Source organism: Aquarana catesbeiana, linkage group LG04, assembly GCF_042186555.1.
Source record: "Aquarana catesbeiana isolate 2022-GZ linkage group LG04, ASM4218655v1, whole genome shotgun sequence".
Taxonomy (NCBI): Eukaryota; Metazoa; Chordata; class Amphibia; order Anura; family Ranidae; genus Aquarana; species Aquarana catesbeiana.
Genome location: NC_133327.1, coordinates 484,757,890 through 485,766,019, shown reverse-complemented (window position 1 = coordinate 485,766,019; position 1,008,130 = coordinate 484,757,890). Strand labels below are relative to the sequence as shown.

At 45.3% G+C, this 1,008,130-nt stretch overlaps 2 protein-coding genes across 8 annotated transcripts in view; one reads left to right on the top strand and one right to left on the bottom strand.

The window, feature by feature from the left end:
* The window catches only part of THUMPD2 (THUMP domain 2 tRNA and snRNA guanosine methyltransferase), a 571,516-nt gene extending 459,111 nt beyond the window's left edge, over positions 1-112,405 (bottom strand). For 5 of the 6 annotated variants that reach the window (XM_073627643.1, XM_073627645.1, XM_073627647.1 and 2 more), the window contains exon 1: positions 112,164-112,405. The gene's annotated coding sequence lies outside the window, so the exon portion shown is untranslated. Of the gene's footprint in view, positions 1-92,624; positions 92,684-112,163 lie in introns of all 6 variants that reach the window. The other variant, XM_073627644.1, reaches the window with a different exon arrangement.
* A 159,591-nt stretch (positions 112,406-271,996) lies between these two features.
* NLRC4 (NLR family CARD domain containing 4) lies at positions 271,997-902,417 on the top strand. 2 transcript variants are annotated; one of them, XM_073627641.1, is made up of 9 exons: positions 271,997-272,182; positions 359,501-359,589; positions 468,977-469,237; positions 485,660-487,567; positions 498,379-498,471; positions 564,571-564,741; positions 701,607-701,699; positions 808,481-808,648; positions 900,263-902,417. In XM_073627641.1, coding segments are annotated over exons 2-9 (3,030 nt in total). In that variant the 5' UTR covers positions 271,997-272,182; positions 359,501-359,588; the 3' UTR covers positions 900,598-902,417. The 2 variants fall into 2 exon arrangements, with proteins under 2 accessions (XP_073483742.1, XP_073483743.1); XM_073627642.1 differs by lacking the exon at positions 564,571-564,741.
* The last annotated feature ends 105,713 nt before the right edge of the window (positions 902,418-1,008,130 follow it).

Sequence of the window (1,008,130 nt, the reverse complement as noted above, 5' to 3'; positions counted from 1 at the left end):
CCCCAGCAGTTTAGGGTTCCCAAAAACACAGTGTTAACAGGATCAGCCCAGATACCTGCTAGTACCTGTGTTTAGCCACTCCTCCCCAGCCCACCCAAGTGCAGCATCAATCGATCACTGTCACTTACAACACACATAACTGCAGCGTTCGCAGAGTCAGGCCTGATCCCTGCGAACGCCAACAGTTTTTTTGGTAGCGTTTGAATCAGTCGCCAACAGTCAGATCTTTTTTAACTGCGAGTCTCACTAGTGTACCAGTAAATTTAGAGACCAAAATGTCAAATCGAAGGTACACTAGTGAAGAGGCCTACATGTTTCTGAGCATGACAGTGAAGAGGAAGTCACTCATCTGTCAGATTCCGGCTTAGGATACGAACCTGTAGACAGCAGCGGCACCCTGACAGATAGCTCTGACGACGAAGTTGTGGTCCCTGCCAAGGTCAGGTGTACCAGACCCCGATCTTCTGCTGTCGTTGAGGTGCAAGAACCTGCAGATTCCTTGTATGGAGCAGAGAAGTACTAACACCGCTATTCCTTCTGGTGAACTGGCAAGCACCAGCGGCCTAGTACACCCTGGTCGTAGATCCAGCACTGCAGTACCACATGGTGACGCAGCGAGTCCCATAAGTGCAGTTCAAACTGGCGAGGTGGCAAGCACGAGTAGTGTCCCGCTGCCACCAAGAAGACAAACACAGGCCCATCGAGCCCATAGTGCCTTTCCTGCTGCATTCGCCAATCCTAATTGGGAACCCACCACTTCTGCAGCACCCGTACTTCCCCCATTCACTTGCCAACCCGACATTCAGGTGGAAACAGTTGATTTTACGTCACTTTGATTTTTATTTGCAGTTTTTCACCGAAGATCTCTATAGGTCTATTGTGGAGCAAAGCAATTTGTATGCTGGTCAATTCATCGCCGCTAATCCCCAGCTAACCCTTGCCAGAGAATGGAAACCAATTACGGTTTCCGAATTTAAGACCTTTCTGGGCCTATCCCTTCTCATGGGCGTAACTAAAAAGAGTGAGTTGTGGTCATATTGGTCCACTGACCCAATTCACCATACACCTGTGTTCTCTGCTTCCACGGCACAATACGAGCAGATCTTGCGGTATCGTGAAAATGTTGTGTCTGTAGAAAGCGCGGATATAGGCATGACACCTGCTATTTTTGTCCCTCCTGACCATCCTGGTCTTTGCATTGGTAAATATTTTGAACGCTGCCACTCACTAGTGGAGTTTTAGGGTACAGCACTGCACAGACTAGGACACACTTACACAGGGTCTCCAAAGATGCCATCGTATTTTGGGAGACCCGAACCTGGAACCAGTACAGTTACAACCACTACAACCGTTAGTTACAAAAAAAAAAAGTTGTTTTCTTTTGTTCTCTATTGTTCTGCTCTTTTTTACTGTATTCTACAATGCAATGTTTTGTTACTATGTATTATCATGTTTGCTTTTCAGGTATGCAATTCTTTTATACTTTACTGTGTTTTATTTTTAACCTTTTTTTTTTTTTTTTTTTTTTTTTTTTTTAGGTACGCCTCTTTCAGCTGCAGCACGGGTTTATCTTGACAGCAACAGCGTTTGCTCCCACGATATGTAAAGCTGTGACTCCAGCGCTGTTGGAGGTGATTTCACCAGCACAGTTTAAAAAAAAAAAAGAGCATATATGCCGAAGCATGGGGGCAGGGGTGGAGGAGCGATTTGCTCCTAACATTAGGGGCGGATGCCCCAATGCTTTGGCATATATTTTTTTAGGCACAGATTGTATTAAATAAAAATTTTTTACTTTTACTATATTTTATCGTATTTGCTTTGCAGGTGTATGTCTTACTGTTATACTGTAATGTTACTTTGTTTTATTGTTAACCATCATTTGCTTAGCAGGTACGCCATTCAGCTGCAGCACTGATTTATTTATCCTGACAGCAACAGCGTTTGCTCCCACGATACGCAAATCAGCGACTCCAGCGCTGAAGGAGTTGATTTCACCACCACATTTAAGAAAAATGGTGCATGTATGCCAATCATTAGAAGTGGGTGGATGAAGGGCGGTATTCTAATGGTGGGCATACCCACCGATCAGTCTTTTTTGTTCAGCCCACAGGCTGCATAAAAAAAAAAAGATCATTACAATGTATACCCAACAAGGACCAGCAAAGTACTGGTATGTTGCTGGACTTTTAGTGGTTATACCAGAATGATGCCTGCAGGTTTAGGTATCATCTTGGTATCATTCTTTTCAGCCAGCGGTCGGCTTTCATGTAAAAGCAATCCTAGTGGCTAATTAGCCTCTAGACTGGTTTTTTAAGCAGTGGGATGGAACATTTCCCCCCCCCCCTCAGTCTTCCATGGTTTTCTCAGGCTCTCCTCTCCCAACAGGGAATCCAAGAACGCAGCCGATGGTTCCGCCAGCTGACCATAGAGCTGATCAGAGACCAGAACGGCTCCAATCATTTCTATGGCATAAGAAACTGGAAGCTACAAGCATTTCATGACTTGGGTTTCGCCGGATATAAACAGCACCATTGGGAAATTGGCAAAACTTATCACACCGATCTTGGTGTGGTCAGATGCTTTGAGGAGATATCTAGGGTCTACTAGACCCCAATTTTTTTTTTTCGAAAAAAGGATTACCGGTCACTACCTATTGCTATCATATGGGATATTTACATTCCCTTGAGTTTAAAAAAAAAAATTGGCAAGGAACAGTTTAAAATTATAATAAAAAAGCAAAATAAATAATAAATTTTTTTTTTTTTAATTTTTTAAAAAAAGCACCCCGGTCCCCCGTGCTCATGCGCAAAAGGCGAACGCAGGCGTTGGTCTGGTGTCATATGTAAACAGCAATTGCAACATGCATGTGCCACTATCACCGCAAACGTCAGATCGAGGGCAGTAATTTGAGCAGTAGACCTCCTCTGTAAATCTAAAATGGTAACCTGTAAAGGCTTTTAAAAAAAATGTATGCAGTTTGTCGCCGCTGCACGTTTGTGCGCAATTTTGAAGCATGACGTGTTTGGTATCCATGTTCTCAGCATAAGATCATCTTTTTTATTTCATCAACCATTTGGGCAATATAGTGTGTTTTAGTGCATTAAATTTTTTTTTAAAAGGTGTGTTTTTCCAAACAAAAATTGCGTTTGAAAAGTCGCTGTGCAAACACTGTGTAAAAAAATTGCAACATCCACCATTTTAATCTGTAGTGCCTTTGCTTTAAAAAATATATATATAATGTTTGGGGGTTCAAAGTAATTTTCTTGCAAAAAAATTATATTTTTTCATGTAAACAAAAAGTGTCAGAAAGGGCTTTGTCTTCAAGTGGTTAGAAGAGTGGGTGATGTGTGACATAGGCTTCTAAATGTTGTGCATAAAATGCCAGGACAGTTCAACCCCCCCTAAATGACCCCTTTTTGCAAAGTAGACACCCCAAGCTATTTGCTGATAGGCATGTTGAGTCCATGGAATAGTTTATATTTTTCCACAAGTTGCGGGAAAATGAAAAAAAATTTTTTTTTTTTTTTTTTTGCACAAAGTTGTCACTAAATGATATATTGTTCAAACGTGGCATGGTTATATGTGGAATTACACCCCAAAATACATTCTGCTGCTTCGCCTGAGTACGGGGATACCACGTGAGACTTTTTGGGAGCCTAGCCGCGTACAGGACCCCTAAAACCAAGCACAGCCTTCAGGCTTTCTAAAGGCGTAAAATTGTGATTTTACTCCTCACTACCTATCACAGTTAGCACAACCCCCCCCCCCCCCCCCCCCCAAATGACCCCATGCCTCTCAGCAGATAGATTGGGGTGTCTACTTTCCAAAATGGGGTCATTTGGGGGGGGGGGGGTTGTGTTATCTGGGCATTTCATGGCCCTACGAAACTGTGATAGGCAGTGAGGAGTAAAATCACCATTTAACGCCCTTAGAAAGCCTGAAGGCGGTGATTGATTTTCGGGGTCCTGTACGCAGTTAGACTCAGGAGAAGCAGAATGTATTTTGGGGTGTAATTCCACATTTGCCCATGGCATGTTTGAGCAATATATCATTTAGTGACAACTTTGTGCAAAAAAAAAAAAAAGTCATTTTCCCGCAACTTGTGGCAAAATATAAAATATTCCATGGACTCAACATGCCTATCAACAAATAGCTTGGGGTGTCTAATTTCCAAAATGGGGTAATTTGGGGGGGTTTTGTGCTATCTTTCTTGGCATTTTATGGCCTTCAAAACTGTGATTGGTAGTGAGGAGCGAAATAAAAAAAATTACATCCTTAGAAGTCCTGAAGGCAGTGATTGGTTTTCGGGGTCCTGTACGCGGCTAGGCTCCCAAAAAAGTCTCACACATATGGTATCCCCGTACTCAGGAGAAGCAGCAGAACGTATTTTGGGGTGTCATTCCACATATAACCATGGCATGTGTGAGCAATATATAATTTAGTGACAACTTTGTGTAATTTTTTTTTTCGTCACAAGTGATTTTTCAATCACTTGTGACAAAAAAATAAAATATTCAATGGGCTCAACATGCCTCTCAGCAATTTCCTTGGGGTGTCTACTTTCCAAAATGGGGTCATTTGGGGGGGGGGGGGGTTGTACTGCCCTGCCATTTTAGCACCTCAAGAAATGAGATAGGTAGTCAAACTAAAAGTTGCATAAATTCCAGAAAATGTACTCTAGTTTGTAGACGCTATAACTTTTGCGCAAACCAATAAATATACGCTTATTGACATTTTTTTTACCAAAGACATATGGCTGAAAACATTTTGGTCTAAATGTATTATATAAAAAAAAAAAGTAATAAACTCAATTTTAGTAACAAAAAGTAGAAAATATAATTTTTCTTCAAAATTTTCGGTCTTTTTCCGTTTATATTGCAAAAGAATAAAAAATTACAGAGGCAATCAAATACCATCAAAAGAAAGCTATTTGTGGGAAAAAAGGATGCAAATTTCGTTTGGGTACAGCATTGCATGACTGCACAATTACCAGTTAAAGTGATGCAGTGCCAAATTGTAAAAAGTCCGCTGGTCAGGAAGGGGGTAAATTCTTCCGGGGCCAAAGTGGTTAAAAATCTCCACAGGCGACGCTTTAAAATCTTTTATAGGTTACATGTTTAGAGTTACAGAGGAGGTCTAGTGCTAGAATTGTTGCACACGCTCTAACGCACACGGCAACACCTCACATGTGTGGTTTGAACAGCGTTTATATATGTGGGACTTATGTGTGCGTTCGCTTCTGAGCCCGAGCTACCGGGGACAGGGGCATTTTAAATTATTTTATTTGAATTTTTTTTTTGTTTTTACACTTTACATTTTTTGGATCACTTTTATTCCTATTACAAGGAACATAAACATCCCTTGTAATAGGAATCGTTCTTGACAGGTCCTCTTTATGGAGAGATGCGGGGTCACAATAAGACTCCGCATCTCTCCTGCAGGCTGGAAGGCATGAGATCGGGAAAAAAAAAAAAATGCACGATCTCATGCTTACCAGCCGCAATCGCGGCTTTGATTACATCTGCGGCCCGGGCGTGACGTCATAACTGTCGCGCCTGGGCCTCCGACGATCAGGGATGACTGGTGGAAATCTCTATGGTCATCATCCAGCAGCGGTCGATTCTTTCTCCGGGTCCCCGATGGCACGGGAGAGCCTGGAGAGGCACCAGAAGGCGGTGCGGGGGGGGGGGGGGACACACACGTCCCCTTCCGTCGCCTGTAAAAACGTTCAAGAGGCAGAAGAGCCAATATGCTCATTCTTATGGTGCACAGAATCGTCAGCTGAAAACAAGGATATATGAATGATGCCTGTAGCTGCAGGCGTCATTCAGATATTCCCACTGAAAGTCAAAGACATCACATGACGTCTTAGAGCGGAAGTGGTTAACCACGGACCCTAAATACCTCTTTTCCCAAGATAAAATTTACAATTGCCTAAATGGTCTCCTTCCCAAATTTCCTTGCAATGTTAAAGAGCAATGTTAAAGAGCTTCTTTCTCACAAATCCCCTGGCCCAGATGGTCTGCCATATTTAGACCCTTCACACTGAGGCAATTTTCAGGCACTACAGTGCTAAAAATAGCACCTGTAAAGCGCCTGAAAAAAAGCCTCAGCTGCAAACCCAGTGTGAAAGCCCGAGTGCTTTCCAGTGTTAATTTCATCAACGGAAACGTTTGTCAAAGATTTTGTCAGCGGCATTTTTACAATGACTAAAACGGAGAGAAAAGTACAGCACATTTTCGTCCACTGACGAAAATTGGATCAGTTTTCGTTATCGGACAACAACGAGACAAAAATGGCAAGGAGGGACGTTTACCATCTTCTGTTTTTTTTTTTAAGGAGCTTCGCCTACTTACGCAATCCGCGCCAAGTGCCAGTGACGACTCGAGTCCGATACCATTGTGAGTGAGGTGAGAGGAGGACAGTCTGTGACAGAGAGCACTCCCTTCCCGAGTCCCGACTCCTCCTGACGCCGCGGCCGCGCCAGAGGCAGAGAGTGAGAGCAGACATCAGCAGAGCTAGTCTTCTTAGTACAGTACTTTGCACTGTGACTGCAGTACATAATTGTGGTACGTACACAACAGCCAGGCCTCAGGCATCCCCCCTCCTACCTATGCATTTTTTCTTCTAATGCCCTTTTCTTCTAATGCCTTTACCATAGAAATCAATAAAAAAGTATCAAAACACATGTCAATGAATGAATGTTTTATGCAGTTAACTAAATGCCCAGCAATTATTTTTAATGATTTGTTTTGTGAAAAGATTAGAACAAGCACATTTTTGCAAGTAAAGTGAGGGACACCATATCACATGCACAAAAATGCAGGCGTTTTCCCACAGCTACAAAGCCTGTCGTAGTGGTGACCAGCGTTCTTCCAGTATGGGAAAATGCTGGTGACCGCACTTATGCGCTAGTGTGAATTAGCCCTCACTGCCCTTAGACCACCTGCGCAACTGTGTGGAGGGCAGGCCTCCTCTGACAGGCAGTGGCACTGGCATCCAGGGTCAGGCCTTTTTGCAAATTCACTGTCGATTATTATAGGCCATCCCCTCAGAGTCAGACCACCATCCAGGCTCCAGACAAGCACCTTGTGTATTCTACTCACTGCATGCCATTTCCTAATTTCACAGGCCTACTCTACTCAGACCACCGTCGAGAGCAGTCCCACTCCCGAAACTGACTCCTGGCACCGGTGCCGCTCCCGCTGCCCAGAGGCAGAAGAGCACACAGACTGGCTGAGAGCAGACATCAGCAGACTAGTGCAGTACTTTGCACTGCAGTACAATAATTGTGGTACGTGCAACAGGCCTGAGGCCGGGCCTCCCCCCTCCCCTCACTGCCCTTAAGACGACCACCATCCGTGACCCTTCCAGAGCACACTGTGCAACAGTGCAAGTGCAACTGTGAGTGTGCAGGCATCCTCTGACAGGCAGTGGCACTGGCATCCAGGGCCAGGCCTTTTTGCAAATGCACTGTCGATTATTATAGGTCATCCCCTCAGACCAACATCCATGCTCCAGCACCTTGTGTACTGTACTCGCTACATGCCATTTATTTCCTAATTTCACAGGCCTACTCTACTCAGACCACCGTCGAGAGCACTGCAGCATACAGGCTTCCAGTTCCTCCCCACCGTACGTCCAAGACTCCAAAGTCCAAACTACACCGGAAATGTCGGCTTCTGTGATTGTCACTGGTAGAAAGAGAAGATCTATGGATGTATTTTACATTTGATGTTAAGGACAACAAGACTCTTTGCAAACCATGTGGAGCGACATTTGCTGGTAAAAATACAACAAACTTGAAGCGTTATTTGCGAACTCATCCTAAAGTTCATAAAAAGGTAACAAACACGTGACAATGTAAAAATAAATAAAATGAATAAGAAAATCTTTTTTTTTTTAAAGCGTCACCTATGGAGATTTTTAGGTACCGTTCTGTACTGTACTTTGTCGCCATTCCATTGACATGTTGGTTGGGAATCTATTTACTCAGCGTAACATCTTCACATTATACAAAAAAATTGGGCTAAGTTTACTGTTTAGTTTTTTTCAATTCATGAAAGTGTAATTTTTCCTTAAAAAAATGCATTTGAAAGACCTCACCGCTGCCCAAAAACAGTGTAACATACTATTGCAACGACCGCCATGTTATTCTCTAGATTCTCTGCTATAAAATATATATAATGTTTGGGGGTTCTAAGTAATTTTCCAGCAAAAAACACAGATTTTAACTTGCAAGCAAAAAACAAAACAAATGTCATAAATCAAAGGGTTATTCTTAACTAAAAGCTGTTTTGTTGTTTGTCTATGTTGTGCTCTTTAGTCACTGAATTTTAATGGGAGCAAGTAATTTGATTTCATAATATCCATCAGCTGCTGCTTTCCCCGAATTTAAGTATCTCACCAAAATATATGTAGAAGCATGTGGTCAGTGGTCACCGGAAGCACCTAAAGCCCTAAGGCCAACCCTGGCCTATACATATAGTATATTATAAAGAGACTATTTGGAGCTGACTAGAGAACGTAAAATCAGAATAACTTTATTTTTCCCCCCTAATTCAACCCCACAGATACAGAAAACCTCAAAATGATGGACCAAGTCAGTTCAGTGGCAGTACACAACCACAGCATTCTATTTGCACTGCTCTTTTAGGTGCTTCAAAATATAAAATTGACAAAAGGAACAACATACCAGGGAGGAGGCCATAGCAAGATGGATTGGGTGCATCGGATTACCAGTCAGAACGACTGAAAATGAGGACTTTGTTGGCATGATGGAGACAATAGATAGGAAGCTGACTGTTCCAAAGAAATCTAAAACAAGCAATCTGATTGACAAACAGTATGAAGATGAAAAACAAAAATTCAAAAAGAGTGGATGCTGCTCGAAGTCTATTTGCACTGATTTGTGGACCAAAAAAGGACTCAGCTTCATTCCTTGCCATAAGTGGATGCTACTTTTGTGTTGAACAACATAAACCTGAACACATATTGTTGGCCCTTGAACAAGTAGCCCACCCACACACTGCACATTCAATCAAATCATGTGTGGACAAATGCTTGCAAGAGTGGGACATACCAAAGAGGAAGATCCTTACAGTGATAACAGACAGCGGGAGCAATATGGCGGCAGCATTTAAACAAAGCACAGCAGCAGCAGAACCACCCAGCTCTAGACTCCTCCATGAGGAAGACTCCTCCATGACGGAAAGTGACTGAGGCTGAGACCAAAATTGATGGTCTGCGGTGAGTGAGCCATTTTTATTATTCTTTTACATGATGATATGGTTGACAGTTGACACGGTGACACTGACAACAGACAATCATCACAAAGAGATGATTGATATGGGGGCGCTATCTGCTCTACTCTATGGGGTGCACCTTTGTTATTTTTCCACTTTATTTGTAGTCATGTTGTGTACCTTCAAAAGTATTCCAAGATGTTAAGTGTTAAAATAATAGAATGAAACAGAAACCTTTTCTATATAATTTATGCTTATTGGGATGTGTGTGTTCCACTTGTTATGTACCAACAGATCAACATGGACCGGACACCATGTGTGGTGCATAACCTGCAACTTGTGGTCCACATGGTGCATGAGGGGGCAAGTGTGAAGAGAATACTGGATAAAGCAAGATCAATAGTTAACCTCTTCCGCAAGTCTTCAATTGCAACACAGAAGCTATTGGAGCATTGTGGCCTTATTCTTTTAAATGACTGCCTCACACACTGGTCAAGTACATTCAACATGATTGCAAGACTCCTCAAACTGAAAGAGTCAGTCTGCCAAATCGCAAACATGGGATGGGACGGCTTGCTCCCTAGTGAATGGCAAAAGCTTACATCATTGCATGACCTACTGCTGCCTTTTGCAGAACATACTAAAACCCTCCAGAGTGACACCATGTCCATGGCCCTGGCTGTTTCTGCCCTCTTTGATCTGCTCAGCCATCTTGAGGACTTTAAACAAAAAACACTAGCTACCAAGACCTTGCCACAATTGCACAGAGAATGAAAAGGAGTGTGAACCAGGTTTTGCTTCATTCTTAGATACAACTGACGAAATGTTCTCTCCACCTGCAGCAGCTGCTTGTTTTGTCAACCCTATTGTCTGTGAAACCCTTGTTGATGTGGCGGATGAGAATATTCAGGAACTGCTTAAAAAGGCAGAGGAGTATGCCGCAAGAAAATCCACTTTGCCACACACACACACAACTTGAGGAATTGTCTGAAGAAGATGATGTGGTAGAACTATCGCAGGAAGTGGAAGATGCACCGCCATTGGCATCTACATCTAAGCAGCCAGTCTTTCGGTTTCTTTCTAAATGCCACAGAAGACCCAGGCAGAGGATCTCCCCAAACAGCATAGAGCAGCAGATCATAAAATAGAAGGAAGAGCTTTTGCACCAAGTTGCCATCAGTGAGGAGGAGTACACCACAACAGAATTTTGGCTGTCAAAGAGTGACACTTTATCACCAGCTAAAACCTTTTGCATTAGACCTGCTGGCTATGCCAGCTTCTCAAGCCTTTGCAGTGAGGATATTCAGTGTTACAGGTGACCTCTCTAGAGGTTGGCGGAATAGAGCAAGGATCATATTGGCATGAAGTGCTTTCCTTAAAATGAATCGAAACAAATAGGAGTGTTTTATTATTCTCCAAGTATTTCTATTTCTAACATAAGAAGCATACCTAATACTTGTGGGTTGTACTTATTGCGAAAGGAAGAATCAATAGTTCAACCGTTTTAATTGTGTCAGTTAAATTCATAGGAAAAATGCACAGGCTGAGGATCAGGCTACAAATGCCATTAGTATGTGGATTCTGGAACAAAAAGTCAACCACCGCTTTTTATCATCTTGTTGACTGTCTGTCTTTCTTAGCATTGACAAATTTGACAATATAGGTAAATATTACACTAATGAAAAAGAAAAATAGATCAGTAATGGTAATGGACGGTCAAATAGGACAGCCTTTGAGCCTTACCTTGCGCCGGGGACCCGCCCCAGTAGTCTTTTAGTGTGATATTTACCTCTATTATTGTAATTGTGAATGCTGAGAGAGAGGAGTTGATAAAAAGTGGTGACTGTAAATCCACACACTAATGGCATTATTGTAGACTGTGCACTTTTTCTTTGAATGTGTCTGAGAATTATTACTGTTGAAATAATAAAATGACAGTAAACTTATTCTTATTGTAGGAATAAGCATTACCCTCAAGTATTGGTTTATGCTGTGCCTGTGCAGTCACTGCAGTCTGTGTGTGCTGTACTTGGCCATGTCCAATATTAATTTTGACAATGTCTGCGACTGCCAGTGCTGCTTCAGCGTTTAGCTCTTTTTGTGTCAGATGTATCTGGTATACATGATCTGACATTTTTGTCAGATCATTGTATCCGGTAAAGCATTGCATAAGTATCAAATGATTTTATTGACAAATGACAAGTACATTAAGTTTATGCAAAGAGTCAATATTTGCAGTGTTGAGTTGACCCTTCTTTTTCAAGACCTCTGCTGCAATTTGCCCTGGGCCTGACATTTGTGGCAATGTTGTCATTGTCAATCAACTTCTGTGCCAGCGCCACATCCTGATTCCTGACTGATCTCTGGCACCAGCCCGGCACTGCCCATTCTTGCATAATCAATGCTTGCAGCTTGTCAAAATTTGTGGGGTTTTTTTGGTTACCTCACCAACCTCTTGAGGTCAGATTGACCGTGACTGACCACCAGTCCACCACAAGTTCTCAAAGGGATTATGGTCTGGGTAGTTTCCTGGCCATGGACCCAAAATTTCAGTATTTTTGTTCCCACTTCCCCAAACCACTTACCTTAGTTATCACTTTTGCCTTATGGTAAGGAGCTCCATCATGCTGGAAAAGGCATTGTTGTTCATCACCAAACTGTTCTTAGATGGTTAGGAGAAGTTGTTCTCGGAGCCTGAGGATGTTTTTTACCATTTATTCATGGCTGTGTTCTTAGGCAAAATTGTAAGTGGGCCCACCACTCCCTTGACTGAGAAGCAGCCAACCGCACACATGAATGGTCAGGATGCTTTACTGTTGGCATGACAGTCCCGCAAAGTGTTCCTATATGGGGTTTTTTTGGTATTTTTTGTGAAAACAGCAATATTCTTGACAAAACGGTTTTACTTAAATAAAGACGTTCTATAACGACTAAATCTGTGTCTGTAGTGCATGTTCAAACCTAACCATTAAAAGCACCACATTTGATTTCACTCCAGCAGCAGTATATACTCGAGTATGAGTCAAGATTTTCAGCCCTTTTTTTTTGGGCTGAAAGTGCCCCCCTCGACTTATACTCGAGTCACTGCCGTCTGCCTACATGATCAGCGTGTCGTGCAGGCAAACGGCGGCCAGCGTGTGCTATTACTATTCGGCGGCCAATTACTGTTCAAAAGCCGCGCCTCCTCATCTGTGATAGGCAGAAAACTCCATTTCCCAGCAGTCAGTGTACAGCCTATCACGGACATCCCTGGTATGAGGATGAGAGAATGTCCGTGATCTGCTGACTGCTGGGAAATTGAGTTTTCTGCCTATCACGGACGAGGAGGAGGTGCGGCTTTGGAACAGTGAATGGCCGCCGAATAGTAATAGCACACGCTGATCGGTGCAGAGCGGCACATGGAGGCATGCACAGGACACAGGTAGGATGCCCACATACACAGGACACAGACACATGACACAGGTACAGGACATATACACATGCACATATACACAGGACACATGCAGATATACACATATACACAACACATGCACAGGACACAGGGAGATATACAGCTGCAGATGGGCATTGTTGACCCTCTTTTTCCACTTACAGTAGCTGCTGCATTTCTCACCCTCGTCTTATACTCGGGTCAATAAGTTTTTCCCATTTTTGTTGTGGTAAATTAGGGCCTCGACTTATACTCGGGACAACTTATACTCGAGTATATAAGGTAATGAGTTTGGAAATTGTAGAGAAATGCTTAAATAATGCATTACAATTTAACTACACCCATTAGATTTTAGACAACGAAAATGAGTTTTAGTCGACTAAAATGAACTGGAGATGTAGTCGACTAAATAAGACTAAAAACACTTGCAGAAGACTAAAATGGACTAAAACGCCATTTTAGTCCTAAGACTAAGGCTAAAACGAAATCAAAATTTGCTGCCAAAATTAACACTGGTGCTTTCACACCGGGGCGCTGCGCTGGCAGGGCGTCACAAAAAGTCCTTCCAGCAGCTTCTTTGAATCGGCGCTGCCCCATTGAAAACAATGGGGCGGCGCCACGATACTGCGGCAAAGCACCGCTGCAGCAGCGTTTTGCGGGCGGATTTAACCCCTTTTCGGCCGCTGGGGGGGGTTAAACCCGCCCCACTAGCAGCCGAATAGTGCCGCTAAAACGGTGGTAAAGCGGCACTAAAAATAGATCTGCTTTACCGTTGGCGCCCGGGGCGGCTCAGTGTGAAAGGGGTCTTACTACAAGCCTTTTTCTCCCCTCAATCTTAAGCCCCTATTTACTTGACGTATTTGCCTCATTGATGAAGGGAGCTGTCCCTCATCCTCCGTTTTTTACATGCTCATATCACAGTCCTTCCGAAACCTGGAAAACCTGTCCCCTCCCAGATAATGATAGACCCATAGCCCTACTCAACTCTGACTAAACTATTTACTAAAATTCTAGCCAATAAACTCACTCATATACTCCCTAGACTCATACATAAATATCAAGTAGGCTTTGTATCCTGCAGACATGTCGGTGACAACACCAGAAGTCCCCTGTCTCCCTTGCTCTTTATACTATGCATGGAACCCTCAACTGAAGCTATACGTACACATCCTGATATCCATGGTCTCTTTCTGCGACAGAGGGAGTACAAACTATCCTTCTTTGTGGACGACATCCTCTTGACATTGACTAACCCTCACACATCCCTCCCCAATCTCCATACTTTACTGACAACATTTGGTATGCTCTCTGGTTATAAGGTAAACACAGCCAAGACAGAAGCCCTGCCCATACACATTCCCACTCCACTTCAAGGCACACAGCAGGAAAATTTTCCTCATCACTGGTGTCCTATCATATATATATTTAAGGATACATCTGACTGCATCATATTCTACCCTTTACCAAGCCAACTACCCTTCTCTCTTTGCGGAGATTGGCTGTCTTTTACATCAATGGGAAGAATGTCCTCTTCTTTCTAATTGGTAGGATAAATGTTCAAGATGTCAATACTTCTGAAGCTTTTATACCTTTTTGAAACCTTACCAGTTAATGTCACAATGGTGCAGCTTAAAAACACATTCAAACATCCTTTCTTAAAATTTATTTGGCATGGCAAAGCTCACCGAATTGCTAGCACTGTAGCATTTGCCCCTCGCTCTCGTGGAGAGCTGGGTGCTCCAGGCATTATTTAATACTACTTTGCTACACACCTCAGAGCAGTCACCTCCTGGTCATCCTGTTTTGCCTCTAGTAGATGGTGAGAGTTAGAATTGAGTGTAACCCGTCCTGTGCACCCTTGTTCTATGCTTTGGTCTGATTTGAATTCTGATTCGTATATTGCCAAACTCCAAAGCCTATGCTTGGGACCAATGCGATTTACCCTATTTGGAAGAAATGTTCTCGAAGGTTCTCTTCTCCATGCCCACCCCTCTTGAATGTCCTTTTCAACCCAATATTACAGCTCATCTTACAGCCAAAATGTACCCTTGGTCACGAGCAGGTATTTTTCAGCTTTGTAACATGGTACAACCCTTTGTCCCGTAAATGACTCTCGTTCCAAGAACTCCAAAATAAATTTCAGATCCCTAAATGCCTTTTCTTCTCCCATCTTCCAATTAAGCACTTCTTTTTCCAAATAACTGTCTTTGACTTTGGAAAAGCCTACTGCATTTGAATGATTATGTGCTCGGGGCCCATGTCAACCAGGCCTCATTTTATCCATCTATAAAATCCTCCGCGAATCCACTACGCTTACAGATACTACTCATGCTTATATGCAGAAGATGGCCCAAATCATTCAGAAACCCCTTTCCCTCCCACAATGGCAGAAAATTTGTGACTCAATATGCTTCGCGATGAGTGGAGTAGAGAGACAGCTTGTAAAATGCTCTTATTTTGGTATAGTACCCCTGAGGTTCTTCATAAAGTTTGACCCCCTCAGTCCCCCAGATTTGTTGGAGATGCCTTAAGGGCGTGGGTACACATTATCACATTTTCTTGGATTGCCCCGGGATCCAACCTTTTTGGATTTCAGTGCAATCTCTCCTTCAGGATCGCTTAGAGTCAGGTTTTCCTCTACACCCAGTTCATTTTTTTTACTGGGTCTCCCAATTTTGGGCGTTTCCAAACATGCCAAGAGATTAGTTGCATTTATTTTGTTAGCTGCAAAAAGGGTAATACCCACATGCTGGTTATCCTCCAATCCTCCACATTCCCAATTGCTACAGACCACAGCTCACATACGCAGTATGGAACGTTTGACAAAAGGTATGGAGTCTAAGGGATAATTCCCGATTTAACTTAGAAGCAACTCCCCATACTCCTGATTAAATGCTTTCCTTATTGGATTACCTTTGTGTTTACCCATACACGTCAGCTGTTTTGACCAGAATCGTGTTATGTCCCGTCGCAAAAAATATTAAAAAATAATATTTTAAAGTTGAATATCATGAATAAATGTCATATGAGGTGGCTGTACTGCACTGGTGACCGTAAGGAAATGCAAAAAATTTTAATTTCTTAATTTTCCAAAAAAATAAACTTCAAAAAACTTGTCATGCCTCTTACCAAATACCGTGGACTGTCTTTTCAAAAATAGGTAATTTTTCAAAATGTTCTGTTTTTTTTTTTTTTTTGCTTATATAGCAATATAATAAAAACAAACAAGTGGCGATTCCCAACCTTCCGCTGTCGTTATACTGCGACAGTATGGCCCTCCTGCATGAATCGTGCGGTGGCTCACACAGGCACTGTTTTGGGTGGGCACGCACTCGCTCCCACTGAGGGAGCATGCCCACGCAGACTCGATCTCCGCTGGCGACCCGCGATTGCCTTGCACACAGGCAGAACGGGGGAACTGCCTATGTAAACAAGGCATTTCCCTGTTCTGCCTAGTGACATGACAGATCTACTGTTCCCAGTGATCGGGTCATGTCACTGGTAGCCCATCTCCCCCCTACAGTTAGAACACGCTGATGGAAGAGTTAACCCCTTGTTTGCCCCTAGTGTTAACCCCTTCTCTGCCAGTGACATTTATACAGTAATCAGTGGCTATTTATAGCACCGATAGCTGTATAAATGTCACTGGTCCAAAAAAAAAAAAAGGGTCAAAAGCGTCCGATCAGATAGCCGCCATTAGTAGTAAAAACATTTTTGCGCAAACCAATCTATATGCCTATTGCGATTTTTACCAAAAATATGTAAAAGAATATATATAAAAAAAAAGGCTTTTTTTTATATGCATTATAGCTAAAAGAAAAAAAAATGGATTTTCAAAATTGTCGATCATTGTTTTACAGCGCAAAAAATAAAAACCTCAGGAGGTGATCAAACACCATAAAAAGAAAGCTCTATTTGTGGGGGAAAAAGGACACACATTTTGTTTGGGTACAACGTCACACAACCGTGCAATTGTCAGTTAAAACGATGCAGTGCCGTATCACAAAAAAAAAAAAAAAAAAAAAGGAAAAACCATTTCATTTGCATATAGTGTTGCATGACTGAACAATTGCCAGTTAAGTAGCACAGTGCTGAACAGCAAAGAAAAAATTACCTGGTCGTGAAGAGGGTAAAACCTTCCAGAGGTCCAGGTGGTTGAAGTAGAATTCCTATCCAAACACTAGTCTTAAAAATGTCCCCTATCCCCTCATGCTTCCTATGTTGACTAATCTGTGCAAAAAAAAAAAAAGTATACTTGCCTACTATGGGTGACATCACTGCTCCTGGATTTCCAAGCTGTTGAGTGCCCTCTCCTCTCCCTTATAATCACCGCTCACCGGTGCAGGGGTTCATGTGACCAGAGCGGGCTGAAAAGTGTCAAGTATACTTTTTTTTTTTTTTTTAACACAGTTAGCATTGGTAGCAGAAGGGAGGACGGGACATTTTTAAACAGTTACTGATAGGCAGGAATTCCACTTTAAAGCTGACCTTCAGTAATTTTTTAAATCTTTCCATCTATTAAATCTTCTGCCCTTGTTTTAACTTGGTCTAGTAAAACATTTTTTTTTTGCCAGAGAGTTTGCCAGAAAGGGGGGGGGGGGGAGCGCTAATGAGAGGTGCAGAGGTGCAGGGGTGTGTGTGTGTGTGTGTGTGTGTGTGTGTGTGTGTAAATCCTGGAAGTGAACAGGCAGCAGCTTCAGCTGCTCAGTTAAAATGGCTGCAGCCAGACTCAGTGGAGGGAGATTCCTGCAGCATACTTGGCAAGTAGAGAATCACAGTAGGTATAAAAATATGCAAAGTGAATGGCAAAAGATGTTTTTTTTTTGTTTTTTTTTTCAATAAATGTTTATTAAAATTTTTCAGATATACATAAAGTCACAGTTATTGGGTATACATTGAAACAGAAGCTGTTAATACAATCAATAAGTCATACAATCAATAATCAATAAGTTCAAAATACAGCCAACTGAGCCTCTTACTAGGTCACTTCTGTATTAGTGATGTAGGTGAAGTTCCGACCCAGTAAAGTATTCCTATGGTAAAGTGGGAATACCCTAATTAACAAGTGTATAGACAAAGGATCACCAAGCATCTGTGTGTGAGGGAGAAGGGGTTGGTGTGGGGGTAGGGGTCCAATCGGGGTAAGGTTATGTACCGATCAAAGCCACCCTTACACCCATTCACCCCTAAAGGGTTCTAATTGTGAATGGGTGGGGGCCATGTATAGTAATGTGTGTGGTTTTAAACCTATTCAGTACCCATATGATTGAGAGGCAGCTCCGTAATAATATGTTATCTAGGAGGGGGGGGGGGGGGGGTAAGGAGAACAGAAACTGTTAGGGTGTGTGCTCCTGCCGGAACAGTGAAGGAGTTATGTTGGCATCAGGTCGAGAGGGTGTGGAGATCGCCTAAGTATGATCGGTGAGGATCAATTGGGTAAGAGGAAGGGTATGGACAGAGGGAGAGCACAATAAGCCAGACACTATGACGTCTCTGTGACAGATCAGTATCCATCATGGCTGAGAGGTTGGGTCACCGGGCAGAATGATCTGCGTCGAGGAAACTCTAAAGTGCAACCAGCAAGCCCATGTTGTATTAAATTTTGTCGGATTGTCTTTTGCTTGGTAAATTAGTTTTTCCATCTCGGCCGTTCTATCGACTCTTTTGAACCATTCAGCCACTGTGGGTGGTGTGGAACTCCTTCAGTGAACCGGGACACAGAGGTTGGCTGCATTGATAAGGTGTAGGGTAAGGGATTTTTTATAGGAGGAGAGGGGCATGGAGGTGTGATGGAGCATGTATTGGGCCGGAGTGAAGTCTGGGGCGTAAGAGGTAATTTGAGTGATAAGGCGGTGAATTTCCATCCAGTACGGTATGATAAGAGGACACTCTCACCAGATATGAATGAGGGTGCCAAGCGCCGCATTGCAACGCATTGCCCTTATGAATTTGGTTGTGTATACGTTCCCATTCAGTGGAGGTTAAGTCTATAGACCGTTCTGATTCCCAACGACGGATAAGCTTATCATCTTTAATTTTCCAAGTTGAAAATAAGAATGCGTAAACAGTAGAGATCACATGACGTTGGGGTTCTGAACTATCACATAGCAATGCAAAGGGTGTACACTCTCGGTACCATAGTGAGATGGATTTGGCGTCAGCAAAAAAGTGTCTTATTCGTAGGTACTTGTAAAAGGGGATGTTGTATTCTGTGAGTTTGGCTGCCATGGCTTGGTGGGGGAGGAGTTCACCATTTTGGAAGAAGTGGTGTGCCCTGATGGGGGCTGTGCATGATTCCCTGTGCAGATCTCTTAAGGCAAGGCCTGGCAGGAAGTCAGGATTACGGACCAAAGGGGGCATAGGGCCTGGGTGCGGTGTGTAATAGAGTGCTTTTCCGGCTAATTTAAGGTGGGACAATGTGGCTCCAATAAAAAAGGGATGTGTCACTAAATCTCTAGGGATGGAGTTGTGATTGATCCAGGGTAGATGTGACAGCGGGGTTTTAGAGAAAGAGTTCTCAAGTGTAATCCAGGCTTTATTGGAACAATGCAGATGCCAATGTACAATCCTAGTTAAATGACATGCCCAGTGGTATTTTTGAATGTCGGGGAGGCCAAGGCCCCCTAATAGCTTGGGGAGTACTAGCCTATCCCAGCTTAGTCGGGGGGGTCTTGGACACCCAGATAAAAGTCCTGCACATACGCTTTTATGATGTAAAAAAGGAGGTGGGTAGCTTTATGGGGATTGCCTGAAAAAGGTAAAGAAGTCTGGGCAGTACATTCATTTTTAATATGGCTGTCCTACCCAACCAGGAGAAGGACCCGAAATGCCATTTATTTAAATCAGCTTGTATGTTTTGAAGCGTGGGTTGGAAGTTTCTTATGTAGAGATCCTGTAATTTAGTAGGTATTTTGATGCCCAGGTATGTAATGTCCTGTGATTCCCATATAAAGGGGAAGTTCTGTTTGCATTGGGTGACCAGTGTGGCTGGTAGGGAGATGTTCAGTGCTTTCGATTTTGTAAAGTTAATTTGAAGGTTTGACAAGGTTTTGAATATTGAGAAATCTTTAAGAAGATTGGGGATAGTGACATAGGGTCCGTGAGGAAGAGTAAAACGTCATCCCCATAGGCTGCTAATTTATAGTGGTTATCACCAATGTTAATGCCTTTGACGTCCGGGTTGTTCCATAGTAAGGATGAATATGAGCAGGGATAGGGGGCATCCCTGACGGGTTCCGTTTGAGACAGAGAAGGCGTTCGACAGGCGGCCATTGATCCTAAGTTTAGCTGTAGGTGCAGAGTATAGCGCCAGGATCATTTGGAGTAGATGTAATGGGAAACCCATTACTCTTAAAGTCGCTTCCATATAGTCCCAGGCCACCCTGTCGAACGCCTTCTCCGCGTCCAAAGACAGGAAAAAACCTTGTGTGGATGTTTTGGAGAGCCAGTGATGGATATTTAGAGCCTTGATAGTATTGTCCCTGGCCTCCCTGCCAGGGACAAAACCTACTTGATCAAGGGAGATTAAATTTGGGTAGCAGAGGGAGAATGCGGTTTGCCAACACTTTGGCGTAGACCTTTAGGTCCACGTTCAGAAGTGATATCAGGCGGTAGTTAGAGACCAATGAGGGGTCTTTGCCTTGTTTGGGAATGAGAGTAATGTGTGCTTCAAGGATGTCCCTCATCGTATTAGAGGTTGGTGATAGATTATTGAAAGCTTTGGTGAGGTGGGGAATGAGAGTGTCTGGGAAGGATTTATAATAGCCAACTGTCAGGCCATCTGGGCCAGGGCTTATGCCCGGTTTCATTTGTTTTAATGCAGTTAAAAATTTCTTCTCCTGAGAGTGGGAGATCAAGGTCCGAGGATTCATCTAAAGAGAGGGGGGAGGGACAGTATTGTGCAAGGAAGTCTGTAATGGCTGTCATTCGGTCCGAGGTGGCTGCAGGGGGAGCATGGTGGGGAGGTTGTATAGTTTGGAGAAGTACTGAACAAAATGGTCAGAGATATCATCCGTAGTAACAAGGGCGTCGCCAGTCGGTGTTGTAATTTTGTGAATGGTATGGGCCGCTTTCTTAACTTGAAGCGCTCTGGCTAAAAGTTTACCCGACTTGTTGCCGCATTCGTAGAATAATTTTTGGGTCATGGCATAGTTACGTTTTAGTGTGTGGTTAAGTTCCTCTAGAAGTTCTTCTCTGGTCTGAGTTAGTTCCGTCAATGTGGAAGCTGCTAGCGATGCTTTGTGTGCTTGTTCAAGTGTTAGTATGCGGTCGGTCAGCTCATTAATTCATGCTTTTCTAAGTTTGTTTCTGTCACGGAACGCCCCACACTCCGCTTGAGTGCTTCCGTCATATACCGCTTCCTAAGTTCTGGAACACGAGTCCAATGGATCTGGCCATAGGAACTCCAAGAACTAGACAACACCAGTCTTGGAGTACATCAGAACTCCCTTTATTTTGAGATCTCACAGACCTTTATACAGCAGGGATGACTCAAAGCTAACCTAATTAACATGACCTAATTTACTACAAAATGTACCCAGACCAGATGACAGTCTTGTGGGCACCGAGCTTCACACATTAATACAATTAACAATACAAACAACAATCTCCCCCCTCCTCAGCCTAGACCATTCGTCTATTAGCCAGGGCTGGTGGCTAATGTGATCAGCTCTCTCAATTAACATAAACACATGTTGATAACACCAGCATAACACCAGCATCTCCTCACAGGATGTGTCCCAGCAGAATGAATCAGTCTTATCAGCAGGGGCTGCTGGAGGAATCCCCCCTCCCTCTTCAGGGACACAAATATACAGTAAGGAGTCCCCATACAATATATACATGACTGAGTCCGATTAATACAGTTCAGACTGGATTTCTCATTCACCTCAAATGCTAGGGCCCATAATCGGTGGGCAACAGGCTTGCACACAGTCCTCTCCAACAGCCTCCGCTCTGGCCATGTCCGTGACAGTTTCGTTGGGCTGCAAGGGAGATAAATTTCCCCCTTATGACGCATTTGTGTGCTGCCCAAACGGAGATGGGAGAGGTGTCTTCTGTTGTATTTTCTGCAAAGTAGTGGGTGAGGCACGTGGTAATTTGTTGTATATGGTCCAGGTCAGTCAGTAGATAATTATCAAGTCGCCATATGTGTTGGACGTATCATGGGTCGTCGAGAGGGTTAGAGTTATAAATATGGGGATGTGATCAGAAAGAACCATGGGTTCAATCGTAGGTTTTGAGGAGTGTGAGATTATTTTGGGATAAGAAAAAGTGGTCTATTCTGGAGTATTTGTTATGAGGTGCGGAAAAGAAGGTGAAGTCCTTAGTGTTGGGGTGTAATGTGCGCCAGGCATCGTGAAGTAACAGGTTGCTGAGTTGCAATTTAATAGCTCGTAGGGCTCTGTAGGTTAGGGAGGAAGCACTGTTGGATGTGTCAAGGGAGGGATTCAGAGCGACATTGAAGTCGCCTCCTACTATCAGAGTACCTGATTGGAAGCTGAGAAGTTGTTGGAAGGGGTCTCTAAAAAAGGCCACTTGTTGCAAGTTAGGGGCGTAAATGTTAGCTATTGTGACAGGCCTGTGCTGCAGAGTGCCTTTAATGAAAAGGAATCTCCCTTGGGAGTCTCTTTGGACTTCTGTCACCTGCAGGGGGCATTGTTTAGAAATTAAGATTGAGACTCCTTTGGATTTAGCCTCAGTGTTGGAAGCGTGGTACACCAGTGGGAATTGGTGATTATACAGTTTAGGGATGCTATCCGTCCTGAAGTGCGTTTCTTGTATAAGTGCTACATGTATTTTCGATCGTTCTAGGAAATAGAACAGTTTAGACCTTTTCTCTGGCATGTTAAGGCCTTGTATATTTATTGAGCAGAGTTTGAGTGTCTGTAGGTGCTTATGTAGATCAGGTGGTGAGACCCGGGGGTCTGTGTCATCCGCCATAGTACGAGTGAAGGGAGAGGGATGACCTAGGCGATCAGGATGTGGGTCTGTTCAGTGTATGGCAGGCTTAAAGTGTAATGTTGAGGTAGCTGGGGTCAAACTGATGAGGTTTGGGGGTGACTTGCTCCTCTACCTCTAAACTGTACAGTATCGGTAAAGTACAGTGCGGGCACGATGTGTGCACCCTAAGGGGTGTAACAGCACCCTGACTCACAACTGTGTGGGGGTTGGCAACCACCAAGCAGTGAAGGACTATTAGGTAAAGGAAAGAATGGTATAGTCTGCCACCACAGGGTCTTCAGCTGATAAAGGGAGGAGGTTTTGGAGAGCGTATTTTCGGGGGGGATATATAATAGGGCGAGGGGATACTCTCAAAGAAACGTGAGTGCTGGGATTTGGGTGCGTAAATGCATCATTTCAAAAATAGTATACAAGAACCATCATATAGAAATATTGGGAGTTCTGAAACCACCACCCAGTCCCCATACCAGAAGGCACCCAAAACGCCATTAAATACTATCACGGCTAAATGCGGGATTTGTAAAGGTGGGTGCCCTCTCATGGGTCAAGTGTTGGCCTCAGAACATGTGAGGTAATTAAACAGGACATTTATAGGGCCTAAAAACAGCACAAAAATCTCAAGAGGGATAGAACACTGTAACCGGAGAAACATGTAAATAAAGTAAATTGGTCAGCAAGCTGACCATGCAATCAGTGACAGACCTCCAACTAGAAAGTCTGAGTAATACTAAACTTGTAGACTATAATATTTACCATAGAGTGTGGAATATACCTCATACCTCGCCATGCAGTCTAACATGCCAGCAAGTGTGATTGGGTAAAGTTAAAGTTACAGGCCAGTAGATGGAGGTAGTGCACTCTGCCTTAGCCTTCAGGTAGGTGCCACATCAGTTCCCAGCACTGAGTGCCTGTACAGGGCATGTAGATGGAGGTAGTGCACTCTGCATAAGCCTTCAGGTAGGTGCCACATCAGTTCTCAGCAGCAAGTGCCTGTACGGGGCATGTAGATGGAGGTAGTGCACTCTGCATAAGCCTTCAGGTAGGTGTCACATCAGTTCCCAGCAGTGATTGTCTGTACGGGGCATGTAGATGGGAGGTAGTGCACTCTGCATAAGCCTTCAGGTAGGTGTCACATCAGTTCCCAGCAGCGAGTGCCTGTACGGGGCATGTAGATGGAGGGGGATAGTCCACATAGGCTCCTAAGTAAGTGCACGAGTCGTTGCAGCCAGCGATGAAGTGGAAGAGGAGACCGAGATGCGGCTTTGGAAGTCAGCCTTGAGTGTGATGCTCTGTGTGAGGCGTTGTCCAGGTAACAGTCGCAGTGTCCGGACGTTCTTGAGGCTTTTCCTTAGTGTCAAGGAGCTTGTGGGCGGAAGTGGCACTGTACAGAATTGCTGCCAGGTCAGGGTCGGTTACAAACCGCAGGGTGTTGTGGGTCATGTAGTTTTAGAATACTCCACTGGACATATGGGCGGTGTTCATTCCATAGGCAAGTGCTGCTGCTTTCTAGCTAAACTTGCATGTCCATGACAGGGACACAATCCGAACCCAGTACAAGATGCAAAACATCTATTGTGCTGAATATCTCTTGATGAAAGTCAGTCACATAAACATTGAATTAAAGGTTAACAGTGTGAGAGAACTTATTAAAGCCGAACGGGGAAAACCGAGATTGCACGGTAGCGTGTATCTGAGGCTGGCTAGCGGTCTCGGCGAGCTCTCCTGAGCCTCGGTGAGTTTGTGGGGCTGCCCTCTTGGTAGTGAGTGCGGGTACTGGTAAGGTGTCTGGGGGCGGATGGGGACCTTCGCCTACGGTACCTGGTATCTTGCGCCTCCATGGGTTCTTCTTGAGGTGATTCTTTGCTTATCACTGTGCGGCAAAACTCCACATACCAGTTAGGGACATCTACCAGGGGTATGCCCAGGGTTCCACAGAAGTGTGGGAGATTCTCTAGTACTCTCAGGAGAGCCGTGCGGCCCTGGGTGGTGGCAGAAAGGCAAAGAGGAATTTCCATTTATATTGAATACCTTTTTTGCGAAGGGCGTCCAGCAGAGGCTTCAGATCACGTTGGTGCTGTAAGGTGATTCCTGAGAGGTCCTCAGATTTGAAGTGCTCTCCCATCATGGAGAATTTGAGGCCTGCTTCTTGCTTGTCTGATAATTTCTTCCTTCAGTTTGAAGTCTATTATACAGCAAATGATGTTCCTCGGGGGATCCGTCTCCCTTCCCTTGGGACGTAAGGCCCGGTGGATCCTTTCCATGTCAATGGGCATATGAGGTGGTCTATTGAGCAGAACATCGAAGATTCCATTCACAGTGGGGGCTATTTGTTCTCCCTCAATGGCCTCTGGCAGTCCTCTGACTCTGAGATTATGGCGCCGGCCTCTGTTGTCGAGTTCTTCCAGATGGCGTTGCATATATCTCATTTGTAATGTGTGGGAGTCAATGCGATTCGCAGCTTTGTGGATAGTCGCATCATGGCATTCAGTCACACTTTCAACTGTGAGAACTCTGTCATTGAGCGCACGGATATCGAGCCTGAGCCCTGAAATGGCGGCAGATAAGGTTTCTTTGATATCCTCTGCGATGGTCCGCAGGTCCTGCATGTTTAAGGGCGGCTGTGGTGAGAGTTCAATGCCATTTCTAGCCCTGTGAGGGTTTGGAGATCCCGTGTGTGGCGGTTCTGTCAGGGCCACCTCAGAAGCCTGAGTGTGAGTGTCTGTGGCAGGAAGGCGCAGTGTTCCCTCTGCCGGTATGAAGCATTTCAGGAATATTATGACCCCGTCCCCTAATTGTTCGCGGGAGGGATGGGAGCAGGAGGCAGGAGAGTTCCATGATGCGGTCCCCATGATTTGGAGGTATTTAGGGGCAATTTTACCTCAGATTCCAGTCAGCTTTTCCCTGTGGTGGCAAGAGCTCAGGGATTAAGCTTCCATCTTCCTCAGCAAAAGATGTTTTTATTACAAATTATGTGATCAGTTTGCAGTTCCTCTTTAACCACTTCCCTACCCGCCCATAGTCATATGACGTCCGCAGATGGGATTTCTAATCCTGGGCGGGCATCATAAGACTTCCCGGCGGTATAGGGTTGGGGCCGCACACCGCGTCACCCTTTTGTTTATGGTACAAAAAAAAAAAAAAACGCAGGGGTGATCAAATACCACCAAAAGTAAAAAAGTAAGCTCTATTTGTGGGGGGGGGGGGGAGAGATATAAAAATTTCATTTGGGTCCAAAATGTTACAGCGCTCTGAAAGCTGAAAATGCCCGATATTGAGGTGGTTAAGGTTCTAAGGAAGCACAAGATGTTGCAAGGGTGGGCTGCTGATATGAGCAAAGGATGGATAAAGCCAAAACTTGCCACCATTAGGGTGCTAAGAGCTGGTTTCTAGCCAAGACCAGTTTATAGGAAGGCTAGAAAAAGAGGTACAGAATATTCTCTGGGATTAAAAAAAAAACTGCACTCACATCAGGTGAAATAAGACTTTAGGCACAATTAAAAAAATAAATAATAATAATAATAAATAATAATAATTCCTGGAAGTAGTTTTTTTTTGCTTTTAGCAAGGTAGGAATCACAGACTCAGAAACCACTCGAGCTTTAGGACCTGAGTTGCAACAGCCATACTGCTAAAGTAGACCTATACAAAAATGTATAAGAGCGCAACCATCGTGTCATTCAGAGTTTTAAAATATCAGAATATATATCTGTGTTGAATCTTTGAATTCATTCAAAAGAAGTATTCATAAACAAATTCAGTCCACAAAAAGACCAAATATCGGTGTACAATTTGTGACAAGTGATACGTGAATCAAGAAAGAAAAAAAAAAAAAAAAAAAGTGCTTCAGCAGCTCTCCCCAAATCAATACACCCTGCTTACCAGAAAGGTTGGATTTCACGTGTCAGCAGACAGAGATGTTCCACTCCTCTTGAGTTCTAGGCACTCCTAGAGGTTAGGATTCCAATTTATGTTGATAAATATTCCTTACGAATATTGGATTCAACACAAACACTCTCATATATGGAGGGCAACAGAAGAGAAAGACTTCGCGGTGCAGTAAATAACAGCATTTATTTAAAAAGATTCCACTGCACTTACATGAATGAGACGTTTAACAGCAAGAAGTATAATCCACACATCCGCAGCTTAGCCTGCAGGCTGGTACGTAGTAACGTCACACAAACCGGCTCCACCTTATGGTGGAGCCGGTTTGTGACATCAAAACCTTTCTGGTAAGCAGGGTGTATTGATTTGGGGAGAGCACCTGCTGAAGGCCCCCCCCCTTTTTTTTTGGATTCACGTATCAGTTGTCACAGATTGTACACAGATATTTGGACTTTGTGGACTGAATTTGTTTATTATATTATACTTCTTTTGATTGAATTCAAAGATTCAACACAGATATATTCCCAGAGATATTATGAATGAGGCGATGGTTGCACTCTTCTACATTTTTATATAGTTGAATTTGTTGGGTATTCAGGCTTATACAAGTAGCAGCACCTAAAAAGACACATCATTTTTGTTTTATAACAATTTTCTTGTTTTGTTCTTTGTTTTAAAATGTTTGTTTCTCACTTTAAGAATAATTCTTTGTTTGTTGCACTGAGGTAAGCGCAGAATATTTTCTAAAGTAGAACTATAGGCAATTTTTTTTATTTCTAATTTTGGATAGCGTAAGGGAGGGTTATAACACCTGTCAGTTTGTTTTCCTGTGTCCCATTGGAGAGATTTAACCGCTTCCATACTGGGCCAATTTCGGCATTCCTCTCCTACAATCAATTTTTTTTACTAAAAAATTACTCAGAACCCCCAAACACATAATTTTATTTTATTTTATTTTTTAGCAGAGACTCTAGGGAATAAAATGGCGGCCATTGCAATTTTTTATGTCACACTGTATTTGTGCAGCAATTTTTCAAACACTATTTTTTGGAAAAAACTTTCATGAATGAAAAAAAAATAAAAGTAAAAAGTTAAAAAAAAAAAAAAAAAAATGGAAAAAGTTTCCCCAGGGGGTTTAAGCAGCAAAACATTTAAATATTAATATAAGAATATGGAGTAGATCAGAAGTTCAAGATAGATTCAAATATGCAATAGGTTTATTATAAAATACAAACTCTGGTTCACGTTAACAAACAACATAAAACATCACTCATGGCAAAGAGGCCCCCAGGAGAACATAATTTGCCAATTGCATTTACAACATTAATATCCACAAAAATAAAAGAGTAAAAAGTTAGCCCAATTTTTTTGTATAATGTGAAAGATGAGGTTACACCAAGTAAATAGATACCAAACACGTCATGCTTTAAAATTGCGCTCACTCATGGAATGGTGCCAAAGTTCGGTACTTATAAATCTCCATAGGCTACGCTTTAAAATGTTTTATAGGTTACCAGTTTAGAGTTAGAGGAGGTCTTGCGCTAGAATGATTGCTCTGCTCACAGCCATGCGATCTGATTCCTGTTGGAATGTGCAGATCGCACTGCGATATGTGAACTGATTTGGGGGCATCATTAACTTGTGTTGCGTTTGTTACAATATGATTTTTTATATCAGACATAAGATACATGGGACTAACATTACACAATAGTGGTTGGCCATAGAGATACTGTCAGGTTCTGGCTTGATTAGACAATGGGTACGTTGTATTCAACTGACAGTTTTCAACAGACTATTGTCTCTATAGCTACAGTACACAAGTAAGAGATTTACTTGTTTGAGGTTCTTTCAGCTCTCAAACTGAAAGAATGACTGTTAAATTACTGTCAGGTGTTGGCTTGAATAGACAATGGGTACGTTTTCAACAGTCCATTGTTTCTACAGCTAAAGTAAACAGGTATGTTTTCTGTGGTTTGGTAACTAAAAGGGATGAGTAGAGGGGAACAATCACACCATCATGCTTTAATATCAGAAGCCATCCATGATAGAAGAAACATGCTCGATTCTCCAGAAGAATCATTGCAAATGGAGATCACGAACAAACAGTAACAGAAGATAAGTAACTTTTAACCACTTGACCACTGGGCACTTAAACCCCCTTAATAACCAGACCAATTTTGAGCTTGTGGTGCTCTCACATTTTGAATGACAATTACTCAGTCATGCAACATTGTATCTATATGAAATTTTTGTCCTTTTTTTCACACAAATAGACCTTTCTTTTGGTGGTATTTAATCACCGCTGGGTTCTTTATTTTTTGCGCTATAAAAGAAAAAAGACCGAAAAATCTGTAAAGAAAAATGCATTTTTCTTCATTTCTGTTATAAAATTTTGCAAATTAGTAATTTTTCTTCATATATTTTGGCCAAAATTTATACTGCTACATATCTTTGGTAAAAATAACCAAAATCGGTGGATATTATTTGGTCTTTGTGAAAGTTAGAGTGTCCAAAAGCTATGGAGCCAATATCTGAAAATTGATCCACCTGAAGTACCGACGGCCTATCTAATTTCTTGAGACCCTAACATGCCAGAAAAGTACAAATACCCCCCAAATGACCCCTTTTTGTAACGAAGACATTCCAAGGTATTTAGAAAGATGCATGGTGAGTTTTTTGAAGTTGTCGTTTTTCCCACAATTCTTTGCAAAATCAAGTTTAACTTTTTTTTTTTTCCCCCCACACAAAATTGTCATATTAGCAGGTTATTTCTCACACACCGCATATGCATACCACAAATTACACCCCAAAACACATTCTGCTATTACTCCCAAGTACGGCGATACCACATGCGTGAGACTTTTACACAGCGTGGCCACATACAGAGGCCCAACGTGCACGGAGCACCTTCAGGCATTCTGGAGCACCCAGGCCAATTCTGACATTTCTCTCCTACATGTAAAAATCATCATTTATTAGCTAGAAAATTAGTAAATAGATACCTAGATTATTTAAGACCCATGGTTTAAATAATGTTGATATCTATGCTAATTTCAACATTTAAACCATCTCCATAGTGACCAAGTACGCTTCCTGAAGACGTGTTTAACGAAACGTACGTCGAGGCGGTACTTGGTCACGCAATTACATAACATCCGGCTTTCGTGGTTCGTCTGTCTGTCGAGGGTGGAACGCACGCTGCTGCCGCGATCATCTGGGAACTTCTCCTACAGAGCAGTTTCCCTCCACTCAAAGATACGCTTCCTAGCCTCAGTGTTGGGCGATGGCACCTTGTATGTGAGTAGCCCTTTGGCTATGGTTTTGTTTTTATTAAGTTTTAATAAATGGTGTTACACTATATTTGGTTCCTCTCCATCTATTTTATATCCCGTGCGTATGACCCTGTGATGTGAGGATAAGAGTCTGGTCCAATGTTCTCCATTGCAGCAAGCAATATCTTGCTAAAGCCTATTTGACCTTTTTTTCATTAAATTGGTCAACTTCATCTGGTAAGCTGACACCTATTTCCATGAGCACATTGGTGTTTTTTCAGTGATGGTGAAGGGATTTTGCTGTTCACGCCTTGATATCAAGATTCACATCAGAATTTCATTTCAACTAATTTTTCACCTTTGATGGACTTTTTTTTTTACTATATTGCTTATTTGATTTATATACAATTTTTTCATGTTTTGGCATCACATATTATGTTATGGTTGCACAATTATTACTGAACACTATTATCCTTTATTGGCTTTAGTTTTAATGATTTTGTTCATCTATGTTTGATCCACATAGGCAGGCTGGTTACGATATACTTGAATGTATTATTTGTAGTCCACACTGAATGGAATTTTTTTTCCATCTTATTTTATTATTTTTTTATGCACTAGTAGTTTTTTTAATCATTCAGCGCTCCCCTTATCCCCTCCTTACATTCATGCATTGATGAAATTTATTCATCTTGTTTAGGGCGTAGCTGCTTTATTTAACACATATATTTATATATAATTTCTTGGCGCGGAATTGTTCATTATTAATTCACATTCCCTATGAGGACCCTCACCCCGGAACAGAGGGTTTTTAATTACCGGCTGGCCAGAGCCCGAAGAGTGGTGGAGAACACATTTGGAATCCTGGCCAGCCGGTTCCGCCTATTTCTGACACCTATCCATATGGCGGAGTATAAACTTAATCATATAATCCCGGCGTGCTGTATTCTCCATAACTTTTTACGCAAACATTCGGCCAACTATGCGGGCTCAGTTGGGCCTAAGGCCAGAATGATCCATGAAACAACACTGACGGCGCTTGAAAGTGGCCGTCCTGGCTTGCCCTCCCTAAGTGCCCGTGATGTCTGGTTACGATACCTGGAGTTCTTTGCGGGTAGGGGGGCCATCAATATGCCAGCAAATTTGTGAATTCTTTATCAAATAAAAAAGCAAAAAAAAAAAAGAAAATCTTTGTGGACATTTACTGCTTGTGTTTGTTTTAGCTGACCCTGACAGAAATGTGTTGAGTCCAGAAAATGGCATGATTGTGTAACCTTATACAAAGCACTGTTGGGTGTTATTTACTAAAGGCAAAGACACTTTTCACTACAAGTGCACTTGCAACTGCACTTGTAGTGCAAAGAGGATTTGCCCTTAAGAAATAACCCCCATTTTCACAGAAAACACCAATTACATCACCAACAAAGTGTTTTAGCATTGACAATAATCCACACATTCTTGCTTAACAATCTCTTTAATACCTGCACAATCACATGTGCATTTACAAAAGGTTTTTCTAACAAACCAACATGTTTGTTGTATAACAATTTTTGGGGTAGCATTATAAAACAGATAAATGTCCATTTAAGATAAAACAGGCATGTGTAAAACCAACAAGAAAGACACAAATCTTGAACTTACAAAGTTCACATTTGGTAGAACTTGAAGGCAATATCAGACATGAGTATTTAGGAACTGTGTTTGATATTGCGTTCAGATGGGGTGAAGTCACCCCAGGAAAAGCCAAATTTGGAAGATGCACACAAATTTCCCAATGTCAACATGTGCTAGCTGCCATCACGGGGGATCAAGGGACATGTTTTGGGGGAGAAACCCCTTCCTCTCAGCTACTTTATTATTGAGGAAGGGGTTGCAACCCCAAAAACGTCCATTGATCTCCCGTGATGGCAGATAGCACATGTTGACACACTGAGTGCATCCTCCAAATTAGGCTTTTCTACAAATCTTTCAAACATTTTGAACATTGGAGCACACCAAAAAAACAAAGATTGGGAGGTGTTTTAAACTCGCCCCAAAACATCAATGATGTTTTTTTTTTTTTGAATAACATCATTGATGTTTTTTCTTGAGGTTTTCCAATTCTAAATTACACCCCATGATCTCCCCGATCAGGATCTGGGCACTTTCTGATGTGAAAGGGTCTGGATCCACAACATCACGATCACCTAAAAAGAGAGAAACCCAAAAAAAGGTATCAAAAATATGCCGGCATACATCTCTTACCTGAGCCTGTGGTCGCAGACACTCACCTGTTGTGACAATTTCCACCACATCTTCTTCCTCCTCCTGCACTTCTTGGGTTGGGGGCATTTCCCCTTCTTCCAGAGGTGGGGGGGTCTCTGGTCTCCTCAGATGAGGTGTGTCCTCCGAGTCTTTTCTCCCCTATGTCAAACAAAAATGCTATACTTAGCACACAGTGATTTGATGGCAGAACTATAAATATAAAACATTGCTTGGAAGTGGGGTACAATTGTCTATTTTGGCAGAGTTCCAAAATGTAGCATTTTCAGTGTCCTTTGTCAAGCTTTAATACTTTACCTGTTTGGTACAAGCTTCACAGATGTAGTCCCCCCTATAGTATACACTGGAGCACCTGTGTGGCCCCCTAATAAAAATGGTGTTCTTGTGTCCCACACTAGTGCTCCAGTGTCCAGATGTGAAAACAGCTGCTGAGTGTCCTCTCCTTACACAGAATCTAGTTTGCATTTCATTCTAGTAACAAAGCCATCTACCCAACCAAAATAGTTTCTGACAAGTAGGGCGTAAAAATTGTGGCCAAATGCATATGGCCTAAACAATGGTGTTTTATAGGCCGAAAGAAAAATGTTTGATACGAACGAATAATGTACCCATGAACATGAAATTTGCCATTTAAAAATGCACACTTGTAAGAAAAGCACAGGGAGCAGCACGAACGTAAGAAACAAAGAATAGGAACACAGCACAACTACTTACTTTTTTGCAGCACTCTCTGGATCTTTCTGTACTGCTCATGTTCTCATAATTTCAGGTCCGACCACCGTTTCCTGAGCTGATCTTTCGATCGTCGTACCCCGACATGCCGGTGCAGACTCTTGACCACTTTCGCCATTATCTTGGCCTTTCTGACATTGGGGTTGGGGTAAGGTCCATACTTCCCCTCATAGTCGGCCCTCTTCAGGATGTCCACCATCTCCCCAAAGGACATATTTGAGGCCTTAAATCTCCTTCTGGATCGTGAGGTTTCAGGCTCCGGGCTTTCCTCCTCCTCGTTGCTGTAATTAGCACGCACCTGCTGTGTATCCGCCATGTGCTCTTCCCCCACTGCGCAGAACGAAAAGGGGCGGGGAATAGACTAGAAAGCACGTCAGGGACGGGCGGAGTTACACGCATGCGCAGTGTGTATAAAGTGTAACACTCGTGCATATTACGTACGATCTGTGAGCGGAGGAAGGAGCATCGAAAGCGCCGATCGTGATAACGAAGGTAAGATCTAAACTTGGGCCTATATTGCTTCGAAATTGAAGCCTATATTGTAACACGATTAGGAGAGTTTGGCCTGACCTTAGGGTTTGTCTTGTGTTGTGTCTTGCAGAGAAAATGGATGGGTTCAACGACCACAACTTCCTCCCCCTGTTCATAGACAAATACAGGGAGCTGCCCTGTCTGTGGCAGGTGAGACACCCCCATTACAACAATAAACAAAAGAGGCAGGCAGCGCTGGAGAAACTGCTGGAGTTAGTGAAGCCGGTGGTCCCCACAGCAACCATCCCCTAATTGGTGGCCTGAGGAGCACTTATCTTAGGGAGCGCAAGAAGGTCACAGATTCCCAGAGGTCTGGAGCTGCAGCAGATGACATTTATGTCCCCAGGCTGTGGTACTATGAGAGACTGCGATTTCTGTCAGACCACACTGAAGTCAGGGAATCCCTCTCCATCCTTCCTTCCACTCTTCCTTCCACCCCAGCTGAGGCTTCCGATGTCCAACCTGAGCCTTCCAGCCAGGAAGAAGTGGAGGAGCCCAGCTGGAGTCAGGTATAGCATTGTTCTACAGATTATAAATAAATAATGTTTATTAGATGTTATTATTATTGATCACTAATTGCTGATTGAAAAAAGTGTTTTACATATCAATAGACAGTAGTGGGCTAAAATAATTGGGACAAGAATGAAAAATTCTGGGCTCAGAAGGATAGTCTGTTATATTTGTTAACATTCAATTTGCAACAGTCAGGAGGTGAAAATTGTGTGTGATTGATGACTAAAAAACTAAAACTATGTCCCTTTTTCATACACAGGAAGACCTCAGCCAGGAGGAGGCTGTGGAATGTGGCAGTCAGGAGGAAGTGGGGATTAGTGGCAGCCAGGAGGAGGCGGGGCTAAGTGTCAGCCAAGAGAAGCCTGGGACCAGTCGCAGCCTGACTGAATCGCAGGTTCCTCCCTTCCGCCTTCCATATAAAAGAGCGAGGAAGGCGACTCCCATGCAGGATTCGGCGCTCAGGCTCATTCAGGAGGCTTCTGCGTCCCTCCGAGCCTCACCCACTCCTGAAGAGGCCTTTGCCTGCATGGCTGCCACCAAACTGCAGGGCATGCAGGAGGGTCAACGCCTCCTGTGTGAGCAACTTATTTATAAAGTCCTAACTAAGGGGGTGAGTGGGGAACTAACACCCAAGACCGACGTGATTGAGTTGGACCATTCTCCTCCTCCTGCTGCCACAACTCCACCAGAGCCACCGCGTGGAAGGAAGACCAGAGAGTGATGACCCTGGGTTCCGTCTGGTCTGACAAAAGCTGCAGTCTCTCGTATGACCACAGCCTGGGGACACAGATGTCATCTGCTGCTTACCGGATCTCTGGGACTTCTGGACCAGACTGCACTTCCTTAGATAAGGACTCCTCAGGCCACCAATTTTGCTAGAAAATAATTGATGTCTGCCCTGGGGGTCCAAGGCTTCACCCATTTCTGCAGTTTCTCCAGCGTTGCCTCCCTCTTTGTTTAGTTGTGAGCCCTTAATAAAAGTTATTTTTTGGAAAATTATACTCTATGTGTGTTTTCATCCAAAAAGGACAGTTTGTTGGTGACGATTCAGGTACATTTCTAACATAAAATGTGAAATTAACAAGGGACAACAACACCAAACAATCTCCTACAGATTAAAAATAGAACATCATATCAATGGTGTTGTGGTAACTTGACACAAAAAACACACACAAAAATTTTCAGGAGTACAAATAAAATTCCCAAAAACAAAAAATAAGCCTTGAAAAAAAAATACAAACCAAAAAAAATCAAATCGGCCTTAAAAACAAAAAAAAATAAATAAATAAATAACACCAAAATAATGTTGTCAGATGTGACAAATCAAAATATATTGAGGGAATCCCGATAAATAGTAAAGAAATAAGTTTGTGAGAAGTGTGTGTGAATATGAGCAGCAAAACTACTTAATTCTTGTCACATTATAAAGAAGAAGAGAGTGCACTGTATTAAACAATTTTTAACATTGCAGCGTGACGAAAGTGCTGTATCCATTGCGAACGCTAATTTTACCAGACCAAGCTGTTCCATGTCGGAATTTCTTCTGAGCATGCATGGCACTTTGTGCGTCGGAACAGACCACACACGGTCGGAATAGACGCGATCGGGCTCTGTTGTCGGAAAATTTTATATCCTGCTCTCAAACTTCATGCGTCGGAAAATCCGATGGAAAATGTCCGATGGAGCCCACACACGGTCGGAATTTCCGACAACACGCTCCGATCGGACATTTTCCATCGGAAAATCCGACCGTGTGTACGGGGCATAAGAAGTGCAAGCAGGGGCGCCAAGATCTTTTTTAAACATCTTGGGACAAGCCGAATGACAATGCAACAAAGTGTAAGGGGTCATCTGCCACTGCAAAGCATAGAAACCCCTGCTGAGGTGGGTAAAAGGAAACATGTAGACAGGCATCTTGGAAATCTACAATTGCCATGCGTTTCTTGTCTTGAGGCAATTACTGACCCTGCAGATTACTTTTGAATATAAAAAAAGGGATTGCCTGAGAGATTTGAGTTGGAGTCGAATCCCTTTAAAGAGTTACTAAACCCACAACAGTAAAATCTGTCTCATTTCCAGAATTTAGACCTTTTTCCCAGTTTTAGTGTTTCCCAGGAAATGTCCAGGCAAATCTGTTTTTTTCGCTGCCGCTGGACATGTCCATGGACATGTGGACTGTGCACTGTATGTTTTGTAGTGCTATATACAGACTTAACAAATAGGTTGAAAACCTCAGCTGTGTGTTTACATTAGAGGGTTGGCAGGTTACAAACATTCAGTACCTCTATTGTGAATTTTGCAGTTGAATTTCCTCACAAAGGTTATAGCTATGGAGGCATTCACTCGCAGGGCAAAGAAGCATGGATTGACTGTATGAGGACGTGGATGTGAAGTGTCCATTCAGGTTAATACTAAGTGGAACGGAGGACCCTCTGGTGGTGGATGTTGGAATAGCGGAACAGATTCCTGTACATCATCTTATGCGGATATTTCAAGTTATCAAGGTGAGGGTTCTGTGAGCTCATTATTGGGATTGTACACCTCTCGCCTTTCTGCTGGGTAGTTTATATAAACGCATTTTGAAGAAACTTCTTTTGGACATTTATTAAAAAATGCTGGATTAAGAGACAATCACCACATTGAACCTAATGCCCCTGGATTGTTACACCAGTTCATAGATTAACCACCTTTACACTACATTATCCCAATTTATTGGGCACCATTTTTATACTGTTTATTTATCCTACTAGGCACTTTTTGCACTTTATGTATTGCTGTAGCGTGGAATCATTATATGAGTTTACTGGCAGAGTATAGGCACTGAGCAGCGCTGTGGGCTGGATCTGTAGTGCCCACAGCGCTGCAAACGATCTCTCCTCTCACACTGTACCAATCGGTACAGAGAGGGGAGGGAGGAACTGGGTCATGACATGACGCCAGTTTGTTTACAAGTGATGCTCAGTCATTCGACAGAGCGATCGCATAGTAAACGGCCGCTATCAGCGGCCACGTACCGTGATGAGCCGAGTCCCCTGGACCCAGCGGTCACGGATGTTCCCGGGTGCGCACGATTCTGCAAGGATGTCCCATGGACGTCCACCCAGTATAAGCTGACCGCGCTGTAGCCGTCTTTCGGCTATGGCCCGGTCGGCATGTGGTTAAAAGCATAATGATTTATGCACAAGTGAAACAACAAGAGTCCATAGTCTTGTAATATATTAAAAAGTCCAAAGGACCATAAGGGATAGTGATAGGGGGTCCCACACTCAGGGCTCCCATCAGGCCGGAAAAGAAACCATGTTCTGGTACACTGAAAAAGACACAAGGGGAGAGGCGCCTCTGGGTGCAGATATTAAAAAGTGTTATTAAACTTTTTCTATTACAGGCAACTCACATTTGTGAAGTCATAAGCAGGCATTGGTTAAATCCCAGCATGTGGGTAATCAGTCCGTTCCTGCTTGATAGGCGCACTGTGCTCGATACAACACTGGTGGATGGCAAGTAGCCGGCCGCAGTGGAGAGTGCACAGAACGAGGCTTGAGGCGCAGTTGGTATACAGGCAAGGAGGGATGACATCACTGGGAAGCGACGCGTTTCCTGAGCGTACAGGCTGCGAGTGACGTGGCAGCCGCGCTCCTTCAAGCTGACCTGTGTTGAATATAATCGCAGCATCGATGCAGATGTTCACGATGCTGTGAGTCGGTCAAATCGATCTCTGATGACGTCATCCGTTGCGCCGTGCGGTGCTCTGCCTCTCCGGGAGAAAACAGAGGCAAAGCGAAAAGTCAGCTGATGAGCTGACAGCCAGTACAGTGTAGAGGCAGAGATGCTCGAGGAGACCAGACATCAGGAGAGGCTTCATTGGAGGCACCGGAGGGAGAAAAAAAAAAAACAAACACACTGAGCAGCATTGAGGAGGGAAAATCGACTGACACTGAGAGCTGGTGAGTGCCAGAGTCACTGATCCCATCCCTTCACTACCATCACCCCTCTGCCACTGACCCCTCCATCCCTCTCCCACTGAAGAATAATGTTTTTTCTAACTGCTTGAATTTTTGGATAACAAGTTTTTAACCATGTGCACTTACGCAGTAGTCGTGATGCATCGCATAAAAATCAAAATGTCTTCATCTGTTTAGGCCAATATGTATTTTGCTACATATTTCTGGCAAAAAAAAAAAAAAAAAAAAAAAAACACACAACACACCCAATAAGCATATATTGATTGGTTGGCACAAAAGCTAGAGCGTCTACAAACTAGGGAATTTTTTTTTTTTTTTTTTAGGGACAAGGAGATTGGAATGGTGTTCAGTATTACCCTTTCATTCTCTCCACATAGTTGGGGGTGCAATAGAGTTCACAATCATTAAATCTGCCTTTCAACATACAGTTTGGTACCACACCATGAAACCTGGAACTACTGAACATTTCTAATTATTTAAAAAAAATTGTTTTTTGCTGAAAGTTAAACAGGTACAAGTCGGCTCGGGTGCCCCCATAGCAAGCTGCTGGTCTATGGGGGCACTCATCAGTAGGGAGGGGCCAGGAGCACCGAAGAGGGACCCGAGAAGAGGAGAAACCAGGCTGCTCTGAAAATCCACTGCAGCAGAACAAGTATGTATAACACGTTTGTTGCTTTAAAAAAAAAAAATAAAATTAAAATAAGACTTTACAATCACGTTAAACCGCTTAAGGACCGCCGACTGCATACATACTGCGGCAGGGCGGCCCCAGTGCGCGAAACGACGTACCTGAACTTCGCTTCCTGCACGAGACACTCTGGACGCGCATGCCTGCTACACAGCAGGGGAGCCGATGCGTGGGTCCATCGGCAATGATATCCGCCGGCCACCCGCGATCGCTCCTCAGAGACAGAACAGGGATCTGCCAATGTAAACAAAGCAGATTCCTGTTCTGACAGGAGTACAGTGAGATTGTCTGTTCCTAGTGATTAGGAACGGCAAGCTCTATACTCCAAGTCAGTCCACCCCTCCCAGTTAGAAACACCTCCCTATTACACACTAGATCCCTTCCCTGCCAGTGTCATTTATATAGTGATCAGTGGATATTGTTAGCTCTGATCACTGTAATGTCACTCGTCCCAAAAAAATTGTCAAAAGTGTCCGATCTGTCCACCGCAATGTCCCAGTCCCGCTTATTAAGACACTGCCAAAGAAACACATTAGATGCAACTTCAGGTATGATTTGTAAATCGCATGTCTTATCTGAAGTCGTACTGGTATGACCGTGGGCTAAAAGAGAAGAGAGGATCCTCTAAGTGTAGCAATATGGTTACATTTAATGAAGCTACAACATTTAGCAACTCACATGATAAATAAGAAAAACACATCCAAACATGCAAGCATCCGGGTCAAAGCTGTCAACATAGACCGCGGTCCGTACTGCCTGGCTCTCACCGCTGTCAGTCTGCAATTGTGATCGGGAAGTCTACCCTACAGTAGAGCTATCTGAAAGCAAGGCTTGACACGCTTGTGGAGTGCAGTGTGGAAGGGAGGACATTAATTAGCGGTGGAGGACGGTCTATGTGGACAGCTTTACCCCGCATGGCTGCATACTAGAGCTGCACAATTGTTAAAAAAAAAAAAAACGTGCTCTCGATTCAACCCCCCCGACGATCTCTATTGCAGAGAGTTTGCAGATTCTTTCATATAACAAGTGGAGAGACTTCTCTGCTCACTCAGCTGTCAAAAGAAAACAACTGGGCAGTCTGCCACATTTTTAACATGAAACATTGTAACTTACTCCTCCTTCTTAAATCAAAGGGATAAACTTCTGTGTAAAGAAAAAATCCAGGCAGTCTGTCAAGTTTTTAACAAGTGTAAATGCAGGAAGTTTAACCACCTAAAGTCTAAATCTTTTTCTGACACTTAAGTTAAAGTCAATATTTTTTGCTAGAAAATTACTTGGAACCCCTAAAACATAAATTTTAGCAGAGACCCTAGGGATTAAAATGTCAATTGCTGCAATATTTTATGTCACACTGTATTTGCCCAGCGGTCTTTCAAAAGCAATTTTTTGGGAGGAAATACACTTCAATTAAAAAAAAAAAAAAAAAAAAAACACACACACCGTAAAGTTAGCCCAATTTTTTTTTGTTTTAATGTGAAAGATGTTACGAGAATCGTGATCCATCTAAGCAAAAAAAGAAACGGGATTCACATTTTAGCCAAAATCGAGCAGGTCTACTGTATACTTAAATGTGCCCGTTTTAATCAACCTGCGATTTGCTAAAATGTTGAACCTTCATTAAATGTAACCATATCGCTACACTTATAGATGTCTCTTCTCTTTTATACTCTGTAGCTCCTGCTGGATTCTGCTTTATGCCCCATTAACACTTTTTTGTGGTTGTGGAACGAATCAGCTGAGTTTCCATTTTTTTATGGGGAAATCCTCTGTGATATTAGTGCTTTGGATTACAAGCATATTTCTGGAACAAATTATGCTCGCAAAGGTTTTACTGTATATTTTTTTAAGGTCTTTTGTGAGGCGTATGGGCATTTTACAATTACACACAGTAAGTATACACAGTGCTTCACTTTTTCCACATTTTGTTATATTACAGCCTTATTCCAAATTGGAATAAATTCATTATTTTCCTCAAAATTTCCAACAAACAATAGCCCATTAATGACAACGTGAAAGAAGTTTGTTTGAAACCTTTAAAAAATGTATTGGAAAAAAAAAAAAAAAAAAAAGTACTTAAGTATTCACAGCCTTTGCCATGACACTCAAAATTGAGCTCAGGTGCACAACCAGAGCCTGGGCAACTTTGGTCACAGAGAAAGCAGGGGCAACTCCAGAGCAGACCTGCGGGGCAGCGACATGGTCGAGCTTCAGTACCTTCGCAAGGCACTATCGTGTCCTACCAAGACCAGGCATTTGGTCTCAAGGTGCTCCAGTCTCTACCCCCACCCTAGTAAGTATTGCTTGATACATCCTCTCGAATGCTGCCCTGGAAGACAATTTGAGAAAAGTTAGGTACCTGGTAACTTTTTTTTTTTCTTAGAAGTCTTCCAGGGCAGCACTAGTTCCCACCCTTAAACGATAAATACCAGGTACAATGGGGGAGCTTTAAGCTTACTGAGATTTCCTTCGGTGCTTTAATACAACTGAGGCACGCAGGTAAGACTGTGAAATTTATAATGGTGGACTAATGTGTTTCCTGTTTCGGGGGGGGGGGGGAGCCTATCTCTTGGATGCTGCCCTGGAAGACTTCTTAAAGAGTTACCAGGTACCTAACTTTGTCAGCGTCCTTCAGGTACCTTTTTGGCAAACTCCAGGTAGGCTGTCATGTGCCTTTTTTTTTTTTTTTTTTTTTTAATTAATTAATTTTTTTATTGAGTGGCCTCCATCTGGTCACTCTACCATACAGGCCTGCTTGGTTGAGTGCTACAGAGATGGTGGTTCTTTTGGAAGGATCTCCTCTCTCCAGAGAAAGGCAGGAGCTCTGTCAGAGTGACCATTTGGGTTCTTGGTCACCTCTCAGACTAAGGCCCCCCCCCCCCGATTGCTCAGTTTGGCCAGGTGGAACACTCTAAGAAGAGTTCTGGCGGTTCTAAGCTTCAATTTACAGATGGAGGCCGATGTGCTCTTTAGCTCTTTTTTAAAAAGAGCTGAGCAGATCTCTCAGGTAACCTTGCGACTCTTTGGCCACTATTTTGTCTATGCATTTTTGGCATAGGGGTTTTTGCCATTCAGGTGAAAACCGGTGGAGAGATTACAGACCACACAGATATAGACATACATTTTTTTTTTATTTCCACCTCCTGGAAGTGATGTCACCGGAAGTGCCCGCTCTGTTTTTCCCCCTAGTCTCCAGGAAAATGGCGGCCGACCGGAAGGGACTTTTTTTTCCTGCGTCGGCGCCATCTTGGTACACCCCGCAGAGCCTTCACGAGGAAATGAGCCGGCTCTGCTGGATGCAGTGGAACGCCGATCGCGGCGGTAACACGGCGGAGGCAATCGGGCAGGCGGTAGACAGAGTAAAAAACTGACACCTCCCCACACGGCACCATCTGTGGGATCCAGTGCAGCCTGGGGTCAGGGGCAAAACAGGTCACTAGCAATGCCAGATTGAAGCAGCAGCAGGTCCCTCGGGCATGTGGTATGTGGAAAAATGCCAGTGCATTTGTTTGATTGGGGGGATGATTGCAGACCCCACTGTAGGGATGAAATCTCAGGCAGAGCAAGTTTTTTGCTCAAATTTGCTGTTCCTGCTCACCCTCCCAAGGCCCGCTGGGCTGAATGGGATGCTGACAGGGGGTCTCCTGCAACTAGCACAGAGACAAGGTAAAATAATAAATGTTTCTTTGCAGCTCCTGTGGGTCCGGAGGAAACAAACTGAGGCACGCAGGTAAGACTGAAATTTATAATGGTGGACTGTGTTTTTTGTTTCAGGGAGGAGCCTATTGCTCGGATGCTGCCTTGGAAGACGAATCGAGAAAATAGGATTTTTATAACAGCTTACCTGTAAAATCCTTTTCTTGGAGTACATCAAGGGACACAGAGCCACAGTAATAATTGTATGGGTTATATAGGCCACCTTTAGGTGATGGACACTGGCGCACCCTAGACATGAAGTTTAACTCCTTATATAACCCCTGTCCTTACCAGGAGTACCTCAGTTTTGTAGCAAAGCAATACACATGTAACCAGAAAGAGGGGAGGGACCTCTGTGTCCCATGATGTACTCCAAGAAAAGGATTTTACAGGTAAGCTGTTATAAAAATCCTATTTTCTTTATCGTACATCACGGGACACAGAGCCATAGTAATTACTGTATGGGATGTCCCAGAGCAATGTCATCTGTAGGGAGGGAGACAAACAAAAACAAAAAAGGTAGGGTGCTATCAGACCTGAGGACCTATACTGCTGCTTGCAGCACGCTGCGCCTATAGGCGATATCCTCATGCCTTCTTACATCCACCTGATAGAATCTGGTGAATGTATGGACTGAAGACCAAGTTGCGGTCTTGCAGATTTGAGCCATGGAGGCTTGGTGATGCACTGCCCACAAAGCACTAACATCCCTGGTGGAGTGCTCTTTGAATTGAAAAAGGTGGAACTTTCCTCTTCAAACCATAAGCTTGAATAATTACTTGCCGAATACACTTAGAAATAGTAGATTTCGATGCTGCCTGTCCTTTTCTAGGACCTTCAGGCAACACAAACAAGACATCCATTTTCCGAATCTGAGCAGTCGCCTCCAAATAGATTTTGACTGCTCTCACTACATTCAGAGAATGTAGTGACTTTTCTTCATCAGAAGAACAGGGTTGAAATGAAATGAAGGTAGAACAATATCCTGGTTTAGATGAAAACCTGAAACCACCTTTGGCAGAAAACTAGGATGAGGACGCAAAACTGATCTATGCTTGTGAATAAAGAAAAATGGCTCTTTATAAGAAAGAGCAGCCAATTCTGATAACCTTCTTATAGAAGATATGGCTACCAGAAAAACTAGCTTCATTGTCAAAAAGGACCAAGGGAATGTCATATCGGCTTAAAAGACGGTTTCTGTAATGCCGACAGAACTAATTTCAAGTCCCAAGGGTTCAGGGGTGACCTAACCGGATGGAATATTGGAACCTGCAAAAGCAGGTCCGGACATGGTGGTAGGATCCATGGGTCCCCTACCGCCATCTTTACAATCTCTGCATACCAAGATCTTCTGGGCCACAAGCACCACTGACTTCCTTTCCTGGTTGATCCTGCGAAGAAGCCGTGGTGGCAGCAGAATAGGAGGGAATGCATAAATCAGTGAGAACCGATCCCACGTGGTCACCAATGCATCTGTTCCGCATGCGAGTGGATCCCTTGTTCTTGACACAAAGTTGTCGACTTTGCTGTTGAACCTGGACACAAAACAGATCTACATCAGGGATCACCCATCTTTGGCATATAGCCAGGAAGATGTCAGGGTGAAGGGACCATTCCCCCAGGAACAACTGCTGGCGACTCAAGTAGTCTGCCTGCTAATTCTCTATCCCTGGAATAAAGATTGCCAATATGCACGGCACATGCTTTTCTGCCTAGGCTGGGATATGGTTTACCTCTCCCTAGGGTGCATGACTTCTGGTGCCCCCTTGGTGATTGATATAAGCCACTGCTGTGGCATTGTCAGACTGAATTCTGGCAGAACAATTCCACAACCTGAATGTCCAGGCCCTTAGGGGTAGGCGCAGTGCCCGAATCTCTAGAATGTTGATGGACAAGGTCCTTTCGGTCCTGGACCATTTTCCAGGGACAGTCGCTTCTTCCAGGACTGCTCCCCAACCTGACAGGCTGGCATCTGCTGTAACCACCTTCCAGGCACCTGGTAAAAAGCATTTCCCCTTCTGCAGATTTTTGGATAGCATCCACCAATTGAGGCTCTGGCGCACCTTTGGCGACAGATGCATTGGAAAATCTAGCACTTGGACATTGCTGAAAAACAGTATCTGCTTGGAACAGGAGTCTCTAATGAAACTGAGCATAGGGAACCTCTTTGAACGAAGCCACCATCTTTCCCAACAACCTCATGCAAAGGCAAATAGAAGGACCCTTCTTTGCCCTGACCACTTGAACCAGCTCCTTTATGGTGCCGATCTTTGCCTGGGGTAAAAACACCCTCTTCTGGGCTGTCCTGTATGACCAGACCCAAGTACTCTAGTCTTCTTAATGTTTTCTCTAGGTTGAGAACCCAATCTAGGTATTCCAGGCAGTTCTATCAAGAGCAGGTCGTCTAGGTATGCTATAATTGTTATACCGCAAATCCTTAATCTGGCCAGAGTAATGGCCAGAAGTTTTGTAAACACCCAAGGTGCAATAGCTAGACCGAAAGACAAGGCTGCAAACTGAAAATGGAGTTTTTCTACTTCGATACGCAGAGATTTCTGGTAAGCGGGGAAAATAGGCACATGCAGGTATGCATCCTTGATGTTGATTGATGCCAGAAGTTCTCCTCTTTGTAGGATGGAGTCAACAGATCGGATTGATTCCATGCAATATAAGCGGACATTCAGGAATCGGTTAAATCCTTGAGATCTAGAATGGGTCTGACATCTCCATTTGGTTTTGGCACCGTGAAAAGGTTTGCATAAAACACCAACCCCTGCTCTTTCATGGGGACCACCATGATCACTTTTTGAGACAAAAGTCGGTCTAATGCTTGAGAGACTTCGTTTTACTCTGGATCTTTGGGGACATTTGACCGAGGAAACGAGGAGACTGGAATTCTCGTAACTCTAGTTTGTAACCTAGAGTTACTGTGGAGACCACCCATTTGTCTCAAAACTCTTCCTGCCAGACCCTTGAGAACTGGAGAAACCTTCCCCCCACCCGAGCGAGTGGGGGCACCCCTTCATAAACAGGCTTTAGCGTTCTGTCTTGCAGGTTTCCTCCCCAGGACTTCTTTTGTCCCTGGGGTTGACCCTGAGGTTTATCTCTTGAACCTGACGGTGGAGGCCGTCGAGAGTGCCTGGAGGCTGATGCCCCTGGCCCTGGAGAAGGATCTAGTTTAAATGGATGTTTACTCCTTTTCTTAACTGGCAAAAGGGTACTTTTTCCACTTGATATATTTGTCTAAATTATCCCCAAACAGCCTTTCACCGCGGAAAGGAAAACCAGCCAGGAGCTTTTTGCATGGCACTTCGGCTGACCAACTTTCCAACCATAAGATTCTACGCATATGCACCAACCCAAGCGTAAGGCGAGAGGTCTGAAGAATAGAATCTCTGATCGCGTCAATTGAAAAACACAAAGCCCCTGGCAGCTCTGCTAAATCCTGGGCCTGCTGCTCATGGAAAACCTTGAGCACCTGTTTCAAGTGGTCTCTCAAGGATTGACATACCCCAATTGCTGTCACTGCAGGTTGAGCTACTGAACCTGCCAAAAGAGAAAGTGTTTTTTTAACAGGAATGCTAATTTTTTTATCAGCTGGATCCCTAAGCATTTGTGCACTGTCAACCGGACAAGTCAAACTTTTATTCACAGAGGATATAGCAGCGTCAATTGCTGGTATACCCCACATCTTTGTAAATGTTTCCTCCATGTGATAAAGTGTAGAGAACTTTTTAGGAGGGAAAATATGCTTATCTGGGTGATCCCACTCAGAATACATAAGCTTTTCCATCAATGAATGAACAGGAAAGGCACGCAAAGCTTGAGGAGGCTTTAGTGAACCCAAATAAGAAGTGGGGTTTTCAGCCGACTCAGTTAAGGGTAGCTTAAATGTGGAGCAGACCATTTCAGTAAGAGATTGCACAAGAAATTTCTCAGAATGCGAAGCTGAAGAAGGTCCTTCCCCACTTGTTCCTTTGGAAGAGGAGTCATCAGCCTCTTCACGGTCCCCTGTGGGAGATTCACCTTCCCCCTCCCACTGTTCCTCTGTTTGAGGATTCTGGGTGGTAGAATAGGACCTAATGCGTTTTCTCCCACTCTGGGAAGATGCGAATTAAAGCCGCTAACCTTTCTTCCAATCCCATCATGGCTGAGGAGAAAACCTCCTCAGTAATATAGACAGGGACTGAAATGTTGGAAACAGTTGCAACCCCTGAAGAACCCGATGGCTCACTCTGACCAGCCTCTCCAGGCCTTTCGGGGGGCATGGTGTCACAGAGGCAGGACCAGGGTCCTCAGAGCCTGGGGGAGAGCCTTTTGAGCCCCTGTTTTTTGGGGTATTTGTACCTCCCCTTCTGCCAACCATAATGCTATGCAAAAATGCAGAGGTACGGCCAAAAAAATGCACACACTGCTAAGCAAATAGTCCAGCAAAGGCCGCTGCTATTAATGCTCAGGCTGATGCTAATTAAATGTGCCTTGAGAATGCCTGTGTCACCAACACCCACATGCCCCTGTTTGCTCTGTGTCCCTCAGTCAGCTGAATGCACCTGAAAAAAAAAGGTACACTTATAGCCTACACAGCCCCGCATTGTGGACGCTGAGGCACGTCAACACCGCGCTAAGCCCCGGCCCCTCCTTCCGACTACCCACCGTGCCCCTCCCCACTTTCTTTGAAAAGAGACTGTTTTCCCGCCGGATCGGCATGTGGGGGGATCCCGACCGGATCGGCATGTGGGGGGGAGAGTTAATAGAAGGGGTGGAAGCGGGATCGGTGCGGCATAGCACTGACTGTTCAGTGCGCCCTCTGCCTCCTAGAGAGAAGAGAAACTTCTGTCCAGGTGGGGGATGTTTAAAAAGAAACACCCCCTTCCAACATCTTACCTGAGGCTTGGGACTGGAGGAAGCCTGCAGCTTCTACTCACACAGAGAGAGAGACTGACAAGCATGGAACAGGTACGTGCTCTTGACAGAACCCGGTGGCGACTTTAGGCATGACAACATTTACTTAAAGGAGAAAAGAAAGGAATTTGCCTTTGTTAGCCGATAAAACACTGTCTGTTGATCCCATCCCCATATATATAGCAAGACCAATTTCCTCAGAAAAGTGGGACTTTGAATGGATCAGACAGAGAAAAGAAAAAGAATTGGATTTTTATTACATAAATAGACAACTCATGGTGAAAAACACAATACAAAAGCATTGGATAAAACCAAGACATATACATGAAAAACACAGAATTAAAAGACCAACTATGAACCAAAGCCCAGAAGCTTTTAGGACGACAGACCATCCAACGAGTTTCGAAAAACACACATGGTATTTATCTTCTTCAGGGACTAAACCAAGCTTATTATTTTCAAAGTTGTAAGTTGAATCTATAGTGACAAAATAAATATCACAAACATGTACACAATGACTGAAACAGTCATGCGAGACAACATGACCTACAACAGGTTTACATACAGTGATACTGACCGCTGCTAGAAGCGTTTCACCAACACAAATGTGATAATTCAGTTAGGAAAAGGGGGGGGGGGGGGGGAATCAGAGGAGTATATCCAACCGTCCTAAGCACCTGTAGATAAAACTGCCACACACCCAAGAAGGGGTAATGTTTACCCAAAGGATATGCTGCAGTGAGCAGGGAAAAATTTAAATCGCCAGGACTGTCTGAAAATTAATCAAAATGGAAAACAGATATGGAAAACGTATTATCCTAGTTATAGAACTAGGAAAGAACACTAAATGAGAGCAGTGAAAAGCATAAATCGCTAGGAGTTTGAGCATTTGTGTGCCAAAACAGATCCAAGAAAAATCAGCCATATTTAGGCATGATCTGACTGTCCATGTCCTAATTGTGTCTAGTAGTTGGACGGGACACAGTGGAGGAAAAAGGTATCACCTACACTGAAGGATCTGAAATGATCTGTAGATCAAAACAGAACAACATTCTATTTATAGTGACATTTGTTAGTGTTAAGCTGGATATAAAGACAGACTGCTTCTATACACAGCACCAAACGGCTGGCTGGGAGAGCAGAATGTAGATTGCAAAAATTAAAGTTACGTTTACCGGTAACGTCTTTTCCAGTAGTCTTTCAGGACAGCCACATTGAGAGACCTTGGCTCCTCCTCTTCCTGGGAAACACTGCGCCAGCCCCCATAAATTTTCACCTCCCCCTGCCAGCCTCAGTTTTTTCTAGAGCACCTCTGGTTAGCTGGGGAGACACAAGCACACATTAATAACATACTATCACATATTACTATTGTGCCCTTTTTTCTTTTAGCTCTTCCTCAAGACCCCCCAAAACCTCGGGTGGGTACTAGGGCTGTCCTGAAAGACTACTGGAAAAGACGTTACCGGTAAGCGTAACTTTAATTTTTCCTTCCCGTCTTTCAGGACAGCCACATTGAGAGGATAGACGAGCACTTACCAGTTAGGGTGGGACAACAGCTTGCAATACCTTTCGCCCAAAGGATTGCTCACTTGCTGAAACCAGATCCACTCTGTAGTGTTTCAGAAAAGTAGTGAAACTAGACCATACGGCTGCTTTGCAAATCTGCTCTGGCGTTGCTCCAGCTCTTTCCGCCTGTGAAGCCACCATAGCTCTGGTAGAGTGTGCTTTAATTCCCATGGGGGCCTCTCTACCCGCTAGCCTGTAGGCCTGACTAATAGCTATTCTGAGCCACCTGGCAATGGTGCGTTTAGACGCCTTCTGTCCCTTTCTTGCTCCACAAAAAGAAATAAAGAGAGAATCTGACTTTCTAAAATTCTTTGTCAGCTCCAAATAACGTAGGATACATCTCCTGACATCTAAAGTGTGAAACCTGAATTCCCTTTCACTTGAGGGATTATTACAAAAGGTTGGCAAAGTTACCTCTTGGCTTCTATGGTATTTTGAAGCCACCTTCGGTAGAAAAGCCGGGTCAGTCTTAAAAACGACTCTATCCGGAAATACAACACAAAAGGGGGGTCTAATTGAAAGAGCCTCTAACTCACTGACCCTCCTGGCTGTGGTTACAGCCACCAAAAAAACAGCTTTATATGTTAGGTCCTTTAGAGTACACTCCTCTAAAGGTTCGAACGGGGGTTCAGTCAAAACCTGCAAGACCAGGGAAAGGTCCCACTTAGGGAAGGAAGGACCCTGCACTGGTCTTTGTCTTGCCAGGGCTCTGAAAAACCTGACCACCCAAGCGTTGGTGGCCAGGGATTTTTCAAGATATGTGCTAAGTGCTGAAACCTGGCTCTTAAGGGTACTGATGGCTAACCCCTTAACAGCCCCGCACTGCAGAAACTCCAGGACTGCTATAGGGCTCTGCACCTTAAAGGAGTTTTCTAGGCACCAAGCCTTAAAACGCCCCCAAACCTTTTGGTAGATTTGGCGCGTCTCCTCTTTTTTACTATCAAGGAGGGTGGCTACCAGTTGATCTGAAAAGCCCTTGCTTCTTAGAATCTCTTCTTCAGAAGCCAAGCAACTAAGTTCCAGCGGGCTACCTGGGGACAGAGAACTGGGCCCTGCGACAGGAGATCCCTCCTGGACGGAAGGAGCCAGGGCGGTTCCGCCGCATACTGCCCGAGAATCGAGAACCAAGCTCTCTTGGGCCAGTACGGAGCCACTAAAATTAGTGTGGTGTTTTCTACCTGGAATTTTCTTAGAACTGCTGGCAGAAGCACCGGGGGTGGGAAGGCGTAGCAAACTCTGAAGTGCCAACTTTGTGTCAGAGCGTCTACTCCTAACGCGTTCTCCCATCTGCTGAGAGAAAAGTAGTATGGGGACTTTGTATTGCTTCCTGAGGCAAATAGGTCTACCTCTGGGAGGCCCCATCTCCCGACTAGGAGGTCGAACACCTCCTGATTGAGTACCCAGTCCGCCTCTCTCAGCTGTGTTCGGCTGAGAAAAATCGGCCACTACATTCTCCTTCCCCTTTAAGTACACTGCTGAAAGGGACAGAGCATTGGCCTCTGCCCAGCCCAGAACCTCTGTGGCTAGGCTTAACAGCATCCCGCTTCTCGTGCCACCTTGCTTGTTTATATAAGCAATGGCCGAAGAGTTGTCGGACCGTACCTGGATATGTTGTCCCAGTAGGTCTTCCCTGAAAGCTGTGAGTGCCAGTCCTACTGCTTTTAGTTCTTTCCAGTTGGAGGACCTTTTGAGCTCCTCTTCCTTCCATGTCCCCTGCGCCAACTGGGATCCCAGATGTGCCCCCCAGCCTCTGCCACTTGCATCTGTAGTAATCAATCACTCTGGAGACTGGAATGATCCACAGGCGCCCCTGAGACAGATTTATCTGCTTCCTCCACCACCAGAGGGACCTTTTGACCCGAGGAGGGATAGAAAGCAGCGTGTCTAAAGACTGCTGGCTGTGGTCCCACACCTTTAGAATCAGTGCCTGCAGGGGACGGAAGTGAAGGCCTGCCCACTGGACTGCCGGGATGGCAGAAGTCAGCAGGCCGAGGGTTGACATAGCCACCCGTATTGTTACCTGCTGACTGCTCTGAAGGCATGCTACTGCTTGATCTAGCTTCAGAATTTTTTCTGGTGGGAGAAAAACTCTTAGCCGAGTAGAATCCAGCAGGTATCCCAGATAGGAAATCTGTTGAGCTGGAATAAGGCTGGACTTTTCCAGATTTAGCAGCCATCCTAGCTCTTTCAGGGTTGTCTTTGTGAGTTCCAAATCCCTGATTAGTTGTTCTGAGGATGGTGCGAAGAGAAGAAGATCGTCTAGGTAGGCAATAATTGATACCCCCCTGATTCGCAAAAAGGCCATGGCCTCCGCCATGACTTTCGTAAATACTTGGGGTGACGAGGATAGGCCAAATGGCAGGGCCTGAAAATGTAGGTGAATAGTTTCGTCTTCCACCTTTACTGCCAGGCGTATGAATATTTGAAAGGCCTCCGCAATGGGGATGTGGAGGTAGGCGTCCTTCAAATCTAGCGACACCATGTAACAGTCCTGGGGAAGTAACGCCCTGACAGTGAATATTGATTCCATCCAGAATCTTTTGTAAACAATCACTTTGTTCAGAGGTTTCAGGTTTAGAATTAACCTGTAACTCCCCGAAGGCTTTCTCACCACGAAAACGTGTGAATAAAAGCCTGTCCCTTCTTCTTCCTTTGGAACTCTGCACACCACATTCTGATGTTCTAGTTCCCTTAATGCCCCTAGGAGGGCCTCTGCTTTTGCCAAACACTTGGGGAGAAGCGTTAAGCTTCGACGTGGAGGGGGCTTTGTAAATTCCAGACAATACCCCCTTCGTATGATCCCCAGTATAAATTGATTGGGGGAGATTACTTCCCATTGTGGAAGGAAGGCTCCCAATCTTCCCCCCACTGTGACCTCTGAGTCACTGGGTCTTATTGGGCTGTTCAGGAGGGCGAAAAATCGCCCCTCCTTTGCCCTTACCCCTTTGGCTCCAAGTCTTTTTCCCCTGCGACTTGGGAGGCCTACTCTTTTGTGGACGAAACCCTTTCCTGGGTTGATTTGGGGATTTTCGTTTAACTGGGAATGCTTTCTTTTTATCAGCGGTACGGTCTAATACTGTCTCTAGACCTGGGCCGAAGAGCAGATCACCGGTCAGCGGAATGCCACACAGCTTGACCTTTGATGCATTGTCGCCTGGACACGTTTTGAGCCAGAGAGCTCTTCTGGCTGAGTTGGCAAGTGCCGCAGTCCTGGCTGACATGCGCACTGACTCTGCCGAAGCATCCGCTATGTATGCTACGCCTCTCAGTATAGTTGGAAAGGACGCTAAAATAGTCTCCTTAGCCGTACCTGCCTCAATATGAGCCTGGATTTGTGTAAGCCAGTGTTCGAGGTTTCGGGCCACCACCGTGACTGCCATCTCTGGTTTCAGATTACCTAGAGTTGATTCCCAGGTCTTTTTTAACAGGGAATCTATTCTCTTGTCCATGGTATCTGTTAGAGCTCCCAGATCCTCGAAGGCCAGATCTGTGTGTCTGGACACCTGCGAGAATGCTGCGTCCAATCTGGGGTTTTTGTTCCAGACTGAGGCAGGATCGTCCGAAAAAGGGAATCTTCTTTTTAGGGCCCCAGAAAAGAAGGGTTTTCGTTTGGGATCCTGCCATTCTTTTTTGACCGTTTCTACTAGGACCTCATGAACAGGAAATACCTTTCTTTTCTGTTCTTTCAAGCCCCTATACATTTGGTCATGGAGAGATAGGGTCTTTTTATCCTCCTGGATACCCAGGGTAGTGTGGATAGCCCCTAAGAGGTCCTCTACCTCATCAAGGGACAACTTGTACCTTGAGGGCTTCCTGCACTCCCCCTCCCTACTCTCCTCCTCCGAGTCGTCCTGAGACCCGGAGGTAGCACTGTCAGGTTCCTCCCTTGCTTCCTCTCTGGAAGTGCCTGCCACTTCAGCTGAGGTGGCGGTCCCTGGTTGGGAAGATGCAGAGTCCTGTGCTAAACATGGGATTGTATTCTGCGATGCAGGTGAGGGTTTAAGGGGAACCTGTAACCCTTCAAACAGGGTCTTAAATGATTGGAAGGTTGAAGATAATTCCTTAACTGATGCTGCTAACCCTGACTCCTGTTCAGAAGTTCTTTCGTCAACAAGAGCATCTATACAGTTTTTACATAAGACCTTTTTCCAAGCCTCCCCCAGGGTGTCCCTACAGGAGGCACACTTTCTCTTAGAGCTATGTGGGGGCTTTTTCTCAGAAGCTTTCTGAAAAACATAGAAAGAAAAAAAAAAAAAAAAAAAAAAAAAAAAAAACACACCAAATACCAATCAATATCCCCACACTGACACAGCAATACAATCCTGGGGAGATTCAAGTCCCTCCTTTACAACTGAGGGACCTGGTCTCCCCCCCCTCTGCCCACCTAGAGGGGTTTCTTCCCCACCCCCCCATACAGGAACCCTAAGGGGGGGACGGAAAGCCTAGGAAAAGGGGGAACCCTTCCCCAGGGTACCCTTACCTTAGGCTGGCTGGAGCTGGCATCGCTGAGCGCCGTCTGAGCATCTGCTTCCGACACGCTGGTGGGCGGCCTGTGGAGTCTTTACACTGCCTGTGCAGTGAACAACTCCTCTCCAGCCTGTGCCCGGCCCTCTATCAGTGCCGCACGACCCGGAACCGGAAGCCGCGGGTCAAAGGACACACTTCCGCCCGCCCCCCCCCGCCGGAAATGACGTCACCCGCCGTCCGGCCCGCTCGGCTCCACTGCGGCCTGTACCCTGTACAGGGGGAACAGAGGTGTATCCTGCTAACAGCCCTGTGGCTGTGAAAGAGGGCCCCCCCAGACTTCCACCAGCGCTCGGTAAAGTGGAGGAGGCGGACGAGATATGGCCGGTATGTAGCCTGCCGCTGACCCAGAGACCCCTGTCTCTTTAGTTAGGGATTTTAGTAATATAGCCCCCAGTCTCCCTGACTGCTTAGGCCTGGTTCCAGACGCAGTGTCTCCCCACCCAGGGGAAACACAAACAACTGAGGCTGGCAGGGGGAGGTGAAAATTTATGGAGGCTGGCGCAGTGTTTCCCAGGAAGAGGAGGAGCCAAGGTCTCTCAATGTGGCTGTCCTGAAAGACGGGAAGGGAAAAAAGAGTTTACCCACCTTACTCCTGAGATTTGTTTGGCATGGCTCATATGGTCAGTCAAACGACAGAATGAGGTGTAGAAAGACCTGACTTTAAATAGGCGTCCGTGCAATTGCTGACAGCCTGTACCTGTACCAACCAGCCAGATCATTAATGACTGGCTGATGACATCTTGTGGCCAAAAAGAATAGCGGGAAAAGGGATTTACTGATTACTAAACAGATATGTGTGAAAACATCCTTAGCGCAATTAACCCTGCTCATGCAGCATCATGATCACAAAGGGCAAAGGAACAATGTTTATAGGCAGGAAAATAGCAGGTGCCTGATAAAGGACGGACATTCCCCTCCTGATTAAAACCAAAATAACACATTGCAGGAATCGATAGCAAATGTCAAGCGAGTCCTGCAACCCGTCATAAAAAAGAAAATAATAAAAAAAAAAAAATTGTTGATATATACAGGATTGTCACTAGTGACAATCCTGTATATATCAATGATTTTTTATTATTATTTCTTTTTTCCACACCCTTGGACCCGTATAGCACCACGCCAGGAAACGATATGGCTGAAAAAACCAAAGCACTGGATCCCAGGGTCCAGCTCTCTAAAAAGAAGCGTTACAGGCCAAATCTTCTTTCTTCCGACACAAGGCCCGAGTACCATTCAATTTTGCCTAAAAAGACACTTTGAATGGATCCGGCTGCATAGCTTGCCCTAGCAAGGATTACCCCAGCGGAGCTCAGCACAGCACATCTTTACTCGTGACCAACACCTTACACACTGGCGAAAAAACTGAGGTACTCCCGGTAAGGATATAGGGAGTTAAACTTCCTGTCTAGGGTGTGCCAGTGCCTATCACCTAAAAGGTGGCCCATACAGTTATTACTGTGGCTCTGTGTCCCGTGATGTACAATAAAAAAAATGAACTCTTTAGCCTGAATGGCAAGGGCCATGACTAGAGGAAACCAGGCACCGCTCATCACCTGGCCAATACCATCCCTACAGTGAAGCATGGTGGTGGCAGCATCATGCTGTGGGGAGGTTTTTCAGCGACAGGAACTGGGAGACTAGTCAGGATCTCAATCTACTGAGCTGGCAAAAACCACCTCTGGAGGGAGGCTATTCCACATCTCTTACTGTGAAGAAACCTTACTGTACTTACTGTTTATTTCCTCATTTCATTCTCTTAATATTTATCATTTTTATTTTCATGTACATTCCCCTTCCCCATTATGAACAGCATTATCTATAGAAGTTTAATAAGTATCCAAAAATTTAAACTAATCCTATTTAATATGCATGCCATGTGGCAACAATTATTATACATATTCAATAGTGCATACTTTAATGTACTAATCTTGCACTACTGATGTATAAAATTTATCTAATATTAACAATCCAATACTTCCTACGAATTTCTTTGCCTTTCCTATAATAAAAAAAAAATCTCCCTTTAACAATTATTATTTATTCATTTATTAATTTTTTGTCCTTAGTTTTAGCCTTTTTGGTCTTGGTCCCTTTTTTCCTTTATTGTATTCCTTGGGGTGTCTGCCGACTGCCCAGTCCCCTCACATTTCTCTCCTCATTGTGCCTGACCTGTCGCATTTCACTGTATCCCTTCTCCCCTCACCTACATATCTACACATTCATACACTCCCTCACCACACACGTCTCTTACTCATTTTCCCCTTCACCTCATTACCACCACATTTTAACTACATATTCTTATTTTCATTTTTCCTCCTTTATTTTTCCTCCTTTTTATTTAATTAATTTTTTAGAACAGAGCCCTTCAGAGATAGAGATAGAGATATATCTCTCTCTCATGCCCTTCTCTTCCCTGTGCTGCCTCTAGCTCTGCGTGCGGAAGATTGAGAGACACGCGCCCACTGATTGGGGTATGTCAGCTCCTCATGTGCGGTCTCCCTCCCCGCCCCCGGACCGCGTTGCAGCATGGGGATTGTAGTGTCTGGATCTTTGACTTCCGGGACACTTCGCGCATGCGCCGTGCGGCACAATTGGCAGCGGCTCTTGCGTGACGTCAGACGCCAATTACAAGGCACTCATCTGTGTATACAGTCGTATGCAAACGTTTAGGAACCCCTAACAATTTACATGATTGTCATTTATAAATATTTGGGTGTTTGGATCAGCAATTTCATTTTGATCTATCAGATAACTGAAGGACACAGTCATATCTCAGTAGTGAAATGAGGTTTATTGGATTAACAGAAAATGCGCAATATGCATCAAAATGAAGTTAGACAGGTGCATAAATTTGGGCACCCCAACAGAAAAATCACATCAATATTTAGTAGAGCCTCCTTTAGCAGCAACAACAGCCTCTAGATGCTTCCTATAGGCTGTAATGAGTGCCTGGATTCTGGATGAGTATATTTTGGACCATTCCTCCTTACAAAACATCTCCAGTTCAGTTAGGTTTGATGGTTGCCGAGCACGAACAGCCCACTTCAAATCACCCCACAGATGTTCAATGATATTCAGGTCTGGGGACTGGGATGGCCATTCCAGAACATTGTACTTGTTCCTCTGCATAAATGCAGAGTAGATTTTGAGCAGTGTTTTGGGTCGTTGTCTTGTTGCAATATCCAGCCCCGGCATAACTTCAACTTTGTGACGGATTCCTCAACATTATTCTCACGAATCTGCTGATACTGAGTGGAATTCATGCAAGCCTCAACTTTAACCAGATTCCCAGTACCAGCACTGGCCACACAGCCCCACAGCATGATGGAACCTCCACGAAATTTTACTGTGGGTAGCAAGTGTTTTTCTTGGAACGCTGTGTTCTTTTGCCGTCATGCATAACGCCCCTTGTTATGACCAAATAACTCAATCTTCGTTTCATCAGTCCACAGCACCTTATTCCAAAATGAAGCTGGCTTGTCCAAATGTGTGTTTGCATACCTCAAGCGACTCAGTTTGTGGCGTGTGTGCAGAAAAGGCTTCTTTCGCATCACGCTCCCTGATGCTTCTTTCGCATCATACAGCTTCTCCCTGTGCAAAGTGCGCTGAATTGTTGAAGGATGCACAGTAACATCATCTGCAGCAAGTTGGTGTTGTAAGTCTTTGGAGGTGGTCCTTGGGCTTTTTTTGACCAGTCTCACCATCCTTCGCCTTTGCCTCTCCAATATTTTATGTGGCCTGCCACTTCTGGCCTTAACCACTTCAGCCCTGGAAGGATTTACCCCCTTCCTGACTAGAGCACTTTTTGCGATTCAGCACTGCGTCGCTTTAACTGACAATTGCATGGTCGTGCGACGTGGCTCCGAAACAAAATTGACATCCTTTTTTTCCCACAAATAGAGCTCTCTTTTGGTGGTATTTGATCATCTCTGTGATTTTTATTTTTTGCGCTATAAAACAAAATAAGAGCGACCATTTTGAAAAAAAAAATGCATTATTTTTTACATTTTGCTATAAATATCCCCAAAAAATAATATATAAAAAAACATTTTTCCTCCTCAGTTTAGTCCGATACGTATTCTACATATTTTTGGTAAAAAAAAAAAAAAAAAAATTGCAATAAGCTTTTATTGATTTGTTTGCGCAAAAGTTATAGCGTTTACAAAATAGGGGATAGTTTTATGGCATTTTTATTAATTTTTTTTTTTACTAGTAATGGCAGCGATCAGCGATTTTTATTGTGACTGCGATGTTATGGCGGACATTTTTGACACATTTTTGGGACCATTGTCATTTATACAGCAATCAGTGATATAAAAAAGCATTGATTCCTGTATAAATGACACTGGCAGTGAAGGGGTTAACCACTAGGGGGCGGGGAGGGGTTAAATCAGTACTAGGGAGTGTTTTCTAACTGTAGGGGGAGGGGCTGTGTGTGTCACTACACTGATCTCTGCTCCGATGACAGGGAGCAGAGATCCAGTGACACTGACACTAGGCAGAACGGGGAGATGCTGTTTGCATCAGCATCTCCCCGTTCGTCCTCTCCGTGAGGCGATCGCGGGTATCCCCGCGGCGATCGAGTCCACGGGACCCGCAACCCAACTCACGGAGCTCGCGGCAGGCGCACGTGCACACGGCGGCAAATTCAAAGTAACGTACGGGTACGTTACTTTGCGCAGCTGTGCCATTCTGCCGACGTAAATGTACAGGAGCCGGTCGGGAACTGGTTAACAAGAACTGTGCCTGTGGTCTTCCATTTCCACAATGTTCTTCACAGTGGACACCGACAGCTTATATCTCTGTGATAACTTTTTGTAGCCTTCCCCTAAACCATAATGTAGAACAATCTTTGTTTTCAGGTCATTTGAGGAGTTGTTTTGAGGCTTCCATGTTGCCACACTTCAGAGGAGAGTCAAAGAGAACAACTTGCAATTGGCCACCTTAAATACCCTTTCTCATGATTGGATGCACCTGTCTATGAAGTTCAAGGCTTAATGATGATCTCACCAAACCAATTGTGTGTTCCAATTAATCAGTGCTAAGTAGTTACAGGTATTCAAATCAACAAAATGGCAAGGGTGCCCAAATTTATGCACCGGTCTAATTTTGTTTTGATGCTTATTGCACATTTTCTGTTAATCCAATAAACCTAATTTCACTACTGAAATATTACTGTCCTTCAGTTATTTGATAGATCAAAATGAAATTGCTGATCCAAACACCCAAATATTTATAAATGACATCATGATCATGGAAATTGTCAGGGGTTCCTAAACTTTTGCATACGACTGTATATACACAGGGCTTGTATACCATACTACACTCTCAGACAGTCCCAAGTTTAGCCATCCTGGAAATTTGCCATGTACAAGGTACAGCTCTATTTGTGACCTTCTCTTATCTTCTCTCTCATTTCTTATTTTCTGATATATTACCATAGCTTCTATCATTCCTTAGATTCTCATTAACCTATTTATACATTATACATTTCCTTACCTGGCTGCCGCCTGTGTTGGAAACTTTAACCCCCCCATATGTGAGGGGGGCAGGTGATCTGCAGCAGGCTTTGGTCACCTTTGTATATAAGGTGACCTAGTTAGCTCTACAATAATTTATATTATGAACTATGCCCTGTTCCTTGTCCCTTTCTCCTAATCCATATTGTTCGGTCCTTTACATTAACTCTCAATGATTTATTCTTTTACATTGCCAAATACCTTTCCTACATCCCCCAATAGATTTTGATCTGTAAACCTGGACACGTCTTGGCTCCTTTATATTCAGTGCCTTTACAAATGTAAGTTTTCTATTACCTACGGATACGTACCAAATTTTCCATACTAGTTTTGTGCCCATTTTCACCACTCTCTGCTTTTCGATAAAGAATCTGTTCTAGATCTCTAGATTGTATTCACCTCCTCCCACACTCCCCATTAACCCTCCCTGCTAACTTTTTTTCACTCTACTACTGCCCTCCCCTTTTCTCCCCCCTTGCCACCTGTCTCGTCCCCCCCCCCCCCCCCAAATTCCCTCCCCCCTTCTTCCCCTTCCCCACTATTTTCGGTAGAACTTACACTTCAATCCAATTATCAATTACACATTTTTTTAATTTTCTGGCTAGATTTCAGCTGTCAAGCCCATCTGGGCCTCTTTCGGCACGAAGTACACCACTCAGCAAGGTTTTTCCTTGTTTCCAATATTTGAATTTCAGGTACGAGATCTGCATACGAGTGAGCTCTTGTTGATGGGCCTAGCGGTCGACATTGCACCCCTTTGTATCTTTATGTTATTTTACTTTAATATTCTGTGTTACACTTCAAGTCAATGTAATGCTTGCACTTTGTTTTACGCAGTGTTACATCTATCCTGTTTTAAAAATGTCCCCTGATGAGCCCAGAGTGGCGAAACATGTCGGGACTATCACTCCAACGCTACTATTGAGCAATTTTATTTCATCATGTTTTAAACTTTTAGATGTATCCTTGAATATGTGTACTTAACTTATATCGGAATTTTCAAATATTTTTTGTATGCAACAATAAAAATTGTCAAAATTTCTACATGCTTATTGTTGAGCATTGTTTGACTTCCCCTTTTTTTGTTGGCACCCAGAAAGTCCCGCCAAATAATCCCCCCCTTTTTTGATAATTATATACAGGGATGTTGGTGCCTCTCATTTTGTCATTGCCACCCACCCATATTACTACTTACTGTACTAGATATTCTCCTGCGCATGAGCTGCCTGCACGCCGCCTACAGGGCGTGCGTGGCACGCTCTGTGATCACCGAGTCAATGAGACTCGGCTGATCACAGATTGGAGTAAGGAGCCGATCCCGGCCCCTTACCACGTGATCAGTTGTCAGCCAATGACAGTTGATCACGTGATGTAAACAGAAGACCAGTAATCGGCTTTTATTTTGTCCCTCACAGCGTGAAGGGGGAAAAAAAAAGCAGGTCGCCGGATTCTGACAAAAAGACATTGGTCCTGAACAGGGAGAGACACTGCTATGCAGTGCCCTCCAGTGCCACCTACAGGTGCCCATCTGTGCGGCCTCATCAGCGCACAAAGAAAGAAAAAAAAAATTATTTGTTTTCAAAACTTTATAACAAAACTATGAGGGCCAGTTCACATCATAGAAACGCAGTCCAGATGCACTCCAAATGCTTTTTTGCATGCGCGTTTTTGATGCAGTCCAGTGCATTTTTCCCCCCTTTTTTTTTCTCCTTAACCAAGAACATGGGTGTTCCAGTGCGTTTACGTGCATTCCAGTGCTTTCCCGTGAGTTTTTGATGCTTTTTACAGCATTCCAGTACAGTCCAGTGCAGGAAAAATGCAGCATGTTCTACTTTTTTTTTTCTGGAACTGCAAGGACTGGTGTGACCTATGCCATTGAAAACCATATAATCTACTTTCTATGCGTTTAAGCAGAAAAAAAAAAAAAAAAAAAAAAAAAAAAAAAGTTACTTACTGGTAAATGTTCTTTCCCGGAGTCTTTCAGGACAGCCACCTGAGAGACCTTGGCTCCTCTCCTCTGTAGGAGACACAGCGCCAGCCTTCTATAAAATTTCCTCCTCCCCTGCTGGCTCCTCAGTTCTTTAAAGAGCACCTCCAGTCCACTGGGGAGACACAAGAACACATGATACACATAATTAACTATGTCACATTTCCTGTAAGGAAATCTTCATGTCTTAATAAACATTTGGGTGGGTACACGGCTGTCCTGAAAGACTCCGGGAAAGAACGTTACCAGTAAGTAACTTAGTTTTTCCCCTAATTATCTTTCAGGACAGCCACCTGAGAGGATAAACGAGCACTTACCCCTAGGGCGGGACCACTGCTTGTAAGACCTTGCGTCCAAAGTTCTGATCTTTAGCCGACCAAAGATCCACTCTATAGCGTCTTACAAAAGGTGGCAAAGCTGGACCAGGGTGCCGCTTTACAAATCTGTTCCGGCGTTGCTCCAGCTCTCTGCCCGCAACGCTGCCATTGACCTTGTGGAGTGTGCCCTGATAACCTCTGGGATCTGCATGCCTCCTAACTTAAGCCTGTTCGATAGCTTCTCTTAAGCATCTGGTTATGGTGCGTTTTGAGGCCTTGTGCCCTTTCTTCGCTCCAGAACTTAAAATAAATAAGGAATCCGTCTTCCCAATAGTTTTTGTTACCTCTAAATAATGTAAGAAGCATCTCCTGATGTCTAAATTATGAAACTTTACCTCTTGTTCCTTGGAGGGATTCGAACAAAATGAAGGTAACACAAATACTTGGCCTCTGGAATTTCGAGGCCACTTTAGGCAGAAATCCCGGATTCATTTTAAAGATTATGCGATCCGGGAAAATCTGAAAAAAAAAAAAAAAAAAAAAAAAAAGGGGGGGGGGGGGGGGGGGGTGGTTCTGATTGAAGGGCCTCTATCTCACAGACCCTTTTGGCTGTAGTAATTGCTACCAAGAAGACTGCTTTAAGAGTCAGCATCTTCAGGCTGCAATTATCTAATGGTTCAAAGGGGTCTGCTGTCATAGTTTGCAGCACTAATGACAGATCCCACTTTGGAAAGACTGTACTGTGTATCGGTCTCTGTCTGCTCACAGATCTAAAGAGTCTGATTATCAACGGATTAGATGCTAATCTTTTTTCCTGGTAAACCAAAAGTGCTGACACTTGACTCTTTAATGTGTTAAGGCTTAGTCCTTTGTCTATACAGCTCTATAGAAACTCTAAGACTGCCACTGAGCTTTGTGTGTTGGTAGATGTTACGTGTCTCAACCTTCCTGCTTTTCAGCAGTGTATCTATTAAACGGCTTGAGAATCCTTTTGCTTCTAGCAGCTGCTCCTCAGATACCATGCGGCCAAGTTCCACCTTTCCACTTGGGGGCAGTGTACTGGGCCCTGGGAGAGTAGATCTTCCTGGATTGGTAATAACCAGAGGGGCTCTACCGCGAGTTCGAGCATAGAGAACCACAGTCTCCTGGGCCAGCAAGGTACTATGAGGATTAGTGTTGTATTCTCTGTACGTAATTTTCTTATTACTGCTGGTAGTAGTACTGGTGGGGGAAAGGCATAACATTTGTTGAATGTACACCTCTGTGCCAACGCATCTACCCCAGGCGCTCCATCCTCTTTTCAGGGAGAAGAACGCTCTGACTTTTCTGCTTTCTTTCAAGGCAAACAAGTCCACCTGAGGTATTCCCCATTTTTGAGTAATCTGCTCGAATACCTCCTGTTTTAGTACCCAATCGCCTTCTCATTTTTTTCCTGCTGAGGAAATCTGCCACTTTGTTTAAATCCCCTTTTAAGTGGACTGCTGACAATATGTTTTCCTCTCCCCAGTTCAAGATTTCCTCTGCTAAAGTCCACAGGGTTACGCTTCTTGTTCCCCCCCCGTTTGTTTATGTAGGCGATTACCAACGAATTGTCGGACCCGACCTGCAAATGATGTCCTCTCAACGCTTTCTGGAAGGTTTGAAGTGCAAACCATACTGCTTTGGATTGGATTGGTTGGATTTTTCCAAATTTATCAACCAACCTAGATTTTCTAAGCATGTCTGCGTGTAATTTAGATTTTCTAGTAATTTCCCAGGCGTTTCTGCAAAAAGGAAAAGGTCGTCCAAATAGGCAATGATGGATATGCCTTTGACTCGTAATGGTGCCAGAGCTTCGGCCAGAATCTTTGTAAAAATTCTGGGTGAGGTGAAAAGGCCAAAGGGTAGAGCTTGAAATTGAAGGTGCGGGGCGTGACCGGAAGCCGAGCAAGATGGAAGCCTGATCTCCCTGCTCTCTGAGCCCGCAGCGAGAAAGGCAATCTTGGGGGCGATCATCCGCAGTTTTATGGGCAAATCACGGACCACCCGCTCCTCCAAATACAGGGGATCATCGAATCCCCCTCCAGGTGCCTCCACAGACCTTCGCTCCTTCTTTACCCAGCCGGACGCATCACGGAACGAGGAGGCCAACATGGCGCCGGTCACTTCCGCGCCTCACCACCGGAGCTCCTCTCAGGCCACACAGCCCGCTCCGGACCGACTCCAACACTCGGGGGACCCCCCACTGGAGGAGGCGATCTCCCAGGAACGCATCCCTCACACCGAAGCGGTGAGTTCTTCTCCACACGCCGGCGTCCAGATGGAACAGACACATGGGCCGCCATTAGCCATGCTCCCTATCTCCGCCCCGCCATATACACAATGCTCAGTAGCATATCCAAGGCTGCTGCGAACGGCTTCTGACCCCCAGATCCAGAGCCAGGACCCCGCATCCCCGCTCTCCTCAGACCTCTCCCAGGACTATCCACCGTTACCTAGTCCTGCAGGCCCCCCTGCCAGAGCGCATCAGCTCCCTGAGGGAACACAAGATGGAGCCTGGGCCATCACGGTCACATCCCCTCCACCTAAAGCGCAGAGGTTATCTCGCTCCAGAGACTCCAGCACATCCAGACATCACCCATCCTCCATACCTTCATATGCACAGAAGGCAGGAGCCCTGACCTCACTTCCAACAGGGGCTAGCTCTACAAGTCCCCCCCAGCAGCGACGGGCTGAAACCTGGTCAGACCCATGGGACTCCCCAGCAACTGGAACACAATCAAACTGGGAGAAGGGAACCACATACCCCAATCCCACTCCACCTGGCAGATCACCGCCCAACCAGCATTATGGTACCACAAAGGATCCACCTCTACATCCTCAGTGGCAAGCATATTTACAAGCCATACCCACAAAAGAAGATTTCAGACAACTCATTGAAGACGTGAAATCCACCTGCCGCACGGAAATCCAAGTACTCCAAACGGGGCTCAAACACCTGGCAGACAGGATGGAAATGGCTGAAGAAGAGATACAAGAAACCAAACTGGCGGTCCATAGAACACAACTCCAGGGAGCAGACCACAGAGAAATGTTGAGAGATATGCAAAGACACGTGGAAGAACTGGACAATCGGGGACGCCGCAACAACATACGAGTGAGAGGCATCCCGGAGGCGGAGGGACCCGAGGACCTGCAAACAACCCTACAATCTGTCTTTAATAATTTAATTGGGGAACCGCCTAACAAACACATTGATATGGACAGAGCTCACAGAGCGCTTCGCCCTAAAGGCGCCACCGCTAAACCGAGAGATATTATTTGTAGAGTCAGCTCCTACCCCATCAAGGAAGAAATCATGAAGCGGGCACGCTTGGCGCGTAAAGTGACTTTTGATGATGTCCAGATACAACTGTACCCAGACCTCTCCTGGATCACCCTGCAAAAACGCAGACTTCTCCAGCCGCTACTACAGTTACTGCAGAAAGAGAACATCACCTACCGTTGGGGTTTCCCCTTCAGCCTCACGGCAAAACACCAGGGCAAATCCGCGGTAATGAGGTATCCAGAAGATCTGCGCACCTTTTGTAACATTCTTGAAATCCCGGCACCAAAGTTACCGGACTGGGACATTGTAGCAACCCCACCACCGCCGCCTACAATTTGGCAGAGAGTGCCTCCCTCCAACCGGTCCCGGGACTCCGACCCGCAATGCAAGCCCACCAAGCAAAAGAACCGCTGAGATGCAACTACTGTGACTCTTTATATCTGCAGGACCTGAGCACTTAGGCTCAATATATATACCCAGTTAGACTGCAGTTTACTTTAGTTTGTTTTAAGCAACTTCAGCTTAGGTCCCCCAAGATTGACCCCCCATGCTGAATTTCACTTTACCACCTAGGGCTTAACTCAGATGAGCTCCGGAGAGATAGGTATAAACTCCGTTCACTACCACCCCCCTCCTGATAGTTAGATAGATATCAGCGCAAGGTCGTAGACTATGTGCTGTAGAATAGTTGTTTTTGGCTGGCTACGGGCTCCCGGGTGCCCCTTCCCACTCCTCTTTCCTGGGGTGGGGGGGCTCAGGGGAATCCGTCCAGACCTGGGCCTGTTGGCCTATATAGGTTTATTAGGAATGTATGTTCTCCATGTTCCTTACACACTAACAGTGTTTTTCTCTCTTTCTGACTATCCTCCTTCCTTTTCTATCCAGCCATCACTAAACCTACCCAGCAATCACCGTGCAGGGTTATGGTCTCCTCCCGGAGAGTGCCTGCCCCGAGCCCCAGTCCTGAATGCTGGTGCATCAACATCAGGTGAGCGTCTACTCACACCACCGCACACATTACCATGGCTAAGATACTCTCACTAAATGTACATGGATTAAACTCCAATAAAAAAAAAGACATCTGGCACTGAGGGAATTCAGACAGTCAGGGGCTGATATTATTATGGTCCAGGAGACCCACTATGATAGGGGGGGCTCCTTTGCGTTCACCTCCAGGCACTACTCTCAGATCTATATGGCTTCGGGCACCCATAAAAAGGCAGGAGTGGCCATACTTATTAAGAGGGGGGCCCCCTTCGCCTGCGTGACCCAGCATTGCGACCCACATGGCCATTTCATAATCCTACAGGGACAATGGCAGTCACAGGACATTACCCTGTGCACTTTGTATGCCCCAAATGTCAAACAGCACAGTTTTCTGTCCGGGGTGTATGCCCGCCTCTTTAAAACAACACCTAAGGTTCTTGTAATAGGGGGCGACTTCAATCTTACCCACTCATCTTACACAGATCGCCAGACGGTGGGCCCCCAAACAACCTCGCCCAGAGTACTCAGAGACTCGAGACTATTCAGGCAAATCTCCAGACGATATGCGCTCTTTGACGCGTGGAGGGCTCTCCGTCCAGGCGATCGACAGTACACGTTCTTTTCAGCCCCTCATCGCACTCACTCCAGGATAGATTACTTTTTTGTTAATAACCACACTCTACAGCTCACCCGCAAGGCTCAAATTCTCCCGATTTCATGGTCTGACCATGCCCCTATCCTGCTCACCATAGACCTTGGCACTGCCTTCCGTAGGCCTTATAATTGGAAGCTTAATACCTTCCTCCTCCAACACCAGCCCTCACTGACAGAATTAAATTCCACTCTACAACTCTATTTCAAAGAGAATAACAACCAGGAGGTCTCATCTACCACGCTCTGGGAAGCCCATAAGGCGGTTCTCCGAGGTAAATGTATAGCGCTCTCCACAGCGCTAAAAAAAGACGCCCTAACTGCAAAAGTGAAAGCTGAAAAAGAACTTAGAGTATTGGAACACAAGCTCCAAACTAACCCCACAATACCTTTACTTAAAAAAATAACTAATCTTCGTATGACTCTTAGGGACCTGGCCTTAGGTCAGGTAGAGAGGGCCTTGACCAGACTAAAACAAATGTTTTATAAGGGTAATAAGGCCCACTCTCTTCTGGCCAACAAACTCAGTGAACGCACCCACATGCTATCCCAGAATCAGATTAAAAATAAAAAGGGTCAGCTGTTATCTCACCCAGTGGACATTGCCCGAACTTTTGCAGACTTCTACAAAGACCTGTACAACAGCCCCGACATACCCAGTAACCCTCCTTCTCCAGACCTGACTCAAAAGATACGACAATATTTGGAACAAAGTGGAATTCCACATCTCCAATCATCTGACCTGCTATCGCTTAATGCACAGATAACAGAAGAGGAATTAGAACTGACTGTCAAAAACCTACCATCCCATAAAGCCCCTGGCCCAGACGGTTTTCCCTATGAATATTATAAGGCATTTCTCCCTCAGCTGCTTCCCTATATGTATAAGCTGTTTAATACCTTCCTCCATGACACCCCTATCCCAGTAGACATGCAGAGATCCTTTATCACCCTAATTCCCAAACCAGACAAAGATCCATCCCTCTGCGCCAATTACAGACCCATTGCACTCCTGAACTCGGACCTGAAAATTTTCACCAAGCTTTTATCTAACCGCCTAAATATGATTCTTCCGTCACTAATCCACAAGGATCAGGTAGGGTTTGTCCCACTGCGGCAAGCAAGTGATAACACCAGAAGGGTGATTGACCTGGTGGACGTGGCGGACAGGGAGGGATCCACCTCCATGCTACTGAGCCTTGACGCCAAAAAAGGCTTTTGACCGTCTGGGGTGGCCCTTCCTGTTCGCTACACTGACCCACATGGGCTTCTGTGGACCCTTTATGCAAGCGATCAGGCATCTCTACTCCAACCCCTCCTCACAGGTCAGAACCCCCTTCGCACTCTCCACACCTTTCTCGGTGGCGAATGGCACCAGACAAGGGTGCCCACTGTCGCCCTTACTATTTGCACTGTGCGTGGAACCTTTGGCCGCCTCGATCCGGAACAATCTGGACATACGGGGGATAATGGTTAGGGATAGGGAATTTAAGATTTCCCCATTTGCCGATGACATTATCCTTACACTGACCCAACCTCATATCACCCTCCCGGTCCTACATAGGGAATTAGACAATTTTAGAGCTCTCTCAGGCTATAAAATCAATGCATTAAAATCAGAGGCCCTACCTTTACATATCCCTGAAGCCGAACTCGCACTTTTAAAAGCCAACTTCCATTACAACTGGAAAACAACCGCTCTAAAGTACCTGGGGACCTATATCACCCCAAAATATGACACCCTATACCAAGAAAACTTCCCTCCCCTCTTCCGCTCTATCAGAGCTTTACTGACACAGTGGAAAAAGCATCATATCTCCCTTTTAGGCCGTATAGCCTCTATTAAGATGACCATCCTCCCGAAGCTCCTATATCTTTTTCAAACCCTTCCTATCCCTATACCACTTAAACACTTGAAAAAGCTCCAGTCAGACCTACTCCAATTCGTCTGGAACTATAAAAGGCATAGGATACCGAAGACAGTAATGCTGGCGTCGCGCAGGGAGGGAGGACTAGCTTTCCCTGATATTATTAAATATTATCAGGCTGCGCAATTAAGAGCGATAGCCTCATGGTTCACTCAAAAATCATATAATAAATGGACCGAAATCGAAAAGCTTTGGCTAGCTCCAATACACCCGAACAACCTTCTATAGCGTGCGGAGGCGGAGGTGCCCCCCGGTCGGATGCTGGGCCCCATGTCATTGTTACGACGAACTTGGCGTACACTGGCCCGACCTCACAAATTGTCCTCAGAGAGATCACCACTGACCTCTTTTATCTGCAATCCTAAAGTGCCAGCTAGCCTTACACACCAGATGTCTTACCCTTGGTCCTCTAGAAACTTATTTCATTTCGGAAGTATAGTGGAACCTAGAACTCGTAAGTTATTATCTTTTTCAGAATTACAAGCAAAATACGATTTGCCAAAACAGGCATTCTACGGATATTTACAAATTAGGCACTACGCACTGACTATAACCTCGAACCTGCAGTGCTCTCCCCCATCCTCCTTTGAATCTATAATATTAGAGGGGAATGCGCAGAAAGGTGTCATTTCGGGAATTTATAAGATTCTAAATGCCATCTCCCTAGAGGAGCAGGGAAAACACTCATACATGCTTAAATGGGAGAAAATCCTTGAAGAAGAACTACCTCTAGCACAATGGCAGGCGATCTGGAACCAAACAGCAAAGAGTTCAATGTGCACCCTTTATAAGGAAAATGCATACAAAATTTTGTTCTGGTATATGACCCCAGATGTACTCCATGCAATTTTCCCCACTACCTCAGACCGGTGTTGGCGATGTCAGGGAGCAAGGGGCACCCTCATACATATCTACTGGGAGTGTCCACTGATTGTCCCCTTTTGGGATAAGGTCCAGCATCTATTGTCCCACCTTTTGGAACTGCAGGTTCGAGCTTCTCCAAAGTTCTTTTTACTAGGATTATCACCACTCAAGCTTCGCACACCATATAAGAAACTAGTAAGGCATATACTCACAGCAGCCAGATGTCTAGTAGCCCTAAACTGGAAACGCCGTTCCCCACCCTCTCCTGAAGATCTTTACTCCAGAATTAAAGATGTTGAACTGATGGAGAGAATGACGGCTAGAATGCAGGACAGACTGGAGGCACACAATGGGGTATGGGAGCTGTGGCATCTCCGGGAGGACCCACCATGACCAGGTACCAACCTTACTCAGATGGCCTACTTTATATTTCCCCCCCTCTCTCCCTCTTTCTCTCTTCCTTTCCTTCTACTCATTCTTCTACAATACAGTTATTAAAGATTTGAATTCTCATAGGCATTATTCTACATTAATGTAACTGAATTAACATTCTCTATTTACAAAAGGAATTGCTAGCAGTTAAACAATGAGATATCTTTGAAACTTAATATGATTTCAAAACCTCTATATCATAAGTATATGTTTGATTGTGGATAAGATATGTTGAATAATATTTACAACTTTCCATGCTCCTTTATTCTGTATCGCAACCAAGAATGATAACAATAATAAAACTGTTATTTGAAAAAAAAGAAATTGAAGGTGCACGATTTCTTTTTTGTTTCTATTGCTAACCTTAGAAATTTCTGACAATTCTAATGTATCGGGATGTGGAGGTATGCGTCTTTTAAGTCTAGGGAAACCATATAACAGTTTGGGGGCAATAGCACCTTCATTGAATAAATGGAATCCATTCTGAACCTTTTGTAAGTTATGGAAACATTTAGGGGTTTGAGGCTGGAGGATTGGTCTGACCTTCCCGGAGGTTTTTTGTACTCCGAATATGTGGGAGTAGAAACCCTGCCCTCTTTCTTCCTTTGGTACCTTGGCGATTACCCCTCGTTCTTTGAGCTCCTTTATGGATCTCATTAACCCTTTGGCCTTTTCCTTGTTTTTTGGAAGTTTGGTGGTGAAGAAACTTTTGGGGGTGATCTTGAGAACTCTAGATGCTACCCATCTTATTGTTCTCAAAATAAAATCGGTTGGAGGATATTCCTTCCCATTGTGGGAGGAAGGCCCCCAGTCTTCCTCCCACTGTGACTCCCTTGTCAGTTTGCTCAGGAGGAGGAAGGATATTAAAAATAAATTAATTAAATAAATAACTAGCTCCTTCCTTGCCTTTCCCTATGTGAACCCAAGGTTTTCTCTGGTTCTCCACCTTGGGTGTTATGAAGCGGGATCTTGTGTCCCTGCTTTGCCTCCTTTTATTCTGCTGTGGTTGACTCCAAATTGCCTTGCGTTTCAGTGGGAACACTTTCTTTCTGTCTGCTGTACGGTCCAGCACTTCATCAACCCTGGCCCGAACAGCAGGTCCCCTGTAAATGGAATCCCGCAGAGTTTGGCTTTGGATGCGCAGTCCCCCTGCTATGTCTTTAGCCATAGGGCCCTTCTTGTGGAGTTGGCTAGTGCAGAGGATCTGGCTGCCATCAGAGCCAGCTCTGCTGAAGAGTCTGCGATGTCTCGCAGGAGTGTGGGAAAAGAAGATAGAATCTGCGCTTTTGCAGTTTCTTCTTCAATGTGTGCCTGCATTTGGTCCAACCAGAACTCTACATTCCTAGCCACCACAGTGACCGCCATAGCTGGCTTTAAGCTGTCCATTGTTGAGTCCCATGACTTCTTTAATAAAGAGCTCATCCTTTTATCCATCGCCTCGGATAGGACCCCCATATCCTCAAACGCTAAATCCGTGTGCGAGAAAGCTGCATCTAACTTTGGAGTTTTGTTCCATACTGATGCTGGATCCTCTGAAGGGAAACCGTCTCTTTAAAGCTTTAGAAAAAAAAAAAAAAGGCTTATTTTTTTTAATTGCTTCTATGAAGACCTCATGAACAGGAAAATTCCGCTTTTCCTGTTCACCTAATCCCTCAAACATTTGATCATATAGGGATAGAGGTTTCTTTTCCATTTGTATATCTAGTGTGGTATAAATGGCCCCTAAAAGATGGTCAACCTCTTCCAATGAGAGTTTGTATCGGGATGGCTTTCCGGAATCCCCATCCAGAGCTTCACCCTCAGAATCTTGGGAGCCGGATGCTGCACTGTCAAGTTCATCTTCGGCCTCCTCTCTAGGGGCTACTGAAGGGCCTGCGCTAGTAGAGCGTATTGCTTGCGCCCTTGATAACGCTGTCTGTACTGGGGGAGGAGCAGTCTGAAGCTGCAGAATCTGAAACCTTTCAAAGAAGGTTTTAAAAGGATTCGAAAGTACTGGATAATTCTTTAACAGATGCCGCTAGTTAATTCTGCTCCGTGGAATGCTCTTGTACTAATACATTCTTTGCATAATGCTTTCCCCCAGGAGTCTCCAGGGGTAGTTTTACAAGATTTTCTGAAAAGACATAAAAGAAAACCCCACAAAATTAATACTTTATCACCCTCCCCTGCAAAACTGCAGAAGCGCAGCATCTTCATATGGGCTTGCCTCACCAGGGGCCCTATGAACCACCCTCTGACGCCGGAGGGTCCTTTACCTACCCCCCCATTCCACATTGCTAAGGGGGGGGGGGTGGGGGTAAGAGGAACCTAGGGTGGCCAGGGGAGTTCCACCCTAGGTTCCCCTTACCTTCACATGGCTGGAGCTGGTGTCTGCTGGAGCAGTTTGGCCTCTTCCCTCTGCGTCAGACATTGTGGTGTCACCTCCGGAGCCTCTGCTGTCTCTACAGCATGTACAGCTCCTCTCCAGCCCATGCCTGGCTCCTTTTCATAGTTTGCGGCCGGAACCGGAAGCCGTGAACCCGGAAGTGCATGCCCCTTCGACCGGACATGACGTCACCCGCCACAGGCCGTGCGGTCCTAATACCCAGCGTGGTTTGCACTGCTGCTACCACACGCTGCTGAGGGTATAAGATGGTTGGGCCTGCACCTCGTCTCACCTCGCTCAGTGCTGAGGAGCCCCCCAACCTCCACCTGCGCTCAGGGATGCGGGGGTGACAAAAGAACTTTTAACCAGGTTAGTGGCTGTGCTGAGCGCCATAGCTGGGGTCCGGAACTGCACATTAGATCTTCCTCTTGTTTGTCCAAGGAGTCTCTACTCCTCTTTTAGAACATGCTGCCTGAGCCCCATTCCTCTGGCTCTCCTGGCTTGGTTCCAGTGGTGTCTCCCCTCTGGAGGAAACACAAATAACTGAGGAGCCAGCAGGAGAGGAGGAAATTTATAGAAGGCTGGCGCGGTGTTTCCTACAGAGGGGAGGAGCCAAGGTCTCTCGTGGCTGTCCTGAAAGACGATTAGGGAAAAAAAAAAAAAAAAAAAACGCACTGGACTGAACTGGCCCTGAATCTACTACTTTTTTATTTTCAAAATGTTCGGCCTTTTCTCGTTTTTTTTTTTTGTTTTGTTTTTTTTGTTGTTTTTTTTTTAGCAAAAAATACAAAGACAGCAGTGAACAAATACCACCAAAAGAAAGTTCAATTTGTGTGAACAATGATAAAAATGTCATTTGGGTATAGTGTTGCATGACCACGCAATTGTCATTCAAAGTGTGAAAGCCCTGAATACACTTAATACCAATATCTTCGCATTTTAGGGTTTACCTTCGATGTGCTAATACCATTCCTACAAAAACATATTTGGGGGGCACACCCTAAAATGCGTTTAAATTCAAGATGGTGCTGCTATAAGACCAAACAGTACAAAACAGATTACAGCGCACACATTCAAGAATGACATTTCCTGCAAGGCTAGTTAAAAACACCTGAACATATATATTTTTTTTTTTTTTATAATAATAATAATAATAATAATAATAATAATAATAATAATAATAATAAATAATAATAATAAGGGTTTTTTTTTTTTAATATGTTCTGGTGTTTTTAACTAGCCTTGCAGGAAATGTCATTTTTGAGGGGTGCTCCAGCCCAAAAAAACCTGGTCAGGGTCTATTACAATATACAAAAACATATTTGGAGGGCACACCCTAAAATGCGTTTAAATTCAAGATGGTGCAGCTATAAGACCAACAAACAGTACATTTAAAATATCATTGGGGGTGATGGGAAAAAAAAAAAAAAAAAAAAGAGGGGGGGGGGGGGGGGGGGGGCGGCTGTCCAAAAACCGCTTATTTTCTGGGCCTTTTCTTATGGAAACAATAAAATAAAAACCGTCATATCCCAATACCATCTCAATCTAAGCATAAAAAGCTATACAAAATGAGGATCCATCAAAACTCAGTGATATAGTAGGATGTAGGTTTAAAAAACACATAAAAAAAAAAAAAAAAAAAACACGCCTGTCCAAACTTGATCAAAATAATAAAAGACATAGGGAGACATCTAGCGGACAGACTCAGCAGGTCGAGTGACTATACCCTTCTCTTTTTTTTTTTTTTTTTTTTTTTTAATTGTTTGATGGCTTCCTATAATGCTTTGGCTTTCCTCTTTTTATTACTTTTAATTTTCCTTATGTCCTCTTGTACCATATTCTTGAAAACATCAATGAATTTATTACTATAAGGCTTGGGGTTGAAAGTTGGCTTGTTTTTTAATCCACTATGTTCAAAGATAGTTTGTTCAACCTGGACTTCCTTTGATTTTGCCTCCAAGAAGAATTTTTTTATGTGCAGCTTCCTGGAAAATTTTTCTACATCAATCATGGTATCAAATGTATTCAAAACACATGGCTGGTGCAAATTTGAGACCCTCATGGAGAATAAATCAACTCATCCCCTGTGAAGGACTCCTCTGCCAAAATTGAATATGCCCGATTCGGTCTCTTTTCTTATCTGCCTCCTCTTATCTTGTGTCCTGTTTTTGTGAAATGGGATGAGTCACCTTGTACGGTTCCTTCCAATCCCCGAATGCTAATGTTGGTTTTCATATCGTTGCGGCGGAGGTCTAGGATACCCTCTGCCTCCATTTCCTCCCCTGAAGGGTCTACCCCTATAAGGTCTCTTGTGTGGGGTATCATTGTGTCTATAATAGGCAGGAGGAGGTGGGTCTCTATAAGCATCATCCCCAGAGTAGACATAATTGCCACCCTGTCCACTCGGTGGATAGTAGCCCTGCTGCCCATACCACCCGTTGACCATATCCCCCTGGTGAATTTTCCATTGATAGAAAAAAAAAATCTGTTATCTGTTGGAATCGCATACCGTGGTGGACCTGAATGTGGCTTTTTGTTGCCTCCCCCCCATGGGCCCAGCTTTCCCAGGGGTGTTTGGTCTGGGACCCTATAATTGGTTCTCAATCATGCTCAAATCTCTACCCCTGGGTGCTGCTTGTGGAATCTCTTCCTGCCCTCTCAGGGGACCATTATGTTTCAAAGAGGATTCCCTGGAAATGGGTTTAATCATGTCATCTATATATTTTCTGTCTTCCTTATAATCTTTTATATCCTTTTGGTGTTTTTTTCACATTTTTCTTTTTGATATCGTACTTAGCGAGTTGTTTTTCTAAAAGTGCAGATTTCTCCTTCTATTCCTGTGTTTCTATGTGCGGGGACAGATTTTCCTTCAATTGGGAGATCCTTGACTACAGCAAATTAAGGTTTTAAATTCCTCCTGCAGACAATGATCCCCATGAGACTTTTCTCGCATTTATTAAAAAATTCATACCATTCCTGCATCAGTTTGGCATCTTTCAAACCATCATTAGGGCCCGTATCCCATCTAAGACTTCTCGGGTGATATTTTCCTTTATATATAATTCAAGTGCAATTTCCCACCAGGATCTGATTTGTTTCTGTGTCATGCTTTCACTGAAAGCCTGGTCTAAGTTAACAATTTTCATTTTGTTCCCGAAAAATATCTGCTATATTTAAATGTCTGTTGCAAAAAAAAAAAAATTATCCATACCGATTATCACAAAATGTGCACAAAATACCAAACAGTTAATATAATAAATGGAAAATATTAATAAATGTGCAGACTGCCACCAAATTTGCTACAAGTAAAACAATGAATAATAAATAAATGGAACTGGCACCAATAATAAAACAAAGAAAAAAAAAAAAAAAAAAGGGTGAAGAGTAATGAAGATCGAATGCTGTGATATACATACACACACAGTGGGGACGGAAAGTATTCAGACCCCCTTAAAATTTTTTCACTCTGTTATATTGCAGCCATTTGCTAAAATCATTTAAGTTCATTTTGTTCCTCATTAATGTACACACAGCACCCCATATTGACAGAAAAACACAGAATTGTTGACATTTTTGCAGATTTATTAAAAAAGAAAAAACTGAAATATCACATGGTCCTAAGTATTCAGACCCTTTGCTCAGTATTTAGTAGAAGCACCCTTTTGATCTAATACAGCCATGAGTCTTTTTGGGAAAGATGCAACAAGATTTTCACACCTGGATTTGGGGATCCTCTGCTATTCCTCCTTGCAGATCCTCTCCAGTTCTGTCAGGTTGGATGGTAAACATTGGTGGACAGCCATTTTTAGGTCTCTCCAGAGATGCTCAATTGGGTTTAAGTCAAGGCTCTGGCTGGGCCATTCAAGAACAGTCACGGAGTTGTTGTGAAGCAACTCCTTCGTTATTTTAGCTGTGTGCTTAGGGTCATTGTCTTGTTGGAAGGTAAACCTTCAGCCCAGGGGGCGTGTCCAAGATGGCGACCGGAGCGGACGTGCAGTAAGATAGCTCCGCTGCCTTCCCGGTCAAAATCCTGCTTCCCTGCAGATTACTACCCCTGACTGCCCAAAATAAGCTGCAATCCCCAGCGGAGAACGCTGAGACCCTGGGGGGGAAGCTGAGTCGCATTCTGCGGACCCCACGGAGGACGCCTGAGACCCGTTGCGACCGCGCCTGCTACTAGGCCCGAAATCCCGCTCCCGGCCTGCAGTCCTCTATCCCTGCGAACGACGGACACAGATCGCTCGGGAGGAGGTGGCGATCCACAGTAGAGGAAGGTAGGACGTGGAGGGAGACACTGATACACAACCCACGGTCCCCACAGTGATCGCCTTGATCCCGCTGCTGCTCCACCTGACTCCCGTCTGTAGGCCTCAGACCCTGCTGTGTTGCGGCCTGCTCCCTGTGCGCGGCCCCCACAGGCTGAGGTAGCGGTGGAGGGAGGTATGACCAGGGGGAAGGGTGCTATATCAGCCCGCAAGTCCCAAAACAGTGCCCCAAGTACCCCCGCACGGACCCCACGCCCCACTAAGGGCTCCAAGATGGCGGCGCAGCATGAAGATGTAGAACAGGCCCCTCTGGAGAGAGAACAGGAGCAATCCAACTTTGAGGCACTTATGCAGGCTATTACTAACTGCCAGTCTACCCTCACAGGGAAAATTGAACAAATGCAGCTAGATATTAGTCTCATACGAAGAGACATGGACACATTCAGAACCCGCCTTACTGAGGCTGAACGCCGTGTGGGAGACACGGAAGATGTACTGCAAGACCATACGGTCTCACTTCGCACGCTACAGACAAAAATCAAGGCCCTTGAAACTCGTGCAGAGGATGCCGAAAATAGAAATAGAAGGAACAACCTTCGTATAGTGGGTCTCCCAGAGGGAACTGAGGGTGCTGAACCCACGTCATTCACGGAAAAACTCCTGCGTGAATTGCTGCCTCAGGCGCATTTTTCGGATGTCTTTGTGGTGGAGAGGGCGCATAGAATGCCTGCTACCCGGGGGCCCCCGGGAGCTCCTCCGCGCACATTCATTCTGAAACTACTGAACTTTAGAGATCGGGACCTTGTTCTCCGTGAATCTAGAAAGATCGAGCAATTGCGTTATGAAGGGGCTAAACTAATGATCTTCCCGGATTTTTCAATTGACACCCAAAAGCAGCGACGTTCATTTGACCAAGTAAAAATGAATCTACGCAACAAGAAAATAAAGTACAGCATGCTGTTCCCGGCGAGGCTGAGAGTCCAGGACGGAGAGAGGGTGCGATTCTTTACTTCCCCTGAAGAGGCATCGCAGTGGCTGGAAACCATTCAGAGACACTGACGACGAACTGCTTTAGTTACAAGCCTGCGAGGAGCAACGCAGTCAGAAAGAGGGAAAAGACAGAACATTTCTATTATTCACTCTCAACAAAGCAGCCCCCCCTGATTTTATCACCGAAAGGGGTTTGGGGGCGAGGAGAGTAACAGGTTCAAGATAAGTGCCCCCGGAGGACTATATGCGTCTCTCCGGGTGAAGTTGACTCCTTTATTCTGCAGGGAACATTTATCCTTTATCAGCAGGGGGAGGTTCGGTCCCCTTTTTGTTCATTACCCCAATTGGCAGTTGCCATGAAGGTTTTTGGGAATGAAGCACGCCGAGGTTTGGGGGGTGGTGCGGGGTGACGGATGGGGAGCACAAGCTTTTGCTCCAAGTTGGGACTTTTGACCCTTTTTTTTTTTCTTTTCCTTCTTTTTTCTTTTTTTGCTGCTACATGTACCTAATATACTGTGTTACTATATACTGTATTGAAGAACAGGGCTACTTGCATATGTGCTCACCAGAAGGCATGAGAGGTCTAATGTCTGGCTCTATGTATAAGGGATATATGTTACTTTTGATTTCATTTCTCCTCCTTAAATTTACAATGACCCTGACGAGGGCTGATTATCAACCCGGTGTTATATTTTTTACAGTGAACCAATGCCACCACTAACAGTACTGTCGTGGAATGTTAGAGGGCTAAATTCCAAAATCAAACGATCTCTGGTTTTTAACTTCCTGAAAAAGTATAACCCGCATATATGTCTGCTACAGGAAACGCACCTGGTGGGGGGCAGGACGCTGGCACTGCGGAAGCCGTGGGTCGGTGCATATTACCACTCGACATATTCCTCGTACTCCCGGGGTGTCAGTGTCCTGGTTCACAAGTCGGTGGGGTTTACACTGTTGGATCTCCATCTAGATCCAGATGGAAGATATATAGCTATACATGCAATGTGTGATAGAGTGGAGTTACTCATAGTGGGGATATATATCCCCCCCCCTGCCACGGTGGAGATCCTTAAGAAAATCACTCCGATATTGGCTCAGTACCCTTCAGCTGGGATAATCATAGCAGGGGACTTTAACATGACCCCAGACCCAGACCTGGATAGAATGGGTGTGGGGCCATCCGGGGTGACCCCCTTGACACTATGGGCTGACAATTACGGATTTACAGATGTCTGGAGGATGAGGCATCCGGGTGAGAGACAATACACATGCCACTCTGCGGCACATGCTTCCTTCTCTAGGATAGATCTGATATACTCCTCTGGTTCTCTCCTCCCCAGAATACTTGAGGTAGCCATTCTGCCTCGGGGTATTTCAGACCACGCTCCCCTCCTACTGAAATTGCAGACAGACTCCCCTGTTGCCAACGTCCTTTGGCGACTCTCGGGGCTCTGGATTGCGGATGAGAGGGTGGTCCCACTGGTGGAGGGCGAATTGGGAGTCTACTGGACGATCAATGAGGGTACAGTCTCTCCCCCTACGCTTTGGGATGCCTTTAAGGCCTACACAAGAGGACAATATCAGACGGCAATTGGGAGGGTTAGGAAAGATACCCGGTTAGCGTTAGAGGAAGCTGAGAAAAAAGTACTCCTTTTAGAAAAAGAATATGTGCACACGAGAAACGTATCAACATATGATGCTATGCAATCCTTACATAGAGAGATCTCTCTTTTGCGGATTGAGACCACTAGGAAACAGTTACTGGCTCAGTCGCAAAGGATCTTTGAACAGGGAGAGAAGACGGGTAGAATGCTAGCCTGGTTGGCCAAGGAACGTTCACCTTCCATACATATAGCCCATATCAGGGATGACGGGGACGTGGTCCACTCGGACCCCGGGGAAATAAATAGGCAATTTACACAATATTACCAACGGCTATACACCTCTAGGGTCTCCTTTACTGAGGAGGATCTGAGTGCATTCTTAGATCGGATCGATTTCCCCCAACTGACCACAGAGGCTAGAAACAAATTAGAGGAACCAATTACTCTTAAGGAGGTCCAGGTGGCAGTGACATCTCTCCAGTCGGCAAAAACCCCGGGCCCTGACGGCCTACCTGCAGAATTTTATAAGGCAAACAAGGACCTTCTCAACCCTATCTTTCATAAACTACTCCTCACAATGCTAAAAGAGGGCTCTCTCCCTCCCTCAATGTCGGAGGCGGTGATTGTAGTCATAGCTAAACCCAACAAAGACCCCACATTGTGCTCATCCTACCGTCCCATATCACTTTTAAATGTGGATGCCAAAATAAACTACCAAGATCCTAGCAAATAGACTTAACTCGGTTATTTTATCTATTATACATGGCGACCAGACAGGCTTTATGCAGGTTATACACTAATATCTCACACTCGGAGAGATCTCAGTCCCTGGGTGTAGTGGCCTCCTTAGATGCCGAGAAGGCCTTCGATTCAGTTGAATGGAGGTTCCTGTGGAGTGTGCTGCAGCGATTCAATTTTGGCCCCCGATTCATTTCATGGATAAAGTTGCTCTACACACACCCCACAGCTAGAGTCCGTACGAACGGGCTACTCTCTCCCCCGTTTTCTCTAGAGAGAGGGACCAGGCAGGGGTGCCCGCTATCCCCGGGCCTGTTTGCTCTAGCCATTGAGCCCTTAGCTATTTTGCTTAGAACGTCCCCGGAGGTTGGGGGTATAAAGGTTGGTCCGCTGACTGAGAGGCTTTCCCTGTATGCTGATGACGCGTTGCTGTACCTTCCAGATGCGTCGGCATCGCTGTCAGCAGCTCTCGAAATTATTAACCAATATGGATCCTTCTCGGGCATTCGGATCAACTGGTCTAAATCCACCATATTTTCGTTGTCTCCGACGCTGCCGGATGTCGACCCTTCAAGTCCTCTGGTGTTGGTCTCTAAGCTCAGATACTTGGGGATTGAGATTCAGAGAGACCCACACATGTACCTAACAGACAATATATATCCAATCCTTCACCAGCTTACTGCTCGCTGTCAGGCCTGGAAGTCCCTCCCGTTATCACCAGTAGGTAGGGTTAATCTGTTAAAGATGACGTTCCTCCCTAAATTCCTATATGTATTCCGCAATACCCCAGTCCCTATCCCCAAATCTTTTTTTGATAAACTGGAACAGGTTGTTAGCTCGTTTGTATGGGGGGGGATCTGCCCCCAGAGTGGCAAGGACCACCCTCCAGCTCCCCTTGACGTTGGGAGGCTTGGCGCTCCCTTGTTTTCGGAAGTACTACTGGGCGGCAGTAATAGTTACTGTCCGGTGGTGGTTCTCTCAGCCGAAATCTAACCCCTCACTTAATCTTGAAGCAGCAATAATGGGATCATACTCAGCTCTGAGTAACCTAGTCTTCAGAGGGGTCAAGACACATAAAGATATGACAACCCCGATGCGAACGACGGTCGTAGTATGGGAACAGATGTCCAAAAAGATTGCAGGGCCTGCTACTATCTCCCCTCACACACCGTTATGGGGCAACCCTAAATTAAAACATCTCCAAACAGTCCCAGAACCAGCCCTATGGGCGGGATATGGAATTAAAACAATACAGCAGGTGTGGTCTGGAGATGGAGTTATCCCATATGACACTCTTAAAACTGACTTCCAACTCCCCTCAAAAATGTTCTTTCGCTATCTACAACTGAGACATGCAGTGCGGGCCCAATATCCAGACGGTATTACTTTGCGGTCACATGGGGTAGAAAGGCTTCTTATTTCTAAACACTTAGACCGAACTTTGTCGTCCATATACAACCAAATTCTCACTGATGAACAGACTGGAGAGATGGGCCTGTATGATAAGTGGAGGGGAGACGTTCCGAACCTAGCGCCAGATGACTGGGAAGAGGGTCTGCAGCAATTTATTCCTCTTATGATCTCGGCAAGGGATAGATTCATACAGCTCAAGTTTATTCATAGAGTATATTACACGCCACAGAGACTAGCTAGAATATACCCGACACAAACGGACAGATGCCCGAAATGTACGGGGGAGATAGGTACGTTTATTCATGTAGTATGGGAGTGCCCGCTTATACAAAAATTCTGGACTGAGGTGGTTGAAGTGATTAATGCAGTAGGTAATCTAAATATTCAAAGAAATCCGATTATTCTGCTCCTCGGGGTATGTGACAATGTTATACCTAGTGTGCACAAAAGACTATTTGTATTTTATGCCTCATTCTATGCCAGGAAGGCTATTCTCCTCAGATGGAAACAACCCGACCCCCCCACGGTAACTCAATGGAGGGGTATAGTAGATTCTGTTCTACCACTCTATAAAGCCACATATATCAACCGTAAATGTCCCAAGAAATTCTCCAAGATCTGGGGAGCCTGGACCAGGCAGTGACAAGGTTCGGTAGCGACCAGCCCAATTAGAATATCCATCTATCTCTTGGTGCCCTCCCTCTCCCCCCCCCTCCTCCCCCTCCCTTCTTCCTCCCCCCCCCCCCCCCGCCTTCTCCTACCCCCTTGATCACAGACATATCAATACTTAATGAGGGAATGATTGACAAGTAGATAACATACTGATTATTTGCTGCTGGTTAAACTATTGCAGAAGAAAAAGTGGATAATTTGATATAACCGACACAATAACTCCTCCCTCCAGATAGGAGGAAGCACAAGCAATAATGACACAGTAAACTGTATGCTATGACCCTGCATTGTATCAGTAGGAACTATGTAATTATCTATAGAAATACAGCTGGAAATATGTAGCAACGCTATATTCTTTATGTTCTTTGTAAATATGTTTGTATGATGAATAATCTCCGGCTGGAGACAAATAAAAACTTTTCTGTTAAAAAAAAAAAAAAAACCTTCAGCCCAGTCTGAGGTCCTGAGCACTCTGGAGAAGGTTTTTGTCCAGGATATGCCTGTACTTGGCTGCATTCATCTTTCCCTCAATTGCAACCAGTCGTCCTGTCCCTGCAGCTGAAAAACACCCCCACAGCATGATGCTGCCACCACCATGCTTCACTGTTGGGACTGTATTGGACAGGTGATGAGCAGTGCCTGGTTTTCTCCACACATACCACTTAGAATTAAGGCCAAAAAGTTCTATCTTGGTCTCAGACCAGAGAATATTATTTCTTACCATCTTGGAGTCCTTCAGGTGTTTTTTTAGCAAACTCCATGCGGGCTTTCAAGTGTCTTGCACTGAGGAGAGGTTTCCGTCGGGCCAACTCTGCCATAAAGCCCCAACTAGTGGAGGGCTGCAGTGATGGTTGACCTTCTACAACTTTCTCCCATCTCCCGACTGCATCTCTGAAGCTCAGCCACAGTGATCTTTGGGTTCTTCTTCTTTACCTCTCTCACCAAGGCTCCTCTCCCCCGATAGCTCAGTTTGGCCGGATGGCCAGATCTAGGAAGGGTTCTGGTCGTCCCAAACATCTTCCATTTAAGGATTATGGAGGCCACTGTGCTCTTAGGAACCTTAAGTGCAGCAGAAATTTTTTTGTAACCTTAGCCAGATCTGTACCTTGCCACAATTCTGTCTGAGCTCTTTAGGCAGTTCCTTTGACCTCATGATTCTCATTTGCTCTGACATGCACTGTGAGCTGTAAGGTCTTATATAGACAGGTGTGTGGCTTTCCTAATCAAGTTCAATCAGTATAATCAAACACACCTGGACTCAAATGAAGGTGTAGAACCATCTCAAGGATGATCAGAAGAAATGAACAGCACCTGAGTTAAATATATGAGTGTCACAGCAAAGGGTCTGAATACTTAGGACCATGTGATATTTCAGTTTCTTTTTTAATAAATCTGCAAAAATGTCAACAATTCTGTGTATTTCTGTCAATATGGGGTGCTGTGTGTACAATAATGAGGGGAAAAAAAAAAATGAACTTAAGTGATTTTAGCACATGGCTGCAATATAACAAAGAGTGAAAAATTTAAGGGGGTCTGAATACTTTCCCTCCCAACTGTGATAGAGAAAAATTATACATACATACATATATTAGGGCTGCAACTAACGATTTTCCTAACTCTATTAGTTGGGCGATTCGTTTCGAATATTGTTTCGATTTATCGGTTAATAACCTAGTCTGCTAGGTCCCCATATGAAAGTGTTGAGAATACTGTCAAGCATTTAAGATTTTTAAAGGAATTAGTACCAGTGAATGCCAAAACATGTAGGAGGAACATTGGCAGCAGGATCATTTTAGTGAGGTTGATCCTTCCCATCACCCCCAGTGGGAGTCGTGCCCAAGATTGTGTACGAGATTTCAGATGAGTAAATAGCGGTTCAATGTTATTGTTGACGTATTCTAGGGGCTCTCTAGTGATCTGTACTCCTAGATATTGAATAGAGGACACCCTATGTAATGGGAGGGAAGCAGAATAGCATGTAGGTGGAGACAGGTCCACTCAGGGCAACTTAGACTAGTTCATGCACAGTCCTGAGTGTTTTCCAAATGCCTCTATGGCAGTGGTTCTCAACCTGGGGGTCGAATGATGATTTGCCAAGGGTCACCAAATCCTGGGGTGTTCCTGAAGCCCGCACCGCTCTTCCAACCTTTTTGCGGCTGCCCAGCAGGGATGTCCCTGGAGCCCACGGCCGCCCAGCAGGGATGTCCCTGGAGCCCACGGCCGCCCACTCAGCTTCTTCAAAGCCGCCCATTCAGTTCACAGCATGGCTGGGGGGCAGAGACTAGAGGTCAGCTGACTGGTGATGAATGTGAAGTGGGAGGGGCTGGAGGAGACCCTATCTCCTGATTTCAGCATATGTGTCACTGCTACGAGACGAGTTCTCGGATCAGCAGATGACCTTGATCAAGAGCACCTAAGTTGGCTGATCAGAACTCTTCCCCCCCCCCCCCCCCCCCAGCACTGCCACTCATCCCATTCTCCCCCCACCTCCCCCACCAAGGAGTAAGAGAAGGAATAAAAATAGAGAATACATGGAAGGGAGAGGAAAAGAGGGGGAGGAACAAAGAAAAAGGGCGAGAAAGAAGAAAGAACAGAAAGACGGATAGAGAGAGGGATGGGGAAAAAAAAAAACCCAAGAAATTAGGAGAGAGATAGAGATGATAGAGATAGAGATGATATAGAGATAGAGGAGAACTAAGAGAAAGAGTGGTACATCCTAAAATGTGCCATAAGGGGTTTTAACACTGTACAAGTGGAAGGGACTCAGGGAGAGCTAAATGTCTGTGGGTTAGGGGCGCAAATTACTTGTTTGCCTTGGGTGCTGACAACCCACGCTACGAAAATAATTTTACCATTAGGGGTCCCCACAACTTGTGAAATTTTATCAAGGGGCCACGACACTAGAAGGGCTGAAAATCACCGCTCTATGGTCTGGAGGGCAGTCCGTAAAGAAGGGCCAGTGTCCTCTAGGTAGAGGAGCATATCATCTGCGTAAAAGGCTCACCGTCTCCACTAGAGAGCCCAGTCGAAGACCATGGATATTTGAATTCAGAGTGAAATGGCAAGTGGTTCTGAGGCGAGGGCATACAGGAGTGGGGATAGTGGGCAGCCCTGTCGGGTTCCTCACCCCAGAGGGAAGAGGTCCAATGTCCGCCCGTTCACTGCCACACAGGCCTCTGGGGAGAAGTATAACAGCTTCACCCATTTGATAAAATTGGGGCTGAACCCAAAGCCCTACAAACACTCCCACAGGTATTCCAACTCCACAGAATGAAACGTCTTAGCGGCGTCTAGCGCATTTACTGCTCTGGTTCCCATCGTCTCATGGCTCGCTTGGAGATTCATGTGCAGTTGACGTAAATTCATGGCTGCATTTTTCCCAGGCAGGAATCCCGTCTGGTCAGGGTGAATAAGGGATAAAATGATTAGATTAAGGCAAGTGGCCAATACTTTTGCCAATATTTTTATGTCCCCCTGGAGTAGCGAGATTGGGCGGTAGGAATCCAGGTATTGGGGATTTTTACCTGGTTTGGGGAGCACGATGATCACCGCTTGACGGAGGGATTCAGATTCAAAAATATGGTTGTATAGCTTCAATAGTTCAGGGATTAGCACCTCTGAGTAGGTTGCGTTAAAATCTAATGGCAGGCTATCCTGGCCTGGGGCCTTAGCGGGTGCCAGGAATGCTATCGTCACTGCAATTTCCTCTGTGGTAAGGGGGGCCTCTAGTGCCTCGTTTCCACTGAGCGGATTGGTACGGTACGTTATTTTGGGTGTTTCCATTATGAAAGCGGCCCATACAACCGAACGCTACCACTCCATTCAGGGTCCTGCTTCAGATGTGGGGCCATAGAAAAAAAAATGGAATAGTTTGGTTAGGGCGGAGCTACGATACATTTCACTGATTGGCTGACAGAAAACCCTCTGCTGTGCTATGCTGAGGCATTTTTTCTAAACCCTGTATGGCCCCTTGTGGTCCCACTTGCAGTGGAAACGCTCTCAAGAACAGACCGGACCATTCTAGGCCATTCAAACTGTACCGACTCCGAGCCGCTCAGTGGAAACGAGGCATAGGTCTGCTATCTGAGTCTCGGATAGATGAGGGAAGGGTATGTTTTGCAGAAAGGCCTGGGTCTCCTGTGTGGTGGCGGTCACCTGGGAGGAGTATAGGTCAGAATGTAAGCTCTAACGAGCAGGGCCCACCGATTCCTCTTGTACCAAATTGTAACGCAACTGTAATGTCTGCCCTCATGTTGTAAAGCGCTGTGCAAACTGTTGGCGCTATATAAAACCTGAATAATAGTAATAAGAGCGGAACGCCGCAGCCACCGACAAAGGGTCCGTTATAAGTGTGTTCTGTGGATCCATCAAGGACACCACCACCAGTGGCCTAGCATCTTGGTGGGCCAAGTATGCCAAAAGCTTTCCCGCCCGCTCTCCCTGTTCGGACACCCGCTGCCTCGAGAAGTGCTTCTGTTTGACCTTTTCATAATGTAGTTGGTCGACTATGCGTTTTTTGAAGCTTAAGTGCCGATGCATGGGCCGGTGTGGGGTCTAACATAAATTTGTCTGTTGCTGACCACTAGTTTTTCTGAGGCCTGTTGAAGCAGTACTTTAGAGGAAGCTTTTAGCCTATTTATACGTCTAGATAAGGTGGAGCGGACATGCAGTTTAAATGCCTCCCAGACTAGGCCTATGGACACTGTGTCCCGGTTTGTAGCAAAATAGAACTGCCATTCCCTTTGTATATCATCTTGGTCATTTAGTGCAGACAGCCAAAAAAGGGTGAAGGCGCCTTGCTTGTGGAGCAAGAAAGCCCAACACGGAGCATGGTCAGATAGGGACCTGGTGTGGTAGCCTGAGTCCCCAAGCAAGAGGAGCAAGACATCCGAAACCAACATAAGATCTATGCAGGACATGGTAGAGTGTGTCGCTGAGAAGCATGAAAAGGCCTGAGTATTTGGGTGTTTATATCGCCACGTGTCTGTCAGGGAAAATTCAGTCAGTGTGCGCCCAAAGCGGGTGATGTTAGGGAGCTGGGCAGTCTGGCTCAGCTGTAATCTGTCCTCGGATGGATTCAAAACCATATTAAAGTTCCCAAGCCAAATGGCTGGGATTGTTGGGTGTTGTGCCATATACAGGAATCCCTCATTAACCAAAGTGGATTTGTACGGCGGAGGAATATAGTAGGCTATAATAAAGTATTGCGTACCATATAGAGTACAATGCAAAAAAAAATTTAAAGAACCTACCCTGAGGATCCGTTTGTACCGAAATAATTCCAAATTGAGTGGTTTTGGCAATTAGAATAGACACGCCACAGGAGCATGGAGTGTGGGTGGCGTGGTACGTCCACCCTATCCTATTGGCCGGTGACACGCGTCTCCACCAACACAATTATATCCGCCCGATAGGACTTGAGGCAGCCAAACACTGCAGTGCTTGAGCTTGTCCCGAATTCCACAGACATTCCAGGTTAGGAATTTTATACTAGCCATGCAATTTTGGGTTGGGTATTTTTAGAAGGGGTGGCGGATCAGTCCCCAGAGCCGGGTCACCTACATAATACGCTGTTGTGTGTAATCCATAATATCGTAGTTTCAAATTGTACCATATGTGCCTACATCTTACATAAAACTCATTACATTACAAATAATTAACCATATACATAACTTGCAGTTTCCCCTTTACCCCCACCCAGCCCTCAGCTGCCCCAACTTAGCTGGAGCATATTTCCCATAACCTGTGCGAAGCGGTCTTAAAGAGGAAGTAAACTCTCCCACTCTGATGCGGCTTTTCATTTAGTCCATTATAATAAGTAATTATCAAACTATAGCCATTGTAATCCAGCCCAAATCGCATATTACTTACTGTTTAAAGAAACTTTTAAAAAACTTGTTTCCAGGGGTTAGGCAGCGCCATCTTAAGTATTGTTTTCCGAGTCCACAGTTGAGTGTATTTCCGCCCTTACATTGAGCACTTCCTGTACTGTTAACCAAGCCTCCTTCTCAATCCAACGTTTCTATGGCAACCCTGTTTCACCGCTCATAGCTGACTTGTTTTATTTCATAGTATTTACTTGTGCCTATTATCTAGTGTTTGCCTGTGTCAGTCTTATCAGCTTCAGCTGATAAGGCTGCAGTAATCCTGTCCGATGCCCAAGTTTACACTGCATGTGATGTCACATGGTCACATGGGGTGTAGTATGAAGCTCTGAGTGATTATGCAGGCTCGTGGGATTTCAGAGTTGTGCCGTAGGAAGATCTGATAATAGACAGATAAGTACACAGAGTGTGCAGTAAATCAGGGGAGATCTGGGCATGCTCAGTGAAGTCATTCTAAAGAACAAAAAAAAAAAAGATAACAACACTAAGCAAGTAAGCAGATATCTACAAGCAGTGTTCATAAGGGCTCTTTCACACGGGGCGGATCAGTGATGATCCGCCCCGTGAACACCCGCTTGCTCAGCGGGGATCACTCCGCCGATCCCCGCTGAGCAGGAAAATGACAGGTCCGTCGCTGCACACTGTGCAGCGACGGACCTGTCAGAGCGCCGCTCTCCCCTATGGGGGAATCGGATGATGACGGACCGTGGAGTCCGTCGTCACCCGATCCGATAACGGATGGAAAAGTAGGGTTTTCCTCCATTACACTTTTCGGATTGGAGCAGGTCGGATGTCAGCGGACATGTCACCGCTGACATCCGATGCTCCATAGGGATACATGTATGTCCGTTTTTCATCCGAAAACGGAAGGATGAAAAATGGACATACGGATCCCCCATGTGAAAGAGCCCTTAGGGGTTTTTTTTTGCGGATTTACATGGGACAAAGTTGTCAGGGAGAGTTTACAACCACTTTAACAGTCTAACGAATAGGACAGACAGGTTTGCACTAACCATACTGTCACCCACTGAGGTCTATTTGGACAGTGTGGGTGACAGTCTATCTTCCTGAGGGGGTGAACAAACGCTGGTTGTGGACCTAGCAATAGGACTTGTGGCTTTTGTAGCTTACCAATATTTGTTGGTTAAGTATAAATGTCCATTCGCTCATTCACGGTGTATAGTAGTGGAATAAGAAAAAAAAAAAAATTTGAAAAATAGCAAACAAAAAAGGGGAAAAAAAAAATGATGAAGAAAAGGAGAAAAATGAACCCACCTTAGTTCAGTGTCTTCCTTATACTATTTATGTTAAGTATAACAGTACGGGTCTGAGTCATCGGTTGCTGATGCCATGTATTCGTGATGTCCATCCTGCTAAGAATGACAAATGGCTAACTGCGCAAGCAATAAACAGAAAAGGAGTAGGAAGGGGGACGTACAGGCCACTGTAAATGTGGGTACAGTATTTATGGCTGTTGCAGTCCGGGTATGGCCGTACTGTACACTATATATATTATGGGCATATATCCCATGCTATGGCTCTATGTGGGCAAGTTTCCGTTGTGAATCCGGGTATGTAAAGGCTTACCCACAGAGGATGACAGGTAGGGGTCATCAGGCGGGTCGATTTCTCTCCGCGTCCCGCTGATCTAGCCAGGCCGAGGCAAGCACCGGTTCTTCAAAAAAGTGTTCGATCGTCTCCCACAATGCGGAGGCGGGCCGGGAACAGCATGGCGTACTTTAGATGATGTGCTCTCAGGAGTCGTTTTACATCCATGAAGCGGGCTTGCGGTTTCTGGACCTCTGCCGAGAAGTCTGGGAATACCGATGCATAGCCAAATTGGAAAGGAATATTCCCCTTATCTCTGGTGAGGCAGAGGATGGCATCCCTGTCTCAATAGTTTAGAAGCTTCGCTATAAAGGTGCTTGGCGGTGCTCTCTCAGGAGGGCGGCGTGCAGGCATGCGATGGGCCCGATCCACCACAAATGTAGCCGAGAAGGCCTCCCTGCCATATGTTGTGATCAGGAGCTTCTCCAGGAAAGTGGCCGGGTCCGGGCTCTCGGAGCCCTCTGGTAATCCGATGAAGGGGAGGTTAGACCTACGGGCCCAGTTTTCGAGGTCATCGTGCTTTTGGGCCAGTTGCTCTATTTGGCGTTGCATGTCCTCGTGGGAATATTGAAGAGGGTACAGCGTGTCCTCCGCTCAGCTGATTCTGGTCTCAGTCTCTTTAACCCGGTCCCTGAGTTTGGTCAAATCTTGCCTTATTAAAGGAGATGTCCACCTTTATTTCCTCTATTTTAGTTGTGAGGGTGGACTGACACGTAGATATAGCCTCAAGAACCTTCGCTGTATCAGCCGCTGCATGCTCTGTAGGTGAAGCTGCAGGGTCACCATCTTGCTCCTCGTGGTCCCGCTCCTGTCTCCGATATCTATCCAGGGAGGAGGAGGCTGTATTGTTCCTCTTCGGTGGGGACAGGATGATTGTAATGTGGTAGTCGCTAGCCGTCTAGAGATTGAGCAAAAAAAGTAGCGGCGGGCACTCAGGATATCGGTTTCATGATTTACTGCGAAAGTGGAGCTCAGCTCACACACGTCCTATTCCATTGCCGTCCAGGCTACGCCCCACATTTTTGGTTATTTAATAGATTGGGATGCGGCACGCACTAACTGAATATGATCACCCTCACTCTTTTCTTATAAAAAAGACATACTGCATTTTTAAGCGCACCAGTTTCAAAGAGCCCTTAAAGTGTTACTAAACCCAGGACCCTGTATTCACTATAACTGGTCTTCCATGGTAACAGAACATGGAAATGCAATTATTTTAGTAAATATAAACTGCTAATTACCTTTTCTCAGCAGTATATAGCAGTCTTGTGACTTCTATCAGTGTCCATCCAAGCACTGGTTAAAGCTTGTAGGAGGAGTTTTCTGACTGTCCTGAGACTGTAGGACCCCTGATCCTCTGTCTGGACAGTGCTGATTGGCCATGTACTGATCACATGCACCCTCCCAAGAAAAGAAAAAAATGCTCTAGCAATACACACCAAACTGAGCATGTGCAGAGTGACTCCATTAGACTCTGTTATCAGGAAATGATTAGGTGCAAGGTACCTCCCAAAAATCACCTGCACATTTGGGACTCTATTTATAGTCTGCTCATTTTGAGATGGGTAGGGTAACGGGGAGGACATGTCCTTTGTAGCTGCGGGTGGATCATTACTGGGAACAAGCTGTCTAGGTAACTGCATCACTTTTATAAAATATAGATGTTTGTTTAAATGGGTTTTGATCGGTTCTCAAATAGTTTGATATACAGTACCAGCATTTATATAGAAACTCATGTATATTTTTACTTTTCTAGTCTCTTTTTGGGGTGTCTTCCTACTTTGGCAAATGTTAATACCAGACGGCATCTTCCTACTACATGGGTCCACATGCCCTCGGATCGTCCTTTTCGCTTTTTGTCCATCTGCCTGTGAGTGACGTCACCGTTGTACTTGGGTACGTTTCACCACCAGGTTTGGGTTTAACCCTGTAGGAGAAATTGGTTAATTTTCCTTTCCCTTTCTTCCCCACATATTGAGAATCTTTATGCGGTATCCGTTTGTCTTCCCTCCAGATTCCCTAATTATTAGATCTCAGTGCATATACCATTTTTGCTGTGTGTCTGGGTTTCCAAACTTCAGCGGACTTGTTGGGTGTTATTTGGGGATATATATCCTTTTTTACCTGGCCCCCCTTTCCTATTTTGACGAGCAAGACTGACCAGCCATTGAATGGATGGGATCTGCGGGAGAATATTCCATGGTGTCTTTCCTCTTTTTAGCTTTTGTGGATGCCTTAAATGTACTTGCAAAGTGATTATGCTGTAAGTAGAGCTATGTTTATACCACTCTGTATGACTATTCTAGCAATGTTTGTTAGGTCGGTTTGGCTGACTGCTTTGCATTTAAAATTTCATAGATACTTTACTCCCTGTGAAAATCCCTGATGAAGACAACAATTCATCTCTGAAACGTTGGGTTAAGGAAGTTGTATCATTTCTCTTTGCATCAATTTTGGACAATTTTTTGCATCCATGGTTATGCATTATATATGTGTATTGTTTTATTTAAGTTACTCCAATAAATATTTTCTATTTTTCTACTTTTTGTTCATGTGGTAGTGCCTTTAAAGTCCCACCCCTAGGGGGTTCCTCCCTTTCCATATCTTTCTGCTGCTCTGTTCTTCTATTAACAGCATGATAACTTCTGACAAGTTATCTGATACTGGAGATAAAAGCAGCTGTAAATTTGTGTTGGGGCCAGTGCTATAAATAGATTAGCAGAGAGCTGGTCTATTCACAGCACAGGGCTGCACTTTAAGTGTTTCTTAAATCACTGCTTCCAGTTAGATGAAAATGTTTAAACGTCTTTTTGCTTTGGTACATGCCACCACCATGTCATTCGTTTGACAATCACTTGCCAGTTAGCCTAGAAAATGGCCAGTTTGACATTCAGCTCCAATTGGCCTCAACTGGGTTTGGATTTAAACAGAACCAAGGTATGTTTTTTGGATCACTACTTGTCAGTTTTACTGGCATGCCATAAATGGATTTGTAAATGTGATAATATACCATGTATTTAAATCTCGGTGTATGAGGAGCCCACCAAACCTAGGTTGGACTTGATGGACTTGTGTCTTTTTTCAACCTCACCTACTTTGTAACTTGAATCCCCCCCAAGGTCTTAGCCCCAGTCACACTTAAAGAGTGTAACTCCACATTTGTTAAGAAAAAAAAAAAAAAAAAAAAAAAAAACATCCCCCCGGGTGATCAATGTACATTGTAAAGACTATAACCACCATTATTGCAGATTCCTACCTTTTGTTATTCTGAAAAAAAATCAGTTTGTTCCTCTGTGCCCATGAGAGAATGAATCTAATGGGAGTGGTTTCATAATTATCAGCTGTGGCACCTGCAGAGCACTAATGAGGAAATCTGCTTGGCCTACATCCCTTTAGGATGGGACACTTGTGCGTCTTGAGTCGTACAATTTTGCTGAGATTTTGACGCGACCTGAAGCAAGGCCTGCATAATCTTAAGGTCATAATCATAATCTTAAGGTCCATGGACTTCAAGTCACATCAAAATCAGACCAAAGTAGTGCAGGGACTATGTTGAAGTCGCTGCAACTTGAAGATGCAGACATGAATGGTATTCATTGGAAATCATGGGGTACTACTTGTCATGCGACTTTGCAGTCCCAAGTCGCAGGACAAGTCGCACAAGTGTGAAAGGGGCCTTAGATGTGTTCCTATTGGGAGTATCTCACCAAAAATTACATTTTTGTTCCAGGGGATGCCTGAAATCTGACTTGTGTCTTAGTGCAGACTTCCTGGAAAATCAGTGAGCCAAGCACACAAGCAGGAAATTATGTTTCTGGGGTGTATTCAGCACACATTCAGAACTCAAGGTAGCCATATTGCATTGCATTTTCAGAAAATTACAGCAGCTGCAGATTGAAAAGGAAAAATAGAGTTAGGTACCTGGTAACTCTTTTTCTAAGAAGTCTTCCAGGGCAGCATCAGAGATAGGCTCCTCCTCCCTGAAACAGGAAACACATTAGTCTACCATTATAAATTTCACAGTCTTACCTGCGTGCCTCAGTTGTATTAAAGCACCGAAGAAAATCTCAGTAAATCTTAAAAGTTCCCTCCGTTGTACCTGGTATTTGTCTTTTCAAGGGTGGAACTAGTGCTTCCCTGGAAGACTTCTTAGAAAAAGAGTTACCAGGTACCTATTTTCTCGAATCGTCTTCCAGGGCAGCATCAGATAGGTTGTATCAAGCAATACTTACTAGGGTGGGGATAGAGACTCTAGCCCCTTGCGACCAAGTGCCTGGTCTTGGTCAGACAGCTGGTATATGCGGTAGTGACTTGCGAAGGCACTGAAGCTCGATCATGTCGCTGCCCTGCAGATCTGCTCCAGAGTTGCCCCTGCTTTCTCTGCGACCGAGGTAGCCCAGGCTCTGGTTGTGTGTGCTCTGATCCAGCTTGGCGGAGTGAGGTTTTGTGCCTCATAGGTCGTCTGCATGGTCATTCTTATCCATCTGCTGATGGTATTCTTGGAAGCCTGTTTCCCTTTGTTGACTCCTGCATAAAAGGACAAAAAGGGAGGTTGTTCTTCACCAATCCTTCGTTCTTTCGAAGTATGTTTTCCATGTCGAGTTTGTTGTAAGTGTCTTTTTTGCTATCCATAGTTTTTGGAAGCAAAGCTATGACGATATTTTGGGTTCTATGGAATGTTGAGGGGACCTTGGATAGAAAGGCCGGGTCTGGAGAGAGAATTATTTTGTCTCAATGTATTAGGCAGTATGGTTCCATTATAGATAGCAAAAGAGAAAAAAAAAAAAAAAAAAAAAAAAAAAAAAAAAGTAGCTCCTGCGCACAGGTGGATCACCAAATATAGTACATGAACACAGGCCTTGCTGCCCTCAAGGATGGGGGTCCTAGAAGAAACCGAAACAAAAAGAAGACAACGGCGCACCAGCCTTGTGCATTAACTTTTACTATTTTTATTTAATAAATGTTTTAAAAGAAGTGACTCACAAGCGTTTGGTGGAGGAGGCACAACATAAAATCGCACCAGTAGACAATCTGTGATTTGGGATGAGCAAAACCTTCCAGGGGTCGTGGAGGAATGCACAGACGTTGCAATCCGCTAACGCGTTTCGAGGGGAGAGTCCCCTCTTCCTCAGAGCTATGCAGTGCAACCTCCCTCGGCGAACCTTACCTATAAATGCCTGCAAGCCAATAGGACAGGGGTGGGGTGTGGGGCTCCTCCCCCTCCCTCCTCAGTCCTCTAATCCGGCATGCCATATACGTATAAGGGCATATGTAGATACGTGCATACAGCATACATACACGTGCATGCATATACACACGTACATACACAAAGGACCAATAATAATCAATTGATAGATGAATTAATACGAAGTGAACTGCTGCGTACAGTGCATACAAGCTGAACGGCGACATGCGATGTCTAAGGAGCACCAAATATAAAATATATATTATATAAATCACAGTAAATGCTACCAGTCACACTGCCAGATGTACATCGCAGTAGACATTGCAAGTAATAGTGGATGAGAATCGCCACCTCAAAGACTCACTCAAAAACAATGTTACCACTCCCACTGCCAGATGTATACTGCAATAGACATTACAAATCATAGTGGATGAAAATCGCCACAAGACCTCACTCATCAAGACTCAGCATATGCACAGTGGGTGGACGTGTGTATGTACTTACACTGGCATTGTGGTTGTGGGTGCCTGTGGAGTGCCTACACATCCACTACACTGCAGGCCGGTAGCTGCAGCATGTCTATGGTTGAGAGGAACGCACGCCGATGCGCTTGCGTTCCAAGCTGCAGGGGGAAGAGGTGGAGTCTCTGTGCCACGCTGTAGGAGGGAGGCGGGGTTGACATCTCCCCCTCCGTATGACGCACAGTACATTGGCTGTGCGGGCGGCGTGGGGCAGCCTAGTGACGTGCAGCTAGGGGCGGGACTGGTACGCGGAGAGCCACCAGAGACATCCTGGCGTCTGACAGAGCGACCAACCGTCTCACAAACCATAAACCAGGCACAAATTGCCACCACACAATTCCAGTGTGCCAAGCAATGATAGAACAATAATTACACTGGCAATAAAAGTACAAATACCACTGAATGATGTGTGAACTATATAGTAATAAAGGAAATAGGGATGTTGAAGTCATTAGTAATGGCAGTGTGTGTGTGTGTTTTTTATCTGGTAATGCGGTTGGTGATACTACTACAGGGGCATAGCTTATAGAGGTGTAAAAAAAAAAAAAAAAAAAAATAATAGGGGAAAATATTATAAACGCTAGCAAAAAGAGTAGTAAAAATTGTTATAATAGATGATAGATCATCCAACCACCAGCGCGACCAGCACGCTGTACATGCAGTTTCTATACGCATATGGGTGCCCCCAGACTCGCATGCCACTATTCAACTACAAATCAGCTCCCTTGATAATGATGGTACTAGTAGTGAAATAAAATAAAATGCATTGAATGAAATGAATAAAAATACAAGTGAGGTTCACGCCGAGAGGGGTATGCACATGCAACAACCTATTGCGACTGCTATATCATACATAATATATAATAATGATACAAAACGGTAAATGTTACATCTTAAGTCGCTATATACAAAAAATGGTTGCATCAATGACTGTACAAACAAACAATATCTATACTAAACCACTAGACAATTGTCATAAATGGGGTCTCAAATAAAACACTATATTGGTATGAAATTATTAATGATCCACTGGTGATCAAAACAGAAAATTAGCTACATAAAATGATTCGGGAAGTGCACTGACAATGTCCTATATGTTAGGGACAGTGTAAATGCGTGCATGAATAAAAAACGTGAATAAGCGGAACCACGGGGGGGGGTGTTTGTTTTGGGAAGGGGGAAAGCAGATGCATATCCACCAAATTCTACATGGTCAAACAATTTTGTGGACCTCAGGATCCTCATTCAACCCCCCAGGGGTCATGCTACCTATGGTGAAAATCCAGTAGGCCTCACGTCTGCAGAGTCTCTGGTGTCTTCTACCTCTGTCGATATCACCCCTGATGGACTCGATCCCAAACACTTTCATACCCATGGGGTCTCCATGGTGAACATCTTGAAAGTGCCGAGGGACAGGATATTTAACTCGTGTGTTGATAATGTCACATTTGTGCTCGCCAATGCGCACTCTCAAGGGGCGAGAGGTGCGGCCAACATAGAGGCGCCCACATGGACAAATAATGCCATAAACTACATGGTCAGTGCCGCAGTTGATAAATTGCTTCAGATGGTGAGTTCTGCCATCTATACCAGTGACAGACTTTTTCCTGTGCCACATATACTGACAGGTGCCGCAGTGCCTGACGCTACACTTATAACTGCCTTTCTGATCGAAAATAGTCGACCAGACATTGATGGACTTATTTAAAGGTTTCTTCACCATGCTGGGGGCTATCAGGCTTCTTAGGTCACGAGGTTTTCTATAGACTATATTAGGTCCATCAGGAAGGTGTTTACTCAGAATAGGATCGTGTTTGAGGATACTCCAGTTCTTCCGTAAAATACTTTGTATCTCGAAAGCTCTGTTGGTATATTGGGTGGAGAACCGAGTCTGTATAGTGACCTCATCACTCGCAGGGGTAGACTGTGAATCATGTACCAAGGGCTCCTCATATGAATGGGCATATTTATTGCAGGCCGTGTCAATTAGGGTGAGATCGTATCCTTTATCAATAAATTTATTTCGGAGGATCTTACTCTGTTCTAGATAGTCGCTTATCGTTGTGCAGGTGCGCTTAAGGCGACAAAACTGACCATATGGGACGTTCTTGATCCATCTGGGATGATGGTTGCGCTCAGCATGTAAAAAAGAATTACCACTGCTCGGTTTAAAGTGTGTTTTAGAAATAATTTTCCCATCAAGGCCATTCCTGAGCTCCAGATCTAAAAAAACGAGATTGTCACTGCTGATGACATGCGTGAACTCGATCCCAAACGGATTGCTCCTACAGTGCTCAAGGAATTGTCCTAGCTCCTGGTCAGATCCATCCCAAATAATGAGGATATCGTCTATATATCTAGCGAAGAGGACCAGGTTCGCTCCAAAGGGGTTATTGTTCCCAATACCCCATGAAGATGTTAGCATAACTGGGAGCGAACCTGGCCCCCATCGTGGTACCCCTAATCTGCAAATAATGTTCCCCGAGGAAGGAGAAATGATTGTGTTTAAAGGGAAAATTCAACACAATCAAGTATAAACTTAGCCTGTACAGAGTTAAGACCACCTTCCTTGGACAAATAGTGATTCACTGCTCTAAGGCCATAGACATGATCAATCGACGTGTAGTGCGAGGCTACATCTAGGGAGAGCCACCTATATCTAGGCTGCCATACGTAGTGTGATAAGATATCCAACATATGGCTCGAGTCCCTCACGAAGGATGGAAGATTCGTAACTATTCGCTGCAAAAAATGATCAATGTAGCACCCTACATTGCTGGTGATGCTGTCAATACCCGCAATGATGGGTCTACCAGGGGGGTTCACTTCGCTTTTATGTACCTTCGGGATGTGGTAAAAATGTGGGGTTAGGGCATGTCTGTTGTAGAGAAACTGAAACTCATTTTTGGTTAAAACCATATTTAATACTGCCTGATCCAAAAGTGATTTTAGGTCTTTCGTATACTCTACAACAGGGTCACTTTTCAATTTAGTGTAAGTGTCTGTATCCCCCAATAACCTCATTGCTTCGGCTACATAGTCTTCCCTGTTTTGTATCACTAGACTCCCACCTTTATCGGCTTTCCTGATGATGACATCTTGATTCTGCCTGAGGCTAGTGATAGATAGCCCTAGGGGGTCAAGATGCTTATTGAACTTGTTCCCTTTTTTGTTAGCATGATGAAACCTCTTTTTAAAGGATTCAAAAACCACATCATAAAATGTCGAGATGTATTTCCCCTTAGCCCAATAGGGTAGAAGGAGGATTTGGGGGCGAAAGAGGTGTGAACTATCGCTGTATCACTAGGGGGTTCATAAGAAGAGGATGGTGTATCGCTATGTTCTGTCTCTATGTAGAGCTCCTCTAGAATATTCAGGGCAGAGTCATCGTCAAGGCTCTTGTCCGAGAGCGGGGTAGACGGTGGTTCCGCATTACTGATAATTCCTGAGGATTTACCAGTATCTTTTATTATGTAATACCGCTGCAAGGTAAGTTTACGCACATATTTGTTGAGATCAACAAATAGTTCAAAAAGATTGGGGACACTGGGAGGGGCATAGTTCAGACCTTTTCTAAGTAGATCCAGGTCCGTGTCCGTAAACACGGAACTGGATAAATTAAAGATCCTAATAGTTTCAAGAGTGTGATTTATACTCTGCCTCTTTTTGTGTCTCTTGCCACCTCTTCCGCCTCTTCTAGTTCCTCTTCCCTTTTCCTTGACTTCTTTGTCGACATAGTGCATGGCTGAGGGTTCAACTTCTCGTGCTCCGGAGGTTGCACTGCATAGCTCTGAGGAAGAGGGGACTCTCCCCTCGAAACGCGTTAGCGGATTGCAACGTCTGTGTGTTCCTCCGCGACCCCTGGAAGGTTTCGCTCATCCCAAATCGCAGATTGTCTACTGGTGCGATTTTATGTTGTGCCTCCTCCACCAAACGCTTGTGAGTCACTTCTTTTATTATTTTTATTTAATAAATGTTTTAAAAGTTAATGCACAAGGCTGGTGCGCCCTTGTCTTCTTTTTGTTTCGGTTCCATTATAGATAGTGCTTGGATTTCGCTCACTCTTCTGAGTGATACTAGGGCCACAAGAAGTACAGTCTTTAGGGTGAGGTTTTTGTCTGAGCTATCTTCCATCGGTTCAAATGGAGGGGAAAGAAATCCTCTAAGTACTGTGGGCATGTCCCAAGTTGGAGTTGTATTCATTTAGGCTGGTCTAGCTCTTTTGAGTGACATCAGGAATCGCTTTATCAGCGGGTCCTCTGCTAGTCTTGTGTCCATGAACGATGAGAGTGCTGCAACATGTACCTTCAGCGTACTTGGGGAAATATTTTTGTCTGCTCCATCTTGTAGAAAATCCAGGATTATTCCTCTTTTGGAATACGGTTTGTTTCTGTTCCAGGAGACAAACTTTTTCCTCACTTTGTCGTAGATTGCCCTAGTTACGGGCTTCCTGCTGTTTAGGATGGTATTGATCCCATTGTCTGACATACCTTTGTTCTGAAGTCTCACCCCTTCAGTACCCAGGCCGAAAGCTTTAGGATTCTGTGGTTCGGGTGGTTGACTGGGCCCTGTGATAGGAGATCTGGCCGGTCCGTCAGTGTCAGCTGAGGCTGGATGCTGAGGTTTTTCAAGTGGCTGAACCATGCCCTTTGTGGCCAGTGCGGTGCTATTAGTATCACCATTGCTCTCTCTGCCTTTTAATTTTTGAATCACCCTTGGTATTGTGACAGTTGGAGGGAAAGCATAGCATAGTTGCCATCCCCAGCTCTGGTTGAAGGCGTCTACTCCGCTGTTGCCATCTGTGGGGTCCAGAGAGAAGAATGTTGGTGATTTTGCATTCGCTTTGGAGGCGAATAGCTCTACCTCGGGTACTCCCCACTTTTGAGTGATTTGTGCGAAGGTCTCTTGGTTCAGAGACCACTCCGTCTGTTTTATGGTCTTCCAGGTCAGGAAGTTTGCCAGCGCATTGTCTGTTCCTTTCAGATAGATACCTGATATTGACTTTGTTTGATTCTGCCCATAGTAGGATTTTCTCAGTCAGCTTCATCAAGCTTCGGGACTTTGTCCCACCTTGCCTGTTTAGGTATACCACAGTCATGACATCGTCCGATTGTAACTTTACGTTTCTCCCCTGTATTGCTGGTTTGAACGCTTTTAATGCTTCCTCCACAGCTTTTAGCTCTCTAATGCTTGAGGAGGCTTGGGACCATTTGGAGGTCCATTTTCCCTGTGAGCAGAGGCCCTCCAAGTGTGCCCCCCAGCTTAGGGCATTGGCATCGATGGTGATCCCGATTGGCTCGGACTGGGCCCATTTGCGCCCTTCGATGTATCGAAGTAGATTGAGCCACCATTTTAGTGTTAGATTGACTGTGGTTGGAATAGGAATGGACATGTCTAGGGACTCGGCTGCCATCCCACTGGGACAGAATGTAGTTCTGTAGAGGTCTCATGTGAATCTGTGCCCAGGTGATAGCTGGAATAGAAGACGTCATTCGTCCTAGTACGGCCATACCTTGTCTGATTGTTATGGTTGGTCCTTATTAGGAAGGTTACTGCCTGTGTGATTTTTTCGTTCTTTTCTTCCGTTAGGAAGGTTTTCCTTAGTCTGGAGTCTAGTATATAGCCCAGATATACCACTCACTGGCTTGGGGTCATCTGTGACTTTTCTGCGTTTATTATCCATCCCCAGTTTTGCAGATAGGAGATACTTGTGCACAGGTTGTTCTCTAGGGCCTCTGCTGAGTCCGCAAGAAACAGTAAATCGTCTAAATATGGTATTATGCCAATACCTTGTTGTCTTAGACCTTTTAACGCTTCTGCCATTATCCTGGAGAAGATTTTTGGTGCAGAGGAGATGCCGAAAAGGAGAGCTGTGTATCGTGGGTGCAGCGTAGTTGCTGGCCCTTGTACTGCGAACCTCAGGAATTTCTGATGACCCTCCTTTATGAGGACATGTAGATAAGCATCCTGTAGGTCTATTGTCGCCATAAATGTCTCCCGTGGAAGGATGTTCCCTAGGTGTGTCACTCTCCAGAAGTTCTTGAAGCTGGGTTAGCCAGATTGATAAAGTCCGGGCTGTGCAGGTGGAAGCTATTGCCGGATTTCCACGGGGTCGCTTAAGGTACCCGCGTCGTCAAAGGCCAAGTCATTTGTGACTTTTGCCAGAGAAGCATCCACTTTGGGGCATTTAGCCCAGGTTTTGGTGTCTGTCTCTGCAAATGGGTCTGCGTTTGACTGTGGCTGGCATGAAGAGTTTTTTCTCTGGATCTTGGGTTTTCCTACTCTTTTTTAAAGATATCTTTAAGAGTTTGGTGGGGAATGTTCTAGGCTTCCTGGGTTGTAGCTCTTTATACATCTTGTCACGTATTGTGAGTTCTGCGGATTTATGTTCTTTAATACCTAGCGTGTCCGCTATGGCATTTAGAAGGCTATTCGTATCCTCTGACAGAAATAAAGTTGCCCTCTGAAACCGCATCTTCCTCGTCGGAGTCTGAGCAAAGTTCATTCTCCGATTCGGATTCATCTGAATCCTCTTCTTGTTCTGTCTGTTCCCTGTTACCTGAATGAACGCATATCCGGTGGTAGACAGGGTATTGGTCTCACTGACGCTAGATGGCGCTTCTAACTTTTTAATCGCCATGGTGCTCTGTATTAGTTTCTTGAAAGAGCTGAGCAGATCTTTCAGATACCCTTGCGATTCTTTGGCCACCATTTTGTCTATACATTTTTGATATAGGGGTTTTTTCCCCATTCTGGGGAAAACTGGTGGCTGCACGAAGCACATGTTTTGTTGCTTTCCCCTTCCCTTTCCTCAGGGGTCTTTGCCTGAAATCAAGTGCAAAAAAGGTCCCCGTGAGGTAGGCGGGTAAAGGCTGCCTGTAAGTAGGCAGTTTTACAGTAAGGTTAAGACAGGAGGTGACTCTGGAGTATTCTAACTTACCTTGGAGCTGTCCTGGCTTGCAGGAACTGCAGGGCAGGGTGGAGAAGCGTCAGACATGGTCAGCCACCAGGATCCTCTGCTTAGAGGGGCCTTTTTAACTGCTTCCTGCTTAAGCTCCGGCCCCGCCCCCAGCTGACCCTGTGCAGGTTGGTGGATATACCTGCACATGCCGCTGCAATTGGTATCCTCCTTTCTGGGTCCAATAGGGAGGGGGACTCTGCTGCAGTATGCATGTATATTGATATGTTTGCTATTATTAAAAATCCATTTTTTTTTTTTTTTTTTAATTTTAAAATTCTCGCCCCCGGAAGTGATGTAACCGTAGCCCATTTTGTATCCCTGGAAGCAGGCTCCAGGAAAATGGCCGCTAACCCGGAAGTGTCTCCGGAGCCATCTTGGTACACCCCACCGAGCCTCCATGAGGAGAGGCTTGTTCTGCGGTGTGTAGAGGACGCCGATCGCAGCGAAAGCACCGGCAATCAGGCGGGCGGACATTACAGGGGTAGGAGAGAAACAAAAAATAAGCCGTGAGGCACCTACCCGTCTGGCGCGGTAGCGGCTGTAATCAGGGGGTAAGGCATCCATGCACCCACACCACTGTACACTCTTCATGTCTGGGAGTATGTTGCCAGAGTTTGCACATGGAGTTCCCTGGTGAAAAAACTGCAGCAGGTCCCTTGAGCAGCGGCATGGCAATACTGCTCAAATATGCTGCCCCTGCTCGCCCTCCCAAGGCCCACCGGGCTGGATGGGATGCTGGCAGGGGGTCTCCTGCAACTAGCACAGAGACTGAAGTAAAATAACAAACGTTTCTTTTGCAGCTCCTGTGGGTCTGGAGGAAACACAAACAACTGAGGCACGCAGGTAAGACTGTGAAATTTATAATGGTGGACTAATGTGTTTCCTGTTTCAGGGAGGAGGAGCCTATCTCTCAGATGCTGCCCTGGAAGACGATTCGAGAAAGTTACATTTTAATAACATTCAATTACAATATGACTTGTGTGACAATTGTATATGCTATATTATTTTCTTTGTTATTTTTTTCTCTCCACGAAAGTGGAGTTAGCCTTTAAAAGCGTTTGTATACTGTTACTGTGGGACGTTTTTTTTTTTTCTACCCCTGCAAGGTAAAATCATAATGTGTCAGTATGCACCCCATACTAGCACATTATGTGAAACTTAATTTAAAACTAACCTGTTCCAGTGCTGCAATGTCAGCACTGCAGGGGCTTCCATCTTCACCCCTCTTGCTTCTGGTTTTGAGGGCTCCAGCCCTGCGACTGGCCAAAGCCGCCGTTCATGGCACAGGGCTCTGAAGAAATGGCACGGGTGGCCGTTCCTTCAGAGTGCATGCTACAGTGATGTCACTGGCTGCATGTAATGTAAATATCTCCTAAACAGTGCACATTTAGGAGATATTTACACTACTTATAGCTAAGCCTCATTATAGGCTTAGCTATAGGTAAGTCAGTAAAGGAAGTTTACTTCCTCTCTAACCACTTCCCACCCAAGGTACGTCCAGGGACGTCCTTGACTTTGTGGGGGTATATCTGAATGATGCCTGCAGCTACAGACATCATTCAGATATCATCTTTTAGTGCCGGCGATTGTCCAACACCATAAGAAAGATCATAGCTGCTGTTCCACCCTTTGATCATTCTTACGGGCAGCGAGAGGAGACGCCCCCACCCCTCCCGCCGCCCTCCAGTGCTTCTACCGACTCACCGATTCCATCGGTGAGTCGGAGACAGGATCCGCCGGCCCCGGATGGTGATCATAGAGATTTCCAGCGGACCAGATGGTCGCCGGAGTCTCTATGATCGTTCGGACATGATCGTTATGACATCACGCCCGGCCTCTGCATGCCAATGACGGCACCTCGGCTGGGAAGCTGTGATCTTTAAAAAAAAAAATAAATAAATAAAATATTATTTCAGGCTTCCCAGCCTAGAGGTGAGATGTGGGGTCTTATTGACCCCATATCTCACTGTAAAGAGGACCGATCATGCCACATTCCTATTACAAGGGATGTTTATATTCCTTGTAATAGGAAAAAAAAAGTGATCAAAAAAATTTTTTTTTTTTTAAAGTGTCAAACTAAAAAAAAAAAAAATTAAAGCACCCCTGTCCCTGTGTGCTCGCACGCAGAAGTGAACGCATACATAAGTCCCGCCCACATATGAAAACAGCCGCGAACATTAGTGCGAGAGCAATAATTCTAGACCTCCTCTGTAACTCAAAACATGTAACCAGTAAAAAATTTTAAAGCGTCACCTATGGGGATTTTTACGTACCGAAGTTTGGCGCCATTCCACAAGCGTGTGCAATTTTGAAGTGTGGCATGTTGGGTATCTATTTACTCGGTGTAACTTCAACTTTGACATTAAGCAAAAAAAATTTGAGCTAACTTTGTTTTGTTTTTTTCTTAAGCATAAAACTTTTTTTTTCCAAAAAAAAGCGTGTTCGAAAAATTTCTGCGCAAAGAGATAAAAAGTTGCAACGACTGCCATTGTATTCTCTAGGGTCTTTGCTAAAAAATTAAAGTTACGTACCGGTAACGTCTTTTCCAGTAGTCTTTCAGGACAGCCACCATGAGATAGTCTCCTCCTCTTCCTCTAGGAAACACTGCGCCAGCCCATAAATTCTTACTTCCCCCTGCCAGACCTCAGTATATTCCAAGATTACCACCGGTCAGCTGGGGAGACACAAGAACACATTAATAACATACTATTCCATATCATTATCATGCTGCGTTCTGGTCTTTTATAAGACACCCCAAAATTTCGGGTGGGTAACTAGGGCTGTCCTGAAAGACTACTGGAAAAGACGTTACCGGTACGTAACTTTAATTTTCCCCTTTCGTCTTTCAGGACAGCCACCATGAGAGGATGAACGAGCACTTACCAGTTAGGGTGGGACTACAGCTTGCAACACCTTTCGCCCAAAGGCTTGCTCACTAGCCGACACCAGGTCCACTCTGTAGTGCTTAACGAAAGTGGAATAACTGGACCATGTTGCAGCCCTGCATATCTGCTCTGGTGTCGCTCCAGCCTTCTCTGCCTGAGAAGCTGCCATAGCTCTAGTAGAGTGTGCCCTTATACCCATTGGGATTTCTTTCCCTACTAATGTATAGGCCTGGCCAATGGCTACTCTGAGCCATCTGGCAATAGTGCGTCGAGACGCTTTGCATCCTTTTCTGGCCCCAGAAAACAAAATAAATAAAGAGTCTGACTTTCTAAACCTCTTGGTCAGCTCTAGGTACTGAAGGATACATCTCCTTACGTCCAACGAATGAAATTTTAATTCCCTTTCCCCCGAGGGGTTGGGACAAAATGAGGGTAGAACTACCTCCTGACTTCTGTGAAAACCGGAAGCAACCTTAGGTAAAAATGCTGGATCAGTCTTGAAGATGATCCGATCTGGAAAAATAACGCAAAAAGGAGGTCTAACAGATAAGGCCTCAATCTCGCTGACTCTCCTGGCAGTTGTCACTGCTACCAAAAAAACTGTTTTTAACGTAAGATCCTTTAGTTGACATTCCTCTAAAGGTTCAAAGGGGGTTCCCGTCAGGCCCTGTAAAACTAAAGATAGGTCCCACTTGGGAAAGGGAGGGCCCTGGACCGGTCTTTGTCTAGACAGAGCCTTAAAGAATCTGACCACCCAAGGGTTGGTGGCCAGATGCTTTTCTAAATAAGCACTGAGTGCTGATACCTGACCTTTAAGGGTACTTATGGATAAACCCCTATCTGCCCCGCACTGAAGGAATTCCAACACCGTTGTGGGACTGTGTACCGCAAAGGAGCCTTCTGCACACCATTCATTGAAACGTACCCAGACCTTTTTATAAATCTGGCGTGTTTCCTTCTTCCTGCTGTTGAGGAGGGTGGAGATTAATTTCTCAGAAAAACCCCTAGCTCTTAGCATACCCTCCTCAGTAGCCAGGCCGCTAACTGCCATTGGTGAACCTGTGGACAGAGGACTGGGCCCTGTGAGAGGAGATCCTCTCGAGGTGGCAGGAATAAGGGAGGTTCGACCGCTAGTTGCTTGAGTACTGAGAACCAAGCCCTCTTTGGCCAATGTGGTGCTACTAGAATCAGGGACGTGTTTTCCATCTGGAACTTCCTGAGAACTGCCGGTAATAATGCTGGGGGCGGGAAGGCATAGCAGATTCTGAAATGCCAGTCCTGGATCAATGCGTCGACCCCTCGCGCTCCCTCCGCTCTGTTTAGGGAGAAAATACAAGGGGCTTTCGCGTTGCTTCTTGACGCGAACAGATCTACTTCTGGAGGACCCCATTTCTCTGAAATGAGATTGAAAACCTCCTGGTGGAGGATCCAATCGCCCTCTCTCAGTTTGGTTCGGCTGAGAAAATCTGCTATCACATTCTTTTCTCCTCTCAGGAAGACTGCTGAGAGTGAGAGAGTGTGAGTCTCGGCCCAGTTCAGAATGTCTGATGCTAAGGCCGACAGGACTCCGCTTCTCGTGCCGCCCTGTTTGTTTACATAGGCCACGGCGGACGAGTTGTCCGACCGCACCTGAACATGGTGGCCCCGTAGCTCCTCCTTGAAGAACCTGAGTGCTAGCCCGATTGCCCTCAGCCTTCTTAGTTCGTCGCCCTCCCAGGTGCCCTGTGCTAAAAGGGAACCCAGATGCGCCCCCCAACCCTTGCCGCTTGCGTCTGTGGTTACCACCTGAGAAACTAGGATGAACCACAGACGACCCTGCGACAAGTTTGAGACCCTCCTCCACCACCAGAGGGATCTCTTTACTTGGGGTGGAACCTGTACCAAGGTGTCCAGATCTTTCTGACTGTGATCCCACACCCTTAAGACAAAGGACTGCAAGGGACGAAAGTGCAGACCTGCCCATTGCACTGCTGGGAGGGTAGCGGTTAATAGTCCCAGGACCGACATCAGAACTCTTATGGAGACCTGACTGCTGCACTGGAGAACAGCCACTGCCCTGTCCAGTTTTTGTACTTTTTCTGCTGGAAGAAACACTCTCAGTAGCGTTGAGTCCAACAGATAGCCTAGGTACGTGATGCGCTGAGAGGGAATCAAACTGGATTTCTCCAAGTTCATTAGCCACCCTAGACCTGTAAGAACTCTCTTTGTTAGTTCTAGATCTCTGACTAACTGCAGTGGACACGGTGCAAACAGGAGCAGGTCGTCCAGGTATGCTATCACTGATATTCCCTGGAGTCGAAGAAAGGCCATCACCTCCGCCAAGACCTTGGTGAAAATGCGGGGCGAGGAGGATAGCCCGAAAGGCAGCGCCTGAAACTGTAGATGTACCGTTGTTCCACCTACATTTACCGCTAGCCGAAGAAACCTCTGCGAGGCTTCTGTAATAGGAACGTGTAGATACGCGTCCCTTAGATCCAGAGATACCATAAAGCAGTTGCGGGGCAACAGGGCTCTGACTGTGAAAATTGTTTCCATACGGAATCTCCTGTACGTCACTGACCTGTTCAGGGGCTTTAAATTCAGAATCAATCTGAATTTCCCTGTGGGTTTCTTCACTACGAAGATGTGTGAATAGAAACCCTCTCCCTCCTCGGTCTTTGGAACTCTGAGAACCACATTTTGATCTACCAGATCTCTTAATGCTTCCAACAGAGCCTCGGCTTTTGCCGTACACCTGGGTAGGTGCGTGACAAGAAATCTCCGTGGAGGAGGATTTGTGAATTCGATATGGTACCCCCTTCTTATAATCCCTAGGATAAAGCGATTGGGGGATATTGCTTCCCACTGTGGGAGGAAGGCCCCCAGTCTTCCCCCCACCCTGGTTGGGGAGTCATTGGTTTTTACGGGGCTGTTCAGGAGGGCGAAAAATCGCCCCTCCCCTGCCCTTCTTCTGACCCCAGAATTTCTTTTGCCCTTCCGGTTTTGGAATTTCTTTACGCTTTTGCGGACGAAACCCCTTCTTTGTCTGTGTAGGGGTTTTCCGCTTAACTGGGAAGGATTTCTTCCTGTCTGCTGTGCGGTCCAAGACGGTCTCTAACCCTGGGCCGAAGAGAAGGTCTCCCGTTAACGGTATGCCGCACAACTTGGCCTTAGAGGCGCTATCGCCCGGCCAAGTTTTTAGCCAGAGGGCTCTCCTGGCCGAATTGGCCAGAGCCGCTGATCTGGCCGACATACGGACTGATTCTGCCGAGGCATCAGCTATGTAGGCGATACCCCGCAGAATCGTAGGGAAAGAAGATAGAATGGTTTCTTTTGCCGTTCCAGCTTCAATATGCTCCTGAATCTTAGAGAGCCAGTGCTCCAGATTGCGAGCCACTACTGTGACAGCCAACTCAGGTTTTAAATTACCAATTGTTGAATCCCAAGTCTTTTTGAGAAGAGAGTCTATTCTCTTATCCATGACATCCACCAGGGCCCCCATGTCCTCAAAAGCCAGGTCTGTGTGTCTGGAAACCTGGGAGAAGGCAGCATCTAACTTGGGACTTTTATTCCAGATAGATGTAGGATCATCCGAGAATGGAAATCTCCTTTTTAAGGATCTAGAAAAAAAGGGTTTCCTTTCGGGATCCTGCCACTCCTTTTTAATAGTTTCAACCAGTACCTCATGTACTGGAAAAACTTTCTTCCTTTGTTCCCCTAAACCCTTGTACATTTGGTCATGAAGGGTCAGGGGTTTCCTGTCTTCCTGAATACCGAGGGTTGTATAAATAGCCCCTAAGAGGTCCTCTACCTCTTCCAGGGATAATTTATATCTGGAGGACTTTCTGGACTCCCCGTCCAGGTCCTCTCCCTCTGAACCATCCTGGGAATCGGAGGAGGAACTGTCTGGTTGTCTTTGTTCCACTCCGGAAGAGGCCCTGGAGCTTCCACTGCCCTAACTGAAGTTGCAGGTTGGGCAGGAGCAGAGCCCTGAGCCTGAGGCGAGGTTGTATCCTGGGGGACTGGACTAAAGGGAGGCTGAAACCTTTCAAATAAGGCTTTAAATGAAGAGAAGGTGGACGAAAACTCTTTAACCGAGGCTGCAAGTCCTGACTCCTGTTCAGAGTCCCTCTCCTTAACAAGGGAGTCTATGCACTCCCTACACAAGACCTTTGTCCATGTTTCCCCTAAAGTGTCCCTGCAAGAGGCACACCTCTTCTTAGAGCTATGTGCAGACCTAGACTTCTCTGTAGCTTTCTAAAATACATGAAAAGAAAAAAACATTTTGTCACTTTTTTTTTCCAAAAAAAAAACAAGGATACAACCCTGGGAGTGCACAAGACCCTCCTTAATATGTGGGGATCTGAGCCTCCCTCCCCTGACCACCCAGGGTGTCTGCCCCCCCATGACAGGAACTATACATGGAGGAACAATCCTAGATAAAGAGTACTCTTCCCCAGGGCACTCTTACCTTAGGAAGGCTGGAGGTAGTGTCCGTTGGCTGAGCATCTGCTTCCGACATGACTTGCAGGTGGTTGCTACTACCGAGTCCCACGCTGCCTGTGCGCGTCCCAGACTCGTCTCCAGCCTGTGCCTGGCTTCCCTATCAGCGCCGCGACCCGGAACCGGAAGTCGTGGGTCAAAGGCAAGCACTCGCCCTTCCGCCGGAAATGACGTCGCCCGTCGTCCGGCCCGCCTAGTTCCAAAAACAAGAAAAAAAAGAGAGCGGTCTGTATGGAATACAGGGAAGGTGAGCGCCTGCCTGCTGCAGCCCTGTAGCTGCGATAGGGAGTCCCCCCAACCTGAAGCCGCACTCGGCTAGGAAGTGGTGGCAACAGAACTAGGGGTAAGTCCCCCCTATGCCCTAGGAAACCCCTGCTCCCATTACAGGCTCCAAAAAATATAAACAGCCGCAGTCACCCTGACTGAATGGCCTGGCTCCTTGCACAGTGTCTCCCCACCGGAGGAAACACTAATACTGAGGTCTGGCAGGGGGAAGTAAGAATTTATGGGCTGGCGCAGTGTTTCCTAGAGGAAGAGGAGGAGACTATCTCATGGTGGCTGTCCTGAAAGACGAAAAATATATATATATATATATAATGTTTGGGGGTTCTATGTAATTTTCTAGCAAAAAAATGGATGAATTTTACATGTAGGAGAGAAATGTCAGAATTGGCCTGGATGGGAAGTGGTTAAAGAGGAAATAACCCTCCTACACTTTACAGCCAAAGAAGGCTGGCATCTTAGCCTCTGTTAGATCTGCAGTTTCCATGGTGCCACACGTGATGTAATGACACCAGTTATTGGACGGCTTGACATTTTGGTTGAGAGCACAAGCACCTGTGAATGTTAGCGTTTATGAAATCCCTTGAATACAACTGTTTTGAAAAAGTGATGGCGCTCGTTCATACCAGAATGCGGTGCAGGAAAACCACACTCCGTGTGCGCTTTCAGCTGCTCGTGTCAATATATTTCTAATGACACCCCAAATGAAGATCGCAAACAGTCCGTTTGCCTGCAACCGATCACATGGTGATGCAGCGATTTGGTGTAGTGTGCTTTTTGAAAAGTAGTGCATGTAGTGCAAGTAGTGCATGCACTACTTTGTGCAATCCAGTGCAATTTTACCTTATTCAAATAAACAGGTTGGAAAAATTGCACCACACAGTCGCACAGGAATGCAGACAATTCCTGTGTGAATCATGTGTGAACTGGTCCTTAAACCCCTTTCACACTGGGGCGGTTTGCAGGCGCGAATGCGCTAAAAATAGCGCCTGCAAACTGACCCGAAACAGCTGCTGCTGTGTCTCCAGTGTGAAAGCCCGGGGGGCTTTCACACTGGAGCGGTGCGCTAGCAGGACGGGAAAAAAAAAGTCCTGCTAGCAGCATCTTCGGAGCAGTGTATACACTGCTCCTGCCCATTGAAATCAATGGGGCAGCACGGCAATACCGCCGGCAAAGCGCCTTTGCAGTGGTTTTTAACCCTTTCTCGGCCGCTAGCGGGGGGTAAAACCACCCCGCTAGCGGCCGAATGCCGCCGATAAAATGACGGCAAAGCGCCGCTAATAATAGCGGCGCTTTACTGCCGACGCACCTCCCACCGGGACCTAAAGTTGAAAACAACAAACTGAAAATAGGCAAGCTCTTTATTGCAGAAGAGACATACAATAAAATATGCTTACCAGCCTGTTCGCAACCCCCTGTAGAATGTACACTGAGCCGCACATACGCATTTCAGTTTACATTCTGCCGTACTGCCTATATGTCAGGAGGACTGCACTCCTGCGCATGCACAGGAGTGACATCATCCCGTGTCAGCCATTTAAGATGGCCAAAGACTGGCACCCAGAAGAAGCTGAGAAGATGGTGCCATCAGCAAGGGACCTTGCAGGAGTCAGACTGTTAGAACCCTGGTAAGTGTTTTGGCATTTATTCAAGCACAACCTCTGCTTTCACTGTATGTTTCTGCATTCATGTTTGAACACGATTTCAATACTATTGTATACATTTTTAGTGAGTTTTTTAAATTTTTTTTTTAATTTCAAAATGTATTTTCATTACTATGTTGCACTGCATTTGCACACATTTATGCGTGCTTGCATTCATGGTGCGGGAAAAATGCAGCATGCTCTACTTTTTTTTTTTTTTAAACGCACTGCAATAGTGTGACCCAGGCTCATTCCTTCTGGGAAAAAAAAAAAAAAAAAAAAACGCACACACACAACACACACCTGACTACATCTAGTGTAAATGAGTCCTAAGGAGTTTTCCACGTGACGCCCATAACCCTATGCTCAAAAAAAGTACAGGATTTTTTTTTCCCCACATGCATTTTTTGATCCCATAGTACTAGTACCCGATTTCCCCAAAATAAGACCAAGCGTGATTTTCCAGGATGGTTGCAATATAAGCCCTACCCCAAAAATAAGCCCTAGTTAAAGTAGCTCAGAAGTCTTTAGCATTAAGTAATCCTGTAATACGCTCTGTTAAAAGATTATATAATGTGCGTGTTTTTGTAACATTGTAAAAAATACCTTATTTACAGCACTACTGAGAGCTCATGTGACCTCCGCTCCTCTCGATGTCAGCGGGGATCTCAGGCCCCCTCCCTCTGCAGTGCTTGGAGCAGGGAAGAAATGCTTCGGTAGGTCACGTGAGTGCCCAAGGTGCTGTAAATATGTTTTTTTTTGCTAAATAATGTTACAGAAACACACACATTATATAATACTGTAAGAGCGGATTACAAGATTCCTTAATGCTAAAGACTCCTGACTTGACAGGTAGGGAGGGAGAGATAGAAGGAACAGGCAAATGAGAGCAGTGTGTTCACTCTAATGTCAAAATATGAAAAAAAAAGTAGATTGTACATGAATAAATAAGACACCCTCTGAAAACAAGCCCCAGTGTGTATATTATTGCCAAAAATTAATATAAGACCTGGTGTTATTTTCGGGTGAAATACGGTAGCACCTGTACACAAACAATAAACTTGTTTTTAAATGTGAAGAACACCCTTCCTCCTATACAGCTGCTCTTCTCCTCTTTGCCCAGCCTAGGAAACAAACTCATGAAGTCTGATACACATACAAAAAAATGTATGTAATACCCTTATGGGCTCACTGAGACCTATCCTTGGTGCTGAGCCGCTTTTTGCTGTGCATCCACCTCAGAGCTGCACGCAGCAAGTCGACTACTGATGCGGATTGAGATGCAGCAGCTTGACATAAGGACAGGAGCGGGTACATAGGTCAGAACGCAGTTTTACAAAATTATTATTGCTATTCTCAAGCTAATATCCCAAGAATCACTTTGAAAAATCAGGTATACCTAACACGGAACTACAAGCTCATTTATGCACGGGCCATAACAGGATAGTCCGCCTACCAAAGGCTCTCGGGCCAGCATCAGAACTCGCCTGCCCGCACTCACCTCTACAGCCGACACTTTCCGAGTCACCTCATCCGCCACAAAGCGCTCCATGCCTCGGCCAGCAGTGCAGAAGAATCTCACACCTGCAGACTCCCCTGTCACGTGGGGCGCCTCAGATGTCATAACTACGACTACCTAGCAGCAAACTCTGCACGAGGTTCATAAACACAGCTAGCCGTAAGCTCTAGGCAAGAAGTACGTACAGACATACGTGACGTCACGGTCACATGGCTATACCAGTTGACCAGAAAACAGGCGGGGTTTCAAGCGGCTATAAGAGTAAAGTATGGTTTTGCGGAAGCTAAGAAATCCGATGCAGACATGGAAACCTTGATCGAGAAAGAAAACGTCTCTAAACGCTCCCACCTCGACGTCACAAATGAGTACTTACCTGCAGCCCACTGCAAATGTGTGAGCCTGCAATGGGGCCTCGTCTGTACTGTTCATCCCTTTAGACTTCCATGGACCTTTTTTTTGTGTGTGATAGTGCACTTATGATGCTAGATTAAAAACCTGTCATCTTAACGCATTCCAGAGTCCTGCTTACTGTGTGTAGGACACTCCCGAACTCTGCGTTCTGTATGTTGCACATTCCCAAACCGTGCGCTATATGCAGAACACTTCTGAGTTCTGTGCTCTATACGTAACTCACTTCTGAACCCTGCACTTTGTATGTAGAAAACTCCTGAAACCAGCATTGTGTATGTAGCATGCTCCTAAACTTTGCCCTATGTGCATAGAACATGCCTGAACCCTGAACTAGCGCATAGCGCACTTCTGAACTCTGCATTCACTATGTAGCACACTTGAACCCTGCACTCTGTATGTAGAACATCCCTGAACTCTGCACTTTGTACCACACTTCTGAACCCTGCGCACTGTGCATAGCGCATTTCTGTACATAGCAACCTCTTGGACTCTGCACTCTGTGTGCAGCAAACTCCTGAACCCTGAAATCTGTACATTGTGTGCTTCTAAACCCTGAAATCTGTGCATAGCACACTCCTGAACTCTGCACTCTGTATATAGCACACTTTTGAACTCTGTACATAGGACATCCCTGAACTTTGTAGTGCACTCCTGAACATTGCACTCTGTATGTAGCACACTGCTGAATCTTCAGTCTGTGTGTACTGAAGCCTGCATCCTATGCGTAGCACGCTCTTGCACCCTGCACTCTGTGCATACCACACTCCTGAACTCTGCACTCTGTAGCATGCTCCTGAACCTGCACTCTGTGCATAGGGCAATCCCGAACCCTGCACTCTGGTATTTAGATGTTACAGGTCAGGGGAGGGGGGATTTGCCTTTTTCTTAATATTTCAGTGTGTTGCCTGTTGAACATATAATAATAATAATAATATGTTTACAAATAATAAGCTTAATAAACAGCAATAGCTCTCGAAGTGTTGCTTTAACAATGACATTCTGTATGTGCAACATTGAATCAACCGCTTCCTGACCACCCGCCACAGTTATACTGCGGCAAGGTGGCAGGATGGCACGAATCGCTGTCATTGTACGTTGACTCATTTAAGTGATATAGGGGGTGCGCCCACAGGTCCTGCCGGCAACCCACGATTGCGGTGTACAGAGGCAGAACGGGGTTCTGCCTATGTAAACAAGGCAGATCCCGTTCTGACAGGGGACATGTCAGTGATCTTCTGTTCCCAGTGATCGGGAACAGCGATCTCTGTCCTGTCCCTGGCAGTCCATCCCCCCCTACAGTTAGAGCACGCTGAGGGAACACGGTTAACTCCTTGATCGCCCCTTGGTGTTAACCCCTTCCCTGCCAGTGTCATTTATACATTGATCGGTCCATTTTTATAGCACCAATCAATGTAATAATGTCACTGGTCCCCAAAATGTGTAATTTGGGGTCAGATTTGTCCGCCGCAATGTCGCAGTCCCACAAAAAATTGCTGATCACCACCATTACTATTAAAAACAATAAAAAAGTCCCTAAATATATCCCAGAGTTTGTAGACGCGATAACGTTTGCGCAAATCAATCAATATACGCCTATTGCGATTTTATTTATTTTTTAACAAAATTGTCAGTTAAAGCGATGCAATGCTGTATCGCAAAAAATGGCCTGGTCAGGAAGTGGGTAAATCCTTCCAGTCCTTAAGTGGTTAAAAGAGGATTAAATCAGAGAAAAGGGAATATAGGGATTATGGCGGTGCCAGGAAGAACACAATATGTTCCAATATTAAAATAAACAATTTTTATTAATACATAACAATTAATAGAATTACAAAAGCATGGTGTGCAAAAATGCTAAAATATATCTGTAGCGAGCTTCACGTCACTTGGCCTCATAGATGTAACGGCCAATGCAGTAGGTAGGTATTTTAGGTATCCGACATGTTTCGCCAGTATTGGCTTCTTCAGGGATAAGTTATTAATACCTAGAGTGCTACAGTAATTCTATGAAAGAAATATAACAATCAGTAAATATAGTCTGGCAAGTAATACAATGAATACAAGAAAAATATCAAAAATTCAAATATTCAAATATATATATATATATATGTTTGCGAGCTGTCAGTGTAGATTGACCTCCACCACCAATCAAAGAGCACCAAGGGGACATCCTCACATATGCACCATCGGGTGGCCTAGAAGCCTCCACCCCAGAACAACCACCCAGCCAGACATTCTACAGATGGGAATGAGGTACCTGCAAGTCACCAAGGGGGTGCCACACACTTCCAGGGCTAAACCTCCGGCAAAGATCACAATAGGTAGCTGCAGGGGGCAGTAGGAAGGACCTGGCCAAATGTGTATCTAAAGAGGTATAATTATTTGCAATGAGTTCATTATCATAATTTTTATATCTTTCTAAGGGGGTCATGTGACTCCCAATAGTTAATAGAGAGATTGTATGGGACTAACATAGTCTCCAATTGATATACTTACAAAAAAATACTCTTTAAGGTGAGTAACAGGACACCAGTGGATCCTTGGCTTAGAGAAGAACTCTAAGCAGCAACAGGGGAATGTATTTCTATAAATTAAATAGACAGACGGGAAAGAATTTATGTGCCATTTATAGGATTATCTGGGGGGAGGTGTAATTATAAGATGCACTTTAGTTAATCTGTGAGTAGATTACATCAACAAAAAACGGGCTAAGTTAACACTTACCGTTAAGTGGATGTTACACTGAGATGCTGGGCTAGACAGAGCCTACAGCCAGCGATAGCACTAAATGAGATAAGCCAGAGAGCAAAAGATAGTGTCAGCAAGAGGTAAATCTATTTATGCCCCAAACATTGAAGGTCCATAATGGTGCCTACCGGGTCAGATAACAATCAGTATGACGGTGTCCTGTAGCATCCCTGGCGTGTGTACTGGCCTGGGATGCCGGCGTTCTTATGCCCCCCACACACGTGCGGCGTCTGACGTCACCGCACGTGTGAGCGGACGAAAAAGGCCACAGCGCATGCGCCAACCGCAAATCCATCCAGGCCTACAAGGTCCAGAGGGCATTGCGGTGGTGTCCATAGTGATGTACACAACATCACAGACAAGACGCGGTACCAGACGCCGCATAAGGCAGAATGATACCTGGAAGGAGGCATTGATTTCCAGTGCGCCGTGGCTGGAGCGGGCAGAGGAAGATCCAAAGCCCTTGGGTGTCCATACAGCTAAATGTGTCCTTGACAGGGGGCTAGAAGCACCGGATCGGGTGCACATCCCCCACAGCGGAGTGCAGGGGCACAAAGACAATAGAGAAATCAGAAGGGGAGCTGGAGGGGGGGAGAGAGGGGGAAAGAGGGGAAAAAGAAGAACAAGAGGGGGGAAAAGCAGAGGGGGAAGAAAGGGAGGGTTGGGAAGGGAAGGAAGGGAATGGGGAGGAAAAAGGGGGAAAAGAGGAAGGGAAATTTGAAGGGAAAAGAAGAGAAAAATTTAGGCATCCGAAGGTACGGGGATGCCAACCGAGGCACACAAAGGGATGAGGTGAGGGTGGGTGAGAACAATCCAGGGATATATGTAAAACCCAAAAGAAACGCCTGCACACATGGCATGAAAATTGGGACAGAATACAGGAAGAAAGAGTAGAGAGGGGTTAAATCCCTGGGGTGTGCCCACACAAGTCACCCTGACAGCTCGCAAAAACAATACTTAGGTAATATTGCGAAAAGTTCATGGATTACAGATCAAACAATTAGGTCAAAGTATATTTTTACAGTAATGTACATGATAATAAAAGATATGTCTTGACTATACATATGCCGTATACAGTCATATATCCATGGTGAAAAATATTTTTTTCAAAAAAAGAAAGGGAGGGGGAAACTGTATCCTAGTCCAGCATGACTATCTCATGCGTAGGAAGGGCCAAAGGGAGGAGAGTGAAGAAACATAAACAAGATAATAAGAAATATGTATTAAAGTACAGTAGGACTTAAGAAAGGACTTTAATTGAAAGATCATGGTCCACTTCGAAGGGGGTTTTTTTATAAAAAGGGTTTAAAACTAATATTTTCATTGAGCCCAGGATATGTGGTAGCATCCAAAATGTGTATCCACTTAGTTTCCAATTGTAAAAGTTTCTGATCAATATCTCCACCCCTCACATGTGCAGGGATATGTTCCAATGCTGTAAATCCTACAACATGGGGATTAGAATCATGGTATTGTGCTATATGTCGATTGATAGAAGTAGAAGTCTTACCCTTCAGTAAGGGTTTGATATGGTCTCGAATCCTTACGCAAAATTGGCGTTTAGTTTTGCCTACATAGTAGCTGCCGCAAAGGCATGTAGCAAGATATACTACACCGATAGTTTGGCACGTGATCTTGTGTTTAATTTTGTATATTTGCCCATTGGGAAGCGGTTTCTCGCATGTATCATAAATGAACTCACATGTGTCACAATGGCCACAAGGGAATGTGCCATACACAGTTGAAAGGCACTCTAGTTTAGGTGCATGATGACTCGCCGTGACTTTATCCCGTAGGGATGGGGAACGACGATAAGTAATTTGAGGCTGAGACTGAATATATTTTTTGATGGTGTTGTCTGCTGTTAAGAGGGGCCAGAATTTACATAAAATGTCCCTTATTTTCTTATGATGTTGGGAATATTGGGTTATAACCCGGACCATTATCCCTATTTTTGGTGGAGAATATCAATTTTTTGCGGTCCAATTTTTTAACTTTGTTGAAGGCCTGCTTCAACAAGTTATGGCTGTACCCTCTTCTTTTTAATCTTTCATAAAGTTCATGTGAGGCCCTAAAAAAGTCTCCCTCATCAGTGCAGTTTCTTTTAATACGCAAATATTGGCTGTAAGGAATGCTATTAAGCAATGGTTTGGGGTGAGCGCTGTTAGCGTGTAAAATAGTGTTTCCTGACGTTTCTTTACGATACAGAGACGAAGAAAGGTTTCCTTCAGAATCCAATCGTATTTCCAGGTCAAGGAAGGTGATCCTTGTCTGGCTGCACTCCATTGTGAACTTGAGATTATACGGATTAACCGCCAGAGTGTCTACAAATCTTGAGAGATGTTCTTGAGTACCTGTCCAAAAGAAAATGATATCGTCTATATACCTGTGCCACGAGATCACGTGGCACAGGGAATCGACTAAATCGTAATTGGAAAATAGGTCCTTTTCCCACCCCCCCAGGTACAAATTGGCGTAGGATGGCGCACATTTAGTGCCCATGGCTACGCCTTGCACCTGGAGGAAGTGGGAAGTACCAAATACAAAGTGGTTATGTGTTAAGATGAAGTTCAAGAGATCAACAACAAATTGGTTGTATGCCTCAGAGCTGGGGCCTCTGTCTTGTAGCAGTTTAGAGATGACTTGAATACCAGTACCATGAGGTATAGTATTGTACAGACTTTCTACATCTAAAGCCACCATCCAGGTGTTTCTTGGAAGCTTTAGGTTCTCAAAAATACGGAGAAGATGTACTGTGTCCTGTACATAGGAGGGAAGGGCCTGAACATGTGGATTCAGGTACTTGTCCACTAAAGCACTCGCATTTTCTGTCAAACTTGAACATCCTGATATAATCGGACGCCCAGGGGGATTTTTTAAGGACTTGTGAAGTTTGGGCAAAGCATAGAACGTGGGTATTCTTCCATCTTTAACATTTAAGAATTTCCAGGTGTTAATATCTATGATTCCCTTCTGGTAGGCAGAGAAAATGAGTTCGTAGTATTCGCGAGCGTAATTTTCAATAAGTGTGCGTGAAATAGGTCTATACCAGTCAGGGTTGTCAAGGATGTTGCGGCACATGGTTTCATATGCCGCACCATCCATGACAACCACATTGCCACCCTTATCGGCAGGTTTTATGACCAGACCAGGGTGGTTTTGAAGAGATTTCAAGGCCTGCCTCTGGGCACCAGACAAATTAGAGGGGCATGGAGTGGCCCAGCTACATAGTAATTTTTGTGGTTAAAAGAGGAAGTAAAGTCTTCCTCTTTAATTGTACATACAGGTAAGCCTATAATAAGGCTTAAGTACTGTAAATATCTCCTAAACTTGCACCGTTTAGACGATACAGTTGTGTGAAAAACTGTTGGGCTTTCTTCCTGATTTTTCATTGTTTTGCACGTTTGTCACACATTAATGTTTCAGATCATCAAACACATTGAAATATTAGTCAAAGATAACACAAGTAAAAACAACATGCAGTTTTTAAAAGAAGGTTTTTATTAGTAAGGGAAAACAAAATTCAAACCTACATGGCCCTGTGTGAAAAAGTGTTTGCCCCCTAAACCTAATAACTGGTTGGGCCACCCTTAGCAGCAAGACCTGCATTCAAGCGTTTACGACAACTTGCAATGAGTCTGTTACAGCGCTGTGCATGAGATTTGGTCCACTCATCTTTGTAGAGTTGTTGTAATTCAGCCACATTGGAAGGTTTTCAAGCATGAACCGCCTTTTTAAGGTCATGCCACAGCATCTCAATAGGATTCAGGTCAGGACTTTGACTAGGCCACATTTTGTTTTTCTTCAGCCATTCAGAGGTGGACTTGCTGGTGTGTTTTGGATCATTGTCCTGCTGCAGAACCCAAGTTCGCTTCAGCTTGAGGTCACGAACAGATGGCCACACATTATCCTGCAGCATTTTTTGGTAGACCGCAGAACTCATGGTTCCATTTATCACAGCAAGTCTTCCAGGTCCTGAAGCAGCAAAACAGCCCTAGACCATCACACTACCACCACCATATTTTACAGTTGGTATGATGTTCTTTTTCTGAAATGCTGTTTTACTTTTACGCCAAATGTAATGGGACACACACCTTCCAAAAAGTTCAGCTTTCTCAACTCACCTTCCAGGACGACAACACATTAGAGATGATAGGCTCCTCCCTACAGAAAACACAATCAAATCACAGCTGACCAGAAGACTAAAAAGAGAGATGGATGGTACCCCTGTGAGCCAGGTTTAGGAATGCCGGTGGGGGCTGCACTTACCTGCTGCCTCAGAGCTTCTCACAGGTCACCTCCAAACGGCGTTTGTGCAGGTGGGCCAGGCGTATTCAATCCCCTGCTGTTGCACGCTGCTCAGGTCTCCTCCTGTTTTCCCCTGGTGCAGCGGGCTCCATTTTGCCAGAGTCCAAACGATCTAAGACACCACGGGGAGGACTTAACACGTTCCAAGTCTCACTCTCAGGCTAAAACTTCCTGTCACAGCGGGAAGAGGGTGAAACACACCCAGCTCGACCCAGGAAGTGGGTTTTAAGCGTAGAGGAGACTCCGGACCCACATGGCTGCGGAGACTGAAGCATTTCTGTCTCACAACAGGGCTCAGTGAGCTGCAAGGAGCTGAAAGCCTATCTGAGCGCACATCATGGACAAGGAGGATGGAAAGACAGTACAGGTGGCTGCAGGCAAGAGCAAGCCGGGGCCGGATAACTGCCGTTTTTACCTATATGGGGGGGTGACACCAGATTAGAACAATCCCTGGTAATCCCCCATGCTCTCACCTCTGGGGAGGGGGGCCTGCAGACATGATACAGGGGGCAGGAAGAGTGACTGTTGCTTATTCCTTCTTCTCTTGCAGGTTCCCCATGCGGCGCACAGGAAGTCTGACAAACCATCTTCCTCATCCACTAGCACTAGTTGCAGGGAACTATTGTCTAAATCCCAAACCAAGCCATTTTGTTATAGGTGTATTAACAAGCTGGCTAGGAAAGAGGCCTCAGGATTAATGAAAGATTTTCTCAAGTCTGTTCAAGAGGATATGTTGGCCACTATACAATCTTTCCGCACCTCTACACATGGACCCTGCCCTTTCCCAGGTAAAAAAAAAAGTCTGACCTCTCCTTTGAGGACTCTGGGAACATCCGGGATGCAATGGATCGCAAATTGGAGCGCCTACTTAAAAATTCCTGGATGGGCAATGCCTCGGTTATGGCCCCTGCATTAGCAGCAACCTGCATTGCCAGAAATGCAGACTTCTGGATAGAGAAGCTTAGTAAACACTTCTCCCAGGGTAATAAGTCTCAGGATATCCTTTCGGTGATAGGGAAGGTTGTAGCCTTCCTGGCTGACGTGGTGGTGGATTCCTTTAAAGCCTCTGCAAAAACAGGGGCACTGATTAACTCGTCCAGGAGGGCCATATGGGTGAAAGCCTGGGAAGGTGACCTTACCTCAAAGGCCAAACTGTGCGGGTTGCCCTTCAAAGGATCTTTGTTGTTTGGCCCAGGCCTTAATGATGTTCTGTCTAGGTCCTCAGAGAAAGGGAAGAAATTTCCTGTCAAACCCAAACGCGAAAAGTACAGAAATTTTTTTCAAGCCCCCACGCGACAATCAACAGAAACTTAAAAAAGAACCCAGCAGAAGGTGGGGTTATGGTAGAGGCAGGCAAAAGGGTCACTTGCTCTTTTCCTCTCCAGGCCAAAACAAAAAAGATCCCAAGTGACGCCGGAATCAGGGTAAGGGGCAGACTGTCTCATTTCATCCCCCAGTGGGAGGAAATTTCAGACAGTCTTTACCTCATCAGTCTGATCAGGGAAGGCTACCGCCTAGAGTTCTCATCAGAGCCCCCACCAATGATCACGTTAACGCATCGTCCCAAGGATGCATCAAAAAAGAAAGCCTTACTAGAAGGGATTCAGGAACTAGTGGAACAACAGGTGGTAGTTCCAGTTCCAAAAATTCAGCTTTACCAAGGCTTTTAGTCCCACATTTTTGTGGTACCCAAGCCTTCAGGAAAGTATCGCCTTATTATAAAATCTCAGGAACTTAAACAAATTCCTAGAATACGAGAGGTTTTCTATTGAGAGTATTTACTCAGTGCAAAAAAACCTACTGAAGGAAGTCTTCATGACCACCCTGGACCAAAGGGATGCCCGATTTACATGTCCCGATCTTCCCGGAACACCAGGCATTCATTCCTGAGATTTGCGGTGATAACCCAGGAAGGAGTTTCCCACTTGCAGTTTAAGGCACTTCCCTTTGGGCTAGCGGCAAGTCCAAGAATCCTTACGAAGATTCTAGCAGAGGCGGTTGCCCATCTCCACCTCCAGGGGATAGCAGTGATACCCTACCTGGACGACCTGCTCATCTTCGGTCCATCAGCCGCTCAAGTGGAAACAGATACCCAAAGGGTGAACTCTGTCCTGGAAAGACTGGGCTGGCTGGTAAACATGGAAAAATCCTCCATGGAACCAGCTTAGTTCCAGACCTTCTTGGGCTACCGGATGGACTCTCGGGCTCAAAAGCTCTTCCTACCAAGGGAAAAGCTGGAGAAAGTGGTCACAGCCATCAAAAGGCTGATTGGAGCCCCTGTGTGTTCCAGAAGGGAGATCCTCAGGGTCCTGGGTCTCATGTCCGCAGGATTCCAGCAGTAGTCTGGGCGCAACTGCACTCAAGGGATCTGCAATTGTTCCATCTTTGCACTTGGGACAAAAAGAACGAATCCCTAGATGAAAGTTTAATCATTACCCACCATCTAAAATCTTCTGTGGAGTGGTGGTCAGTCCCAGGCAATTTGGAAAAAGGCAGACCCTGGGAACAGTGGGATCCTCTAAAGGTCACCACAGACGCAAGTGCCCAGGGATGGGGAGCCCAGCTAGGAAAAAGCCAAAGCACAGGGTACCTGTGAGAAGGAGGTAGTCAGATCGTTTTCCAATTTCAGGGAACTCAGAGGGGTGGGCAAAGCCCTAAAAGCCTTCAAAAAAACAGTCACAGGGAAAGAAGTCCTGTTTGCTCAGACAACGCTACGGCTGTAGCCTATCTGAACCATCAGGGGGGAACCAGGTCCAAAACCCTTTTAGACCTGGGCCGAGTACAGGGTAGTCTCTTTGTCAACGGTCCACATAAAGGGCACAGACAACCAGGAAGCAGACTTCCTTAGTTGCCAACCTGGCAGACAGGGAGAATGGGAACAAAACCTGAAAGTATTTTGAGTGCTAGTTCAAAAATTTGGCTGCCAAGAGATAGACCTCTTTGCCAATCAAAAGAACAGAAAGGTAAAAAGTTATTTTCTCTCTCTCAGTAAAGATTTAGAAGTCTGGATGCTTTAGCACAAAACTGGAATTTCCAGTTGGCTTACGCCTTCCCCCCTCTGGCACTGATTCCGCGAGTGGCCCCATGGTGGCCAAGGAGGGTGTTGGAAGCTAACATGAATATCATATTTCTGGATGTTGTACACATATTTCTTTACTTCCAAGAGAAGCTAGACATGGAAAGAATGAAGGTTTTACACTCCCGGGAGGACAGGATGCTGCCACCCAGGTGGGAATGTAACCTGTTAAGCTTCTATTGCGCATGACAATGCTGGCTCTGATCTGTCTATGGGAATTTCCTAATTAGCTACTATACACCCAGGCTTCAAAGACAACTAAACTGACAGGGATGATGGATGAGGTGAGACACAGAAAAGCAAGGGCCCAGGTATTTGTGGAATTTGACATCGGTCGGATGATGGCATTCCATGGACTAACACTGCCCCCCAGAGGCCAGTTAGAGCAAGACGGTCCATATGATAGCCTGTTGAGGGAACGCCCCAGAGACACTGTGATTCGTCCAAAGGCAAAGTTGGGCAGGCAAAAGGGGGGGGGGGTCTGGATGAGGTATGTTTGTTAAAAGGAAATGCTTGCCAGAGAAACTTTCTCTTTAAGACCTGAGGACCAGCCTGAGAGGATGTGCTAAGTATCAATCTTGTATTGTGTTATGATTGTAGGCCTTGTAATATTGCAATTTCTTGTAGTACCTTTATGTTAGTTTTCCTAATTCTGCTGTTTTAGTACATTCCTATTTTATTGGGAAATAAATGTAACTTGTTTACTAAGCAGAGGTGTTTGTTATATCATTGTGCTTATCAGACTCATACAGATTAGCAACTATAGGGATTAGATAAATTAATACATGGGTGCAATAGTTATATAGGATATATTAGATTGTATAATATTGTACCAACTTCAGAGGGCTTGGTTTGCGACCTTGAAGGCACTATCAGTAGCGCCTCCCTGGAAGCTCCTGGACCTTCCGGACCTTCACTCGCAGGGTCCAGTGCTGCATCCCAGACGGGGATTTTTTTCATCTGATGGCCTGGTTAGTGAGCGCCAGATCCTCAAGGGCAAAGATTGCTCAGACAGAGTGATAGACACTCTCCTCTTGAGCAGGAAGATGGTGACGAGAAAAACTTACTGTAAGATATGGAAAGTTTTTTGTACTTGGTGTAAATGAAAACATATAGTTTCCACTTCTATTCCGGTAATCCTGGAATTCCTCCAGGATAGAGTAGAGAAGGGTATGGCTGTCAACACTCTTCGAGTACAAGTGGAAGCTCTTTCAGTTTTTCTTGACAAGAGAATAGCGAAGGAACCTTTAATTAAAAGATTTTTGGTGGCCAGGGATAGGGCTACCCCTGTAACGAAAGATAGGTTCCCAACTTGGGACCTAAACAAAGGTTCTAGAGACATTATCTAGACACCCTTTTGAACCTTTAGAAGAAGTTTAAAGGGGTTGTAAAGGTTGATCCTACCAGATAGAATCATCCTCAAACCAGATCCATTGTATCTGCCTAAGGTGTCATCAGCCTTCCATAGGACGCAGGTAATAACCCTAATATCCTTTTGAAATTTAAGAGAAGTGACCAGTCGCATAACCAAGTATCAATGGCATGCTTACATCCCGGGTTAATGTATAGAAAGAAAAAGGGGGACAAGTTGGACTTTAAATGAAGCATGTCAATTGAGAGTAAAAATGATGAATACATGTGAGTAGGTAAAATGATTTGGATTTAATTTAAAGTCAATAACCCCTAGGGGTAGTCCGTGATTTTGATGCATACAGTAACAATGAAGTAGTATAAATTCAAATATAATCAAAAAGATTGACATATTAATAATAACAATTATCAAGAAATCTGGAATGCGAACAAATCAATGGACATACATGAATGCAGTTCATAACAGAAATACATGAATTAAAATTACCAATCAAGATCAAAAAATCACATGAAATTAGTACAAACTCGATAGAAGAAAATTGATAATGTCAGGAATTAAAATTAAGCTTAATAGGGCATCCTTAGTTTGAGAACCGGATGGGTTTCTTGGCTTCTTGCCAGTCAACAGGGGTTGGATGCATATTTTTACTGAAGAAAAGCAAAAGAATATGATGAATATTGATACATGTGGAACCTCAGTTTAATAGAGAAAAGATATCAAAATTGTCCGCTTAATTGGAGAGGCTACTTACAAAATAGCCCAAAAATCAAGGAGAACTTCCAGCAATGGGATCTGTTAAGGTCTAAGATATAACTGTCTCAACCGGGGTTGAGGCAGGGTTCCGACCATCCTCCCAGCACATTGGAGGGCAGGCCAGGGGATACACAAGCCAACTGATTCCTATGCCCTCAAACACCGGTCAATGGGTTATGAATGTGCAAATCTGCGAAAAGGTAAAGAGAAATTATACATTAAGAAAAATTGTTGTATGTGTCAAAATAAGTGAATGATGATTTGAACATGTTGAATGAATAAATGACTGAAAAATGTGTGTACTAAATACATTGGGGGAAGTAAAATGAGTGGGAAATAATAAGGGGGAAATGGGAGTGAACTGAATGTATGTGATGCAGGTGAAAATGGGTTAAAAAAGGAAATACAACCTCAACCAATGGGAGGTATATAAAAATGTATGTGTGGTGCACTGGATAAATAAATAAAAAGAATAAAAATATGTGTACATAAAAAGAAAAAGAGACATGAATAAGACTCTATTACCCATGTGTTGAATGGTGGCTGCTAACGAAATGGTCCCTTCCTAGCAAGGCACAGTGGAGGAGTGAACCGTCTGTCTGTCGGTCCCAGCTGATGTACCCCGGCCCTGGGTGGGTCCCCGCCAGCGTCATGCGTGTCATCTTTGGCAGCCAAGAAACGAGGGAACAATCACAGCTGAGGATAACCTATACCTCAGTGGATGTCCGCCCATCTCAGCTGCAGGCGTCAGATGGAAATGAAATGAACAGAATTCCACCTTGCGGCGTCTATTGACGCCGCTCGAGGGGCCAGTTTAGGCATGACGCTGATGCGTTGAGATCGAACCCCAACATACCCCGAAATGAATGAGGGGAGGTGGGGAGGGAGCTGAGCGCATCGCAACCCCGGAAAAAGAGACCGAGACATACACTCTGTGTCTATGGACACAGAATGTATCAGACGGGAGCGCGCCCGCAAGGTAACCCCCTTGGGAGAGAGCTTCCCGAGGGGGTTAGCTATTGCGGGGAGGAGCCGCCGTGGGTCCCCAGAACAGGAGGATCGGGGCCACTCTGTGCAAAACGAGCTGCACAGTGGAGGTAAGTATGACATGTTTGGTATTTTTAAAAAATAAAAAAATTAACCTTTACAACCCCTTTAAGTTTTTGACCATAAAACTAGTCTTACTCCTAGCAATTACTACAGCTAGGATGGTAGGGGACTTACAGGGTCTTTCCATTAAAGAACCGTTTTGTTGATCCTACCAGATAGAATCATCCTCAAGCCAGAACCAAGGTGTCATCAGCCTTCCATAAGACGCAGGTAATAATCCTACAATCCTTTTGCAAGAACCCTAAGAATGAGGGGGAAAATACATTTCATTGTTTAGATGTCAGGAGATGCCTCCTTACTTATTTACAGAGGGTAAAAGAATTTAGGAGATCTAATCACCTTTTAACCCTCTTCTCTGGACCTGTAAAGGGACTTCAAGCCTCAAAATCTTCAGTCTCTAGGTTGAGAAGGCAAGCCATTACTATAGCATACGAAAGCTCAGGCATACCTGCACCAGCAAAGTTGAAAGCACACTCAACCTCCTGGGCTGAAAAAGCGGGAACCACCTGGGAGCAAATTTGTAGAGCGGCCACCTGGTCCAGCTAAGACACCTTCTTGAAGCACACCAAGTGGAGTTTCTTTCGCAGCTAGACCTAGCCTTCGGTTGAAAAGTGTTACAGGCAGTGGTCCCACCCTAAGGTAGGCCTGTGGATTACTTTATTATCCTCTCATGTGTTGCCGTCCTGGAAGGTGAGGTGAGAAAACCGAAGGTTACTTAGCGATAATGGTGTTTCTACGAAACCTTCCAGGACGGCAGGCCTACTTCATGCCCTGTCAAGGGTGCAGGAGAATGTACACACTAGGTGGTAAGTGCCTAAATGTTGGAATAACCCTTGTGAATCGGTTGGGAGAATTACTTTACAACAACTGAGGGACAGGGGATAAGGTGGGGCCTTATAAACAGCTGTGATTCGATTGTGTTTGCTGTAGGGAGGAGCCTATCATCTCTCATGTGTTGCCATACTGGAAGGTTTCGTAGAAACACCGTTACTGGTACGTAACCGTTGGTTTTTGTCTTGTCAGTCCACAGAGTATTTTCCCAAAAGTCTTGGGGATCATCAAGATGTTTTCTGGCCTGAGACAAGCTTTTATGTTCTTTTTGCTCAGCAGCGGTTTTCATCTTGGAACTCTGCCATGCAGGCCATTTTTGGCCAGTCTCTTTCTTATGGTGGAGTCATGAACACTGACCTGAACTGAGGCAAGTGAAACCTGCAATTCTTTGGATGTCGTTGTGGGGTCTATTTGTGACCTCTTGGATTAGTCGTCGCTGCACTCTTGGAGTAATTTTGATTGGGGAAGTTCACCACTGTTCCATGTGTTCGCCATTTGTGGATAATGGCTCCCACTGTGGTTCGCTGGAGTCCCAAAGCTTTAGAAACGGATTTATAACCTTTTCCAGACTGATAGATCTCAATTACTTTCTCATTTGTTCCTGAATTTCTTTGGATCTCGGCATGATGTGTAGCTTTTGAGGATCGTTTGGTCTACTTCAAACGATCTGGTCTACTTTACTTTGTCAGTCAGGTCTTATTTAAGTGATTTCTTGATTGCGAACAGGTGTGGCAGTAATCAGGCCTGGGTATGGCTAGAGAAATTGAACTCAGGTGTGATAAACCAGAGTTAAGTTATGTTTTAACAGGGGGGCAAACACTTTTTCACACAGGGCCATGTGTGTTTGGATTTTGTTTTCCCTTAATAATAAAAACCTTCCTTTTAAAAACTGCATGTTGTGTTTGCTTGTGTTATCTTTGACTAATATTTAAACTTGTTTGATGATCTGAAACATTAAAGTGTGACAAACGTGCAAAACAATGAAAAATCAGGAAGGGGGCCAACACTTTTTCACACAACTGTATTTACTGTATATGATGTCATCACCGCATGCACACTGAAGGAACTACCTGCTTGTGCCATTTCTTCAAGGCCCGTTCCGTGACCGGTGGCTCCCGTGCGCATGTGCGGGAGTGGAGCCCGCGAACCCGGAAGTAACTCCTGGAAATATGTCGGCCCTGTCAGCGGTGTGCCGGTGCTGATCCAGTGCATCGTTCTAAGGTAAGTATTTTATAATGAGCTAATATGCGATGCATATTAGCTCATTATGCCTTTGTCTTGCAGTTTTTTTTTTTTTTGTTTTTTTTTAGTTTTGGAGGTTTACAACCACTTTAAATACTGAATGCAGCAGAAAAGTGAGTAGAGGTGATTGACAGATTGGCTCACAAAGCCTTATGCCCCGTACACACAATTGGAAATTCCGCCAGCAAAAGTCCGATGTGAGCTTTTGGTCTGAAATTCCGACCGTGTGTATGCTCCATCGTACTTTTGCCAGCAAAAGATTGAGAGCAGGTTCTCTATTTTCCTGTCTAAAAAAGTTCCTTTCGGAAATTCCGTTCGTCTGTATGCAATTTCGACGCACAAAAAACCATGCATGCTCAGAATCAAGTATGAGACGGAAGCGCTCGGTCTGGTAAAACTAGCACATTCATCACACTGTAAATTTTTGGATCTTTTAATGCAGCGTATTCTTTTGTTCTTTATAATGCTAGAAGAATGAAGTTGTTTTGCTGCTGATACTCACACAGAGTTCTGACAAACTTATTTCTTTATTATTTCTTGTGATCTCCTTAATAATATTTTTAGTTTTTAAAGCCAGATCTCCATAATAATGTTTAGAATTATTTTTTTTTGTGATTTTTTCTTTTCCTTTTTTTATTTAACCGCTTGCCGACCGTCTGCCGCAGTTATACTGCGGCAGAATGGCACAGGCAGGCAAATCGCCATTGGATTCGATCAGGAACCGATCAATCCCCAGACCCAGGCCAATGATATCTGGCCTGGACCTGGCGATCGGTCCTGATGAATTAGATCCTTCCCCTGTCTGTGTAACTGTAAACACTGACAGGGGAAGTGATGTCATCTCTCCTCGTGTCGGTCTTTTCGTTCCAGACCGAGAGGAGAGAAGACATGTAAGTGCACCAACACTACACTGACACCAGGTCACCAAGGCACACAATTCACCCCCCGATCACCCCCCCCAATTAACCCCTTCACCACCTGTCACTGTGTCACCCAGTACAGCAATCAGATTTTTTTTTGATCGCTGTACCAGTGTCATTAGTGACACTAATCAGTGTTAGGTTTAGGGACCCCCCCTAACCCCCACCAATAAAGGTTTAACCTCTTAATTACCCCGTCACCTGTGATCACAGTATAAGTGTCACGGGTGACGCAGTTTAGCTAGCTTTTTATAGTGTCAGGACACCCGCCGTATTCTGCTCAATAAAGGTTTAACCACCTGATCACCCGGCGGGTGATCAAAGTTAGGTTTTAGCGTCAGATAGGGTCTGCGTCAGATCAGTGCCAGTGCCACTAACACCCACGCACACACCATACACCTCCCTTAGTAGTATACTGTCTGAACGGATCAATATCTGATCTGATCAGATCTATACTAGCGTCCCCAGCAGTTTAGGGTTCCCAAAAACGCAGTGTTAGCGGAACCAGCCCAGATACCTGCTAGCACCTGCATTTAGCCCCTCCGCCCAGCCCAGCCCACCCAAGTGCAGTATCAATCAATCACTGTCACTTAGAAAACACAACACACATAACTACAGCGTTTGCAGAATCAGGCCTGATCCCTGCGAACGCTAACAGTTTTTTTGGTAGCGTTTGAATCAGTCGCTAACAGCCGGGAGCTTTTTTACCTGTGAGTCTCACTAGTGTACCAGTAAATTTAGAGCTCAAAATGGCAAATCGAAGGTACAGTAGTGAAGAGGCCTACACATTTCTGAGCATGACAGATAGTGAAGAGGAAGTCATTCATCTGTCAGATTCAGGCTCAGAATACGATCATGTAGAGGACAGCGGCTCCATGACAGATAGCTCTGACGATGGAGTTGTGGTCCCTGCCAAGGTCAGGTGTTCCAGACCCCGATCTTCTTATGCTGTCGTTAAGATGCAAGAACCACAGGTCCCTTGTATGGAGCAGAGAGCCAGTACTAGCTCCACTATTCCTTCTGGTGAACTGGCAAGCACCAGTGGCCTAGTACATCCTGGTCATACATGCAGCACTGCAGTAACACTTGGTGACGTGGCGAGTCCCATAAGTCCAGTTCAAGCTGGCCAGGTGGCAAGCACGAGTAGTGTCCTGCAGCCACCAAGAAGACAAAGACAGGCCCATTGAGCCCATAGTGCCCTTCCTGCTGCATTCGCCAATCCTAATTGGGAACCCACCACTTCTGCAGCACCCGTACTTCCCCCATTCACTGGCCAACCCGGAATTCAGGTGGAAACAGTTGATTTTACGTCACTTGATTTTTATACGCTGTTTTTCACCAAAGATCTCTATAGATCTATTGTGGACCAAAGCAATTTATATGCTGGTCAATTCATCACCGCTAATCCCCAGCTGACCCTTGCCAGAGATTGGAGACCAATTACGGTCTCCGAATTTAAGACCTTCCTGGGCCTATCCCTCCTCATGGGCATAACTAAAAAGAGTGATTTGCGGTCATATTGGTCCACTGACCAATTCCCCATATGCCTATGTTCTCTGCCTCCATGAGCAGGACACGATATGAGCAGATCTTGCGGTTCATGCATTTCAACAACAATGAACTCTGGCTTCCTCGGGGTGACCCTGAATTTGATCGGCTCTACAAAATTCGGCCCCTCATAAACCACTTCAACCGACGTTTTGCAGCCCTGTTTACTTCCCATCAAGTTGTCTGCGTTGATGAGTTCCTGATTAAGTTTTCTGGCCGCTTGTCATTCAAACAGTATCTTCCCAGCAAGTGTACCAGATACGGGGTCAAGATGTATAAGCTCTGTGACAGGGCCACAGGCTATGAATGTAGTTTTATGGTTTACGAGAGAAGAGATAGTTCCGTAGAGCCGTAGAACTGCCCTGATTACATAGGGAGCGCTGGTAAGATTGTGTGGGACTTGGTGTCACCCTTATTCGGAAAGGGGTACACTTGTATGTGTACAATTATTACACAAGCGTGCCACTTATTTGATCATCAAATTGGCGCATGTGGCACCGTGCGATCTAATCGCCGGGGCTTACCCCAGCGGCTTTTAGATTCATGTCTTAGGCTAGGGACGAGAGCCTGCTTGAGATGTTGTAATTTGCTTGCTGTGAAGTGGAGGGATAACATGTTTTCGTTCTTTCCTCCCTTCACGCAGACACGACTGCCCAAATTACTACAGCGACGAATATAACCTCAATATGGGAGGGGATGACCTCAACGACCAGTTGTTGGCGCTGTACCTAATTGCCCGTAAGGCCAGACGTTGGTATAAAAAAGTGTCTGTATACTTATTTCAATTGGCTTTGCTGAACGTTCGTGTGCTATACAGAGCTTCAGGACGAACTGGATCCTTAAATTCCAGGAAGAGATCATCAGAGCCCTTCTGTTTCCAGGCGGTGCTCTGGCCCAATTTCCCAACGCAAATGCAGTAAGCTGGCTGCATGAGAGGCATTTTCTGCATGTCCTCTCTGGTGCCCCTACCCAGAAAACACCCCGAAGAAGATGTTGTGTCTGTAGAAAGCGCGGATTTAGGCGTGACACCCGCTTTTATTGTCCCTCCTGTCCTGACCAACCTGGTCTTTGCATTGGTGACTGTTTCGAACGCTATCACACACTAGTTGAGTATTAGCGTAGGGTACAGCACCACACAGTCATAGGCACACGTACACAGGTTCTTGGGGTCTTGAAAGATGTGATGGCCATCACATTTTGAGAGACCCTAATCTGCAACGTTCAGTTTATAGTTTTTTTTTACAGTTTTTATAAAAGTGGAAAAAAAAAACACACACACAAAAACACAAAAAAAATAAAAAAGCCAAAAATAGTTGTGGTTGTATTTTTCTTCTCTCTCTCTCTATTGTTCTCTCTCTTATGTTCGCGCTCTACTTTCGACTCTACTGTTCGCTCACTATTGTTCTATATCTATCGTTCTCTTTTGGTTTTATTTTTACTATGTTTTATTGTATTTGCTTTGCAGGTATGGTATGTTATATTGTAATGTTTGCTTTATTGTTAACCATCATTTGCTTAGCAGGTACGCAATTCAGCTGCAGCACAGATTTATTTATCTTGACAGCAACAGCTTTTGCTCCCAAGATAGATAAAGCTGTGACTCCAGCGCTGTAGGAGGAGATTTCACCACCACAGTTAAAAAAAAGAGCATATATGCCGAAGCATGGGGGCAGCAGGGGTGGAGGAGTGATTTGCTCCTAACTTTTGGGGTGGATGCCCCCATGCTTCGACATATATATATTTTAGGCACAGGTTGCATTAAAAATGGTTTTATTTTTTACTATTTTTTTTTGTATTTGCTTTGCAGGTATGGTATGTCTTACTGTTATACTGTAATGTTACTTTGTTTTATTGTTAACCATCATTTGCTTAACAGGTACGCCATTCAGTTGCAGCACGGAATTATTAATCTTAACAGCAACAGCGTTTGCTCCCACGATACATAAAGCCGTGACTCCAGCGCTGTAGGAGGTGATTTCACCACCACAGTAAAAACAAAATGGTGCATGTATGCCCATCATTAGAAGTGGGTGGATGAATATATGCCCAACAAGGACCAGTAATGTACTGGTATGTTGCTGAACTTTGAGTGGTTATACCAGAATGATGCCTGCGGGTTTAGGTATCATCTTGGTATCATTCTTTTCAGCCAGCGGTCTGCTTTCATTTAAAAGCAATCCTAGTGGCTAATTAGCCTCTAGACTGCTTTTACAAGCAGTGGGAGGGATTGTCACCCCCCACCATCTTCCATGGTTTTTTCTGGCTCTCCTGTCCCAACAGGGAACCTGAGAATGCAGCTGGTGGTTCCACCAGCTGACCATAGAGCTGATCAGAGACCAGAACAGCTCCAATCATCTCTATGGCCTAAGAAACCAGAAGCTACGAGCATTTCATGACTTGGATTTTGCCAGATGTAAACAGCGCCATTGGGAAATTGGGAAAGCATTTTATCACACCGATCTTGGTGTGGTCAGATGCTTTGAGGGCAGAGGAGAGATCTAGGGTCTAATAGACCCCAATTTTTTCAAAAAAGAGTACCTGTCACTACCTATTGCTATCATAGGGGATATTTACATTCCCTGAGATAACAATAAAAATTATTTTAAAAAAAGAAAGGAACAGTTTAAAAATAAGATAAAAAAGCAAAACAAATAATAAAAAAAAAAAAAAAAGCACCCCTGTCCCCCCCTGCTCTCGCGCAAAAGCGAATGCAAGCGTCGGTCTGGCGTTAAATGTAAACAGCAATTGCACCATACATGTGAGGTATCACCGTGAAGGTCAGATCAAGGGCTGTAATTATAGCAGTAGACCTTCTCTGTAAATCTAAAGTGGTAACCTGTAAAGGCTTTTAAAAATGTAAGTAGTTTGTTGCTGCTGCACATTTGTGTGCAATTTTAAAACATGTCGTGTTTGGTATCCTTGTACTCGGCCTAAGATCATCTTTTTTATTTTATCAAACATTTTGGCAATATAGAGTGTTTTAGTGCATAAAAATCTTAAAAAGTGTGCTTTTTCCCAAAAAAATGCATTTGAAAAATCATTGTGCAAATACTGTGTGAAAAAAAAAATGAAACACTACTCAGGAGAAGCAGCAGAATTTATTTTGGGGTGTAATTCTACATATGCCCATGGCATGTGTGAGCAATATATCATTTAGTGACAACTTTGTGCAAAAAAAAAAAGTTTGTCATTTTCCCGCAACTTGTGGCAAAATATAACATATTCCATGGACTCAACATGTCTCTCAGCAAATAGCTTGGGGTGTCTACTTTCCAAAATGGGGTCATTTGGCTGGGTTTTGTGCCATCTTGGCATTTTATGGCCTTCAAAACTGTGATGGGTAGTGAGGAGTGAAATAAAAAATTTACGCCCTTAGAAATCCAGAAGGAGGTGCTTGGATTTCGGGGCCCCGTACGCGGCTAAGCTCCCAAAAAGTCCCACACATGTGGTATCCCCATACTCAGGAGAAGCAGAAAAATGTATTTTGGGGTGCAATTCCACATATAACCATGGCATGTGTGAGCAATATATCATTTAGTGACAACTTTTTGTAAAAAAAATGTATTTATTTATTTTTTTGTCATTATTCAATCACTTGGGAAAAATTTTTTAATATTCAATGGGCTCAACATGCCTCTTAGCAATTTCCTTAGTAGGGTGTCTACTTTACAAAATGGGGTCATTTGGGGGGGTTTGTACTACACCCCAATTTTAGCACCTCAAGAAATGAGGCAGTCATAAACTAAAAGCTTTGTAAATTCCAGAAAATGTAATGTAATGTAGAAAATATCATTTTTTTCAAAATTTTCGGTCTTTTTCCGTTTATATCGCAAAAAATAAAAATTTAGTTTGGGTACAGCATTGCATGACTGCGCAATTACCAGTTAAAGCAGCGCAGTGCCAAATTGTAAAAAGTCATCCGGTCATTGAGCTGCCAAATGTTCCGGGGCTGAAGAGGTTAAATCAAGATCTCCTTTTTTTGATAATTTTAAAATTATTTTCTAGTGATCTCCATTTTTTTTTATTTTTTTGTGTGTCAAGTTACCACAACAATATTATTATCTTGTATTTTTTAACCTCAGGGAGGTTGGTGTCCCTTGTTAATTTGGCATTGTATTTTTGAAATGTACCTGCCTACTCACAAACAAACTGTCCTTATTTAATAAAAACACGTAGCCAAGTATTTGTTGAAAACAAAAGAAAGAGGGAAGGCAACGCTGGAGAAACTGCAGAAATTTGCGAAGCCTTTGTACCCCAGGGCAGACATCAACTATTTGAAAATGAAAATTGGTAGCCTGAGGAGTCCATACAATAGGGAGCACAATCTGGTCCTGGAATCCAAGAGATCAGGAACAGCAGCAGATGACATATATGTTCCCAGGCTGTGGTACTACAACAGCCTGCGTCTTCTGTCAGACCAGACTGAACCCAGGCCATCACTTTCTTGTCTTCCTTACACACTGCACTCTGTTGCTTTGTTTGTCGAGTTGTGGCAGGAGGTGTAAGCAGAGGAGGAGGATGGACGCACTCACAAAGGTGTGTATTTTCTGTCATTTGTCCACTAAACTCCTTATTTAGGGTCTGTAAAATTATGTTCTCACATAAGAGGCGTTGTCACTTCTCCATTTTCTGCATTTTCGCTGCTACTATGCAGCCATAGCACTCTTGAATGCTGGGGGGGTCTCTTAGGGTCGCATGAGCATCCCGAATGAGGGCAAGTGCTGCCTCCTCCATGTTCCTCCCCTTCCTGGGCCTTTTGGGTGGCCTTTTGGGTGGAAGGCGGAGGGGAGGGACCTGGGATTGGGTCAGTCCACTGGGCCCAGCCACCCCCTGGCTGCCACTTCCCCCTGCTACCTCCTGACTGACACATTCCAGACCCTCATCCTGGCTGAGGCTTTCCTGTGTATAAAAAAGGGACATAGTTTTAGTTTTTGCTTCATCAATCACACACAATTTTCAGCTCATGACTGTTGCAAATTGAATGTTAATAAATAGAAAAGACTATCATTCTGACCCCAGTATTTTTCATTCTTGTCCCAATCATTTTTGGCCACTACTGTCTATTGATATGTAAAACACTTTTTGTTCAATCATTAATTTCATATCAATAATAACATCTAGTTAGCATCATTAAATTTAGGACAAGAAATATGTAGAAAAATACTATACCTGCCTCAAGCTGGGCTCCTCTACTTCTTTCTGGCTGGAAGGCCAAGGTTGGTCCTCGGAAGCCTCCCCTGGGGTGGAAAGAAGTGTGGAAAGTGATAACCTCACTTCAGTCTGGTCTTCCAGAAAATGCATTTTGTTGTAGTACCACAGATGGGGTACATACACTCCTGACCTCTGGGATGCTAGGTTCTTATTAAGCTCCTTCTTGTATGTGCTCCTCAAGCTACCAATTTTCCTATCCAAAAGAATTGCTGTCTGCGTTGGGGACCTCCGTCTTCACAAATTCCAGCAGTTTCTCCAGCGCTGCCTTCCTAGCTGGTCTGTTATAGTATAAATTATGTTTGACTTTCCACAAACTGGGCAACTCCCTGTACCCATCTATAAACTGGCTCATAAAATCTGGCTTTTTGAATGGATGAATTAATTCTGCAAGAAAAAAACAAGAGAAAAACCCTAATGTCAGGCTAAACTCTCATAATCTTATCACAATATATGCCTCAATCTAGAGGAAATATAGGCCACTGATGCCCCAAGGTAAAATGTTACCTTTGTTCTCACAATCGGCACTTCCTCCACTCACAGATCACACATCCAACGCACGCACGTTAAGCTTTATATACACTGCGCATGCGTGAAAATCCGCACGCGTCACCTGCCCCTGACGTTCTTTTTAGAATACTCCCCGCCCCTTCTCTTTCGGCGCAGTGGGAGAGGACATGGCGGAGACACAGCAGGTGCGTAATTCCAGTAACGACGAGGAAATCCCGGTGCCCGAAACGTCCCGATCCCAGAGGAGATTTAAGGCCTCAAATATGACCTTTGTAGAGATGGTGGAGATGGTGAACATCTTGAAGAGGGCCGACTATGATGGGAAGTATGGACCTTATCTAAACCCAAATGTGGGAAAGGCCAAGATCATGTCTAAAGTTGTGAGACGTCTGCACAGGAATTTTGGGGTACGGCGATCCAAGGAGCAACTGAGGAATCACTGGTCAGACCTGAAATCGAAAGAGCAGCATCAGTACAGAAGGATCAAGAAACTGCATCTAAAAAGTAAGTAGTTGTCCTGTGTTCCTATTATTATTATTATTACTTGCATGCTGCTCCATGTGCTTTTCTGTACAGTTTAAAATGGCAACTTTCAGGCTTGTGGGCACAGTAATCAGTCGTAGTAAACATCATTTGTTCGCCCACTAATAATAAGATGTTTTTTGCAGATGCAGGTTAACTACATTTGATCATGCCAATTTGTATTAAAATAAGTTTAGTACATTGTTGTCTAGATGTGTTTGTAACTAGAATGAAATGCAAACTTGATTCAGTGTAATGTAAGGAGAGGACACTCAGCAGCTGTTTACACATCTGGACGCAGGAGCACTAGTGTGGGACACCAGAACAAACTTTTTAGGGTGTCCCACACAGGTGCTCCAGGGGATACTAGGGGTGTCTTCATGTGTGAATATTGTCCAAAAAAGGTAAGTATTCCAGCTTTATAAAGGGAAAAAAAATGACTTCAGCTTGGAACTCTGCCAAAACAGACAATTGTACCATACTTCGAAGCAATGTTTCATATTCCTATTTCTGGCACACTTCCAAGCAAAGTTTTATATTCCTATTTCTGGCCTCAAATATCTGTGTGCTAAGTATACCTTTTTTTTAATTCTCATAGGGGAGAAAGGACCCACCTACTAAAGAAGGGGAACTCAGCACAAAACCAGAGGATGTGGAGGAAGGAGAGGTGGTTGAAATAGTCACCACAACAGGTGAGTGTCTGAGACCACAGCTTCAGGTAATAGATGTATGCCTGCATATTTCTAATGCATGGTGTGTTTTTTGATTTTAGGTGATGTGCATTTGTGGAAGAAGATTCGCATTTCACAAGTGAAAGTGCACAAATGCTAATCCAGGACATAATGGTGTGTAGTCGGGATTTAGACATCATCAAGCAAAAAAACAATAATTTTGAACAAAAACTGAAGAACATGATTGATGTATTAGGGAGAATCTAAATAACAACAAAATGACACAATTTTATAATTTTTGGGAGAAATGTTCTAAAGTTTTAATACATTTTAAATGCCAAAATTTTGAAGATGCATCCCATGTGCTATCTGCCATCAGGGGATATCAATGTAAGCGTTTTGTGGGTTCCTCTTCCTCTTCCTCGCAACTCAAGTAGGTGAGAGGAAGGGGTTGCACTCCCAAAACACATCCTTTGATCCCCCATGATGGGAGCTAGCACATGTTGACATTAGGCATGGGATCAGGAGGTAAATTCCCATTTTGAATCCCAATTTTTGTGCATCTTCAAAATTTGGCTTTTACAGGGGTGACATCACCCCATCTGATGAAGACAATATCAACATAGTTTTGACTAACTAATGTCTGATATTGCCTTCGCTTTTTGTACGTTGAACTTTGTAAGTTCCAGAGTTGTGTATGTTATGGTTTGAAACATGCCTGTTATTGCAAAAAATATAAAACTAAAAATGTCAAACTTAATTAAACAAAGATGTATTTTTGGTGGAAAAATGTTTTACAACGCACATGTGAATGTGCACAGAGTAAAAGTTTTTATACTCAATAATGTGTGGCTTCTTCTTTCAATGCTCAATACCAGTTTTTGTATTAAGTTGGTGTTTACAGTGACAATAGGGGTTATTTAATAAAGCAAAATCCACTTGGCACTACAAGTGCACTAGGAGAACCTAGGAGACAGTGAAAAGAAACACAAGCGGTAAATCAAATTCAAGATGATTTCAGATTAGACTAATTTTTTATTTTATAAAAGAATCAAAAATTTGCTGGCATAGCAATGGCCCCCTACCCGTAAAATAGTCCAGATATTTTTGCCGCACATCACGGTTGCTTTGGGGGGCAAGCCAGGACGGCCAGCTTCCAGGGCCATCCCTGTATTTATGTCCTGAAGTGCGGCCTCAGGCCAAACTGAGGCCACATAATTTGGAGCATTTCTCCTTAAATAATTATGGAGAATACAGCACGCTAGTACTATATGATTCAGTTTATACTCCGCCATGTTTATTGCCATAAGGAATAGGCGGAACTGGCTGGTTATTATACCAAACGCATACTCCACCACACTTCTGGCTCTGGCCAGCCGGTAATTAAAAAACATCTTCTCCGGGGTGAGGGTCCTCTGGGGGAATGGCCTCATCAGATGTTCACCCAGACCAAATGCTTCATCTACGACAAACACAAATGAGAGTCCTTCCACGTTCTCTTCCGGAGGTGGCAATTCCAAGCCACCACTCTGGAGACGTTGGTAGAATTCGGACTGGGCAAAGACTCTACCATCCGACATCCGGCCATTCTTCCCCACGTCCACATAGAAAAACTCATATGTTACTGAGACCACCACCATCAATGCAATACTATGAAACCCCTTATAGTTAAAATAGTATGACCCCAAGTGGGGTGGTGGGACAATGTTAACATGTTTCCCATCGATTGCCCCTCCGCAGTTGGGAAAGTCCCAACGGTCGGCAAACTGGGAGGCCACAGTCCGCCATTCCTGTGGCGTTGAAGGAATATGTGGAGTCAAACCAGAAAAAAAAAATTACTACTTTTGCACATAACATTGCAAGCAGATTAGACACATACATTCTTGGCCAACATCAGTATAACATTTATTTGAAGGAGTATTTAAAGACAAAAAGATAGGTACACTTATCAGATTCCTCACCCCCTTTTATGGCCCATTGTAAAAATTTTAGGGGGTGGGGGGTTCTAGATGAGTTTGGGACCCAAAAAAAAGCCTCTGGCACTCTGCCTGAATTTAAGGACAACAATAACATTTGTACACATTTTAGGGGGTATTTAGGGTAAAGTACTATGGAGCTGACAAAATATATTGTTAAGTGTGTAGGCTAGGTGTGTATGGGCCCAGGTTAGCATGCTGGGGAGGTTAGTGAAGGCAAATATGCATGAAAGCATTAAAAGCTTACAGCATGCATGAGGACAAAGGGGACATTCACAGCATATTACATTCATGGTAATTAGGGAATAATGAAAGAAATACAATACATTAGCAAACATTAAATACATAGAATGTGATGTTAAGGGAGAAAACTTACCTTAATATAGTCCTTCTGCAGAACCTGTATGATGGCAGAACAGGTCTCTGGAATAATGATCCCCAGAGCCTGGGGGGAGATGCCTGTGCAGAACTTGAGGTCCTGCAGACTTCTCCCTGTCACCAAGTATCACAACGTGGCGACGAGCCTCTGCTCCGGAGTGATGGCTTGCGGCATGCAGGTGTCCTGCTTTGTAATATAAGGGGACAGCAAAGCCAACAGACGGTGAAAAACGGGGTCTGTCATCCGGAGAAAATTCCTGAAATCATCAGGATTATTCTCCTGAATCTCCTGCAACAAAGGCATATGAATGAATTGGTCACGCTGGAGCAACCAATTCTGAGTCCATGAACTCCTCCCCACCCTGTTCATACACTGGGCTTGGGTCAAAGCAAGAACCCAACACCAAGCTCCCACATAGCACAAACTCTATGACGACTACGTAACTGCAACATTGCTTCAAAACGGTCGGCTGGTCAGAACGAACTAACAGAAAGCACTGAAAAACAGAAAGGCCTGAGAAGAGCGAGCTGAAAATCAGAAACAAGCGGACAAGAACGCACTGAAAAACAAATACGTACTATAATAATACGCACTGAAACCCAGATGCGAACTGACTACACACACTGAAGAACAGATACAAACCCACAAGCACAAACTGAAGAACAGTAACGATCGGAAAAGCATGAGGCTGAAAAGTGTGAATCGTCTTTCACCAAACTTCTACTAACATGAGATAAACACGAGATTGGCAGAAGGAGCCCAAAGGGTGGCGCGCTTTGTATGGAATTTCCCTTTTCTAGTGCCGTCGTACGTGTTGTACGTCACTGCGTTCTTGACGATCGAAAGTTCTGAGCACTTTTGTGTGACCGTGTGTATGCAAGCCAAGCTTGAGTGGAATTCCGTCGGAAAAACCATCCAAGATTTTTCCGACAAAAATTCCAATCGTGTGTATGCGGCATAAGTATATCATCTTCCTCCTACACAGACAGTATTCAGCTAGCATTGCAGATGCACCCTTCTCTGCTAATCCTGCCATACTTCTTCAAACTGGCTATGCAAAGTCTGTGACATTATTACACTTAAAGCGGAAATAAACATTAAAATTATTGTAAACTTTTTTTTTTTAACGACTTGACCTCCAGGAGATTTTAACCTCTTCATGACCAGGGAAGTTTTTGCTATTTAGCACTGTGGTACTTTAACTTGTAATTGCAATGCTGTACCCAAACTAAATCTGTATATATTTTTTCACACAAATAAAGCTCTCTTTTGGTGGTTTGTAATCACCACTGGTTTTTGTATTTTTTGCGATCTAAACGAAAAAAGACAGAAAATTTTGAAAAAAAAAACCAATATTTTTTACTTTCTGCTCCAACACATATCCAATAAAAAAATGTAAAAATCTAATTTCTTCATACGTTTTGGCCAAAATGTATTCTGCTACATGTCTTTGATAAAAAAAAAAAATTACAATAAGTGTACATTGGTTTGCGTGAAAGTTATGCCGCGTACACACGAGCGGACTTTACGGGAGACTTGGTCCGGCGTACCGGATTTCGTCGGACAATTCGATCGTGTGTGGGCTCCAGCGGACTTTGTTTTCTCAAAAGTTTGACGGACTCCGACGGACTCTGCTTTCTAGCGGACAAACTGGTCGTCTGTGTGCTAGTCCGACGAACTCAAACTGACGCATGCTCTGAAGCAATTACAGGACGGAAGCGCTCGGTCTGGTAAAACTAGCCTTCGCATTGAAGCTAGCACATTCCTCTTCTGTGATCTTTTAATACAGCGCTTTTTTTTTCTTTATAATGCGAGAGGAATTACGTTGTTTTGCTGCTTTATATTCACAGAGTTCTCACAAACTACTTTCTTCATGATTTATCCTCATGCCATGACTAATATGATATTTTTAAAAAGCTAGATCTCCATTAATAAAGTATTAAATTAGATTTTGGACTCATCTTTCTTTTTTTTAGTTTTAAACACTATCTATTTTACAATGTGTGCTAAATTATACAAAATGTTTTTTTGTTTTTTGTTTTTTTTTAGTTTAAGGAATTTCAAGTTACCACAATAACCTTAATATTTTGTGTTGTTTTAATGAACCTTAATGAGGTTGGTGTCCCTTGTTAATTAGACATAGGGGGGTTTATTTTCCAAAGGCAAATACATTTTTCACTACAAGTGCAAATTGTACTTGGAATTGCACAGAAAGAGCATTTTGAAGTGCATTCGCTGTGGATCCGAGGGGCACATGCAAGGAACCACAAAAAAAAAAAAAACCTTTCTCTTGCACATGATTGTGTGATAAAATCAGCAGAGCCTCATTTCAGATCTTCCCCTCAGATTTACAGCGACTGCACTTCCAATAAGTGCACTTGCAGTGCAATTTCTAAAGTGCACTTTTCACTAGTACTTTGCACTTGATTTTCAAAATGATTTAGCCTTTTGGAAAAAGCACACATAGTCTTTTTGACCTGTAACTGCCTACTCCCAAACCAAATGTCGTTTTGGAATCAAAACACATAGTCAATAATGTAAGGTAAAAAAAAAAATCCATTTATTTTGGGAAAAAAAAAATGAGGAAGGCAACACTAGAGACACTTTTGGAATCTGTGAAGCCTCTCGTCCCCCAGGACACACATCAAGTTTTAGGACAAGAAAATTGGTATCTTGCAACTAGGGAGCACAGGGAGCACAGTCAAACCAGACAGAAGCCAGGCAATCACTTTTGACTCTTCCGTGGAGCCTTCCCTGCACGCTTCTCTGCAGCCTTCCCTCCATGCTTCTCTGCAGCCTTCCTTGGAGGCTGTGCCTCTGGTGGTGTACTTGGGGCAGGAGGAGGAGGAGGAGTGGCTTCATCTGCTAGATATGTTTTAGCAGTAAGCTCCCCTCTCAAGCCCTTCTGATAGGCCTTAAAAATCAGACCCTCACAGAGGAGGCGTTGCCCCTTTTCGAGTTCCAGCAATCTGCTGGCCATATATGTCCCATACGCCTCTTCTGCATTGGGTGGTGTGCTGATGATTTTGCTGGCTTCACGAATGAGGGCTAGTGATTCCTCCTCAGTTTGGGTCATTTTTCTGGGCCTTTTGGTGGTAATGCGGAGGGGAGGCACCTGACACTCCGTGCGGCTTCTACTGGGCCCAGCCACAGCCTCCTCCTCTCTCCCACTGGGCAAGGCCTCCTCCTCTCTCCCACTGGGCAAGGCCTCCTCGTGGCTGAGCTCATCCTGGGTAAAAAAAAGGGACATAGTTGTAATTTTGGGTTACGCAATCACACACAATTTTCAGCTCATGACTTGCAAATATAATTCAAAACAAATAGTAAAGGCTATCTATTTGACCCCACCATTATTTCAGCTCCTCACCAATATCTGAAGTACATAGGCGTGTGCACAGGGTGTGCCAGGTGTGCCTGGGCACACCCTAATCGCCTTGTGTGGTGCATATTCCCCCCTGTTTAGACCACTGATATTTCATCCAAAAAAAATTTTACAAAATAAAATAATTTAAAAAGAATAAAAATAAAACTACTGACACTGTCCACTGCCCTACTGACACCATCAGTACATATACACATGCATATGTATTTGAGCTTTGGGGTGCACACCCTAATGCAAGAGGCTGCGCACACCTATGCTGAAGTCTATTTTTGGCCACTACTGTCTAGTGATATGTCTAAATATTAATATTTGTGATGAAGTCATTTTTTCTGAAGCACTTACAAATTTGAGACGTTTACATCATTAATATTTACACAATCACAAATTCAACAAAAAAGGATACCTGGCTGAAGCTGGGCGCATCCACTTCATCAAGGATGAAAGGGCCCAGTTCTTCCTGGGACTCCTCAGCTTGGGTGGAGGTGGAGGGAAGGCTGGAGGGAAGGGTGGGGGGAAGGGTCGAAAGTGATTGCCTGTCTGGTCATCCAGAAATTGCATTTTTTGGTAGTACCACAGCTTGGGGACATAAACCTTGTCGTCTGCTGCTCCGGATCTCAGCGACTCCTGGATCTTATTGTGTTCCCGCTTGTACATATTGCGCAAGATACCAATTTTCTTGTCCACGCTTTCTTGAGGTCTGCCTGGGGGACTCGAGTCTTCACAAATTCCAAAAGTGTGCCCAGTGTTGCCTTCCTTACATCTCTATTGAAATATAATGGGTGTTTGACCTCCCACAGGTTTTTGTTTTCCTGATACAAATCAATGAATCTTGACAAAATATCAGCCTCCTTAAAGGGATTCATTTTTGCTGAAAGACAAGACACAAGATAAAAACTGTAATGCTAGTCAGAACTCCCAGGATTATTTTTGGCAGAATCTAGGAGACACATATACACACACACACACACACACACACAAAACACATTCACCAAACACACACACACACACTCCCATGTTTCATCTTACCCATAGTTGCCAACAGTCCCGATTTTCCCGGGACAATCCCGATTTTGGGACCCTCGTCCCGATTGGAGAGTGTCCCGAATCGGGATTTTCCATAAGGAAAATCGGGAATGTTGGGTTTTTTTTTTTTTTTTTTGGAGCAGCGGGCTCCAACAAAATGGCGGCCGGCGCCGCCACTCTATCTGCCTCTAGTGTTGAGTGGAGAGGGGAAGGGGGCTCGATCCGTGCAGCCAATGAAGCGGCTTCTTTGGCTGCACGGCCCCTCCCCTCTCCACTGAAGCGAGCAGAAGACACGGCGCCGGCGCCGTGTCTTCCTGAAAGTTCCCCAGCCCCGTACTGCGCAAGCGCTGCGCCTGCGCAGTACAGGGGGTCTGCCATTGCTGAGGGGAACTTTCTCGGCAGAACACCGGCCTCTCCTCCACTGAGCGGGGGCCGGGCTGCATTGAGGGGGGGAGGCTGCACTAACTGAGGGGGGCTGCACTGAGGGGGGCTGCAATAACTGAGGGGGGGGCTGCACTGAGGGGGGGAGGCTGCACTAACTGAGGGGGGCTGCACTGAGGGGGGCTGCACTAACTGAGGGGGGGCTGCACTGAGGGGGGGCTGCACTGAGGGGAGGCTGCACTGAGGGGGGCTGCACTAACTGAGGGGGGGCTGCACTAACTGAGGGGGGAGGCTGCACTAACTGGGGAGGCTGCACTGAGGGGGGGAGGCTGCACTAACTGAGGGGGGCTGCACTGAGGGGGGCTGCACTAACTGAAGGGGGGCTGCACTGAGGGGGGCTGCATTAACTGAGGGGGGGCTGCACTAACTGAGGGGGGCTGCACTGAGGGGGGCTGCACTAACTGAGGGGGGGCTGCACTGAGGGGGGGAGGCTGCACTAACTGAGGGGGGGCTGCACTGGCGGGGGCACCTGATGCAAGGACAGACTCTGGCGGGGGCACCTGATGCAAGGACAGACTCTGGCGGGGGCACCTGATGCAAGGACAGACTCTGGCGGGGGCACCTGATGCAAGGACAGACTCTGCCGGGGGCACCTGATGCAAGGACAGACTCTGCCGGGGGCACCTGATGCAAGGACAGACTCTGCTGGGGGCACCTGATGCAAGGACAGACTCTGCCGGGGGCACCTGATGCAAGGACAGACTCTGCCGGGGGCACCTGATGCAAGGACAGACTCTGCTGGTGGCAGGCGACGTGGCTAGTGACACGCTCAGGGATCCCACTGATTCGGCATTATGGTGAGTTGAATGATTTAATTTTATATTACAATGTAATAATAGAAATAATGCGCTTCAATCATCCTGACACCATAACAACCATGGTGCCAGGATGATTGAAGCGTTAACACCAGGTGTTTGGAGTAACTTTATCTGCTGATTGTTAAACTTTCTAGAATACACATATTTCTATTGTTGTGTAGGACCTGGGGCTGCTGTCCCGTCATTCCTCTCTCCCCCTCTCCCTCTCCCCCTTTCCCTCTCCCTCTCCATCCCTCATTCATCTCAGACTCTAACCACACCCTCTTGAGCCACGCCAATTTAAGCCACGTCCACTTTCATGCAAGCCACGCCCACTTTTCATGCAAGCCACACCCACTTTCCGCGTAAGCCACGCCCACTTTCCATGTAAGCCACGCCCATTTTTCGCCGCAGCGCGCTTCGCGCGCCGCAACTATTATTTTTTACTAGACCACACCTACAAATGAATGCCCCGCCTCCTAATTATTGATCAGCTCCGCCTACAGCCAAAAAAGTGTCCCACATATTTATTTTTCAATGTTGGCAACTATGCTTACCTTCGTTTCTGACGCTCGCTACTTCCGCACGGACATACGTAGGCCGTCGTAATAGCTTTATATACACTGCGCATGTGTCATGCTCCACCTGCGTCGCCCACCCCTGATGTTCTTTAGTACGATTTGTCCCCGCCCCTTCACTCTTCGTTGCGCAGTGGGAGTATATAGAGAAAGATGGCGGAGAGATTATCTGGAAGTAGCACAGAGGAAAGTCCGGAGCCACAACCATCCACATCCAGGAGGAGATATAAGGCCACCAACATGGCTTTTGAAGAGATGGTGGAGATGGTGTCCATATTGAGAAGGGAGGACTACGATGGGAAAAAAGGACCGTACACCCGACCCAATATGCGTAAAGACAAAATAATGGCCTCAGTTGTCACCGCTCTAGAAGCAAAATTTGGCACTAAACGGGCTAAAGATCAATTGAGGAAGCGGTGGTCTGACCTCAAAAGTAGGGAGCCTGAACAATATTGGCGAATAAAGAAGCTGCTTAAAAAAAGTAAGTACTTGTTGTGTGTTCCTATTGAGATACTTAACTTGCATGCTGATCCATATTTTTTTCGTTTATACAGCATCGTTCGTAAAGACCGTTCTTTGTAAAATACATATGATACTAAGAAAATGACGTATTTTTTTCGCCAAAAACGATGGTACAGGGTTGGACATACATTTAGGTCTTGAGAATTTGTCGTATTCCAAAAATGTGGTGATGTTGTGTAGATGTGTTTGAAAATATAATGCTTCTTCAAAAATGATTCAGTGTAATGTAAGGACAGGACATTGAAGCTGTTTCCACATCTGGACTCACGAGCACTAGTGTACTATGTGACCATAAAGAAATTTTTGAGGGATAATACACATAGGAGATCATTGAGGTGTCTGCATCTGTGAAACTTGCCTGAAAATGTGTATTGTTGAATTTTTGTTCAGAGGGAATTTTCATCCTGTCTTCTAAATTTTTGTGGTCAAAAAATGACAATTGTCCCCAACTCCTAACCAATGTTTCATATTATTTTTTTTAAAAAGAAATATCACTTCGTTTTAACTATACCTTTTGTTTAATTAACATAGGGGAGAAAAGACTCAGACAACAGTCCAAGGATCCCAGGACCCCCCTAAGTCACCAGCCTGAAGCTGAATATACCCCAAGCCCCAGCCCAAGACCACACCCACCCGACGAGCTGGAGAAAGGAGAGGTGGAGGAAGTGTGAAAGATTTCAACCCCACCAAGTGAGTGATTGACACCCCAGCTTAAGGTAATTTATTTAGGCGTGCATATTTTAACCCATTTTTTTATCCACACATTTTAGGTGAGGTTCTGGTTGTGGAAGGCCAAGCGGACGAGCCATTTAGCACAGACAGTGCACAAAGACTTATTGGCCAGATAATGGTGTGGAATGGCCAGATTGATCGAATGCGTGACCAAATTGACAGCATGAAACATTGGCTGGACACCATGCAACAGTAAATGAAGAACATGATTGATGTTTTGGGCAGAATATAGTAACGTTTTGCCTAAAAACATCAATCATGTTCTTCATTTCATTGTCAAGTTTGTTTTTTCGTAAATTTTGTAACGTTTAAAAAAAAAAAAAAAAATTTGCAGATGCACACAGTGTGCCATCATGTGCTATCTTCCATCAGGGGATATCGATGTACTTGTTTTGTGTTTGCAACCCCTACATCATAAAAATGTTTGTTTGTGAGAGGAACAAAGGGATTGCCCACACAAAACACGTACATTGCTTCCCCATGATGGGAGACAGCACATGTTGACTTGAACCTTTTTTATTACCCAATTTTGAGCATCTGCAAATTTTAGGCTTTACAAGGGTGACATCACCAGCACCGTTATTAACATGTTGAACTTTGTAAGTTCTTTTTTTTTTTGGGGTATGTTTTTAAAAACACGGTTGTTAATTGTAATTTTGTAAAGAAGGTCTATTTTTGTGGAAATATGCCTAAAATAACAAAAAAAAGAAAAGATTGTTTTTGAAAAAACAAAAAAACAAAAAAAAATAAACACGTTTCCAAAAAATGCACCTTTCAATGTGCACACAGTAAAATGTTTTTACTACTACAATGTGTGTGGCTCATTATTTATCAATAAGATGTTTTGATAATTTTTGTGTGGTTACAGTGACAAAGGGCCTTATTAACTAAAGGGAAATGCACTTGCCACTACAAGTGCACTAGGAGACAGACAAAACTAAATGCAAACAAGAATAAAAAGAAGATATTTTATCAAAAATGTTTTTCCTTTATTTTTGTAAGAAAATATAGCTCTTGTTGAATAGCAATGGCCCCCCGACCATTAAAATAATTAACATATTGGTCACACACTTGACGTGCGGTTTGGGTGGCCAAGCCAATACAGCCACTTTCCAGGCCTGTGAGTGTTTGTTCAACTACAAGTCCGGCCTCAGGCCCAACAGAGGTCATATATGTAGCAGAATGTCTTCTCAAATAATTATGGAGAATGCAGCAAGCCATTATCACATGATTTATTTTATAGTCCGCCAGATTTATGGCCGAGAGGAACAAACGGAACAGGCTGGCCAGAATCCCAAAGGCATGCTCCACAACTCTTCTTGCTCTGGCCAGCCGGTAATTAAATACCCTCCTCTCAGGGGTGAGTGTCCTTTGGGGGAATGGCCTCATCAAGTGCTCGCCGAGAGCAAACGCTTCATCAGCGATAAAAACTGAGGGGAGTCCATCCACCCCCTGTCAGCATAGCCAGCAGACGTTCAAAAACGGGATCCGTCCATCCGGAGATAATTCCTGAAATCCTCAGGATTATTCTCACGGATCTCACGGAGCAAAGGCATGTGCGAGAATTGGTCACGCTGGCGCAACCAATTCTTCATCCATGAACTCCTCCTCTCCCTGTTCATGGACTGGACTCGGGTCAAAGTATTAACCCCAACACCAAGTCCCCACGCAGCACGAACTCGAGAACGAGTACGTCCATGCGACATGGCTTCAAAACGGTCAGCTGGTCAAACAAACTTATCACAAACGCACTGAAGAACAGCAAGGCCTATGAAGAGCGACCTGAAAATCAGGAACGAGTGGACCAGAACGGCCTGCTAGGCAGGTTACGAACTGACCAACACGCACTGAAAAGCAGATACAAACCTCACAAGCACAAACTGAACCGCAGAAAACGATCGAAATAAGCAAAGTGAAAAGCGCGACTCTTCTCTAACCAAACTTCTACTAACACAAGATAAACATGAGATTAGCAGAAGGAGCCCAAAGGGTGCCGTAGTGGGGCTTGAACTTCCTTTTTCTAGTCCCGTCGTACGTGCTGTATGTCACCGCGTTCAGAACCATCGGACTTTTGGAGTGATCGTGTGTGTCCAAGTCCGTCTGTTTTTAAGTCCGGTGCACCTAGCGGACAAAGTCCGTCGAAAAGTCCGCCGGACAAAGTCTGCCGTAAAGTCCGCTCGTGTGTACGCGGCATTATAGTGTCTACAAACTATGGTATATATACTTTTTTTTTTTATTATACTACTAATGGCAACGTATAATGGCACTGCGATAGTGCAGCAGACAATCTGATGCTAACTGATGCTAGGGGAAACTGACTAACTGCCACTGACATCACCAGTGACATTAATACAGTGATCAGTGATAATATTATACACTGTCATTGTACCAATAACACTGGCTGGAAAGGTGTTAAATGTGTGCCGAGCTATGTGTAATGTGTGCTGCTTTTACTAATAGATCTTTAAGTTTCTCATCCCTAGGAAACAGATCGTTCTCTCTGTACAGAGCTCTGTATTGATTATTAACACAGAGCTTTGGGCTGTGATTGAACACAGTTGATCAGCGGGTCCCAGCCCTGAATCATTGTGGGGGAGGGGGGCACATGCACGCGCTCAGCACCTGGAAAGCAGGCAGCGACCTACGGGGATGACGCTTTGCCTGTGCAGACCACACATTTGCAGGAAATCATAATCATAACAGGATTTTATTGGTAGCAGCAGGAGGCAAAGGGTCCTACTGCCATTAATCTGCCCTGTGAGGACAGAGAGAGCCACTGCTCTCGGGCACAGTGCTGGATCGAGATCAGGCTCAAGTATAAGGGGCTTTTAGAAAAATAATGCAGAGTTAAACCAGACAGTTACAGCCATAACCAGAAACATACAGAACAATGTAACAGCACTAGTAAGCAGTACCTCTCCAAAAAGTATGGTGTACAGTTCCATCACAAAAGGTATGGAAATAGTGAGCAAACACGAGCACATATTGTATCAGTACATCAGTAACCAGTCTCTAGGAAAGAGCAATGTAAATTCATATGAAGCATAGGCAACCATGACCACAAATGACCTATCCCCAAGAAAGCTAGAGCACATATGGGGCCCAGATTGTGCATGGGGGAAAACATGTTAATCACAACCATTTAATCGGCTACCATGGACATATCATTTACCCAACCTCCCCAAACATTATGTAACACTACCCCTGCGGGGGCTGCAGGTAACTAGCTCCCCCATTCCCACACAGCAAGGCAACACACATTTTCCACTTGCATCTGGACACAAGAAATCATTCCCTGGGCTTGTTTTTGTTGTTTTTATTAGGGATAACAACCTGGATTGGGTAGAGGGCTTATAGGATGCCCAACTTGACTGAAACAGATGGGGACAACTTCCTTAGTACAAAGATCCTGGACTGTTCTCTTTCCTAAACACAATCAGTCTTTAACCACTTGACCATTGGGCACTTAAACCCCCTTAATAACCAGGCCAATTTTCAGCTTTCGGTGCTCTCACACTTTGAATGACAATTACTCAGTCATGCAACACTGTACCCAAATGAAATTTTTGTCCTTTTTCTCACACAAATAGAGCTTTCTTTTGGTGGTATTTAATCACCGTTGGGTTCTTTATTTTTTGTGCTATAAAAGAAAAAAGACCGAAAATTCTGTAAAAAAATGCATTTTTCTTCGTTTCTGTTATAAAATTTTGCAAATTAGTAATTTTTTCTTCATATATTTTGGGCAAAATTTATACCGCTACATATCTTTGGTAAAAATAACCCAAATCGGTGTATATTATTTGGTCTTTGTGAAAGTTATAGAGTCCACAAGCTATGGTGCCAATATCTGAAAATTGATTATACCTGAAGTACTGACGGTCTATCTCATTTTTTGAGACCCTAACATGCCAGAAAAGTACAAATACCCCCGAAATGACCCCTTTTTGGAAAGAAGACATTCCAAGGTATTTAGAAATATGCATGATGAGTTTTTTGAAGTTGTCATTTTTTCCCACAATTCTTTGCAAAATCAAGATTTTTTTTTTCTTTTTTTTTTCACAAAATTGTCATATTAGCAGGTTATTTCTCACACACAGCATATGCATACCACAAATTACACCCCAAAACACATTCTGCTATTACTCTCGAGTACATGTGTGAGACTTTTACACAGTGTGGCTACATACAGAGGCCCAACATGCGCGGAGCACCTTCAGGCGTTCTGGAGCACGCAGGCCAATTCTGACATTTCTCTCCTACATGTAAAAATCATAATTTATTTGCTAGAAAATTACATAGAACCTCAAAACATTATATATGTTTTTTTTAGCAAAGACCCTGGAGAATACAGTTGCGGTTGTTGCAACTTTTTATCTCGCACAGTATTTGCGCAGCAATTTTTCGAACACGTTTTTTTTTTTTTTTAAAACAGTTTTGTGCTTAAAAAAAAAACAAAACAGTAAAGTTAGCCCAATGTTTTTGCATAATGTGAAAGATGAAGTTATGCCGAGTAAATAGATACCTAACATGTCACCCTTCAAAATTGCACACCCTCGTGGAATGGCGCCAAACTTCGCTACTTAAAAATCCCCATAGGAGATGCTTTAAAATTTTTTACTGATTACATGTTGTGAGTTACAGAGGAGGTCTAGGGCCAAAATTATTGCTCTTGCTCTACTGATCACAGCGATACCTCACATGTGTGGTTTGAACACCATTTTCATATGTGGGCGGGACTTACGTATGCGTTTGCTTCTGCATGCTAGCACACGGGGACATGTGTTCATTTTACTTTATTTATTTTAGGTTGATGCTTTTTTCCAAAAAATAAATTTTTTGATCACTTTTATTCCTATTACAAAGAATGTAAACATCCCTTGTAATAGGAATATGGCATGACAGCTCCTCTTTACAATGAGATATGGGGTCAATAAGACCCCACATCTCACCTCTAGGCTGGGAAGCCTGAAATAAAAAAAAAATGATCCTGGCTTCGATCATAGCGGTGAGTCGGTAGAAGCACCTGAGGGCAGCGGGAAGGGGGGGGTCCCCTCTCACCTCCCGTAAGAACAATCAAGCAGTGGAACAGCTGCTATGATCATTCTCATGGTGTAGGGAATCGCCGGCTGAAAAAGTTGATATCTGAATGATGCCTGTAGCTGCACCCATCATTCAGATATCCCCGCACAAAGTCAAGGATGTCGTATGACGGCCAGCGGGCGAGAAGTGGTTAAAACACATTTTTTTTTTTTTAACACAAAGTTGTCCATTTATACAATATTTCTAACACATAGCATGTACATACCAAAAATTACACCCCAAAATAGATTCTCCTACTCCTCCTGAGTACGGCGATATTACATGTGTGAGACTTCCACAACCTGGCCACATACAGAGGCCGAGTATAGCAGAGCATGGCTGGGTATGGCTGAGAATGGGGGCAAGGTATTGTGAGAAATACTCCTGCGCTAGTGAGGCCGTTTGTTGTATGAAAAAGGGTAGTATTGTAGAAGGTGGGAGGACCGGAGAAGATGGTGAAGCATGTCCCGCTGCCTTAGCTGACCAGGGGTGGTCTGGAAGAGACTGATTAGTAGGAGGTGGATGGAAGGCACGTGATCAGACGCTCACATCAAAACAGGTTAGGTTTAATCGTGTATAAAAAATATATATACAGACATGAATTACATCATTCAAATACTACGTTGCATAAAAACAGGTGACAAAATAAGCACTAAAAAGTTAAAACTGGGGTATGCCCATGTTGAGGCAAGTAGTTAAAAGGCTGACGCGTTTTGAGGGTAACCTCTTCATCAGAGCCAGGAGAACAGGAGCACAGCCTGTACAGGCCGGTAGGCCGACATGTGTACATGGAATAGAGTGGCTAGTAGGAGAGTATGTCCTGTAGTGGATAATTAGTTGTTCTAAGTTCCATACCAGTCCCCGTCCAGGCATTCTCAGAGCACACTGTTATTATTTGACGTGGCTCTGCGATCAATGTAATCCTCCTATAGCAGAGAAAGGCAAAGTATGGCTTGGTATCACTGGGTATGGCAGAGTATGGCTGGGTATGGCAGAGTATGGCAGAGTATGGCAGGGTATAGCTGGGTATGGCTGGGTATGGCTGGGTATTGCAGAGTATTGCAGAGTATTGCAGAGTATTGCAGGGTATTGCAGGGTATTGCAGAGTATTGCAGGGTATTGCAGGGCATTGCAGAGTATTGCAGGGCATTGCAGAGTATTGCGGGGTATTGCAGAGTATTGTAGAGTATTGCGGGGTATTGCGGGGCATTGCAGAGTATTGCAGGGCATTGCAGAACATCGCAGAGTATTGCGGGACATTTCAGAGTATTGTGGGGCATTGCGGGGTATTGCAGAGTATTGCGGGGTATTGCAGGGTATTGCAGGGCATTGCAGAGTATTGCGGGGCATTGCAGAGTATTACAGGGTATTGCAGAGTATTGCAGAGTATTGCAGGGCATTGCAGAGTATTACAGAGTATTGCAGAGTATTGCAGGGTATTGTGGGGCATTGCAGAATATTGCAGGGTATTGCAGAGTATTGCGGGGTATTGCAAGGTATTGCGGGGCATTGCAGAGTATTGCACAGGGAATTGCAGAGTATTGCACAGGGAATTGCAGAGTATTGCAGAGTATTGCAGGGCTTTGCAGAGTATTGCGGGGCATTGCAGAGTATTGCACAGGGAATTGCAGAGTGTCACGGAACGCCCCACACTCCGCTTGAGTGCTTCTGTCATATACCGCTTCCTAAGTTCTGGAACACGAGTCCAATGGATCTGGCCATAGGAACCCCAAGAACTAGACAACACCAGTCTTGGAGTACATCAGAACTAACTTTTTATTTGAGATCTCACAGACCTTTATACAGCAGGGATGACTCAAAGCTAACCTAATTAACATGAGTTAATTTTTTTTTTTATCCAAGAAAAAGTTTTTATTGAAAAACAAGTACATACAGTCCAAGAAATCCACAATTAAATTGTACATAGTAGCCTAATCAGGCATGGTTCCATAGAAGAATCAGGCTCATACAAAAGTATAATGTACATCCCACTGTTAGAAAATAAGATAGGAATTGATATCACTGCCTCCTACTTATGGAAATTCCAACCCTCTATCTGCAACCATCCCGAGCCCAGAGCTCCAATCAGGGCTAATGCGGGGTGCATCATGCCTTCAGCCGTTATTAAGGCGCATTAATCTATCCATGACCAGGTCCTCCGGAGCTAACCCAGGAGTGCCTAGCCATGGTTTCCATAGTTTTTCAAATTTTCTTGAACATCCCCTGTGTTGGTATATAATTTTCTCCATTCTTAATATATGTCCTAGTGCGGTAATCCATTCCTTGACTGAGGGAGGCGTTTCAGATTTCCAGTGTACCATGATTAGCTTACGGGCCACAAAAAGGGCTCTAGTTAAAGCTTCCCTGACGTGGGGTTCCCACTCTAGTTCATCTAACACATTCAAAATACAGTGTCTAGGGTCCAGCGGAATTGAGACCCCAAACACTGCGTTCAGCGTGTCCACCACCCCCCTCCAGTACACATGCAATCTGGGACATCTCCATAGCATATGTATTAAATCTCCATGATCTCTCTTACATCTAGTACAGGATGGGGTGGAAAGAAGTCCCATATTATGTAGCCTATGGGGTGTATAATACGCTCTCAGAAGTGTATATAGTTGCGTTAGTCTTTGCGTTACATTCAGTGAACATATGGAAACTGACTGCAGGACCTCCTCCCATTGATCCTCATCTAAGGGTCCAACATCCAACTCCCATTTCCCCTTTACTGTCAAAGGATGCTTTAGAAGGTATTTGTGGAGCAAGGTGCTATAACTCTGGGAAATGAATCCTTTAGAGGTCTCCGCCCCTTTAAGCAAATCGACCAAAGGGTTCGAGCTGGTATGCCAATCAGAGGTTTTTGACTGTGCTTCAAATGCGTGTCTAAGTTGCATATAATAAAAAAGCATGGAGGACGGAAGACTATATAGGTCCCTTAAATTGTCAAATGAACGCAATTTACCCTCACTTATGATTTGCTTTAGGTAGAGAATGCCAAACCTCTTCCACCTTTCCGCATGTTGCAGTTTAGCAAGTTCTGGGTAGGATTCATTTCCCCATATAGGACTATACTCGTTGATACCTGTCGCCTCCTGAATGTACTTAGTTTTGTTCCATATTTTTTGTATGAGGGCATAAGTGGGGAAACATTTCTGAGGCTTGCTAAAGGCCGCGGCCTCTAAAGCCGTGGGAACGGATTTACCCCCTATCGTATGTAGCATTATATATTCTGAAGCGCTAGGGACCCTGGCCGTAGACTCCCCCTCCACGGCCATGGTGCCTATTAAATGTTGCATTTGCGATGACAAGTAATAAAGCCATGGATTTGGCAATGCAAGTCCACCTTCATCTTTAGGGCGTTGTAAGTTTTCTAGTTTTATCCTTGGTGGGCGGTTCTTCCAGATCAGTTCACGAAAAATGGCATTAATTATTCTGAATATCTTAAGTGGGATGACTACCGGTGAATTATGTAGTATGTATAGTAGTTGAGGCATTAGAATCATTTTAATTAGGTTCACTTTGCCTGCAACCGACATAGCCAAAGCATTCCAGGTTTTAACTCGTAGACGAAATCAAGCCAGTAGTGGGGAAATATTCAACTGACTATATTCCCTAATCTTAGGAGAAACCTGTATCCCCAAGTATCTGAAGGAAGCGGACACAGGGATTCCCCCAACTTTCTCTTCATTTAATAATCTTGCATCATCTATTGGCATTAGGGCTGACTTGGTCCAGTTTATTTTAAGGCCCGAAAAATCCCCAAAGCGAACCACTGTATCCATTGTGTTTTTTAGGGAGTGGTCAGTATCACCCAAAAGAATCATAGTATCATCCGCATAGAGCATCACCTTCTCCTGTCTGTCACCATAGCAGAAGCCGGTGATATCTCTGCAGTCTCTGATCCGTATTGCCAACGGCTCTATGGCTAGAGCAAACAGCAGGGGGGACAAAGGGCACCCCTGCCGTGTACCCCGCCCCAGAGCAAAGGGCATTGACATTCTACCCGCCTCTCTAATTATCGCCTGAGGGCAATGATATAATAAACGCACCCAAGAAATATATATCTCTCCAAAACCAAATCTCCTCATTACCTCCCATAGGTATGGCCATTCCACACTGTCAAAGGCTTTCATTGCGTCCAGAGACAGCAATGCCCTCTTACCTTTATTATCCGGTGGGGACTGCATGTTAAGATATAATCTCCTAAGGTTTATTGCTGTTGATTTGTTGGGCATAAATCCCGCCTGATCAGAGTGTATAATTGAGGCAACAGCCTTATTCAACCTGATAGCCAAAACCTTTGCCAATATTTTGATGTCTGACTGCAATAGGGATATCGGTCTATATGAGGCCGGGTCTACAGGGTCCTTGCCTGGTTTTAAAATTAATACAATGTGGGCTCTAGACATGGAGGGTGGTAGGGTATTATGCTTCCTAGCGGTAAGAAATACGTTTAAGAGCTTGGGGAGTAATATCTCAGAATAGGTTTTATAGATTTCCATAGGGATACCATCCCCCCCGGGGGCCTTACAGTTAGGGAATGCAGCCACCGCCTCCTGCATCTCATCAAGAGTCAGAGGGGCGTCTAATTCTTTCCTCTGGGAGTCCGTAAGCTGTGGAAATACAATGCCATCCAAGTAACTGGACAGCTCCTCGGAGCTATATCTGGAAGAGGAGCAATATAGCTGCTCATAGAACTCTGCCAACGTCTGGAGTACCTGATCTGGGGAGTGTACCAGACGCCCGTCAGCCCTCCTTATGGACCCGATTGCCGGAGATCTCTTATCAGAATTGGCTATTCTAGCTAAAAGGCGTCCGGTCGTTTCCCCTTCCTCAAAAAAGGCAGTCTTAGAAAAAAACCTCTTTTTGTCCGCCGAGGAGGTCAGCAGGTGCTCATAAGCTGATTGAGCCGACTGCCAAGCCTCCCTTGCGGAGTCAGTTGGGTCTTGGACATACTTTGCCCCAAGGGAGCAGGCATGGGATTCCAGTGTGTCCCGCAGCGCTTCAGAATATTTCTTAATCTTGGTAACCTCATTACTAAGTATTTTCTTAAGGTGTGTTTTGAAGCCCTCCCATTCTGCAAGGGCAGACAATGAGCCCGGTTGACATGAAAAGAACTTTTTTATGTTGCCTTCTAAGTTCTCAGGGGAGGTAAAAAGCTGAAGCCAAAAGGCATTAAATTTCCACGGTACCTTAGGGAGTGTGGATTGGTGGGATACAATAAGGTTTATCACCAAATAGGAGTGATCAGATACACACCGAGGTTTGTACGAAATGTCTAGCACCGAGGAGAGCATAGCCGGGTTACCCACTGCCAAATCTATTCTAGATAAGGAACCGTGTGATTTCGAAAAACAGGAGAACTGTTTAGCAGTGGGATTCCGGTGTCTCCACAAATCCAGCCATCCCAACTCCTGTAGCAATCTAGCCAGCGGAGTTAGCCTATAAGGAGCTGGGGTGCTCGGGCCCGGGTGTTTATCCAGGGCCGGAGCCAGCCAGCTGTTGAAATCGCCCACCAGCAGTAACGGGAGATCCGGCTTCCCCTCCAGAAATTCCAGGAGGAGCCGGAGTACCCGAGCATTAAACGGGGGAGGGATGTACACACAAGCCAGAATACATTTCAGGATACCAATGCGACAATGCAAAAATACAAATCTACCCTCCTGATCTATTTTGGACTCAAATTCCTGATAGTCCAGGGAGCTGTGTATCACTACACTCACCCCCCGAGAAAAGGAGGTGTGAGTGGAGTGGTACGACCACCCGATCCATCTATATCTCATACAACTTATAGAATCAGACGTTAAATGTGTTTCCTGCAAGCAAATAACCGCAGGATAAAACTTTTTCAGACATGAGAAAATCATAGTGCGTTTCAGGGGGGAGTTCATGCCTCTAACATTCCAGGAGATCACCGGTGAACCCGCCATGGCAAAAACACTGTTAGTTGTGAGGGAAGGTTAGAGGGTGGCTTGTCTGCACAGAGACCACCGAAATCCTGTTGGGAGAGATTGCAGTAGGCTTGAGTGAAATCAAAATAGCAGATGGTTAGTGGGAGTGAGATTCTTGGACTGCGGTAAGAAACAGGCTGTATAGAATAACATAGCACAATGGTGCCAACAAACAGCAGTGCAACTGCACTGAGGTATTTCCTTTTGTGATTTGGCGCTCTCACTCCTGTGAGAGAGCAGGCAAAAATAAACAAAGTAGGCATCCTGATGAGCCATGCCAACGGGGTAGGCCCATAGGGCCCAACACGGCCTAAGAACAGACCAACTAATACTTTAGACATCACAAGTCAAATAAAGGGGGTTTCACAGTTCAGTTCCTTTCACTGAAGAAATATGGGATGATTCCCGGCACTTGGGTAACTTTGAAGAGGTCAGGTGAGTTGGTAGATTATGGTAAAAAGGTGTAAAAACAAAGAAAAACCAAAAACGGCATGGTAGTGACTTTGTGGACCAAAAAAGACAGCAAAAAAGAGAGAGTGTGGCATCTCAATGTGTGGACAGCGCTCTTACCATCTGGAAATGTGTCCCGTTTAGTCATCTTCCACCTCAGCACGGTGACGACGCAGTGCTTGTTCATTATGGTCCAACCAGGCGGCAGCCTCTCTGGCAGAGTCGAAGAATTGTGCATGTCCTTCCGCAGTTACTCGGAGCTTCGCCGGGTATAGCATAGCGTATGGCAGTTGCAAAGCTCTTAGGCGCCTCTTCACATCGCTGAACTTAGCTCTATTTCTTTGCACCTCGGCCGAAAAGTCTGGATAGAAAGACACTCTTACGCCATTGAACTTCACTGTGGCCTGTTCTCTTGCGCAGCGTAGCACTGCCTCTCTGTCACGGTAGTGTAACAGTTTGGCCAACATTGATCTGGGGGGAGCACCCTGTGGGGGAGGTCACCCCGGTACTCTATGGGCCCTCTCCACTGTAAAGAATGGGGAAAAGGCTTCTTGGCCAAACAGTTCAACCAGCCAGCTTTCCACAAACGATGTGGGATCTCTACCCTCCGATTTCTCAGGGAGGCCGACTATACGAACATTGTTTCTGCGCAAACGATTTTCCGTGTCTTCTGCTCTGTTATACGTATCTTGGGCCATGCGGTAAGCTGCCTTTGCTTCTCGCGCCACCGGGGGTAACTGCTCCTCCAAATCGCTTACTCTGCTCTCAACTGCAGTTGCTCTCTCTCTAAGCTTCTGAAGGTCTTGTCTAAGTAGTGAGACCTCTTCCCTCAGGCCCCCAAACTGCTCCTTCATATCAGTGACTGTGGCCGTGCACACATTAACAGCCTTCAAAATATCAGCCAGGGTGGGCTGCTCCAGGGTCTCAATTATCTCATCTGATGGTGGGGGGGAGGGAGGATGACTAATGTCCTCATGGAGCTGCTCAGGCATGGTGTCTGTATCAAGGCCCCAGTCAGCTTGTGAAAAAAGATCTGCAGCTTCCCCGTTGCTTATAGTCCCCCCCGCTTCCTCCGGGATTTGTATTTTCTGTGTGTAGTATGTCATGTCTCTGTACTGCTCCTTACCCTGTCCTTTCAGCTGCTTCTTGCTGGTGTTATCCCTGGGCTTGTCCGTCGTTCGCGGCGTGCGCTGTGCTTTGGCTGCTGCAGCGGCGGCGCCATCTTGCAAGTCCGGTCCCGCCATCTCTAACGGGCCTCGGCGGGTCTTTGCTCTCGTGCAGAGGGCCGGTGGTGGGTCCGGATGATAGGGGGTCTCGGTAGCCAGCTGGGGGGCCGAAAAAATCAGGCTCAGGGGTGCCGGGAAAGGATCAATCTGAGGATCAGGCAGGAGCTGTGAGAAGTGCGTCCTCTCACATGCCGGTTTTGGCCACGCCCCAACATGAGTTAATTTACTACAAAATGTACCCAGACCAGATGACAGTCTTGTGGGCACCGAGCTTCACACATTAATATAAACACAATAGCTGGAGCTAATTACAATTAACAATACAAACAACAATCTCCCCCCTCCTCAGCCTAGACCATTCGTCTCCTAGCCAGTGCTGGTGGCTAATGTGATCAGCTCTCTCAATTAACATAAACACATGTTGATAACACCAGCATCTCCTCACAGGATGTGTCCCAACAGAATGAATCAGTCTTATCAGCAGGGGGCTGCTGGAGGAATCCCCCCACCCTCTTCAGGGACACAAATCTACAGTAAGGAGTCCCCATACAATATATACATATATACACGACTGAGTCCGATTAATACAGTTCAGACTGGATTTCTCATTCACCTCACAAAGAGTATTGTTCCATTGAAAATCCAGGGCCCATAATCAAAAGGCAACAGGCTTGCATACAGTCCTCTCCAACAGCCTCTGTTCTGGCTATGTCTGTCACATTTCTCCCCTTTCGGCAGGAGACTAACACAGGAGGAGACCCCAGACGGGTTGACTCCGAAGTTAGTCCATAGTTCCAGTCCTCTACTGCCTGTACCCACACAGTACCCCAAACAAATTATTCCAAACAGTGTATTACTCACCCAGCCATCCTCTGCCTCTCTCAGAGAACATATCTGCCGCTGGGGAGAGGCCCGGACTGGCCCTTCTCCCTGGAATCCTTTCTGCCGCTGGAGAGAAGACAGGGGGACTGGGCTCACTCCATCCTGCTGTTGGGGATCTGGGCCGACTGCCCAGCATCCCTGGGGTATACAGGTGGAGACTGAAGCCTCATCAACCGACACCAGATCAAGCTGCAGTTGTGAGGTGATGACTGCATTCTCTCCTTGGATCCTGATCTGCAGCTCGCGATAGACTGCCACCTCCTCACCTTGGGCCTCCACAATTGCTGCAGGTGTGGGGCAGAGGTCTTGGACCCTCTGTCCGGTTGCCAGCACTTCTGCTGGGGGTTTGCCAGGTGGTTCCTCCTCTACAGAAACGTCTATTAAATCCCCAGTCTCTGGAATTGGTAAAAGTGTGGGACAGAGGTCTTGGACCCTCTGTTCAGTTACCAGATCTTCAGCTGGAGAAGTTTGTTTTAACTCCATAGAGGCTGCTGGCAGAAAATCACATGTCCCTGTCAGTGTTGTGGGAGAAAGGCCGACTACCTCTTCTCTCAGGAAGGCTGAAGCCACTGTTGGTGCTGGGCAGAACACAGTGAACTTTGGCCCTGATAGCAGCTCTTCTGCTGGAGGCTCATCAGGTTGTTCTTCCTCAGCAGAAAAGTCTATCAAATCCCATGTCTCTGCAACTGATGTCCAGGGATAGAGGTTCACCATCTCCTGTCCATGGAACCCAGAAGATGCTATCATTTCTGGGCAGAGGTTAGCAGATCTCTGCCCTGTTGTCAGCACTTCAGGTTTGGGGACGGCAATCTCCGGATTTTCCACTGCCGATTCTCTGGCATGCTGCTGAACTTGTTCTAGCAGTTTCCTGTATGCCCTTTCCAGATGCTGTTCCTTCCTTAGCAAATGGTCCAGATCAGGTTTGAGCTCTGAGACCCCTGCAAGACCGAGCATAGACTCTCTATAGTCTCTCATGTCCTCAAGGTCAGGTTCCCCCTCATCGCCAAACATAAAAAGATCTGTAAGGTTCTCCCACAGCAATCCAGGGCCGCCAAAGTCATATCCCTCCGGAGAGCATTCTGTTGTCTCCCCTAAATATCCCTCCTCTGCGTGCCATTGCAGAGCCCGATAACGATTGTCCAGCTCTATCTCCTGCTGGACCAACCTGTCCAACTCAGTCACCCATTGCTCCTGGGGCTGCTCTCCCAGGAATGCCATCCGCAATGCCCGTTGGTCACTGGCCCGTTGCTCTTGGGTTGGAAAGCACTTGCCCTGTTTTATACCAGCGAGACGGAGGGCTGCAATCCAGAGCTCCACCCGAATCAGCTGCCTGAGCTCCAGGTATTCATCCTCAGACACAGTCCTGGTGTACGTTGAAAGGATGATCCGCAGCAGCCCCGGGAATTCTGATGCCAGGTCCATATCTCCGCTGGGGTGACTAAAGTCTGCTATGCTGATCTTGGATCCAGTTGGAGGTTTGGATGTCCCAGACTTCAGGAAGCTTTCCCGCTGCTTGCCACCAATGTCACGGAACGCCCCACACTCCGCTTGAGTGCTTCCGTCATATACCGCTTCCTAAGTTCTGGAACACGAGTCCAATGGATCTGGCCATAGGAACCCCAAGAACTAGACAACACCAGTCTTGGAGTACATCAGAACTAGCTTTTTATTTGAGATCTCACAGACCTTTTTACAGCAGGGATGACTCAAAGCTAACCTAATTAACATGAGTTAATTTACTACAAAATGTACCCAGACCAGATGACAGTCTTGTGGGCACCGAGCTTCACACATTAATATAAACACAATAGCTGGAGCTAATTACAATTAACAATACAAACAACAATCTCCCCCCTCCTCAGCCTAGACCATTCGTCTCCTAGCCAGTGCTGGTGGCTAATGTGATCAGCTCTCTCAATTAACATAAACACATGTTGATAACACCAGCATCTCCTCACAGGATGTGTCCCAACAGAATGAATCAGTCTTATCAGCAGGGGGCTGCTGGAGGAATCCCCCCTCCCTCTTCAGGGACACAAATCTACAGTAAGGAGTCCCCATACAATATATACATATATACACGACTGAGTCCGATTAATACAGTTCAGACTGGATTTCTCATTCACCTCACAAAGAGTATTGTTCCATTGAAAATCCAGGGCCCATAATCAAAAGGCAACAGGCTTGCATACAGTCCTCTCCAACAGCCTCTGTTCTGGCTATGTCTGTCACACAGAGTATTGCACAGGGAATTGCAGAGTATTGTACAGGGTATTGCAGAGTATTGCAGAATAGTGCTGGGTATTGCTGAGCATGGGGGGGATGGCTGAGCATGGAGGGATGGATGGATGGATGTGACTGCACATGTCACTGAGCAGCACTGTGGGCACTACACATCCAGCCCACAGCGCTGCTCCCATCTGATCCCTCCCCCTCTGTACCGATCGATACAGAGAGGGGAGAGAGGAACCGGCGTCATGACATGCCGCTGGTTTGTTTACATGTGATCGCTCCGTCATTTGACGGAGCGATCACATGGTAAACAGCCGCGATTAGCGCCCGTTTACCGTGATCCGTGATGCGCCGGGTCCTCTGGACCCAGCGGTCATGGATGTTCCCATGTGCGCGCCCCAGGGGGCGCGCGGGAGCGGTTTTCTGGAATCATGTCATAGTACGTGATCCCAGAGTTATCCAACCGCCCTGCAGCCGTCATTTGGCTATGGGCCGGTTGGCAACTGGTTAAGGATCAGTGGCAAAAGTCCGTTTCGGACTAGGAGCTCATGGTCTCCTTTGGGAAATAGCACAAAATGTTGCAAAACTGCATGCAGAAGCATCTCCTCTCCTCTGTAGAATTGCTCCCAGCTCCACTGCCTGCAGGTACTTCCAGCCCTCCTGGCTGCTTTTCTACCAGCCCACCTGGCTGCTCTTAAGATCTCCCAGGACAATGGATACAGGGTTAAGCACACAGAGCTGTCCTTTGAAAGCTTGCTACATGTGGCAGTCTCTCCCCTTGTGAATCCTTGGGTGTGCTGATGATGTACTCACTCCTTGCTCCCTGCTGCACTTAGGCAAGATTCCTTCTCAAACTGGACGCTGAAAGGATTCTTCCAAGCCAGCCCAAGCCCTGGCCTGGAGGCAGAGCCCCCCTAGACCCAGGGTTCCCCTCCTAGGCCACCGACAGCCTCCTCAATGCTCCACCTTCCACCCGATGGTCCCTGCTTTCCAGGCTCCACCATATTTAAGGGCTGACCTAGCTACCCTGCAAGGCCTTTTGCCTGGGGATTGGCCAGGTTTCCTCAGGTATGCAGATCTGGACCTCCTGCCTTCCGCCTACTAAGTTCCAGAAGCTTTTCCAAACTTCTACATCCAGGGGGAGGTACCAGAGACCTGCCCTGTAGAGCCATCCAGCCTGACCTGCAATAACCCAGCCTAATTACAGACTCACACAGTTATCATGAGTCATACCAAAATAAATTTACCTACACTAAATAGCACACTTGACTGTTTTTAATCCTTATGCTGCTAGCATTAAATAGATAGGAAAGGAGAGAGGAGGGGGAAAAAAGAGATAGAGAGAGAGGGTGGAGAAAAAGGGGGAGAGAGGAGAGAACGGGGGATAGAAAGAAAAGGGTGAAAGAAGAAAGAAAGATGCAGAAAATAAGAGGAGAGAGTGTGGGGGGAGAGGGAGACAGGGGAGAGCAGGAGAGGAGAAAGTTAGATGGCAAAAAAAATTGGTTGGTGTCAGGGCTGGGCTCAGCCCTTCCTTCTCAAAGCTGGCCGCTCAGCTGTCGGCTAATTGCCAGCTCCTATCTCTCCACAGTGAATCAAATGTTGATGATATCCTGCTCGTCAGTCCTGCCTACTTAAGCCATCCAGTCCAGATAATCTCTGCCTTCACCTTGGTCACATCTCTAGAGATGCTTTCCTGTGTTCCTGTTAAAGACTTGCTTGGCTGACATTCCTTCTGGCTCCAGATCCTGCTTGCTGTTCTACTACACTCACCTCTGGCTCCCTGACATTTTAGCTTATCTGACTATCCATTCCGGTTCCTGAACTCTGGCTATGTTTTGACTACGTTTATTCTGTGAACCTTTTTTATTATTATTAAAAAAATTTGATTTAACTGTACTTCTGTCTCAGTCTGATTAATGGTTTATGACAGGGGTAAACTCATGCGCCATAGGGGTGCTGAAATTAATTGCTGCATCGCGATTCGGGTGTCCCCGATGCGGCATCAATGTATGTGACCGTAGAAATCGATTGCCGATGACGTCATTGCCCCACCCCTCCCGGGAGATCGCTCCGAGCGTATCCCCTGTTGTCTACAATCCATGCCGCTCATGTGATTGCCCGGCCCGCCTCTCTCCTCTCACTTCCAGCTCTACTCTGACGTCTCTCCTGACGTCAGCGGAGAATTCTCAGCCCTGCTGACTGTCGCTATCAAATCAGAAAAGAGGCGGGTTGGGCTGAGAATTCCCTGCTGACGTCAGGAAAGACGTGACAGGAGAGCTGGAAGTGAGAGGAGAGAGGCGGCCCGGGCAGTCACATCGGGGGTGTCTATGCTCGTGGCAGACAGTCGTGATGAGAGGCAGAACAGGGACGTGTGTGTGTAAACACACAAATCCCTGTTCTGTGAGGAGAGACAGATCGTGTGTTCCTATTAGCTAGGAACCTCGATCTGTCATTTCCCCTAGTCAGTCCCCTACACTTAGAAACACACACTAGGGAACACAGTTAACCCCTTGATTTCCCCTAGTGTTAACACCTTCCCTGCCAGTGACATTTTTACAGTAATCAATGCATTTTTATAGCACTGATTGCTGTACAAATGCCAATGGTCCCAAAAATGTGTCAAAAGTGTCCAATATGTCTGCCATAATGTCGCAGTCACGATCAATATCGCAGATCGCCTCCATTACTAGTATAAAAATGCTATAAATCTATCCCCTATTTAGTAGACGCTATAACTTTTGTGCAAACCAATCAACATACACTTTTTGCAATTTTTTTCCTTTTTACCAAAAATATATAGAAGAATATATATCAGCCTAAATTGAGAAAAAATAGCTTTTTAAGAAAAAAAAATGGGGATATTTATTATAATAATATAAAAAATATAGCACAAAATATTGTGTTTTTTTCAAAATTGTTGCTCTTTTTTTGTTTATAGCGCAAAAAATAAAAACCGCAGAGATTATCAAATACCACCAAAAGAAAGCTCTTTTTGTGGGAAAAAGGACATCAATTTTGTTTGGGTGCAGCGCCGCATGACCGCGCAATTGTCAGTTAAAGTAACGCAGTGCCGTATCCAGGGCTGTCTTTAAGGCAGGGCAAAAGGGGCAGCTGCCCTGGGCCCCATCATTGTTGTGGGGCCCAAAGCAGTTGCCTCATACTTGCCAACTATTCCAGTTTAAATTCCCTTGTCCCTTGAAGTTTTACTCCCGTGCTGTGTCACGATATCTCAGGGTGAAGTTCTGTTACTAATGCTGCCCAGCTCTGCCCTATTGCCATTTACAGCTGAATCACAGCTGGATCACCTGCAGACCCTGTGTTTACCCGTAAATAGGGATGAGCTTCGTGTTCGAGTCGAACCCATGTTCGACTCGAACATCGGCTGTTCGATCGTTCGTCGAATTGCGAACGATATGGGCCGTTCGCGCCAAATTTGTGTGGCGCGTCACGGCCCATAATTCACTGCGGCATCGCAGTGCATTGCTTGCTGATGATTGGCCAAGCATGCACTATGACCCGCATGCTTGGCCAATCACAGCGCCGCCTTAACAGAGTGCCGTAATTGGCCAAAGCCAAGGAGGCTTTGGCCAATTATGGCTCAGGGGATTTAGTACACGCCCCACACTATATAAGGCCGCCTGCACGGCGGCCCTGTGCAGTGTTCCGGTGTGCTGAGAAATAGAGAGAGAGAGAGACAGTGTCATTTCATTTGAGTTAGCTAGATTAGGCAGGACAGTCAGTCAGTTATCTGCACTTAAAGTGTATTGTCTATATATATGCATCCCAGGTGTTGCATATATATATATATATATATATATATATATATATATATATATATATATATATATATATATACACTGTATTCAGTTTAGCTAGATCCGTTCCTGTTATCTTCTAGACTATTTACATTTAGTGCAGTGCGTCCTGCTCACAGTGTTCAGCTAGATCCGTTCCTGTTATCTTCTTACTGACAGGCAGGCTTGTCTTGTTACAGTATTTTGAAGAAAATTACTGGTGTTCTTTTGATCCTATTAGTACCACAGTCAGGCAGCTAGACTATTTACATTTAGTGCAGTGCATCCTGCTCACAGTGTTCAGCTAGATCCGTTCCTGTTATCTTCTTACTGACAGGCAGGCTTGTCTTGTTACAGTATTTTGAAGAAAATTACTGGTGTTCTTTTGATCCTATTAGTACCACAGTCAGGCAGCTAGACTATTTACATTTAGTGCAGTGCGTCCTGCTCACAGTGTTCAGCTAGATCCGTTCCTGTTCTCTTCTTACTGACAGGCAGGCTTGTCTTGTTACAGTATATAAAGCTACCTGAAGAAAATTACTGGTGTTCTTTTGATCCTATTAGTACCACAGTCAGGCAGCTAGACTATTTACAGTTAGTGCAGAGCGTCCTGCTCACAGTGTTCTGCTAAACCTACAAGTTAGTCGGGTGCGTCCTGCTCACAGTGTTCAGCTAGATCCGTTTCTGTTATCTTCTTACTGACAGGCAGGCTTGTCTTGTTACAGTAAATACAGCTACCTGAAGAAAATTGCTTGTATTCTTTTGATCCTATTAGTACCACAGTCAGGCAGCTAGACTATTTACAGTTAGTGCAGTGCGTCCTGCTCACAGTGTTCTGCTAAACCTACAAGTTAGTGGGGTGCGTCCTGCTCACAGTGTTCAGCTAAACCTACAAGTTAGTGGGGTGCGTCCACCTCACAGTGTTCAGCTAAACCTACAAGCTAGTGGGGTGCGTCCTGCTCACAGTGTTCAGCTAGATCCGTTTCTGTTATCTTCTTACTGACAGGCAGGCTTGTCTTGTTACAGTAAATACAGCTACCTGAAGAAAATTGCTGGTGTTCTTTTGATCCTATTAGTACCACAGTCAGGCAGCTAGACTATTTACAGTTAGTGCAGTGCGTCCTGCTCACAGTGTTCAGCTAAACCTACAAGTTAGTGGGGTGCGTCCACCTCACAGTGTTCAGCTAAACCTACAAGATAGTGGGGTGCGTCCTGCTCACAGTGTTCAGCTATATCCGTTTCTGTTATCTTCTTACTGACAGGCAGGCTTGTCTTGTTACAGTAAATACAGCTACCTGAAGAAAATTGCTGGTGTTCTTTTGATCCTATTAGTACCACAGTCAGGCAGCTAGACTATTTACAGTTAGTGCAGTGCGTCCTGCTCACAGTGTTCTGCTAAACCTACAAGTTAGTGGGGTGCGTCCTGCTCACAGTGTTCAGCTAAACCTACAAGTTAGTGGGGTGCGTCCACCTCACAGTGTTCAGCTAAACCTACAAGCTAGTGGGGTGCGTCCTGCTCACAGTGTTCAGCTAGATCCGTTTCTGTTATCTTCTTACTGACAGGCAGGCTTGTCTTGTTACAGTAAATACAGCTACCTGAAGAAAATTGCTTGTGTTCTTTTGATCCTATTAGTACCACAGTCAGGCAGCTAGACTATTTACAGTAAGTGCAGTGCGTCCTGCTCACAGTGTTCTGCTAAACCTACAAGTTAGTGGGGTGCGTCCTGCTCACACTGTTCAGCTAAACCTACAAGTTAGTGGGTTGCGTCCACCTCACAGTGTTCAGCTAAACCTACAAGTTAGTAGGGTGCGTCCTGCTCACAGTGTTCAGCTAGATCCGTTTCTGTTATCTTCTTACTGACAGGCAGGCTTGTCTTGTTACAGTAAATACAGCTACCTGAAGAAAATTGCTGGTGTTCTTTTGATCCTATTAGTACCACAGTCAGGCAGCTAGACTATTTACAGTTAGTGCAGTGCATCCTGCTCACAGTGTTCTGCTAAACCTACAAGTTAGTGGGGTGCGTCCTGCTCACAGTGTTCAGCTAAACCTACAAGTTAGTGGGGTGCGTCCACCTCACAGTGTTCAGCTAAACCTACAAGCTAGTGGGGTGCGTCCTGCTCAGTGTTCAGCTAGATCCGTTTCTGTTATTTTCTTACTGACAGGCAGGCTTGTCTTGTTACAGTAAATACAGCTACCTGAAGAAAATTGCTGGTGTTCTTTTGATCCTATTAGTACCACAGTCAGGCAGCTAGACTATTTACAGTTAGTGCAGTGCGTCCTGCTCACAGTGTTCAGCTAAACCTACAAGTTAGTGGGGTGCGTCCACCTCACAGTGTTCAGCTAAAGCTACCTGTAGAAGGTTGGTGGTGTTCTCATACTACAGGCAGGCAGTTGATTTTGCTAGCTGCAGTATCAGTACATATATATATATATATATATATATATATATATATATATATCCCAGCTTAGTGCAGCTACAGGCCGTTAGTATGTCTGGAAGGCCAAGAAGGAGAGGCAGACAGTCACAAGCCAATAAGAGAGGGCAAGCAGGCTCTGTGTCTAGTGCTGGTCGTGGAGACGGTGCATCCTCATCAGCACGTGGCCATGGGACACGCTTGGCCTTTTTTTCGGCAGCTGGCCATGTTGAGCCGCAACATGCGGAAGACTTGGTCAAGTGGATGACCAAGCCGTCCTCATCCTCCTCATCCTCTCTCACCCATGCCCAGGGTACTTTGTCTGGCAAAGCAGCGGCCTCTTCCCTCGGCTCAATGTCATCAGTGACTCCTTCCCTAGCCCCACCATATCCTCCTGAGGAGTCCCTCGAACTGTTTGACCACAGTGTTGGGTACATGCTCCAGGAGGATGCCCAGCGTTTGGAAGGCTCTGATGATGATACTGAGCTCGATGAAGGCAGTAACATGAGCACGGACAGAGGGGGTGCCCAAGAAGGACAGCAATCTGGCAGTCATGCTCCCCCTGCTGCAGCATACTGCCAGGTTTGCTCCAGTGATGAGGAGGGAGGGGATGATGAGGTCACTGACTCAACGTGGGTGCCTGATAGGAGAGAGGAGGAGGAGGAGGAGGCGGCACATCACCAACGAGGCAGGATGCCCTACAGGGGCCAGCCTAAGGGCAGCACATTGACTGCATCACACCCCAAAGCTCCACATGTGCAGGGCACTGCAGTCTCTGCGCGTTATTCAAAAAGTTCTTTGGTGTGGGCCTTTTTTGAGACGAGTGCATCAGATCGCACCGCTGCTATTTGCAACATATGTCTCAAGCGTATCTCGCATGGCCAAAACATCTCCCGCTTGGGTACCACATGCTTGACCAGACATATGTTGACCTGCCATGCAGTTCGTTGGCAAGCGTATCTAAAAGACCCACACCAAAGAACAAAGAGGACCTCTCCTTGCTCCTCATCAGCTGAGATTTCCAACCCCACTAGACCTTCAGTCCTCTCTGAGACCTGCACTGAGAGGAATGAAGGTGTAGAATTAGGTGTGTCACAGCCAAGTACTTGTGGGCAATCTGATTTTGGTACACCGAAGTCAGATTGTACCAGGCAAATTTCCCTGCCCCAGCTGCTGCACCGCCGAAAGAAGTTTGCTCCCAGCCATCCACATGCCCAGCGGTTGAATGCTAGCTTGGCAAAATTGCTAGCACTTCAACTGCTGCCTTTTCAGTTGGTAGACTCTGCCCCCTTCCGTGAGTTTGTGGAATGTGCGGTTCCTCAGTGGCAGGTACCCAAACACCACTTTTTCTCACGGAAGGCGATTCCGGCTCTCTACCAGCATGTGGAAGGCAATGTCCATGCCTCGCTGGACAGGGCGGTCAGCGGTAAGGTGCATATTACCGCTGACTCATGGTCCAGCAGGCATGGACAGGGACGTTACCTAAGTTTCACGGCGCATTGGGTGACTCTGCTGGCAGCTGGGAAGGATGCAGGACAAGGTGCAGTAGTATTGGAGGTTGTTCCGCCACCATGCCTCCAAAATGCTAATGATTGTGACACACCTCTCTCCTCCACCCCCTCCTCTTCTTCCTCCATGGCCTCTTCCTCGGAACCAGCGGTGCTCCGTAGTCGTTCAAGGGGCTACGCAAGTACGCAGGCCAAAAGATGCCATGCGGTGCTTTAGCTGGTGTGCTTGGGGGACAGGAGCCACACTGTGGCAGAGGTTCTGTCAGCTCTGCAGGGGCAGGTTCAGAGGTGGTTGACGCCACGCCAACTTAAGGCAGGAATGGTGGTTTGCGACAATGGCACCAACCTCCTCTCTGCTCTCCGACAGGGACAAATGACCCATGTGCCCTGTTTGGCTCACGTCCTTAACTTGGTGGTGCAGCGGTTCTTGGGCAGGTACCCGGGCTTACAGGATGTCCTGAGGCAGGCCAGGAAAGTCTGTGTGCATTTCCGCTGGTCATATAATGCCAGTGCTCGGCTGACGGACCTCCAAAAGGAGTTTAACCTGCCCAAGAACCGCCTAATCTGTGACATGCCCACCAGGTGGAACTCAACGTTGGCCATGCTGCAGCGGCTGCACACGCAGCAGAGGGCCATCAATGAGTACCTGTGCGACTATGGCTCCAGGACAGGGTCAGGGGAGCTTGTTTTTTTTTCCCCACGCCAGTGGGCCATGATCAGGGATGCATGCACTGTCCTGTCACCATTTGAGGAGGCCACGAGGATGGTGAGCAGTGACAGTGCATGCATCAGTGACACTGTCCCCCTTGTCCACCTGTTGGAGCACACGCTGCGTGGAATAATGGACAGGGCACTTGAGGCAGAACAGAGGCAGGAAGAGGAGGACTTCCTTAGCTCTCAAGGCCCCCTTTATCCAGACAGTGTTCCTGCGTGCCCGCCGATCACACAGGAAGAGGACGAGGAGGAGGAAGAGGAGGAAGATTGTGTCAGTATGGAGGTGGAGCCTGGCACTCAGCATCAGCAGCAGTCTTTAAGGGATCAGTCCCAAGAAACACATGGACTTGTACGTGGCTGGGAGGAGGTGGCTGCGGACCATGTCGTCCTTAGTGACCCAGAGGACTCCGGACCGAATGCCTCAGCAAACCTACGCTGCATGGCCTCCCTGATCCTGCAAAGCCTGCGTAAGGATCCTCGTATTCGTGGTATCAAGGAGAAGGACCAATACTGGCTGGCAACCCTCCTTGATCCACGTTACAAGAGTAAGGTTGCGGACCTTATCTTGCCATCGCAGAGGGAGCAGAGGATGAAACATCTTCGGGAGGCCTTGCAGAAAGGTCTGTGCAACGCGTTCCCAGAGACTGGGAGGTTACAAACTCCTGTTTCTGGACAACGTGTTGCTGAGGCTTCGGTCAGTCAAAGAAGGAGCGGTGGAGAAGGTGGCCGTCAGACCGATGCGTTCAGACAATTTTTTGGTCCGCAGCCCCAAGGTATGATCGGTTACAGCAACCATCGCCAGCGTCTGTTTTACATGGTGCAGGAAAACCTAGGGGCAAGATCAGACTTGGACACCTTTCCCACCGAAAATCCTCTGGGTTACTGGGTCTTGAGGATGGATCACTGGCCAGAGCTTGCACAGTATGCAATTGAGCTACTGACCTGTCCTGCATCCAGCGTTCTTTCGGAACGCACATTCAGTGCTGCTGGAGGCGTGGTAACCAATCACAGGGTGCGTCTGTCCACTGACTCGGTCGATCGACTGACCTTCATAAAAATGAATCAGTCTTGGATCACCACCAGCTACCAAGCACCTGATGCTGATGTAACCGAATAATTTTTTTTGAAATCTCAGATCCCTTCAAAGACTGCCTATGCTGATGCTGCGTGACTATCCCTGAGTAATTATCCTCTTCCTCCTCAATCATCACGCTGATAGCTTGTAAGAACATTTTTGGTTCTGGGCGCCACCACCAGTGCCTAAGGCACAATTTTTCAGGCCCTGTTTAACAGGGGCGTGTAATTACAATTTTTGATGTAATACTTTGCAGCAGGGCTGGTTCCTGCATTCCAACTAGAGTGTCTGTGAGGGGTTGCAGTGTTGTGGCACCAGCACCAGTGCCTAAGGCCCATTTTTTCTGCCCCTGTTTAACAGGGGCGTGTAATTACAATTTTTGATGCAATACTTTGCAACAGGGCTCGTTCCTGCGTTCCAACTAGAGTGTCTGTGAGGGGTTGCAGTGTTGTGGCACCAGCACCAGTGCCTAAGGCCCATTTTTTCTGCCCCTGTTTAACAGGGGCGTGTAATTACAATTTTTGATGCAATACTTTGCAACAGGGCTCGTTCCTGCGTTCCAACTAGAGTGTCTGTGAGGGGTTGCAGTGTTGTGGCACCAGCACCAGTGCCTAAGGCCCATTTTTTCTGCCCCTGTTTAGCAGGGGCGTGTAATTACAATTTTTGATGCAATACTTTGCAGCAGGGCTCGTTCCTGCGTTCCAACTAGAGTGTCTGTGAGGGGTTGCAGTGTTGTGGCACCAGCACCAGTGCCTAAGGCCCAATTTTTCAGCCCTTGTTTAACAGGGGTGTGTAATTACAATTTTTGATGCAATACTTTGCAGCAGGGCTCGTTCCTGCGTTCCAACTAGAGTGTCTGTGAGGGGTTGCAGTGTTGTGGCACCAGCACCAGTGCCTAAGGCCTAATTTTTCAGCTCCTGTTCAACAGGGGCATGTAATTACAATTCTTGATCTAATATTTCATCACAGGGCCCTGTGAAGGCTTACAGTGTTGTGGCCACAGCAACACCTAAGGCCCAAATTTCTGCTGAGTATATAGGGCAGGACCCTACTTTCAAACAACTAACTTACAAACGACTCCTACTTGCAAACGGAAGGAGACAACAGGAAGTGAGATGAAATCTACCCCTAGGAAGGGAAATTCTCTCCTGTAAGAGTTAATATGGGAAAAACTTTTCTCCTTTCCACTGATGCTTTCCAATCCATTGGGACAAAAAGTGAGGTGAAATCTTCTGAAGAGGAGGAAAGACAGCAAAACAAATGTCACAGGGGTGATAACCCTTCCCTATGTTTTCCAAAAAGCTTAAAAAAGATTTTTTGGCTGGAGCTAAACACGTTAAAAATGTACCCGTTCAAAATTACAAAGAGATTCTACTTAACAACAAACCTACAGTCCCTGTCTTGTTTGCACCGCCTGTATACTGCTGTTCAGAGTATATAGGGCCTGGTGGCCCCACACCTTTCCTTATTTTAATTTGGGTGTGGGGTTCCCCTTAATATCCATACAAGACCCAAAGGGCCTGGTAATGGACTGGGGGGTACCCATGCCGTTTGTCTCACTGATTTTCATCCATATTGCCAGGACCCGACATTACATTAAACCCGCAAGCAGTTTTAAATGAGATTTTTTCCTTTAAAAATGACATTTGGTGCAGGGACTGTTCTAAACACGGGAAACACGCGTCACTTTACAGGCATACTATAGACACCCCTCAGGTACGATATTTAAAGGAATATTTCACTTTTTTTTTTTTTTTTACTTTAAGCATCATTAAAATCACTGCTCCCGAAAAAACGGCCGTTTTTAAAAGTTTTTTTTGCATTGATACATGTCCCCTGGGGTAGGACCCGGGTCCCCAAACCCTTTTTAGGACAATACCATGCAAATTAGTTTTTAAAATGAGCACTTTTGATTTCGAACGTTCGAGTCCCATAGACGTCAATGGGGTTCTAACGTTCTTGCGAACTTTCGGTCCGTTCGCAGGTTCTGGTGCGAACCGAACCGGGGGTGTTCGGCTCATCCCTACCCGTAAATAACCTGCACTGATATGTAAATAGGGGCTGCATTAATATGTAAATAGCCACGGACCAGCGGCATTAATATGAAAATAGAGGCAGCATTCATATACATATCATGCCCCTCCAGTGTTGCCAACCCCCCAAAGTGAGGCAGAACGACAAAATTTACAAACGGCACCAATTTTTTACGGGCAAAAAAACCCATGAAATTTACTGGCAGATCTACATTCTATAGTGGCACTGCAAAAAATTACTTAAAATAACTGTTTTTAGTGCTAAACAGTGCAAATATCAATATTTGAACTATAAACACATAGCTGATGCTATTAGCAATGTGTTTAAGTTAAACAAAAGTCAAAAAACATATTTCTCAATTTACATGAAGGTTAGGTTACTATAACCCAGCCAACACAGTTTCCCCTTACATCAGAGTCTGCAGGATTCCCCCTTATAGTGCAAGGGAACCCTTATGTAAAGGGGATAGCTGCAGATCATGATGTAAGGGGGAACTCTGACGTGGAGGGGGCTCTGGTGAATCAAGGCCACCTTCCGCAAGGTAGGTAAGGGGGGGTTACTAATATAGGGGGGAACCTTAATATTAGTGCCCCCTTACGTTATTGTATTCACTCTCCTCCTTACATCAGTGACCCCCCCGACTGGCCTGGCGGCGCTGTCACTGACCTTCTCTCAGGTGCACCATGCAGGGCTCAGTCAGACAGTTCCAGCTTGGCGGCTCTGGTTTTATCCTATAGTCTTCTCTCCACAGTCCACACACGTCTGTCTCTTGCCGTATCCCCCATCCCGGTGGCGCTCCCACTCTTGACTCCTTTCTAGGCTCCCCCTCAGAGACTGCAGACATGATAAAAGACAAGAGATGGTCAGAGGCTGTGGACATGATACAGGAGGTGGACAGAGGCTGCGGACATGATACAGGAGGTTGACAGAGGCTGCGGACATGATACAGGAGGTGGACAAAGGCTGCAGACATGATACAGGAGGTGGATAGAGGCTGCAGACACAATACAGGAGGTGGACAGAGGCTGCGGACACGATACAGGAGGTAGACAGAGGCTGCGAACATACTGCAGGAGGTAGACAGAGGCTGCGAACATACTGCAGGAAGTAGACAGAGGCTGCAGACATACTGCAGGAGGTGGACAGAGGCTGCGGACATACTGCAGGAGGTAGACAGAGGCTGTGGACATACTGCAGGAGGTGGACAGAGGCTGCGGACATACTGCAGGAGGTGGACAGAGGCTGCGGACATACTGCAGGAGGTGGACAGAGGTTGCGGACATACTGCAAGAGGTGGACAGAAGCTGTCAATATAATAGTGTCCTCCTCACCCCCTCACAGTAGCCTCCTCCTCTGTACACCATCATATTACTGCTCCACATCATCAGTATGCTGTGTCCTCCTCCTGTGCCCCTTTCACCTCTCCACAGGTCAGGGCAGCACTGTGCACAGCACACTGATGATGTGGAGAAGTAATATGATGGTGGACACTGGACAGAGCACATCAGTCTCTGTCCCAGCCTCCCCTGCATGCCACGGCTTCACCCTCCGGGCTCCCAGCGATGTCCTTCTCTCACTCTGATATCCCCCCGCAGTTTTACTCTCATCCTCCTCACCCCTGCTCGGCTCCTCTGGACCTCTGCCTATGGCGAGTGCACTGCGCGAGTCACCGACCGCCAGTGTCCCGATCGTCTATTCGAAAATGGTGCCAATTTTTATGTTTTTTGGATAGCATAGGGAAGGGTTAACACCCCTGTAATGTTTGTTTTGCTGTCTGGGCCCCTGTTCAGAAGATTTCACTATACTTTCTTCCCCAATGACAATTGGATTTTCCCATGATAACTCTTACAGGAGTGAATTACCCTTCCTATGGGGGAGATTTACTCTCACTTCCTGTTGTCTCCCTCCGTTTGTAAGTAGGAGTTGTTTGTGAGTTAGATGTTTGTAACTAGGGGACCGCCTGTACATTGGTGGTCAGTGTAAATCCTCCTTTACATTGGTGGTCAGTGTAAATCCCCCTGGTCAGTGTAAATTCCTCTTTACATTGGTGGTCAGTGTAAATCCCCCTGGTCAGTGTAAATTCCTCTTTACATTGGTGGTCAGTGTAAATCCCCCTTTACATTGGTGGTCAGTGTAAATCCCCCCTAACATTGGTGGTCAGTGTAGAAGTGTCACCTTGTATTGGTGGTCAGTACAAATCTCCTCGACAATGGTTATCAGTGTAAATTCTTCCTTACACTGGCGGTTGGTGTAAATGCTCCTACTACATTGGTGTCAGTGTAGAAATCCCTCTTTATATTTAGGGGGTGGCGTAAAATCCACCGTTACAAGGTGGTCAATGCATATTCCTCCTCACATTGGTGGTCAGTGTAAATCCCCCCTCACATTGGTGGACAGTGTAGAATCCCCACTATACACTTGCCAAAAATTTCCAGCTTTGCTCTACATGATTCAGAATTTGCCACAGTGTACTGCCTCCTAACTAATCCCATCCCCCACCACTGCCACTGATCCCATCAACCCCCCAGCATTTCCACTGATCACACCCCCCCAGCATTGCTACCGATCCCAGGAGTCCTAGGATCCCTAGGAGTTTTCTCTGTATTGATGGGTCCCCTCACTTCCCCAGTCCATGGTGTGCAGGCAGTGAGGAGATGATGTGCTGTAACCTTTAGCAACCAGTCAGTGAGCAGTAATGATGTGCACTAACCTCTTGCAACCAATCATTGAGCGGTAAGGATATGCAGCAACCTCTAGCAACCAATCAGTGAGCAGTAATAATGTGCAGCAACCTCTAGCAACCAATTAATGAGTGGTAAGGATTTCCATTAACCTCTACCAACCAATCAGTCAGCAGTATTGATGTACAGTAATCTCTAACAACCAATCAACAAGCAGAAGTCATATGTTTTAACCTCTAGCAAATAATCAGTGAGACATAATGTGTGCTGTAACCTCTAGCAGCCATGCAGTGAGCGGTAATGATACATTGTAATCTCTGGCAACCAATCGCAATCACTTCCTGATCTGACTCAGTAAACCGATTTTGAGTCTAGCTGCTATTTATTATATGTCTCAGAGCACGTGGAGAGCAAAATTACATGGAAGGGGGGCCCAAGAAAATGTTTGCCCAGGGTCCAATTAACATTAAGGCTCCATGCACACTGGAGCTGATAAACTGCAGTTTATTGGCGTTTGGGCGCTTTATTTTTAAAAGCCCATAAAGTGGAGTAGTGGAGTTTATGGGCTTTTTTCTGAACACCAGAAATTTGCGTTCAAGAGCAGTACTGGAAACGCCAGACAACGGTAAAAGGTGTTAAACGAGGGTTAACATTGTAAAAAGAGCGTTAAGCCTCGTTTGGCGTTTCTGCCTCTATTCAAAATCAATGGTTCCTGATGGGAGCCCATTGATTTGAATAGAAGTTGCGGTGCGATTTGTGTGCTGAGGATGAAGGGGAACTCTTGCCAAAATGAAAAAAAATTGACGTGGGGTTCCCCCCTCAGACAATACCAAGCCCTTTGGTCTGGTATGGATTTTAAGGGGAACCCCCTACGCTGAAAAAAGGCGTGGGGTCCCCCCCAAATCCATACCAGACCCTTATCCGAGCACGCAGCCCGGCCGGTCAGGAATGAGGGTGAGGATGAGTGAGCGCCCCCCTCCTGAATCGTACCAGGCTGCATGCCCTCAGCATGGGGGAGGTGGGTGCTTTGGGGCAGGGGGGCGCCCTGCGGCCCCCCCACCTCAAAGCACCTTGTCCCCATGTTGATGGTTGTCGGGGTCTGCGGGCAGGGGGCTTATCGGAATCCGGGAGCCCCCTTTAATAAGGGGGCCCCCAGATCCGGGCCCCCCACCCTATGTGAATGAGTATGGGGTACATGGTACCCCTACCCATTCACCTAGGGAAAAAGTGTCAATAAAAAAGCACACTACACAGGTTTTTAAAGTAATTTATTAGACAGCTCTGGGGGTCTTCTTCCGACTTCGGGGGTCTCTCCGGCGTCTTCTCCCACTCTCCGGTTCTTCTGCTGGGCAACTCTGCTATCTTCTGCTCTTTTGCCGCTCTTTTGCTAGCGGTGGCCCGGACTTCAGCATTGTCTTCTCCCCTCTTCTCTCCTTCCGATGTTGACACGACGCTCTTTTCAGCTGTAATGCTCTCTGAGCGCTCTGCAATGGACTTATATAGGGGGTGACCCCGCCCCCTTATAACGTCACAGTCCCTTTGTATGCTGGGACTGTGAGGTCATAAGGGGGCGGGGTCACGGGTGACATTGACCATGCCCACTTATGACCTCACAGTCCCAGCATGCCCAGGGACTGTGACGTTATAAGGGGGTGGGGTCACCGCCTATATAAGTCCATTGCAGAGCGCTCAGAGAGCATTACAGCTGAAGAGAGCGTCGTATCAACATCGGAAGAAGAGAAGAGGGGAGAAGACGACGCTGAAATCCGGGCCACCACTAGCAAAAGAGCGGCAAAAGAGCAGAAGATAGTGGAGGAGCCCGGCAGAAGAACCGGAGAGCGGGAGAAGACGCTGGAGAGACCCCCGAAGTCGGAAGAGGACTACTGAAGTCTGAAGAAGACCCCCGGAGCTGTCTAATAAATTACTTTAAAAACCTGTCTAGTGTGTTTTTTTATTGACACTTTTTCCCTAGGTGAATGGGTAAGGGTACCATGTACCCCATACTCATTCACATAGTGCGGGGGGCCGGGATCTGGGGGCTCCCGAATTCCGATAAGCCCCCCACCCGCAGAGCCCGACAACCAACGGCCAGGGTTGTCGGGAAGAGGCCCTTGTCCTCATCAACATGGGGGCAAGGTGCTTTGGGGTGGGGGGGACGCAGGGCGCCCCCTGCCCCAAAGCACCCAACACCCATGTTGAGGGCATGCGGCTTGGTACGGTTCAGGGGGGGGGGGGCGCTCGCTCGTCCCCAACCCCATTCCTGACCGGCCGGGCTGCGTGCTCGAATAAGGGTCTGGTATGGATTTGGGGGGGGACCCCGCACCGTTTTTTCGGCATGGGGGTTCCCCTTAAAATCCATACCAGACCGAAGGGCTTGGTATTGTCTGAGGGGGGAACCACACGTCAATTTATTTTCATTGTGGCGGGGTTTCCCTTCATCCGTAGCACACAAGTCGCACTGAAAGTTGGATCATAATGATCCGACTTCTGGTGCGGCTTCTATTCAAATCGGGAATCCCATCGGGAACCATTGATTTTGAATAGAGGCAGAGAAACGCGATTAAAAGCTAGCACCGCTAAACGTGCATTGACGGCAATGCAAACCGCTGATAAAATCACATTTTTAAAGCAGCGTTTTCCTGCCAGCAATCCGACGTTCAGAACGGCCGTTTATGAGCTCCAGTGTGCATGGAGCCTAAAGCCCTGGCTGTATCGCAAAAAATGGCCTGGTCATTCAGCAGCCAAATCTTCGGGGGGTGAAGTGGTTAAGGGTGTGAGGTTATTTTTAATTCAAAGTGGAGTTCCAGTCAATTTTTTGTATATTAAAAGTCAGCAGCTACAAAAAGTGTATCTTCTGACTTTTAATAAAAAGACACTCACCTGTCGCACAATCCAGCGACGTGGCCACCCAAACCCTCCCTTCTCTCCCCCGCCTGTCCACAGTGCTGGCAATACTACTGTGGGCATCCGGCTGTGACAGCTTGCAGCTTCACAGCCGGGTGCACATGTCTCACTGCGCTGTCCTGAATGGCCGGGCAATCTTCTTGGACCTGAGATGTGTCCCAAAAGATTGCAGGGAGGAAAGGCCACCTAGGCGGCCCAAGCGGAAGTGGGAGTTCATCGGTAATCGTGATGCATCGCGGAATCGAAACGTTGACCAGATAATCGTAATCGAATCGAATCATGAGACCAGTGAAGATGCGCACCTCTAAAGTGCCAGGTATTAAATCCCGCATTTAAAACCATCTTACGTCACTCCCACCAACCAGCAGGCCATCCTATACTGCACAATGGTCCAGAGACCTTGAGATTGACCTGGAGGCCGAGGATTGGGAGGATAACTGGGCGACCACTAAATCCTCCTCCCAGGATGAGTCATGCCCCTGTTACTCCGGGGGAGATGGGAGAGTTCTCACCCCCCTCTACCCCCACTATGCGTAGCCCAGCTAAAACCAGGCAGCGCAGGGAGGGAGATGAGTTCTCCCCTGGGCTGCAGCATGCCACCACACAGCTCTCCTCACAGTGCACACACGCAGAGCCCTTGATGGACATGTTCCCAGCCACGGACCAGGCCATCTCAGAGAGCACCATGAAAAATATGCTTTTGTCCCTCAGAAGAACCCTCTTTAATGATTTCTCTGATATGTTTACTCCTTTAAACAATACTGTTCAAACTCACACTAATCAAATCCAGCACCTAGAATCTAAAGTGGCGGATCTTTATACTGCTCACAATGACCTTGTTGATGCATATACTGATCAGGAATCTGAGGTGCAGCGCCTTCAAAACAAATTAGCGGATTTAGAAGACCGCTCAAGGCGGAACAATATTAAGTTCAGAGGGATTCCTGAATCAATACCACCGAATGAACTTACCAATTTTGTTCAACGCCTCATGAAATCCCTCATACCATCTCTGACCGATATTGAGTTATGCATCGACAGGGCCCACCGCATACCCAAACCAAAATTTCTTCCTGACACTGCACCCAGAGATATCCTGGCGTGCATTCACTACTACCACGTGAAAGAATGAGTCATGGCAGCGGCCAAACAAAATCCAGCTGTCCCAGAGGACTTTACTGGTATCTCCCTCTATACTGATATATCACAACAGACCGCATTGAACAGGAAGAAGCTTAATCCACTCACAAAGATTTTACGCAACAATAGCAAAGTATATCGTTGGGGATTCCCCACAAAGTTACTTGTCACTTGGAATGGTAAACTATTCCCTATACACAGTATGGAAAAAGGCATACTACTCTTCAAACAATGGAAATTGCTCCCTCCAGATGCACAACCGCCTGTTCACAACCGCCTGTTCAACCCATCTCGGAATGTCTGGACACGGAGTGGACCTAATCCTTTCTCCATAATCAGCAATGAGCCTCTCCCTATCATTAATACCTTTTAGTAGTGTGAGACAGTACGACCAAACATTTAGTTTGTCCTCCTCTCCCAGTACCTAGTGCATCGCACTATTGGTCTACTTACACCCAAATTACCACAGCAGCCCAAGCTGCCCATTGTACCTGTGTTTAACAGGTGTTTTTTTACACATGTTGCTTTTGTTCCTTTTTTCCTGTTTTTTCTGTGTTTTCTCGCACCCTCTACCCACCTAGTCACCACCTATGATGCTTCCCCAACTACACATGGACATGGATTTCTGACTGCACTGCTTACGTGGATTGCTGATAATAAGGACTTGCTGCCTTGTGAGGCGACTGTGAACTACTCCACTACTGTTACCACAAGCAGATCTACTCTCCGGATTCCCAAGATTCGCACAGGAACTTTAATTGTCACCGTCAGTATAACAGTGTATCCTTGTACTGCATTGTCGCAGCAAGTAACCAACTACTGTCATGTCTCTGAAGTTTATGTCTATAAATGCAAAGGGACTCAATAGCCCCTTTAAGCGTGCTGCACTACTAAAGGAAGCCCGTTCCCTTAAAGCGAAATCATTTTTGCCCAAGAAACCCACTTTGCAGCCCACAAATGTCCTCAATTGAACTTCCAAAACTACTCCCACTTGTATACATCTAATAACCCCAAAAAAGCATGTAGAGTTTTCATCGCTATCAGGGATTCAGTTTTGTTCCGCCACACATCTGCACTATTCAAGACCCCCAAGGCAGGTATATAATTCTTATCTGCGAACTGAACCAAGCAACCTTTACGCTTGTCACCTGTACGCCCCTAATACTAAACAACGGAAATTCCTTGCCCCCTTGCTTGCCACTATCTCGGAAGTAGTCCAAGGTACCCTCATCATGGGTGGAGATTTCAACACTGTCTTAGACCCCTCTATGGACTCTACTACCCCCGGCCAGGAGACATATACTTTCTATCGTCCCCCTGCTCGAGAAATATGAACTGTATGACATATGGAGGTGTTTTCACGGCTCCGAAAAGGACTATACGTTCTTATCAGCTGCACATTCTTCTTATTCCCGCATTGACTTTTTCTTTACAGGTAAAAGATCCCTCCAAAATTTTCTGAGCTCGGACATTGGCACAATATCTTGGTCGGATCACACCCCGATTACTTTAGAATTTGATGACAAACTTTGTAACTCACCTCCTCCACTCTGGAGACTAAACACGTCCCTTTTGGAGAACAAGCTACTGTACCCAAACGATCGTGCAAGAACATCAGAATCTCTTTCACTACAATGACACTCCTGATGTCAATAGCTTCACATTGTGGAATACATACAAAGTATATATGAGAGGGGTATTGATTAAATTAGCTTCAATTGTTAGAAAACAGAGGACGAAGCAGATTGCAGACCTGCTCAATTCCATAACGTTAAAAGAATGAGATAACAAACTAAAACCAGACCCCCAGCTTACCCAAAACATTCTCCAGGACAGATAGCAGTTGAGGAATCTACTTCTTTACAAGCATGTAAACCATCTTAAATTCCTCAAAGCCAACTATTATGGTCTACACAGTAGGGCGGGGGCTTGGTTGGCTAGGAAAGTTAAAGCGAAACAGATCAAACAAAGAATAGCTGCCCTTACCCACCCACTTAATCACAACACCGATATTAATCCTAAAGATATAGCCAATACCTTTGCGGACTACTATCAGTCCCTATATGACCTTCGTAAAGATGTATCTACCCCTCAACCATCACCAGCGCTTATTAATGCATTTTTATGTAAAGTACAACTCCCTACCCATACTAGGGATCAACTTGACTCTATATCCCAACCATTTACAACACGAGAAATCTGTTTAGCCATCCAAAAACTACCCAACGTAAGTCTCCGGGTGATGATGGTTTCTCAAATGAGTACTACAAACACTTTTCCAAGGAAACTGCCCCATATCTACAATCAGTCTTCAATCTTGCTTCGTCCTCCGGAACCTTTCCACCTGAAATGTTGGGAGCAGTGATAGTGACATTACCAAAAGCTAACAAGGACCCTACTAACCCTGCCAACTATAGGCCCATATCCCTCCTCAACACAGATGTAAAATTGTTTGCCAAACTCTTAGCTACTAGACTACAGAAAATTCTACCGCACCTCATCCACCCAGATCAGGTGGGCTTTGTACCCGGATGTCAAGCCCCGGATGGCACTAGATGCCTTATTAACCTGATTTCACAGGCTGGATCCTCTCGAATGCCTTCTCTGCTTCTCTTCTTGGATGCGGAGAAGGCGTTCGAGAGGGTCCACTGGGAATACCTTAAGACAGTACTTAATACCTTAAGAATATCGGGATGGATACAAACAGCCATCTTATCCCTTTACTCCACTCCCTCGGCTATTGTACTTACTTCTGGAATTACCTCCAAACCGATACACATAACCAATGGGACAAGGCAAGGATGCCCCTTATCGCCAATAATCTTTACACTTCTCATGGAACCATTGGCAGAGAATATTAGATCCCACCATAATATCACAGGCCTCTCTATAGCTGTTAAAGTGCATAAAATAAGCCTATTCGCTGATGATGTCATGCTTATGCTCTCCAATCATAAAACATCCTTGACCGAGATACAGAAACTATTACACAAATTTAGTGCCGTGTCATACTATAAATTGAATGCCACCAAATTCCAAATACTAGGTATTTGTCCATGTCCCTGTTCCCATGTGAATGTGATCCTCCTTAACCAAAGAATTCCCCTTTATTTGGTCTCCTCACTCTTTACCTTTCTTGGGCACTCAACTGACCCAACACACCTCACAACTTTATAGATATAACTTTACGCCCTTTTTGGAATCTTTACCCCAACAACTGTCCCTCCTACACACCCAAGATCTGTCAACAGCAGGGAAAATAGCAGCACTAAAAATGATAATTCTCCCTAAACTCCTCTACTTATTCCGCACAATAATAATCCCCCTACCACACACCTTCCTTTCCTCAGTACAAACAATTTTCAACGAGGACATATGGAACCGCAAACCGCCTAGGTGTTCTCTTACCATTATGTTAAAACATAGAAAGCATGGCGGAATGGGAGCCCCTAATATAACAGCGTACTACAAAGCATGTGTCATAGATCAGCTTAAATATTGGTGGACTCCTTCCACACATAAATCGTGGTCACTCATGGAGGCCAGCAGTACCCAGCACAGAGACCTCAAGTCAACCCTCATTGCCATTAAATTAGGAGCCCCTGTACCTATCTCTTCTACTCCTACAGTACAGATATCCACTAGATTGTGGTCCGAGCTCCCTACTTCCATGATATCAGACATATGTGATCGACATATAGATCCCAACCCTGAACTTGCTTTACTACACCTAACAATACACAAATTCTCACCTAAGATACGAGTAGTGATTACACAACTTTTGGTAGCAGCAAAAATAACTATCACAAGGTTGTGGAACACAGTTGAATCTCCATCTCCCACTGATGTCATATTCACTCTAAACCACCAATGTGAGATGGAGAAACTGTTAGCAATCACAGATCTCAAGAGCAAACCATTTAGAACTAAATGGGACAGCTGGCTATCTAACCCAAGATGTACAGTCAAAGAATGATAAATTGCTCACCATGAACCTACAACATAGTCCATGCATTTATATATAGCTTTCATTCTTATATATAATGACTAACATAGGGTGAATCCCCCCCCTTCACCTACCAGCTTGCAAGGGCACCTTCCTACCCACATAAATACCCGGTGTATGCACTTGAGGACGTTTGTAGTGACAATATAACCAGGGGTAATTTGTTATTCTGACTCTGACTTTCACCAACCGGTGCATCTTGTTTCCTACACTTATTATATCTATCCCTATTCCTTTATGTTTCTTTCTTTCCTCTCTCCTCTTTTTGTTTGTCTCTACAACACATTACTAGATACATAAGAAGTGATAGCACAGACTGGTGGTGTGTTGTCTCCCCTCTCTAATGCCCCGTACACACGGTCGGACATTGATCGGACATTCCGACAACAAAATCCTAGGATTTTTTCTGACAGATGTTGGCTCAAACTTGTTTTGCGTACACACGCTCGCACAAAGTTGTCGGAATTTCCGATCGCCAAGAACGCGGTGACGTCAAGCACGTACGACGAGACTAGAAAAGGCCAGTTCAGAACCAAGCGTGGCACCCTTTGGGCTCCTTTTGCTAATCTCGTGTTAGTAAAAGTTTGGTGAGAGACGATTCACGCTTTTTCAGACTCGTGGTTTTCAGATCGTTTTCTGCCATTCAGTTTGTGCTTGTGGGTTTGTATCTGCTCTTCAGTGTGTGCAAGCAAGTTCCGCGTGACTTCAGTTAGTCATTGTGTTCTTGTTTGTTCGTTACTGTTTTTCAGGTCGCTCTTCACAGGCCTTGCTGTTCTTCAGTGCGTTCTGTTACTTCGTTCTGAGCAGCCGACCGTTTTCTAGCCATGTTGCGTATGCGTACTCCTCGTAGAGTTCGTGCTGTGCGGGGGCTTGGTGTTGGGGTCCTGACCTTGACACAAGTCCAGTCCATGAACAGGGTGGGGAGGAGTTCATGGACCAAGAATTGGTTGCTTCAGTGTGACCAGTTCTCTCATATGCCTTTGCTCCGTGAGATCCGTGAGAATAATCCTGATGATTTCAGGAACTTTCTCAGGATGACGGACCCCGTATTTCACCGTCTGTTGGCTTCGCTGACCCCCTATATCAGCAGGCAGGATACCTGCATGAGGCAAGCCATCACTCCGGAGCAGAGGCTCATCGCTACCCTGCGGTATTTGGCGACAGGGAGAAGTCTGCAGGACTTGAAGTTCTCGACAGGCATCTCCCCCCAGGCTCTGGGGATCATTATCCCAGAGACCTGTTCTGCCATCATCCAGGTCCTGCAGAAGGAGTATATGAAGGTAAGATTTTTATCCTTTAATATCACATTTTATTGTATTTAATGTTTGATAATATATTGTATTTCTTTCCTCATTCCCTAGTTACCATGATTGTAATATGCTGTGAATGTCACCTTTGTCCTCATGCATGCTGGATTTTTATGTAATTAATTTTTTAGGTCCTTCATACATATTTGCCTTCACTTACTTCCCCAGCATGCTCTACGGGCCCTATATTCACCGCATGTAGTCACTTAAAACAATGTATTTTATCAGCTCCATAGTAGTGCTTTACCCCAAACACCCCCTAAAATGTTTTTAAATGTTATTTTTGCTTTAAATTCAGGCAGAGTGGCAGAGGCTTTTTTTTGTGGTGTCCCCAAATCATTTTTAGTAATCCTCCCTCCCCCAACTGCTAAGTCAGCTGATCCCAATTCTCTATCTATCCTCAATCATCTATCTGATGACTTTGCCAAACCAATACACACTATACCCATCTCTTTTGTGCTCTGATTTATGGATTCCCCAAAGCATGTAGTGCAAGGGCCTGCCTGTATACTTTCAAATGGTACTGTTTGAATTTTTAAGATCCTATTATTATCTTGAGACAGGTAATAGCAGAATGTTCAAATATGCTCAAATGTGTACAGTGTGTATTTATATCTTTGTATTCGGACACTTCTTACCTGTCCAGTGGGCTGCCAATAGTGTAATTAAGGAGGGGCTGTTCCAAGTAATATCCTATATTTAGGCATTCATCTCTCAATGAAGTGAAGAGGGTTACCTGTCCAAGATTTCCACACCCCCCATAATGTTAGAAATGGCCCATGAGAGGGGGGGGGATATGATAGGTGTACCTTATACTTTGGTGTTGTTAAATTCCCCTTAATAAATGCTATCTGGAGGTTGCCCCAGAATGTTTGTGCCTAATCTGCTTGCCATGTTTCGGAGCAAAAATATTAATTTTTTTTTTCCTCAACAGTTTCCTTCCACGCCACAGGAATGGCAGACTGTGGCCTCCCACTTTGCCCAGCGGTGGGACTTTCCTAACTGCGGAGGGGCAATTGATGGGAAACATGTCCACATCATCCCACCACCCAACTCGGGGTCCTACTATTTCAACTATAAGGGGTTCAATAGTATTGTGATGTTGGCGGTGGTGTCGGCTAATTACGACTTCTTGTATGTGGACGTGGGGAAGAATGGCCAGATGTCCGATGGTGGAGTCATCGCCCAGACGGAGTTCTACAGGCGTCTCCAGAATGGCAGCTTGGACTTGCCAGCTCCAGAGGACAATGTGGAAGGACTCCCATTCGTGTTCGTTGCTGATGAAGCGTTTGCGCTGGGGGACCACCTTATGCGGCCATGCCCTATGAGGACCCTCACCCCGGAACAGAGGGTTTTTAATTACCGGCTGGCCAGAGCCCGAAGAGTGGTGGAGAACACATTTGGAATCCTGGCCATCTGGTTCCGCCTATTTCTGACACCTATCCATATGGCGGAGTATAAACTTAATCATATAATCATGGCGTGCTGTATTCTCCATAACTTTTCACAGAAACATTCGGCCAACTATGCTGGCTCAGTTGGGCCTGAGGCCGGAGTGATACCTGAAACAACAATGACGGCGCTTGAAAGCGGCCATCCTGGCTTGCCCTCCCTGAGTGCCCGTGATGTCCGGTTACGATACCTGGAGTTCTTTGGGGGTAGGGGGGCCATCAATATGCCTTCAAATTTGTGAAGCCTTTTTCAAATAAAAAAGCAAGAAAAAGAAATTCTTTGTGGACATTTACTGCTTGTGTTTGTTTTAGCTCACCCTGACAGAAATGTTTTGAGTCCAGAAAATGGCATGATTGTGTAACCTTATACAAAGCACTGTTGGGTGTTATTTACTAAAGGCAAAGACACTTTTCACTACAAGTGCACTTGCAACTGCACTGAAACTGCACTTGTAGTGCAAAGAGGATTTGCCCTTAGGAAATAACCCCCATTTTCATAGAAAACACCAATTACATCACCAACAAAGTGTTTTATTAGCATTGACACAATAATCCACACATTCTTGATTAACAATCTATTTAATACCTGCACAATCACATGTGCATTTCGCAAAGGTTTTTCTAACAAACACACATGTTTGTTGTTTTTCAATTTTTGGGGTAGCATTAGAAACCAGATAGAGGTCCATTTATTTAAGATAAAACAGGCATGTGTAAAACCAACAAGAAAGACACAAATCTTGAACTTACAAAGTTCACATTTGGTAGAACTTGAAGGCAATATCAGACATGACATGACATGACTGTGTTTGATATTGCGTTCAGATGGGGTGAAGTCACCCCAGGAAAAGGCAAATTTGGAAGATGCACACAAATTTAACAATGTCAACATGTGCGACCTGCCATCACGGGGGATCAAGGGACGTGTTTTGGGGAGAAACCCCTTCCTCTCAGCTACTTTATTATAGAGGAAGGGGTTGCAACCCCAAAACGTGTCCATTGATCTCCCGTGATGGCAGATAGCACATGTTGGCACACTGTGTGCATCCTACAAATTAGGCTTTCCTACAAATCTTGCAAACATTTTGAACATTGGAGCACACCAAAAAAACAAGGGATTGGGAGGGGTTTTAAACTCGCCCCAAAACATCAATGATGTTCTTATTTTTTTGGATAACATCATTGATGTTTTTCTTTAGGTTTTCCAATTGTAAATTACACCCCATGATCTCCCCGATCAGGATCTGGGCACTTTCTGATGTGAAAGGACCTGGATCCCCAACATCACGATCACCTAAAAAGAGATAAACCAAACAAAAACAGGTATCAAAAATATGCCGGCATCCATCTCTTACCTGAGCCTGTGGTCGCAGACACTCACCTGTTGTGGTGACTAGTTCCACCACGTCTTCTTCATCCTCCTGCACTTCTTGGTTTGGGGGAATTTCCCCTTCTTCCAGAGGTGTGGGGTCTCTGGTCTCCTCGGATGAGGGGTGTCCTCCGAGTCTTTTCTCCCCTATGTAAAACAAAAATGCTATACTTAGCACACAGTGATTTGATGGCAGAACTATAAATATGAAACATTGCTTGGAAGTGGGGTACAATTGTCTGTTTTGGCCGAGTGCAAAAATGTAGCGTTTTCAGTGTCCTTGGTAAAGCTTCAATACTTTACCTGTTTGGTACAAGCTTTACATATGGAGATCCTCCATAGGATACACTGGGGCACCTGTGTGGCCCCCTAATAAAAATGGTGTTCTGGTGTCCCACACTAGTGCTCCAGTGTCCAGATGTGAAAACAGCTGCTGAGTGTCCTCTCCTTACATAGAATCTAGTTTGCATTTCATTCTAGTAACAAAGACATCTACACAACCAAATTAGTTTCTGACAAGTAGGGCGTAAAAAATGTGGCCAAATGCATATGGCCTAAACAATGGTGTTTTAGAGGCCGAAAGAAAAATGTTTGATACGAACGAATAATGGGCCCATTAACATGAAAGTTGCCATTAAAAAATGTACACTTGTAAGAAAAGCACATGGAGCAGCACGAATGTAAGAAACATAAAGAATAGGAACACAGGACTACTTACTTTTTTGCAGCACTCTCCGGATCTTTCTGTACTGCTCATGTTCTCGTAATTTGAGGTGATCTTTTCGATCGTTGTACCCCGCAGACTTTTGACCACTTTAGCAATTATCTTGGCCTTTCTGACATTGGGGTTGGGGTAAGGTCCATACTTCCCGTCATAGTCGGCCTTCTTCAGGATGTCCACCATCTCCAACATCTCCCCAAAGGACATATTTGAGGCCTTAAATCTCCTTCTGGATCGGGACGTTTCCGGCTCCAGGCTTTTAATGTACGTTCTGTTAGCGGAGGAAGGAGCATCGAAAGCGCCGATAGTGATAACGAAGGTAAGATCTAAACTTGGGCCTATACTGCTTCCAAATAGAAGCCTAGATTTTAACAAGATTAGGAGAGTTTGGCCTGACCTTAGGGTTTGTCTTGTGTTGTGTCTTGCAGAGAAAATGGATGGCTTCAATGACCACAACTTCCTCCCCCTGTTCATAGACAAATACAGGGAGCTGCCCTGTCTGTGGCAGGTGAGACATCCCCATTACAATAATAAACAAAAGAGGCAGGCAGCGCTGGAGAAACTGCTGGAGTTGGTGAAGCCGGTGGTCCCCACAGCAACCATCCCCTATTTAAAAACCAAAATTGGTGGCCTGAGGAGCACTTATCTTAGGGAGCGCAAGAAGGTCACAGATTCCCAGAGGTCCGGAGCTGCAGCAGATGACGTTTATGTCCCCAGGCTGTTGTACTGTGAGAGACTGCGATTTCTGTCAGACCACACTGAAATCAGGGAATCCCTCTCCACTCTTCCTTCCACTCTTCCTTCCACCCCAGCTGAGGCTTCCGATGTCCAATCTGGGCCTTCCAGCCAGGAAGAAGTGGAGGAGCCCAGCTGGAGTCAGGTATAGCATTCTTCTACAGATTTCAGGACAATAAAGAAATGATGTTTACTAGATGTTAGTATTGATCACTAATTGCTGATTGAAAAAAGTGTTTTACCTATCAATAGACAGTAGTGGGCAAAAATAATTGGGACAAGAATGAAAAATGCTGGGCTCAGAATGCTAGTCTGTTATATTTGTGAACATTCAATTTGCAACAGTCAGAAGGTGAAAATTGTGTGTGATTGATGAATAAAATACTAAAACTATGTCCCTTTTTCATACACAGGAAGACCTCAGCCAGGAAGAGGTTGTGGAATGTGGCAGTCAGGAGGAGGCGGGGATTAGTGGCAGCCAGAAGGAGGCGGGGCTAAGTGTCAGCCAGGAGAAGCCTGGGACCAGTCGCAGCCTGACCGAATCGCAGGTTCCTCCCCTCCGCCTTCCATATAAAAGAGCGAGGAAGACGACTCCCATGCAGGATTCTGCGCTCTGGCTCATTCAGGAGGCTTCTGCATCCCTCCGAGCCTTACCCACTCCTGAAGAGGCCTTTGCCTGCATGGCTGCCACAAAACTGCAGGGCATGCAGGAGGATCAACGCAAGCTGTGTGAGGACCTGCTTTATAAAGTCCTAAGTAAGGGGGTGAGTGGGGAACTAACACCCAAGACCGATGTGATTGAGTTGGACCATCCTCCTCCTCCTCTTCCTCCTGCTGCCACAACTCCACCACCACAGCCACAGCGTGGAAGGAAGCGTGGAAAGAAGACCAGAGAGTGATTGCCCTGGGTTCAGTCTGGTCTGCCAAAAGCTGCAGTCTCTTATATGACCACAGCCTGGGGACATGTATGTCATCTGCTGCTTTCCGGATCTCTGGGACTTCTGGACCAGACTGCCCTTCCTTAGATAAGGACTCCTCAGGCCACCAATTTTGCGTGAAAATTATTGATATCTGCCCTGGGGGTCCAAGGCTTCACCTACTTCTGCTGTTCTCCAGCGTTGCCTCCCTCTTTGTTTAGTTGTGAGCCCTTAATAAAAGTTTTTTATTTGGGAAATTATACTCTCCTATGTGTGTTTTCATCCAAAAAGGACAGTTTGTTGGTGACGATTCAGGTACATTTCTAACATAAAATGTGAAATTAACAAGGGACAACAACACCAAACAATCTCCTACAGATTAAATAGAACAACATATTAATGGTGTTGTGGTAACTTGACCCAAAAAACACACACAAAAATTTTCACGAGTACAAAGAAAAATCCCAAAAAACAAAAATACGCCTTGAAAGAAATACAAACCCTAAAAAAGTTAATCGACCTTAAAAACCAAAAAAAAAAATAAAATAATGATGTCAGATGTGACAAATCAAAATATATCAAAATATATTGAGGGAATCCCGATAAATAGTAAAGAAATTAGTTTGTGAGAAGTGTGTGTGAATATGAGCAGCAAAACTACTTAATTCTTGTCCCATTATAAAGAAGAAGAAGAAGAAGAGAGTGCGCTGTATTAAACCATTTTTAACATTGCAGCGTGACGAAAGTGCTGTATCCATTGCGAACGCTCATTTTACCTGACCGAGCTGTTCCGTGTCGGAATTTCTTCTGAGCATGCGTGGCACTTTGTGCGTCGGAACAGGCCACACACGGTCGGAATTGACGCGATCGGATTTTGTTGTCGGAAAATTTTATCTCCTGCTCTCAAACTTTGTGTGTCGGAAAATCCGATGGAAAATGTCCGATGGAGCCCACACACGGTCGGAATTTCCAACAACACGCTCCGATCGGACATTTTCCATCGGAAAATCCGACCGTGTGTACGGGGCATAACACAGTTTGGTCCCATAGGGGTGTCTGAGAGGGAGTGGACAACACCGTTTACCTTGCATTTTAGCAATTTAAATTTTTCTATCGTTCACTCTATTGCTGCCGGGATCTGTCATTTGTATTCGAATGAATGTTTCAATGTACTCTGTAAACTGACTGGCAGATAATGTTCACATATGTTTTGTTTGTTTCTTTTTGTTTTTTTTGTTTGTTTCTATGAAAAATTCAATAAAAAACCATTGAAATAAAAAAAAAAAACAAAAAAACAAAAACAAACTACAAAGTCCTGATTAGATGTTAGTTGGTCCCTAAAAGGATCTCTAAATTTCTACCTGGCTACCACCCTGTATGCTTCCGGGCCTGTGGACAGGAGGGCACACATGCACATATTTGGTGGACGTGCCCTGTTGTTCAACAGTTTTGGACCAACATTTTTCACATGGCCTCAGCTTTAATCAATACCACATTGGATCCTGACCCATCTCTCGCGCTGCTGAACCATAATTGTACCAGAGCCCAGTTCCGACTCATACTACAGGTGATGATGGCAGCCAAACAAACTTTAGCACGAGCTTGGAAGTCCCCTAAAATTTATATTGTTGAAACCAGAAATCACCCAGGCCATGATCCATAGCAAAATTGAGGCTACTATCTAAGACAAAGTCTCTAAACACCTTAAATCTGGCAACCCTGGGTGGACCATTTCTTACCCCCGGGTTTCGATGAATCCCTTATGGAACCCTGAATCCCCATTTTCAGCATTTGTGCCTTTCGCGGAGCCGCCGGTCTCTCTTGCGGTTTTCTCTTTTTCTTTACCTCTTACTTCTTTTCTGCCCTTTCCTTACTTTTTCTTCTTTCTACCTACTTTGCACCACTGGTAGAGTAATACACCGGGACAATGTTCCTGTTTGTCTCCAGTTTTTTTTTCAATTTCTTTATTTTTATTTTAACAAAGGAAAATGAACAGCCTCTTCCTAAATTGACATACATCACCTGTATCCAACAACATATTATCAAATTCAATATCATTTAACCATAAAGTTAAATCTGGGGGGATATCAAAAAGAGGAAATATCTCCATCTAAATGCCACTTTCCAAATTGCTAGCCAAACCTGGTCAAGGGGGAACGCAACCCCTGATTCAGGACCTGGCACAGCAACTGCTCCCCCTAATGTTCCAGACATAACAGCTAATATTAGGCTATTCTCCTCCTTTCTTTTTCTACCCCCCACCTTAAAGGAAAAAAAAAAACCTAAACGAGTCCCCCCCAATTCCACCCCCCCCCCCAAAGGCTCCCCCTCCTCTCAATTTAAAGTATACTAAGAAACAAAAAGATTGTTTTCATATAGTTTTCTCATTTTTGTCAAGATGTCCAGACTAGATCTTCCATTCGGTTTACTTCCTCTACCTTCCTAAGCCACATTCCCACTGTGGGAGGCTGTGTCTGTTTCCAAGTAAGGGGGATACAGGCTTTGGCTGCATTCGATAAATGGCACAATATGGACTTCCCGTATGTTTTAGCTGGGATTTCGGATAGATGCAATAGGAAGAAGGCCGGGTCTTCCAGGATTTCAATATCACTAAATTTTTGCATGATCTCCCGGACCTCTTTCCAAAATTTCCTAATTCTAGGGCAGGACCAAAAAATATGTAGTAGGGTTCCCTGTTCCCTCTGACAGCACCAGCAACCATCCGGTATGTTCGGAAAGCATTTGTGAAGTATAACTGGGGTTCTGTACCAATGGGAAATGATCTTATAATTTGTTTCCTGCATTTTCGTACAAGTCGCCGTCTTAAATATGGAGTGTATTATGTTGGTACTTTGACCTTCCGAGAAGGTCCTACCCAAATCCAGTTCCCATTTTCGTAAAAAAAGCAACTGGTAATTCTCCGTTGGTTTGACCAATAATGCATACATCTTGGAGAGCGTATGCAAAAGTGGTCATTTTTACGTACAATACTTCCCAAATGGCAGCAGGCTGCGGTCCAAGGATTCAGTAGGACCCATAATATGTAAAAAATGTCTTAGTTGTACCGCCTGCCAAAAGTCTAAATGAAAGGGGCCATTTCTGTCCTAAACTGTAGGCCAACATCCTGCTCTTAAAAAATGTGAGGCCTGATATAATCCCCGCTTTATCAGTATGTCAAAGGATCCCTTCCGTAAACCTAAAATGAATTGTGGGTTCCCCAAAACAGGGACCACGGGTGAGTCCCTTGAGGATAGCTTACTCTTGGCAAAAAGATTATTGCATATGCGTAAAGTTGGTCCTATAGTTGGGTGTGACTTGGTCATGGATGGGAGATCCCTGAAGCACCATGGTGCCCTCAGCAGTAACTCCCTACTCCTTCGGCCCAGTTTGAGGTCCTGAGCACTCTGGAGAAGGTTTTCCTCCAGGATATCCCTGTACTTGGCTGCATTCATCTTTCCCTTGATTGCAACCAGTCATCCTGTCCCTGCAGCTGAAAAACACCCCCATACCATGATGCTGCCACCACCATGCTTCACTGTTGGGACTGTATTGGACAAGTGATGAGCAGTGCCTGGTTTTCTCCACACATACCGCTTAGAATTAAGGCCAAAAAGTTCTAACTTGGTCTCATCAGACCAAAGAATCTTATTTCTCACCATCTTAGAGTCCTTCATGTGTTTTTTAGCAAACTCCATGCGGGCTTTCATGTGTCTTGCACTGAGAAGAGGCTTCCGTCGGGCCACTCTGCCATAAAGCCCCGACTGGTGGAGGGCTGCAGTGATGGTTGACTTTCTACAACTTTCTCTCATCTCCTGACTGCATCTCTGGAGCTCAACCACAGTGATCTTTGGGTTCTTCTTTACCTCTCTCACCAAGGCTCTTCTTCCCCGATAGCTCAGTTTGGCCTGATGGCCAGCTCTAGGAAGGGTTCTGGTCGTCCCAAACATCTTCCATTTAAGGATTATGGAGGCCACTGTGCTCTTAGGAACCTTAAGTGCAGCAGAAATTTTTTGTAACCTTGGCCAGATCTATGCCTTGCCATAATTCTGTCTCTGAGCTCTTCAGGCAGTTCCTTTGAACGCATGATTCTCATTTTTTCTGACATGCACTGTGAGCTGTAAGGTCTTATATAGACAGGTGTGTGGCTTTCCTAATCAAGTCCAATCAGTGTAATCAAACACAGCTGGATTCAAATGAAGGTGTAGAACCATCTCAAGGATGATCAGAAGAAATGGACAGCACCTGAGTTAAATATATGAGTATCACAGCAAAGGGTCTAAATACCTAGGACCATGTGATATTTCAGTTTTTCTTTTTTAATAAATCTGCAAAAATGTCAACAATTCTGTGTTTTTCTGTCAATATGGGGTGCTGTGTGTACATTAATGAGGAAAAAAATGAACTTAAATGATTTTAGCAAATGGCTGCAATATAACAAAGAGTGAAAAATTTAAGGGGGTCTGAATACTTTCCGTCCCCACTGTATGTCCCCAGGCTGTGGTACTACAGACCAGATTGAACCCAGGTCATCACTTTCTTCTCTATGCTGCAGCCTTCCCTCCACGCTGCCCTGCAGCCTTCCCTGCACCCTTTCCTGCAGCCTTCCTTGAAGGCTGTGGCTCTGGTGGTGGACTTGTGGCAGGAGGAGGAGGAGGAGCTTGCTCATGTATGTGGCTGCTCTCAGTTAGCTGGCCCCTCAGCCCCTTCTGAAGGGCCTCAGCAACAATTTCCTCACAGAGGAAGTGTTGGCCCTTCTCCAATTCTAGCAACCTGGTGGCTATATAGCAGCCATAGGCCTCTCCAGCATCGGGGGGGCTCGTGAGGACATTCGTAGCAGTGATGCCTCCTCTGTCACCGTCCCCTTCCTGGGCCTTTTTTATGAAGGTGGAGGGGAGGCACCTGCGATTGGGTGAGACTCCTACTGGGCCCGGCCACCTCCTGGCTGACACTGGGCCCGCCCACCTCCTGGCTGTCACTAGGCCCGGCCTCCTCCTGCCTTCCACTTTCCAGAACTTCCTCCTGGCTGAGCTCATCCTGTGTATAAAAAAGGGACATAGTTTTATTTTTTGTTCATCAATCACACACAATTTTAATTTCATGACTTGCAAATTCAATGTTAATACATATAAAAGAGTATCATTCTGACCCCAGCATTTTTTCAAGCTGGTGACAAACATTTTTGGCCACTACTGTCAATTGATATGTATACATAATTTTTTGGATAAAATCCTTAATAGGTAATCAGTTATAACATCTAGTTAGCATCATTAATGTTAGGGCACTAAATATGTATAAAAATAATATACCTGGCTCAAGCTGGGCACATCCGCTTCTTCCAGGATGGAAGGCCCAAGTTGTTCCTCGTCAGCCTCTGCTGGGGTGGAGGGAAGGCTGCAGGGAAGGGTGGAGGGAAGGGTGGAGGGAAGGGTCGAAAGAGATTCCCTGGCTTTAGTCTGGTCGTCAAGAAAATGCAGTTTTTTGAAGTACCACAGCCTGGGTACATACACATCATCTGCTGATGCTCCTGATCTCAGGGAAGTCTGGATCTTCCTATCCTCCTTCCTATACATGTTCCTCAAGATCCCAATTTTACTTTCCAAAATCTCCATGGTTGCTTCTGGGATCAAAGTCTGCACAAATTCCAGAAGTGTCTCCAGCGTTGCCTTCCTTGCTTGTTTATTGTAATATAAACTGTGTTTGACCTCCCACAGATTCCTCAGCTCCCTGTACTTGTCAATAAATTTGCACATAAATCCAGGCTTCTTAAACTTATTATTCATTTTTTCTGTAAGACAATACACAAGACAAAAACACTAATGTTAGCCTAAACTCTCATAATCTAATCCCAATATAGGCCTCAATTTTTAAGCAGTATAGGCCACTGAATGTTTCAAAATAGTAAAAAAAAAAATTCCGTTCCATACAACACATGCGTGTTAGCTTTATATACACTGCTCATGCGTGAAACTCCACCTGCGTCGCCCACCCCTGACGTTCTTTTTCACGAATATTCCCCGTCCCTTCTCTACACACAGAACGTACGTACATACGGCACATGCATGTTAACTTTATATACACTGCGCCATGTGTGAAACTCCGCCTGCATCGCCCGCCCCTGACGTTCTTTTTCACAAATATTCCACGCCCCTTCTCTCTATGGTGTGCAGTAGGAGCAACATGGCGGAGACACAGTAGGTTTTTGGAAATTATTATTCCAGTAACGAGGAAAGCCCGGTGCCCAAAACATCCCGATCCGGGAAGAAGAGATTTAAGGCCTCCAATATGGCCTTTGAAGAGATGGTGGAGGTGGTGGACATCTTGCGGAGGAACGATTATGATGGGAAGCATGGACCGTACACCCTGCCGCATTTGCGCAAGGCCAAAATCATGTCAAAAGTTGTGAAGACTCTGCAGCATAATTTTGGGGTACACCGCTAAAAAGACCAATTAAGGCTGGTCCGACCTTAAACTGAGGGAGCCGGATCAGTACAGAAGAATAAAGAAAGTGCTTCAAAAAAGTAAGTACTTGTCGTGTGTTCCTATTCTGACTATTAACTTGCATGTTGCTCCATGTGCTTTTCTTTACTGTTGTACAGTGTTAAATGGCTACTTTCATGTTCGTGGACACAGTAATAGTTCATTGGAAACATCGTTCGTAGGAAACTTTGTATGAAAATATATACAGTGTATTTAGTTGATACAGGGTTTCAACAACATTTTAGTCTTGGTAATTTGTCTTATTAAAAGAAGTTTAGGACATTGTTGTCTAGATGTGTTTGAAACTAGAATGAATAGCAAACTTCATTCAGTGGAATGTAGGGAGAGGACACTCTGCAGCTGTATATACATCTGGACTCAGGAGCACTAGTGTGGGACACCAGAGTACATTTCTTAGGGTAACCCACACAGGTGCTCCAGTGGATACTTGGGGTGTCTCTATCTGTGAAACTTGGCCAAAAAAGGTAAGTATTCCAGCTTGGTTAAAAGGGTATTTTAATCATGTCTTCAACTTGGATCTCTGCCCAAACAGACAATTGTACACCACTACAAAGCAATGTTTCATATTCCTATTTCTGGACTCAAATATCTGTGTGCTAAGTATACCTTTTTGTTTCATTCTCATAGGGGAGAAAAGACTCAGACAGAGATCACCCCAGAATCTCCTCCATTCGAAACAGGGCGGTCAAGTTTCCTCTGCAAACGCTGCTTGTCTAACCGTTCCGTCCAGTTTTCCAATGCTTGCTGGCTCCTATTATCATCACGATTCCACTGAGAGAGCACCAGACTGTTGGATGCTTTGCTGACCATTCCGGACTTACCGAAGGATCCTTTGGATGTTCCTGACCGTTCCTGCCTTGATGTGCTTCTATGCTTGTTTGACCTGGTATCGCTGACATCCAGGTCCACTGGCTCTGGTAAGAGTACCCTTCTTTATTTTACTATTGACGTCATTTCTTCCAGATACACAATCAACCGTCCCTGGCCTCCGCATATGAATGACCCTTTGTTCGTGGCACATCTGCTGTTTGCCTTTTGGTACTGATATATTTGGGTCTCTGATGTAGCCCTTTTATATTTTTAATTTTTTGGGACTTATTTATGTTTAAATGTCATTATTTTTTGCTTTCTATGCACCCGTATAGGCTTTTTAGCACTGTTTATTTACACATGGTATTTGGCATTGTTTATATATATACATGGTTATCCATGGGTTTCTATAGCTCATTTATTTTGTTTATTTTTAGTGCTACATTTTCTACTTTCAGCAGTCAGAGGATACCAGGGACGCCCGACATCGCCAACCTGATTGGCAAATTAGCCCAAGCTCCCCCGAGCATCTTGAGGAAGGAGAGGTGGAGGAAGTGGCCGAGATGTGCACCCCACCAGGTGAGTGTCTGACACCCCAGCTTCAGGTAATCTATGTATGCCTGCATATTTCTAAATACATGTTTTTTCATCAATTTTAGGTGATGTGCTGGTTGTGGAAGGGGAAGCAGCCGAACCATTTTCAAGCAACACCGCACAAAGACTCATTGGCTAGATCATGGCCTGGAATGGGGAGAACGATGGAATGCGCAATCGCCTGGACATCATGCAGCAGGAAATGAAGAACATGATCGATGTTTTGGGGAGAATTTAATCCCTTTTTCCCTAAAATGAAATTGATCATGTTGTTTATTTCCTTTTTAGATGACCACATTCAGTGCTTTTAATTTTTTACAATTTTAAAAGCCAAATTTTGAAGATGCACACGGTGTGTCAACATGTGCTATCTGCCATCAGGGGATCCCAATGTACGCGTTTTGTGGGTGCAACCCCTTCCTTCCTTAAAAAAATACAAAAAAAACATATATATATATATATATATATATATATATATATATATATATATATATATATATATATATATGTGAATGTGCACAGATTAAAAATTTTACTAATCAACAGTGTGTGGCTTCTTTCAATGCTCAATACCAGTTTTGTAAGTAATTTGGTGTTTACAGTGACAGTGGGACTTATTTACTAAAGGAAAATACACTTGGCACTACAAGTGCACTAGGAGAACCTAGGAGACAGCCAAAAATAAAAGCAAGCAATAAATACATTTAGTGATTTTATCTTATCATTTTTTTTATTAGTAAAAATTAGACATTGTCTGGCATTGCAATGGCCCCCCTACCCGTAAAAAAATTAACATACTTATCCCTAACTTCATGGCCGCTTTGGGGGGCCAAGCCAGTACGGCCAGTATCCAGGCCCGTCAGAGGATTCTCTGGAATAAGTCCGGCCTCAGGCCCAAATGATAATTTCTTGAATTTTTTCTTTAAAAATTGTGCAGGATGCAGCAAGCTAGGACGATATGATTAAGTTTGTAGTCCGCCATGTATATTGCTGTCAGAAACAGCTATTATCCCGAAGGCATTCTCCACAACTCTTCTCGCTCTGGCCAGCCGGTAGTTAAAAACCCTCCTCTCTGGGGTGAGGGTCCTTTGGGGAAATGGCCTCATCAGGTGCTCGCCCAGACCAAAGGCTTCATCTGCAATGAAGACAAAGGGGAGTCCTTCCACGTTAGCCGCATCAGGTGGCAATCCCAGGCCACCACTCTGGAGATGCTGGTAGAACTCTATCTGGGCGAAGACTCCTCCATCCGACATCCGGCCATTCTTCCCACATCCACATACAGAAATTCATATTGTGCCGACACCACCGCCATTTACACGATACTATGAAACCCCTTATAATTAAAATAGTATGACCCCGAATGGGGTGGTGGCACCATGTGGACGTGCTTCCCATCTATAGCCCCTCCACAGTTGGGAAAGTCCCAACGGGTGGCAAAATGGGATGCCACAGTCTGCGATTCCTGTGGCTTTGAAGGAAACTGGGGAGTCAAACAAGAAAAAAAATATAAGTACTTTTGCACATAACATTGCAAGCACATTACACAAAAAACATTCTTGCCCAACATCAGTATAACATTTATTTTAAGTATTATTTAAAGACTGAAATATAAGGCCCACTTATCAGATTCCTCACCCCCTCTGATGGCCCATTGATAAAATTTAAGGGGGGAGGGGAATTATAAATTAATTTAAGGACACACAGACCATTTGGAAACATTTTAAGGTGGGGTTATGCATTAATTTAAGGACACACAGACCATTTGGAAACATTTTAAGGGGGTGTTTAGGGTAAAGCACTACAATGGGTCTGACAAAATACATTCTTAAGTGACTAGACTAGGTGGATATTGGCCCAGCATAGCATGCTGGGGAGTAGGGATGAGCTTCATGTTTGAGTCGAACGCATGTTTGACTCGAACATTGTGTGTTCGGTCGTTCGCCATTTTACGAACGTTATGGGCCATTCGCGCCAAATTCGAGTGGCGCGTCATGGCCCATAATTCACTGCGGCATCGCAGTGCATTGCTGGCTGATGATTGGCCAAGCATGCACTATGACCCGCATGCTTGGCCAATCACAGCGCCGTGTGTACAGAGAGCCGTAATTGGCCAAAGTCAGGGAGGCTTTGGCCAATTATGGCTCAGGGGGTTTAGTATATGCCCCAACTATATAAGGCCGCCTGCACGTCAGCCCTGTGTAGTGTGTTGCGGTGGAGAGAGATAGATAGACAGAGAGACAGTGTCATTTGATTTAAGTTAGATAGAGTAGGCAGGTCGAGTCAGTTAGCTGCACTTGCAGTGTATTGTGTATACATTTGCATCCCAGGTGTTGTATATATATATATATATATATATATATATATATATATATACACTGTATTCAGTTTAGCTAGATCTGTTCCTATTATTCTCTTCCTAATATACTGACAGGCAGGCAAGTGTTTTTACAGTATTTCCAGTTAGTGTACTGTGTACCCTGCACAGTTGCACCTACAGTATAGCTACCTGAAGCCAGGTGCTTGTGTGCTTCTTCTGATACTATTAATAGCACAGGCAGGCTCTTGAAGTATTTACAGTTAGTGTACTGTGTAACACTGCACAGTTGCACCTACAGTATAGCTACCTGAAGCCAGGTGCTTGTGTGCTTCTTCTGATACTATTAATAGCACAGGAAGGCTCTTGAAGTATTTTCAGTTAGTGTACTGTGTAACCCTGCACAGTTGCACCTACAGTATAGCTACCTGAAGCCAGGTGCTTGTGTGCTTCTTCTGATACTATTAATAGCACAGGCAGGCTCTTGAAGTATTTCCAGTTAGTGTATTGTGTACCCTGCACAGTTGCACCTACAGTATAGCTACCTGAAGCCAGTTGCTTGTGCGCTTCTTCTGATACTATTAACAGCACAGGCAGGCTCTTGAAGTATTTCCAGTTAGTGTACTGTTTAACCCTGAACAGTTGCACCTACAGTATAGCTATCTGAAGACAAGTGCAGGTGTTCTCATACTAATAATACTACAGGCAGGCAGTTGATTCTGCTAGCTGCAGTATAATCGGTATATATATTTACACATCCCAGTTTTGTGCAGCTACATCTCACTGCAGGCCAATAGTATGTCTGGAAGGCCAACAAGGAGAGGCAGACAGTCACAAGCAAATAAAAGAGGACAAGCAAGCAGGCTCTGTGTCTAGAGGCAACAGCGCTGGTCGTGGACACGGTGCATCCTCATCAGCACGTGGCCGTGGAACACGCTTGGCCTTTTTTTCGGCAGCTGGCCGTGTTGAGCCGCAACAGGCGGAAGACTTGGTCAAGTAGATGACCAAGCCGTCCTCATCCTCCTCATCCTCTCTCACCCAGGCTCAGGGTATTTTGTCTGGCAAAGCAGCTGCCAATGCGGCTTCTTCCCTTGGCTCAATGGCATCAGTCACTCCTTTCCTAGCCCCGCCATGTCCTCCTGAGGAGTCCTCTGAACTGTTTAACCACAGTGTTGGGTACATACTCAGCGTTTTGAAGGCTCCAATGATCATACTCAGCTAGAGGAAGGCAGTAACGTGAGCCCAGACAGAGGGGGTGCCCAAGAAGGACAGCAATCTGGCAGTCATGTTCCCCCTGCTGCAGCATACTGCCAGGTTTGCTCCAGTGATGAGGAGGGAGGGGATGATGAGGTCACTGACTCCATGTGGGTGCCTGGTAGGAGAGAGGAGGAGGAGGAGGCATCCAACGAGGCAGGATGCCCTCCAGGGGCCAGCTTAAGGGCAGCACACTGACTACATCACACCGCAGATCTCCGCATGTGCAGGGAGCTGCTGTCTCTGCGCATTATTCCAAAAGTTCTTTGGTGTGGGCCTTTTTTGAGACGAGTGCATCAGATCGCACCGCTGCTATTTGAAACATATGTCTAAGCGTATCTCGTGTGGTCAAAACATTTCCCGCTTTGGCACCACATGCTTGACCAGACATATGTTGACCTGCCATGCAGTTCGTTGGCAAGCGTACCTAAAAGACCCACACCAAAGAACAAAGAGGACCTCTTCTTGCTCATCATCAGCTGGGATCTCCAACCCCACTATACCTTCAGTCCTCTCTGAGACCTGCACTGAGAGGAATGAAGGTGTAGAATTAGGTGTGTCACAGCCAAGTACTTGCGGGCAATCTGCTATCGGTACACCGACGTCAGATTGTACCAAGCAAATTTCCCTGCCCCAGCTGCTGCACCGCAGAAAGAAGTTCGCTCCCAGCCATCCACATGCCCAGCGGTTGAATGCCAGCTTGGTAAAATAGCTAGCACTTCAACTTATACCTTTCAGTTGGTAGACTCTGCCCCCTTCCATGAGTTTGTGGAATATGCGGTTCCTCAGTGGCAGGTTCCCAAACGCCACTTTTTCTCACGGAAGGCGATTCCGGCTCTCTACTGGCATGTGGAAGGCAATGTCTTGGCCTCGCTGGACAGGGCGGTCAATGGTAAGGTGCATATTACCACTGACTCATGGTCCAGCAGACATGGACAGGGACGTTACCTAAGTTTCACAGCACATTGGGTGACTCTGCTGCCAGCTGGGAAGGATGCAGGACAAGGTGCAGTAGTGTTGGAGGTTGTTCCGCCACCACGCCTCCAAAATGCTACTACTGGTGATTCTGACACACCTCTCTCCTCCACCCCCTCCTCTTCTTCTTCCTCCATTGGCCTCTTCCTGTGCTTTGTCCTCGGAACCAGTGGTGCTCCTTAGGCGTTCAAGGGGCTACGCAAGTACGCAGGCCAAAAGATGCCATGCAGGCTTGAGCTGGTGTACTTGGGGGACAGGAGCAACACTGGGGCAGAGATTCTGTCAGCTCTGCAGGGGCAGGTTCAGAGATGGTTGACGCCATGCCAACTTAAGCCAGGAATGGTGGTTTGCGACAATGGCACCAACCTCCTCTCCACCCTCCTACAGGGACAACTGACCCATGTGCCCTATTTGCCTCACGTCCTTAACTTGGTGGTGCAGCAGTTCTTGGGCAGGTACCCGGGCTTACAGGATGTCCTGAGGCAGGCCAGGAAAGTCTATGTGCATTTCCGCTGGTCGTATAATACCAGTGCTCGGCTGGCTAACCTCCAAAAGGAATTTAACCTGCCCAAGAAACGCCTAATCTGTGACATGCCCACCAGGTGTTACTCAACGTTATCCATGCTGCAGCGGCTGCACACACAGCAGAAGGCCATCAATGAGTGCCTGTGCGACTATGGCACCAGGACAGGGTCAGGGGAGCTTGTTTTTTTTCCCCACGCCAGTGGGCCATGATCAGGGATGCATACACCACCTGTTGGAGCACACGCTACGTGGAATAATGGACAGAGCACTTGAGGTAGAACAGAGGCAGGAAGAGGAGGACTTCCTTAGCTCTCAAGGCCCCCTTTATCCAGATAGTGTTCCTGCGTGCCCGCTGATCACACAGGAAGAGGAGGAGGAGGAGGAGGATTGTGTCAGCATGGAGGTGGAGCCTGGCACTCAGCATCAGCAGCATTCTTTAAGGGATCATTTACAGTCCCAAGAAACCCATGGACTTGTACGTGGCTGGGAGGAGGTGGCTGCAGATCATGTCGGCCTTAGTGACCCAGAGGACTCCGGACCGAATGCCTCAGCAAACCTATGCTGCATGGCCTCCCTGATCCTGCAAAGCCTGCGTAAGGATCCTCGTATTCGTGGTATCAAGGAGAGGGGTCGTTACTGGCTGGCAACCCTCCTTGATCCACGTTACAAGGGTAAGGTTGCAGACCTTATTTTGCCATCGCAGAGGGAACAGAGGATGAAACATCTTCGGGAGGCCTTGCAGAAAGGTCTGTGCAACGCGTTCCCAGAGACTGGGAGGTTACAAACTCCTGTTCCTGGACAACGTGTTGCTGAGGCTTTGGTCAGTCAAGGAAGGAGCTGTGGAGAAGGTGGCCGTCTGACCGATGCATTCAGACAATTTTTTAGTCCGCAGCCCCAAGGTATGATCGGTTCCACCAACCATCGCCAGCATCTGTTTTGCATGGTGCAAATCCTCTGGTTTGCATTGCGAAAATCCTCTGGGTTAGTGGGTCTTGAGGATGGATCACTGGCCAGAGCTTGCACAGTATGCAATTGAGCTACTGGCCTGTCCTGCATCCAGTGTACTTTTGGAACGCACATTCAGTGCTGCTGGAGGCTTTTTAACCGATCACAGGGTGTGCCTGTCCACCGACTCGGTCGATCAGCTGACCTTCATAAAAATGAATCAGTCTTGGATCACCACCAGATATCAAGCACCTGATGCTAATATAACCGAATAATTTGTTTTGAAATGTCAGATTCCTTCAAGACTCCCTATGCTGATGCTGAGTGACTATCCTGTTATGCTGAGTGACTATCCTCTTCCTCCTCAATGATCATGCTGATAGCTTGTAAGAATATTTTTGGTTCTGGGTGCCGCCACCAGTGGCTAAGGCCCAATTTTTCTGCCCCTGTTTAACAGGGGTGTGTATTTACAATTTTTGATGCAATACTTTGCAGCAGGCTCATTCCTGCGCTCCAACTAGAGTATCTGTGAGGGGTTGCAGTGTTGTGGCACCTGCACCAGTGCCTAAGGCCCAATTTTTCAGCCCCTGTTTAACAGGGGCGTGCAATTACAATTTTTGATGCAATATTTTGCAGGAGGGCTAATTCGTGTGCTCCAACTAGAGTATCTGTGAGGGGTTGCAGTGTTATGGCACCAGTGCCTAAGGCCCAATTTTTCTGCCCCTGTTCAACAGGGACATGTAATTACATGTCTTGATCTAATATTTTACAGCAGGGCCCGTTTCTGCGCCCACCAAGAGTAACTGTGAGGACTTACAGTGTTGTGGCACCAGCACCAGCACCAGCACCAGCACCAAAGGCCAAATTTTTCTGCCCCTGTTCAACAGGTGCATGTAATTAGGAATCTTGATCTAATATTTCACAGCAGGGCCCGTTCCAGCGCCCACCAAGAGTAACTGTGAGGACTTACAGTGTTGTGGCACCAGCACCACCACCACCATCACCAAAGGCCCAATTTTTCTGACCCTGTTCAACAGGGGCATGTAATTACAATTCTTGATCTAATATTTCACAGCAGGGCCCTGTGATGGCTTACAATGTTGTGGCAACACCAACACCTAAGGCCCCAATTTCTGCAGAGTATATAGGGCAGGCCCCTACTTTCAAACATCCAACTTACAAATGACTCCTACTTGCAAACGGAAGGAGACAACAGGAAGTGAGATGAAATCTACCCCTAGGAAGGGAAATTCTCTCCTGTAAGAGTTAATATGGGAAAAGCGTTTCTCCTCTCCACTGATGCTTTATCACCAATCCTTGTTTCACTAAAAACCCCAAATTGTCAAAAACATTTGTCATTGGGACAGAAAGTGAGGTGAAATCTTCTGAAGAGGTGCACAGACAGCAAAACAAATGTCACAGGGGTGATAACCCTTCCCTATGTTTTCCAAAAAGCTTAAAATAGATTTTTTGGCTAGAGCTACACTTTAAAAATGTACCAGTTCAAAATTACAAACAGATTCTACTTAACAACAAACCTACAGTCCCTGTCTTTATACTGCTGTTCAGAGTATATAAGGCCTGGGGGCCCCACGCCTTTCCTTTTTTTAATTTGGGTGCGGGTTTCCCCTTAATATCCATACAAGACCCAAAGGGCCTGGTAATCGACTGGGGGCTGGGGGGTACCCATGCTGTTTGTCTCACTGATTTTCATCCATATTGCCAGGACCCGACATTACATTAAAGCCGCAAGCAGTTTTAAATGACTTTTATTCCTTTAAAAATGTCATTTTGTGCAGGGACTGTTCTAAGCACGGGAAACACAAGCCACTTTACAGGCATACTATAGACACCCCCCAGGTACGAAATTTAAAGGAATATTTCACCTTTTTTTCACTTTAAGCATCATTAAAATCATTGCTCCAGAAAAAACGGCTTTTAAAACTTTTTTTGCATTGATAAATGTCCCCTCGGGCAGGACCCGGGTCCCAAACCCTTTTTAGGACAATAACTTGCATATTAGCCTTTAAAATTAGCACTTATGATTTTGAACATGAGAGGACTTTTCGACCGGACTGGTCCGGCGGACAATCCGATCGTGTGTGGGCTTCATCGGACCTTCAGCGGACTTTTCCAGTTGAAAATCTGACGGACTTTAGATTTGAAACATGCTTCAAATCTTTCCGACGGACTCGAGTCAGGTAGAAAAATCTGCTCGTCTGTATGCTAGTCCGACGGACGAAAACCCACGCTAGGGCAGCTATTGGCTGCTGGCTATCAACTTCCTTATTTTAGTCCGGTCGTACATCATCACGTACGAATCCGTCGGACTTTGGTGTGATTGTGTGTAGGCAAGTCCGTTCGTTCAAAAGTCCGTCGGAAGTCCGTCAAAAGTCCGTCGAAAGTCCGTCAGAAAGTCCGTCGGACCAGTCCGGTCGAAAAGTCCGCCCGTATGTACGCGCCATCAGTTTCACATTCCTACAAAAATACAACAGCCGAGACGAGTAGGAGGGCCGCCGTGGTTGGTTTTAACATATTCATGTTACTACATACAAACAATGAGAAGACTAAAACATGAGACAAACATTTAGATACAAATGTGGGGGAGATATTTCATAGTTCCCAAAACAAAAAATAAAAAACAAAACAACCAGACGGAATGCTGCCTTCACTCTTTTAGCAATAGGAAAAAAAATACAATACGAAAAACACAAGAGCGGCTCCAAACCTTGCATGGACCTGGCACACAAAGTTCAAAAACAGGCATAAGAATTTTAATCACACAAGCGTGTACTACACATCCATAAACCCACTCATCATTACAGATTTCTGAAGCCACAGCCGATCTACTTCCAAGGTATTTTTATTCTGGGGTCTCGCACCTCCAGACATCAAAAGTACGTTCCAAAGGATTACACCTTACTGTACCATCTGACCATATATATGCCAATCTTTAAGGGGTTTAATGTCCGGAGCCCCAAACCCAGACCTCATATGCAGTGCAGCTATCTCACTGGTGTGGAGCCTTCCTCCACCGCATGGATGGCCAACATTACTCATGACGATTCGAAACGCTTTTTTTGGCGAACTCTGTGTCCAGAGAACCCTGCGTTTTACTTTCAGATCGGTTATTGTTTGCGCTTTATCACTATAATCGATCCCCGGAATCCTGATTATTGTACACGGCCTGACCGGTGCTGCTAGAGAACTACTCCTTCCGATTTATGCTAATACAAACGCGCTCTGGAATTCCGACTATTATACACGGCCCGACCAGTCTCACAATATACAGCCTTCTAAACGTGTTCGTCAGACAACTACAAAGCATGATGAAATCCTCCACTATTCAAAACAATATTAAGGCTTCTATCTGTACCTAGATGTTACGGCAATAACGTGGATGCCTCCCATTTACTCTCTACCCAAAACTGTATTACAGTATAAAACTTCGCAAAACAACTGGAATTAAATTTAAAAACCAAAGTGATTTCGTCCCTCCAAAGTCCCTTTGTCCACATGCTTGTTTCAAAAGACCTCAAGCCCCTCCCACCAACTCCCTGTTGATACATCACATGCTGTTGCATACCTCACATCCTGTAAAGCAGTGGTCATTAACCCTGTCCTCAGGGCCCACTAACAGGCCAGGTTCTATATATTACCTTGGGGAGCTGCAGACTAGAATACTGCAATCGCTGAGCAGCACATGTTATCACTTGTGATGTATTTCAGTTATCTTGCAAACCTGGCCTGTTAGTGGGCCCTGAAGACAGGGTTGATGACCACTGCTGTAAAGAACTTCCTGTTGTCTGCTCAGCTCTAAAAAACCATCTATAACTGGTTTATTTACATAGCAATGGACATGAAGAGGGAGGGGGAGGGGAAGCCTAGCTTCATCTTCCCTGAACGTCATATTATGGCTGTGAAGACATTAAAAAAAATCTATGGCTAATATCATATAGGAGACTTCAACAATTTTAAAAACCTTTTGTCCAGGAAAGGGTGGAATAAACCCCCCATATCACAAATGGGAGGGAATCTCCCTTGACTTCCATATCCCCTGGGCAGTCAGACCACTGAAACTCCTGCAAAATGATGACTCAACCTCACTAAACGCTGGAACCTGGCCCAAAAGCAGAGCAAATCCACCACAACCAAAACACAGCAGACATGGAATAGCAGTTGCAACAAACGAAAACCGGGCCACAGCCACATGGTGACTACAACAAAATGGCCGATGACAATCAGACCACATGGTGATGAAATCCATACTACAACGAAATGGCCGACGAAAGCCGGCCACATGGTAACTACAACAAAATGGTCGACATCAATCAGACCACATGGTGATGAAATACAGACTACAATGAAATGGCCGACGAAAGCCGGGCCACACAGTGACTACAACAAAGTGGCCAACATCAATAGGACCACATGGTGATAAAATTTGGACTACAGCAAAATGGCAGACGAAACCCGGGCCACGACCACATGGTATATAGCAAAATGGGCGTCGACAATCGGACCACATGGTGACATTAACACATGAAATGCAGTTGCTGATCCCGCCAAAACCAGCACAAACTGAGATTTCTTCACTAGAAAACCAAAGGCACCAAATGAACACTTATCCGTAGACAAACTCTTTAGGCTACATCAACTAGGGCCCATAGGAACAGGCTATCCAATTAAACAACACATCCCTAAATGCCAACGTTACATAAAACATAAAATAACACGGCTGAAACATACACTCTTGTTCCCAAAGAAAGATCAAATCATATCAGCTTCCACAGGAATAAGACATTGAGAAATACAAACAGCGACAGTTGCATGCATGATCCTTTTATCTCAAAACAAAAGAACTCATCCATGCTATTGCCTAGAACAGTGTTTCTCAACTCCAGTCCTCAAGGCGCCCCAACAGGTCATGTTTTCAGGCTCCCCATTATTTTGCACAGGTGATTTGATCAGTTTCACTGCCTTAGTAATTACCACAGCTGTTTCTTCTGAGGGAAATCCTGAAAACATGACCTGTTGGGGCGCCTTGAGGACTGGAGTTGAGAAACACTGGCCTAGAAACCTGAAACCATCCACAGGGCATAGCCCTTTCAAGAAACAACTCCTATTGTAAGTGCCTCCAGCAATGTATGGACGCCCTTCCCCCTCTCAGCCACATGGCCACTTGAATATGCAGCAGACATTTTCAAAAGCAACTTCAAACAATCTAAACAACCAAAGTTCACTAAACCATTTGTAGGTGAAAAATATTATTACATTTATGGGGACATGTCTCTTAAAACAATATACACAACTGGCTTGTGTGACAGGGGAGGGACTTCCAGCATAAGAGTAGGGATGAGCCGAACACCCCCCGGTTCGATTCGCACCAGAACCTGCGAACGGACCGAAAGTTTGTGCGAACTTTAGAACCCCATTAAAGTCTATGGGACTCGAACGTTCGAAATCAAAAGTGCTAATTTTAAAGGCTAATATGCAAGTTATTGTCCTAAAAAGGGTTTGGGGACCCGGGTCCTGCCCCAGGGGACATATCTCAATGCAAAAAAAGTTTCAAAAACGGACATGTTTTCGGGAGCAGAGATTTTAATGATGCTTAAAGTGAAAAAAAATATTCCTTTAACCACTTCAGCCCCGGAAGGATTTACCCCCTTCCTGACCAGAGCACTTTTTACAATTTGGCACTGCATTGATTTAACTGCTAATTGCGCGGTCATGCAATGCTGTACCCAAACAAAATTTGCGTCCTTTTTTTCCCACAAATAGAGCTTTCTTTTGATGGTATTTGATCACCTCTGTGGTTTTTATTTTTTGCGCTATAAATGGAAAAAGACCAAAAATTTTGAAAAAAAAAGATATTTTCTACTTTTTGTTATAAAAAAAATCCAATAAACTCAATTTTAGTCATACATTTAGGCCAAAATGTATTCGGCCACATGTCTTTGGTAAAAAAAATGTCAACAAGCATATATTTATTGGTTTGCGCAAAAGTTATAGCGTCTACAAACTAGGGTACATTTTTCTGGAATTATACATAATACACAGCATTTAGTTTATGACTGCCTATGTCATTTCTTGAGGTGCTAAAATGGCAGGGCAGTACATAACCCCTCCAAATGACCCTATTTTGGAAAGTAGACACCCCAAGGAAATTGCTGAGAGGCATGTTGAGCCTATTAAATATTACATTTTTTTGTCCCAAGTGATCGAATAATGATAAAATAAAAAATTACAAAAAGTTGTCACTAAATGATATATTGCTCGCGCCATGGTTATATGTGAAATTGCACCCCAAAATACATTTTGCTGCTTCTCTTGAGTCTGGGGATACCACATGTGTGGGACTTTTTGAGAGCCTAGCCGCGTACGGGGCCCCGAACACCAAGCACCGCCTTCAGGATTTCTAACGGTGTAAATTTTTGATTTCACTCCTCACTACCTATCACAGTTTTGAAGGCCATAAAATGCCAAGATAACACAACCCCCCCCCCCAAATGACCCCATTTTGAAAAGTAGACACCCCAAGCTATTTGCTGAGAGGCATAGTGAGTATTTTGCAGCTCTCATTTGTTTTTGAAAATGAAGAAAGACAAGAAAAATTTTTTTTTTTCTTTTTTCAATTTTCAAAACTGTGTGACAAAAAGTGAGGTCTGCAAAATACTCACTATACCTCTCAGGAAATAGCTTGGGGTGTCTTCTTTCCAAAATGGGGTCATTTGGGGGGGGGGGGGGTTGTGCCATCTGGGCATTCCATGGCCTCCGAAACTGTGATAGACAGTAAAGCGTGAAATCAAAAATTTACACCCTTAGAAAGCCTGAAGGCGGTGCTTGGTTTTCGGGGTCCCGTACGCGGCTAGGCTCCCAAAAAGCCTGACACATGTGGTATCCCGTACTCAGGAGAAGCAACAGAATGTATTTTGGGGTGTAATTTCACATATTCCCATGGCATGTTTGAGCAATATATCATTTAGTGACAACTTTGTGCAAAAAAAAAAAAAATTTGTCTTTTTCCTGCAACTTGTGTCACAATATAAAATATTCCATGGACTCGACATGCCTCTCAGCAAATAGCTTGGGGTTTCTACTTTTCAAAATGGGGTCATTTGCGGGGGGGGGTTTGAACTGTCCTGGCATTTTATGCACAACATTTAGAAGCTTATGTCACACATCACCCACTCTTCTAACCACTTGAAGACAAAGCCCTTTCTGACACTTTTTGTTTACATGAAAAAAATATTTTTTTTTTGCAAGAAAATTACTTTGAACCCCCAAACATTATATATTTTTTTAAAGCAAAGGCCCTACAGATTAAATTGGTGGGTGTTTCATATTTTTTTTCCACACAGTATTTGCGCAGCGATTTTTCAAACGCATTTTTTGGGGAAAAAACACACTTTTTTTAATTTTAATGCACTAAAACACACTATATTGCCCAAATGTTTGATGAAATAAAAAATACGATCTTAGGCCAAGTACATGGATACCAAACACGACATGCTTTAAAATTGCGCACAAACGTGCAGTGGCGACAAACTAAATACATTTTTAAAAGCCTTTAAAAGCCTTTACAGGTTACCACTTTAGATTTATAGAGGATGTCTACTGCTAAAATTACTGCCCTCGATCTAACCTTCGTGGTGATACCTAACATGCATGGTGCAATTGCTGTGAACATTTGAAGCCAGACCGACGCTTGCGTTCACCTTTGTGCGAGAGCAGGGGGGGACAAGGGTGCTTTTTTTTTTTTTTTCTTTATTATTTTTTTGCTTTTTTATCTTATTTTTAAACTGTTCCTTTCATTTTTTTTTAAAAATCATTTTTATTGTTATCTCAGGGAATGTAAATATCCCCTATGATAGCAATAGGTAGTGACAGGTACTCTTTTTTGAAAAAATTGGGGTCTATTAGACCCTAGATCTCTCCTCTGCCCTCAAAGCATCTGACCACACCAAGATCGGTGTGATAAAATGCTTTCCCAATTTCCCAATGGCGCTGTTTACACCTGGCGAAATCTGTCATGAAATGCTCATAGCTTCCAGTTTCTTAGGCCATAGAGATGATTGGAACCATTCTGGTCTCTGATCAGCTCTATGGTCAGCTGGCCGAATCACCGGCTGCATTCTCGGGTTCCCTGTTGGGACAGGAGAGCCAGAGAAAAACATGGAAGACGGTGGGGGGGGCACTCCCTCCCACTGCTGGTAAAAGCAGTCTAGAGGCTATTTAGCCACTAGGATTGCTTTTACATAAAAGCCAACTGCTGGCAGGCATAATTCTGGTATAACCACTCAAAGTCCAGCAACATACCAGTACGTTGCTGTTCCTTGTTGGGCATATATTGTAAACTTTTTTTCATGCAGCCTATGGGCTGCACGAAAAAAAGAGATTGATCGGTGGGTATGCCCACCATTAGAATAACTCTCTTCATCTACCCACTTCTAATGATGGGCATACATGCACCGTTTATATATGCCAAAGCATGGGGCCATCCACCCCAAAAGGTAGGAGCAAATTGCTCCCCTGCCCCTGCTGCCCCCATGCTTCGGCATATATGCTCTTTTTTTAACTGTGGTGGTAAAATCACCTTCTACAGCGCTGGAGTCACGGCTTTATGTATCGTGGGAGCAAAAGCTGTTGCTGTCAAGATAAATAAATCCGCGCTGCAACTGAATGGCGTACCTGCTAAGCAAATGATGGTTAACAATAAAACAAAGTAACATTACAGTATTACAGAAGTGCCCCGTACACACGGTCGGACATTGATCGGACATTCCGACAAGAAAATCCATGGATTTTTTCAGACGGATGTTGGCTCAAACTTGTTTTGCGTACACACGGTTGCACAAAGTTGTCGGAATTTCCGATCGCCAAGAACGTGGTGACGTACACCACGTACGACGAGACTAGAAAAGGCCGGTTCAGAACCAAGCGCGGCACCCTTTGGGCTCCTTTTGCTAATCTCGTGTTAGTAAAAGTTTGGTGAGAGACGATTCGCGCTTTTTCAGACTCGTGGTTTTCAGATCGTTTTCTGCTGTTCAGTTTGTGCTTGTGGGTTTGTATCTGCTCTTCAGTGCGTGCAGCGAGTTACGCGTGACTCTTGTCATTGTGTTCTTGTTCGTTTGTTACTGTTTTTCAGGTTGCTCTTCACAGGCCTTGCTGTTCTTCAGTGCATTCTGTTATTTCGTTCTGAGCAGCCGACCATGTTCTAGCCATGTTGCGTATACGTGACAATAAATATCTGAATGGTGACTTTATCCCTCCACCGCTCTTAGATGGCCCCTCACCTCAGATATTCGACCTGAAACAGGTCACACCGCTTATAGGATTGAATGGATAAATCTGTAAGATACTCCTTCACTTTCTTCAGCTCACAATGCTCAGTGTAGGCAGATGATGAATATAAAATAAGATAGAAAGCAGTCATTAGATGTGGTGGCTGCATTCATTTTTATTTCTTCATTACTTCATTTTCAGGAAGTATAGAAAACACCTGCTGATCCTGCCAATAATGCAGTGTCTTTGTCACTTCCTGTGAGCTGAGTGCCTCGAAAAAATGTCTTCCGCTGAGAGCTCACGCATGCCTGAGCATGCCCAGGCATGCGTGAGCTCTCAGCGGAAGACATTTTTTCGAGGCACTCAGCTCACAGGAAGTGACAAAGACACTGCATTATTGGCAGGATCAGCAGGTGTTTTCTATACTTCCTGAAAATGAAGTAATGAAGAAATAAAAATGAATGCAGCCACCACATCTAATGACTGCTTTCTATCTTATTTTATATTCATCATCTGCCTACACTGAGCATTGTGAGCTGAAGGAAGTGAAGGAGTATCTTACAGATTTATCCATTCAATCCTATAAGCGGTGTGACCTGTTTCAGGTCGAATATCTGAGGTGAGGGGCCATCTAAGAGCGGTGGAGGGATAAAGTCACCATTCAGATATTTATTGTCACCGGTGGTTCCTGCTCTTCTATACTGCTACCACACTACAATTTTATTAGTTGTCTATGAACTTTATTTGCGCAGCACTTTCTATTTATATACATGTCTTTGAGGTATTTTTTGAGTTGACCTTAGTGCCTGCTTGCATTTATATTGTTATATTAGTCAGCGCTGAATTTTATCACATTATCTCTATGTTGCGTATACGTACTCCTCGTAGAGTTCGTGCTGTGCGGGGGCTTGGTGTTGGGGTCCTTACCTTGACACAAGTCCAGTCCATGAACAGGGTGGGGAGGAGTTCATGAACTAAGAATTGGTTGCTCCAGCGTGACCAGTTCTGTCATATGCCTTTGCTCCGTGAGATCCGTGAGAATAATCCTGATGATTTCAGGAACTTTCTCCGGATGACGGACCCCGTATTTCACCGTTTGTTGGCTTTGCTGACCCCTTATATTAGCAGGAAGGATACCTGCATGAGGCAAGCCATCACTCCGGAGCAGAGGCTAGTCGCCACCCTGCGGTACTTGGCGACGGGGAAAAGCCTGCAGGACTTGAGGTTTTCGACAGGCATCTCCCCCCAGGCTCTGACCTGTTCTGCCATCATCCAGGTCCTGCAGAAGGAGTATATTAAGGTAAGATTTTTATCCTTTAACATCACATTTTATTGTATTTAATGTTTGATAATATATTGTATTTCTTTCCTCATTCCCTAATTACCATGATTGGAATATGCTGTGAATGTCCCCTTTGTTCTCATGCATGCTGGATTTTTATGTAATTTTTTTTTTCTCCTTCATGCATATTTGCCTTCACTTCCCCAGCATGGTCTCCTGGCCCTATATTCACCTCATGTAGTCACTTAACAATGTATTTTATCAGCTCCATAGTAGTGCTTTACCCCAAACACCCCCTAAAATGTTCTTAAATGTGATTTGTGCTTTAAATTCAGGCACAGTGCCAGAGGCTTTTTTTTGGGGTCCCCAAATCATTTGGAACCCTCCCTCCCCCCAACTGCTAAGTCAGCTGATACCAATTCTCTATCTATCCTCAATCATCTATTTGCTGACTTTGCCAAACCCATACACACTATACCCATCTCTTTAGTGGTCAGATGTATGGATGAATTCCCCAAAGCATGTAGTGCAAGGGCCTGCCTGTATACTTTCAAATGGTACTGTTCAAAGTTTTTGTATACTATTATTATCTTGATAGGTAATAGCAGAATTTCCAAATGTGCTCAAATGTGTACAGTGTGTAATTATATCTTTGTATTATGACACTTCTTACCTGTCCAGTGGGCTGTCAATAGTGTAACTAAGGAGAGGCTGGCCAAAGTAATACCCATTATTTAGGCATTCATCTCTCAATGAAGTGGAGAGGGTTACCTGTCCAAGAGCCCCCCCCCTAAAATGTTAGAAATGGCCCATGAGAGGAGGGGGGGATCTGATAGGTGTACCTTATACTTTGGTCTTTAAAAACCCCCTCAAATAAATGTTATCTTAATGTTGGCCAAGAATGTTTGTGTCTAATCTGCTTTCCCTGTTTATGTGCAAAATGACAAATTTTTTGTTGTTGTTTGACTCCACAGTTTCCTTCCACGCCACAGAAATGGCAGACTGTGGCCTCCCACTTTGCCCAGCAGTGGGACTTTCCTAACTGCGGAGGGGCAATTGATGGGAAACACGTCCACATCGTCCCACCACCCAACTCAGGGTCATACTATTTCAACTATAAGGGGTTCAATAGTATTGTGATGTTGGCGGTGGTGTCGGCTACTTACGAGTTCCTGTATGTGGACATGGGGAAGAATGGCCGGATGTCCGATGGTGGAGTCATCGCCCAGACGGAGTTCTACAGGCGTCTCCAGAATGGCAGCTTGGACTTGCCACCTCCAGAAGACAATGTGGAAGGACTCCCATTCGTCTTCATTGCGGATGAAGCGTTTGTGCTGGGGGACCATCTTATGCGGCCATTCCCGATGAGGACCCTCACCCCGGACCAGAGGGTTTTTAATTACCGGCTGGCCAGAGCCACAAGAGTGGTGGAGAACACGTTTGGAATCATGGCCAGCCGGTTCCGCCTATTTCTTACACCCATACACATGGCGGAGTACAAACTGAATCATATTATCCTGGCGTGCTGTGTTCTACACAACTTTTTATGGCAACATTCTCAGTTGGGCCTGAGACTGGAATTCAAACTGAACCAACCCTGACGGCGCTTGAAAGTGGCCGTCCTGGCTTGCCCCCCCTGAGTGCCCGTGATGTCCCTCTAAGTTACCTTGAAAACTTTGCGGGTAGGGGGGCTATCAATATGCCAGACAAATGTCTGAAACCTTTTTCAAATGAGAAAAAAAAATTTAACTACTAAAATCTTTGGTGACAGTTACTGCTTGTGTTTCTTTTAGCTGACCCTGCCAGAAATGTGGTGAGTCGTGAAAATGGCGTGATTGTGTAACATTACAAAGCATTGTTGGGTGTTATTTACTAAAGGCAAAGACACTTTGCACTTGAAACTACACTTGTAGTGCAAAGTGGATTTGCCCTTAGGAAATAACCCCCATTGTCACTGAAAACACCAATTAGAGCACAACAAAAGTTTTGGAGCGTTGAGACAATAATCCACACATTCTTGATTAACAATCTTTCTAATACCAGCACAATCACATGTGCATTTCGAAAAGGCTTTTAAAACAAACCAACATGTTTGTTGTATAACAATTTTTGGGGTCACATTAGAAAAAGTAGAAATGTCCATTTAAGATAAAACAGGCATGTTTAAAACCAACAAGAAAGACACAAATCTTGAACTTACAAAGTTCACATTTGGTAGAACTTGAAGGCAATATCAGACATGAGTATTTACAAACTGTGTTTGATATTGCGTTCAGATGGGGTGAAGTCACCCCTAGAAAAGCCAAATTTTGAAGATGCACACAAATTGCAGAATGCCAACATGTGCTAGCTGCCATCACGGGGGATCAAGGGACGTGTTTTTTGGGTGCAACCCCTTCCTCACAGCTACTTTATTATTGAGGAAGGGGTTGCACCCCCAAAACGCATACATTGATCTCCCATGATGGCAGATAGCATATGTTGACATGTTATGTTGTGTGCCTCTTCAAAATTTGGCTTTTCGCAAATATGTCAAAAAATTGTAAAAAGTTTTAGCTCACAAAAAGCGCAAAAAAAAAAAAAGGCATTTTGAGGGGTTTTAAACTCTCCCTAAAACATCAATGATGTTCTTCATTTTTTTTTTGAACATCATTGATGCTTTTCTGGATGTTTTCCAAGTCCCTATTACACCCCATGATCTCCCCGATCAAGATCTGTGCACTTTCAGAGGTGAAATGCCCTGGATCCACAACATCACGATCACCTAACAAGATAGAAACAAAAACACACCATGTATTATAAATCTGCCGGCATCCATCTCTTACCTGAGCCTGTGGTTGCAGACACTCAAATGTTGTGGTGACTAGTTCCACCACATCTCCTTCCTCCTCCTGTTGGCTTTGGTGGGTCTCCACTTCTTCATGAGGTGGGGGGTCTCTGGTCTCCTCGGATGAGGGGTGTCCTCCGAGTCTTTTCTCCCCTATGTAAAAAAAAATAGATATACTTAGCACACAGATATTTTATGGCAGAAATAGGAATATGAAACATTGCTTGGAAGTGGGGTACAATTGTCTGTTTTGGCAGAGTTCCAAGATGTAGAATTTTTATTGTTCTTTGTAAAGCTTCAAGACTTTACCTGTTTAGTACAAGCTTCACAGATGGAGTCACCCCTATAGGATACACTGGAGCACCTATGTGGGGCCCCTAATAAAAAGTGTGTTCTTGTGTCCCACACTAGTGCTCCAGCGTCCAGATGTGAAAACTGCTGAGTGTCCTCTCCTTACACAGAATCTAGTTAGCATTTCATTCTAGTTACAAACCCATCTACACAACCTAATTATTTTCATACAAGTAGGCCATAAAAAATGTTGGCAAATGCATATGGCCAAAACAATGGTGTTTTATATGAACTAATAATGTGCCCATGAACATGAAAGTTGCCATTTTAAACTGGATAACAGTTAAGAAAAGCACATGGAGCAGCACGAACGTAATAAACATAAAGAATAGGAACACAGCACAACTACTTACTTTTTTGCAGCACTCTCCGGATCTTTCTGTACTGCTCGTGCTCTCTTAATTTCAGGTCCGACCACCGCTTCCTGAGCTGATCTTTCGATCATCGTACCCCGAAATTCCGGTGCAGACTCTTGACCACTTTCCTCATGATCTTGGCCTTTCTGACATTGGGGTTGGGGTAAGGTCCATATTTCCCATCATAGTCGGCCTTCTTCAGGATGTCGACCATCTCCAACATCTCCCCAAAGGACATATTTGATGCCTTAAATCGTCTCCTTCTGGATCGGGATGTTTCTGGCTCCGGGCTTTCCTCCTCCTCCTCCTCGTTGCTGTAATTAGCACGCACCTGCTGTGTCTCCGCCATGTGCTCTTCCCTCACTGCGCCGAACGAGAAGGGGCAGGGAATAGAATAGAAAGAACGTCAGGGGCGGGCGGTGTTTCACACATGCGCAGTGTCTATGAAGCGTAACACGTGTGCGTAGTACGTACGATCTGTGAGCGGAGGAAGGAGTATCGGAGGCGCCGATCTTGATAATGACGGTAAGATCTAAACTTGGGCCTATACTGCTTCTAGATTGAGGCCTATATTGTACCAAGATTAGGAGAGTTTTGCCTGACATTAGGGTTTGTCTCGTGTTGTGTCTTGCAGATAAAATGGATGGCTTCATTGACCACAACTTCCTCCCCCTGTTCATAGACAAATACAGGGAGCTGCCCTGTCTGTGGCAGGTGAAACACCTGCATTATAATCATAAACAAAAGAGGCAGGCAGCGCTGGAGAAACTGCTGGAGTTGATGAAGCCGGAGGTCCCCACAGCAAACATCCCCTATTTAAAAGCCAAAATTGGTGGCCTGAGGAGCACTTATCTAAGGGAGCACAAGAAGGTCACGGATTCCCAGAGATCCGGAGCTGCAGCAGATGACATTTATGTCCCCAGGCTGTGGTACTATGAGAGACTGCGATTTCTGTCAGACCAGACTGGAGTCAGGGAATCTCTCTCAACCCTTCCTTCCACTCTTCCTTCCACCCCAGCTGAGGCTTCCGATGTCCAACCTGGGACTTCCAGCCAGGAAGAAGTGGAGGAGCCCAGCTTGAGCCAGGTATAGCACTCTTCTACAGATTTCTGGTCAATAAAGAAATGATGTTTACTAGATGTGATTATTGATCACTAATTGCTGATTTAATAAAGGCATTTACGTATCAATAGACAGTAGTGGGCAAAAATAATTGGGACAAGAATGACAAATGCTGGGCTCAGAATGATAGTCTTTTATATTTGTTAACATTCAATTTGCAACAGTCATGAGATGAAAATTGTGTGTGATTGATGAAGAAAAAACTAAAACTATGTCCCTTTTTCATACACAGGAAGACCTCAGCCAGGACGAGACTGTGGAATGTGGCAGCCAGGAGAAAGCTGTGGAATGTGGCAGCCAGGAGGAGGCGGGGGTTAGTGGCAGCCAGGAGGAGGCGGGGCTAAGTGGCAGCCAGGAGAAGCCTGGGACCAGTAGGAGCCTGACAGAATCGCAGGTCCCTCCCCTCCGCCTGCCAACCAAAAGACCCAGGAAGGGGAGTCACGTGCAGGATTCAGCACTCAAGCTCATTCAGGAGGCTTCTGCGTCCCTCAGAGCCACCCCCACTCCTGAAGAGGCCTTTGCCTGCATAGCTACCACCAAACTGCAGGACATGCAGGAGGGCCAATGCCAGCTGTGTGGGGACCTTCTTTATAAAGTCTTAACTAAGGGGGTGAGGGGCAAAATCACACCCAATACCCACGTGAGTGAGTTGGAACATCCTCCTCCTCCTGCCACAACTACACCACCACAGCCACAGCGTGGAAGGAAGCCTGGAAGGAAGACCAGAGAGTGATTGCCCTGGGTTCAGTCTGGTTTGGCAAAAGATGCAGGCTCTTGTATGACCATACCCTACGGACACAGATATCATCTGCTGCTTTCATGATCTCTGGGACTTCTGGACCAGACTGCACTCCCTTAGATATGGACTCCTCAGGCCACCAATTTTGCTGTAAAATAATTGATGTCTGCCCTGGGGGCCAAAGGCTTCACCAATTTCTGCTGTTTCTCCAGTGTTGCCTCCCTCTTTGGTTTTGAGCCCTTAATAAAGGTTTTTTGGTTTAAATTATACTTGCCTATGTGTGTTTTCCATCAAAAAGGACAGTTTGTTTGTGAGGAGGCAAGTACATTTCTAAAATACAATGTGAAATTAACAAGAGACACCAACACCAAGCAATCTCCTTGAGATTAAATAATACAAGATAATAATGGTGTTGTGGTAACGTGACACACAAAACACACACAAAAATATTCTGGATGTTAAATAACTAAAAAAAAAAAAAAAAAAAAACAAGATCAGCCTTGAAAAAAATACAAACCAAAAGAAAAAAAATCACATCAGGCTTGAAAACAAAAACAAAACAAAAAAATGATATAGATTTTTGGTCAGATGTGACAAATCATAATTTATTGAGGGAATCACGATAAATAAGAAAGAAAGAAGTTTGTGAGAACTCTGTGTGAATATCAGCAGCAAAACTACTTCATTCTTCCTGTATTATAAAGTAGAAGAGAGTGCGCTGAATTAAACAATTTTTTACATTGCAGCCTGACGAAAGTGCTCTATCTATTCCGAACGCTAATTTTACCAGACCGAGCTGTTCAGTCTTGGAATTTCTTCTGAGCATGCGTGGCACTTTGTGTGTCGGAATTGTCCACACACGGTCGGAATTGACGCGATCGGATTTTGTTGTCGGAAAATTTTATAGCCTGCTCTCAAACTTTGTGTGTCGGAAAATCCAATGGAAAAAGTCTGATGGAGCCCACACATGGTCAGAATTTCCGACAACACGCTCTGATCGCACATTTTCCATCGGAAAATATGACCGTGTGTACGGGGCATAAGACTTACCATACCTGCAAAGCAAATACAAAAAAAATAGTAAAAAATAAAACATTTTTTAATGTAACCTGTGCCTAAAATATATATATGCCGAAGCATGGGGGCATCCACCCGCAAAAGGTTGGAGCAAATCGCTCCTCCTCCCCTGCTGCCCCCATGCTTCGGCATATATGCTCTTTTTTTAAACTGTGGTGGTGAAATCACCTCCGACAGCGCTGGAGTCACGGCTTTATGTATCGTGGGAGCAAACGCTGTTGCTGTCAAGATAAATAAATCCGCTCTGCAGCTGAATGGCGTACCTGAAAACGAAAAAATGGTTAACAATAAAACACAGTAAACAGTAAAGTATAAAAAAATTGCAAAGCTATAAAGCAAACACTAGGGATGAGCTTCGTGTTCGAATCGAGCGCATGTTCGACTCGAACACTGCCTCTTCGATCGTTTGCTGAATTACGAATGATATGGGCCGTTCGCACCGAATTCGAGTGGCACGTCACGGCCCATAATTAATTGCGGCATCGCAGTGCATTGCTGGCTGATGATTGGCCAAGCATGCACTACGACCCGCATGCTTGGCCAATCACAGCGCCGTCTGAACAGAGAGCCATAATTGGCCAAAGCCAAGGAGGCTTTGGCCAATTATGGCTCAGGGGGTTTAGTACACGCCCCACACTATATAAGGCCACCTGCACGGCGGCCCTGCGTAGTGTGTATCGGCGTTCATAGATAGAGAGAGACAGACAGTGTCATTTGATTTAAGTTAGATAGAGTAGGCAGGTTGAGTCAGTTAGCTGCAGTTACAGTGTATTGTGTATATATATATATAATGTAAAAAATCAGATGTATAAAAATCCGCCCACTCATACACCCAAAAACGCTGCGCTGATGGCAAAGACCTAAATCTGAGCTGCTGCTTAAATAATAAGTATACAATGAAAAATTGATTCACCACAAACTCGCTCCCAGTGAACTCAAAATAGCAGCGCTAAAAGCAATCCCTAATCAAAAAGTGAGATGTAGTGAAGAGTGATATGCTGATGAATCAACCTGTGTAATGATTACATCACGTCCTCACCCTTCATCATTAATGTGCATACAATGATATGCTCAAAAAATCACAAAAGAATGGTGCATATAAACCAATTAAGTGAATAACATGTCTGTGCACATACAAATATAATGTGAAAATTATAACTAAGTGAGAGTCAATGTAAATTAACTCGCAAAGAATTGTATCTATAAAGTGTGTCCACAAACAATCCAAAAGTAAAATAGTCCAAAACAAAATCCGTGACGTGTTGTGGTGCAAATCTTCTACTTGAATGAATCTTTGCTGTGCTGTGTTACTTTTGAGCCTGCAGTGATTTTTAAGGATGTGAGTGCAATGGTGAAGGGGCTTTTGATTTTTAATAAATTTTATTACGTTATTGCACCATTGGATGATTTTTCTTTTTTCATGTGGAGAGAGCTCTTGGGCATCACTCTTTGGAGAGGTAAAGGTGTACAGGTTTACCACTGAAGATCAATCATATCCCCTGTGAGTGTGGGATAAAAGCTTGCTGGCCCTGACACGAGAGTGTGGGCGAAAGGAGCTGGTGAGTGTATTCGCCTAAGGGGAGTGGATTCACAGTCACAGAGGTGCGGTGGAAGATTCATTCAAGTAGAAGATTTGCACCACAACACGTCACGGATTTTGTTTTGGACTATTTTACTTTTGGATTGTTTGTGGACACACTTTATAGATACAATTCTTTGCGAGTTAATTTACATTGACTCTCACTTAGTTATAATTTTCACATTATATTTGTATGTGCACAGACATGTTATTCACTTAATTGGTTTATATGCACCATTCTTTTGTGATTTTTTGAGCATATCATTGTATGCACATTAATGATGAAGGGTGAGGACGTGATGTAATCATTACACAGGTTGATTCATCAGCATATCACTCTTCACTACATCTCACTTTTTGATTAGGGATTGCTTTTAGCGCTGCTATTTTGAGTTCACTGGGAGCGAGTTTGTGGTGAATCAATTTTTCATTGTATATATATATATGCATCCAAGGTGTTGTATATATATATATATATATATATATATATATATATATATATATATATATATATATATACTGTATTCAGTTTAGCTAGATCATGTTCTTCTCTTCCTAATATACTGACAGGCAGGCAGGTGTTTTTACAGTATTTCTAATTACTGTACTGTGTACCCTGCACAGTCTGACCTACAGTATAGCAACCTGCAGCCAGTTGCTTGTGTAGGCTCATTGAAGTATTTCCAGCTACTGTACTGTGTACCCTGCACAGTCTGACCTACAGTATAGCAACCTGCAGCCAGTTGCTTGTGTAGGCTCATTGAAGTATTTCCAACTACTTTACTGTGTACCCTGCACAGTCTGACCTACAGTATAGCAACCTGCAGCCAGTTGATTGTGTAGGCTCATTGAAGTATTTCCAGCTACTTTACTGTGTACCCTGCACAATCTGACCTACAGTATAGCAACCTGTAGCCAGGTGTTTGTGTAGGCTCATTGAAGTATTTCCAGCTACTTTACTGTGTACCCTGCACAGTCTGACCTACAGTATAGCAACATGCAGCCAGTTGCTTGTGTAGGCTCATTGAAGTATTTCCAACTACTTTACTGTGTACCCTGCACAGTCTGACCTACAGTATAGCAACCTGCAGCCAGTTGCTTGTGTAGGCTCATTGAAGTATTTCCAACTACTTTACTGTGTACCCTGCACAGTCTGACCTACAGTATAGCAACCTGCAGCCAGTTGATTGTGTAGGCTCATTGAAGTATTTCCAGCTACTTTACTGTGTACCCTGCACAATCTGACCTACAGTATAGCAACCAGCCAGGTGTTTGTGTAGGCTCATTGAAGTATTTCCAGCTACTTTACTGTGTACCCTGCACAGTCTGACCTACAGTATAGCAACATGCAGCCAGTTGCTTGTGTAGGCTCATTGAAGCATTTCCAGCTACTGTACTGTGTACCCTGCACAATCTGACCTACAGTATAGCAACCTGCAGCCAGGTGCTTGTGTAGGCTCATTGAAGTATTTCCAGCTACTTTACTGTGTACCCTGCACAGTCTGACCTACAGTATAGCAACCTGCAGCCAGTTGCTTGTGTAGGCTCATTGAAATATTTCCAGCTACTGTACTGTGTACCCTGCACAGTCTGACCTACAGTATAGCAACCTGTAGCCAGGTGCTTATGTAGGCACATCGAAGTATTTCCAGCTACTTTACTGTGTACCCTGCACAGTCTGACCTACAGTATAGCAACGTGCAGCCAGTTGCTTGTGTAGGCTCATTGAAATATTTCCAGCTACTGTACTGTGTACCCTGCACAGTCTGACCTACAGTATAGCAACCTGTAGCCAGTTGCTTGTGTAGGCTCATTGAAGCATTTCCAGCTACTGTACTGTGTACCCTGCACAGTCTGACCTACAGTATAGCAACCTGCAGCCAGGTGCTTGTGTTGGCTCATTGAAGTATTTCCAGCTACTTTACTGTGTACCCTGCACAGTCTGACCTACAGTATAGCAACCTGCAGCCAGTTGCTTATGTAGGCTCATTGAAATATTTCCAGCTACTGTACTGTGTACCCTGCACAGTCTGACCTACAGTATAGCAACCTGTAGCCAGGTGCTTGTGTAGGCTCATTGAAGTATTTCCAGCTACTCTACTGTGTACCCTGCACAGTCTGACCTACAGTATAGCAACCTGCAGCCAGGTGCTTGTGTTGGCTCACTGAAGTATTTCCAGCTACTTTACTGTGTACCCTGCACAGTCTGACCTACAGTATAGCAACCTGCAGCCAGTTGCTTGTGTAGGCTCATTGAAGTATTTCCAGCTACTGTACTGTGTACCCTGCACAGTCTGACCTACAGTATAGCAACCTGTAGCCATGTGCTTGTGTAGGCTCATTAAAGTATTTCCAGCTACTTTACTGTGTACCCTGCACAGTCTGACCTACAGTATAGCAACCTGCAGCCAGTTGCTTGTGTAGGCTCATTGAAGTATTTCCAGCTACTGTACTGTGTACCCTGCACAGTCTGACATACAGTATAGCAACCTGTAGCCAGGTGCTTGTGTAAGCTCATTGAAGTATTTCCAGCTACTTTACTGTGTACCCTGCACAGTCTGACCTACAGTATAGCAACCTGCAGCCAGTTGTTTGTGTAGGCTCATTGAAGTATTTCCAGCTACTGTACTGTGTACCCTGCACATTCTGACCTACAGTATAGCAACCTGCTGCCAGGTGCTTGTGTAGGCTCATTGAAGTATTTCCACTTACTGTACTGTGTACCGCACATAGTCTCACCTACAGGATAAGCTACCTGCAGCCAGGTGCTTGTGTAGGTTCTTGACGTATTTCCAGTTACTGTACTGTGTACCCTGCACAGTTGCACCTACATTATAGCTACCTGAAGACAAGTGCAGGTGTTATCATACTGTCATGGATCTGCCACCTAAGGGTTAACTTAGTCCAGGCTGATTTCAGTGACTGGCAACAGGCTGCCTTATTTAAACACCTCAGCAGCTCTGTGTCCTTGCTGTTTGATCTGCAGCTCTGTGTATATGTTTCCTGAAGATCTGATATCTGCTCCTGTTTGACCCGGCTTGTTTTGAGATTGTTCCTGTTATCCGCCTGCACCCTTTGCTTGTTTGACGATTCCTTCTGCCTGCTCCTCTTGTCCCTTTGTTGCCAGCCTGATTATCGACCCGGCCTGCCTGACGTTCCAAGACTCTCTTCCAGTCTGCTCACCTGCCTGCTGATCCATCCAGTCTGCTTACCTGTCTGCTGATCCATCCAGTTTGCTCACCTGTCTGCTGATCCATCCAGTCTGCTCACCTGTCTGCTGATCTATCCAGTTTGCTCACCTGTCTGCTGATCCATTAAGTTTGCTCACCTGTCTGCTGATCCATCCAGTCTGCTCACCTGTCTGCTGATCCATCCAGTCTGCTCACCTGTCTGCTGATCCATCCAGTCTGCTCACCTGTCTGCTGATCCATCCAGTTTGCTCACCTGTCAGCTGATCCACCCAGTCTGCTCACCTGTCTGCTGATCCATCCAGCCTGTTGGTCCTGTCTGCTGTGCCATCTGCTGTTGATCCTGCCAGGCACTCATACCATTCTGCACTCCCGTGCCACCTGTCTGCTCTACCAGGGGCCGCGAGTCAGATACGTAATGGAGGCCTTCCTCTGCACTATCGGGCTCATCAGTCAGGTACGTGAGAACTTGACAGTATCAAACAGCCATGTCTGAGCCCGAGCGAGGAACCTCCCTCATGGAAGAACTGTGCCGACACCTGGCGGGTTTGACACAAGCTGTTAAAGATCTACAAGAGGGATATACTAGGCTGGAAGAACGAGTTCAAATTCTGTCATCTCCCGCCAACCCTCAAAGCGCTACCTCAGCTGGTATCTCATCTGCACCTTCAGTAGTGATGTTACCACCAGAACCAAGGGTACCCACGCCCGAAAGATTTGCGGGTGAACGTAGCAAATACAGAGCCTTTGGTAATGCTTGTGAACTCTATTTTGCCCTACAACCCTGCACCTTTTCTCTGGAAGCAACTAAAGTGGGTTTCGTTATCTCCCTGTTGACCAGTGAACCCCAAGTCTGGGCACATCGCCTTCTGGAACAAAAGGCTGAATCGTTAAACAACCTTACCACATTCTTTGTCGCTATGTCACAACTTTACGAGGACCCCCAGCAGACTGCCACTGCTGAGGCCGCATTACATGTACTTCAGCAAGGCCGCAGAGTGGCAGAGGACTACGTGGCCGAGTTCAGGCGTTGGAGTTCTGATACCAATTGGAATGATGCGGCCCTTCGTTATCAATTTCGGATGGGTCTATCTGATCCTCTAAAGGATGAACTGGCACGAGTAGGGATACCCCAATTGACGAACTTATTATTTTGTCAATTCAGATTGACCGACGTCTAAGGGAACGTCCCCCCGAAAGATCCATAGGTCAATATCGGCCAACTTGGATGCTACCTAAAGTTCCCAGTTTCTCCAGCCAGACTCCTTCCGCTCCAGATTCCTCCGAGCCCATGCAGTTGGGTTTGCTTTGTCCCTCTCTCACCACGGAGGAGCAACAGCGCAGGCGAATCAATAACCTCTGTATGTACTGTGGGGGACCCGGGCATTATGTGAGGTCTTGTCCTGCAAAGATGCGTAAGTGCCTTTCAATCTCTTCAATGCATGTTCCTGTCTTACCTAACCAAGCCTCTCACTTTGCTTTCCCCATCCTGTTACAGCTTCCAGGAAAGAGTATCCAGGTATCTGTCATAATTGATTCCAAAGCCTGCAGCTGTTTCATAGACTTGATGTTTGCAGCCAAACACCTCATTCCACTTCAACCAAAGACCCGGAAACTAGCTGTACATCTTGCTGATGGCTCTGTCATTAAATCTGGTCCGGGTCACACAGGAGACTGTCCCTTTGCTGGCTATCATTGCTTCCCATCACCAAGAGTTTTTACGCCTGGATGCCATTTCATCACCTCTGTTCCCCATCATCTTAGGTATGCCCTGGCTGCAGGCCCATAATCCCCACATCAACTGGGCCACTGGAGAAATCAAATTTCCTTCAAGTTATTGCCAGCAACATTGCCTGCAAGAGGCCTCAGTCAACCCTTCACCCTTACTCTGCCTTGACACAGATCCTGAATTACGCCAATCAATCCCAGTGGCATACCACGATTTTCTGGACGTGTTCAGTAAGAAGGGAGCAGAGACCCTTCCTCCCCATAGATCCTACGACTGCCTTATTGAACTGTTACCAGGGGCTGAGGTCCCCTTTGGAAGGATTTTCCCTTTAACCAAGCTTGATTTGGGCACGCTGAAGGACTATATTGATGACAACCTTAAGAAAGGATTTATTCGCCCATCTACTTCTCCGGCTGGCGCAGGCATCTTCTTTGTTGAAAAGAAGGACCATTCACTACGCCCCTGCGTAGACTATCGAGAATTAAACAAGATTACTGTCAAAAACCATTACCCACTGCCTCTTGTGCCCGAACTGTTTCAGAGACTGGGAACCGCAGTCATCTTCACTAAACTGGATCTCCGGGGAGCATACAACCTAATCCGTATTCGAGAAGGAGATGAGTGGAAGACGGCTTTTCGTACCCGATTCGGGCACTTCGAATACCTAGTCATGCCTTTTGGGTTATGCAAAGCGCCAGCCACCTTTCAGTACTTTGTCAATGACATTTTTTCGTGACTATCTGGACTTGTACGTCATTGTTTACCTGGATGACATCCTGCTTTTCTCCTCCACAGTAGATAACCACTGTAGGCATGTCCAAAATGTGCTAACCCGACTCCGGCAGCATGGCCTCTACGCCAAACCGGAGAAGTGCGAATTTGAGCTTCAGTGTATCCAGTTCTTAGGCCTGATAATCTCTGTTGAAGGCATCAAGATGGACCCCCAGAAAGTCACCACCATCTTAGATTGGCTAGCTCCTGTGGACAAGAAGGGGGTTCAGCGCTTCATTGGGTTTGCCAACTTCTACCGGAAGTTTATTAGGGGGTTCTCTGCTATTATTGCCCCCATTATCGAACGAACTAAACTAGAAACCCAATTCCTCTGGTCTCCCAAAGCGTAATCGGCATTTGAAGCCCTCAAAAAACTGTTGACTTCAGCCTCCATCTTGAAGCACCCTGACCCTGCCTTACCATTTGTTCTTGAAGTTGATGCCTTGGAAGTTGCAGTAGGGGCTGTGCTGTCTCAACGGCAAGGAGCTAAAGCCCTACTTTACCCAGTTGCTTTCTTTTCCCGCAAATTATCTACAGCGGAAAGAAATTATGATGTGGGAGACCGTGAGCTTTTGACCATCAAGGCCGCATTAGAAGAATGGCGTTACTTACTTGAAGGTGCCGCACATCCCATTCTGGTCTATACGGACCACAAGAATTTAGAATATCTGAGAACAGCAAAGAGATTAAAACCATGGCAGGCAAGGTGGGCACTTTTTTTCTCTAGATTCTCATTCCATATAACGTACAGGCCAGGGTCGAAGAATACAAAACCAGATGCACTCTCACGTATGTTCAACGACTCTGAGAGTTCCACACTTCGACACCACCCTTCCCTCAGGAAACTTTCTCATACTACAGGAGAATCTGCTATCACGAATCAAACAGGCTTCTGCTGAGGTTGCTTCGTCAGTTGCCCAGTTGCTTTCTTTTCCCGCAAATTATCTACAGCGGAAAGAAATTATGATGTGGGAGACCGTGAGCTTTTGGCCATCAAGGCCGCATTAGAAGAATGGCGTTACTTACTTGAAGGTGCAGCACATCCCATTCTGGTCTATACGGACCACAAGAATTTAGAATATCTGAGAACAGCAAAGAGATTAAAACCATGGCAGGCAAGGTGGGCACTTTTTTTCTCTAGATTCTCATTCCATATAACGTACAGGCCAGGGTCAAAGAATACAAAACCAGATGCACTCTCACGTATGTTCAACGACTCTGAGAGGTCCACACTTCGACACCACTCTTCCCTCAGGAAACGTTCTCATACTACAGGAGAATCTGCTATCACGAATCAAACAGGCTTCTGCTGAGGTTGCTTCGTCTTCTGAAACCAGCTTACAGGCCTACTGTGGCATGAAGGTAAAATTGTTGTACCTAAGGACTTAAGGGTGGCAGTATTGGAGCTCTGTCATGACCACAAGCTGGCAGGGCACTTCGGTGCCCTGAAGACGGCCGAACTGGTACAACGCATGTTCTGGTGGCCTCAGGTGGCAGATGACTGTAAGAGTTATGTGGAGTCTTGTACTACTTGCTCCCGAAGCAAGAACAGCAAGGTAAAAGCCTGGGGTTTACTGAAGCCATTGCCCGTTCCAGAGAGACCCTGGAAAATGATCTCAATGGACTTCTTTGTGGAACTCCCTCCGGCAGAGGGTTTTTCTACCATCTTCGTGGTGGTGTTTTTTTTTGCCCATGAAAGGAACACCCTCGACTGTGGAAACTGCAAAAATATTCATCAAAGAAATTGTAAGGCTCCATGGAGTCCCAGCCAACATTGTGTCTGACCGGGGTGTCCAGTTCACCTCCAAGTTTTGGAAAGCTCTGTGTGGGTCCCTTGAGATCGAATTGGCCTTCTCCTCCGCATACCACCCTCAGACGAATGGGCAAATGGAAAGAACTAATCAGACCCTGGAGCAGTACCTCCGTTGCTTTTCTTTGTTCTCACAAGATGACTGGGTTGCTTTACTCCCCATTGCAGAGTTCGCTTATACTAACTCTTCCCATTCTGCCATCAAACAAACTCCATTTTTTGCTAATTACGGCTATCACCCGTCCTTCCTGTCTAGTACCATACCTGAATGCTCAATCCCTGCAGTCTCTGAAACGATAGATTTCTTCTCCAAAAACAACAAACTATTACAAGAGACCATGACCAAAACACAAGAGTACAATAAAAAGATCTTTGACAGGAAAAAACGAGGAGAACTAATTCTGGAACCAGGCAACCAGGTATGAACTTGAAAATGGCTTGCCCCTCAAGAAAATTGTGCCCTAAGTTTATGGGCCCCTTCCCTGTAAAGAGAAAGATCAATGATGTAGCTTATGAGCTGGAATTACCCGATTCACTTAAAGTTCACCCCGTTTTCCATGTGACTCTTTTGAAACCTGCTGTTCCGAATCCCTTCCCTGAACGAAGTACTAGTCCACCGGAGCCTGTAATAGTCAATGGAGAGGAGGAATTTGAGGTGGAGGCAATCTTGGATTGTAGAAGGAGGTACAATCAGGTTCAGTATCTAATTAAATGGAAGGGGTATGGGCCGGAAAATAACTCTTGGGAGCCTGAAAGCAATATTCATGCTAAAGAATTAATGCAATCCTTCAAGAGATCCCATGATGTGAAGTTGGCCCAATTGGGCATCCGGAGGCAGCCCTTTAGGAAGGGGCAATGTCATGGACCTGCCACCTAAGGGTTAACTTAGTCCAGGCTAATTTCAGTGATTGGCAACAGGCTGCCTTATTTAAACACCTCAGCAGCTCTGTGTCCTTGCTGTTTGATCTGCAGCTCTGTGTATGTGTTTCCTGAAGATCTGATATCTGCTCCTGTTTGACCCGGCTTGTTTTGAGATTGTTCCTGTTATCCGCCTGCACCCTTTGCTTGTTTGATGATTCCTTCTGCCTGCTCCTCTTGTACCTTTGTTGCTAGTCTGATTATCGACCCGGCCTGCCTGACGTTCCAAGACTCTCTTCCAGTCTGCTCACCTGCCTGCTGATCCATCCAGTCTGCTTACCTGTCTGCTGATCCATCCAGTTTGCTCACCTGTCTGCTGATCTATCCAGTCTGCTCACCTGTCTGCTGATCCATCCAGTCTGCTCACCTGTCTGCTGATCCATCCAGTCTGCTCACCTGTCTGCTGATCCATCCAGTTTGCTCACCTGTCTGCTGATCCATCCAGTCTGCTCACCTGTCTGCTGATCCATCCAGTCTGCTCACCTGTCTGCTGATCCATCCAGTCTGTTCATCTGTCTGCTGATCCATCCAGTTTGCTCACCTGTCTGCTGATCCACCCAGTCTGCTCACCTGTCTGCTGATCCATCCAGCCTGCTGGTCCTGTCTGCTGTGCCGGCCATCTGACCCATCTGCTGTTGATCCTGCAAGGCACTCATACCATTCTGCACTCCCGTGCCACCTGTCTGCTCTACCAGGGGCCGTGAGTCAGATACGTAAGGGAGGCCTTCCTTTGCAGGGCTTCCGGGCTCATCAGTCAGGTACGTGAGAACTTGACACATACTAATAATACTAGAGGCAGGCAGTTCATTCTGCTAGCTGCAGTATAATCGTTATATATATATATAGCAACAGTGCTGGTCGTGGACATGGTGCATCCTCATCAGCACGTGGCCGTGGGACATGCTTGGCCTTTTTTTCGGCAGCTGGCCGTGTTGAGCCGCAACATGCAGAAGACTTGGAGAAAACGATCACCGCTCCAGGAGCACTGAACAGACAAAGAGTAAATCAATCTTGGTATGGAGGTCATAGGTGCTGGGTAATGCTGATAGCGATGAAAATGAATGAATTCTGGACAGCCACACTCATATAAAGCCTTGTTTATTGGAAGATGCACATTACATTCAAAAGATCATAGCAGACCAAAAAGAGCTGACGTTTCGCACTAGCGTTAGTGCTTACTCATTTGAGTAAGCACTAATGCTAGTGCGAAACGTCAGTTCTTTTTTGTCTGCTATGATTTTTTTAATTTGATGTGCATCTTCCAATAAACAAGGCTTTATATGAGTGCGGCTGTCCAGAATTCGTTCATGTTCATGTCGAAGACTTGGTCGAGTGGATGACCAAGCCGTCCTCATCCTCCTCATCCTCTCTCACCCAGGCTCAAGGTACTTTGTCTGGCAAAGCAGCTGCCAACGCGGCCTCTTCCCTCGGCTCAATAGCATCAGTGACTCCTTCCCTAGCCCCACCATGTCCTCCTGAGGAGTCCCTCGAACTGTTTGACCACAGTGTTGGGTACATGCTCCAGGAGGATGCCCAGCATTTTGAAGGCTCTGATGATGATACTGAGCTAGATGAAGGCAGTAATGTGAGCACGGACAGAGGGGGTGCCAAAGAAGGACAGCAATCTGGCAGTCATGTTCCTCCTGCTGCAGCATACTGCCAGGTTTGCTCCAGTGATGAGGAGGGAGGGGGTGATGAGGTCACTAACTCAACGTGGGTGCCTGATAGGAGAGAGGAGGAGGAGGAGACACATCACCAACGAGGCAGGATGCCCTCCAGGGGCCAGCCTAAGGGCAGCACACTGACTGCATCACACCTCAGAGCTCTGCATGTGCAGGGCACTGCTGTCTGTGCGCGTTATTCCAAAAGTTCTTTAGTGTGGGCCTTTTTTGAGACGAGTGCATCAGATCGCACCGCTGCTATTAGCAACATATGTCTCAAGCGTATCTCGCGTGGCCAAAACATCTCCCGCTTGGGCACCACATGCTTGACCAGACATATGTTGACCTGCCATGCAGTTCGTTGGCAAGCGTAACTAAAAGACCCACACCAAAGAACAAAGAGGACCTCTCTTTGCTCCTCATCAGCTTGGATCTTCAACCCCACTATACCTTCAGTCCTCTCTGAGACCTGCACTGAGAGTAATGAAGGTGTAGAATTAGGTGTGTCACAGCCAAGTACTTGCGGGAAATCTGCTATCGGTACACCGACGTCAGATTGTACCAGGCAAATTTCCCTGCCCCAGCTGCTGCACCGCAGAAAGAAATTCACTCCCAGCCATCCACATGCCCAGCGGTTGAATGCCAGCTTGACAAAATTGCTAGCACTTCAACTTCTACCTTTTCAGTTGGTAGACTCTGCCCCTTCTGTGAGTTTGTGGAATGTGCGGTTCCTCAGTGGCAGGTTCCCAAACGCCACTTTTTCTCATGGAAGACGATTCCGGCTCTCTACCGGCATGTGGAAAGCAATGTCTTGGCCTCACTGGACAGGGCGGTCAATGGTAAGGTGCATATTACCGCTGACTCATGGTCCAGCAGGCGTGGACAGGGACGTTACCTAAGTTTCACGGCGCATTGGGTAACTCTGCTGGCAGCTGGGAAGGATGCAGGACAAGGTGCAGTAGTGTTGGAGGTTGTTCCACCACCACGCCTCCAAAATGCCACTACTGGTGGTGTCCTCTTCTTCTTCCTCCGTGGCCTCTTCCTGTGCTTTGTCCTTGGAACCAGTGGTGCTCCGTAGGTGTTCAAGGGGCTACGCAAGTACGTAGGCCAAAAGATGCCATGCGGTGCTTGAGCTGGTGTGCATGGGGGACAGGAGTCACACTGGGGCAGAGGTTCTGTCAGCTCTGCAGGGGCAGGTTCAGAGGCGGTTGACACCACGCCAACTTAAGACAGGAATGGTGGTTTGCGACAATGGCACCAACCTCCTCTCCGCCCTCCAACAGGGACAAATGACCCATGTGCTCTGTTTGGCTCACGTCCTTAACTTGGTGGTGCAGCAGTTCTTGGGCAGGTACCCGGGCTTACAGGATGTCCTGAGGCAGGCCAGGAAAGTCTATGTGCATTTCCGCCGGTCATATAATGCCAGTGCTCGGCTGGCAGACCTCCAAAAGGAATTTAACCTGCCCAAGGACCGCCTAATCTGTGACATGCCCACCAGGTGGAACTCAACGTTTTCCATGCTACAGCGGCTGCACATGCAGCAGAGGGCCATCAATGAGTACCTGTGCGACTATGGCACCAGGACAGGGTCAGGGGAGCTTGGTTTTTTTCCCCACGCCAGTGGGCCATGATCAGGGATGCATGCACTGTCCTGTCACCATTTTAGGAGGCCACGAGGATGATGAGCAGTGACAGTGCATGCATCAGTAACACTGTCCCCCTTGTCCACCTGTTGGAGCACACTCTGCATGGAATAATGGACAGGGCACTTGAGGCAGAACAGAGGCAGAAAGAGGAGGACTTCCTTAGCTCTCAAGGCCTCCTTTATCCAGACAGTGTTCCTGTGTGCCCTCTGATCACACAGGAAGAGGAGGAGGAGGATTGTGTAAGCATGGAGGTGGAGCCTGGCACTCAGCATCAGCAGCCGTCTTTAAGGGATCATTTACAGTCCCAAGAAACCCACCTGTACGTGGCTAGGAGGAGGTGGCTGCGGATCATGTCGTCCTTAGTGACCCAGAGGACTCCGGACCGAATGCCTCAGCAAACCTACGCTGCATGGCCTCCCTGATCCTGCAAAGCCTGCGGAAGGATCCTCGTATTCGTGGTATCAAGGAGAGGGATCAATAATGGCTGGCAACCCTCCTTGATCCACGTTACAAGGGTAAGGTTGCGGACCTTATCTTGCCGTCGCAGAGGGAGCAGAGGATGAAACATCTTTGGGAGGCCTTGCAGAAAGGTCTGTGCAATGCGTTCCCAGAGACTGGGAGGTTACAAACTCCTGTTCCTGGACAACGTGTTGCTGAGGCTTCGGTCAGTCAAAGAAGGAGCAGTGGAGAAGGTGGCCGTCTGACCGATGCGTTCAGACAATTTTTTAGTCCGCAGCCCCAAGGTATGATCAGTTCCAGCAACCATCGCCAGCGTCTGTTTTGCATGGTGCAGGAATACCTAGAGGCAAGATCTGACTTGGACACCTTTCTCACCGAAAATCCTCTGGGTTACTAGGTCTTGAGGATGGATCACTGGCCAGAGCTTGCACAGTATGCAATTGAGCTACTGGCCTGTCCTGCATCCAGCGTTCTTTCGGAACGCACATTCAGTGCTGCTGGAGGCTTTGTAACCGATCACAGGGTGCATCTGTCCATCGACTCGGTCGATCGACTGACCTTCATAAAAATGAATCAGTCTTGGATCACCACCAGCTACCAAGCACCTGATGCTGATGTAACTGAATAATTTTTTTTGAAATGTCAGATCTCTTCAAAGACTTCCTATGCTGATGCTGAGTGACTATCCTGTTATGCTGAGTAATTATCCTCTTCCTCCTCAATGATCATGCTGATAGCTTGTAAAAACATTTTTGGTTCTGGGCGCCGCCACCAGTGCCTAAGGCCCAATTTTTCAGCCCCTGTTTTACAGGGGCATGTAATTACAATTTTTGATGCAATTCTTTGCAGCAGGGCTAGTGCCTGCGCTCCAACTAGAGTATCTGTGAGGGGTTGCAGTGTTGTGGCACCAGCACCAATGCCCAAGGCCAAATTTTTCAGCCCCTGTTCAACAGGGACATGTAATTACAATTCTTGATCTAATATTTCACAGCAGGGCCCATTCCAGCGCCCACCAAGAGTAACTGTGAGGACTTACAGTGTTGTGGCACCAGCACCACCACCATCACCAAAGGCCCAATTTTTCTGCCCCTGTTCAACAGGGGCATGTAATTACAATTCTTGATCTAATATTTCACAGCAAGGCCCGTTCCAGCGCCCACCAAGAGTAACTGTGAGGACTTATGCCCCGTACACACGGTCGGATTTTCCGATGGAAAATGTCTGATCGGAGCGTGTTGTCGGAAATTCCGATCGTGTGTGGGCCCCATCGGACATTTTCCATCGGATTTTCCGACACACAAAGTTTGAGAGCAGGATATAAAATTTTCCGACAACAAAGTCCGTCAATTCCGACCGTGTGTGGCCTGTTCCGACGCACAAAGTGCCACGCATGTTCAGAAGAAATTCCGACACGGAACAGCTCGGTCTGGTAAACTTAGCGTTCGCAATGGATACAGCACTTTCGTCACGCTGCAATGTTAAAAATGGTTTAATACAGCGCACTCTCTTCTTCTTTATAATGTGACAAGAATTAAGTAGTTTTGCTGCTCATATTCACACACACTTCTCACAAACTTATTTCTTTACTATTTATCGGGATTCCCTCAATATATTTTGATTTGTCACATCTGACAACATTATTTTGGTGGTTTTTTTTTTTGGTTTTTAAGGCCGATTATTTTTTTTTGGGTTTGTATTTTTTGCCAGGCTTATTTTTTGTTTTTGGGATTTTTATTTGTACTCCAGAAAATTTTTGTGTGTGTTTTTTGTGTCAAGTTAACACAACACCATTGATATGTTGTTCTATTTAATCTGTAGGAGATTGTTTGGTGGTGTTGTCCCTTGTTAATTTCACATTTTATGTTAGAAATGTACCTGAATCGTCAACAACAAACTGTCCTTTTTGGATGAAAACACACACAGGAGAGTATAATTTTCCAAAAAATAACTTTTATTAAGGGCTCACAACTAAACAAAGAGGGAGGCAAAGCTGGAGAAACTGCAGAAATGGGTGCAGCCTTGGACCCCCAGGGCAGACATCAATTATTTAAAAGCAAAATTGGTGGCCTGAGGAGTCCTTATCCAAGGGAGTGCAGTCTGGTCCAGAAGTCCCAGAGATCCTGAAAGCAGCAGATGACATCTGTGTCCCCAGGCTGTGGTCATACGAGAGACTGCATCTTTTGTCAGACCAGACTGAACCCAGGACCATCACTCTCTGGTCTTTCTTCCACGCTTCCTTCCACGCGGTGGCTCTGGTGGTGGAGTTGCGGCAGCAGGAGGAGGAGGATGGTCCAACTCAATCACGTCGGTCTTGGGTGTTAGTTCCCCACTCACCCCCTTAGTTAGGACTTCATAAATAAGTTGCTCACACAGGAGGCGTTGACCCTCCTGCATGCCCTGCAGTTTGGTGGCAGCCATGCAGGCAAAGGCCTCTTCAGGAGTGGGTAAGGCTCGGAGGGACGCAGAAGCCTCCTGAATGAGCCTGAGCGCTGAATCCTGCATGGGAGTTGTCTTCCTCGCTCTTTTGTATGGAAGGCGGAGGGGAGGAACCTGCGATTCAGTCAGGCTGCAACTGGTCCCAGGCTTCTCTTGGCTGACACTTAGCCCCGCCTCCTCCTGGCTGCAACTAATCCCCGCCTCCTCCTGACTGCCACATTCCACAACCTCCTCCTGGCTGAGGTCTTCCTGTGTATGAAAAAGGGACATAGTTTTAGTTTTTTAGTCATCAATCACACACAATTTTCACCTCCTGACTGTTGCAAATTGACTGTTACCAAATATAACAGACTATCCTTCTGAGCCCAGGATTTTTCATTCTTGTCCCAATTTTTGGTGCCCACTACTGTCTATTGATATGTAAAACACTTTTTTCAATCAGCAATTAGTGATCAATAATAACATCTAGTAAACATCATTTATTTATTGACCAGAAATCTGTAGAAGAATGCTATACCTGACTCCAGCTGGGCTCCTCCACTTCTTCCTGGATGGAAGGCCCAGGTTGGACATCGGAAGCCTCAGCTGGGGTGGAAGGAAGAGTGGAAGGAAGAGTGGAGAGGGATTCCCTGACTTCAGTGTGGTCTGACAGAAATCGCAGTCTCTCATAGTACCACAGCCTGGGGACATAAATGTCTTCTGCTGCAGCTCCGGACATCTGGGAATCTGTGACCTTCTTGCGCTCCCTAAGATAAGTGCTCCTCAGGCCACCAATTTTGGTTTTTAAATAGGGGATGGTTGCTATGGGGACCACCGGCTTCACCAACTCCAGCAGTTTCTCCAGCGCTGCCTGCCTCTTTTGTTTATTATTGTAATGAGGGTGTCTCACCTGCCACAGATAGGGCAGCTCCCTGTATTTGTCAATGAACAGGGGGAGGAAATTGTGGTCGTTGAAGCCATCCATTTTCTCTGCAAGACACAACACAAGACAATCCCTAAGGTCAGGCCAAACTCTCCTAATCTTGTTACAATATAGGCTTCAATTTCGAAGCAGTATAGGCCCAAGTTTAGATCTTACCTTCATTATCACGATCGGCGCTTTCGCACTCCGCCCGCCCCTGACATTCTTTCTAGTCTATTCCCCGCCCCCTTTCGGCGCAGTGGGGGAAGAGCACATGGCGGATACACAGCAGGTGCGTGCTAATTATAGCAACGAGGAGGAGGAGGAGGAAAGCCCAGAGCCTGAAACGTCCCGATCCAGAAGGAGATTTAAGGCCTAAAATATGTCCTTTGGGGAGATGTTGGAGATGGTCGACATCCTGAAGAGGACCGACTATGAGGGGAAGTATGGACCTTACCCCAACCCCAATGTCCGAAAGGCCAAGATCATGGCAAAAGTGGTCAAGAGTCTGCACCGGCATTTCGGGGTACGACGATCGAAAGATCAGCTCAGGAAGCGGTGGTCGGACCTGAAATTACGAGAACATGAGCAGTACAGAAAGATCCAGAGAGTTCTGCAAAAAAGTAAGTAGTTGTCCTGTGTTCCGATTATTTATGTTTATTACGTTCGTGCTGCTCCATGTGCTTTTCTTACAAGTCTACATTTTTACATGGCAAATTTCATGTTCATGGGTACATTATTCGTTCGTATCAAACATTTTTCTTTCGGCCTATAAAACACCATTGTTTAGGCCATATGCATTTGGCCACAATTTTTACGCCCTACTTGTCAGAAACTATTTTGGTTGGGTAGATGGCTTTGTTACTAGAATGAAATGCAAACTAGATTCTGTGTAAGGAGAGGACACTCAGCAGCTGTTTTCACATCTGGACACTGGAGCACTAGTGTGGGACACAAGAACACCATTTTTATTAGGGGGGGCACACAGGTGCTCCAGTGTATACTATAGGGGGGTCTCCATCTGTGAAGCTTGTACAAAACAGGTAAAGTATTGAAGCTTGACAAAGGACACTGAAAATGCCACATTTTGGAACTCTGCCAAAATAGACAATTTTACCCCACTTCCAAGCAATGTTTTATAATTATAGTTCTGCCATCAAATATCTGTGTGCTAAGTATAGCATTTTTGTTTGACATAGGGGAGAAAAGACTCGGAGGACACCCCTCATCCGAGGAGAACACAGACCCCCCACCTCTGGAAGAAGGTGAAATCCCACCAACCCAAGAAGAGCAGGAGGAAGAAGATGTGGTGGAAATTGTCACCACAACAGGTGAGTGTCTGTGACCACAGACTCAGGTAAGAGATGGATGCCGGCATATTTTTGATACCTTTTTTTTGGGGTTTCTCTCTTTTTAGGTGATCATGATGTTGTGGATCCAGATCCTTTCACATCAGAAAGTGCCCAGATCCTGATCGGGGAGATCATGGGGTGTAATTTAGAATTGGAAAACCTCAATAAAAACATCAATGATGTGATTCAAAAAAATAAAAACATCATTGATGTTTTGGGGCAAGTTTAAAACCCCTCCCAATCCCTTTGTTTTTTTGTGTGCTCCAATGTTCAAAATGTTTGAAAGATTTGTCGAAAAGCCTAATTTGGAGGATGCACACAGTGTGCCAACATGTGCTATCTGCCATCACGGGAGATCAATGGATGCGTTTTGGGGTTGCAACCCCTTCCTCAATAATAAAGTAGCTGAGAGGAAGGGGTTTCTCCCCCAAAACACGTCCCTTGATCCCCCGTGATGGCAGCTAGCACATGTTGACATTGTTAAATTTGTGTGCATCTTCCAAATTTGGCTTTTCCTGGGGTGACTTCACCCCATCTGAACGCAATATCAAACACAGTTCCTAAATACTCATGTCTGATATTGCCTTCAAGTTCTACCAAATGTGAACTTTGTAAGTTCAAGATTTGTGGCTTTCTTGTTGGTTTTACACATGCCTGTTTTAGCTTAAATGGACATTTATCTGTTTGATAATGCTACCCCAGACATTGTTATACCACAAACAGGTTGTTTTGTTAGAAAAAACTTTTCTAAATGCACATGTGATTGTGCAGGTATTAAAGAGATTGTTAAACAAGAATGTGTGGATTATTGTGTCAACGCTAAAACACTTTGGTGGTGATGTAATTGCTGTTTTCTGTGAAAATGGGGGTTATTTCCTAAGGGCAAATCCTCTTTGCACTACAAGTGCAGTTTCACTGCACTTGTAGTGCAAAGTGTCTTTGCCTTTAGTAAATAACACCCAACAGTGCTTTGTATAAGGTTACACAATCACGCCATTTTCTGGACTCAACACATTTCTGTCACGGTCAGCTAAAACAAACACAAGCAGTAAATGTCCACAAAGATTTTCTTTTTTTTGATTTTTTATTTGATAAAGGCTTCACAAATTTGCTGGCATATTGATGGCCCCCCTACCCGCAAAGAACTCCAGGTATCGTAACCGGACATCACAGGCACTCAGGGAGGGCAAGCCAGGACGGCCACTTTCAAGCGCCGTCAGTGTTGCTTCATGGATCATTCCGGCCTCAGGCCCAACTGAGCCAGCATAGTTGGCGGAATGTTTGCGTAAAAAGTTATGGAGAATACAGCACGCCAGGATTATATGATTAAGTTTATACTCCGCCATATGGATGGGTGTCAGAAATAGGCGGAACCGGCTGGCCAGGATTCCAAATGTGTTCTCCACCACTCTTCGGGCTCTGGCCAGCCGGTAATTAAAAACCCTCTGTTCCGGGGTGAGGGTCCTCATAGGGAATGGCCGCATAAGATGGTCCCCCAGCGCAAACGCTTCATCAGCAACGAACACGAATGGGAGTCCTTCCACATTGTCCTCTGGAGCTGGCAAGTCCAATCTGCCATTCTGGAGATGCCTGTAGAACTCCGTCTGGGCGATGACTCCACCATCGGACATCCGGCCATTCTTCCCCACGTCCACATACAAGAAGTCGTAATTAGCCGACACCACCGCCAACATCACAATACTATTGAACCACTTATAGTTGAAATAGTACGACCCCGAGTTGGGTGGTGGGATGATGTGGACGTGTTTCCTATCAATTGCCCCTCCGCAGTTAGGAAAGTCCCACCGCTCGGCAAAGTGGGAGGCCACAGTCTGCCATTCCTGTGGCGTGGAAAGAAACTGTTGAGGAAAACAAAAATAAATTGATATTTTTGCACATAAACATGGCAAGCAGATTAGACACAAACATTCTTGGCCACCCTCCAGATAGCATTTATTAAGGGGAATTTAACAACACCAAAGTATAAGGTACACCTATCATATTCCCCCTCCCCCCCTCTCATGGGCCATTTCTAACATTATGGGGGGTGGGGAAATCTTGGACAGGTAACCCTCTCCACTTCATTGAGAGATGAATGCCTAAATACAGGGTATTACTTGGAACAGCCCCTCCTTAGTTACACTATTGGCAACCCACTGGACAGGTAAGAAGTGTCATAATACAAAGATATAAATACACACTGTACACATTTGAGCACATTTGGACATTCTGCTATTACCTGTCAAGATAATAATAGGATATAAAAAGTTTAAACAGTACCATTTGAAAGTTTACAGGCAGGCCCTTGCACTACATGCTTTGGGGAATTCATCCATAAATCTGACCACAAAAGAGATGGGTATAGTGTGTATGGGTTTGGCAAAGTCAGCAGATAGATGATTGAGGATAGATAGAGAATTGGGATCAGCTGACTTAGCAGTTGGGGGGAGGGAGTGTTACTAAAAATGATTTGAGGACATCACAAAAAAAAAGCCTCTGCCACTCTGCCTGAATTTAAAGCAAAAATCACATATAAAAACATTTTAGGGGGTGTTTGGGGTAAAGCACTACTATGGAGCTGACCAAATACATTGTTAAGTGACTACATGAGGTGAATATAGGGCAGGAGAGCATGCTGGGGAGGTTATTGAAGGCCAATCTGTATGAAGGACCTAAAAAATTAATTACATAAAAATCCAGCATGCATTAGGACAAAGGGGACATTCACAGCATATTACAATCATGGTAATTAGGGAATGAGGAAAGAAATACAATATATTATCAATCATTCAATACAATAAAATGTGATATTAAAGGATAAAAATCTTACCTTCATATACTCCTTCTGCAGGACCTGGATGATGGCAGAACAGGTCTCTGGGATAATGATACCCAGAGCCTGGGGGGAGATGTCTGTTGAGAACTTGAGGTCCTGCAGGCTTCTCCCCGTCGCCAAGTACCTTAGGGTAGCGACCGGCCTCTGCTCCGGAGTGATGGCTTGCCTCATGCAGGTATCCTGCCTGCTGATATAGGGGGTCAGCGAAGCCAACAAACGGTGAAATACAGGGTCCGTCATCCTGAAGTTCCTGAAATCGTCAGGATTATTCTCACTGATCTCACGGAGCAAAGGCATATGAGAGAACTGGTCACACTGAAGCAACCAATTCTTGGTCCATGAACTCCTCCCCACCCTGTTCATGGACTGGACTTGTGTCAAGGTCAGGACCCCAACACCAAGCCCCCGCACAGCACGAACTCTACGAGGAGTACGTATACGAAACATGGCTAGAAAACGGTCGGCTGCTCAGAACGAAATAACAGAATGCACTGAAGAACAGTGAAGAGCGACCTGAAAAACAGTAACGAACGAACAAGAACACAATGACTACTTAAAGTCACGCGGAGCTTGCTTGCACGCACTAAAGAGCAGATACAAACCCACAAGCACAAACTGAACCGCAGAAAACGATCTGAAAGCCACGAGTCTGAAAAAGCGCGAATCGTCTCTCACCAAACTTTTACTAACACGAGATTAGCAAAAGGAGCCCAAAGGGTGCCGCGCTTGGTTCTGAACTGGCCTTTTCTAGTCTCGTCGTACGTGCTTGACGTCACCGCGTTGTTGGCGATTGGAAATTCCGACAACTTTGTGAGACCGTGTGTACGCAAAACAAGTTTGAGCCAACATCCGTCTGAAAAAATCCTAGGATTTTGTTGTCGGAATGTCCGAACAAAGTCCGACCGCGTGTACGAGGCATTACCGTGTGGTGGCACCAGCACCACCACCATCACCCAAGTTATCTGCCCCTGTTCAACAGGGGCATGTAATTACAATTCTTGATCTAATATTTCAAAGCAGGGCCCTGTGACGGCTTACAGTGTTGTGGCAACACCAACACCTAAGGCCAAAATTTCTGCAGAGTACATAGGGCAGGACCCTACTTTTAAACATCCAACTTACAAACGACTCCTACTTGCAAACGGAAGGAGACAACAGAAAGTGAGATGAAATCTACCCCTAGGAACGGAAATTCTCTCCTGTAAGAGTTAATATGGGAAAAACTTTTCTCCTTTCCACTGATGTTTTATCACCAATCCTTGTTTCACTAAAACCCCCAAATTTTCAAAAAACATTTGTCATTGGGACAAAAAGTGAGGTGAAATCTTCTGAAGAGGAGCACAGACAGCAAAACAAATGTCACAGGGGTGATAACCCTTCCCTATGTTTTCCAAAAAGCTTAAAATAGATTTTTTGGCTGGAGCTAACCACGTTAAAAATGTACCAGTTCAAAATTACAAACAGATTCTACTTAAAAACAAACCTACAGTCCCTGTCTTGTTTGCACTGCCTGTATACTGCTGTTCAGAGTATATAGGGCCTGGTGGCCCCACACCTTTCCTTTTTTTTTAAATTTGGGTACGGGGTTCCCCTTAATATCCATACAAGACCCAAAGGGCCTGGTAATGGACTGGGGGTACCCATGCCGTTTGTCTCACTGATTTTCATCCATATTGCCAGGACCCGACGTTACATTAAAGCCGCAAGCAGTTTTAAATGACTTTTATTCCTTTAAAAATGTCATTTTGTGCAGGGACTGTTCTAAGCAAGGGAAACATGTGCCACTTTACAGGCATACTATAGACACCCCCCAGGTATGATATTTAACCACTTGCCGACCGCCTCACGCAGATATACTGCGGCAGAATGGCACGGGCAGGCAAAGTAACGTATGGGCACGTGATGTCATCTCTCCTCGGCTTGGTATTTTCTGTTCCAGTGCCGAGGAGAGAAGACATCGATGTGAGTGCACAACACACACACATACAGTAAAACACACCAGGCACACTTTACACCCCCATCACCCCCCGATCAGCCCCTAATCACCCCCCCCCCGTCACAGTGACACCAAGCAGTTTTTTTTTTTTCTGATTACTGCATTGGTGTCAGTTTGTGACAGTTAGTGTGGTAGGGCAGTTAGTGTTAGCCCCCTTTAGGTCTAGGGTACCCCCATAACCCCCGCTAATAAAGTTTTAACCCCTTGATCACCCCCCGTCGCCAGTGTCACTAAGCGTTCGTTTTTCTGATCGCTGTATTACTGTATTAGTGTCACTGGTGATGCTAGTTAGGGAGGTAAATATATAGGTTCGCCGTCAGCGTTTTATAGGGTCAGGGACCCCCATATACTACCTAATAAAGGTTTTAACCCCTTGATTGCCCCCTAGTTAACCCTTTCACCAGTAATCACCGTATAACTGTTACGGGTGACGCTGGTTAGTTAATTTTTTATAGTGTCAGGGCACCCGCCGTTTATTACCTAATAAAGGTTTAAGCCCCAATCGCCCGGCGGTGATATAACTCAGGCAGCGTCAGGTTAGCGCCAGTACCGCTAACACCCACGCACGCACCATACACCTCCCTTAGTGGTATAGTATCTGAACGGATCAATATCTGATCCGATCAGATCTATACTAGCGTCCCCAGCAGTTTAGGGTTCCCAAAAACACAGTGTTAGCGGGATCAGCCCAGATATCTGCTAGCACCTGCGTTTTGCCCCTGCCCGGCCCAGCCCAGCCCACCCAAGTGCAGTATCGATCGATCACTGTCACTTACAAAACACTAAACACACATAACTGCAGCGTTCACAGAGTCAGGCCTGATCCCTGCGATCGCTAACAGTTTTCTTGGTAGCGTTTTGGTGAACTGGCAAGCACCAGCCCCAGGCAGCGTCAGGTTAGTGCCAGTAGCGCTAACACCCACGCACGCACCGTACACCTCCCTTAGTGGTATAGTATCTGAACGGATCAATATCTGATCCGATCAGATCTATACTAGCGTCCCCAGCAGTTTAGGGTTCCCAAAAACACAGTGTTAGCGGGATCAGCCCAGATATCTGCTAGCACCTGCGTTTTGCCCCTCCGCCCAGCCCAGCCCAGCCCAGCCCAGCCCACCCAAGTGCAGTATCGATCGATCACTGTCACTTACAAAACACTAAACACACATAACTGCAGCATTCGCAGAGTCAGGCCTGATCCCTGCGATCGCTAACAGTTTTCTTGGTAGCGTTTTGGTGAACTGGCAAGCACCAGCCCCAGGCAGCGTCAGGTTAGTGCCAGTAGCGCTAACACCCACGCACGCACCGTACACCTCCCTTAGTGGTATAGTATCTGAACGGATTAATATCTGATCTGATCAGATCTATACTAGCGTCCCCAGCAGTTTAGGGTTCCCAAAAACGCAGTGTTAGCGGGATCAGCCCAGATACCTGCTAGCATCTGCGTTTTGCCCCTCCGCCCAGCCCAGCCCACCCAAGTGCAGTATCGATCAATCACTGTCACTTACAAAACACTGAACGCATAACTGCAGCGTTCGCAGAGTCAGGCCTGATCCCTTCGATCGCTAACAGTTTTTTTGGTAGTGTTTTGGTGAACTGGCAAGCACCAGTGGCCTAGTACACCCCGGTCATAGTCAAACCAGCACTGCAGTAACACTTGGTGACATGGCGAGTCCCATAAATGCAGTTCAAGCTGGTGAGGTGGTAAGCACAAGTAGTGTCCCGCTGCCACCAAGAAGAAGACAAACACAGGCCTATCGTGCCCATAATGCCCTTCCTGCTGCATTCGCCAATCCTAATTGGGAACCCACCACTTCTGCAGCACCCTTACTTCCCCCATTCACATCCCCAACCAAATGCAGTCGGCTGCATGAGAGGCATTTTCTTTATGTCCTCCTGAGTACCCCTACCCAACGAAAGCCCCCAAAAAAGATGTTGTGTCTGTAGAAAGCGCGGATATAGGCACGACACCCGCTATTATTGTCCCTCCTGTCCTGACAATCCTGGTCTTTGCATTGGTGAATGTTTTGAACGCTACCATACACTAGTTGAGTATTAGGGTACAGCATTGCACAGACTAGGCACACTTTCACAGGGTCTCCCAAGATGCCATTGCATTCTGAGAGACCCGAACTTGGAACCAGTTACAGTTATAAAAGTTACAGTTACAAAAAAAAGTGTAAAAAAAAAAAAAAAAAAACACAAAAAAATGTAAGATAAAAAAAAATAGTTGTCGTTTTATTGTTCTCTCTCTCTCTCTATTCTCTCTCTATTGTTCTGCTCTTTTTTTATTGTATTCTATTCTGCAATGTTTTATTGTTATTATGTTTTATCATGTTTGCTTTTCAGGTATGCAATTTTTTATACTTTACTGTTTACTGTGTTTTATTGTTAACCATTTTTTTGTCTTCAGGTTACGCCATTCAGCTGCAGCCCAGATTTATTTATCTTGATAGCAACAGCGTTTGCTCCCACGATATATAAAGCCGTGACTCCAGCGGAGGTGATATATGCCGAAGCATGGGGGCAGCAGGGGCGGAGGAGCGATTTGCTCCTAACTTTTGGGGCGGATGCCCCCATGCTTCGGCATATATAAATGGTGCATGTATGCCCATCATTAGAAGTGGGTGGATGAAGGGAGGTATTCTAATGGTGGACATACCCACCGATCAATCTCTTTTTTTTGTTCAGCCCACAGGCTGCATGAAAAAAAAAAGATTACAATATATGCCCAACAAGGACCAGCAACATACTGGTATGTTGCTGGATTTTGAGTGGTTATACCAGAATGATGCCTGCAAGTTTAGGTATCATCTTGGTATCATTCTTTTCAGACAGCGGTCGGCTTTCATGTAAAAGCAATCCTAGCGGCTAATTAGCCTCTAGACTGCTTTTACAAGGAGTGGGAGGGAATGCCCCCCACTGTCCTCCATGTTTTTCTCTGGCTCTCCTGTCCCAACAGGGAACCTGAGAATGCAGCCGGTGATTCAGCCAGCTGACCATAGAGCTGATCAGAGACCAGAGTGGCTCCAAACATCTCTATGGCCTAAGAAACTGGAAGCTACGAGCATTTCATGACTTAGATTTCGCCGGATGTAAACAGCGCCATTGGGAAATTGGGAAAGCATTTTATCACACCGATCTTGGTGTGGTCAGATGCTTTGAGGGCAGAGGAGAGATCTAGGGTCTAATAGACCCCAATTTTTTCAAAAAAGAGTACCTGTCACTACCTATTGCTATCATAGGGGATATTTGCATTCCCTGAGATAACAATAAAAATGATTAAAAAAAAATGAAAGGAACAGTTTAAAAATAAGATAAAAAGCAAAAAAAAAAAAAAGCAAAAAAAAAAGAAAAGCACCCCTGTCCCCCCAAGCGTCGGTCTGGCGTCAAAAGTAAACAGCAATGGCAGTAATTTTAGCAGTAGACCTCCTCTGTAAATTTCAAGTGGTAACCTGTATAGGCTTTTAAAAATGTATTTAGTTTGTCGCCACTGCACGTTTGTGCGCAATTTTAAAGCATGTCATGTTTAGTATCCATGTACTCGGCCTAAGATCATCTTTTTTATTTCGTCAAACATTTGGGCAATATAGTGTGTTTTAGTGCATTAAAATTTAAAAAAGTGTGTTTTTTCCCCAAAAAATGCATTTGAAAAATCGCTGTGCAAATACTGTTTGAAAAAAAAAAAAAAATGAAACACCCACCATTTTAATCTGTAGGGCATTGGCTTTAAAAAAATATATAATGTTTGGGTGTTCAAAGTAATTTTCTTGCAAAAAAAAATTTTCATGTAAACAAAAAGTGTCAGAAAGGGCTTTGTCTTCAAGTGGTTAGAAGAGTGGGTGATGTGTGACATAAGCTCCTAAATGTTGTGCATAAAATGCTGGGACAGTTCAAACCCCCCCAAATGACCCCATTTTGGAAAGTAGACACCCCAAGCTATTTGCTGAGAGGCATGTTGAGTCCATGGAATATTTTATATTGTGACACAAGTTGCGGGAAAAAGACAATTTTTTTTTTTTTTTGCACAAAGTTGTCACTAAATGATATATTGCTCAAACATGCCATGGGAATATGTGAAATTACACCCCAAAATACATTATGTTGCTTCTCCTGAGTACGGGGATACCACACGTGTGAGACTTTTTGGGAGCCTAGCCGCGTACGGGACCCCGAAAACCAAGCACCGCCTTCAGGCTTTCTAAGGGCGTACATTTTTGATTTCACTCCTCACTACCTATCACAGTTTCGGAGGCTATGGAATGCCCAGGTGGCACAACCCCCCCCCCCCCCAAATGACCCTATTTTGGAAAGTAGACACCCCAAGCTATTTGCTGAGAGGTATAGTGAGTATTTTGCAGACCTCACTTTTTGTCACAAAGTTTTGAAAATTGAAAAAAGAAAAAAAACGTTTTTTTTCTTGTCTTTCTTCATTTTCAAAAACAAATGAGAGCTGCAAAAAACTCACAAAACTGAGGTGTCTACTTTCCAAAATGGGGTCATTTGGGGGGGGGGGGGTGGTTGTGCTATCTTGGCATTTTATGGCCTTCAAAACTGTGATAGATAGTGAGGAGTGAAATAAAAAATTTACCCCCTTAGAAATCCTGAAGGTGGTGATTGATTTTCAGGGCCCCGTACGCAGCTAGGCTCCCAAAAAGTCCCACACATGTGGTATCCCCATACTCAGGAGAAGCAGCTAAATGTATTTTGGGGTGCAATTCCACATATGCCCATGGCCTGTGTGAGCAATATATAATTTAGTGACAACTTTGTAAAAAAAAAAATAAAAATTGTCACATTCCCGCAACTTGTGTCAAAATATAAAATATTCCATGGACTCAAAATGCCTCTCAGCAAATAGCTTGGGGTGTCTACTTTCCAAAATGGGGTCATTTGGGGGGGGGGTTATGCCATCTGGGCATTTTATGGCCTTCAAACCTGTGATAGGTAGTGAGGAGTGAAATAAAAAATTTACACCCTTAGAAATCCTGAAGGCGATGATTGGTTTTCGGGGCCCCGTACGCGGTAGGCTCCCAAAAAGTCCCACACATGTGGTATCCCTATACTCAGGAGAAGCAGCTAAATGTATTTTGGGGTGCAATTCCACATATGCCTATGGCCTGTGTGAGCAATATATCATTTAGTGACAACTTTTTGTAATTTTTTTTTTGTCATTATTCAATCACTTGGGACAAAAAAAATAATATTCAATGGGCTCAACATGCCTCTCAGCAATTTCCTTGGGGTGTCTACTTTCCAAAATGGGGTAATTTGGGGGGGGGGGTCGTACTGCCCTGCTATTTTAGCACCTCAAGAAATGACATAGGCAGTCATAAACTAAAAGCTGTGTAAATTCCAGAAAATGTACCCTAGTTTGTAGACGCTATAACTTTTGCGCAAACCAATAAATATATGCTTATTGACATTTTTTTTTTACCAAAGACATGTGGCCGAATACATTTTGGCCTAAATGTATGACTAAAGTTGAGTTTATTGGATTTTTTTTATAACAAAAAGTAGAAAATATCATTTTTTTCTAAATTTGCAGTCTTTTTCCGTTTATAGCACAAAAAATAAAAACCACAGAGGTGATCAAATACCATCAAAAGAAAGCTCTATTTGTGGGAAGAAAAGGACGCAAATTTCGTATGGGTACAGCATAGCATGACCGCACAATTAGCAGTTAAAGCGATGCAGTGCCAAATTGTAAAAAGTGCTCTGGTCAGGAAGGGGGTAAATCCTTCTGGGGCTGAAGTGGTTCAAGGAATATTTCACTTTTTTTTTTTTACTTTAAGCATCATTAAAATCACTGCTCCCGAAAAAACGGCCATTTTTAAAACTTTTTTTTGCATTGATATATGTCCCCTGGGGCAGGACCCGGGTCCCCAAACCCTTTTTAGGACAATACCATGCAAATTAGCCTTTAAAATTAGCACTTTTGATTTCAAACGTTCGAGTCCCATAGACGTCAATGGGGTTCTAACGTTCGTGCAAATTTTCGGTCCGTTCGCAGGTTCTGGTGCAAACCGAACCGGGGGGTGTTCGGCTCATCTCTAGCAAACATGATAAAACATAACAATAAAACATTGCAGAATAGAATACAGTAAAAAAGAGCAGAAGAATAGAGAGAGAACAATAAAACGACAACTATTTTTGTTTTTTTATTTTATATATTTTTTTGTGTTTTTTTTTTTTACACTTTTTTTGTAACTGTAACTTTTGTAACTGTAACCGGTTCCAGGTTCGGGTCTCTCAAAATGTGATGGCATCATGTGAGACCCTGTGAAAGTGTGCCTAGTCTGTGAAGTGCTGTACCCTACGCTAATACTCAACTATTGTATGGTAGCGTTCAAAACATTCACCAATGCAAAGACCAGGATTGTCAGGACAGGAGGGACAATAATAATGGGTGTCACACCTTTATCCGCACTTACTGCAGACACAACATCTTTTTTGGGGGGGGTTCGTTGGGTAGGGTTACTCGGGAGGACATAAAGAAAATGCCTCTCATGCAGCTGGCTTACTGCATTTGGTTGGGGAAGGTGAGGTGGAGCACCATCTGGAAACAGAAGGGCTCTGATGATCTCTTTCTGTATTTTAAGGAAGGATCCACTCCGTCCTGAAGCTCTGTTCAGCACATGAGCATTCAGCAAAGCCAATTGAAATAAATAAACAGACACGTTCTTGTATCAGCGTCTGGCCTTACGGGCAATTAGGTACGGCGCCAACAACTGGTCATTGAGGTCCACCCACCCCATATTTTGGTTACATTAGTGGACACAGAGGGGTTTCTCCACAACACCAGTCACCGTAGTAATTTGGACCGTTGTGTCTGCATGAAGGGAGGTAAGAACGAAAACATTCTTATTTTCCCTCCACTTCATAGCGAGCAAGTTATTACACTTGAAGCAGGCTCTCTCCCCCAGCCTAAGACGGGAATCTACAAGCCGCTGGGGAAAGCCCCGGTGATTAGATCACACGGTGCCACATGCTCCAATCTGCTGATAAAACAAGTGACTAAAAAGTGGCATGCTCATGTAATAATTGTCCACATATAAGTGGTACCCCTTTCCGAATAAGGGTGGCACCAAGTCCCACACAATCTTGCGAGCACTTCCTGTGTAGTCAGGGCAGTTTGTTGGCTCTACATGGCTATCTTTTCCCTTGTAAACCATAAAACTACATGTATAGCCTGTGGCCCTGTCACAAAGCTTATACATCTTGACCCCGTATCTGGCACGCTTGCTGGGAAGGTACTGTTTGAATGACAAGCGGCCAGAAAACGTAATCAGGGACTCATCAACGCAGACAACTCGATGGGGAGTAAACAAGTCTGCAAAACGTTGGTTGAAGTGGTTTACGAGGGGCCAAATTTTGTAGAGCCGATCGTATTCAGGGTCTCCACGAGGACGACAGAGTTCATTATCATTGAAGTGCATGAACCGCAAGATCTGCTCATATCGTGCCCTGGTCATGGAGGCAGAGAACAAGGGCATATAGCGAATTGGATCAGTGGACTAATATGACCGCAACTCACTCTTTTTAGTTATGCCCATGTTAAGGGAAAGGCCCAGAAAGAGCTTAAATTCGGAAACCATAATTGGTCTCCAATCTCTGGCAAGGGAGGACTGGGGAATAGTGGCGATGTGTTGACCAGCGTACATATTGCTTTGGTCCACAATAGATCTATAGAGATCTTCTGTGAAAAACAGCGAATAAAAATCAAGTGACGTAAAATCAACTGTTTCCACCTGAATGCCGGGTTGGCCAGTGAATGGGGGAAGTACGGGTGCTGCAGAAGTGGTGGGTTCCCAATTAGGATTGGCGAATGCAGCAGGAAGGGCACTATGGGCACGACGGGCCTGTGTTCGTCTTCTTGGTGGCAGCGGGACACTACTTGTGCTTGCCACCTCACCAGCTTGAACTGCACTTATGGGACTTGCCAGGTCACCACGTGATACTGCAGTGCTGGATTGACTATGACCAGGGTGTACTATAATAGCGGTGCTAGTACTGCTCTGCTCCATACGAGGGACCTGCGGTTCTTGCACATCAAAGACAGAAGAAGAAGCTTGGGGTCTGGTATGCCTGACCTTGGCAGGGACCACAACTCCCTGCCTGCCTGTGGTATTAATAGGATCAGAACAACAGCAATTGTTTTCAGGTAGCTTTAGGTGCACACTGTGCAGAGGACGCACTACACTAACTTGTAAATACTGCAGCTGCCTGTGGTACTAATAGGATCAGAAGAACACCACCAATTTTCTTCAGGTAGCTTTAGGTGCACACTGTGCAGAGGACGCACTACACTAACTGTAAATACTGCAGCTGCCTGCGGTACTAATAGGATCAGAAGAACACCAGCAATTTTCTTCAGGTAGCTTTAGGTGCACACTGTGCAGAGGAAGCACTACACTAACTTGTAAATACTGCAGCTGCCTGTGGTACTAATAGGATCAGAAGAACACCACCAATTTTCTTCAGGTAGCTTTAGGTGCACACTGTGCAGATGACGCACTACACTAACTGTAAATACTGCAGCTGCCTGCGGTACTAATAGGATCAGAAGAACACCAGCAATTTTCTTCAGGTAGCTTTAGGTGCACACTGTGCAGAGGATGCACTACACTAACTGTAAATACTGTAGCTAATAGGACTAATAGGATCAGAAGAACACCAGCAATTTTCTTCAGGTAGCTGTAAATACTGTAAAAACACCTGCCTGCCTGTCAGTAGGAAGAGAATAACAGGAACGCATCTAGCTAAACTGAATACAGTGTATATATATATATATATATATATATATATATATATATACACACACACACACACACACCACCTAGGATGCATATATATACACAATACAAGTGCAGCTAACTTAAGCCACCCTGGCTTTGGCCAAATACGCCTCTCTGTACAGACAGCGCTGTGATTGGCCAAGCATGCGCGTCATAGTGCATGCTTGGCCAATCATCAGCCAGCAATGCACTGCCATGCCACAGTGAATTATGGGCCGTGACGCACCACTCGAATTTGGAGCGAACGGCCCATAACGTTCGAAATACGAAGAACGGTTGAACATGCGATGTTCGAGTCGAACATGGGTTTGACTCGAACTCGAAGGTCATTCCTAATTAAGAGCCTCAGCTCTGTTCCTGTGAGCTATGTGAAGGGGGCATGTCTCTTCTCTCCAATCAACACTCAGACCTCTCCTCTATGAGCTCTGCAGAGCAGTGGCGGCCCGTCCATAGGGGGTGCCTGGGCGCTGCCCCCCCTCCAGGCAGCCACAAAAAAAGAAAAAAGTAAAAAAAAAGAAAAACATTTTTTTTTAATGCTGGCCCTTTAAAAAAAAAAAGAAAAAAAAAAAGGTCCTTAAGTGCACTGTGTTCGGACGCCGGACACAGTGCGACTCCGGACACAGTGCACTTATGGGAAGCGCCATGTCTATGCAATCACGAGATTGCAGATGTAGCGCTGCATTTGCGGGTGTTTAGCCCTGCCTTGCGGCATTTTCTGAAGCACCGAGTAGCTTCCGCCTGGCCATAGTAATACATAATAACAAAATAAGTGTAGCGATAATATGACAAAAATCAAATAACCATGTGCTATGTAGTATGAAGACCATTAGATTCCTCAAATCAGCACATTCAAAATGTACAGGGGGGACATAAAAAAGTATATCAAAAGATAAAAGTCCTCAAAGTCCTCAAAGAATGTATCATGCAAAATATTAGGATAATAGTCCTCAATATATGTGTGACTTCATATTAAAATGTGTCAATATGCAGAAAACATCTGGACTGAAAAAACACCACCACCAACAATAAAGAGACTTACTGGAATGTTTGAACCCAATAAAACCTACGTTCAATTGGGTCAAACAAGCTTGAGTCATAAACGGCTGATGGAGTTCCGTAGAAGGTGGAAGAAGATCCTAGGATGATCTGTGGAATGGTGTAAGCCTCGGGGGTGATATCCGCAGTGAATGGTGGTTACATTGGACAAGGAGAAACAAAAAAAGGCCACATAGTGTAATCCCATATAGAAAATGTGTACCAAATTTATTTAAAAAGAAGGAAATACACTCACATGAAAATGGATAAAAAACAGCGCTGTGCAAGTAAAATGGCGGCAGTGGGGTCCTACCCGATGCGTTTCATCTCCTTGGACATTGCTTCAACATATCTAACATGTAAGACATTGAATAATATATTAAATGACATTGGATAATATATTAAATGTCCGTGATCTACCGTGCAAACAGAACAAAAAGTGGAATATAAAGAGGAAAGTGCGAGTGCGCTGAAAGTAAGTGACGTGACGTCACTGGCATGCGTCCGAGGCATGCGTTCCAACAGACCGTGGTGCGCTGGTGTACGGATGGAATGACGTAATTCCTCCCAGCTTAGTGGGAGGCATCTCGAAGAGGCATACTACGCCGATGTGAAATAGCATCGTGCATCACCCCGGCAACAGAGTCACGTGTTCTAGGTGCCGGGATGACGTATGCAAGGCATCTTGACGAGTGAAGTCAATATAAACAAACGGGGAAAGTAAAAAACAAAAGAACATAACCTGGACAGACATAAAATGATTACAAAATGTGTGAAATAAATGGCCACGGATGGCGATGTAGATAAATTAAATGAGTCTTCCCACGCATGGGAGAAAAATATACGTGTGTCTGTGCCCACGAAAACATGTGAAAAACATGTGTGTAGTGGAAGGTAAAAAAGTGAAATTTAAAATATACCAAAATGTTCGAAAATTTTTTTTTTGAAATAATAACAACTTCACAAACTCCAATGTGTATATGTGAAGTGGACTCTCATGAGGATATCATGTGCCAACAATTATACACATAAAAAAGGGGAACTTCGACCCCATACTAGACATATCCACACATGACTGAACACGTGTGTAAAATAAGTCCATATTAATAGGATCACTAAAGTTCAAAACATGAAATTGAGAACCCATGTGACAACATGTGCAAAAACTTTATGTGTGAGGGTCATATTCACACGTAAAAAAAATTAAAATAAATAAAAAAATACACAATACAAAATGCATATGTACCTAAAAAAATATGTATTGAAATTAAATAATGGAGAAAGGAGAAAGAGGCATATTGGATCAGGACATCAGGCCTTATTAATGAAGGAATTGATGTCTAGCTCCACGTTCATGCCAGATGGAAAAAAAGTCCGGAGTTCATGAATCCAGAAGGTCTCTAAACAAGAGACCCCTCTGGTCATGGCACCACCTCTCCATGCAAGAACATATCTGTCTATCACCATAAACTGTGTACGCTTAATTACACGGTTGTAGTGCAGTTTGTAATGCCTGGGGACAGTGTGTTTAATGTCCCCACTCTTAATAAGAGCAATGTGCTCAGCCATTCTGACTGAGAAGGAGCGGATGGTACGGCCAACGTATTGTTTCCCACAATGGCAAGTGATTAAGTACACAACATGACTGGTAGTGCAGGTACAAAACTGTTTGATGGAATATTGTTTATGAGTCACAGAGGATGTAAACGAAACAGTTTTCCGTCCTATCCCAGAGTTGTGCTGACAAACAATACATTTTCTACATGAGTAGAAACCCTCCATCTCATGAAAGAGAGGCTGGCGTTTGGGGGGGTTTGATGATATTTGGAGCTATTTTACTTTGCAGAGTGGGAGCCCCTCTAAAGATGACTTTCGCTTGGTCCGGCAGAGCGGTATTTATGATCCGATCGGTTTTAAGGATGTCCCAATGTTTGGAAATGATGGCTCTGACCTGTTTATGCTGAATAGAAAATGAAGTCAGCATAGACCACTTGAAAGAATCCCCCTGTTCTGCTTTAGATTTCTCTTCTAGTAAAGACTCCCTGTTAGTGTTTAAAGCATGTTGAAATTCCTGGTCTACTAGGTGGGGATCATAATCTTTGTCCACAAACCTGGCTCTCAGTATGTTAGACTGTGCTCTAAAAGTGGCAATATCAGAGCAATTGCGACGTAGCCTAAGAAATTGGCTGCGTGGCACGGAGTCCAGCCACGATCGATGGTGGCAACTGTCCGTTGGAATGAAGCCATTGCGATCTGTTGGTTTAAAAGTGTGTCTGGAACTGAAAACGTCCATTACACATTTTGATTTCTAAGTCCAGAAAGTTGATCCTATCTTTACTGGCAACATAAGACAGAGATATACCCCTATCATTGTTATTCAGATATTGAAAGTACACTTCCAGTGATTCAGCACTACCCTTCCATAGGAGGAGGACGTCATCTATGTAACATGCCCACAGGACGAGGGAAGGGGTCCTGCGGGCATAGACGACATCCTCCTCCCACTTGGCCATGAAAAGGTTAGCGAGGCTAGGGGTGAATTTAGTGCCCATAGCCACGCCACGTAACTGAAGAAAGTACTGTTTGTTGAACCAAAAATAGCTGTGCTGGGTGGCAAATTGCAACAATTCAATAATAAAGGAACGTTGGAGGGGGGCGATGCTGGATTCTTTCTCAAGAAAATAATGGACAGCTTCAATACCTTTTTCTTGCGGTATGTAAGTATAGAGGGAGGCAACGTCCGCTGTGGCAATGATATAGTCACCCTGTAAATCCAAGCCTTCCAATAAATGGATAGTTGCTCCCGTGTCCTTCAGATAAGAGTGCATTTGTCTGACTAAAGGCTGAAGGAAAAAATCTATGTACCGGCCTATACGTGAGGTGACAGAATCTATCCCACTCACAATAGGCCGGCCCGGGGGGTTGTGTTGGATTTTTGTGGACTTTTGGCAGATAATAAATGGTGGGAACTCTAGGTGCCAAGGGCACCAAAAAATCTTTCTCCTTTTTATTCAAAATTTTTTGTTCGTATCCTCTCTCTATAATTTTAGACAATTGTCTCTTATATAGAGAGGTAGGACCATTGGGTAATTCCTTATACGTATTTGATTCATTGAGTATTCTGTGCATCTCTAACTCATAGTCCTTCTTGTCTAAAATAACTATCCCACCCCCTTTGTCAGCCGGGCAGATGACTAAGTCCCTCTGTTGACATAAGGACCTAAAACCCGCACTAGGTTTGGGATGGTGACGTATGCGCTTCTCTGGAAGTTCAGCTAGGTCTTTGAGAACAAGGTCTCTAAATATGCCAATAGCTGGTGCTATGGGAATGGGTGGATTAAATAATGAAGGGTTAGACAATCCAGAATGAATAGTTCTAGATGTTGCAGCGCTACCCCCATTTCTATAGGGATTGGAAATGAGGTAGCGCTGAATGTTCAATTTCCGTATGCACTTATGGACATCAATAAAGGTGCCAAATCTGTCTAATTTTTTGGGGGGCAAACTTGAGGCCCTTGTCCAAGACAGAACGTTCTTCTTTGGTAAATGCCTTGGTGCTTAAATTAAAACCACCTTGGCCTCTCAAGTTTTCCTTTTTCCTCCTCTGTATTTTCCTCCCTCCTCTTGTACCTCTCTTGGGTCTGAACCCCTTTTCCATAATCTTAGGTCCTCGTGAAAAACCTGACCATTATATTCATTGGCATTGGATTGATTATATCTCTGAGGAGATTGGTCATATACACCTCTGGGTTCAGGTCCATAATCAGTCCTATAGTCATTATCACGTATGTTTCTGAGGGGAGAAAACCTATTAGAAGTGGTTGGGGGGGGGGGGTCGGCCATAATGATGGGGGTTAGTGTGATATGTGTCAGCATGTTCCCTTTAGTAAGAAGGGGAAGCATCCCTATAATGATAATAGGAATCAGAGTGCTGTGTACCTCTACCACGTTGACCTCTCCCACCTCATTTGCCTTTGTTGTGTCCCCTACCTCTGTTGGTAATATGGAGAGTATGTGGACTGTAATGGCGTACTATCATATGTGAAGATGTTTCATTCCCTCTGACATCTCTGCTCCATCTGTTAGCTGGAGTGCCCATGGGTGGAACATCTGTATTTATCGTTCCAGACATAGGAACGGTTGGGAGACCCACCGGGAGAGAGGGGGTGGTGTTGGGTGCCGGATTGGAGGAAAAAAGTTTTTGCCAACCAAACACGGTTCCGTTTTTATAGTCACCCACATCTCTGGAGTACTTTTTTTGCTTTTTGTTTTTCTGATCTTTATGTTTCTTTTCAAGAAAATTCTGAAGATTGGAATAAAAAGCATTATATTCAGACGAGTTTTTGTAAGATAAAAGTTTATTTTGTAATGTCTTTAATCTCCCTGTCTAATATTGATCGTTTATTTTGTTTCTTGGTAATGAGGACGCTAAGGAGGCTAATCCCTGCGTCGTTAAAGTATTTAAACCAAGAATCTATCTCAGGGTCACCCTGTGGTGGGTAAACATCCCACCTGAGGCATCTGGGGGACCATACGGTCAGTAATGTACTGTTCAAGGAACGCCACATCCCATTGTAGATGGAGCTCAGAGGACATGACATTCTTGAGCCTCATGAACAAACCTCCTAATTCAGTGTTACCACCCGTGGCAATGAAAACTCCTTCAGTATTGACAGTACGAGAAGCTCTGTAATCAAAGATATCCATATTGCTGTGGAATCAACTGGGCTGCAGCAAAATATGGTCACTAAAATAGCAAACAGAGTATAACAACTAATTCTGTGCTACCCAAATAACAAGCAGCTAACACGGCCAGTAGGATATAAGCATAAACCAAATAACAAAATAAGTGTAGCGCTAATATGACAAAAATCAAATAACCATGTGTTATGTAGTATGAAGACCATTAGGTTCCTCAAATCAGCCACATCCAAAATGTACAGGGGGGACATAAAAGAGTATATCAAAAGATAATAAAAATCCTCAAAGTCCTCAAAGAATGTATCATGCAAAATATTAGGATAATAGTCCTCAATATATGCGTGACTTCATATTAAAACGTGTCAATATGCAGAAAACATTTGGACTGAAAAAACACTACCACCAACAATAAGGAGGCTTACAGGAATGTTTGAACCCAATAAAACCTACGTTCAATTGGGTCAAACAAGCTTGAGTCATGAGCTGCTTGTTATTTGGGTAGCGCAGAATTACTTGTTATACTCTGTTTGCTATTTTAGTGACCATATTTTGCTGCAGCCCAGTTGATTCCATAGCAATATGGATATCTTTGATTACAGAGCTTCTCGTACTGTCAATACTGAAGGAGTTTTCATTGCCACGGGTGGTGACACTAAATTAGGAGGTTTGTTCATGAGGCTCAAGAATGTTATGTCCTCTGAGCTCCATCTACAATGGGATGTGGCGTTCCTTGAAGCCTCAGGTGGGATGTTTACCCACCACAGGGTGACCCTGAGATAGATTCTTGGTTTAAATACTTTAGTGACGCAGGGATTAGCCTCCTTAGCGTCCTCATTACCAAGAAACAAAATAAACTATCAATATTAGACAGGGAGATTAAAGACATTAAAGATAAACTTTTATCTTACAAAAACTCGTCTGAATATAATGCTTTTTCTTCCAATCTTCAGAATTTTCTTGAAAAGGAAGATAAAGATCAGAAAAACAAAAAGCAAAAAAAGTACTCCAGAGATGTGGGTGACTATAAAAACGGAACCGTGTTTGGTTGGCAAAAACTTTTTTCCTCCAATCCGGCGCCCAACACCACCCCCTCTCTCCCGGTGGGTCTCCCAACCGTTCCTATGTCTGGAACGATAAATACAGATGTTCCACCCACGGGCACTCCAGCTAACAGATGGAGCAGAGATGTCAGAGGGAATGAAACATCTTCACAAATGAGAGTACGCCATTACAGTCCACATACTCCCCATATTACCATCAGAGGTAGGGGACACAACAAAGGCAAACGAGGTGGGAGAGGTCAACGTGGTAGAGGTACACAGCACTCTGATTCCTATTATCATTATAGGGATGCTTCCGCTTCTTACTATAGGGAACATGCTGACACATATCACACTAACCCCCATCATTATGGCCGACCCCCCACAACCACTTCTAATAGGTTTTCTCCCCTCAGAAACATACGTGATAAGTACTATAGGACTGATTATAGACCTGAACCCAGAGGTGTATATGACCAATCTCCTCAGAGATATAATCAATCCAATGCCAATGAATATAATGGTCAGGTTTTTCACGAGGACCTAAGATTATGGAAAAGGGGTCCAGACCCAAGAGAGGTACAAGAGGAGGGAGGAGAATACAGAGGAGGAAAAAGAAGGAGAAATAGAGAGGCCAAGGTGTTTTTAATTTAAGCACCAAGACATTTACCAAAGAAGAACTTTCTGTCTTGGACAAGGGCTTCAAATTTGCCCCCCCCCCCTCAAGAAATTAGACAGATTTGGCACCTTTATTGATGTCCATAAATACATACGGAAATTGAACATTCAGCGCTACCTCATTTCCAATCCCTATAGAAATGGGGGTAGCGCTGCAACATCTGGAACTATTCATTCTGGATTGTCTAACCCTTCATTATTTAATCCACCCGTTCCCATAGCACCAGCTATTGGCATATTTACAGACCTTTTTCTCAAAGACTTAGCTGAACTTCCAGAGAAGCGCATACGTCACCATCCCAAACCTAGTGCGGGTTTTAGGTCCTTATGTCAACAGAGGGACTTAGTCATCCGCCCGGCTGACAAAGGGGGTGGGATAGTTATTTTAGACAAGAAGGACTACTAGTTAGAGATGCACAGAATACTCAATGAACCAAATACGTATAAGGAATTACCCAATGGTCCTACCTCTCTATATAAGAGACAATGGTCTAAAATTATAGAGAGAGGATACGAACAAAAAATTTTGAATAAAAAGGAGAAAGATTTTTTGGTGCCCTTGGCACCTAGAGTTCCCACCATTTATTATCTGCCAAAAGTCCACAAAATTCAACACAACCCCCGGGCCGGCCTATCATGAGTGGGATAGATTCTGTCACCTCACATATAGGCCAGTACATAGGTTTTTTCCTTTAGCCTTTAGTCAGACAAATGGGCGCCCCTAGCCTCACGAACCTTTTCATGGCCAAGTGGGAGGAGGATGTCGTCTATGCCCGCAGGACCCCTTCCCTTGTCCTGTGGGCATGTTACATAGATGACATCCTCCTCCTATGGAAGGGGAGTGCTGAATCACTGGAAGTGTACTTTCAATATCTGAATAACATTGATAGGGGTATATCTCTGTCTTATGTTGCCAGTAAAGATAGGATTAACTTTCTGGACTTAGAAATCAAAATGTGTAATGGACGTTTTCAGTTCCAGATGCACTTTAAACCAACAGATCGCAATGGCTTCATTCCAATGGACAGTTGCCACCATCGATCTTGGCTTGATTCCGTGCCACAGAGCCAATTTCTTAGGCTACGTCGCAATTGCTCTGATATTGCCACTTTTAGAGCACAGTCTAACATACTGAGAGCCAGGTTTGTGGACAAAGATTATGATCCCTACCTAGTAGATCGGGAATTTCAACATGCTTTAAACACTAGAAGAAGAAATCTAAAGCTTTACTAGAAGAGAAATCTAAAGCAGAACAGGGGGATTCTTTCAAGTGGTCTATGCTGACTTCATTTTCCATTCAGCATAAACAGGTCAGAGCCATAATTTCCAAACATTGGGACATCCTTAAAACCGATCGGATCCTAAATACCGCTCTGCCGGACCAAGCGAAAGTCATCTTTAGAGGAGCTCCCACTCTGCAAAGTAAAATAGCTCCAAATATCATCAAACCCCCCAAACGCCAGCCTCTTTTTCATGAGATGGAGGGTTTCTGCTCATGTAGAAAATGTATTGTTTGTCAGCACAACTCTGGGTTAGGACAGAAAACTGTTTCGTTTACATCCTCTGTGACTCATAAACAATATTCCATCAAACAGTTTTGTACCTGCACTACCAGTCATGTTGTGTACTTAATCACTTGCCATTGTGGGAAACAATACGTTGGCCGTACCATCTGTTCCTTCTCAGTCAGAGTGGCTGAGCACATTGCTCTTATTTAGAGTGGGGACATTAAACACACTGTCCCCAGGCATTACAAACTGCACCACAACCGTGTAATTAAGGGTACACAGTTTATGGTGATAGACAGATATGTTCCTCCATGGAGAGGTGGTGCCATGACCAGAGGGGTCTCTCGTTTAGAGACCTTCTGGATTCATGAACTCCGGACTTTTTTTCTGTCTGGCATGAACGTGGAGCTAGACATCAATTCCTTCATTAATAAGGCCTGATCTCCTGATCTAATATGCCTATCTTTCTCCTTTCTCCATTATTTTATTTCAATACATATTTTTTTAGGTACATATGCATTTTGTATTCTGTATTTTTATATTTATTTTTATTTTTTACGTGTGAATATGACCCTCACACATAAAGTTTTTGCACATGTTGTCACATGGGTTCTCAATTTCATATTTTGAACTTTAGTGATCCTGTTAATATGGACTTATGTTACACACGTGTTCAGTCATGTTTTAATATGTCTAGTATGGGGTCGAAGTTCCCCTTTTTTATGTGTATAATTGTTGGCACATGATCCCCCCATGAGAGTCCACTTCACATATACACATTGGAGTTTGTGAAGTTGTTATTATTTAAATTTTTTTTTTTCATTTTGGTATATTTTAAATTTCACTTTTTTACCTTCCACCACACACATGTTTTCACATGTTTTCGTGGGCACAGACACACGTATATTTTTCTTCCATGCGTGGGAAGACTCATTTAATTTATCTACATCGCCATCTGTGGCCATTTATTTCACACGTTTTGTAATCATGTTATGTCTGTCCAGGTTATGTTCTTTTGTTTTTTACTTTCCCCGTTTGTTTATATTGACTTAACGTGTCAAGGTGCCTTGCATACGTCATCCCGGCACCTAGAACACGAGACTCTGTTGCCGGGGTGACGCACATTGCTATTTCACATCGGCGTAGTATGCCCCTTCGAGACGCCGCCCACTAAGCTGGGAGGAATTACGTCATTCCTTCCATACACCAGCGCACCACGGTCTGTTGGAACGCATGCCTCGGACGCATGCCAGTGACGTCACGTCACTTACTTTCAGCGCACTCGCACTTTCCTCTTTATATTCCACTTTTTGTTCTGTTTGCACGGTAGATCACGGACATTTAATATATTATTCAATGTCATTTAATATATTATTCAATGTCTTACATGTTGGATATGTTGATGCAATGCCTAACTGATCAAGGGACTTCCGGCCCCAAAACAAGGCGTGGAACGCACGCCGAGCGGCCATCTTGCCTAGATACCAGAAGTGGCATGGTTTACATGCCGAATCCAATGTGAGTTGACTCTCAAATTGGGGATTACATTTTTTATATAAATCCTGTTGGCTGCAGTGGGGGGACCCCCCCCAGACGATGTCCAAGGAGACGAAACGCGCTGTTTTTTATCCATTTTCATGTGAGTGTATTTTCTTCTTTTTAAATACATTTGGTACACATTTTCTTTACGGGATTACACTATGTGGCCTTTTTTTGTTTATCCTTGCCCAATGTAACCACCATTCACTGCGGATATCACCCCCAAGGCTTACACCATTCCACAGATCATCCTAGGATCTTCTTCCACCATCTACGGAACTCCATCAGCCGTTTATGACTCAAGCTTGTTTGACCCAATTGAACGTAGGTTTTATTGGGTTCAAACATTCCAGTAAGTCTCCTTATTGTTGGTGGTGGTGTTTTTTCAGTCCAGATGTTTTCTGCATATTGACGCATTTTAATATGAAATCACGCATATATTGAGGACTATTATCCTAATATTTTGCATGATACATTCTTTGAGGACTTTAAGGACTTTTATTATCTTTTGATATACTTTTTTATGTGCCCCTGTACATTTTGGATGTGCTGATTTGAGGAACCTAATGGTCTTCATACTACATAACACATGGTTATTTGATTTTTGTCATATTAGCGCTACACTTATTTTGTTATTTGGTTTATGCTTATATCCTACTGGTCATGTTAGCTGCTTGTTATTTGGGTAGCGCAGAATTACTTGTTATACATAGTAATACATACTACAGGCGCCGGGCGGAAGCTACTCGGCGCTGCAGATTTGACTGACATCTGACCTGAGTCAGATGTCACTTCCTGTTTCTTTCTCCCATTGCGCCCGAGAGGAAACAGGAAGTATGCTGCTCCATTGCTGCCAGTGTGAAGGAGACACCGCAGGAGAGGAGACAGCAAGGTAAGTACCGCTGTGCGGAGAACGGGACGGGGGGTTTGAAGTGACAGAGGCTGCATTTGGGGGGGCAGAGGCTGTATTTGGGGGGACAAAGGCTGCATTTGGGGTAACAGAGGCTGTATTTGGGGGGGAGAACAGAGGCTGTATTTGGGGGGGAGAACAGAGGCTGTATTTGAGGGGGACAGAGGCTGTATTTTGGGGGGGACAGAGGCTGCATTTGGGGGAACAGAGGCTGTATTTTGGGGGGGACAGAGGCTGCATTTGGGGGGACAGAGGCTGTATTTGGGGGGGGACAGAGGCTGTATTTTGGGTGGGGAAACAGAGGCTGTATTTGGGGGGGACAGGCTGCATTTGGGGGGACAGAGGCTGCATTTGGGGGGGACAGAGGCTGTATTTGGGGGGGACAAAGATTGCATTTGGGGGGGACAGAGGCTGCATTTGGGGGGGACAGAGGCTGCATTTGGGGGGGACAGATGCTGCATTTGGGAGAACTGAGGCTGCATTTGGGGGGGACAGAGGCTGTATTTGGGGGGACAGAGGCTGTATTGGGGGGCAGAGGCTGCATTTGGGGGGGACAGAGGCTGCATTTGGGGGAACAGAGGCTCTATTATTTCTAATAACAGAAATAATGCGCTTCAATCATCCTGACACCATAACGACCAGGGTGCCGGGATGATTGAAGTGCTAACACCAGGTGTTTGGAGTATCTTTATCTGCTGATTGTTAAAATTTCTAGAATACACATATTTCTATTGTTGTGTAGGATCTGGGCCTGCTGTCCCTCTCTCCTTCTCCTTCTCCCTCCATCCCTCATTCATCTCAGATGCTAACCACACCACCGTAGAGCCACGCCCACTATTTCGCTGAAACCATGCCCATTTTCACTAAGTGAGAGGGGTCAAAAAGGAAGGGCGGGGTCTGGCGCCCCCCCATCCTAAAACTTCACCAGCCGCTACTGCTGCAGAGTGTAATTTCAGCTATCCGCCCCATTTTTCTGATAGCTCAGACAAGCTTTATAGATTATTGGATTTGAATGGAAATAAATAAACAGGTACAACTTATGTAGGATGATTTGTTTAATCTCTGTGTATCACCTGAGGCTAGTCACGTCACTGGGTATATGTAAGGGTTTACAACTTCTTCAAATCTCTGATTGAAGTTTGCTATGTAGCTAACCAAAGAAAAGGTTAATGTTCTGTCCTCATTAGGTTGTGAACCTGTTGCTAGAAGCCTAGGGTCTTTTTTGCGCAACTGCTGATGATTGCTGGGAAATTGTTGGAAGATTTATTTTAAGTTAATAAATGTATGTATATACAGTATCTCACAAAAGTAAGTACAGCCCTCACATTTTTGTAAATATTTTATTATATCTTTTCATGTGACAACACTGAAGAAATGACACTTTGCTACAATGCAAAGAAGTGAGTGTACAGCTTGTATAACAGTGTAAATTTGCTGTCCCCTCAAAATAACTCAACACACAACCGTTAATGTCTAAACCTCTGGCAACAAAAGCGAGTACACCCCTAACTGAAAATGTCCAAACTGGGCCCAAAGTGTCAATATTTTGTGTGGTCACCATTTTTTTTCCAGCACTGCCTTAACCCTCTTGGGCATGGAGTTCACCAGAACTTCACAGGTTGCCACTGGAGTCCTCTACCACTCCTACATGACATCACGGTGCTGGTGGATGTTAGAGATCTTGCGCTCCTCCACCTTCCGTTTGAGGATGCCCCACAGATGCTCAATAGGGTTTAGGTCTGGGGACATGCTTGACCAGTCCATCACCTTTACTCTCAGCTTCTTTAGCAAGGCAGTGGTTGTCTTGGAGGTGTGTTTGGGGTCGTTATGTTGGAATACTGCCCTGCTGCACAGTCTCCGAAGGGAGAGGATCATGCTCTGCTTCAGTATGTCACAGTACATGTTGGTATTCATGGTTCCCTCGATGAACTGTAGCTCCCCAGTTCCGGCAGCACTCATGCAACCCCAGACCATGACACTCTCACCACCATGCTTGACTGTAGGCAAGACACACTTGTCTTTGTACTCATCACCTGGTTGCCGCCACACATGCTTGACACCATCTGAACCAAATAAGTCTATTTTGGTCTCATTAGGCCACAGGACATGGTTCCAGTAATCCTGGTCCTTAGCCTGCTTGTCTTCAGCAAACTGTTTGCGGGCTTTCTTGTGCATCATCTTTAGAAGAGGCTTCCTTCTGGCACGACAGCCATGCAAACCAATTTGATGCAGTGTGCAGCATATGGTCTGAGCACTGACAGGATGACCCCCCATCCCTTCAACCTCTGCAGCAATGCTGGCAGCCTCATATGTCTGTTTACCAAAGACAACCTCTGGATATGACACTGAGCACGTGCACTTAACTTCTTTGGTTGACCATGGTCTTGGCCACCGTGCTGCAGCTCAGTTTCAAGGTCTTGCAATCTTCTAGCCTAGGCCATCTTTATGTAGAGCATAAATGCTTTATTTTTTTTCAGACCCTTCAGAGAGTTCTTTGCCATGAGGTGCCATGTTGAACTTCCAGTGACCAGTATGAGAGAGTGAGAGAGCGATAACACCGAATTTAAAACCCTTGCTCACCATTCACACCGGAGACCTTGTAACGCTTACGAGTCACATGACACCGGGGAGGGAAAATGGCTAATTGGGCCCAATTTGGTCATTTTCACTTAGTGGTGTACTAATTTTTGTTGCCAGCTGTTTAGACATTAATGGCTGTGTGTTGAGTTATTTTGACGGGACAGCAAATTTACACTGTTATACAAGCTGTACACTCACTTCTTTACATTGTAGCAAAGTGTCATTTCTTCAGTGTTGTCACATGAAATGATATATAAAATATTTACAAAAATGTGAGGGGTGTGCTCACTTTTGTGAGATACTGTATATGAGTGAAAAAATCCTAAATGGGAGATCATTGAGTTATTTATCTACTTCCATTAAAGTCTATGGAGGAAATGAATATTTTTTGCCAGGAGAGATTGCAGAATTATGAGACTCAGAACAGAAAACAACATCATGAGATTTTGGTAGTGTGAAGGAGTTACTAAAAATTACCTTTGTGGTTCAACAATCAAGAATACAATCTAAATATAAATGTAGCGGGGACACATTTTTGATGCAACTTAATGTTAATGTTATATCTTATCCTCTGGCACCATCTAGCGGCCAAAGTACAAAAGGACTGGATCTTTAGTTTATTTTTACTGTTTAGGAGTTTGACATGGAAGTATTCTGTTTGTTTACATTTGGACATTAACCTAACCTACCCAGAATGCACAATAACTCCCACAAACCCCAGGGAGCAGAACTGCATTGTGGGAAGCCTATAAAAAGGCTGGGAGCGGCCATCTTAGTTCTCTTGTTCCTAGGACGCGTGACCTGCCAGCAGGGCTCTGTGGGTGTGTATGTCCCACAAAGTTGCGGTCTACCCTGTGCCGAGCGGAACAGCAGCCAGCGATCCTGCCTTACATCACAGTGTGCTGGAGCAGCAGTGTGATCGATCCAGAGACCCTTGAAGAGGTAACCGAGGACTTCCGGTCGTCTGTGAAGCAGTCTTTGATCTGGCCTTACATCACAGCGTGCTGGAGCAGCAGTGTGATCGCTCCAGAGACCCTTGAAGGAGGTAACTGAAGACTCCCTGGTCGTCTGTGAAGTGGTACAGCGTGGCCGCAGCGAACGAACGGAGATACCGTGGAGACAGAACCCTGCACTCTGGAGCGGAGTCTTCTGACATCACTGTCCTGGTTGGGTGAGAGGGCTGTTGCCCACAAGTTCCTTGATGCACTTTTATACACGGGTACACAAGACAGAGTTGCTGGGACCCATAGTCACAAGCAGACTCAAGAGGAATTAGTACTGGCATCAAAGTTAGTTAAGGTGCCATGACACCAGAGCCTGGTTTTCATCTTTTCAGCATACTTTGATAAGGAATCATTAACCCTTGGATTACAAAATTATCTTGTTGCTAGCAGAAGAAAAGAAGATAAAGAAGGACTGTTCAGTAACACATAAGGCCTTGGGTTATTTTACTATATCAGGGCGGTGTGATATTACAGGAGGGAGCTCCCTAGTGTTGTATTATACTTGATCAAGTTAGTCGTTCGATTTAGTACAGCCTTAAGCGCACAGGAAATAGGACAGTGCTTAGAGTGAGATACACTCACTCTGACGGTATCCTATTTACTTTGTTATACCTCTCATATATTACTTCAGACATTATATACCTGTATTGTACCTTTGTAAAGTTTAGTTGTCTGTCAGACTATGTTGGTCTGACAGTACAACCATTGTAGTTTAACCCTTCTAATACAACTACAGTAATTACGGTCAGGGCTTTTTTTCAGCGGGAATGCGGGGGAACACAGTTCTGGCACCTTCAGCACAGAATGTACGTAATGGCAAGGGGTGCTGGATGTTGTTACAGTGTCTATTGATGCTGGCTGCTGGGGTATCTATTGTTACTGGAGGTGCTATTTTTTTGCAGGGGTTTATTGTTGCTGGGGAGGTCTATTGTTGCTGCTGGGGGACCTATTGTGTCTGGAAGCAATCTATTTTTACAGGGGGGGTCTGTTGTTGCTGGCGGGGGATCTATTGTTGCTGGCGGGGATCAATTGTTGCTGGGGGGTCAGTTGTTGTTGGGGGGATTTACTGTTGAGGGAGCAGTCTATTGTAGCTGGCTGCTGGAGGGTCTACTGATGCTGCCTGTGGGGGGGGGGGAGATCTGCTGTTGCTGCCGGGGGTCTATTATTGCTGGAGGGGGTATTTTGTGCAGATGGTCCATTGTTGCTGGGGGGGGGGGAGGAAGGGGTCTATTGGTGGCTGCAGGGGATCTTTTTTTACTGCTCTTGTTATCATTAACAAATTCCATACAAATTACTTAGTACCACAAATGTTACTTGGTTCTGTATTTTCTAAAAGGGGCAATATTAGGAGGTGGAAAGGGGGTGGAACCAAGTAACGGTGCTCGAAGGTGGGTAGGAGCAGAGACAAGGGCTAACTCCGACAGGCAGAGTTCCTGCACCTATTCTCTGAGAAAAAAAGCCCTGAATATGGTTATTATTTAAGTACAACTGTGTGAGTCTTGTTTTCCTCTTCATCACCAGCCAAGAGGAGGGTAAGGTAACTACAGACAGGTATATAATATTGAGTATTGTGAACTTGCCTTTGTGATTTCGTTCTAACTGCACACTATTACACCACAGCTGTGTCAGGGGGACTGAGATATTCAGGGGGGACACAAAGCAGAGTACAAGCCCAAATAAATCAGCAGCTCCTACAGGGGTCAGTGCTACATAAATATAGTCTGTATTCATTTATTTTGCTAGTCTTGATTCTCTTCAATAGGCTTCAAGATTGTATTATTATTTTCTCTGTGGTTTTTATGCCCTGCTTTGTTATTACTGTTCATCTCATGCATGTGCCATTTTTTATATTTAGAAATGTAAAGTAAAAATAAACACAACTTTTACCTGCATATTGTTATGGATTAATATTGGTGGTGGTAACAGATATGCTTATGTCTGAATAATGAACGCAATACACATTAATAACAGTGTACATTTAAGGATTTTGTAGCTGTAATTTTGTGATAACTGCTGTGAAATCTGTCACTGCCGAGCATGTTTTTTTTAAAGCCATTGCACTGTTCTGGTTTGTCTGACACTTCCTTGTAAAGATTCAGAAAATGTTATAGGCTCTTACCGGCAGCTTACGTGACTTGTCCAGGAAGTAAAATATGTAGAAATGTACTTTCAGTTTTAGACTGGTAATGGTAAAAGCTCAATTCAATTAATTTTTTTTTACCAGAAAACAAGTGGATCGAAACTACAGCAAAAATGGATATTTTTGTCAACTTTGGCATGGGTTTAAAATAATTTGCCTTCTAATGTGATAGAAACTTTGTAAGGTAAGACATTTTATTTTGTAGATTGCTTAATCGGATACTGTAGCTAGTACAACCAGTTGGCAATTGAGCTGAACTTTAAAAGCTTTGGAAAAAAAATGGAATTAAACAGTTTAATTTCTGATTTCATAGTTAAATTGTTTTAATTGTGACTGGCAGTTAAAGCTGATCTGTAGCCGCCTTAAAGTTATATTTAACTCTATAACTGATTGCCAGTTATGTTGCCTTCTGCTGACCCCACTGAAAGTTTCCCTTGTAGATTCTTCACACTGCAGCTTCCCTGATCTACCACTCGGTAAACCGCTCGGTTTGTTGCCGGAACAAATTAGTAAATGAGCTGATTATGTAAGGGGAAAAAAAACGCGCTAGTTAAAAATGATATGATAAATAGAATACAATAAGTAAAAAAAAGAACAGCAACTCTCATGTGTGATATCAAAAAAAGATCAATGAGTATAAAAACAGAGCCGCGTTTAAACACTTAGGCCCCTTTCACACTGGGGCGGCGTCGGCGGTAAAGCGTTGTTAGCGGCGCTTTACCGCCAGTATTGGGTCGCTAGCGGGGCGGTTTTACCCCCTGCTAGCGGCCGAGAAAGGGTTAAAAACCACCGTAAAGCACCTCTTCAGAGGCGCTTTGCCGGTGGTATAACCGCACTGTCCCATTGATTTCAATGGGCAGGAGCGGTGTATACATCGCTCCTTCACCGCTCCAAAGATGCTGCTAGCGGGACTTTTTTTCCCGTCCTGCTAGCGCACCGCTCCAGTGTGAAAGCCCTTGGGGCTTTCACACTGGAGAGACAGCGGCGGCTGTTTCGGGTTGGCTTGCAGGCGCTATTATTAGCGCAATAGCGCCTGCAAACCGCCCCAGTGTGAAAGGAAAGCATACTATTCATACACATATCAGCATAATATTGATAAAAAAGTCCTCATTTAGCAGTAGATTTTCACAACAGAGGATGAGCATCCAATTAGACACAGTCTCGTGAGATAAAGAGAGGCAGGTGCAGGACTAAGTCCCGGAAAGTCCCGAAAGCGCAGGCGTTTTAAGCTGCTTGTACCGGTCGGTATATTTTTTTGTATATGTAAAGAAGACGCTCTTCCAATTTTAAACAATTTAACCACGTATAAATGTGTTGGATCTTACACTATGTGGAGCATCTTTTTTCCGAGTGGGATGTCCATGAGCCTATGAAAACGAGAGAATGTCTGCAGGATCTTGGTGTACCGAGCAGCCCAAAGACCCTGGTGGGGTTAAACAGGCACAGGATTTTTTTACCTCTTGCAGGTCAGATCTATTTGATAAGCAGACATCCTTTCTTGGGTGATGGTCACATGCAGTGTTGGTGTTATATGGGACTTGAAATAACTGGAATATCCTATGAACTGTGATTTAAGGATCTTAATGTGTGAGGTTTCTATTTTTGCACCATCCTTAGTCCTGCACCTGCCTCTCTTTATCTCACGAGACTGTGTCTAATTGGATGCTCATTCTTTGTTGTGAAAATCTACTGCTAAATGAGGACTTTTTATCAATATTATGCTTATATGTATATGAATAGTATGCTTTACTGAGTTTTTAAGCAGGGCTCTGTTTTTATACTAAATGAGCTGATTAACAATGTACCAGAGAGCAGCTACAGCAGGACTTTGATAAACTGCAGTTTCCATTTAGCATTCTACTGGTACTGCCTGTGTTATGTGCTGCATTTTCTCTGTCATTCATTATCACATAGATTGACTAACTGCAAAATTTCTTAATTAAAGTAATTGTAGACATTCCTTATATTTTTTTTGTTTTGTTTTTTTTTTACATAACAAACATGCCTGTACTTACCTGCTCATGTGGGCTCATTCCTGAGTCCTGCTGCTGCGTCCATTGACAGACAGTGGGACTTGGCCCCGCTCCCATGTCACAGCTTTTGATTGACAGCAGTGGGAGCCAATGGCTACTGCTGCTATCAATCTGTCAAATGGGAAGAGTGACAGCTGATGGAGCTGCTGTGCACATTGCTGGATCAGATCGGGCTCAGGTAAGAAAAGGGGGGGAGCTGCAGCACAGAAGGTTTGTCACGTAATGCATAGAATGCATTAAGGTGAAAAACCTTAAGGCTTTAAACCACTTTTACAAATTTAGTATTAGTGTCACAGTAATGTCAACCCAGTTACTGGTTTATTCAGAATCTATATGTGGTGATGTTAACTATTCAGCAATTACCACTGCCTGGGAACCCTATAAGAGGCAATAGTATCCTATCAAATATTTAAGTTATTCTAAAGACTAATTTTTTTTAATATTAATTTATACTGACCTGTTCTGTGCAATGATATTGCACAGAGCAGCCCCTTACTTTTTCTTTGGTGGTCCTCTGTCGGCACATGCCCACGCTCCTTCTTTCTGTGGATACCCCCATAGAAAACCTGTGCGTGCACACTCCCACGTCGGGCTTTGTGCATTCATAGACACACACACAGAAGGGCTTGACCATGCCCCCCGCTCCCTCCTCATAGGATTTGACTGAAAGCAACAGGAGCCTATGGCTCCCACTCCTCTCCAGTGAGACCAGAAAGTAAAGGGAGAAGAGCTGTAGTGGGCTTGATTGTGAGAGGAGGCAGGTAAGTGTTTAAGGATGGGGTGAGTATTAACCACTTGGGGACCGCCTACAGCAGATATACTGTGGCAGAGCGGCCCCCCTGTGCCAGATCACGTACATGTACGTGATCCACTTCCTCTTAGGTTGGGGGGCGCACATGCGCACTCCCCCTGCCTCAGCTGTGCTGCCATTCACTGCAGCACAAGCTGATCAGTGGGTCCTGGCCATAAGTCAAATTCACTCGCTGATCGGCTGAGTGAATGATAGAAGAGAGCTCTGTGTAAGTAAACAACACTAACAGTGGTAATGTGCTGTTTTTTTTCTCCCTGCAAAGCAAAACGTAAGGCACATCGCTTGGTAAAAACACAACATAGCAAACATAGTAAACATTGTAAGCACACAGTTAACCCTTTGATTGCCCCTAAATGTTAACCCCTTCCCAGCGATCGTCATTAGTACAGTGACAGTGCATATTTTTTGTACGGATTACTGTTTTAGTGTCACTGGTGATGTCCATGGCAGTTAATCAGATTGCCCGCTGCATTACAGTCCCACTACCACTGATCGCCGCCAATAGTAGTCTTTTTAGCAAAGACATTTAGCAGAATACATTTTGGCCTAAATTTATGACAAAATTTGCATATGTTTTATAGCAGAAAGTAAAAAATATTGTTTTTTTTTTTTTTTTTTTTCAAAATGTTTTGTCTTTTTTCTTTTATAGCGCAAAAAATAAAAAAACTCATTGGTGATCAAATACCACCAAAAGAAAGTTCTATTTGTGTGAAAAAAATGATATAAATTGAATTTGGGTAGAGCATTGCATGACCAGGCAATTGCCAGTTAAATTGCCAAATAGCAAAAAATGCCCTGGTCATGAAGGGGGTAAAAATCAGTATGCATATGCAATATGTAAAGCATACTGGTTATACTCACTGTGGAACCCTGCTCATTGTGTAAAAGGCTGTTTGATCCTATCTCCTCTGTTCCTCCCCTTCTTCCACAATCCCCAATCCATCTCCTGACAGTACAGAACCTTGGAGGCACTCTGCTCATGCTCAGTTTGGTGTGTATTGCTAGAGAGTTTTTTCTTCTAGGGAAGGTGCATATGATCAGCACTGTCCAGACAGAGGGTCGGGGGTCCTGCAGCCTCATAGGACAGTCAGAGTAGAATGAAAACTCCTCCCACAAGCTTTAACCAGACACTGATAGAAGTCATAAGACTGCTATATACTGCAGATGAGAAAAGGTATTTAGCAGTTTATATTTCCATGTTCTGTGTACTGAGGGAGCCCAAATACAGTGCATGCAGTGTCCTGGGTTTAGCAACATTTTAAGTGTTTAGACCCAAAAGCAAATATTTATTATTTGTCAACTTACCAGTTCTAAATCTGCTAGTACATCTAACACTCCCCTCCCTCCAGACTGGTAATGTTGCTGTCCAATGGTCCCCCTGTGCTCTAATTGTCATGGTTATGCAGTGATCTTTCTCTGTCAGCTTACCTTCTCCTCATGTGTTCAGACTAAGACGCCAGCCACTCACACCTGGCTGGTTTTATAACCTCTCCTCTAAGCATGGCCCCACCCCAGGCCCTATCAGGGAACCCTATATCAACCTGTGCACCGCAAGCCAGCAGTACTGATCAACCATTGTGTGTTAGCTTTCGTGTGTACTTGCTGTGTTTCCTACGTCTGATTCCAGCTACCGACTTTGGCCTGTTCTCGACTATTCCTGTCTGCTCGTGACCCTGAACCTTGGCATGACTATCCCTGTTTGCCTGTGACCCTGAACCTTGGCGTGGACTCTGTTGTCCTTGTCTGCTTGTGGCCCCGACCTTGGCTTATTCCCTTACCATCTCTATCCTCCTATTGCCTACTGTGGGTGTGAGCTGGGGGTCGCGACCTGGAGCCAGTTGCAGCCCAGTCCATCCTCACCACTAGAGGCTCTGGTGAACACCTACTGGCTCTTAGACTCCGCGCCCCAGGGAATCTTATGCTCTAACCCCGGTGGGATCCATGCTTGTGTTCCAGCGGCCCTGTCTTCTTTTCCACCCTGACTCCCATCCGCAGCAGTCAGCCGTAGGGTCCACTACCTTGCGGTGCACTCCTGATCCCAACGGTGTGCATCTGTCACCTAGCCTCAAGGTGACCTGACACTAATACAGGAGGTATGATACTGGCTAGATCAGCAGGTGAAAACAGAAAAAAAAAAGCCTTAAAAAAACGAATGTGGTAGTGTGCATGTGCCGGGGCTCTAAAGATGGCTGCTTGAGCCAGGAGCTCCTCACCACCCCAGCACAGCGGTGCCCACAGCACCTCACACAGTGTACCGGGAATGGCACTTCCAGCAGCCACAGCATCCCCAGACACCCGGGAACCCCCTCTTATGCCCGGATCGTCAGTTAGGAGAGACCTCTGGCCGCGATGATACACACGGCCGATCCAAGATGGCGGCCGCGGCGAAGCCTCATGCTTCCAGCTCTGAGGATCCCCAGGAACACAGGCAAATAATAGCCCCGGTGACTCTGAACTTCACCCCGATGGGCCATGTAAGTAACCAGCAGACCATGTCACTGTCTCCTGCCTCCACAGAGTCCCTGATAGGCCACACCATGGAGAACTATGTCTTCTCCCCTATGGGGCCTAATACAGCCAGCCACGCAGTCACCTCTCCTAATGACTACCAGGCCACAGCCTTTGCCTTCCCAGCAGCTGATCTATACCAGAAACTGTCAGAAGTCTTGGAAAGAGGCCTAGCTCAAACAGCTTCTAAGATCACAGGGGACTTAAATTCCGACTTCCAGAACCTGGGAGCCAGAATGGAAACAATTGAAAACAAGCTAGACAAAACTGTTGCAGCAACAAATCAAAACTCAGACCATATCCAGACAATACAGGAACAACTGGATGTTGCCCTATCCAGAATCAATGATTTAGAGAACAGATCCATGAGATACAATATCAGTTTCAGGGGTCTCCCTGAGTCCATCACTAACGTCCCTGCAGCGGTGCAGGATGTAATCAAGAACCTGATCCCAAATATCCCCCAGCACCTCCTGGAGCTGGACAGAGCCCACAGAACCCAAGGGCCCCCCAGAAAGGATGGCACACCGAGAGACATCATTGCCAAACCTCATTACTATGCAGTGAAGGAGGAAGTCATGAAACAATCACGGTTCATTTAGAGGGAGGAGCCGGATGTGGGTGGCTAATTGGGGCGGCTGCTGATCTCTGGATGCCGGACGTCTCCCCCTCCAGCTCCGGCGTGCGGCCGAGAGCAGCCTCGTCTCCTCTGTAGCCCGCCCGCCCCCCCACCCTGGAGCCTGGAGCCCTGGAGCCTGACGACCCGCGCCGCACCGTACCGCACCGTACCGCACCGTACCGCAAACCCCCTGCAGGAACTTGGACACGGACCCCCCGCAGCAACGGTGAAGCACCTCGGGCGTGCTCAGGCACGTCAGGAAGTGAAGGAGGAGGACGGTAGCTAAGCGACGATGAGTCACACTGAAGCGCTGCAGCGCTGAACGGAGCAGCTGGCACGCTACGGGAAGCCTCACGAAGGAAAGATCTGTGCCGTATGAGGGAAGGGGAAAGAAAGGAAAAAAAAAAGTGAAAAAAAGAAGCTGGGTAAGATCGGATAAAAACGGCTGAGGGGGTAAGTGTCTTACTTTGAATATAACATCCAGGATTTCCCTTCTCTGTAATGGACTAAGAATAATAGGTAAAAACCTGTGGAACGTTAACTTGCTTCACTTATGTTATGTTAGTACTATCTGCTCATGCACAAGATATATCTCTGAAGATAATCGGGACCGGGACTTAAATTAAAGCAGTAACTGATAGCAGTTAACAGGAGCAGGACTGGTAACAACGGAAAAGTACTCCCTCTGAGGGTTACCAACCCAGATGGTTTTCCCTTCTGTTCCCACCTGATCCCTCCTGTCTCTTTTTTTTTTTTTTCATTTTTTTTGTTTCGTTGTGCCGTCCTTTCCTCTTGAGGATTTAAAATTAAAGCAACTGTGTAGTGTGGATATAGGGCGTAGGAGTAAGTTCAGAAAAATCAGAGGGCTTCCGAAAACACCCGACCCAATGGGGCCGGGATCTAGGAAGAAAGGAACCCCTCGGCTGACCGCAAAGAGTACCGGAGAGGGTAGACCATACACCTTACAATACAATAAGAACTACACCGGCAAGGTATCCACACCTGTCCCACAGGACCCCTAGCGCGAACAGTATAATGAAGGGGAGGGGAGGGAAGGCGGCCACAGCCAATACGGCTAGTAGTAATAGAACAAGCGTAAGTCCGGGCGCTATAAGGAAATATATGGTCCAAGAGGGGAATAAAGGGAGCCCAGGGAAAGCAGGCGGGTCTAAATGCAAAACCCCCGAACCCCTATCGAAAATAAGCACGCGAAGACAACTAGCGGAGATGGACACTCACACCATGGGTACGGAGATAACAGAAGAGGCCTCAAGGGCCCCCCAGGAGGACAAACAACCAGAAACAAAAAGGGAGATGGCAGAAATGTTCGCAAGACTAGAAACATTAATTAAAAGTGAGATTGGAGCAATTCGACAAGACATGGGCCATACATTAAAAAGAGTGGAAGAGTTGGAAATAACAACGGACACTCAGGGAATGGAGATAAAAATCCTTAAACAGCAGATAGAAGAAATCCAGGAAGAACAAAGAAATTTACGGTACAAACTGGAAGACCAGGAGAACCGGAATAGGAGGAAGAACCTGCGGATAAGAGGTTTGCCTGAAATGGAAGGGGGGAAAGAGAACCTGCAAGAAATAATCGATCAAATCTTTGGAGATCGTTTAGGCCCAACTGACAAGAGACCAAAGATCAAGCTTGAGCGGGACCATAGGATAAGAAAGCCAGTGGAGATCAGGGGGGATGCCCCACGAGATGTAATTGTCCGATTTCATAATTTTCAAGATAAAGAAAGGATCAAATCAAGCATAAGAACAAACCAACAAGTGAAATATGGAGAGGTAAATCTACAGATCTTCCCAGATCTATCTGCAGAGACCCTGGCCAGGAGAAGAATCCTCAAGCCACTTCTTGCTCAACTCAGAGCAAATGATGTCCAATATTCATGGGGCTTCCCGGCTTGCTTGACAGGACACAAGGAGGGTTGCTCTGTGACACTAAGGTTCCCCGAAGAGACACAAAAATTTTGTCAACGCTTGGAAGTGCCACTGGTGGAAATTCCGGGATGGTGGGAAAAATCTGAAACTCAAGACAGTAGGGAGGGGACCCCTGCTTGGAAACCAATTACTAAAATGATGCGACCATAAATAAGAGTTATAAGATTGTATTATGACTATAGAAAGATAACTCTTGGTCCAAATAGTAAAGGGGAGGAAGAAGAAAGTGGGAAGGGAAGGGAAAAGGGAAGGGAGAAAAGGAGAAGAAGAAAAAAAGAGAGAAGAGGAATGTTGCGGGGGGGGGGGGGCTGAGGGGCGCGGGCCCAGGGCGGGGGCGGGGGGGGGAGTGGGGAGGAGGGGGGGGGGAGCCGGGCATCCGGGGGAAAGCGGGTGGATCCAAGGATGGTACCCTCGAGCTCAACCTCTAGGGGGAAAACCGAGGGGCCGGGAGGAGTCAGTAGGGCCACGGTTAAAAGGGCCAGGAGATGGTCCGCTACCCCAAAAGGGGGGAGGAGGGAGGGGGGAGGCGGGGGGGAGGGTAAAGGGGGGATAAGGGAGGGACAAGGGTCTGAGGGGGGTGGGGGAGGGTGAGACCGGTACGCTTGGCACTGTTCCCCGCTTCACAGAATTAGAAGAGAGGTTCAACCCACAAGGAGGTATAACAACGAGATGACTGGGATAAATTTAATCTCATATAACGTGAGGGGCATTAGCTCTCCCACGAAGTGTGCGAACATAATGGGAGAACTGAGGCTCCTCAATGCAGAGGTGGTCTTCTTGCAGGAGACACACTTTTACGTGGGCAAGAACCAAAGAATACTTTCGAGGGACTTTCCGAAGTGGGAATACGGGGACTCCCCAATTAAGAGCTCAAAAGGTATAGCAATAGGCTTCGCCAAAGACCCCAGATTTAGGGTAGACGAAAGAATGATTGACCCTGAGGGACGGTTCTTATTCCTCAGGGGCAATCTTAACGGGGTGGAATGCACGCTAGCAAACATCTACTGCCCAAACATTAACCCCGGAAGGTACCTCTTAGGTATTCTCTCAAAACTAGAAAGCTTCAAGAGTGGGAGGACCATCATCGCAGGAGATTTCAATATGTGCCTGGACCCAGGTAAAGATAGTACGTCATGTGCCCGTGGGACTGGAGGGATATGGATGAATAAACTTAAAAAAAAACTGCACCAATGTCAAATGTCAGATATTTGGAGGCTGCAACATCCGAACGAAAGAGACTATTCCTACTACTCCCACGTACACTCGACGTACTCTAGACTAGACTTTTTTTTAGTGGAACATAGGTATATAGATGAAGTAGAGGACACAAGAATTGGGTCAATAACATTTTCTGACCATGCCCCAGTAAGCCTTCGGTGGAAATTAGCTAAAGGGAATCCTTCCAATAGCTGGAAACTAAACGAGGATTTATTACATGATAGAGACATCGATCAGCGTATTAAGGAAGGAATAGAATTTTACTTTAAAACTAACTCGGTTGAGGAAACCTCAGAAGCTGTAGTATGGGAGGCCCACAAAGTATATATTAGAGGCATTTTAATAAAGGCGGGCTCAGAAAGGAAAAAAAAGGAGGCCAAGGAAAGATTAGCCCTACAGAAAAATATTCAGGAGCTGGAACAACAACATAAGCAAACAGGAGAAAAGGAGATAATGGTGGAATTACATAAGAAAGGAGAGGCCATGTGTGAGCTCATAGAAGTAGAGAACCGTAAGGTATATAACCGGGTTAAAAAGGAAAGATATATAGGAGGTAATAGACCCGGGAGGCTCCTGGCTAGGGTCCTAAGCAAAAAGAAAAACAATAACTACATCGATAAAATAAAAACCAAATCAGGCGAGATTGCCTATAAAGATAAAGACATTGCTAGGACCTTCCAGGAGTTCTACGGGGGGCTGTATGCCATAAATAAAAAGATAAGTACCGAAGAGAAGGAAGAAAAACAAGGGAAAATTAAAAAGTACCTAAAAGACAGCGGTCTAGCTAACCTCTCAGAAAGTGAACAAGCCACCTTAGAAGCCCCATATACGGAACTAGAAGTGAGGAAAGCGCTCAAAGGGATGCAACTGGGAAAAAGCCCAGGTCCGGATGGACTGACGGTGCTTTACTATAGAAAATATCAGGACTACCTAATACCAAAAATGTGCTTGTCACAGACCTAGCCAGAACAGAGGCTGTTGGAGAGGACTGTATGCAAGCCTGTTGCCATTTGATTATGGGCCCTGGATTTTCAATGGATTCATTCTGTTGGGACACATCCTGTGAGGAGATGCTGGTGTCATCAACCTATGTTTATGTTAATTGAATGAGCTAATGACATTGTCCTCTATACAATGTAGGAGACGGGACGACTGCTATAACTGTGTGAAGCTCGGTGACCACAAGTCTGGGCGAAAGGTCATGTCTCAGTCACCTAGGCTGTATAAAGGATTAGATAATTAACTCATGTTAATTAGGTTACGTTTGTATTGTTAGAGTAATCTTCTCCTGTGTATATAAGACTGTATTCTGGTTCTGAATAAAGTCAGTTCTTGGTAGCAACAAGCAAGTGTCGCCTTGTTTGTGCTCAGAGAGGTTGGGATATCTGTATACAGACTGGGAGGAAGTGGTATATGACGGAAGCACTCAAGCGGAGTGTGGGACGTTCCGTGACATTGGTGGCAAGCAGCGGGAAAGCTTCCTGCAGTCTGGGACATCCAAACTTCCATCTGGATCCAAGGTCCAGATAGCAGGAGAGGAGAGGTACAGATACCAGCCGCCATGGATGAGGAATTCAGAAGGAGGTTGCGAGAGATGCAGATACAGCACAAAGGACCAGTATCGGAGCAGGTCCTGCTGGGATGGTGTGATTCTATTCGCTGCAAACTCTGGAAGGAAGCGCTAGCCCGTGAGCAGCGACACCAGGGAAAAGTTCTCCCCTCCATCGAGGAAAGGTACTGGTCGCAGTACGGACTGCGGGTGCGGTTTTTGGGAGAAAAACCACACAAGAAGCAGACAGCTGAATTAAGCAGGCTGGTCTGGGCAGAGATAAAGCTGGATGAGAGCTACAGAGCCCTCCGGTGGCATGTATCCCAAGCATGTCCCTGGATAGCGGATGACAGCCCAACGGAAGGCTTAAGCTACGGCGGCTTGGGACTGTTGTTTGTGAAGCTGACAGGGGACCCTAACTTTGGGAGTGATTTGGAGCGGCGGGTGGACGAAATCATGGATTTCAGAGAAGGGCTACTGAACATTTCGGAAGTGCACTGGGCACAGGAAGATTTGGAGTTTCTGGCCGTTCAGGAATGGGAGCTAGAGATCGCCTACAGACGGCTGCTAGACATTGCTCAGTGCCAGGGCTGGGCTCCCTTTGCCTGGGACTATCAGGAAATACCAGCTGACAACCCTGAAATCCTGGCTGAAGAGTCGGCAATGTGGCAGAGCAATAGTGTGCTTTGCCAACCTGCCCCCACAGCTATGGAGGCGGAGGTCTTATGGCGGATGCAGCAAGTGCTGACTGACCTTGATGATCCTGTTTCTGCATGGGATGATCTTGGATGGAGGAATGTGCCTGTCCAGCAGCATGCCAGAGAATCTGCAGTGGAAAATCTGGAGATTGCCATCCCCAAAGCTGAAGTGCTGACAACAGGGCAGAGCTCTGCTAATCTCTGCCCAGCACTGATAACATCTTCTGGGTTCCATGGACAGGAGATGGTGAACCTCCATCCCCAGACACCAGTTGCAGAGACAGGGGATTTGATAGACTTTTCTGCTGAGGAAGAACCATCGGGTGAGCCCCCAGCAGAAGAGTTGGGATTAGGGCCAAACTTCATTGCGCTCTGCTCAGCACTGATGGCATCTTCTGAGTTCCACGGACAGGAGATGGTGAACCTCTATCCACAGACACCAGTTATAGAGGTAGGGGATTTAATAGACTTTTCTGCTGAGGAAGAACAACCTGATGAGCCTCCAGCAGAAGAGCTGCTATTGGGGCCAAACTTCACTGTGCTCTGCCCCGCACCAACAGCAGTATCTGTGGAGTTACAGGGAACTTCCCCAGTTGAAGCACCGGCAACCGGGCAGAGTGCTACCAACCTCTGGCCATCACCTGCAACAACTACAGAGTTCCAGGGAGGTGGGGCAGTCGGCCTCCCTCCCCAACAGGTAGCCAGAGCAGATGGTGTGGGGTTTCCAGCAGAAGGGCTGGCAACAGGGCCGAGGACTGCTGGACTCTGCCCTCAACTAACAGAGGATGGATTTCCTGTGAAGGTGGATGGGACTTCAGTCTCCACCTGTATACCCCAGGGATGCTGGGCAGTGGGCCCCGATCCCCAACAGCATGACAGAGTGAGCCCAGACACCCTGTCTTCTCTCCAGCGGCAGAAAGGATTCCAGGGAGAAGAGCCAGTCCAGGCCTCTCCCCAGCGGCAGATATGTTCTCTGAGAGAGGCAGAGGTTGGCTGGGTGAGTAATACTCTGTTTGGAACAATTTGTTCGGGGTACTGTGTGGGTACAGGCAGTAGAGGACTGGAACTATGGACTAACTTCGGAGTCAACCCGTCTGGGGTCTCCTCCTGTGTTAGTCTCCTGCCGAAAGGGGAGAAATGTCACAGACCTAGCCAGAACAGAGGCTGTTGGAGAGGACTGTATGCAAGCCTGTTGCCATTTGATTATGGGCCCTGGATTCATTCTGTTGGGACACATCCTGTGAGGAGATGCTGGTGTCATCAACCTGTGTTTATGTTAATTGAATGAGCTAATGACATTGTCCTCTATACAATGTAGGAGACGGGACGACTGCTATAACTGTGTGAAGCTCGGTGACCACAAGTCTGGGCGAAAGGTCATGTCTCAGTCACCTAGGCTGTATAAAGGATTAGATAATTAGCTCATGTTAATTAGGTTACGTTTGTATTGTTAGAGTAATCTTCTTCTGTGTATATAAGACTGTATTCTGGTTCTGAATAAAGTCAGTTCTTGGTAGCAACAAGCAAGTGTCGCCTTGTTTGTGCTCAGAGAGGTTGGGATATCTGTATACAGACTGGGAGGAAGTGGTATATGACGGAAGCACTCAAGCGGAGTGTGGGACGTTCCGTGACAGTGCTCTTATATGAATGACACTGGGGAAAAGGAGAAATGAGAAAGGAAGCTTTGGCAGCTATAATAGCTGTCATCCCAAAGGAAGGCAAGGATAATACATTATGTTCAAGCTACAGGCCGATTTCCCTCCTAAACGTAGATACGAAAATATATGCGAAAGTAATAGCGGATAGATTAAAACCCATAATAGGAAGGATAGTACACCCAGACCAGGTCGGGTTCGTGTCAGGCCGACAAGGCAGGGATAACAGCATCAAGACCCTCTTGGCGGTGCAACAGATGAAGAAAAGTGGAGTCCCAGGTCTACTCTTGTCAATAGACGCTGAAAAAGCGTTCGAAAGAGTGGACTGGGACTTCATGATGGGCACACTAGAGGAGATGGGTTTTGGGATTAAGATCCGCAGGAGAATAGGGGCATTATATTCCGGACCTACAGCAAGAGTAAGGATAAACGGAGTCCTGTCGGAGCCGTTCGATATGTATAATGGGACAAGACAGGGGTGTCCACTCTCCCCTGTCCTGTTCGTGTTGGCTCTAGAACCCCTATTAGAAAAGATCAGGCAGTGTCCGGATATCAGCGGGGTAACGATAGGCAGAGATCAATATAAAATAGCCGCATTTGCGGACGATATCCTTCTATATATAACGCGCCCAAGGATATCCCTCCCGAACATAATGTCAACCCTGCTAGAGTACGGAAAGCTTTCTAATTTCAAAATCAATCCAAATAAATCGGAAACATTAAGTTTTAATACTAGTAAAACCAGAGATCATTCATATTAGAAGCACTTCCCCTTCTTATGGGGGCAAAAAGAACTAAATTACTTAGGGATAAAGATCACAACCTCATATGAGATGCTTTTCCACGCTAACTTCGTACCACTTCTTAACGAGATAAAACAAGAGCTCAGGAGAGTTCACCTAGGACAACTATCTTGGGGAGGGAGAATAAATATATTTAAAATGGTTGTACTGCCAAGAATTACCTATAAAATGCAAATGTTGCCAGTGGCGCTCCCACAGGCCTACCTAAGAAAATTGCACTCAATCTTGCTAAGATTTATTTGGAGAGGGAAAACACCACGACTAAAATTTACACAATTGACAAAAGCAAAGGGTAAAGGGGGATGGGGAGCACCAGATGTTCGCAAATATTACAAAGCCATAGCTCTAGCTAGAGTAATTGATTGGGCAAAAGATAAAGCAGATAAACACTGGGTAAAAATGGAGAAGGAAATTAGCAATACTAAGTTGAATAAAATAATTTGGATTCCACCACATTTAAGGAAATTAAGTTCTGAAACACACGAGATCACCAAACACGCACTCAAAATATGGGATAATGTCCATAAAAGGGAGCACTGGGGACATAACTCCCCTTTAATGTCACTTAAGGATTCAGACTACTTCGCACCAGGGAAAGGGGAGTGGTTCGGGGGTGGCTGTTAGACGAGAACATACAGTTAAAAGACGTTATGCAACAGAATAAAATATGCACATATCAAGAGCTAAAGGAAAAAAAAAGCTTACTGGTGATAAATACTTGGCGGTATAGCCAATTGAGTCAGTTTATAAGATCCCTCCCACAACCAATCATATCAAAGGAGAACCTACGCCCACTAGAGAAAATGTGTGTGGATAAAGACAAGAAGGGGGGGTTCTCCCAGATATACAGATTACTGATAGGCCTGGGTAACACAGAAATCCCCTCGTTTATACGGAAGTGGGAGAAGGAGCTAGGGAGGGAGCTCACTGCCCCAGAGGGGTCATTGATCCTAAGCAGAGCAGCAGCCACGTCAGTTAACAGTAAAATCCTGGAGCTAAATTTCAGATGCCTAGCCAGGATGTACCTGACCCCAGACCGCCTGAACAAATTCCAAAACGGACCCCCACAACATTGTTGGAGGGGGTGTAAGGAAATAGGATCAATGACTCATATCTGGTGGCAATGCCCGACAATTAAAACATTTTGGAGCGATGTGAGGGTATTTATTAAAGACATAACAGGGACTAGTGTATCAGATGATCCCTGGGTTTGTCTTTTCCATATGAGTGAGATGTCCAACAAAGCCTACCAGAGAACGCTACTGCCGCATCTTATTGATGCAGCTAAAAGTTTGATACCCAAGTATTGGAGAAGGATAGAAAGACCTGCAATGAAGGATTGGTTGGATAAAATTAATGAAATACACACCCTAGAATACTTAAGGTGCAGTGAAGGGACGAAAATGGGTGCCTTTGAGACAAAATGGAGAAGGTGGGTAGAGTTTAAAGTGTCCCTGAGAGCAGCCGAGATATGGACATCTTAGGCAGGAAGACATAGAGATCCTGAGACTAACAGCAAAATGGACCTGGAGGCTGAAACAGAGACAGAATTGAAGATATCAAAAAGAGAGAGGGGGGAGCAGGGGGGGAAGTACGGTCTCGGGGGGGCTGGGGGGGAAAGGGGGGGGGATGGAGGGAAATGTATAAAGGTAAAATGTATTAATTAAACACCACGTAAATAAGTCTTGAAAAGTATAAAAATGTAACCAGCACTACCACGATGATGAGAAGCAGGAATGGGAAGAAGTTTGAAGTATTGACAACTGAAAAATGACTCCCAGACAAATAATCTTGCTGAGTGGTTAAAAGAAAAAAAAAAAGAAACAATCACGGTTCATGCCCCGGGTGCAGTGCCAGGATCCCCCAGATCAGATATTTGCAGATCTGTCCCCCTCCACAATGCAGCGCCGAAGTTAACTGAAACCTTTGCTCTCGGTTCTGACACAAAAGGACAATACCGACCCGTGATTGTCTGCCAACTAATTCAGGCTTCTCCTCGCTCACTACCCAGAGATGGGTTCCTGGTTCCCCTGTTCCCTCTGATTAGAGATGAAACTCTTAATTGTTCTAACTGTTCCCCATATAAATTAAATTAAATTTTTTTTTCAGTTTTCTCAGGCAATTTTTGCCTTTTTGGTCCCATTGGAGACCCAGACCTCGCCTGGGGAGTCAATACCGACCTCCCTGGAGGGCCCCTGTTCTCTCACCACAAGAAATTGAGATCCCCAGATGGGGTACTCCAGACTCTCTCCCTCCATGGAGACCTAAAGAAGCTTTTTAAAAAAAAATTTGTCTTTGCTCAGGACCCCACCCTGTTGTGGGAGGTTCCACATTACAAGCTCTGGGCCTCCTTGCTTCTTTGCTCCCTCAGGAGAGAGGGAGGGATGGATCGCTAAGTCAGACCTGGGTTCCATTTGTTGACCCTTTATTGATGTTCCCAGTTGCTGTTATATAGCACTTACTCAACATTACCAGGGGCAGACTCCATGTGCCTCCACCTTTCCCTCAGACTCCAGTAGGCCTCTGGGGGTTAGGCTGTCTGTTCCTCCATAGGACAGACCCTTACTGTTCTACCTGTGTAGAGGTTCTCGGAGGGTATCTCCCTCCCCGAGTCCAGCTCTCTTACTCTGGGAGATCTTTATCTCTCTACTCTGTCCCTTTCTGCCTACTGTTCCTTTCTTCTTCTTTACTTTCTCTACATGTGCCTAACTTCTACATCTATTGCAGCTCACGTTAATGCCCTTCAATGCGATGTGCTTCAAGAGGCCAGGCGACCCAACGGGAGATCCTCCCCATTGACTCTCTGACAGTAGATGCCAAAGGCTGAGTGACGGTAGAGACAGCAACATAGCTCATCCTGAACACCATGGCTGATCTTAAAATAGCCACCCACAATGTCCAGGGCCTAAACTCTCCCCTGAAACAGAAGACAGTTACAAATCCCTGAAACTAGACATCCTCATGATTCAGGAGACTCACTTTCCTATATGGTACAGTGCCAAATTCCTCCACTCCCACTTTCCCAATTTCTACTTGGCCAATGCCGAAAATGAAACCAGAGGGGTAGCGATCCTCATCTTCAAATTCTGTAAATTTGAGTGTCTTTCTGAATTTAAAGACCCAGAGGGAAGGTTTCTCCTGGTAAAGGGCATGATAGAGGGACACCTACACTCCCTTGTATCCTATTACTTCCCCAATAATGGACAAGAACAATTCTTCCAACTCCTCATGGACACCCTGAATCCTTTTTTGGAAGGCATGATCGTATTGGGTGGGAACTCAAGCATGGCATTTGACCAGGAGTTAGACAAATCCAAGCCTCCCGAGGCCCAACTGACCTGACCCACCAGAGCAAGCCTCAAAATTGCCAAGCCACTCCATGCTCGGGGACTAGCGGATGTCTGGCGAGAATTAAACCCCTCCAAGAGGTACTTCACTCACTACTCCCACCCACACAACACATACACCAGGATTGACCATATCCTGGTTCCCTCACCCTTCCTCCCTGCTGTTCTCAATTCTCAAATTAGAGATACAGCCCTGTCAGACCACTCTTTAGTAATCATGTCTATCTGATCTAGCATCCATATTGCTAAACAGGGGCACTGGAGACTGAAAGAATCCATTCTCTCTGACCCTGTCAGAGCCATAGAAATAAATAACTAATAACTAAATAACTAAATAACACTTCAAGCTCAACAACATGGAGGGAATCTCAGCAGAAACCCTGTGGGAGGCCCATATGGCCTCATCAGGGGCAAGATCATCCAGATAGCCACCCAAATCAAGAGAGAATGCAATGTTGACATTGAGCAGTTGGAGAGGACCTATGTGGCTCTGCGGGCTCAACACAAAAAAAAACCCTCTAGCACCTCAATAGCCAAAATAGACAAAGCCAGACTGGAACTCAATTTGGCCCTTTCAACAAAAGTAGAGAAATCCATACACTGGAGTGGCAATAAATTTTACACACAAAAACACAAGATAGGACCATTACTAGCTGCCAAATTAACCCTCCGATCAAGGGTCCATACCATGCCCAAGATTCGATCAAGTCAGACGGGAAGTCGACATTGTCTTGATACTGCAAACCAATTGAGACAGTGGACCAAAACAAGGTCTACTCCTCGCACTTGATCTGCAGAAAGCCTTTGACTCCGTGTCCTGGCCATACATCTTCTCCCTCTTGGAGCAATGGGGTTTCGGCCTGCACTTCACAGGGTTGATACATGACCTCTACTCCCAGCCTAAGGCTCAAATCTGTTTACAAGGTCACTACTCAACCCTGATAGACATAGCCAGAGGCACCACCACTTATCTTTGCAATGGCCATTGAAACCCTAGCCATAGCCATGCGCCAAAATCCCAACATTAAAGCACCAAAAATCACCAAAATCACAAATGCGGACTCTTTGCGGATGATGTACTCTTATTCCTGACCTCCCCCCTACTCTACCCAACTTTGGCAAAGGCCTAACAGACTTCTCCAAAATTTCAGGGCTCCAGGTTAATTACTCCAAATCGCAAGCCTTAAATGTCTCTCTCCCACCTTCCACAGTCTCCCTAATTCAAAAGTCCTTTACGTTTGAATGGAGTGTATCTTCAATCAGATACCTAGGAAATACCCTGACAGCACGCACAGACTCCCTCTATGCTAACAACTACCTGCCGTTATACCAAAAACTGAAAGAAGAACTTAAGAAATGGTCTAAATATGACTTCTGGCTCGGCAGAATAAATTCCATTAAAATGACTTTACTCCCAAGAATCCTTTACTTTTTCTGCACTCTCCCCATCCCCATAAGGAAGGACCACCTATGATTGTTTCAAAGTAAAATACTCACATTTTGTCTGGGGAAACTCAAGGTACAGAATCCCCCAACACACTTTGTACCTTCACAGGAAAAAGGGAGATCTCGGATTACCACACCTACACAAATACTACTTAGCAGCTAGACTAGCCCAACTCTCCACAATATACTCCAGACTGGAAAAATCAGATTTGGTCCGCATAGAAAGGCAGGCAGTTCCCAACTTTACCCTGGACTTCCTGCTCTGGTGCCCCCAGAAAAAAGACCTCCAAATTTATCCCCTACTTTATCCCACTCCTACGCCCTTTGGGACAACTTCCGAAACCTGCCAGCCAGTGTCAACAGGGCAACCTCTTGCCCACATATTCCACTACCCAGACTTTTCCCCTGGTCTAGACATTAAATCCTTCAAATGGTGGCTGGACAAAGGCCTGTACCGCGTAGGACATTTTTTCACCTCTAAGGGTCCCCTCACCCTTGGTCACTGCATTAGCAGAGTAGACCTCCCTGTCTCGGAAAAGTTTAATTTTGGGCAAATTTCACACTTCCTACACAAAATATGGACAGACAAACCTCTCCCGCCCAAATTTACAGCTTATGAACTCTGGTTTGGACAAGTCATGGGGCAAAGGGGAGGCATCTTGGTAATCTATGCGTCACTCATTCTCCTGACAGACAAATCCTCCTACATGACAACCTGAGAGGCTGACCTCTAACATGAGTGGGACCTGGAGACCTGGCAGGCAGCATGTGCCAAATGATTCAGGGGAATCCTAAACATCTCCCTGATGGAAGCCAACTTACAAGTCCACACAAGATGGTACCTAACCCCCACTAGACTTGCGTCCATTTACCCCTCAGCAGACCCTTGATGCTTCAGGGGCTGCCAACTCCTGGACTCGATTGCGCATATCTGGTGGGAGTGCCCCAGAATTAGATCATTCTGGAAGAAAGTTTTTAACCTGATTTCCAGGGTCACCAATTGCACGGTCCCCAAGTCCCCAGCAGTCGTCCTACTTAACACCCATATTCCACGAATCTCCAAGCCTAAACAAAAAATGATCCACTTTATTTTCCTAGGCGCAAAGCTCACTATTGCTAGGGCCTGGAAACAGCCCAAGATCTTCATTGCGGCAGCTCAACGCAAGATCTCTTGGATTATGTCCCAAGAAAAATTAGCTAGTATGCTCACGGACACATCCCAAAAATTTAAAATAGTCTGGGAACCTTGGGCCACATCTCAAGGAGTCTCACTTACTCCAGGGGTTCTCCCCAACCAACTAGAACCTACAAACTAAGGTTTGGCACATGCTCTGCTCCCTATTCTTTTCTTTCTCTCTTCTTATTCTCTCCCTTTCTCTACCTCATTAAAATAATATGTTTTTGGGGGATGTTCTATTCTGTTTTGACTAATACACTTTAAAAGCACTGAGAGCCTAGTAGCCTTCTTAGTTTCCCAATGGAGCTTCCTTGACATCAACTCCCCCCCCTGACTGTTCACTCGTTTGATGGTCTCGAGGTGGGGGCGTGGTGGTGGTGGTGGGGGTTCCCTCTTGGCACAGGTTGATCCATTAGGAATGCCCACTGCAGGGGTGCTCCCCTCCCTCACCTATTGCCTCGTCTCTCTGGACTCAAACTTATGGTCGACATGCCAGGGAAGTAACTCCATCGACTATCCTAACGCTATCGAAGAACTTTAAAAGACCTAACTGGGCCTGATTACTGATGGTTTTTACCACCTCATCCCCATTGCAATGTCAAATTACATGATGTATGTCATTTCAATATTTTGTGTTTTTCTTCTTAAATGAAAAATAAAAATCTTTTGAAAGTAAAAAAAACGAATGCAGCCACCACACCTAAAGACTGGTACGCTGCAGTATATATTATACTTTTGGTTTCGGGTTTCATCCAGTAAAATAAACTAATAACCTTTAGAACCACTTTAACTTTTGATTGCCTACTATATTGTAGAACAGGGGTCTCTAAACTAAATGCAAGGTCCACTGCCCCCTTCCCTCCCAGTCTCCAGCGCAGGTTCTCCCTGCTGAAGACCTCCCAGCTTTTGGAAATCATAAAGAGGGTTACCCATTAGTACACAGTATGTAGGTAAAACATGTGTCCCTGCCATAGCACCAGCGCCAGATACACAGACCATGAAAAACATTTTTTCTTTGTTGTTTTCCCTTTGATTTCCAAAATAACAAAAACAGTAATAAAGAGGTTGGATGAACAGTTTAGTGCAGCATATATATGGTAGTAAAATAGCACATTTCGTATAAGGATGTTCACTTCAGACTAAAAAAAACTGAGGCTGCACAGGGGACAGGGAGATTGAGTCCCAAAAAAGGGACAGCCCTGCCAAATGAGGGACAGTGGGGAGCTATGCTGCTGTACTGTCATCGTCCTGTTTGTTGGTTGTTTGGATCCCTGGCATCCTTGCAATCAATTACGTGCTTGCCCTAGCATTTACAGAAGGACAGAAATTTTTTCATATAGACCTGCACTTACTCTCAGCTCCTGCCCTGCTGCCACAGTCACATTCTTGACTCCTGGCTCTCATGCTGCAAGTGTAAGGTAGGGTTAAACTCTGATGGGAACCTGAAGGGGGCGTGGCTTGGCGATGGCGGTGTGAGGACGCACTCACTGGAGCTCTGCACAGGCTGAGGCCGGGAACCGCCTGACGGCCAACACAGGCAAGCTCCTCTTTACATGCCAGGGGACCGCAAGCACCCGCCGACCGCTGGGAATTCGAGGGGGCCCAAGATCACCCAGTATTTTCTTAGGCAACACGGCATGGTCTCTCCCGCGGCCACGGCCAAGATGGCGCCGCCGTGGGTCGCTCTGGCGAGTGCCGCCGCTACGAACAGTAAAAGCAAGAGAGGCTCACAGATGGAAGGTAAGACGGCCGGGGACCTGCACACTCCCGCGGACCGGCCGCTCTCCCCTATCCCTTCCCCAGCCATCCCTCACACAGACCCACAGCCGGCTTCACAAAGCATGGTGATGGGGGCAGGCAGCCACACTGAGAGGACCCTCCGGAACATTGTAGCATGCCTGCCTTCCAAACGAGACCTCCAAGCCATGGCTGCATCAAATGTTACTGCCCTCACAAGGAAGCTCCATGACCTGCGTCAGCAGGTTGACACTGTGGAGGAACGGGTGCAAGACCTGGAATCTTCTAAATCTGCAACGGATGCTCGCCTCACCACACTGGAACTGGAGCAGCAGAACTTCCTCCGCCATCTTGTTGAGGTCCAACTGCGACTAGATGACGGGGAAAATCGCAGCAGATGCAACAATCTGCGACTTTGCAGCATCCCAGAGGCCACCATGGACCCAGACCTACGCACCACGGTGACAGCTATCCTGAACCAAGTCATGGGCAAACCTCCCACATCAGAACTGGAGCTGGACAGGGTCCACAGATTGCCAGGCTTAAGGGCCCCTCCCTCCTCCTCCCGGAACAAAGTTCCCCCAGACCTGCCACGAAATATGCTTTGTCGGGTCCACTTTTTCACTATCAAAGAAGAGATCCTGCGCCTGGCATGGGCAAAGGGTCCCATTGACTTTGACGGTGCTATAATTCGGATCTACCCTGATGTCTCAAGACAAACTAGGACTCTGCAAGGTCTTATGCAGCCCCTCCTCGTAGTGATCCCTGCAGCATAGGCCATGTATCAGTGGGGACACCGACATTTGATTGTGCGAAAGCAAGGATCCGAGTTCTACCTTCGCTCACCAGATCAACTCTCTGACCTGTTCGGCTTCCTGGATCAACCGCCCATCAGTGTTCCTAACTGGCAAGATTTTTTACTTACCCATGAAGCTCTCGGTCCACCCCTGCCAAGACCACAACGGCTCCCAGTCAGGAGGCCCCTAGGTCCCACCCGACCTAATCTGAAGCGTGACATCTACCTCAAGAGCATGGTTGGTAAGACAATTTGTACTGTGTCCCTGCACTCTAGTTCGTAGTTAGTCGATAATTCGCTGTAACCAGGTCTATACCAACCCGACATTTCTAGACTTTCGGGGTACCACACTTTGGTGTCCGTGTTATGAAGCAGTGAAAAAAATTCACTGCTTCATTCTCCGGCATTCACAGTGGAGATCGTTCTCCTCTGTGTGCCAGTTTATGAAACTTTGTAGCGATCTACAAATGCTTCAAACAGTGAAGAACACCCCCTGATACTGGAATCTCGTGAGACTTTAGGAGATTACAGTACCAGAAATTCACAGAAACATGGAGATGTCCGTTTACTAAGCAGTGATAAATTATCACTGCTCAATACACAGACAGACGGCATGGTTAATGTTAATAAAATAAAGAGCCCCCCTACATTATATATATATATCTATATATATAGATATATATCTATATATATAGATATATATATAGATTTATATAAATATATCTATCTATATAGATCTATATCTATATATATATATATATATATCTATATATAGATATATATATATACGGTATATATATATATATATATAGATATATACGGTATATATATATATATATCTATATAGATATATAGATATATATATATATATATCTATATACACATATACATACAAATATTTTATATATATGTATATATATGTATACACATAAATATAAGAGGGGGACATGGTTACTGTCTTGGGGGGGTCTGAACGAGGCATAAGGAAGTTAATAATCTTCCTCCTTCCTCCTCCGATCCCCCCAGATTCCCTCTTCACTACCCGATTCTCCACCTCTGAGCTGGTGAATTGGGAGTGTGAATTCTGACACAGATCGCCAGTGAAGCGCTGAGATCGCAGCTTCATTAACTGGTTGTTTCTGTGTCAGTCAATGAGGATTCTTAGTGTGAGGAGATCATCGGTGGGAGAACATGTTCAAACACGTTCTCCCCGATTATCTCTGTTTCATAAACTGTTTATGGACTGTGGTCAGTGGCGATCCTCTGGATCACCACTGTTCACTGCTTCATAAATGCATACCTTTGCCCGGTGGCCCACTGTACAGTGTTTTAGCTAGTTGTCCCTACGGCTACACCTCCAGGACATTGGGTGAGGGTATAGATATCCAGGGGTCCTACCTTAGCTGAATCAGGCCATCTGGCTTCTATTAAACAGTTCCACCACTATTTGTTGGGTCTTCAATGCCTATTCGCTCTCCCTGATCCGTCATACTCTTTACCGGGATACAGGCGGGGAGACTGCTTTGCAGGTGATATGGGTTGCTGGACAGGCCTTGTAACGCGCCACCTCCACACTACCTGAGTTAGAACTGGCTGGCTACCTGCTGACACCACTGGGAAATACCTGGTGGGTACATGCACCCGATCCGCTCACAATCTTTCCTGCCCCTTCTCTTCCCCCCCATAAGGGACCTTACCGGTTTGCATTTCTATCTTGCCAGAGGGGGAGGCGAGGCCTGTCTGGTGACTGTGTCTTTATTGAAGTGGGGACAGCCCTGCTGATTGCTGGGTCAGCATCGGTACCCTTTTACGGGGTCCATACATGTCCACGTTAGGGTCCTCCATCTTGGTGACCCAGGATCTGGTACAAAGGTAGCACATAGTAGTGTTCCCCCTCACTGTTGCCCATTTGGGTACTGTGCCATTCTCACTGCCACCCCCGGGGCACCACCGCAGACTGGTCACGGTTGATGGCCATCTATTAGCGACACTGCTGCTCCCATGTCATGCTGTTATTGTGTTATATTGCTATTTTATTGTTGTATGATTTGCCTATTTACTCAGTTATAATGTGTTCCTTGTTGCTCTCTTCCTGTATACCTCCAAATATATTGTTTTTTTTTTTTTTGTTTAAACCTGAACCCTACTGCCCACTTTGGGCACCCTCCACCGCCTCTACCACCCCCAACTATGGCGGACTCCCACTCAATTACCTGTGTGCTGAGTTGGAGTCCTCAGTTTCCTGACATCTTAGATAGATCCCCCCTTACCACTCCTCCCCCGAACCCCCTCGTCCCCTCCTCCCATTCCCCCTTGTCTCAGATTTCTCTACTTTTTCTCACTTGTCCTCTCTCCTTTCCTGCCCTCTACTTACCTACTCCAATCTCAACCTCTCGCCCAGGTGCACTACTCCGGCAGGGGTGGAATCCCACACTGTATTGTGGTCACATTCTGGCTAGATGACACTATGGGTCTCCTCAAGATCACCTCCCTCAATGTACAGGGCTTAAACATGCCTGAAAAACGCTGTCAGCTTTTGACTGGGCTGTGGAAGGGCAAGACTGAAGTCACTTTCCTCCAGGAAACACACTTCCGCCGTGATCAAATCCCTAAGCTGACCAATGGGACATTCCCCACGGTGTATCACAGTGTCTCTCCCATCTCCAAATCCAAGGGGGTGAGCATTTTGTTGGCCAAGTTGGTCCCTTGGATCTTTGAAGCGCAGCAGACAGATGAGTTGGGTCGCTTCCTCATACTGAAGGGAAGGGTGTTTGAAAACAGGTCACTTTTGCCAACGTCTACTTTCCAAATGTGGATCACCCACAATTTCTGCAGAAGCTTCTCCCTGAAATCCTGGAGTTTACAGGGGGGCTCCTAATCTTTGGAGGTGATCTTAATTTTGCTATGGACCCCCTTTTTAATGTCTCACGGAGTTCTTCCCACCTCCCTTTCTCTCGTCTCAAGCGCTTAAGGCGGACCTGCACACTCTGCACCTGGTCGACCCCAGGAGGTTGTTGCACCCCCAGGACTGTGCCTATTCCTTCTTCTCTCCGGTGCACCAAACCTACTCGTGGTTAGACTATCTTCTGGTCCCGCATAAGGACCTCTCAAGAGTAGTGTCCACCAGCATTGATGTTATCTCTCTCTCAGACCATGCCCCGATTCATTTGACCCTCCAACTGGGTCCTGTTACCCAGACTCCTCCATCCTGGCGATTGAACGAGTCTCTGCTCGAATCGGCAGAGATATGTGCCAAGCTCCTGGCCACCATGCGTGAATACTTTGCCATCAACTAGGCCTCGGTCACCAATACCTTAGTGGTGTGGGAGGCCCACAAAACAGTGATCCAGGGTGCATTGATCAAAACAGGAGTCCGACTTCAGAGGGAAAGGTCTCGCCGCACAGAGGAACTTTTTGTCCAGATACACAAACTAGAATGCTCCCACAAGGCCAGCCTAGCACGCTTTACATACCAGGATCTCCTTAGGGTTTGTGAGGAGCTTTGTGTGCTCCTATTCCACAAAACAAAGCAATAACTAGCACGGGCCCACCGTACTATGTACGAATTCTCAAACCAGGCACGTTACTGGCTAGGGCGCGGGGAGGTCCACGCACAAGCACCTACATCTCCCACATCTTGGGCTCTTCAGGGCAGAAGCTCCATACGTCCTCTGACATGGCGACGGAGTTCAGATCCTTCTACGAGGGCCTATACAATTTAGATTGTTCCCCCACTCCGGACCCCCCTCTTGGTGGCGTGACGACTCCTCGGTCCTACCTCGCCTCTTCGGGCATGCTATCTCTCCCTCTCGCAGCTCGAGAGGAGCTGGAGGAGTCAATTACGGTTGCGGAACTGGGGGTGGCCCCTGGCCCAGATGGCTTCACCCCGAGCTATTACAAAGTCTTTTTTGAGACCCTATCTCAACTGCTGGTCTCGGCGCTGAACTCGATCACAGAAGGGGAGTCATTCCCGACTGACAAATTCCGAGCTTACATCTCTCTTATCCCGAAAGAAGGGAAGGATCCATTGCGCTGCAGGAACTATCGCCCAATAGCACTCTTGAATATGGATCTGAAAATATTTGCCAAAATTTTGGCAAATAGGCTACTCCCACACATCCCGAGTCTTGTCCACAGAGACCAAGCAGGTTTCGTGCCCCTTCGTGAACCACGAGACAATACCATCCGGGTGGGGAACTTAATCCATGCAGCCAGGTCCTTGAAACAGTCTCTTCTCTTGGTCCACGGATGCAGAGAAAGCCTTTGACCAGGTGAACTGGTCCTTCATGCGAGCCACTCTAGAACACGTTGGGTCTATGATCCTCCATGCTGAGTTGGATACTATCCTTCTATTCGAACCCCACCGTCGCAGTCAAGGTCAATGAAACAAGATCTGACTTCTTCAATATCCATAACGACACACAACAGGGCTGTCCCCTGTCCCCCTTAATTTTCATACTGGCCCTAGAGCCCTTCTTGTGCACGGTTAGAGCGGATTCTGCCATCTACGGCTTTCAGAAAGCTTCTGGGATGCACAAAGTGGACGCATTTGCGGATGACCTGATCTTTTTCCTAATGGACTCACTAACCTCCCTTCCGCAACTCTTTCAGTCCCTAATGGTTTACGGTGCCCTCTCTTTTTTCCAATTTAATATATCCAAATCGTCTGAGCTGAAGATCATGGGGGGGGGAACCTTATCACATCACTTCGCCCGGAGTTTCCCTTTCACTGGGCAACTGACTCGATTCGCTACCTGGGTGTCGATATCACCCCCGACCCCTCCACTCTTTATTTGGTGAACTTCTTACCCTTACTTACCTGCCTCAAAACAGATCTTCTGCATTGGCACTCGCTCACATTAACGTGGTTTGGTCGTTGCAATGCCTTCAAGATGATTATACTGCCCAGGGTGCTGTACATGTTGCAAGCTCTTCCCATTCGCCTTCCTCCAGTGTTCTTTAAACAGGTGAACTCAATGTTCAGAGATTTCATCTGGTCCTACCGCAAATCTCCTATTAGGTTGATTTTGCAAAGCATAGGGAAGGAGTTGGTCTCCCAGATGTGAAAGCCTATTACAGGGCTACACACCTCAACAGGTTGGTGGACTGGCATTGTCAGGTACACATTTAGACATACTTCAGTGTCAGTTCTGCCCTCTCCTATGGTACCAGTATTGGGCAACCCGGAATCCCCTCCAGGTCTTCAGAATCCCCACTTCCAGCGTTTAGTCACAAGTGTGAATCTCCGCTTATGCGACCTCGTGGGTGCCGATGACCGACTCACCCCCTTGGAAGGGGTATCTGCCACGGATCCCCCGCTGAACTTCTGGAGCGGTTTCCAGCTACGCAACTTTATGCGTGGGTGTCTACGGATGCAGGGCGCTTCTCGCCAACTTACAGAACTGGAAGAACTGTGTTGCCAGGGGAACCAGTCTGCCATGGCCTCTCAATAATATATGCATCTCTGATTCTGCCGGCGGATGGATATACCCCACCCTTCCTAACCAAATAGGAATCAGACTTGGGCACCCAGTTTACGGACTCTCAGAAAGAGAAAATCCTTCATTTCTCCCAGAAGTCCTCCATAGCCACAAGGATCCAGGAGACAGGTTACAAAATCTTGACCAGATGGTACAGAGTGCCTACCACTTTGCACCGCTTCCTCCCGCAGGTCCCAGTGTCTGTTGGCGCTGCAGAGATGCTGAAGGGACAATGCTGCATACCTTCTGGGATTGTCCCAAACTTGCATCCTTTTGCCGCAAAGTGATCTGCACAGTCAAGCACCTGACCAAGTGATGGGATACACCTTTCAAATATGATGCAAATCCTGGTTCATATCCTGCTTTCATATTGCCCCATCCCTGGGCTTGTTAGGCCCAGGGGAAGGACTTAACCCTGCTACACTACCTGGAAAGTTCCAAGCTACGTTACCTTATTCCACCGAATATTATATGTTGTATTACAGTCTATCTCACGGTTTCATTCATTGCAGCACATGTTCCTTGACCATCTACATAAATATATCTAAGACACCTTAGTGTGCACTAAGCCCTATCAATAAGTATACGCTGTTATGACCACATACTCTGTGCAACGCCGGGCCCATTGTTTTCGGACCCAGCCTCCGATTATTTACCTATTTGAGATACTGTAAATACTATTTTTCTTGATTGTTACGTGTAACTTTCTTTGGTATATAAAGGAATTATAAAAAAAAACTCTGATGGGACCCTGATGTAAAGGGGGACTCTGATAGAGACTCTGATGTAAAGGTGGACTCTGATGGGGATCTTGATGTAAGGGGGGACTCTGAGGACTCTAATGTGGATTCTAATGTAAGGGGGACTCTTATGGTGACCTTAATGTAATGGGGAATTCTGATGATGACTGTCACGTACCTGGTTGTTGAGCCTGACACGAAGAGGAAGGCCTCTCATACAGCCCTGGCACGGGGGCCACTGATAGTGGAACAGTAGCCGCAGGAGCACGGCAAGGTGTCTGTGATCAGTTCAGTAGTCTCAGGTGGTAGTAGCTGATAGGAAACAGGAACAGCAGACAGCACAAAGATGTAGCAGGCTGGACAGGCACGTGGCAGACAGACTGGTACAGAGCTTGGCTGGCTGCCTATGCAGGGCAGGCAATGGAGGCCAGATGACCGCGTACAGGTCTAAAGGAGCTGTAGCAGGCTGGATGAGTGGAATGCAGGCAAGCCGGTTCAGTAACAGACAGGCAGATCAGGCATAAACTGCAGGCAGAAGAGTAGTCAGGTCACAGGCCAGTGTCAGCAAAAGTGAGGCAGATCAGGCACAAACACTAAGCAGAATCAGAATCCCAGGACAAAGCCGAGGTCAGGGCAGGTAGCAGAAAAATATTGTCAGGAGCAGTGGCGGCCCATCCATAGGGGGCGCATGGACGCCGCCCCCCCTCCAGGCAGTCACAAAAAAAATGTCCAAAAAAAAAAATTTTTAAAACTGGCCCTTTAAAAAAAGAAAAAATACAAAAAAAGGTCCTGAAGTGCACTGTGTTCGGACGCCAGACACAGTGCGACGCCGGACACTTATGGGAACCACCATGTCTATGCAATCACGAGATTGCAGATGAGGCTCTTCATTTGCGGGCGTTTAGCCCGTCTTGCGGCGCTTTCCGAAGCGCTGAGTAGCTTGCGGCAGTTTAATTGACATCGGAGTTTGATGTCACTTCCTGTTTTCTCTCTCCCATTGTGCCCGAGAGAGAGGAAACAGGAAGTATGAGAGGAGCGGACCTCTCCATCACTGCTGGAAGGAGACACCGCTGGAGAGGACAACACACAGCAAGGTAAGTCACAGGGGTTTGATGTGACACAGACAGGCTGCTGCATTTGGTGGTGACACAGACGGCTGCATTTGGTGGTAACACAGGTTGCTGCATTTGGTGGGGACACAGGCTGCTGCATTTGGTGGGGACACAGGCTGCTGCATTTGGTGGGGACACAGGCTGCTGCATTTGGTGGGGACACAGGCTGCTGCATTTTGTGGAGACACAGGTTGCTGCATTTGGTGGGACACAGGCTTCTGCATTTGGTGGGACACAGGCTGCTGCATTTGGTAGGACACAGGCTGCATTTGGTGGGACACAGGCTGCATTTTGTGTGACACAGGCTGCATTTTATGTGATACAGGCTGCATGTAAGGAGGGACTCCGCTGGGTGCACCTGATGTAAGGACAGACTCCGCTGGGGACACCTGATGGCATCTGGTGGCAGGCGACGTGGCTAGTGACACGCTCAGGGCTCCCACTGATTCTGCATTATAGTGAGCTGAATTATTTCATTTTATATAACAATGTAATAATATAAATAATGCGATTCAATCATCCTGACAACATAACAACCATGGTGCCGGGATGATTGAAGTGCTAACACCAGGTGTTTGGAATATCTTTATCTGCTGATTGTTAAACTTTCTAGAATACACATATTTCTAATGTTGTGTAGGATCTGAGCCTGCTGTTCCTCCATCCCTCTCTCCCACTCCCTCCATCCCTAGTTCATCTCAGACGCTAACCACACCACCTTAGAGCCACGCCCACTATTTCACTGAAACCACGCCCATTTTCACTAAGTGGGAGGGGTTAAAAAGGAAGGGCTGGGTCTGGCACCCCCCCATCCTAAAAATTCACCACCTGCCACTGGTCAGGAGCAAGCCGGGTCAAGGATCAGGAATAAGCACACAGAACGCTGTAGACCAAACAGTAATTAGCCAGAGCATTAGCCCCATTTTAAATAGGACGTTTGGCGCCAGTCTTGGTGACAGGCATGTGCCTGGGAATGCACACATCTGCTCACATCTGGGAATCTGTGCGTGCACGTGTGCCTTCATCTGCTCATGTCTGTGCACATCCAGTTCCAGCCGGCGCATGTGCATACGTATGTGCCTGGGAACCCCATTTGTACAATAGGGAAGACTTCCCTCACAATTACCCTGATATAAGAGGGGATTCTGATGGAGACCCTGATGTCAGGCCTGATTCACACCTATGCATTTTTAGTGCTTTTTGCATTTTGCAGATTTGCACTACAGTCCATTTAACATGGTTTCCTATGGAACACGTTCTGTAGTGCAAATCTGCAAAAAGCACTAAAAATGCATAGGTGTGAATCAGGCCAAAGGGGGGATTCTGATATAAAGAGTCGAAATCGTGTGATGCTGATTACAATTTTTTTTTACTTTCACCCCCTTCCTGCCCAAGCAAAGTTGTCAGTGCTGTCACACTTTGAATGACAATTACTCAGTCATGCAACACCGTACCCAAATAAAATTTGTATCACTTTTTTGAGACAGATAGAGCTTTCTTTTGGTGGTATTTATTTACCACTGGGTTCTTTAGTTTTTGCTATATAAACCAAAAACCATATTGAAAGTTTTGAAAAAAAAGCTATTTAAACTGCATGGATCAGATCTTTTGTGCCTTTGCTTTGGTCAATATATCCGGACTCTCTCTGCTGTGTTTTCCTGTGAAAGACTTTTGCTTGGCTGACTTCCCTTCTGGTTCCGGATCCCGTTTGCTGTACCCGACTTCGCTGATCTCTGGACTCCTGTTTCTCTGGATTCTTCTGACTACCCGTCCTGCTTACCGAACTCTGGCTATGTTTTGACTATGTTTGCTCTGTTTATACCATTTTATTGAATAGTGTGATTTTTACTGCACTTCTGTCTGTCTGATTCATGGTTCCTGACAGTAGGCGAAGACTAGGAATTCAGAAGATGCAGGCAATGCACTTGTTGGTAATATTTTTTCCAGATTGGATGAGCAGGATCACTGCATGGATCAGTTTGCCATAGTGTTATGGATGCTCCTGAGTTGCACTGCTCACCTGGATCCACTGAAGCTGTTTCGGTTCAACCTGTGTTGCAGGCCATCCCTGCTGATGCTCCAGTCTCTGTGCAGGCACCCACCTCGAATATTACCTCTATAAGAGGTATGTCTGGTTGTGCTTTGCTTCCCCATCGATTTGGGGGCGATCCAGTTTAATGCAGAGAGTTGGAATATAACCAGATAACCAGGTTGGGATATACTTTGAGATGCTGCCCCAGGAGTTTTCCATGGAGAGAAGCAAAGTAGGCTTCATGATTTCTTTGCTTTCTGAGAGAACCTTGGCCTGGGCAGACCCTCTATGGGAGATGCAAAACACTGTTGTCCTGAGTTTGTGGCTTCATTTAAAAGGGTATTTGACGTTCCCGCACGCTCCACTTCTGCAGCCAAGAGCCTCATGTCCATCAGAGTACGAGAACTGTTGCCGATTACGCCATTGAATTCCGTACTCTGGCAGCAGAGGTTGCTTGCAACAATAAGGCCCCCACGGCTGCCTTTTCTCTTGGATACCATCAAAGATGAGATAGCAGCCCGAGACATACCCACTGAGTTTGGAGAGGTTGATCACGTTTGCCGTTCTTATTGACTCCAGACTCCGAGAGAGACCTTCCTTTAAGGAGCACTTGCGGAAGCCTCCTGTACGTTTTGCTCCAAGCTTTGCAGTCCCTCCCGCGCCTCACTCACCTCCCCATACCTTCTGGTACCGAGTCTGCCAGTGAGGTAGAACCCATGCAATTGGGCTTCACACATCTCTCTGCTGATGAAAGGGTCTTTAGGAGGAACAAGAGATTGTGCCCTTATTGTGTCCAGGCAGGTCACTTCCTAAAGTATTGTCCTACCCGTCCGGGAGAACGCTTGCACCTGAGGTCCTGTAGGGGACAGACCTTAGGTGGCATTGTTTCGTTCCCAGTTATCCAGAAGCATAAGCCCTTGGTTCCGGTGACCCTTTCTTGGTCTGAGTCATCCATCGAGATACAGGCTGTAATCGACATTGGGGCTGCAGGCCTGTTCATTGATGGTGCCTTTGTGTCTAAGCATTTGATTCTGCTGCAGCTTCGTGTTACTCCACTTGCCATTGAGGCTATTGATGGGCAGCCTGCCCATGTGACTCAAGAGACTGCTCCATTGACCTTGGGGCTCTTCACCATGAGATAATCCAATTCCAAGTAATTTCCTCACCTCATTTCCCAATGGTTATTGGTTATCCTTGGTTACAGAGGCACAACTCCTCTTTTGATTGGCTTCATGCTGAGGTTCTTTCCTGGTCACCAATATGCAGGAAGACATGTTTTCAGAAAGTGGCTAAGGTCTTGTGCACCTCTTTACTCCCCTCCCTGCCAGAGGAGTACCGCAAATTTAGTGATGTCTTTGACAAAGGTCAAGCTGGTAGTTTGCCTCCACACTGGTCATATGATTGCGCAATTGACCTTCAACCTGGTGCCACACCCCCTCGTGTCCTGGATTACCCTTTGTCTGTATCGGAGGACAAAGCCATGGAGTATGTTGCCGATGCACTTTCTCGAGGATTCATCCATAGATCCTCCTCCCCTGTTGGTGCTGGTTTTTTCTTTGTGAACAGAGTGGTGAACCGAGACCTTGTTTTTGTTATAGGGGTCTCAGTCGCTTCACAATTAAGAATGCTTATCCGATTCCATTGATTACGAAGTTATTTGACCGCCTCAAGGGAGCAAAGGTTTTCACAAACTTTGATTTGAGAGGGCTATACAATCTCGTGAGGATCAAGGAGGGCGATTAATGAAAAAAATTAATTTTAATGCCAGAACTGACCATTATAAATACCTTGTAAATTCTGTTTGGTCTTTGCAATGCTCCGGCAGTTTTCCAGAAATTTATCAACAATGTCCTCCAAAATTTGTTGCAGCTATGTGTGGTGGTTTATCTCGACAATATCCTCATATTTTCCAATTCCCTAGAGAGCCACCACATAGATGTTTGTTGTGTGCTTCAGAGGCTGAGAGATAATAACCTGTATTGTAAATTGGAGAAGTGTGAGTTTCATCGTTAACAGGTTAAATTCCTGGGTTATGTCATTTCCACTGCTGGTTTTTCTAAGGAACCCAGAGAAACTTTTGGCAGTTCTACAGTGACCCTGACCCGTGGGTTTACGTCCATTGCAATGTTTTCTTGGCTTTGCCAATTATTAATCGGAAGTTTATTTGTAACTTCTTGTCTCTGGTCAAACCCCTGACTGATATGACCAGAAAGGACGATAAGCCACAGGATTGGTTTCTAGATTCCATTAATGCCTTTGAGAGTCTGAAGGCTGCCTTTGTTTCTGCTCCTGTGTTGGTACATCCTGATCCTACTGTACCTTTCATCCTTGAGGTTGATGCATCTGAGACTGGAGTTGGTGCCCTGCTGTCTCAACGTCCTACCTCTGAGAGATCTATGCATCCTTGTGGCTACTTTTCCAAGAAATTGTCTCCTGCGGAATGCAATTATGAGATTGGGGACATAGTTGTTAGCGATCATTTTAGCCCTTAAAGAATGGAGGCATGAGGGGTGTTTCCAAGATGGCGCCGGGAGCAGAAGTGTTTTAGACGAGCTCCCATTTCCGGCCTATGAGCCTGTCTCTATCCTGGTGCAGATTGACTATTTACAGCCCACTCTTCTCTGGACTATCTGCGCTTGTGTGGGCGATGACCAAGGGAAAACGTGTCTGCCAGAAGAAGAGTACAGCGACCACTGTGAGTACCTTGCCCGTGCCGGAGCCTACCATCCAGCTCAGTGCACAGCATGGAGACCCAGACTGACTCCCTGCCTGACGGCACCAATCAGGCCGGCTCTGCAGCCTTTGACACCCTGATGCTGGCCATCACGACATGCCAGTCCACACTTACGGTAAAAATAGACCACGTACAAATCGAAACGGCCCTTATCCGTAGGGACATGGACAAATTTCGGGACTGGGTGACGCAGGTGGAGAGAGGGGTTGCTGAGACGGAGGACGTACAGAGGGACCACCATGTGGACTTACAGGCACTGAAACTCAAGGTCAAATACCTAGAGACCAGAGCAGAGGGCACTGAAAATCGGAACCGCTGCAAAAATTTGCGGGTCCTGGGCCTCCCTGAGGGCGCTGAGGGGTCCAATCCCATGACTTTCATGGAACAGTTGCTTCCAACCCTACTACCCAGAGCTAAATTCTCCCTGCACTTCTCTATTGAACGTGCCCACCGAATGTCAGCTACTAGAGGCCCCGCCATGCACTTTCATCTTAAAACTTCTGCACGGAACCGGGACATGGTGCTCCGTGCTGCACGCGTGCAGTCTTCCCGGACTATTCTGTGGAGACACAGTGCCAACGCAAGTTATTTGACCATATGCATGCCAAGCTGAGGCAGAAGGAGATCAAGTACAGCATGCTCTTTCCTGCCAAATTACGGGTCCAAGATGGCGAACGTGTACAGTTCTTTACCTCACCTAGAGAGCTGCCGTGTGGGCTGACACGATCCAAAAACGACGACCTACCCTGTGTGTTGTTATTGTTCCTTAGATTATCTGATTGCTTCTATAACCACAATGACCATTGTTTTTCATCCCTGTTGTTCTCTCCGGGAGACCTGGGAATCCCACTTCTTGCTATATTTCCTGGTCATAAACCCTCCCTGGCTATTGAACCTGGACTAGCATCCTGCAGACTTTGCCTGGGAACACTGCACACTATACAGTGACAAATCCCTGTCTCACACTGGGGTATCTCCTCCACTCCGTCGCCTGGGGACTCGCAGGGTCCCCGGACACCGCTGCTTTCCCTTTCCCCCCTAACAGATGAGGACTTTTCCTGGCGGGGGATGTGGCAGTCTGTGGGTCTATGTGGTGAGTCCCCCCGGGGCTCTGGGGTTTGGATGCCCTTATAGCCAGTGGGATCCTATGCCATCCTCTTGAGCCGTCACCTGCAATGTACCCGGGGACCCGGGTGTTTGCAGCTGCAGGTCACGGAGCGAGTCTCGTGGTTAATGTTTTAGTAACAACCAACAGTTCATTTAAGTTTGTGCCCCTGGGGATCCAGGTGATCTACACCACCAATCCTTGCCGGATTAGGTTATGTACAACAACGGTGTCATCGACGTTGATTTAACATCTTTTTTACATCCTTAGCCACACACGAGATGGGTGGAGACCCACTGCTGATGGCTCCTCCACATGCAGCTGAGAATCCACTCCCCACCTCTCTTGTGCAGATTGGCCAATCAGGCATGACGTTGACGGGGGACGAATGGGAGTATATAGTAGCCTTGGAGCAGCTGATGGTTCATTTGCTTGACTCAATCACAAGGAAGCACACACGGATCCCACACACAGGTTACCCTCTTCGCTGGGAGATCAGCCATCCTCTTTTGGTGTTTTCTTCCCTCTATTTGGTTTTATTTCACATACAACCCCTCATGTAGTCCCATTGTGGGAACATAGACATTTTGCCACATTATTATTATTTTTACACATTTAATTAATCCCTTTTTGACACATTTTTTCTAGGAACACTATGCACTTTTTGTGCACACATAGTCTATTGGATCATGCTGTGACCACTGTGTTGGGTTCCGGGCGCTGTTCTCCGTCCTTGGATGGTTCCCCCATATCAACCCCAAGGGAGATATCATGCCTGTTACCCCCGTCTTCCTTGGCGGATAACGGACCTGGCCTTGTGCTGTGTAGTAAGTATCCCAATCTACCTCCACCTTGTTGGGATATAATCCCTCTGTCCTCCCTTATTCTAAGGGCATTATCATTAATCCCTGTTTATTTCAATCCCAGTATATTACTTTACAACACCCCTGATGAATGGCTGTAATGCCAGGAAACACGTTGAGTGTCACTAGATGCCAACAGTTGTCTCTATTACATATGTCTTTCAATCGATTTATTATTCCATGTATATTTGCCATGTCTATTTTTCATCTGTATTGCATGCTATGAGCAGCATATTTAGTGTAAGTCTTGTGACTACCTATCTATTTGATATAAAATATCTGATATGTATTCTATATTGTAATAAATAAATCATGCACTGTAACTTCATTTCTATGTTGTTATTTTCTCCTGACATGGCGTTATCTCATTTAAAGTCCCACAAACTCTTCCTTTCTACCTGGCGAGCTGGTATTGTTTTGGGGATACAAACCATCCTCCTCCGTTGGGGGTTGGGTGGTGGGTAGAGTGGAGGGGATAGTTGGATGTGTTGGGCCACTTTTGCTGGCGCTAAGTTGAGTGTTTTAGTATATCTGACAGTACTCATTGATGTTTTTCTGCCTGATACTGCATGCTTCTCTGGATGTCTCTTCTGCTCTTTCCGGATCCAGGTGTCCAGCCTGTTGAGGCTTGATTTCCCTTTCCATTCTTCCTTGCTTCCAATGCGATATAATGTCTTCTCCTGGAACACAAGAGGCCTAAACTCTACAATTAACCGCTTGCCGACTGCCTCACGCAGATATACTGCGGCAGAAGGGCTTGTACAGGCAAAATCACGTACCTGTACGTTCCCCTTTAAGAGGCGGCCGGCGGCGCGCGCGCGCCCGCAGCAGGCTCCGTGAGTCGGGTCGCGGGTCTCGCGGACTTGATCGCCACGGGGATACCCACGATTGCCTCACAGGGAGGAAGAACAGGGAGATGCTAATGTAAACAAGCATCTCCCCGTTCTGCCTAGTGACAGCGTCACTGGATCTCTGCTCCCTGTCATCGGAGCAGAGATCAGTCACATGTCACACACAGCCATGCCCCTCACAGTTAGAAACACGCCCCTAGGACACACTTAACCCCTACACTGCCACCTAGTGGTTAACCCCTTCACTGCCAGTGTCATTTACACAGGAATCAGTGCATTTGTATAGCACTGATTGTTGTATAAATGACAATGGTCCCAAAAATGTGTCAAAAATGTCTGATGTGTTTGCCATAATGTCGCAGTCACAATAAAAATCGCTGATCGCCGCCATTTAAAAAAAAAAAAAAAATTAATAAAAATGCCATAAAACTATCCCCTATTTTGTAAACGCTATACCTTTTGCGCAAACCGATCAATAATTGCTTATTGCGATTTTTTTTTTTACCAAAAATATGTAGAAAAATACAATTGCGGCCTAAATTGAGGAAAAAAATTAGTTTTTTTATATATTTTTGGGGGATATTTATTATAGCAAAAAGTAAAAAAATAATGCGTTTTTTTCAAAATTGTCGCTTTTTTTTGTTTATAGCGCAAAAAATAAAAATCACAGGGGTGATCAAATACCACCAAAACAAAGCTCTATTTGTGGGAAAAAAAGGACGTCAATTTTGTTTGGGAGCCACGTCGCACGACCGCGCAATTGTCAGTTAAAACAACGCAGTGCCGAATCACAATAAGTGCTCTGGTCAGGAAGGTGGTAAATCCTTCCGGGGCTGCAGTGTTTAAGAGATCCCTGGTTATTAGTTATTAAAACGTATGGCCCTCATATCTGTGTGCTCCAGGAGACACACTTGACTGGCAGTAAGACCTTTAGCCTAAAGAAGCCTTAGGTGGGACACCACTACCATTCTACATACTCCAACTTTGCAAGGGGAGTAAGTGTACTGCTCCTCAAGACACTCCCTTTTAAACTCCTTGACCTGGCCCTGGAACTGGAGGGTAGATATGTGATAATCCATGCACTAATCCACTGTCTCCCATGGGTTATAGTGGGTCTTTACCTACCACCTGCTGCCTCCTTCCACGTGCTGAATCTGATCACAGCTAAGAGAGCAGAGTTCTCTACTGACAATGTGGTCCTACTGGGAGATTTCAATCTGGTCCCGGACTCGAGGTTGGACAGACTCATGGCTACTGGCACCACCTGCCAAGGTTTGGCAACTTGGGCTGACACGTATGGTTTGAGTGATATTTGGAGGTGGAAAAAACCCAAACTCGTGCCTTCACTTGTCACTCCACCTCGCACAGAACTTTTTCCCGCATCAACCTGGCCTATTCTGGGGGCTCTGTCCTACCCAGAGTTCGTGACATTGTAATTTTGCCCCGGGGTATTTCGAACCACGCTCTGCATTTTTTGACCCTGGACCTGTCTGTCGCCCCCTCGGACAGACTGGAGGCTCTCCGGGTTTTGGGTCTCGGATGCGGAGGTGGAGTTGAGATTTAAGCGAGAGATGGAGACGTATTGGAGGGTCAACGCTGGCTCGGCCTCTGCATCCTCTGTATGGGATGCTTTCAAGGCATACTCCAGGGGACAGTACCAGACCATCATAGCTGAGGTTTGAAAGGAGCGTAGAGCAGAACTTACCGGCCTAGAGGCAGAGGCTGCTAGACAGGAAGCTCTATATGTCAGATCCCAAGACCCCAATGTTATGCCCGCCTACAATCCCTGTCCAGAGAGATTCTCCTTTTAAGAACAACCTTGACGCAAAAGAAGTTACTCCATCAGACCCAACGAATATTTGAGCAGTGGGAAAAGACTGGGTGCCTGCTGGCCTGGCTCTCTAGGGAGCAGTTGGGCAGAATGGTGAACCGAGACCATTGTTCGGGTCCTTGCCCCGACGGTACTCTCCTCTCCACTCCGCCGGAGATTACCCAATGCTTTGCCTCCTACTACCAAACGCTTTATAGCTCCCGAGCTGGCTATGAACTCCACAAACTGACAGCTTATTTAGATATCACTAAGCTATAGATATCCCGGTTCTCACCTCGACTTATGCAGATAAACTCGATGCCCCTATTAAAGTAGAGGAGATTCAGACAGCACTAAAAATGATGCAGATGGGCAAGACCCCTGGCCCAGATGGCATACCGATTTAATTCTATAAGATGTACGCAGAAGACCTGACCCCTAAGCTCCAATCTTTACTGGCTAAATCCCTGGAAGTGGCAACACTTCCTGACACCATGCATTACGCAATGATAGTAGTCATTCCCAAACCAGGAAAAGACCCTACCCTATGCTCTTCTTATCGCCCTATCTCCCTCCTTGACGTAGATGTTAAAATACTTTCCAAGATCCCAGCTAACCGATTAAATACAGTCATTATGGCCTTAATACACCCTGACCAAACGTGCTTCACTCCAGGCCGAGGTACTGACATCAATATCCGCAGACTTCATACCCACATTGCTATAGCTGATCCTAATGACCCGGACGTGGTGGCCTCACTTGATGCCGAGAAGGCTTTCGTGGATCGTGTCAGCCCACACGGCAGCGTCTCTAGGTGAGGTAAAGAACTGTACACGTTCGCCATCTTGGACCCGTAATTTGGCAGGGAAGAGCATGCTGTACTTGATCTTCTTCTAATTTGGTGTACCGGGACTGTGGGGCTCACCCCTCTGTGACGGGCCCCATGAAAACCATGATCCAGGTGTGGCGACGCAGTCCTGAAACCGTCTTGTATCTCCCCGCATACCCTGTTATGGGGTAATCCTTTGCTTCCTCATGTATATAAAATCCCTGACCCTGCGGTGCAGGCTACGAGAGGAATTATTACCCTCAGACAGGTGAGAGGTGAAATTGCCTAATTTCAGGAGCTGCGAAGGACCCATCGCCTTCCGGGATCCTTTCAATTCAGATACTGGCAGCTGAGGCATGCCCATAGAGCCCAGTTCCCTACTCAGGTGATGCTCGAACCTGATTCATAGTTACATAGTAGGTGAGGTTGAAAAAAGACACAAGTCCATCAAGTCCAACCTGTTCGACTTGACTTGATTCGACTTGATTCGATTGAGCATCTCCTGATCTCTGGGGTTCTGGAGAAACCCTTGTCCTCCTTATACCTGTACTTGACAGTAGCACATCACGTTAAACTCACACGATCGCTGCACAGATGGAGAGTGGATATTCCCTCTCTGGGAGACGAGGAATGGGAAGACTGCAATACATCGTTTATTCCATCCATGATTGCGGCCAAAGACAGGATCATCCAGTTGAAGTTTCTGCACAGAGCATATTACACTCCGCAGAGTCTGTCTAGCATTTACCCCAGTCTTAGCCCACTGTGTACTAGATGCGCCCTTGAACTGAGTACCTTCTACCATATGGTCTGGTCCTGTCCCAAGCATCCGTCCATACTGGCGTGCAGTGGCAGACACTTTAGGGGATATCTGGGGGATAGACATACCTCTGGATCCCCTGATCTTGCTACTGAGCCATTTAGAAGACAATGAGGGGGACCGTTATGTCAAATTGTGCCTTACTTACTCCCTTTTTTATGCCAGAAGGGAAATCTTGCTAAGGTGGAAACTGAAGGACGCACCTTCCAAAGAATCATGGCAAAAGACGATCAATAGCATGTTACCACTCTACCAGATCACGTATGAGAGTAAAAATTGTCCGGGGAAATTTGATAAGGTTTGGTCGAATTGGATCGACGCCAGTGGATGATCCTCGGTAAACCTAACTCTCACCCCACCTTTGGGGCCCAGGGTTCAGACAGGTGTTTCCTGGTCCCCCCTCCCTCCCCTCCCCGAGGAGATCTCTGCTCATACCACTTTCTCTCCATGATCCCTAAACTCTGTCCCCCTGTCTACTTGCCCCCCCCCTGCTCACCTTCGGTATCATGCACCAGTTATCAATAGGTTAGGGAAGGAATACTTGCTCCTATCAGTTCCATACCCCTAACTGTAGTTCTTCAAATACAGTTGTAATAATATGTACTGTATGTTTACATTACTCTATATAAATATTTTGAAATTGAAAAAAAAAAATGAAGGCATCTCCTCAAAAGGTACCACTGGTTCTTATTCTGACTGACCATAAGAATCTCACATTCTTGTCTGAGGCTAAACGCCTCTCTCCCAGAAGGGCGCGATGGGCTCTTTTCTTGTCAAGTTTCAATTACATTGTCCCATTCTTACCCGGTACTAAGAATGTAAGGGCTGAAGCATTGTCACAACAGTTTTCCTCCGCTTCCAAGATGGAGTTGGATCCTGTTCCTGCGATTCCTCCCGATCGTATTCTGGCTATGGTTCTTAGCAGTCTCACTTCACCTCTTGCCGCTCAGATCCATTTTCCTCCTGAGAAACCTTGTGACTGCTGCTTTGTCCCTGAGAGAGTCTCCCCACTGTCGTGCTCCAGCCTTACCATTCTCCCAAGGCTGCTGGCCACCCAGGGAAGAATCAACCCATTTGGGCTATTTTCCAACAATTCTGGTTGCCTAGTCTATGCCTTCATAGCTGCTTGTTCCATGTGTACTCAAAGTAAAACACCAAGACACCTTCCAGTGGACCTCCTACAATCCATACCCAATGGAGAGAGGCCTTGGACCCACCTGTCTGTGGATTTCATTGTGGATTTACCCAACTCTCAGGGCATACAGTTATCCTTTATGGTGGTTGACCGGTTCTCTAAAATGTCTCATTGTATTCCTCCTAAGAAGTTGCCCTCATCCATAGAACTGGCTTCCATTTTTGCTCGGGAGATACTTTGCTTACATGGGCTACCCAAGGTTATCTCAGATAGGGGTAGCCAGTTTGTGTCCAGGTTTTGGTGAGCCTTTTGTGCACAGTTGGGAATTCAGCTTTCCTTCTCCTCTGCGTATAACCTGCAGTTTAATGGGGCCGCAGAACGAGCCAATCAGTCCTTGGAGCAGTTTTTACGTTGCTACATTTATGACCACCCTAACAACTGGTCAGACCTCTTACCCTGGGCAGAGTTTGCTCACAATAGTGCCATCAATACCGCTTCCATATTGTCTCCATTCATGGCGAATTATGGTTTTCAACCATCCATGTTGCCTGACTCATTTGTTCCTCAGAGCATTCCTGCATTGGAGCAGCATCTTCATGGTCTTCGTTCCACTTGGGTACAGCTCCAAGAGTCCTTGCAACGTGCCAATGATAGGTACAGACTCCATACTGACTGCAGACGCCTACCTGCGCCTTCCTATCAAGTTGGGAAAAGGGTTTGGCTGTCATTTCGCAACCTCCGACTCCATGTTTCCTCTTAAAAACTGGAACCACGGTTTATTGGGCCTTCCCGTATTTTCCGTAGGATCAACCCAGTGGCTTACGCTTTAGACCTTCCTTCTAACATGCGTATTTCAAATGTATTTCACGTCTCCTTATTAAAACCTTTTGTATGCAACCCCATTACCACCTCGGTACTACGTTCTCAACCTGTTCAGGTTGAGAACCATGAGATACAATCTATCATTGATTCCCGTAGGCGCATACAGTACCTGGTTCATTGGAAAGGGTATGGTCTGGAGGAATGCTCTTGGGTCTCATCCTCGGATGTACATGCTCCTGTCCTCCATCGTGCTTACCATAGACATTTTCCCCTCAAACCCGGTGGTCCTCCGAGGGGGAGGGATGATTGAGGAGGGGGTACTGTCGGGGCTAAGCTCAGTCCTTCCTTCTCAGAGCTCTGTGCTCAGCTGTCGGTTAATTGCCAGCACTCTTCATTCCACAATGACTCACCTGGTCTTCATTTCCTGCTCGTCAGCTAGCTCTCTTAGCTATTTAAACTGCATGGATCAGATCTTCTGTGCCTTCGCCTTTGTCAACATATCCGGACTCTCTCTGTTGTGTTTTCCTGTGAAAGACTTTTGCTTGGCTGACTTCCCTTCTGGTTCCTGATCCTGTTTGCTGTACCCGACTTCACTGATCTCTGGACTCCTGTTTCTCTGGCTTCTTCTGACTACCCGTCCTGGTTACCAAACTCTGGCTATGTTTTTAAAACGTTTGCTCTGTTTTAGACCATTTTACCATTTTATTAAATAGTGTGATTTTTTTTTTCTGCACTGCTGCTCAGTCTGAAAGTGTAGATGATTGCCTCACATCCAATACAAATATTGGCACCACATCCCTGAAGTATACAATATAAAGAACATATAGGGAACTGGGATTTTAAAGGTGCAGTAGGTGACACAAAATTTGTAAAAAATTCACATTTTATTTAGAAAAGTTGATAAAAACATATCTATAAAAAGGAGTTTACATTCAATGTAACAATACAATCTTTGATAGTGCAACTGAAGGAATTGTTTCTCAACATGTTTCACCACATGCCGTGGCTTCTTCAGGAGAGTAATATCTATCAGGCACTGAAGAGAATAATACAAAAATTACACAGTGAACAATAACAATATATAGAATAGTCAAAAAATCAATATGAGTACAAATCAAGAGTAATACCACATATCTGATCTGCCAATGCAATACTTCAGCCAAAGAGGGATTTATTTACCTGTATAAAGGTCTTTCAAGAAATTGAATAATAAATTGAATATAAACTCTAATGTTTGAACCGCTTAAATCAGGAAGCGAACCCAGCCAAAGGATCATCTGATGACCACAGAGAGTAAATAAGACCGCGTTTTTAACTGATGGAAGAGGTCCTAGAATGGGGATGGAGAAAGGAATAAAGGAATTTTCATTGTTGCCGGTTCACACCAGGGGCGGCACGACTTGCAGGTCGCCTCACACGACTGCCACGGCGACTTGCAAAACGACTTCTGTGTAGAAGTCTATGCAAGTCGCCCCAAGTCGCCCCCAAAGTAGTACAAGAACTTTTTTCTAAGTCGGAGCGACTTGCGTCGCTCCGATTAGAATGGTTCCATTGTACTGAACGGGACGCTACATGTCAGGCGACCTAGGACAAGTCGTCCTAGTGTGAACCGAGCCTGAATTCTTTGTTTTTTATCTTTTACTTTTTATTTTTATTAAGAAAAAAAAAGAAAAGAAAACAAAAGAAAAGAAAGGGTTGAGTACCTGTGATGAAGGTCTAATTTTAAACCACCAGTCCAAGCTACTTTTCTATATTGGTTAGTGTCTTCCCCCAAAGCAGAGCCCCAAGAGGGGAAAAGACAGCAAGGACACTAAAAAAACAAATACATTGAAATCAATCAAGGACCCTGAACCAAAGAAAGGGTCCCCCAATGACTGGCCTTATATTTCTTCATAATGACATTAAATACCTGGGTCAAATGGTGTATGAAGAAAATGACATCCTCCTCCTCTCAGGCTAGATCTGTATTGAACCACCACCAGAGTTCTTAAATACCCTCCCCCTCTCCAAATTTGGCGCCAAAAAATGGCGCCAAAGCCTAGCGGAGGGGCGGACGCTGCAGGGGCGTCTACCCATAGGCAGTAACACCGGAAGTGACACTTCTAGCTGAATCAGGAAGAGATATTTATCAATCAGATCAGTATAGTCAATGATGTAAGGCACACCAGAAGTGACACTAGTTGGGGCACCGGAAGTGATGAAACATCACCTCTGGGACTGTAAGCAGTGATGTAATTACATAGAGGCCAGAAAAGGCATAAAAAAAATTTATATGAAAATCCATTAATAAAGAAAGAAGTATAACCGGATGAGAAGGAAAAGTGACTGCAGCCATTTATGTGGACAAAGTCCAAATAAAGGTTAGGGGAAGATGCAATTGGCGCTAACCAGTGGAATTAAGCTTACCACTGTGATTGGCGCCCTGCGCGTGCGTATGGTCACCTAATCCTGGTGGGTGCTTCCTTAATGTGAAAAATAAAAAAATTTAGGACTCTTAGGGAGAAAAAAAAAATATCTTTTTCTCCCTTTCCTCTATTTCTGTTTATGTATTCAAAATTTGTCAAATGATGAAATCTATATAATTAAAAAGTAATCAAAAATCCCCATGGCCAGAAATAAAGTGAAAGCAGTTCAGATAGGGTGTACATAGGAGCCTAACAGAGGGTCCCAACACATATCAACTAACAGTGGAAAGCAAAGGTGACCACTCAAGGGAGCAACTGAAAAAATGACCAAACAAAATCCCTAGAGGAAAGGCTTGAAGCTAATAGATTCATTGAGCCCGTGAGATGAAGTGGCAGCCAAGGAGTGGATCCACCTCGTCTCCTTCTGTAAAAGAATCCTATCTACATCTCCCCCCTCTCCTGAGTAGGTATAAATTCCAGAGCAAAAAATTTAATTTTCGTTAGATCAAATGAATGGTATAAACCCATGTGTCGACTAATGGGTGTTTCCATCTTTTTCTTCTGGACGAGGGACACATGGTCTCTAATCCTGTGGAAAAGGGGTCTCTTAGTTTTCCCTATATAAAAGGCCTTGCAAGTGCACCTCATATAGTAGACTACTCCAGTGGATTGGCAGTTAGCAAATAAATTAGGTTGATACAGAGTTCCATCTGGAAGGGTTATCTCTTCTAAATCTAGAATGTAGCTGCAAAAATCGCACCTGCCACAGGGGGCAGTGCCTTTCCGAATATCTTTCCCGGATCTCTGTGTCAGGTGGCTATGGACCAATTGATCCTTTAAAGACCTGGACCTTCTATAAGTGATAGAAGGAATTGGTTTAACATACTTGGAGATTACTTTATCATTGGATAATAGAGGCCAATATTTCTTGATAATTTCATAGACTTTTTTATGTTGTTTAGAATATGTCGTTATCAGTCATACCTGCTGATCCGATTTTCGAGGTTTTGATGAATGAATTAATTCAGTTTGACTATGTAATTTGGCCCTATGGTATGCCTTTTTGAGAGTGGAGTGGCTGTAGCCCCTATCCAACAGGCGTAACTGCAGGGCCCATGCTTCCTTTTCAAAGTCCTGGTCACGACTGCAGTTCCTCCTTATTCATAGATATTGACTATAAGGGATGCTCGCCACCAGAGACTTAGGGTGCGAGCTGGCCGCGTGTAAGATGGTATTCCCTGCTGAGGACTTCCTAAACAGGGAGGAGCCAAGTGTGCCATCTGAATTGAGATAGATAGAAATATCCAAGAAATTGATCATATTTTGATCGTAAGTCATAGTGAATTTAAGCTTATATGAATTGACCTTGTGTTTATCCAAAAAAAGAAGGATTTCCTCCTTGGTACCAGTCCACACCACAAAAATGTTATTGATGAATCGACGCCAAATCAAAACATTGTCTAAAAATTTACAGAAAACATCTGAGGAAAAATCTCCCGCTCCCACCCCCCGGTACAGATTGGCGTATGATGGGGCACATTTTGTCCCCATCGCAACACCCTGCACCTGGGGGTAGTGGGAGCGGTCGAAGAGAAAAATGTTATTGGTTAGGATAAAGAGTAAGAGATCCAAGATGAAACGATTGTATGCAAAAGCACCGGGGCCCCTTTCCGATAAGAAACCCTCCACAACCCCAACCCCCGCTCGTGGGGGATGGAGTTGTAGAGGGCCTCCACATCAATCGCGACAAATAGAGACCCCGGTGGTACACAAATACCATGCAGGGATCTCAAGAGGTCAGCAGTATCCTGTATATAGGAGCTGAGCGAACCGACATGTGGCTGCAAGTAGTCGTCCACAAGTTTGCTAGCAGGCTTAGTCAAACACCCTTTGCCCAAGACTATCGGGCGGCCAGGGGGGGATTTTATATGCTTGTGGACTTTAGGCAAGGCGTATAGGGTAGGGGTTCTGGGAATTTCAACAATCAAGAAATCAAATGTCTTCCTGTCAATAAGGTCATTATGAAATGCCCGACTGACAAGAATTTTGAACTTCGTCTCTGCATATTTGACTTGAAATGAGGGAACGGGCCGATACCAACTGCGATTCCGCAAGAGATCAAGAACCATTTTCTTGTAAAAATTCCTATTCATAACTACTATGTTTCCCCCTTTATCCAAGGGTTTGATGACAATATGATCATTATGTTTCAAGGAAGATAAAGCTCTCCGAAAAGCAGGTTTCAGATTGGAGCGACCAGTAGATCACTTCCAATCCGTGGCCTGAATCTCTTTGGTAACTTGTTGGGTAAATGCCCAGATGCTTGGATTGCCCTGTAGGGCAGGAAAGGAAGTAGTAGATAAACACACCCCGCAGGACATCACCCGTTCCGGGCTCCGCTCACAAACCAAAAATGCACCTTCTTGTCTTTCTAATTCTTTTGGTGATGGTCATTCTAACTCTTCAGGTTCTGGATCACAATTGGGAACAATATGGCACCAATTTTTTCACTGGCACCAAATTTGGAAAAATACCAAAAAAGTTCCCAATGCACCCCCAACACTCAAGGGGACAGCCAACATGGTTTGCAAGTATCTTGGCTGTAATCTATCCTCCTGTACTCTAACAGAGGATCAGATCCAGGTTCTCAGCCTGGGCCTGACCTTTTGTCCTGACCAGGAGGTGCATACTTTTGAAACAATAAAAGATGTACATCTTTTCGCCAGAAAATTAATGTTCAAAGTTATATTTAACAAGGACCCCGGTTGCTCAGATGTCAATCCGGAGAGTCTTTGGATGAATAAAACCATTAATGAGGTAAAGGCATTACAGGATTTGATGGAATTATGGGAGGAAGGCAATCCATTTGATGACCCCCTGGAGGAGCCAACTGTAAATCCTTCTTCTGACCCCCCACCTGAGAGGATTTTTCCTCCACCTAATTTTTACAGACCAAAATCTACTTCCTTTCCTGCCCTACAGGGCAATCCAAGCATCTGAGCCTTTACCCAACAAGTTACCAAAGAGATTCAGGCCACGGATTAGAAGCGATCTACTGGTCGCTCCAATCTGAAACCTGCTTTTCGAGCTTTATCTTCCTTGAAACATAATGATCATATTGTCATCAAACCCTCAGATAAAGGGGGACATAGTAGTTATGAATAGGGATTTTTACAAGAAAATGGTTCTTGATCTCTTGCGGCATCGCAGTTGGCGTTCCCTCATTTCAAGTCAAATATGCAGAAACAAAGTTCAAAATTCTGGTCACCTTTGGTTTCCACTGTTAGTTGATATGTATTGGGACCCTCTGTTAGGCTCCTATGTACACCCTATCTGAACTTCTTTCACTTTATTTCTGGCCATGGGAATTTTTGATTACTTTTTAATTATATAGATTTCATCTATTGATATATTTTGAATACATAAACAGAAATAGAAGAAAGGGAGAAAAGGATATATTTTTTTTCTCCCTAAGAGTCCTAGATTTTTTACTTTTCACATGAAGGAAGAACCCACCAGGATTAGGTGACGCCCAGGGCGCCAATCCCAGTGGTAAGCTTATTTCCACTGGTTGGCGCCAATTGCGTCTTCCCCTAACCTTTATTTGGACTTTGTCCACATAAATGGCTGCAGTCACTTTTCCTTCTCATCCGGTTATACTTCTTTCTTTATTAATGGATTTTCATATATATTTTTTATGCCTTTTCTGGCCTCTATGGATATTTACATCACTGCTTACAGTCCCAGAGGTGATGTTTCATTACTTACGCAACCTAGTGTCACTTCTGGTGTGCCTTACACCATTGATTATACTGATCTGATTGTTATATATATCTCTTCCTGATTCAGCTAGAAGTGCCACATCCAGTGTTACTGCCTATGGGTAGACGCCCCTGCAGCGTCTGCCCTTCCCCTAGGCTTTGGCACCGTTTTTTGGCACCAAATTTGGAGAGGGGGGGGGGTATTTAAACACTCTGGTGGTGGTTCAATACAGATCCAGCCTTTTCTTTATACACCATTTGACCCAGGTATTTAATGTCATTCTGAGGAAATATTAGGCCAGTCATTGGGGGACCCTTTCTTTGGTTCAGGGTCCTTGATTGATTTCAATTTGTTTGTTTTTTTAGGGTCCTTGCTGTCTTTTCCCCTCTTGGGACTCTACTTTGGGGGAAGACACTAACCAATATAGAAAAGTAGCTTGGACTGGTGGTTTAAAATTAGACCTTCATCACAGGTACAAAACCCTTTTTTTTTCTTTTTTTTTTTTTTAATAAAAATAAAAAGTAAAAGATAAAAAACAAGAAATTAGGAAATTTAAAAATCAAAGATTGACAATGAAAATTCCTTTATTCCTTTCTCCATCCTCATTCTAGGACCTCTTCCATCAGTTAAAAACACAATCTTATTTACTCTCTGTGGTCATCAGATGATCCTTTGGCTGGGTTCGCTTCCTGATCTAAGCGGTTCAAACATTATATTCAATTTATTATTCAATTTCTTGAAAGACCTTTATACAGGTAAATAAATCCCTCTTTGGCTGAAGTATTGCATTGGCAGATCAGATATGTGGTATTGCTCTTGATTTGTACTCATATTGATTTTTTGCCTATTCTATATATTGTTATTGTTCATGGTGTAATTTTTGTATTATTCTCTTCAGTGCCTGATAGATATTACTCTCCTGAAGAAGCCACGGCATGTGGTGAAACATGTTGAGAAACAATTCCTTTGGTTGCACCATCAAAGATTGTATTGTTACATTGAATGTAAACTCCTTTTTTATAGATATGTTTTATCAACTTTTCTAAATAAAATGTGATTTTTTTACAAATTTTGTGTCACCTACTGCACCTTTAAAATCCCAGTTCCCTATATGTTCTTTATATTGCTGTCTCAGTCTGATTCATGATTCCGGACAGGTGCATCTTATGAAATTAGAATATCATCAAAAAGTTAAATTCAGTAATTCAATTCAAATAGTGAAAAACTCATATATTTTGTATAGATGCGTTACATACAGAGTGATACATTTCAAGCTTGTCTTTCTTTGATGTTGATTGCTTGCAGCTAGTAAAAAACCCAAAATTCAGTATCTCAGAAAATTTGAATATTACATAAGACCAATAAAGATTTTTAATAAAGAAATATTCCTTTACTGAAAAGTATGCACTCAATACTTGGTCAGGGCTCCTTTTGCATGAATTACTGCACCAATGTGGCGTGGCATGGAGGCGATCAGCCTGTGGCACTGCTGAGATGTTATGGAATCCCAGTTTTCTATGATAGCAGTGTTCAGCTTGTCTGCATTGTTGGGTCTGGTGTCTCATCTTGCTCTTGACAACACTCCACAGATTCTCTACGGATTTTAGGTCAGGCGAATTTGCTGGCCAATCAAGCACAGTGATACCATAATCATTAAACCAGGTATTGGTAGTTTTGGCAGTGTGGGTAGGTGCCAAGTCCTGCTGGAAAAAGAAATCAGCATCTCCATAAAGCTGGTCAGCAGAGGGAAGCATGAAGTGCTCTAGAATTTCCTGCTAGAGGGCTGCACTGACTTTGGACTTGATAAAACACAGTGGACCAACAATAGCAGATGACATGGCTCCCCAAATCATCACTGACTGTGGAAAATTTTGCATTACATTTGGAAATCAAGATCCCAGAGTCTGGAGGAAGATTGGAGAGGCACAAAATCCAAGTTGCATGAGGTCCAGTGTGAAGTTTCTACAGTCAGTGATGATTTGAGGAGCCATGTTATCTGCTGGTGGTCCACTGTGTTTTATCAAGTCCAAAGTCCACTAGCAGGAAATTCTAGAGCACTTCATGCTTTCCTCTGCTGACCAGATTTATGGAGATGCTGATTTCATTTTCAAGCAGGACTTGGCACCTGCCCACATTGCCAAAAGTAGCAATACCTGGTTTAATGATCATGGCAACACTGTGCTTGATTGGCCAGCAAATTCGCCTGACCTAAACCCCATAGAGAACCTATGGGGTATTGTCAACAGGAAGATGAGAGACACCAGACCCAACAATGAAGACGACCTAAAGGCCACTATCAAAGCAACCTGGGTTCCATAACACCTCAGCAGTGCCACAGGATAATTACTGCCATGCAGGGCCGGACTTTCCATTGGGTTTGATGGGGCTCAAGCCCATGGGCCCCAGCCAATAGGGGGCCCCGCCGGCCCCGCAAGCTGCCGAGAGCGGCCGAAAGCCGCAGAGAGCGGCCGAAAACCAGCTCTGTATCTCGGCGGCGCCATTTTTAAACTGAAAGGCTGCAATGACAAGACAACAATGACACTGGAGCAAGGCTACACTGACAAGTCTGCAAATGACACTGGGGCAAGGCTACACTGACACTGACAAGGCTGCAATGACACTGACAAGGCTGCAATGACACTGACAAGGCTGCAGATGGACACTGATGAGGCTGCATTGATGGGCATTTAAATGTAAGTTTTTTTCCTTAAACTTCCATCCTAAAAGTTTTTTTCCTTAAAATTCTCTCCTAAACTTGGGGTGCGTGTTATACACCGGCGCGTGTTATACGCCGATAAATATGGTAATCATTTTATACACTTTTATTGCTTTTATTAGTCGTGGACCCAGGACGAATACCAGTACAGTATCCCCCACTTACACGCTTATATATTATTTACTTTTGTGGGTAGCCATTTGGCTGTTTTGTCTTGTCCAATTAAATAGAATTTCTTTAATACTGCACTGAGTCTGGCGCACCTTGTCCTTTTCTATTTCTGTTTTAAAGAGCTATGCATATGTATAGAAGGTAGGGCCCGAAAGTGACTCAAGCCCAGGGGCCCCTACCACCCTAAGTCCTGCCCTGCTGCCATGCCACATTGATGCAGTAATTCATTCAAAAGGAGCCCCGTCCAAGTATTGAGTGCATACTATACTGTACATGAACATACTTTTCACTAAGCCAACATTTCTGTATTAAAATCCTTTTTTTTTATTGGTCTTATGTAATATTCTAATTATCTGAGATAAAGAATTTTGGGTTTTCACTAGTTGTAAGCCATAATCATTAAAATCAAAAGAAAGAAATGTTTGAAATATATCACTCTGTGTGTAACATATCTATATAAAATATAGGAGGAGTTTCACGTTTTGAATTTAATTATTTAAATAAATTAACTTTTTGATGATATTCTCATTTCATGAGATGCACCTGTATATTTGAAAACCAATCAATTTTGATGTACTGCCTGCCAGTTTTTTTGGATACCCATCATCTATGAGTGGCCGTTTCTGTGTTCTGACACAATTGGACACTTCATCACTTCACCATTTTTGGTTTTAGATGTTATGATTTGATATATAATATTACTTATCATCAAGTATAAGGACTTATGGACTTGATTTCACTTTTGTTATTATTATTCAATATTTACTTATTTACCTAGCGCTAAATTTTCTCACCTCACAAAGTTATTTCACACTGCAATGCCTTCCGAGTATTGAGATACCACACGTGTGAGACTTTCACAGCCTAGATGCATAGAGGGGCCCAAAATCCAAGGAACACCTTTGAGCTTTCAAGGAGCATACATTACACATCACAGTTTTGGAGGCCCTAGAGCACCAGGACAGCATAAACTCCCATAAAATGACTAAACTTTGAAAAGTTAACACCCCAAGTTTTTTTCCTAAGAGGCATGGTGAGTCTTTTTTGTCACAAGTTTTTGGAAAATGCAGAATGAAAATAAAACCAGTCCTGGACTGCCCACTGCACATATACTGCAGCAGGGCAGCCCAGCTGCGCAAAACAACGTACCTGTATGTTGTCCGCGCTCCCTGGTCTGGGGCACGTGCACGCGTCTCCGGTGACTCACTCCCGCTGTGATTGGACACAACGAGAGCCTATCAGTGGGGCCACCCACGATCGTTCTCGGGTATGACAGAACGGTGGTCTGCCTATGTATACAAGGCAGACTATTGTGTCACAGACAAAGAGAGAAATCTGTGATTCCTAATAATCAAGAACACAGATCTTCCTTTGTCCAGTGTCAGCATCCCCCACACAGTTAATAACTACACCCAGGGAACACATTAAACCCTTTGGTTACCCCTGATGTTATCCCTTTTCCTGCCAGTGTCATTTATACTGTGACAGTGCATTTTTTAGCACTGATCACTGAATTGGTGTCACTGGTCCCCAAAAAGTGGCACTTAGTGTACAATTTGTCTGCCGAAATGTCGCAGCCCTGCTAAAAATAACTTATCGCTGCCATTACTAGTAACGAAAGTCCCTAAATCTATCCCATAGTTTGTAGACACGATAACTTTTTTGGACAAACCAATCAATATACGCTAAATGTTTTTTTTTTTTTCAACCAAAAATATGTAGCAGAATACAAATTGGCCTAAACTGATGAAGAAATTAGATTTTTTACATATTTTTATTGGATATGTTTTATAGCAGAAAGCAAAAAAATATTGTTTTTTTTTTCAAAATTGTTGCCCTTTTTTTGTTTATAGTGCAAAAAATAAAAAAACGCAGATATGATCAAATACCACCAAAAGAAAGCTCTATTTGTGGGAAAAAAAAGACATACATTTTTTTTTTGGGTATAGCATCGCACCACCGCACAATTGTCAGTTAAAATAACTCAGTGCCGTATCGCAAAAAATGGCCTGATCATTAAGGGGGTAAGATATTTTTCACATACTGCATGAGCATACAGTAAAACTTTCGTTTGAGAGCATTTTGCAAGACAAGCAAAAATTTTTAATACATTTTGACGTGATAAACAAGCGATGTCTTTATATACAAGTAGAGAGAGGTGCCTCTAAGTGTAGCAATAAATGGATTTTAAAAACAGCTTACCTGTAAAATCCTTTTCTTGGAGTACATCACGGGACACAGAGCACCATAATAATGACTATGTTGGTTATACGCTTACCTTTAGGTGATTGGACACTGGCAACCAATAGTAAGACGGTTCCTCCCATATAACCCCTCCTATACCGGAAGTACCCCAGTTTTGTAGCAAGCAATGATGATCCCAGAAAGAGGGGAGGGACCTCTGTGTCCCGTGATGTACTCCAAGAAAAGGATTTTACAGGTATGCTGTTTTAAAAATCCGTTTTTCTTTATCGTACATCACGGGACACAGAGCACCATAATAATGACTATGTGGGATGTCCTAAAGCAATGCACCTGAGGGGGGGGGGGACACATTATCCCTAAGCCAAACGGGCCTGAGACTATAAAGCTGCCTGCAACACGCTGTGGCCAAAAACAGCCTCTTTTCGAGATCTCACATCCACCTGGTAAAACCTGGTGAATGTATGAACTGAAGACCAAGCGGCCGCTTTGCAAACCTGAGCCATAGACACCTGTTGGCGTACTGCCCATGATGCACTAATCCCTCTAGTGAAATGTGCTTTTAAATCCCAGGGTGGAACCCTGCGCTTTAATCCATAAGCCTGGATAATAGTCTGATGAATCCACCTGGATATAGTTGAACTTGTTGCCGGCTGTCCTTTTTTAGGACCTTCAGGCAAGACAAAAAAACAGAAGGGAGCTGACATTTCCAAGTAAACTTTTATCGCCCTCACCACATCCAGTGAGTGAAGCGACCTTTCCTCCCTAATCTTAGGGTTTGGAAAAAAGGAAGGTAAAATGATATCCTGATTCAAATGAAATTTGGAAACCACCTTCGGTAGAAATTCCGGACGAGGGCGCATGACCACTCTGTCCTGATGAAGAATCATAAAAGTTTCTTTGCAAGAAAGGGCGGCTAAGTCTGACACCCTTCTAGCCGATGTTATAGCCACCAAAAAAAACAATTTTCTGGTCAATAGGACAAAAGTAATATGCCTAATAGGTTCAAACGGTTGACTCTGTAAGGCTGACAGTACCAAATTTAGGTCCCAGGGACATAAAGGTGGTTTAACCAGCACCCTCAAGTGTGTTACATCCTTGACAAAGGTTCGCACCAAAGAATGGGATGCAATTGGTCTTTGGAAGAAGACCGATAAGGCCGAAATCTGTCCTTTAATTGTCCCTAAAGCGAGCTGCAAGTCTACTCCTGCTTGCAAAAAGGCGAGAACCCTTCCAATCGTATACCTACGAGGGTTCCATTTTCTTTCCTCACACCAAGAAATGTATTACTTCCAGACTCTATAATAGATAGCTCTAGAAACTAACTTTCTAGTGTTTATCAAAGTAGACAAGACTGAACCCATAATACCACAGTCTTTCAATATTGTGGTCTCAATAGCCAGGCCATCAAATTCAGCAACCGTAAAGAAGGATGGAATATGGGCCCTTGAGACAACAGGTCTGGACGGCAAGGAAGGACCAATAGGTCCCCTACTGCCAACTTCACAATCACCGAGTACCATGATCTCCTGGGCCACGCTGGGGCCACTAAGATCACTGGCTTTCGTTCCTCCTGTATTCTGCGTAGTAAGTGCGGCAGAATTTGGATCGGAGGGAAGGCATATATCAGAGAATACTGATCCCAAGGAACTACTAATGCATCTATCCCGACAGCAAGCGGATCCTTGGTCCTGGATACAAACCTGTCCAGCTTGGCATTGAATCTGGATGCCAGCAGATCCACATCTGGGGTCCCCCAGTATTGGCAGATCTATAGAAAAACCTCGGGGTGCAGGGACCATTCCCCTGGCAACAATTTCTGGCGACTTAGGAAATCCGCCTGCCAATTGTCCACCCCCGGAATAAACACTGCCGACAGAAATGGCACATGTTTTTCTGCCCAAGTCAATATATGATCTACCTCTCTTTGGGCTGCCCGACTCCTGGTACCTCCCTCGTGGTTGATATATGCCACTACCGTGGAGTTGTCGGACTGGACTCTGACAGGAAGACCCCGCAATCTGGATGTCCAGAATCGCAGAGCTAGACGAGCTGCCCGAATCTCCAATAGATTGATGGGCAGGGTCCTTTCTGTCTGGGACCATATTCCCTGAACAGACGCTTCCTCTAGGACTGCTCCCCAGCCAAGAAGACTGGCGTCCGTGGTTACGACTTTCCAGGCTATCGGTGGGAAAGATTTCCCTCTTTTCAAGTTGCTGGTTCTTAACCACCAAGAGATGTTCCATAGAACCTGTGGAGATAGAACCAAAGGCTGATCCAAGGTTCGAGCTGACTTGTCCCAGGCCTCTAGAATACTGTTCTGGAACACTCTGGAGTGGAACTGTGCATATGGCACTGCGCTGAAGGATGACACCATCTTGCCTAGTAACCTCATGCACAGCCGAATAGAAGGTGTTAGTTCTTTTTTCACCTTCTGTACAAGTTTCACTATGGAGGCGACCTTTAAGGGAGGAAGGAACACCTTTTCTTGGGCGGTGTCCAAGACCAGACCCAGATACACCAAGGCTTGGGTCGGACAAAGAGCTGACTTGTCCATGTTTAGCATCCAACCTAGGCATTGTAAAACCTGTACTGTTCTTGACACGTTTTGAACTAGTATGGGGTGAGAGCATTCCTTTAGAAGAAGATTGTCCAGATATCCTACTACGGAGACTTTCTGAGACCTTAAGGAAGCCAACACTGGGGCCAGAATCTTTGTGAAGACCCTGGGGGCTGTGGCCAGACCGAAAGGTAGTGCCACAAACTGGAAATGACTGCCCTCTACAGCGAAGCGTAAAAACCTTTGATGTGGACCGAAGATCGGCACATGAAGGTACGCATCCTTGATATCTATGGACGCTAAATAGTCTCCCTTCTTCAGGGATTTTATTATTGAATGAACCGACTCCATGCAGAAGGATCGGACGTCTACAAAGTAGTTGAGAGCCTTGAGGTCCAAAATGGGCCTTACTTCCCCATTTGGTTTTGGCACGGTGAATAGGTTTGAGTAAAACCCCTTGAATTTTTACTCGTGCGGAACCATTACAATTACCCCCTGCATCAGCAGATGGTGTAAAGATAGGAATAGGCATCTTCTTTTCTCTGGATCCGACGGAACCCTTGAGTACAGAAACCGATTTGGGGGATCTCACGGAACTCTATTCTGTAACCGTATTTTACAGTGGAAATGACCCATCTGTCTTGAACCAGTTCTTCCCAGGCCTGCCCAAACAGCCGAAGCCTGCCCCCCACCCGCGAGAGCGGGGACGCCCCTTCACCAGGTAGACTTGGAGCTGGGCTTGGGTGGCTTTTGGGTCCAGGGCTTCTACTGACCCTGGGGTCTTTTAAAGCCAGACGGCTGAGGCCATCGATACTGTTTAGGGGAAGAAGCACTAGGTCCTGGAGCATTAGGAATTTTATAAGAGGGTTGCTTCCCTTTCCTTTTAATAGGGAGTAGGGCACTCTTTCCTCCAGAGATCTTTTGGATATATTTATCCAGATCCTCGCCAAACAAGCGTTCTCCATGGAATGGAAAAGCTGCGAGTAGCTTGTACATGGCATCTCAGCAGACCAGTTCTTTAGCCACAAGACTCTGCGCATATGAATTGACAGTAACGCAAAACGAGACATCTGTTGGATTGAGTCTTTCAATGCATCTACTGCAAAACATAAGGCATGAGGAACCTCCGATAACTCCTCGGCAGATTCCTCCTGGCAAGGTATGTTCCTTACCAACCTTTTAAAGTGATCCACTGAAAAGGAGGCCTTTAATTTTAGAGGAGGGACTCTTACCCCTGTGCTTGCCTTGTTTCCTATACCTCATTTTCTGGAAGACATTGCTTACACATGAGGAAAATAAAAAGGAGTACTCCCCACAAACTATAACCAGCCTTTAACCTGTCACCACTGTGTCCAAGACCACCAGACTCACGTGCCCAACTATCGCTCTGTGTTGTCCACGCGCACGCCAGGAGCTCTATGCCTATAAAGTATTAGCTTGGGAGTGAGCGCGCGCATCAGCAACCGGCGCTACGCCCACCGCACAGCGCATGCACCGTCCTGACGCACACGGCGCATCAGCGAATTGCACAGCAGCGTCGCACGCGCACACCGACGGTGCACACACAGGGCGGCGCGCGTGCGGTGCGCATGCACATGCACACACTCGCGCACGCCAGTATTCAAAAAATGTGCGCCAAACCAGCCATCTGTAATCCCAGACACAGGTTCAAGGTTACCAGCAGTTTCGAAGGGAAATACATATATATATATATATATATATATAATCCCCAAGGGAGTACTCGGCATCCCAAGCAGCAGGGCCTGTCTTGCCAGGCCCAATCTTCCCCCATCACGGTGGGTAGCGCCTCTAAGGACCTTCAGGGACTGGGTCCCCCATATATTGGGGTCCACACCCCTGGACCTGTAAAGCACCCCTTCTGGCTTACCTTGGGCAAGATTGACCAGGAATAGCAACTTAACAAGGGTCCAGCGCCTATATAGGACACATTACAAGCAATACCTTGTTCTTGAACCGAGGTTCGGGGACCATCCACTTTAGCTTTGTTAAGCCATCCGAATGGATCTGATTATAATGTCCTCAGTGGGACATTTTTTGAAGAAATTTGAAGAGCTTCAACAGCCATGACCATCACTTTCAAGACACTGGCGAAAAAACTGAGGTACTTCCGGTATAGGAGGGGTTATATGGGAGGAACTGTCTTATTATTGATTGCCAGTGTCCAATCACCTAAAGGTAAGCGTATAACCCACATAGTCATTATTATGGTGCTCTCTGTCCCGTGATGTACGATAAAGAAATGGTTACATTTCATGGTTACATTTCTTCTCATCCCAGAACTGTTTCAACGATTCCGAACCGTCCAAATCTTTACTGAATTAGACCTAAGAGGCGCTTACAACCTAATTCAGATCTGTGCAGGGGACAAGTGGAAGACAGCCTTCAGGTCCAGGTTTGGACACTTTGAATACTCGGTGATGCCGTTTGGTCTGTGCAATGCCCCTGCCACGTTCCAACGCCTGGTAAACAATATTTTTCAAGAGTACCTTGACAACTTCGTAATTGTTTATCTAGACAATATCCTCATCTTTTCCACCACAGTAGAGCTGCAACGAATCTATGTGAAAAGAGTAAACACAATTCTCAGAGAACATGGACTTTATGTTAAAGAGGAAGAGAGGGTAAAAAAAAGGGGGGGGGGGTATGCCTATATATCAGGAATAATGTACAAGTGAATGAGAGAGATGACATCAATAAGGGAGCTAGAGAGGAGGTGGAATCCTTATGGGTAGAGCTGCAAAGGGATGAAGCTGAGGGGAAAATAATACTGGGAGTATGCTATAGGCCTCCTAACCTGAGGGAGGAGGGGGAGACAGACATCCCATCACAATTTGGATTAGCAGCAAGGATGGGAAGTGTTATCATAATGGGGGATTTTAATTATCCTGACATAGACTGGGCAGAGGACACTACGTATTCGTCTCAGGCTCGCCAGTTCCTAAATGTCCTTCAGGACAATTTCATGGGTCAGATGGTAGATGCACCAACTAGAAACAAAGTGTTACTAGATCTACTGATTACCAACAATACAGACCTGATCACAGATGTGGAAATATGGGGCAATTTAGGAAACAGCGATCACAGGTCAATTGGCATCAAATAGGAAACATAAGGGGAATACAAAGACTGAATTCCAAAAGAGCCAACTTCCTTAAACTACAAACCTTAGAGGATATAAATTGGAATAAAATCTTAGGAACAAAGAACACGGAGGAAAGATGGGTTTGCTTTAAGAGCATATTAAATAAGGGCATTAGCCAGTGCATCCCATTGGGAAATAAATTTAAAAGAGCGATCAAAAGTCCTGGATGGCTTAACTCCAATGTAAAAATGCATAAAAAAAAAAAAAAAAAAAAAAAAAAAAGAAGGCCTTTAAAAAATACAAGGCTGAGGAATCATCATCGGCATTCAGACTTTACAAAGAATGCAACAAGAGATGTAAGGGTGCAATTAGAGCGGCCAAGATAGAACACGAAAGACACATAGCAGAGGAGAGCAAAAAAAATCCCAATAAATTATTTAAGAATATAAACAGTAAAAAAGGGAGGACAGACCATATTGGCCCCATAAAGAATGAGGAAGGTAAACACCTGGTTACAAAGGACAGGGCGATGGTGAAGGTACTGAATTTATTCTTCTCCTCAGTCTTTACGAGGGAATCGGGGGGCTTCAGTAACCAAAACTGCAGCGTTTATCCTCATAACACATCACAGGAAGAACCCTCATGGCTAACAGAGGACAGAATTAGAAATAGACTTGAGAAACTTAACATTAATAAATCACCAGGTCCAGATGGCTTGCACCTGCGGGTACTTTAGGGAACTCAGTCAAGTTATTGCCAGACCATTGTTCCTAATTTTTTTCTGACAGTCTACTGACTGGAATGGCACCAGCTGATAGGAGAAAAGCCAATGTAGCACCAATATTTAAAAAAGGGCCAAAATACATCCCTGGGAATTACAGACCAGTTAGCCTTACATCAATAGTATGCAAGCTCTTGGAGGGGATGATAAGGGACTATATACAGGATTGTAGTATTGAAAACGGTATCATTAGCTGTAATCGGCATGGATTCATAAAGAATCGTTAGTGCCAAACCAATCTATTGACCTGCTATGAGGAGGTGAGCTGCCATCAGGGGCGGCGCCAGGTGGGTAATTGGGTGTGCTGAAGCTCCCCCAAAAAATCTTCAAGCACCCTCATAGCACTCCCAGTTTCCACAGAGGTATTACAGTCCAGTCACAGGATTTTAAACAAGTTATTTGGTACCTGCTGTGAATCCTGTCTGCAAGAGGCTAGGGACTCTTTTGTAAAGTGGAGGGATACAGCCGAATAAGCCGCTAATGATCAGTTAGACCCGGCAGGGGCTGGGTGGTGAGGAGCCTGCATCAGTGGCCGATTGATCCAGTGCTGGTCTTCTGCATTTGCCGCCAAAAGACGAATTTGGATGGAAGCTGCAGAGAGAGCCCAGCCCTGTGCAGTGCCATAGGAACCTGGAGGAAGCAGGTATTCTAAGGAGAGCGAGGAGGAGAGAAGCTGTGTTTCCTTATATGGTGGGGGAGGAGTGAGGGAGCAGAACGGAGCTGCAGAACTGCAGGGCTTACTGAGCCTGCCAGTGTCAGAGGACAAGAGGGGTGTGTGTGTGTCACATGGTGTGGTCCGAGGAGGAAGGCTTAGGAGGAGCGAGGCTGATCACTGCTGCAGGCATTGTTCTGTTTTAAATGTAGCTACTGAGCCTGAAAGGGAGGGGAGCTTTCCAGTCCTCTGATCTATAGCAGCATGCTGCATTACACTGATTGAGGGACATGCCTGATCTGGACTGAGCAGTGGACACTCTGAGGGAAATCCTATGATATCAGCCCTCTCATTGGGCTTAGAGACATGTACTGCAAAAATTAGAATGCCACGCAGAGTGCCTGTGCCTGCTACTTACAGTGCCCAAATGATGATCAGGTGTCCCCATAAGAGTGCACCATTGGACTATGGGGTCACTGTTGTGCTGTGGACACTGTGTATGTGCTGTGGGCACTATGTATGGGGTCACCCTTCTGCTGTGGGCACTGTGTATGGGGTCACCCTTCTGCTGTGGACACTATGTATGAGGTCACCCTCCTGATGTGGACACTGTGTATGGGGTCTCCGTCGTGCTGTGGGTACTGTGTATGGGGTCACGGTTGTGCTCTGGGCCCTCTAAAAGGGGTCACTCTCCTGCTCTGGGCCCTCTAAAAGTGGGCACTGTGTATGGGGTCACCGTTGTGCTGTGGGTACTGTGTATGGGGACACTGCTGTGCTGTGGACACTGTGTATGGGGTCACCATCGTGCTGTGGGCACTGTGTATGGGGGTCACCCTCCTGCTGTGGGCTCTGTGTATGGGGTCACCGTTGTGCTGTGGGTACTGTGTATGGGGTCACCCTCCTGCTGTGGGCACTGTGTAAGGGTTCACCCTCCTGCTGTGGGCACTGTGTATGGGGTCACCCTCCTGCTGTGGGCACTGTGTATGGGGTCACCTTTGTGCTGTGGTCACTGTGTATGGGGTCACCCTCCTGCTGTGGTCACTGTGTATGGGGTCACCCTCCTGCTGTGGGCACTGTGTATGGGGTCACCCTCCTGCTGTGGGCATTGTGTATGGGGTCACCTTTGTGCTGTGGACACTGTGTATGGGGTCACCCTCCTGCTGTGGACACTGTGTATGGGGTCACCCTCCTGCTGTGGGCACTGTGTATGGGGTCACCCTCCTGCTGTGGGCATTGTGTATGGGGTCACCTTTGTGCTGTGGACACTGTGTATGGGGTCACCCTCCTGCTGTGGACACTGTGTATGGGGTCACCTTCCTGCTGTGGACACTATGTATGGGGTCACCCTCCTGCTGTGGACACTGTGTATGGGGTCACCCTCCTGCTGTGGGCACTGTGTATGGGGTCACCCTCCTGCTGTGGACACTGTGTATGGGGTCACCCTCCTGCTGTGGGCACTGTGTACGGGGTCACCCTCCTGCTGTGGGCACTGTGTATGAGGTCACCCTCCTGCTGTGGGTACTGTGTATGGGGTCACCATTGTGCTGTGGACACTGTGTATGGGGTCACCCTCCTGCTGTGGGCACTGTGTATGGGGTCACCCTCCTGCTGTGGGCACTGTGTATGGGGTCACCCTCCTGCTGTGGGCACTGTGTGTGGGGTCACCGTTGTGCTGTGGACACTGTGTGTGGGGTCACCCTCCTGCTGTGGGCACGGTGTATGGGGTCACCCTCTTGCTGTAGGCACTGTGTATGGGGTCACTGTTGTGCTGTGGACACTGTGTATGGGGTCACCGTCGTGCTGTGGGCACTGTGTATGGGGTCACCCTCCTGCTGTGGGCACTGTGTATGGGGTCACCCTCCTGTTGTGGGCACTGTGTATGGGGTCACCACTGTACTCTGGACACTATGTATGGGGTCACCCTCCTACTGTGGGCACTGTGTATGGGGTCACCCTCCTGCTGTGGGCACTGTGTATGGGGTCACTGTTGTGCTGTGGACACTGTATGGGGTCACCCTCGTGCTGTGGACATTGTGTATGGGGGTCACCCTTCTGCTGTGGGCACTGTGTATGGGGTCACCCTTCTGCTGTGGGCACTGTGTATGGGGTCACCCTCCTGCTGTGGACACTATGTATGAGGTCACCCTCCTGATGTGGATACTGTGTATGGGGTCTCCGTCGTGCTGTGGGTACTGTGTATGGGGTCACGGTTGTGCTCTGGGCCCTCTAAAAGGGGTCACTCTCCTGCTCTGGGCCCTCTAAAAGTGGGCACTGTGTATGGGGTCACCGTCGTGCTGTGGGCACTGTGTATGGGGGTCACCCTCCTGCTGTGGGCTCTGTGTATGGGGTCACCGTTGTGCTGTGGTCACTGTGTATGGGGTCACCCTCCTGCTGTGGTCACTGTGTATGCGGTCACCCTCCTGCTTTGGGCACTGTGTATGGGGTCACCCTCCTGCTGTGGGCATTATGTATGGGGTCACCTTTGTGCTGTGGACACTGTGTATGGGGTCACCCTCCTGCTGTGGACACTGTGTATGGGGTCACCTTCCTGCTGTGGACACTGTGTATGGGGTCACCTTCCTGCTGTGGACACTGTGTATGGGGTCACCCTCCTGCTGTGGACACTGTGTATGGGGTCACCCTCCTGCTGTGGGCACTGTGTATGGGGTCACCCTCCTGCTGTGGGCATTGTGTATGGGGTCACCTTTGTGCTGTGGACACTGTGTATGGGGTCACCCTCCTGCTGTGGACACTGTGTATGGGGTCACCTTCCTGCTGTGGACACTGTGTATGGGGTCACCCTCCTGCTGTGGACACTGTGTATGAGGTCACCCTCCTGCTGTGGGCACTGTGTACGGGGTCACCCTCCTGCTGTGGGCACTGTGTACGGGGTCACCCTTCTGCTGTGGGCACTGTGTATGGGGTCACCGTTGTGCTGTGGGTACTGTGTATGGGGTCACCCTTCTGCTGTGGGCACTGTGTATGGGGTCACCCTCCTGCTGTGGGCACTGTGTGTGGGGTCACCGTTGTGCTGTGGACACTGTGTGTCGGGTCACCCTCCTGCTGTGGGCACTGTGTATGGGGCCACCCTCTTGCTGTGGGCACTGTGTATGGGGTCACTGTTGTGCTGTGGACACTGTGTATGGGGTCACCGTCGTGCTGTGGGCACTGTGTATGGGGTCACCCTTCTGCTGTGGGCACTGTGTATGGGGTCACCCTCCTGCTGTGGGCACTGTGTGTGGGGTCACCGTTGTGCTGTGGACACTGTGTGTGGGGTCACCCTCCTGCTGTGGGCACTGTGTATGGGGTCACCCTCTTGTTGTGGGCACTGTGTATGGGGTCACTGTTGTGCTGTGGACACTGTGTATGGGGTCACCGTCGTGCTGTGGGCACTGTGTATGGGGTCACCCTTCTGCTGTGGGCACTGTGTATGGGGTCAACCTCCTGCTGTGGGCACTGTGTACGGGGTCACCCTTCTGCTGTGGGCACTGTGTATAGGGTCACCGTTGTGCTGTGGGTACTGTGTATGGGGTCACCCTCCTGCTGTGGGCACTGTGTATGGGGTCACCCTTCTGCTGTGGGCACTGTGTATGGGGTCACCGTTGTGCTGTGGGTACTGTGTATGGGGTCATCCTCCTGCTGTGGGCACTGTGTATGGGGTCACCCTCCTGCTGTGGGCACTGTGTATGGGGTCACCCTCCTGCTGTGGGCACTGTGTGTGGGGTCACCGTTGTGCTGTGGACACTGTGTGTGGGGTCACCCTCCTGCTGTGGGCACTGTGTATGGGGTCACCCTCTTGCTGTGGGCACTGTGTATGGGGTCACTGTTGTGCTGTGGACACTGTGTATGGGGTCACCGTCGTGCTGTGGGCACTGTGTATGGGGTCACCCTTCTGCTGTGGGCACTGTGTATGGGGTCACCCTCCTGCTGTGGACACTGTGTATGGGGTCACCCTCCTGCTGTGGGCACTGTGTATGGGGTCACCCTCCTGCTGTGGGAATTGTGTATGGGGTCACCTTTGTGCTGTGGACACTGTGTATGGGGTCACCCTTCTGCTGTGGACACTGTGTATGGGGTCACCCTCCTGCTGTGGGCACTGTGTATGGGGTCACCCTCCTGCTGTGGGCATTGTGTATGGGGTCACCTTTGTGCTGTGGACACTGTGTATGGGGTCACCCTCCTGCTGTGGACACTGTGTATGGGGTCACCTTCCTGCTGTGGACACTGTGTATGGGGTCACCCTCCTGCTGTGGACACTGTGTATGGGGTCACCCTCCTGCTGTGGGCACTGTGTATGGGGTCACCCTCCTGCTGTGGACACTGTGTATGGGGTCACCCTCCTGCTGTGGGCACTGTGTACGGGGTCACCCTCCTGCTGTGGGCACTGTGTATGAGGTCACCCTCCTGCTGTGGGTACTGTGTATGGGGTCACCATTGTGCTGTGGACACTGTGTATGGGGTCACCCTCCTGCTGTGGGCACTGTGTATGGGGTCACCCTCCTGCTGTGGGCACTGTGTATGGGGTCACCCTCCTGCTGTGGGCACTGTGTGTGGGGTCACCGTTGTGCTGTGGACACTGTGTGTGGGGTCACCCTCCTGCTGTGGGCACTGTGTATGGGGTCACCCTCTTGCTGTAGGCACTGTGTATGGGGTCACTGTTGTGCTGTGGACACTGTGTATGGGGTCACCGTCGTGCTGTGGGCACTGTGTATGGGGTCACCCTCCTGCTGTGGGCACTGTGTATGGGGTCACGGCACTGTGTATGGGGTCACCACTGTACTCTGGACACTATGTATGGGGTCACCCTCCTACTGTGGGCACTGTGTATGGGGTCACCCTCCTGCTATGGGCACTGTGTGTGGGGTCACTGTTGTGCTGTGGGCACTGTGTATGGGGTCACCCTCCTGCTGTGGGCACTGTGTATGGGGTCACCCTCCTGCTGTGGGCACTGTGTATGGGGTCACTGTTGTGCTGTGGACACTGTATGGGGTCACCCTCGTGCTGTGGACATTGTGTATGGGGGTCACCCTTCTGCTGTGGGCACTGTGTATGGGGTCACCCTTCTGCTGTGGGCACTGTGTATGGGGTCACCCTCCTGCTGTGGACACTATGTATGAGGTCACCCTCCTGATGTGGATACTGTGTATGGGGTCTCCGTCGTGCTGTGGGTACTGTGTATGGGGTCACGGTTGTGCTCTGGGCCCTCTAAAAGGGGTCACTCTCCTGCTCTGGGCCCTCTAAAAGTGGGCACTGTGTATGGGTTCACCGTTGTGCTGTGGGTACTGTGTATGGGGACACTGCTGTGCTGTGGACACTGTGTATGGGGTCACCGTCGTGCTATGGGCACTGTGTATGGGGGTCACCCTCCTGCTGTGGGCTCTGTGTATGGGGTCATCGTTGTGCTGTGGTCACTGTGTATGGGGTCACCCTCCTGCTGTGGTCACTGTGTATGCGGTCACCCTCCTGCTTTGGGCACTGTGTATGGGGTCACCCTCCTGCTGTGGGCATTATGTATGGGGTCACCTTTGTGCTGTGGACACTGTGTATGGGGTCACCCTCCTGCTGTGGACACTGTGTATGGGGTCACCCTCCTGCTGTGGACACTGTGTATGGGGTCACCTTCCTGCTGTGGACACTGTGTATGGGGTCACCTTCCTGCTGTTGACACTGTGTATGGGGTCACCCTCCTGCTGTGGACACTGTGTATGGGGTCACCCTCCTGCTGTGGGCACTGTGTATGGGGTCACCCTCCTGCTGTGGGCATTGTGTATGGGGTCACCTTTGTGCTGTGGACACTGTGTATGGGGTCACCCTCCTGCTGTGGACACTGTGTATGGGGTCACCTTCCTGCTGTGGACACTGTGTATGGGGTCACCCTCCTGCTGTGGACACTGTGTATGAGGTCACCCTCCTGCTGTGGGCACTGTGTACGGGGTCACCCTCCTGCTGTGGGCACTGTGTACGGGGTCACCCTTCTGCTGTGGGCACTGTGTATGGGGTCACCGTTGTGCTGTGGGTACTGTGTATGGGGTCACCCTTCTGCTGTGGGCACTGTGTATGGGGTCACCCTCCTGCTGTGGGCACTGTGTGTGGGGTCACCGTTGTGCTGTGGACACTGTGTGTGGGGTCACCCTCCTGCTGTGGGCACTGTGTATGGGGTCACCCTCTTGCTGTGGGCACTGTGTATGGGGTCACTGTTGTGCTGTGGACACTGTGTATGGGGTCACCATCGTGCTGTGGGCACTGTGTATGGGGTCACCCTTCTGCTGTGGGCACTGTGTATGGGGTCACCCTCCTGCTGTGGGCACTGTGTGTGGGGTCACCGTTGTGCTGTGGACACTGTGTGTGGGGTCACCCTCCTGCTGTGGGCACTGTGTATGGGGTCACCCTCTTGTTGTGGGCACTGTGTATGGGGTCACTGTTGTGCTGTGGACACTGTGTATGGGGTCACCGTCGTGCTGTGGGCACTGTGTATGGGGTCACCCTTCTGCTGTGGGCACTGTGTATGGGGTCACCCTCCTGCTGTGGGCACTGTGTACGGGGTCACCCTTCTGCTGTGGGCACTGTGTATAGGGTCACCGTTGTGCTGTGGGTACTGTGTATGGGGTCATCCTCCTGCTGTGGGCACTGTGTATGGGGTCACCCTCCTGCTGTGGGCACTGTGTATGGGGTCACCGTTGTGCTGTGGGTACTGTGTATGGGGTCATCCTCCTGCTGTGGGCACTGTGTATGGGGTCACCCTCCTGCTGTGGGCACTGTGTATGGGGTCACCCTCCTGCTGTCGGCACTGTGTGTGGGGTCACCGTTGTGCTGTGGACACTGTGTGTGGGGTCACCCTCCTGCTGTGGGCACTGTGTATGGGGTCACCCTCTTGCTGTGGGCACTGTGTATGGGGTCACTGTTGTGCTGTGGACACTGTGTATGGGGTCACCGTCGTGCTGTGGGCACTGTGTATGGGGTCACCCTTCTGCTGTGGGCACTGTGTATGGGGTCACCCTCCTGCTGTGGACACTGTGTATGGGGTCACCCTCCTGCTGTGGGCACTGTGTATGGGGTCACCCTCCTGCTGTGGGAATTGTGTATGGGGTCACCTTTGTGCTGTGGACACTGTGTATGGGGTCACCCTCCTGCTGTGGACACTGTGTATGGGGTCACCTTCCTGTTGTGGACACTGTGTATGGGGTCACCCTCCTGCTGTGGACACTGTGTATGAGGTCACCCTCCTGCTGTGGGCACTGTGTACGGGGTCACCCTCCTGCTGTGGGCACGGTGTACGGGGTCACCCTCCTGCTGTGGGCACTGTGTATGGGGTCACCGTTGTGCTGTGGGTGCTGTGTATGGGGTCACCCTCCTGCTTTGGGCACTGTGTATGGGGTCACCCTCCTGCTGTGGGCACTGTGTATGGGGTCACCCTCCTGCTGTGGGCACTGTGTGTGGGATCACCGTTGTGCTGTGGACACTGTGTGTGGGGTCCCCCTCTTGCTGTGGGCACTGTGTATGGGGTCACCCTCCTGCTGTGGGCACTGTGTATGGGGTCACCCTCCTGCTGTGGGAATTGTGTATGGGGTCACCTTTGTGCTGTGGACACTGTGATTGGGGTCACCCTCCTGCTGTGGACACTGTGTATGGGGTCACCTTCCTGTTGTGGACACTGTGTATGGGGTCACCCTCCTGCTGTGGACACTGTGTATGAGGTCACCCTCCTGCTGTGGGCACTGTGTACGGGGTCACCCTCCTGCTGTGGGCACTGTGTACGGGGTCACCCTCCTGCTGTGGGCACTGTGTATGGGGTCACCGTTGTGCTCTGGGTGCTGTGTATTGGGTCACCCTCCTGCTGTGGGCACTGTGTATGGGGTCACCCTCCTGCTGTGGGCACTGTGTGTGGGGTCACCGTTGTGCTGTGGACACTGTGTGTGGGGTCCCCCTCTTGCTGTGGGCACTGTGTATGGGGTCACCCTCTTGCTGTGGGCACTGTGTATAGGGTCACTGTTGTGCTGTGGACACTGTGTATGGGGTCACTGTTGTGCTGTGGGCACTGTGTATGGGGTCACCCTTCTGCTGTGGGCACTGTGTATGGGGTCACCCTCCTGCTGTGGGCACTGTGTATGGGGTCACCATTGTGCTCTGGACACTATGTATGGGGTCACCCTCCTACTGTGGGCACTGTGTATGGGGTCACCCTCGTGCTATGGGCACTGTGTATGGGGTCACTGTTGTGCTGTGGGCACTGTGTATGGGGTCACCCTTCTGCTGTGGGCACTGTGTATGGGGTCACCCTCCTGCTTTGGGCACTGTGTATGGGGTCACTGTTGTGCTGTGGACACTGTATGGGGTCACCCTCGTGCTGTGGACATTGTGTATGGGGGTCACCCTTGTGCTGTGGGCACCGTGTATGGGGTCACCCTCCTGCTGTGAACACTGTGTATGAGGTCACCCTCCTGATGTGGACACTGTGTATGAGGTCACCCTCCTGATGTGGACACTGTGTATAGGGTCACCCTCCTGCTGTGGACACTGTATATGGGGTCTCCTTCGTGCTGTGGGTACTGTGTATGGGGTCACCGTTGTGCTCTGGGCCCTCTAAAAGGGGGCACTCTCCTGCTCTGGGCCCTCTAAAAGGGGGCACTCTCCTGCTCTGGGCCCTCTAAAAAGGGGAACTCTCTCTCTATGGGGTCACTATCTTTCTCTTTGCACTCTAAGGGCTCACGCCTAATCTTGGCACTCTAAGGGGTCACTCCTGCTCTGTACTGTATGCTGTGTACTGCTCACTGACCTCCACTGTATGCTGCTCACTGTTGTGCTGTGTGTTCAGGCTGGCCCTAACATGTACTAGGGGTTATCATTGCTGTCCCTTATACATGCTGGGGTTTATCGTCTCTGGTTGCATTTGGGCTTGTTTTACTCGCACAATCAATTATGTGTGCCCGAAGGTCCTATTTTATCTACACAATGGGAGAGACAATGAAAAAACACAAACTTTTTGGCCACACCCACTTTTGACCATGCCCACAAGAGGGCGATGCGTGCCGCATTAGCACCACCACTTATACTTTCAGCTCCCACACAGCACCCTCCAAAAAAAATGTTTGGACCCGCCCCTGGCTATCATCTAGATAAAGGAAGGCTCGTAGACGTGGTCTATCTGGATTTTGCAAAAGCATTTGACACAGTTCCCCATAACTCAATTACTGTACAAAGTAAGGTCCGTTGGCGTGGACCAGAGGGTGAGTATATGGATTGAAAACTGGCTACAAGGGCGAGTTAAGAGGGTGGTGATAAATGGGGAGTACTCGGAATGGTCAGGGGTGGGTAGTGGGGTCCCCCAGGGTTCTCTGCTGGGACCAATCCTATTTAATTTGTTCATAAATGACCTGGATGATGGGGTAAACAGTTCAATCTTTGTATTTGCTATATTGTCATGCATTAAAAAGGGGATTAACTTCAGAGATAAAACGATAATTCTCCTGCTCTACAAGACTCTGGTCCGGCCGCACCTGGAGTATGCTGTCCAGTTCTGGGCACCAGTCCTCAGGAAGGATGTACTGGAAATGGAGTGAGTACAAAGAAGGGCAACAAATCTAATAAAGGGTCTGGAGGATATTAGTTATGAGGAAAGGTTGCGAGCACTGAACTTATTCTCTCTGGAGAAGAGACGCTTAAGAGGGGATATCATTTTAATTTACAAATACCGTGCTGGTGACCCCACAATAGGGATAAAACTTTTTCGCAGAGCGGAGTTTAACAAGACACGTGGCCACTCATTAAAATTAGAAGAAAAGAGGTTTAACCTTAAACTGCGTAGAGGGTTCTTTACTGTAAGAGCGGCAAGGATGTGGAATTCCCTTCCACAGGCAGTGGTCTCAGCGGGGAGCATCGATAGTTTCAAAAAACTATTAGATAAGCACCTGAACGACCACAGGGATATACAATGTAATACTGACATATAATCACACACATTGGTTGGACTTGATGGACTTGTGTCTTTCTTCAACCTCACCTACTATGTAACTATGTAAGTGTCACATAATATGCTAGTATGCAATGCATACTAGCACATTATATCTTTACTTTGCAGGTAAGCAAAAAGGGGAAAAAAAAGGAAGAGTTTACTTCCTCTTTAAGTTGGGTTACAGTGCAACATTTTATTGGCTCAAAGACACACCCACTACAATGTTCTTGTTTGTCTTAGTTGCTTAATTTGATTTATACTCTTGCATTATCTGTAATGGCCGAGACGATCTTCAGATCCCCAATATCTACTGATATAATTTTCCATATCTCAGTGACTTGCCTTTGTGAGTGTATTTCCTAAACCTCAATAAAATTCTTTGAAATTAACATATTTAACATACTAATCATGGGCAAATTTTCAATTTTGACTGGAATTTCACTTTAAGAATCAGAACAACTGTTACACCTATGCAGGGGCTGTGACAACAGAAAACAAGAAATTGTATTTCAGGTCAAATATTACAAGTCAATGCAATTTCTCATGAGGCATACTCTATGGTGCTAAAAGGTATCAATCACATACCTGGTAGCAGAGCCTGATATGATGAAGAAGTCCTCTCTTACACCTTGGACTCAGGGCCCCTGATAGTGTAGACAGGAGGCGCAGGAATACAGAGTGGCACGAGTGCCTGTAAGTCTTGCTAGCAGGCTTGAATGGAGGAGAAGATTTGGATGCCGCACACCGGATGTAGTCAAAAAACTTCACTTTATTGAAAAAATGGGATCATCAAAATAACAAGACTGTCATGCAGAAAGTACAGGTAAGCTGACGCGTTTCGCACTCAGGACTGAGTGCTTACTCATAGCTATGAGTAAGCACTCAGTCCTGAGTGCGAAACGCTTCAGCTTACCTGTACTTTCTGCATGACAGTCTTGTTATTTTGATGATCCCATTTTTTCAATAAAGTGAAGTTTTTTGACTACATCCGGTGTGCGGCATCCAAATCTTCTCCTCCATTCAAGCCTGCCTTGTCTAGCATTCAGCCAGCACCTGGAGCTCTTCTGCTCTGAAACTCCTACTTACACCTGGGTCATTGTCAGCCTGAGCGGTGGAAACACTTTCTTTGCTTGTCTGCATCTAAGGATACAAGTCTTGCTAGCAGCAGGGTTGGTGTCCACGCTGGGCAGCTGAAGTAGTCAGAAGGGTCCATTAACCACTTGCCGCCTGGCCTATAGCAGAATGACGGCCGGGCGGTGGTTCCGTTATCCTGACTGGGCTTCATATGAAGTCCAGCAGGATAGCATGCCGCCGCGCACCCGTGGGGACGCGCATCGCGGCGATCTGTGGAGCAGTGTGTCAGTCTGACACACCGCTACACCGATCTTGGTAAAGAGCCTCCGGCGGAGGCTCTTTACCACGTGATCAGCCGTGTCCAATCATGGCTGATCACGATGTCAATAGGAAGAGCTGTTGGTCGTCTTTGTCTCACTCGCGTCTAACAGACGCGAGTAGAGGAGAGCCGATCGGCGGCTCTCCTGACAGGGGGGGTCTGTGCTGATTGTTTATTAGCGCAGCCCCCCCTCAGATGACCACACTGGACCACCAAGAACGCCACTAGGACCACCAGGGAAGGGGGCAACATGTGGATGGCCAGGTATGTACCCCATGGCCATCCACATGTGCCCAATGTGCCCAGTCTGTGCCCAATCTGTGCCAATCAGTGCCCACAAATGGGCACTGATTGGCACCATTATATTTCAGAGTTGCCCAGCAGTGCCACCAATCAGTGTCATCAGTGCCACCCATCAGTGTCCATCCATGCCACCTATCAGTGCCACCCATAAGTACCCAGTGCCACCCATAAGTACCCAATGCCACCTACGAGTGCCCATCAGTGCCGCCTATGAGTGCCCATTGGTGCCACCTATAAGTGCCTATCAGTGCCACCTATCAGTGCCACCTCATCAGTGCCACCTCATCGGTGCCCATCAGTGCCGCCATATCAGTGCCCGTCAGTGCAGCCATATCAGTGCCCATCAGTGCAGCCATATCAGTGCCCATCATTGAAGAAGAAAACATACTTATTTACAAAAATTTTTAACAGAAACAAAGAAAAACTTGTTTTTTTTCAAAATTTTCGGTCTTTTTTATTTGTTGCGCAAAAAATAAAAACCGCAGAGGTGATCAAATACCACCAAAAGAAAGCTCTATTTGTGGGAACAAAATTATAAAAAATTTGTTTGGGTACAGTGTAGCATGACCGCGCAATTGTCATTCACATTGCAACAGCGCTGAAAGCTGAAAATTGGCCTGGGCGGGAAGGTGTCTAAGTGCCTGGTATTGAAGTGGTTAAGCAAGCGAGCTGGTAGGCAGCTGGTAGGCAGCAGGCTGGCATGGGTGACAGTGGGCAGCTGAGATGATTGCTGGTAGCAGATAGTAGGTCAGCTGGAACAGCGGGGTGGTAGGCAGGTACCGATGACAGCAGGCAGAGTTGCAGGGTCAGGCAGGCCGGGTCATACACAGGCAGGATGGATCAGGTACAGAGCACAGGCAGGAGCCTGGTCAGAAAACAAGCCAGGTCTGGAACCAATCAGAGAAGCAGGAGCCAATGGAGCAGACAAAAGCAGAGGTTAGGGGTCAAGTCGAGGTCAGTGACGGCAGAGTTCAGGCGGTGGTCAAGACAAGCCAGGTCAACAACTGGACTGTGTATGGGGTCACCCTCCTGCTGTGGGAATTGTGTATGCGGTCACCTTTGTGCTGTGGACACTGTGTATGGGGTCACCTTCCTGTTGTGGACACTGTGTATGGGGTCACCCTCCTGCTGTGGACACTGTGTATGAGGTCACCCTCCTGCTGTGGGCACTGTGTACGGGGTCACCCTCCTGCTGTGGGCACTGTGTACGGGGTCACCCTCCTGCTGTGGGCACTGTGTATGGGGTCACCGTTGTGCTGTGGGTGCTGTGTATGGGGTCACCCTCCTGCTTTGGGCACTGTGTATGGGGTCACCCTCCTGCTGTGGGCACTGTGTATGGGGTCACCCTCCTGCTGTGGGCACTGTGTGTGGGGTCACCGTTGTGCTGTGGACACTGTGTGTGGGGTCACCCTCCTGCTGTGGGCACTGTGTATGGGGTCACCCTCTTGCTGTGGGCACTGTGTATGGGGTCACTGTTGTGCTGTGGACACTGTGTATGGGGTCACCGTTGTGCTGTGGGCACTGTGTATGGGGTCACTCTTCTGCTGTGGGCACTGTGTATGGAGTCACCCTCCTGCTGTGGGCACTGTGTATGGGGTCACCATTGTGCTCTGGACACTATGTATGGGGTCACCCTCCTACTGTGGGCACTGTGTATGGGGTCACCCTCCTGCTATGGGCACTGTGTATGGGGTCACTGTTGTGCTGTGGGCACTGTGAATGGGGTCACCCTCCTGCTGTGGGCACTGTGTATGGGGTCACCCTCCTGCTGTGGGCACTGTGTATGGGGTCACTGTTGTGCTGTGGACACTGTATGGGGTCACCCTCGTGCTGTGGACATTGTGTATGGGGGTCACCCTCGTGCTGTGGGCACCGTGTATGGGGTCACCCTCCTGCTGTGAACACTGTGTATGAGGTCACCCTCCTGATGTGGACACTGTGTATGAGGTCACCCTCCTGATGTGGACACTGTGTATGGGGTCACCCTCCTGCTGTGGACACTGTATATGGGATCTCCTTCGTGCTGTGGGTACTGTGTATGGGGTCACCGTTGTGCTCTGGGCCCTCTAAAAGGGGGCACTCTCCTGCTCTGGGCCCTCTAAAAGGGGGCACTCTCTTGCTCTGGGCCCTCTAAAAAGGGGAACTCTCTCTCTATGGGGTCACTATCTTTCTCTTTGCACTCTAAGGGCTCACTCCTAATCTTGGCACTCTAAGGGGTCACTCCTGCTCTGTACTGTATGCTGTGTACTGCTCACTGACCTCCACTGTATGCTGCTCACTGTTGTGCTGTGTGTTCAGGCTGGCCCTAACATGTACTAGGGGTTATCATTGCTGTCCCTTATACATGCTGGGGTTTATCGTCTCTGGTTGCATTTGGGCTTGTTTTACTCGCACAATCAATTATGTGTGCCCGAAGGTCCTATTTTATCTACACAATGGGAGAGACAATGAAAAAACATAAACTTTTTGGCCACACCCACTTTTGACCATGCCCACAAGAGGGCGATGCGTGCCGCATTAGCACCACCACTTATACTTTCAGCTCCCACACAGCACCCCCCAAAAAAAAATGTTTGGACCCGCCCCTGGCTATCATCTAGATAAAGGAAGGCTCGTAGACGTGGTCTATCTGGATTTTGCAAAAGCATTTGACACAGTTCCCCATAACTCAATTACTGTACAAAGTAAGGTCCGTTGGCGTGGACCAGAGGGTGAGTACATGGATTGAAAACTGGCTACAAGGGCGAGTTAAGAGGGTGGTGATAAATGGGGAGTACTCGGAATGGTCAGGGGTGGGTAGTGGGGTCCCCCAGGGTTCTCTGCTGGGACCAATCCTATTTAATTTGTTCATAAATGACCTGGATGATGGGGTAAACAGTTCAATCTCTGTATTTGCTATATTGTCATGCATTAAAAAGGGGATTAACTTCAGAGATAAAACGATAATTCTCCTGCTCTACAAGACTCTGGTCCGGCCGCACCTGGAGTATGCTGTCCAGTTCTGGGCACCAGTCCTCAGGAAGGATGTACTGGAAATGGAGTGAGTACAAAGAAGGGCAACAAATCTAATAAAGGGTCTGGAGGATATTAGTTATGAGGAAAGGTTGCGAGCACTGAACTTATTCTCTCTGGAGAAGAGACGCTTAAGAGGGGATATAATTTTAATTTACAAATACCGTGCTGGTGACCCCACAATAGGGATAAAACTTTTTCGCAGAGCGGAGTTTAACAAGACACGTGGCCACTCATTAAAATTAGAAGAAAAGAGGTTTAACCTTAAACTGCGTAGAGGGTTCTTTACTGTAAGAGCGGCAAGGATGTGGAATTCCCTTCCACAGGCAGTGGTCTCAGCGGGGAGCATCGATAGTTTCAAAAAACTATTAGATAAGCACCTGAACGACCACAGGGATATACAATGTAATACTGACATATAATCACACACATAGGTTGGACTTGATGGACTTGTGTCTTTCTTCAACCTCACCTACTATGTAACTATGTAAGTGTCACATAATATGCTAGTATGCAATGCATAGTAGCACATTATATCTTTACTTTGCAGGTAAGCAAAAAGGGGAAAAAAAAGGAAGAGTTTACTTCCTCTTTAAGTTGGGTTACAGTGCAACATTTTATTGGCTCAAAGACACACCCACTACAATGTTCTTGTTTGTCTTAGTTGCTTAATTTGATTTATACTCTTGCATTATCTGTAATGGCCGAGACGATCTTCAGATCCCCAATATCTACTGATATAATTTTCCATATCTCAGTGACTTGCCTTTGTGAGTGTATTTCCTAAACCTCAATAAAATTCTTTGAAATTAACATATTTAACATACTAATCATGGGCAAATTTTCAATTTTGACTGGAATTTCACTTTAAGAATCAGAACAACTGTTACACCTATGCAGGGGCTGTGACAACAGAAAACAAGAAATTGTATTTCAGGTCAAATATTACAAGTCAATGCAATTTCTCATGAGGCATACTCTATGGTGCTAAAAGGTATCAATCACATACCTGGTAGCAGAGCCTGATATGATGAAGAAGTCCTCTCTTACACCTTGGACTCAGGGCCCCTGATAGTGTAGACAGGAGGCGCAGGAATACAGAGTGGCACGAGTGCCTGTAAGTCTTGCTAGCAGCAGGGTTGGTGTCCACGCTGGGCAGCTGAAGTAGTCAGAAGGGTCCATTAACCACTTGCCGCCCGGCCTATAGCAGAATGACGGCTGGGCGGTGGTTCCGTTATCCTGACTGGGCTTCATATGAAGTCCAGCAGGATAGCATGCCGCCGCGCACCCGTGGGGACGCGCATCGCGGCGATCTGTGGAGCAGTGTGTCAGTCTGACACACCGCTACACCGATCTTGGTAAAGAGCCTCCGGCGGAGGCTCTTTACCATGTGATCAACCGTGTCCAATCATGGCTGATCACGATGTCAATAGGAAGAGCTGTTGGTCGTCTTTGTCTCACTCGCGTCTAACAGACGCGAGTAGAGGAGAGCCGATCGGCGGCTCTCCTGACAGGTGGGGTCTGTGCTGATTGTTTATTAGCGCAGCCCCCCCTCAGATGACCACACTGGACCACCAGGAACGCCACTAGGACCACCAGGGAAGGGGGCAACATGTGGATGGCCAAGTATGTACCCCATGGCCATCCACATGTGCCCAATGTGCCCAGTCTGTGCCCAATCTGTGCCAATCAGTGCCCACAAATGGGCACTGATTGGCACCATTATATTTCAAAGTTGCCCAGCAGTGCCACCAATCAGTGTCATCGGTGCCACCCATCAGTGTCCATCCATGCCACCTATCAGTGCCACCCATAAGTACCCAGTGCCACCCATAAGTACCCAATGCCACCTACGAGTGCCCATCAGTGCCGCCTATGAGTGCCCATTGGTGCCACCTATAAGTGCCTATCAGTGCCACCTATCAGTGCCACCTCATCGGTGCCCATCAGTGCCGCCATATCAGTGCCCGTCAGTGCAGCCATATCAGTGCCCATCAGTGCAGCCATATCAGTGCCCATCATTGAAGAAGAAAACATGCTTATTTACAAAAATTTTTAACAGAAACAAAGAAAAACTTGTTTTTTTTCAAAATTTTCGGTCTTTTTTATTTGTTGCGCAAAAAATAAAAACCGCAGAGGTGATCAAATACCACCAAAAGAAAGCTCTATTTGTGGGAACAAAATTATAAAAAATTTGTTTGGGTACAGTGTAGCATGACCGCGCAATTGTCATTCACATTGCAACAGCGCTGAAAGCTGAAAATTGGCCTGGGCGGGAAGGTGTCTAAGTGCCTGGTATTGAAGTGGTTAAGCAAGCGAGCTGGTAGGCAGCTGGTAGGCAGCAGGCTGGCATGGGTGACAGTGGGCAGCTGAGATGATTGCTGGTAGCAGATAGTAGGTCAGCTGGAACAGCGGGGTGGTAGGCAGGTACCGATGACAGCAGGCAGAGTTGCAGGGTCAGGCAGGCCGGGTCATACACAGGCAGGATGGATCAGGTACAGAGCACAGGCAGGAGCCTGGTCAGAAAACAAGCCAGGTCTGGAACCAATCAGAGAAGCAGGAGCCAATGGAGCAGACAAAAGCAGAGGTTAGGGGTCAAGTCGAGGTCAGTGACAGCAGAGTTCAGGGGGTGGTCAAGACAAGCCAGGTCAACAACTGGAATCAGGATACAGAATCACAGGAACACAGGATACACAGGAGGCTGAAGACAAAGCAGCAGTGATCCTGAGCACTGGCTGAGTTCAAATAGCCCGTTTGGTGCCAACATCTGTCACAGGTGCGCAAGAGCGCTGGCGTGCACGAGAATGGGCAAAGGAACATGTGTGTGTGTGCGGATGCGCATATGCATCAGCCAGTGCCTAGTTCTTGCAAGCACAAAAGGGGAACATGTTTTAGGCTGTGCACAGACGTCCGTCCAGAGGAGTCATCTTATCTATTAGTAAGCCTTTCCTTACAGTATCGATTATTGGCAAAAATGGAGTGTCTAAAAGGGGGGAAAAACTACAAGATAGATAGGGAGTAGTGCAAACGGGTGAGGAAATGAGGGCAAAGAGAGATGTGGGAGATGGAAGAGAATTCCCCCATGAACTCAGGTCTCAATCTGGGTGGAAGTTTAAAGGTAGGTTAGGCTTGCTGGGTTTAAGGAAGGTAGGGCATAATTGAGCCATTGGTTCCCATATCTGAAGGATTTTGGACTGGGAGTTGCTGAGGATAGTGGATAATTTTTCATTGATTAACATTGTTGAAAAGGAGGGTTTTTGGGACTTTAGATGAGGTAGGCAAGTGAGGCCAAAAGGATCAGTCACCATTCTATAAAATCATTTTATTGGTAAACAAAAACATAGCAATAACATAGTAACATAGTAACATGATAAATATCCGTATAAGTATATACAATCCGTATAAGTAAATATAAGTATGGATTAGAAGTCACATCATATGTACACGATGATTGAACATATTGAAGGAAATTCCAAGTTTTTGTGTACTTGCACAGGGTGACACTGTGGGTACACGGGTAGCAGTGTGTCAACATCCCAATAATGGACAAACGAAAACTAAAGACTAAAGGAGTGAAGACAGTTATTACATATAAATACATATAAAAATTCATAAGGTTGATATTCTATGCCCCACACATAACCTTTGACACCACTTAATACGATACATAAATGTAGTAGTGTATCCGAAAGGACCCGTGATAATGTCCAAATGAAGATGTAGAAAAGCAGGCCTGTGGGTCAGGATGTGGATCCGGGCATATATTCTTTTATTTGCTCGACATGTTGCGCGTAAAGGTACGCTTCCTCAGGAGCATAAAAGGTTCTATTAGATATATATGGAAGAACAACAGTGAATATACAGTTTATTGGCATATAAAAAACATTAATAATGCATAATTAACAAAGAATACAGATAATGCTCTAAAAAGGCCAGTTGGCTGCAAACATAACTCCCAGAAAGGAATTGGCCACCTGGAGGCAGAAAGCAAAGTCAGGCAGCTGGGACGCATAATGTAGCATAGTATAATGGTTATGGTACATAGGGTTTTTTTGTTAATATAACCTATTTTGAATCTAGTTAAACAAGTCCAGCAACGCCAAGATATATATAACAAATAGAGCAACTATGGTAAACCATAATATAAAATAGGTCTCGGTCATGATGAAAGAATCAATAATGTTTACAGAAGATAGTGGTAAATAGTATTGTTTATATTAGAAAACATTAGAGACCAATAAATTCCAAAAGGGTGCTCAAGAATGTTATTTATGTAGATGTAGACTAAACAGGGCTATGTAATAATCAAGAGTGGCTTGCGTTTAAAAAGGCTATTGTAATGCTAAATGCAGAAAACAACAATAAGTAGAGCAGAACACACAGCTTACCATGTAGTCATCAAACGCGGAAAAGGCGATGTGATGGAATGCTGGTAAGCAATATTGTCTAAGTATACCCAGAGACAGGTAAGTACTGGCAGAGCGCTGGAGAAGCACAGGTACTGGTAGTATAAACCAGTGTTCATATAATTATAAGGTCTGTTTGGATATTTGTAAGAAAAAATAGACTAGCGGCTCAAAGAGGTAAGCACCTATGATGAAAGCAAAAAAGTTTTATATTTAGTCTAAAGTAGGTAGCTTACTCCAAAAAAATGAAAGAAGTCATGAACTCACAATATATAGGAGAGTATAGTTGGTTAATTACCTCAAAAAGTTGTGGAGCCAGGCTGTATAAGAAAGGTTCATCTATTGATAGCCCATCAGCGTTTGCTGATAGCATCAGGCAAGCTGTGTGTAATATACACATCCCCACCGGAAGTTCGTCAAACCCAACCGGAAATGACGCACGCCGGCTCAACCGATGGCTACCACGCATGCGCCAAGTGACGCCGCTGATGCAGCGCCACTCAGCCAATACACTGGCAGCAGAGGTGGGGGCCAGGGAAAGCCGAACGGCACCCCGTGCCCCCATCAATCGCTGCACATATGGTCAAGAGAAGGAGACAGGATGTGAGGCGCTGTACGGTCGAACTGGCCGACCAAATGCCTCAGTGCCACCAGGTAGACCAGAACCAGGGAGGAAGGGCCATGGTAGAGCAGAGGACAAAATTAAAATTGAATAACATGGTGCATAATACATAAAATAAAGCAATTAGGCAAAAATTGATATAATAATTACTACAACAAAATATCTAATATGTTAGTACCCGCATAAATAGTCAGGGTTAGGGTTAGGCTACGAAACTTTTGGCTTGTTTTTTATTTAAAGAGACAGGATGGAGCTATTAGGTGAAGGGTCAATATTCTTCAAAAATATTATACCAGAGAAGCCAATTTGGCCATTGGCTCTTCCCAGGAGACACTATCCAGGACAGTCAGATATATAGAAAAGCTACCTATGTTGCACCTGGATAACACATTTCAAGCAACATGGGGCAGTTTAGGTGGGGTCGATTGTCGGACTCGATGATAGTCAGATGAATAGGGCATGGAGAGGAGGCGAGGCAGCAAGTGACAAAGGAACTACAGGACTTTATAGGACTGGGTTTCATTAAGCCCCGGTGCTCGAGTAGCGTTGAGTCGCTCTATCCAAAGAGTTTCCCTTTGCAAAATAAGCTTGTCCCATTCACCCCCTCTAGGGCTTTTTGGGACGACGGCCAGAACAACAAATGAGAGGAGGTGTCAAAGCGATGGCACAAATCCAGATGTCGGCTAATGGGAATAAGCATTTTCCCATTGCCCGAATAGTATAAATGATCGTTGATTCTCTGTCTCAGTTGTCTGGCCATCTTCCCTACATAAAAAGCCCCACATTTGCACACCATAAGGTATACCAACCCTTGTGTGCAGCAAGTGGTGGAGAATTTGGGGTAGTAGGTCTCGCCATTGTGGAGTAGGATTTTATGGCCAGGTAATACCCATGAGCAAAATGCGCAGGTACCACAGTGTGATGTCCCCAAAGGCAACTTAGATGTACATAGGTTGTGTGCTGTGTAGTGGCTAGTTACAAGTCTATCTCTGAGAGAGTTGGCACGTCTGAATACAATTTCCGGGCGTTCGCCAATGTATTTTCTAAGTATCGGGTCTTCCTGTAGAAGATGCAAGTGAGTATCCATTATCATCTTGATATCCTCGTGATGTGCTGAAAAGTTAGTAATCAGTTTACCTGTGCAGCCTTATTGTAGGCTCGACACAGCAGTGAACGGCTATATCCTCGTGCCAGTAAACGTGATTGTAATAAATTGGCTTGTTGCTGGAAATCTGATGCATATGTACAGTTTCGACGGAGCCTAATGTACTGAGCGTACGGTATGCTACGAATGAGTGCTGGAGGATGTGCGCTAGCTGAGCACAGCAGTGTGTTGCCAGCTGTTTTGCGAAAAATGTTTGTTGCTAATGTGTTATCCTTGTCCTTGTAGATAACAAGGTCAATGATGTTAGTCTTGTTGATGTCACAGCTATAAGTGAACTTTAGATTAAACTGGTTAGTATTTAAAGATTGAATGAAATCATCAAGGGATTGGCGAGTGTCTGTCCATACGATGAAGACGTCATTGACATAACGTCTCCAACATAAGATATGGTCAGTAAATTTTATCAAAGATTCACAAGTAAAAAGATGTCACTCCCACCCCCCCCCAGATACAGGTTGGCGTAGGGAGGGGCACAGCAAGTACCCATGGCTACCCCCTGTATCTGGAGGTAGTAGGAGCCCATAAAATCAAATCAGTTGTGGGTTAAAATAAACCTCAAGAGCTTCAAAATAAATTCATTATAGTTCCAGTGGTGGTGGTCCTCCTCGTAGAGGAAAGTACGGATCGTCACGACTCCCTGCTCGTGTGGAATGCTGGAGTAAAGTGCCTCCACATCCAAGGTCATGAGCAGGGAGTCGGGAGGAACGACCACCCCTTCAATCTGTTTAAGCAAGTCTAACGTATCTTTGGTATACGAAGGTAGAGCTGTAACATGTGGCATTAGGACAGAGTCCACAAGCCTGCTGGAATTTTCGGTGAGGCAACCGATACCCGAAATTATCGGTCTCCCAGTGGGCAACAAAGGGGTCTTATGCACCTTGGGGAGTGCATAGAACGTCCCCACCCTGGGAGACCGAACATTCAGGTAATCGTAAACATCTTTATCAATGAGGCCTTCAGAGTAATATTAAGAAGTCATTTTTGAAGGAGGAGGTGCGAAGTGAAGAAATGAGCTGATACCAATGAGGGTTAGATAGGATATTGTGGCACATGGTTTCATAAAGGTTCCTAGTCATCAAGACTAGGGTTGCCACCCTTATCCGCCGCCTTCAAAACCACATCAGGGTGGTTTTGTATTTTTAAGATGGTTTGTCGTTGTGTCAAAGTTAGGTTGCTTTTGTTGGGAATGATGTGCATTTGTTTGATGTCCCTGATAACATTTTGTAGAAAAACCCAGGCTTGAGGGTTAGTGGACAAGTTGGGAAATTGTTTAGATTTGGGCTTAAACTTATTGATAGGGGGTGAAAGTGTAGCACAGATGGTAGTGTTGGTGGTGTTGGTGTCATCATTCTCATCTAGCAAAAGCATCAAGTCACGGAGGGCTCTAAAGTCCTCCATTTTGAAATGCTTAATGCTTTCTGAGAAACGTTCTTCTTTAGCTCTCAGGCGTTCCTTGTCAAATATAAATTTGTATATCAGATTTCTAATGAACATGTAGACATCCTTGATCGTAGTTTACTGGCAAGAGGATATAGCCGCTCACTGCTGCGTCGAGGCTACAACAAGGCTGCATGCCAATCACGCAGTGATCTGCTATATAAAACCAAGACTCCCCTGAAAAACCCACAGTTAAATTGATTACTAACTTTTCATCACATCACGAGGATATCAGGATGATAATGGATTCTCATTGGCATCTTCTACAGGAAGACCCGATACTTAGAAAATACATTGGCGAACGCACGGAAATTGTATTCAGACGTGCCAACTCTCTGAGATAGACTTGTAACTAGCCACTACACAGCACACAACCTATGTACATCTAAGTTGCCTTTGGGGACATCACGCTGTGGTACCTGCGCATTTTGCCTATGGGTATTACCTGGCCATAAAATCCTACTCCCCAATGGCGAGACCTACTACCCCAAATTCTCTGCCACTTGCTGCACACAAGGGTTGGTATACCTTATGGTGTGCAAATGTGGGGCTTTTTATGTAGAGAAGATGGCCAGACAACAATTAACAATTAACCAACTATACTCTCATATATATTGTGAGTTCATGACTCCTTTCGTCTTTTGGAGTAAGCTACCTGCTTTAGACTAAATATAAAACTTTTTTGCTTTCATCATAGGTGCTTACTTCTTTGAGCCGCTAGTCTGTTTTTTCTTACAAATATCCAAACAGACCTTATACTTACATGAACACTGGTTTATACTACCAGTACCTGTGCTTCTCCAGCGCTCTGCCAGTACTTACCTGTCTCTGGGTATACTTAGACAAATTTGCTTACCAGCAATCTACTGCTCTACTTATTGTTGTTTTCTGCATTTACATGTAGCATTACAATAGCCTTTTTAAACGCAAGCCACCCTCGATTATTACATAGCCCTGTATAGTCTACATCTACATAAATAACATTCTTGAGCACACTTTTGGAATTTATTGGTCTCTAATGTTTTCTAATATATCCGATACTATTTACCATTATCTTCTGTAAACATTATTGATTCTTTCATCATGACCTAGACCTATTTTATATTATGGTTTACCATAGTTGCTCTATTTGTTATATATATCTTGGCGTTGCTGGACTTGTTTAGCTAGCTTCAAAATAGGTTATATTAACAAAAAAATCCTATGTATCATAACCATTATACTATGCTACATTATGCATCCCAGCTGCCTGACTTTGCTTCCTGCCTCCAGGTGGCCAATTCCTTCCTGTGAGGTTTGTTTGCAGCCAACTGGCCTGGCTAGAACATTATCTGTATTCTTTGTTAATTATGCATTATTAATGTTTTTTATATGCCGATAAACTGTATATTCACTGTTGTTCTTCCATATATATCTAATAGAACCTTTTATGCTCCCGAGGAAGCGTACCTTTACACGCAACATGTCCAGCAAATAAAAGAATATATGCCCGGATCCACATCCTGACCCACAGGCCTGCTTTTCTACATCTTCATTTGGACATTATCACGGGTCCTTTCCGATACACTTCTACATTTATGTATCGTATTAAGAGGTGTCAAAGGTTATGTGTGGGGTATAGAATATCAACCTTATGAATTTTTATATGTATTTATATGTAATAACTGTCTTCACTCAATTAATTTTACCCAATAGACCAATCTTATTATTTTTAGACAGTCTACTTGTGTGCCTTTAAAGTCCACTCCTTTAGTCTTTAGTGTTCGTGTGAAAGAGAACATAGTTGGTCGATTCTAGAATGTTTGTTTTAAATGAGCACTTAGCTACATTGGACCAGATCTTGTTCCAGTCCTCTAAATCAATGGGGGTCACCAGGTCGCCTGCCCAGCTTGCTACGTATGAGAGAGATTCTGGAAGACATGGATTGTTGAGCATGGTTAGATTATGGCAATCAGCCTGGGTGAGTCAAGGGTATGTAAACAAATGTGTTTAAATACTGTCTTGGTGCACGGGAATGCATACACTTTGTGTAGAGGTAGCAGCCAATGGGAAAGCTGTTGGTATTGTAACATGGGGACCATTAGCTCTAGTGGTAGATGCGTTTTCAGGCAATTCACAGCAGTCAGGAACTATGTTTGAGGGCATGGCAGCCCATTGTTTTTGGAAATGGCAACAACAAAGTAAAAGTCCAACATATAATGTTTGCCTCACAGGGTTCTCTTTCAGTGATATGCACAACTAAAAATACTAGCCCACCTGGCTCTCTCTTATGCCGCGTACATAAGAGGGGATTTTCCATCAGAAAAGACTTGGATGGTTTTTCCAGCGGAATTCCGCTCAAGCTTGCCTTGCATACACACGGTCACACAAAAGTTCTCTGAACTTTTGACCGTTAAGAACGCGGTGACGTACAACACTACGACGAGCCGAGAAAATGAAGTTCATTGCCTCCGAGCATGCATCGAATTGTTTCCGAGCATGCTTAGGAATTTTGCACGACGGAATTTGTACAGACGATTGCATTTTCGGATAGGAACTTTTCCCGACGGAAAAATAGAGAACATGCCCTCAATCTTTTGCTGGCTGGAATTCCGCCAGCAAAAGACAGATAGAGCATACACACGGTCGCATTTTCCAACAAAAAGCTCTCATCTGAGTTTTGCTGGCGGAATTTCTGATCGTGTGTACGTGGCATAAAGCAGTATCTCTGCTCTTTATGCTAGTCCTCAGAACATAGTTTATTCCAAGCCAAAAGCTTCACTTTGGCCTTAGTCCTTAGGCCGTTACCTGTCTCTTGCAGACACACACATCCTCTTGCTGCCACCTGCAGCCTCTAAAACCTGGAGCCCTTCTGTCTCCCTTGGATGGAGCCGTCTCCAGCTGGGAGCCATGAGGTATTCCTATACCTTCATTACAAGGGCTGTGCTCCCCTGAGCACACACCCTGCTGGTTCTGCACAAAACCTGGACACAGGGTTGGAGATTCCGTCCCACCCAAGACACTATGGTATCTCCAAACTACAGAGCCCCATGCAGGAATACCAAAACCCAGAGAAAGCTGCAAAAGCAGTTTTCTCCAGTCCACATCTATGCTCTGCAGTCCTGCACTGAGCCAATGTGCACACCCTGTGTCCCCCAAACAACCAACTTCACAGTGACAGAATCTCATACTGTCACAGTATCTATAGTGTTCAGGATCTAGAGCTTCAATTTATTTTGGTGAGTGCTGTTGAATACTTTTTGAGTAACTTGCACAAAAATCCTAATTTGTGATATGTACAAAATGAAGTAAAGTAAAGATCTGTATAACGGCACACCTCCCACATTACACTTTAGTAAAAACTGTTTAAAGTGGATGTAAACCCAATGTCATCCTTTCTAAACTACTGCCATAGAGGTTATCTATAAGGATATACATGAATCCTGCATGTATCTTTACCCTCTGTCTGTTATTAGACCCAGAAAACTGCAGATTCTGTGGGTGGGTCTGTTGTCTGGAGCACGGTGGGTGGAGTCGTGATGTCAGTAGACTCCCTGGCCACCTCTACACTACCCTTGTCAATATGCATTTTCTTCTGTGTATTTCTAACACTGAACTTCTGCTATGATCTCTAAACATCCGGTGAAAAGACAGGAAAGTAACCACATGACTTCAGCATGCCAAATCATGCTGAGGTATGGAACAGCCAATCCTTGCAGAGCTGCTAAAGAAAGGAGTGGGAGGTTTTTAAAAAATACAGGCTAGTGCACGAGATATGTAAATCATCTGTCACTCACAGCAAGGGGGAGTATTTGACAAAGTTTTTCTCAGTTTGTCATGATTTATCTCACTGAACAATAAAGGAGGATTGCTCAGAGATGGATTAACTCTGTATGGCAAGACTGGGCTCAAATGATAGGAAATCTTATACTCTACAGTATGATATAAAAAATAAATTAAAAAAATTTCGGGTTTACATCCACTTTAATCGTATTCTTCAAAGGAAACATCCAATGGAGTCACAGATGGCCTTTGACCTCTACACCGAAAAATTTAAAAAGCATAGTTTTGTTTTACTGTTGCTTTTTCACGTGTTTATTGTATTTTTATTTTTCATTTATATCTACTCAAAATAGCAAGTCTATAGATATTGCAACAGCACATATCATGATGTGAAACTACTTTGTATATTTTACAGAGATATTCATTTCTTCGTTTCAACAACAAAAATCTACAGAAGTGGAAATTTCAACTTAATTTACTACAAGCAAGTTTTAATTAATACAAGTAAGTATTCGATAGTAGTTTATTTCTAAAGCATAGCATAAAATTTATGCTAACGTAAAAGTTATTACTAGAAAAACTACAGAAATATTTAATATTTATCTGTCAAAACATCTGTATTATTATGTGTGTATTATAACTGGACAGACAGAAAAATGTCACAACTTGGCCTATGCTTTATTCAGTCTGGATTTATAATTGTTCAGTACTTTTATGAAGTATAAAATATATAGTGTTGCTAAACTCACTCCGTGTGTCAGGTCTTCATCCAAGCCGCTGATGATGTCTTACTAGCTGGCAAACCAAATATGGTACCTAATCCTAGAACAGGAGCATTTTCTAATAGGCAGGTAGTCAATGCAGGCAGATGCAAAGTATAAAATACAGCCCAAATTAGATCCAAAAAAGCAATTAAAGCAGATGAACACAATTATTTATCAGATGCAGGCTGAATAGTTTGACCTTGATTTAACCACTTGCCGACTGCTGCACGAACATTTCGTCGACAGAATGACACGGACAGGCAAATGGGCGTACAGGTACGTCCCTTTAAATTTGCCGCAGTGTGGTTGCGAGCTCCTTGAGTGTGATCGCTGGTCCCGTGGACTCGATGTCCGCGGAGATACCCACGATCATCTCACGGAGAGGAAGAACGGGGAAATGCTGATGTACACAAGCATTTCCCCATTCTTCCTAGTGACAGGACACTGATCACAGCTCCCTGTGATCAGGAGCGGTGATTAGTGTCATAACACACGTAGCCCATCCCCCCTACAGTTAGAAAACATCCCTAGGACACACTTAACCCCTGCAGCGCCTCCTCCTGGTTAACCCCTTCACTGCCAGTCACATTTACACAGTAATCAATGCATTTTTAATCGCACTGATCGCTGTATAAATGTGAATGGTCCCAAAATAGCGCCAAAAGTGTCCAATCTGTCCGCCATGTCGCAGTTACGATAAAAAAATCGCTGATTGCCGCCATTACTAGTAAAAAAAAAAAAAATATTAATAAAAATGCCATAAGACAATCCCCTATTTTGTAGACACTATAAAAATTTTTTTATATATTTTTGGAGATATTTAATATAGCAAAAATTAAAAAATTATGCTTTTTTTTCAAAATTGTTGCTCTTTTTTGGTTTATAGCGCAAAAAATAAAAACCGCAGAGGTGATCAAATACCACCAAAAGAAAGCTCTATTTGTGGGGAAAAAAGGATGTCAATTTTGTTTGGGAGTCACGGCGCACGACCAAATGTTCCAGGGCTTAAGTGGTTTAACACTTAAGTGCGGAGCTACAGCATAAGCATGTTGCAGCCTTAACAAATCAGCAGATAACACCTGCTGGTTAAACAAAATAAAAATTACTAATGTAAGGGCTGCCCTAATTGAATACAAAGGTTAAATATTGAAACCCTGATAAACAAAAATCATTTATAGCCAGAATTTTGTGTGTGGGGATAGAGTCTGGGACTTTACATTTACTTTCTTAGTTATAATAAATGTAAGTAACTGAATCCTACAAATTTAACAATTTTATTTAAGGTATTACAAATTCTTAAAAAGGGTTGTTTTAAAAACATATCCACAAATCAGTCATCCAGGATGATGTTTGTCCTGGCCTTGGGATCTAATTTAGTCGGCCAACGCATTTCACAGGAAACCCTGCTTCATCGGGGCCTCAGATCCTGTTAAATAGTACTGCAATAATATACAAAGAATATAAATAGGTTTATAATTTAATATTTAAATTTTTATGCAAAAAAATGCATGATAGAAATTTAGTCACCTGTGAGAAGGTACATGAAATGTTGGTTGGCCTGTGGGGAATCATACTAAACACTTAAAGGAGTAACCAGGGGAAAGAGGGGGAAAGAGAAGGGAAGAAACGAAGGGGGAGAGAGAGGGGGAAGGTTGGTGGTGGGGTAGTTGGGGGGAGGGAAAAGGGAAAGGAGAGATTGAGGAAAGAAGGGATAAAGGGAAGGAAAAGGAGGGGAAGAGGAAAGCAGGAGGGGGTACAGAAAAACAGAGAAGGAAACAAGGAGGGGAAAGGTAAGAAGAAGAAAATGAATTGGTCTGGGAGGGAAGAAAGAAGGGGGGGGGGGAATGGAATGGGGGTGGAGGGGGTGGATGGATACTGGGATCTACTTATCTAAAACTCCTACACGAAAGGACTAAGTAGCCAGGTATCTCAGGAGTAAAAGAAGGGAGGAGAAAGTGAAGGGACAAGGAACCCAAGGGAGGGGCAGATAGTATTGCTCCAAACAAATTTCTTAGTGCTAAATGAAGGATAAAGATTACATAGTTAGTCAGGTTGAAAAAAAGACAAGTCCATCTAGTTCAACCAATAAAAATAAAATCATACAATCCCATATACACAATCCTATACCCACAGTTTATGCAGAGGAAGGCAAAAAAACCCTAGCAAAGTAGATCAGATATCTAAGAGTGCAGTGTTAATGGATACATAAAGAATTAGGTGATATAAATTGATTAAAGTGGAGGGCCACCCTGAAAAAAAATTCACCAAAAATGCTAAAAAAAAAAAAAAAAAAAAACATTTGAAAAAAAAAAAAATTTTTAAACTTACCTGAACCCTTGTTGCTAGGCAGTCTTCCTAATCTGCCTGTTCCTATTCCGCGGCATCTTCTGCTCCTAGCTGAGCGGCCTCATTGCCTTCTGGGAACTGTGTGTTCCCAGAAAACCACAGGGCCATTCACAGATCGCCGCTCGCGCGTGCGCAGTAGGAAACTGGCAGTGAAGCCGCAAGGCTCCACTGCCTGTTTCCCTTACCTAGGATGGCGGTGTCGGGACCCGAGAGCTGAGGGATGGGTCGGCCTCGGGCAGCCGACATTGCAGGCACCCAGAACAGGTAAGTTTACTTATTTAACTGGTTCAATACAGGGCATTTTCACCCCCTTCCTTCCCAGACCAATATTTAGTTTTCAGCGCTGTCTCACTTTAAACGACAATTGCGCGGTCGTGTGACGTTGTACCTAAACAAAATTGACGTCCTTTTTTTCCCACAAATAGAGCTTTCTTTTGGTGGTATTTGATCACCTCTGCGGTTTTTATTTTTTGCGCTATAAACAAAAGAAGAGCGACAATTTTGAAAAAAACACAATATTTTTTACTTTTTTAAATATCCCAATTTAAAAAAAACAAAAAACAAATTTTTTCCTCAGTTTCAGCCGATACATATTCTTCTACATATTTTTGGTAAAAAAAATTGCAATAAGCGTATATTGATTGGTTTGCGCAAAAGTTATAGCGTCTACAAAATACAGGATAGATTTATGGCATTTAAAAAAAAAAAATATTTATTTATTTTTTTTACTAGTAATAGCGGCGATCGCGATTTTTTTTCATGACTGTGACATTATGGCAGACACATCGGACACTTTTGACACATTTTTGGGACCATTCACATTTATACAGCGATCAATGCTATAAAATTGCATTGATTACTGTGTAAATCCGACAGGCAATGAAGGGGTTAACCACTAGGGGGACACAAGGGGTTAAATGTGTTTCCTAGGGAATGCTTCTAACTGTAGGGGGCGGGGATGTACAAGGGGAGGAGACCGATCAGTGTTCCGCTGTACTGGGAACACAGATCGCTCTCCTCTCACCTGACAGGACGTGGATCTGTGTGTTTACACACACAGATCCACGGTCCGGCCCGGTTAACGGGCAATCGCGGGTACCCGGCGGACATCGCGGCCGCCGGGCACACGCACCGGGTCCCGAGCAACGCGGCGGGCATGCGCGCGCGCCCCCTAGACGGCCAGGAACCCGAGGCCGTCATATGATGTCCACCCAGGATGGGAGATCCCATCTGTGGACGTCATATGTCTATACGCGGGTATTGAAGTGGTTAAAGTCAGCAGCTATGGTGTTTGTAGCTGCTGACTTTAAAATTTTTTTTTAGCTGGCCGGAATCCCGCTTTAAGTGAAGATATACAGAACATATGAAGTGGAGGATCCCTGCACCACCAAATTACCTGTATCTTGTGTAGCGCTGGTATTTTTGCCTTCTAATGCCATGTAATGCTGAACAATGGACAATGCTATAAATTGGTATTTGGCTCCCTCTAGTGGTACAAATGTGAAAGAGATTTTGTTTATATTTTGTTTGAAGAGCATAAGGAACTTACAGGAAGTGACTTAATTGTTTATCTTGTAAAACGACTCACCTACCCAGAATGCTCAGTCACCTACCCATGAACACTGAGTGACTGAACTGCATGCTGGGTAGGATATAAAAGGCCCAGCGCGGCCATTTTCTGTCTCTTGTTCCTGGGACGCATGGCCTGCCTGCAGGGCTCTGTGGGTGTGTGTGTCCCACAGAGCCGCGGCCTGTTTGGTGCGGAACGGGCTTGAAGCTATTGGAGAAGTTTACACCACAGCGTGCTGGAGCAGCAGTGTGGTCGGATGGGGAAGGATCCAGAGATACCTGACGGAGGTATCTGAGGACTCCCAGTTATAGTTACATAGTTAGTCAGGTTGAAAAAAGACACAAGTCCATCCAGTTCAACCTTAAAAACAATAAATAAATAAAATAAAAAATATCGTACAATCCAATATACCCAATTTTATACCCTCAGTTGATCCAGAGGAAGGCAAAAAACCCCAGCAGAGCATGCTCCAATTTGCTACAGCAGGGGAAAAAATTCCTTCCTGATCCCCCAAGAGGCAATCGGATTTTCCCTGGATCAACTTTACCTATAAATGTTAGTACCCAGTTATATTATGTACATTTAGGAAAGTATCCAGGCCTTTCTTAAAGCAATCTACTGAGCTGGCCAGAACCACCTCTGGCGGGAGTCTATTCCACATTTTCACAGCTCTTACTGTGAAGAAACCTTTGCGTATTTGGTGATGAAATCTCTTTTCTTCTAGACATAAAGAGTGCCCCCGTGTCCTCTGGGTTGACCGTAAAGAGAATAACTTAACACCAAGTTCACTATATGGACCCCTTATATATTTGAACATGTTGATCATATCCCCCCTTATTCTCCTCTTCTCAAGAGTGAATAAATTCAGTTCCTCTAATCTTTCCTCATAGCTGAGCTCCTCCATGCCTCTTATCAGTTTGGTTGCCCTTCTCTGCACTTTCTCCAGTTCCCCGATATCCTTTTTGAGAACTGGTGCCCAAAACTGAACTGCATATTCCAGATGAGGTCTTACTAATGATTTGAACAGGGGCAAAATTATATCTCTCTCTCTAGAGTCCATACCTCTCTCAATACAAGAAAGGACTTTGCTCGCTTTGGAAACCGCAGCTTGGCATTGCATGCTATTATTGAGCTTATGATCTACCAAAACCCCCAGATCCTTCTCCACCACGGATTCCCCCAGTTGTACTCCCCCTAGCATGTATGATGCATGCATATTCTTAGCCCCCAAGTGCATAACTTTACATTTCTCAACATTAAACCTCATCTGCCACATAGTCGCCCAATTAGACAGTGCACTGAGGTCGGCTTGTAAATTGGAGACATCTTGTAAGGACATTATTCCACTGCATACCTTGGTGTCATCTGCAAAGACAGAAATTTTACTTTCGATCCCAGACCCTATATCATTTATAAAGATATTAAAAAGTAAGGCACTGAACCTTGGGGTACACCACTGATAACCTTAGACCATTCAGAGTAAGAATCATTAACCACTACTCTCTGAATTCTGTCCTTTAGCCAGTTTTCTATCCATTTACAAACTGATATTTCCAAGCCTGTAGACTTTACCTTACACATGAGCCGCGTGTGGGGAACTGTGTCGAACACTTTTGCAAAATCCAAGTATACCACATCCATTGCCACCCCTCTGTCCAAGGTTTTACTTACCTCTTCATAAAAAGAAATCAGGTTTGTCTGACAACTTCTGTCTTTTATGAATCCATGCTGTCTGTTGCCATCATCTTGTGGAAAGGAGCAGCGTGACGGCGTGGCCGCAGCAAATAGACTGAGATCTTGTGGGGCAGAGGCATCCAACTTTCCAGTCCTGGTGTGGTGAGAGGGCAGAAGCCCAGAAGTTATTTATCGCACTTAATACACTTAGACTCATATCACAGTGTTGCTGAGACCTGCAGTTCTGCAGAGGGGTCTCATTCAAATAGACTGAGTTTAAGCAGGCCTCAAGCCTATACTTCACTAAGAGCTAACACTGTGGCGGTTCACAGATAACTATACCAGAGGCAGTTATAAGTGCGTGCACCGTAGGAACTGTTCTAAATCATCAGCTTATATTACTTCTTTGCTTGATAACCCCTTGGATTACAAACACTGCAATATAAGAGCTAGCAGAAGACAGAAGGCAGAGGATCAGAGACTATATCTTTCCACTGGGAGGCCTTGTGTTCGGTTACAGTGGCAAAGGACTGCCTCATACCTCAGGGGGAGCTCTTGAGAAAGTGTAGTGTGCTGTGTTTGACAACCTTGCATTAGTGTGCTTATTACGGCCGTGCTGGAAGGTGCCCAGTGTCAAGGCATTACTAAGTATAAAATTGACGCGCTTTAAATAAATAGTGCAAAATATGCTGCTGCGACTAAGCTTAAATCCAGGAATAAAAAATGCATACATGTGAATAAAATAGATAAATAATTATGGTGCTAATACATGTGTTAAAATTGCCAAAATAAATCTTCAAATTGGTGATGTGATGGTGAATATAAATAAAATAATAATGACACTCTGAGTACAATGTCCAGGCAGAGATAAATAGTGGGGGAAAGTAAAAATAATTAAACAGTTCCTTCCCTTAATCCAGATTGATTGACTCACTGGGTTAGATCGTTTGTATCAGGATATTTAGTTTTTCTTGCATCCCACTTTAGCCATAATACTGCTGGTGATTCGGCTCCCAGGATAAAGGTTTTATGCAAAGCAAGCAAAGAAAAAATAGATCATTGTGCAGTGAACTTACTAGATAGTACATAAGCAAAACAGGGACAAGAGATACACTCACAAACTCCCGGTCTATTAGAAGCATTCAAATATGCAGATTGCAGTCAGCCGCTGTGGACGAGGTTTCCCATAGAGAAACAGCTGCTGTTAACCTTCAGGTGTATTGCAGCATTGAACGTCCTAAGCTCCTCCCACGCGTTGCATCACTGACACGTGACTTTTTCAAGGATCCTTGAAAAATTAAGGGAAGGAACTGTTTAATTATTTTTACTTTCCCCCACTATTTATCTCTGCCTGGACATTGTACTCAGAGTGTCATTATTATTTTATTTATATTCACCGTCACATCACCAATTTGAAGATTTATTTTGACAATTTTAACACATGTATTAGCACCATAATTATTTATCTATTTTATTCACATGTATGCATTTTTTATTCCTGGATTTAAGCTTAGTCGCAGCAGCATATTGTGCACTATTTATTTAAAGCGCATCAATTTTATACTTAATACTATTTGTTTGGTTATCTGATCACCCTATATTGATAGCTGCTTTAATTTACTGATTTTATCATAGCACTAACTATATTGCATACCTCCCAACTGTCCCTGATTTCGAGGGACTGTCCCTGATTTGGAGCAATGTCCCTCTGTCCCTCATTCCTCCTCATTTGTCCCTCATTTTGGTCTGATCCATAGAGTTGTATATAAAATGCACTTTTTATCTTTCAGAAAGTGTTTCCCAGTGCTAAACCTTTCACCTGATTTCTAAACTGCTGCATCTGTGGAATTCCAAAAGCCAATATAAAGGAATAGTAGTGGTAAAAAAAGCACTTGTGGGTTTAACCAATCTTGTTTTTTTGTACAATTCTCATTTAAGGGGGCGTGGTAAGGGGTGTGTCCTATACCTGCATACTTTTGCTGATAGGTGTACCTCATTCCCATCTCAAAAAGTTGGGAGGTATGTATATTGGTATATATATATTTTTAAGCACAGTTTATTTATATCACACATATCTATCCACATCAGCGCTTGGTTTTTATTCTTTTTTTTCAGTGTCAAGGCATTGTCACTCTGAGCACTAGTCCCACTTGGAGATGCGCCTGCAGGGGTCATCCAAGAAATCTTTACATATTAATAAGTTGTGAATATTCATTGTATTGTCATATTATGTTTGTGTGGCAATGCAGTTATTGTAACTACTGTTTATACCAGTCTCAGTAAAATCACATTCTGGTTAATCACAATTGGTGTGAAGCGTTGTTCCTTTTCCTACAGGTAGAATAACGGATACCCAGGTAATGGTAAAGGTACATTATTGGTATATTGTTATTGTGGGATTGTCCTTTGTTGTTTAGCTTCACACCAACACTGTTTCACAGCTGTGTCAAGCGGGTTGAGCCAATTTATTGGGGGTGGAAGAGCAAAGTACAGGCTCAATCAAATATCAGCAGCTCCTTCGGGGGTCAGTGCTACACTTGTATTATGTAACCTCCATCCAGCATGACACGTGTATAAAATAGCAGGCTACAACTCCTCAAGGTAAGGCCTGGTCTATATATGTGTAAGCTTCCCTGCACTTCCTGCTGTGGCATGTATTTTTGTTGATTTTATTTATTATAAGGCGAATATTATTTTGACTGCGACTGTCCAGGACTTTTCTCATAACTTTATCGTTACAAGCATTGCCGGCACCTGTGGCTTCCAGACTGGAGGAGAGGTCTGTTCCTGATTGACCTTCCTAGAGCGGTGATATCGTTCTCTCTATATATGTGTGAGGCAATGTGTTAATGAGGGAGGGGGTGTTCCCTGAGGCTGCCACTACCACCCAGGCAAAAGCAAGGACTGGCTTTGGAGGCTTGAGGGGTGTTTTTTTTTTTACTCAAAATTGTCATATATATATATATATATATATATATATATATATAACAAAATTTTTATTTCTCACACACGGCATATGTATACTTGCAACTACACCCCAAAACAGACAGGAAACAAACTTTTTTTTATAGAGAAACAACATAGAGTTTAACCATAGATGCAGCTACAAACTAATAAACACTGCCATCTACTGGCTGAAGAATATATCTGTAGTTGTTGCACAAAAATACATGAACAATGTATTCCAACAGCTCCACTCAACAACTACTCCTTATATTAGTCCCATTTCAGATCACATTTCTTTAGATCTGTTTTTTGTAAGCGGTTTTGTGAAAACATCTTATCCACTTTTTTCTCATGCATTTCATCTCATGAACCTGGCTCTGGTTTTAATGCGATGTGAGCAACATAGGACAAACGTTTGGCTGGGATCCCTTTATTGCTTCTGGTGGATTTCCTGATTGAAGCCTCTTGTGGCCTGGTTTCTTCTTTTACAGTATTTGGAATTGCCTGCGTTTGTAGCGATATGGACTGTTATCAGAAAGCTTTGTACCTTCCAGTGTCCTAAACGTTGTTTCTCCCCATGATTATTCGTGTGGCCAGTGGCCTCATATCTTTCTGCCAACGGAGAGGGTTATGGGGTGTATAGGCCTCTTTGAATCTGCTGCTATGGCTATGCATCCATGTACCCTAAGACTACAAATCCCAGGGACCCTTGCAGTGGCCTGAAGGTTGCTGGGGGGGGGGAGATAAAAGGAGCTTAGAAGCCCGCACACACTCCTTCCTCCTGGGCCTGTTGAAATACGGACCCCTCTGTGTGACAGAGAGAGAGAGGTCGCAGCTTACCACGCAGAACGCTACTGTGGAATAGAAAAGCCTTGAATTTGAATGATCTAAAACATTTTGGAAGCAAAGCCTATGTGCACATTTCAAAAGAAAACTTACAAAATGGGATGCTACTTCCACCACGAGGCCTGAGAGGCCTAGTCCTGCTACCGGCTGCCGGACATCCTGTTACTAGCATCATTTACAGCGCCTGCCCATCGGTGCGGACGTGTGGAGAAAGTCACTACAGAAGGCCGAGACAGAGGATCCATTGCCAGAGTGTTGTCATCCATGCTCCTATCTAGAAGACTGCAGATCGATTTGGTTAGTTGGTGAAAGAGCAAGCTGTTCAATCTTTATCTATTCACTACCACCAGTACAGAACACCGTTCACACACATCTCTACCCAAGAACATTTCCTGCTCCATATAGGAGATGCGCCGGCCGCCTCCCCTGTGTTTTCTGTCGGTCGGTGATGACCTCACAGGGGAGCGGGGCTGTGGGGGCGGAGGTGTCAGGCGTCACCTAGCAACGCTCACCATAATGCCTGGAGAGCCAGAAGCTCCAGTGATGTTTGCCACAGCTAGTGAGGGAAGTGTACTGGTTAGTTTCCTTCACAGAGGGGGAGGGGTGGCTGGACTTTGTCAGTGTTTACTGAGCCATGATCACAAAATGCATTACACCATGTGTTTACAGCTTTTCAGATACCCTACAAACCTGCTGCCACCCCCAGTGACTCCATATCCAGTATTAAGGTAAAGTTATTTCCTTTAAAGAGCCAGTAAAAAAAAAAGCGATAGAATAGGAACTTAATTTTTCTTATTTCTATATCCTGTCTTTTGTTGCTGTAGTATGAGTTCACCACAGCCCCAAAGTGCACGAAGATCGTTGGAAAGGTAGGAGGGGTCTATGGGGGACACAAAACAAAAGAGTGCAACACCACTCTAATAGGGATGAGCCGAACACCCCCCGGTTCGGTTCGCACCAGAACCCGCGAACGGACCGAAAGTTCGCACGAACGTTAGAACCCCATTGACGTCTATGGGACTCGAACGTTCGAAATCAAAAGTGCTCATTTTAAAGGCTAATTTGCATGGTATTGTCCTAAAAAGGGTTTGGGGACCCGGGTCCTACCCCAGGGGACATGTATCAATGCAAAAAAAACTTTTAAAAACGGCCGTTTTTTCGGGAGCAGTGATTTTAATGATGCTTAAAGTAAAAAAAAAAAAGTGAAATATTCCTTTAAATATCGTACCTGGGGGGTGTCTATAGTATGCCTGTAAAGTGACGCGTGTTTCCCATGTTTAGAACAGTCCCTGCACCAAATGTCATTTTTAAAGGAAAAAATCTCATTTAAAACTGCTTGCGGGTTTAATGTCATGTCGGGTCATGGCAATATGGATGAAAATCAGTGAGACAAACGGCATGGGTACCCCCCAGTCCATTACCAGGCCCTTTGGGTCTTGTATGGATATTAAGGGGAACCCCGCACCCAAATTAAAATAAGGAAAGGTGTGGGGCCACCAGGCCCTATATACTCTGAACAGCAGTATACAGGCGGTGCAAACAAGACAGGGACTGTAGGTTTGTTGTTAAGTAGAATCTGTTTGTAATTTTGAACATTTTTAACGTGTTTAGCTCCAGCCAAAAAATCTTTTCTAAGCTTTTTGGAAAACATAGGGAAGGGTTATCACCCCTGTGACATTTGTTTTGCTGTCTTTCCTCCTCTTCAGAAGATTTCACCTCACTTTTTTGTCCCAATGAAAAATGTTTTTTGAAAATTTGGGTTTTTTTGTGGAACAAGGATTGGAAAGCATCAGTGGAAAGGAGAAATTGTTTTCCCATATTAACTCTTACAGGAAAGAATTTCCCTTCCTAGGGGTAGATTTCATCTCACTTCCTGTTGTCTCCTTCCGTTTGCAAGTAGGAGTCGTTTGTAAGTTAGATGTTTGAAAGTAGGGTCCTGCCCTATATACTCAGCAGAAATTTGGGCCTTAGGTGTTGCTGTGGCCACAACACTGTAAGCCCTCACAGGGCCCTGCTGTGAAATATTAGATCAAGAATTGTAATTACATGCCCCTGTTGAACAGGAGCTGAAAAATTAGGCCTTAGGCACTGGTGCTGGTGCCACAACACTGCAACCCCTCACAGACACTCTAGTTGGAAAGCAGGAACGAGCCCTGCTGCAAAGTATTGCTTCAAAAATTGTAATTACACGCCCCTGTTAGACAGGGGCAGAAAAATTGGGCCTTAGGCACTGGTGCTGGTGCCACAACACTGCAACCCCTCACAGACACTCTAGTTGGAACGCAGGAACGAGCCCTGCTGCAAAGTATTGCATCAAAAATTGTAATTACACGCCCCTGTTAGACAGGGGCAGAAAAATTGGGCCTTAGGCACTGGTGCTGGTGCCACAACACTGCAACCCCTCACAGACACTCTAGTTGGAACGCAGGAACGAGCCCTGCTGCAAAGTATTGCATCAAAAATTGTAATTACACGCCCCTGTTAGACAGGGGCAGAAAAATTGGGCCTTAGGCACTGATGCTGGTGCCACAACACTGCAACCCCTCACAGACACTCTAGTTGGAACGCAGGAACGAGCCCTGCTGCAAAGTATTGCATCAAAAATTGTAATTACACGCCCCTGTTAGACAGGGGCAGAAAAATTGGGCCTTAGGCACTGGTGCTGGTGCCACAACACTGCAACCCCTCACAGACACTCTAGTTGGAATGCAGGAACGAGCCCTGCTGCAAAGTATTACATCAAAAATTGTAATTACACGCCCCTGTTAAACAGGGGCTGAAAAATTGTGCCTTAGGCACTGGTGGTGGCGCCCAGAACCAAAAATGTTCTTACAAGCTATCAGCGTGATGATTGAGGAGGAAGAGGATAATTACTCAGGGATAGTCACTCAGCATCAGCATAGACAGTCTTTGAAGGGATCTGAGATTTCAAAAAAAATTATTCGGTTACATCAGCATCAGGTGCTTGGTAGCTGGTGGTGATCCAAGACTCATTCATTTTTATGAAGGTCAGCCGATCGACCGAGTCGGTGGACAGACGCACCCTGTGATCGGTTACCACGCCTCCAGCAGCACTGAATGTGCGTTCCGAAAGAACGCTGGATGCAGGACAGGCCAGTAGCTCAATTGCATACTGTGCAAGCTCTGGCCAGTGATCCATCCTCAAGACCCAGTAACCCAGAGGATTTTCGGTGGGAAAGGTGTCCAAGTCTGATCTTGCCCCTAGGTATTCCTGCACCATGTAAAACAGACGCTGGCGATGGTTGCTGGAACCGATCATACCTTGGGGCTGCGGACCAAAAAATTGTCTGAACGCATCGGTCAGACGGCCACCTTCTCCACCGCTCCTTCTTTGACTGACCGAAGCCTCAGCAACACGTTGTCCAGAAACAGGAGTTTGTAACCTCCCAGTCTCTGGGAACGCGTTGCACAGACCTTTCTGCAAGGCCTCCCGAATATGTTTCATCCTCTGCTCCCTCTGCGATGGCAAGATAAGGTCCGCAACCTTACCCTTGTAACGTGGATCAAGGAGGGTTTCCAGCCAGTATTGGTCCTTCTCCTTGATACCACGAATACGAGGATCCTTACGCAGGCTTTGCAGGATCAGGGAGGCCATGCAGCGTAGGTTTGCTGAGGCATTCGGTCCGGAGTCCTCTGGGTCACTAAGAACGACATGGTCTGCAGCCACCTCCTCCCAGCCACGTACAAGTCCATGTGTTTCTTGGGACTGATCCCTTAAAGACTGCTGCTGATGCTGAGTGCCAGGCTCCACCTCCATACTGACACAATCTTCCTCCTCCTCCTCTTCCTCCTCGTCCTCTTCCTGTGTGATCGGCGGGCACGCAGGAACACTGTCTGGATAAAGGGGGCCTTGAGAGCTAAGGAAGTCCTCCTCTTCCTGCCTCTGTTCTGCCTCAAGTGCCCTGTCCATTATTCCACGCAGCGTGTGCTCCAACAGGTGGACAAGGGGGACAGTGTCACTGATGCATGCACTGTCACTGCTCACCATCCTCGTGGCCTCCTCGAATGGTGACAGGACAGTGCATGCATCCCTGATCATGGCCCACTGGCGTGGGGAAAAAAAACCAAGCTCCCCTGACCCTGTCCTGGTGCCATAGTCGCACAGGTACTCATTGATGGCCCTCTGCTGCGTGTGCAGCCGCTGCAGCATGGCCAACGTTGAGTTCCACCTGGTGGGCATGTCACAGATTAGGCGGTTCTTGGGCAGGTTAAACTCCTTTTGGAGGTCCGTCAGCCGAGCACTGGCATTATATGACCGGCGGAAATGCACACAGACTTTCCTGGCCTGCCTCAGGACATCCTGTAAGCCCGGGTACCTGCCCAAGAACCGCTGCACCACCAAGTTAAGGACGTGAGCCAAACAGGGCACATGGGTCATTTGTCCCTGTCGGAGGGCAGAGAGGAGGTTGGTGCCATTGTCGCAAACCACCATTCCTGCCTTAAGTTGGCGTGGCGTCAACCACCTCTGAACCTGCCCCTGCAGAGCTGACAAAACCTCTGCCCCAGTGTGGCTCCTGTCCCCCAAGCACACCAGCTCAAGCACCGCATGGCATCTTTTGGCCTGCGTACTTGCGTAGCCCCTTGAACGCCTACGGAGCACCGCTGGTTCCGAGGAAGAGGCCATGGAGGAAGAAGAAGAGGAGGGGGTGGAGGAGAGAGGTGTGTCACAATCAGCATTTTGGAGGCGTGGTGGCGGAACAACCTCCAACACTACTGCACCTTGTCCTGCATCCTTCCCAGCTGCCAGCAGAGTCACCCAATGCGCCGTGAAACTTAGGTAACGTCCCTGTCCATGCCTGCTGGACCATGAGTCAGCGGTAATATGCACCTTACCGCTGACCGCCCTGTCCAGCGAGGCATGGACATTGCCTTCCACATGCCGGTAGAGAGCCGGAATCGCCTTCCGTGAGAAAAAGTGGCGTTTGGGTACCTGCCACTGAGGAACCGCACATTCCACAAACTCACGGAAGGGGGCAGAGTCTACCAACTGAAAAGGCAGCAGTTGAAGTGCTAGCAATTTTGCCAAGCTAGCATTCAACCGCTGGGCATGTGGATGGCTGGGAGCAAACTTCTTTCGGCGGTGCAGCAGCTGGGGCAGGGAAATTTGCCTGGTACAATCTGACGTCGGTGTACCAAAAGCAGATTGCCCACAAGTACTTGGCTGTGACACACCTAATTCTACACCTTCATTCCTCTCACTGCAGGTCTCAGAGAGGACTGAAGGTCTAGTGGGGTTGGAAATCTCAGCTGATGAGGAGCAAGGAGAGATCCTCTTTGTTCTTTGGTGTGGGTCTTTTAGATACGCTTGCCAACGAACTGCATGGCAGGTCAACATATGTCTGGTCAAGCATGTGGTACCCAAGCGGGAGATGTTTTGGCCACGCGAGATACGCTTGAGACATATGTTGCAAATAGCAGCGGTGCGATCTGATGCACTCGTCTCAAAAAAGGCCCACACCAAAGAACTTTTTGAATAACGCGCAGAGACTGCAGCGCCCTGCACATGTGGAGCTTTGGGGTGTGATGCAGTCAATGTGCTGCCCTTAGGCTGGCCCCTGGAGGGCATCCTGCCTCGTTGGTGATGTGCCGCCGCCTCCTCCTCCTCCTCCTCCTCTCTCCTATCAGGCACCCACGTTGAGTCAGTGACCTCATCATCCCCTCCCTCCTCATCACTGGAGCAAACCTGGCAGTATGCTGCAGCAGGGGGAGCATGACTGCCAGATTGCTGTCCTTCTTGGGCACCCCCTCTGTCCGTGCTCATGTTACTGCCTTCATCGAGCTCAGTATCGTCATCAGAGCCTTCCAAACGCTGGGCATCCTCCGGGAGCATGTACCCAACACTGTGGTCAAACAGTTCGAGGGAATCCTCATGAGGACATGGTGGAGCTAGGGAAGGAGTCACTGATGACATTGAGCTGAGGGAAGAGGCCGCTGCTTTGCCAGACAAAGCACCCTGGGCATGGGTGAGAGAGAATGAGGAGGATGAGGACGGCTTGGTCATCCACTCAACCAAGTCTTCCGCATGTTGCGGCTCAACACGGCCAGCTGCCGAAAAAAAGGCCAAGCGTGTCCCATGGCCACGTGCTGATGAGGATGCACCGTCTCCACGACCAGCACTAGACACAGAGCCTGCTTGCCCTCTCTTATTGGCTTGTGACTGTCTGCCTCTCCTTCTTGGCCTTCCAGACATACTAATGGCCTGTAGCTGCACTAAGCTGGGATAGAACACCTGTAATTTTCTTCAAGTAGCTTTATATACTGTAACCAGACAAGCCTGCCTGTCAGTAGGAAGATAACAGGAACGGATCTAGCTGAACACTGTGAGCAGGACGCACTGTACTAAATGTAAATAGTCTAGCTGCCTGACCGTGGTACTAATAGGATCAAATAGAACACCTGTAATTTTCTTCAGGTAGCTTTATATACTGTAACCAGACAAGCCTGCCTGTCAGTAGGAAGATAACAGGAACGGATCTAGCTGTACACTGTGAGCAGGACGCACTGTACTAAATGTAAATAGTCTAGCTGCCTGACCGTGGTACTAATAGGATCAAATAGAACACCTGTAATTTTCTTCAGGTAGCTTTATATACTGTAACCAGACAAGCCTGCCTGTCAGTAGGAAGATAACAGGAACGGATCTAGCTGAACACTGTGAGCAGGACGCACTGTACTAAATGTAAATAGTCTAGCTGCCTGACCGTGGTACTAATAGGATCAAATAGAACACCTGTAATTTTCTTCAGGTAGCTTTATATACTGTAACCAGACAAGCCTGCCTGTCAGTAGGAAGATAACAGGAACGGATCTAGCTGAACACTGTGAGCAGGACGCACTGTACTAAATGTAAATAGTCTAGCTGCCTGACCGTGGTACTAATAGGATCAAATAGAACACCTGTAATTTTCTTCAGGTAGCTTTATATACTGTAACCAGACAAGCCTGCCTGTCAGTAGGAAGATAACAGGAACGGATCTAGCTGTACACTGTGAGCAGGACGCACTGTACTAAATGTAAATAGTCTAGCTGCCTGACCATGGTACTAATAGGATCAAATAGAACACCTGTAATTTTCTTCAGGTAGCTTTATATACTGTAACCAGACAAGCCTGCCTGTCAGTAGGAAGATAACAGGAACGGATCTAGCTGAACACTGTGAGCAGGACGCACTGTACTAAATGTAAATAGTCTAGCTGCCTGACCGTGGTACTAATAGGATCAAATAGAACACCTGTAATTTTCTTCAGGTAGCTTTATATACTGTAACCAGACAAGCCTGCCTGTCAGTAGGAAGATAACAGGAACGGATCTAGCTGAACACTGTGAGCAGGACGCACTGTACTAAATGTAAATAGTCTAGCTGCCTGACCGTGGTACTAATAGGATCAAATAGAACACCTGTAATTTTCTTCAGGTAGCTTTATATACTGTAACCAGACAAGCCTGCCTGTCAGTAGGAAGATAACAGGAACGGATCTAGCTGTACACTGTGAGCAGGACGCACTGTACTAAATGTAAATAGTCTAGCTGCCTGACCGTGGTACTAATAGGATCAAATAGAACACCTGTAATTTTCTTCAGGTAGCTTTATATACTGTAACCAGACAAGCCTGCCTGTCAGTAGGAAGATAACAGGAACGGATCTAGCTGAACACTGTGAGCAGGACGCACTGTACTAAATGTAAATAGTCTAGCTGCCTGACCGTGGTACTAATAGGATCAAATAGAACACCTGTAATTTTCTTCAGGTAGCTTTATATACTGTAACCAGACAAGCCTGCCTGTCAGTAGGAATTTAACAGGAACGGATCTAGCTGAACACTGTGAGCAGGACGCACTGTACTAAATGTAAATAGTCTAGCTGCCTGACCGTGGTACTAATAGGATCAAATAGAACACCTGTAATTTTCTTCAGGTAGCTTTATATACTGTAACCAGACAAGCCTGCCTGTCAGTAGGAATTTAACAGGAACGGATCTAGCTGAACACTGTGAGCAGGACGCACTGCACTAAATGTAAATAGTCTAGAAGATAACAGGAACGGATCTAGCTGAACACTGTGAGCAGGACGCACTGCACTAAATGTAAATAGTCTAGAAGATAACAGGAACGGATCTAGCTGAACACTGTGAGCAGGACGCACTGCACTAAATGTAAATAGCAGGAACGGATCTAGCTGAACACTGTGAGCAGGACGCACTGCATTAAATGTAAATAGTCTAGATAGAAGATAACAGGAACGGATCTAGCTAAACTGAATACAGTGTATATATATATATATGCAACACCTGGGATGCATATATATACACAATACACTGTAAGTGCAGCTAACTGACTGACTGTTCTGCCTAATCTATCTAACTCAAATCAAATGACACTGTCTCTCTCTCTCTCTATCTCTCAGCACACCGGAACACACACTACACAGGGCCGCCGTGCAGGCGGCCTTATATAGTGTGGGGTGTGTACTAAATCCCCTGAGCCATAATTGGCCAAAGCCACCCTGGCTTTGGCCAATTACAGCTCTCTCTACTGACGGCGCTGTGATTGGCCAAGCATGCGGGTCATAGTGCATGCTTGGCCAATCATCAGCCAGCAATGCACTGCGATGCCGCAGTGAATTATGGGCCGTGACGCGCCACACGAATTTAGCGCGAACGGCCCATAACGTTCGCAATTCGGCGAACGATCGAACAGCCGATGTTCGAGTCGAACATGGGTTCGACTCGAACACGAAGCTCATCCCTACACTCTAATAAGGTGTTTTGTCTTTATAGGAGTAGAATTCCTAAAAAAAGACAGTCGCGGAAAGGAAAAGTCCAGCCACTGCTCAAAATCTCCGCATGCATCTGGGTCATGCACAGGACATAGATCCCAAGCAAAGGCCAGTTTACGCCGCAAAAATGTTCAGACCGCTATGGCGGCAGAACCAAGTGCGACAAGAGGCTGTCCCGCCGAAGGCCTCTGCTGGGCCTGTTCAGCGCCATCCGCCCCTGAGAAACTCTTGTGCGCAGAATGCATAAGAGATGTAGCCACAAATAGAGAAACAGAGGCACGTAGGATAAAGGACTATATTCAGGAGGCGGTGACGGAGAGTATGCAGGCGGTTGCAGGCGTAAGTGCCTCCATGACTAAGCCTAGAGCCAAGAACGCATCTAAGCAGAAGGATAAAGGATAAAGGACTATATTCAGGAGGCGGTGACGGAGAGTATGCAGGCGGTTGCAGGCGTAAGTGCCTCCATGACTAAGCCTAGAGCCAAGAACGCATCTAAGCAGAAGCAAGACTCATCACCGGGGGCTTGAAATATCTTCAGGAGATTCTTCAGACTCTGATGAATCGTCGGAACATTTATTCGACTTCCAACTCATAGACCCTTAAATTGTAGCAGTGAAGGAGGCCATAGACTGGAAACAAGACACTCAGCCTTCGGAAAAAATTAAAAGATATTTCCCTAACTTGAAAAGGCAAGGGGCAACCTTCCAGTTCATGACGGAGATCCGCAAATTATTCGATGAGGAATGGGGAAAGCCAGAAAGGAAGGCAAATGTACAAAATCGCTTTTTAGAATTATACCCATTTAACACCCCAGATGCTGCCTTTTGGGAGTCACCTCTAGGTGTAGATGCATCCTTGCAGCACTTAGCAAGGCAGGTGTCTCTGCCATTGCAGGATTCTACAACCTTCAGAGACCCGATGGACAGGCACACAGACACAGATCTAAAGAAGATCTATTTAACTGCTGGCGCAGCTTGCCGCCCAGCCATAGCCCTAACTTCGATCTCCAGGGCTCTGAAGGTCTGGGTCACAAATGCGGAGACGGCCCTGAAGTCTGATGTAGAGACGGCCAGAATCATTTCGGCAATGGAGGAACTTAATACCAAGACGGATCCGCCAGGGCTTGGCGTGGTGGATAGCGCCAGGAACTCTGTCGCGGGGCATGCCTCTCAGCCCCAGAGATTGGATCCAGATAACCTTGGATGCCTGTCTCCGGGGCTGGGGCACTCACTGCCTCGGCAGATGGGTTCAAGGCAAATGGAGTAAGATGGAGACCAGACACTCCAACCTGTTGGAGTTACAGGCAGCATACCTAGCCCTACTGGCATTCGAGAACCTGATTCAGCGAGCTCGGGTCAAGCATATGCTGGACAACCGGATGGCGGTCGCTTATATAACCAAACAGGGAGGAACCAAGAGCTTGCCACTGCTGCAGTTGGCAACCGAGATATTTGTCTGGGCCGGGGCACATGTGGAAGCCTTGACGGCAGCCTACATTCCAGCAGTCAAAACTACATAGCAGACCATCTGAGTCGGGTTTTTCCCAACAAAAATGAGTGGGCACTCAACTAGGACTATCTGAAAACAATCTTTTACAGGTGGGGTACACCCTCTGAGGATCTGATGGCGACCCCATGGAATGCACAGGTACCCCAGTTTGTGTCAAGATTCCACTGCAACGAATTGCTAGCTCAAGATGCCTTCTCAATACCGTGGAAATTTCCCATAGTCTACCTTTTCCCACCGGTACTTCTGATAATGAAAACCCTATTAAAAATTGCGAGGGAGAACGTCCATGCAATTGCAATCCTACCCTTCTGGCCACGAAGGCCATGGTTCCCACTGCTCCTGCAGGTGGCTGCAGTTCCCCCAATATGGCTGCCGCTGAAGAGGGACCTCCTACAGCAGGACCAATGGTGTCACCCCAACCCAGGCAGATTGCAACTGACAGCATGGCTGTTGAATCAGCCAGACTGCAGTCTCAGGGCATCTCAGAGGAGCTAATCTCAACACTATTGTCAAGAAGGGCCACAACTAATGCCACATTTGGAGAAAATTTACAGCATTCGCTTTACAACAAAAATTTGCCCCATTGTCCGTAAACATTGGGCAGGTGCTGGAGTTTTTACAGTCAGCTCTATGTATGGGCTTAGCATACAACACCATAAAGGTGCAGGTGTCAGCTTTGTCTTGCTTCACAGGCCACAAGTGGGCAGACGAGTCGCTAATAAAGTAATAAAGTAAAGTCTCAGAGCGGCCATAAGAATAAGACCACCAAGGAAGTCCCTGTTCCCAGCCTGGGACTTGGGCACAGTGATAAAAGCTTTGCTCCAACACCCATTCGTGTCTGCGGAGACATGCCCACTATGGTTCCTGACAGTCAAGCTTATTTTCCTTAACCACTTGCCGACCGCCTCACGCAGATATACTGCGGCAGAATGGCACGGGCAGGCAGAATCACGTACCTGTACGTGATCTGCCTCCCGCAGGCAGGGGGTCCGATGGGACCCCCCCGGTGCCCGAGGCGGTCGGCTTCTGTCTGGGAGCGATGAGAGGTGAGGGGGAGACCATCCATTCATGGCCCCCCCCTCGCGATCGCTCCCAGCCAATCAGATTCTTCTTCTGCTGCTGTATGCTAAACAGCAGCAGAGGTAATGATGTCATCTCTCCTCGGCTCGGTATTTTCCGTTCGCCGAGGAGAGAAGATATCCGTGAACACATACACACACAGTAGAACATGCCAGGCACACAATACACCCCCGATCCCCCCGATCACCCCCCCCCCCGTCACACTGACACCAAGCAGTTTTTTTTTTCCTGATTACTGCATTGGTGTCAGTTTGTGACAGTTAGTGTGGTAGGGCAGTTAGTATTAGCCCCCTTTAGGTCTAGGGTACCCCCCTAACCCCCCCAATAAAGTTTTAACCCCTTGATCACCCCCCCGTCGCCAGTGTCACTAAGCGATCGTTTTTCTGATCGCTGTATTAGTGTCACTGGTGACGCTAGTTAGGGAGGTAAATATTTAGGTTCGCCGTCAGCGTTTTATAGCGTCAGGGACCCCCATATACTACCTAATAAAGGTTTTAACTCCTTGATTGCCCCCCTAGTTAACCCTTTCACCAGTGATCACCGTATAACTGTTACGGGTGACGCTGGTTAGTTTGTTTATTTTTTATAGTGTCAGGGCACCCGCCGTTTATTACCGAATAAAGGTTTAGCCCCCTGATCACCCGGCGGTGATATGCGTTGCCCCAGGCAGTGTCAGATTAGCGCCAGTACCGCTAACACCCACGCACGCCTCCCTTAGTGGTATAGTATCTGAATGGATCAATATCTGATCCGATCAGATCTATACTAGCGTCCCCAGCAGTTTAGGGTTCCCAAAAACGCAGTGTTAGCGGGATCAGCCCAGATACCTGCTAGCACCTGCGTTTTGCCCCTCCGCCCAGCCCACTCAAGTGCAGTATCGATCGATCACTGTCACTTACAAAACACTAAATGCATAACTGCAGCGTTCGCAGAGTCAGGCCTGATCCCTGCGATTGCTAACAGTTTTTTTGGTAGCGTTTTGGTGAACTCGCAAGCACCAGCCCCAAGCAGCGTTAGGTTAGCGCCAGTACCGCTAACACCCATGCACGCACCATACACCTCCCTTAGTGGTATAATATCTGAAGGGATCAATATCTGATCCAAACAGATCTTTACTAGCCTCCCCAGCAGTTTAGGGTTTCCAAAAATGCAGTGTTAATGGGATCAGCCCAGATACCTGCTAGCACCTGCATTTTGCCCCTCCGCCCAGCCCAGCCCAGCCCAGCCCAGCCCACCCAAGTGCAGTATCGATCAATCACTGTCACCTACAAAATACTAAGCGCATTAACTGCAGCGTTCGCAGAGTCAGGCCTGATCCCTGTGATCGCTAACAGTTTTTTTTGGTAGCGTTTTGGTGAACTGGCAAGCACCAGCGGCCTAGTACACCCCGGTGGTAGTCAAACCAGCACTGCAGTAACACTTGGTGACGTGGCGAGTCCCATAAATGCAGTTCAAGCTGGTGAGGTGGCAAGCACAAGTAGTGTCCCGCTGCCACCAAGAAGAAGACAAACACAGGCCCGTCATGCCCATAGTGCCCTTCCTGCTGCATTCGCCAATCCTAATTGGGAACCCACCACTTCTGCAGCACCCGTACTTCCCCCATTCACATCCCCAACCAAATGCAGTCGGCTGCATGAGAGTCATTTTCTTTATGTCCTCCCGAGTACCCCTACCCAACAAACCCCCCCAAAAAAGATGTTGTGTCTGTAGAAAGCACGGATATAGGCGTGGCACCCGCTATTATTGTCCCTCCTGTCCTGACAATCCTGGTCTTTGCATTGGTGAATGTTTTGAACGCTACCATACACTAGTTGAGTATTAGCGTAGGGTACAGCATTGCACAGACTAGACACATTTTCACAGGGTCTCCCAAGATGCCATCGCATTTTGAGAGACCTGAACCTGGAACCGGTTACAGTTATAAAAGTTACAGTTACAAAAAAAATGTAAAAAAAAAAAAAAAAAAAACACAAAAAAATATATATAAAAAAATAAATAGTTGTCGTTTCATTGTTCTCTCTCTCTCTATTGTTCTGCTCTTTTTTACTATTTTTACTATTCTATTCTGCAATGTTTTATTGTTATTATGTTTTATCATGTTTGCTTTTCAGGTATGCCACCAAATGTGCATTCTCGCTGCATTGGTGGCAGGCTGGCAGCACTGGCCCATTTAGTGAGGGCAGGAGAGCGGAGATGCGGGGTGGGCAGTGAGAGATGATGTAATCTCTCTGCTCCCCACCACACCTCCGACATTGAAAAGGCCCATTTAGTGAGGGCAGAAGAGCGCTGATGTGTGGCAGGCAGTGAGAGATGACATCATCTCTCTGCTCCCCGCCGCACATCACTCCCACATTGAAGTCCCAGCTGTGAAAGCGAAAGATTGGTGATGGGCGGGCGGAGAGAGATGATGTCATCTCTGCTTGTCCGCCTGCTCGTCTCCAGGGCTGGACTGAGACAAAAATTTGGCCCTGGACTTCATCCAGACCGGCCAACTTTGACAGGTCTCACCCATGCCAGATCTTCTGGTCCCCCTTGCTCCTGTGGTCCCCCTGTGCTCCTGTGGTCCCCCTGTGCTCCTCTGGTCCCCCGCGTGCTGCTCTGGTCCCCTGCGTGCTGCTCTGGTCCCCCGCATGCTGCTTTGGTCCCCCGCATGCTGCTTTGGTCCCCTGCGTGCTGCGCTGGTCCCCCGCATGCTGCGCTGGTCCCCCGCGCCCCGCGTACTGCGCTGGTCCCCCTGTGCTCCTCTGGTCCCCCACGTGCTGTGCTGGTCCCCCTGTGCTCCTCTGGTCCCCCACGTGCTGTGCTGGTCCCCCTGTGCTCCTCTGGTCCCCCACGTGCTGTGCTGGTCCCCCTGTGCTCCTCTGGTCCCCCGCGTGCTGTGCTGGTTCCCCTGTGCTCCTCTGGTCCCCCGCGTACTGCACTGGTCCCCCTGTGCTCCTCTGGTCCCCCACGTGCTGTGCTGGTCCCCCGCGTGCTGCGCTGGTCCCCCTGTGCTCCTCTGGTCCCCCGCGTGCTGCGCTGGTCCCCCAGTGCTCCTCTAGTCCGCCTGTGCTCCTCTGGTCCCCCGCGTGCTGCGCTGGTCCCCCTGTGCTCCTCTGGTCCCCCTGTGCTCCTCTGGTCCCCCGCGTGCTGTGCTGGTCCCCCTGTGCTCCTCTGGTCCCCCGCGTGCTGTGTGCTCCGCTGATCCCCCGAATGCTGTTTTGGTCCCACATGTGATCTGCTGGTCCCCCCCCTGCTCTGGTCCCGTGCTCCTCTATTCCCCCCCCATGCTGCTCTATCCCCCCTCGCAGCGCTCGCCTCCTCTCCCTCCTTAGATAGGCATACAGACATGATCCTAGTAGTGGACACTGATAAGCTCATCGTACGATCCAGAAGACATGCAGCCGCACACAGCTGTGACATGAACTTCCTCGGCACTCGTTCTCTTGTTCTTTCCTTCCCCCGCTCTCTTCTAGATTCTCCGTGGCAGCAGACAGGATGAAGAGCGGGGGAAGGAAAGAACAACTGAACGAGTGCCGAGGAAGTTCATGTCACAGCTGTGTGCGGCTGCATGTCTTCTGGATCGTACGATGAGCTTATCAGTGTCCACTCCTAGGATCATGTCTGTATGCAGCCAAGCTGCATAACTAAGCAGGGAGAAGAGGTGAGTGCTGGGGGGGTGGCGGTCCGATGGCTCAGTGCCTGTACATGCCTGATCGTCCCTCCTCCACCTCCAATGCTGCTCGCCGCAGCCGCAACCCGCCGGCTCTTCTCTCCTCCACACCCGCTGAGACTCGGGGCTATGGGCTCCGCATTCGGGGCTCCAGCCTCGATAGCCACCCCCTGGTGTCGCCTATGCCTGTCACTACCTGTTGCTATCATAGGGGATATTTGCATTCCCTGAGATAACAATAAAAATGATAAAAAAAAAAAAATGAAAGCAACAGTTTAAAAATAAGATAAAAAAGCAAAAAAATAATAAAGGAAAAAAAAAAAAAAAAAAGCACCCCTGTCCCCCCCTGCTCTCGCGCGGACACAAGCGTCGGTCTGGCGTCAAATGTAAATAGCAATTGCACCATGCATGTGAGGTATCACCGCGAAGGTCAGATCGAGGGTAGTAATTTTAGCATTAGACCTCCTCTGTAAATCTAAAGTGGTAACCTGTAAAGGCTTTTAAAAAATTATTTATTTTGTTGCCACTGCACGTTTGTGCGCATTTTTTTTTTTTAATAATCAAAATTGTATTTCATTTATATATTACACCAGTTATACAACATACTATACCCCTTCATTCAACCCAAAAACAAAAACATCAAATTACATCATTCCACAATTACCCCACCTATCCCACCAACCGAAATTTACATGTTGCAATTTACACAAAACAAAAAAAAAAAGTGGGAAGGATTTCCTCTTCCTCCTCCTCTTTCCTCCCTTCTCACTCCCCCCGTTATTCTCTCCTACCCTAACCCACAATCTGTGATCCCCCCCCCCCCACTCCTTAATATTAATTTACTCCAGCTCCTCCCCCCCAATGTGCAAGCGTGGTTAAATGAGACTATAAAGTGAATTTCCCCCTTATTCTAATTCCGTGTCGTAAATCACTATAATTCATAATTATATAAATTGTACATGTCTTAAAAAAAAAAAAAAAAAAACAATTTCCCCTTTCCTTTTTCTTTCCTTTTTATATATTCCCTTCCTTCCTTTTTCCCCTGAAATAGTGAAAGGGGGAAGACCCTTTCCTCTTCCCCTCTAAATTCATAGTGCTCGTGAGTTTAAATTTATTTAATGTGTACATTTATTTTTGGTGCTCGTTTAAACTTACATCCACAAAAAAATTGCCCTGTGACTAGTGCTGTGACACTCTCCTCTTCCCCTCTTCTGTCGTGATGTTTGTTCTTACTCCTTTATTGTTTACTGAAGGGAAAAAAAAAAAAAGCCCCACAACCCCCCACCACCCAGTGCTTATTAGGGGATTAGGGGAGAAAGGAAAAGCCCCTGAGAGGAAAAAAGAAAAAAAAAAAAAAAAAAAACAGAACATATAACCATACATTATCTTACCCCCCACCCTCTTTACATTTAATTAGCATTAGAGAAGTCATATCGATATTTAACTCTTTCTTTCAGGGCCAGTCTTCTTATTTTCTTTATTCTTAATGACTATACCATATCTTCCTCCCTTACCCATTGATGTTTCCCTCTTCTATTATCTCCTTAGCGCACTGTTCCCAATTCGCCCAAGTCATTTCAAATTTCTCTTTTTGGTTTTTAACCACATGGACCCACCTCTCCGCTTTTTTTATTATATTAACCTCGTTTCTCCAATCTGTGACTGTCGGGCCCCGGGCCTGTCTCCAGTACTTCGGGATTAGTTTTTTTGCTGCATTTAATAAGTGTGGGGTTATGCTTACTCTGTACTTTTTGATAGGTCCGGGATTTCCATGAAATAGGTACTGTATAGGCCCGAACTCCAGGGAGTCCATTGTTAGTTTCTTAATCCATGGGGCCACTGATTCCCAAAACAACTTAATTATTGGACATGTCCACCAAAGATGAAGAAAGGTTCCCCTCTGTCCACAACCCCTCCAACACCTATCACTTGATGTTGAGGAGATTTGTGCTAGTTTTGCTGGGGTCCTATACCACCTTGCTAAGAACTTATATGCCATTTAATGTTAAATGTTAACGATATCATTCTATTAATTTGTTTATCTGTCCAAACTTGACCCAGCTCCCTCTCCCACTCTTTTCAAAGTATGGGGGTGTCTTTCCTTGTTCCATTAGGATCATTCTATACATCCGAGACAGCATATGCCCAGATTCTGATATCTGTGCACATTGCCTCTCGAATGCAGTGAGTGAGTTCATGGGTCTTATTAACGGCTTTGTTTTCTTGAAGAAACTCATCATTTGACAATATTTCCATTCTGCCATTCGTGTCGCCCCGAATCTCGAGACCATCTCTGTCAGTGATAATAGGGCTCCACTTGGGGCAAACTTGCCACATCCAGTGTTCCCATCTTGACCCCAGACCCCCAGACTTCCCATCTCCTCCCCTGGAGGGAACCAAGTGAATCCCTCCAGAGGGGCCAGAGGGGAAGTCTGGGGAGCATATCTACCCTTTCTGTTCATTCTGTCCCATACTTCCAATGAATTCAGGGTCAGTGGTGATGTCCATTGTGACAACCCTCTCAATGACCCTTGGATCCATGGTGCTCCTGCCAGGTTTCTCCCCGCCATTAACATTTTCTGCTTGTACCCATGGTTTTCCCTTTAGGTCATGGCACCAGTCCAGTATCCTAGCTAGAGTCATGGCCTTATAATAAGATGCTATATCCGGGAGTCCCAGGCCCCCCTCGGCTCTACTCCTTCTTAAAATATCGTAAGCCAGTCTAGGCCTTCTATCACTCCACACAAAGGCCACGAACAGCCTACGCACTTGCCTAAAGAGAGTCGCCGGCAACCTGATTGGCACTGTGCGCAGCACATAAACTATTCTAGGCAGTATACCCATTTTTATGGCACTGATTCTCCCGAACCAGGTCAAGTATTTACCCTTCCATTTCGTTAGCTCTTCTGTTATTTCTTTCAATAATGAGCCATAGTTACGTTCATACAATAATTCATAGTCTGCGCTGATCTGTACCCCCAGGTATGTCAGCGACCCCTCGTTCCATATAAATGGATACATCTCTTTCAATGACCTTTCCGTCGCCACTGGGACATGGCTAGGAAGGATGACTGACTTCTCAAAATTAATCTTGAAATCAGACACCCTTCCAAATTTCTGTACCTCCACCATCAATGCGGCTATAGATGTCTGGGGAGTGGAGAGGAAAAAGAGTAGGTCATCCGCATACGCTGCTACTTTATGTTCCGTATGGCCTATATACGTCCCTGTTATCTCCTTATTATTTCTGATTCTGCACAAAAATGGTTCCATTACTATCGCAAATATCAGGGGGGACAGCAGACACCCTTGCCTGGTACCGTTTTGTATGTTAAAACATTCAGATACTGTCCCGTTAACCTTGATTCTTGCTCTTGGTTTCGCATATAAGGACATGATCCATCCCAGCATTTTTCCCCCAGTCCTATCCTCCCCAGTACTTCTCTCATAAAGCCCCAGTTCACTCTGTCGAAGGCCTCTTCAGCGTCCATCGACAGAGTGATTCTTGGGGCTCCATCCGGACCGGCCCGCATCCAATGCAATATATGGAGTGCACGAGTGGTGTTGTCCCTTGCTTCCCGTCCCTTTATGAACCCCGTTTGATCTGGGTGTACCAAATCTCCTACATGTTCCTGAAGTCTCAAGGCCAGGATTTTTGCCAGTAATTTGGTGTCCGAGTTCAGCAGAGAGATAGGCCTGTAGTTAGCACATACCTGGGGGTCCTTTCCCTCTTTTGGCAACACCGTTATGTATGCCAGTAATGCTACTGGGGAGAGTGGACTAGAGGCACTAATAGAATTAAAATAGCTACAGAGTGGCTTCACCAAAACTGGAAGAAACTTCTTATAATGAGTTTTTCAGCCCATTCGGCCCTGGGCTTTTCCCCAGGGGCAGGGTTGCTATCACTCTGCTCAACTCTTCAACCGTGATTGGACGTTCCATATCCTCAGAAATTACTCTAGGTAGTATAGGCATGGCAGCGTTCTCAATATATTCACCTATCTCATTCCTCCTTTGTCCCTTGCTTTCCCCTGTTCCCAATTATTCTGTTTTGGAGATGTTATATAGGGCCTCATAGAATTTACCAAATTCTTTCACTATAACCTTCGTATCCATTATTTTCCTGCCTTGGACTAGTAAGCTATGCACATGTCTAGAGTCCTGTTGTTTTTTAAGTTGTTTTGCCAATAGCCGTCCGCATTTATTTCCTTGTTCATATGCTCTGTTTGTGGAAAACCTAATTTTGTTTTTTGCTCTATGCTCTAGGCATTGCGAAAGCTCTGCTCGTAAGCTCTCCAGACATCTGCCATCCGTTGGGTCGAGATTTTTCTTATGTTTTATCTCTAAGGCACTGATCTTCTCTAGTAGTTTGTCTATTTCTCTTTTACCTTCCTTCTTTATATGTGAACCATAAGCGATTAGATCCCCTCTAACGACTGCCTTGTGGGCTTCCCACACCACTTGATCTGACACTTTTTCTGTTTTATTTATTTTAAAATATTCCTTTATCTTAATACTTAGTTTCTCCACTATGTCCTCCTTGTCCAACAATGACTCGTTCAGACGCCATGTTCCTTCCGCACGATCCATTTGAGTTGGTCGGAGGGTCAGAATTATTGGGGCGTGGTCGGACATAGTTATAGGTTCGATTGTACTTGTGCTGACATTCCCCAGGTAGAATTGATACACCAAAAAAAGGTCTAACCGTGAGTACATATCGTGTGTTTTAGAGTAGTAACTAAAATCCCTAGTCCCTGCGTGTAAAGCTCGCCAGCTGTCCACAAGATGCTGTGAGCGTAAAATTTGTTTAACCCGCTTTATGGCTCTAAAGGATAGAGTGGTTCTGCCTGTGGAGATATCTATACTCGGGTCCAGCACTATATTAAAGTCTCCTCCTACCACTAAACATCCTTCCTTAAATTCTTCCAGTTTTCTAAACATTTTAACCAAAAAATTAACAGTCCCTTCATTGGGCGCATATATTGAAGCAAAGGTATATCGTTTCCCTTGCAGTACACCCTTTACAAACAAAAACCGGCCTTCTGGGTCACTTTGCAGGGTCTCCATTACCCAGGGGCATGATTTCTTAAACGCGATTGTGACCCCTCTTGCCCTCGCAACTGGGGATACCGCATGATACCATTGGTTCAATATATTCTGGGGCAAGCCAGGGATTGAGCTGCCCCTGACGTGGGTCTCCTGCAGGAAAACAACATCAGCTCCTAAATGTTGCAGCTCCACCCATAGGTGCCCTCTCTTGTTTGGTGAGCTCAAACCCCTCACATTGTATGACAATATTTTCAATATGGCTGTCATTTTATTTTATCCTCAGGAACCCCCAGACCCCTTGCCCCTGGTCTCTGTCTTCTCCTCTGCTAATCCCACCCTCCCTATTGACATCACCATTCCCAACATTCAACACCCCATTGAACACATGCCTATACATAAAAAAACAAGAGAAAAAAAACTGTACATCATATGTGTCATAAACATAAACCTTGCATACTCCTTTTCCATAGCAAAAACCTCTTTTTAGGGGTATATCTAAAAATTGGGTAGGGAGCCTGCGCACACAGACACCTCCTGCGCGCAAGCTACCTCCCTTCCCTGCCTTTCGCAGGATAACTCTCCCCTTTAATTGGGGCTGGCCTATTGACTTACAAAAGGTCCTCATTTCCCATCACATTCCCCCATCTATTCCCCCCTCCTCCCGGGCATTAACCTAAAGATCCCTTCCCAGGTGGAAAAAAAAAAATTGAAAAATTGAAAAAATTTTTAGGTCCTTCTTTGGGCTACACCCCTGTTAACCCTTGCCGGTACTTCTTGCCACTTAGCTCGTTGCAGGGGGGCCCTAAAAAATTTATTCACCAGTCCGTAAATTCCACCATCGGAAGGTCTAATTTCTCCATAAATGATTTTAGATCGTCCTTTGTTCGTAATGTTGCTGTTCTTCCATTCCTGGAAGCTGTTAAGCTGAAGGGGAACCCCCACCGGTATTTAATCTCAGCCTTCCGTAGGGCTTCTAACAGTGGGCGGACCGACCCTCGCTTAAAAAGAGTCCTTTTTGATATATCTGGGTACAGGGCTATATTTGAGCCTTCAAATGTAATCATAGGATTATTAAGTGCCGTATTCATTATACTTTCTTTCACTGCATATTTGTGAACTTACAAGAATTACATCTCTGGGTACGTCAGCTTTTGTACTATGGGGAGGGACCCGGTGTATCCGGTCTATTTCAATGACGTTTGGAGCTTGATCCCCCAAAATCTGTCCAAAAATTTTTTGTGCTGTTGGGGCTAATTCTGTCGCTGTAATTGACTCCTTCAGTCCTTTTATACGTATATTTTGTCGTCTATCCCTGTTTTCGTACTCGTCCAGCTGGTCCCTGTATGAGTTTAATGTCTCCTCATATTTTTCCATGGATTCTTGAACATCCGCCACTACCTGTATGGTGGTTTCTTGTTCTTTTTCCATTCCCTCTACTCTGTATCCCAGGTCCCTGATGTCATCTTTTAAACTTTCCACTGCCTGCATGCAGGATTGTTCAACTGCGTTAATTAATGTCATTTTTGGTGGGGAGGGCCTTCAACAATTCCCAGATGTCCCTCTCTGGGTCCGCACTCTGTCCATTCCGCCCCTGTGAACTCCCCTCACCATCCTGGGTGCTCTCCTGGTCACACTCCACGGCCTGTCTTTGTGATGACCCGCATACTCCCATGCCCCCTCCTATTACTTTTGGGTGTTCCTGTCTGGTACTTCGATCCATGCTGGGGATTGGGTCCTCTCCTCCTCTTCCCATCATAGTCTCTATGTCTATGGACTGTGTCTCCTCTAATGACCGCCTGTTAATCTCCCGCTGTGTCATTGTGCCCAGGTTCCCTACTGGTGGGCTTTGTGTGTCCATTGATGGGTGTCCATTACCAGGGTTGGGTTGACCCTTATTCTTAGCCCCTACTACTTCTCCTTTCCTCCAGGGGCTCCCGCCACCACCGGGGGGACTTTGCTCTGGGGTCTTCCTCCCTCTCCCTGCTGTAGGAGATCTCTTACCATTTGCCACAACACTGTCTCCTGTCATCTGAGCATTCGCTTGCTTTATCCAGGACTCCCGCTCTGCTTTTTCTACACCATTAATGGCGTTTACTCCACTCCGCTTCTTTGTATCCAGCCTTCCTGCTTGCTCAGGGGCGCGGGGGGATAGGTAAGCCTTAATGCCATCCGTCAATTTTCTTCCTCTCCCCGCTGTTGGTTGCAGAGCGGCTTGTCATCCTCAGATATATGGCAAACTGCGGAGTCTACTCGAGTGGAGAAGGGGGGGGAGTAGCGGGGGGAACAGCCGATCACCTCTCGCCTCTCTCTCTCTCCCACTTCAGCTGACCGCCTGTCTGCAGTCAGGGGTACGCCAGCGTGTGCTTGCTTAGTGCATGGAGAGGCTGAAGACAGGCAGACAATCAAAGCACTCTCTCACACGCACCGCTTCTCAGCTGTAGGCTGGATGACTGCCCGTATGATTAGCCCGGGAGCGTGGAGGGGGGGGAGCACTCACTCACACTCGTCATTCCTCCTGCTGTTTTGTGCAAAATTTTAAAGCATGTCATGTTTGGTATCCATGTACTCGGCCTAAGATCATCTTTTTTATTTCATCAAACATTTAGGCAATATAGTGTGTTTTAGTGCATTAAAATTTTAAAAAGTGTGTTTTTTCCCCAAAAAATGCGTTTGAAAAATTGCTGCGCAAATACTGTGTGAAAAAAAAAAAATTAAACACCCACCATTTTAATCTGTAGGGCATTGGCTTTAAAAAAATATATAATGTTTGGGGGTTCAAAGTAATTTTCTTGCAAAAAAAAATAATTTTTTCATGTAAACAAAAAGTGTCAGAATGGGCTTTGTCTACATGTGGTTAGAAGAGTGGGTAATGTGTGACATAAGCTTCTAAATGTTGTGCATAAAATGCCAGGACAGTTCAAACCCCCCCCCAAATGACCCCATTTTGGAAAGTAAACACCCCAGGCTACTTGCTTAGAGGCATGTCGAGTCCATGGAATATTTTATATTGTGACACAAGTTGCGGGAAAAAGACACTTTTTTTTTTTTTTTTGCACAAAGTTGTCACTAAATGATATATTGCTCAAACATGCCATGGGAATATGTGAAATTACACCCCAAAATACATTCTGTTGCTTCTCCTGAGTACGGGGATACCACATGTGTGAGACTTTTTGGGAGCCTAGCCGCGCACGGGACCCCGAAAATCAAGCACCGCTTTCAGGCTTTCTAAGGGCGTAAAATTTTGATTACACTCTTCACTGCCTATCACAGTTTTGGAGGCCATGGAATACCCAGGTGGCACAACCCCCCCCCCCCCAAATGACCCTATTTTGGAAAGTAGACACCCCAAGCTATTTGCTGAGAGGTATAGTGAGTATTTTGCAGACCTCACTTTTTGTCACAAAGTTTTGAAAATTGAAAAAAGAAAAAAAAAAATGTTTTTTTATTGTCTTTCTTCATTTTCAAAAACAAATGAGAGCTGCAAAATACTAACCATGTCTCTCAGCAAATAGCTTGGGATGTCTACTTTCCAAAATGGGGTCATTTGGGGGGGGGGGGGGTTTGTGCCACCTGGGTATTCCATGGCCTCCAAAACTGTGATAGGCAGTGAAGAGTGAAATAAAAAATTTACACCCTTAGAAATCCTGAAGGCGGTGATTGGTTTTCGGGGCCCCGTACGCAGTTAGGCTCCCAAAAAGTCCCACACATGTGGTATCCCCATACTCAGGAGAAGCAGCTAAATGTATTTTGGGGTGCAATTCCACATATGCCCATGGCCTGTGTGAGCAATATATCATTTAGTGACAACTTTGTGCAAAAAAAAAAATGTGTCACTTTCCCGCAACTTGTGTCAAAATATAAAATATTCCATGGACTCAACATGCCTCTCAGCAAATAGCTTGGGGTGTCTACTTTCCAAAATGGGGTCATTTGGGGGGGTTTTGTGCCATCTGGGCATTTTATGGCCTTCAAAACTGTGATAGGTAGTGAGGAGTGAAATCAAAAATTTACGCCTTTAGAAATCCTGAAGGCGGTGATTGGTTTTCGGGGCCCCGTACACGGCTAGGCTCCCAAAAAGTCCCACACATGTGGTATCCCCGTATTCAGGAGAAGCAGCTGAATGTATTTTGGGGTGCAATTCCACATATGCCCATGGCCTGTGTGAGCAATATATCATTTAGTGACAACTTTGTGCAAAAAAAAAAAAATGTGTCACTTTCCCACAACTTGTGTCAAAATATAAAATATTCCATGGACTCAAGATGCCTATCAGCAAATAGCTTGGGGTGTCTACTTTCCAAAATGGGGTCATTTGGGGGGGTTTGTGCCATCTGGGCATTTTATGGGCTTCAAAACTGTGATAGGTAGTGAGGAGTGAAATAAAAAATTTACGCCTTTAGAAATCCTGAAGGCGGTGATTGGTTTTCGGGGCCCCGTACACGGCTAGGCTCCCAAAAAGTCCCACACATGTGGTATCCCCGTATTCAGGAGAAGCAGCTGAATGTATTTTGGGGTGCAATTCCACATATGCCCATGGCCTGTGTGAGCAATATATCATTTAGTGACAACTTTTTGTAATTTTTTTTTTGTCATTATTCAATCACTTGGGACAAAAAAAATTAATACTCAGTGGGCTCAACATGCCTCTTAGCAATTTCCTTGGGGTGTCTACTTTTGGAAATGGGGTCATTTGGGGGGGTTTGTACTGCCCTGCCATTTTAGCACCTCAAGAAATGACATAGGCAGTCATAAACTAAAAGCTGTGTAAATTACAGAAAATGTACCCTAGTTTGTAGACGCTATAACTTTTGCGCAAACCAATAAATATACGCTTATTGACATTTTTTTTTACCAAAGACATGTGGCCGAATACATTTTGGCCTAAATGTATGACTAAAATTGAGTTTATTGGATTTTTTTTATAACAAAAAGTATATAGCGCAAAAAATAAAAACCGCAGAGGTGATCAAATAACATCAAAAGAAAGCTCTATTTGTGGGAAGAAAAGGACGCAAATTTCGTTTGGGTACAGCATTGCATGACCGCACAATTAGCAGTTAAAGCGACGCAGTGCCAAATTGTAAAAAGTGCTCTGGTCAGGAAGGGGGTAAATCCTTCCGGGGCTGAAGTGGTTAAAGCCATAACATCAGCGAGGAGAGTTTCAGAGCTGGCAGCTCTATCTTGCAAAGATCCTTTTTGCATCATTCTCCTGGACAAAGTGATCCTAAGGCTCTCACCAGCCTTAACCCCTAAGGTGGTTTCCAAGTTCCATGTAAATTGGGAGGCGGTCCTACCCAGCTTCACGCAACCGCCAAGACAAGCGGAGGAACTAGATCTCAGACCATTGAACATGGTCAACTTATTTTCAACCTACTTAAACCACTCTCTACAGATGCGCAAAATGGATACCTTGTTCGTCCTGCCGTCAGGACCTAGAAGAGGAGAAGCGGCATCTGCTAGAATCATAGCTACTTGGATCACCAAGGTGATAAGCCTCACGTATGAGAAACAGGGGCTGACGCCTCCACAGGTTATTAAAGCTCATTCAAAATGAGGGGTGGCAGCCTCATGGGCAGCTTCTGCTAAAATATCGGTTGAAGACATATGCAGGGCCGCTAGTTGGAGCTCCTGCGAAACCTTCGCAAGACATTACAGTTTAGATGTCACAGCGGCTAGTGCATCAAATTTTGGAAACGCAGTGGTGTCAGCACCCTTCCAAGCAAAATAAAATATTCACCAAAGCAGCATTACCAGTTGTTTTTCGACTCTTTTTTGTTATCCCACCCTATATCAGCTAAATCAAATCCCATTGTGTGCTGATGTGAGGCTGGCCAGGAAAATGGAAAATTGTTACCAATACTTACTGTAATTTTCCTTTCCTGGCCTGCCCTCACGTCAGTACAATCTTTTTTCCCTCCCTACAAGCCTGTCGCCCGCTAGTTAATGGAACAAGGGCGGGGGAGGAGGGGCTCCCTTTTAACAGCGAAGAGAAGGTGGTACTGAGAGACTGGAGGAAGGGGTTAACCCATTGTGTGCTGACGTGAGGGCAGGCCAGGAAAGAAAAATTACAGTAAGTATTGGTAACAATTTTCCACTTTCTTGTCATTTTTCCTTTTACTATTACAAGGACCTCGTCGAGACATACACCTCAGCTCCCCATACTACCAATGGGGTTTATTTGTTCCTTCGGAACCATCTGTATTTACTATGTACAGTTGTAATTAACTGTTTATTAATTTATGTACAATTGCTTTTAATCATGTCCTTTTCTTAAATAAATTGTTAATTTTATAATAATCCCTGCCTTATCCATGGACACCGTGATAGTGCTAATCTTTCCCTAAACCAGGGGCATGCTTGGAGCAGTCCTAGGTGTTTTTTTCCAATTTTCTAGTTCCTAGTCCACTTTATAGGATGATGATACTCGCCCCTACCCTTAGCTCTAACTGATCGCGGCAACCCTCTCTAATTATACTGCGACAGGTCGGCTCTCCTGCGCAAACCGCCGTAGGTGTACGCCTGTCTGTGCTGGGAGGCTAGCGGGCGCGTGCTCGCCGTGGGAGCGTGCCCATGGGTCCCACGGACTCGATGTTCGCCAGTGACCCGCAATCGCGGTGTACAGAGGCAGAATGTAAACAAGGCAATTCCCTGTTCTGCCTAGTGACATGTCAGATATCTTCTGTTCCCAGTCATCGGGAACAGCGATCTCTGTCATGTCCTAGGTAGCCCATCCCCACTACAGTTAAAACACACCCAGGGAATACATTTAACCCCTTGATCACCCCCTAGTGTTAACCCCTTCCCTGCCAGTGACAGTAACACAGTAATCAGTGGCTATTTTTAGCTCTGATCGCTGTATAAATATCACTGGTCCCCAAAAAAAAGCAAAAGTGTCCGATCTGTCCGCCACGATGTTGCAGTCCTGTTAAAAATCGCTGATCACTGCCATTACTAGTAAAAAAAAGATAAATAAATAATAAAAATGCCATAAATCTATTCCCTATTTTGTAGACGCTATAACTTTTGAGCAAACCAATCAATATACGCTTATTGTGATTTTTTCTTTTTTTACCAAAAATATGTAAAAGAATACATATTGGCCTAAACTGATGAAGAAATTAGTTTTTTTTGGGGGGGATAATTATTATAGCAAAAAGTAAAAAATATTGTTTTTTTTTCAAAATGGTTTTGTTTATCAAACAAAGGTGCTTTATTGTTGTCATGTAGGTGAATTAAACAGTATATCCGTTGGTGCAGTACAGAACATTGCACGAAGAAGCATTTGTGCACATACAGGTCAAGATACAGTGCACAGCAAAACATGCATTAAAAGTACACAGTCATAGGAACAGAATTACACAGTACTTACCAACCAAACATTATCTGGCAGTATGTAGTAATTAGTATCTATGCTAGTATATGTAGTGCTCCTTGGTGTACTAGTCAGAGGTCCAGGGGCCCACACTTTTTTCGTATTTCCATTGACAACCCCTGTTTATATATGTAATTCTATACATAGGCAGGGCCGCTCCAATCTGTGCCCTCCAGGAGGAGGGGGGGGGGGGGGTTGGCATAATCCATTTAAGTAATATTTCATTTTTTAACATAAAAGAGAAGGTATGTGTGACAGACCTAGCCGGGACAGAGGCTGTTGGAGAGGACTGAATGCAAGCCTGTTGCCTTTTGATTATGGGCCCCAGCATTTGGGGGAATGGTGCTCTCTGTGAGCTGTATGCCTGTGGACCCTGGGGTTGGTGTTACTTTGGATTCAGCTCCATGTCCCCCCAAAACACACAGTCTCTGGGAACCCTTTATATGCCATATTAGAATGATAAGACTGAATTATACTGTTGGTACACATCCTGTGAGGAGCTGCTGGTGTCATCAACTCCAACTACCTGTGTTTATGTTAATTGAATGAGCTGATCACATTGTCCTCTATACAATGTAGGAGACGGGACGACTCCTATTGGAGCTGCTGCTATTGTGAGAAGGTGTCCTATGATAATTAACTCAATCTGGGCAAAAGGTCATGTCTCAATCACCTAGGCTGTATAAAGGATTAGTTAATTAGCTCACGTTAATTAGGTTAATTAGGGTACGTTTGTATTGTTAGAGTAATATTTTCTCCTGTATATAAGACTGTATTCTGGTTCTGAATAAAGTGAGTTCATGGTAGCAACAAGTAAGTGTCGCCTTGTTTTGTGCTCAGAGAGGTTGGAATATCTGATATCTGTATACAGACTGGGAGGAAGTGGTATATGACGGAAGCACTCAAGCAGAGTGTGGGACGTTCCGTGACATTGGTGGCAAGCAGCGGGAAAGCTTCCTGCAGTCTGGGACATCCAAACTTCCATCTGGATCCAAGGTCCAGATAGCAGGAGAGGAGAGGTACAGATACCAGCCGCCATGGATGAGGAATTCAGAAGGAGGTTGCGAGAGATGCAGATACAGCAGAGAGGACCAGTATCAGAGCAGGTCCTGCTGGGATGGTGTGATTCTATTCGCTGCAAACTCTGGAAGGAAGCACTAGCCCGTGAGCAGCGACACCAGGGAAAAGTTCTCCCCTCCATCGAGGAAAGGTACTGGTCGCAGTACGGACTGCGGGTGCGGTTTTTGGGAGAAAAACCACACAAGAAGCAGACAGCTGAATTAAGCAGGCTGGTCTGGGCAGAGATAAAGCTGGATGAGAGCTACAGAGCCCTCCGGTGGGATGTATCCCAAGCATGTCCCTGGATAGCGGATGACAGCCCAACGGAAAGCTTAAGCTACGGTGGCTTGGGACTGTTGTATGTGAAGCTGACAGGGGACTCTAACTTTGGGAGTGATTTGGAGTGGCGGGTGGACGAAATCATGGATTTCAGAGAAGGGCTACTGAACATTTCGGAAGTGCACTGGGCACAGGAAGATTTGGAGTTTCTGGCCGTTCAGGAATGGGAGCTAGAGATCGCCTACAGACGGCTGCTAAACATTGCTCAGTGCCAGGGCTGGGCTCCCTTTGCCTGGGACTATCAGGAAATACCAGCTGACAACCCTGAAATCCTGGCTGAAGAGTCGGCAATGTGGCAGAGCAATAGTGTGCTTTGCCAACCTGCCCCCGCAGCTATGGAGGCGGAGGTCTTATGGCGGATGCAGCAAGTGCTGACTGACCTTGATGATCCTGTTTCTGCATGGGATGATCTTGGATGGAGGAATGTGCCTGTCCAGCAGCATACCAGAGAATCTGCAGTGGAAAATCTGGAGATTGCCATCCCCAAACCTGAAGTGCTGACAACAGGGCAGAGCTCTGCTAACCTCTGCCCAGCACTGATAGCATCTTCTGGATTCCATGGACAGGAGATGGTGAACCTCCATCCCCAGACACCAGTTGCAGAGACAGGGGATTTGATAGGCTTTTCTGCTGAGGAAGAACCATTGGGTGAGCCCCCAGCAGAAGAGCTGGGATTAGGGCCAAACTTCATTGCGCTCTGCTCAGCACTGATGGCATCTTCTGAATTCCACGGACAGGAGATGGTGAACCTTTATCCCCAGACATCAGTTGCAGAGACATGGGATTTGATAGACTTTTCTGCTGAGGAAGAACAACCTGATGAGCCTCCAGCAGAAGAGCTGCTATCAGGGCCAAAGTTCACTGTGCTCTGCCCAGCACCAACAGTGGCTTCGGCCTTCTTGAGAGAAGAGTTAGTCGGCCTTTCTCCCACAACACTGACAGGGACATGTGATTTTTTGCCAGCAGCATCTATGGAGTTACAACAAACTTCTCCAGCTGAAGATCTGGTAACTGAACAGAGGGTCCAAGGAGAGAATGCAGTCATCACCTCACAACTGCAGCTTGATCTGGTGTCGGTGGATGGGGCTTCAGTTCCCACCTGTATACCCCAGGGATGCTGGGCAGTCGGCCCAGATCCCCAACAGCAGGATGGAGTGAGCTCAGTCCCCCTGTCCTCTCTCCAGCGGCAGAAAGGACTCCAGGGAGAAGGGCCAGTCCAGGCCTCTCCCCAGCGGCAGATATGTTCTCTGAGAGAGGCAGAGGTTGGCTGGGTGAGTAATACTCTGTTTGGAATAATTTGTTTGGGGTACTGTGTGGGTACAGGCAGTAGAGGACTGCAACTACTGACTAACTTCGGAGTCAACCCGTCTGGAGTCTCCTCCTGTGTTAGTCTCCTGCCGAAAGGGGAGAAATGTGACAGACCTAGCCGGGACAGAGGCTGTTGGAGAGGACTGAATGCAAGCCTGTTGCCTTTTGATTATGGGCCCCAGCATTTTGGGGAATGGTGCTCTCTGTGAGCTGTATGTCTGGGGACCCTGGGGTTGGTGTTACTTTGGATTCAGCTCCATGTCCCCCCAAAACACACAGTCTCTGGGAACCCTTTATATGCCATATTAGAATGATAAGACTGAATTATACTGTTGGTACACATCCTGTGAGGAGCTGCTGGTGTCATCAACTCCAACTACCTGTGTTTATGTTAATTGAATGAGCTGATCACATTGTCCTCTATACAATGTAGGAGACGGGACGACTCCTATTGGAGATGCTGCTATTGTGAGAAGGTGTCCTATGATAATTAACTCAATCTGGGCAAAAGGTCATGTCTCAATCACCTAGGCTGTATAAATAATTAGTTAATTAGCTCACGTTAATTAGGTTACGTTTGTATTGTTAGAGTAATATTTTCTCCTGTATATAAGACTGTATTCTGGTTCTGAATAAAGTGAGTTCATGGTAGCAACAAGCAAGTGTCGCCTTGTTTTGTGCTCAGAGAGGTTGGAATATCTGATATCTGTATACAGACTGGGAGGAAGTGGTATATGACGGAAGCACTCAAGCGGAGTGTGGGACGTTCCGTGACAGTATGAGATTAGTAATTTGGAATGATGAGAGCATTGTTCGTCATCATGATCCCCCAATAAGGCCAACTCAGGTAGCATTGGGAGGGACAGCTGTAGACTACAGTTTATTTCCCCAAATACCTTCGTCCAGTAGGCTGAGATGATGAGACAGTCCCAGAACATGTGAAAGAATGTGCCTACAGTATGTGTGCTTTACATCTAGGACACTCAGGGTCCCTCTCCGGAAATGTTCTGTGAAGTCTTTGGGGCGTATAGTATATTCTGTGATAATACGTAATATGTGATAGATAACTAATTTGGGGCCATATTCTAAACAGTCCTTCCATCCTTCCCTGTCTAGTGAGGGTATGTCACTGTGCCATGTTTCCCATAGTTTCTGTAGCTTGGGGGAGTCATTGCCCAGGAGTGCACCATATAGAGTGGATAAGGGTTTAGTTAGGTCCCCTGGGACCAGAAGCTGTTCTATGGGGTCAGCCTTGAGTATGGGTGGGCGAGGGAATTGAGCCCTGGCAGCATGTTTAAGTTGCAGATATCTGAATTCCATCCAGCTAGGTAACTTGTATTTGGCCTTCAAACCTGTAAACTGCAGTAGGGCACCTTGGGGCATGATATGGTCCAGTGTTGTAATGCCATATCTGGCCCACAACTGGGGATCTGGGATGGATCAGAAGTGTGGTAGGGTGGGGTTACCCCATAGGGGTTGTGCCAGAGACCACTGATCCGGTCGCTTAAAGCGCCCCCGGGCAGCAGTCCATACTTGCCATGTCACTCTAGTTGGTCCCGGTATTGTCTCGTATGCCCCTGGTCCCCTGTAGGCAAAGCTGTGGAGCCCAGCCAGTGAGCCCAAACAGTTCACCTCCAGGCAGACCACTGCGTTGGATCTAGACCCCCAGTACCACCACTGGACTGTCACTAGAACTGCCAATAATAGACTTGAAAATTGGGAAGGGCCAGTCCACCCAGGTGGGCAGGCAGCCAGAGCGTGGAGCGGGCCAATCTTGGGACCGCTCCACTCCAAATAAAGGATCCTATGCATTTGTCTATTTCTTTAAAGAAGGCAACAGTGATCCACACTGCACAATTCTTAAACAGATAGTTAAATTTGGGTAACATGATCATTTTGAGTAAGTTGATGTGACCTAGTAGATTGCAAGGCAAATTCACCCATGCCAAGCATTTGGATCTGAGAGTTGACAGGACAGGTGTCAGATTTTTCCCAATGAAATCCAAGAGGCTTTTTGCTACCAGGACTCCCAGGTAGCAGAACTCCTCCACCCAGCGCAGGGGGGGTGGAGGCCGCTCCGCGGATGGCTCCCTCATCTAGGGGGAGGAATATCGACTTGGCCCAGTTGATCCTAATACCTGAGTATCCTCCAAAAGTATTGAAAATATGTAAAGTGGCCAGTAGCGAGGGGCCCGCGTCATTAATGTAAAGTAACGCGTCGTCCACATACAGGGACAGCCGCTCTTCCAGCTTACCCAGTCGCAAGCCCAGCACATCTGGAGCACACCTGATCAGAATTGCCAGGGGCTCCAGGGCCAGACTGGGGGAGAGCGGGCATCCCTGCCTCGTACATGAAAAAGAGCAAACGACTCAGAGAGCCAGTTGTTTGTTCAAACTTGTGCTCTTGGCGCTTGATATAGGAGTTGGATGGCGTGTATAAATTTAGGGCCAAAGCCAAAGCCAAAGTGACGCAATAACTCCCATAAATAAGTCCATTTGACTGAATCGAATGCATTACAGCGTCTAATGAAGCGATTATCCTAGTGCCCTGATTGTCGTGCGCCAATAGATGTGTTTAGAAATAGCCTTCTGATGTTCATATCAGTCCCCTTACCGGGCATGAATCCTGTCTGATCAATATCAACCAGATCTTCTATCACTTGGGAGAGCCTATTGGCAAGGATTTTCGCAAATATCTTGGCATCAACGTTCAACAGGGATATGGGTCTATATGATGATCTAGGGGGTCTTTACCTAGCTTGGGGATCAGCACTATAACAGCTTCATTCATGGAGTCAGGTAGGGCCTCAAGAGAGTCAATGTCAGAAAGAAACGTCTTTATTTGGGGTGCAAGGAGTTCCACAAAGTTGGAGTAAAATTCGGAAGGCAAGCCTTCCGCCCTAGGGGCCTTCCCGCCCTTCAAACCACTAATGGCCAATTGCACTTCCTCCAGGGTGATATTCTCCTCCAGCCTCTCCCTGTCTTCCAGAGTCAAGACAGGAAAGGTCACAGAGTCCAGAAAGGAGGATAAATCGGAGTCCAAATAGTCTACCCTGGAGGTGTACAACTCCCTTAAAAAATCTCTGAACCGAGCATTGATGTTGGGGGGGGGGGGGGGTGAGCAGCTGATCCTGGCTGTCCTTTTTTTTTTCAGATATAAGTTTTTATTAATGCCCAACATGGGCGAAGACAAGGTACAAGCGTAGCCTAGGGCCCTCTCCATCAGTAAGACTCTAGTCTGAGATGGTGAAGGCTGGAAAACCTCGGTTTTCTTTCGTCTCCTCTCCCTCCAGCCGCCCCCCACCCGGGTGGAACTCCCACACCAGGGGCGGGGGAGGAGCAGGGGGGCCCCCAAAGTAGGGAAAACCAAAGAGGGGGTGGGGGGAGGGGATCATGGGTGAGGGTGGGATAGGAATAGGGAGGATATCGGGACGTCCTGGTTGATTCAGGGCGGCCTCTGGATTCATCTTTATGTGGGGTATTGGCTTCATCAAGAAGTCCTAATGACGATACCTTCCGAGGAGAGGATGAACTGGCGCCACAGCTCCCATGCCTCTGTATTTTTCTTGCTGTTGTCTCGCAGCGAGCACCAGGTCTTCCATTTTACTAATGTCCTCTACTCTCTGGATCCAGCTAGCTACCGTTGGTGGGGTTTGACTTTTCCATTGAAGTGGGATACAAGATTTTGCGGCATTTAACAGGTGACGTAGTATAGATTTTTTGTATCTCTTCTTAGTTGATATTGTGTTTACATGCAGTAAGAAAAATGCTGGGTCATCTGGAATATTATATTCCATAAACTTCTGGATGGTTATTCTAACTGTGGACCTGAAATTGGACAGCTTCGGGCAGGACCAGAATATGTGTAACAACGTACCCCTGTCTCCCTGGCACCTCCAGCACAGTGCTGAGGTGTTTGGGTAATAGGTATGCAGAACATGTGGGGTCGAGTACCATATTGTCATGAACGTATAATTAGTTTCTTGTACTTTTGTACAGATGGAGGATTTTAGGGCAAACGTTATGATACGTTGGGTATTGTTCGAGGTGAATGTACAATTTAGGTCTCTTTCCCATTTACTCAAATATGGTGGGTCCATGCTTTCCATCGGGGAAATCAGAAGGTTGTACATTATGGACAGTGTCCTCGGAAGTACATCCTCCTCCGAGCAAAGGGCCTCAAAGGTGGTGAGGGGTTTGTCAAACCCCTGTGGGTTAGGTATGGATGTAAGGAAGGGTCTTAATTGGACTGACGTCCAAAACGGCAATTTGAAGGTGCCAATTTCGCTTCTTAGCGTTTCTAAAGAGAGCCAGGAGTCATTTATCACGAGGTGTCTTGCTTGTGTGCAGTTTATGTCTTTAAAGACATTCTTGACCTGGGGGTCCAGTCCTGGTGGAAATCTCGGGTTCCCTATAATGGGGTATAGGGGGGAATTAGGTGTGGATAGTGACTGTGTGAGACATGTTTGTGACCCTATGCGGAGTGTCGTCCCTATCAGTGGGTGTTTTTTGACGCCTGCTGGGATATGTTTGTAACTCCAAACAGCTCCCTGCAGGGGTATCTGTGAATGAGCTTGTTCCAGGTGTGTCCATAATTTTAGGTCTTGATGACAGCACCAGTCTATTATCCTACCCAGTTGTACAGCCTGGTAATATTTCTTCACATCAGGGACTGATAGGCCCCCATTGAGCTTTGACAGGGAGAGCAGGGTACGGGGCAGTCTCGGTTTCTTATTAGCCCATATAAATTTGTAAAACTGACTGTGTACTTGTTTAAAAAATGATGCTGGGATATAGATTGGAAGTGCCTGTAACAAGTAGAGGAATTTGGGCAGGATGCACATCTTAATGAGATTACATCTGCCGAACCAGGAATGGAGGCCCTTGTGCCACAAATCCAGTAAGGTTTGGGTTTTGATTAGTAAAGGAGGGAAATTCAGATGAAAAGTATGCTTAAGGTTAGCTGGAAAGGTGGCGCCCAGATATTTCAGGGCAGTCTCCGTCCATTTAAAATTAAATTTGGAGCGCAGTGTTTGCATATCAGTTGGTGGTATGCCTACTCCTATGGCCTCTGACTTGTTATAATTGATTTGAGTTTGGGTATGTTTCCATAGGTATCGAAATTCAGGGAGAAGGTTCGGAAGGGAAATTGATGGGTTTGTAAGGGAGAAAAGCAAGTCATCCGCGTAAGCAGAAACAAAATATCTGGGTTGCGTCTGATTTTGCATAGAAATGGCTCTAGTGATAAGGCAAAAAGGAGGGGTGACAACGGACAGCCTTGTCTAGTCCCGATCATGATCAGGAGGGGGTCAGATAGAATTCCATTTACTTTAACTTGTGCGGTAGGGGTAGAGTATATTTGGGTGATCCATCTAATCATGGTTTCCCCGATTCCTATATATCTAAGGACTGAGAACATGTATTCCCAGTTAATCCTATCAAAGGCTGTTTCCGCGTCGGTATTTATGAAAACGGAGGGCGTGTAGGTCTGATCGGCGACGTCTATTAGGTTTAGTACTTAGTAATTGTACTGTCCCTAGCTTCTCTAGTGGGGATAAAGCCCACTTGATCTAAGTGGACTAACGATTGTAAGTGGCGGGCTAGTTGAGTCCTTGGCTGTCCTTAATAGAGCCAATGGGGGTAGAGGGGGTGTTACCCCTTGCCAACCATGCCAGGAGTTTCCCATTTTTCCCCCCAAACTCAAACACCTGTTGGGCCGAGTATAGGAGGGCCTTATTGGTATCAGCAATACTAGCATCGGAGAGATTGCGCAGCGCCTGCTGCCAGACCTGGTAGCGCGCCTCGAGCCTAGGATTTGAAGGAGTCTCAGAGCAGCATGGAGGGGCGGAGTCTACATTGTCAGTCCATAAGTTGCATTTGGAGGCGGTAAGAGGCTCCTGCAGCTGTTCCTCAGATGCTCAGTATCTAGAAAGTCTCTAGAGTCGGGATTCAGGAGGAAAAGTTAGCACAAGGGATAGGCATAGGGGTGGGGATCGACCTGGGGAGCACAGATACATCTTGGACACATTGTAGTGCCGGCCCAGAGGCAAAAGCCAGATCAATTCTGGACAGTGTTTTAAAAGTGGAAGAGTGACAGGTATATACCCTTTGTGTCGGATGCATGTGTCTCCAGACATCTGTGAGTGTGAACGTGTCTGCCCAGTGACGGAGGAGTGGAGAGTCACGCGCCGAGGCACACATCCTATCTAGATCATTACAAGGGACCATGTTAAAGTTGCCTAGTAGAAAGACTAGGTTGGTATCCAGTTGGACCACCACCTGCATAATTTTGTGCAGGATTTGGACCGAGGCTGGTGGGGGAAGATAAAGTCCAACTAACACAACATCTCTATCATAAATGTTGGCACGTATAATAACATATCTGCCCTGCCTGTCGGTCTTGATATCTATAGGCCTAAAAGGCAGAGATTTACGGACCAAGATGCTGACCCCTCGAGCATAAGTGTAGTAAGTAGCATGGTAGTTCAACCCCACCCATGATTTTTTTAAGGCAGATTGTTTTGTGGCCCTGTAGATGAGTCTCCTGCAAGATACAGATGTGGGGATTATGCTTATGGAGAAAACGGAACACTAGGGAGCGTTTAACATTCCATGATAATGCTGTGAATTGAGACATTTGGGGCATATAGGGGAAATCCACATAGGGGTATGAAACCCGTGGGGCAGCATCTTAGTCCAATAAGTTCAGCATCATATACAGTTCTGCACCAACATTACCAGAGTAGAAACAGCACAAAGCACCTGTAACAGCAAAAAACACCTTTAACATTCCCAACATAAACCCTAACCCTCCCCCCACCCCGCATCCCCAACCCCAACCAAGGAATGCTCAAGACCCCAAACATTATACACCCAATGCTATGCTAGGGGGCATATACCAGTGGGTGTATTCACACACTGAGGAGGGAGCATCCGTACATAACGGGAGAGGCTCCAGCGCATATGTATAAAGACAGCAATAATCTGAGTTAGGCTTATCAACTCCTAGAAGAAGCAAAAGTGAAAGAATACTTTGGCTGGAGTGCAGTATAGAAGTATAGCATAGCTGCCAACTGTCCCGAATTTCCCGGGACATTCCCGGGACTTGGACTTCATTCCCGGATTTGTGGCGTCCCGGGAAATGTCCCGAAAAATTCGGTTCCGGTTTTTGAAACCGCCGCCGCCGCCGCCGCCGCCGCCGCCGCTAGAGGTCGGCGGCCGGCGGAGACATTGTCTCCGCCGGCCGCCATTTTGTTGGAGTTCAGGAAGACGGCTGGGGGGGGGGGCTAGACGAAGCTTCTGCGTCGCCGCCCACCCCCTGCCCCGCTCCGCCTCGGCCCGCCCCGCTCCGCCTCGGCCTGCCTCGGCCCGCCCCGCCTCGGCCCGCTCCGCTCCGCCTCGGCCCGCCCCGCCTCGGCCCGCCCCGCTCCGCCTCGCCCCGCCTACCCCCCGCCCCGCTGCCAGTCTGTTATGGAAAGGGGCGGGGGTTCTAGGTGGGGGGTGAGCGCGCGCACCGCTGTGGGACACAATGTGAGTGGGGGGGGGGCACAGGGGACACCTGATGTGAGTGGGGGGGGCACTGGGGACACCTGATGTGAGTGGGGGGGGGCATTGGGGACACCTGATGTGAGTGGGGGGGGGCACTGGGGACACCTGATGTGAGTGGGGGGGGGCACTGGGGACACCTGATGTGAGTGGGGGGGGGCACTGGGGACACCTGATGTGAGGGGGGGGGCACTGGGGACACCTGATGTGAGGAGGGGACACCTGATGTGAGGGGGGGGCACTGGGGACACCTGATGTGAGGGGGGGACACCTGATGTGAGGGGGGGGGCACTGGGGACACCTGATGTGAGGGGGGGACACCTGATGTGAGGGGGGGACACCTGATGTGAGGGGGGGGCACTGGGGACACCTGATGTGAGGGGGGGGGGCACTGGGGACACCTGATGTGAGGGGGGGGCACTGGGGACACCTGATGTGAGGGGGGGCACTGGGGACACCTGATGTGAGTGGGGGGGGCACTGGGGACACCTGATGTGAGGGGGGGAGGGCACTGGGGACACCTGATGTGAGGGGGGGACACCTGATGTGAGTGGGGGGGGGCACTGGGGACACCTGATGTGAGTGGGGGACACCTGATGTGAGTGGGGGGGCACTGGGGACACCTGATGTGAGGGGGGGACACCTGATGTGAGTGGGGGGGGCACTGGGGACACCTGATGTGAGGGGGGGACACCTGATGTGAGTGGGGGGGGCACTGGGGACACCTGATGTGAGGGGGGGGGCACTGGGGACACCTGATGTGAGTGGGGGGGCACTGGGGACACCTGATGTGAGGGGGGGGCACTGGGGACACCTGATGTGAGGGGGGGGGCACTGGGGACACCTGATGTGAGGGGGAGCTCCGCCGGGGACTCCTGATGTGAGGGGGGGCTCCGCCGGGGACTCCTGATGTGAGGGGGGGCTCCGCCGGGGACTCCTGATGTGAGGGGGGGCTCCGCCGGGGACTCCTGGTGTGAGGGGGGCTCCGCTGGGGACTTCTGATGTGAGGGGGGCTCCACTGGGGACTTCTGATGTGAGGGGGGGCTCCGCCGGGGACTCCTGGTGTGAGGGGGGCTCCGCCGGGGACTCCTGGTGTGAGGGGGGCTCCGCTGGGGACTCTTGATGTGAGGGGGGCTCCGCTGGGGACTCCTGGTGTGAGGGGGGGCTCCGCCGGGGACACCTGATGTGAGGGGGGGCTCCGCCGGGGACTCCTGATGTGAGGGGGGCTCCGCTGGGGACTCTTGATGTGAGGGGGGCTCCGCTGGGGACTTCTGATGTGAGGGGGGCTCCGCCGGGGACTTCTGGTGTGAGGGGGGCTCCGCTGGGGGCACCTGATGCAAGGACGGACTCTGCTCGGACATCTGAAGCAAGGACGGACGGCTGGTGGCAGGCGACGTGGCTAGTGACACGCTCAGGGATCCCACTGATTCTGCATTATGGTGAGTTGAATGATTTCATTTTATATTACAATGTAATAATAGAAATAATGCGCTTCAATCATCCTGACACCATAACAACCATGGTGCCGGGATGATTGAAGCATTAACACCAGGTGTTTGGAGTATCTTTATCTGCTGATTGTTAAACTTTCTAGAATACACATATTTTTATTGTGTAGGATCTGGGGCTGCTGTCCCGTCATTTCCCTCTCTCTCCCCCTCTCCCCCCCTCTCCATCCCTCATTCATTTCAGACTCTAACCACACCCTCTAGAGCCACGCCCATTTAAGCCACGCCCACAATTTCGCGTAAACCACACCCATTTTTCGGCGCGGCGCGCTTCGCGCGCCGCACTTGTCTGTTTTTGATAGGCCACGCCTGCTAGTGAATGCCCCGCCCCCTAATTATTGGACAGCTCCGCCTACAGCCACAAAAGTGTCCCACATTTTTTTTTTACAATGTTGGCAACTATGGTATAGTCTAGGCACTTTCCATGTAAGGGAAAAATGGATATTAGGAGTTCAGTGACACAACATAAAGCTTATTCCCTGAGCATATCCAATCTGGAAGTAGTGCAAGGGGCAGACAAACTGCAGCGAAAGTTCACAGTTTGTGCAGAGTTGTGGCCCTGCAGTACCTTTTACTTGACACTAGAGTCCACCACTGTGTTAGGAATAGACTATTCCAAATCAAAAAAAATTATACTGCGCTATCCCTCTGATATATCTTCAAACTCTGTGTCTGTGAAAAACAAATAGTAAAATTGTGCTGCTGCAACCACAAATGAGAGACAACCCCCACTTCAAATAGCTAAATGGAATAGGCTGCGCTGCTTAATATGTGAACGTGATTATAACAGGTGAGTATAATCATGCCAAGCACATTCCTGGTGATAAACAACACTCAAAATAGATGACAAATGTGTACAAAAAAACAAATAAGATGAATATTATTAAAACAATGTAGACTAAACTCCACAAACTGCACGATTCATGGTGAATGCAAAAAGCAGTGACAACTCAGAATCGAGGACCATATAATGCTGCAAAAGTCCAAACTCTCAAGTAACAGTCCTTATATGAGAAGTAACTTTTTGGTGAGAGAAGAAAACACCAATCTTGATGCAGAGTGAGGCATGCACAAACATATCTCCCTGGGGAGCGTGGTGATATAAGAAGTTCCTCCACCTCTGACAAAAACGCCCCTTACCAGATGATTAGATCTCCTGTCACAGAGATCGTGTAAGCGGGTGGCTGTGTCCCCCAGCCACTGGGTCTCTGCACGGTTCACACTCTCAAGTTCACAGGATTGGGGTATTAGTGCTCAAATCCCAAAAATAGAAAGAGAGATGCTCCATAGCGTAATACAGTTATGCTTTATTACAACAAGGAATAAAAAATACACTTACAGTGTGAAATCGTCTTAAAAACAATACAAGCCGGCTGGCTCTCAGATCAGCGTGGTATAGTGGTGACATCAGCACGCCGCTCCTCCCTACGCCGTTTCGACAGAGCTGTCGTCTTCCTGGGGTGCTCTGTCGAAACGGCGTAGGGAGGAGTGGCGTGCTGACGTCACCACTATACCACGCTGATCCCGGAAGACACGGGCAGCATCTGAGAGCCGGCCGGCTTGTATTGTTTTTAAGACGATTTCACACTGTAAGTGTATTTTTTATTCCTTGTTGTAATAAAGCATAACTGTATTACGCTATGGAGCATCTCTCTTTCTATTTTTGGGATTTGAGCACTAATACCCCAATCCTGTGAACTTGAGAGTGTGAACCGTGCAGAGACCCAGTGGCTGGGGGACACAGCCACCCGCTTACACGATCTCTGTGACAGGAGATCTAATCATCTGGTAAGGGGCGTTTTTGTCAGAGGTGGAGGAACTTCTTATATCACCACGCTCCCCAGGGAGATATGTTTGTGCATGCCTCACTCTGCATCAAGATTGGTGTTTTCTTCTCTCACCAAAAAGTTACTTCTCATATAAGGACTGTTACTTGAGAGTTTGGACTTTTGCAGCATTATATGGTCCTCGATTCTGAGTTGTCACTGCTTTTTGCATTCACCATGAATCGTGCAGTTTGTGGAGTTTAGTCTACATTGTTTTAATAATATTCATCTTATTTGTTTTTTTGTACACATTTGTCATCTATTTTGAGTGTTGTTTATCACCAGGAATGTGCTTGGCATGATTATACTCACCTGTTATAATAGTGTTAGGAATAGAGTCATAGGAAGTTCTTCCAGTGCAGACACTCTGTGACATGAGGAGTAAGGCATTAAAGTGGATGTAAACCCGTTTTTTTTATTTTTTTTTATGTCATAATGTAGAGTATAAGATTTCCTATCATTTGAGCCCAGTTTTGCCACAAAGAGTTAATCCAGCTCTGAGTAATCCTCTTTTATTGTTCAGTGAGATAAATCTTGACAAACAGAGAAAAACTTTGTCAAATCCTCCCCCTTGCTGTGAGTGACAGGTGATTTACATATCTTGTGCACTAGCCTAAGACATGCATTATTTTTTAATTCCCACCCCCACTCCTTTCTTCAGCAGCTCTGCAAGGATTGGCTGTTCCACACCTCAGCATAATTTGGCATGCTGAAGTCATGTGGTTACTTTCCTGTCTTTTCACTGGATGTTAGAGATCATAGCAGAAGTTCAGTGTAAGAAATACACAGGAGAAATGCATATTGACAAGGGGAGTATAGAGGTGGGTGGGGAGTCTACTGACATCACGACTCCACCCACCGAGCTCCAGACAACAGACCCACCCACAGAATATGCAGTTTTTCGGGTCTCATAACAGACAGAGGGGAGACATTTGACAGGTAAAGATACATGCAGGAGGCATTATATCCTTATAGATAACCCCTATGGCAGTAGTTTAGAAAGGATGACATTGGGTTTACATCCACTCTAAGTGAGCAGGAAAGTCAAATAACAGAAGACCTTTTTCTGCAATGCATATCTGTTCAGCATTAGTGTCAAAAACTTGTTATTGTAGAAAATACAGTCTACCTTATCGGTTATAGCGGCATAAGATCACCTGGTCAGACCACGGGCACACATCTTCCAACAATGCAAACAGGGATATTAAGTCAGGCACAACAGGTGCAACAAGGGGGGGAAACAATAAACTAGGCCTATCCTCAGCCATGGAGGATGATCTCCCCTCATGAAACCCACATCACCCCATATCAATACCCCACATGTCAGGCAGTTAGTGAACGGAGGGGGGGAGTATTGTAATACACAGCCGTGATATTGTCAAGGGCCGAGAGGCCATCAGCTTTCAGTGGTGCAGGGGAGGGAATCCAGCCAGGCAGATGCATCTTTGGGAGAGGTAAAAAAACCTTGTTGTTTCGCAATCTTGAACCCGCAGGCGTGCAGGAAAGACTACACTGTACTTTATGCCTTTTACCCGCATGGCAGCTTTAACCTGGTCAAATGAGCGCCTCATTTTTTGCGTTTCCACTGAGTAGTCTGGAAAAATCAGGATCTTGCTATTTTGGTATGCCAGTTCTCCCTGCACCCTGGCTGTTCTGAGTACCTCATCCCGGTCCCAGAAATTTAAGAACTTGAGTATGAACGTACGGGGTGGTGAGCCTTGCGGGCCCGGCTTAGGGGGGATGCGGCGGGCACGTTCCACCGCATAAAAGGGCGAGAATTGGGCCGATGGCTAAAGGGATCGGAGGAGCTTTTCCACAAATTCGGTCAGGTGAGGACCCTCAACCCCTTCCGCCATGCCCACGATGTGGAGGTTGCTCCTTCTGTTCTGATTCTCAGCATCCTCTACTTTGTATTCTAGGGCTCTGATTTTGGTGTGCAGCATGCGGAGGTCAGTGTTATGGCTCTCAACTGTATCCTCCATATGTCTTATGCGCTGCTCTGCAGATGTGATTCTAGATCTCATTTTGTCCATATCCTGCCTGATTAACCCCACATCTAGCTGGACAGCATCCACCTTAGTGGTCAGAGAGGTGACTGAAGCATGGCAGTTAGTGATGGCTGCTAGGACCTCAGAGAGTCTGTCTGGGGCGGTGAGGGCAGCTTCTGGCTCTCTGTTTGGGACGCCATGTTTGTGGAGGGGTGCCTTCCTGTCTCCACGCGTTCCTTGTGGACCGGGGCAGATTGCTCCGGAACGGGGGGGGGGAGTATACTTCTTACCCCATCCTTTCGATGCCCAGGATGAGCAGCGGCTCATGGGGATAGTTTCTGCCGCTGTAGGAGCACTATAGCCGCCAGGAGGAGGAGAAGAAGCCATGGATGCCGGCGGAGCTCTCTCAGATGTGTCGGCTCAGTGCACCATCTTGGACACACCAATTGTTTTGTTTATAGCACAAAAAATAAAACCCCCAGAGGTGATCAAATGCCACCAAAAGAAAGCTCTATTTGTGGTAAAAAAAGCACATCAATTTTGTTTGGGTACAGCATCACATGACTGCACAATTCTCAGTTAAAGCAACGCAGTGCCGTATCGCAAAAAATGGCCTGGTCATTAAGGGGGCAAATTATTCCGGGGCTGAAGTGGTTACAGCAGGCTCTGCGGCAGAAGCACCGTTACTATTAATGCTTTCTCTTTTGAGCTTATATTCATCCACAAGCTTGCCCTTAACATATTCCAGCGTCAGTTCATCTAGACGTGCATCAAGTGCTGTGACAAGCGTTTCATAACTTTCTAGTAAACCGCTGAACAATAGTGCTGCGACATGTAAATGTTTTACTTCTTCTCCTATACCTCTCAGGTTTTCAACCATTTCCAAGGCATGCTTTATGCAATCCTGCCCTTTCATCAGCTTGGTTTGATATAGCTTTCCAATCAAATACAGTTTATTGCTCTGTTTCAATAATGTTTATTCCAGTTCAACAAAGAACAATCAAGCATCAGTTCTGCCGACACAGGAGCTAGCTTTGACAGTTGTAACAAAGGTTGGCTTATACAGTGGCAAAAAAGTGCAAAAATGAGACAGTGGAAGATAACAGAGAGCTGACATAGCAGTAGTAATTGGTCATTCTTTTTTTTAAATTCTCTTGTGCCCAGAGGAACTGCTCTTAGGACACAGCCTTTGAAAAAGAATGTGATAACATCACTGCCAGGCTGGTACAGAGAGGTTATTCAGGTACAGTGATTAAGAAGGGATTAGATCATGTGAGAGAGAAGCAGAGTGGAGTATCTCTAGATAATGCTTTTCATTTGACACCAGGTATCAGGAAGTATGGGAGAAAAAAACATATGGGAGAAGGGAGATCTGACAATAATGGTCCAGCCACCTTTGTTACCACTTTTTCTAAGGAGTACAAACAGGTGGTGGACATAATCAAAAGGAATTTGCCCATTCTCTATTCAGGTACAGGTCTTCATAAAGTACTGGGGGTAGGTTGCCATTTCTCCAGTCGGAGGGCCCCCACATTGGACTCCCTTCTGTCCCTGAGCCTCTTTACATCACAGAAACACCAACCTACCTGGTTGTCCTACCCTGGTAGTTTCCCATGTAATTTAAAACATGTAGATACTGTCGTCCGAATGCCCCTATTAGGTCATTTAGCTCAGGAGAAAGTAAACAGTACATTAACTGTGGGATTCATTTTGTAGTGTACATTATATTTTGTGTTGCATGTAATTTGTAGTATGTGGGGTGCACTACACGTGCCCTACGCACTATAGGGGGTGCTAAACACAATTCATATGCGTCACAGCATTTCAGAGAATGCCATGCTGGGGATTTGTCTTCTCTCAGGTTAACTGGCATCGAGAAGGGGTGGAGATAGGGGTAGGCGACTCTTGAATAGAGAAGCGTGGTGGATTTTTAGGATTCGAACAAGTAGCCTCCTGGGGTTGAACCTCAGGTGGAACCTGGATTTACATTTACGCTAGTTATAATGTATTAATATATGTTGTTTTCCTTTTATCTTCCACCACTTCTCATTCTCTGTTGTCCTAACTTGTTCTCCCCTTGGCCGTTTACATTATTGTTTATCAAATTTTATTTTTTATTATTATGAATTACATACATTCTATCTTTATTTTTTATTCTTATTGTGGTTTGCTTTCTTAAAGAACAACTTTCAATCCTCCTTTACTTCCTGTCTCATTGTATTAATTTGAGGATTAAGAGGCTAATTGAAAGTCTCTGTGACCAATGAAGGGGGGTGGGGTTTTTTTTTTACAAGTATATATTTTGTGCTGTTTTTGTACATTAATGTTGTGAACAAGGCCGTGGCAGCTGAAACGCGTCTACCTCTGCTGTACTTTTATGAAGATTCAATAAATTTGGATTGATTTAAAGAGCATGTATGGAATTGTCCTTTATCTATTCTTCACAGTTATGCCCTGTACACACGGTCGGACATTGATCAGACATTCCGACAACAAAATCCATGGATTTTTTCCGACGGATGTTGGCTCAAAATTGTCTTGCATACACACGGTCGCACAAAGTTGTCGGAATTTCCGAACGCCAAGAACACGGTGACGTACACCATGTACGACGAGACTATAAAAGGGCTAATCTCGTGTTAGTAAAAGTTTGGTGAGAGACGATTCATGCTTTTTCAGACTTGTGGTTTTCAGATCGTATTTCTGCTGTTCAGTTTGTGCTTGTGGGTTTGTATCTGGTCTTCAGTGCGTGCAGCGAGTACCATTGATTTATCATTGTGTTCTTCTCCGTTCTTTACTGATTTTCAGGTCGCTCTTCATAGGCCTTGCTGTTCTTCAGTGCGTTCTGTTACTTCGTTCTGAGCAGCTGACCGTTTTCTAGCCTTGTTGCATGTACGTACTCATTGTAGAGTTCGTGCTGTGCGGGGGCTTGGTGTTGGGGTCCTTACTTTGACACAAGCCCAGTCCATGAACAGGGCAAGGAGGAGTTCATGGACCAAGGATTGGTTGCTCCAGTGTGACCAATTCTGTCACATGTCTTTGCTCCATGAGATCCGTGAGAATAATCCTGACGATTTCAGGAACTTTCTCCGTATGACGGACCCCGTATTTCACCGTTTGTTGGTTTTGCTGACCCCTTATATTAGCAGGCAGGATACCTGCATGAGGCAAGCCATCATTCTGGAGCAGAGGCTAGTCGCCACCTTGCGGTACTTGGCGACGGGGAGAAGTCTGCAGGACCTCAAGTTCTCGACAGGCATCTCCCCCCAGGCTCTGGGGATCATTATCCCGGAGACCTGTTCTGCCATCATCCAGGTCCTGCAGAGGGACTATATTAAGGTAAGATTTTTATCCTTTAACATCACATAGTATTGTATTTAATGTTTGTTAATATATTGTATTTCTTTCCTCATTCCCTAATTACAATGATTGTAATATGCTGTGAATGTCCCCTTTGTCCACATGCATGCTGTATTTTTTTGGAATTTTTTTTTTGGTCCTTCATACATATTTGCCTTCACTTACCTCCCCAGCATGCTCTCCTGGGCCTATATCCACCTCGTCTACATAATTAACAATGTATTTTGTCAGCTCCATAGTAGTGCTTTACCCTAAACACCCCCTAAAATGTGTAAAAATGAGATTTGTGCTTGAAATTCTGGCAGAGTGCCAGAGGTTTTTTTTGGGGTCCCAAAATCATTTGGAACCCTCCCTCCCCCCAACTGCTAACTCAGCTGATACCAATCCTCTATCTATCCTCAGTCCTCTATCTGCTGACTTTGCCAAACCCATACACACTATACTCACCTCTTTTGTGGTCATATTTATGGATGAATTACCCAAAGCATGTAGTGCAAGGGCCTGCCTGAATACTTTCAAATGGTAATGTTCAAAGTTTTTGTATCCTATTATTATCTTGATAGGTAATATCAGAATGTAAAAATGTGCTAAAATGTGTACAGTGTGTATTTATATCTTTGTCTTACCTGTCCAGTGGGCTGCCAATAGTGTAAGTAAGGAGGGGCTGGCCAAAGTAATACACATTATTTAGGCATTCATCTCACAATGAAGTGGAGAGGGTTACCTGGCCAAAACATCTCACCCCCCTAAAATTTATAAAATGGCCCATGAGGGGGGGGGGATCTGATAGGTGGACCTTATACCTTTGTCTTTAAATACTCCCTAAAATAAATGTTATACTGATGTTGTCCAAGAATGTCAGACTGTGGCCTCCCACTTTGCCCAGCGGTGGGACTTTCCTAACTGCGGAGGGGCAATTGATGGGAAACACGTCCACATCTTCCCACCACCCAATTCGGGGTCATACTATTACAACTACAAGGGGTTCAATAGTATTGTGATGTTGGCGGTGGAGTCATCGCCCACAAGGAGTTCTACAGGCGTCTCCAGAATGGCAGCTTGGACTTGCCACCTCCAGAAGACAATGTGGAAGGACTCCCATTTGTCTTCGTTGCGGATGAAGCATTTGCGCTGGGGGACCATCTTATGAGGCCAATCCCTATGAGGACCCTCACCCCGGACCAGAGGGTTTTTAATTACCGGCTGGCCAGAGCCAGAAGAGTGGTGGAGAACATGTTTGGAATAATGGCCAGCCGGTTCCGCCTATTTCTTACACCGATACACATGGTGGAATATAAACTCAATCACATCATCCTGGCTTTCTGTGTTCGCCACAACTTTTTAAGGAGAAATTCTGTGAACTATGCTGGCTCAGTTGGGCCTGAAGCCGGAATTAATCTAAATGAACCAACCCTGACGACGCTTGAAGCCGGCCGTCCTGGCTTGCCCCCTCAGAGTGCCCGCGAGGTCCGTATAAGATACATGGAATACTTTGCGGATAGGGGGGCCATCAATATGCCAGACAATGTCTGAGACATTTCTTAATTAAAAAAATATTTTAAACTGAACAAATATTTGCTTTGATTTACTGCTTGTCTTTCTTTTAGCTGACCCTGACTGAAATTTGAGGAGTCCTGAAAATGGCGTGATTGTGTAAAATTAGAAAGCACTATTGGGTGTTATTTACTAAAGGCAAATCCACTTTGCACTACAAGTGCACTTGAGACTGCACTGAAACTGCACTTGTAGTGCAAAGTGGATTTGCCTTTAATAAATAACCCCCATTGCCACTTAAAACACCAACTTTACAACAAAAAAATGCTTTTGAGCATTGAAAGAAGGAGCCACACATTGTTGATTCTCAATCTTTTTAATCCAAGCACAATCACATGTGCATTTATAAAAGGTTTTTAAAACAAACCAACATGTTTGTTGTATAACAATTTTTTAGGTGACATTAAAAGTTGAAATTTTCTTTTAAGGTAAAACAGGCATGTTTTAAACCAACAAGAAATACACAACTCTGGAACTTACAAAGTTCAACTTTTGTAGAAATTAAAGGCAATATCAGACATGAGTATTTATAAACTGTGTTTGATATTGCATTCAGCAGATGGGGTGAAGTCACCCCTGGAAAAGCCAAATTTTGAAGATGCACACAAATTGCCGATGTCAACATGTGCTAGCTGCCATCATGGGGGATCAATGGACGTGTTTTGTGGGTGCAACCCCTTCCTCTCAGCTACTTTATTATTGAGGAAGGGGTTGCACCCCCAAAAAGCGTACATTGATCTCCCGTGATGGCAGATAGCACATGTTGACACAGTGTGTGCATCTTCAAAAATTGGCTTTTTTAGAATATGTAAAATAATGTTCAAAAAAATGTCAGAAAAACAAAGCAGAAATAAGTTAGGGATTTTGAGGGGTTTTAAACTCTTCCTAAAACATCAATGATGCTCTTCATTTTGTTTTGAACATCATTAATGTTTTGCTTGATGTTTTCCAAGTCCCTATTACACCCCATGATCTCCCTGATCAGGATCTGTGGACTTTCACTGGTGAAATGACTTTCATCCACAACATCACGATCACCTAAAAATATATATATAAAAAAAAAAACACCATGTATTATAAATATGCAGGCATCCATCTGTTACCTGAGCATGTGGTCGCAGACACTCACCTGTTTTGGTGACAATTTCTACAAATTCCTCCTCCTGTTGTGTTTGTGGGATTTCCCCTTCTTCCTGAGGTGGGGTGTCTGTTGTCTCCTCTGATGAGTGGTGTCCTCCGAGTCTTTTCTCCCCTATGTAAAAAAAAAAGGTATACTTAGCACACAGATATTTGATGGCAGAAATAGGAATATGAAACATTGCTTGGAAGTGGGGTACAATTGTCTGTTTTGGAATAGTTGTAAGATGAAAAAATATTTTTTTCCTTTGTCAAGCTTGAACCTGTTTTGTACAAGCTTCACAGATGGAGTCACCCCTATAGTATAGCCTGGAGCACCTGTGTGGGCCCCCTAATAAAAAGGGTGTTCTGGTGTCCCACACTAGTGCTCCAGCGTCCAGATGTGTAAACAGCTGCTGAGTGTCCTCTCCTTACACAGAATCTAGTTTGCATTTCATTCTAGTTACAAACCCATCTAGACAAAAAACTTATTTTAAGAGAAGTAGGCCAGAAAAAATGTATTGAAATGCATCTGGACAAAACATGGTGTTTTATTGGCCGAACGAACAATGTTTCCTACGAGCGAATAATGTGTCAATGAAGATGAAAGTTGCCATTTTAAACTGTACAACAGTAAAGAAAAGCACATGGAGCAGCATGAACGTTATAAAAATAAAGAATAGGAACACAGGACAACTTACTTTTTTGCAGCACTCTCCTGATCCTTCTATACTGATCGTGCTCCCTTAATTTGAGGTCCGACCATTGCTTCCTCGTACCCCAAAATTTCTGTGCAGACTCTTCACAACTTTCGCCATGATCTTGGCCTTTCTGACATTGGGGTTGGGGTGAGGTCCATACTTCCGTCATAGTCAGCCCTCTTCAGTATGTCGACCATCTCCACCATCTCAACAAAGGATATATTTGATGCCTTAAATCGTCTCCTCCGGGATCGTGACGTTTCTGGCTCCGGGCTTTCCTCCTCCTCGTTTCTGTAATTAGCACGCACCTGTTGTGTCTCCACCATGTGCTCTTCCCCACTGGGCCGAACGAGAAGGGGCGGGAAATAGACTAGAAAGAACGTCAGGGGCGGGCGAACTTTCACGCATTCGCAGTGTATATAAAACGTAACACGCGTGCGTAGTACGTACGATCTGTGAGCGGAGGAAGGAGTATAGGAAGCGCCGATCGTGATAACGAAGGTAACATTTGAACTTGTGCCTATACTGCTTAGAGATTGAGGCCTATATTGGGACAAGATTAGGAGACTTTAGCCTGACATTAGGGTTTGTCTTGTGTATTGCGGATAAAATGGATGGCTTCAATGACCACAACTTCCTCCCCCTGTTCATAGACAAGTACAGGGAGCTGCCCTGTCTGTGGCAGGTGAAACATCCGCATTATAATCATAAACAAGAGGCAGGCAGCGCTGGAGAAACTGTTGGAGTTGGTGAAGCCGGTGGTCCCCACGGCAACCATCCCCTATTTAAAAGCCAAAATTGGTGGCCTGAGGAGCACTTATCTTAGAGAGCGCAAGAAGGTCCAGGATTCCCAGAGATCCGGAGCTGCAGCAGATGATGTTTATGTCCCCAGGCTGTGGTATTATGAGAGATTGCCATTTCTGTCAGACCAGACTGAAGTCAGGGAATCCCTCTCAACCCTTCCTTCCACTCTTCTTTCCACCCTATCTTCCACCCCAGCTGAGGCTTCCGATGTCCAACCTGGGACTTCCAGCCAGGAAGAAGTGGAGGAACCCAGCTTGAGCCAGGTATAGCATTGTTCTACAGATTTCTGGTCAATAAATAAATTATGTTTACCAGATGTTATTGATCACTAATTGCAGAATCAATAAAGGCGTTTACATATCAATAGACAGTAGTGGGCAAAAATAATTGGGACAAGAATGAAAAATGCTGGGCTTAGAATGATAGTCTGTTATATTTGTTAACATTCAATTTGCAACAGTCATGAGGTGAAAATTGTGTGTGATTGATGAAGAAAAAACTAAAACTATGTCCCTTTTTCATACACAGGAAGACCTCAGCCAGGAGGAGGCTGTGGAATGTGGCACACAGGAGGAGGCTGTGGAATGTGGCAGCCAGGAGGAAGCAGGGGTTAGTGGCAGCCAGGAGGAGGCGGGGGTTAGTGGCAGCCAGGAGAAGGCCGGGCCCAGTAGGAGCCTCAAAGAATCCCAGGTCCCTCCCCTCCGCCTTCCAAACAAAAGACCCAGGAAGGGGAGTAACGTGGAGGATTCAGCACTCAGGCTGATTCAGGAGGCTTCTGCGTCCCTCAGAGCCACCCCCACTTGTGAAGAGGCCTTTGCCTGCATGGCTGCCACAAAACTGCAGGAGGGCCAACGCCTCATGTGTGAGGACATCCTTTATGAAACATTAACTAAGGGGGTGAGGGGCGAAATCACACCCAATACCCACCTGTGTGAGTTGCATCATCCTCCTCCTGCCACAACTCCACCACCACAGACACAGTGTGGAAGAAAGCATGGAAGGAAGACAAGAGAGTGATGACCTGGGTTCAGTCTGGTCTGACAAAAGATGCAGGCTCTTGTATGACCACAGCCTGGGGACATGTATGTCATCTGCTGCTGTTCATGATCTCTTGGACTTCTGGACCAGATTGTACTCCCTTGTATATGGACTCCTCAGGACAGCAATTTTGCAGTAAAATAATTGATGTGTTCCCTGGGGGCCAAAGGCTTTGCCAACTTCTGCAGTTTCTCCAGCGTTGCCCCCCTCTTTCTTTGGTTAGGACCCCTTAATACATTTTTGCTTTGTTTTATCATACTCACCTATCTGTGTTTTCCTTCAAAAAGGACAGTTTGTGAGGAGGCAGGTACATTTCAAAAATACAATGTGAAATTAACAAGAGACACCAATACCAAGCAATCTCCTTGAGATTAAATAATACAAGATAATAATGGTGTTTTGGTAACTTGACACACAAAACACACCCAAAACTATTCTGGAGTTAAAAAAAAAAACACAAGATCAGGATTTAAAAAAAACAAAAAAAAAATGTTTTATCTAAAACCATCAAAAACTATTTTTTTTTTCGGTAGATGTGACAAATAAAAATATTATATTGATGAAATCACGAAAAATAACCAAGAAAAAAGTTTGTGAGAACTCTGTGTGAATATGAGCAGCAAAACAACTTCATTCTTCTAGCATTATAAAGAAGAAGAGAGTGCGCTGCATTAAACAATTTAAAACATTGCAGCATAATGAAAGTGCTATATCCAATACGAATGCTAATTTTACCAGACCGAGCAGTTCCCTCTCTGAATTTATTCTGAGCATGCGTGGCACTTTGTGCGTCGGAATTGGCCACACACGGTCGGAATTGACACAATCGGATTTTGTTGTTGGAAAATTTTATAGCCTGCTCTCAAACTTTGTGTGTCGGAAATTCCGATGGAAAAAGTCCGATGGAGCCCACACACGGTCGGAATTTCCGACAACAAGCTCCGATCGCACATTTTCCGTCGGATAATCCGACCGTGTGTATGGGGCATTAGAGCTGTGAAAATGTGGAATAGTCTCCCGCAAGGCCTGGATTCTTCCCTAAATGTACATAATATAACTGGATACTAATATTTATAGGTAAAGTTGATCCAGGGAATATCCGATTGCCTCTTGGGGGATCAGGAAGGAATTTCTCCCCCTTTTCCCCCTGCTGGAGCAAATTGGATCATGCAATTCTGTTTTTTTTTGCCTTCCTCAGAATTAACTGTGTGTATCAGACTGTGTATATAGGATTGCACTCCCCCCCCCCCTTTTTATTGGTTGAACTGGATGAACATGTGTCTTTATTCGGCCAGATTAACTACCGTGTTTCCCCGAAAATTAGACCTACCCCGAAAATAAGCCCTAGTTTAAGTGGTTGTAAAATCCTAAAATACACTGTATTACAGTAGTATATAATGTAAACTGTGTATGCTTCTGTAATGTATATGTGATAAATACCTCTTCTCCCAGCTGTCAGCGGGGGATCTTGGGCCACCCTCCCTCTGCAGTGCTCGGAGCGGGTAAGACTGATCAGGTGAGCCATGGAAGCGCCGAGCGGTGCTCAGCTGAAACCCCTGCTGCTCTCCTCTTCTGCCAGCTGTCAGCAGGGGATCTTGAGCCCCTCTCCCTCTGCAGTGCTCGGAGTGGGAAGACCGATCAGGTGGGTCAAGGAAGCACCGTGTGGCGCTATAAGAAGGTATTTATCACAAATATATTACAGAAACGTGTACAGTTTACATGTTATGCTACTGTAGAACAGTGCATTTTAGGGTTTTACACCCACTTTTACTCAGTTCCACTGGCCACTTTTCTTGCTAAAATTAATATAAGACCTGGGCTTATTTTCGGGGGAAACAGGGTATGTAACTATACATACAGTTTATACTGCACATCCAGCAGCCTCACATGCCAGTGAGGGACATAATTTGTTTGGGCCAAGCTGGCCCAGACAAACTATATAATGTCTAACAAAAGCTGGAGTTCAGCTTTAAGGAATTTAGTATGGGAGTTGTTGCAGATACTGGACATCTGTTTTTTGAGCATCAATGCAGTCAGTCTCTCACCCCCTGGAAGGGGACCAAGGGCTTTTTCCAGGCTTGGGCAGTCATTTTATTAGCTGACAGGAAAATGTACGAAGCTAGCTTCCACTGATGAGCAAATAAGCTTGTAATAGGGCAGTGTAATAAGGCAAACTTGGCCTCTCTACGTATGGGTAAATAGGAGGCCAAATACATGGGACCAGATCCAGTTAATCCCAGACATGTCCACCATGTGTGCAAAATGTCACCCTGATGGCCACAACCAAGGAAGCAGCAGTCATTATAGGTCAGATTTGCATGGGCAACATGGGCAGGGACCCAACACCAACATAAAAATGACCTTATACGCCACCTCCAAGGTGGCAGTGTTAAATGAACATTTAGCTACAGAAAACCAGGCCCTGTTCATGTCCCCCAATTCTATCTCAAATGCCAAGTCTCATTCCCACTGAGTGACATAGGAGAGGGGGAGTTGAAGAAGAGCGACTATATAGGGATGCATAGAGGGCTGAGATGAGTTTCAGAGATCCTGGGGAGTATTGGTAGGTATGCTCAAATGCAGTTTTCTGGAAAGGGTACGTGGAAGTTCTACATAGCAAAGTAAGCCAGTGTCGAAGTTGGAGGTACTGAAAGAATTCCGACTGTGGAATATCATGGATCTCTCATCAAGAGGCCCATGTAGGGAACGACCTGGCAGATAAAAAGGGCGCAACAAAAAAGGAAAAGGGCGCACTGACCTAGCACATTACCTCCATAAAATGTATTCAAAAAGTAAAAACAACAATAGATATAGTCACAAACACATATTGTCTAAATGCATGTCATAGCAAGTGGGACCAGTCATCTTCAGGTCCGCTGTAGTCTATCGGTGCTGCGGAAAGACCCGGCGGTGTCCGTGTTGGCTGATGAGTTTTGAGGGTGAACCCTCTTCCTCAGATCCAAGGTAGTGAATAACTATCCTACAACCTCAATGCACATATACAGTATCTCACAAAAGTGAGCACATCCCTAACATTTTTGTAAATATTTTATTATATCTTTTCATGTGACAACACTGAAGAAATGACACTCTGCTACGAAGTAAAGTAGTGAGTGTACAGCTTGTATAACAGTGTAAATTTGCTGTCCCCTTAAAATAACTCAACACACAGCCATTAATGTCTAAACCGCTGGCAACAAAAGTGAGTACATCCCTAAGGGAAAATGTCCAAATTGAGCCCGAGGTGTCAATATTTTGTGTGGCCACCATAATTTTCCAGAACTGCCTTAACCCTCCTGGGCATGGAGTTTACCAGAGCTTCACAGGTTGCCTTTGGAGTCTTCTTCCACTCCTCCATGATGACATCACAGTGCTGGTGGATGTTAGAGATTTGCGCTTCTCAATCTTCTGTTTGAGGATGCCCCACAGATGCTCAATAGGGTTTAGGTCTGGAGACATGCTTGGCCAGTCCATCGCCTTTACCCTGAGCTTCTTTAGCAAGGCAGTGGTCATCTTGGAGTTGTGTTTGGGGGTAATTATATTGGAATACTGCCCTGCGGCCCAGTCACCGAAGGGAGGGTCTGAGCACTGACAGGCTGACCCCCCACCCCTTCAACCTCTGCAGCAATGCTGGCACTCATACATCTATTTCCCAAAGACAACCTCTGGATATGGCGCAGAGCAAGTGCGCTCCACTTCTTTGGTCGACCATGGCAAGGCCTGTTCTGAGTGGAGCCTGTCCTGTTAAACCGCTGTATGGGAATTATAGAAATGTGTCTGAGTGCATCTGAGGAAGGCAGGGACCCATGTTTCAAGGCGTTAAAATAAGGTGAGGCTCCGGAAGCACAGAGAATGTTTTATAGTAAAGGCCAGAAAAGCCATCAGGGCCTGGGGCCATTAAGGGCCTCAAGGACTTAATAGCCTAAAGAACTTCAGCCACAGTGATATTAGCATTAAGGTCATCATGTGCTGCGTTAGACAACACAGGAAAAAAAGACTCCGCTTGGTAGGGGAAATGGGTCGGGTTTAGCATAAAGATGTGAGAGGAATTCCACAAAGCCCAATGTAATCTGCTGGGGATTGGCGGTAAAGCCTCCTGTGGGCAACCATAACCGAACAGGCTTATGGGTTTCCCGACTGATTTATAATAAAAGGGGAGAGAAAATTGTGAATTTAAATGAGACATGCGGATATACATGTCTCCATCCCTGTATCTGTATATAAAAAGGGGGGAATTTGGGAATTTAAATGAGGTAATTGTGACTAAAGGATGAGTCAATGTTGAAGTATAACTTTTATTCACAAACATGATAAAATATATAGAACATACATTTGACATTTGGCATGATCCTGACAGTCACACATGGTAAAAACATGTATGCATGAGAGCAATCAAAAGTGTACATAATAACATAACCCTGATATAATAAAGGACTGATGTCCCCATGTAAAAACATTTAAAATTACACAACCATAGTCCGTTGGAGGTGATGGAGATGAGTGCATCCAAAAAGACAGACACATTTCATGGTTACAACCACTCTTTAGGGGCATGTGCACGACAGGATAACAGTAAATCTGAGACATGTGAAAGCCAGATACACTAGGAGGCTGCTGGAGATGTCACTCCCAGGAGCTGTGGTAGGGGTCCATACAGGAAACACAGAGTGTACAACCGCATTCCCCAAGAAAGGGAATAAATATTTGGCAAGTGATACTGTATATGTGGGCACCAATTTCGGGATTTTTGGATGCACTCATCTCCATCACCTCCAACAGACTGTGATTGTTCAATTTAAATGTTTTTACATGGGGACAGCAGTCTTTTATTATATCGGTGTTATGGTATTATGTACACTTTTGATTGCTCTCATGCATACATGTTTTTACCATGTGTGACTGTCAGGATCATGCCAAATGTCAAATGTATATTCTATATATTTTATCATGTTACATAGTAGGCGAGGTTGAAAAAAGACACAAGTCCATTAAGGTAAACCTATGTTTGTGATTTTATGTCAGTATTACATTGTATATCCCTGTATGTTGTGGTTGTTCAGGTGCTTATCTAATTGTTTTTTTTTAATTTATCAATGCTCCCTGCTGAAACCACTGCCTGTGGAAGATAATTCTACTTCCTAACCACTCTTACAGTAAAGAACCCTCTACCCAGTTTAAGGTTAAACCACTTTTCTTCTAATTTTAGTGAATGGCCGAGTGTCTTATTAAATTCCCTTTTGCAGAAAAGTTTTATCAAAAATTTTTTTAATATTTTGATCAAAAAATTATTTTAGCGATTTTTTTGCGTCTTTCTAGCATCTTTCTACCTCATACACATCCATTTACCCTTAGTTCATTAGAGGATGATTATGTAGAGATGTAATTCCATTGGTTCACCACTGGAGGGAGTTCCTAGGTTATATCTGCTTACTTCATGTATTTAAATGGGTCTTAGGGTAGAGTTGCAATTATGTTTTTAAATATGTTTTATTGTAAAGAGTATGTATCTATATGTGTTAAATTGTTACTTTTTATGGATATTATGTTGTTTGAACGTAGTGCAGAACGCATATAGCGGCATGATGATGCATTACACTCCCTGGTCACTATGGCAACCGGCATGCACACTATAAATGTTAAGCAAGGTCGTCACATGGTCACCTTTGAAAAATTCATATGTCTAGTGATGAAACCAGTCGGGAGGAGCCAGTGACGAGCAGTGCTGTGTGTAGTGTGTGAGGAGATCCCAGCTGTTAGCTGTATGCAACTGACCTTACCATATGCGATTTATTTTGCTGAAAAGTGTGAGTGAAGTTTTACCCTTAGTTTATAGGAATTACATATTACACTACCTGCGCAATGGTCTCTTTTTTTGTTGTTTCATACTGCGGAAGTTCTTTGAAAGCTAGAAGCCAGCCCATGCTAATGAGCAGCTGAATATATGAGAAAGCCATCTATCACTGGGGATTACTCATTGAAACTTGTCTATATTCATCAATCACCAAAGACATTATATTTCTTCACAGCAGTATGCTGTCCTATTGAGATATCTGTGCACTATGGTTCATCACATTAATATATCTTATCTTTCTTTTTCTTTTTTTTATTGTGTTCAATAATTTATTATCACATTGATATTTAGTTATAGGATTTTGTTATGGTGAAGGATGTTATGTTATTTATATTAGGCTCCATTTGATTATTTTACACATGATTCACTGATTAACCATTAGGAGATCACACCGTGTTATATTGGGAGGTTAATATTAGCGCATGATACATTCTGAATATATACAACACTTTTTGTGTGATATCAGTTCACATACACAATAATTGCAGCTATATTATTTGGTCATCTTCTAGTGTTTGTCACTTAATTGTTTGCTGGTTCGTATCAGCGCTTTAGTACACTTTTTACTTTATCAATAATATGGGGTCACTAGTACGGTATTTGTACATTGAAATCATATCCCCTCTCAAGCGTCTCCTCTCCAGAGAGAACACGTTCAGTGCTCGTAACCTTTCCTCATAACTAAGGTCCTCCACGTTTGTGAATAAAAGTTATACTTCAACATTGACGCATCCTTTAGCCACAATTACCTAATTTAAAGTCCCGAATTCCCCCCTTTTTGTATCCAAACTGAGTTACAGGGTAACTCCACTTTCGTGGGAAAAAAACTGAAAATAAAGAAAAAAATATTATAGCACATGTGATTGCGACACTAATCATTTTGTAATTGAATGTTATTAAAAATTACCTTTCTTTTCAATCTGCAGCCAATGTAATTATCTAAGAATACATTGAAATATGGCTATCTGGAACAGGGCCGGCACCAGGTGGGTGCTTGGGTGTGCTGAAGCTCCCCCAAAAAATCTTCAAGCACCCTCATAGCACCCCCAAAATTTGCAGGTATTTGCAGGTATTACAGTACAGTCACAGGATTTTAAACAAATTATTTGGTACCTGCTGTGAATCCTGTCTGCAAGAGGCTAGAGACTCTTTTGTAAAGTGGAGGGATACAGCCGCTAATGATCAGTTAGACCCGGCAGGGGCTGGGTGGTGAGGAGCCTGCATCAGTGGCCGATTGATCCAGTGCTGGTCTCCTGCATTTGCCGTCAAAAGAAGAATTTGGATGGAAGCAGCAGAGAGAGCCCAGCCCTGTGCAGTGCCACAGGAACCTGGAGGAAGCAGGTATTCTAAGGAGAGCGAGAAGGAGAGAAGCTGTGGTTCCTTATATGGTGGGGGAGGAGTGAGAGAGCAGAATGGAGCTGCTGCACTCAGTGCATTGCAGTTTGCAGGGCTTACTGAGTCTGCCGGTGTCAGAGGACAAGAGGGTTGTGTGTGTGTCACATGGTGTGGTCCAAGGAGGAAGGCTTAGGAGGAGCGAGGCTGATCACTGCTGCAGGGATCATTCTGTTTTTAATGTAGCTACTGAGCCTGGAAGGAAGGGGGATGGGGTCACCCTCCTGCTGTGGGCACTGTGTGTTCCATTTGTTGAAACTAGCAACACACTCAAATGCATTATTATTATTATTATACAGGATTTATATAGCGCCAACAGTTTACGCAGTGCTTTGCAACATTAGGGAGGACAGTACAAGTACAATACAATTCAATACAGGAGGAATCAGAGGGCCCTGCTCGTTAGAGCTTACAATCTAGGAGGGAGGGTCAAGTTATACAAAAGGGTAATAGCTGTGGGGGATGAGCTAATGGAGAAAATAGTGCAGTTGTTAGATGGAGGCAGGATAGGCTTCTCTGAAGAGGAAAGTTTTCAGGGATCGCCTAAAAGTGGATACATTTGGAGACAGTCTGACAGATTGGGGTAGGGAATTCCAGAGGATGGGCGAGGCTCGGGAGAAGTCCTGGAGGCGGATATGGGAAGAGGTGATGAGGGAGCTAGAGAGCAGGAGGTCCTGGGAGGAACGGAGAGGGCGATTAGGTTGGTATTTTGAGACTAGGCTAGTGATGTAGCTGGGGGCAGAGTTGTGGATGGCTTTGTAACTTATTGTTAGTATTTTGAATTTAAATTTGTTGGGCGAGTGGCAGCCAATGGAGGGATTGGCAGAGAGGGGTAGCAGACACTGAACGGTTTGTAAGGTGGATGAGTCTGGCAGCAGCATTCATGATGGACTGAAAGGGGGATAGTCTATTTAAAGATAAGCCAATGAGGAGGGAGTTGCAGTAGTCGAGGCGAGAGATAACCAGGGAGTGAATCAGGAGCTTTGTGGTTTCATTGGTTAGAAAGGGACGTAGTTTAGAGATGTTGCAGAGGTTGAGGCGGCAAGCTTTGGAAAGTAATTGGATGTGGGGCCGAAAGGAGAGTTCAGAATCCAGGATAACAACTAGTACCCTGACATGTGGGGACGGGTGGATGGTTGTGCCATTGCTTTTGACAGACAAGTCAGGGGAAGAGGCACGTGGGGGAGGAAATATTATAAGCTCGGTTTTGGACAAGTTGAGTTTGAGGAAGTGGTGTGACATCCATACAGATATGTCGGTTAGTAAGTTAGTGATGCGTGAGGAGACTGATGGAGTGAGTTGAGGGGTGGAGAGATAGATTTGTGTGTCGTCAGCGTAGAAATGATATTGAATATAAATGATATATCAGCTGACCCAGGGAAGAGGTGTAGATTGAAAATAAAAGAAGTCCAAGAACAGAACCTTGGGGGACCCCGACAGAGAAGAAAAGAGGAGTGGAGGAAGTAGAATTGTAAGTGACTCTGAAGGTACGTTGGGATAGGTAGGATGAGAGCCACTGAAGAGCACAGTCACGGAGACCGAGGGAGTAAAGTTTTTTTGAGGAGGAGGGGGTTGTCAACCGTGTCTAAGGCAGCTGAAAGATCCAGAAATAGGAGTACAGAATAGTGTCCGTTGGTTTTTGCAGTTAGTAGGTCATTTGTGAGTTTTAAAAGTGCAGTTTCTGTGGAGTGTTGAGGGCGAAATCCAGATTGAAGGGGATCAAGAAGGTTGTTTTTAATGAGGCGGTCACTCAGTTGGTTGTAAACCAGGCGTTCAAGGAGTTTAGAGGAAAAGGGGAGCAAGGAGATAGGGCGTAGGTTGTTAAGATTGGTAGGATTCAAGGACGGCTTTTTAAGTATGGGGGTGACCAATGCATGTTTTAGAGCACTGGGGAAGATGCCAGAGGTGAGGTAGAGATTGAAGGTGTGGGTTAGAGAGTGTAGGATGGAGTCAGAGGGCGACCATAGCATATGAGAGGGAATAGGATCTAGGAGACAGGTGGTTAGGCATTACACCATTTATGCTTTAAATGTTACAACCTATTTTGAATATTTAAAGTACAGTATTTAAACATTGATACATTTCTGATCACGCTGAGCTTTAAATGTGATTAAGGGGTGTTTTACATCCCTCCAAGGTGAAATTGGAATGTGGACAATCTGTACAACTGTGAAACTGTAAATACATGTGTAAGCTGCTATATGTGCATTTCTGTTGCTTAAATATTTAGAACTTTTTTTTAGTTGTGCTGTGGACACTGTGTATGGGGTCACTGTCGTGCTGTGGGCACTGTGTATGGGGTCACTGTTGTGCTGTGGACACTGTGTATGGGTCCACCGTTGTGCTGTGGGTACTGTGTATGGGGTCACCCTCCTGCTGTTGGCACTGTGTATGGGGTCACCGTTGTGCTGTGGGTACTATGTATGGGGTCACCCTCCTGCTGTGGGCACTGTGTATGGGGTCACCGTTGTGCTGTGGGTACTGTGTATGGGGTCACCCTCCTGCTGTGGGCACTGTGTATGGGTCCACCGTTGTGCTGTGGGTACTGTGTATGGGGTCACCCTCCTGCTGTTGGCACTGTGTATGGGGTCACCGTTGTGCTGTGGGTACTGTGTATGGGGTCACCCTCCTGCTGTGGGCACTGTGTATGGGGTCACGGTTGTGCTGTGGGTACTGTGTATGGGGTCACCCTCCTGCTGTGGGCACTGTGTATGTGGTCACTGTTGTAATGTGAGCACTGTGTATAGGGGTCACCCTCCTGCTGTGGGCACTGTGTATGGGGTCACCCTCCTACTGTGGGCACTGTGTATGGGGTCACCGTTGTGCTGTGGGCACTGTGTGTGGGATCACCCTCCTGCTGTGGGCACTGTGTATGGGGTCACCCCCCTGCTGTGGGCACTGTGTAAGGGGTCACCGTTGTGCTGTGGACACTGTATGGGGTCACCCTCCTGCTGTGGATACTGTGTATGAGGTCACCCTCCTGCTGTGGATACTGTGTATGAGGTCACCCTCCTGCTGTGGACACTGTGTATGGGGTCTCCGTCGTGCTGTGGGCACTGTGTATGGGGTCACCGTTGTACTCTGGGCCCTCTAAAAAGGGGCACTCTCCTGCTCTGGGCCCTCTAAAAGGGGGCACTCTCTCTCCATGGAGTCACTCTTTTTCTCTTTGCACTCTAAAGGCTCACTCCTAATCTGGGCACTCTAAGGGTTAACTCCTGCTCTGCACTGTATGCTGTGTACTGCTCAATGACCTCCACTGTATGCTGCTCACTGTTGTGCTGTGTGTTCTGGCTGGCCCTAACATGTACTAGGGGTTATCATTGCTGGCTCTTATACATGCTGGGGTTTATCATCTCTGGTTCCATTTGGGCTTGTTTTACTCCCACAATCATTTATGTGTGCCCGAAGGTCCTATTTTATCTATACAATGGGAGAGACAATGAAAAAATACACACTTTTTGCCCACACCCACTTTTGACCACGCCCACAAGAGGGCGACGCATACCGCATTAGCACCACCACTTATACTTTCAGCACCCACACAGCACCCCCCAAAAAAAAGGCCGCCCCTGGCCTGGAATTTTCTGTACACACAGTGTGTACTGACCATTCCCCTAAAACATAATTTCCTGCTTGTGTGATTGGATCACCAATTTTCCCAGAAGACTGCCTAAGATAAAAGTCAGATTTCAGGCATCCCTTGCAACAAAAATGTAATTTTTTGAGAGATGCTTTCAGTGGGAACCCATCTAAAGGGATGCAGGCCCAGCAGATTTCCTCATTAGTGCCCTGTTGCTCCACACCTGACAGTAAATTTTGAAACCACTCCCATTAGACCTACTCAGAACAGAGGCACAGAGAAACACACATGGATTTTTTCAGAATAACAAAAGGTAGGAATCTGCAACAAAGTTTGTTATAATTAGGGCTGTAACTAACGATTATTTTCATAATCGATTAGTTGGACAATTATTGTTTTGATTAATAACCTTAAAAAAAGTGTTGTTTTTAATTTAGGCCTCTTTCACACGGGGCAGATCAGTCATGATCCGCCCCGTGAACATCCGCTTGCTCAGCGGGGATAGCTCCGCCGATCCCCGCTGAGCAGGAAGATGACAGGTGCATCGCTGCACACTGTGCAGCGACGGACCTGTCAGAGCGCCGCTCTCCCCTATGGGGGGATCGGATGATGACGGTCCGTAGTGTCCGTCGTCATCCGATCCGATCCGAAAACGGAGGAAAAAGTAGGTTTTTCCTCCGTTACACTTTTCGGATCGGAGCGGGTCGGATGTCAGCGGACATGTCACCGCTGACATCCGACGCTCCATAGGGATGACTGTATGTCCGTTTTTCATCCGAAAACGGAAGGATGAAAAACGGACATACGGATCATCCGTGTGAAAGAGGCCTTAGTTAATATGTAAAAAAAAGGCAATTTATTCTTAAATATTTGTATGCAGTGGTAAATATAAATAACCAGCTATATGGTTATGGAGCAACATCTCTAGTCCACTCTGAGAATAACAGACTTAAGAGATATATTGAATATACTATTAGGAGGTTAAATCTGGTAAATATTATCAGACTCGGATCAATTTTTTTTATTTAAAGAAACAAAAAGTTAAAGACTATTTTGCAGATTTTCAAACAGAACTGTAATATATTACATGCTGGCCACACAAAAACAATTTCTTCCTTCAAAAAAAATGTCATTGTAAGAACGTTCGTTCAATTTTCTAATCGTTAGTGGGGTCAAATCGATGTTCATTTTCAACCACAGTGAAGGGAAAATGTAGAAATAATAGAAAACTTCTTGGTCAAGGGAATTTTCAGACAGTGAACAGTATGTGATTTTCGTTGAGAAATGACATTCATTTTAAAACTGAATGTTAAAAGCAAGTGAAAATTTCAAACAACATTCTTTCATTCAGCGAATGTATAAAGATTTTTCCTGACGCCTCTATGGCAGCACACACTGGGTTGTGACTCCGCCCCCACAACCTGACAGGATTGGTTAGCTATAAATTTGAAGGGGAGACACCCTGCTGCATTCTCTTTTTTATCCTCACCTGACAGATTGGGATAAGCAAGCTTGCTCCTGTTGTCAAGATTAAAGAAAAAGCTTCTTACCACACTCGCCCCAGCAGGTTCAAGCCTCTCCTGTTTGGAAATCCTCCTGTACAGTCTCTACAGGAGCTTCTATGGAGGGAACCCCGGGTCTGGTGGTCTCAGGGGGCGTCTGGACATCTGGCACAGTAAGCTTTAAAGAAGCTTCATATTCTGCAGTGGTCTCCTTTCTTTTTTTGCCTGTACCTTTGTTTCTGTCAATATAGGTGTTTTTCCCCTGCTTAGGGGGATTGCTGGCACTTGCTGTCCACCGCTGTGGAACCGTCATGGCCGCCGACGCCTCCTGCTCTGCTCTGCAATTGGGCTCAGAGCTAGGTACTGCCTTGGGAAGGTTATGCCCTTCTCCAAGATGGCGTTGAGGCGTTCGGGGCGCTCTGCACATGGGCGGGAGCCTCATTTTGCAGCAATGGCGGCGCCAAGTTTAAAAACACAGGCATTTCTGTATTTATTTGCTGAGGATTCTTACAAAGAGCTGGATTTTGCCGTGCGTTGCACTGCTTTGCCGGAAAACAACTCAGCAAGCCCAGGTAAGTTGGATCATCTAATTTAGACTGTCTACAGCTTTTTTTTTAAAAAAAGAAAGGGAATTTAAAAAAAAATAAAAATTTTTTTTTATTATTACTCTTCAGACTTCCTGTCACTATCACTATGGAGACCACTGCCCGCGCAGACCACCATCAGCAAACGAGGTAAGTGGCCATCCTTCATTGGTAGGTATTGAAGAAGGGGAGAGAAAAAGAGAGCCAACCACTAACGCTGCGTTTTTGGCAGCCCTACCAGGTCAAGAGCCGCAAGTTCCAGGCGTGAAGGGAGATCAAGTCATGCGTCAAGCAAGAAGTCTCGCAGAAGCCGTTCAAGATCTTCTTCCCGCCACCGAAGACATAGCCACTCACGTCACAGCCGCTCAAGACGCAGCCGCTCCCGTCATAGTCGGTCACACTGCAGACGGTCACCTTCATCACACCGCCAGAGCTGCCACACCCGTCCTGCAGCAAACGTTTGCTGGGTATGCGGCGCGCCGGCCTTGCCAGATAAACTAGTCTGCAGATCCTGCTTCAATGAAGCAGCAAAGGACAAAGAACTAGACGCAAGAGTGGCTAGGGAGCTCATAAGAGAATCTGTGCAGGAATCCATAAGGGAGACAACGGCACCACTAATGGATGGGCCTACGCCCAGCACATCGGTAGCGGACGACCATCAGCCCCAGGCATCAGAACCCTCCTCAGGAGATGAGGATCAGGACATGTCAGCAGGTTTTAATTTCTCCCTTGTACAGCCTTTCGCAAAGTCAGTTAAAGAAGCGATAGGCTGGGAAGAAAATAAAGTGGAACCGCAGAAAGTTCGGAAATATTTCCCAAATTTAAAGAAAGAACCAGAGAATATCCCATTTATAGGTGAACTGGAGGATCTAATTAAAGATGAGTGGGAAAGATCTGATAAACGGGCCAGTCTCACCAACAGGCTGACAAAGATGTATCCTCTGAAGGAGTCAAAAGTCAATTCATTGATGAACACCCCAGTAGTTGACTCCTCCTTGATGCGTCTTGCACGGCATGTCACTCTGCCTATTGAAGACGCAGTTTCCTTTCGGGATGTTCTTGATCGGAAATTGGATCTGGAATTAAAGAAAGCATATTCCACGGCTGGGGGCGCTTGCAGACCTGCAATTACCACAGCAGCAGTGGCAAAAGCCATATCAGGTTGGGCAACCCGGGTGGAGAAGGATCTCCAAGACGGTACTGAAGTAGACAAAATAATATCTTCTCTTCAGGACATCAAGTTGGCAGGCGACTTCGTGGCAGAAGCTTTAGTGGATATTATAAGATCCTCGGCAAGATCAATGCTAGCCTCAGTCACGGCAAGAAGGACCCTGTGGCTGAAACCATGGATGGCCGATACTGCATCTAAAACAAACTGGTGCAGAATTCCATACGATGGCTCAAACCTGTTCGGGTCTAAATTGGACACCGCTATCTCGAAGGTAACAGGAGGGAAGTTGGGATTAATTCCCTCAGACAAGAGACCCAAGGCCCAAAAGGGTCCGTCCTTCAGGCGCAACCTTCCTGAGAAATATAAGGAAGCTAGATCCTACCGTCCCGGTAGGGAGTTTAGAAGAGACTGGAAAAACACAAGACCTTCCTTCCTAAGGATGCAGAAGTCCAAGCCTACCCCGGCAGGGGAGCAGCAGAAGTCCTTTTGAAGGTTCGCCTGCCCACCCAGCACAGGTGGGTGCCAGGCTCAAGGACTTCATACAGATTTGGTCAAGCCATATAAAGGATATTTGCGATAGTAATGGAACCATTTTTGTGCAGAATCAGAAATAATAAGGAGATAACAGGGACGTATATAGGCCATACGGAACATAAAGTAAATTTGGACACAAGGGGAAGTTTATGGGCAAACTTCAGAGAAATCACTTCCAATCAACAAGACTGCCATCTTCACTAATCAAGAGGAAGTTACTAATAAAATATATAGTGGAATTGAAGGAGAAAGGGGCAATCCTGGAGGTTCCATCAGATCAAAAGGGGAGGGGGGTTCTATTCCCCACTATTTTTGGTAAAGAAGAAGACCGGAGACTTACGCCCTGTATTGGATTTAAAAAATCTCAACAGAAACATAAAAATAGAGGCCTTCAAAATGGAGAGCCTGCAGTCCATACTTCTGGCAGTGAACCTGGGCGACTGGATGCTCTCAGTAGATTTATCGGACGCTTACCTACATATTCCAATTCATCCCGCCTTTCAAAAATTCCTCCGATTTGCCATCAACAGAAGCCACTTCCAATTCCAGTGCCTTCCTTTCGGCATCTCGTCGGCTCCCAGGACATTCACCAAGGTCCTCCTAACCCTGGTTGCATTCTTCAGGGAAAAGGGTCTGCGAGTCCACCATTATTTGGACGACATCCTTCTCTTGGCAGAAGATCAAGAAACTTTGCTGTGTCATCAGAGGATCTTACTCACGACTCTCCAGGACTTCGGTTGGCTAGTCAACTGGAAAAAGAGCAGTCTACAACCCACGCAAAATATGGTATTCCTGGGAGCGGATCTGAAAATCAAATTGAACAGGGTACAACTCCCTCAGGAGAAGATTCAGCCTCTAGTACAAAAGATGCAGAGATTACTATCAGCGAGGCATCTTCCAGCCAGAACCTGCTTGAGTGTGCTACGGTCCATGGCTGCAACCCTGCCCATGGTGCAGTGGTCACAATGGCACATGAGAGTCCTGCAAAACTCCTTTCTGAGGCAGTGGGATGGAGTATCGATGCGTCAGACCATTACCATCTCCAGACCAATGAAGCAATCAGTGTGGTGGACACACTTGACCAACCTCAGGAAATACAAGCTGATAGTTCCCCCAGATCCGATAATAGTCACTTCGGATGCCTGTCAGAGCAGCTGGGGAGCTCACTGTCAAGATCAAGCAGCACAGGGCCGATGGCAGTTCCGGGCCCAGGATATAGTATCGAATATACTGGAACTCAGGGCAGCCTTCCAGGCCCTCACTGCATTTGCACCAGTCCTCAGAGGGAAGAACGTGCTTATCCGGATGGACAACAAGGTGGCAGTGTCCTACATCCAGAGGCAAGGGGGTACCAAGAGTCTCACACTGATGGAGGAAGTCCGTCCTATCTTGGAATGGGCACAGGCACACCTAGCAGACTTAAAAGCAATATATGTTCCTGCGGCACAGAACATGTTAGCCGATTACCTGAGTTGAGAGACTCTTTCGAACAACGAATGGTCCCTGAGTCTCCAGGCCTTTTCTCTTCTTACGGAGACATGGGAAGTGCCAGAGATCGACTTAGCAGCCACTCCTGCGAATACGAAGTGTCGGAGGTTTCTGTCCAGAGCATCGTTCCCTTCAGCCGAAGGGATAGATTGTCTAATTCATCCATGGAACTTCAAGTTGGGGTACATATTCCCACCAACTCCGTCAATTGCGAGATTCCTGTCCAGGCTTTGGAGATCTTCAGCCACGGTAATCGCGGTAATTCCTCTTTGGCCGAGAAGACCATGGTTCACGACCCTATTGCAGCTCAGCCTTCAACCTCCAATCCTTCTTCCGGTAACTCCGGATTTGCTATTTCAAGGCCAATTTCTACACTCCAAAGAAGTTGCATCTGACGGCATGGAAGTTGAAAGGGTTAGGTTAAGGGAACAAGGCTGCTCACAGGAAGTAATATCAACACTGATGCAAGCCAGGAAAAGTACCACCAACACGGACCTACAAGACCTACAAGAATTTGCAACAAATTCTTTACCATGGCACAGCAGAAGGGATGGGATCCTATTGCTCCAGAACCTTCTAAAATCCTAGAGTTCCTCCAGTCAGGGATCAACAAAGGTCTAAGTTCAAGTACCCTTAAGGTACAAGTATCCGCCTTGTCGGCCAAAACAGGCACCAGATGGGCATTACATCCGCTGGTAATCCAATTCCTGAGAGCTTGTCTGAAAATCAAACCTCCCAAGAAACCAGCTTTTCCATCATGGGATCTCTCAGTAGTTCTTGATGCCTTCACCAATCATCCTTTTACTCCATCTGAATCAATCTCTCTGTGGGATCTGACTCTAAAACTGTCTTTTCTCATTGCAATTACATCAGCAAAGAGGGTATCTGAAATCCAAGCACTGAATTTCAGGCATCAGAACCTTACTTGGTATTCTTTCCTGATAAAGTAGTACTAAGACCTTCAGACCACTTCATCCCGAAGGTAGCAACTTCCTTCCACTACAACCAAGATATTGTCTTACCATCCTTCACTAATGATCAAGGTGAACCTCATCCTCTGGATGTTAAAACTACCATCATTAGTTACCTGGCGGCTACAAATTATTTTAGGAAGACGGATACCCTCATGGTCATTCCACATGGAAACAGACGAGGTCAAGCGGCTACTTCACGTACTATCGCCTCCTGGTTAGTCAAGTCCATCAAGAAGGCATACTCCATGCATCATATGGCAATTCCTGAAGGCAACAGGGCTCACTCGACTAGGGCAGTGGCTACCTCCTGGGCAGCGTATTGCAGGGTTTCACTGGAGACGATTTGCAAAAGCAGCAACTTGGTCCTCCAGACATACTTTCATTTCTCACTATAGAGTAGATTCTGCTCACTTGGCTATGGCAGACTTCAGTAGATCTGTTATTAGAGCCAATTCTTCCGCATTATAAGGAATAAATATTATTTTCTTGCACCCACCCGACTGGCGAGTTATTTCCCAGTGTGTGCTGCCATGGAGGCGTCAGGAAAATGGAAAATTGTATACTCACCTTTCCGTAATTTTCCTTTCCTGACGCCTCTCCATGGCAGCACACAGATTCCCACCCTGTTTTTATGGTGATATATTTACAGAGAATGCAGCAGGGTGTCTCCCCTTTAAATTTATAGCTAACCAATCCTGTCAGGTTGTGGGGGCGGAGTCACAACCCAGTGTGTGCTGCCATGGAGAGGCGTCAGGAAAGGAAAATTACGGAAAGGTGAGTATACAATTTTCCGTTTTTGCATGAATATTCTCGTTTGAAAATTGACCAGCATAAGGCTCGGTACAAACCTATGCATTTTGCTTTTGATCTGTTTCTGCAGTGCTTTTTGATTTTTGCGCACGTGATTTTGCTGCGATTTGTGTTTTTTAATTTTTTTTAATGCTATATATTGAACCAATAAAAGCACCGTTTTGCAGTGAAAAAAGTCCTTGACCCTTTCCAAATACGCAGCAGCTGAAAAAAGCATATATGTGAACGTGTTCCATAGGAAACCGTGTTAAATAAACTGTAGTGTGTTTCTGCAAAAAGCACCAAAAAACACATAGATGTGAACCAGACCCAAGACGTTTAGTAACATAATGGGGTTAAAAAAACGAAAATTAGCCCTTTATAGTACAAAAACAGCAAATGGTCGCTACTGTAAGGGGTTCATTTTTTTTTTTTTTTTTTTTTTTTTACTGTGCAACAGTGAAAGTAATATTTACAGTAGCGATTTGCTCTTTTTGTACGATAAAGGGTTGATTTTAGTTTTTTAACCCCATTATGTTACTGACCGATTATGAAAAAAATAATCGATTTAATTTCATAATCGATTAGTTATTTTGGCCCTAGTTATAATCCTTGCAACGTACAATGATCACTCAGAGGGGAATGTTTTTTTTCTCAACAAAAGGAGTTACGCTTTAAGTTTCCTAGCTAATATTCGTCCAGGCTTGCCTGCACAGGTATAATACACAGAAGTGGAAAGCAAGTCCAATTTCGTAGCCAGGGCCTTGTGAGCCACTTGTGGGCAGTAGTAGGGTGTGCCTTTCAGCAGGATTCAGCATCAGCCCAGAGGGAGTAAAGTTCCAAAAGGGGACGTTCCCTATCCCGCTTCCATGCGGAAGCAGTCTGGATGATCTGGCCATGAACAGTAATCATGTGAGCCTCCCACAAGGACAATGCCAAGGAGACTGAGCCAACATTATCTGCAAAATAAGTTTGAATAAAAGACTGAATGTGCTGGCACATGGCCTGGGTAGTCAACAGGGATTAGTTAATAAGCCAGTGAGGGGGGCACCTAACAAGGCCCCAAAGAGTAATTAATAGGACCAGTGGGTCATGGTCAGACCTGGGGAGAAGGGAATGGTATTTCTCCTTACCAAGGGAAGGTGTTGAAACTGTGAAAAACACGTGATCAATCCTGCAAAAACGATCATGAGGATTAGAGTAGTAAGTAAAGTCGCAGTCGGTTGGAGTTCCCTCCAAACGTCAGCTAGACTGAAGGTCTACAAAAGGGAGCACATGAGGGCTTCTTGTGCTGAGTCCACATTTTTTTAGCATTTTCTTACTTGCATATGTGTATAGCCCCATACACACTATCAGATTTTTTGCTGATTTTTGTCTTCAGATTTACCAAAACCATGTAGTGCAAGGGCCTGCCTGATTGCATACTAATTGAAACTCCTAAGGTTTGACCTAATATTATAAGGTTTTGGTAAATCTGTAGGAAAAAAATCAGCAGAAAATCGGATAGTGTGTATGGGGCTTATGATTTGATAATCTTCTATGCTAAGAAAGATTATGCTCTGAGCTTTTTGGTCTTTCTCTATCCACTCATCTGGTATTCTGGCCTGACTTACTTTATACATTTCCACGTACCTTCTCTTATTGGCAGGGTTGCTGGCTGCAGTAGTCTAAGCTGAGAGTGTCTGTTACACTCTCTTTCATATTGCCCAAACCCAGCACTAATAGTTCGCCCCCCAACACACAGATGGGAGAGGAGAGAGGGCTCGATCTGCTCCTCTCCCTCCAGTGAGGCCCGGAATGATGGAAAGAAGAGGAATAGTGCAGGGCCGGGCATGACAGTGTGTCTAGTGACAAACATAGGGTTAATGTTTCAAGGAAAAGTGTGGGAGGAGATAACAGGAAAGTAAGGAGGAGTGGCCTTATAAAAGAGGGGAGGAGCAAAAACGGAACAGTGTGCTGGGAAGGAGACACGAGGAGGCAGAATTTCTCTGCTCCTCAGACACAATGGCGGACGTTGAGGCGATTTTGGCGCGGTTGCAGCAGGCGGCGGCGGCGAATGGATCCGACTGGCTTCGCAGCCAGGTCACAGCGATGCTCGGGGGAGAAGCAAGCCATGCAGGGGGTGAAGGTGAGCCGTCTGTGCGTGCGCGGAGATCGCGGCCTCCGGCGCGCTATTCACCAGGGCCAGGACATGGACAGGGTCGTCTGACACGGAGCCCAAGGGGGGAACAATCGGCACCACCGGCCAAGAGGAGCCACACGGGTGATTCGGTGGGGCCCGGGCGGGTTACACGCCGCGGTCACGGAGCGGTGGGCGGGGCCACGGGCCAACATGGCGCCACTTCCCCGCACACTGGCACTGCACGGAGGATTTCGAACAGCCCCTCAGTACCTCTGCACGAGTGTGAGAGGTACTGAGGGTGGACAGAAGGGGGAGAACGGCGCCGAGAGCAGCAGCGTCCGGGTCGCGTGGATCGAGCGGCACCGCGGGTGGGCGGAGCTTACCGGGCGAGGGGGACGTGTCCCAAGATGGCGATGGAAACAGTGCCCAGGCTGGCCCGGTAGCTGGAAGTTCAGGGCAGCAGGGAGCAGCAGTGACTCGTCGCACGGTGCAGGCCTCACACCAGCGTGGGCTTCCGGCCTCCAGGAGGGCTTCTCCTGGGGGGCTACCTCTGACGCCAGTCCCAGTGCAAGGGGAACAGTCCGAAGACGAGGTGTCCGATGAGGAAGATGGGCTACAGCAGCCGGAACCAGCAAGAGAGAGCAGCACAGCGGCTGTTGGGAGGAATCCTGGTCAGCCCGGTAAGTCTAGTGATAACTTTTCCTTTACCAATGCTTTGCAGGGCTTGCTGGGGGGGATAGCAACAACTGCAGGAGGGATGGGGACACCTTTGCAGAGCGGGGTGGGTCAGGTTACTGACCAACAACTGGCGAGTACTGCACCTGCCAGTTCGGGGTCAGGGGGACAGCTCCAGGAGCTATTGGAGGGTTTAAGGGCCCTGGTTGGTCGCTTTGGAGAGGGACCAGGGCAGGCTCCGCAAGGGGATGCACAAAGGGCGACAGGGGCTGCGGTTACAGAGGTGCCAGCTACCACAACGCCAGAGAAGGTGGCAGACAAGGAAACAGCAGGTGAGAAGGGGGCTGCAGAAACAAAAGGCAGGACTGATGTGATTAGGCTGGCAGATGCTGCAAAATGTGAGATATATGTTTGTTTTGAAGGCCCGTTGGGGGCACACTTGAAACCTGAAGTGAGAGAAAAAATTCATAAAGGTGAGTACGTGGAAATTTTCTCCTTGTTGCCATTGGAAAAGTTTAACCTGGATAGGGTTAAACCCGACGATTCCAAGAAGGAGGATGAGGAGAAGAGGAGATATAGATTGATACCGCGGACGTTTGTGAATTGGTTGCAAGCGTTCGCTATCATGGCTAGTGTCATTGGCGAAAAGAACCCTGAACATTGTTCGGGGTTGTTTTGTTATATGGATGCTATAGGTGAGGCACATAGAGTGTACGGGGGAACTGCGTGGTTACATTACGATGAGCAGTTTCGTCAACGCAGAGCGGTGCGTCCGGCTCTGCGTTGGGACCATAAGGATATTAGCCTATGGATGAAGCTGATATCGTCGGCTAGGACCCCGCCTCAGTTATTTCAAGGGGGGGCCGGGGGTACTAACTCCTCAGGACTACCGGCCGGCAGAAAATGGGGGGTATGCTGGCAGTATAATGAAGGATCCTGTAAATTTGGGGGGTCCTGCAAATTCAAGCACGAGTGTTCAGGCTGTGGGGGAGCCCACACCCTGTCTCGGTGTTTCAAAAAAGGTAAACGTACCGGGGAGTTTGCTCACAAGAGGGATGACGCCGGTGAAGGTGGAAAGGATGCAACCTTTCCTAAGTAAGTATCCGGATAGGAAAGCGGCGTTACTGATCACTGAGGGTTTTAGAGAGGGGTTCAAAATTCCATGTTCATTGGCGGTGGTTCCTCCAGTAGCACGGAATTTAAAATCTGCGTTGCAACACCCGGGGGTGGTGGGGGAGAAATTGGAAAAGGAAGTGGCTTTAGGACGGATGGGGGGGCCATTTGAGGCAAAACCATTGAATGACTTGGTGGTGTCCCCTCTGGGGGTGGTGCCCAAGAAAGAGCCGAATAAGTTTCGGCTCATTCACCACTTATCATTTCCAAAAGGGGGTTCGGTTAACGATTTCATTGACCCGGACGTCTGCACCGTGTCATACACTTCGTTTGATGCGGCGGTTCGATGGGTCAGGCGCTATGGAAAAGGGGCACTGATGGCAAAAGCTGATATTGAGGCAGCGTTTAGGCTGCTGCCAGTACACCCGGACAGTTTTTGGCTGCTGGGTTGCAAGTGGCAGGAACAATTTTATGTGGACAAATGCTTGCCTATGGGTTGCTCCATTTCCTGCGCCATGTTTGAAGTTTTCAGTTCCTTTTTGGAGTGGGTGGTAAGAGATTTGTCCGGCCTTGAATCTATGATACACTATTTAGATGATTTCCTATGCATAGGCCCACCGTCTTCCAGTGTGTGTGCGATTTTATTGTCAACGTTGCAACACACTGCAGAACGGTTTGGTGTTCCCCTGGCCGCTGACAAAACTGAGGGCCCCACCACGGAGATTAGCTTTTTGGGCATTGTTATTGATTCAATGGCAATGGAATGTAGGTTACCGCAAGGAAAGTTACTGGATCTGCAGACGGAAATAAGGCGGGTCCATGGGATGAAAAAAAAAAATACAGCTGAGGGATCTCCAATCTTTGCTTGGTAAGTTGAACTTTGCTTGTAGAATCATACCCATGGGTAGGGTTTTTTGCCGACGGCTGTCTGCAGCTACGGCGGGGGTAAAAGCACCGGCCCATTTCATTAGGCTTACTAAGGATCATCGTGAGGATTTAAAGGTATGGTATCAATTTTTGTCGGAATACAACGGGAGGTCAGTGTGGATGTCTGGTCCGGTAAGCAACTTCGATGTAGAATTAGTTACTGACGCGGCGGAATCTACTGGATATGGGGCGTTCTTTAAGGGTCAATGGAGTGCAGAACCATGGCCAAAATCCTGGGTTGAAGCAGGTTTCCTTCGTAACTTGGTACTATTGGAATTGTTTCCAGTAGTTCTGGCTATGGAATTATGGGGCAAGGCTTGTCAGAATTTAAAGTTGCGGTTGAACTGTGATAATATGGGAGTGGTGCAGGTAGTCAATCGCTTGTCAGCGTCTTCTCAACCTGTCATAAGACTATTGCGACAGTTGGTATTACGGTGCTTGCAATTGAATATTTTTATATATGCTGTGCATATACCTGGGATTGAAAATACGCTGGCTGATTCACTGTCTCGCTTTCAGTGGGACAAGTTCAGGGAATTAGCTCCGGCTGCAGAGAAGGAAGGGATTCCTTGCCCGGGTTGGATCTGGGAGCTGGCATTGGAGTCATCGCAGGATGGATACAACAGTCTGTGAGTGAGTCCACATGGTCGGCCTATGTGAAGGTATGGGGTGAATGGTTGAGACTTGTACGGGAATCCGGAGCAAAGGATGACGGGGGAGAGTTGAGATTATTGGTCATTTATTTTGTGTCCAGGAATATGGAAAATGGGGTGGGGGTATCGTCTATTGGTAAGAAATTGGCGGCGCTGTCGTTTCTGTTTAAGTTACAGGGGATGGAGGATTGGACGAAGGAATTTTGGGTACGGCAGGCATTAAAAGGGTACCGGAAAGGGCACAAGAAAAAAGATAACCGTAGACCGGTCACTTTTGCCAACCTGTTGGCAATTTGTGATCAGCTAGGGTTGGTGTGCAGCTCAAGTTATGAATGTTTACTTTTTACAGCGGCTTTTTCGCTGGCGTTTTTTGGGGCGTTTCGGGTAGGGGAGTTGGTCAGCCCATCCAAAAAGGAAGCGGGGGGTATTTTGGTGCAAGACGTGCGGGCACGCACGGGAAGTGTGTGTTTACGGCTGAGGAGGTCGAAAACAGACCAATTGGGAAAGGGCATAGATGTGTGGCTGCATGCATTACCGGGATCGCCAGTATGTCCGGTGAGGACGGTTAATGAATTTGGGAAGATTAGACCGGTAGGTGAGGGTCCATTTTTATGTCATGAGAATGGTGCTTACCTTTCAAAGTTTCAATTTGTGGCGGTGTTTCGAAAATGCTTATCGATGATAGGTTTGGATGAGAAAGCATACGCCTCACACTCCTTCCGCATTGGGGCGGCCACAGAAGCTGCCAGATGCGGGTTGGATGAAGCAGCGGTGCGGAGGATCGGTAGATGGGAATCAAAGAGATTCCGTTCATACATTCGCCCTCAATTAGTAGTGGAATAATAAAAAAAAAAAAAAAAAAAAATATATATATAAATAAATAAATAAATGAAAAATAAATGAAACCCGTATGTTGTATAAGTTGGGTTTTCGCATATAGGTAGTGGGTGTTTTTGGTCTGTTGCGTTGGTGATATCACCCTGCCTTGTTGTCTTTTCGTTTCAGATGGAGTGTCTCCACGCCTCGTCTGGATAATGGGACACTCCTACGTTTGTTGGGGGGCAAGGAGAGGTGATGCGAGACCAGATGGGCGCCAGTTAGGCATATCGAGAAGGGAGGCTTTTATCAAGTGGCTGGGGAGACCAGGAATGATGTGGGGCAGAGTGGTTTCAGAGGTGGAACGATTTGCCTGGCTAGATAGACCTCCGGATGTGTTGGTCATACACGCTGGAGGTAAGGATTTGGGGGTGAGGACGGTCCGGGACCTGATAGAGGATGTAAAAGCAGATTTGTTGCACTTGCACACTAATTATCCGAACACTTTGTTACTATGGTCTGATATTGTGGCACGAACTTCGTGGCGCAATGCTAGGTCTGTGGGAAGGATTAACAAGGCTCGTATACGTGTCAACAGGGTGGTGGGGAGGTTTTTGGTTCAACAAGGGGGCATGGTGATTCGGCACAGAGAGCTCGAGATAAATGTAGGCCTCTATTTGAGGAGGGATGGGGTCCACCTCACAGATGTGGGGACGGATCTTTGGACCATGGGTTTGCAGGAAGGAATAGAACGGGCCTTGAGGGTGTGGAGGGGCCCTTAAGGATAAGGTTTCATCCTTTCGGGCTGTGGCTGGTTTGTTGTTGTTGGTCGGTGACGGTAGCGGTAAATAAAAGGTTAAAAGGGGTGGGGGGTCAGCAATAGTATGGCCCCTCCTGTGTATTCCTGAAAGGAATACCGGTATGTTGCACTGCGGGAGGGGGTTGTCTCCGAGCGGTACAGCTGGAGGCCTTATCAGTTTTGAAACATGTTCCTGCAGTGCCCTCTTGTGGATATGTGGTAAACTGGGGTAGCTCCGTCATTGACCAACAGATTGTTTAAAACATGTTGTTTTATCTGAGTTTATATGTTATTCATATTGAAGTTAATATTGGAGGTAATTTTATACAGTTGTTTAATAAAAGGCTGTTATGGCCATTTATACTCCAGATGAAAGGTGTGGTCTCGTTATTTAAGTTGGTAAGAGGGTGGAGTATGGTGGCCAACAGTATGGGTAAAATTGGGGTACATCTGGACTACACTAGTCAAGTGAGGCCCGGAATGATGGAAAGAAGAGGAATAGTGCAGGGCCGGGCATGACAGTGTGTCTAGTGACACACATAGGGTTAATGTTTCAAGGAAAAGTGTGGGAGGAGATAACAGGAAAGTAAGGAGGAGTGGCCTTATAAAAGAGGGGAGGAGCAAAAACGGAACAGTGTGCTGGGAAGGAGACACGAGGAGGCAGAATTTCCCACCCTCCCTCCCTGGGTAATGTGTTGTTGGTGTTGTTAATGTGTGTGTTTATTTTTCAGGTTTGGAAGCATTTGGTCGTCATGACAGCTGGATGGTTGGCTGGTTTGTTGTTGTTGGTCGGTGACGGTAGCGGTAAATAAAAGGTTAAAAGGGGTGGGGGGTCAGCAATAGTATGGCCCCTCCTGTGTATTCCTGAAAGGAATACCGGTATGTTGCACTGCGGGAGGGGGTTGTCTCCGAGCGGTACAGCTGGAGGCCTTATCAGTTTTGAAACATGTTCCTGCAGTGCCCTCTTGTGGATATGTGGTAAACTGGGGTAGCTCCGTCATTGACCAACAGATTGTTTAAAACATGTTGTTTTATCTGAGTTTATATGTTATTCATATTGAAGTTAATATTGGAGGTAATTTTATACAGTTGTTTAATAAAAGGCTGTTATGGCCATTTATACTCCAGATGAAAGGTGTGGTCTCGTTATTTAAGTTGGTAAGAGGGTGGAGTATGGTGGCCAACAGTATGGGTAAAATTGGGGTACATCTGGACTACACTAGTCATGCCCACACCCCTCTGAGTCTGCCCGTACTCCAATCCCCAGCACCGTGCCTCATAAAAGGAAAGTGGGGGCTGGAAATTTGAAGTCCAGCAGCCTCAGATACATCTGGATGAGAGGTGCTGACTGCCAAGGGGTGAGTGAGCTAACCACCCTTTTCCCTCCTGCCACTGAGTGAGTACACAAAGGTAAATCAGGGTTCTCAGAGCACCCCTTAGATCAAAGTTCCCCTTTACACCAGAAGCCACAGTGTTCCCCCTTACATCAGAGTTCTCAGTGTTCCCCTTTTAAATCGTGATTCCCAAAGCATCCCTTATGTTAGAGTCACCAGAGTTCTCTCTTATATCAGAGTCTGCAGAGTCCCTCCCTTACGGTGTAAGGGAATGATTTGAGTTCAGATGTAAAAGGGGAACTCTGTGGACTCTGATGTAAAGGGGAACTCTGTGGACTCTGATGTAAAGGGGGACTCTTGTGATTAACTTCATATGATTAGAAATGTTATTTAATTGCAAAATATACAGTGGGGACAGAAAGTATTCAGACCCCCTTAAATTTTTCACTCTTTGTTATATTGCAGCCATTTGCTAAAATCATTTAAGTTCATTTTTTCCTCATTAATGTACACACAGCACCCCATATTGACAGAAAAACACAGAATTGTTGACATTTTTTCAGATTTATTAAAGAAAAACTGAAATATCACATGGCCCTAAGTATTCAGACCCTTTGCTCAGTATTTAGTAGAAGCACCCTTTTGATCTAATACAGCCATGAGTCTTTTTTGGGAAAGATGCAACAAGTTTTTCACACCTGGATTTGGGGATCCTCTGCCATTCCTCCTTGCAGATCCTCTCCAGTTCTGTCAGGTTGAAAGGTAAACATTGGTGGACAGCCATTTTTAGGTCTCTCCAGAGATGCTCAATTGGGTTTAAGTCAGGGCTCTGGCTGGGCCATTCAAGAACAGTCACGGAGTTGTTGTGAAGCCACTCCTTCGTTATTTTAGCTGTGTGCTTAGGGTCATTGTCTCGTTGGAAGGTAAACCTTCGGCCCTGAGCACTCTGGAGAAGGTTTTCATCCAGGATATCCCTGAGCTTGGCCACAATTATCTTTCCCTTGATTGCAACCAGTCATCCTGTCCCTGCAGCTGAAAAACACCCCCACAGCATGATGCTGACACCACCATTCTTCACCGTTGGGACTGTATTGGACAGGTGATGAGCAGTGCCTGGTTTTCTCCACACATACAGGCATGTACTGGCCATCGGGACTACCGGGAGATTCCCGGTGGGCCGATGGCTCAGTGGGCCAGTCAGGTGCGGTCCTGGAGCCACTCCTCTCTGACAGTGAGTGATCGCAATTTTACTCCTGTCAGGAGGAGCAGCTTCCGTCATACGCTGGAGAGAGCATTAGACGTTATGCTTCCTCCAGCCTGCAGGGGGAGATAGACTAACGGCAGACTTTCCTTCCTCTCTCCCCTTATCACTTGTTATCACATGACTGGAGAGAGGAACGAGAAGCTGCCTTAAAACTGTGACTACATGTGGGAGGGGGAGGACACTCTGATGTGAAGGGGACTGCTGATGGGGGCTTTCTGATGGGGACTCTGATGTGAAGGGAGCTGCTGATTGGGACTCTCTGATGGGGACTCTGATGTGAAGTGAGCTGCTGATTGGGACTCTCTGTGAAGGGAGCTGCTGATTGGGACTCTCTGTGAAGGGAGCTGCTGATTGGGACTCTCTGTGAAGGGAGCTGCTGATTGGTACTCTCTGTGAAGGGAGCTGCTGATTGGGACTCTCTGTGAAGGGAGCTGCTGATTGGTACACTCTGATATAAGAGGGACGCTGTTGGGGACACTCTGATGTAAGCGGGACGCTGTTGGGGACACTCTGATGTAAGGGGGACGCTGTTGGGTACTCTCTGATGTAAGGGGGACGCTGTTGGGGACTCTCTGATGTAAGGGGGACGCTGTTGGGGACTCTCTGATGTAAGGGGGATGCTGTTGGGGACTCTCTGATGTAAGGGGGATGCTGTTGGGGACACTCTGATGTAAGGGGGATGCTGTTGGGGACACTATGATGTAATGGGGACGCTGTTGGGGACAATATGATGTAAGGGGGACGCTGTTGGGGACACTCTGATGTAAGGGGGACGCTGTTGGGGACACTCTGATGTAAGGGGGACGCTATTGGGGACACTCTGATGTAAGGGGGACGCTGTTGGGGACACTCTGATGTAAGGGGGACGCTGTTGGGGACACTCTGATGTAAGGGGGACGCTGTTGGGGACACTCTGATGTAAGGGGGATGCTGTTGGGGACACTCTGATGTAAGAGGGACGCTGTTGGGGACACTCTGATGTAAGGGGGACACTCTGATGTAAGGGGAATGCTGTTGGGGACACTCTGATGTAAGGGGGACGCTGTTGGGGACACTCTGATGTAAGGGGGACGCTGTTGGGGACACTCAAAATTAAAGTGGGCCGGTCATGATGAAGTCCAGGGCCATATTTTTGTCCCAGTCCAGCCCTGCACACATACCACTTAGAATTAGGCCAAAAAGTTCTATCTTGGTCTCATCAGACCAGGGAATCTTATTTCTCACCATCTTGGAGTGCTTCAGGTGTTTTTTTAGCAAACTCCATGCAGGCTTTCATGTGTCTTGCACGGAGGAGAGGCTTCCGTCAGCCACTCTGCCATAAAGCCCCAACTGGTGGAGGACTGCAGTGATGGTTGACTCTCTCCAACTTTCTCCCATCTCCCGACTGCATCTCTGGAGCTCAGCCACAGTGATCTTTGGGTTCTTCTTTACCTCTTTTACCAAGGCTCTTCTCCCCTGATAGCTCAGTTTGGCCGGCCAGCCAGCCAGCCAGCTCTAGAAAGGGTTCTGGTCGTCCCAAATGTCTTCCATTTAAGGATTATGGAGGCCACTGTGCTCTTAGGAACCTTAAGTGCAGCAGATTTTTTTGTAACCTTGGCCAGATCTGTGCCTTGCCACAATTCTGTCTCTGAGCTCTTCAGGCAGTTCCTTTGACCTCATGATTCTCATTTGCCCTGACATGCACTGTGAGCTGTAAGGTCTTATACAGACAGGTGTGTGGCTTTCCTAATCAAGTCCAATCAGCATAGGCGTGCCCACGGGGTGTGCCTGGGCACACCCTAATCCCCTGAGCAGTGTTTAGTCCCATGCCCTCTGTATCCTGAGATCTGCCTGGGCTGATGTGCAATGTGTACCCCGCACCACCTGTGAGGCAGTATAACATTGCCGATATTGGGGCTCGTAAGATCTGCTTAGTGTGACACTGTCCTCCTGTATAATAACTGCATGCAGAGAGAGAGAGGACCTGTCAGAATTCATGTATGATGTCAGGGTGGGCGGGACCGAGCAGGTACCGAATACCAGCCAATGGGATGAGTCTGGCGGGGCCGCTACGTGTATGTAGCCCCACCCCCTTTCTTAAGCTGCTCGTTCCTGCTCGGATGTCACACAGGCACAGCGAGCAGAGTGAAGCCGCCTCCCCCTCCAGTGTTTATGTGTACACAGGGGGAGGGGACCTGCTGTGCCTGTGCCACGCTGATCAGAGGTACTGAATGGGATGGGGGGAGAGGGGTCTGTCTGTGCTGAAGGGGGGGTTTATGCTGAATGGGGGCTCCATCTGTGCTGAAGGGGGGTGTGTGCTTAATGGGGGGCTCCATTTGTGCTGAAGGAGGGGTGTGCTTAATAGGGGGTCCATCTGTGCTAAAGGGGGGGTTTGTGCTGAATGGGGGGCTCCATCTGTGCTGAAGGGGGGTGTGCCTAATGGGGGGCTCCATCTGTGCTGAAGGGGGGTTTGTGCTAAATGAGGGGGCTCCATCTGTGCTGAAGGGGGGTGTGCTTAATGGGGGGGTCCGTCTGTGCTTAAGGGGGGGTCCGTCTGTGCTAAGGGGGGTCTGTGTTGAATTAGGGGGGTCTGTGCTGAATGGGGGGGTCCATCTGTGCTGAAGTGGGGTATGTCTGAATGGGGGGGGTCTATGCTGAAGGGGGAGGTCCGTCTGCGCTGAAGGGGGGGTCTGCGCTGAAGGGGGGGTCTGCGCTGAAGGGAGGGGTCTGCGCTGAGGGGGGGGTCTGCGCTGAAGGGGGGGTCTGTGCTGAGGGGGGCTGAATAATGTAAAGGGGTCCAGTGGTGCACAGTGGGGTGTTTTTACATTTTAACGTGGGGGGTGCCAGATATATGATCGGCCCGGGTGCCAAATGCTCTAGGTAGGCCCCTGGAAACCCCCCTTTCCTCCGTCAGTGCTTCCGACTAATGCCACCTGTCTATGCCAGTCAGTGCTGCCTGTCAGTTTGTGAGTGCCAATTAGTGCTTCCAATCAGTGCCACCTGTTAGTGCCAATGAGTGCCAGCGCCACCTGTCAGTGCCAAACAGTGCCAGCGCCGCCTGTCAGTGCCAATTAGTGCTTCCAATCAGTGCCACCTGTCAGTGCCAATGAGTGCCAGTCAGTGCTTCTATCAGTGCCACCTGTCAGTGCCAGCCAGTGCCGCCTGGCAGTGCCAATTAGTGCTTCCAATCAGTGACACCTGTTAGTGCCAATAAGTGCCAAGTGCTTCCAATCAGTGCCACCTATCAGTGCTTCCAATCAGTGCCACCTGTCAGTGCCAATCAATGTCAGTGCCAGGGGCGGCTCCAGACATTTTTTTTGGGGGGTGCTGTGTGGGTGCTGAAAGTATAAGTGGTGGTGCTAATGCGGTACGCGTCGCCCTCTTGTGGGCGTGGTCAAAAGTGGGTGTGGGCAAAAAGTGTGTATTTTTTCATTGTCTCTCCCATTGTATAGATAAAATAGGACCTTCGGGCACACATAAATGATTGTGGGAGTAAAACAAGCCCAAATGGAACCAGAGATGATAAACCCCAGCATGTATAAGAGCCAGCAATGATAACCCCTAGTACATGTTAGGGCCAGCCAGAACACACAGCACAACAGTGAGCAGCATACAGTGGAGGTCATTGAGCAGTACACAGCATACAGTGCAGAGCAGGAGTTAACCCTTAGAGTGCCCAGATTAGGAGTGAGCCTTTAGAGTGCAAAGAGAAAGAGAGTGCCCCCTTTTAGAGGGCCCAGAGCAGGAGAGTGCTCCCTTTTAGAGGGCCCAGAGCACAACGGTGACCCCATACACAGTGCCCACAGCACGACGGAGACCCCATACACAGTGTCCACAGCAGGAGGGTGACCTCATACACAGTATCCACAGCAGGAAGGTGACCTCATACACAGTATCCACAGCAGGAGGGTGACCCCATACAATGCCCACAGCACAACGGTGACCCCATACACAGTGCCCACAGCAGGAGGGTGACCCCATACACAGTTCCCACAGCAGGAGGGTGATCCCATACACAGTGCCCACAGCACAACGGTGACCCCATACACAGTGCCCACAGTAGGAGGGTGACCCCATACACAGTGCCCACAGTACAACAATGACTCCATACACAGTGCCCACAGCAGGAGGGTGACCCCCTACATAGTACCCACAGCACAACGGTGACCCCATACACAGTGCCAACAGCAGGAGGGTGACCCCATACACAGTACCCACAGCACAACGGTGGACCCATACACAGTGTCCACAGCACAACAGTGACCCCATACACAGTGCCCACAGCACGACGGTGACCCCATACACAGTGCCCACAGCACAACCGTGACCCCATACACAGTGCCCACAGCAGGAGGGTGACCCCATACACAGTACCCACAGCACAACGGTGACCCCATACACAGTGCCAACAGCAGGAGGGTGACCCCATACACAGTACCCACAGCACAACGGGGGACCCATACACAGTGCCCACAGCAGGAGGGTGACCCCATACACAGTACCCACAGCACAACGGTGACCCCATACACAGTGCCAACAGCAGGAGGGTGACCCCATACACAGTACCCACAGCACAACGGTGGACCCATACACAGTGTCCACAGCACAACAGTGACCCCATACACAGTGCCCACAGCACGACGGTGACCCCATACACAGTGTCCACAGCACAAATAAAAAAAAGTTCTAAATATTTAAGCAACAGAAATGCACATATAGCAGCTTACACATGTATTTACAGTTTCACAGTTGTACAGATTGTCCACATTCCAATTTCACCTTGGAGGGATGTAAAACACCCCTAAATCACATTTAAAGCTCAGCGTGATCAGAAATGTATCAATGTTTAAATACTGTACTTTAAATATTCAAAATAGGTTGTAACATTTAAAGCATAAATGGTGTAATGCCTAACCACCTATCTCCTGGATCCTATTCCCTCTCATATGCTACGGTCGCCCTCTGACTCCATCCTACACTCTCTAACCCACACCTTCAATCTCTCCCTCACCTCTGGCATCTTCCCCAATGCTCTAAAACATGCACTGGTCACCCCCATACTTAAAAAGTCGTCCTTGAATCCTACCAATCTTAACAACCTACGCCCTATCTCCTTGCTCCCCTTTTCCTCTAAACTCCTTGAACGCCTGGTTTACAACCAACTGAGTGACCGCCTCATTAAAAACAACCTTCTTGATCCCCTTCAATCTGGATTTCGCCCTCAACACTCCACAGAAACTGCTCTTTTAAAATTCACAAATGACCTACTAACTGCAAAAACCAACGGACACTCTTCTGTACTCCTATTTCTGGATCTTTCAGCTGCCTTAGACACGGTTGACCACCCCCTCCTCCTCAAAAAAACTTTACTCCCTCGGTCTCCGTGACTGTGCTCTTCAGTGGCTCTCATCCTACCTATCCCAACGTACCTTCAGTGTCACTTACAATTCTACTTCCTCCACTCCTCTTCCCTTCTCTGTCGGGGTCCCCCAAGGTTCTGTTCTTGGACTTCTTTTATTTTCAATCTACACCTCTTCCCTGGGTCAGCCTCTCACAGCTTTCAATATCATTTCTACGCTGACGACACACAAATCTATCTCTCCACCCCTCAACTCACTCCATCAGTCTCCTCACGCATCACTAACTTACTAACCGACATATCTGTATGGATGTCACACCACTTCCTCAAACTCAACTTGTCCAAAACCGAGCTTATAATATTTCCTCCCCCACGTGCCTCTTCCCCTGACTTGTCTGTCAAAAGCAATGGCACAACCATACACCCGTCCCCACATGTCAGGGTACTAGTTGTTATCCTGGATTCTAAACTCTCCTTTCGGCCCCACATCCAATCACTTTCCAAAGCTTGCCGCCTCAACCTCTGCAACATTTCTAAACTACGTCCCTTTCTAACCAATGAAACCACAAAGCTCCTGATTCACTCCCTGGTTATCTCTCGCCTCGACTACTGCAACTCCCTCCTCATTGGCTTATCTTTAAATAGACTATCCCCCCCTTCAGTCCATCATGAATGCTGCTGCCAGACTCATCCACCTTACAAACCGTTCAGTGTCTGCTACCCCTCTCTGCCAATCTCTCCATTGGCTGTCACTCGCCCAACAAATTTAAATTCAAAATACTAACAATAAGTTACAAAGCCATCCACAACTCTGCCCCCAGCTACATCACTAGCCTAGTCTCAAAATACCAACCTAATTGCCCTCTCCGTTCCTCCCAGGACCTCCTGCTCTCTAGCTCCCTCATCACCTCTTCCCATATCCGCCTCCAGGACTTCTCCCGAGCCTCGCCCATCCTCTGGAATTCCCTACCCCAATCTGTCAGACTGTCTCCAAATGTATCCACTTTTAGGCGATCCCTGAAAACTTTCCTCTTCAGAGAAGCCTATCCTGCCTCCATCTAACAACTGCACTATTTTCTCCATTAGCTCATCCCCCACAGCTATTACCCTTTTGTATAACTTGACCCTCCCTCCTAGATTGTAAGCTCTAACGAGCAGGGCCCTCTGATTCCTCCTGTATTGAATTGTATTGTACTTGTACTGTCCTCCCTAATGTTGCAAAGCACTGCGTAAACTGTTGGCGCTATATAAATCCTGTATAATAATAATAATAATAATGCATTTGAGTGTGTTGCTAGTTTCAACAAATGGAACACACAGTGCCCACAGCAGGAGGGTGACCCCATCCCCCTTCCTTCCAGGCTCAGTAGCTACATTAAAAACAGAATGATCCCTGCAGCAGTGATCAGCCTCGCTCCTCCTAAGCCTTCCTCCTTGGACCACACCATGTGACACACACACAACCCTCTTGTCCTCTGACACCGGCAGACTCAGTAAGCCCTGCAAACTGCAATGCACTGAGTGCAGCAGCTCCATTCTGCTCCCTCACTCCTCCCCCACCATATAAGGAACCACAGCTTCTCTCCTTCTCGCTCTCCTTAGAATACCTGCTTCCTCCAGGTTCCTGTGGCACTGCACAGGGCTGGGCTCTCTCTGCTGCTTCCATCCAAATTCTTCTTTTGATGGCAAATGCAGGAGACCAGCACTGGATCAATCGGCCACTGATGCAGGCTCCTCACCACCCAGCCCCTGCCGGGTCTAACTGATCATTAGCGGCTGTATCCCTCCACTTTACAAAAGAGTCTCTAGCCTCTTGCAGACAGGATTCACAGCAGGTACCAAATAATTTGTTTAAAATCCTGTGACTGTACTGTAATACCTGCAAATACAAGCAAATTTTGGGGGTGCTATGAGGGTACTTGAAGATTTTTTGGGGGAGCTTCAGCACACCCAAGCACCCACCTGGTGCCGCCCCTGGTCAGTGCCAATCAGTGCTTCCAATCAGTGCCACCTGTCGGTGCCAATCAGTATCAGTGCCGCCTGTCAGTGTCAATCAGTGCCACCTGGCAGTGCCAATCAGTGCCAGTGCCGACTGTCAGTGCCAATTAGTGCTTCCAATCAGTGCCACCTGTTAGTGCCAATCAGTACTTCCAATCAGTGTTACCTGTCAGTGCCAGTGCTGCCTGTCAGTGCCAATCAGTGTCAATGCCACCTGTCAGTGCCAATCAGTGCCACCTGTCAGTGCCAGTCAGTTACACCAGTGCAAATGAGTGCCACCTGTCAGTGCCAATCAGTGCCGCTTATCAGTGCTGTTAATCAGTGCCCATCAGTGCACTGAGTGCAGGGATGGGGGTGATGAACTCAGCAGCCAGGCACATTGTCCAAGGGTGTGCCGGCCTGGTGGGGCACAACTGAAATCTGTTGATGTTTATTAATGCCACATGCTGATTTTATTATAATAGGTAATCACTACACTACTATTTACAATAAACTACTGGAGGTAAAATAAAAAAAAGTGTAATTGAAAGGCCGGCCACTAAGCACTGTTATGTGTTCCCACACCACAAAAAAAAAAAAAAGTGCAGCGCTAACTTACTGATCAATAACTTAACAATAATGGTGGAATCCTCTAATATATGGAAATCTCAATAAACTTCAATATTATCACAATACCAGGCTCTGTGATACGCAACTTCACATATAATACACATCAAGCTAAAAATAACACATACTGTATAAAAATAAACTTAGCAAGGATGGTGGAAACCCCTCCTATAGATATTTACCATACAGATTAATCTCAAGTGAAACAACATTTTAGTTGGGAGGTTCCCACCATTATAGCACTTTTGAATTTTTATTTTTTGAGATCGTTACACTTAATTTTAGATGTTTTAGTTACTATTATAATGTGAATTTTTGCACTTGAAGGTAATTTTCCAACACCCTTGCTAAGTCCATGTCTTTATGAACCATACTTTGTGCACTGGTGTGCAGTCATGTTGGAACAGGAAGGGGCCGTCCTCAAACTGTTCCCACAAAGTTGGGAGCATAAAATTGTCCAAAATGTCTTGGTATGCTGATACCTTAAGAGTTCCCTTCACTGGAACTAAGGGCCCAAGCCCAATCCCTGAAAAACAACCCCACACCATAATCCACCCTCCACTGATGATTTGGACCAGTGCACAGAGCAAGGTCCATAAAGACATGGATGAGCGAGTTTGGGGTGGAGGAATTTGACTGGCCTGCACAGAGTCCTGACCTCAACCCGATAGAACACCTTTGGGATGAATTAGAGCGGAGACTGCGAGCCAGTCCTTATCATCCAACATCAGTACCTGACCTCACAAATGCCCTTCTGGAAGAATGGTCAAACATTCCCATAGACACACTCCTAAACCTTGTGGTCAGCCTTCCCAGAAGAGTTGAAGCTGTTATAGCTGCAAAGGGTGGGCCAACTCAATATTGAACCCTACAGACTAAGACTGGGATGTCAATAAAGGTCATGTGTGTGTAAAGGCAGGCGTCCCAATACTTCTGTCTGTTTGAGCTTTGGGGTACACACCCTAATGCAATAGGCTGCGCACGCCTATGCCAATCAGTATAATCAAACACAGCTGGACTCAAATGAAGGTGTAGAACCATCGCAAGGATGATCAGAAGAAATGGACAGCACCTGAGCTAAATATATGAGTGTCACAGGAAAGGGTCTGAATACTTAGGACCATGTGATATTTTAGTTTTTCTTTTTTTTCATAAATCTGCAAAAATGTCACAATTCTGTGTTTTTCTGTCAATATGGGGTGCTGTGTGTACATTAATGAGGAAAAAAATGAACTTAAATGATTTTAGCAAATGGCTGCAATATAACAGAGTGAAAAAGTTAAGGGGGTCTGAATACTTTCTGTCCCCACTGTATGTATAGCTTATACGTTTATACTATATAAAAAAAAAAATTGCTTTGCGCCGCTAAAGTGTTCGGGTTAGACTTGAAGAAAAGGTGGCAACCTTAATTCCACTGTCCTGGTGCTCAAGGACCTTCAAAAGTGTGATAGGTAGAAAAATGAGATGTGTAATTTATGCTCCTAGAACGCCTAAAGGTACGACTTCACTGTTGGGCCACTGTATGTAGACTGGCTGTGTAAAAATCTCACATGTGGTATCGTCATAGTCAGGATGAGTAGCAGAATGTGTTTTGGGGTGTAATTTTTGCTATATAGATGTTATGAGTTAGAAATATCTTATTAATTGACAACTTTGTGTAAAAAAAAAAAATAGGTTTTCATTTACTTTCCACATTTTCTAAAGATGTGTAAAAAAATTAACCGTTTAAAAGACTCCTTATGCTTCATAGAATATATGTTGGGGTGTTTGTTTTCCAAAATGGGGTCATTTTGTGGGTAATTCCATTGTCCTGGTGCTCCAGGGCCTTCAAAATTGTAATAGGTTGTTAGGAAATTAGAGGTGTAATTTATGCTCCTAGAATGCCTGACGGTGCTCCCTGCATGTCTGACATCTGTATATGGCCAGGCTGTGTAAAAGTCTCACACATGTGGTATCACCATACTCAGGAGGAGTAGCAGAATGTATTTTGGGGTGTAATTGGAAGTATGCACATGCTGTGTGTGAGAAATAACTTGTTATGACAATTTTGTGAAAAAAAAAATTCTTCATTTTCCCAAGAATTGTGGGGAAAAAATTACAACTTCAAAAAACTCACCATGCATCTTACTAAATACTTCTGTGATTTAGGGACTAGAATGTATTTTTTTCACGAAAGCAGGAACGCGTAAGTTCTGTTTTAATATTAAAATACAGAATTCTCAATACGTATTATAAAACGTTGTACTTCAAAAAGGGGTCATTTGGGGGGTATTTGTACTTTCCTGACATTTCAGGGCCTCAAGAAATGGAATAGGCCGTCAGTGCATCAGGTGTGATCAGTTTTCAATGATTTGCACCATAGCTTGTAGACTCTAACTTTAACAGAGACTAAATAATATCCACTAATTTGGGTTATTTTTACCAAAAAGATGTAGCAGTATAAATTTTGGCCCAAATTTATGAACCAAAATGACTTATTTGTAAAATTTTATCATAGAAACTAAAAAAAGTGTGTTTTTTTTTTCAAAATTGTCTCTATTTTTTCACTTATGTTGCAAAAAATAAAAAACCCAATGGTGATTAAATACCACCAAAAGAAAGCTCTATTTGTATGAAAAAAATGATAAAAATTTTGATTGGGTACAGTGTTGCATGACTGAGTAATTTGCATTCAAAGTGTAAGAGTGCTGAAAGCTGAAAATTGGTCTGGGCAGGAAGGGTGTGTAAGTACCCTGTATTGAAGTGGTTAAAAATATGATTGATGACTGATGGCAGGTTCTCTATTTGTGTGAAGAATGCGCCAGCATATCTCACACAGAATATGCACTTAGGCCCCTTTCACACATGCAGACAGTATGTCCGTATTTCATCCATCCGTTTTCGGATGAAATACAGACATACATGCATCCCTATGGGATAGCGGGTGTCAGCAGATGTACATCCGCTAACACCCGATGTTGTCCGGCTCCGCTCTCGTCCGATTCTGCGGACGGAAGAAAATCCTATTTTTCTATCCGTCTGCAGAGCGGATCGGAGGAACACGGACAGACGGTCCGTGTTCCTCCGATCCCCCATAGGGGAGAGCGGAGATCTGACAGGGCAGTCCCTGCACAGTGTGCGGGTCCCGCCCTGTCATCTGCCTGCTCAGCTGGGGAAAGCGGAGCGATCCCCGCTGAGCAGCGGATAAACACGGGGCGGATCAACACGGATCCGTCCCGTGTGAAAGGGGCCTTAGCTGCAGCAGAGAAGTGTACATCTCAAGGAAGTATTACTGTTCAGACCAGTATAAAAAAGGCCTACAAGAAGGTGTTTTAGGGACTAGAGTTTATTTTTTTCATGAAAGCAGGAACGCGTAAGTTCTGTTTTACTATTAAAATACAGAAATCTCAATATGTATTATAAAATGTTGTACTTTACAGTTGAACTGTAGCAGACCCAAAAATGACAAGCTAGTCCAAATTAACTCTTTCCTTCGCTAATCGATTCAACAGCTGTCAGCACTGTATAAACTGTATGTAGCATCAGCTACACATAGTAGACAGCGCTGTATCCTAACAGTGGTATGGGGTTCCCTGAACATAATCCAGTTGGGTTGAGTGCTGCTCAGCCATTCACAGGAAGCCTTGTGGTTTTTTTTTTTTTTCTTTTTTTTTTTTTTTTTTTTAGAATAAATCCAGATAGCAAGCAATTGAGCTGCAAGTTTGAAAATGACTTGCTAAGCTATTGTAAGATGAGACTTGCCAGGCTTTACAAGTTTGTTGCACAATTGCAGAAAGTCTGCATTGCATGACTTCAGATCAACTTTCTTTGCAAACATTTTGCAATTCTGCTTCAATTTCTAGTTCAGTTATGTTGTGCAATAGACAGAGGTCACTGCGGCTGAATTTTCATGCTTTAGACTTGCAGAGCTCTTGCCTTAGACTCATGTGCAGCAGACCTGCAGAATGTTTGCAAAGAAAGTAGATCTGGAGTCATGCAATGTGGACTTTGGTGAAGTCCGGCAACTGGTGAAGCCTGGCAAGTCTAGCAAAAGCTTAGCAAGTCATTTTTAAACTTGCGGCACAATTGCTTGCTATCTGGGCAGTTTATACAGTGCTGACAACCCCTGCATAGATTAGTGAAGGAAATTGTTAGATAAGCTCATAGTATACATGGAATTAGTCTTTAACCACATCCCACCTGCACTATAGCCGAAAGAAGGCTACAGAGCAGGCTCACATTGCCAGGAGGTCATCTATGGACGTGCTGCCGTGATCGTGCTTACCACACACTCACTGCGGCACGCATCAGCCCGGATCTGTGATTGCTGTGTCCTTCAGACACAGCTGATAACAGATCGGGATCAAGAGCCAATCGCTGCGGCTCTTTACCATTGGGCCAGCTGTGTCCAATCAACAGGATTTGTCGGTTATCGGCAGTCCTCTCCACATGCTAACAGCTTTTGAATAGAGCTGATAACCGGCAAATCCACATAGGGGACATTTACACTGATAATCTGGGCACTGATCATCAGTGTTCGGATTAGGGATGAGCTTCAAGTTCGAGTCGAACTCATGTTCGACTCGAACATCGACTGTTCCCCAGTTCGCCGAACAGCGAACAATTTGGGGTGTTCGCAGCAAATTCGAAAGCCGCGGAACACCCTTTAAAAGTCTATGGGAGAAATCAAAAGTGCTAAATTTAAAGGCTTACATGCATAGTATTGTCATAAAAAGTGTTCGGGGACCTGGGTCCTGCCCCAGGGGACATGGATCAATGCAAAAAAAGTTTTAAAAATGGCCGTTTTTTCGGGAGCAGTGATTTTAATAATGCTTAAAGTGAAACAATAAAAGTGTAATATTCCTTTAAATTTCGTACCTGGGGGGTGTCTATAGTATGCCTGTAAAGGGGCGCATGTTTCCCATGTTTAGAACAGTCTGACAGCAAAATGAAATTTCAAAGGAAAAAAAGTCATTTAAAACTACTCGCGGCTATTAATAAATTGCCGGTCTGACAATACATATAAAAGTTCATTGATAAAAACTGCATGGGAATTCCCCACAGGGGACCCCCGAACCAAAATTTAAAAAAAAAATGACGTGGGGATCCCCCTAAATTCCATACCTGGCCCTTCAGGTCTGGTATGGATATTAAGGGGAACCCCAGCCAAAATTAAAAAAAAAAAATGGCATGGGGTCCCCCTGAAAATCTATACCAGACCCTTCAGGTCTGGTATGGATTTTCAGGGGAACCCCACGCCAAAATGTAAAAAAAAAATGGCGTGGGGTCCCCCCAAAAATCCATACCAGACCCTTATCCGAGCACGCAACCTGGCAGGCCGCAGGAAAATAGGGGGGACGAGAGAGCCCCCCCTCCTGAACCGTACCAGGCCACATGCCCTCAAAATTGGGAGGGTGCTTTGGGGTAGCCCCCAAAACACCTTGTCCCTATATTGATGGGGACAAGGGCCTCATCCCCACAACCCTTGCCCAGTGGTTGTGGGGGTCTGCAAGCGGGGGGTAATCGGAATCTGGAAGCCCCCTTTAACAAGGGGACCCCCAGATCCTGGCCCTCCCCCCTGTGTGAAATGGTAAGGGGGGGTACAAAAGTACCCCTACCATTTCACAAAAAAAGTGTTAAAAATGAGAGTTTTTGACAATTCCTTTATTTAAATGCTTCTTCTTTCTTCTATCGTCTATCTTCTATCTTCTTTCGGTTTCTTCTTCTTCTGGTTCTTCCTCTGGTGTTCTCGTCCGGCATCTTCCTCCGCAGTGTCTTCTCTTCTTCTTCTCAGGCCGCTCCGCATCCACCATGATGGGAGGCTCCCGCTGTGTGATGCTTCTTGTCTTCTAATGGTTCTTAAATAACGGAGGGTAGGGCCACCCCTCTGACATCACAGGGAATGCCACAGGGAAGTCCCCTTCAAGTCCCCGTGCGTCAGAGGGGGGCGGGGTCACCATGTGGCCCCGCCCTCCGTTATTTAAAAACCGCAAGTGTCACGAGAAGCGTCACACAACGGGAGCCTCTCATCATGGTAGATGCGGAGCGGCCCGAGAAGAAGGGGGGAAGAGGACGCCGCGGAGGAAGATGCTAGACGAGCACACCGGAGGAAGAACCAGAAGAACCAGAGGAGGAAGAAACCGAAGGAAGATAGAAGATAGAAGAAAGAAGAAGCATTTAAATAAAGGAATTGGCAAAAACTGTCTCTTGTCATTTTTAACATTTTTGACACTTTTTTTGTGAAATGGTAGGGGTACTTTTGTACCCCCTTACCATTTCACACAGGGGGGAGGGCTGGGATCCCCTTGTTAAAGGGGGCTTCCAGATTCTGATAAGCCCCCTGCCCGCAGACCCCCACAACCACCGGTCAAGGGTTATGGGGATGAGGCCCCAAAGCACCCTCCCAATGTTGAGGGCATGTGGCCTGGTACGGTTCAGGAGGGGGGGCGCTCTCTCGTCCCCCCCCCTCTTTTCCTGCATCCTGCCAGGTTGCATGCTCGGATAAGGGTTTGGTATGGATTTTTGGGGGACCCCACGCCATTTTTTTGTTTTACATTTTGGCCAGGGTTCCCCTTTAATATCCATACCAGACCTGAAGGGCCTGGTATTAAATTTAGGGGGACCACCACGTCATTTTTTTTTTTTTTTTATTTTGGTTCGGGGGTCCCCAGTGGGGAATTCCCATGCCGTTTTTATCAATGAACTGTTATGTGTATTGTCGGACCGCCAATTCATTAATAGCCGCAAGTAGTTTTAAATGACTTTTTTTCCTTTGAAATGTCATTTTGCTGTCAGACTGTTCTAAACACAGGAAACATGCGCCCCTTTACAGGCATACTATAGACACCCCCCAGCTACGAAATTTAAAGGAATATTACACTTTTATTGTTTCACTTTAAGCATTATTAAAATCACTGCTCCGGAAAAAACGTCCGTTTTTTAAAAAAAATTTTGCATTGATCCATGTCCCCTGGGGCAGGACCCAGGTCCCCAAACACTTTTTATGACAATAACTTGCATATAATCCTTTAAAATTAGCACTTTTGATTATTCATGTTCGTGTCCCATAGACTTTAACGGTGTTCGCGTGTTCAAGCAAATTTTTTGCCTGTTCGCATGTTCTGGTGCGAACTGAACAGGGGGGTGTTCGGCTCATCCCTAGTCCTGATAATCAGTGCAGCCTTAACAGTGCCCACAAGTGCTGCCTATCTGTGCCCATCAGTGCTGCCTGTCAATGCCCATCAGTGATGCCTATCAGTGCCTCCCCATCAGTGCCCATCAGTGCAGCCTCACCAGCACACATCAGCACACATCAGTAAAGGAGAAAAAAACAAACTAAAAAACACTACTTATTTTTTATTCTTTTTTTTTTTTTCAAAATTTTCGTTCTTTTTTCGATTGTTTTAGCAAAAAACATTTTGCGTTTGAAATGCCTCTAAACACAGCTTCTGAACACATTTTTTTGGATTCCAAAAAAAAGCCTCTAAACACAACTGCCTAGAAACGACTATAAACGAACCAGTGTATATGTACTGAAAAGATAACATAGAGGAGGGTTTAGGAGCAGTTGAAAAAAATGCCCAACTGCTCCTAAATGTCCATTTATCAACAGCAGTGTACATGAGGCCTAAATCATCACTGTGATTTAAGAATTGAGCATCCCAGATAGCAAGCAATTGTGCTGCAAGTTTGAAAATTACTTGCTAAGCTATTGCTAGATTTGCCAGGCTTCACAAGTTTGCTGCACAATTGCAGTAGGTCTGCATTGCAGGACTCCAGATCAACTTTCTTTGCAAACATTTCTGCAAGTTCTGGTGGTTCAGTTATGCTGTGCAATAGTCATCCCACCACAAGGGTCACTGTGGCTGAATTTTCATGCTGTAGACTTGCAGAGCACTTGCCGTAGACTCACCACTGCAACATTGCTCTTGCTAGAGACTCGCCATGCAAATTTTATACAAATTGGAAAAGTGTCAACTAGAACTTGTGCATCAAGTGTTCTTCAAGTGTACAACCTGCCAGTGAAAATGTGCAGCAAGCTATAATTGAACTGTTTCAACTGTTAACTTAAAATTCAACACTGCCACAAAAATGTGGCAAGTTATCCTTGCTATCTGGGATGTTAGTTGATCAGTAAATTGACAGGCAATAGCTTGCAGTGAGTGAGGTGTCAAGAGGAGAGTGTGGCTATTTAATCGCACTTTTCTTTCACTGGGAGGTGGAGGCTTATTAACATTTCTCTTTTAAATGTTGTAGAGTGCTGCTAGAGAAATTATTGTTAGTTGCTCTGTATTTATTTGTTTAGCATATGTTTTATAAGACAGCTGTCTACCATATTAGTATTGGTAAGAGTTTTAACCCCCCCCCCCCCCCCCAAGAGCGAGTTGTATTGGAATATAGAGAATTTATTTTAGAACGGCAGCTTACTGTATTTTTTGTGCCACATCCAGTATTAAAGCTAAACAACAAGAAAAAACCCCTAAAGGTGGACAATAAACAATAAAAACACAACAATGGTGTAACATCTATTATTTGGAATGCATAGCAAGCATTTTTACATCAATGTATATACAGTATTGAAAAGTACTCTTGCACTCAACGCATTTCAGAGTGTGTGTACCTCCTTCCTCAAGGGTGGGTATGAGCTAGAGACATTTCTGTTCTAGAGAAATATATTGAAAAAAGCAGATGTAAGCGTTCAAGCATATATATGAGTGTAACAGTTCATAATGTAGTCACCATGTTTTTTACACTTACGTTTTTATAATGTATTGCTGACTTGGCATTCCATATGACTATAATTAAAAACAACAGCAGTGACACGGTCTGTCTACCAGATAGATTCTTGATTCCAAAGGAAAACGATGGTCTGAATATTACAAGAAATTATTTTGTATCCGTACCCAGGTGAAAACAAAAATTTGTTCAAAAAGTATGTGTTTTTTTTCATCTAGTGATAATAGGGGAGGGAAAGAACCCTCCCTAAGCCTTCTAAAAGGAGAGAGGCCAATAGAGGACGTAATAACGGGGTATATAATCTGAGGATTCACTGAGGCCGAAAGGCAGGTCCTGCAAAAAACATAATAGTAAAAATGTATAGTAGAGTATCATGTTTGTTTATTATTATTATAAGTAAAAAGCATTAATTTTATTTGAGTTAGTAGGAGATAATTTAGTGTGCAGACATTAAATCATACCTGAAAGTTGTTTAGGAGCTCAGTGACTGATGTTGCTGGTATATAAGTAGTAACTATAATAGTAACAAATGAATAGGTCACTTATTTAATTAATTGAATGGCCAGTTTTAAATATTATGTAGAAACATCACAGATGTACTGTTATAATTGCTATATTGCTATGGCATTCAAACAAGGTAGATTTACTTGTTAAGGATTATTTCTGTATAATAAAAAATATAGAACGCTTAAGCCTTGATAAAATAAGATTATACTAATATTGTTAATTAAATAGTTAATAGCATTGTCTAAACCAGAGCGGAGCCTTGGTCTAGGCATTGGAAGCTAAAGACAGCACACAAAGGAAGCGGTAACGGTCACAAAAAAGTTCCCTACCTATATAGTTCAGAGATGAGGGAATCTCTAACTGCTCAGACCGGTGTCACTCAGAGTGCAGTGGATATCCGGCATGCTCTTACAATACTGCTATAAAGCCCTTCCCCTCCAATCAGCTGTCACTACTGATTGCAACAGCTGATGGTGTGGGAGGGAGAGGGAGCAGGAATTAGCCAGGTATGGCCCCAGAGTTGAGTTCGCACCGCCCCGTCCATGGCGCCCATGTGCGGGCACGCACGCACGTCAGAACGGGGCCACGCCCACTCCACCCGCCGATGCAGTAGGCTTCCCCAGTGGACTGCGCATGTCCACTGGGGTCGCTATATGGAGGTCAGTCATAGATGGAATTTACTGTACCCTCCCATTACACCGCCATGGGTTGCATGGCCCGAGCGGCTTGGTGTGCCGGGCAAACCTCAGATTTGTTTACAAAAGTAATGATAATAATTATTGGGTACAACTATATCCTATATATGGATCTTGTGGCAGCAATAAGTCCATAATTGCACTTAGCAGTAATCAATGACCTTGCGGAAACAAGAAAATAACGGTAGCAGATGTTGATTAATATGACAGGGTTACATAACATTGCAAATTGCATAGAATGGAATACATTGAGCAAGACAAACATAAATATCCATCATACAGTCTGATGATGATAACTGTTAAATGGCATGGCCAAATTACATAATGCATTTAGTCATGCGGAGTGGCATATATTTTTTTGGCAGGATCAACATAGATATATCTCATTCAGGCAAGATATGATACATTAAATCAGACAATATTAGTGATAATAGTTGTTAAATGGCAAGACAAAGTTACATAAAGTGTTTAATCGTATGGGGTGGCATATATTTGGCAGGATCAACATAGAATACTTCATTCAGATATGTTATATATATTTTCTTATGTTGGCAAATTTTTTATCACCAATGTGGTATGTAGATGTAATTAATAGTACGTGCCATATATTAGTTTTAATAGCCAATTATCATAAATAGGTATATATTGGCTATTTCAATCTAAGTTGTTTATCCATTTCTTAGAAAAAGAATATTCTAACATTACTGTTCCCTTCCTCCCGAGGAAAAACCCTCGAGAAAGGGTTTGAACCAGATTGTTTCATTTAAACCAGGAGGCTGGGTGGCCTTTAATCTGAGGATCCATCGTGATTCCATTTGCAACAAAATCTTATTCCAGTCCTCTCCTCTGGGACTTAGGTGTATGCGATCCAAGATAAGAAACCTTATTTTCGGAAATTTTCTATTGTGCACTAATGTGGTATGTCAGCCGAGAGGGAGATCGGGGTCGCAGGTTTGCATGCTAGTTAGAGGTCTATACGCCCTTCTCCAATATTCCAATTTCGTTTTGCCAACATAGAAGCATGTGCAATCGCACAAAAGCATGTAGATTACCCCAAATGTTTTACAATTAGCAAAATGCTTTGGGAAAAAAGTCTGGCCATTAGGATTTTTTGTGTGAGCATGAATTTGCAGTAATTACATGCCCCGCATTTAAAGGTTCCTTTATATTTGCAATGAGGTTTGTGCATTTCTCCTTTTGTATTCACTGGTGACCATCCTATCCCTAAGGGATGTGGCTCGTTTAAATATAAATAATGGTCTGGGTGGGACAAATTGTCCCAGTGCTGGGTCACATTGAAGCATATGCCAATATTTATCTATGATGGTTTTAATTTGCTTTTGCTGATTGCTATATTTGGTAATGATTCTGATAGCATTGGTGTCACTTTTAGGTTTTTGAGGGTATAACAGCTTGTTCTTTGATTGTAGGGACGCTTGTTTGATAGATTGTTTTAACGAGACATGAGAGTAGCCTTGCAGCAATAATCTTTTACGTAGTTTGTTTGCTTCTATTTTGCAGACGGTGTCGTTTGAACAGTTCCGTCTTACCCTGAGGTACTGCTGGCTGTAGGGAATAGAATCCATAGGAGGTTTGGGGTGGAAGCTGGTAGCGTGCAAAATTGCATTGCTTGATGTAGGTTTCCTATAGAGCCTGCTCAAAATGGCTCCTCCCTCTCCTCCTATAGGCTTCCAAAAATGTGACACATGATTTGTCAAAGGACATGGTAAAATTTAAGTTAAAGTCGTTCCTGTTCATCCTTAGAAGACATTGTTGGCGTAGGTCTGGTGGTCCATCCCAGACGATGAATATGTCATCGATGTACAGTACCAACCAATGATGTGGTCCGTGTACATCGATAAGGCTTCATCGCCCAGAAACATGGCCTCCCACTCCCCGGGGTACAGGTTGGCATACGATGGGGCATAGCATGTCCCCATCGCAACCCCTGTACCCGGAGGTAGTGGGAGCCATTAAAAGTAAACACGTTGTGGTTAAGGATATATTCTAACAAAGAAATAATGAATTTTCAATACTGTATATACATTGATGTAAAAATGCTTGATATGCATTCCAAATAACAGATGTTACACCATTGTTGTGTTTTTATTGTTTAAACTTAATAAATTATATTTGTATTAGAAACATTTTTTTATATTTGTTTATGTGCCTTAAAGGTCCACCTTTAGGGGGGTTTTCTTGTTTAGCTGTATTGGAATATAGAGTTTTCAGTTCAGTGTACCAGAAATGATAAGAACCCTGGATTTCTGTCAGGATCAGCGAGTACTATATTTTTCTGTACTTTTAGAAAATATTCCCAAATAAGAAAACCTGCAGCAACCACATCTAAGGAATGGTAAGGTGAAATGTATTACATTTTTCTCCCATTTAACCCATGGTGCACTATTTGTCTCCTACTGCACAGTCTTTACTTGCTCCCCATGAAACCTGCACCATGTTATACTTCTGCCAATGATAACACATGCAAGGGTATCCCATGTATGCTCTTACAGGATTTTTAAGCCTATGCACTTCAGCGTAGACACAGACTGCAAATGCTAGAAATGTGGCAACATCTCCCTTAAAATTCAGACATTCCCAGGGGCATCTCAAAGAAGCTGGAAATGTGGGAGCAGAAAGAAATTGTAAATAACTTGTTCATGTTTTATTTTATTGCTCCAAACTAACTAATACTTTTTTTATGTTTAAGTGGATATTATTCGATCCATATTTTGTGGCCTGACAGAGAGAATAAGCAAAACAATTTCCAAGCAAATTGCATGTGACCTGTATGCGACAGAAATTTTCACCTTAGAAGAGATGAATTATGTCCTTTCTGACCAAGTAGCTCAAGAAGTTGCAAGAAGATTGGTTACATCTATTCTTAATAAAGGAGAAGAGTCTTGTAGATATTTCCTTCAGTCCCTTGAAAATAAAGATAGATTTTTATTTCACAGTTTAATGGGAAAAAGTGAGTATGGCTTTTCTAGAAACATTGTTTGGACCTGGATTAATATGTTTGTTTGTTTTTCTTTCATACAGAATAATCGCAAATGGCTAATGCAAGATAAAATGCAATTCTGCTACCTTATAAATATATTTGTTGTGCTAATGGCATAAATAACCCCTTCATGCCAACCGTACACAAATATGCGGCCCTACGGCGCGCTCCCAGCACGGAGACCAGGGTCTAATGATCGGGACCTGGATCTCCTGATTCCAGGTCACCTAATTGCTGTGATAGCCTCTGGTTGCCTATCACAGTGATCAGTCACTGTGAAGCCCGGCCCTGTTTTTTTTTCCCTCTATGAATGGGAGAGACATGCATCATGTACAGTTTTCCTAACACATGTCAAAGTTTCAAAATTGTGCTTAAGCTTTTAGATTTGTTTTATTCTTAGGCGCAAAGGGTTAATACTTGATTTATAGTCACAATAAAGTTCATATAGGGTAGAACCATCCACTCTGATTATGTGAATTACATCCACCACCGTAATTGCTATAAAAAGAAGATTAATGTGAGTGCCACCACCGTTGGGGACAAATGTACCAGCTCATTTTGACCCTATATACAAAGAGAGGTAGAAAAACACTTTTATTCAGAATATGTTGACTATATCACCACTGTATCCAAATTGATCCAGCCACCAAGCACCTGGAATCCATATAGGGTTGCCACCTGTCCGGGATTCACCCAGGACAGTCCATGTTTTCAATCATGTGTACGATTTTCAGCCCCCCTGGAGAGAGAGAGAGAGGATTAGGTGTTCTCTTCCCTCCAGCCTGCAGGGGCAATAGAGAGCCGGCACAGACTGAAGACTCATTCTCAGTAGCACTGCCAAAGAATGAAGACAGTGTGTGTGAGACTGGAGAGAGAAATGATGAGCTTCTTTGCAGTTAGTGATCACTGAGTACAGGTGGAAAGGGGGAGCTCCGGTGGGCACACCTGATGTAAGGGGGAGGTCTGGTGGAGACACCTGATGTAAGAGGGACCTCTGGTGGGCACACCTGATGTAAGAGGGAGCTCTGGTGAACACACCTGATGTAAGGGGGAGCTCTGATGGGGACACCAGATGTAGGGGGCACTCTGATTTGGACACCAGTTGTAAAAGGGGGTACTCTAATGGAGACACCAGCGGTAAAGGGGCACTGTGATGGGGACACCAGATGTAGGGGGCACTCTGATGGAGACATCAGATGTAAGGGGGGCAATTCTGATAGAGACCCCATATGTAAGGGGGACACTCTGATGGGGGCACCAGATGTAAGGGGGACTCTGATGGGTATATGTAACCTGGTTCTATATTCTTTTAATTGAAATATGAATGTGATTTGCCAACTTTTAGGTTATATTACAGAGCAATTTGGACCTCAGCTGGAAGAAAATTTTAGCAATTGGACCTCCTTGAATTTTAGTTTATTACCCCTGTTCTAGGTGGACTTTTTTGTGTTGCAGGAATGTGCACAAAAACACACAGCCCTTTTGCAGATGTGCAGTGGTGCCTTTAAGTCTCAATGGCACTACCACACCCCTTGCTTTTGCGCTCATTCACCTGCGGCAGAACGTATGTGTCACATACCTGGTTGGTGAGCCTGACGTGCAGAGGAAGTCCTCTTGTACAGCTCTGGCTCAAGGACCATGATGATGAGACAGCAGACAGGCTGGCAGGCTTGACTGATGACAAACTGTGGATGCACGAACAGGAAACAGGGACCTGAAGATGCTTAGCTGGATTGAAGGAGCTATAGCAGGCTGGAGGAGCTGGAAGCAGGGTCAGGCGAGCCAGGTTGATAATGGACGGGCACATCAAGCATAAGTGGGAGGCAGTAGCGTAGTCGGGTCACAGGCAGGGTTGGCAACAGATGCAGGATAAACAGGAGCAGCAGGCAGAGACAGAAAATAATACTGGGAGTATGCTATAGGCCCTGTAACCTGAGGGAGGAGGGGAAGGCGGACCTCCTATCACAATTTGGATTAGCAGCAAGGATGGGAAGTATCATCATAATAGGGGATATTAATTACGCACACATTCGTCTAAGGCTCGCCAGTTCCTAAATGTCTTGCAGGACAATTTCATGATTCAGATGGTAGACTCACCAACTAGAAATAAAGCGTTACTGGATCTACTGATTACCAACTATACAGACCTGATCACAGATGTGGAAATACAGGGCAATTTAGGAAACCGCGATCACAGGTCAATTGGCTTCAGTATAAATCACACAAATAGGAAACATAAGGGGAATACAAAGACACTGAATTTCAAAAGAGCCAACGTCTCTAAACTATGAACCTTGCTAGAAGGCATGAATTAGGATAAAATCTTAGGAACAAAGAACACGGAGGAGAGATGGGTTTGCTTTAAGAGCATATTAAATAAGGGCATTAGCCAATGCATCCCATTGGGTAATAAATTTAAAAGAGTGAACAAAAGTCCTGGATGGCTTAACTCCAATGTAAAAATGCATATAAAAGCAAAGGGGAAGGCCTTAAAAAAATACAAGGTTGAGGGATCATCATCAGCATTCAGACTTTATAAAGAATGCAACAAGAAATGTAAGGGTGCAATTAGGGCTGCTTGGATAGAACACGAAAGACGCATAGCGGAGGAGAGCAAAAAAAATCCCAAGAAATTCTTTAAGTATGTAAACAGTAAAAAAGGGAGGACAGACCATATTGGCCCCATAAAGAATGATAAAGGACATCTGGTTACAAAGGATGGGGAGATGGCGAAGATATTGAATTTATTCTTCTCCTCAGTCTTCACGAGGGAATCGGGGGACTTCAGTAACCAAAACTGCAGTGTTTATCCTTATGACACATCACAGGAAGCACCTCCACGGTTAACAGAGGACAGAAAAAAATTTGACTTGGGAAACATTAATAAATCACCGGGACCAGATGGCTTGCATCCGAGGGCACTTGGGGAACTCAGTCAAGTAATTGCCAGACCATTGTTCCTAATTTTTAGGGATGAGCCTAGCACCCCCCGGTTTGGTTCGCAGCAAAACATGCAAAAAGTTTGTTCGAACACCATTAAAGTCTATGGGACACGAACGTGAAAAATAAAAAGTGCTAATATTAAAGGCTTATATGCAAGTTATTGCCATAAAAAGTGTTTGGGGACCCGGGTCCTGCACCAGGGGACATGTATCAATGCAAAAAAAAAGTTTTAAAAACGTTTTTTCGGTAGCAGTGATTTTAAGAATGCTTAAAGTGAAACAAAAATTAAATATTCCTTTAAATATCATGCCTGGGGGGTGTCTATAGTATGCCTGTAAAGTGGCGCAGTTTTCCAGTGTTTAGAACAAGCAAAATTACATTTCTAAAGGAAAAAGTCATCTAAAACTGCTTGCGGCTGTAATGAATTGTCAGGTCTCGGCAAGATAGATAAAAATCATTAATAAAAACAGCATGGGTCCCCCCCCCAGCCTATTACCAGGCTCTTTGGGTCCGGTATGGATATTAAGGGGGACCCACACCCAAATTTAAAAAAAATGGTGTGGGGGGGCCCCCGGGCATTATATATTCTCTGAACAGAAGTATAAATACTATACAGTCTGCCCTATATACTCTGCAGAAAATTGGGCCTTAGGTGTTGGTGGTACCATAACACTGTAACCCCTCACAGATACTCTTGGTGGGTGCAGGAATGGGCCCTGCTGTGAAATATTAGATCAAAAATTGTAATTACAATACAGAGCAGCCATAGTGCAGTTGCTACTACTTTTCTGATGGTGTACACAGCACACAATACAGTTTAGTGCGGTGTTGCAAAACAAAATATACATCATGTCCGGAAGGCCAAGGAGAGGCAGATGCTCACAGGCCACTAAAAGAGGGCAAGCAGGCTCTGTGTCTACAGTCAACAGTGCTGGTCGTGGATATGGTGCAGCCTCTACAGGTGGCCGTGGGGCACGCTTGTCCTATTTCTCTGCCACTTGGACACCACATGCTTGACCAGACATATGACGACTTCCCATGCAGTCTGTTTCCCGTATACTATATTTGAGATTTAATATCTCTCAGATATGATTTGAGTTAAATGAGAGTTCTTTGACCATGAGTGAAAGCTTTAACACAATAACAACTTTTATTGGTGAGTAGTTGAAAGTCTATCTAATACACAACCATCTATCTATAGTCTACACCAAGGGAGAAAATATTAGGGTATAATAAGAGAATTACATGGAATACAAGGAATACAGAGTATACTCCTTAAAACAATAATCTACAAACATATTTAGTTACAAGTAAAATGCAGGCCTTTCCCATAATTACCCTTTGCACCAAGGTTCCATTCTGATGGCTGCTCTCCCATAAAAGTGTGTTTCCCTCCCATCTAGTCTGTGTATATAATTACAGGCTGATGCCTCATTGGTTGGCATAGCGTGGCTTTGATTGGTGAGCTTCCCTATTCCTGGTTAAGGACTGGCTACATCTCCAATCCCTATACTTTGCATAAGTCAGCCCCTTTAATGCAAATTCTTGTGACTATTCTGAGCAGGAGATTACCTTGAATTTTCCCAGAAAGTTAAATATTGATTACGGGTTGGCCTCCCTTCATTGCATATCCCAGCATGGGATCCTTTTGAAGTGAGTATGTGTAAAACAATGAGGTTTGGATCCTATTGTTTGTATACACAAGCCTAGGCACCGACTTGTCTGGTCTACCGAAGATTTCTGTGGAGATAATATGTTCTACCCTACATAGATACAAGCTAAATGAAATATATTCATAATTACAATATTTTACAGCTATTAATGGAGATTTCACATAAACTCATAAGGCAACAAGTCCGTTGGCAACAGCACTTGAAAGACCCACACCAAAGAAAAAGGCGGACTTCTCCTTGCTCCTCATCCTACTATACCTCCAGTCCTCTCAAAAACCTGCACTGAGAGGAATGAAGGTATAGCAATAGGTGTCCCAAGTACTTGCAGCCGATCTGCTAGCAGTACACCACCATCTGATTTTAGCAGGCAAATTTCCCTACCCCAGTTGCTGAACCGTAAAAAGAAATTCGATCCCAGCCATCCGCATGCTCAGCGTCTGAATGCTAGCTTGGCGAAATTGCTAGAACTGCAACTGCTGCCTTTTCAGTTGGTAGACTCTACCCCCTTTCGTGAATTTGTGGAATGTGCTGTACCTCAGTTGCAGGTTCCAAAATGCCATTTCTTTTCACAGAAGGCCATTTCGGCTCTCTACCGGCATGTGGAAGGCAATGTCTTGGTCTCATTGAACAAAGAGAAGCACACCGCTCCAGGCAAAATCAGGTGCAGGACGGATCACAGGTGCAGACTTCGGCTCACCACCGTGGAAGACTAACAAAACAAGGAATTGGACGCACACTGGAACTCCAAATTATCTCAATGTCATCTTTATTGTCAAAAGTTTTAGACAGATACAGGCAATGGTAGACGTTTCACAAGCGATAGCTTGCTTGTTCACAACCAATGTAACACTAAACAGGCAGGCCTTTTAAGGGAGTCCACCCAAATTGGGATACACCCAAAAACACACCCTGGCTCTAATAGTGCCACATGCAAACAACATTTCAACCAACATTTTAAAAACATTGCAACGTTTAAAACGCATACATATGTCTAAACAAATGCACACAAAAACAGTAACAGTCATAATAAAAATATATATGTAAGCTTGCGGTCATTTATCCAAAATTAAATCACAAGCAAATCATGAAAAAGGTGAAAAGAAAAGGACAATAGAGCCTAGAAAAAAGACACAAGTGTCCAAATCCAGGCTTATAAATGCCCAAAAAGGGTTAACCAAAAACACACCTGTTCATTGAATACATGAATGCAAAATGTCTATGCACACATTATGAACTCCGACAAAGGAGGTTTGGTGGTAGTAATGGAGGTGTGAGGCTGAGAGACAGGTGTCTGATCGTGACGCATACTCTAGACCAAGGGTCTTCAAACTATGGCCCTCCAGTTCAAGAACTACAATTTCTATCATGCCTAGCCATGTCTGTGAATGTCAGAGTTTTACAATGCCTCATGAGATGTGCAGTTCCGCAACAGCTGGAGGGCCGTAGTTTGAGGATCCCTGCTCTAGACTCACTGGTGATCCCACCAAAAAATACAAAATGCTGTTGACCAACCTCGTGAATGAAGGGGTGTCTCTGGGTGTCTTTGATAAAAAAAATGACAGCCAATTTAATTCCGGAATACCCGATATCCCCGATTTTTTTTTTTTTTTTTTTTTTCACCATCTCCCAAAAACTCATAAGGGGTTAAATCCGCTGCATGGAAGGCCCATTATTGCAGAGATTGGATCCCTTAATGAGAGATTGGGAGAATGGTCAGACAGCGTCCTGCAGTCTCCCCAGCTATCTCAAGGATACTAACATCTGAGTATTGTCCAGGACATGACATATCACTGTGGGTCACATGTGATGTCTCGAGTTTATTTTCCTGCATTCCACATGAGAAAGCTCTGGAGGTCATAGTGTTCTATTTGGAACGAGTCACACAGTATACTATTGAGCATAGACTTTTTGTTTTAGATGTCCTACAATATCTCTTGACACATAATTTTTTCACTTTCAATGGAGACTGGCTCCTCCAGAGATGTGGAGCAGCCATGGGAGCCAAGTTCTCACCATCATTGGCTAACCTGTATATGGGTTGTGGGAATGCCGTCACATATATGGTGTTGACAATCCTTTTAGGTCATCGATTAAACTATTCTATCGCTACATAAATGACCTTATTTTTATTACAGACGGAGAACTTGGCTCCCTAGAGCTGTTTCTACAACACCTCAATTCAGATGACAGAAATTTACAGTTTACAGGACAGTGTAATTCAAAGGATATTGATTTTTTGGACATACATCTGTGTGGCTTTGAAAATGGCATTCACACCAGTTTGTTCATGAAACCCATGTCTGGCAATACTTTGCTAATGGCTCAGTCGGGCCACCCCAAACATACCTTCAGGGGTATCCCTGTTGGCCAGTTTTTGAGAATCCGCAGATTGTGCAATGACCAATCATCTTATGAGAAAGAAGCAAGAGCTCTTTACTCGCGGTTTTTACAGAGTGGATATTCCAAATATATGTTAGAGCCTGTGCAATTGCGGATTCCAAAGACAGGTCAGAACTTTTCAGCCAATCCAAATATGGAACAAAAGATAAACAGAAAAAACAATTTTTCAACAAAGAGAGACCCACTTTGAGCACATCCTATAGTAGGGAATTTAATGAGATCAAAACCAGTGTACATCGATATTTGCCTATACTTATTGAAGCTAGTGTATGCGCAGACCTACTTTGGGTAATTCTTTGTCCCCTAGTTTGTTTTATCCTGCCACCTTGAGGTCCACCACTTGGTTGCACTTCAAAGGAAATTATGGTTGCGGTGTGACTGGATGTTCGTGTTGCAAGCACATCATTAAGGGGGATTTAATACGATCCTTCTCTAATAAATAAATATATATATATATATATATATATATATATATATATAGAAAAAAGTCCAAGAGGTTGCTGCACTTAAAAACTTTGCTTTATTTCACAATATCTTCAGGAGAGATTTACAAAGCAAGTATAATCCTTTCAAGCAGTATCAAAGGCAACAAATGCCTACACAGTTTCAGACATGAGTAGATTCAGATATGGATGGATGGATTACGTTTCGGGCTAGTCAGCTTACGCCCTTCCTGAGATCCATTGAAGCACATCTGAAGGTTTCATTCCAATCATTCATTTAAATACAGGTTTAGTGAAGTACTTCACATATGGAATCAATATGGCTAATTTGTTCAAATCGCATACCATTTAACATCTATATATGCATATGTTTATCTATAACACGCCATTAAAGCAAGGATAAGCAGCAGGTGTCAAATCTCTCAATCTCCTCACTCGCATTTTAATATATTCAGAATACCTATAAAAATGCAGGGAAATGGTACATTCATGAGTAAAAACAAAAAGATATCCCCATCATAAAGTTATTTTATCTGGCTACATTTAAATGCTTATTCCAACAATTAAACAAATAAATAAAGATCCAAATCAACATTTAAGCCTTATGGAGCAATAGTATTTAAAAAATGTATCCAGTATACTTCTCTTTTTCTTAGAATCAATTCACGGTTGCCCCCTCTCCTATTTTTCTCAATACCTTCTGGGACAATATATTTTAATTGTGATACATTGTGGCCAAATTCCAAAAAGTGTCTCGCCAACGGTAATTGGATTAGTTTATCTCGTATTGAGTATTTGTGTCTCGCTATCCTGTCTTTTATTTTTTGTGTAGTCTCCCCTACATAAACTAAACCGCACAAAATAAAAAAAATAAAAAAAGACAGGATAGCGAGACACAAATACTCAATACGAGATAAACTAACCCAATTAACGTTGGCGAGACACTTTTTGGAATTTGGCCACAATGTATCACAATTAAAATATATGGTCCTAGAAGGTATTGAGAAAAATAGGAGAGGGGGCAACCGTGAATTGATTCTAAGAAAAAGAGAAGTATACTGGATACATTTTTTAAATACTATTGCTCCATATGGCTTAAATGTTGATTTGGATCTTTATTTATTTGTTTAATTGTTGGAATAAGCATTTAAAAGTAGCCAGATAAAATAACTTTATGATGGGGATATCTTTTTGTTTTTACTCATGAGTGTACCATTTCCCTGCATTTTTATAGGTATTCTGAATATATTAAAATGCGAGTGAGGAGATTGAGGGATTTGACACCTGCTGCTTATCCTTGCTTTAATGGCATGTTATAGATAAACATATGCATATATAGATGTTAAATGGTATGCGATTTGAACTAATTAGCCATATTGATTCCATATGTGAAGTACTTCACTAAACCTGTATTTAAATGAATGATTGGAATGAAACCTTCAGATGTGCTTCAATGGATCTCAGGAAGGGTGTAAGCTGACTAGCCCGAAACGTAATCCATCCATCCATCCATATCTGAATCTACTCATGTCTGAAACTGTGTAGGCATTTGTTGCCTTTGATACTGCTTGAAAGGATTATACTTGCTTTGTAAATCTCTCCTGAAGATATTGTGAAATAAAGCAAAGAAGTTTTTAAATGCAGCAACCTCTTGGACTTTTTTCTATATACAAGGTCGGTGGGAAGACCTGATTGCTGGCACTAAACTGTAAGTAGAGTGCGGTTCTCCTCTACAAGAGAATATAGATAGATAGATAGATAGATTGATCTCAATTCCATATCTTTTTGCATTATTTTGTCACTGTTGCGATTTGCACATTCTGATGTTTATATTTTACACAGGAATCCATTGCTTTTGTTACAATGTTCCTTTTGACCTTATGTCCTTCGTAGATTTGACTTTTGATGGCTAGTTTTTCATCACCAGTCAGCTCTATGCGTTTTTCACATCAATAGTCTGATTACATTGAGGTTCAGTTTAGCTGAACAAAGTTTTGGTTCTGAACTTTTAATTCTCAATGAGATTTTGCTTTATACATCTATTTACATACACACCTATGAATGTTCATAATGTGTGCATAGACATTTTGCATTCATGTATTCAATGAACAGGTATGTTTTTGGTTAACCGTTTTTGGCATTTATAACCCTGGATTTGGACACTTGTGTCTTTTTTTCTAGGCTTTATTGTCCTTTTCTTTACTTTTCTCCTTTTTTCATGATTTTCTTGTGATTTAATTTCGGATAAATGACCACAAGCTTACATATATTTTTATTAAGACTGTTACTGTTTTTGTGTGCATTTCTATAGACATATGTATGCGTTTTAAACGTTGCAATGTTTTTAAAATGTTGGCTGAAATGTTTGTATGTGGCACTATTAGAGCCAGGTGTGTTTTTGGGTGTATCCCAATTTGGGTGGACTCCCTTAAAAGACCTGCCTGTTTAGTGTTACATTGGTTGTGAACAAGCAAGCTATCGCTTGTGAAACGTCTACCATTGCCTGTATCTGTCTGACCCTTTTGACAATAAAGATGACATTGAGATAATTTGGAGCGCCAGTGTGCGACCAATTCATTGTTTGTTTTTTTTAAAGGTGTATATTACCGCTGACTCATGGTCTAGCAGGCATGGGCAGGGACGTTACCTTTCCTTCACGGTGCACTGGGCAACTGCTGGCAGCTGGGAAGGATGCAGAACAGGGTTCGGTATTGTTGGAGCTTGTTCCGCCACAACGCCTCCAAAATGCTAGTGGTGATTCTGCGACAGCTCTCTCCTCCACTCCCTCCTCTTCTTCTTCCTCTATGGCCTCTTCTGCAGATTTGTCCTCTGAACCAGCTCCATAAGCGTTCAAGGGGCTACGCAAGCACTCAGGCAAAAAGATGCCATGCAGTCCTTGAGTTGGTCTGCTTAGGGGACAGGAGCTACAGTGGGGTAGAGATTCTGTCAGCTCTGCAGGGGCAGGGTCAGAGGTGGTTGACGACATGCCAGCTTCAGCCAGGAATGGGGAATGGTTGTATGCGACTATGGCACCAACCTTCTCTCCGCCCTCCGACAGGGACACTTGACCCATGTTCCATGTTTGGCACACGTCCTGAATTTGGTGGTGCAGCGGTTCTATAGCAGGTACCCAGGCTTACAAGATCTCCTGAGGCAGGCCACAAAAGTCTGGGGTCATTTCCCCCAGTCATACAATGCCAGTGCTCTGCTGGCTGTCATTCAAAGGGAATGCAACCTGTCCACCAACCGCCTCATTTGTGACATGCCCACCAGGTCAAGCTCAATGTTGACAATGCTGCAACACCTGCACACGCAGCAGAGGGCCATAAATGAGTACCTGTGTGAGTATGGCACCAGGACAGGATCAGGGGAGTTTGGCTGCTTTTCACCACACCAGTGGCTACTGATCAAGGATGCATGCACTGTCCTGTCACCATTTGAGGAGGCCACGAGGATGGTGAGCAGCGACAATGCATGCATCAGTGATACTGTCCCTCCTTGTCTTCCTGTTGGAGCACACGCTTCATGGAATAATGGACAGAGCACTTGTGGCTGAACAGTGGGAGGAAGAGGAGAACTTCCTTACCTCTCAAGGCCCCCTTTATCCAGATAGTATTCCTGTGGGCCCACCAAAACACACAGGAAGAAGAGGAGGAGGGTTGGGTCAGCATGGACGTGGAGGATAACACTCAGCAGCAGTCTTCAAGGGATGGTTTTTTAGCCCTCAGAAACCCGAGGAGTTGTACGTTGCTGGGAGGAGGTTGTTACGGATCATGTGAACCTTAGTGACCCAGAGGACTCAGAATCGAATGCCTCTGCAAACTTACGCTGCATGGCCTCCCTGATTCTGCAAAGCCTGCAAAAGTACCCTAGGATTCGTGGTATCAAGGAGAGGGATCATTACTAGCTGACAACCCTTCTTGATCCACTTTAAAAGGGTAAGGTAGCAGAACTCACACTGACTTCACAAAGGGAGCAGAGGATGAAACATCTTCAGGAGGCCTTGAAGAAAGGTTTGTGCAATGCATTTCCAGACCCTGGGAGGTTACGATTTCCTGGTGCTGGATAACGTGTTGCTGAGGCTTCGTTCAGTCAGAGGAAGAGCGGTGGAGAAGGTGGCCTGCTGACTGATGCCTTTAGACAATTTTTCAGCCCTCAGTGCCAAGGTCTGATCGGTTCAAGCAACCATCGCCAGCGTCTGCATTACATGGTGCAGAATATCTAGGGGCAAGAGCAGACTTGGAGACCATTCCAGCAGAGCATCCACTGGGTTACTGGGTCTTGAGGATGGACCACTGGCCAGAACTAGCTCAATATGCAATTGAGCTACTGGCCTGTCCTACATCCAGTGTTCTATCTGAACGCACATTCAGTGCTACTGGAGAGTTTGTAATGGATCATAGAGTGCGCCTTTCCACAGACTCCATTGATAGTGTTGGATCAGCAGCTATCAAGCACCTGATGCTGATGTAACTGATTTTTCTATGGATGTGGGATCCCTTGAAGTCTGCCTATACTGAGTGACTATCCTATTCCTCCTCAATCTTGATGATGCTAGCTTCCAACAATATTTTTGGTTTAGGGCACCACCATCACTGCCTAAGGCCCAATTTTTCTGTCCCTGTTTAACAGGGGCATGTAATTACAATTTTTGATCTAATATTTCACAGCAGGGCCTGTTCCTGCGCCCAACAAGAGTATCTGTGAGGGATTACAGTGTTGTGGCACCACCACCATCAAAGGCCCAATTTTTCAGCCCCAGCAGCAGAAAAAAAGGACAAGCGTGCCCCACGGCCACCTGCAGAGGATGCACCATGTCCACGACCAGCACTGTTAACTGTAGACACAGAGCCTGCTTGCCCTCTTTTAGTGGCCTGTGAGCATCTGCATCTCTTTGTTGGCCTTCCAGACATGATGGGGGTTTTGTTTTGCGACACCACACTACACTGTATTGTGTACTGTGTACACCACCAGAAAAGTAGTATCAACTGTACTACGGCTGCACTGTATTGTGTTGTGAATGCACTGTACATATAGGCTATACTGGATGCTGCAGTGTGTGTGTGTGTGTGTGTGTGAATGTACAACACTGAAGAAATTACACTTTGCTACAATGTAAAGTAGTGAGTGTACAGCTTGTATAACAGTGTAAATTTACTGTCCCCTCAAAATAACTCAACACACAGCCATTAATGTCTAAACCGCTGGCAAAAAAGTAAGTACACTAAGTGAAAATGTCCAAATTGGGCCCAATTAACCATTTTCCCTCACCGGTGTCATGTGACTCTTTAGTGTTACAAGGTCTCAGGTGTGAATGGGGAGCAGGTGTGTTAAATTTGATCTTATCTCTCTCACTCTCTCATACTAGTCACTGGAAGTTCAACATGGTACCTCATGGCAAAGAACTCTCTGAGGATCTGAAAAAAAAGAATTGTTGCTCTACATGTACATGGCCTAGGCTATAGGAAGATTGCCAAAACCCTGAAACTGAGCTACAGCACTGTGGCCACGACCATACAGGGGTTTAACAGGACAGGTTCCACTCAGAACAGGGCTCGTCATGGTCAACTAAAGAAGTTGAGTGCACGTGCTCAGCATCATATCCACAGGTTGCCTTTGGGAAATAGATGTATGAGTGCTGCCAGCATTACTGCACAGGTGGAAGGGGTGGGGGGCCAGCCTGTCAGTGCTCATACCATACACCGTATACTGCATCAAATTGGTCTGCATGGCTGTCGTCCCAGAAGGAAGCCTCTTCTAAAGATGATGCACAAGAAAGCCCGCAGTTTGCTGAAGACAAGCAGACTAAGGACATGGATTACTGGAACCATGTCCTGTGGTCTGTTGAGACCAAGATAAACTTATTTGGTTCAGATGGTGTCAGGCGTGTCTGGCGGCAAACAGGTGAGGAGTACAAAGACAAGTGTGTTTTGCCTACAGTCAAGCATGGTGGTGGGAGTGTCATGGTCTGTGGCTACATGAGTGCTGCCAGCACTGGGGAGCTACAGTTCATTGAGGGAACCATGAATGCCAACATGTAATGTGACATACTGAAGTAGAGAATGATCCCCTCCCTTCGGAGACTGGGCCGCAGGGCAGTATTTCAAGATGATAACGTCCTCAAACACACCTCCAAGACGACCACTGCCTTGCTAAAGAAGCTGAAAGCTTAAGGTAATGGACTGGCCAAGCATGTCTCCAGACCTAAACACTATTGAGCATCTGTGGGGTATCTTGAAACGAGCGCAAGGTCTCTAACATCCACCAGCTCTGTGATGTCGTCATGGAGGAGTGAAAGAGGACTCCAGCGGTAACCTGTGAAGCTCTGGTGAACTCCATGCCCAAGAGGCTGCAAAATAATGGTGGCCACACAAAATATTGACACTTTGGGCCCAATTTGGACATTTTCACTTAGCGGTGTACTCACTTTTGTTGCCAGCGGTTTAGACATTAATGGCTGTGTGTTCAGTTATTTTGAGGGGACATCAAATTTACACTGTTATACAAGCTGTACACTCACTGCTTTACATTGTAGCAAAGTTTCATTTCTTCAGTTTTGTCACATAAAAATATACAATAAAATATTTACAAAAATGTGATGGATGTACTCAATTTTGTGAGATACTGGGGGTTATTTACAAAAGGCAAATCCACTTTGCACTACAAGTGCACTTGGAAGTGCAGTTGCTGTAAATCCGAGGGGGACATACAAGGAAAATAGAAAACAGCATTTTATCTTGCACATGATTGGATGATAAAATCAGCAGAGCTTCTCCTCATTTCAGATCTACCCCTCAGATTTACAGCGACTGCACTTCCAAGTACACTTGTAGTGCAAAGTGGATTTGCCTTTTGTAAATAACCCCCACTGTGTGTATATATATAATATATATATCAAATACACCGCCTAAAGTATATTAGAAATAGTACACGTGTGGGGGCGATGGGCGGTAGCTCCCCCTTCTCCTCCCTCCTCCCCCTAGGCCAATTGGAAAGCTTCTCCTTTTGGCCAATCAGGAAATGGGTCTCACGACCCACTTCCTGATTGGCTGGGAGGAGAATCAGCGTGACAATAGCTTATATTCATTCGCTATTGTCACACAACTAGGTGGGCTTGGGGATCAGTGCTCTGCGCCCCGAGCCCTCCCTTTTTTTGAAGCCTATTAGAGCCTCAGGCTCTTATCACATGCGTCATAAAAAAACATGATTGGAATCCATGTGTCCGGCGCCCCGCATGTAGATTAGGGAGCCGAATACGTGGATTTGGGGGGGGGGGGGGTGGCGCTGTGCGCCCCTAATGGACAGGCCGCAACTGACTTCACTGCTTCTATAGTAAACTTTGGGGATGAATTACTCAACAGTGGCTGTAACAATAGAGATCACTTTGGCTTCATTCACACTTACGACGTTAGGGGAATGCATGCAAAATCACATGCTTTTCTGCAAAGCACAAAAACGTGCTGCTCTTTTTCAGATTCCAGCAGTGCCTTACGAATGGTACTGCTGTACCATGCATTTTGGTGTGGGGAAATTTTTAAAGATTTTGTGTGTTCCTCGTGCATAAGGCAGACAATTTATGGGCTGCCCTAAACATGATACAAGGGAATGTGCAAAAAAGTGTGCACTTTCAGTCTCACATCCATAGTGTGAATGGAGCTTATTATTAGGTATTATTTTAAAGTCGCACTGAGGACCCACTAAGAAACAGAGAAGGCAGGCTTTTCTTGGAGAAGAGACATGCACTGTCTTTTCTGCCATAAAACGCACCTACCTGCCTGCTCTTCTCTGCCACTGTAAATTGAGCTGCACATGCACAGCTAAGTTTACAGTGCCGGGCCTGTCTGAGTGCTGGGATGACTAGCTCCTGTGCATGCGCAGGAGTTTCATCATCCCCCACTGACCAATTAAGAGGCCAGAAGACCAACATTCAGAAGAACATTCCAGCGCCATAATGGGACCGTTTGACAAGTAGGTAAGTATTCACTCTTTAGTATGGCTTTAAACCTTGTTTACTGCTTGTTAAAAATATGTTAATATTTGAATGCCCATAGCTTGGCCACTGTTCTACTTTAACTTTCATATACACCTATGGCAACATTTACAATTGTCAAAATATGGCAGTAGGAGTGAGAAGTTGGCAAATGAGCACATTAAATGAAATGTTTAAGTAGAGAAAAGCAACCATCTCATGGCATACTATAAAAGCTGCAGGGACATTAGAAAACGTAATTGTATATTCTTATTCATTTCTTTCCCGTGGGTAATGTCAGAGGTTGTTGGGTTAACATGCTTAAGCAGACAGCATAAAAGGATTGCTCAGGAAACTTTAAAGTAGCATCTAGAGCAGGGGTCTTCAAACTGCGGCCCTCCAGGTGTTCAGGAATGATTGGAATCCATGTGTCCGGCGCCCCGCATGTAGACTAGGGAGCCGAACACGTGGATGGGGATGCCTAGTCATGTCTGTGAATGTCAGAGTTTTACAATGCCTCATGGGATGTGTAGTTCTGCAACAGCTGGAGGGCCGTAGTTTGAGGATCCCTGACCTAGAGGATGCTGGTAAAATGTTTTCTCATTGACTTTGGAGACTTCCCGGAGGAGCAATTAGCCAATCACAGAAACAGAAAATTAGATTTCTAGGCCATTCTGTGCACAAAAAGTGACCCTATAATTTTTAATAAAACAACAGTTGAATTTCAACAGTTTTAAAAAATCTTGTAATAGCCTAAAATGATCTGAATTGGGTACTTTACCAATAAAATTACATTACAAAATGGCTTGTTTAGTAATATAATATGTTATTTCAATATTTAAAATCAGTTCTCCTTCAATTTCTTACTAAAGTTTTCCCTGAAATATTTTGGTATCTGTACCCAGTACATAAAAAACGCATTTGCATTAACGTCGTTATCTATTATTTCTGTCTACTTTTTTAGATGTTTTTGGAAGAGTAACAGATGATGATTTGGAAGATCTGGCACGTCTTTTAAAACGCTTGTATAACAGCAAATTCTTTCAGAATATATTCCCACTTGGTAAAGAAATTGACATCATATTTGATTTGGAAACAACTTTTACTGATCCTTTACTGTGGAAAAAAGATATACTCAATCAGAGAAAGGAACAAATTACATTGGAGGATTTACTACACAGACTTGAAAGTCCATGCATCATCGAGGGAGAAGCTGGCAAAGGGAAGACCACAATACTAAAGAGGATTGCTTATCTCTGGGCATCTGGAAAGTGTGAATCTCTTATACAATACAAGCTTGTGTTCTTTATCACTTTGCGTAGTATGAGTGTAAACCTTTATGAGACAATGTGTGACCAGCTTTTTCCTGTTACTTCTAACTGGAACAAACAAGAGTTCATGCATAAAATCTGGAACCTTGGGCCAAATGTTTTATTTTTATTGGATGGCTATGATGAATTCAGCTGTGAGAGCTGTGCAGAAGTGGATGATCTCATAAAACATAACTATAAATTTGGCAGCACTGCCATTGTTACCACAAGAACAGAATCTCTCAAAGAAGTCAGACATTGTGCTTCTCTGATTGTGGAAACCAGTGATTTTACCATCGAAAGTGCAAAAAAACTTATTTCAAATGTCTTGCAAGAAGAAGACTCCACAGCCCTATTGCAGCAGTTGGATGAGACAGATTTCATGAAAAATCTAATGAAGACACCACTTTTTGTAGTAATAGCCTGTGCCCTTCGAATGGGGGAGTATGAATTTCACATGAACACTCAAACAACTCTTTTCTGTACTCTATACAACTTGATGATTGAAAGGAGTCATTACAAGTTGAGAGATGTAGATATAAGCATCATAGAACAAAATATTACCTTCTGTGGAAACCTGGCTCTTAAAGGACTGTTTGCACACAAATTTGAATTTAGAAAAGAACATTTGGGCAGTATTGTAGAGGATATCCTGCTTAAAATCGGACTTTTAAATATGTATGGGGCTCAAAAACCCAAGCCTATATACAGATTTTTTCATACATCATTCCAAGAATACACTGCTGGAAAGAGACTTGCTCAACTTTTGTCATCAGAAGACACGTCCAGTGCTGAGCAAGGAGAATGCTACCTAAATAATATACAGACAGTAAATGATGTCACTAATAGGTACAAAAATCTGCTCTTTTACACGTGTGGGTCATCCAGAACTGCTACACAGAAAGTTATAAATCACATTAGAAATGTGTGCAAAGATGACATAAGTGATCAGAGCACTGACTTTGTGGACTTTGGCATTAACCTTTTTTATGAAAGTGCAACCAAAACGGAACTGAGTAGGGAATTTGAATTCCTCTTTTTTGGAAGAACATTGCACATTAACACATATAATATAGCCGCCCATCATGTTGATTTTTTTGAATACTTACCAAGCTGCTTAAGTGTCCTTCAACTAGTCAAGTTAGATTTATTTGGTTCACATAGTGTTGGATCAAATATAGATAAAAAGGACATCTCTAATGAAGGAGGACTAATGGAGAATAAACCAAAGACATACATTTCTGAAAAGGTTGTCAAGTTGTTTTTTGATTGGACCCAAGCTTTGCAGACTCTGGAGGTCACACTGAAAAACTTTGATCAGCTTAACAAGCATGACATAAAATGCCTTGGAAAGATATGCTGCTGTGCTGACCATCTAAGGCTCAATATTTGCTGCAGCATAGGAATCACTGGAAGCCTTGCAAAAATTGTGGAATACTGCAAAAGAATGCAGGATCTGATTATAGACCGCACGCCTCTGAGTACTGATGATGAGACAAGAATTGTGGAGATGACAAATCTGAAAATATTAAGCATTTCTAATATTAATCGACAAGAGGGTGGTAAACAAAAATTCACAATTACATTACATAAAAAAAAAAAAAAAAAAAAAAAAAAACTAAAATACTAAGGGTGCTTTCACACTGAGGCATCGGCAATGTCGGCGGTAAAGCGCCGCTATTTTTAGCGGCACTTTACCGTCGTTTTAGCGGTGCTATTCAGGCTGGTAGCGGGGTTCATTTAACCCCCGCTAGGGGGCGGAAAAAGCGTTCAAATCGCCGCAAAGGCGCTTTGCCGTTGGTTCGACGGCGCTGCCTCATTGATTTCAATGGGCAGGGGCACTTTAGTAGCACTTTAGTAGCACTTTAGTAGCGGTGCAAACCGCTACTACGGTGCTGCAAAGATGCTGCTTGCAGGACTTTTTTTTACCATCCTGCAAGCGCACCGTTCCAGTGTGAAAGCACTCGGGCTTAGAGAAAACTGGTTGCAATGCCTATAGTAAAAAATATTTCCATTACCATTTGTTAACCAACAGTAAAGGATTGTTGACCAGGAATAAAATAGACGACCGAGGCAACAAGAACTTTTCTCTATTGTTCATTGAGGGGCACAGCGCTGTAGATTCTATACCATTGGTTATGTTGCCACCTACAGAAAAATTGGTAAATAAGTAAAGGGGCAGCCCCATGCAGACTAGATCTTCACTCCTGCTAAACAAGCTTAATTGAACTTAGTATCCTAAAGAGTCGGGGCATTATTCTCCAGCTGTGCTGGATCCAGACTTTTCAAGGGGATTTTGCTGATACTGGTAGTTTCAGGTTGGATATCTATAATTCCGGAAGTTCCTCTATTAATCTAATGAGCACAGGTTTTCCCAATTTTCTCAAATATTTGTTGTATTTTTATGACAGCCTTGTCCATACAGTCGCATACCTGGAGGTTAATTCTATAGAATCGGGCTCTGTTTTCATGTGTCATGGCGAATCACAATGTCGGTGGATTCAGTGCAGTGACAACTAGTGCACAGTCTGACTGCTCCAGTATCCCCCAAAAACAGTGCAGTAGTCATTCATCCATGAATACCCCACTTGTTTGTGCACAGATTTAGTGGTTTCCAGTGCAAATCAGTGGTATCCAGCTTCATTTTTAGGATTGACCCCTGGCAGGTATCGTGTATTCACCTGGGGTGTGAAGTCTAAACCTGGCCATAAACTAGTAGATATTCTAACAAATATTAATACGAACGTTAGTACAAACATTTTCTTCAGTACATTAGATGACTTGGTTTGCTTGTAACATTTAAATTTGGGGAGAATGGACTTTCCCAAATAAACTACAATCACTTTGTAGATGGATCAAAATTCGACCAGTTCAGTAGGGATTGGCCAACTTTCAATCTTTGTGTGAACCTCCCTGTTTGCCAGAAGTCAATCATTAGATTGATTTTTGTCAAATGGCTACACTGGAAAATGTTTATGGATCAGCAGCTGCAGCCACCATCAGAGTATTCTCACAGTTCAACTATCAGAATACAATGTTGCAGACTAGAGGATTCCTCAACCCTCCTCACTTGTGCCCCTTTTTTTCATTCAGCATTCTTTTAATGCTCTAAAGAATTTTGTCAAGCTATAAAGGGTTTGCTATCCCAAAGAATAATTTTTCAAGTTTCAGTGGTTTGAGGGCGTTTGTTCAAACTCTTCTAGAGCCTTATAGAATCTTTCTATGAGCTCATTAAGGTGACAGTCCTTTACAATGTCCTTGTACCGCTGACCAAAGACTTGAGGGAAAAAACGGAAAATTTATTATCAAATACTTACCGTGATTTTCCTTTCCTGATGGATTCCATGGCAGCCTACGTGTGGGTTAACCCCGCCTCCTCTCCAATGCTATAGGAACCCACTCCCATAAAATTGAGCTCACCGCGAGAGACTGCGTTCCATAATTAGCCATCTCTTGACCAATGGGTGGGACCTCCGTCTGCCATGAAGTCCATCAGGAAAGGAAAATTACGGTAAGTATTTGATAATAAATTTTCAGTTTCTCTGACAGACTCCATGGCAGCCTACGTGTGGGAAATAACTAGCCAGTCCACGCGGGTGGGTATGCTGATTAAAGAAAATTTAATTGAACCCATCAACCGACAGGATTCTTAAACCAAAGTTCACAGAAGATAGAGAAGCAGGCTCTATGCAGTAATGTGACATAAAGGTATTAATGGAGGCCCATGAGGCCGCTTTGCAGATGATGCCTGGAGCCACATGCCGGGCTGCTGCCCACAAAGCCACCATACCCCTGGTGAAATGTGCTGTCACCTCTGGAGGAGCCAAGCCCTTAGCCCTATAAGCCTGTTGAATGGACTGGACGATTCAGGCCTCAATCGTTCTGGTCGAAGCTCGCTTCCCTTTGTTACAGCCAGAGTTCAAGATAAACCGGTAGTCAGAGCGTCTAAAGGAGGAAGTAACTTGCAGGTATTTCCTCAGTAATTTGCCTACATCCAGAGGATGAGCTTCGGTGGACCCCTGGGCCCTAAATGTAGGTAGGACAATTTCTCGGTTTTCATGGAACACTGAGGTGACTTTCGGGTTTGAACCGAGCATAGGGATAAGGACCACCCGGTCCGGGAAGAAGGTCAGAAATGGTTCTTCATGACCCAAGGATCCAATCTCAGAAACCCTTTTGGCCGAAGTGACAGCAACTAGGAAGGCAACTTTTGCAGAAAGATCCTTGACAGAAAGCAGAGCTGATCCTGAGGTACTGGAGTCAGACAGTGAGTCAAGAACAAGGGGAAGATCCCATTTGGGGAATCTTGGTCTTCTTTGGGGCCTGAGTCTTGTCGCCTCATGGAAGAACTGCCGGATTAGAGGATGAACGGCCCATGATATTCCGGAGAAGGCCGACAAGGCCGAGACTTGGACCCTTAGGGAGCTGATGGATAGAGACAGATCTAGGCAGGATTGGAGGAAACTTAGGATATCCTAAACTCCTGGATCTCTGAATGATCTGCCTATAGAGGATGAGAATTCAGCGAACTTGGCCCATATTCTCCTATAAACCTTATTGGTACTCACCTTCTCGAGCTCATGAGGATGGAAATCAATCTTTCCCTCTCAAAAACCAGACCATCAGTCTCAACATCACCGGAAAAGGACTGCCCCTGAGAGAGAAGGTCCGGCCTGGAAAGGAGAGGCACCAGGTCCCGGAAGCTGAGCTGAATCAGGAGGGGAGACCATGGCCTGTTTGGCCAGTAAGGTGCTATCACCTGTAAAACCATAAAGAAAAATACTGCGCTATCCCTTAAGTGAAAAATATTCCACACATGTGTTCAGTGAAAGGACAAAGCAAAAAAAGACCAAAAATAACAACAAAATGCTGCTACAACCTTAAATGTGAGACATCCCCCACCTTATTAACTGTACAAATAATAGGCTGCGCTGCTAATAAATGAACGTGATCATGATTGATACAACCAACTTAGTAACAATCAAGCATAAGCAAAATATTAAAAAATATTCAATAACTAAAAAATGTAAATCACATGCATGATGGTGAGTAAGAATTCAGTGATCAATACAATTATAATGAGTCCATATAATCAAAAAAATAGTCCTTGTGGGTACAAAAACTTAATGGATAGAGGGAGAAAGACACCCTTTCTTCAAGTGATGTATAGTGTGCAAGAAAAAACTGTCTCCCTAAGGAGCGTGATATTGTAGGGAGTTCCTCCACCTCAAGTAAGTAAGCCCCTTACCAGATCCAAAGATCTCCTGTCACAGAGATCATACACGCAAGTGGCTGTGTCCCCCAGCCACTGGGTCTCTGTCAGGATGTGTGTCACAAGTCACCTCTCCGGGAAGTCAGCCTAATGATGATGTTTCCGCTCCCAATCCATAGATAAACATAAAAAAGAATGCTCCATAGCGTAATACAGTTAAATGCTACTTTATTAAATAAAAGAAAGGCACTTACAAAGTGTGCAGTTTAAATTCGCCTCTAAAATCACAGATGCGCCGGCCGGCTTCAGCTGCTGCCCGTTCCTTCCGGGTTCAGCGTGGTGTGGTGGTGACGTCAGCACGCCGCTCCTCCCCTATCACCACCACTTCGACCGCTTCCGCTTGGAGTCTCCGAAGAAACTTGAAGATGATCGGGAGCGGGGGAAAGGCGTATGCCCTGTTGAAGTTCCACTGATCCGACAGAGCATCCACTCCAAAGGCCTGGCTGCAACGGCTCTAGTGTAATATTTCTTGATCTTGAAGTTGCAGGGGGGTGCAAATAGGTCCACTTCAGGATTGACTCCCAAGGACAGAATCTATTTGAACGTCTGCGCATTAAGAGGCCACTCATTGTTGTCTAACTGTGTGCAAGACAGGAAGTCCGCTTGGACGTTCTGAACTCCGGGGACGAAGACCGCTGAAATATTGGCCAAGTTTCTCTGAGCCCAGGACATGATGGGCTTGACTTCCTAGAAAAGGGTGGGGCTCCGGGTGCCTTTGCCTCTTCACATAGACCGCTGTGGTGTTGTCCATTTTCAGTAGAACTGACTCCCCTTTGAGGAGATGAGTGAAAGATTGGAGGACACACCAGGCTGCCCGTAGTTCCAGGACGTTTGAGCCCGGGTTGTGAAGACGGGCATCCCATTTGCCTTGAGCAAGATCTGACCTGCAAAAGGCTCCCCAACCAGCACCGCTGGCATCGGTCGTGACCATGACCAATGGGACAGGGGCAATGGAGTGACAGGTGAGCAGATTTCTGCGCTGGAGCCACCAGAAGAGGCTGTTCCTCATCACTGAGGATATGTGAATGGACTGATTGATGTCCCCTGAATTCCATTGTTGAAGGAACCCTGTTTGAAAAGGGCATAACCTCCACAGAGACCATTTAACCATGGAGGTCGTAGAGACCATCGTGCCGATAATTCTTGGGCACTGTGAGGCCTTTTAGGCGTGAGGAGCTCAGAGTCCGTGAGATTCTCTCTCGGATGATTGGGATCTTGTCCAGTGGGAGGGAGAGAGTCTGTGAGATTCTCTCTCGGATGATTGGGATCTTGTCCAGTGGGAGGGAGATGGTGCTTTCCACCGTGTCGAACTGGGCCCCTAAGTATACCAGACACTGGGCTGGTTACAGATGGCTTTTTCCCAAGTTTAGGAGCCACTTGAATTCGGACAGTGTGGAGATAACTTGCTCCCTGTGGATCAACAGCTGCTCTTTGTCCTGGAACAGTAACAGGAGGTCATCGAGATAGTGGTACAAGCGTATCCCTTTTGTTCTGATGAGGGTCACCACAGCCAGAAGAACTTTCAAAAAGACTCGGGGTGAGGTTGTCAGCCCGAAAGGGAGGCAGATGAACTGTAGATGTTCTTGCCTGACTGAACCGGAGGTATTTTTGGAATTCTTTTGGCACAGGCACATGAAAATAGGCATCTTTCAAATCGATTGAGATTAGCCAATTGCCTGGCTGCACTGCTTGTTGGATGGTAGACAAAGTCTCCATTTTGAATCTTTCGGATATTATAAACATGTTTAGGTAAGTTATGTCTATCACGGGGCGCCATGAACCGTTTTTTCTTCTGCACAAGGAAGAGAGGGGAGTATACCCCCTGAAACTCTTCGTCTTTCGGAACAGGCACCGCGACTCCCTAGTACTATCAGTGAATCCATGCAGGACAGTAACATCTGCTTCTTTTCTTCTGACCGTGGTAGCAAGGTGGAAATAAATCTGGGGGGAGGAGTACTGACGAAGGACCATGTGTGGAGACGGTCTTGATGGTCCAGTAATCTGAGATTGAGGCCACCCAGACATGCCGGAAGAGAAGCAGACGCACTCCCACCTGACCTGCCTGGGCAGGCCCAATCTCAAAACGACTTAGCCAGCGTCCACCGGATGCCTGGCTTTTAGCAGATTTTTGGAAGAGTGTCTGGCCTCTGCTCCAGTTTCTTCTGAAATCCCGGCCGGGCCTGTAGGAGCGTGCTTCCCTTGAATGCTCAGTACTGCGTCTTCTGCGCTGGGGCTTCTTCTGACCAAACAGACTCCTATCCTGGGGTGGGAAACCCAACTTCCCAGCCATGGCTCACGCTATTTTGCTATCCAGCCTGTTACCAAACAACGAGGGCCCTTCAAAGGGAATACTACACCAGGCCTGCTTAGATGCCGGATCAGCGAGCCAAGGGCACAACCATAACACCCGCTTAGTCATGACCGAGCATAGCGTAGTCCGGGCCAGCAGGCAGATAAGATCGATCGAAGCCTCCCCCAGGAAGGCCCCCAGGAAGGCCGTTGCCAGCTTCAATTCCTGAACTGCCGAGCCCCTGGCCAGTTCTTCTGAGACGCCTCTGAGTACAGAGTCCACATTCTCTGTCCAGGCTTTCATAGCCTTGGACATGGCTGCGAGGACCAAGGTGGGATTGCAAGCCATACCAGCTAACCCATAACATTCTTTTGAGATCTTGGTCTATTCTGCTCTCAAGCCCATCCTTGAAGGATACAGCATCCTCTAAGGGAAGAGTGACGAGTTTAGCCAGTCGCATCAGTGCTGCATCTATGAGGGGAGCATTTTCCAGATGTTTCACTTCCTCTGCCTTGAAGGGGTATAATCTGGTAGTTTTGCTTGACATAGAAATCTTCTTATCTACCTTGCTCCACTCCTCATCAATGATATCCCTCAATTCAGAAAGGAACGGAAAATTGGAACGTTCCTTTCCCAGGTGTTTAAAGAACTTCCTCTGCTTAGCTGGAGGGGTTGGAAGGATCTTCCCACTTAAGGGCCTCTTTGACCACCTTAATTAGTGAGGAAACCAGGGTGACGTTGAAGGCACCAACAAATTCATCCCCCTCTAATTCGCTGTCTGAAGAGCTGGGGGAGGCATTGTAAGTATCAGCAGACAAGTTCGCCCCTCTAGAAATACTCCAAAGCGCAGAACACCACTTATTCCCTTTGCTCATAGTAAATGGAAGTGCGCATGCGCAAACCGGTGTGCAAACAGAAGCCGTTGCGCATCCCCGTGCTCGCCAATGCTTGCACGCACCCACTATTGACGCTGGCGCCAAACAGTCTATTTAAACCCAGCCAGTGCCTGCTTCCAGTGCTGCTTCGTCTTCAAGCTCCTGTGTACTCTGTTATCTGTGAAACCTGTGTGTGATCTCTGTGTTTACCCGGCTTGTTTTGACCATCCCTTGAACTCCACCTGCATTGACCTCAGCTTGTCCTGTGACCCTTCTTCTGCCTTCTGCCTTGGCTCCTGTTTTCACTCGTCTGGTTCCAGACCTGGTTTGCCTCCAGACTATGTTCCTGCCTGCACCCTGCATCTGAATATCTTGCCGTGTATGACCCAGCTTGCCTGACCTTGCTATCTGTTGCTGTCACCTGCACCAGCTGCCTACCTGCCAAGACCTTCCAGTATCTTCTCCAGCCGTCCAGGACATCCGCCCTGCTGCCTGCAAGATTCCTTGGCACTGGTGCGACTCTGCACTCCGACGCTTTCTGTTCACATTATCAGAAGCCCCAAGTCAGAGGTGTAAGGGAGGCCTTCCTCGTCCCATCAGGCTCTACTACCAGGTACATGATAGTAAGGCTGGAATGGGCCCGGATCCTTCTGGGCTCCATCAGCCAGGGAGCCAGTTAGTGGTGGACTGGCTCCGCGTGCGGGTTGTACCCCACTCCTTTAGGGATTGGTACACCACACGCTTATCGAGAGACTCCATCTGTTGATTTTCCGTCTCTTTCTCCCCAACCGCCTGGGCATAACATGACTCACACAGTGACTTGCCCTCCGGGACTCGTGTCCCACATCTCCAGCAGGCTCTGTGATCAGAGCGGCTGTCATGGATGCAGTGTCTGGAGGAGGAATGGGAAAATCTCTTCTATTGATGGGTCCTAGACAATAAACTGGTGATCCGACCTGCAAGGGCTAAAAAGGAGAAGGGCAGAAAACACATCACGTTAAGGGAAATGTCCATACCAATGTGAACCTGGCCCCCTCCTCTCTCACACTCCATGTACCTAGAGCAAGAGGGCTGGCCGCACGGAGGCGGTGACTTGTCCATTGCACCCTGGCAGACGATAAGTGATGATCCGGCAGCCTTGTAGGAACATGCACGTCCTGAGAGAAGGAGAGTAAATAGCATGTAGCTTGCCCTTTAAGAGCCATCTCTGCCCCCCCTCACCCTGCACCATAACCCCAGGCCGGGCTTACCTTAACCTGGGAACTCTGGTGTATGGAGGAGCTGTTGCAGTATGACAGGGGCTCACAGGGATTTAAATATCCCTGCTGTAATGATGTCACCATCAATTTAGCGTGCCTGCGCGGCCACCAGGACCCCAGCCATAGTGCACATACCCGAAACCAAGCCTCGGCTTCATCCGAGGAGCACGCATGCGCAGAAGCATGCCAGAGCCGTGACCCGGAAGAGGGAGCCGTGTACTGGGACGCACCTGTGTTCCATGCACCATAGAAGGGGAAGAAGAGAGAGAAGGGAAGGATAAGGCACACAAGGGGAGACACAAGAATATAACACCTGCCAGCTGATCCACCACACTTGGGCATAGAGAGGCCGTCCCCACCACCGGACACAGAGGCCTGGAGCCACGCACCCGCCCATGGCTGGGCCCTGGGCTAACCTGACATCGTTAAAAGGTATGCCCGGCATCAACCTCGATCGATTGGACGTCCGTAAACGTAAGTGCATTGTTTGTAGGTCCAAAACAAAGGAGGACAAAAAAGGAATGCAGTCTCTCGTGGTGAGCTCAAATTTATGAGAGTGGGGTCCTATAGCATTGGAGAGGAGTTGGGTTATCCCACACAAAGGCTGCCATGGAGTCTGTCAGGAAAATGCTTTGTTGTCAGGGGTTGGAACTTTAAAATCAAAGTGGTAAAAAAAATTCTTGTTCCTTTTCTGACCAAACGGTCCAGAGATTTGCTTTTTATTATGAATTTACATTACAATTCCAATTTTCTAATTATGCTTTCTGTGTTTTAAAAGTTCTTCATAATTACTTTACATTTGAGATTACTTCTGCTCTGGCCTCTGCTGCAGAACATTGTACAACTTTGCACAGACTATTAGGTATATCACATTTAAGGTTCCACAGCAAAAAAGTACCCTGTATTCTGTAATCCTGCTGTGATCCCGTCACTGGTATCCTATTGGTGCTTCCGATATATGCACAGGTTTCACACCTTTTTTTTTTTTTGCATGCAGAAATGTGTTCCATTTAGTACTGGGTTGCCTTTGTACAGGATGGGGTGGAGTTATTTAGTTATCTCCTTTTGAATTTCCAGGTGGGGGGTATATCCTTATTCTCCTTTTCACTCTGTTAAAGTGGTTATAAATAGACATGTGCACTGATTAAAAATTTGTTCGTTTTCATTTTCGTTTCATTCTTTTTTTGCTTTTTTCGGAAATTTGAAAATTCGAAATTCAGAAATTTGAAATTTCGAATTTTCAAATGTCTGAATTTCGAATTTTCAAATGTCTGAATTTCGAATTTACAAATGTCTGAATTTTGAATTTTCAAATTTCTGAATTTCGAATTTTCAAATGACTGAATTTCGAATTTTCAAATTCCGAATTTTCGAACATTCGGAATTCGAAATTCAAAAATTTGAAAATACGAAAATTAAAAAATCTGAAAAAAAGAATCAGTAAAATTTGAAATAATAACTAATAATTACTATTAAATTATAGGTATTGGAATTTCCTTTCAAATTTGGCTGCTTGTGAATGTAATGAATACAAATGTATCTGAAGTTACGAATTATCTGAAATAATGAATGCCGTACCTAAACAAATGGAATGGAACAAATTAATAATAAATAATAATAATAAAAAGGTTTTATTATTATTATTTATTATTATTAGATCGTTACGTTCCACATTTAGATACAGCATTCGTTATTTCAGATAATTCGTAACTTCGGATAAATTCGTACTCGTTATGTTCATTAACAGCAAAATTTGAAAGGAAATTCCAATACCTATAATTCAATAGTTATTATTATTTCAGATTTTCGGGTTTGCGAATTTTTGGATTTTCATTCTTATTTTCGGATTTTCAAATTTCCAAATTTTTCAATTTTAAAATTTCCTAATTTCACATTTCCGAACTTCTGAATTTCCGAATAAGAATTTTCCAATTTCCGAAATTTTGAATTTCTGAATTCTGAATTTACCAAATTCTGAAATTTAGAATTTTTGGAAATTTGCAAATGTGAAAATTCGGAAATTCGAAATACGGAAATTAAAAAATTTGGAAATTCGGAATTAATGAATTTTTCAAAATTCATTGAAAAACTAATTTGGAACTGAACGAATTGCACACGTCTAGTTCTAAAGGCAGACTTTTTTTATCCTAATGCATTCTATACTGCATTCTATACAATATATAATTAGAATGCCCCCCTCAGCCCCTCTAATACTTATCTGAGCCCCATCTCGATCCAGTGATGTTGCTCGTGAGCCTTGGTAGTCCGGGACTCTCCCTTCTCATTGGCTGAGACAGCAGCAAGCGCCTTTGGCTTCCGCTGCTGTCAAAGTCAGTGAGCCAATGAGGAGAGAGAGGGAGCAGCGCTGAGCCGTAGCTGTGTGTCTGAATGTACACACAAAGCAGCGGCTCATCTCGGGTGTCCCCATAGCAAGCTGTTTGCTGTGGGGGAACTCAGCAGGAGGGAGGGCAAAGAAGCGCCGGCGGGGTACCTGAGAAGAGGAGGATCTGGGCTGCTCTGTGCAAAACCATTACAGTAGCAGGTAAGTATAACATAACATGTTTTATTTTTAAACAAAAACAAACAAGCCTTTAATATCACTTTAGTGTTCCAGTTGTTCCAAGTTTGAAATATAGCATATCAACTGCTGTAACTAATTCATGTCTTGACTTTTTAGGGGATTTGCTACATGGCTTGTGCAATCTTGTGGAAATTGAAAAATTAGTCCTGCACAATATACACTTAAATGAAAAAGATGCTGAAATTTTAGGTGAGTATGGCGTAGCTAATAAAACTGGATATGATATATATTGAAAGATTTGTGTCACAAAAACACAGATAGAACAAATATACTTTTTTTAAATCCATAAACAGAAGAAGAATTTCAACCAAAATTCAGTAACATGATATTTCTTATATAAGTAATACGTGTATTCTCAAGATTTATTGCCAGTATCCAATCAGTGAACTTCTTCACATACTGTATATTGTTAAAAGAATTTCCCAAATATTTTATGGTGCAGTCCCCATGAAATCTATTTTGTATAATACTGTATTTTTAAATCATTAATATTATAACATTATACAGATCTTTTGTATAAATATTGGATTTATACTTGTTATCTTTTCAAATAGTTTTTATTGAGTTTTACATAACACAAAATGTTTCGGAACATAAAGATAAGTCAGAAAAGGATGACTGATTATATAGGTATTATAGTTAAACAATCAAATATCATCGTGTATATATTAATTTAATGTGTTGCTTGAGAGTTTGGGCCAGGAGTTTCACCTGGTCGAAGGCGCTGCCCCGTCCCCCCAGTACGCCATTTGGGAACTAACTATGCTATGGGATACAGGGCAACGCCCCCCGTCTTTCGTGCAAGCATATCCTTAGGACACATTACAAATATGGCTACATTAGTTCTAGAATATTGGTAGCTTTTAAGATATAACTGGTTAATACCGCTAATACCTCTAATATAACAAAGACAGAAAATACAACTAAGAAACAATAATAACATGTACCATAATAATATATGAATGACCAAACATTTATTGTTACATAGCTTTCAAGAATCATCAGTCAATAGCCGGGTGACATGCTACCCAGGAATTCCAACAGAAATTAAATTTAAATAGGTTTTGGAATTTTATAGCGAAATATTTTTCATAAGTGTATTGTAACTGTACTCTTTGTATCACCTCAGACACATTGGGAGCTTTTGTGGACTTCCATTTGGATGTGATAGTTAACTTTTCCGCAATAAAAATATGCGCAATCAGGGATCTGAACTGTGTGGGTACAGTGTGTGTTCCTACGTTAAGTAAAACAATCTGGTGGAGTCGGGATAATGATGAGACCAGGAATGTTAGTGATTGGGGGAAAAAACTGCTTTCCAGAAACTTCTTACCCCTTTGCACCTCCAAAGTATGTGCATAGTGCCTCCCTTTTCCCTGCACTCTCTCCAACAAATGGGAGAGTAATCTGGGTAAATCTGGGCTAGTCTAACTGGTGTTAGGTAGGTTCTATATATAGTTACATAGTTAGTCAGGTTGAAAAAGACACACGTCCATCCAGTTCAACCATAAAAAAAATAAATAAATAAAATAAAAAATATCGTACAATCCAATATACCCAATTCTATACCCACAGTTGATCCAGAGGAAGGCAAAACCCCCAGGAGAGCATGCTCCAATTTGCTACAGCAGGGGAAAAAAATATCTTCCTGATCCCCCAAGAGGCAATCGGATTTTCCCTGGATTAACTTTACCTATAAATGTTAGTACCAAGTTATATTATGTACATTTAGGAAAGTATCCAGGCCTTTCTTAAAGCAATCTACTGAGCTGGCCAGAACCACCTTTGGAGGGAGTCTATTCCACATTTTCACAGCTCTTACTGTGAAGAAACCTTTCCGTATTTGGAGATGAAATCTCTTTTCCTCTAGACGTAAAGAGTGCCCCCGTGTCCTCTGTGTTGACCGTAAAGCACATATAACATCTTTAACCTCAGCTCTCAGTGGTTCTCACAGTGGGAGTAACAAAAGTGAGATTGAATCGCCATTTGCCATTCCCTCTGTGTGTATGCGGAGTCTAGTTCTTTTTCCCAGTTTTGCATTGTGACAGAACCCACTGTCACTGTGTGTTTTGGAGGGGGCTGTGGGCTGGCCTCCTTCCCACAGATTTTGGCCCAGAAGAGACTGAGAGAGAGACTTTCAGTAGTGTATTCAGCACATTAAGACCCCTTTCACACTGAGGCAGTTTTCAGGCGTTTTAGCGCTAGACGTAGCACCTGTAAGGCGCCTGAAAGCTGCCTCCCATGCTGCCCGAAAATAGCATTAAGATAATGTAATGTAATGCTACATCCCTTCTCCACCCCCCCCCTTTTGCTGTGTTTAATTGTGTTGGGTTCGGTCATGGCACATAGACAAAAGTCTGGAGACACCTCCCAGCAGGGGATGTGTAAGGAGGGGCTGTCTGCTTATCATAATCCCTTTTATGTGTTTCAACTGTAGTTGTTTGAATATACAAGTGTTGAGTTTCCATTGGTTCTTCCTTGTCCCCTACCTCCTCTATGACAAGGCTAAGGGGAGTGTCCCTAACTGTGTTTAAAAGTGTATGTTTGGTACTTAATAAAGAGTTTATGCTCTGCATGTTTAACCCTCAACACCTGGTTATGGTGAGTCTGCAGGCTGTGGGTGCGTTTGGAGGACAGGAGACACAGGTCTGGCGGAGGTTCCCATATGGGGTATTCAAGAGTTCGGGAGCAGGCTGCAAGGCATGAGGAAGAAACATCGGGGACCAGCGACAGAGCACACCATGCTCGGCTGGGGGGATGTGATCCATCAGCCAGAGACGCTAAGCTATGAGCGACAACATCAGGGGAAGATCCTTCCCTCCTCCACAGAGATGTACTGGACGCAGTACCGTGTGCGAGAGGTGTTCCTGATGATTTGAAGACGGAGCTCGGAAGATTGGTCCGGGAGGAGATGAGGCTAGACGCCAGCTACAGAGCCCCCTGGTGGTTCACGGCTCAACTGTGGCCAGGTACAGCAGATGGCAGCCCGACAAAAGGCGTTGGCTATGGCGGCGTGGGGCTGCTCCATCAAAAAATGTACCAAGACCCAGACTTTGGGAATGATGAGGAGTGGCGGCTGGAAGACATCCTGGACTTCCAAGATGAGGTGCTGGACCTCCCCGAAGAGGCGTGTGACCTGGAGGAATTGGAGATCCTGGTTGAGCAGGAATGGGAGCTTGAGATCGCCTACAAGCGGCTGTTTGATAGTGACCAGCAGCCCGGCATGGCTCCCGTTGCTTGGGACTGTCCGGGAAAAATAGTGAACAGTCGCGAAAATGCAGAGCAAATGGGTCCAGGTGTGCCTCTACGTTTTTTTTTCCTGTCCTAACCGCAATGGAAGAAGCAGTGATGATACAGAGGGCACTGCGAGTTCTAGAATGCCAGAATGCACCAGAGGTTTCCCAGGCAGCGAGACAAGCTAACAGCATAGAAGTCTCGGAAGGGGGAGTTGAGACGGGCGCTGAAAGGCTGGTAGATGGTGATCAGCAGCAAGTCCAGAGTATCGCATCTGGTGCCCCAGCAGAAGTGCTGGCTACGAGGCAGAATGCCGCTGGCCTCTGTCCACCCTCAGTTAGATCCAGGGAGTCTGAGGGATGACCTCAGTGAGCTGTTTCCCCAACAGCAGATATCCCCACCGGGAGTGGAGAAAGCCATTCTACATCCCCAGAATTTGGACACTAACCCAGTGTTCACCTTCCCAGCAGAAGCACTGGCGATGGAGCAGAGCGCTGCTGGCCTCTGCCCACCCTCAGATTTAGATCCAGGGAGTCCAAGGGATGACCTCAGTGAGCTGTTTCCCCAGCAGCAGATATCCCCACCGGGAGTGGAGAAAGCAATTCTCCATCCCCAGCACTTGGACACTACCCCAGTGTTTATCCCCCCAGCATAAGCGCTGGCTACGGGGCTGTCAGGAAAGGGTCCATCCGCTGGTAAGATATATCGTTTGGCATGCAGTACTGGGGTCCACCAGCAGGTGTCTCCTGGCAGTGTTGAACTGTCAGGAGAATATTTCCCTGCTGGTGTCATTTCATCTTTTGGCCGCAGTACTGATGTCCACCAGCGGATGGATCCTGGCAGTATGGAACAGACAACACTCCCTGCGCTCAGGTGTGACTTGAAGCCAATTATAGTCAGTCCTATAAATACCCGGCAAGCCCTCACATGCTCGCCTTGGTATCTTTCTTCCTTGCGCCCTGAACCTGTATCCTGAACCTGTTATCCTGTAAACCTGTATCCTGTAAACCTGTATCGGACCGTGAACCTGTTCCTGAGCCTGTATCCTATCCCATCCATTATCTCCCTTTCCCAACCTGCCCTTGTTTAGTTGCTGATCTCCTGTGTATGACCTTGGCTTGGCTAACGTTTATGTCTCTGGTATATCCCTTGTTCCTGTTGACCTGCTGTGTATGACCCTGGCCTGGCTGACATCTGTGATTCCGGTATTGCCCTTTGCTGTATATATTATCTGTTGTCTGTGGGGTTCTGTTGGTTGGTTTTGCACTATCTGTATTTTCTGAATTATCACTTATTTTAATAAATATTATTTATTCATTTACATGCGTTTGGGTTATCTCTGTGCAGTCCACACAGTCTGGTCACACCTGTTCATGACAGTATACCAAGGCCAGCCCTGACCAGACGTGGCTGCACTGAGAAACCGTCCTGTTACGGTGGTCGCGCAAAAGATGGACTTTGATGAAATTGGCTATTATTCTCTGCTGGCAGCAGAGGATAATGAATATTGCTGTCAGACTCTTAAAGATTGGACCCGTGACCAACTGCTGGAAACGATCCAAACAGCCCATTTACTAGTAGATCGGGGTCATGCGTTATTTGAGGATGTTCAGCCTTTGATCCAATTGTGTGCAGAGTCGGCCTTGTCATGCATTCCCGAAGGTAGTGACGATTTCTCCCCTCCTTTCAGTTGTGACCAGGTTGAATCCCTGGTATGGTTGTTAGAGGATGATCTGGCTTTCTTTGATGAACATTATTCCGCTTGTTCCCAGCAGGTGTTATCTGATTGCATTTATTCAGTACAATCTCTGGTTAGTCAGGCTGTGTGTGAATCAGCATTTGTTCAACCTGTGCTGCAGGCATGGTCAGATCTCCTGTCTTTAGTTAAGCCACAATATTCCAGCCCTGCCATTAATCATCTGCCTTCCAAAAAATCTACCTCCCCGTCGCCTATGGCAACCTCAGCTACAGCCCAGTTTACTCAACCCCCTACCAAATACTACTACCCAGTCTCCAAGTGTAGCACCTATCCCGCCTTCAATCCTCCTGTCTCTTTTCCTCTACCTGTAACAATCCCACAAAACCCTCCTCCAGCCACAGTTCCTTGGTCTTCCTTCTGTCCAGCTACTTACAGCCCTGCACCTACATACAAAACTGCACGGGCTAAACCAAAAAAGAAACAAAAATTCTTTCCTACCCACACGATCCTGCCAGTAACCCAACTTGCTTCCACACCAACTAACCCACCTGATTCTGCCAAACCTCTGCCTGCTACCCAGTCTGACGCTCCAGTGCCTGCTACCCAGTCTGACGTTCCAGTGCCTGCTACCCAGCCTGACGTTCCAGTGCCTGCTGCCCAGCCTGACGTTCCAGTGCCTGCTGCCCAGCCTGACGTTCCAGTGCCTGCTGCCCAGCCTGACGATCCAGTGCCTGCTGCCCAGCCTGACGTTCCAGTGCCTGCTGCCCAGCCTGACGATCCAGTGCCTGCTGCCCAGCCTGACGATCCAGTGCCTGCTGCCCAGCCTGACGATCCAGTGCCTGCTGCCCAGCCTGACGATCCAGTGCCTGCTGCCCAGCCTGACGTTCCAGTGCCTGCTGCCCAGCCTGCCGATCCAGTGCCTGCTGCCCAGCCTGCCGATCCAGTGCCTGCTGCCCAGCCTGCCGATCCAGTGCCTGCTGCCCAGCCTGCCGATCCAGTGCCTGCTGCCTAGCCTGCCGATCCAGTGCCTGCTGCCCAGCCTGCCGATCCAGTGCCTGCTGCCCAGCCTGACGTTCCAGTGCCTGCTGCCCAGCCTGACGTTCCAGTGCCTGCTACCCAGCCTGACGATCCAGTGCCTGCTGACTGGTCTGATGACCTTGTGTCCATGTTCCAGCCTAAAGTTTTGATACCAGTGTCCCAGCCTGATGTGCCAGCTTCCCAGCCTGATGTGCCAGCTTCCCAGCCTGATGTCTTGCAGCTTGCCTTCCAGCTTGATGTCTCGATGCCTGCCTACCAGCCTGATGTGCCAGCTTCCCAGTTTGATGTGCCAGCTTCCCAGTTTGATATGCCAGCCTCCCAGTTTGATGTGCCAGCCTCCCAGTTTGATGTGCCAGCTTCCCAGTCTGATGTGCCAGCTTCCCAGCCTGATGTCCCGATGCCTACCTATCAGTCTGATGTGCCAGCTTCCCAGTCTGATGTGCCAGCTTCCCAGTCTGATGTGCCAGCTTCCCAGTCTGATGTGCCAGCTTCCCAGTCTGATGTGCCAGCTTCCCAGCCTGATGTCTTGCAGCTTGCCTTCCAGCCTGATGTCTCGAAGATTGCCTCCCAGTCTGATGTGCCAGCTTCCCAGTCTGATGTGCCAGCTTCCCAGTCTGATGTGCCGGCTTCCCAGTCTGATGTGCCGGCTTCCCAGTCTGATGTCCCGATGCCTGCCTATCAGTCTGATGTGCCAGCTTCCCAGTCTGATGTGCCAGCTTCCCAGTCTGATGTGCCAGCTTCCCAGTCTGATGTGCTAGCTTCCCAGTCTGATGTGCTAGCTTCCCAGTCTGATGTGCCGGATTCCCAGCCTGATGTCCCGATGCCTACCTATCAGTCTGATGTGCCAGCTTCCCAGTCTGATGTGCCAGCTTCCCAGTTTGATGTGCCAGCTTCCCAGCCTGATGTCTTGCAGCTTGCCTTCCAGCCTGATGTCTCGAAGATTGCCTCCCAGTCTGATGTGCCAGCTTCCCAGTCTGATGTGCCAGCTTCCCAGTCTGATGTGCCGGCTTCCCAGTCTGATGTGCCGGCTTCCCAGCCTGATGTCCCGATGCCTGCCTATCAGTCTGATGTGCCAGCTTCCCAGTCTGATGTGCCAGCTTCCCAGTCTGATGTGCCAGCTTCCCAGCCTGATGTCTCAATGCCCGCTGCCCAGCTCGAAGTGCCCGCTGCCCAGCTCGAAGTGCCCGCTGCCCAGCTCGAAGTGCCCGCTGCCCAGCTCGAAGTGCCCGCTGCCCAGCTCGGCTTGTTCCTGTCTGCTGCCCAGCTCGGCTTGTTCCTGTCTGCTGCCCAGCTCGGCTTGTTCCCGTCTGCTGCCCAGCTCGGCTTGTTCCCGTCTGCTGCCCAGCTCGGCTTGTTCCCGTCTGCTGCCCAGCTCGGCTTGTTCCCGTCTGCTGCCCAGCTCGGCTTGTTCCCGTCTGCTGCCCAGCTCGGCTTGTTCCCGTCTGCTGCCCAGCTCGGCTTGTTCCCGTCTGCTGCCCAGCTCGGCTTGTTCCCGTCTGCTGCCCAGCTCGGCTTGTTCCCGTCTGCTGCCCAGCTTGGCTTGTTCCTGTCCGCTGCCCAGCTCAATGACTCTGACATGCCAGCCGTCTGCCCGGATGTGCCTGATGACCAGCCTGAAATGCCTTCTTCCACCATTCTGCCTGATGCCATAGACCATGGACAATTAAGACTAGTTGGAGCGTCCGGAGGCCGCTCCTTTAGGGAAGAGTACTGTCAGGAAAGGGTCCATCCGCTGGTAAGATATATTGTTTGGCATGCAGTACTGGGGTCCACCAGCAGGTGTCTCCTGGCAGTGTTGAACTGTCAGGAGAATATTTCCCTGCTGGTGTCATTTCATCTTTTGGCCGCAGTACTGATATCCACCAGCGGATGGATCCTGGCAGTATGGAGAAGACAACACTCCCTGCGCTCAGGTGTGACTTGAAGCCAATTATAGTCAGTCCTATAAATACCCGGCAAGCCCTCACATGCTCGCCTTGGTATCTTTCTTCCTTGCGCCCTGAACCTGTATCCTGAACCTGTTATTCTGTAAAGCTGTATCCTGTAAACCTGTATCGGACCCTGAACCTGTTCCTGAGCCTGTATCCTATCCCATCCATTATCTCCCTTTCCCAACCTGCCCTTGTTTAGTTGCTGATCTCCTGTGTATGACCTTGGCTTGGCTAACGTTTATGTCTCTGGTATATCCCTTGTTCCTGCTGACCTGCTGTGTATGACCCTGGCCTGGCTGACATCTGTGATTCCGGTATTGCCCTTTGCTGTATATATTATCTGTTGTCTGTGGGGTTCTGTTGGTTGGTTTTGCACTATCTGTATTTTCTGAATTATCACTTATTTTAATAAATATTATTTATTCATTTACATGCGTTTGGGTTATCTCTGTGCAGTCCACACAGTCTGGTCACACCTGTTCATGACAGGGGCAGAGTGTTGCTGGCCCCTGCCCAGCCCTCAGTATGTTTTTGGAGGGTTTTGGAGACAGCCCCTGTCAGAAGTCGCCCCAGTAGCTGGTCACAGAACCGGGCAGGGAGAAAACCCTTCCCCCTCTTCAGTGACTGAACTCTACCTTTGTATATGTCCCCCCAGCAGAAGCGCTGGCTAAGGAGCAGAGCGATGTTGGTCTCTCCCCAGCATCAGAAAAAGACGGAGAGTTCAGGAGATTGTCCCCGCAAGATACCTCCCCAGTGGCTGGTAACTACACCAGGAAGAAAGCAAGTACCTCTTCCTCCCCAACAGATTAGCACTACCAGCCTACATTCCCTACCAGCTGAAGCACTGGCATCGAGGCAGAGGGTTATTCACCTCTCCCCAATACCGGCAACCCAGCCTAGGATCACGGGAGTACGTACAGCCAGTCCTGCTCTACAGTGGCTGTTTTTATACACAGGAGATGTATGTGCGGTTTTGCTCCCCAGCACCAGAGTCGTACTGTTTCTTTTTCTGTTTGCCCGGGGTGGGAATTTGTGACTAACGCAGATCCAGACCAGTTGAGGGTCAGGGACCTGGTTAGTCTGTTTTTAAAAGGGGAGAAATATGACAGAACCCACTGTCACTGTGTGTTTTGGAGGGGGATGTGGGCTGGCCTCCTTCCCACAGATTTTGGCCCAGAAGAGGCTGAGAGACTTTGGGGACAAAATGGCATTAAGATAATTTAAGGTAATGCTACATCCCTTCTCGCACATAGACAAAGGTCTGGAGACACCATCCAGCAGGGGATGTGTAAGGAGGAGCTGTCTGCTTATCATAATCCCTTTGTGTTTCAACTGTAGTTGTTTGAATATACAAGTTTTGAGTTTCCATTGGTTCTTCCTTGTCCCCTACCTCCTCTATGACAAGGCTAAGGGGAGTGTCCCTAACTGTGTTTAAAAGTGTATGTTTGGTACTTAATAAAGAGTTTATGCTCTGCATGTTTAACCCTCAACACCTGTGTGGCTTGTCTCGCGATTGAGGGGTTAAGGGCTGGTTATGGCGAGTCTGCAGGCTGTGGGTGCGTTTGGAGGACAGGAGACACAGGTCTGGCGGAGGTTCCCATATGGGGTATTCAAGATCCGTCACAGTGGTGGCAGCAGTAGGATGTCTCCTGCAGTCCGGGACATCCAAACCACCACCAGGATTCAAGATCCGGTCAGCCGCCGAGGAGCGATACGGGGACTGGCCAGCATGAGAGCAGAGTTCCGGAGCAGGCTGCAAGGCATGAGGAAGAAACATCGGGGACCAGCTACAGAGCACACCATGCTCGGCTGGGGGGGATGTGATCCATCGGCAAGAGACGCTAAGCTACGAGTGACAACATCAGAGGAAGATCCTTCCCTCCTCCACAGAGATGTACTGGACGCAGTACCGTGTGTGAGAGGTGTTCCTGAGGGAACGACTGCGAGATGATTTGAAGACGGAGCTCGGAAGATTGATCCGGGAGGAGATGAGGCTAGACGCCAGCTACAGAGCCCTCCGGTGGTTCACAGCTCAACTGTGGCCAGGTACAGCAGATGGCAGCCCGACAAAAGGCGTTGGCTATGGCGGCGTGGGGCTGCTCCATCAAAAAATGTACCAAGACCCAGACTTTGGGAACGATGAGGAGTGGCGGCTGGAAGACATCCTGGACTTCCAAGATGAGGTGCTGGACCTCCCCGAAGAGGCGTGTGACCTGGAGGAATTGGAGATCCTGGTTGAGCAGGAATGGGAGCTTGAGATCGCCTACAAGTGGCTGTTTGACAGTGACCAGCAGCCCGGCTTGGCTCCCATTGCTTGGGACTGTCCAGGAGAAATAGCGAACAGTCGCGAAGATGCAGAGCAAATGGGTCCAGGTGTGCCTCTATGTTTTTTCCTGTCCTAACCGCAATGGAAGAAGCAGTGATGATACAGAGGGCACTGCGAGTTCTAGAATGCCGGAATGCACCAGAGGTTTCCCAGGCAGCGAGACAAGCTAACAGCATAGAAGTCTCGGAAGGGGGAGTTGAGACGGGCGCTGAAAGGCTGGTAGATGGTGATCAGCAGCAAGTCCAGAGTATCGCATCTGGTGCCCCAGCAGAAGTGCTGGCTACGAGGCAGAGTGCCGCTGGCCTCTGTCCACCCTCAGTTAGATCCAGGGAGTCTGAGGGATGACCTCAGTGAGCTGTTTCCCCAACAGCAGATATCCCCACCGGGAGTGGAGAAAGCCATTCTACATCCCCAGCATTTGGACACTAACCCAGTGTTCACCTTCCCAGCAGAAGCACTGGCGATCGAGCAGAGTGCTGCTGGCCTCTGCCCACCCTCAGATTTAGATCCAGGGAGTCCAAGGGATGACCTCAGTGAGCTGTTTCCCCAGCAGCAGATATCCCCACCGGGAGTGGAGAAAGCAATTCGCCATCCCCAGCACTTGGACACTACCCCAGTGTTTATCCCCCCAGCATAAGCACTGGCTACGGGGCAGAGTGTCGCTGGCCCCTGCCCAGCCCTCAGTATGTTTTTGGAGGGTTTGGGAGACAGCCCCTGTCAGAAGTCGCCCCAGCAGCTGGTCACAGACCCGGGCAGGGGGAAAACCCTTTCCCCTCTCCAGCGACTGAACCTTTGTATATGTCCCCCCAGCAGAAGCACTGGCTAAGGAGCAGAGCGATGTTGGTCTCTGCCCAGCATCAGAAAAAGAGACGGAGAGTCTGGGAGATAGTCCCCGCAAGATACCTCCCCAGTGGCTGGTAACTACACCAGGAAGAAAGCAAGTACCTCTTCCTCCCCAACAGATTAGCACTACCAGCCTACATTCCCTACCAGCTGAAGCACTGGCATCGAGGCAGAGCGCTATTTACCTCTCCCCAATACCGGCAACCCAGCCCCGGATCACGGGAGTGCGTACAGCCAGTCCTGCTCTACAGTGGCTGTTTTTATTCACAGGAGATGTATGTGCGGTTTTGCTCCCCAGCACCAGAGTCGTACTGTTTCTTTTTCTGTTTGCCCGGGGTGGGAATTTGTGACTAACGCAGGTCCAGACCAGTTGAGGGTCAGGGATCTGGTTAGTCTGTTTTTAAAAGGGGAGAAATATGACAGAACCCACTGTCACTGTGTGTTTTGGAGGGGGATGTGGGCTGGCCTCCTTCCCACAGATTTTGGCCCAGAAGAGGCTGAGAGACTTGGGGACAAAATGGCATTAAGATAATTTAAGGTAATGCTACATCCCGTCTCACACATAGACAAAGGTCTGGAGACACCATCCAGCAGGGGATGTGTAAGGAGGGGCTGTCTGCTTATCATAATCCCTTTATGTGTTTCAACTGTAGTTGTTTGAATATACAAATGTTGAGTTTCCATTGGTTCTTCCTTGTCCCCTACCTCCTCTATGACAAGGCTAAGGGGAGTGTCCCTAACTGTGTTTAAAAGTATATGTTTGGTACTTAATAAAGAGTTTATGCTCTGCATGTTTAACCCTCGACACCTGTGTGGCTTGTCTCACGATTTAGGGGTTAAGGGCTAGTTATGGCGAGTCTGCAGGCTGCAGGTGCATTTGGAGGACAGGAGACAGGTCTGGCGAAGGTTCCCATATGGAGTATTCGAGATCCATCACATGCATGTTGGAAGATTTTTGAAAGTCTCCTTCATACTGGAGCATATTGTAGAACCATGACAACCCTTTTGGCTTGTCATGGTTTGACAGTAGTTATGTCCAGGTTTTTCTATGAATCTTGTAGTGCATGTTTGGGTTACCATGATGAAGGTGGGTGATTTGTACATGTGAAAAAGGTACTGGTCTGGGTTGTTAGGATAACAATTCTTTGTAGGACAGTATCTTATCGTAACCATGATTGGATTTTTATATTAGGTATCACATACTCGTAAACTTTTAATGGGAGGTCAGTACAATTGTCTAAAGTTTCCTGGGATAATATTGCGTGTAGTTTACTCCATCTATGTGGCGTCTATAGAAGGAAAGGCCTTATAGTGTAAGGCACATGTGTCAAATGTGAATGTAACAGGGAGGGTAAATGTCTGTCGACTCGAACAACGCATGTTCGACCGTTCGTTGAATTACGAAATATATTAAATTTGAGTGACGCGCCACGGCCCATAATTCACTGTGGCATTGCAGTGCATTGCTGGCTGATGATTGGCCAAGCATGCACTAGGACCTGCATGCTTGGCCAATCACAGCGCCGTCTGTACAGAGAGCCGTAATTGGCCAAAGCCAGGGTGGCTTTGGCCAATTATGGCTCAGGGTGTTTAGTACACTCCCCACACTATATAAGGCCGCCTGCACGTCAGCCCTGTGTAGTGTTTTCTGGTGTTGAGAGAGATAGAGAGAGTGTCATTTGATTTAAATTAGATAGAGGCAGGCCAGTCAGTTAGCTGCACTTAGTGTATTGTGTGTGTGTGTGTGTGTATGTGTGTATATATATATATATATATATATATATATATATATATATATATATTATACACTGTATTCAGTTTAGCTAGATCCGTTCCTGTTATTCTCTTCCTACTGACAAGCAGGCAGGTGTTTTTACAGTATTTACAGCTACCTGAAGAAAATTGCTGGTGTTCTTCTGATCCTACTAGTCCTATTAGCTACAGTATTTACAGTTAGTGTAGTGCCTCCTCTGCACAGTGTGCACCTAAAGCTACCTGAAGAAAATTGGTGGTGTTCTTCTGATCCTATTAGTACCGCAGGCAGCTGTAGTATTTACAAGTTAGTGTAGTGCGTCCTCTGCACAGTGTGCACCTAAAGCTACCTGAAGACAATTGCTGTTGTTCTGCTCCTATTAATACCACAGGCAGGCAGCTACAGTATTTACAGTTAGTGTACTGTGTCTTTTGCACAGTGTGCATCTAAAGCTACCTGAAGAAAATTGGTGGTGTTCTTCTGATCCTATTAATACCACAGGCAGGCAGCTACAGTATTTACAGTTAGTGTACTGTGTCCTCTGCACAGTGTGCACCTAAAGCTACCTGAAGACAATATCGGTGTTCTCATACTAATAATACTACAGGTAGGCAGTTGATTCTGCTAGCTGAAGTATCCGTATATATATACATCCCAGCTTTGTGCAGCTACATCTCACTGCAGGCCATTAGTATGTCTGGAAGGCCAACAAGGAGAGGCAGACAGTCACAAGCCAATAAAAGAGGGCAAGCAAGCTCTGTATTTAGAGGCAGCAGTGCTGGTCGAGGAGACGGTACATCCTCATCAGCACGTGGCCGTGGGACACACTTGTCCTTTTTTTCGGCAGCTGGCTGTGTTGAGCCGCTACATGTGGAACATGTGGAAGACTTGGTACAGTGGATGACCAATCCGTCCTCATCCTCCTCATCCTCTCTTACCCAGGCTCAGGGTACTTTATCTGGCAAAGCAGCTGCCAACGCAACCTCTTCCCTTGGCTCAATGGCATCAGTCACTCCTTCCTTTGCCCCACCATGTCCTCCTGAGAAGTCCCCCGAACTGTTTGACCACAGTGTTGGGTACATGCTCCAGGAGGATACCCAGTGTTTTGAATGCTCCGATGATTGTACTTAGCTAGAGGAAAGCAGTAACGTGAGCCCAGAGAGAGGGGGTACCCAAGAAGGACAGCAATCTGGCAGTCATGTTCCCCCAGCTGCAGCATACTTCCAGCTTTGCTCCAGTGATGAGGAGGGAGGGGATAATGAGGTCACTGACTCCACGTGTGTGCCTGATAGGAGAGAGGAGGAGGAGGAGGCACATCACCAATGAAGCAGGATGCCCTCCAGGGGCCAGCTTTAGGGCAGCACACCGACTGCATCACACCGCAGAGCTCCGCATGTGCAGGGCGCTGCTGTCTCTGCGTGTTATTCCAAAAGTTGGGCCTTTTTTGAGATGAGTGCATCAGATCCCACCACTGCTATTTGCAACATATGTCTCAAGCATATCTCGCGTGGCCAAAACATCACCCGCTTGGGCACCACATGCTTGACCAGACATATGTCGACCTGCCATGCAGTTCATTGGCAAGCGTACCTAAAAGACCCACACCAAAGAACAAAGAGGACCTCTCCTTGCTCCTCATCAGCTGGGATCTCCAACCCCACTATACCTTCAGTCCTCTTTGAGACCTGCACTGAGAGGAATGAAGGTGTAGAATTAGGTGTGTCACAACCAAGTACTTGGGGGCAATCTGCTATCGGTACACCGACGTCAGATTGTACCAGGCAAATTTCCCTGCCCCAGCTGCTGCACCGCCGAAAGAAGTTCACTCCCAGCCATCCACATTCCCAGCGGTTGAATGCTAGCTTGGCTAAATTGCTAACACTTCAACTGCTGCCTTTTCAGTCTGCCCCCTTCCGTGAGTTTGTGGAATGTGCCGTACCTCAGTGGCAGGTTCCCAAATGCCACTTTTTCCTCACGGAAGGCGATTCCGGCTCTCTACCAGCATGTGGAAGGCAATGTCTTGGCCTCGCTGGACAGGGCGGTCAGTGGTAAGGTGCATATTACCGCTGACTCATGGTCCAGCAGGCATGGACAGGGATGTTACCATTTATCTTTCACCACACACTGGGTGACTCTTCTGGCAACTGGGAAGGATGCAGGACAGGGTGCAGTAATGTTGGAGGTTGTTCCACCACCACGCCTCCAAAATTCTACTAGTGGTGATTCTGCCACACCTCCCTCCCCCACCCCCTCCTCTTCTTCTTACTCCATGGCCTCTTCCTGTGCTGATTTGTCCTCGGAACCAGCGGTGCTCCATAGGCGTTCAAGGGGCTATGCAAGCATGCAGGCAAAAAGATGCCATGCTGTGCTTGAGCTGGAGTGCTTGGGGGACAGGAGCCACACTGGGGCAGAGATTCTGTCAGCTCTGCAGGGGCAGGCTCAGAGGTGGTTGACGCCATGCCAGCTTAGGGCAGGTATGGTGGTTTGCGACAATGGCATGTGACCCATGTGCCCTGTTTGGCTCACGTCCTTAACTTGGTGGTGCAGTGGTTCTTGGGCAGGTACCTGGGCTTACAGGATGTCCTGAGGCAGGCCAGGAAAGTCTGTGTGCATTTCCGCAGGTCATATAATGCCAGTGCTCGGCTGGCTAACCTCCAAAAGGAATTTAACCTGCCCAAGAACCGCCTAATATGTGACATGCCCACCAGGTGGAACTCAATGTTGACCATGCTGCAGCGGCTGCACATACAGCAGAGGGCCATCAATGAGTACCTATGCGACTATGGCACCAGGGCAGGGTCAGGGGACCTTTTTTTTTTCCCCACGCCAGTGGGCTATGATCAGGGATGCGTGCACTGTCCTGTCACCATTTGAGGAGGCCACGAGGATGGTGAGCAGTGACAGTGCATGCATCAGTGACACTGTACCTCTTGTCCACCTGTTGGAGCACACGCTGCGTGGAATAATGGACAGGGCACTTGAGGCAGAACAGAGGGAGGAAGAGGACGACTTCCTTACCTCTCAAGGCCCCCTTTATCCAGACAGTGTTCCTGCATGCCCGCCGATCACACAGGAAGAGGAGGAGGAGGATTGTGTCAGCATGGAGGTGGAGCCTGGCACTCAGTATAAGCAGCAGTCTTCAAGGGATCATTTACAATCCCAAGAAACCCATGGACTTGTACGTGGCTGGGAGGAGGTGGCTGCGGATCATGTCATCCTTAGTGACCCAGAGGACTCCAGGCCGAATGCCTCAGCAAACCTATGCTGCATGGCCTCCCTGATCCTGCAAAGCCTGCGGAAGGATCCTCGTATTCGTGGTATCAAGGAGAGGAATCAATACTGGCTGGCAACCCTCCTTGATCCACGTTACAAGGGTAAGGTTGCGGACCTTATCCTGCCATCGCAGAGGGAGCAGAGGATGAAACATCTTCGGAGGGGCCTTGCAGAAAGGTCTGTGCAATGCATTCCCAGAAACTGGGAGGTTACAAACTCCTGTTCCTGGACAACGTGTTGCTGAGGCTTCAGTCAGTCAAAGAAGGAGCGGTGGAGAAGGTGGCCGTCTGACCGATGCGTTCAGACAATTTTTTAGTCCGCAGCCCCAAGGTCTGATCGGTTCCAGCAACCATCGCCAGCGTCTGATTTACATGGTGCAGGAATACCTAGGGGCAAGATCACACTTGGAGACCTTTCCAACTGAAAATCCTCTGGGTTACTGGGTCTTGAGGATGGATCACTGGCCAGAGCTTGCACAGTATGCAATTGAGCTACTGGCCTATCCTGCATCCAGCTTTCTTTCGGAACGCACATTCAGTGCTGCTGGAAGCTTTGTAACCGATCACAGTGTGCGTCTTGTCCACTGACTCGGTTGATCGGCTTACCTTCATAAAAATGAATCAGTCTTGGATCACCAGCTACCAAGCACCTGATGCTGATGTAACCGAATAATTTTTTTATGAATGTGAGATCCCTTCAAGACTGTCTATGCTGATGTTGAGTGACTATCCTGTCATGCTGAGTGATTATCCTCTTCCTCCTCAATGATCATGCGGATAGATTGTAAGAACATTTTTGGTTCTGGGCGCTGCCACCAGTGCCTAAGGCCCAAATTTTCAGCCCCTGTTTAACAGGGATGTGTAATTACAATTTTTGATGCAATATTTTGCAGGAGGGTTCGTTGCTGCACTCAACTAGAGTATCTCTGAGGGGTTGCAGTGTTGTGGCACCAGCACCATTGCCTAAGGCCCAATTTTTCAGCCCCTGTTCAACAGGGTCATGTAATTACAATTCTCAATCTAATATTTCACAGCAGGGCCCATTCCTGCGCCCACCAAGAGTAACTGTGAGGGCTTACAGTATTGTGGCAACACCACCACCAAAGGCCCAATTTTTCTGCCCCGTTCAACAGGTGCATGTATTTACAATTCTTGATATAAATATTTCACAGCTGGGCCCGTCCCAGCACCCGCCAAGAGTAACTGTGAGGGCTTACAGTGTTGTGGCACCAGCACCACCACCAAAGGCCCAATTTTGCTGCCCCTGTTCAACAATGGCATGTAATTACAACTCTTGATCTAATATTTCACAGCAGGGCCCGTTCCTGCGCCCGCCAAGAGTAACTGTGAGGGCTTACGGTGTTGTGGCAACACCAACACCTAAGGCCCCAAATTCTATATAGGGCAGGCCCCTACTTTCAAACATCCAACTTACAAATGACTCCTACTTGCAAACGGAAGGAGACAACAGGAAGTGAGATGAAATCTACCCCTAGGAAGGAAAATTCTCTCCTGTAAGAGTTAATATGGGAAAAACGTGTCTCCCCTCCACTGATGCTTTATCACCAATCCTTGTTTCACTAAAAACCCCAAATTTTCAAAAAACATTTGTCATTGGGACAGAAAGTGAGGTGAAATCTTCTGAAGAGGTGCACAGACAGCAAAACAAATGTTACAGGGGTGATAACCCTTCCCTATGTTTTCCAAAAAGCTTAAAAATAGATTTTTTGGCTGGAGCTACACTTTAAAAATGTACCAGTTCAAAATTACAAACAGATTCTACTTAACAACAAACCTAAAGTCTCTGAGTTGTTTGCACCGCCTGTATACTGCTGTTCAGAGTATATAGGGCCTGGGGGCCCCACACCTTTCCTTTTTTTAATTTGGGTGCTGGGTTCCCCTTAATATCCTCACAAAACCCAAAGGGCCTGGTAAAGGACTGGGGGGTACCCATGCCGTTTGTCTCACTGACTTTCATCCATATTGCCGGGACCCGACATTACATTAAAGCCGCAAGCAGTTTTAAATGACTTTTATTCCTTTAAAAATGTCATTTTGTGCAGGGACTGTTCTAAGCACGGGAAACACGTGCCACTTTACATGCATACCATAGACACCCCCCAGGTACGATATTTAAAGGAATATTTCACTTTTTTTTTCACTTTATGCATCATTAAAATCACTGCTCCCGAAAAAACGGCCGTTTTTAAAACTTTTTTTTGCATTGATACATGTCCCCTGGGGCAGGACCCGGGTCCCCAAACCCTTTTTAGGACAATACCATGCATATTAGCCTTTAAAATTAGCACTTTTGATTTTGAACGTTCAAGTCCCACAGACTTTAATTGGGTTCTAAAGTTTGCGCAAACTTTTGGTCCGTTCGCAGGTTCTGGTGCGAACGGAACCGGGGGTGTGTTCGGCTCATCCATGTGTAAGGTTGGGAAAATTTACTCCTCCTGAAAGTTTGTGTCTCAGTAGTAAAGGGAATTAAATTTTGCCCATCTTGTTTCCCCATATGAATTGTCTAAATAGTTTGTCGACAACCTTAAAGAAGCTTTCTGGTATTAATATCGGTATGGATCTAAAGTAATATATATTTTTAGGCAGTAGAGTAATTTTTAGAGCTGCAACTTTCACCAACCATGACAATTCGTAATTTGCTATATGCTGCAAGTCTTTCTTAATTGTATCAAGCAATGTAGAAAAGTTTGAATCGTATGTGGAAAATGATGGGGATGTTAGTGTCACTCCTAAATATGGTAGATTGTTACCCATTGGAATGGAAATTTTGCTTTAACGTGATCTTTCAGTTTCTGCGTCAAGCCTATGGACGTAATAAATGATTTATTTGAATTTAGTTTGTAGTAGGAAGCCAAACCAAATTTATCTAATATACTTTGTACATGTTCCAGTGAAGAAGACGGATTGGTTAATGTTAGGACAACATCATCTGCAAATAATCAATTTTTTTGGGAATATCCTCCTACTTCAATTCCCGAGATTGAGTTTCGGGCAGGTGCTGTTAGTAATTCAGAATTTATCCAATAGGACATTGGATGTAAACACTTTTGCTGAGGGCTTTGTGTAAAGGGCCATTATCGTTGTGTAGATAAAGCCATTAAGGCCAAATCTTCGTGCTCAAGTATCCCCAGTAAACTCTATCGAACGCCTTTTCAGCGTCTAGTGTCAGAATCACAATGGGGGCACTACCAGTTTCAGCTATATGAATGAGATTATAAAGCCTACAAGTACCATCAGGACTTTTTTGGCCCTTTACAAAGCCCACCTGGTCTGCTTTGACCAGTTGTGAAGTGATCACAGCCAGGAGATTAGCAATAATTTTTGCATAGATTTTCAAATTTGTATTTAACAAAGAAATTGGTCTAAAATTTTGAGGGCTATCCGGCTTCTTCCCTGGTTTGGATAAAGCAATGATGGTGGCTTAAAGCAGTTCTTCAGAAAAAGAGGCATTTGTGGCCACATGATTGAATAAGGTTTTTAGATCAGGTGAAAGGATCATGGCGAAAGTTTGGTAATATTCTGCTGTAAACCTGTCACTGCCTGGTGATTTATGTGTTGGAAGGGTTTAAATAGTGTCTAGAATTTCTTTGTCCAGTATCGGGGAGTTAAGGGAGGTTAGCGCCTCTTCGTCTAATGAGGGTCGGTTGAGTGTATTTAAAAAAAGAATTTGATAATAAATTTGTTCGGTTGTGGGGCGTGTGGGTCGGTCTTCAAGTTATACAAGTCTCTATAGTATTGTTGGAATGCGTGTGCAATTTTGGATGGGTGGTATACTATTTTCCCTGTGTGAGGTTCCATAATAGAGCCATGTTTACAGTTTTGTTGTCTTTTATGTATGTAGTTGGCCAAAAGTTTACCCGCCCTGTTACCGTGTGCATAATAATTTGCCTTGAAGCGTTTTAAAGAGGTTGTGTGTTCTGTCACCAGGGCAAGCCATAGATTTTGTCTACAGTTAAGGAGTTCTGATTGTGTGTTAGGGGTAGGATTTTGCTTGTTTTGTGATTCTAAAGTTTTTATTTTTGCTATGATGGTAGTAATTGCTTTGTCCTTCTGCCTTTTTTCCTTGGCTGCAGCCTAAAATAACAGGCCTCTGCTGTAGGCCTTATGTACACACCATAATGACATTATGTTCACTTCACCAGTGTTGTGTTACACTATGTGATTTATTATCGCTCTGTGTCTTTAAGCTCTGTTCTCTCTGTCTAGCTGAACTCTCCCCCACCATAGTTGTGTATATTTCCCTCCTCTTCCTGTTTCTTATTCACTGTGCTCAGTAGGGATGAGCTGAACACCCCCCGGTTCAGTTCGCATCCAGAACATGCGAACAGACCGAAAGTTAGTGCGAACTTTCGAACACCGTTAAAGTCTATGGGACTCGAACGTGAGAAATCAAAAGTGTGGATTTTAAAGGCTAATATGCAAGTTATTGTCCTAAAAAGGGTTTTGAGACCCGGTTCCTGCCCCAGGGGACATTTATCAATGCAAAAAAAGTTTCAAAAACTGACGTTTTTTCAGGAGCAGTGATTTTAATGATGCTTAAAGTGAAAAAATAAAAGTGAAATATTCCTTTAAATATCATACCTGGGGGGTGTCTATAGTATGCCTGTAAAGTGGTGCATGTTTCCTGTGTTTAGAACAGTCCCTGCACAAAATGACATTTCTAAAGGAATAAAAGTCATTTAAAACTGCTTGCGGCTGTAATGTAAGTGTCCCGGCAATATGGATAAAAAATGGATGAAAATTGAGAAAAAAGGCATGGGTAGCCCCCCAGTCCATTACCAGGCCCTTATATGAATATTAAGGGGAACCCTGCACCCAAATTAAAAAAAAGAAAAGGCGTGGGGCCCCCAGGCCCTATATACTGTGAACAGCAGTATGCAGGCGGTCCCAAGAAAAACAGGGACTGTAGGTTTGTTCTTAAGTTGAATCTGTTTGTAATTTGGAACAGGTACATTTTGTAAGTGTAGCTCCAGGCAAAAAATCTATTTTTAAGCTTTTTGGAAAACATAGGGAAGGGTTTTCATCACCCCTGTAACATTTGTTTTGCTCTCTGTGCCCCTATTTAGAAGATTTCACCTCACTTTCTGTCCCAATGACAATTGGATTTTGAAAATTTGGGGTTTTTAGGGAAACAGAGATTGGTGATAAAGCATCAGTGGAGGAGACACCTTTTTCCCATATTAACTCTTACAGGAGAGAATTTCCCTTCCTAGGGGTAGATTTCCTCTTGCTTCCTGTTGTCTCCCTCTGCTTGTAAGTAGGAGTCGTTTGTAAGTCGGATGTTTAAAGTAGGGCCCTATATACTCTGCAAAAATTTGGGCCTTAGGTGTTGGTGGTACCAAAACACTGTAAGCCCTCACGGTTACTCTTGGTGGGTGCTGGAACGGGCCTTGCTGTGAAATATTATATCAAGAATTGTAATTACATGCCCCTGTTGAACAGGGTCAGAAAAATTGGGCCTTTAGTGGTGGTGTGGTGGTGTTGCCACAACACTGTAAGCCCTAACAGTTACTCCTCGTAGGCGCAGGAACGGGCCCTGCTGTGAAATATTAGATCAAAAATTGTAATTACACGCACCTGTTGAACAGGGGCAGAAAAATTGGGCTTTAGGCACTGGTGCTGGTGCCACAGCACTGCAACCCCTCACAGATACTCTAGTTGAGCACAGGAACAAGCCCTGCTGCAAAACATTAGAGCAAACATTGTAATTAGGCACCACTGTTGAACAGGAGCAGAAAAATTGGGCTTTAGGCACTGGTGCTGGTGCCACAACACTGCAACCCCTCACAGATACTCTAGTTGAGAGCATGAACAAGCCCTGCTGCAAAATATTACAGCAAAAATTGTAATTACACGCCCCTGTTGAACAGGGGCAGAGAAATTGGGCCTTAGTGGTGGTGCCCAGAACTAAAAATGTTCTTACAAGCTATCAACATGAACATTGCGGAGGAATAGGATAGTCACTCAGCATCATAGTTACATAGTTACATAGTAGGTGAGGTTGAAAAAAGACACAAGTCCATCAAGTCCAACCTATGTGTGTGATTATGTGTCAGTATTACATTATATATCCCTGTATGTTGCTGTCATTCAGGTGCTTATCTAATAGTTTCTTGAAGCTATCAATGCTCCTCGCTGAGACCACCGCCTGTGGAAGGGAATTCCACATCCTTGCCGCTTGCCTTGCCGCATCAGCATAGGCAGTCTTGAAGGGATCTCACATTCATTAAAAAATGATTCGGTTACATCAGCATCAGGTGCTTGGTAGCTGGTGATCCAAGACTGATTCATGTTTTTGAAGGTAAGCCGATCAACCTAGTCGGTGGACAGGCGCACTCTGATCGGTTACAAAGCCTCCAGCAGCACTGAATGTGCGTTCCAAAAGAACGCTAGATGCAGGACAGGCCAGTAGCTCAATTGCATACTGTGCAAGCTCTGGCCAGTGATCCATCCTCAAGACCCAGTAACCCAGAGGATTTTCGGTTGGTCTCCAAGTGTGATCTTGCCCCTAGGTATTCCTGCACCATGTAGATCAGACGCAGGCGATGGTTGCTGGAACTGATCAGACCTTGGGGCTGCGGACTAAAAAATTGTCTGAACGCATCTGTCAGATGGCCACCTTCTCCACCGCTCCTTCTGTGACTGACCGAAGCCTCAGCAACACGATGTCCAGGACCAGGAATTTGTAACCTCCCAGGCTCTGGAAACGCATTGCACAAACCTTTCTGCAAGGCCTCCCGAAGATGTTTCATCCTCTGCTCCCTCTACGATGGCTGGATAAGTTCCCGCAACCTTACCCTTGTAACGTGGATCAAGGAGGGTTACCAGCCAGTACTCATCCCTCTCCTTAATACCACAAATCCAAGGGTCCTTTCGCAGGCTTTGCAGGATCAGGGAGGCCATGCAGTGTAGGTTTGCTAAGGCATTCGGTCCAGAGTTCTCTGGGTCACTAATGACGACATGATCCGCAGCCACCTCTTCCCAGCCATGTACAAGTCCATGGGTTTCTGGGGACTGTAAAAGATCCCTTGAAGACTGCTGCTGATGCGGAGTGCTAGGCTCCACCTCCATGCTGACACAATCCTCCTCCTCCTCTTCCTGTGTGATCAGCAGGCCCGCAGGAACACTGTCTGGATAAAGGGGGCCTTGAGAGGTAAGGAAGTCGTCCTCTTCCTCCCTCTATTCTGCCTCAAGTGCCCTTTCCATTATTCCACGCAGGGTGTGCTCCAACAGGTAGACAAGAGGGACAGTAGCACCGATGCATGCACTGTCACTGCTCACCATCCTCGTGGCCTCCTCAAATGGTGACAGGACAGTGCATGCATCCTTGATCATGAGCCACTGGCGTGGCGAAAAAAAGCCAAGCTCCCTTGACCCTGTCCTGGTGCCATAGTCACACAGGTACTCATTGATGGCCCTCTGCTGCACGTGCAGCTGCTGCAGCATGGCCAACGTTGAGTTCCATCTAGTGGGCATGTCACAGATTAGGCGGTTCTTGGGCAGGTTGTATTCCTTTTAGAGGTTAGCCAGCCAAGCACTGGCATTATATGACCGGTGAAAATGCACACAGACTTTCCTGGCCTGCCTCAGGAGATCCTGTAAGCCCGGGTACCTGCACAAGAACCGCTGCACCACCAAATTAAGGATGTGAGCCAAACAGGAAACATGTCAGAGGGCGGAGAGGAGGTTTGTGCCATTGTCACAAACCACCATTCCTGCCTGAAGCTGGCGTGGCGTCAACCACCTCTGAGCCTGCCCCTTCAGAGCTGACAGAATCTCTGCCCCAGTGTGGCTCCTGTCCCCTAAGCACACCAGCTCAAGCACCGCATGGCATCTTTTTGCCTGAGTGCTTGCGTAGCCCCTTGAACGCCTACGGAGCACCGCTGGTTCCGAGGACAAATCTATAGAGGAAGAGGCCATGGAGAAAGAAGAAGAGGAGGGAGTGGAGGAGAGAGGTGTGTCAGAATCACCACTAGTAGCATTTTGGAGGCGTGGTGGCGGAACAAGCTCCAACAATACTGCACCCTGTCCTGCATCCTTCCCAGCTGCCAGCAGGGTCACCCAGTGCGCCATGAAAGATAGGTAACGTCCCTGTCCATGCCTGCTGGAGTCAGTTGTAATATGCACCTTACCGCTGACTGCCCTATCCAGCGAGGCCAAGACATTGCCTTCCACATGCCGGTAGAGAGCCGGAATCGCCTTCCCTGAAAAAAAGTGGCTTTTGGGAACCTGCTACTGAGGTATCGCACATTCCACAAATTCACGAAAGGGGGCAGAGTCTACCAGCTGAACAGGCAGCAGCTGGAGTACTAGCAATTTAGCCAAGCTAGCATTCAGCCGCTGAGCATGTGGATGGCTGGGACTGAATTCCTTTCGCCGGTTTAGCAACTGGGGTACGGAAATTTGCCTACTACAATCGGACGTTGGTGTAGTGATAGCAGATTGCCTGCAAGTACTTGGCACACCTAATTCTACACCTTCATTCCTCTCAGTGCAGGTTTCTGAGAAAACTGAAGGTATAGTGGGGTTGGAGTTCCCAGCTGATAAGGAGCAAGGAGAGGTCTGCCTTGTTCTTTGGTTTGGTACTTTTAAGTATGCTTGCCAACAGACTGCATGGGAGTTCGACATACGTCTGGTCAAGCATGTGGTGCCCAAGTGGCTGCTGTTTTGGCCACGCTTGATACGCTTCAGACATAAGTTGCAAACAGCAATGGTGTGATCTGCTGCACACGTCTCAAAAAAGGCCCACACCAAAGAACTTTTGGAAAAATGCGCGGAGTCAGCAGTGCCCTGCACATGCGGAGCTCTGCAGTGTGATGCAGTCAGTTGGCTGCCCTTAAGCTGGCCCCTGGAGGGCATCCTGCCTCGTTGGAGATGTGCCTCCTCCTCATCCTCTTCCTCTTCTCTATCATCAGGCACCCACGTAGAATCAGTGACCTCATCATCCCCTCCCTCCTCATCACTGGAGCAAACCTGGCAGTATGCTGCAGCTGGGGGAACATGACTGCCAGTTTGTTGTCCTTCTTGGGCACCCCCTCTCTTTGGGCTCACGTTACTGCCTTCCTCAATCTGGGTACCGTCATCAGAGCCTTCAAAACACTGCACATCCTCCTGCAGCATGTACCCAACACTGTGGCACTGTGGTTGAACAGTTCGGGAGACTCCTCAGGGCATGATGGTGGGGCTAGGGAAGGAGTGACTGATGACATTGAGCCAATGGAAGAGGCCACTTTGGCGGCTGTATTGGCAGCCAAAGTACTCTCAGCTTGGGTGACAGAGGATGTGGAGGATGAAAACGGCTCGGTCATCCACTCTACCAACTCTTCTGCATGTTGTGGCTCAACACGGCCAGCTTCCGAAATAAAGGACAAGCGTGCCCCACGGCCATGTGCTGAGGATGCACCGTGTCCATGACCAGCAATGTTGGCTGCAGACACAGAGCCTGCTTGCCCTCTTTTAGTGGCCTGTGAGCATCTGCATCTCTTTGTTGGCCTTCCACCAGACATACTGTATTTGATTTATTTGTAATGTATTTGAATAGGTACACCAGGAATGGCCTGCAGTGAGATGTAGCTGCACAAAGCTGGGATGTGTGTGTGTGTGTGTATATGTGTGTATATATATATATATATATATATATATATATATATATATATATATAAATATATACACACTGATTCTGAATATACTGCCTGCCTGACTGAATCAACTGCCTGCAGTATATTAGGAAGAGAACAACAGGAACGGTCTGCAGTGAGATGTAGCTGCACAGGATACAGTACTGAATATACTGCAGCTAACTGAATGAACTGCCTGCCTGTAGTATATTAGCAACAGAACAGGAACAGTCTGCAGCGAGATCTAGCTGCACAGGATACAGTACTGAATATACTGCAGCTAACTGAATGAACTGCCTGCCTGTAGTATATTAGGAACAGAACAGCAGGAACAGTCTGCAGCGAGATCTAGCTGCACAGGATACAGTACTGAATATACTGCAGCTAACTAAATGAACTGCCTGCCGGTAGTATATTAGGAACAGAACAACAGGAATGGTCTGCAGCGAGATCTAGCTGCACAGGATACAGTACTGAATGTACTGCAGCTAACTGAATGAACTGCCTGCCTGTAGTATATTAGGAACAGAACAACGGGAACAGGCTGCAGTGAGATCTAGATAAACTGGGTCAACTGCCTGCCTGAAGTAGATTACAAATAGTACAGCAGGAACGGTCTGCAGTGAGATCTAGCTGCACAGGATACAGTACTGAATATACTGCAGCTAACTGAATGAACTGCCTGCCTGTAGTATATTAGGAACAGAACAACGGGAACAGGCTGCAGTGAGATCTAGATAAACTGGGTCAACTGCCTGCCTGAAGTAGATTACAAATAGTACAGCAGGAACGGTCTGCAGTGAGATCTAGCTGCACAGGATACAGTACTGAATATACTGCAGCTAACTGAATGAACTGCCTGCCTGTAGTATATTAGGAACAGAACAACGGGAACAGGCTGCAGTGAGATCTAGATAAACTGGATCAACTGCCTGCCTGAAGTAGATTAGAAATAGTACAGCAGGAACAGTCTGCAGTGAGATCTAGCTAAACTGGATCAAATGCCTGCCTGAAGTATATTAGAAAGAGTACAGCTGGAACAGTCTGCAGTGAGATCTACCTAACTGAATAAACTGCCTGCTCAAAGTAAATGAAATGACACAGTCTCTCTCTATCTCTCTATAACGCCAGCAATACACTACACAGGGCCAACGTGCAGGCGGCCTTATATAGTGTGGGGCGTGTACTTAACCCCCTGAGCCATAATTAGCCAATTATGGCTCTGTTTGCTTACGGCGATGTGATTGGCCAAAGCATGCGGGTCATAGTGCATTCTTGGCCAATCATCAGCCAGCAAACCACTGCGATGACACGGTGCATTATGGGCCATGACGTGCTGTTTGAATTTGGCACGAACGGCCCATAATGTTCGACGAACAATCGAACAGCCGATGTTCGAGTCGAACTCACATTCGACTCAAACTTGAAGCTCATCCCTAGTGCTCAGTATACCCCATGCCGTAACATCTTTCCATGTGGCTTACAACACCAACGTTTTTCTACCTATGAATATCCATCATTAAATGGAACATTCGAAAGGATTTATCATCTGCTTCTTCATATAGTGAGTTATTCATTCAGCTAAGCTGTCTGAATTGATGCAAGGGATAAATAGAACACCAGGTCATTTAAGCCATATATGAAGCTGGAGATAACGTTTAGGCTGTGAAACTCCATTTGTCTTCTGTTCTGACTCAACTACAAAGCTGTAATTACAAGATGTCTGCATGACAGTACTGATACAGACAAGATTTACTGCACTCATTGCAAGAAAGAATGAGACAGCAGCACGTGGAAGCCTGATAACCTGAGTCCAGGCTGCATGGTGTCATATTACAGCACACAGATTCTGCCTGCTTATCACTCAGCCATTATCTGCCATGAGTTACCACGACTCTGAATGTAAACACACAGCAACCCCAGCACAAGATCCTGAGCTAACTGGGTTACTCAAACGTTCAGTCAAACCCACTTGGAAAGTAATGGAGAATTATGAAGCTTTAAGAACTGAATTGTATAATAGCTTGAAACTATTTTGGGAGAAGATTGTTTCTGAATCTAATACAGTGTCTGTTGAACGTGAACTACCAACACTAGAGGGTGCCATTAAAGCGGGGGTTCACCCACACCGCCAAAAAAAAAAAAATATTAAAAGCCAGCAGCTACAAATACTGCAGCTGCTGACTTTTAATACATGGCCACTCACCTGTTCCAGCGTCCAGCGATGTCGGCAGGGGACGCCGAGAACCCGCTCGGTTCTCGGCAGCTGCCGCCGCCATCCTAGGTGAGGGAATCAGGAAGTGAAGCGTTGCGGCTTCACTTCCCGGTTCCCTACTGCGCATGCGCGAGTCGCGCTGCACGTCCAAAGTGGTCCCCGCTCTCTCCTGGGAGCTGTGTGTTCCCAGCAGACAGCGCGGTGGGGACGGGAAGTGGCGTAGACTCCCATGGGAGTCTATGCCGGAAGTGGGTGCAAATACCTGTCTTAGACAGGTATCTGCACCCCCCCCCCCGAAAGGTGCCAAATGTGACACCGGAGGGGGGGAGGGTTCCAAAAAGCGGAAGTTCCATTTTTGTGTGGAACTCCGCTTTAAACAACTTTCTGTCTCATATGAGCTCTATCAGTTTACCAGTGACAAGTTCATTAATGTCTTAAAAAATATGAACACAGAAGGTTCACTGGAGGAATTAAAGAGCTTCAAGGCTCTTAATCTAGAAAGAGATAGTTTTATCCAGCAAACCAAATTAAAGGCAGAAGCAAAGATAGAGCAGCTACAGGACACTGCATCTCACAGATATGTTTCCACCATTCTAAAAAGTCTTCTAGACATAGTTCAAGATACTCAACACTCAGTGAGCGACTTATTAGTACCCGCACTGAAGCGGAAGCAAGGTGCAAGTCGCATATGTAGAAAAGAGCAGAGTTGAAAGCTCAGACAGCACATCAAAGAGCAACAATAGAAATCTTAAACGAACAGCGTAAACATGATGCAGCTATGGCAAAGATAAGGGTCCTAGAGCAAGCTATAAGTGCAGACGAAGGTGCAAGTGAGAGAGACAGCATCAACCTAAACATAGCAGATATGGAAGATCCCCTCAAACGCACTAAAGACTATGTCCTAAGCCACTGCAGTGTACACTCTATCGTCTCCAATGCTCCTGACAACATAGAGACTCCTTCACAGCTTCAAGTTAAAGAGGTTCCAGCAACTTCCTGCACGCAAAATCACGCCAATGCATTTCCAGCCTGCCTACCTAACCTTCCTTCTTACATCACAGAGCATCAGAGTAAGCTGTAAGCAAGTCATCAATTTCCAGTCATCAGTACAGCCTTGAATCAACGTACCATTGGAACAACTGACTTCAAGCAAGCAACTCACCTGAAAGCATCTGCTGCACCATATTTCCCTGTGTCCTTTAAAGCGGAGTTCCACCCTAAAGTGGAACTTCCGCTCATCGGATTCCTCCCCCCCTCCGGTGTCACAATTGGCACCTTTCAGGGGGGAGGGGGGTGCAGATACCTGTATAATACAGGTACTGTATCTGCACCCACTTCCGGGTATAGCTAGCTGCAGCTAGCCGCAGACTCCCCGCCCACCCCCGTTGTGCTGTGGGAAATACACAGTTCCCACAACACAATGGGGACCAGTATAGACGTGCAGCGCGACTCGCGCATGCGCAGTAGGGAACCGGGCAGTGAAGCCGCAAGGCTTCACTTCCTGATTCCCTCAGTGAGAATGGCGGCGGCAGCACCCTAGGACCAAGGGACGGTTCGGTCTCGGGTGCCGACATCGTTGGACCCCAGGACAGGTAAGTGTCCTTATTTTAAAAGTCAGCAGCTGCAGTATTTGCAGCTGCTGACATCTAATTTTTTTTTTTTTCGTGAAACTCCGCTTTAACAACAATGTCAAAGATAGCACAATCAGCACCATTCAGCCAACAACGTCTTGCATAAAGGGAGAGACAACGGAGACAGCAGAGTTTGTGAGGTACATACAACTAGAGCAAAGTTATGGCAGTCCAGAAGCTATAGAAAATGCCTTGTTCATGCATCTGGAAACTTTCCCAGAAATATCTGGTAAGGACAAGATGCTCCAGAGACTGAGTGACCTTCTCCTTGAGCTTCAGATAGCCAAGGCAGACCCAAAGCTACCTGGATTCAGTTACCTCGACACTGCAAGAGGGGTAAACCCAATCATCTCCAAGCTCCCGTATGGTTTACAAGAGAAATGGTCTCCACTAGGGTCATCATACAAAAAAGAGAACAAGGTTTCCTTCCCTCCATTCTCTTTCTTCTGCAAATTCATCAGAAAAATTGCAGAGACCAAGAATGAACCAAGTTTTTCCTACTGTGAGTACAGTCTCTTCTCGCCCTTTCCTAAGAGTACCAGTCTTCAGGGCAACTATAGAAGCTGTCGAGGCCCAGTATCCGTGAAAAAGACTGACATCCTTCCCACTCCTACCACAGATGTGGCCATGAACAAACAGATTAGGAAGATCGAAAACCCTAACAGAGTGTCCCATTCACAAGAAGCCACACCCCCTCAAAAAATGTATCGGCTTAAGGAAAAAGCCTCTTGAAGAGCGTAAGGAGCTTTTAAAGACATTTAGAGTATGTTTCAGGTGCTGTACTTTAACATTTTGCAAAGGACTGTAATGTGTGTCCATCATGTGCATAGAGTGTGGCTCTGAAGAACATGTGCAAGCCCTCCATCCGCTTGAGCCCAGCTCTGCACAACCTACTACCTCTCCTCCCAGGTTAATGCATGGCGGGGAGAATACAGACCAAGTGCCTAATTCTACCATAATTTCTTCATCCTGCACTGAAGTTTGTGGAGAAGACTGCTGTGATAAGACCTGTGCTAAAATATGCTTGGTGAACATATACCACAAGGATCAACCAGAAAAGACTTTAAAGGCGTATGCTATCTTAGACAATCAGAGCAATAGATCACTTGCAAAATCAGAACTGTTTAATCCATTTGAAATAAAAGCTCATCCTTACACCTTGGGTACCTGTAGTGGAACTACAGAGGTTTCTGGAAGAAGGGCTCATGGACTCATGGTATCTTCTCTCAAAGGTAACTTGCAATTACCCCTACCTACACTTGTTGAGTGCAATCAGATACCTGCTAACAGGGACGAAATCCCTACTCCAGCTGCTGCTTTCCATCACCCTCACCTGAAGGTAATGGAAAATGAGATACCGCTGCTTGACAAAGATGCTCAGATCCTTCTTTTGTTAGGAAGAGACATCACAAGAGTTCACAAGGTACACAGGCAAGTCAGTGGACTCCCAGATGCCCCATTTGCCCAGCGCATGGATCTAGGTTGGGCCATCATAGGCAATGTCTGTATAGCCAAAATGAAGAAACCTACCAACATTTCGTCATTCAAGACAAATGTTCTGCCAAATGGTCAAAACAATTACTTTGAGCCATGCCCACATCACTACTGGGTAAAAGAGAAGATAGCCAGCCACGGATGGCAACATGGTATCTCAGGTAACACAAGCCCTTTCTCCTGCAACAATGATGACTTCGGCTCTTCGGTGTTTCATGCAACCAGTGAAGATGACATACTGGCTCCTTCAATAAAAGACAAGGAATTACTCAAGGTAATGGACAATGAGTTCTTTCAAGATGACTCCAATAACTGGGTAGTACCCCTACCTTTTCATCTCCCAAGAGAGAAATTGCCAAACAACTTGCAGCAGGCCATCAGCAGATTCTCTTCCTTAAAGCGAAACTTAAGCAGGAAACGAGACATGCAACAGCACTTTGTGGACTTTATGCAAAATATATTTGACAGAGATCATGCAGAGCCCGCACCCCCACTAAAGGAGGGAGAAGAATGCTGGTACCTTCCATCCTTTTGTGTGCATCACCCAAGCAAACCAGACCAAATCAGAGTTGTCTTTGATTCCAGTGCTCAGCACGAAGGTGTTTCTCTTAACAAAATGCTCCCTACAGGGCCCAACTTGAACAACAGTCTAATAGGAATCTTGATTTGCTTCAGACAAGAGCCTGTAGCAGTAATGGCGGACGTTCAACAGATGTTTCACTGCTTCATTGTAAGAAAAGACAACAGAAACTACAGTACCTGACCGTGAGATTGTGTTTCCAGTGCAATCTCATCGCGCTGGTTCTCAGCGACAGGGTACTGTGCATGTCGCGTTCGCTCACTCATCGGGAAAGGAAAACTTTTTTTCTTTTCGCGATGAGCGACAGGCAGTGCTGACAGCTGTCTGGTATGAATCCTGAGGGGGAACGCCGCGCCAAATTTTAAATGAAAAAAAAAACGGCGTGGGTTCCACCCCAGGGGCATACCAGGCCCTTAGGTCTGGTATGGATTGTAAGGGGGACCCCCTACGCCGAAAAATCGTCGTGGGGGTCCCCCCAAAATCCATACCAGACCCTTATCCGAGCATGCAGCCCGGCCGGTCAGGAAAGGGGGTGGGGACGAGCAAGCGCCCCCCCCCTCCTGAACCGTACCAGGCCGCATGCCCTCAACATGGGGAGGTTTGTGCCTTGGGGAGGGGGGCGCCCTGCGGGCCCCCCCACCACAAAGCACCTTGCCCCCATGTTGAGGGCAAGGACCTCTTCCCGGCAACCCTGGCCATTGGTTGTCGGGGTCTGCGGGTGGGGGCTTATCGGAATCCGGGAGCCCTCTTTAATAAGGGGGCCCCCAGATCCCGGCCCCCCACCCTATGTGAATGAGTATGGGGTACATGGTACCCCTACCCATTCACCTAGGAAAATAATGTGTTAATAAAAAAAACACACCACACAGGTTTTAAAAGAAATTTATTAGGCAGCTCCCGGGGGGGTCTCTTCTGACTTCGGGGGTCTTCTTCTTCCGGTGTTCCGCCTCTTCTCCCGGGCCCCTCTGCTATCTTCTTCCAGCTCTCTTGCTAGCGGGGGCCCGGTCTGTTGCCGCTGTCCGGTTCTTCTCCTGTATCTTCTGCCAGACTCCCCCGCTATCTTCTTCCAGCTCTATTGCTAGCGGGGGACCAGGTCTGCTGCGCTGTCCCCTCCCCTCTTCTCTTCTCTTCTTCTTCTGATGTTGACACAACGCTCTCTCCTGCTGGAATGGTGTGTCCGAGCTGCGGAGCCATTTATATAGGCGGTGACCCCGCCCCTTTGTGACATCACAGTCCCAGCATGCGCAGGGACTCTGGGGTATAAATGGCTCCGCAGCTCGGACACACCATTCCAGCAGGAGAGAGCATCGTGTCAACATCAGAAGAAGAAGAGAAGAGGGGACAAGACAGAGCAGCAGACCGGGTCCCCCGCTAGAAAGAGAGCTGGAAGAAGATAGCGGAGAGGCCCGGGAGAAGAGGCGGAACACCGGGAGAAGAAGACCCCCAAAGTCGGAAGAGAACCCCCCCAGAGCTGCCTAATGAATTTCTTTTAAAACCTGTGGGGTGTGTTTTTTTTAAATAACACTTTATTTTCCTAGGTGAATGGGTAGGGGTACCATGTACCCCATACTCATTCACATAGGGTGGGGGGCCGGGATCTGGGGGCCCCCTTATTAAAGGGGGCTCCTGGATTCCGATAAGCCCCCCACCCGCAGACCCCGACAACCAACGGCCAGGGTTGTCGGGAAGAAGCCCTTGTCCTCATCAACATGGGGCAAGGTGCTTTGGGGTGGGGGGGCCCGCAGGGCGCTCCCCTCCGCAAGGCACAAACCCCCCATGTTGAGGGCATGCGGCCTGGTACGGTTCAGGAGGGGGGGCGCTCGCTCGTCCCCACCCCCTTTCCTGACTGGCCGGGCTGCATGCTCGGATAAGGGTCTGGTATGGATTTTGGGGGGACCCCCACGCCGATTTTTCAGCGTAGGGGGTTCCCCTTACAATCCATACCAGACCTAAGGGCCTGGTATTCCCCTGGGGGGGAACCCAAGCCGGTTTTTTCATTTAAAATTTGGTGCGGCGTTCCCCCTCAGGATTCATACCAGACAGCTGTCAGCACTGCCTGTCGCTCATCGCGAAAGGAAAAAAAAGTTTTCGTTTCCCGATGAGTGAGCCATCTCGGTGCTGGCTCCCACGACGGGTCTCGTAGGTGTCAAATCTCGCCGAGAAAAGCAGCAAGATTGACACAATATCGCGGTCACCTACTGTACCTCAGGTTTCTATGGCACAAAGACAATGACATCAACAAGGAAGTTATAGACTATCAAGGTACATTTCTTCAGTAACAGTCCTTCCCCTGCAGTGGCAACTTATGGGCTAAGGAGAACAGCTCAGACTGAAGAAGAAGAATATGGATCTGATGCTTGTCAGTTTGTTGAAAGAAACTTCTACATTGACCACACACTCAGGTCTTTTCCACCCACTAAAGAAGCGATTAATCTTCTCACCTGAACAAGGGCGATGTTGTCTGCAGACTGCACAAGATTATATCCAACAGCCAGGAACTTATGAATGCCTTTCACTCTGAGGACTATGCCACTAGTCTAAAAAACCCTGATTTAGGTACAGATGTGCCTCCTGTCCTGCGAAGTCTGGGTTTATTGTGGAACATTAAACAAGACACATTCACCTTCCAAGAGTCAACTTATGACAAAACCTTCACTAAGAAGGGAGTCCTGTCGGTGGTGAATAGCATCTATGACTAGGGATGAGCTTTTTATGTTTGGGTCAAACATGAGTCCGACTCGAACATTGGCTGTTCGATCTTTTGTCGAAATACGAACGTTATGGGGCGTTCGCGCCAAAATCGAGCGGTGCATCACGCCCCATAATGCACTGCGACATCACAGTGCATTGCACTATGACTTGCATGCTTTGGCCAATCACAGCGCCGTCAGCAAAGAGCCATAATTGGCCAAAGGCACGGTGCCTTTGGACAATTATGGCTCAGGGGCTTAAGTCCATGCCCTGCACTATATAAGGCCACCTGCACGTCGGCCCTGTGTAGTGTGTTGCTGACGTTGACCAAGAGAGAGTGTCATTTCATTTAGATTGAGCAGGCAGGCGATTCAGTTAGCTGCAGTGTATTTAGTGTTATATATATATATATATATATATATATATATATATACATCCAGGCTTGTGTATAATAAAAAAAAATATATATTACACACACTGTATCCAGTTTAGCTAGATCTGACTGCAGGCTGTTCCTGGAGTACTGTTTCTAATATATTTCAGGCAGGCGATTCAGTTAGCTGCAGTGTATTTTATTTATATATATATATATATATATATATATATATACACACAGTCTCGTATAAATATATATCCACTGTATCCAGTTTAGCTAGATGTGACTGCAGTCCATTCCTGGTGTACTGTTTCTAATATACTGCAGGCAGGCAGGTGATTCAGTTAGCTGCAGTGTATTTAAAATATATATTATATATATATATATATATATATATATATATATATATATATATATATATATATATATATCCACTGCATACAGTTTATCTATATCTCACTGCAGTCCATTCCTGGTGTACTGTTTCTAATATACTGCAGGCAGGCAGGTGATTCAGTTAGCTGCAGTGTATTTAAAATATATATTATATATATATATATATATATATATATATATATATATATATATATCCACTGCATACAGTTTATCTATATCTCACTGCAGGCCATTCCTGGTGTACTGTTTCTAATATACTTCTGGCAGGCAGGTGATTCAGTGATCTGCAGTGCATTAAATATATATACAGTCTCCAACATATATATCCACTGCATTCTAGTCTAGCCAAGCCTATATCTGACTGCAGGCCATTCCTGGTGTACGTTTTCAAATACACTTTCAGGCAGGCAGGCAGGCGATTCAGTGATCTGCAGTGCATAAAATATATATACAGTCTCCTACATATATATCCACTGCATTCTAGTCTAGCCAAGCCTATATCTGACTGCAGGCCATTCCTGGTGTACGTTTTCAAATACACTTTCAGGCAGGCAGGCAGGTGATTCAGTGATCTGCAGTGCATAAAATATATATACAGTCTCCTACATGTATATATCCACTGCATTCTAGTCTAGCCAAGCCTATATCTGACTGCAGGCCATTCCTTGTGTACTTTTTCTAGAAAACTTCAGGCAGTGTTTTGCTAATAAAATTTTAGAGCATGTCTGGAAGGCCACCAAGGAGAGGCAGATGCTCACAGGCCACTAAAAGAGGGCAAGCCAAGCAGGCTCTGTGTCTGCAGCCAACATTGCTAGTCATGGACACAGTGCATCCTCAGCATGTGGCCATGGGGCACGCTTGTCCTTTTTTTCGGCAGCTGGCCGTGTTAAGCCACAACATGCAGAAGAGTTGGTAGGGTGGATAACTAAGCCATCCTCACCCTCCTCATCCTCTGTCACCCAGACTCAGAGTAGTTTGCCTCCCAATGCAGCTGCCAAAGCGGCCTATTCCATCAGTCACTCCTTCCCTGGCCCCACCATCATGCATGGAGGAGTCCCCCGAACTGTTCAACCACAGTGTCGGGTACATGCTACAGGAGGATGCGCAGCGTTTTGAAGGCTCCGATGATGGTACCCAGGTTGAGGAAGGCAGTAACGTGATCCCAGATAGAGGGGGTACCCAAGAAGGATAAGAAACTGGCAGTCATGTTCCCCCAGCTGCAGCATACTGCCAGGTTTGCTCCAGTGACGAGGAGGAAGGGGATGATGAGGTCACTGACTCTACGTGGGTGCCTGATAGAAGAGAGGAGGAGGAGGCACATCTCCAATGAGGCAGGATGCCCTCCAGGGGCCAGCTTAAGGGCAGACACCCGACTGCATCACACAGCAGAGCTCCGCATGTGCAGAGCGCTGCTGACTCCCGGCGTATTTTGAAAAGTTCTTTGGTGTGGGCCTTTTTTGATACGTGTGCAGAAGATCGCACCGTTGCTGTTTGCAACATATGTCTGAAACGTATCAAACATGGCCAAAACAGCAGCCGCTTGGGCACCACATGCTTGACCAGAAATATGTCGACCTCCCATGCAGTTCGTTTGCGACAGTACTTAAAAGACCCACACCAAAGAACAAGGCGGACCTCTCCTTGCTCCTCATTAGCTGGGATCTCCAACCCCACTATACCTTCAGTCCTCTCAGAAACCTGCACTGAGAGGAATGAAGGTGTAGAATTAGGTGTGCCACGTACTTGCGGGCAATCTGCTATCACTACACTAACATCCGATTGTAGCAGACAAATTTCCCTACCCCGGTTGCTAAACCACCCAAAGAAATTCTGTCCCAGCCATCCACATGCTCAGCGGCTGAATGCTAGCTTGGCTAAATTGCTAGCACTCCAACTGCTGCCTTTTCAGCTGGTAGACTCTGCCCCCTTTTGTGAATTTGTGGAATGTGCGATACCTCAGTGGCAGGTTCCCAAACGCCATTTCTTTTCACGGCAGGCCATTCCGGCTCTCTACCGGCATGTGGAAGGCAATGTCTTGGCCTCGTTGGACAGGGCAGTCAGCGGTAAGGTGCATATTACCGCTGACTCATGGTCCAGCAGACATGGACAGGGATGTTACCTTTCTTTCACGGTGCACTGGGTAACTGGCAGCTGGAAAGGATGCAGGACAGGGTGCAGTATTGTTGGAGCTTGTTCCGCCACCACGCCTCCAAAATGCTACTAGTGGTGATTCTGCCACCCCTCGCTCCTCCACCCCTCCTCTTCTTCTTCCTCTATGGCCTCCTCCTCTGCAGATTTGTCCTTGGAACCAGAGCCTCCCTAGGCGTTCACGGAGCTACGCAAGCATTCAGGCAAAAAGATGCCATGCAGTGCTTGAGTTGGTCTGCTTAGGGGACAGGAGCCACACTGGGGCAGAGATTCTGTCAGCTCTGCAGGGGCAGGTTCAGAGGTGGTTGATGCCATGCCAGCTTCAGCCAGGAATGCTGGTTTGCGACAATGGCACCAACCTCCTCTCCGCCCTCCGACAGGGACACTTCACCCATGTTCCCTGTTTGGCTCATGTCCTTAATTTGGTGGTGCAGCGGTTCTTGTGCAGATACCCGGGCTTACAGGATCTCCTGAGGCAGGCCAGGAAAGTCTGTGGGCATTTCCACCGGTCATATAATGCCAGTGCTCGGCTGGCTGACCTTTAAAAGGAATGCAACCTGCCTAAGAACCGCCTCATTTGTGACATGCCCACCAGGTGGAACTCAACATTGGCAATGCTGCAGCGGCTGCACACACAGCAGAGGGCCATCAATGAGTACCTGTGTAAGTATGGCACCAGGGGAGCTTGGCTTTTTTTCGCCATGCCAGTGGCTACTGATCAGGGATGCATGCACTGTCCTGTCACCATTTGAGGAGGCCACGAGGATGGTGAGCAGTGACAGTGCATGCATCAGTGATACTATCCCTTTTGTCTTCCTGTTGGAGCACATGCTTCGTGGAATAATGGACAGGGCACTTGAGGCAGAACAGAGGGAGGAAGAGGAGGACTTCCTTACCTCTCAAGGTCCCCTTTATCCAGACAATATTCCTGCGGGCCCGCCGATCACACAGGAAGAGGATGAGTAGGATGAGGATTGTGTCAGCATGGAGGTGGAGCCTAGCACTCAGCATCAGCAGCAGTCTTCAAGGGATCATTTTCAGTCTCCAGAAACCCATGGGCTTGTATGTGGCTGAGAGGAGGTGGCTGTGGATCATGTCATCCTTAGTGACCCAGAGGACTCCGGATCGAATGCCTCAGCAAACCTTCACTGCATATCCTCCCTGATCCTGCAAAGCCTGCGAAAGGACCCTCGGATTTGAGGTATCAAGGAGAGGGATCATTACTGGCTGGCAACCCTTCTTGATCCACGTTACAAGGGTAAGGTTGCGGAACTTATCCAGCCTTCGCAGAGGGAGCAGAGGATGAAACATCTTCGGGAGGCCTTGCAAAATGGTGTGTGCAATGCGTTTCCAGAGCCTGGGAGGTTACAATTTCCTGGTCCTCCTGGACAACGTGTTGCTGAGGCTTCGGTCAGTTACAGAAGGAGCGGAGGAGAAGGTGGCCGTCTGACCGATGCGTTTAGATAATTCTTTAGTCCACAGTCCCAAGGTCTTATCGGTTCCAGCAACCATCACCAGTGTCTGATTTGCATGGTTTCAGGAATACCTAGGGGCAAGATGAGACTTGGAGACCTTTCCAACCGAAAATCCACTGGGTTACCTGGTCTTGAGGATGGATCACTGGCCAGAGCTTGCACAATATGCAATTGAGCTACTGGCCTGTCCTGCATCCAGCGTTCTTTCTGAACGCACATTCAGTGCTACTGGAGGCTTTTCTAACTGATCACAGGGTGCGTCTGTCCACAGACTCAGTTGATCGGCTCACCTTCGTAAAAATGAATCAGTCTTGGATCACCAGCTACCAAGCACCTGATGCTGATGTAATCGATTAATTTTTCTATGAATGTGAGATTCCTTGAAGACTGCCTATGCTGAGTGACTATCCTGTTATGCTGAGTGCCTATTACTCCTCAATGTTCTTGTTGATAGCTTCTAAGAACATTTTTGTTTCAGGGCACCACCACCAGTGCCTAAGGCCCAATTTTTCTGCCCCTGTTTAACAGGGGAGTATAATTATAATTTTTGCTGTAATATTTTGCAGCAGGGCTCGTTCTTGCGCTCAACTAGAGTATCTGTGAGGGGTTGCAGTGTTGTGGCACCACCACCAGTGCCTAAGGCCCAATTTTTCTGCCCCTGTTTAACAGGGGCATGTAATTACAATATTTGCTCTAATATTTCACAGCAGGGCCCGTTCCTGCACTCAACAAGAGTATCTGTGAGGCTTTACAATGTTGTGCCACCACCACCGCCTAAGGCCCAATTTTTCTGCCCCTGTTTAACAGGGGCATGTAATTACAATTTTTGATCTAATATTTCACAGCAGGGCCCGTTCCTGTGCCCACCAAGAGTAATTGTGAGGGCTTACAGTGTTCTGGTACCACCAACACCTAAGGCCCAATTTTCTGCAGAGTATATAGGGCAGGCCGTATAGTATATACAGGCGGTCTCCTACTTTCAAACATACGACTTACAAATTACTCCTACTTACAAATGGAGGGAGACAACAGGAGGCGAGAGGAAATCTACCCCTAGTGTACTCTCATGTAAGAGTTAATATGGGAAAAAGGTGTTTCGCCACTGATGCTTTATTACCAATCCTTGTTTCCCTAATAACCCTAAATTTTCAAAATCCAATTGTCATTGGGACAGAAAGTGAGGTGAAATCTTCTGAACAGGGCACAGACAGCAAAACAAATGTTACAGGGGTGATAACCCTTCCCTATGTTATCAAAAAAGCTTAAAAATTGATTTTTTGGCTGGAGCTACACTTATAAAATGTACCTGTTCCAAATTACAAACAGATTCAACTTAAGAACAAACCTACAGTCCCTGTCTTGTTTGGACCGCCTGTATACTGCTGTTCAGAGTATATAGGGCCTAGGGGCCCCACACCTTTTTTTTTTTTTTTTTTTTAATTTGGGTGCAGGGTTCCCCTTAATATCCATACAAGACCCAAAGGGCCTGGTAATGGGCTAGGGGGTGGTACCCATGCCATTTTTCTCAATAATTTTCATCTATATTGCCGGGACCCGACATTACATTACAGCCGCAAGCAGTTTTAAATGACTTTTATTCCTTTAGAAATGTCATTTTGTGCAGAGACTGTTCTAAACACGGGAGACACGTGTCACTTTACAGGCATACTCTAGTCACCCCCCAGGTACGATATTTAAAGGAATATTTCACTTTTATTTTTTCACTTTAAGCATTATTAAAATCACTGCTCCCGAAAAAACGGCCGTTTTAAAAACGTTTTTTCGCGTTGGTCCCCTGGGGCAGGACCCAGGTCCCCAAACACTTTTTAGGACAATAACTTGCATATTAGCCTTTAAAATTCGCACTTTTGATTTTTCACATTCGGGTCCCATAGACTTTAATGGTGTTCGAATGTTCGCACAAACTTTCGGTCCGTTCGCATTTTCTGCCACGAACCGAACCGGGGGGTGTTCGGCTCATCCCTATCTATGACCCACTGGGTTTCCTTGCTCCAGTTACCATTCAAGGTAAGATTCTGCTAAGACAGTTATCTACTGAGAACATAGACTGGGATACTCCTTTGCCTAGTGAGAATCAACACAAGTGGGAAAGGTGGAGATGTTCTTTGAAGTCACTAGAAAAACTTCAGATCTCCCATTGCTATGTTCCACTTCAACTTCAACCATAGAGAAATTCATATTTTCTCCGATGCATCAGTTGAAGCTATTGCTACAGTAGCCTATTTGAAGACCTCTGAAATGAATGTAGAAGCACACTGTAGTTTTGTCCTAGGCAAGACAAAACTCTCTCCCAAACCTGGGCATACCATACCAAGACTTGAACTTTGTGCAGCCGTGCTAGAAGTAGAAATTGCCGAAGTCATACGAAGTGAAATGGACACTAGAATTGATTCTTTCAACTTCTATACAGACAGTAAGGTAGTACTTGGTTACATATACAACCAAACAATTTTATGTAAAGTATTACGTTCCCACTGAACTCAACCCAGCTGACTGTGGAGCCAGAGCTGTAGTGATCGAGTAGGATAATGTATATTGGGTGATATGATGTAGAGTGGGTATGATAATTAATATTTAGGTATTATTATAATGATGATGTAAGTACTCTTCCGCAGCAACCCGATTCTTCCAGAGAGATGCACTTTATTGACTTCCAACACAGAACAAAGTCCAAAGTCCACAGATGACAAAGAAATCCGACAGAGGAAATATAATTCAGAGACCCATATTATTCAGTCTTCCCATATAATTCAGTCTTCCCAGCCATGCACAGACAAGCCTCCCTCATACACAGACAAGCCTCACTTCCCACACAGACAAGCCTCACTCCCCCAAACCTATAGACTGAATGCCGTGTTATATTCACTAAATATTGAATGGCTGAGCAATTTGATTGGCCGTTTCAATTTAGGACTTGAACAGCCGTGAACCACCCCAATTTGCACTCCCGCTTATCAACATCAACAAGTCCCCTTTAGATATATTAATTAGATAAACAGAACACCCTTTTGAGCCCTTGGAATACCTACATTCCCGCATATCAACATCAACAAGTCCCCTTTAGATATATTAATTAGATAAACAGAACACCCTTTTGAGCCCTTGGAATACCTACATTCCCGCATATCAACATCAACAAGTCCCCTTTAGATATATTAATTAGATAAACAGAACACCCTTTTGAGCCCTTGGAATACCTACATTCCTGCATATCAACAAGCCCCCCTGATATATTAGCCCCACAGGAGGGAGCCTCCGCTAGGCCAACCCAAAACACTCCCTGATCCCATTGTTACCCCCTCAAGTCTAATTACCATCAATAAATATTTCTTCTATGGTCCTTTAAACAATGTACCTTTTGAAATGTTCAATTAGGTTAACAGCCCATACCTCACACCCCTAGGTAGACTTGCATGAGACTAGCACATCAAAGGATCTTCAACTGTTATCTTAAAATTGAGTTGGCTTGGACAATTTCTGCTCAACCCATACTCCAATACAATATTATACATTGGCCAATATTATACATTATAAATTGGCCAACATATTACAACAAGAGCGTGTCATCTGCTGTTCTTCAGGACAGCTTATGGCTGTCACCTCCAAGGTTTTTGTCTGAGGACTCCTACTAGCCCCCTATGGACACCACCTATGGGCTAGTAAGTCCTGAAGATGATAGGGAAATAAGAACTGTGAACATCTCACTCCACACTTCTATAAATACAAAACAGGAGCTGCGGTCACACCGTTTTGAGTGTTTTTCCACCTGTCATCTGCTGTAAGAGCTATTGCTCGCCTAATTCATATTGCTCGCTGCTTTGGGAAGAACGCTGCGGCAGAGTGTCATGGTTGGCACAGCTGTTCTGGACACTTTACAGAGGCAGATATTTCACACGCAGAAGAGGTAATTATCCGTTGTGTGCAACAAAATGTGTATCAGGAAGAATTCGGGAGAATCAGAAATGGAACCGAATTGACCTAAAAACAGTTCTCTTTTCAATCTAAACCCCGTATTTGACGCCAATCAGCTGCTGAGAGTTGGTGGCCATATAACGAAATCTGATTTAAGTAGCAAAGAACAGAATCCTATAATCATACCAGGTCAACATTATGTTACTACCCTTCTGGTTCAGCATCACCATGAACTGGTACATCATCAGGGACGTCCATTTACAGAAGGTGCCATCAGGTCAGCTGGCCTGTGGAACATTGGTATGAAAAGGTGTGTCTCCTCCTTGCTCTTCAGGTGCGTCAAGTGCCACAAGTTAAGAGGAAAACATCAACCGCAACAAATGGCAAGTCTTCCAGTCGATCGCCTAAGTACAGATCCACCCTTCACCTATGTTGGAGTAGATGTTTTCGGCCCATGGTCCGTCATCACTTGGAGAACTCGTGGTGGAGCTGCCAATAGTAAAAGGTGGGCTGTGTTTACCTGTCCCAGCATCTGAGCAATACACATAGAAGTGATCGAGTCTATAGATTCTTCATCTGTGCCCTATGAAAAGTCTTCTCTGTCAGAGGACCAGTTAAGCAGCTGAGATCTGACTGTGGTACCAACTTTGTTGGAGCATGTAAAGAGCTACAATTGGACAGTTTCCTGGCCAACAATGGATGTACTTGATTGATTAATCCTCCACATTCTTCACACATGGGAGGATCCTGGGAATGAATGATTGGAGTAGCACGAAGAATTCTTGACTCCATTTTTCAGACTCACAAGTCTTTACCACTCACCCATGATACCTTGTCTACCTTTCTCGCTGAAGTGTCTGCCATAGTGAATACAAGACCTTTAGTGCCGGTATCTTCAGATCCTGATGCTCCAGTGATCCTTACTCCAGCTTCGATTCTTACTCAAAAGATTGGGACTGCTGTGATATCTTCAAGTGAGTTCAAACCCAAGGATATCTACAGGTGTCAGTGGAAGCAGGTGCAGCATCTAGCCAATGTGTTTTGGCATCGCTGGAGAAAGGAGCATCTTCATCACCTTCAAGGTCTTCACAAATGGCAAACATCTAAGCCTACTCTTAAGGTTGGAGATCTCATTCTTCTAAAAGACAAGGAAGTTTGCTGGAATGAGTGGCCTATGGGTCTTATTACTAAAGTTATGCCCAGTGACGATAACGAAGTCCGGAAGGTAGAAGTCAAGGTAACCAAGGGAGGTTCGACACAAACCTTTTACTCGACCAATTACAGAGTTAGTACTGCTTTTGCCAGGTAAGTGACAAGGACTAGCCATGCTTTTGGCACGGCGGGGAGTACATTGCTGTTATCTACAAGTTCTACTTGGAACTTTGGAATTCTTTGAAGACGTCATACGTCGGACTACATGTTCTTCACTCCTGTTGGACTTATCTTTATGCTTGCTTGTTACATGTTTTTCATTACAGGTTCCAGGGCATTTAACAGTTTTGGACTTATAGAATATATATATATATATTAGTTTACGGTGATGAAATCTAAAGATTTCAGATGGGGAGTGTTGTGTTACACTATGTGATTTATTATCGCTCTGTGTCTTTAAGCTCTGTTCTCGCTGTCTATCTGAACTCTCTCCCCCACCATAGTTCTATATATTCCCCTCCTCTTCCTGTCTCTTATTCATTTACCTCAGTATACCCCATGCTGTAACATCTTTCCATGTGACTTACAACACCAACGTTTTTCTACCTATAAATATCCATCATTAAACGGAACATTCAAAAGGATTCATCGTCTGTCTCTCCATACAGTTAGTTATTCATTGAGTTAAGCTGTCTGAAATGATGCAAGGGATAAATAGAACACCAGGTCATGTAAGCCTTATATGAAGCTGGAGATAAAGTTTATGGCTTTGTAGTTGAGTCAGAACAACCAGTATCATGAATGTCAAAATATTATTTGAGCAGTTTAGAAAGCTTATCTTTGTGGAGCGGGTTAGACAATAATAGGATTTTTAAATACAGCTTACCTGTAAAATCCTTTTCTTGAGAGTACATCACGGGACACAGAGTATTCATTACATAGTGGGTTACATCTTTATTCAAATGGAATCCTGAAACCACCTTAGGTAAGAAGGAACGATTAGGACGCATAACAATCCTGTCCTTGTGAATAATTAAATATGGCTCTTTACAAGAAAAAGCTGCCAATTCTGATACTCTCCTAGCAGAAGATATGGCTATCAAGAAGACTAATTTTTTAGTCAAAAGCGCTAAAGGAGCCAGGTGCAGTGGCTCAAAGAGTTGTCCCTGTAAAGCCGACAACACCAAATTTAAATCCCATGGGCATACTGGAGGTTTGACTGGCGGATTCAACCGCAGTGCCTCCTGAATAAAGGCCCGGACAAGGGAATGTGAAGCAATTGGCTTCTGAAAAAATACAGACAAAGCCGAAATTTGGACTTTGATAGTGCTCAAAGCCAATCTCATTTCTAGGCCTGAAGAAAGGTCAAGATTCTGCTAATCCTAAACCTTCTAGGATGCCATCCCCTGGGTTCACACCAGGAAACATATGCCTTCCAGATTTTGTAGTAAATAAGCCTGGAGGCCGGCTTTCTGGCATTGACCAGAGTGGAAAGGACTGACTCAGAGAGCCCACGGTCTTTTAAAATGTGGGTCTCAGCAGCCAAGCCGTCAAATTTAGACTTCGTAAAGCAGGGTGGCAAATCGGACCCTGTGTGAGCAGATCTGGCCGGAATGGGAGGACCCAAGGCCTGCCCACTGCCATCTTTACGATCTCTGCATACCAAGGTCGTCTGGGCCAAGCCGGGGATACTAAAAGGACCAACTTTGCTTCCCTTTTGACCCTTCCCAGGAATCGCGGAAGAAGTGGGTTCGGAGGGAAGGCATACATTAGATTGTACTGATCCCATGGGATTGTCAGAGCATCTGACCTCTGAGCAAGTACATCCCTTGTTCTGGACACAAATTTGTCCAGCTTCCTGTTGAATCTGGACGCAAATAGATCCACATCTAGTGTTCCCCACCTTTGACATATGGTTTGGAATATGTCGGGGTGTAGGGACCATTCTCCTGGGCATAATTGCCAGTGGCTTAAGAAATCCGCTTGTCAATTTTCCACTCCTGGGATGAATACCGTAGACAGGCAGGGAGCATGGCTTTCTGCCCATGCAAGAATGCGATTCACCTCCCTTTGGGCATCCAGACTTCTGGTGCCTCCTTGGTGATTGATGTAAGCCACAGCCGTGGCATTTTCATATTGTATCCGAATAGGATGACCCTGTAGCCTGTAAGACCAGTCCATGAGGGACAAGTAAATTGCCTGAATTTCTAGAATATTGATGGGCAAGCGTCTCTCGGTTGCAGACCATCTTCCCTGCGTGCATGTTTCTTCCAGAACTGCTCCCCAGCCTGTCAGACTGGCATCTGTGGTTACGATCTTCCATTGTAGTAGAAGAAAGGCTTTGCCTTTCAAAAGATTTTTGGTTCATAACCACCAATTGAGGCTTTTGCATATCCCTGGGGATAGGCACGTCGGAAGATCCAAGGCATGAGTCTTTTTTTGTTCCAAGCTGCGAGAATGCTTCTCTGCAGGGGCCTTGAGTGAAACTGGGCAAATGGAACAGCCTCAAAAGTGGCAACATCTTTCCTAACAGTCTCATACATAGCCGAATGGATGGATTCTTTTTGCTTAATACTAAGCGGAGTAGAGCTCTTACGTCCTTGACCTTTGGCTCTGGTAGAAACACCCTGCCTTGAGCGGTGTCTATGATCATGCCTAGATACTCCAACCTTGTTGAAGGTTGCAAAGAAGACTTTTCTAGGTTGATTATCCAGCCTAGTCTTTCCAAATGTCTTACTGTCTTGAAGACAGCGCGGTTCAGGTGTGCCACCGATTGCTCTATGAGTAGCAAATCGTCTAGATAAGCTACCACGGTTATGCCCTGAGCTCTTAGATTTGCTAATTTTTATAAAAATTCGAGGAGCTGTAGCGAGACCGAAAGGAAGGGCCACAAACTGGAAATGGCACTGGTCTACCGTGAACCTTAGATATCTTTGGTGAGCGGGAAAAATCGGCACATTTAGATATGCATCCTTGATATCTATTGATGCCATAAATTCTCCCCCCTGCAGGGTGGAGACCACAGAAACAAATTGACTGCATTCGGAAGGATCGAATGTGTAGAAACTGATCTAGATCCTTTAGATCTAGGATGGGTCTGACATCTCCATTTGGCTTTGGAATGGTCAAGAGATTCGAGTAGAACCCTGAACCATGATCTTTTGGGTTCATTTCTATTATCACTCCCTGGGATAGTAAGCAATCTAAGGCCAGTAGTAGCGGTTCTCGCTTTACTGGATCTTTAGGAACTCTTGACCTTAGGAAACGAGCTGGTGGAAGCTCTAGGAACTCTATTTTGTAACCTAGAGATACTGAAGAGACCACCCACTTGTCTTGAACTTCTTCCCGCCAAGCTCCTGAAAACTGTAGTAGCCCCCCCCCCCCACTCGGCCGAGTGGGGGCGCCCCTTCACAGGGATGTTTTGGGGCTCTGCTTGGCAGGCTTTCGTCCCCAAGCCTTTTCTGCCCTTGGGTGTGACCCTGGGCCATTCCTCTGAAAGTAGATTGGGAAGGCCGTTGCCACTGCTTAGAGCCTGTGTTCCAGGGGAAGGGGAAAGAGACCGTTTGAATGGTGGACGTTTACTCCTCTTAACTGGTAGGAGTGTAGATTTACCACCTGTAATTTTTTGGATAAAATTATCTAGGTCATCCCCAAATAGGCATTCCCCTTTGAATGGGAAGCCAGCTAAATATCTTTTGCATGAAAGCTCTGCTGCCCAACTTTAAAGCCAAAGGGACCTGCGCATGTGTACCAACAGGAGAGACAAATAAGATGCTTGCTGGGTAGAATCCAGAATGGCATCAATCATAAAACACAGCACCTGTGGAAGGTCTGCGTAGTTCTCCACTTCCTCACTGGGAAGGAGGCCAAGCATCTGCTTAATCTGTTCCTTGAGGAATTGACACAAACCCACAGTTGCGACTGTAGGTTGGACTACAGCGCCAGCCATAGAGAAGGAGGCTTTTAATAAAGTTTCCAGCTTTTTATCAGTTGGATCTTTAAACACCTGAGCATTGTCCAAGGGACAGGTCAGGTTTTTATTCACACAAGAGACAGCCGCATCCACGGATGGGACCTCCCACTTCTTGGTGAAGCTTTCCTCCAGAGGATAAAGCATAGAAAACCTTTTAGGAGGAGTAAACAGTTTATCGGGATGTCCCCAGTCCTTATACAATAATTTATCCATTAAAGGATGAATTGGAAAGGAAAACGCAGTCTGTGGGATCTTTCTGACTCCCAGGGAAGAAACAGAGGATGTAGCGGCCTCAGCAGAGGGCATTTTAAATGTGGAACGCACTAGTTCAGTATAATACTGGACCTGCTTTTTGAGTGCCTGAGAGGAAGAAGCTCTCTCCTCTTCCTCTGAATCCTCAGACTGCTCTTGATCCCTATCTCTGGATAGGGATCTCTCCTCATTGTCAGAAGATTCATCTGAAAGAGAAAGTGCAGCAGAGGGAGGGGATCTACCCCTTTTTCTGCTATTTTTTAAGGAAGCTGAAATAAAATTCATAATTCTTCCCTCAAAACCCTCCAATGTAGCCCTAAGGGAATTCTCTCTGACATATACTGGGCTGTAACATTAGGAGAGGCTGCAAAACCTGATGGGGGCACTGACTCATCCTGTGAGGCTGGCTCCAGTCTTGCAGGGGGGATGGTAATCTGCAGGCATCTTTAGGACCCCTAGACACAGGCGGTGACTTTCTTGCACCTTTCTTACCTCCCCCCGAGACCCTCTTGCGAGAAGACAAGGAGACATAGTCCCAAGTTACAAAGCAGAGGTACTAGTACATATGCAATCACTGTTGTGCTAAAAGTCTCACAATATACATATATGCTTAATACTGCACAACCTGATGCCGAGTAGGTGTTAGGTTAGCCTAATCCGACCACTTTAAGATGCTCACTGCCCAAACTCTGTGTCCATCTGTTTACAGAGCTCTGAACGCTCTGGGCTTTTAAATTAGCCACCTGGCGTCTGCACACCTGCAGTGGAGGAAGGGAACGATTGGACACCAGCTTCAGTGAGTGTGTCTGAAAAGCACGTAAGTTTGCGCTTTACTCCCTCTAGTGGTGGAAATCAGGTAAGACATGAACTACTCAATGAAGAAAATCCACTTGTAATATAAATATATATATAGGATTAACTTCTCTTAACTTCTCTTACCTGTCCCCACCGCAGGAACTGCTGAGAACAGTTTCCAGCCTTCACCCATCACGGCGGGTAGCGTTGTGCCAACCTTCAGGGTTTTTTGGGTTCCTGCTCAGAGAAACCTCTTTACCTGGACCTGTAAAAGACTCCAAAGAGAGACTTACAGGCAAAACCTCGCTTTTTCGGATGACGAGGCCCGGGTACCATACCATCTTGGGAGTCAAAATATCGGCCCGAGATATGGATCCGGTCAGCATAGCCCTTTAAGCCCCCGCAGGGACCAAACTGGAGCTTTCTTCACAGCACATGTTTTACATGACCTGAGGTCCTCCCCGTATGGGAGGGGTTATATAGGGGAGGAATTCTCCTTAATTGGGGTTAACCAGTGTCCAATCACCGATGGTGCCTATCTAACCCACTATGTAATGAACTCTGTGTCCCGTGATGTATGATCAAGAAATAGAGATATTGTTTCTCCAAAAATAGGCAGGGTTATAGGAATTTTGTTCCTTTAGGGTGATAGTCACTGGTGCGTGATTAGACCAAATGATTGTATGTATAGTCACTTCCAGGGTACTTTGAAAAAGAGTAAGGTCAGTCAGAAATAAGTCAATCCTTGAGTATGAGTTGTGAGGCGCTGAGAGTATAATCTCTTTTCGAGGAATTGGTAAATCTCCATGCATCATATACATTCATCTCTGTTAGAAGGGATTTCTTCTCATATCTATGTGCGCTCTGAGAGGTAGAGCAGTCCATGACTTTGTCTACTACACAGTTGAAGTCCCCTCACACGAGTAGTGATCCTTTCTTATGCTTAGTAATTTTTCTTGTAAAGAGATCTTAGAAATAATGCTTGACTTGTAATTGGAACATAGAGATTCACTAAGCTATACGTCACATTGTTTATATCACAGACCAATATGATGCCTTTGGGGACAGTGAATACTGCATGTGATTGAAATGCTACTGATTTGTTCACTGCAATAATTGTACCCCGTTTCCTAACTGAGGCGGATGCGTAAAAAATGCGAGGGAATGATTTATCAGAGCATTTGGGCTGTTTGTCCCGAAAGAAATGTTTCTCTTGGATGCAAATGATGTCCCCTTTAAGCTGTTTAGCTTCTTGCCACGTAGCTTTTCTTTTAAATGGGCTGTTCAGACCATGTGTGAGAAATCACCTTGATGGTCATAATTACATTGTAGAGTTAATGCTAGATATAGCCCAATGTTAGTGATAGGGCGGTGTAGTTTGGTATAATTACCTGTAGGTGGTGGCAAAGGATAGGAGTTGAATTTCTGGATGTTGAAAATGCTGTTTAAGTTCCCTTGTTCTGAGGGTGCATTTGATTCCCATTGAAGAGGATCATCATATCTGGCTGGTACATGTAAAACATAAGAGTAAAGAAAAAAGAACAGTATAACATATAAAAAAAGTGAAACTAATCACAGTGTGCGAAAGATTTCGCTTCTGCATGGTGGGGGTCTTTACTTAGCCAGATCCAGTATATTCATCCAGATTAGTCTAGATGTAAATGTGAGGTGTCCACCCCTTATAGTTACATAGTTACATAGTTATTTACATAGTGGTCACTTAATAGTAGTTGCTGCTACCCAGGTTTGACTTTTTACCACTTTTTGCCTCCATTTTGTGAGTGGAAGATTCAATAGGGCCTTTTTCATCATCTGGGAGAAGCTTCCATTGTCTAGCCAATTTCAACCTGTTTTCCAAGTTATTTATAGCATATGTCTTGCCTTCCCTGGTGATGATAATTTGCGTTGGAAATCCCCGGGTGTATGGTATCTTGTGGTTTTGAAACAGCTTGGTCAGTGTGACGGGGTTCCTGCCTGCTTGTATGATGTGTTGCGAGATGTCAGAGTAGACAGATATTTCTGTATATGGATCAGATAGTGGAGAATGCTTCCTGGTATATCTGATCAAATCCTCTTTAATATGGAAAAATTGGATACGGGCTATAACGTCCCTTGGAACTTTTTCCAGCAGGTGCTTTGGTTTAGGCAGGCGGTGGGCCCGATCTACAGTCACCTCCCTTTCTGGTGTGTCTGGCATTAAAGCAGAAATAAATTGCTGAACAAATTTTCTAAGGTCTGCAGGAAGGATAGATTCAGACACCCCTCTCAGTTTAACATTGTTTCTTTTTGAGAGGTCTTTTAAATCTGCAATTTTATTTTTAAGTGCCTGTATGTCGTCCTCTGCTCCGTTATATGCATCTAAAAGCTTGTTATGAGCCGCAGCAAATTCCCCCATTTTGTCTTCAGTGTGATTGGCTCTATCCCCTAAAGCAGTGACATCTGCTTTTAGCTGGGTTGTGCATTCCATCAGATCCCTGCGTAGTGAGCCCCTTAAAGTCACCAACATTTCCTTCATCATTGTGTCTGTTGGTGGCTGGTCCAGGGTGGGGAAGTCATGCATTTGTTCAATGAACTCTCTACTGCTGTCCTATGACATGTCATGTCCCCCCTGCTGACCTGGATATCTGTGCTCTGATGAGCGCTTCTGTGAAGCCCTCTGTGGGCTCTGAACAGGGGATGCACCCGGCGCCCTGGGGATGATGCCTGATATTGCTGTATGTCCTTGGAGGATGTACCGCGTCCTCAGCCGCGCCACGATTCACAGGCCACAGTGCCGTTTTGAGGCCTATGAGTGCTGGCTGTGTTAAAGAAGTCAGTCAGTTTTTTAGGGCCTCTTTCCGATTTTCTCTTATTCATTTTGGTGGCCAGTGATATCAGGGTAGATGGGTGATGGATATCAACTCACAGTGCCATCTGGCTTTGTTTCTTGTCGCTGGATTGTGCTGGATCTACTCAGAGCTTTCTCCTCAAGCTGCCATCACCTCGGCTGCTGGCCACGCTCCCTATACTTATGTTATCATATACATTTAAATCAGTACTAGCAACTTACATGTGTACTGAAGCCGATGCCTGTCCAGTTCAGAGGCCCCTCTCCTTTTCACTGTATAGCTGAACTGCTGGCAGGAGGGGCAGAGGGAGATGCAGTGGGCACCACAGAGCTGCCGATCAATGTGCAGATGAGTGGCCATGGGGTCAACAGGAAACTGAAAGTACACTGTTGTGTGTGTGTTGGGAAAGTGGGGTGGGGGGCCACAGAGATGTGCTGTGGGGTTGGAAGTGCAGAGATGTGCAAGTGGGTACAGAGCAGAGATGTGTTAGGGGTGTGTGTGGCGCAAAGATGGCTTGCTGCAGTGTACCGTGGTGTGCTGGAGGGATACAGAAGATGCTGGCAGGTGCAGAGGTGCGCGTGTGGGGGGAGGGTACGGAGGTGCATAAATGTGTGGCAGAGTACATAGATGTGCTGGGGAATAAAGAAGATGCTGGGAGGTGCAGAGGTGTGTATGTGGGGTGGGGGGGTTGTGATTGTGCTGGGGGTTACAAAGGCTTTCTAGGCTTATGGAGGCTTACTGGGTGATAAAGAGGCTTCTAGGAGGTGCTGAAGGGGTACAGATGTGTCCTAGGGATACGGGGGTTATTTGGGAGGTACAGAGATCTGTGGGGGGTTAGGAGATGTGCTGAGGGGTATGGAGGCATACCAGGTTGTGTAGAGATGTGCAAAGGGGTATGGCATTAGGTGTCTAAACATAGAAAAAAAAAGGTGCCCCTGAAATTTTTTGGGGAAAGGTTGGCAACTATGCAGGAAGGGATCCTGCTTCAGAAAATGTGAAAGGGTTCTTCTGCGGGACCATAATAATGGGCCCCGTAATGGGAGTAAAGGGCACCAGGACCAGTGGCAAGGACCCCGGGATGGGGTCAGGGGGGCCCTTCATGGTTTCTTGCACTGGTACCCTGAAGGATTTAGTTACACCTCTGAAGGGGTCAGTATATTTCGATGAGCCTCTAATCTGCTTCAAAACAACACTGAGCATGTGGTGGAATATTTGTGGGGAGTGGAGAAGGATTGTACACTTTGGACTTTTTGATATCATTAACTTTTTTATATAATAATTTGAGCACTTGATCACAGGAATTTCGTGAATGTGATTATAGATATAAGCTAGCACTGGTATATATGTATATGGTATTTATAAGCACTGGGATGCTTATAAATAAATAAGCACAGTTTATTAGCAGCTGGCAAAATATAATTATGGGGCGTGTGTCTGGGAGGTATTCACAGTGCAGTTTTTGTTGTCATTTATTTACTTATGTTATATTAGAGTAGAACTTAACTGTATCTGAGCACCACAAACTGAAAATGCTCTTTAATGTATTTTTTTATATTTCAAAATTTTTTATTAAAAAAAAAGAAATACATTTCAATGTAAACAGACAAATCAATAAAACAAAGTCAATTTCTTAGATGGTCAACTTAGCAATACAGATGTACAGAAAATACGGTCAACATGCATATCTATCCTTTACCATTATCATAGAACGCCAAATGTACGATATGTATCTAAGTACCAATAGGACTGGGTAATATTTTCCCCCCATGATCCGGAACCCCGCCACATACTGTGAATGGCAGAGACCCGGAATCACAGGGAATTCTGGTTGTGAACCCCAAGACTATACCGGGGTCCACTAACGGGCAAGGTCCCATGGGCAATCATCTGTATTGTACATATAAGAACCAGAAGAAGGAACTAAGAAAGAAAAGAGAAGAGAGGAAGGAAAGGAAGAAGAGAAAAAAAAACAAAGGGGGGGGGGGAGAGAAGGAGTAGAAGTAGAGGGTCAACCCGGAGTTCCCTACAGAGTTGAGATATAATCGATCCACGGATCCCACACCGTGTTAAATTTTTTGGTGTTATTACAGAGTATATAGGTGAATTTATCAATAATCATGATCTAGTTGAGTTTACTTTTAACCTGGTCAAGAGGTATTGTCGACTGTCTCCAATGCCTAGCAATCGTAATTCTCGCTGCCAACAATATATAAGTGATCAACTTTACAGATTTTTTGGGAGTTTCATCAGTTAGTTTGTGGAAAAGAGTGGCCTCTGGAGATCTGCAAATGTTTACCCCCGTTACCAAATTTATTTGATTGAAAATCCTAATCCAGAACCTAGTTACGAGGGGACACTGCCACCAAATATGGTGCATTGTCCCCAGCTGTCCGCATCGTCGGCAACAATTTGGTGAAGTGGAAGGATGCATTTTAGCTACCCTAGTAGGTACCAGGTATCAACGCAGGAGTTTTTTGTAGTTGGCCTCTATAAGGGTGGCATTGATGGAAATTTTGGATAGCTTAAAAAGGAATACCTTGCCACTCAGTCAAATCAAAGGAAAGGTCCAAATCCCTCTCCCACTGGTCCATATAAGTTTTGAATCTGGCTCAGTAAGAGAAGCATATATCACAGATATCTGCCCCCTCTGTAAGCCTCTGGCTTGGCACGACAACTCAAATGTTGTGAGTGTAAGGGGTCCCACCTTTAGATTAAGTTTAGATCTGGCGAAGGATGCAATTTGATTATATCGGAATATTTCACTAGGAGGCATTTGAAACGTGTCTTTAAAATGCTGCATAGCATATATCTGATCTCCATTAAGGAAGTCGCCAATTCTTAGTAATCCCTTGTTAAGCCACCACTGGAACAGTCGTGGAGTCAAGCCAGGTGGAAACTCCGGATTACAAAAGATGGGAGCTAGTGGTGTATGTGGGGATGATAAAGGACTGCGGTGGCATGTTCTGTCCCAGATTGCTAAAGAATGTGATAAAGCGGTGGATAATATAGGTGGGCGTATATGACTAGGAAGCCACATTAAGGATCCTATAGCAAAGGGATGGCAGGAGAGTGCTTCAATGGAGATCCATAGGGGGACTGAGCCTTTACCAGTGGTATAAGCTAGCTGGGCAATCTGGGCTGCTTGAAAGTATGCCTGTAGATTGGGAAGACCAAGCCCACCCATAGGTTTAGGTGAATAAAGCGTTTGTTTTTGTATCCAAGGCCCCTTGTTTAATGTATTTTTAATATTTAAAGCAAACTCACCCATCCATCCATGTCTCCATGATCTATATTGTTGAGAAATCACTTTGAAATATACCCCCTAGAAGCGGAGGGCAGGAGGCGGAGCCTAGCGGAGCAGACATGCATTGTTAGAGCTCCACACCGCTGAGGAGAGAAGAGAAGGACAAAGCGGAGCCTGCAGGCTCAAAAGGTATCCATTTGAACCTTTTTGCCCCTGGGAACAAACTGTGAAAGTTTGGGCAGGAAATATGGTACTGGGAGGAAACCGTGGCAGAAATAAAAATCACCTCACAAAGAGCTCCCAGGCACTCACTGCAGCTGAAGCAGCTCCAGTCACCTCACAAGATACAGCATCAGGGCGCTCTCACAGACAGAAAATGTCACAGCAAGACTCTCCATTTGAGTCAGATACAGAACAAATCCTCTCACAAACTTCTCCACAAGCCTCCTCAGTATCCCCAGTAATATTATTACAATTTGAAAAGATGCTTCATAAGGCTTTAAAACAAACCTCAGACCAAATAACAAAAAGCCTAACCAAAGAAATAAGAGAGCTGGGAAACCGCACCGCAGCCCTAGAAATAAAAATGGATGAAATTGAAATTACAACCCAAGAAAATATAACAGAATTGGAACAATTAAAAAAAGAGAATTTAATACTTCAAACTAAGCTCGAATATTACGAAAATAGAGCCAGACGTTCAAACTTGCGCATAAGGGGAATACCTGAAACTGTGACAGACCTGCAATCTACTATTACTGCTCTATTACAAGAACTAAAGCCAGATATCCCTATTGAACGTTTAGAACTGGACAGAGTACACAGAGCCCTCACAGCCAAAAAGAAAGATGGACCCCCACGTGATATAATCACAAAATTTCATTATTACAGAACGAAAGAACAAATACTAAATGCTGCAAGAGAAAAAAAGGAACTTAATTTTCAAGGACACAATTATCAAATTTTTGCTGACCTATCCCAACTTACTATTACTAAAAGACGATCCATGAAACCCCAACTAATGGAACTGCAATGCCACAACATTATGTATCAATGGGGCTTCCCCTTTTCAGTCAGATTTAACTACCAAGGTACAATTTACAGAAGCAGATCAGCAGATGAACTACAACAAACCCTTTTAAAATTAAATCTGACAGAACCCACAAGCAGCAACACTCCCACACGCAGAAGAATGGCATCATCTTCACCTTCAGGCAGCACCCAGAAAATTTCAGAACAAAATGGGAATCATCATTCTCACAAAAGAGGCCGTTATGCCACATCATCCATGGACCAAGAAGATTCAATGGACTGACATCCTAATTCCTGATATCTCTTCATTTATTATACTAAGAGATGGTTCTCTATAAAAAACCTATATTTATAACTGAATGTAACTGCATTCTGATAGTCACACACTGTGTGGGATCATGTTACATTCCAGTTATATTTCTTATTACTTCTGATTCTTATAGCCTTAGAATATATAAGTGAAATAAGGAAATTCTTGTTCAGTTATATATTATCAGGTAATAACAATAGATTTATTACTTTTTAGGACAAATATGTTCAATAATCCAGAAGTAATGGAAGCTTTTTCTTTCTTTTCTTAAAACAAATATATTATTACCTAACTAGTTCCTAGAATTATGTTTTTGTTTATTCTAATCTGAAGCAATACAACCTCAATTTTATGAATTAACATATCTAAACAGTTACATATGAATAAAATATGTAATTGTTTACTCTAAAAGGGTTAAAATCCCAAAATAATTCAAACTATCTTCATCAATACCAAAGTTATTAACAGTACCTTTCTAACTGAATTATTTAGCCTAGGGCAAGACTAACCATATACAACCACCCTGGAATAAATAATTTCAACAAAAACTATATTCTGCACTCCAATTAATGAAACATTATTTTGATGTCTTTTGACATAGCACTTCTCTCCTGTAAGCGGAAGATCTGTGTACCCCCATTAGCCCTCCTCATTCTCCCAACCATATTATGTGGGAGTGTGACGAAGGCACTTATTCCCCTGAGAGAGATATTTATTCTCTTTCACGGGTAAATTGTGATTACTTGCAAAAAATAATTTATACAATGTATCATCTAATCTCATATGTTTTTTGTTTACTCTTTACTCCAGAATTCACTGGTTTCTTTTCTATCTATTCATCTCTTCAGTCCACACAGGTTGATCTGCGCAGTCAGCTCTGCATAACAAAAAGTAAGTCAAAACTATTTGATCTATTGCCATGGCACCACTGAATATACTTTCCCTGAATGTTCAGGGAATAAATGTCCCTCAAAAAAGGACCAAAGCCTTCCGTACTTTCCATAACAAGAAGGCTCACATAGTATGCCTCCAAGAAACACACTTCACCAAAGATTCTACTCCAAAATATATTTCTCCTTTTTATCAACAAATTTACACGGCTTCTGCCTGTACCAAGCAAAGGGGAACTCTAATTGCATTTCACCGATCCACACCATTCACCTTATCATCAGAAATTAAAGACCCAGAAGGTAGATACCTGATACTCATGGGTTATATAATGGATACAGCAATCACGGTGATTTCCTACTACGCTCCTAACAAACAACCTACACCATTCCTCTCACATATATTACAAGTGATTAATACACACAAAATAGGAACAGTGATAATGTGTGGGTATTCGAACCAGGTCCTCCTCCCATTTCTAGATAAATCACCTTTTACACCATCCAAAATAACCTCTAGATTACCTTTTTCTCAACTTCTTTCCAAATACAATCTGGTAGATTCGTGGAGAGAAAGTAACCCAATGAAAAAGAAATTCACTTATTTCTCGCACCCTCATCAAACCTTCACCAGAATAGATCATATTTTTCTAACAATAGGAATGATACCAGAAATTATTGCATCAGATATAATTCCGATTCCGTGGTCTGACCATAATGCAGTATACACTACTATATCCTCAGCCATACCAAAAGCGCATGACCCAACGTTGTACTTACCGGACATAATGCTTAAACACCCACTACATCAGATGGCCATTGAACAAGCTTTAAAGGAATACATATCAATTAATAATACAACAGACATTTCCCCAATAACACTGTGGGAAGCTCATAAGCCTGTCTTGCGTGGTACAATACAAAGACAAATGGCACTATTTAAACGGGAACGCAAAAATCTAGCAAAAAAACTAGAACTCAATTTTAATGCAGCCTACATATCATTTCAAGATAATCCATCTCAGAGTACAAAATCTCATCTGGAAAAATCTAGATTGGAATACGATCTATTTCTCACTGAGTCAGTTGATAAATCCCTCAAACGCTCCAAACACAATTTCTACATGAATACAAACAAACCAGGTACATATTTGGCTCGGGCATTAAATTCAACTAACAAATCTTTCAAACCAATACGTTTGAAATTATCAAAAAATGTTTACACTTGTAATCCAGTTAAAATAGTCCATAAATTTCACTCACATCTCGCAACTTTATACAAGACAAACAATGAATTTAATCCTACAGAGGCTGAATCCTTCTTCTCAAAAATAACCTTACCTGAGTTATCTCAGAATCAAAAAAGCAGTTTGGATGAGCCTATAACTATAGATGAAGTTGCTAACGCCATAAAAGACCTAAAACTTAACAAAAGACCAGGCCCAGACGGCTACTCGGCTTTATACTATAAAACATTCTCAGAAATACTCTCTCCCATTCTCACTGAAACTTTTAACAAACTTCTAGATGGACATTCTTTTCGGCAAGAAACACTAATGGCAATTGTTTGTATGATCCCAAAACCCCTTTCTGATGATACTTCCTGTGTGAATTATCGGCCTATCTCTCTGTTAAACCTCGATATTAAATTATTAGCAAAAATAATAGCAAAACGCCTTAATAGCATTATAGGAAAATTAATACATAGAGATCAAGTAGGCTTCATGCCAAATAGACAGGCAGGCGATAATATACGCAGGGCAGTGTTATTGGCACATATTGCTAAAAAACGGAAAATCCCTTTATGTTTTCTATCTCTCGATATTAAGAGGGCATTTGACACAGTATCCTGGCAATATATGCAATATTCATTACAAAAATGGGGTTTTGGACCCCACTTTTTAACATGGATCAAAGCATTATATAAAATATGCTGGATACAAATCTGAAGCCTTTAATATCGAAAGAGGTACCCGACAGGGTTGCCCATTATCTCCCTTATTATTTGCCCTTATACTCGAACCCATGGCCCAATACATCAGAACAAACCAAACTATAACTGGCATTGAAGTAGGAGGTATTACACACAAATTATGTATATTTGCAGACGATATATTACTTTTTCTATCATCACCACAGGTCTCTGGTCCTAACTTAATACCAGCTCTTGATGGATTTGCAGCCCTATCCGGCCTTATGATTAATCCTAAGAAATGCCTAATGCTTAATATTTCACTCACAAACATGGAATTGATCCCGGCTAGGGCTGCACTCCCATTCACATGGGCAGAAAAATCAATCCCATATCTTGGAATTCATTTAACAGCATCTCATTCTAACTTATTCTCAACCAATTATCCTCCTATATTAAGACAGATCACAAATCTAATAAAACAATGGTCGCAACTTCCTTTATCCTGAATAGGGAAGATTAATGCAATCAAAATGACTATTCTACCCAAATTGCTTTATCTATTCAGAGTCCTCCCTATTCCAATTCCTTCCTATTTTTTGAGAATAGCACAAAAAAGAGCAACTTTGTTTATATGGGGCTCTTCTAAACCACGTATACCTATACACACACTACATCTTCCCAAAAATAAAGGAGGCCTGGGATACCCTAATTTTACTAACTACTACAGAGCAGCACATTTGGCCAGTCTGTCCAAATACCATGCAAAACAGGAAATCCCATTATGGGTATTTATAGAGGCTTCAGAAAACGACCCTCTATTAATATCAAATTTATTATGGCTTGATCCTAAAGACCGCTTTAAAATTCATAATCCCATAACTAAACACTTCTTATCTCTCTGGGATAAACTAAAAACCAAATATCAGTTACAATCTCCACACAATCCTCTCCTTTCTTTTATCAGAAATCCGGCCTTTTATCCAGCATGGATCTACCCAAATTCTTTTAAAGCTTGGACAACATCAGGCATTCAGACACTAAATGACTTCATAGCATCTAAATCATTCCTTTCATTCCCATCGCTTAGAGAAAAATATGATCTACCAAACTCTGAGATATTTAGATATCTCCAAATCAAAAATTTCTATACACCATTCCTAAAGGGGGATACACCATTATCCCAATTATCCATTTTTGAATCAATCTGTACAAAAGATCCATTTGCTAAAGGTACAATTTCATCACTTTATAATCAATTATATGGAGTAGCAAATCTTAATAGACCCTCTTACGTTCAGAGGTGGGAGGAGGATCTGGGACGAACTTTAGAAGACACGGACTGGTCTAACATATGGCTCACATCTAAGTCATCTTCACCCAACATCTTAGCACTGGAGACAAATTATAAAGTCCTAACTCGCTGGTATCTTGTACCCGCTAGAGTGGCAAAATATACACCTAATACCTCAGCTCTTTGTTTTCGAGGATGCCCAGAAATAGGCACATATTTACACATATGGTGGACGTGCCCAGTAATCCAAACCTTCTGGAAGGAAGTCTTCGTGATTGCATCTAAAATATTTAAAAAAATAATACAACCAGATCCATATTTAACTTTACTTAATCTAAAACCGGAATGGTTAACACTCTCTCAATTCAAACTTATGATCCAACTAATAACGGCTGCAAAACAAACAGTGGCCAAGGCATGGAAATCTCCTACATTGGTACTAGCAGAAACAATTCACAGAATGAATAATACAATGTCCCATGCTAAGATGGTAGCCATCGATCAAAATCAAATTCCAAAATTTGAAAAACTTTGGCATCCTTGGATAAAACAACAGTTCCTGTCAAACTTCAATGACTCTGTCCTGTTGCCATGGTAACAGATTAAATGACTTACAGAGACACCCATTCTAAGGCTTCAAAGAGAACTAAAAAGAATAATAAACTGACGAGCGGGACAACCTTGTGGACCATACCTCTACCTTTCAACCCTTTTTCTTCTTTTTCTTTCCTTTTCTCCACCTTACGATTAAAGCTCATTATCAGAATTTATTTGACCTATATACACTCTACTTGTAAACAATATGTATAGTAGGTATAAATCATTTAAATACCTACAAAAGTAACTAAAGGAAATGATATATATCTTTAATTTAGGTTTACGTAAACCCAATGTTTAATATTTGAAATTTCATGATATTTACCTATATAAACCCTACTGTAAAACAATGAGCTTACTTTATAGATCCTTGTAAACTTACTTTATGTATCTTTATAACATTGTATACTCAATAAACTTCTTTTGACAAGGAAAGAAATATACCCCCTAGCAGTGGCGGCTGGTAAAGTTTTAGGATGGGGGGGGCGCCAGACCCCGCCCTTCCTTTTTGACCCCTCCCACTTCCCATAAGCCCCACCCCTTATAGAATGCACCCACTCCATCCCCTGTATTCCACTTGCTTCCACCCACAGTGTTAGGAGCAGCCCCGGAATCACAGAACAGAGTATATCGCTCAGCATTACAGATACGGTGTATAGATCAGCACCACAGATATGGTATATAGATTAGCACCACAGATATGGTATATAGATTAGCACCACAGATATGGTATATAGATTAGCACCACATGTACGGTATACAGATCAGCACCACATATACAGTATACAGATCAGCACCACATATACGGTATACAGATCAGCACCACAGATAAGGTATATAGATCAGCACCACAAATACGGTATATAGATCAGCACCACAGATACGGTATATAGATCAGCAGCACAGACACTGACACACTGACAGCATGACAATCCCCCCCCCCGACACTCCGTTCACAGCACCCCCCCGCTTGACGGATGGATTGCGGGACACCCCGCTCACAGCACAATCCCCCCTCAGTTTACACAATCCCCCTCCCCCAGTCTGCACAATTACCCCAGATTTGGGCATCCCTAGGATAGGAAAAGACAGCTACTTTTGGTCAGAAAGGGTATTAAAAGAGATTAATATAGAAAAATAATAATAAAGTATCAAAATTTTATTATGGTTTAAATACCAGAAACATCAATAAAGGTTGTGAGTTACTTTCCATGTCTGTTAGCAACTACAAATCTTTAAATGACACATCATTAAAAAAGGAAGATACATCAAATGTGTATTATATACAATGTATCAAAATCACAGATGACAGGTCTATAGACTAACAATACACACATAAAACAAATAACACATAACATACAGTGCAGGCGCCTGAAGTGATCCACTTCTGCCTAGCAGTCCCAGTGGCAAAATGCCAGTATAGTCACTTCAAAAACCGAATTAAATGAATTAAAACGGGAGTGCTGTGCAGGAGTGGTCCCCGGGGATATAATTATTATTGTTCTTTAAAGTTTGCTGAATAATGGGAGTCTTAATGTGATATGGGGGGCGGTAAATGGGGCGGTAATAGAGTGGTGAAAGAACCTGTAATGTCTAGACCTGTGTATGTCCCGCAGATAAATATAGAGAAGGTCCTCCTTAGTTATTCCATTGATTTTGGTACAATCTAAATATGGATATACTAGGGATTGCACAGGGTACAAGTCACAGTTCCAATCAGGTAGGTTTGGCTGTTGTTAAATATGCTTAGGTGCATATGATTGTGCATATGAGTGTTCAACGATAGTAATAAGGTAAACCTGATAGTCCGTTGTTTCTCAGATCTCCCTAAGACGTACCTTTACCCGCTGAACATGTTAACTTTACTAGACATTTCAATCACATTGGTAAAGATGGGGTACTGTGGGACAAGTAAAGTAAGTATCTGTTGGTACATTACCACCTTTATTTCTCATGTGGACTCTGACAGGCTTCTTATCTTTCCCGGCTGTTAGTGTTTGAATAATGAAGCAGCTGATGGAGAGTGTTGAATCACAGGTACGGCAGCCTTGCATACACGCTGCGCTGAATGGTTTGTCTCTTCATCCTGCTGCATTCAAAAGCCGCTCATTCCTATATGGATCAGATGTCCTACTTGTAAGGTGGTTAGTCGTTCACTGTCCCACTGTTCGCCCTTTTAGTGATGATTTATAGCTTATGATAAGCTCGCTTGCCGTTCCGCTCACTCTGTCATCTCATATAGGGTGATTCATTGCTCCCCCATTCCTCCACTACAGCGCGGTACCTCGGGGGTCACTGACACGGCAGCCCTGCATCTAGCTTAACGCCAACGCGTTTCGCAACATGTGAGTCACGTAGCTTCGACTGGGCTTGAGCTACGTGACTCACATGTTGCGAAACGCGTTGGCGTTAAGCTAGATGCAGGGCTGCTGTGTCAGTGACCCCCGAGGTACCGCGCTGTAGTACCAAAATCAATGAAATAACTAAGGAGGACCTTCTCTATATTTATCTGCGGGACATACACAGGTCTAGACATTACAGGTTCTTTCACCACTCTATTACCGCCCCCCATATCACATTAAGACTCCCATTATTCAGCAAACTTTAAATAACAATAATAATTATATCCCCGGGGACCACTCCTGCACAGCACTCCCGTTTTAATTCATTTAATTTGGTTTTTGAAGTGACTATACTGGCATTTTGCCACCGGGACTGCTAGGCAGAAGTGGATCACTTCAGGCGCCTGCACTGTATGTTATGTGTTATTTGTTTTATGTGTGTATTGTTAGTCTATAGACCTGTCATCTGTGATTTTGATACATCGTATATAATACACATTTGATGTATCTTCCTTTTTTAATGATGTGTCATTTAAAAATTTGTAGTTGCTAACAGACATGGAAAGTAACTCACAACCTTTATTGATGTTTCTGGTATTTAAACCATAATAACATTTTGATACTTTATTATTATTTTTCTATATTAATCTCGTTTAATACCCGTTCTGACCAAAAGTAGCTGTCTTTTCCTATCCTAGGGATGCCCAAATCTATGGACCTCCCAAGGGATAGATTCTTTTTTCCATATATGCTATAGGCTACGGCCAGAACCCCCAATTTGGAGGAGTGGTAGAGAGCAAACCTTTTATTTTATTTTATTTAAATAAACAACAAAAAGTGAACAAGAACATGGTCTCTTTTGCAGTTTTCTGCAGTTTCTAGCTGCACAATTACCCCCCCTAGTCTGCACAATCCCCCCTATCCCTAGTCTGCACAATTACCCCCCTCCCCCAGTCTGCGCAATCCCACCTCCCCCCAGTCTGCACAATCCCGCCTCCACCCAGTCTGCACAATTACCCCCCCAGGTGTGCACAATCCCCCCAGTTTGCACAATCCCTTCTCCCCCCAGTCTGTACAATTACCCCCCCTCCCCCAGTCTGCACAATTACCCCCCCAGTCTGCACAATTACCCCCCAGTCTGCACAATCCCCCTTCCTTCAGTCTGCACACTTACCCTCCCAGTCTGCTCAATTACCCCCCTCCCCCAGTCTTCACAATTACCCCCCCACCCTCCAGTCTGCACAATTACCCACCCCAGTCTGCACAACAGACTGTCACTGAAACACTCTGAGGCCCGCGGCGGTTTACATACCGTTAGAAGCCACGCCACTGCGCCAGCAATGCTCAGCTCAGGAGGAGTCAGTCAGGCCTGCACTCCAGTCACCACGCGCCAGTCCGTCTCAGTCCACTCACTCCACAAAGTGAGCCGGGAACCTGGAAGTGACGCAGTGACGCAAAAAGCACCGCCCACCGTCCTCCGGTCTCGGCCATTGAAACAAAAGAATAGGAGCAATGGCAAATCACTGGAGAATGGGGGAGTGTTTGCAGCCCCGGACACTCCCTAAACATGGGCAAATCAACTTCCCAGCTTGCAATCAGCTGATTGCAGGCTGGGAAGCTTCCCATAGACCACATGTCCGCCGCCCGGTCACTCTTAAAGTGACATTTTTAAAAAATTTTTTTTAAAAGATTAGGGGGGCAGCGCCCGAGTGCCCCCCCCCCCCTAGAATTTCTAGCCACAGCCATCTTGACTAAGGGCAGATAATTCATGTAGCATTTACTTCTTGGAATCCCTCCGCTCTTAGCTAAGGCATGCAGGCAGAATAGTGTGCTTAGCTGAGAAAGCTCCTCCAGATTTAAGAAGATAAAATGCCCATTAAGACTCCTGGGATGTAACACATTTTTTTGGCCTTGGCCAGAAACCAGGAAGCAACTGAAAAACGTAAAAAAAAAATAATATACCTTCCTATCTATTTACTAATGCTAGCAGCCTAAGGATTAAAAATGGTGTAATGTTGATTGAGAGAGTTTATTTCCGCTTTCAATTAAGAATGTGACTTATACTGTATTGTTGCATAGTTTTTAACCTTGAATTAAACTGCAAATATTGGTTTACTTTCACCAAGACTCCAAGTTTCAATTTGTTTGCTTTAATTGAGCCCAAAAGGATTTGCTTCCTAATGCAGTGTATTGCAGTCTGGTAATTTTGGGTCCTCCCGGGTAGCATTGCAATGCAACTGAACCACTATATACCATATTTATCGGTGGATAACACGCACTTTTTCTCCCTGAAAATAGGGGGCAAATCACGGGTGCGTGTTATACGCCGACAGCGTACCTCGGAGGGGAAGGAGGGGGACGAGCTCCGCTGGAATTCACTGAGCCGTCATCTCCTCTCCACTCGGCTTTTACTCAGCTCTCATGTCACACACACAATCCCGCCACCGGCATTGGACCAGTATTCTGTCTATCACAGGAGCGGAAGCAGGACTGTGTATGTGACTGCCGACTGGGAGCCGAGTAAACAGGAGATGACGGCTTGGTGATTTCCTGCATTGAGAGATGGTGAGGCTTAATCAGTCAGCTGCATTGATGGGGGAAATGGGCCCAGATCAGGCTGCAGATGGGCACATATCAAGCTGCACTGAAGCTGCAGATGGGCACAGATCAGGCTGCATTGATGCTCACTGACCATTATTTTGCTTCAAAGTGGTTCATTTAAAAAAAAAAAAAAAATTCCTGAAACGTCCCTCTTAAATTGGGGTGCGTGTTATAACGCCGATAAATACGGTAATTTTTTTTCATGAATTAAATATATTATTATTATTATTATTATACAGGATTTGTATAGCGCCAACAGATTGCACAGCGCTTTTACATCATGAGGGCAGACAGTACAATTACAATACAAATATATTTGTATTTTATTTTTAATGTATTAAATATGTTTTGCACATAATATTAATGTCATTATACATTTCCCTAATCTATCTTTAGCCAGTAGCATACAGTGTTTACGTGAACTAAGAATTCTTCAGCTCTCAGATGTTCCCAATATTTTCAATGGACTTGAGCACATAATAGAATCATTTTCAAACAACTGCAACCAAATAAAAGAGCTTCATTTAAATAACTGCTGTTTGACTGCAAAGGCTGTGAGATTTCTGAGTAAGTACTGGAGCTGTTTCATAGTACATTCTTTTACTGATAGATCATATGCTATAGTGACAAACCATGGCACATATTAACAGATGCATAAACCACACGGACCATAACACAGCGGATCATTTGTAGAAAGATGATAAATTGATCATATAAACCTCCATCTAATTGTATACTTATGTCTAAAATAGGGGGCACAAAGTATTCATTTTGCCATTCACCAAACATTTAATTAGGATGAATCTTTCATTGCATATTAATACACACCCACTAGAAACAATTACCTGCAGTGAATGTTTGGTGAATTCCAAATTCACTGCTTATTAAATCTGCTCAATTCAAATGGGCATAAGTTGGTACAATATACGCTTATGAAAAGTGTTAACTGGCACTCAATTTTCTCTTTACAATGTAGCCAGGTCCCAAACCTTTTTATTTTTATTTTTTTTGCAAAGCACTGGAACTAAAAAACTTGATTTGTTAACAGCCCATATGCATGCTTAACCTAAGATAAATGACAAGACCCTAGATTGCCTACACAATTTGTAATTATAAAAGTGAAGTATGAATTATATTTGGTCAATCTTACCCCACTGGAATGTCAAAAGTGTCCAACTGTTTGCCAACATTTTCCTATAGTTGAAACACACTGCAGCCAATTGGGAAGTAGCAATTATGGTGGATTAAAAAGTCAAAAAACATCCAATAAGAAACTGTAATAAAAATATGGTCCCAATATAATAAAGTGCTCTTGTGCTCCACTCTTTCTATAAGTGCTGAAGTGCTCCAAGTAAACTAATTCCCTTATGTGACACACACCCCTCATGTATCCATACTCACCAAAAATAATGGACCCCCAGCTTTTCAGTCTGGAGGTCAGATAAGCTTTGATCTGATAGGGAATGGTGGGTTACAAGTGTCCAGTAAAGATCTCCCTAGCATGGTTCTAAGAAAAAAATCTGAGATGCTCACCAGGCTCACAATTAAAAAAAGGGGACCAATAGTGAAGTACTGTATGACTAGTATTTAATACGCCATAATAAAATTGTACTTACAGGACAAACAGATAAAAGCAGGCTTGTACACAATAAATGGTCTTTGCCGGGAATGCCATAGCCAGCATATGCTTTCAATGGCTGCCGGAAGTGACGTCGTTAGGACTCGGAAATTGCATCAACGCGTTTCACCCTCCCACAATGCGTCATCAAGGACCTAATTTCCGGCTAACGAAGACCTGGAATTTATACCTGAGGAAAGCGGCCTCCCTTCCAGGAGCAAATAAGATTTAAGTGGCAACCATTTTAGGTACCATACCATAGATACCCATTCAATACTGAAAATTACATAAGTCCCAACAGTGTCAATTCCACCAGCTAACTTTAAAACTTAAAAACAACGTTTATTACAATATTATGACAAGATGAAGTTCTACCTAATATACTCTACAAAACAGTATAAACTGATTATTTGCAAACTTGTAAAAAAACTATGTAAAAATATGAATAAAATAATAACTTTAAAATGAAAATAAATATTAAGAAAAAAATTACATAAAAATATGAAATAAAATGAAAACGAAAAATAAAAATACAATTACAATTAAAATGAAAATGAGAAATAAAGATGAACATGTTTCACCAATTTGAAAGAAAACAATTCAAGTGAAATTCAATATTCAACCCCCGAATGGCTCATAGTTCCCAAACGATGGCGGATGATACTAAGCTAAGCAGGGCAATAACTTCTCCGCAGGATGTGGAAACCTTGCAGGTAGATCTGAACAAATTAATGGGGTGGGCTACTACATGGCAAATGAGGTTTAATGTGGAAAAATGTAAAATAATGCATTTGGGTGGCAAAAATATGAATGCAATCTACTCACTGGGGGGGAGAACCACTGAGGGAACCAAGGATGGAAAAGGACCTGGGGGTCCTAGTAGATGATAGGCTCAACATCAAGGTGCTGCTAACAAAGAAAACAGAATATTGGCATGCATTAAAATGGGGATTAACTCAAGAGATAAAGCAGTAATTCTCCCACTCTACAAAACTCTGGTCTGCTCGCACCTGGAGTAGGCTGTCTAGTTCTGGGCACCAGTCCTCAGGAAGGATGTGCTGCAAATGGAGCGAGTACAGAGAAGGGCAGCAAAACTAATAAAGGGACTGGAGGATATTCGTTATGAAGAAAGGTTATGAGCACTGAACTTATTCTCTCTGGAGAAGAGACGTTTGAGAGGGCATATGATTTCGATTTACAAATACTATACTGGTGACCCCACAATAGGGATAAAACTTTTCTGTGGAAGGGAGTTTAATAAGATGCGTGGCCACTTATTAAGATTAGAAGAAAAGAGGTTTAACCTTAAACTGCATAGAGGGTACTTTACTGTAAGAGCGGCAAGGATGTGGAATGCCCTTCCACAGGCGGTGGTTTCAGCGGGGAGCATTGAAAGTTTAACCACTTACCCACTGGGCACTTAAACCCCCTTCCTAACCAGACCAATTTTCAGCTTTTGGTGCTCTCACATTTTGAATGACAATTACTCAGTCATGCAACACTGTACCCATATGAAATTTTTATCCTTTTTTTTTCCCACAAATAGAGCTTTCTTTTGGTGGTATTTAATCACCGCTGGGTTTTTAATTTTTTGCGCTATAAAAGAAAAAAGACTGAACATACTGTAAAAAAATGCATTTTTCTTTGTTTCTGTTATAAAATTTTGCAAATTAGTAATTTTTCTTCATAAATTTTGGCCAAAATTTATACTGCTACATATCTGGTAAAAATAACCCAAATTGTTGTATATTATTTGGTCTTTGTGAAAGTTATAGAGTCCACAAGCTATGGTGCCAATCTCTGAAAATTGATCACACCTGAAGTACTGACGGCCTATCTCATGAGACCCTAACATGCCAGGAAAGTAGAAATACCCCCCCCCCCAAATGACCCCTGTAACGACACCCCGAGTATGAAAGGGGTTAAAGTCGTTTAGGACATTTCATACCCAAACACAAAGGCAGCTACCGAACACTCCAATCAGCCGAACAAGGAACCCATACAAATAATCCACCCCAAAAACAAGACACGGCTCTGTCTTCAGGTTTCAAGCAGGAATCAACTCATTTATTATAACACCTGAACACAACAGATAAAATAACTCAGAGACTCTTCCCCTCCCACCCTTGGAAAAGAGGGCGGGTTAAACTGTCCAATGACAATGGACACACAGGTCAGGTGTGTTTAACATCTCATCAGTACACAGTGTTAGCAGGGAGAGCTGTTGGAAGAATCCCCCCTCCCTCCAATGCAATACACATCCTGTGATCCAAGACAGACAACCATAATAGAACATTGGAATACAGCCCCACCCAAAACTAGCACAGCAAACAGTACACAACACAATGAGACAGCACACATTATATATACACACATATACAGCATTGAGTCTCTGACTAGCACAGATCATAGTGGGGTTCTCATTCACCCTGTGCCCCTATTAGTGACTCCCATCACAATGGCATATCCAGGGTTCCCAGAGTCTGTGTGTCTTGGGGGACATGGACCTGAATCTAAAGTAACGCCACCTCCAGGGTCCCCAGGCATACAGCTCACAAAGAGCACCGTCCCCCCAAATGCCAGGGCCCATAATCGGTTTTCAGGAGGCTGGCATTCAGTCCCCTCCAAAAGCCTCTTTTCCGGCTAGGTCTGTCACATTTCTCCCCTTTCGGCAGGAGACTAACACAGGTGGAGACCGCAGATGGTTGACTCCGAAGTTAGTCAGTAGTTCCAGTCCTCTAATGCTGGTATCCACACCGTACCCCTAACAAATTGTTCCAAACAGATCATTACTTACCCAGCCAATCTCTGCCTCTCTCGGAGAACACGCCCACCGCTGGGGAGAGGCCTGGACTGGCCCTTCTCCCTGTAGTCTTTTCAGCCGCTGGAGAGAAGACAGGGTGACTGGGCTCACGCCATCATGCTGTTGGGGATCGGGGCACGGGTAGTCACTGGGTTGGCTTCAGTGGGGCCTATCGGGGCGTAAGCAGAAATGAGGGGGGCCAAATCATTCCCCAGTAGTACATCCGCTGGCAAGTCCTTCATCACCCCCACATTCACGTGTCCCGAACCAACCCCCCAATCCAGGTGAACACGGGCAACGGGTAGCCGGAAAATGGTGCCTCCTGCTACCCTTACGACTACAGTGTCCCTGGTGTGTTGGCTCTCTGGGATGAGGTTCTTCCGTAGTAGGGTCATGGTGGCGCCAGTATCACGTAGGCCATTGGCTACCTTTCCATTAACCCGGACGGTCTGCCTGTGTTGCTGCCGGTTGTCCTGGTTAGCTGCTTGTACTAGATCAGCCTAGTGCAGGACGCCCCAACGTTCTTCCTCCTTAATGCATTGAGCCGCAGGCATGGATGTGCGGGGATTCCCCCCTGCTGGCTTTCTCCACGAGTGGGACTGCCTGGCTGGATTCGACGGACAGTCTGGCTTTTTGTGCCCTAGCTGCTTACATCCGAAACACCTGAGGGGTTGTGAGTAGTCCTGGGAGTTGAACCTGGGCTGCCGAGAATAAGTGGCCACTGGAGGTGGTGCTGTAGGGAGGTACAACTGTGGTTTGTAGGCACCAGCTGGAGGGGGTGCCGCTGATCGATAATTCACCCGAGCTGTTGTCTTGACCACATGGTTATCCAGTTTGCGGGCGTCTGTGTATTCATCCGCCAGGCAAGCTGCTTCAGACAAGGTGAAAGGTTTTCGGTCCCGTCCCCACTCTCTGACTTCTGGGGACAGCTTGTCAAAGTAGTGCTCATACAGGAACAGCTGCAGCACCTCTTCCCCGGATAGTGCTTGGCATCCAGCGACCCAGTGGGATGCCGTGTGGTGTAGGCGGCATGCCCACTCGGTATATGAGTCCCCAGTTTGTAGCTGTCCTTCTGGGCTGTGGGAATGATCCCGCTGCTTGCCACCAGTGTAACGACACCCTGAGTATGAAAGGGGTTAAAGTCGTTTAGGACATTTCATACCCAAACACAAAGGCAGCTACCGAACACTCCAATCAGCCGAACAAGGAACCCATACAAATAATCCACCCCAAAAACGAGACACAGCTCTGTCTTCAGGTTTCAAGCAGGAATCAACTCATTTATTATAACACCTGACACAACAGATAAAATAACTCAGACTCTTTCCCCTCCACCCTTGGAAAAGAGGGCGGGTTAAACTGTCTAATGACAATGGACACACAGGTCAGGTGTGTTTAACGTCTCATCAGTACACAGTGTTAGCAAGGAGAGCTGTTGGAAGAATCCCCCCTCCCTCCAATGCAATACGCATCCTGTGATCCAAGGCAGACAACCATAATAGAACATTGGAATACAGCCCCAGCCAAAACTAGCACAACAAACAGTACACAACACAATGAGACAGCACACATTATATATACACACATATACAGCATTCAGTCTCTGACTAGCACAGATCATAGTGGGGTTCTCATTCACCCTGTGCCCCTATTAGTTACTCCCATCACAATGGCATATCCAGGGTCCCCAGAGTCTGTGTGTCTTGGGGGACATGGACCTGAATCTAAAGTAACGCCACCTCCAGGACCCCCAGGCATACAGCTCACAAATAGCACCGTCCCCCCAAATGCCAGGGTCCATAATCAGTTTGCAGGAGGCTGGCATTCAGTCCCCTCCAAAAGCCTCTTTTCCGGCTAGGTCTGTCACAACCCCTTTTTGGAAAGTAGACATTCCAAGGTATTTAGAAAGGGGCATAGTGAGTATTTTGAAGTTGTCATTTTTTTCCCACAATTCTTTGCAAAATCAAGATTTTTTTTTTCCTTTTTTTTTTCACAAAATTGTCATATTAGCAGGTTATTTCTCACACACAGCATGTGCATACCACAAATTACACCCCAAAACACATTCTACTATTCCTCCCGAGTATGGCCATACCACATGTGTGAGACTTTTATACAGCTTGCCCACATACAGAGGCCCAACATGCAGGGAGCGCCATCAGGTGTTCTGGAGCATAAATTACACATTTAATTTCCTGACTACCTCTTAATCGCCCCCTAGTATAAACCCCCTCCCTGCCAGTGACATTTACACAGTAATCAGTGCATTTTTATAGCACTGATCGCTGTATAAATGTCAATGGTCCCAAAAATGTATCAAAAGTGTCCAATCTATCTGCCACAATGTCGCAGTCCCACTAAAAATCACAGATCGCCGCCATTACTAGTAAAAAATAAATAAATATGCCATAAATCTATTCCCTATTTAGTAGATGCTATAACTTTTGCGATAACCAATCAATGTACGTTTATTGCCCTTTTTTTTACCAAAAATATGTAGAAGAATACATATTGGCCTAAAATGATAAAGAATTTTTTTTTACATTTATTTTGGATATTTATCATAGCAAAAAGTAAAAAATATATATATATATTTTTTTTTCAAAATTGTCACTTTTTTTGTTCATAACGCAAAAAAGAAAACTGCAGCGATGAGCAAATACCACCAAAAGAAAGATCTATTTGTGGTGAAAAAAAGACATCATATTTGTTTGAGTACAACGTTGCACGACCACGCAATTTTCAGTTAAAAGGACGCAGTGCCATATCGCAAAAAATGGCCTGGTCATTAAGGGGGCAAATCCTTCCGGGCTGAAGTGGTTAATCAATAGCCTTGAAACTTTGCACAACCAAAGTTTTTATCTTCCCTATCCTATCCTGAAAAGTTTATGGATTTTGGTTTCCCACAAGGCAAATGAGTGACATTTAGCTTAAAGGATATGTAAAAGTTAATTTATTTATTTTTATTTTTTTAACAAAGTGTCATACTTGCCTCCTCTGTTCAGTTGGTTTTGCACAGAGTGGGTAAAAGGGTGAAAATACTGCGCTAAACCCAATGGATATGCAAAAAAGCTGCTAGCACACAAACAAACCAAGTCCAATACAAATGCAAACAATAAGTGCAGCGCTAATAGTGAAAGTAATAGTAAAAGTAATGAATGCCTATAGGCATCCAACCATATAAGTAAAGTGAGTGCAATGGAGAACAGTGAATAAATTTAGGTGAATGCACCTAAAAAACTATAATGATATAAAATAACACAAAAAGAAACCGAAAGAAAATGTCCACAACTAAAGTGTCCAACAATAGGGGACTGGTTCCTCAATCTTCTTGCTGATCGGCTGGGATTCATCACAACTAGCTGCATACCAGACAACCCTCAGGACTGCCTATTGTTGGACCTCATACCTCCTTTTTCATCATGGATATGATGAGCCTTTCCCTTTTCTACTTCCTTGAGAGGGTCTGTTGGATCAGATTCTGCTGGATGAACTCGGACATTCCCTGACTCCGGAGCTGAAAGCTCTGGGAATATCCACTTTCCATTTATACCATACTTCGTCCCGATTGGAGTCTGGGGTTCACAGGAGACGCTCCAGTTTGGTGTCGTCATTGGGGATCCAGTATCCCAAAGCCTTATAGTGCACTGCCGTATGGTAGGTGTGTCCAACAGATCCGGTAAGAGTATGCATTCCTCCATCTGAATGTTTATTTCTGCTCATTCTGGTCATCGTTACTTTCCCTCTCTTGGTTGAAGATTGAGGAACCAGTCCCCTATTGCTGGACACTTTAGTTGTGGACATTTTCTTTTGGTTTCTTTTTGTGTTATTTTATATTATTATAGTTTTTTGAGGTGCATTCACCTAAATTTATTCACTGTTCTCCATTGCACTCAGTTTACTTATATGGTTGGATGCCTATAGGCATTCATTACTTTTATTATTACTTTCACTATTAGCGCTGCACTTATTGTTTGCATTTGCACAGAGTGGCCCCGATCCTCCTCCTCCTTCTGGGGTCCCTCAGCGGCGCTCCTGGCTCCTCCTCTTCTCGAGTGACCCGTTGGAGAGCCGCTTTCCCTCGGGGGAACTCATGCGGGTGCGCTGCCGTGTCCTGCTGCTGCGTCCATTGACAGAGACGCCAGGACTCGGCCCCGCCCCTGGCTCCCACGTCATTGGATTTAATTGACAGCAGGAGGAGTCAATGGCTGCGCTGCTATCAATCTATTCAATCAGGACCCGAGACAGCGGCTGGAGCTGGTGTGCTTGTCCCCGTCACTGGAAAGACTGGGTTCAGGTAAGGAAAAGGGGGGGGGGGGGGCTGCTGCATCACAGGAGGTTTTTCCCCTTAATGCATAGAATGCATTAAGATGAAAAACATTGAGGGTTTACGACCCCTTTTAATTTTTTTGGGAGCTTAATGTGGTTTAAGGTACACAAATGAAGTTGTGCAAAGTTCTGTGCAAAGTTACAAGGCAATTGAGATTTAGGCTAGATCTGCACGATTCTGGCTAAAATGAGAATCACAATTTTTTTGCTTAGAGTAAAGATCATGATTCTTGCAGTGTAACATCTTCTTTCACATTATCCAAAAAAAATTGGGCTAACTTTACTGTTTAGTTTTTTAATACAGTAAAGTGTATTTTTTCCAAAAAAATTGGGTTTGAAAAACCACTGCGCAGATAAAATATTGCAACAACCACCATTTTTTTCTCTAGGGTCTTCCAAGGCTGTTCCAAGTATTTTTCTAGCAGAAAAAAAAGATTTTTACTTGTAAGCAACAAATAACAGAAAAGGTTTGGTCTTTAAATGGTTACACTTCCCTCGAGTTCTTTCCTTTGATAAAATAATGAAAAAATACTTTGTTTCTACTTATTCATGGAGTTGTGATAAAACTGCTGCCTGGATGTTTTTTTACAGCTGTGAGAACTCTCTGCACTTGTTAGAAAGAATCCTGACATGCTGTTTTGAAGATCGGGAAGGGAAAAAGATTGCGATTCCGATTCTTAACGATTAATCGTGCAGCTCTAATTTAGGCACTTTATTACACATAGAGCCCCTTTTACATTGAAGTTTAAGTTCACCTTTACAGAAAATCTGTAAGGTGAACCTACACTGTACCCCCTCCCCGTCCCCCTAACCTGGAGCCCCGTGATCACCTGCTTTGACACATCAGGTCGCTGCCTTACCAGTCCAGGGATTTGAAATCCCCACGGCTTTCTCTCCTCTTCTCCAGCTCTGACAAGATGGGCTAGGCGGGTCCTGAATGGTTGGCGCCATCCATAGTTACATAGTAGGTGAGGTTGAAAAAAGACACAAGTCCATCAAGTCCAACCCATGTGTGTGATTATATGTCAGTATTACATTGTATATCCTTGTATGTTGCGGTCGTTCAGGTGCTTATCTAATAGTTTCTTGAAACTATCGATGCTCCCCGCTGAGACCACCACCTGTGGAAGGGAATTCCACATCCTTGCCGCTCTTCCATGTGACGGCACCAACCAATTAGAATGCCTCCAATACGTACATTTATGAGGTACGTTTAGGAAATCAAGCTACAGGGATTTTAAATCCCCTGACCAGTGAAGCGGCGACCCGATGTGTCACAGTGGGTGACTGCGGGGCTCCAGGTCAGCGGGACCCGGGGGGGATGGGGAGTCTTCTATTGTGTGAAGTTTGGGGGCCATTGGGTAACATTTAAGGTCTTTTTTGTACATTAAGTGACATTAAACTCCCCAAAAAACAAGCTTGATGTCCCTAGTTTGCCTTGTGGAACATTAAGCTCTTTTTACATTAAGCTGTTCACATTAAATGTTTTAGCATTGTAAAATATAGCTTAATGTGAATAACTTTTGGTGTGATGAACCAAATGAGCTGAAATTTTCAGAATATGTTGGCATGGATAGAGTCTTATATTGTGTGAAGTTTGGGGGAAATTGGATAACATTTAAGGTCTTTTTTGTACATTAAGCCACTTTAAGCTCCCCAAAAAACAAGCTTAATGTCCCTAGTTTGCCTTGTGGAACATAAAAATGCATGAAACTTCTAGGACTGGTTTGGAAAGGTAAAAACTTAAGTTGTGCAAAGTTTCAGGGCAATTGATTGAGGTTTAGGCACTTTATTACACGTTAAGCTACATTAAGCCATTTTCACATTAAATGTTTTAGTATGTCCTGGTTTTTGTGTCTTCCATAGTGGGTTGGCCCAAGCCAGGGCTTTGTCAGAAAGCAAAGAAATAATGAAGCCTACTTTGCTTCTATCAGTAAGGAATGCCTGGGGCAACATCTCAAAATATATTACAACCTGGTTGAGAAACCCTCTGCAATGAGCTGGAACGCCCGCCCCAAAACGCTAGGGAAGTGGATCAGAACCAGTCATACCTCTTACAGTGGTAATGTTAGAGGCAGCTGCCTGAACCAAGACAGGAGCAGCAGCAGGGATGGCTTGCAACACTGGTTGTACTAGAGCAGCTGGAGTAGTAGGATCCAGATGAGCAGTTTGAATCAGGAGCGTTTTGTAACGCTATAGCAAACTGATCCATGCGGTGGTCCTGCTACTCCAATCTGGAAAAAAATATTACAACTGGGTGGATTGCCATGATCTTTTGAATTAATGTGCCTTGTGTAATGTCAGAAACCATAAACCAGACGGAGACAGAAAGTGCAGTTAGAATCACACCTTTAATGAAATGGCAAAAAAAAAAAACAGTTCAGGAACATAGTCAAAAACAGAAGCCAGGGTTTGGATGCCAGCGTGGGTAATCAGACAAGCCGGGTCAGGAAACCAGAAGTCTTTGCAGTGAGGAGCAAAAATCAGGAACAGGAATTGAAGGGAAGTCAACCAGGCCAAGTCATACATCGGAAGGAATGCACTTAGACCATACAAGGGCAAGGAGAAAATGAACTAAGCTGTTTAAATAGCAAACGGACTGGCTGTAGGCTGGAGCAATGAGGCAGGTTAATGGTAACCAGCTGAGTCACTGTGGTAACAATGAGTGGCTTATAATTAACCAAAAGCTGAGCAGCTTCTGAGCACTGAAAGAAAAGAGCTACTTGTTAAGTATCAGGAGCCAGCCCTGACATAGACATAAGCGTGCGCATTGGGGTGTGTTGGGTGTACCTGGCTCACCCTAATCACTCTGCGCCACTGGATCCAGGGGGCCCAGGCAGCATAGGAATCGGATGTGGGCAGAAGAGGAGGTGATTGTTGTGGCAGGGAGGCTCGCATAAGAACTGGTCTCTTCCTACAACAGCTAAGAGCCGGCTTCTCCTCTTCTTCCCACCAGCTTTTCAGGATTGGTTCTAATAACTGCCCCCCCACCACACCGATCACCATCCGTGTCCAGGATTTGATCCCCCACCCAGGCCCCCTGTGTGCTCCCTGCCCCCTTCCCCGCGCAGCTCTGCCGGCTTCCCTCTATTCCTCAGCAGCCAGCTGCTGAGGGCACACAGGATGGGGGTTTTCAGCATGGAGAGCAGGGGACATATTTACCGGCCCCAATCACTCACTGTTCCCATTCATAACTGAAGCATAGTTATGCTTCAGTTTGTGAATGAACAGGAGCCTCTGTACAGGGCCATCTGTTCATTCACTGTCCAGTGCAGCTGAGGCTGCACAGACGGAGATGGAGAAATTAATATTTTCAGCCTCTTTCTCTGTCTCAAAAGTGAGACATTAGGGGTCTGTTGAGACCCCCTGATATTTAACCAAAGCCCCCTGCTCCCAACAGAGTTATGAAAAAATTCACATTGTATGTTTCATTATGTATTACAACTGGTGATTACATAGTAGGTTTATGGGTATAGAGCATATGATTTGAAGCACTAGATAGGATTGGTTTATTTGCATTTAGTGTGGCATATTTCATAAATACACATTTTGTTTAAATTGCTCTAGAGACTAGTTGGTTCTCTCCATTTTCCCATTGCATTGTGGGTGATAGGCAAAGAAGAACTGAAAGAGACTTTCAGGCATTTGCAGGAGCCCCTCCAGAACCACAAGGTGAGTTGGACCTCATGATTGGACATGATAGAAGTGGGCATACCATGGAGTCTGAAGATCTCTCAATTAAAGATTGGCATCAAGGCAGTGAGCTCGGACATGTTGCCTGTGAGTAGGAAGATCTAGAAAGAGAACAAGTACATCATCCTGGTAAAAACTATGCAGACATAAAGAAGTTCATAGGAAAAATAGCTGGGGTGTTGCAGAGGCCAAAGTGCATCACCAGAAAAGGGGGTGTGGTCTCGGCATGGAAGCATGAAGACGTGTCTTCCCTGAACTTCCGGTCCGTGGCTCTTCAGCAGCTTACCCGCACAGATTTACCACACATTACTGTCTCTCCACGTTGCCCAGAAAGACAGGGAACTGGTACCACAGAGCCCTGGATCCCGCTGCCCTCATGGAACGATTCCTGGTACCGATGCAGCTGGCTGCATCCACTCCAGACACAGCCAAGATAGCGACATCTGCCACGAGGACGGAGCCCAGCCTGCCTGCAGCTGAACGAGAGAGTGTGAGGTATGATCGCAGAAATGACATGCCTCCGTTCTCACCATCCAGTGATCTCTTTCCTTGCCTGCCCTGCTCATTATCCCTCACATCTCTCGGCAGTCCCGGAGAGGAGTTTGGCGGCTCATTGCTTCATACAGTGGTCGGACTCGGGGCTCTGCTAGGCACACAGACCTCCCATTACCAGGTCTCAGCATCCGGTGTGCCACTGATCTTAGCAACATGCATGCAAGCCGCAGTGCGTACTGCTCCTTTAGTTTTGCCATTACGAGAGTCCTCTTCTCCACTTCTAAATGACCAGTCATTGTGGGCCCTCTTGCAAAAATTACCCACTAGAGAGGATTTTGACTCACTAGCCTCCCGAGTGGTGGCGGCACTCCGCAGAGAGCTAACGGGACTTAAACAAGAGGTAGCAGAAGTGTCCACACGAGTCTTCTCACTAGAAACTGACACTGCCACCCTCCAGAAAGAAGTCTCCAGCTTACAAATTACACATGATGAGGTGTAAGACCAAGTTGCGCAGCTGCATCTGCTTTTAGACGACCTGGAAAATCGAAGGCGCAACATTAGAATTTGCAGCCTGCCAGAAGCCACTCGACAAGCAGACCTCAAGACTGCCATATTTAATGACTGCTTGGAGCGCCCCCCTAATACCACCATTGCCAATGCCATTGATAGGGTCCACAGGACTCTAGGACCCAGGGGTCCCACAGAAGACAGACCCAGAAATGTTCTCTGTTCCCTGCACAATTGCTCTGTTAAGGAAGACATACTTCAACGGGCATGACACAGGGGGCACCTGGACTTGGATGGAGCACAGATCCTTCTTCTGCCAGATGTATCCCGGAGGACCCTTTAAATGCGCCGATGTATGAAGCCTTTAGTAGAGAAGTTTGGCGAACTGGGGATCACCTACAAGTGGGGCCATCCTTTCCACCTAATGGCATGTAAGGGGGGGGGGGTCGTACACTCTTCGGCATCCCTCGGATATTCCAGCTTTTTTCAGTTCTCTTAAGATGCCTCCTGTGTCTTTTCCCAACTGGCTGGCATTTGTCCTACCACCGAGCAATAACAATCCGCTGTGATTCCAATTGGCAGACCTCAGAGGTCCCAGTGAAATTGCTGGTCTCAACACAGAAGACCACAGGCTCCTCAGGATAAAGAGCCTTAATCCTCAAAGTAAGAACTGCTTCCTTGTTAACGCATTGTCCCAGGGTCCAGAGACTCCCTCCATGTGTATGTCATGCAGTACTTTATCTTGCACCTGTTGCCTCATCTGCTGGGGGTTTATGGACCGAGGTACTCTCATCGGAAACATTTTCTGGTTCTCTTTGGTTGCATTCCTTAGGTCCCCTAGCTAAGGTCAACCCCTGGGGGGACTTTACAGTGTCTCGGAAACGGGGTTGATTTACCTGGTGGGAGAGGGTACAATATTGACTTCCTTGTCTGTTCCGCTTTGAGGTTAACATCAAGAAAGGTTGGGCCTGGCTGGGCCTTTTGGAACAGTGAGGGGATGGAGCACCACCTGGGGTGTTCCCTGGGGGTCCCCTACCCACTTGTTCCCCGCATGACATACAGGCTTGACCTGCTAGGGGATAAGTAATAGAGCAATCATGCTACTGCGCTCTCCCTCACTGGAATTCATGACTAGCTTGTGGGGTTGAGGGGGGGCTTCTGGGGAGTTGTCAGGAGCACGTACCATAGCTATTATATTTAGGCCGTTATGAGGTGCTTCAGGTGCCCCTTTGGCGACGACTCCCCGGGTGACCCTCTCTCCTATATGTTTAAGTATTTAAAAGTTTTTTATGCCTTACAATATACTGTAATGAGTGTCCGTTCGGTGGTGTGTGTTCTGCTGCATCTGGTCCCAGGCTATTTCCCCCTTTTTTTTTTTTTTTCTTTTCCCCAAGGCACTGTTGTAGCAGCACACGCACTCCCAAATTTGGTTCACCCCTGAGTTGCCGTTGATCATTTGGCAGTGGGGAAACTGTTTCCCAGGGACGCCCCATGTTTGGACATATAGGGTGTTTAATTGCCTGGGTTAATACATGCAACAGTATACAGCAGGCATTCCTGGGTGGTCCGGCAAGGGAGCCACTCTCGTTGGGCTTCGGCTCTTGGGGAGCTAGCGGCCTCTCCATCTGACGGATTCTGGTTTTGTTTAACATTAAGGTTTTAAATATTGCACCCTTGTTACCACTCCTTGTATTCTTTGAATTTTTATTAGCTATTATTCTCAAGAGAGGTTTAATATTTCAGTGCTGCTCCTATTTGGGCCACTTTTGGCGCCTCATTCCACTTCAAACAAAGACCTGGGAACTAGCTGTACATCTTGCTGATGGCTCCACCATTATATCCAGTCTGGTCACACAGGAAACTGTCCCTTTTCTGGCCACCATTGCCTTCCATCATCAAGAACTATTACACCTGGATGCTATTTCATCACCTTTGTTCCCCATCATCCTGGGTATGCCCTGGCTGCAGGCTCATAACCCCTGCATCAACTGAGCCACTGGAGAGGTCAAATTTCCTTCAAGTTATTGCCAGCAGCATTGTCTGGAAAAAGCCTCAGTTAACCCCTCGCAAATACTCTGCCTTGACACACTCTGAAGTACGGCAGTGAATCCCAGTGGCATATCACGATTTTCTGGACATGTTCAGTAAAAAGGGGGCAGAGACCCTTCCTCATAGACCTACGACTGCCCTATTGAACTGTTACCAGGGGCTGCCGTTCCCTTCAGAAGGATTTTTCCCTTAACCGAGCTGGAGTTACGCACGCTAAAGGACTATATTGATGACAACCTAAAAAAGGAGTTTATTCACCCATCTACCTCTCTGGCTGGCGCAGGTATCTTCTTTGTTTGAAAAGAAAGACCACTCACTATGCCCCTGCATAGACTACCGAGAAATGAATAGAGTGGTGGACTGGTGCAGACACTTAACCCATAAATGATGGGTCTCCTTGGAGCAGGAAGCAGTGCTGACCCCCCTAGCGGGCCTACCCTGGAGTGGGACTCGGTATTCCTGATTTTTCTCTCCACACCCACTGATTGAACCCACTTTGCACGAGCTACACAGATACTACAGCATAGCAGAGATGGACAGTTTTCCCCCTCCAATAACTCCTATTATCGGCCACCATATTTTGTACCGGGTATCTCTGACAGGTCTTTCCTGCTTCAGACCGGAGATTGGTTTGAGCCTCTTCCTTTCTTGGCCCCTCTGAGTGGATTGACCCCTCAAGCTTATACCCCACCCCCAATTCCTTCATTTTAGGCAGGTGGAAGATTTCTCAACTATCACACTTCCTCTGATCCCTCCCAGACCATGGTTGTTTCCATAGACAACCCACGTTGCTTGAAGATCTGTGCCTGGGAGATGAGCCCATACGGAAATCTCTATCCTGTTCTTATAATATCCTGCTTGCAACCACATCTCAACATGATCCCCCCTATTTGAGGAAATGGGAAAGAGACCTTAACGTTACATTCACGGAGGATCAAAAGAATCGTATCCTCTTCTTTGCGCATAAGTCATCCTTGTGCAGCAAATATCAAGAGATCACATTAGGATCCTGACGCGCTGGTACAGGACCCCATCAGTACTAGCGTCAATTTTCCCAGGACATAGCTCTTTGTGCTGGAGATGTGGTATTCAGACTGGCACACTACTTCACATTATCTGGGAATGTCCAAAGCTGTCCCTTTTTTGGCAACAGGTCCTGCAGATCATCCACAAGTTTACTGATGTCTCCCTCCAGGACAACCCGGCAGCAGTATTCCCAAACTTGACCCTTATGTCCTGTAAGCGATACTGCAAATCTTTACTAAAACACCTCTTGAATGCAGCCAGGCCTTGCGTCCCCAGTATGTGGGTGGGTGTGGGTGTAGCCAGGGTGAGTGACATACAGCAGATGGAACTACCAACAACTGTCCTTGGGGAAAGGGAGGAGGAAAACAATACACACTGGGTACTTGTTCTGATTCTCAGATGACTACTGAACATACACTTGAGCAACTTTCTTCAGGAGAATTTGAAGCCTTGGTCCGTCGACCCCGCCAAAACTTTCTACCCTCCCTTCCCTCTTACTCCCCTCCTATTGTCCCCCCTTTATTCTTTTTTTTTCTCCCCTCCTGACACCTAAGATATCGTCCATTTATCTATACTACCCAGGAAAATTCTACCGGTATGCGCTGATCTATAGGTGCCGCTCCTGCAAAGCTGGGGCTGAGAGCCGTATATTGAATAGTATACACTATGTACGTTTTGTTCCCTACCTCACAATAGCACGGTACCTGCTTATTAGGGCTATATTCGTTTTACCCTTTATTTTTTTTTTTCTTACTGGTATGTGCATGACCAATAAAGCTGGTTTTCTTCTTGTTTTGGAGGTTCCCACCACAGTTCAGGTTAGAAAATAGGTTATATTTGTTGTAGAGGTTGTAGAGGCTATTGACCACAGATTTTTCATATTGCTGTATTGGAACCTTGCCTGTTATCTCGCTGATGTACACTGATTCTTTGACATCATGATATTATTGTTGAATATTGGATTTCATTGGTCATCATATGTAATGCCATACCGCATTGTACAAACCGCATACCTTAAATAAAGATTCAAAGTGCATCACCAGATTATCAAAGTGGCCATGCCTGGTGTTAAACACTGTTTTCCATTCATCGCCTGGTTTTATCGAATGAGATTATATGCCACGCGTAGATCTTGTTTCATAAAAATTTGGGCTCACCAAAGTCTGCCAAACAACTCTAATGAGTGGTAAAGGGGGGGGGGGGTGGTTCTTTACGGTAATGGTGTAGTCAAAAAAAGGGCAAAGAGAACTGTCCTTTTGTTCTCAACAAATAAGTATTCTTTGCTGGCAGGGGAAGAGGATTTACAGATGAATCCCTTCTCAACATTTTACATAATGTATTCGGACAGTGCCTTGTTTTCTCAATAGACTAGGGTTATACACTCGACCTTGTGGAATGCTAGCACCAGGAATCAAGTCAATGGCACAGTCGTAGGGTGGTAGCTGGTCTGTCTTGTGTTTGGAGAAGACATACAGGAAGTCCTGGTAACGAGTAGGTACTAGACTGGAAGTCTCAGAGGTAGCTAAGAGTATAGGTTTTACTTTAATTATTCACCTGGAGTGACAAGAAGGACCACAGACCAACAGAAAAGAAGTGGCCCAATCAAACACAGGGGAATGTAGCTGAAGCCAAGGAAGACCCAGGACGAGCTTGGAGGAAGATTGTGGCCATACAAAAAAAAAAAGTCTCTTGGTGGAGTACCCCAACAGCCATCATGATAGAGGAGGTACGGAAACAAATGGGTCCAGAAGCTAGAATGATTGCTATAATCAATTACTGAAACTCGTAAGACTTCTGGAAGAGGTTTGATGGTCCAGGTGAGTCCAGGATTCGCTCATCCATGTCTTTATTGACCTTTGTGCCCTGGTTCGCAGTCATGTTGGAACAGGAAGGGGCCAGCCCCAAACTGTTCCCACAAAGTTGATGCCTTAAGAGTTCCCTTCACTGGAACTTAGGGGCCAAGCACAACCCCTAATAAACAACCCCACACCATACCACCCCCCCCCCCCACCAAATGATTTGGTGGACCAGTGCACAAAGCAAGGTCCATAAAGAGATGGATGAGCAAGTTTTGGGTGGAGGATCTTGACTGGCCTGCACAGAATCCTGACCTAAACCCGACATAACACCTTTATGAATTAGAGCATAGACTCTAAGCCAGGCCTTCTCGTCCACATCAGAGCCTGACCTCACAAATGCACTTCTAGAAGAGTGGTCAAACTCCAATTTCCAAATTCCAATAGACACACTTCTAAACCTTGTAGACAGCCTTCCCAGAAGAGTTAAAGCTGTTAGAGCTGCAAAAAGTAGGCCAACTCAATATTGAACCCTACTGACTAAGACTGTGATGCCATTAAAGTTCACGTGCGTGTAAAGGCAGGTGTCCCAATACTTTTGGTAATATAGTGTGTATATATAACAAGATACCTAACAGAACCAATATGGACAAAAAAATGGATTTGTCATATCAATTTTTCGTTAATAATGGGAAGCCAGTTGGGCAGCTATACAGTATATACTTCCATTTAAGGATATTAGGGTACTACACTTTATGCCACAACAACCTATAGGTTGCTTATATGGCTACAATGAAAAGTTTATCCAAACAGTTAACCATGGTAACACTTGTACACAGAGAGAGAGAGGGAAGAATAGAGGGTAAAGAAAAAAAGGGGGGGAGACTTTGCACCCCCATTGGGAGGGGGACGTGTCCCTGTGTGCCAATCCATCCAGCATTTCAAAATAAAAAGGACTCAAAGTCAGACGTGTAATGGAAATAAGGCCGCACCATCCACCACAAGCAGTCATGCATTCCACATGATACATTTTTTCTACTTCGCACACCCATTTGGCTAGTGAGGGAGGTTTGGCTTTTCATCAAGGTCTAGCAATCACCGACCGTACAGCTGTAAGAAAATGCCTAATTAGACTCTTTGATTTGTTTAAAGGAGCCTGAGAACATAGAAAAGACAGTACTTTGAGGTATATTTGGAAACTTGTCCCATACAAACTTTTCATAGAGCTGTAGTATATTATCTCAGAATGGAGTGGCATTATATGTAATTACGTATGGCTTTGATTATGGAAGAAAAAAACTGCCAGTGGGGGCACTGGCACCGCTTGAAATTTATATAACCATATTGGTAGTATGTCCATTTTAATGAGGTTCGTGCATTCAAATTCATCTGCATAGAGTGACAATTTATATTAGTGTTGTTGTTTAATGCACTGTAAGTCTGTATTTTGTCGAAGAACTATAGCCAAGTGTTCCATGGTAAGAATATATAACAACAGAGAAAAGAGATACCCATGACAAGTGATATGCACTTCAATCTCTGCACTTCAGCGATTGCACGAAGCAAACAAATACAGCAATCTGCACTGGAAAGCAGCTAACAGACGGCAGGTGACCCTGTCTCTCTAATAAACTCTCCTTCCGCTCTGTAACATGCACTCTCTACCACTGCTTCTGACATGCCTGTCCTCTCTCCTCAAACTCTCTTACCTTCACCCCCCCTCTCCACCCGCCTGCTTATACATATCACCATGCCTTTTGTCTTCTCCTTACTACTGCTCCTACCAACTCTTGCTCATTCTACATCCATACACTGATAAAACCTCCAGTACTCTGAGACATGCTCCTTCACATAAATCACATTCCCACATTACCTCCCTCACTCTCCTGCTTCTCCTAATCTCTGGTGACATATCCCCAAACCCTGGGCCACCATCATCCGTCTTTGCCCAACGCTCCCATCCCCCTACATCCTCTGGCAGGAGCCGCAACCCACAGAACTTGGTCTCTATTCCTCTTTCCAAAACCAGCCCCCCCTTTTCCTGTGCCCTGTGGAATGCACGTTCTGTCTGCAACAAACTCACCGCCCTTCACGACCTCTTTATCACAAATTCCTTTAACCTACTTGCCATTACTGAAACCTGGCTTCATGAATCGGATACTATTTCTCCTGCTTCCCTCTCCCATGGGGGCCTTCTCTGGACTCACTCCCCCAGACCAAGTGGACGGAAGGGAGGTGGAGTGGGAATCCTTCCAGCCCCATGCAGCACCTATCAGGTACTTCACCCACCTCCCTCTCTGACACTCTCCTCTTTTGAGGCACATTGCATTCGTCTATTCTCTCCCATTTCTCTAAGAATTGCTGTCATCTACAGGCCCCCTGGACCAGTATCAGCCTTTCTTGATGACTTCTCTGCTTGGCTACCCTACTTTCTCTCTTCTGAAATCTCCACAATTATTCTTGGGGACTTCAACATCCCTGTTAACACTAACACTACTATTACTTCTAAACTTCTCAGTCTAACCTCATCGCTTGACCTGAAGCAATGGATACAGGCTCCTACCCATTCCAATGGCAACACCCTTGACCTTGCCTTCTCCTATCTGTGCACTCCGTGCAACCTTTCCAACAATCCACTCCCACTCTCTGATCACCACCTTATTAGTTTTGCTCTCTCCCTGTCTTCCACCTCTTCTCCCTCCAACCGCCTAACAGTTACACGTAGAAACCTTCGCCACCTCAACCCTTCTCTTCTCTACTCTGCTACTGATCACCTCTATGACAAAATCTCACCTCTATCCTGCCCCAACCTAGCTACTTTCATCTACAACAACTCACTGTCTTCCTCCCTAGACAAGCTTGCCCCCCTCACTACACGCAGAATTAGGCCCCGACTGCTACAACCCTGGCAAACAGATGACACCAGAAGTCTCAGAAAACGTAGCCGCGCTCTTGAGCGCCTGTGGCATAAGACTAAGACCCAGAAAGACTTCACACAATATAAATCTGCCCTCCTAAAATACTACTCCTGCCTTCACACTGCCAAACAGACCTACTTTATCACACTCATTAACACCTTATCATCCAGTCCACGTCAGCTCTTCTCTACCTTCAACACTCTACTCTGTCCTCCACTGCCTCCACCCACCAACTCACTCACTGCCCAGGAGATTGCCAATCACTTCAAAACTAAGATTGATACAATTCATGAGGAGATCACCAATGCGCAAAAACCTCCCCCATGCAACACCCCATGTCCACAAACACAATCATTACTTCCCTCATTCAACCCTGCTACTATTACTGAGGTTGCTAAACATTTATCTAGCACTCATCTAACCACTTGCCCCCTGGATCCTGTTCCCTCGCAAATGCTACGCTCACCCTCTGACTCGATTCTACACTCTCTAACTCACATTTTCAACCTCTCCCTCTCTTGTGGCATCTTCCCAAACTCTCTAAACCATGCGCTAGTCACCCCCATACTAAAAAAGCCCTCACTGGATCCCACCAATCTCAACAACTTACGTCCCATCTCCTTACTCTCCTTCTCCTCCAAACTTCTTGAAAGACTGGTCTACAACCGACTAAGCGACCATCTGACCATGAATAAACTTCTTGATCCCCTTCAGTCTGGTTTTCGCCCTCAACACTACACAGAAACTGCTCTCCTTAAACTCTCAAATGACCTACTAATGGCTAAAGCCAATGGACACTATTCTGTACTACTTCTCCTGGATCTCTCTGCTGCCTTTGACACAGTGGACCACCACCCCCTCCTCCTCAAAAAACTCCACTCCTTTGGTCTCCGTGACTGTACTCTTCGCTGGTTCTCATCCTACCTATCCCACTGCTCCTTCAGTGTCACTTACAACTCTACTTCCTCCTCTCCTCTTACTTTTTCTGTTGGGGTCCCCCAAGGTTCTGTTCTTGGACCTCTCCTTTTCTCAATCTACACCACCTCCTTGGGTCAGTTGATTGCCTCCCACGGCTTTAAATATCATCTCTACGCTGATGACACCCAAATCTATCTCTCCACCCCCCAGCTCTCTCCATCTGTCTCCTCACGCATTACCAACTTACTAGCAGACATATCAGCCTGGATGTCACATCACTTCCTCAAACTCAACCTATCCAAAACCGAGCTCATGATATTTCCTCCCTCAGGTGCCACTTCCCCTGATTTCCCTGTCAATATCAACGGCTCAACTATCAACCCATCTCCCCACGCCAAGGTCCTAGGTGTAATCCTGGACTCTGAACTAACCTTTCGACCCCACATTCTATCACTATCCAAAGCTTGCCGCCTCAATCTCTGCAACATCTCCAAGATACGCCCCTTCCTAACCAATGTCACCACAAAGCTTCTAATCCACTCCCTTGTCATCTCCCGCCTCGACTACTGCAACTCCCTCCTCATTGGTTTACCTCTAAATAGGCTATCCCCACTTCAGTCCGTCATGAACGCTGCTGCCAGGCTCATCCACCACACAAACCGCTCAGCGTCTGCTATACCCCTCTGCCAATCCCTCCATTGGCTGCCACTCAGTCACCGAATTAAATTAAAGATACTAACTATAACTTACAAAGCCATCCACAACCTGGCCCCCAGCTACATCTCTAACCTAGTCACAAAATACCAACCTAATCGTTCTCTTCGCTCCTCCCAAGACCTCCTGCTCTCAAACTCCCTTGTCACCTCATCCCATGCTTCGCCTTCTCCAGAGCCCCCCCCATCCTCTGGAATGCTCTACCCCAATCCGTCCGATTTTCTCCTACTTTATCCACTTTCAGACGATCTCTGAAAACTCATCTCTTCAGAGAAGCCTATCTGGCCCCCCACCTAACAACTGTACATTTATCTTCGCAATCAGCACATCACCCACAGTTATTACCTCTTGTATCTCTTGACCTTCCCTCTTAGATTGTAAGCTCTAAGGAGTAGGGCCCTCTGATTCCTACTGTATCAAAGTGTATTGTATTTGTACTGTCCACCCTCAAGTTGCAAAGCGCTATGTAAACTGTTGGCGCTATATAAATACTGTATAATAATAATGACGGGTGCTATTATGAATCCAGATAGAAAATTTTTAAGGGTATTATCTCTAGCCTCTTTGCCCATGGTGAAGGTGAAGCCTACCTGATCAAGATGGATACAAATATATATTTGTAATTATTGACAGTAACATTGATGAGAATAACTTTTTGAAGAATAGATCACTCAGTTTTCTATTTTCTGAGATACCTGGCCATTATTCACTAATTACTTGAAGCAGAACTAAAAGCTTTTACAAAAAAATGCTAGCAGGTATGTTTTTACTGGTAAATATATTATGTATGTCTCTTTTGCAATGAAAGCTACTTTTGTGTGTGCAAGCAATTTTTTTCCTATTGTACTCTGAGCCATACATGTGCAGATCATTGTACAATCTTGGCTTGCAGTGGGTGCTGTGATGAAATAACTCCAGTGAACAATAAAGAAAGTTGAAGACTCCAAACCCAGTAGAAGAGCTAGAGAAGATATCAGCAAGGGCAGCATTGAGGGAGACTAGGATGTCTCATTGCTCATTACCATAAAGGCCTATATGTTGAGTTCTGCTTTATTTGCCAAATAGGCATATTAATGGAATCTCTGTATGTTATATATGGATATGGACACCAACATTTCTCCCAGCCTCTCCCATCCTCTGGAACTCGCTATCTCCACCTGTCTGCCTATCCCCTACTCTTGCTACCTTCAGGTGATCCCTGAAAACTCATCTCTTCAGGAAAGCCTATCACGTCTCCGGCTAATCTTCTACCACTTCCATCAGCTCATTCCCCACAGTTACAACCTTTTGTACCACCTGCACCTCCCTATTAGATTTTAAGCTCTTCTGAGCAGGGCCCTCTTTATCCTCTTGTATTTTATTGTATTATAACTGTATTGTCTCCCTTTTATATTGTAAAGCGCTGCGTAAACTTTTGGCGGTATATAAATCCTGTATAATAATAATATTAACCACTGGTTGGTTACTGACTACTCTCTTGTCTGCCGCTTGCTTCAACCTCTGCAGAGATTTTGACCTGTTACTTGTACTTTGTCTAGCTATTGTAATTACACTGTTCCTGCAAACCCTAAGGCTCAATTCACACAAATGTGTTTTTTGATGCATTTTGCAGAAATGCAGGGAATTTTTTTAACACAAGTTCCTATGGAACATGTTCACAGTGGGGAGTACTCGGAATGATCAGAGGTGGGTAGTGGGGTCCCCCAGGGTTCTGTGCTGGGACCAATCCTATTTATTTTGTTCATAAATGACCTGGAGGATGGGGTAAACAGTTTAATCTCTGTATTTGCGGATGATACTAAGCTAAGCAGGGCAATAACTTCTCCACAGGATGTGGAAACCTTGCAAAAAGATCTGAACAAATGAATGGGGTGGGCAACTACATGGCAAATGAGGTTTATTGTAGAAAAATGTAAAATAAAGCATTCTGGGTGGCAAAAATATGAACGCAGTCAATACACTGGGGGGATAACCTCTGGGGGAATCTAGGATGGAAAAGGACCTGAGGGTCCTAGTAGATGATAGGCTCAGCAATGGCATGCAATGCCAAGCTGCTGTTAACAAAGCAAACAGAATATTGGCATGCATTATTTTTATCTCTGGATCAACTCCAGAAATAAAACGATAATTCTCCCGCTCTACAAGACTCTGGTCCGGCCGCACCTGTTGTATGCTGTCCAGTTCTGGGCACCAGTTCTCAGGAAGGATGTACTGGAAATGGAGCGAGTACAAGGAAGAGCAACTAAGGTAATAAAGGGTCTGGAGGATATTAGTTATGAGGAAAGGTTGTGAGCACTGAACTTATTCTTTCTGGAGAAGAGACGCTTGAGAGGAGATATGATTTCAATTTATAAATACCGTACTGGTGACCCCACAATAGGGATAACATTTTTTCGTGGAAGGGAGTTTAACAAGACACGTGGCCACTCATTAAAATTAAAAGAAAAGAGGTTTAACCTTAAACTACGTAGAGGGTTCTTTACTGCAAGAGCGGCAAAGATGTGGAATTCCCTTCCACAGGCGGTGGTCTTAGCAGGGAGCATCGATAGTTTCAAAAAACTATTAGATAAGCACCTGAACGACCGCAAAATACAGGGATATACAATGTAATACTGACATATAATCACACACATAGGTTGGACTTATGTTTTTTTTCAACCTCACCTACTATGTAACTATGTAACATCAATGCATTTTTGTGCCTCTGCATTTTTGGAAAGGGTCGGGGACTTTTCCCTGCAAAATGCAGCGTTTTGCATGTAATAGACTTCAATGGACCCGCATCCAAAATGCAAGTACCGCGTTTTTACCGTTAAACGGGGCTTCCAGATTCTGATAACCCTGGCCGGTGGTTGTCTGGGTCTGTGTGCAGGGGCTTATTGGAATCTGGATGCCCCGTTTAACAAGGGGGCCCCCAGGTCCAGGCCTCCCCCCCATGTGAATGAGTATGGGGTACATTGTACCCCTACCTATTCACCAAAAAAAAGTAGTGTAGTGTGAAAAAATACAGTAGACAGTTTTTGACAAGTCTTTTATTAAAAATATATTTTTATTATCTTTTGGGGGGGAGGCCTGGATCTGGTGGGCCCCCTTGCTAAACAGGGCTTCAAGATCCTGATAAGCCCTCCACCCGCAGACCCCGACAACCACCGGCCAGGGTTGTTGGGAAGAGGCCCTTGTCCCCATCGACATAGGGGCAAGGTGCACGTTGAGGGCATGTGGCCTGGTATGGTTCAGGAGGGAGGGCGCTGGCTCCTCCCCTCCCTTTGCTGACCTGCTGTGCTGCATGCTCGGATAAGGGTCTGGTATGGATTTTGGGGGGGATCCCACGCTCCTTTTTTTTCACAATTTTTTTTTAGCTGTCAATTTTGTTTTTATATTCAGCTGTCAGCAGGGAAGCCTGCTGACAGCTGATGGCTCATCGGTTGTTAAGGACGCGGTGGCCGGTTTCCCGGCCCCCTCCTTAGCAACCAGCTATATACAGTGTAAAAATGAGAAAAAATGCAAATCGCTAGGAAAACGCAGTAAAATTGTGGCAAAAATGCGGTAAAATTTTGGAAAAACGCACAGCAAAAAGCACTGCAGAAACGCTCAAAAGCAACATGCATAGAGGTGAATTGAGCCGTAGTGTCAGCTTGAAGTAGCTCTGCGGCCACAAGGATCTCCAGCCAATCATTTCTTGCAGGGTGCTCTGAGGAAGACAAAGTTGTCACTTAGACTCTGCTCACATGACCTATGGGGGGTGTCATCTGTAACAGTGTAACTTAGCTTTTTGTTACATGATTGTGCACTATACCATTTCAGTTTAACCGCTTCAATACAAGGCACTTTCACCCCCTTCCTGCGCGGGCCAATTTTCAGTGCTGTCACACTGAATGACAATTGCGCGGTCATGCAGCGCTGTACCCAAATTTAAATTTTTATAATTTTTTTCAAAGAAATAGAAATTTTCTTTGGTGCTATTTAAACACCACTGGGTTTTTTTATTTTTTGCTAAAAACATGAAAAAAGACCAAAAATTCTGAAAAAAAAAAAGTTTTTGTCAGAAAATGTAAATTAGTAATTTTTCTCCTTCACTGATGTGCACTGATGAGCTGGCACTGATAGGCTGCACCGATGGGCACTGATGAGGTGGCACTGAAGTGCACCGATTAGGTGGCCCTGGTGAGGCACTAATATGCTGCACTGATGGGCGGCACCGAAAGGCAGCACTGATTGGTGTCATTGATGAGCACTGATTGTGTCAATGATGGGCACAGACTGCCATCACTTGCTGGGCACTGTTGGGGCTGCACTGTAATCAGGGCACCAGGTCATCAGATCAGTGCCCTGGTTACCTGTAAAGTCTCCCCTGCGAGGAGATGCTGCTGATCGGCTCTCCTCGCCTCATACTCTGTCAGTGTGAGGCGAGGAGAGCCGATAAACAGCACTTCCACATTTACATGTGATTGGACACAGCTGATGACATGGGTAAAGAGCCACGTCATCGGCTCTTTACCGAGATCAGGGTTGCACCACGTCCAAGGGACACAGTGTGCCTGCGATTGCCATGCTGCACATCCCCACTGGTGCGCGAGAGGGGCGACACTGAGATTAAACAGTTTTTTAGTCATGAGTTCTAGATGTGTGTTTTATCTAGGAACGTAACCCTAAAGTGTCAGAAAAAGCTCTTTATTTTAAGTTTTGAATAGAGTGGAGGGGGATTAGAGCACTTATCAAATTTTATTGCTGTCTGTGCCCCCATTAGGGAGAGTTACCCTCTCTATCTGTCCTTTACCGTTATCATTGAAGGTGAAAGTAACAGAAAATCCCAAATTTTAAGTTGACAGAACAAGAATGGAGGGGAAATCTTCCAATGGGGACACTAGTTCTTGTGACCCTCATGAACCCTCAGAATTCTCTTACTTTGGAGGGATTTTTCTAATTTCAGTCAGTAACAGATTTATTGTGTTAAAATGCAGTTTCAAAAAAATTCCAACAAACTATGCATATATATAGAATACATATATATTTCCATTCTTAACTGAGTAAAGCATTATAAAAATGTCATGATAACCTCAGTTCCCTGACTTGTCTCTAAAGTTCTGTCATTTTTCAAGTACCTCTCAGGTTTTATGAACATTCAAACACTTCAATATATTCATCCTTAATATAATTTCATTAACCGGATTAATGAAACAAGGCCTATTTTGGGCTCTCCAACAGCATGTGCCCCCCTCAATTTTTGTCCTGACTTTAGATCCTCTACTATGTGCTATTAGGGCAAACTGGGATATTATTGGCCTTATTAGCAAATCTGGTCATCAAAAAGTCTTGACCTCCTTTTTGCAGTTTAGAAACCGAGGTGTCTCCCCAAAATCTAATGACACTATTTAATCAATATGACACCCTATCCCATTACAAGATCAGCTATATTAAATCAGAAGCACCTAATGTCTCTTTACCACCGGAATGGGTCTCCACACTGAGGAGCTTTTTCCCTTTTGCCTGGGCTATCACCAGTCATAAGTTTCTGGGGGTCCAGATCACACCTGACCTAGCTCTGCTTTTTGAATCCAACTTCCATCCAATGTAGAGATTGAACGAAAAGATCTGGATGCCGCACACCGGATTGAATTACCACAACGCCTTTATTATAAAAGCTGGATCACAAAATACATACAGGACAATCTGGCTGGGTGTACAGGGCTCAGCTAACGCATTTCGCACTCATGGCTATTGCTTACTCATAGCTGTGACATAGCTGGATCTGCGAAAATTTAACATGGTTTGGCGGATCAATTGCCTTCAAAATGACAACCTTGTCACAAATGTTATATCTGATTCAAACTCTTCCTGCGTTGTTGCTTTCTGCGTTGTTTTTAGCATGTCTCCGCTTATTACTCCTGAAGTTTATATGGGGAGGCAAAAACCCCACATTCGAATATCCCTCTTGACATTTCTGGTTTGCTTGAATCTATCTAGTAAGGTTACTTTGCGGTATAAGCAAGGAAGATCTGACCTCTGCAGTGTATAAATGTGCTTTTACTATACAAAAATGCTTTACATACAAAACTATTACAATATTAGGAATACAATACAAGACTGACAGCTATAACAACCAACATGCCTAGCAAACAAGCAGAAACTATAGTCTGTAAACAGTAGAAATACGCTTAAAAGTTACTTAACTCAAACTCGGGCTTAATCTATAAGCAGTTGCTGGAGGTCAGGTGAAAGCATCTTCAGGTATACCTTCTTATGACTGGTACAGACCTTCTTCCTTGGGGTTTAAGGCATTATGGAGTCCTGTCCATAAGTGTTTGTGGAACTGGGTGGAACTGCATATAGATGTGCGTAGTTAAAGGTTAATCATTGGAGTTTGTTATAGACCACCCAATGTTAATGAGGAGGTGGAGACTCAGCTCCTTGCACAGATGGAAAGAGCTGCAAGGGCTGGGACAGTGATAATAATGGGGGATTTTTACTACCCAGAAATTGACTGGAGTAATGGCACTGCTGGGACAGTTAAAGGGCAAAAAAATTATACACCTATTACAGGACAATTTTATGGTCCAGTTTATTGAGGCTCCAACCAGGAATGATGCTCTGTTGGACCTGCTAATCTAAAACCATGCAGAGCTTATTGCTAATATTCATATAAAAGGAACATCTTGGTAACACTGACCATAACATGATTTCATTTGATGTCAGCTGTAAGCAAAAAACACATACGGGAAAGATAAAAACACTTCAAGAGAGCAACTTTTCCAAGGATAAGGGCTGCTCTCCAGGACTTGGACTGGGAGGGAATATTGGCATCAATGGGCACAGAACAGAAATGGGAATTCTTCAAAGTGACTGTTTGTGAACTCACTGCAAAATATATTCCCATGGGCAATAAGTTTAAAAGGCTAAAAATAAAACTTATGTGGCTCATGGCCAAAGTTAAAAAAGCTATAAACAATAAGACAAGCTTTTTAAAAATATAAAAATGAAGGAACACTAGTGTCATTTAAATGTTACAAATCATATAACAGAATATGTAAAAAGGAAATCAAGGACGCAAAAACTCAAAACGCAAGACAGATTGCAAAAGATAGTAGGACAACCCCCCCCAAAAATTCTTCATATATATAAAGAGTAAAAGGTCAGGTCTGAGCATGTAGGCCAAAGAGAAGGCACATTTATTAAATACTTTCTTCAGCTCTGTGTATACAAAGGAGCATGGGGGAGCTCATGTCCATAATGGGGGCGGTAGTGACACAGCCCCTAATGATCCACAATGGCTCAAAAGTGATATCGTCCAGAAATATTTAGACAGAATAAAGGTGGATAAAACACCTGCACCAGATGGCATCCACCCACAGATCCTAAAAGAATTGAGCTCTGTCATTTCAAAGCCACTGTATCTAATTTTTAGGGACTCATTAATGACAGGAATAGTACCACTGGATTGGCGTAGGGCCAATGTGATGCCTATATTTAAAAAGGGAACAAAGTCTTTACCAAGTAACTATAGACCTGTTAGTTTAACTTCTATAGTTGGGAAGATACTGGAGAGTTTAATAAAAGACCACATAGACGAGTTCTTGCTGGAAAAAATATTTTAAGCAACAGACAGCATGGATCCATGAAAGACAGAAGTTGTCAAATGAACCTGATTTCTTTTTATGAGGAGGTAAGTACTACAGGCAATCTGCGCTAATCCCAGCTTACTACAATACTTTGAGAGATAATTATGAGAATACTTAAAACTATCAGTTAAATAAAAAGTGAAAGTAGTGACAAATAGTGCTGCAACCCAAAAAAACTTGAATATCCAGTTTTGTCAAATGGTAAATGCACTCAGGTGCGCTACTAATGCCAAAAAACACACAGGTTGAAGGGGCACCTTCAATCTAGGTATACATGTTGTTCAACATTGTTTTAATAACGTGCAGTACGTAAATTGCAGTAAATAAATTATTCCAATATTGTACAGTCCACCTAAGGAGTGAGTAATTAAAATTAAATTAATAAAAGTCCTGAAAACTCAGTGTGTGCTTTTTCTATGTGAGCAATCCTTTTTTCATAAGTGGTGTGTCATCTTCTTTGCATCATACAAGCCAAATTTTGTAGATAAGAAAGGGGGGGCCGCTTACCAGATGTGTAGGACCCCTGTTACGGGGTCTTTAGGGCTCAGATATGTCGGATCCCGTAAGCAGGAACAGCTGATTTGGTTTACCTACACAGACTTTCATCCAGCTTGAACCCTTCTCGAGCGCTGTGATGACTGTATGGTGAACTTGCCTCTGTAGAATCACTCGCAATATGTGGGGAGAAATTACAAGAACAGAGGGTCCTCCATAGTGTAGTAGATTAAAAACTCTTTATTAAAAATGATGGGTGGCCGACATCATAGACAGTAGCAGAAAATCAAAAAACGAACTAGACAGCTCTGCCGCGGTAAAGCCAGCCAGCTGATGTGTGGTGACATCAGGTCCCATAGCTCCGCCACATATTGCGAGTGATTCTACAGGATCTGACATATCTGAGCCCTAGAGACCCCCGCAACAGAGGTTCTACACATCTGAAGCAAGTTCACCATACTGTCATCACAGCGCTCGTGAAGGGTTCAAGGCGGATGGAAGTCTGTGCATGAAAACCCTATCAGCTGTTCTTGCTTACGGGATCCGACATATCTGAGCCCTAAAGACCCCCGTAACAGGGGTCCTACACATCTGGTAAGCGGCCCCCCTTTCTTATCTACAAAAGTTTGGCTTGTATGATGCAAAGAAGATGACACTCCACTTATGAAAAAAGGATCGCTCACATAGAAAAAGCACACACTGAGTTTTCAGGACTTTTATTAATTTAATTTTAATTACTCACTCCTTAGGTGGACTGCACAAAATTGGAATAATTTATTTACTGCAATTTATGTACTGCACGTTATTAGAACAAGTAAAACCTTGGACAGAGGGGTGGTGGTGGACGTGGCATACTTGGATTTTGCAAAAGCGTTTGACACAGTTCCCCACACATGGCTAATGTGTAAGGTAAAGTCTACAGGCTTGGAAATATCAGTTTGTAAATGGATAGAAAACTGGCTAAAAGACCGTATTCAGAGAGTAGTGGTTAATGTTTCTTACTCTGAATGGTCTAAGGTTATCAGTGGTGTACCCCAAGGTTCAGTGCTGGGACCCTTACTTTTTAATACCTTTATAAATGATATTGGGTCTGGGATTAAAAGTAGCATTTGTCTTTGCAGATGACACTAAGCTATGCAGTGGAATAACGTCCTTACAGGATGTCTTCAATTTACAAGCCAAACTCAATGCACAGTCTAATTGGGCGACTATGTAGCAGATGAAGTTAATGTTGATAAATGTAAAGTTATGCACTTGGGGGCTAAGAATATGCATGCATAATACATACTAGGGGGAGTACAACTGGGGAAATCAATGGTGGAGAAGGATCTGGGGGTTTTGGTAGATCATAAGCTCAATAATAGCATGCAATGCCAAACTGCGGTTTCCAAAGCGAGCAAAGTCCTTTCTTGTATTAAGAGAGGTATGGACTCCAGAGAGAGAGATATCATTTTGCCCCTGTACAAATCATTAGTAAGACCTCATCTGGAATATGCAGTTCAGTTTTGGGCACCAGTTCTCAAAAAGGATAACAGGGGAACTGGAGAAAGTGCTGTTAGGTTCAACTTTTAAACAAGTTGCTTAAGTTTATATTGCTTTGTCAAATTATTGCTTCTATAAGAAACATGACACGGAGTCAGGTATGTCTGTATCACAGTTCTGAGCCTGAGAGAACTGCACCCTTTACTTCTTTTATAAGCAGCTCTACAAGCAGTAATCTTATCGGCATTACCAAATGAGGTTAAGGTACAAAGAGTTTCTTATCAGCGAACATGTAATGATTATTCAGTAGTTCCAAATTCCATCTAGATACAGATTGATACGTACAAAAAAAAGAGAAAAGAGCACAAACAATTTAAATAGAACAATTGATACGTACACAGGTAAGAAAGGAGCACAAACAATTTAAATAGAACAATTGATACGTACACAGGTAAGAAAAAAGCAGAAACAATTAAAGTGGAACTCTAAGTCATTATTTCAACCCTATCAATTTCCCCCTTTGACATCATCCTCTCCCTCCCCCTGGGTCCTCATGAATAAGTTCTAGTCAGTTTTTCCCCAGAGTCCTTTCCCTGACCGCGAGTTGTCAGAGGGGTAGAACCCATCCCCCTAGGTATTACCAACATCTTAAAATTCAAGAAGAGGAGTTTTATAGGAGTAGGGTGATGTCAATACACATGTATCGGTATGCCCTGTCTATTCTCCTAATTTTCCTATTTATTTTCCTGTATACACATATATTTGTGATTGTAAGTGATATTAATATTAGAATAATAATTACCATTGGACTTAACAACCAGTGAAAGGTATTGGTTGCTGTAGAAGACATTCCACTGAATATATCCCACCAATGTGGTGCAGTATCCTGTTGTATCTGTGAGGAAAGATGCACTAGTCTACCTTTGTCAATTATTGCAGATACAAGGTTATTCTGTAGGGTATGTTCTAGTGTTTCTATGTGTTGTCTTAACAACTCTGATTGTTCCAAAACCTGTTTTAGTGGTTCTAAAGAAATTATAAAGGGTGTAGTGTCAGTGAGATTATGTATCTCATAGACTGAAGAGAATATCTTATCGGCGTCTGGTTCAAAAAGATAGGTGTCGTTACCCCATTGTAATATTTTAATCTTTTTTATACATCCCGCAAACGGCACCGATTTATTTAATGCTGACATGGTGCGGTTACCATTAGTAATGATACAAATATGCTGGGGTCCTATTTCTATGAATCTATTGTTCACATTTATCGGTGTTCTTTGCATTTTGCATATGCTAGTTTGGTATTTTAACAAGCAAGGTTCATATACTGGGGAACTTCTGCCACATACCATTCCCTTATTGGTTCCTTCACATAGAGTTAAATCATGGGTTCTGTTTCCTTTATCTACATATTTCCCATATATTTCTGGATACCAAAACTCGTCTTTAATTACTAGTGGCATGACCACTATTTTACACATTTCCATTACATCTGCTACCCGGTATGCTTCAAACCTTCCTACACACCATTTCTCCTCACATTCTATCTTATCCCCTTTTACTTGGAACCATACACCATCGTCAGTTAAACCCTTAAAATATTTCATCCAGGTATGATAATTTCCCAACTGTAGTTCAGTCCTGGCCCTATTTACAGTGTAATTACCTACATTATAATCCTTATTCATCTCATATCCTGAATCAGTTGCTACTTTAGGATCATCTATAGCCCATTCGAAAGTTGTTGTTTCCTCTACTTCAAGTACATTAATACCAGGAGTCCATGCATATATTTGTAAAACAACAATCTTCAACAAAAAATATGATGTAAGTAGATATTTCATCATGTTGTTTTCTCGGGTTGTTTCTTGCAATGTGATGCGTGTATCCAGGTAGGTTTTCCTTCCAGCTTTACTGAGGTGGCTGTGGTCAAGAGTACTTGGTAAGGACCTTCAAACCTGGGTTCCAATGTCTTTCTGGTGTGTTTCTTTACATATACATAATCCCCTGGTAGCAGCGTATGTGTATCTGTTATTGAATTAGGGTCTGGAAGAGAAGAATACACACTTTTGTGGATCTTAGTTAGACGTTGTTGTAATTGTATCACATATGCAGTCAAACTATCACATTGCAATTGCATACTCTGTGGAAAGTATAAACCTAATCTAGGTGCATTCCCAAAAAGTATTTCGTATGGGGATAATCCTGTTTTTCCTGTTGGAGTGTACCTTATAGAGAATAAAGCCAGAGGCAGGCATTCTGGCCAAGGCTTGTTTAACTCTTGCATGGCTTTTTGTATTTTTAACTTTATTGTCCCATTTACTCTCTCCACTGATCCTGAACTCTGTGGGTGGTAAGGGGTGTGAGAACTTTGTTGAACCCCTAACATGGTCATCACGTTCTGCATGATTTCTCCTGTAAAGTGTGTCCCCCTATCTGATTCTATGGTTTCAGGAAGACCAAACCTAGGTATTAACTCAGTGATCAGTTTCTTAGCTGTGGCTTTAGCTGTAGCCGATTTTACTGGATAACTTTCGGGCCAACCTGAGAATATATCGATAAACACGAGGACAAATTCAAAGGGGCCGCTCTTAGGCATTTGTATGTAATCAATTTGCAGTCTCTGGAAGGGGTATTGGGCCCGGACCTGGTGTTTTCGTGGGGTTTTCACTTTCTGTCCTGGGTTATTCAGGAGACAGATTTGGCAGGCTGAACAGTAGTTTTTTGCAGTGCTACTGAATCCAGGGGCGAGCCATCCTTGGTTCACAATCCTATACATGGAATTGGAACTGACGTGTGTGGGTAGGTGAACTGCCGCTGCCATTGCTGGGTACAGAGAGGCAGGTAGGCATATTTTGCCCCCTTCCCTCCATACATTGTCAAGGTCTGGTGCTGCTCCCATCCTGACCCACTTATCTTTCTCGCTCTCCCCTGCTTGCTCCTGTAATTTACTCAGCTGCTGCCATGTTGGTTCTGGGATACTCACCTCTACCGCTGCTAAGGTCTCAGGGCTTCCTTCCCCTAGAGCTGCCTGTTTTGCAGTCAAATCTGCAAATGCATTTCCTTTTGCCTCAATTGTTTTTGCGCTCGTGTGTGCCGCTATCTTCATGATGGCTACTCGTTTAACCTTTTGAAGATTGTTCAGGACTCTCTTAATCCCTTCTCCATGTTTTACAGGTGTACCTGCTGCTGTCAGATAACCTCTAGCCCTCCATATGTGGCCATAATCGTGCGCTACACCATAAGCGTAGGCAGAGTCAGTGTAAATATTCCCTTCTCGTCCTTTTAAGTATTCTAAGGCTTGTTCTAAGGCTTTTAATTCTGCTTCCTGTGCTGACATGTGGGCTGGTAAGGCCTGTGCTTCAATTGCCTGCGTATCAGTCACTACAGCATACCCTGTGTGATATTTACCTTTGTCATCAGCAAACTTACTACCATCTATATACAAGGTGTACTCAGCGTTTAAAATTGGTGTATCTGTAACGTGTGGGAATCCCATTGTCTCCTGTTCCATGAGCTGAAAACAATCGTGCTGATCTACTTCTTTAAACAAAAGAGTGTCAGTGTCCTCATTTCTTTTCTCACTAGTACTATTAGTACTATCATTCCCCCTTGCCAAATCTGGTGACTGAAAAGGCAAAAAGGTGGCCAAATTTAAGGTTGTACAGCGCTGAAAAGTGACATTTGGAGGTAAGAGTATTTGCAGTACACTGTACACTGTAACCTTAATTGCCTAGCCATTGAAATGTGTTTGGGCTGTACCTGAGACAAGATTGCATGTATGTCATGTGTGGTATGCACTACGACTGGATTGTCTAGAACAATCTCTGATGACTTATCTATGATAATTGACACTGCAGCTACCGCCCGTACACAAGACGGTGAACCTCTAGATACTGGATCTAATGCTGCTGAAAAGTAAGCGACTGGTCTTTGTTTTACATGTGCCTGTGTCAGAACACCTGTGGCATGTCCAGTGATCTCAGCAATGTACAGATTAAATATCTTAGTATACTCTAAAGTAATAAACGACTCATAAGCTACTTCTGTAAGCATATACGGTACAATTTTCAAACAATCGTATAATGGCTGCATCAAAACGCTAGCATGTGGTATCCACTGTCTACAATATGACACGATACCTAAAAACATACGCAATTGTTTGAAATTCCGTGGGGGTAACATTCCCTTTATCACTTGAACCCTCTCCTCAGTGAGATGTCTCGTACCCTGTGATATACAATGTCCCAAAAAGATAACTTTTTCCTGACACACTTGCAACTTTTTCTTATTAACCTTGCAACCTTTTTCTGCCAAAAATCGCAACAAATTAAGGGTGGTGTGCAAGCTTTCAGTCTTTCACTTATCTGTGGAATTAATCCTTCCATAAACTGTCTATTGAAGGCTCGGATCGTGACTGGCAGAGCCAAATCCAATCCCTCATCTGCCATCATACTTTCCATAGATAAGTAAAATTCTGATACAGTCTGTCCTGGCATTTGTTTCATGGGTGATATTGACCCCCTCTCCTGTTGTTTTGCCTGACAGAAAGCTTCTAATCTAGCAATAAAAGGGGCCCTTGAGTCTATGTGTCTGACGTGTCCTGTCTCCAGATTGCCATCCCCCTCAGCTCGGTCTGCAGTTCAGTCATAAACTGGTTAAACAGGGTCAGAGTCATTTTGTGTCTGCATAGATCCTCCCCATCCTGCCAGGTCGCTTCATGTGTATTCATTAACTGTGTCACAAATCTACAGAAAACAGCTGGCTTTACTATAATGCATGTATCAGTGCGTACGGGGGCTACAGTTTCTGAATGAAATTCTTGTACTCCACAAACCTGAAAAAAAAAAAACATTCTCTACCCTTAAGTACAGGATATATCTTGTGTGGTTTACGTTCTATGTCAGTATATGGGGGTGGGATGGTTGAACTAAGATTATTTAAAATGTCAACATTTTTTGTTCTTCTGTCTTTCATATCCCAACCATCACAGTCTGGATTATACTTCCACCCCTCTTCTTTTGCTCTATTTGAAACCTTAATTAAGCATTGAACCTGACGCATCCATTGCTTCTCTAACACCTCTCCTTGTCTGTCCCTTTTTATTTCACTCCATACATCCGGGTCTAAACCCGCTGCTCCTTTCAGCTTAAATTTACGAAGGACATCCTTTAAGTCCTGTGCTTCGGTTTTCCCATAAATGTTCTTAATTATCTGTGGCACCGTATAGTGCGCCACAATTCCCTGACGGGGTTTTGTGTTCCTCTGGCCCATTCCAACAGTCCTGCCTAGGTAGCGTGTGGGACACTTAGTGTACAATATAATGCGGCTACAACATACACAAGAATGAATAATTACTTTATATGCTAGCCCAATAACAAACCAGCTAAGTTACACTAGTTCCTCGTTGCCTTCCTCCTAGGGTGCTAGAATTCTAGAAACCTCTTCCGGAATGAGATTTCTGAAACCGAATTACTTTATATGCTAGCCCAATAACAAATAATTACTTTATATGCTAGCCCAATAACAAACCAGAATGCGGCTACAACATATACAAAAATGCGGCTACAACATATACAAGCATTCCTTTAAGTGGCCAGGTATCCGACTAGATCTCCGGGCTTTATGGAGACCTCATTACCCTCCCCGTATCTGGGAATCCCTCTCATACACTCTTATCCCTGCTTTATGGAGCAGACAGGGCTTATACTCTCAACCCGTTTATGGTTTATGAGTTAGATGTGAGGTTAAGCATAAGCGTCAGACCCCCAAGCTCACAAGCCCTCAAGTTCCCAATCATGTGAGGTAAGGCGCATTCCGTTGCTTAGTTCGGCAATCCCCTTCTAACTCATACCATCCTTGACAAGGCTCATTCACTTTCTCAACAAGACAGACAAGACAAACACAGATAACAAACAAACAAATAATTCCAGCAATATAAACTAAAATATGCAGTAATTCTAGACTCACCACTACAGAGGCTGATGTTTTAAAACCAGGAGAACCGTAACTGACAGAACGGATAGGCACAAATCAGGGGAGCACAGAATATAAGAAAAATAAAGCTTTTTCTTACCTGGCCAGGTTTTTTGATCTGTGGTTCCCAGAATGCCTATTCCTTTTTGTTCCGTCAGCGTAGCTCAGCCACCTCTTGTAGCAACTTGGTGAGTCCCTGCTCCGGGCGCCAAAATGTTAGGTTCAACTTTTAAACAAGTTGCTTAAGTTTATATTGCTTTGTCAAATTATTGCTTCTATAAGAAACATGACACGGAGTCAGGTATGTCTGTATCACAGTTCTGAGCCTGAGAGAACTGCACCCTTTACTTCTTTTATAAGCAGCTCTACAAGCAGTAATCTTATCGGCATTACCAAATGAGGTTAAGGTACAAAGAGTTTCTTATCAGCGAACATGTAATGATTATTCAGTAGTTCCAAATTCCATCTAGATACAGATTGATACGTACAAAAAAAAGAGAAAAGAGCACAAACAATTTAAATAGAACAATTGATACGTACACAGGTAAGAAAGGAGCACAAACAATTTAAATAGAACAATTGATACGTACACAGGTAAGAAAAAAGCAGAAACAATTAAAGTGGAACTTTAAGTCATTATTTCAACCCTATCAGTGCAGAGAAGGGAAACCAAACTGATAAGAGGCATGGAGGAGCTCAGCTATGAGGAAAAATTAGGGGAACTGAATTTATTCATTCTTAAGAGGAGATTAAGGGGGATATGATCACCATGTATAAATATATAAAGGGTCCATATAGTGAACTTGGTGTTGAGTTATTCACTTTACGGTCAACACTGAGGACAAGGGGGCACTCTTTACGTCTAGAGGAAAAGAGATTTCATCTCCAAATACAGAAAGGTTTCTTCACAGTAAGAGCTGTGAAAATGTGGAATAGACTCCCTCCAAAGGTGGTTCTGGCCAGTTCAGTAGATTGCTTTAAGAAAGGCCTGGATTAATTCTAAATGTACATAATATAACTGGGTACTAACATTTATAGGTAAAGTTGATGCAGGGAAAATCCAATTGCCTCTCTGGTATCAGGAAGAATTTTTTCCCCTGCTGTAGCAAATTGGATCCTGCTTTTCTGGGGTTTTTTTTCACCTTCCTCTGGATCAACTGTGGGTGTAGGATTGGGTATATGGGATTGTATGCTATTTTTTATTTATTTATTTTTTATGGTTGAACTAGATGTACTTGTGTCTTTTTTCAACCTGATTAACTATGTAACTATGTCCAGCTTATGTATGACAACCTTTTAAATGTAATTTTGTCAAGCTATTGCTGACCAGAAACTATGGTCTGTCACTGTTACAAAACAATAGACTGATCCAACTGAAATGCAACAATGGTATCTAAGTTCCCATTGTTTGAGGACAGCCTGTGTAATTGTTACCAAGGGATTTGTTTGCGAAGTCCACTCAAACACTCAAAAGTAACCTGATTTCTGTTTCTAAGACCAACTACTAAACAGATTGTCCCATGTACAGTTATGTCTGATTAAAAAAAAAATCATATATTATTTATCAAAACGTATCACATTCTGACCTTGGTACAGCCATAAGCAACGGCAAGTTTCTGGAGCATTTGAAGCGTTGCGGCTTGATCTGCACGTTTGCAAGGATGAACAAGCAAAAGTCCTGAATTGGTGTCCACTGCAGTGCAACAATACTTCAGTCCATTGTTTCCCCAAGGCAGGGGACTGATGAAGACAAATCTCTGCAGGCCTCTCTCCCCTCTTAATCAACCCAGTGGAATACTTTTGCAATGGCCATTGTCGCACTTCTCCACACACTGTACAGTTCCCTATTATAGTCTTTATCATGTCCATGGATATAGGCAATCCTCTCTGCTTTGCCCCTTCATATGTTGCTTTCTGCCCCAAATGTCCAGATTGCTTGTGGGCCCAGTTGACCAAGTTCAGCAAGACAGGATCATTTGGCGCAACTGCATTTACCTTGGCAATTTCGTCTGTCATACTGTTATAGTTCTCTGTTTTTACTTTTCCTTTGGCTGCCACAAACTCCACAATATGGTACCATCCTGCTCCACTACATCCAGCTGAAATGATACTCCTTGTCTCACGGGTCCCAATCTCTGATGCTGCAAAATGGCTTCTTTAGCAGCAAGGAATGCGGTCTGCTGCTCTGAACCCCATGAGAACTCAGTCTTTTTTCTGCTGACAATATATATAGGCCTCAGGATCAGTCCTAGATGTGTGATGAATGATCTCCAGAATCCCACAACATCAATGAACTTCTGTGCCTCCTTTTTGATAGTAGGGGGTGAAATTGCCTGACAGCTTGCACAACTGTCTCTGGAATTTTCCTCTGTGGCAGAGTCCACATCATTCCCAGGAATTTTACCTCTGTGGCAGATCCCTGGGCTTTGTCTCTGTTGATAGCTCACCCTCTGTTCTCCATGTGCTGTATCAGCAGATGCAGTGCTTCAGTTACATCTTCTTTTGTCCCAGAGACCGTGATATCACCGATGAAGTGAAACAGTGACTTTCAGATTCAGGGTACTTAAATCTCGGGCAATCAGTCCATGACAAATCATTGTAGAATGAAGGTAGCCTTTCAGAAGGACAGTGAAAATGTACTGGTGGCCATCCCACACCAAAACAAACTGGTCTTGACACTCTGGGTCTATCAAAATCGAAAAGAAAGCATTAGCCAGGTCTATCACAGCATGATATTCTCCTGCCTCTTTAGCAATTTTCTCAATGATTGAGACCATATCAGGTACAGCTGACTTCAATGGAGGTGCCACTTTGTTTAGACCCCTGTAATCCACAGTCATTCTACATGTCCCATCGGGTTTCTTTACTGGTAACACCAGGGACGAGAAAGAACTTACAGCAGGTCTAAGGATCCCTACTCAACAGTTTTTAAGCAGTCTCCCCAATTTCTTTGTGGCCTCAAGAAAGTCAGTACTGCTTGAGACAGACTGGCTTCTATGGTGGAGAAATGTAGACAGGGGTCCATTTTGCATGACCTCTGACCAGAGCCTTTACCGCCCTAACCAGATATGCGTTATCAGGATACCTGAATGTGAATGTACCCCATTCAGATTAAATAGACTGACCTTGAAGTACTTCCGTCCCAAGAATATTTTCAGGTAACTCGGATACCAAAATATTTGTCCATAATACTGGTCCCTTGCCAATAGCCAATTTTACACATGTCCTAACTGCTGGTGTGGTTTGTCCTCCCAAACCTTCTACATGAATCACTTCTCCTTTGTGACGGAATGGATTTTTTTGCAAAAGTGTAACTTCAGCTCCAGTATCAACTAAAGCCATCACATGTGTAGTAGAAGATGACTCCCCCCACCATACAGTGACAGGTGCATATGGGCGTCGGTCTCCTGCTGCCACTGTCCTCACTGCTTTTACAGGAAACCTGGTTAAGAAGGGGGGATATGTGGGACTTAAAACTAGGTAGAGTCATATGCCTCCATCCCTGGTACAGTTAAAGAGGAGGGAAATTTGTGACTTTAAGTGAAGCACACGGTTATGAGATGATAAAAAATCGATATATAATATCATGTTTGTACATACTGTATACACGTTGAATCATAACAAAATACAGTGAATTAATAATTAGTAACACATGAAACATTACATGATATATACATACATATCGCCTCACCACCGTGTTGTGGGTGGTGTTGGTTAGTGACCTAGACCTCTCTAAAGGCAAATTTGTAAAAGTCTTGTCAAGTGATTGATCAGATGGTAGTGATAGCATAGCATCGAAAAGGGCTCTAGGGAAGGAATAATGTTGCTTACTTGTGGCACCAGCGCGCTGTTTGTCATCTGCGTACTATTTCGAGGGTGACTTCCTTGGCGCCGAGTGCCGTGCAAATGTGGCTGCTCAGGTTCTGATGCTGCCCTCTTTTGCTGAGTATGCCAACGTGGTGTTAGGGAGCGGTTTAGCGGTGTGACCCCACTATAAATATCACTTCCAAGTTGAGCACTGACTTCCTCTGTTTCTTGTTCTGCTAGTTATACAAGAAATCTGTTTGGATCATGCTCTCTTACCTAAGATTCAGGTATCATTTCTCTACATTGTTCATTTTGGCTGTTTTGGTTTCGCTGTTTTTTCTTGGTGTTTTTTTCCCATTACTTGCGCCTTTGGTGAGAGCTACGTGTTTTCATTTCATATGTTATTTTCTACTTCGATTCCTCACTTGGGTTCACGCATACTGACACTATACTTTGGGCTTCAGTCCTCACTATATCATCAGACATGCACTATTTACATTGATATATATTTTATTACTCTCCACAGAGTGTCCTTTGAGACACACATTGCATCACTTTTGATTTTCAATAGGGACTCCACTTCCACGGTAGTCCATTCACCATTGCTTGTATTGGTTTCGTGCCACTGGCCACCTCCACAGCTCCCGGAGATGAGTCCCCATCATTTCTTCGGCTCTCTGCACGCCATTTGAAACCTATAGCTGACTTGTGAGTAACCAGGGGGGATTATCCCCCCTCCCTCTTCCTTCCCTCTCTTTTTTTGTATCAAACATCAAACTAAATATATTTGCACTTTATTGCAGATACAAGTATATGTACCCTGCATCGGCTCCTGATGAGTGGAAAGAACCTGCAAAACGTGTAGAGCCCTTTTCGATGCTACGCTATCACTACAATCTGTTCAATCACTTGCCTTTAAAATCATGATCCATCAATGTATTTCCTTATATTATGTAGAAAAGTCTAGGTCACTAACCAACACCATGGTGGCAAGTCGAAATGTATGTATATAATGTACCACATGTTACTTATGAGCAACATTATTTATTCACCGTATTTTGTTATGCTTCAACATGTGCATATGTACCAATAAACATGATATTATATATCGATTTTTATCATCTCATAACCGTATGCTTCATTTAAAGCCCCACATCCCCCCCCACAGCTTAGAGCACAAAGCAGATGTAAAGGGTTCCATAGCTGGACCCATCCATTCTGGAAACTTAGATAATCCAGTTATACAACCCATCTCACGTAACCTGGAAATAACCTCTCCGATTGTTCTCCAGGAGTAGGTATTTTCCAGGTCACTAAGATTAGTGTATACTTAAACTATCCCATCTTTCACCAGGTCTAACAGTGAAAAATTCACAGTAAACTCTCTGGCTTTTCACATTGCCTGACACAATTGTGTATCATGGATTAACACTCCCATAGCCACTGCTTCCTTGCCTGACAAAAGAAGTCCTCGTGTTGACGTGTTTCGCCAAAGATAGCTTCACCAGGATGCATGAAAACACTACAGCAATCATCTAGACAAAAACAATATCACTTAAACAAGTAACTGTATAAATTATAATTCAATATATACTGTATGTGCATTCATTGTGTGGAATAGTCATGGGCCGTATGACCCCCGGTTCGATTAGTGGCAGAGCTTTCGAACACTGCAAAATTTCAGAACCAAATAACGAACCCCATTGAAGTCTATGAAACCCAAACTGGAAAAATCAAAAGTGCCCATTTTGAAGGCTTGTGTGCAAGTAATTGGACATACAAAGGGTATGGTGTCTGGGTACTGCCCTGGGGGACATGTATCACTAAAAACAAAGTTTGTAAAAAACATCATTTTTAAATGAGCAGTAATTTACTGATGCTTAAAGTGAAATCATAACAATGAGAAAACAATACAAATGAAAAACTCCTTTCAATATAGTGCCTGTTGGGTCCCCTTGGTCTGGCATATCTGTACCATGTATAGAACCTGCTGCAGCAATAATGACATTTATAAAGCCAAAAAAATGTCAATTTTCCCTGCAAGCTTTCTTTATTTTGTAAACAATGGCTTGAGGATCCAGTCTGTATGATGAGGCCACAATTTAGTGCACTCAGAACAAGGTTAAAGATTTTTTTGGATACATTCTGGTGTCTCTTTTGTAGACTTTGGATAGAAGTAACAGATGCAGGAAAATTGGGCTTTGGGTTTTGGTGGTGCCTACACACCAACGCCCTATAGAGGTGCTCTTGATGAAAGCTTTGCTGTCAAAAATTTAAATGATATGCACCTGTCAAACAGGTGCAGAAGATTTGGTCCTTGGGTGTTAAAGGGGTTGTAAAGGTATTTTTTTTTTTTTTTTTAAATAACAAACATGTTATACTTACCTTCACTGTGCAGCTCGTTCTGCACAGAGTGGCCCTGAACCTGGTCTTCTGGGGTCCCTCTGCGGCTGTTTCAGCTCCTCCCCGCAAGCATTTACCACCTTAATGCGAGCTCCCTCGCATGGTGGTGAGTGCTTGCGGGCGCGCTCCCGTGATACAGCCGGCGGCTATAGCCGCTCGCTGTATCACTCGGCCCCGCCCCCCGGCGCGCCGCGTCATCGGATGTGATTGACAGCAGCGCGAGCCAATGGCTGCGCTGCTTTCAATCCATCCACTGCAGCCAATCAGCGACCAGGCTGAGCTGCAATGAAGATGACGAGGACGAGCAGCGAAGATTCGAGGCGTCAGGTAAGTAAAACGAGGGGGCTGGGGGCGGCAGTACTGTCAAAAGTTTTTTCACCTTAATGCATAGAATGCATTAAGGTGAAAAAATTTTTACCTTTACAACCCCTTTAATTATGCCCAACAAAGCTACACCAAAAAATTTCTGACTGGGCAAGTTCTGGTCAGTGGTCTATTCTCATGACCCAGTAACCCAGTGGATCGTCAACTGGAAAGCTCTCCATGTCTGTTTTTGCCCCTAGATACCCTCCCACCGTATTGAAAAGCATCACTGAGGCAGCCCCCCTCCACTGCTCCTCTCTTGACCAACAGAAGCCTCAAAACTACATTTTCCACAAGACTGTAACCTACCAGAGTATGGAAAGACATTACATAAACTCCTCTTTAAGGTGACCTCAATAGATTTTATCTTCTGCTCACTCTGTGGGGACAGGATGAGTTCCAAGACTTTCCCCTTGTAACAGTAGTGTCACGTACCTTATCTGAGGCCAAGATGCTGAGAGAGGCTCCCCTTGGGGCTAAGCGCAGTATACCCCTGAAGGTAATACAGGAGGTGAAGTGCTCAAAGAAGCAGGGGTTGCCAGCAGGGTGTGAAGGGCTTGAGGAGACGATCACTTGGAGACTGCTTGAGGTTGCAGCAAAGGTATAAGAGCGAGTCCATTGTAGGCTGTAACTGTGTACAGATGTTTGTGTATACAGGATAATCAGTAAAGGCCCTGCCTAGGGTCAAACACAGGTGATAAGGCTGTAGCTGCTGCAGGAGGGTAGTGAAGCAAGCCGGGGTCATGCACAGGTAATCATTTCATTTCGTAAGGCTTCCAACTCGATTTATGATAGAGGGAATATACGACCAAAAGGGTTCTCAGTCCCAGGTAGCAATTCAGTTGGACAGTCATAAGGCCAATGAGGTGGGAGATTGTGAGCTTTTTTCTTATCAAAAAATGTCCATAAATTCTTGGTAAGCTGGAGGGACATTCTGGTGTGTACTTGGTATGGACTGAAAGATCAAACAGTTGGCCGGGTTACTGAGAACTGGAAGAAAGCAATGGTGTAAGCAATAGGCAGAAGAAAAGGATATTTCTTTCTTGATCCAGTTTATTTGTTGGTTATGGGCCTGTAGCCACAGGAGTCCTAGAATGATAGGGAACAATGGTGAGCATATGACATCAAAACAGATGAACTCTTGGTGGCCGGAGTCTGTAATGGAGAGGATGGGTCTGATTTCTTTAGTAATGGGTCCTGAGCAGGGTAAGGAACCATTGGCTAAATGTACTTTAAGGCTTTGCTTCTTGTCCTGGAGAGGAATACAGAATCTTTTGGCCAGGGAAAAGTCCAACAAGCAGCTGCACGCCCCTGAATCAATGATGGCCAAGAGCCGGACTTCCTCTTCTGCCACCTGTAGGGAGACAGGGAGGACAAGTTGAGAAAGGGAAGGACCCGCAACTTGAGAGGTCATGGGATGTTGTTGGTATGGCTTACTGGGCCTCACAGGACAGTTACATAGGAAGTGGCCAGCTTCCCGCAGTATAGGCAAAGATTGGCCTGCCGACAGCATTGTTTTTCTTCAGGAGTGAGTGGGGAATGGACCAGACCCAGTTGCATAGGTTCACCTTCAGAGGCAGTAGTAGAGGAAGGACCAGGTAGAGGAGAAGGAACTGGTGGAATCTTGAGTAACATCCATGTAGGCCGGGAAGTTTGAAAACGTTTGGACTTCACAGGCACCTGTCAAGCTTTCTGGCAAGTTGGGTGAGGCCTTCTCGAGTAGTGGGTGTTTCAACTAGGGCCAGTTCGTCTTTAAGAGTCTCGGAGAGGCCTTGGTGGTATTGATATTTGAGAGCAGCCTCGTTCCACCCTGCTGTCAGCAGACTATTTTCGAAAATAAACAGTATAATCTTCTACCGGGCGCTTCCCTTGAAACAGAGTATGCAGAATAGCTTCAGCGGTCGCTGAGTGCTGTGGGTCGTCGTAGAGTTGAGCCATTGCTTTGAAAAAAGTATCCACAGAGTTCAGTACAGGAGTCTTTTGTTCAAGTAAGTTATGGGCCCATGCTTGAGGTTCTTTAGATGGCAAGGAGATAATGAACCCCACTTTCACAGTCTCAGCAGAGAAGGTTCTGGGCTGGAGGGCTGGGTAAAGCAGGCAAGCATTCTTGAAAGCCCTCAATTTCTTTTCGATCACCCAGGAAACGTTCAGGCACGGGAACTCTTGGTTCAAGAGGTGACATCATTACTATATGTCACGTACCTGGTGGAGATCGAGCTGGAGAGGGGGCTTCTCTTGCACCTCCTGTCCGACACCCCTGGTAGTGATGACAGGGAGTGAAGGACACAGGGTGGCATGAGGGCAAATGTAGTTGATGGTGCTGGCCGGGCCTTGGCAGGAACCAGGTGGCTGAAGAGTGCTGGGCAGGCTCTGAGAACCGGAGCTCTGTATCGCTGGGTCAGCAGATGGAGGCGTAGCCGGGACGTAAGCCAGGAGGTCATCAACAGCCAGACAGAGCAGGTACTGAGACAATAGGCAGAGGCAGAGACAGGTCACAGGCCGGGTTTGGTACACAGACGGGCAGCAGGGTACAGGAACATCAGGCAGAAGCGGAGTCCAACACAAGCCGGGATCAGGTAGGCAGGCGGAGGTCAAGGAGAAGGTTCAGGTGAAGCCGGGTCAAAACACAGAAGGCTGGAACAGATCAGGTAAGCAGGCACTAGCTGAAAGACCACTTAGCAATGTTCATGTGTCAGTGTTCAGTTTAAATAGGCTTACTTGGCGCCCATACGTGCATACGCGCATGCGCCAATACAGTCCCTCTTTGTACACACACTGGTGTGCCCGTGCTTGTGCGCAGATGCGCGTCTGTTAGCCGGACTTCTCTTACACTATAGGAGTTGAGCTGACCCGGTCTTGTGAAGAAGAGGCTGATGCTGCATTGGTAGATGATGGGCATGAGTCTGCAGAAACGGTAGACACCATCAGATGCTGCAGGCAACCTTCCAATTGGAAATAGCCCTCTTGGAGGCTCTGTACTGCCTGAGTAAGAGCCGTGACCTGCTGGCAGAAGGTCTCAGGTGGGGAACCAGCTCTGTCAGCCTCTGACATGGTTGGATTATACCTTATCTGAGGCCAAGATGCTGAAAGAGGCTTCCCTTGTGGCTAAGCGCAGTATACCCCTGAAGGTGATACAGAAGGTGTAGTGCTCAAAAAAGCATGGGTTGCCAGCAGAGTGTGAATTGCTTGAGTAGACGATCACTTGGAGACTGCTTGAGATTGCAACAAAGGTATAAGAGCAAGTCTTTTGTAGGCTGTAACTGTGTACAGATGTCTGTGTATACAGGATACTCAGTAAAGGCCCGGCCGAGGGTCAAACACAGGCAATTAGGATGGTAGCTGCTGCAAGAGGGTAGTGAGGCAAGCCGGGGTCATGCACAGGTAATCAAGTAGATAAGTGATAACAAAGTCCATGGGACAAGCCGGGGGTCATACACTGGTGATCAGGCAGGTTAGGCACTAGCAAAGTCCGTGAGACAAGCCGGGGGTTGATGCCAGGAGATGCGATCAGAGCAGGTCAGAAAGCAAGCCAGGTCACAACAGGAATCACAAGGCAGTAAGATGCAGGTTCAGGAACAGGGGAGAGCTGAAGACAATCCAGCAATTTGGAGAGGACATGAGCTGCCTTTTATAGGCCAGCAGGGGATTCCGTTTGTCACGCTATGCACGCGCCGTGTGTCATGGTTATGCAGTAATCTTTCTCTGTCAGCTTACCTGCTCCTCATGTGTTCAGACTAAGAGGCCAGCCCCTCACAACTGGCTGGTTTTATAACCTCTCCTCTAAGCATGGCCCCTGAACTCTGTTGTCCTTGTCTGCTTGTGGCCCCGACCTTGGCTTATCCCTTACTTTCCTTGTTGTTCCAGCCTGCTGCCTCCTTCCTCTTCTCCTGTAGCCTACCGTGAGCGTGAGCTGTGAGACCCTGGGGGCCGCGACCTGGAGCCAGACTGCAGCGCAGTCCATCCTCACCACTAGAGGCTCTGGTGAACACCTGCTGGCTCTTAGACTCCGCACCCTGGGGAATCTATGCTCTAGCTCCCAGTGGGATCTGTGTTAGTGATCCAGTAGACCTGCTTCCTGAACCTCCCTGGGTTCAATCCGCAGCAGTCAGTCCTAGGGTCCACTACCTAGCGGTGCACTTCTGACTCCTACTGAGTGCATCTGTCACCTAGCCTCAAGGTGACCTGACACCGTGCCGTTACGTCACGCACTTGCATGCACCAAACTGCCATTCTTCCGCGCATGTGTGCGGGAAAGCGCTGATAGGGCCTGTTATTGCCATTTCCCTAACAGGTGATCAAGGAGGGTTGCCAACCAATAGTGATCCTTCCCCTTGATGCTACGTATTCTTGGGCCATTTCGCAGGCTTTGAAAAATGAGGGAGTCCATGCACTGCAAGTTTGCGGAGGCACGAGAAGAAGACTCCTCGGGGTCACTGAGGACTACAGTATCTGGAATTGCCTCCTCCCAGCCACGTGCTACTTCCAAGGGTTCTAGGTTCGAAAAACCATCTGTTAAGGGTTGACGTATGTCTTCCCCTGCTTCAATGCCTCCAAAACAGAATCCTATTCCTTCTCCCTTTCCTCTTGCATGTTTTATGGTGCCGCAAGAATGGTGTTTGCATAAAGCAGGCCTTGAGAGGAAAGGAAGCCCTCCTCTTCCTCCCGCTGCTCTGCCTCAAGTGCCCTGTCCATAATGCCACACAGAGTCTGCTCCAGAAGGAACACAACAGGTATTGTGTAACTGATGCATGCATTGTCACGGCTCACCATCCTTGTGGCCTCCTCAAAGGGTGACATAACTGTGCATGCATCTTTTATCAGCAGTCATTGGCTTGGGAAAAAAAAAGCCGAGCTGGCCTGAGCCTGTGGTTGTGCCATACTCACAGAGGTACCCGTTGACAGCCCTCTGCTGCATGTGCAGCCGCTGCAGCATTGCCAAAGTTGAGTTCCACCTTGTGGGCATAACACAAATCAGGCGGTTTATGGGCAGGTGGAATTCCCGCTGAATTTCAGACAACCAAACACTGGCTGTGTATGACCACCTGACATGGCTACGGACTTTTCTGGCCTGCTTTACCAGATCTTCCAACCCTGGGTACCTGCTTAAAGCTCCACCACCAAATTGAGGACATGTGTCAGGCATGGCACATGTATCATCTTTCCCTGTCTAAGGGCAGAAAGGAGCCATTATTGCACACCACCATTCCTGGCTCCAGCTGGCATGGTGTGAATCACCTCTGGGCCTGCCCCTGCAGAGCTGAAAGAATATCCTCTCCGGTGTGGCTCCTGTCCCCTACACAGACCAACTGAAGCATTGCATGGCCCCTTTTAGCCTGACCCATGTAATAGCCCCTTGAACGCTTAGGGGGTACTGGTGGTTCATATAACAATTTAGCAGAGGAGGAGGGGGAGGAAGAGGTGGAACTGACAAATCTCGCATCATCACCAGTAGCTGTATGTATACGTGGCAGCACAACAAGTTCCAGTACTGAGCCCTGTCCTGCATCCTTCCAAGTTGCAAGCAGAGTTACCCAGTGTGGTATGAATTAAATATAACATCCCTGACCATGCTTGCTGGACCACGTGTCAGCAGTAATGTGGACCTTGCAGCTGACTGCCTTGCCCAATGATGCCACAACATTGCGTTCCACATGATGGTACAGAACTGGAATGGCCTTATGTGAAATGAAATAACGACGGGAACCTGCCATTGTGGTACAGCACATTCTGCAAAATCATGGAAGGGGGCAGAATCCACCAAACGGAAAGGCAGGAGTTATAAAGCCCGAAGCTTTGACAAGCTTGAATTTAGATGCTGGGCATGTGGGTGGCAGTGACTATTTTTTTTTTGCTGCAGCAGATGGGGCAGAGAAATTTGTCTGCTATAGTCTACAGCTGGTAGTGTGCTACTGGCAGACATGCTGCAGGGACCTGTGACACTCTTTGCTATACCATCATCTCTGTCAGCAGAGGCTGCTGAGAGGTCATCAGGAGTGAGGAGAAGCAGAATTGCATCCCTTTTGTGTGGCTTTCAGGTGCTCTTGCCAGTGGGCTGAGTGGTGGAAAGTTAAATGCCTTGTCAAGCAAGTGGTACCCAAATGGCTGGTGTTTTTGCCACGCTTGATCTGCTTGAGGAAAAGTTTGCAAATTGCAACAGTGTGATAGGCTGCACATGTGCTAAAAAGGCCAAGACAGCTGAGCTGTGGGAAGTGGGCTGGGAGATAACAGCTCCACAATCTGGTGGAATAGGGTGGCTGCTGTCTACTCTTCCATGATGGCTGCCCTGTTGGGGTTGTGCCTCACCCTCACTTTCCTCCTCTGCTCTATTTGGCACCCAAGTCATGTCAGTGACTTTATCATCATCATCATCCCCTCCACCCTCATCATCACTGGAGCCAACTTTGTGGCTTGGGGAACATGACTGCCAATTTGTTGTTTACCAGTGTTCTCCCCTCTCTGTAGGCTCATGTGCCTACCTTCCACAACCTGTAAACCAGGATCTGAGTCAAGTAATGGCTGTGCATCGTCAAGGAGCAAGTGGCTGATGCGTTGTTCAATTAACTCAGCTGACTCCTCCATGACGCTGGGGCTATAGAAGGAGTAGCTGTGGACAAGGAGGCAGAATAAGCCACTCTGGCAGCTGCGGTGGACTATCTATGCTTGGGTAATGGAGGTTGAGGAGGAGGAGGATGGTTTAGTAAGCCAGTCCACCACCTCCTCTGCATGCTGTGGCTGGATAGCACGGTCAACATCACTAAACAGAGGAAATTATGCCCTGCCTGAGGACGGACCACGTCCACCTTTGCCTATGTACACAAACACTGCTGGCCCCCTCACAGTTCCATGGGAACATCGACCTCTCCTTATTGGCCTCCCAGACATGATGGGGGGTGTAATAAAGATGGAGAAATGTGTACGTGGATGCACTTTAATCATTGGAAAGTGATGTTTGGTTTAACCTTTAACACTACAATATTATTATTATTATACAGGATTTATATAGCGCCGACAGTTTACGCAGCGCTTTACAACATTAGGGCAGACAGTACAATTACAATACAATTCAATACAGGAGGAATCAGAGAGCCCTGCTCGTTAGAGCTTACAATCTAGGAGGGAGGGTCAAGTTATACAAAAGGGTAATAGCTGTGGGGGATGAGCTAGTGGAGAAAATAGTGCAGTTGTTAGATGGAGGCAAGATAGGCTTCTCTGAAGAGGAAAGTTTTCAGGGATCGCCTACGTTGGGCGAGTGGCAGCTAATGGAGGGATTGGCAGAGAGGGGTAGCAGACACTGAGCGGTTTGTAAGGTGGATGAGTCTCGCAGCAGCATTCAGATGGACTGAAGGGGGCATAGTCTATTTAGAGGTAAACCATAGAGGAGGGAGTTGCAGTAGTCAATGCGAGAGATAACCAGGGAGTGAATCATGAGCTTTGTGGTTTCATTGGTTAGAAAGGGATGCAGTTTAGAGATGTTGCAGAGGTTGAGGCAGCAAGTTTTGGAAAGTGATTGGATGTGGGGCCGAAAGGAGAGTTCAGAATCCAGGATGACACCTAGCACCCTGACATGTGGGGATGGGTGGATGGTTGTGCCATTGCTCTTGACAGAGAAGTCAGGGGAAGAGGCTCGTGGGGGAGGAAATATTATAAGCTCGGTTTTGGACAAGTTGAGTTTGAGGAAGTGGTGTGACATCCATACAGATATGTCGGTTAGTAAGTTAGTGATGCATGAGGAGACTGATGGAGTGAGTTGAGGGGTGGAGAGATAGATTTGTGTGTCGTCAGCGTAGAAATGATATTGAAATCCATGAGAGATCAGCTGACCCAGGGAAGAGGTGTAGATTGAAAATAAAAGAGGTCCAAGAACAGAACCTTGGGGGACCCCGACGGAGAAGGGAAGTGGAGTGGAGGAAGTAGAATTGAAATTGACACTGAAGGTGCGTTGGGATAGGTAGGATGAGAGCCACTGAATGAGTTTTAAAAGAGCAGTTTCTGTGGAGTGTTGGGGGCGAAATCCAGATTGAAGGGGATCAAGAAGGTTGTTCTTTTTTTTTTTTTAATTCCTTTATTTCGTTATTGTATGGCAAGGTTACAAATAACAGACCAAGTCACGACATATGCATACTAACAGTTACAAATTGACTATCATATTCTATGAGATAGAATAATAAAATCAAGCGAACATAGACTTTTGGACATTGTGGATATGTTCTTGCCAATGTTGTATTATTTACATAAACGAAACCCAGGGTGGCCCAGAAAGGGACCTCCCTGTGTAATTATTAATCTGGTCATAAACAATAGGGATATGCATCAAACTATTATAAGATTATGAACAAATATAATACGAAATAAGTTGTTGACATGCATTTCCAGCTCGACATGTAATGTAAAATCACTATAAATTGAATAACCGCCGTCTCTACGGCTATGGTATCGAGTAAAATTGCACAGAGGATAAACAAGGTAAAAGGAGAAGAGGCAGAAATATAAGGGGGAGAAGCAAGGGTCAAGGACGTGGAAAGACAGAAAAAAGAAAGGGGAAAGGAGAAGAGAGAGAAACAGGGCTGCAATACCGCCCCCTCCAGAAAGGCATTTATTCACGCTCCTATACAATGTACAGGTGAGCGATAAGTAGGGAATTGTTACATTATGTATCTTGGGCGTGTGCATGGGCCATCTCTTGTAGGTATGCGTTAGTACACATAAAATGTCTCCAAGGCCTCCACTTGTCACGGAATTGTTCCTCCGTATTGTGTAAAGTTGCAGTTAATTCCTCCATACGGAGAATACAATTGACTTTAGAATACCACAGGACCTTAGCTGGTGGAAGGGGTTGTTGCCACAATGCGGGGATACATGCCCTCGCCGCATTGAGGAGTTGCATTGTCAGGGTCTTTTTGTACTTTCGGGTGGGTCTCTCTGTCAGGTGTTAAAGGCAAGCAGCCGGATTGTCTCTTAGTTCTACTGAGGTCAAACTACGAATGGTCGTTGTCACCACCTCCCAAAATGGTCGCAAAACAGGGCATGCCCAGAAAATGTGGACCATGTTTCCAACCTCTGCGTTGCATCCCCAACATTTATCAGATAACATTTGATTCATCTTGTGAAGCAAATAAGGAATCTATAACATCGAGTCATAATTTTATAACCCGATTCCTGATAATGGTTCGCGATCGAGGATTTGTGTGCTAGGACTAGGATTTTTTCCGTTTGTTGTGGGGAGAACTGAATTCCCAAGTCCCTTTCCCATTTATGTATAAATGCCGGAGTTGGTTCCTCTCTCTGGTATGTTAGAAGGCTGTATAAGAATGAAAGCGTGTGTCGCGTTGGTTCCCCAGATTTGCAAAGTGACTCAAAAGGGGTGAGGTCTCGCGGGTTGTATGGAGTTTTCTGTAGGGCCAGCAGAAAATGTCTGAGTTGCAGAGTGCTAAGGTTATCTAACGGTGGTTCCGTAAGTCTAGAAATGGTTGATGCAGAGGGAAGCTCACCCTGCGGCCAAACATCCCCCAGAGAGTGTCTCCCGTGCGCTGTCAACTGTCTCAGCCTTCTGCTGGTTAAACCCGGAGTAAATTCAGGGTTTCCTATGACAGGAGTCATAGGAGATGGTAGTGGTGACAGATCTGTGCTGCGGAATATCCTCTTCGCTAGCGTGAGAGTGGCACCTATCAAAGGGTGAGCTTTCAAATCTTCCGGTGGCGGAGAAGAAAGCCACGGGGATGAAAGTAGAGGGATGGAGGCATCCTCAACTTCCATTCTTACCCATTGTGTTGAGTTTTTGTTACAGTGCCAATCAATGTTCCTTGCGAGGTGAACTGCCTTGTAGTACGAAGGATATCGGGGAGGCCAATGCCTCCCTTCTCTTTGGGCCTAGTTAGTGTTTGTATTTTCATCCTGGGTGACCTATGGGCCCAAATTAAGTCCCGTATGATCGTCTGCAATTGTTTCAAAGTAAGTGGGTGGAACCTGAATCGGCAACGTTTGAAGTACATACAAAACCCTTGGTAAAGCCGTCATCTTCTGGGCGTTACACCGTCCAAACCAAGTCAAAGTTAAGGTATGCCAAACACGAAGGTCTACCTTAAGTCTGTGTAAAAGGGGTAGATAGTTATGAGAGTACAAGTGTGCCAAGTCCGGTGTAACATCTATTCCCAGGTAACGTATGGATTTGTCTGCCCACTGAAACGGAAAGGACTTGCACATGATCTGTGCCTCAGAATCTGGTACTGTGATATTTAACACTGCGGACTTGGCACAGTTGACTTTGAAGTTAGACACTTTTCCATAGGACCGTAGAGCGGCTAGTATATCGGGGAGTGAAATCCTGATGCAACCGACTCCCGCGGGCTCGGCTTGTCGTGACAGCCCATCAGCATTGCCATGGGTGCTGCCTTTCTTATGCTGGATGGTGAAATCGTATTGCTGCAGAATTGGGCTCCACCGAAGTAGTTTGCCATTCTCCCCAGCAACACAATTTAGCCAGCTCAAGGGATTGTGATTCATGATCACAGTGAAGTGCCGTCCATAAAGGTACGTTTGTAACTTCTGGAGAGCCCACACGATCGCAAGACACTCCTTTTCGAACGTGGCGTATGCTACTTCCCTGGAAAGCAGCTTCCTGCTCAGGTAGAGGATGGGATGCTCCTCTCCGGCATCATCCACCTGGCTCAGGACTGCACCCAATCCATAGGCAGAGGCATCCGTCTGCACTAGGAAACGGCGGGTGAAGTCTGGAGCCTGCAGCACAGGGGCGCTGGCCAGCGCCTCCTTCAAGGCCTGAAATGCCTGCTCACATTCTGGTGTCCAAGACACCACCTTGGGCAGTTTCTTTTTGGTTAGGTCAGTCAGAGGTTTGGCCAGGCTACTATAGTTACATACAAACTTCCTATAGTAGCCAACGGTCCCCAAGAAAGACATAACCTGCTTTTTGGTTTGGGGGTTAGGCCAGGCTAGGATGGCCTCAACCTTCCCTGCCTCAGGTTTCGGGGTACCTCCTCCTACCTAGCGTCCCAAGTACTGCACATCAGTCATGCCAATCTGACACTTACTGGGTTTTACAGTCAGATTGGCAGCTGTCAGTTGGTCCAGGACCTGTGACAGGTGCACCAGTTGTTCTTCCCAGGTAGGGCTGAACACGGCGATGTCATCCAGGTAGGCTACTGCAAAGGTTTCCAGCCCCTCCAGTATGTCATTCATGACCCTTGGAAGGTAGCTGGGGCATTCTTCATCCCAAACGGCATGATGGTAAACTCGAACAATCCGAATGGGGTGATGAAGGCTGACTTTTCCTGAGCCTCAGGGGCCAGAGGAATTTGCCAGTACCCCCTGCTCAGATCCATGATTGTGATATAGCGGGCAGCCACCAGCCTATCTAACAACTCATCAATCCGGGGCATGGGGTAGGCATCTGCAGTAGTGATGGCATTCAGCTTCCGGTAGTCCACACAGAACCTGGTCGTCTGGTCCTTTTTGGGGACCAAGACTACTGGGGACTAGGGATGAGCTTCGTGTTTGAGTCGAACCCATGTGCGACTCGAACATCGTCTGTTCGATCGTTTGCCGAATTGTGAACGATATGGGCCATTCGCGCCAAATTCGAGTGGTGCGTCATGGCCCATAATTCACAGTGGCATCGCAGTGCATTGCTGGCTGGTGATTGGCCAAGCATGCACTATGACCCGCATGCTTGGCCAATCACAGTGCTGTCTGTACAGAGAGCTGTAATTGGCCAAAGCCAGGGTGGCTTTGGCCAATTATGGCTCAGGGGGTTTAGTACACACCCCACACTATATAAGGCCGCCTGCATGTCGGTCCTGTGTAGTGTGTTCCGGCGTTGAGAGACAGAGACAGAGAGACAGTCTCATTTGATTTAAGTTAGATAGATTAGGCAGGACAGTCAGTCAGTTAGCTGCACTTACAGTTTATTGTGTATATATATGCATCCCAGGTGTTGTATGTGTGTGTGTGTGTGTATATATATATATATATATATATATATATATATATATATATATATATACATACACTGTACTCAATTTAGCTAGATCCGTTCCTGTTATTATCTTCCTACTGACAGACAGGCAGGTGTTGTTACAGTATTTGAAGAAAATTGCTGGTGTTCTTCTGATCCTATTAGTCCTATTAGCTACTGTATTTACAGTTAGTGTAGTGCGTTTTCTGCACAGTGTTCACCTAAAGCTACCTGTAGAAGATTGGTGGTGTTTTTCTGATCCTATCACTACCGCAGGCAGCTACATTATTTACACGTTAGTGTAGTGCGACCTCTCCACAGTGTTCAGCTAAAGCTACAAGTTAGTGTAGTGCGACCTCTGCACAGTGTTCAGCTAAAGCTCCAAGTTAGTGTAGTGCAACCTCTGCACAGTGTTCAGCTAAAGCTACCTGTAGAAGGTTGGTGTTGTTTTCCTGATCCTATCACTACCGCAGGCAGCTACATTATTTAGATGTTAGTGTAGTGCGACCTCTGCACAGTGTTCAGCTAAAGCTACCTGTAGAAGGTTGGTGGTGTTTTCCTGATCCTATCACTACCGCAGGCAACTACATTATTTAAACATTAGTGTAGTGCGTCCTCTGCACAGTGTTCAGCTAAAGCTACAAGTTAGTGTACTGCGACCCCTGCACAGTGTTCAGCTAAAGCTCCAAGTTAGTGTAGTGCGACCTCTGCACAGTGTTCAGCTAAAGCTACCTGTAGAAGGTTGGTGGTGTTTTCCTGATCCTATCACTACCGCAGGCAGCTACATTATTTAGATGTTAGTGTAGTGCGACCTCTGCACAGTGTTCAGCTAAAGCTACCTGTAGAAGGTTGGTGGTGTTTTCCTGATCCTATCACTACCGCAGGCAACTACATTATTTAAACATTAGTGTAGTGCGTCCTCTGCACAGTGTTCAGCTAAAGCTACAAGTTAGTGTACTGCGACCCCTGCACAGTGTTCAGCTAAAGCTACAAGTTAGTGTAATGCAACCTCTGCACAGTGTTCAGCTAAAGCTACCTGTAGAAGATTGGTGGTGTTCTCATACTAATAATACTACAGGCAAGCAGTTGATTTTGCTAGCTGCAGTTGAAATATATATATATCCCAGCTTAGTGCAGCTACATCTCACTGCAGGCCATTAGTGTCTGGAATGTCTGGAAGGCCAACAAGGGGAGGCAGACAGTCACAAGCCAGTAAAAGAGGGCAAGCAGGCTCTGTGTCTAGAGGCAACAGTGCTGATCATGGACACGGTGCATCCCCATCAGCACGTGGCCGTGGGACACGCTTGGCCTTTTTTTCGGCAGCTGGCCGCGTTTAGCCGCAACATGCGGAAAACTTGGTCAAGTGGATGACCAAGCTGTCATCATCCTCCTCATCCTCTCTCACCCATGCTCAGGGTACTTTGGCAAAGCAGCTGCCAACGTGGCCTCTTCCCTCAGCTCAATGGCATCAGTGACTCCTTCCCTAGGCCCACCATGTCCTCCTGAGGAGTCCCTCGAACTGTTTGACCACAGTGTTGGGTACATGCTCCAGGAGGATGCCCAGCGTTTAGAAGGCTCTGATAATGATACTGAGCTAGATGAAGGCAGTAACGTGAGCACGGACAGAGGGGGTGCCCAAGAAGGACAGCAATCTGGCAGTCATGTTCCCCCTGCTGCAGCATACTGCCAGGTTTGCTCCAGTGATGAGGAGGGAGGGGATGGTGAGGTCACTGACTCAACGTGGGTGCCTGATAGGAGAGAGGAGGAGGAGGAGGCACATCACTGGCGAGGCAGGATGCCCTCCAGGGGCCAGCCTAAGGGCAGCACACTGACTGCATCACACCTCAGAGCTCCGAATGTGCAGGGCGCTGCTGTCTCTGCACGTTATTCCAAAAGTTCTTTGGTGTGGGCCTTTTTTGAGATGAGTGCTATTTGCAACATGTGTCTCAAGCGTATCTCACGTGACCAAAACATCTCCCACTTGGGCACCACATGCTTGACCAGACATATGTTGACCTGCCATGCAGTTCGTTGGCAAGCGTACCTAAAAGACCCACACCAAAAAACAAAGAGGACCTCTCCTTACTACTCATCAGCTGGGATCTCCAACCCCACTATACCTTCAGTCCTCTCTGAGACCTGCACTGAGAGGAATGAAGGTGTAGAATTAGGTGTATATAAATGTGCAGTAAGATGGTGCCCTAAATACGCTACAACCTCTGTGCTAAAATGAGTATAAAAATAATAAAATAAACATAATAAAATAATTAATACCTTCCCCAATCATATTTAATTAATGGGTACAAAAATAGTGATACAATACTTGAAATTGCTTATATTACTGCTGAATAAATATACAGCTGATGGTGATTCATGTAAACATTCATATGATGGTCCCAAATGGATATAAATATCAAGTCCACATATTACATTTTAGGTGTAGAAAGCTGGTGTGGAACATAAACAGAGTGGAGTGATCACTAGCCCACTGATTATCTCCCTTAATGGGTAAAATTCAGCCTATGTTCCAATTCCACCTTGAATTGACTCACTGAAATCTTGGTGATCCGCTGGTGTTTTAGTTCCAATAATTCAATTTCGTTCATGCAATTAAATACAAAGAAACTTTCATTGCGCAATGAACTTTTGATTTAAAACATCATGGCAACACAAACAAGGTGCACTCACTGTATTGGTATCGTATGATAGCGCATAGAGCAGTCAGCCTCCCACCGCGATCTCCTCCTCACTTTCAGCTGCGAGTGTGAATCAAGCACTACGGGTGACGTCACTTGGCTCCTCCCGACGTGTTGCGTCACATGTCACTTGACTTTATCAAGGGTAGCCATGTGACAATCAGACTCCATACTTATAGCGTGCCGGTTGCCATAGCGACATAGCGGTGGTTAGTAAAACATCATACTAATTCTGCGCTTTCTCTTTATTATTAGATACATTAACTGGTCAATAAAAACAATAAGATCCTATCTATTACATTAATAATACTCTTAAAAACAATACTAGTTCATTTCTCATATAATACAGTATTACGTTTTGACTCCCTCTATTGGTGAATTATGTGATTGTAATTACTTACATGGGTATACAAACCTATTACTTCTATGTGGGTTTATATGAGTTGCTTACTGACTCCCTCTAGTGATCAAACTTATGGTTACAATTATTCCATGCGTATACATGTCCAAAAACTGCTGCTTTCATACATTATGCATGGGTGAATGCTAGTACTGAATGCCCATACACACAAATACATATATCAAATGAATTACTGCACCATACAAAATGTAAAATATATAAAAAAAATAAACAATAAAAAATAAATAAAAATAAAAAGTAACCCCTTCTATCTTCAGGTTCCAAATTATTATTATTACTATTTCATGGGACACCTCAGCATGATAATTATATCATAGTACTATGATCTAGTTACACTATGTAGGGGTAAATAGAAATCTATATGTGAAGATTGTATTTAATAGTTAAAAATTATCAATGAGTGTATAAAAATATTAAAATATTGATATTAAAAATCGGAAATAAAACAGTTAAGATCAAAGTCGATGCTTAGGCCTTTAGGGGTAAAAGTGTCTATCTCGAATATCTATCTGGACTCACTTTTACTATGTTCTTTTATTTTATTGCTCCCTCTCCAATGAGGTTTATACCGTTCTATGGCCCAAAATTTAAGTGACGTGGGGTCCTTGTTGTGATGGGATGCAAAATGTCGTGACACACTGTGTTTTGGGAAACCACTTTTGATGTTCTGTATATGTTCCCTTAATCTCTTCCACATGGGGCGTTTGGTTCTCCCTATATATTGAAGAGAACATGAGCACTCCAACATATAAACTCCCCCTCAGTTCTACAAGAGATAAAATCGTGGATCTTATACTCCTTTTTTGTGCTGGTTGATACAAAACTGTTGCATTTTTGCCCTCCTTGGTTGGTATTTTGACACACAAAAGATCTTTTGCAGGGAAAAATCCCTTTCCCTGGAAGAAGTATAATTCAGCAGATTTATTGGGGGGTCCATGATGTTTTTGGCTATCTTATCCCTTAATGTGGGTGCCTTTCTGTAAACTATAAAGGTTTATTGGGTAATATAGCATTCGATTGTTTGTCTGCCTTAATTCATTTCACTTCGTTATGCTGGGTATTGTAGTTGAGTAAAAGAGTGAAGGTGCAAGATTTAGGAGTTTTTTATCTTTATCCTGAATAAGTGTATTCCTTGGAATTTGGAATACTTCCTTGATTTTCTCCTCTATGAGATCTTCATTATAACCTTTCTTTATAAACCTTTTTCCCAATACTTTTGCTTGTTCCAAATATGTGCTGTCATCTGAGCAGTTTCTCCTCAGGCGTACCATTTGGCCTTTTGGTACGTTTATTAGCCATGGGTCATAGTGACAACTATCCACTGGGATATAGCTGTTTCTTTCCACTGTTTTAAAAAAAAAGGTTTTGTATTTATGGAATTATCCTCTAATTGAATCGTGAGGTCTAGAAAATGTATCATTTTATCACGGATTTCATAGGTCAATTTGATATTATTCTGATTATTATTTAACCTAGAATTCAATTAAACTACTTTCATCCCCCTTCCATATTACAACGCAATCATCTATAAATCTTCGATGTAGGACTAAATCTTCTGGCATGTTCGAATAAATCACTTGCTCCTCCCATTTGGACATGAAAATGTTGGCAAAGCTTGGTGCATACTTGGCACCCATTCCTACTCCATTTAATTGCCTATAGTACTCATTGTTGTACCAGAAGTAGTTGTGTTGCAATCCATACGCCAGACACCTCAATATAAATCGTTTTTGTTTGGAAATAAGGATGCTGTATTTATCCATCGCCCATTTTGTGGCTGCAATAGCATCCTCATGGTTTCTTATAGTATAAATGATGATACATCAGCTGTAGCTACAATATATTTGCATTCTGGTTTTAATTCCACATTATCTAGTATCTGTATAAGATGTTTGGTGTCCTTCAAGTATGACATTGTTTGTGGTACTATAGGTTGTAGTAATGTATCTACATATTGTCCTATTCTTGCACTTATAGATTGGATCCCATTTATAATGGGTCTTCCTGGGAGTTCTATTTGGTTTTTATGAATCTTTGGAAAAGTGTAAATTATTGGAATCCTACATGTTTCTGGTACCAGGTACTTTGCTTCTTTTCTGGTTAAAATATTTTTCATACATCCCCTCGTTATTAACTCTGATAGTTCTTTCTTATATTCCCTAGTGGGATTGCTCTTTAGTTTAATATAGGTATTTACATAATTTAATTGATCTTGCAATTCTTTATGATAATAATGTCATGGTTATGCAATAGAGTTTGTCGATCAGCCTACCTGTCTCCATGTGTTCATCTCTAGAGACCAGCTGCCCCTCACCTGACTGCTTTTGTAACCTCTCCTCTAAGCATGGCCCCACCCCAGGCCTTATCAGGGAACCCTATATTGCCTGTGACCCTGAACTTTGGCGCGTACTCTGTTGTCCTTATCTGCTTGTGGCCCCGACCTTGGCTTGTCCCTTACTTCCTTGTTGTTCCAGCCTGCTGCCTCCTTCCTCTTCTCCTGTAGTCTATTGTGAGCGTGAGCTGTGAGACCCTGGCGGCGACCTGGAGCCAGACTGCAGCACAGTCCATCCTTACCATTAAAGGCTCTGGTGAACACCTGCTGGCTCTTAGACTCCGCGCCCTGGGGAATCTATGCTCTAGCTCCCAGTAGGATCTGTGTCAGTGATCCAGTAGACCTGCTTCCTGAACCTCCCAGGGGTCTTTCCGCAGCAGTCAGTCCTAGGGTCCACTACCTAGCAGTGCACTTCTGACTCCTACAGAGTGCATCTGTCACCTAGCCTCAAGGTGACCTGACTAATAATCTTTGGACATTACCACGATTGCTCCCCCCTTGTCCGTGGGTATTATTATGATTTGTTTGTTTTCTTCCAATTCCTTAATTCCTTTTTTAATATCACAGGGATCACTTATTCTTTTGATTTTCAGTTTTTCCAAGTTTTGCGTGACCATCCGATTAAAAACTTCCATATGTTCATTATTTGAAATTGGTGGATTAAGCAATGATTTATTTCTGAGTTGGCTGTGTATAATTCTTCCCGGTGTGTCCACTGTATCACACCTCACACTTGGAGCTTGGTTCATCATATATTTTTGTATGTTAAGTTTTCTTTTGAACTTTTGTAAGTCTACATATGTTTGAAATTTATTTCAATTACGCTTGGGGGCATATTTGAATCCCTTATCCAGAGTCAATAGTTCTGTTCTTGTCAATTCAGTTCCGCTTAAATTATAAATACCTTCCCCAATCACTCTCTTTTTCTTTTGCGTTTTGCGTCCGCCTCTGCATCCCCTCGTTCGTTTGGGCTTCTTGCATTTGTTTTTTGTTTGAATCTTGGTGGGGTTCTCTCGCTCCTGCGATAGTCCAAAAAAGACCTCTCTTGATCCTGGTCTCTATGATCTCCTAGGGCTTCATACCTAATATAGGTGTGTACTGGGCTTCTCCTGGAATCATACTGATAATGGTCATAATAATCACCTCTATCCTGTTGTCGATGACGTGAATTTTGGTGTTCACGGTATTCTCTCCTACTGTTATTATAATAATTGTAGCCATAATGATCTTGCGCTCCATTTCCTAAGTAGCCAGTTTGTCCATTTGATTGGTTATATGGCCTTTTATTATTTCTATTACCCATGTTCTTCCAATATGGTTGTCTTGGTGATTTGTTTTTATTTTTCCACCACTGCTTAGGGGTTCTAGGTCCAGTTTTTTCTTCTCTTTGGGTTTTATCTTGCCCACTTGTATTCCCCCTTTCAGGTCTATAGGGTTCAGGTGATCTATATCTGTATTGGGGAGATCTTGGTCTCTGCTCTCTAGCCGGTGTTCTCATTCTCCCATCTCTTTCCTGGGATCTTCCTCTCAGATCTCTTCTTGGACATACAATCCTTACCTCTCTTTCCGGAGATGACACTGTTGAGCCGGCTCTTCCTTGTTTCAATGATATTTGCCATTTAAATGTTTGTTGCAGATGATAGTCATTGGTATCTCTTAGATACTTTCTTTTCTTTCTTTGTTTAATTTCCAAATCCTTTTGTTCCAGTACTTTATGAAGTTGTTTTGTTAGTGCACTAAAGGAGGCTGATTCTTTATAGGCCTCTAATGCTAGCTTACACTCATCAATCTGCTGATTGATTGTTGCTAACTTTCTTTCCTTTTGGTTATAAATTCTAAAAGTTCTGCTCCCTTATCATTAAAGAATTTGTACCATTCTTCAATGGACTCTTGGTCTACCAGACCATCATTTATGGGAATATCCCATCTTAACCTCCTAGGGACTATATTTTCTTTTATGTACTGTTCATGTGTAGCTATGTCCCACCATAAGCTCACTTTCTTTTCCATTAGGTGTCCAAATTTGCGAAAATTTGTGTCTAAATCTCCTGTTTCCACTACCTGTTTGGTTGTAAACACATCTTTAAGGTCTACTGTGTGATTTTCCATAAATCTAAAAATATCCATTTCTGCTGCTTCAGTAAAATTTCAGAAAAAAGTATTATTAAAATTATAGTAAACTAAAGCGCTAATGGAATTATGAAGTGATATTGTGATCTAAGATATAGTGATACAATAAATATGAAAGTATATAAACTCTGATACAATTCTAACATAGGTGATGTAGTGTTTCCAAAATTCTAGTGATATAAAAATATGGTGATTCAAAAAATCCAAAAATTATCAAAAATTATTGTGTGTTACTATTGCACTTCTGCCTCAACAAAATATATTACATAATGAGGATAAAGCTGCACCTCTATCATAGTGTTCTGATGCCACTCTAAAGGAATATATAAATGTGCAGTAAGATGGTGCACTAAATACGCTACAACCTCTGTGCTAAAATGAGTATAAAAATAATTAAATAAACATAATAAAATAATTAATCGGTACAAAAACGATACCAATACAGTGAGTGCACCTTGTTTGTGTTGCAATGATGTTTTAAATCAAAAGTTCATTGCGCAATGAAAGTTTCTTTGTATTTAATTGCATGAACGAAATTGAATTATTGGAGCTAAAACCCCAGCGGATCACCAAGAATTCAGTGAGTTAATTTCAAGGTGGAATTGGAACATAGGCTGAATTTTACCCATTAAGGGAGATAATCAGTGGGCTAGTGATCACTCCACTCTGTTTATGTTCCACACCAGCTTTCTACACCTAAAATGTAATATATGGACTTGATATTTATATCCATTTGGGACCATCATATGAATGTTTATATGAATCACCATCGGCCGTATATTTATTCGGCAGTAATATAAGCAATTTCAAGTATTGTATCACTATTTTTGTACCCATTAATTAAATATGATTGGGGAAGGTATTTATAATTTAAGCGGAACTGAATTGACAAGAACAGAACTATTGACTCTGGATAAGGGATTAAAATATGCCCCCAAGCGTAATTGAAATAAATTTCAAATGTATGTAGACTTACAAAAGTTCAAAAGAAAACTTAACATACAAAAATATATGATGAACCAAGCTCCAAGTGTGAGGTATGATACAGTGGACACACCGGGAAGAATTATACACAGCAAACTCAGAAATAAATCATTGTTTAATCCACCAATTTCAAATAATGAACATATAGAAGTTTTTAATCGGATGGTCACACAAGACTTGGAAAAACTGAAAATCAGAAGAATAAGTGATCCCAGTGATATTAAAAAAGGAATTAAGGAATTGGAAGAAAACAAACAAATCATAATAATACCCGCGGACAAGGGGGGAGCAATCGTGGTAATGTCCAAAGATTATTTGTCAGGAGTGCAAGAATAGGACAATATGTAGATACATTACTACAACCTATAGTACCACAAACAATGTCATACTTGAAGGACACCAAACATCTTATACAGATACTAGATAATGTGGAATTAAAACCAGAATGCAAATATATTGTAGCTACAGCTGATGTATCATCACTTTATACTATAATAAACCATGAGGACGATATTGCAGCCACAAAATGGGCGATGGATAAATGCAGCATCCTTATTTCCAAACAAAAACGATTTATATTGAGGTGTCTGGCGTATGGATTGCAACACAACTACTTCTGGTACAACAATGAGTACTATAGGCAATTAAATGGAGTAGGAATGGGTGCCAAGTATGCACCAAGCGTTGCCAACATTTTCATGTCCAAATGGGAGGAGCAAGTGATTTATTCGAACATGCCAGAAGATTTAGTCCTATATTGAAGATTTATAGATGATTGCGTTGTAATATGGAAGGGGGATGAAAGTAGTTTAATTGAATTCTTCGATAGGTTAATTAATAATCAGAATAATATCAAATTGACCTATGAAATCAGTGATAAAATGATACATTTTCTAGACCTCACAATACAATTAGAGGATAATTCCATAAATACAAAAACTTTTTTTAAAACAGTGGAAAGAAACAGCTATATCCCAGTGGATAGTTGTCACCATGACCCATGGCTAATAAACATACCAAAAGGCCAAATGGTACGCCTGAGGAGAAACTGCTCAGATGACAGCACATATTTGGAACAAGCAAAAGTATTGGGAAAAAGGTTTATAAAGAAAGGTTATAATGAAGATTTCATAGAGAAGAAAATCAAGGAAGTATTCCAAATTCCAAGGAATACACTTATTCGGGATAAAGATAAAAAAACTCCTAAATCTTGTACCATCCCTCTTGTACTCAACTACAATACCCAGCATAAAGAAGTGAAATGAATTATTACTAAACACTGGGCACTTCTTAAGGCGGACAAACAATTGAATGCTATATTACCCGATAAACCTTTTTTACAGAAAGGCACCCACCCACAGGACCCCCCAATAAGATCTGCTGAATTATCCTTCTTCCAGGGAAAGGGATTTTTTCCCTGCAAAAGATGTTTTGTGTGTCAAAATACCAACCAAGGAGGGCAAAAATGTAACAGTTTTGTATCAACCAGCACAAAAAAGGAGTATAAGATCCACAATTTTATCTCTTGTAGAACTGAGGGGGTAGTTTATATGTTGGAGTGCTCATGTTCTCTTCAATATATAGGGAGAGCCAAATGCCCCATGTGGAATAGATTAAGGGAACATATACAGAATATCAAAAGTGGTTTCCCAAAACACAGTGTGTCACGACATTTTGCATCCCATCACAACAAGGACCCCACGTCACTTAAATTTTGGGCCATAGAAAGGTATAAACCTCATTGGAGAGGGAGCAATAAATTAAAAGAACTCAGTAAAAGTGAGTCCAGATAGATATTCAAGATAGACACTTTTACCCCTAAAGGCCTAAGCATCGACTTTGATCTTAACTGTTTTATTTCCGATTTTTAATAATTCAATATTTTAATATTTTTATACACTCATTGATAATTTTTAACTATTAAATACAATCTTCACATATAGATTTCTATTTAGCCCTACATAGTGTAACTAGATCATAGTACTATGATATAATTATCATGCTGAGGTGTCCCATGAAATAGTAATAATAATAATTTGGAACCTGAAGATAGAAGGGGTTACTTTTTATTTTTATTTATTTTTTATTGTTTATTTTTTTATATATTTTACATTTTGTATGGTGCAGTAATTCATTTGATATATGTATTTGTATGTATGGGCATTCAGTACTAGCATTCACCCATGCATAATGTATGAAAGCAGCAGTTTTTGGATATGTATACGCATGGAATAATTGTAACCATAAGTTTGATCACTAGAGGAAGTCAGTAAGCAACTCACATAAACCCACATAGAAGTAATAGGTTTGTATACCCATGTAAGTAATTGTAATCACATAATTAACCAATAGAGGAAGTTAAAACGTAATACTGTATTATATGGGAAACAACCTGTATTGTTTTTAAGAGTATTATTAATGTAATAGATAGGATCTTATTGTTTTTATTGACCAGTTAATGTATCTAATAATAAAGTGAAAGCGCAGAATCAGTATGATGTTTTACTAAACACTGCTATGTCGCTATGGCAACCGGCACGCTATAAGTATGGAGTCTGATTGTCACATGGCTACCCTTGATAAAGTCACGTGACGTGTGACGCAATGCGTCGGGAGGAGCCAAGTGACGTCACCCATAGTGCTTGATTCACACTCGCAGCTGAAAGCGAGGAGGAGATCGCGGTGGGCGGCTGACTGCTCTATGCGCTATCATACGATACCAATACAGTGAGTGCACCTTGTTTGTGTTGCCATGATGTTTTAAATCAAAAGTTCATTGCGCAATGAAAGTTTCTTTGTATTTAATTGCATGAACGAAATTGAATTATTGGAGCTAAAACACCAGCGGATCACCAAGAATTCAGTGAGTCAATTCAAGGTGGAATTGGAACATAGGCTGAATTTTACCCATTAAGGGAGATAATCCTTGGGCTAGTGATCACTCCACTCTGTTTATGTTCCACACCAGCTTTCTACACCTAAAATGTAATATATGGACTTGATATTTATATCCATTTGGGACCATCATATGAATGTTTATATGAATCACCATCAGCCGTATATTTATTCAGCAGTAATATAAGCAATTTCAAGTATTGTTTTACTATTTTTGTACCCATTAATTATTTTATTATGTTTATTTTATTATTTTTATACTCATTTTAACACAGAGGTTGTATTTAGCGCACCATCTTACTGCACATTTATATATTCCTTTAGAGTGGTATCAGAACACTATGATAGAGGTGCAGCTTTATACTCATTATCTAATATATTCTGTTGAGGGAGAAGTGCAATAGTAACACACAATAATTTTTGATTAATAATAATTTTTGGATTTTTTGAATTACCATATTTTTATATCACTAGAATTTTGGAAACACTACATCACCTATATTAGAATTTTATCAGAGTTTATATAATTTCATATTTATTGTATCACTATAGCTTATATCATGATATCACTTCATAATTCCATTAGCGCTTTAGTTTACTATAATTTTAGTAGAATTAGGTGTGTCACAGCCAAGTACTTGCGGGCAATTTGCTATCGGTACAACGACGTCAGATTGTACCAGGCAAATTTCCCTGCCCCAGCTGCTACACCGCAAAAAGAAGTTCGCTCCCAGCCATCCACATGCCCAGCGGTTGAATGCTAGCTTGGCAAAATTGCTAGCACTTCAACTGCTATCTTTTCAGTTGGTAGTAGACTCTGCCCTCTTCCGTGAGTTTGTGGAATGTGCGGTTTCTCAGTGGCAGGTTCCCAAACGCCACTTTTTCTCACAGAAGGCGATTCCGGCTCTCTACCGACATGTGGAAGGCAATGTCTTGGCCTCGCTGGACAGGCCGGTCAGCAGTAAGGTGCATATTACCGCTGACTCATGGTCCAGCAGGCATGGACAGGGACGTTACCTAAGTTTCACGGCGCATTGGGTGACTCTTCTGGCAGCTGGGAAGGATGCAGGACAAGGTGCAGTAGTGTTGGAGGTTGTTCCACCACCATGCCTCCAAAATGCCACTACTAGTGATTCTGACACACCTCTCTCCTCCACCCCCTCCTCTTCTTCTTCCTCCATGGCCTCTTCCTGTGCTTTGTCCTCGGAACCAGCAGTGCTCCGTAGGCGTTCAAGGGGCTACGCAAGTACACAGGCCAAAAGATGCCATGCGGTGCTTGAGCTGGTATGCTTGGGGGACAGGAGCCACACTGGGGCAGAGGTTCTGTCAGCTCTGCAGTGGCAGGTTCAGAGGTGGTTGACGCCATGCCAACTTAAGGCAGGAATGGTGGTTTGCGACAATGGCACCAACCTCCTCTCTGCCCTCCTACAGGGACAAATGACCCATGTGCCCTGTTTGGCTCACGTCCTTAACTTGGTGGTGCAGCGGTTCTTGGGCAGGTACCTGGGCTTACAGGATGTCCTGAGGCAGGCCAGAAAAGTCTGTGTGCATTTCCACCGGTCATATAATGCCAGTGCTCGGCTGGCAGACCTCCAAAAGTAATTTAACCTGCCCAAGAACCGCCTAATCTGTGCCATGCCCACCAGGTGGAACTCCGCCTTGGCCATGCTGCAGCGGCTGCACATGCAGCAGAGGGCCATCAACATGCCCAGAGGTTGAATGCTAGCTTGGCAAAATTGCTAGCACTTCAACTGCTATCTTTTCAGTTGGTAGTAGACTCTGCCCTCTTCCGTGAGTTTGTGGAATGTGTGGTTCCTCAGTGGCAGGTTCCCAAACGCCACTTTTTCTCACAGAAGGCGATTCCGGCTCTCTGCCGGCATGTGGAAGGCAATGTCTTGGCCTCGCTGGACAGGGCGGTCAGCAGTAAGGTGCATATTACCGCTGACTCATGGTCCAGCAGGCATGGACAGGGACGTTACTTAAGTTTCACGGCGCATTGGGTGACTCTTCTGGCAGCTGGGAAGGATGCAGGACAAGGTGCAGTAGTGTTGGAGGTTGTTCCGCCACCATGCCTCCAAAATGCCACTACTAGTGATTCTGACACACCTCTCTCCTCCACGCCCTCCTCTTCTTCTTCCTCCATGGCCTCTTCCTGTGCTTTGTCCTCGGAACCAGCAGTGCTCCGTAGGCGTTCAAGGGGCTACGCAAGTACACAGGCCAAAAGATGCCATGCGGTGCTTGAGCTGGTGTGCTTGGGGGACAGGAGCCACACTGGGGCAGAGGTTCTGTCAGCTCTGCAGTGGCAGGTTCAGAGGTGGTTGATGCCATGCCAACTTAAGGCAGGAATGGTGGTTTGCGACAATGGCACCAACCTCCTCTCTGCCCTCCGACAGGGACAAATGACCCATGTGCCCTGTTTGGCTCACGTTCTTAACTTGGTGGTGCAGCGGTTCTTGGGCAGGTACCCGGGCTTACAGGATGTCCTGAGGCAGGCCAGGAAAGTCTGTGTGCATTTCCACCGGTCATATAATGCCAGTGCTCGGCTGGCAGACCTCCAAAAGTAATTTAACCTGCCCAAGAACCGCCTAATCTGTGCCATGCCCACCAGGTGGAACTCAACCTTGGCCATGCTGCAGCGGCTGCACATGCAGCAGAGGGCCAATAATGAGTACCTATGCGACTATGGCACCAGGACAGGGTCAGGGAAGCTTGTTTTTTTTTTCCCCACGCCAGTGGGCCATGATCAGGGATGCATGCACTGTCCTGTCACCATTTGAGGAGACCACGAGGATGGTGAGCAGTGACAGTGCATGCATCAGTGACACTATCCCCCTTGTCCACCTGTTGGAGCACACACTGCGTGGAATAATGGACAGGGCACTTGAGGCAGAACAGAGGCAGGAAGAGGAGGACTTCCTTAGCTCTCAAGGCCCTCTTTATCCAGACAGTGTTCCTGCGTGCCCGCCGATCACACAGGAAGAGGACGAGGAGGAGGATTGTGTCAGTATGGAGGTGGAGCCTAGCACTCAGCATCAGCAGCAGTCTTTAAGGGATCATTTACAGTCCCAAGGAACACATGGACTTGTACGTGGCTGGGAGGAGGTGGCTGCGGATCATGTCGTCCTTAGTGACCCAGAGGACTCCGGACCGAATGCCTCACCAAACCTACGCTGCGTGGCCTCCCTGATCCTGCAAAGCCTGCGGAAAGATCCTCGTATTCGTGGTATCAAGGAGAAGGAACAATACTGGCTGGCAACCTTCCTTGATCCCTGTTACAAGGGTAAGGTTGCAGACCTTATCTTGCCATCGCAGAGTGAGCAGAGGATGAAACATCTTCGGGAGGCCTTGCAGAAAGGTCTGTGCAATGCGTTCCCAGAGACTGGGAGGTTACAAACTCCTGTTTCTGGACAACGTGTTGCTGAGGCTTCGGTCAGTCAAAGAAGGAGCGGTGGAGAAGGTGGCCGTCTGACCGATGCGTTCAGACAATTTTTTAGTCCGCAGCCCCAAGGTATGATCAGTTCCAGAAACCATTGCCAGCGTCTGTTTTACATGGTGCAGGAATACCTAGGGGCAATATCTGACTTGGACACCTTTCCGACCGAAAATCCTCTGGGTTACTGGGTCTTGAGGATGGATCACTTGCCAGAGCTTTCACAGTATGCAATTGAGCTACTGGTCTGTCCTGCACCCAGCGTTCATTCAGTGCTGCTGGAGGCTTTGTAACCGATCAGATGGTGCGTCTGTCCACCAACTCAGTCGATCGACTGACATTCATAAAAATGAATCAGTCTTGGATCACCACCAGCTACCAAGCACCTGATGCTGATGTAACCAAATCATTTTTTTTTTAAATGTCAAATCCCTTCAAAGACTGCCTATGCTGATGCTGAGTGACTATCCTGTTATGCTGAGTAATTATCCTCTTCCTCCTCAATGATCATGCTGATAGCTTGTAAGAACATTTTTTGTTCTGGGTGCCGCCACCAGTGCCTAAGGCCCAATTTTTCAGCCCCTGTTTAACAGAGGCATGTAATTACAATTTTTGATGCAATAATTTGCAGCAGGGCTTGTTCCTGCGCTCCAACTAGAGTATCTGTGAGGGGTTGCAGTGTTGTGGAACCAGCACCAATGCCTAAGGCCCAATTTTTTAGCCCCTGTTTAACAGGGGCGTGTAATTACAACTTTTGATGCAATTCTTTGCAGCAGGGCTAGTTCCTGCGCTCCAACTAGAGTATCTGTGAGGGGTTGCAGTATTGTGGCACCAGTGCCTAAGGCCCATTTTTTTTAGCCCCTGTTCAACAGGGACATGTAATTAGAATTCTTGATCTAATATCTCGCAGCAGGGTCCATTTCTGCGCCCACCAAGAGTAACTGTGAGGACATACAGTGTTGTGGCACCAGCACCACCACCACCACCACCAAAGGTCCAATGTTTCTGCCCCTGTTCAACAGGGGCATGTAATTACAATTCTTGATCTAATATTTCACAGCAGGGCCCTGTGAGGGCTTACAGCGTTGTGGCCACAACAACACCTAAGGCCCAAATTTCTGCTGAGTATTTAGGGCAGGCCCCTACTTTCAAACATCCAACTTACAAATGACTCCTACTTGCAAACGGAAGGAGACAACAGGAAGTGAGATGAAATCTACCCCTAGAAAGGGAAATTCTCTCCTGTAAGAGTTAATATGGGAAAAACTTTTCTCCTTTACACTGACGCTTTATCACCAATCCTTGTTTCACTAAAAAAAAAACAAATTTTCAAAAAACATTTGTCAATGGGACAAAAAGTGAGGGGAAATCTTCTGAAGAGGAACACAGACAGCAAAACAAATGCCACAGGGGTGATAACCCTTCCCTATGTTTTCCAAAAAGCTTAAAATAGATTTTTTGGCTGGAGCTAAACACGTTAAAAATGTACCAGTTCAAAATTACAAACAGATTCTACTTAACAACAAACCTACAGTCCCTGTCTTGTTTGCACCGCCTGTATACTGCTGTTCAGAGTATATAGGGCCTGGGGGCCCCACACTTTTCCTTTTTTAATTTGCGTGCGGGGTTCCCCTTAATATCCATACAAGGTCCAAAGGGCCTCGTAATGGACTGGGGGGTACCCATGCCGTTTGTCTCACTGATTTTCATCTATATTGCCAAGACCCGACATTACATTAAAGCCGCAAGCAGTTTTAAATTACTTTTATTCCTTTAAAAATGTCATTTTGTGCAGGGACTGTTCTAAGCACGGGAAACACGTGCCACTTTACAGGCATACTATAGACACCCCCAGGTATGATAGTTAAAGGAATATTTCACTTTTCTTTTTTTTTACTTTAAACATCATTAAAATCACTGCTCCCGAAAAAACGTCCGTTTTTAAAACTTTTTTCTGCATTGATACATGTCCCCTGGGGCAGGACCCGGGTCCCCAAACCCTTTTTAGGACAATACCATGCAAATTAGCCTTTAAATTGAGCACTTTTGATTTTGAACGTTCGAGTCCCATATACGTCAATGGGGTTCTAATGTTCGTGCAAATTTTCGGTCCGTTCACAGGTTCTTGTGCATACCGAACCGGGGGGTGTTCGGCTCATCCCTACTGGGGACGCCTAGGCACTGTGGGACTTCTGAATCACCCCCAGCTGCAGCATTTCCTCCATCTCCCTTTTCATGTTGGCCAGCGCCCCCAGGGAGATGCGATAGGCCAACGGTTTAATGGGAGAATGTGCCCCAGTGTCCACCTGGTGGACAGCGAGATGTGTCCTCCCAGGTTTTCCCGTAAACCTGCTACCATGTACTGCCAGCACTCGCTTCAGTCCAGGTACCTGGGTGGGGGTAAGATTGGAGTTTATCTGGAGTTCTGAGTCTACCTCCCTGGTGTCAGCTAGCAGGTCTAGAAGTGGGTCAGCCTCCTCAGGCTCTGGCCTGCTGTAGACTGGCATGACATAGGCCGTGCGCTCATGATGGGCTTGATCATGTTAACATGAATGGCTTTCTGCCGTCTACGCCCTTCTCCCAACCTGACCAAGTAGGTGGCATCATTCAGATGCTGGGTGATGGTGTACGGGCCTTCCCATGCTGCTTGGAGTTTGTTCTGCCGCAGGGGAAGCAGAACATACACCTTCTGACCAATGTCTTAGGTCCGCTCCCTAGCATTACGGTCATACCATTCTTTCTGCCTGGTCTGTGCCTGGGTCATGTTCTCCCGCACAATTCCCACCAGTGTCTCCATTTTATCTCTGAATTTTAGGATGTAATCCACAACAGAGACCTTTGGGTTGGCAATCTTGCCCTCCCAGGTCTCACGGATTAGGTCCAGGGGCCCTCTTACCCTCCGTCCGTACAAAAGTTCAAATGACGAAAAGCCTGTGGACTCCTGAGGCACCTCTCTGTAAGCAAACAGCAGATGAGGCAGATATCGTTCCCAGTCCTTACCCTGGGAGTGCACAAAGGTGCACAAGATTTGTTTCAGGGTTCCATTGAAACACTCGCACAAACCGTTCGTTTGTGGGTGATAAGGACTGGCCATGATATGCGTCATCTGTATTTTCCGACAGAGAGCTTGCATCAAGTCAGACACAAACTGAGGGCCTTGATCGCTAATGAGCTCAGCCGGGAATCCCACTCTTATAAAGATTACCATCAGAGCATCAGCGACCTTGTCTGTCCGGAGGCAGGAGAGAGCCAGCGCCTCTGGATAACGCGTGGCATAGTCGACAACTGTAAGGATATAACGTTTGCCTGAACTGCTAGGGATGGCCAAAGGCCCAACGATATCCACTGCCACCCTCTTAAAAGGTTCGTCAATAACAGGCAAAGGTTTTAGTGGAGCCCTGTGTTCATCCCCTACCTTGCCAACTCGCTGGCAGGTAACACAGGACCGACAGTAGTCAGCTATGTCAGCGAGCATTGTAGGCCAATAAAAGTTATGTATCAACCGCCCTCAGGTCTTAGTGATCCCCAAGTGCCCTGCGAGGGGAATCTCATGAGCCACTTTTTAGCAGCTGTCTCCTAAATTGACTGGGTACAACCAGCTGCCTGCTACCTAGGTCAGCCTCATTCCCCTCTGCAGGCATACTTTCTCTGTACAGTTTACCTTCGTCCCAATAGACCTTTTTTTTCATTCCCTGCAGGGGGGCGATCAACTAGACTCCTGAGCTGTGCTAGTGTTTGGTCTGTCTGCAGTGCTGTTTTAAAGGTGGAACAACAAGTCCCAGCCAGCAGTCCTGTGGCAAACAAGGACGGCTGCTGAGGCTCAACAGAGGTGGAGTCCACTGGGTCAGAACAGGGAGAGGGCCCAGAGACCTCCTCCTGCTGTTCTGCGATCAGGGCCTGCACCTCGGCTGCCTTTGCAGCACTGCGAGTGACCACCAATACTGGCAATGCATCATCATCATCATTATCATCATCATCATTATCATCACATTTAACCTTTATTAGTTCAGCATCATTGGAACATACATCAGTTACCTTCACTAGCAAGGGGGCCTCCTCTCCTGTCTCTGAAGAAGGAGGACCTTGCACTTCAATTTCACCCTCCCCCTCCCTCTGTCCATCCACAGGTTGCCCAGATATTACCCCAACATCTGTAAACAGTACCTTGGTAGGTCCAGAGAGTTCCGTAGGAGCATCCTGGGTGCTCTTAGCAGGGGCATAGTACGAAACAAGGGTACTTAAATCAGAACCCAACAACACAGCAGTGGGGATCTCCTCCGAGACACCCACCTCTCTCATCCCACTTCCGGCACCTCAATCGATGAAAACATAGGCACGGGGTACACGGGAACGGGTTCCCCCAACTCCGGTGAGGGTAAGGAACTTCTCTGGGATGATGTCTGTTTCTTCTATCACCTCTGGTCTGACCAAAGTGACTTTGGCTCCAGTGTCACGAAAGCCCGTTACAGTCCGGTGGCTTACGATGACTGGCTGCAAGTTGGCACTGTTTCCGGGAGGTTTCCCACTGATGAGCAGCACAGCAGAAGGGTTGCTAGCTGGATGGCCAGGGGTTGTTATCTTCTTCTGCTCAGGGCACTGTGTCCTGAGATGTCCGGCTCTCCCACAGTTGTAGCATTTGCGGTTGTCAGTCAGGAAGGCCTTGGCTCCAGGAACTGCAGGTTCCGGCCACTGAGGAAATTGGTTGGTAGGCAGAGGAGGGGTTGCCATGTGTGATTTCCCTCTTTTCCAGCCATTCGGAGGATCCTTGCGATGGTCAGATACCCGAGAGTGGATATAGGTATCTGCCAGTTCTGTTGCTGCTTTGGCAGAGGTTGGCTTTCACTCCAGCACAAACTGTCTGACGTCTGTAGGACAGATGTGCAAAAGTTGATCTTCAATCATAAGATCTTCCAGGGACTCAAAAGAATCGGCTTTCAAGCCTTTAGTTCACTGCCGGAATGTGGTGCATAAGCGACTTACCACATCCATCTATGAGTCCCCAGGCCCCTTTTGCAAGGACCTAAAACGCTTACACTTCCGGGGTTAGCTGAAACTTTTGGATGATTGCAGCCTTTAGGGCCTCATAATCGTTGCCCTGCTCTTCTGACAGTTCGACATAAGCATCCAGGGCCTTGCCTCGTAGCCCTGGCGTCAGGTACCGGGCCAATTGCGCTAGGGGCAGATGGTACTGACGGCAAGTTTTTTCAAACGACAGTAGATACACGTCAATGTCACTGTCCTTTTCCATAACTGGAAATTTGGCTGCCGGGGTCATTGGCAAAGAGGCATCCCTGTGCTCTAGGGATCCGAGGTTCTGAGCCTGTCACTGCTGCTGGAGCCTAGCCATCTCCAATTCATGCCGACGATCAGCCTCCCTCTCAGCCTGGCGTTCCTCTCGCTCAGCCCTGTGTTCCGCAGCCTTCTCTTGGCCGCAGCCTGGCGCTCGAAAAACTGCAGGTACACCACGGGATCCATCTTCCTGAGGTTTCAGGCAATCTGATGCTGGCCTGCTCTTGCGGTGGCTTGGAGTAGGGATGAGCTTCGTGTTCGAGTCGAATCCATGTTCGACTCGAACATCGTCTGATCGGTCGTTCGCCGAATTGCCGTGAATCGAGTGACGCGTCACGGCCCATAATTCACTGCGGCATTGCAGTGCATTGCTGGCTGATGATTCGCCAAGCATGCATTATGACCCGCATGCTTGGCCATTCACGGCGCCGTCTGTACAGAGAGCTGTAATTGGCCAAAGCCAGGGTGGCTTTGGCCAATTATGGCTCAGGGGGTTTAGTACACGCCCCACACTATATAAGGCCACCTGCACGTCAGCCTTGTATAGTGTGTTCCGGCCTTCAGAGACAGAGAGACAGTGTCATTTGATTTAAGTTAGATAGATTAGGCAGGACAGTCAGTCAGTTAGCTGCACTTACAGTGTATTGTGTATATATATATATATATGCATCCCAGGTGCTGTATATATATATATATATATATATATATATATGTAGATAGATAGATCCTTTCCTGTTATTATCTTCCTACTGACAGGCAGGCAGGTGTTGTTACAGTATTTACAGCTACCTGAAGAAAATTGCTGGTGTTCTTCTGATCCTATTAGTACCAAAGTCAGGCAGCTACAGTATTTACAGTGTTCAGCTAAAGCTACAAGTTAGTGTAGTGCGACCTCTGCACAGTGTTCAGCTAAAGCTACAAGTTAGTGTAGTGCAACCTCTGCACAGTGTTCAGTTAAAGCTACAAGTTAGTGTAGTGCGACCTCTGCACAGTGCTCAGCTAAAGCTACAAGTTAGTGTAATGCGACCTCTGCACAGTGTTCAGCTAAAGCTACAAGTTAGTGTAGTGCGACCTCTGCACAGTGCTCAGCTAAAGCTACCTGTAGAAGATCGGTGGTGTTTTTCTGATCCTATCACTACCGCAGGCAGCTACATTATTTACATGTTAGTGTAGTGCGACCTCGGCACAGTGTTCAGCTAAAGCTACAAGTTAGTGTAGTGCGACCTCTGCACAGTGTTCAGCTAAGGCTACAAGTTAGTGTAGTGCGACCTCTGCACAGTGTTCAGCTAAAGCTACAAGTTAGTGTAGTGCAACCTCTGCACAGTGTTCAGCTAAAGCTACAAGTTAGTGTAGTGCGATCTCTGCACAGTGCTCAGCTAAAGCTACAAGTTAGTGTAATGCGACCTCTGCACAGTGTTCAGCTAAAGCTACCTGTAGAAGATTGGTGGTGTTTTTCTGATCCTATCACTACCGCAGGCAGCCACATTATTTACACGTTAGTGTAGTGCGACCTCAGCACAGTGTTCAGCTAAAGCTACAAGTTAGTGTGTGACCTCTGCACAGTGTTCAGCTAAAGCTACAAGTTAGTGTAGTGCGACCTCTGCACAGTGTTCAGCTAAAGCTACCTGTAGAAGATTGGTGGTGTTTTTCTGATCCTATCACTACCGCAGGCAGCTACATTATTTACATGTTAGTGTAGTGCGACCTCGGCACAGTGTTCAGCTAAAGCTACAAGTTAGTGTAGTGCGACCTCTGCACAGTGTTCAGCTAAAGCTACAAGTTGGTGTAGTGCGACCTCTGCATAGTGTTCAGCTAAAGCTACAAGTTAGTGTAGTGCGACCTCTGCACAGTGCTCAGCTAAAGCTACCTGTAGAAGATTGGTGGTGTTTTTCTGATCCTATCACTACCGCAGGCAGCTACATTATTTATATGTTAGTGCAGTGCGACCTCTGCACAGTGTTCAGCTAAAACTACAAGTTAGTGTAGTGCGACCTCTGCACAGTGTTCAGCTAAAGCTACAAGTTAGTGTGTGACCTCTGTACAGTGTTCAGCTAAAGCTACAAGTTAGTGTAGTGCGACCTCTGTTCAGTGTTCAGCTAAAGCTACCTGTAGAAGATTGGTGGTGTTTTTCTGATCCTATCACTACCGCAGGCAGCTACATAAGCTACAAGTTAGTGTAGTGCGACCTCTGCAGTGTTCAGCTAAAGCGACAAGTTAGTGTAGTGCGACCTCTGTACAGTGTTCAGCTAAAGCGACAAATTAGTGTAGTGCGACTTCTGCACAGTGCTCAGCTAAAGCGACAAGTAAGTGTAGTGCGACCTCTGCACAGTGTTGAGCTAAAGCTACCTGTAGAAGATTGGTGGTGTTTTTCTGATCCAATCACTACCGCAGGCAGCTACATTATTTATATGTTAGTGTAGTGCGACCTCTGCACAGTGTTCAGCTAAAGCTACAAGTTAGTGTAGTGCGACCTCTGCACAGTGTTCAGCTAAAGCTACAAGTTAGTGTAGTGCGACCTCTGCACAGTGCTCAGCTAAAACTACAAGTTATTGTAGTGTTCAGCTAAAGCTACAAGTTAGTGTAGTGCGACCTCTGCACAGTGCTCAGCTAAAACTACAAGTTATTGTAGTGCGACCTCTGCACAGTGTTCAGCTAAAGCTACCTGTAGAAGATTGGTGATGTTTTTCTGATCCTATCACTACCGCAGGCAGCTACATTATTTACACGTTAGTGTAGTGCGACCTCAGCACAGTGTTCAGCTAAAGCTACAAGTTAGTATAGTGCGACCTCTGCACAGTGCTTAGCTAAAGCTACAAGTTAGTGCAGTGCGACCTCTGCACAGTGTTCAGCTAAAGCTACAAGTTAGTGTAGTGCGACCTCTGCACAGTGTTCAGCTAAAGCTACCTGTAGAAGATTGGTGGTGTTTTTCTGATCCTATCACTACCGCAGGCAGCTACAATATTTAGACGTTAGTGTAGTGCGACCTCGGCACAGTGTTCAGCTAAAGCTACAAGTTAGTTTAGTGCGACCTCTGCACAGTGTTCAGCTAAAGCTACAAGTTAGTGTAGTGCGACCTCTGTTCAGTGTTCAGCTAAAGCTACCTGTAGAAGATTGGTGGTGTTTTTCTGATCCTATCACTACCGCAGGCAGCTACATAAGCTACAAGTTAGTGTAGTGCGACCTCTGCAGTGTTCAGCTAAAGCGACAAGTTAGTGTAGTGTGACCTCTGTACAGTGTTCAGCTAAAGCGACAAGTTAGTGTAGTGCGACCTCTGCACAGTGCTCAGCTAAAGCGACAAGTAAGTGTAGTGCGACCTCTGCACAGTGTTGAGCTAAAGCTACCTGTAGAAGATTGGTGGTGTTTTTCTGATCCAATCACTACCGCAGGCAGCTACATTATTTATATGTTAGTGTAGTGCGACCTCTGCACAGTGTTCAGCTAAAGCTACAAGTTAGTGTAGTGCGACCTCTGCACAGTGTTCAGCTAAAGCTACAAGTTAGTGTAGTGCGACCTCTGCACAGTGCTCAGCTAAAACTACAAGTTATTGTAGTGTTCAGCTAAAGCTACAAGTTAGTGTAGTGCGACCTCTGCACAGTGCTCAGCTAAAACTACAAGTTATTGTAGTGCGACCTCTGCACAGTGTTCAGCTAAAGCTACCTGTAGAAGATTGGTGATGTTTTTCTGATCCTATCACTACCGCAGGCAGCTACATTATTTACACGTTAGTGTAGTGCGACCTCAGCACAGTGTTCAGCTAAAGCTACAAGTTAGTATAGTGCGACCTCTGCACAGTGCTTAGCTAAAGCTACAAGTTAGTGCAGTGCGACCTCTGCACAGTGTTCAGCTAAAGCTACAAGTTAGTGTAGTGCGACCTCTGCACAGTGTTCAGCTAAAGCTACCTGTAGAAGATTGGTGGTGTTTTTCTGATCCTATCACTACCGCAGGCAGCTACATTATTTAGACGTTAGTGTAGTGCGACCTCGGCACAGTGTTCAGCTAAAGCTACAAGTTAGTTTAGTGCGACCTCTGCACAGTGTTCAGCTAAAGCTACAAGTTAGTGTAGTGCGACCTCTTCACAGTGTTCAGCTAAAGCTACAAGTTAGTGTAGTGCGACCTCTGCAGGGTTCAGCTAAAGCGACAAGTTAGTGTAGTGCGACCTCTATACAGTGTTCAGCTAAAGCGACAAGTTAGTGTAGTGCGACCTCTGCACAGTGCTCAGCTAAAGCGACAAGTAAGTGCAGTGCGACCTCTGCACAGTGTTCAGCTAAAGCTACCTGTAGAAGATTGGTGGTGTTTTTCTGATCCTATCACTACCGCAGGCAGCTACATAAGCTACAAGTTAGTGTAGTGCGACCTCTGCAGTGTTCAGCTAAAGCGACAAGTTAGTGTAGTGCGACCTCTGTACAGTGTTCAGCTAAAGCGACAAGTTAGTGTAGTGCGACCTCTGCACAGTGCTCAGCTAAAGCGACAAGTAAGTGTAGTGCGACCTCTGCACAGTGTTGAGCTAAAGCTACCTGTAGAAGATTGGTGGTGTTTTTCTGATCCTATCACTACCGCAGGCAGCTACATTATTTATATGTTAGTGTAGTGCGACCTCTGCACAGTGTTCAGCTAAAGCTACAAGTTAGTGTAGTGCGACCTCTGCACAGTGTTCAGCTAAAGCTACAAGTTAGTGTAGTGCGACCTCTGCACAGTGCTCAGCTAAAACTACAAGTTATTGTAGTGTTCAGCTAAAGCTACAAGTTAGTGTAGTGCGACCTCCGCACAGTGCTCAGCTAAAACTACAAGTTATTGTAGTGCGACCTCTGCACAGTGTTCAGCTAAAGCTACCTGTAGAAGATTGGTGATGTTTTTCTGATCCTATCACTACCGCAGGCAGCTACATTATTTACACGTTAGTGTAGTGCGACCTCAGCACAGTGTTCAGCTAAAGCTACAAGTTAGTATAGTGCGACCTCTGCACAGTGCTTAGCTAAAGCTACAAGTTAGTGCAGTGCGACCTCTGCACAGTGTTCAGCTAAAGCTACAAGTTAGTGTAGTGCGACCTCTGCACAGTGTTCAGCTAAAGCTACCTGTAGAAGATTGGTGGTGTTTTTCTGATCCTATCACTACCGCAGGCAGCTACATTATTTAGACGTTAGTGTAGTGCGACCTCGGCACAGTGTTCAGCTAAAGCTACAAGTTAGTTTAGTGCGACCTCTGCACAGTGTTCAGCTAAAGCTACAAGTTAGTGTAGTGCGACCTCTGCACAGTGTTCAGCTAAAGCTACAAGTTAGTGTAGTGCGACCTCTGCAGTGTTCAGCTAAAGCGACAAGTTAGTGTAGTGCGACCTCTGTACAGTGTTCAGCTAAAGCGACAAGTTAGTGTAGTGCGACCTTTGCACAGTGCTCAGCTAAAGCGACAAGTAAGTGCAGTGCGACCTCTGCACAGTGTTCAGCTAAAGCTACAAGTTAGTGTAGTGCGACCTCTACACAGTGCTCAGCCAAAGCTACAAGTTAGTGTAGTGCGACCTCTGCACAGTGTTCAGCTAAAGCTACCTGTAGAAGATCGGTGGTGTTTTTCTGATCCTATCACTACCGCAGGCAGCTACATTATTTACATGTTAGTGTAGTGCGACCTCGGCACAGTGTTCAGCTAAAGCTACAAGTTAGTGTAGTGCGACCTCTGCACAGTGTTCAGCTAAGGCTACAAGTTAGTGTAGTGCGACCTCTGCACAGTGTTCAGCTAAAGCTACAAGTTAGTGTAGTGCAACCTCTGCACAGTGTTCAGCTAAAGCTACAAGTTAGTGTAGTGCGATCTCTGCACAGTGCTCAGCTAAAGCTACAAGTTAGTGTAATGCGACCTCTGCACAGTGTTCAGCTAAAGCTACCTGTAGAAAATTGGTGGTGTTTTTCTGATCCTATCACTACCGCAGGCAGCCACATTATTTACACGTTAGTGTAGTGCGACCTCAGCACAGTGTTCAGCTAAAGCTACAAGTTAGTGTGTGACCTCTGCACAGTGTTCAGCTAAAGCTACAAGTTAGTGTAGTGCGACCTCTGCACAGTGTTCAGCTAAAGCTACCTGTAGAAGATTGGTGGTGTTTTTCTGATCCTATCACTACCGCAGGCAGCTATATTATTTACATGTTAGTGTAGTGCGACCTCGGCACAGTGTTCAGCTAAAGCTACAAGTTAGTGTAGTGCGACCTCTGCACAGTGTTCAGCTAAAGCTACAAGTTAGTGTAGTGCAACCTCTGCACAGTGTTCAGCTAAAGCTACAAGTTAGTGTAGTGCGACCTCTGCATAGTGTTCAGCTAAAGCTACAAGTTAGTGTAGTGCGACCTCTGCACAGTGCTCAGCTAAAGCTACCTGTAGAAGATTGGTGGTGTTTTTCTGATCCTATCACTACCGCAGGCAGCTACATTATTTATATGTTAGTGCAGTGCGACCTCTGCACAGTGTTCAGCTAAAACTACAAGTTAGTGTAGTGCGACCTCTGCACAGTGTTCAGCTAAAGCTACAAGTTAGTGTGTGACCTCTGTACAGTGTTCAGCTAAAGCTACAAGTTAGTGTAGTGCGACCTCTGTTCAGTGTTCAGCTAAAGCTACCTGTAGAAGATTGGTGGTGTTTTTCTGATCCTATCACTACCGCAGGCAGCTACATAAGCTACAAGTTAGTGTAGTGCGACCTCTGCAGTGTTCAGCTAAAGCGACAAGTTAGTGTAGTGCGACCTCTGTACAGTGTTCAGCTAAAGCGACAAGTTAGTGTAGTGCGACCTCTGCAGTGTTCAGCTAAAGTGACAAGTTAGTGTAGTGCGACCTCTGTACAGTGTTCAGCTAAAGCGACAAGTTAGTGTAGTGCGACCTCTGCACAGTGCTCAGCTAAAGCGACAAGTGTAGTGCGACCTCTGCACAGTGTTCAGCTAAAGCTACCTGTAGAAGATTGGTGGTGTTTTTCTGATCCTATCACTACCGCAGGCAGCTACATTATTTATATGTTAGTGTAGTGTAACCTCTGCACAGTGTTCAGCTAAAGCTACAAGTTAGTGTAGTGCGACCTCTGCACAGTGTTCAGCTAAAGCTACAAGTTAGTGTAGTGCGACCTCTGCACAGTGCTCAGCTAAAACTACAAGTTAGTGTAGTGCGACCTCTGCACAGTGTTCAGCTAAAGCTACCTGTAGAAGATTGGTGATGTTTTTCTGATCCTATCACTACCGCAGGCAGCTACATTATTTACACGTTAGTGTAGTGCGACCTCAGCACAGTGTTCAGCTAAAGCTACAAGTTAGTGTAGTGCGACCTCTGCACAGTGCTCAGCTAAAGCTACAAGTTAGTGCAGTGTGACCTCTGCACAGTGTTCAGCTAAAGCTACAAGTTAGTGTAGTGCGACCTCTGCACAGTGTTCAGCTAAAGCTACCTGTAGAAGATTGGTGGTGTTTTTCTGATCCGATCACTACCGCAGGCAGCTACATTATTTAGACGTTAGTGTAGTGCGACTTCGGCACAGTGTTCAGCTAAAGCTACAAGTTAGTGTAGTGCGACCTCTGCACAGTGTTCAGCTAAAGCTACAAGTTAGTGAAGTGCGACCTCTGCACAGTGTTCAGCTAAAGCTACAAGTTAGTGTAGTGCGACCTCTGCAGTGTTCAGCTAAAGCGACAAGTTAGTGTAGTGCGACCTCTGTACAGTGTTCAGCTAAAGCGACAAGTTAGTGTAGTGCGACCTCTGCACAGTGCTCAGCTAAAGCGACAAGTAAGTGCAGTGCGACCTCTGCACAGTGTTCAGCTAAAGCTACCTGTAGAAGATTGGTGGTGTTTTTCTGATCCTATCACTACCGCAGGCAGCTACATTATTTATATGTTAGGGTAGTGCGACCTCTGCACAGTGTTCAGCTAAAGCTAGAAGTTAGTGTAGTGCGACCTCTGCACAGTGTTCAGCTAAAGCTACAAGTTAGTGTAGTGCGACCTCTGCACAGTGCTCAGCTAAAACTACAAGTAAGTGCAGTGCGACCTCTGCACAGTGTTCAGCTAAAGCTACCTGTAGAAGATTGGTGGTGTTTTTCTGATCCTATCACTACCGCAGGCAGCTACATTATTTATATGTTAGGGTAGTGCGACCTCTGCACAGTGTTCAGCTAAAGCTAGAAGTTAGTGTAGTGCGACCTCTGCACAGTGTTCAGCTAAAGCTACAAGTTAGTGTAGTGCGACCTCTGCACAGTGCTCAGCTAAAACTACAAGTTAGTGTAGTGCGACCTCTGCACAGTGTTCAGCTAAAGCTACCTGTAGAAGATTGGTGGTGTTTTTCTGATCCTATCACTACTGCAGGCAGCTACATTATTTAGACGTTAGTGTAGTGCAACCTGGGCACAGTGTTCAGCTAAATCTACAAGTTAGTGTAGTGCGACCTCTGCATAGTGCTCAGCTAAAACTACAAGTTAGTGTAGTGCGACCTCTGCACAGTGTTCAGCTAAAGCTACCTGTAGAAGATTGGTGATGTTTTTCTGATCCTATCACTACCGCAGGCAGCTACATTATTTACACGTTAGTGTAGTGCGACCTCAGCACAGTGTTCAGTTAAAGCTACAAGTTAGTGTAGTGCGACCTCTGCACAGTGTTCAGCTAAAGCTACAAGTTAGTGTGTGACCTCTGCACAGTGTTCAGCTAAAGCTACAAGTTAGTCTAGTGCGACCTCTGCACAGTGTTCAGCTAAAGCTACCTGTAGAAGATTGGTGGTGTTTTTCTGATCCTATCACTACCGCAGGCAGCTACATTATTTACATGTTAGTTTAGTGCGACCTCTGCACAGTGTTCAGCTAAAGCTACAAGTTAGTGTAGTGCGACCTCTGCAGTGTTCAGCTAAAGTGACAAGTTAGTGTAGTGCGACCTCTGTAGAGTGTTCAGCTAAAGCGACAAGTTAGTGTAGTGCGACCTCTGCACAGTGCTCAGCTAAAGCGACAAGTAAGTGTAGTGCGACCTCTGCACAGTGTTCAGCTAAAGCTACCTGTAGAAGATTGGTGGTGTTTTTCTGATCCTATCACTACCGCAGGCAGCTACATTATTTATATGTTAGTGTAGTGTGACCTCTGCACAGTGTTCAGCTAAAGCTACAAGTTAGTGTAGTGCGACCTCTGCACAGTGTTCAGCTAAAGCTACAAGTTAGTGTAGTGCGACCTCTGCACAGTGCTGAGCTAAAACTACAAGTTAGTGTGGTGCGACCTCTGCACAGTGTTCAGCTAAAGCTACCTGTAGAAGATTGGTGATGTTTTTCTGATCCTATCACTACCGCAGGCAGCTACATTATTTACACGTTAGTGTAGTGCGACCTCAGCACAGTGTTCAGCTAAAGCTACAAGTTAGTGTAGTGCGACCTCTGCACAGTGCTCAGCTAAAGCTACAAGTTAGTGCAGTGTGACCTCTGCACAGTGTTCAGCTAAAGCTACAAGTTAGTGTAGTGCGACCTCTGCACAGTGTTCAGCTAAAGCTACCTGTAGAAGATTGGTGGTGTTTTTCTGATCCGATCACTACCGCAGGCAGCTACATTATTTAGACGTTAGTGTAGTGCGACCTCGGCACAGTGTTCAGCTAAAGCTACAAGTTAGTGTAGTGCGACCTCTGCACAGTGTTCAGCTAAAGCTACAAGTTAGTGTAGTGCGACCTCTGCACAGTGTTCAGCTAAAACTACAAGTTAGTGTAGTGCGACCTCTGCAGTGTTCAGCTAAAGCGACAAGTTAGTGTAGTGCGACCTCTGTACAGTGTTCAGCTAAAGCGACAAGTTAGTGTAGTGCGACCTCTGCACAGTGCTCAGCTAAAGCGACAAGTAAGTGCAGTGCGACCTCTGCACAGTGTTCAGCTAAAGCTACCTGTAGAAGATTGGTGGTGTTTTTCTGATCCTATCACTACCGCAGGCAGCTACATTATTTATATGTTAGGGTAGTGCGACCTCTGCACAGTGTTCAGCTAAAGCTAGAAGTTAGTGTAGTGCGACCTCTGCACAGTGTTCAGCTAAAGCTACAAGTTAGTGTAGTGCGACCTCTGCACAGTGCTCAGCTAAAACTACAAGTTAGTGTAGTGCGACCTCTGCACAGTGTTCAGCTAAAGCTACCTGTAGAAGATTGGTGGTGTTTTTCTGATCCTATCACTACTGCAGGCAGCTACATTATTTAGACGTTAGTGTAGTGCAACCTGGGCACAGTGTTCAGCTAAATCTACAAGTTAGTGTAGTGCGACCTCTGCATAGTGCTCAGCTAAAACTACAAGTTAGTGTAATGCGACCTCTGCACAGTGTTCAGCTAAAGCTACCTGTAGAAGATTGGTGATGTTTTTCTGATCCTATCACTACCGCAGGCAGCTACATTATTTACACGTTAGTGTAGTGCGACCTCAGCACAGTGTTCAGTTAAAGCTACAAGTTAGTGTAGTGTGGCCTCTGCACAGTGCTCAGCTAAAGCTACAAGTTAGTGTAGTGCGACCTCTGCACAGTGTTCAGCTAAAGCTACAAGTTAGTGTAGTGCGACCTCTGCACAGTGTTCAGCTAAAGCTACCTGTAGAAGATTGGTGGTGTTTTTCTGATCCTATCACTACCGCAGGCAGCTACTTTATTTATATGTTAGGGTAGTGCGACCTCTGCACAGTGTTCAGCTAAAGCTACAAGTTAGTGTAGTGCGACCTCTGCACAGTCTTCAGCTAAAGCTACAAGTTAGTGTAGTGCGACCTCTGCACAGTGTTCAGCTAAAGCTACCTGTAGAAGATTGGTGATGTTTTTCTGATCCTATCACTACCGCAGGCAGCTACATTATTTACACGTTAGTGTAGTGCGACCTCGGCACAGTGTTCAGCTAAAGCTACAAGTTAGTGTAGTGCGACCTCGGCACAGTGTTCAGCTAAAGCTACAAGTTAGTGTAGTGCAACCTCTGCACAGTGTTCAGCTAAAGCTACCTGTAGAAGATTGGTGGTGTTCTCATACTAATAATACTACAGGCAGGCAGTTGATTTTGCTAGCTGCAGTATCAGTATATATATATATATATATATATATATATATATATATATATATATCCCAGCTTAGTGCAGCTACATCTCACTGCAGGCCATTAGTATGTCTGGAAGGCCAACAGGGAGAGGCAGACAGTCACAAGCAAATAAAAGAGGGCAAGCAGGCTCTGTGTCTAGAGGCAACAGTGCTGGTCATGGACACAGTGCATCCTCATCAGCACGCGGCCGTGGGACACGCTTGGCCTTTTTTCCGCAGCTGGCCGTGTTGAGCCGCAACATGCGGAAGACTTAGTCGAGTGGATGACCAAGCCGTCCTCATCCTCCTCATCCTCTCTCACCCATGCTCAGGGTACTTTGTCTGGCAAAGCAGCTGCCAACCCGGCCTCTTCCCTTGGCTCAATGGAATCAGTCACTCCTTCCCTAGCCCCACCATGTCCTCCTGAGGAGTCCCCCGAACTGTTTGACCACAGTGTTGGGTACATGCTCCAGGAGGATGCCCAGCGTTTTGAAGGCTCCGATGATGGTACTCAGCTAGAGGAAGGCAGTAACGTGAGCCCAGACAGAGGGGGTGCCCAAGAAGGACAACAATCTGGCAGTCATGTTCCCCCTGCTGCAGCATACTGCCAGGTTTGCTCCCGCGATGAGGAGAGAGGGGATGAGGAGGTCACTGACTCCACGTGGGTGCCTGATAGGAGAGAGGAGGAGGAGGCACATCACCAAAGAGGCAGGATGCCCTCCAGGGGCCAGCTTAAGGGCAGCACACTGACTGCATCACACTGCAAAGCTCCGCATGTGCAGGGCGCTGCTGTCTCTGCGCGTTATTCCAAAAGTTCTTTGGTTTGGGCCTTTTTTGAAATGAGTGCATCAGATCGCACCGCTGCTATTTGCAACATATGTCTCAAGCATATCTTGCGTGGCCAAAACATCTCCCGCTTGGGCACCACATGCTCGTCCAGACATATGTTGACCTGCCATGCAGTTCATTGGCAAGCGTACCTAAAAGACCCACACTAAAGAACAAAGAGGACCTCTCCTTGCTCCTCATCAGCTGAGATCTCCAACCCCACTATACCTTCAGTCCTCTCTGAGACCTGCACTGAGAGGAATGAAGGTGTAGAATTAGGTGTGTCACAGCCAAGTACTTGTGGGCAACCTGCTATTGGTACACCGACGTCAGATTGTACCAGGCAAATTTCCCTGCCCCAGCTGCTGCACCACAGAAAGAAGTTTGCTCCCAGCCATCCACATGCCCAGCGGTTGAATGCTAGCTTGGTAAAATTGCTAGCACTTCAACTACTACCTTTTCAGTTGGTAGACTCTGCCCCCTTCCGTGAGTTTGTGGAATGTGCGGTTCCTCAGTGGCAGGTACCCAAACACCACTTTTTCTCATGGAAGGCGATTCCGGCTCTCTACTGGCATGTGGAAGGCAATGTCTTGGCCTCGCTGGACAGGGCGGTCAGTGGTAAGGTGCATATTACCACTGACTCATGGTCCAGCAGGCATGGACAGGGACGTTACCTAAGTTTTACAGCACATTGGGTGACTCTTCTAGCAGCTGGGAAGGATGCAGGACAAAGTGCAGTAGTGTTGGAGGTTGTTCCGCCACCACACCTCCAAAATGCCACTACTGGTGATTCTGAGACACCTTTCTCCACCACCTCCTCCTCTTCTTTTTCCTCCATGGCCTCTTCCTGTGCTTTGTCCTTGGAACCAGCGGTGCTCCGTAGGCATTCAAGGGGCTACGCAAGTACGCAGGCCAAAAGATGCCATGCAGTGCTTGAGCTGGTGTGCTTGGGGGGATAGGAGCCACACTGGGGCAGAGGTTCTGTCGGCTCTGCAGGGGCAGGTTCAGAGGTGGTTGACGCCATGCCAACTTAAGGCAGGAATGGTGGTTTGCGACAATGGCACCAACCTCCTCTCCGCCCTCCGACAGGGACAAATGACCCATGTGCCCTGTTTGGCTCACGTCCTTAACTTGGTGGTGCAGCTGTTCTTGGGCAGGTACCGGGGCTTACAGGATGTCCTGAGGCAGGCCAGGAAAGTCTGTGTGCATTTCCGCTGGTCATATAATGCCAGTGCTCGGCTGGCTGATCTCCAAAAGGAATTTAACTTGCCTAAGAACTGCCTAATCTGTGACATGCCCACCAGGTGGAACTCAACCTTGGCCATGCTGCAGCAGCTGCACAAGCAGCAGAGGGCCATCAATGAATACCTATGCGACTATGGGACCAGGACAGGGTCAGGGGAGCTTGTTTTTTTTCCCCATGCCAGTGGGCCATGATCAGGGATGCATGCACTGTCCTGTCACCATTTGAGTAGGCCACGAGGATGGTGAGCAGTGACAGTGCATGCATCAGTGACACTGTCCCGCTTGTCCACCTGTTGGAGCACACGCTGCGTGGAATAATGGACAGGGCACTTGAGGCAGAACAGAGGCAGGAAGAGGAGGACTTCCTTAGCTCTCAAGGCCCCCTTTATCCAGACAGTGTTCCTGCATGCCCGTCGATCACACAGGAAGAGGACGAGGAGGAGGAGGAAGAGGAGGATTGTGTCAGCATGGAGGTGGAGCCTGGCACTCAGCATCAGCAGCAGATCATTTACAGTCCAAAGAAACCCATGGACTTGTACGTGACTGGGAGGAGGTGGCTGTGGATCATGTCGTCCTTAGTGACCCAAAGGACTCCGGACCGAATGCCTCAGCAAACCTATGCTGCATGGCCTCCCTGATCCTGCAAAGCCTGCGGAAGGATCCTCGTATTCGTGGTATCAAGGAGAGGGATCAATACTGGCTGGCAACCCTCCTTGATCCACGTTACAAGGGTAAGGTTGCGGACCTTATCTTGCCATCGCAGAGAAAGCAGAGGACGAAACATCTTCGGGAGGCCTTGCAGAAAGGTCTGTGCAATGCGTTCCCAGAGACTGGGAGGTTACAAACTCCTGTTCCTGGACAACGTGTTGCTGAGGCTTCAATCAGTCAAAGAAGGAGAGGTGAAGAAGGTGGCCGTCTGACCGATGCGTTCAGACAATTTTTTAGTCCGCAGCCCCAAGGTATGATCGGTTCCAGCAACCATCGCCAGCGTCTGTTTTACATGGTGCAGGAATACCTAGGGGCAAGATCTGACTTGGACACCTTTCCCACCGAAAATCCTCTGGGTTACTGGGTCTTGAGGATGGATCACTGGCCAGAGCTTGCACAGTATGCAATTGAGCTACTGGCCTGTCCTGCATCCAGCGTTCTTTCTGAACGCACATTCAGTGCTGCTGGAGGTTTTGTAACCAATCACAGGGTGCGCCTGTCCACCGACTCGGGCGATCGACTGACCTTCATAAAAATGAATCAGTCTTGGATCACCACCAGCTACCAAGCACCTGATGCTGATGTAGCTGAATAATTTTTTCTGAAATGTCAGATCCCTTCAAGACTGCCTATGCTGATGCTGAGTGACTATCCTTTTATGCTGAGTGACTATCCTCTTCCTCCTCAATGATCATGCTGATAGCTTGTAAGAATATTTTTGGTTCTGGGCACCACCACCAGTGGCTAAGGCCCAATTTTTCAGCCCTTGTTTAACAGGGGAGTGTAATTACAATTTTTGATGCAATATGTTGCAAGGAGGGTTCGTTGCTGCACTCAACTAGAGAATTTGTGAGGGGTTGCAGTGTTGTGGCACCAGTGCCTAAGGCCCAATTTTTCAGCCCCTGTTTAACAGGGGCGTGTAATTACAATTTTTGATGCAATATTTTGCAAGGAGGGTTTGTTGCTGCACTTAACTAGAGTATTTGTGAGGGGTTGCAGTGTTGTGGCACCAGTGCCTAAGGCCCAATTTTTCAGCCCCTGTTTAACAGGGGCGTGTAATTACAATTTTTGATGCAATACTTTGCAGCAGGGCATGTTCCTGCGCTCCAACTAGAGTATCTGTGAGGGGTTGCAGTGTTGTGGCACCAGCACCAGTGCCTAAGGCCCAGTTTTTCAGCCCCTGTTTAGCAGGGGCGTGTAATTACAATTTTTGATGCAATATTTTACAAGAGGGCTTATTCCTGCGCTCCAACTAGAGTATCTGTGAGAGGTTGCAGTGTTGTGGCACCACCACCAAAGGCCCAATTTTTCTGCCCCTGTTCAACAGGCGCATGTAATTACAATTCTTGATCTAATATTTCACAGCAGGGCCTGTTTCTGCGCCCACCAAGAGTAACTGTGAGGACTTACAGTGTTGTGGCACCAGCACCACCAAAGGCCCAATTTTTCTGCCCCTGTTCAACAGGGACATGTAATTACAATTCTTGATCTAATATTTCACAGCAGAGCCCGTTCCTGCGCCCACCAAGAGTAACTGTGAGGGCTTACAGTGTTGTGGCAACACCAACACCTAAGGACCCAATTTCTGCAGAGTATATAGGGCAGGCCCCTTCTTTCAAACATCCAACTTACAAACGACTCCTATTTGTAAATGGAAGGAGACAACAGGAAGTTAGATTAAATCTACCCCTAGGAAGGGAAAGTCTCTCCTGTAAGAGTTAATATGGGAAAAACGTGTCTCCTTTCCACTGATGCTTTATCACCAATCCTTGTTTCACTAACAACCCCAAATTGTCAAAAACATTTGTTTTGGGACAGAAAGTGAGGTAAAATCTTCTGAAGAGGTGCACAGACAGCAAAACAAATGTCACAGGGGTGATAACCCTTCCCTATATTTTCCAAAAAGCTTAAAAATAGATTTTTTGGCTGGAGCTACACTTTAAAAATGCGCCAGTTCAAAATTACAAACAGATTCTACTTAACAACAAACCTACAGTCCCTGTCTTGTTTGCACCGCCTGTATACTGCTGTTCAGAGGGCCTGGGGCCCCACGCCTTTCCTTTTTTTCATTTGGGTGTGGGGTTCCCCTTAATATCCATACAAGACCCAAAGGGCCTGGTAATGGATGGGGGGGGGGGGGACCCATGCCATTTGTCTCACTGATTTTCATCCATATTACCGGGACTGGACATTACATTAAAGCCGTAAGCAGTTTTAAATGACTTTTATTCCTTTAAAAATGTCATTTTGTGCAGGGACTGTTCTAAGCACGGGAAACACGCGCCACTTTACAGGCATACTATAGACACACCCCAGGTACGATATTTATAGGAATATTTCACTTTTTTTTTTCACTTTAAGCATCATTAAAATCACTGCTCCCGAAAAAACAGCCGTTTTTAAACCTTTTTTTGCATTGATACATGTTCCCTGGGGCAGGACCCGGGTCCCCAAACCCTTTTTAGGACAATACCATGCAAATTAGCCTTTAAAATAAGCACTTTTGATTTCAAACGTTCAAGTCCAATAGACTTCAATGGGGTTCTAACGTTCGTGCAAATTTTCGGTCCATTCACGGGCTCTGATGCGAACCGAACCGGGGGAGTGTTTGGCTCATCCCTAGCTTGGAGGTAACAATCCGTTTCATTCCAGTGTCAGTCTCTGTTTGCCCATCTGGTGAGGCTGCCTCTGAACCACTGGGCTCTGGAGTAGCGGAAACCCTTTCTGGTCCAGTTTCCCCCAGCTTCTGGTCTGCACGGGTATCAAATTCCTGTAGGGCATGTATTAAGCCTTCATGATTTTTGCCACCGACGTCAATTCCTCTTCCTGTGCATTCAGCATTTGAGCATTTTTTGCTCATCTTTTATATGCTGATAACCCAGACATGTTGCAAGCAGAAAAGATAGAACAGAAAGCAGAGCTAGGAAGAAGGTATAGGAAGGAGCTGTTGTTGTATGTCTCTCTTAAAAAAAAAATCAAAAAATATGCACCAGCTTGTCTCTAAGGACTGTTTCCACAAATGTTACAATCCTTCAGTGCAGAGCTAATTCCTAACAATGCACTGAATGCTCTTATTGCAAAACTATCCAGCTACGCTGCCAGCCAATATGTGATGAACGCGTGTGTCAGATCCCTGCCGTTCTCTAGGTGCAAGCAGCCTGAGAGCGATTGTACTGGGCTAATTACACAATTAACCCTTCAACTGCCACCACCCCCGTTTAAAAGACCGAGCCGGGGGAGACTCGTAATTTTAGCAATACCAATCATAATTTTAGAATAAGCGTCTGCCACACACACACTGCCACCACAGACAGGTTTGCTCAGAGTCTTACTCTACAACAGTAGCGCCCTTTAAGAGGCAGGTTTGTTTATAGCTTGCATTAAGAGCTTTAGAGACAAGGTTAACACTTTTCAACATAAGGGTTTATTATGAAAAGGTCAAAGTTGATGCAAATAAAACATTTACAGAAAAAAGATGTTTCAAAAGATAAAGACAATATACAGCCACAAAGAGATGAGGTAGAATAGGGAAGGAAGAATACTTGCAATTAATGTCTGAGGGTTGATCAGAGTTCGATCGATGAGCTAGGTTATCGGTTCTCAACTTGGCAGATGTTCCTTCTTGGATGGTAAAAGGAGAACTGACCATTGTCTTGGCTTCTCCTCTTTTCTGTCAAATCAAAGGGGGTGTTGACAGCGACCAGTGACCAATCGTCTGGTCATCTTGTTTAGGTGTTGGTTGCTGGGAGGTGTCTACACTTATGACCTTGTCCCAGGTACACTTTGTGATACATATTCATATCTCTGCATTTGTACTGTTTATAGACTGCAAATATCCATATTATTGTTCAGCGTGAGATTTCCTTCAAAACAAATATAAACATGCCATGTCTATAATGTCTAGTCCACGTAGGAGGCATAAGGGGTACCAGTGGTTTCCCATATGACTTGACATAGGGGTGTCTGGACTTGAAATGTTACAAATTATCCGAGGAAACTAAATATGTCCATATTATGGCTGTGCTATTACTAAGTCGGAAGTTATGAAACATGCTGAAATTTCATACTTATTCCACTGTTTTAAGCTTTAGGTGTATTCAGACATTTTGCAACCGGGGCCTGTTGGGTCTCTGAATGGAGAGGGTGACAGTTTTACGACAGGCCTGAACATCTTGCCAAGTCACCAGGCTGTTTTTATTGACCTAGCCTGGTTCTGTTTTCTGTTGAGATAACCTTTCTTTCCTTTGAAATTTTAAAAGCTTTGAATTCCTAAGACAAGGGAGGAGGTAGTTCAGATTTCTCTGTACTGTACATGGTTAACCAAGCTGTCATGGCTGCATTTCAAACAACATGGCAGCTAGCTACAGCGTTTCATGTCCAGTACGTGATATCGTTACAGTACCTACTTAGATCAAAGTAAGGGGGACCATGATCAAAGAAGAAGAGGATCTATGTTGCTAGAAGAAGAAGAAAAAGGAAAAAATTGGTAAGCTCTGCTATAGCTATAGGGGAGTCCAAAGTTCTACCAGTGTTGGAGTCTATTTAATTAGTAACATATTGTAATACCTCAGCATAGCCACCTGTCAGCTTCAGATGTCTGCTCAGTTAACCTAATGGTATAAAGTCCAGAGTCGGCCATATGAAACTGGAGAACTTGAAAACCAATAACCTGCAATATATCATGAGGAATATACAGTATGTATGTATATATACACATACGAGCGTAGCCAAAGAAGAGCACATGACCAAAAATAAACCCATTAGTTATATCAAGGTCACCAAAAGGCAGTCAGGCAAGTAACAAAAAAGAAATGACAAAGATTTACTATATACTATATCCAGGGCTGGACTTCACTAGCTACCTTCACAGCCGTATAAATTGTTACTGGGAGCTCAGAGCATGCATATACTAATGGAAACAAGTACCCAACCAAAAGTATATCATTAGTCTCGATCAAAGCACGAGCCCGTATAAAATCCAACATCATATGTCAGTGTACCAAGATCAGTCCAGAAATGATGTTACACATATACAGTACCAAGATATGTCCAGTGCCAAAAAAGCCCAGATGTCCTCGTTCTGCGGCAGCGATCCGCCACATGGCCTCCCCTATATATACTTCCACTGCTTGGCATTCCCCACGCCCAGTGCCAGACATGACGATGGATGCAGCGGCGCTGGGAGGCGTGGCCGATGTCACTGGGCATGTGCGGAGTGGTGCGCTGACCCAATGGTATCAGCACCCAGGCTAGCCCACATTCCGCTCTAAGAGGAGTAGCCTGACCAGACATCAGGCATGCGCAGAACAGCGCAAAGCCCAGGTCAGCTCCAGGTCATGGCCAGCCCCCCCACCATATACACAGGATGAGGGGCGGCCCATCACGTGAAGATAGAGCCGCAGATACCAGTGGACACCACCACATGCTGACATGGCAATTGCCACTGACAATGGTGAAATTCCTGCTGTAACGAGCCCCTTGCTCGCTCGGTTCCACTCTCCCGACACTCCTCTGCAGCTATAGAATCAGATTGCAGATCGCAACATCTGATGGTTCGGTCATCCGATGCTCCGGGAGTAGAACTACAGCTATGTGCCGTTCTAATCCAGTTGTGTAGCTCAGAACAAACACCAGGCAGGCTGTATGTAAGTTCAACCAGGAATCTCTTTTATTGCAAAATACAGGCTCTTTTATACACTAAAAGTGGAGGTGCATACCTCCGGCTCATAATACTCTGAACATACACCTGTGACCAGAAACCTAATTAACATGGGCTAATTAACTAATCCCTTTAGACGGCCTAGATGACTCAGGCATGACCTTTAGGCCAGACTGACCGTCTTGTAGTTCAGAAAACACAATCAACATAGACTCTTCTTCACACAATAGCAGAGTTAATTAACACAAACAACAGTGGGGATCTAATGACTCTAAGGCTGGATTCACACCTATGCAGTTTTAGTGCTTTTTGCATTTTGCAGTTTTGCACTACAGTCAATTTAACATGGTTTCCTATGGGTCAATTTCTGTAGTGCAATTCTGCAAAATGCAAAAAGCACTAAAAATGCATAGGTGTGAATCGAGCCTTAGATCCCATACTAGAGACTAGGGATGAGCTTCGAGTTCGAGTCGAACTCATGTTCGACTCGAACATTGGCTGTTCGCAAGTTCGCTGAACAGCGAACAATTTGGGGTGTTCGCGGCAAATTCGAATGCCGCGGAACACCCTTTAAAAGTCTATGGGAGAAATCAAAAGTGCTAATTTTAAAGGCTAATATGCAAGTTATTGTCATAAAAAGTGTTTGGGGACCCAGGTCCTGCCCCAGGGGACATGGATCAATGCAAAAAAAAGTTTTAAAAACGGCCGTTTTTTCAGGAGCAGTGATTTTAATAATGCTTAAAGTCAAACAATAAAAGTGTAATATCCCTTTAAATTTCGTACCTGGGGGGTGTCTATAGTATGCCTGTAAAGGGGCGCATGTTTCCTGTGTTTAGAACAGTCTGACAGCAAAATTACATTTTGAAGGAAAAAACTCATTTAAAACTACCTGCGGCTATTGCATTGCCGACAATACACATAGAAGTTCATTGATAAAAACGGCATGGGAATTCCCCAAAGGGGAACCCCGAACCAAAATTAAAAAAAAAAAATGACGTGGGAGTCCCCCTAAATTCCATACCAGGCCCTTCAGGTCTGGTATGGATATTAAGGGGAACCCCGGCCAAAATTAAAAAAAAAAAATGACGTGGGGTTACCCCTAAATTCCATACCAGACCCTTCAGGTCTGGTATGGATTTTAAGGGGAACCCCGCGCCAAAAAAAAAAAAAAAAAACGGCGTGGGGTCCCCCCAAAAATCCATACCAGACCCTTATCCGAGCACGCAACCTGGCAGGCCGCAGGAAAAGAGGGGGGGACGAGAGTGCGCCCCCCCCCTCCTGAACCGTACCAGGCCACATGCCCTCAACATTGGGAGGGTGCTTTGGGGTAGCCCCCCAAAACACCTTGTCCCCATGTTGATGAGGACAAGGGCCTCATCCCCACAACCCTGGCCGGTGGTTGTGGGGGTCTGCGGGCGGGGGGCTTATCGGAATCTGGAAGCCCCCTTTAACAAGGGGACCCCCAGATCCCGGCCCCCCCTGTGTGAAATGTTTGTACCCCTACCATTTCACTAAAAAACTGTCAAAAATGTTAAAAATGACAAGAGACAGTTTTTGACAATTCCTTTATTTAAATACTTCTTCTTTCTTCTATCTTCCTTCATCTTCTGGTTCTTCTAGTTCTTCTGGCTCTTCTGGTTCTTCCTCCGGCGTTCTCGTCCAGCATCTCCTCCGCGGCGTCTTCTATCTTCTTCTCCTCAGGCCGCTCCGCACCCATGGCATGGGGGGAGGCTCCCGCTCTTCTCTTCTTCTTCATCTTCTTCTCTTCTTCTTTTCTTCTCTTCTTCATTTTCTTCTCCGGGCCGCTCCTCACACATGCTAGCATGGCGGGAGGCTCCCGCTGTGTGACGGCGCTCCTCGTCTGACAGTTCTTAAATAACGGGGGGCGGGGCCACCCGGTGACCCCGCCCCCCTCTGACGCACGGTGACTTGACGGGACTTCCCTGTGACGTCACGGGGAATGCCACAGGGAAGTCCCGTCATGTCCCGTGCGTCAGAGGGGGCGGGGTCCCCGCCCCCCGTTATTTAAGAACTGTCAGACGAGGAGCGCCGTCACACAGCGGGAGCCTCCCTTCATGCCAGCATGGATGCGGAGCGGCCCGGAGAAGAAAATGAAGAAGAGAAGAAGAGAAGAAGAGAAGAAGAGAAGAAGATGAAGAAGAAGAGACGAGCGGGAGCCTCCCCCCCATGCCATGGGTGCGGAGCGGCCCGAGGAGAAGAAGATAGAAGACGCCGCGGAGGAGATGCTGGACGAGAACGCCGGAGGAAGAACCAGAAGAGCCAGAAGAACCAGAAGAACCAGAAGATGAAGGAAGATAGAAGAAAGAAGAAGTATTTAAATAAAGGAATTGTCAAAAACTGTCTCTTGTCATTTTTAACAGTTTTTTAGTGAAATGGTAGGGGTACTTTTGTACCCCCTTACCATTTCACACAGGGGGGGGGCCGGGATCTGGGGGTCCCCTTGTTAAAGGGGGCTTCCAGATTCCGATAAGCCCCCCGCCCGCAGACCCCCACAACCACCGGCCAGGGTTGTGGGGATGAGGCCCTTGTCCTCATCAACATGGGGACAAGGTGTTTTGGGGGGCTACCCCAAAGCACCCTCCCAATGTTGAGGGCATGTGGCCTGGTACGGTTCAGGAGGGGGGGGGCCGCACTCTCGTCCCCCCCTCTTTTCCTGCGGCCTGCCAGGTTGTGTGCTCGGATAAGGGTCTGGTATGGATTTTTGGGGGGACCCCACGCCGTTTTTTTTTTTTTTTTTGGCGCGGGGTTCCCCTTAAAATCCATACCAGACCTGAAGGGTCTGGTATGGAATTTAGGGGGAACCCCACGTCATTTTTTTTTTTTACATTTTGGCCGGGGTTCCCCTTAATATCCATACCAGACCTGAAGGGCCTGGTATGGAATTTAGGGGGACTCCCACGTCATTTTTTTTTTAAAATTTTGGTTCGGGGTTCCCCTTTGGGGAATTCCCATGCCGTTTTTATCAATGAACTTCTATGTGTATTGTCGGCAATGCAATAGCCGCGGGTAGTTTTAAATGAGTTTTTTCCTTCAAAATGTCATTTTGCTGTTAGACTGTTCTAAACACAGGAAACATGCGCCCCTTTACAGGCATACTATAGACACCCCCCAGGTACGAAATTTAAAGGGATATTACACTTTTATTGTTTGACTTTAAGCATTATTAAAATCACTGCTCCTGAAAAAACGGCCGTTTTTAAAACTTTTTTTTGCATTGATCCATGTCCCCTGGGGCAGGACCCGGGTCCCCAAACACTTTTTATGACAATAACTTGCATATTAGCCTTTAAAATTAGCACTTTTGATTATTCATGTTCGTGTCCCATAGACTTTAACGGTGTTCGCGTGTTCGAACGAACTTTTTTCCTGTTCGCATGTTCTGGTGCGAACCGAACAGGGGGGTGTTCGGCTCATCCCTACTAGAGACTTTACAATACACATTCTAGCAGGCAACAGACAGACAGGTGCTGGAATTGACATCAGCATCTCCTAACAGTATTTGTCCCAGTATTATGAATCAGCCACTATTTCTAATATGGCAAATCCAGGGTCCCCAGAGTCTGTGTGTCCTGGGGGACCAGGACCCGAATCCACAGTAATACCACCTCAAGGGTCCCCAGGCATACAGCTCACAAAGAGCACCGTTACCCCAAATGCCAGGGCCCACGATCGATCAGCAAGAGGCTAGCATTCAGTCCCCTCCAAAAGTCTCTCTCCTGGCTAGGTCTGTCACACCTGCACATGGGAATCAAAAAATATACACAAAACCGTGAGTGTCCCAATATAAAATGTATATTAGTATGCATCCTCAGGTGTGAATATAAGGTACAAGACTATTGTGACTCAAGATATATGTAAGAGCGGCAAAGATGTGGAATTCCCTTCCACAGGCAGTGGTTTCAGCGGGGAGCATCGATAGTTTCAAAAAACTATTAGATAAGCACCTGAACGACCGCAGCATACAGGAATATACAATGCAATACTGGCATACAATCACACACATAGCTTGGACTTGATGGACTTGTGTCTTTTTTCAACCTCACCTACTATGTAACTATGTAACTAATATGGAGCCTCACAAGAATGATTTAAAGTTCAACATGTCATTGAATCCGGTAGTAGCTTTGAGATTATAAATCTATTTTTGTGGATTTTTTCTAGAACAGCAAACTTTATTATAGATTCATCATAGTTGTGTCTCAAACCAACATGACCCCCCCGTATTTTTTTTTTTGTCCTTTCCAATTCATACATTACGGATGTTAATCATGAGTGTCACCCCTATTTTTCTATTACCCAAATTGAAAGGAGGCATGGGCCTGCAAGACATTCTGCTATAATATAAATCTCTGCACTTAGCATGTGTATTCAATTGGTGTACTCAGTCTAAGGTAAAATCATGGGTGAAGATAGAACAAGAGCATTCTCCTGTTCCGCTGTCCTGTGTCTCTTGGTAATCGTCTTTTCTACTATCCCTTGCTATACACTCGACAGTTAGGGCTATGTTGAAGGTCACAGCCTTAAACTTTCCCTTAACGGAAATGTCACTGTTTACCTCTCCTATGATACCTATCCTGAGAAATGTAGAGCTTGCAGCTGGGACCTCCACTAGACATATACATTATTTTACCAAAAGTATTGCGATGCCTGTCTTTACACGCACATGAACCTTAATGGCATCCCAGTCTTAGTCCTTAGGGTTCAATATTTAGTTGTCCCACCCTTTCCAGCTATAACAGCTTCAACTCTTCTGGGAAGAGGTTTAGAAGTGTGTCTATGGGAATGTTTGACCATTCCTCCAGAAGCGCATTTGTGAGGTCAAGCACTGACTCTCTGCAGGCCAGTCAAGTTCACACAAAGTTAGGAGCATGAAATTGTCCAAAATGACTTGGTATGCTGACGCCTTAAGCGTTCCCTTCCCTGGAACTAAGGGGCCAAGCCCAACCCCTGATAAACAACCCCACACCATAATCCCCCCTCCACCAAATAATTTGGACCAGTGCACGAAGCCAGACCCAAAAAAACATTGATGAGTGAGATCGGGGTGGAGGACCTTGACTGGCCTGCACAGAGTCCTCACCTCAACACGACAGAACACCTTTGGGATGAATTAGAGCGGAGACTGCGAGCCAGGCCTTCTCATCCACGTTAGTGCCTGACCTCACAAATGCGCTACTGGAAGAATAGTCAAACATTCCCATAGACACACTCTTAAACCTTGTGTACAGCCTTCCCAGAAGAGTTGAAGCTGTTATAGCTGCAATGGGTGGGCCAACTCAATATTGAACCCTACAGACGAAGACTGGGATGCCATTAAAGTTCACCTTGTGGAGGAAGAAACAAGGTCTTTCCTGTAAGGCTTTTTTTTTTTAGAGAGCTGGCCCCCAGGATCCAGTGCTTGGTTTTTTCAGCCATATTTCCTGGCAGGGTGCTTTACAGATCCAGGGGTGTGGATCCCCTGATAAAAAGGGGCCCCGGTCCCTGAAGGTTTTTTAATGGAGCCCACTGTGAGTGGTGAAGATTGGGTCTGTCTGGTTTTATCACAGAACCTTGCAGCTGGATAAGGTAAGGGAGATTCCTAAGGAATTTTTCCAGTTCTTGTGGGATTTCTCCTTTAACCACTTGCCGACCGCCTCACGCCTATATACGTGATCAGAGCGGCACGGGCAGGCAAAATCACGTACCTGGTACGTGATTGCCTTCCCGCGTGCGGGGGGTCCGATCGGACCCCCCCCCAGTGCCATCGACGGTCGGCTTTTGGTTGGGAGCGATGAGAGACGAGGGGGAGACCATCCGATCGTGGCCCCCCGTCGCGATCGCTCCCAGCTAATGGGAAACATCCCCTGCCTCTGTATAGTACACAGAGGCAGAGGATGTGATGTCATCTCTCCTCGGCTCGGCAGTTTCCGTTCCAGCGCCGAGGAGAGAAGACATGTAAGTGCACCAACACTCACACACAACACAGTAGAACATGCCAGGCACACTAAACACCCCCGATCGCGCCCCGATCCCCCCCCCATCACCCCCCCCCCAGTCACAAACTGACACCAAGCAGGTTTTTTTTTTTCCTGATTACTGCATAGTGTCAGTTTGTGACAGTTAGCAGTGGTAGGACAGTGAGTGTTAGCCCCCTGTAGGTCTAGGGTACCCCCCTAACCCCCCCTAATAAAGTTTTAACCCCTTGATCACCCCCTGTCACCAGTGTCACTAAGCGATCATTTTTCTGTGGGACTTTTTGGTAACCTAGCCGGGCACGGGACTCCGAAAACCAAGCACCGCCTTCAGGCTTTCTAAGGCCGTAAATTTTTTATTTCACTCTTCACTGCCTATCACAGTTTCGGAGGCCATGGAATGCCCAGGTGGCACAAAACCCCCCCAAATGACCCCATTTTGGAAAGTAGACACCCCAAGCTATTTGCTGAGAGGTATAGTGAGTATTTTGCAGACCTCACTTTTTGTCACAAAGTTTTGAAAATTGAAAAAAGAAAAAAAAAAAATTTTTTCTGGTCTTTCTTCATTTTCAAAAACAAATGAGAGCTGCAAAATACTCACCATGCCTCTCAGCAAATAGCTTGGGGTGTCTACTTTCCAAAATGGGGTCATTTGGGGGGGGGGGTTTGTGCCATCTTGGCATTTTATGGCCTTCAAAACTGTTATAGGTAGTGAGGAGTGAAATCAAAAATGTATGCCCTTAGAAATCCTGAAGGTGGTGCTGGGTTTTCGGGGCCCCGTATGCGGCTAGGCTCCCAAAAAGTGCCACACATGTGGTATCCCCGTACTCAGGAGAAGCAGCTGAATGTATTTTGGGGTGCAATTCCACATATGCCCATGGCCTGTGTGAGCAATATATCATTTAGTGACAACTTTTTGTAAATTTTTTTTTTTTTTTGTCATTATTCAATCACTTGGGACAAAAAAAATAAATATTCAATGGGCTCAACATGCCTCTCAGCAATTTTCTTGGGGTGTCTACTTTCCAAAATGGGGTCATTTGGGGGGGGTTTGTACTGCCCTGCCATTTTAGCACCTCAAGAAATGACATAGGCAGTCATAAACTAAAAGCTGTGTAAATTCCAGAAAATGTACCCTAGTTTGTAGACGCTATAACTTTTGCGCAAACCAATAAATATACGCTTATTGACATTTTTTTTACCAAAGACATGTGGCCGAATACATTTTGGCCTAAATGTATGACTAAAATTGAGTTTATTGGATTTTTTTTATAACTAAAAGTAGAAAATATCATTTTTTTTCCAAATTTTCGGTCTTTTTCTGTTTATAGCGCAAAAAATAAAAATGGCAGAGGTGATCAAATACCATCAAAAGAAAGCTCTATTTGTGGGAAGAAAAGGACGCAAATTTCGTTTGGGTACACCATTGCATGACTACGCAATTAGCAGTTAAAGTGACGCAGTGCCAAATTGTAAAAAGTGCTCTGGTCAGGAAGGGGGTAAATCCTTCCGGGGCTGAAGTGGTTAAATAAATGTTGTCATGCCTAAAGTCGCCACCGGGGGCTGTCAAGAGCACGTACCTGATTCCATGCTTGTCAGTCCGCTCTGTGTCCATACAAGCTGCACGCTTCCTCCAGCCCAAGCCCCAGGTAAGACGTGGGAAGGGGTTTTTTTTCTTTCAAATGTCCCCCACCTGGACAGAGGTACCTCTTCTCTCCAGGAGGCAGAAGGAGCATGGGCCAGTTGGTGGTATGGGCCAGCGGTTCTCCATTCTTCAGCTCTTCTCCACCCCAGCCCCCCCCTCCACATGCGATCCAGTCAGATCGGAGCATGCTCGCATGGGAAAACAATCTTTTTTGAAAAAAGTGGGGGCGGTGTGGTGGGAAGTTGGACGAGGGGAGGCGGGGCTTAGCGCGGCATTGATGTGTCTCAGACGTTCACAAACGCAGGGCTGTGTCTGCTATAAAGTGCACTGTGACGACACCCCGAGTACAAAAGGAGTTAAAGCAGTTTAGGACATTCCCTTCCTGAACACCAAGGCAGCTACCGAACACTTCAATCAGCCGAACAAGGAACCCATACAAATAATTCTCCCCCAAATACGAGACAAGATGCTCTGGCTTCAGGTTCAAGCAGGAATGCCTTTTTATTGAAACAAATACAGTCTTATATACAGTAAAAGGAGGAGGTGTATACCTCCTGCTCATATTACTCTGAAAATACACCTGTGACCAGACCTAATTAACATGATCTTATTAACTAATCCCTTTAAGCAGCCTAGTCATTGTTATGATAAATCAGGATTTCACTACAGGTCAGACTTGTTGTCACTGAGCTTCACACAGTAGATGGTACATTATCATACATTTAAACACAGGACTCCTTCTCACAATTGCAGGGTTAATTAGCCCAGACAACAATGGCTCAAAGAGAAGCCATACTAGACTCATTTACATTATAGAAGACAACAGACAGGTGGCTGGAATTGACATCAGCATCCCCTCATAGTATGTGTCCCAACAGTATGAATCAGTCACTATTTGTAATATGGCATATCCAGGGTCCCCAGAGTCTGTGTGTCTTGGGGGACATGGACCCGAATCTAAAGTAAAGCCACCTCAAGGGTCCCCAGGCATACAGCTCACAAAGAGCATCGTTCCCCCAAATGCCAGGGCCCATAATCAGTCGGCAAGAGGCTAGCATTCAGTCCCCTCCAAAAGCCTCTGTCCCGGCTAGGTCTGTCACATTTCACCCCTTTCGGCAGGACAGACTAACACAGGAGGAGACCCCAGACAGATTGACTCCGAAGTAAATCAGTAGTTCCAGTCCTCTAATGCTGGTATCCACACAGTACCCCAAACAAATTGTTCCAAACAGATCATTACTTACTCAGCCAACCTCTGCCTCTGTCAGTGAACACACCCGCTGCTGGGGAGAGGCTTGGACTGGCCCTTCTCCCTGGAGTCTTTTCAGCCACTGGAGAGAAGACAGGGTGACCGGGCTCACGCCATCATGCTGTTGGGGATCTGGGCACGGGTTGTCACTGGGTTGGCTTCAGCGGGGCCCATCAGGGTGTAAGCAGAAATGAGGGGGACCAAATCATTCACCAGTAGTACATCCGCTGGCAAATCCTTCATCACCCCCACATTCACCTGTCCCGAACCAACCCCCCAATCCAGGTGAACACAGGCAACGGGTAGCCGGAAAATGGTGCCTCCTGCTACCCTTACGACTACAGTGTCCCCGGTGTGTTGGCTCTCTGGGATGAGGTTCTTCTGTAGTAGGGTCATGGTGGGGCCAGTATCACATAGGCCATTGGCTACCTTTCCATTAATCCGGACAGTCTGCCTGTGTTGCTGCATGTTGTCCTGGTTAGCTGCTTGTACTGGATCAACCTCGTGTAGGACGCCCTAACGTTCTTCCTCCTCAACGCAGTGAGCCGCAGGCATGGATGTGCGGGGATTCCCCCCTGCTGGCTTTCTCCAGGAGTGGGACTGCCTGGCTGGATTCAACGGACAGTCTGGCTTTTTGTGCCCTAGCTGTTTACACCAGAAACACCTGAGGGGTTGTGAGTAGTCCTGGGAGGTGAACCTGGGTTACCGAGAATAAGTGGCCGCTGGAGGTGGTGCTGTAGGGCGGTACAACTGTGGTTTGTAGGCGCCAGCTGGAGGGGGTGCCACTGATCGATAATCCACCCGAGCTGTTGTCTTGACCACAGGGTTATCCAGTTTGCAGGCATCTGTGTATTCATCCGCCAGGCGAGCTGCTTCAGGCAAGGTGAAAGGTTTTCGGTCTCGGACCCACTCTCTGACTTCCGGGGACAGCTTGTCAAAGAAGTGCTCCAGCAGGAACAGCTGCAGCACCTCTTCCCCGGATACTGCTTGGCATCCAGCGACCCAGTGGGATGTCGTGCGGTGTAGACGGCATGCCCACTCGGTATATGAATCTCCAGTCTGCTTGCTCGTCTCTCGGAACCTCCTCCGGTGTGATGGCATACCTGGCCAAAAGTGCTTCTTTTACCAGCCCATAGTTCATAATATCCTCGTCTGAGATGGCCCTAAACGCTTCACTGGCCCGGCCGGACAATTTCCCAGACAAAATGATAACCCATTCCTCTGTGGGCACCCGGTGTAGGGCAGATTGCCAAAATCTGCAAGGTACCCATCAATCTCCCCTTCTGCTTCAATTAAATTTTTAAAAGCAGCAAAATGTACCTTTCTCCTTTCAGTTGGTGCTGTCGTGACTCCTGCTGCTGCAGCACCTCTTTGCTGTAGCCAATTTGCATGCACAGCCGCTATACAGTAGGTGACCGCGATATTGTGTCAATCTCACCGCATTTCTCAGCGAGATTTGACACCTATGAGCCCCGTCGCAGCAGCCAGGGCCGAGATGGCTCACTCATCGGGAAAGGAAAACTTTTTTCCTTTCCCGATGAGTGACAGGCGGTGCTGACAGCTGTCTGATATGAATCCTGAGGGGCGCCGCGCCAAATTTTAAATAAAAAAACGGTGTGGGTTCCCCCCCAGGGGCATACCAGGCCCTTAGGTCTGGTATGGATTGTAAGGGGAACCCCCTACGCCGAAAAATCAGCGTGGGGGTCCCCCCAAAATCCATACCAGACCCTTATCCGAGCACGCAGCCTGGCTGGCCAGGAAAGGGGGTGGGAACGAGCGAGCGGCCCCCCCTCCTGAGCCATACCAGGCCGCATGCCCTCAACATGGGGTGGTGAGTGCCTTGGGGGAGGGGGCGCCCTGCGGCCCCCCCACCCCAAAGCACCTTGTCCCCATGTTGATGAGGACAAGGGCCTCTTCCCGACAACCCTGGCCATTGGCTGTCGGGGTCTGCGGGCGGGGGGCTTATCGTAAACCGGTAGCCCCCCTTTAATAAGGGGGCCCCCAGATCCCGGCCCCCCACCCTATGTGAATGAGTATGGGGTACATTGTACCCAAACCCATTCACCTAGGGAAAAAAAGTGTCAGTAAAAAAAAAAAACACAGTACACAGATTTTAGGAATAATTTATTAGGCAGCTCCGGGGTCTTCTTCCGACTTCGGGGGTCTCCTTCCGACTTCTCCCGGTGTTCCGCCTCTTCTCCCAGGCCCCTCCGCTATCTTCTTCCAGCTCTTTTGCCAGCGAGAGGGGCCCTGTCTGCTGCCGCTGTCTCATCACTTCTTCTCCCGGGCCCCTCCGCTATCTTCTTCCAACTCTTTTGCCAGCGAGGGGCCCGGTATGCTGCCGCTGTCTTGTCGCCGCTGTCTCGTCGCTTCTTCTCCCGGGCCCCTCCGCTATCTTCTTCCAGCTCTTTTGCCAGCGAGGGGCCTGGTCTGCTGCCGCTGTCTCGCCGCTTCGTCGCTTCTTCTCTTCTTCTGATGTGGACACGACGCTCTCTCCGGCTGAAATGCTGTGTGCGAGCTGCGGAGCCATTTATATAGGCGGTGACCCCGCCCCCTTGTGACGTCACAGTCCCAACATGCGCAGGGACTCTGGCGTCATAAGGGGGCATGACCCCAGAGTCCCTGCGCATGCTGGGACCGTGACATCACAAGGGGGCGGGGTCACGCCTATATAAATGGCTCCGCAGCTCGCACACAGCATTCCAGCCGGAGAGAGCGTCATGTCAACATCGGAAGAAGAGAAGAAGCGACGAGACAGCGGCGAGACAGCGGCGACAAGACAGCGGCAGCTGACCAGGCCCCTCGCTGGCAAAAGAGCTGGAAGAAGATAGCGAAGGGGCCCGAGAGAAGAGGCCGAACACCGGGAGAAGAGGCTGAACAACGGGAGAAGTCGAAAGGAGACCCCGCAAAGTCGGAAGAAGACCCCGGAGCTGCCTAATAAATTATTCTTAAAATCTGTGTACTGTGTTTTTTTTTATTGACACTTTTTTCCCCTAGGTGAATGGGTAGGGGTACCATGTACCCCATACTCATTCACATAGGGTGGGGGCCGGGATCTGGGGGCCCCCTTATTAAAGGGGGGCTCCCGGATTCCGATAAGCCCCCCCGCCCGCAGACCCCGACAACCAACGGCCAGGGTTGTCGGGAAGAGGCCCTTGTCCTCATCAACATGGGGACAAGGTGCTTTGGGGTTGGGGGGACGCAGGGCGCCCCCCTCCCCCAAGGCACTCACCCCCCATGTTGAGGGCATGTGGCCTGGTACGGCTCAGGAGGGGGGCGCTCGCTCGTCCCCACCCCCTTTCCTGGCCGGCCGGGCTGCGTGCTCAGATAAGGATCTGGTATGGATTTTGGGGGGGACCACCACGCCGATTTTTCGGCGTAGGGGGTTCCCTTTACAATCCATACCAGAGCTAAGGGCCTGGTATGCCCCTGGGGGGGAACCCACGCCGGTTTTTTATTTAAAATTTGGCGCAGCGTTCCCCCCTCAGGATTCATACCAGACAGCTGTCAGCACTGCCTGTCACTCATCGCGAAAGGAAAAAAAGTTTTCCTTTCCCGATGAGTGAGTCAGCGCGACATGCACAGTACCCTGTCGCCGAGAACCAGCGTGATGGTATCGCGCTGGAAACACAATCTCGCAGTCAGGTACTGTAACTCGGTCTATGATCTCAGCTGTAGGGTTAGGGCCATAATGTGCCAGTCTTATGTTAACAGCCCGATCAAAACTTGCCTCTTCGGGTGTCCTGTCTGTTACGCTGGGCCTTTCGGTTATGTTGGGTCTTTCGGCTCTATCCATTTCCACTAGTTCTGCGATAATGTCTCTCTTCTTATGGTTGTTGGCCAGTCGGCCCCGGTTCTCTAGTAAGTCCTTGAGGGAAGAGAGCTTTAGCCGTTCATACTGTGCTTCCATTGTCCTGTGTCCTCTTGTAGCTGTCCTTCTGGGCTGTGGAAATGATCTTGCTGCTTGCCACCAGTTGTGATGACACCCCGAGTACGAAAGGGGTTAAAGTCGTTTAGGACATTTCCTTCCCGAACACCAAGGCAGCTACCGAACACTTCAATCAGCTGAACAAGGAACCCATACAAATAATTCTCCCCCAAATACGAGACAAGATGCTCTGTCTTCAGGTTCAAGCAGGAATGCCTTTTTATTGAAACAAATACAGTCTTATATACAGTAAAAGGAGGGGATGTATACCTCCTGCTCATATTACTCTGAAAATACACCTGTGACCAGACCTAATTAACATGATCTTATTAACTAATCCCTTTAAGCAGCCTGATCATTGTTATGTTAAATCAGGATTTCACTACAGGTCAGACTTGTCACCGAGCTTCACACAGTAGATGGTACCTTATACGTTTAAACACAGGACTCCTTCTCACAATTGCAGGGTTAATTAGCCCAGAAAACAATGGCTCAAAGAGAAGCCACACTAGACTCATTTACATTATAGAAGACAACAGACAGACAACAGACAGGTGGCTGGAATTGACATCAGCATCTCCTCATAGTATGTGTCCCAACAGTATGAATAAGTCACTATTTGTAATATATCCAGGGTCCCCAGAGTCTGTGTGTCTTGGGGGACATGGACCCGAATCTAAAGTAACGCCACCTCAAGGGTCCCCAGGCATATAGCTCACAAAGGGCACCGTTCCCCCAAATGCCAGGTCCCATAATCAGTCGGCAAGAGGCTAGCATTCAGTCCCCTCCAAAAGCCTCTGTCCCGGCTAGGTCTGTCACATGCACCTTTTTTCAGATGCATTCAGCTAATGGAGGGACACAGAGCGGATGGGGGCATGTGAGTGTGGGTGACAGGCATTCCCAGGGCACATTTATTTATTTTGCATCAGACTGGACATTAATAGCAGTGGCAGTTGCTGGACTATTTGCTCAGCAGTGGGTGTATTTTTTCGGTAGTACCTCTGCATTTGTGCTTGGCACTATGACCAGAGGGAGAGGTACAAATACCTCAAAAGACAAGAGCACAAAGGGGTCGTCCTCAGGCTCTAAGGACCCTCCCTCTGCAACACCATCCCCCCTGAAAGGCCTAGGGAGGGTGGTCAGAGTGAGCCATCAGGGTCATCAGGGGTTGCAAGACAGTTCAGCCCCAGTCTATATTACTGAGGAGGTTTTTTCCTCAGCCATGATTGGATTGGAGGAAAGATTAACGGCTTTAATCGCATCTTCACAGAGTGGAAGAAAACGCATTAGGTCTCTTTCTACCACCCAGGATCCTCAAATAGAGGAAAAGTGGGAGAAGGAAGATGAATTCCCCTCAGGGGACCGTGAAGAGACTGAAGACTCCTCTTCCGAGGGATCAAGTGAGGAAGGACCTTCTTCAGCTTCACAAGAAATTGCTGGTGCGTTCTCTTACTGAAATGGTCCGCTCCTCATTTAATCTACCCTTAACTGAGTCAGTTGAAAAGCCCACTTCTTGTTTGGGTTCACTAAAACCTCCTCAGGCTTTGCGTGCCTTTCCCATCCATTCATTGCTGGAAAAGCTTATGTATTCTGAGTGGGATCAGCCAGATAAGCATTTTTCCCCCCCTAAAAAGTTTTCAACACTATCCTATGGAGGAAAAATTTACTAAGATGTGGAGTATACCAGCAATTGACGCTGCTATATCCTCTGTAAATAAAAGTTTGACTTGTCCGGTTGACAATGTGCAAATGCTTAGGGATCCAACTGATAAAAAATTGGAATTCCTGTTAAAAAACATTTTCTCCTTGGCAGGTTCAGTGGCTCAACCTGCAGTGGCAGCAATTGGGATATGTCAATCCTTGAGAGACTATTTGAAACAGGTGCTCAAGGTTTTCCCTGAACAGCAGACCCAGGATTTAGCAGAGCTGCCAGTGGTTTTGTGTTTTGCAATTGACGCAATCAGAGATTCTATTCTTCAAACCTCTCGCCTTATGCTTGGGTTGGTACATATGCGTAGAATCCTATGGTTGAAAAGTTGGTCAGCCAAAGCCCCATGCAAAAAGCTCCTGGCTGGTTTTCCTTTCCGCGGTGAAAAGCTGTTTGGGGATGATTTGGACAAATATATCCAAAAGATATTAAGTGGGAAAAGTACCCTTTTGCCAGTTAAGAAAAAGAATAAACATCCCTCATTTAGATGGGCTCTTTCTCCAGTGCAAGCGGCATCAGCCTCCAGGCATTCGCGGTGGCCTCCACCGTCAGGTTCAAGAGGTAAACCTCAGGGTCAACCTCAGGAACAAAAGAAGTCCTGGGGGAGGAAACCTGCAAGACAGAACTCTAAAGCCTCTTTATGAAGAGACGCCCCCGCTTGTTCGAGTGGGGGGAAGACTTATGCAGTTCTCAGGGTTCTGGCAGGAAGAATTTCAAGACAGATGGGTGGTCTCCACAATAGCTCTAGGTTACAAACTAGAGTTCCGAGAATTCCCGGCTCCTCATTTCCTCAGGTCAAATGTCCCCAAAGATCCAGAGAAAAAGAAGTCTCTCTTTCAAGCGTTAGACCAAGTGATCATGGTGGTACCCATGGAAAAGCAGGGGTTGGGGATTTATTCAAACCTTTTCACGGTGCCAAAGCCAAATGGAGATGTGAGACCCATTCTAGATCTCAAAGATCTAAACTGGTCTGAATATCTGCTCTTTTCGTATGGAGTCAATCCGATCAGTAGTCTCCATCCTACAAGGAGGAGAACTTCTGGCATCAATCGACATCAAGGATGCATACCTGCATGTACCTATTTTCCCCACTCACCAGAAATATCTTCGTTTCAGTAGAAAAGTAGAAAAACTTCATTTTCAGTTTGTAGCCTTGCCTTTCGGTCTAGCTACTGCACCTCGGGTGTTTACAAAACTTCTGGCCCTTCCTCTGGCCAGATTAAGGACTCAAGGTATAACGATAATAGCATATCTAGACGACCTGCTCTTGATAGACCAGTCGGTAGCTCACTTGGACCAAAGCAGGGTCACCACAGTCAACTACCTGTAATACCTAGGTTGGGTCCTCAACCTAGAGAAATCTTCTTTAAAGCCAGTAAGGAGATTAGAGTACTTGGGTCTGGTTATAGATACAGCCCAGAACAGGCAAAGATCAGCGCTATAAAGGAGCTGGTTCAGGTGGTCGGGGTGAAGTAGGGTCCTTCTATTCGCCTTTGTATGAGGTTGTTGGGAAAGATGGTGGCTTCATTCGAAGCAGTTCCCTATGCTCAGTTTCATTCGAGACTGCTGCAAAACAGTATCCTGTCTGCCTGAAACAAGAAGGTCCAAGCACTAGATTTTCCAATGCATTTGTCGCCAAAGCTGTGTCAGAGCCTCAGTTAGTGGAGGATATCTCAGAATCTGCGGAAGGGGAATTCCTTCTTACCAGTTGCCTGGAAGGTGGTAACAACAGATGCCAGCCTTTCGGGTTGGGGAGCAGTCCTGGAAGAGGCGTCTGTCCAAGGGAAATGGTTCAGAACCGAAAGGACCTTGCCCATCAACATTCTAGAGATTCGGGCAGCGCACCTAGCCCTAAAGGCCTGGACATTCAGGTTGCGGAACTCTCCTGTCAGGATTCAATCTGACAATGCCACAGCAGTGGCTTATATCAATCACCAAGGGGGCACCAGAAGTCAGGCAGCCCAGGGAGAGGTAAACCATACCCTATCCTGGGCAGAAAAGCATATGCCGTGCATATCGGCAATCTTCATTCCAGGGGTAGAGAACTGGCAGGCGGACTACCTAAGTCGCCAGCAGTTGTTCCCGGGGGAATGGTCCCTTCACCCCAACATCTTCCTGGCTATATGCCAAAGATGGGGGATCTCGGATGTAGATCTGTTTGCGTCCAGGTTCAACAACAAAGTTGACAACTTTGTATCAAGAACAAGGGATCCACTCGCATGCGGAACAGATGCGTTGGTGACCCCGTGGGATCAGTTCTCACTGATTTATGAATTCCCTCCTATTCTGCTGCTACCTTGACTTCTTTGCAAGGAAAGGAAGTCAGTAGTTCTTGTGGCCCCAGCGTGGCCCAGAAGATCTTGGTATGCAGAAATAGTAAAGATGGCGGTAGGGGCCCCATGGACCCTACCACCATGTCCAGACCTGCTATCGCAGGGACCAGTGTTCCATCCTACTTTACAAAGGCTATTATAACCCACATTCTGAAGAATCATGGGCTTTCAGGCTCAATGATATCTACCTTGATTAATGCAAGGAAACCAGCTTCCAGAGTCATTTATTATAGAGCCTGGAAGGCATATGTTTCCTGGTGTGAATCCAGGGGTTGGCATCCCAGAAAGTATGGCATAGGTAAAATTCTTGCCTTTCTGCAAATGGGGTTAGAGATGAAGCTGGCCTTGAGTACTATTAAGGGCCAGGTCTCGGCCTTATCGGTATTGTTTATTGCTTTGCATTCTTTGGTCTGAAGCTTTATACAGGGGGTAACACGGCTTAATCCACCTGTTTGAGCACTCTGAACCCTTGGGACTTGAATTTAGTTCTGTTGGCATTATAGAAACAGCCATTTGAACTGATACGACATATTCCCTTGGTCCTTTTGACAAGGAAGCTAATTTTTCTGGTAGCCATTTCTTCTGCAAGAAGGCTATCAGAATTGGCGGCTCTTTCTTGTAAAGAGCCACATTTAATCATTCACAAGGATAGAGTAGTATTGTGTCCTCATCCTAGCTTTCTGCCAAAGGTGGTTTTAGGTTTTCATCTAAACCAGGATATTGTTCTACCTTAATTTTTTCCAGATCCATTTTCTACGGAAGAAAAGTCGCTACATTCTTTGGATGTAGTGAGAGCAGTCAAAATCTATTTGAAGGTGACTGCTCAGATAAGGAAAACAGATGTTTTGTTTGTGTTGCCTGAAGGTCCTAGAAAAGGACAGGCACCATCGAAATCTACTATTGCCAAATGGATTTGGCAAGTAATTATTCAAGCTTATGGTTTGAAGAGGAAAGTTCCACCTTTTCAAATCAAGGCCCTCTCCACCAGGGCTGTTAGTGCTTCATGGGCAGTGCATCACCAAGCCTCCATGGCTCAAATCTGCAAGGCCGCAACTTGGTCTTCAGTCCATACATTCACCAGATTCTATCAGGTGGATGTAAAAAGGCATGAGGATATCGCCTTTGGGCATAGTGTGCTGCAGGCAGCAATATAAGGCCTCAGGTCTGACTGCATCCTACTTTTGTTTGTGTCTCCCTCCCCTCAGATAGCATTGCTCTGGGACATCCCATACAGTAATTACTTTAGTTCTGTGTCCCGTGATGTACGATAAAGAAAATAGGATTTTTATAACAGTTTACCTGTAAAATCCTTTTCTTGGAGTACGTCACGGGAAAGAGGTCTCTCCCCTCTTTCTAGCTACACGTGTACTGCTTTGCTACAAAACTGAGATACTCCCAGTAAGGGGAGGGGTTATATGGGGTATTGAACTTCCTGTCTAGGGTGTGCCAGTGTCCATCACTTGAAGGTGCCATATAACCCATACAGTAATTACTGTGGCTCTGTGTCCCGTGATATACTTCAAGAAAAGGATTTTACAGGTAAGCTGTTATTAAAATCCTATTTTCTTGTGTTTTCTTTGTAAAGCGCTTTGAGAAGCCACCTTTAAAGGCGCTATATAAGATAAAGTTTATTATTATTATTAAAGTTCAGGCGCCTGTAAAGGCAGGTGTCCCAATGCTTTTGGTAGTATAGTGTAGATCCCCTCCTAGAGCAGGGCAAATTTCAGCTCCTACATTTCGTAAATCCCTCTGGCTGTTTATCACTCTCATCCATACAGCAAATGTTAGACCCTCCCATTGATATATAGGCAGCCTTTTGGATTTGTCATTTTCTGATGACTACCATAGCTCAAACAGACTCCATTTGGATACTACTTCTTTTGAAAACCAACTTATACACCTCACATATTGTCTCAGTTGTACAAATTCTTAAACTATCCCCCACCAGGATACATTCCTTCTTACCTATGGAAATTCGAGAGTGAACTGGGTATGACCTTCTCCCCTGCTCAAATTTAAAAATCCATTCTTTTTGCACATAAGTCATCCATAACCAATACATTTTAGGAGCAGGATTGTCTCACATTGGTACCAGGCCTCCGGCAGTTCTACATAGGATTTTCCCACAAACATCTAATCAGTGCTGGCGTTGTTCTTCAGAAAAAGGTACTCTACTGCATATATTTTGGGCTGCCCGAAGGTTCCCCCATTCTGGGAGAATGTAAGATAGTTATTGCTTCAGCTTACCCCAGTAGACCTGGACCTGCACCCCATAAGTTATTTTTTTCATCTAAATTGGGCACCGCTTTCCCTGTTTATAAGTCCTCCTTAACAATCCACCTCTTAAACGCTGCCAAGGCATGTATTCCAGCCCTATCAAAGCAGCCAATTAATCCCCCCCCCCAACACCAGTCTCCCTATTATTAAATTAGTAATAGCCCTATGGCATCTCTATATAACAAATAAGAAATGTTTTGTAATACCTGGTACCTCTGGACGGTGTTTACCTGCTTCTTTGCATACCAAGAAATGTTTTACTTTTCTGATGTAGTGCTGACTTGCTGCCCATCCAAAGTAGTTTTACTGCAAGCAGGCAGCAGCTACAGGGCAGGCGATACAATTGTACATTGCCCGGCATATGTGCACTGGCGCGCCCACTTGTAGTGTGCCACTCCTGCAAACGTTGTGTGCAGTTGCGACTCCCGGTGTTATGCAATCACATGATCACAATGTAAACACTACTGGTAAGAATGGGTTTCATTCATAACAGCTGTGCTTAGTATTGTGATGCTGTGACTGGCCCACAGCTATAACATGGTACCTGGGCCAAAAGCAGCACCCTGTACCATGTGGTAACTGTGGGCTAATCACAGCATCACAATAATAATCACAGCTGTTCTGAATGAAACAGTTCAGTTCAAAACATTTCTGTTACAGTGATGATCACTGTAACAGTAGTCAAATTGAAAAAAAAAAGAAAATCCTTGATCACCCCCCAGAGTAGTACAGTTTTGCTATGGTGACACTAAATTACTCTGATGAAAGTATTTTAAAAAATGTTAGCAAAAAACAAAACAAAATGTAAAATATTTACGAAAACTGAATAAAAGATATTTTTTTTAACATACTGTCACCAGTCAGTATCCCTGATCACTGCCACACGTCACATGACACTGTACTGATGACAATATGTAAAAAAAAGTGTGAAACCAAAACAAATTTTATTTAATTTCTTTATTTTCCAAAAGAGTGTGACAAAAAAAATGACAACTTCAAAAACTCACAATGCCTCTTATTAAATAACTCTGTCTTATTAAAAGACTGTCTTTTAAAAAAGGGATTGGGGGTATTTGTATTGTCCTGGCATTTTAGGGCATCAAGAAATGAGATAAGCCACCAGTACATAAGAATTGATCCATTTTTAAATATACAGTATATACCACCATAGTTTGTAGATGCTGTAACTTTCACACAAACCAACTAATATACACTTATTGGGATTTTGATTTTACCAAAAACATATAGCAGAATACATTTTGGTCTAAATTTATGAAGAAATTTAATTTTACTGGATATGTTTTATAACAGGAAGTAGCAAATGTTTTTTTTTTCAACATTTTTGGTCTTTTTGCTTATATAGCAAAAAATGAAGGGGGCGTGGCTTGACCTCTAAGGAGAATGGCAGCTTAGCTTGAGAGCTCCCGCTGACACAGAGGAAAATCTGCTTACAACGAAGGTTTTTTCAGCTCCACATCGCCCACAACACCATGGGGACATCATCCCGCAGTTCCTCTGCGTCCCGCTCAGATCTCCCCGCGATTTCACCGGCAGGGTTAGTCTGAACAGCCCTGAAATGTTCCGATCTCAGGCCGGCAAGATGGCGCCCGCACGAGGCTCTCCCCCGCCATCTAGCACTGCAGCCTACACACGACTCTCTCCCGACAATGGAGAGATAATCCTCTCACCGCAGCAGCATCCCAGCCTCAGTGATCTAAAGAAACCCTGACAGCAGCAATCTCTGACCTCTAGATTGACATACAGGCGATCGCAGGCAGAGTACAGGATGTGGAGCACAGCACTCAAATGTGCTCCGCCGTACATGCCAGTTAATTGACATTCACACCGTACAGCTTAGGGAACAGAACCGTCATGTGGAAGATTTAGACAATCGTGGCAGACGCCACAATCTTCGTCTTCACGGCCTCCCAGAATCGATTGACGCAGAAAATCTACAGTCTGAAGCAGTAGGCATCTTTAACGCCCCCACGACCCCCATAGAGATGGAACATATCCACCGCGCCCTCCGCCCGCGAGGCAGAGATTCAGACCCTCCTAGAGATGTAGTCTGCTGCATAATAGACTACCAACTTAAGGAAGACATCCTAAGGAAAGCATGCACTAAAAACCCGCTGAGACACAAGGATGCGGATGTTCGTCTGTTCCAAGATCTGTCCACCATCACGCTTCAACGGCACAGAGAACTCCGCCCTCTACTGGAGATATTGCGCACTAAAGGGATCCAGTACAGGTGGAAATACCCCTTTGGCCTCTCATCCTCCACACAGGGCCATTCTGCATTGCTTAGGGTCCCAGAAGACCTGCGCCACTTCTGTGACACGCTGGAAATCCCATACACAGATGTACCTGAATGGTACGCGGAATTTCGCCCTCAAGCTGCAAGACGTCCACTACTAAGCAGTGAACCCATGGAAACTCAAGAACACCGACTCCGCAGACAACAGATGTCAGAAGACAGATCTCATCACTTCGCGCCAGACCCTAACCACGGCTCCAGTCCAATGAAAGCGCCCCGTACGGGAAGAGCTTGCCACAATCGCTGACCGGCGACACAGAGGTCGTCCTTGCTCAGCTAAGTTGTTTTTGTTTCTCAGGTTTCTTTAATTTTTTCTTCTCCATCCACATCTCAATGTATCCTTTCCATTGTCCTTTTGACATTTCAATCTATGTGAGGATCCCTCCATTCTGGCAAGTAATCCTTAACTATCCGAGACTCTACATCTGGGCATTCATCTACTGAACACACTGTGACCCCTAGCCCCAGTCCCTTTGTCATTCCAACCACCTAAGTCTGGGTCTCTAGCTGCAGCAGAGCTGTACAGTATGGTGACTAAAATAATGACACTCATCATATTTCCCCCCCCCCCTTTTTTTCTTTTATCTCGCCCTCTTGCTTAATATGTTTTCGCTTACATAGATGACTATTACAGTCTGGTACAATAAAATAGGGAAAGCTCCCCAGCTCCTTTGGGAGGCCCTGGCTCAGGGGTTGGTCTGCATGGGCCTGACACTCTAACCAAGGCAAGTCGCCTCCATGAGGTAACCACAATTAGCCATACCAGGACACCTTACGCTGTATGGAATACGCAAATCCCATTATGGTACACGGTAAACCAAAATGTAATGTACGAAATATACAGTGGGACAATATATATGAATGGCAATTCCTAACACATGAACCTTTCACAACCCACATACCTTTTTCATTGAGGGTTGGGGGGTATGATCCCTGCAGAGCATCCTCTACCCAATGTATGAGAAACACCCATAGGAATCATTTTACTTTTGACCCTACCAGTAAGATGGAAAGACCAAATCCATATCACATGTGTAGTTTAAATATCTTATATAGGACTAGGCTCTAGTTACAAGGGGGAACAAACCTGCTATTCTGCAGGGATAGTCGATATGACTAATAGAACACAGATACCTACCTAGAAAAGGAAAGATTGCAATAAACATAAGGCTTTACAAACCCCAACCCCTCCATCTGAAAAATGCACCCTTTCTCATACAACATGTCTTCGGTGAGATAACACCTGTGTATGACCTTAAGTTACAACTGCTCCGCAAGGGCTCCTTTTTGGAACATCAACCCTGAAACAGTAGCCCTCTTATATAAGGGCAGTGTTTATGGAATATGTATATCCCTATTTAATAGATATATATCCGTCCTACAATGTTACACATCCCATGATAGATACTCCATAGACAGTTAATACATGTTTCCTCAAGCAGTTATGTATCCCCTTTTGACCTAAATGATACAACAAATAGACCACAGACACCATTTGGTACAAATATTATGTATCCCCTTTTGACCTAAATGATACAACAAATAGACCACAGACACCATTTGGTACAAATATTCCCCATACATCTAACAGGAATACAGGATCCTCCCTAGTGAGTCACAGACTTACTTCCCTCTTGATACCAGTACTTTACCTAACCAGACTCACAATTCTTGTTAAGAAATCGAGAAGAACCCTACTCACTTAGGAACCATCACCAACTGAGCCCAGGTAATGGGGGATTACAACATTAACGGACATTATGAGATAATGGAATGTTCTACATTGCTTGATGTATTTTTGTATGGTTTTCACAGTTCTAAATTTAGCTAATATTCTTCTCTTCTCGTTTGTAAGATGTTGCTCTGATGACTGAGCTTTGTTTAAAAGTTTTAGATAAGATTTCCGGACCCCTGCCATCTACTAGTAAGGGACCCAGGCTAAACTCCTACTCAAGTATGTATGTTCTATCCCGTGCCAGGACACATACCCCCTCCCAAAAGGCAGCATCTCCTACTATTATTAACTGGCTCCAAAGTGGTAATGTACCAAACCGTCCACACTTCACCCATACAGCACCTCCTCAACCCGAATTCATACAACCTCCTCTGTTCAGCGGGTTACACCACTTCTATTACAACTAACACTTCTTTCCATAGCAGGCTCCCCCCACACAGTGGTATCCAGCTCTATCCATCAAGATTAATAACCACACCCACACATAATACCCCCGAACCTCCCCGGCTATACCTTGTCTTAGGTATATAACTCATTCGAACTAGCGAGCTGGTTCTCGCTACTCACCGGATATTACCAAGTGCTTACACACTCTCTACTTCTAACCCTTTACCTGATTGCTCCTCCACTAGAATCACAGAGAGACCTATCCTTCCTTAACCCTTCCCTGAACCCTTGACCCTCTCCTGTGATTTTCCTCTACTCTCATTTGCTTAGCTGATCCTCAGTTCAGCACCAATCCCCTGTCCTTACTCCACTTTATCTACCCGTCTCCTCCTCCTCAGATGCACCCATACCACATACTTTTCACCCCTTTATCAAAAATACTCACGAATTGACTACTTCTTCATTTCTCAACCAGCCATCCCTCTACTTAAGAAAACCACAATAGAGCCCATGACAACCTCAGATCATCACCCGATAACCATTCTCCTAGTCTTTCCAGAAACTAGTACCAAGACAAAAACATGGAGACTTAACCCCTCTTTACTTAAAGACCCAGTGAACGTAGCAAATTTCTCATCTTGCATTAAAGACTACTTCACACTCAACAACCTTCCAGAAACTCCTACCCTAAACCAATGGGAAGCTCACAAGTGTGTCATCCGGGGAGAACTCATAAAAATGGCCCCCAAAATTAAAAAAGAACGACAATCCAAAATCTCAGCACTTATGTATCAAATACGTTCCCTGGAAGCTACTCACAAACAGAATATAGCATTAAAAACATATCAAGAATTAACCCAAGCAAGAAAGCTTCTTCTGGAAGAACTAAATATGAAAACCCAACGACAATTTATATTGAGACACAAAAACTACTATGAACACGGAAATAAAGCTAGTAGCTTACTAGCCAGAGCAGTTCACAATAAAAAACATAGCGCCACCATACACCACATAAATGATAGATACGGAACCACACACACTTCCAATGAGGCTATAGCCTATCAATTCGAAAAATATTATCAGACACTATGCAACATATCACCTAATTCCAATAGCTCCCACAACTCGGACACAAGAAAACTCAATATCGAAGATTTCCTTTCCAAATATGGCCCAACACCTATCTCTACAGAAGCGGCCCAAAAATTAAACACTCCACTTTCTGGAGAGGAATTTGAAAAAGCTATAAAGGACATGAAAGTTGGGAAAACCCCAGGCCCAGATGGCTTATCCTTACAATATTTTAAAACCTTCAAAGACATACTTAAGCCCCATTTCCTCGCAGCTTTCCGATCCTTTGAATCCAACACGCAGGCTCCCCCACAAATGCTAGAAGCACATATAGCGGTTATACCAAAAGATGGCAAAGATGCTTCCCTAGTAATGAATTATTGCCCCATTTCGCTCATCAACGTCGACATAAAAATATATGCTAAAATTCTCGCAAACTTACTGCCCTTACTCCCTTCCCTGACCTCCTTAGACCAGGTAGGATTTATACCTGGAAGAGAGGGTAGGGACAATACCACCAAAGCACTAAACATTCACCACTGGTTCAATTCCAACAATAAACAAGGATTGACAGGGTGGCCTGGGATTACATGACTCGGTCCTCTCCGCTATCGGTATAGCAAACCTATTGCTGTCATATATAAGAGCTTTATACACCTCACTAGGGATGAGCTTCGAGTTCGAGTCGAACTCATGTTCGACTCAAACATTGGTTGTTCGCAAGTTCGCCGTACAGCGAACAATATGGGGTGTTCGCGGCAAATTCGAATGCCGCAGAACACCCTTTAAAAGTCTATGGGAGAAATCAAAAGTGCTAATTTTAAAGGCTTATATGCAAGTTATTGTCATAAAAAGTGTTTGTGGACCTGGGTCCTGCCCCAGGGGACATGGATCAATGCAAAAAAAAAGTTTTAAAAACGGCCATTTTTTCAGGAGCAGTGATTTTAATAATGCTTAAAGTCAAACAATAAAAGTGTAATATCCCTCTAAATTTCGTAGCTGGGGGGTGTCTATAGTATGCCTGTAAAGGGGCGCATGTTTCCCGTGTTTAGAACAGTCTGACAGCAAAATGACATTTCAAAGAAAAAAAGCCATTTAAAACTACTCGCGGCTATTGCATTGCCGGTCCGACAATACACATAGAAGTTCATTGATAAAAACGGCATGGGAATTCCCCACAGGGGAACCCCGAACCAAAATTAAAAAAAAAAAAGACGTAGGGGTCCCCCTAAATTCCATACCAGGCCCTTCAGGTCTGGTATGGATATTAAGGGGAACCCCGGCCAAAAACAAAAAAAAAATGACGTGGGGGTCCCCCTAAATTCCATACCAGACCCTTCAGGTCTGGTATGGATTTTAAGGGGAACCCCGCACCAAAAAAAAAAACAAAAAAAAAGGCGTGGGGTCCCCCCAAAAATCCATACCAGACCCTTATCCGAGCACGCAACCTGGCAGGCCGCAGGAAAAGAGGGGGGGACGAGAGAGCGCCCCCCCTCCTGAACCGTACCAGGCCACATGACCTCAACATTGGGAGGGTGCTTTGGGGTAGCCCCCCAAAACACCTTGTCCCCATGTTGATGAGGACAAAGGCCTCATCCCCACAACCCTGGCCGGTGGTTGTGAAGGTCTGCGGGCGGGGGGCTTATCGGAATCTGGAAGCCCCCTTTAACAAGGGGACCCCCCAGATCCCGCCCCCCCCTTGTGAAATGGTAAGGGGGTATTTGTATTCCTACCATTTCACTAAAAAACTGTCAAAAATGTTAAAAATGACAAGAGACAGTTTTTGACATTTCCTTTATTTAAATGCTTCTTCTTTCTTCTTTCTTCTATCTTCCTTCATCTTCTTCTTCTTCTTCTTCTTCTGGTTCTTCTGGCTCTTCTGGTTCTTCCTCCGACGTTCTGGTCCAGCATCTCCTCCGCGGCGTCTTCTATCTTCTTCTCTTCGGGCCTCTCCGCACCCATGGCATGGGGGGAGGCTCCCACTCTTCTCTTCATCTTCTTCTCTTCTTCATCTTCTTCTTCATCTTCTTCTTTTCTTCTCTTCTTCTCTTCTTCTCTTCTTCTCTTCTTCATCTTCTTCTCTTCTTCATCTTCTTCTCCGGGCCGCTCCGCATTCATGCTGGCATGGAGGGAGGCTCCCGCTGTGTGACGGCTTCTCCTCTTCTGACGGTTCTTAAATAACGGGGGCGGGGCCACCCAGTGACCCCACCCCCTCTGACACACGGGACATGACGGGACTTCCCTGTGGCATTCCCCGTGACGTCACAGGGAAGTCCCGTCAAGTCACCGTGCGTCAGAGGGGTGACGCCATCAGACGAGGAGACGCCGTCACACAGCGGGAGCCTCCCTCCATGCCAGCATGGATGCGGAGCGGCCCGGAGAAGAAAATGAAGAAGAGAAGAAGATGAAGCAGAGAAGAAGATGAAGAAGACGAAGAAGAGAAGAAGATGAAGAGAAGAGCGGGAGCCTCCCCCCATGCCATGGGTGTGGAGCGGCCCGAGGAGAAGAAGATAGAAGACGCCACAGAGGAGATGCTGGACGAGAACGCCGGAGGAAGAACCAGAAGAACCAGAAGAAGAAGAAGATGAAGGAAGATAGAAGAAAGAAGAAGCATTTAAATAAAGGAATTGTCAAAAACTGTCTCTTGTCATTTTTAACATTTTTGACAGTTTTTTACTTTTGTACCCCCTTACCATTTCACACAGGGGGGGGGGCCGGGATCTGGGGGTCCCCTTGTTAAAGGGGGCTTCCAGATTCCGATAAGCCCCCCTCCCGCAGACCCCCACAACCACTGGCCAGGGTTGTGGGGATGAGGCCCATGTCCTCATCAACATGGGGACAAGGTGTTTTGGGGGGCTACCCCAAAGCACCCTCCCAATGTTAAGGGCATGTGGCCTGGTACGGTTCAGGAGGGGGGGGCGCTCTCTCGTCTCCCCCCTTTTCCTGTGGCTTGCCAGGTTACGTGCTCGGATAAGGGTCTGGAATGGATTTTTGGGGGGACCCCACGCCGTTTATTTTTTATTTTTTGGCACGGGGTTCCCCTTAAAATCCATACCAGACCTGAAGGGTCTGGTATGGAATTTAGGGGGACCCCCACGTCATTTTTTTTTTTTTTACATTTTGGCCGGGGTTCCCCTTAATATCCATACCAGACCTGAAGGGCCTGGTATGGAATTTAGGGGGACCCCCACGTCATTTTTTTAAAAAAATTTTGGTTCGGGGTTCCCCTGTGGGGAATTCCCGTGCCGTTTTTATCAATGAACTTCTATGTGTATTGTCGGACCGGCAACACACTTTGCTGTCAGACTGTCAGACTGTCATTTTGCTGTCAGACTGTTTTCTTAACACGGGAAACATGCGCCCCTTTACAGGCATACTATAGACACCCCACAGCTACGAAATTTAAAGGGATATTACACTTTTATTGTTTGACTTTAAGCATTATTAAAATCACTGCTCCTGAAAAAACGGCCGTTTTTAAAACTTTTTTTTGCATTGATCCATGTCCCCTGGGGCAGGACCCAGGTCCCCAAACACTTTTTATGACAATAACTTGCATAAAAGCCTTTAAAATTAGCACTTTTGATTATTCATGTTCGTGTCCCATAGACTTTAACGGTGTTCGCGTGTTCGAACGAACTTTTTTCCTGTTCGCATGTTCTAGTGCGAACCGAACAGGGGGGTGTTAAGCTCATCCCTACACCTCACCTACTGCTAGGGTCTGGGTCAATGCCCACCAGTCAAATGCCTTCCAGCTCCATAACGGCACCAGACAAGGCTGCCCCCTCTTGCCGTTACTCTATGTACTTACGCTAGAACCCCTACTCAATAAAATACGTCTTAACCCCGACATCAAAGGCATTACAATAAAAAAACACACTTATAAACTTGCAGCCTTTGCTGATGATCTCCTACTCTTTTTAACTGACCCACACATTTTGATACCAAATCTCCTACAAGATTTAAAGCTTTTTCAAACAATCTCCAATCTTAAAATAAACTATTCTAAATCAAATGCTTTGAACATAACATTAACACCAGAAACAGTATCACAATACCAAGCCAACTTCCCTTTCAACTGGGCTAAAAACTCAATTACGTATCTAGGAATTAAAATACCAAAATCACTCTCAAACCTCTTCCAAGAGAATTTTGCTCCAGTCTTAAAAGAAACCAGGGAAGATTTAAAAAGATGGAACACTCTCAATGTGTCCTGGTTTGGCAGGGCTTCACTCCTCAAAATGACGATTTTCCCACGGTTTCTCTACCTACTACAAACAATCCCAATACAAATCCCCACGTTCTTATTTAACTCCTTTACACAGACCTGCTCCTCTTTTATTTGGAGAAACAAACCGGCAAGAATTAAATATGACCGTCTTACCCTCCCAAAAGATAAGGGTGGAATAGCCCTCCCTGACCTACGCCGATATTACTGGGTGACACACTTAACTAGGATAATTGATTGGAATATCCTCAAGATGTAAAACATTGGGTCACACTAGAGCATTCCACTACCTCGCAATCCTTGAGATCTTTACTGTAGATACATCTACATCACATTCAAACTCACATTAAACAATACCCTTTAATAGGCACTACCCTGACAATATTCCAAAATGCAACCAAAGCAACAACTCCTACTCCGTGGCTGAGCCCTCTTACTCCACTACGCGGAAACCCTGAGTTCCCCCCTAGAACAAACGATAACTTCCTTATCCATATTTGTCCCTACAAAAACATACGAGCACACCAATTCTTCAATATAGGAGCAACCTTCTTATCACTGGAAGATCTAAACGCCAATCTATCTCCCAATCACATCCCGAGATGGACATACAAACAACTACAACACTTCCTGACCAAAAGGACTTCTACACAACATTGGACAAGAGAATTAACCATCCTAGAGGAAATATGTTCCAAAACAACTCCCCAAAGACATCTCATATCTGCCCTCTATACATCTCTCTTTAATGACAGTTTAGCGTTCTCCAGCAAGCCGTTCTCTTCTTGGGAGCAGGATCTTGATATCGAAATCACAGGCTCTGAATGGGAAACAATCTGTACATATACAGATCCCCCTGATGAAGGCACGTGATCCCTGTGCCGAACACGTGTAGGGGAGGGGCCAGGACGGAGCTGTCAGCACGGAGGAGCAGATGAGAGGAGTATACCACACCGCACGCCATACCAGCGCTTTCGTTTTTTCACAAGTGAAACCTTGATTAGGATGGTGCACTCACGCACCTACACAATGTGAGTACCCCAAGAGGGGAGTTTATATTTGGAATAAACATTTGTTTTGCAATGTTACACTATGGAGTTTCTTTTCTTTTCATTTATGAAATGGAATGCTGAGTAAAGTGGAGGACAACATCATCATATCTGTTAGAGCCCAGGGGTGGCTCCCAAGCGTGATTTGACATAGTTTAGGTACTGTGTCACACGCTCTGAGGTGAGCGCATATGCTTTTGGGGGTCACTGGAGGAGCACAGGAGCATGTTATATATTTTCACTTTTTGGATGAGCATGATGGATATCACTGGAGATGGACACTATATTTATGCACTATACAATATTTATTTATGAACTGTATTGATCACCTTATTGAAAGAGTTTGCACTTGGAATTTTGGTATATGATTTTTGTGCACGTTATACTTTGTAGACCATATCACTAAATACTTGTCATAGATCGCAATTTACTGTATATTGTTTTTTTCAACATTCAATAATTTTTTTTTTTTCCTCACATATTGATTGATATTTTTTTATAGTTTTTCTAGCGCAGACACACTTATTTGATTATATTACTATTTTGCACGGGTATGAAACGTGATTAGTGTTTGCAGCTGTATCACTAAAGGTTTAATTTGGAGGCATTAACCCATCTGTGGCTCGCAAGATCTTCCTATACATTTAATCTGTACATATACCCACAAGGGCTCCCTTAATGTGGCTACCCAAGAATGCGGATATAAGATCCTTTCAAAATGGTACAGAACCCCCTCACTGCTCCACAAATTTTAGAACTCTAACTCAGACAGGTGTTGGCGATGTGACAGGGAAGACGGTACTATGCTCCACCATCATCTCAGTCACATCCCATAATAATGATTTTTCCACTGCTACCTACCTACTTCATCACACCAAAATCCCCAAAAGTCGATACCTCAAATCACTCAACATGTTTATGATAAATGCAGCTAGACAATGTATCCCTTGTCATTGGCGTTCTCCATCTGCTCCAACGAGAGTGGAGTGACCCCAGGAGTGGTACCACAGACTTAATTATATCGAAAACATCGAAGAGCTGATCAGCATCTCTCATGAAACACTATCCAAATTCACAGCGACATGGTACAAATGGCAACGTTTCAAATCCACTTATGCATACTCTATGAATAACGGGTAACGATCTCACTTCTGAAAACTAAACCCAGAATACTATACTCTCTGACAGACTCAAATCAGTCCCTAAGGCAGTCCTTGTAGGGAAACGGGTCCTACATACCAACATCACGAAGAAGTACTACCTCTCCAACCATAATATTTATTATCATCAACTCCAATTGAGCACAAAAGATAGTCTTGGAAGCCCCCTCCCCCCTCACCTTCTCCCCCCTCCCCTTTTTTTAATCTGTTTCTCCCTTTATATACTGCCTTATTGAGCATAACATTAAACAAAATAGTTAGAAGATTAGACACAATCTTAGACACAACTCATATCGACCCTCACCCATTGAAGAACGACAGTTCTCATGTATATATTATCTTGAATCTTGAAGCGACAAAACCATAACATATTACGTTATTTGTCTTATGTATGCCAATTCTATTTTTTTTAACCACTTCTGCCCCGGAAGGATTTACCCCCTTCCTGACCAGAGCACTTTTTACAATTTGGCACTGCGTCGCTTTAACTGCTAATTGCGCGGTCATGCAATGCTGTACCCAAACGAAATTTGTGTCCTTTTCTTCCCACAAATAGAGCTTTCTTTTGATGGTATTTTATCACCTCTGCCGTTTTTATTTTTTGCGCTATAAACGGAAAAAGACCGAAAATTTGGAAAAAAAATGATATTTTCTACTTTTTGTTATAAAAAAAATCCAATAAACTCAATTTTAGTCATACATTTAGGCCAAAATGTATTCGGCTACATGTCTTTGGTAAAAAAAAATGTCAATAAGCGTAAATTTATTGGTTTACGCAAAAGTTATAGCGTCTACAAACTAGGGTACATTTTCTGGAATTTACACAGCTTTTAGTTTATGACTGCCTATGTCATTTCTTGAGGTGCTAAAATGGCAGGGCAGTACAAAACCCCCCCAAATGACCCCATTTTGGAAAGTAGACACCCCAAGGAAATTGCTGATAGGCATGTTGAGCCCATTGAATATTTATTGTTTTTGTCACAAGTGATTGAATAATGACAGAAAAAAATAAAAATTACAAAAAGTTGTCACTAAATGATATATTGCTCACACAGGCCATGGGCATATGTGGAATTGCACCCCAAAATACATTCAGCTGCTTCTCCTGAGTATGGGGATACCACATGTGTGGGACTTTTTGGGAGCCTAGCCGCGTACGGGGCCCCGAAAACCAATCACTGCCTTCAGGATTTCTAAGGGCGTACATTTTTGATTTCACTCCTCACTACCTATCACAGTTTTGAAGGCCATAAAATGCCCAGATGGCACAAAACCCCCGCAAATGACCCCATTTTGGAAAGTAGACACCCCAAGCTATTTGCTGAGAGGCATGTTGAGTCCATGGAATATTTTATTTTTTGACACAAGTTGCGGGAAAGTGACAATTTTTTTTTTTTTTGCACAAAGTTGTCACTAAATGATATATTGCTCAAACATGCCATGGGCATATGTGGAATTACACCCCAAAATACATTCTGCTGCTTCTCCTGAGTATGGGGATACCACATGTGTGGGACTTTTTGGGAGCCTAGCTTCATACGGGTCCCCGAAATCCAATCACCGCCTTCAGGTTTTCTAAGGGCGTAAATTTTTGATTTCACTCCTCACTACCTATCACAGTTTCGAAGGCCATAAAATGCCAAGATAGCACAAACCCCCCCAAAATGACCCCATTTTGGAAAGTAGACACCCCAAACTATTTGCTGAGAGGCATGGTGAGTATTTTGCAGGTCTCATTTGTTTTTGAAAATTAAGAAAGACGAGAAAAATGTATTTTTTTTTTCTTTTTTCAATTTTCAAAAGTTTGTGACAAAAAGTGAGGTCTGCAAAATACTCACTATACCTCTCAGCAAATAGCTTGGGGTGTCTATTTTCCAAAATGGGGTCATTTGGGGGGGGGGGGGTTGTGCCATCTGGGCATTCCATGGCCTCCGAAACTGTGATAGGCAGTGAAGAGTGAAATCAAAAATTTACGCCCTTAGAAAGCGGTGCTTGGTTTTCAGGATCCCGTACGCGGCTAGGCTCCAAAAAAGTCCTAAACATGTGGTATCCCCGTACTCAGGAGAAGCAACAGAATGTATTTTGGGGTGTAATTTCACATATTCCCATGGCATGTTTGAGCAATATATCATTTAGTGACAACTTTGTGCAAAAAAAAAAAAAAATGTCTTTTTCCCGCAACTTGTGTCACAATATAAAATATTCCATGGACTCGACATGCCTATCAGCAAATAGCTTGGGGTGTCTACTTTCCAAAATGGGGTCATTTGGGGGGGTTTTGAACTGTCCTGGCATTTTATGCACAACACTTAGAAGCTTATGTCACACATCACCCACTCTTCTAACCACTTGAAGATAAAGCCCTTCTGACACTTTTTGTTTACATGAAAAAATTATTTTTTTTTGCAAGAAAATTACTTTGAACACCCAAACATTATACATTTTTTTAAAGCAAATGCCCTGCAGATTAAAATGGTGGGTGTTTCATTTTTTTTTTTCACACAGTATTTGCGCAGCGATTTTTCAAATGCATTTTTTTGGGAAAAAAACACACTTTTTAAAATTTTAATGCACTAAAACACACTATATTGCCCAAATGTTTGATGAAATAAAAAAGATGATCTTAGGCCGAGTACATGGATACCAAACATGACATGCTTTAAAATTGCGCACAAACGTGCAGTGGCGACAAACTAAATACATTTTTAAAAGCCTTTAAAAGCCTTTACAGATTACCACTTTAGATTTACAGAGGAGGTCTACTGCTAAAATTACTGCCCTCGATCTGACCTTCGCGGTGATACCTCACATGCATGGTGCAATTGCTGTTTACATTTGACGCCAGACCGACGCTTTCGTTCGCATTTGCGCGAGAGCAGGGGGGGACAGGGGTGCTTTTTTTTTTTTTTTTTTTTATTTTTTTGCTTTTTTATCTTATGTTTAAACTGTTTCTTTCATTTTTATTTTTTTTAATCATTTTTATTGTTATCTCAGGGAATGTAAATATCCCCTATGATAGCAATAGGTAGTGACAGGTACTCTTTTTTGAAAAAATTGGGGTCTATTAGACCCTAGATCTCTCCTCTGCCCTCAAAGCATCTGACCACACCAAGATCGGTGTGATAAAATGCTTTCCCAATTTCCCAATGGCGCTGTTTACATCCAGCAAAATCTAAGTCATGAAATGCTCGTAGCTTCCGGTTTCTTAGGCCATAGAGATGTTTGGAGCCATTCTGGTCTCTGATCAGCTCTATGGTCAGCTGGCTGAATCACCGGCTGCATTCTCAGGTTCCCTGTTGGGACAGGAGTGCCAGAGAAAAACATGGAAGACGGTGGGGGGGGGGAGTCATTCCCCCCCACTGCTTGTAAAAGCAGTCTAGAAGCTAATTAGCTGCTAGGATTGCTTTTACATGAAAGCCGACCGCTGGCTGAAAAGAATGATACCAAGATGATACCTAAACCTGCAGGCATCATTCTGGTATAACCACTCAAAGTCCAGCAACATACCAGTACGTTGCTGGTCCTTGTTGGGCATATATTGTAAACTTTTTTTTCATGCAGCCTGTGGGCTGAACGAAAAAAAGATATTGATCGGTGGGTATGCCCACCATTAGAATACCTCCCTTCATCCACCCACTTCTAATGATGGGCATAGATGCACCGTTTATATATGCCGAAGCATGGGTGCATCCTCCCACAAAAGGCAGGAGCAAATCGCTCCTCCACCCACTGCTGCCCCCACGCTTCGGCATATATGCTGAAGTATGTAACTGTGGTGGTGAAATCACCTCTGACAGCGCTGGAGTCACGGCTTTATGTATCGTGGGTGCAAACGCTGTTGCTGTCAAGATAAATAAATCCGCGCTGCAACTGAATGGCGTACCTGCTAAGCAAATGATGGTTAACAAAAAACAAAGTAACATTACAGTATAACAGTAATACTTACCATACCTGCAAAGCAAATACAAAAAAAAACATAGTAAAAAATAAAACATTTAACGCAACCTGTGCCTACCTAAAATATATATATGCCGAAGCATGGGGGGCATCCTCCCACAAAATGCAGGAGCAAATCGCTCCTCCATCCACTGCTGCCCCAACGCTTCGGCATATATGCTGAAGTATGTAACTGTGGTGGTGAAATCACCTCAGACAGCGCTGGAGTCACGGCTTTATGTATCGTGGGAGCAAACGCTGTTGCTGTCAAGATAAATAAATCCGTGCTGCAACTGAATGGCGTACCTGCTAAGCAAATGATGGTTAACAAAAAACAAAGTAACATTACAGTATAACAGTAATACTTACCATACCTGCAAAGCAAATACAAAAAAAAACATAGTAAAAAATAAAACATTTAACGCAACCTGTGCCTACCTAAAATATATATATGCCGAAGCATGGGGGCATCCTCCCACAAAATGCAGGAGCAAATCGCTCCTCCATCCACTGCTGCCCCAACGCTTCGGCATATATGCTGAAGTATGTAACTGTGGTGGTGAAATCACCTCTGACAGCGCTGGAGTCACGGCTTTATGTATCGTGGGAGCAAACGCTGTTGCTGTCAAGATAAATAAATCCGTGCTGCAACTGAATGGCGTACCTGCTAAGCAAATGATGGTTAACAAAAAACAAAGTAACATTACAGTATAACAGTAATACTTACCATACCTGCAAAGCAAATACAAAAAAAAACATAGTAAAAAATAAAACATTTAACGCAACCTGTGCCTACCTAAAATATATATATGCCGAAGCATGGGGGCATCCTCCCACAAAAGGCAGGAGCAAATCGCTCCTCCACCCACTGCTGCCCCCACGCTTCGGCATATATGCTGAAGTATGTAACTGTGGTGGTGAAATCACCTCTGACAGCGCTGGAGTCACGGCTTTATGTATCGTGGGTGCAAACGCTGTTGCTGTCAAGATAAATAAATCCGCGCTGCAGCTGAATGGCGTACCTGAAAACAAAAAAATGGTTAAAACACAGTAAACTATAAAAAAATTACATACCTGAAAAGCAAACATGATAAAACATAACAATAAAACATTGCAGAATAGAATACAGTAAAAAAGAGCAGAACAATAGAGAGAAAATAGAGAGAGAGAGAACAATAAAACAACAACTATTTTTGTTTTTTTATTTTATATTTTTTTTTTGTGTGTTTTTTTTTTTTTTACATTTTTTTAAATAACTGTAACTTTTAAAACGGTAACGGTTCCAGTTTTCCTGTGAAAGTGTGTCCTAGTCTGTGCAATGCTGTACCTACGCTAAAACTCAACTAGTGTATGGTAGCGCTCAAAACATTCACCAATGCAAAGACCAGGATTGCCAGGACACGCCTAAATCCGTGCTTTCTGCAGACACAACATTTTCTTTGGGGGGCTCGTTGGGTAGGGGTACTCCGGAGGACATAAGGAAATGCCTCTCATGCAGCCGGCTTACTGCATTTGGTTGGGGAAGGTGAGGTGGAGCACCGTCTGGATACAGAAGGGCTCTGACGATCTCTTCCTGGAATTTAAGGAAGGATCCAGTCCATCCTGAAGCTCTGTATAGCACATGAGCGTTTAGCAAAGCCAATTGAAATAAGTATACAGACACTTTTTTGTACCAGCGTCTGGCCTTACGGGCAATTAGGTACGGCGCCAACAACTGGTCGTTGAGGTCCACCCCTCCCATATTTGGGTTATATTCATGGACACAGAGGGGTTTCTCCACAACACCAATCGCCGTAGTAATTTGGACCGTCGTGTCTGCATGAAGGGAGGTAAGAACAAAAACATTCTTATTGTCCCTCCACTTCATAGCGAGCAAATTATTACACTGCAAGCAGGCTCTCTCCCCTACAAGCCGCTGGGGAAAGCCCCGGCGATTAGGTCGCATGGTGCCACATGCTCCAATTTGATGATCAAAAAGGTGACTAAAAAGTGGCACGCTCGTGTAATAATTGTCCACATATAAATGGTACCCCTTTCCGAATAAGGGTGACACCAAGTCCCACACTATCTTGCCAGCGCTTCCTATGTAGTCAGGGCAGTTTGTCGGCTCTACGTGACTATCTTTGCCCTCGTAAACCATAAAACTACATGTATAGCCTGTGGCCCTGTCACAGAGCTTATACATCTTGACCCCGTATCTGGCACGCTTGCTGGGAAGGTTCTGTTTGAATGACAAGCGGCCAGAAAATTTAATCAGGGATTCATCAACGTAGACAACTTGATGGGGAGTAAACAAGTCTGCAAAACGTTGGTTGAAGTGGTTTACGAGGGGCCGAATTTTGTAGAGCCGATCGTATTCAGGGTCTCCACGAGGATGACAGAGTTCATTGTCGTTGAAGTGTATGAACCGCAAAATCTGCTCGTATCGTGCCCTGGCCATGGAAGCAGAGAACACGGGCATATGGTAAATTGGTCAGTGGACCAATATGACCGCAACTCACTCTTTTTAATTATGCCCGTGTTGAGGGAAAGGCCCAGAAAGAGCTTAAATTCGGAAACCGTAATTGGTTTCCAATCTCTGGCAAGGGAGGACTGGGGAATAGCGGCGATGTGTTGACCAGCGTATAAATTGCTTTGGTCCACAATAGATCTATAGAGATCTTCGGTGAAAAACAGTGAATAAAAATCCAGTGGCGTAAAATCAACTGTTTCCACCTGAATTCCGGGTTGGCCAGTGAATGGGGGCAGTACGGGTGCTGCAGAAGTGGTGGGTACCCAATTCGGATTGGCGAATGCAGCAGGAAGGGCACTATGGGCACGATGGGCCTGTGTTCGTCTTATTGGTGGCAGTGGAACACTACTAGTGCTTGCCACCTCACCAGCTTGAACTGCACTTATGGGACTCGCCACGTCACCACGTGATACTGCTGTGCTGGATGTACGACCAGGGTGTACTAGGCCGCTGGTGCTTGCCAGTTCACCAGAAGGAATAGCGGCGCTAGTACTTCTCTGCTCCATACGAGGGACCTGCGGTTCTTGCACTTCAAGGACAGAAGAAGAAGATTGGGGTCTGGTACACCTGACCCTAGCAGGGACCACAATTCCGTCGTCAGAGCTATCTGTCATGGAGCCGCTGTCCTCTACAGGATCATATTCTGAGCCTGAATCTGACAGATGAGTGACTTCACTATCTGTCATGCTCAGAAACGTGTAGGCCTCTTCACTAGTGTACCTTCGATTTGCCATTTTGGGCTCTAAATTTAGGGGTACACTAGTGAGACTCACAGGCAAAAAAGCTCCTGACTGTCAGCGACTGATTCAAAACGCTACCAAAAACTGTTAGCGATCGCAGGGATCAGGCCTGACTCTGCGAACGCTGCAGTTATGTGTGCTTAGTGTTTTGTAAGTGACAGTTATCGATCGATACTGCACTTGGGTGGGCTGGGCTGGGCCGAGGGGCAAAACGCAGGTGCTAGCAGGTATCTGGACTGATCCCGCTAACACTGCGTTTTTTTTGGGGGACCCTAAACTGCTGGGGAGTATAGATCTGATCGGATCAGATATCGATCCGTTCAGATACTATAGCACTAAGGGAGGTGTATGCTGCGTGCGTGGGTATTAGCGGTACTGGCACTAACCTGATGCTGCGAGGGGCGACGCAGACCTTATCTGACCCTAAAAACTTAACTTATATCACCGCTGGGCGATCAGGGGGTTAAACCTTTATAAGGTAATAAATGGCGGGTGCCCTAAAATTATAATAAACTATAATAAACTATAATAAACAAACTAACTAACCAGCGTCACCCGTAACAATTATATGGTGATCACTGGTGAAAGGGTTAACTAGGGGGCAATCAGGGGGTTAAAACCTTTAGTAGGTAGTATATAGGGGTCCCTGTCGCTATAAAACACTGACGGCGGACCTATATACTTACCTCCCTAACTAGCGTCACCTGTGTCACTAATACAGCAATTAGAAAAACGATCGCTTAGTGACACTGGCGACGGGGGGTGATCACGGGGTTAAAACTTTATAAGGGGGGTTAGGAGGGTACCCTAGACCTAAAGGAGGTACCCCAGACCTAAAGGGGGCTAACCCTAACTGCCCTAACACTTATAACTGTCACAAACTGACACCAATGCAATAATCAAAAAAAAAAAACTGCTTTTGGTGTCAGTGTGACAGGGGGTACAGGGGGGGTGATCAGGGGGTGACTGGGGGGTGACTGGGGGGTGACAAGTGTGCCTGCGTGTTCTACTGTTAGTGTAGTGTTGGTGCAAACTTACTTGGATGTCTTCTCTCCTCGGCGCCGGAACGAAAAGACCGGCTCGAGGAGAGTGACATCACTTCCTCCGCTTCTGTTTACATTCACAGAAGCCGAGGAAGCCCGTCATTGGCCAGGAGCGATCGCGAGGGGGGAGCCTCGAATGAGTGGCCTCCCCCCTCACCTTTGATCGCTCCTGACCTGAATTCGACCGCCGCAGGCACCGGGGGGGGGGTCCGATCGGACCCCCCACCCGCGGGCAGGCAAGGACGTACCTGTAAGTCCTTTTGCCTGCCCGTGCCATTCTGCCGACGTACATCGTCGTGCGGCGGTCGGCAACTGGTTAAATATTTCATGCAATTCAATGTGATTCAATGTTCTACCAATTATCTTCTCTATATTCTTTTAACATTATATGTGAAAATGTCCTTCTGTATACTTTACTCACTTCAATAAAAACTTTATGGAAAAAAAAATGAAAAACCCAGTGGCGATTTAATACCACCATAAGAAAGCTCTATTTGTGTTTATATAAATTTAATTTGCGTACATTGTTGCACGAGCAAGTTAAAGTAGCACAGTGCTGAATAGCAAAAAATGGCCTGGTCATGTAGGGAGTAAAACGTTCCAGAGGTCAAGTGGTTACATTTCATGGAGAATACTCCATGTCTCATCCTCCAGGACTGGATTATGATGTGCATTTCTTGGCCCATTACAACATGCACAAAACTGTCAAATAACGGCCTGGGTGTGCCACTTAACAATGGGTTAACTGGGAACATAGAGGTCTCTGTGGATAGTTTGGTCATTGTCTCCAAGCTGGTGTGTTGCAGCTGGGGGCCTATTGTTCCGCAGATACAATTAACCAGTTTTGGGTGTACTGCCTCCAAAGATCAGCTACCTTAATACATATTTTTCTGTTTTAAAAGAATTGATTTTTGTTACTTTTGTTACATGTTACTCAAAGGCTGCTATGGCCAATTTGTATTCAAACTCTGGTGTGGTCTGGTCATTGGTGGGTATAGGTACATGATTGGTTTGGAATGGCATAGCAGCTAATTTATTAGGATTGGGACATCTGTTCTACTTCGATCATGTCTCACTTGCCCTCTTTGTTTTCTCTCTTCTTCTAGTATGGAAAGTAGTAGCCTATGAATATTGGTATCTTGCAGACATAGGGGGTTTCTGCCATTCCTGTGGGACTCCCATCCCACAGTTGTCTATTACTTTTCACATCTTCCACATGTATACGATTGATCTTCTTTGATTATTGGTTAAAGAATGCATTGTAGGCTTGAACACAGAGCAGAGATACTTAGATACTTTAGATTTTAAATAATAATATAATAGATGAGTATCTTAATGAGACACAATGTACAGGGAATGAGACAATTGTAAACACACACCCACACTCACTCAGGTTGAACTGGATGGACTGGTGTCTTTATTCAACCTTACTAACTATGTGATACTACGTAGATACTCTGCTCTGGGTCTATGACTGTATGTCTCTGTCTTTCCTTAAATAAAGAATATGAAAAAAAATCAAATTAATAGATTTTACTAAACCACTTTTTAATTTATTTCCAATAGCATATAATTTGAAAAATACTAGAAACTTGGAAGTACTTGACCTCTCTGATAACTATTTGGAAGATGACGGAAAGCAAGCCTGCGAAGAATTAGGTAACAGTTTTATGCAATTTTTTACACACCATGGCCTGTGTTTAAAAAACTACACACTAATATTCATAATATTTAATTGCTAGGAAACCTTAGGGTGGTCACAGCCTGTGCATGACTTTTTCTTTCAAGAATCAGACTTGATCTGAGCATTACTTGAGTTAAACTTGTCTTGTAGCAGTCAACATTTGTGCAATAATATAAGCATTGGTCCTGTTTAACAAAAAGTTTCTTACATGTTGGAAAATGATGGTTTTCATTGTGGGTCATTCCCCTTTTACCATAGAATAGGGCACTTTACTTTCATTAGCTGTGCCAATTATGTGATTGACCTGAGAGAAAGTTAAAGCTGATGGTTGTAAGCACCCCTGTCAGCAGTAAATAGTTTGCCTCTTCCCTGTAACTGCTACATCTGCAAGACAGCTTGTTCTTTTGAAAAACAACAGACTGGCAGGATCACCAGTTGAAAATAAAGGAAAAAAAGCCTAAAAAAGAAAACCAATGCAGCCATCACATCTAATTGATAACCTGCAGTACAATAAAAGAAAGTGTCAAAATGTTAAAAAACCACAGGAGACGGCTTGGGACAAGTCCTTTATTAAAAATAAAAAAATAAAAAAGAGATTCCAGTGATCTAATCCAATAAATCCATGCTCCTACTCCAGCGATGTAATCCAATTCTCGATCTCCAACGATGGATGATCTCCAGCAACTCCAGCGAGGAACACGCACAGGATCCTGCCTTCACCGGAGGCACCCAGCCAATGACACGGTGCTAGCTTGACAACTCCTGCAGGACCCTGTGCGTTTGACACTCTCGTTTTGTGAAATGGTAGGGGTACAATGTACCCCTTACCAATTCACATACGGGGGCCGGGATCTGGGTGTCCCCTTTGTTAAAGGGGGCTTCCAGATTCCGATAAGCCCCACGCCTGCAGACCCCCACAACCACCGGGCAAGGGTTGTAGGAATGAGGCCCTTGTCCCCATCAACATGGGGACATCCTCCCCATGTTGAGGGCATGTGGCCTGGTACAGTTGGGGGGGCTCTCTCCCGCCCCCCCCTCTTTTCCTGCGGCCTGCCAGGTTGTGTGCTCGGATAAGGGTCTGGTGTGTTTTTTTAAATTTTGGCGCTGAGTTCCCCTTAAAATCATACAGGTCTGGTATGGATTTTTGGGGGGAACCTCACGCCATGTTTTTAAAAATTTTGGCGCGGAGTTGCCCTTAATATCCATATCAGACCTGAAGGGCCTGGTAATGGAATTTTGGGGGACCCCCACGCATTTTTTAAAAATTTTTCAATGACTTCTATGTGTATTGTCGGGACTGACAATTCATTAATAGCCGGCACTAGCGCTAGCACTTTTAAATGATTTTTTTTTCCTTTAGAAATGTCATTTTGCTCTCGGACTGTTATAAACATGGGAAACATGCGCTAATTTACAGACATACTATAGACACCCCCCAGGTATGAAATTTAAAGGAATATTTCACTTTTATTGTTTCACTTTAAGCATTCCTAAAATCACTGCTCCCGAAAAAACATCCGTTTTTAAAACTTTTTTTGCATCGATACATGTCCCCTGGGGCAGGACCCGGGTCCCCAAACACTTTTTATGACAATAACTTGAATATTAACCTTTAAAATTAGCACTTTTGATTTTTCATGTTCGTGTCCCATAGACTTTAACGGTGTTCGCGTGTTCAAACAAATTTTTTGCCTGTTCGCACGTTCTGGATGCGAACCGAACATGGGGGTGTTCGGCCCATCCCTACTGGCTGGCAAGGAAAGGAGAGAGTAGTGTGCGCCACCCTGGAACCATACCAGACCACTTGCACTCAACATGGGAAGGACATCTTGCCACAAAGGACATCCCTGGCACAGCAGCTTGTCCCCATGTTAACAAGGACAAGTGCCTCTTCCGCACAACCCTGGCTCGCTGGTTGTGGGAGTCTGGGAGTCTGCAGGTGGGACTTATCAGAATCTGGTAGCCCCCATTAAAACAAAAAAACAGCTTGGGTTCCTTCCCAAAATCAATACAAGGCCCATAATCTTAAAGAGGGCCTAGTATGGATTTTAAGGGGAAATAACAAGCAAAAAAGAACAGTAAAAAGTGTGGTGTCCCCGCAAAGTCATGAAAAGCCAGGAAAGGGGGGGGGGGGATAAATAAGCATGTGCCCTTTAACCATAGCAGGCTACATAGCCCCAACCCTGCCACACATCCCTGACCTGGGGGGGATGTGGGGTCTATGGGGGAAACTTATTGGAATTTGAAAGTCCCTTTTTAGATAAGGAGTCACCAGATATCAGTCCCCTCCCAATAGAAATACAATGTAATCACAATGTAAATAAGCAAACCCACATGTTTGACAAGTCCATTATTTAACCCCTTCACGATGGAAGGTAAAAAAAAATCCTTATGCCTTAACACAATTTTGCAACATTGACATGTATTAGTAAAACTGTATGTATCATGACAACTACTTAGCCCCGGTTCACACTAGAAGGCGGTGCATGAAAATCACGATCCATGCGCATTTTTTGCGTTCTGCAACAGGTGCCAGAGCAATGTTAATGACAACTAAAATGCAGGTCGCAAACAAAGTGCGTATGCCTGCACTGGATCGCATGGTACAAAACGACCCTGCGTTCCGGTTGCAGTGCATTTCTGAAATTGGTGCATGCACTACTTTGGTGCAATGCAGTGCCATTTGAACCCATTCAAAATGAATGGGCTCAAATGGCACTGCACTGAATCGCATGTGAATTGCACAGTGTGATTCCTATGTGATTTATAGGAAATTCATAGTGTGAACCAGGGCTTAGTGTATCCAGGTGAATTATACCTGTTTTTTTCAGGACAAATTAGGCTTCCATTTGGCTGTAAATGGTAATGGATATCTGACCTTTTTTATTATTATCAAAGGAAAACTGGCACAAAATAGTAAAGGATATAATTTTTTTAAATTTAGCTGTAGCACTTTGTGTACACCACAGGGATGCACCCCTTCACAGAACACCCCTAAGCATGTTATTTCAAGGAATTGGTGATTTTTAAATGTTTCACTGTAAACCTTTTTTTTTTTTTTTAAATCACTGCTCCTGGCAAATGGATTTTTTTTTTTGTTGCATTGGTATATGTTCCCCAGAGCAGTGCTAACCCCCATGCTATTTTTTGACAACCCCTTGCCTATTTACCTAGAAAATGGGCATTTTTAATTTGGCTTCTATTGTTTTTAATGGGGTTTGGGTTCGGTAACCAAACTTCTTTAAAGTTCACCAACCCTGCTCAAACCAAACCAATGACAGTTCGGCTCATCCTAGCTTTTCCTTTCCATTTTAATTATTTATTTTAGCATACCTTTTAGGGTTCTATTGAACCTTTGTGCTAACTCATAAAATTGGGGGTTGTATACTGGAGGTTCCATTGACATGACAGAGGTCCCCTAGTCCATCAAAATTTTCTCTAGGAATATTTTACAGGAAAATATGTGGAACACTTCTTTTGCTATAACCTTAAAGGACATGCTTCTGAGAGGGATTGCTTCTGTATACCAGATGACATAGTTAAGGATTTTCAATATGCCCTGGTGCTCCGACAAACTTCAGCAGATCCATAGAACATTGGTGTCTGCCAGTAGGCCACCCGCTTCCCTTACACTTACTGGCTGGCGGGCAGCGGCTCTGTGTCCTCTCCTCCATCACGGCGGCTTCCAGCGTGTGGCTCCTCCTACTCCTAGGCATCCAATAGGATCGACCTGTCCTTTCAGCCAATTGGGTGACGGGTCTCAAAACCCGCTTCCTGGTGGGCCGGGAGGAGGATAAGTGTTACAACAGTGAATATCCATTCGCTGTTGTAACACACCTTCATGGGCTCCATTCACATTCTCTGTGCATCCTGCAAGGGGCCTCAATACCCTCCTCTCCCCAGATGAGACAAGAGCCCAGGATTTCAACAAATAAAACTATAAACTACCACATGGTATTCTTCCTCAAATAAACCAACTGTAATAGTCAATATCAGTTGGACACTTGTAGTCTCTAGATAACCCCACACCTTACAGCAAGTTCCCCTTAACCCTCCAACTCAACCCTGGTATTGTAACCTCACATGCTATCCCTCCCCCACACCCAGTGGCTACAGACTCTACATACAGTCACCGGACTTTTTTTTTTTTTTTTTAATATACCTGTTCAATGGCTTGGAACACTATGAATTGAGGGCAGACCTGGCTTCTGGTTCTTGGGGTACCCCATTTATCACGTTTAAATTGTTTCAAGCCTTTGACAAATTTGTATCCCACTAACTATACAGTTCCAAAATTTTCCTGGGCAACTGGTACTGTATATCTAACTCTGAGACCATTTCCTGTGACTGCCCAAGCATGACCACTATGGAAAGCTGTCAGTAACTTCTGATATAGGATTATCAACATCTCCTCAGGCAAAACAGTAAAATAATTTACTGTAAATCCTTCAGAACTGGCTACCTGTTTTTTTCACAATTACCAAATCAGTGGAAAATAACAATCCAATATTACACTGTGTAGCAAATTCTTAAAGCAGTAGTACACTGTAGTTGAAGAAAAAATAAATAAAAATCCCCTGTCATAATGTGCTAGTATGCATCACATACCAGCACATTATGAGAGACTTCAAAACGAAGCCCTCCAGCACCACGCTGTCCCAGATGAGAGGGCTTCCATCTTCCCCCACTCTTCCTTCCGGGTTCACGGCCTCCGGGTACATGAGTGGCTGGGGGCATGATAACGTCACTCCCTCGCATGCGTGCGAGAGCTGCCGTTTATGGCACAGGCTCCAAAGGACCGGCACTGTACAGTGTGCTGGACCTTCAGAGCACATGCGCCGATGACTTCGCCAACTGCATCCACTCTGAATATCTCCTAAACAGTGCAAGTTTAGGAGATATTCACAGTACCTACAGGTTAGCCTTATTGTAGGAAGGCCAGTATGGTGGCCTGAAGTTATGGGAGGAACCCGGGGGGTATTTAACCAGCCCACTCGCCTGTGGTACTTGTCGGTTTCCTGTGTGTGATATACGTCACTAGGCCGACTATTCGAAAACCAGCGTCCGTGAGTTCTTGTCTCGCAAGTTCCCGCATTCGCAAATTTACGTGCTCCAGAGTGTCGAGGTCCTCGTTACCGATTCGTATTTTCGTACTATGCGTCTGGCTCGGCTGTCGCAGGTAGGGTTCAGACTGATGTTTTGTTTTCACGCATTGTTAGATATCATGTCACTAAACCGTGATATCAAACTTACGAATCACTCGCAATTTCATAACGTAACCGCAACGCATACTACTCGCACTATCGTTATGTTAGCTATTTTTGTTATTTGTAAACCACCACGACGTAGACTTTGCTTCATTTAGGCATGTCTAAACAATTGTTACCATGCTTCATTAGACAAACCGTTGTGATTCGCAATTTTCTATCGACTCGTGTCAGTACAATACTAAGTCATTTCTCATTTCAGATACATTTCTAAGCATTTCAAACATTTCAAACCATTTCAAATCATTTCGTTCATTTCAGTCACGTACCGCGCTCCGATACGAATCCAGTCCCATCTAAAGATGCGCCAATTCGCTCCAGTGTGCCCCAGTTGCTTACGGCCTCATTTCAGTACATGCTCCAGAGTCAGATTCATTGTCAGTCGCTCCTCACGACTCACCAATTTGTATCTCTGTCATGGCCAGCATTTCACTGTCACGTATCACGCTCCGATACGAATCCAGTCGCATCAAAAAACGCACCGATTCGTCTCGGTGTGCCCCAGGTATTTGCCACATTTCGGTACATGCTCCAGAGTCCCATTCGTAGTCAGTCGCAACAGCGGCATGATCGATTCGTGCCTCTGTCATGGCAAATAAACTACTCCACTGTCACTTACCGCTCTCCGCTTCGAATCCAGTCGCATCTATGATGCACCGATTCGTTGCGGTGTGCCCCAGGGCTCGGCCTCATTTCAGTACATGCTCCAGAGTCCGGATTGTGGTTAGTCGCAGATGCCGGGCGACCGATCCGCATCTTTGTCATGGGAATTAAATACCATTCATTTCACTCCCGCATCCGAGATGCACCGATTCGTTACGACGTGCCCCTGTTGTTTCAGCTTATCCTATACCTGTACCAGAGCTCGGTTCATTGTCAGTCGCAGTGGCGGCACAATCAATTCGTGCCTCGGTCAGGGTAAAACATTTCAGTCATTTCATTGTTACGTACTGCGCTCTGATTCGAATCCAGTCGCATCTAAAGTGCACCGATTCGTTCCGGTGTGCACCAATGTTTTCTGTTGCTTCATTTCAGTACATGCTCCAGAGTCCAGTTCGTTGTCAGTCGCAGTCGCGGCATGACCGAGCCAGACCTCTGTCATGGCAAGATATTTAATTCATTTCATGATCAAGGCAAACATTTCATTCATTTCGTTGTTGCTACACCGCACTTAAGATTTGAATCTTAAGCATTCGTAAGGTATCGATTCAATCCGTTAGGCCACAACAGTCTGGGCCTCGTCTCATGCCAGACCCCACAGTTCGACTCGTAGCTTGTCGCAGTCGCAGCATATCGATTCGTGCCACCATCAAGGCATTTACATTTCACTTAGTTGTTTCATTCCATGCACCTGTCATTTAAATCATCATACAAGTACTACTTTAAGATTAGTTAGCAAACCCTTCACAAGTTGTCACCTTTCATTTTCCTCCAGGTCAGTCAAAGTTCAGTAGGTCCACCCTGCACCAGGTTGGACGATATCCCCCCAGGTAAAAAAAAAAAAAGAGCATAAGCTGGGTAAGTATGGCTTTAGGGAAAGGAAGCAAACTTAAAATTCATGTCACCCCCAACAGGCTCCAGTCAACCAAAACACGAACTCAAGGACAGGATATCTTATCTAGATCAACCATGTCCCAGGCCAGCAGCAAAGACCTCACGGCCCCTCTGTCACCTTCTCCGGTCTCAGAGAGCGGCAGTGTGCAGTCCCTCAGGGGATGGACTATTCCTAAATTGACGGCAGAGCTGATAAGCAGAGGCGTGCCCTTCCCCGCTACAGCCAGGAAAGGCGAGCTCTTCAAGCTCCTCTTCCCCCCCACCAGCCGCAGCAGGACCCAGCACCCAGCAGGCGTCTCTCCAGTCAATATCCTCTGCCATCTCACAACTCCACACTATGGTAGAGTCCCTGTCTTCCTCGGTCACGGACGTACAAACCAGAGTGGCTCTCCTGGAGCCTCGGCCGGCCACGGCTATTCCTGACCCGACCGCAACCCAAGTTTTGACACCCCTTCCTGCATATACCACAAGGTGGAGCCCCATTGTCTACCCCTCCCATTTGGTTCTGGCCACTATCAGGAAGGACATTCTGGACGGCAGGGACGTCAGCCTTGCCTCTTTCCTTATTTCTGTCCATGATCTGGTGGAAAATAAGGCCTATACCTGGGGTGACGTGTCGGTGGTCCTTAAGGCCAAAGACCCCAGACTCAATCGGAAATGATCTGTCCTAGAATTCACATTGGCCTTTGGCATGCTGAGGGATGTCCTATGTTCAGCCTGCCCCAGCAGGAGGGAAGAGCTGGACTTATACCTCCATACCGTAGTAGATCTGGGCTACAAGTATGGAGGATTTTCATTTTATGACTATCATCGTTCTTTTTCCGCAAAGGCAGCAGCCAGACTCACACAGTTTCAAACGACCACAAATTGGAGCCTCATGGACACAGAGCTGTTCTGTCCACTTTGCCGGCTTGCGCTCACCACTGTGTGCAATTTGCCAGTCCCCCACTCACACCGCCACCTGGTGCGCCAATGCGACAATCAGACGCCCCTTCAAATTTCCCTCCACCTCCGGTGCACTTCAGGGTCAGTCGGCCCCTGCACAAATGCCTCAGGTGGACAAATTCGGATGCCCAGTCCCAACCGTGGGAGGGGCAGCCATCTGCAACAATTATAACTACGGGTCCTGCAACTTCAGTCAGTGCCGCCTGCTCCACATGTGCACCTTATGCCAAAGAGCACATCCAAGGAACCTGTGCGAAGTCAAGCAACAGAAGAGGGCATGACTAAGCCGAGTCAATGTCTTGTGGCTAGGGCTCTACCTCACCTCACACCCCACCCCCTCCCTTGCCACCTACCTTATCCAGGGTTTCACACCGGCCTCATTTCACTGCCCCATACTACCTACGAATGTAGGAATCTCCGCTCAGCGGCCACTGACGAGCAGGCCGTAGACCAGTTCATTATAGGCCCCTTCACTCAGCCCCCTTTCAGTATTTGGAGAGTCAGCCCTATTGGGCTTGTCAAGGGCAAGTTCTCAAATAAACTACGTTTGGTGTACGACCTGTCTGTGCCTCATTCTTCCCACATCCACAGTCTCAATTCCCTAATCCCCTCTGAAGAGTTCTCCTTAAAATATTCCTCCATGAATCATCAAAGCAGGTACAGGCGCCTGGCTCTCCAAAGCCGACATCTCGGACGCCTTCAAGCTCCTGCCTATCCACCCATCCCTTTGGTGCTGGCATGGCATCAAGTGGAAGGAGGCATATCATCAGCACATAAGGGTGATGGAAGATTGCACATTTATAACATATCACTATAGTGGATAATTTGGACTTTGTTGCATGTTTTAACGTTCACCACAGTGGATGATTTGGACTTTGTTTTATATAAGGTTTATATTTACTCTTTGATCAAAACTCATTCTTTATGATCCTTGTACATTCAAGTATTTTGTTCCTCTTTGATTATTTCCACATTTATTTATATTTATTCATTTTTCTTCTGTTTAGCACTGGTTCACCTCTAGTTGTCTCACTGTTTAGCGCAGCTATTTTTTCCACACTCAATAATAACATGCAATGCCAAGATGTGGTTTCCAAAGTGAGCAATCCTTTCTTGCATTAAGACAGGTATGGACGAGAGAGAGAGAGAGATATCATTTTGCCCCTGTACAAATCATTAGTAAGACCTCATCTGGAATATGCAGTTCAGTTTTGGGCACCAGTTCTCAAAAAGGATATCGGGAAAGTGGAGAAAGTGCAGAGAAGGGCAACTAAACTGATAAGAGGCATGGAGGAGCTCAGCTATGAGGAAAGATTAGAGGAAGTGAATTTATCCCCTCTTGAGAAGAGGAGATTAAGGGGGGATATGATCAACATGTACAAATATATAAGGGGTCCATATAGTGAACTTGGTGTTGAGTTATTCACTTTAAAGTCAACACAGAGGACAAGGGGGCACTCTTTATGCCTAGAGGAAAAGATATTTCATCTCCAAATACAGAAAGGTTTCTTCACAGTAAGAGCTGTGAAAATGTGGAATAGACTCCTTAAAGAGGTGGTTCACAATATAACTGGGTACTAACATTTATAGGTAAAGCTGATCAAGGGAAAATCCGATTGCCTCTTGGGGGTCAGGAAGGAATTTTTTCCCCTGCTGTAGCAAATTGGATCATGCTTTGCTGGGGTTTTTCACCTTCCTCTGGATCAACTGTGGGTATAGGATTGGGTATATGGGACTGTTTGATATTATTTTTTGTTTATTTATTTTTTATGGTTGAACTAGATGGACTTGTGTCTTTTTTCAACCTAACTATGTAACTATATCCGGTCAAGGGGTACTGTAGCATTTATAACTACACATGAGTTATTAGGCAAACAAGTAAAATTTCCCTGTGTGCGGGCTAAATCACTTTCCACCCATCCCATAAACACTTCTGTTACTCTGTACCCAGTACTCCTAAAGTGTCATGTATTGAAAATATTTTCACATCTCTTTTCTGCTTTGGTGTGACTTGTTCATAGTGTTATAAGCAACAGTGTGTGTCATGGGCAATTTTGACTAATTTTTACTGTAATTGTCCTCAACACACACAGGCCTAAATGGGCCTCTGGGTGATATACACAGTTTGTTACATAGTTATGATCCAGGTTGGCAAAAATACCGCCAGAATCAGGAGGCTACGTCCATAAAGTGTTTTCCCAGAAGCCTGGGAAGACAGTAGCCAGGACATCTTCAGTGTTTTCTTCTGGCTTGTCTGAAGAAATTTTTGAAATTCAACCCATGTATGGCCTACCTTAGTGTCAGGAATAGGGATGAGCTTCGTGTTCGTGTCGAACCCATGTTCGACTCGAACATCGGCTTTCAATCATTCACCGAATTGCGAATGATATGGGCTGTTCGCGCCAAATTCGTGTGGTGCGTCACGGCCCATAATTCACTGCGGCATTGCAGTGCATTGCTGGCTGATGATTGGCCAAGCATGCACTATGACCCGCATGCTTGGCCAATCACAGCGCCGTCTGTAGAGAGAGCTGTAATTGGCCAAAGCCAGGGTGGCTTTGGCCAATTATGGCTCAGGGGGTTTAGAACACGCCCCACACTATATAAGGCCTCCTGCACGGCGGCCCTGTGTAGTGTGTTCCGGCTTGACAGAAAGATAGACAGAGAGAGACAGTGTCATTTGATTTAAGTTAGATAGATTAGGCAGGACAGTCAGTTAGCTACACTTACCGTGTATTGTGTGTATATATATGCATCCCAGATGTTGTGTGTGTGTATATATATATATATATATATATATATATATATATATATACTGTATTCAGTTTAGCTAGATCCGTTCCTGTTATCTTCCTACTGACAGGCAGGCTTGTCTTGTTACAGTATTTACAGCTACCTGAAGAAAATTGCTGTTGTTCTTTTGATCCTATTAGTACCACAATCAGGCAGCTAGACTATTTACAGTTAGTGTAGTGTGTCCTCCTCACAGTGTTCAGCTAAAGCTACAAGTTAATTTAGTGTGACCTCTGCACAGTGTTCAGCTAAAGCTACAAGTTAGTGTAGTGCGTCCTCCTCACAGTGTTCAGCTAAAGCTACAAGTTAGTTTAGTGCGTCCTCCTCACAGTGTTCAGCTAAAACTACAAGTTAGTGTAGTGCGTCCTCTGAACAGTGTTCAGCTAAAGCTACAAGTTAGTTTAGTGTGACCTCCTCACAGTGTTCAGCTAAAACTACAAGTTAGTGTAGTGCGTCCTCTGAACAGTGTTCAGATAAAGCTACAGGTTAGTGTAGTGTGTCCTCTGAACAGTGTTCAGCTAAAGCTACAAGTTAGTTTAGTGTGACCTCTGCACAGTGTTCAGCTAAAGCTACAAGTTGGTGTAGTGCGTTCTCCTCACAGTGTTCAGCTAAAGCTACAAATTAGTGTAGTGCGTCCTCTGAACAGTGTTCAGCTAAAGCTACAAATTAGTGTAGTACGTCCTCTGCACAGTGTTCAGCTAAAGCTACCTGTAGAAGGTTGGTGGTGTTTTCCTGATCCTATCACTACCGCAGGTAGCTACATTATTTACACGTTAGTGTAGTGCAATCTCTGCCCAGTGTTCAGCTAAAGCGACAAGTTAGTGTAGTGCAACCTCTGCACAGTGTTCAGCTAAAGCGACAAGTTAGTGTAGTGCAACCTCTGCACAGTGCTCTGCTAAAGCGACAAGTAAGCGTAGTGCGACCTCTGCACAGTGTTCAGCTAAAGCTACCTGTAGAAGATTGGTGGTGTTTTTCTGATCCTATCACTACCGCAGGCAGCTACATTATTTATATGTTAGTGTAGTGCGACCTCGGCACAGTGTTCAGCTAAAGCTACAAGTTAGTGTAGTGTGACTTCTGCACAGTGTTCAGCTAAAGCTACAAGTTAGTGTAGTGCGACCTCTGCACAGTGCTCAGCTAAAACTACAAGTTAGTGTAGTGCAACCTCTGCACAGTGTTCAGCTAAAGCTACCCTACAGGCAGGCAGTTGATTTTGCTAGCTGCAGTATCAGTATATATATATATATATATAGATATATCGAGGGAGGGATGATGAGGTCACTGACTCAACGTGGGTGCCTGATAGGAGAGAGGAGGAGGAGGCACATCACCAACGAGGCAGGATGCCCTCCATGGGCCAGCCTAAGGGCAGCACACTGACTGCATCACACCGTAAAGCTCCGCATGTGCAGGGCGCTGCTGTCTCTGCACGTTATTCTAAAAGTTCTTTGGTGTGGGCCTTTTTTGAGACGAGTGCATCAGATTGCCCCGCTGCTATTTGCAACATATGTCTCAAGTGTATCTCACGTGGCCAAAACATCTCCTGCTTGGGCACCACATGCTTGACCAGACATATGTTGACCTGCCATGCAGTTCATTGGCAAGCGTATCTAAAAGACCTACACCAAAGAACAAAAAGGACCTCTCCTTTCTCCTCATTAGCTGAGATCTCCAACCGCACTATACCTTCAGTCCTCTCTGAGACCTGCACTGAGAGGAATGAAGGTGTAGAATTAGGTGTGTCACAGCCAAGTACTTGTTGGCAAACTGCCAACACCGACGTCAGATTGTACCAGGCAAATTTCCCTGCCCCAGCTGCTGCACCGCCGAAAGAAGTTCGCTCCCAGCCATCCACATGCCCAGCGGTTGAATGCTAGCTTGGCAAAATTGCTAGTACTTCAACTACTACCTTTTCAGTTGGTAGACTCTGCCCCCTTCCGTGAGTTTGTGGAATGTGCGGTTCCTCAGTGGCAGGTACCCAAATGCCACTTTTTCTCACGGAAGGCGATTCCGGCTCTCTACCGGCATGTGGAAGGCAATGTCTTGGCCTCGCTGGACAGGACGATCAGCGGAAAGGTGCATATTACTGCTGACTCATAGTCCAGCAGGCATGGACAGGGATGTTACCTAAGTTTCACGGTGCATTGGGTCACTCTGCTGGCAGCTGGGAAGGATGCAGGACAAGGTGCAGTAGTGTTGGAGGTTGTTCCGCCACCACGCCTCCAAAATGCCACTACTAATGATTGTGACACACCTCTCTCCTCCACGCCCTCCTCTTCTTCTTCCTCCATGGCCTCTTCCTGTGCTTTGTCCTCGGAACCAGCGGTGTTCCGTAGGCGTTCAAGAGGCTATGCAAGTACGCAGGCCAAAAGATGTCATGCGGTGCTTGAGCTGGTGTGCTTGGGGGACAGGAGCCACACTGGGGCAGAGGTTCTGTCAGCTCTGCAGGGGCAGGTTCAGAGGTGGTTGATGCCACACCAACTTAAGGCAGGAATGGTGGTTTGTGACAATGGCACCAACCTCCTCTCCGCCCTCCGACAGGAACAATTGACCCATGTGCCCAGTTTGGCTCACGTCCTTAACTTGGTGGTGCAGCGGTTCTTGGGCAGGTACCCGGGCTTACAGGATGTCCTGAGGCAGGCCAGAAAAGTCTGTGTGCATTTCCGCCGATCATATAATGCCAGTGCTCGGCTGGCAGACCTCCAAAAGGAGTTTAACCTGCCCAAGAACCGCCTAATCTGTGACATGCCCACCAGGTGGAACTCAACGTTGGCCATGCTGCAGCGGCTGCACACGCAGCAGAGGGCCATCAATGAGTACCTGTGTGACTATGGCACCAGGACACAGTCAGGGGAGCTTGTTTTTTTTTCCCCACGCCAGTGGGCCATGATCAGGGATGCATGCACTGTCCTGTCACCATTTGAGGAGGCCACGAGGATGGTGAGCAGTGACAGTGCATGCATCAGTGACACTGTCCCCCCTGTCCACCCGTTGGAGCACACGCTGCGTGGAATAATGGACAGGGCACCAGAGGCAGGAAAAGGAGGACTTCCTTAGCTCTCAGGGCCCCCTTTATCCAGACAGTGTTCCTGCGTGCCCACCGATCACACAGGAAGAGGATGAAGAGGAGGAGAATTGCGTCAGTATGGAGGTGGAGCCTGGCACTCAGCATCAGCAGCAGTCTTTAAAGGATCAGTCCCAAGAAACACATGGATTTGTACGTGGCTGGGAGGAAGTGGCTGCGGACCATGTCGTCCTTAGTGACCCAGAGGACTCCGGACCGAATGCCTCAGCAAACCTACGCTGCATGGCCTCCCTGATCCTGCAAAACCTGCGTAAGGATCCTCGTATTCGTGGTATCAAGGTGAAGGACTAATACTGGCTGGCAACCCTCCTTGATCCACGTTACAAGGGTAAGGTTGCGGACCTTATCTTGCCGTCGCAGAGGGAGCAGAGGATGAAACATCTTCGGGAGGCCTTGCAGAAAGGTCTGTGCAACGCGTTCCCAGAGACTGGGAGGTTACAAACTCCTGTTTCTGGACAACGTGTTACTGAGGCTTCGGTCAGTCAAAGAAGGAGCGGTGGAGAAAGTGGCCGTCTGACCGATGCGTTCAGACAATTTTTTAGTCCGCAGCCCCAAGGTATGATCGGTTCCAGCAACCATCTCCAGCGTCTGTTTTACATGGTGCAGGAATACCTAGGGGCAAGATCTGACTTGGACACCTTTCCCACCGAAAAATCCTCTGGGTTACTGGGTCTTGAGGATGGATCACTTGCCAGAGCTTGCACAGTATGCAATTGAGCTACTGGCCTGTCCTGCATCCAGCGTTCTTTCGGAACGCACATTCAGTGCTGCTGGAGGCTTTGTAACCGATCACAGGGTGCGTCTGTCCACCGACTTGGTAGATCGACTGACCTTCATAAAAATGAATCAGTCTTGGATCACCACCAGCTACCAAGCACCTGATGCTGATGTAACCGAATAATTTTTTTTAAATGTCAGATCCCTTCAAAGACTGCCTATGCTGATGCTGAGTGACTATCCTGTTATGCTGAGTAATTATCCTCTTCCTCAATGATCATGCTGATAGCTTGTAAGAACATTTTTGGTTCTGGGCGCCGCCACCAGTGCCTAAGGCCCAATTTTTAAGCCCCTGTTTAATAGGGGCGTGTAATTACAATTTTTGATGCAATTCTTTGCAGCAGGGCTAGTTCCTCTACTTCAACTAGAGTATCTGTGAGGGGTTGCAGTGTTGTGGCACCAGCACCAGTGACTAAGGCCCAATTTTTCAGCCCCTGTGTAACAGGGGCGTGTAATTACAATTTTTGATGCAATACTTTGCAGCAGGGTTCGTTCCTGCGTTCCAACTAGAGTATCTGTGAGGGGTTGCAGTGTTGTGGCACCAGCGCCTAAGGCCCAATTTTTCAGCCCCTGTTCAACAGGGGCATGTAATTACAATTCTTGATCGAATATTTCACAGCAGGGCACATTTCTGTACCCACCAAGATTAACTCTGAGGACTTAGTGTTGTGCCACCAGCACCACCACCAAAGGCCCAATTTTTCTGGCCCTGTTCAACAGGGGCATGTAATTACAATTCTTGATATAATATTTCACAGCAGGGCCCATTCCAGCGCCCACCAAGAGTAACTGTGAGGACTTACAGTGTTGTGGCACCACCACCACCATCACCAAAGGCCCAATTTTTCTGGCCCTGTTCAACAGGGGCATGTAATTACAATTCTTGATATAATATTTCACAGCAGGGCCCATTCCAGCACCCACCAAGAGTAACTGTGAGGACTTACAGTGTTGTGGCACCATCACCACCATCACCAAAGGCCCAATTTTTCTGGCCCTGTTCAACAGGGCCATGTAGTTACAATTCTTGATCTAATATTTCACAGCAGGGCCCTGTGAGGGCTTACAGTGTTGAGGCCACAACAACACCTAAGGCCCAAATTTCTGCTGAGTATATAGGGCAGGCCCCTACTTTCAAACATCCAACTTACAAATGACTCCTACTTGCAAACGCAAAGAGACAACAGGAAGTGAGATGAAATCTACCCCTAGGAAGGGAAATTCTCTCCTGTAAGAGTTAATATGGGAAAAATGTTTCTCCTTTGCACTGATGCTTTATCACCAATCCTTGTTTCACTAAAAACCCCACATTTTCAAAAAACATTTGTCATTGGGACAAAAAGTGAGGTGAGATCTTCTGAAGAGGAGCACAGACAGCAAAACAAATGTCACAGGGGTGATAACCCTTCCCTATGTTTTCCAAAAAGCTTAAAAACAGATTTTTTGGCTGGAGCTACACTTTAAAAATGTACCAGTTCAAAATTACAAACAGATTCTGCTTAACAACAAACCTACAGTCCCTGTCTTGTTTGTACCGCCTGTATACTGCTGTTCAGAGTATATAAGGCCTGGGGGCCCCACGCCTTTCCTTTTTTTAATTTGGGTGTGGGGTTCCCCTTAATATCCATACAGGACCCAAAGGGCCTGGTAATGGACTGGAGGGTACCCATGCCATTTGTCTCACTGATTTTCATCCATATTGCCAGGACCCCACATTACATTAAAGCCGCAAGCAGCTTTAAATTAATTTTTTTCCTTTAAAAATGTCATTTTGTGCACGGACTGTTCTAAGCACGGGAAACACGCGCCACTTTACAGGCATACTATAGACACCCCCCAGGTACGATATTTAAAGGAATATTTCACTTTTTTTTTTTTTTTTTTTTTTTTACTTTAAGCATCATTAAAATCACTGCTCCCGAAAAAACTGCCGTTTTTAAAAGTTTATTTTGCATTGATACATGTCCCCTGGGGCAGGACCCTGGTCCCCAAACCCTTTTTAGGACAATACCATGAAAATTAGCCTTTAAAATGAGCACTTTTGATTTTAAACATTCGAGTCCCATAGACGTCAGTGGGGTTTTAACGTTCGTGCAAATTTTCAGTCTGTTCGCAGGTTCTGGTGCGAACCGAACCGGGGGGGTGTTCGGCTCATCCCTAGTCAGGAATCAGCGGCTAAGGCTTCATGTACACGGGACGTTGTTTAACCTCTCCTGAACGATTTAACTTGACAGCTAGAAACCGGTGTCTAAAAACGTCCGTTTAGCTGCGTTTACATGCCGTGTTTGCGTCTAGAAGCATTTGTAAAAAAAAAAAAGGTGAGTTTCCGTGGTTAGCAGCGTTTACTGGCCGTTACAGGCATTTGGCGCTTCAAATGCCTCTGAACATTCATCTGAACCCATTTTTTTTGCGCACCAAAAACTGTGTCTCAACTCAGCTGCCTAGAAATTACTATAAATGACCCTGTGTACATGTACTGATAAGATAACAGAGGAGAGTTCAGGGGCAGCTGAAAAAAATGCTCAACTGCTCCTAAACATCCGTTTACCAGCAGCAGTGTACATGAGGACTAAGGAGACCAGACACGTAGCTACACAAGGGAACTGAGACCAAACAATGTATTTATCCTTAAGGTGATATTTACAGTGAAACACAAATACAGAAGAGCAAACAGTGAACATAAACAAACCCCAAAAGACAAAACAAATAAGCCTAACTACTATCTATTAGGGATGGGCTTTATGTTCGGGTCGAACATGAGTTCGACTCGAACATTGGCTGTTCGCCCATTTGCTGAATAGCGAACAATTTGGGGTGTTCGCAGCAAATTCGAAAGCCATGGAACACCATTTAAAAGTCTATGGAAGAAATCAAAAGTGCTAATTTCAAAGGTTAATAATATAATAATATAAGTTAGTGTCATAAAAAGTGTTTGGGGACATGTATCAATGCAAAAAAAGTTTTAAAAACGGACGTTTTTTCGGAAGCAGTGATTTTAATAATGCTTAAAGTGAAACAATAAAAGTGTAATATTCCTTTAAATTTCATACCAGGGGGGTGTCTATAGTATGCCTGTAAAGTGGCACATGTTTCCCATGTTTAGAACAGTCTGACAGCAAAATGACATAAAAGTTCATTGATAAAAATGGCAGGGGATTCCCCCATAGGGGAACCCTGAACCAAAATTAAAAAAATTGGATTTTGAGGGGAACCCCCACGCCATTTTTTTTTAAAATTTTGGTTCGGGGTTCCCCTGTGGGGGAATTCCATGCCGTTTTTATCAATGAACTTTTATGTGTATTAAAACATGTGCCACTTTACAGGCATACTATAGACACTCCCCAGGTACGAAATTTAAAGGAATATTACACTTTTATTGTTTCACTTTAAGCATTATTAAAATTACTGCTCCCGAAAAAATGGGCGTTTTTAAAACTTTTTTTTGCATTAATACATGCCCCCTGGGGCAGGACCCAGGTCTCCAAACACTTTTGAAGACAATACCATGCATATAAGCCTTTAAAATTAGCACTTTTGATTTTTCATGTTAGTGTCCCATAGACTTTAATGGCGTTCGCATGTTCTGGTGCGAACCGAACAGGGGGGGTGTTCGGCCCATCCATACTATCTATATACACTATCTACAATATATGGTATATACAAAGGTAACAGGGATGAAAGGAAGTGAAACACAACTGGGTAGAATAGCAGGGAGCAGGAGCAAGGCTGTGGGGTGCAGGATGGATGGGGATAAAAGAGGCACAAGGCTCTGGTCGCAAGGGGGCAATCAACAGGATAGTGATGCACTGGGAGAAGGGAGGAGAAGCCTTAAATATCCACCTGGCAGCTGGAGCCAGGTGTGGCTGATCGGAAACCTGCTGGCTTCTGGGAGCCACCTGCTGGGGGACACTGGAACTGCAGCCATCGGCCCAGAGCACCACAGTGCCACCAGCAGGTGAACTTTAATCCTGACACTTAGACCAAGTGGAACTGGACTAAGTGGCGAGTTCAAAACCAGAGCTGTAAACAGGAGATTATAACAGGAGTCATCAAACCTGTAAGTAACATCTGAAATTTCCTGTTAGTAATATTATTGTAACTGGGAAAATGTGTGCTATCAAGACTTTTGTGCAATGCACAGTGTGCCACATGTATACAACAATTGAGCAATAGCTCCAGGATGGATACCGCTGCAACAGATGTGAGCAAGTTGCCCTTCTGGAAGCTCGCATTAGAGATTTGGAGGAGCAAATTGCAACACTGGGCAGAACCGACAACCTTGAAAGGGGTCCCCTGCTCGCTGAACAGGTGGTCAGTGAGGTTAATGGGGAGGGTGGAGGGGTAAGTCAGGGTATATCAGGTAGGAAGATGGGTTAATGTAGTTGGAGTGGTAGGAGCTCACAGAAAAGGAAGTCCAGCTCTGGGTTTGAGCACCCTAACAGATTCGCCAAGTTGGGTGAAGATGTGGGGGGTATCAAGCTCAGTGGTGGCAACCCTAGATGTCACTGCTTCCCCTAACAGCCGGGAGAGCAGCCCATCTAGTAGGGTTGGTGTGGAGAGTGCAGGTAGGACTAGACAGTTGGTGGTAATAGGGGATTATATAATCAGAAGGACTGATAGAATAATTTGTCGCCAGGATCGCCTCAATCGCCAATTTGTCTCCCTGTTGCCAGGGTTTGGCATGTGGTGGACCAGGTTGATAAATTACTGGAAGGGGCTGGGCTTGACCCAGCTGTCTTGGCCCATGTTGGAACCAATGACAGACTTTATGGAAGGTAGAAGTTTAAGAACCAATTTAAATTTAGGCTGCAAGTTGAAGGGAAGGACCTCCAAGGTGATATTCTCTGAAATATTGCTTGTGCCATGCGCAACACAGGAAAGGCAGGGGGAGATTAGAGAGCTGAATGCATGGCTGAAGACCTAATGTAAGAAAGACGGATTTGGAATTTTAGAGCACTGGGCTGACTTTTCATTTGGGGTGCAACCTATGTGCTAAAGATGGTTTGCACCTAAATGGAAGGGGGTCTACTGTGCTGGGGGAGAGGTTTATGGAAAGGCTGGAGGAGTATTTAAACTGGGATTGTGGGGGGAGGCTGAATTAGATTATAATAGGGCAGACAGATCAGACAGGGGTCACCCCCAATTGGTGGGTGGAATGGGGAAAGATGGGGGGAGGGCTATGGCAGATGATATGAAGGTTCCGATGTTACAAACAACCATTGGAAATGGTACAATTTGTACTAAAATAAAAAATATGCAACATAAGTTTACAAAATGTGACAATGAATTAAAGTGTTTGTTTACCAATGCCAAGCAAAATAGGTGAGTTGGAAGCTCTGGTGCACAAGGAGAACTATGATCAAATTGATATTGCTGAATCTTGGCTTCATTCTTCTCATGACTGGGCTATTAATATTCCTGGCTATGCTCTCTTTTGGAAAGACAGGGTAAAACGGAGGGGTGGTGGTGTCTGTCTCTATGTGAGAAGTGACCTCAAAGCAAGTGTGAAAAAGGACCTAGTTGAGAGTGTGATGAGTCTGAAGCATTATGGATGGAACTGTACATGAGTATGCGTACTACACAGGTTATCATTGGAGTTTGTTATAGACCTCCCAATGAGCTCCTTGCACAGATGGAAAGGGCTTCAAGGGCTGGGACAGTGATAATAATGGGGGATTTTAACTGCCCGGAAATTGACTGGAGTAATGGCACTGCTGGGACAGTAAAAGGAAAAAAATGTATAAATCTATTACAAGATAATTTTATGGTCCATGTTATTGAGGCCCCGACTAGGAATGATGCTCTGCTGGACCCGATAATCTCAAACCACGCAGAGCTGACCAAATATGTTCTGGGGGCCAACTACAAACCTTTGATAAACTAAAACAAAAATACAACCTCCCTAACTTACATCTGTTTCGGTTTCTGCAAATTTTTTTTTTACAATGTTGGCAACTATGATAGATCGATCTATCTATCTATCTATCTATCTATCTATCTATCTATCTATCTATCTATCTATCTATCTATCTATCTATCTATCTAGACAGAGAGGAGGGGGGGCGGCTGACAGAGAGGAGAGGGGGGGCGGCTGACAGAGAGGAGAGGGGGGGCTGACAGAGAGGAGAGGGGAGCGGCTGACAGAGGAGGGGGGGCGGCTGACAGAGGAGGGGGGCGGCTGACAGAGAGGAGAGGGGAGGCAGCTGACAGAGAGGACGGGGGGGCGGCTGACAGAGAGGACGGGGGTGGCTGACAGAAAGGACGGGGGGCGGCTGACAGAGAGGACGGGGGGTGGCTGACAGAGAGGACAGGGGGGCGGCTGACAGAGAGGACGGGGGCGCGGTTGACAGAGAGGAGAGGGGGGCGGCTGACAGAAAGGACGGGAGGGCGGCTGACAGAGAGGACGGGGATGGCTGACAGAAAGGAGGGGGGGCGGTTGACAGAGAGGACGGGGGGCGGTTGACAGAGAGGAGAGGGGGCGGCTGACAGAGAGGAGGGGGGATTGCTGACAGAGAGGAGGGGGGGCGGCTGACAGAGAGGGAGGTGGCGGGGGGCGGCTGACAGAGAGGACGGGGGGCGGCTGACAGACACAGTCCAGCCCTGCATCCACATGTGACCCGCTCCTCCAGGCGAATCATGTCCTCCGTCTGTCCCGCACATGACCTGCTCGGCCAATCACAGGACACCCACCGCTGCCCATTGCTGAGCTCGGCTCAAACACACAGTGCATGGACTTTCTGGTCTTCTAGAAAATGGCGGCTGGCCGCGGACCACTACCGAAAAAAAAAATAATGGAAAAAGGGACTTCCCGGGACATTACACTAAAATCGGGAATTGGGTCTAAATCCTGGGAATGTCCTGGAAAATTCGGGACTATTGGCAACTATGATTATATATATATATATATATATATATATATATATATATATATATATATATATACACACACAGTAATGCCTGACAAGGGTGCAGGACTGCCCCCTGAGAAAGAAGGTCCGGCCTGAGAGGAAGAGGCACCGGGTCCCAGAAGCTGAGCTGGGTCAGGAGGGGAAACCAAGGCCTGTTCGGCCAGTAAGGTGCAATCACCACCACCTCGACCTCTTCCGCTTGAAGTCTCCGTAAGCATTTGAGGATGATCGGGAGCGGAGGAAAGGCTGATCTGGTAAGGAATCTATTCCGAACACCTGACGGACTCGAGTGCAGTACTTCTTGACCTTGAAGTTGCAGGGGGATGCAAATAGATCCACTTCGGGGTCGACTCCCAGGGACAGGATACAATCGAACATCTGCACATGAAGGGACCACTCGTTGTCCAGCTGTATGTGGGACAGGAAGTCTGCTTGGATGTTCTGGGCTACGGGGATGAAGACTGCTGAGATATTGACCATTTTTTTCTGGGCCCAAGACATGATGGGTTCAACTTCTTAGAGAAGGGTTGTGCTCCGAGTGTCCCCTTGCCCTCTCACATAGGAGACCGCTGTGATGTTGTACATCTTCAGAACCACTGGCTCCCCTTTCAGGAGATGAGAGAAAGCTTGAAGAAGGCACACCAGGCCGTCCAAAGTTCCGAGGCATTTGAGCCTGGATTGTGGAGACATCCCATGCCTTGTGCAAGTTATGACCTGCAGGACTCCCCATCCAGCACCACTGGCATTGGTCGTGACCGTGACACACGAGACAGAGTGGCAAGTGAGCAAATTTTTGCACTGGAGCCACCAGAGGAGGCTGTTCCTCATCACTGATGTTATACGAATGGACTGATTGATGTCCCTCAAATTCCATTGCCAAAGGAACCTTGTCTGAAAGGGGCGTAACCTCCACAGTGACCATTTGACCATGGGGGTCATAGAGACCATTGTGCCGATAATCCTTAGGCACTGTGAGGCCCTCAGGCGTGAGGAGCTCAAAGCCCGAGAGATTCTCTCGGGTAACTGGAATTTTCTCCGCAGGAAGAGAGATGGTGCTTTCCACTGTGTCGAACTGGGCCCCCAAGTATATTAGGCGCTGGGTTGGTACTAGATGGCTTTTCTCCAGGTTTAGGAGCCACCCAAAGTCAACCAGTGTGGAGATAACCTGCTCCTTGTGGATCAACAATTGCTCCCTGTCCTGGGACAGCAACAGGAGGTTGTTGAGGTAATGGTACAAGCGTATCCCTCTTGTTCTGATGAGGGCCACTGCAACCAGTAGAACCTTTGAAAAGACTCGGGGTGAAGTTGTCAGCCTGAAAGGGAGGCAGGTAAACTGCAGATGTTCTAGCCCGACTTGGAACCGGAGGCATTTGCGGAATTCCTCTGCCACAGGCACATGGAAGTAAGCATCTTTTAGGTTGATAGTGATCAGCCAATGACCTGGCTGCACAGCTTGTTGGATGGTAGACATGGTCTCCATTTTGAACCTTTCGTACTATATAAATTTGTTGAGGTAAGTTATATCTATCACTGGACGCCATGAACTGTTTTTCTTCTGAACTAAGAAGAGGGGGGAGTACACCCCCTGGAACTCTTCGTCCTTTGGGACTGGCCCCACCGCTCCCTGTGTTTTCAGCGAATTCACGTAGGATAGTAACACCTGCTTCTTTTCTTCCGACCGTGGAAGCAGGGTGGAAATAAATCTGGGTAGAGGAATACTGGGGAAGGACCATGTAACCCGAGATTGAGGCCACCCAGTCATGCCGGAAAAGCAGTAAACGAGCCCCTACCCAACCCGCCTGGGCAGGCCCAATCTCTGACTTAGCTGGCTTTGACTTAGCCGGCTTAAATTACTTAGCCGGCTCACGTCCACTGGACGCCTAGTTTTTAGCGGACTTACGAAAAGGAGCCCGCCCTCTGTTCCAATTCCTTCTGAAGTCCCAACCGGGCCTGTAAGAGCGTGCTTCCCTTGAACGCTCGGTACTGCGTCTTCTAAATTGAGGTCTTATCTGACCAAACAGACGCCTATCCTGAGGCAGAAAGCCCGACTTCCCACCAGTGGCCCGGGTTATAGCGCTGTCCAGCCTGTTACCAAATAGCGAGGAGCCTTCAAAGGGGATCCTACACCAGGCTTGTTTAGACACCGGATCAGCGACCCAAGGCTGTAACCACAGGGCCCGCTTAACTGTGACCGTAGACAGCATAGTCCGGGCCAGCAGGCTGATAAGATGGATAGAAGCCTCCCCCAGGAAGGCCGCTACCAGCTTCAGTTCCTGGACTGCCGAGCCTGTGGCTAACTCTTCTGAAACTCCTCTGAGTACGGAGTCCACATTCTCTGTCCAAGACTCCATAGCCTTGGACATAGCCGCTAGGGCCAGGGCAGGCTTACAAGCCATACCGGCTAGCCCGTAGATTCTCTTAAGGGCTTGGTCTATCCTTCTCTTAAGACCGTCCTTGAAGGATACCGCATCTTCCAGGGGAAGAGTGACGTGTTTCGCCAGGCGCATTAGAACTGCATTCACGAGGGGAGCATTTTTCAGATGTTTCACTTCCTCTGCCTTGAAGGGATATAATCTGGAGGTTTTGCGTGACATAGAAGTTTTGTCTATTTTGCTCCACTCCTCGTCAGTGACATCCTTCAATTCTAAAAGGAGCGGAAAGTTAGAATGTTCTTTTCCCAAGTGTTTAAAGAACTTCCTTTTTTTAGCCGGTGGAGTAGAAGGGTCTTCCCACTTCAGGGCCTCTTTGAACGCTTTGACTAGCAGAGAAACAAGAGCATAGTGTCAGGGAGCTCACCTGGCTGGTCGCGGTGCTGGTGCGCGCCGGGGCGCGTTGGCGCGCGCGCTGCTGTGCATGTCCCTGCAGGTTCTGGTCGGTGTACTGGCGTGCGTGCGTGTGCGCACACGGGCCTGTTACCGTCGTCGTGCACGTGCGCGCGCTGTTTGGCGCCGATCGGCCTATTTAGGTTTGCCATGCGCTCTGCTCGGTGCTGCCTGATCATCAGCTTCTGGTTCCTAGCTTCCCAGTATCTGTCCCAGTGTTCCTGTGTTCCTGATCTCCTGACGACCCAGCTTGCCTCTGACTCTCCCTTGATTGCTGCCCGTACCCGACCTTGGCTTGCTTGACCCTTCTTCTGCCTGCTCCTTTGTACCGTGCTGCCTGCCTGTTGCCGAACTCTGCCTGTACCCGGATCTGCCTGCTTGCTCCTGCTCAGCACCTGTTTGCCTGTGTTCCAGTTCACCATCTGCTGCTTGAAGTTCCTTTTCCATCCAGCACCTGGATCCCTCATCAGGCTCTCTTACCATTCCTTACTCCCGTGCCTCCTGTCCATCCTACCAGGGGCCGCGAGTGGGATACGTACGGGAGACCACCCTCTGCCCAAGCGGACTCACCGGTCTGGTAAGTAAAGTCTGACAGTATCAGGCAGCCATGACCGAGTCCGGGCAGGGGGCCTCCCCCATGGATGAATTTTGCAGACACCTGGCGGGTCTTACCCAAGCCGTGAAGAGCCTTCAGGAAGGTTATGCAAGATTGGAGGAGCGAGTTTCGGTCCTATCATCTCCTTCTGATCCCCAGGGAGCATCTTCTGCTGGACTCTCATCTGCACCCTCCGTGGTAATGCTTCCTCCTGAGCCTAAAGTACCCACTCCAGAAAGGTTTGCCGGGGAGCGCAGCAAGTACCGTGCGTTTCGCAATGCCTGCGAGCTCTATTTTGCTTTGCAACCACGCACCTTTTCTTTAGAAGCGACAAAGGTGGGCTTTGTTATCTCACTACTGTCCAGTGAACCCTAAACCTGGGCCCACCGCCTGCTGGAACAAAAATCAGCTTCCTTGGATAGCTTAGATGCTTTCTTCATGACCATGTCCCAACTGTATGAGGATCCACAGTTGACTGCGACTGCAGAAGCCGCTCTGCATTCTCTTCAGCAGGGTCGCAGGGCAGTGGAAGATTATGCGGTGGAGTTCAGACGCTGGAGCTCCGACACCAACTGGAATGACGCCGCCTTGCGTCACCAGTTCAGAATGGGACTTTCAGACCCACTAAAGGACGAGCTGGCACGTGTCGGGATACCCCCTTCCTTGGATGAACTCATCAACCTGTCCATCCAGATTGACATTCGTTTGAGGGAACGACGGTCAGAAAGGTCTTCTCACCAGTTCCGCCCTACTTGGATGCTACCCAAGGTTTCCAGTGTGGCCAGTCAGCTTCCTCCCATCTCCACCACACCTGCTCTGGACGCCCCAGAGCCTATGCAGCTTGGCTTGCTCCGTCCCACACTGACTCCTGAAGAAAAACTGCGTAGACGAGCCCGCAATCTTTGTCTATATTGCGGTGAACCCGGGCCCTACGTGAGGGCCTGTCCCAATAAGATGCGTAAGTGCCTTTCTGCTACTTCGTTTTGTGCATCTATTGTACCTAAGACCGGTTCTCACCTTGCTCTCTCCATCATTTTGCAGCTTCCAGGAGGTGCCTGTAGTTGCTTCGTTGACCTGACTTTCGCTACCAATCTCCGTATTCCACTTCAACCTAAAACCCAAGGACTTACAATACACCTGGCAGATGGCTCTACCCTTTGTTCTGGCCCAGTCACCCAAGAGACCGCCCCTTTACTAGCCATCATTGGCATCCATCACCAGGAACTCCTTCGTCTGGATGCCCTCTCCTCTCTTTCCCATCATCTTGGGAATACCTTGACTGCAAGCCCATAATCCCAGCATTAACTGGGCCACAGGGGAAGTTACTTTTCCTTCCAAATACTGTCAACAACACTGCCTGTACAGGTCTTCTACTGAAACCTCTCCTCTCCTTTGTATGGACTCAGATCGGGAACTACGACAGTCCATTCCTGAACTCTACCGAGACTTTGCAGATGTATTTAGCAAGAAAGGAGCAGAAACATTACCTGAGCACAGGCCTTATGATTGCCCTATAGAGCTTCTACCAGGAACTGAGGTCCCTTTCGAAAGAATCTTTCCGCTAACTGAGCAAGAGTTAAGCACACTAAAAACCTATATCGACGAAAACTTGGAAAAGGGTTTTTCTGTCCCTCTACTTCTCCAGCCGGTGCGGGCATCTTTTTCGTCGAAAAGAAAGACCATTCCTTACGTCCCTGCATAGATTATCGGCAATTGAATAGGATAACGATCAAGAACCGTTATCATCTACCCTTAGTACCTGAACTTTTTCAAAGATTGGGATCCGCAGTCGTGTTCACAAAACTCAATCTTTGGGGAGCTTATAATTTAATTCGAATCCAGGAAGGGGACGAGTGGAAAACAGCATTCCGCACTCGATTTGGGCACTTCAAGTACCTTGTCATGCCCTTTGGCCTCTGCAACGCTCCTGCAACATTCCAGCACTTTGTCGATGACATTTTCCGTGACTACCTGGATCTGTACGTAATTGTTTATCTGGATGATATTGTGATCTTCTCCTCTTCACTGGCTGATCACCGCAAACATGTTCGGAATGTCCTAACCCGGCTCAGACTACACGGCCTCTATGCAAAATTAGAGAAATGTGAATTCGAACTCCAGAGCATCCAATTCCTAGGTCTAATCATCTCGGTAGATGGCATTAAGATTGACCCTCAGAAGGTGTCCGCCATTCTGGATTGGCCTGCGCCCGTGGATAAAAAAGGTGTGCAATGCTTCATCGGCTTCTCTAATTTTTACCGGAAGTTTATTAAGGGGTTCTCAGCAATAATCGCCCCATTAACCGAACTAACCAGGCAGGGAACCTGATTGTCTTGGCCTCCTCAGGCCCAGACAGCTTTTGAGAAACTTAAAGAGCTTTTCACATCGGCTACCATCCTGAAACACCCTAATCCTGCCTTACCGTTTGTCCTGGAAGTCGATGCCTCAGAAATAGCAGTAGGGGCAGTTCTGTCTCAGCGGCAAGGTGCCAAAGCTCTTCTGTATCCAGTGAGCTTTTCTCACGCAAGCTTTCAGTCTCGGAAAGGAACTATGATGTGGGAGATCGGGAACTTCTTGCCATCAAATCGGCTCTAGAGGAGTGGCGTTACCTTCTGGAGGGTGCTGCTCATCCCATCTTGGTGTATACAGATCACAAAAATCTGGAGTATTTGAGGACAGCCAAAAGATTGAGACCACGGCAAGCCAGATGGGCACTTTTCTTTTCCCGATTTCAATTCCATATAACCTATAGACCAGGTTCGAAGAACATTAAGCCAGACGCGCTTTCGCGTATGTTTTTGGATTCCAAAAAAACTCTGCCTCCTGACACGATCCTTCCCTCTGGAAACTTTTTACTCCTTCAAGAGGACCTTTTGACCCAGTTAAAACAAGCCTCTGTGGGAATGTCCCCATATCCTGAAACCAATCTAAGTGACGGCCTGTTTTGGCATGAAGATAAAATCGTAGTCCCGACACCTTTACGGGTGACGGTGATGGAACTTTGCCACGACCATAAATTAGCTGGACATTTTGGCGTGTTGAAAACTATAGAGTTGGTGCAGCGCACCTTTTGGTGGCCTCAACTGTCCAGTGATTGCAAAAGTTATGTGGACTCATGCACCACTTGTGCCCGAAGCAAAAATAGCCAGACAAAGGCTTGGGGCCTACTTAAACCTTTACCCATTCCAGAGAGACCATGGAAAAGGATAATGAACTTTATCGTAGAACTCCCTCCATCGGAGGGATTTTCCACCATTTTTGTTGTCATCGATAGGCTATCCAAGATGGCATATTTCTTGCCCATGAAGGTCACACCCTCGGCCATGGACACCGCAAAAATTTTTGTTAAAGAAGTGGTGAGGCTGCATGGAGTCCCAGCAAGTATTGTGTCTGACTGTGGAGTCCAATTTACTTCGAGGTTCTGGAAGGCTCTCTGTGATTCCTTGGAAATAGAGTTGGCATTCTCATCAGCTTACCATCCCCAGACAAATGGGCAAACAGAGAGAACCAATCAAACCCTAGAGCAATACCTTCGCTGCTTCTCTGCATTCTCGCAAAACGACTGGGTCTCTCTACTACCTGTTGCAGAATTTAGTTACAACAACTCATTGCATTCAGCTATCAACCAAACGCCATTCTTTGCTAACTACGGTTTTCATCCTTCCTTCTTGCCGAGCTCATTACCCGAATGTACTGTTCCTGCAGTTGCGGGAACCTGGATTTTTTCTCCTCTAACAATAAACTTTTTCAGGAAACAATGGCCAAGTCTCAAGAGTACAACAAAAGGATGTATGATAGGAAGAGGCGTGGAGAGCTGATTCTGGAAACCGGCAACCAAGTATGGTTATCCACCATTAACCTAAAGATAGCCTGTCCCTCAAGGAAATTGGGCCCTAAATTCATGTGTCTCTTCCCTGTAAAGAGGAAGATAAATGATGTCGCATATGAGCTTGATCTGCCTGATTTTTTAAAGATACACCCAGTATTTCATGTGTCTCTGTTGAAGCCTGCTGTCCTGAATCCTTTTACTGGCGGTAGGACTGGCCCACCTAAACCTGTCATAATTAATGATGAAGAGTTTGAGGTTGAGGCAATCTTGGATTGCAGAAGGAGGAACAACAGAATTCAATATCTCATCAAGTGGAAGGGGTATGGGCCGGAAGACAACTCCTGGGAGCCGGAGAGCAATTTGCATGCCCCAGAACTTTTACAATCTTTTAAGAACATCCATGCTTCCAAGCTGGCTCAGCTGGGCATCCGGAGGCTGCCCTTTGGGGGGGGCACTGTCAGAGAGCTCACCTAGCTGGTCGCGGTGCTAGTGCATGCCGGGGCGCGTTGGCGCGCGCGTTCCTGTGCGTGCTGCTGTGCATGTCCCTGCAGGAGCTGGTCGGTGTACTGGCGTGCGGGCACCAATCAGCCTATTTAGGTTTGCCATGCACTCTGCTCGGTGCTGCCTGATCATCAGCTTCTGGTTCCTAGCTTCCCAACATCTGTCCCAGTGTCCCTGTGTTCCTGATCTCCTGACGACCCGGCTTGCCTCTGACTCTCCTTTGATTGCTGCCCGTACCCGACCTTGGCTTGCTTGACCCTTCTTCTGCCTGCTCCTTTGTACCGTGCTGCCTGTCTGTTGCCGAACTCTGCCTGTACCCGGATCTGCCTGCTTGCTCCTGCTCAGCACCTGTTTTCCTGTGTTCCAGTTCACCATCTGCTGCTTGAAGTTCCTTTTCCATCCAGCACCTGGATCCCTCATCAGGCTCTCTTACCATTCCTTACTCCCGTGCCTCCTGTCCATCCTACCAGGGGCCGCAAGTGGGATACGTACGGGAGACCACCCTCTGCCCAAGCGGACTCACCGGTCTGGTAAGTAAAGTCTGACACATAGTCAAAACCCCCGGCAAACTCATCTCCTTCTAACTCGCTGTCCAAAGATCCGTGAGAAGCCTCGTAGGGCTGGAATGGGCCTGGATCCTCCTGGGCCTCATCAGCCAGGGAGCCAGATAGTGTGGTGGACTGGCTCCGCGTGTGGGTTGTACCCCACTCTTTTAGGGACTGTTGGACCACAAGCTTTACAAGAGACTCCATCTGTTGGTTTTCTGTCTCTTTTTCTCCAACCGCCTGCGCGAAACATGGGTCACATAGTGACTTGCCCTCCAGAATGCATGTTCCACATCCCCAGCAGGCTCTGCGATCAGAGCGGCTGTCATGGCGGTAAATGCGGTGACTGGAGGAATGGGAACATCTCCTCTGGTTGTAAGAGGAATGGGAACATCTCTTCTGCTGTTGGGTCCTAGACGGAGAATCATGTCGGGACCTGGATGATGAGTGGCGATGTTGCTGGCTGGCAAGGTCTCTGTCGTCCTGAACCACGATTTGGCGGTCTGATCTGGAAGGGCTGAAGAGGATAACAAACTGGGGGGAAACGAGATCTGGTATTAAACACATTCTTAACCAACAGAAAAGAATCTCAGCCCCACCCCCTCATCTGCACATATCTTGTGCGAGAGGGCTGGCCGCACAAAGGCAGTGACCTGTCCATGACTCATGGACGGAATGTCAAACTCAAAGCAAGGAATCGCACGGGATTGTGGCAATTTACGGAGCTAATAAAAAGAAAAGCAAAAAGAATAAACAAAATCTATAAATTTTTTTTTTTTTTTTTATATTTTAAACTTCTCTTTTTTTAAAACATTTTTAAAACATTTTTAAAATATTTCCCATTTAAAACACTGCTGCCCCACACAAGGGGTTACCTTGTCCCGTGATAACTGGGCTTCGGGGAGGCTGCCGCTCATTGCCTGTAGGAATCCCCACTAGGCAGAGGCTGACAGCTCCTAAAATTCCCGTCACCACCGTCAACCTCGCGCCTGTGCAGTATAGAGCCACTGGACGGCACCTGTGTGACCGCCGAGCGATCTGCGAATGGGCGAGCCAAGCCTTGATGTCACGGAGGCCTCACGCATGTGCAGACCATAGCGGCGGCCGCAATCCGGAAGTGCTGTGGCGTCCTGGGACGCAGAAGCGCTCCAGATGCCATGAAAACATTTAAAACTATGATAAGAGTAAAAAAGAAAACTAGCAAGGGGAACGACTTGTGGACGAGACAGCACAAAAAGAGACATAAACAGCTGCCATGTAGAAAGGCAAAAAAAACAACAGACCTTGCCAGGAGTACTTGACAGACGTCCATCCTAGGCATAAAGAGGCAGCCTACCCTCCACCACTGGGTCATCTTGCGCCTGAGAAAAAACAGCCACTCGCCTGCCCATGGCTGGGCTCTGAGCTTGCACTGCACAGAAGTTATGCCATAATCCGGAAAAAATATCCCGACTGGACGCCAAGCTGGAACAAACGAAATGTAGGTCCATTGGAGGAGGACCAAAAAAAGGAACGCAGTCTCTAGGGGCGAGTTCAAATTTATGGGTATAGGTTTCTATAGCATTGGAGAGGAGGCGGGGATAACCCACACGTATGCTACTATGGAGCCTGTCAGGAAAGTAATCCGTGCTCTGATCGCTTTTCAGAGGCATTTGACAGCCGGTAAAGAGGCAAAACAGTACATTTAACATGGTTTTCTATAGAGCACATTCTACAGTGCAAACGTGCAAAATGCAAAAAGTACTAAAAATGCATAGGTGTGAATCAGGGCCAAGACCTCATCTGGAATGTGCTGTTCAGTTTTGGGCACCAGTTCTCAAAAAGGATAACTGGAGAAAGTGCAGAGAAGGGCAACCAAACTAATAAGAGGCATGGAGGAGCTCAGCTATGAGGAGAGATTACAGGAACTGAATCTATTCTCTCAAGAAGAGGAGATTAAGGGGGGGATATGATCAACATGTACAAATACATAAGTGGTCCATATAGTGAACTTGGTGTTGAGTTGTTCACTTTAAGGTCATCACAGAGGACAAGGGTGCACTCTTTACATTTAGAGCAGGGGTCTCCAAACCCTAGCGTGTGTTTTTTGTCCAGCCCCCAGCTTGCCCAGACTCTGCTGCAACACAGCACTACACGATAAGCTGGCTTTTAAAAGCAGCTGCTGTTATCGGTAGTATATGTCTGGCAGGTCCAGGACAAAAAGCTGCTCCCCGCACACCATCCCCTGCTGCCAGAGGATTTGGCTGCTGAGCTGAGGATTGGCTGCTAGGAGGTGACATCATCAGTGCGGCACCTCCCGGCTTCCCTGCCTGCTGGAATCCTTCCACCTTACAGCCTGCGTATGTAGCAGTGGGCCAGAGTCGGGAGGTGCAGGAGAGCTGAAGTCAAATGGGCATAAATCTGCACACATACATGTACAGGAGACTCTGCTGGGGACACTGATAATGGGGACAAATCTGCTGGGGACACTGATAATGGGGAGACTCTGATGGAGGACACAGATATGGGGGACACTGATATTGGGGAGACTCTGATGGGGACACAAACACGCAGAAGTTTTCGGCCCCCGAATACTTGTAAAGTCTACAATGTGGCCCTCGTGTGGAAAAGTTAGGAGACCCCTGGTTTAGAGAAAAAAAAAAAAGAATCTCCAAATACAGAAAGGTTTCTTCAGAGTAAGGGCCGGTTCACACTGCTGCGATGCGGGAACCCTGCAAATCCACTGCGGATTCCTGCATCACATGTCTCCCGGCGGCAGTTTACACTTCCCTATGCGAACTGCCGGATATTGTCAGTTAAAATATAATGACACCCCCAAATCAGTTTGCAATCGCAGTGCGATCTGCAAACTCGGACAGGAATTGAATCGCATGACTGTTCACATCCGATTCTGAGGCAAACCAAAAAAAGGGTCCTGTGCGAGTTTGGTCCAAATGCGATGCAAATTCAGCCATATCTGTATGGCTGAAATCACATTGCGCAGAGATCGCATTTGCACCAATAGGAACTGCTCCTAAGAGCTGTGAAAATGTGGAATAGACTCCCTCCAGAGGTGGTTCTGGAAATCTCAGTAGATTGCTTTAAAAAAGGCCTGGATTATTTCCTAAATGTGCATAATATAACTAACTGGATACTAACATTTATAGGTAAAGTTGATCCCAGGAAAATCAGATTGCCTCTCCGAAGTTCAGGAAGGACTTTTTTCCCCCGCTGTAGCAAATTGAATCATGCTTTGCTGGGGTTTTTCATCTTCCTCTGCTGTTGCTGTTAGGAACAAGCGGACCTATAGATTCACTCCCTTAAACCTTTTGCTGTCAGAGCCGTTTTTTGCATTTTTTTGCACACAAGTTTAAAAGATTATTTTCGGGTGGGCGTGGCTTAGCAATGGAAGCGTGAGGAAACTCATCCTGGAGCTCTGTACGGGAAAGTCCTGAGAACCACCCGCTGGACTGTCAGAGAAAGCCGAGATTTCATGCCAGGGGACCGTAAGCATCCGCCGGACACGGGGGCACAGAGGGGCCCCGAAATCACACATTATTTCCTGTGACAACATGCAGCTTCTGCCCCCGCTGCTCCAGAAGAAGGGCACACAGGTGGGAGCTGCTGTGGGCAGTAACTTGTCTGCACAAACTGACAGACCGCTCTCTCTTATACCGTCTCCTGCAATCCCGTGCTCAGACTCACAGCCTGGTTCTGACCACACTGGGGGGACAGGCGACCATGCAGAGGGCTCCCTCCAGGATATTGTGGCAGGTCTGTCTACCAAACAGGACCTGCAAGAAATGGCGGCCTCCATAGTGAACGCTCTTTCAAGGAATCTGCATGATCCGCGCCAGCAGGTGGATACGGTGGAGGAGACGGTCACCGTCTTGGAGTCCTCCACCTCCGCCACCGATGCACGCATCGCCTCCCTGGAGACAGAGCAACGGGCATTCCGCCGCCATCTTGTGGATGTCCAACTGAGGCTTGACGACAAGGAGAATAGGAGCAGGCGGAACAACCTGCGTCTGCGTGGCATCCCTGAAGCCACCACGGGGCTGGATCTCCGCGCCAATGTGGTGGCCATCCCGAACCAGATTTTGGGTAAGCCGCCGACCTCGGAGTTAGAGCTTGACAGGGTTCACAGTATACCGGGACCCCAGGCATCCTCCATACCATCACAGGGCCCTGCTGCCACAGACCTTCCATGAGATGTCCCTTGCAGGGTGCATTTCTTCACTATAAAGGAAGAGATCCTTCGCCTGGCCTGGGAGAAGGGCCTGATTGACTTTGATGGAGCCTTCCGGATCTGCCCTGACATCTCTAGACAAACGAGAGCCATGGGAGGGCTCATGCGACCCCTTCTCGAAGTGATCCGTGAAGCCGATGCTACATACCGCTGGGGTCACCCTTTCCACCTAATTGTGTGGAAGCAGGGTGCCGAATTCCACCTCCGCTCACCGGACCAGCTCCTGGATATGTTCAGCTTCATTGACAAGTCTGTTGTGAGTGTCCCCAACTGGTTTGAATACCTGCTATTCCAGGAGGCGCTTGGCTCCCCCTTGTCTAGGCCACAATGGGTCCATCGACCTTGCTCTCGCGCCTAGCCATGAGACTGCCAGACCCCATCCGATGTCCTCTGAGGCCTGATCCCTCACTCTACCCTGGTGACTGGTAAGACATTACGACTGTTGTCCTGGTGGCCATTTCCTGGGCTATCTCATCAGTTCCCCAGGTTCCTGAAGCATTTGGATCTTATTTACTTTGACCCTCTGGGACTGCCTCGATGGGTGCTTCCACCTGCCCCTGATTGTCCCTAGTGCACAATACTTCCTACGGACCATTGTTCCCTGGGGGGCCCCTTCTACTGCATTTAGGGGAATTTGTTTGTTGTTTGTATATTATTTCCCTGCCTACGGCATTAGGCCTTAGTTGGCGCTGTGCTGCCCTGTTCAGAGCACCACTCTGCCCTGCGCGCCTGCCCTCAGGTTGGCGGCATGGGAGATGGGTGTGTCTGCTGTAGACTCACAGGCAGGCGTTGGGCTCCGCTGCTCCTGGCCTCTGCCGGCTATCACTGGCCCTTGGTCACACTGACCCCCCCCCCACTGGTTTGGCTCCTTGGGGGCCCTGTCTTATATGTTAATTCCAAAGCCATCGGTCCCCCCCATCTCACCCGGCATGCCTGAGCTGCTACCCTCTGATTAGCGGAGACTGGGGCCTGCCTGGCGGCACTTAATAGCTTATAATAGGAGTAGGTGATGTCTAAGCTGCATACATTGCCTCTGTCTCCCCTGCTGTACTGTGTTTTGCTATTTTTTTTATTTTAATGCAGCTTCGTTACAGGTATACATATGGATCCTCGGTCTTGGTGTTCTGGGTTATGGTGCGGAGTACCTAGCTACGTCCTAATCTTTAATATTTGTCGCCCGCCCAGGGCTCCCTTGATTTACTTGCACCCCCCAGTGCACCACTACTGTATGGTCACAGCGGCTGGCATTCAGTCTTTCAGCTTCGGTTACTGTTTACTGTTTGTTATGTCGATATTGTACTATGTTGGCTCCTACGCTACTCATAATATGGTTCTCTACGATCTCATCCCATGCATCTCCACTGGTATTGTTTATTTTTCTTACTGATTTATTGCTGCTCGACTTTGAGCAGGCCCTAACGCTCCAACCACCCCCATTAGGGCGGACCCCTGCGTGGGCACCTAGAGTGCTTAACGGGGGACCACAGTATTCATATGTCAGAAACCGACTATCTCCCCTCTCCTTTCCCACCCCCCTCCGCTCACCTTTAGTTCCCTCTACTGCCTCTCTCCCTTTCCTTGTTCTCTCTATTTCTTGCTAGTCGCCCTCTGGCTGGGGAGACCCCTTGGTTGGGACCTCTCAACGCACTCATTGGTGGTCATCTCCACGCCAGGCGGCATCATGGGTCTCCTCCCTTAATGTGCGTGGCCTGAACACACCGGAAAAGCGCTTGCAGCTCCTGCCTGACTTGTGCAAAGGTAAAAAACTCAAGTAGAATTCTTACAGGAAACGCATTTTCGTGGTGATAGTACTCCCAAACTGACCAATGGGACTCTCCCGACGGCTTACCATAGCTTGTCCCCGATCTCTAAATTAAAGGGGGTTAGCATCCTGATGGCCAAATCTGTGTCGTGGACGTTCGAGGCGCAGCGAGCGGATGTGCAGGGTCGGTTTCCCCTTTTGAAGGGGATGATGTTTGATGTGCGGGTCACCTTTGCTAATGTTTACTTCCCTAACGTGGACCATTCACAATTCCTGCGGAGACTTCTTCCCGATTTCCTGGAGTTCGCAGAGGGGATGCTCGTTTTTGGTGGGGACCTCAACTGGATCCGTCCCTTGATGCGACGCCTCCCACCTCTCCTACTCATGTCTGAGGCGCCTGAAGGCGGATCTACACACTCTGCGCCTAGTGGGCCCCTGGCGGTTGCTCATTCCGCAGGACTGGGACTACACCTTTTTTTCCCCAGGTGCACCACACAAAATCACGGCTAAACTATCTTATGTTGTCACATAAAGACCTAACCAGGGTGGTGTCCACCTCCATCGATGTTATGTCTTTCTCGGATTATGCGCCAGTCCACATGACACTCCAACTGGGGCCAGTGACTCGGTCCCCTCCGTCCTGGAGACTAAATGAAGCCTTACTTCAGTCGGAGGAAACCCGTTCCGAGATACTGAACACTCTGCTGGAGTACTTTTCCATCAAAAGAAAGTCAGTTACCAACCCCCTAGCGGTCTGAAAAGCCCATAAGGCGGTTGTCAGGGGCACACTGATCAGAATAGGAGCCCGCCTTAAGCAGGAGAGAACCCGTCGCACGGAAGAACTTCTCGCCCTGATACGTAGCCTGGAGTGTTCGTATAAGGCGAGTCTTGCACGTGCAATCTTTCAGGATCTCCTCAAAGCTCGTGAGGAACTCCATTCGCTTTTATTCCACAAAACGAAGCAGAAATTGGCATGGGCACATCGCACCATGTACGAATTCTCGAATAAACCCGGGTCATTGCTGGTTAGGGCTCTGCAAGGCCCGCACACGAAAATGTACATCTCTCATATCCTGGCTTCCTCTGGACAAAAGGTGAACACATCGTCAGACATGGGGACGGAGTTCCGTTCCTTCTATGAAGGTCTCTATAACCTAGATAAGACCGTCTCTGCTGACCCCCCAGCTGACGATAGCTCCACCCCTCAGTCGTACGTAGCCTCTTCAGGCATGCCAGCACTCCCCAGTGCTGTACAGGAAGAGCTGGAGGAGCCCATCATGGCAGCAGAGCTGGGAGTGGCTCTAGCAAGCTCAAAGCCAAGAAAGGCTCCCGACCCCGATGGCCTGACTCCGACGTACTAGAATGCCGTGTACACACGAGTGGACTTCTCGTCGGACTGAACTCAGAAGGACTTTGACGGAGTTCCGACAGAGTTCCAGAATTCCGACGAAACGGATTTCCCTACACACAATCCCACCAAAGTCCGATCATTTCGAACGTGATGACGTATGACCGGACTAGAAGAGGAAGTTTTAATAGCCAGTAGCCAATAGCTGCCCTTGCGTTGTTTTCGGTTCTTCGGACTAGCATACAAATGAACATTTTTTTCGATAGGAATCGAGTCCGTCGGAAAGATTTGAAACATGTTCTATTTCTAAGGTCCGTCAGATTTTAACAGAAAAGGTCCGATGAAGCCCACACACGGTCGGAATGTCCGACGGATTTGTTCCGTCGGACCTTTTCTGCCGGAAAATCCGGTCGTGTGTACACGGCATAAGACTTTTTTTGATACACTATCACAACCTCTAGTCTCTGCCCTCAACTCTATCACAGAGGGTAATACTTTTCCGGTAGACACTCTGAGAGCGTATATTTCCTTTATGCCAAAAGAGGGGAAAGATCCGCTACAGTGTGGGAATTATCGTCCGATAGCACTTTTAAACATGGACTTAAAATTGTTTGCCAAAATTCTGGCCAAAAGACTGCTCTCTCATATACCGAGCCTCATCCACAGAGATCAGGCGGGCTTTGTGCTGCTACGGGAGCCTCGGGACAACACCATCCGAGTGGTGAACTTGATCCATGCGGCCAGGACTTCTAATCGGGCTCTTCTGCTGTCTACCGATGCGAGAAGGCCTTCGACCGCGTGGATTGGTCTTTTATACGGGCCACTTTAGAGCACATTGGCCTCCGGTCATCTATGCTGGGATGGATACTGTCCCTTTACTTTCACCCCACTGCAGCGGTCAAAGTTAATGAGACAAGGTCCGACTTCTTCAACATCTGCAATGGCACACGACAGGTCTGCCCCCTGTCCCCTCTGATCTTTATACTTTCCCTGGAGCCTCTCCTGTGCAGAATAAGGGCGGACGCGGGCATCATTGGTTACCCAAAATCTTCAGGGTCCCACAAGGTGGCCACATTCGCGGAGGACCTAATCTTCTTCCTAACAGAACTGCTTACTTCCCTCCCAAACCTGCTTCGATCGTTCAAGGAATATGGCGCTCTCTCCCTCTTTCAAATTAATCTATCCAAATCCTCCATTCTTAATATAATGGTGGGTAGGGACACAGTTCAACGTCTGCGATCGGCCTTTCATTTGAGATAGGTGAATAACCTTATCCGATACCTGGGAGTCGACATCACCCCTGACCCTGCTGACTTATACTTAGCAAATTTTGCCCCACTTCTTCTTCACTTTAAGGCGGATCTTCTCCATTGGCACTCCTTCACGCTGACGTGGTTTGGCCGTTGCAGTGCTCTTAAAATGACCTTGTTGCCGAGGGTTCTGTACCTGCTGTATTTCAAGCAAATTGACTCTGTTCCGCGATTTCGTCTGGTCCTTTTGCAAGCCACGCATTAGACTTCAACTCCTCCACCTCGCGAAAAAGTAGGGGTGGGGTTGGCCTCCCGGACATGAAAGCCTATTACAGGGTGGCTCACCTCACCAGGTTAGTGGACTGGCATTGCCACACAGAGGCAAAGCACTGGGTGGCCATGGAAATGGAGGATTCTAGAGATACGGCCAAGAGCTGGGCCTGGATCACCACACCTCTGCCGAGGGACCTTGTGGACCATCCCACACTAGGCAGCACACTATCAGTGGCTAGAGATGCCTTTCGGCATTCTTCGGTGTCCCCGCTACCCTCTCCTATGGTGCTGGTTCTGGGTAATCGAGAATTTACACCAGGCCTTCAGAAGTCCCACTTCAAGCGACTGGCAGCAGGTCCCGTTTATGTGACTTTTTGGGGCCCAACGGCCAACTCTCCTATAAAGCTGGGGTGTCTGCTACGGACCCCCCCTTTGGACTTCTGGAGCGGCCTACAGCTGTGCAACTTTCTGCACAGATGCTTGCAGAACCCGGGAATCTCCCATCAACTTACTGAACTATAACACATCGGTTATCGCGGGGAGCCAGTGCGGCACTGACTCTCGCTTGTCTACTCCTCCTTGATCAGACCAGCGGAAGGGTTCATTCCTCCATTCCTCTCTAAGTGGGAAGCAGAACTCGACATTCAATTCACTGACTCCCACAGGGAGAAGATTCTCCACTTTGCTCAGAAATCCTCTATAGCCACCAGAGTCCAGGAGACCTGCTACAAAATTATGACCCAATGGTATAGAGTACCCACCACTCTGCACCACTTCTCCCCGCGGGTCTCTAGCCTTTGTTGGCTTTGTGGCACTGCAGAGGGGACAATGCTGCATGTCTTTTAGGCCTGTCCCAGACTCTCACCTTTCTCGCTCGAGGTGACTCGCACGATCAAACACCTGACTGATGTCTCTCTGGAGGGGAACCCTGCGGCCTGCCTGCATCACCTTTTGGAACGACCCATCAAGAAATACAAGGACTCCCTCACCATCCAGCTACTGAATGCTGCCAAGGCATGCATCCCCCTCTACTGGAGATCGGAGAACCCGCCGGCGGAGTCCCTGTGGTTTTCTAAAGTGAACGAACTAAGAGACATGGAGGATCTCACTGCCAACTTGCATAACAGGGAGGAGACCTTCTGGGAGACCTGGAGACCCTGGAAACATTTTATATACACGGACGCTTATCTCCGAGAGGTTGCACATTCTGGCTGACCCTATGGGCTTGTTCCACTCCCTAGCTGAGGGGTGCTACCCTACTTTACTCTACTCCTCTTCTATTTCCTGCTTTCTGCTCTTGCACTCCACCTTGCTCCCCCCTCTCCTCTCCCCTTCCTACCCCTCGCCTTTTCCCGGGTCCTTGTCCCTTTCCCATTCTTAGAGTTGTCTGATCCTCTACCCCTCCCCTTTCCCCTCCGTACACACCCCCTCCCCATAACTCTTACCCAATCATGGGCTGTTTGATACTGTGAATATCCTGATGTGCATTACATATTTCATGTGTCCCATGTTTGGGCTCACCTGACCTTTGGGTTGCCTTGCTTCCCAAGCAACTATAAAAATTTACAAAATGTTATTGTACTATATAGCTTTGTATACGTTATTATCAGTTCTAGGTCACGCAAGTAATTGTCAGGATGCCTCCCCCGGCCTCGCACACCGATATCTCTATACCATGGTTTTCTTTTTCATGTGCCTTACTTACTGTGCAATGCCGGAGTACCTATATGTTTACCTCATCTAATGACCACGTTTGATCTCTTTGTCTGATTTTTGTTATGTATCTCTGCTATCTGTGTTGATTGTTAAACGCACTTTCTATGAAAATAAAGGAGTTATAAAAAAATATATATATCTTCTGCCTGAAGATTAACCACCTCAATACTGGGCATTTTCGCCCCCTTCCTGCCCAAGCCATTTTTCAGCTTTCAGCACTGTCGCACTTTGAATGACAATTGCGCGGTCATACAACACTGTACCCAAATGATATTGTTATTGTTTTTTCCCCACAAATAGAGCTTTCTTTTAGTGGTATTTGATCACCTCTGCGTTTTTTATTTTTTGCGCTATAAACAAAAGAAGAGTGACAAGTTTAAAAAAAAACACAATCATTTTGACCTTTTGCGATAATAAATATCCAATTTTTTTTTCTTTAAAACAAATTTTTTCTCAGTTTAGGCCAATATGTATTCTTGTACATATTTTTGGTAAAAAAAAATCGCAATAAGCATATATAGATTGGTTTGCGCAAAAGTTATAGCGTCTACAAAATAGGGGATAGTTTTATAACATTTTTATTTTTTTTAAATTTTTTTACTGGTAATGGCGGCGATCTGCGATTTTTATCGTGACTGCGATATTGCGGCGGACACATCGGACACTTTTGACACATATTTGGGACCATTCACATTTATACAGCGATCCGTGCTATAAAAATGCATTGATTACTGTATAAATGTGACAGGCAGTGAAGGGGTTAACACTAGTTGGTGATCGAGGGGTTAACTGTGTTGCTAGGGAGTGATTCTAACTGTAGGGGGTGGGGACTCACTAGGGGAGGAGACCGATCGGTGTTCCGCTGTACTGGGAACACATCATCGGTCTCCTCTCCTCTGACAGGACCGTGGATCTGTGTGTTTACACACACAGATCCATGGTCCTGCTGTGTTACCGGTAATCGCGGGTGCCCGGTGGACATCGCGGCCGCCGGGCACGCGCACCGGGTGCCTAGTGACACGGCGGGCGCGCGCGATCGCCGGCGGCGGCGCGCGCGCGCCCCCTGGTGGGCTAGGAAAGCGAGGACGTCATATGACGTCCGCCCGCAACGAGAGCTGCGCCGCCTGGCCGTCAATTGACGGCCGGCGGTCGGGAAGCAGTTAAACAAAACCCCCAAACGTTATATAATTTCTGAAGGCAGACACCCTAGAGAATAAAATAGCAGTAGTTCCAATTTTTTACTCAACATATTACCGTAAATGTCTAGGGAATGCAATATTTCAGTAAAAAACACACTAAAGTGAATTTTAGGGCAAACAAACACAATAAACTACCCAGATTTTTGGTAAAATATAAAAGACAGGGTTGTTCCAAGTAAATAGTTTTCCAACATGTCCAACCTTAAATTTGCATGCGCTTGTGAAATGTCGACAAATTTCAGTACCCTATATATTCTATACATGACGCTTCAAAAGCCCAATAGGTATCAGTTTAGTGTTACGGAGGAGGTTTTGTGTTAGAATTGTTGCTCTTACTCTGGCGTGCGTGGCGATATGTAACATGTGCATCGCAATCAACGTTTTCACGCATGGGTGCCCCCGTGTATGCCTTTACCTTCATATGTGCATATACGTGGGGGAGGGGCGGCCTCCAAAAAATTTTTTTGGGGGGGGGGGGATTTTATGTTTCTTGGGTGTAACTTTATTTTTTGCAAATAAAACAAACTTTTTTTCTTTCATACATAAGGGACTTTTAGGTGACTCTTTACTGAGACATCCAGTAAACCCTGCACATCTCCCCTGTGTTCCACTGAATCAGTGCTGGTGCAAGGATTTTTGACACCCCAGGCGAAACCTAATTTTGCTGCTCCCATTAGCTCCACCCCTGACCCCACCCCCTTTACCCTGCCCATGTGACAGAAGGTGCCGCTATACAGGAAGCATTGGCTCTACTTCCTCTAGCGCTGGCCCCAGTGCCATGTTGCACCTCTAATTACACTACCGATTGGGCTGAGTTAGTTACATGCTGCAGCCTGCAGAGCATGCAGACGTGGAGGGAAACCAGCGGCCGGCGCCCCTAGGCAGCAGTGCGCCCTAGGCGGCTGCCTAGTGGTAGCACCGGCCCTGCACTGAATGTTTGTTTTGCAATGCATATCGCATTGCAAAACATCCTTTCCCGGCTAAGTGAGACAGGGACACCGAGATCTTGAACTGGAAGTGACGTCAGAGATGTAGTTTTACGGGTCACACAAAGACGTGTGTCAGCTCTTCCCCTTCCTCTCCACCCACCATGGAGCTCCCAGGCCCGTTGATGGACAAGCGGAGCCTGGAAATCATGGTGGGGTGCAGAGGGGGCGGGGCGCCGATACCGGGGGTGTGTGCGAGCGAGCCACCCGAATGCTCTCACTTGACAGGCAGGAGTCTGCCTGTCAGATTAACACACAATATCGATGGCTGTAGCCACTGGATTGTGTGTGATCCCCCCCCCCCCCCCCGCTGTCAGGTCTGTATGACGTACGGACCTGGCAGCGAAAGATTTAAAGTGACTTTACCACTAATTTCTCAACTCAAAGTAATTTGGCCTACAGCTTCATAACTTAGAGTGGCTCTCCCTAACCACATTAAATCTTAAAGTAACCTTTTTCCTGCAATTTCTTATCTGGAAGTGAACTTTGTAAACAATCTCATCACTTAAAGTGACCTGTGTCAACAATTCTGCCTTTCAAAGAGAATAATCCTGTTCATTTCGAAGCGGTTGCTTCTCTGCTGGGCAGACCTTTGCAGCGCGGTCTTTCCCACGCTGTATGTTAACACCATCATTGCTGCCACTTAAACCCTGCTCGCATCAATTAACTTTACTGTTAAGCAGACAGTATCCATCATAGCAGACACACGGACAGCAGCTTCACCTATCCTTAGACGAGCCTCAGCCGCACTCCCTCTCCAATGCACTGACTGAACTTCTTCCCTACTACTGCTTAAGAATGTCCCGTTACTAATGATTGTGTAACAGACATTTTCCTCTGTAGCATATACACTAGTACAACCCCTAGCGCTCAGACTCTCGTGCCCCGGGTTAACTCTTGGCCATCAGGTACTTCGGTATTCATAAGCCATGCTGTAATACCTTTTCTGCCATTTGCAAGCTGTGCTAAAATACAGATAGTATCATGCTCTCTGGCAACACTCCTGCCTCTTCCCAGGCAGCTTCTAACTCTCTCCATGCCATCACTTGGAAATGCAATTGCACTGACAACTGTAGAGCGGACATTCCCCTACATAGCACGACACAGTTTCTCTTCAATTGCGGTCTCGCAATCCACACAGCAAGACATGACAATTTCTTGGGCACTACCCCGTAGCAACCACTGTAAAAATTCAGGGAATAATCCCAGACTAAAAGCCCCCACATGTAGCAGTACACCCGCAGGAGCCACTTGGATATTGGTTTGCCCAGCCCTCCCACTGATTAATCCACAGCCAGTTACAGGGTATTTTGCACGCACTCTTCAGCTCATTATTTGACCAGTCTAGGGGATTTGTTTTTGTATTTTAATTGGAGAACTTGGATAGGAGAAAGGATGTGGTAGGATATTCCAAATTAACTATTCACAGGTGAGGACAACTCTCAATAGAACTGTGTAGCAGATTATCTGTAGGACCGTGCAGCACCTGTATGGAATGAACAAGTCCCTTTGTAGCAGAAGGAACTTCGTGAACTTTGCCTTTTCAAGATACTAGCCAGAGTCCCCTTCAGCTTGCACCCAGTAGCTGACTTCAAGCACTCAGAGGGGGATCTAACTGCACAAGTCCCAAGGATCCCCTGTGAGGGTCTGTACTCAAAAAGCTCCTGAAGTACACATGGCAGCCTTCTTCAGAAGTACCAGACAGGATCCGTGAACATCCTCCCAGATCATTGTGAAACTTTCAAGACGGCATAAGCAGCACCAGAACACTGAGCAGACTCTATCACAACTCTCTGTTAAGCAGACAGCACATAGATTTGTCTAGCTGTCTACCTGTTAAGCAGAGAAACCAAAAACTATATATACTCTCTAGCACCTACAGTGCATTTCAAAAGTATTTACCCCCCTTGGCTTTTTACCTATTTTGTTACATTACAGCCTTTAGTTCAATGTTTTTTTAATCTGAATTATATCTGATGGATCAGAGCACAATAGTCTAAGTTGGTGAAGTAAAATTAGAAAAATATATACATAAAACTATTTTTCAGAAATTTAAAAAACGGATAATTGGCATGTGCGTATGTATTCACCCCCTTTGTTATGAAGCCCATAAAAGCTCTGGTTCAACCAATTACCTTCAGAAGTCACATAATTAGTGAAATGATGTCCACCTGTGTGCAATCTAAGTGTCACATGATCTGTCATTACATATACACGCACCTTTTTGAAAGGCCCCAGTGGCTGCAACACTTAAGCAAGAGGCAACACTAACTAAACACTGCCATGAAGACCAAGGAACTCTCCAAACAAGTAAAGCTGTGTGCACACGAGCGGAATGTCCGACAGAAAAAGTCCAACGGAAGCTTTTCATCGTCTATTCCGATCGTGTGTGTGCCTCATCAGACTTTTTTTTTGAAAATTCTGTCGGACCTAGAAATAGAACATGCTTTAAATATTTCCGACGGAACCAATTCTTATCGGGAAAACCGCTCATCTGTATGCTCTTCTGATGGACCAAAAACGACGCTTGCTCTGAAGCAAGTACGAGACGGAAGCTATTGGCTACTGGCTATTGAACTTCCTTCTTCTAGTCCCGTCATACGTGCTGTACGTCACCGCGTTCTGGACGGTCGGACTTTGGATTGACCGCGTGTAGGCAAGACCGCTTGAATGGAATTCTGTCGGAGTTCCGTCGGAGAAACCTTTGGAGTTTATTCCGACGGCTAAACCGGTCGTGTGTGCACGGCATTAGGGACAATGTTGTTGAGAAGTACAAGTCAGGGTTAGGTTACAAAAAAATATCCAAATCTTTGATGATCTCTAGGAGCACCATCAAATCTATCATAACCAAATGGAAAGACCATGGCACAACAGTAAACCTGCCAAGAGACGGCCACACAAAAAAACTCAAGGACTGGGCAAGGAGGGCATTAATCAAAGAGGCAGCACAGAGACCTAAGGTAACCCTGGAGGAGCTCCCACAGCAGAGACTAGAGTATCTGCACATAGGACGACAATAAGCCGTACGCTCCATAGAGTTGGGCTTTATGGCAGAATGGCCAGAAGAAAGCCATTACTTTCAGCAAAAAAGAAAATGGCACGTTTTGATTTTGCAAAAAGGCATGTGGGAGACTGCCAAAATGTATGGAGCAAAGTACTCTGGTCTGATTTTTGAAGAAAACACTATGTCTGGCGCAAACCCAACACATCACATCACCCAAAGAACACCATCCCCATAATGAAACATGGTGGTGGCAGCATCATGCTGTGGGGATGTTTTTCAGCAGTCGGGACTGGGAAACTGGTCAGAGTTGAGGGAAAGATGGATGGTGCTAAATACAGGCATATTCTTAAGCAAAACCTGTACCACTCTGTGTGTGATTTGTGTAGAAAATCTGTGGTCAGACTTAAAGATTGCTGTTCACAGGCGCAAACCATCCAACTTGAAGGAGCTGGAGCAGTTTTGCAAGGAATAATAGGCAAAAATCCCAGTGGTAAGATGTGGCAAGCTCATAGAGGCTTATCCAAAGCGACTTGGAGCTGTGATAGCCGCAAAAGGTAGCTCTACAAAGTATTGACTTTAGGGGGGTGAATAGTTATGCACATTCACTTTTTCTGTTATTTTGTCCTATTTGTTTGATTCACAATAAAAAAAAAATCTTCAAAGTTGTGGGCATGTTCTGTAAATTAAATGATGCAAATCCTCAAACAATCCATGTTAATTCCAGGTTATGAGACAACAAAAACACGAAAAATGCCAAGGGGGGGTGGATACTTTTGCAAAGCACTGTATATGCATGTGTGACTTAAGTATGCATTCACTTCTATGCACGAGCATGGAGAGATGAGGCGCTTTACTTTTTTTCTCTTTTTTTTTTTTTTTTTTTTATACTTTTTCTTCACACTGTCCCTTTATTTTATTTTTATCACTTTTTTCCTATTAAAAGGAATGAAAACATCCCTTGTAATAGAAATAAGCATGACAGGTCCTCTTTATTGAAAGATCCTGGGTCAAAAAGACCCCAGATCTCTCATTTACCTTTAAAAGCAAAATAAAAAAGTTGACATTTTGACTTAAAAAAAAAAATTCTTTCTACCCGAGAACCAGGTGACGTCAGAGGTCGGTCCAGCCCTCCAAGGGCATAAAGTTGAGGGGGGCCATCTTGCCCTCACTCGACTTTCTGCAAAGCCATCGGCTGCATTGGATCGTTACTGGGTTTACCGACAGCTCTGATAAGCTTGGAAACTACTGGGAAGCAGCTGGGAAAAGTGGGAGGCACAACTGTTGTAATTCTACACCGTTCACCTGATTTGGATGTAAATACCCTCAAATTAAAGCTGAAAGTCTGCAGTTAAAGCACATCTTGTTTGTTTCATTTCAAATCCATTATGGTGGTGTATAGAGCCAAAAAGATTCAAATTGTGTCGATGTCCCAATATTTATGGACCTGACTGTGTGTGTGTGTGTGTGTGTGTGTGTGTGTGTGTGTGTGTGTGTGTGTGTATATATATATATATATATATATATATATATAAAAACATATACACACATAATATATATTATACTGCATGCTAAAAGAAGCGCCAAAATGTGCATTACAAACCTCACCAAAATGCGTGTTAAAATAACCTGTGCCAAAATGTGCACTAAAAAAAATATGGCATGTTAAAAAAAACTGCAAAATGCATGTAAATAATGCCAAAATGCGCAATAAAAAAGGGCCAAAATACACATTTAAAGAATGTACCAAAATGTGTATAAACAAACTGAGTTAAAAAAAAGTACCAGTGGCCAGTGCTTATTTTCATCCAATTACAAGGTCTTTTTAACTTTGGTTTCACTTTTAAAACGCAATTGCTCTGTAATCACACAGGTATCTCACAAGATCACAGGAAGCCCTTCCCCTTCTACACAGATATCAGAGGAAAAACGTCTCTCATCTCCTTCTGAGAACAAATGTTCTCCTCTTCATAAACAGGGTGCCAGAGAAGATCATTTTTATCTGAGAACTACTGAGAACTGAAATTAGATACATTCTCTGTTTGATAAACGTACACCTAAATACACAGCCATAGATCGTTCACTTGGCAGTGTGTGTGGTAGCTGAGAGATGGGTTACAGCCTATGTGGATAGAGCTGTGTTGCTATGGTTAACCACTTGAGCCCCGGACCATTATGCTGCCTAAGGACCAGAGGTCTTTTTCCAATTTGGCACTGCGTCGCTTTAACTGCTAATTGCGCGGTTATGCAATGCTGTACCCAAACGAAATTTGCGTCCTTTTCTTCCCACAAATAGAGCTTTCTTTTGATGGTATTTGATCACTTCTGCAGTTTTTATTTTTTGCGCTATAAACGGAAAAAGACCGAAAATTTTGAAAAAAAATGATATTTTCTACTTTTTGTTATAAAAAAAATCCAATAAACTCAATTTTAGTCATACATTTAGGCCAAAATGTATTCGGCCACATGTCTTTGGTAAAAAAAATGTCAATAAGCGTATATTTATTGGTTTGCGCAAAAGTTATAGCGTCTACAAACTAGGGTACATTTTCTGGAATTTACACAGCTTTTAGTTTATGACTGCCTATGTCATTTCTTGAGGTGCTAAAATGGCAGGGCAGTACAAAACCCCCCCAAATGACCCCATTTTGGAAAGTAGACACCCCAAGGAAATTGCTGATAGGCATGTTGAACCCATTGAATATTTATTTTTTTTGTCCCAAGTGATTGAATAATGACAAAAAAAAAAAAAAAAAAAAATATTTACAAAAAGTTGTCACTAAATGATATATTGCTCACACAGGCCATGGGCCTATGTGGAATTGCACCCCAAAATATATTCAGCTACTTCTCCTGAGTACGGGGATACCACATGTGTGGGACTTTTTGGGAGCCTAGCCGCGTATGGGACCCCGAAAACCAATCACCGCCTTCAGGATTTCTAAGGGTGTAACTTTTTGATTTCACTCTTCACTGCCTATCACAGTTTCGGAGGCCATGGAATGCCCAGGTGGCACAACCCCCCCCCAAATGACCCCATTTTGGAAAGTAGACACCCCAAGCTATTTGCTGAGAGGCATATTGAGTCCATGGAATATTTTATATTTTGACACAAGTTGCGGGAAAGTGACACTTTTTTTTTTTTTTTTTTTTTTTTTTTTTGCACAAAGTTGTCACTAAATGATATATTGCTCACACAGGCCATGGGCCTATGTGGAATTGCACCCCAAAATACATTTAGCTGCTTCTCCTGAGTATGGGGATACCACATGTGTGGGACTTTTTGGGAGCCTAGCCGCGTACGGGGCCCCGAAAACCAATCACCGCCTTCAGCGTTTTTAAGGGCGTGAATTTTTGATTTTACTCTTCACTGCCTAACACCGTTTCGGAGGCCATGGAATGCCCAGGTGGCACAAACCCCCCCCAAATGACCCCATTTTGGAAAGTAGACACCCCAAGCTATTTGCTGAGAGGCATGGTGAGTATTTTGCAGCTCTCATTTGTTTTTGAAAATGAAGAAAGACAAGAAAAAACTTTTTTTTTTTTTCTTTTTTCAAATTTCAAAACTTTGTGACAAAAAGTGAGGTCTGCAAAATACTCACTATACCTCTCAGCAAATAGCTTGGGGTGTCTACTTTCCAAAATGGGGTCATTTGGGGGGGTTTTGTGCCACCTGGGCATTCCATGGCCTCCGAAACTGTGATAGGCAGTGAAGAGTGAAATCAAAAATTCACGCCCCTTAGAAAGCCTGAAGGCGGTGCTTGGTTTTCGGGGTCCCGTACACGGCTAGGCTCCCAAAAAGTCTCACACATGTGGTATCCCCGTACTCAGGAGAAGCAGCAGAATGTATTTTGGGGTGTAATTTCACATATTCCCATGGCATGTTTGAGCAATATATCATTTAGTGACAACTTTGTGCAAAAAAAAAAAAAAAAAAAAAAAATTTGTCTCTTTCCCGCAACTTGTGTCGCAATATAAAATATTCCATGGACTCGACATGCCTCTCAGCAAATAGCTTGGGGTGTCTACTTTCCAAAATGGGGTCATTTGGGGGGGTTTTGAACTGTCCTGGCATTTTATGCACAACATTTAGAAGCTTATGTCACACATCACCCACTCTTCTAACCACTTGAAGACAAAGCCCTTTCTGACACTTATTTTTTACATGAAAAAGTTTTTTTTTTTTTGCAAGAAAATTACTTTGAACCCCCAAACATTATATATTTTTTTAAAGCAAATGCCCTACAGATTAAAATGGTGGGTGTTTCATTTTTTTTTTTCACACAGTATTTGCGCATTTTTTGGGGAAAAAACACACTTTTTTAAATTTTAATGCACTAAAACACACTATATTGCCCAAATGTTTGATGAAATAAAAAAGATGATCTTAGACCGAGTACATGGATACCAAACATGACATGCTTTACAATTGCGCACAAACGTGCAGTGGCAACAAAATAAATACATTTTTAAAAGCCTTTAAAAGCCTTTACAGGTTACCACTTTAGATCTACAGAGGAGGTCTACTGCAAAAATTACTGCCCTCGATCTGACCTTCGCGGCGATACCTCACATGCATGGTGCAATTGCTGTTTACGTTTGACGACAGACCGCCGCTTGCGTTCGCCTTAGCGCAAGAGCAGGGGGCGACAGGGGTGCTTTTTTTTTTTTTTTTTTTTTTCTTTATTATTTTTTTGCTTTTTTATCTTATTTTTAAACTGTTCCTTTCATTTTTTTTTTTTTAAATCATTTTTATTGTTATCTCGGGGAATGTAAATATCCCCTATGATAGCAATAGGTAGTGACAGGTACTCTTTTTTGAAAAAATTGGGGTCTATTAGACCCTAGATCTCTCCTCTGCCCTCAAAGCATCTGACCACACCAAGATCGGTGTGATAAAATGCTTCCCCAATTTCCCAATGGCGCTATTTACATCCGGCGAAATCTAAGTCATAAAATGCTCGTAGCTTCCGGTTTCTTAGGCCATAGAGATGTTTGGAGCCACTCTTGTCTCTGATCAGCTCTATGGTCAGCTGGCTGAATCACCGGCTGCATTCTCAGGTTCCCTGTTGAGACAGGAGAGCCAGAGAAAAACACGGAAGACGGTGGGGGGGGGGGGGGGCATTCCCTCCCACGGCTTGTAAAGGCAGTCTAGAGGCTAATTAGCCGCTAGGATTGCTTTTACATGAAAGCCGACCGCTGGCTGAAAAGAATGATACCAAGATGATACCTAAACCTGCAGGCATCATTCTGGTATAACCACTCAAAGTTGTGAATGGCGTACCTGAAGACAAAAAAATGGTTAACAATAAAGCACAGTAAACAATAAAGTATAAATAATTACATACCTGAAAAACAAACATGATAAAACATAATAACAATAACAATAACAATAACAATAAAACACTGCAGAATAGAATACAGTAAAAAAAGAGCAGAACAATAGAGAGAGAGAATAGAGAGAGAGAACAATAAAACGACAACTATTTTTTTTTATTTTATATATATTTTTTTTTTTTTTACACTTTTTTTGTAACTAACTTTTATAACTGTAACCGGTTCCAGGTTCGGGTCTCTCAAAATGCGATGGCATCTTGGGAGACCCTGTGAAAGTGTGCCTAGTCTGTGCAATGCTGTACCCTACGCTAATACTCAACTAGTGTATGGTAGCGTTCAAAACATTCACCAATGCAAAGACCAGGATTGTCAGGACAGAAGGGACAATAATAGCGGGTGTCACGCCTATATCCGCGTTTGCTGCAGACACAACATCTTTTTGGGGGGGGGTTCGTTGGGTAGGGGTACTCGGGAGCACATAAAAATGCCTCTCATGCAGCCGACTGCATTTCGTTGGGGGATGTGAATGGGGGAAGTACGGGCGCTGCAGAAGTGGTGGGTTCCCAATTAGGATTGGCGAATGCAGCAGGAAGAGCATTATGGGCACGACGGGCCTGTGTTTGTCTTTTTGGTGGCAGCGGGACACTACTTGTGCTTGTCACCTCACCAGCTTGAACTGCACTTATGGGACTCGCCACGTCACCAAGTGTTACTGCAGTGCTGGTTTGACTACGACCGGGGTGTACTAGGCCGCTGGTGCTTGCCAGTTCAATAAAAAGCTTCCAAAAAAACTGTTAGCGATCGCAGGGATCAGGCCTGACTCTGCGAACGCTGCAGTTATGCGTTTAGTGTTTTGTAAGTGACAGTGATCGATCGATACTGCACTTGGGTGGGCTGGACTGGGCCGGGCGGAGGGGCAAAACGCAGGTGCTAGCAGGTATCTGGGTTGATCCCGCTAACACTGCGTTTTTGGGAACCCTAAACTGCTGGGGACGCTAGTATAGATCTGATCTGATCGGATCAGATATTGATCCGTTCAGATACTATACCACTAAAGGAGGCGTATGCTGCGTGCGTGGGTGTTAGCGGTACTGGCGCTAACCTGACGCTGCCTGGGGCCGGTGCTTGCTAGTTCACCAAAATGCTACCAAAAAAACTGTTAGCGATCGCAGGGATCAGGCCTGACTCTGCGAACGCTGCAGTTATGCGTTTAGTGTTTTGTAAGTGACAGTGATCGATCGATACTGCACTTGGGTGGGCTGGACTGGGCCGGGCGGAGGGGCAAAACGCAGGTGCTAGCAGGTATCTGGGCTGATCCCGCTAACACTGCGTTTTTGGGAACCCTAAACTGCTGGGGACGCTAGTATAGATCTGATCGGATCAGATATTGATCCGATCAGATACTATACCACTAAGGGAGGTGTACGGTGCGTGCGTGGGTGTTAGCGGTACTGGCGCTAACCTGACGCTGCCTGGTGCTTGCTTGCCAGTTCACCAAAATGCTACCAAAAAAACTGTTAGCGATCGCAGGGATCAGGCCTGACTCTGCGAACGCTGCAGTTATGCGTTTAGTGTTTTGTAAGTGACAGTGATCGATCGATACTGCACTTGGGTGGGCTGGGCGGAGGGGCAAAACGCAGGTGCTAGCAGGTATCTGGGCTGATCCCGCTAACACTGTGTTTTTGGGAACCCTAAACTGCTGGGGACGCTAGTATAGATCTGATCAGATCAGATATTGATCCGATCAGATACTATACCACTAAGGGAGGCGCATGCTGCGTGCGTGGGTGTTAGCGGTACTGGCGCTAATCTGACGCTGCCTGGGGCGACGCATATCACCGCCGGGCGATCAGGGGGCTAAACCTTTATTAGGTAATAAACGGCGGGTGCCCTGACACTATAAAAAATAAACGAACTAACCTGCGTCACCCGTAACGGTTATACGGTGATCAGTGGTGAAAGGGTTAACTAGGGGGCAATCAAGGGGTTAAAACATTTATTAGGTAGTATATGGGGGTCCCTGTCACTATAAAACGCTGACGGCGAACCTAAATATTTACCTCACTAACTAGCGTCACCAGCGACACTAATACAGCGATCAGAAAAATGATCGCTTAGCAACACTGGTGACAGGGGGTGATCAAGGGGTTAAAACTTTATTAGGGGGGGTTAGGGGGGTACCCTAGACCTAAAGGGGGGTAATACTCACTGTCCCAACACTGTAACTGTCACAAACTGACACTATGCAGTAATCAGAAAAAAAAAAAAAAAAAAAAAAAAAAAACCTGCTGGTGTCAGTTTGTGACAGGGGGGGGGGGGTGATTGGGGGGGGATCGGGGGGCGATCGGGGGGGGATCGGGGTGTTTTGTATGCCTGGCATGTTCTACTGTGTGTGTGTGTGTTGTGCACTCACATTGATGTCTTCTCCCCTCGGCGCTGGAACGGAAAATACCGAGCCGAGGGGAGATGACATCATTTCCTTTGCTGCTGTTTAGCATACAGCAGCAAAGGAGTGTTCCCATTGGCCGGCGGCGATCGCGAGGGGGGGGCCACGAACGGATGGCCTCCCCCTCATCTCGGATCGCCGCGGAACAGAACGGGACCGCTTCGGGCACCGGGGGGGGGGTCCGATCGGACCCCCCACCCGCGAGAGGCAAATCACGTACATGTACGTGATTTTGCCTGCCCGTGCCGCCTTGCCGACGTAAATCGGCGTTAGGCGGTCCTTAAGTGGTTAAGAGCTTCATGACATTTGTAGGACTTAAAGGGGTTGTAAAGGTAAAATTTTTTTCACCTTAATGCATTCTATGCATTAAGGTGAAAAAACTTCTGACAGAACCGCCGCCCCCAGCCCCCCCGTTTTACTTACCTGACGCCTCGAAAGTCAGCTTCGCGTTCCCGACATCTGTTCCTCCGCTCACCCTGGCCGCTGATTGGCTGCAGTGGATGGATTGAAAGCAGCGCAGCCATTGGCTCGCGCTGCTGTCAATCACATCCGATGACGCGGCGCGCCGGGGGGCGGGGCCGAGTGATACAGCGAGCGGCTATAGCCGCCGGCTGTATCACGGGAGCGCGCCCGCAAGCACTCACCACCGTGCGAGGGAGCTCGCATTAAGGTGGTGAATGCTTGCGGGGAGGAGCTGAAACAGCCGCCGAGGGACCCCAGAAGACCAGGTTCGGGGCCACTCTGTGCAGAACGAGCTGCACAGTGAAGGTAAGTATAACATGTTTGTTATTTTAAAAAAAAAAAAAAAACACCTTTACAAACGCTTTAAGCCTAGTCTCCTGATCATACCTTATATCCCCCAAACACTCCCCCCCCCCTCCAAACCCTTCACAAATGACTTGACCAGGTTTTGGAGTAAATGGCCTTGACGGCCTTTTATTAACAAATTATAAATTAAATAAATAACATCTTTATAAATAACCATTAACTTTTAATATACTTTCTTAGTATCATATAGGGAAACAACATACCACTGGTCACTGCGAACAACTTCTTTTAAACTTTAGGCCTCCAGTCGGAAACCCCTGACTCGGAGGCGGTGCCCAACCTTCGCAGTGGCCTACCCTTATTAACCCTTCCAGGTTAACCCTCGTAACCTGGAAGTACATAAACGACCCCCATCCTTTCTTGGATGGGTACCAGAAACAAACCCCCCATCCTTTCATGAATGGGTACCAGAAACAACCCCTATCCTTTCCTGGATGGGTACCAGAAACAACCCCCATCCTTTCATGGATGGGTACAAGAAACCACCCCCATCCTGTGGATGGGTACCAAAAACAACCCCCATCCTTTCATGGATGGGTTCCAGAAACAACCCCCATCCTTTCATGGATGGGTACCCGAAACAACCCCCATCCCATGGATGGGTACAACATGTTCCATAAACGTAACCTCTATCTTCTCCTTCTCCAGCGATCAAACACTGCCACAGCACGAAAGGGGTAACCCCTTACCCTTGTGTGCGCCCCCACACCTTCAGCCCTCGCTGTATACCTTCCTGGAAGGTCCAGTACCCACAAAAACATTCACCACATCATTAAGATGTACCCCACAATTACACAGATCCCTCCATGGATCAACCTAAAGCTCCGATCCCTCCATGAATCAACCTACAGCTCACCGTGGCTTATAGCCCAACCCCCAGTTATGGATGAAAAGAAAACCAAAACCAGCCCATCCAACATAACCACTCACCTTTTTCGTCACGAATGAAGACCCCCATAGATCAGGCTCCCATACCATTTTTTCCACGTGTAGTAGCAAAAACATCCCGGGGCACTGTACAACCCGGAAAAACCTGCGTACTTCCCCCAGCACCCTGTTCTCCACATGCACCTGACCTGAACCACGACCTGGGATTGCGTAATTGCCTTCCGATCGGCCGAACCTACGCCCGTCAGGCCCCCCAATAAACTAAGGAATAACCAATTATAACCACCAGGCCCGCCTCCCGACCTGTGAACAAAATACATGACCGCACCAACCACATAAAGTATCGATCACAAGTACAATATAACAAAGTCATGTAAAACATACAACAGCATGTATGCAGGAAATGTACCACTTAACATCTCTCAGAGTCACACCTACCAATGCGCCAGACCGCTTCCTGTCTAAGACCCAGCCTGAACACCTACATGGCTGCCATACAAAGACTGACCAGAGAAACCTTTGAGTCATACCCGGCTGATGAGACACATCTTCAGACACCGTTACACTCTGTAAATGTGAAAAGGACGCACTTGTCCTGACATATTAAAAAAAAAAAAAAAAAAAGGACTCCTAAACCCCAGGCCGCATGTCCTGACCAAAGAAAGCTAATGCAAATGCTGCCCGTAATAAAGCCCATGCAAAACAAGAACGTAGACCTCCTCCGAACTGGCATACCAAAACCTGTAACAGCTTACCAGAGGCCGGGTGCCACCCATACCCTTACTAGTTCCCATCCTGTGCCCTGACACCGTTCATTTTTTCCCAAACTCTTTGGCGTGGTAACGTTGCCCTTGACACGTAAAACGAAAGGCCAAAACCACCAACCCGTGATAAAAGGCAGCTCTAAGATACCCGTAAACTGCCGCGTTAATACCTGAGATAACTGCACAGGCTGCGTAATGACCTTATGGGGCCATGACAATCCCGTTAAAACATTCCTACCATATCATTGGAGTGGGATACAAAGTAGCCATACTCACAAGTTGCTTGATACCCTTTGCTACAAACCCCAGATAATGCCTGATAATGATCCCCAACTCCTGGAACCTGTCCCACTGAAAACGGGACAAAGCGTCAGACAAAATGTAATCACACCCTGACAAGAGTACAGCGTAGATTACTGAATACCTTGTAAGCCCCCTAGTACCAAATGTCGCAACAACCTGAAACCGCCATGTATGTCATTGTCAGTATATACAAATCAACCCAGTTGTCTCAGACCTTCTGGTTGCTGAAGAATTCCCCCTGAATTTACAAGGCCGTTACAATTGGACAATTCCACCCGAAAAAAGGGGGGCAAAAACCCTGCCTGGCGCCAGCTAAACTACATATTCCCCTGAACCATGCAACAGCCCCCTGGAGCCTGCGGCATGCGTGACTAGCTCCAAGTAAAAAACGCTGGCGGTACCTAACCTGCAACAGCACGCTCGCTGTACGATTCTAGGAAAACCTGCCTCACCCGCAAGTCCTCCCTGTAACCCTCATTCGGCTAAGTGAGAGTAGCACCCCGTACTCCCGTATCTACTAACGCCAGACGAAGGCAAAATAAACCATACACATGGGGATTATGCTGCAGCGAGCCCGCTCAGCTACCCAGCAAATATTGTAGTTGACATAACTGTACCCTGCTACTCTAAAGGTCCCTTGCACCTCATCTTTTTATCCCCCTTTGCTTGTCCCTCGGCAGCCCGCATTTATTCCAATAGAATCAATTGCAATTCACAGGAATGTAATGTTGCAGTGTGGGCCCACTGTTGTACTAGGAGCTAAAGGAACCCCGAAACATACTGCCAAATGTTGTAACTTTCATCAAGACTGCGTATATATTGCAACCCACTGGACCAACCCTAACAAACTGTTCCATCTAATGCATGCCAAATTCGATACCCAAAACATCCCAGACTACCCCTATAAGAAGGAGCTAAACGTTTAGCAGAAGGCACACTAAATAGAGCCACCCGTCAGCAGTAAACGATCCACCTACTGTGCCCCATTCCCTATGCCACTCCTACGCCATAAGCTAGCTGGATGTGCTGAAAGTCTGACTGGGCCAACAATGACCCCTGCCCATACCGCCGCACTTATGCAACTGCTCCATTGAAAGAAGTGAACGTTACCCTCTTCCAGAGCAATCGAATCGCTGACTAGACCACCTTACCGACAGGCAGGTGATGAATCAATCCAAGCTTGTTGGTCTCTTTCTGGGGAACCACTTACCGTGGAGAGACCACCCTCCCTGGAACCGGCCTACTAAAGATGGCTGGCCATGAGCCCTAAAATACCTCCTTCCCTAGTTTTTCAAAACCACTGCTGGATGAACATGGCCACCTGTAAATTGTAAGCCCCAGGCGGGACCTAACATGTGTGCCGCTGCTCGCTGCGAGTATCTACTGCGGAAAGAATGCATCCTTTCCAACCGCCCCAGCGTAGGCCCTCTTGCTATTCGAACCTACACATGTACTTGTTCACTCTCAAAACCTCTAGACAGTTAAAGGGATACCACGCGCCTGAACCCATGTGTTGTTACTCGTAGTTTGCCAAATTTTACTAGCCCGAAACTGATTAGGAGCCGACGCTGCCATACAGCTTCATCCCCCGGCTGATGTCCATATGGGCCCAGCGTAGTGACCGCCGGACGGCCATCCGCTGCCAAAACTATTCGTCCCGCCTAAGCCAAGTACCCGCCATAAATCCAGTGAACTAACCAACACCTACAAGCAATCTAACCGCGCCGAACATTGTTAGGGGTTGTTTTCCCCTATGACACTCGCCCATATGGCGAACGCCTGTATCTAAGTGGCAGAGGTACGGGGAATCCACCGCTACCTACGTTGTTCCTAATCTTCCTCGTTCTATTCTGGCATCGACCTGGCCAGGTTGAACTTCTACGAATGCCATAACGTGACTATCGCTACACATTCACCTTTTGAACATTTTTTGCTATTGCTGACTGCACATGTGGGGCTCCAGGGGGCCCTCACAGCAGCTGTGTACCACTTTTGCGGAATCCGCCAACCTGACCGCGTCCGCTGTTTCGTCCCCTGTCTCGACCTGGCTATTCGGAGCTTATTCTGATAAACCAGGAGACTCACCGACTGCCGAGGCCATCCCTGTGGCTGTCGCAGCCGAATCGCCCCCAACCCTGGGAGTGCCCCCTGCCGGAGGTGTGTAATGCATCACTGCCCATGCCTGCCTAGGAATACTTCCTGTGCCCAGCTCAAAGCACCCTACCACTAACTCACCTGGCCCTCCATGGATCCTGCCTTGAATACCGTCTTTTCCGCAGCACGGGAGTAGACCTGTCCCCCCCGGCACCCGCAAAGTACCCCTAAACCTGATGCCCTGGTTGACTACCCTGACCCAACCGACTATACAGTAAAGTATAAAGAAAAGTAAAGAAATAACTCACCAGGCTGCCCAGGCCAGGGCCCACCAGCCGTCACTCCGGGAACCACCGCTGCTGGATGTCCTTGTTCATCGCCACCTTCCGACCCGGACCGTTCACCTTCATGCCTGTCGCTGCCCATTGTCATTCGACCGACTGCAGGCTGTATCAGCGATGGACTCGCTCCGTTTGCCGTGGGTCTGTGGTGCTGGTCACACTCTGTCCTCCGACCTCCTGTTGGACCGGGACCTTGTCACCTGCCCCAGCCTTCGCTCCCCCCACAACCCTGCGCTTTACGTGGAACTTCTTCCGGGCTGCGTGTGCCTGTGGGCCGTGCTGGCTGTCTGGCCCCCCATCCTGCAGTTTTTTGTATTCCCTCGCTGTGCTGGCTGGCCACTTTCAATGTGCTCATGTAAAGCCAGGGGAGCAGAGGCGTACGCTTTACAGGGCTCTCAACCGCCGCGTCCCTGTCTCTTAGCCGAGTGCCACTCTCCTCCCTGTGTGCCCTGGGGGTTGGGGGGTTAAATCCTCTCTGCTCCATGCAGCCTGCTCTTTGAGCCTCCAGGGCCTGCAGCCGGGCTAACCTTACCGGTGGCCGTGCCACCACGAGGTGCCGCCCCCCCTTCCCGTTCCGCCGTCAGCCGCTCCAGCTGTGGTCTGGGCACACCGCCTATATCCCCAGTGCGTGCCGCCGCTCTATGCTGGGTAGGAAAGCCCTCCATGCCGCCCTATTGCCCTGTGAAGGAAGAGGACCTGGAGCGGTGAGGGTGATGCGTCCAATCACTTCCTCCTCCGCTCTGCAACTGACGTCACTTCCCCCTCTCTCTTTCTCTCACAAGCTTGAGCGCCACCTTCACCCAGCCCCTCCCCCTATTCCATTAAAGGGGGAACACCACTTTTTCTTCTTAACACGGCAACTGTGCAGTCCAGCACTGTCATGCCGTCCCTGCGCCCATTTCCTCCTGTCCTTAGCTCCGGGACTCTCTATCAAGCTCAAGGTTATCTGCTGCTGTCTCTAATTGGAAAGTGTGGATATGCATGCATATAGAAGTAAACACTCTGAGACACGCTCAGCATGATTACTTGTTACACTTCTAATTTATTCAAGGTGGTGCTAATGTTTTATACACAAAAATACGTCATTGATATGTTGGTCTAATAGGTACATCTCATTGGTTAAGATAGAAAAGGAAATGGAGAGACATTATGTCGAGGTTTGGTTGTTGCTGGTTTTGTCTCCAGTTCCGCATTCTTCTGATGTGTGGGATGTAGGGTGTATCCGCCATTTTGAGACGATAAAGAAACAGAGCTAATCTGTATACTTATATAATGAGTAAGGAGAAAAACATATATACACATAAGAAAATAGACATTTTCAGATTATTATTATTATTATCTACATTACATTCCTTCACAGTCCCCCCTAAAATGGCTATTTTCTCTTTTCTGTCCCTAATACTAAAGGTCCTACTTCGCCTGGCCCATTCTCCTCAGCAACTCTTTTAATCTGTATATAGAGTTAGGCAGCAACTTGTTCACTACCCTCCTCGATACAGCTGGAGAGGTGCAGTCAGGCGCTATCTATCCCTATAACCCTATAGGATTGTGAGATTTTGGACAGGAAGTGACTGTAGAGGAGTGAAGGGTTTCCATCATAAGGAGGTTCTCTTCTTCTTGGTGGAGAAATGTAGGTGTGCTGTTGTCTACAGCCCTGCTCATTAACTTTTTACGAAAGGTAGAATACAGCATACAATCAGGGCTAAAAGAACCAGAATTATTAATACTGTTACCCCTATCTGGGTGAGCACCTTCTGCCACCCACTCATCCAGCTAAAATATTGATCCCATGGGTCTGTAATACCTGAGTTCTTCTTTAACTCCAGTGACAGATCTAATTTCTTTATACCTTACCATTGGGGAAAGTATTATCAGGAATGTAGGTGCAGCAGGTTCCCATTTTTCCTATGATTTTACAAACACCTCCTTTCTCAGCTAACACCATGTCTAAGGCCATCCGGTTCTGGAATGTCATGTAGGAAGTGGGGGCCAACTGGTCAGCAATTCCCTGGAGGGCATCTTTAGTGTAATTTACGAATCTCTGTTGGTTATAGTATATGTAGTTAATCCAATCTACATGACTGCTGAGGCGCAATGGGCCCGGTACAAATTAAATGTAACATAATGTATAGAAAACTTTCACCCTTGCCCCTTCACCCCATTAAATTAACACACTTACAACCATTAGGTTGGAAAGGGCAAGGCCACAGCTTTATTAAAATCCAACACATAACATGTTAACACTTTAAACCAGTGCCAGTCACAGTTGTACAGTGAGCACACAATTCCAAAGGAGGGGGGCCTGTCCTTACCATAAGTGCTGGACAGACCACCTACTTCCGATTTCCATCAAGGGCATAGCCCATTACAGCCACTTTTATGCTGGCAAGGTCAAGAAACCGCCACCAGCCTGTCAGTGAATAACTGACGGGCGCCCCACCGCAGCCAGCGCCTGTTCTACACCACGCTGAAGGCCAAGGTTAAAGATATCCAAAACTGATATCATTAAGGTGACCACCATCCGATCTCAGCAGATCATCGTTAGCACCCTCCAAATCCGTGTGCCGGATCACAAACCCCCCAATCTGCCGAACAAACTTGGCGACCTGGGCGTTAACCTTGCGATGAAAGCGTTCCAGGTGGGGGCCCGGAAACACCCGGGCCCATAACAAGCGAGGCACGATTTCTGACCAAATGAGAATCAAATTAGTGTATGCTGCATAACTCTGGGCGATGTCTCGCTTGATAGTGGAGATCAAATCCACAGAACGTATATAACCGACGTAATTCCCTCCAGCATGAAATATCAAGACGATGGGGCCAGAAACATGTGCACGAAGGCGCAAACACTCCAGAAGAAACTGATGCCAGCGTAACCCAGGGCGCCCAAGCCAGCGGATCCTGGCAAGATCATGGGTGAATCCCAACTTCTTCCCATAGCTCCGAACTTCCGATCAACGAGCGGCCCAGTAGATGAAGGAATCTCCAACTATCCAGATCGGAGCCGAGTAACAATCTGAAACAATTTAAAACAGGAGACACAGTTGGCAAAAGGGAAAGGATACCGGAGAGGATATGGAGGGATACCGGGCGCCGAGAATCAGCGGAATTGGTAGCACATCTCCAGCCCTGCAGGACCCGTCGGACAGGAAATGCTTTTTTGATGTCTTCCCACCCAAGAAGCTGAAAACAAAAGGACAATGCAGACATGGACGACAAGACCATGGAACCAGAAGAACCTTTATGAAGAAAATGAACAAGGTAAGAAAACAAAGCCACGAGTCTGTCATGTTAAGGCGAAATTAAGAACTCACCGCTCGATACTTGGACCCATTTGTTCCACACCCGACAGTATGACGCCCACATCCGCAGAGACAGCGATGCCCGGAGGAGGTCTAGCAAACATCGGAAACGAGGTTCCACAAGTGGGCCGGACAGGGGAGGCCCTCCAGGGAAGCTGACGGGGCCAGGGAGCAGAAGCGGTCGAACTGTAAGCGAGAGAGCATCAGCGATATCGTTAGCCGTCCCGGGGGCATGCCTAGCTTTAAAACAAATGATGAACTGCAAGCATTTTAACACTAAAAAACGACGCAACCAGAGGGGAGCTAGCTGACTGTCGGTTAACCACCTGCACCATGCTCATGTGATAGGACCAGAAAACCACTTGGCTATCCCGCAAACGTTCGCCCCACAACTCGACAGCGACAATGATTGGGAAGAGCTCCAGCAGTGTGAGGTTGCGCAACAAATCCATGCGGGCCCATGAGGCCGGCTAACACTCGGCAGATCATTCCCCTTGGAAAAAAGGGGTGCCAAAACCACAAGAGCCTGCCATGTCAGTGTATAGCTCCAGCTGCGAGTTCGGCATCTCCTCCCGTAACCAGCAAGACTGGCCATTGTAGGACTGGAGAAAGGAGAGCCATACCCCCAAGTCACCTCACAGTGGCTTTGTGATACGGACATAATGGTGGGGGGCAGCCACCCCCTTCATTGCCCATGCCAAGCGTCTACAGAAGGCCCTCCCCATTTGGATGAATCTACAGGCGAAAACCAAGTGCCCTAGCAATGACTGAAGCTATTTCAACTGTAGTTTTTTTTTGTTTCTTTTTGTTTTTTTGGCCCCTTTTGCTAAGCGGACCAGGGAGTGGCTTGTCACTGGGCTACCGAAAGACCATAGCCACCGTGTCTATTTCTATGCCCAAAAAGGATAAAAACCATCACAGGGCCCTCAGTCTTGTCAGCTGACAGCGGAATAGAAACACCGCTCGTAGGTTTCCTGAAAACAGATAGGAGCTGCTGACAATGACCGCAGCCTGCTGTTACTTGAAAGTAACAGCCCAGTAGGTGGAAGCACTCTGGGTGGACCGGGAGGAGGTGGAAGTGGATTTAATGTCCGCCTTGGCCAGAAAAGCTGAGTGACCGGCAGCCCTGATAAAGTGGATCAAGTGAAGCGCCCTGTCGAAGGAGGCGTAGTGAACCCTGGATTCCTCCTTGTAGATGCCATCATTGACCGAGGAGCCAGAAGGGTAGGACAGGTGGTGGATAAGGCGATATTTTACCTCCGCCTTTTTTGGGACCACACCGAGGGGGGACATCCGCAGGTTTTGGACTCAAAATGCACAGAGGATTTCAAATTAGACGCCATGGTAGGCACATCGGAAGGAGTGAAGGGTATCCAAAAACCACGGTCCAAACCGTCCCTCAAGATCAAAGCCTCCCTATGAAGAGGGGATACTGGTCTAGCCAGTGAAGCATCTGTAAGACTTTCACTGGCATCCTCTGGTTTAGAAAGGCCAGGCTTGGCTCCCAGCCTGGAAAGCAGTGGCTTTCCCTTCTGGAAACATCTGCTGGCGGGGTGAGCGCCCCCGCAAAGGGAGCATTCGTGCTTACAATGGCAAGCGGTGTACCATTTGCAGTGGCTCTCATTGAACAGCTAGCTTGTTTTTATTTTTTTTTGAGGGGCGGCCACCGGAGGGAGCGCTGGCCGGGGGCTGAAAGGACGAAGGCCTGTGGGGACACATCAGCAATAACCACAGGCTACCGTCTTGGCAGTCAAAACGAAACTCCTTACGTGTCGCCATTTTTTTGCGAAACTGGGTGTCGTAGTGAAACCAACACTGGCCCCCGTAAACTTTATAGACACCCCAAATAAGGTCTAAGTAGCAAAAGAGAGATGCAGCCAACTCCGGGAATCGTTCACAAAGCACTCTGGCGTAAGCCAGTTCCCGAATGTATGAGGAAGCTGATTGGATTTGTCGCCCTACGCCGTGACAAGATTTGTCGATTGCCTCCCGGTCGGGAGGGACGAGCGCGAGAAAATCCGCCAGATCTTGTCCTTTACCTCCTCTGCCAGGTGCGTGCCAGTAGGCGAGACTGCCCACAGAGCGCCACCAGAGACGGAACCCGAACTGACCGCCGGACCCGAAACCCCCTGCGGGACAGAACCGATTTTACGACCGTAGCTATGTGTTCGTCTGGCGGGCCCAATACGGAAGCATTACTAGACCTACCCCAAATGAAGTCACAGCCATACTCACAGATGCGCGGAGGCAGAGCTGAAGAAGGGCGACCAGCAGCAGACTCAGGCGGAACATCCGGTGCAGCATTGACTGTGGCAAGGGCCGGCGATGGGAATCTCTGAGAAGAACGGTGGTACTTGGTGAGGCAGGAGGGTGATGACGGAAGGAGAGGTCCAGGGGCGGAGGTCTGACCACCAACCCCGAGGAGCCTGGGTAGCCAAGGACCGCAGCAGAGGCACCACAAGAACAACCGTGGACTCCCATCAGAGGACCTGTGGCAGGGGTATTCCCAGGACTTGGAGCAGAAATCTCCCACCCTGCCGGGCACAGGGAGATGAGACCGTGCAGCAGACTAAGGCTGGGCTGTGGTGCTGGGTGGCCCGCGTGAATCTCCCGCCCAGCCGGGCGCAGGGAGGTGCGGGTATGCAGGGGTCCGCGAGGACAGCCGGAGCAGCTCGACCGTTTCCCGCCCAGCCGGGCACAGGGAGACTTTGGTGTATATGCGTCAGCTGGTAGAGGTGTGTGGCATGAGTGGAGCGGCCGTCCCCCACCCAGCTGGGCGCAGGGAGGCCTGTGCAGTTAGGAGACATGAGCAGTGAGTGGGCAGCATGGGATGCAGTAGGATCGCCCACCCAGCCGAGTGCAGGGAGATGCAGATCAAGCAGCACAGGTTGAGAAGAGAGCTGGCATATTCAAATCTCCCGCCCTGCTGGGCACAGGGAGACGAGACCGTGCAGCAGACTGAGGCTGGGCGGTGGTGGCGGGCGGCCCGCGGGAATCTACCGCCCAGCCGGGCGCAGGGAGGTGTGGCTATGCAGGGGTCCGCGAGGACGGGAGGACAGCCGGAGAAGCTCGACCGTCTCCCGCCCAGCCAGGCGCAGGGAGACTTTGGTGTACATGCGTCAGCTGGTAAGGGTGTGTGGCATGAGTGGAGCGGCCGTCCCCCGCCCAGCCGGGCGCAGGGGGACCTGTGCAGTCAGGAGACATGAGCAGTGAGTAGGCAGCATGGGATGCAGTGGGATCTCCCACCCAGCCGGGTGCAGGGAGATGCAGATGAAGCAGCATGGGTTGAGAAGAGAACTGGCACATTCAAATCTCCCACCCTGCTGGGCACAGGGAGAGAATGAGCCACTGGGGGCAGCAGCGCAGATGCCGGGAGAGCCGAAGAACAGCCTGCACGGAGATATGAGCGGGCGGCTTGCGAGGACCCAGCAGAGACTCCCGGATGGTGAGCCATGGGATGGGCTGTCCTGGCAGAAGACACCCGTGTGGATCTGCGTGGTGCCCCGGCAGCCCCCCTTCCCCCGCGTCCCGCGGGAGCGGGTCCAGCACCAGGTACGGCAGCTGTGGGCACGCTTGAGTGAGGGATGGGGGCGGGGAGCACCGCAGCACCTGTCTGTCCGGACACAGGTAAATGCTGGAGGAGCCCGGGCGGGCCGTATTCTGGCTCTGGGGCTCTGGCAGCGGGGATAACGGGCAGAGACCTGGGCTGCAGAGGACACTGGCTGGGCGGGAGCCCGCCGGGCGGAACCCCAGCAGCGGCGGGCAGGTGTATGGAGCCTCCTAGGCGGGGAAGAGTCGGCACCCGGATAACCAATGGCTTCGGGGGAGCGGGGAGGGCAGGCAAGCGTGTAAGTGGCCCTGGAAGGACTGGGGCTAAATGGGATGGAAGGCGGGCTCACCGCCGGGGGCTCCGAAGCAGAGACCTCAGGAGGGGGGAAGCAACCGCAGGGAAGAAGAGGCCAAACAGCCAGTCTGCCTAACCTTGCAGGGCCAGTTCGTGGAACCCTGGCCAGCAGGAGTTCGGTGTCCACGATGGAGGGACAGGGTCTCTTCAGCTCTTCTAGCCACGTTCCTCGAAAGACCCAGAATTCCCTGGGAACAAAACTTTTCTGAGCTCAGGCCCAGCCCATTCCCCATAACCACCAATCCCTGGTGACCACTCATCCACCTTGTCCTGCACCTGGCCATGCCCCCATCAGTCAAGGCTCTCTTTCCCTGGGGGGGGGGTCAAGAGGCCCTCATTCTTGTTGACAATTATTATGGGGATCAAAGACTCAAAACCAGCTTTTACATGTTAAATTCATTAGGGACCCCCCTTGGAACCCCTATGGCAGCTATGTATACATTAGGGTCAAAGCTTCCGGAGAGAACTGCTCGCTTCCTCCTCTGACTGTGTGCTGGGTCAGTGTATGTATCAGGGTTATCTTCGGTTAGGATATGAAGGGGCATAATGACCTTTGCGAGGGCACATTTATTTGTCTAGGTTCTTTCTAATCTGGTCCTGATTTTTAGGTCCCCACAAATCCAATACACATCATTAAGGGATTAGACCTGGTTTTATACCTGTTTTCCACAAAGTCATTCTGCTTATCAGGGGCTATTTTCATCTTTCTTGTCTAATGCACTCTATGGTCGCTCAGTCTGGCCCTGTGTTCCAACCCACTGGCCCCCCCTGGAACCACAACTCTGTCCCCAGTAACTGTCTGTGATACATACATATATATCCTTACTGTCAGGGATGTCACTGTACCAATGGCATTACCATGAGGGTTAAATGGACAAGGTACTATGTCACAATACTCAAAAGTAAAGGTGGTCACATGTGTACCTGAAGAGTTATACCAAAACGTAATTATGTTATCATTTTTTGTGATGGCCACCTCCTGCCCCCCCCCCCAGATCAAACAGAAAAAAGGATATGCAGCACCCGAATACACGCCCCCCTAAAGTGGTAAGCGTGCATTCAGGTGTTCTTCCCGGCCAACTTGACTGAGGTGGCTGTGGTCAGCAAAACTTGGAATGGACCATCATATCTTGGCTCAAGGATCTCCAGACAGTAGTTGGTGTGTTCTTGTATCTAATTCAGGATCTGGAATGGAAGAAAACACCTGGACATGCATTCAGGTTAATTCTCGTGATAATGTGGTTACATAATTAGTCAACACATCAGACTGTAACTGTTGTGGAGAATAACAACCAAGTCTGGCGGCTGAACCAAGCAAAATTTCATAAGAGGATAGGGCACGTTTCCCCCGGGGGGTGTGTCTTACACTGAACAGGGCAATGGGCAAAGTGTCTGGCCAACTCATGTTAGTATCTTTTGGCCATCTTTAACATCCTGTTATGTTTTTTTTAGTGTCCCATTCATCCTTTCTACCTTCCCGCTACTTTGAGGGTGGTATGGGATGTGTAGTGTCAACTGAACCCCCAGTGCTGCCCAAATCTCTTTTGTAAAGGGTTGCTGCGGTTGCCCTGATCACTCTGTCACCTCTGGGACCCCAAATCTGCATACTATCTCACTCAGTAGTTTCTTAGCTGTGATCCTGGCAGGAATGATCACTTCCACTAGGGCGTATTCGAATCTGCCACTTCTTGGCACTTGAGAATGATCAATTTGTATCCTTTGGAAAGGGGTATAGGGCTTTTGCCAGGTGCTTCTTCTGTGACTTTTCTGTGCATCCTGGGTTACATTTGGTGCAGATAGTGCATGATCTGCAGAAGTTGTTGGCCAGTGGAGTAACTCTTGGTGCAACACTTGTTGATAAGAGAGTTCATAAAAGTATTTGTCAAGTGGGCAGCTCCATGTGCCCATGGCACCACGGCTGGGTACATACTCCCAGGTAGACCAGGTTTCTTGTTGCACTCGAATAGTCCATCTCTGAGAGTTGCTCCTCTTCGTTTCCAGCTTTCCTTCTCTTCCGGACTTGCTGTTTCCTGTAATTCTTTTAGATAAACTCTGTCCACTGGGAGAGTCTTTGGTGTAAGCACGGGGTGGTCTTCTTCTACCACCCTGCTGTCCACTTCCTGTGGACCACTAGCTGTCTGTTTGGCAGCTGAATTGGCTAGATGATTGCCTCGAGCTTCCTTTGAGTTCAGTTTGTCGTGTGCTTTTACTCAGAATAGTCACTTGGGTTGGGAGAAGCAAGGTATCCATCAAGTTTTTATAGCTGAACTGTGTTTCACAGGTGTTTCTGCAGCCGTCAGGAATCCTGTCGTTCCAGATAACACCATAATCATGGGCAACGCTGAAAGCATATCTTGAGTCCATATGAATGTTGGCTCTTTTTCCCTCTGCCCATTTACATGCTGTAGTAAGTGCTTTCAGCTCTGCCTCCTGTGCAGACATCACCGGTGGTAAGGCTTCAGCTTGTAGAACCGTGTTTTGGATTCTGCAGGGGTATTTCACTCACAGTGGGGAGATGCGTGGTCTCCAGCCGCATTAGTTCGAAGCAATCATGGGGTGACAAGTCAAGACTCTACTCCTCCTCCTTTCCCCCCTCGAGAAGTGGAAGAAGGGTGGTAGGGTTCAGTGAGTAATGCTGTCCAGTAGGAGGGAACGCAGGAGTCTCAAGTGTCTGGTAGTGGACGAGTGTTTTGTCTGGATCTTGGTTGAATATGGCAGCAATGTCATGGGGAGCAAGCAGAACGAGGCAGTGTCCGAGGACCAAGTCCAAAGTTTTATCAAGCAAGGCTTGTGCAGCAAAGCCAGCTCGCAGACACGATAGGCCTCCTCTTGCTACCGCATCCGGCCGACAGGAATAATATCCTATGGGGCATAGGCGGATGCCATGTGATTGAGTGAGTACACCTGCAGCATGTCCCAGACGTTCGGATACAAAAAGCTTGATCATTTTGTCGTAGTCTAGGAGTCCTAGCGCCGGGGATGGCACACTTGAGGGCCTCAAAGTTAGATATCTATTCGGGAGACATCTGGAAGTGGTCTAAATGCAGAGCATCAGTAGGGAGGCTTCTGGAATCCATGCTTCGCACTAGGAAATTAGTCCAAGGAAGGCATGAAGGGATTTCTGGCCTTGTGGCAGTGGGATGTCAGATTACTTTCACCCTGTCTTCAGTGAGGTGTCTTGTCCCATTGGACAAACAGTGTCCGAGGAAAATGACAGATGTTTAGCACCACTGCAATTTGGGCTTTGAGGCTTTGCAACCCTGGTTGGCAAGATAGCACAACAGGCTTTCTGAGGTGACTTCAACAGATTGAAGGAGAATCACTTCCGTGTGATCCTCTTGTCATGTGTCATGGATTATAGCCATAGTTTTGCAAACTGGCTTGGAGAGTTCTGTGCCCCTTGTGGCACAACTGTTTAGGTACGTTGTCATTTCTTGCCATGGATGAATGCAAAAAGGTACCAGCAGGAGGGGTGAGGGTAGACACTGAAAAAAAGCATTTGCAAGGTCCACCACTGTGAGGTACTTTGCGGTCAGAGACACCCACCGCAGGTAGCTGGTTCTCTTTTAGGGGTTCTCTTCTTCCTAGAGAACAGAGGTGAATTGCATGGAGATGTACAGGCTATCAGGGCTCCATTTGACACGAGGGCCTTGACATGCTTCGAAATAGCTGCAGATTGGGCTAACTTTAAGTGACCGTTGTCTTCCAGTCCTGTGGACCATAGCATGCAGTGATCTGTCAAATACTTCCTGCGGTAATGAACTTGAAGTTATTGATTCATGAAGTGTCATCAGGAGAGGCAGAGAACACAAAGCAGATGAGTCTTCTAAGGATAGGGGAGTATGTAACTTCACCCCCCCTTCAGGAGTGTACATGATTGAGGCCTGTAGTCTAGACAACACATCAGCTCCTAGTAGATTCAAGGGACATGTAAAGGACACCACAAATCTGGCAAGCAAATCAGGAAATGTCCCCACTTGGAGTGGCTCAGTAAGTGGACTGGAGCGGGGCACCCCATCCACTCCCACGCAGGAAATGTGTGTGTGTGTGTCTTTTCATAGTGGGAGTTCAGATCATCAAAGGCTTGTATGAGTCTAGCATGATACTTCTCCACAGACTCCCCTTTATCTTGGGTTGTGGTGGTCTGATCTGCCAATTTGTTTGCCCAGTCTCAGAGTTGTGCACAGAACTCCACGCCTGAGGTGTAGGAAGTGGCACTTGTCAGGCAGGCATCATTGAAGGCCGCCTGCATGACCAGCCAAAAGACATGTCCTGCTTTGATTTGGCATGTGCTGATCAAGTCTCTCCAGGCAGCTGAGTAAGTTTCTTGTATCTGCACTATCCTGCGGTAGAAGGGCATTGGCTGCTACTCTGGGTCAGGCAGACTTGTCACTAAGGTCGCTGCTTGTGATGGGGTAAAAGTGACATACATCACTGGTGCCCCTTCTGGTAACTGAGACTGTTGTTGGGGCGGGGGCTGGGAAGGGGCACTGTTCCTTATGGTTGCCAGCATGTGTTTGAGATCCTCTCGGAACTGAGTCCGGAGCCGGATTGGGGGTTAAATCAGTGGGTGGCCTTGCTGCCTGTTGTTGGTCTTCCCACTCAGACGCTTCTTCATTATTAACATATCCGACCTGTGAATGTGATGCTTCCGTATTGGGGAAGACAGGTGTGTGGTATGAACCATCCTGGTTTAAAACAGGAAGGACTGGGAATAGGCTGTGTTTGAGCCTACTGGGTGTACCAAGATGGCCGCCGGCAGGAAGTGCACTGGGCTGGGTAGAAAGTGAAGGCATGGGTGTACCAAGATGGCCACTGAGCGGAATTGTCACAGTGGGATGTGTTTGGGCTGGAGTGGTGAGAAGGGAGTGGTTGTCAGGCGGAAGGCAGGGTTGTCCCTCCCTTCTCTCGGTCCAGGTTTTTTTCATAGGGGGGTGGTTTAGGCACATTATCAATTCTGTGATACACATACATAAAACAATTGCCAGCTTTCTTAACTTCCTTTAACCAATTTTCTTTATCACACAGGATTTTACTCCCTGTTTCTTTAGCAACATAACTTTTGCCACTTCGTTCAACTTTGTTAACTATTTCAACATCTTCTCTCCTCTTCACAATGTCACATTCTTCACATTCCTTTCTCTCTCTCTCTATTCTGTTTCTTGGCTAACGGCTTGAGAGGAGAATACGTACAACTAATGGGTTAATGTTCTTTCATTGCTCCTTATCAACAAATTACTTCGGATGGGGGCACATAAGGCTGCCCTCCTCGCTGCTACTGTCAGCTCTACCTCTGTAATGTACGGTTAATCTCAGAACAAACAATTCAGGGGTAGTGGGGAGCAATGGGTCTTCGGGTAGCCACTTTCTCTCACTTTCACCAGTCCCCAACCCCTCTCGTGTATAGCAAACAGTAAACCACAAATACACTCAGGACAGGACATTACACCTGCCACTCCTCGAACTGCAATGTTTCAGAAGACTAAGATAACCCACAGGGGCAGCCAACTCCCCTGAAAACCCGTTTATAGATGTTTATTACAGGATTACACCTCTCCCAGAGGCTGACAGCTTGTCTGGGGGTGAGACATCTGTAACACTTTCAGACTGCGAAGCCAGCAGCTGAGATAAACCCTCAGAGGTCCCACAAACCTCGAGTAACCCGTCTGTAACCGCTTGCTGCAGGATAAACATCTCACTACAGAGGCCGACAGCTCATCTGGGGATGAGAACACACACACACATCTGCAGCACTTTTAGTCTGCTGAATTGCAGCTCAAAGAACGACAGACAGTGAACAGATAATACAGTAAGCAGAAACCCATAGGAAGGTTCGTTAAAACAGCCCCAGGCGAGGAAATCATACCTGCCTCTAAAACAGTCTCAGAGCGGACAGAATCCAGCAGCCAACCAAGAGATAAGAAAGTCGTACAGTGGTAAGAATATAAAATGCTTACCATACTGTTAGGGCTGCGCAAAAACCCCCTTTCTTATCTATCAGTTTAGCCGCTCTAATTCTTATCGCGGTCCCGCTTCGACTGTAGCCTGAAGCTCCTGTGTTTCGGCACCAGCTGTTAAGGTTAAGAGCTTCAATCGAGCTCAAGGTTATCTGCTGCTGTCTCTAATTGGAAAGTGTGGATATGCATGCATATAGAAGTAAACACTCTGAGACGCGCTCAGCAACAATACTTGTTACACTTCTAATTTATTCAAGGCGGTGCCAATGTTTTATACACAAAAATACGTCATTGCTATGTTAGTCTAATAGGTACATCTCATTGGTTAAGATAGAAAAGGAAATGGGGAGACATTGCCCTGGTGGAATGTGCTCTTAAACCTTCCGGAATCTGCAAGGTGCTTAAGGAGTAGGCCTTCTTGATAGCTTTCACAAGCCATGAGGCGATGGTACGGGCAGAAGCTGCCTGGCCCTTCCTGAACCCATGTGGGATGACTAGAAGGTTCTCGCATTTTCTGAATGGCTTGGTTACAGAGAGGTATTGCAGAATGTTGCCCTTGACATCCAGAGGATGGGGAACACCCCGATCCGTGACCAAGGCCGGGAGGTCAATCTCCTGGTTAAAGTGGAACGAGGAGGAGACTTTTGGGATAAATCTGTCTGAAGGCTTCAGGGTTAGTCTGTCTGGGTAAATCATCAGATACGGTTCCTTGATCAGCAAAGCTTGCATTTCTGAGACCCTCTTTGCCGATGTGATGGCAATTAGAAATGATACTTTTAGAGTCAGGTCCCAGAGGGAAACGTCTTCAAGTGGGAAGAATGGCTCTCCGGATAAGATCTCTAGGACAGTCGATAGATCCCATGTTGGGAACGAAGGCTTTCTAGGAGGCCTCAGCTTCAGGCAGGCTCTTTAAAATTGGACCACCAGAGGGTTAAGTGCCCACTTAACCCCTGTCAAAGCGGAGATGGCAGAAACTTGGACCTTTAGGGTGCTGGACCTAAGGCCTTTGTCCAGACCTGACTGGAGGAACTCAAGCACTTGCACTGCTGATGGGGAAGAAGGGTCCCAACCTTGTTCCTGGGCAAAGGAAGAGAACTTTCCCCAGATTCTCTCGTAGGTGTTATTTGTGGAGAGTTTTCTAGCTTGGAGCAGAGTATCGACTACCTTTTGAGAGCAGCCCTGGACTAGGAACCTAGACCTTTCAGTCTCCAGGCTGTTAGGTGTAATTTCTCTGGGTTCGGATGGAGGAGCTGGCCTTGGGTTAGTAGATCCGTTGACACCGGGAATGGAAGTGGATCCGTTGTGCTCAGCTGCAGGAGGGTGGTGAACCAAGGCCTCCGTGGCCAGAAGGGGATCACATCCAGTACTAGAGCCGTTGAATGTTTGAGCCTCAGAAGGAACTTGGCTATCAGCGGAGTTGGTGGGAAAATGTAGCCTAGGCGAAAGTTCCAGGAGTGCTGGAGACAATCCGTTCCCTCCGCTGAGGGGAAGGGGTTCCTTGACAGAAACCTCTGACATTTCTTGTTCTCTGGCGTTGCTGCGAGGTCTATGTCTGGATGACCCCATGTCTGGCATATGAGGGCAAATGCCTGTGGGCTTAGACACCACTCGTTGTTGGAAACGAATGTTCTTCTGAGAGAATCTGCCAGAAGGTTCTGAACACCCAGAATGTAGGCCGCCCTTAGATCCCGCAGGTTCAGTTGAGCCCATCGCATCACCGGACCAACCTCCCGCATCATGGAGATGCTCTGGGTACCCCCCTGCCTGTTGATGTAGGCTACAGCCACTCGGTTGTCCATTTGAATGAGGACCTGTTTCCCTCTCCGAAGTGAACTGAATGCCAAGAGGGCTTGGAAGGCTGCCTTCATCTCTAGAACGTTTGATACTACATCCTTGGTTTTGAAGTGCCAGCGGCCCTGAGCTGCATAATGTAGGTAATGTGCCCCCCATCCCTCCAGACTGGCGTCCGAAGTTACCACCTCCTGGTGGAGGATGACTATCTGCTTGCATCTGCTGAGGTTGTCGGGGTGAGTCCACCACTGTAGAGATAGCCTGGCTTCTTCTGAGATGCGAATCGATTGGGACATGGACGATCCGTCCCACTGGTGCAAGAAAGAGGCTTGCAGGGGTCTGGAATTCCATTGTGCCCATCTGACCATTGGAATGGTTGCTGATAGGGAACCCAGGAGGCTGAGGTATGCTCTGGCTGGTAGACATGGCGCCGTAATGGCATCCTTCACCTTCTGAACTAGTAGGGACAACTTCTCCCCTGGCAGTTCCACTGTGTTGGCTCGGGTGTCTAATTCAGCTCCCAGGAAGACCATCCTTTGGGTAGGTTGAGTGTTGCTCTTTTGCCAGTTGATTATCCATCCCAGACTCATCAGGGTGGAAACTAGGACCTTGCGATGCTGCACGAGTGATTCCTGGCTGCTTGAGAAGAGGAGGATGTCGTCCAGGTAATGGTGGACCCTTAGACCTTTCTCCCTCAAAAAGGCTATTGCTGGTAGTAAAACCTTCGTGAATGTTCTGGGGGCTGTTGAGATTCTGAAAAGGAAGGCTTTGAAACTGGAAGTGCCCCTGACCCACCGAGAATCGCAGGAATTTCTGGAATGCCACGTGGATTGGAATGTGCAGGTAGGCGTCCTGGAGATCTATGGAGAGCATCCAGTCTCCCAGATTTATGGCCTGGAGGATAGACTGCAAGCTTTCCATCCTGAATGACTCCACTCTGATGGACTTGTTGAAGTTCTTTAGGTCTAGAACCGGTCGAAAGTCCCCTGACTTCTTCTTGACGAGGAATAGTGGAGAATAGAATCCCCTGCCTCGTTGTGCTGGTGGGACCTCTATGATTGCTCATTTTCGGAGAAGATCTTGGATGTAGTTCAATAGAGACAACCTTTTTTCCCGAGATGGAGGAATACGGGTTGGACAGAATTGATCCCTTGGAGGTCGGTTTTTGAAGGACCACCTGTGGCCGAAACTGACAGTGGCCGGGGTCCAGGTATCCCTTCTGGTTTCCGCCCAGACCAGCTTGAAACTGGAGAGTCTTGCTCCCACTACCGCTGGCCGGACGGGCGCACCTTCAAAAAGGCTTCTAGTCACTGGAAGCAGGAGTCTTAGGCTTCTGAAACTTCATGAAGGAGGTTTGAGGGTTCTTCCAGCTCCTTCGGTACTCCTTCCCCGGTCTGTACGCTTTCGCGTCCCTATACCTTTCTGGGAGGTTCCGCTTAAAGGGAGGAGGTCTCTGCTTGGGCCTCCTATCCGAGGGGATGAGCCCGGACTTGCCACCAGTTACCTTGGAGATGGCTGTGTCTAATTTTGCTCCGAAGAGGTGCTCACCGTCGAACGGAATACGACACCAATTAGACTTGGAGGCTGGATCCGCCGTCCAGGGCTTCAGCCACAATGCTCTTCTGCCGTTACTGAGGCCAGCATGGATTTTGACGCAGACCTGATGGTGTCGACCGAAGCTTTAGCCACAAAGGCAATGCTTAGCTCTTGCAATGCTTTCACTATTTTTTCTTGGTCTGCACCCTCCAATACAAGCTTTTCTGCGCTTGTAGACCAACTCAAGATGGCTCTTCCTACTGCAGCAAGTGCTATCGCAGGCCTGCAGGCGCCTCCAGCCGACAGGTAAGCCCGCTTGAGATCTGTGTCGATCTTCCTGTCGAGGACATCCCTAAATGTTACCGCGTCTTCTAACGGGAGGGTAACATGCCTGGCTAGGCGCATCAAGGATGCGTCCACTACCGGAGGGGACACCAGAGGGTTCACTTTAGGCTCCTTGAGTGGGTATAACTTCAGAAGTCTGTTATTCAGACTAGACTTTTTTTCTGGCCTTTGCCACTCTTCTTTGATTAAGTCCTCTAGTTCGTCAATGAACGGGAAAGCTTCTGGATCCTTTCTAAGCTGAGGAAAATACTTCCTTTGCTTCGGTTGAGCTTCCTGGGGTTCCTCCCATCCTATTGCCTCCTTAACCGATTTAACAAACGGCTCTATCAGACAGAAATCGAATCCGGCCGATACCTCTAGACCCTCATTATCAGACAGGGAGTCTTGCTCCCTTGATGTTTTGGCTCGGGCTGGAGAGGTAGTGGTGGAGAAATCCACATCTGGTATCGAGGCCTGGGGGGCTACGGCCCCAGCTGAATCTCCGACCTCCGAGGCTCTCTCTCTTGTGGCCTCTTCCAGCCATTTTTGACAGGCCAATTTATCCGGAAGAGCCGCTGCGCCGCAAATCCAGCATGCGTTCCTGGCAGGACGGGAGTGGCATGCAGGGGAACGATGTCTGTGTGAGGACGACCTTCTATGGCGGGATCGACCATGTCTAGAATGCGACCTGGAGCAGCTTCTTCTGCGGCTTCTCTCGAGCGGCTTCTCCTATGGTAGGAACGGCTCAGTCTATGTCTGGAGTGACTTCTCCTGCGTGAGGACTCTCTTTGTCTTGAAGCAGATGTTCTTGAGGACCTGGTAGAGCTGACCAATTTAGGCAGCATTAGTAGTGCTCTTTTTTTCAATCTTCACTACTTACCCTTGTCTCCCCCCCCTTACCTATTAGGCTGGCGGTGATCTACTGGGGCAGCGGTCTCCATGGTGAGGGAGCGGACTGGAAACCTGCAGGGAAAAACAAGCAGAGCTATGCAGAGGGAGCAGGGTTCCTAGCTTAATAGCTGAATAAAGGGTGGCCACATACCTTTGTAGAGCGTTTTTTGCAGTAAAAACGAACTGTCGCAGCACAGTCATCCAGCAGCAGCAAAAACAGCTGATGCTGGGCTTTTAAAATCGCCGCCATCAGCGTCGGACGCTCGCGCATGCGCAGTAGCGCCGCAGGACACTCGGCGCCATCTTGGAAGCTGGAAAAGGCATAGCGGCGCCCAAAACGATGCACTGCGCATGCGCGAGGACGCCGAGAACGCTCGGCGCTCACAGATGGCAGACTGGAGGACAACAGAGCCCAGCAGATAGGCAGAAAATACTGGTAGGAGAGGGAGGGAGGGGGGGTGGAGACCGCTGCACAGAACTAAGCCTGTTTAAGGCTTATTTCATGAGGCCACACCGAAGATACCCTGGCCATTCCTCCAGCAAGCCTGTTTAAGGCTTTTGTGGGCTGCTGCACATGAAGCCTGTTTAAGGCTTATATCGTGGTCAGACAGCTGAGTGAGATGAGAGAGTGCCCCTGAGACCACCAGAGTGGGGCTCCTTCCATTTAGCTCATTTAGAGGCTGTACAAGAAGGACTTCCACCCAGGAGAACCTGGCTGGGGCGAAGCGGTAAGGGGGTGCTGATCCGTGCGTCCTGACAGGTGAGGAAAAATAAGAGAATACTGGGACGGGTGTCTACTCTCTAATTTATAGCTATGTGGTCCTATCAGGTTGTGGAGGCGGAGTCACAACCCAACGTGTATGCTGCCATGATGCGACAGGAAACATGTATACACATAAGAAAATAGACATTTTCAGATTATTATTATCTACATTACATTCCTTCACAGTGTGACAGACCTAACCAAGATAGGGGCCTCTGGAGAGGACTAGGAGCAAGCCTTTTACCCACTGACTATGGCCCGGGGATAGAGCAGATCATTCTCTAATGATGGACCACCACTTAATAGACACTGAGAATGTGGTTTGGATTACTTCAAATGGGACAGTAATATTTATCCACAATATCTCTCAGGAAATATATAAAGACTATTCCTGGTTTGATTCTGAACTATACATGTTAATTGAAATAGCTTGGCACATTGGCCTCTGTTTCATGTTCTTCAATGTAGGAGCTGAACAGTCAGCTACTGAGGTCTCCTGCTATAGTCTGTTGCCTACTAGGCTGAGGAGGGGCGAGATCACTGTTTGTATTGTTAATTGTGCTAGTTACAAACACCTTTTGTCTCTCCTAGCAAACCTTTGTGAGATGTGTTTATACTTCTGATAATGTGTCCTTTGTATTCACTGTTGTAGGGGCTGAATAGTCTAGTCATTCAGGTGGCCAATTAAGGTAATGTTTATAGTATCTCAGTTGTTGTAATTATGTTTCTGGTTGCAGTTTGCATTGTTAGGGTAATTTGATCGGGAGGGGGGAGGAATGTCCTCCTGTGGTATATATTTGGTGTGAGTTTGTTCAAATAAACATTCTATGTTCCAGTTTGTAACTGAGCTAGTCTTTCCTGGTTCTTGGTTACAATATGTGGCTGTAATATCTTATATCTGAAGGTCCAGATTGATGGAAGCAGTGTACTGATGGAAGCACTCAAGCGGAGTGCGACGGGGTTCCGTTACATTGGTGGCAAGCGGTGGGATGCTTCCTGTATTCTGAGACATCCAAACCTCCACCAGGATTCAGGGTCCTGATAGCCGAAGAGGAGAGATGCAGATACCAGCCGCCATGGAAGAGGAATTCGGAAGGAGGTTGCGAGAGATGCAGATACAGCACAGAGAACCAATATCAGAGCAGGTCCTGCTGGGAGGGTATGATTCTATCCATTGCGAACTCTGGAAACGCTAGCCCGTGAGCAGGGCCACCAGGAAAAAATTCTCCACTCCATCCAGGAAAGGTATTGGTCGCAGTATGGATTGCAGGTGCTGTTTTTGGAGAAAAACCACAGAAGGTGCAGACAACTGAGTTAAGTATGCTGGTCTGGGCAGAGATGCGGGTGGACGAGAGCTATAGAGCCCTCCAGTGGCATGTATCCCAAGCATGCCCTTGGATAGCAGATGACGGCCCAATGGAAGGCTTTGGCTACGGCGGCCTGAGACTGTTGTATGCGAAGCTGTCAGGGGACCCTAACTTTGGGAGTGATCTGGAGTGGCGGTTACACAAAATCATGGATTTCAGAAAAGAGATACTGAATGTCTCGGAAGTGCAGTGGGCACTGGAAGATAGAGTTTCTGGCTGTTCCAGAATGGGAGCTGGAGATCACCTAGACATGGCTGCTAGACTCTGCTCAGCACCAGGGCTGGGCTCCCTTTGGCTGGGACTATCCACAAGTACCAGCTGACAGTCCTGAAATCTCGGCTGAAGTGTCAGCAAGGGAGCAGAGTAACAGTGTGCTTTGCCCATCTTCACCCACGGCTATGGAAGCAGAGGTCTTATGGAGGATACAGCAAGTGTTGACTGACCTTGACAAACCTGTTTCTGCACAGGATGAGTTTGGATGGATAAATGCGTCTGTCCAATAGAAGTTCAAGGGCTCAGGAGAAGAGGAAGCTGGCCTCATTCTCCAGACATGGATCACAGAAAGCATGGATTTACTTGACTTTTCATCGGAGGATGTTATGGATGATGAATCACCTGCTGTGTTGGCACTGGGCCCAAGGGCCACCAGCCCATGCCCTGGACTTTTAGCAATTCCAGAGACTGGGGATTTATTAGAGACTTTTCTGTAGAGGAGGAACCACCTAGCGAACCCCCAGCAGAAATGCTGGCAGCAGGACAGAGTACCGCAGAGCCCTGCTCCACACCTGTGGCAGTTTCGGGGGCCCGAGATGAGAAGATTTCAGAGATGCAGGGAGGGGAAGCAGCCACCCCCCCCCCCCCCCAACAAGGATTCGTACACCTGGGAAACAGTACCAGAGAAAGAGCGTCCTAGCAGCAAATGGCGCCCCAGAATGATGACATCAAACCAGCTGAGGCGCTGGCAACTGGACAGAGGGTCCAAAACCTCTGCCCCACAACTGTGGCAGTTCTGGAGGCCCAGGGTGAGGAGGTGGTGGTCACTCCCAAGCAGCAGATCAGGATCCAGGGGGAGAAGGGAGAGGTGGTTGTCGTCTTCCCTCCCCAACAGTTAGCCGGAGCGAACAATGTGAGCCTCTGCACACAACAATCCACTCCGCAGGAGCTCCAGGATTCCCGTTGCAACAGAGGGGGACAGGGTCACCCGTACACGTCGCTGGGAAACCCCGGCGTTTCTCCTCATCAGAGGGGGACTGGGTCACGTGACGGGTGGCCCCACCCTCCGGTGGAGGCAGGATCCTGTGCTTGTTCCTCGCTGGAGATCATCCATCACTGGAGATAGAGAATTGGATTACATCGCTGGAGTAGGAGCATGGATTTATTGGATTACATCGCTGGAATCTCTTTTTTATTTTTTTATTTTTAATAAAGGACCTGTCCCAAGCCGTCTCCTGTGGTTTTTTTTTTTACATTTTGACACTTTCTTTTTGTGAAATGGTAGGGGTACAATGTACCCCTTACCAATTAACATGGGGGGGCGGGATCTGGGTGTCCCCTTTGTTAAATGGGGCTTCCAGATTCCGATAAGCCCCCCACAGCCACTGGGCAAGGGTTGTGGGGATGAAGCCCTTGTTCCCATCAACATGGGGACATCCTCCCCATGTTGAGGGCATGTGGCCTGGTACTGTTCAGGAGGGGGGGTGCTCTCTCGTCCCCCCTCTTTTCCTGCGGCCTGCAAGATTGCGTGTTCGGATAAGGGTCTGGTGTGGATTTTGGGGGGAACCCTATGCCATTTTTTTTTTATTTTGGTATGGATTTTTGGGGAGAACCCCACGCCATTTTTTTTTTAAAGTTTGGTGCAGAGTTCCCCTTAATAACCATACCAGACCTGAAGGGCCAAATTTTCAGATGTGAAGCGGCATCTGAGGGCTCTGCAACTACCGTATGCCATGCTCTACCCAGCCAAGCTGAGAGTTATGCCGCGTACACACGGTCGGACTTTTCGTCTACAAAAGGCCGACGGACGCCGACGGACAAAATATGGCTGACAATCCGATCGTGTGTGGGCTTCCCCGGACTTTCAGCTGACTTTTCCAGCCGCAAATCTGACGGACTTTAGATTTGAAACATGCTTCAAATCTTTACGTCGTAACTACGCCGGACCCAGAAATCCGCTCGTCTGTTTGCTAGTCCGACGGACAAAAAAACAATGCATGCTCATAAGCAAAAACTAATCGGAAGCACTCGGTCTAGTAAAACTAGTGTTCGTATTGTAGGTAGCACATTCCTCATGCTGCAAATTCTGTGATAGTTGAATGCAGCGCATTAATGTCTTCTTTATTAATGCTATAAGAACGAAGATGTTTTGCTGTTCCTATTCACACAGAGTTCTCCCAAACTGATTTCTGGATTCTTTTTCTCTTTGATCTCATGAATGATATAGTATTATTTTTAAAAACAATGTCTCCATACTAATAATAATTTTTACACTTGTTTTTTTGGGGCGTCATCTTTTATTTTAGATTTTATCCAGATTTTTATTTTATGATTGTTGAACTTATTTTATCTTTATCTACCTTTTTTTTTTTTTTTGGGTTTGTAAAGTTACCACAAAGAACCATTTTTTTATATATATATTTTTTGTTTTAGTTTTGTAGTTCTTAAATTGAACACAAATACATTTTTCTTTCATTTTTGTTTGTTTTTAATTTTATTTGTATTACGTTACCACAAAGAACCATTTTTTTGTTTATTGTGATTTTTTCTTTTGTATATAAAGTTAACACAAAGAACCTTTTTTGGTACAATTTTTTTTTTTTTTTTAAGTTACCACTAGAACATTATTTTTTTTTTGTGTGTGTTTTTGCAACCTCAAGGAGATTGTTGTCCCTTGTTAATTTGACATTGTGTCTAAATCAATGATGTTAATTAAAACACATAAAGTCTTTTCATAAACTCAAATATCCATTTATTTATGGTCAAAAGAAAATAAAGAGGAAGTCAACGCTGGAAAAAGTCTGTGGACAAGAAAATTGGGATCTTGAGGAGTCCATATAAGAGGGAGCACAATCTGGTCCAGGAATCTCAGAGATCAACAGCAGCAGCAGATGATATAGATGTCCCCAGACTGTGGTACTACAACAGCCTGCGTCTTCTGTCAGACCAGACTGAACCCAGGTCATCACTTTCTTCTCTTCCCTGCAGCCTTTCCTCCACGCTGCCCTGCACCCTTCCCTGCAGCCTTCTTTGGAGGCTGTAGCTCTGGTGTTTGAGTTGTGGCAGGAGGAGAAGGTGAAGGAGGAGGAGGAGGAGGGGGGGCTGCCTCATGTAATTGTGTATTGGCAGTTAGCTCGCCGTTCAGCCCCTTGTGGATCATTTCCGCCAAAAGTTTTTCGCAAATGAGGCGTTGGCCCCACTGCATTTGAAGCAGCCTGCTGGCTAAGTAGCACCCATATGCCTCTTCAGCTTCGGGGGGCTCCTCAAAAAATTGGTGGCCTCTCGCATGAGGCGCAGGGATGCCTCCTGTGTCACCGTCCCCTTCCTGGCCCTTTTTGTATGAAGGCGGAGGGGAGGCACTTGAGATTGTGTCAGGCTCCTACTGGGCCCAGTCACCTCCTGTCTGACACTGGGTCCGGCCTCCTCCAGGATGACACTGGGTCCGGCCTCCTCCAAGATGACACTGGGTCCGGCCTCCTCCAGGCTGTCCATGGGCCCGGCCTCCTCCTGCCTGCCACTTTCCCCATGTTCCTCCTGGCTGCCCTCATCCTGTGTATAAAAAAGGGACATAGTTTTAGTTTTTTTTTTGGGTTCATCAATGACACACAATTTGATTCTCATGACTTGCAAATTCAATGTGAATACCTCTCTTAATAAAAGAGTATAGAATTCAAACACCATAATTTTTTAAAGCAGGTGACAAACATATTTGGCCACTACTGTCAATTGATATGTAGGAGAAAATTATTTTAATCAATTATAACATCCAGTTAACATCATTATTATTAGGACAGTAAATATTTTTGAAATTAATTTACCTGACTCCAGATGGTCACATCCGGTTCTTCCAGGATGGAAGACCCAGCTTGGTCCTCATCAGCCTCTGCTGGGGTGGAGGGAAGGGTGCATGGAAGAGTGCATGGAAGGGTGGAGGGAAGGGTGGAGGGAAGGGTTGAAAGTGATGCCCTGGCTTCAGTCTGGTCATCAAAAAACCGTAGTTTATTGTAGTACCACAGCCTGGGTACATATACATCATCTGCTGATGCTCCTGATCTCATGGAATCCTGGATCTTGTTATGCTCCCTCTTATACATGTTCCTCAAGATCTCAATTTTCTTTAACAACATCTCCATCGTTGCTTCCGGGATGGTCGTCTGGACAAATGTCAGAAGTCTCTCCAGCGTTGACTTCCTTACATGTTTCAAATAATATTGAGGGTGTTTGACCTCCCACAGATTCCTCATCTCTCTGTATTTGTCAATGAAAGCTGACAAAAATTCAGGCTCTTTGTCTTTTACAGACATTATGAATGCCAAATTTAAAGACACAAGACAAAAAACACTTATGTTTCTGCTAAACCCTCATCATCTTATCCCTACATAGGCCTCATCAATCTGTCAAGCCATATAGGCTGCTTGCTACAAAGTTTTGACCAAATTTCAAAATTTAAAATTATCTTCATTTTGTAGCGTCCCGGTCCACTATCATCTACGCACAGGACGTACGTACGACACAACACGTAATAACGTTTTATATACTGCACATGCGTAATACTCCGCCTGCTTGGCCCGCCCCTGACGTTCTTTTTCTTTACGCATATACCCTGCCCTTGACTCTACGCACAGAATGTACGTACGACACATGCGCAATACCTCTTTTTATACACTGCACATGTGTGAAACTCCGCCTGCGTCGCCCGCCTGTGACGTTCGATTTTAACTCATATTCTCCGCCCCTTGACTCTACGTACGACACATGCGTAATACCTCTCTTTATACACTGCGCATGTGTGAAACTCCGCCTGCGTCGCCCGCCCCTGACGTTCTACTTTAACAAATATTCTCCGCCCATTCTTTCTACGGTGCGTAGTGGGATGAATAATGACGGAGACACATCAGGTGTGTACTACCTCAGGTAGCGACGAAAGCCCGGAGGCCATAACGTCACGATCTGGGAAGCCGAGATTTAAGGCCTCCAATATGTCCTTCAAAGAGATGGTGGAAATGGTGGCAATTCTGCAAAATAATGACTATGATGGGAAGTATGGACTGTACGCCCGGCCTAATTTTAGAAAAGCCAAAATAATGGCGAAGATGGTGAAGACATTACATCTTTCTTTTGGGATACGGCGCTCGAAAGATCAGATTCGGAAAAGATGGTCCGACCTCAAACTCCGGGAGCCGGATCAGTACAGACGGATCCGTAAAGTGCTGAAAAAAAGTAAAGTACTTGTCTGTTCATCGTCTGTTTATTACCTTGTATACTGCTCCATGTGCTTTTCTTTACTGTATGAGTTTTATTATCGTTTGAAACGATCTTTTAATAAACCTCGTTACATATATACAGACCTAGATCTTTTATTAATGTATCTATCTATCTCTAAGATAGATAGAGAGATATCTCTCTCTCTATATATATATATATATATATATATATATATATATATAGATAATATCTATCTATCTATCTATCTATCTATCTATCTATCTATCTATCTATCTATCTATCTATCTATCTATCTATCTATCTATCTATCTATCTATAGAGATATCTCTCTCTCTCTCTATCTATATATATATATATATATATATATATATATATATATATATATATATATATAGATAGATAATATCTATCTATCTATCTATCTATCTATCTATCTATCTATCTATCTATCTATCTATCTATCGAGATATCTATCTATCTATCGAGATTTCGAGATATCTATCTATCTATCTATCTATCTATCTATCTATCTATCTATCTATCTATCTATCTATCTATCTATAGATAGATAGAGATATCTCTCTCTCTCTCTCTCTATATATATATATATATATATATATATATATATATATATATAGATAATATCTATCTATCTATCTATCTATCTATCTATCTATCGAGATATCTATCGAGATATCTATCTGTCTATCTATCGAGATATCTATCTGTCTATCTATCGAGATATCTATCTGTCTATCTATCGAGATATCTATCTATCTATCTATCTATCTATCTATCTATCTATCTATCTATCTATCTATCTATCTATCTATCTATAGAGATATCTATCTATCTATCTAGATATGTCTTTATAAAAATTAAAAATGCATTAAACTAGGAACTCTACACAAACAGACAATTTGGACACCACTTCACTACAATGTTTGAAGATTACTATGTACTAAAATATCTGTGTGCTAAGTATATAAATTTTTTGGTTCACATAGGGGAAAAAAAGACTCAGCCAAGATGAACCCAGTCCCCCCCAACCGAAACAACATAATTGGGAAATCAGCCCAAGCCCCACTGAGGATGTGGAGGAAGGAGAGGTGGGCGACATGGGCACCCCACCAGGTGAGTGTCTGACACACCAGCTTACGGTAATCCATGTATGGCTGCATATTTTTTGATGAAAATTTTAAACTCTATTTTAGGTGATCTGGTTGTGCTTGACTCAAGCAACAGCGCCACCCCCGAGGATGTTGATGAAGTATGCAACATGGGCACCCCACCAGGTCAGTGTCTGAGACACCAGCTTATGGTAAGGTAATCTATGTATGTCTGCATATTTCTAAACACATCTTTTTTTCATTCAATTTTAGGTCCGAGTGAAAATTTTACCACAGACAACGACTAATTGCTCAAATAATGGCCTGGAATGGGGAGATTGATCAAATGCGGAATCGGCTGGATCGTATGCAGCAGGAAATGAAGAACATGATCAATGTTTTGGGTCAAATCTAAATGCCCTTTTTCAACCCAAAAAACATCGATCATGTTCTTCATTTCCTTGTTTGCTGACCCCATTCTGGGCCTTTTCTTTTTTCTTTGGTATAAATTATATGCCTGTTTAAATAAAAAATAAAAAAAATCTTAAAAAAATAGAGGCCTGTTTTTAAAAAAAAACAAAAAAAAAAATAGAGGCCTGTTTTCCAAAAATTAAAAAATAGAGGCCTGTTTTCCAAAAAAAAAAAATTTTTTTTTTAAAAATAGAGGCCTGTTTTTAAAAAAACAAAAAATAAATAAAAAAATAAAAAAAAGAAGCCTGTTTGTTCACCCCCCCCCCCCCCAAAAAAAATGACCTAATTATATTGTTCCAAATTTGTAAATATATAGATATTTTTTTGACTATCAACATTTTTTACAAATGCATAAGTGAATGTATACAGAATATTAAAACATCTGTTTAGTAATTAACTAAATGTGTGGTTTGTTATTTCAATGCTCAGTATCAGTTTGTTTAAATTTAAAATAGTTGTTTACAGTGACAATGGTGCTTATGTAGTCAAGGAAAATACACTTGGCACTACAAGTGCTCTACCATAACCTAGGAGAAAGCCAAAAAGAAAGGCAAGCAATAAATATAATTCAATATTTCATCAAGATTTTTTATTTTGAGAAATTAAATATCCTGGGGCATTGCAATGGCCCCCCTACCCATAAAATAATTGACATATTGATCTTGAACTTGACGGGCACTTTGGGGAGCCAAGCCAGTATGGACAGTATCCAGGCCCGTCAGATTGTCACTAATAAGTCCGGCCTCAGGCCCAACTGGCACAATATAATTTGTAGAATGTTTGTTCAAAAAGTTGTGCAGGATGCAGCACGCTAAAATGATGAAATTAAGTTTGTATTCCGCCAGGTTTATGGATGCCTGAAACAGGCGGAACCGGCTGGCCAGAATCCCAAAAGCATTCTCAACAACTCTTCTTGCTCTGGCCAGCCGGAAATAAAAACCCTCCTCTCCGGGGTGAGGGTTCTTTGGGGGAATGGCCTCATGAGGTGCGTGCTCAGAGCGAAGGCTTCATCTGCTATGAAGACAAAGGGGAGTCCTTCCACGTTATCCGCATCAGGTGGCAATCCCAGGCCACCACTCTGGAGAATCTGGCAGAACTCCGTCTGGGCAAATACTCCTCCATCTGACATCCGGCCATTCTTCCCCACGTCCATATAGAGAAATTCATATTGTGCCGACACCACCGCCTTTTAGGCGGGGGTTCACCCACACCGCTAAAAAAAAAAAAATATTAAACGCCAGCAGCTACAAATACTGCAGCTGCTGACTTTTAATACATGGCCACTTACCTGTCCCAGGGTCCAGCGATGTCGGCAGGGGACGCCGAGAACCCGCTCGGTTCTCGGCAGCTGCCGCCGCCATCCTAGGTGAGGGAATCAGGAAGTGAAGCGTTGCGGCTTCACTTCCCGGTTCCCTACTGCGCATGCGCGAGTCGCGCTGCGCGTCCCTAGTGGTCCCCGCTCTCTCCTGGGAGCTGTGTGTTCCCAGCAGACAGCGCGGTCGGGATGGGAAGAGGCATAGACTCCCATGGGAGTCTATGCCGGAAGTGGGTGCAAATACCTGTCTTAGACAGGTATCTGCACCCCCCTCCCCCCTGAAAGGTGCCAAATGTGACACCGGAGGGGGGGAGGGTTCCGAAAAGCGGAAGTTCCATTTTTGTGTGGAACTCCGCTTTAAGACAATACTATGGAACCCCTTATAATTAAAATAGTATGACCCCGAATAGGGTGGTGGCACGATGTGGACATGTTTCCCATCTATAGCCCCTCCACAATTGGGAAAGTCCCAACGGGTGGCAAAATGGGATGCCACAGTCTGCCATTCCTGTGGCGTTGAAGGAAACTGGGGAATCAAACAAGAAAACAAAACTCAGTAATTTAGAAAAGAACATTGCAAGAACATTATACACTTAAAACATTATTGCCCAGCATCAGTATAACATTAAAGAATTGAAATCTTCTTGAATAAATAATATGGAAAGGCACACTTATCAGATTGCTCACCCCCTCTGATGGCACATTATTACATTTTAGGGGGTGGTGAAATTAGAAATTAAAAGTTTAAGGACACGCAGGGTTTTATTGACTAAAGTCTACAAGACTGTGCAGTTTGAAAAGTGCAGTTGTCGCACTCTGCAAGTGCAGTTGCTCCACAGCTTAGTAAATGAGGTAAGGTAAAAGGCTTCATGTTGCAAGCAGTACCCAATCACATGCAAGGGCAATTAATCCAAACACTTTGTGGCTTGCACATGATTGGATGATGGAAATCAGCAGAGCTTCTGCTCATTTACTAAAGCCCTGGAGCAAATGCACTTGCAGAGTGCAAATGCATTTTGCCAAGTGCAACATATATTTGCTTTGTAAAAATCAACACCACAGAACATTATAGCAAATTATTAGGGGGGGTTTGGAAATCTAGTTAATGACACACACACACACACACACTATTTGGATGGAGTTTAGGGGGGGGGGGTTGGAAAGCAAGTTAATGACACACACACTATTTGGATGGAGTTTAGGGGGGAGGGGTTTGGAAATCTAGTTAATGACACACACACTATTTGGATGGAGCTGGGGGGGGGGTTGGAAATCAAGTTAATGACACACACACTATTTGGATGGAGTTTAGGGGGGTGGAGGGGTTTGGAAATCTAGTTAATGACACACACACACAATATTTGGATGGAGTTTAGGGGGGGTTTGGAAATCAAGTTAATGACACACACACTATTTGGATGGAGTTTAGGGGGGGGGTTTGGAAATCAAGTTAATGACACACACACTATTTTGATGGAGTTTGGGGGGGGGTTTGGAAATCTAGTTACTGACACACACACTATTTGGATGGAGTTTAGGGGGGGGGGGGGTTGGAAATCTAGTTAATGACACACACACTATTTGGATGGAGTTTAGGGGAAACAAAATACAATGCAGCTGACTAAATACATTCAAACTGAGTAGACTAGGTGGATATGTGCCCAGCATTGTATGCTGGGGAGGTTAGTGAAGGCAAATATACATGCATGACAAAAAAGAACAGGAAAAAATTACAGCATGCATGAGGAGAAAAAGGGGACATTCACACTATATTGCAATGATGGTAAGTAGTGTTTGAGTTAACATTTTAAGTTTACATTACATTATCAAAGATTAAATAAAATAACATGTAATGCTAATAAAAGAAAAAAATCTTACCTTAATATAGTCCTTCTGCATGACCTGAATGATGGCAGAACAGGTCTCTGGGATAATGATCCCCAAAGCCTGGGGGGAGATGCCTGTCGAGAACTTCAAGTCCTGCAGGCTTCTCCCTGTCGCCAAGTACCGCAACGTGGCAACTAGCCTCTGCTCCGGAGTGATGGCTTGCCTCATCCAGGTATCCTGCCTGCTGATATAAGGGGTAAGCAAAGCCAATTAACGGTCAAAAACGGGGTCCGTCATCCGGAGAAAGTTCCTGAAATCCTCAGGATTATTCTCACGGATCTCACGGAGCAATGGCATGTGACAGAACTGGTCACGCTGGAGCAACCAATGCTTGGTCCATGAACTCCTCCTCGCCCTGTTCATGGACTGGTCTTGGGCTGAAGAATGAACTACAGCACCAAGCACATACAATGCACGAGTTCTACGACGAGTACGTACAGGTAACATGGCTTCAAAACGGTCGGCTGGTCAGAACGCACTTAACAGAACGTACTGAAGAACAGCAAGGCCTGTGAAGAGCGACCTGAAAATCAGCAACGAGCGGACAATAAAACAAAGATTTATCAATGCCAACTGACCAAACGCACTGAAAAGCAGATACAAACCTCACAAGCATAGACTGAACAACAGTTAAAACGAACTGAAAAATACGAGTCTCACAAGCGCGAATCGTCTCTCACCAAACTTCTACTAACACGAGATAAACACGAGATTAGCAGAAGGAGCCCAAAGGGTGTCGTACGGGCTATTGAACTTCCGTTTTATAGTCTCGACGGACTTGGTGTACGTCACCGCGTACTAGGCTGTCGAACTTGTGTGATCGCGTGTAGGCAAGTCCGTTCGTTAGAAAGTCTGCCGCAAGTCCGCCAAAAGTCCGTCGAAAGTCTGTCGGACGGGCTGTCGGACTTTTGTAGATGAAAAGTCCGACCGTGTGTACGCGGCATTACTGCTAACAAACACTTCTTTGAATTGGCCCAGGATGCGGCCATGTGGTTGGACCGCAACGAACAGGCCCTACATCACTGGGACAGAGATGAGGAAGAAGACTGATCGCCCTGGTACACCTGCTACTGAAGGCTCCCGGAGATCCACATGAGTGCCTTAAAGAAAGTTTGTTTGCTGTTCACTCTTCGCCCCTTTTTCCCCCCCTATTCATTCTGCACATACCTGTTTTTTGCAGTTGAATCTATTTTTCTCTCCACCCTTGATCTCACTCATATGACAGGCTGTTTATACGTATGGGGAATTTCCATGCCCTATGCTGGTGGGAGACATAATATTACCACGTGAACCGTGAGCTATTTTGTGAAGTTGGCAAGAAAAAATGCGTTTTCTATACGTGAGATGTAAATCAAGAACACCATGCTTGTTTTTGTTTCAAGTTCAACAAAGGCCTGTCCTGTTGATGGCCTGGTTTTCTGTTTTTTCACATTTACTTTACTTATACCGAAAGCTGTATATGCAGGACACTGGATTCTGGAACTGCTGCTATGCAAACACTGATACACCCAAGCTGAAGGGCTTCTGGCTCATGATTATAACCTCTAGCCGGGGCCTCCACCAGTTGACACTGATCCCACCCAGCCCCCCTGAAAGGGGAACCCCCGATCCCACCCAGCCCTATGAGCCTAGAACATGCTCCCCACTAAGGTCATTTATTGTCAGAAACCGTGAACCAGACAGAAGTACAGTAAAATCACACTTGTTTATTAATAAAAATGTAAATAGAGTAAGCGTAGTCAAAACATAGCCAGAGTCCAGTAACCGGATCGGGTAGTCAGCCAAGCCAGAGTTCAGTAACCAGATCGGGTAATCAGCCAGGCCAGAAATCAGGGATCCAAGTAAAGGAACAGCAAGCAGGATAAGGAGCCAGATGGGATGTCAGCAAAGCCAGTTTCTTGTGATGTGACCAAGGCGAAGGCAGGAATGAAGTGAGCTGGAGATCTTTAAGTAGGCGGGACTTACGAGCAGATCAACAACAGCTGGTTAACTGTGGAGAGAGATGAGAGCTGCCAATTAGCCGACAGCTGAGCGGCCAGCTCAGAGAAGGAAGGGCTGAGCCAGCCCTGACATGTATAAATGCTCCCAATGGCAGAACTATCAGTAATCTCCTGGAATGTTAGGGGATTAGGCTCCCCACTTAAATGCATGATGATTTCCACTTGTCTGAAAAAAAAAATCACCCTATGATTTTGGGTATGCAGGAAATGCATTTGACTTCTGAGACTCAAAGTTGCCTCAAATATGCTTGGGTGGGGCAGGCCTACCATATCATGCATACCTCTTACTCGGGGGGGTGAGTGTGATGGTACATGGATCTGTGGACTTCCAAGAATTTGATGTGTGTATAGATACAGAGGGAAAGTTTATTTTCTTGCATTGTTGAGTTGGGAGGTTGCAATGTATCCTGGCTTGTGTATATGTCCCCCCGCCATTTACTGTGACAGTACTCCGGCTTTTGCTGGCTATTTGGAGAGCCGACCAGATCTGCCGTTACTGGTGGTGGGGGATTTCAACTGCTGGTTGAGTCCCTCCATGGACAGGCACCTCTGGGGTCTCTGTCCCATCGAGGGACTCTCCATTGCGAAGACTGCTTAACGAGGTGGGTTGGGTAGATATATGGAGACACAGAAATCATCTGTTTCTCCAAAACACATGGAACACTATCCAGAATTGATCTGGACGTAGGTAACCCAGCCATGCTCCCATCCATCTCAGAGGTGATGTACAAACCATGCTGTGTGTCGGACCATTCGCACATGGCTTAATTATATCCCCACTGTCCAAGCTCCCAAGAGCTCCATGGAAATTCAATGCCTTTTGGCTGAAATTATTTTTGTCCCATGATGAGATGAAGCGGAGCATGAGGGAATTTCTTGATGGGCAGGATTTTGCAGACTCCTCCGTGACACAATAGGATGCCTTTAAGGCCTATATTAGGGGACTGCTTATATCGGAAATTGGGAAGGTAAAGAAAAATCTGGGCACAGAGAGGAACTGGAAAAGCAGGTGCAGGAATTGGAGGAGAAATATGTCCACACCCAGACTAACTCTCAACAACGCTCCTCTGCTATCGGAGCCATTAGAACACCTGAGGGCAAGATAGAGAGTTCCCCTGACCAAATTTTGTTGGAATTAGCCAGGTTTTATGAGAATATGTACCTTCCAATGGGGAAATATACCTTGGAAGAACTTACAGAATACCTACAAGGCATTGACTTCCCACAACTCATGAGCGACCAAAGGAGGACCCTAGACGCTCCGCTCACTATAGAGGCATTACATGCGGCGCTAGTGGCATTCGCTAATTGTAAGGCCCCTGGGGCAGACAGGTTACCCATGGAAGTTTACAAACATTATGGGGAAATACTTTTACCAAAACTGCTGACGGTGTTTAATGCAGCTAGGGAACAACGGGCCTTGCCTCCCTCTTTGTCCACAGCCAACATTGTCCTAATACTAAAATCCGGGAAAGACCCTGTAGACCTGGGCTCATACAGGCCAATATCTCTGTTACAGAGTGATATTAAGCTCTTAGCCAAAATCCTGGCAATTAGGTTAAATGGAGCCATTACGGATATTGTACTTCCAGACCAGGCTGGATCCATGCCCAACAACTCCACGGCAGTAAACCTAAGGAGGCTTTATCTGAATATGCAGTCCCCAGCGGATAATGTAGGACAAAGAGCCCTGCTCTCACTGGACGCTATGAAGACCTTTGATAGTGTCGAGTGGGAGTATCTGTGGGAGATCCTCAGGCGATTCGGAGACGCATACATTTTGTGGGTACGTCTGCTATACCACAACCCGCAGGCAGCTATTCGGACGTCGGGTGCCATGTCACACACCTTTACCCGGGGTAGGGGAACAAGACAGGGGTGTCCATTGTCACCCCTGCTCTTTGCATTAGCCATAGAACCCTTAGTGATGAAAGCCAGAGCCCACCCGGGTATCGCCGGCTTCCGATATGGAGACAGATAGGAAAAACTGATGTTATACGCAGATGACACTATGATACTATGACACTATGTGGACGGCTCCCTTACACGGAAGCAAGGTCTACCATAGCGCAATTTGCCAAGTACTCCGGGCTCCAGATTAACTAGACAAAACCCTCCCTGATGCTCATTGATGGGGGGGGTGCCCCCCACTACTAATACTGTACCTCCAACTGCCTCGATCAGGTACCTAAGGGTCCAAGTGACGCCTAAGATCTGCTGCTATGGGAGACTAAATATATCCCCGCTGCTACAAAAGTTCAGGGAGCGGATTAAGACATAGAATTCACTCTGTTGGTAGCCGGTAGGGTGAACCTGATTAAAATGATCCTCATGGCTCAGCTACTCTATATGTTGCACAATTCATCAGTCGTAGTGACCCTAAAGACATTTAGAATAGTTAATTCCCTATTCCAAATGCTCATATGGAAGAACCACCCCCCAGGATTAAACTTGAGCATCTACAACGCCCTAAGGATGAAGGGGGATTAGCCCTGCCAAACCCCTGGCTATATTATATAGCCGCACAGCTGCAGCACTTGATAGGAACCGTGACTAGAGGAACTGAGAGGGAGGGAAATGCTTGTAACTCTTCTGAGCTCGTGATGTTACATACAGTGAAGGGCAAGTCTGTACCAGTGGCTCTTGAGGTGCAAGCCTTCGGCAAACCACATAAACTATACCCGACCTACAATCTTATTCAAAAAATTTGGAACAAAAAAAAAAAAAAACGCTTTCCTATAAGGTGACATTAAGGAAGACCTCTACATGGAGGAACCACCAGGATTTGAGCAAGGAGACAACCTTGTGTGTAAACTTCAAAAGATCATCTACGGTCTTAAGCAATCTGCAAGGGATGTGGAATGAGAAAGTGAAAGAAGTGCTTACAAGAGAGGGGTTCTCAGGAAGTAAAGCAGACCCCTGTCTCTACTCCAAGAATCAAGAAAACAGATGGATATACATCCTTATTTATATTGATGACAGTATAACTTGTTTTGAACAAGAAGGGGATTACAATCAGTTCACAAGCTGAAAGAAAATTTTGAAATCAAAGAGCTAGGGAACATTAGCTACTATCTGGGAATCCAAATAGAGAGAGAAGATGGAAGTTTCTTCTCAATCAATCTCAGAAAATCTCTGAAATCTTGCAATAATTCCATATGCCAGATGCAGAGGAAGTGAAAACTCCTATGGAACTAGGCTATCAAAAGAGCAATGAAGCAGAAAACTTGCTACCCAACAATGACATGTATCGCAGAGCAATCGGTAAGCTGCTATATATTGCCACTGTGACAAGACCAGACATAGCCACAGCAGTGGGCATACTATGCAGGAAAGTCTCAGCTCCCATGAACAAAAAAAAAAAAGACACAGACAAGCAGTCATTTAAAGCACTGGTGCAAGATACAGACAGCGGGGGTTCCCTACACAGTACCTCCAATGCTGGGCCTAGCACAGCGACCAACGTGGCCATGCCTAACCTGGGGATGCTAGAGCAGGGTGCGCTGGAGGAGATGGAATATAGCGATGAGTTAGCTTGCGATCCAGAAGATGGGGAACTCAAAGAAGAAAAAGTGACTAAGTTGCAGAGGTTTTTATTTCCATCAGAAGAAATGAAAGAGCTTCTAAAAGCCATCTACGATACGAAGCTAGGATCTTCCCCATTCATTCTTCTCTGACAGACACAATTCTACAGGAATGGAAAGAACCAGAAAAAAAAAAAGTATTCTTCCCCAGCAATCTGAAGCGGCGATTTCCATTCAAGGAAGAAGATACGGCTATTTGGGAAAATGCCCAAAACTTGATGCATCGCTTTTAAAAGGTATCAAAAAGGTCTGAGCTAGCTTTTGAGTATTCAGGATCACTTAAGGACCCAATGGATAGAAAAATGTAAGGGTATCTTAATCGAGCTTGGGAAGCCTACACTGCAAATTTTAAGACAAACCAACAAATTCACTGCGCTACCTTTGGGTGTCTGTCCATAAGAGAGTCCAGGAAGTTATTAACTGGTATAAACCTGGAGGGTTAAACCCCAGTAACTGACTCCAAGATGGATGCAAGGCTGCTTAAATCCATACGGGCTGGGAAACCCATGCTGCAAAACAAGAGGGGAGAGAAGCACCAAGCAGACTTTTTGTGTAGTAACGTTTTAATAAGCAAAGAGTAAAAGTTATAAAAGTAGCCACTCACAAAAGGTGTGTACAGAGCAAGTGTGAGGCTCCGAACCATAGCATCCTGCCCGCGCGGGGGGGGGGGGGGCACTGTCAGTCTATGCAGCGGCGGCTCCAGAGAAGGTGGATATCGGAGGACGCCAGGGAGCAAGCTGTCAGAGCCTGGAGCTTGGTCTGTCAACCAGGAGGGGATTAGCCAATCAGGACGCATTTTGGAGGCAAGCCATGCCTCTTTCCTCAGCCAATTTTTCAGGGAAGGTGCTTTTTGGAAAGGACCAAGAGTCAGTCCTGGAAAGCCTCCCAGCCAAAACAAAAACACAAATTACTCAGTCTGCCGGTCTGCCGGGTGGGGGGGGGGTCCTTTCTTCAACAATGGCACACCATCAACAAAAACATATTCATCATGGAACTAATCAGATCAGGATACAGGATAGAAGTGATTGGCAGACCCCAAGCAAAATTCATAGCAACGAACCTGCCCAGAGACAAAGAGAAAGCAAGGGTGATGTCATCTCTCCTTCAGGAGATTCTGGATCAAAAATTGATCAGTTATATTTCTCCAAGCCAGAGAAAGGATGGGTTCTACTCTCAAATCTTTCTCAGGCAGAAGCCGTCCGACAAATACCAACTTATCCTGAATCTGAAGAATTTCAATGCGCATGTGAAATACAAAAGATTCCAAATGGATTAACTTTACACAACAAGAGGACGACTAACACCAAATTTGTTTATGGCATCCTTAGAATTAAAGGATGCCTATTTACACATCCCAATTCAACCAGAATCAAAGATTTTTCTCAGGTTTGCAGTGAAAAACCAGAGTGAAACTCTATTTTCAGTGCAATGCGCTACCTTTTGAACTGGCTTCCGCGCCACGGATTTTCACCAAAGTCCTTGCGGAAGCTCTGCAAATTCTGTTGAAAAGGAGCCAAATAATCCCTTACCTGGACGATTTATTACTATTCGGAGACTCGGCAGAGGAAGTGGAGCAAAATCTTATGCAAGTGATAGACTGTCTTCAGAATCTGGGCTGGCTCATTAAGCAAGAAAAATCAAATCTCATTCCATCACAATAAGTGTTTTTTTTTTTTTTGGGCTACATCATAGATTCCTCCCTATCAAAAATCTTCCTAACAGAGGAGAAAATTCCTCAGACTCTAACAACTGAAGTGTCCAACCTTTGCCTGAGCTCAGAAACCTCAATAAGTAATCTAATGAGGATACTGGGTCTAATGACGGAAGCCATCCGCCCCATGAGGCATTTACAAGCTTTCATGCTATCAGTCTGGAACGGCCAGAAAGAATCCCTTCCATCACTAGTTTCTTTGGAAGTGTAGCACCCTCTAGGTAGGTAGGTGCTAGAATAGGATTTTTGTGTGATAGGTAAGATAAATTTAGACAGGCCTGGCTTGCAGCCAGGCCTGTTTGTTTTGATCTGGGCTGGGAGTGGCTCAGGATAGCAGCTGGAGACTCACAGGCAGCATCACTAAGACCTCCCTGCTCTTTCTAGAGCTTTCTGGAAGGTACTAGAAAGAGGAGAAGTGGAGCTGCCTGGTGTGTTCTAAGGAGCCCAGACCATTTCTCAACCTGGATTGGCAGGGAGCAGGCCTCCTTAAATACCCAGGGTCAGTCCAGCTTGAGAGGAGTTGGAGTTGTTCAGAGCTTGGAGATGGAGTGCTAGGCTGTCGGGGCCTTTGGGGGTGGGGGTGACCTTGGACCCAGGGCTTGGGTGCAGACAAGGCCCTTCAAGAAACCATGAAGGCAGCTCGGACAGGAGGCTCAGGAGGAGCAAAGAGGACAGCAGGAGCTAGCATTGCTGGGCAAGGAGAAGAACAGCTGGTCACAGCCAGGAGGGCTGGTGTGTGACAAGCACAGTCAGAAGGATTGTGGAGCATGCAGTCTGGGATGAGTGCAGAGCCAGTGGAGTGGACTGTGTTGTCAAGGGCAGTGGAGAAGGGCAGCTGCAGCCAGGAGGGCTGGCAGAGCCTGGAGATGGGTTACTGGACTTAGTAACCAGAGATAGGATAGCTAGCACCACAAACTTTCTATTTGCTACACTATAGGGGCCTGTGGTCCCTGACTGCAAAAAGGCTATTGCTAAGGCCTGGCTGAGTCAGTGTCAGGCCTAATCAACATGTGCTAACTGTGCTTGGAACCTTATAGAGGAAGGGAAGCTATGTGCAGGAGGAGAAATGGAGTGAACCTACTTACTGTAAGTGTATATAAGTTGTCCCAATTGATTGTTCTAAAATTCATTGGGCGTCCCATACCTCCTATACCCCATCCAAGTTAAATTCCCTCAATAAAACAAAAACAAAAAAAACAAAGCCGATGGACTGTTCATTATCTTGGAGTGTCTGGAAGTAAATGCCAGGCTGGGCAGGGTGACAGGTGAGCCAGGACACTTAGCAGCCCCTACGGGGGTAACCCTACAGAAGTAAAGTCATCAATCCAGTGATGGTTGAGACGGAACAATCTCACAATGGAACGCTTGTGGGCAAAGCAAAATCCGATTATAATCACGACGGACACAAGGGGTTGGGAGGCCCATATGAAAGAGCAAATGGTCCAGGGCATCTGCGACAGTCAGTTGACCAGCCACTCATCCAATGCCAAGGAACTAAGCAGTCATTGAAGCGATGTTGTGCTTCAGCTCAGCCATAAAGGGGAAACGTGAAAATATACATCAACAAACAAGGCGGCACAAAGGCAGCGAGTCTCATAAGCATTGCAAAAGAGGTCTTGAGATGGACAGAAAAATCTAGTGTCCTTATCAGCAGTTCACTTGAATCTAGCAGATTTTCTAAGCAGGGAACTATTGCACGGAACAGAATGGTGTCTAAACCAGACCATATTTGAACAGATTACATCAAGATGGGGGAATCCCCAAATAGACCCATTTGCCACAAGGAGGGACAGAAAAGTGGAAAATAAAATTTCAGTCATGGGGCCAGGACTCGAGTACACCTTTCCTCCATTTGCCCTTATCCCAAAAATCAAGATGACTCATTTTTTGTAAACAAAAGTTATCTTAATAGCACTCTACTGGCCAAAGAAGGCTTGGTTCATGAAGTTGCTGAAGCTCAGCATACCAAAGCCATGGAATCTATTCTGCACACTAGACCTCATCTACGGGGGAGCAGCGTTTCATCCCACCAACTTCATCCCGCCAACTGTCTGACGGCCTGGCTTCTGAAAGGGATATACTAGTTCGGAAGGGTCTGTCAAGGAAAGTTATAGGCACCATACTCACCAGCAGAAAACCTTCCACCAACTCAATCTACAATAAGATCTGGAAGAAGTTCTGTGACTGGCGCTTAATGTGAAGATAGAAGGTACTATGATTCCGGCAGTACTAGACTTCTTGCAAGAGGGAGCAGACGGGGGTTAGACCTCAGCACACTCAAAAGTCCAAGTGGCGGCCCTGTCAAATTTTTTGAGTTTTAAAATAGCTGAGGAACCTTTAATCAAGAGATTATTAACTGCCCTTGGGCAAAAACACACCCCAGTCACCTCTAAGTTTCCTTCCTGGGACTTGGCTACAGTCCTTCAAAGTTTTTACAGAGAACCTTTTGAGCCTTTAGAGACCTGTTCCATTAGACTCTTAACGCTAAAAACCAGTACTCCTGGTGGCGTTGGTGTGGGCTAGAAGAGTCAGTGAATTTCATGTGCTCTCGGTCGCTGAAACATTATTATTTCTTAATACAAAATCATCTTGTCCTTGGACCCTGGATTTTTTTTCCAAAAGTAGCAAGCAATTTTCATAGAACAGAAGAAATTGTAATACCATTGCCAGATGGAAGACAGCAATCTGTGAGGCATATCAGGCATCTTCTCTGACTCTCTAGAATAAAACCTCATTCTACCAGAGCAGTAGCTACTACTTGGAGAGATATATATATATATATATATATATATATATATATATATACATATACATATACATATATACACACATATATACTTCAGGTGTACACAGTACCGTGCAGCCCTAGTGCAGTTGCTACTACTTTTCTGGTGCTGTACACAGTACATACAGTGCACCCATAGTTGCTATTAGACGTCTGGTGGTGTATAAAATACTGTGCACCCATAGTGCAGTTTCAACTACTTTTCTGGTGGTGTACTCAGTACACAATACAGTGTAGTGTGGTGTTGCAAAACAAAATTCCCATCATGTCAGGAAGGCTACCAAGGAGACGCCAGACGCTCACAGGCCACTAAAAGAGGGCAAGCAGTGTGTCTGTGTCTACAGTCCACAGTGCTGGTCATGGACATGGTGCATCTTTTTTTTTGCTGCTGGGACAGGGGGAGAAAAATTGGGCCTTTGGTGGTGCCACAACTCTGTAACCCCTCACAGATACTCTTGTTGGGCGCAGGAATGGACCCTGCTATGAAATATTAAATCAGAAATTGTAATTACACACCCCTGTTAAACAGGGATAGAAAAATTGGGCCTTAGGCACTGGTGCCACAACACTACAACCCCTCACAGATACTCTAGTTGGAGCGTAGGAATGAGCCCTGCTGCAAAGTATTGCATCAAAAATTTGGTGCAGAGGACTGAAAAATTGTCTAAAGGCATCGGTCAGCCGGCCACCTTCTCCACTGCTCTTCCTCTGACTGAACGAAGCTGTCATGGTTATGCAGTAATCTTTGTCTGTCAGCTTACCTCTCCTCCATGTGTTCACATTTAGAGGCCAACCACTCTCACCTGGCTACTTAAATAATCTCTCCTCAAAGCATGACTCCACCCCAGCCCCTATCAGGGAACTCTATATTAACCTGTGCACTGCAAGCCTGCCTTGCTGATCAACCTTTGCATGTTTAGCTTCCATTTTCATCTTGCTGTGTCTTCTACGTCTGATTCCAGTTACCAATCTTGGCTTGTTCTCGACTATCCCTGCCTGCTTGTGACCCTGACCTTTGGCGTGTTCTATGTTTATCCTTGTCTGCTAATGCTAGTCACCCCGACCTTTGGCTTATTCCCTTACTATATCTGTCCTCCTGTAGCCTACAGTGTGCATGAGCTGGGAGACCCTGGGGGTCGCGACCTGGAGCCAGTTGCAGCCCAGTCCATCCTCACCACTAGAGGCTCTGGTGAACACCTGCTGGCTCTTAGACTCCGCGCCCTGGGGAATCTTACGCTCTAGCCTCTTTGGGATCTGTGTTGGCGTTCCAGCAGACCTGCCTTCCTTAACCACCTAGACTTGCCATCCGCAGCAGTCAGACGTAGGGTCAACTAACTTTGCGGTACACTCCTGACCCCAACGGTGTGCATCTGTCACCTGGCCTCAGGTGACCTGACAGATGACAGCAACACATTGTCCAGCACCAGGAAATTGTAACCTCACAGGGTCTGTAAATGCATTGCACAAACCTTTCTTCAAGGCCTCCTGAAGATGTTTCATCCTCTGCTCCCTCTGCGAAGGCAGGATGAGTTTTGCAACCCTACCCTTCTAACGTGGATCAAGAAGGGTTGCCAGCCAGTAATGATTCCTTCTCTTTGATACCACGATTCCTAGAGTCCTTACGCTGCATGGCCTCCCTGATTCTGCAAAGCCTGCGAAAGTTTCCAGAGGCATTCAATTCTGAGTCCTCTGGGTCACTAAGGATCACATGATCCTTAACAACCTCCTCCCAGCCACATACAACTCCTTGGGTTTCTGGGGACTGAAAACCATCCCTTGAAGACTGCTGCTGAGTGTTACCCTCCACGTCCATGCTGACACAATCCTCCTCCTCTTTCTGTGTTTGGCGTGCCTGCAGGAATAATATCTGGGTAAAGGGGGCCTTGAGAGGTAAGGAAGTCCTCCTCTTCCTCACACTGTTCTGCCTCAAGTGCCCTGTCCATTATTCCATGAAGCGTGTGCTCTAACAGGAAGACAAGAGGGACAGTATCACTGATGCATGCATTGTTGCTGTTCAGTGTGCTCACCATCCTCGTGGCCTCATCAAATGGTGACAGGACAGTGCATGCATCCTTGATCAGTAGCCACTGGCGTGGCAAAAAGAAGCCAAGCTCCCCTGACCCTGTCCTGGTGCCATGCTCACACAGGTACTCATTGATGGCCCTCTGCTGCTTCTACAGCCGCTGCAGCATTGCCAACATTGACTTCCAACTGGTGGACATGTCACAAATGAGGCGGTTGGTGGGCAGGTTGCATTCCTTTTCAATGTCAGCCAGCCGAGCACTGGCATTGTATGACTGTTGGAAATGACCACAGACTTTTCTGGCCTGCCTCAGGAGATCTTGTAAGTATGGGTACCTGCTCAAGAACCGCTGCACCACCAAACATGGAATGTGGGTCAAGTGTCCCTGTCGGAGGGCCGAGAGAAGGTTAGTGCCATTGTCGCATACAACCATTCCTGGCTAAAGCTGGTGTGGCGTCAACCACCTCTGAGCCTGCCCCTGCAGAGCTGACAGAATCTCTGCCCCAGTGTGGCTCCTGTCCCCTAAGCAGTGGTTTAGCCTTAAACTACGTAGAGGGTTCTTTACTGTAAGAGAGGCAAGGATGTGGAATTCCCTTCCACAGGCGATGGTCACTCTAAGTGGGGGGCATCGATAGTTTCAAGAAAATATTAGATAAGCACCTGAATGACCACAACATATATACAATGTAATACTGACATATAATCACACACATAGGTCGGACTTGATGGACTTGGTGTCTTTTTTCATCCTCACCTACTACGTAACTCATGCACCGCATGGCATCTTTTGGCCTGAGTGCTTGCGTAGCCCCTTGAACACTTACAGAGCACCGCTGGTTCAGAGAACAAATATGCAGAAGAGGCCATAGAGGAAGAAGAAGAGGAGGGGGTGGAGGAGAGAGGTGTGGCAGAATCACCGCTAGCATTTTAGAGGCGTAGTGGCGTAACAAGCTCCAACAATACTAAACCCTGTCCTGCATCCTTCCCAGCTGCCAGCAGAGTTACCCAGTGCGCCATGAGGAAAAGGTAAAATCCCTGCCCATGCCTGCTGGACTATGAGTCTGCGGAAATATACACCTTACTGCTGACAGCCCTGTCCAATAAGACAAAAACATTGCCTTCCACATGCCAGTAGAGAGCTGGAATGGCCTTCTGTGAAATGAAAGTGAGTTTTGGTACCTGCAACTGAGGTACAACACATTCCACAAATTCACGAAAGGGGGCAGAGGCTACCAGCTGAAAAGGAAGTAGTTGCAATGCTAGCAATTTGGCCAAGCTGGCATTCAAGCTAGCATTCAGAAGTTGAGCATGTGGATGGCTGGGACCAATTTTTTTTTTTAATGTTTATCAACTGGGGTAGGGAAATTTCCCTGCTAAAATCAGATGGCGGTGTACTGCTAGCAGGTTGGCTGCAAGTACTTGGGACACCTATTGCTAGACCTTCATTCCTCTCAGTGCAGGTTTTCCAGAGGACTGGAGTAGGGTTGGAGATCCCAGATGAGGAGCAAGGAGAAGTATGCATTTTTCTTTGTGTGCCTTTTGAAGTTCTGATGCCGTAGGATATTGTAATTATGAATATATTTAATTTCTATTTAATTTATTTATATTTAATGAATATATTTAATTTAGCTTGTAGCTATGTAGGGCAGAACATACTATCTTCACCGAAATCTCTGGTAGACCAGACAAGTCGGTGCCTAGGCTTGTGTATACAAACAATGGGATCCAAACCTCATTGTTTTACACATACTCACTTCAAAGGATCCCATGCTGGGATATGCAATGAAGAGAGACCAACTCGTAATCAATACTTAATTTTCCAGGAAAATTCAAGTTAAGCTCCTGCTCAGAATAATCACAAGGATTTGCATTAAAGGGGGCTGACTTATGCAAAGTATAGGGATTGGAGATGTAGCCAGTCCTTAACCAGGAATAGGGAAGCTCACCAATCAGAGCCACACTATGCCAACCAATAAGGCATCAGCATATAATGATATACACAGACTAGATGGGAGGGAAACACACACTTTTATGGGAGAGCAACCATCAGAATGGATGGAACCTTGGTGCAAAGGGTAATTATGGGAAAGGTCTGCATTTTACTTGTAAGTAACTAAATATGTTTGCAGATTAATGTTTTCAGGAATATGCCCTGTATTACTTTATGTAATTCTCTTATTTTAACCTAATATTTTCTTCCTTGCTGTAGACTATAGATAGATGGTTGTGTATTAGATAGACTTTCAACTACTCACCAATAAATGTTGTTATTGTGTTAAAGCTTTCACTCATGGTCAAAGAACTCTCATTTAACCCAAATCATATCTGAGAGATATTAAATCTCAAATATAGTATACGGGAAAAAGACTGCATGGGAGGTCGTCATATGTCTGGTCAAGCATGTGGTGCCCAAGCGGCTGCTGTTGTGGCCACGCTAGATCCACTTCAGACATAGGTATGTAAACAGCAACGGTGCGATCTGCTGCACAGGTGTCCAAAAAGGCCCACACCAAGGAACTGTTCAAAATCAGCGGGGAGTTAGCAGCGCCCTGCACCTGCGGAGCTCTGCTGTGTGATGCAGTAGGGTGGCTGCCCTTAAGCTGCCCCCTAGAGGACATCCTGCCTTATTGGAGTTGTGCCTCCTTTTCTATTCTATCAGGCACCCAAGTAGAGTCAGTGACCTCATCATCCCCTCCCTCCTCGTCACTGGAGCAAACCTGGCACTATGCTGCAACTGGGGGAACATGACTGCCAGTTTCTTGGCCTTCTTGGGCACCCCCTCTCTCTAGGCTCACATTACTCCCTTCCTATACCTGGGAACCAACATTGGAGCCTTCAAATCGCTGCTCATCTTCCAGCAGCATGTCCCCGACACTGTGGTCGAATAGTTCGGGGGACTCCTTCGTGCATGATGGTTGGGCTATTGAAGGAGTGACTGTGGACAAGGAGCCGGTGGAATAGGCTGCTTTGGCAGCTGCATAGGAAGGAAAACTACTCTGATCCTGGGTGACAGAGGATAAGGAGGATGTGGACAGCTTTGTTATTCACTCCACCAACTCTTCTGCATGTTCTGGCTCAATAACATGGCCAGCAGCAGAAAAAAAAAAAAAAAAAAAAGGACAAGTGTGCCCCACAGCCACCGGCAAAGGATGCACCATGTCCATGACCAGCAATGTTGACTGTAGACACAGAGCCTGCTTGCCCTCTTTTAGTGGCCTGCTGTGAGTGTCTGCCTTTCCTTGGTGGCCTTGTGGACATGATGTATATTTTGTTTTGTAACACTGCACTACACTGTATTGTGTACTGTGTACACCACCAGAAAAGTAGTAGCAACTGCACTATGGCTGCACTGTATTGTAATTACAATTTTTGATCTAATATTTCACAGCAGGGCCCGTTCCTGCACCCAACAAGAGTATCTGTGAGGGGTTACAGTGTTGTGCCACCACCACCACTGCCTAAGACCCAATTTTTCTGCCCCTGTTTAACAGGGGCATGTAATTACAATTCTTGATATAATATTTTGCAGCAGGGCCCGTTCCAGCGCCCACCAAGAGTAACTGTGAGGGCTTACAGTGTTCTGGAACCACCAACACCTAAGGCCCAACTGCTTCCAAAAAAACGTCCGTTTTTAAAACTTTTTTTGCATTGATACATGTCCCCTGGAGCAAGACCCGGGCCCCAAACACTTTATAGGACAATAACTTGCATATTAGCCTTTAAAATTGGTACTTTTGATTTTTCACGTTCGAGTCCCATAGACTTCAACGGGGTTCGTGTGTTCGCACAAATTTTTGGTCTGTTCGCATGTTCTGCCGCAAACCGAACCGGGGGTGTTTGGCTCATCCCTAATACTGAAAACTGTCAGTAGGGCAGCCTTTTTTATAAATGTGGATCATGTGGTTCTGGTGTTAGGCGGGAGGGGCCTCTATCCATAAGCCGTCCTGGAAGATTCCTGAAAAGTGAGTTAATCAGTAATAACTTTTTGCAACTCTGGTGCCAGCAATGCTACAAAAGATCCCCATATATCCTGGCCTGACCAGAATAGTGGGGGCATACTAAATGAACTGGGAAAACCTGGGTTTGGTGGCTAACTGGAAGAGACTTTTCAATATTTGTCACGAATCTACCAGTAACTATTATAATAGAGGACGTCTTCCAGTTCAAGAGAAAAAAAAAAGCAGAGAGGAAGAGACATCCCATCTCATGAGGACACCAAGTGTAACTGAGAAGGGGTGAGGGGGGTGAGGCAGGTGACGGAGGGGGTTATAGCCTCAAGGGGGTTAGTCAGTTTTCTAAATGTCCATTTCTACTGTATGTGGCAGTATAACCCCTGCTTTTTTATCCATAAAACTGTGTCCTTCAATGGACAATAGAGAAAAGGCTGGATGTATTTCTAAATGCAATAATAATATATTAAAAAAAAAAAAAAATATATATATATATATATATATATATATATATATATATATATATATATACACATATATACACACACACACACACACATAGGGGACGGAAAGTATTCAGACCCCCCATATTGACAGAAAAACACAGAATTGTTGACATTTTTTGCAGATTTGTTAAAAAAGAAAATATCACATGGTTTTAAGTATTCAGACCCTTTGCTCAGTATTTAGCTGAAGCACCCTTTTGATCTAATACAGCCTTGAGTCTTTTTGGGAAAGATGCAACAAGTTGTTCACACCTGGATTTAGGGATCCTCTGCCATTCCTCCTTGCAGATCCTCTCCAGTTCTGTCAGATTGGATGGTAAACGTTGGTGGACAGCCATTTTAGGTCTCTCCAGAGATGCTCAATTGGGTTTAAGTCAGGGCTCTGGCTGGGCCATTCAAGAACAGTCACGGAGTTGTTGTGAAGCCACTCCTTCGTTATTTTAGCTGTGTGCTTAGGGTCATTGCCTTGTTGGAAGGTAAACCTTCGGCCCAGTCTGAGGTCCTGAGCACTCTGGAGAAGGTTTTCATCCAGGATATCACTGTACTTGGCCGCATTCATCTTTCCCTTGATTGCAACCAGTCGTCCTGTCCCTGCAGCTGAAAAACACCCCCACAGCATGATGCTGCCACCACCATACTTCACGGTTGGGACTATATTGGACAGGTGATGAGAAGTGCCTGGTTTTCTCCACACATACCACTTAGAATTAAGGCAAAAAAGTTATATCTTGGTCTCATCAGACCAGAGAATCTTATTTCTCACCATCTTGGAGTCCTTCAGGTGTTTTTTTTAGCAAACTCCATGCGGGCTGTCATGTGTCTTGCACTGAGGAGAGGCTTCAGTCGGGCCACTCTGCCATAAAGCCCCGACTGGTGGAGGGCTGCAGTGATGGTTGACTTTCTACAACTTTTTCCCATCTCCCGACTGCATCTCTGGAGCTCAGCCACAGTGACCTTTGGGTTCTTCTTTACCTCTCTCACCAAGGCTCTTCTCCCCCGATAGCTCAGTTTGGCCGGACGGCCAGCTCTAGGAAGGGTTCTGGTCATCCCAAACGTCTTCCACTTAAGGATTATGGAGGCCACTGTGCTCTTAGGAATCTTAAATGCAGCAGAATTTTTTTGTAACCTTGGCCAGATCTGTGCCTTGCCACAATTCTGTCTCTGAGCTCTTCAGGCAGTTCCTTTGACCTCATGATTCTCATTTGCTTTGACATGCACTGTGAGCTGTAAGGTCTTCTATAGACAGGTGTTTGGCTTTCCTAATCAAGTCCAATCAGTATAATCAAACACAGATGGACTCAAATGAAGGTGTAGAACCATCTCAAGGATGATCAGAAGAAATGGACAGCACCTGAGTTAAATATAGTGTCACGGCAAAGGGTCTGAATACTTAGGACCATGTGATATTTCAGTTTTTTTTTTTAATAAATCTCCAAAAATGTCAACAATTCTGTGTTTTTCTGTCAATATGGGGTGCTGTGTGTACATTAATGCCTTAGGGGAACATGAAGGATTTTTGCCTTTGGAGCAAATTGGACCATGCTTTCTAAGAATTTTTCTGCCCTCCTTTCTATTAATTGTGGGTTTGTTCTTTTTTGTTTTATTTTTTTTTGTCAATAGACATGTCTTTCTTTAACCCAACGATGTAACTATAATAAATATATTTTGTCACGTTTTAGGTTACTATAAAGCTGCATAGAAAATATAATTGCCATTTTTAGATTTATTTATTTTGTCATACTTTCTTTCCTCTTAGGAATTGCCTTGACCCAGCTGCCAGCATTAACAACACTAAAGTTACCTGGAGGTTCAAATATAAAAGGCTGCCTGGATAAACTGATGTGTCAGCTTAAAGGAATTCCAAGCTTGTCAAACCTTGCATTTAAAAGGTGGAACATGACTGATGATGATGTCAAAAAATTAGGTGAGAACATTTACTTTTTTTAAGTAAAAAAAGTTGCAAAAAACATAAGTAGTTAGCAGCATCACTGTTTAGACAAGCCATCAAGAGTAGAAAAAAAGAAAACAAATTAGACTTACCGGTAACTTGTTTTCCAGAAGTCTTTCAGGACAGCACCTGAGAGCTAGTGACTACTCCCACGGGACCATAGGAAACACCTTCTTCCTCCAGAACTTTAAAGGTACCTCCCTACCATACCTCAGTTGTAGAAGACAACCTCCGGCCCCGGCTGGAACACAAACACATACGTTAGTCACAGGATAATATATCAAATACTGTACAATAGGGCGGGATGTTGCTGTCCTGAAAGACTTCTGGAAGGTTTAAAATCCACCCCAGAGACTCCAAATAGCTGCGTGCTCTGCCTAAATTGCTCTGCAATTCCTCCCTCGAGGGGGTGAGAAATAGCAGATCGTCTAAATAAGGAATAACTGATTCCCTGAAGACGAAGTGGAGCTAAGGCTTCTGCAATCACTTTGGTGAAAATTCGTGGTGAGGATGACAGACCAAAGGGTAAGGCCCTGAACTGTAGATGATGAATCATGCCTTCCATCCTTACCGCCAACCTGAGATAGTTATGGGACTGGGGTGAGATCGGAATATGCAGATATGCATCCTTTAAATCTATTGACGCTGTGAAACAACATGGAGTCAGTAGATTTCTGACTGAGAAAATTAAGTCTATCTTGAACTTTCTGTATTTGATGGATTTGTTTAGAGGCTTTAGATTGAGAATCAATCGAAATCTTATTGTTGGTTTTTTTACCAGGAAGACATGAGAATAGAACCACTCCTGACGTTCTTTTAGTGGGACTTAGATTACTACACCCTGGCTGCATCAGTTCCTCTAGAGAGGACTTCATGGCCAGGGCCCTTACTGGATCTTGTGGGGTATTTGTTATCAGAAACCTTTTTGGGGGACTTTTGGTAAATTCGAGTGTGTAGCCCTGCGAGAGAGTGGTCAGAATAAACTGATTTGAAGTTATCCCTGACCACTGCGGAAGAAACTCTCGTAGTCTCCCGCCCACCCGCAGGGACAAGTCATTGTGATTTCTCGGCCTGTGTAGGAGGACGGAAGAGAATTCCGCCTTTACTTTTCGCTTTTTGTGCAGACCAATTTTTTCGTTTCCCCTGAAACTCTCAGTCTTGCTCCTGAGCTTTTTGAGGTCGAAAAAGCCTCCTCTTCCGAGTCCTTAACAGAAGGAGCAGGGGACTGCTCTTCCCTGTTTAAAGGGTCTTCAGGTAGAGCTTCCACCACCGGTATAGAAAGGGAACCCTGGGAAGACTCTGAAGTGGCTGGTTGACTAACAGCTGGATTAACTAAAGAGTCACGAAAAGTTTTAATCATGGCATATAGTTCCATCTTTACAGAGGCAACCAGGTCATCACAAACAGAAGCTGATTCCTCCTTAACTAAGAAAGTGATGCAAGCACTGCACAGGGCTTCTTTCCAATTTTTTCCCATTTTGGCCCTGCAAGAAGGACATCTCTTTTTTGGGTCAGAGCTTTTAGCCTGTGAAAAAAGACAAAAGGGGGAAAAAAAAAAAAAAAAACCCAGGGGACCTTTTAGTGAGACCCAGTCTCTGCTTTAAAAAAGGACCAACACACAGGTGCACTAAGAAGAAACCAGTCAGCCTCTAGTGCCCAGACAGGCCCCTTGCCACTAGGGTTAAGAAAAAAGGAGAGAGACCAAAACCACAGGTAAGAGAAAAAGACAGACTTTAACCGCTGCCTCCTACCTGAGCCTTGATGGTGCCTGTGCCTGTCCCCACTGCTGCAGACGCCGACACTTCCATGGCAGGTATGCAGCTTTCCACTCGTGGCTTTACATGCCGCTTACAGACTCTCATAGTGCCTCTGCACCGGACCGGAAGCGGAAATAGGCACCAGCTCCTGTCCTCCCCCTGCATCCACGCCGGAAATTACGTTTTCGCCAATCCGGTGACCTGCTCTGTCACTTCTGGCGCGACCGTCGGAAAACATGGCGGCGACGCATGCGCACCGTCGCTTCCTGAGACTGTGCAGGCCACCGATTCTATGGCTCTCACCGAGCACCAGGAGGGGGAGGAGGAGCCCAATTACTTCCACTGATGCCTGGATAGCACGGGAGGACAGTGGGTCTCTAGAGGAGGAAAAAAGAAGGAAGCCCCATCTCTCAGGAGCACCCAAGAGATCTTGACTCCCCTCCCAAAGATGTTCCCTCCGGGCCGGAGGAAACACAAAATTTGAGGTATGGTAGGGAGGTGCCTCCCTTTAAAGTTCTGGAGGAAGAAGGTGTTTCCTATGGTCCGATGGGAGGAGTCACTATCTCTCAGGTGCTGTCCTGAAAGACACCTTGTGCCTAGGCCTGTGATTGATTGTGCACTCTGGTTTTAGTAAATCAACCCATATGTGTATATGCAGAAGGGCAATAAGAGCACCAGAATCCAGGGCTAGATTAAGATCATGGGCCTGGTGCTGAAGATTATGGTGGGGCTTTTTATAAAAAAATAAAAAATAATTAAAAATGCAAACAATTTTTTGCTATAGCAAGTTAAATTAAAGAGAGGGGGAGAGAGAGAGAGAGAGAGAGAGAGAGAGAGAGAGAGAGAGAGAGAGAGAGAGAGAGAGAGAGAGAGAGAGAGGATGAGAGGAAGGATGAGAGAGAGAGGAAGGATGAGAGAGAGAGAGAGAGAGAGAGAGAGAGAGAGAGGATGAGAGGAAGGATGAGAGAGAGAGGAAGGATGAGAGAGAGAGGAAGGATGAGAGAGAGAGAGGAGAGAGAGGAGAGAGAGAGAGAGAGAGAGAGAGAGAGAGAGAGAGGATGAGAGAGAGAAAGGGAGGATGAGAGGGAGAGGGAGAGAGATGCATGAGCATGCGTGGAAGTGACAGCAACACAGCCCGGCCAAGGCAAGTGAATGAAGGCACAGAACCCGGAAGGAAGACTGGGTGAAGATGGAAATCGCCTGGGACCCACCAGATTGATCACAGTGCAGCACTGGAGGGCTCGGTCTGACAGGTAAGTGTACCCTAATGTGCTAATATGCTGTGCATACTAGTACATTATGGCATAACCTACCTCAGGGCCTCTAAAAATACAGTAATGTTAGCGAAATTTACTACCGCTTTAATATCATGGGGCCACCTACTGACCTGGTAGTCCTTGAGCAGTGCCCAAATGCATAGTTGCCAACATTTCAAAAATATTTTCAGGGACACTTTTTTTACTAGTGGTATATTTAGAGTAGCAGATATCCCTTATGTTCCTCTATACATCAAAGAAGTAATAACAAAATTAAATGAGTACTAACAATGGGCAGAACAAATATGAGGACTGAGAAGATTTCCTTTAGTTGAACTAACAAAAGTGTGCCCATTCTAGAGCTGGTAACATTGAGGATATTCAATATAAACATTTTAAAGAAATGTTTTTGTGGGTAAGGGGCATAGGGGAGAAGTATGGATGGTATAAAAGTGGGAAGTATTGGCAGGTGAGGGAGAGGAATGTGGAGGGTATAACAGTGGGCACTATGTACAGGAGAGGAGTGTGGAGGGTACGACAGTGGGCACTATGTACAGAAGAGGAGTGTGGAGGGTATGATGGGGGTGGTATGTACAGGAGAGGAGTATGGAGGGTATGATGGTGGCAGTATGTACAGAAGAGGAGTATGGAGGGTATGATGGTGGCAGTATGTACAGGAGAGGAGTTTGGAGAGAAAGAAAGTTGGCAGTATGTAGAGGAGAGGAGTGTGGAACGTATGGCAGTTGACAGTATGTACAGGAGAGGAGTGTGAAGGGTATTATGGGGCAGTATGCACAGGAGAGGAGTGTGGAGGGTATGACAGTGGGCAGTATGTATAGGAGAGGAATATGGAGGGTATGACAGTGGGCAGTATGTACAGGAGAGGAGTGTGGGAGGGTATGACAGTGAGCAGTATGTACAGGAGAGGAGTGTGGAGGGTATGACAGTGGGCACTATATACAGGTGAGGAGGATGACGGAATCTGGGAAGGAAAAATGTAAAGGTTTGTGGAAGGATGTTTAGGGACTGTGTAGTGGTTAAGCGGGCCATACATGAATTTAAATTAAGCTAATTAAGCAAAGACCAGCCATAGTCGATCTATGTATGGCCTAGCTGGTTGTACACAAGTCAATCTATTAATCGACTTGAGTACAACCAGCCTGTCAGGTTTTTCCCAAAACAATCAGCGCTGCCATCTATAGTTAGCAACACTGATCATTGTATTGTGTGGGTTGGGAAGGCTCTCCACTGGCAGAACACAATAACACTGCGGGAGTGATTCCCCCATCCACAGGTCAGCAGGTGAGAGGGTGTGTGGGGACAGGCTGGGGAGAGAGGTCTGTCAGCAGGGGGGGTGTGAGGTGGTCATGGAGGGATATCAATCAGCGGGTCGGGGGAGTAATTGGGAGTGATATCTTTTGGAGTAGGGTCTGTCATCTGCAGATTGGAAAATGGTCACCTGTGATATAAGTTGAAGGGAGGTGGCAAGTGTGAAATGGATGATGTGTTTCATGATTCTTTCACATTTGCGGTAATGCTTACTGCCCTCTTAAAAGTGATCTGTGGTGTATTGATTTTCAATTAGTGGTATAGCAGCAGCCAACAGGCGTTCATGAGGTGCTACTACCGCCTCCTTGTTTTTTTTACATTGCTGAATGGTAGTTTTACATGGACTATGCTTCTACTGCGAGCGAGTTTGGCTTGCAGTTGCAGAGTGGCCCCATGGAAATCAATAGGCTAATTTGACAGGCGGTGCTGCCTGTCAAACTCTGCAGGCTCCAAGCTGTCCAATGAGCTCAGTTCCTCTGACAAGAAGTGAGGAGAGGCACTTTGAGCCTATCCTCTCAGTCTGCTGCAAACAGAGTGTGCCAGCTTGTATTTAAACTGGCTGCTCTGTATGTAGCTTCTGACAGGCTGCACAAGGAGCCCCCTATCTCCAGAACTATAGATGATAGGAGCCCCAAATTTTGACCAGTGGTTAAATAGGTATTCAGCTACCTTCCCCCCAAAATGGGCTCTATGTGTCCCCTGGTCGCCGAGCCATGACCCTTGAAGTCAATCCTTTTTTTTTTTGTTTTTTTTTTATTTCGTTAAATGGGCCTATCTTAAGGTAAGGGGCCTGGAGCTGCAGCTCCAATAGCCCCTGTGTTAATCTGGCCCTGCCAGAATCTTTACTCCAGAACCTTAGTGCTTAAAACAGATGCTGGCCCTGGATAATGCCTGAACAAAAATGGTGCCAGCTTTCTGGGAAAAAGGAAGGTGAGGGCACTGTAGGAAAATATTTGTTGTTTTTTTAAACTAATATGGGGGGTGACTGTGCCTGCAGGGGAAGCGTGAAGTCACACATTTCCTTGGCACCTGATCAACCAGTCACTATATACTGCTTTACAAGCAACAAATTGAGCTTTTCCCCTGCCGATCCTCACCCCACATGAGGGAACAGCAGAGAAACAATGAGCAATCAAACTCCACGAAAACTTCTACGACAAATCTACATAAATTCCTCGACAGATTGGTGGACACACAAGAGACCTCCAAGATGACACTGCTTCCCACCAGTGAAGCCAAGCCTAGAGAGGCCCCACAAGAGCACCACCATCAATTGCCTTATCAAACAGCTACATCACATATGCTTGATTTTCTTTCATTCTCAGATATCATATACACATGATTTTGGTGCATCTGATGGTTTAAGGTTGTGGTTTGTGTAAACCAAAAGGAAGGAGACTGCGCTAAAGGAAAAAAAAAATTTTTTTTGAATAAGCATATTGTGACAGTCCATAAATTGTGAAATACGATGGTAAATCCCTACTTACTTAAAAGGGGATACTATCAAAAAATGTCCTATACAGAAATGGCATCCAGTGAAGTGAGTCTTGATATAATGATTCTTATGTGCATAAAACAAACACCAGTGACAGTGAACCTCCACTGTAAGGAATAGACGCTTACCAAAAGGCAAGCGATAGCAAGCCTATAAGCTGGGATCAATATCCTGACATCAGACCAGAGCCAGCGGTGGATTGCTTGATGGCAATGAGAACATTCCAGAGGATGTAGGCTCAAAGAATGGACTCCTCCCCCCTTCCCTTAGTTAGCAGACGGAGGCACTTGGGGAAGGGGAGAGGAGTCCAGTGACGTTGATGTCCGTTACAGGATCTCCAACGGAACTCCCTGAAGACCCGGAAGCCGGCGGATTGGTGAGTACCGATCAAAAGAAGTTTGATCGATCAAAAAAATTAACGATTAAATCGAGGAATTAATCTTTCATTTTCCCAGCCTTAAAAAAAAAAAAAAGAAAGGAAACATACAGGTAATCAGCTGAAACATAAAAGGGAAGATGAGGAAAGGGTGGCGGGTTCAATAAAAATCAGTAAGGGGTTAAATATAAACTGATTTTATTTTTTCATGTATACAATTGTTTTAAATCATGTAAAGGATTAAAGGTCATTCCTTTGTTAGGCTTTGTTCACATGGGCATACTGTAGCGTACAGCCATGCAAACGCCATGTTTGCACACACGATGATGCACAGTTGTATCGTGTAGGGATGGGCTGGATGGTCGAAAATCAGGTGTTCGTTTGTTCATAGAACAAACAAATGGGGCACTAGCGGGAAGCTTGCCTGCCCCGGAGTGCCCCATAATGCAGTGCATTAACAGCTGCTGATTGGCCAAAGCATGCACATGACCTGTATGCTTTGGCCAATGACAGCGCAATGTGCTGGGAGAGCCATGATTGGCCAAAGGCAGGGTGCTTTTGACCAATCATGGCTCAGGAGCTCAGTGGATGCCCCTCACTAAATAAGTGTAATCAATTATATATATATATATATATATATATATATATATATATATTGCAGTCAGTGTAGTACAGTGCTTTGAAAAAGTATTCATACTCCTTGAAATTTTCCACATTGTCATGTTACAGCCAAAAATGTAAATGTATTTTGTTGAGATTTTATGTAATAAACCAACACAAAGCGGGACTTAATTGTGAAGTGGAAGGAAAATGATAAATGGTTTTCTAAATGTTTTACAAATAAATATGTGAAAAGTGTGGCGTGCATTTGTATTCAGCCCTCCTGAGTCAATACTTTGTAGAACCACCTTGCGCTGCAATTACAGGTGCAAGACTTTTTGGGGATGTCTCTACCAGCTTTGCACATCTAGAGAGTGACATTTTCTTCTTTGCAAAATAGCTCAAACTCTGTCAGATTGGATGGAGAGTGTCTGAGAACAGCAATTCTTGCCACATATTCTCAATTGGATTTAGGTTTGGACTTTGACTGGGCCATTCTAACACATGAATATGCTTTGAACTAAACCATTCCATTGTAGCTCTAGCTGTATGTTTAGCGTCATTGTCCTGCAGGAAGGTGAACCTCTGCCCCAGTCTCAAGTCTTTTGCAGACTCTAACAGGTTTTCTTCTAAGATTGCCCTGCATTTCGCTCCATCCATCTTCCCATCAACTCTGATCAGCTTCCCTGTCCCTGCTGAAGAAAAGCACCCCCACAACATGATGCTGGCCCCACCATGTTTCACAGAGGGGGATGGGTGTTCAGGGTGATGTGTAGTGTTAGTTTTCCGCCACACATAGCATTTTGCTTTTACGCCAAAATGTTCCATTTTGGTCTCATCTGACCAGAGCATCTTCTTCCACATGTTTGCTTGTCCCCTACATGGCTTCTCGCAAACTGCAAATGGGACATCTTATGGCTTTCTTTCAACAATGGCTTTCTTCTTGCCACTCTTCCATAAAGGCCAGATTTGTGGAGTGCGCGACTAATAGTTGTCCTGTCGACAGATTCTCCCACCTAAGCTGTAGATCTCTGCAGCTCCTCCAGAGTTACCATGGGCTTTTTGGCTGCTTCTCTGATGAATGTTCTCCTTTCCCCGCCTGTCAGTTTAGGTGGATGGCCATGTCTTGGTAGGTTTTCAGTTGTGCCATACTCTTTCCATTTTCGGATGATGGATTAAACAGTGCTCCTTGAGATGTTCAAAGCTTGGGGTATTTTTATAGCCTAACCTTGCTTTAAACTTCTTCACAACTTTATCCCTGACCTGTCTGGTGTGTTACTTGGCCTTCATGATACTGTTTGTTCACTAAGGTTTTCTAACAAACCTCTGAGGGCTTCACAAAACAGCTGTTTTATACTGAGATTAAATTACACACAGGTGGACTCTATTTACTAAGTAGGTGACTTCTGAAGGCAATTGGTTCCACTATATTTTAGTTAGGGGTATCAGATTAAAGGGGGCTGAATACAAATGCACACCACACTTCTCACATATTTATTTGTAAAAAATGTTGAAAACCATTTATCATTTTCCTTCCACTTCACAATTATGTGCCACTTTGTGTTGGTCTATTACATAAAATCCCAATAAAATAAATTTACGCTTTTGTTTCTAACATGACAAAATGTGGAAAATTTCAAGGGGTATGAATACTTTTTCAAGGCACTGTATATATAATACAGTTCAGAGTATATAGCGCAGTCCGTGTAGTATATATACCGGTAATTACGTTCAGAGTATACAGCGCAGTCAGTGTATGTATAATACAGTGGAGAGTATATAGTTCCATCAATGTAGTATATATAGTACATTGCAGAGTATATAGTGCAGTCAGTGTAATATATATTACAGTGGGATTTTAAACGGACCAGAAACAGTAATAAACTTAAAAAAATACCAATTTATTAAATACATAGACTATATAATACAAAAATATGATAAAAACAAAAACACATGATGGAGAGAACAGCATGAGACCAGCGAATGGAATAACCCAGATTGACTGTCAGGGAGACAGGAAAAGACCAACACATTCAACATGCAAAATGAGAGTCTTCTTCAGGGACAATAAGCTGGGAAATTCCAGATATGCAAGTTTAATCTACGATTATAAAATGCACAAAATCATAAATCTGATCAGAATACAGTGAATTCCACACAGAACACCCTTCACAGACATGATCATTAGATAACAAATAGAATTGGCTGAACAAACTGACCCCGTGTGTTAATGATTTTGACCAAGAGAGATCATAGCTCAAAGGATGAGAGAAACTGGACCGTCATAGTTGCGCCAAGCAAACAGGACAGAAGAAAGATGGAAATTGACCAACACATCCCCCGTATCATGCCGTCAACTCCCAAAAGGGGGCAAGGGCGTATGGAAGACCAGCACAATGTATACCGTGACCCCAAGAATCTAAATGGATAGAAACGATTGATCAATTGATTAAAACATGATGAGTGTGATGTTTGTAGCAAGGAACATTTGTATGTATTGGTCTTAAGCATACATATAGCCCAAGGAGTATAGGAGGTCACTGAATACTGACATATTGTAAAGGGTGCTTGTCCATAGGGCCAGGTCAGTTTGAAGTAAATGGCGTAGTCTAGCAACATATACAGTATCTCACAAAAGTGAGTACACCCCTCACATTTTTGTAAATATTTTATTATATCTTTTCATGTGACAACACTGAAGAAATGACACTTTGCTACAAAGTAAAGTAGTGAGTGTACAGCTTGTATAACAGTGTAAATTTGCAGTCCCCTCAAAATAACTCACACAGCCATTAATGTCTAAATCGTTGGCAAAAAAAAAAAAGTGAGTACACCCCTAAGTGAAAATGTCCAAATTGGGCCCAAAGTGTCAATACTTTGTGTGGCCACCATTATTTTTCAGCACTGCGTTAACCCTCTTGGGCATGGAGTTCACCAGAGCTTCACAGGTTGCCACTGGATTCCTCTTCCACTCCTCCATGACGACATCGCCGAGCTGGTGGATGTTAGAGACCTTGCACTCCTCCACCTTCCGTTTGAGAGGTTCCACAGATGCTCAATAGGGTTTAGGTCTGGAGACATGCTTGACAAGTCCATCACCTTTACCCTCAGCTTGTTTAGCAAGGCAGTGGTCATCTTGGGCTTGTTTGGGGTTGTTACCATGATAGAATATTGCCCTGTGGCCCAGTCTCCGAAGGGAGGGGATCATGCTCTGCTTCAGTATGTCACAGTACATGTTGGCATTCATGGTTCCCTCAATTTAGTGTAGCTCCCCAGTACTCAGTAGCAGCAATCATGCAGCCCCAAACCATGACACTCCCACCACCATGCTTGACTGTAGGCAAGACAGGCTTGCCTTTGTACTCCTCACCTGGTTGCCGCCACACACGCATGACACCATCTGAACCAAACAAGTTTATCTTGGTCTCATCAGACCACAGGACATGGTTCCAGCAATCCATGTTCTTAGTCTGCTTGTCTTCAGACAACTGTTTGCGGGCTTTCTTGTGCATCATCTTTAGAAGAGGCTTCCTTCTGGGATGACAGCCATACAGACCAATTTGATGCAGCATGCGGCGTATGGTCTGAGCACTGACAGGCTAACCTCCCACCCCTTCAACCTCTGCAGCAATACTGGCAGCAATCATATGTCTATTTCCCAAAGAAAACCTCTAGATATAACACTGAGCACGTGTACTCAACTTCTTTGGTTGACCATGGCGAGGCCTGTTCTAAATGGAACCTGTCCTGTTAAACAGCAGTATGGTCTTGGCCACCATGCTGCTGCTCAGTTTCAGGGTCTTGACAATCTTCTTATAGCCTAGGCCAGCTTCATGTAGAGCAACAATTCTTTTTTTCCAGACCCTCAGAGAGTTCTTTGCCATGAGTTGCCATGTTGAACTTAAAGGTGACCATTATGAGAGAGTGAGAGCGATAACACCAAATTTAACACACCTGCTGCCATTCACACCTGAGACCTTGTAACACTAATGGGTCACATGACACTGGGGAGGTAAAATGGCTAATTGGATCCAATTTGGACATTTTCACTTAGGGCTGTACTCACTTTTGTTGCCAGCGGTTTAGACATTAATGGCTGTATGTTGAGTTACTTTGAGGGGACAGCAAATTTACACTGTTATACAAGCTGTACACTCACTACTTTACATTATAGCAAAGTGTAATTTCTTCAGTGTTGTCACATGAAAAAATATAATAAAATATTTACAAAAATGTGAGGGGTGTACTCACTTTTGTGAGATACTGTATTGCGACAGGGGTTTTTAAACTAGGCGATGGGGGGGGGGGGGCATGGCGGACAAGATTGGTGAACTAGAGATACTGTTGTATGAGGAGGATTTGGATTTTGTGGGAATTTCAGAGACCTGGTTCAACAGCTCTCATGATTGGCTGGTAACCATTCAAGGGTATACCCTTTATCTCAAGGATAGAGAGGGTAAAAAGGGGGAGGGGTATGCCTATATATCAAGAATAATGTACAAGTGAATGTGAGAGATGACATCACTAAGGGAGCTAGGGAGGAGGTGGAATCATTATGGGTAGAGCTCCAAAGGAATGAAGCTAAGGGGAAAATGCTATAGCCCCCTAACTTGAGGGAGGAAGGGGAGACAGATCTCCTTTCATAAATTGGATTAGCAGCAAGGATGGGAAGTGTTATCATAATGGGGGATTTTAATTATCCAGACATAGACTGGGCGGAGGGAACCACGCATTTATCTATAGCTCGTCAGTTCCTAAATGTCTTGCAGGACAATTTTATGGGTCAGATGGTAGACGCACCAACTAGAAATAAAGAGTTACTGGATCTACTGATTACCAACAATACAGACCTGATCAAAGATGTGGAAATACGGGCCATTTTAGGTAACAGTGATCACAGGTCAATTGGCTTCAGTATAAATCACACAAATAGGAAACATAAGGGGAATACAAAGACAATGAATTTCAAAAGAGCCAACTTCCCTAAACTACGAACCTTGCTAGAAGGCATAAATTGGGATAAAATCTTAGGAACCAAGAACATGGAGGAGAGATGGGTTTGCTTTAAGAGCATATTAAATAAGGGCATTAGCCAATGCATCCCATTGGGTAATAAATTTAAAAGAGAGCGAACAAAAGTCCTGGATGGCTTAACTCCAATGTAAAAATGTATAAAAGCAAAGAAGGCCTTCAAAAAATACAAGGTTGAGGGATCATCAGCATTCAGACTTTATAAAGAATGCAACAAGAAATTAAAGGGTGCAATAAGAACGGCTAAGATAGAACATGAAAGACTCATAGCGGAAAAGAGCAAAAAAAATCCCAAGAAATTCTTTAAGTATGTAAACAGTAAAAAAGGAGGACAGACCATATTGGCCCTATAAAGAATGATGAAGAACATCTGGTTACAAAGGATAGACATATGGCGAAGGTATTGAATTTATTCTTCTCCTCAGCCTTCACAAGGGAATCGGGGGGCTTCAGTAACCAAAACTGCACTGTTTATCCTCATGACACATCACAGGAAGCACCTCCATGGTTAACAGAGTACAGAATTAAAATTATACTTTGGAAACTTAACATTAATAAATCACCTGGACCAGATGACTTGCACCCAAGAGTACTGTACTTAGGGAACTCAGTCAAGTAATTGCCAGACCATTGTTCCTAATTTTTACTGACAGTCTACTGACTGGAATGGTACCAGCTGATTGGAGAAAAGCCAATGTAGCACCATTATTTAATAATGGCCCAAAATACATCCCTGGGAATTATAGACCAGTTAGCCTAACATCAATAGTATGTAAACTCTTGGAGGGGACGATAAGGGACTATATACAAGATTTTAGTGATGAGAACAGTAGCAGTAATCAGCATGGATTCATGAAGAAATAATCTTGCCAAACCAATCTATTAACCTTCTGAGGAGGTGAGTTGCCATCTAGATAAAGGAAGGCCCGTAGACGTGGTGTATCTGGATTTTGCAAAAGCATTGGACACAGTTCCCCATAAATGTTTACTGTACAAAATAAGGTCCGTTGGCATGGACCATAAGGGGAGTACATGGATTGAAAACTGGCTACAAGGGCAAGTTCAGAGGGTGGTGATAAATGGGGAGTACTCAGAATGGTCAGGAGTGGGTAGTTGGGTCCCCCAGGGTTCTGTACTGGGACCAAACCTGTTTAACTAGTTCATAAACGACCTGGAGGATGGGGTAAACAGTTCAACCTCTGTATTTACGGACGATATTAAGCTAAGCAGGGCAATAACTTCTCCGCAGGATGTGGAAACCATGCAAAAAGATCTGAACAAATTAAAGGGGTGGGCAACTACATGGCAAATGAGGTTCAATGTAGAAAGATGTAAAATGATGCATTTGGGTGGCAAAAATATGAATGCAATCTATACACTGTTGGGAGAACCTCTGGGGGAATCTAGGATGGAAAAGGACCTGGGGGTCCTAGTAGATGATAGGCTCGGCAATGGCATGCAATGCCAAGCTGCTGCTAACAAAGCAAACAGAATATTGGCATGCATTAAAAAGGGTATTCATTCCAGAGATATAATAATAATCCTCCTGCTCTACAAGACTCTGGTCCGGCCGAGGCTAGAGTATGCTGTCCAGTTCTGGGCACCAGTCCTCAGGAAGGATGTACTGGAAATGGAGTGTGTACAAAGAAGGGCAACAAAGCTAAGAAAGGATCTTGAGGATATTAATTATGAGGAAAGGTTGCGAGCACTGAACTTATTTTCTCTGGAGAAGAGACACTTGAGAGGGGATATGATTTCAATTTACAAATACGGTACTGGTGACCCCACAGTGGGGATAACACTTTTTGGCGGAAGGGAGTTTAACAAGACTCGTGGCCACTCATTAAATGAAAAGAGATTTAACCTTAAACTATATAGGGGGTTCTTTACTATAAGAGTGGCAAGGATGTGGAATTCCCTTCCACAGGCGCTGGTCTCAGCGGGGGAAATCAATAGTTTCAAGAAACTATTAGATAAGCACCTGAACGACTGCAACATACAGGGATATACAAGGTAATACTGACATATAATCACACACATAGGTTGGACTTGATGGACTTGTGTCTTTTTTCAACCTTACCTACTATGTAACTATGTAATATCAGTGGAGGGATATCCATACGCTCTTGTTAAGGTGCAAGTCTATAATGTCTGGCTGAAGCAACCAGGCAAATCTAATAATAAGCAACAAACAGTTATGTTACAATGGGAAAAGAATATATACAGTCCATTAATGTAACAGTAGCTTGGTACCAATTAGCAAAATAGCACTGTGGTAGCACGATAGTATGTCATACCTTGTTTGTGCAATACAGCAATACAGCTGATGACTCCCAGATGGAACAGGTTGGAAGACTGAGAGTGGCGTATTTATATCACTTTCCACTTGTTATAGGGGTGTGCCTCAGTGATGTCACAGGGCGATCATCCATTAACACTCCTGTAATGCCCTCTTGAGTCGGCGGCGCACCGCACAGTGCAGACAAACCAGGTGTCACTCATCGAGCTCATACCGGGAACGAACGGCGCCCACGAGTGACATCACTTAGAGCGTCATCGGACTCACCCACTGATGCACGTATGGGTCCCATGGCAACCGGGAAGGATTCCAGTAACGCCAGACCCTAGAGATGCCGGTGTGGTAAGAAATCCTCAACTAGTGAAAATTCTCGACGGCGTCACGTCCAGTGTGGCTACATCACTAAACAGCCGTTCATGTGGCTTCACTGTGCATGTGCGGTTTCACAGCCCCTATACCGCTCATGCACAGATGCTATTTGTGGTCCAGAAAAATTATAGACTTGAGCGGGTGGAGGCGGTGCGAGTTGCTTAATTACGTCATTGGCAGCATCGCCTCCAGTTCCACCCCTAACATGCCCCTAGCCTGCTCTTGAGAAGGGGGGGCGGGCCCTGTGCATAATGCACTGAGTATGTGTATGGGAGGTCAAGGAAAAACAGAGCTGTGCCAAGCCTTTGCATAGAAGACATTCCTCATCAATATGAGCATCCACACTGCATGATGTACATAATGAGCAATCTGTTCAGGAATGAAAACAGCAGCCAGCAGCCTGACACATGGAGCCTCTGCTTACACAAATCTGTGCACAACCCTGCAAAATACATATATGGGAGGTCAAGGAAAATTATAGAGCAGTGTCTGTGATCTCTGTCAAGTGCTGGGGGCTGGATCACCTCCGCTGCTTTTCCTCCAATCAGGGGCCAAAGAAGCTAAGTGCGAATTTACCTGTAGCCCTCACACTGGAGACTTGTACACCATCATCATCATGGCGTCCCAGGACGGTGGGTACCGGGTCCCCAGAGGGCAGAGCGTATGTGTGACACGCTTTGGGGTCACTGGTGGCTTAGGGAGAAGGAGAGGGCCCCTGGGTGGATGTGGGAGAAGGAGAGGGTTCCTGGGTGGCCAGTGTAGAAGAAGAGGACCCCTGGGTGGCCGGTGGAGAAGGAGAGGGCTCCTGGGTGGCCGGTGGAGAAGGAGAGGGCTCCTGGGTGGCCGGTGGAGAAGGAGAGGGCTCCTGGGTGGCCGGTGGAGAAGGAGAGGGCGCCTGGGTGGCCGGTGGAGAAGGAGAGGGCGCCTGGGTGGCCATGGGAGAAGGAGAGGACCCCTGGGTGAACCTGGAAGAAGGAGAGGGCTCCTGGGTGGACGTGGGAGAAGGAGAGGACCCCTGGGTGGACGGGGGAGAAGAAGGAGAGGACCCCTGGGTGGACGGGGGAGAAGAAGGCGAGGACCCCTGGGTGGACGGGGAGAAGAAGGAGAGGACCCCTGGGTGGACGGGGGAGAAGAAGGAGAGGACCCCTGGGTGGACGGGGGAGAAGAAGGAGAGGACCCCTGGGTGGACGGGGGAGAAGAAGGAGAGGACCCCTGGGTGGACGGGGGAGAAGAAGGAGAGGACCCCTAGGTGGACGGGGGGAGAAGGAGAGGGCTCCTGGCTGGACGTGGGAGAAGGAGAGGGCTCCTGGCTGGACGTGGGAGAAGGAGAGGGCTCCTGGCTGGACGTGAGAGAAGGAGAGGGCTCCTGGCTGGACGTGGGAGAAGGAGAGGGCCCCTGGGTGGCTGGCAGAGAAGGAGAGTACTCCTGGGTGGCTGGCAGAGAAGGAGAGTACTCCTGGGTGGCGGGGGGAGAAGGAGAGGGCACCTGGAAGAAAGAGAAGGCACCTGGGTGTTTGGAGGAGGAGATGGCCCCTAGGTGGCCATTTAGTGTAGAAGAGGGCCCCGGGTGATCGTTTAGAGGAGGAGAGGGCACCTGGGTGTTTAGAGTAACAGAGGGCCCCCAAGGTGAATGGGGAGAAGGAAAGGACCCCCAGGGTGGTTGGCAGAGAAGGAGTGGGCCCCTGGCTGTTTGGTGAAGATGGCCCCAGGGTTGGCCAAAATTGGAAGAGCTGGTTCTTTGGTGGTTGGAGGAGGAGAGGGTGCCACCCTTCTCCCCTGGGGACAGAGTCCCCCCTTTCCCCTGGAGCACAGAGACACCCTTCTCACTTGGAGAACAGAGACCCCCCTTCTCCCCTGGGGGCAGGGACACCCCTTCTCCCCTGGCAACGGGGACTCCATCTCACCTAGGGACCAGGACCCCACCTCCCTAAGAACAGGAACCTGATCACCCTGAGTGTGCCAACCTCACAGCCCTGCCTGCCATGTGTCCTGTGTGAGGGCCCTCCTGTGACAACTCTTATCAGAATTTTACCCCACTGTGTGCTACCCCTACATGGATGTGCTCCCACTACACGACTGACCCCTCTGTGTGCTCCCACTACATGGAGGACCACTCTGTTCTGTTTGCTCCCCCTACATGTTGGCATACTCTGACCACCTCCTGTATCCTGTGCGCATCCTCTGACCACCACCTGTATCATTTCCACATCCTCTGACCACCACCTGTACCATTTCCACATCCTCTGACCACCACCTGTATCCTGTGCACATGTTCTCACCACCTCCTGTACCATGTCTGCAGCCTCTAACCACCTCCTATATTATGTCCGCAGCCTCTAACCATCTCTTGTACCATGTCTGCAATCTCTATCTCTTGTCTTTTATCATGTCTGCAGTTTCTGAAGGGAAGTCTGGAGAGGAATCAAGAGGAAGCAAGAGTGAGAGCGCCGCCGGGATGGGGATTACTGGAGGAGTCAGACGTGTATGGACTGTGGAGAAGAAACTATAGAATAAAACCAGAGCCACCAACTTGGAGCCATCTAACTGAGCCCTGTACGGTGCACCTGAGAGGAGGTCAGTGACAGCGCTGTCAGGCCAGTCGGGGGGGGGGGGTCACTGATGTAATCGGGTAAGGGGAAAGTAAATACAATAATGTAAAGGGGCACAGATATAAAGATTTTACCTTAGATTAGTAAACCCCCCCTTTAGTGTATTCACTCTGCGGAAGGTGGTCTCTGGTCACCAGAGTCTCCCACCCCACCCGCCTGCCCCCACATTAGAGTTTCCAGCATTTCCCTTTACATCAGAGTCTGCAGGATTCTCCCTTGCGGTGCACTAAAACTCAGATGTAAAGGAAAAGGCTGCAGAGCATGATCTAAGGAGGAACTCTGATGTAAGGGGTGCTCTGATTACCAGAGACCACCTTACATCAGAGTCCACTGCATTCCCATTAACATCAGAGTTCCCACTTACATCAGAGTCTGCAGCATTGCCCTTTACATCAGTGTTCCCCTTTACATCAGGGTTCGAAGAGTTCCCCCTTGCACTGTAAGATTAAAAGGGATGGAGGCCCAGAGACATGTCCAGAGTACACAGAGGATACATGGGTTAGATTAGAAGGGATGGAGGCCTCCTCTGTGTTCCCTGGACATTCATCCCTTCTAATCTAACCCATGTATCCTCTGTGTTCCCTGGACATGTTTCCAGGCCTCCATCCCTTCTAATCTAACCCATGTATCCTCTGTGTACCCTGGACATGTCTCCAGGCCTCCATCCCTTCTAATCTAACCCATGTATCTTCTGTGTTTCCTGGACATGCCCCTGGGCCTCCACTCCTTTTAATCTTACAGTGCAAGGGGGAACTCTGCGAACCCTGATGTAAAGGGGAACACTTATGTAAAGGGCAATGCTGCAGACCCTGGTGTAAGAGGGAACTCTGATGTAAATGGGAATGCAATGGACTCTGATATAAGATGGTCTCTGGTGACCAGAGCACCCCTTACACCAGAGTTCCTCCTTAAATCATGCTCTGCAGCATTTTCCTTTACATCTGAGTTCCCTTGCACTGCAAGGGGGAATCCTGCAGACTCTGATGTAAAGGAGAATGCTGGGAACTGTGATGTGGGTGGGTGGGGGGAGATTCTGGTGACTAGAGACCACCTTATGCAGAGTGAATACACTAAGGTGGGGGGGGGGGTAATGATGTAAGGGGAAACCTTTATATCAGTGCCCCTTACATTATTGTATTTACTTCCCCCATTACATCAGTGACCCCCCCTCCCCCAGACTGGCCTGACGGCGCTGTCACGGACCTCCTCTCAGGTGCACCGTGCAGGGCTGTTAGATGGCTCCAGGTTGGTGTCTCTGGTTTTATTCTATAGTCACTTCACCACAGTCCACACACGTCTGACTCCTCCCGTAATCCCCATCCCGGCGGTGCTCTCACTCTTGATTCCTCTCTAGAGGCTGTGGACAGGATATTAGGAGGTGGTCAGAACGTGCACACAGGATACAGGAGGTGGTCAGAGTATGCAGACATGTAGGGGGAGCAAAGAGACTGGTCCCCTGTGTAGGGGAAGCACACAGAGGTGTCAGTCATGTAGGAGGAGCACACAGACAGAGGGGTCAGTCGTGTAGTGGGAGCACATCCATGTATCCATGTAGGAGGAGCACACAGTGGGGTGAAGTCCTGATAAGAGCTGTCACAGGAGGGCCCTCACACAGGACACATGGCAGGCAGGGTGGTAAGGTTGGCACACACAGGGTGATCAGGCAGGGCGGTGAGGTTGGCACACTCATGGTGATCAGGTTTCTGTTCTTAGGGGAGGTGGGGTCCTGGTCCCCAGGGAAGATGGGGTCCCTGGGTGAGATGAAGTCTCTGTCCTCCAACCACCCAAGCACCAGCTCTTCCAATTTTGGCCAACCCTGGGGCCATCTCCTTCTCCACAAAACAGCCAGGGGCCCACTCCTTCTCTGACAACCACCCTGGGGGCCCTTTACTCCTCCCCCATTCACCTTGGGGGCCCTCTCTTACTCTAAACACCCAGGTGCCCTCTCCTCCAAGCGTCCACCCAGGGGCCCTCTTCTTCACTAAATGGCCACCCAGGGGCCTCTTCTCCCCCGGCCACCCAGGGGCCCTCTCCTTCTCAACCGGCCACCCAGGTGCCCTCTCCTTCTACACCAGCCACTTAAGAGCCCTCTCCTTCACCCACATCCACCCAGGGGCCCTCTCCTTCTCCCACATCTACCCAGGGGCCCTCTCCTTCTACACCAGCCACTTAAGAGCCCTCTCCTTCTCCCACATCCACCCAGGGGCCCTCTCCTTCTCCCACATCCACCCAGGGGCTCTCTCCTTCTCCCCAAGCCACCTCTTCTTCTCCCTAAGCCACCAGTAACCCAAAAGCGGGTCACACATACGCTCTGCCCTCGGGGGACCCGGTACCCACCGTCCAGGGACGCCATGATGATGGTGTACAAGTCTCCAGTGTGAGGGCTACAGGTAAACTCGCACTTAGCTTCTTTGGCCCCTGATTGGAAGAAAAGCAATGGAAGCTTAGACACTGCTCTATCATTTTCCTTGACCTCCCATATATGTATTTTGCAGGGCTGTGCACAGACAGATTTGTATAAGCAGAGGCTCCGTGCGTCAGGCTGCTGGCTGCTGTTTTCGTTCCTGAACAGATTGCACAGCTCTTCACATTATGTATATCATGCAGTGTGGATGCTCATATTGATGAAGAATATCTTCTATGCAAAGGCTTACCCTCTCTCACAAGCACAGCTCTATGTTTTTTCTCGACCTCCCATATGTGACGGGAGTCACTGTTGGGTGCAGGGTGACCAAGAAAATAATGAACCCTGAGAATATGATTGGATTACTTAAAATGTCCACAATATCTCCCAGGATATATGTAAAGACTATTCTTGATTTGTTTGATTCTGAACTCAACATGTTAGTTGAGAGAGCTGATCACATTGGCCTCTAGAACTGGGTAGGAGCTGGACAGTCTACTCCTACTATAGTTTGTTGCCTACTTGGATGAGGAGGGGGAGATCACTGTTTGTATTGTTAATTGTAATTAGCTCCTGCAATTGTGAGAAGGTGTCCTGTGTTTTTACTAATGTGTGAAGTTCGGTGACCACAAGTCTGTCCTAAAGGTCATGTCTCTGAGTCACTTAGTCTGGGTAAATGATTTAGTAAACTAGCTCATGTTAATTAGGTTTCTGGTTACAGTTGTATTGTTAGAGTAATATAAGCAGGAGGGGGGAAAACCTCCTCTTTAATTGTATATAAAGACTTGTAATTTTGGTTCTAATAAAGAGTCTGATTCCTGTTTGACCCTCCGTACAGAGCCTTGTCTCGTACTTGGGGGGGGGGGGATTATTCGTATGGGTTTCTTGTTTGGCTGATTGGAGTGTTCGGTAGCTGCCTTTATGTTCGGAAATGGAATGTCCTAAACGGCTTTAACCACTTTCATACTCTGGGTGTCGTTACAATTGGTGGCAAGCAGCGGGATGATTCCCACATCCCAAAAGGACAGCTACAAGAGGACACAGGCCAATGGAAGCACAGTATGAACGGCTAAAGCGCTCTACCCTCAAGGACTTACTGGAGAACCAGGGCCGACCAGACAACAACCATAAGAAGAAGAGGGACACTATCACAGAACTAGTCGAATTGGATAGAGCCGAAAGACCTAACACAACCAAAAGGCCTAGCGTAACAGACAGGACACCCGAAGAGGCAAGTTTTGATCGGGCTGTTAACATAAGATTGGCACATTATGGCTCTAACACTACAGCGGAGATCATAGAACGAGTCATAGCGGCTGTGGAGGCAAATTGGCTACAGCAAAGAGATGCTTCAGCAGCAGGAGTCACAGCAGCACCAACTGAAAGGAGAAAGGTACATTTTGCTGCTTTTAAAAATGTAATCGAAACAGAAGGGGAGATTGATGAGTACCTTGCTGATTTTGAACGGCAATGTGCCCTACATTGGGTGCCTACAGAGGAATGGGTTACCATTTTGTCTGGGAAATTGTCCGGCCGGGCCAGTTAAACGTTTAGGACCATCCCAGATGAGGAGATTATGAACTATGGGCTGGTAAAAGAAGCACTTTTGGCCAGGTATGCCGTCATACCAGGGGCATACTGGAGGCGGTTCCGAGAGACGTGCAAGCAAACTGGAGACTCCTATACCGAGTGGGCATGCCGCCTACACCACATAGCATCCCACTGGGTCGCTGGATGCCAAGCAGTATCCAGGGAAGAGGTGCTGCAGCTGTTTCTGCTAGAGCACTTCTTTGACAAGCTGTCCCCAGAAGTCAGAGTGGGTCCGGGACCGAAAACCTTTCACCTTGCCTGAAGCAGCTCGCCTGGCGGACGAATACACAGACGCCCACAAAATGGATAACCCTTTGGTCAAGACAACAGCTTGGGTGGATTATCAATCAGCGGCACCCCCTCCAGCTGGCACCTACCAACCACAGACGTATCGCTCTACAGCATCTCCAGTGACCACTTATTCTCAGCAGCCCAGGTTCAACTCCCAGGACTACTCATAACCCATCAGGTGTTTCAGGTGTAAACAGCTAGGGCATAAAAAAAAAAAAAAAAAAAAAAAAAGACTTTCGGTTGAATCCAGCCAGGCAGTCCCAGCCATGGAGAAAGCCAGCAGGGGGGAAATCCCCGCACATCCATGCCTGCGGCTCACTGCGTTGAGAAGGAAGAACATTGGGGCGTTCTGCGCGAGGCTGATCCAGTGCAAGCAGCTAACCAGGACAACAGGCAGCAACACAGGCAGACTGTCCGGGTTAATGGAAAGGTAGCCAATGGCCTACGAAATACTGGCGCCACCATGACTCTACTACAGAAGAACCTCATCCCAGAGAGTCAACACACCGGAGACACTGTAGCTGTAAGGGTAGCAGGAGGCACAGTTTTCCGGTTACCCATTGCCCATGTTCACCTGGATTGGGGGGTTGGTTCGGGACACGTGATTGTGGGGGTGATGAAGGATTTGCCAGCGGATGTACTACTGGGGAATGATTTGGCCCCCCTCATTTCTGCTTATGCCCCGATGGGCCCCTCTGAAGCCAACCCAGCGACTACCCATGCCTAGACCTGTGCTGTTGGAACTGGCCCGCTTGCTGCTGAGACCCAGGTAAGACTATCTTCCCCGACATGTACCTTAGATCAGGCTCCCCTAGGCTGGGATACCTCAGAGGCATTCGGGAGGGGAACCCGGGAGGACCCGGCCTTACACAAGTGTAGGGCTAAGGCAGATACTCAGGAAAGGGGAATAGATGGGGAGCTTGATGAATGGGTGGTGGATAGACTGTATAGGATCCCTAAGCCATCCTTGAGAAGTAAAGCCCTTCGCAGAAATGACAGCTGGTGGTACCCAAGAAATACTAGCTGGGGATTCTGCAAATCGGGCATGATGTACCACTAGCAGGACATCTAGGGTCCCTTCGCACAGTCCATAGAATTACACAGAATTTCTTCTGGCCCAATTTTAACCAGGATGTGCGACAGTACTGAAAACGTGTGATGTATGTCAATGGGTAGGTAAGGGGGGGGGGCACCCTAAGGCCAGACTTATGTCCATGCCTATTATTGGGGAGCCCTTTTACCCCATAGCTGTTGACATTGTGGGTCCCTTGGCCAGGCCTAGTCCATCTGGGAAGAAGTATATTCTCAACGTGGTGGACTACGCTACCCATTACCCAGAGGCAGTAGCTATGTCCAACACTGAAGCAGAGACAGTATCCTGGTTAGGATATTTACTAGAGTGGGGTTCCCTAAGGAGATTCTCTCTGACCAGGGAACCCAGTTTACCGCTGTGCTCACCCAGCAGTTGTGGAAGGTGTGCAATATTAAGCCCTTGCTGAACTCCCCTTACCACCCCCAGACTAATGGTCTCTGCGAGCGCTTTAACGGGACCCTGAAGCAAATGCTGAGGACCTTTTCGGACACTTGCAGAGACTGGGAGAGATTCCTGCCTCACCTGTTATTTGTGTTTGAGAGGTACCCCAGGCATCTACTGGGTTCTTTCCCTTCGAGTTAATCTATTGGAGAGGGGTCCGCAGACCCCTCTATCTCATTAGAATACACTGGGAGGGAGAGACAGAGCAGGAGGGGACCCCCATAGTGCCCTATGTTCTGGAACTCAGGGACCAACTATCTCTGATGGTAAGGGAAAATCTTCAGGCGGCCCAGAGGAGACAGAAGAGATGGTACGATCGGGGGGCCCAACAGCATATCTTCCAGGTTGGGCAGAAGGTCTTAGTGCTCAAGCCTGTGAAGACGGACAAGATGCAGGCATCTTGGCAGGACCTGTATAAACTAGTAGCCCAGGTATGTGATACTACCTATGTTATTGCCAGCTGTGCAGATGAAAGAATCCAGCAAACCTTTCATGTGAACTTGCTGATGGAGTATCAGGAATGGCAGGAGGATGTTGCTGCAGTATGTGCCCCTGCTGTGGACAACTCCGAAAGTTTACCCCTCCCTGACTTACTAGAGAGAGACCCCCAGACTGACCTCATTAGCCTCGTACAGCTAGGGGACTGGTTAAGCCCCACAAAGGAGGAACAGGCTAAGTGGCTTCTGTGGGAGAAACAGGCGACTTTCTCCCAAAAACTGGGCTACACGACCCTGGCTGTGCATAAGAGGTAGAGACCCCTGGACAAGCACCCCTTCGACAGCCCCCCTACCGTATCAGTGAAGCAGTCCGAGAAGGAATGAGGTTGGAGATACAGGAGATGATTCAGTTAGGAGTCATTGAGCCCTCTGACAGCCCTTGGGCCTCGCCTGTAATCCTGGTGCCTAAGAAAGACAGAACTACCTGGTTCTGCATGGACTACAGGCGACTCAATGAGAAGACCACCACTGACGCCTACCCGATGCCCAGGGTAGACAAACTGCTAGATCGTACAGCCATGGGACGTTATTTAACTACAATAGACCTGTGTAAGGGCTATTGGCAGATTCCCTCGGCCGAGGATGCTATCCCCAAGTCGGCATTTGTTACCCAGTTTGGCCTGTACCAGTCTAAGGTCATGCCATTCGAGATGAAAAATGCCCCGGCTACCTTCCAACGTATGGTGTATAGGCTCCACGATGGCTTTCAGGATTTTGCATGTGTATATCTGGATGACAGTGCGATCTATAGTGGGTCTTGGGAGGAGCACCTGGTTCACGTAGGGGTGGTCCTGGACAAGATTCGGGCCGCAGGCCTGACCTTGAAACCAGACAAGTGCCATCTAGGTATGGCGGAGGTGCAGTACCTGGAACACTGAGTAGGGTGTGGGAACCAGAGACCAGAGCTATCCAAGGTAGAGGCAGTAGCTAACTGGCCCACACCCAGTACTAAGACCCAGGCATTAGCCTTCTTGGGGACTGCAGGGTACTACCGACGTTTTTTTCCCTGATTATAGTGCTATCGCCAAGCCCCTGACGAAAAAGAATTTACCTAGACAGGTCCTGTGGTCTCCAGCTTGTGAAGCCACTTTTCTAGCCCTCAAGTAAGCACTTGTAAATGCCCCTGTCTTGACTGCCTCTGTACCTAACAAACATTTCCTTGTCCACACAGACGCTTCCATGTTTGGACTGGGGGCTGTGCTGAGGCAAATTGGGGAGGATGGAGGAGAACACCCTGTCGCATACCTGAGCAAAAAGCTATTACCCCTTGAAGTGAGCTATGCGGCAGTGGAGAAGGAGTGCTTGGCCCTGGTCTGGGCCCTTAGAAAGTTGAACCCTTATTTGAACGGACAGGAATTTTCAATAGTCACCGACCACAACCAATGGGGTCTGGCTTAACCGGGTCTCAGGAGACAATGGCAGGAGCTTAACACCGCAATCTTACAATTTCACTATCAGCTACTGACCCGGTAAGCAAAATGGCAATGCTGATGGGTTGTCCCGGCAAACAGACGTCACTCCGGCCTCCTAGTTCTGGACATTCCCAAGTTGACCCAAGAAGGATCAAGCCGGGTCTGCCGGAGTGTCCCACAAGGAGGGAGCCATGTGACGGGAGTCACTGTTGGGCGCAGGGTGACCAAGAAAAGAATGAACCCTGAGAATATGATTGGATTACTTAAAATGGGACAGTAATATTTATCCACAATGTCTCCCAGGATATATGTAAAGACTACACCATACACATACACGGTGCTATTTTGCACGGGGCCAACCCCCCTTCTCCAGAGCAGGCTAGGGGAATGTTAGGGGAGGAGCTGGGCTTGAGGCGGTGCTGCCGATAACGTAATTAAGCAACTCTCACTGCCTCCGCCCAATCGGGTCTATAATTTTTCTGGACCGCAAATAGCTTCTGCGCACGTGCGGTATAGGCGCTGTGAAGCCACGCAAACAGCTGTTTAGTGACGTAGCCACACCGGAAGTGACACGGTGGAGACTTTTTACAGGTTGAGCTTTTTTTTTTATAACACCGGCATCACTGCCCAAAAGGGCGGTGAGCACAGCCTACGTGCACTAGAAAGGTGGAAACGACCCAGACGTAGGGCGTGTTGACATGGATCTCACTATCAAGAGAGTAGGCGCAAAGAAAGGCGGTACAAATACTCTCAGTCAGCCATCTAGGAAACAACTGTTGCATGGAAAAATTGATACATAGAAAGATCCAAAGAAAGCACGTCGTCATTAATTATATGACATGTGCAGTGCAGACCATCCAAGTGATCAAAAGCCAGAAAAGGAAGGAAAGAAGGGAGAAAAACAGAGAAAGGAAGCAAGGAATTAGTGAAGAGAATCCCCACACATGAAGTCACTAAGGCCAGTAATGAATGGGACTAATAGGAGTTCAGGTCCCCCAGACACAAATCCCGCCAAAAACGGCATGTATGAGATCGCCTCGACCTCGGGGTTGGGATTCGTCGAAACACTTTTGCAACGTGAACAACGTTGAATTTTTAGATTAAATGCCACTTAATTTCCAGACTTGAATGAGGCGATCTCATACAAGCTGTTTTTGGCAGGATTTGTATCTGGGGAACCTGAACTCTTAGTCCCATTCACTTATTTCTGGCCTTAGTGGTTCTGATCATATTAATTTCTATTTTTTTTTGTGTAGATATATCCCTTGTATCATCTATATTCACATATGAATTATATCTGCCTACTGTAGTGATTTACATCACGTTACTATGCTGATAATATAATATATATCACAATGCTATGTTGCGAATATGTTGTCATTGGATGTACTGTATATAGCTCTCTGTCACGTACCTGGTGGGTTTTGAGCTTGAACTACAGAGAGAGGCCTCCCCTATGGCTCCCCTCTGGAATGGGGACAGAGAGCACAGGAGTGAGGAGTGGTATGGGTGCCTGGCAGGATCAACAGCAGGTGAGTAGGCAGAAGACTGCAGTGCTGGACTGGAACCAGGAACACAGCAGGCAAGTAGGCTGAAGACTGGAACGCTAACTGGAGCCAGGAACAACAGCAGGTGAGCAGACTGGAGACAGGATGCTGGACTGGAACCAGGACACAGCAGGCAAGTAGACTGGAGACTGGATGCTGGACTTGAACCAGGAACAACAGCAGGTGAGCAGACTGAAAACTGTATGCTGGACTGGAACCAGGAACACAGCAGGCAAGTAGGCAGATATCAGGGATCAGGCAGAAGGATCGTCGAACAGGCCAGTGATTGGTATCAGACGGACAGCAAAGGTACCAAGGATCAAACAGGAGGATAGTCTGGGCAAGCCGGAGGTCATTTGCAGGCAGATAGCTGGGTTGGTCACAAACAGATAGCCGGGTCAATTAACAGGTAGTCTCAGATCAGGTAAACACACAGAATGCTGTAGCGCAGACAGCGGAGACTGAGTGTGACAGGCAGGTTTAAATAGCCCGCCTGGCGCCAACAGGGATGTGCGCGCGCCGTGTGCGCAATGGCACACGAAAACGTGCACCAGTGAGCCTGGGACGCCGATTACTGGCAGGATCTTCCTGACACTCTCACACTGACTTCATGTATGGGGATTCTCTTTGCTAATTCCTCACTTCCTTTCTCCATTTTTCTCCCTTCCTTTTCTGGCTTTTGATCACTTGGATGGTTTGCACTGATTCATGATGACATGTGCTTTTATTTGGATATTTCTATGTATCAATTTTTCCATGCACCAGTTGTTTCCTAGACGGCTGACTTAGAGTATTTGTACTGCCTTGCTTTTTGCCTACTCTCTTGACAGTGAGATCCATGTCAACACGCCCTACGTCTGGGTTGTTTCCTCCCTTCTGGCGCACATAGGCCGTGCTCAAGCAACTTTGGGCAGTGACACTGGCATCTCTAGGGTTTGGCGTTAGGGGAATCCTTCCTCTTGCCAAGGGACCCATACGTGCATCAGTGGGCGGATGACGCGCCGTCACGTGATCGCATCCGATGATGCTCTGAGTGATGTCACTCGTGGGCACCGTTCGTTCCCAGGATGACCTCGATGAATGACACCTGGTTTGTCGGCGATGCGCGGTGTGCCGCCGGCTCAGGGGGGCACTACAGGAGAGCGAATGGACGATCGTCCCGTGATGTCACTGAGCCACACCCCTATAACAAGTGGAAACTGATATAAATACACCACTCTCAGTTTTGCTCCCTGTTCCATCTGGGAGACATCAGCTGTATTGTTGCTGTATCGCACAAACAAGGTATGAGATACTATCTTGCTGCCATACTATTATGCTAATTGTTACCAAGCTACTGTTACATTAATGGGAGAGAATATATATATATATATATATATATATATATATATATATATATATATTTATTTATCACACACACACACACTCTCTCTCTTTTCCCATTGTAACATACCTGTTTGTTATTAGAGTTACCTAGTTGCTTTAGCCAGACACTATAGATTTGCACTTTAACAAGAGTGTATGGATACCTCTCCACTGATATTTGGATGTTGCAATATATGTTGATAGCCTATGCCGTTTACTTCAAACTGACCTGGCCCTGTGGACAAGCACCCTTTACAATATCTCTATATTCAGTGACCTCCTATACTCCTTGGGATATAGGTATGCTTACGACCAATACATGTAAGGGCTTACCTTGGTTGGAGTCCATGGTGCAGAGATGTATGCTCACCCTTGCAAATACACACAGCCCACAGTAACAAGGTAATAAGCTACCTGAGCTGTGAATCTGTGCACGGGGGCTTTACAGGAATTTGCCAAAGGATAGCCGAGGTAAAGCCGTATTCAGGGATTCCAGAAGTCAGAATAAAAAATAAGCAGAGCCAGGGTCAGAAGCCAGAGTCAGTCTTGGAACGCTGTAACTGGAACACAGGAACCTTTGGCAAAACAGGAAACAATGAACTGACCAAGCCCTCAGAGTGAGGCAGTGTTTTACACCCAGCTAATTGGATAAACTGCCTCAGCTGAACCAGGAGTGACAGGTACAAATTGCAACAAGATCCAGAGTGTGGCCCTCGTATTTCATGCAGAACTAGGCAAAGCTGAAAAGCAGGCTGAAAGGAACTGAGGTGTGGCTCAGAGGCAAAGTAACAGGAGCACTGTATGGAATTCACTGTATTCTGATCATTTTATAATCATGGATTAAACTTACATATCTGGAATTTCCCAGCTTAATTTCCCTGAAGAAGACTCTCATTTTGCATGTTGAAACATGTTGGACTTTTCCTGTCAATCAATCTGAGTCATTCCATTAGCTGGTCGCATGCTGTTCTCTCCATCATATGTTTGTTTTTATCATATTATTGTATTATATATTCTAAGTATTAATAAATTTGTATTTTTATAAGTTTATTATTCTTTATGAATAATATGGTGACAGTGTAGCGCTACTAAGAAATGTAAAAATGAATCACAAAATAAAGACTCAATAACAAATCTAATAAAACAAAAATATAAATAAACAAAACTGGATGTGACCCAGTAAGTGTGTGTGAAAAAATGTCCACAAAAGTGTAAAGAGGTAAATGGATACTCTTACCAGCTATGATGGACCCCAAAGGGGTCAAACAGGCTTAGGATCCTATGCAGTATGGATCGGATGCTGCTCAGGTACTGGACACAGACGAGTGGAACCGGTTCAAAGTGATGACCTCAGCTCTTGGTCCGTGGAATCTCCAAGTACTCTCCAGCCAGATAGCCGTCTCCAAAACTGTTCCCGCATAGGCTCCAAGGAATGGTCATGTGAAAACAAGGGAAGGAGGAGGACTCCAATGGTACAGGTCAAACCAATTTGGTTTATTGCTAATAAAAGGTCAATGATAGACACTAGTACAATAAAAGTGATCACAAAAAGGGCTGATAAAAATTAGAATAAAGGCAATGTGGGATACAAGGAATGCTAGCCCAACTCGTTTCGACACTAGGAGGTCTTCAACTGGGGCAAAACTGTATTTCCTTACATTGCCATTAAATACATAGACTAGTGTGCCAATAATCTGTCCTCCAAAGGGGCGGAGTCAAACAACCGAATGGCCCATATTACAGGTAAGACAAACAGATTCTTTAAGGGCACTTAATCATAACATTCATAGAAATATTCTGGAATTTAATAAATATACACAAGAAATTTAGATATAAGAAGAACTTAAACTCTGACAATAACTAAAATGGTGGTCGGCATGTGTTAGTGAGTTCCAAGCCTCAACATGAACTGTTGTCATGTGATATGCATAGACCAATGGGGCGCGGTGATCAGAGAACAGTATCCAATGTAGGAGTGCACAGAGCCCAGCGTCATACGTAATACGTGCGCAGGCCCGAAGCATCGGGCTGTGCAACGCCACGATCACAACAGCTGGGCAGTGTGTCATTAGACGTCACTTCCTAGTGCGGAGTAGCCAATAGAGCGGTGAGACCTCGATCATGTGACACTCCACAGCATAGGATAGCGTCCTGAAACCGAGGATATAATACCCCTATATCGTAGTTACATACTATTAGCTATTATAGGTACTCAATAATGTGGGTTGGTGGTCTCTTAATATAGATGGTCAAATATCATAGAAAATCCCGTGACCCATGGTTGAATCTCTAGCTGGAGGGCATATACTCATATCAACCAGCAAAGAGAGTCATAAATCAGCCTAAATAGGAATGGGATAATAGATGATGCACAAAATATAAAAATATAAAAAATGAATATATAAATGAAAAAATTAAAAAAAATAAATAAATTAGTAAACTGCTGCCATATATGAATAAAAGGTATAAAGAATCTCAAACAGAGAAGAGGGCCTGAATATGGTTAGTTGCATATAATAAGTGTAATATGCAAGATTGTGTATCAGTACTTATATCCCGAAGAGTTAGTTCGCAGAGACAATAACACGACTGTATTTGGGGAAACTCAATATAAGAGCAAGGTGAGTAGAGTCACTCAATGCAACGGAAAATTACAGAATAAATATATGATAGATGGAGTATGGAAGTGAATTGAAATGGTTACTCAGTAGGCATAGGCCTGATTAATAAAGCAATTGAGGTCCCATTCCAAATTCATACCATGGGGCGCATAACATTTAAGTTCATATATCCAGAATGTCTCGAGTCGAGACACCCCCCCGTATGCAAGAGTCACCTCTCCAGTTAGGGACAAAGCGGTCTATAATCTGAAATTGGGTGCCAGTAGGGTCCTTATCATGATGCTCCAGGTAATGATGGGACACAGTATGTTTAGGACACCCCTTTTTAATTTTAGCCAGATGTTCATCTACCCTGATGCTAAAATTCCTAATGGTCCTCCCTACATATTGTAGCTTGCAAGGGCACGTGATAAGATAGACTATGAATCTAGTTACACAAGTTGTAAAATGCTTCATGGAGTATGTGCGTAGAGTTACTGTGGATGAGAAGGTATCAGTTTTTCATCTACCCAGAATACTGTGCAAACAAACATTACATTTTCTGCAGGGAAAATAGCCTTTACATTCAGGAAAAAAGGCCATTCTTTCAGGGGGATCAATAGTATTGGGGGCAATATCACTCTGTATAGAGCGTGCTCCCCTGAAGGTGACCCCTGCCTTTTCTGGGAGTAAAGGTCCCAAAATTCTATCACTTTGGAGAACTTTCCAATGTTTACTAATGATCCTCTTCACATCCCTATGTTGGGAAGAGAAGCACGTGAAAAAAGACCAATTGCATTTATCATTTCCAGCCATCCTGGATTTGGGCTCCAGAAGAGTCGCTCTCTCGATCCTGGAGACTGTACCAATGTCAGCATCCAGGTCCAAGGGCTTGTAACCTTTATCAATAAATCGCTGTCTGAGAACTTGTGATTGGGAAATAAAATCGCTCTCCTGAGTACAGTTGCGCCTCAATCAAAGGAATTGGCCTCGGGGGACAGATTTAAGCCACTGGTGGTGATGACAGCTATCCACAGGAATATATCCATTCCTATCAGTAGGCTTAAAGAAAGTCCTAACTTCGAGGCGATTGTTAATAGCTGTAATTTCTAGATCAAGAAAGTGTATGGTCGTGGTGCTAGCCTCATAGTTGAGAACAATCCCTTGATCATTGCTGTTGAGAGTGGCCATAAAAGAATTGAGAGAGGCACGACTACCTTTCCATAGGAGGAGGATGTCGTCTATGTATCTGGCCCACACCAGTAGCTCAGGTCTGTTGAGGGCATAGATGACATCCTCCTCCCACTGGGCCATGAACAAATTGTCTAGGCTGGGGGCATATTTGGCCCCCATAGCCACGTCCCTAATTTGTAGGAAGATATTGCCCTGGAACCAAAAGTAATTATGCTTGGTAGCATATACCAGAAGTTCCATAATGTAATTAATATGAATTGGCGGAAGAGATGAATTTTTCTTAAGATAAAATTCCACTGCTGAGAGGCCCAAATTATGTTGTATGCAGGTGTACAAAGCAGACACACTTCAGTTTTTTAGTTCTTTGATCCCTCTCCTCTTTCTCAAGGTGATTTCTCAGATTATTAGAGAGGGAGACATATTCAGGTGTTCCAATAGAGGGGGTAAGCTTTTCTTTTAGATCCCTAATCTCCTTATCTATCGCTAGGAGCCTGGCTTGTTTTTTTTCAACCAAGAAGCCAAGGAGTTTAATCCCGGCCTCGTTGAAGTACTTAAACCATGCATCTATATCAGATTCACCCTGTTGGGGATAAATCTCCCAGCGTAGGCCCCTTGGGACCATTAGTTCTTTGGTGTATTGCTCTAAGAACGCGACGTCCCACTGAAGGTGTAGTTCAGTGACCATCACATTCCTAAGTTGCATAAAGAGCCCACTAATCTCGGTTTCAATGGTATTGGAAACAAACACCCCATTGGTGTTAAAAGACCTGGATGACCTGTATTCAAAGACATCCATAAGATAGAGTGTAAAGTAGCAGTCAATGGTGTGTAAAAAAATAATAATAGTGATGGTGGGGGAAAGGACTGCGCTAGAACTTCAATGAATGAAGTAAGTGAGAGAAAGCTGCTAACACTCAAACATACAAAGTTCCAAATAAATAATATGGTGACAGTGTAGCGCTACTAAGAAATGTAAAAATGAATCACAAAATAAAGACTCAATAACAAATCTAATAAAACAAAAATATAAACAAACAAAACTGGATGTGACCCAGTAGGTGTGTGTGAAAAAATGTCCACAAAAGTGTAGAGTGGTATATTCCTCCAGTGAAGGCAATCCCAATCATAGGAGAATGATGTGAGGCTTGTCTGTAGTCAATTTCATTGATACTCAAGAGGTAAATGGATACTCTTACCAGCTATGATGGACCCCAAATGTCATACAACAGAGGGGTCAAACAGGCTTAGGATCCTATGCAGTATGGATCGGATGCTGCTCAGGTACTGGACACAGACGAGTGGAACCGGTTCAAAGTGATGTCCTCAGCTCTTGGTCCATGGAATCTCCAAGTACTCGCCAGCCAGATAGCCGTCTCCAAAACTGTTCCCGCATAGGCTCCAAGGAATGGTCATGTGAAAACAAGGGAAGGAGGAGGACTCCAATGGTGCAGGTCAAACCAATTTGGTTTATTGATAATAAAAGGTCAATGATAGATACTAGTACAATAAAAGTGATAACAAAAAGGGCTGATAAAAATTAGAATAAAGGCAATGTGGGATACAAGGAATGCTAGCCCAACGCGTTTCGACACTAGGAGGTCTTCAACTATGAGGCCAGCACCACGACCATACACTTTCTTGATCTAGAAATTACAGCTATTAACAATCGCCTCGAACTTAGGACTTACTAGAGCCTACTGATAGGAATGGATATATTCCTTTGGATAGCTGTCATCACCACCAGTGGCTTAAATCTGTCCCCCGAGGCCAATTCCTTCGATTGAGGCGCAACTGTACTCAGGAGAGCGTTTTTATTACCCAATCACAAGTTCTCAGACAGCGATTTATTGATAAAGGTTACAAGCCCTCGGACCTGGATGCTGACATTGGTACAGTCTCCAGGATCGAGAGAGCGACTCTTCTGGAGCCCAAATCCAGGATGGCTGGAAATGATAAATGCAAATGGTCTTTCTTCACGTCCTTCTCTTCCCAACACAGGGATGTGAAGAAGATCATTAGTAAACATTGGAAAGTTCTCCAAAGTGATAGAATTTTGGGACCTTTATTCCCAGAAAAGGCAGGCGTCACCTTCAGGGGAGCACGCTTTATACAGAGTGATATTGCCCCCAATACTATTGATCCCCCTGAAAGAATGGCCTTTTTTCCTGAATGTAAAGGCTATTTTCCCTGCAGAAAATGCAATGTTTGTTTGCACAGTATTTTGGGTAGACGAAAAATTGATACCTTCTCATCCACAGTAACTCTACGCACATACTCCATGAAGCATTTTACAACTTGTGTAACTAGATTCATAGTCTATCTTATCACGTGCCCTTGCAAGCTACAATATGTAGGGAGGACCATTAGGAATTTTAGCATCAGGGTAAATGAACATCTGGCTAAAATTAAAAAGGGGTGTCCTAAACATACTGTGTCCCGTCATTACTTGGAGCATCATGATAAGGACCCTACTGGCACCCAATTTCCGATTATAGACCGCTTTGTCCCTAACTGGAGAGGTGACTCTTGCCTACAGGGGGTGACTCGACTCGAGACATTCTGGATATATGAACTTAAATGTTATGCGCCCCATGGTATGAATGTGAAATGGGACCTCAATTGCTTTATTAATCAGGCCTAAGCCTATTGAGTAACCATTTCACTTCACTTCCATACTCCATCTATCATATATTTATTCTGTAATTTTCCGTTGCATTGAGTGACTCTACTCACCTTGCTCTTATATTGAGTTTTCCCAAATACAGTCGTGTTATTGTCTCTGCGAACTAACTCTTCGGGATATAAGTACTGACACACAATCTTGCATATTACACTTATTATATGCAACTAATCATATTCAGGCCCTCTTCTCTGTTTGAGATTCTTTATACCTTTTATTCATATATGGCAGCAGTTTACTTATTTATTTCTTTTTTTTAATTTTTTCATTTATATATTCATTTTTTATATTTTTATATTTTGTGCATCATCTATTATCCCATTCCTATTTAGACTGATTTATGACTCTCTTTGCTGGTTGATATGAGTATATGTCCTCCAGCTAGAGATTCAACCATGTTTTTATCTTTAATTTATTATATTGTTTTCTATTCATCTTTATTTCCCTACCGGAAGTTGAACAATACACTCGATGTTGTCACCATGTATTCCTATTTCCATTTGAAGTCCTACATGGGTCACGGGATTTTCTATGATATTTGACCATCTATATTGAGAGACCACCAACCCACATTATTGAGTACCTATAATAGCTAATAGTATGTAACTCTACGATATAGGTGTATTATATCCTCGGTTTCAGGACGCTATCCTATGCTGTGGAGTGTCACATCGAGGCGTCACATGACCGTACTACGAGGTCTCGCCACTCTATTGGCTACTCCGCACTAGGAAGTGATGCCTAATGACACACTGCCCAGCTGTTGTGATCGTGGCGTTGCGCAGCCCGATGCTTCAGGCCTGCGCACGTATTACGTATGACGCTGGGCTCTGTGCACTCCTACATTGGGTACTGTTCTCTGATCACCGCGCCCTATTGGTCTATGCATATCACATGACAACAATTCATGTTAAGGCTTGGAACTCACTAACACATGCCTGGCCTCCATTTTAGTTATTGTCAGAGTTTAAGTTCTTCTTTTATCTAAATTTCTTGTGTATATTTATTAAATACCAGAATATTTCTATACATGTTATGATTAAGTGTCCTTAAAAAATCTGTTTGTCTTACCTGTAATATGGGCCATTTGGCCGGTTGTTTGACTCCGCCCCTTTGGAGGACGGATTATTGGTACACTAGTCTATTTATTTACTGGCAATGTAAGGAGATACAGTTTTGCCCCAGTTGAAGACCTCCTAGTGTTGAAACGCATTGGGCTAGCATTCCTTGTATCCCACATTGCCTTTATCCTAATTTTTATCAGCCCTTTTTGTGATCACTTTTATTGTACTAGTGTCTATCATTGACCTTTTATTATCAATGAACCAAATTGGTTTGACCTGCACCATTGGAGTCCTCCTCCTTCCCTTGTTTTCACATGACCATTCCTTGGAGCCTATGCGGGAACAGTTTTGGAGACGGCTATTTGGCTGGAGAGTACTTGGAGATTCCACGGACCAAGAGCTGAGGACATTACTTTGAACCGGTTCCACTCGTCTATGTCCAGTACCTGAGCAGCATCCGATCCATACTGCATAGGATCCTAAGCCTGTTTGACCCCTCTGTCGTACGACATTTGGGGTCCATCATAGCTGGTAGAAGTATCCATTTACCTCTTGAGTATCATTGAAATTGACTACAGACAAGCCTCACATCATTCTCCTATGACTGGGATTACCTTCACTGGAGGAATATACCACTCTACACTTTTGTGGACATTTTTTCACACACACTTACTGGGGCACATCCAGTTTTGTTTATTTATATTTTTGTTTTATTAGATTTGTTATTGAGCCTTTATTTTGTGATTCATTTTTACATTTCTTAGTAGCGCTACACTGTCACCATATTATTTATCTGGAACTTTGTATGTTTGAGTGTTAGCAGCTTTCTCTCACTTACTTCATTCAGTTACTATTGAAGTTCTAGCGCAGTCCTTTCCCCCACCATCACTATTACTCTTTATGGTCCATTTAAAATCCCACCCTTTGAGGAACCCCTTTTTCACTCTATGTATCAGGTATGTGGACCTCAATCAGTTTATCCAGCTAGTTGGCAAAAATCTTTCTACTATATATATAAAATACAGTGGACAATATATAGTGCAGTCAGTGTAGTGTATATAATACAGTGCCGGGTATATCGTGCAGTGTGGAGTATATAATACAGTGTATTGAAGTGGTTAAGGGGAACCCTATGACAGAATGAAGAAAAAAATGGCGTGGGGTCCCCCCACAAATCCATACCAGGCACTTTGGGTCTGGTATAGATTTTAAGGGTAACACCATGCCAAAAAAAAACAGTGTGGGGTCCCCCCAAAATCCATACCAGGCCCTTTGGGTCTGCCATTGATTTTAAGGGGAATTCCACACCAAAATTTCAAATAAAATTGGCATGGGGTCCCCCCAAAATCCATATTTCATAAACCCTTATCCAAGCGAGCAGCCTGGCAGGCCAGGAAAGGGGGGGAGAAGCGAGCGCCCCCCTCCTCCTGAACCATACTGGGCCACTTGCCCTCAACATGAGGAGGGTGCTTTTGGGTGCCTCCCAAAGCACCTTGTCCCCATGTTGATGGGGACAAGAGCCTCTTCCCGACAAGAGTTGTCGGGGTCTACGGGCAGGGGGCTTATCAGAATCTGGAAGCCCCCTTTCACAAAGAGACCCACAGATCCCGCCCCCCTCCATGTATCGGCTACATTGTACCCCTATCCATTCACCAAGAAAGTGTCAAAAAGTAAAAACCACATCAGACAGTTTTTGACAATTCCTTTATTAAAAAAGAAAAAAAAACATGCCGCGTGATGTCCATCCATCTTCAATCATGCCACTGGTATGGACTGGGGGGAGGACCCTACGCCGTTTTTTTTCCATGATTTTTCATCTATATTGCTGGGAGCCGGTAATACATTACAACCGCAAGCAAGTTTAAACAACATGTTTTCCTTTAGAATTGTCATTATTGCTGCAGCATGTTCTACACATCGCACAGATTACACACTTTACAGGCAGACCAAGGGGACCCCCCAGGCACGATATTTAAAGGAATATTTCATTTTTATTGTTTCACTTTAAGTATTATTAAAATCACTGCTCACTCAACATACCTTGCCTAACAGCACAGTCAACAACAGAGGTTACAAAACTTTTCTCAGATGCCACCTAACCAATTGTCCCCGGATCCTGTTCCCTCAGAGCTACTACAGTCACCCTCTTATTCTATCCTCCCTCTCTCACATCTTAAATCTCTCTCCCTCTCTAGTAGGGATGGGCAAACGGTTCGGCCTGAGCATAAGTTCGGGCCGAACTTTGGTTGTTCGGACGTTCGACGAACAGCATGCGGTGTTCGTGGCAAATTCGAAAGCCGTGGAACCCTGGTAAAGTCTATGGGACACTAACATGAAAAACCAAAAGTGCTAATTTTAAAGGTTTATATGCAAGATATTGTCATAAAAAGTCTATGGGGACCCGGGTACTGCCCCAGGTGACATGTATCAATGCAAAAAAGAGTTTTAAAAAGACAATTTCTTCAGGAGCAGTGATTTTATTAATGCTCAAAGTGAAACAATTAAAAATAAAATATTCCTTTAAATATCGTGCCTGGGGGGTGTCTATAGTATGCCTGTAAAGTGTCGCATTTTTCCTGTGTTTAGAACAGTACCACAGCAAAATTACAGTACATTTCTAAAGAAAAAAAAGTAATTTAAAACTGATCGTGGCTGTAATGAATTGTCTGGTCTTGGCAATATAGATAAAACTCATTGAAAAAAAAAATGCATGGGTTCCCCCCTAGGCCATTACCAGGCCCTTTGGGGTGAATATTAAGGGGAACCTTGAACCAAAATTTTTTAAAAAAATTGCGTAGGGGGCCCCCCAAAATCCATACCAGGCCCTTCAGCTCTGGTATGGTTATTAAGGGGAACCCTGCACCAAAATTATAAAAAAAATGGAGTAGGGGTCCCCCCAAACATCCATACCAGACCCTTATCTGAGCACGCAACCTGCAAGGCTGCAGGAAAAGAGGGGGGACGAGAGAGCACCCCCCCTCCGGAACCATACCAGGCAACATGCCCTGAACATGGGGGGTTGATTTAGAGTCACCCCTGTCAGGGAAACTCTAAGCTTCTCCCTATAAGCATATAATTTCTTTGCACTTAAAAGCACACAAACAGCTCTCTTATATAATGCCGGGAAAGTGCACTCGTTTATCTCTCCACAAACAGATGCTGGTATCACCTTGAGCTCAGTATAATCCTGAAGAGAAATAGCCAGGCTCCTTTTATTTATACTAAAAACATGAGTAACAAAAGAAGGTGGTGGCTTCAGAATCAGCCAATCAGACACTTGTATTCATTCAAAAGAACCAATAACACACATGTATATATTCAAATAGAAATGCAGTAGTGACGTGTGCAGATGGTCGTGTGCAAAACCATGTGGCCAGCACATGGTTCTGAACATGACCGTGTGCACATTCCCACTGCTACCAATGACACGAGCCATACTCTATCATGGCTCAGTGGGGCATAATTTTGTATGGTTATGCTATGGTTCCCATGTACGCAGATCTGCTTACTTAGGAGTTTAAATGTGATCTTCATGGAGTGGCCAGTCCCTTAGTGAGGCATAAACAAACATCCTTAAAAGAGCAAACAGATCTGCCGTGTCCACAGGAAGGTTTCCGCATCCAATGGTCTTCCACCAATGTCTGTATGTGTGAATAACATACTAATAACATACATTAATAAAAATTTCCACAACACCCCCAAAGCACCTTGTCCCCATGTTGATGGAGACAAGGGCCTCATCCCCACAACCCTTGCCCAGTGGTTGTGGGGGTCTGCGGGTGGGGGGGCTTATCGGAGTCTGGAATCCCCCTTTAACAAGGGGACCCCCAGATCCTGTCCCCCCATGTGAATTGGTAGGGGTACATTGTACCTCTACCAATTCACAAAAAAAGTTGCAAAAATAGTAAAAAATGACAGGAGACACTTTGGTACAAGTCCTTTATTAAAAAATAAAAATGTCCCGCAATGTAAATCCATCTCACGCTGCCCGACAGACCGAAAAAGGAGAAAAAAAAGCTGCAACAGCTCCGCCTCGTGACGCTTTTTCTCAATGACAGCTGTTATATAGCTGAGGGCAGGGCCACTCGGAGATGTAAACGGGTGGCCCCACCCTCAGCTATATAACAGCTGTCATCGAGAAGAAGCGTCACTCAGCAGGAGCCTCCCATGCAGGCGGAGCTGTTGTGTTTTTTTTTCTCTTTTCGGTTCGTCAGGCGGCGTGAGATGGATTATCATTGCGGGGCATTTTTATTTTTTAATAAAAGACTTGTCCCAAAGTGTCTCCTGTAATTTTTACTATTTTTGACACTTTTTTTGTGAATTGGTAGGGGTACAATGTACCCGTTACCAATTCACATAGGTGGGATCTGGGGGTCCCCTTGTTAAAGGGGGCTTCCAGATTCCGATAAGCTCCCCACCTGCAGACCCCCACAACCACCAGGCAAGGGTTGTGGGGATGAGGCCCTTGTCCCCGTCAACATGGGGACAAGGTGCTTTGGGGGTGACTCCAAATCCCCCCCATATTGGGGGCATGTGGCCTTGTACGGTTCAGGGGGAGGGGCGCTCTCTCGCCCCCCCTCTTTTTTTGCAGCCTGCCATGGTGCATACTCGGATTAGAGTCTGGTATGGACTTTGGGGGGGACCCCTACGCCATTTTTTTTTTACATTTTGGTGCAGGGTTCCCCCTAAAATCCATATCAGACCTGAAGGGCCTGGAATGGATTTTGGGGGGACCCCTACACATTTTTTTTTTTAATTTTGGTTTGGAGTTCCCCTTAATATTCATACCAGACCCAAAGGGCCTGGTAATGAACTTGGAGGGGGGAGAACCCATGCTGTTTTTTTCAATGAATTTTATCTATATTGCCGAGACCCGACAATTCATTACAGCCGTGATCAGTTTTAAATTACTTTTTTCCTTTAGAAATGTCATTTTGTTGTGGTATTGTTCTAAACAAGGGAGAACTGTGCCACTTTACAGGCATACTATAGAGGGACGATACTTAAAGGAATATTTCATTTTTATTGTTTCCCTTTAAACATGATTAAAATCACTGCTCCCGAAAAAACGGCCATTTTTAAAACTTTTTTTGCATTGATACATGTCCCCTGGGGCAGGACCCGGGTCCCCAAACACTTTTTATGGCAATAACTTGCATATAAGCCTTTAAAATGAGCACTTTTGATGTTCGTGTCCCATTGACTTTAACGATGTTCGCAAGTTCTTGTGCGAACCAAACCGGGGGGTGTTCGGCTCATCCTTACTCTCTAGTGGCGCCTTCCCCTCCCCTCTAAAACATGCACAGATCTCTCCCATACTTATAAAGCCCTCACTGGACCCCACCAACCTGAACAACTTAAGACCCATCTCATTGCTCCCATTCATCTCTAAACTTCTAGAACGCTTAGTTTCCAACCGTCTTCGCTCCTACCTCAGTGAAAATAACCTTCTTGACCCCTTACAGTCTGGCTTTTGCTCACAGCATTCCACAGAAACTGCCTTACTAAATCTCACTTTAGTAACGATTTACTAACTGCTAAAACCAATGGCCACTACTCCATACTCCTACTGCTTGACCACTCTGCGGCCTTTGATACTGTTGATCACCCGCTCCTGCTCCATTAACTCTGTTCCCTTGGCCTACAAGATTCTGTTCTATCCTGGTTCTCCTCCTACCTATCACAGCGCTCCTTCAGAATCACCTGCAACTCTGTCTCCTCCTTTCCATTGCCCCTTTCTGTGGGGGTCCCTCAAGGCTCTGTTCTTGGACCCCTTCTCTTCTCTATCTACACCTCCTCCCTTGGTCACTTGATAACCACCCATGGCTTCTAATACCATCTATACGCCGATGAGACCCAAATCTATCTGTCTACTCCTCACCTCACTATCAGAAACCATGAAATCAGACCGAGACAGAAGTACAGTTAAATCACACTTGTTTAATAATAAAAGTAAAAAGAACAAATGTAGTCAAAATTAACCGGAACGGATAGTCAGCCAAGCCAGAAGTCAGGGATCAATGTAGTGAAACAGCAAGCAGGATCTGGAGTCAGAAGGGATGTCAGCAAAGCAAGTCTTTAACCACTTCCCGCCCGCCCTCTAGCGGATTGACGTCCGGGAAGTGGTTCCGTTATCCTGACTGGACGTCATATGACGTCCAGCAGGATAACATGCCGCCTCGCGCTCGCGGGGGCACGCATCGCGGCGATCGGTGGAGCGGTGTGTCAGCCTGACACACTACTCCACCGATCTTGGTAAAGAGCCTCCGGCGGAGGCTCTTTACCATGGGATCAGCCGTGTCCAATCACGGCTGATCACGCTGTCAATGGGAAGAGCCGTTGATCGGTCGATCTGACAGACGCGAGTAGAGGAGAGCCGATCGGCGGTTCTCCTGACAGGGGGGGTCTGCGCTGATTGTTTATCAGCACAGACCCCCCTCAGATCACTACACTGGACCACCAGGGATCGCCACTAGGACCACCAGGGAAGGGGCAACATGTGGATGGCCAGGTATGTACCCCATGGCCATCCACATGTGCCCAATCTGTGCAAATCAGTGCCCACAAATGGGCACTGATTGGCACCATTATGTTCCAGATCTGCCCAGCAATGCCCCCAATATATTTTATCAGTGCCACCTGTCATTGCCCATCGGCGCCACCTGTCATTGCCCATTGGTGCCACCTGTCAGTGCCCATCAGTGCCCATCAGTGCCCATCAGTGCCCACCTATAAGTGCCCATCAGTGCCACACACCAGTGCCACCCATAAGTACCCATCAGTGCCACCCATATGTACCAATAAATGCCACCTATGAGTGCCCATCGGTGCCACCTATGAGTGCCCATCAGTGCCACCTATCAGTGCCCATCAGTGCCGCCTATCAGTGCCCATTATCAGTGCCCGTCAGTGCCACCTCATCAGTGCCACCTCATTGGTGCCACCTCATCGGTGCCCATCAGTGCCTGCCGTATCAGTGTAGCCATATCAGTGCCCATCATTGAAGGAGAAAACGTACTTATTTACAAAAAATTGTAACAGAAACAAAGAAAAACTTGTTTTTTTTTCGAAATTTTCGGGTTTCTTTATTTGTTGCGCAAAGAGTAAAAACCTGCAGAGGTGATCAAATACCATCAAAAGAAAGCTCTATTTGTGGGAACAAAATGAAAAAAATTTGTTTGGGTACAGTGTAGCATTACCACGCAATTGTCATTCAAATTGCGACAGCTCTGAAAGCTGAAAATTGGCCTGGGCAGGAAGGTGTCTAAGTGCCTGGTATTGAAGTGGTTAAACAGGAACACAGGCGATAGTTTCTGTGATGTTGACCGAGGTGAAGGCAGAGATCTACTGGGCTGAACGGCTTAAGTAGGAAGGACTGACGAGCAGGATATCATCAACAGCTGAGTAACTGTGGAGAGATAGGAGCTGGCAATTAGCCAAAAGCTGAGCGGCCAACCTCCTCCGTGATTTCCATAGATGTTTCCCCTCAAGCCTGGTGGTCCTCCGAGGGAGAGGGGTCATTGGGGAGGGGTTACTGTCAGGGGAGCCCAGCCCTGACTGTACCCCCTCCTCAACGACCCCTCCCCCTCGGAGGACCACCAGGCTTGAGGGGAAAACGTGTATGGAAATCACAGAGGAGGACAGGAGCATGTACGTCTGAGGATGAGACCCAAGAGTGTTCCTCTGGACCGTACCCCTTCCAATGCACCAAGTACTGTATGCGCCCACAGAACCTATGGGAGTCAACAATGGACTGTACTTCATACTCCTCATGGGTCTCAACCTGTACAGGTAACGTGGCACCGAGGTGGTAAAACAGTTGCAGACCAAAGGTTTTATTAAGGAGACATGAGATACATTCAAAATACGCATATTAGAAGGATGGTCCAATGCGTAAGTCACTGCGTTAATCCTGCGAAGAATAGAATAGAAAGGCCCAATAAACCGAGGTGCGAACTTCAGCGAGGGAACGCGAAGTCGGAGGTTGCGAGATGACAGCCAGACCCTGTCCCCAACCTGGTAGGAAGGAGCAGGCAGACATCTGCGGTCTGGTTGGAGTCTGTACCTATCATTAGCATGTCGCAAAGCCTCCTGGATTTGTGGCCAAGTGCAACGAAGACCACGGAGAGGCTCCTCTAACGCAGGAATACTCTGCGGAACAAATGAGTCAGGCAACATGGAATGTTGGAAACCATAGTTCGCCATAAATGGGGACAATCGGGAAGCAGAATTCAAGGCACTATTGTGAGCAAACTCTGCCCATGGTAATAAGTCTGACCAGTTGTTATGATGGTCAGAAATATAGCAATGTAGGAATTGCTCCAAGGACTGATTGGCTCCTTTTGCGGCCCCATTAGATCGTGGGTGACACGCAGAGAAAAAGGCAAGCTGAATTCTTAACTGTGCACAAAAGGCTCGCCAGAACTGGGACACAAACTGACTACCCCTGTCCGAGACAATCACCTTGGGTAGCCCATGTAAGCGAAAGATCTCCCAAGCAAAAATGGAAGCCAGTTCCTTAGAAGTGGGCAACTTCTTAGGTGGAATACAATGAGACATTTTTGAGAACCTATCAACCACAATAAGGATAGCTTTGTTGTCCTGGGAGTTGGGTAACTCCACAATGAAATCCATTGACAGGTGGGTCCAGGGCCTCTGTCCATTGGGTATGAGTTGTAAGAGGCCCACTGGAAGATGTTGTGGAGTCTTACTCTGAACACACACGGAACAGGCAGCTATGAAGGCGGTTACATCAGCACGTAGACTAGGCCACCAGAATTGTTGGGAAATGGCCCAAAAGAGGTGATTCTTCCTAGAGTGGCCAGCAGCCTTGGGAGAATGGTAAGTCTGGAGCACGGCAGTACGGAGACTCTCTGGGACAAAGCAGCAGTCACGAGGTTTCTCAGGAGGAGTATGCACCTGAGCAGCAAGAATTTTGTCACCCAAAGGAGAAGTGAGACTGGTGCGAACCGTAGCCAGATTACAATCAAGAGGAATCACAGGAACCGGAACCGACTCCATTTTGGAAGTGGAGGGAAATTGTTGTGACAAAGCATCAGCCCTTACGTTCTTAGTACCGGGTAAGAATGAGACAATGTAATTGAAACTTGACAAGAATAGAGCCCATCGCACCCTTCTGGGAGAGAGACGTTTAGCCTCAGACAAGAATGTGAGATTCTTATGGTCCGTAAGAATGAGAACCGGCACAGTGGTACCTTCGAGGAGATGTCTCCATTCTTTTAAGGCTAAAATGATCGCCAACAGCTCTCTGTCACCAATCTCGTAATTGCACTCCGCAAGTGACAATTTCTTGGAAAAGTAGCCACAAGGATGCATAGCGCTCTCAGAGGTAGGACGTTGAGACAGAAGAGCGCCAACACCAGTCTCAGAAGCATTAACATCAAGGATAAAAGGTAACGTAGGATCAGGATGTGCCAACACAGGAGCAGAAACAAAGGCAGCCTTGAGACTCTCAAAGGCCTTAAAGGACTTCGGAGACCAACTCTGTGGGTTACCGTCCTTTCTGATCATATCAGTCAGGGGCTTGACCAGAGACGAGAAGTTACGAATAAACTTCCGATAATAGTTGGCAAAGCCCAGGAAACACTGCAGAAGACATAAACCCATGGGACGGGGCCACTGTAGGATTGCCAAAAGTTTCTCTGGGTCCATCGAAAAACCAGCAGTGGAAATGATATAACCCAGGAATTTAAGCTGTTCACAAAGGAACTTGCACTTCTCCAGTTTACAATAGAGATTGTTCTCTCTTATTTACTGAAGCACATGACAGACATTTGTGTGGTGGCTCTCCAGGGACTTGGAAAATATGAGGATATCATCGAGATAAACCACCACACATAACTGCAACAAATCTCGGAGGACATCGTTAATAAATTCCTGGAAAACTGCCGGGCGTTACAAAGGCCAAAAGGCATTACGAGGTACTCATAATGGCCTGTTCTGGTATTAAACGCAGTGTTCCACTCATCGCCCTCCTTAATCCTCACGAGATTGTATGCCCCTCTCAAATCAAGCTTTGTGAAAACTGTTGCTCCCTTGAGGCGGTTAAATAACTCCGTAATCAACGGAATCGGATAGGCATTCTTAATCGTGAAACGATCGAGATCCCTATAATCGATACAAGGTCTCAGTTCATCACTCTTCTTCTCCACAAAGAAGAAACCAGCACCAGCAGGAGATGAGGATTTGTGGATAAAACCTTGAGAAAGTGCGTTTGCAACATACTCCCGCATGGCCTTATCCGCCAAGACTGGACAAAGACAAGGTGCGCCAGACTCAGTGTAGTATTTGAGTATTCATTTAATAAGAAAAACAAGCCAAATGGCTACTCACAAAGAGATAATGATATCAGGCACATAAGTAAGGGGTCCGGGGTGTGGGGTCACTCTGAAGTCCGTAATGCAGTCCGTGTGATGGGGAGCTGGCTTGGTCACAATGGTGTAGGTGGTAAGCCGCTAGTGGATGGAGAAGCGGTGAAGCCTCTATGTATATCCGGGGGGCTTGAATAACCAGCACCCTGAAGTTCTCTGTGACAAGCGGAAATGCGTGTCAGCGTGGAACGCAAGCTTCGAGGACCGGAAGTGACGTATTAGGGCAGCCAATCAGATGATGCATTTCACAGCCTCCGCTGTTTCTTCAGATCTAGCTTGACTGACCAGGAAGTCAGATATATATATATATATATATATATATATATATATGTATATATATAATATGAGTGAGAGGGAGGGGGCAGGGAGATGTCCAAAATGAACGTTACGCTGTATTCAAACATAGGCATAGGACTATACATATTTACATGGACTAGGAACTGCCAGACATAAAAACAAGTAGAATGGAGTAACATGATAAGGTAGAAACTATAAGAATATAAATGCATTCTTTAAAAAGTAAATATATTGTATTGTTAAAAAGATTATTATATATGTCAATAGAAAAAAACATTCTTATATGTGTAACATAAAAAATGGCAATAGATATAGTTGATATAGTTGATTCAGTAAATAAATAAATTATCCAAAAAAATCATTGTAAGAAAAATAGTAAAAAATCATCATCATCATCTAAAAATATATATATAAAAAAATTATTATACATGCTAAAAAAAAATTCATGAAAATCATAAAAAAATCATAAAAAATCATCATAAAAATGTATCAGAAAATCTATCCACCGTCAAATAAATTATGTGTGCCGCATCAGGGCAAAGGGGTTAATAGAGCACCCAGTGTGCTAACCAGCACATATGCATGTGACAGAGGCTTTTGGAGGGGACTGAATGCTAGCCTCTTGCCCACCGATCATGGGCCCTAGCATTTGGGGGAATGGTGCTCTTTGTGAGCTGTATGCCTGGGGACTCTTGGGGTGGTGTTACTTTGGATTTAGGTCCATATCCCCCCAAGACACACAGACTCTGGGAACCCTTTATTTGCCATATTAGAATAGTGACTGATTTATACTGTTGGGACTCATACTGTTAGATGCTAATGTCATCAACTCCAGCTACCTGTCTGTTGTCTGCTATAATGCGTTTATTGTAAATAAGTCTAGTGTGGGCTCTAAGAGTCTTTTCACCAATTGTTGTTTGTGTTAATTAACTCTGCTACTGTGTGAAGCTCAGTGACCACAAGTCTGTCCTAAAGGTCATGTCTCTTAGTCACCTAGGCTGTCTAAAGGATTAGATAATTAGCTCATGTTAATTAGGTTCCAGGATACAGTTTGTATTGTCATCCTGCTGTATATATTTGTGTGAGATTTCAAATAAAAGGCCAGTCCTGATGTACTCCAAGACTGGTGTTGTCTGGTTCTTGGGGGTTCCTATAGCCAGATCCATTGGACTTGTGTTCCAAGACTTAGAATCTGGATCCAAGATCAGGATAGCAGACTTCGGTCACCCCAGCGGAGATATGGACCTGGTATCAGAGTTCCCGGTGCTGCTGCAGATCGTCCTCTTTGCATACACCAGGACTGTGTCTGAGGATGAATACCTGGAGCTCAGGCAGCAGATTCGAGTGGAGCTCTGGATTGGAGCCCTCCAGCTCGTTGGTATAAAACAGGGCAAGTGCTTTCCAACCCAAGAGCAATGGGCCAGTGACCAACGGACATTGCGGATGGCATTCCTGGGAGAGCGGCCCCAGGAGCAATGGGTGACTGAGTTGGACAGGCTGGTCCAGCAGGAGATAGAGCTGGACAATCATTATTGGGCTCTGCAATGGCACGCAGAGCAGGGATATTTAGTGGAGACAACAGAATGCTCTTCGGAGGAATATGACTTTGGAGGCTCTGGATTGCTGTGGGAGAGCCTTACAGATCATCTTGTGTTTGGCGATGAAGGAGAACCTACCCTTGAGGACCTGCAAGAATATAGAGAGGCTATGCTCAGTCTTACAGGGGTCTCAGAGCTTAAACCTGATCTGGACCATTTGCTAAGGAAGGAACAGCATCTGGAAAGGGCATACAGGAAACTGCTAGAACACGTTCATCAGCATGCCAGAGAATCGGCAGTGGAAACTCCGGAGATTGCCGTCCCCAAACCTGAAGTGCTGACAACAAGGCAGAGCTCTGCTAACTTCTGCCCAGCACCAACAGTGGCTTCGGCCTTCTTGAGAGAAGAGGTAGTCGGCCTTTCTCCCACAACACTGACAGGGACATGTGATTTTCTGCCAGCAGCATCTATGGAGTTACAACAAACTTCTCTAGCTGAAGATCTGGTAACTGAACAGAGGGTCCAAGACCTCTGTCCCACACTTTTAGCAATTCCAGAGACTGGGGATTTAATAGACGTTTCTGTAGAGGAGGAACCACCTAGCAAACCCCCAGCAGATGTTCTGGCAACCTGACAGAGGGTCCAAGACCTCTGCCCCACACCTGTGGCAGTTTTCGAAGGCTCAGTGTGAGAAGGTGGCAATCAGTTCCCAGCAGCAGATACAGGGGGAGAAGGGAAAGGAGGTGTTCATCATCCCTCCCCAACAGTTGGCCAGAGTGGAGGAAGCAGTCTTTCCTCCCCAGCAAAGATCCGTGCACCTGGGAGACAGTACCATAGACATGTTGTCCCAGCAGCCAGATGAGGGAACGTAAAAGTAAGCAGCCAGCTCACCTCCCCAATGGCAGCTACACAGTTTGGGAGTGGAGGAATCCAGTCTCCTGTCCCAACAGTTAGCTGAAGCGGATGATGTGGAGTCCCCAGCAGAAGTTCTGGCAACAGGGCAGAGTGCTATCAAACTCTACCCAGCACCAACTGCAGTATCTGTTGAGTAGGGATGAGCCGAACACCCCCCTGTTCGGTTCGCACCAGAACATGCGAACAGGAAAAAAGTTTGTTCGAACATGCGAACACCGTTAAAGTCTATGGGACACGAACATGAATAATCAAAAGTGCTAATTTTAAAGGCTTATATGCAAGTTATTGTCATAAAAAGTGTTTGGGGACCTGGGTCCTGCCCCAGGGGACATGGATCAATGCAAAAAAAAGTTTTAAAAACGGCCGTTTTTTCAGGAGCAGTGATTTTAATAATGCTTAAAGTCAAACAATAAAAGTGTAATATCCCTTTAAATTTCGTACCTGGGGGGTGTCTATAGTATGCCTGTAAAGGGGCGCATGTTTCCTGTGTTTAGAACAGTCTGACAGCAAAATTACATTTTGAAGGAAAAAACTCATTTAAAACTACCCGCGGCTATTGCATTGCCGACAATACACATAGAAGTTCATTGATAAAAACGGCATGGGAATTCCCCAAAGGGGAACCCCGAACCAAAATTAAAAAAAAAAAATGACGTGGGAGTCCTCCTAAATTCCATACCAGGCCCTTCAGGTCTGGTATGGATATTAAGGGGAACCCCGGCCAAAATTTAAAAAAAAAATGACGTGGGGTTCCCCCTAAATTCCATACCAGACCCTTCAGGTCTGGTATGGATTTTAAGGGGAACCCCGCGCCAAAAAAAAAAAAAAAATGGCGTGGGGTCCCCCCAAAAATCCATACCAGACCCTTATCCGAGCACGCAACCTGGCAGGCCGCAGGAAAAAAGGGGGGGACGAGAGTGCGGCCCCCCCTCCCTCCTGAACTGTACCAGGCCACATGCCCTCAACATTGGGAGGGTGCTTTGGGGTAGCCCCCCAAAACACCTTGTCCCCATGTTGATGAGGACAAGGGCCTCATCCCCACAACCCTAGCCGGTGGTTGTGGGGGTCTGCGGGCGGGGGGCTTATCGGAATCTGGAAGCCCCCTTTAACAAGGTGACCCCCAGATCCCGGCCCCCCCCCTGTGTGAAATGGTAAGGGGGTACATAAGTACCCTTACCATTTCACGAAAAAAGTGTCAAAAATGTTAAAAATGACAAGAGACAGTTTTTGACAATTCCTTTATTTAAATGCTTCTTCTTTCTTCTATCTTCCTTCATCTTCTGGTTCTTCTGGCTCTTCTGGTTCTTCCTCCGGCGTTCTCGTCCAGCATCTCCTCCGCGGCGTCTTCTATCTTCTTCTCCTCGGGCCGCTCCGCACCCATGGCATGGGGGGGAGGTTCCCGCTCTTCTCTTCTTCTTTTCTTCTCTTCTTCATTTTCTTCTCCGGGCCGCTCCGCAATCCATGCTGGCGTGGAGGGAGGCTCCCGCTGTGTGACGGCGCTCCTCGTCTGACAGTTCTTAAATAACGGGGGGCGGGGCCACCCGGTGACCCCGCCCCCCCCTCTGACGCACGGTGACTTGACGGGACTTCCCTGTGACGTCACGGGGAATGCCGCAGGGAAGTCCCGTCATGTCCCGTGCGTCAGAGGGGGCGGGGTCACCGGGTGGCCCCGCCCCCCGTTATTTAAGAACTGTCAGACGAGGAGCGCCGTCACACAGCGGGAGCCTCCCTCCATGCCAGCATGGATTGCGGAGCGGCCCGGAGAAGAAAATGAAGAAGAGAAGAAAAGAAGAAGAGAAGAGCGGGAGCCTCCCCCCCATGCCATGGGTGCGGAGCGGCCCGAGGAGAAGAAGATAGAAGACGCCGCGGAGGAGATGCTGGACGAGAACGCCGGAGGAAGAACCAGAAGAGCCAGAAGAACCAGAAGAACCAGAAGATGAAGGAAGATAGAAGAAAGAAGAAGCATTTAAATAAAGGAATTGTCAAAAACTGTCTCTTGTCATTTTTAACATTTTTGACACTTTTTTCGTGAAATGGTAGGCCCTTACCATTTCACACAGGGGGGGGCCGGGATCTGGGGGTCACCTTGTTAAAGGGGGCTTCCAGATTCTGATAAGCCCCCCGCCCGCAGACCCCCACAACCACCGGCCAGGGTTGTGGGGATGAGGCCCTTGTCCTCATCAACATGGGGACAAGGTGTTTTGGGGGGCTACCCCAAAGCACCCTCCCAATGTTGAGGGCATGTGGCCTGGTATGGTTCAGGAGGGAGGGGGGGCCGCACTCTCGTCCCCCCCTCTTTTCCTGCGGCCTGCCAGGTTGCGTGCTCAGATAAGGGTCTGGTATGGATTTTTGGGGGGACCCCACGCCGTTTTTTTTTTTTTTTTTGGCGCGGGGTTCCCCTTAAAATCCATACCAGACCTGAAGGGTCTGGTATGGAATTTAGGGGGAACCCCACGTCATTTTTTTTTTTTAATTTTGGCCGGGGTTCCCCTTAATATCCATACCAGACCTGAAGGGCCTGGTATGGAATTTAGGGGGACTCCCACGTCATTTTTTTTTTTAAATTTTGGTTCGGGGTTCCCCTTTGGGGAATTCCCATGCCGTTTTTATCAATGAACTTCTATGTGTATTGTCGGCAATGCAATAGCCGCGGGTAGTTTTAAATGAGTTTTTTCCTTCAAAATGTCATTTTGCTGTCAGACTGTTCTAAACACAGGAAACATGCGCCCCTTTACTGGCACACTATAGACACCCCCCAGGTACGAAATTTAAAGGGATATTACACTTTTATTGATTGACTTTAAGCATTATTAAAATCACTGCTCCTGAAAAAACGGCCGTTTTTAAAACTTTTTTTTGCATTGATCCATGTCCCCTGGGGCAGGACCCAGGTCCCCAAACACTTTTTATGACAATAACTTGCATATTAGCCTTTAAAATTAGCACTTTTGATTTCTCCCATAGACTTTTAAAGGGTGTTCCGCGGCATTCGAATTTGCCGCGAACACCCCAAATTGTTCGCTGTTCGGCGAACTTGCGAACAGCCAATGTTCGAGTCGAACATGAGTTCGACTCGAACTCGAAGCTCATCCCTACTGTTGAGTTGCAAGGAACTTTCCCAGCTGAAACACCTGTGGCAGTTTCAGAGGCCTGAGGTGAGAAGGTGATGATTCCTTTTTCCCAGTGGATTTCAGAGATGCAGGGAGGAGAAGCAGCCATTTGCCCTCCCCAACAAGGGTTCGTGCAGCTGGGAGACAATATCAGTGAAAGGGAGTTCCAACAGCAGACGGCATCCCAGAATGATGACACCAACCCAGCTGAATTGCTGGCAACCGGGCAGAGTGCTACCAACCTCTGCCCAGCACCGGCAACAACTACAGAGTTCAAGGGAGCCGGGGCAGTCAGCCTACCTCCCCAACAGTTATGGTGTGGGGTTTCCAGCAGAAGGGCTGGCAACACGGCAGAGTGCTGCTGGCCTCTGCCCACAACTAACAGAGGACAGATTTTCTGTAAAGGTGGATAGGACTTCAGTCTCCAACTGTATACCCCAGGGATGCTGAGCAGTCGGCCCAGATGCCCAGCAGCATGACAGACTGAGCCCGGCCACCCTGTCTTCTCTCCTGAGGCTAAAGGGAGCCCAGGGGAAAGGACCAGTCTGCACTTCCCCCCAGCAGCGGGTATGTTCTATGAGAGAGGCAGAGGTTGGCTGGGTGAGTAATGCTCTGTTTGGGACAATTTGGGGTACTGTGTGGGTACAGGCATTAGAGGACTGGAACTATGGACTAACTTCGGAGTGAACCCATCTGGGGTCTCCTCCTGTGTTAGTCTTCTGCTGAAAGGGGAGAAATGTGACAGACCTCGCCAGGACAGAGGCTTTTGGAGGGGACTGAATGCTAGCCTCTTGCCCACCGATCATGGGCCCTGGCATTTGGGGGAATGGTGCTCTCTGTGAGCTGTATGCCTGGGGACCCTTGAGGTGGCGTTACTTTGGATTCAGGTCCATATCCTCCCAAGACACACAGACTCTGGGGACCCTTTATATTCCATATTAGAATAGTGACTGATTCATACTGTTGGGACTCATACTGTTAGATGCTAATGTCATCAACTTCAGCTACCTGTCTGTTGTCTGCTATAATGCGTTTATTGTAAATAAGTCTAGTGTGGGCTGTAAGAGTCTTTTCACCCATTGTTGTTTGTGTTATTTAACTCTGCTACTGTGTGAAGCTCGGTGACCACAAGTCTGTCCTAAAGGTCATGTCTCTTAGTCACCTAGGCTGTCTAGATTAGATAATTAGCTCATGTTAATTAGGTTTCTGAGTACAGTTTGTATTGTCATCCTGCTGTATATATTTGTGTGAGATTTCAAATAAAAGGCCATTCCTGATGTACTCCAAGACTGGTGTTGTCTGGTTCTTGGGGGTTCCTATAGCCAGATCCATTAGACTCGTGTTCCAGGACTTAGGAAGCGATATACTGACGGAAGCACTCAAGCGGAGTGTGGGACGTTCCGTCACATGCGTATAATGTCTGGGCCATATACTGTATGTTGTACAGTAGGATATGGCATGTACATGCATATACATATAATTATAAATACATGTATGTGTCATGTGGTGAATATAAACATATATATTCCAAACACTCCACACATACCGAATATATGTGGTAGAAACTAGGGAGGTCTACATCCATATTTATATTAATATATAGTGATTAAAAGGTTTATAACGATAAAAAGGTTATAGGTAAGCCGCATAACTGTGAAATACAGACATGTGGGTGGGGTTTTATTAGGGGAGAAGAAAAGGGAAAAAAATGTGGGGAGTGGCATCATTGTTAACATTTATACTTACCACCCACAATAATTGTATATATATATGTGTGGAACTTCCAAGAAAACAAAGTGAATGGATATCCACAAAAGACCTAAAACAATGCAAGTGAAAAATTGAGAATTAAAAAATATATAAAAATGAATAAACAATGTTTTATGGTTATATTATTGTATTAATCTCGATTTCCTCCTTCAGGCCATGAGGCGACATGCTGTTTAGATAATAGATCCAAAAAGTCTCTTGTTTTCTTTTGATGGTGACTTCTATCTACAAAAACAGGGCACAGCTATGGGGGCTAATTTTGCCCCCAGCTACGCCAATTTAACTAAGGGGCTGTGGGAGACCAGGTATGTTGGAGCCGACAACCCCTTTTCTGCACACCTGGTCTTCTACAGCCAATATATTGATGAGATTACTATCATCTGGGATGGTCCAGCGAGCTCTGTCAATGATTTTGTCACATACTATAACACCAATAATTTAGGGTTAACATTCACTTCGGTCATGAACCCTGATTCTATATGTTTTTTAGAACTATTCCATTCCGATAGTACCATTACAGCCAAGAATTATACTAAACTGACAGCTGGAAACTCATTCTTACATTATTCCAGCTGTCATCACCCAAGGTGGGTAAACAATGTGCCTAAAAGCCAATTCCATCGATTGACACGTAACTGCACAAGGTTGGATTATACATCCCAGTGTACTGCACTCAAGAAAAAGTTCCTCGATAAAGGCTACCCTACCAACCTCATAGAAGATGCTTCTACCTCGTACCAAACAGAAAGCCTGCCCATCTCTAAAAAACAAACTTCAGAACCAATAACACGATACATTACACAGTATCATGCCAGTCACAAGAAAATCGAGAGTATTTTTAAAAAACACTGGTCCATTTTGACTCAAGATCCGCACCTATCCATGTCTTTACCTGATAAACTCAAATTTGCTTACCGAAGGGCACTAAACATTAAGAGTAGAATTGCTCCTAGCAAAATTAAGTCCCAGGGTAACAATAAATATCACATGCTGAAACAACTTATGTTATTCCCACTCATAGGGATGTTTCGCTGTAAAAAAACATCATGCCTCACTTGTTCACATGTCACTCATGGCAAAAAATCTTTTATTACTAATGGCAAGACTTTTACTTTAAGTTCCTTTTATAACTGTTCCATTACACATGTAGTCTACTGTATATCTTATCCTTGTGGACTCTTATATATTGGTAGAACAATTAGGGCCCTACGTGCCAGATTTGGTGAGCACTGTTGAACTGTCCAGGCTGGTAACCCTACATACAGTATTGCGCATCATTTTGCCGCTCACCACCAAAAAAAGATTGCGGACCTTCAAGTCTGGGTCATTGAATCAATATCTGACAAATATGCCCCTGCCGAGAGATACTCACGTCTATGTAAACAAGAGACTTTTTGGATCTATTCTCTAAACAGCATGTCGCCTCATGGCCTGAACGAGGAAATCGAGATTAATACAATAACAAAATCATAAAACATTGTTTTTTAATTTTATATATTTTTTAATTCTCAATTTTTCACTTGCATTGTTTTAGGTCTTTTATCGATATCCATTCACTTTGTTTTCTTTGAAGTTCTACACATACAAGTGGGGCAAAAAAGTATTTAGTCAGCCACCAATTGTGCAAGTTCTCCCACTTAAAAAGATGAGAGAGGCCTGTAATTGTCATCATAGGTATACCTCAACTATGAGAGACAAAATGTGGAAACAAATCCAGACAATCACATTATCTGATTTTTGAAAGAATTTATTTGCAAATTATGGTGGAAAATAAGTATTTGGTCACCTACAAACAAGCAAGATTTCTGTCTCTCACAGACCTGGTCCGCCCGCACCTGGAGTATGCTGTCCAGTTCTGGGCACCAGTCCTCAGGAGGGACGTACTGGAAATGGAGCGAGTACAAAGAAGGGCAACAAAGCTAATAAAGGGTCTGGAGGATCTTAGTTATGAGGAAAGGTTGCAAGCACTGAACTTATTCTCTCTGGAGAAGAGACGCTTGAGAGGGGATATGATTTCAATTTACAAATACTGTACTGGTGACCCCACAATAGGGATAAAACTTTTTCGCAGAAGAGAGTTTAATAAGACTCGTGGCCACTCATTGCAATTAGAGGAAAAGAGGTTTAACCTTAAACTACGTAGAGGGTTCTTTACTGTAAGAGCGGCAAGGATGTGGAATTCCCTTCCACAGGCGGTGGTCTCAGCGGGGAGCATTGATAGCTTCAAGAAACTATTAGATAATCACCTGAATGACCGCAATATACAGGGATATGTAATGTAATACTGACACATAATCACACACATAGGTTGGACTTGATGGACTTGTGTCTTTTTTCAACCTCACCTACTATGTAACTATGTAACCTGTATCTTCTTCTTTAAGAGGCTCCTCTGTCCTCCACTCATTACCTGTATTAATGGCACCTGTTTGAACTTGTTATCAGTATAAAAGACACCTGTCCACAACCTCAAACAGTCACACTCCAAACTCCACTATGGTGAAGACCAAAGAGCTGTTGAAGGACACCAGAAACAAAATTGTAGACCTGCACCAGGCTGGGGAGACTGAATCTGCAATAGGCAAGTAGCTTGGTGTGAAGAAATCAACTGTGGGAGCAATAATTAGAAAATGGAAGACATACAAGACCACTGATAATCTCCTTCGATCTGGGGCTCCACGCATGATCTCACCCCGTGGGGTCAAAATAATCACAAGAACGGTGAGCAAAAATCCCAGAACCACACAGTGGGACCTAGTGAATGAACTGCAGAGAGCTGGGACCAACGCAACAAAGGCTACCATCAGTAACACACTACGCCGCCAGGGACTCAGATCCTGCAGTGCCAGAGGTGTCCCCCTGCTTAAACCAGTACATGTCCGGGCCCGTCTGAGGTTTGTTAGAGAGCATTTGGATGATCCAGAAGAGGATTGGGAGAATGTCATATGGTCAGATGAAACCAAAGTAGAACTGTTTGGTAGAAACACAACTCATCGTGTTTGGAGGAGAGAGAATGCTGAGTTGCAACCAAAGAACACCATACCTACTGTGAAGCATGGGGGTGGCAACATCATCCTTTGGGGCTGTTTCTCTACAAAGGGAACAGGACGACTGATCAGTGTACATGAAAGAATGAATGGGGCCATGTATCGTGAGATTTTGAGTGCAAACCTCCTCCCATCAGCAAGGGCATTGAAGATGAAACATGGCTGGGTCTTTCAGCATGACAATGATCCCAAACACACCGCCTGGGCAACGAAGGAGTGGCTTCGTAAGAAGCATTTCAAGGTCCTGGAATGGCCTAGCCAGTCTCCAGATCTCAACCCCATAGAAAACCTTTGGAGGGAGTTGAAAGTCCGTGTTGCCCAGCGACAGCCCCAAAACATCACTGCTCTAGAGGAGATCTGCATGGAGGAATGGGCCAACATACCAGCAACAGTGTGTGACAACCTTGTGAAGACTTACAGGAAACGTTTGACCTCTGTCATTGCCAACAAAGGATATATAACAAAGTATTGGGATTAACTTTTCATATTGACCAAATATTTATTTTCCACCATAATTTGCAAATAAATTCTTTCAAAAATCAGACAATGTAATTGTCTGGATTTGTTTCCACATTTTGCATCTCATAGTGGAGGTATACCTATGATGACAATTACAGGCCTCTCTCATCTTTTTAAGTGGCAGAACTTGCACAATTGGTGGTTGACTAAATACTTTTTTGCCCCACTTGTATATATATATATATATATATATATATATATATATATATATATGTGTGTGTATATGTATATATATATATATATATATATATATATATATATATACACAATTATTGTGGGTGGTAAGTATAAATGTTAACAATGATGCCACTCCCCACAGTTTTTTCCCTTTTCTTCTCCCCTAATAAATCCCCTCCCACATGTCTGTATTTCACAGTTATGTGGCTTACCTATAAACCTTTTTATCATTATAAACCTTTTCATCTCTATATATTAATATAAATATAAATATGGATGTATACCTCCCTAGTTTCTACCACATATATTCGGTATGTGTGGAGAGTTTGGAATATATATGTTTATATTCACCACATGACACATGCATGTATTTATAATTATATGTATATGCATGTACATGCCATATCCTACTCTACAACATATATGGCCCAGACATTATACGCATATGTGCTGGTGTCTTGTGTTGGTTAGCACACTGGGTGCTCTATTAACCCCTTTGCCTTGATCTGGCACACATAATTTATTTGACGGTGGATAGATTTTATGATACATTTTTTATGATGATTTTTTTATAATTTTTTTATGATGATTTTCATGAATATGTTTTAAGGATGTATAATATTTTTTTTATATATATTTGTTTAGATGATGATGATTTTTTACTATTTTTCTTATGATGAATTTTTAGGATTACTTGTTTATAAACTGAATCAACTATATCTATTGCCATTTTTTTATGTTACACCTATAAGAATGTTTTTTCTATTGACATATATAATAATTGTTTTAACAATACAGTATATTTACTTTTTAAAGAATGCATTTATATTCTTATAGTTTCTACCTTATCATGTTACTCCATTCTACTTGTTTTTATGTCTGGCAATTCCTAGTCCATATAAAGGATACCAAAGAAATCCGCGCTTAGGATATTACTAACTGCTGCCTCCCTAAGGGGAGATTCCACCTAGGTGAAATCCAATCAGATAGAAGAAACAAAGTAGGGAATGGCGCTGTTCTATGTGAAAAAACTATATGTGTCTAACATAAGATACCACAACTCTTTTAATTAATGTGAAAAAACTATATATGTCCAGCAAGGACAGATCCCTGCAGCCACAAATAAATAAATGTTCATACAAAGTGACGTGTGCTGAAAAATGATTTTAAAATGAAAGGTAATTTTAAAAAGAAGTAACATGTATCAGCATTAAAATGTTGTAAAAAAATAAAATAAAAATCAACTAGTGCTAGTAACGACCATCAGTCAGCACTAATAAAATACTCAATAAACAATTAGGTGAAAAGTGACATGTATGAAAAAGTAGTTAATTGATATAAAGTAACTACTACAACTGTTGTTGGTTGTATCCAATTATAAACCTAATAAATTGCCACAATCTGCCCATTTTACAAAAAATGAAAAAACAAACAAAAAAATCAAATCAAAATTAGTGTCCATACAAAGTGACATAGTGCTTCATCCAGTTGGTGACAGTTCTTTTTAAACAATGGCGACAGTGCTCCCCTCTTGTGTTTTCACTCACCAGAGCGCTTCACCCCTGCAGAGGTACAAGCATGAAGTAAAGGTGATGTAATCCCAGTCACGGTGCTCCTCTGCTGGGATATCCCCCTTGTTCACCCCACCAGGGTGAAGGACCATCCACGAGTGAAGGAGAAAGAGACTCTACAGCCTCCCCTCTGCAGCGTAATTTCCGGCCAGATATCCACATATATGTATCATAAAAAAGAAAGAACAGTTCACATAGCGTGACTCCGTATCGCTTCTTTTATTAAAAATCAAAACATTTTAAATCCAAGAAAGTTAAAAAGAAGGAGAGAGAGCTTGCACATTCTCACAATCTCCAAACGGAACAGAGAAGTAACGCTCTCCTCGCTCCGAGCTTGCGTTTCACCGATCGTATACCAGAAACCGGAACTATATGATATAACGTAATGCATAACAAGTTCATCCCGCCTTATGCGTTTCATTGCACGGATGTCATCTGAAGCGCTGCCATCTTGATACACCCCACGTGTTAAATCCCTGGTGGAGGTGTCATTGTGGCCAATCATCAGGTGTATAAGGCTAACAAGCAGTGGTCAAATCAAACCAAAATTTTGTATATTCTCCCCCAGGGAAACTTAATAGTAATAGTCATCAGGCGCCACCTGTTGGTGTGAGAGAAAACATCAACATGTTCGAGGCCTAGTTAAACCCGGTGCAATCCAAATATTACATAGTAAAACTGTTAACAAAAACAAATATATTTTTAAAAACATTATCCCACACAGCTTATACCTGTGTTTTTTAAGAAAGTGTGATACATAAAAAAGAGAGTACATGGCATAAGAAAACCTAATAATAAACAAAAATAAACAAAATAAAATGAAAAAGATCCCAATAAAAACCATATAATCAGAATTGGGAAAAAATGAAAATAAAAATAAAGTTCCTCGCTTATTTGTAATCTAGGTGATAGGGCACCTAACATGCATGAAAAAGGATTAAAAATTAAATTAAAAATTAAGATTAAAAAAGATTAAAATTAAGATTAAAAATTAAAAAGGAGAGTTAAAAGAGAGGGAGAAGATGTATCATATATTGACCCGTCTACTAAACAATATCTTAATAAAGATGAATCAGTGTTAGAAACATCTAAATACTCATGGGAGCAGTTATTAAAAATTGGATAAGAAACATATATGTTTCAAGGTTGTATGTTTTAAAAAAATTTTGGGGTTTTTTAATAAAAATATGGTCCATTGGTGAGACCTTACTAAGTGAATCTTCATATAAAATACGTACATAAATGATCAAAAATTAGAAGTTGGATAAAAAACAGTTAAGGTCAATGTCCACATTCGACCCTCTAGATACTAGACTCCCTAGACGGTATATCCACTTGGTCTCGTTCTGGGACACTTTTATCCTTTTATTCCCACCTCTCCAGTGGTCATTAATCAAATCAATGCCATAAAAAAATTAATCCTGTGGGATCTCAGTTATGAAACTCATCAAAGTTTCTAGAGAGGTTATGTTTTGGAAAACCTTTCTTAATATTATTTATATGTTCTCTAATTCTAACAAAAAGAGGCCTAGTGGTTCTTCCCACATATTGTAACCGACAGGGACATTCGATCACGTATGTGACATGGGTACTGTCACATGTGATCAATTCCATAATTTGATACTCTTTTCCAGTTCTAGACTTGAAAGATACCCTTTTCTTTGATTGTTTTTTGCTCACATGACAGGGTAGGCATTTCTGACATTTATAAAAGCCTTTCATTCGGGGGGACAGTTTTATAGTCTTGGGTGAATCGACTACATTATGTACCAGCTGGTTTCTCAAATTGGGGGCCTTCTTATAGATAAATCTTGGCTTCTTTGAGAGTATCTTCGCTAAGATCCTGTCAGATTTCAGAATTGGCCAGTATTTCCTGATAATATGCTCAACAGATCGATATTGATTATTGAAACCAGTAATGAAAGCTATTTCCATTTGGGGGAACTAGTATTCTTCTTCCTATTTTTCAGTAGGGAGTCCCGATTCATATTCCCTATCTCCATCTTCTGTTTCATCAGAGGTTCCCTCTGGTACCCTTTATCCACAAATTTTTCGATCAAGGTGTCTGCTTGCACGCAATAATCTTCCACATGATGGCAGTTTCTCCGTAGCCTCATCAATTGACTTTTCGGTATATTCTCCTTCCACTTTGGGTGGTGACAGCTGGATACTGGAATATAACCGTTGCAGTCCATTGCTTTGAAGAAAGTTTTTGTATGTAATTTATTGTTTGCTTTAAAAATCAGCACATATAGATAATCTATTTGTTAGGAGTCACATTTCCTGCTGAAGGAGATGCCATATTTATTTTGATTCATTTCTTCTAGAAATTTATGGAAAGAATCTGTGGTACCATCCCACACAATGATCACATCATCAATGTACCTGCAGTAAAATTTGATTTCTGGGCGTAATCTCCTATATATATGTTCTTCCTCCCACATATTCATCAATAAATTTGCCACGCTTTGGGCATATCTTGCCCCCATTGCAACGCTCTTAGTTTAAACATAATATTTTTTTTGGTACCAAAAATAATTGCTCTCTATTGCTAGTTGGAGAGCCTCAAGAATACAGTCAATCTGTTTTTGTTTAAGGTTTGTATCCTCATGAATTGCTTTCTCTACCCCCTTAATCCCATCCTTTTGTACGATACTGGTGTACAAAGAATTTACATCAATCTTGAGAATAAAAAATTAATTCCACTTATGATCGGCCTCCCTGGGGGCTTTACTATTCTTTTGTGTACTTTAGGTAAATAGTACAATACTTGTGTCTTGGTGGACTCACAAATTAGGTACTTCGCTTCCTTCTTGTTTAAAATCCCCATATCTCTTCCTTTCTTCACAAGGGTTTTTAATTTTCTTTCATAAAGTTGTTTGGGATTCCCTCTGTTTCTTATAGGTGTTTTCTACCTTGAGAAGGTTCCCCATTTCTTCCTCGTAGTCCTCTTTTCTCAATATTACTAAACCTCCCCCTTATCGGCGGGGCGTATAACCACCTCTTTTCTTTTTCCATCCCCTTTAATTAATTTCCAAACGTTCCGATTTTTGGAGTTCTTCTTCTCCAGTTTGGCGAGATCACTCTCCACCATTTTCTTGAAAGCACTCATACATTGATCCCCAGGGACCTTCGGATTAAAGATATAATTATTTTTGAGGTTGGTGTGCATAAATGTTGATGGTTCCTCTGTTGGTTTCTCTTCCTTATTCAAAGCATGGTGTTTCTTTATTTTTAATTTGCGCATAAACTTGTGCAAGTCAATAAAAACCTCAAATTTATCGATATTCTTATCATGCTTATAAATTCCTAGTCCATGTAAAAATGTATAGTCCTATGCCTATGTTTGAATACAACGTAACATTCATTTTGGACTTCTCCCTGCCCCCTCCCTCTCACTCTATATATATCTGACTTCCTGGTCAGTCAAGCTAGATCTGAAGAAACAGCAGAGGCCATGAAACGCGTCATCTGATTGGCTGCTCTAATACGTCACTTCTGGTCCTCGAAGCTTGTGTTCCATGCTGACACACATTTCCGGTTCCAGTTTCCTTTTGTCACAGAGAACTTCAGGGTGCTGGTTATTCAAGCCTCCCGGATATACATAGAGGCTTCACCGTGACTCCATCCACTAACGGCTTACCACCTACACCATTGTGACCAAGCCAGCTCCCCATCACACAGACTGCATTACGGACCGCAGAGTGACCCCGCACCCCGGACCCCTTACTTATGTGCCTGATATCATTATCTCTTTGTGAGTAGCCATTTGGCTTGTTTTTCTTATTAAATGAATACTCAAATACTACCCTGAGTGTTAAGTACCTTGTCTTTGTCCTATTTTGTTTTCCAGAGTTGTGCTTCTACTCTCAAGGTTGCTGCCACCAGTGTAAACTGGAACTTATACTGGAACTGTTTACATTTGAACTGACTTTTTTTAGAAATATCCCCTTTCGCTTTTCCTTCATATTTATTGTATTTTATCTGGGACCTTTATATAGCCACTACCCAGTTGATTCTTGTGCCATCTCCCTCCTTTTTGTACTTACCCTCCAAGAACGACAAGGGGTAAACCCGGCCACGAGGGGGTATGGCACCAGGTTGAAGGTCAATTGCGTAATCATACGGCCTGTGTGGAGGCATGCTACCGGCTTGACCTTTGTCAAAGACATTGCTAAAATCGCGGTACTCCTCTGGCAGGGAGGAGAGTGAAGAGGTGCACAGGACCTTGGCTACCTTCTGGTAGCATGTCTCACTGCATTGTGGTGATCAGGAGAGAACCTCAGCACGGAGCCAATAAAAAGAGGGTTTGTGTCTCTGTAACCAAGGATAACCAATATCAAGCGGAAACTTAGGTGAGGAAATAACTTGGAATTGGGTTATCCCATGGTGAAGAGCCCCTACAGCCATGGACAATGGAACCGTCTCATGAGTCACATGGGCAGGCTGTAGAGGTCTCCCGTCAAGAGCCTTAATGCCAAGTGGAGTGTCACGCAGCTGCAGCGGAATCAAGTGCTTCGATACAAAGGCAGCATCAATGAACAGGCCAGAGTCGATTAGAGCCTGTATCTCGACGGATGCCTCAGCCCAAGAAAGGGTGACCGAAACCAGGGGCTTATCCTTCTGGATAACTGGGGATGAAACAACATGACCTAAGGTCTGTCCGTGACAGGACCTCAAGGTTCGGGCGTTCCCTGGATGGGTAGGACAACACTTCAAAAAGTGACCTGCCTGGCCACAATAAAGGCACAATCTCTTCCTCCTCCTAAAGGTTCCCTCATCCGCAGAGAGATGCGTGAAACCCAAGTGCATGGGTTCACTTTCACTGACAGACTCGGTCCAGGAGGAAGACGCCGGCATCTTTAGTAAGATCTATCGACTGAAGTAAAATTTTTGGGTGGAACTCTGCTTTAAGCTGCCTCAAAATTTGCAGCAACGTTATCAGCTTGTCAGGGGGCACTGTAATGCCCTGTACACACGATCGGACTTCTCATCGGAAAAAGCTATGATGTTTTTCCGACGGAATTTCACTCAAACTTGTCTGGCATTCACACGGTCACACCAAATTCCGACCACCAAAAATGCGGTGATGTACAACATGCACGACGGGACTAGAAAAGGGCAGAAAAGGGCAGTTCAATACGAAGTGCGCCACCCTTTGGGCTCCTTCTGCTAATCTCGTGTTATCTCGTGTTAGTGGAAGTTTGGTGAGAGACGATTTTCGCTTTTCAGACTTGTGCTTTTTCAGATCGTTTTACTGCAGTTCAGTTTGTGCTTGTGGGTTTGTATCTGCTTCTCAGTGCGTGTAGACAGTTTGTATCTGTTTTTCAGTGCATTCTTGTCCGCTCGTTACTGATTTTCAGCTCGCTCTTCACAGGCCTTGCTGTTCTTCAGTGCGTTCTGTTAGTTCGTTCTGACCAGCCGACCGTTTTGAAGCCATGTTGCGGGTACATGCTCATCATAGAGTTTGTGGTATGCGGGGGCTTGGTGTTGGGCTTCTAGCTTTGACCCAAGCCCAGTCCATGAACAGGGTGGAGAGGAGTTCATGGACCAAGAATTGGTTGCTCCAGCGTGACCAGTTCTCTTACATGCCTTTGCTGCGGGAGATCCGTGGGAATAACCCTGATGATTTCAGGAATTTTCGCAGGATGACGGACCCCATTTTTCACCATCTGTTGGCTTTGCTGTCTCTTTATATTAGCAGGCAGGATACCTGTATGCGGCAAGCCATCACTCCGGAGCAGAGGCTTGTCGCCACCTTGCAGTACTTGGCGACGGGGAGAAGTCTGCAGGACCTCAAGTTCTCGACAGGCATCTCCCCCCAGGCTCTGGGGATCATTATCCCAGAGACCTGTTCTGCTATCATCCAGGTCCTGCAGAAGGACTATATTAGGGTAAGTTTTCTCCTTTACCATGAATGTAATATGCTGTGAATGACTCCTTTATCCTCATGCATACTGGAAGCTTTTAATGCTCCTTTTTTGTCCTTCATGCATATTTGCCTTCACTAACCTCCCCAGCATGCTATCCTGGGCCCATATACACCTAGCCTAGTCACATAACAATGTATTTTGTCAGCTCCATTATAGTGCTTTACCCGAAACACCCCCTAAAATGTGTACAAATGTTATTTGTGTCCTAAAATTCAGAAAGAGTGCCAGAGGCTTTTTTTTTGGGTCCCAAACTCATTTGGAACCCTCCCCCCCCCCAAACTGCTAACTCAGCTGATACCAATCCTCTATCTGCTGACTTTGCCAAACCCATACACACTATACCCACCTCTTTTGTGGTCATATTTATGGATGAATTCCCCAAAGCATGTAGTGAAAGGGCCTGCCTGAATACTTTCAAATTGTACTGTTTAAAGTTTTGTTCTCCTATCTTGATAGGTAATTGCAGAATGTAAAAATGTGCTTCAATTTGGACAGTGTGATTTTTCTATTATGACACTTCTTACCTGTCCAGTGGGCTGCCAATAGTGTAAGTAAGGAGGGGCTGGCCAAAGTAAAACACATTATTTGCATTATGCATTTAGCTCTCAATGAAGTGGAGAGGGTTACCTGTCCAAAACATCTTCGCCCCCTAAAATTTTTACAATGGGCCATCAGAGGGGGTAAGGAATATGATAAGTGGACCTTATATTTTGGCCTTTAAATACTCCTGCAAATAAATGTTATACTGATGTTGGCCAAGAATTTTTGTGTCTAATCTGCTTGCAATGTTTATGAGCAAAATGACTATTTTTTTTTCTTGTTTGACTCCACAGTTTCCTGCAATGCCACAGGAATGGCAGACTGTGGCCTCCCAGTTTGCCGAGTGGTGGGACTTTCCCAACTGTGGAGGGGCACTTGATGGGAAACACGTCCACATCGTCCCACCACCCCATTTGGGGTCATACTATTACAATTACAAGGGGTTTAATAGTATCGTGTTGATGACGGTGGTGTCGGTGACATATGAGTTTTTATATGTGGACGTGGGGAGTGATGGCCGGATGTTGGACGGTGGAGTATTTGCCTGGACTGAGTTCTACCGACGTCTTGAGAGTGGCGGCTTGGGATTGCCACCTCAGGAGGAGAACGTGGAAGGACTGCCATTTGTGTTCGTTGCAGATGAGGCATTCGGTCTGGGTGACCACGTGATCAGGCCATTCCCCCAGAGGACCCTCACCCCGGAGAAGAGGGTTTTTAATTACCGGCTGGCCAGAGCCAGAAGAGTCGTGGAGAATGCGTTTGGGATCCTGGCCAGCCGGTTCCGTCTGTTTCAAATAGCCATAAATATGGCGGAATACAAACTGAACCATATAATCTTGAGTTGCTGCATCCTGCACAATTTTCTTAAAAAACATAATGCTAGTTATGTTGCCTCTGTTTAGGGATGAGCTTCGAGTTTGAATCAAACTCATGTTCGACTCGAACATTGGCTGTTCGCAAGTTCCCCGAACAGCGAACAATTTGGGGTGTTCGCGGCAAATTCGAATGCCATGGAACACCCTTTAAAAGTCTATGGGAGAAATCAAAAGTGCTAATTTTAAAGGCTTATATGCAAGTTATTGTCATAAAAAGTGTTTGGGGACCTGGGTCCTGCCCCAAGGGACATGGATCAATGCAAAAAAAAGTTTAAAAAATGGCCATTTTTTCAGGAGCAGTGATTTTAATAATGCTTAAAGTCAAACAATAAAAGTGTAATATCCCTTTAAATTTCGTAGCTGGGGGGTGTCTATAGTATGCCTGTAAAGGGGCGCATGTTTCCCGTGTTTAGAACAGTCTGACATTAAAATGACATTTCAAAGAAAAAAAGCCATTTAAAACTACTTGCGGCTATTGCATTGCCGGTCCGACAATAGACATAGAAGTTCATTGATAAAAACGGCATGGGAATTCCCCACAGGGGAACCCCGAACCAAAATTTAAAAAAAAAAATGACGTGGGGGTCCCCCTAAATTCCATACCAGGTCCTTCAGGTCTGGTATGGATATTAAGGGGAACCCCAGCCAAAATTACAAAAGAAAAATGATGTGGGGGTCCCCCTAAATTCCATACCAGACCCTTCAGGTCTGGTGTGGATTTTAAGGAGAACCCCGCGCCAAGAAAAAAAAAAAAAAAAACGGCGTGGGGTCCCCCCAAAAATCCATACCAGACCCTTATCCGAGCACGCAACCTGGCAGGCCGCAGGAAAAGAGGGGGAGGAGAGAGCGCCCCCCCTCCTGAACCGTACCAGGCCACATGCCCTCAACATTGGGAGGGTGCTTTGGGGTAGCCCTCCAAAACACCTTGTCCCCATGTTGATAAGGACAAGGACCTCATCCCCACAACCCTGGCAGGTGGTTGTGGGGGTCTGCGGGCGGGGGGCTTATCGGAATCTGAAAGCCCCCTTTAACAAGGGGACCCCCAGATCCTGGCCCCCCCTGTGTGAAATGGTAAGGGGGTACAGAAGTAGCCCTACCATTTCACTAAAAAACTGTCAAAAATGTTAAAAATGACAAGAGACAGTTTTTGACAATTCCTTTATTTAAATGCTTCTTCTTTCTTCTTTCTTCCTTCATCTTCTTCTTCTTCTTCTGGTTCTTCTGGCTCTTCTGGTTCTTCCTCCGGTGTTCTCGTCCAGCATCTCCTCTGCGGTGTCTTCTATCTTCTTCTCCTCGGGCCGCTCCGCACCCATGGCATGGGGGGAGGCTCACGCTCTTCTCTTCATCTTCTTCTTCATCTTCTTCTTTTCTTCTTTTCTTCTCTTCTTCATCTTCTTCTCCGGGCCGCTCCGCATCCATGCTGGCATGGAGGGAGGCTCCCGCTGTGTGATGGCGTCTCCTCTTCTGATGGTTCTTAAATAACGGGGGCGGGGCCACCTGGTGACCCCGTCCCCCTGACGCACGGGACATGACGGGACTTCCCTGTGGCATTCCCCGTGACGTCACAGGGAAGTCCCTTCAAGTCACCGTGCGTCAGAGGGGGGCGGGGTCACCGGGTGGCCCCGCCCGTTATTTAAGAACCGTCAGACAAGGAGACGCCGTCACACAGCGGGAGCCTCCCTCCATGCCAGCATGGATGCGGAGCAGCCCGGAGAAGAAAATGAAGAAGAGAAGAAGATGAAGCAGAGAAGAAGATGAAGAATAAGATGAAGAAGATGAAGAGAAGAGCGGGAGCCTCCCCCCATGCCATGGGTGCGGAGCGGCCCGAGGAGAAGAAGATAGAAGACGCCGCGGAGGAGATGCTGGACCGTTACGCCGGAGGAAGAACCAGAACAGCCAGAAGAAGAAGAAGATGAAGGAGGATAGAAGAAAGAAGAAAGAAGAAGCATTTAAATAAAGGAATTGTCAAAAACTGTCTCTTGTCATTTTTAACATTTTTGACAGTTTTTTACTGAAATGGTAGGCCCTTACCATTTCACACAGGGGGGGCCGGGATCTGGGGGTCCCCTTGTTAAAGGGGGCTTCCAGATTCTGATAAGCCCCCCGCCCGCAGACCCCCACAACCACCGGCCAGATCAACATGGGGACAAGGTGTTTTGGGGGGCTACCCCAAAGCACCCTCCCAATGTTGAGGGCATGTGGCCTGGTACAGTTCAGGAGGGGGGGCGCTCTCTCGTCCCCCCCTCTTTTCCTGCGGCCTGCCAGGTTGCTTGCTCGGATAAGGGTCTGGTATGGATTTTTGGGAGGACCCCACGCCGTTTTTTTTTTTTTTTTGGCGCGGGGTTCCCCTTAAAATGCATACCAGACCTGAAGGGTCTGGTATGGAATTTAGGGGGACCCCCATGTCATTTTTTTTTTAAATTTTGGTTCGGGGTTCCCCTGTGGGGAATTCCCATGCCGTTTTTATCAATGAACTTCTACCCTGTTTCCCCGAAAATAAGACCTAGCATGATTGTCGGTGATGGCTGCAATATAAGACCTACCCCCCAAATAAGTCCTAGTTAAAGTCCTTGTAGGTCTTATTTTCAGGGTAGGGCTTATTTTCGGGGAAACAGGGTAGGGCTTATTTGGGGGGTAGGGCTTATATTGCAGCCATCACTGACAATCACGCTAGGTCTTATTTTTGGGGAAAAAGGGTATGTGTATTGTCGGACCGGCAATGCAATAGCCGCTAGTAGTTTAAATGGCTTTTTTCCTTTGAAATGTCATTTTGCTGTCAGACTGTTCTAAACACGGGAAACATGCGCCCCTTTACAGGCATACTATAGACACCCCCCAGCTACGAAATTTAAAGGGATATTACACTTTCATTGTTTGATTTTAAGCATTATTAAAATCACTGCTCCTGAAAAAACGGCCATTTTTAAAACTTTTTTTTGCATTGATCCATGTCCCCTGGGGCAGGACCAAGGTCCCCAAACACTTTTTATGACAATAACTTGCATATAAGCCTTTAAAATTAGCACTTTTGATTATTCATGTTTGTGTCCCATAGACTTTAACGGTGTTCGCGTGTTCGAACAAACTTTTTTCCTGTTCGCATGTTCTAGTGCGAACCGAACAGGGGGGTTTTCGGCTGATCCCTACCTCTGTTGGACCTGAGGCCGGACTTTCAGAAGTTCCAATGACGGCCGTGGAAGCGGGCCGTCCTGGCTTGCCCCCCCAAAGTGCTGTGAAGTGAGAGAAAATTATGTCCAATATTTTACGGTTAGGGGGGCCATTGCTTTGCAACCAAATTTAGAATAAAATTTATTTTTTATCAGATAAAATCTTGATTTTCATTTACTGCTTGGGTTTATTTTTGCTGTCTCCTAGGTTCCCCTAGTGCACTTGTAGTGCCAAGTGGTTTTTCCATTATTCAATAACACCCATTGTCACTGTAAACACCAACTTAACACAAAAACTGATATTGATCATTGAAAGAAGAAGCCACACATTGTTGAGTATAAAATCTTTTATTCTGTGCACATGTACATGTGCATTGTAAAACTTATTTTTGGTAAAAACACCAATTCTTGTTTTCATTTTTTTTTTGAGGGTACATAAACAGGCATGTTTCAAAACATAACATACACAACTCTGGAACTTACAAAGTTCAACATTGAAACACTGAAGGCAATATTAGACATTAGGGATGAGCCGAACACCCCCCTGTTCAGTTCGCACCAGAACATGCAAACAGGAAAAAAGTTCGCTCAAACACGCGAACACCGTTAAAGTCTATGGGACACGAACATGAATAATCAAAAGTGCTAATTTTAAAGGCTTATATGCAAGTTATTGTCATAAAAAGTGTTTGGGGACCTGGGTCCTGCCCCAGGGGACATGGATCAATGCAAAAAAAAGTTTTAAAAATGGCCGTTTTTTCAGGAGCAGTGATTTTAATAATGCTTAAAGTCAAACAATAAAAGTGTAATATCCCTTTAAATTTTGTACCTGGGGGGTGACTATAGTATGCCTGTAAAGGGGCGCATGTTTCCCGTGTTTAGAACAGTCTGACAGCAAAATGACATTTCGAAGGAAAAATTCCATTTAAAACTACCTGCGGCTATTGCATTGCCGACAATACACATAGAAGTTCATTGATAAAAACGGCATGGGAATTCAACACAGGGAAACCCCGAACCAAAATTTAAAAAAAAAATGATGTGGGAGTCCCCCTAAATTCCATACCAGGCACTTCAGGTCTGGTATGGATATTAAGGGGAACCCCGGCCAAAATTTAAAAAAAAAATGACGTGGGGTTCCCCCTAAATTCCATACCAGACCCTTCAGGTCTGGCATGGATTTTAAGGGGAACCCCGCGCCAAAAAAAAAAAAAAAAAAATGGCGAAAAAAAATCCATACCAGACCCTTATTCAAGCACGCAACCTGGCAGGCCACAGGAAAAGAGGGGGGGACGAGAGTGCGCCCCCCCCTCCTGAACCATACCAGGCCACATGCCCTGAACATTGGGAGGGTGCTTTGGGGTAGCCCCCCAAAACACCTTGTCCCCATGTTGATGAGGACAAGGGCCTCATCCCCACAACCCTGGCCGGTGGATGTGGGGGTCTGCGGGCGGGGGGCTTATTGGAATCTGGAAGCCCCCTTTAACAAGGGGACCCCCAGATCCCGGCCCCCCCCTGTGTGAAATGGTAAGGGGGTACTTACCCCTACCATTTCACTAAAAAACTGTCAAAAATGTTAAAAATGACAAGAGACAGTTTTTGACAATTCCTTTATTTAAATGCTTCTTCTTTCTTCTATCTTCCTTCATCTTCTTCTTCTTCTGGTTCTTCTGGCTCTTCTGGTTTTTCCTCCGGTATTCTCGTCCAGCATCTCCTCCGCGGCGTCTTCTATCTTCTTCTCCTTGGGCCGCTCCGCACCCATGGCATGGAGGGAGGCTCCCGCTGTGTGACGGCGTCTCCTCGTCTGACGGTTCTTAAATAACGGGGGGCGGGGCCACCCGGTGACCCCGCCCCCCTCTGACACACGGTGACTTGACGGGACTTCCCTGTGACGTCACAGGGAATGCCACAGGGAAGTCCCGTCATGTCCCGTGCGTCAGAGGGGGCGGGGTCACCCCCGGGCTTCACTATTGTTGCTTTCTTTTCATTGGTTTATTCCTGTTGATGACTGCACCAATGCATCTATCCTTAATGTGAGTTCTGAGCCTGCGATATGTGGTGACCTGATTGCTTCCATGCTGTGCCTACCAATGATAGAGTGTGCCATTTGGATTTGCTGCTGACCTTCTGCACCATATGAGTACATCGCTTATTGTTTATATCTTTCTGGTAAGCAGACTGATAGCACGTGGGTGTGGTGTGCTTTTCTTTCACACACTGAAGTCTGGTGGAGGTTTCCATGTCATCTTTATTGCCGATTGAGGTCCATGGACTATTATTTATATTTGGACATTTATTTTATTTAAGCTCTGCATTCTGACTTTTATAAGGAAGTAGAGAAGAGGATGAAGAAGAAGATGAAGAGAAGAGCGGGAGCCTCCCCCCATCCCATGGGTGCGGAGCGGCCCGAGGAGAAGAAGATAGAAGACGCCGCGGAGGAGATGCTGGACGAGAACGCCGGAGGAAGAACCAGAAGAGCCAGAAGAACCAGAAGAAGATGAAGGAAGATAGAAGAAAGAAGAAGCATTTAAATAAAGGAATTGTCAAAAACTGTCTCTTGTCATTTTTAACATTTTTGACAGTTTTTTAGTGAAATGTTAGGGGTAAGTACCCCCTTACCATTTCACACAGGGGGGCCGGGATCTGGGGGTTCCCTTGTTAAAGGGGGCTTCCAGATTCCGATAAGCCCCCCCCGCAGACCCCCACAACCACCGGCCAGGGTTGTGGGGATGAGGCCCTTGTCCTCATCAACATGGGGACAAGGTGTTTTGGGGGGCTACCCCAAAGCACCCTCCCAATGTTGAGAGCATGTGGCCTGGTACGGTTCAGGAGGGGGGGGCGCACTCTCGTCCCCCCCTCTTTTCCTGCGGCCTGCCAGGTTGGGTGCTCGGATAAGGGTCTGGTATGGATTTTTGGGGGGACCCCACGCCATTTTTTTTTAAATTTTGGCTGGGGTTCCCCTTAATATCCATACCAGACCTGAAGGGCCTGGTATGGAATTTAGGGGGACTCCCACATCATTTTTTTTTTTTAATTTTGGTTCGGGGTTTCCCTGTGTTGAATTCCCATGCCGTTTTTATCAATGAACTTCTATGTGTATTGTCGGCAATGCAATAGCTGCGGGTAGTTTTAACCACTTAAGGACTGCCTCACGCCGATGTACGTCGGCAAGGCGGCACGGGCAGGCAAAATCACGTACATATACGTGATTTGCCTCCCGCGGGTGGGGGGTCCGATCGGACCCCCCCCCGGTGCCCGAGGCGGTCCTGTTATGTCCCCCGGCGATCGGAGGTGAGGGGGAGGCCATCCGTTCGTGGCCCCCCCCTCGTGATCGCCGCCGGCCAATCAGATCACTTCCTTTGCTGCTGTATGCTAAACAGCAGCAAAGGAAATGATGTCATCTCTCCTCGGCTCGGTATTTTCCGTTGCAGCGCCGAGGAGAGAAGACTTCACTGTGAGTGCACAACACTACACACACAGTAGAACATGCCAGGCACACAAAACACCGCGACCCCCCCCCCCGATCGCCCCCCGATCCCCCCCCAATCACCCCCCCCTCCCTGTCACAAACTGACACCAGCATTTTTTTTTTTTTTTTTTTCTGATTACAGCATTGGTGTCAGTTTGTGACAGTTACAGTGTTGGGACAGTTAGTATTAGCCCCCTGTAGGTCTAGGATACCCCCCTAACCCCCCCTAATAAAGTTTTAACCCCTTGATCACCCCCTGTCGCCAGTGTCACTAAGCGATCATTTTTCTGATCGCTGTATTAGTGTCACTGGTGACGCTAGTTAGTGAGGTAAATATTTAGGTTCGCCGTCAGCGTTTTATAGCGACAGGGACCCCCATATACTACCTAATAAATGTTTTAACCCCTTGATTGCCCCCTAGTTAACCCTTTCACCACTGATCACCGTATAACCGTTACGGGTGACGCTGGTTAGTTCGTTTATTTTTTATAGTGTCAGGGAACCCGCCGTTTATTACCGAATAAAGGTTTAGCCCCCCGATCGCCTGGCGGTGATATGCGTCACCCCAGGCAGTGTCAGATTAGCGCCAGTACCGCTAACACCCACGCACGCGGCATACGCCTCCCTTAGTGGTATAGTTTCTGAACGGATCAATATCTGATCCGATCAGATCTATACTAGCGTCCCCAGCAGTTTAGGGTTCCCAAAAACGCAGTGTTAGCGGGATCAGCCCAGATACCTGCTAGCACCTGCGTTTTGCCCCTCCGCCCGGCCCAGCCCAAGTGCAGTATCGATCGATCACTGTCACTTACAAGGCACTAAACGCATAACTGCAGCGTTCGCAAAGTCAGGCCTGATCCCTGCGATCGCTAACAGTTTTTTTGGAAGCTTTTTATTGAACTGGCAAGCACCAGTACACCCCGGTCGTAGTCAAACCAGCACTGCAGTAACACTTGGTGACGTGGCGAGTCCCATAAGTGCAGTTCAAGCTGGTGAGGTGGCAAGCACAAGTAGTGTCCCGCTGCCACCAAAAAGACAAACACAGGCCCGTCGTGCCCATAGTGCCCTTCCTGCTGCATTCGCCAATCCTAATTGGGAACCCACCGCTTCTGCAGCGCCCGTACTTCCCCCATTCACATCCCCAACCAAATGCAGTCAGCTGCATGAGAGGCATTTTCTTTGTCCTACCGAGTACCCCTACCCAACGAACCCCCCCAAAAAAGATGTCGTGTCTGCAGCAAGCGCGGATATAGGCGTGACACCCGCTATTATTGTCCCTCCTGTCCTGACAATCCTGGTCTTTGCATTGGTGAATGTTTTGAACGCTACCATTCACTAGTTGAGTATTAGTGTAGGGTACAGCATTCCACAGACTAGGACACACTTTCACAGGGTCTCCCAAGATGCCATCGCATTTTGAGAGACCCGAACCTGGAACCGTTTACAGTTATAAAAGTTAGTTCCAAAAAAAAGTGTAAACAAAAAAAAAAAACACATACAAAAATATAAAATAAAAAAAAATAGTTGTCGTTTTATTGTTCTCTCTCTCTCTCTATTCTCTCTCTATTGTTCTGCTCTTTTTTACTGTATTCTATTCTGCAATGTTTTATTGTTATTATGTTTTATCATGTTTGTTTTTCAGGTCTGCAATTTTTTATACTTTACCGTTTACTGTGCTTTATTGTTAACCATTTTTTTGTCTTCAGGTACGCCATTCACGACTTTGAGTGGTTATACCAGAATGATGCCTGCAGGTTTAGGTATCATCTTGGTATCATTCTTTTCAGCCAGCGGTCGGCTTTCATGTAAAAGCAATCCTAGCGGCTAATTAGCCTCTAGACTGCCTTTACAAGCCATGGGAGGGAATGCCCCCCCCCACCGTCTTCCGTGTTTTTCTCTGGCTCTCCTGTCTCAACAGGGAACCTGAGAATGCAGCCGGTGATTCAGCCAGCTGACCATAGAGCTGATCAGAGACCAGAGTGGCTCCAAACATCTCTATGGCCTAAGAAACCGGAAGCTACGAGCATTTTATGACTTAGATTTCGCCGGATGTAAATAGCGCCATTGGGAAATTGGGGAAGCATTTTATCACACCGATCTTGGTGTGGTCAGATGCTTTGAGGGCAGAGGAGAGATCTAGAGTCTAATAGACCCCAATTTTTTCAAAAAAGAGTACCTGTCACTACCTATTGCTATTATAGGGGATATTTACATTCCCCGAGATAACAATAAAAATGATTTAAAAAAAAAAAAATGAAAGGAACAGTTTAAAAATAAGATAAAAAAGCAAAAAAATAATAAAGAAAAAAAAAAAAAAAAAAAAAAAAGCACCCCTGTCGCCCCCTGCTCTTGCACTAAGGCGAACGCAAGCGGCGGTCTGTCATCAAACGTAAACAGCAATTGCACCATGCATGTGAGGTATCACCGCGAAGGTCAGATTGAGGGCAGTAATTTTAGCAGTAGACCTCCTCTGTAAATCTAAAGTGGTAACCTGTAAAGGCTTTTAAAGGCTTTTAAAAATGTATTTATTTTGTTGCCACTGCACGTTTGTGCGCAATTGTAAAGCATGTCATGTTTGGTATCCATGTACTCGGCCTAAGATCATCTTTTTTATTTCATCAAACATTTGGGCAATATAGTGTGTTTTAGTGCATTAAAATTTAAAAAAGTGTGTTTTTTCCCCAAAAAATGCGTTTGAAAAATCGCTGCGCAAATACTGTGTGAAAAAAAAAAAATGAAACACCCACCATTTTAATCTGTAGGGCATTTGCTTTAAAAAAATATATAATGTTTGGGGGTTCAAAGTAATTTTCTTGCAAAAAAAAATAACTTTTTCATGTAATCAAAAAGTGTCAGAAAGGGCTTTGTCTTCAAGTGGTTAGAAGAGTGGGTGATGTGTAACATAAGCTTCTAAATGTTGTGCATAAAATGCCAGGACAGTTCAAACCCCCCCCAAATGACCCCATTTTGGAAAGTAGACACCCCAAGCTATTTGCTGAGAGGCATGTCGAGTCCATGGAATATTTTATATTGCGACACAAGTTGCGAGAAATAGACAAATTTTTTTTTTTTTTTGCACAAAGTTGTCACTAAATGATATATTGCTCAAACATGCCATGGGAATATGTGAAATTACACCCCAAAATACATTCTGCTGCTTCTCCTGAGTACGGGGATACCACATGTGTGAGACTTTTTGGGAGCCTAGCCGCGCACGGGACCCCGAAAACCAAGCACCGTCTTCAGGCTTTCTAAGGGCGTGAATTTTTGATTTCACTCTTCACTGCCTATCACAGTTTCGGAGGCCATGGAATGCCCAGGTGGCACAAAACCCCCCCAAATGACCCCATTTTGGAAAGTAGACACCCCAAGCTATTTGCTGAGAGATATAGTGAGTATTTTGCAGACCTCACTTTTTGTCACAAAGTTTTGAAAATTGAAAAAAGAAAAAAAAAATGTTTTTTCTTGTCTTTCTTCATTTTCAAAAACAAATGAGAGCTGCAAAATACTCACCATGCCTCTCAGCAAATAGCTTGGGGTGTCTACTTTCCAAAATGGGGTCATTTGGGGGTGGTTTTGTGCCACCTGGGCATTCCATGGCCTCCGAAACGGTGATAGGCAGTGAAGAGTAAAATCAAAAATTCACGCCCTTAAAAACGCTGAAGGCGGTGATTGGTTTTCGGGGCCCCGTACGCGGCTAGGCTCCCAAAAAGTCCCACACATGTGGTATCAATATACTCAGGAGAAGCAGCTAAATGTATTTTGGGGTGCAATTCCACATATGCCCATGGCCTGTGTGAGCAATATATCATTTAGTGACAACTTTGTGCAAAAAAAAAAAAAAAAAATGTGTCACTTTCCCGCAACTTGTGTCAAAATATAAAATATTCCATGGACTCAATATGCCTCTCAGCAAATAGCTTGGGGTGTCTACTTTCCAAAATGGGGTCATTTGGGGGGGGGGTTTGTGCCACCTGGGCATTCCATGGCCTCCGAAACTGTGATAGGCAGTGAAGAGTGAAATCAAAAATTTACACCCTTAGAAATCCTGAAGGCGGTGATTGGTTTTCGGGGTCCCGTACGCGGCTAGGCTCCCAAAAAGTCCCACACATGTGGTATCCCCGTACTCAGGAGAAGCAGCTGAATGTATTTTGGGGTGCAATTTCATATAGGCCCATGGCCTGTGTGAGCAATATATCATTTAGTGACAACTTTTTGTAAATATTTTTTTTTTTTTTTTGTCATTATTCAATCACTTGGGACAAAAAAAATAAATATTCAATGCCTCTCAGCAATTTCCTTGGGGTGTCTACTTTCCAAAATGGGGTCATTTGGGGGGGTTTTGTACTGCCCTGCCATTTTAGCACCTCAAGAAATGACAAAGGCAGTCATAAACTAAAAGCTGTGTAAATTCCAGAAAATGTACCCTAGTTTGTAGACGCTATAACTTTTGCGCAAACCAATAAATATACGCTTATTGACATTTTTTTTACCAAAGACATGTGGCCGAATACATTTTGGCCTAAATGTATGACTAAAATTGAGTTTATTGGATTTTTTTTATAACAAAAAGTAGAAAATATTATTTTTTTTCAAAATTTTTCCTTTTATAGCGCAAAAAATAAAAACCGCAGAGGTGATCAAATACCATCAAAAGAAAGCTCTATTTGTGGGAAGAAAAGGACGCAAATTTCGTTTGGGTACAGCATTGCATGACCGCGCAATTAGCAGTTAAAGCGATGCAGTGCCAAATTGGAAAAAGACCTCTGGTCCTTAGGCAGCATAATGGTCCGGGGCTCAAGTGGTTAAATGGAATTTTTCCTTCGAAATGTCATTTTGCTGTCAGACAGTTCTAAACACGGGAAACATGCGCCCCTTTACAGGCATACTATAGACACCCCCCAGCTACGAAATTTAAAGGGATATTACACTTTTATTTTTTGACTTTAACCACTTCCCTACCCGCCCATAGTCATATGACGTCCACAGATGGGATCTCCCATCCTGGGTGGACGTCATATGACGTCCTGGGATTCCCGGGCATCTAGGGGGCGCGTGCGCGCCGCCGGGAGCGCGCGCGCGCGCCCGCCGCGTTCCTCGGGACCCGGTGCGTGTGCCCGGCGGCCGCGATGTCCGCCGGGCACCCGCGATTGCCCGTTAACCGGGCCGGCATGTGGATCTGTGTGTGTAAACACACAGATCCACAGCCTGTCAGCTCTGAGGAGAGCGATCTGTGTTCCCAGAACGGAGGAACACTGATCGGTCTCCTCCCCTTGAGCGTCCCCTCCCCCTTCAGTTAGTAATCACTCCCTAGGAAACATATTAACCCCTCCCCGCCCCCTAGTGGTTAACCCCTTCACTGCCTGTCACATTTACACAGTAATCAATGCAATTTTATAGCATTGATCACTGTATAAATGTGAATGGTCCCAAAAATGTGTCAAAAGTGTCCGATGTGTCCGCCATAATGTCGCAGTCACCAAAAAAAATCGCGATCACCGCTAAAAAAATTAAAAAAAATTTTTTTTTTAAATGCCATAAATCTATCCCATATTTTGTAGACGCTATAACTTTTGCGCAAACCAATCAATATACGCTTATTGCGATTTTTTTTACCAAAAATATGTAGAAGAATACGTATCGGCCAAAACTGAGGAAAAAATGTGTTTTTTAAAAAAAAAATTGGGATATTTATTATAGCAAAAAGTAAAAAATATTGTGTTTTTTTCAAAATTGTCGCTCTTCCTTTGTTTATAGCGCAAAAAATAAAAACCGCAGAGGCGATCAAATACCACCAAAAAAAAGCTCTATTTGTGGTGAAAAAAGGATGTCAATTTTTTTTGGGTACAACGTCGCACGACCGCGCAATTGACGTTTAAAGTGCGACAGCGCTGAAAACTAAAAATTGGCCTGGGAAGGAAGGGGGTGAAATTGCCCTGTATTGAACCGGTTAAGCATTATTACAATCACTGCTCCTGAAAAAACGGCCGTTTTTAAAACTTTTTTTGCATTGATCCATGTCCCCTGGGGCAGGACCCGGGTCCCCAAACACTTTTTATGACAATAACTTGCATATAAGCCTTTAAAATTAGCACTTTTGATTTCTCCCATAGACTTTTAAAGGGTGTTCTGCGGCATTCAAATTTGCCGCGAACACCCCAAATTGTTCGCTGTTCCGCGAACTTGCGAACAGCCAATGTTCGAGTCGAACATGAGTTCGACTCGAACTCGAAGCTCATCTATATTAGACATTATAGTGTCCAAAATGTGTTGATATTGCCTTCATCAGATGGGGTGATGTCACCCCTGTAAAAGCCAAATTTGGAAGATGCACACAAATTGGGAGTCAAACTGGGGATTTTCCTCCTGATCCCATACCTAATGTCAGCATGTGCTATCTCCCATCATGGGGGATCAATGGACGTGTTTTTGGGGTGCAACCCCTTCCTCTCACCTACTTGAGTTTCAAGGAAGGGGTTGCAGCCACAAAACGCGTACATTGATATCCCCTGATGGCTTTTAAAATTTGACAAAAATTTGTGCTTAAAAAAACAAGCAAATGGTGGCATTTTTTGGGTATTTAGACTCTTCCTAGCACATCAATCATGTTCTTCGGTTTTTGTTCAATCTCAATTGTTTTTTGCTTTATACAGTCTAAATCCCAAATACAACACATTATCTCTTGGATTAGCCTTTGGGCACTGCTACCGGTGAAATTATGAGATTGTTCTTCCATAAACTGTACATCACCTAAAAAATAAAATACACACCATGCATTATAAATATGCAGGCATACATCTATTACCTGAATCTGTGGTGTCAAACACTCACCTGTTGTGGTGACAATCTCCACCATCTCTCCTTCCTCCACATCCTCAGGTTTTGACCTTTGGTCCCCTTCTTCAGGATTGGGGGGGGTCCCTGGTGTCCTCTGATGTCTCGAGTCCCTATGAGAATGAAACAAAAAGGTATACCTTTGGTCCCCTTCTTCAGGATGGGGGGGGGGTCCCTGGTGTCCTCTGATGTCTCGAGTCCCTATGAGAATGAAACAAAAAGGTATACTTAGCACACAAATATTTGAGGCCAGAAATAGTAATATGAAACATTGCTGGGAAGTGGGGTACAATTGTCTGTTTGGGCAGAGTTCCAAGTTGAAGATATGATTAATTCCCTTAACTAAGCTGGAATACTTATCTTTTTTGGCCAACTTTCACACATATAGACACCTCAAGTATCCACTGGAGCACCTGTGTGGGACCCCCTAAAAAGTTTGTTCTTGTGTCCCACACTAGTGCTCCTGAGTCCAGATGTGTAAACAGCTGCTGAGTGTCCTCTCCTTACATTACACGGAATCAAGTTTTCAATTCATTCTAGTTACAAACACATCTAGACAGCAATGTACAAAACTTATTTTTATACAAATTATCATGATCAAAATGTAGTTAACCCTGTATCCGGCAAAAACATTGTATTTAGTTGGCAAACGAACAATGTTTACTATGACCAATTACTGTGCCACCCACCAACATGAAAGTAGCTATTTTAAACTGTACAACAGTAAAGAAAAGCACATGGCGCAGCATGCAAGTAATAATAATAGGAACACACGACAACTACTTAATTTTTAGAAGAACTCTCTTGATCCTTCTATACTGATCCTGCTCCCTCAGTTTCAGGTCTAACCAGTGTTTCCTCAGTTGCTCCTTGGATCGTTGTACCCCAAATTTCCGGCGCAGACTCTTCACAACTTTAGTCATGATCTTGGCCTTTCTCACATTTTGGTTTAGGCACGGTCCATACTTCCCATCATAGTTGGCCCTTTCCAATATGTCGACCATCTCCACCATCTCTTTAAAGGACATATTTGGGGCCTTCAATCTCCTCCTCCTGGATCGGGACGCTTCTGGCTCCGGGCTTTCCTCCTCGTTACTGCTATTAAGCACCTGCTGTGTCTCCGCCATGTCGTCTCCTACTGCGAAGAAAGAGAAGGGGCGGGGAATATTCTAGAAAGAGTTTCACGCATGTGTAGTGTATATAAAGCGGAACACGTGTGTTGTACGTACGAACTGTGAGCGGAGGAAGGTGTAGCGGAAGCAACGATCGTTATAACGAAGGTACAATTTGAAGTTGGTGCCTTAGTGGCCTATACTGCTTATAGATTGAGGCCTATATTGGGTCAAGATTAGGAGAGTTTAGCCTGACATCAAGGTTTCTCTTGTGTTGTGTCTTGCAGAGAAAATGGATCCCTTCAATGATAGGGAATTTCTAGGAAGAATCATTGATCTGTTCAGGGAGCTGCCTTGTCTGTGGCAGCTGAACCACCCATTTTTTAATAATAAAACAAAGAGGAAGGCAGCGCTGGATCAATTGGTGGAATTTGTGAAGTCGGTGATCCCCACGGCAGACATCCCCTATTTGAAGGCCCTAATTGGTGGCATGAGGAGCACTTATATTAGGGAGCTCAAGAAGGTCCAGGATTCCCTGAGATCAGGAGCTGCAGAAGATGACATTTATGTACCCAGGCTGTGGTACTATGACAGACTGCATTTTCTGGCAGGCCAGAATGAACCCAGGCCAGCACTCTCCAGTCTTCCTTCAACGCTTCCTTCCACCTCAGCTGAGGCTTCAGACGCCCAGCCTGGGCCTTCCAGGCAGCAACATGCGGTTGTCAAATTAATGATGTTAAATACATGTTAGTTTTGATCACTAATTTCTGATTTCACAAAGTGTTTTACATATCAATAGACAGTAGTGGTCACAGATGATTGGGACAAGAATGAAAAATGCTGGGGTCAGAATGATAGTCTTTTCTATTTATTAACATTTAATTTGCAACAGTCATGAACTGAAAATTGTGTGTGATTGATGAACCAAAAACTAAAACGATGTCCCTTTTTCATACACAGGAAAGCCTCAGCCAGGCCATGGAAAGTGGCAGCCAGGAGGTGGCCGGGCCCAGTAGCCTGCCAGAATTGCAGGGCCCTCCCCTCCGCCTTCAACCAAAAAGTGTCAGGAAGAGGAGTAACGTGAAGGAGGCAGCAATTAGCCTATTTATGAAGGCTACTGCGGCCCTCAGAACCCCCCCTCCCACAGTGTTCAAGAAGACTTTGCATACATTACAGCATGCAAAATGCTGGAAATGGAGGAGGGCCAATGCCTCTTATATGAGGAAATTATCTTGAAAGCCCTAAATAAGGGGTTGAGGGGCCAATTCACAAGACCAACCCACATTTGTGAGTTAAACTATGGTCCTCCTCCTCCAGGTCCTGCCAAACCTCCAACACCAGAGCCACAGCTTGGAAGGAAGCGTCTAAGGAAGACCAGAGAGTGATGGCCTGGGTTCAGTCTGGTCTGACAAAAGATGCAGGCTGTGGTATGACCACAGCCTGGGGACAGATATGTCATCTGCTGCTGTTCCTGATCTCTTGTAGTCCTGGACCGGATTGTGCTCACTATTATAAGGACACCTCAGGCCACCAATTTGGACTGTAAAATTATTGATGTCTGCCCTTGGGTAATTTCATCAGATAATCCAGCTTTGCCTTCCTCTTTATTTTGTTGTGACCTAGAATAAATGGATATTTTGTTTTCAGAAATACTTGGCTATGTGTTTTTCTTAAAAAAGAACAGTTTGATTGTGAGTAGGTACATTTCTAAAATACAATGTCAAACTAACAAGGGACACCAACCAGCCTCCTTGAGATTTACAAATACAAGATAATAATGGTGTTATGGAAAGGTGACATACAAAAAAATAAAAAAATGGAGATCACTATAAAATAACTGAAAAAAAAAAAAAAAAAGGCGATCTTGGTTAAAAAAATAACAAACAATAAAAAAAAATTTGATTCTAAACATTATTTTTTTTCATCAAACAAAGTTTTATTAAGCAAAGATGGTGCATATAAATACATAGTAATACTAATATATATATACAGAAGATGCGTATTAAACAAGGAAAGTATACATTGTTAATATAGTCAATATTAGGAGTAATATATGCTAATGTTGAAATAAATGTATACAACTATGAAATACTATCATTATAATGTGTAATATTATCTCCCTCCCCCCCCCACCCCCGTTGAACATATTTGATTTAATTATATTTTATTTTAGTACACGTGGTATATATATGCATAATGTGACGTTCTCATATGTGTTACATACCTTTAAGTCTATAGGGGATGTATTGTGTACAGCACAGACATGACCATTTTGGGAGAACAACATGAACCATGGTGTCTTTTGATTTATACTTTCTCTGTATGTATCTGGAATAGGGTTTTAATTACAGATATCCAAGTGTTGTATTACTGAGCAAGTTTATAATTAAGTACAAGTTTCAGGTTCTTGCAACCATCGATCCCATATTTTGTTGTATTTTGCCGGACAACTTCTATTAATGTAAATATGTTTTTTGTATGGCAAAGTTGCGTTAACTTCTGTTTTCCACTCCGCAACACTGGGGGGATGGTCTCATCCACTTTCTTGCAATAATTTTTCTGACGGAGAATAGAGTTTCATGTAGGAATACCTTGGTAAATTTGTCAACTGTGTCTGGAAATACCCCTAGAAGACATTGTTTTGGTTCTAACGCTATTGGGGAGCCCATGGTGTCGTGTAGAAATGTTATGACCTGTTTCCAAAGTTGTTGAATCTTGGAGCATGTCCATATTAAATGAAAGAACGTGCCTGTTTCTTGGCCACACAACGGGCATAGAGTAGACTGATTACGCTTTTATCTGGATACTCGAATTGGGGTAAGGTATGTTCTATGTGTTATGTAAATCTGAGAGAGTCTGTCCGAGAGTTTTGGTGATACTGCTTTGCATGTCTCGAGGGCTTCCTCCCATTCCTCATTTTCCATCAGGCCCACCTCTCTCTCCCAGCGAGGCTTCAAATCAAACGCTATTTTTGACTAAGTGGGAGTTAGAAGCATATTATAAAATGTGGATATTAGTCCCCGTGGGTCTGTACTTTTAACAATAGCCATAACGGGATGAAGAGTGGGCGAAGCCTCTGCCTGTAAGAATTGTGTTTGGGTCGCATGTCTTACTTGCAGGTATCTGAAGAACATGAAATTTGGAAGAGAAAATTCCTCTTTGAGTATGTTGTAAGTTTTGAGGGTTCCATTGAATAGCAGATGGTGTATATAGTAAATTCCCCTAGACTCCCACAACTCCGAGTCCGGTATGTTTATAAATTCTGACATATCTCTATTGTGCCATATCGGTGTATGGTCGTGCAGTCTTGGTATTCCTAATTTAGTGGAGGCATGGTCCCAAATACGTCTGTAATGGTATAGCAAGGACTTCTTGTCTCCCCCCATTTCAGTATTCCTGGATCCCGCCGATATTGCGTAGAGGGAATCACCTGTAAGTTGCACTCTTTTGGAGCAAAGAAGGGTCAGGAAGCGTACGTTATCTGTCTTGTCTATGTGGAATAGTTGTGATAATTGTAATGCAATGTAATAAAAGTTCAGATCCGGTAGGGCCATACCCCCCATGTCTGTCGGGTTTTTAAGCGCTGACCATGCGATTTTATGTCTGCTAGTCCCCCACACAAAGGGTTTGAGTAAAGCTTCAAGAGACTTAAAGTGTTTTAATGGGAGATAGATTGGGGTATGCCACAATATGTAAAGGATTTTTGGGAGAAGGACCATTTTTATCAGATTTATGCGACCCCATACTCCTAGTGGTAGACGGGCCCAAGTACATATTTTGGTTTTGACTAGTGAAAAGAGGGGTTCAATGTTGAGGGGAATATAATCAGCCGGATCTCTGGATATATGAATTCCTAGGTATTTGATTGTATCTGCTCTTTTTAGTGGGGTCTCTGTCCATGATTCAGGTGGTGGGAAACTGTCTATAGATAGTATCTGGGACTTTTCCCAATTCATCTTTAAACCGGAAAACGTTCCAAAGTGTTCAATCAACTGTAATACTTTTTGAAGGGAAGGGCCTGAGTCAGCGAGATATAATAGGATATTGTCCGCGTATAAGCTAATTTTTTCGATTAAGGTTCCCATTTGTAGACCCACGATCTCGGGGTTTGCACGGATAGACACAACCATTTTGCATTTGACACAGTTCCCCATAAACGTTTACTGTACAAAATAAGGTGCGTTGGCATGGACCATAGGGTGAGTACATGGATTGAAAACTGGCTACAAGGGCGTGTTCAGAGGGTGGTGATAAATGGGGAGTACTCAGAATGGTCAGGGGTGGGTAGTGGGGTTCCCCAGGGTTCTGTGCTGGGACCAATCCTATTTAATTTGTTCATAAACGACCTGGAGGATGGGATAAAGAGTTCAATCTCTGTATTTGCAGACGATACTAAGCTAAGCAGGGCAATAACTTCTCTGCAGGATGTGGAAATCTTGCAAAAAGACCTGAACAAATTAATGGGGTGGGCGACTACATGGCAAATGAGGTTCAATGTAGAAAAATGTAAAATAATGCATTTGGGTGGCAAAAATATGAATGCAATCTATACACTGGGGGGAGAACCTCTGGAGGAATCTAGGATGGAAAAGGACCTGGGGGTCCTAGTGGATGATAGGCTCAGCAATGGCATGCAATGCCAAGCTGCTGCTAATAAAGCAAACAGAATATTGGCATGCATTAAAAGGGGGATCAACTGCAGAGATAAAACGATAATTCTCCCGCTCTACAAGACTCTGGTCCGGCCGCACCTGGAGTATGCTGTCCAGTTCTGGGCACCAGTCCTCAGGAGGGACGTACTGGAAATGGAGCGAGTACAAAGAAGGGCAACAAAGCTAATAAAGGGTCTGGAGGATCTTAGTTATGAGGAAAGGTTGCAAGCACTGAACTTATTCTCTCTGGAGAAGAGACGCTTGAGAGGGGATATGATTTCAATTTACAAATACTGTACTGGTGACCCCACAATAGGGATAAAACTTTTTCGCAGAAGAGAGTTTAATAAGACTCGTGGCCACTCATTACAATTAGAAGAAAAGAGGTTTACCTTAAACTACGTAGAGGGTTCTTTACTGTAAGAGCGGTAAGGATGTGGAATTCCCTTCCACAGGCGGTGGTCTCAGCGGGGAGCATTGATAGCTTCAAGAAACTATTAGATAATCACCTGAATGACCGCAATATACAGGGATATGTAATGTAATACTGACACATAATCACACACATAGGTTGGACTTGTTGGACTTGTGTCTTTTTTCAACCTCACCTACTATGTAACTATATGTAACCAGAGGCTCTGCAGCTAGGGCATAGAGAAGTGGGGAAAGAGGGCAGCCCTGTCTCGTGCCTCGACTGAGGTCAAACTCTTGAGACGGCCATCCGTTCGCCACCACTCTAGCTGTGGGATTTTGATAAAGTAGTTTGATCCACTTAAGGAATCTGGGGCCAAAGCCATATCTTCCCAAGCATTTCCATAAGTATCCCCACTCCACAGAGTCAAACGCCTTGGCCGTGTCAAGCGTCACAATCACCCGGGATCCTACATTTTCATGTGTGGCCTATTTATAAACAATTTCCGTAGGTTGAACGAGGTGTTGCGACCAGGCATGAACCCCGCCTGATCTGTATGGATCAGAGAAAGAATAACTTGATTAAGTCGGAGGGAGAGTACCTTGGCTAATATCTTGATATCTACTTGTAATAAGGAAATTGTGCGGTAGGATTTGGGGTATCCTGGATCTTTTCCCGGTTTGGGTATGAGGACTATTGTTGCCTCTCTCATAGAAGCGGGAAGTGTAAATGACTCGAATAAGTTATTATATAAGGTGAGCAGTTTTAGGTTCAAAAAACTGCTGAATTGAGAGTAGAATTCTATAGGTAGGCCGTCCAAGCCCAGGGATTTGGACCTGGCAAATCCAGCAATAGCTATCTCTATTTCTTCCTCGGTGAGTGGTGCCTCAAGGTGGTTAACCTGGTCTTCTGTTAACTGGGGAAGTGCCGTCTCCTCCAAAAAGGAGTTCATTGGGCCCTTGTCCACAGGACTTTTTGAGGTGTAAAGGTCAATAAAAAACCCCCTAAAGATAGAGGTCACTGTGAGGGGATTAGTAATGGATTGACCGCCAAGACCGTGTAAAGATATTACCACCGGGGGTCTATCTTCATTGTGTACTAGGTATGCTAGGAGCTTGCCAGCCTTTTCCCCGTGCTCAAACAGCTTTTGTTTAGCAAAGAACATTTTGTGTCGTTCCTTCCCATATTGGAGTTGGGCTACTACTCTGGCCTGAAGTTTAAGTAAGTCTGCATTTGCGGGAGAGGGATCATCCATATAATTTTGTTCAGATTGGGATAGTACCGTTACCGCTCTATCAAGCTCCCTAGAAGAATCTATTTTAATTCTGTTAATGCGGGTTGAGAGTATCATGCGAACATGAGATTTAAAAGACTCCCAGATTGTTGTCATGGAAGCTGAACGGTCATTGTTCCTGAAGAACAACTTCCATTCATTCATAAGTTCATCATCCTCAGGGAGTAGTGAGAGCCAGAATGGGTTTAATCGCCAGTTTCGTTTTGGTTTGTCAGTGGGCACGCTTAGTGTAATCCAGTATGGGCTATGGTCAGACAACAACCTGGGAGAAAAAACTGTCTCTAGTAATCGAGGTGTGAGACTTTGTGATAACAATATCATGTCAATTCTAGACATAGAGTTGTGGGAAGAAGAGAAGCAAGAGAATGATTGCTTGTGTGGGTTTTTGTATCTCCAAGAATCCACAAGGTGAAAGGGGGAAATTAGCTTGGCAAATTTGGTTTCTCTGTTGGTTATTGGATGTGGATTCGAGGGTTGAAGTCTATCTACCGTGTTAAAATCCCCCAGCCAGACCACCTGGACTGTGCGGTGTTTGGTCATGAATGTAAACCCCTCTAAGATTATGGGTATGGAGAATGGGGGGGAACATAGAAAGCCAAAATAAGAAAAGGTTCCCCATATAACTTAACAGATAAAAAGAGGTATAGTCCCTGCGGGTCCGTGGAAACCTCTATAAGTTCAAATTGTACCGATTTGGCCACCAAAACTGATACTCCACGTGCGTGTGATGTGTAGGTCGAATGAAATGCCCATCCGACCCAAGGTCGGCGAAGAGCTATTTGCAATCTCCCCTCCACGTGGGTCTCTACTAAGACTAAGATGTCAGCGTGTTGTTTTTTAAGGAACGTGAGGGCCGCCGAGCGTTTTATCTTCTCACGCAAGCCCCGCACGTTCCAGGTAAGAAATTTTAAAGTCCCCATGTGTTCCCTTCTATACAGCTATGTATTTCAGCTATCATGTGCGCGTCTAATTTTTTGGTTAGTCTTCTCATATGTCTGTACTGTATATTTAGTGTACACCTTACTAGGTATAGCATAGCGTTTAATATCAGCAGCAACAGTGCCAAACTTTGGTTGGTGTACAGTCTGGTTACAACACATACAAATCTGTTCAACGGTTGAACTATCCCCCCCACCACCCCCCACCCCGCCTTACAACCTACCCAACTGTTGCAGGCATCATCCCCAAACCAACTGAAAATCCCCAACAAGAAAATAAAAAACTTTGCATGGTAAAGCCATAAACATGTGAGTAATTGGGACCACCGCACTAGAGAGTAATGACGGGATACACTCCGTGTTGGAAGAACGGTATATAATTATTCATTGCAGTGGCGCCCAATCTCACTATCATATTCTCTGGTGTTGAGTGGGGTAAAGTCTCACTGCACTTTGCAATAAAGGGGCAGGACTATGTCCTCTCTGGGGCTCCGTCCTCTCAAAAAACATAATGAGCCACATAAGATGTCAGGGGAAAACAAATTATAGTAAAAAATGTGGGTAAGGGAAAAATCAGCTTGTTGACTGTTTAGTCTAAACTTGACTCTCGTAGTAAGGATACAACTCACAGTTCCTTGGCGGGACTTCCATCCGGCTCACTGAACAAATAAATGGGCTAGTGTGAAGAGCGTTTAAATCTAGCAGACTGATCAGTATACGTCCACTTCAGTGCCCAGCGCATATCTGTTAAGTTCTAATCAGGTCTGCAATAAGTTACAGGGGTTGTATGCTGCATTGATTGTGGTAAGTGGTAGCAAAAAGTGTACTTACAGCGGTATCAGTCTGCTCTCTCCGGTGCCCCTTGGCGTTCCAACCAGGCTATCACCTCCTCAGGGTCCTCAAAGAAGGGGACTCTGCCATCTTGCTCTACTCGGAGTCGGGCTGGGAATAGCATAGCATATTTATTTTGCTTTAATCTCAGCCTACGTTTGGCCTCTGTGAACCCTTGTCTGCGGCGCTGTACTTCTGTCGAAAAGTCGGGGAATATGGCGATTTTACTGTTCCCTAGTTGAATGTTGCCTTTTTCTCGCGCCATTCTCACGGCCGCATCAAGATTCTTATAGTTAAGGAGCTTGGCTATAAAGGTGCTCCCTGCGGAGGTGGTCTGGCAGGCATTCGGTGGGCCCTTTCCACAGCTAGCAGTGGGGAGAAGGCCTCTCTGCCATAGTGTGTGATGAGCAGCTGCTCCAGAAATGTGGTGGGATCCTTACCCTCAGCGCCTTCAGGGAGGCCGATTAATCGCAGGTTGCATCTCCTCAGTCTGTTCTCCATTTCATCCTGCTTGGTGAACAGTTGCTGAATTTGGCGCTGCATACATTCTGTCCCCTCTTGCAGGGGCGGGATGGCGTCTTCCACATTACTGATTCGGTTTTCTGTAGTTTTAACCCGGTCCCGGAGTTTATGTAAATCTTGCCGGATGAGAGATATATCTACCTTTACCTCCTCTATCTGGGCTGTTAGTGAGGTTCTGCAGAATGTGATTGCCTCGAGAAGCCGCTCTGTGTCTCCCGTCACACGTTCCTCCTCAGGCTTCTCCGCAGCGCCATTTTCCTCCATCTCCTCTCCCTCCTGCCGGCAGTACTGAGCTAGTTTCGCCGCCGTCGCTGCTTTCTGAGCCTTTGTGGGAGACATCGTGACTGGACTCTTCAGCGGTCACAAGAGGGAAGCTACTGAGCCTGTCCAGAGGGATCTGCGGGCACAGGATGAGGTAAGAGCAGGAGTAATGGACGGATCTTCTCGGAAATGCGTCCTATTCCACTGTCAGGCCACGTCCCCAGGAGAAACCACTTTTAGAGGGGGATAACAGGGCCACTGTCCATGTGTACAGCACAATCAGAGGAGGCAGGTGTGCCAAAATGGCCGCCGGTCAGCACATGTAGGCCCAGGCCGCAATCTAGGCCGGTTGTGAGCGTCAGTCTCCCTGGGTCTCAGATGAGTAAACAGGCCAGGAACAGGGGGATGAGTACAGTCCGGCTCCTCTAGGGAGTTGTCTAATAGCCAGGTACCTGTGTTGGGGAGCTGGTTTCAGGCAGGGCCGAAATTGAGGAGGACCAAGATGGCCGCGGCCTCCGGTTGTAGGCCAAAGCCGCGGTCTCGATTAGTTTTTGCCGCCGGGCGGGAGATCGCCGCTCCGTTCGGGCCGCCGTGCGTCCTATTTCTCCAGGAATCAGGCCCAGCAGTTCCAGGTGTCTCAGGGAGGCAATCCAGCCAGTTATTTATTATAATAAGTCCAGGATTAATAGCTTAACAGGAGTAATGGACGGAGCTCTGAGTCCACACGTCCTACTCCATGCTGTGTCAGGCCACGCCCCTGCGATTCTAAACATTATTATGGAGATCTGGCATTAAAAATCAAAAAGATTATTCAGGAGATCACGAGAAATAATAAAGAAAGAAGTTTGTGAGAACTCTGCATGAATATGAGCAACAAAACAACTTCATTCTTCTAGCATTCTAAAGAAGAAGAGAATGCACTGCATTGAAAGATTTAAAAATTCTCTGTGTGACAAATATGCCATCTCCATTATGGACGGTAGTTTTACCAGACCGAGCGGCTCCGTCTCGTACTTGATTATGAGCATGTGTGTTTTTTTGCGTGTCGCAATTGCATACACATGAAAGGAATCTCCGTCGGAAAAATTGAGAACATGCTCTCAAACTTTTGCTGGCGGAAATTCGGCCAGCAAAAGTCCGATGGAGCATACACACAGTCGCATTTTCCAACCAAAAGCTCTTATCGGTCTTTTGCTGGCCGAAATTCCGATCGTGTGTACGGGGCTTAACTGGCAGGTTTTTCAGGTGATAAACTTTGCAACAGATTTACAAAAAATGATTTACTTAAGAAAGTTGTAAACATACTGAAAATAGTTTTTGAGTTTACATACACATTAAAATATCATATTATATTACTTCACTAATGCCCTGTACACACGAGCGGAATTTCTGTCGGAAAAAACTTGGATGGTTTTTTCGACGGAATTCAGCTCAAGCTTTCCTTGCATACACACGGTCACACAAAAGTTCTCTGAACTTTCGTCCATCAACAATGCAGTGACGTACAACACTACGAGGAGCCTAGAAAATGAAGTTCAATGCTTCCGAGCATGTGTCAAATTGTTTCCGAGTATGCGTAGGAATTTTGCACGTCGGAATTTGTACAGACGATCGTATTTTTGGATAGGAACTTTTCCCAACCGAAAAATAGACAACATGCTCTCAATCTTTTTCTGGCTGGAATTCTGCCAGCAAAAGACTGATGGAGTATACACACGGTCGCATTTTCCGACAAAAAGCTCTCATCGGAACTCTAACTTATGTTTTGTTGAGTTACTAATGAGGAGAATATAAAATATAACGAATCATCTAGAGTGCCTAAGACTTTTCCCAGCATTGTACTTGTAAGTGTTAAACTTATGTCTTACCTAGCTTACATTTACTTAACATAAATAACATGTATATGAAGGTTGGTTTACATTATTAGAACTGTTATGAGGCTTTTCTTTGGGTTCCCGCCAAGGAAGATTAAAGGAATTAATGAGTATTCTGTAAATATGTGATTCTGACCACACACACATAATAATAATAATAATAATAATAATAATAATAATAATAATAAAAATATGATATGGGTTTTAAAGATAATGCTAATATCTAAATCCTCCCTTTATAGCAACTCATTTGAAGGAAGATTTTAAGAAGATTTCATTCTTGGACCTCTCATGCAATAATGTTGGAAGTGATGGCTGGATTTCCTTGATTGAAGCACTACAGAACCTGAAGAACCTGAGACATTTTGATCTCAGCACAGAGAATATCTTCATTCCAATTGCACATGTTGTGCAAATCCTGTGTAGTGTGGTGTGGAAGCTGCCACACTTATCTTCATTTAACCTTAGTAACTGGGAACTGGATATTTTAGATTTGTCCAAAATGAAAAATGCTAAATTGATATGTAGAAAGGGAGAAGGCACATACAAACGCATTTTCAAAGTTGAGAACATTTGAAAAGGAATTGCACCTTAAAGAAATTTAACAGGACATGAACATCAAAACAAGCTGTAGACTCATCATGAATTCTGAGAACTGTCATTTTAGATTGCATAACTGGGGACAAACTCTGAATTATAAAATATGTTTTTTGCAAGTTGCACGTTACCTGTAACATAAACAGAAGCAACATCTTGCCAGACTGCATCAACTGTCTTCAGAGCCTGTTCTGGCAGGGGTCTATTCAGTGGTCATAATCCAGAACATGATTACACAGTATTTACTTGAGCTTTGGGTAATTAATGTAACTGTAATAGCAGCCATTTATTTCCATACATTCTTAAATTGGGTACCTGCTCATTTAAATTGTTTCTTTTTTTAACTTCACTTACTGGTTTGTACAGAGATAGCTGTGGGTTATCATGTCAAGGATCAAATTAAAGTGGTTCTAAAGCCAAAAAGTTTTTTGCATCAGTGCTGGTATCTCCAGCCATTGGCTACTGCTGCTGTCATTCAAATCCTGTGAGGAGGAAGCCGGGGTAGGGCCAATCCTTACTGTGTGTGTCTATGGACTCACAAAGCCTGGCTTGTTAGCACACCTGCACTTGTGCCCCCATAGCAAGTGGCATGGTATGGGGACACACAGTGAAGATGAGGAGCAGAGAACACTGGCGGGGGACCCCAGAAGAGGAGGTAAAAGCAGGTAAGTATACAGTAAACATATTTTTTATTTTAGAAAAACATTTCAGCCTTTACAATCACTTTAAATTGTGATCTCTATTTGTTTATATAGGTAGTTTTAGGTACTAATTTTTCCTTTTTAAATATTTTATTGGTAAGAAAAAATAAGGACAAGATACAGTGAACATATCACATTCAAAACAGTGTGTCATGAAATGGGTACCTGTTCTTTTGAATTGTTTCTTTTTTTTAACTTCACTTACTGATTTGTACAGAGATAGCTGTGGGTTATCATGTCAAGGATCAAACTAATGTGGTTCTAAAGCCAAAAAGTTTTTTGCATCAGCGCTGGTCTCTCCAGCCATTGGCTACTGCTGTTGTCAATCAAATCCTGTGAGGAGGAAGCGGGGGTAGGGCCAATCCTTACTGTGTGTGTCTATGGACTCACAAAGCCTGGCTTGTTAGCACACCTGCACTTGTGCCTCCATAGCAAGTGGCATGGTATGGGGGCACACACAGTGAAGAAGAGGAGCAGAGAACACTGGCGGGGGACCCCAGAAGAGGAGGTAAAAGCAGGTAAGTATACAGTAAACATATTTTTTATTTTAGAAAAACATTTCAGCCTTTGCAATCACTTTAAGCTGTGATCTCTATTTGTTTTTATAGGTAGTTTTAGGTACTCTTTTTTTCCTTTTCAAATATTTTATTGGTAAGAAAAAAAAGGACAAGATACAGTGAACATGTCACATTCAAAACAGTGTGTCATGAAGAGATGAGTACAATCCACATGAGTAGAAATTAGATTGGGAACAACCATATCAACACTGAAGCGTAGTAAAGAGATCACATCAAAGACAATATCATCTGAGTTTGTTAGACAAGTGGTGCCCAAATCATAGAGTAAATAATTAAAGTAACTATAAACATAACCCGTTAGGTACACAAATATACCGAAGTTTGGCAGTAGGATAGTAAAAAGAATACAGTGAAATCCTCCCAAACCTGAAGTGGCAGGGAGGGCAAATAATAGTGGGGTTGATGTTAACCTAAAGGAATATTAAACATGGGATGTGTAGAGGCTTCGGTAAACCATGAAAGTTACTATTTTTTTATGTACAGGTGCGTTTTTCCTGCTATTAAAGACACTTCATACACTAGTTGTTTTCTTTAATTCTTTTTCTGTACTGTTTAATTGTAACTGCTGTTTGTGAAACAGGTTACTATGTATTGGATCAATATCTGTGTATCACCATTTACTATAAATCTAACACTAGATGGCAGTAGAGATCAGCAAAAGGACTAACTATGGCATTTGAAACGGTTGCCAGAGAATACTGCTGATCATTCATGCTTGTCATCGCTGTATGTTTGCTACACGTGGTGCTGCAGCCTTTGGACTATAATTTTTTTTCTTCTTTTTTTGTGCATAGTCTATAGGCAGCTTACAGCAGTTCTGTTTCATTTAGAGCAGTTCCCATATCCACTATAAATGTGTTCTTAATATTTCCAAGGAGATTGTTGATGGATTATGGGTATGACTGAGATGTTTGTTGACAGCATTGCACTGGACGGCTAATCCTGAGTCTGGAGGGGAGCCTGAACTAACTGGACTAAAGACTAATTCCCAAACAGTAGCACAAGTAAACTTTGAGAGGCTTATGCATTTTATGCTACTTATTCGTAATTAAAATTCTTAAAAAAAAAGGGGGGGGGGGGGGGAACTTTGCTCTGTATTAATTTAACCTGCTTAACAGGAGGTGACAGTTTTCTTAAATCAAATTTTGTTGGACATGTGAAAAGTATGCTCTGATCACTTTTAGTCTTTTATACCAGACTAGCATTGCACGCAAAGTGCTCATTATCCTATTTATTATACAATAATTGCATGCAAACATGGTGGTATAAAGACAAATGTAAGTACAAAATCCTTTGATTAAGGGGTTTTTGTTGCTTGAAATGCAAAAATTTTTGTAGGCTTTGCTATTGCCTGTTGCTGTTTTCTCTATCAATAATACAAAACAATTCCAAAAAAAATGTAAAAAAAAAAAAAAAAAAAAGTAAATATTCACCATTACAGAAAAATGCTAAAAAGCATTACTTGCTAATTTTTAAAATAGAATTACCATTTCAGATTCAAATACTTCCATTGCTTGTTCAGTTATATCAACCACATGCACTTTATATTAAGAAAGTTACAGAATTTAGTTTCTATTAGTCACTTCACATACAGTAAGTTATGAAACAGGTTTTTATTTATTAGATGACTACACTGTAAATACAGAAGAGAACTTGCTGAAAATAAGGACACAGCTGAAAATAAATACTAAAGTCTAAACCCTTACATTACTAAATTCCTTGAAAATAAACTTCTCTATATTTTACATGGCAGGCCTGAAAGTAAAAAACCTGCCTTTTGGATTTTTAGCACGCTCACTCTGGTTCACCCAAACTAGAACACCTACCTATGGACAATAGGTTTTCAAATTTTCAGCATGTGAAGAGCAACAGGAGCAAATATACCTGTTCCTTGCTTGCCCAAACAATATTGCCAACTGGTAGGTATATTGATTTGGCAAAGGCCATGCAATTGATTTAAATGTCCAGGGGTTAGCGCATTCAGTTTCAGGCATACTATGTAAAACATACCATAACCCAGGAACCCTTTCTCCTAGAGATTATTGGCCTACTTTTTCTTTTCACAACTTAAAGGTCTATGAAAAAACACAATCCTCAAGCATTTTGATATTTCATCAACATTTATAAAAGCCTATGGACAAAGATGTTTAAAAGTTGTTCTCTACTGCTCTACCAAGAGAGAATAAGTCTAGGCTATTATCTTTTATACAAGTTTTTTTTCTTTTTTTTTTTGCTTTGGCTAAGTAAAATTTAAGATAAGCTTAAAGAAGGCGAAGAGCAGTTTTTAAATCAGGAAGGCTTGAACCTTGGATGCCCTTAAATAAAAGTACAGGTACAGGCTGTATACTGATGCGTTTCGGCTATGGAGCCTTCATCATATGACTAATAATCAACCAAAATAGCTTTTTAATGCGAGGAAAAGGCTCATAAATACTACTCACAGCTCTCACCAATATCAGTAACAGTGTATTTTGGCAGGGCATATTTGGTTATACAATATATTTATTTTTTTTATAGCTTTGCAGAAAACATTTGCACTCCAAACTTTTATTCGATTAATTCCAGTTAGAAAAATAAATGATGTTAGTTTTAGCAGCAACTTGTGTGTTTTCATCAAGCCTGCTTTTTCTTAATCAAAAATGCATTCCACGCATAGGTGAGAGATAAAACAAGCCCCCTTACCCACTCATTCTTCCCAACTTGGTTCTGCAATTGCATTATATTATACACTGTATATATTTTTATTAGGCAAAACAAAATATTGAAATTCCATACATACTCATAGGCATAAAAGTTAAAATGTTCACAATTAATTTTAAGAAGTCATGGAAAAAAAATGCTGGACTATGTCCAGACTGCAAAAAAGATTAAAAAAAAGCTTATAAGAAAACAAAGCTATAATCTGAAACAAAGACCATTTATTCTAGAAGGAAAATCCTTGGAATGCATTCAGTTGTTCTTATTCTACCTTTTTGGCTGTCAATAGTTCTCACGCAATACAAATACTTTTCTATTATCTATTTTTTTTTTGCTCTTATTATTAGGCTTAGTGCAAAGAGTTAAACAACCTCTTAAAAATGATTTGTGTTATAGCATATTTAAACTATAAATTCATCAACAGTGAACAATTACACTAACGAGCTAATATAATAAAGCACCACAAATAATGGGGTGCATCTCTGTAGGGAGAGAAGATGGCAAAAAGATTCGAGAAACTAGGTGGTGGTGGGGAGCGATCAAAGGGAGCTACAGTGAGTGAAGGTCAGAGGGTGCTACTGGGGCAATAGTGGTAGTATAACTAGAATACCTAAAGCTAATGTGAGTAGGTTGGCAGAATCCAATTGCAGCATCAAAACAACTAAGTAACTAGTTTAATATTACACAACAACATTTAAGGCCAGGACGCCTACCAGGTAAGTAGTTACTCAGTGAGGACAAAGTAGTATACCTAGGCAATCAAACTTTATTAGAAATGTGGTACAAAATCATATAAAATATACTGGAATTCCTCAACCATTCACCCATTTAAAATGATGACAGTGTTGCCATAGGAACAAACAGGCCGGACCGCCCAGAAAAATGGATTAAACACATTAATAAGCACTTCTGAAGAACCCCTCACAAAATTGTAAAGCTATAGCAGGATCACTGCAAGGTAGTGGTTGTGAGTTCTTTCTGAGAATCCTTCCCAATTGGAAGGATTGACCTCTAGTTTGGGGGCTTGTTATTTCTATATGTTTAAAATTTTGTGAGGGGTTCTTCAGAAGTGCTCACTAATATGTTTAATCCATTTTGCATTATCTTATGCATATTGTTATATTTCAGTGTCATAAGCATGTTGTTTTGTACTCCTTGTATCGGAAGGACAGGGAGGGTAGACTAGGGGTGTGCCTGTATGTCAAGAATGATTTGCTAGTGAACATGAGGGACGACATTGCTAATGGGGAGGAGGGACTTGAAATCCTTGTGGCTGAAGGGAAGAAACAAATGAGAAATGAATAGTGGGGATGTGCTACAGGCCCCTAACCTAAAGGATGAGGAAGAGTTTGATCTTCTGTGACAGTTAGGAATGGCAGCAAGGCAGGGTAATGTTATTATAATGGGGGACTTCAATTATCCAGATATCGACTGGGCAGGTGGAACTGCTCACTCATCTAAAGCTTGATATTTCTTAAATGTGTTGCAGGACAACTTCATGTGTCAGTTGGTGGATGCCCTTGACTAGAAATAATGCATTTATAAATCTACTAATTACAAATAACACAGATCTGATTGCAGATGTGAAAAGTAGGGATAACTTACGAAACAAGTCACAAGGTAATAATTACATTCAAAGTAAATTTCCCTGTAACTACAGGTCAGTCAGTTTAACATTGATTGTAAGTACAGTAGACTAGCTGATAAGGGACTACTGTGTATCCAAGATATTGCTTTTGAAAACAGTATCATTAGTACCCTGTTTCCCCGAAAATAAGACCTAGCGTGATTGTCGGTGATGGCTGCAATATAAGCCCTACCCCCCAAATAAGCCCTAACCTGTTTCCCTGAAAATAAGCCCTACCCTGAAAATAAGACCTACAATGACTTTAACTAGGGCTTATTTAGGGGGTAGGGCTTATATTGCAGCCATCACCGACAATCATGCTAGGTCTTATTTTTGGGGAAACAGGGTAGTAATCAGCATGGATTCATGAAAGATTATTCTTGCCAGACCAATCAGTTAACATTCTATGAGGAAGTGAGCTGTCATCTACTGTAGATAAAGGAAGGTCTGTGGAAATGGTGAATTTGATTGTTGCCAAAGCATTCGATACAGTTCCCTATAAACGCTTGATTTACTAATTGAGGTCTGTTGGCATGGGCGATAGTGTATGCTCCTGTAGGGAAAACTGGTTACAGGGGCACGTCTAAAGACTGGTGATAAATAGAATGTTTTTAAACAGAAATCCTGTGCTTAGCCACCTTAAATCGTGACTAAAATATATGTGACCACAACCCCTCCGAAATCTAAATAATCAAAAAATAATATCATAATCCAAAAAAGTGAATGTGTGTGTCAATCAAAACACGAGAACCGCTACCCAGTAAGTCTGAATATGGGACTCAAAAGGTTAATTAGAAAGTGACCAGGTGCGCTTCTCATTGAATTATCTATAATCACAAATGATATAACAAAACTTTGAAATGTAGCAAAACAATTTCAAAGTGAATCCATCAAAATGATACATATACATAGGATCCAGAAATGACAGTGCACTTTGATGATAGATATCCCAGTAATGGAATGTTCAAAAAAAAAAAAAGAAGAAAAATATAAAGTGTATAAATATAAAGTGGCAGGGTGTTTGTGCAAGACCGTCCTCACATCAACTCATGCCTATTACTAGAGACTTTCAGCTTTTTTACCATCCAAGGGTTATATCCAATGCTCATAAAGGAAGAGAGTGGAAATTCTGAGGGCACTATTACACTATGAAGTGCTTCCCTCTTCCTTTTATGCATGATAACTACTGAGGATCATTTCACATATGCTGGGCTGAGCATTGTATATAGATGTATATATACATCAGGTGAAGGTGGTAACGTGTTTCGGAGCATGCACAGCTCCTTTGCCCACCACCTTCACCTGATGTCACATCGCCTGCGTGCGCTCCAGCTTGGTTCCAGAACCTGGGCCGCCTCATAGCATCTTCACCTCCTCGCCAATCCACGTCACCAGGGACTCTGACAACTGCAGGGTGGCTCTTTCTCTCCCCCAGACAGACGATGATTACAGAGATCGGCATGAGGACAAATCATTATATGCATATGACCTCTTACTATCTTGTAAGTGTTTTTAATCCCATTGTGCCTGTTATAAATCTGTTAACCACTGCACTTAGAGGTGCCTTTCTCTTTCCTTTATGACCCTCCAGAGCTGCTTCTTCTCTACAAAGTACTGCCTTTAGTGCCATTTCTGCACTGCTACTAAGGACTGGATACTCAGCCTCACCAGATCACCCTCATCTCTCCCTCCTGTCAGAAACCATGAAATCAGACTGAGACAGAAGTACAGTTAAATCACACTTGTTTAATAGTAAAATTAAAAAGAACAAACGTAGTCAAATCATAGCCAAAGTTTAGTATCCGGAATGGATAGTCAGCCAAGCCAGAAGTCAGGGATCAATGTAGTGGAACAGCATGCAGGATCTGGAGCCAGAAGGGATGTCAGCAAAGCAAGTCTTTTAACAGGAACGCAGGAAAAAGACTCTGATGTTGACCAAGGCGAAGGCTGAGATCCTTTGGGCTGGATGGATTAAGTAGGCAGGACTAACGAGCAGGATATCATCAACAGCAGTGTAATATTGTGATAATGTGATAGTTCAGTTTTTCTTTTTTAATAAATCTGCAAAAATGTCAACAAATCTGTGTTTTTCTGTCAATATGGGGTGCTGTGTGTACATTAATGAGGAAAAAATGAACTAAGATGATTTTAGCAAATGGCTGCAATATAACAAAGAGTAAAAAATGTAAGGGGGTCTGAATACTTTCCGTCCCCACTGTATATAATGGTGGAGATACGGAGCACTTTAACCAGTTGCCAACCGGCACATAGCCAAATGACGGCTGCAGGGCGGTTGGATTACTCTGGGATCACGTCATATGACGTGATTCCATAAAACTGCTCCCGCACGCCCCCTGGGGCGCGCACACGGGAACATCCATGACCGCCGGGTCCAGAGGACCTGGCGCATCACGGTAAACGGCAAATGACGGAGCGATCACATGTAAACAAACCAGCGTCATTTCATGACGCCGGTTCCTCCCTCCCCTCTCTGTACCGATCGGTACAGAGGGGGAGAGATCGGATGGGAGCCGCGCTGTGGGCTGGATGTGTAGTGCCCACAGCGCTGCTCAGTGACATGTGCAGTCACATCCATCCCTCCATGCTCAGCCACCCCCCCCCCCATGCTCTGCAATTCCTTGTGCAATACTCTGCAATACCCTGCGCAATACTCTGCAATACCCCGCAATACTCTGCAATACCCTGTGCAATACTCCGCAATACCCCGCAATACTCTACAATGACCCGCAATACTCTGCAATGCCCCACACTACTCTGCAATGCCCTGCAATACTCTGCAATGCTCCGCAATAGTCTGCAATACTCTGCAATGCCCCGCAATACTCTGCAATTCCCTGCAATACCCCGCAATACTCTGCAATACCCCTCAATACCCCACAATACCCCGCAATACTCTACAATGACCCACACTACTCTGCAATGCCCTGCAATACTCTGCCCCGCAATACTCTGCAATTCCCCGCAATACTCTGCAGCACTCTGCAATACCCCGCAATACTCTGCAATACCCCGCAATACCCCACAATACCCCGCAATACTCTGCAATACCCCGCAATACTCTGCAATACCCTGCTACTCTGCAATATCCCGCAATACTCTGCAATACCCTGCAATACTCTGCAATACCCCGCAATACTCTGCAATACTCGGTGATACCCAGCCATGCTCAGCCATGCTCAGCTATACTCAGCCATACTCGGCTGTACTCGGTCTCTGTATGTGGCCAGGCTGTGGAAGTCTCACACATGTGATATCGCCGTACTCCGGAGGAGTAGGAGAATCTATTTTGGGGTGTCATTTTTGGTATGTACATGCTATGTGTTAGAAACATTTGTTTCTTGCGTTCGCAAAATAGCTGCGCAAATACAGTGCGAGATAAAAAGTTGCAACGACCGCCTCTGTATTCTCTAGGGTCTTTGCTAAAAAAATATATATAATGTTTTGGGGTTCTATGTAAATTTCTAGCAAATAAATTATGATTTTTACATGTAGGAGAGAAATGTCAGAATTGGCCTGGGTGCTCCTAGAATGCCTGATGGTGCTCCCTGCATGTTGGGCCTCTGTATGTGGCCATGCTGTGTAAAAGACTCACACATGTGGTATCACCGTACTCGGGAGTAATAGCAGAATGTGTTTTGGGGTGTAATTTGTGCTATGCATATGCTGTGTGTGAGAAATAACCTGCTAATATGACAATTTTGTGAGAAAAAAAAAAGAAAAAAAAATCTTGATTTCGCAAAGAATTGTGGGAAAAAATGACAACTTCAAAAAACTCCTCATGCATCTTTCTAAATACCTTGGAATGTCTTCTTTCCAAAAAGGGGTCATTTGGGGGGTATTTGTACTTTTCTGGCATGTTAGGGTCTCAAGAAATGAGAGTAATTCAGGTGTGATCAATTTTCAGAGATTAGCACCATAGCTTGTGGACTCTATAACTTTCACAAAGACTAAATAATATACACCGATTTGGGTTATTTTTACCAACGATATGTAGCGGTATAAATTTTGGCCAAAATATATGAAGAAAAAATTACTAATTTGCAAAATTTTATAACAGAAACAAAGAAAAATGCATTTTTTAACAGAATTTTCGGTCTTTTTTCTTTTATAGCGCAAAAAATAAAGAACCCAGGGGTGATTAAATACTACCAAAAGAAAGCTCTATTTGTGTGAAAAAAAGGACAAAAACTTCATTTGGGTACAGTGTTGCATGAGTAATTGTCATTCAAAGTGTGAGAGCACCGAAAGCTGAAAATTGGTCTGGTTATTAAGGGGGTTTAAGTGCCCAGTGGTCAAGTGGTTAATTTGGATAACAGTGGCACAGTGGTGATTACACTATTTGTTGATTGGACTTTAAAGTTTGATTTTACAAAATTTTGGAATGTAAACGCAATTTTTGTTGTACACTATGATTTGAGTTTATTGGGATATTCACATTTTTTGTAGTTTAGTTTTTTAGTATGTGGTAGATTTTGGTTGCGCTACACCGATTTTTTATTAATTTAAGCCTGCACTAGTTGGTTGGGGCTGGACTTTCATGTGTGCTGTGCTGATGAACTGTGATGCTGAATACTCAGTAAAGTTTCATTATGTTTTCACACTGTTTCAAGCCTGGTCTGAAGTTATTCATAGGGGTGTATTGTGGTACTTGGTGATATAGAACAACAGGGCCTGAAAAGCACACATGGGGTATGAAGCAAAGCCACTATGAAGGGTTAATTTGGCAGAATAGTCGGAGAAGGAGAGCAATTGCCATGGGTAACCATGAACCGGTGGGAATGTATAGCAGCCGGTCAAGGAGCGTGGTACCTGGTGTAGGTGACAGGTCCTCTGGGTAGCAAGCGAGTCGCCGTTCTTCCTCCCTGTCTAGCAGTTGGTTCCCCCAAAGAAAAGGGGACTGAACTCGTGGCATGGAGGCCTCATGAACCTGGCTGCATGGTACGGGAGAGCTAAAAGAGTTAAGTAGTGTACGCATGAGGTCCATGCTAGCTACACGGCGAGACCCCATTCTGTCACTGGAAATGAGGTTGGAGATGGGGGGTGGACTGGTGGAAAGGGCACAGGCTCAGCGGTGTCTCTCCTAAATGCAATATACAAGGAGGAACAAAAAAGAAAAAAACTCGCCCTGGGACTTTACATGAGGTAGGCACCGCTAAGCAAATAAAAGTAACAGCAATAAATACAGTATATATTTATTCGATAAAATTAGTACATGCATTGATATCATCAGAAAAAGCCAATTCACATAGAGTACATATAAATGGGTAAGGTAAAAAAGGTGGTACATTTGTGTATAAACAATCACATGACATACAGACATCAGGTGTACCCGACATCGTTCACGAGTCCCAGCTCGCTCTTCAGGGGTAGATGCTTATAAATTGTACCTAAAGTAAAAGGATACAGATTGGGTATGTAGCATGATGTTTTTAGGCAGAGGGTAAGAGGGTCCTAATGAGTAAAGGTCCCATACTCACCACTACACATAGCCGAACCAGCGGGTGTGCAGCCTCCAAACTGTGGCAGCAGGTGTCTCGCCAGGGAGCTGAGGAGGCAGAGCCAGAAAGAACCCCACACAGGGTTGATTGGAGGGAAAGCATCGCAAGGACAGAAAATGTATATCCCTATGTATATCATTTAAGTTAATTTTTTTCCTCATTAATGTACACACAGCACCCCATATTGACAGAAAAACACAGAATTGTTGACATTTTTGCAGATTTATTAAAAAAGAAAAACTGAAATATCACATGGTCCTATATATTCAGACCCTTTGCTGTGACACTCATATATTTAACTCAGGTGCTGTCCATTTCTTCTGATCATCCTTGAGATGGTTCTACGCCTTAATTTGAATCCAGCTGTGTTTGATGATACTGATTGGACTTGATTAGGAAAGCCACACACCTGTCTATATAAGACCTTAAAGCTCACAGTGCATGTCAGAGCAAATGAAAATCATGAGGCCAAAGGAACTGCCTGAAGAGCTCAGAGACAGAATTGTGGTAAGACACAGATCTGGCCAAGGTTACAAAAAAATTTCTGCTGCACTAATGCCCTGTACACACGGTCGGACATTGATCGGACATTCCGACAACAAAATCCATGGGTTTTTTCCAATAGATGTTGGCTCAAACTTGTCTTGTATACACATGGTCACACAAAGTTGTCGGAAAATCTGATCGTTCTGAACACAGTGACGTAAAACACGTACGTCGGGACTATAAACGGGGCAGTAGCCAATAGCTTTTGTCTCTTAATTTATTCTGAGCATGCGTGGCACTTTGTGCGTCTGATTTGTGTACACACGATCGGAATTTCCGGCAACAGATTTTGACACAAACTTTGTGTGTCAGAAATTCCTATGGAAAATGTGTGATGGAGCCTACACACGGTCGGAATTTCCGACAACAAGGTCCTATCACACATTTTCCATCTGAAAATCCTATCGTGTGTACAGGGCATTAGTGTTCCTAAAAGTATAGTGGCCTCCATAATCCTTAAATGGAAGACATTTGGGATGACCAGAACCCTTCCTAGAGCTGGCCATCCGGCCAAACTGAGCTATCGGGGGGAGAAGAGCCTTGGTGAGAGAGGTAAAGAAGAACCCAAAGATCACTGTGACTGAGCTCCAGAGACGCAGTCAGGAGATGGTAGAAAGTTGTAGAAAGTCAACCATCACTGCAGCCCTCCACCAGTCAGGGCTTTATGGCAGAGTGGCCCGACGGAAGCCTCTCCTCAGTGCAAGACACATGAAAGCCCGCATGGAGTTTCCTAAAAAACACTTGAAGGACTCCAAGATGATGAGAAATAAGATTCTTTGGTCTGATGAGACCAAGATAGAACTTTTTGGCCTTAATTCTAAGCGGTATGTGTGGAGAAAACCAGGCACTGCTCATCACCTGTCCAATACCGTCCCAACAGTAAAGCATGGTGGTGGCAACATCATGCTGTGGGGGTGTTTTCAGCTGCAGGGACAGGACGACTGGTTGCAATCGAGGGAAAGATGAATGCGGTCAAGTACAGGGATATCCTGGATGAAAACCTTCTCCAGAGTGCTCAGGACCTCAGACTGGGCCGAAGGTTTACCTTCCAACAAGACAATGACCCTAAGCACACAGCTAAAATAATGAAGGAGTGGCTTCATAACAACTCCTTGACTGTTCTTCAATGGCCCAGCCAGAGCCCTGATTTAAACCCAATTGAGCATCTCTGGAGAGACCTAAAAATGGCTGTCCACCAACGTTTACCATCCAACCTAACAGAACTGGAGAGGATCTGCAAGGAGGAATGGCAGAGGATCCCCTAATTCAGGTGTGAAAAACTTGTTGCATCTTTCCCAAAAAGACTCATGGCTGTATTAGATCAAAAGGGTGCTTCTACTAAATACTGAGCAAAGGGTCTGAATACTTAGGATCATGTGATATTTCAGTTTTTCTTTTTTAATAAATCTGCAAAAATGTCAACAATTCTGTGTTTTTCTGTCAATATGGGGTGCTGTGTGTACATTAATGAGGAAAAAAATTAACTTAAATGATTTTAGCAAATGGCTGCAATATAACTGTCACAGACCTAGCCAGAACAGAGGCTGTTGGAGAGGACTGTATGCAAGCCTGTTGCCCACCGATTATGGGCCCTAGCATTTGGGGGAATGGTGCTCTCTGTGAGCTGTATGCCTAGGGACCCTGGGGTTGGTGTTACTTTGGATTCAGCTCCATGTCCCCCCAAAACACACAGACTCTGGAACCCGTTATATGCCATATTAGAATGATAAGACTGAATTATACTGTTGGGACACATCCTGTGAGGAGATGCTAATGTCATCATCTCCACTCACCTGTCTGATGTCAGCTATAATGGGTTTAATGTAAATAAGTTTAGTCTAGGTTCTAAAGGTATTCAACTCATTGTTGTTTGTTCTAATTAACCCTGTGTTGATGTTTATGGTAATGTGTGTTAATTGAATGAGCTGATCACATTGTCCTCTATACAATGTAGGAGACGGGACGACTCCTATTGGAGCTCATGTTAATTAGGTTAATTAGGGTATGTTTGTATTGTTAATTGTAATTAGCTCCAGCTATTGTGTTTATATTCCTGTGTGAAGCTCGGTGACCACAAGTCTGGGCGAAAGGTCATGTCTCAGCCACCTAGGCTGTATAAAGGATGAGATAATTAGCTCATGTTAATTAGGTTAGCTTTGAGTCAGCCTGGTGTATAAATGTGTGTGATATCTCAAATAAAAAACAGTTCTGATGTACTCCAAAACTGGTGTTGTCTAGTTCTTGGGGTTCCTATGGCCAGATCCATTGGACTCGTGTTCCAGAACTTAGGAAGCGGTATATGACGGAAGCACTCAAGCGGAGTGTGGGGCGTTCCGTGACATTGGTGGCAAGCAGCGGGAAAGCTTCCTGAAGTCTGGGACATCCAAACCTCCAACTGGATCCAAGATCAGCATAGCAGACTTCAGTCACCCCAGCGGAGATATGGACCTGGCATCAGAATTCCCGGGGCTGCTGCGGATCATCCTTTCAACGTACACCAGGACTGTGTCTGAGGATGAATACCTGGAGCTCAGGCAGCTGATTCGGGTGGAGCTCTGGATTGCAGCCCTCCGTCTCGCTGGTATAAAACAGGGCAAGTGCTTTCCAACCCGATAGAGGGAGGAGCCTGGTAATGGCTCTGTGCACAGCGTGAGGATCCTGAGAACCCTCTCCCTGCAGCTGAGAGGAATGACCGGCCTGATGAGAAGGAGTAGGTAGCTTCCCTCCCCGCCCCCCGCTCATCACTCTCTGAGGTGTCTGGACGTGTAAGCCAGAGGAAGCCCGCACCTGTCCGTACCTGTGTCTGCCTGCATCCCACCCCCTTCCGCTCCTCAGTCGGACGGGCTAGAAGGCGCATTGAGGACAGGAGGTTAGGAGAATCAGAAATCTGCGGTGACCGGAGTGCTTCGGAAGAAGCTGAGAAAACGGTGCGCCGCTGTGGGCTGTCTCAAGTTCCAGGCGGGGTTGCCGGCTGCACCGGGGAACATCAGAGGAGAGAGCCCGGAAGGAGGGTGAGCGGAGCGAGGAGCAGCGGCAGAAATCCCGGGAGAGCTGAGAGCCGAGGAGAGCTGAGACCCCAGTGGGTCAGATAGACCTGGGCAGATCGTTATCAGTAGAGACAGCACTTGCGTGCTTGGGAATATCAGTGAACAGCAGCGAGCTGTAGTGAGCGTTCCTTTTTTTTTTCTTCAGCCTCAATAACAACCAAAGATAAGTACCGTTTTATGACTTTTTTGGTTTATTTTTGTTTTTTTTTGTTTTGCAATGGCCTTGAAATGAACTGGCAAAGGGAAAGCAATAAAACAAAAGGGAAAGGGAAAGAACACACTGAAATAGAATGAAACAGAATGAAAGCAAATGAAAGTAAATGAAGGTAAAAGAGTTGAAAAAGCAGAAACAAGTGAGCCAAGAAACATAGTAAGAACAGGAGGGAACAGGGGAGAAGAGAAGGAGAAGGTGAAGGAGAGACAAGCTAATAGAAGAATTGTATCCCAGCCCCCACCTGGCTGCTGCTGCAGTGTTTCCCTTTCTTGTTGATTTTTTTTTTTTTTTTTTTTTTGTGTGTGCTTCTGTCTCAACAATAGGCTTGATAGCACAAAATATAGAATAAGAAGGAATGCCTTACGAACAAAATTGCGGAGCACACATGCACATACTGGAACTTTACTGCTGAATAAACAAAGTATCCTGCTGAACACTTGAACTAGATTGTAACATTGTATTATATTGCTAAAACACTTGAATTATTTTGTTAAATACCTAAATATCTTGGTTCAAACATTAGAATAACAATGAGGATTGCCTGATGTACTTAAAATAGCGACATATCCCTGGATAGCGGGGGCCACTCATATCTCATTAAATATCTTTATTGTTGGACTGTGGGGAGAACGGTAGGTGAGAGAACGGAGTACAAGAAATACTGATAAAAATAAGTCAATTTAAGAAGGCTGGGAGTTTCCAACATTATTTAGAGACTCCAATCAAGGAGTATACTGAAAGGCAGCTTCGAGGAGCTTATAGATACAGTCATAGAAACAAACATGAAGGGGAAAACAACAAGAAGCGCGGGAGCAACACCAAAATCACCTAGGACCAGCCTAGGCCCAGGTCCAGGCCCTATGAACAGGTACATACAGCAAGGAAATGGAGAAGGAGAGAAACAAGTGGGGTCAAAGGGCAGACAAACAGAGGCAAAAGAGAAGGACAATAAGGATAAAAAAGGCCAGTATAAAGTACAAACAGAAACCAGCCACCTATCAGAACCCAGAATGGAGCCAGAAATAGGAGAGGAAGACAGAGGAAAGGAGGAAGGACAACAAGGGCCACAGTTGCCAACAAAACAGGATATGGAAAAAATGTTTGCGGCACTAGAGAATTCCCTAAAAGCAGAGATGTCAACACTCCATAAAGACATGGGATATATGTTAAACAGAGTGGAAGAAGTAGAAAACAAAGTAGACTCGCATCAAAAAAACATAAAGGAACTGGAAGAGGAAATAAAGAAATTAAAACGGGAACAACAGGAACAATCATATAAATTAGAGGATCAAGAAAATAGAGATAAAAGGAAAAACTTGAGAATACGTGGGTTACCGGAAACTGAACAAACAGAAAACCTAATAGAAAAAATGAATAATCTCTTCAACCAAATCTTGGGAAAAGATGTAACCAACAGAATAGGAATAGAAAGCGTTTTCCGAGTAAAAAAAACGCAATGGTTCTCAAGGGAAACTCCTAGAGACGTAATAGTTCGCCTGGAAAAATGGGAAGAAAAAAAACAGATCTGGACAAATCTAAAGAGGAAAACACAAATAGAATTTTCAGAAGTTAAATTACAAATATTCCAAGATTTGTCTCAAGAAACGCTGAGAAGACGACGGATACTAAAACCACTATTGGGAATCCTCCGGGAGCAAGAATTTCAATACAACTGGGGCTTCCCAGCATGCCTAATAGCAAAAAAAAATGGAATAAGTGCGAGACTAAGATTTGTGGAAGAGATCCCGGATTTTTGTTCTAAACTAGAAATCCCTTCCCCAAGATTGGAAAAATATGCAAACAGACAGGAGCGAATAACGGCAGGAGAAGACCTGCAATGGCAATTAAATTCAAGGAACAGACACCAGGAAGCGGAAGCTCGAGGAAAATGACAACTGAGAAAACACCACACAATGGCACAAGGGGCCTTAGAGTAGAGGGGGGGGCTGGGGCTGGTGGGCTGGGAAAAAAGGAAAGGGCAAGGATCGGCAAAACACAATAAAAATGCAGGGAGAGGGTGACAGGGACTCATGTAGTGGACAGGGGGTCGCCCTATTAGTGTTTAGGTGAGGGGGGAATAGGGTGTCCCACAGAGCTCCGCCTCAGATTAAATAGAGCAGAGGGGGCAGAGCGTGCCCCACAAAACAAAATAAAATGCTCTCAGCTCTAGAAAATATGGGGGTAAAAAACCCATATCAGAAAAAAGGGAGGGGGAGGGTGGGAGGAGGGAAAAGGGAGGGAAGGAGGGGGGGGGGGAGGTCTGATCCATATAGATGGTTATACAGGCGCACCCATTTTGAGACAAGAGAAGAGGAGACCCCGTGTGTCCGCTGGGCGCCCCCTCCTCCCGGTCCTCAAGGAGGACCGGGGGAGGGGATAGACCGGAGGACGGGCGGGGAAAAAAAAAAAAGGTACAAGAATGGAAAATGTAAACAGTATAAAAATACTCTCCTACAATGTCCGAGGACTAAATTCCCGTGGGAAGAGAAACATCATTCTCCGAGAACTAGAAAAAAGTAAAGCAGAAATAATTTTCCTACAGGAGACACATATAACCCAAAACTCAATTACCAAAATTTATTCAAGAAACATACCAACATGGTACCAAGGAGACTCGCCAATAAGAAGGGCCAAAGGAGTTGCCATCGGCATAGGGAAAAATGTACGTTTTCTAATAGATCAAAGAAAAATAGATCCGGAGGGTCGATATCTTTTTATTACAGGTACTATACAGGGGGTAAAATATACATTGGCCAATGTCTATTGTCCTAATAAGAACCCTAAAAAATATTTGATAGACACAATAAAAACACTAATGGAATTCAAGCAAGGGAAACTAATACTAGCCGGAGACTTCAACTTCAGCATGGACAATAAAATGGACAGCACCTCAACAGTAAGGGACAGAGAAGTAAAACAACTAAAGAAATTAAAAAGATTATTATATGAACAGCAACTAATAGATCCGTGGAGAATTCAACACCCCAGCACAAAGGACTATACATTCTATTCAACAGTACACAAAAGTTACTCCAGATTGGATTACATCATGGTTGAACATAGAAACTTGGAAGAAATAGAAGAAACAAAAATAGGTATAATAACCACTTCAGATCATAGCCCAGTAACGTTGAAAATGAAAATAAAAGGAGAAGTCCTTGAAAGGGGTCCATGGAGAATTAATGAAAATTTATTAGAAGACAGTGAGACCGAAAAATGTATTATTGAAGAAATAAAAAGATACTTCGAGGAAAACGATACACCAGAAGTACCCAAGGCAACAATATGGGAGGCGCATAAATCCGTTATTAGGGGCAAATTAATAGCTATAGGGGCAAGAAAAAAACAGGAAAGGAAAAAAAACATGCAGCAAATAATCAAGGAAATCTATGAATTGGAACGAAAACACAAAAACCAAATAAATAATAAAATTTTTGGTCTACTATCTCAGAAGAGAGAGCAACTAAAAGACTGGATGGAACAAGAAGAAAGGAAGGAGTACAATAGAATAGTACAAGAAAAATTCAAATGGGGTAACAAACCTGGAAAATACCTAGCAAATTTAGTAAAAAAAAAGAAGTCTCTTAATTATATCGAGAAGATCAAAAATGAAAAAGGAGAAGTAGTAAACAAAACTACAGATATAGCGACAACATTTCAAAAATATTTCAGCTCCCTATATGCAATAAAAGGACGGGAAAGTGGGAAAGAAGCGAACACAAGAACAAAGATTATACAGGAATATTTAAAAAAAGCAAACTTACCAAAAATAAAAATAGACCAACTAGAAGAACTGGAAAAAAATATTACGCAAGAAGAGATAAAATTGGCATTAAAGGAAACTCCTGTAGGAAAAAGCCCAGGACCAGATGGGTTTACGGTCAAATACTATAAAAAATTTGAAGAACAGCTGATCCCAAAACTATTAGAATATATGAATGCCATAGGAGAAGAAGAAGAAATAAGAACTGAATCATTGCTAGCTCATATTACAATACTACCAAAAGAAGGGAAAGATAAAGTTAACTGTTCAAGCTATAGGCCAATAGCCCTACTGAATGCCGATACGAAGTTATATTCCAAGATACTGGCCACCAGGATAAAAAAACTAATTCCACTGTGGATCAACCCGGACCAGACTGGTTTTGTCCCGGGGAGAGAGGGGCGAGACAACAGCCTAAAATCAATACTGATGTTGCACAAGAAGGTGCAGATTGAGACCCCAGTTCTATTCCTGTCATTGGATGCAGAAAAAGCATTCGACAGGGTAGACTGGGGTTTCATGATGGATACATTGCGACACTTGGGTATCGGGACAAAAATGATGAAGTGGATAACAAACTTGTATAACGGCCCGACAGCAGTCGTAAAAGTGAACGGTAGACTCTCTCCAAGAATTAAGATGCAGAACGGAACACGGCAAGGTTGCCCATTGTCTCCACTACTATACGTATTGGCCCTAGAACCACTATTAGCAACACTCCGCAATAACCAAGAGGTGGAAGGAGCGAGATTAGGAGGAAAAGAGCACAAGATCGCTGCCTATGCGGATGACATCTTGATGTACGTATCCAATCCAAGAGTGTCACTCTCAAAATATTGAAAGAAATAAAAAAATATGAAGAATTGTCAAACTTCAAAATTAATCCAATAAAAACGGAAATATTAAACATAGGTCTAGAAAAAAAGGAAGTTCAGTTCTTACAAAAAGAATTCCCATTCACTTGGGTGAAAGAATTAAATTACCTTGGAATCAAAATAACTCCTAAAGTCGAAAAGATCTATCAGGCAAATTTTATCCCACTGATCAATGAGGTCAAAGAAGAAATGAAAAAGTTAAGAACTCAGCCACTTTCATGGATTGGAAGAATAAATATGTTCAAGATGATGATACTACCCAAAATAAATTATAGATTACAGATGTTACCAGTCAAGATCCCCCAGAGCTTCTTTAAAATAATTAAAAAATTTTTATTAAAATACATATGGTTTAATAAAAAACCAAGAATCAGATATACGCTGATTACAAGGAAAAAGGAACACGGAGGTCTGGCTGCTCCAGACATAAGCAGGTACTATAAAGCCATAGTTTTAACACGAATGTTGGAGTGGACTAATGAGAAAAATGAAAAAAAATGGGTTGAAATGGAAAACACAATAAGTGGAGTCACATTACATAAGAATATTTGGATTCCACGGAAATATAGATCACTGGACACAGACACACATGAAATAACAAAAAATGTATTTGAAATGTGGGACACTATCCACTTAAAGAATGAATGGAAATACAATTCACCATTAATAGCACTCACAGGATCGAATTACTTCACTCCCGGGAAGGAAATATTTGGAGCTCAAGGAATATATAACCCACAATTGAAAGACATCACCAGAAATGGCAAAATAAGAACACGAGTAGAATTAGAGGAAAGGAATGGATGGAAGATGAATGAATGGAATTATAATCAACTAAGGCACTTAGTAAGCACAATACCACATCCACTGAGAGATGAAACGAAATTAACTGCACTGGAAAAGCTATGTAGCAAGGAAACACCATTGAAAAATGGAACATCAAAAATTTATAGTATACTGACGGATTTGGATGCACAAGAACGACCAGAATATATAAAACAATGGGAAAATGAACTGAACTTAAAAATAGATAACCAAAAAGTGGAGAAAATGATAGAAATGGGATATAATAAGGCCTGGGACATGAAGACTATTGAAATGAACTATAAACTAGTATCAAGATGGTATATGACCCCAGTAAGATTACATAAATTTCAACAAGACAAAACCTCTCTGTGTTGGAGAAAATGCGGCCAAATAGCAACGATCACACACATTTGGTGGGAGTGTCCAACAATAATGGAGTATTGGAAGGAAGTACTAAACAACATAAAGGAAATAACTGAAGAAGAAATAGAACAAAACATCTGGACTTGCCTCTTCCATATTTATAATAAACCCAAGAAACAACATAGGAAATCAATAGTACCTAACCTCCTGAATGCGGCTAAGGCCTTGATTCCCAAGAATTGGCTAAAAAGTGGAAAACCAGATATAAGAGATTGGCTAGAGGAAATAGACTATCACTACAAAATGGAAGGAGGAGAGAAAAGGGATAATAGAAAATGGGAAAGTTGGAAAAAATACAAAGTCTCGGACATTTACTTAGACAAGATGAAAGTAAAAATGGGTGCAGAGCCAAGTGGATAAATAAATAACACAGGGAAAGGGAAAAAAAAAAAAAAAGAGGGAGGAAAAGAAATGGATCAGACACAGGGGAGGGGGGGGGGGAGGAGGGGGGAAATAAGAGGGATTGAGAGAGAATAAGATAATAATGGGTCCATATTTATTGGCGGTGATTCGTCGTTGGTATTTAAAAAATGTTAAATAATACCCTTGAAGGGGAAAATAATAAAGAAGGGACGGAAACAATCCACAATGATGTGAAAAATGAGAAGAGATAAAGTTTGACATACAAAGTTGAAATAATGTCTCTCAGAAAATCTTCGCTGACGTGGAATAAAAAGAAAAAAAAAAAAAAAAAAAGTGCTTTCCAACCCAAGAGCAACGGGCCAGTGACCAACGGGCATTGTGGATGGCATTCCTGGGAGAGCAGCCCCAGGAGCAATGGGTGACTGAGTTGGACAGGTTGGTCCAGCAGGAGATAGAGCTGGACAATCATTATCGGGCTCTGCAATGGCACGCAGAGGAGGGATATTTAGGGGAGACAACAGAATGCTCTCTGGAGGGATATGACTTTGGCGGCCCTGGATTGCTGTGGGAGAACCTTACAGATCTTTTTATGTTTGGCGATGAAGGGGAACCTGACCTTGAGGACCTGAGAGACTATAGAGAGTCTATGCTCGGTCTTGCAGGGGTCTCAGAGCTCAAACCTGATCTGGACCATTTGCTAAGGAAGGAACAGCATCTGGAAAGGGCATACAGGAAACTGCTAGAACAAGTTCAGCAGCATGCCAGAGAATCGGCAGTGGAAAATCCGGAGATTGCCGTCCCCAAACCTGAAGTGCTGACAACAGGGCAGAGCTCTGCTAACCTCTGCCCAGAAATGATAGCATCTTCTGGGTTTCATGGACAGGAGATGGTGAACCTCTATCCCCAGACATCAGTTGCAGAGACATGGGATTTGATAGACTTTTCTGCTGAGGAAGAACAACCTGATGAGCCTCCAGCAGAAGAGCTGCTATCAGGGCCAAAGTTCACTGTGTTCTGCCCAGCACCAACAGTGGCTTCGGCCTTCTTGAGAGAAGAGGTAGTCGGCCTTTCTCCCACAACACTGACAGGGACATGTGATTTTCTGCCAGCAGCATCTATGGAGTTAAAACAAACTTCTCCAGCTGAAGATCTGGTAACTGAACAGAGGGTCCAAGACCTCTGCCCCACACTTTTACCAATTCCAGAGACTGGGGATTTAATAGACGTTTCTGTAGAGGAGGAACCACCTGGCAAACCCCCAGCAGAAGTGCTGGCAACCGGACAGAGGGTCCAAGACCTCTGCCCCACACCTGCAGCAATTGTGGAGGCTCAGGGTGAGAAGATGGCAATCACTTCCCAGCAGCAGATACAGGGGGAGAAGGGAGAGGAGGTGTGTGTTGTCCCTCCCCAACAGTTGGCCAGGGTGGAGGAAGCGGGCTTTCCTCCCCAGCAAAGATCCATGCACCTGGGAGACAGTACCATCGACATGTCGTCCCAGCAGCCAGATGAGGGAATGGAAAAGGAAGCAGCCGGCTTACCTCCCCAATGGCAGCTACACAGTTTGGGAGTGGAGGAAGCCAGCCTCCTGCCCCAACGGTTAGCCGGAGCAGAGGATGCGGAGTCCCCAGCAGAAGTGCTGGCAACAGGGCAGAGTGCTACCAACCTCTGCCCAGCACCGGCAACAACTACAGAGTTCCAGGGAGGCGGGGCAGTCGGCCTCCCTCTCCAACAGTTAGCTGGAACAGATGGTGTGGGGTTTCCAGCAGAAGGGCTGGCAACAGGGCCGAGGACTGCTGGACTCTGCCCTCAACTAACAGAGGATGGATTTCCTGTGAAGGTGGATGGGACTTCAGTCTCCACCTGTATACTCCAGGGATGCTGGGCAGTGGGCCCAGATCCCCAACAGCATGACAGAGTGAGCCCAGACACCCTGTCCTCTCTCCAGCGGCAGAAAGGATTCCAGGGAGAAAGGCCAGTCCAGGCCTCTCCCCAGCGGCAGATATGTTCTCTGAGAGAGGCAGAGGTTGGCTGGGTCAGTAATGCTTTGTTTGGAACAATTTGTTTGGGGTACTGTGTGGGTACAGGCAGTAGAGGACTGGAGCTGTTTACTAACTTCGGAGTCAACCCGTCTGGGGTCTCCTCCTGTGTTAGTCTCCTGCCGAAAGGGGAGAAATGTCACAGACCTAGCCAGAACAGAGGCTGTTGGAGAGGACTGTATGCAAGCCTGTTGCCCACCGATTATGGGCCCTAGCATTTGGGGGAATGGTGCTCTCTGTGAGCTATATGCCTAGGGACCCTGGGGTTGGTGTTACTTTGGATTCAGCTCCATGTCCCCCCAAAACACACTCTGGAACCCGCTATATGCCATATTAGAATGATAAGACTGAATTATACTGTTGGGACACATCCTGTGAGGAGATGCTAATGTCATCATCGCCACTCACCTGTCTGATGTCAGCTATAATGGGTTTAATATAAATAAATTTAGTCTAGGTTCTAAAGGTATTCAACTCATTGTTGTTTGTTCTAATTAACCCTGTGTTGATGATTATGGTAATGTGTGTTAATTGAATGAGCTGATCACATTGTCCTCTATACAATGTAGGGGACGGGACGACTCCTATTGGAGCTCATGTTAATTAGGTTAATTAGGTTATGTTTGTATTGTTAATTGTAATTAGCTCCAGCTATTGTGTTTATATTCCTGTGTGAAGCTCGGTGACCACAAGTCTGGGCGAAAGGTCATGTCTCAGCCACCTAGGCTGTATAAAGGATGAGATAATTAGCTCATGTTAATTAGGTTAGCTTTGAGTCAGCCTGGTGTATAAATGTGTGTGATATCTCAAATAAAAAACAGTTCTGATGTACTCCAAGACTGGTGTTGTCTAGTTCTTGGGGTTCCTATGGCCAGATCCATTGGACTCGTGTTCCAGAACTTAGGAAGCGGTATATGACGGAAGCACTCAAGCGGAGTGTGGGGCGTTCCGTGACAATAACAAAGAGTGAAAAATGTAAGGAGGTCTGAATACTTTCTGTCCCCACTGTATGTAAGGCCCTGAGTCAGGGATTATGTTTAACAACATAGGGAGATCAGACAACTTTGCTACATGAAGTGGAATAAGCAAAACTAACCTGTTAGCCACTGAGATGCCAAATGTGGAACCCTCCTACACATAAATATACATATGCTACATTTCTTTGGACATGTAAGTGGTGGAATTACATTAGTCAGGAGTTATTCTTCCGTGATATTTGGTGGTTCTTGGTGTGTGAGTGTAGAATAGTGATGTTACCCTCTGATTTTTGGAAATTACATTTTTATTTCTGATGTTAGTACACTTTTAGAAAATAACACAGAGGTAAAAACAGAACTGAATACTCTGCTAGACAATATAATAACAACAGGCAGAGATTCAATAATATCTGTGCCTGTAAATGATGGAGATAATTGCTTGCACCAATGGCACTTAGACCGTAATGAAGGTGCGTTCCTCTGAATTAATTACGCATATCTAAACAAGGGGGAGAGAGAAGGAAAGCAATTCATCAAGGAGGAACACGCAGTTACCAAAATATAAATAATATTTATTGAAAATTCACTTTAACACTGATCGAAAAATATGGTTTAAAACTTTATTATTAACTTATTAAAAATGTATTCCTTGTTTCTTACTGCTCATGTTTTATTCTCATTTATTTCTATGTTTCAGTCTTTCTGGATTTTCATTTCTTCCATGAATGTCTGCACCTGCGGACCGGCCCGTTATGTCTGTATTGTCTTTTGAATACACGTATGGCTGTCAATTAGTTGCGCCGTCGCTGAGGCAACCGGACGCTGATGTATCCAATGAGTCTAGCGTCTGGGTTATTTAAGATGACAGCCTCGGCCACTGCGCATGCTCTGAGGAAATCCGTGTGACAGATGAAACGCGTCAGCATAACGCCATCACGCTCCGCATAGCGCTCCCACAGAACCACCCACCAGCCTCGGAATCCCCGTCTGCACCTCTACGAGGTTGTGTGTACTCACCCGGGAATAGGATGACTGGATGATTGAACACAGCCCACTGCTCCCTGCACTCTCCAGGTCAAACAACACGCTCCCTGAATACCACCATCGGGACCCCGCCGGTGACACCATCCTTGCAGACGGAAGATAGCCTGATTAGCCAGCTGGAGATGATATGAGCAACATACGGCTCTCTTCTTGATCGGTGTGACATGCCGTGTGCCTAGATCCGGGTGAGATCTTACCTTTTCCATATCCTGTTTAGGACTGCTACCTAAATTTGCTATCTGCACTCTACCCGTAAGCAATGATGGTTCACCGAGATAGCCACACTTCCAAGCCTGCTCTCATCCTCCAGGGCTCCAGCACCTTACACACAGGCACTTCCCTTCTCTGCTATCTGTGTCCCGCAGCATTGAATATCTATGGTGAACTTTTACAGATAAGGACAGCGGTGTTTACTGCCCCACCAGCATGCTGGCTACGGTGAGTTTCTCTTTCTATTGACATTCATACAGTGGACACGATTCCCCAACGGCTGCATTTCCATCCACCCTCTTCCCACTTATTATCAACTGTAATTCTGACACCCATCAGGACCATCAGCTTTATACTTGATGACCTAATAGGAGAAATCATTTTGTATCTACATGATAGGAGGCGTGCATGGTATATGTGTGTGGTGGCCATCTGTGTTGGTTTATGACAACGTTGTCATTTTTTAGAATTGGTGGTGGTACCTGGTTTTAAACCATATTTTTCGATTGGTGTTAAAGTGAATTTTCAATAAATATTATTTATATTTTGGTAACTGCGTGTTCCTCCTTGACGAATTGCTTTCCTTCTCTCTCCCCCTTGTTTTGATGTTGGTACACGTTATCAAATTAGGATCATTTGGAAATAATAAAAAACACACAAAATTGTGACTCATTTTAAATTTGCATCAACAATGGTATTGTTTGTGGTTTATAAAGACACCTGTGTGAGTTTGGGTAAAGATTTTTGTGAGCTGGACAGCAGCAAGTGAAAATGACAAAGAAAAACCAAAACATGAAAACATTCCACCTTCTAGCATTCTTAAAAACAAAATAGTTGATGAAGAGGCAACATTGTTGCAAGGACAATTTCTTTGAGAGAAAAATACATTTCACCTCAACATGAAAAGGATTTATTTGGGGAAGTTACAATTTATGGATGGGCAAACGGTTCGGCTCGAGCATAAGTTCGGGCCAAACTTTGGTTGTTCGGATGTTCTGCAGAATACCCAATAATATGTATTGTTCGGGGGAAATTCGAAAGCCGTTAAAGGCTATGGGACATTTTGTTTTTTCCATTGTTTACTTATTTCTCTATGCAACACCTTTTGGTACTGGGTGTTTCTAAGCCCTTGTATCATTTTATCCTTCTTTCTCTTTCTACTCGTTTCTCTCTTTTTAATCTTTTCTCCTTTTACTTCCTGAGGGTCAGCCTGAATTTCGCCTGGACTTCCACGATGTTTGTACGTTGGTGGGTGAGTCTATCAGTTTACAGTTGTTTTTGTCCTTGTCCATGTCCAAGTTAACTGATCCCATTGGAAACATACGACTGCTTTCCCACAATGTCCAGGGACTGGGTTCTCCGTCTAAACGCATTAAAATGTTTAATTATTATAAATCTATAGGTGCTGATATTGTGGCCCTTCAGGAAACGCATTTTACCTCTACTTTGACTCCCTGGCAGTGTTTCCAACCCCCCGAAGTGAAATTTATTTACTGGCAGGATGCCAAAATTTACAAACGGCACCATTTTTTTTTTTTACTGGCAAAAAACATGACATTTACTGACAGAGCTGCATTTTTTTACTGGCGCTGCAAAAAAGTACTAAAAATGCCTGTTTTCAGTGCTAAACAGTGCAAAAATCAATATTTAAACGATAAATATGTTGCTATTGCTATTCACAATGTGTTTAAGTTAAACAAAAGTCATCAACCATATTTCTCCATTTACATGGTACAGGTGGGGGTCAGAGGCTTCGTGGACATGGTACAGGGGTCAGAGGCTGTGCGGTCAGAGGCTGCGTGGACATAGTACGGGGGTCAGAGGCTGCGTGGACATGGTACGGGGGTCAGAGGCTGTGCGGACATGGTACGGGGGTCAGAGGCTGCGCAGACATGGTACGGGGGTCAGAAGCTGTGTGGACATAGTACGGGGGGTCAGAGGCTGCACGGACATAGTACGGGGGGTCAGGCTGCGCAGACATGGTACAGGGGGGAGTCAGAGGCTGCGTGGACATGGTACAGGGGGGAGTCAGAGGCTGCTTGAACATGGTACAGGGGGGAGTCAGAGGCTGCTTGAACATGGTACAGGGGAGAGTCAGAGGCTGCTTGAACATGGTACAGGGGGGAGTCAGAGGCTGCTTGAACATGGCACAGGGGGAGTCAGAGGCTGCTTGGACATGGCACAGGGGGTAGTCAGAGGCTGCATGCGTAGTAGTGTTCTATTGAATGGCTCAGCTCTGCTCTAGCTGGCCTCCCTCCTTGGCTCAGGCTGATAAGCACAATTCATTCTGACTGACCTGGAGTGGAGAGTGTCAGGCCAGCACAGCGGCGCTCTGTTCAGCACACCGAGTCCCTCCATTCCAGGCAGAGACAGACGGACGGGGACGGACCACCTTCGCTCCTCCTCCTCCTCTGCTGTCAGTGTGGCGAGCCCGCGAGATGAACAAGAACGGAGCGCGGCCAGCGCCTGACATTCAAAAATGGCACCAGGCAGCACCGTCACTTCACTTCACTGCGCATGCGCCCACCCTGCCGAGCATGTACGAGATTTCCCAAGCTCAGCCGGCTTAAGAATGGTGCATGCGCAGTTGCGCTGTCGGCCACCAGCCATCTTTTTTACGGGCAAAGTTGCCCGTAGCAGACATTTACGGGCGGCCTGAAAAAGGGGTGAAATTTACGGGGCTGCCCGTAAATTAACAGACGGTTGGCAACACTGCTCCCCGGTATATACATAAGATTTATCCTGTTTGTTATTTTGCCAATGCTACAGAGAAAAAACGAGGGGTGGCGCTCTGTCAAGACGGCTTTTGTTTACTGAATCCAAAATATTGCGGGACAAAGTGGGGTATTACGTATTAGTAAAAGGGCACCTGGGGGAAAATTTGGTAACGATCCTGGTGTATTATGCCCCCAATGTAAACCAGGTGGCCTTTTTCCATTCTTTGCTTCGTTCTTTGGCTCTGGAATTCGAGGGAGATGTCATTTTAGCTGGGGACTCTAATGTGGCGCTGGACCACATATTAGATAAGTCCCATCTTTCCCATCTTCAACTCCCTTCTAAACAAAGCCGCAAATTTGCTCAGCTGTTACACCATCATGACCTTATTGATGCTTGGAGGGAGGCCAGTCCTACCACTCGAGACTATTCCTACTTTTCCAGAGCTCACAATCGTTATTCACGTATTGATCATGTGTTCCTCCCCTCAGGTCTACTGCCCAAATTGATATTGGCTAAAATAATTTCGACGCAACACCTATAATTTCCAGTGGGCACAAAACTCCCTTCCATATTTAGGTATCCAACTGACACCTTCGATCGATACTCTCTATCGGGCTAATTATCCCCCACTTTTCCATTGTCTCCAGGAAGATCTTTAACGGTGGGCAGACTATCCCTTGTCCTAGTTTGGTAGAATCAATTCTATTAAGATGACTTTCCTACCTAGGTTACTCTATTATTTTAGGACTTTACCGATTGCGGTTCCAAGGGGAGATATACAGCGATTGGAAACAGACATCCTCTGTTTTATTTGGAATAATAAGAAACCTCAAATGAATAAATTGACACTGTACGTCTCAAAACGGTCTGGTGGCCTTGGCCTCCCTAATCTACAAGCTTATTACCAAGCGGCTCAAATAACTCAGCTTTCTTACACAATGGCCAAAGGATCTACACCCCTTTGGGTCTATATTGAGGCCCTCTCGTGCCACCCTTTCGCTATAGGTTCTCTAATGTGGCTCCCTAGCCGTCTTCACCCTTCTATTTTGTGTCCTACCCTGTCTCATTCACTGGCGTTCTGGGACAGAGTATGACACCGTAAACCTCTGTCCTCCCCACATACTCCCATATCCTTCAATCCTGAATTCTCCCCCGGAATGACTCCAATGCTATTTCTATGGTGGCTCATCAAAGGGCTCCTTAGGATAAGAGACTACCTTAATGGGGATCACTCTATACAATATCTTAAAGACACATTTCAGATGCCCTCCGGCGAACTATTTCAATATAATCAAATTATTTCCTTTGTACGATCTAAACTTAACCGGTTGGATGGACCCCTTGTACCTACAAATTTTGAATTATCTTGCCAAACGAGGGGCCTTTTACGGGGAAGGATATCTACAATATACACTATCCTTACTGACCCGGGGACTAAGCTCCCTTACATGAATCAATGGGAACGGGACTTGAATGGCACGTTGGAATTATCGGATTGGCAAGATACTGCCTATGCTTTATCCAAAATATCAATCAATACAACATTAATTGAAGCAAATTATAAAACACTTCTACGTTGGTATTTGGTCCCGACCAGAGTTGCAAAGATGCACCCACCCACCCACCTGCTTCAGGCATTGTGGCTTGGTGGCAATGCCCTGTGGTCACTAGATTTTGGATTCGTATATTTAATCTAGTATATTCTGTGACGGGGGTTAATATACGTATATCCCCGGAACCAGCGCTTTTTCAAAAATTACCTGATGAGGTCCCCCCAAAAAAAATCGACAAAACTAATAGCATATATTTTTCTGGCAGCTAGAATTACTATTGCTAAATACTGGAAGCAGTTGATGGTTCCTCTTGATTACATGAAGAATAAACTTAACTGGATCATGGTTAACGACAGACTTACCTGTGTCCTTCCTAATTCTACCAAGAAGTTCGATGCAACCTGGGACCCATGGATTCGTTATCTATCTACACCTTAAAGCGATTCTGGCTGACCCTCTTCTTTCTTTCTTTCTTTCTTTCTTTCTTTCTTTCTTTCTTTCTTTCTTTCTTTCTTTCTTTCTTTCTTTCTTTCTTTCTTTCTTTCTTTCTTTCTTTCTTTCTTTCCTTTTCCTTTCCTCTCTCTTTTTTGTTCTTCCCTTTTTTCTTTCCCTCGATCTATTTCCTTTTCTCCTTCTCTTTTCTTTTTTTTTTTCTTTCCCCTTTTCTTAAAATTCATGTTGATCTGGTTATTGTTGCTAACTATAAGATGCTATGACAGAACATATATCTCTATGCTGACATGCTACTAGTAGAAATGTATACAGGGGTTTCCTTTTTCCCTCCCCTCCCAATCCCCCCCCCCCTTTCTTCCCTCCCCTCTGTTCCTTACAACATACATTTTTCTCAATTTACAAGTCATTCCTAATGCTATAAGTTAAAGTAGCTTGATGGGACAACCTGTAACCGGTCCCTACTTAATATTTTGCGTTACATATTGTGTTATATGGTTAAGTTAATTGGCACTCCCGCCAAACACATTTTGCGTTGAGTTTGCTCTGTTTATGATCTAAAGGTCCTAAGTTTATGATTATTTGAAAAGGAGCATTACTTGAGGGTGCTTGATTCTCATTCCTTTTTTTGTCACTTGTGCTTTATACAACATTTATATTTCATTATTTTTATTGAAGTATCAAAGTACTAGTGGCTATAATGAATTGTTGGTCCCGGCAATACAGATAAAAGTCATTGAAAAAAATGGCATGGGAGTCCCCACAGTCCATTACCAGACCCTTTGGGTCTGGTATGAATATTAGGGGAACCCCGAACCAAATGAAAAAAAAAAATTGTGTGGCAGTCCCCCCAAATTCCATACCAGGCCCTTCAGGTCTGGTATGGATATTAAGGGGAACTCTCAAAAATGGCGTAGGGGTCCCCCTCAAAATCCATACCAGACCCTTCAGGTCTGGTATGGATTTTAAGGGAAACCCCGCACCAAAATTAAAAAAAAAAATGGCGTGGGGGTCCCCCCAAAAATCCATACCAGACCCTTATCAGAGCATGCAACCTGGCAGGAAAAGAGGGGGGACGAGAGAGCGCCCTCCCCCTGATCCGTACTAGGCCACATGCCCTCAACATGGGGAGGGTGCTTTGGGGTAGCCCCCCAAAGCACCTTGTCCCTATGTTGATGGGGACAAGGGCCTCAGCCCCACAACCCTTGCCCAGTGGTTGTGGGGTCTGCGGGCGGGGGGCTTATGGGAATCTGGAAGCCCCCTTTAAAAGGGGACCCCCAGATCAGGGTTCCCCTTAATATCCATATCAGACCTGAAGGCCCTGGTAATGGACTGTGGGGGATCCCATGCCATTTTTTTTCAATTACTTTTATCTGTATTGCTGGGACCGACAATTCATTATAGCCACTAGTACTTTTAAATGACTTTTTTTCCTTTAGAAATGTCATTTTGTGCAGGGACTGTTCTAAACACGGGAAAAATACACCACTTTACAGGCATACTATAGACACCCCCCAGGTACGAAATGTAAAGGAATATTTCACTTTTATTGTTTCACTTTAAGCATTATTAAAATCACTGCTCCCGAAAAAACTGACGTCTTTAAAACTTTTTTTTTGCATTGATACATGGTCCCTGGGGCAGGACCCAGGTCCCCAAACACTTTTTATGACAATACCATGCATATAAGCATTTCAAATTAGCACTTTTGATTCATGTTCGTGTCCCATAGACTTTAACGATGTTTGTGTGTTCTGTCGAATTTTTTGCCTGTTCAGTATGTTCTGGTGCGAACCGAACCGGGGAATGTTGGGCCCATCCCTATTACAATTGTACCATTAGAATCAATGGCTGAAACTTGCATTGGGCTACATAACTCTCATTTTGACTCTCAAAAAATGCTCCATTGTTCCCCAGTTGTGTGCCCAATATCCTCCTCCCATTTTCACTTGCTTGGGAGCTAAGCAACCCCCCCCCCTCATTTCTGCTTTTCCTATATAGCCATACATGTCAGAAATCAACCCTTTGGAGGTCCCAGCGTTGACCACCTTTTGGAGAGAAGGCATCTCACTCCACTATAATGCCTTCCCCCTAAACTGTGCATTCAAGGTGTGTCTGACTTGTAGGTACCTATAAAAGGACCAGTTTGGGACAGCGTATTCCTCCCTTAATTCTTGAAATGATTTCAGTTTGCCTGCTCTATACAGCTGTGGCAAGCAATGAATGCCACCTCATTCCCATTCCTCTATTTTCCCCATTGCCTTAATTTATTCTAAGTTTTTATTATCCCATAATGGGGAGAATTCTGAAAACCCATTATATCCCAATAGGGCCTTGACAGTTTCCCAACTTTTTATCATTGGTTGCGCTGTGGGACACCTAGAGCGGAAGGAGTCCGCCTCGACTGCCTCCACTGCCGTATCGTGACAAGTATCTGCCAGTATCATTCCCCTTCTTATATCACCTCCTACTGGCAAGTTACTTCCCTTCATATGCTGCATTTGTGCCACCAAGAAGTAACTTCTTGGATGTGGTAATGATAGCCCTCTAGGTAGCTGTAACGTTCATAAGCAAATTCTGGCCGAGCCATTTTTCCAAACCAACTCTCTGAAAGTACTTTTCGTTTTAATAAACCAATGCCTTTGGACCAAAACTGTGGCATCCATACCATTTTGATTAAATTACAGCATCTAGCTACTGAAAGGGGAAGCGGGTTCCAAAACCAGCATTTCTGTTTTAATTTGGTCATAAGTGGGACTACAGTATATTGTTAGCTATATATTGTCTTGGGTCTTTTGTGATGTAGATTCCCAGATACTTAATTTGCTTTACTACCCTTATTTGGGATATCTGTTTCGGTAAAGGCTCTCCAAGGGGATCTTTTGGTAGGAGTACAGATTTTTCCAGCTTATTGCTAACATGGAGAGTTGCCCAAAATCGTTGATGATGTTCATTGCTGCCCTCAGGGAGGTCTGCGTATCTTCCAGAAACAGCAACACATCATCCACGTATAGCGCGACCTTCTCTTCTCCTGTCTCCCTCCTAAATCCCTGCACCTCCGGGGAAGATTTTATAGCAACAGCCAGTGGTTCCACTGCAAGAGCGAAGAGCAGGGGCAATAAAGGGCACCCCTGCCTCGTCCCCCTCGCTAACTGGAACCACCCTGAGCACTCTCCGTTTATTCTCACTTTGACCTTAGGTGCCTAACATAATGTTTGAATTCAATTAATGAAATTGGGGCCAAATTGAAATTCCGCTAATACCCGCCAGAGGTAATGCCATTCAAGGCTATTAAAGGCCTTAATTGCGTCGAGGGACAAAATGGCCCTTAACCCCTCATTTTCCGTCAGCAGCTGGAGATTTAAATTCACTCATGTTATATTCACGCTTGTAGCTCTGTCCGGTATAAACCCAGACTGGTCCAGGTGTATAAGCTTTGAAATTATTCTGTTTAGCCTCATGTTAAAATCCCCCGCCACTATAACAAGTACATTTGATTTATCCACAACAAACTTCATTTGTACTTGGAGTCTCTATGAAAGATCGAGTAAGAAATGTGATAAAGGATGCCAAAACTCACGTAGTCAGTTCGCTTAAAGTGGGCATATTTAAATATAAAATTAAAAGTAAAAGACAAGAATAAAGGGGACCAGGTGGGTGGCATACGAGAAGGAAGGCCAACAGGAGAAAGGAGGAGGAGGGCCGGTTTAAGTACAGCTGACTCCTCCTACAAATTCAGGCTAAACTGCAGCCAGCCTTCCCATTTGTTTCGGAGTCTCTATGAAGGATCGAGTAAGAAACGTGATAAAGGAAAACATAAGAAGTGACCTGGGGTGTGCCAAAAATCATGGTTTCAGTACGCCTAAAGGGGGCAAAAATAAAGACAGTAGGATAAATTAGCAAACAGATTTATTTGAAGTAAACATAACATCAGTCAGCTAAATGCTTGAAAGCCTGAGACATCTTAACATGTGGGTCCAGGACATCTGAAGAAATATGCCGAGTTCTATCTACCCAACTTCTTAATGATGTAAGTTGGGATCCCCTGACAAGAAGCTGCGAAAGCCGCCCCTATTCTGAAGGAGTGACCAGAAAAAACTGCAGGGTTTAACCCCAGGTTGGTCAATAATGTACGGCAGTGCTTGATAAATTGTGCTGCCACACATGAGGGAAGCATGAGGGAAGGGTAGCAAGACCCTATCCCTAGGTCTGTCTATAACCAGTGCCATGAGCTTGTCCAAAACTGAAACAAGGGAACCAGGCACTGCCAGTCTTGAAGAACCTGACGTCCGTACCGGCCCCAAACTGCTGCGTCTTGCACGCAACCAAATGTAACTGGAAATTATCTGGATGTCTAACCAACTGGCTAATTGTGAGCACACGGGAACTCGAGCCGATACGAGTGAACTCGCCTGGCCTGAGGAACCCATAGAACGGCAAAAATATGGCTGCTTTGAGCACCACACTGAGCAGCCTCCCGAAAGGTGATCTGGTCAGCAAATAAGATATGCCCCGAGATAGGAAGTCTGCTAATAGATGAAGGAGGACTACTCCTCCGAATCCCCCTCAGAATGGCCTTGATGGAATGGGCTGAAAAGATGGACGGTCTATTCGGGTCCCATAAGGACAAAAAATGCTGAACCCCTGCCAGATACGTTTTGATCATGTCATATGACAGCTTCAGTTGTGAGTGGCAAAAAGCAACAAAAGCCAGCAGATATCGAATGTCATGACCATTGAACCAAGGATCACAGGACTGGAAAACCTGGAAGGTTTTCCATGCCGTGACATAAGCCTTCCTATAGTTGACCGATAAAGATTTATCAATCAAAGCTGCTGCATTAACCCAATGGGAAACTAATTTATGATCAGTAGCGAGGGCTGCGGGGATGGCGTGGTGCAGGACTCTGCTTCTGGGATCTGTCGCAAAAACAACAGGTAATTAAGCCATGACAGAGCATCTGCTACTACATTCTTTGCCCCACTAATAACATAGTTACATAGTTAGTCAGGTTGAAAAATGACACAAGTCCATCGAGTTCAACCTTAAAAAAATAAATAAATAAAATAAAAAATATCCCACAATACAGTATACCCAATTTTATACCCACAGTTGATCCAGAGGAAGGCGAAAAACCCCAGCAGGGCATGCTCCAATTTGCTACAGCAGGGGAAAAAAATACTTCCTGATCCCCCTGGATCAACTTTACCTATAAATGTTAGTACCCAGTTATATTATGTACATTTAGGAAAGTATCCAGGCCTTTCTTAAAGCAATCTACTGAGCTGGCCAGAACCACCTCTGGCGGGAGTCTATTCCACATTTTCACAGCTCTTACTGTGAAGAAACCTTCTCATATTTTGAGATGAAATCTCTTTTCCTCTAGACATAAAGAGTGCCCCCGTGTCCTCTGGGTTGACCGTAAAGAGAATAACTCAACACCAAGTTCACTATATGGACCCCTTATATATTTGAACATGTTGATCATATCCCCCCTTATTCTCCTCTTCTCAAGAGTGAATAAATTCAGTTCCTCTAATCTTTCCTCATAGCTGAGCTCCTCCATGCCTCTTATCAGTTTGGTTGCTTTCTCCAGTTCCCCGATAACCTACAATGCATGTGAAAATGAAACTGTAGGGACAGCCGAATCAGCCAATCATGTACAAAGGACATGATGATCAATGACCTAGATATGCCTTTGTTGATAATCTCCATGGCAACTTGATTGTCCGTTGAGAAAACAACAGTATGTCCCGACCAAAACTTACCCCAAACCTGGCCCGCTGACACTATAGGATAGATGTATTGGAAGGAGTTTAAACGGAACTGCTTTATCTGCATTGGACAGCCAAGCGTCCACCCCAACCCTGATGATTTGTTGGATTGCCTGATCCACAGATGCATATTTCAATGAAAATTCTTCCGACAGAATCAAGGAATTTAAGCTAGGTACCTTAGAGCAATGAGGGGCAGACAAATCATAAATTAAACGTAGTTTATTTGAAACTTCCCTTTTTACCAACCCAAGAGGATTGACCCTCCAATACCGGAAAGGTGGTGATGAAAATGGCCCAATGACAAAACCTTTATCCAGTTCAGACTGGAGCAGTGCGTCTACTGCCTCCGTATCTGCCGCTGATAACCTTAAATTTGGACTTCCAAATGTGTCGGAAGGCAAAGTGATGAACCCCGTGTGGAAGCCCCTCGTGAAACCCTCCACCGGAAACAGACACAACCTAGAAGAAGGGTGAGAGGCCGAACAAGGCTGAAAATATGCCATGTTGATGCGGCTTGGTCAACTGTCCTTACCCTGTCTAAAAGAACAGGCCAACTTCGGGTGGGTCCTGAAACAGCTGGAGCATATGTGCAAAATACGGCACTGACCGTAGTTGCACACACCATGATTACAATTATTGCAAATCTGAGATTTCCACAGATACCGCATAGGTCGACCTAACATGTCAAAAGCAGCTGCCTGGTAGGGAACTAGGGAAAGCCCTGGACGTGCCTGGAAGAACAGGAAGTTCAGTATTGGGGCACCAGAAGGCAGTATGCGAGGATGACCGGTGACCTCAACCCAGCAAAATGTCAGCAAAATAGCTCCGTATCCACCCTACTCCAAACTGTGACTACCTGATGTTGGGCAAACATGGCAGCAGCTTTAGCGGAAAACGATCAATGATAATCGTAGAACGCCATGCCCCCAAACTTATGTCCCAACTCTAACACTGCCTAAAGATCATGGTCCAGCTCCTCCCTCCTATTGGGACTCACTGAGCATACACTATCCCTGAACATGCTGAACGCCAAGACAAACTCCGGGATAGAGATTTTGATTTGATTTGATTTGATATGGGATTTGTACTGCGCCGAATGAGCTCTGTTAGGGGCGCGTCTAGGCGCACAAAGACCCTAAAATCAAGTGAGATTTCCAAGATTTCCAAGATTTCTATTCTTCTGGGTAAAGAGGAAGGCTTTTAAACCCTTACTCAAACTCAGGAGGGAGGGTAAGGACCTTAGAGACGCTGGAAAGGAGTTCCACAGCTTATTGCCCTTTGTAACCAGGCGTCTGTTACCAGTAAATTTTAGTCTGCTGATTGTCGGTTCTGTGTGAAGTAAGTTGGCCGATCGGAGTGGTCTTGACGGTACATGGTGAGGGGCCCATTCAGACAAATAAATTGGGCCCAGTTTCCGGTGTGCCCTGTACATATAGCACATTGCCTTGAATAGTACTCGCTTGGCGATAGGAAGCCAGTGCAGTTTTTCCAGCATGGAAGAAATGTGGTCTGTTCTGGCGCATCCGGAGACCAGGCGAGCAGCTTGATTCTGAGAGCTTGCAGTTTGGCCTGTGGTTCCTGGTTTTCACAATCACTGACGTATCACCACAGGCATAGGCCTTATTATCGGCCACATCATGGGCAGCAATCAACAAAGATGCCAAATTAACATCCTTTCCTTCTAAAATGTCTTTCCTAATACTCCTGGGGATAAAATGAGCTGGGGTAATGAAGGGGACACCAGCGCTTGAACCTGAAGCCAATGACATGGGGCTTGAAACCAGGGAGACCCCAGAACCTGCTGAAATCCCAGTGATCGCAAGATCCAATGGGGCCAGACTCAAACAGTTCTCCAAAACCTCCACTCTGGACGGTAACTCTGAAATGAGCTTGCCAGAGAGCTTAGGGTGGAGTGAATCTGCGTGACAGACAAAGCGACCGTACTCGGGGTGACCTGCTCAGCACTGGAACCTGAAGTGCTGGGAAATAATAATCTAAAAAGTTCCACCTTGCGGGCTGACGCCAGGTATGAAATACCCCTATGACCTAACTCATCAGTCTCGGGATGGTCCAGGACCTAAGAGAAGGTGTGCTGTCATGTTCCGAACCCCCAGCTGGAGAAGGAGGGATGGAAGCAAAGTCCTCAATGTCCGCTGCTTGAGACATGACCTAAATAATCAAAATAACTATCATAAACACACATCACATACCAACTGACTCTACCCGACCATAAACAACCTTCTTTATCCCCTCCAGCTGTCTACTGTTTCCTCAGAAACAATCCTTTGTGTGCCTAAGAAGGCGTACATCATAGCAAAATTTGGAGGCCAAGTAACCTGCGGTACAACAGGCCAATTAAAATTGTTTACTCAGGCCTACAGAAACCTGAAAACGTGTCATGTTCAACATGACTAGTAGTGTAAAGAATCATAACAAATGAAATGGTCTAACGTAAGCTGACTGAGAAACGGGTGAGGAGACTTGCCCCTGCACAAGGCAATTAAAAATGATCGTCTCAGCTGTAACCTAAAACGTGGAAGGTAAATACTGCAGTGCTGAAACATGACCTGAAACGTGCAGGCAAAGTACGATGGAGTGAACAATGCATGGCAATCATGACTTACCTTCGACCGAGAATACTTTTTACTAAACGTACGAGGTCTGTGCCTGACGATCGATGCCCACCCTGAAATAAAAAGTATTGAGTGGGACTGAAACACATGTCAGACCCCTGCAACCAAACCGAGTAACCTAAAGCACGGCAGACAATATTACGTAACCCAAACCTACGAACAACACGAAGATGTGTCATGCAACTGAACGAGCGTCGAGAAGACATGATGCATGACCGCGACACGAATGTGTATGAAGCGGATGAGGAGACTTGCCACTGCACAAGTCAATTAAAAAAACGAAACATCTCAATCTGATGACACCCATAAACGTGATGGGTGACCCAGCAGTGGTATGAACTGTCAGGCCTAAAATAACCATGATCCCTTTGTGTGTATGGCAGCCTATATAAAAATAAACCAACAAACACCTACCTGAGCTGGACTGAAGCCTACAAGAAAGATACTTTGAGGCCCTTGTTTGCTAAACAGGAACAACAATTATAAAGAAAAACGTACTAAAGCTAACAATTGACATAACGCATGGCTGAATAAACTCAGGTAGGAAATGAACATCATGGCGACAACAAATCGCATGACTAACGTGTATCCCTGGTGTGTGACCTCTGAATGGAGGAGGGTCAAACAGGACGTGATATTTGACCAGGTATAAGAAAAAGGAAGGTGGGACTTTGAATGAGGCTATTGATTTGTGGGGGTGAGATAATTAGAAAGTATATTTAATTGGCATATTGAGTCTGACAAAACATAACAATGATGCACATAGTAGAAAAGTTTTAGTATGTATACACACACATACATGGTATTGACCTCATGAATACATTACATATACATATCAAAGGGACGGCATATAAAATTGACAAGAGTTTTAATAGGGTAAAATGAATTATTGCAGATTCAAATGTATACACGTCATCTAAATGGCACTATGCAGTGTAAACAATGGTAAAAAACACATGATCATTAGGTTGTAGATAATGAGTCTAAGTAGGTTCCTATCAGTAGGCATAAGAATGCATCCTATAAGGCTTACGCGTTTCGTAGATAATACCACTCTTCAGGGGAAGATGCATGCAACTCTTTAAGAAAACAACAAAACATGAGTAGACCAGTATGATCAAACAATATACCCCTCAACGGGGAGAATGTGTGCAAGAGAGAAGGGAGAGAGTTACTCATTCCTCTGAGTACTTACATCACGATAAGTCTGGAAAATGGGGGACGAGGAATCAGAGGCTGTCCAAATTGTCTGTACCGGGAGCTGTGGAAGAAGCCCGCAGGAGAGGGACCAGGTGCACAAAACATCATCCCCAAGAAAAAAGAACGAAAGGCAGAAATCCAGGTAGTGGTATGAGTGAGCTTCATGTCTAAAAATATATATATTGGGTGTATTATAAATATTATATATTGTGGGAAGTAGCTAGAGTCCAATGCCAAAGTGCAGGTGGACAAGTGAATGTGAGAAAAAAAAAAAGGAAAAAAGAAAAAGGAAAAGGAAAAAGAAAAAGAAGGAAGGAAAAAAGAAAAGGAAGAGAAAAGAAAAGAAAGAGAAGAGAGAAAAAAGAAGAAAAAAAAAGGAGAAAGGGGGAAAAAAAAGAGAAAAGGAAAAAGAAGACTATGAGACAGATATAGATGACAAAATCAAAAGTCAGCATGTATGAGCATAAACAGAAAACGAAAAAACATGTAATTACCTGTTTAGGATATAAAAGTAAGTGCCATGTAGTGTGCAGTGTGCACAGAGAGGTGCTGCCATGATGACTGGCTAGCACAGAGTGAGGATGTTAAATACACTCGGCACATACCCACGGGCTCCTCCCAACATCACACAGGTGCATCAAGAAAGGAAGAAAGGTGTCTATGCCCGAGCAGCAGCCGTCGCCCATGAAGGCTGGAGACACCCCTCCTTCATATGGTGACACCAGATGGAAAAATTCAGACACACCAGCACCAGGAAGCCCTATGGGGACATCGCGTGCATTGCATGGAAGTGTGATTCCGATTTGCGGTAGAGGCAGGCCCACCCGATCCCCTGCATCACCTGATGCACAAATGGAGGGAGGGGGAAGGCGCTAACACCCCAAATCGCAGCTTCCGGACAAAAACAGGAACAGCACATCAAATCCCAGTCCTGCAATAAACCAGACCCACACAATTAGTACAATGCAAAGTGTGCCATAGGAATTCATGTCAATAGTGCCGTCATGGCCTGGGTGTATGGACCTCGTATTTGGTACAATGACACCCAGGACATAAGTGGCCCCGCACATGGATGTCAGGGGAACACTGCCAATCCAATAATCAAAAAAGCCTCCATCCCTGTTGCATATAGAATAATAGGGGGGGAAGTTTGGGACTTTAAATGAAGCACACGGTCTGTGCCTCCATCCCTGGTTCAGGTATAAGAAAAAGGAAGGTGGGACTTTAAATGAGGCTATTGATTTGTGGGGGTGAGATAATTAGAAAGTATATTTAAATGGCATATTGAGTCTGACAATACATAACAATGATGCACATAGTAGAAAAGGTTTAATATGTATACACACACATACATGGTATTGACCTCATGAATACATTACATATACAGTCAGGTCCATAAATATTGGGACATCGACACAGTTCTAATCTTTTTGGCTCTATACACCACCACAATGGATTTGAAATGAAACAAACAAGATGTGCTTTGTTGTGAAAATGTGGCTGTAAGCTATGCACACAGCCATATCTCCTGTGCTAATAAGCACCCATTTCCATCTTATGATATAAAACCAATTTCGTCTAATGAAATAAATGCATCTTACCTAAAACCCACGCATTCCAAGTAATCAGACATCAACACATCCTTACGTTCTCAGCTCAGCATCATTCTGCCAGCAAGATCGCCCTCAGCTGTGAGTGAGTCCCTTTATTAACATAACAGGAAGTCCCAAAACTTGAGGGTTGGGCTTCCAACAGTCAAACACCTCTTACAAAGCTTGTGACTTCACAGGAAATGAACACATAAGGACATGACCAAATAAAGACATAACTTTCAACACAGGAATATACAACAACCAATGACTACCGTTCCTGCTGATGGGAGCTTATCTGCAGGTGTACGTCATGGCACCCCAAATATGTTGATCAGGCATACCGGGGTGACAAGAGCAAACAACCGCTAAAGCGATAATGTCTTTGCAAAACACACCCCCACCAGACGATCGTTCTGTGCATTGCACAGGGGCCCTTTGCTGGCGGACATGTCTTCTCTCCGCAAACACCTCTCTCCAAACACCAGGAAGTTTTCCACTACCTAACAGGTCTCAACCAGCGTCAGTCTGCCCCAATCAGCTCTTTAGAGCGGGCTGCGAGAGAACAGACACTGGGAGACTCTTATGACAATACATTAACATAACATTTTCCACAACGGTCCCTCCTCTTGTCATATGATCCCATGTGTCCCTCGATGAATCCTGATCTTCTTCTTAGTCCATAAAAAGTAAAACACGGCTTGACATGTAGACTGTTGGAGATGACGTGGTGAGCTGTAGTAGTCGCCAGTCGGTCTGGGATCCTCTGTGTCTTGTACGTGGGTCGGGCTTCGGGACATCTCATCAGGGAAGATGTGGTCATCTGCTCAGGCTCTGGTCATGCGTCCAATCAGGCAAAAGGAGCACCTTATCATGGCATATAGAAGGAATAGAAACAAAAACAACATGAGTATATATACCCCTACTTCCTTCACTATGATCCGCTGCAAAATAAAAATTTAATCCCCAACGATTCCCAAACCCTTAAAAAGGATTCCAACCTTCACTAGCTATAGCTCTGCTTTGCCTTGCAGGGATCTAAGCCTTATCCATATGGGCCTGAACTTTGTCACTACTATCCCTGATCCAGATATAACAATCTTTACTTATAAATTCCCAGAAACCCCCTTGAACTGTGGGAACTTCCTTGTAGCTTCAACAGTTACATGAAGACATCCCATCCTCAATGGATGAGAAATTGTTCAAGCTTTTCATAAGCTCAAACCCCCACTGTGTACAAGCAATTACCTTCCAGCTGTCCCTACCATTCTTACCTTCTCTTACGCCATCAGATCCTCATGATCTGCTGTGACATAAGATGCTGGGACAAGTTTCACCAGAACACATGAATCTCTTGCCTTAGGGGAATTACTTTATAAGCTGTAGATCCACATTAATACGAAACTACAGTTGAAGCACACTTGTGAGCTACCTAGTTATCCTGATACCAAAGCTGGCAAGAACCAGAGCTATTGTTAAAATTATAATTAATTTTACCCTCTAAAAATGTTTTGTTGTTAAGTTCTATTGACAAGTGTCTGTTGATTTTACTAGTCTGTCAAAACTTCTCACACCAATATGAACGTCACATATAGCATGTACCGCCGTCATCGCTGGGGCACTAATACCTGACCATGTGTCCTGTTCTCTTTCTTAGCTAGCTGGGATGCTTTTCATCGTTACCCTTGCTAAAATTTATTAAACAAAAAACAAAACAAAGATACTCCTCTACTCTTTGTGGTTGATCCGCTTCTTGCAGTGGCTGGCGTGGTCTCATCCCTCAAGCTTCTTTACAATGACCCAGTCACCTGGTTGGAAAGAATGTAAACTGGTTATTGTGTCAGGGTCCAGGATGGACTCGTGAATCCTGTGGTGGACTTTTTGAAAATCATGTTACAGTGATTGTACCCACCCCATCAGCTGAGAATGTAGGTGACAGCTAATGAGGAAATTACAACTCTGTTTTTGGTTGACCTCCAAACAAACCTCATATGACAATAAGCCAGACATTGGGACTGTGGTCACTGCATAACCTGTGCGTGGCCTACCATCTAGAGTGTAATACCTGGAACCAGTGACAAAAAGGTTCTTAGAATCTGGGATGGGAGCCTACTTCACCAGACTGCTGCTTGCTGATTCAAATTCTATCAAAGAAAGACAGTCTTGGCACAAACTTGGTTAGAATTAGAGCGGTTAGTATTGTTGGTTTGAAAATGTGTCATTCTCACCACTCTCATCCACCCTTTTCTTCCCTCCTCATTACAAACTGGAGGAAGACATGCAGGGTTTAGAATGGTGCACAACAAAACAGTGAAATAGCCTATAATACTTTTACCTTATTATACACCTGTACATACACTTCCAGAAACTCTTTGGACCTGAAAAGATACTTATAAACAAAAGTTATTACTCTATCCTTCAAAGAATGGTAAACAATACAACATTCATGTACATTGGTAAATTGTCACTGACATTCCTCAAAACCGATAATAACTAAACCCTCTGTAAGTCTTACTTTCACGTTTTTACTTAAAATACAACACCCGCGACACGTAAGAAGGCTGTTGTGGTAGGTTCAAACATGTTACTACATACAAATATTAAAAAGAGACAAACATTTAGATACAAATGTGGGGGAGATATTTCATAGTTCCCAAAAATGAAAATGAAAAAAATTAAAATGACCAGATGGAATGCTGCCTTCACTCTTTTAGCGATAGAAAAAGAATACAAATTGAAAAGTACGAGAGCATTTCAAAATCTTTGCATGGACCAGCCACACAAAGTTCAAAAACAGGCTTGTGTATTTTTAATACTACGCATCCATCAACTCACTCAACATTACAGATTTCTTGAAGCCCCAGTCGCACTACATCAACTCCAGAGGGATACCCAAAATAGTATCCTTGGGCCACCTGTGTCAATCTTTCTGGGGTTTAATGGCCTTTTCCTCAGAACTAGACTCCATGCTCTTGTGCATCTGTTTGACTGTGGGAAGCCTCGCATTCCTTCCCTTGCACGGACTGCCATTGCCCATGGCAATTCGAATCGGCTTATCGTCTTACCCCTGCGTCCAGGGAAACCCTTGCACCCATTTCGGAGACCACCACCCGGTGCCTTCTTACACGGTGGAATGACGGACTACAACCACTATTAGTCACTCAACTAGAAACACTAAAATGAGGCATCAACTCTATGGCTTGTTGTCCCAACACTTTTGGCACGGAACTACAGAGTACCACTATTTTAACAACCAAACTATTAACTATGCCAAATGATTCGCCAACAACCACAGATCAACCCCCGAACTAAGTCTCTACCCCTCACAGTGTATGCATACACAAGTGCATTGTGCTGCACGACCGTACAATGCGTCGCCAGACGAATCTACACAGAGCACTTTTGCCTGCTTCTTTTACAAAACACTGCAGCTTCTCTCTGTACCTTGATATTACAACAATAACTTGGATGTCTCCTGTTTGCTCTCTACCCAAAACTGTATTACAGTGTAAAACTAAAAAGACAGCTGGGAGATATTTAAAACACTCTCAAACTCCAATATTTTCCCATTGTCCTTCCAAGCACAAATCTTATTTGCTTGTGTGATAGGACCCCAAGCCCCCCCCCCCCCCAACTTCCTGTGGATACATAAAATGCTGAGAAGGACTTCCTGTTGTATGCCCAGCTCTAAAAAAAAAAAAAAAAAAAACCCTCAAACTGGTTTATTTACATATCAATGTACAGGAAAGGGGGGGGGAGGCATAGTCCCATCACCTTGTCTATCAGGACACCAAAAAAAAATCCATGGCTAACATCATATATATTTCAACAATTAAAAAAATTTTTTTCACGGAAAGGATGGAATAAACCCCCATATTGCAAATGGGAGGGAATCCCCCTTGACTCACATATCCCCTAGGAAGTCAAACCACAAGTTTTGAGACCGAAATACCACACAACAGTGTAACAAAAGCCAAAACTGAAACTCCTGCAAAAAGACGGCTGAAGGAGTTCAACCAATGTCTTTTCCCTTCCACTGCAGGCCATAAACAAAATGGCGCCATTAACACATGAAATTTAGTTGTTGATCCCGTTAAAATCAAGATTTCTTCACTAGAAACATAAACTTCTTTAAAACAACTGGAATAAAAAAAAAAAAATAATTCTATTGGAAATGGAATTCAGTACAAAACAAGTGATATTTTGCTCGAGACTAAAATCAGCAGAAACAAAAAGGTAGTTGCAGCAATCGAAAATCGGTCCACGGCAAAATGGTGAATGAAACCCGGACTACAGAAAAATGGCCGACATTAACAAATGACAAGACAAACCAGGATTTATCCCTACCAAAACTGGCTATACAATTGAGACACCAATATTAACACTTATCCCTAGACAAACACTTTAGGCTATGTCAATTAGGGCCTATACTGATATATAGGCATATTTAACTAAACAATATTGGGTGGCACAGTGGTGTAGTGGTTAGCACCCCCGCCCAGCAGCAAAAAAGCCGCTGGCCTGAATTCCAACCACAATGCAACCCACCCGGTCTCTGCATGTTCTCCCTGCGCCTGCGTGGGTCTCCTCCGGGCACTCCGGTTTCCTCCCACACGCCAAAGACATACTGGCAGGCCAATTGGCCTCCGTCCAAAATTGGCCCTAGTACATGAATGCAAACCAAGGACCCCAGACTGCGGGCTCCCCGAGGGCAGGGACTGACGTGAGCATGCGATGCTTGTGTGGAGCCCTGCACAAACCGATGGCGCTATATGGGTACCTTTAAACAAATATGAGCATCTCAATGAGACACAATGCACAGGGACAACAGCAGAAACACACCCACACTCACTCAGCCTGAACTGGATGGACTGGTGTCTCCACCCAACCCCACCAACCATGCAATTATGTAATATATCCAAAACGCCAAAGTTACATAAAACATGAAATAAAACGTCTGAAACAATACACTCTTGTTGCAAATGCAACACAGTATTTGACTGAGAGTTAGAAAGTCAACAGAACCCCCCCCCATGCTATTACCTAGAAACCTGAGACCCCCCACAGGGTGTAAACAGCTCCTATTGTGATGTCCCAACAATGCATGGGCACTTGGATATGCGACAGGCATTTCAACTTAAAACCAATATTCAATACAGAAAACGCAATCGTTTTCTTGAAAAGTATGTAAACAGTACAAAAATAGAATTCACTTAAAAAGAGAGGGAAGGTGGCGGCTCAGACTGCATGGCTACACACACAAGGGAAATTGGAGCAGCTTCCCCTGTAGGAAGGCCCACAGGTCTTCAAAATTGCCGCCGATCCACATGATGACTACAACAAAAGCCAGACCCCAACAAAATGGCGCATTTTCCCGCCAAAACTGAAATCCAATACAAAGGTGGATAAACATTTCCAAGTTCACACACAAAGGAATAGAAAATGGCCGACCGTAGTCACATGTAGACAACAACAAAAGGAAATAGCAGACAAAAACCATTTTCCTGCCAAAACCAAAAAATTTCTCCCCACAAAATTACACATTTGAAATAATATGAACACTTAGACAAACATTTTAAAAAATGTTAGAGTTATGAAAAAGCACAACTTAGGAGCACATACTATCCAATGAAACAACCAAGCCACATAACCCACAATCACACGGCTGAAACATACCCTCTCTTCTCAAACTCAGTTCACATCAGCTTTCACAGGAACAAGGCATTGAGAAATACAGACAGTGAATGCTTGCATGTTCTTTTCATCTCAAAACAAAACCTATTGTCCACAGGGAGCAGCCAACTCTCACCATTGTAAAATGCTTGGCCGCCCCTCCCCCAGGCCGCATGGCCACTTAAAAATGCAGCAGCCATCTTCAAACTAAAAGCTTTCCTATACAACTATCAAAGTCCACTAACCATCTGTGTCTTGAGACAATTAAACACTCTACAAAACTCATATAATCTACTTGTCCCATACATAAGTAATAATTATAATTCATCCATTTCTCACATGCATTACAAACTTGTTACACAGCATCAGTCACACCCACATTGCAGGCTGCAAATAATCCCAATTCATACATTTCTATTTCTCGTATACTTATTACACAACATATAATTACTTACACATACACACAGCACACAGTCTCCTTACACAAACATTCGAGATATAAATCACACACACACACATGCAGGCACACACCAGACATACAATCAAGCTTCCAGCATTATTTCAAAAGATGAAAAATTAGTTCTTTTCGCGAAGCAGATACTCCCCAACACATCTTAATGATCCAATTGTGAAGGAGGTTCTGTTCACTCCTACGAATCTGGCTCGCTATGATTGTTGTGGAAATTTGGCTGTAAGCTATGCACATAACCATATCTCCTGTGCTAATAAGCACCTATTTCCATCTTATGATATAAAACCAATTTCGTCTAATGAAATAAATGCATCTTACCTAAAACCCACGCATTCCAAGTAATCAGACATCAACACATCCTTACGTTCTCAGCTCAGCATCACTCTGCCAGCAAGACCACCCTCAGCTGTGAGTGAGTCCCTTTATTAACATAACAGGAAGTCCCAAAACTCGAGGGTTGGGCTTCCAACAGCCAAACACCTCTTACAAAGCTTGTGACCTCACAGGAAATGAACACATAAGGACATGACCAAATAAAGACATGACTATCAACACAGGAAAATACAACAACCAATGACTACCATTCCTGCTGATGGGAGCTCATCTGCAGGTGTACGTCATGGCACCCCAAATATGTTGATCAGGCATACCGGGGTGACAAGAGCAAACAATCGCTAAACCGATAATGTCTTTGCAGAGCGAACACACCCCCACCAGATAATCGTTCTGTGCATTGCACAGGGCCCTTTGCTGGCGGACATGTCTTCCCTTTGCTGGCGGACATGTCTTCTCTCCGCAAACACCTCTCTCCAAACACCAGGAAGTTTTCCACTGGGAGACTCTTATGGCAATATATTAACATAAAAATTTCCACAACAGCTTTAACTGGAGACTTTCAAATTTAATTTGAGGGTATTTACATCCAAATCAGGTGAACGGTGTAGGAATTACAACAGTTTGTATATGTGCCTCCCACTTTTTAAGGGACCAAAAGTAATGGGACAGATTAACAATCATCCATCAAACTTTTTAATACTTGGTTGCAAATGCTTTGCAGTCAATTACAGCATGAAGTCTGGAACGCATAGACATCACCAGACGTTGGGTTTCATCCCTGGTGATGCTCTGCCTGGCCTTTACTGCAACTGTCTTCAGTTCCTGCTTGTTCTTGGGGCATTTTCCCTTCAGTTTTGTCTTCAGCAAGTGAAATGCATGCTCAATTGCATTCAGGTCAGGTGATTGACATGGCCATTGCATAACATTCCACTTCTTTCCCTTAAACTCTTTGGTTGCTTTCGCAGTATGCTTCGGTTCATTGTCCATCTGCACTGTGAAGCGCCATCCAATGCATTCTGAAGCATTTTGCTTAATATGAGCAGATAATATTGCCCGGAACACTTCAGAATTCATCCTGCTGCTTTTGTCAGCAGTCACATCATCAATAAATACAAGAGAACCAGTTCCATTGGCAGAGATACATGCCCACGCCATGACACTACCACCACCATGCTTCACTGATGAGGTGGTATGCTTTGGATCATGAGCAGTTCCTTTCCTTCTCCATACTCTTCTCTTCCCATCACTCTGGTACAAGTTGATCTTGGTTTCATCTGTCCATAGGATGTTGTTCCAGAACTGTGAAGGCTTTTTTAGATGTTGTTTGGCAAGCTCTAATCTGGCCTTCCTGTTTTTGAGGCTCACCAATAGTTTACATCTTGTGGTGAACCCTCTGTATTCACTCTGGTGAAGTCTTCTCTTGATTGTTGACTTTGACACACATACACCTACCTCCTGGAGAGTGTACTTGATCTGGTCAATTGTTGTGAAGGGTGTTTTCTTCACCAGGGAAAGAATTCTTTGGTCATCCACCACAGTTGTTTTCCATGATCTTCCGGGTCTTTTGGTTTTTCTGAGCTCACCAGTGCATTCTTTCTTTTTAAGAATGTTCCAAACTGTTGATTTGGCCACACCTAATGTTTTTGCTATCTCTCTGATGGGTTTGTTTTGTTTTTTCAGCCTAATGATGGCTTGCTTCACTGATAGTGACAACTCTTTGTATCTCATATTGAGAGTTGACAACAACAGATTCCAAATGCAAATAGCACACTGGATATGAACTCTGGACCTTTTATCTGCTCCTTGTAAATGGGTGTCATGGACGTACTGCGCATGGCTCTGCAACTGGCCGCGGGTGCACGGGTCCATTGGGATGTGTTCCAGTCCATAGGCATTCAGCAGGGAATAGACATGCGCCAATGCGTATGCGTGTGCACAGACCGCGGACACGCGCACAGTAACGCAGCTTTGGCGCCCATTGATCCTTAAAAGGGGCCTCTTCAGAATGCATCCTTGCTGTCTGATCTGCAGCTTATCCTGTACCTGATCCTGAACCTGCATCTGCTCCAGTGTTACCCGGCTTCTCCTGACCTCGCTGCTGTCTCCAGTCCTGACCCCTTGGCTTGCCTTTGACCTGCTCTGTGTTCCTGTTTGTTTGATCACCTGTTGCCGATTCTGCCTGGACTTTGACCATTCTCTGCCTGCTGCTTCTGTCTGATTGATCCGCTGCTGTGACCTGGCTTGTCTGACCCTGCATCTGCCTACAAGTCCTGCACCTGTGTGCATCTGTTACCAGTCCTGCATCCGTGTGCATCTGCCTACAAGTCCTGAATCCATGTGCATCTGCCTACATGTCCTGCATCCGTGTGCATCTGCCTACCAGTCCTGCATTCGTGTGCATCTGCCTACAAGTCCTGCATCCGTGTGCATCTGCCTACAAGTCCTGCATCTGTGTGCATCTGCTTACAGTCCTGCATCTGTGCGCAACTGCATGCTACTTCTCAGCGTTCTTGCATCTGCAGCAATCAAGCCTGTTCATGTCTCCGCCAAGCGGACATCATCTCCAGTCAGGCTCTCCTACCCCCCTGTGCTCCGAGGGTCACTGTTCCCACTCCAGTGATCCAGGAAACAGAGCCGTACGAGAGGTCTCCCTCTGCACGACAGGCTCACCTCCAAGGTACGTGTCAATGGGATAATGAGGGAATAACACACACCTGGCCATGGAACAGCTGAGCAGCCAATTGTCCCATTACTTTTGGTCCCTTAAGAAGTGGGAGGCACATATACAAACTGTTGCAATTCCTATACCATTCACCTGATTTGGATGTAAATGCCCTCAATTAAAGCTGAAAGTCTGCAGTTAAAGCACATCTTGTTCATTTCATTTCAAATCCATTGTGGTGGTGTATAGAGCCAAAAAGATTAGAATTTTGTCGATGTCCAAATATTTATGGACCTGACTGTACATATCAAAGGGATGGCATATAAAATTGACAAGAGATTTAATAGGGTAAAATAAATTATTGCAGATTCATATGTATACACGTCATCTAAATGGCACTATGCAGTGTAAACAATGGTAAAAAACACATTAGGTTGTAGATAATGAATCTAAGTAGGTTCCTATCAGTAGGCATAAGAATGCATCCTATAAGCCCGACGCATTTCATAGATAATAACACTCTTCAGGGGCAGATGCATGCAACTCTATAAGAAAACAACAAAACATGAGTAGACCAGTATGATCAAACAATATACTCGTCAACGGGAAGAATATGTGCAAGAGAAAAGGGAGGGAGTTACTCATCCCTCTGAGTACTTACATCATGATAAGTCTGGAAAATGGGGGACGAGGAATCAGAGGCTGTCCAAATTGTCTGTACCGGAAGCTGTGGAAGGAGCCCGCAGGAGAGGGACCAGGTGCACAAAACATCATCCCCAAGAAAAAAGAACGAAATGCAGAAATCCAGGTAGTGGTATGAGTGGGCTTCATGTCTAAAAATATATATATTGGGTGTACTATAAATATTCTATATTGTGGGAAGTAGCTAGAGCCCAATGCCAAAGTGCAGGTGGACAAGTGAATGTGAGAAAAAAAAAAGGGGAAAAAGAAAAAGCAAAAAGAAAAATAAGGAAGGAAAAAAGAAAAGGAAGAGAAAAGAAAAGAAAGAGAAGAGAGAAAAAAGAAGAAAAAGAAAAAGGAAAAAGGGGGAAGAAAAAGAGAAAAAGGAAAAAGAAGACCATGAGACAGATATAGATGACAAAATCAAAAATGAGCATGTATGAACATAAACAGGAAAAGAATAACCATGTAATTACCTGTTTAGGATATAAAATATATAAATATATTTTTAGACATGAAACCCACTCATACCACTACCTGGATTTCTGCCTTTCGTTCCTTTTTCTTGGGGATGATGCTTTGTGCACCTGGTCCCTCTGTTGTGATCAACAGACATGAGGAATTTAAGATGGCTGCTGAACAAGGCATGTTTGTAAATAAATATTGTAAATAAAAATACATGATTGAATACATAAAGACAAGGAGATGCGGACCGCGTGATTCCAGCCTGACCCCCTCTTCCCCTTTTTTTTTTTTTTTTTTTTAAGGAGCTGTGATGCAGGGAAAATGCCACATGTGGCTGGTTCTAGTGCACCCGCTCGCCCCATCCCGACCTGCATGGGGCAAGCAACAGACCTTCCCCCTGCCCCCCACCTGTAGCTATATGCCAAACACCCCAAGCTCCTATAGTCCCTCAGCATGAAAAGTAACCCCCCGGATGCATGAGGAGCAGGCCCCCTTAATCGAACACCCTATGTCCGGACTGCGCAAATAAGGGTGTCATCTAGCCTGCCAATGGACCCCCCCCGACTGATACATACTCTCTCTTCTTGAAGCTTCCAGGTACATGAAAATTGACTAAAGTTCCATGCCCTGAAGTAAGTGAGGCTGTGTACCCCCGCCTCTGGATAGCCCAAGGAGCACCTCCTTACCGCTGATACGTCGTGATGAGGGAGCCCCCCGGGAGCAGCCTGGCACTGGCCATAAACCTCCCCCTGGATGATACCTGTGCCCTGAAAGCGAGACAGCTGTCTCCTGCTGCTGCCGCACGTCCACCTTGCGGTGCAGAGAATGGGAAATGACATCCGCTGGTCGCCCAGAAATAATGCAAAACGCCCGGAGCGTCACTAGGAGAAGGAAGGCCAACAGGAGAAAGGAGGAGGAGGGCGGGTTTAAGTACAGCCCGACTCCTCCTACAAATTCAGGCTAACCTGCGGTCAGCCTTCCCATTAGTTCATTCAGGATCTCTGTACCAAATGGTGGGAAAATATAAACATTGGCCTGAACACACACCTGGTTCTCCAACGAGCAAAAAAAATATATATATTGACCGTGCTCATCTATCTTACTCTTCCTGTAGGAGAATACCACCCCCGAATCTACCAAAATGCTCACCCCCCTTGTGTAGGAGGTATGAACAGAGTGATATTGAACCTGGAAGTTCCTACACTTCAGATTACAAATTGTATCTTTTTCAAGGTGTGTCTCCTGCAAGCAGAGTATTTTGGCCTTACTCATGATAAGCTATAGAAAAAATTGCTAATTTGTTAGACAGATCCCACATTCCAAGAGCATACCTTTAACCTTCCAGTTTGCCTTATGAACTTTACTCTCCTCTCATTCATAGATGTCATTTTCCTCTCTCTTTCCTCTTCCCTTTTGCAATTAATCCCACCCCTATCCCTCCTACTTCTTCCTTCTTAAAATGAATTTCACTATATTTGTGTTCAAGTGCAAAATCAAAAAACACATAACTTTGTGAATCATCCCCATCCTGTGTTAAATCTGTAAATATATGCCATTCAATCACACCCCCATTCCCCCTTGTACTCACACTCCCAATTATCCCCTTATACACCCCAAAAAAACCTTCCCTCCCACATCCATTCCCCTCTTCCCCTTCCTGCCCTTCTTTGGGCCTATACCAAGGGCTTCTAAAGTGACCGTACCCTCCAACCAAGGTGATATGTACTATTTACTTTGTCGTCCATTTGTCTTGTGTAGTGCTCCCAAGAAATGGGAGAAAAAGCCAAGTAAAAAGTTGGTGATCCAAAAACACAAAATCCCTTTTATCCAAAAGAAATACACTCTCATTGTTCCCCCTGACCCATTACAGCCCCCCTCCAACCCCACTCCCCCATACCACTCATATATATGTGTCCGAAAGTAAAATTTACAAAAAGAGACTCCCCCAAAAAAAGTGAAAAAGAAAGGCAAAAAAACAGGGAAAGTGTTCTTTCATCAGTTACATCGTTCTATTGGCTCTCCATTCTCATTGTGTCACTTCCCCCTTCTACAGTCTCCCTTCATTCGTATCCAACCACGTTGTCACTTCTGCTGGTGTGTTGAAAAATGTAGTTTCCCACAGGGCTTTCACCAGTAGTTATGCCAGGTACAGCATCGCATAGTTAATTTTTAGCTGTTGCAACCTGCGTTTGATTTCTATAAACTTAGCCCTTTGTTTCTGTAGCTCCGGAGAGAAGTTTGGGTATATGAAAATCCTGACTCCATTAGACAATATATTTGTAATTTCTCTTGCTTTTTGAAGTATGGTTACTTTATCTTTATAGTCTTGGAGTTTGATAAGAAGAGACCTCGGCTGACCTCCTGGTGGCGGTACTCTAAATGATACCCTTTGGACCCGCTCTATTACAAAAAATGCTTGACATAGAGTCCTTTCCAAAGATCTCTTTAAACCAGTCCTCCATGTATTCTATGGGATTAGTGCCTTCACTTTGCTCAGGGAGACCCACAATCCTTACGTTCTTCCTGCGTAATCTATTTTCCATGTCATCAGTTTTATATATATACATATTCAGTTTCCCCATTGATTTTATCTCTTGTTTCATAAGATTTAGGTAATCTTCTACCGAACCGAGTCTCCCCTCTAAAGCAGTTGTCCGCTCGCATACCTCTTGTAAGTCATGCCTCAAAAATGACAGATCTTCTTTTATACATTTAAGCTGGTCAGACATTTCACATAGTGAAGACTTACAGTTGTTGACTGCTTGGAGGATATCTTTCAGGGATGGCTCTCCCTCTGTTAGGGCTCCGGCTCCTGGAACTGATACCAGTGTGTCTCCCTCTGTCTATTTAATAGCTGCAGGTTCACTCTCCTGTGCTGCTGCTGTTTGACCCTGCCTCTTCCTCCCTGAAGAGGGCCCAGTCTGTGATCGAGATTTTTGTGTCCCCCCAGGTTGTCCACCCATCGTTGGTGTCTGGCCCGGTATATGGGCGAACCGCTCGAGCTTGGCTGCTGTTTGGTTCCCCTTCTCCGTCAACAATTACTGAGATTGTGCACCGATGCCATCCTGTGCTCCTTTCTTCCTGGTCATTGCGGAGGGGCGTGCCTGATCTATTCTGACAATTTCCCCGCTGCGACACGCTCATGTGCCCCTGTAGCTCTATCCCGAGCATTGCTGTTACCCCGCCACAAGCTCAGGCTGTCCAGTCAGTCAGCCAGTCCATCAATCAGCGCCTCCTCCTCTCCTCAACACACAGCATTACAAGGCATCCAGCATGGGAGCGGGTGTGAGGTCTGCTGCGTCCGCTCACTTTTGCATCCAGTCACGCCCCCGGCCAACAAATCAGTTTTTAACTCGAAATCAAGCACATACCAATATATTGAAGTTTTAAAAATATGGTACAACAGGAAGACTTACTAAAAATTAGAAAAAACAGGAATACTAAGAAACTATGGGAAGGAATAACAGAAATAGAAAATAGGAAATATATAATTATTAGACCTGCGGATAATGGGGGAGGGTTGGTTATCCTTAAACAAGTGGATTATGAGGCTGCATTGCTGAGAATAATAGATGATAAAGAGACATATATGAAATTGAAAGGAGACGCCACCAGTAAATTAAAGAAACAATCAGAGCACTGGATTAAAAAAGGGAAACAGAAGGGGATTTTGGATAAGAGGGAAGCTACTGTAGGTATCTTAATTTAAGGGCTCCTCCTATCCCGGTAATATACCAAATCCCCCTAAAAAAATAAAGCTAGACCAGCTGGACAGCCCATTATTAGTAGGATTAACTCATTGTATGCTCGAGTTGGAAAATACATGTATATCTCCAGCCTCTAGCAGCCAATGGGCGCTCCTTTTTGATGGATAGTAAGGACACAATAGTGTCACTGCAGGGTGTAGAAGTAGGTGACTCCACCCTGCTAGCTACAGTAGATGGAGGAATTTGTGGGATTTTTCAGGTGCAGGAAGCGAGAAATGTTTAAAAGTATATAAAAAACATAGATTTTTATTCAACAATTTAGAAAAATAGAAATTCATCCAGTAAAAACATCAAAATAGGACATAAGTTAGGCAAGTACGGTTTGGCACATAGACAATGATACAGCAGTATAGAATGGACTTCCCTACATGTTTCGCCCCTATATCAGGCTTCCTCAGGGGATGCTGGTCACATGCACGATACAGTGCTTTCTGACAAAATATACAGATAGACAATTAGGTGAATTGAAGTAATTAGAAATGTATACATATGATTACCAATTAACAACCAAATACAAAAAATAGTAATAAATATGCAAGTGCGTCTCCCAAGGATAGAGCACGGCTGCTTACCTGTATCTCCTATAGATAGGGGACAGGTTTCTACTGCCAGGGTTACTAGTGGCAACTGCTACATCATGATGCTCAGGTGCTACAGGTGACCATAGACAGCAAAATAGACCAGCTAAAAAATAAAAAATAAAATAATACTAACCCCTACTGGCTAAGGAAGAGTTGGAATAATGTCCTAGAAAATAGGGGCATACAACATGATAATCAGAGAAAACTCACAAAAGCAGATGTAGCGGTTCACTTGATGCTATAGGGCAACAAGCCACCAGAAGATGGATCACTGAACAAGCATATCTAGAAAAAAGGAGGGGGGCATAAGGCAAAAATATATAAATAGATACCTGCTGTATATCAACAGCGGGACAAGAACACAATCTTCATCATAAAAAAGGGGAAAGGGAAGTAACAAGAAAATATTTTTCAGATAGCTTCTGTGATAATAAGAATCTGCTGGATAGGATAGCTTAGCTTGATGGAGCAAACTGGTATGCATACGTCCTGCAAGTCCTGCAGCGTCTCCATGCTGCTAGTGAGGGCTATTTATACCGTCCATCCGGTCTGTGGGACCGGATGCCGACGTAAGGGCTGCACTGCGCAGGCGCGCGCACTGCCATGACAATGGACGCCTATCGCCTCTTCCGTGTACTGGGACTCAGTCGGAAAATAGCAGAGAGGGTCCCTCTGGTGGCGAAGAAGAAGAAGAAACCAGCCTGTCAGAAGACAGGCAAGATTTCTAAGGCAAGGCAGTGCTCGCGTCGGGCGTGCAGAAGATCGGGTGCCACGCTAGAGAGGCAGCGGCACCCTGGGCGTCCATATGGTCACCCAAGGGTGCACATGAGGGCTATGACATGCAGGGTATACCCCTAAGTCACGGAGGCAGGCCAGAGAAGGCTAAAGATGGAGAAACACTAGGGGGACATACGTAGCCATAAACAAGGGAGACGCAGATGCATTTACAATAATGCATAGATCAATACATATAAAACATAAAAGGACATAACAAAAAATGAGAAAAAGACATACATTGAATACTAATATATATAGATAATATAGTGATTCATTTCAAGTGGTAAGATTAAATACAAATCACGAATAATGACAATTTAGTAGGGGGGGGAAGGGGAGGGAAAGGGAGGAAAAAAAGGGGGAAAAGGGAAATGAGGAGGGGGAGGGGAGAGAAAGGGGAAAGGAAAGGGGGGGAAGGAAGGAGAAAGAGATTGACAAGTGAGAATGAAAGGCACCAGAGACCAAAAAGACAACAACAACCTATTGGTTATAGGAAAGGTTTATAGCTAAGCATATCGTTTATTCCATGATATACTGTAGCTTATAATAAATAAATCAAACGTGATTACAATTGTAACAATTTATGATCGTTATTACCTCCTCTAACGTCTGGGGGGATATGCTCAAGGGCCATAAATTTGATGGTGTTGAGGCTAAAGCCATGAAAAAGACCCACATGACGACTAATTGGCATTTCCATTTTACGTTTTTTTTATGAGAGAAATATGATCATTAATTCTCTTATGAAATGGACTTTTGGTTTGCCTACATAAAAGCATTGGCATGTGCACTGCATAAGATAAACAATACCTTGAGTTTGGCAAGTGACCCTGTGTCTAATTGAGTGGATCTGTCCGTTTGGTAATCTTACCTCGTTGGTATTGGGCATAAAGCGACATATGTCGCATTTGCCACATGAGAAAGTACCTGGGAATTGATTTGATGATGAAGGGATTTGATAGTGACTCCGAGTCAGGCGGTCTTTAAGAGATTTTGCACGTCTATAGGTGATTTGGGGTTGTTCATTGACATATTTAGTGGCAACTGGATCTGCCAATAAAAGTGGCCAATACTTTGCAATGATTTATCTAACTTGTTTATGCTGCTTAGTGTATGCAGTAATAATTCTAACAGTCTGCCACTGAATTTTGGTGGTTTTTTTATGTATCAAAGTATCTGTAACATGAGTCTTGGCTCTGTTAAATGCTTTCTTTAATATGCTGAGTATAGCCTCTTTCTCTTAGTCGGCCATAGAGAAGATTGGATTCAGTTTGAAAATCACTATCCCTGCTACAGTTGCGTCGCAATCCTAAGTATTGGCTGTAGGGAATGCTATTGATTAGGGACCTAGGATGTGATGATGAAGCATGCAATAAAGCATTACTTGCTGAAGGTTTCTTATATAGAGTAGTACCAAGTGAGCCGTCATGTTCAACAAATATTTGAATATCAAGAAAGCTAACAATTTTTTGATCACAGGACATGGTAAACTTCATATTGTATAGATTTTCACTGATAACATCCATAAATTCGGTGAGTTCTTGTGAGGAGCCAGTCCATATCAGAAAAATATCATCTATGTATCGATGGAAAGTTAACACACAATCCAGATATTTCTTAATGTCCTCCCTTGCAAAAAGGTTTCTCTCCCACCCCCCCAGGTACAGGTTGGCATACGATGGGACACAACAAGTCCCCATCGCAACCCCCTGCACCTGGAGGTAGTGGGAGGAGCCGAACATGAAAACGTTCCTTGTGAGGATGAATTTCAACATTTCAAGTATGAATTCATTATATGAGTCAGAAGTGTGACCACGTTCCTGTAGAAGTTCAGATATAACTTTTAACCCCATAACATGTGGGATGGTATTATACAGGCACTCCACAGCAATAGTGACAAGCCATGCGTTTTTGGGAACTATGATAACGTCGATCACTTTAATAAGATCAATCGTGTCTTGTACAAAAGAAAACAGGGATTTGACATGAGGACTTAGGTATCTATCAGACTACTGGCAGCTTCTGTCAAGCATCCACAGCCTGAAATGATTGGCCTGCCGGGAGGATTAGTTAAAGATTTATGGACCTTTTGTTAGAGCATAGAAGGTCGGAAGTCTAGGCTCCTGGATGTTTAAATAAGACCAGGTCTGTTTATCAATGAGATTCTTCGAAAATGCCTTTGTGATGATAGTTCTATACTCTCTACAATAAAAGTCAATGACTGTTTTTGAAATGGGTTTGTACCATTCACAATTCTTAAGGATGCATAAACACATTTGTTCATATTTTCACCGATCCATGACTACAAGGATTCCACCTTTGTCAGCTGGTTTAACTATTAGCTCTTTGTTGTTTTGCAGGGATGTTAATGCCTTTCTCAAGGGTGGAGACAAATTGTCAGGAGTACCTCCTGAGCAGTTCATCTCCTCCACTTCTTTGGTTAATTGTTTGACAAATGCCCAAATATTGGGGTTATTACCCAATGAAGGAAAATTTTTTGATTTGGGCTTAAATGATTGTGGAGGAGGAAAACATCTATTCGGGGTCGTCCCCTGAGACAGAAAAGGGGGGCCAAATGGTGAGTCAATGGTGTCACCATTTTCCTCCCAAAGGTCCATAAGGTCCTGTATAGCTTGAATTTCCCTAATTGCAAAGTATTGGCCACTTTTATTGGCAGATCCAGTTGCCACTAAATATGTCAATGAACTACCCCAAATCACCTATAGACGTGCAAAATCTCTTAGAGACCGCCTGACTCTGAGTCACTATCAAATCCCTTCATCATCAAATCAATTCCCAGGTACTTTCTCATGTGGCAAATGCGACATATGTCGCTTTATGCCCAATACCAACGAGGTAAGATTACCAAACGGACAGATCCACTCAATTAGACACAGGGTCACTTGCCAAACTCAAGGTATTGTTTAACTTATGCAGTGAACATGCCAATGCTTTTATGTAGGCAAACCAAAACGTCCATTTCATAAGAGAATTAATGATCATATTTCTCTCATTAAAAAACGTAAAATGGAAACGCCAATTAGTCATCATGTGGGTCTTTTTCATGGCTTTAGCCTCAACACCATCAAATTTATGGCCCTTGAGCATATCCCCCCAGACGTTAGAGGAGGTAGTAACGATCAAAAATTGTTACAATTGGAATCATGTTGGATTTATTTATTGAAAGCTACAGTATATCCTGGAATAAACGATATGCTTAGCTATAAACCTTTCCTATAACCAATAGGTTGTTGCTGTCTTTTTGGTCTCTGCTGCCTTTCATTCCCACTTGTCAATCCCTTTCCCCCCTTTCCTTTCCCCTTTCTCTCCCCTCCCCCTCCTCATTTCTCTTTCCCCCCCTTTTTCCTCCCTTTCCCTCCCCTTCCCCCTCCCCTTTCTTCTTTCCCCCTGACAAATTTTTGGCCAACAATGGTATAGTTTTAATTATTCGACTCGTTCAATGATCCATCTTCTGGTGGCTTGTTGCCCTATAGCATCAAGTGAACTGCTACATCTGCTTTTTTTTTCTCTGATTATCATGTTGTATGCCCCTATTTTCTAGGAGATTATTCCAACTCTTCCTTAGCCAGTAGGGGTTAGTATTATTTTATTTTTTATTTTTTAGCTGGTCTATTTTGCCGTCTATGATCACCTGTAGCACCTGAGCATCCTGACGTAGCAGTTGCCACTAGTCGCGCTGGCAATAGAAACCTATCCCCTATCTATAGGAGATACGGGTAAGCAGCCGTGCTCTATCCTTGGGAGATGTACTTGCATATTTATTGTTATTTTTTGTATTTGGTTGTTGATTGGTAATCATATGTATACATCTCTAATTACTTCAATCCACCTAATTGTCTATCTGTATATTTTGTCAGAAAGCACTGTATCGTGCATGTGACCAGCATCCCCTGAAGTAGCCCGATATAGGGGCGAAACATGTAGGGAAGGCCATTCTATACTGCTGTATCACTGTCTATGTGCCAAACCATACTTGCCGAACTTATGTCCTATTTTGATGTTTTTACTGGATGAATTTCTATTTTTCTAAATTGTTGAATAAAAATCTATGTTTTTTATATACTTTTGAGCATTTCTCGTTTCCTGCACCTGAAAAATCCCACAAATTCCTCCATTTACTAACTCTACTATATGGGATGTGGTGCTATTTCTTCTTATTGTGAGTATTCGTGTTCATAACTTTTGTCTGTCTAGCTACAGTAGATGTGGAGTCACTCTACCCAAACATTAAACAAAGAGATGCTATGAAAGCAGTAAGGTGGGCACTAGAGAAACAGACAGATTTAAAACAGCCACAAATCAAATTCCTCCTAGAGGGCCTCCATATGGACATGTCAAATATCTGGCATAATGGAGAGTTTTTCAATCAAATTAAAGGTGTGGCAATGGGATCTGGGTATGCCCCCAGCATCCTTTTTCTCTCCAAGTTGGAAGAGGAACTTATTTTCTCCAGAAATTAGCCCCAACTCAAATATTATCGAAGATTTATCAATGATATTATAAGTATGGGAGGGTAAAGAAGAAGATTTGTTAAAATTCCTCCAGGAGTTGAATCGTAACCCATTCGACATTAAACTTACCAGAAACTAGAATAAAGATGTCATCCAATTTTTGGATTTAGAAATCTTTAAGGAGGACAATAGGCTTAATACTAGAACCCATTTTAAAATGGTAGCTAAAATTGGGTATATATATCGACACAAAGCTGTCATCACCCTAGCTGGGTTAGGGCCAATTTGTATGTATTAAGAGGAATTTTAGCGATAGTAGGGATTACATAGCGCAGATTGATAAACTGATACAAAGTTTTAAAGAGAAAGGGTATAAAGAGAAGAAACTGGCGGAGGTCAGAAATGAGGTGAACTAAATGAATAGAGAGGAACTGTTAAAACCACAGAATTACATCAATTAAAACAAGGTATTAGCTTTTGTAACAGGGTTTAATTTACAGTATAGAGTATTGAAAAAAGTATTAGAAAGTATTGTCCCATTTCCTTAAAGGATAATACACTCATTTTCAACCACGAGGGGGCGTGGCCAGATAGAGGTCTGAGCAGACGTACATGTGGAGAGCTCCTGCTGTCCTGGAGCACATCTTGGGCTTTTCTTCCTCAGCAGACCTGCCTCGCTTTTTCCACGGACCCCAGAGTCCCCCAAACTGTCAGTGTGCCACCTGGGACCGTTGCTGCCTAAGAAACAGACAGACCGCAGCTCCGGCCTTAGCACGGGGAGTGGTGGTCATCTTGCTCCACCTGGCTACTGTGAAACGCTGCCTCCTGGCCTTCTTACCTATCCTGCACCCAACTCTCTCCCCGCACGGACATCGGAGCTATTCAGCCTGCAAACCGCTGCCTGTAATCCTCACAGTGCCGCTCCTGTATGCCAGCCTGAAGGTACATCACGGACCAAGGAAGTAAGTGGCAGCCATCTTGCTACACTCCGGCAGACGCTCGCGGCCTCTCTGTCTCCTCTGTGCCCAATACAGGTACCATCTAACTACAGGGGTGTCCCAGCCTGATGGATCGTGGCCCCCCTATGGGGATAGTAGCGGGCACCTTGCTCCACCCTGCTGCAGTGTCTGCATTTGCTCCTAGTCTCCCCTATGCACCTGAATCACTCCCTGCACTGCCATCAGAGCTGTCCAGCCTGTTCAGCTGTCACCTGTAGTTCTCATTAGAAGAACTCCTCTGTTGACAGTTTGCTGCCCCACAATAGTATTGCAGCACTTCTCCATCTCAAGCAGTTCTAGCTCCAGAGTCATGTGTAGCGATCATTCTGCCCCCTACTAAATACAATACTTTCCGGACGGCGATGGACAGCTAAAAACATGGACTGCTGAGCTCTGTGCTCTCCCGACATTAAGAGGCTGTGATACTGGTTACCTACACCCAAAATCTCTATGTCATCTTCAAGCTCTTACCCTGCTGACTCCGCTGAGCTGCAACAGGGTACAATCCAGCGCTACCTACTCCATGCATCCTTGCTAGACTCCTGCACAGGGAAGGACAAGCTGGCAGCCAGTCGAACCCCGGGCAAACCTAAACCTTCTCCCTAGGTTCCAACGGACTCCTCTGTGTGTGTGTGTGGAGACACTGCAGATGAGCTCTCGGCTCCTCCAATAACTCCTCCAGCCCCTGTAACCAGGTCAGCTATGCCCCCTGTCATATCCACTGGAGATGGCCCAGTGGAGCTGCTTCCTCCAGGCTCGGTTGGATCAACCGACTCAGTGGCCACGGCCCTTGTCTCCGCCTTTAGGGCAGACATTGAATCCTGGGCATTCAAGACCGCTGTATCTGCTCTGGTTACTACCCATGATGACCATACGGCTCGTATTGTGGCCCTCAAATCTGCAACCACGACACATCTCTCCTGTTTGCGGCAGCACCAGCTCCGCATATAGGACAGTGAAAACAGGAGCCGCAGAAACAACATTAGGTTGCAAGGAGTCCCGGAAGCAACCTCAGGCACTGATGTAAAACCCACTGTCAACTCTATCCTCAACAAGGTCCTGGGCAGGGAATTAAATCCCCTATTGAACTGGACAGAGTGCATACAGTGGGAGGCATGGGGGAGACCACAGTGATCGCCCTCACGATGTCCTATGCCGGGTCCATTACTATACCCTAAAGGAAGAGATTATGCGTAAGGCCTGGGTCCTGTGGATTTTGGTGGATCGACAATACACCTCTATCTGGATCTCTCCCGGACCACCCTATGCATGAGATGGGTGGTCAGCCCTCTGTTGGATTTGACCTTTCATGCTGGGGCTACTTACACCTGAGGCCATCCTTTCAGCATCAAAGTAACCCAAGATGACATTTACAAGTTTGTTTTGTCGGATCCTGACCAATCTCCTGCCTTCTTCATCTTCCTAGCACAAGACCTTATCAGCATTCCGAACTGGCTAGACCCTCCAGAGGACCGTCAAAGATTGCCGGGCCCTCTCCGACAATGACGCAGACGTCCAAGATCTGGATCCGCTTCTTCTGGTCCTAGAACAAGGCGTCCAGAAGACTGATTCGGCTCCCCGTGTGAGCCCAACAATGGTTCTTTTTCTCTCTGCTTAATGTTTTACAGTGGGTTTACATTTTTCAATCCGCTATTTTCAATATGGAACTTGGCCAGGTTTGCCTTGGTACTGTTTATTCTATATAACTCTCTCCTATGAATTCATGCTACTCATACCATTTCGTTCATGGGGACTGTATAGATGTTTGCTGAGATCAGGGGTTTTTCTATTGCTGCTACTGAGACCGATGCACCTAACAGGGATATAAATAAGATACTGACAATGTTGCTGCTCTTTATTAATGCTTGGGGGCTCCATTTGACACCTGACCATCCTGGCTCTATCCGTATACTTTTCCACGCATTGGCTTTATCGAGACCGAAATGAATACACTCTGAGCATCATTTCCTCTATAAGCCTACCTCTGTCATTTAATTATTCAGTATCTTATGATTCTCTTAACCGGGATGCGGCCTGAGCCGAATGGAGCCCACCATTAAGTTCCTGGGGTAGTCCCTGTAGCCAATGTGTCTTTCCTGTTCTTTGGGGCGGTGGACCTGCTGACTGACTTGGAGTCCCCCGGATGCTGCCTTTTTGCCTGTTCTGGGGCTTTTTAGTCACCTCTCAGTCCCGGGCCTAACTGACCCTGTACTATAGAACTAGTTGACTTCCTCAATGTCATCTCATATTTTTAAAATGCTTATAATACACATTATTGCTCTGGGTGATAGCTGACTGAACATGGGCATTCAGGCGTTTTTTCAAAATGTGATTAAGGTATATGCTGTGTTCTTTTGTAACCTAAAATATTAGGTAATCAACATACTATGATAGATGGGTGTGTTACATATACGTTATATATGCCTGCTATGTTGTCAGAATTACAACTCAGACCTCCTGACTCTGACCTCTCTCCCTAAATAGGTTTGGCACAATTTGTGCCTAACACATTATATTTCACGGAGTGTCTCGCTACTGTGAACACCTTCATTTTTTTTTGAGACACCTCTTTCAGGTGTCCTCTCTGTTCAGTCTTCTTTCACTCCTCTTCCTCTTTCAACCTCTTCCCTTTGCTCACATTTCCCTCTACTGTTTCTCCCCCCCCATCTCCCCTCTCCTTTTCTTGGAATTTCGTTTCTTCTTTTCGCTCCACCATGGCCCATACAGTGTGATATCACCCTCGACTAAAACTGTGTTCATACAATGTAAATGGACTTATTGTAGCCTCTAAGTGAGGACAAATCCTATATCAAATGCATAGGAGCCAAGTTAATGTACTCCTCCTACAGGAGACGCACTTTCAATCTGCCTTCACTCCTTCTTGTTCCAACAGATGGTTCCATAGTACTAATCCGTTCCAGAAAACGAAGGGAGTATCTATTGCTTTTCACAAAGCACTCCCCATTGAATTGCTTGATCATCTCTCTGACCCTCAGGGAAGGTATGTCTTTGTGAAATTTTTGCTGTGGGGAGTTAAATTTACGGTAGCTAACATTTACCTACTAAATGTCAACCAAGTCCCATCAGCTTTGCAGTATCTGAAGATACTATCTGAGTTCATGGAGGGTAAGCTCATCCTGGATTGGGATTTTAATAACCCCCCTGGAGCCATTATTGGACTCCTCCACCCCCAAATTGAGGGCTTTGAAACACGCACTATACGACTTGCACCTTGTAGACATTTAGAGGGTACTGTACGCCAAGTCTCGTAACTACACGCACTTTTCTCAGGAACAGCAGACCTATAGTCGCATTGACTATTTCTTGAGTGACCACAGCTGTCTGGATTGGTCTCCTGAGTGCGAAATAGACTCTATGATCTGGTCAGACCATTCCCCTATATACTTGATGCTCTCGCTCCCCTCAACGCTGGTGAAGGAGTGGACATGGTGCTTGAACGACTCATTGCTGGCAAATTCAGACTGTGTTACGGGTGTATCGGAGACAGTCTATAACTTTTTTGGGGACCATGCACAGGATATCACATTGTTTCCCATCCAGTGGGAGGCACTAAAAGCAGTGTTACATTGATCCTTTATTCAATTAGGAACTCGCTTGAAAAAGAAACGCTCAGCCACTATAGTGGCTGCAATTCGAAAGCTCAGAAACTTGGAAACTTAAGCATAAGCATTCCCCAACAATCAAAATGCTCACGGAGGTTTCCAACGCCCGATCACAACTCAGGGGACTGTATGAGACCTCTGCGCATACATTTGTGGACAAGCTCACTTTCCACCAATATAAATTCCAAGACAAATGTGGCAGGTCATTGGCCCACTCCCTATACCCAAAAGTATCCTCTACTTTCCTCTCCCATATCCAGGGACCACATGGAGAATCAATCTCCTCACCTTCTAAGATGCAGGCATTCAGGGATTTTTACCAATCCCTCTACAACATACCTGCGGCTCAGTTGTCAGGTTCCCCCTTTACTTCAGAGGAGGATAAGTTCTCTCATGTCATGGAAACTGCGCTCCCCACTTTGGATGAGGAAGCCGTTGACGAACTTGAAACACCTATTGCAGAAGATGAAGTTGCAAGAGCCATTGCGGGTACACCAACTGGCAAGAGCCCAGGGCCGGACGGCCTTACTCCTAAGTTTTATAAACTATATGCTCCCCTTCTTATTCCCCTGACTTTCTTACTCCAAATTTTATAAACGATTTGCTCCCCTTCTTATTCCCTTCCTCACTAAAGTGTTCAACTCTGTGTCAGAGGGCTCAGTGTTCCCTCCACAAACACTCAAAGCTCATATATCCCTTATCCCGAAACTGGAGAAGGACCCGACATTATACGCAAATTATAGGCCAATATCCCTGATCGGGGTTGATTTGAAGCTCTTCGCTAAAGTGTTGGCCAACAGAATACAACTGTTGTTGCCCAGTTTGATCCACTTAGATCAATTGGGATTTGTGAATGGCTGTGAAGCAAGGGATAACACCCTGAAAACCCTTCTTTTATGCGACTATGCCCAAACCTAGGATATTCTTTTATGCCTCCTAACGGCCGATGCAGAGAAAGCATTCGACTGGGTGGATTGGCAATTCCTTTGGCCGTCTTTACAACAAATAGGATTTAGAGCTCACATGATTTCCTATTTCCGGAAATTGCGCCAGCCATTTTCTAGAATTTGATAAATAATGTTATCTCTTCCGAAAGCTAGAGGAGGAGCTGGAGCCCCAGATGCTTCATTGTACCATAAGGCAACGATACTTACTCGCATACCAGACTGGTTTCATAACTCTACGACTAAGCTCTGGGTTCACTTGGAAAGGCATATGAACCTTATTGAACTCTCATCTCTTCCATGGATCACGCCCGCAACTCTTAGGGGTTTGTATCCCCTCTGTGACCTTACTCATCAAACGATCCAAATTTGGGATCGCTTGTTATCTAGTGGGAACATATCAAATCCGTGAGAGCCTATGACTCCCTTGTTTGGGACTCAGGCCTTCCCACTGGCTATGCATGTAAATAGCTTTGGACCATGGTGAAAAGAAGACCATAGGAGGCTTGCCCAGGTTCTCTGAGCAGACCCCACTTTAAGGCCAGATACCCCTTCCAAAACGCTTTCTCTGTACCCTTTACAGTGGCTCCAGAAACAACAATTACCTTCCCATCCATATCAGATATTTTAGCTGAACCGACAGGATTTGAGATATGCTCCTCCAAGCCGATCCTCCAACGCATGTGGTATTTCAGCTTTATTCCCTCTTGCTGAATGCTTCTCACCCTGATCTCCCACCCTACACGAGGGCTTGGGAAAAAGAATTATGACACTCCATCTCCCTCACTGACTGGCAAAAATGTTTTATCCTGACGCACAAACTCTCTCTAGCTACTAAAACTCAAGAAAAAGCGTTCAACTCAACAACACCTGATACCTGTTGGCGGTGTCTAAGCTCCAGGGGTACCATGCACTACGTTTGGTGGGATTGCCCTCCCATATAGAAATTCTGGCAACAGATCTTCCTATTATACTGCAAACTGATGGCGACCTTTCTCTCTCCTACACCTGAGGTAGCTCTTCTATCCATGCTCCCAGGAAGATTCAAGTCATTAAAAAAGATGTATTGCTTCACTTTTTGGCGGCCGCAGCCAGAATAGTGATTCCACGTTATTGGAGATCGATGAGTGTACCTACCCTGTGGGAGTGGGCTACTAAAGTAAACTGTATTAGGGACCTTGAATGTCTGTTGGCTGTGGAATCTAATAAGGACGAACAGTTCTCTCTCACTTGGACTTCATGGTCCATGTTCCGCTACTCATTGGACTTCATCTCCTGGGCAGAGGGTGACCTAGGCAACACCAAAACAGGGTCAGGAAATGCAAATCCCACAGGAGGGATCGAAACCGAGATACAAAAGGGCACGCAGTGATTGTAGAGGCGGAGGGATGGAAGAGCAGAAACTTATCCATCCCGCAGGCAACCACGCAAGTCATAAATAAGTATTCTGATGTTTTGAATTTATCTGAAAGGATTCTTGTATTAGTGGACAGTGAAAAATCGCTATTGTCTAAAGGATTAAATTTTTGTCCGCAGAGACATCTGAATTTACTTGATACTATCCTTGACGTTAATAGATTCATTAGAAATGTAACTATTACAAAACATTTTTCAGGAGGAGAAGTTGAGAGTCTTGAGTCATCTATATCCGCATCTGCTGGTACTGTATTGGGGGGTACAGCTTTCTCATTTAGGGAACATTGTGCCATAAGGGACCTTGAGGATTTATCTAGTGACAATACCCCCATTGCACAAGTAGTTGATGCTGGCACTGTAAAACTGGTTCTCTTTAAAACAAAATCAGATTTTTCCTGTAAATTCCCACACTCCTGAGTTGAATAAATATCAGAGAGCAGTAGAGAGGGGTTTGATGGCTCTAGCATCACAGGCAATGGGAGGTGACACTGTATGGCATGACAATTTGACCAAGGATGAGAGAGTGTCTTTAAAAAAGCTAGGGGAGGATGATACTATTGTAATTCGGCTAAGGGAGGTATCATAGTCATAATGGATGTAGTACTATATAGAGGAGAAGCTATCCGACAATTATCTGACACCCATACATATATCCAACTCAGGGGGGCCCTACTAAACAAGTTTAGGTCAGTCCTGGCGGGACTCATTAACAGAGGGACTAAAGTGAGCATATTTAATCAAAAGGAAGCTACCAAAAAAATACCAGAGAACACTGTTGTTCCCACATTTTAACACCTTCCCAAATCCAAAAGGGGCTTGATCCCCTGCTGGGACTGCCTATTGTAACAGGCATAAATTCCCTCAATGAAAAACTGGGTCAGTGGCTGGATAGGCAATTACAGCCTTTAGTCCAGCAGCTCCCTGGATATTTGAAAGACAAAAATATTTTCTCAAAGCCATAGACGATTTTAAATGGAAAAATGAACACTCATGGGGCACATGTGACGTGACAAGTCTATATTCGTCAATTCCTCATGACCTTGCTATCGTATAAGTGTCTTTTTTCTTAGAGATGCTTACAGACATGCCGATTGAACAGAGAGAATTCGTTGTGGAAGCCTTGGAATATCTACTGTTCCATAATTATTTTTCATTTGATGGAGAGTTCTACCTCCAGAAATGCGGGGCTGTGATGGGGGCTAAATTTTCGCCCTCATTAGTCAACCTTTACATGGGTTGGTGGGAGTGGTCCCACATCTTTGGAGGGAAGAACCCCTTTAGGTCCTCCATCAAGTTGTACCTGAGATTTATAGATGACTTCCTGTTTATTATGGAGGATGGGACATCTAGGCTTTTTCCCTTTTTGTAGTATCTCAATTGCAATAATAATAACCTCACCTTTACTGGGGAGGCCAATATCGATGAAATACATTTTCTAGATGTACTCCTTAAGGGAATCGATATGGGAGTCAGTACTACTTTATATAGAAAGCCTCTGTCAGGTAATTCCCTTTTGTCAGCCCAGTCAGGACATCCCAGGCATACCATTAAGGGTATACCTGTGAGACAATTTATACAGGTGAGGAGAACTTGCAGGGATGACCTGGAGTTTGAACGTGAGGCAGCATTACTATTCCAATGTTTTTGACAGGGCTGGGCTCAGCCCTTCCTTCTCTGAGCTGGCCGCTCAGCTGTCGGCTAATTGCCAGCTCCTATCTCTCCACAGTTAGTTGGCTGCTGATGATATCCTGCTCGTCAGTCCTGCCTAATTAAGCCGTCCAGTCCAGAGGTTCTCTGCCTTCACCTTAGTCAACATCACAGAAACTATCTCCTGCTATCCTGTTCAAGACTTGCTTTGCTGACATACCTTCTGGCTCCAGATCCTGCTTGCTGTTCCACTACATTTATCCCTGACTTCTGGCTTGGCTGACTATTTGTTACTGAACTTTGTCTATGTTTTGATTACATTTGTTCTTTTTACTTTTATTATTAAACAAGTGTGATTTAACTGTACTTCTGTCTCGGCCTAATTTCATCGTTTCTGACAGTTTTCTGGAGAGAGGATACCCGAGGTGGATGATTAATAGGGCTTTGACCATTGCTACAAGTAAGAATCGGAGAGATCTCATTAGGAGAAAGACACAGGGTAGGGATTGTCATCAAAATAAAATGACTCTAGCTACCCCGTACAGCACTATTTAAAGAGATTAGAGATATAATCAATAAACACCTCCCTGTTCTATATGAGGATGAATCCTGTGCCAACATTTTACGGGCAGGGATCAATATAGTGTCTCGTAGAGCCCCTACCTTAAGTCGCTCTCTGTCCCCTAGTTTCTTTAATAGGAAGATCACCAAATCCGTAACATGGCTACATTTTAAAGGAAACTTTAGGTGTGGAACAACGGGATGTCCATGTTGTAGCCACAGTACAAGTGGCAATCAGTTCTGTTCATCAGTGACACATTAGTATGAAATATCAAATTTTTACAACTGCAATACCAATTATGTTGTTTATTTACTGACTTGCGACATGTGCCACATTCAGTATGTTGGTAGAACAACTAGACGTCTCTGTGATCGTGTCAATGAACACTTGCATAGTGTGACCAAAAATCTAACAACCAATGTGGCCAAACACTTCAACACATATCATAATGGTAATATTACAGCCATGCATATACAAGCTATTGAGAAGGTCAGGACTCCAGGACTCTAGGGGGGTGATGCATTTCGATTGCTTTGCCAAAGAGAGGTGTTCTGGATATTCCACCTGCAGTCTTGCATTCCACATGGGTTAATTTTTGACTCTAGGACTCTAGGGGGGTGATGCATTTCGATTGCTTTGCCAAAGGGAGGTGTTCTGGATATTCCACCTGCAGTCTTGCATTCCACATGGGTTAATTTTTGAGTGGCATGTGACTCATTTTTATGATTAGATTGATGAACAAACTCTCTCCGGCAATATCCATCTATTTTTTATTCTTTATTTATTATTTTTCATTCCTTATCCTGTGTTGATCGTGCATTGATCTTGAACCTAATTTGCTGTATGCTTGTCTGTTTTGATCTGGGGGCTGGAAGTGGTCAGAATAGCAGTGAGTGTGACTGCCTGCACATCAGTTCTGAGGTGCCTCCACTGTTTCTGAGGAGAATGTTCTAGAAAAGGGGCTGGGTCTGGAACTGGAGTGGCAGGCAGCTTGTGTGTGAGCTCTGACCAATCCCCATCGGTATTGGCAGGGGCGGGCCTCATATATAAGCTGAGGTTACATGTCACTGGGGAGAAGTCGGCTGGGTGAAGTGAGGAATGGAGTGCTAGACAGCCGCAGGAGGACACCCCCATCTGGGGGGGTGTACCAATCGCAGGAGGAGGCCCGGGGAGAGCTTTGAAGGAACATTGCCTCTACACGGTCATTGCCAATGTCTCTGTCACCACACGGTTGGTGGCAGGGAACTCCTGGAGCAGAGGGGCAGGAGAAGCAGTCAGAACGCATGGTCCGGACAAGTTCCTCATCAAGGACTCAGGGCTGGAAGGTCGGTGAGTGTTACTACAGTGGATGGCTGGCGGTGCCAGGGAATCTGTGAGGGAACTCTGCTTCTACACGGTCATTAGCAGAGTCTTTATCATGCACACGGTGGATGATGAGGAGTCCTGGATCAGAGAAGAGACTGTGGGGATCTGTGTCAAATCAGTGTGGCTGGAGGGCACATGGTTGCAAGTTGGCCTGGCTGGGAGCAGTAGTCCATTTCCTAAAAGATAGACTTTTAACCTACTAGGCCTCCGGGGAGAGGTTCTGCAGGCCTTAGGCTTAGTAGCAGCAAGTCACCAGAGCCAGTAGAGGGTCTTATTCAGAGTGAGTTCATACTACCCAATAGAAGAGGATGTGTCATACTTCAATTAGTAACTACAAGTTTGTGCAGGAGGAGGCAAATTTGGGCAGGAGGTGAAGAGTTCTAAGACCATTGCTTTTACACTGTCAAAAGTGATGTTTCTATCCCTCACATGGTAATGGATGGAGAACTCTTAGGAACAGTAGTCTGCATGGAGATGCAGAGGGAGGAAAAGTCTGCATGGAGATGCAGGGAGCAACAGACTGCAGGGAGCTGCAGGAGAAGATTTATACCTAGTCAAACATGCACATTCAATCTTCAGACTCTAATTTTGTTCAAAGTGTATTGAATTATTTAAATATGATGGCAATGAAGGCCTCTTGAACCCCTTGGGAAAGAGAGCCCTGACTGATGGGGGCATAACCAGGGCGGAGTAAGGTGACTATGGGGTCACTGTGGATTGGTGGTGGGACGGGATGGGGTTGGGCCTGAGCTCACTGGTGTGGCGCCCCAGGGGATTCTGGGTCTTTTCGGAAGAAGATTGATAAGAACTGCCCACCCTCCCACCCTAATTATGGTTGATATATCACAGCTTGCTGCGGTTTTTGGTGACCTTGCCAGCAAACATGGCTGTAATAGCTACGCCCTTCATGTTAATTGGGAGATAGACGGCTGGTCCGGCACTTATGGTAAGGACAGGCCCTTCAGTTATCTCCCTTTCACAATTTGGAATTGGGTGCTCACAGTGTAACTGTGACTGGCACTGTTGGAATGTTTAATGTTATATGTTCAAGTTAATAAAAGCTGTGGGGGCGTGGCCTGGACGGGAACCGAGATGGCTGCTTAAACAGGAGGCTCCCGCACTCGGAGGACGAAAAACGCCGTATTTGGGGCTTTAAAACCACTTACCCATGATGGGAAAGCCCAACAGAGGCACCTCGACACCCCGTGCGCAAAAAGATCCGGGCACGCAGATCAGCGGTAACATCCCCGAGATATTCCGGACCAGACAAGCGGTGCAACTCGAGGCTTCACAGGCCGCGCAGGCCTCACACACTTCACAGGCCTCATCCCCGGACTCAATTAGAAGCAGCGCGGATCCGATTATGGACGAAGACGGCCCCGGAGCTCCTCTCCCAAGCCTACTTGACCTGCAAAGAGACCTCCAAAGAGTCGCCCTGGACATCAAACACACCATGATGTCGGCGATCTCAGATCTCAAGGTGGACATTCACTCCATGAACGATCGGATCGCAGAAGTGGAGGAAAACGCCCGTACACAAGCTACCGCTATCAGGCAAGTACAGAAAACGTATGATTCACATCTACCGCATTTATTTGAGCTCCATAGACAAGTGGAGGACCTGGACAATAGGGGGCGCAGGCATAACGTGAGAGTGAGGGGGGTCCCGGAAGGAGTCGACCAGGCCGCACTACAACACACAGTGTGCTCCATTTTCAATGATTTGTTGGGGCGACCAGCAGACTCCCCCATAGAAATGGAACGCATACACCGCGCATTGAGACCCCCTCCCCGTGATAATGAACCACCCAGGGACATTGTCTGCTGTATTGTCAACTTCCCCTTGAAAGAGGAGATTCTTAAAAAAGCAAGAGATAGAGGCCGCATATTATTCAATGGCACTGAAGTGAAATTATTTCAGGACTTATCTCAAATCACTCTACAGAACAGACGCACCCTGCGCCCCCTGCTGGAAGTTCTTCGCTCGCACAACATCCAATACAGATGGAAATTTCCGTTCTGCCTGTCAGCATCCACTAGGGGTCGCACAGCCCTTCTTAGAACCCCAGAAGATCTACCCGCCTTCTGCGAACAAATGGACATTCCTCAGATGGATATACCTGAGTGGCATGCCTTCTACTTCCCTACGGATCCATGGAAGCCAGTCACATACAACTCATCTCCCAAGGCCCAAAGACAACGCTCCAGACGCCGCAGACTGGACCCCACTTCACCTGGAGATCGCCAATCCCGCCGAGACCTCCCAGCCCGCAGTCCAGGCCTGGCAGACACTCCTCGTCGGAACTACTAGAAGACACCACCCTCATTTGTACTGACCATACTGTTTTTACACAATGAATCTAACTCTTCCTCCCTTCTGGCACAATACCTATCCCTCTCCCCCGGTTATCTTTTTGTTTTCTTCTTCCCTATGTTTTTCTCCCCCTTTTTCGTTTAGCTCAAGGAGCAACACCAGTCTCTTCAAGAACTAATGCTGAAAATCCTTCGCTTAGATAAGAGACGCATATACATAACCCTGGCAGATATACCACCATCTCATCTGGATTTGTGAGTAACGCCTCGGCCAGATGTGGCAGATTTGGTATCCTTTTCAATCACATCCCTAACACCAATGCCAGGTTTACACTTACCTTGGTTATAACACCTGCGAGCCAATCGGACCGCTCTCTCCTGCTTATAGCAAAGGGCTTTATTTCTATTCTTAGTTATGTTACGTTCGCTTTGCTTGTTTTAAATGGTTAACACTGTTCGTGTAAGACAAATGGTGGGAGCCTGGATTCTTAAACTCATTAATATTACTCAACTTAGTATATGGGCGACCTACACTCGCCAGACTTGCAACTAATTCTCCCCTCCAACGGTATCCCATACCTCGCCTATGACCTATACACCTATGTTAAGCTCTCTACTACCACTAGCATGTAAGGAAATGATGCCAATCCATCCCATTGACAGTAAACCCATATTAACACTATCGCCCCCCTAAACTCTGCATCACCCAAGCATTTTATTATACTTGGAGCGGGGATCCAGGCTCCCACAATAGCAGATATATCCCCGAAGAGGGGGAACAGCAGAAAGTTCAATTTGTAGAGAAAAATTAAGAAAACCTATTTACAGCAAGACACAGAAGAGTATGAGCAGCAGTTTCTCTTTCCTTCTCTAATGGTTAAACCCCCAAGAAATCAGGCTACCATAGATGGCTGTTATTGATTACCTGATACATGTTTACTATGTTTTGAGAGGGGAGTTCGTCTTTGTCCCCCCCCCCCCCCCACTTTTTTTTTTTTTTTTTTTTTTTTATTCTGTATAATGATTTACTGTGCAGAAACATAGATAAATGACAGGGATCCTAGGATACCATTATTATCACCAGGAATAATACATAAGGTACCGAAAATTTTTTTTTACTATTCACAGGACTAAACTAACAATCATATGGTCCCTTATCACCCACACACAGATTCCCATAATGCAGTCTAATGCACACATCTCCAAACCCCCAAACATTATCATTTAGCATGATTCGTCCTCCATAGTGCTGCAGCACTCATTCCTACCACAGCTCGCTTACCCCACACAGCTGTCCATACGGACTAGAGCTATTAAGCCGGACTTCTCCCCCATAGGTGGATAGGCAAGCCTACGCCCACCTCCGGTGCACCCCATTATGTACCCATTGTATCTTTGAGGTACGTCCCCTTACTCCCCAGACTTTAAGTCTACCTACTTTAACTTTTCTTTACTTCCTCTTTTACCCCCTTTCCCCTCCCCCTCCCGCTCCCTCTATTTTCTGTCTTCCCACTCCTCTTTTTACCCTATTATCTCTTCTGGGTCTAACCCCCTCTGTCTATTTTGCACTTTCTTTACCTCACATTTATTGTATAGGGCGGGGGCCGCCCCTCCTTCCTTCTCCCCAGCCTCCAACTACCCACTGATCCATTTTACACCACGTGTATAGGACACGACACTAGCTAGTTCAACTTAACACCCCATGAACTCCTGGACATCCACAATGTCGAGGGGAGCTACAATCTCTACACAACAGCTCTCACTCAAATGCCTGTCACTAAATGTAAAAGGTTTAAATATACCAGAAAAAAGGTCGCAAGTACTATCGGCTCTGACCAAACACAAAGCCCACTTCCTCCTGTTACAGGAAACACACTTCTGTGCAAAACATGTCCCCAAACTGTCGAATCATATATATAAACATGCACTTCACTCTACGAATCCAACATGAAAAACGAAAGGAGTATCTATCCTCATCTCCAAACACGCTGACTTTCAACTGAAAGATTCCCTGGTTGATCAAGAGGGTAGATACATTTTTATTAAAGGCACTTACGCATCAAAACCAATCACAATTGCTAATGTATACTGCCCAAATGAGCACCAAGTAACTTTCTTCAGATGAATTTGTGACCTTCTCTCCACATTCCAAGAGGGTATATTACTTCTTGGTGGCGACTTCAATGTCCCACTAAACCCAAATTTAGATTCTTCTACGGGGACCTCTGCACTCCCCTATCGGGCATTACGACAAATTAAACTCCAACTACAGAACTTGACACTCCACGACTCATGGCGCACCATGCACCTGACTGCCAAAGACTATACATTTTTCTCCTCCCCACACCAAAAATACTCGAGAATTGATTACATATTTTTATCCCAAACAGACTTAACACTTCTCTCCCACGCCACAATAGAGCCTATGTTCTTATCAGACCATCACCATATCACGATCACCTTAACATTCACAGACTACAATAACAGAACCAAGACATGGAGACTTAACCCATCCCTTCTTAAAGACCCTGACGTAGTGAGACAAATAAACACCCGACTCCATCAGTACTTTCAAGAAAATTCCTCCCCAGATATAACCCCGGTCACGCTTTGGGAAGCCCACAAATGTGTCATAAGGGGGAAACTTATAGCCCTAGCAACAAAAGAGAAAAAAATCAGACAGGCCCATATTGCATCCCTCCTTGAAACCATCAATAGACTCGAAAAAACACACAAACAATCCACATCCCACTCTACACTACAAGACCTCCTTTATGCTAGATCCACTCTATTGGAAGAATTAGGGAAACGCACAAGGCGTCAATATGTGCTCAGACAAAAAGTGTTCTACGAACGCGGCAACAAAAGTGGGAGACTACTTGCACGCACTATACAAGCGGCCAAGACTTCTTCCATAATCCATCACCTACGTACTGATGGGGGTGCGGTGCTCTCTAAAAATGAAGACATTGCAGCCCATTTCGAAAACTTTTATTCTAAACTATATAACCTGCCATCTCATAACACAGACTCACCCAACACCCCACCTCGCCAATCTCAAATACAAGACTTCCTAGCCCAATACTGCCCTAAACCGATAACTCCACAACAGGCTGCCACTCTGGAAGGCCACATGACCACAGAGGAGTTGGGCTTGGCAATAAAACAAATGAAAGTAGGCAAGAGCCCAGGCCCAGATGGCCTACCACTAATTTACTACAAAAGCTTCCTAGAAACTCTTTCACCGCAAATGCTCAATGCCTTCAACTCCCTATCGGATCCTTCCACCCCACCAGGCAACATGCTTGAAGCCCATATAGCAGTCATACCAAAAGCAGATAGGGATCCAGCCCTGGCGTCCAATTACAGACCCATTTCACTACTCAACGTGGATATCAAACTATATGCAAAAATACTAGCAAATAGATTATTACCCCTGATTCCTAGCCTGGTCTCAGCAGACCAGGTGGGTTTTGTCCCGGGGAGGGAGGCCAGAGAGAATACCATCCGCACCTTAAACATACACCACTGGCTCACCTCCTCAGAAGCGAAAGGATTCCTGTTGTCTCTCGACGCCGAGAAGGCGTTTGACAGGGTGGCCTGGGACTATATGCGGGAAGTGCTGAAGGGCATTGGTTTACTACCACACATGTGTAATTACATCAACGCTCTATATGACAATCCCTCGGCAAGAGTCAAAGCAAACGGCCTCCTGTCAAACGCCTTCCCAATAACCAATGGTACCCGCCAGGGATGCCCTTTGTCCCCCCTTATTTTTATTTTAACTTTAGAACCCCTTTTAAATAGACTGCGAGCGAATACAGATATTCAAGGAATAACTATAAACCAGAGAGAATTTAAGGTAGCAGCCTTCGCAGACGATATCCTGCTAACACTCCAATCACCTCACATTACTCTCCCTAACTTACTGAAAGACATCAACCATTTCGGGGTCTTATCAAATCTTAAGATAAACTACCCTAAATCGCACGCTCTGAACATATCCCTTCCCCCGCAGGTGGTCACTCACTGCCAAAACTCCTTTCCCTTTCAGTGGAAAAGCGACACCATTACTTACCTAGGCATCCAAATCACTAAGCGACTCACAGACCTATACGAACAGAATTTCCTTCATGCCCTCTCGAAAATTCAGATGGACCTAAAGGAATGGGCCACACTTAACGTATCATGGTTCGGACGTTCGGCCCTGATCAAAATGATTGTACTCCCTCGCCTCCTGTACTTAATGCAGACCATTCCAATTCATCTACCCCCTGCATTCTTTTGTTCATATAAGAAGACATGTACGACCTTCATTTGCAAGAGTGGTCCTCCAAGAATCAAATACTCTCGACTGACCTGCAGTAAGACCAAAGGTGGAATTGCACTTCCAGACCTTTACAAGTATTACATGGCCTGCCATTTAACCAGGGTAGTGGACTGGTGCACCAACAAAACAGAGAAACCCTGGGTGACTCTAGAAAATTCCTTTATGCCTGGCCATCTACACAACCTTCCTTGGCTCTCATTCAAACATTGGACACAACCAATCAAGAAACACCCACTCATTTACCCGTCACTACTCGCCTTTACCTCCGCTATGACAACCTCTCAACTATCTTCACGACCAGGGCCTTTGACTCCCCTGAGAGGAAATCCAGACTTCCCCCCGGGGTCATCAAACACATTCTTAAAACAAGAATGGCCACACGAAAAAGTCCAAGCTCACCACTTTTTCCATACAGACCGGCTACGATCATATGATAATCTCAAATCAATATCCCTCACAAAAAACTTTCCTTTTTGGACATACAGACAGCTGACACACTTTCTTTCCTCTACAACCTCCATAATACATGGTCGAGAAAACTAACTCCATTTGAATCACTATGTACCCAGAACACGCCCCCAAGGCACCTAATATCCACCATCTATTCTCTCCTCCAAGAAACGCCACACCACTCACATACTGAATCCCTCCATTTATCCTGGAACAAAGATCTACACATAGACCTCACTGAGGAAGATTGGGAAACCATTCACATCCATACTCACAAAGGTTCACTAAATGTTGCCATCCAAGAGAATGGATATAAAATACTTACCAAATGGTACAGAACACCATCTCGCATACATAAATTCTCGCCCTCAATCCCAAATACATGCTGGAGGTGTAATAAAGAAGTGGGCTCTATGATCCACATATGGTGGGAATGCCCGATCATTCAGGTTTTCTGGAGGGAGGTTCACGACATAATACAACGAGTAACTACATACACCCTGAATTTCGAACCAGCACAATATCTCCTTCATCATACAACCTTACCTAAAAGATCCTACCACAGATCACTGGCCATGCATATGGTAAATGCAGCCAGATTATGCATTCCTGTAAAATGGCGCTCAACCAGCCCCCCAACGGTCAGAGAATGGTTCACAAAGATTGCTAAGATAGAGGAGATGGAAGAATTGATATATATTTCACAAGACCGCATACAAAAATTCACTAATCTATGGGCTTGCTGGACTCATTTCAAAAGCACTAATTGTTATAAGTCATATTTCCCGATATAGTATTCTCCCTCTCTTGAAAGACGTGGGGACCTCAGAAACCCCTGATTGCGGGGTGGGCTGGCTGGGGAGGGGGGGTGGCCTCCTATCCCCCCTTCTTTAACCTAATACCTTACGTATATCCTTCCTCTCTGTTTTTCCTCTTTTTCCCTCTCCCCCCTCTGTTTTCCCTATCCCTACAGTTTCTCCCTCTAAATCTTTCCAGTACTCACATCTCACCCAATGTATATCCCCCTCTTATTCATACCCAGACATAACCTCTCCGCAATATCAGACTGTGTCAACACGACACAGTCGGGAACCTAATAGAGACAGACCTTCCTGATTTAGTTTCACACAAGTCTAATTCTCTTATTTACTTTGTAACTGATCCTAGTGTAAATGGACCACACAAGGTACTCCTGATTTTTATAATACTTGTATACAGAAAATGTCTCGTTGTAAAGTATTTAGATGGTTCTTCTTTTATACATTCTTATTATCCTACCATACGCTTGAATTCCCCATGACGTCAATGGCATCAACACTTATTGTATCACTATTCTATAAAATGTCATGGAATATCTGTCAAAATCTGTTCAACTGCTTATACATGTAATTGTGATTATTTTTCAATAAAATCTTTTTTGTGGAAAAAAAAATAAAAGCTGTGGCCTTGCCCTTTCCAACATTAATGGTTGTAAGCAGTTTCTATTGGATGGGACGAAGGGGTAAGGTTAAAAGTTGGCTGGAAAATGGTATGGTATGGGACCTGGGCTTATTGCACCTCAGCAGTCATGAATAATTCCATGGGCATCCCATATCCCTATCCAAGTTGTACCCCCCAATAAAACAACAAAAACAAAGCTTGCAAAAGATTGTTCATTGTCTCTGGAAAGGATGCATGAAGTCTGGTAGTGGGGTGATTTGTCGGATTGTTTGTCAGTAGTGCTAACACCATGGCTATATATATATATATATATATAGATATATATATATCTATATATATATCTATATCTATCAAGGATAGTGGAATATGGGTAACCCAGACCTATTTTAATCAATGATGGTGATTATAATGTTTTTATGGTGAGTGTTCTTGAGGTTAACATTTCTATCCATTTGTTTATAGCACATGATCTTTTCACTTGTTTATTTATACATATATATATATGCAATATATGCAGATATCTATGTGTTTTGGTATAGGTTTCTTTCTCTTTAGTCTTTATGTGAATCATATACAACAGGAAGTATGCAAATCAATGATTAGTGACACCTGCCACACAATTAGGTGGGGCTTTACAAGGATGGTTAAGCACACTTGAAGTGTGTGAAACGCGTCTACCGCTCTCTGTTTTTGTCAACACTTGGGATGTTCTACATAAAAGAATTTTGATTGATTATGGAGTGCAGCCATTTCTTCTATTATTGATTGCATGCAGAGGCGAGCTGAGGCGGGCACCTGTTAGATCATCAGGCTTCCTATCTCATCTGCAGCAGCGAGTCTTCTTGTTTGGATAGGCAACACCACCTCATGACCATGTTGGAGCGATTCCTGTTCCTAAACTTTCTGCTTCCCCTGCTTTATCTTAAATCCTTTTCCTCTATGCCAGGGCTGGACTTTCCATTGGGCTTGACGGGGCTCAAGCCCATGGGCCCCGGCCAATAGGGGGCCCCGCCAGCCCCGCCTGTTCCAAAAGCCACCGAGAGCCGCCTCTGTATCTCGGCGACGCCATTTTTAAACTGAAAGGCTGTAATGACAAAGCAGCAATGACACTGGATCAAGATTACACTGACAAGTCTGCAAATGACACTGGGGCAAGGCTACACTGACACTGACAGGGCTGCAATGACACTGACAAGGCTGCAGTTTGACACTGATAAGGCTGCATTGATGGGCATTTAAATGTAAGTTTTTTTCCTTAAACTTCCCTCCTAAAAGTTTTTTCCTTAAAATTCCCTCCTAAAATTGGGGTGCGTGTTATACGCAGGCGTGTGTTATACGCCGATAAATATGGTAATTATCATTTTATCAATTTTTATTGCTTTTATTAATTGTGGACCGAGGACGAATACCAGTACAGTATCCCCCACCTATACGCTTATATATTATCTACTTTTGTGAGTAGCCATTTGGCTGTTTTGTCTTGTCCAGTTAAACAGAAGTTCTTTAATACTGCACTGAGTCTGGCATACCTTGTCCTTTTCTATTTCTGTTTTATAGAGCTGTGCATATGTATAGAAGGTAGGGCCTGAAAGTGACTCTAGCCCAGGGGCCCCCACCACCCTAAGTCCTGCCCTGCTCTATGTATAAATATACCCCTCAGAATCCATCAGACCCAATAATGACCAACTGAGAAAAGCATGCCTGCTTAGTCTCCATATAAATATAAAGCAGCCTATGGGGTGGTGCGGACAGGGGCAAGGCGCAGACATAATGACTCTGTCCTGAGTGGCTCTGTCACGAGTGATGCGCAGTTTCACCGACGCAGTTTAACGAAAGCAGGATAACTAAAGCTGGATGAAGATACAACAAGAACTCTGCTCCACTCTGCAAGATGACACGCAAACCAGCTTTTGACATTTATTTTAGATTTTATATAAAGTCAGTTTCCCACTCTCTATCCACTAACATGCTCCTTATTCTCTTCCTTCTCACATTGGTGTCTTCTATCCTCAAATTATCTTTACTGTACCCCTCCTCTCTTCCCTGCAGCATGCACATATCACCCTCACTCCTACCCTCTCCCTACTATGGCACCCATCATCTCCTGCATTTGCTGCATCCACATGCTGACATAAACACCAGGGCCACTAGACACGTGCGCTTATGCACATCCCACTCCCATGTTGCCTTTCTTGCCCTCCTCCTTCTCCTAGTCTCAGGTGACATTTCTCCTAATCCTGGTCCACCATTTTCGAACTGCAAGCCACACATCTAATACCCCTCCTCCTCTGGCAACCATCGCAATCCACTCAGTTTAATTTCTATCCCAATGCTTCATCAAAGCAGCCCACCAATCTCATGTGCCCTTTGGAACGCCCGCTCCATCTGTAACAAGCTAACATCTGTGCATGACCTCTTCATCTCTCATGGCTTTAACATACTCGCAATAACAGAAACCTGGCTTCAAAATTTTGGCTCAGCTTCTCCTGCTGCCCTCTCCCATGGTGGTCTCCATTGGACTCACTCCCCCAGACCCAACAGACAGAAAGGAGGTGGAGTTGGCTTCCTTCTATCCCCACAAAGCACCTTCCAAGTCCGTCCTGTCCCTCCCAATCTATCCCTCTCTTCTTTCGAGATGCACTGTATTCATCTGTTTTCTCCCATCTCGCTGAGGATTGCAGCAATTTATCGGCCTCCTGGGCCGGTATCGCGCTTTCTTCATGACTTTGCTGCCTGTCTACCCTACTTTCTCTCCTCTGAAATACCCACTATCATTCTTGGTGACTTCAACATTCCTGTCAATGTTAACAGTCCAATTACAGCTAAACTTGTCGACTTAACCTCATCTTTTGACCTAACCCAATGGACACATACTTCCACTCACTCCAATTGTAATACCCTTGACCTTGTATTCTCCCATCTCTGCAACCCTGGCAACCTCACCAACACCCCCTTTCCTCTCTCTGATCACAACCTCATTATTTTCACTGTATCCTTGCCTCCAACCACCCATCCCTCCAAGCACCAAACAATTACTTGTAGAAACCTTCGCCACTTTAATGCTTCTCTTCTCTATTCTGCTACTGACCACCTATGTGGCATAATCTCTCCCCTGTCCTGTCCTGACCTGGCCACCTCTGTCTACAACAGTTCACTCTCATTATCACTAGATGCACTTGCTCCTCTAACCACACGCAGAATCAGGCCCCGACCGTTACAACCCTGGCAAACTGACAACACTAGAAATCTCAGGAGACATTTCCGTGCTCTTGAACGACTGTGGCGTAAAACCAAATGCCTGCAAGACTTCACCCTATATAAATCTGCCCTTCTAAAATACAACTCATGCCTCCATGCTGCCAAACAAGCCTACTTTGTCTCTCTTTTTAATTCCTTGTCATCCAGTCCCCGTCGGCTCTTCTCAACATTTAACTCCCTGCTTCGTCCCCCACCCCCTCTACCCACTAACTCACTTACTGCCCAAGAGATTGCCAATCACAAGACAAGATTGATGCAATTCGTGAGGATACCTCCACTGTGCGTACGTCTTCCCCACCCAACATACCTTGCCTAACAGCACATTCAACACTCTCCTCTTTTGAATTGGCTACTACTGAAGAGGTTACAAAACTTTTCTCAGATGCCCAATTAACCAATTGTCCCCTGGATCCTGTTCCCTCACAACTACTATGGTCACCCTCTTCTTCTATCCTATGCTCCCTCACTCACATCTTCAATCTCTCAGATCACTCCCATACATAAAAAGCCCTCAGTGGACCCTACCAAACTGAACAACTTAAGACCCATCTCATTGCTCCCATTCACCTCTAAACTTCTAGAACACTTAGTCTACAACCGTCTTAGCTCCTACCTCAGTGAAATTAACCTTCTTGACCCTTTACAGTCTGGCTTTTGCTCACAGCACTCCACAGAAACTGCCTTACTAAAACTCACTAACGATTTACTAACTGTTAAAACCAACAGCCAGTACTCCATACTACTACTACTTGACCTCTCTGCGGCTTTTGATACTGTTGACCACCCGCTCCTTCTCAATAAACTACATTCCCTTGGCCTCCGAGATTCTGCTCTGTCCTGGTTCTCTGCCTATTTATCACAGCGCTCCTTCAGTGTCACTATAATCAAAAAAATGTATAAATAAATGTGAATATATAGCTATCGGAACTCATAAGCTGTCACATTAATAGGAAATACATAGTGAAAAACATGCAAAAAGGCTAATGAGATATAATATTCCTCAAACACAAACAATCTTAATCGCCAACAAGTCCATTAATCATTTTCACTCAAAACATAGGAGTTGGTTTATGTTTTAGTTTTCTGCCTGCATTCATCTATGCCTCCAAAGTATTCAGTGTCAGATATATCTTATTTCCCAGGTCATAGATAGATAGATAGTGACTTGCGTGGGACATTTTTATTTTTTTTATTTTTTAATAAAGGACTTGTCCCAAGCCGTGTCTTGTCATTTGTACCATTTTGACACTTTTTTTTGTGAAATGGTAGGGGTACATTTGTATAGACACCCCCCAGGTACAAAATTTAAAGGAATATTTCACTTTTATTGTTTCACTTTAAGCATTATTAAAATCACTGCTCCTGAAAAACGGACGTTTTTCAAACTTTTTTTGCATCTCGTCTGGCATCTTCCTCCGCGGTGTCTTCTTCCCTTCTTCTCCTTGGGCCGCTCCGCATCCATGATGGCATGGAGGGAGGCTCCCGCTGTGTGACGCTTCTCCTCTTCTGACGGTTCTTAAATAAAGGGGGGCGGGGCCACCCGGTGACCCCTCCCCCTCTGATGCATGAGGACTTGATGGGGACTTCCCTGTGGCATTCCCCGTGACGTTGGGGGGGCGGGGTCACCTGTTACGTAACCCCGCCCCTTCTGACATCACAGGGAATGTCACAGGGAAGTCCCCGTCAAGTCCCCGTGCGTCAGAGGGGGCGGGGTCACCGGGTGGCCCCGCCCCCCGTTATTTAAGAACCGTCAGAAGAGGAGAAGTGTCACACAGCGGGAGCCTCCCTCCATGCCATCATGGATGCGGAGCGGCCCAAGGAGAAGGGAAGAAGACGCCACGGAGAAAGATGCCAGACGAGAACACCGGAGGAAGAACCAGAAGAAGAAGAAGATGGAGGAAGAAACCAAAGAAGATAGAAGAAAGAAGAGGCATTTAAATAAAGGAATTGTCAAAAACTGTCTCTTGTCATTTTTAACATTTTTGACAGTTTTTTTGTGAAAAGGTAGGGGTACTTTTGTATACCCTTACCATTTCACACAGGGGGGAGGGCCGGGATCTGGGGGTCCCCTTGTTAAAAGGGGCTTCCAGATTCCGATAAGCCCCCACCCGCAGACCCCCACAACCACTGGGCAAGGGTTGTGGGATGAGGCCCTTGTCCCCATCAACATGGTGACAAGGTGTTTTGGGGGCTACCCCAAAGCACCCTCCCAATGTTGAGGGCATGTGGCCTGGTACGGTTCAGGAGGGGGGGCGCTTTCTCGTCCCCCCTTTTTTTCTGTGGCCTGCCAGGTTGTGTGCTCAGATAAGGGTCTGGTATGGATTTTTGGGGGACCCCACGCCATTTTTTTAAAAAATTTTGGCCAGGGTTCCCCTTAATATCCATACCAGACCTGAAGGGCCTGGTACGGAATTTAGGGGGACCCCCCACGTCATTTTTTTTTTTAAATTTTGGTTCGGGGTTCCCCTGTGGGGAATTCCTATGCCGTTTTTATCAATGAACTTTTATGTGTATTGTCGGACCAGCAATTCATTAATAGCCGCGAGTAGTTTTAAATGACCTTTTTTCCTTTGAAATGTCATTTTGCTGTCAGACTGTTCTAAACACGGGAAACATGCGCCCCTTTACAGGTATACTATAGACACCCCCCAGGTATGAAATTTAAAGGAATATTACACTTTTATTGTTTCACTTTAAGCATTATTAAAATCACTGCTCCTGAAAAAACTGCCGTTTTTAAACCTTTTTTTGCCTTGATCTATGTCCCCTGGGGCAGGACCCAGGTCCCCAAACACTTTTTATGACAATAACTTACATATAAGCCTTTAAAATTAGCATTTTCATGTTCGTGTCCCATAGACTTTAATGGTGTTCGCGTGTTCGAACAAATTTTTTGCCTGTTCGCAAGTTCTGGTGCGAACCGAACAGGGGGGTGTTCGGCTCATCCCTAGATGAGACCAACATTTTACTTTTTGGCTTAAAAGCAAAATGCTATGTGTGGCAGAAAACACTGCACATCACCCTGAACACACCATCCCCACCGTGAAACCAAATCTTAGAAGAAAACCTGCTAGAGGGAGGAGCTGGATGTGGGCGTGGTGTCTGAGCCGAAGCTGAGCCCGGGATGCCCGGCATTTCCCCCTCCATGATGCTGGCTTCGGCTATCACGCGGATCACCCCCTAGTCTGACCCTGACTCCTCGGCCCTCTGCCCTCGCCCCCCCAATTGGATATCTCCGCCTCGGAAGTGAGCCTCGGCTGGTACGAGCATAGAGAGCAGCATGCTCCAACCGCATGTACTTAGAACGGCTACGCTAAGTGGATCTCTGCCGCGGCTGTGAGCGTACTGAACTCTCCTCTGTGGATGCTTGTGTAACCCTGCTGAGCCTAGGGACAGAACACGGAGCTTGCGTCGCCCGATGTCGGGGAGGCGGTCCCGCAAGCTATCCACAAGAAACCTTATGCTCGCGGGGTCCAGTGCCTGTCTGGGTGAAGTGGAAGCCGTGGGATGACACGAAGGTGCAGAGAAAAGCTCCAGAGGGTGAGAGATCAGTAAGGCTCTGTTTTGTCTAATCCCATCTGTGGGGTAACTGACTTTTTAGACTTCTTAGATTCGTATGACCCACAAGACACTGCACGTTACAGCTTTTTCCACCTGGCACAACAAACAAAGGAAGAGTGGTAACTAGAAAATCCATACTAGACACTTAGCTGATGATAACAACCCTATTGGTCTCTGCTGTTTTCTCTATCTAAGGGTGTGGGTTAAGGCAACACAACGCAATGTGGCTGGGGACTCTCACACGCCATGTTTTACTCTATACTAGATAACTCCCAGGGATCTGTAGTAACTGCTGACTTAGAGGCGACAGCTCTAGAGCTCCTATACTTTACACCAGTTGGGAACACTACAGACCTACAGACTTAGGCGGCACTGCTGGTGAGCCACTATTCATCAACCCTGCTAGAAATAAAAGACCGGCCAATCCTCCTTACTCTATACAGAAGTGAATATATACTGTGATTAAAAGTGTGGACGCTCGGACTGCTGTCCATACCGTCCATACTCAGCCTAAATTTCCACAGGAGCAGACTTGCCCCCTCCTGGACGAATGTGTATTTAGGCGTCTCTTTCTCTTTCTCCCCTGGTTTCAATATATACCCTACTCACACAGGATCTTTCAAAGGACTGCACATTGGCTGAATAGACCATCGGAGAGGGCTCTTGGCCATACGAGCAAGTTGGTGCCAGCTTAGAGTAAAAGAGGAGGGGGGAGACGAGAGGGGGGGGCTCGGCGTACCCGCTCCGATCCCACCCTATCCGCATTAGATAGGAAAGAGAAAAGGGGAGGGAAAAAAAAAAGAGGGGGAAGAAAGAAGGTGAAGGAAAAGAAAAAGAGAAAAAAGAAAAATGAGAGGTAAATCAACAAAATGGGCTACCGCCAACCCGCCTAAATTAAGTGCAAGCCCGGGAACCATTAGAAAATACATGGTAAACGACAGTAACAAAGAAAGTCCGGGGAAAACTACTGGGACAAAAAGTAAAACTCCAGAATGCCTATCTAAAATCGGGACAAGAAGACAGCTGGCTGAGACTGATACCCGTTCTACTGGGAGCGCGTCAATGGAAGAAATAGGAACGGAACCCCAACAGAAAAAGCAGCTTCCCACAAAGGGAGAAATGGCAGAAATGTTCACAAAGCTCGAAACATAAATAAAAGGGGAGATAGGAACTTTGCGTGAGAACATGAACCATATCCTAAAAAGAGTTGAGGAGGTAGAAACCACGATGGATAAGCAAGGGACCGAGATAAAAGATCTCAAGCTCCAGATGGAAGCGATGCAGAAAGAACAGAGAAACACAAGGTACAGACTGGAAGACCAGGAGAACCGAAATAGGAGGAAAAATCTTCGGATCAGAGGTCTCCCAGAGACCCAAGGTGAAAACGAGAGTCTACAAGAAAAAATGGATGTCATCTTTGGAGGCCTGGTCAACCCATCTGACCCTAGGCGTAAATTAAAACTTGAAAGAGTTCACAGGATCAGAAAGCCGGCAGAAATCGGTGATGACGTCCCACGGGACATTATTGTCAGATTCCATAACTACCAGGATAAGGAACAGATCAAAGTCAACATAAGAAGAAATCCACAACTGAAGTTTGGAGAAGCAAATCTGCAAATCTTCCCAGATCTGGCGGCTGAGACCCTAACTAGGAGAAGAACCCTGAAACCATTACTGGCTCTACTTAAAACACATGACGTAGAATACTCTTGGGGTTTCCCAGCCTGCCTAATTGGACGCAAAGACGGTCGCTCAGCAGTATTGAGATTTCCAGAAGAAACGCAAAAATGTTGCCACCACCTTAGTAGAAATCCCGGGTTGGTGGGAAAAAACAGTAAATCAAGAGTCCGCAGAGGATCTAACAGTCTGGAAACCTCCCCTCAATGCAAAATGAATCATTATGTAGAAACCAAATAGGTCTTAAATGATCTTAGTGTTGTTAGACTTATATTTATGAGTTGGATGGGGGGATAGGGTGGGGCGGTGTGGGGGGTGGGTGGGTGGCAGATGGGGGGGACGGGTGGGCAAGGAAAATTCCCAATTCCGGGGGAGTATTGGTTCTGTTCACGCCCAACCTCTAGGGGGACAACCGGGAGGCCAGGAATAGTCAGAGGGGCCATGGTTATTTGGGTCTATGGGAGGCCGTTTCCCCCAATCGAGTGGGGGGAGGGTAGGGGGTTAGGATGGGGGGATGGGGGGAGGAAGGGGGGATGGCGTGGGTGGCTAAGGCGGGAGGGAGGGTGGGGGGGCAGGGGAGGGGGGTGGGAGGGAAGTCGGTATTCCACTGTCTACCACTCCTTTGGTTAAAATGGAAGGGATCATCGCCTTTTGTTTTAGATAAAAAAAAGATGACGACTAGCCTAAACATTATCTCATATAACATAAGGGGTCTTAATTCTCCCAATAAATGTGGGAATATTCTGGGCGAATTAAGACTACTGAAAGCTGATGTCGCTCTGTTACAGGAGACGCACCTCTTCCTGGGTAAGAATCAGAGCATTCATTCCAGGTAATACCCGACCTGGTTTTATGGTGATTCCCCTGATTAGGGGTGCTAAAGGAGTGGCGATAGGTTTCGCTAAGCATGTATCATTTATATTAGAGGAGAGGCTGGTCGACCCAGAGGGGCGATACCTGTTCTTAAGAGGCAAACTAAATGGGTCAGCATGCTCACTGGCGAATGTATACGGCCCAAATAAAAACTCTTGCAGATACTTACTGGGAATCCTCGCAAAGTTTGAGGAATTCAGGCAAGGGGGGGCGATAATAGCAGGGGACTTCAACTTGTGTGTAGAACCAGGTAAAGACTGTACGTCGCGTGCGCAGGGGACTGGCGGGATGTGGCTGAACAAACTCAAAAAGAAACTGCGACTAAGTCAATTGGTAGACGTTTGGAGGATGCAACACTACGATCTAAGAGACTACACTTTCTACTCCCCTGTACACGCGATGTACTCCAGATTAGATTTCTTCCTCTTGGAGCATTGTCTCCTGGAGGAGGTCGTGGGCACAGACATTGGTACAATGACCTTTTCTGATCATGCCCCAATAAGTCTACAGCTGAAAATAGGTAAATGCAAAATCGGGGTTAAGAGTTGGAGACTTGATGAGGACCTCCTCCACGATAGAATAATAGATAAACGCATCAAAGAGGAGCTGGAATTTTTCTTTAAAACAAACGTACCGGGTGAGACATCAGAAGCTATAGTCTGGGAGGCTCACAAAGCCTATATCAGGATCTTTTTGATGGTGGGATCCGAGGTAAAGAAAAGAAGGGAGAAAGACAAAGTAGTTCTCAACCAAGAAATCTTTGATCTCGAACAACTACATAAGAAAACGGGGGACAGGGAGGTCTTAACGAGTCTACTAAGGAGGAGAGAGGCCTTGCGGTCCCTAATAGAACAAGAAACCCGAAAAACTTATAACCTCGTGAAAAAAGAAAGATACATAGGTGGTAATAGACCAGGGCTAAGGCCCTGAGGAAGAAGAAATCCTCCAACTACATCGATAAAATAAAAACAAAGGCAGGCGACATCAGATTCAAAGACAGCAAGATTGCAGAAATTTTCCGGGACTATTACGGGGAGTTGTACGCCATCAATAAAAAGGACACCCAGGAAGGGAGGGAACAAAAAAATGTGAAAATCAAAAGATACCTTAAAGTGGTATGCTCAAAATCCTGGAAATTGACCAACACATCTTAGGCCCCCATAACAGAGGAGGAAGTAAAAAGAGCCCTTAAGGAAACGCCAGTTGGCAAGAGCCACGGCCCGGATGGGCTGACAGTTCTCTACTATAAAAAATATCAGGATTACTTAATCCCCAACATGTGTTCTTATATGAACGAAATAGGAGACAAAGGGGAAATGAGGAGAGAAGCTCTGGAGGCTAATATAGCTATTGTCCTCAAAGAGGGACAAAGACAGTACACAGTGCTCCAGCTATAGACCCATCTCGCTTGTAAACGTCGACATGAAATTATTCGCAAAAGTGCTGGCGGACAGACTGAAACAAATTATCAAAAAGATCATACACCCTGACCAGGTGGGGTTCATTCCGGGTAGAGAGGGACACGATAATAGTATTAAAGCGCTCTTAGTCACACAGAAAATCCCCACAAGAGAGTGGAGCCCCAGGTCTACTTCTGTTCATAGACGCTGAAAAAGTGTTCAACAGAGTAGACTGGGGCTTCATGATGTGTACCCTCGAGGAGATAGGAATTAGGCAAAGAGCCCTAGGATGGATAAAGGTGTTATACTCCCGACCAACAACGAGAGTGAGGATTAACGGCTTACTCTCTGAGCCATTTGAAATGTTTAATGGCACGAGACAGGGGTGTCCACTCTCCCCGTTGCTCTTCATATTGGCACTTGAACCACTATTCTCCAGGATCAGGCCAAACCCAGACATTAGCGGGTGTAGGATTGGCATAGAAGAGTACAAACTGGCTGCCTACGCGGACGATATCCTGCTATACGTTACGCGTCCGAGGATATCCCTTCCAAATATTATTTCCACATTAACAGATTATGGGAAGCTCTCTAATTTTAGGGTTAACCAGACTAAATCAGAGGTATTGGATATCAATGGGGGTAAACTTAGAGATAAGGCATTCCAAAAATGTTTCCCATTTATTTCGGATAAAAAAGAACTTAAATATTTGGGGGTTAAAATAACTACAACTAAAGAGGCCCTATTCCAGGCGAACTTTATGTCCCTTCTAAATGAAAGAAAGCAAGAGCTAAACAGAATATCACATGGACAGCTATCCTGGGCCGGTAGAATTAATATCTACAAAATGGTAATACTACCTAAAATCACATACAAAATGCAGATGCTCCCAGTGGCACTTCCACAGGTATTCCTCAGGAGCTTACACACGATGTTTCTAAAATTTATCTGGAGAGGGAAAAAACCTCGCTTTTGCACAGTTAACTAAAGAAAAGGGTAAGGGAGGGTGGGGAGCACCAGACATTAGAAAGTATTATGAGTCAATCGCCTTAGCACGGGTAATTGATTGGGTGACCAATAACAAAGATAAACACTGGGTAAAAATGGAAAACACAATCAGTGACAGTTTGTTAAACAAGATAGTATAGATCCCACCCCACTTAAGGAAACTTAGCACTGGAACACAGCACATTACCAGACACGCACTCAAAATATGGGACTCATTGCACAAAAGGGAGGGATGGGGGTATAACTCACCCCTAATCCCACTTAAGGATTCAGATTACTTTGCACCGGGGAAGGAGTGGTTTGGAAAGTGGATACTGGAGGAAAACGTCCAACTTAAAGACGTGATGAACCAGGAAAAAATATGCACATTCCAGGAACTTAAAGATAGGGATAGTTTGCTAGTCATAGACCCATGGCGTTATAACCAACTGTGCCAGTTTATAGCCTCACTCCCACAGCCAATTAGGTCGGTAGACAATCTACGTCCGCTGGAGAAAATCTGTACGGATAAAAAAAAAAGGAAGGGGGGGGTTCTCTAAGACCTATAAGGTTCTAGTGGAGTTAGGGAACACGGATGTTCCTTCATATATGAAGAAGTGGGAGGAGGAGTTGGACTGCAGGATCACAGACCCCAAAGCCTGGCAGATCCTAAAGATTACGAGTGCTACGTCTGTTAACTCTAAAATATTGGAGTTGAACTTCAAGTGTTTGGCGAGAATGTACATGACACCTGATCGTGAACATAAATGCCAGAAGGAAATTTCACAATTTTGCTGGAGGGGATGCAAAGAAATAGGGTCAACGGCACACATTTGGTGGCAATGCCCGGAAATTAGAAAATTCTGGGGGAAGTAAGGGAGATAATAAAAGAGATCACCAACAGGGTTACCCAGGACGATTCTTGGGAATGCTTATTTCATAAGAGCGAAACACCTAGCAAGACATATCTGAAAGCGTTAGTATCACAGCTCATCGATGCGGCTAAGAGTCTTATACCTTTGTACTGTACCAAAGATGAGAGAATGGTTCAACAAAATCAACAAATTCCACAGCCTAGAATATCTTAGGTTCAGTGAAGGGACGAAAATGGAGTCCTTTGAGTCGAAGTGGAGGTAATGGGTGAAGTTCAGAGACTCCCTAAGAGCGGCCGAGATATGGGGTTCTTAGCGCAGGGTGGAGGAACAAGTTAGATAGTGGTAAACGCTGTAGAGGGTGATGAGGGACCAGCCGGGAAGACAGGAGGAGCAATGATAAGGAGTGGTAGAGAGGAAGGGAATACAGTAGGGGTGAAGGGGGTGGAGAGGGGGTGGGGACAGGGGGTGGGGACAGGGTGGGAGGGGGGGTGAGTTACCGGCAGGGAAGACCTCACTAAAAGGGTACTTCCTGTGTTGTTAAAGTTTTTGCAAAACAAGGATAAAAGTTGCCACCATGATGTGAAGAAGTGAAGGGATAATGTTTGAAAGCTAAAAATGAAACATGATTCCCAGAGAAATATTTCGCTGACGTGGCAATAAAAAAAAAAAAAAAAAAGAAGAAAACCTGCTAGAGTCTGCCTCTATAATAAGACTTGAGACTGGGGCTGAGGTTCAACTTCCAGCAGGACAACGGCCCTAAACCTACAACCAGAGCTACAATGGCATGGTTTAGATCAAAGGATATTCATGTGTTGGAATGGCCAAGTCAAAGTCCAGACCTAAATCCAATTGAGAATCTGTGGCAGGACTTGAAAATTGCTGCTCGAAGACGCTCTCCATCCAATCTAACAGTGCTTGAACTATTTTGCAAAGAAGAATGGGCAAAAATATCACTCTCTAGATGTGCAAAGATGGTAGAGACATACCCAAAAAGACCTGCAGCTGTAATTGCATTGAAAGGTGGTTCTACAAAGTATTGACGCAGGGGGGCGGAATACAAATGCATGCCACACTTTTCACATATTTATTTGTAAAAAAAAAAATTGAAAACAATTTATCCTTTTTCTTCCCCTCCACAATTATGTGCCACTTTGTGTTGGTCTATCACATAAATTCCCAATAAAATACATTTTTGATCGTAACATGACAAAATGTGGAAAAGTTCAAGGGGTATGAATACTTTTTCAAGGCAAGATACGTTGAGTCCGTTGGGGTTAAATTTGGATATTGACCTCAATTGCTTCCTCAATGAATTTTAGGGGTATATTATTATTTTATCAAAGGATTAGAGTGTAAATTGCGTTTGAGGGGTTTACATCAGTCACATTGACACATTATAAAGGGTATGTGCCAGGCCACAATTAAATATTTGGTAATTAAGTATGGGGGATGGGCAGTGGCCTGCATGGGCATGTGAGCAGCTGCATCTCACGAGGCTCCTACAGTACCTTTGATCCTGCTAGGATCCTTCCCGCCTGCATTCACAGGCTCCACACCGGACTAGCCTGCTACCCAGTGCCCCTGGCAGTCCCGGGCAGTGTTCCCTTCTATCGGCATCTATATGATGACCCGAGAAGAAGCCATGGCCTCAGCAGCTTCTAAAATCCAAGATGGCGCCCAGCAGCCCTCACAGCAACAGCTCCCTCATCCAGGGGACAAACAGAAGGGAAATGTGAGTGGCACTCCCTCTCTCCTCTAAGCATCTAGGGAAGGACCCCCCATGGGACATGTTATACTACACCAAGAAGCTGTCTGCCATACCAGGTCAGTCTGCTGTGGGGGACAGTGAGACTCCCTCTGCCCATGATCCTGCCACCCAAATTGGAGCTGTTACATGTGGGGAGGGTGATCCCTCTGAGGGAGCACGAGATATGGATGCTGACTCTGACAATGGGGGCATGGATGACTCTCTACAACCCACCTTAGGAGATATTCTGCAGGCTGTGCAGAAATGCACTGCATCATTGGATGACCTTAAAAAATGGTTAGGTGGGTTGGGGGAGGAGGTTTCTCTCCTCCGCCAAGACTTGCAAAAAAAAAAAGGGAGCGCACGACTGCAGCTGAAGGCAGAATCAGTGATCTAGAAAACCAAACTTCCACCTCTTGCATGCGATGCTAGAATGGCTGCCCAGCAGGTTGAAAACCACCTCCACAACACTGTACGCATTGTGGGGCTGCCGGAGAAAGTAGAGGGTTGTGACCCCACTGCGTTTGTTGAGCAATGGCTGCTGGAGATCTTTGGCAAGGATGTCTTTACACCCCTCCTTGCAGTAGAGTGGGCACATCATATACCACTGAGACCCCTACCTCCTGGAAACAAACCCCGGTCCATGCTGGCCCGCATGCTGAAATAACAGGGATTGTGAGATCATCCTGAGAAAAAGAAAATCATCAATATGGTGTGAAAGTTTCCTTCTACCCAGACTTCTCTGCGGATGTCCAACGTAAGAGGGCGAAGTTTCAGGATGTGAAAAAGCAGCTGATGCGCCTTCAATTACCATATGTCATGTTATACCCGGCCAGGCTGAGGGTTACTGCGAGAGGCCAAACTCACTTCTTTGATTCTGCACCTGATGCAGCCTCCTGACTGGATCATAATGAGCAAAGCCTGATAAGCCATTGAGATGCCATGGACGAGGGCTGACCTATCCTAGTACACGTCATGCCAGATGACATGTGGTAACTTTTGTCTGGATCCCCTTCTTCACTAACTTTTTCTCCGGAGGGCCGTTTCTTAGCTTTAAACACGTGAGCTAGATCAACGACCAAAAAAGTCTTCTACTGTATAATGTTCCTGAGGGGCTGCCACCTCCCTGACTTTAAGTTCTTCCATTTGTTTCAGTTCGTCCTGTTGACGGAACTAGTCCCGATGTCCTCAATTGGCCTAGCAGGGCTGCACGTTAAGTGCACTTACCTGCTCTTCACTGTTGCATACAGCGCTGCTACTGCACCTTGCTGCGCATTTAGTTGTTCCCTACTTTTTTATTTTTCTGGTGGCTATTCGCTTACTCACTACCCCTTGGAAGAAAAGATCCACTGATTTCCAGGCGGCTGCCTGGGGGGCAGGATACAGCTATGTATTTACCTCCACAACTGACTTGACTTATAGTTACAGTTTGAGAATTACCCACGTGAGTTCATATTTTTATATGTTTATATCTGTGCTCCACCATGGTTGACACCCAGTTGGTGTACTGAAATGTTCAGGAAATACATGACCCCCTGAAGAGGACTATGATCTCTTCTTGTATTAGATGTTTCCAGCCTGTGATAATATGCTTCCAGGAAACTCATCTTATTCAGGATTCTAATTCATACCTTAATAATTCCTGGTTGCTGGGGAGCTATCACTTCACACATACAGCATATTCCCGTGGGGTCAGTGTCCTGATCCATAGGGCCCTTGCCTTCTGGGAATAGGGCTTTTAAAGTGGACTCTGATGGCCAATATATTTTTTTATACTGCAAGCTATATACAGTCACTATTGTTTTGGCTTTTATGTATGTGCCATCCCCATTCTCGGGGGGAGGTGTTAAGGGAGCTATTGTTGTACCTGGCTGACAAACCGGATATTCCATTCCTTATCTTTGGGGATTTTAACTGTTGCCTAGACCCAGTGTTAGATAGGCACCCTCCTGTCCTTCGGCCCAATGGGGGTAGAAGAATTACGGCTTTAGGTAAAATTATTTCAGAGATGGGCTGGACTGACTTATGGAGATTCACGCATCCTTTGGACAAACAGTTCTCCTTCTTCTCCAAATCTTATGCATCCTTGTCTAAAATCAATCTCTGTATTGGTAACACTGCCAGCTTCCATCTGGTACCCCATTTGGAATACCTACCACGTGGGGTGTCGGACCACTCACAGTTGGTGGTTTGGCTCAGAGTCCAACCGCCCTCATCACTCCCTAGGGCCCCCTGCAAGTTGAATGCCTTTTGGCTACAATTGTTCCCATCTCATGACCGTATAGAGGCTCAAATAAAAAACTTTTTGTTACTAACCAACTGCTAGGTGAGGAATTACTATGCTGGGAGACCTTTAAAGCCCCCTTACAGGGAATCTTTATTGCAGAAATTAACGCACTTAAAAAATCCTCCTCTGAACTTGTCTTGCAAGTCAAAAGCCAGGTGCGACAGTTGGAATTACAGTATATCTCTATTTCCTTGGATTCCATGAGGGAGGCGTGGTTTTCGGCCCAGGATTCTCTGAATCGGCTGAGGGCCTCCACCACAGAACGTAAACAATTTTTCTCTAAAATGGCATTTTATGAGGAGGGAGAAAAAACAGAGTGCCTGCTTGCTAGGATAGTCAGATCTCACCAATCCTCCCCTGTGATAGGAACAATACGGGCCTCAGATAGCTCGTATTGTTAATTGCCCTGAACTCATTACCAAGTAACTGACCCAATTGTATGCCTCCCTATATCAGTCATGGAGTGAATATTCATTGGATGACTTGAATGTTTATTTGAACTCTTTCTTCTACCTATCCTGTCACATAGCCAGCGATCCAAACTGGACTCCCCGTTGACATTGGATGAGGTGCAGAGGGCAGCTGTCTCCTTCCCTGCATCCAAGGCTCCTGTGGATGACGGTATCCCAGTAGAGGTCTACATTAGATATAGGGAATCTGTTGTCTGAACCTTCTGAAGGTATTTAATGTAAAGCCCAATGCCTACCTGAGGCAATGTCAAGAGCCAACATCATTCTGCTTCTGAAGCTGGGTAAGGACCCACTGGATCCAGGATCCTATAGACCAATTTCATTGCTGCAGAGTGATATAAAAATTCTAGGTATTAGCTCAATGTCTCAATGAGGTTATTTTGTCTATTATACACATCGACCAAGAGGGATGTATGCCCCACAAATCCACTGCTTTGAACCTACAGGAGGTTACTCCCTAACATGCAAACACCTGCAGACAATATGGACCAGCGAGTGCTCCTATACCTGGATGCCAACAAAGCGTTTGACAGTGTAGAGTGGCAGTATTTATGGGCAGTATTAACAAGATTTGGCTTTGGTGAAAGGTTTATTAAGTGCGTTCAACTTTTGTATCACGCTCCTAAGGTAGCCATCAGGTGTGCTTATAGGGTTTCTCATGCCTTTGAATTGGGCTGTGGGACTAGGCAGGGATGCCCTCTCTCCCTGCTTTTTTTTGCGGTAGCCATTGACCCTCTGGCTGCCTTGATCTGTGCCAATCCATTGATTACTGGGTTCCGCTATGGGGACTTACATGAAAAACCTATGTTGTATGTGGATGACATGCTATTTTTGGGTGACACTACCTTGAAGGCCGCCATGGATACGATAGCCAGGTTTGGGCACTTTTCAGGCCTTACTATTAATTGGACGAAGTCCACTTTATTGTCACTGGATGGAGGGTCGGGGCAGCCAGTTTCTGCGGCTTGTCCTATTCCAAACATATCCTCATATAAATATTTGGGAGTTCTCATTTTATCCAATATATTAGACTATTGTCGCCTAAATATACATCCCCTACTGGCCTGGAGCAAGCTGCCATTGTTAGTTGCGGGCAGAGCAAAATTAATTAAAATTATTCTGATGCCCTAGTTGTTGTACCCATTACACAATTCACCAGTGGTGATTCCTCTAAAAACTTTTAGGATGGTTCAGTCCATTTTCAGATCCCTGATTTGGAATAACTGTCCGCCTAGAATTAAACTGGAGCAACTTCAAAATCACCAATGTGTCTGCGCTAGAAAAAATCGCTGCACTCAAAGTGCAGTACCCCTAGGTGCTAAAGTATAAAGTGCACAGTGCTATGTGAAACACAGCAAGTGAGTGATCAAACAAAACAACATATCCATTAAAATATCAAAATAAAATACAAGAGGATATAACAAACAGTGAATAAATGAAGTCCAAAAACGTGTATATCCAATGATATAAAAGTGCCCAAATAAATTAGTCCAAAAATTTGGTGAATTTCACATATCCTATCTTCCAAACTGTGCCACCAAAAAACATGCTGTGGTGTCTTCCAGCCGCCCCCACAGGTGTATATGCTCACCTTCCTGTGTGTGACACAGCGATTAGACTATGTCAAACAAAGCCTTGGAGCCACTCCTGTGCTCATTAGGAACCAGCTGTGCAGACTTCCAATGTTCTCAAGTGGAGATGGTTTATGCAAGAGAAAAAAACTCCATAGCGCAATATGTAGGTATAAAGGATTTTAAAATAATCAGCTCCCCTCACATATATGTGCATGTGTAAAACTACCCCTAAGTGCTAAAGTATAAAGTGCACAGTGCTATGTGAAACACAGCAAGTGAGTGATCAAACAAAACAACATATCAATTAAAATATCAAAATAAAATACAAGAGGATATAACAAACAGTGAATAAATGAAGTCCAAAAACGTGTATATCCAATGATATAAAAGTGCCCAAATAAATTAGTCCAAAAATTTGGTGAATTTCACATATCCTATCTTCCAAACTGTGCCACCAAAAAACATGCTGTGGTGTCTTCCAGCCGCCCCCACAGGTGTATATGCTCACCTTCCTGTGTGTGACACAGCGATTAGACTATGTCAAACAAAGCCTTGGAGCCACTCCTGTGCTCATTAGGAACCAGCTGTGCAGACTTCCAATGTTCTCAAGTGGAGATGGTTTATGCAAGAGAAAAAAACTCCATAGCGCAATATGTAGGTATAAAGGATTTTAATCAAATAATCAGCTCCCCTCACTGGGGTACTCACATATTGTGGGTGCGTGAGTGCACCATCCTTAACAAGCATAAAACGGTCAATCTCTCGGTGTGGTGTGCGGTGCGGCGTGTGTAACGAAAATCTCCTGCTCTCTCTCTGCTGACAGCTCCGTCCAGGCCCCTCCCCTACGCGTGTTCGGCACCGGGACCACGTGCCTTCTTCAGGGGGAATCTGATTGGACGAGAGCTCCAGAGTGAATATATATAACTCCAGCGGCCATTTTGCCTAAGACCGCAGACACATCTGTGTCTATAGCGGCCATTTTCCCTTAGGCCATGGATCAGGCTGACACCAGCCGTGTCAATCATGGCAGCCATTTTGCCTAGGATCACAGATGTAAAACCTAATGGGCAGTAAAGGTAACTACAGCGGCCATTTTCCCTGAGACTACAAATCTGCTAAATAGCAGAATGTGTACTATTAATAGCAGGATCTCACAATAAATGATCTAATCAGATGTTGTGCATAAAAATAATCTACAATGATATATAACCATGTATTCTATCTTAATATAATAATATTATACAGGACGGAGCGGTCTCGCAAAGAGAGCACCGCCACACACCACACACGTTTAGATCGCCGCAAACGATAAAATATCACATAATAAACAAACGTACAGCATTCCATATATGATTAATCGACCCCAAGATTGGATCAACCAACTTAAAATTAAATATTACTAAAATATTAAAAACAAACATGACATACTTTATTATAAAAAATTGTTATTAAAAATATTTGAATCACATAAAAAATCATAAAAAAATTCTTTTTAAGATATTAATCTAAAAAATCTATTTAAAAAAATATTCCAAAATGGATAAAATTTATACACCCAACATAGAATCACTGTGGGGAGGTAATTGAACTATCAAGGGGAACATCACAGTATACAATCTATAGTGGATGCCCTAGCTGAGCCCAATAGATAAGGCATCCCTTTCAACTCAAAACGAGAAAGAACAGAAATGGTAAAAGGTATATCGCCAAAGCAAACAGTATCAATAGTTACTAAGAAAACATCTCAAATCGAAATCTCTATTCAATCCTCCAGGGACCAAAGACCCAAGCTGGTGTATCCACCAGGATTCCCTTTTGCTTATCTCTCTGACAAAATTCGAACCCCTCCAGTGGCGTTTGGGCGCCTCAATCCCCCAAAACTTCATGCCTACGGTACTTTGGTTGTGTACCCTCTTAAAATGCACATATAAACCATGTTTATCGGACCCATTGCATATGTGCCTCACATGTTCTTCTATGCGATCTTTAAGGGCCCTGGTGGTGCGCCCCACATACAACAGGTTACATGGGCACTTTAAGGCATAGACCACCCCTACTGTATCACAAGATATAAAATCCCTAATCTTATATGAAAAGTTGTTTCTAGGGTTCGAGAATTCCTTTAACCTCCTAGTGTTGTCCGGGATCCTCCTGCAACTGTAACACCTGCCGCAGCTATGGAACCCTTCTAGGTCCAAAAACATTTTAGGTTTTGGAGGGGGGGGATCTACCACATTATGTATCAGCCTATCCCGCAAGCTAGGAGCTCTCTTAAAAACAAATTTCGGTTTATCCGGGAGAACATCTTTGAGCTGGGTGTCCTGTTTCAACACACTCCAATATTTACATATGATCCTCCTTACTTCATAACTTTGTGCTGAATAATCAAGTATTACACTAATACCCTCATGAACATCATTACCGGTTACTTTGATAGCATCTTTTAGAAGATCCGCCCTACTCATGTTGCCAATTCTACTTCTTTCTTTCTCCAAAAACTCCTTCTGATATCCCTTCTCCAAGAACATGGTACTCAACCTCTCTGACTGGGTCTCATAATCAACCATCCTGGTGCAATTCCTTCGCATCCTCATATATTGTCCACTCGGGATGTTTTTTAACCAGGGTTTATGATGACAACTCGTAACCGGAATATACGAATTCCGGTCCGTAGCTTTGAAGAAGGATTTGGTGATGATACCCTCATTGGTGTTGGAGATCTCTAGATCCAAAAAATGTATATTTTCTGTACTAACATTCCAGGTGAGGGAGATGTTTCGATCATTGACATTCATGGAGTTCAGTAAACCCATCAGACCTTCCATATCCCCTCTCCAAATAATTAAGAGATCGTCTATAAATCTCTTGTATAGTACGATATCTCCATTGTCATCCTTTAGGTTTTCCTCTTCCTCCCATTTGGCCATATAGAGATTAGCTACACTCGGGGCGAATTTGGCGCCCATCGCGACACCTTTCTTCTGTAAGTAGATCCTGTTATCGTACCAGAAAAAATTATTCTGTAAACAAAAATCTAAACATTTCAAAAGAAAGAATGTAAGGTCCTCATCGATTGAATCTTCCTTATCCAAGGCCCATTTGACAGCATTCAGGGCACCCTCATGGTCGATGTTAGTATATAATGAGGCCACATCTCCTGTGGCCATAATTATATTCTCATGTGTAGCACATCCCCCAAGCAACTGCAAAGTATGCTTGGTATCCCTAAGATAGGCGTTGGTTTTCTTCACTAAGGGCTGTAGATGGATGTCTATATACTCTCCTAATCTGGAGGTAAGGGATCCAATACCGCTCACTATCGGTCTTCCGGGTGGATTTAGGCTGTCCTTATGGATTTTGGGTAAGTAGTAGATTACAGGCATTTTACTGACCATAGGGACTAGGTATTTGGCTTCATGCTTGTTCAACAAGCCTTTATCGGTTCCATATTTGATAATGCCCTCTAATGCACTTTTACACATCTTGGAGGGGTTATCCTTAAGGGGTTGATAAGTGTCCATGTCGCTCAGTATCCTTCCCATCTCATCTTTATATTGTTGTAGTGAGAGGACGACGACACCTCCCCCTTTGTCCGCCGGTCTAATCACTATGTCTTTCCTTTTCTCCAGTGAATCCATTCCTCTTTTAATATCTATATGTTCATACACTTTCTTAACCGGTAACTGTTCTAACTCCGAGGTAACCAATTTTTTGAATAAATCGACATATTTATTGTTGGATATATAGGGGTTAAACACTGAGTTATTTCTTAGGTTAGTGAACCTATGATCAGTGACAGCTCTCTCAACAGGATTGAGGGCATAATACTTTTTGATATTAAGTTTCCTGACCAATTTTGTACACCAACATAGGTGTCGAATTTGTTGAGTCCTTTTTTAGGGGCATATTTGATTCCCTTATCTAAAACTAGTAGTTCCTCCCTTGATAGTTCTGCTCCGCTCAGATTATAGATTCCCCGTCCTAGTCTTCCCGCCTTCTTTTTCTGTTGAACTCTTCGTCCAGCTCTCCCTCCTCTCTTCCTGGATTTCGTACTTCTCGGGAGGGTCCTCCCCTGGTCCCCCCTAAAAAAGATTCATCCAGAAAATTGTCATTGTCGCTCAAAGGCTGGAAGCTATTAGCCACAGGTACCCCATAGTGGTCCTGCTGATGTGTTTCATATCTAACTCTCTGCGGTTTAGGGGAATAGTAAACTCCACCTCTACGTGCATCTTCTCTTGTATGTGTGGGGTGTCCCCTAAAAGGAGGTTGATACGGTAAGGGGCCCCTATAAGGTGCACGATTTCCTCTCTGGGGTGTATTCTGCTGATTCCCATAACTCCTATAATGATGATATGGAGTACTGTGTTGGTATCCATATGGCCTTTGATGGCCATATGAGTACTGTTGACCATTTCTATAGTGAGGGGCAGGATTCGGAGGATAATCCAAATCAAGATGCTCCCTCTCCCTATAGCCATTATCTTGATAAGCGGGTGCCTCATATCTCCAATTCCCATTGTTGGGCGGCGGGCTATTTCTCCCCTCATTATTAGGTCGCCTCGACAGATTTTGTTGCGATTTTCTAGGGGGTTGGCGATAAGGCGTATGAGGTAACACCTCCTCCTGACGTTGCGGTGGAAACCCTCTGTTACCTGGTCTGTTGCTCTGTTGCTGTGAATGAGACTGACCCTGTGGTTGTGGTACCCTATTGGTAACTGTCCCCATCTGTGAATGGGGGTTAACCACAGTGGTGGACGCCAATGTTGATTGCCAACGAAAGACTTGTTTATTTTGATAGTCTTCGAAGTCCCTTTGGTACTTCTTCTTCTTTACATTTTTATTTTCCGTGTCTTTCTTCTGCATACTCCTCTGTAGCTCCCCCATGAGTTTAGTGTATTCAGGGTGATTAATAAGGGAGCTAAGTTTATCCCTAATATCCTTAATTTGGTTCTCCAAAAGATCTAGTTTACGCTGTTTTCTCTTCATAAGGAATTCCATAATCTCCCTTCCCTTACCCACAAAAAACGCATACCACTCCTCCACATCATCCACCCCTAGTAAGCCATCATTAATGGGAACATCCCATCGTAACTTCCTAGGGATCAGACCATCCTTTAAATATTTTCTCATGGTGGACATGTCCCACCATATATTACTCTTTTTATCCATGCAGTGTCCTAATTTCCTAAAAAGCTGCGTAATATCATTCTCATTCGTGTTGGTAATGGAGAAAAGATCCTCCAGATCAATTTCTTTGTTCTCAAAAAAGGCAAAAGGATCCATCAGGCTACTAGCAAGAATATGAAAATTTGGGAAACAAAATATATATGAAACCCTGCGAGCCACTTACGGATAAATGCCTACAAAATAATAAGTGAACAGTGGAGACCAGCTGCAAACACTCAGTCACGTTCCATATTCGTGCAAAGTATTAAAATAAAAAAACAATGTGTCTGCGCTAGAAAAAATCGCTGCACTCAAAGTGCAGTACCCCTAGGTGCTAAAGTATAAAGTGCACAGTGCTATGTGAAACACAGCAAGTGAGTGATCAAACAAAACAACATATCCATTAAAATATCAAAATAAAATACAAGAGGATATAACAAACAGTGAATAAATGAAGTCCAAAAACGTGTATATCCAATGATATAAAAGTGCCCAAATAAATTAGTCCAAAAATTTGGTGAATTTCACATATCCTATCTTCCAAACTGTGCCACCAAAAAACATGCTGTGGTGTCTTCCAGCCGCCCCCACAGGTGTATATGCTCACCTTCCTGTGTGTGACACAGCGATTAGACTATGTCAAACAAAGCCTTGGAGCCACTCCTGTGCTCATTAGGAACCAGCTGTGCAGACTTCCAATGTTCTCAAGTGGAGATGGTTTATGCAAGAGAAAAAAACTCCATAGCGCAATATGTAGGTATAAAGGATTTTAAAATAATCAGCTCCCCTCACATATATGTGCATGTGTAAAACTACCCCTAAGTGCTAAAGTATAAAGTGCACAGTGCTATGTGAAACACAGCAAGTGAGTGATCAAACAAAACAACATATCAATTAAAATATCAAAATAAAATACAAGAGGACTAATTTATTTGGGCACTTTTATATCATTGGATATACACGTTTTTGGACTTCATTTATTCACTGTTTGTTATATCCTCTTGTATTTTATTTTGATATTTTAATGGATATGTTGTTTTGTTTGATCACTCACTTGCTGTGTTTCACATAGCACTGTGCACTTTATACTTTAGCACCTAGGGGTACTGCACTTTGAGTGCAGCGATTTTTTCTAGCGCAGACACATTGTTTTTTTATTTTAATACTTTGCACGAATATGGAACGTGACTGAGTGTTTGCAGCTGGTCTCCACTGTTCACTTATTATTTTGTAGGCATTTATCCGTAAGTGGCTCGCAGGGTTTCATATATATTTTGTTTCCCAAATTTTCATATTCTTGCTAGTAGCCTGATGGATCCTTTTGCCTTTTTTGAGAACAAAGAAATTGATCTGGAGGATCTTTTCTCCATTACCAACACGAATGAGAATGATATTACGCAGCTTTTTAGGAAATTAGGACACTGCATGGATAAAAAGAGTAATATATGGTGGGACATGTCCACCATGAGAAAATATTTAAAGGATGGTCTGATCCCTAGGAAGTTACGATGGGATGTTCCCATTAATGATGGCTTACTAGGGGTGGATGATGTGGAGGAGTGGTATGCGTTTTTTGTGGGTAAGGGAAGGGAGATTATGGAATTCCTTATGAAGAGAAAACAGCGTAAACTAGATCTTTTGGAGAACCAAATTAAGGATATTAGGGATAAACTTAGCTCCCTTATTAATCACCCTGAATACACTAAACTCATGGGGGAGCTACAGAGGAGTATGCAGAAGAAAGACACGGAAAATAAAAATGTAAAGAAGAAGAAGTACCAAAGGGACTTCGAAGACTATCAAAATAAACAAGTCTTTCGTTGGCAATCAACATTGGCGTCCACCACTGTGGTTAACCCCCATTCACAGATGGGGACAGTTACCAATAGGGTACCACAACCACAGGGTCAGTCTCATTCACAGCAACAGAGCAACAGACCAGGTAACAGAGGGTTTCCACCGCAACGTCAGGAGGAGGTGTTACCTCATACGCCTTATCGCCAACCCCCTAGAAAATCGCAACAAAATCTGTCGAGGCGACCTAATAATGAGGGGAGAAATGGCCCGCCGCCCAACAATGGGAATTGGAGATATGAGGCACCCGCTTATCAAGATAATGGCTATAGGGAGAGGGAGCATCTTGATTTGGATTATCCTCCGAATCCTGCCCCTCACTATAGAAATGGTCAACAGTACTCATATGGCCATCAAAGGCCATATGGATACCAACACAGTACTCCATATCATCATTATAGGAGTTATGGGAATCAGCAGAATACACCCCAGAGAGGAAATCGTGCACCTTATAGGGGCCCCTTACCGTATCAACCTCCTTTTAGGGGACACCCCACACATACAAGAGAAGATGCACGTAGAGGTGGAGTTTACTATTCCCCTAAACCGCAGAGAGTTAGATATGAAACACATCAGCAGGACCACTATGGGGTACCTGTGGCTAATAGCTTCCAGCCTTTGAGCGACAATGACAATTTTCTGGATGAATCTTTTTTAGGGGGGACCAGGGGAGGACCCTCCCGAGAAGTACGAAATCCAGGAAGAGAGGAGGGAGAGCTGGACGAAGAGTTCAACAGAAAAAGAAGGCGGGAAGACTAGGACGGGGAATCTATAATCTGAGCGGAGCAGAACTATCAAGGGAGGAACTACTAGTTTTAGATAAGGGAATCAAATATGCCCCTAAAAAAGGACTCAACAAATTCGACACCTATGTTGGTGTACAAAAATTGGTCAGGAAACTTAATATCAAAAAGTATTATGCCCTCAATCCTGTTGAGAGAGCTGTCACTGATCATAGGTTCACTAACCTAAGAAATAACTCAGTGTTTAACCCCTATATATCCAACAATAAATATGTCGATTTATTCAAAAAATTGGTTACCTCGGAGTTAGAACAGTTACCGGTTAAGAAAGTGTATGAACATATAGATATTAAAAGAGGAATGGATTCACTGGAGAAAAGGAAAGACATAGTGATTAGACCGGCGGACAAAGGGGGAGGTGTCGTCGTCCTCTCACTACAACAATATAAAGATGAGATGGGAAGGATACTGAGCGACATGGACACTTATCAACCCCTTAAGGATAACCCCTCCAAGATGTGTAAAAGTGCATTAGAGGGCATTATCAAATATGGAACCGATAAAGGCTTGTTGAACAAGCATGAAGCCAAATACCTAGTCCCTATGGTCAGTAAAATGCCTGTAATCTACTACTTACCCAAAATCCATAAGGACAGCCTAAATCCACCCGGAAGACCGATAGTGAGCGGTATTGGATCCCTTACCTCCAGATTAGGAG

Excerpts from the sequence above, each read along its gene's own strand:
- NLRC4 (XM_073627641.1), top strand. Across the intron at positions 469,238-485,659 it reads TCACAGTTTAATGGGAAAAA|ATGTTTTTGGAAGAGTAACA; the intron begins GTGAGTATGGCT and ends CTACTTTTTTAG. Across the intron at positions 808,649-900,262 it reads TGATGATGTCAAAAAATTAG|CAACTCATTTGAAGGAAGAT; the intron begins GTGAGAACATTT and ends CTCCCTTTATAG.